The following is a 1,153,433-nucleotide window of genomic DNA, read 5'->3' on the forward strand; positions in this document are numbered from 1 at the left end:
ATATTAAAGACTTGAATGTAAGACATGAAACCATAAAAAGCATAGAAGAAAACATAGGTGGTAAGCTCCTTGACATCAATCTTGGCAATGACTTTTTGGATTTGACACCAAAAGCAAAGACAACAGAAGCAAAAATAAACAAATGGGACTGCATCAAACTAAAAACAAAACTTCTGTGGAGCCAAGGAAACCATAAACAAAATGGAAAGACAACCTATTAAGTGGGATAAAATATTTGTAAATCATATCTCTGGTAATGGGTTAATATTCAAAGTGTATAAAGAACACATACAACTTAAGAGTAAAGAAACTAACAGTATGATTTAAAAATTGACAAAGGATCTGAAGAGACATTTTTCCAAATAAGACATACAGTTGGACAATAGGTACATGAAAGGTTGCTCAACATCACTAATCATCAGCAAAATGCACATCAAAACCACAATAAGATATCCTCTCATCCCTGTTACAATGACTACTATCAAAAAGACAAGAAATAACAGTGTTGGTGAGGATGTGGAGAAAAGGGAGCCATTGATGGGACAGTAATTTAGTGTAGATACTATGGAAAATGCTGTGGAAGCTCCTTAAAAACATTAAAAACAGAACTACCATGTGATCCAGCAACTCTACTTCTGCGTATTTATCCAAAGAAAACTAAAACAGGAACTCAGAAAGATATATGCACTCTCATGTTCACTGTAGCCTTATTTATAATGGCCAAGACATTGAATCAAACTAAATGCCCATTGATGGGTGAATGGACAAAGAAGATGTAGTATATATAAAATGGACTATCTGCCATTAAAAAGAATGAAATCTTGCCATTTGTGACAATGTGAATGGACCTTGAGGGCATTAGGCTAAGTGAAATAAGAAAAAGACACATACTGTATTATCTCACTTATATGTGGAATCTAAAAAAACAAAACAAAACAAAACAAAACAAAAAAACAAGTCTGAGTTCATGGATATAGAAAACAGATTGGTGTTGCCTGAGGCAGGGGTGGGGTAAAATGGGTGAAGGGCATCAAAGGGAACAGTGTCCAGCTACAAAATGAATAAATCATGAGGATGTTGTGCACAGTGTGATGACTATAGTTAATAACGCTCTATTACATATTTGCAAGTAGCCAGGGGAGCGGATCTTGAAAGTTCTCATCACACACACACAAAATCTTTTTATAATTATGTATGGTGACAGATGTTAACTGAACTTATTGTGGTGACCATTTTGCAATATAAACAAATATCAAACGATCATACATCTGAAACTAATGAAATGTTATATCAATTATATCTCAATTTAAAAAAAGAAATAGAAAATGTGAAATTGAATGAAAGGAAAAATACATATAAATTAATAAAATACAATACTCCATAATGACCAATATGGGAAAATAATTTTAAAAAGAGTGGATATATGTATATGCACAACTGATTCACTTTGATGCACAGCAGAAACTAACACAACATTGTAAATCAACTAGACTCCAATAAAAAATTTTTTAAAAAACCCAAATAACCAACTAGAATCAACAAATCACACAAATTGATTCTTTGAAAAGACTAATAATACTGATCAATTCCTGGTAAAACCAATCAAGGAAAACAAAGAGGGAGAGAGAAGGCAGAAATGACTCATACCAGGAGAGAAGAAGGCATCACTCTATATCCTACAGACATTAACTATACCAAGATATTTTTTAAAGTGTATTTTAGCCCTCAGGGCTTCACTGATGGCTGGTGGGACAAGAAGGGAATGGGTTGAAGATCCCAGGCTCATGAATATCATTAATATATGTTTCCTAAGTGTGGAGTGTGGAGAAAACAGGTCTGTTGGAAGGGATATATCTCCTGGGTGAAAACCACTTAACACAGTTTCCTAAAGCAAAGGAAATACAAAGATAGGGCTGGGGGGGATGCTGGGAAACATGGAGGAAAAGAGCAAGGGGCAACTTTCGTCTCAGTAAGATAATGCAGATGGGCAGGAGGAGAACCTTGTATTTACAGTTTTGCCTGAGAACTTATTTACTCTCATTTTCTTTACCCTTAATCAATTCTCATTCATTCCGTCACTCTGAATTATTCACAGGTGAGAAGACTGTGTTACCTATATTTTAGGGCTGGGGAGAAAAAAAAGACACCAATGTCATGATATAATGAAATAGTAACTGTAAGGTCTAAGGGTGGCTAGGGGGATAGCTCTAAAGCTTGGTCTGGTTTTCCTTGAAATTGTTGAATCTGTGTTCTGAGTGTAAACGTCCATTCAGGAAAGAATGTATTCTTAAGTCTACATCCATTGGTATAAGTACAATTTTTTTTTTTATCACTCTTGACACCATTCCTTAAGTAAGTGCAGGTTAAGGAAAAGAAAAAAGCAAATATTTGTTAAGAACGACATTGAACCTGGAAAAAAATTGTAAAAATAGCAATCAGAAGGTGAATTTGAGGAGGTTTCTCGTTAAGTAAAGCCACTTCAGGGTTTTTAAAATTCATTCTCAGCTAATGGAACTTTCCCTCCTTTTTTTACTGACTCTTCCTTCAGTAACTACCTAGCTGGTAGCAATGTGGGCCCACAAGAACTTCCACTACTGTATTCAAGGATATATGGCATGTTCTTCATAGCTTTTCTCTCTCCTGTCTTTATAGCCCTTTTATCACAGCCACAGACTGATCCATCATGAATGATCAGAATGGATCCTCTGTGTACTAGTCCAGCCAGGTACGTTAAGGGCTACAGTTGTCTTTGCAAAGTTCTAGACAGAGAATGAGGCACCTGTGACCTCTCATTGCTGGGGTTTCAGGCCCTGCATGATGCCCCGTAGCCCGCAAGTCTTAGTGCATCATTTGTTTATATTCTACACCTGGTACAGGCATTGTAAGCCCAAGACATCAAATGCCATCCGGCTACCCACAGCAACATCTTTACTTCTTATCTCTCTCCAGGTTTGTTGAGAGTTTTGGGTAGAGAAAGACAAATAAATTGTAAGAATTTTCATGAGGTAGAGAAATCCCTTCACACATATTCAAAAAACCCAGGTGTAGTCACTGTAAAACTTTTTTTTTAATGTGTGGATGATGAATTATTTTGTACACTACATAACCAGTTAAACTTGGAAGTTTACTTTTAACTCCATGTCACCATTTTTCAGCATAAGTCATTTAAAATGAAAATAATCCAAAATACATTATCAATTCACTGCTTTCAAAATCAGTCTGCATAGAATGTTTCGAGGTTAGCCCTGTGACTCATTACACACAAAGCCATCAAGTCTTATTAAAATATGTGTCTTTGTCCCTGTATCAACTGATCCAAAATGTTATGCTTTTTGAGCTCTTGTTTTAGCTTTTTACAGGTTTCTTACTTTGCTGTTGCTGTTGAACCGTGAGCAGCAGTTAATTTCCTTAAACAGCCTCTCTCTTACCGTCTCTTTTTTTTTCCTTCTAGCCACCATGACCTTTCACATCACAGAATCTGGAGGATTAGGGTCAGAGCAGAATTGAAGCCCACGGTTAATGAACAACGTTCTTGGGCTTTATGGAATATTTTTAACGACTTCTGATTGGCAATTCAGAGGTATGTTTTGCTTTTCTCTCTTTTTCGAGTTCCAGGGATGTACAGTTTTACCATAAAGTGTGATATATGACTAATTTATTTAATGGCTAAATTCTTTTTTTTTTTACACACACATACTGTATTTTATTTTTACAAGAGGTAAATAAACTGACACCAAGCATTGTAAATGGATGACCACAACAAAAGCAACAATGACTGCAATTACCAAACACGAAACACACTCACACTGTGTCATAATATTGACATTCAGTCCAGGAATCCTCCACTGTAACAGCACCTCTACTTTGCAGTGAAAATTGATTGGTATATTTTTTGCCTCGAGTCCTTGTGGGTTTTTTTCTTTTTATTCAAACAGAAAGTCACAAAAATTATAATCATCCTCATCAGTTCACTCAGTCCCATGTAATTAATTTTTTTTCATCTTGATCTTCTGTTAGCACTTTTATGAGCTCATCAGTTTTCCATTAGAGTTCAGAAAATGGTTATTCATTCAGGTCAGCAGTATACTCAGTTACCAGAAACCTGTACTTGTCAGAGTCTTTTCCATGAATTCCTTGAAGACGAAACCCTTTTATAGGGACATATTTGCAAAAGCAACAGAGTACACACAGAACTGTCTGTAATTGACAAAACACTTAAAAATGACCACAGTTAAAGATTTGTTGAAAGTTCATAATAATGCAATTGACAAGGAAATTTAGTTATTTCTGAGATATACATTTTAAAGTAATAACTAGAGTTATGACTTATAACATTATACCAGAACATATAAAATTTTTAGACATTTCATGTAATGTCTGAAGCATTTATATTAACATATTTCCATACAAATAACCCAATGAGAGTTTAGTATTAGTTGTTTTGTTTGTTTGTTTATACTGCAGGTTCTTATTGGTCATCAATTTTATACACATCAGTGTATACATGTCAATCCCAATCGCCCAATTCAGCACACCACCATCCTCACCCCACAGTGATATTCCCCTCTTGGTGACCGTACATCTGTTGTCTACATCTGTGTCTCAACTTCTGACCTGCAAACCATTTGGTATATTCTGTAACATTCTCCTAGGTTCCACATACATGCATTAATATACGATATTTGTTTTTCTCTTTCTGACTTACTTCACTCTGTATGACATTCTCTAGATCTGTCCACGTCTCAATAAATGACCCAATTCCGTTCCTTTTTATGGCTGAGTAATATTCCATTGTATGTATGTCCACATCTTCTTTATCTATTCATATGTCAATGGGCATTTAGGTTGCTTCCATGACCTGGCTATTGTAAACAGTGCTGCAATGAATATTGGGATGCATGTGTCTTTTAGAATTATGGTTTTCTCTGGGTATATGCCCAGTAGTGGGATCACTGGATCATATGGCAAATCTATTTTTAGTTTTTTAAGGAACCTCCATACTGTTCTCCATAGTGGCTGTATCAATTTACATTCCCACCAACAGTGCAAGAGGGTTCCCTTTTCTCCACACCCTCTCCAGCAGTTGTTGTTTGTAGATTTTCTGATGATGCCCATTCTAACTGGTGTGAGGTGATACCTCATTGTAGTTTTGATTTGCATTTCTCTAATAATTAGTGATGTTGAGCAGCTTTTCATTTGCTTCTTGGCCATCTGTATGTCTTCTTTGGAGAAATGTCTATTTAGGTCTTCTGCCCATTTTTGGATTGGGTTCTTTGTTTTTTAAATATTGAGCTGCATGAGCTGTTTATATATTTTGGAGATTAACCCTTTGTCCATTGATTCATTTGCAAATATTTTCTCCCATTCTGAGGGTTGTCCTTTCGCCTTGTTTATAGTTTCCTTTGCTGTGCAAAGGCTTTAAAGTTTCATTAGGTCCCATTTGTTTATTTTTGTTTTTATTTCCATTACTCTAGGAGGTGGATCAAAAAAGATCTTGCTGTGATTTATGTCAGAGTGTTCTTCCTATGTTTTCATCTAAGAGTTTTACAGTATCCGGTCTCACATTTAGGTCTCGAATCCAGTTTGAGTTTCTTTTTGTGGATGGTGTTAGGGAGTGTTCTAATTTCATTCTTTTACATGTAGCTGTCCAGTTTTCCCAACACCACTTACTGAAGAGACTGTCTTTTCTCCATTGTATATCTTTGCCTCCTTTGTCACAGATTGGTTGACGATAGGTGCCTGGGTTAAACTCTGGGCTTTCTATCGTGTTCCATTGATCTATGTTTCTGTTTTTGTGCCAGTACCATATTATCTTGATTACTGTAGCTTTGTAGTATAGTCTGAAGTCAGAGAGTTTGATTCCTCCAGCTCCGTTTTTTTCCCTCAAGCCTCCTTTGGCCATTTGGGGTCTTTTGTGTCTCCATACAAATTTTAAGATGATTTGTTCTAGCTCTGTAAAAAATGCCATTGGTAATTTGATAGGGATTGCATTGAATCTGTAGTTTGCTTTGGGTAGTATAGTCATTTTCACAATATTGATTCTTCCAATCCAAGAACATGGTACATCTGTCCAACTGTTGGTATCATCTTTAACTTCTTTCATCAGTGTCTTATAGTTTTCTGCTTACAGGTCTTTTGTCTCCTTAGGTAGGTTTTTCCTAGGTATTTTATTCTTATTGTTGCAATGGTAAATGGGATTGTTTCCATAATTTCTCTTTCAGATTTTTCATCATTAGTGTATATGAATGCAAGAGATTTCTGCATTAATTTTGTATCCTTCAACTTTACCAAATTCATTGATTAGCTCTAGTGTCTTTCTGGTGGCATTTTTAGGATTCTCTATGTATAGTATCATGTCATCTGCAAACAGTGACAGTTTTACTTCTTCTTTTCCAATTTGTATTCCTTTTATTTCTTTTTCTTCCCTGATTGCCATGGCTAGCACTTCCAAAACTATGTTGAATAATAGTGGTGAGAGTGGACATCCTTGTCTTGTTCCTGATCTTAGAAGAAATTCTTTTAGTTTTTCACCATTGAGAATGATGTTTGCTGTGTGTTTGTCACATATGGCCTTTATTATGTTGAGGTAGGTTCCCTCTTTGCCTACTTTCTGGAGAGTTTTTATCATAAATGGGTATTGAATTTTGTCAAAAGCTTTTTCTGCATCTATTGAGATGATCGTATGGTTTTTCTTCTTCAATTTGTTAGTATGGTGTATCACATTGATTGATTTGCATATACTGAAGAATCCTTGCATTCCTGGGATAAATCCCACTTGATCATGGTGTATGATCCTTTTAATGTGTTGTTGAATTCTGTTGCTAGTATTTTGTTGAGGAATTTTGCATCTATATTCATCAGTGATATTGGTCTGTAATTTTCTTTTTTTGTAGTATCTTTGTCTAGTTTTGGTATCAGGGTGATGGTGACCTCATAGAATGAGTTTGGGAGTGTTCCTTCCTATGCAATTTTTTGGAAGAGTTTGAGAAGGAAGGGTGTTAACTCTTCTCTAAATGTTTGATAGAATTCTCCTGTGAAGCCATCTGGTCTTGGACTTTTGTTTGTTGGAAGATTTTTAATCACAGTTTCAATTTCAGTGCTTGTGATTGGTCTATTCATATTTTGTATTTCTTCCTGATTCAGTCTTGGCAGGTTGTGTATTTCTAAGAATTTGTCCATTTCTTCCAGGTTGTCCATTTTATTGGCATAGAGTTCCTTGTAGTAGGCTCTTATGATGCTTTGTATTTCTGTTGTGCCTGTTGTAACTTCTCCTTTTTCATTTCTAATTTTATTGATTTGAGTCCTCTCCCTCTTTTTCTTGATGAGTGTGGCTAATGGTTTATCAATTTTGTTTATCTTCTCAAAGAACCAGCATTTAGTTTTATTGATCTTTGCTATTGTTTTCTTTGTTTCTATTTCATTTATTTCTGCTCTGATCTTTATGATTTCTTTCCTTCTGCTAACTTTGGGTTTTCTTTCTTCTTCTTTCTCTAGTTCCTTTAGGTGTAACTTTAGATTGTTTACTTGAGATTTTTCTTGTTTCTTGAGGTAGGCTTGTGTAGCTATAAACTTCCCTCTTAGAACTGCTTTTGCTGCATCCCATAGGTTTTGGATCATTGTGTTTTCATTGTCATTTGTCTCGGTATTTTTTGATTTCCTCTGATTTCTTCAGTGATCTGGTTATTTAGTAACATATTGTTTAGCCTGCATGTGTTTGTGTGTTTTACGTTTTTTTCCCTGTAATTCATTTCTAATCTCATAGCATTGTGGTCAGAAAAGATGCTTCATATGTTTTAAATTTTCTTAAATTTGCTGAGGCTTGATTTGTGACACAAGATGTGATCTATCCTGGAGAATGTTCCCTGCGCACTTGAGAAGAAAGTGTAATCTGCTGTTTTTGGATGGAATGTCATATAAATATCAATTAAATCTATCTGGTCTATTGTGTCATTTAAAGTTTCTGTTTACTTATTTATTTTTGTATTGGATGATCTGTCTATTGGTATAAGTGAGGTGTTAAAGTCCCCCTCTATTATTGTGTTACTGTTGATTTCCTCTTTTATAGCTGTTAGCAGTTGCCTTATGTATTCATGTGCTCCTATGTTGGGTGCCTGTATATTTCTAATTGTTATATCTGCTTCTTGGATTGATCCCTTGATCATTACGTAGTGTCCTTCCTTGTCTCTTGTAACATTCTTTATTTTAAAGTCTATTTTATCGGATATGAGCATAGCTAATCTAGATTTCTTTTGATTGCCATTTGCATGGAATATCTTTTTCCATCCCCTCACTATCAGTCTGTATGTGTCCCTAGGTCTGAAGTGGGTCTCTTTAGACAGCATACATATGGGGCTTGTTTTTATATCCATTCAGCAAGCCTGTGTCTTTTGTTTGGAGCATTTAATCCATTCACGTTTAAGGTAATTATCGATATGTTTGTTCCTATGACCATTTTCTTAATTGTTTTGGGTTTGTTTTTGTAGGTCCTTTTCTTCTCTTGTGTTTCCCACTTAGAGAAGTTCCTCTAGCATTTGGTGTAGGGCTGGTTTGGTGGTGCTGAATTCTCTTAGATTTTGCTTGTCTGTAAAGCTTTTGATTTCTCCATTGAATCTGAATGAGATCCTTGCTGGGTAGGGTAATCTCGGTTGTAGGTTATTGCCTTTCCTCACTTTAAGTATATCATGCCACTCCCTTTTGGCTTGTAGAGTTTCTGCTGTGAAATCAGTGGTTAATCTTATGGGAATTCCCTTGTATGTTATTTGTCATTTTCCCTTGCTGCTTTCAATAAGTTTTCTTTGTCTTTAATTTTTACCAATTTGATTATTATGTGTCTTGGCATATTTCTCCTTGGATTTATCCTGTGTGGGACTCGATGTGTTTCCTGCACTTAGGTGGCTATTTCCTTTCCCATGTTAGGGAGGTTTTCAACCATAATCTCTTCAAATATTTTCTCTGGTCTTTTCTCTCTCTCTTCTCCTTCTGGGACCCCTATAATGTGAATGTTGTTGCATTTAATGTTGTCCCAGAGGTCTCTTAGGCTGTCTTCATATCTTTTCATTCTTTTTTCTTTATTTTGTTTTGCAGCAGTGAATTCCACCATTCTGTCTTCCAGGTCACTTGTCCGTTCTTCTGCCTCAGTTATTCTACTATTGATTCCTTCTAGTGTAGTTTTCATTTCCGTTTTTGTATTGTTCATCTCTGCTTGTTTGTTCTTTAATTCTTCTAGGTCTTTGTTAAACATTTCTTGCATCTTCTCGATCTTTGCCTCCATTCTTTTTCCTAGGTCTTGGATCATCTTCACTATCATTATTCTGAATTCTTTTTCTGGAAGGTTGCCTATCTCCTCTTCATTTAGCTATTTTTCTTAGCTGTTGTCTTGTTCCTTCATCTGATATATAGCCCTCTGCCTTTTCATCTTGTCTATCTTTCTGTGAATGTGTTTTTTGTTCTACAGGCTGCAGGATTGCAGTTCTTCTTGCTTCTGCTCTTTGCCCTTGGTGGATGAGGCTGTCTAAGAGGCTTGATGGGAGGGACTGGTGGTGGGTAGAGGTGACTGTTGCTCTGGTGGACAAAGCTCAGTAAAACTTTAACCCACTTGACTGTTGATGGGTGGGGCTGGGTTCCTTCCCTGTTGGTGGTTTGGCCTGAGACAATCCAACACTGGAGCCTACCTGGGCTCTTTGTTGGGGCTAATGACAGACTCTGGGAGGGCTCATTCCAAGGAGTACTTCCCAGAACTTCTGCTGCTAGTGTCCTTGTCCCCACAGTGAAACAGAGCCACTCCTCACCTCTGTTGGAGACCCTCCAACACTAGCAGGTAGGTCTGGTTCAGTCTCCCCTGGGGTCACTGCTCCTTCCCCTGGGTCCCGATGTGCACACTAATTTGTGTGTTCCCTGCAAGAGAGGGTTCTCTGTTTCCCCCAGTCCTGTCAAAGTCCTGTAATCAATTCCCACTAAGCTTCAAAGTCTGATTCTCTAGGAATTCCTCCTCCCGTTGCCAAACCCCGAGGTTGGGAAGCCTGATGTGGGACTCAGAACCTTCACTCCAGTGGGTGGACTTCTGTGGTATAAGTGCTCACCATTCTGTGAGTCACCCACCCACCAGTTATGGGATTTGATGTTACTGTGATTGCGTTCCTCCTACCGTCTCATTGTGGCTTCTCCTTTGTCTTTGGATGTGGGGTATCTTTTTTGGTGAGTTCCAGTGTCTTTCTCTTGGTGATTGTCCAGCAGCTAGTTGTGATTCCCATGCTCTCGCATGAGGGAGTTAGAGCACGTCCTTCTACTCCACCATTTTGGTTCTTCCTCTACTGGATAAATTCTTTAAGTGTAGTAACTGAGACCCTATTTACAGGGAGCCTAAATTCTTTGAGGAAAGTAACATTTCTGGACTGAATAATAAACCCAACCACTAATTAATACTGTTTAAAGCAAAAATAACATTCTTTTATATGGCAAACAAAGGAAACAGCTTGCTATATTATTATTATTTGTTGATTGGAAGAAGACATTTGGCCATATGGGCTAGAACTTTGTTTCAAAGTTTCAATTTAAAGGAATTAATAATTAGCAGCAAAGTAATGTTACCGAGTCCAAGCCCTCTCTGCTTGCCACACGATAGGCCAATAAATCGGGAGACGAGGAGTTGAGGCAAGGAGTACGACTTTATTCAGAAAGCCGGCAGACCGAGAAGATGGCAGACTAAAGTCTCCAAAAACCATCTTATTGGGGTTTGGATGTCAGTTTCTTTTATAGAGCAGAGAGGCAGAGGAGATGAGGAAGTAAAGTAAAAAAGTCATAAGATTTGCCAGTGTCCCCTGGAATGGCCAGCATTGGGGAGAGGATGTGTTAATTTCTTCTTTGTTGCAGCCACCCACAGGTGGGCAGGGTCAGGATGCTTCCCTGAACAAAGACACTTTGTTTTAACATTCAGGCAAAGGGGCAGGGTTCCCCGAGGCAGGCCATTGTGTATAGATAGTATCATTTTAGTGAACAAAAGAATGGGAGGCAAAGGTTAAAGTAAAAGAAACAGATCCAACATGTAGTCCGATTTGGCTCTTCCCTGTTACAGTAACACCTCCCTTTTCAGGATTTTTAGAAGGATTAAATGAGATAATGGATATTTATCAGTTCCTTCTGATGTGCCATTACAGTCTTCTTGACCTCTCTTGGCTCAGGGGTTTTGACTATTTTTATTGCACTCTAGTGCCCCTCTAGAGACCTCCCATGCATGGGCTCTCATTGCCTTAATAGAAGCGAGACCTTAGTATACCTTTCCTCATGCTCCTGTGGACCTATTATTGCTTAACTCAGGACCTCTTTGGTGACGCTGAGGTGGAAATGGCTGTTGGACAGGCAACCCACAGGACCTGCCACAATCTGTTGATTTTTAAAAATAGGAATGATATAAAGGTCATAAGATTTGAGAATAACTAGAACATGTTTGAGAAATCATGCAACTGACAAGGTTTTACAGAATTGAAGATTGAATAAATATTTAGTAAATGAATTAAAGATGGAGAAGTCTCCAAGTTGAATTCTGTTAAATGTAGTTGCAGGGCGTGGAAACTTACATGTGTTGAACATAGACGTGAAGTTGCAAATCCTCCTTATCTCACACTTTCTTCACAACAGTCTTGTGAGGTAAGATTCACCTTGGTTTTGAAGGTGGTAAAATTGAGAACTAGTGTTATAAGTGACTTGACAAGGTATAAGCAGCAAATATGTGATTAAAAGTTAGGTGGGCCTGGTTCCAAGGCTCACTCCTTCAAGCTACATCCCGACAGCATTGTCATTTGTTAGCAATAAAAATTTGAACAATTTTACAACAGTGTGAAGAGGAATTTCTGGCTAATTTTAGGTTGTGCTGGACTCTAGAACTATACAACAATACATTACATATGGAACCGAAATCCATAACTGCCGTACAGCAACTCTACATTTTAAAAATACCACTGATGTTTTTAAACAAAATTCTTACAAAATTAGTCTCAAAGAGAAAAAATATATATAGACACAGGTTAGACTTCTGGATATAAGGGGAAATGTCTTTAACAGTGTCTCATACAGAAGCAGGCATTTCTCTGGACAGATCTAACAACCTGTTTCATAAATGTAAAATTTCCCAGATGGACCTAGGAACTCATGAAATAGTCTCTGACACAAATCAGTACCTGAAACCAACTGTCTAGGAGGGATACAACCATATGAGGGTCCATGTAAGCCTATGTCCCCAGCCAATGACTACTAGAAGGTGGTCTCCCAGGTGAAATAAATACATCATGACCTTTGGGCCTTCAGTCCACTGCTTTATTGAAATGTGAAGTCAATAGAAAAAGGTTCTTGCAGGTTTGACACCTTCTATAATATTTCCTTTAGCACAATATATTTGTTTTTGCCAACAAAGTAATTTGATTGTGCCAGGAAATTGGCTAAAGAAGTTATTTAAATATTTAAAAGGGAAATGTTGATTCCTGTTTTTAAAGCACATAAACAATCAGCAGAACTAGTAAGATAATACCGCTTAGGTAATGCCAAATTAAAAATTAATGGAGATGAATCCTGAAAAAAAGTACAGGATAAAATGAGCAGAGAATTGGGAGTAGACTAAAGTGTTTCCCAGCAAATTTGGACATTATAAAGACCAGCCGGGGTCAGGCCTACCAGGAGTGCTTGTGCTTTATCTCAGAGCAGTGATTCTCTTCAAAGAATTCTACCATGATTTTAGGATAATGGATTCATGGAAAATCTTTATTGGGAGGAGAGATGACATTTCTCATGTGAGGGAAGTAACAGTACCCCATAAGTCACTCTACCTTTGTAATAAATTTGGGTAAATTTTATATTATAAAGATTTAACCCAATACCATTGCATATTTTGTGTTACTGGCTGAAGCTATATGAAACACTAGCTGAGGAAGAATTAAATATTTTAATCTAACTATTTTAAATGAGTTGCTTCATTAAAAAAAATAGGGATAATTGATATAATACTGTGAATTCATCTCCAGATTTTATTCAAAATATGACAACTAATGCCCATTTTCTGGGTCTAGGGTCCTGTCTAGGAGCCACATCACATTCTGTGGTCGGGTTGTTTTAGCCTTCTCTTGCAATCTGAGATAGATCCTCAGTCCCTGGGCATATTTAAGAAAAATTTGATTTGTTTTTTTTAGGAGATACAGGGTTTAAGTACTCAGGTCTGTCACATCAGGAAATCTGGGGTTCTTGTCTCAGCTCTCTCACTGTGTAGGATATCCTAGAAGGCATTTCCTCTATAGGGACCCAAGTTTACATCATTTATTAAATGATGGAGTTGGCAATATGAAAGGTTTTCAAACTTTCTACCACCAAGGAAATTTTTTTATTATTTTTTTCCTACCATGAAAAGATTTAATCTATTATCCAAACTGAAATACTTCAATCACTTTTTATAATGAAAATGTAATAATGCTTATAAAATAGTGACCTGTTCTTTATCAGACATGCAAATAATAAATGAGTATTGGATAGAGTGACCACATGTGCTTAGGGAAAGAGAAAGTGATAACCAAATGCAGCCATTTAATAACTTTCTAAAATACCAACTCAAAGCATGATAAGTAATCCATCTTGATTATCTAGTGCTGGAGAGTTTCGGGGGGAAAAATGGTGAATTATATATTTTTCTGAATTTTGTCTACATGTTTATGTAACCAGCCTATGGTGAGCTACACGCAACTAAAGATGCATTGAAATGATAGGTTTTGGAAATATCACTGCTTTCTACTGCTCTGAGTGGATTTCTACACTTAATGAGCTCTTAAGAACATGGTTTTGAAAATTAGTAATAAAATTCTACTTTTAAAATGTATTTTTAAGATACATTAAAGTACATTTTATCTTAAAAATTACTTTTTTTCTGTATGAGCTCTACTTCCCAGATAACAAAATTTCCATGTTTTTAATAAATTGTATAACCATAATAGAAAAATCGTGATGACTATTACTGATGTATTCAGCCTGAAATACATCCAATCAAATTCAAAATATCTACTAAACTGTCGTCTTTGTTACAGTGTAGAAAGCTTCCGTTAGACTCCATGAATAGCAGGCTTGAAGCACTTAAAATTAATTTAAAATCCAGGTTGAAATATCTTTCCTTCAGTAGATTTTTCAGGGCCTTAGAAGGAAATATATTAAAACTTAAATTAGTAATCTTTAATACACAAGTTCTGGAAATAAGTATAACTTCAATAAAATTTATTTTATGTTAAATGGTTCTTGAGGTTATAATATATCATTATGTAACCTAGAGTTAATTGTGAATTACAGTCTTTATTTATATAATTCATTATATTTATTGGTAACCATTTGAAATCTTACAAATGGACTTTTAAAGGGATTTTGAGTGCTTATATAATCATCCCACCACACCCATGTCTTTCAAGGGAATATCTAAGGTCTGGAGAGATGCAGTGATATGCTGAACATCACAGGGCTTTTCACTGTGGCAAAATCGGCTCCACACCTCAATTATTCTAATGTTCCCATCATACTTGTTCTTCTGTTCCATGCTGCCTTCTTTAAGGGAATGGACTGGTGGGTATTTTTCTTTCTTATTATCTCAATCACAATAGCCAGAATGTGTGAATAAGTTGATCACTTTTAGAGAAAACTGAAAGTTGCCCTAATGGAAATGATGAAAAGTATTCTAGATGACCCAAACTATTCTCTGAAAAAAAAAATACAACAAATAAGTTGATTGCAGAAAAATTAAATGAAAGAAAGAATGATTTTCTTCCTCTTTCTGGGAATATATGGAATAGAGTAATGCAGCCTCCAAGTGGTGATTTAGTCATATTATGGCAAAGGTAAACTCAGGTAATTCTAACAGAAAATTGAGGAGATACCTAAACACTATCGCCTCCCCAGATGGAATCCAGAATAAGGAACAAAAAGTTATTAACGGGCTTCCCTGGTGGCGCAGTGGTTGAGAGTCCGCCTGCCGATGCAGGGGATACGGGTTCGTGCCCCGGTCTGGGAAGATCCCACATGCCGCGGAGCGGCTGGGCCCGTGAGCCATGGCCGCTGAGCCTGTGCGTCCGGAGCCTGTGCTCTGCAACGGGAGTGGCCACAACAGTGAGAGGCCCGCGTACCACAAAAAAAAAAAAAAAAAAAGGTATTAACAAGAGAATGATAACCTCTCATTAAGGCTGGTTTTATATTTTCTGTAAGCTCTTAAATAATCCTGAAACAAATGAAAAAGTTCTGAAGAGAGAAGCATAACACTGTTCCTTATATTATAAATAGAATATTATCTTCTTCTGTGTCCCATGAAAAGAATAGTGTGTAGTTTAATGCCTGCTTTTCCCTAAACCAGTCGTTCCAATGTGTGGTCCCTAGACCTGCAGCATTAGCACCACCTTGGAACTTGCTAGAATTCTGACTCCGCCCAGGCCTACGGAATCAGACATTCAGAGGACAATTCCTGAAATCATATTTCCAACAAACCCTCCAGGTGCCTTGTGCTCAATAAAGTTTGAGAACTACTACCCTAAATCATACAAATGTATCCACTTAAGCTTTTCTGAAAGCTGTGCAAGTGAAAATAATATCATGCAGCTGGATTTCATGCCTTTAGAATCCATGATGCTAATGACTTCCTGTTTTTCTAATTTGCATAGAGCTATTAAGCAGAAAGCCCTGCTAATACCTTCCTCACATGGGAACATTGGCATTTCTGCAGTGATGCCCTGAGAGAGCTTCCAGAGCATAAAGAAAATGGGAGCAGAACACTAGAGGCCTCATGCCATTAGAAACTGTCCCACGTCTAGAATCAAGAGGGTTTTCCAAGGCTTTTCTGTGAATGTCATACTCCCCACTCACAAGTGGTACATGGGGTGGATCATTTTAATCCAACACAGACTAAAGTGACTTGAATTCAAAACTAATTGTAGCCCTATTGGTAACAGGCCTGAGATTTGTGCAACAAGAGGGGTAGCTCATGCACTAATGTTTGTCTTGCTGATATTGTACAGTTTTAGTCATCGATTTCCTATTCAGGATTTGTAGTGATTTTCTCCCTATTCTCCTGTCTGTTCAGAGTTTTGTCCTTTGTAGCTTCTCTCTCCTTCATTCCTGGGAAACATGTTGCTTTTCCTTTGTGTCCCTATGAAGGAGCTGCAGACAATAGAGCAAGTTCAGGTTTATCTTGATGTGACCTTGGGTGGAGACTCACAGGAAGGAGGGAGTTGATCTAGAAAGAAAAATTTCAACAGCCCCAAGGAAAAAATGAGTTATAATTTGCCTCCTGATTTCTAATGAAACATGAAGGTATGAATTCCAGTTCACTTGCATGAAAAAAGTTGAATACTTTGTCTCTTTTGGTATAGATTCTCAAAAATTTAGAAAAAAATGGGAAAAATTATTGACATCATAACCTGGACAGAGCTAAGAGAGAATAAGTAAAAAGACACCTAAATTTTCCTTCGTCTTTCAGATGCTAGTTGTCTGAATACTCCAGGGAAAATTAATGGATTATGAGTCAGGCTAACCAAGTTTATAGAAAAAATTAAAACAAACAAACAAACAAAACCCTGAAAGTAAATATATGTCAGCACTCATTACTCATTGTTACTGGCAGTAAGAAGGGTAAGGGTGGAGAGTGGACTGGAGGAGCTACCAGAGCAAATGTTAAAATAAGAACCACTGGCTACCAGGTGAGAAGGCCATGGAGAAGCAACGGTACTTTGGGGAGGGGGCTACCTTGGGCCACAAGAGTTGAGTCTGCAGGATGAGGAAGGAAACCACTTATCTTTCTCTTCTTCCTGCTTCCTACGTACCTCACATCCTTCTGGAAAGCAGTTCTGTGAATACAGACTTCCATTTCTTTGGATTCAGATCTGTGATCTCCTCAAGGCTCATGTAACCAAATTGCTGGAAGGTATGACTTGCGCCCAAGTAACCTGGGACCTAAGGAAAAGCCACTTCTCTGAATCAAAATAAATCCCCGGGAAGAATCCTAGAAACACAGTGTACCAGTTTAAATTCTCCAGAGAAACAGAACCAAGAGGAGATATAGACAGATGGATAGATAGATAGATAGATGATAGATAGATGATAGATAGATAGATAGAGGTTGATTTTAAGGAATTGGCTCATGTGATTATGGAGGATGGCTAGTCCATAGCTGTGGAGCAGGCTGATAAACTGGAAATTCCAGCAGAAGTTGATGTTAGTCTTAAGTCTGAAATCCATACGACAGGCCAGAATATTAGAAACTCAGGAAAGATATCTGTGTAACAGCCTTGAGTCAGAACCATTCTTTTAGAGGGAACCTCAGGTTTTGCTACAAAGACCTGCAACTGATTGGATGAGGCCCATCACATTGTTGAGGGTAATCTCCTTTACTTAAATCAATTGATTTTAATGTTAATCACATCTACAGAACACCTTCAGAGCAACATCTAGACTGACATTTGACCAAAAAACTAGGCGCCACAGCCTAGCCAAAGCTGACACATAAAATTAACCATTACACATGGTCACGTCTTCTGGTACTTTCCCCATTATTCTGAAGGCCATGTTGCCAGATACCATTGCATAAGTCCCTGGATGTGATTTCAGCAGAGAGGATGTGATAAACACAGAGCAAACGGGTTTGTATCAATAGCTGCAGAGAGGCAGTCCTTGCTCTCCTCCAGCTGAGGAACAAGTATGCAATTAATTCAATACTTTCTTATACTTCAGCAGTTGCTTAGAAATTATGCTATATTTCATACAGTTTTTGCTTTGAGTTTGACACATTTTTGTTTTTAGTGAAGTGACCATTTGCCGACATTTTTTTTCTTTTGACAGGAAACAAAAAACGTTATTTTCAGCTAATTCCTTATATTGTTTAACTTATATGTACTTTTTGTTTGGAATCATACTAACTTTTTTAAAGTTTCTATTGTAAATGGACTAGTTTATTCATATTGGAAACACAGGTTTCTTGGAAACCTTTATGCTTTATGTTTTTCATTCAGTTATAATTGTTTTTTTTTTTTATGCTTGTAATATTTGTCTCCTGTCTCCCAACCTTTCAATGGTACTGTCTGTTCTACTAAGTGCCCTATTCCCCTTCTTCTTCCCTTCAGTCTCCTGACAAGTAAATTATAGACTCTAGATCGATTGCTTTCTAGGTCAACTGCTCTCCTTTCATATTGCAAGTTTCCTGTACTTTTTAATAGGAGAAGCTCTGGATTTCTTATTGGTAAAATGAGGATGATTATATCCACTTAACAGTGGTGTTGTAGGAAGGATAATCCATACATATTGAATAAATGGTATGAGGATAACTTAACCTGAAAATTACACATTTTTAACACGTTTATCTTGATTTGGTTCTTCAAAGAACAAACATAGAATTACTAGGATTCACTTTGGGCCAGTTTTGAATGTTCAAATGAATGCAAATTTTTTTTTATTGATGTATAGTTGATCTTCCCATACTTAGAAAAGCACTAAAATCATTGACTTGAGATATCTGTTCTTTGTGATTAGCAATAATTTTTTAATGTTCGACTACATTTTTTTTCCCAGGGAAAAACTTCTATATATTTTGGCTCCTCCCTTTCCTCTTTTGGAGCAGTTCCTTAGAGCTATCTGAGAGGCTGCCCTTCAGACTGGAGTCTTCAATAAGATACTTGAATAAAACTTAACTTGCAACTTTAAGTTGTGTGTTTTCCTTCATTCAACAAATGCATGGCAGTCTCACTGACCTTTCTTGCCTGTCCTAGTATTTTTCTAATGGCAAACAAAAAAAAATAAACATTTTTGTCCCTTGGCTTATTTATAAAACTATCCTTATGATAATCTCCCAGTATTTTAAGTATCAAATGTCCTCTGTTTCCTTCAAGACTTTCCTTTGAGTCACCCTATGGGATTCTGTTAAAATTAAAAAGTCAGTGTAGATAGTCACAGATTTTACTCTAGAGATATCTGTCTTTGACTTTCTTTGTTGTTATTTTTATATAACACCATGTTCTATAATCCTGGCAAAGTTACAAACTGCTTCAGTCAAGGACAAAGAGTCTGCTTGACCTGAAAAAGAATCAAAACTTTGAGTCTGGCAAATTTGTCATTTCAATTACATCAATAAGTACTCTAGGTAAGAGAAAATCTACTTTTATTTTTTAAAATCTCATTTAAGCAAATCTTTACAGAAAATAACTACAATATATGGCTCTGTTGCCTACACACAGTGTTGCACACTTGGCAGAAACTCATTAACTATTTGATAAATGAATATTTAATAAACATCGGAATGGCAGAGAGCTAAAGTTCTCACGTTACTGAACCAAACTTGGATCTGCTCACCCACCATGCAACAAAGCCAATCTACTAGTACTGGGTTGTACAGTGCCAAGAAAGAGTATGGGCAGCTTGTGGTAAAAAAATTCAAACTCCCTGATGGTTTTCAGGGAAGGATTGTTAAAGCAACATTTGGGGTGAGGGCTGCAGGGTACATGACTTTCTTCTGATTGGTTGGTGGTGAGGTAACAGGGTGATGCTTCAGGAATCTTAATCATCAAACTTCTGGTTCCAACCAGTCTAGGGTCTTTGTGCTTGTGCTCAGCATGTAGTCACCATCCTCCCTCTGGGTGGGGGGGTCTTAGTTCCTGTAGAAGAACTCAAGGGTGTGTGTCACTTTGTTATCTATATCCCTTGAGGAGGAATTAGGACTCTGTTTTATCTCTGAACTATTGTTATTACTTTCCTTGTTTAACTGCTTTCCTTTGTTTCTGCATTCTCTCACCCCTAATTAGTAATTGCTTGTGTCTGCTCTTTGGAGCTCAGGGAATGCCTAGGAGACAAAAAAGAAAAGGGAGTCATGGAGGGATTTTTGTATCCAGGAGGACCCAATGGGTCCTGCTTGGTTTCAATCCCCCATTTTCTTTGATATTCCTCAATCCTGAGGGGAACAGGGGAAGGACAAGAAAGGGAATAAAGTTTGGGATGTGAGGTTAATCATGAACTCAGCATGGGAATTCGGGTTTTGTGGGGACTTGGTTTCAATCATAGGAAGGAGGGGTAAATAGAGACTGTTTTATGGCTGAGGCAGCATCAGAGCTGAGCCCTGTCAGGGAATAGTGTTAGTGTTTTCCTGTGTAGAGCTAGACGTAGGAAATGTTTCAGAAGGAGGAGAGAATGGCATCCATCAAACATTCTTTCATTATTGATTTATTCAGTCAAGCACATTAGTTACTTGGCTACTCTGTCCTAAATGCTGTGCTTGAGTTGGGGAATCAGAGTCTTTGTGAAATGACCCCAGCCCTCATGTTGCAAATTCAATGGATCAGGTGATTTACAATCATTCCACTAATTACCCTGATTGCACCTGGCCCACACCTGTGCTGTGATTTGAATGATGGGAAACACGGCACTTCCCCAGAGCCTAGAGGTAAAAGGGAGCTACTTGAAGCAGCAGGAGGTAGGGAGTGGCCTGGCTTCTGTTCTTAATCCTGGTTCCCCAATAAGTCTGACCCCATTTCCTTTTAAACATTACCAAAAAAAAAAAAAAAGAGAAAAAAGCTCAAAAATTCTCTATACCTCACAGCCTCATTTCTTATTTTTCCCAGTGTCGAGGTGAATTTTACACACACACACCTTGTCATCTCAGTGGGATTTTGCTTTGGAAGTGGAAGGTCCATGTTTTCTAATTATGAACTTGAAGAGAAGAAACATTGATTTTGCCATGTGTGTTTTGAAGTCATCTCTCTCACTCAATCCACTTGTATGCAATAGTTTTACACTAAAGTATCTTGCTTATTCCAGATTATCAAAATATCATCTGCACACATTAATAACTTCACTATATTTCTTCCAAAATGATACTCCATAACTTGTTTTATTTCTAATCATATTGGCTAACATTTCCAGAGTAGCATATTAGTGATGTTGATTTGAGAAATTTAAAATCATAGTAAGATCTCATTCTACTCCTATTTTACTTAAAAACAAAACCCAAAAATGGTTACCAAATTGTTTCAAGTGTACTTTGTAGGTGATCTCTTAGATTTGCTCCCTTTCTCTGATAATATGATGTTATACTATCATGTTCCTGGAATAAACACTAGCTAGGTGTTATTATTGTTCACTGTATGTATAAGTTCATTTGCAAAAATTGTATTTAACATTTTTACCTCTATTAATAAATGAGATTGAGGGCTTCCCTGGTGGCGCAGTGGTTGAGAGTCTGCCTGCCGATGCAGGGACACGGGTTCGTGCCCCAGTCCGGGAAGATCCCACATGCCACAGAGCGGCTAGGCCCGTGAGCCATGGCCGCTAAGCCTGCGCATCTGGAGCCTGTGCTCCGCAACAAGAGAGGCCACAACAGTGAGACTGCAAAAATAAATAAATAAATAAATAAATAAATAAATGAGATTGAAATTGTTTTTCTTATTTTTATGCTATCCTTTCAAACTTTTTATTGCATTTATTGTAGTTAAAAGAGTTAACTAATATTATCTCTTGTGTTATAATGCCAAATATCTCCTTATAGGTGAAAACCTAAGAAGGGTGGATAGAAAATGCACTTTAAGAATCTCTATAAATTTCACTCATGTAGGCAATGCCATGAACAAGCTGATAAAACTGCTCAGTACAAATCACTGCAATCACACACTACCTTTTATTAAAAAGGAAGGATTATTCAGGAAGCAGAACCAAGAACACAAAAGGTGGAGATGAGGATCACAGAGCATTATGCCCAGGCCTTGAAACCTAATCAAGAAACTCCTGATAGTTGCCTGGCTGGATTTCAGAACTGCTGTAGCCTAGTGGTTCCCTTAACCTTCCATTTCCCCTTTGTGAAAGGTCTTATAGAACTGTTACCCTAAATTCTCCCCACGATCCATAGTCTCCCTAGTTCACAGGTCCACAGAAGGGGAGGAGTTTTTCCACAGGAGCTATATTTAACAGATTATATGTTAATGTATGTTAATCAGCAGAGGCCCCAGGATTCTCATCCACACTTTGATTTGATTAAAATGATAAGATTTTGGACTTTAGTTGATGCGTATACCTTCATATGGGAGGGACATGAATCACTGGGGCCAGAGGGCAGATTGCACTCAAGCTGAGGAAAAGATGGTCCTCATGATTCCCAGCCCCTGGTGTTTCAACACTATAAGGCCCTCCCCTTGAGTGTGGATGGAACGTGAATCTGCTTCTAGATAACAGAATATGGCAAAAATGAAGAGAGGGGAGGAACAATTCTAAATGGGAGGAACCCACCTAAGAAGCAACACACCTCTATGTTTATTCCTAAATTTTAATTTTTTAACATATTTATCTTATAATTGGAAGTTTGTACTTTTTTACCACTTTCATTCAATTCCCCTTCATCCCACCCTCACCTCTGGTAACGACAAATTTGATCTCTTTATCTATAAGTTTGCATGTTTTATGAAGTATAGTTGACATACAGCACTATGTTAGTTCATAGTGGGTGCACAGCATAGTGATTTGGTATTTCTATGCATTACAAAATAATCTAGTTACCATTTGTCACCATATAACGATATTACATTATTATTACTATATTCCTCATTCTGTATGTTTCATCCCTGTGACTCATTTATTTTGTAACTGGAAGTGTGTACCTCTTAATTTCCCTCATCTAGTTCTCTTCTCCACCCAACACTCTCCCCTCTGGCAACCACCTGTTTATTCTCTGTATCTGTGAGTCTGTTTCTGTTTTGTTATGTTTGTCCATTCACCTTGTGTTTTAGATTCAACATGTAAGTGAAATCATACATTATTTATCTTTCTTTGTCTGGCTTCTTTCACCTAGCATAATATCCTCTAAGTCCATCCATGTTGTAGCAAATGGCAAGGTTTCATTCTTTTTTATGGCTGAGTAATATTCAATCATATTTATATAATCTCACATCTTCTTTATCCATTCATCTATTGATGGGCACTTAGGTTGCTTTCATATCTTGGCTATTGTGAATGATGCTGCAATGAACATAGGTGTGCATCTATCTTTTTGAATTTGTGTTCTTCTTTTATTTGGAAAAATACCCAGACATTGAATTGCTAGATCTTATGGTAGCTCTGTGTTTAGTTTTTTGATGAAGCTTCATAATGTTTTCCATAGTGGCTGTACCAATTTACTTTCCCACCAACAGTTCATGAGGGTTCCCTTTTCTCCACATCCTTGCCAATACTTGTTATTTGATGTCTTTTTGATGATAGCCATTCAGACACATATGATGTAATAAATTATTGTGGTTTTGATTTGCATTTCCCTCATGATTAGTGTTGTTGACCATCTTTTCATGTGTCTGTTGGCCATTGTATGTCTTCTTTGGAAAAAATGTGTATACAGGTCCTCTGCTCATTTTTTTTTTTAATCAGGTTGTTTGTTTGTTTAAGTTGAGTAGTATGAGTTTTTTTGTATATTTTCGGTATTAATCCCTTATCAGACATAGCATTTGCAAATATCTTCTCCCATTCAGTAGGTGAACTTTTCATTTTGTTGATGGCTTCTTTTGCTGTGAAGATTTTTTAGTTTGATGTGGTCCCATTTATTTTTTTTTTGCTTTTGCTTCCCTGGCCTGAGGAGACATATTCAAAAAAAATATTACTAAGATCAAAGAGCATACTGCTCATATTTTCTTCTAGGAGTTTTATGGTTTCAGATCTTACATTTAAGTCTTTAATTCAGTTTGAGTTTATTTTTGTACATTTTGTGAAAAATTAGCCCAGCTAGATTCTTCTGAGTGTAGCTGTCCAGTTTTCCTAACACCATTTATTGAAGAAGCTGTATTTTCCTCATTATATATTCTTGCCTCCTTTGTCATAGGTTAATTCCTTGTATGAGTGTGGGTTCATTTCAGGCTCTGTATTCTGTTCCATTGACCTATGTATCTGTTTTTGTGGCAGTACCATACCGTTTTGATTACTGTAGCTTTGTAATGTAGTTTGAAATCAGAGAACATGAAACCTTCCGCTTTGCTCTTTTTTTTCAAGACTGCTTTGGCTATTCAGGGTCTTTTTTGTTTTCATACAAATATTAGAATTGTTTGTTCTAGTCCTCTGAAAACTGTCATTGGTGTTTTGATAGGGATTTCATTTAAACTATAGGTTGCCTTGGAGAGTATGGCTATTTTTTTTTAAATTTTTATTTATTTATATATATTTATTTTTGGCTGTGTTGGGTCTTCGTTTCTGTGCAAGGGCTTTCTCTAGTTGTGGTGAGTGGTGGCCATTCTTCATAGTGGTGCGTGGGCCTCTCACTGTTGCGGACTCTCTTGTTGTGGAGCACAAGCTCCAGGTGCGCAGGCTCAGTAGTTGTGGCTCACGGTCCTAGTTGCTCTGTGGCATTTGGAATCGTCCCAGACCAGGGCTCGAACCCATATCTCCTGCATTGGCAGGCAGATTCTCAACCACTGCGCCACCAGGGAAGTCCATGAGAGTATGGTTATTTTAACAATATTAATTTTTCCAATCCACAAACACAGTATATCTTTCCATTTGTTTGTGACATCTTTAATTTCTTTCATCAGTGTCTTACAGTTTTCCGAGTACTGGTTTTTTACCTCCTTAGTTATATTTATTCCTGAGTATTTTATTGCAGTTGTAAATGGGATTGTTTTCTTAATTTAACTTTCTGATAGTTTGCTGTTAGTGTATGAAAATGCAACAGATTTCTGTATATTAATTTTCTATCATGAAACTTTACTGAATTCATTTATTAGTTCTAATAGCTTTTGAGGGTATCTTTAGGATTTTCTATATAGAGTATCATGTTATTTGAAAACAGTGACAATATTACTAATTCTTTTTTAACTTGGATTTGTTTTATTTATTTATTTATTCATTCATTCTTTTTGTCTGATTGCTGTGGCTAGGACTTCCGATATTATGCTTAACAAAATGGGCAAGAGTGGGCATCCTTGCCTTTGTTTCTGATCTTCGAGAAAATGCTTTCAGCTTTTCACCATTGGATATGATGTTGGCTGTATGTTTGTCGTATATGCTCTGTATTATTTTGAGGAATGTTCCCTCTATACCCACTTTGTTGAGAGGTTTTTTTTAATCATAAATTTATGTTGAGTTTTATCAAAGGCTTTTTCTCCTTTTGACAAAAGTTTTTGAAATGATCATATGTTTGAGGTGATCATATTGTTTTTTATTCAGTTTGTTAATGTGGTATATCACATAGATTGATACCAGGACATTGAACCACCTTTACATCCCTGGGTTAAATCTCACTTGATCATTGTGTTCCTTTTAATGTACTGTTGAATTCAGTTTGCTAATGTTTTGTGTAGGATTTTTGCATTTAATATTGACCTGTAATTTTTGGGTTTTGTGATATCTTTTCCTGGTTTTTGTATCAGGGTGATGTTACACCCATGGAATGAGTTTGAAAATGTTCCTTCCTCTGCAATATTTTGGAATAGTTTGAGAAAGATAGGTGATAACTCTTCTGTAAATGTTTGGTAGACATCACCTGTTAAGCTCTCTGCTCCTAGACTTTTATTTGTTGGGAGATTTTTTTTAAACTACTGATTCAGTATCATTACTGATCTGTTTCATTGGTCTCTTCACACTTTATATTTATTCCTGGTTAAGTTTTGAGAGATTATATATTTCTAGTAATTTATCCATTCCTTCTATGTTGTCCATTTTATAATTGTTCATAGTAATATCCTCTGATCCTTTGTATTTCATTGGTGTCAGTTGTAACTTCTCTTTCATTTCTGATTATATTTAATTGGCCCCTCTTTCTTAAGGTCTTAAACTGTCTTAATGTTTTTAATTCTTAAAAATTTTTTTTTTCTTTTCAGTTTGGGTGATTTCCACTACTCTGTCTTCAAGATTGCTCATCCGTTTCTCTGTATCATCTAATCTACTGTTGTTTCCTTCTAGTGTATTTTGTATTTTAGTAATTATATTCTTCAACTCTATTTGGTTCTTCTTTATATTTTCTAACTCTTCATTAAACTTCTCACTGTGTTCATCCATCTTCTCCCAAGTTTGTTGACCATTGTTATGATCTTTACCTTGAACACTTTATGGGTAGAATGCTTATCTCATTCTATCTAATTCTTCTTCTGGGGTTTTATCTTGTTCGTTCACATGTATTATTTATATCAGTTACATTTTTCAATCTTGGAGAAGTGGCCTTGTGTAGAAGATGTCCTATGGGGCCCAGCATCACATTCCCTTTTGATCACCAGAGCTATATGATCTAGAGGTATCCCCTATGTGGGCTGAATGGGTCCTTCTGTTGTGGCAACGCTGACTACTGTGGGTGTGCTGATAGATGGGTTGGTCCCTATCCTGGTTGGCTGTCCAGCCCTGGTTATTATGAATGCTGTCAGCTGCTGATGGGCAAGGATGGGTCAGGACAGCTGGCTATGGAGCCCAGAGGGCCTTGGGCCTGGTCTTGGCCCACTGGGAGGGTGGGGCTAGATCCTGATGCAGCTGACTTCAGGGTTCCATGGTCCAGAGGCTGGTGATAGCCCACTGGTGGGTAAGGCTGAGGCTTTGAAAATCCCAGGCTGGTGCTGACCTGCTGGTAGGTGGGACTGAGTCCCAGGTGGCTGCATGGCCTGGGGATCCCAGGGCTGTTTGCACATTGCTGGTGGGTGATGCTCTTTCCCAGCTGGGTTGGCTGTGAGTTTCAGGGATCCTGGGGCTTGTCACTCTCCACTCCTGGGCAGTGACAGGTCCCTGGCAGCTTGCTCAGGGGTCTGGGGGATCCCAGGGCTGCTGATGACCACCTGGTGAGCAGGGCTAGGTCTTGGTGCTAATAGTCTAGAGGGAGGATCCAAAATGGCACTTGTCAGTACCTTGTATTCGTGGTAGAACAGGCTCCCCAAAATGGTTGACACCAGCATCTAAGTCCCCAGGGGTGTCTCGGTGACCTATTTCTCTCGGAGGCTCTCCAAGATCAGCAAGTGGTTCTGACTCATACTCCTTTCAGATTTCTGCCTCTGTGCTGGGTCTCAGAGTGTATGAGATTTTGTGTGCGCCCTTTAAGGGCAGAGTCTCTGTTTCTTACAGCCCTCTGGCTCTCAGGTACACAAGCCCTGCTGACCTTCAAAGGCAGATGTCCTTGGGGTTCATCCTCTTAATGAAGGACCACTGGTCTGGGAAGCCACATATGTGGCTTAGATCCCTTGCTCCTTGGGGAGAACCTCTTCAATTGTGATTATCCTCCCACTTGTGGGTCACCTGCCTCAGGGGTGTGAATCTTGACTATACTGGCCCTCCTACCCATCTCATTGTGGTTCCTTCTTTATATCTTTAGTTGTAGAAGATCTTTCCTGCTAGTCTTCAGGTCGCTCTTATGGATAGCTGCTTTGTAAATAGTTGGAATTTTGGTGTCTCCATGGGATAAGGTGAGCTCAGGGTCTTCTTACTTGCTATATTGGGAACTCTCCTCATGTGGATATTTTTAATGACATGGTCTAAGTTTCTTTGAATTTTATAGAGATGAATAGATCTGTGGTGAAGCTGAAACACTTGTTTTCTGGAGGCAAATTGCTTGTGTTCAACTCCTGCCTTTGCTACTTACCAGCACTCTAATCCTTAATCAAGAATTTCCTTTTTCTTTACGTCATGTGACGTGTGTGTGTGTGTGTGTATGTAAAGATGAAAACCTTTGCATTTAGTGAATGTACTTTCTTATATACATATACATATACATATATTTACCTTTCTTTGTATTTAGAAACTACATAAGTTGAGGTAAGTTGCTTGTTGTAAACACCATTATCCTTAACCTGAACTGGAAATTTAAAAACCTTATAAAAATGCCAAGGCAACTAGTGTCTCCAAAGCGAATTTCCCTTGCTTGGATTTCAGTAAAACAGCAATATGCCAATTCTAAGCTGAATTTGTGCTTTAAGAAGAAGAAAACAAGAGTGCTAAGTACACCCACTTGACCCAGGAGTTTAATAAAATGTTTTTACTTCCACCTCTGCAAGTCATCAGTTTGATTCAGTCTGAGGTGGCAGTTTCTCAAGACATCTGCTGTCTAATTGTTCTTTTGTGGTCAGTTACTGAGGGAATCCAGGTGTTCTTAGCTGAGTAGAGATCCCTCATTTAAAATGTTCCAAAGTGCTTATATGTTCCTTTTTCACAAAAGTCAGGAACCCTTTCTCCCAGGAATGGCTTGTCAAGTGGTAGACATGCCATCCTAGTGCCTACCCACTTGACCAGGTGGAGCTGTACCTCATGCCTACCCAGCCCTTGTGCTGGCTCTGAGGAGGTGGAAAGCACCATTCACCTAGGTAGCTACCTGCATGGCTGCAGAGTGAGTAGGGGGTCTGGGAAATAATTCTTTGTTTTTATGCATACAGCTCTATCAATCCAAGCACACATGTGTATTTTCCTATGTTCTCTTCTTCCAAGGAAATGCTTTCTCCTTAATGCCAATATCATGCCATGAAGGAGATTTAGGGGGGATTTTCTTCCCAGAAGCTCAGTTGCAGACAGATGTTAAAATGCACTAGTCTAAGCAGTCATTTTTTAAAATGAAAGGCAGGTTTTCTTACCATGATTTGTATGAGTAAAATATAGAAAAGGCAAATCATTTAGCCAGAGTTACTCAGAGTCTAGGAGGCTTGAATACAAAAGAATGAAAATAAATTTGGGGGTTTAGCTTTAGAAATACCAGTTCACATAGGAATACTAATGTGATAAATTCTACAATTGTCAATTTGTGAAAACTATATTCTTATCCCATAATACAGGAGTGGGTAGCTTACTGATCATCTGTAAAACATCACTGGGAAAAGATTATGGTTTTGGATACTTACGATATTTAACCAAATATACTTAACACTAATACTGATTTTATTTTTATTTTTTGGCTACATATATTGTATTGCTCATGATAAAAGTATTTAAGGGGTGGTTCATAGCAATTTGCAGCATTACATGGATATTTTCCCAGATCCAGTTCATTTGAGAGTAATTCTTTGGCAGAAAACTGATCCTTCAGAAGTTCTTTTTGTAAATCAGTATGGCAGCAACCTATGGAAAAAAAAAAACATCTATGAGTCATGACTGTGCTCAGGCAAATCTAGGAAGATGACAGCTAAAATCCAAATCAGGCAATTATGGCTAAATTCTAAATTTGCCTGAGTTTCTCATGGAAAGGACCCAAAGCCCACTGAAGAAAATGATGTAGCTTCTGTGACAGACACGCATGTAATAAAATTCCCAGAAAGGGTAGGAAAGAGGTATTAGATGTTCTGGGGTGGAATTATCAAGGAGGTAGATTCTTTTTTTTTTTTTTTTAAACATCTGTATTGGAGTATAATTGATTTACAATGGTGTATCAGTTTCTGCTTTATAACAGAATCAGATATACATATACATATATCCCTATATCTCCTCCCTCCTGTGTGTCCCTCCCACCCTCCTTATCCTACCCCTCTGGGTGGTCAAAAAGCACCGAGCTGATCTCCCTGTGCTATGCGGCTGCTTCCCACTAGCTATCTATTTTATGTTTGGTAGTGTATATATGTCCATGCTACTCTCTCGCTTTGTCACAGCTTACCCTTCCCCCTCCCCGTGTCCTCAAGTCCATTCTCTACATCTGTGTCTTTATTCCTGTCCTGCCCCTAGGTTCTTCAGAACCATTTTTTTTTTTTTTTAGATTCCATATATATGTGTTAGCATACGGTATTTGGTTTTCTCTTTCTGACTTACTTCACTCTGTATGACAGTCTCTAGGTCCATCCACCTCACTACAAATAACTCAATTTAGTTTCTTTTTATGGCTGAGTAATAGTCCATTGTACATATGTGCCACAACTTCTTTATCCATTCATCTATCAATGGACTTAGGTTGCCTCCATGTCCTGGCTATTGTAAATAGAGCTGCAATGAACATTGTGGTACATGACTCTTCTTGAATTATGGTTTTCTCAGGGTATATGCCCAGTAGTGGGATTGCTCCATCATATGGTAGTTCTAGTTTTAGTTTTTTAAGGAACCTCTGTACCTTTCTCCATAGTGGCTGTATCAATGTACATTCCCACCAACAGTGCAAGAGGGTTCCCCTTTCTTCACACCCTCTCCAGCATTTGTTTGTAGAATTTTTGATGATGGCGATTCTGACCGGTGTGAGGTGATACCTCATTGTAGTTTTGATTTGCGTTTCTCTAATGATTAATGATGTTGAGCATCCTTTCATGTGTTTGTTGGCAATCTGTATATCTTCTTTGGAGAAATGTCTATTTAGTTCTTCTGCCCATTTTTGGACTGTTTTTTTTTTTTTTTTTTTTTTTTTTTTTTTTTTTTTTTTATATTGAGCTGCATCAGCTGCTTGTAAATTTTGGAGATTAATCCTTTGTCAGTTGCTTCATTTGCAAATACTTTCTCCCATTCTGAGGGTTGCCTTTTGGTCTTGTTTATGCTTTCCTTTGCTGTGCAAAAGCTTTTAAGTTTCATGAGGTCCCATTTGTTTATTTTTGTTTTTATTTCCATTTCTCTAGGAGGTGGGTCAAAAAGGATCTTGCTGTGGTTTATGTCATAGAGTGTTCTACCTATGTTTTCCTCTAAGAGTTTTATAGTGTCTGGTCTTACACTTAGGTCTTTAATCCATTTTGTGTTTATTTTTGTGTATGGTATTAGAGTTTTAACCCACTTTCTGATCTTAGCTCTGTTTTCACCACTAACTTCAGAGATAATGGTATCACAAATTGCAGTAGCTGTTAATAGTTTCATGGTGTAAACTGGGTTACTTTTTGGCTTGCCACACTGTTGACTTAAGATCTGATTGTCTTGGGTTTGCTGCATGAGTTAATGAACACTGGGGGTTACCTGACCCTCCTATCACAAAACAAGGGAAGGTTTTAACGCACATTGGTTCAACAAGATTTCAAAACGTATCAGGGAAGAAATGGTGACTATCAGAGTGGTCTAGATTTGGGGGCATGAAGTTCATTCAATTTTAGAGCATCTCTTCAAGAAAAAGAGTAAAATAAGAAAATACAAAATTAGGTAATCAGGTATAGCGCAAGAGTGCTATGAGCCTCAAGAAGGTTTAGCTGTCTCCAATGACCATCATTTTCCAGGAATCAGCTAGATGTGAGACACTTGAAGTGAAGTGGTACAAACCCCAATGTATGTGTTTTTTGGGATGAAAATACAAAACTAGATTTCCTTAGTCTAATACATACACACACTTATTATTCAAAGGGAGTTTTCACAAGTGTTTGTTTATTACTTTATACACCAGTATCCAAACTTTAGTTGCTGAAATGTATTAGGATTTTTAAAACATCGTTTTAAAGCGACTTACTCACTTTGGGGGTCTTCTGGCTTCAACTGACAGGTGCAGAGGCTGTCAGGATTTCAACACATTTAGCTTCTGTAGACCAAGGCTGGGTGAAGGTAGTGAGGGTCCTGGATGCCAGACCTTTGTGTCCCTCCTGGGTAAGCATTTCTTACCCTCTGCGTGATTAGCCAAAGCTTTTAAATAAAATAACTCCCTGGTTTTAATTAAACTAATATTATTTTTTCCTTATGGTATGATTTAAGGTGAAGTCAGGAAAGATTACTAGAAATAACATGGTGTGGAAAACAAAATATTTAGTGACATTAAAGCAGCAGGCACAAGCCACATTCCATGACATTTCAGGCTTATTAGAGTTTGAGGAACCATCTGTAAAGATCTCTCCGTGTCCCTTACTGTTATGCAGTCATACAGCTTGAAGATATTACCCAGAGAGGAAGGATCAGCCTTTTTATTAAAAACTACGTTTTTCTCCATCCACATACGGTTATTGCACTTGCCAAGAGAATATGTTATCATAAAGATAGACCTCAAAGGGTGAACATTTGAATTGCAAATCCTTAAAGCAAAAACAGTGTAGATTCTGTATGAGATGTCAAACATTTTGGTGATAGGCTAATGACTTTCACCAACAAATGATCCCCAAAGGTGTTCAAGAGTAATTGTTGAGAGAAAAATAAAGATGTCCATTTTAAAATCACTTTATGCTTGAAAAAGAGATTCATAGAAAAAAAATTTAAAAATTAAAAAAATTTAAATTCTACTTTAAGACAAGTGTTTGTAAATGCAGTAAAGTGAGTAATTAGTAGCTAATTCATTTTACCTTGGATGATTAACACAGTAGTAAATGTCTGTCAGTTGTTAGTTGTTAGGTTAACTTGGGGTGTATATTGGCCTGAAATTTATATTACTTAAAATCTGACATGTAGACACATTTATATAATTTATAATACCATTATATATTATTTCAATCCCACATTAATTCTTGGTGGTGACCAAAGAGGTGCCTTGATCAGAGATTACTTTTAGAAAACAAGCTACCAAGCTATGAGGAGCATAGTATAGCACAAAAGGCTACAACCTCTAGCTTCTAAATCTTGAGACTCACCACTGAGTTCACAGTGAGACCTCACTTCCTCAGGCTGCTCCGAGCTAGTAAGCATGGTGGGCTCACTGGAACAGGGCCACTGCTGCCTGATGCAGTTCTATCATAGGTAATCTCTTTTTTTCCAATTTTTCTATTGTGGTACGATATATATATATATATATATATATATATATATATATATAGATAGATAGATAGATAGATAGATGATAGATAGATAGATAGATAGATATAGATATAGATATATATTTATGAAATCTCAAATTGCAGGGCCACATGGGTGAAAGTATAGTAGAGCTTCAAGACTGAGTTTACTGGAAGAGGATTCTTTTTTTTTAAAGGGAGGGATAAGTTAAATTATTCTCATTATTAGGAAAAAAAAAGATGCATCCTAGTTCTATGAGGGTGAGGTGGGAATCAAAGCTTTTCCTAGACCTGAGTTAATCATAAATTTTCACCCATGATATTTCATTCTGGGGTGTGGTAGTTATCATCACTGTTACCAATATTCAAAGAATATTCTAATATTCTTCCTTCTAAAAACAGTTTCCCTCCTTTTGGAGATTAGGAACTGCATGTGACTTGCCTTGGTCAGTAAAACCTGAACAGACTTGGCATGTCACAACTCCACATTTATGTGAGAGCCTTCAACTGTCAGGGCTCATTCCACACGGCGGAGGTTTTGTCAGCTTCAGTGTCAGGACAGCACAGTTCAGGGTATTCGCCTAGTGCACAATGGTCTACCCCAAACGAAAAGTAAACTGTCGTTTAGGGCACTTAAATTTGGACTTTGTTGACTACTGCTGTCTCATCAGATTTCTCCTGACTGACATGGGGGTGCAGGATACTGTCGGAACAATCTTACCTGCACTAACATTTGTCTTAAACAATCCTGTCTGCACTGATATTGGCCCAAAATGACTCTTTCTGAACTGGATTCTTTCCTGCAAATTTCCTAAATTTTATATGTTGCTTTTTAATAGCATAGTTTGATAACTGAGAGCATAGCTTTGCTATGTTACTTAGGAAAATAGGCTTTTTAAGAAAATAAGGTAATTCTATTCAAGTACATATGATTTTGCTACTTGTCTTGACTGACTTGTAGAGAGCCAATGTAATCAGATAGACTGCTTATCCTATTTTCATTAAAATTACTTAATTCAGCCAGGTTTTGACATGTGTTTGATAGCACACAGATCAAGTTTGTCATAGACAAGAAATACTCATTTTCTGTTTTAACAATCTAAAAAGGGCAGTGCCCTATGCAATTAATTTATGTGTAGGCATAAGTGTTCCTTAAATAGACAATATTCAGAGATGGACAGAGCCCGTAAAATGTCATATCATCCATAAATTAATATTGTTTTTGTGATTCTTGTCAAGTAAACACTTTGTAATTCACATTCTGAGTGAAATACTTTATCAAACAACAGAGAGGATTAAAGGGAGTGTCTGCAGAGCAAATTATGAATAAGGTTTTAGATATTTGAAGGGAGATCAGGAAAACAATCACTGATGGATCTTAACTATGATCTGGAAACCATGTGATGCAGTGAATACAGGGTAAATTCACAAATCACAGAAGATGTGCACATTGTAGGCAGTTCACAGCAGCTATTATTTGGTCCTGAAGGTTTAGAATTTCTTCCCAGGATTAACCTTCCTCATGTAGTAAATTACCCCAGGTTAACAGAATGGAGAGATCTGATTTCTGAATTGCTCCATTGCAATTCAATGTAACTTCTATATTTAAATCTATTCAATTTGTATCCAAATCACTACATCAGGCTTTGAAAAATGGATCCTACTCATTTCAGAGCTATAACCATTATGTGACATTTACTCACATTACAAAACACATTGTTTAAGGTAAAGAATAGGGAGGGTTCCAAGGTAACAGGATTACTGAACGGTGATTGTTTTTCTTGTTACTTTTCACCTTGTTTGTTTTCTCTAGTTATTGTTTTCACCAAACTATTTTGTGACATACATTTATAGAATAGTGAAGAAAGTAATACTTTTTTTTAACATCTTTATTGGAGTATAATTGCTTTACAATGGTGTGTTAGTTTCTTCTTTATCACAAAGTGAATCAGCTTTACATATACATATGTTCCCATATCTCTTCCCTCTTGCATATCCCTCCCTCCCACCCTCCCTATCCCACCACTCTAGGTGGTCATAAAGCACTGAGCTGATCTCCCTGTGCTATGCAGCTGCTTCCCACTAGCTATCTATTTTACCTTTGATAGTGTATATATGTCCATGCCACTCTCTCACTTTGTCCTGGCTTACCCTTCCCCCTCCCCATATCCTCAAGTCCATTCCCTAGTAGGTCTTCATCTTTATTCCCATCTTGCCCCTAGGTTCTTCTGACCATTTTTTTCTTTCCTTTTCTTTTTTTTTTTAAGATTCCATATATATGTGTTAACATACAGTATTTATCTTTCTCTTTCTGACTTACTTCACTCTGTATGATAGTCTCTAGGTCCATCCACCTTATTACAAATAACTCAGTTTCGTTCCTTTTTATGGCTGAGTAATATTCCATTGTATATATGTGCCACATCTTCTTTATCCATTCATCTGTTGATGGACACTTAGGTTGCTTCCATGTCCTGGTTGTTGTAAATAGAGCTGCAATGAACATTTTGGTACATGACTCTTTTTGAGTTATGGTTTTCTCAGTGTATATGCCCAGTAGTGGGATTGCTGGGTCATATGGTAATTCTATTTTTCGTTTTTTAAGGAAACTCCATACAGTTCTCCATAGTGGCTGTATCAATTTATATTCCCACCAACAGTGCAAGAGGGTTCCCTTTTCTCCACACTCTCTCCAGCATTTATTGTTTTTAGATTTTTTGATGATGGCCATTCTGACTGGTGTGAGATGATATCTCATTGTAGTTTTGATTTTCATTTCTCTAATGATTAATGATGTTGAGCATTCAGAAGGTAATCCTTCTTAAAGTACTGCCAAAGAAAAGAAACCTGGATTATTTTCCACAATTTTCAGTACCATAAGTGATGTATTTGTCATCATAGTACTTGTGTGAGTTGATTTTATTACACTTTTATATTTGTTACTTTTCAGTAGATGGAATCACTGTGGGAAATTTTCCCAGATTTGACACGCCATGAGTTTGCTGAATGTCTTATTACACTTTGCAGTTCTTACAATCTGCCCATTAGATAAATTTTCAAAATCCTCATGGTAAAGAAATGGGTCCAGAAAATATATGTATAGACATTTGTGACACATTGGAGAGTCTTCAAAGAAAAGCACTTCCACTTTCTTAGCTATTTTTTTAAATAAATGTGTGTCTTGATAATTTTTTTTTAGTTAATTAATTAATTAATTAATTTTTTGGCTGTGTTGTGTCTTTGTTGCAGTGTACAGGCTCAGGCTTCTCATGGCGGTGGTTTCTGTTGTTACGGAGCACGGGCTCTAGACATGCAGGATTCAGTAGTTGTGGCACGCAGGCTCAGTAGTTGTGGCCCACGGGCTCTAGAGCACAGGCTCAGTAGTTGTGGCTCTGTGGCATGTGGCATCTTCCTGGACAAGGGCTGGAACCTGTGTTGCCTGCATTGGCAGGAGGATTCTTAACCACTATGCCACCCATGAAATCCACTTTCTTAGCTATTATGTATGTATACTTTACTGGTTTAGGGTATGTTGTTTTAAAGATTTTTATTGAAATAAAGGAAATATTATATAACTAGTACACTTTTCTATAAGGCTTAAAAGTTTCAAGTACATTATGCTTTTAAAACTGGCCAAATCATAGAGTCTAGTTAAATATCTTATTTTCATAGAAAACAGTGTAAATAGATAAACTAAGCTTTATAAATGGAAGCAAATATTGTATTGTACCCTATACTATGAGCTGGTGGAGAAAAACATTTTGCAAGTCTCTTGCAGTAATATGTGAGTGAACTTATCAAAACTGATGACATATGCACTCCACACATGAAGTATATCTCTCTTTCAGGGATATGATTAAATTCCACCTCCTGGGTCACTGGGAAGGTCAGGGCATGTATCTTTCAGTAGCATACAAGTGGACGATCTTTTATTCAGTGGCATACAAGTGGACGATATTTTATTCAGTGGTGTGTAAGTGGACGAGCTTTTATTTCCAATCTCCTTCCTCTTCCAGTTACGATTTGGCACAGGAGTCATAGAATTTGTGTCTCTTTTATTGCATGTTTACTTACTTCTGGGACAAAACAAAGCTGTGCTCTTAAATTATCACATATAAAACCCAACCTTAGCAAAGTTAGGAGTTTAAGTGTAAAGTTATGGAGCTATTAAACTCTGACTTTTCATTTCTAACACAGTTTTTGACCAAATCAGCAGATATATAGGGATATAACTGGAGTGCAATGTAAACTCCAGGGTGGTGATACTCACACATCATTAAGGTTTGAGGATGACCATCAGATATTCCAGTCCCCACAGACAGCTCCAGTAGATGCAAAGAGCAGTGCACATGGCAGTGAAGACATATGTGTAAGAAAGATATATTTTAAAATATATTCAAGAACTTTACTCATTTGAAAAAAGCCCCTAAATTTATTTTCCTACCTGCATATGTATGCCTTTTTATGAAACTTATCATATTTCAGTAAAACATAGATTTTTTTCCTTTCAGAGAAATAGCACATTAAAAATAAACCATCATACCTGAAAAAAAAAAAAAAAACAGTGCAGACCTTGAAATTAGTTTTCCAGTGATAATGTTAATCCTTTTTAATCTGAAGCCCAAATGATTGAAAGGCAAAGAGTAACTCAGAAATGCTTCTTTACAGAGTCAGGCTATTGCTCTTAAATACTTTGAATTAGTTTCAGTAGTATTACTTTAGAATATTTAGACATATCTGAAAAACCAAGGCCCAGTCATTTTTAGAGAGAATTACTTTTTAACTTGTTTTTTTGACAATGATTATGGAGAAACTTAAAATGAATAATTTTTTCACTTCTTTTATATTTGACAAAAGTGCTTTGCTTTTAGATTTTTTGTAATTCAATTGAAACTGGAATTGTCACAAGCTATTTTTGGAACCCACTGTTGAAAAGAATCTCAGTTCTCAATTTTAAAGCATATGGATTTTTGAATTGATTGATTACATCATAATTTATACTGTTATCCATTCTGGCAATTAGTGGGTCACTAAGAAAATGCTATGTCTTTTAGACCCAAGAATGTTTATCATTGACATTATTTTAAATGCATTAAGATCCAGTCGAACAGTTTCAATTTGGTATAGGAAATCACAACATTGGAGATGAGACAAACACAAAAGATCATTTGTCATAAAATATAGCAATATGTGTATTCTAATGCTGAGAAAAGTGAAATCAACTACCCATTTCAAGTTGATATTTATTTGACACTTCAAAATTTATAAAATTAAAAATGTTTCAATAGAAGTTGATATATCCCTTTGGGAGATAAACTACTGGATCCTTCGACCTAGATACTCTTCTGATTTGCAGTCATGTCATTTGTACTTGAGAGTACAGATATTTCGGAAAGGGGAGAAGGGGCAGTGGTGGTTACTATGGGGATAAGATGTCATAGTGTGCCCCGATGGAAAGAAAGATGTCAGGAGGGGTGCTCTTAGGTTTACACCCCATGAGTTCTCTGAAGGATTTCTTTAGTGAGAAAGTCCTCATTTTTTCACGAGACCAACCCTGCTTTTGTCATTCCTTCCTCAGTCACTGCGATGTAACAACACACTAAGGAAGGAGGGAGAACAAGAGAAGAGACTGATCATCTTGTTTGTGTCCCAAACAGGGCTTTATTAGCTGCACTTAATTGTGAAGATCGACCTGTCACAAGGATGACAGTCTCTACATGTTCAGAAATAAAGACGTCTGAAATGGAAAGGAAAGTAACAGAGCAGGAGTGAGGAAATGGTGGGTGCTTTTTATTCAACATGGGATCTGACACAATCAGAGGGTTCCTAGAGGTCATAGCCCAATATTTTGGCCCCGATACATCTACTTCTGACCTCTGTCAAGTGCCTTTCCATTCCTGGGTTTCTTCTCCCTTTCCTCCTCTTGACTGTCCTGATCTCTGTAGAACAGTCAGTGGTGGGTGCTTCCAGAGACCAAGGCAAATTTTAATTTTGAAATAAATATGTTAGTAGTGGTTTCATTTGTTTTTAAATGAGAGAATAATTTTTCAACAGAAATTTTCTACAACATTTCTGGATCCAAAGAAGTTTTGCTCTTAAAATCACCAAAATATAAAACTAGAGTAATACAGAAGTTGCTTTAAATCAACCAAATATGTCTTAATAAGGCAATTTGTTCCATTGTTTGACATTTGTATTTTCTTTCTTTCTTTCTTTCTTTTTATTTTGATTCATAGCTTTTCTATTTCCTTTTACCACTGTGATCCAATGATGAAGTTGCTCAGGCGTTCTGAAAGATTCTGATATCCTGATAAACATCAGACTAACACATTTAATTGTTTGAAAAGGCTCTTCATATTGACTGACCTATATTTTTGTGTAAGGTGATTACTACGTATTAAGGATGACATGTAAAAATATCAATAACCCAACCATGAGGTGCATTTTAATGACTGCAGTTAAGAAGTAAGGGGTTTACAATGTTGCTCCCAGCACGTTGGTAATACACTGTGGGTTCTTGGCTAAGATTGTAAATCTCTTGTTTCTGGTTGTCTACCTGCTGTCACCCACGGAGTTTTGAAAAAATAAAGAGGCTAATCCTCACAAGATGTTGTGATGTTATTTATGTAATGTTGCTACATCATCTCTTCCCCTGACCTGCACTTAAGTGAACATGCTAGGAATCAGAGTTAACAAAACATGTACACCTTGGCACTTAGTCAATGAGGGCATATGAAGTTTCTGGGAAGATGTCAAGAGGACGAATTAGTGAGAAAAGTTTTGGAAAATAGAGAATAAAATGATTGGCTTTAGGGATCCCTATACTTTACATTTCCTCAACTGTGATCATACATTATGGGGCTCCCACTTGTGAAAGCACCTATCCTCTCCCCGAAACTCACAACTGTCACTCTAGCTTGTTGAGGTCAGCACGTTTCAAATGCATTTTGAACGTGCCTGAGTGGTGTGCCCAGCAGTTAGCTCCATCAGAAGTGAGTCTGTACGTGGACTGAAGCTTCAGGGGAAGAGAAGGTCTGAAGCATGATTATGAAACTGTATCAGGACCTTCCTTGTCTCAGGAATGGGTAATTGTGCATACATCATGACGTGTACCACTCAGATCTGGTTTTCAACTCAGCCATCACTGAAGTCATACGTCAGTCCAGTGAAGGATGAGGGAGACTCAAAGAAAGAAGGACAGTCATGTAAAGAACCATCTTTTCTGTGGCTCTACTGCCTGCTGGTCAGCCCCTCCCTCCATGGCCTCAACTTCCACAAGATGGTCTCCATAAGATGGTTCTAGCTTTTGGGTTCTGGATACTCTCCTTCTTCCCATTAGTCTATCAGTTCTGGGAATGATAGCAGCTCTCGAGTGTTTATCAACATCTGGGGTGCCTTTCATTTGGCTTCTCATTCTCCCATCTGATGTATAACAAATCCCTGCATTGAATTTCCTTGTTTGAAATTTCTGGAGTGGTTTCTATTTTCTTGTCTGGACCCTGACAGGCACAGAGAAAGTCTACTGGGACTCACTTAGGTAAATTAAGTGACAAGAGAATTGGGCCAATCACTCTGAATAACGTTGAGGCTAGAAAACCTCAAATTACAAATTGAAAAACTTAGTGACTGAAAACATTGATGTGCTCAAAATTCTTCAATTTGGCTAGGGCTCAGTGGGAACAACTCAACTTTGCTCCACATGGCAGCAGCTGGGTGGCCCAACCAGGGTGAGAAGTTCCATTTCCAAAATGGCCTCACTCTGATGACTCACTCCTGGCTGTTGGCTAGGAGTCCAACTGAGGTTGTGGGTCAGGCCCTTGATTCTGCCCCACATGGTGTCCTCATATGGCTATGTTGGTCTTCTCCTAGTAAGACCATCTTTATTTAGTCAAATTCTTACATAATGGCTAACTTCCCCTAGAGTACAAAAGCAGAAGGTTCCAGGGTCATTTAATGTCTGAGCTCAGAAGTCTCAGAATATGATTTACACCACTGTCTATTGTCTATTATTCAAAGTAATCACAGAGTAAACAGTTTGAGGGGAGGGGAATTTGGCTTCATCTCTACATGAGAGGTGGAAAGATAATATTACAAATGAGCATGTGGGATTGGAGATATTTTTCTGCCATCTTTGTTTTTTAAATTAATTTTTATTGGAGTATAGTTGCTTTACAATGTTTGGTTAGTTCCTGCTGTATGGCAAAATGAATCAGTTATACGTATACATATATCCCCTCTTTTTATCTTTGGAAACATGATCTACTACACCTGGTTATTTGGATTTCATGCATTTATTTGTCCTAGTTTCCTTACTATAGGGCAACACAGCATCAAATTCAGCTCAGCCAGGATACAGAAACTTATTCTCCAACTGTGTCCAGATTCCTTCTAATTCTTTCTTCCTTAATGCATGTGAACATTTTTCTAACATGCCTTTCTTATATCCTTTTCTCTTTCCAGCCACCACTTGTGTTTAGTAATAATTGTCTTTTCTATCCATACATTGAAATGTCTTCTTTTCTAACTTAACATGCATCTATAATATTGTGTCCCCTCTCAGTTGTAGAGACTTCTCTTACCTCATCCTTCTTGATTCTTTCTTCCCATACCTTTTTCCTGAGGTTAACAAAACTTCTCCCTTCCTGATTCGTGCCTCAATTATATCCCTTTTAAAGGAAGATTCTTTCTTTATACTATATAAATACCTTATTGAATCCAAAGTCAAATATTGTGTTGTTTTGGCTGTAGGGGAAGTTATGAGTCAAGGTTTCTGTTATATCATATTATAGCATTATTTAATGAAGCTAAAAGCAGTCGTCAATTAGAATGTTTTGCAAACACCATCAAAATGTCCTCAGGCTGAATCATAATCCTAAGACTGCAACCAGCTTCATCAGTTCATCTTGATAAAGAGAATCATGGTAGCTACTTATATCCAAGCTCCCTCAAATATTTCCCACAAAAAATATGTTCATTATTGTATAACAACCATAATTGGAAAGAAAATATATACACACAGTGATTCCTTACTCTGTGTTAGGAATGGCTTTGTCTGTTGGCACTCAGACAGAGGTCCCAAATTCCTTTGGTTCATAGTACACTGTAGTACCTCAGTTATTTGTTCATGCGACTCCTAGACCAAAATAAACTCCTACAGTTCAATTAATTCTGTAGTTAAATCCAAACAACTTCATTACTTTGCATTGAGAAAAAAAATATATATATATAAAGGCTTCTTCGAAACCTGAGAAGGAATGAACAAATGTTAAGAAAACAAAATGGAAGATAATAAACTAGATCTGTTAAAATTTTGGAGTGGCAGATCAGGCTATGCTTAACAAATTATGGCAAGGAAAGGAGGAAGAAAAGTACCCAGGCAAATCTGTGCTTGGCCCTAAGGAGAGCATATGTCAGGTAAGATGTGGCATACTTGCATCACGTCTCATAGGCACCACATAGAGTTTGTATGTGATGTGGCAGAGACAGATGTATGAGTAAATAACTACAGTATATGTGGTCCATGGCCTCAGAGAGACCTTCACTGGTACCATTATGAGATGCAAAAGATGAAGAGACTAGGAGCCTTGGGAGAGATTTCACAGAGGAGATGAAATTCATTCTGGATCTTTAGGATTTCTTAGGGTGATGTAAGGGAAAATGGTCATCTGGACAATTGCAACAACATGTGCAAAGCAAGGGGTGGCAAGAGCATTGCTTGGTTAAGAAGTGGTGGAAATTGTGGGTGCTGGGAGTGTGGGGTCGATAGACTGGAGAGGTGGGAACAGAGATTGGGGCTTGCACATCTGATGGTCTTGAATGAGAAGTATCCCCCCCGGGCACCCGGGTAAAGAAAAATATGAGAGCAACAGTTTAAGCCAGGGATCAGTCACCAACAGTCCAGTTTGGACTGAGATTGGAGGGAAATGAGGTGATGGACCGAGTTGACATGACATGCCCCCAGGTTCCAATGAGTGCAGCAACACGATGATGAGAGATGTTCCGGGCCTGACTCCTCAGATGCTTCACTCAGAGATAACTGGACACTTTAGGGGCACTTGATACTGACACAAAAATCATGTGGAGACAATCCCCTCAAACCCCTAATGCCTGGAGAGAGATGGGGCAGGGAAAACAGAGGGAAAAACAAACCAAGTAAGAGGCAAAGTATGCTTGTGCTTGTGCTTTCAAGGTACAGAACAACTATAGGTGTGCCTAATCCATGGAATATACTTGCTCATCTCAAAAGTAATTTTTCCCTTTTGAGGAATTATTTTAAACTGCTCAGGTACCTGAACATCATAAATAAATTCCAACCAATGTTCCTTTTCAGGTTGATTGCTCTGAATGAGTTGCATATTTTTGTAGGGAAACAAATCTAATGATTTGTACACTTCCTCCAGCCTGCTGGGCACTGTACTGCTTCTCCTTGAAACTGTAACAATTTTATTTACTTGGGCTGGTGAGTACAGTCCCTCCCAAAGAATGAAGCTATCAGTTCACGATTCTGGGCTGAATGGAGCCTAATTTCTAATGTAAATACGAACTTGGCAGAAAGATGGCAGTTGTTCTCCAGGTGCCACTGCTGGAGTTGGTTCTCAAGCACCTGAAATGGGAATTCCCTGGTGGTGTACTGGTTAGGACTCCATATTCTCATGGTCGAGGGCCCGGGTTCAATACCTGGTTGGGGAATTAAAATCCCACAATCCGTGTGGCATGGTAAAAAATAAAAAACAAACACTGAAAGTCAAGCACCTGAAATTGATGAGTATTCCCTCCTCTGTCTATGGGAAAAAATACTGAGGAAAACTTTCTTAAACACCACTTTGTCCCTAATTCCCTCCTGCCTACAGGAACTTACTAACATGAACCCAGGCACCTGTGATTCTTAGAACTTGGTACCATTGGCTTTTCACCTATGAAGGACTGTGCCAGTGGTTGGGCACCTGTGAAGGCCTCCAGTTGGGCTGCTCCAGTCCAGTGCTAACTGAGACTAGTTGGCTTAATTCTGGAATTCAGTGAATATTCTCCTTTGACTCTCTAACTGACACCCCCAATTTCACATTTATTTGTAATAAAGATCATGCAGTTTGTTTTATTTTTCAATTTGTTGAGGTCCTCAGTGGGGTTATTGAGTGCTATTTTAGGTACCCATTGGATATCCCGACTTAGGGGTTTTGGATAATGTAAGATTGAATCATCTGATCCATCTATCACTGAGCATTTTTAATGTCTCTTTTAGAGCAAGGTTATTTTGGCCTCCAAGTGCTTAGATTTTTTGAGGATCAAGGGTGTGGGAACTATAATTTACATATATCAGAAAAGTCTCTGGGCTGCTTTTAAGGCTAATTCACATTTAGAGTGAACCATAAGGTAGCAATTCTTTCTGGAAGAATCAATTCTGAAAGATACGTGCAACTCTGTCATGATGTCTCTGGATCATTCCTGCTTTCAGGGTTTCTCACAGATGTACCTCCAAGGACCAGCTAAGTGGATTGGTCATCGTTGGGTTCAGGTGTGTGTGAGGTCCCATATGTCATCCCCAACAAGATCCCCCACTGTGTGATTGTAAACAGTGCATTCTGTTCATTCCAGTATTTCAGAATTAATCCCTGCCTCATCGAAATGCAAAACTGGTGATAGCAACACATGTGGGCAGAAGGGAGAAATATTAATGATCCTAAGAAAGGGAGGTCACAGCATAACCTTTTTTAAAAAAAATTTTGGAGTACAGTTGATTTACAATGTTGTGTTAGTTTCAGGTGTACAGCAAAGTGAATCAGTTATATAAATATATATATATATATATATATATATATATATATATATATATATATATATATATATATATATATATATATATATAATCTCCATTCTTTTTCAGGTTATTTTCCCATATACACCATTACAGAGTATTGAGTAGAATTCCCTGTGCTATATACTAGGTCCTTATTAATTATCTATTTTATATTGCGTAGTGTGTATGTTAATCCCAATCTCCTAATTTATCACTTCCTCCCCAACATTTCCCTTTTGGTAACCATAAGTTTAATTTCAAGATCTATGAGTCTGTTTCTGTTTTGTAAATAAGTTCATTTGTATCATTTTTTATTAGATTCCACATATAAGGATATCATATGATATTTGTCTTTGTCTGACTTACTTCACTTAGTATAAGAATCTCTGGGGGGGGGCTTCCCTGGTGGCACAGTGGTTGAGAGTCCGTCTGCCGATGCAGGGGACATGGGTTCCTGCTCCAGTCCGGGAAGATCCCACATGCTGTAGAGCGGCTAGGCCTGTGAGCCATGGCCGTTGAGCCTGTGCATCCGGAGCCTGTGCTCTGCAACAGGAGAGGCCACAACAGTGAGAGGCCCGCGTACCTCAAAAAAAAAAAAAAAAAAAGAATCTCTGGGTCCATTCATGTAGCTGCAAATGGCATTATTTTGTATTTTTTATGGCCAAGTAATATTCCATTGCATATATGTGCCACATCTTTTTTATCCATTCTTCTTCTGATGGACATTTAGGTTGCTTCCATGACCTGGCTATTGTAAATAGTGCTGCCATGAACATTGGGGTGCATGTATCTTTTCGAATTATGGTTTTCTCTGGATATATACCCAGGAGTGGGGTTGCTAGACCATATGGTAGCTCTATTTTTAGTTTTTTAAAGAACCTCCATACTGTTATCCATAGTGGTTGTACCAATTTACATTCCCACCAACAGTGTAGGAGAGTCCCCTTTTCTCCACACCCTCTCCTGCATTTATCGTTTGCAGATTTTTTGGATGATGGCCATTCTGACCAGTGTGACGTGGTACCTCATTGTAGTTTTGATTTGCATTTCTCTAATAATTAGTGATGTTGAGCATCTTTTCATGTGCTTTTTGGTTATCTGTATGTCTTCTTTGGAGAAATGTCTATTGAGATCTTCCACCCATATTTTGGATTGGATTGTTTGTTTTTTTTGTTTGTTTGTTTGTTTTTTTTTTTTTTTTTTTTTTTTTTTTGCGGTACGCGGGCCTCTCACCACTGTGGCCTCTCCCGTTGTGGAGCACAGGCTCCGGACGCGCAGGCTCAGCGGCCATGGCTCACGGGCCCAGCTGCTCCACGGCACGTGGGATCTTCCCAGACCGGGGCACGAACCCTCGTCCCCTGCATCGGCAGGCGGACTCTCAACGACTGCACCACCAGAGATGCCCTGGATTGTTTGTTTTTTGATATTTAGCTGCATGAGCTGTTTGTATATTTTGGAGATTAATCCCTTGTTGGTCACATCATTTGATGAAGAAAAAGTCAGTGTTAGCCATGATGGCATGACGATGATTTATTTGTTGATGCGTTGTTAACACCATTTTAACTCCAAAAATATAGATGAATGAATAACTTCACATAGATGGGGCTTTCAAAGGTGCTCCCAGAATTTGGAAGCTTCTAGGTGAGACGAAGTTCACCTTGGAAACTGAAATAAGTAGAAATCTACACTCAATAAGGGCTGCCAACCGATTGTAGAAAGGATTTGCCCTGAGAATTTGTTTTCATTGTGCTCCCAACCAGGCTAGAGTGTTTGTAATGAGAAAGACAAGATGATTTTTTAAAAAAATCTATAATATTCTTAATGACATGATATATTGCAATAATTATTTTGTTTTCCAAAAGTGAGAATGGGAAAAGTTTGAATAGATTCTAGGGCATAAGAAAGACAGTGTTGAAGAATTTGTCAGTTTACCCAGTCCTCTCTAGTGAAATTGTGCTTTAAATCTAGAGCATTCCTACCCATTTTCTGGACAGATAACCATCTGTAGTGTTTTTACGGATTGAGGGAAATCTCCCTTATAAAACGTTCAGATCCCACCATTGTAACTAGTTCTGCTCACTCGGCAACCTTCTAGGTTGCATTGTGGTCCCTTATGTGAACTTACATAAATGAAGTGGGTGCTCTAAGAAAATTCATGGTACTGGTAATAGCACCACTGTTAACCCCATTACAAGTGACTCAATTGTCACTGTAGTTTCTCTCTACACCTTGAAAATGTATTAGGTTGAGATACTTTCTAGCGGAACTGCAGTTTTCCGGAGACCCCACGAGTCCTTGGCATCGGACAGCTTTGCCTGATTTGGCCGGTGGGCCTCCTTCTTTGGCATCTCTCGACCTGCAGACCTTCCTTTGTGCCTTAACATGGTCTTCTTGGGTTTTCCTATCAACATCATATGCCTTTTTCATGGTAACAGTTTTCAACACTCTTTTGGTGATGGAAGCCTGTCTCAGCAGAACAGTTTGTCTAGAAGCAGCCACCTGGGAAGAAGAAAGCCTTGGGTCTGCTTTGGGAATTAAGGGAAAACCAGCACTCACAGCCCTATTGTTAAGAGTGTTTCTCCTGCCCTGCAGTCCAGGCCCTTTAAGAACACTCTGCACCCACACGGGAGACACGTGACAGGTCAGATTTGATGAAGCAGCCAGTTTTCCTCTTCTGCCTTGTTGGCTATGGTACGTGGTGGCTGGTCCATGTCTGGGGCTCACCTACAGCCAGCTTCCAGTGCACAGAGTCATGGCCTCTGTGATCCTCTAAGGCTGGTCCCGACTCACTGGCCAGGACTTCGTTCCAGCCTTTTTGATCAGAAGTTCTGAGTTCTGCCCCACACTTCTCCACCTCCAGCTCCTTTTGTTCTTAGATTTCCAAGTCACAAAAGTAAATCATTTTGATGCAAATTTACCGACTGCATTTTAGCTTAGCCTGCTTTCAGGTAGCCACTTCATAGGCTGTGAAACTTCACATTCTTTCCATTCCTGTGAGTCCCTCTCCCAGGCAAGTGCTCAGGGTGGGACAAGCTCTTTGAGCCTAGCCACGTGGGTTAGTGGACTGTCTTTCTGCTTTCCCCAGTTCTTCAGGCTACTCCTTGACTCCCTGTCACCTAGTTTTCTCCCTGAGCTCTCTTTAATTTTCATGCTAACTGAACTGTATGCCCCCTTTTTCCCATAAAAAGAAACATGAGTCCAGCCAGAAGGGAAAGTCTTGAAGTATTATTTTTTTCAGAGAATGTTATGATATTAAAGCTGTTTGGACTGTCATAAAGGTGTTCATTGAGTTTTGGACTTTGTGTATGTTCCCTAGATATGAAATTAAAAGTTCAAATATTCTTCCACTTAACATACTTGGGACGTAACGCCTCTCTAAATAGACATGGATGCTTATATTTGTGTCTTTTTACAATTAAAATAAATAATACTTTTTTCTTATTGCAAGGTGAAGGAAACTGTCCAAGTCAGAGCATCAGGAAATAATTTCTATAATGCGTGGATTTTCTAAGACTATAAAGGCAAAATGAAAAACCTTAATAGGACAAAATATCTAACTCTAATAATGTAATACTATAGATTTCAGTGAATATAACTGCTTAAGGGTCAAGTGGGGAAAGCAGGTAGGGCAATATTTTAAAGAGTGACAACCAGAAAAGATTATTTTCTTATTTCATTAAATAATGCGGCAAACACATTACATTATGCCTCAACAGAAACTTGGAAAGTTCTCAACCTGCATTCACTTTCATTTAAATGAAAACTATATGAAACAAAACTGGAAAAGCCAACTTCAAGAACCAGCTACCCTAGAATACTCACCTCTTGACTGGCCCCCCAAACTGTTGGCACAAGTGAAGGAAACTTCCTGGAAAATTCTATTCTCTACTCCTACTATGCATGAATTCTCTTGTCAGTTTTTGGATGTCTGATGAAACACTAATCCTGAGTCTGTAGACCCCCATTAAGTTGAGTGAGTGTATAGTTTTAATGTAGTCTCGGATTGTTTTGCAGGAGAATGGAAATGTGTCTATTGAGGGATATTTTCATGTCTTTGGGGCCTGATAGTTTAAATATTCTTTGGAGTGGAAGGTTTTGTGATTGCTTTTGGACAGCCCTTGGGCAGGAGAGTCCACGATCAATCATGTGCTAAGGAGGTAGGAGTGTAAACCTGGGACAGACAGCAAAGTTTAGTAGATGGATTAGAGAGTGCAGTTTCTGCCAGAAGTTCCTCTGGTGATTTTTCTTTTCAGCCTTCATTCCTTGACAATTAATTAATCAACTAACATGCATTTATTAAGTTCCTGTTATTAAATATCTATTATATTTCTATCTGTGTGTGAGGTTCCATAGAGAACAGAAGATACATTGATGAAAGATATAATGATGATTACAAAATAATCACCGCCTCTTTTTATTAATTACCTCCCATGTGTTATGAAGGGTTCTGGTGCTTCACACATGTCATTTGTGGTTCTCATGGAGACCCTACACAGTGGTAATGCCAGCCCCATTTTAAACATGAAGAAATCAAGTCTCAAAGTAGTTAAACTTACCTGAAGCCTTTAAATAAATAGTGAGTGAATGAGACAATATCACTATGATATTAATTATGATAATGATGTTATAGTCATCCCTCTGCATCCATGGGAGATTGGTTCCAGGACCTCTGTGGATATCAAAATCCGAGGATGCTCAAGTCCCTTCTGTAAAAGTGGTGTAGTATTTGCATATAGCCTACACATATCCTCATGTATACTTTATATTATCTCTAGGTTACTCATAATACCTAACACAATATAAATGCTATGTAAATACAGTTGACCCTTGAACAACATAGATTTGAACTGTGTGGATCCACTTACATGTGAATTTTTTTCACTGAATACATACTACAGTACTATACAATCTGCAGTTAGTTGACTCTGTGGATGTGGAACCCTGGATACAGAGGGCTCACTGTAAAGTTATACTGGGATTTTTGACTGTGAAGCGGTTGGGGTCCCTAAACCCCTTAAATTCCTCATTGTTGAAGGGTCAATTGTAGTTGTAAATACAGTGTAAATGTTATGTAAATAGTTGCCAGTGGGTAGGAAATTCAAGTTTTGCCTTTTGGAAATTTCTGGAATTTAAAAAAATTGTCGATCTGCAATTGGTTGAATCTGAAGATGCAGAACATGTGGATATGGAGGGTTGACTGTAATTATCATCAGGTAGGTAGTAAGGGCCTTTCATATGCAAGACAGACCTTATCCTATTAAGAGCTTAGAAAAATTAAAATGTAAGATTCAATCTTTGTCCTCCAGGGAACCAAACTCATCATCAGTTGGGGTTACAAAATGTGCATATTCTCAGGCCCCATCCTTAATTTAATAATGATACCACCAATCTTTTCCCCAACTCCAGGGGCCCATGAGAATATAAGGAGACAGGGATGACCCTAAAAAAGATAACTACGTGGAGAACCACATGGAGTTGTTAAAAGAGCTTTGCCCAAGCACACAGCCTTCTGCTCCAGACTCTGTTCTTGAATATGGGATCGAATGTGGGTTCTTAGGTAAGGACTTTCATTTCTATGAGCCTCAGTTTCCCTGCCTGTAAATGGGAAACGTGCAGGCCTACCTGCCTCCAAAATTTGAAAGACTCAATGATATAGGATATATTCTAAGTCTGTAGAAGATAGACCTGCTGTGTACACTGTCGACAGAAGTTCTAGGACCATCTGGTGTTCAAATGTGTCATTTAGAGGAAAGCCAACTGGGTTGACCTTCTGGTTTTTGAGCTCTCTCTCTTGCTGGTGCCCAAGGACATCGGGCTGTGAAGGACTAACTCATGCCCATTAAACAAACATCCTCAGTGGACAGTGGAGTGCCTACTCATGCCTGTCAGTATCACATAAGCCCTATGCAGATTGGAAATTGTATTGTCATTGTCTTTCAGCATGTTTTCTCTCTTGTCTGGCTGCATGAAAATCAATATCATACTCAAAAGCTATTCACTGATACAGTATAAGGTCAAAATATTCAAAGTTCATTACACTTTAAGACTTATTTGAGAATAAGTGTGTTAATTGAGTTGAAATTAGAATAAAGAGACTTAATTGTCTTGACTGGTTCAATTTTCCAGGCCAGAATGGAATGGTTTTACCATTGGAACTTAAATTTAGAAATTTTTATCTACATGAGGAATGGTCTTGTTAGTGACATTAGATCCTCAAAAGTCTGATGGCTGTTTTTCTCCTAAACTAAATAAAAATGTCCAATTTTTAGCTCTGGAATTCTGCCTTTTTTCCTATGTTATTATGACAGCTCTACTTTCCTGAGTTATTGATTTAAAAAAAAAAAACACTTTGGACAGCACTCTGTTTTACGACACTTACCAGAAGTGTAAACACTGGCAAGATATTTATCCTCTTAAACTCAATTTCCCCACTTGTAGAAAGGGGGAAATAATGTCCAATTTATATCATTGTTGTGAAAATAAATGAGATAATATATGAAAATCATTAAGTACCACTTTTGGAACATAGACAACGCAATAAGCAGTAGATATTAGCTTTGGATGGGAAAATTAGTTTTCAGTTAATTGCCATCAAACGCACCCTTTGCTGTACATAACAGTTTCTGAATTCTTTCTCTTGCAGAGAATTGAGTCTATCTTAATTCTACCAATTTCAACAGGCCAGCTATATTATGTAGTCACTTTTTTTAAACATCCTAATCTACTTTTAGTGAACCTAAACTATTTAGAAAGTTCCTGAGTTATAAACTATTCCTGGTTTTGAAGATTTTTTTTGAGACTAACTAATGGAATGCTATTCACCCTTAGGAGTTCTTGGTAAATAAATATGCCACACACATAGCTAAAACATGAAAAACGACATGAGATTTTTCATGAGGTTTAAGTCTCCAAACAAAATTTAAACCATCTCTAAACTTGACTTTCAAACATGTTCTTTTCATATTGGAAATAGTTGTCAACCCCTTTAGGGAAAAAATTAAATGAAGTCTTTGAGTTCCATCATCTCTTTCTATAACTACCTTGAGGATGAAAGTGACAAAAACCCTAATCAAAACTTTGTATCTTGGCTATAGCTTGGGGATAGAATTTATGAATACTGACACTAATAGAGCCTTCAGTCAAAGTTCTCTCTCATATGTTTAATCAGGAACAAAGTCCCGCTTGAATAGAATTAGATTCAGAGAGTAACTGGACTTTCAGTGCTATTTGGGAATAAAATCCAAGTTGATGGTACAATGGTACAAATGTGCCATGATTACACAGATGCAAACCATTTTACAAATGACTTTTCAATGACACCTCTTTTGTCTAAAATTTCTATACACTCCAGAGTAATCTGCTTGAGCTATGTGACTCATTTGTTATGTTGAAAAAGTTTTTAAAAGTCTTTGAAGTATTCTGTACCTATTCCAGTGAAGCCAAGGAGTTATCCCCTTTCACTCAGTACCCCTGTTCCACCCAGAAATGGAATCTTCTTGTTGCTGTTGGTAATGACAGTGCCATTCCATGCCGAATGGGGAATATCAATGGGATATCTTTTCGCTATTTGTCATGTGAAGTAAAGAATGTTAACTAAATAATTAACTTGATAAATAAATAAAAGTTGCTTGCTTCAGTCTTTGCCCTCTAGAGGCTCTAACTACCTCTATCAGCACCATCTGGAGTGATGAGAAAATCTTATTCTCCAGTCCCATACTGGTTCTAATAATGGAAATGTGTGCCTGACGGTTTCGGTTGGGTACTTAGAAGAAAGCTACCCAAGCTGACCCTCTCCTTTGTGAGCCCTTGGCTTCTCCCTTTCCAGAGCTCAAGGAGCTCAGACTCTGAGAAACTAACTCAACCTCATTAAATATACACAAGAGCAGGTGGACAATAATCTGAACATTCTTGCTGTAATGGATTTAGCATTTATTTATTTATATTATTTGCTAACACTTTTTTTTTTATATTGTGATAAACTCTTCTGATATCAACTCGCTTAAAAATTGAAAGTACATGCTCAATAAGAAATTCAATATTGAATATCGATATCTCAAGAAAACTGATAATAAACATAATATGCACAAAATATTTTTTCATCCACCATGGGAGCTTGTGATATTCCTGACCATATGAAACCCAGAAGATGCAAATCTGCTGAAGATGCAGCAACATCTACTCTAATGTCCATAAGTGTTTTAAGAAAGTTGTGTCCAAAGAAACATGAGTGTGACAGGTACAGCTGGATTGGTTGGGTTTACACACGGGTCTTCAGATTATAACTTTGTTTTAGGTCACATGAGTTTTTCTTTAAACTAGTTCTTTTGATTTTGATCTCAAATTTCCTTTTACATGAACAAAAAGTAAAACACAGTAGTTGATGTTGGCTCCGATAGTAGAAGAACATTCCAAAGCATTGATGATGTCGGTTTAATATCAGTGTTAGCAGAGGTTTCAGATACTTCTAATAATGAAGAACTTTTTTCATCTAATACATAAATTCAGAGTAAAATTTGTTAGATTGAACACAAAATAACTCCTGACTCTATGAATCAACCCTTCCCAACTGCACCTCCTCAAGTTAACCAGTTAGTGGTTAGATTTGGTACGGGTTTCTTTAAGAATATTAGTTACAGAAATGTAAACACCCTTTCAAATTCCCTGTAGTTTCTTAATGTATCTAGGCAATGTAATAAAAACAGATTTTAATGATATGGTTACACTCTGATATTCTCTATTTAGAGAATGAAATATTAATGGAATCTCATAAAGGTAAATAAAGGAAAACCTCATAAGGAGTTCTTTTTTAGTTACTTACTAAAGTTCTTCCAGATTTGATAAAGATCCTTAGGCTACAAGAACAAACATATGGACATCAAGGGGGGAAAGTGGGGAGGGGGGAGTGGGCGGGGGTATGAAGTGGGAGATTGAGATTGACATGCATACACTAATATGTATAAAATAGAACCTGCTGTATAAAAAATACATAAATAAAATTTAAAAAAAAGAACCTTAGGCTACAGAACAGATAAGAATCACAGAAAACAGGGATTGATACTCTTGTGCAAAGGGAAGATATAATGCAATCATTTCTGATATAACTGAGGTTTATCTATTTTCTTATTTATTTTTAAGCATGATAACATACTAAGCATACACTAAAATGCAAAATTTCCCCTTTCGTTAATGTTCCTAGAATTATTTTCTTCTGAGCAAACCATTATTTTAGGGTTGATGTGTGCTGTCCAGATGCGCGTTTATGCAGTTAACATACATATAAAGCAAGCATGCACATATATAGATATATACTTGGCTTATTCATAACATTAATGGAATCACGGTATACATTTTTTTCTTGCCATGCATTTATTACTGAAAATATCTTGGGATTATTTTTTTATAACAACATATATATTTATTCTTTTTTTCTTTCTAACCACTGCAGGTCATATGTTGATGGGCAGTTAGGTTGTTTCCAATTATTCTGTTTCCAGTGAAGCTTCCACACCCATTCTTACCATGTTATTTTTGCATACAAGTGACCATTTCTGTAGGAGGGATGTGCATTTTAGATTTAACAGATAGAGACAGATAACCTTTTTCAAAAATCTATACCAACTTGGACTTGCACAAGTGAAACACAAACCCACTACGTGCAACACTCCCTTAGCGGCACTTTGGATCTTAGCAATCTCTGCCAATCTAAAGGGAACAGTGTGCTATTTGTTTAATTTGCATTTTCTTAATTTTTTAATATTAACTATTGAATATGTTTTGCATACTTTTCCATTGTTATCCTTTCTTATTTATTTGTAAGAACATATTGTATATGAGCTCATAACTTGTCTTTTGATTCTTTTGTGGTATATTTTGGCATATAGAGAATTTTATGGGATGTCACACTGGTCAATAAATTTTGTTTGGCTTCTAAGTTTTGTGTAGTAAGCAGAACCTTCCTAAACTAAATTAGGCAGTCCATTATTTCCTGCTATGCATTATATATGCATTTACATATACATGTATATATTATATTTTACATATATATGTATATATTATATATATGTATTATTATTTTTTTTTATATTTTCTAGCAATTCTCTTTTTTGTGTTACTATTTAACACTATAATCTTTTTATTAGGCTTTAAATTATTTATTTATTTAATTTTTTGCTGTGTTGGGTCTTCGTTGCTGTGCATGGGCTTTCTCTAGTTGAGGCGAGCATGGACTACTCTTGGTTGCAGTGTGTGGGCTTCTCACTGAGGTGGCTTGTCTTGTTGCGGAGCACGGGCTCTAGGCACGCGGGCTTCAGTAATTGTGGCATGCCGGCTCAGTAGTTCTGGCTCATGGGCTCTAGAGCACAGGCTCAGTAGTTGTGGCATGCAGGCTTAGTTGCCCCACAGCATGTGGGACCTTCCCGGACCAGGGCTCGAACCCATGTCTCCTGCATTGGCAGGCGGATTCTTAACCACTGTGCCACCAGGGAAATCCCTGTATTATTTTATTTACATGTCAATACACTTTGAATTTATTTTTACTGTTAGGTTTTGTGTCTTAAAGAAACAATTCTAACTTTGACTAGAAAATGAACTTCTATATTATCTTCCAATACATTTATTATTTTTATTTATATTTTTAATTCATATAAATTCATTATGGTTGCTGATGTGTACCTTGTTGTTTATCAATTTGGTAGTTTTTAAAAATATCTTTATTGGAGTATAATTACATTACAGTGGTGTGTTAGTTTCTGCTTTATAACAAAGTAAATCAGCTATACATATACATATATCCCCATATCTGCTCCCTCTTGCGTCTCCCTCATACCCTCCCTAACCCATTCCTCTAGGTGGTCACAAAGCACCGAGCTGACCTCCCTGTGCTATGCAACTGCTTCCCACTAGCTATCTATTTTATATTTGGTAGTGTATATATGCCCATGCCACTCTCTCACTTCATACCAGCTTACCCTTCCCTGACCCCGTGTCCTCAACTCCATTCTCTACATTTGCATCTTTATTTCTGTCCTGCCCCTAGGTTCTTCAGAACCTTTTTTTAGATTCCATATATATGTGTTAATATAAGATATTTGGGTTTTTTTTTTTCTGACTTACTTCACTCACTATGATAGACTCTAGGTCCATCCACCTCACTACATATAACTCAATTCTGTTTCTTTATATGGCTGAGCAATGTTCCATTGTATATATGTGTCACATCTTCTTTATGCATTCATCTGTCGATGGACACCTAGATTGCTTCCATGCCCTGGCTATTGTGAATAGAGCTGCAATGAACATCGTGGCACGTGACCTTTTTTGAATTATGGTTTTCTCAGGGTATATGAACAGTAGTGGAATTGCTGGGTTATATGATAGTTCTATTTTTAGTTTTTTTTAAAAAACCTCATAATGTTATCCATAGTGGCTGTATCAATTTACATTCCCACCAACAGTGCAAGAGGGTTCCCTTTTCTCCCCACCCTCTCCAGCATTTATTGTTTCTAGATTTTTTGATGATGGCCATTCTGACCAGTGTGAGATGATACCTCATTGTAGTTTTGATTTGCATTTCTCTAATGATTAGTGATGTTGAGCATCATTTCATGTGTTTGATGGCAATCTGTATATGTTCTTTGGAGAAATGTATATTTAGGTCTTCTGACCATTTTTGGATTGGGTTTGATTTTTGGTATTGAGCTGCATGAGCTGCGTGTAAATTTTGGAGATTAATCCTTTGTCAGTTGCTTCATTTGCAAATACTTTCTCCCATTCTGAAGGTTGTGTTTTCATTTTGTTTATGTTTCCCTGTGCTGTGCAAAAGCTTTTAAGTTTCGTGAGGTCCCATTTGTTTATTTTTGTTTTTATTTCCATTTCTCTAGGAGGTGGGTCAAAAAGGATCTTGCTGTGATTTATGTCATAGAGTGTTCTGCCTATGTTTTCCTCTAAGAGTTTTACAGTGTCTGAACTTACATTTAGGTATTTAATCCATTTTGAGTTTATTTTTGTATATGGTGTTAGGGAGTGCTCTAATTTCATTCTTTTACATGTAGCTGTCCAGTTTTCCCAGCACCACTTATTGAAGAGGCTATCTTTTCTCCATTGTATATTCTTGCCTCCTTTATCAAAAATAAGGTGACCATATGTGTGTGGGTTTATCTCTGGGCTTTCTATCCTGTTCCATTGATCTATATTTCTGTTTTTGTGCCATTACCATACCGTCTTAATTACTGTAGCTTTGTAGTATAGTCTGAAGTCCAGGACCCTGATTCCTCCAGCTCTGTTTTTCTTTCTCAAGATTGCTTTGGCTATTCGGGGTCTTTTGTGTTTCCATACAAATTATGAAGTTTTTTTTCTAGTTCTGTGAAAAATGCCATTGGTAGTTTGATAGGGATTGCATTGAATCTGTAGATTGCTTTTGGTAGTATAGTCATTTTCACAGTGTTGATTCTTCCAATCAAGAACTTCCAATCCAATGGCATAGCTCTCCATCTGTTTGTATCATCTTTAATTTCTTTCATCAGTGTCTTAAAGTTTTCTGCATACAGGTCTTTTGTCTCCTTAAGTAGGTTTATTCCTACGCATTTTATTCTTTTCATTGCAGTGGTAAATGGGAGTGTTTCCTTAATTTCTCTTTCAGATTTTTCATCATTAGTGTTAGGAATGTAAGAGATTTTTGTGCATTAATTTTTTATCCTGCTACTTTACCAAATTCCTTGATTGGTTCTCATAGTTTTCTGGTAGCATTTTTAGGATTCTGTATGTATAGTATCATGTCATCTGCAAACAGTGACAGCTTTATTTCTTCTTTTCCAGTTTGATTTCCTTTCATTTCTTTATCTTCTCTGATTGCTGTGGCTAAAACTTCCAAAACTATGTTGAATAGTAGTGGTGAGAATGGACAACCTTGTCTTGTTCCTGGTCTTAGAGGAAATGGTTTCAGTTTTTCACCATTGAGAACAATGTTGGCTGTGGGTTTCTCATATATGGCCTTTATTATGCTGAGATAAGTTCCCTCTGTACCTATTTTCTGGAGGGTTTTTATCATAAATGGGTGTTAAATTTTGGTGAAAGTTTTTTCTGCATCTATTGAGATGATCATATGGTTTTTCTCCTTCAATTTGTTAATATGGTGTATCACATTGATTGATTTGCATATATTGAAGAATTCTTGCATTCCTTGGATAAACCCCACTTGATCATGGTGTATGATCCTTTTAATGTGTTGTTGGATTCTGTTTGCTAGTATTTTGTTGAGGGTTTTTGCATCTATGTTCATCAGTGATATTGACCTGTAGTTTTCTTTTTTTGTAACATCTGTGTCTGGTTTTGGTATCAGGGTGATGGTGGCCTCGTAGAATGAATTTGGGAGTGTTCCTCCCTCTGCTATATTTTGGAAGAGTTTGAGAAGGATTGGTGTTAGCGCTTCTCTAAATGTTTGATAGAATTCTCCTGTGAAGCCATCTGGTCCTGGGTTTTTGTTTATTGGAAGATTTTTAATCATGGTCTCAATTTCAGTGCTTGTGATTTATCAGTTTATATTTTCTATTTCTTCCTGGTTCCGTCTCAGAAGGTTGTGCTTTTCTAAGAATTTGTCCATTTTTTCCTGGTTGTCCATTTTACTGGCATATAGTTTCTTGTAGTAATCTCTCACAATCCTTTGTATTTCTGCAGTGTCAGTTGTTACTTCTCCTTTTTCATTTCTAATTCTATTGATATGAGTCTTCTCCCTTTTTTTTTTCTTGATGAGTCTGGCTTATGGTTTATCAATTTTGTTTATCTTCTCAAAGAACCACTTTTAGTTTTATTGATCTTTGCTATTGTTTCCTTCATTTATTTTTCATTTATTTCTGATCTGATCTTTATGATTTCCTCCCTTCTGCTAAATTTTGGGGGGGTTTGTTCTTCTTTCTCTAATTTATTTAGGTGTAAGTTTAGGTTGTTTATTTGAGATGTTTCTTATTTCTTGAGGTAGGATTGTATTGCTATAAACTTCCCTCTTAGAACTGCTTTTGTTGCATCCCATAGGTTTTGGGTCATGGTGTTTTCACTGTAATTTTTTTCTAGGTAGTTTTATATTTCTTCTTTGATTTCTTCAGTGATCTCTTGGTTATTAAGTAGTGTATTGTTTAGCCTCCATGTGTTTGTATTTTTTACAGATTTTTTCCTGTAATTGGTATCTGGTCTCATAGCGTTGTGGTTGTAAGAGGCACTTGATATGATTTCAATGTTCTTAAATATACCAAGGCTTGATTTGTGACCCAAGATATGATCTATCCTGGATACTTTTGCTTGAGCACTTGAGAAAAGCGTATTCTGTTGTTTTGGGAAGGAATGTCCTATAAATTTCAGTTAAGTCAATCTTGTTTAATGTATCATTTAAAGCTTGTGTTTCCTTATTTATTTTCATTTTGGATGATCTGTCCATTGGTGAAAGTGGGGTTTTAAAGTCCCATACTCTTATTGTGTTACTGTTGATTTCCCCTTTTATGGCTGATAGCATTTGCCTTATGTATTGAGGTGCTCCTATGTTGGGTACATAAATATTTACAATTGTTATATCTTCTTCTTGGGTCGATCCCTTGATCATTATGTAGTGTCCTTCTTTGTGTCTTGTAATAGTCTTTATTTGAAAGTCTATTTTGTCTGATATGTGAATTTCTACTCCAGCTCTCTTTTGTTTTACATTTGCATGGAATATATTTTTCCATCCCCTCACTTTCAGTCTGTATGTGTCCTTAGGTCTGCAGTTCGTCTCCTGTAGACAGCATATATACAAGTCTTGTTTTGTATCCATTCAGCCAGTCTATGTCTTTTGGTTGGAACACTTAATCCATTTACATTAAAGGTAGTTATCAATACGTATGTTCCTATTACCATTTTCTTAATTGTTTTGGGTTTGTTATTGTAGGTCTTTTCCTTCTCTTGTGTTTCCTGCCTAGAGAAGTTCCTTTAGCATTTGTTGTAAAGCTAGTTTGTTGATGCTGAATTCTCTTAGCTTTTGCTTATCTGTAAAGGTTTTAATTTCTCCATTGAATCTGAATGAGATCCTTGCTGGGTAGAGTATTCTTGGTTTTAGGTTTTTCCCTTTCATCACTTTAAATATGTCCTGCCAGTCCCTTCTGGCTTGCAGAGTTTCTGCTGAAAGACCAGCTGTTAACTTTATGTGTATTCCTTTATGTTATTTGTTGTTTTTCCCTTGCAGCTTTTAATATTTTTCTTTGTATTTAATTTTTCATAGTTTGATTATCATGTGTCTTGGCATGTTTCTCCTTGGACTTATCCTGTATGGGACTCTCCGAGCTTCCTGGACTTGATTAACTATTTCCTTTCCCATATTAGCAAAATTTTCAACTATAGTCTCTTCAAATATTTTCTTAGTCCCTTTCTTTTTCTCTTCCTTTTTTGGGACCCCTATAATTCGAATGCTGCTGCATTTAACGTTGTCCCAGAGGTCTCTAAGTCTGTCCTCAATTCTTTTCATTCTCTTTTCTTTATTCTGCTCTGCTATAGTTATTTCCACTATTTTATCTTTGAGGTCACTTATCTGTTCTTCTGCCTAAGTTATTCTGCTATTGATTTCTTCTAGAAAAATTTTAATTTCATTTATTTTGTTGATCATCATGGTTTGTTTGCTCTTTAGTTCTTCTCAGTCCTTGTTAAACATTTCTTGTATTTTCTCCATTCTATTTCCAGTATTTTGGATCATCTTTACTATTATTGCTCTGAATTCTTTTTCAGGTAGACTCCCTATTTCCTCTTCATTTGTTTGGTCTGGTGGGTTTTTACCTTGCTCCTTCATCTGCTGTGTGTTTCTCTGTCTTCTCATTTTGCTTAACTTACTCTGTTTGTGGTGTCCTTTTTGCAGGCTGCAGATTCATAGTTCCTGTTGTTTTTGGTGTCTGCCCCCAGTGGGTAAATTTGGTTCAGTGGGTTGTGTAGGCTTCCTGATGGAGGGGACTAGTGCCTGTGTTCTGGTGGATAAGGCTGAATCTTGTCTTTCTGGTGGGCAGGACCATGTCCGGTGGTGTGTTTTGGGGTGTCTGTGATCTTATTATGATTTTAGGCCGCCTCTCTGCTAATGGTTGTGTTGTGTTCCTCTCTTTCTAGTTGTTTGACATAGTGTTTCTAGCACCGTATATTGCTGGTTTGAGTGGAGCTGGGTCTTAATGTTGAGATAGAGTTATCTGGGAGAGCTTTTGCCATTTGTTATTATATGGAGCTGGGATGTCTGTGGTGGACCAGTGTCCTGAACCCAGCTCTCCCACCTCAGAGGCACAGGCCTGACACCTGGCCAGAGCATCAACTTGGAAGGTTTTTCATAACAACATTCATGCTTTCATTACTGATTAGAAATGTTATCCTAATTTTGAACTTTTTTTGTGGCTCTAATGCTGAAGTCTCTTCTGTTTCATTGTTTCACTCCTTTTTTCTGAGTTAATGCAATTACAGTTATTGTCATTTTAGAGTGTGTTTTGGTATTTTATAGGATATAGTCTCTCTTTGTTTTCTTTCAAAAAAAACAAAAACAAAAACAAAAACCTTGGCAAGTACCAAGCATTTTTTCCTGCCCACATTTCATCTAAAATATCTCTGTTTTCTTTAATTATGGAGGTTGGTTAATTCTCATGCCTTTTGTCCCTGCACATATAAAGACTGAGAGTTGTTGGGAAAGAAAGGAAATATTTAGTCCATGACCTCAGAATGCTAAATATTCATAAATAGTACACAATAATTTGGATGATGGTTTTGCAAAATTTTCCCAAGAGCAAATCTCTCTCTTATAATAGGTATACTATAACTGAAAATCTAATTCTGAAAAAACATTTGCATTCATGTGAATATAAACTTTAGATGAAGGAGAGGCAGGCTTCTTCAGAATACCTGTTCTAGGTGAATGCTGGGGCTCATAACAAAAAACTGGGTAAGAGTTTTGTACTGTTGATGGTAGGGTGGGAGACAGGAGGCTATAGCTTCCACCATACTTTCAAATAAGCAAGGAGAGGACAGAGATTAAGAAGGGACCACTTAAATCAAGAGGGAGGCAAGGTCAGATATCTGTACTGTACAGTCCCATGTGACTATGAAGACGTCAGTAGCTTTATTCATTTCACTAGTTCCAGAGTCAGAATCTGCAATTATCAGTAGAGAGGACAACCCCACTGGTACTCCTGTTCCCACGTAGATGCAATAGCCACATGATTCTGTTCCAAGTCTCACTGTGTAAAAGGCAGTAAGAGAGGGTAATTGTCCTAAGATGTAATGAAATATTTAACCAAAATAAATATAAAATGTAATAACTGGAACAGATATAGGATAAAGCTAATGTTTATGAGAGGGTACTAATATGCTGTTGATTAACAATTTTATTCTCTCTGATGTCTAAAACAAGCAGAGAACGGAGATAAGATGAGGCTGATTTCAAAAGGGAAAAGTTGGTAACAATTATTTGAATAAATCCTGTTCTGTGTTTGTACCTCACTGAACAAAGTCTCCACAATCCTATTTTCACAAAAGTAAATGGCACCACCATCTACCTGATGTCTAGGGCCAGAACATTCAGACTTGCCCTATACAATTCCTTCATCTCACAAATCCAATACAGAATCTAGTCCTATTGATTTTACTTCCTGTATATTTTGTGGATGTGTTAATTCATTTCAAACCTCCATCAGCTGATTCAAATCACTATCAGCTCTCACCTAGTTTAATGTCATTGTCTCCTAACTGTCTCCCCACCTTCCTCCTTTTTCCTCTGCACATATTCTTTGCAAGCAACCAAAATAGCATCATAAAGGAAAAAAAATCTAACCAATCATCTAACCAATTATTATTTGTCTCACATTCTTGGTGACAGACACCATAGAGTCTGATCCACCCTGTTAACCTGGTATCCATACTTCAGCTTCATTTTTCACTGCTCACATCTGGGCTCATGAATCCCCATTTACCTTTTTATTCTATTCTTTAAAATTCCCAGCACTTGTTCCCATCAAGTAGGAGCTCCTTGACAACTGGCCTCTACCTGTATCATTCCTCTGTTATACTTCACCTGGCTAACACTACTCATCCTTCCTGTCTCAACCAAATGTCAATCCCTTGATTTACCCACAATTTAATTCTCCCATGATCTCATGAAGTCCCATAACACCTCATATTTTCCCTTTGTAAAATCTGTGTGATTATGTGTTTGTCTATCTTCCCTTCTAGAAAGTAAGTTCCAGAGTTAGGACAGGAGAACCAGCCAGACATGATCACATGTAGCTTCCTTCTTGTCTGCTGTTTCCGTCATTTCTGATGTCATTTGTTCTCAAATATTAGTATGTATCCCAAACACCAGGAAAGCTTGTTAAGACACAGGCTTTGAGGACCAAGCCTCCAGAGTTTCCTATTCACTAGGTGTAGGGCAGACACCCCTGAATTAGCATTTCTGACTAGTTCTTAGGTGACATTGGTGCTGCTGCTCCTGGTACCCCATTTGAGAATGATTACAATAAGGTAACTTTGCATCCCCACTGACTGACCGAAGCTTATACAGTCACTAGTCATGAGTTCCCTGTGGACCAAGCACAGAACTACATTCCAGGAAACAGAAACTGTATTCACAGTTTTGTCATTGATTTTCTCTTTGTCCTGTGCAAATCACTAAGTATTTATATACACAACTTCATCTTTGAGCAAAATGCTGACCTGTTTTGGGATATCAAATATTACAATCCATTTTGGACCTTCAAAATTTCATTGAGGTGCTCAGCAATTACTGCCTTATGATGTAATATTGATCACAATCCAACTATCTTACTGACTCAACACATATTAATTATTGATGAAAATTTTCTGCCTGAGATTCTAATTTAGTTAAACACTGTTGTCATCACCCTCACGGTAAAGCTGTATTAATCATCAGGGCTGTTTACTGATAGACAGTTTGAATGTCCCACCCAGTGTTGCTCTGTGAGTGGGTTGCTTTGTAGCTTAAAAACAAGCCAGAGAATGATGTACGTGATGTTTATTAGGAATTGAATCATGCCTCTATAATGTTTCATTAGTTTTGTCCTTTTGAATCAAAGTTCCAGATCTTAGATTGGGACATAGCTAAATGGTCTATGTATTAAAGTGACTATTCCCAAGAAAAAACCTCAGTGAACATAGGTCTATTTTCAGGCAGATATTGCTTCTGCCTGAAAGACTAGTGTCATTTAACACACTGAACTGCATTTTCAGACTACATGATCTGGGCCACCTGATTCTATTTGTGTCCAACATTGGTAACAGAAAAAAGTGTCAGAAAACAATTGTTATAATAAAGAAAGCCCAGTGATTTCTGAGAGCACACTTAGATTTCTATGTAAAGAAATATACTTGTGTCGATGAACTTCTCCCATGCTCCATTCCATACAGAATAAAACTGTCTGTGCCTATGTATGTATAAGGCACATCCACCCAGTGAGACACTACACTCTCTTCATGGAAGTTTTTAAGGTGACTGGCCAGTGGATTTAAGCTAATGAAGAAAGATAAATCATTGGCAGAAGTGATCATTAAGAAAAATTCTCACCCTATTGGACAGATATTTCTTCTCCAAATGGATTCCTGATTTGGGGGTGATGGACCAGGATTCCACGTGGGTCACAATGCAGAAATACCTTATAATGAGCTGTCCCTTCTTATAGACTCCAAACCAGTACCTCATCAGAGGACTCGTGTTTGGTCCACCAGGTCTTGGAGCGAGAGACCTTACCCAACCCTCCTGCAAGCTTCCCACTTCTTAGATCCCTAGGATCAATGGTGTGTTCAACTGATGCTTTGAATCATAACGAATGTTTCTCCCAGGAGCATGGCTTCCTCTGGTGAACTGGGGATCCAGGGTAAACTTGAAGGAAGGTGCCCAAATGAGATTCTCATCATGTCCTTATGAAATCAAGGGTCACCACAGAAGAGTATGAAGTCTACACAAAGCCACTGAAGAGAATGTTCTGACTGTATTTTATACAAATAACAAACTGCCTATATCCATGAAGCACATTAAGATATACACTTTTTCAGGACTCTATATCCTTTTGGACACCAGAGCAGCACCATCCATTAGAGGATTCCCACATCTGTATCCCAGTCTTTCCAGAGTCAAGGTTGGCATCTTGCTTGGCAGATCCCAAGTTATTTAATAGGTGAAATTGTGTGTAGGCATATGTGTGGCTAAATGTATGTGGGTATGTGTAGGCATTTGTGTGAGTGTGTGTGATATAGGGAGGTTGCTTCCTTTCAGGTCATGTCAGGCAAAACAAATATTTAAGGGAAAAGAGAGTTTGAAGGCATATCCTAAATAATTATCTATAAATCCAGAAGAGAGGGACTGCCCTGGTGGTCTAGAGGTTAAGACTCCAGGCTCCCAGTGCAGGGGGCATGAGTTTGATCCCTGGTTGGGGAACTAAGATCCCATGAGCTGCACAGCATGGCCAAGAAAAAAAAAAAATTGAAAGCCAGAAGAGGGAAAGTGAAATGTCTATATTCAGATGTGCAGAAATTTAATTTTTTCTAGATTAAATCCTTGACAGTGTCTTGGCAACAGGAAACTATTTTCCTGTTGGCTTTACTTAATTTTCTCTTTAATGTTTAAATTTACTCAAGTCTCAATTCATATTAGTGTTTCCTTGTCTTAATCAATCTTTCTTCAAACCCTTAAGCCCCAGGATTAACAAAGTTATAACAGATCAACTGTGATAATTAAATAAACACACTAAGCATACATAAACACACCTATCCCCACATACATACAAATACAAAACCACACGTATATATAGTACCAGGTATATAGTAGGCACCTATCTATTGTTGAATGAATGACCAAACAATGTAATTAAAAGATTATAACCCAAATACTGATTTTTGATTGGGGGCACCCCATAGTCTTGCTTCATCAGTAATCACCTATGGACCTTTAAGTGATCCATCCTGCATGTGAGTGTCTTCAGTCCTTGTTCTCTTTGTGGACTTTCACCTCTGTCCCACTGCAGCCTGGCTTCTTATTTCAGTGGTCTCCTGGAGCCACCATATTACCCAGGATCCTTTCCTTGGAGAACCAGGTGCAAAGGGGTAGGATGATTGTCAGATATAAGTCAGATGTCAGGGTAGGTCCAGAGCTTACTGATTTTTGGAGCTCTCTTAAAAAAATACTACACAATGAAGAATTCAAAATTAGAAACAAAAATAAATATTTACATGGAATGATAAAAGAAATAACAAATTACAAATATTAAAATACTAATGAATACCAAAGCCACCGTAAGATCTACAACAATATCAATAACCTAACGTTTTATTTATACTCACCTAGCATACCTTCACAAAATTTTTATTGTGACCTTTGGCTGTATGCTCTTTAATCACCTCTTCACATGACAATTTTGTAACATTTTTTCTAGAGAGTTTGGAAAAATAATTCAGTCTTTTCTCTAGTGTGGATATTCAAATTTGGTTTCATGTTATTGATAGCTTAAAAATTTATTTTATCTTTGCTTCTTATTATTGGTAATGTTAGGTCAATTTTGTGGTTTTGTCAAATTTGGAAAAATCTCTACCAAGCTTTTTTTCATATAGTAGCTGTTAAAGACATATTAACTGTTTGCAAAAAACTATATACTTTTGTGCTATATACAAACACAGAGATTTTGATAAACTCTATTTTATGAAATTCCTATTATAAAGGGAAATATTTATAGTGTATTAACTATTCTATATATTGTGTAATTGGAATTCATTCCTGAGAAGAAAGAACTTCCCCTTTGAATAGACATGAGTAAGACCCACATCATCTGCTTAAAATATTTTACATCTGGTAGTTGCAAGACTGTCCCTCAGCCTGGCTTCTGGCTCTGGATAACTCAAACCTTCTTTCCTTCTCAACACTCACATACATTTGGATCTTGGAGCCATTGGGCAGGTTCTTGTAATCATATGGCCTCTGGCCCTGCATTTTCGTATCATGACTCCGGGTAAACGTATTCCTCGGTGCTCTTTCTACACAGCCATGGGTACCAATAACTGTACACAGACATGACCGAGAATCACACAAGCGTACCTCCACACAACCGGACTAAATGTAACCCCTATTCAACACTCAACTTCCTTGAAGCTGATTCCATAAATGTCTATGACAAATAGGCAGGCGGAGAAGTGTGATAGGAAGACAGTAAAAAGTGTCTGCTCTTTTAATCAATTGTAGTAGTAATATCTTTAGCTATGAATTTTACTTAAACATGTTAGTGCATGAACACATTGCTTGGAAGTAGCAGTGCATGTGAGGGAGCCTTAAGCTAAAGCTTCTTGATAAATCGAACTCTGTCGGGCCTCCTGGAGACTGGAGTGGTGTGCGGAAGTCATTCATCTTTTTCTCTCTGGGGCCACCTGGTCTTTTGCCTCTGCTTATCCATAGCTTTTGCTCCCCATCACTTTTCCTTGATCATCCCTTGGTGACTGTAGCCCTAAGACAACATTATATAACCTTTCAGCTCCACCTGTCACCGACTAACTATGATCTGTGACTCTTGGTCAATCTTGGGAAGGGAATATAATTAAGGTCCAGCTAATAGTCAATGGGCTGGCCTGTGCCTGGGGAGGTTATGGTCATGTCACCTGATGCCCATCCTGCAGGGATTGTGGACAGATCCAAATTCTTACAGCTGCATTTGAAGTTACTAAAATGTATCCAGTGGGCTTTTAAACTCTGTTATTGTTTAGCCACACTTGCCTATATGTCCAGTTCTCCCACTCCCCTTCTCTCACCAGTTTATTTCTAAACTCATTGAAATACCCAAGCCCTTGTCTCTTTACTTTCTCTCTTATTTCCTCCTGTCTCTACTTGTCCCCCAACACATTTCACCCTACTGACTACTACTGTCGCTATATCAACTCTCTGACCTCCATGGGTTTTCAACTCCTCCCCAGCAAGAAACCCCAACTCTCAGATTTTCCCCCTGTAGTCTCAGGTCTGGGAGTATCACTGGAGAGTATCATATACATCTGCAGATTAGGGTCCCTAAAAATTCATGGTCTCCAACCAGTTTCCTCATTGCACTTAGCAATCCCACTGTGTGTCCTGGGGGATCTCCCATTATGATTTGCCATTATGCTGGCAAATAGCTATGATTCCCCATTAAGTTGGTTCCAAAATTGTATCCCTACCCTGTGATTCCTCACTCTTTTTTTTATTGAAGTGTACTTGACTTACAATATTGTATTAGTTTCAGGTGTTTAGCATTGTGATTCAGTATTTTTACAGATTGTACTCAATTAAAAGTCATTACAAGATAATAGATATAATTTCTTGCATTATATAATATATCCCTTTTGCTTATCTGTTTTATAATAGTATTGATAGTTTGTATCTCTTAATCCCATACCCCTAATTTGCTCCCCCACTTCTCTCTCCCCTTTGGTAACCACTAGTTTGTTTTCTGTATCTGAGTCTGTTTCTGTTTTGAATACACATTCATTTTTATTATTTTTTAGATTCCACATATAAGTGATATCATAGAGTACTTGGCTTTGTCTGACTTAGTTCACTAAGCCTAATATTCTCTAGGTCCATTCACATTGCTACGAATGGCAGAATTTCATTCTTTTTATGGCTATAATATTGCATTGTATAAATATACCACACCTTCTTTATCTATTCCTCCCTCTAAACTCTACCGACATCCGGTTCAGAAAGTTTCCTCACCTACAATTTCACAACGAAAATAAAAGAATTAGTAAGAGCTTCCAATTCCTGGCTCTCCCTTCCTCCAGCCCTCTCCCCATCAATTCCACACTTACTGGCACCTGCTCTCTTTATTCCTTTCCTCTTGCTCAGGGGAGCAGTCTCTCCTCCAGCGCAGGGACTGACTTTTCACTCTGCATGCATCTCCAGCCTCTCATCTCTACTTACTGATCTGCTTCAGCCCACCCATAGGTCCTTGTGAGCCCCTATGTCTCAGGGACATTTCCCTTCAGTCCTACTTGTCTCTCCCGCCTGTGGCCCAAAGCATTTGCTTCATTTTTCAGATGCTGTGACCTATACGTGTCTCAGCCTCCGCACCCTCATGCTTAGCAGGATCTCCATGAATCTGTTCCCAGATCACCAGTGACCCCTGGGTTGTCAAACACCCCTGGGTTTCATTCCTTGCTCCACATGAACCCACAGCAGGATTTGACCATAATGACCTGCCCTCCTTCTCAAATACTTTTGTCCTTTGCTACCCCCCTTTCTTGGTCTTCCTTTTTTTCCTGACTTCTCTTCCCAGTCCCCTTTGAGAGCTCCTATTCCTTCACCTTTAATATTGCAGTTCCTGACAGTTTCATCCTAGATTCCTTTGTCTTCTCACTCTCATACTTTTAATAAATCATCTCACAACCCCTCCTTAAAACTACCACCTTCCTGGCTTCAGATTGAAACATCTTCCCCATTATGTCATAGTTTCTACATGGATATCCTACAGGAGGCGGACACTGGACATGTCTGAAACTATGCTCACATCCCCTTTCGTGCATCCTTCACCCCCAACCCCTGTCCTACACCCATATAATGACCCCTTCCATTCTTCATGACCCACACATGGTGACCCCTTATCTGCCCTGCCCATCTAAGTATATGGCGCCATCCAGTCACCAGCTTAGGGACCTGCCCATCATGGCAGGCACCTCCACTTCCTTCACATCCCAAATCAGATCGGTCTCTAATTCCTGATGATTATACTGCCTCTATGTTACCCAAAGCTCCCTCTTCCTCCCTATTATCACCATCACAGCCTTGCTTCTGTCCCTTACCATATCTTGTATTTACAATAGTAGCTCTTTTACTGGTCTCACTGCCTTCTTTTGTGGCCTTGTTATCCATCTCTATTGGCTCTTTGACAGTGTACGTAAAATCCTGCTTTTTAAAAAAAATTATGAATATTAACATAGCAAAACCCTCTTCTCTCTCCATTCTGCTTCCTTAAACCCTCGCTTCCAGTTATAGCAAAGCTGGAAGCTTCTCCAGGAGTCCAGACTTTCTCTTTCTGTGGCCTTGGCACACACTGTGGTTCTGCTTTTCACCTTAATCCCTATGTTCTCCTTTTCTAATGCATCTGATATCACTTCCTAACCCTGCCAGAGCCTGTCTGTGTATTATAGTTGCTAGTTTATGTGGTCAGGCAGGGATGATGCCACCCTGCAGCATATACCCAGTGATATATACACAGTATGTAGCTAAATTCTCAGCACAGACTAGACACTCAATAGATGTTGAATGAATGAATGAATGAATGAATTATTGGAATGTTCACCAATAATATATCATCATATTGACATGGATCCATTGTGTCAACAATCTCCAAATATGTTTGCAAACACAGTTTTACTTGTGGCCATTTGCGCAAGAAAACAACGAAAACAAAAAAATAAAGGCTATATGTGCAATATCAGTAAAAGGGGAGGTTGGCCAGAGAGTACGTAAATAGACTTTTGCTGCTAACAGGCCAAACTGATTGACTACATGAACTCCGAAAGTTTTAGTGTGTGTGTGTGTGTGTGTGTGTGTGTGTGTGTGTTGGTTAATCTGCAAATGATATACATAATACTCCCACAGAAATGGCCATTTTTTTAATCTGATATTTTATTGATGTCCTGGGCCAGAGATTCATACACAATTTGTTTTAAAAATGGCTGCAGGATGAGCTTAATCAAGATTTTCTTTAACTTGATATATTTGGAGACATACACCTTTTGGGAGTTTTGATGTTCTGATCTAGTGAACCAAGAATAGAGCATGTGGGGCATGATGTGGTGAGGTGGTGTGGTGACAGTGAGAGGTCTGTTTCCCTTCCGTCCATATGTAGCAAAAGACTGGAGTCAAAGTCATACTGATGTTTCATAATTTGTTTTCCATTTTAACCCTGGTAAACTCCCCTGTTTCCTTTCACAAAGTATCTCTTATGACGTGACTTCTTCTAGTTGACAGGTTGCTTTTTATTATTCCCAAGTATAATTTATCAGCTTACTTTTCTTCATTCTAGTTTATTTTTATAGCTCTGATAGTCAGATTTTAGAATAACTAGTCTTAAATAGTTACTCCTCCTGAGAAAACAAGTATGAAAGCAGTGTAAAATATTATAAAGATAAACCTTCATGTCCCACCTACACATCATCAGAATTGGCTAATGGTAGTTTCGTTTCTCAGGAGGTATCTCCTAAAGATACATAAGAGCTCATATTTTAATAGTTTTCATGTTTTTCCCCTTTTTACTATCTCTTTATAGAATTTGGAGATATTTATTTCTCATCATGTTCTCTCCAGGGTTATTGCAAATTTTGACACTATCATTAAAGCTACTTTGAACCTTCTATTTTTTTTATGTAATTATTTATTTCATGGACTTTAGCATTCTTAGAACTAAATTTTTTCATTATTTTCTCAATCTTTTATTAATCCATATAAAGAATTTAAAGCTACTGACTCATCATACTGCTTTTTCACTCAGAGTTTTGTTAAGGTTATCCTAACAAATAGCTGACAAAGACATTACATTTCTTAACGATCAAGGTAGGGAACAAAGGACAAGAGTCAGTCTTCATAACAGTAAGAAGAGAAAGTGAAACGTTAAGTATTGGGATGGCACCACAGGAAGTCCAAGTATTTTTATCATGTTTATTTCAATTAATCCAAGTGGAAATATTGTGCAAAGAAGAATTTTTCACACTACCTCATATATCTTGACATGAAATACATGCATTTTATTTTAAAATATGAGAACTTTAATGGCTTTTTCCCACCAAATTCTATATTTGTCTCTCCTTACTCTTAAAGGGTATTGGCTCATTTATTGTTTATTTTAACTCAGGGTGATGCATTCACATACATACATACATACATACCTACGCAGATGTACACATACAGTGAAAACTCCCTTTTTATAGTTCATGGTATTCTATCACATGTTAAGTTTCCTTAACTAATTCTTTGTTGATAAACTCTTAGGGTCTTTCAACTATTTTGCCATTGAAAACAATGCTGCAGGGGTAACACTGCACATATGTCTTTTCTCATGTGTGTAAGAATCTCTGCAAAATGTTCTCAGAACAGAAGTTACGTGATCAAAAACTATATGCATTTGTAATTTTTCTATATATACTTCCAAACACCCTCCATAGAAGTAGAATATAGATAGATAGATGATAGATATATACAGATAGAGAGATAGAGAGAGATATATACATCCTATATCTCTATTTGATCTTCCATGCCAAGAGTTTCCATCATTCCTCCCTTCCAGGGGCCACCTCCGGACTCTATGTTTTTTTTGTTTTGTTTTGTTTGTTTTTTTGTGGTACGTGGGCCTCTCACTGTTGTGGCCTCTCCCACTGTGGAGCGCAGTCTCCGGATGTGCAGGCTCAGCGGCCATGGCTCACGGGCCCAGCTGCTCCGCGGCATGTGGGATCCTCCCGGACCAGGGCACGAACCCGTGTCCCCTGCATTGGCAGGCGGACTCTCAACCACTGCGCCACCAGGGAAGCCCCGGACTCTATGGTCTTAAAAGAAAAGTCAGTGAGAGGAGAAGAGAGTGAGGTCCCATGTGCAAAACAGAGTTACAAAGTTTGATATATTTTTCATTGCATAGCAGTGCTCCTGACTACGTTTAACTTGATGTGTTGAGTTTGGTCTGTATAAGTTGCATGCACTAAAGTAATACTGAGCATTTTTCCATGGGATTTATATTTCAATTAAGCATTTTATTTTAAAGCAGTTTTAGGATTACAGAAAAATTTCAATGTCTCAAAAATTGCACAGATGGTACAGAGAGCTCCCATATGTTCTACATCCAGTTCCCCTATTATTAACATCTTACATTAATATGTACGCTTGTTAAAATTTAAATTTGTTAAAATTCTATGAACCAATACTCTTACATTATTGTTAACTCAAGACTACATTCTAAAGATTTCTTTAATTTTTACCTTTCATCCTTCTTTCTGTTCCAGGGTCTCTATCCAAGATACCATATTCCATATTCCTCTCCACCTTGGTATTTCTTCTTCTTCTTCTTCTTCTTCTTTTTTTTTTTTTTTTTTTTTTTTTTTGCGTTATGCAGGCCTCTCACTGTTGTGGCCTCTCCCGTTGGGGAGCACAGGCTCCGGACATGCAGGCTCAGCTGTCGTGGCTCATGGGCCTAGCCGCTCTGCGGCATATGGGATCTTCCCGGACCAGGGCACGAACCCACATCCCCTGCATCGGCAGGCAGACCCCCAACCACTGCACCACCAGGGAAGCCCCGGTGTTTCTTCTTAAAGTAATATGTCAACCTCTGGGTTCCTAACCCTGAAATCTTATTGTGCACTGAGAACCTACTTCTCAAATGGAAGATCCTATGGTCTGAATGTTTGTGTCAGCCCCAAATTCATATGTTGTAAACTTAATGCTCAAGGTGATAGGATTAGGAGGGTGGGGCTTTCAAGAGGTGATTAGGTCATGAAGGTGGAGCTCTCTTGAGCGGGATCAGTGTCCTTATAAAAGAGGCCCAGAGAGCTAGCTACCCCCTCTATGATGTGAGGACACAATAAGAAATGGGGCTCTCGCCCAACCATGCTGGTACCCTGATCTTAGACCTCCAGCACCCAGAACTGTGAGAAATGCACTTATGTTGTGTATAAGCTACCCAGTCTGTGGTATTTTATTATTAACAACCTAAACAGACTAAGACAGAGGATTATTTTTCCCTCACACCCATTATACCTGAGAGTCAGGATAAGGGATTAGGTCCTCCTTGTATCCCTGTGATGCCTTCAGATCATCACTTCATCTCCAACTCTCAAAACCTTGCTCGCATGAGACTAGCAATATCAAAGTCTATCCTACTTCCTCTTCATTGCTGCCAGGACGTCCTCCTGGTCACTTCTTTCTTTCACTGAAAATTTTAACCTCTGGATCATTGGTTTCTTCCATACTTCTTCATCGACATTATACCTACATTCCTGCCAATTATTAGATATTATTCCTGCCAACACCCACACAGATGTACCATCCATGATCATTGTGGATGTACCATCCACATCTTGACCTTGAAGCTCTATGCATCCTCCCATTCGGTGACCTTCCTTTCCGTGGCCACTTTCTCCCAGGGTCCTACCTCAGAAACATGCCATCTCTCAGATATCAAATTCTGACATTCCACTCTCCAACCACAAGTTTCTATCCACCAAGACACTTGGTCAACACACTTGCAAACATTCTGATTCACAATGTAAGTTTTAGCTCATTGATTTTTTTCATTTCCTCACAATCCCTTTGACCTTCCTTTCCTTTTTGGTACAGTTTAGAGTCATCATTAAAATTCTTCATTTTCAATCAATTTCCTTCCCTCTCTTTTTCTGCTTGTTACTTGGATGGCAACCCTCCAGCCTGAATGCACTTTTCCGACTGCTGTCTCTAGCCTTCACTGAAGCAGCTGGACATTGCTAGGAAAAAATCACACGTCCTGTCAGTTAGGCATTCCTTTGATATCTTTATCTCAAATTTCACATGGGCATGATTATCCTATAAATCTTTTTTCATCTATTCTCCTTGGTTTTCTCTTCTCCCAGATGGCAATCTCATAAATTTCCCTTCCTCATACCCTTAGTGGATAACCTTGTCTCATAATTCATAGAATGAATAGAAGGCACCAGATAGGAAACCTCTTATTGCTTCCTCCCAATCCATAAATCTACTCACATCTGGATTCCTCTTCTCCTTTCCTCCTGTTATAACTGATTCAATGCTTCTTTTTCATCACACCCAGTCCCTCTAAAGGTGCTGTAGGTCCCATCTCTTCTTGACATTACAGGGCTCCCTCTGCTGTCCTCTCATTCCTGTAACATCAATCTCCACATTTTCCTTGATTATGCCTGACAGCTTACAGTGATCAAGATCACCAGCTGTCTTCGTGATGCTGCACAGCGATCAATTTTTGGTTTTAATCTCACTGCAATTGACCTTGCAAACAACATCCTTTTCTCTTGGTCTTTGTGACATCAACTCCCCTTGGTTCTTTTTTTTTTTTTTTTTTTTTTTTGGCTTCTCTACCTACCCTCCAGGCTTCTCTTCATCTACTTTACCTATGATGGTGAATTTGAAGGACCAAGTCCTGGAATGTCTACTCTTCTCCCTTGAAATTCTATTGCTAGAAGAGAGCCTCCATTTATGAGGTTTTAAATCATATCTATATGATTCTGACTGAAGTTTTTCCCAATAAATTTTTTTTTTTTTTTTTTTTTTTTTTTTTTTTTTTTTGCGGTACGCGGGCCTCTCACTGTTGTGGCCTCTCCCGTTGCGGAGCACAGGCTCCGGACGCGCAGGCTCAGCAGCCATGGCTCACGGGCCCAGCCGCTCCGCGGCATGTGGGATCTTCCCGGATTGGGGCACGAACCCGTGTCCCCTGCATCGGCAGGCGGACTCTCAACCACTGCGCCACCAGGGAAGCCCCCAATAAATCTTTTGCATGTCTAATTCCATCTTGAAGACTGCTTCTTGGAGATGTGAAGCTATTTATTTGATATCAACAAAGATAAGCCTACTCAAGTCTCAAGAAAATACCACTGGAATCTTAGCAACAGAATGAATTTTAAGTGGAAGAGTGAGCCTTCCATTTGGTGGGAGTTGAGGGGGGCAGGCAGGCTTCTATCGCTTGACTGAAATGACGGGGGCAATGTTATTCTCATGACATTCACAACTCATGCACACAAGGACCACAACAGACTTGATGGACCACACAGACTTTAGTGATTACACAGTTGTAATCAAGGTAAGAGTGCAATTAGAGGGAAGAAATAATGCTTACATGTTTTAAGGCATTGGTGGGAAGAATATATGTGCCTTTAAAGTGCAAAGCAGCTGGATTCTGTGTGCAAAAGGGAGAACAGGCAGTCAGTGAGGCTCTAGGGTTAAAATGTCGATGCTAAACTTGGATAGCCAGTGGCAGTGGGAAATGGAAAAAAATATTCTTAATGGGAAAGGCATACGTCAACTAAGACCTAGCAATTCAGGCTGCCACCATAGCAAATTCCTAAACTTTCACAAAGGCAGCAAAATCCCTGGATATCAGACTGAGTGGAATAAGAAATGAGAATTTAATTCCTTTTGACTTGTAACAAGTAAGAGATAAATACTTGACACTTAATCTAAAGAAATTAACTTTCAAGGGGATTTAATTCTTGAACTCTAATGTCTTTGTGAGAATTATCATAATGGGAGGGCTTAATATTCACAGTTGGAATTGGAATTGATCTTGAAACTGTCTTTATACATTTTAGTATTGTAGTTTCTTAATGTTGTACTTGGATCTCTTTGCAGAATCACTAATGGACTATTTTGAACATCATGACATTTGGAATGGGAAGTCAAATAAGAAGTGATTTTTGTTTTGGATCAGAATAGCCATGGAAGTTATTCTAATTAGTGTACTTTTTTTTTTTTTAATTATCTTTTACCTTTTAAAAGCTGCTGAGCATGCCACTGTTTGACTACATAGCACGGGCTCTAGGTGCGTGGGCTTCAATAGTTGCAGCACATGGGCTCAGTAGTTGTGGCTCACGGGCTCTAGAGCGCAGGCTCAGTAGTTGTGGTGCATGGGCTTGGTTGCTCCTTGGCATGTGGGATCTTCCGGGACCAGGGCTTGAACCTGTGTCCCCTGCATTGGCAGGCAGATTCTTAACCACTGTGCCACCAGGGAAGCCCCTAATTAGTGTACTCTTCACTCGCATTTCAGGGCCTTCTGGGGGACAAATCTGTGCTGTCCCTCAGTGTTTCCAGCGGAATGCCTAAAGGAGTTACTTTAAGAAGCAGAGTTGATATGAAGGAAATGGGCTTATGAAGGTAGAAGTAGGATTGCCTTGGTGGACTGTTCATCCCCTCACCCAAGATAGAGAACATTTGGTGAGTCACCAAAGGCTTTTATATTAACCTCAATAAGTTGAGAGAAGAGGAGGCTGGAGAAGGTTAAGGGGGGTTATGCATGGGAGGCATGAACATTTATTATCCACCCTTTGTGTTTGCTTTCATGTGAAGGTAGATTTTGGAGTAAGACTCCTGGCTTCTCTCCACCACCTTCATCAGCTGCTCTCCACAGCGAGTAGAAGTAAGCTTTGGGATAAGTGAGTAGAAAACCCAGTCAGACCTGCCTTCCTCCCTCTCTCCGGGAACTGCCCACCTGCAGAGAGCATCTGTTCTCTGCTGCCCCTCACCCAAATCTCCCTCACCCTCACAGCTCTGTCCACACTGGGGCAGCTCTCCCTAAGCCAGATGTCCACTCTCAGCCATCACATTGTGCTACCATATCTGGGGTCATTCTCCAGCCCCCACTCCATGCTTCCCACAGCGAGCTGCCTCCGGGAAGTGTGAGCTCACAATTCTCTTCCTTCATGTGGTAACAGGGCACGCTTCCTGCCCTCTCTGGTGGGAAGGGCTGAAGAATCGGGGGTGTAATCATGAAGTCACAGAACTTTGTTTGCTCAGTAGAGGTTCAAACTGTCTAACTCCTAAGCATGTTGCACATATTATGAAGGACAATTAAACTAAAATGAGCCCCCATGTATCTGGGCTTTGAGAGCTGATAGGCTTACTAAAAGTACTGAGTGAATTATTCAAAGGAGATTTATGGCTTCATGTAGGAGGGAATTGAAACTAATGTCATTATGTAGGAAAACAGGAGAGTTCTGACAAATATGGCCATGCCTCCTTGATACATTTTATCTAACGAACAGTGATCTGCAGGACCTCAGATAGCACCTGACAGGAGAAACGAAAGGGATTTATGGTGGTTGTTCAGAACAAGACTTCACGTTTTAGGTTGTTTTATTTCCTTAACGTACAAGAAAGGATCAAGTCATGTTTTGGGAGAATTACTGTGGAATTTGGTAATAAAAAGGTAAAAAAAATAGCTTCACTGAACTGCTGGAAGCTATTTTGAGATAATTTTTGCTGTAGTAGTATCAGAAGTCACCTACAATTTGACTAAGAAGATGAAGGTTCTGGAGCTCTGTCTGACGGCAAGTCATGGTACAGCCTGAAAGCTAGTCACATCTCTGCACAATTGCTTTGGTTTAAAGGGCTGTAAGGATATAGATTAGTGTGGTTAAATTTGCCTCAGAATGCAGAGACACGATCACTTCAATAAACTGTCACCAACTGCCCCCTTGCACAGGTTCTCTTGGCTGTATTAGCAATAGCAATATAATATTCTTACTCTCTTGGCTTTAAAAATCAACGAGTATGTAGCGACTACTCCACCTGTTGGTATTCATGGTTATAATTCCAGAGTTGCAAGCATGATACACCACCCATAATGTCACCAATTTGTTTTCTAATCTCCAGAAGGATTGAAATTTAAATAATTCCAAAAAAAGCCAGTGTAAAACCTCCCAGCTTCTCTCCTAAACTGACCCTCCAGAACCCCACCGGTGATGGGAATCCTTTCTTTAGCAAGCACTACACAGGACCACTCAGAGGTGTTTGGAAAAGCCTTAAACCTCATGTTAATGGAAGCCACCCTGGATCTCAGAGGCACCATGTCTCCGGGCACAGAGAGATTGACTCCATGTGGTACCCAAGCTTCATGAAGACATCTGTGCTCCAGGGATGGCTCAGGACTCTTAGGAGTTTAATTCCAGTGACATTCCTAGATCACGAGAGATTTTCTTTAAATGAAGACTGCCTCTCCCATCATTCTTCAGATGATGCATCCTTTAACCAATGCTTTAGCATAAACTAAAATAGGTCATCTCTTTCTTCAAGAGCCACACACTTTGTATGAATGAGGATGGATTTGACATCCCGCAGGTTACAGGTTTATGGCTTCTGCTTATGAAAAACATTTCCAAAGAAGGAAGTTGTTAAGCAGAATTGCAGGTTTCTGATGTGCACTATCATAGGAGAAAAAAAAGAAAAAAACTCTGCACAGATTTTATTTCCTTTAATTTAAAAATAACATTTAGTTTGAAATAAGAGAATTTCAGAGGATTTTTATTAGGTTTTGCAAATTAACAAAACAACATAGACCATTTTTAATGTACATCCGATTTAGTGGTGGCCCCTCATGCCAAGGTCTCCCCCCACCATCAGGTGCCATATGCTGTGCTCAGCTTGTGCTCAGGCTAAGGGTCAATCATGTTGTAGGTTCAGTCTCATTCATGTTCATATAGAAATATGCCTAAAGAAACTTGTATACATCTACTAGTTTCAGATCAACTCTAAATTGTGTAAGGACTGACTAGAAATATTACAAAATGGGTAAAAAGAAAACTGCAAGCACTTTCCTCAGCAGGTTTCAGTCTATTTTTATGCTATCTGAGCATGGCCAGTAAGCTCAGGAAGTCAGAGTCCAGAGTAAGAAGCCTCTGAAGTTTGGATCCCACCTGGGTCACAATTTCTCAGAGATGCAAATGCTGTTGCATGTCCCAGAAGGGCCAGGGAGTCCTTCCCAGAAATGCCTCTGCAGAGCTGCTGAGTTGGAGAAAACTAATCCACCACCATCTCCTTAATAAGAAGCCAAGATATAATCTTGTGACTCGATTTGTTAGTAGTATCATATTTTTCTTCTGTTGAAATTTACTTGGCTCTTTCACAATGGAAACATGTCCGTGAGATGCGTGAGCATAAAAACCAATGTTCTCATTCGCTCTAATTCTGGGTTCCAGTAAGATTCTGGGAAAAGGCTGTGTTCCACCTGGGATCTCTCCGGGTTTTCTTCTAAGCTAGATATAGGAATTCTGGCTATTTGGGGAAAAGGCTTTTTTTTTTTTTTTTTATAAGCGGCACACAAAGCATGGCCTTATCCTTGTAGAATGGAACAAATATGAGTATGTCAAAGATGTCATCTTCTCTGTGACCTGAAGGTGCCCTCCTGAAAATAAGGAATGTCACAGGGTGAAAAAGTCCATCTAAGGCCCAGACCTCAGTTCCACAGCCTTGTCATCTCTGAGTATTGCTGGGACATCACTTCCCTCCCTTACTCCCATGGCTGGATTCTGTCCTGTAGGATCTAGTGACCAGGGTGAAAGGGATGCTTCCTCTGCTCCTGAGGGATGGACAGAATCTGAGCACAGACCCTCTCCTGACAGCTCACTCGGTCCATTATTACCCACACACTCATGTTTCTCCTGCATTAGGATCTTAGGTCCTTTGGCCCTTTACCTTAAAATAATAACAATTATTTTGTGTTGACTACACTTCAGATTCTGTCCTAATGCTTTTCCTTATTTTATCTAATGTATATCAAAGCTATATTTTTGTCTTCATTTTACAGAGGAGGAGCTCTAAGTCCAAGATTGTGCAGCCAATAAGTGGCAGATTAGAGGCTTGAACCTCCTCAGGTAGGGGGTATATAGACACAGATGGGTAAAATGTCTCCGTATTTTCCATAACTTGTTATTATGAGTTAACTAAGAATCTATTTGTTTCACAAATAAATACAGCAAACTTAATAGTAGCATTGATTTTTGAAAGTAGTTGTTAGTTTACACCTTTGTTTTGCTGTCAGCATTCATAGGACATGCCCTATGGGTTGAATTATAATTCACAGATTTTTGTGAATGGTGTAGTCACTCAACAAACGTCTTCTCTTTAGGAAGAGAGAAGCAAATCGGTGTCTAATAGTAGCAAGCAGATACTGCTAATAAAAGACCAGATGCCCTGTTGTGAACTCTCAGCGCCGCTCCCTGCGGACGGCGCCCCCTTTCGGCAACATTGGCATCTCACGTTCGCTGAAACCAGCAGAGGCTCCGCTACCGGTGGCGCCCCGGCGGGTGTAGACACAGGCCTCCAGCTCTGAGCGTAAGCCTCAAGTTTCCTTATTGGTTTGAAACACACTGGGCCCTAACTGGGCAGATAAGAGAGCGGATATCTACGAGGCTGTGTTAAGTTTTCCTAAATAGCGTGATGTGCGCACGTTTGGAGAATCCGACGTTACGGATCTCAGCTTCTTCGGCTTCTTTACCTGCGCCAGGTGTGCCCTTTGCGGACGGCCGGTCTCTCTCCGACTCGGCTGGGCTGCAGGCCCCCGCCTTGCCAACGTGGCCCCCGAGCTGGAGGGTGGAAAGTAAATCCGTGAGGCTCTCAGGTGCCAGAGGGACGGTCCTGGGCCAGTTCCTGCATTTCCCACCGAGAAAGCTGTGCCCGAGGGTCCTAGGCGTCTCTTGAACCCGGCGGGGCCAAGCCTCCCCGGGGCACAGGCGTCCGCGGCCAGGTTCCCTCCACAGAGCCCGAGACCCTCTGGACACGATCTGGGAAGTTCAGGAGCTTGGCCAGACCAGCCGATCCTCGGTCCCTCGGGGGCCATGTCTCTGCTGAGTCACTTCAGTCAAAAAGCACCCACGTCACCCAATTTATTTTCAATGTTACAACCTTACCGACTGCCATTTTGGTACAGGATTTTAGCCGAATCACCCTTTACAAGTCATAACTTCGCCAGAAAAAGTTGACTCATTCTTTTTCTATAAAGTTCAGTTGTCAAGTTCCATTGCAGCTTTGAGTTATCAAAGTACACTTTTTTTTTTTTTTTTTTTTTTTTTGGATGGCCTCGAAGTTGTTTTTTTCCTCCTATCTTTTGGAAATCTGCCCTGCATGGAACTGAAAAGTCCCAGGGGAATGACCCTGATCACAGCCAGATCTGCTGTGTGAGATGCTTGAACAGGGCGGGTCCCAATCCCTGGGTTTCTGGGTTGAATGACACACGAGTGGGATGTGCTACTTGACAGCACAGATCACCGGCACTTGTAAATCATCTATTATAAATTACATGTGATGTGACGGTTCCTAGTGGTGTTTGTTACCATAACTGTACAAAGTGGGAAACCCAACAGTACCAACCAACATAGGCTTATTCAAACCTAATATATTGAAAAACTTTGAATTTAGAAATAATGGCATTTATGAAATCATTCCCTAAATGTTTACTGAACACTTGTGATGTGTAGTTACACATCTTCCAGGTAGAAACAAGACCTCCTCTTCTTTCTCTTTTTTCTGTATTTTTCCACATCCACAGCTTCACAGGTTCCAGCAGGTTCCCGACCCCAGCAGGGGCCAGCTCAGTCCTGGGGGTCTGACAGGCAGGTACACCCTCTTCCCCTCCTCACATCATGTGACTGAGGCTGAGCCCAGCTCCTCCCACCAGCTCCGTCTGGTCTCTCAATCACATTTTCATTTCCTCAGGCCAAGAGTTTGCGCGTTACCAGGGTTTACCTTCACCGGGGTCACTTTGGATTCAGCATTTCCTTGCATGCCTATCCACACGTCCAGAGAATTCTTCATGTTCTCTTTTCCTTCTGTCATTTCTGCTCCTTCCACCACCACCTGACACTTACCTGACACGCCTCCTGTTACCTGGATCATTGCAAGTGTTCCTTGACTAACCCCAACTTCATTATTATTCCTCCAGCTTCCCTCCCAGCCTCCTCCTTCCTTTCCCTAATACATGTCTATCCAACCTGCTGCAGCCAGTTCAGAATTCCACTGGGATCACCACATGTCCCCTAGGTTCACAAAACGCTAAGGACTCTTTATTTACTCATGAAAAGCCTAACATTCACCATCAATGAATTAGGACTTTTTATAATATTATTTCCACCTTTCTTTCTAACTCCTGGATTGAAGAGTGGTGTTACGTTTGCCCGTGTTTCTGAACCAATGTGGAGTTTTGATTATACTATGTGAATCTGAATGTCAATCTTTAATGTGTCATAAATCAGAATTGTCCTTTTTCATATATTTTCTATGTGAAATTATCACTGTCTAGAACACATAAAGATAAATAGGGATATTAGAAAGTAGTGATATTTAGGCTGAGAACACAATGATTTCTAGTTTCTGTGGAAATATTGAAATTTAATTTAAAATTTTTGTATTGAATGCTTAAGAATATAAACAATTTACAACTTAAATACATCAATGAGTAACTGGTCCCATATTCTATGCAGAGGCAAGATAAGCTCATCAGTATAAAGGAAACATCTTTGTCTTTCAGGAGTTTTTCATCACCTTAGGAACAAGAGTTCAATAGCCTTAAACAGTAAAGTTACTTTTCTCTTGTTTCTGAGCCTGCGTGGAATTTTTAAAATTATAGTATGTTTATTTGAATATTAATCACAAATTAATTATGAGGGCCATAATAGCCCTCATACTTTTCTTTCTTTTTTTTTTTTTTTTGCAGTACGCGGGCCTCTCACTGTTGTGGCCTCTCCCGTTGCAGAGCACAGGCTCCGGACGCACAGGCTCAGCGGCCATGGCTCACGGGCCCAGCCGCTCCGCAGCATGTGGGATTCTCCCAGACTGGAGCATGAACCCGTGTCCCCTGCATCAGCAAGTGGACTCTCAACCACTGCACCTCCAGGGAAGCCCCCTCATACAATTTTTAATGTTAATGGTAACTGTCTAAACCATTTAGAGATGAGAAACCAGAATTTCACAAGGTAGTGATTCTTTGTTCTCTACTGCTAAGTCTATTTGCTCAGCTATAAGCTGCGGGTTGTAATACTTTCCTCCCAAGGTTGTTGTGATTCATTAAAAACATAACATATACAAAAGCACCCAGTGCTGTGCTGAGTACTGACCAGCCCTTTGTTTCCTCCTTCTACATTTTTTTCTTTCCTTTTTCTTCTTTTTTCTTTCCTTCCTTCCTCTTCTGTAAAATGGTAGATCCTGAAATAGAGCGTAGTGCACACTGCATGATGTTTTCTAAATGCACAGCAGGATGAACATCTAGAGACCACCTGCTCACTTGCCCCCCAGCCTCCTACCAGCCAGTCCACTGGGGACTCAGAGGACCAAACCTGCCACCATTTGAGCCAGCAGGAGCATGTTTTGAGTAGAAGAAGCTGAGAAATGCTTGAGAGGGGAGGCTTGTGTGGGAAGTTGCGTCCTAAGCTCTGAGAGCTCTGACAGGATGCTAGTTCTTTCCACAAAAGTCAAGGGTTTTCCAAGTTCATCATGTGTTAAAAGCAAAAGGTAGTTTGCAAAATAAGCGGTGAACATAATGGAATATGGACATTTACCAGTCATATTTCAACAGAGGTCTTTGCCTAATTGATGAATAAGATGGAAACATGATTTAGGAAGTACAGCCAGTGTTGCACTTCTTCCACTTGGATGTACACTTCTTTGTTAGGCGTTTTTCTAGCTAAGGCACCATTAAAACCAAGGATCAAAATAAGCTGAACCAGAACCAAGACTTTAAAAATAAGGAAGCAATTCAAGCATTTCAATCATACTACTAGTAATAAAAATGTCGGTATACTTGTAATCACTTATACAGTAATCATATAATAATGTTTTTGATGAAAACAATAATTAATTAATATAAATCTAAAGTACTTTTTTTAAAAAAAAAGGCAGGAAGAAAGAGATTGAGAGAGAAAGATAAAGAGAGCTTTAGAAAGAAGAAGGAAGGATTTCCAGTTTCTATGACATAAGATGATCTCCTTCTTCCCTTGTGTACAAGGGTGGCTGCTCCCTTTACCTGGTGATCCCCCTGCCATTACCCGGACAACCTCTCCTCACCCTTAAGGTATATCAGGACAGAACTCAGAGAGCTGTCCCTGCCCATGGCAGACTTAGATGGGGTCGCTCATGTTTCACCACAGCACAATCTATGTATGACTATCATCACACGGTCCCAGTGACATGAAAACCTATTTACCAGTCTGTCCCCAGCAGTTGATGGTGGTCACCTCCACCAAGGAGACCTTGTTTTACTTACCTTTGAAATTGCATAGACTCACTCTATCACAGACCCTCATTCAGTGTTTGATCAGTGAATCAGTGAGGATAAAATATAGAAAAAAGACAGAAATAAGGAAATAAAGAAAAGGCGTGGTAACAAAATGAGCTTCCAGATTAGGAATCATTGAGGGTTGATGCCTCAGAACACACCAGTGGGAATCTTCAAGTCCCTTCTTCTCTGGCAGCAATAATAGCCCCTTCAGTTAGGAAAAAATAACATGGAAAACTCCAGATGGAGCAGAAGAACCCAAGCCATTTTTTGGACCAGGGAGTGGCCAATTTCACAGGCTACTCTGGGTTAGAAAACCCTTGCTGGCTCTTTATATGACAAGAATTTTGTGGTCTAAGTGAAGTCTACCTTCATTTGGTTTTAACCAATTCTCTTACAGGTAGTCGCACATGTTTGGTTTAAATGAAGACATTTATAAAAGTTCTTATTATCTGTGCCCTAAATTGTAGTTAAATAGTCCATTTGGCTATAATAGAATTGGTTGCAGATAACTGGCCTCAAATTGACTGGCCCCTGTAACCAACTGAGCAAGACATTTACGCCCATTGAGGGAGCAATTACTCCTCATCACTCCCTCGTGCTCCATTTCATACTGGTTTCTGGGTGTCTGGTGGCCAGGGAGGAGCTGGGCAGGTAACTTACACTTACAAATCTTCTCTTGGCTTCTGCCTGCTTCCTGCCTATTTTCAACGTCTCAGCTCTTATTTTGTCTCTTCAGTTTGCCACTCTGGACTCCTCGTCTGTCTCCCATCTCCAACTTCCTCAGCCCGGCTCTTCCTTTCCCATGTCCATTCACAGTTAAGATTCATCTGATAATAGCTAATTCTAAGAAAATGGACACACGAGCTCCCTTTTTGGGATGGGAAACCTGAGACATTAAACAAGAGACATTAGATGTGGCTCTCCTAAGATCACATAACTACTTAGTGACAGACCTGGGAACTTTATTTTTGTCTCCTGACCCCTGGGTGTAGTCTGCCTCCAGATCAACCAGGGTCTCTCCACCATGTCCGTGAATGCAAAGCTTCCCAGAATAGAGCCCCCGTTTGAACATAGAATAGTTGATAGAGAATCACCAACTCTTCAAAGTCAAGGAAGCACAATTCACTGCCCTGTATTATCCAGAACCAGTTCTATACATAAAATAATATTCAACTTCTGGTATAATATGAAGAACAACTAACAAAGGATTACATGGGAACATTAAACAGCACCAAATGCCTTCACAACAGTGTCTAACACAGAAAGGATCCCCTTGTCTCTTCTCCAGCTTTTTTTCTGTCTTTAAAGTCTATTGAATTGAATGCTTAGTTTGGTTTGCGTCGTATCCCTTACTATGTTGTTTGGCCAAATTCAGTTACTTCCTTGGCAAGTACTTTATTCATTCAGTAACCAATTTGCTATAAAATTTTGACCAGCACCAGATTTAAGCAGCCAGGTAGTTTGAGTTCTGTGTGTTTGAGAATATGGACCAAGATTGTATTCACTGCAAAGACCAAAGAATCAGGGAATAAAACTTAAAATTTACCTAATACACAAGGCAAGACTTGTGTGTTCGTGCCTTAACATTACATAACATGGCAACAAGGCCTTGGCTGCCTTCATCTGGAACCCTTTTACTCTGCTGTATCCCTTTGTATTCCCTTTGAGGAATAATCATAATTATTCTCTCCTTCCCTTCTTGCCCTCTTTACCTCACTTCTTAATATGCTTTACATTAGAAAAGAATCTAAACTAATGGCTGTCCATGGGAAATATCTCTCCAGATATATGCATTTATTGATAGAGCAGGTCAACTGGAAATTAATATATATTTAAATGGAAATAATAAGAATAGAGATTTTTATTTCTGTATATCACTGGAATTGTATTCCAGCCAAGCTCATTTATTTTGAGATTGCTTCTACAGCACATTAAAAAAAAAGTGAATATTAGATAAAATTGAATCAGCAACTGCTCATATGCTGCTTAATTCTAATCTACTACATACCCATTGCAATTATATAATGGAATTATATGATGTGATTTGGATTGCCTGGATCTATTTTTCTTTGCCCGCAAGAGGCTATCTGACAAATGCTGAGTATAAATTTCCAGAGAGCAAATACACTTCCTTTCTCAGCACAGGACATTTTGTAATTTAAATTCATTATCAAGGAATGTAAGATCACATTAAATATATGTAAAAATAATCTTCCTGTTTAGGAGCAGCTGAATTTTCACTGTTAAATTATGTCCAATCTCTACCATGTAGGCATTTCTTTACCATGGGACATAGATGAACATTAGTATTTCTACCAAAGTGCACTGTTGTATTTATTAGATTGTAATATTAATCCTGTTTTTGTCTAAATAACTTTTAAACCAGTAATTCAGTACCTATGTTTTCCTCTTTACATTTCATGGGACCAACCAGTCAGCCTCTCCCTCTTCTCACCCTGTTGTATGGACATCAACATACCAGAGATGACTTTATACTCTGACTTTAAAATAGTTGATTTTCTAGGTGACCAGAGTTCCATTTATGACCTAGGCCTTAGATTCTATAATTCTACAGTGGAAAGATACCTGTGAAATCCATATACTCCTATATTTATCAGACAAGAAAGCTGAAACTAAAGATACCCAATGAGTTTCTCCCATGCAGAAATACAGTAGCCTTAAATTTTTAGTATGAATTATTTCCCTGAACTTCCTCTTTATGACCATTCTCTCTGTTAAGTAGATAACCAGCTCAGACCTCTTTCCCCTGAGGGCAGCCCACCCTGGGGGAGACTTCTGGAACCTCAGAGAGCTGTGGCCAATGGCCCCAGGATGGTTCTCGGCAGCAGCTGGGCTTGGGGCTGACCTTCTCCATGATGCTTCAGACTCAGCTCATTTCATCGTGTCCCCATTGGGAGCACTCCCCATGCGACACCCACAGCTGACTCATCACCAATCCCAGTGACATTTCCAATAGGAAGCTCAGCATCTTGCTGAGCCCCATACTGACAAGTGCAGAATCACATCCATCTTCTGAAAATCAAGTCTCCTTGAAGGAACTCATTCAAAACTCTCCTAAACTGAACACATGAGCGAGAAAGAGAGAGAGAGGCACAGCAGGCTCTCCTCACCACCTTTCTTCTTTCTGGAAACGTTTACAGAGCAACACAGCGGTGAGGGCAGGGAGCAAGTCACAAACAAGAAAACAAATAGCAAACAGTGTATTTGCAAATGTGGTAAGTTTTCTGAAGGAAATAGACAAAGAGAAAGAGTGACTGAGGAAGTCCTACTTACATGGATCCTGGCTCTCAGGAGTGGGCATTAAAGCTGGTCTGAAGTCAGCAATGTGAAAAGTTGAGGGAAAAGATTTCTAGTTCAAGAACAGAAAATGCAAATGTTGAATATCATGTCTCACTGCAGGCAGTCCTATCCCAAGGGATTAAAACAATGGGGCTTCTCTGGTGGCGCAGTGGTTGAGAGTCCGCCTGCCGATGTAGGGGACGCGGGTTCGTGCCCCGGTCTGGGAAGATCCCACATGCCACGGAGCGGCTGGGCCCGTGAGCCATGGCCGCTGAGCCTGCGCGTCCAGAACGGGAGAGGCCACAACAGTGAGAGGCCCGTGTACCGCAAAAAAAAAACCCAAAAAAACAATGGCAACACGTTTCTAAGAGTCCAACTCACTACAAAACATGACCTTCAAGGGTTTAGAAAGGGCTTCCAAAGCCCTGGATACATTCAATGATAATTCCAGGGTGATTATCAGCACTTGAAATACTTTGATGCCAATAGCAAAAAAACATGGTTTACCTGATGTTTTAATCAGATAGAAAGCTTTGAACCTTTGAAAATACCAGTGCAGTAAAGTAATAATCAGGAAGTGTAAAAAGAGCCGTGGACTTGGAGTCATAAAGTGCGTTGTCTGCTGGGCTCTGGCACTAGGAAACCTGGTGACAATGAGAACACAGAGGAGGGTCCTTGTCCTTCCTAGATCTTGATGGATAAATGGAGGGTTTGCATCTCTGATCACCAAGGTCTACTCCTGAGCTGACTTTGTGCTTCTCAAGCATCCAGAGACTCCGCTATATGAGCTCAGTGACGAGGGCTAACCAACATATAGGCTGGAAGAGCTGGTCCCATGAAGCCAATCCAGACAGGTGTGATATGTTTCCACCCCAGGGAATTAAACTCTGTTCCTCCTTTTCCCTGTGCCTAGAAACCCACAGCCAGGAAACCTGGCTGAGCGTGCACATGTGCCATTAGACTACCTGGCTCCCTGGTCGCCATGAAGTACTTGCCCTGTTGATACCACTTCCGCAACGTGTGGCTCAACTCCAAAATGGTTGGACCTCATGTGAAATCTTATAATACCCTTTGCTCTAAACAAATACATTTTGTGACAACATGAAGCACTGCGCATTTGTGGTCTTCGTGGCTGTTATCGTAAGCCGGACTAGTCTTGATATTCAAGGTGATGGCTTATATCTTTGCAAACTATCCTTGTTATAACCCCTCCTCCACTCCCACAACTACTCAGGGAAACTAGTCTCAGTACCTTATAGCTACTTCTCTACATAAAGACTTTTTTTGATGTCAATAACACCAGCCTTAAAAAACAGCTCATCTCTGAGAAGCCACCATTAGAAATGCTAATATGCCTTTTAGGCCGCCATGCTCAGTATGATTGGGTATACACAACTGACAAAACAGCACTGTAACAACCAAGTGATGAAGGTGTTTCTTCCAATTTAATTTTTATATATTTGATATATCTGATTTGATATGTTCTGGAACTGCTGACTTCTTAGTACAATATCGTTTAAGGAGGCACTTAATATCCATTTGTCCCCAAAGTAGGGAAGGTAAGGTTTTTATTTTTTCCTTTAGACTTAATTTTTTAGAGCAGTTTTAGGTTTGCAGCAAAATCGAAGGGAAAGTACAGGGATTTCGTATACACTCTCTGTCTCCACACATGCATGCCCTCCCTCTTTATCGTGCCCCACCAGAGTGGTACCTTTGTTGTAACTGATGAACCTACAGGGACACATCATGATTACCCGAAGTTCATAGTTTACATTGTGGTTCACTCTTGGTGTTGTACCGTCTCTGGGTTTGGACAAATGCATAGTGTTTTGCATCTATAATTATTGTATCACACGGAGTATTTTCACTGCCCTAAGAATCCTTTGTGCTCTGCCTGTTCAGTCCTCCCCCTTTTCCAAAATTCTGCCAACCACTGATCTTTTTACTCTCTCTATGATTTTTCCTTTTCCAGAATGTCATATGGGTGGAATCATAAAATATTTAGCCTTTTCAGATTGGTTTTTTCACTAAGTAATAAGCATTTAAAATTTCCCCATGTCTTTTCATGACTTAACAGATCATTTCTACTGTCTGGATGTACCAGAGTTTATTTATCCCTTCATCTACTGAAGGACATATTGGTTGCTTCCAAAGGTTAAATTTTAATAACTTTGTTTGTCAGCCAAAATTCTCCACTGTAGAATCATAATTTTCCCTTTGTAGATAATTCATGGGTAGATGATTTGAGGGTATAAAACTGCCCTGTTTTTTATCAGGCTTTCATCTACTTAACAATTTTAGCATCCATTGGTGATTTTCTAACTCTATCATTCTATATTTTATTAATTGTCATCATACTGTAAGAGAGAGCTTTCCATCCTCCTATTTATGTGTTTGTTTTTATCACAGTAGACTTATGTATTTTAATTTTATGCAATGGGTTACACTGTATTCATTGTACATTGATAATCACCCTGGAGTTATCACTGCATGTGCCCAGGGCCTTGGAGGGCCTTTCCAAACTTTCAAAGGTCATGTTTTGGAATGAGTTTGACTCTTAGGAATGTGTTACCATTGTTTTAATCCCTTGGGATAGGATTGGCTGCAATGCAATATGATATTCAATATGCATTGCCTATGACAGTAGATGTCTATTTTGATGCTCACATTTTCAGATTGGACCCAAGAGAGCTCTTCCAGCTGGTTCCTGGCTGCCTTTGATATGTTCCTATGACTCTTTAAAGACATTTATTTTCTGGTACAATAAGATGTTCCAGACTCATCTTGTGCTTTTCCTGGCCCAACTCTGGAATCAGCCATCTTTCCAAGGCGTCCTGGCTCCTTTCAACAGAGATTATTTTTTAGTAACCAATATTTTGATGCTAAGCTGTATGTGTTTTATATTTTTCACTAAGTTCATAGAAAAGAGCAGGAGCTCACTCTAATCACTCTTTGAAAATATATAGGGTGGTTAAGAAGAGTGAAAATTGAAATTTGGCATATCAGGACAGCTGGATTGTGGTAGTGTAGCCATATAATACCTCCTTAAGTATTTCTGTGCAGACTGAATGGGCTTGTCTTTTGTCTTTGAAATTGCTTGGTTTTAATGCCAGTGACTTATGCTGCTTCATCATTTGTTCCAAACTTGGAGGGAGTAGGAGGAGTGAATAAATTGGGCAAAGTAATATCTGTAAACTATAGAAAAATCGTATCACATGATGTCTTCCACAGTCCTTCTTTAAAGTTACACATAATCCATTTCACATAATTACGTTTTATTGTTCTATTGCTATGACTACTTGAAAGAAAATTATTTCTGTAGAAACTGTGCTCTGTATTCTTTACATAACTTTTCTATGAGATTAAAAATGCACTAAGACGTTAGCAGAATTCGCTGTCTGAAAAAGTAAAAGCCTAAATAGAATCACAGGTATTTTCAAGTAAGGCTTTCAGGCTTTACTTTACACTATTTGAAAATGTAGATAACATATTTCATATTTTCTCCTCTTTAGGTGCAATATCATGATCAGTTCTGAGATTAGCTATTAGTGGTCACAGCATCAAATGGAATTTCTAATTAAAATATCTTATATTATAGTAGGCATCTTTCAAATGTTGTCTGGTAGAAATTTCACTCTAACCTCTACTAATAATTTTGGTTGTATCTACCACTTAGTGTCTTGTTTGTACCAAGTTCTTTATATAGTCTATCTCCTTTACTAAATTATGTTTTACCCTCTCCATTTCAGTGTCTGGGAAAGGCAGCTGGAGCTCCAGTATCTCTCAAGGTCTTAGTTTAGAACTGGACCAGACTCTCATGCTGGTCCTTCCTGACCACAGTCCACAGAGGCTTCATTTTATAGTATTGTTCAGTATTCATGCTGGGTAAACATTGCCTCCTTGCATTAAACTAGATAATGTGTTTAAAGCACCTACTCTGTGCCTGTATGTGAATTCCAATTTTGTGTTGCTTCTCTTCCTTCATGTTATAGATGTGTTTCAGAATATGCCATCTACCAGGCTAATTTGCATTTGCCAGTGCTTCCAAAACTCTGGGATTCTCCTCTTTGACACTGTATCAGATAATCAATAATTTTTCAGCCAAAACATATATTTCCCGAGGGAGTTCATTTATTTAAAGGCACATTCTGAAAATTCCTTATTTAGTTCACCACTTGGGAGGGGCCTCTATACATTGAGCTTACTAATGTAGATGCATTTCTCTAATAATTGGCATGGGTAGGTGTTGATTCTTAGATGAAAAGTGCAAATCCGAGTAAAAATCCCATTTGAAATAATGTGAGTGTAACTACATAGAAAAAGTACTATCTCTAGGAGATGGAATTGGGGTAATTCTTACTTTTCTATTTATGACACTCTGAAATGAAGAAAGTATGCCAAATCTACCATATGAGGAACTTAACCATCAGAAGTTCTAAATGTGAAGTACACTGAAGTATAGCCCTGGAAAAGAAGAATCCATGATCAATTTCTATCATAGAGAACAGACGTAAACACACAAATCTAAACAAATGCTGTTAGTAAAAAATAAGGATAAAAACCATCTATAAATTGGATATTAAAACAGCCTTGTACAGATCAATTGTTTTTTTAAGGAACCACTTGTGTAAAAACTACTAACTAGATGAATTATATTAATGAGTTTTTCCAGTTGTGAAATATCTCTGCATCATAAACTTATTATTCTCATTAATTTTATTATCCTCTCAAATTAGATCTGCCAGGATTTTATTTATGAATTGGGAATCTACATTCACAAGTGATATTGATAACCCCTCCATGAATCAGCCACAAAGAGTGAACAAATGATGACTTTTTGTCAAAAAGTCTTGGAACACTCTCCCACGTTCCTCCCTGCCTTGTCCTCCCCTGAGAGGCAGTAGGTATCATTGATCTGGTGTGTGGTGTCCCTGGGAAAGGAAGAAAGAGGTGCAGCCTGCAGAGCAAGGTGACAGTGATGGGTCCTGAATGATGTCCATGCCCTGGCAGAGGAGTGGGCTTCAAGGTGGCCACTTTGTCCACTGGAATCCCCTCCTTTGTCTGTTGTTCTCTGAGGACAGAAAAAAAAAGCGTCCCTTGAAACTTAACTTATACTTCTTCTACTCTGAGGAGGTGGTTTGGGAATAGATGATCTAGAACTTTCTATTTTAGGCTTAAGAGAATTTACTCACTTTTTCTTTAAGTAGGGCCTGGTTTTTGTTTGTTTGTTTGGCTGGTTGGTTGGTTTGTTTTGTTCTGTTTTTGGTTAGCTTAACCCTGATGCTTCAAAATTGCTGAGAAATAGATCTTTATATTTTATGATAACATTATATTCTGAATTCAAAAGCCATACCATCTCAAATTTTCAGGAGATGTTCCAACTTATTGTTTCATTTTCTGAGTCAACAAAATGAAACAGATATTACAATGATCAGCATTATAAACACATCTCATGGGCATCCTCTTGTATCTGAAAATGGCACAATGTTGATTTGTTGTATAACAGTCCCACTTTTGTTTTGGGAAATGTTATGATACTTTACATAGGTCACTCCTAATAAATGAAGACAGGAGTGGCAAGCTTCTCTCTACCTGAACGCACAAATAGAAAGAGAGTTTGATGAACAGCTGGAATGTGGATGACATATGCTGTTTCCTTTGTGTTTTGATGAACAAAAATCATAATTTAAGAAAAGTGTACAAATCCAGAAATTGGCCATTACATTTCCTGTGAACCACGTAAGTGTTTGGTACATTGCTGGATGCAAAGACAATACAACAAAAGTATGAAACACGTGTTTTATCTTCAAGGACCACCATCACACAGAGATTTGTGTATCGTACACCCAGCTCTGTATGAGGTACTGGGTTATTTCTAGGGATGCAAATGTTAAGTAAATGTGGCTGCTTTTCCGGAGAAACATATACACTATATGGATGTTTTGGCAGAGCTAGACTTGATAGTAGATAGAGCCTCTAAAAGGTAATGTCTTGCTTGCCTTCCAGAATGGTGTGTTTCAAAATAATGTTTGAATTGTAAATCTCTTCTGAGGGCCAAAGAGTATTTCATAAAGATGTAGGTTTATAATGATAAGAGCTAGTAGAAGATTGTTATGCAAATTTAAATTTTCAGCTCTTATATTCATGCAAGAACCATTTTTATAGGCTAGCAGATTAAAGATGGAAATCCTAATTCATTGTTTCTGTATATGTTACTTTGAAATCTCCTGTAGTCCCCAAAGCCAGAAATCTTCTGTGTGCTTTACTGCTGCCTGTCTGGTCTGAAGTCTGTATTTCTTGAAATCAGTTCTTCTCTCCCTCGTCCTCCTCCTCCTTCTTCTTCTTCTTCTTCTTCTTCTTCTTCTTCTTCTTCTTAATTATTATTATTATTATTAATTATTATTATTCCTCTTCTCCTTCTTCTTCTTCTTCTTCTTCTTCTTCTTCTTCTTCTTCTTCTTCTTCTTCTTCTTCTTCTTCTTCTTCTTCTTCTTCTTCCTCTTCCTCCTCTTCTTCTCCTTCTTCTTCTTTTTCTTCTTCTTAATTATTATTATTATTATTAATTATTATTATTCCTCTTCTCCTTCTCCTTCTTCTTCTTCTTCTTCTCCTTCTCCTCCTCCTACTTCTTCTTCTTAATTATTATTATTATTATTAATTATTATTATTCCTCTTCTCCTTCTTCTTCTTCTTCTTCTTCTTCTTCTTCTTCTTCTTCTTCTTAACTATTATTATTATTATTAATTATTATTATTCCTCTTCTCCTTCTTCTTCTTCTTCTTCTTCTTCTTCTTCTTCTTCTTCTTCTTCTTGTTCTTCTTCTTCTTCCTCTTCCTCCTCTTCTTCTTCTCCTTCTTCTTCTTTTTCTTCTTCTTAATTATTATTATTATTATTAATTATTATTATTCCTCTTCTCCTTCTCCTTCTTCTTCTTCTTCTCCTTCTCCTCCTCCTACTTCTTCTTCTTCTTCTTCTTCTTCTTCTTCTTCTTCTTCTTCTTCTTCTTTCTTCTTCTTCTTCTTCTTCTTCTTCTTCTTCTTCTTCTTCTTCTTCTTCTTCTTCTTCTTCTTCTTCTTCTTCTGATGAGAATGCTTAAGATCTAGTCTCAGCAACTTTAAAGTACATACATAATATTGATATTGTGTTCTTAACCAAGGCACAATGCTGTACGTTAGACCCACACAACTTATTCTTATAACTTAAAATGTGTAAGCTTTGACCTACATCACTTCATTTTCCCTCCTCCCAGCCCCTAGTATCCACCATTCTATTATTCTTTTCTCTGTTTCTGTAATCAGCTTTTTTAAATATTTCATATATAAATGATACCATATAATATTTTTCTTTCTCTGTCTGGTTTATTTCACTTAGCATAATGCCATCCAGGTTCATCCATGTCATCACAAACAGCAGACTTTCCTCCTTTTTCTGGCTTGAATAATATTCCATCGTGTGTATTGTCTTTATGCTTTCATCCATTGAAGGACATTTAAGTTGTTTCCATGCCTTGGGTACTGTGAATAATGCTGCAGTGAACATGGGAGTATAGATATTTCTTCAAGATACTGATTTTGACTATTTTGGATATGTCCCCAGATGTGGAATTGCTGGATCATATGGTAGTTCTATTTTTAATTATTTGAGAAAACTTCATACTGTTCTCCATAGTGGCTACACCAAATTACATTCCCATCAACAGGTTATAAGGATTCCCTTTTCTCTACACCCTTTCCAAAATATTTTATCTCTTTTCGCTTTGATAATATATTGATGGTGAGTCTTATACAAGACCTTTGTGGAATTACATCTCTTTCTTTCAAATAAATGAGTATTTGATCTTAGAAAATCTTCAGTTGCCACTGGTAAATCTGAGATGTCTGCATTTTCAATTATGTTAAAAGCAAACGTATTGCCTACCCTCTAAGGCTTTTTATTAATTCCAAGTGTCATTATGTTTAATTGGAAAGAGATTTTAAAGATAAATCAAATAGTGTAAGAATTAAGAGATTCTAAAACCTTTAGGGAGTGTTTTAAAAGTATTGCATGGATTCTTTTATTTATTTATTTATTTCCACTGGGGGTTGGGACTGGTAGACCACCAATGAATCTGTCATTCTCTCATATACTCTCATTATTTATTATTATCATCTGCCTGGGAGCTTGTAGATTAATAAAAAAAAAATTCCCTTAAGGTATGTTACAAGTAAAGGGAAATTAACCAGCTTTCCCACCTCATTTTATGCTAATATATTAAATTAAATTTCTGAAGAAATTAGCAAGGACATGAAATCAACTACCATGTCTTCCTTTGAGCAAATTAAAATGTAGTAAGTACAGATATTCTGTAACCATCAGGTATTAAACCCCTTTCCTCTTTTTCTTTTTTCTTCCTTTTAACATAACCAAGGCTGTAAATATACCATATATACATACATATAGGCATACATATATGTGAGTACACATGTATATATATAAAACATATACATACGTGTGTGTGTAAACTGAGAATATCATTCCTTCCTAAATAATCCTATATTTATTTGGTGTGACACAAGATAAAAAGTATAATGAAATCTGGAAGATGATGTACAGTTTCCTAAAGACTAAGAGCGGAAAAGTCATAAGATTTCTATGACCAAAAAATAATATTTTCATGCCTCTAATTAAATGCACACTTTAAAAAGTGAATAACAATTAACAATAAATAAAAAATATCAAATTTGTGGTGCCAGTACTCTTAATAACCAATCAAGTTTTACACAAAATCTTAATGAGTTTATAGACAGCTGATCAATCCAAACTTCTGACATGGGAGTTAGGGCAGGTGTCAAGCTGCACTTGCCAATCAAGGTGATAACCCCACCCCTATGATTCCATTGCAAAGCACCATCTGCCCCAAGCACATGGACTGTCAAATTCTGGCTTGTGCCCTTTGGCATTTGGCGACAGTGTCACTCAGAGCCAGTGACATGCGAGGAGGCATTTAAATTCTCACTTCTTTAAACCCTGACTAGATCACAGTAGCAATTTGTCAACAGACGCCTTTGGAATATGCAGAACTCAACATATTTTGTTTGCCTGGTGCCAACTCTGAACATGACTTTAGTTTTTATGCCAGTAACAGTTTAAAATGTCTTTAAAGAGCACCTGTGATTATGTTCTCTCTCAACCCAGTCACAAAAATATTGTAATTCATGCATTTCCATGTGACACAAAAAGACATAAAGACTTAGTGGTATTAGACATTTATTAAAGTTCTGGGTGGGAAAGGAATGGCATTGGTGCCATCTGACATTCACCTGAAGACACATTATTACATTGTTATAACATAGGGTGTTGCAGGGATTTTTGAAACGTTGTCTTGACCCAGTTTTGAGGCACTGGCAAAAAGCCTATCAGCTCTTCTTCTCAAGCAATTGATAAAGTCCATGCCCTAGCTACTTCCCTTGTGGGACTCTGACACTCCAGGGTACTATGAAGCCACCCGAACTGCCCTGGGACAGGTATCAATCAATTACGGTCAGCTCTGTGTCCCAGGGCCCAAGGATTTATTCAAGTTAGCCAGTTCACAGAGAGCTATAAAGCCTGGCTAAGCCCACCCTGCTTGCCATACCAAGCTGTGGTTCTGGCTTCAGCTTTCTGGTACCCCGTCCCCAAGTGTGGCCCTGGTGCCAGCCTTCTCTCCTTTGGAGCCAGAAGTAATGAGAACTCTACCTTTCATCTGTCTGAGTATCTTTGTGTTGTGTCCTACCATCCAATGTATAATCCTATGAAATATTTTCTAACTACAAAACAATTGTTCTGATTTGAGTGATTGCTATCCCATTTCTCCAAGTTCCTTTGTTAGGCAGAAGTCTTTTTAAAGCACAGAAACTTACACACAAATGTTACTCAATACATATTGGTTGTCTGGTTTAAAAATCACTGGGCAGAATGCATAGCCAGTCAAGTTATCAAGAAAATGCCAGGTGTGTTTCATGTTGATTTTTGTTTATGGAGTTCTCAGACCATGGTGTACAGAACTCAGTCCTCTTCCACTGAGAATAACCTCTAGGTTCTTGGCAAATAGTACATATTAATTCACTACACGGAGTCTTATGCTAAGTGATAGATTCACAAACTTCCCTCACGAACATTTGCTGGGCACAAAGAGATGAAAGACAAAAGTTGTTTAAGACAAAGGGGATGAGCCCCACTAAACTATAATCCATCTCAAACAAATGGAACTCCTTAGGGTAAAAGAGTTAACAGAACAACATCTAACTGTAACCACCACTCCAACACTATGAGTGACCAGCTGCCACTGGGGGTAATTGCTTTACCAGTGAGCAGTAAAGTTATTCTTCCTTTATTTTCTTTCAGTATAAGGTAAAAGTCAACATACAGATTGTGCTAGAAATTTGATTTCATATAAAATTAAAATTCTACTGGCTGAATTTCTTTCCTAGTAGATCAGTTTGTCTTTTAAAATTTGAAATGCAAGGTTTGTAATTAATTACAGAGAACTATGAGAGAACTATTTCCTCAATAAGGACTGTGACAAAAACACTCGTGTATATTTGGAAGCCAGTATGTCACAACCATTTTGTTAGATACAACTGTTCTTTGATTAAGCACTGATCATAACGACTGCACTTGAAAGCACCTTTCTCCTCCAAATCCCTGGGATCCCTTAGAGATAAGGTTTCTAGCAGAGTGGTCGCAGGGCAGAGCTATGCTCCAGGAATCCTGCCTATTCCTCCCCACTGGGAAGTGAGCTCAAGCTCCAGCCTCGTCTTTCAGCTGCTGGGCAAACTGTGACCTTGGAGAAGGTTGCCCTGGAGGCCAGCACTGCTCCTTGGAAGGGCCACTGAATGTCTTCATCAGATGTCTCACACTCAGTAGACAGAGCGTGGCTCCATTTCTTCAGAAATGTGTCTGGTGGGGCTCAGAAGTTAAAGACACCTGTCTCTTAGGTTGCATACCACCTTGTATGGATAACAAAGGCAAGTATATTCCATGACCAAGAGAAGGAAGGTATCTCAGTAAGGGAACCTCCCTTTGTTCTGTGGAACATCTTGGTGTGTTGAAACCAGCATGGTTGTGAAGAAAAGATGAAGCAAGATTAACTGTTCAGCGAATCTTGTTGATAAAAGAGGGATGAGTGAGAGGTTCCCCAACAACATGAAAGGGAAGGAGAATTCCCTCTGGTTGAGGGGAGATTAGATTGTTATGTGGGTAAAGATGAGAGGGAATCAATTCTGCTATGAGGACACTTAGGAAAAGGAAAGGCCTCACATTGAATTTGCAGTTTCTTTGCATCTCTGCTCAGTAAGCATCTGCTCTTTCCTCATTCTATCCTCCGCTATGGCTTCACCTCACTCTATCTTCATCCCCACTACAGAAAATATGAATGGGTGACTGAGGTGGACTGTTTGCCCATTATTTTGCTTGTTTTGTGGGAATTAAACACTCTGATGGCTGAGAAACTAAATAAAAATTATTTTGAAAACCTAACCTTCAAGTGCTAGAGGATGGTTAGAGAAAATGGGAATAAATATTTGATGTTGTGTAGAGCATTGCTCAGGAGGCCGACAGCCCAGTCCCCACTGACCAGTGCTGTCACTTGTGTTTCTTACCATCACACATTGTTTTGTTTTGTTTTTAATTGGAGTATAGCTGCTTTACAATGTTGTGTAACGTTTCTGATGTACAACCAAGTGAATCATCTGTATGTATACATATATCCCCTCCCACTTGGACCTCCCTCCCACTCCCGTCCCCCATCCCACCCATCTAGGTCACCACAGAGCACCAAGGTGAGCTCCCTGTGCTATACAGCAGCTTCCCACTAGCTATCTATTTTACACATGGTAGTGTATATATGTCAATTCTAATCACCCATGGTTGACTGCAAGTTTGCAAAGCCCCAACACTCATTAAAAATATGAAATGCTAGTCCAAGGAAATGCACAGAATGGGCATGGTTCATCCAGGTGCAAAACTAGAGGCTGGGACTCTGTAGCACATTGGGAATCTAGAAAAATTGGCTCTGTTTCCAGACAAACAGAAGTTTTGGTTTAATCTTAGTTGAGATGTGCTTGAGTGTGATTTGAGTGCACATGAAAACAGTTTGATTAAGTAGACATACTTAAATTCTCTAAAACACACACATTTCCGAGATTGGTTCAAGATGGCAGAGTAGAAGGATGTGCTCTCACTCCCTCTTTCAAGAGCACCAGAATCACAACTAACTGCTGAACAATCATCGACAGGAAGACACTGGAACTCACCAAAAAAGATACCCAAATCCAAAGACAAAAGAGAAGCCACAATGAGATGGTAGGAGGGGCACTATCACAATAAAATCTAATCCCATAACTGCTGGGTGGGTGACTTACAAACTGGACAACACTTATACCACAGAAGTCCACTCACTGGAGTGAAGGTTCTGAGCCCCACGTCAGGCTTCCCAACCAGGGGGTCTGGCAACGGGAGAAGGAATTCCTAGATAATCAGACTTTGAAGGCTGGTAAGGTTTGATTGCAGGACTTCAGAAGGACTGCGGGAAACAGAGACTCCACTCTTGGAGGGCACACACAAAGTAGTGTGCACATTGGAAACCAGGGGAAGGAGCAGTGACCACATATGAGATTGAACCAGACCTACCTGCTAGTGTTGGAGGGTCACCTGCAGAGGTGGGGTACAGCTGTGGTTCACCAAGGGATAAGGACCCTAGCAGTGGAAGCTCTGGGAGATACTCCTTGTGTGAGCCCTCCCAGAATCCACCATTAGTCACACCAAAGAGGCCAGGTAGGCTCCAGTGTTGGATCACCTCAGGCCAAACAACCAACAGGGAGGGAACCAAGCCCCATCCATCAGCAGACAAGCGGATTAAAGTTTTACTGAGCTCTGCCCACCACAGAAACATCCAGCTCTACCCACCACCAGTCCTTCCCATCAGGAAACTTGCAGAAGCCTCTTAGATAGCCTCATCCAACAGAGGGCAGACAGCAGAAGCAAGAAGAAGTACAATCCTGCAGCCAATGGAACAAAACCTACATTCACAGAAAGATAGACAAGATGAAGAGACAAAAGGCTATGTACCAGGTGAAGGAACAAGATAAAACCCCAGAAAAACAACTAAATGAAGTGGAGATAGGGAACTTTCCAGAAAAAGAATTCAGAATAATGATAGTGAAGATAATCCCAGACCTCAGAAAATGAATAGAGGCAAAGTCGAGAAGATGCAAGAAATGTTTAACAAAGACCTAGAAGAATTAAAGAACAAACACCTAGAAGAATTACAGAACAAACAGACAGAGATGAAAAATACAATAACTGAAATGAAGAATACACTAGAAGGAATCAATAACAGAATAACTGGGGCAAAAGAACATATAAGTGACCTGGAAAACAGAATGGTAGAATTCACTGCTGCAGAGCAGAATAAAGAAAAGAGAATGAAAAGAAATGAAGACAGCCTAAGAGACCTCTGGGACAACATTAAACACACCAACATTCACATTATAGGGGTCCCAGAAGGAGAAGAGAGAGAGAAAGGCCCTGAGGAAATATTTGAAGAGATTATAGTTGAAAACTTCCCTAACCTGGGAGAGGAAATAGCAACCCAAGTCCAGGAAGTGCAGAGAATCCCAAGCAGGATAAACCCACAGAGAAACATGTGAAGACACATAGTAACAAATTGACCAAAATTAAAGACAAAGAAAACTTATTGAAAGCAGCAAGGGAAAAATGATGAATAACATACAAGGGAACTTCCATAAGGTTAACAGCTGATTTCTCAGCAGAAACTCTACAAGCCAAGAGGGAGTGTCATGATATATTTAAAGTGATGAAACGGAAGAACCTACAACAAAGATTACTCTACCTGGCAAGGATGTCATTCAGATTTGATGGAGAAATCAAAAGCTTTACAGACAAGCAAAAGCTAAGAGAATTCAGCACCACCAAACCAGCCCTACAACAAATGCTAAAGGAACTTCTCTAAGTGGGAAGCACAAGAGAAGAAAAGGACCTACAAAAAAGAAACCCAGAACAATTAAGAAAATGATCATAGGAACATGCATAAGGATAATTACCTTAAATGTGAATGCATTAAATGCTCCAACCAAAAGACACAGGCTTGCTGTATGGATACAAAAACAAGACCCGTTTATATGCTGTCTACAAGAGACCCACTTCAGACCTAGGGACACATATGGATGAAAGTGAGGGGATGGAAAAAGATATTCCATGAAAATGGAAATCAAAAGAAAGCTGTAGTAGCAATACTCATATCAGATAACTTTATCAGATAGACTTTAAAATAAAGAATGTTACAAGAGACAAGGAAGGACACTACATAATGATTAAGGGATCAATCCAAGAAGATATAACATTTATAAATATATATGCACCCAACATAAGAGCACCTCAATACATAAGGCAACTATTAACAGCTATAAAAGATGAAATCAACAGTAACACAATAATAGTGGGGGACTTTAACATCTCACTTACACCAATGGACAGATCATCCAAGATGAAAATAAATAAGGAAACACAAGCTTTAAATGACACAATAGACCACAGAGATTTAACTGACGTTTATAGGACATTCTGTCAAAAAAACAGCAGATTACACTTTCTTCTCAAAGTGGCCTAACTGTATACAAAGCAGGAGCCTCTGGCATCTTTCAGGGAACTAAGAACTGAATTGTGCTTGGACTAGTTTGAACCAGGCCTGCATGACCCCTGAGAACAGTGGGATATATGCTGGGATATGGAGAAGGACCAGTTCTGCCTCTGTCTGCTCCTCTGGGGTCACAGGATTCACATAGTTGGCACTGGAGGATTTCAACTGCTACTGCATCCTCTTTCCTTCTAGAAGTTTCATCCCAGGCTTATAAAGCTTCTGTCATAAGTACTGGTGATTTTCCTCGTGTTTAAATTGGTCTTCCTGAAGGTTTCCTTTAGAGAGCTGAATTTCTGTTCTTCCAACGAATGGAAAGCCACATGTGTACCAGAACATTTTCTATCTTGAGAATCAGTATTTCCCATTTCATTCGCAGCCATACTTCCCGACTCAGGACCTGTTCACAGAGCTGCCCCTTTGCCTTAGTAAAGTCTGTGCTTAGTGAAGACGTAGATTTGTCACCCCTTGGGGGCCTTGGTGGGGCAGGCCACATCAGACATGGCTGGGACATAGCACAAAGACCCGGCTGGTCAGGGCCTGGATGGGCAGCCAGGGAGGTCCTAGGAGCGGGCAGCTTGGAAAGATGGCCCAGGAGCCAGAGAGATGCCCCAGACAAAGGGGAGAATGTGTCCGTCTGACAGCAGGGACAAGGAGAGTGTGGCCGGTGTCCAGGGTCCTTTGGCAGCAGTCCAGCAGAAAGGTGGAGAAACATCTACCAAAATGAACTAAGTCTCCAGGTCATAACTCCGACCTCTAGGAAGAGAACAGCATGGGTCAAGCAGGGCTTCTGCAGAGAGCAACTGAATTTAAGGTAGAAGGCAGAGTGTAAGGGGGGTGGTGATGGGGAGGCTTTGGAAGGGACACGGAGGGCTGTGATATTCTGTGGCATAGCTGGAGAAACAAATTAGACAATGGCCTAGTGACCAGACAAGAGAGACCAGCCCCAGCGGCCAGGGCATATGTGCTAATCAGGACCTACAGCAAGACCGCCGAGGCTGAGCCAGTGAGCAGAGAGCCCTGGGCCCTGATGTCTCCTGGCTTAGGGTACCCTGGTCCACACGCTGGGCTGGCCTCTGTCTCCAGGTGCAAAGAGCTTGGCAGAGCCAAGCAGATCCCTATGCTTCCCCTTCTCAGTCCCAGAGATTCAGCATCCTGGCAGCCCTTCCTTAATTGGTCCAGCACCTCACGATTGTTTTCTGTGTGAAGTTGCTAAATCCGCCCAAATAGTTCCCATTTCAGGCTACTCATTAGAATCCCTTGGAGAACTTTAAAAAAAAAGAAAGAAAATGCTGATTCTCAGACCCCACTCCAGGACAAATAAATCAGAATCTCTGTTGAGATCCACTGAACAAATGCCCTCCTTTGAAATTATTTGAAAATTGTTCTCTATTCACAGAGTTCAGGATCACATTAAAGGAATGGTTACCCTCAACAACTGAAAACACGCACATTTATTAATGCCGAAGCACCTTATAAATCCTGTAGGGACACTGCCTCCTGAGACTAGACTTGTATCTTCTCACTTATTTATCCCCACATGCCCAGAATAGAACAGAGGGGAACAGCTACTTCTGGATGAATGAATAAAGAAACGCACCAAAGGCATATTTTATAAAACACAAGTTTTATGTGTTTGTGTGAGTGTACACCCCTTCCATCCTGGTGGAAAGTGAGTGAAACCTCCTCCCCCCAGACCAGGTGAAGGACAAGTGGAGTGACAGGTGTGGGGACATGCTGACCCATGCCATCTGCAGGTGCACGAGACAAAGGGGGTTCTCAGCCCAGGATGTGCAGCCATTGCAAACAGTAGCTGTTACTCTGAGTGTCGAGATACTGACCAGGGTTCTTGGCCTTCCCCAATCCATAGAAAATGTCTAGAGGCCAGACAAGAAATTCAGGCAAGGCTTTACTGGGGCTCCTACAGCTGCAGGAAGGAGTGAAAACAAGTAACAGTTTCCCTTGCTCGCTTCCTGGGGGGCGGCGGGGGAGTACGAACTTGTTCCTTATATGGGGTGAGGTCAGGGGTGTGTCCAGGGGTTGGGCTGGACGGGTGGCTTAGGTGTTTGCCCACTCCTTTGTTGGTGCTGAGTGCTGGGGGCATGCACAGTGCCCTGCCTTTGCTCCCACCACTCTGCTTTTGCTCCCTGTTCTTCAGAAGTGGTAGTTGTTTTTTTCTGGTCTTTTTGTATCTTTTATCCAGAATTTGCCCCAACTATGCATGCATGCAGTTATTTTTAGTCCCTTATAGTTTCTTCATATTTTGCAGCTCTAGGAGAAGTTTTTCCAGGTGAAAGCTCTGCAGAACTGTAGCAGGGCAGCAAAGGGTCCCAGGTCCCAGCCTATCTCAGAGAGAGCTCCAGTCACCACTCCCATAAATGCAAACCCCTGGTTTAGAGAGGATCAGATGTGAGTGTGGGGAGCTCGGACCTAGGACAGCTGCAGGAGTGGCGGCCAGGCCAGGAGAGCAGCAGAGCAGGGCGCCAGGGCCAGGGAGGCTCCTTCTTGTAAAAAACAGAAACAGAAGAAAAACGCATATTCTCTCAGGACAGTGAGACTAGTGCACTAGTTTCCCAAAAGTGCTGTGACAAATTACTACGGACTTAGTGGCTTAAACAACACAAACATTATCTTACAGTTCAGGAGTTCGGGAACTTCACACAGGTCTCATGGGACTGAAATCAAGATTCTCGGGGCTGTGTTCCACCCTGCTGAGCCAGGTCTGATCCGTTTCATGGTGCCGTTCAGCTTCCAGAGGCTGCCACTCTCCTTGGCTCGTGGCTCCCTCCTCCATCTTCCTCGAAGCCAGCGATGGCTTGTCAAGTCCTTTTCATACCTTCTCACTGTGACCACCTTTTGTGGTCACGGTCTCCCCCACCCTCCTGTCTCCTACTCCCACTGTTATTGACCCTCATGTTGACACTAAGCCCACCCAGATAATCCAGGATAACCTCTCTGTCTTACTTAGATAACTAGCAACCATAATTATATTTGTGACCTTAATCCCCTTTCTGCAGTGTGACATAGTCGCAGGTTCCAGGGATTAGGATTTGGTCATCTTTGGGGGCTGTTGTTCTCCTAACACAGTCAGCAGGTATATAGGGCAGGGCCCCACGACTAGGCGGAGACCCAGAAAAAGAACAGGAGCCCCCTTGCAATACAGAAGGACAAATCTGACTTTATACATATGAGATCCCTTCCTTTTACTTTAACCTTTGTGCTCTGTTGCCTGTGCTTAGTCACGCTGGTTCTGCATCTTTTGTAGAAGAATGTTGCCAGTAGCCTGCAATATACAGAATAGCCTATTCTCAGGGCTCTGACCTCTAACAGTCCATTCTTATAGAGATAAAAAGTTGCAGAACAGAGAATAACATTTGTCTTGTTGGAGGTTTACAGGAGCATCAGGACCTGACCTACGTGGACTGCTGCAGGAACAAACGATTCCAAGGATTCCAAACTTCTTGACACCAAGACGTTTGCAGAAACTAACCACGCCCCTCCCTCACCTGGCCTTTAAAAGTTCTTTGCTGAAGCCCTTTGGAGACTTTGGGGCTTTGGGGGCATGAGTCACTGGTTTCCTTGGGGGGCCCTGCAATAATCCTTTCTCTGACATTTCAGTATTGTTTGGCCTCGCTGTGTGTCCGGCACATGAACTTGCATTTGGTAACACCCTTAAATGGGCAGAAGCTTATGTGATGACACTGAGTACAATTTTCTTTCTCTCCATCAGACCCTATGTTGGGCAGCATCATCAGATTTTTTCCCACCATCCTGGCGATAGAAGCCTTTGTTCTGGAACTGTCTCTCCTACTTTATCAATTACTAACTTCTCTGAGCTCTCAAAGTGCAGTCAAAGACGGAAATGTTTGCAAACATAGAGCTGGGTGAGCACTTATGAATCATGTAGAGAAGAAGGTGGTTCCAAGTTGAGAAGATGGTGGCAAAAACAGCTCAAAATGTCACGTGAATTAGAATTTGTTTCTTGCAATGCAAGTAACATAGACACCACACTGGCATTTTGTTACTCATGAAGCATCCAAATGTAGCAGTTTGGGGGCATCTTCTATGACAAGCAGGACAGCAAAGAACTACTGATACAATGTGACTTTACGTTCTCAAGATGAGAGATGTTACCAGCATTATTTCGCTGATGGAAAATGCACAGATCCTGCTGTTTGCTGACAAAATAAAGGTGTCGCATGAGGAAAGGGTGACCTGCACCGACCTTCAAAGCCCTCCTGCTGTCCTCTGCACCCTGGGCCCCTGGACCTCCTGTGCTGGGTGGAGAATGGTGTGTCCGGAGGCCTCCTAACTAGCGGTATTGATGACTTGGTGAAAGTACAGACAGTGCAGCTCAAAGGACAGCTGGAGGCAGGCAACGCGGGCGCGTGGACGGTTTGGGAAACTTGCTTTCAGGGATAAAGCCGCTTCCCTCCTCACCCACGCCCGCCTTCAGCCCCGGGCCTCTCCTCCTCACCACTTCATCTTTTCTCTCCAAAGAAGTTTAAACACTCAGAGGCGAACAAACAAAAACAGACAAAACACCTCGTTCCCGTCACACCATAAGTGGCTGCAAAATCAGCCCCCTTCCCTGCGCTGGAAGCTCACCCTCCTGCTCCCAGGACATCTCCACGGGTCCTTCACAGCCTGGATGCTCAAGAGCAGGAGCTTGCAGGGACCAGGGTGCACCCTGGAGTCGCCAGGGCCCCCACACACCCTGCTTCACGCAGCCCCGTCTGGGCGCCACCGTGCAGGTCTCGCTCTGGGCAGGTATTTGAATCACTAACGCTCCTGGCGAAGGCATGCGGGGTCTCCAGGGCTTCCAGGGCTCCCAGGGCTCCCACTGTGCTGCACGGAACGCAGACTCTGCAGCCTGACTTGCAAATTCCCACAGGAGGACTGTCCCTGTGGGCGCTCATCTACACGAGAGGGCAAAGTGCTTACACACACCCCATACCACACACCAAACACACACCACACACCACACACGTTCTACGGAAGGATGCAGTGAAAAGAGTGAGAAAAGACCAAGTTGACTTTTTACCATTGAACTACTCCACGGCCCTATAGTAATTTATTTTAGAGAGAGTGTTACTCACCAGTAATTATCACAAATTACACAGAAGAAAAAATAATTAATTTTGATCAAAACCAGACATTTCATCCTTTCTAAACAAAGCATCTATTTTGTAATAACAAAAAATAATGAAATCTATTCAGGTTTTTCCCTCCGCTGACTTAAAAAGACAAATGGCTTTTGTGATGGTAAATCTTCCCCTTTGAGATTGTAATGTGACTCAGGGCATATAAATGCTGCTTGTGCTTTCTCTAAGTTCTGTAAAAACATTACAAGTCACTCTCCTTTCCCCTGGAAATCAGACATCTTCATGCTTTCCCCAGGTAGGGATAAAAGAGAGCAGGCTTTGGGGGAGCAATTTCAGAGACATTTATCCTGACAGGGAGAACTGAAGATTATTGAGCTCTATGTTCAAACGTTCAAAGGTTTTCAAAGGTAGCAGCAACTCTGCAAACACAGGCCACAGACCTGTCACCTGCCATCGTTTAGAAGGTGACCAGGTGAACATTTGAAACAATCATACAGGAAAGGGGAGTTGTCCGTCTTTAAGTTGCAGGTAGGGGGACCCCTTCCAGGGCCCGAGAATGAGCTCTCGTCTAACACTCGGAAATGAACTGTCCGAGGAGACACACGTGCTGACAAAGCAAGAGACTTTACTGGGAAGGGACGGCCGGGTGGAGAGCAGCAGGGTCAGGGAACCCAGGAGAACTGCTGTCCACGTGGCTCGCAGTCTCGGGTTTTATGGTGATGGGGTTAGTTTCCGGGTTGTCTCTGGCCAATCATTCTGACTCAGGGTCCTTCCTGGTGGCATGCACATCGCTCAGCCAAGATGGATTCCAGAGAGAAGGATCCTGGGAGGTTGCTAGGACATATGGACTGGTGTTTCCTCTCTCCTTTTGACCTTTCCCGAATTCTTCTGCTTGATGATAGGTAGCTGGTTAGTTCCGAGTTCCTTACAAGGACCTCCTGTTGTAAGATAACTCATGCAAGTGGTTACTATAGTGCCTGGCCAGGGCGGGCAGTTTCAAGTCAGTGGTTCCCCTAACATTTATACTTCACCCGATATGAGCGTCATTGTCATCTTGGGCCAAAGGACCACACAGAAGGCAGCATTAAAACAATACCATGCACCCCGTGATTCAAAACCAGCTGCTGCGTGGGTGGCGAGGTAGCCATCACAAACAGGACCTGCCTCTTTCAGCTCTGGGGAAAAAAGAAAATTATTCTACAGCTCATTCAAAGCCAGGGACTCTTTCTCCTCCTGGGAGTCTAGAGCAGAAGAGATTTTGAATCATTAGATGTTCTCATTCACAGAAAGGGCATGAGGTGGGTTTGCACTGTCCCCAGGTCTATGGTTGCAGTACATACAGCAGGTGCATTGGGAACGGCAGGTGAAGGTGTGCGAGGCTGAAACGATGTTTCCTGCTGCCGATGTTTGTTAAAATCCTTCTGAATCAGTCCATCTATCAATCAGAAATTGTCACAAACTATTTTTATTTATTTATTTTTTTTGTGTGTGGTACGCGGGCCTCTCACTGTTGTGGCCTCTCCCGTTGCGGAGCACAGGCTCCGGACGCGCAGGCCCAGCAGCCATGGCTCATGGGCCCAGCCGCTCCGCGGCATGTGGGATCTTCCCGGACCAGGGCACGAATCCGTGTCCCCTGCATCGGCAGGCGGACTCTCAACCACTGCGCCACCAGGGAAGCCCAGAAATTGTCACAAACTATATTGACAAAGCTCTCCAACATACGTAAAAACTCTAGCCTACCCCTGAGAATTCTCACAAGTTTGTGTGTGTTTTTGGAGATGGAGACCCTAAATGTTACCAGAAGCCCCAAGAGGACTTGACAGGGGGCATCGTGCTGCATCTGGTTTGGGGAAGGAGGACTCAGGATTTTTTCTTCTTTGTTATCTTTTTGCCCCTAGAAGGCCAGGTTTACTGTTGGGCGGAGGGCCTGCTGAGACCTGGCCAGGCATCAAAAGGAACCAGCAACATGGGCCCCCGTTCCCTGCCACCAGACCACTCAGCTCCTCCCCTCCACTTGTATGTTTCCCCAGCACTACTGCTTCCCACCACATCTCCAGCTTTTGAAAGGAACCTGAAGCACAGATACATTCCAATTGTCCAAGAGCTGCCCCAGTTTCTGGAATTCGTTTCATGGACGGGTTGCCTACAGCTGGATCTGCCAGCCCTCCTACCTGGCCGACACCTCATTCTCTGTTTCAGTTCAGTGTGGAGACAAACAGGTATGTCCAATTTACTTGTGCATATGACAAACAGCAAAATAATTATTTTCAGATACACTCAGTGCCCTTGTGGGTCCCTTGCTGGAGATGGATACCCTCATCAGAGGCTCTGCTTCATGTCCAAGACAGGAGCAGAAACCCAAGCAAGAGACTCACCTGTCTTGTCTCATGCTCTCTGACTCCCTTCTCCTGACTGGGACACCTGCTCCGGGTACCAAAGAAATGTTCTTATCTTATTACTCGGAATAATTACTGGTTCCACTGTCTCTGTATTTGGGACTATCTTTCTTTTGTGACTATTAGCATTCCAGACAATGAGAACAGACCATGACCTCAATTCCTTTATTCGGACTTCCCTTCTCCACTTCTAGAACATTCCATGGGCCTCCATCTTACCAACACTCCTGGCTCTCTTGTGAATTTTATTTTCATTATTTCTCTACCATGTGTATAGAATTAAAAATAAGCTTAATAAAATGAGAAATCTTGTCTCAAAAGAGATATTGTTTCCCTCAGTGGAAGGATACAATAGTGGGGAAATTAGGTCGACACAAATTAATTTCTGCATTGGCTATTTCATAAGATTGTAGAATCCTAGGAAGTAAAGATGGATGTTTTGAATGGAATTAAAGACTGTAATTTATCAGATGGTAGATACCTAACCCAAATGCTCACTTTCAAAGTTAATAACTGAACACTACTTAGAAGACACTTAAACCCATACTGGGGGTGTTTTTCAAGGGCAACTTTGGAAGTTGGAGAATAAAGGGAGGGGTTCACAAGGATGATTGCCCTCCAAGCGGGAAGAGTGGCCTGCTTCCACCCTCACCTCCATCAGCAGAGGGCCCTGGGAGTGAATCCCTGCGCAGCGCTGGAGCTGCATCCCCTACGGGGAAGGGACCACCAGTGAACTGGTGCACAATTCCAGCTGCGTGAGTCTCAGGGGGATGGGCCAGCTGGAAGCCCCCCCTCACTCCCCCACCCCCCTGTGCCAGCAGGAGCCTGTGATCTCAGCCTTGGGATCAGCTGCGTTCTCAGGGAGGACCATGGCAAAGGATGCTTGAGAGTTTCCTGAGGATCAGCCCAGGGTCTCGGAGCAGAAAAAAAAAAGCTGTGAGGTTGTCTTGGCTTCTCAGATGGTTGCTCAGAGGTGTTCAGGCCACAGGAAGCAGGCTCAGGCTCCTCTCCTCTGAACTGACCTTCCCTGGGGGTCATGCACCTGGAGGGATGGTCCGCATCCCAGCCCCACTCCTGCGGAGCCTGTGCCCGCAGCCCAGGGACCCAGACACACAAGCCACAGGCCACATCCACCCATGGCCCTCACCTGATGACACCTGATGAGGCAAGGAAAACGGGTAGGTCAGGGACCAGAGTTCCAGGACACCTGTGCTTCATCTCTGAGGACCAGGACAGGAAGGGCTGCATGCAGGGAACTTCTAACATGGACTGTATATGTAACAATATTTTTCTGCATTTGGACCCCTCCCTTGAAGACCAACCTGACCCTGCCACTTTCAGCCCCAGCTTTTATCGCATCAATCCCTGAACCAGTATGACCTCTGACCCCTCCACCTGTCTCTGTAAGTCCCTGATCAGGATCCGACTCCTGGGCATAGCCACTTAAGTAAGAGTTTGTTCCCACAGGTGGTTTGTCTTTTCAGGGGTGGCCAAGGAGCGCTGAGAAGCTGGAGTGGGTCTGTGGGTTGCACCTTCCCGGCTGGAGGCGGAGCCAAGAAGAAGGAGGAGCTTCGGCTGACGGGCCCCAAGTCCTGGGCTCTCAAGTTATGGCTCAACGTCCCTTAGTGGCGATGACCTTGCGCAACTACAGGGACTGCCTTTTCTAGGTCCAGGGGTCCCTGAGATATTTTGTTCATACAGAGCCTGTGAAGCTCTTACAAAGTCAGTAATTCTCAAAGAGCAGAGTTATTCCTCCCTATTTGGAGAGACAGAGACAGACACAGAGACAGAGAGACAGAGAAAGATAGATAGATAGATAGATAGATAGATGATAGATAGATGATAGATAGATGATAGATAGATAGATAGATGATAGATAGATAGATAGATGATAGATAGATAGATAGATAGTTAGATAGATACATAGATAGATAGATAGATAGATGATAGATAGATAGATAGATGATAGATAGATAGATAGATGATAGATAGATAGATAGATAATAGATAGATAGATGATAGATAGATAGATAGATGATAGATAGATAGATAGATAGATGATAGATAGATAGATAGATGATAGATAGATAGATAGATGATAGATAGATAGATAGATAGATGATAGATAGATAGATAGATGATAGATAGATAGATAGATGATAGATAGATAGATAGATAGATGATAGATAGATAGATGATAGTTAGATAGATAGATAGATAGATGATAGATAGATAGATAGATAGACAGATGATAGATAGATAGATGATAGATAGATAGATAGATACATAGATAGATAGATAGATAGATAGATGATAGATAGATGATAGATAGATAGATGATAGATAGATAGAGCTAGCTAGATAGGTGATAGATAGTGATACTCAGATATATATGCATACATATGAGGCCCTTCCTACCTCTCATGTCACTGATCTAAACTCTGCCCTTTCCTGGCTCTCCAGTATAAAAAGACAAAGTTTTTTATTCCTTAGGGGAAGGTACATTAAGGCAGGTAACTATCAAAGAATCTGCATTTTTTGTGAGTTGCTCACTGTAGCCAAGAACATTTTTGATGCTTATTTTTCTGATGAATAAAAACATTTTCTCTAGAACATTAATTAACACAGAGAACTTTCTAGCCTTTATTATCTTCAGTTATTAGATGGAGACAAGACAGAGGTTTAGTAACTAAGATACCTGATACTCACCTCTCTCCAGGCCTCATTATATGGGCACACAGCTCTCCACAACGATTTAGAGCGTAAGTATACCAACTTTATTTCAAGTGTAAGCTACCCTTAGACTGTATCTAAATCTTTGTCATAAATAAGCCATTAGGTGACCCAAATGTTTTCTGGACTCTATCCTGGTAGAATTAGCCATTTGACGTTATGCTATTTTGTCTCTTATATACTTTTAAATATTCATGGAAAGCATGTTTATGTGTGTGCGTGTGAAAGAGAGAGGTTGAAAGATGAGGAAATTGATGGGGGGGGTGTCGGGATCTTGTCCTGATGGTTCTGGACGCTCTGGATTAGACTGAGGACCATTTTTCTCATGAATTGACTTCTCTTTCATTTCTCTGCTTGGTTTACCTCGTGGTTTACGCAGAAGGGGATGTTTTGCTGTTAGTGGAATGAGGAAGGAAGAGGGAAATGCCTTTTGTATTTATTTTATTTTATTTTATTTTGTCTTGATTTGGGGGACAGGAGTTATAGGAGAGAGAGGAGAAACATAAAGACCATAGAGGCAATGATCTGTTATCCATCAGATGCCTGCATGTCAAAATGCGAGGGAGATTAAAGTGAGTTAGCAGCTAGTGGAAGGAGCTACGCCAGCACATAGAAACAGTGTCTTCTCAGAGATGTTGTAGATTCTGGGCATTAGCCATGGGCACACAGCATGTCAGGTTTTCATGGGGATGCCCCTTGACCCTGCTCCCACACTGGTCCAGCTCTGTCTTCAAGCCAACCCCACCACTCTTCTCCCAAGCAAAGGAGGTGCTGCCCAGGACACACACAGAGGGTCCTCCTACTTAGATCCATGAGAAATTTTCCCTTAGAAGTGAAGTGGACAAAGTTCCCAGTAGCATCCCTCTGGCAAATAAAATTATGAGTTGCACTGGGTTTTTCTTAATACAGTCTGTATCGTATGCCACAATATAGTTTTTTAGAAGCCAATCTGCAAGCAAGTAAAATAATCCCATATAAATATCAATATGTTGCTCCACAATGGTAGAATGGTAGCAAAGATAAATACAAGAGCACTGGAAATCTGTCACAGTCTCTTTATTTCCAAGAGCAAAGTGTGATCATCAAATTCAAAGTTAAAAAACAAGAGTAGGTCAGGCTGGTTTGTTTGTTTTTAGCCCTTCTAATAGGTGCATTGTGGTATCGCATTGTGGTTTTAAGTTGCATTTCCCTTGTGACTAATGATGTTGAGCATCTTTTCTTTGTCATCCTTATATTTCCTTTGGTGAAAGATCTGTTCAAATGTTTTTCCCATTGTCTCATTGGGTTGTTTGCTTTCGTATTGTAGATTTTTGAGAGTTCTTTTATATTCTGGGTATAAGTCCTTTGTCAGATACATGATCTCCAAATATTATTCCTGGTCCATGGCTTGCCTTTTCATTCTCTTTAACACCTTAAATTACTTTAAACTTTTAAAATTGAAGTGTCACACATATACAGAAACTTACGTCACTCATAATTGCACAGCTCAATGAATTACAGTAAGTCCCCTACATATGAACCTTCAAGTTGTGAACTTTCAAAGATGCAAACGCGTGTTCACAAGTCCAATCTCGTAAGTTAGTTCACCTGTCTGGTGTACATTTTCACGTGTGTACATCCTCTACAAGTGGTTGTGCTTTTGTGTACTTTACAGTACTGTATAGAGTAGAGTAGTTCAGTATCTTTATTTCAAGCCCAGGATGTCCTGAAGCAAGCGTAAAAGCAGCGGTGATGAAGTTGGTACTGCTGAAGAACCGAAGAGATTCACGAAGCAGGAAATGGCAAAGGGAGTTTCTTTATTTGAGGAAGCACTGTTAGTTTTTGAGGCACAGGACCCAAACAAGATCGGTACACAAAGGTTGCAGCAGCCGTTCAGAATGCAGTCCAGTGCTACCTTGTCATCTATGATGACAAAAAACGAGCTGCTACCCATACATCACTGGATCATATTTTCAAGAGGGTAGATAGAATTGAATCCAGCAAGGAACCAGAACCTGTGCCATCAACGTCAGGCGTGAGTGACATTGCAGCTTGCCCTCCGTCTCCTATTGCTGACGATCCTTCAGCTCTACCATCTCCCACCTCCTCTCCCTCCTCCAGTCAGTAACTCTTCTTGGCTGTTCACCCAATGCCAGCCCCTGGATGCCAGCTGTTGTACTGTGTTACTGTACTTTTCAAGGTATTGTACTATAAGATTAAAATGCTTTCTTTATTTTTTGTTTGTTTTTTATGTATTATTTGTGTGAAAAGTATTATAAATCTATTACAGTACAATACTATGTAGCAGACTGTGTTAGTTGGGTACCTAGGCTAACTGTGTTAGACTTACAAACAACTTGGACTTATGAACACACTCTCAGAACAGAACTCGTTCCTATGAGAGGACTTACCATACGGCAAAGCGATCTCTCCCACATCCCCAAGTTAAGAGCAGAGCTGTGCTGGCCCCGTGTCCCCTGAACGCTCTTCCTGGTCAGCGTCTTCTCTCTCCCTCCCTAGGCAACCACCATCCTGCCTGCTGAGATCACCCTCTAATGTTGCCTCCTTTTGAGCTTTGACACATGCTTTGTGTTAGTCTTTTGCCTGAGACCTGGCCACTGGTTTGTGTAAAGAAAGGCTGGAAGCCAGTTCCAGATTTGGCTCAGGACAAGTCCCCTTGTGCTCCTCCAGGCATTTTCCTCCCTCTTCCGCACCCAAGTTGCAGAGGACCCAACAGAGGCCCTGGAGGCCTTGGGGGAAGGCCTGGGGCCCTAAGTCCCTGCAGGGAGGATCACCAGCCCCATAACCACATTGGATGGTTTCGTGGTTGAGAAGTGAATTCTATTGTTAAACCCGGGAGCTGGGAGCTGTTCGCACAGCGCTGAGCCTCTCCTGGTAACATTAACATGACGGCTTGCAATCATATTATATTGTCGGGGGGCTTATATTTGTAATTTGTATTACTCTCTCATAATTTTATTAATGAAAGTATTATACATTTTCTGTATTCCTCATCTAACTTTCATCAGTTTTTATTTTCAAATGAGGAGATTCTGAAAACTGGAAATCAATTAAGGCCTGAAAAAATTTAAAAGAGAAAATGTGACTATTCTTGTAGCTCAAAATGAAGCATTATTTCAAGCTGTAGGAGCACCAATGGCTCTCCAGTCACTGGGCAGGTTATCTTTTAGTCCCACCTTCTCTCTCTGGCCGTTGCTTCACCTGGTGGTCTGGCAGCTCCTGGCCCAGTTGCCTCGTGTACCTCTTGCCTCCTGCCCTGGGGTCTCCAGCACTAGATGAACTCGCATGCAAGGTGAGTGGAGATGAGCCACTTAGCTCAGGCCATCAGTCCCAGCAGCCGACCCCAGATACCTGAGTGTGCCCTGGATAAATCAAATAAATCCTGCAAAGAACTTCGGCTAAATCACTCACCCACAGAACCTATAAGTTGAATAAAGAGGTTTTTTAAGCCACTACATTTTGGGTTTGCTTGTTATGCAGGAAAAAATATCTGATACACAAATGCATTCTTTTCAATTCCCATCAATAAAAGGGATCAAAATTCATTCTCATTTAAATTGGGCAACTCCAGCCAAATATAATCACTGACTTCTCCCAGGCTGGGTTAATGCTACCATTTTTTCAACCACCTTCTCAGTAAAAATACAATGACCTTGATTGCTTTGACCTTGTATGGAGAGCCAGGATGTGTCACTAGATTGAGCACATCATGCTGCCCAGACAGGGGGACAGGATGCTCTGTGTGCCCTACTAAGTCACATGCCAAACAGTGGGAGAAAAACACCAGACAGTAACAGGGCTGCATGGTGATATATTCAGGGGCCAATTGTGTGTGACAGCTCGGGAAAACCTCTCTAATCAAAACAGCTAGTTATTGCAACTTGTAACAAGCTAAGACTTGACACTGCAGGTTTACAGAGGCTTTAGAGGCAGCAGATACCACATATTCATCAACTCTTCTTTTATGAACATTGCAGCCAGTTATGGCTTTAAAGACTCGGTGACTAAGTGACTTAATGCTGGTGCACATAGCTCCGAATGGTGTGAGTGTTGACCTGTAGCAAGTCCCCTCGCCACCAAGCATCACCGTCCCTCAGCCCACCTTTGATTTTGACGAAGGCCAGAGCCGGCGGTGTGATGCAATTTCAGGCTCACCTTGTGCCTACAGCCCCTCCCCTCAGCTGTGCACACACTCTCCACCTCCACGCCACGTCCTTCTCTGATGGCATATTGTCTGGTTGGCCCACGTGCAAACGCAGTTCAGAAGTTCCGGGACTGAAATCCCCTGGGAGCAAACTTCAGCTAATGATCCGTGGAGTCAAAAGAAAGTCACTTCAGCCCCTGGCCTTCAGACAGGCACTTATGGGGGCATCTCCACTTCTCAAGAGATTCCAGTAGAAGTGAATTCCTACGGGAAGCAGCTAGGAAAAAGAAGACTACCGTGTTCTCAAAAGGTCCATTTTTCATGCACCTGTGATGCATGATCTTTACAGAAGAAACATAATACACAGGGAAATGGATCACTCCGAATGCTAGACGAATCACACACATTGTGATTTTTCTCGTGTATCGAGTCTTTTTTGAGGACCTGCTGTGCTCAAGGCACCCATCCTGGCACAAGAGATACAACAATAAACAAAACAAACAAAACCCCTGCATCCAGCTAACAAAGGACGATATGCGATGTTTAGAAATTGAGCTTTTGATTCAAGCCCTTCGCTCAGAAAATGTCTTTTCATCAATCTAGGGTACATTAGTTACATTAATTAGGGAAAGGGGTGGCCCATCTCACACTTTGCAGCTCTCAAATTCCAATGCAAAATAACAAGTCAGTTCCAAGGGAACACGTTTCTGTGATGTGTACGGCACACAACTTTCAAAGGTCTTGAAGCACTGAAAGGGCAGTTGAGGGGGGAAATAGCATATTAACTCATTGCTGTGAATTTGTGTTTTGCGTAACTTTGTGCTTTTTTCTTTTGGATTTACCAGAAAGGTGGGTGTGTGTGGGGGGTGGATTTTCCTAAACACCATAAAATGTAATGCCTTTTTCATTTTTAAAATGGCTTTTATTATGAAAAATATAACCATACTCAAGAGCAGAGAGAATGTATTACTAACCCCCATGTATTGAACAACCAGCCTAACAGTGACTATTGTTGTGTTTGCTTCATCTGCTCCCCCCGCTTCACTTCATTTCTAGAAATGAAATCTTTGGATGATACTTACCATAGCATTGTCTTTAGGAATTATTTGCTAAATTGCTCCTACACTTGTTTCTACCTACTGATCCTTTCACAAATAACATATAAGATTTATTTTTTCTGTATATCTTTGCCAAAATTTGTATCATCAGACTTTTAAACTTTGCTAATATGATGGATCTGAGCTAGCTCATCAGTGTGTTGAACTTTTTTTTTTCTGATTTCTAGTGAGGATGAGTATCTTTCCATGTTAATAGAAATTAATGATGGCCTTTTGCAAATTAATTGCTTGTATCGTGGACTTCTTTTCCATTGTTAAAGTTTGTATAAGGACTTGATACTAATCTTATACACTATTGTTTATGTTGTAAGTATCTTCTCTCAGTCTGTGATTTTCTCTTTAATTCTGTCTATTGTATTTTTTCATGGTTACTAGATTTAATTTTAAGAGTCACACTATTAAAATTTACCCTTAGTATGGGTACCTTTTTTGTCACGATTTAAGATAGAATTCTCTTGTGGTTATAAAGATAATCTTCTTAGTTTTCTAGTAAAAAGTTACACTTATTTCACATTTAGGACTTTGATATAGCTAAAGCTAATTTTAAGAATAGTATGAGGTATATAGACCCAATTTAACTTTTCCTGTGTTTGTACTGTGTCCTATGTACATAGTGGATTCACCAAATACCATCTATGAAGTATCAATATTTCTTCATTTATCCACAGATTCAAGATGCAATTTCTCTCATATACCAACTTTTCATCATAGAATATTTCCAAACTTTTCTCCCTCTAATAATATAGCTTCATAATATACTTGATAACTAGAAGCTTTCCTTCATCTCATGAATCTTAGAAAGAGCATGTTAAGGTCTGTAGGAAATTCTTTTAAGATTTCATTGGTTTTCATTTAATTTGCATATTCATTATACTTTATGTAATGAATTTTATACATAATTTTGTGTATTCAATATGTTTCATTCAATTTTATATGGAGACAATTAATAATGTTAAAATACTGAATCTTTCATCCATGGAAATGGTCTATGGCTCTCTTGATTTTCTTCAAGACTTCTAATACTTTATAAAACTTTATAATTTTTATCCATAAAAATCTTATACATGCTTGTATTCCGCTTTTCACTAAAGAATTTGGTAACTATTCTAAATGTTTTACTTTTTAATTTATTTTTAATTTGGTAATTTCTGATGATTAGAAATGCTATTTATTTTTCTATATTAATCATGCAGCTAGAAATTACCACTTAAATCTATTTATCTTAAAAATCTTTTTAATTTTCTATGTAACCAATTATATTTTCTGTAATTAATGAATATATTTATATCAATATATTTTTCTAGTCTTATTAAACAGGCTAAGAACTTCAGGTACATTATTGAATAATAGACATGGTTCTGATGTTAAATTTAATGAGAATAATTTTAATGTTTTAATGCTATGAATATTATTCATTTTAGTTTTTGGTAGTGTTACAACTTAAGAAGTTTTTTTTTTTTTACTATTCTTAGTTTGTTAAGAAATGTAGCAATCTTGAATGGTTGCTGAATCTTATTATTCTACATATTTTCAGATAATCTTGTATGTTTTCTCATTTGTTAATGTGAAAAATAACATAAACTTTTTTAATGTTAAAACATTTTATAATTTCTAAAGAAAACTCTAACTAATTACAATGTTTTATTTTACATGAGTTTCTAGATTTGTTTTTCTAATGTTATTTAGGATTTTTGCTTATGTTTATACATAAAAGTGGCCCATTGTTTTACTTTATTCTTGCTATCAAGATTATAGCAACACCCCATAAGATGAGTTTGGTAACTTTTCCTATTTTTTCACATTGTTTATATAAGAATTATATGTTCTTAAATTGTATAAACATTCCTATGAAATTTTTCTTTTTATCCCCAGTATCAAAGGCATTTATCAAGATGGGTTAAAGAATTGTACAAGATGCAAATTCTTTATCTATTGAGATGCTCATATTTTTCCTTTAATTTGTTATTTACTAATTATATTTTTTGATTCTTGATTGTTAAACCAAACTTGAATTCCTACTATAAACTTAATTTAGTTGTACGTCTTTATACTTTTTCTTTTAACTTGCTGACTTCACTTTGCTAATATTTTCTTTAGGATTTTGTTACTGACATACATAGCAGATGTTGGTCCGTGGTTTTGCTTCCAGCACTGTCTTTTTTGGTTTAGTATCAATATCTTAAAAATCTTTATTTGTATCTTCTTAATGATGTAACAGAAACTTTCAATTGCTTATTTGCAAAATACGACTGATATTGGCCTTGGGACCCTTATTTTGTGGAGCACCTCACAGATTTAGGGAGCACACACTTTGCTGACAATGGTAAAAAGAGCTGTTGTCCCAGTGCGGTATCCAAACCGCTGCAGTGATACAATTTCTTGGGCATGCAGAGGGATGACTGAGCTTTAAGGGAGTCAGTTTCCAGATCCTCCAACTCCATGAGCTCTTTCCTAAGCTTGATGTGCCTGGTGCCCTGTGGTTGGCTGTTTCTTTTTTCTCTCCTCCCCTTTCACAGTGGTGTTTCCCTCACCCTACAGAAGGAAGGCAAACTTCCCACTCATCCCATCTTCCTATGATGCCTGGCTTTGAGGTGTGCAAACCTGAAGGCACCAAACCCAGGTGTGATTTATAATTTCCACGTCTGAGGAAGAGTCCCATGAAAGCGAAAAAGAGAAACTTCAGGAAGAAATACTGAAGTGTCAAACCGTATTTGGCCAGGTACCATAAGGCCCTGTCAGTCTATCTATCTATCTATGATTGATCGATCTATGTGTCTATGCATCTATGTATCTATCTATCTCTCTACCTATTTATCTGTCTATGATCTATCTATGTATCCTCTACATTGAAAATAGAACTCAGAACTGATAAAGCTGTTGTATAGACATCTATTATCATGTTTATTTGAATTAAAACATAAATTCAGACTATTTTCTGGAAGGATATAAGTTTGATTTGGTGAACGTGAGAAAGAAGACTTCATGTCAATCTTTCTGTACAGCGGACATTTTCCTTTAAGGAATGAGGTAAACTTAGAGCTCCAGTTTCACAGTTTGGTGAAAATAGATTTAATCCTCATACGCAGTGCATAATACAATAAAAACATATTCTTTAGAGATATTTGAAAGTATGGTAACAAATCTTAGATGTTTATATAAAAATGTTTGAGTGGTCAGTAGTTTTAAAAAATTTGTTTAGAGGTTATGCAAACAAAAATGTTGAAGTGCTCTGGACTAAAAGATAATACAATTTCTTTACAAATGACAGAGGCCATACAAAAATTATACATTTAATTCTTTTCTGTGTTTTAATGCCAGACATTTGTGCATTTAAATTTGTTCACCTAGGTTTTAGCTTTGTAGAACCCCAAATGATGAAACTTTAGTGCCAACTATGAATCAGAATTTTGCTCAGTCACAGAGGCTAACTGTATTAGCGTTCTCCAGAGAGGAAACAGAACCAATAGGGTGTATGTGTGTGTGTGTGTGTGTGTGTGTGTGTGTGTGTGTGTGTGTGTGTAGAGAGACAGAGATAAACAGAGACAGAGAGAGACAAAGAAAGAGAGATTGAGACTGCTTTACTCAGTCTACCAATTTAAATGTTTATCTCAAACAAAACACACCAAAAACACCCTCACAGAAACATCTACAATGATGTTTGACCAAATATCTGGGCACCTCATGGCCCAGTCAAGTTAACACGTACAACTAACCATCATACTAACTATATTATACATTGACACATTTTTATCACTGGGCATCAGGAAAAGCCCTGGGTAAACATCAGGATACCTGAGGTCTGGTTCCAGCTTCTTCATTTTTGAACTGGTGACTTTATGTAATTACTGAAGGTTTCTGAGCCTGGGTTTCTTCCTCTCTAAAAGGAATAAAATAGATGTCTTTTCTACCCCATGGGGGTGTTATGTAGAGGTTGGGTGTAAATCCAAAATTGCTTTGTAAATTCTATTATGGAAACAGTGAGAGGTTGATCATTCAGGATCTGTGCTAATGAGTTCACTATCTGCATGTTAATACCCTACAGACAAGACAGTTTTGTCGTGTTTTCAGGTCACAAAATATTCCTTGTAAGGAGCTAGTCAACCGATTGTCATTTTTTTACATATAGCTGGTAATTCGTTTGCTTTGAATTTTCTTATTTTCTCTTTCTTTTTCAAGGTGAAGAGTGTTAATTTCCTTGGAACAAATTTTCCACTCAGTGGCTGCAGGACGAGATTCCTAAATATCTCAGTGTGGAGGCAAGAGGTTGTTCTTGGGTGCAGTTCAGGTAACAGATGATTCTGGAGTCTCAAATCTTCACAAAGTTCCATCAACACAGGTGCCCCCTGAATCCAGAATCTATTTTTCACGTAATTTCTCCAATAAGTTAGTTTTGTTTCCTTGGAAGCAGGACAGTGTGCATGAGGGACAAGAGCTGGGCAGTACTGGTGCTGATCCATGTGAAAAGGCAGCAATGGAGAGATACCCTGTGACCACCGGGACAAGCATTACCCTTTGTATGGTACCCATCGGCATTAAAAATAGAGTGGGGAACTTTTTCTATATACCATTTGTTTTCTTGTTTGTGCCTTGTGTTGTTTGTACCTTTAACTCAACAAAATCTTTCTTCGTGAGTTAATTCACTCTGTGTGGCTTTCATGAGCTCTGTGTTAATGTCACAGTCAAAACATCACTCACTGCTTTGAACAGTGAGGGGTAAAGGTGGAAAATAATTAGTATCTATTTTCAGTCTCGAGGTCTATCAGTGTCAATAGGAAAGAGAGAGGAGCAGAAATACAGTAATGAGGAAAGGACTTTGCCCAGCAGGATGCAGACTTAATTAATTTACCCCAACCTTATCTGAAAAGAGTGTAAAAATGGACACAAGAATAAAAGAACATGTTCACACTCCACAGTCATGTGTATATATTTTAATCACTAAGCTTATTTTATCAGTTTTGTCTTAACCCTTTAGAAAACCAAGTTAGTTAATTTTGATGGAGATACTGTATACTCAAAGCCCCACAAAAGGTATGCAATTATTTACTCACATTTAATGGATTCATTCATTCACTAATACTAAATGTTGATGCTAAAACATGGAAATACAATTAGATGGAGGAGAACAACTTGTGAATAAACATCCTTGCAGCAATAACATCAGCTTCCTCCTTACTTTGCCAAGAAGTCCCAGATGTGACTTTCAGACAAGCGTATTTTTTAAGTAGCCATTTGTGTGACTCCTTAAAGTAATAATATATAGTTAGGACCACAGATCAATAGTCAAGATTCAATTCCCTGAGTATATTTCAAATATCCTTGAGCAATCAGGAGAAGTATAAGTGATGCTCTATTGACTCCAAAGAGGAGAAACAAAATAATTTAAACAGTATATGAGTATTGCATAGAGATTCACGGTTGTATTTGCAGATTTTTCTGAGTAATAACCCTGTGAATAAGTCTCAATTCAAGTTACTACCAAAGTGAAGAGGTACAGTCATTGATCATGATATCTTAGTGGCAGAGGCCCTATGAAATAAAAAAACTCTTCAAGATCTCTTTTCATCACAATTCCTGGGCGTGAAAATGTCATCACAGCCCCTCCTTGTGTGTAGACATCTTTATTAAGAACATGCTGGTGAGGGCTTCCCTGGTGGTGCAGTGGTTAAGAATCCACCTGCCAATGCAGGAGACACAGGTTCGAGCCCTGGTCCGGGAAGATACCACATGCAGCCGAGCAACTGAGGCCGTGCGTCACAGCTACTGAGTCTGCGCTCTAGAGCCCACGAGCAACAACTACTGAGCCCACATGCCACAACTACTGAAGCCCAAGAAGCCACCGCAATGAGAAGCCTATGCACCTCGACGAAAGAGTAGCCCCCGCTCGCTGCAACTAGATAAAGCCCGCGCATAGCAACGAAGACCCAACACAGCCAAAAATAAATAAATAAAGTTTAAAAAATAAATAAATAAAAGTTCTTTTATAAAAGAACATGCTGGCACGACATGCACATAAGTGGCTTAGAAATTTGCAGTAGACATGCCCACAGCTTGCTGTGAGCTGTGTGATGGGCAGTTGTGATGGTATAAATTCAGAGAAGCCACATCACGGGAGACTCAGGTATCATACTGACTCCTATTTGGGATGCACTGGGTCATGACCTCCGGGCCACTTTGAATGTGTTTGTGAGGGTGACTCACCCTAGCACAGCCTAGCCTGTGTAGGACCAGCACAGAAGTGAGATGGCCTTTTAGTGTCTGCTGAGCTCACTGGAGCTAACAAACACCATTTACTTGGTGAATTCTTATCTGTTACATTAAACATTGTTGATTCAAACACAAATGTTTGACATTATGGGTGTGTATCCTTGGGTAGTCTGTATACGTTTTAGTCCCTGAAAATACATTTCTGCCTATTCTTAGAATTCAACTGTAGACTGTGTAAAAGCACTGTCTTACCCATGATTCTGACATTCAGCATAGACCTATCATTATGGGGAATAACCTTGTTTAGAAGTTTCTTCTCCCTGCCCCTTACTTTTCAGTCCCAATTCCATTTTCCCAGGAATGCATTTACCTTACCATAGAGCAACACTTGCTGGACCTTGATTATAGTGGGTTTTAATAGATTATCTTTCTGGTACATTCGTGGATAAGATTACAGGATTTCAAATCAAAGAGACCAAGGTTTGAATCTTAACTTTCAGACACTAACTTTTGACCATTGATAAATCACTTGGGTTTTCCAGGTTTTAGTTTCTTCAGCTGCAAAGTGTTGACAAGACTACACACCTATAAGGTTGTTTTGTGGGTCAAAAGGAAAAATAGAATTGAGAATTTCAGCCTGATGACAGAGACATAATTCATGTTCAAACAGTAACTATCATTACTACTAATTATTCCTTTATTTACTAATTACTCCATGAGCTATTCATTAATTAATATTCCTGCCTAATATTAAAAATGTAGTGAAGGAAGAACTTAGGACACTTGGAAATTATTGCTCATTTTGATGACAGCATTGCATTTTACTCTTTCTCGGTATTTACCAATAGAAATTTTTAAAGAAACTCTTGGACATTCTGCTGCATAATGCAGTGATATAGGATGATACATTTTCTCCTGTCAGCAGCCAACACGCAGCAGCTGGGAATGAGTGTCTCAGCAGTTCTGAGGAGGTCTTGCTGTCCACAATGCCACGATGTCACAGCAACCAATTCCAGAAGCCCCTGCTTGTCAGCCTCATTGGAATCAGAAAACACTGGAGCTTCATCTTTGTTTTCCTATAATTCCCCTAAAAAGGATATTTCAGACACATTTTTCCTCTAATCATCTCCCACCCCCAAACATACACAGATACATTCCATGTGTCTCTGTCTATATCACATGAAAAGAATGGGTTTTGTTCTTCACCAATTTCCATCCCCTTGGGGGGTGATATCACCCTCATTGGCACAGTCAGCCTCTCTCCAACACAGAGCATCTTTGTTTGACTGACCTGTGGCTGGAGGGAGAAGTGGACCACAGTGAGTGCAGAGATCTCTATGTAAGGAACACCTGGAGGGTTTAGGGAGAAGTTGGGGGCTCCCAGGCTTGGCAGAAGGGGGAGATGTAGACAACAGGCACCTTGTGTGGCCCATCTATTGTGCCTGGGAAGGATGGTGCCTTGTAACCATGCAACTTTCCAAAACTGTTTAAGGACCAATGTTAAGGTTTTGGAGTAGGATATTGACATTTTCTGAATGGAGGAAGGTCATCTGTGGCAGCTTGCTGTGTCGAATTAAGCTGGGTAGACCTGGAGAGTAAACATTCCTGAAGGGGCTCTGGTAATAACGTATGTGTGAAAGAGCATAATACTAACAAGAGCTGTGACAATGAAATTCAGGAAAAGAGAGAATTATTAAAAATTGCATAAAGTAGACTGGAGATGGGCCAAAAGATGATTCAGTGATTAGAACCTGGATATAGATACCTAAGAAAAATGTATGTCATTTACATACTAAGGAAAATCAGAAAGAATATCTGGTTTAAGAAAGAAAGTGATAAATTTTAGCTATTATCTACTGATAGATTTATTCATTGAACTCAGCCACTCCATATATTTAAAGGTATTTGCAAATGCTTATTTTCTATGAAGGCCATACTTTTCACTCAAAATAAATACATTTAAATTATGTTTTAACCGATGAGAATTAAAAGATTAACACTTGCATTAGCTATTTGTCTAAAATAAGTTATCTTATAAAAATAAGTATTCAATTGTCATTTGAGGGCAGTGGTTAAGAATCCGCCTGCCAATGCAGGGGACACGGGTTCAAACCCTGGCCCGGGAAGATCCCACATGCCACGGAGCAACTAAACCCATGCACCACAACTACTGAGCCTGTGCTCTAGAGCCCACGAGCCACAACTACTGAGCCTATGTGCCACAACTACTGAAGCTTGCGAGCCTAGAACCCATGCTCCTCAACAAGAGAAGACACTGCAATGAGAAGCCCATGCACTGCAGTGAAGAGTAGCCCCCACTCACTGCAACTAGAGAAAGCCCGTGCACAACAACAGAGACCCAATGCAACCAAAAATAACCAGAGAAACAAAACAAAACAAAATTGTCGTTTGAAATGTGATAGTTTAGCATACATTTTCATAACAGAAGGCACCTTCAAATGTTGGTAGAGTTGTATTTGTAGAATTATCCTAATAACTAATGCTAATCAGACTTGTGATTATTACTATGAGATTGGAGCTCTTAGTAAGCAAGATTTCTCTCTAAAAAAGATCATTTGCATATAGTGAGAATGTCTCTGGGCAGAAGCTGTCAGGACTGTTAAGAGTCTGCTCCTGAACACAGGATGTTTTCTTCCACATACTGATAATAATCTCAGGTATCCCAGCAGGACGAAGAAAATTCTATCCACTCACCACTGTGCATTCCATGAAAAGTACATCCTGTGAGAATCAGGTATAGAAGTTAGAAAGGAAAATTCCATATCAAAAGATGAGCATCAGGGACACAGTAGACACATAAGAAGTCCAGTTCTAGAGACAGTCTTCATTAGCACAGAGCTTTGCAATGCGTGCTCTGGACCTATTCTGTTATCATGAAGAGTTCTGAAAAACAGGTAAGTTACAGTGTTGTTGTTGATTTCATTACACTGGGTTTCTTTGAAATAATCATAATTTTTTTTTCACTATGGGTCTCTCCAGTTGTATTTATTCAAGTAAAAATTTGGATTCAATTTAGTGGAGGTATTACTACAGGGAGATAAGCTCCTTAGGGGAAGTTGTAGCAATTCAAAGGCAGCTACTTCCAGAGCCAGAGCTAAAAAACCTGATACATGATGCAGAGATTAAAATAGAAAAATAACATATACATCTTAGTTCAGCAAACACATCTGCTAGGGATTCATTCATTAATTATACAGGCTCAAAACCCATTATGGTGTCACAAATCCACATGAGTTCTTTGAGTTCCCAACTGTTAAACCCACTAAAGGATGTTGGCATGAGTAGTGAGTTTCAGCAGGGCACAAACCAGATGTCTTTGGTTTTGCTCATAGAATGGAATTCCAATATGTTCATCCTGCCAGGGATATTCATCCATCAGGTGCAAAGAACTTAATCAACTCAAGCAAACAAGGAAACTATGGCTCCTTCTGTTACTTAGCCCCCAACTTTCTCTGGGAGTCCAGACTTTCCCAACCTCTGACCTTTGTGAAGGGATTTTTATGTGCAGAATAATTACATATCCAAATATGCCTTAGAGTGAGTTGGAGAAAGTAAAAATAACCTATGATAACAAATCCCTAGGTGAGATCACCATAATTTTATCAGATAGAATTTATATTACTTTCTATTTCTATTGAGATAGAGGCCTCACATAAAATTTACAAATATTCTTACTGTTTCCAAGTGTATGAAGTCAAAGTAAAAAGCAAACACTACTTTCTCTCCCTGAAGCTCCCACATTTAGATACTGACATTTGAAAGTGATGTAGGCATTCAATGATGGAAAAGGCTATGGCTACTAGAAAGAGTACCATGACAGAGCTGTATGTTATAAAATGCTTAGTATTCTGTTCTGGAATTATGATCGCAATTTTCCAGTATAATTCAAATTAAATAGCTAAATTTTATTCAGTTCAACAGTTTCTATTTTGGAGAGGGGCATATATTTTATGTGTAAGTCTAGAGTCCTAACAGAGCTTTGCACATAGCAAAAAAAAGAGTTAAAACTGAATAAAATTTAAAGCCCTATATTAAGTGAAATAATGGTTAAGATGAAAACATAGAACATGATTCTTGCCTTTGTTGGTTTGCAGACTCAGGAGCTTTCCCGGGTAAAATCTGAAACTGCCCCCCCCCCACCACGAAGGGCAAAGAGAGAGCAAAGAAAGAGGCACTTACAATAAGCAAGAGACTACAAAGGAGGCTTGTCTCAGACAACCACAATATGAGTAGATCTCTGCCTCTGCTTCCCACCAGAATCTTAAGAGCTTGTATAGAGGCCTTCAGTGAGTTCAGTCATGTGTATCACCCATATGGTCTCACCAACACATGGCCCTCTCAATGCTACATCCTTGAAAATGGCTCGACTGTAGGAACAGTGGGCAGAAAGCACATCCCAAAGACAGGGGAGAGAGTGAAGGGCTTCTAATTGCTGAGGTCCAGCTTGTGTGTCAACCAGTGGTCACGTCCTCTCAATGACCTTCTCCAACAGTCTTCAAGGAGTTCATAGCCTTAAAGTGGAATGCATCCACCTATGGTCCCTAGAAGGGTCTTACTGATCAGTACATCCTCCTTCAAGTCCTACATCTTCCAGTCACTTAGAGCAGACATTCGTAAGCTTGGACTCATGGGCCAGATCCTGCCCAAGGTCTGTTATTGTTCCACTTATAAGCTAAGAATAGTTTTTACATTTTTAAAGGGCTGTTAAAAAACAAAAGGATATGCAACAGAGATCTATGTGACCCACAAAGCTGAAAATATTTACTCTTTTACCCTTTACAGGAAAAGTTTCCTTACTTTTGACTTAGAGGATGCTTAGAGGATAACTAGACATAGAAATGGTTTATCACACGTTCTGACCTTGCCCCATTCCCACAGATCATGTGCTGTTAACTTTGTCTTTGAGGTAATTATAAAACAAAACCAACAATCCTAACTTTGCCAGTTAAAGCAAAGACTGAATGTTGATGGAACTATTCTTTCAACAAGAATGACATACTCATGTTGTTAGTTAGAGGAACACTAGTAACATACTTGGAATAACTCAATTGGAGTAAACCTCCACTTTTGGTGGACTGACACAATAGAGTGTATTTTCTCCCTTACATAGCTGTCCCATACATCCTTACATGGATGTGTTTCTTGCCAACCATTTGGGGCTCAGAGATCTGGCTCACCATCTTTGAAGTAGCCATCCATTGAGTCTCTGCATCCTCAACTTCCAGCTGAAAAAAAAAGGGAGAGAGGAAGAAAGAGTAGAGAAGCCAAAGTCATTTTTAAACACGCCTGCCCAAAAGTAACACACGTCACTTCCTCCCCCATAATATTGGAAAGAATTAGTCATGTGACCACACTTGCTGTGATAGTAAAGGGAGTCCCTGGTTGGACCACTAGGGGAGCTTCTCACTACAGTGGGATGGGGCATGAACACCTGGTTGGCCATGTAGTTGTCTCCACCATCTGCATAGGTGACAAAGGGCCTGATTTTTTAGTGAAGATATTGGATTGAAAATACTTGTGATGTCACCCTATTCCAGTACCCACTGCAGCTTCCCGTTAAGAGATTAAAAATAATAATAATGAACAGCACACAAAAACAGTGAAAATGAGAGACAAAGAACAACAAAAATGAGAAGCTTACAGAATAAACTTATTAAATGATAGCTGGCTTTAAAACGTGGAAATCAAATCTTAACCCTACAGTGGGAATACAGAGGATTTCTGGAACAAAGCAGGGATAAGTTTCCTCTGGAAAGAGGATACATGCTGTGCATGGGAGTGCTCCTTAGGCTTGGTCAAGCTGGGACTCCCACATATGGTCTGAGTGAGTAGGTAATTAAGTGGCCAAAAGAGGTGTTTTCTTGAGATTTAGGGAGGCAACAGTTAAGCAGCAACCACTGATCTCTGAAGATTGAGATGGTTGAGAGATAGACATCAGGGTTCTCAGAAGGGAAGGTTCTGGCTTGTACTTCACACTCTTCTGTTTCCATCTAGATCTTCCTGACTTTTGATCCCACTGAACACAGTGACCCCAGGCTCATGACCACATGCTTGGCTGTGTGTTGTCAATGTCCTTCAGCCAGAGGCCACCAAGAGCTCATCTGTATTTGAACAGGTTGAATTTGTTACTTGTTGCAATGACGGAGCACATCCACACCAGGGGGAATTGCAGGTGTCCCAGCAGGCGGTATTAGAAAGAACCTATTATAGGATTTGGACTGTGGCTGGTGATTTGCGGGAGATTTTAGGGAAGTGGAGCTTTGCTCTCTGTTGGAAGCAGTCATGAAGTGAGAATAATATTATGATTGGTATGTTAATAAACCCTATCTGTGAGGAGGGCAGACTGAAAGGGAAACTAAAGCTATAATTGATAAAGAACAGTCAGTCACTCACATCAGCTGAGAGAGGGAGATGTTTATAGTCTGTGGCTAGGATGACATTCTGTGTTTCAGCAAGATTACAAAATGGTCTTTTAAAAATTTTCTTGTCTTGATCTATCAGTCACAGAGTGACCTTGTCTCATACTGATGTTCTGTGAAATTGTTTACATCCAACAAGAGAACACCAAAGCCTAGCTCTGGATGTTAGACCAACTTGTGATAACATCAAGACCCAGCTGATAATGCCAGGATACCCCCTGGATATCGGGGGCTGCATAGACCTTTCTGAGGGTGCACAGACCTCTGGCTTGGATTTCTTAGCAGCCTGACTTCAGCAGCTGGATGAGCTTGGCTTCTCTAACTGTTGGAAGGGTGTCTCCTCTTATGCCCTAGCTCCCTTTTGTAGACCTTCATTTATCCGGCTTATCTCATAATTGTGTCAAAGCTGATTTTTATAATAAATACCTTATCCCATAACTCATAGTGTTTCTGCTCCTCTAATTAAACACTGACTGTGATACTGGGAATTAAATAAGGAGGATTAATTGAAAGCTGTTTGAGAGCATATAGATCCCTGGATACCCCTTTCCGAATCCATGCAGTGAGAGGCTACCCTTCTCAATCATGGCAAAATAATGGGAGGTTGTGCTCTTCAAAAGACAAAACAGAGGGACTATGGACTGAGGAATTTCAGGTATATTTGAAGACAGGATATGTCTCCAGAAACAGGGGAATAATTTAAAAACATGTGAGCTGAATTCTGACTTCACCAGACTCCTTTTTCTACTCAGCCCCCAAAGTCTGCAGTCACACAAAATGCACCCTATAGAAGGAGACTGGAGGAATGTGCTCTGTGAAATCTGACCAAATGTATACAAGGGGGCAGGGGAGGAGGTGTCACTGTCTGAAGCATAAAATGATCATAAATGCTGAATACCATTATGTCTGCCTGATGCATTGCCCCCACTATCTTTGATAATTGACTTCCTTTACACCTGGTAGCATTCTTTTCTCTGAAACCTACTCTGTCTAAAATCAATATAGCCATTCTGGGTATCCTTGGATTCAGCTTAGCATGGCATGTATTTTTCCTTTTCCTTTTCATTTATTTGGATCATTTTATTTACATCTGTCACCAGCAGCACATAGTTGGCTCTTACTTTTTTATGTAATCTGGAAATCTTTCACTTTTAATTTGGATGTTTAGATAATTTATATTTAATGAGATTAATGATATAGTTAAGTTTATGTCCATCATCTTGTTATTTGTTTTCTATTTGCCCCATCTATTATTTTTTTATTTTTTCCCCTTCCTTATTATTTTCTTTGTTTTTTTATCTTAATGGGTATTTAGTAGATATCACAGGAACCCTTCAGGTTATATTTTATGTGTAAAAAGCTCACAATAGTATATTTCTATTTCTCTCCTCCCAGCTGTTATCCCTTTGTCATTATATTTTAAAATTTTACCTATATTATAAACTCTATGCTATATTTTGTTACTTGTTGCTTAAACAACTCATTATATTTTAAAGAAATATAAATAACATTTTAAAACACTTTTATACATTTACGCCTGTGGGCACCATTTCCAGTGTTCTCCATTCCTTTTGTAGACCCATTTACCTGATATCATTTTCTTTTTTCCAGAAGCACTTCTTGTGAGATTTCTTACAGTGAACTGAGTCAGGGTCCAGTTGCCCTATCTGTCCCACTTGGAGGAATGAGATGGGACTCTCTCTACCCACTCACCTCCTCAACTGCTCTGTAAGTCGAATAACTAAGCCAGAGAGTCAGGGACCAGTTGTCACATCAGGATTGTTTGTGCCCGCCTTCTTTATCACAAAAGGGAATTGGGGGACTAATTCTCTTTAAGGCTTTGTGTGATTTACATGTTGATAAATTAGAAGAAAATGTTTTCCTAAAATATTTAAACTTTAAAGCATTAATTTCTATATAAATACATGTGGGACTTTAAAATTATTCCTCGTGATTCTATGTAGTGGTTTAAAACACGAGATCAAAAGAAGGCTGCCAGATGTACATATTTCATAAACTTTAACAGTACAGGAAGTTGGACTTTTCCCCCATTTGACTCCATATTTTGAGAAAATCTACCTTGAAAGCCCTTCACAATTCCACCTGTCTTAGATGACTCGTTCCTTCAGTGTCACCTGTTCTTGCCTGGGGCTGTGGGGTGCTTCCTGAACTCATTCAGCTCCTGCTCTTCACTGCACATCTTCCTGTTCTCTTCCTCCATCGCGCTCGCTATCCGATCGCTGCAGGAAATAGTGTATATGCTGCGTCTACTTTGCATTATACTCACTGTAGCTTCTATTTATAAACTGTTTGAGCTACTCAACCCGTGTGTACTAAGTGCAGGTCTTGCAGCTCCCGCTCTAAATGGCTGAGCGTCTTGCTCTGTTGAGGAGCCCATTCAGTGGGGAGGGTCTGCAAGCGGGGGTCTGGCACCTGGTGTTCGTGGGGAAAGTCCAAAGCAGGGGTGCATGGGAAATGGAGCCCCAAGTGGGCAGCCAACCTCAGTAAGACACAGAAAGGAGTATGACCATTCAAACAGAGGGATAAAAGCTGGATGCAAAACCAGGAACCTAGGGGTGAGTGAGGAAGAGCCATGCGATTAAAGATTTGCAGTCAGAAGACTGAGGTTGAGACTTCTGTGGGCCTCACCTGCTGTATAAATACTTAACAAAAACAAGTGAGAGAGAGAGAGAGAGAGAGAGAGAGAGAGAGAGAGAGTGTGTGTGTGTGTGTGTTAACTGCTGTATTAGGTTCTCATGGCTGCCACAATAAATGACCGCAAACTTGGTGACTTCAAACAACAGCAATTTATCCTCTCACAGTTCTGGAGGCAGAAGTCTGCAGTCAGTGTGTCAGCAGGGTTCATTTCTCCTAGAGGCTCTGAGGGAGAATCTGTCCCATGCCTCCTGGTGAAACCAAGCAGGACCCAGTGGGGCTCCTGGGCATGGAAGCCTTTCAAGCAGTTGTTAATCAGGGAAGGGAGGGGATGCAGAGACAAGGGAGGAGCAGCCAAGAAACAAGAGTGCAGCCTTGGGACAGGGTCCTGGTTCCCCCTCAAGGGATACATATAACAATATCTTTGAGCTCTTTACAGAACTAAAAGCTCCAACAAATGGAAGATGTTAGCATTCTTCATCCCAGAGAAGATCACAGTTTGATAACCTTGAGAAGCTCATCAGAAGACCACCTGAGGTCAGATTAAAGGAGTGCAGGCCCTGCACACACCCTGATCCTTACCAGCAACCCGGCCCTTGAACCTGCTATAAAACTCCTCACCAAATCCTCCCGGGTTGGAACACACAGTTTTTCAGGGCATGAGCCTACCATGTCTGCCTTTGCCTGGCAAAGCAATAAAGCTATTCTTTTCTGCTTCACCCAAAACTCTGCCTCTGAAATTCGATTCAGCACCAGTGCACAGAGGCCAAGTTTTCAGCATCATTGGCAATCCTTGGCATTCCCTGTCTTATAGCTGCATCACTCCAATCTCTGCCTCCATCTTTACATGTCCCTCTTCTTGGTAAGTCTGTGTTCTAGCTTCTTATAAGGACACCTATCATGGGATTTAAGAACCACCTTAAACTCAGTATGACCTTACCTTGAGAACCCTAACAAAATTACATCTGAAAACAAACAAACAAACAAAGAAACCTTCCAAATAAATTCACCACCATAAATTCTGGGGGTCAGGGCTTGAACCTATCTTTTTTTGGTGGGGGGCAGCATTCAACCCAATAGAACTACTGTATTCAAGGCACTACTCTAAACACTTTACGTGTATTAACTTCTTTACTTCTTATACAGGACTTTGACATATGTGCCAATATTAGAACTATTTTACAAACAAAGAATCTGAGGTGTGGAAATGTTAAATAATTTTCCAGAAATCCGACATCAGTAAGTGTTAAGCTACACTTAAATCCAGGTGGGCAAAAGCCACAGTTTACATATTTAACCACTATGCTTTAGCAAATACTAGCTATTTCTGAGGCTCTGTTTCTTCATCTATAAAATGGAGACATTATTAGTAACAGGATAATACATGTAAAGACAGAGGCATTTGGAAAGCTGCTACAGTTTAACTTCTGACATTAATAACAGAGTGAAGAGCCTTAGATCAAGAGTCAGCTAGGGCAAGTCCTGAAAAATTCCAAAAATGTCTGACTTTTACTGGCATCACCCAAGTGTGAAATGGGAGAGCTGGCTGTGCTGAAATAGTTAGAAACAGGGGCCAATAATATGGAAGCTTCTGGAACTAAGTGAGGCTATTCCTCACTCTCCTGTCACTAGCATCCAGTAGGATGGCTGCCACGTGGTGTGGTGAGTAACTGTGTGGAGTGAACGAATAACTAAACCACAATATATTTTTTGAAAGCAGGCACTATTAATTGTCTCTTCTGTATATCACTCTAACTAGCCCCTGCATCTTCAAGGTCAGGTGGAATACTAGTCATACAAAGGAATTAATTTACACTAATCCTTGAGTTCTGTTTCACACATACTTTGGGAACCATATATCTTCAGCACCTATATATCATGTACTTCTCTATTATATTCTTCTGCTGCCCATCTTTCTCACTAATTCTGCTCCTTCAAGGTCAAGATCAGCAGTGGTCATAAATAAGAATTTATTTATGCAGGTCCTTGTCTTTTCTGGGGCAGGTGTATGGCAGCCCTGATACCTCCCATCTTTAGATGAAAATTCTCTCATTAGAATGAGAAACATGAGCAGAAACATTGAGAGCAGTCCCTTCTGGTGAGGCCTATGGATGTTGTAGAAAGAATATGGGCATGGGGTTGTCAAAGTGCGGTTTGGCGACACCATTCATTGCATAACCAGTCTGCGCCAGGCATTACTATGGACTGTGGAAACAAGACAGATAACACCAATGGAATAGTAGGTGAGGATAGATAGATAGATAGATGATAGATTTAATTCTCATTCTGCTACTTAATATCTGTGGAATCTTACATAAGTTATAGCAACAATCTAAGCCTCAGTTTAGATAAAATTATAGGGTTTCTGTGAGAACTAAATAAGTAATTGTATATATACATATATAATATATGCATATGTATTCTCAAATATATCTATACCTATTTATAGATATAATATGTGAGTGTATGTATACACAGATATATCTCTATCCCTAGAGAGAAAGAGAGAGAGAGAGAGAAAGGAATGAGCTTGGTACATGATGTAATACATTTGTCTTCCCTTTCTTCTCAGCTTCTGTACTATAACACAGTGATACTACTGTCTATGTACTTTGTCATCTGAGTCCCAGTTTTCTTTATGGATCCTCTCAACCTACAGCACCCATTTTGGGCCAGGATGTGGCCTGCACCTTCTTAAATGTCCCTAAATGACTTCTGACCTTTGTGATAACCTTCACTGCTCCTGAGATTTGCTTCTTGCAGGAAAGACCCTGGTAATGCTGGACTGACCCAGGAGCGATTTTTGTCCCAGATCCTCCAGACCTATATGGACCACTCAGGGAGCTATCTTCAGATGGTAATTTTTCTCAGCTGCAGCTGTGACCCCATTAAAGACATAACTCTAGAGATAAAAAGTCCTGGATCCCGTGATCAGTCCCTACTTCAAACAAAAAGGCTGGGACGTGACAGCTCTCCATGTGGCTTCCACAGCTTAATGACAACATCAGTATCTCCTACCTGAATGAAGGCTGCACTAATTACGGCAATAAGATGCATGGCCATATTTCAGTTAACTGAGTTTATCTACTAGTTTGTGAAGAAACACAATTAATAAAAGAAGTTATGCATGACATATTTTTTTGCAAGTCAGCTTTGAAATGATAACTATTTTGACTGATTTGCTCTGAATAAAATGAGGAAAACAGTTCATGCTGAACTATTCACAGGCAGAGGTGATGAACATATGCTTCTAATTTGAGCTAAGAGAAAAGCAAAAATAAACAAATTTAGCAAATCTTAGTTCTTGACAACCACTCACAGGATATTTCAGCTAAGAAATGAGCATATGGTACAAGGAATAAAGAAATGAGCTGGTTTTGGTGTGGAAATGAAGCTTCTAGGCTCACAGTTTCACGACTGTGGTAATCTCATTCCTTTTGAGTCCTCTTAATTTACTCTGTCTTGCCTGCTGCAAGTTTTCACAAGCTCCCCTTTGTGGCCCAGCTGAATTACTGATCACAGTTTGCTGAGAAAAGACCCCACAACTCATATTGGCTAAAATGACCTTTTAACCCATCAGCGTGGCCATTTAGCCCATCCCAATTAAAGGGCCAAAACAAGCTTCCTTGAAAATCCTAATGCAATCCTAAAGGTTAACTTCCAGGGCATCTCAGTAGGAAAGAAAACCTTTACAGGAAATTGGCATGAAAAGGGAATTAGATGCTTAGTTGTACTTTTCATTCCACCCTCACCTTATCTGTCTCCTGTGACTTATTACATCGCTTTCCCAGTAGCCAATGTAGATCTTGCAACAGTGCAATGAAGTGTGTTCTGAAGCTCCCTGAACAAGTGGACTTCCCTTACCCACCATGTCTAAATTACCTACTGCCAGAAAGTGCTAAAAAGAAAACAAGCCCAAAATGGAGGCACTTCTACAAAACCTCATCAAAACGTAATACCTCACCTAATGGCAGTTTCAGCCTCTCCCAGAAGTGGAATTTTATACCAATCAGTCTGGAATTTCCTGGTCTGCCCTAGTGAGGTAATCTTGCCTGAAACAATCCTCTCTTTTCTTTTGCTAATAACCTTTTTATCCTGCTCCATTTCTGTAAAAGACTTCCACTTTGTACAGCTCCTTGGAGGAGCTGCTTTCTACTCGCTACATGTGATGCTATGCAATTCATTAATTGTTGAATAAAGCCAACTAGATCTTCAAATTTATTGGTTGAATTTTGGGGGGTTTTTTGCAAAAGAAATTTAGTATTCTGAAAATAAGGCTTGGTGTATAACATTTAGCCCTTTGAGTCTTTCTCATTAACCAATGAAACCAATCATTGTGTAACAGAGTCACAAAGATTACCTTTAGACCAACACAGGAGTCTTACCTCATGACCATGGTAAAGCTATTTAAGCTTCCTTGTGCTAGAAATTAAGTTTTTGTTTGCAAGAACTGCTGTGGATTCTAAATGTAAAGCTAACTTACATCTTCCATTTTGTATTTCAATGCATTCTTATTTGCTATGTACATTATTTAGCATGCAAACAGGATCACTAATATTTACCTTTGCATGTCTTTGTTTCAAAGATAGGCAAGATTCTAAAAAATCATCTCTGACTAAAATAAAAATAAATGTGGGAATGTAATGTACAATGTTCATGGTAAAAATAAAATCTATGTGTCAATCCATATGAGAAAAAAAGAAATCAAAATGCTTTCTGCTTGGGCATATGTCATATTTTAATTATTTTGTAAAAATTTTAATGATATATTAGTATTACATTATGAGGTCTATTTGATTATAGGAGTATTGGTCTTTAAGTTGCATTATTAAACTGCATTTATTTCAGAATGTTTTGCTTGTCATTTCTTAGTGAGGTTCTTAATAACCCCTGATAATTGAGAAGCAGAAATGGACTTTTATTTAATGTATCTGAGTTTGTAATTATATAATTGATTGTCATAGTTCATCCAAGGCAGACTGTAAGAGCGTGAGAAAAAAATGATTACATGCCAGTAGTAGAGGTTAATCAATTCACATAATCAAAAACATGTGTCTGGCTGCTCTGGGCGTTTTACTCTGTGCAAGGGTAAAAATGTGGAGGGCATAGTTTGCCCCAGGAGAATCTCTTGGTCAGGTAACAAAGAAGGACTTTAAAAGAAAGTTAATCAGGGATTTAGAAGTGAAATAATAGCTCACCATGTATTAAATATGCCTGGATCAGAGCAACTGACTCTACCCCTAGGGACCAAGAGAGGCAGGGAAAATGGAGACATTTAGAAAGTGTGACTATATTTCATCAGGGAGAAATAGGCTAAAATTTTAAACTTTATCTCGTAGTCTGAGATAGCTCTCATGGGTTTTAATCAAAGAAGCAACCATATAAATACTAATATTTTTACTATCAAATGATTACTATGAGAAATTGTTCTGACTTCATATTAAGGACAAATTTCTGAAATATATTTGCTGTTCTTCTACAGTAGTGTCATACTTCTGCCATTTATGTTCAGATCTTTAATCCATTGGGAGTCATATTTTACTTAATCTGAGCAGTGATATAACTTTATTTTCTCTATAGAATGAGCCAAATTTTCCATTATCTGTTTGTGATATGGGTCCATTTCTCTATTCCTTTATGGAAGGATTTCTCAACCTCAACATGGGTAACATTTTGGTCTGGGTAATTCTTTGTTGTGGGGACTGCCCTGTGTGTTGTAGAATATTTAGCAGCCTCCCTATAGAATCTTTACCCTCTATGTGCCAATAGCACACCTCTCTCCCCAGTTTTGACACTAAAAATGTCTTCAAACTGAAGGACAAAATTGCCTCTGGTTGAGAACAACTGCTCTAACTAAGACTATTGCTCTGGCATCATTGCTATGACTACAAACTATTCCTTTCTACAAGGCTGGATGAGTCTCTTACTGTCTTTTCCAGAATTGTCTTATAAGTTTGGGACGTTTTTATTTTCATATATATTTTAGAAATATTTTGTCCAATACCCCCAAATATCACTGGGTTGTATTTTTTTAACCAATTTGGGAAATATGGACATATTTACAATGTTATGTTTCTCATTTATTCACTCTTTAGTCTAATTTAATTGAATTTTTCAATTTATACATAAGTAATACTTCCAATTAATCCTAGGTAGGTTATAGACTAATGTCAATGCAAATAGTATTACAGTTTCTATTACATTTTTCATGACTTCTTCTGGAGTATTATGAATTTATGTGTTGACCTTTACAGCCACTTTCACTCACTTTTAGACCAAATGCTGCTGCTTCCCTTTGTATATGTTAACAAATCCACATTCCACAAATTAGTTTAAATTTTTTAGGAGATATTTACACTTGAGACTTGCAAAAAATGAACAAAACAAACTCCATTAGTTTGCTCTCAGCTATATAAATGTGTGCTCTGGTTTTCTTTCTGTAATTCACTGTGGACAATTATGGAACTAGGAACTTTGTGGAATTAGGAATTTTAGAGTTTGTTTCCTACATCCTCCTAATTTAAAAGAAACTTGCCTTAAACTTCCTATCTTAAAACATCATTACAAGTCCAGTGTTGGAGAAATCACATGTGAGACTTATTCTAAAGCTACAGCAATTAAGCTAGAGTGCTGTGTAAGAAACACAAGACACCTCAATGAAACACAGTGAAGATGAAATATGGAACCATACAGTCAACTGATTTTTGAAAAATATGCAAAGGCAAATTAACTGAGAAACAATAGTCTTTTCAATAAGTGGTGCTGGGACAATTGGTTGTCTCTATGCAAAAAAAAAAAAAAAAAAAAAAAAGGAAGGAGAAGAAGTAGAAGCAGAGGGGAAGGAGGACGAGGGGGAGGAGAAGGAGATAAAAAAAGAAGAAGAAGAGGGCGAAGAATCTAGACAAGGACCTTACACCTTTCACACAAATTAACTGAAAATGGAACATAGATCTAAATGTAAAATGTAATACTATACGATTTCTACAAGAAAACATAGGAGAAAAATCTACATGACCTTAGATTTTTTTGAGCAGTTCTTAAATACAACACCAAAGCAAAATTCATGAAACAACAACAAAAATAATTTTGGACTTTAATAAAATTTAAAATTTCTGGGCTTCCCTGGTGGCACAGTGGTTAAGAATCCATCTGCAAATACAGGGGACACGGGTTCGAGCCCTGGTCCGGGAAGATCCCACATGCTGCAGAGCAACTAAGCCCCATGTGCCACAACTACTGAGCCTGCGCTCTAGAGCCCACAAGGCACAACTACTGAGCCCATGTGCCACAACTACTGAAGCTCACGTGCCTAGAGCCTGTGCTCTGCAGCAAGGGAAGCCACCATGATTAGAAGCCTGTGCACTGCAACAAAGAGTAGCTCCCACTTGCCGCAACTAGAGAAAGCCCGTGTGCAGCAACGAAGACCCAAAGCAACAAAAAATAAAATAAATACATTTATAAAAAAATTTTTTTCAAACTTCTGCTCTGCAAATATACTGGTTAAAAAAATGAAAAGACAAGCCACAGACTAGGATAAAATATCTGCAAAACATATCTGATAATGACTGATATCCAAAATATTCAAAGAACTCTTAAAACTTAAAAATAGGAAAACAAACAACTTGATCAAAAAATAAGCAAAAGACCTCAACAGACACCTCATCAATGAAGATATATAGATGGCAAATAAGCCTATGAATAGATGCTTAAAATTATTTCTCAACATTAAAATAAAATTTAAAACAATGAGTTATCACTGCTCACCTATTAGAATGGCTAAAATCCACAAAAATGACAATAACAACTACTAACGCAGATATAGCTCGTAGTAATGCAAAATGATACAGTCAGTTTGGGCGAGCTTGGTAGCTTCTGACAAAGTTAAATATGGTCTTACCATAGTCAACCAATCCAGCAATTGGACTGATTTGAAACCTTATGTCCATACAAAATCTCCATGTGAATGTTTATAGCAATGTTATCTGTAATCACCCAAAACTGGAAACAACCAAGATCCTTCCATAGGTAAATGGATAAACAAACAGTAATATATCCACACAATGGAATAATATTCAAGAATAAATAGGAAAGAGCTATGAAATGATGTAAAAACATGGATTTATCATAAATGCATATTGCTAAGTAAAAGAAGACAGCTTGAAAGGTGACCTACTGTATGATTCCATTTATATTACATTCTGGAAAAAGCAAAACTATAAAAATGGCAAGCAGATAAGTGGTTTTCAAAAGCTTGAGATCAAGGAAGATTGAACATGTGAAGCACAGGGCATTTTTTAGGGCAATAACTATTCTGCATGATATTGTAATGGTGGACAATCAACACAATGCCTTTGCCAAAACTTACAGAACTTTACCACACAAAGAATGAAACTTAAGGCATGAAAATATTAAGAAAAATATTAAGAAATCATTTAACAGGTCAGAAAATCCCAGAATGAAATGCAGAATATGGCAAAAGAATCTAGCGACATTACAAATATAGAAGAATCTCCTTGAAGAGAGGGAAAGGGAAGAGGTGTTGACCTATATAACTTTGAAAATGAGTGAATTCTTGAAGATGAAAAGCACAAGGAAATATACATAAGCACCACACTAAATCTGATAAAGTTATTCCTACAGAGGTACAAAATTCTAAAACCACTGTACATGTATATTGTCATTGAAGAATTAAGTAAATACATGGCAGATGGTGGGAGCCTGGTTTCTCATGGTTGAAGTGGAAGATTACAGATAAGGAATTGGGGAGGCTAGACTAATCCATGTGGAAGTTGATTAGAGTTGAACATCAATGTGAACTAATGTTTAACTTAACATAAATACAGATAAATACACAAAGAAACATTCATAGATGTGTGTATATTCATGTGTCTGTATATGTACGTACATTTATTTCCTTGCTCTGTAAGCTGAGGGATTCTAGAAGCAATGACACCTCAAACCAATGAACGCAACTAGTTCCCAGATTTTAGTTTCTAATACCATTCTCCAATAAAAGGAACTAGGTCTCTTTGGAGAAATGGCTGATTTGGAGGCTGGGGCAGGATATATACAAGATGAGCCTCAAGCATCTTGTAGTTCCAGAAAGTATGAAAGTCCTCAATGACCCCACAGTGATGGGGTATGTCAAAAAGACAGGGGCCAACTGAAAGAGGTCCCAATGGCCAAAGATGAACAGATTTGAGCAAAAAAAATAAAGTAGCAGTGGACTTAACCAGAAGTATAACACTAATATCCATGAGTCTATACTCAGATATTAAAATAATCAGAAATAAATGTCTGATTGAATCAGTGAGTAAATGGGGGAGAATAAATAACCTCCCATAAAGAATAATTACAAATAATTTCTATGGATACTTCACCCTTAAAGAGGTGAAGCATAACTTTCCACTTCATAAATGTTGACTGCACACAGTGACTTCCAAAATGTACAAAATGGAAAGAGCAGGAAACAAAGTAGCTATACGGTAGAGAAATCTGCCAAAACTTGCTCAGTCCAGTCAATGATCAAAGTTAACACCAGCAGTGATAACTCGTGTTGATGGTAGGTGCCCTGATGATATAATGAGAAAAGCACTTTGCCACTGTGGTCTTCCTTCAAAACACCCATAGCCCCAGTCTAATGAGAAAAACATCAGAGAAGTCCCTATCAAAGGACTTTCTACCAAGTACTTGTCCAGTCCTCAAAACAGTAAAGGTCATCAAAAACAGGGAAAGTCTGAGAAACCGTCACAGCCGAGAGAAATTTAAGGAGACATGACAAGTAAATGTAATGTGGTGTCCTGGTGGAATCCTGGAACAGAAGAGGACATGAAGTAAAAACTAAGGAAATCTGAATAAAATGTAGACTTTAGTTAATATTTTGTCAGTGTTGGTCCATAATTTTTGACAAATAGTCAATATAAGAAGTTAATAATAGGAACTCTGTGAGAGGAGGGGTATGTGGGTAATATCTTTGCAACTTTTGTTTCAATATAAACTATTCTAAAATAAAAGGTTTTGCAGGTTTCTTTTTGCTTTTTAAAAACATACTCTTATAATAAAGAGTCTGGAAGATATAAAAGAAGAATAAATTTTGAGCAACTCCATTAGGCACCAATCTCAGGTAGCTTTAATTTCGAGTCCCTCTATCTTCTTTCCAAGTCCCTCCAGTGATTCTGTTTCCATTCTCCATACCTAAGTTGGGATCACATCTCAGATGCTATCTTTGGCAGTGAAAGACAGTGGTCTTTGCTTGACCACTATCACACCCAAAACCAGTTCCCTGAAATTGAACTGCTCATTCTTCTTGCTGGTTGAAAGCAACAGTAAAGATAAGATAAGGAGGAGGACTCTCCTCCTTCCAAGAGCCTTTTCTGATTGTTCCAGACCCAACCATGCCCCCCTTTTTGAATGTCTAGATCTTTTTTCTCCAACACAGCATCCACTATTCACATGTGGCTATTGAGCATTTCAAGTGTGACTGGTCTAAACTGAGATGAGCTGTAAGTGTAAAATATACACTGGATTGTGAAGATTTTGTTAGAAAAAAATGTAAAATATATAATAATTTTATAATTTTTAAAATTATTACATGTTGAAGTGATAATATTCTGGATATACAAGAATAAATAAGTCATGTTATTAAAACTAATTCCACCTGTTTTGTTTTACTTATTCTAGGATTTTTTTTTTAATTTATTTTATTTATTTATTGTTTTTGGCTGCATTGGGTCTTCGTTGCTGCACATGGGCTTTTCTCTGTGGAGAGCGGGGGTTACTCTTTGCTGCGGTGCCTGGGCTTCTCATTGCAGTGGCTTCTCTTGTTGAGGAGCACGGGCTCTAGGCACGTGGGCTTCAGTAGTTGTGGCACGTGCACTCAGTAGTTGTGGCTCATGGGCTCAGTTGCTCTGCGGCACGTGGGATCCTCCCAGACCAGGGCTCGAACCCACGTCCCCTGCATCGGCAGGTGGATTCCCAACCACTGCAGCACCAGGGAAGCCCCTATTCTAGGAATTTTTAAATTGTATATGTGGGTTGCATCATATCTCTTTTGTACAGTGTTCTAGAGCATACATTCAACCCAATGCAATACAGCTTATGCAATATTTGTCAGGATTCATTGTGCTTTCTAGTTGTGCCATCTATGTCTTTCCTGATAGAATTGATAGACCATTTCTGGAAGAGGGAAGCCAGGCTCTGAGATGCCTCTTGGGATTATCTGACCCCTCATCACACAGCTGGGGATAGTCCTGACTTTCCAAGGACTTGTAGTTTTCACTGGAGAATCCATGACCAGGAGGATTTTAATACAAAATTTTCTATAACCTGAGAATCTGAAAATCTCTCATCAAAATCTAGAAGATAAAATAACGTCAGAAGGCAAAAAGAAAAAAACAAAAAGCATGCAAACATTTTTAGCTTTTTTTTTTTTTTTTTCAGGTAACAATGTATAGGTTCCAATGTTGGGTCAAACAATTACATATCAAAATAAATATCCAAGAAGTTCTAATAATGCATTCTCATTCGAGAAGTATTTCATCATATTTTAAGGTAGGAATATATTTTTTCTTTTATGACCTGTATTCAGCAAGGACACACTTTTATATTTGGTCATTTATGGATCCCAGGCATAATTTATGAAGGGAAGTGAGAAAAAGAAATAATAAGAAAATATAAACTATTCCCTTGGGACAGAAAAACAGAGCAGAACAAAACAAAACGATACAGCCACAGGATAATATGCCATATGTCTTCCCATAATGTTAAGTCCCTGAACTATTTCTGCTAAATTCACAAAGTTGGTAAATGATGAGTCTTCTCGCTTATTAGTTTAGTTCCCCTTTCCCCACATGGAAATTAAATCTTAAGGATTTCAATGAGGAGCACAATTTAAATTTAAAAAAAGAAACCAGCTTATCTTCCTCAGGAAAGCTGTCACACCATTCACTGCATGAGCAAAAACATTTATTTTTAGTGCAGATTTCAGTTTGGAGGTCATTAAATTTAACTTTTAAGGCTCTGAGGCTTTATTTACTCTTCAGAAACTTGGTCTTTTCAGGATCAGGTTGAGAGAAGAAAATTGAAACTTCTAACTTGTCTCAGAAATCATAGTATTGTAAAAGATAGAGTTTTATGTTTTTGTGTTTTTTATCATATATATTTGACATTCTAAGGGAATAATAGAACGGATCCAATTAACAATTTTTCAAGTACCTACCAGATGCCAGGGATACACTAGTGAAGAAGCCATCCTATCTTCCTGGGAGACAGACAATGGAAACTAATCACCATGATGCTCAGTCATGGTATAATGAGGGCAGCCCAGGTCATTGAGTAATGTAGCTGTCCCATTCAGCCTGTTCTGAGGTCCCAGGAGGGATCCCTTATAAAGGGATATTTAAGGTAGGACCTGAACAATGGGTGAAGGATGAGGGTGGGGAAAAGTGTAGAGGACACGGCAAAGGCCTGTGGGTGAGAGAGCTCAGCACCTTTGGGACAAATGATGGAGGTCACCAAGACTGGACCCTGGAGGAAGAGCAGTGAGAATGAGAGAGGAGGGGCCAAACTTGGAGGACTTGAGAGCCAGTGGTTTGTTATCTACAGGACCAGGGGAGGCCATTAAAGAGTTTAAGTTCCATACTTGTGTTTTTAAATGTCCCTCTGACTGCAGAGACTGGAGGGGTATCATGGGTACAGGAGAGAAGCCAGAGAGCTAGATTCATAGTCAAGGATAAAGATGATTATAGACTCTACCAGGAGTGGAATGGGAAAAAAGAAATAGAGGCAAGAGGTATTTTAGAAGCGGAGCTAAACACATTTGGTGATTGTTTGAATGTTGATGATGAGGGAGAAGGAAAATACCAGCACGCCCCATACAGCTGTGCAGGTTGTGCACTAACCAATCCAAGGGTGTCATTGCCGTTACATCTATGTGAGAATCTCTAGAGGAAGTTGTGCAATATGGCAGAACTCAAGAGCCCAATGATGAAAGACTGTGTCCCAGCCTTGACCCTGGGCAAATGGGAAATTGTGAGTGTAACGTAGGAGGAGAATTAGGACCCATGATGGAGGGGGTGGGAGTTGGTAGTAGTACTGAGGGGAAATGATAAGTCAGTAGAGTGCCAAATAATTTGAATTTGAACGGAGATGTGCAATAGAAAAATGAATGTCTCTGGCCCCCAGGATATTGGTCTGCATAACAATGGATACTTGAGAAACCTTGACAGTCATCTGGTAAAGCTAGAAAGTTGTTTAAGACCAAGAAAGCAAGTAGAGACAGAAGAATAAAGGCCAGTATCAGAACCTTTGGAATGAAAACATCTGATGAGAGGGAGATGCAAAGGAGACTAACGAAGAGACAGGGAAGGTAGGTGTGAGACCAGGAAAGGATGGTGCCACAAGATCCAAGGAAGAGAGTGAGGAAGTGGCCAAGTAGCTGAAGTTGCAAAAGGGGAAATATCTGAAGTTTAATGACATGTGGGTCAGAGGTGGCCTGACTAGGACAGTTCCATTGTGGGGGAGGAGGCAGGAGCCAGACTGCGATGAATTGGGATGGAATAGAAAGTGCAACAATGGAAGCAGAAAGTGTCAACAGTTCATTCCTGCAGTTTAGCTGTGAATATTAGGACCAGCTAGCAGAGGAGAAGTAATGGGAAGTAGTGGAGACGTAAAAGAGAATAGAGTGTTGTTGTGTTGTTGTTTAGAGGAATAGCAATGGGCTCTAGAACACACACCAGGCAATGGGCTCTAGAACACACACCAGGCAATTGGCTTCCTGCAGGGGAAGACACATCTCTTTCATTATAACAAGAGCATATGTTCTTCCACAAATTTCCAGTAGTTTTTCACTTAAGTTAGATCAGAACTCTAAAAGTACTTAAACAAACAAACAAACAAACAGAAAGAACAATCTGATGTTCAGAGAAGTTTTCTGGGAACCACCTTGAAAATTCATATGTTCCCTAACACAGTGACTATTTCATCACTTTTTGGAGAAGTTCTCTTTCCCTTTTCAATTTACCTGTTCAGTGGCTTATAAAATTTTCATGCTAATAGTAGAGGAAATTCAGACATAGCTTCAGAAGAAAAAGATCATCAATTTTCATCCAAATAAACTATGGAAATCTGAGGAAATTCAGATAGTGACATAGATGTAGAAGAAAAAGACCATCAATCCTTACCTAAATAAATTATGGGAATGTGTGAAGCTGAAGTTGGAAGCGATATCTGGATTCTTGAAAGAAGAACTTTCTGCTAAAGCTCTCCTTCCAGGCTGCCTGTAGTCCAGTTGGGAATGTTTATAGGTACAGTACATAGGGAATCCTGACTCATGCTGGTGCTGGATTTGTTCAAATTTTACCTCTGGCATGATTATCATTCTGCCAGCTGTGTCGAGTTCCACCCTACTTCTCTGGAAGGTTACAGGTGTTTTGAGACAATGCCCAACCCTGGGGTGAATTTGAGCAAAGTCTCAGATTTTATTCCTCATGGTTCGTGAACTGGCATCACACTGACTTTTGTCAAAGAGGAGCTCTTCAGATACCATGAAAGGATGGCTAGTGTAGCCTCTGTGCTCAAGAGCTGGCACTTACTCCAGTTAATCTGGGGACAGGGAGATCACCTTTGTTGAAAGTATTCCCCTCTGTGTTGTCCTTTCCTAACTCAATCTATGGTCCCAGAAACTCAATGGCCATTCTCTTATCATATCTTCCATCTCATTCTTCCCTGTCCCCAGCATGGAAGATAGTTTTCCAAACCAGTCTGGTGTTTTCTCCCATTATTTGGGTCTATTTCAGGAGTCTTTACCATGTTCTTCAGAGGGTAAGGTATTGAAAACCAAAATTCCAGAAAATATTATTTTTGCCTTCATTTTCTGTTGTCATGCCCTTCCTGGAAACAGCAAGTTTAGAATGAGGGCAAGGAAGAAATGGAATATTGAGAAAGAATAAAGCATAATAAAGCCAAATGTTTCATCCCAATGAAAAGACCTTAGAATGCTCAGATCAGTAGGGAGGATGTGAGCTTGGAAACCATGCTTCCTCTTTGCCCTAGAGCTTGCATACTCATGAAGATCCTCTACAGTAAGAGTTTCCCTGAAAGGAACGGGTGTGACCTGCAAGCTTCACAGGTTGTGCTGAAATGTGCACACTCTTGGGCTGGGGAAACTGCCAAGAGGACAGTCTTTAAAACCTCTGTCTCCACCTTCCTGAGGGGTGTTGATGCCTGTGGCTTACCAGAGAGCAAAGGATGGTCCTTACAAGACCATGGATCTAACTCTGACACTCGTTTTAAAAGGGACTTTTGGGAGACCTACAGGGTCTGTCATTAGCATTTGAGGTGCAGGGTATTACCAGATAAACACAGAACTTCAAGCCCATGGGAAATGTTGACATTAAATCATTGCACAAATACATAACCAGTTACCACATGATGGTACAATGAGATCTGGGTGGTATCAGCTATTCTGGGGGTTGAGAAAGGGTCCTGGAGAAACTGAAATTTCCTGGTGACAGTGAGGAGTCAGAGAGAGTCAGCTAGGCAAAGAGAAAAGCAGGAAAAAAGCAATCCAAGGCGGTCTTGGAACAGGAAATGTTTCAGCCAGTTTGCCAAAGTCAAATAACATCCATGTGACAGTTAGAAGAGGACATGGGGAAAAGCCAGAAACCTGGACAAAGTTGTTGTGTTAAGGACTTTGGAACTTTATTTTAATGTAAATGGGGAATCAATTTGGAAGTCTCACTCAGGCTGCTGTTTGGAGGAACATTTTTGGGGGCCAGAAGTGGCCTAGAAGAAGTCCATTGCAAGTTATCATACTCACTTTGCCAAATACAGGCGTACCCTTTCAGGAGTGATAGATCACTTCCTTCCTGCACAAACAGACAATTTTAAACAAAACCAAGTGTGACTTGTTACAATTTCAGTGAACTTTTACTATCTGCTGTATTCATTAGGGCATTCTAAACTGTTGTTAAAATAAGAGAACCAAAATGCAAAGGCTAGAACAATGGAGATTTAATTTCTTGCTTTCATAACAGTCTAAGGCTGCTCCAACTGTTCTGCCACTTTAAATGTGTGGTTTCCAAGGGTGTATGGGTTCACCATGCCAGTCAGCTGGAAAGAGAAAGAGAATAGAGAACCTGGCATGGGTGATTTCCTTAAAGATGGTGGACCTATATCATTTCTGTCAACATTCCATTGGGAGGACCCAGTCACAGGACATGTAACGGCAGGGGGTGTACGAAATGCAGTCCACCTCTGTGCTCAAGAGGGTAGAGTGGATTTCAGCATATTAGTATATTAGACAGTATTAGGGAGTTTGCCAGTGATGTTTGAGCTTCAGAAATTACTCTTCAAAGATGAGTCTTCCAATTAGAGTAGGTGGACTCCATCATCATTCTCCCTCCCTGCGCCTCAGAGCCTCAAGGACCAGTTTCTCTCTGGTCTTCAAGGGAATTTCAGCTTTTGATTCCTGAATGATATTTTGGTTCAATAGAAAACAAAATAAGTGTGAAGGTCTTCTAGGGTCACCGGTGGACAGCATGAATATACCCTGTCAGGTAACACTCCTTTATTTTCCACTAAATTCTAGATATCAAAAGTTTTACTTGTTTAGCAAAAAAAGTACATCACAACTGACCACAATGAATTGAAGTTCAGCTCATCTTCTCTCTACTTCCTAGTTTTGCACCATAATCTCCAGACGCCATGAGCTTTGAATGAAATTATCTCATAACACTCTATGTAAAAATTATTCATTAAAAGATGCCTAAGGTTCTGTACCAGCTCCATGTACCCATCAAACAGTGTAATGTTTAGTTTAAAGATTATTTTGTGGGGAAAAACTCTAAAAAGCATTAAAACACTATTAATAACTACTTCTGACTCTTCCTGCTCAGATTTACTGTATCTCACATTACATCCGTCAATACTCTGGGAAATCCTCATAATATTAATATTCTGAGACTGATACAATCTATCCATGACTGCATTCAACATAGAGTTTTGTATCCTAACCTAGAAAAATATTGCTCTCATTTTTATTGGAATGGGGCTTCAGCTAAAGTAAGATGTCATCTTAATTTAAGATTAAGTGAATATAAAAATATACCTCTGCAGTCTCAGGTCTATATATTTAATCTTGTGGAGCCTGGATTTTTAAACCAATTTGAGGTAATAGAAACCTGCAGACAAAGCAATACATCTTGTAGAGCTTCTCCCTTGCTTAATTACATTTAAAAATGACCAATTAGACTCTAACTCTTTCTTTCTGGAGATGTGAGAAAATACTTACTGGTGAAGTTAAGAGTATATTGAGTGTAGCAGATACACACTACAGCGTATAAAATAGATAAACAACAAGGACCTACAGTATAGCACAGGGAACTGTATTCAATATCTTGTAATAACCTGTAATGGAAAAGAATCTGAAAAAGAATAGAGAAACATATGTATAACTGAATCACTTTGCTGTATACCTGAAACATTGTAAATCAACTATACTTCAATTTTTTTAAAAAAGTATATTACATGTAGTTTTGCTAGACAGTTACAGGTAAGCTCTAGTATGCATGGGTGTTTGTTATTGTTGGGCCTGGGAGGATTTTTGTGGAAGGTGATAGACATTTGTAATATTTGAAGTTACTTTACCTTCAAGAAGAAAAGCTCCAAAGCATGGTAATTCCATTGAGACTTTACAAGTACCTATTGATATCAGTGTTATAATAGCAAAATCTTTTTCCTTATGATATTATGTGAAACGGTAGCTATGAGTACATATTACTTAACAGTCAAAAAGTTCTTTTTTTTTTCTTTGAAATGAAAAGTTTAGTGTTTAAGGACATTGTAAACATTGTGTGTTTATATTCTCAATAAATACTTCAGGGAACAATAGTTTCTGGGGAAAGTTAGTTTAGGAAGCTTTACTGACTGTTTTATGAGTACACTGTTTGAAAAACTTTGAAAAACAGTTATTTTAAATAACCAATTATAGTTAGTGTTGAAATATTACAATCAATTTTTGTATTATAATACAAGACTCATTACCCATCTCATCAACTGCCACAGGTTCTAAAGCAAGAGTCCACATAACTAAATGTTACTATAATACAGGCTTGGTTTTTCAAGCCATTTCCTTCCTTTTTGAAGATTTGGCAGTAGTTCTCTCTCTTAAATGGTGCCTTTGTTATTTACAACAAAGCAGAGGCATTAAATCAAGGCATCTGGGGTCTTCTGTGTGGTTCATTTTCCATCAATGTCTGTGTGTTGGCACATCTACTTAACGATCTGTTAGCTGGGCAGCATCCAGCCTGTCTGCATCTTTTGGCCTCTTTGTTGGCTCTCTCACCAGCATATTGGCAATTCTCCCACCCTGAGACCAAGTTGCAAAGCTCTACTTTCCATTAGTGTGGGCTCACTGATTTCTCTTGAGATGCACAATTTATTGGACCCATGTGAGACCCCCACAGGGGTTTCAAGGGGAAAGATAAAGGAAACCCAAAAAAGGACACCCCACGGCCAGAGAAATAAAGTAAGGCATGGCGGAAACTTTGTTTTTTGTTTTGTTTTTGGCTGACCCATTTTTTTAAGTTGAAATGTCAAAAAATAACTCCTCTAGGTGGGAATGTAAATTGGTGCAGCCACTATGGAAAACAGCATGGAGGTTCCTCATAAAATTAAAAATAGAACTACCATATGATACAGAATTCTACTTCTGGGTATATATCTAAAGGAAATGAAAACAGGAGTTCAAAGAGATATCTGCACACCTATGTTCATCTCAGCATTATTCAGAATAACCATACCACACCAAGATGTGGAGACAACTTAAGTGTCCATCTGTGGAGGAACAGATAAAGAAGAAAAGAACATATGCAATACACACACACACACACACGCACACACACGCACAATGGAATATTATTCAGCCATGAGAAAGAAGGAGATCCTGCCATTTGAAACAACATGGATGGACCTAAAAGGCATTATGCTAAGTGAAACCAATCTCATAGAAACAGAATAGAAAAGTGGTCACCAGGGGCTGGGAAGTTGGGGAAATATGGAGAAGTTGGTAAAAGGGTACACATTTTCAGCTATAAGGTGAAAAAGAATAAGATCTGAGGATCTAATGTGTAATATAGTGACTACGGTTAATAACATTGTATTATATAATTGAAAGCTGCTAAGAGAGTAGAACTTAAATGTTCTCAACAACAACAAAAAGAGATAAGTATGTGAGGTAACAGATGTATTAATTAACTATATGTGAGGAATCCTTCACAATCCTTCACAATGTATGCATATATCAAATCATCAAATTTCTTATAGTTTTGTCAGTTATACTTCAAGAAAGCTGAAAAAAGGTAACTATTCTAAGCTGTGAAAAGAGTGTACAGAAAAAAATGAGGGAACAAAAAAGGCAGGAAAATAAATTACGATCTTGGAAACTAAATGATACAGTAGCTGAATGGTCTGTGGGAATCTTGCTCATATTTTTTCACATCATTTCCTCTTTCAGAGGATGTTCCCAAGCTTCTTCTTTATGTTTTCAATTCTTGGCTTTTCTTTGACTTTTTTTCAACATTTCCTGATTATCTCACGCTCAGAGATGGTGATAAGACAGACTCTTAATTCTCCCAGGATGACATTTAAAATGACGTCATGACAAAACCCCCCGGACTGCTCTCCAAATCCCAACCATGATTAATGGCTCTGAATTTTGGAAATTAGGATAAAAATGAAAATGTGAGAAATTGTGTTTGTTCCAGACTGTTGAAATATGAAGAACTTAACTTTGGCCTCCTTTTCACAAGCCTCTTGGGCTTGTTCTTTACCCAAGTTGTGTGTGTATAAGTTTTGAGTAAAACCGTGAGAAAGTTGTATAATCTCTGCTTCTCAGTTTCAGGAAGAAGGGAAAGCTCTCTCTCTGTTAAAAATTGTCAGCATCATTTTTCCTAATAAGGTGATATTGCTCTTCTTACCACAATATTAAATATCATTTTGGATGTCTAAAGTATAGACTTAAAAATAGCCTTGCATTCCAAAAAAATACCTCTAGAGGCAGTTGATTGAATTGTTATCACTTTCTATTACAGGGTCACAACACCATGGCAGTCCTGCAAAATTTAAAGCTATTTTTAAAATAAATCTCAAGTCTGGATGGTAAAATAGATTTAAAATATACATAAAAGAAACAGGAAGCAGAATCATAAAGATTTAGCAGCAGTAATGCACACATGAATTGCAGTCTGATTATCTCTAGATCATCTTTTTCCAATTGCAGCTGGGTGAACTCAGCCCATTTGTTCTGAAGAAATGAAGAAAGAACTATAGGTTTAGTTGGGTCAAAATTAAACAATTATCTGCTACAGGAGGAAAAGTGGAAGTTGTTTTTTTGTTTGTTTCTTTGCTTCTCTGTTTTTCAATACTTACTGATGACAAATTTCTCAGATGAGCCACTGAACTTGGAATCAATTACCCCATTTATAACTAACTGCTTTTAATAGAGCCAAGGCCAATAAAATATTTTTTTCAAGAAGTAACATGAGGTCATTTTTTCTCTAGGATTTGATGACAAATGGACACCAAATTAATTTTGACTCTTTTAAAAAAAGGCTTATTTTCTTTGATATTGATTTATTAGCATGTATGAACAATGATAAAATGCTTATTGCTGCCAGATATTAAATTACCAGCGATTGTATTTAAGTCATGTAAATAATGTTTAAGGTGCTTGCTTATTGAGGAGAAATTGTATTGAGTGTTTTTTCTAGGGCTACTTTAAATAAGGTTACTTTCAAAATTAAATAGGGCACCCCCCAAAATAAACCTATATTGTATAATACAATTAACTGAACTCTTTAACTGAGAACTGTTTATATCTTTAGGAATAATGTAATTATATTTTGCCTATATGCAGACAGTGGTTTTATGGTGCTAATATTATAATTATGATTTATCATTATAATTATGATTTATGGACTTAAGTTTAGCTAAAACTGTTGACTTTCTTTAAAGTCTTAAAGCAAGTCTTATTAACCTGAGTTTTAATTATACTTGTACACGGTAAGCATATTGAGTAATTGATATATAAATTAACAACCTTATCTTTTTCATATGGAATTCTACTTAAAAAAAAAGCCATTACATTTATTATTCTAATAGGGAAACAGATGAAAAAAATCACTGTTAGATTGCTATTTAAATGATTAAATTGTGGAAGCATTTTTCTCACACATTGATTCTAGCTTTCTCTGCTGGCTTTTCTTTACCTCTTTGAGCAATTACCTGTGACTTAATGTACGCTGTTGCACCCATAATGAATTGCAGCATCTCAATATCCTATTGGATAAAATTAATGTTTTCTCAGATGTAAGCATTTGTCAAAATTCAGCAAGCATACCCTTATGATTTATGCATTTCATTGCATACATATTTTACATAAAAATATAAACAAATATTGAAATTTAGCTAATGATATGCATGCAGAAGTATCTAGGAGAATGTGTGCTGCTATCCGCAATTTACTTTGAAATGTATAAAAATGGTTTGATGGAAGGATAGAGGGTGGATACCTGTACAGGTAAGTGATTAATAAGTACAGTAAAATATTAATGGCAGAAATTAGGTGTAGGCTTTAAGGGGGTTCATTGGAACATTATTTCAACTTTGTTGAACACATGACATTTTTCAAAATAAAATGCAAGGGGAAGAAAACCAACCTATCTCTAATGCCTGTGTTGTGTTAAAAATCTTTGTTTTCCCTGATTCATCCTCACATCCAGTGCTTCATCCGTTCTGTCCACTCTTCCTGTATCACACTCACCAAATCTGACCACTTCTGATCTCCCCCTTCCTGACCCTACCTCCAGCTACATCGTGTCTCACTGGATGACCCCCAGCCAGTTTCCCTGCTATGCCCTTGACCTCCTAGATCCTCTCCCTATGGAGCAGCTAGAGTGATCTTTAAAGAACATAAATCAGAATTTCATCTGCAAAATTGCAAACAATCTCAACTTTAAGTCACCTGATGACTTACAGCTGTCACATTCAATTTTTAGAAAAAGCATCTGGGAAGTACGGTCTTTTTAGTCAATGATGATCCAAGTACACACTTCCTGGTTGTGAGTTTTGATTTGCTTTTATGACCGTAATATGCAAACTGAAACAAAAGAGTTTTTTGTTTCAAACATTATAAATGCATTGCAATATGTTTTCTAATTGGTGTATAGGAGATCAATATACATTTGGGGTATTAGTTCTTTGTCAGTATGTAAAGACATATCTTCTCTAGACTGAACTTGCAGTTTTACACACTTAATAGTGTATTTTAATAACACACCTTCTTAATTTGAATGTTATCTATCTTTATATTTTATGGCTACTCATTCTTGTGACCTGTTTAAAGAAATTTTAGCTGCCCCAAATCATGAGGATATTCTCGTATGTTATTGTAAGAGAGCAAAACTTGCCACCCCAAAACGTCTCTTTGGCATGTGGATTATTTTGAGCTGAAAATAATTAAGCACCAAAAGACTCAGGAGATAAAGAATTTGTTTCTGGAATAGATGTATTACCAGAGATATCTGCAAAAAATATGGGCTAAGTGTACTGGGTAAAACTCAGCACGGCTGAGAGATCAGAGTCCACTCAGTGTCCCACTGTCTCTTCCTGGCCCAACAAACATTTGTTTACCAAACATTTGCTCTTCCAACTGCACGTGAATTGTCTTCCTCCCCTTTGAAGTCCCAAACTGCTACCCCCAACATCCTCTTTTGTCTTTAGCTGAAGCTGCTATTTAAGTTGAGGTTTTCAGCCATCTTGACAAGTTACTCAATTTTCCTGGGTCTCACCTATGTATATGTGTTATTAAAGTTTGTTTGATTTTCTCCTGTTAATCTGTCTCATATCAACCTAACTCTTAGACCAGCCAGAAAAACCTAGAAGGGCAGAGGAAAATTTTTTTCCTCCCTGACATTATCTTCTAGAAGATTCATTATTTTACTTTTCACTTTTAGACCTACAATTTACTTGGAATTGATTTTCTCTACATTATAATATAGAGGCCAAGATGGTTTATATTTAACCTACATGGAGAGAAAATTGAAAGAACTCATGTATTAGAAAGGTCATCCTTCACCAATTGCTCTCAAGTGTCATCTTTGTCATAAATTGTGTGTGTGTATGTATATGCGTGTGTATGTGTGTGATGCATGTGTACATATGTGCGATATCTTGGTTTCTGTTTTCTTCTGTTGGTCTATTTGTCCATGCTTGCATTGATGCCATATTGTCTTACTATCTTTTAATGTCTTGATATTTGTTTAAGTATTGCAATTTTATTTTTATTTGTCCAAATACATCTTAGCTCTCCTAGGCCCATTGTATATCCACATAAAATTAAAATCAATTTCTACAAAAAAATGCATATTTTCTTTTGTTTTATTTAATGTTATTTCTAGTTTTTATGTTGTTGTATTAGTTTATTTTCTTCTTTTTTTTTTGTTATAAGTGTGTTTGTAATCATTAATGTTCCACTGAGTTCTGCGTGACAACATTTTATAGGTTTTGAGAAGTAGTGTTCTAATTTTTGATCACTTATAAGTAATTTTATAACTTCTCATTTGAACGTCTCTTGTAAAAAAGAACTATTTAGAAATGTGTGTTTATAAATTTTAGGATATTATTTCCCTACCCTTTTATTTTATTCAAGCTTTATTGCATATGACACAGTGATGGCAGACTATGGAAATTTCTGCTTTTTTGGATTTTAGGAAAGATAAGTGATCATTTTTCAACAATCTGATCTCGGGTGGCCTCTGCCTGTAGTGGCTTGAAGCAGGGTTTCTGTTCCGGGTCGGTGATGGAGGTCAGGTCATGGTGGTGAGAGCACTGAATCCTAGTCACTTGACCAGTGGTCAGTGACAAGGTCCTGGTCCTACGTCTTTGCAGAAAAAGAATTCCCACAAAGACAGAAAGTAGTGAAATAAGTAAAGTATTTATTATGAAAAAGAAGTACAGTACACATGGTTAGACACATGGGTGGACTCAGAGAGAGAGTCATGCCCTCGTGGCAGTTTGAATCACTTTTATGGCGCATTACTTCCAGATTTCCTTTGGCCAATCATTGTGATTTGCCTGGTTCAAAGTCCATATTTCGTATATCTCAGGATCTCCCCATGTGTGCACGAGCATCTCTTAGCCAAGATGGATTCTACCAAAGAGGCCTATGGGTAGACTTGACATCACTTAGCGTTAGTCCCCTTTTGACCTCCAAGGAGACTTTCTGTGCCTGTCAGGGAAGTCTCCTGACTTCAAGAATGAGGAATATGTGGTTTCTTATCTTCTATCTGGGCATGACCCAGCTTTCTCTCTCAATTGTCCTGTTATTCTTGTTTTGGAGTATTGGCCCACAGGGGACTAACTTCAGCTGCTTGCCCCGGGGGCCCATCTATCTCCTGCCTCAAATCCATGTGTATGTGAGTACACTTTCTTCTGAAGTAAATATAAAATGATATATGTGATATTTTCTTGTCCATATAAAAGTGTTTTACAAACCCTCGATATGCTTGCTTAATTTATTCCCTGGGTTTCCAAGATAGATATGTTGTGCTTTTGTCAAATTCGCCTTGTATTTCTCTCAATATTTTAAAAAAATATTTTAAACCTATGTTATTAACTAAATAAAGGTAATGACTGATATAACTTCTTGGAATGTTATTTTAATTAATATAAAATATTATGCTTTTTCTTTTAGGTTGTCATCCTTTGTTTATGTAGCAGAGGTAGAATTTTTTATTCTATTTTCTTCATTAATAATAAAGAAGTAAACATAAGTCAACAATTGCCCACATAAATCAAAAATTTAAAAAATAAAGCTGTGAGATACAATAGAAATAGTCAAACAATATAAGTAGACAAGGTTTTTAAATTTATTTTTTGATATGAAACTATCCTAGCCAATCCTGTGGAGTTGTTTACAATAGCTTTTTGTTTCTTTCCAGAAAGGAATATAGCCTTTTTATTGACTACTTTAAGTAGAACAAACTAAATACATATTTAACAGACAAATTAAAAAAGGAAAATAACTCATAGTTGTCCAAACAAAGTATTTAGGATAATGTTTCTATATTACTTTTCATTGTTTAAATTAAGAGCCAAGAAATATATGGTAATTTTGATCCATTGTTGGATTCAGTTAGATCTACAGTATGTTAGCATTGATAGTAATTTTTTTAAAAAGGTGTAAATAGTCTTGGCAGTTTTCATTGTGTTTAATTGATCCTATTCATATTTCATAAGGTAAAATATATTTTTTCATTGAAAAATATCAGAAATTACCATTTTTGAAAAACATAACAGAAAGGATAAAGAGGCCATCTTTAGTCGCCTAGAAATAGAGTACTTGGTGAAGGAAATATAAACATTCTGAATTTGGTTAAATAAGCACATAACTCAAAGTTTTATGTTCCCTTGGATTTTCAGCAACTTTCTGGGAAGAGAGTATAGGGGGTGAGTAAGTGGTGAAAACTAAATTTAATGCATGTTATCTGGCCACAAATGAATTTTCCCCATTGAGTTAAATGTAGGTAAATATTGAATAATTGTGAAATCAATGAGTTCATAAAGTAAGCATCTGAAAGAATTCCACTATTTGAAAACAGAGTCAAATCTGATGGCTGTCGATGTTTTAGATTTGATGTGGTCACCATAAATATACAAAAGCTAGAATACTATTCTTAAGACCTACTTAACTTCTTTATTATTCTGTGCACACAAGTGCACATGCAGACTTTTTTGCAAGTTTTTTGCAAGTTTTTTTCTTTAGAGTTTTTTGTTTAGGTTTAGGTGTGTGGTTAGTGCTAGCAAGCCTCGTTACTTTCCAGGTCTCTATCCTTATAGTGAGGCAAGAGACAGATGGGTCCCAGGCTGAACAGCTGGAGTTGTTCCCTATGGACAGTTACTCCAAGATGAAAATAGGAGAGGCTGAATCCTGCCCAGATAAAAGATAGAGACCACATATTCATCATTCTCAAAGTCCAGGAGACCTTCCCGACTATGTATGTGCAGAAAAAGGCTCCTTGAATGTCAAAAGGGAGGGGGCACCACCCCATAGTAGGTGATGTCAACCTACCTATACGCCTATTCACTGGAATCCACCTTGGCTAAGAGATGCACATGAACACATGCAAAGCCCTGAAGTACACCAAATACAGACCCAGAACCAGGCAAAGCAAGATGATTGGCCCAAGGAAACCTGGAAGAAATGTCCCATATAAATGATTCAAACTATCACAAGGGTATGACTCTCTCTCTGAGCCCGCCTGTGTATTTATCCACAGGTACCCTTTTTCCTTCTAATAAACACTTTACTTGTTTTGCTACTTTCCATCTTTGTGGGAATTCTTTTCTGAAAAGCTGATGGGCCAGGACCTTGTCACTGGCCACTGGTCTAGTGGCCTGACTTCAATATCAGACCAGGGACCGAAATCCTGCTTCAAGCTGCTGCAAGCTGAGGCTATCCAAGATCAATAGCACTGGACCAAGGCTAACCAAAACATTTCTCCTGGGGCATTCTTAATTTGACCATTTGTTACTTATTCTGTGTTCAGTAGGATTCTGATGTTCAATTGGGTGATACTTCTGTTATCAACTGGTAGTGAGGATAAGGGAAGGGCTGGAAGCTTAAGAGCCCTGTATTTGTCATCTTGTCTAGGTTATACACTCTTCAAGTCAGAGAGCCCATTCTGCTTTGTATCTCTAACACTTTGAACAACAAATGTTTGTGAAACGGTAAAAAAAAGTCAAAATTAATTTTTAATAAGAAGAAATTTCTGGTAATATGGAAGACAAAATCTGCATTTTTCTGCTTAGGCTGCCATAACAAGATACCACAGGCTGGGTAGCTTAACTAGCACACATTTATTTTCTCACATCTCTGGCGGCTGGAAATCCAAAATAAGGGTGTCAACAGGATGGGTTTAAGAAGTCAGTTGGCTTGGTTTGCAGACAACTGACTTCTTGTGTTCTCACGAGCTTTCTCACTGTGCATGCGCGAAGAAAGAGATCACTGGTGACTACTCTTTTAAGAGCACCAGTCCTATCAAATTAGGGCCTCATCCTTATGACCTCATTTTACCTTAATTACCTTTTAAAATAACCACTAAAGAAGCTTGGCATTCCAGGACAATGAATCATGGTCAGATCATAATTCCTCTAAAAAGTTTTCATCAGGGCAACTTGAAAAATTTGATCTCAGTATCTTAGAATTCCATATATCTCAGAGAGTGCACTTCACTCTATCACAGAACCAGAAAGTTGAGTATAAACCATGTTTAATTTTATTATTCAGCTGATAAATATTTTAACTTACTAGAGTTAATCACTATTTAAAGGAAATTTGAAGTAAAACCATTAGATAAGGGGAGAAGTAATGTGCAATAGACATAATAAAGACCTACTTATGGGGCTTCCCTGGTGGCGCAGTGGTTGAGAGTCCGCCTGCCGATGCAGGGAACACGGGTTCATGCCCCGGTCTGCGAAGATCCCACATGCCGCGGAGCGGCTGGGCCCGTGAGCCATGGCCGTTGAGCCTGCACGTCCGGAGCCTGTGCTCCGCAACGGGAGAGGCCACAACAGTGAGAGGCTCACATACCACAAAAAAAAAAAAAAAAAAAAAAAAGACCTACTTATGAAAAATATATATAGTTTGTAAAATTCCGTCATCTTCTTTTTCCTGTGAGAATATATATGTATGGATTTGAAAGAAAAATTCTGTGTCTCAAGGAAAACAGTGTGACACAGGCATTTTTATGGTGTATGAAACATTAATCATTTGACATTTTCCAAATAATTCAGTGCTGAAATATTTACACATGAATATCCAGTCATCTGTTAATTCAACAAGATTTATAGGGCGCTTACTGTGTTCTCAAGGGAGCTGTGCCAAGACTTAGTGGACAGAGGTATATGAGAAGTGGGCCAGTGGGAAACTAGACATGGAATGTCTTCACTTGTGTTTAAGTCTCCTTCATGTCCTTCAAGAGATTTTACACTACCAAATGTAAAACCGATAGCTAGTGGGAAGCAGCAGCATAGCACAGGGAGATCAGCTCGGTGCTTTGTGACCACCTAGAGGGGTGGGATAGGGAGGGTGGGAGGGAGGGAGATGCAAGAGGGAAGGGATATGGGGACATATGTATATGTATAACTGATTCACTTTTTTATAAAGCAGAAACTAACACACCATTATAAAGCAATTATACTCCAATAAAGATGTTAAAAAAGTTTAATTTTATGCCTAGCTATTTTACCTTCTTATGTATTATATTAATTTGTGATACTATAAATGGGTCTGTTCTATTTTCTGTTTGCTTCATAGGTAGTTATTGATTACTGATTATATAGCCTGCTATTTTACTAAATTCTCTTATTATGTGTAGTAACTTCCATTGATTCTTGTGAATTTTTAAAATGTAAAATCAGATTACCTACAAATATATATGGTTTTACCTGTTTTGTTCTAAATCTGTGTAAGTTTATCACCATTTTGTTGAGTGTTTCAATGTAAATATGTATTCAATGTCGTAAATAAACTATACTTCAATAAAATATAAAAATATATAAATAAATGTGTATTAAAATTCAAAAATCATCAAACATACATTTTCTGCAACTATGGAGATGATCATAGGATTGTTTTACTTTAGCTCTATGAATATGATGGACTATATCAATAGATTTCATCATGTTGACCTATTCCTGAAATGTATCCCAGTTAATCATTATATATTATTTTCTTCAATGCACCATTTAATACAACTTTGCAATGTAATTAATGAGGGGGAAGTGTATTCCCCTTTTCTCATGTTTCTACACAGGAGACTGCCTTCCACTCAACTCCCCAGGAATGGCAACATTGGAATGGATGCAGCTAGTCTTCCTTTACACACTGTATTATTTGTGTCCTGGAATAAAAAGGGACTGTTAACAAGACTGTGTTTGTTTACCAGTGGTGAGGATATTGTGTCTCAAAGCAAAAAAGAAGAAAATGTCTCTTGCTGCCTGTTCTAAGGATAAGAAAGTCTGGGGGGATAGAAATGTCATCTATTTCCCTTCCTAGCTGCATTTCCTGGGAGTCAGGACATGTCCATATGAGAACTTAGTAAGGAGACTCCAAAGGGGAGGAAATTTTTGTTATGTTGAGGTTCTCCTTCTCTGTTTTTACTCTTTCCTTTCCACTGAGCCTTAAAAGTAGACTAACCCCAGCTTTGACCCCAGTTTTCTCAAAGAAGGTAAAAGACATCAGGTAGAAAACAGGTATAAATATTGTTGTTAAAGGCATAATTCTTGGACAAAATTAAGGATGAACATGTTCTGTTTTTTTCCTTTTCCTTTGCTATGACACTTCATTAGGGCCTTTGTAATAGATGTTTAAAAACCTGGAGAAAGGGTCATTCTACAATTTTATGACATTGTAACTCTTCTTTGACACTGTGATGAGAAAAATAGAGGAGGTGGACTCCAGGGCCTTTTGAGTAACAGTGACTTTTAAAACCTCATTGGAGCTGCTTGTATATTTTGAAGATTAATCCTTTTTCCCAGTTTCTCCCATTCTGAGGGGTGTCTTTGCATCTTGTTTATGGTTTCCTTTGCTGTGCAAAATCTTTTAAGTTTCATTATGGAGTTCAATAACAAAAAAAGCAAACAACCCAATTAAAAAATGAGTGGAAGACATAAATAGACATTTCACTAAAGAAGACATACAGATGGCCAAGAGGCATATGAAAAGCTGCTCAACGTCACTAATTATTAGAGAAATGCAAATCAAAACTACAATGAGGTATCACCTCACACCAGTCAAAATGGCCACCATCAAAAAATCTACAAACAATAAATGCTGGAGAGGGTGTGGAGAAAAGGGAATCCTCCTGTACTGTTGGTGGGAATGTAAATTGATACAGCCACTATGGAGAACAGTATGGAGGTTCCTTAAAAAACTAAAAATTGAACTACCATATGACCCAGCAATCCCACTTCTGGGCATATACCCTGAGAAAACCATAATTCAAAAGGACACATGTACCCCAGTGTTCATTGCAGCACTATTTACAATAGCCAGGATATGGAAACTACTTAAATGTCCAACGATAGATGAATGGATAAAGAAGACATGGTACAAATATACATTGCAATATTACTCAGCCTTAAAAGGAATGAAATTGGGCCATTTGTAGAGATGTAGATGGACGTAGAGTATGTCATACAGAGTGAAGTAAGCCAGAAAGAGAGAAACAAATATTGTATATTAAAGCATATATGTAGAATCTAGAAAAATGGTACAGATGAACCTATTTGTAGGGCAGGAATAGAAATGTAGACATAGAGAACAGACATGTGGACACAGTGGGGGAAAGGGAGGGTGGGATGAAATAGGAGATTAGGTTTGACATAAATACGCTACCATGTGTAAAACAGATAGCTAGTGGGAACCTGACATATAGCACAGAGAGCTCAGCTCAGTGCTCTGTGACAACCTAGATGGGTGGGATGGGGGGTGGATGGGAAGGGAGGTCCAAGAGGGAGGGGATATAGGTATACATATAGCTGATTCATTTCATTGTACAGCAGAAACTAACACAACATTGTAAAGCAATTTTACTCCAATAAAAAAAATAAATATTAAAAAAAAAAACCACACCTAATTGGAAAATCCTCTGACTAGCTCTGGATGAGTATTCTTATGAAGCATTTTATAGATGGACTTTGAGTGTTAGGTGTAGGGAACTGATGTCTCCATGCAAAGAGGTCATGTGCAGGCTTCCAATAACTGAGCTGTTCTTGGTGCTAAAACCGTGCAACTGAGCCCAACTTAGTATTCTCAGATGCAGATGAAGAAAGCTCTTAATTGTATGAGCTGAGAAGTATGAGGTTGCTGATAAGTAAATATTTAAGGCGATTGTGTTAATTTTGTTGTAACATTTCACATTTTAGATGGAACCATACTCAGATGTGGAGGAATTAGGAAGCAAGGCAGATTTCTTAAGTCTTGTTCTGATGTCCAGTGAAAAAAACAGTGTAGCAGGCTTTGTGTATGCATAGACTTTTTGTCCTATTGTCAAAAACATTCTCTGTTGTTTCTAGCATTCATGCACTTTATTTTCTGATACCATTGGTGCTCACTTGGCTCTTTCAACAGACAATTTAAATATTCTAGCTATGTTAGCTTTTCTTTTTTACGCCATCTTTTGTAACATATGTCTGTCATACTTTAGAAGAGAAAAATGTAGATTCGACTGATCTCTATAGTGAGCATAATTTTTAGAATCCTCTGGTATTTAAAGTAGAATCTTAAATTTATTCACACCTTGAGACTCAATAGTGAAGCATCTCTTGGAGTTTGCCTGTGAAGAATTTTATGCAAATTACAATATTTCAAATTGAATCATCTTTTAATGCAGTAGGGAAGTTCACTGCTTAAAAAAAAAGTCAAAATACTTTAAGAAAGTGAAGAATTGGCTGTCTTTTTACTACCTCTGGTATTTGTTGTCCTGTAAAGACCAAGTTCAGCCTAATTGAATTTTCCTAGAGTTTAATACATCTGACTTACTTTGGGAATGTGAAAACAAAAACTTAAGTTCAGCTTCAGATGTTAGATGAAGCTAATTAATGTGTCCTTGATTACCTTGTGCAAATAAAGGTGGGTCCATTTGTAAACTCATCCTCTGGCCTCTTTGTTACACTTTGTAAAAGAGGAAAGTAGAAGAACGATCTGATCTCTTGATCAAGGCATCTTGACCACCTGCCATTAAGGAGCTATTAATTCTCAACTTCATTACATTCATCTCATTCCACGCCTCAGCTGTCAAAATTCTCATTAGACGAGTTGCTCACTCCACCTGGAGGTTTCTGGTATCTACCCCTCCCTCTCCATTGTCCCTCCCACTAGACTATCCGCACCTTCAGACCATAATCTCTACCAGTAAAGAGTTATTGGCAACCCCTCACAAGGCATCTACATTGATTTACCGAAACATTATACACAACTGCTATTATGTTACGTACATTATGAAACAAGTACAAAGGATGACATTAAAAAGGATGATTTGAAAATAAATGTGCACATACATTGGAAAAATGTACCCCATCTGGATGGATTGGTGCATGCACCCCAATTTGGAGACCATTGCTTAGACTAACTACTGCAATACCTCCCCATGCCTTCCCTCTGCTGCACTTTCTCTCCTGCTTTAACATACACCACAGACTCCACTTAGCTTTTCTGGGGCATTCCTTTGATGATATCACTTTCCCACTCCAAATATTTAATTATTTTCCCACAGATCGGCAGGTTAATTTTAAATTCCTAAACTCAGAATTCAATGACTTCCAAAATGGGACTCACCTTCAACTTCATCCCCTCCTTATCCCCCCCTCACTGGGCAATAGTCAGCACAGACAACCCTGTGCACACCTCCACATGCCCGCATGTCCGAGGCTGGGCAGGGACATCCTTTCTCCATTCCTGGCTTCTATGCGTCTCTACTGAAATCAGCGTGTCATTCTCTAGCCTGGGCCCACAGAAAAAAACAACTTTTCATAATATATGAAACATATGTTTTTTATACCCATTTGCAACTCCCTATTCCTTAAGAGAATTTTGCTTTGTGCTAGCTTTACAGTTTCTTAGACATTGGTATGAACAAGCAGGTTAAAGAAAAACCAACAAGTAAATCAAGTGTAGATATATGCTTTTCTTTCTGTTAATTCATATTCAAACTTGTACTTCCCCTCAGATTTCTAGGATGAAAAAAGTACAGAATCCAAAGAAGTTTTCTAAATTGGGAAATTGGGTCAACAGTAATATGTTTCTCACATACAGGAATCACAAAGAATCTTCCACTTTATTACATTTGCTAGAAGAGAAAATATATCTAGAGGAACATGTAAGAGTCAAAAAATATATACAGCGTATAGTATTTATGGTAGATTATACATATTTTAGTAAACATTTTATATGAATTTTATATTCCCAAAAAGATCTATATTTAGAAAAATACTGTTTGTTGAGACAACTATATATGTGAGCTCTTTTTTCTTTCTCTCTATGTCTTTCTTTAAACTTCTCTGGAGTGATATATAAAGCAGTAAAGTCACAGTTGGACAGTCTATTTTAGTGACAGATTTTTCAAATGCATGACATTTTGTTTGTTGTATAAAAAGGCCTAAGTGAACATGGACGGCATGGCAAGGGCCTGAAGAGAAGACCTCTTGACTTTGTATCAGCATAAGAGTTTGTAGGTTCAACAGTGAAGTCAGCCTTAGATAATGCAATCATAGCAAATAACACTTAGTGTTGAATGAATTTTTCCAAAAAGTACTTTTTTCCACTTTTGCCCAAATAGAGCTGACAATATCTCATGTTTTAAATGTATACAGGTTAGGATAACGTTTCAACATGCATGCTTCCTCATGAATACCCATAATAGACTTATCCATTCTTGCATTTATTTAACAATTGTCATGGGAGAGGAAGGATAAAAATCAGCCCCACCTGCTGGTGGTCAGAATGAGAGCAGACAGCACAGAAAGGTCAGGTGGGTCTGCTGTGGAGTTTGTTGTAACTTCTCCCCTCCAGACTCCCCAGAAAGCCATAGTTGTGCTCCACCTGGCTGAGGGGGCTCTTGGTGGTCCATCTGGAGAAGCATAGAGGCTCATGTCTGAGTCACTGTGGAGCAGCCTAGAGACCACAAAGGTGCAAGAGCAGAACCCCAAACCATGGGGTCATGACTCCCAGGAGATTCCTGGGAGGGAAATTGTGAAGGCTTTAGGCTTCTCCAAGCTGTGGAATTTGAGGTTGGAGGTGTTCCTTTATCTCTTGGAAGGATCACAAAATGTCAGCATCAAAATTAGGGCACCACTTCAGTATGTCCTCTTTAAAAAATGAGTACCACTGACCTTACCTTTCTAGAAATAAGAGAATGCAAAGAAATCCCAAAATAAAGACCATGACAATTCCATTGTCTCCTGCTGCAAAGATGATATTGCTACTGGTAAGCTTTTTTTTTGCGGTACGCGGGCCTCTCACTGTTGTGGCATCTCCTGTTGCGGAGCATAGGCTCTGGATGCGCAGGCTCAGTGGCCATGGCTTACGGGCCCAGCCGCTCCGCGGCATGTGGGATCTTCCCAGACCGGGGCACGAACCCGTGTCTCCTGCATTGGCAGGTGGACTCTCAACCACTGCGCCACCAGGGAAGCCCCTACTGGTAAGCTTTTAAGAGCCATCAGATACAAGTTATGTTTGTTGAAATCAGAGATTCTAGTATTGTCTTTGTACTCAGGCATGGAATGGCTTGAATGGAAATGGATTGAGCTGAGGAGACTCTGGGGTATCTCAAAAATGGCACATTTGTGTGTTATTACATCATGTCATGTGCTGAGATTTTGACATCTGTCACACACCTAGAAAAATTTATTTGAAATCAGCCAAATTTCCTAAAACATACAGAACACAAGGACCCTAAAATGTTGAAGGACAACTAATCAACATGAAAACAAACAATAAGAGGGGGTATTGGGTGTGAATTAAACTATTCTCTCTGCTTTTAAATTTGATTTCTGAGGAGTTGCTGAGACCACCACACTAGGAAATGTCAGTGGTGTGGCCCCAGGGTCATCTGTGACACTCAGCATAGTAAGAGAGTGTGGGGTGGTGGAAATGGGAATGAGAATTTTGCAAAGAATGGGATGCTCCCATATGAAAAGTACATAACATCTGGATAAAAGATTAAAAACAAAACAAGAAGAGCAAGATGTGTGTTTACATGCATGCCTTCTTACTGTGTTACACGTGTCCCAGCCATGATTTAAGAGACCCAAGTCATATATGTTAAACATGAAGTTCACTCTATTGTTATAACAGCACATACTGTCCTCTGACAAGGTCCTAGTTCCATCCCACAGTGGGAAAACAAAATTTTATTGAATAATAAACTAAGACTGATCCACTAACTTTTCCAGGCACTCTGACTTAAACACTCTGTGTGGGGATAAATATTCAGTTACATCTAAAATGTGTTTAACTCAGATCTGGATTGACATTTGCATTCTGAAGTCTCCCAGCCCCTCAGCCGGCTGGTCCATCTGCAGGGAGCATCTGTCTTTGGCCTTGGTGTGGATGAGTCCCACCCAGGGCTGTGCCAGGGCTGAGTTCCATGGCACTCTCCCCCCATGCCAGCCCAGATGACCCCTCAGATGTTCCATCCTGTGCACTCCAGGTGTTCCCAGGGTTACAGCCTGGCCTGGGCACTATATACTAATGCATTTGCTTTATTACACCTAGAGAATTATAAAACAAGAATGCATTACAATTAAGTAGCATAAATTCATGGTAACAGTATTTTTATTAGTACTATGTTGTTAACCAATATTCCCTACTTCAGTAGTTAAAATGAGTTTAAATTTAAATTCTCATTAACGAACTTGGCAGTATAAACACTCATCCATAGAAAAGATGGAAAAGGAAACCATATATATGCATACATGTATATATATATATATATATATATATATATATATATATATATAATATAATATATACAAAGATTTTATATTGCTATAGTTCCTCAAATATAAGCATTTCTATCTTATAATTTCTGCCCATTTCTAAAAGACTCATAAAAGACATGAAAAGAAATATCTTGGGTTTATTTTTGAGATATATACCCTCTCAATTCTTATTTATTTGATATTTTTGTGAAATTAAATGCAGTAGAAAACAACAAAAAAGGTTTAAAATAATAAATATCAATTTAAAAGAAATAAGAGAAGAACAATATAAGACACCTAATACATTGAATTATGTAGTTGAACACTGAATTTTGTGTTTAGTGTCCTGGAAAATATATTAGATCATGTTATTCTCACAGCTGGCAAACGTCCAGCCTTGCACAGTATGGACACAGCCACTGGACCACTGTGGAAGAGAAACAAGCCCCAGCGTCCACTCAGCCCAACTAACTTCACATTCCTGGACAAGTCAGCCCCTTGGGGAGAAACACAGACCCAGGGAACGTGAACAGAATCATAAGACTGGATTTTAATTGAAATATTTATCAGCTAAAAGTTATTTGCCCAACTCCATAATGGATACAGTTATTCCTTGTATAGTTTTTGTAGAATTAAATGACACACAGTAATCAAATATCTCTGTAAGGTAGCAGTATAAATAAAACCTAAGGCCCATGAGTTTACATGGAAAGATGATCTTTTCCTGGAATGGAAATCCTAGAAGAGTCACCATATGGATCACATAATCAATGAACTTTAACAGCCATGTGCTCCCAAGAAGACCATGACCTTCCTCAGGACCTAGCGGATCCAAGGTGATTTGTGTTGTCATATGCCAGTGCTTCTCACACGTTGACTTACACCCCGGATAGATAGGCAGCCATTGTGCACTGGCTTACTGATCGAAGAAGCAAGCGATGGAATGAGGACTTCTATTTACAGAGGACTGCTGTGAGAAAGACACCCTCCTGGGCACCCAGTAGATGTTACCTTATGGAATTTAATCAGGATTACAAACTTGTGAGCAAGACTTTATCCCACTTTACAGCTGAAAGAAAAAAAAAGCAAGAAATTAAATTACTGTTCATGAGCTGATCATCAGCACAAATTCATACTCTTATTTTAGTATCATCCAAATGAAATACAGATGACCCTTGAATAACATGGGTTTGAACAGCACGTTCCACTTATACTCCAGTATGTACATGGACATATGTGCCTCTCTGGTTGTGTGTGTGTATATACATCAGTATATATTCTCCCTTGACTTCACAGCTTGCGTTAGCCACTCTCCCATTTATCTATCTACCAAAATACCTCAAAAGGGTTGTCTATGCTAGGTGTCTCTAATTTTTCCTCTCACAATATCACCCCTCCAAACCATACCAAATTACTGTTTTAAAGTCATTTAGAAGAGTTTCTCTCTGTGTGATTATGCCACTAACTCAATACACAGGTCCCTCATTTCACTTTCATTTTGCTTTCAATTGTGGATTCCTTTCTTTAAATTATGTTTCATAATTGTTTTAATATTCACTTGTTCTCAAATTCAATCTACAAAAGAAGGTGCAGTTTTATCCCTGTCTCTTTTATCCTATATCCTTCCTACTGGTGATCATTCACTTAAATTTTACAATTTATACTCCCTTTATTTTTTCTAACATAAAGAAATATGTTTATCTCTCTATATATGTATATATATAAAATATACATAGATATTTGTGCATGTGGGTGTGTATGTGCTGTGTGTGTACTGTATGTGTATTTGTGTATATATGTATATGTGTGCACGTGTGTATGTCTGTATATACATTTATGTGTCCCTTTTCTTAAGCAAACCGTAGCAGACAATCCATACTTTTATCGTTCAACCTGGAAATCATTCCACAGTATTACATAAATGTTATTCCTTATATATATTTTATGACAGCATGGCACTTTATTTTGTGGCTGAACCATATTTTTATCTAACCAGTTTTCTCTTACTGGAAGTTTGAGTGGGGTTAAAGACTTTGTTATTAGTTTTGTATGTTTTTAATAGAAATCACTACAGTTAAATTTGGAGTGGATTTACTTTGGGGGGAAAAAAAAGTGTGTTCTCTTAATCTGATCTAGTGATAAAGGGAGGAATGAAAACAAGAATTTTTTTTTCCATTGACAATAATGAGAAAAATAATTTTGGATCAGTCCAGTGCCAAATCTGTGGGGCCACTAACTTTGACTTTCACATTAGTCATTTGTGAACTCATTCAGCCCAGCTGACCTGTTTGAATGTAAACGGCAAATGCAATTAAATCCCAGTGTGGAAACCAAGGGCTGTAAAGTCAGGGAATCCTGCGGTTGGCAACTGACTTGGCAATTTTCCAGCAAGTGATTCATGCCCTCTGGGCTTCAGTGTGGAAATCAACTTCACTCATAAAAAGTTAGTAAGGATTCAATGAGATAATGTTTATAAATCATGAGTCATAGTGCTTGGAGTAGAATAGGTGCCCAGTAAGTGCCAAACTATTATTATGATCATCGTCAACATTGACAAAATACTGTTCTCAGGTCACTCCCATGAATCCTTTTTGTAACCTTATATTTTAACCATTGTTTTCAAAGCCTGAATGCATGCTTTAAATTGAACCCTTTGGCCTGATTTCTTTAGCTGACTTCAATTCCTTGGGCAAACTATAGCCATTAGTGTTTTGCACACTTTCATTCATATAACCTTTCAGAAACATCTGAAGAACTTAAAGAATCTCAGGATAATTATCAAAGCAGTGTCAAAAGAGCCAGATTGAAATCTTCACATATGATGATCCTGTCTGTATCTAAGCCTCGGGATTACCCAATGAACGAACAGCATTCATTTTACTTAACGTGTATATTGGGTTTTGAAGAATTTCTTCAAATTAGATATTATAGGAAATCTACATTATTTTGAAAAACATTTATTTATGTAGAACAAGTTCCACAAAATTGATTAGAAATATTTACTTTCATCATTACCTATAGACACATGAGAATTTACTTGAAAAGCTTAGAAAACTATCACACTCTAGTCTTTTGGAAGTTGTGGTTTAAAAAATAACTGGTGAGAATAAGTCTTTTGGAGAAGGTAGGGTAAGAGTTCACACAGTTTTCCCATTATATTTGGGTCAGAATTTTCTAATTTTAAATTAGAAAACTATATGAATCCCTCTCAGTTATTATAATTTAAATTGAATATTACTACACTGTTATACTAAGGAATATCTCATTTTCTGAGATTTTCCTTGGCTCAATCCAATATATTTTAGTTATTTTCACTAAAATAATGACATATGAAATTAAAATAAATCTATTACTGAGCATCATATTTCAATATTAATTTTAGGAAGCAGAGCAGAATGAAAGAGTGGCACATAGATCCTGAAATGATTTCCAGCCCACAGCAGACTTTCATGGATTTAGCTACTTCTTATTTCTCAAGCCAGGTTCCTAAAACTTAATAGTTACTGAATAGTTACTTTTCAAATTATGCTTATAATTAAAACTGTTAAAATTTTTTTCTTAAATAAAGGTTTATAATTAGCAAAACATCTGTGTCATGGTAAACTCATGAATTCAGTAACCTTTATCTTAACACTTCTCTGATGTTCCTAAAATCTGAGAATGATGAATATTTATTATTTCCCCTGACAATACCATTGGAAAATGATAGATAAAATAGGAAAAAAAGGACAAAGGATTCATTAGATAAATGGAAATTGTGGTTCATTAAGTTAATAAAATAAACATGACTGAATCCAAACTTGTCTGTAAATAAACAAGAAAATACTTGTTAGTTGCCAGGATGGTCTACAAATACAATGAATGAATGCCAGTAAAGTGCAAGAGTAAAAAATGAAAATTCTCAAAATATGTTGAGAAAATCAATTTGCTGCCCACATCCTTTGACTTGTGGGTCTTACTTCCCATCCTGATAGATGTCATTAATGTTTATTAAATTAGTCAATATTTCTTTAAAATCACAATTAGTATTTAAATACTTAATAGAGATTTCAGTACTATTCAACTTAAATAAATAGCATTCAGCTCTAACATTAAGATGTTTGGGAAGAGTGATTTCTAACTTTTTTTTATATTTCTTGGTAAAACTCTTAAAAGTTTTATTTTTTCTAGCTTCAGCATAATATTCCATTTTGTCTCCTGATTATAACATGATCACAAACACTCTTTGTTTTTAATTCCCTTGATTTCTTTTGTTTACATTTTGGTTATTTTTTGAGTATTTCATATAATATTTTGTTTAATAGAGCAGCTCTACATCTATATAGTATCTCTAATGAGGGTATGAAGTTCTTAAATTAACATTTGTTTGAATTTAAATATAAGCTTTTCCCCTTATGTAAACTAATTTTATATAAAAGATTACCTTTTCAAGGAAGTTGAAAGAAATTTAAAATTTTATTCAAATTTCCCACTAATGTTCCTTTCGCTGTGTTCAACTTTATATAATAATTTTCTTCATATCCCTTGTTACCCTTTTTAGTGTGTTTCATAAAATTTAAATGTGCTGCCATTAAAACCAGCTACATTAGGGCAATTGCTGCACAGGCAAACTGAAGAATAATAAATAATTGACAGATTGAAATAGGTACTCACCCCGCTGGCAGAGGACATTCTGCACCCAACGGGGGTTGCCGGGTCAGAAAGGGAAAAATGCAGCAGGCGATTTCAAGGTTTAATTGCTGCACTTAAAGCCATTTATCACAGAATAGCTCAGCAACCTGTTCACAATTGAAAGAAAAAAAATATCACCTTCTCCAGCTATCACAAAAATGAAATCCCCGTGGAAAGTGAAGAAAAATATTCATTAGTGTCAGTGACAGAGCCTCAGGAAAATACAGGGTTTCAGAAATGTAGGAAGAAGGAAATATTTCAGAAACATATAGGAAGAAAAGAAGGAGGGAGGGGAGGGAGGGAGGGAAGGAAGGAATACTGGATTTTTATTTATGATTAAGATGGCCTTGTTGGAGCAACAAAACACACAAAAAATCATTTTATATTATATTTTGGGTATAGCTTTTAACATATTGTTAAAATATTAATTTTTAGAAAAGAAAACCATTGGAGAATCTCATGACAACTTTTAAAAGTAACTAGTAATAAAATGACAAATGGCACTTTTGATTCACACTTGAGAATTTAATGTGTGCCTAAACTCCATTTCCACAGGTTTGTCTGACTCATACAAGGAGTTTAGGGCATGAGTGAAATTCAGAGAACTCTGGTAACTCACAGAAGTCACAACATAAGTAAATACCACTTGAAAAAAATTCCAAGTCCAGACTGTCTTATGATACACCATACTATCACTTTTTACATTTATTTTTGTTTTGACATATCTTCAAATTGTTGAGAAGGTCCTAACTGTTCTGAATGCTGTGAAATGAATTTTCTAGTAACATGGTCATGTAGTAAATAGACAACGTCTTCATGTCCAATCTTCACTGCAGTTCATGGAGCCACACACCTCAGAGAATAAGGCAGATTTCATAAATAATGACTACAATGATTGAGTTGAAATATTGTGATATTAATATATTACTAAAAAGTGATAAAGTCCTAGAGCACTGTATTTTAAATTAATTCCTATATATTCACCCTGGAAATTAGCCATGCAAAGTCCTACAATTTTTCTTTAATCTGAGTTTTGTATTATTGAATTTTCACTGCCATGTTGTCTTTATTTTTTTTAAGTTTTTTTTAAAATTAATTTATTTATTTTTGGCTGTGTTGGGTCTTCGTTGCTGGGTGCAGCTTTCTCTAGTTGCAGCAAGCGGGAGCTACTCTTCGTTGTGGTGTGCAGGCTTCTCATTTCAGTGGCTTCTCTTGTTGCAGAGCATGGGCTCTAGGTGCACAGGCTTCAGTAGTTGTGGCACGTGAGCTCACTAGTTGTGGCTCACGGGCATAGTTGCTCCATGGCATGTGGGATCTTCCTGGACCAGGGCTCTAACCCGTGTCCCCTGCATTGGCAGGCGGATTCTTAACCACTGTGCCACCAGGGAAGCCCTGCCACATTGTCTTTAGAAAACAAAGATTAGTTGAAAATGTGAAATTAAACTATATCTCAATTTTATGGTCCATTTCCCAGGTGTAGAACAATTTGCCATGGCGTGAAGACATATTTCAAAACCCTTACAGTCTATGTCTCTACGTTATCAAGATCTTGGGGGACAAAAGTTCTTTAATGAAAAAATGAATGAATATATGTAATAAACATTTATATATCATCATCATAGGATACAAGAGAATGAGGGTATTCTTAAAACCAGTTTATTGAGGTATGTCGTATTAGTTGCTGGTGTACAGCAAAGTGATTCAATTATATATATATATAACTGAATACATGTATTATGTATTCATAACATTGTAAGTTAACTATACTTCAATAAAAAAAGAGCTGACTGTACATCATGCTCTTGCATAAGGTACACTTTGATACTATACTTAGATATTAATAAATAAAATTAATTATCAATTTCTAGGCCTTAAGCAATGTCAGATGTGAATATTCAGTTTAGAAGAATTTGACAAACTCTTATTTTTGCTTTTAAATGTATCTTAACAATACTATGGGATATTACCTTATGAGTTACCATCATATAACTACACACCTTTATCTTTTCCCTATACCATTTTGTACAAATGAAAGGATTTACTAGAAGCTGTATGAATCTAATCAGTCATTTTAAGAAAATGTACGCTAACTACAGGCTTAATTTTCTTTTATCACCAAAACTGCTTTAATGACCAGTTTCATGTTCCAAACTAACAAATAGTATGCTCTTCATATTCCCTCTCAGTTCTACTTGTAGACCAGTCAGTCCTTTCATGAGTTCACCTCTTTCTTGTAGTACTTCAGTAATGAGCTGAAAACAACCACCTCATACAAGTAACATCAGTTTTGAAAGCAAATCATCCAGACCCTAGGATTGCCAGAGAAGATGGAGGATGTCTAGTTAAATTTCACATAAACAACAATTTTTTTTAGTATTAGTGTGTCCCAAATACTGTATGAAACATATGTATACTAAAAAGTTATTCATTGTTTATCTGAAATTCAGATTTAATTGAGTGTCCTGTATTTTATTTGCTAAATCTGGCAACCTTACAAGAGCCTCCAGTTCAGTAGGTAGATGCATACCTTCTCCATCATCACAGGTGATGTCACCAAAACTTATATAAAATTTATAGCTGTGTTTGGTACATGCTGATTTCTGGCAGCAGAGGACAAGGACAAAAGTCCAGGCCAAACAAAACAACACATTTAGACCTTACACTAGGACATAAAGTGAGTCACAATCACCCATATTCACACCTCTAAATATAAAATATATATTCCATTAATTTTGTTGTTTATCATAAATGCCATCAAACTGCATTCATTACTTTATTGTGCAATTTTTTTACATTATATATTTTTAAAGATCTTTCTATGTCAGTATGAAAATATGGATTATCATAATTTATTTAATGTATATTTTTATTTTATCCATTCATAATACATAGTTTACCTATTTTACGTTTATATTTTTAATATATCTTACAATTGTTAAGTTTTTGTTTTATTTTGTTTTTTCATTGGGTTCTGTTGATTTGTCTTCTTTTTTTTTTCTTTTAATTTTTATCGGCATATAGTTGATTTACAATGTTGTGTTATTTTCTGCTGTACAGCAAAGTGAATCAGTTGTACATATACATATATACACTCTTTTTTTTTTAGATTCTTCTCCCATATAGGTCATTACAGAGTATTGAGTAGAGTTTCCTGTGCTATACAGTAGGTCCTTATTAGTTATCTATTTTATATATAGTAGTGTGTATATGTCAGTCCCAGTCTCCCAGTTTATCCCTCCCCGCCCTTACCCCCTGGTAACCATAAGTTTGTTTTCTACATCTGTGACTCTTTTTGTGTTTTGTAAATAAGTTCATTTGTACAGTTTTTTTAGATTCCACATATAAGTGGTATCATATGATATTTGTCTTTCTGTGTCTGACCTACTTCACTCAGTATGATGATCTCTAGGTCCATCCATGCTGCTGCAAATGGCATTATTTTGCTCTTTTTTATGGCTGAGTAATATTCCATTGTATATATGTGCCACATCTCCTTCATCCATTCCTCTGTTGATGGACATTTAGGTGAATCCATGTCCTGGCTATTGTAAATAGTGCTGCAATGAACATTGGGGTGCATGTATCTTTTTGAATTATGGTTTTCTCTGGATATATGCCCAGGAATGGTAACAACTGTTAAGTTTTATAAAAGCAGATTTTACTTAAATCTGTTATAATCACCTAATGATATAAAATTATTTGTGTATTTAAATTATTTTTTAGCCAAAGATAATTTTATCTTTAAAAGCAACAAATTACTAGTGATTTACATTTACTAATAATTTGGTTAGTGAGATCATATATAAACTTATATATTAAATATAGTTATATATATACTATATAATATCCTTACATGTACAATTTCTTAAAATTACAAGCATATATTATAATAAGTATAATATATGTATAAACATTATATGTTACATGTATATATTCTACTTATAATTATGAGTAAAATTTAAATTAGTCAGCAGTATAGCCACTACAAAGGTTTTTTTCTTATTTAGAGAAAATTTACCCAATGAGTCATTTCCTGTGTGCATGGTACTGTTTTGAATAAAGCCATATCAATTCAGTGAATATCAATTCAGTTTCAGTGATTGAGCTAAAAAGGGTCAAAGTAAGTCAGCCTTTCAAAAATAATAATGTGGACCTAATTTCACTCTATTTCTCTTTTTGAGATATTTCTAATATCTGTAATATATCAAGAGCAGAAAATTATTTTCACATTTAGGTCATTCACAAAATTAATTAAATCTGAATTCAGATGCATTTTAGAGAAGTGTCCTAGAGATATTAAAAGTGTTAAGATCCAACATCATTTTTCATAGCTTGCTAGATTAGAGCTGGTGTAACAAATAGAAAGAAAAGTAATACAAGCAGAGCAATATCTGAACTAGTGAATTATAGCTGATGAATGAATACTGGTTGCTCTAGTCAAGGTTTGAAGCAAGTCAGTTTCACTGAGACCTGTCTTATGACTACCTAGCTTTCCTGGTGTCACCTATTAAATTTAAACTTTCCGTTTCTGGATTTATTCTATAATATATTAAGACCACTGCTGAAAAGATCAGAAAAAAATCTGATTACCACAGAGAGGGCTGAGAGAGCAATGTATTTTTGATATAATGTCAGCTTTTACTTTTATTTCTTTTCTATGAAAAACAATGAATCCAAAATCCATTCAAACAAAATTAATAGAATACAGTATTCCAATGTAAAGTCTCTGCAAGAGTCTAAGGAACATTGTTTACCTTTTTATCTGTTCATTTTTCCCTTTTGAATCCTACCTGATGAAGCTTGAGATAGTACAGAAAACATTAAAAAATAAAAAGAAAATAGAACATAAACTTGATCTCTTAGGCCTCTTGAAAATTAATGGGCAAGAATACTTCCTTTGTTCAAAGTGGATGATGGCTTAAATGAAGACATAATTGCTAAGAATATTTTTAGCATTTTGTTTTAATCTTGTGATTATACTGTAGGATTTTTAGGCTCCTTGACCCCAGCGTGGGTATCCAGGTGGGGGACACCTGAGGTCATTTTTGTCCAGGTGTGTCTCCTGTAGTGGGTGAACGCTCTGTGGGTGGAGAAAAGAAGCCAATGATGTTGATGGTCAGGGAGATTTTCAGTTCCTGAATCCTATCATCTTCTCTCCAAGGCAACTGGGAGAAGAACCAGAGAGCTGTGGACCTCTCTCCTCTGGACAGAGGACAGATCTGGTAAAGGGACATGTGTTATAGCATAAAACCATCCACCAAGCTCCAATAGCATCCCCTGGAAACTGGACTGGACCATGTGCCCAGGTGGAAGCAGGTCCAGGGCAGGTTGAGCTGCTTTCTCTGTCTTTCCCCTTTAAACTGGCCTCCATCTATCATCTGCTGCTATAATTCCCATCCCATGAGACTGAATTTCAAGACAGAATCAGACCATGCCCATAGACCCATGACCCAGTACAAAGTTCTGGTCCTGAGACCTGCCCCAGCCTTGGAGGAGGGAGAGAAGGGCAGAGGGAAAGTGGGGAAGAGCCTGCATGCCCTTCACCAGCAGGTCCTTTATCCACCAACCTCCTGTGCATTCAGTTACCATCACCCTAGGATCTGACCACCACACAGGGAACTGAGGCCCAGGATTTCTGAGCTTTGATTCCCCTGAAATTAGCTTTTCTGATTGTATTCACTCAAGACTTTGTGAATGGTAACGTTGCATTTTATCTCTCTATAGGCTCAGGAAGGCCACATTCCTATTGGGAACAATCTTAACAAGCAAATAAACAAATAAGGAATGCAATGAAAAGCAAGAAGGAAAATGGAACTTTAAATGTCACCTTTTTTACATTGTAAAACCAAATTCCAATCCATGTAACAGTTGACAGGTTCATCTCCACTGAGTGGAATTCAATTATTTGATTTACCTTTAGCGTGATCATCTTGACCTAGGGAACGTTTATATATAAGCAACTGAGAGCACCAATCCCTTAATCAAACACAGAATGAGGCCAAATGTGTAAAATCTCCTTTGCACTTTTGACTTTGCTAGAAGAATGATGCTTAAAATGTCCAATTAATTTGGAGTTTTATCCCAAGATAGAGTCCTCCAGGGTAAATAAATAAGCTACGTAAGCAGAATAAAGCCAGAAATGCTTCTCTCTGGTGATGGTCTTTCACGGCTGGGAATAGAGTTTTCTAATCCTAAATTGAGTTAATAGTAGAATGTTTAGCTGGGATACTCAGCTCATCTTGATAATATTAATTCTCTTGAATGCTCTTTGAGGGACAGCGGAGGCAACAGTACATATGCGCCCACCCAGTTAACGCATCACTGGCACATAATTGCCTGTCCCAGCACCTGCATTCCCTTCACTCATCCTATGGCTCTAAATATTTTCTTGGACTAACCTTGTTATGTGTGCTACTGAATCTCACCTTATGCAGAATGCAATGCGTAATAGAGTAGGATGGCATAAAAATGGGCAGCTCATTAAATTGTGAGGAGATTTTTGAATTTATCATCTAGCTTTGGTCAATTCCTTTTTCAAATTTCTGTCCTCTGGTCCCATCAGGGTTGATGAGAAACTCCATTGCCATCACTCCAGGTTCTTCCAGCTGTGCCGTCCTCATCATCCTCATTATAGCCACTCCCCCACATTTGCCCAACCTGGAAAACAGTGGAGACTGTTGGTACCATCATAGGCTACATTTTCTTACAGACGCAGGGTCTGGTCCAATCACTATCAGTCTTTGAGCAAGATAATTAAACCCAGGACTTCCCTGGTGGCGCAGTGGTTGAGAGTCCGCCTGCCGATGCAGGGGACACGGGTTCATGCTCCCGTCCAGGAGGATCCCACATGTCGCAGAGCGGCTGGGCCCGTGAGCCATGACTGCTGAGCCTGCGCGTCCGGAGCCTGTGCTCTGCAACGGAAGAGGTCACAAGAGGGAGAGGCCCGCATACCGCAAAAAAAAAAAAAAAAAAAAAAAAGATAATTAAACCCAGATGCCAAGAACGTTGTTTGACAGTTGCTAAATTAAGTCAAACCTAGCTAAATTTGTATTTTTAATTATTTTTAGTATTGTCATATAGTCTAACTATATATTAGCAGTTTCTAAAAGCCAAATAATTGTAATTGTCCAAAAGTTATTTGATAGTATTTCCTGCTATCCCACAGAGGACTTCACCTAAGTTATCCTGTTCAATGTCCACAACACCCCAGCAATTAGGAATGTTTGCACCACACGCTGGTGGAGGAGATGGCAGTGCATAGCCTGAGGCTAGTGGCTGCCTGGCTGAAGGTTGGTGATATTTCTCACTAGGAGTCACTGAAGCATCTTCAGATCTCTAAAATCTTATTTCCATTTCTGCTTGCTTGTTCCATATGTATTAAAATCAGTTTTTTTCTATTTTCCAAATGTAATAATAAAATAAAATCCTATAAAAACCATACCATATTTTGGAAAATAAGGAAGTCTGATTTTAGTATTATCTTTCATTAGATATCTTGAAAGTAACAGTTAAAAGATCTTTTAAAATGTATACCTCCATATGCTAACACATATATATGGGATCTAAAAAAAAAATGGTTCTGAAGAACATAGGGGCAAGACAGGAATAAAGATGCAGATGTAGAGAATGGACTTGAGGACATGAGGAGGGGAAAGGGTAAGCTGGGTTGAAGTGAGAGAGTGGCGTGGACATATACACACTATCACATGTAAAATAGATAACTCCCTCCCTTCAACCCTCCCACATAGCACAGGGAGATCAGCTCGGTGGTTTGTGACCACCTAGAGGGGTGGGATTAGGAGGGTTGGAGGGAGGGAGATGCAAGAGGGAAGAGATATGGGGATATATGTATAGCTGATTCACTTTGTTATAAAGCAGAAACTAACACATCATTGTAAAGCAATTATACTCCAATAAAGATGTTAAAACAATAAATAGAATAAATAAAACACACAACACTCAAAAAAATGTATACCTCAAATCCTAAAGTCTTTGCAAAGTAAATTTCACTTTTGCATATTTTTCTACATGTGTACAGATGTGCACATACTTTATGTCGTTGTAATAAAGTAAGTCAAAAATGTTACCTTGTTTTCAATAATTATTAAATTATAGACTTTCTTCTCAATTCTTGCATTATCTTCTCAATTATCATGTGTACACTACCTAATGATCCATTAGGTCTTAACCATTTCCCGTCTGTTAGATTAAAATTCTGGTTAGAGACAGAGAAATTTTCCACGTGTCCATATGTGTCCATAACTCTAGTCAGAACTGACACAGCATTTGATTATTTCCATATGCATGTTAGAGCCATCATCCCTGCCACTCTAACATATCAAAATATATCAGCATAGGATTTATCTCTAAAATTCAGCTGGTGGTATTTCTTGTATTACTTGGAGCTAGTGGTCTTTAATTCTACTTGTGAGTGAAAAAATGTTGCCTGCCATATCAGTAAACAAAGGATGTTGCAGCCATCAAGCCATCACATTACAGCTGTCCCCATGGTGAGCCCTGAGAGAACTCAGGGTGGAGACAAAGCCCTCAGCCACTGCAGCCACCCCCAATTGTGCATCTTGAGGGGATTCAGGATGGAGAAAAGCAGGATACTCGTCCTAGATAGTTAAGGTGCATATCAAAGGATTGATTTCCATGACCCCAGAATCTCGAGACTTCCCATACATATTCATTAACTTGAGATATCTGGTTTTCTTTTTTTTTTTAAATAAATTTATTTATTTATTTGTGTCTGCATTGGGTCTTCTTTGCTGCATGCAGGCTTTCTCTAGTTGCAGTAAGCGGGGGCTACTCTTCGTTGTGGTGTACAGGCTTCTTGTTGAGGCGGCTTGTCTTTGTTGTGGAGCACGGTCTCTAGGCGCACAGGCTTCAGTAGTTGTGGCATGTGGGCTCAGTAGTTGTGGCTCGGGGGCTCTAGAGCGCAGGCTCAGTAGTTGTGGTGCACAGGCTTATTTGATCCATGGCATGTGGGATCTTCCCGGGCCAGGGCTTGAACCTGTGTCCCCCGCATTGGCAGGCAGATTCTTAACCACTGCACCACCAGGGAAGTCCAGATACCTGGTTTTCTTTAATTAACAGTCATCTTTTGAAGTGCTGACTACCTGGTCTTTTTTGCAAAATCTCCTGTGTATCCCAACTCCTCTTTGGGGGAGTCCCTCAGATCTTTCTTAGAAGCTGCATCCAGGGCTTAAGTCCTCAGTTTTGTCCACAAAATAAAATGTAATTCTCAACTTTTAGGAGGTGCATTTTTTTTCAGTGGACATACTCCTTTCCCCTACAGTGGCTCTGAGTTTTGTAATGCAGGGCAAGCAGAGCATAGGGAAGATCCACATGATACAAAAAGAATTGCTATTCAGATACCATCTCTGACTCATTAGGAAGCTATGTCTTTCTACAGTTCTGGTCAGTTGGACGGCTCTGTTCCACAGTGCTTGTCTCACATTAATATTCATTCATTATTAATCCAGAATGTTGGCATTCAGTATAGTGAGTGCACTTTATTAATTATAGTCTAATGAAGGAATGGTAGGTATACAGCTGCTTTAATAGTTATTATACATTATAGAGGTAAATCCTGGTGGGGCAATATTTTTAATAACTAGTAATGATAATTGCAAAATTATGCCATTATCCCTTGGAATCGAACACCAGAAATTGCTAGGCTTCCTGCAGCACTGAAAATCTGGCATTCCATTGGTTTGCTCACATGGACTGATTGGACTAGACATTCCTGCAGCTGAACTTAGAGATGTACCTTTATTTGGGGACAAATATTTGGCTTGAGGTGTTTCACTTAGCTTCTTTCTCTGATGATGAACAATTGGTTTTTCATGCACAATCATGTTTTAGAAATACATAGTTTAATTGCATTCATGAATGCAGCTTAATCCAACTTTATCAGACTTTATGGAACAACCTAATACAGTGCTTTTGCTGGTCTTATCACAGACTGGCGATATGGCTTCAAAGTGATTGCCAGACTGAAAGAAACCTTTCACTTTACTTGTTACAGACAAGAATAATAGATACTAAGACCTCAGAATGGAAGTTTACAGCAAAGCAAAAAGAAGAAAGCTGGAAATTCTGTAACCCTGGAATAAAGTGCCACACAAGCATCCAAGCCCAGGACATGCTAACCAACAGACAGAGATCTCCAGTGGTCCTTTCCACAGTTTGCAAATGTGTCCTCTGAAATGAACAAGTTCCAATGCTCCTTGGTTCTCTCCTGTGTGGAAAAGTCTTCACTTACAAAGATTCTTTAACGTTGTTGTCGGGAATCCTCAACTTTGTTCAGTTGCAACCCCATTTCCTGGGTACTTGACACCTCCCTTTGGTCTTATCTGTAACAGACAAGTCCTCTTCTCGCAGTTGTAGTCCTGTTGGATCCTGATGCTGCAAAACTGAGGTCTGAAAATGCACATTCTTTACCCTGGATCTTTTGTCCTTGTAACACTTTTATTCATTTTTATTTATTTATTCTAATGAATAAATGGAGGCAGCATTTTCTTCTCTTTGTTCGTCATTCATATGTGAATTGAATTTTTGTTTGTTTGTTTGTTCTGTAGGTTTTTGTTCTGTAGGTTTTGTTTTGTTTTGCTTTTGTTTTTTTATAATGTGGATTGTTGAGGAGGAAAATTTTTTCCTCTACCTTTCTAGGTTCTTTTGGCTGTCTAGTAATGCAGGGCATCTAGTAATTAAATTGGCTGTCTAGTAATTAAATTGTCATAAGATAAATTAACTAGTAATTAAATTGTCATAAGATAAATTAACAGGAGAAAAACAAATTTAATTATTTATATACTGGAGTCCCATGAAACTATGAGACCCAGAGGCAATCAGGCAACTGAGGTTGATACATCACCTGAGCTAAAGAGAAGGGAGTAGGCATATAATATTGTGTAAGTTTAAGATGTACAGTTGTTGATTTAGTACACTTATATATTTCAATATGATTACCACTGTAGCATTAATTAACACCTCTGTCATGTCACATAATTATTCTATTTTGTGTGTGGTAGGAACATTTAATATCTAGTTTCTTAGCAACTTTGAAGTACTTAATATAGCACTGTTGACTATAATAGCTATTATGTTTTTAGTATCTGGTAGAATTCGTTCAACTTTTTTATTTTTTTGGCCATGCCATGGGGCTTAGTACTCCGACCTGGGATTGAACCAGGGCCCTCAGCAGTGAAATCGCCAAGTTCTAACCACTGGACTGCCAGGGAATTCCCTAGTTCAACTTTACTTGCCTTCTTTTTTGGAAGTGTCCTATATATTCTTCCACACTTGTTGTCCCAAAGAACTTTAGAATAAGCTTATATATGTGAAAAAACCATATTACTTATACATTGACTGGTGTCCACTGAATACTACGAATAGGCTATTTACAAAAATTTGCTTCTTGACAATATTTTTGTCTTTTTCGATCCAGGAGTAGAATAGACATTTCCATTTATGTTCTGTTGTATCTCTCAGTAACACTTTAAAGATTTATTTTTCTATTTTATGTGCATGCTTTGTAAAATTTATATTGAGTTATTTAATTTATTTGTATCATTCTAATAAATGCGATAGTTCATTTAATGCATTTATTAACTGTTGTTTACATTTAGTTAGGCTATTTTTTTTTTTAATAAATTTATTATTATTTTTTTATGTTTGGCTGTGTTGGGTCTTCGTTGCTGTGCACAGGCTTTCTCTAGTTGTGGCGAGTGGAATTACTCTTCACTGTGGTGTGTGGGCTACTCATTGCAGTGGCTTCTCTTGTTGTGGAGAACGGGCTCTAGGCGTGTGGGCTTCAGTTGTTACAGCACGCAGGCTCAGTAGTTGTGGCACACGGGCTCTAGAACGCAGGCTCAGTAGTTGTGGTGCACGGGCTTAGCTTCTCCATGGCATGTGGGATCTCCCCAGACCAGAGAATGAACCCACATCCCCTGCATTGGCAGGCGGATTCTAAACCACTGCATCACCAGGGAAGCCCCAGGCTATTGATTTTTATATTAATTTTGTATTCAGCGACTTACTGAATTCTGTAATTGATTTTAAAATTATCCTTATTTGATTCTCTTCTGTTGACTCTCCACACAGCCCTGCCTCTCCCAGATACTCAAACCTGAAGCTCATCATCTGTTGTGTGTTTCCCAATATGCATGCAACATAAATTTTTTGTTTTCTGTAAACCAACATTTTATAGATATATTGGTTTGTGGTGCTATCACTTATTTTCTGGTATGAAAATTAGAAAATTGAAATTGCAGAGAAACTCATGGACAAACTCTTTATCTTCTCTTGCTCTTTCCCACTTCAAAGGAGATTGTAAGAATTAAACAGATAATTCCCTCAAATTAGTTTTGACTGTAACAGAGAGTGATTCCACATAAGTACTAAGGATTAGGATAATACTTTATCTCATTAATATTCAGAAATGAAAAGAGATTGTAAACTAAGAATGGTAAGTGGGCCTGTGTGTTTCAAGAACTGACAACTTATCTAAGGAATGGAGATGTAGTGCAGTGTAAGCCCTGAAGGTTGGCTTTTCCTTTTGTAATGTAAGTGCCTGAGTTAAGATTTGATTGCAGATACATCTACTTTAAATAGGCATACTACATATAAAGAGGTGGGGGGGATAAATTGAGAGATTGGGATTGACATATACACACTACTGTATATAAAAAAGATAACTAATAAGGGTCCACTGTATAGCACGGGGAACTCTACTCAATACTCTGTAATAACGTATATGGGAATAGAATCTTAAAAAAGAGTGGATATACGTATATGTATAACTGATTCACTTTACTGTACAGCAGAAACTAACACAATATTGTAAATCACCTATACTCCAAACAAACTAATTAAAAAGAAAAAAAAGAGCCATCTCCTTCAAGGAAGGTTATCTTGAATAAACACATTATCACCCCTTGGGCTAGATATAGAGCTAGGCCACTTCCTCCCACTGAGGCTTCTTTGTTTTAGAGATCCTGGTTGATTTAGATAACTGGCCATTTGGGATGCTTGGCTTTTCTTTATTTTTCTCTTCCCAAGCTTTAAATGCCTGCTCCATGTTTTACATTCACTAATAAAGAATGAAGCCATGAAACCATAGGTGTCCAAGCCTTAACCCCAATAAAAAATCAGGACCCCAAGCCCACAAGTTCTTCCTCTCTCTCTACCTGCAACCTCTCTGTGTGACCCAGATGTGCTTTTTAATTCCCAGGTCTTAGAAGTAATAAACCTCTGTTTCCTCTGTTTCTTTCTGCTGAAAAGCATCTTACAATCATAATAAGGACCACAAGGGCTGATCCAACTACAACATTGGTTACTGATAGGCTGAGACCAGCACAAAATGTTTTCCATAAATGATGTAGATTGGTAGAGTAAATGTATGGATATGGCCTAGAGAAAAATTGAAATAATAAGCATTCATATAAATGAAGGCTGTATTTTGAAAAAGAGCACGACCAAAAGATATGTTGAGCATTGTGAGAATGAGCATTTACCAAGAAATCTAAAATTTCAACAGCTTGATACATAGAAATTTATTCGTGGTTTCCAGCATTCAGTAAAGCTTGCAGAATGCACTCTAAGCATTTCAGGTATAAAGTATTAGAGTAAGGATTAAATCCTATGTAATGGTTGAAGTTCTAAAAGTCTCCACAATGTCAAGGAAGCTGCCCCTGGCATCTCAGCTGGAGGCTGAAAAAAAAAAAAAAAGCACAACTTAAATTAGGTTTTATTCCGCAGACTTTCTGAGGACTTAAGCCCAGAGCAGGCTCTCAGATAGCTCTGGGACACTGCCCCCTAGAGGTAAGGGAGGAGCCACGTGTTTTTGAAAAACAGAAAACAAACAAAAAGAGAAAAACAGATAGTTGGAACATTGAAAAATCACTGTTAATTAAAGAAAAACAGAAATCAAGTTAAGCAATTTAGTGCTTTTCTGGATATGGGAAGATGCAAGAGTCTTGACTCACTGAAATCATTCCTCTGATATGCACCTTAACTCTGTAGGGCCAGCATCCTGCTTTACTCCTTCTGAATCTCCTCAGGGTGCACAGCCAGGGCAGCTGCAGTGGCTGCGGGCTTGATGGCTCAACATCCTTTGTTTCCTAATATGGCAGGTGACATTCCTAGTGCACACTCGGAAGTGGGTGTTTGTCAAAATCTTAGTGGGAAGCTGCATCAATATCGAGGATCATTTAGGGATCGCCCTCCGCCAGCCCCAGTCAGTGGCAGTGGAGTGGATGGTTCCCAATCGCCCGCCAGGACTCCTCAAGAAACCTGTGTCAGCCCAGGAATCCAATGGCAACTGAATTTGTCTTTCTAGCAAATTTGAGTCTGGAGCCATACAGGAAATGGACTCTGGGAACTGTATTTCCTGGCCTTGCTGGTGTGGACAAGGAATGTCACCTGGCATTTCAATAAACAAAGGATGTTGCTACCATAAGCCATCAGCTACTGCAGCTGTCCTGATGGTACACCCTGAGGGGAATTCAGGATGGAGAAAAACAGGATACTGGCCCTAGACAGTTAAGATGCATATAAAAGGAATGATTTCAATAAGCCCAGGCTCTTGCATCATCCCATACATAGAAAAGCACTAAAGTCATTAACTTGAGATGTCTGTTTTTTGATTAGCAATAATCTTTTGATGTTAGCTACATATTGTTGGGGTTTTCGGTTTTTTGTTTTTTCCAACAAAAATTCCTGTATACCCCAGCTCCTCCCTTACCTCTTGGGAACAATCCCTCAGAGTTATCTGAGAGGTTTCCTTCACAGGCTATAGTCATCAGGAAGGCCACTAATAAAACATAATTCTCGGGCTCAGCAGGCCACAACTACTGAGCCTGCGCTCTAGAGCCCACGAGCCACAACTACTGAGCCCATGAGCCACAACTACTGAGCCCACGTGCCACAAATACTGAAGCCCACCCACCTAGAGCCCGTGCTCCACAACAGGAGAAGCCACTGCAATGAGAAGCCTGCACACTGCAAAGAAGAGTAGCCCCCACTCGCCACAACTAGAGAAAGCCCGCGTGCATAAGCAAAGACCCAATGCAGCCAAAAATAAATAAATAAATAAATTTATTTAAAAAACACATAATTCTCAACTTTTAGGTTTGCACTTTTTTTTTCAGTTGACACAGGCATCACAGAGGGGTTCTTAGAAAGGTCAGTGGTGATGCGGAGGTGACAATAAACAAGGATGCAAATGCAGAGCACTGTGTGACTGAGGGCTCCTGGTTGGTGTGCCACTCACTACACGTGGAGGCTGGGGACCCACAGTTCTTCTACCTTGTGCCTCTGCTGTTTCTTTGGACCCTGAGTCCTCTGCGTCCCCTCAGCAGATGGTTGAAAGAGAAGAGTGCTGCCTTGGCCTGGGGGTGATCTGCATCACTTCCGTGCACCCCCAACAGGCAGGAACAGGTCCACAACCACACCAGTCACAATCCACACCCTCACCAGCCACAAGGTGGGCTTGGGGGTATAGTCCCCAGTGGGAAGCTACTTCCCAGGTATTATTCCTTATAATGGAAAAGGGGTCAGTGGTATTGGCATATAATGTTTAGAAAATGAATAATTGAAAAATAAAAGTTCAAATCCACTTTGATATTTAATAAAAAACAATCAATCCTGGGATCAATATGCAACATGAACTAATAGATTCTCAACACATTCATATGCTTGCCACTTTAGATTTTTCTTTCATCTTTAAAACATTGTATTCTCTGACTTTGAATATAAGAGTTTTGCACAGGACAAAAAATGTTATCTAAAAAAACTCCAAGTTTCATTTATTTTTTATATTGAACCAGTATATAATCATTTGTCTTTTATTAGCCTGCAAGAAATGGCTTTATTGTTCTGGAATTTGGGGAGAGTCTGTCCTCATAAAAATTGATGAAGAAAGTTTTGAAGTCCTTGATGAGACATTTGTATTTTATGAAGATAGAGTAGACAATTTTACATTTCATCACATCACACAGTGATATGTATTTAAAAATTCAATTTAATAAATTACTAACAAATTAATATTTATTTACATTTTTACAAATATGTGTACCTTCTGTCCCTGTTTTGGCTAAAAAGAGTCTTGGCTTGCACCGTTTGAAACTGTCATCAAGGAGAAAATGAAAACAAGTTTTCTGAACCAACTTCAATTTCACTCAGCTAGCCAGGAGATTTAGAGGAGTTAAGCTAAGAAAGTGACATAACTTTTATCACCAAAAGCAATTGGAGTATTAAATGAATTAATTTTATTTTTTTGAATTAATTTTTATGTCCCTGCCTTTGGGCTAGGTTTTCCAAAGCCAGGTAATTGTATCCCTTGCACTTAACATTGTGGGCTACATTTATTTCAGTGAATGAATTTTAAAAAAGCAGAGTGTATGTATAGTGAGAATTGTTGGCCTATGCACCTGATAAAGGAATCCTAAACATACATTCACGTCATAATAATTCAGGTAATTCTTTTCCCTTTATAGTCCCTGAAATTCACACCACTAACTATCCAGACACCTACAAAATGAGTTCTAATGTAAAAAGTTTGAAAATCACACAGGGGAATTCCCTAGTGGTCCAGTGGTTAGGACTCCAAGCTTTCCCTGCTGAAGACCCAGGTTCAATCCCTGGTTAGGGAACTAAGGTCCCGCAAGCTGGGAGCCATGGCAGAAAGAAAGAAAGAAAGAGAGAGAGAAAGAGAGAAAGAAAGAAAGAAAGAAAGGAAGGAAGGAAGGAAGAAAGCACATGGGTTTTTATAGCAGAAACAAATTGTTGCAGAGATTCATAGACTGCATTTCCCCTAAGTGTCCTTACTAGTTAAAGGTTAATTAGTTTTCTTAGGTATCTCTGTTCTCACTGAACTACTACCCAAAGAAACTTAACCCTGGGTACTTCCTGAATTATCTGTACTCTAGTTACTATCTTCAATGTGTCTGATGTCTGAGATCTTTTTTTTTTTTTTTTTGTGATCCGCGGGCCTCTCACTGTTGTGGCCTCTCCCGTTGCAGAGCACAGGCTCCGGATGCGCAGGCTCAGCGGCCATGGCTCATGGGCCCAGCCGCTCCACGGCATGTGGGATCTTCCCAGACCGGGGCATGAACTCGTGTCACCTGCATCAGCAGGCGGACTCTCAACCACTGTGCCACCAGGGAAGCCCGAGGTCTGAGATCTTTAACCAAAATAGCAGCACTGGTGTGAGGCAGTAGTTATATCCATGACAAAGATATTTTATAGATCATATATTTTCACACAATTTTTCTGTTCTAAAATTAGCGTGGTGCAAAATGGCTCATGATGGAGATAGCATTACCATAAAATTTTACACACAGTGTATTTAAAAGCTCATAAAACTGGATGTTGATAAAAGCAGCACGTTTTCATATAATTAGAGATTTACAGCAGCATTATAATTTAATTTCCACAAAGCAAACTTTCATACATGGGTGTTTCAAGCATGTAATTGTGAAATGCAATTGGAAACGCCAAATGGAAGTCTGCATATAGAATTCCTGAAGAGTCACATCAGGCACAATATGAGCTTACAGGAAATTGGGAAAATTAGGAAGAACTACGGCACTTGGCATTTTGTGTTTCTATAAAGGAAGCCTGGAGTGACAAAAGAAGTAATATTTGGGTTGGCCAAAAGGTTAGTTCAGTTTTTTCCATAAGATGGCTCTAGTAGTGCTTAGTTGTCTTTACCTTCATTCAAAACAATTTTGTTAGATGATATTGTGACAGCTGTCATATCAGCATGCATTAAAAAAAATTTATCAAATTAGTGAATTTTTGTGTAACCAATTTAATATTGAAGATGGAAGAAAAAAACAACATTTTCAGCATATTGTGCTTTATTATTTCAAGAAAGGTAAAAACACAACTGAAACACACAGAAAAAATTTTGTGCAGTGTATGGAGAAGGTGCTGTGACTGATCAAATGTGTCAAATGTGGTTCACGAAGTTTCATGCTGGAGATTTCTCGCTGGACGATACTCCACTTTCAGGTAAACCATTTGAAGTTGATAGCGATCAAATCGAGACATTCATTGAGAACAAAAAACGTTATACCATGTGGGAGATAGCTGACATACTCAAAATATCCAAATCAAGTGTTGAAAATCATTTGCACCAACTTGGTTATGTTCATCGCTTTGATGTTTGGGTTCCACATAAGTTAAGTAAAAAAAAAACTTCTTGACCATATTTCCACATGCAATTCTCTACTGAAACGTAGTGAAAATGTTCTGTTTTTAAAACAACTTGTGATGGGCGATGAAAGGTGGATACTGTACAACAATATGGGATGAAAGAGATTGTGGGGCAAGCAAAATGAACCACCTTCAACCACAGCAAAGGCCAGTCTTCATCCAAAGAAGGTGATGTTGTGTATATGATGGGATTGGAAGGAGCTCTATTATGAAAACCAAACAATTAATCCAACAAGTTAGACCCACCGAAAGCAGAACTTGTTGAAAAGTATCTGGAATTGATCAACAGAAAATGCATAATCTTCCATCAGGATGATGCAAGACCGCATGTTTATTTCATAACCAGGCAAAAACTGTTACAACTTGGCTGAGAAGTTCTGATTCATCTGCCGTATTCACCAGACATTGCATCTTCGGATTTCCATTTATTTTGGTCTTTACAAAATTCTCTTAATGGAAAAAAATTCAATTCCCTGAAAGACTCTAAAAGGCATCTGGAACAGTTCTTTGCTCAAAAAGATACAAAGTTTTGGGAAGATGGGATTATGAAGTTGCCTGAAAAATGACAGAAGGTAGTGGAACAAACCAGTGGATATGTTGTTCAATAAAGTTCTTGGTGAAACTGAAAAATGTGTCTTTTATTTTTACTTAAAAACCAAAGGAAATTTTTGGCCAACCCAAATAGAATGTAAGTGAATTCCTCAAAGTGGGAACAGGAAATGAGGTTGAGATTTCTTTCTGTGCACATACAGACCATGGTAGTAGTGTTGTCCTGTGGTGTGTGCTGCCCTGGCACCGTGAACTAAGAATGTCTCCTGCCATATTGGTAAACAAAAGATGTTGCAGCCATCGAGCCACCACATTACAGCTACCAGGATGGTGAGCCCTGAGCGAACTCAGAATGGAAACAATGAATGTCCCCCATCTAAAGTCAACTGCTGCAGCCACCCTGGGGAGCACAGGATGAGAACACAAAGGATACTGGCCCCAGAGAGCTGAGATGCATATCAAAGGAACAATTTCAGTGAGCCCAGACTTTGCATCTTCCCATACATAGAAAAGTACTAATTTCATTACCTTGAGATGCCTGTTTTTTTCTTTTATTAACTGTAATTTTTTAATGTTCTGACTACCTGGTCTTTTATTGCAAAAACTCCTATGTATACTGGTTCCCCACCTTGCGTCTTCAGAGCAGTCTCTTAGAATTACCCGAGATGCTGTGTCCCAGCCTTAAGTCCTCAGATCTGTCCACTGAATAAAGCATAACTCTCAACTTTTAGGCTGTGCATTTTTTTTCAGTCGACAGCACACGGGGGTGTCCTGCTAGGTAGAGCAGATTTTCCAGTTATTATCAATTGCTACTGACAGTCACAGAGACAAGGTCTCAGGCTATGCTGTATTGTTAATAGCTAAAGTGGGTTGAATTATGTGTCCCCAATCCCTGTTGGATCCCTTCTCCCTAGTACCTCAGAATATTACCTTATCAGGAAATAGGGTCTTTGCAGATATAATTAGTTAAGTTATGATAAGGTCATACTGGTGGGCCCTAATCTAATATGGCTGGTGTCCTTTTAAAATGGGGAAATTTGGAGACAGACACATACAGGAAGAATACCATGTGAACATGAAGGCAGAGATGGGATGATGCTTCTACAAACCAAGGGACACTAAGGATTGCCAGCAAACCCCCAGAAGGCAGGAAAAAGACCTTGAAGAGCTTTCTCTCACAGACCTCAAAAGGAGCCAGCCCTGTCAACATCCTGATCTCATACTTCTGGTCTCCAGAATGCTGAGACAATAATTTCTATTGTTTAAGCTATTCAGTCTGGGATACTTTGTTACAGCAGCCATAGAAAGCTAATACACTAACATTACTGCAACTGGAGACATTCAAATTTAAGTAAACGACTGCACTTTAAAATGAGCATGACTTACTAAGTAAACAAAAATGTACTTGAGTAGAATTGTTGTAATGTACTTGTTGTATGTTTGTAATCTAAAATCAACCTGATAAGTCACCCTGTCCGTGGTCCATGTATTTTAATTTGGCTCTAGGCCTTCATGAATATAGAGTAGGTGAAATTCCATAAATATCTGAGGCATCGCTGCTTTTTCTTGGTTATCTATGGACAAATAACTATGGGGATGCACTATAATAGTTAAACCCTGCCCTTTTAATTCCTAGATAACAAAGCTCTTGGAAGATTAAATTATGTAACATGAAAGGAAACAAAATATCATTGTAAGGAGTATTATATAAGATCTTTGTACCCATTAATTAACACTAAAAAATGTCAGTCACACATGCATTATTCCACTGGAAAATGGAATAAATCTGGAGAAACCATGAAGAAACACTGTATCTAAAATATGTTTAAAAAAATAAAATAAAAATAAATAAAATGCGTGTTTTTCTTGAACCCTTCTGAAAGTTTTCTTTAATCTTTTTGTGGCTTTTTGGCCAAAATTTAGAAGTTTTTGCTTGCATAATTAAAGACAGTAAATTGCCATTGTGACTAAAATCTTCTTAATTATGATTGACACTTCAAGTGAAAATGTAAAAGAAAATACATAGAATCACATAGAAGACAATGATATTGTCCTAAAGATTAAGTGGAGGTTGACATTTATACCCCAAAGTATTGGCCTATCTTTTACCTATATTTGAATATATTTAAAATAGCTGGGAAACTTCTTCATTTGGTTATGATGTTTTGAGGCAGTGTGTGAAGTTTTTATTCCTTAGGATTAAGGACACTATAGTTTAACATGTACAATTTTGTATTTCATATAGTAATTTCACAATATAGTAATGTTGCTAACTTCAAACCAATAAATGTAAATGGATGAAAGACCACAGTCAGAAATATAAATATGGTACAACTCAGTGTTTAAATAATATATCAGAGTCACTACCAATAAAATGTCTCTTCTGCATTAGATCATTAAAAAATAAAAATTTGTATAGAGACAGAAAATAGTTTAGTGGCTGCCTAGGGCTGAGGATGGGAATACGGAATGATTATAACTGGGTAAAAGGTCCCTTTGTAGTGTGATGTTGTAGGCTGAAAATTCACCCCCCAAAGATCTATCCATTTCTTAATCCCCAAAGTGTGACTATTACCTTCTATGGCAAAAGCTGTGATGAAGAATCTTGAAATGCAAATCAACCTACAATGGGATATCATTTCACTTCTGTTAAGATGTCTATTATCAAAAAAAAAAAAAAAAGTAACAACTGTTGGTGAGGATGTAGAGAAAAGGAAACATTTGGGCACTGTTGGTAGGAATGTATTGATAATTTGGTACAGCCATTGTGGAAAACAGTATGGAGGTTCCTCAAAAAGTTAAACCTAGAACTACCACATGATCCAGCAACACCACCCACTTCTGGGTCTACATAGAAAGGAAAGGAAATCAGCACCTTGAAGAGATCTGTGCAGCAGATGCATTGCAGCTTTATTTACAATAGATAAAATATGGAAACAACCCAAGTGTCCATCACCTGATGAGTGGATAAAGAAAATATGAGACACACACACACCCACACACACACACACACACAATGGTATATTATTCATCCTGTAAAAAGAAGGAAATCTTGTCATTTGCAACAACATGGATGAAACTGGAGGACATTATGTTAAGTGAAATAATCCAGAAACAGAAAGAAAAATTCTGCATCATCTCAATTATATGTGGAATTTTAAAAAGTCAACTACATAAAAGCAGAGAGAAGAACAGTGCTAACCAGGGACAGGGAGGTGGGGGAAATGGGGACATTTAGGTAAGATACATAAGTCTTGAGATCTAATGTGCAGCATGGTGACTATAGTTAATAATACTCTACTGTTATGTTCAATATCTTGTAATAACCTATAATGGAAAAGAATCTGAAAAATAATATATATATGTACATATATATGTATAACTGAATCACTTTGCTGCACACCTGAAACTAACAGAACACTGTAAATCAACTATACTTCAGTAAAAAAAATTCTCTGTTACTTACAGAAAATTTGCTAAGAGAGTAGATTTCAGGTAAATCTCTCATCACACACACACACACAAAAGGTAAATGGATGAGCAAGTGGGTATGTTAATTAGCTTGATGACAGTAATCATCTCATTACATATATGAAAAGAGTATTCCAACTAATAAATAAAAAAGAAATGACAGAATTGGAGTGTCACCATTTTGCAAGCAAAATGCATTAATAGATATAGGCATCTATCAGCAACGGCACTAGCATCACAAGAAAAGAGACAACTGCTTCCTGATGAAAGAACACAATTGCACCAACAGTCTTGCCAAAGGAATGGATCCAGAAATGACTCCATCTCTGCATCCAGCTGCCAAAATATATGAAATAAAATAGACAGAAGAGCATGTTGAACGGCACCAGAGCAAGCAGGCAGCATCCCTCAGCCCAGGGAACATGCTGCAGGTCAAAGGAATGGGATCTGCAGCAGGTATCTTGTAAAGAAGAGAGAGAAGAAATGCACAGGAGTCGGCTGCAGAGTCTCCAGTGATAAATGATGAAAAGTAACTCATAAGGAAATCGTTACTACAATAGTCATGATGAGGGTGACTTCTGCGGCATCTGTATTGAGATAGATTTGAGTGGGAAGGAAAGTTGAAGAAATTTTCAGATTTCAAGGTAGGTAGACGTAAATTAAAAGTAATATTCCAACTCATAGCCATACAATAAAAATTAAAAATAAATTTTATTATTTTTATATTACCTGCTAGCTCTTCATAACACGTATATTGTATAAAGTCCAAAGAACTGTTCTAAGATCCATATTTTCATTTTCAACATTAAGATTCCCTAAGTTTTTCCTTTGACTTGGTCACGTCCCCCAAAATGATTGTTTGTCTGAGTGCTTCACAGTGTGAACAGTTTTCAAACACTTGAGAAAAACTACTTGTGTTCCTCCACGTTGCAGAATAATGAAAGAAATATTTTTTAAAAGAGGGGTAGCAATTTGAATTAAGATTTCCAAACTATGATTTTAAACTTCTTTAAAGGCAATGTTAATTGGATACCTGCTAGATGTGGGGTATGTGATATCACATTTGACCTTCACTATAAATGTGAGGATTAAACAGGCTGATTTCACATGCAGGAAAAGAAATGAAATGGGGATCATTTTACACTGATAACTACATGTGATATAACAGTTTAGAGAGGAAAGAGTCTAATTTAAAGATAGTTAGAAGAGAACCTTCTGGATGTCAAAGAGCCCCACTTTGTTCTAAAAGATACCCCAGTGATGTTTCCATCACTTCTGCTAGTCATGACATCTGGGACTGCCCCATTCTCCCTCTTGTTTCCTTTACCTGCCTGGTGTCATTCTGTCATGTGACAGGGCAGCTCTTCTGTAACTGAAGCCTATTAACCATGTTTTCCTTCGAGCTAAGCACACTGAGTTCATGGAGAACTTCTTCATGTGAGAAGTCGTATATTGAAAGTACTAATCACTAAAATTTCCTCCAATTTTAATATTTCTGTGTTTCAAGGAAAATTTTTACATCCTGTGAATTATTTCTAACTTTGTTACAGAGGAAGACCATGGGGGCTTGCTCTGGAAGGATTCTAAGCTCCCCAGAAATATATCATATTCACCTTGGGTTGGAAATAGTTTCAAATTCTCATTAACTAGAGTTTGGTTTTTGAAGGAATTGAATCTCTTACTATATTTAAAATATCTCACCTGAAATGATTCCAGGAAGTCTGTAGAACTGTAACAGTGTTTATCTAATTCTATAGTAATGCTTATTGTTGTCCTTTTCTCCCAGAACTGTTATTGTGAAAGGGATTAGAAAGTTAATAGCATTTATTGTTTCATATTTACCAGGCATTGTATGGAAGCCTTCACATGTGTTATCATATTTAGTTCTCAGACAACCATGAACCTTGGCCTACTTCCGGTTTTTGACAGAAGAATAAGCTGTGGTAGTTCATGCAACATCATTTAACTAACCAGGCAGGGCTGGGATTTGAGCACAGGTCTGAGCATCTCACAACCCATCTACTTAAGAATGTGCAGTTTGTAACATGAGTCTCAGTCTTTCTAAGCTCTATTTAAATTGATTCTGAAGCTGCCTCCATGTTGGGTAATCCTTAGAACTTTCATGGAAGTCATTAAAGCTATCCCCACCATTTCTCACAGGATTCCACAAATCGGGTGTGAAAATACCACATTCTAGGACTTAAATTTTAAATTCACCATTGTAGCTGCCCGTTTGAAGTGAGAAAGCAAAGCACTATTGGAGACTGTGAATGTTTCACCCTGTGTGTTTACTGTATGAGGTCCAGTCTCTCTGTGATTCCCCTCAAAGGAGACGTGTCATAAGCAGGTCCTGGGGCTAAAACAGTTCTAGAAGGAAGAAGGCAACAAAGAGCTTCGTTCTCACCCCCGCCAAGTTCACACATTCCTGATGTCATCATCCAGACAGTGGCTGCCCCCTGTGTTTCCCGGAGGGGCAATATGTGGATTGGGGGACAGCAGGAAGTGACACAGTAAGATGTTCAGCCGGACTTTTGCTTCTACACATTAAATTGAACCAGAAATCACTCTCCTCCGTGTCATCATATTAAGCTGTCTTGGACAGATTCGAGTAAATCATTACTGGAAGAGGCGGTTGTAAAGGGATTGGGAATTTCATGTTTTTCTGGTCTGTAGGCAAAAAAAGGTTTGTTAGTAATTCCATTGGGGGCTCTTCATTTTTCTGTGAATCGTCCAGATGGCAGTTCCATGCAATGATGGGAAATGAAATTACTGACCTTGGGAATTTAGTCTGTGTTGTTATTAAATCACTTTCATTCTATTGCTTTAGGGAGGTTCCAAAGTCTTTTTCCTGTTTTTTTTTTTTTTTTTTTTTTTTGATAGATCCCTTTCCCACAATCATGTCATATTTTTCTTTAAAATTACCGTGTTGCTAGAGCTTGGGAAATACTAAATACAAGTAAAAGCTTCCCTATTTCCCATTGCTAACTTTTCTTTCTGTTTCAATAGCCTGGTTGGTTAAGCAACACAGAGGACTTATGTTCACTTGAGAACGAAGAATAATAGTCACGCCAATCCATTCAGTTTGTTAGTGTCAAGGTTTAGGTGGAAGGGAGAAGTTTATGAAAATGGCCTTAAGATATTTCTCTTCTTCCACAAAGCTTTGCTTGACATCTGTGGACCTTGCTCAGAAACTGTCTGGAGAACAGGTACCACTCCAGAAAACATGTTGCATTGTGTGTGTGAGGGAGGTTTTTCTTTTGCTTAATTTGGAAATGCTGCATGCTGCAGTGGTTCCTACAGAACACTAAAATCACAGGGTTGTGAAGCGTGAGTTCCTCTTTTTAATTTATCATTGATTTGCACTTCAATCATTCTCTGACACTGAACATCTGGTCAGGAGCTTATTGGGCCCAACACGCCCCCCAGAGCCTACCCAGCGGGAGAGCAGCAGGCCAGCCTCCAGACCAGCCAAAATGAAGCTCTGTGCGTTTCCTTTAATTAGGAGGTGCTGTCTGAGCTACCATTAGCCTGACAACTTAGAGAAGGGGAGAAGAAATACAAAGCGATAATGCCACAAAACCTAACTGCTTGCTGAGTCTCCTAAGACTGATAATTTCACAACTTCTATTGAGAACATGAATGGGGAGTTAATTAGTCATTGTTGTGACTGATACTGAAATCCATGGTTTTTAGGCTAATTTACAGAGGGTTGAACAACGAGAGGTTTCACACTGGTGTGAAAAATAATTCACACATGACAAAAAACATTAAAAACATCCAAATAGTGTCTCTAAACTGCCACTCCTGGTCATTAACATCAGGAGAAATAGCAACAAAAAGAAAAATTTCAGGAGTTCAACTCAAGTCTCACTTTCTACCATTAAAAAGAAGGACAACATTCACATCCTGATTGGAATCAGGAACTTTAGAAACTCAACTTAGGTACAGATGACATGACGGTCAACTTGGGCTTAGTCTTATCAGGCTGACAGGGAAGGGGTGTCAGGAGACCAGCCCTACCACCAAGGGAGCGAGGATGGAGAGGCTGTCGGCTCCAGTGAAAGAACTGCTGGTGAGGGAAACACCAACAGCTGTTCCCAAAGAAACCAGCCAGGAACACACCCATCCTTTCAGAGGGGCCTGAAAGGATGCCCTCATTGGGGGCATCCTTAATGCCCTCATGTCTGCCAACTGCAGAAAATAACACAGATTGCAAGGGCACTAATAACCTAGCATAGAGTTCCTGACACACAATGTAGCAGAAACATTACTACACTCTTTGCAGTTGTATCTGTGCAATGACTGGTAAAGAGGCCATTGCATAATAACCAGGCATGGACTCCAGTCTCACCTGATATAAGATGAGCCTGTACCACTGGGATTCACCCAAGGCTCGCAGAAGGTCCAGGATGCAATGTCAGAACTGACCAGGCCACGGTGTTGGCACCCACCTCCGAGCTCCTGATGAGTGTCAGGGGCCTGCTTTCCAAAGAGGGAGACCCCAACCCTTTGTGCTGTGATTGTAAGGACTGTAGAAAGGATGTGAGGAGATGATGTCAGCTTACTTACCGTGAAGCCATAATAAATCAAGACTGCCAAATGAATAAAAAAATTGGCAAAAGAATATTGGCAAAAAAAGAAAAATAGATTGATGGTACAGAATAAAGAGAAATGGACCCAAATAAATATAGCCAACTAATCTTTGATAAAAAGAGCAAAGGTAATTAAATGGAGAAAGGGTAGTATTTTCAACAAATGGTGTTGGAACAACTGGACATTCACATGCAAAAAAGTGAATCTAGATACAGGACTTACACCTTTCACAATAGTTAGCTCAAAATAGATCATAGACCTAAATATAAAAACTATAAGCAAAAAACTATAAAACTTTTAGAAGATAACATAGGAGAAAATCTAAGTGACCTTGGGTGATGAATTTTAGATGCAGCACCAAAAGCATGATCCATGAAAGAAATAATTGATAATTGAGACTTCATTAAAATTAACAACTTTGCTCTGTGAAAGACACTGTTAAGATATGCGAAAGAGAAACCACGGCCTGAGAGAAAATACTTGCAAAGGATATGTCTGGTAAAGGCTGTTATCCAAAGAACTCTTGGAGCTCAATAAGAAAATGAACAATTAGTTAAAAACATGAGCAAAGATCTAGACAGACACCTCACCAAAAAAGATATACAGATGATAAATAAGCACATGAAAAGATGCTCAACATCCTGTGCCATTAGGGAATTGCAAATTAAAACGATTAAAATGGCCAAAGTAGAATGGCCAAAACTCACAACACTGACTCCACTAAATGCTGATGAAGATGTAGACTAGCAGGAACTCTCACTAACTGTTGGTTGGAATATATAACGATACAGGCACTCTAGAAGAGAGTTCGGCGGTCTCCTACAAAGTTAACGTACTCTGACCATAGGATCTAGCAATTGCACTTCTTGGTATTTACCCAGACTGTAAACTCATGTCCACAAAAAGCTGCACACGGATGTTTACAGCAGCTTTATTCATAACCGTTAAAACATGGAAGCAACCAAGATGTCCTTCAACGGTTTGAATAGATAAATAAACTGTGGTATATCCATACAATGAAATATAATTCAGTGATAAAAAGAAATGAATTAAAAATAAATGGAGGGGGCTTCCCTGGAGGCGCAGTGGTTGAGAGTCCGTCTGCCGATGCAGGGGACACGGGTTCATGCCCCGGTCCGGGAAGATCCCACTTGCCGTGGAGCGGCTGGGCCCGTGAGCCATGGCCGCTGAGCCTGTGCTCCGCAACGGGAGAGGCCACAACAGTGAGAGGCCCGCGTACCGCAAAATAAATAAATAAATATATAAAATAAAATAAAAAATAAACGGAGGAAACAAATTCATATTACTAAGTGAAAGAAGCTAGTCGGAAGAAGCTATGGATTGTATGATTCTTACTATATGGCATTCTGGAAAAGTCAAAACCATGGAGACAGTAAAAAGATCAGTGGTTTCCAGGGATTGGAGGGAGAGAAGGAGGAATGAATAGGCAGAACAGACGAGATTGTTAAGTGGTGGAAATATGCTGTACGATACTGTAATGGTGGATACGTAACGTTTGTCAAAACCCACAGAACTGCATAAGACGAAAAGTGGATCCTAATATAATGGTGGACTTAGATGTTATAGTTAATAATTACAGTTAATTATAATGTATCAACAATCATTAATCAACTGCAACAAAAGTACCGCACTCATGCAATATATTAATAACAGGGAAACATGTGAGAGGAGGAGGGGAAGTGTGAAGAAGCATATGAGTCCACTGTACATTCTGCTAAACCTAAGCTTCTGTAAACCTAAAACTCCCCTAAAATATACAGTCTATTAATTTTTTTAAATGTCACAAAGTTTAGTAAGGATGAAATATGAAGAAAAGGTAGTGAAATAAATCCTACTATAACAGTAGTTATAGGAAACAATTTAATTATAATTTATAATCTCACACATTGGATTTATTTTTTAATCCAGGAATATATTTATATCAAGAGGAAGACTTGCCTTGGGCCCTGCATTCAGAGCAAAGGATAGGAAACTGTGGTCCATGGATCCAATATAGCCTACCATCTGTTTTTACATAAACTGCAAACTAAGAATTTTTTTCATGTTTTAACTTGTTTTTAAAAATCTGAAGAAAAATATTTTATTACACATGAAAATTTTAGGCATCCCAAAGCTCATAAATATAGTTTTATTGGAACACAATTAAGTACCCACATAACATCCTCAATTTTGCCTCTTGGCCCACAAAATCTAAAATATTTGCTAGTTGGCCCTTTACAGAAAGAGTTTGCTGTCCTATTTTAAAGAGTCTACTACATTATAAAAACAAAAATGTATAAAGAACATATAGATACCTTTTTCACTAAGTTTCCTAGTTTATGCAAGAATAAAACTCTAAACATCTGTTTTTATAACTAACACCCATCAGGCCCCAGGGAAACACTTCTCCACTTACCTTGTTTATTTCCATGAGACAGAGAGACCTCTGCCTGAATTCCATGGAGTTGTGTGGTTTGTGCACCTGGCAGGGCTAGAAATTGACTCATCTTTGGAGTATGGTGTAAATTCGAACAGTAGCAGCACATAGGTAAAGGAATAGATGAATGAATGAATGTGCTAAATCCTTGCTCTCATGTAGCATAAACACAAGATATACAATAGAGTATCATCCCAAGAAATATGGATTATATACTTACTTTCTTGTTTTTAAGTCCAAATGTGTGGTTCTGGAAGTACTCATCAATTAACAAGGAATTACAATTCACATATGACATGTGAAGAGTATTCAGCGATAATAAAAAATCAAATACTCTTAAATTTGTATAGTCTAAAATATTCTTAGATCTGTATGCTCTATATACTCTTACATATATGTAGTCTAAATAATACGCTTGAAGTATGACCTGATTCTTTTCATGGGTAACCACAAGTAGAAAAACTTTCATCAGGACAACAGGTGGAGATAAATACTAATCCAACCTAAAAATGCACTTACCTTAATAGAAATGTGCCCAGAGATGCATATACAATTATTTCATTGTATCACATCACAGCAAAAATAGGAAACATCTTAAATGGCCTTACATAGAGATGGATTAAGAAAAGTTTTATGCAGGTATACAATGAAACCAAGTACACAGCAGCTGGTAGATCCATCTACCTGTGATAGCATTTAGTGAAGAAGCGTGTTATTCAGAGTATGGGAGAGGCTAAGTATCTGGGATATTGCTTACCGACTGCAGCATTTTCTGGGTTATTTAGAATTTTTCACTAGGAATGCATAATTTTTTAAAGTATATTTCAATTCGGGGGAAAAAGAGGTTTCTGTGAGCTTATATATATATATATATATATATATATATATATATATATATATATATACACACATCAGTAAATAAATCTGAAATATTGGGTTAAAATGAGAAAGCCATACTGTACTAAAAATGGCCCATTTTCTCCCCTGGGCTGTTCTCTAGTCTAATTTTCTGTCTGCAGTTTATTTCAGAATTGCATGGAAGATTTGTGGAATACCATTAGCTATGGTTGAGGAATTATTGTCATGCTAAAGTCTTGTTCTTAGCCACTTCTAACTTCTTGGAAAAAAATAATAATTAGCCCAAAATTTTTCAGGATGTTTTCAAGCCAAAGATAAATTTTATTTGAAAAGCTTAGAGGAAAAAATTCCCCTTAGCTCTGTTAGTTATTTATGCATAACTCAAGGGTTTCTCAAATGCATTGAAAGAAAAAGAATATCATTTACATTTTTTTAATGGATAACCTGAAAGCATTTGCACTAAAAACCCTTTAATCTGTCATGGTTGCAGGTAGGCAAAATAGATTAGTGGTAACTGAAACATTGCTGTCTTTGTGGATTCTCTGTCGGTATGTAACCATGGTCTTCTCTTATGCAAATGCCATTCTCTAGTGCTTGTATGTTTTGTTTTGTTTTTTTTTTGCCGTACGTGGGCCTCTCACTGTTGTGGCCTCTCCCGTTGCAGAGCACAGGCTCTGGACGCGCAGGCTCAGCTGCCATGGCTCACGGGCCCAGCCGCTCCGCGGCATATGGGATCTTCCCGGGCCAGGGCACGAACCCGCGTCCCCTGCATCGGCAGGCGGACTCTCAACCACTGTGCCACCAGGGAAGCCCTCTAGTGCTTGTTTGTTTTTAATTATAGCAGCTGGACAATATGGCCTTGTATCTATTTTTATATTATGTTCTCTCTCTCACGTTTTCCATTTTATTTATTTATTTTATTTATTTATTTTTTGCTAGGTAATGCATATGCGTTCACCTCAATGAAATAAAATTTCAGTGGCACAGTATTTCAATGAAATAAAAGGGCAAATAGTGAAAATTAAGTCTCCACCACTCATTTCCTGGGATAACTTTCCAAGACTCATGATTGGGACAATCTTCTGTGTGTCCTTCCAGACATGTTCTACAAGTTTACAAGCACGTGTGCACATACAGGACGCTTCCTCTTACTCAGGTGAATTTGTGTATATTCTGCATTGTAGTCTTGAGGGCTCAGAGGTTTTTGCCAAGATGTCAGTTAAAAGACAGCAACTCTGCCTGTGTAACCATTCTTGCCAGAGACTGTTTTTTATTCTCTCATCAGTCAGCCTCAGCCAGACACCATCATCACATGTCTCCTCAATGAAAGGGATGCCTCCACTGGAGTTCATCACACCTACCTGTTTACTCAGGAGAGAAAGGGATCTGTGGATGTTGAGACCTGCATGGCCCTTGTCCTAACATTTTTACACTTTGTTAAATCTGGATGAGCTGTCCTCTCTGCTTGTGCCCAGCAGGCATCCTGAGATCTACACATACCCTCATTCTGGGCATCTACCTTCTGGACTCCCAAAGGAGAGCCAGTATGTGTAGCCCCAGCATGCAGAGGACCTGGAAAGCCAGTAGGGGTCATTTAGGGAGACAGCAGAGGCCGAGACCAGCAGAGGCAGGACTGTACCATTCCAATAAAATAAGGATGCACTGGACATCTCCTATGCATTGCTCCCCTTAACAGAGCTCTCAGGCTCTGCAGAGATTCACGAAGGAAGGCATCCCAGAACTGGGCCAGGTCCCCCTTGTCCACCCACCAATGCTGGAGTGGGAGGGAGGAGGGACTGAGCAGACTAGACCCCTCCCCACTTCAGGACCCTGGAACCACCAGCCTCGCCATCCATGGTGGAAATAGAAACTTTGGGCTGGACTAAGATTGGGGTTTTAAACTGGATGGATTTTAAAAGCTAGCAGATACAGTCAAGAGGACATTAAAGAAACTGCTTTACAAAATAGTAAAGGAAGGTTTGATAAAGCAAAATTAGTGGCAGCAACTAAGGAAAACAAAGGCACACTATGGTTGTCCCCTACCAAGTTCAGACTGTTCACGAAATATTTCCATGACCTGTGACTTATGAGTTAGGGACAAGCAGATAGGTAGATAGTTGATTAAATGTTCTTACCAATTGATTTTCTTTATTTCTCAATTTAAGATGCTTTGATCAGAGAGGGTAGACCCAGATGGATTTTAAGATATAATATTTTAGCCTTTGAAAATCTATTGCTCAGAAATACAGGTCTTCTCCACACCTTTTCCTGTTCTATGCCTGCCGCAGAAATGGCACACACATATACAAGAAATGCAGGTGCACACTTCAATAGGAAACACGCACAAGTGTGGACAGGATGAAGGCAGGAGAGAGCCACGCTCAGGTGTCCTTATCAGACAGGTTGCTAGCAGCAATATGGGGCTGGATGAGACCATTTAGGAGGAGATGCAAGAAAAGAGCTGAGCAGGGCAGACAGGGGTGGAGAAGAGGGAACTCCTGGAAGAGTAATCAGGAAGTGGCAGAGAACCACTTAAGACTAAATGGATGGGGAGACAGAGAAGGGGGAGTTTATCAGGAAGGTTTTCAGGTTTTGACTTAAGTGGATGGAGACAGGATGACCCAATCAAAAGAGGGTCAGTCTTGGAGTCTGGGTATGATAACATTTCCAGCGCTCATGGGATATCTGGAAGGACCTATTACCTGGGTGGCTGGGTTGGATGTAGTGGGCAGAGCCCAGTGGTGTGTCTGGGAGCTGGGGGAGGGGACGAGGTTCCTCAGCAAAACTGTTAGGGTTTCAGAGTGGGAAACTGTGAGCACCTGCTAAGGCCCGGGAGGGCTGGGTTTTTCTGTCCATGTTATAGAGCAGCATTGTTTTACAGTCAGAGGTGACAGCCAGAATGTTTTTGAGACATAAGTGAAGGATTTCAGGTAGCCAGACTTCCTTCAGAAGTTTTGGTCAATATCATCCTTGTTTCTAGATTGGGCTGAAAATAAAGGTAGGTTGATACATAAGCTTTAAGAAGACATAATTTTTTAACAGAAGGGGTTTCTGAAGTGCAAGGAAAGTTATGCTATTTTTATATTGATTAATTACAAAATAATATTTAGATAAGTGACTTTTCAAATCATTTTCTTTAAACCTTTGAGCAGGTGCAGAATACAAAATATCACAACTTATCAAAGGCAAAACTGAAAAAAAAAATCCTGAAACCATGCATAAATCCAACAACAACACTATCCCCTTGGCTTTTCCAGTGTGATTATAAGATGGGTCGTCCCACCTAGAGGGATGGGATAGGGAGCGTGGGAGGGAGACGCATCAGGGAGGAGATATGGGAACATATGTATATGTATAACTGATTCACTTTGCTATAAAGCAGAAACTAACACACCATTGTAAAGCAATTATACTCCAATAAAGATGTTAAATCATGTTAAAAAAAAAGGTCCAATGCAGCCAAATAAATAAATAATAAATAAATAAATTTATTTTTTTAAAAAGCCGTATTAAAAGAGTGTTTCCCTGCAAACACGCGTCCTGAACCACAGTTGTCTGGTCACCTGTCCCTCTCCCATCTCACTCACAGGGGAAAGCAGAGAGAAGAGGACAGGGCCGGCGTCACCGCAGCCGAGGCTGTTAGCGAGCTGCTTTCTGGAACCGGAGCGCACGGCCTCATGCTGCTGGCCTGGGCGCGGCTCCTGCGCTCGCTCTACGCGGCCGAGGCCGGGCTGCCAGCCACGATCAAGCCTCCCACGTGACTGCTGAGCTCCTTTCCTGACCTCGCTGCCCTTTGACCCCTGCCTTCCTCACCCCAAGTCAACCTTATCCACCCTTTAAGTGGCTTCAACTCATCTCAGCTTAAGCTATCATCCCCGCTTTGTGTTCTGATGGCCACGGTCTTGGAAGTCAGAGAGTTTTCGTGCCCCTGCAGAGTGATGGTTCTTTCAGGAGACACCCAGCACCCTGGTCCTCTGACCCTGGCGCACCCTCTGGCCCCGTCCGCCGCCCCCAGAAGCCTCCCACCCTTCCTCGGATTCTGCACCCTCTCCTCCACAGAGCCGGCCCCTACCGCGGGTCCCTGCCTGGTCCCGGCCCAGCAGTGAGGCTCCTTCCTGCGCTCCTGAATAGCGTGGCTGCATGATAATGAGCCACGGAGGGAAATATGTTGGGAGAAAAACATAGAAAGAGATGCCTCTGGAGGACTAATTATGAAAAATACAGCGAGTCTCTGACAGCACTGGGCAAAGGTAGAAGAAAATCCCAGGAGCACAGGCACCTAGACTGATGTAAGTCGGATGCAGGACGGCACCACCGTGAAGCCAGAGGAGACAGGTCTGCACGTGACGCTGTCACAGCAGAGCCCCGGCTCCTGGGGGCGGACAGAGCCGGGAGGTGGAGCCCACAGACTGGAGACGAAAGCAGAGGTGGAGACATGCGTTAGGTTCGGGGGCTGTGGAGGCAATGCCGGAGGGGAGCACCCTTCACCCCCGATTTATTTTCTGGGGAGACTCGCAGGCAGGGTCCGTGGAACCTCACCGGGTGCATTTGCAGTGTCTGCGTTCAGTTCTCCGCAGGGTCGCTGGGTTTTTCTCCTTCCCACCGGCCTCAGTGTGATGCGTAAGGTCCTGTCCGGAGGGCGAGACCACCCGGATGGAGGTGCTGACCCACCCACTTGTGTGTCTCCAGGCCTGTCGCAGTGCTGGGGCGGCGTGGTCCTCAGCAGGGGGTGTGAATAAGCAAATACATGAGTGAAGGGTGAGGATCAAATGATGCTCATCATGCCGTCAGAGTGGTCAGAGCCCGCGGTGCTGTTCACAGGGGCGTGGATGTGGATTCTGCGGGGGCCTGTGTTTGAAGCTAAGGATGCTGAAACCACGCCAGGTGCCTGGCTGGTGACCTCAGGAAGGGTAAGAGGTTATAAAAGGACCACGATCTCTGCTTTGGGGTGTGGGAAGCACCATTCTGGGCTATGTCTTAGAACACAGGGAAGGATGTTGCCAATCCTTCTTTATACCCCGCTTGTGTAAATACGTAAAACAGATCCAGGAAGAATCTCCTCTTGAAGCTCTGCTTTATCTTCCGAGGTTAATTCAGCTCTCGGTATATCGACAACAAAGCAGGATCAATTTTATCTTCACCTTTCCCTGTTGGAATCTTTATCTTGTTACCATGACAACTCACTCCACAAATTTGTTGCCAGACATGTGGTAAAAAATAGGAGAGTGCCTTACCTAGAAAAATTGAAAATAAATCCTCAGAAGTACAAAGTAAATATGAATCCAGAAGCCAAGAGAATTAAAATGCCATTGGAAACGTTATTGAGTGGTAAAGTAGATTTTTAAATTTCTACAAGTGTTAAAGCCTTAACAAATTAATATTGAGAATATATTTTCTTGAAAACTGCAAAATCAAATATTAACGTAAAACAATTTTAACCTGCTCAAGAAATACTTTATGGGCTTTGGAGTATATTCATGTTTATTTTACTTGCCAAAAGTTGTATATGACATCATGCTCTTTATAAAACAAGAGAACGATCCAGAACTAAAGTAAAAACAGAATCTTTCTCCTTCACTCTCCCTGCTTCACTCAGTCGGGAATTGCAACCTCTTCCCCAAAAGGACTCACTCTTAACGGTGTCTGTCTTTCCATACTAATCTATAGGATGTACACATAGGGAGATAAATTTCTCCTATATCCTTTCTTACAAATTTCTTTTTTTTACACCTAAATTAACAAAACGACTTTGCCATCTTTTCATAGTAGTGCATTCAAATATACCTATACCTCATTCCCTTTAAATCTGTATGGTGTAACATAATACATATAAATGTACTAGAAATTGTAGGCATCCCCTTACTGGCAAACATTCAGGTTGTTTCCAATTTATCATTAGCACAAACCAGGCTGCAGAAGACATTTTGTCCACGTGCGTTAGGGCACATTGTTCGTTCCTTCAGTGTAAGGGATGCTAAAAGTAGAGGTGCTGGTCACAGGACATGAGCCCTTAATAGCTGACAGGCAGTACCAAGTTGTTCTTTAAATGATCTGTGAAAAGCTATCTATTAAAAAATTAAAGTGCTCCTTTCTGTATGGCTTTATTTTCCTATTATCAGTCTGTTTAATTTTACCAATGTGATAGGCAAATATAACTTTGTATATAAATCATATGTACGTGTATAATTGATTTTATAATTTGCTTCCAATTACTATCAGATAATGTGTTATCAGATAGTTGTATTAGCATTTCAACTTCTTTTGTGAATGTGCAGGCAGGTTCTTTACCACTGTACCACCAGGGAAGTCCCAACATCTTGGATATATTGAACTGAACAAAATGTATTATTAAACTTAATTTTACCTGTTAGTTTTTACTTCTTTAATGTGGCAACTAGAATATTTTAAGTGTGGCTCACATTATACTTCTATGGGACCACACTAACCTAGACCAACATCCTCATTTCACAGAATAGAAAACAAGGAGAGAAACATGTTTTGTCCCACTGTCCCACAGTGAATTCATAGCAGGATCCGGCTGGAATCAGTAATGTCTGGGTGTTGAGTCAACACACATCGGATACACTGTGACCTCACTCTACAGAGACCTTCTTTGAGAATCCAAATGGAGAATTTATTTTTTAACTGAGAAGGAAAACAATCAGCAGAATAAACCAGGTTCACTGTGTTTTATTTATTTATTTGTTTGTTTGTTTGTTTGACTGGATATTCTTGGCTGCTTTTGTTTCCTATAACTCATTTTTTAATTTATAATTTTCTACATACACTGGGAGGCAGTAAGAAATAGTCTTTCTCAATTATGCCACATTTTGAAAACATACTGAACTTTCTATAAATGTCTTCCAAACTTTAGCTTCAATAAAAAGAGCCTCTCTAACCTTTTTATTATCAAAGTTGTAACCCTCTGCAGCACCCAGTTGTGATGAGTCTATAAACAAATAGTACAAAAAGGAGGCCCCTGTTATTGTCTGTTGGGTTCAACAGGCCCTGAACCTTTCAGATAATAAAGAAATGTAAACATCTCTCAAACCCCTGGGCTCACACAAAGACAATCACTCCAAGGAAATATTTCAGGTCTGAATGGCCTTGTTCACAGTCTGGCCATACAGTAATGGTGAACTAAATAGATCATGCAAGTATCACCTCCACGGGATGTGAGAAGTGCCCCAAATTACCCCAGTGATCCAGAAAGACCTGGGCTCTTTAAGTCAGAGTCTTTCTCTACTTCGAAGGAGTCAACTTTGTCAATATTTGGTGGGTCCCTATAGGCAGAGGATGCCTGGAAGGAGGGAAATTGTCTATGGCTGGCTGTCTTGGGTCAGGAATCCTGCGCTAAGTCCACCTGGACAGCCCACTGACCAAATTACAATGGGAGCTTCAGGTCAGTGTCCAAGAGTCTGAAACAAAGGTCCTTCCAGCCACAGGGATAGAAGCCACGGATGAGGGATAAAGTGGAGAAAATCTCCATCAGGAGAAAGTCCCTCATTCTGGGTGATAATCTGAAAGATTTAGGGCAGTCCTGAGTTAGAGATTCCATGATATGTGGAAAGGACTCTCACCATCTGCAGGTGGATCTCATTCACAGAATTCTGGCTGCAGCCCTCCTTACAGTGGGCTTCTGCTGAGCTGGGGGGGTGGTCTATACAAGACTAGGGACTTGACAGGTGGGCTGCAGGTGCTGTGATGGACAGTGTCCAGTGTCCAATGTAAGTCAACACTCAAGAAAGAAGCCATAAAGACACAGAACTCACCACACGTTTTGCCTACAGAAGACCCTGGTGTCACCTGGATTTCCAAGAATACCCATGTGACCGAAGGAAGAGAAGCCAAAGACCTCGAAATATCAATCTTGATGGACTCTTTCACAAACACTAAGTGTTCAGGCTCATTCCTTGCCTGGACTCCTTTTCCAACACCATTAATAAAGTGGTCATTCCATGGCAGTTTTATAAAGCTCCCAATCACACAAGGTAGTCCATTATTTTTATAAAAGCTTTAAATGTTAGAAAGGCCAACAAATTTCTGGCTCCATTCCAGGAGTATAACCCTATGAATCAATAATTTTCTCAAAATCATGTTTAGCTACGCCTTTTTTCCACGATATTGTACAGCATTAAAAATTGTCTGCTTGATATTAGATTCTTTGTCTATCAACCAATCAGCAAATATTTATTCATCACCTACTGTGGGGATTTCAGAGTAAATATATAAGGAGCCTATACACTGTGATTAAATAGGAATTCTGTGTACAGATGAAAATACCTCACTAAAAAAATGAGTTTATACTATTTATTCTCTCTCTTTATATCTCATATGTGGGAGTACCTCTCTGTCTCTGTCTTACATAGTATATCTAGACTTTGTCTCTTTCCCTTTATATATTTACACACACACACACACACACACACACACACACACACTTGAATGAATAGCATTATATATTTTAGGTTATATATTCTAATGAATGATGCTGCAGTGGATGCTCAAACCCTCCCCTCAAACATCTCCATTTCCTTTGAAGAAACAGTCCCTAGACAAGCTCTCCCTACCCACCTCTATATCACAGCTTTGTACCCTGAGCCAGGATGGTAGAACTACTTGTTCTTTACTGCTCATTACTGCTTCCAGACCATGTCCCTCCCTCTTCCTAGCTCCCCCAACTTTAAATCTTATATATAGAATACACTCTCTGAGACCCACCCCGTTACTATCTTCTACCACCCCCTGGACTAACCCTAATTCCATGAAGATTTTATCTCCTGGCTCACCACCACTCACCATTGCTCTTCCCAACACTGCCATCACTCTTCAATACCTATGAAGATGATTTTCCACATAAACTGGTTTTTCAGTTCCTTGATCTCTTCTCCAATAATTTCTGTTCCACGCTCAGTGCTTCATTTGAATGCTCAAACCCTTGATCTTGTTATTCCCAGCTATGACAATACCTTTAAAGTCTCAATTCAAAGAATCCTGATCTCCAGAAACCACCTTCTTAGATTCTAGGTCACTGTCTCTATAACCCCACTCTAAAAATCCTTCGACTTAACAGGACCTAACATTTATTTGCTCTGTATTTTCACTGTCTGACAGCAGTCTTATGCTCCATAGCCTTTGTTAGTCATCCTGAATTCTGCAGCCTGCATACCCTGCCCACCTTTCTCTAATCTTGTTTCCTCAAAAAGAAAACAACCACAACACAAACTGAAAAGCACAAGTCCCTGCCTGATCCAACTCTGTACCAGTGTAGCTGAATTTGGCTGGAGAAAAACACTTTAAATTCATGACGTCTAATATCAGATGGCTGGTAATGCTGCCTGGCAGTCCTAATTTTTCTTCCATTCACTTACTTACACTCTTTTCTCTTTCTCAGACTTCCTCCCCCATCCTACCTCTCAGCTGAAGAACTGTGTTCCATTTCACTAAGAAACCAAATGCAACTCTGCCTGTATGTTCTGACCCCCTCCAGGTACCATAGATGAATTGTCCTAAAGCAGGTCCTTCCACATGGGAGCTGGAAACCATCTTCTCTTTCCTAACCTAGGACGTCACTGCAGCAATTCTTCACCTCTCTCCCACTTCACCAATTTTCCTCTACTGGGTCATCTTTTAAATATATGTAACTGTCTCTTCACTCCACATCCCTCTCCTGGTACCATATCATGCCTCCATGCCTCAAACCAAGCTCCTCCTCTCTGCCTCCAAAGCATCTTTCCCTTAAGTCAAGTTTTTGATGCCACTGTTGCTCCATCATACATGTTCTTTCCAAGGTCTCCAGTGAATTTCCTTTGCTGAGCCCAGTAGTCTAATACCAAGCCTCTCTTTAATTATACTTGATCCAGTTTATGACTCCTTCTTTCTCAAAAACACATCTTCGTGTGTCTTCCAGAATACTCACTCACCTGCATCCTTTCTGTTGTATCTTAATTGGAAAACTCTTCTTGGCTGGTTTCTTCTCATCTCAACCTCTTAACTCTTGGGATCCCCAAAGGCTCAGTCCTCCAGACTCGTATTTTCTTCTGTCTACACTGTCTCACTTGAGGATCTCATTCACACCCATGCGTTTTATCCACTAATGTAAACTAATAAGTTTATATCAAACCTGGATCTCTCCATGGAACACTCACTGTCTTCTGAACATCTTCACCTAGAGGTCTGATAAGCACCTCAAACATTACATGTTCTAAACAGAGCCCCCAACTTCCCACACATAAAAAATGGTTTCTCCAGAATTCTTCCCTATATCAGTAAAAGACGGCTCCATTCTCTCAGTTGTGTAAATCAAAATAATTCTTCATTCTTCTCTTTTGCACCCATGTGCAACCCATCAGCAAATCCTTCTGGCTTTAAACTATGAATTCAACCAAGATCCCCACCACCTCCACCTTCTCCAAGACCCCACCATCTCTCCTCTGGATCATGGCAGTAGCCTCAAAACTGGTCTTCTACTACATTTGCCCCTTAGAGGCTATTCTCAGCCAGCAGCTGGAGTGATCCTCTTATGGAGCAAATCGGATCATGACACCCTTCTTGCTAAAATAAAGGCCCCTAAGGCTCCACATCTCACTCAGATTGAAAACCAAAGTCATCAGAATGACTTTCATGGTTCTGCACAATCTGGCTCCCTGGGACCTCACTGTTCTTATCTACTGTCCTCCTCTCCGAAGTGTGTCCTGCCCTGTACACTCTGGGCTCCTTGCTCTTGTTGAAACTGACAAGCATGCTCCAAAACCAGGGATTTTGCATCCTCTATGTCCACTACCAGGAAATAGTTAGATACTCCTGCTTTTTTCCTGCTCCCTGTCACCCTTAGAGTGCTTGTTTCTTTCCATTACACTTATCACTAATATTAATATTGGTGATGTTATATATCACTAACTAATACCGTATAATATTAAATTTAATAAAATATAATATTGCTTTTAAAAATATATTAGTCCCTACCAACTAGAATCTTTCTCCACTAGAATTTAGTCTCCACTATGGATTTTAGTCTGTTTTCTTTACTGCTAAATCCCCATTGCCAACTACAATGTCTGGCACACAGAAAGCACTTAGTAAATACTGTACTTCTTTAATTAGTTAGTTAATTCATACCACATTGTCATCCACTTTATACTTAATCCCTCTGTGAATAGATGCTCACTACCTCCTTAGACAATCCATTCCACCCTCAGAAAATTACTTTGCAAAATCATTGCATAAAACCCGTCATGTTTACTTCTGACAATTGTGTATATGTCCATCTAGTACAGTCATGTGGAATAAGTCTAATCCCTCTTCCTTCTCATCTTTGGAAACAGCTCTGGATACTTTCTGCATTAAGGTTGCATAAGGAATTCTGAAGAGAAAACACATACAAAGAAGCAGTTTGAACAACATAACACATGGGAGGTAAGGTAGCATGGTTTCTCTTACTCAGCATCTCATCTTCTTGATCCATAGCCATTGTCCGTTGATGATCAGGAGGGCACATTAATGTTCTCAAAATACATAATGAGTTAGTTCATAGTCATTCTCTTGGTTCATTGCAGGATTCTGCTGGATATTGTCTGAAACAATCTTCTTAGTCAATTAAAATGCAATGGAGGTAACTCTGAAGCCAGCCCCTGAAAATGAAGCTTCTATAAAATATGCCAGTAGCAGTGAAATGGGGGGGGGGGTGCGGATAGTAGCAAATAGTGATACAGGATTTTCAAGATTCAGGCCACCAGAAGAATTTACAAAGCCATCTAAAGTCTTAAGAGGCAGCCTGGGGTAGTAATTAAAAACATAGATTCTAGAACTAGTTCTCAATATTTAAATTCTGGCTCTGTCCTGCAATGATCCTCATAGAGTTCAGAATTACTGTGGACCAACGAGTTGTGCCTTCTCCCATTTTACCTCTTTTTGAATGGGAGAGTCTATAGCAGCTATCCTATACTTGTTCTACCTTTGTATGTTAGTTGGGTGGTAGGAGGAGAGGGGAGAAAGTAACTCTCCAGTTAATTTACAGGTCTGTAGATAAAAGGTACTGACTCTCATACAGTACTCCAAGAACCATTCCTGAAGAGCCTCATCCATACTGAAATGGATTCATAGGATCAGATCCTGTGCACCATTATAAGCTCAGGGCAAAGAAGTGAAGAAAATCTAATTTATATATTATACATCTTCTCAGGTACTTATCTGACAGACATTAAACAGCCCTAAATATGGGTTAAAATTTTTAGTCCATTAAAATTTTCTTTTTCTTTTTACCGAGATTTATTTTATTTTTTAATTGAAGTATAGGTGATTTACAATATTATATTAGTTTCAGGTGTACAACATAGTGATTCAATATTTGCATAGATTATACTACATTTAAAGTTATTACAAAATAATGGCTATATTTCCCTGTGCCATACAATATATCCTTGTTGCTTATCTATTTTATACATAATAGTTTGTATTTCTTAAGCCCATACCCCTATCTTGCCCCTCCCTCCTTCTCTCTCCCCACTGGGAAGCACTAGTTTGTTCTCTATATCTGTGAGTCTATTTTCTGTTTTCTTATATATATTCATTTGCTTTATTTTTCAGATTCCATATATAAGTGATAACAAAGAGTATTTGTTTCTCTCTGTCTGACTTATTTTACTCAGCATAATTGTCTCTTAGTAGAGAGAATTATGAGTCCATCAAATGGCAGAATTTCATTTTATTAAATGGCTGAGTAGGATTCCATTGTATATATACACCGCATCTTCTTTATCCATTCATCAGCTGATGGACACTTGGGCTGCTTCCATATCTTGGCTATTGTGAACAATGCTGCCATGAACATTGGGTTGCATGCCTCTTTTAGAATGAGTGTTTTCATTTTATTCAGATATATACCCAGAAGTGGAATTTCAGGATCATATGGTAGATCTATTTTTAGTTTTTTGCAGAACTACCATACTGTTTTCCATAGTGGCTGCACCAATTTACATTCCCACCAACAGTGCACAAGGGTTTTCTTTTCTCCACATTCTCTTGTTATTTGTTGTCTTTTTTAAAAAATATATTTTTTTATTAGTTTCTGCTTTATAACAAAGTGAATCAGTCATACATATACATCTGTCCCCAAATGCCATCCCTCATACATCTCCCTCCCTCCCACCGTCCCCACCCCACCCCTCCAGGTGGTCACAATGCACCGAGCTGATCTCCCTGTGCTCTGCGGCTGCTTCCCACTATCTATCTACCTTACGTTTGGTAGTGTATATATGTCCATGCCTCTCTTTCGCTTTGTCACAGCTTACCCTTCCCCTTCCCCATATCCTCAAGTCCATTCTCAAGTAGGTCTGTGTCTTTATTCCCGTTTTACCCCTAGGTTCTTCATGACATTTTTTTTTAATTCCATATATATGTGTTAGCATACGGTATTTGTCTTTCTCTTTCTGACTTACTTCACTCTGTATGACAGACTCTAGATCTATCCACCTCATTACAAATAGCTCAGTTTCGTTTCTTTTTATGGCTGAGTAATATTCCATTGTATATATGTGCCACATCTTCTTTATCTATTCATCCGATGATGGACACTTAGGTTGTTTCCAGCTCCGGGCTATTGTGAATAGAGCTGCAATGAACATTTTGGTACATGTCTCTTTTTGAATTATGGTTTTCTCAGGGTATATGCCTAGTAGTGGGATTGCTGGGTCATATGGTAGTTCTATTTTTAGTTTTTTAAGGAACCTCCATACTGTTCTCCATAGTGGCTGTACCAATTCACATTCCCACTAGCAGTGCAAGAGTGTTCCCTTTTCTCCACACCCTCTCCAGCATTTATTGTTTCTAGATTTTTTGATGATGGCCATTCTGACTGGTGTGATATGATGTCTCATTGTAGTTTTGATTTGCATTTCTCTAATGATTAATGATGTTGAGCATTCTTTCATGTGTTTGTTGGCAGTCTGTATATCTTCTTTGGAGAAATGCCTATTTAAGTCTTCTGCCCATTTTTGGATTGGCTTGTTTGTTTTTTTGCTATTGAGCTGCATGAGCTGCTTATAAATTTTGGAGATTAATCCTTTGTCAGTTGCTTCATTTGCAAATATTTTCTCCCATTCTGAGGGTTGTCTTTTGGTCTTGTTTATGGTTTCCTTTGCTGTGCAAAAGCTTTGAAGTTTCATTAGGTCCCATTTGTTTATCTTTGTTTTTATTTCCATTTCTCTAGGAGGTGGGTCCAAAGGATCTTGCTGTGATGTATGTCATAGAGTGTTCTGCCTATGTTTTCTTCTAAGAGTTTGATAGTGTCTGGCCTTACATTTAGATCTTTAATCCATTTTGAGCTTATTTTTGTGTATGGTGTTAGGGAATGATCTAATCTCATACTTTTACATGTCCCTGTCCAGTTTTCCCAGCACCAATTACTGAAGAGGCTGTCTTTTCTCTACTGTACATTCCTGCCTGTTTATCAAAGATAAGTTGACCATATGTGCGTGGGTTTATCTCTGGGCTTTCTATCCTGTTCCATTGATCTATCTTTCTGTTTTGTGCCAATACCACACTGTCTTGATTACTGTAGCTTTGTAGTATAGTCTGAAGTCAGGGAGCCTGATTCCTCCAGCTCCGTTTTTCGTTCTCAAGATTGCTTTGGCTATTCGGGGTCTTTTGTTTTCCCAAATAAATTTTGAAAATTTTTGTTCTAGTTCTGTGAAAAATGCCAGTGGTAGTTTGATAGGGATTGCATTGAATCTGTAGATTGCTTTGGGTAGTAGAGTCATTTTCACAATATTGATTCTTCCAATCCAGGAGCATGGTATATCTCTCCATCTATTTGTATCATCTTTAATTTCTTTCATCAGTGTCTTATAATTTTCTGCATACAGGTCTTTTGTCTCCTTAGGTAGATTTATTCCTAGATATTTTATTCTTTTTGTTGCAATGGTAAATGGGAGTGTTTTCTTGATATCATTTTCAGATTTTTCATCATTAGTGTACAGGAATGCCAGAGATTTCTGTGCATTAATTTTGTATCCTGCTACTTTACCAAATTCATTGAATAGCTCTAGTAGTTTTCCGGTAGCATCTTTAGGATTCTCTATGTATAGTATCATGTCATGTGCAAACAGTGACAGCTTTACTTCTTCTTTTCCGATTTGGATTCCTTTTATTTCCTTTTCTTCTCTGATTGCTGTGGCTAAAACTTCCAAAACTAGGTTGAATAAGAGTGGTGAGAGTGGGCAGCCTTGTCTTCTTCCTGATATTAGTGGAAATGGTTTCAGTTTTTCACCATTGAGGACAATGTTGGCTGTGGGTTTGTCATATATGGCCTTTATTATGTTGAGGAAAGTTCCCTCTCTGCCTACTTTCTGCAGGGTTTTTATCATAAATGGTTGTTGAATTTTGTCGAAAGCTTTCTCTGCATCTATTGAGATGATCAAATGGTTTTTCTTCTTCAATTTGTTAATATGGTGTATCACATTGATTGATTTGCGTATATTGAAGAATCCTTGCATTCCTGGAATAAACCCCACTTGATCATGGTGTATGATTCTTTTAATGTGCTGTTGGATTCTGTTTGCTAGTATTTTGTTGAGGATTTTTGCATCTATGTTCATCAGTGATATTGGCCTGTAGTTTTCTTTCTTTGTGACATCCTTGCCTGGTTTTGGTATCAAGGTGATGGTGGCCTCGTAGAATGAGTTTGGGAGTGCTCCTCCCTCTGCTATATTTTGGAAGAGTTTGAGAAGGATAGGTGTTAGCTCTTCTCTAAATGTTTGATAGAATTTGCCTGTGAAGCCATCTGGTCCTGGGCTTTAGTTTGTTGGAAGATTTTTAATCACAGTTTCAATTTCAGTGCTTGTGATTGGTCTATTCATATTTTCTATTTCTTCCTGATTCAGTCTTGGCATGTTGTGAATTTCTAAGAATTTGTCCATTTCTTCTAGGTTGTCCATTTTATTGGCATAGAGTTTCTTGTAGTAATCTCTCATTATCTTTTGTATTTCTGCAGTGTCAGTTGTTACTTCTCCTTTTTCATTTCTAATTCTATTGATTTGAGTCTTCTCCTTTTTTTCTTGATGAGTCTGGCTAATGCTTTGTCAATTTTGTTTATCTTCTCAAAGCATCAGGTTTTAGTTTTATTGATCTTTGCTATCGTTTCCTTCATTTCTTTTTCATTTATTTCTTTTTTTTTTTTTTTTTTTTTTTTTTTTTTTTTTTTTTTTATTTTTTTTATTTTTATTTTTTGCTTTATCACAAATTTAATCAGTTATATGTATACATATGTTCCCATATCCCCTCCCTTTTGCGTCTCCCTCCCACCCTCCCTATCCCACCCCTCCAGGCGGTCACAAAGCACCGAGCTGATCTCCCTGTGCTATGCGGCTGCTTCCCACTAGCTATCTACCTTACGTTTGGTAGTGTATATATGTCCATGCCGCTCTTTCACTTTGTCACAGCTTACCCTTCCCCCTCCCCATATCCTCAAGTCCATTCTCTAGTAGGTCTGTGTCTTTATTCCTGTCTTACCCCTATGTTCTTCATGACCTTTTTTTTTCTTAAATTCCATATATATGTGTCAGCATACAGTATTTGTCTTTCTCTTTCTGACTTACTTCACTCTGTATGACAGACTCTAGGTCCATCCACCTCATTACAAATAGTTCAATTTCATTTCTTTTTATGGCTGAGTAATATTCCATTGTATGTATGTGCCACATCTTCTTTACCCATTCATCCAATGATGGACACTTAGGTTGTTTCCATCTCCGGGCTATTGTAAATAGGGCTGCTATGAACATTTTGGTACATGTCTCTTTTTGAATTATGGTTTTCTCAGGGTATATGCCCAGTAGTGGGATTGCAGGGTCATATGGTAGTTCTATTTGTAGTTTTTTAAGGAACCTCCATACCGTTCTCCATAGTGGCTGTACCAATTCACATTCCCACCAGCAGTGCAAGAGTGTTCCCTTTTTTCCACACCCTCTCCAGCATTTATTGTTTCTAGATTTTTTGATGATGGCCATTCTGACTGGTGTGAGATGATATCTCATTGTAGTTTTGATTTGCATTTCTCTAATTAGTAAAGATGTTGAGCATCCTTTCATGTGTTTGTTGGCAGTCTGTATATCTTCTGTGGAGAAATGTCTATTTAGGTCTTCTGCCCATTTTTGGATTGGGTTGTTTGTTTTTTTGTTATTGAGCTGCATGAGCTGCTTATAAATTTTGGAGATTAATCCTTTGTCAGTTGCTTCATTTGCAAATATTTTCTCCCATTCTGAGGGTTGTCTTTTGGTCTTGTTTATGGTTTCCTTTGCTGTGCAAAAGCTTTTAAGTTTCATTAGGTCCCATGTGTTTATTTTTGTCTTTATTTCCATTTCTCTAGGAGGTGGGTCAAAAAGGATCTTGCTGTGATTTATGTCATAGAGTGTTCTGCCTATGTTGTCCTCTAAGAGTTTGATAGTGTCTGGCCTTACATTTAGGTCTTTAATCCATTTTGAGCTTATTTTTGTGTATGGTGTTAGGGAGTGATCGAATCTCATACTTTTACATGTCCCTGTCCAGTTTTCCCAACACCACTTATTGAAGAGACTGTCCTTTCTCCACTGTACATTCCTGCCTCCTTTATCAAAGATAAGGTGACCATATGTCCGTGGGTTTATCTCTGGGCTTTCTATCCTGTTCCATTGATCTATCTTTCTGTTTCTGTGCCAGTACCATACTGTCTTGATTACTGCAGCTTTGTAGTATAGTCTGAAGTCAGGGAGCCTGATTCCTCCAGCTCCATTTTTCGTTCTCAAGATTGCTTTGGCTATTCGGGGTCTTTTGTGTTTCCATACAAATTGTGAAATTTTTTGTTCTAGTTCTGTGAAAAATGCCAGTGGTATTTTGATAGGGATTGCATTGAATCTGTAGATTGCTTTGGGTAGTAGAGTCATTTTCACAATGTTGATTCTTCCAATCCAAGAACATGGTACATCTCTCCATCTATTTGTATCATCTTTAATTTCTTTCATCAGTGTCTTATAATTTTCTGCATACAGGTCTTTTGTCTCCTTAGGTAGGTTTATTCCTAGATATTTTATTCTTTTTGTTGCAATGGTAAATGGGAGTGTTTCCTTGATTTCACTTTCAGATTTTTCATCATTAGTATATAGGAATGCCAGAGATTTCTGTGCATTAATTTTGTATCCTGCAACTTTACCAAATTCATTGATTAGCTCTAGTAGTTTTCTGGTAGCATCTTTAGGATTCTCTATGTATAGTATCATGTCATCTGCAAACAGTGACAGCTTTACTTCTTCTTTTCCAATTTGGATTCCTTTTATTTGCTTTTCTTCTCTGATTGCTGTGGCTAAAACTTCCAAAACTATGTTGAATAAGAGTGGTGAGAGTGGGCAACCTTGTCTTGTTCCTGATCTTAGTGGGAATGGTTTCAGTTTTTCACCATTGAGGACGATGCTGGCTGTGGGTTTGTCATATATGGCCTTTATTATGTTGAGGAAAGTTCCCTCTATGCCTACTTTCTGCAGGGTTTTTATCATGAATGGGTGTTGAATTTTGTCGAAAGCTTTCTCTGCATCTATTGAGATGATCATATGGTTTTTCTCCTTCAATTTGTTAATATGGTGTATCACGTTGATTGATTTGCGTATATTGAAGAATCCTTGCATTCCTGGGATAAACCCCACTTGATCATGGTGTATGATCCTTTTAATGTGCTGTTGGATTCTGTTTGCTAGTATTTTGTTGAGGATTTTTGCATCTATGTTCATCAGTGATATTGGCCTGTAGTTTTCTTTCTTTGTGACATCCTTGTCTGGTTTTGGTATCAAGGTGATGGTGGCCTCGTAGAATGAGTTTGGGAGTGTTCCTCCCTCTGCTATATTTTGGAAGAGTTTGAGAAGGATAGGCGTTAGCTCTTCTCTAAATGCTTGATAGAATTCGCCTGTGAAGCCATCTGGTCCTGGGCTTTTGTTTGTTGGAAGATTTTTTATCACAGTTTCAATTTCAGTGCTTGTGATTGGTCTGTTCATATGTTCTATTTCTTCCTGATTCAGTCTTGGCAGGTTGTGCATTTCTAAGAATTTGTCCATTTCTTCCAGGTTGTCCATTTTATTGGCATAGAGTTGCTTATAGTAATCTCTCACGATCTTTTGTATTTCTGCAGTGTCAGTTGTTACTTCTCCTTTTTCATTTCTAATTCTATTGATTTGAGTCTTCTCCCTTTTTTTCTTGATGAGTCTGGCTAATGGTTTATCAATTTTGTTTATCTTCTCAAAGAACCAGCTTTTAGTTTTATTGATCTTTGCTATTGTTTCCTTCATTTCTTTTTCATTTATTTCTGATCTGATTTTTATGATTTCTTTCCTTCTGCTAACTTTGGGATGTTTTTGTTCTTCTTTCTCTAATTGCTTTAGGTGCAAGGTTAGGTTGTTTAGTCGAGATATTTCCTGTTTCTTAAGGTGGGATTGTATTGCTATAAACTTCCCTCTTAGAACTGCTTTTGCTGCATCCCATAGGTTTTGGGTCGTCGTGTCTCCATTGTCATTTGTTTCTAGGTATTTTTTTATTTCCTCTTTGATTTCTTCAGTGATCACTTCGTTATTAAGTAATGTATTGTTTAGCCTCCATGTGTTTGTATTTTTTATAGCTCTTTTCCTGTAATTGATATCTAGTCTCATAGCATTGTGGTCGGAAAAGATACTTGATACAATTTCAATTTTCTTAAATTTACCAAGGCTTGATTTGTGACCCAAGATATGATCTATCCTGGAGAATGTTCCATGAGCACTTGAGAAAAATGTGTATTCTGTTGTTTTTGGATGGAATGTCCTATAAATATCAATTAAGTCCATCTTGTTTAATGTATCATTTAAAGCTTGTGTTTCCTTATTTATTTTCATTTTGGATGATCTGTCCATTGGTGAAAGTGGGGTGTTAAAGTCCCCTACTATGATTGTGTTACTGTCGATTTCTCCTTTTATGGCTGTTAGTGTTTGCCTTATGTATTGAGGTGCTCCTATGTTGGGTGCATAAATATTTACAATTGTTATATCTTCTTCTTGGATCGATCCCTTGATCATTATGTAGTGTCCTTCTTTGTCTCTTCTAGTAGTCTTTATTTTAAAGTCTATTTTGTCTGATATGAGAATTGCTACTCCAGCTTTCTTTTGGTTTCCATTTGCATGGAATATCTTTTTCCATCCCCTTACTTTCAGTCTGTATGTGTCTCTAGGTCTGAAGTGGGTCTCTTGTAGACAGCATATATATGGGACTTGTTTTTGTATCCATTCAGCCAATCTGTGTCTTTTGGTGGGAGCGTTTAGTCCATTTACATTTAAGGTAATTATCGATATGTATGTTCCTATTCCCATTTTCTTAATTGTTTTGGGTTCGTTATTGTAGGTCTTTTCCTTCTGTTGTGTTTCTTGCCTAGAGAAGTTCCTTTAGCATTTGTTGTAAAGCTGGTTTGGTGGTGCTGAACTCTCTCAGCTTTTGCTTGTCTGTAAACGTTTTAATTTCTCCATCAAATCTGAATGAGATCCTTGCTGGGTAGAGTAATCTTGGTTGCAGGTTTCTCTCCTTCATCACTTTAATTATGTCCTGCCACTCCCTTCTGGCTTGTAGAGTTTCTGCTGAGAGATCAGCTGTTATCCTGATGGGGATTCCCTTGTGTGTTATTTGTTGTTTTTGCCTTGCTGCTTTTAATATGATTTCTTTGTGTTTAATTTTTGACAGTTTGATTAATATGTGTCTTGGCGTATTTCTCCTTGGATTTATTCTGTATGGGACTCTCTGTGCTTCTTGGACTTGATTAACTATTTCCTTTCCCATATTAGGGAAGTTTTCAACTATAATCTCTTCAAATATTTTCTCAGTCCCTTTCTTTTTCTCTTCTTCTTCTGGAACCCCTATAATTCGAATGTTGGTGCGTTTAATGTTGTCCCAGAGGTCTCTGATATTGTCCTCTGTTCTTTTCATTCTTTTCTCTTTATTTTGCTCTGCATTAGTTATTTCCACTATTTTATCTTCCACCTCACTTATCCGTTCTTCTGCCTCAGTTATTCTGCTATTGATCCCATCTAGAGTATTTTTCATTTCATTTATTGTGTTTTTAATCGATGCTTGATTCATCTTTAGTTCTACTAGGTCCTTGTTAACTGTTTCTTGCATTTTGTCTATTCTATTTCCAAGATTTTGGATCATCTTTACTATCATTATTCTGAATTCTTTTTCAGATAGACTGCCTATTACCTCTTCATTTGTTAGGTCTGGTGGGTTTTTATCTTGCTCCTTCTCCTGCTGTGTGTTTTTCTGTCTTCTCATTTTGCTTATGTTACTGTGTTTGGGGTCTCCTTTTTGCCGGCTGCAGGTTCGTAGTTCCTGTTGTTTTTGGTGTCTGTCCCCAGTGGCTAAGGTTGGTTTAGTGGGTTGTGTAGGTTTCCTGGTCGAGGGGACTAGTGCCTGTGTTCTGGTGGATGAGGCTGGATCTTGTCTTTCTGGTGGGCAGGTCCACGTCTGGTGGTGTGTTTTGGGGTGTCTGCAGACTTTTTATGATTTTAGGCCACCTCTCTGCTAATGGGTGGCGTTGTGTTCCTGTCTTGCTAGTTGTTTGGCATAGGGTGTCCAGCACTGTAGCTTGCTGGTCGTTGAGTGAAGCTGGGTGCTGGTGTTGAGATGGAGATCTCTGGAAGATTTTCGCGTTTGATATTATGTGGAGCTGGGAGGTCTCTTGTGGACCAGTGTCCTGAAGTTGGCTCTCCCACCTCAGAGGCACAGTACTGACTCCTGGCTCCTCAATTTGGGATGATTTGTTGTCTATTCATGTATTCCACAGATGCAGGGTACATCAAGTTGATTGTGGAGCTTTAATCCGCTGCTTCTGAGGCTGCTGGGAGAGGTTTCCCTTTCTCTTCTTTGTTCTCACAGCTCCCGGGTCTCAGCTTTGGATTTGGCCCCGCCTCTGCGTGTAGGTCGCCGGAGGGCGTCTGTTCTTCGCTCAGACAGGAAAGGGTTAAAGGAGCAGCCTCTTCGGGAACTCTGGCTCACTCAGGCCGGGCGGGAGGGAGGGGCACGGAGTGCGGGGCGAGCCTGCAGCGGCAGAGGTCGGCGTGACGTTGCACCAGCCCGAGGCGCGCCGTGCGTTCTCCCAGGGAAGCCGCCCCTGGATCCCGGGACCCCGGCAGTGGCGGGCTGCTCAGGCTCCCGGAAGGGCGGTGTGGACAGTGACCTGCGCTCGCACACGGGCTCCTTGGCGGCGGCAGCAGCAGCCCCAGCGTCCCACGCCCGTCACTGGGCTCCGCGCTTTCAGTCGCGACTCGCGCCCGTCTGTGGAGCCCCTTTAAGCAGCGCTCTTAATCCCCTCTCCTCGCGCAGCAGGAAACCAAGAGGGAAGAACAAGTCTCTTGCCTCTTCGGCAGCTCCAGAGTTCTCCCGGACTCCCTCCCGGCCAGCTGTGGCACACTAGCCCCCTTCAGGCTGAGTTCTCGCCGCCAGCCCCAGTCCTCTCCCTGCGCTCTGACCGAAGCCCGAGCCTCAGCTTCCAGCGCCGCCCGCCCCGGCGGGCGAGCAGACAAGCCTCTCGGGCTGGTGAGTGCCGCTCGGCACCGATCCTCTGTGCGGGAATCTCTCCGCTTTGCCCTACCCAGGTATGTGGGGAGTTTCTTGCCTTTTGGGAGGTCTGGGGTCTTCTGCCAGCGTTCAGTAGGTGTTCTGTAGGAGTTGTTCCACGTGTAGCTGTATTTCTGGTGTATCCGTGAGGAGGAAGGTGATCTCCCCGTCTTACTCTTCCGCCATCTTACCCGGAAGTCCTTCATTTATTTCTGATCTGATCTTTATGGTTTCTTTCCTTCTGCTAACTTTGCGGGTTTTTTGTTCTTCTTTCTCTAATTGCTTTAGGTGCAGGGTCAGGTTGTTTACTCGAGATGTTTCCTGTTTCTTAAGGTGGGATTGTATTGCTATAAACTTCCCCCTTAAAACTGCTTTTGCTGTGTCCCATATGTTTTGGGTCGTCGTGTCTCCATTGTCATTTGTTTCTAGGTATTTTTTTTATTTCCTGTTTGATTTCTTCAGTGATCTCTTTGTTATTGAGTAGTGTATTGTTTACCCTCCATGTGTTTGAATTTTTTACAGATCTTTTCCTGTAATTGATGTCTAGTCTCATAGCATTGTGGTCAGAAAAGATACTTGATACAATTTCAATTTTCTTAAATTTACCAAGGCTTGATTTGTGACCCAAGATATGATCTATCCTGGAGAATGTTCCATGAGCACTTGAGAAAATTGTGTATTCTGTTGTGTTTGGATGGAATGTCCTATAAATATCAATTAAGTCCATCTTGTTTAATGTATCATTTAAAGCTTGTGTTTCCTTATTTATTTTCATTTTGGATGATCTGTCCATTGGTGGAAGTGGGGTGTTAAAGTCCCCTACTATGAGTGTGTTACTGTCGATTTCCCCTTTTATGGCTGTTACTATTTGCCTTATGTATTGAGGTGCTCCTATGTTGGGTGCATAAATATTTACAATTGTTATATCTTCTTCTTGGATCGATCCCTTTATCGTTATGTAGTGTCCTTCTTTGTCTCTTCTAATAGTCTTTATTTTAAAGTCTATTTTGTCTGATATGAGAATTGCTACTCCAGCTTTCTTTTGATTTCCATTTGCATGGAATATCTTTTTCCATCCCCTTACTTTCAATCTGTATGTGTCTCTACGTTTGAAGTGGGTCTCTTGTAGACAGCATATATATGGGTCTTGTTTTTGTATCCATTCAGCCAATCTGTGTCTTTTGGTGGGAGCATTTAGTCCATTTACATTTAAGGTAATTATTGATATGTATGTTCTTATTCCCATTTCCTTAATTGCTTTGGGTTCGTTATTGTAGGTATATTCCTTCTGTTGTGTTTCTTGCCTAGAGAAGTTCCTTTAGCATTTGTTGTAAAGCTGGTTTGGTGGTGCTGAACTCTCTCAGCTTTTGCTTGTCTGTAAACGTTTTAATTTCTCCATCAAATCTGAATGAGATCCTTGCTGGTTAGAGTAATCTTGGTTGCAGGTTTCTCTCCTTCATCACTTTAATTATGTCCTGCCACTCCCTTCTGGCTTGTAGAGTTTCTGCTGAGAGATCAGCTGTTAACCTGATGGGGATTCCCTTGTGTGTTATTTCTTGTTTTTCCCTTGCTGCTTTTAATATGATTTCTTTGTGTTTAATTTTTGACAGTTTGATTAATATGTGTCTTGGCATATTTCTCCTTTGATTTATTCTGTATGGGACTCTCTGTGCCTCCTGGACTTGATGAACTATTTCCTTTCCCATATTAGGGAAGTTTTCAAGTATAATCTCTTCAAATATTTTTTCAGTCCCTTTCGTTTTCTCTTCTTTTTCTGGAACCCCTATAATTCGAATGTTGGTGCGTTTAATGTTGTCCCAGGGGTCTCTGAGACTGTCCTCTGTTCTTTTCATTCTTTTTTGTTTATTTTGCTCCACATCAGTTATTTCTGCTATTTTATCTTCCACCTCACTTATCCGTTCTTCTGCCTCACTTATTCTGCTATTGATCCCATCTAGAGTATTTTTCATTTCATTTATTGTGTTTTTAATCGATGCTTGATTCATCTTTAGTTCTTCTAGGTCCTTGTTAACTGTTTCTTGCATTTTGTCTATTCTATTTCCAAGATTTTGGATCTTGGAAATAGAATCTTGGATCATCTTTACTATCATTATTCTGAATTCTTTTTCAAGTAGACTGCCTATTACCTCTTCATTTGTTAGGTCTGGTAGGTTTTTATCTTGCTCCTTCACCTGCTGTGTGTTTTTCTGTCTTCTCATTTTGCTTATCTTACTGTGTTTGGGGTCTCCTTTTTGCAGGCTGCAGATTCGTAGTTCCCATTGTTTTTGGTGTCTGTCCCCAGTGGCTAAGGTTGTTTCAGTAGGTTGTGTAGGCTTCCTGGTGGGGGGTGGGGACTAATGCCTGTGTTCTGCTCTTTGAGGCTCGATCTTGTCTTTCTTGTGGACAGGTCCACGTCTGTTGGTGTGTTTTGGGTGCCTGTGGCCTTATTATGTTTTTAGGCAGCCTCTCTGCTAATGGGTGGGGTTGTGTTCCTGCCTTGCTAGTTGCTTGGCATAGGGTGACCAGCACTATAGCTTGCTGGTCGTTGACTGAAGCTGGGTGCTGGTGTTGAGATGGAGATCTCTAGGAGATTTTCGCTGCTTGATATTATGTGGAGCTGGGAGGTCTCTTGTGGACCCGTGTTCTGAAGTTGGCTCTCCCACTTCAGAGGCACAGCACTGACTCCTGGCTGCAGCACCAAGCACCTTTCATCTACCCGGCTCAGAATAAAAGGGATAAAAAGTAGAAAGAAAGAATTAGTAGAAGAAAGAAAGAGAGAAAGAAAGGAAGAAGGAAAGAAAGGAAGGAAGGAAGGAAGAAAGAAAGAAAGGAGGGAGGGAGGGAGGAAGGATGGAAAGAAAGAAAGAAAGAAAGGAGGGAGGGAGGGAGGAAGGAAAGAAAAAGGAAGAGTGAATGGAAGAAGGGAGGGAGGGAGGGAGGGAGGAAGGAAAGAAAGACAAACAGGAGGGAGGGAGGGAGGGAGGGAGGAAGGTAAGGTAGGAAAAAAAGAAAGAGCAAGTAAAGTAAAATAGAATAAAATATAGTAGCGTTATTAAAATTAAAAAGTAATTATTGAAAAAAATAACGGACAGATAGAACCCTGGGACATATGGTGGAAGCAAAGTTATACAGAGAAAATCTCACACAGAAGCATACACATACACATTCACAAAAAGAGAGCAGGGGGAAAAATCAAAAATCTTGCTCTCCAAGTCCACCTCCTTAATTTGGGATAATTCGTTGTAAAAAGAGGAAAAGGGGGTAAAGTCTTAAATCTTGTCCTCAAAGTCCACTTCCTCAATTTGGGATGATTTGCTGTCCATTCATGCACTCCACAGACGCAGGGCACATCAAGTGGACCGTGGAGCTTTAATCCGCTGCCTCCGAGGCTGCACAGAGAGATTTCCCTGTCTCTTCTCTGCTCTCACAGCTCCCGGGTCTCAGCCTTGGACCGGGCCCCGCCTCTGCGCGTAGGTCGCCGGAGGGCGTCCGTTCTTCACTCAGACAGGACGGGTTTAAAGGAGCCGCTGATTCGGGGGCTCTGGCTCACTCAGGCCGAGGGGAGGGAGGGGCGCGCAGTGTGGGGCGAGCCTGCGGCGGCAGAGGCCGGCGTGACGTTGCAGCAGCCCGAGGCGCTCCGTGCGCTTTCCCGGGAAAGCCGTCCCTGGGTCCCGGGACCCCGGCAGTGGCGGGGTGCACAGGCTCCCCGGAAGGCGGGGTGGACAGTGACCTGCGCTCGCCCACAGGCCTTGTGGCGGGGGCAGCAACAGCCCCAGCGTCCCCCGCCCGTCTCCGGGGTCCGCGCCTTTAGCCGCGGCTCGCGCCCGTCTCTGGTGCTTCTTTAAGCAGCGCTCTTAATGCCCTCTCCTCGCGCTCCAGGAAAAAAAAGGGAAAAAAGTCTCTTGCCTCTCCGGTAGCTCCAGACCCTTTCCCCGGACTCCCTCCGGGCTAGCACTAACCCCTTCAGGCTCTCTTCCTGCCGCCAGCCCCAGTCCTCTCCCTGCGCTCCGACTGAAAGCCGATACCCGAGCCTCAGCTCCCAGCCCCGCCCGCCCCGGAGGCCAAGCAGACAAGCCTCTCGGGCTGGTGTGTGCCTGAGGGCGCCGATCTTCTGTGCGGGAATCTCTCCGCTTTGCCCTCCGCACCCCTGTTGCCGCGCTCTCCTCCGCTACTCCGAAGCTTTCCTTCTCCGCCACCTGCAGTCTCCGCCCGCGAAGGGGCTTGTAGTGTGTGGAAACCTTCCCTCCTTCACGGCTCCCTCCCACTGGTGCAGGTCCTATCCCTATCCTTTTGTCTCTGTTTATTCTTTTTCCTTTTGCCCTACCCAGGTACGTGGGGAGTTTCTTGCCTTTGGGGGCTCTGAGGTCTTCTGTCAGCGTTCAGTAGGTGTTCTGTAGGAGTTGTTCCACGTGTAGATGAATTTCTGATGTATCTGTGGGGAGGAAGGTGATCTCCGCGTCTTACTCTTCCGCCATCTTCCTGTATGTAGTCTTCTGCACTTACTTTTTAAACTTTTTGCCCTATATCGTATTCCTGACATTCATCTATGTTGCTGCATGCAGCTGTAATTCATTCACTTTCACTATTGCATACATTTATCCAGTCTCTGGCTGATTGATATTTGGATGGTTTCTTGTTTCCCCCAATGTGTAAGGTATTCTTCAAAGACCACAGGTGCAGTTCAGTCAAGCAGAAAGACAACTGATGGCAGAAGGAATCTCTGTCCTTGAAAAAAGCTGTATCTTACTGCGGGGAGGTGGCGTGAACTTCAGGGCACTACGCCATCCAGAACACTGTTGCCCGAACACTATGAGCGCAGAGAGGGACCGGCGAGCTCTCGGGCATCCGCGCAGATCAGCACCTGGGTCGATAAAGGCAACGCGGGACGGCACACAACCGCACACCGGACCCTAAGGTCAAAAAAAAAAAAAAAAGCTATTTGTTGTCTTTTTAATGATAGGCCAACATGAAGTGATATTTCATTGTTGTTTTGATTTGCATTTTTCTAATAGTTAATGATGTTGAGCATCTTTTAATGTGCCTGTTAGCCATCTTATATGTTCTTTGGAAAAATGTCTATTTAGATCTTTTGCCCATTTTTAATTGGGCTGTTTTTTTTATATTGCCTTGTATGAAGTGTTTACATATTTTGGATATTAACTCCTTATCAATCATATCATTTGCAAATATTTTCTCCAATTCAATAGGTTGTCTTTTCATTTTGTTGGTGGTTTCCTTTGCTCTGTTCAGCGTCAGCTTGCCTCCTGCAATACCCTGTTTCCATCCAGGACTGTCTTTTCTGGCACAGACTCACATAGCAGAAAGAACTATATCTTCTTGGATTACCTTGAATGAGAGCCAATGAAATGTAAAACAAAGCACAAATATTTATTTCTTTCGGTTCGAAGGAGATGCCAAAATTTAAGAGTTCATAACAGAAACCAGAGTGCTGATTCCTCAACTACCACTAGTAAAAAAGTGTCCAAAGCAAACAATGGCCTAATATGTAACACTAAATGTCAAGGCCTTCCTTAGCATTCTAGAGGCAAGCTATCCAAACATAATTTGGGAGCCCACAGAGATAAGTCCCTCCCATGAGGCCTGTTGGGAGTTGTTGCTTCTACAAACTAACAAAGGAAAGAAAAATATATGTTTGACTTTGACTCAGGAAACCTGGTATTAAGCTTTAATTATATAAGTGGGTTTCTGCAGAATCAAAGATAACCACTTAAGCTGAAAAATCTAAAATTGCGCATAAGAAATTGTATTTCTTTATTTGTAGTGGCCACAAACTCAGGCATGCAAAAAAAATAATAGTAATAATGTACATCATTACATTTCTTTAATCAAATTTTCTCAGGCCCAGCTCCTTCCTCATGGCAGAAAAGTTAATATAGTCAGCTCCAGATTAAACAAGATTATTCCCTTTCAACTCTCTCTGGGGGTCTCCTTCTCCTCGGGGCAGCACGTACACCCTGGGGTTCCCAAGGAGCCCTGCACGGGAATGGGATGGGAGTTAGGTTTCCATCAGCTCCACTAGGAGCTGCATCATTTCCACTGCATTCTGCTGGTTACACCAGTAGCCCCCCTCAATGTAGGAGGGGGCTTCCCCAGGTCGTGACTATCAGGCAACATGGTTCATTGGGGCCACCCGGGAGACTAGCCATGAGGAGGTTAGTATTCATGTTGTAAAGGGTGGTGGGCCTCCCACAAAAGGACGTCATAATTAATGTTGTACAGAAGCGTGGGGTCTGAGGTCCTTTGAAAAGGAGGGATATTTGTTACTCATGACGAGATAAGCTGGCTGACCCTAATTGTGTGGATGCTACATAGGAAGCCAGTTTAATTTAAAGAGGGAATTCATCTATTTTGTAATGTTTGTTCATATTGGATCAGAAAAGAAGAGAGGAAGGTCAGCAGGGAGCATTTCTGTCTCTCTTAAAGAAAACTTGGTTATAAACTCCTCCCCAGTAAAGGACAAAATATTTCTCTGGCTCTGCGTACTGAAGTCCATACTAGGTAGAAATATCAGGGACAGCTGTGTTATCAGCAGGAAATGATGGGCCAGATCCATGCTCAGAGTCAATGAGACTCTTGAATAGTCCCAGCAATCAAGGAAGCTAATGGCTGATTTATCTGGAAACCAGAAATGTCATTTGCCTCTATCACTGATCAGGAAGGTGTCCTCCTGAGAGGTTCTAAAACGTGCTGCAAGGTACAATTTACCCACAATGAATGGATCTCTTTCTCCTAATTTTCCTCATCCTTTGGTGTTTATTGGACACAAGAATCACTCCAGAAACCTCAAAACTTCCATGGCTTGTGTCAAACCCCATAGGTATCTGAATTCTCACAATTACAAGTGAATGCCAAGGTAAAAAGAATAATTCTTTAAAAATGATCTAAAAGTACCTCCTTGTTTAACGGCTACCACACAAATTGGCTAGTCTCCAGCAGGACAGAATCCACCTTTGCAGGAACTGTGGAAGCCTATGACTAATACAAAGCAACTCGACATGAGAATTTAAGTCAGGAAAGAAAAATGCATATGCGATTGGAATCCCAAGAAGGAGACTCTCTGTGGGCACCAGGAACAATGTCAAACCCTGGAGAAGAGCCAGTGAGGCCCGAGGCCCCAGGAAGAGCTGGGCTTAGATGCTCAGGGCGAACCTCAGCCATGGGAAGGCCCGCCCACCACCGGGCCCCGCTAGTGGGGTTCTGGGGCTGTGGAGAGGAGCTCCTTTGCCACCTGCTGGGCCACTGAGGACCCAGGAAGGTGCAGCGATAAGCACTAAGACAAGAGGGATGCTGCACACATACACAGAAGGTAGAAGCATCTGAGGACGAGCTAGTTTATGGACATGTTCTCAGGGGATGAGACTCAACGTGGATTTGCAAATACGTAAAAGGAAAGTCATCAGATTACTCACGTGCCACATATTTAAGCTTTTTCCTTTTTTGCTAGTTCGAGAAGTCTGAAGTGAGTCAGTTTATAAATTGACTCTGTCTTGGAGCAGTTTAACAAACAGGACTAGATATGCAAGGCAAGCAGCACATCTCCACCTGGAGGACCAGGAGAGCCGCCAAAGGCGGGGCAGGCAACCAGGCTCATTTCTCTTCTCACCAAAGTCCTCTTTGTGTTGGGTGGAGGGGATGCTTTGTGTCACCTCCCAGGGAAGGATGTGCTGGGGTGCTGGCGCCTTCAGGGTCCGGTCACCCTCACTCCTCAACCAGGGACACCAAGCATGCTAGTGAAATGGCACATTCAGGACCAACCTGACCTCTTGGGACACAGAAGCCTCAAGAAACAAAAGTAAATTTGGATCTGAACTGACTCTGTCAACACGCGGACTGTTCCCAGCAGCCGTGCAAGGCTATTAGTGAGCACAGTCAGCACTATTCTTGGTTGGTTTAGAATCAAGGTGCTTTTTCTCCTATTTCACTTTGCTAAGTCTCCCCAAATTCCCAGGATCGAGAGAAGAATGCAGTGTGGGGAGGGGTAGACATAGAACCCTGCGCTGGGCCTTAGCACTTGTTTCTAGAACTTTGTAGTTTCACAGCCTCGCTTGTCAACTCCATCCATTTGGATTTCCTCCTCCTTAAACCAAAACACAGGGTTTGGACCAGCAGACCTTTGACCTTCTGTGGCATTTAGAGGAAGCCATGAATGATCATGAAGCATAATCAGGATATTGTTGATTTCATTCATTCATCATTCATTTATTCCATGTATGTCTTTAAAGCCTGATATATGCCAGAAAGTTATGATAACAGAGATGACACAATGTAGCCCTGGTTCTCAAGCAGCCACCACCATAATGAAGAAACAGAGGCACAATGTCTTTGATTATGTTAACTGATATATTAAAAGTAATTAAAGTTTAATGTTTGCTAGAAGAAAGAATGACCTCTGACCTGACTCTTCACAATTTGACACCATTTGATTCCACGGCTGTCAAAGAGCCCACACCCACAAAGCTCCTGTGATAACGGGAGGAGTGTAACCAGGCATCTCTTAATACAGCTTGTAGGGGTTCAATGAAATAATAGCTCATCAGGTGAGCAGGACAGATTAAAGTCCTAATACCTTCTCTGTCACACTTTTGACAGGTCACTAAACCCTGAGACAATTCTAGGATCCAACTCAGAAATTAAGACGTCTAAAGGATACCCCCAAAGTGAGACTTCAATAAAAGTATGACAAACACTCTACATGACACGTGACATTGCCCCAGCCACGGTCACATGCGATATTGCATTTGATTATCTCAGAATCGTGTGAGGTACACAAATGAGAAGAAGCTAGGTTCTGGCAGTTTAGTTTTCCCAAATTTTCCCAGCTGGTAAATGGTCTCCGTGAATTTCTTTCAGTTGGAAATGCCGTCCTGTTTGTTGAAACAAAGGATGCCAACCCCAATCTGGCCTCCATTCAGTTAATGCTTTTACACGGGGCTCACTACATGGGGTGTGTTATCAGAAATCCCACTCACGGGCACAACAGAACAGCTTCTCGGGATGAACTTTAGTCTGCTCTCCCAAGGCAGCCACTTGAGCATTTATAGCCACTTCTTAATCCTCATGGCTTTTGCCCTGTGTTGCTTTTGCTTGACCTCTAGAGTTCAAGCTGTTCTATGCTGGGTTTTGCTTTTTTGTTTTTTGTGGGGTTTTTTTTGTTTTTTTATTTTTGGGTTTTTTTTGCGGTACACAGGCCTCTCACTGTTATGGCCTCTCCCGTTGCAGAGCACAGGCTCCAGACGCGCAGACTCAGCGGCCATGGCTCACGGGCCCAGCTGCTCTGCGGCATGTGGGATCTTCCCGGACCGGGTCATGAACCAGTGTCCCCTGCATCGGCAGGCCGACTCCCAGCCATTGCACCACCAGGGAAACCCGCTCTTTTTTGTTTTTGTTTTCTTTTCCACTAGTCCTGCTCTGTGAGGTATCAGCTCTCTGCACAGAGTGAGCTCAGGGTGACTGTCATTCGAATCCATGAGCAAAGGTCTAGAGAGAGACCACGCTTCACAGAGAAGCTCAACACACTAAGCTGTTCGCAGGTCATCAGGGCGAGGACTCAGATGTCAAGGGCGATCAGAAGTGCTCCTATAAGGTCAGAGCTGAGAACCACAGACTTCAGCACACTGGGAGGAGAGGGGGTTGGCTGGGCTTGGCTCTGTCACCATCCCACTCCCACGTCAGCACGGGAGGGGAAAGGCAAGGCTGTGGGAAAGGCTGGGGACAGGCCCTCGACCGCCCAGAGCATGTGGGCAGCGCTGGGTCCTGCAGGCGTGCCTCCTAAATCCCAGCCCAGAGACCTTTGACCTCCCTGGGACCCTGTGCCTGGCTTTTCCCTTTGTCAGTTACAATGACCATATTTATCCAAGAATGGTGCCCATGGGGCTTTTCGGAGGATCTTGGGGAAACGGTATTTCTTGCGAGGTCAGGATTCTTGACACTTAAAGCTGAAGACTGACGTGAGACTAAATCACACAAGCCACTTGTTCCCAACAGATACGTACCTCAGTGCTTGTTGTGGGAGCCTTGCAGGTGGAGCTGGTGCACGTTCTCTGCAGCCCTTACTTCTCCTGAGCTGCAGGAGGCTGAATGCAGTCATTCCGGGGATGAGAAGCGAAGCGGGGAGTCTCAGCTTTCCTCCACGTCCAACAGCCTCTGACGGGGCGGGTCCTACACAGGCTGGGGCTGAGACTCGGGGCTGGTGAATCAGCAGACCAGGGCAAGTGTGTGAGTGCACGTGTGTGTGTGTGCGTGAAGGGGAGGAGAGAGAGAGAGGTGGGGTGGGAAATGCCTCTGAGAGTACGTGTGTTTGTAGCATAGGTTTGAAAGTGTGTTTGCTGAGTGGGTGATGAGTGTAAGAGAGTGTGAGTGGGTGTGTATGAGAGTGTGCAAGTGTGTCTGTGAGTGTGAGCACCTTGTGAGTTTGTGTGGACGTGAGTGAACTGTATATGAAAATGAGAGATTGTAGTTGTGATTAGACGGATGGGTGTGAGTGTGTAGGAGAGCGTGAGAGTGTATTTGTGTGTCTGTGAGTGAGTATGTGGATGTGAGAGAGCGTGTGTGTGAAAGGGGGTGTGTGTTTGCATGTTCTATAGGATTGGGGAAATGTGGTGAGAAGGGACATAGACTCAGGCATTTTCCTAGGAAAATACAGACCCTGGCATTTCCCCTAACTCATGCTCGCAGGTCTTGCTGAACCACAGGCCCCGAAAGCCTGTAAAAATGATGTGGCAACCCTACAAAATGAAAAATAGGATCCCTTGTAAATACAGCGTACCAGTGTGCATTCTTGTCCTGGCCCTGCAGCAACTTTACCTTGCAGGCAGCTCTCAATCCACGTGCGAATTTGTGGTGTGGCTGGAAAGAAAGTCCGCTAGAACCACCTGTGCAGATCTGGTGTCCTGCTCTCTTGTTTTTTCAGCCTGTCCTTTGGTCCCTTCGTACTTTCAGAACATATGATGCTGATCACTTCTGGGCAATAACTTTCAAAAAGAAATGATTTGGAAAAGGTCTGTTTGCTCATTTTAGATTCTGCTTCCATACACCTGTTAAAGGAACTTACTTAACAAAATCAGCAGAAATTAGAAGAATTTATGAAATTTCTCTTTCTGTTATGCCCTGAAGGAACCCCCATAATTAGGCACTGGCAGCTCATTTGAAATGTTAACAGGGGAGCGTGGCTGCACTATTTTCCCTTGTAGACAGAGCACCCCTCCCCTGCTGGGGAAGGTCTTTCTCTCACGGGCATTGAAGGGCTGCCATGGAGCAAAGGAAAACCCTCATCACAGCCATCTCTTCTGCCTAATCTCTCTGAGGAAATGAGTGTTGTCAGCTCACATCACCCCAGACAGCTTCTTTCAATCCAGGACTTCTCTAGAAGAAGGAAACACATTCACTTAGGGAGACGACAAAGATGCAGGAACAAGGAAAGAAGACAGACTCTTGGAACGTCCCATGGGTGAGAACCTGTGGCCGGGAGTTAAGACACGTGGCTTTGTCTTCAGTTCTGCATCTTGACATGTGATTCCAGTTTTGAAACCACGCCCCATAGGGTTAACAGAAGCTGGTGAGTAACGGAAATTCTTGAGCTTGTATTACAAGTTGCTAAAAACCCCACCACTTCTAGCCTGCCTTCGCTGGGCAAGCTCGCTTTAATTCTTTTTTTCCAAATTGCATACCCTCCAAGCTTCACAAAACCTAAACAATAAGATGTTTGCCTGAGTTGTTTTCCAGGAACTTGGAGTCAGCTGTGTCTAGTTTGAGCTCAAGTCAGCTAAGACTGCTTGGGACCACAGACCCTAAAACTGGGCCTTTGTGGGTGTCCAGTGAATGGCATTTTGACATCAGAGGGCCAAACATGTCACCCTCAGATCATGCTAAACAACTTCACTGTTTAGCATGCATCCCATGAAGAAGCATGTAACTCAGATACACCTGCACAGAACACCAACTGCCTCACCTTTTCCCAACCTCCAATCACCATTCCCCATGCCTGAGACCATCCTGCTTCTTTAACCCATAAAAATCCCAAGCCCCTCACCTTTGGGGAGGTGGACCAGAGACTTCTTCTCCCATCTCCTTGCTTGGTTGCCTTGTAACTAAACTCTTTGTTGAAAACCTCAGCATCTCAGTGTTTTGGCTTGCTGCATGTTGGGCAAATGAAACTTGTTTGGTTACAGTTCTAGAATATTGACATCTGCATATGAAAATATTTATTATAATTATTTTTGAGAAAACTTGGCTTAACCCCTGAACACTGAGTGTGTAAGCTCACAATAGAAAGCTTGTTTGCCATAGATTTTTTCAGACCTAAACTACGAGCTGTCAGTGGTGAAACTTCAACATGGGTGAGTTCCTGTAACAATGATGTTGAGCTACCTACTGCCCCAGGCAAACAAGGATGGAGGCCATTTTATCCTTTGCCCCTGGCCTTTGTCTTCTGTCCATTCTGCAGCTCCATATAGAGACCACTGGGGCTCTTCTTTTGGGAAATGACCTCCTTGCAGAAGGGGCAGTCAGAGCAAACTCATGGGATCTTGAACTGTGACCTCACTCCATTACATGGTAATAACTGCTTTTTATCTTACGACAAATACAAATAATACCTGTCCTTCACTTATCAGTACTGATATACATGGGATAAGACATCAAAATGATTGACCAAACTGAAATATTTCCCATAATTTGTTTCTTTAAGGATTTTCATTTTTGTGATCTTCCAGTTTAAAGATTAAATCCAGAGCCAAAGAGAAAATTCCTGGTGTTACTGAGAAAGGCATATTACTGTCATTTCTAACATTTTAAGATGCCAAGATATTTTCATTTCCAGAAGAACAGCACCTTTGGCAGGGACTATGCTCTGAGCTTTCATTACTGACTTAAAATAGAGACTCAGAAGATTTGTGAAACCTCTTGATTAAAGAATATGGTGGAAGACTGCAGTACCACATACTCATGACATTCTGGAAAATTATCTGGGTCAACTGTACAAGGCCTATCTTAATCTTTCTACACCAACACCTGTGGACAAGCACTGGTTTTTCTCCAGCCTCTGGAAGGCAAACTAATGTTCTAATCTGTCTGGCATGTGCTACAAATAATTGAGAAAAAAAGAAGGAAGACAAAACCAAGATTCCATATTGAGCACTAAAGTATTTTTAATTATTAGCTGAAGTATATTCAGATGATCAAATTTCTACATTGCTTTATGATTACCATGCTTTGTATCCATTGAGAAATACATCTCCTTCAGTAAAGTTGAGAATAAGTGTCTCAACTTAAGCTGATTTTGATTCATTATTCATTGAAAAGAAGCCAGGTTCATCTTTAATAAAGTTAACACCAATTAATAAATGCTATCTGTAAGAAAAAAGATAAGTGAAACTACCAAAATGGTTCATTCTGGACTCACAGAATATAAACGAAGTGAAGTGCTTTTAGTGAAACATTTGACAAGGTCACAAAGATTTTGTTTTTGTAAAGTATGAAGATTTTTACTACAAGGGAAAGAAAAGAAAAGAAAGAAAAATCAAATTCAGATATATCAACTTGAACATTAAGCAAGGAGACATAAAGATGGAAAGCAAACAACCTGATTACCCATCAGTAAATAATAAATTAGAACTCCATTAAACACAGATGCATTTATTTAACTAGAAATAAAAAGAAAAGCATTTCTAAATGCACTACAACCATTTTAGTTTCTTTTCATATTCACTGCCTCCATATTATGTTGGCTTTCTATATTCTGAAACAAGAAGGAGCATTTGAATCTTGGACCTCGCATCCTTGCCTATACTGAGAAAAACCATTGACCCTTAGGAAAATTTGCTACTCCTAAAAAAAATGCCTTCTTGCTGCTGCAGTTTTTAGCTAAGAAGTTTAGATTGCTTAGTGGCAGGTGAACTGAATCTCATGACATAGATCTTCCAACTGGTCTAGAAGTAATATAGAATAAAATAACTGTAGTTAACAAAGCTACAGTAATCAAGACAGTATGGTATTGGCACAAAAACTGGAATACATATCAATGGAACACGATAGAAAGCCCAGAGATAAACCCACACACATACGGTCACATTTTTGATACACGAGGCAAGAATATACAATGGAGAAAAGGCAGACCTTCAATAAGTGGTGCTGGGAAAACTGGACAGCTACATGTAAAAGAATGAAATTAGAACACTCCTTAACACTATACACAAAAATAAACTCAAAATGGATTAAACACCTAAATGTAAAGCCAGACACTATCAAACTCTTAGAGGAAAACATAGGCAGAACATTCTATGACATAAATCACAGCAAGATCCTTTTAGATCCACCTCCTACAGAAATGGAAATAAATACAAAAATAAACAAATGGGACCTAATGAAACTTCAAAGCTTTTGCACAGCAAAGGAAACCATAAACAAGACGAAAAAACAACCCTCAGAAAGGGAGAAAATATTTGCAAATGAAGCAACTGACAAAGGATTAATCTCCAAAATTTACAAGCAGCTCATGCAGCTCAATATCAAAAAAACAAAAAACCCAATTCAAAAATGGGCAGAAGACCTAAATAGACATTCCTCCAAAGAAGATATACAGATTGCCAACAAACACATGAAAGGATGCTCAACATCACTAAACATTAGAGACATGGAAATCAAAACTACAATGAGGTATCACCTGACACCAGTCAGAATGGCCATCATCAAAAGATCTACAAACAATAAATGCTGGAGAGGGTGTGGAGAAAAGGTAACCCTCTTGCACTGTTGGTGGGAATGTAAATTGATACACCCACTATGCAGAACAGTATGGAGGTTCCTTAGAAAACTAAAAATAGAACTACCATACGACCCAGCACTCCCACTACTGGGCATATAACCTGAGAAAACCATAATTCAAAAAGAGACATGTACCACAATGTTCATTGCAGCTCTATTTACAATAGCCAGGTCATGGAAGCAACCTAAATGCCCATCGACAGATGAATGGATAAAAAAGATGTGGCACATATATACAATGGAATGTTACTCAGCCATAAAAAGAAACAAAATTGAGTTATTTGGGTGAGGTGGATGGACCTAGAGTCTGTCATACAGAATGAAGTAAGCCAGAAAGGAAAATAAATGTCATATGCTAACACGTATATATGGAATCTTAAAAAAAAAAAAAAAAAAAAAAAAAAAGGGTTCTGAAGAACCTAGGGGCAGGACAGAAATAAAGACACAGAAGTAGAGAATGGACTTAAGGACATGGGCAGGGGGAAGGGTAAGCTGGGACAAAGTGAGAGAGTGGCATGGACATATATACACTACCAAATGTAAAATAGACAGCTAGTGGGAAGCAGCTGCATAGCACAGGGAGATCAGCTTGGTGCTCTGTGACCACCTAGAGGGGTGGGATAGGGAGGGTTGGAGGGAGACACAAGAGGGAGGATATATGGAAACATATGTATATGTATAGCTGATTCACTTTTTTATAAAGTAGAAACTAACACACCATTGTAAAGCAATTATACTCCAATAAAGATGTTTTAAAAAATAATTGTAGTTAGTAATTTCAAATAACAGAGGATTTAACCATTGTTTCCCGGTGAAAGTGTCTTCCAGTTTGGAATAAATTCAAACTTTGAGTTAGATTGTTGGGAGTGAGGTAATGTTGAATTTTTTTTTTAATACATTGGGCAGTATACATATCCCACTTTGAATCCATTTACTTAGATTTGCTCTGTTCCTTAACCCATGCATATGCACGTTGTTATATGTGTACTTTTATATACAATATTAAATGAACATTTTATGTATATTTATAGATAGTATATGTACATCTGGTGTATGTGTGCATATGTGTAAATGTTTGGAAAGATGGCCACTAAACGTTTCTATGTATTGAACATTAAAATTTCTGGTGATTTGCTTCTTTCTTCTTTATTCTGATTTCAGATATTTATGTCTTTGTACAATGAACAGGTATTATCTTGTCACTAGGAAAACTTTTAGACATTTTCATTGGGAAAAAAAATGTAACTGCTCAATATGTATGAAATAGATCTGGTTGTTCTCTCCTGCCTACCCTCTCCTATAATATGAGGGACTATACCAGGGCTTTTAAAAAATGGGTGCTTTGTCTCTCATCTCAAGACACCACCTCCATTTTAATTAATAAGGGAAAACTGAAAGTATTGTAATCTGCATTTTATGTATCCTTATAGTGAGTTGCTTTATTTTCCAAGAACGCAAACCATTTGTATTCATATTTGGCTAGAATCAAATATTTATCATGCACTATGAATCATTCTTGAAAACCAGGTTGATTTCTAAGAAACATTCTGATATGGTCCCATACAAGATCCATGGTTCAATAACAGGGCTAGATGCTAATCCTTGATGCTTCATAAATCTTCATTCCAAATCAATGAGAAAACACCCAAAACACCTGCATAGGAAGGTGTCAGACCACAGAGAAATAAAATATAAAAATGAAAACACCTAAAAGCTTAAACAATTTTAGTTTGTTAGGTTATCTGTTGTAGCTAACACCAGAGAGGAGAAAGCTCTCTTTATGTTCCTAGTTTCTAGACAAAGCAGTGAAATTCAGGTCACAACATTCTCTGGTTATAATACCGGTTATGTTGTGTTCATCTTTTCTTTTATTTTCCATAGCAAATTATTTTTTCACAACTGTAATTTTTGTTCAGATAAAATGCTAATTTGTACTTATTTGCTACAGAAAATTTCGAATGTAAAATAAGTTCAGAGTAAAATACATCGAATTCTATTTCTTCTAACAGATTGTTTAGTGAAGGCAAAAAGTTCTGCAAAAAGATAATTACAGAACTAAAGTATACATTAAAAGGAACCCTGAAAAGAAAATGACAGAGAGGTAATATTAAATGTAAGAAAATTTGCCCTGAGCAAATATTGTGCATTGATGTCTTCATTTCATAGCATTTTCAACATCATTTGTAAAAATATTCTACAAATTGTCTTTAATATTTTGAAAGGAATTCGATAGATTCAGGCAAAGTTGAGGAACAATATCCACCAGTGGAAGCTAGGGCGCCTGGATTTGGCACCAGAGTTGGCCTCATGGCCTCGGACCCCGAGTCTCTGGCAGCCTGTGAGTCCTCCTCTGACGTCACCCAAGTGCTTGACATCAATGAGTTGCAGCAATGAGTGACGTCACCCCAGGCAGGGTGAGGGCAGGTCAGTCGCTCTAGCCTCACTCACAGGAATGAGAACACACGAACAAGGATGTGGTCACGGCATAGACAGTTCAGTCTCCCCGCGAAAGGTAGGGGGTGATGGGGAGACAAAGGAGTATGGTGCAACGCCCCGCCCCATTTCCTCACCTGCCCTCTGCATCAGTTGGGGAGTCAGTGAGCAGATGCCTCATTGGAGCATCACCGCCGTACCTGGTAAAGGCTGTTTGGAGGACACAGGCTCCTTCAGAGGAAAGGATGCTCCTTGAACCCGGGAATCAGCCACTCTCCCTCCTCCACCCAGGCCAAGGGCAGGGTCTGCAGGGCAGACGCACTGGGTCGGGCAGGTGTCCCCAGAGAGGACAGGACAGGATGGCGCCGGACAGCTCAGCTCGCTCTTCCCAGGGTTCCAGCTGGACACGGCTCTTCCCTGGGTGCAGCAGGGAGAGCGGGGAGAAGCCAGGAATCACCCTAAGGAGCTCCCTTCCCGGGATGCAGAATCAGGGACGGGACTTGCCCCCAACACACGGGCTTTGGGGTAGGACACCCCTGATCTTGACTCTGGACCAGCCACCCAAGGTAGGCAAGCTTCCTGATTCTCATGAGGTTTCCTTTCCTCATATGTAAATGCAGGCACAGTTAATTATGCAGATTAAGGAATGGGAGATCAACTACGTGAAACACTTAGCAGCTGCTTCATAAATGTAAGTTAATATAAAAATTGTCACTTTGAGCCAAATTTATATTCAGTCAAACATGGTTTTCTTGATATTTATTCATACATTAACATCTGCCTGGTTAGTTACACCACAGTGCCACTCCATCTGTACTTATGCTGATAGAAATCAAAACATCCTAGATAATGACTTATCTTCAATCAAATGTGTGCAAGTGAAACCAGTTTATGGCCAGATTGTTCTGAAAGTCCCTCTGTCAATTCTGCCTTCTTAGGATGGCTCAAATTTATTTACTTTCTTCCACTTTCCCAGATACAGCCTTGGTGAAGGCTCCTCTCACCTGTCCTCCTAAATCTTCTCCTGGTCACAGGTCTGCTTCCTTCAATCTCTACCTCAGCTAATCCAGAGGGAGTCTTCTAAAAATGTAGATCAATTCAAGGACTTCCTTTGGCTCAAGATCAGATCTAGACTCTGTGTCATTCGGCACCTTCATCAGACAGTCATTTCCTAGAACGCTGGGTTCAAATCATCCTTGTCTTCAGGCTGGGTCAGTTTCTCAAGAGCATCCTTCCCTGGGCCTCAGCATTCTCTGATGTATATCTTCTTCTCTCCTGTGCTGGAGACTGTTACTAGTTTTTTCACCTAAATTGGTATCTTCATAACAGATTAGACATAACCTTTTTAGGAAAGCTTTCCTTGACCTCCTGAGCCTGGATTAAACACTTATATTCAAGCCATAATCTCACATTTCACACTATGGATAACTGAATTATTAGCTGCCCCTTTGACCAGACTGGATGCTTCTCAAGAACACAGTGCAAATCATTTCATGAGTGTTCTCACTGCTGGGCACAAGAAGGCACATACTGTGTGTTAAATAACCATTTCTCCAATTCCCTCAGTAATGAATAAAAGAATGAATGAATGAATGAATGAATGAATGGTTGGATGAGATGCAAATATATGACATCACTCCAGTGACTCTCCACCGTTCCCATTCAATATTCCTATTGTCCCAGTCACTGCCTTTTCACCCCACGGATTATCCATCAGTCCTTTACACTCCATGACCCCTGGTGTAATCAGTGCCACACTCACTTTTCTATCTGGAATAACCAGGTTAAGACTCAAAGTCAAGGTCACTGTTGTGACATGATGGTGCAGTCAGAAGATTCTCAGTGTAAAGATTAAAAGTTGTAGAGTCCACTTAGGGAGTACCTTTGAGAAACTTTTCTTCTAGAATTTCTTCCTCTCCAATTTCTTCTTTTTAAGATCCTGTTTTTGTATTTCTTTCTTCTTCACATCATACCCATCCCTCTCTTTTTGGTTTAATGAACATCTGCTGAAATCTTCAGATTAAAGTTATCAGTGACCTACTCATTACTACCCCCTTTGGATTTGTTTTCATCCAGGAGACATTTACTAATTTAGTTATTAGATAAATGATGGAGTTGTGGACCTCTTTGACATTGACAATGATCCCTTATGATCCTCTTCCAATCTTTGATTCAACTAACATAAGTTTTCTCCTGTTTCACCAATCTGTCTCTTATACTTACCCTTTCTCTTCTGTGATCTTACATAGGTTGAAGTTATTGATGGATCCAGCCAGCATCCATGTAGTTCCCAGGTAAAATTATTCATTCTCATGTCTTCCAGTACCAATGATCAATAATCAAACTACCTTTGAATACATGACCTCTTTCCTGAGACGTTTGTATAGAACTGCTTTATCAGAATACCCTAAAAGAAAGTCAACTTTAAAAATTTCAATTAAAAAATTATAAAACTTCATCTCATTATTGGGACCTTAACCTTCTTTCCTTCTCCTATATTCTTTCTATTACACATAGTAGTTTGATTAAATAATTAGTTGTCAGCTTCTCTACAGAAAGTGTCCTGAAATACAGAAGTTGTCATTAATCTGATAAGCACATTGCTTTGTGAAGGTGGGGTTGGAGATGAGTCTGACAATAGAAGCTGGGATGACTTGATCCTTTCACATAATCAAATGAAAAATTTGAATGCTTGGGTTCTATGCAAGAGAAAGAGTGAGGAGGAGACACAGGAGGAGAGAAGAAGAGAGGATATCAGGCAAGAGAGTGAGAAACTGAGGTACAAACAGAGATGGAGGAGCTAGAAACTATGAGGGTCAGAGTAGCTGGAGGAAAAAAGACGTCAGTGTCAGTTCCATCTCATGCATGGGCAAGGTGAGCCCCTCCAGGGACCTCCAGCTCTCAGGTAGAAAATTTCCTACTCTAATTTAATAATTACCTTAGGTGGAGGAAATGAAGAAGAAACTGTTTCTTAGGTCTGGTTTGAAACCAGGGAAATAATGTAAGGATCACATTCCTAAGGGTAGCACACTGATGACAGAGGAAACAGGGAAATGTAGATCATGCTGAAAGATTATAGAAGCCTGGGGATGTTTCAAACCTCCACCATTTTTTTTTTTTTTTTTTTTTTTTTTTTTTTTGCTTTACATGGGCCTCACACTGTTGTGGCCTCTCCCGTTGCGGAGCACAGGCTCTGGACACACAGGCTCAGCAGCCATGGCTCACGGGCCCAGCCGCTCTGCAGCATGTGGGATCCTCCCGGACCGGGGCACGAACCCATGTCCCCTGCATTGGCAGGCAGATTCTCAACCACTGCACCACCAGGGAAGCCCTCCACCATTATTAGAATGAAGGTTTAAGTCAATCTTTTCCACAGCTTAGCCCATTAGAAAATCTCTGCTAACAAGTATTTCCCCACTCAGTTAATACCATTGTCATTATCCACTCACTGAGTAAAGTTAGAGTCCTAACATAGTTTTGGAAGTCCTAGCCATGGCAATCAGAGAAGAAAAAGAAATAAAAGGAATACAAATTGGAAAAGGAGAAGTACAATTGTCACTGTTTGCAGAAGACATGATACTATACATAGAGAATCCTAAAGATGCCACCAGAAAACAATTAGAGTTAATCAATGAATTTGGTAAAGTTGTAGGATACAAAATTAATGCACAGAAATCTCTTGCACTCCTATACACTAATGATGAAAAATCTGAAAGAGAAATTAAGGAAACACTTCCATTTACCATTGTAACAGAAAGAATAAAACACCTAGGAATAAACCTACCTAGAGAGAAAAGACCTGTATGCAGAAAACTATAAGACACTGCTGAAAGAAATTAAGGATGGTACCAACAGATAGAGAGATATACCACGTTCTTGTATTGGAAGAATCAATATTGTGAAAATGACTCTACTACCCAAAGCAATCTACAGATTCAATGCAATCCCTATCAAATTACCAATGGCATTTTTTACAGAACTAGAATAAAAAATCTTAAAATTTGTATGGAGACAAAAAAGACCCAAAATAGCCAAAGCAGTCTTGAGGGAAAAAAATGGAGCTGGAGGAATCATACTCCCTGACTTCAGAATATACTACAAAAGTACAGTAATCAAGACAATATGGTACTGGCATAAAAACAGAAATATAGATCAATGGAACAGGATAGAAAGCCCAGAGATAAACCCACACACCTATAGTCAACTAATCTATGACAAAGGAGGCAAGGATATACAATGGAGAAAAGACAGTCTCTTCAGTAAGTGGTGTTGGGAAAACTGGACAGCTACACGTAAAAGAATGAAATTAGAACACTCCCTAACACCATACACAAAAATAAAGTCAAAATGGGTTAGAGCCCTAAATGTAAGACCGGACACTATAAAACTCTTAGAGGAAAACATAGGAAGAACATTCTATGACATAAATCACAGCAAGATATTTTTTGATCCACCTCCTAGAGTAATGGAAATAAAAACAAAAATAAACAAATGAGGCCTAATGAAACTTCAAAGCCTTTGCAGAGCAAAGGAAACCATAAATGAGTCGAAAAGATAACCCTCAGAATGGGAGAACATATTTGCAAATGAATCATCGGACAAAAGATTAATCTCCAAAATATATAAACAGCTCATGCAGCTCAATATTAAAAAAACAAATAATGCAATCCAAAAATGCACAGAAGACCTAAATAGACATTTCTCCAAAGAAGACATACAGATGACCAAGAAGCACATGAAAAGCTGCTCAACATCACTAATTATTAGAGAAATGCAAATCAAATCTACAATGAGGTACCACCTCACACCAGTTAGAATGGACATCATCAGAAAATCTACAAACAACAAATGCTGGAGAGGGTGTGGAGAAAAGGGAACCCTCTCACACTGTTGGTGGGAATGTAAATTGATACAGCCACTATGGAGAACAGTATGGAGGTTCCTTAAAGAACTAAAAATATAATTACCATATGACCCAGCAGTCCAATTACTGGGCATATACCCAGAGAAAACCATAATTCTAAAAGACACATGCACCTCAATATTCATTGCAGCACTATTTACAATAGCCAGGTCATGGAAGCAACCTAAATGCCCATCAACAGACAAATGGGTAAAGAAGATGTGGTACATATATACAACGGAATATTACTCAGCCATAAAAAGGAACGAAACTGGGTCATTTGTTGAGATGTGGATGCATCTAGAGACTGTCATACAGAGTGAAGTAAGTCAGAAAGAGAAAAACAACTATCATATATTAACGCATATATGTGGAACTTAAAAAATGGTACAGATGAACTGGTTTTGCAGAGGAGAAATTGAGACACAGATGTAGAGAACAAGCATATGAACACCAAGGGGGGAAAGTAGCAGAGGGGTGGGGGTGGGGGTGTGATGAACTGGGAGATTGGGATTAACATGTATACACTGATGTGTATAAAATGGATGACTAATATGAAAAATAAAAAAAATTAAAAATAAATATTAAAAAAAGAAAAAAAATTTGACAAGTGAATGAAGAATGTCCATAAGTTTATGCCCTATTTTCAATAAAACAAATCAAACAACCACCTAAAAGAAGAAAAGAGAAAATCTCTGCTAACAAATGTTTCCCCACTCAAGTAATACCATTGTCATAATCCACTCACTGAATCAAGTTAGAGTCACAGATACTCACCGCTACCTTCTCCTGTCCCCTCACCTTGGGCTGCTCCTGGTCTTTATCCAATTCTCACCCTTCTCCTCCCTGTTCTCTAGCACCCAGTCCAGCTCTGAAAGCTACATCTCCCATTCTCTCATGAAAGCTTTGTTCTGGTGGGATCCTGCCAATGGGAGGCTCCAGCAGGAAATTGGAGGATGATGGGAAGGCAGAAACTAGGGCATTTCTTCCCTCCCTCTATCGTTGGTTGGGTCTTTGACAGTGGCTGAGTCTCCTCTGCAGATCCAGGCAGAATTTTCTGCTTGCCCTGCCACTCTTGTCCCCCTCAACAGTGGGGGCTGGGCAATGCCTCCTTTCTTTGACCCTCCAGCCTGGGTGGGGAGTAGCTACGTGCTGTGACCCATCTCTGATTTATCTCTATGGACTCATATTGAAATTCTCGACTTTCCAACATTTTTGGAAACATCTCCTTGTATTCGATTTCCTTTGTTTGAAATTCTTAGAGGGGTTTCTATTTCCTTTGGGTTCTAAACAAAGCCCCAGTGAGCATCTTCTCTCATCTTCCATATGCCTCTGTCATCTTCTTCTCCTCCTCCTACTTCTTCTCCTCTTCCTCCTTTCCTTTTCCCTTCCCCTACCCCCTCTCTTCTTCCTTCTCCTTCTTCTTATTCTTCCTTTAACTCTCTTTCCTTCTCCCCTGAATATTACCCAGACACTGTATTTAACTCAAAAACATTCCTAGAATTTAATGTTATTAATAAACACATTTGAAGATCAAGACACAAAAAATAATCTAAAGATAGCAGGAATAGAAAAAGTCATGGAATGTAAAAAGTATTCATGAGAACATTAATAAAACCATCAATTTATCGATTCACTCTTTCACTCACCCATTCATTTAACAGCCACTTATTAAAACCTACCCTGGGTCAATAACTCTCCTTCATTTCTCCAGAAGACGGTTGAGTAGATATTGTGGATGGAAAAAACATAGTACTGAAATGACCTGGTTTATGCTTTTGAGAAGCAAACAGTCAATTGCAGAGCCAAAGGGTAAACAAATAATTGCTGTAACTCCTATGCAGGCTTCGTAACCCAGAGCAATGCCAGCCAGAGAGGGGCAGGCAGCTGGTGACACCAACTTAATACCCTCACAAACTCCCATCACTAAGGCATAGTGATTTCAAAAAATATTTATTATCTTCCTGTGTGTATTTTGACTGCAATTCATTTTTATGCATTCTGTGTTTAGCTTTCCAAAACCAGTTTGATAATCAAGCAGCTAATCACCAAGCCCCATGTTCCCACAGCTGTCAAGGACTGTGAATCCATGTGTTTATATTAGTTTGTAATTATCATACAGGAGAGAAATGTGTACAGTGCCACAAGTATCAGAATATCCCTATAGCAAGACCTATTTTAAAATTCATTGCACCATACTTTTTGTTTTTCCCAGCTCACTGAATATATCCCAGAGCAGAAATAAATTTAAATGCAATATTTCTTAGAATTATCTGTACACCACCAAAACACCCTATTTCATTTAACATAAAATTGACTGCAATTTAAGCCATAATGCACATCTTTTATGAAATGCTATGGCACAAGGCAAACCTTAAAGAATCACAGACTGTAAGTGATGTCGTATAAATCACCTCAGCATATAGGCTGACAATGGAGAGCCAGACAAATCCTCATAATCTCTATCTGCAGCTCTGAACATAGAAACCAATATTAGTTTAAAAAAAAAACACAAGACATACATTTTAAATATCAATTTTTATTTCTCTGCTTTCTCTTCTCATATGCATGTAATCTGTTATATAAAGCATTCATAGGACACAACTTAATTATAGGAATAAAAATATTGAGGAAGAAGACACACTCAGATTTATAAAATCAGACTAATGATTAGAGTTTCAATAAGCTCCTCCCAAGAGAGCTTCTGAAACTGCTTGTCAAGCACCTTAACGTTAAACTCCGTGCTCCTAATAAGCTCTAAATGAAGTACGCAATGAGAACCCTCCTGAGGTCTGTGCCTGTGAGACAAAAACTAAAAGACAGAAATTAGAGAGTTCCCAGAGAACAGCTCTGCCATACAGCTGAGAGCCAAGGATAGAATAACACAAGAGAAAGAGGGCAGCGGGAAGACCAGGAGAGGACTGGAACCCCTCACAGAAGATCACTTTACAACTGGACACAGTCTTCCATGGAAGACACTAGAAGCACACTTCTCCTACATCAAAGAGTCAAAGGCTCCACTGAAAGATAAGGGGATCTATTTTGGCTTGCTCCAAAGTACAAGACACATCTCACTTGGATAAAGTAAGAATTAATTTAAATAAATGCACATTTAAAAAAATATTTCAAAGTCATGTGTTTGCATGGGCATTAGAATATATTATTTCTAGGTCCCCTAGGTCTCTAAGATGTTATGATTTGAATAACTATCATTTTGGAGGGAGATAATAAAACAACCAGATATGTGGGGGGAAAAATATAAAACTGATATTCCATAACAAGGGATTGGCAAAACTTTTTAATAAAGGGCCAGTTAGTAAATAGTTTAGGATTTGCAGGCCATACAGTCTCTGTTGCAACTTTTCAACCCTATTGTTATAGCGAGAACGCAGCCATAGACAATACATAAATAAATAAATGTGGGTGAATTCCAATAAATCTTTATTTACAGAAACAGATGGTGGGCCAGATTTGGCCTTTGGGTTATAGTTGGCCTATATTGTTTTACAGTATAAAACTATGTTCTAAACCGTGTGTGTCTCACCCATCAAAATGGCCATCATTAAAAAGTCTACAAATAACAAATGCTGGAGAGGGTGGGGAGAAAAGTGAACCCTCCTACACTGTTGGTGGGAATGTAAGTTGGTGCAGCCACTGTGAAAAACAGTATGGAAGTTCCTCAGAAAACTAAAACTAGAGCTATCATATGATCCAGCAATCCCATTCCTGGGCATATATCCAGACAAAACTATAACTCAAAAAGATACATGTAACCCTATGTTCATACCAAGATTATTCACAATAGCCAAGATGTGGAAACAACCTAAATGTCCATCTACAGATGAATGGATAAAGAAGATGTGGTTCACCTCCTAGAGAAATGGAAATAAAAACAAAAATAAACAAATGGGACCTAATGAAACTTCAAAGCTTTTGCACAACAAAGGAAACCATAAACAAGACGAAAAAACAACCCTCAGAAAGGGGGAAAATATTTGCAAATGAAGCAACTGACAAAGGATTAATCTCCAAAATTTACAAGTAGCTCATGCAGCTCAATATCAAAAAAAAACAAACAACCCAATCCAAAAATGGACAGAAGACCTAAATAGACATTTCTCCAAAGAAGACATACAGATTGCCAACAAACACATGAAAGGATGCTCAACATCACTAATCATTAGAGACATGCAAATCAAAACTACAATGAGGTATCACCTGACACCAGTCAGAATGGCCATCATCAAAAAATCTACAAACAATAAATGCTGGAGAGGGTGTGGAGAAAAGGGAACCCTCTTGCACTGTTGGTTGGAATGTAAATTGACACAGCCACTATGGAAAACAGTATGGCGGTTCCTTAAAGAACTGAAAATAGAACTACCATACGACCCAGCAATCCCACTACTGGGCATATACACTGATAAAAACATAATTCAAAAAGAGGCATGCACCACAATGTTCATTGCAGCTCTGTTTACAATAGTCAGGAAATGGAAGCAACCTAAATGTCCATCGACAGATGAATGGATAAAGAAGATGTGGCACATATATACAATGGAATATTACTCATCCATAAAAAGAAATGAAATTGAGTTATTTGTAGTGAGGTGGATAGACCTAGAGTCTGTCATACAGAGTGAAGTAAGTCAGAAAGAGAAAAACAAATAGTGCATGCTAGCACATATATATGGAATCGAAAAAAAAAAAAAGGTTCTGATGAACTTAGGGGCAGGACAGGAATAAAGATGCAGACATAGAGAATGGACTTGAGGACACAGGGAGTGGAAAGGGTAAACTGGGAGAAAGTGACAGAGTGGCATGGACATATATACACTACCAAATGTAAAACAGATAGCTAGTGGGAAGCAGCTGCATAGCACAGGGAGATCAGCTCAGTGTTTTGTGACCACCTAGAGGGGTGGGATAGGGAGAGTGGGATAAGGAGGGTGGTAGGGAGATGCAAGAGGGAGCGGATATGGGGATATAGATAGATAGATAGATAGATAGATAGATAGATAAATAGACATATAGCTGATTCACTTTGTTATACAGCAGAAACTAACACAACATTGTAAAACAATTATACTCCAATAAAGATGTTAAAAAAAAAAGAAGATGTGGTTCACATATACAATGGAATACTACTCAGCCATTAAAAAAAGAATGAAATAATGCCATTTGCAGCAACATGCGTGGACCTAGAGATGATCATACTAAGTAAGCCAGAAAGAGAAAAACAAATACCTTATGATATCACTTATGTGTGGAATCTAAAATATGACACAAATGAACCTGTCTAAGAAACAAAAACAGAATCATGGGCATAGAGAACACACTGGTGGTTGCCAAGGGGGTGGGTGGCATTTGGGAGAGGGATGGATTGGGAGTTTGTGATTAGCAGATGCAAACTATCATATAGAGGATGGATAAACAACAAGGCTGAATGTATAGCACAGAGAGCTATATTCCATATCCTATGATAAATCATAATAGAAAAGAATATAAAAAATGTATATATGTAGAACAGAATCACTTTGCTGTACAGCAGAAATTAACACAACATTGTAAATCAACTCTACTTCAATAAAAAAATAAAAATAAAAATACACTGTGTGTGCCTATAAGCAGAATCCAAAGCCTACAGCTGTCTGAGGACATGGACCCACCTCCCCATGTGGAGGTGTCCTCAGTGCCAGCTGAGGGTCCACCTCTGATGGGTGACAGTCACCTTCCACTCTGCTTAGCACCATGGAGAATGTGGTCAGAACCACATACCCGGTTCCTGGACCCTCCCTGCAGAGGGACAAGGCCGCCCTGGGCGGTGTTCACAGCAGGCTGACCTGCATGGCCATGGAGAGCATTGAAACGTGAGGAATGGCCAAAGGGGGTCAGCATGCTTAGCCCGAGGACCAGACACCATGGAGACCTTTCACTGAATCCAAGTTTCTGGCAAATTATGGCATAAAATGAGAGCCTCTTTATTATATATATGAAGTGACAAGGTGCAAAACACCATAGCTACATGAAATTTCAGGGTGGCAAGTTTTCTCTCAATATAAGAAAGAACAACATAAAAATTAGAGCTTCCTAATAATGCATTGGCTGCCTTTGGTAATTTCCCTTAAACTCTGGGTGTTGAGTAAAGACAAAATTAGCCTTTGTAAATTAAACTAACTGGACAGATTTGTGCTTTGTTTTCTCCTACTGAGGTTTTGTCTAGACTTTGAAATCAAGACACCATATTTAGACATTTTGGATTTTCTTTCTAAATAAGGTGGATAATTTAAGCTCTGTGGTACTGTGCTAAGTGAGCTGTTGTAATCAAAAACCTTTAAATTAAAGGCATGCTCTTTAATAATTAACCACTAACAATGTTCAATTATTTTGTGCCACATCTGCAGACTCCATCAGAATAAGCACCATGCTCTTCTCCACAGGACACTGTGTTGAACAATTAGTCACTCATCATTAGGGAAGCCTAGTTAAAGGGTAAACATGAGAGAGAAAGAGGAGAGAGGAAAGCTAACAAAAATAAATGTTGTAAACAACTCAAGTGTTCTTTGATTCTCCAAACGATACTTTCACTAGGCATTCATCATTTGAGATATTTTGGTGCCAAAAAGTTAATTCATAAAAGATATTTCTGAATACAGACAACCTACCTTTCTGTTTGGGGATATCTGTACATCCTAGAGCTTAGCCTACTTTTTAAGAAGTTAAAACTACAGGCAAAATAGATATAACCTTGGAAAGCAAAGAAAGGACAGTTTCTATACTAAAAAAACTAAGAAAAAATAATATTATCTGGGAAACTAATGCTAAAATCCCATCTGCTAGAGATGAGCTGGTTCCTTTCAGGCCTAAGTTCTCCAAGTTGTGGATAAATTGTCCCCCTTCTGCATCAGTCTCCTAGGTCTGCTGTAACAAAGTACCACAGACCTGGGGCTTAAACAACAGACATTTACTGTCTCACAGCTCTGCAGGCTGGAAGTCTTGAGATCAAGGTGTCGCCAGAGTTGGTGCCTTCTGAGGGCTGTGAGGAAGGATCTGTTCCAGGACTCTCTCCTTAGTTTATAAAATACTGTCTTCTTCCTGTGTCTCTTCTCGTAGCCTTCCCTCAGCGTCTTTCTCTCTCTGTGTCCAAACTTCCCCTTTTTATGAGAACATCAGTCATATTGGATTGGGGCCCACACTAATGACCTCATTTCAACTTGGTTTCCTCTGTAAAGTCCCCATCTCCAAATAAGGTCCCATTCTGAGGTGCTGGGGGTTAGGATTCCAACATATATCATTTTTGTGGGAACACAATTCAACCCGTAACATCATCCCTGGAGCATGACAGTCTTAATTCATCTCTAAAGATTGTTATTAGCAAGGTAGAGCTTTTACTTTTGCACCGGGCAGCTCATTCCCATGCTTCCCTGGAACAAAATTAGGCTGGACAATGCAAGGCTACTCCCTGAGGCTCCAAGAACGTTTTCATCATATGTGTTCCTTGGCATTTGTGATTAGTCCATCAGAAAAAGAATAGATACATGTTCAGATAGTTTCAAAGACCTCACTAAACCAAAATGTCTTTGACCCTCTGGGAAAGACAGGTGCTCTCAATGCACTAAAGTCACAGAATTAGGGCTCATAGTCCTCAAACTCCAGTGCATTCCTGTCATACCTGCTGACTTCTTTCAGTTGCTATAAGATCCTAACTAAATGCAGACTGTACAGCACCGTGGATTGGGAGCTCACAGTTTCTCAGCTCTAATGGATGGAGAGCTGCCAACAACTGGTTCTGAACAGAATGTGCAACTGAGAATCAATACGGGTCTCCTTAAGCGATCAGACTCGTTAGGAACTGTCTGTGCTCATTACGGTTTATGTCAAACTGAGCAGGAACACAGCCTCACAAATCACTCATGGGCCACAGGGAGCCCTGCTAAGGTGCGGGTCTGCAGACCAGGAGGAGGCTGTAATTCTGTTGTTGACCTTGTTCCCATTGATCAAACACAAGTCTCTTTACACGGGCACTTCCATTTGTCAGGAAAATCATCCTTTCAGAGTACTGGTGAGAGGAATGATGTCATTTTTTGTTGTTGTTGTTGTTTGTTTCTTTTTTTGCTTTTTTGTTTTGATGTCATATTTTCATTATGATATCAGCTCTTCAGAAAAACATTTAAGGAAAATACAGGTATCTTAAAAATCACACCTAAGCTTATTTTCTTTTCTGGTACTAAGGGTTTGAGAATGAGGCACTGTTGTGGGTTGAATTGTGTCCCCTCCCACCCCCCAAAAAAGCTATATTGATATCTTAGCCCCTAGTACTTATAATGTGGCCTTATTTGGCAATAGGGTCTTTGCAGATATAATCAAGTTAAGATGAGGTGATACTGGATTAAGTTGGTCCTAACCCAGTGGCTGGAGTCCTTCTAAGATAAGGAAATTTGGACACAGATATGTACAGAAAGGAGAATGCCACGTGAAGACACAGACACAGAGAGGATATCGTCACATGACAACAGAGACAGAGACTGTAGTGATGAGCCTAAAAGGCAAAGAATCCCAAGGGTTTCCAGCAACCAGCAGAAGCTAGGAAGATACAAGAAAAGATCCTCCCTAGAATTTTCAAAGAGTTGTTGCTTTGCCAAGGTCATTACATATCACACCACCATGCTTATTCCTTTCACAAAATCCTCTTCTTACAGAAGTGTAACACTCCAAACTTAGGAAAAAATCTTGTGCACATATTAATTCATTTTAACCATCAATAGATAGATAGATAGATAGATAAACAATATTATCATCTCAATAGTTTAAGAATAAATATTTGACAACGTTCAACATCTATTCATGGTGAAAAGAAACCTCAGTAAAATAAGAATATAAGTGAACTTCCTCACCCTGCTGAAGTGCTTCTACAACAAATCTATAGTTAACTTTATGCTTTATGGTGAAACACTGCTTTCCTTCTAAAGACACGATCAAAAATAAGGATATCTGCTTTCACCACATTTATTAAATATTATATTGGAAGTCTTAGTCATTTCAATGTCAAGAAAATCAAATAAATGCAATGCATATTGGAAAGTATGGGAAGAAGCCTCTAAGATGACCCTCTGATTCCTAGTATTCATGCCATTGTATATTCCCCACCCCTTGAGTGTGGACTGGACTTACTGGTCTGCTTCTGATAGAATGTGGCAGAAACATAGGATGATATTCTAAACATAAAGTTCTGTGGCCTCTGCTGGGCAACCCTGGCTCTCTCTCTGTTGGATCACCAGCTTCCACATCATGAGGTCAGCCTGGAAGTCTACGGAGAAGTCCATATGGCAGAGAACCAAGGCCTGCCAGCAGCCTTGTAAGATTGGAACCAGATCCTCCCCACCTCAGTGGAGCCTTCATGTGAAACCAGAGCCCCAGCTAACAGCTGAACTGTGCTCATGAGAGACTTTAAACCAGAGGGACCCAGCTAAGCCACATCCAGACCACTGACCCGCAGAAACCATGAGATAGTAAATGTTTGCCTTGTTATGCCAATAAATTTTGAGGCAATCTGTTAGGCAACAATAGATAAATCAAACACATAGGAAGAAATAAAATTATCTTTATTTGCAGAAGACATAATCTCTGTTACAAGAAACTAAGGAATCTATGAAAGGTCTCCTAGTTCTGAAAGGTCACAGGATGCAGCATCAAATCTATTTTATATATAGACAACAACAAAAGAACTGAAGTTAAAAAAGAATAAACATTTTAAATAGCACCAAACAACACAAAATACCTAAGAATAAATTGACCAATGCACAGAATCTATAAGCTGAGAACTACAAAACATTACAAGAGAAGTTAAAGAATATTTAAATAAACTGGGAAATATACCATATTCATGGATCAAAAGAATCAATAGTATTATAATATCAATTATCTCCAAATTATCTATAAAGTCAATAAACTTTCTGTCAAGATCTGAGCAGGCTTTTCTGTAAAAATTGACAAGCTGATTCTAAAATTTACATGAAAATTCAATGACCTAAATTTGGCGGAGTAGTTTTTAAAAAAAGAAGAAGTATATGGAACCTTTATATTTCAATGATAGAATTCCTTTTCATTCAAAATACTATATAGATGTATCTGTTAATCTACTTCACATTATTTCATAGTGAAAATTTTTGGCAAAGAATATGGCAGGAACAATTTATGCTTTGACAATCTACTGCAATTTCATAGTTATAATTATTCCATGTAAATAAGCTATTAAAACGTGTCTATTGGATCATTGGTTACTTTATGATTGCTATAATGCAAGCTATGATTAAAACATTTTTGTAACAGATTTTTAAAAAGGAATAAAATTTCAAAATCAGGAATGTTCCAAATAAGGAACTGTTCTTGCTGCCAGATCTAGCCCTGGGCGTATTTTAGTGGGTCCACCTTTTACAACCGCTTGTGGCCTAAAGATGCTCTTTCCTGGCCCCTCCATATTCTCAGGTGTCTCCTTCCATGGGTTCCAACCCCAGTGCTCCACAGATGGTTGTCTATTCATTATGGTTTTGCTCTTCTCTGTGGCCTTCATCACTTTTATCTAAGCAAGAGAGTATGTTTCCTGTTTTTGCTTATGTGGTGTGAAAACACTATTTGAATAATAACAATGTATTTTAAAACACTTTAAGTATTATGTTATTCTCTTGTAAATGACAATGTTCATAGTCATTAGTCTTCCTTCACATTTTCGGCCATAGGAAATGGAATTCTGCTTCCTGTATTGACCCACTTACCCTCAAAACATATTATAACCTGCCTGCCCACGTTCATTAACTCTGACTTAGCCCATTGTGTGATACCCTTCACTAGCCGCCATCTGGAAGATGAAATTTCCTGTGCCTCAGTGATAGCAGGACTGTATTTTTAAGCTGCTCACTGAACAATCATGCAGCAGCTTACTAGGTCCATTCTGAGTTGTGTTGCTTTTTTCTTTCCCTTCCCCTTCATTTCTGTCTTTTGTGCATGGTCGCCTCTCTCATGTCAAGGGAGGCTGTTCCCATTTAGGTCACAAATCAGCAGCCCCAGGTTCCCACCTCCTCAGGGCATCTGTCTTCTCGGAGCAGATACCTCGGGAGGTGGAGGACCTTCCTGGGTTTTCTGATTCCCGCTCACCTCCCCGCAGGTCACAGGCCCCAAACACTTCATCTCTACTAACCCTGCTTTTCTCATCTTTCCCCAACTGTAGCTAAGTAGAAAGGCTGCTATGGAGACAAAAATAGTGACTAAAATCAGCAATGGAACTTGGCCAAATAAAGTTCTTGATTTCAGTTTACTGAGCCCCATTCTTGCAGGTTTCCCAGCTCTGAGGCCTTGGAGAAGGAGTGAGGGGTGTAAAACACTGCCTGACTTCCTCCCTTCCCCCCACACAGCTGATGCCCAAGGTTCTGGGGGCTGTCACCCCTCACCCTTCTCTGTGAATCCACAACAGGGAGTGGCCGTGGAGGCCGATGGGCTATGAGACTGTTGCTGCCTTCTTAGCAAACTGCAGTACTCAAGGGTCACTCTGTATTCCTCCTTTTTGTTGAGTGATGAAAAACCACGCCGAGTGCTACTGCTGGGTTCTGAGCAGAGAGAAATTTATGCTTTCATTTCTTTCCTCTAGGCAATGGACTTTGTCCTGCCTACCAATCAGTATAGGAGGAGAAGGAGGTAATGAGAACCAGCTAAGGCTTTTACTGACGCCTGTGTTGTTCACCTTCCCATTTGTTGCAGACACTCACTGGAATTAAACCACCGATCATTCCCTGTTTTGTGCTTCCTCAGTTTTCAGCTATTTTATGTTGTCTGTTCTCCATTTGGATGAAATGACAGCGGGTGTTTACCTTGTAGTACATCCAACTTTCTAAGCCGTCTTCATTAACCAAAGATTCTCCCTCAAACACCTGTTTCCCTGCAGTAGAATTATCGTTAGAGTGTGTTAGTCGTATGATGTCTTAGACCTTGGAACCTAGTGCTTCTGGAGAGCAGCCCTGCTTGTCTTTGATGGTTCAGAGGAAAGGAAACCTCTTCCATGCTGGTGCTTTTACGGCACAGTCACTCCAGGGCTGGGTGACCCTCACATGTTTCCATGTTCCCCAAGTGTGCAGTTGACAGTTGACAATGTGCAGTGACCTCATAGAGCCCACCAGTTAAAAAACATCACTTTTAGTTAGTCTCAGCAAGAGAGGAATTTCTCTGTCTTGCGGCAGAGCTTCTCAAACTTGTCCCCTGTGTCTATCCTTAAGGGCAGAGGAGAGAGGAATGGGGCCACTGAGATATGGGGGCAGCACTGTAGCCTCAGAAAAACTGAACTTCATATGTGAACCCTCATATTTCACTTATAAATGACATATCAATTTTTATGTTACTAAGTGCCAAAATACTTTTTATTAAAATAAGATTTTTCAGTAACCAGGGATCTTTCCTTGAATTATCTTCAAGAAAAAATTGATGAAGTATTATCATCTTTATCCTGTGGCTTCCTGTACTTTCTGACAAGGGTGTCTACCTTTTAAAAATTAGGAGATTACGTGACAGGTCAGAGATCCTTCTATCATTCTATTACAGTTTAGTATGAATAAGACATTAGAACTTTTTCTAAGCGAAGGTGATGGTAGAAGGTGATGGTATGATTATGCAGTGGCCCACGAGGGGAGAAGGGAATCCCACTGAGAGGGAACGATGATACACAGCTGGACAGGAGGACCCTTCCGTATCAAACAGCCTCTCACATTTCCACTTCTGGCAAGAGCTGGCCCTGAATTAGAGCAGTCTTCTTTATATTCATTTCAAAAGGTTTCCACTAAAAAGTGCTATTGAAGTCCCATTGAGAGCTTCCCTGGTGGCGCAGTGGTTGAGAGTCCGCCTGCTGATGCAGGGGACACGGGTTCATGCCCCGGTCTGGAAGGATCCCACATGCTGTGGAGCGGCTTGGCTCGTGAGCCACGGCCGCTGAGCCTGCGCGTCCAGAGCCTGTGCTCCACAACGAGAGAGGCCACAGCAGTGAGAGGTCCGCGTACTGCAAAAAAAAAAAAAAAAAAAAAAAAAAAGTCCCATTGACCCGCTGGCCCTTCCCATCACCCTCATGTTGGGCTGCTCTGTGCCCACTGCAAAGCAGACAAACAATCCCACATCCCATCAACGTGGATCCGCCCAGTCCCCCTTCTGGAATTTCATGTCCTTCCAGCAGGCACAGGTTCTATGTCTTCATACCTTCCACCAACTTTATATCTCATTCTTCAACCTAAAATTGCTTCCAGCGAGAATTTCATTTGCAGCCAGAGAGCTTTATTTTAGAGGTATAAAAAATGTGAACATATTGGCTTAAATGCAGAATCAGGAGGAAAATATATACAGTGATACTGTCAGAAGCACTTAAACAGAAAGATGCAGTCTTCCCAACCATAAAATATTACTGATTATAATAATAGACAGACCTGACACAGAAGAATCGTTGGATTTATTCAGCATCTTACTCACTGCACTTGGGGACATTCAAGGCCACTATGAAACCTTTCTTCTGGGATATGAGTCCCAGCATCCCCTCCTCGGCAGAGGGCAGAGAGGACTGTTCTGAATCCATGGGAAGGGTGTTTGGCTCCTGGACCTGCACATCTTAGCTGCATTCGGGCCTCTCTATCCCCTCCACACTGTGTCTACCTGTCTAGAAGCCAAGTAACTGCTCACACCTCAAATCACAGGATGATGATGAGGCTCCAAACCAAACTGAGATATTTTATGTTTAAGTATTTTTTAAACATGCCCATCCGGGTGCTGTGCAGACACTAGTTAATCCTGCCTTGTCTCTCCACCGTTGCATTTCCACTACGAATCAGTTTCCCACTCCTGTTCTATCTCTGAGAATATCTAAATTCTCTAAGGAATTTATCCTGAGTGAGGTGGGGTGTAAGATAACTATATATAGTGAAGATATATATGCATATTTTATATATATGCATATATATGGTATAAAATATGCATATATATCTTCATTTTCATATTAGTAACTGTATTTTCACACTAAATAGACTCATAAGAGAAAAGAGCTGAACCAAACAGGTGATTATTACCTTTGTCACCTGTCACTCTATTGGATTGGGAAAAATCCCTGGAGAAAAGAAACAGGGGTGGCAAGAAATTTTGCTTCATAGCCCGGGAGCTGCAGCCACAGGAAGTCTTTCATTTATTAGGTATTCATTAAACTTGCACTGAAACTTGCTCTTAATGTAAAAATTTAAATAAAAAACTAGATAACACATAAGGCAAGAAAAATGGACAAAATTTAGGTAAGAACAAACCCTAATCTGTTCAGATATAAGGAGATGTGCTCATGAAAAAATATAAAGTTGAAAATGTGTACTTGATGGACAGTGGGTGGCAATGAAATGGGCTTGCTGTTTTGTTTTGGTTTTTTCCTCCGCTTTCCCACAATTTCAGTGTTTGAGGCAGAGGTGTTATGTGACTTTGGTTCCTCATGTACCCTCTGCCAACCAAGGGTAATAATGTTTTTCAAAAGTCTCTCACAGAAGTTGTGAGGATTAATGAAAGTGTGTTATCTGGCTTTGTGCTCCTTGGAAAAAGATGGTATCAAAATACAAGACTAACCCCCTTGTATCCTGAGAGGTAATATATGCTGAAATAAAGTGTTTTTCCCTTGAAAGAACAGAAAGTTTTGCAGCTCATTTGGGCAGAAGGTCCTAACTTTTAATATCCTGTGACTCTGAATAACCTTCATGTTGGAGAAGAAGCATTTCTTCAGATTTTCATACCCAACTTTGTAACTGTTCTCCTCTGGTATCTTGGAAGTAAGCATTATTTAAGTTCATCACCAATGCTAGAAAATCTAGAAATCCTGCTGAGCATTAAATAAATATATTTTCATATCTGAAAATTGATAGTTCTCACGTGATTCTATATTAAGGTTGAAAACCCAATGCCACAGTTAACCTGAGGTCATGCATTCAAGCCCTCTGCATTATACTGTGATGTCCATTATATAATTTCCCTTACATAATATTCCCTGAATCTTTTTGTACAAATGATTTTTTCTCTTGCCTCTTTCATATCTGAATTTTTCCGGTTATGTAATTGGCCATTTTTTATACGTTTTCAACCCAATTATAATACATCTCAGCTGAGAAAGCATTTTACATAATTTGTTCATTTCATGGCTTTTCACTTATACAAAAGAATTTGGCATAAATTGGGATCATAGAATCTTGCCAACAGAATCATACATTAACACACTGAAACCAAACTAAAGTAAATTTTCATAGTTAAAATGTGTTTTTGTTGTTGGTTCATTTACTTAATGCAACTCCATTAAATGGATAATTTTAGATTAGTCCTGCTGCCTTTACTCAAATCAACACCCCCTTCTCCATCTACTCTGAATTCTTATTAGCAAAGTGGTTTGGCCATTACCAAGTACACGGTTGACAATAATCTATCCATTGAAATAGCTCCTATTTTCCCCAAAAGGCACAGGCTCTGATAATAAGTTTAGGAATCACTTGAAACAGTAAAAATAGGGCTCAACATATCATTCATGATTAAAACCTTGAACAGCAACTACCTTAATGAAATGGTTTGTAAATTGAGATGTACGATATTTCAGAATTGTGTGAGGAAAATATAAGGTGCTCTTCTACAGCAACATCAAGAAATGGCTGGTATAACCAGAGTGAAATGTAGAAGTTTGTTTACTTATAGCTGTGTTACCGAGCAAAGGGCTCACTGCCGCACGCACATAGAAGCCAGTACTATGGCACGGGCTTCGAGAAAAGTAAATCCTTTACTGCAAGGTCAACAAGCAAGGAGACAGGATGCAGGGCTCAGATCTGTCTGCCCAATCTGGGGTTGGGTTAAAATTTTGGGAGTTCGGCGAGGACAGGCTGGTGAGCAGAAGCCTTGGCAGGCAGGTTTCCCTCAGAGGGTTTTAAACCTGGACATTTTGGGTAAGGTATACTAAAGGGGCTTCAGCACCAGATCTTCCTGCACTCCCGAAAGGATTCCAGCATTCAAGTTCTGGTCAAAACCAAGTCCTTTGATTCTGTTTAGGAGAAACTTTGGTTCCAAGTGTTATTTGAAGTCAAAATTTTCTCCTCTGAGCAAGCTTCAGCTGCATGATTTACAGTTTTGCTCTGTTGTCTCTGAAAAACAACTCTAACAATCTGATTAGAAACAGGTTAAGGCCAGTTTGGACTGCTTCTGTGGTTACAGATGAAGCATATTCCAAATGGCCACTTTCATTACAAGAGTTCAGGTGAATAATTATTTGAAGGCACTCATGTTTCCCAGTGATTTCAAGAGTGGGTCAGGAGAAGCGGAAACAACATAGTGGAGTCCAAATTCAGGGGTTCCTAATATTGACCGCCTGTTAGAACCATCTGGAGAACTTTGAAAGAAGACAGAAGAGCCTGTGCCACAGATGTTGACACAGTAGCTCTGGGGATGGCTGGTGGTGGGGGGAGCAGAATCTTAATAATCTCCCCAGGTGATTTTAATGTGAGGTTTATATTTGGTTCAAGTCTGACACTAACACTAAGGAGTCACTTTCCCTGGTCTACATATTTTCTTGTTCTAAATCCAAGGGTCAAATGGAACTGATATTTGAGACTTGCATTGTGGCAGGGGTCTTCTGTGACCCTCTTCCACTCTTCTCACTTGGCTGAGTGAATTTCCCTAGACCAGCATTTCTTACACTTCTGTAAGTATAAGAATCACCTGGGGATGTTGTTAAAATGCAGATTCTGTATCAGGAGGTAGGTCTGGGGCGGGATCCACAGTTCAGCAAGCTTCCAGAGCATGCGGAGGCTGTCAAGGCTGATGTTCCAGGGACCACATTTTGACCAGCTAGAATCTATAACTTATTTGCTTATTAAACATTATTCTTCCCGAACACCATCAAAATTTCTCCTAAATACATTTGTATTTGTGGGGAGAGGAGAAGGATTCCAAAAGCTATCAATCCATAACCATCCAAGCTAATTATCATAATGTGAATGTCTTGATTTCTTACTGTTTGTATGAAATGTAAACATAACAACAATGTTAATGAAATTCCGTCAGAGTATAAAATTAACAGGGCCTCTTTCTTGCCTGGGAATTTTGACATTACCCACTCCTTAGATCCAAGTGATGCCCCTGCACTGTGATATCTCTTATGAATCTCAATCCACAGATTCACATGTGCAAGAACAATCCCTTTATTTTCTGTAATTCCACTTAGCGTAGACTCTGAATTACCAATCAACCAGGCAGGTGGAAAACTTAGTGCTAGTTTTTGGGGGCACTTAGTACAGCTCCCAAAGCTCTTGTCCCACAATTCTGGGCCTTTTTCATGCCAAGGCACTGGGTGGGGAGGAGCCAACCAGATGCTTCCTCATTAGTCCACAGAACAGCACACCCATAGCACCAGGAGCTACAGGTGTGGGGCAGAGAGCTAACTGCATCCCCAATATGCTTGGATGGGTGGATGGATAGATGGATGGATGGATGGATAGATGGATGGATGGATGGATGGGTGGATTTACCACACATCAAGGGGGGGGAACATCCACTTCAGTAATTCACTCGACCAATTTTTTATTGTGTACAGGTAGGATAATTCCCTACAAAATAAACAGCTCCATGGTGGCCACTTTTCTTATACACCTCAGAGCACTTGGCAAGTTTTTCTAGGTGAGACGATGGGCACATGCAAAGTGTTTTGATGAAAGAGGTAAAATCTCCCATAAAGTCCCATTGCTTAAAACTCCCCTCAGCAAAATGAAGGTGCCTATTCCACCACCTCTTGCCAATGCTGTTCCCATTTTTTATAAATTTCTCTAATCTGATAAATTTAGAATGTCATCATTTATAATTTCCTTTTTTAAGTATTTCCTATTTGTATAGTTTGCCCTTGTATTCTAACAATGTTTTTGTCTTATCATTTAATTTGGAAGAGTTCTTTCTGCCATGTTGCAGACATTTATCTTGATTTGGGTGGATTTGCCTCATAATCTACCCCCACTTCCAGAAGGGCATATTCAAGTCTGACTCTAGGATGACCTTTTGCATCCCAAGTGCCAAGAATGTTCCAGGAAGGAATTTCTTGCTCCAATTGCAAGGACAGAGCCCAGGGCAGCCAAGGACAACCCTGTCCATCCCCTTCAGGGATCATGGCCCTTCATGTCTGCCCTCAACCCAGTGTGTCCTTGATTACTCCTGAGTGCACAGAGGGTGAGTGATGAATTAGATTCACACACACATGCACACATACACACACACCTGCCCAAACAATCTTCAAAGGCAGTAGAGTCTAAAAAGAAATCATTTTCTACTGGGAAGCTACATGTAAAAGAATGAAATTAGATCATTCTCTAACACCATACCCAAAAGTAAACTCAAAGTGGATTAAAGACCTAAATGTAAGACTGGAAACCATAAAACTCCTAGAAGAAAGCATAGGCAGAACAGTCTTTGACATAAATCACTGGAATATTTTTTGAATCTGTCTCCTAAAGCAAAGAAAACAAAAGCAAAAATAAGCAAATGGGACCTAATTAAATGCAAAAGCTTTTGCACAGCAAAGGAAATGATCAACAAAATGAAAAGACAACCTACTGAATGGTAGAAAATATTTGCAAATGATATGACCAATAAGGAGTTAATATCCAAAATATATAAACAGTTCATACAACTCATCATCAAAAAAAAAAAAAAAAGAAGAAGCCGCTATGGAGAACAGTATGGAGGTTCCTTAAAAAACTAAAAATAGAACTACCATATGACCCAGCAATCCCACTACTGGGCATATACCCTGAGAAAACCATAATTTAAAAAGAGTCATGCACCACAATGTTCATTGCAGCTCTATTTACAATAGCCAGGACAGGGAAGCAACGTAAGTGTCCATCAACAGATGAATGGATAAAGAAGATGTGGCACATATATACAATGGAATATTACTCAGCCATAAAGGAAACAAATTTGAGTTATTTGTAATGAAGTGTATGGACCTAGAGTCTGTCATACAGAGTGAAGTAAATTAGAAAGAGAAAAAAAAAATACCTTACGCTAACACATATATATGTAACCTAAAAAAAAAAAAAAATCGTTCTGAAGAACCTAGGGCCAGGATAGGAATAAAGATGCAGATGTAGAGAACAGACTTGAGGATATGGGGAGTGGGAAGGGTAAGCTGGAACGAAGTGAGAGAGTGGCATGGACATATATACACTACCAAATGTAAAATAGATAGCTAGTGGGAAGCAGCCGCATAGCACAGGGAGATCAGCTCAGTGCTTTGTGACCAGCTACAGGGGTGGGATAGGGAAGGTGGGAGGGAGGGAGATGCAAGAGGTAGGATATATGGAGATATATGTATATTTATAGCTGATTCTCTTTGTTATAAAGCAGAAACTAACACATCATTGTAAAGCAATTATACTCCAATAAAGATGTTAAAAAAAAAAAACAACTAAAAAGTGGGCAGAAGCCCTGCATAGATAGACATTTCTCCAAAGAGGAAATGCAGATGGCCAACAGGCACATGAAAAGATGCTCAATGTTGCTAATCATCAGAGGAATGCAAATTCACATTGAGATATCACTTCACATCTGTCAGAATGGCTATCATCAAAAAGAATACAAATAACAATGTTGGCCAGGATGTGAAGAAAAGGGAACACTCTTACACTCTTTGTGGGAATGTAAACTGTTGCAGTCACTGTGGAAAACAGTATGGAGATTTCTCAAAAATCTAAAAATAGAACTACCATATGATCCAGCAATTTCACTCCTGAGTATATATCTGAAAAAATAAAACACTCATTCAAAAAGATAAATGCACCCCAATGATCATAACAACATTTTTCACAATTAGTGAGATATGGAAGTGACCTAAGTGTCCATCCATAGATGAGTGGATAAAGAAGATGTGGCAATATATATATATATATATATATATATATATATATATATATATATATATATATATATAATGAAATACTGCTCAACCATAAAAAAGAACAAAATTTTGCCATTGGCAACAACATGGGTGGACTTGGAGGGCATTATGCTAAATGAAATAAGTCAGACAGAGAAAGACAAATACTATATGATATCACTTATATGTGGAATCTAAAAATACCACAAACCAGTGAATATAACAAAAAAGAAGCAGACTTACAGGTACAGAGAACAAACGAGTGGTCACCAGTGGGGAGAAGGAAGGGGGGTGCAGCCTAGTGGTAGGGGATTAAGAGGTACAAACTATTAGGTATAAAATAAGCTACAAGAATATATTGTACAACATGGGGAATATAGCCAATACTTTATAATAACTATAAATGGAGTATATCCTTTAAAAATTGTGAATCACCTGTACCTTATATAATATTGTACATCAACTACACTTCAATTTAAACAAATCATTTTCTGACTTCTCCTAATGTCTTCACGGCTATGTTTATAAATAGTGGATCATCTTTTCAAATTATTGAGTAAATTATGTTTTTTCTTTCTCCCATGCCATCACACTGTCCCTTTCAGTCTGGGCAGGAATAAGGAGCAGGTTCAGAGCAGAGCCATTTAGGATCCATGTCCCGCATCCACTACCCGTAGGAAACCTGCATGAAGTTTCCCACATGCAGTGCTAATTGACATCTTCCTAAGGAGCCAGCCTATCCTCAGGCTCGGTCTGGGAGAAGGAAGCTGTGCTTTTTCCTGTAACAGGCAGAAGGGAGCCAGTGCAGGTTTCTCATCAGAGAAGAAGCATTACTGATTGGTATCAAATAGAACAGTCCCACAGCAATGTGCATTACAGGTTGTTGGGAGGGAGGTTGAATTAATTAATTAATTAATTTGTTTGTTTGTTTGTTTGGTTTTGGCTGCATTGGATCTTCATTGTGGCGCACGGGCTTTCTCTAGTTGCGGCAAGCGGGGGCTACTCTTCACTGTGGTGGCCTCTCCTGTTGCGGAGCACGGGCTCTAGCCGTGCAGGCTCAGTAGTTGTGGCTTGCGGGCTCAGGAGTTGTGGCGCATGGGCTTAGTTGTTCCGTGGCATGTGGGATTTTCCCGGACCAGGGCTCAAACCCTTGTCCCCTGCATTGGCAGGTGGATTCCTAACCACTGTGCCACCAGGGAAGTCCAAAGAGGGAAGTTTAGAAGGAAGAGGTTTAGGAGACTTAACAGTGGAGCATAATGAGGATGAGGACTCGGGGGAAGGCTTGTCAGAGTGACAGGTGTCAGTTTGGGGTGAGGGGTTACGAGGCCTCTCCATCTCGCTCTCAGGCACAGGAACCACTCACCTGCATATGGAGATTCACCTCTGCATAGACATGGGCTGCGGACCCCAGCTCACCTGCAGCTTCACCAGCAGACTTGGATCCCACTTCTGTTTTCTGCTCCTGCCACGGACCCCTATTCCAGTGACTTCATCAATTCCTGGAATTTCTAGTGACAGCTGCTCCTCTAATTGAGCTCCCTCTGGATCTATGTGAAACCAGATGTCAACATGCCTGCTCTGGCTGGACCTGGGCACCCACTCACCTGTTAAGGTAATGATGTGGCCGGGTGGTAATTGAGGTCAGCAAGCCTGGCTTCTTCTGTCCTGCCTAGACAGTGGCTCTGCCCTGCATTTTTACAAATGTTTGCTTAGAAAAAGACGACACAACTGTAGCATTTGATGAGTTTGAAAAATCTTGAAATTCTCCAATTTCATTTTTGAACATCTGTTTCAAATGTGGGAGCCAAAGACACACTCAGGTCCTTCTGTGAGAGGAGCCTCCTCTGTGTGATTGATTGTAGTGTTTTTTTTTTTTTTTTTTTTTTGCAAATGTCTAAATAACATTCTAGGAATAAGTCTTTATAGAAGCACAGCTTTCTTGTTAGTCAATTGAGGAAGATAGCGTTTTATTTGGGGCAGAAATGCATATGAGCAAGAGGAACTAATTTGAACTGCCCTTGAAGTCACAGAGCTTGTGGCTTGGTTACCATGGGGATCACCCTTCCTCTTGCCTGGTGCACCTATGACAATGAAAATGAACTGTTGCATTTGTACTTTGATCCCTATGCAGATACCACAGAGAACCTGTGTTCATGAACTTAAACAGAAAATCCATAGTGGCATAAAGTATTCCGATGCCTGGGTTTCACCCCTGGAGATTTCAATTTCCTTGTTTGGCCCTGTACACTGGAATTTTTTTTTTTTTTTTTTTTTTTTTCAGTATGCGGGCCTCTCACTGTTGTGGCCTCTCTCATTGTGGAGATCAGGCTCCGGACGCGCAGGCTCAGCGGCCATGGCTCACGGGCCCAGCTGCTCTGCGGCATGTGGGATCTTCTCGGACCAGGGCAGGAACCCGTGTCCCCTGCATCGGCAGGCAGACTCTCAACCACTGTGCCACCAGGGAAGCCCGACACTGGAATATTTTTAAAAGCTTCTCAGGTTACCACAAAGCCCAGCCAAGATTATGAATCCCTGATTTAATGTGAGATAATTACTGAATGGCAAGCAATTGTTCCAAAAATTTTTCTTTTCCTTTTAAATTAGTCCCAAAACTGATTATAAAAATAAGGCAGGGTAATTTCACTTCTGAGAGGATGGAGTAAACGTACAAGTACGCATAATGACTTCTTCTTCCCAACACATGAAAAGGCTGGACTTCCCTCCTCTTTTAAAAGTAAAGGTAGTGACTTGCTTTGGCCATTGATAAGTAAATGGAAGTGAAATAGATTACTGCAGGTTAGAAGCTTTGAGGACCAATACGTGATTTGCTACGTTTCCTTCTATCTATGTGGTAACTGCAAAACATGCACTGAGGTGAAGCTTTTGTCCGTTTGAACCTTGAATAACTACGAAGGGCAGGGCATCCCTGTCAATCCACATTGGACAAGTGGTGCAAAATAAAACTTAGCAATCTTTAGCTACTGAGATTTGGGGATTACCTGTTACTGAAGCAAAACCTAGTATATTCTGACTTATACTCTATAACCCAACATCCAAAAACTTAAAATATGTTGTACCCCACTGAGAGTGATTTAGGACAACATGTGATGACAATAATTCTGATAGAATCAATGTGTTTTACTTATGAAAAAGATATATGTTCTTTTTTAATGTGTGACAACTATAAAACACCTTTATGATTTTGCTTGGCAATTTCAGGGACATGAACAAAGTGATTTGTAGATTTCAATTTGTTCCCAAGTCTTCTGATTCTGAGGCCGAGAGCTGACAATACCGGGTTCTTTGGGGGGGGGGGATGGCTTTAAATTGACAGCAGACAAAGGTGTAGTGAGAGCTGATTTTACAATTTAGTGATCAGTGAGTTAGACTTCAAGGAGAGAATTTATAGAAATATAATAGAGTCAATTTTCCCCTTTGGGATTAAATTTTATTAGGTTTAACATTATAGATTTGAGAAGTGTTATTATTTAATGTTTATGGCAATGAACTAGGTGAATGGCATTCAACTGAGCTCATATGCATAACCTTACATGAAAAATTAAAGTAGCAAGGTTAAGCATAAGCTGGGATGAAGTGAGAGAGTGGCATGGACATATATACACTACCAAATGTAAAATCAATAGCTAGTCGGAAGCAGTCGCATAGAACAGGGAGATCAGCTCGGTGCTTTGTGACCACCTAGAGAGGTGGGATAGGGAGGGTGGGAGGGAGACGTAAGAGGGAGGAGATATGGGGATATATGTATACGTATAGCTGATTCACTTTGTTACAAAGCAGAAACAAACACACCATTGTAAAGCAAATATACTCCAATAAAGATGTTAAAAATACAAAAAAAAAAAATTAAATAGCAAGGTTGTTTAACACAGCTGTTTGCTAATGAAGATACATTTTTAATAAAGATGATTATCAGGGAGAGCCACTTAAGTTTCTAAAGTCCAGAGGTGTAATATAGCCACCAAAGAAATAGGTAAACAAAGACAGAAAAACAGAGGAATTATTCCCAATCAGTTCCTGAAATGGTACAGATCTAAGCATCAGGAACTGAGAAGAAACTTCCACCCTCTGGGAATGGGAAAAGAAAGTTCTCCTAAAAGTGTCTTCCAGCTGCCGTTATCCTGCACTGAATTGAATTGGCAATCGTCGTGCCCTCTATCTAGACAAACATTTCAAACAAAGCTCTAACTGATACCCCTTCATTTCCTGATACAATGTGTCATATGTCTGTCATCTAGTTCATATATTATAAAATAAGGCTTTGAAATACCAGTCATTCCTCAGCTGAACTTTAGAGTAACAGCAGTGACAACAGCAAACACATCCTGTTTGTGTTCCTTTTCTCGCTCTGAAGATACTAACATATTGTTTCCTGCCAGAGTCAAAGCAGGGCCTATACCTTGTCTGATAGCTGGAATGATAATCTTTTGACAGATTAGCAGAGGGGTGGCTCAGAAGAAAAGGCTGACGCCAGCCACTGCTCACCTTTCCCAATAAGACCCCTTGTCAAACCAGGGAGTATCCATTGGTGGTAGTCACACAGGGGTTCCCTGCTCCCTGACCCCATAAATATGTACAGCATCAGAGGAACAGCGATGCTGCACACTGGTAGGTTGGCTGTGGAGTGTGGAGACTGAGGTGTGGAATAGTGAGAGTTCAGGGTTTGCTATAGACTGAGTGTTTGTGTCTCCAAAATTCATATGTAGAAATGCTACCCCCTAAATTGATACTGTTTGGAGTTGGAGCCTCTGGGAGGTGGTTAGGTCCTGAGGGTGGAGCCCCCACGAATGAGATTAGTGCCTGAGAAAAGAGATCCCAGAGAGGTCCCTTGCCTCTTCTTGCTATGTGCGGAAACAGCAAGAAGTCTGACGCCTATGAACCAGGAAATGGGCTGTCACCAGGCATTGAATCTGCCAGTGCCTTGATCTTGGACTTCCTAGGATCCAGAATTCTGAGAAATGAATGTCTTTTGTTTATAAGTCACCCAGTCTATGGTATTTTTTCTATAGTGGCCCAACAGACTAAGAAAGGTATTTGTGTATTCTGCTTTTTTTTCTTTCTTTTTTTTTTTTTTTTTTGCGGTACGCAGGCCTCTCACTGTTGTGGCCTCTCCCATTGCAGAGCACAGGCTCCGGACGCGCAGGCTCAGTGGCCAAGGCTCACGGGCCCAGCCGCTCCACGGCATGTGGGATCTTCCCGGACCGGGGCACGAACCCGTGTCCCCTGCATCGGCAGGCGGACTCTCAACCACTGCGTCACCAGGGAAGCCCTATTCTGCTATTTTTTGGCTCCTAAGTGCCCCTTCTCCTCTTCCTCCCTGTAACATGTGCTGGTGGTGTCTGAAAGTCACCCCTTTGCACAGCTCAGGAGGAGCACAGACAAGTCAACACCACCCCAGGTTAAACTGATGTAAAGTTCTGTAATAGCCTGAAAGGGAAAAGAAGTTGAAAAAGAATAGATACTTATCTGTGTATAACTGAATCGTCTTGCTCTACACCTGAAAATAACACAACATTGTTAATCAACTATACTCCAATATAAATTTTTTTTAAGTGACCTTGTGTTGCCCTCTGGAGAAAAGAGCACTAATTCCATCTGAGTGTATGGGATGGTTTCATGGAGGATGAGGGCATTAAGTTGGGTCCTGAAAACAGAGTAGGATTTGAGTAAAGGCAGAGAGCAGGCCTCGGGGCTCAGGCAGCAGGCTGGGAAGGAGCAGGGGTTTTTTCCTGTCATTTTTCCTTCAGCCTGAAGAGATTTATTTAATCTTTTTTTGTTCAGTTTGCTGCAATGGATTGACTTTGCTTGTGTTTGCCTAAGAATGTCTTTATTTCATTTTCATGTTAAAAAAAAAAGCTGTGTATAGAACTCTAAGTTGACAATTGTTCTTTTACAGAAATTGGTGGTGAACGTGGTAATGCCTCCCCATTCTTTATTCACGGTGGTGAGAAGCCCTGCAGATCTCCTGTTTATAAACTCTCAGCAGGTCACATCTGCCCAGACAGCAAAGTGCACAGAGAGTAAAACCTGCATCAGTTTATGCTGCATTCCTCCTAAGAAAACTATGTCAGGAGAATAGTTATCAACTCATGGAACATAGGGCTGAAAGGGAATGGAAATCCATGGAAATATTTTTTTCTCTTCACAGTATTTTTCTACCTCTCCTTCAAGTCACTGCTGCTTCTGAAGGAGAGAGTCTTGAGCAGAGCACACATTCTGTGAAACATACTTTTATTTTTATTTATTTATTTTTTTAAACATCTTTTTGGGGTATAATTGCTTTAAAATAGTGTGTTAGTTTCTGGTGTATAACAAAGTGAATTAGCTATACATATACATATACATATATCCCCATATCTCCTCCCTCTTGTGTGTCCCTCCCAACCTCCCTATCCCACTCCTCTAGGTCATACCTTTATTTTTAAGTGAAACATTTTCTAAACATATGTCACAATTTTGTTTGATGTTTGATGGCATTCGAGGGGTCTCATGTGTTCTCTTCAAATAATTGGATTTGTGTTTTTTCTTCAGCAAGTTCTGGGCTTTGCATCTGTTGCTGAGATAGGTCTAAGGTTGTCGGTTTCAAAGGTGAAAAGACTCCCCTTTAAAATTTCCATAAAACTCCTGTGTTGGAACACCAGGTAAAATATAGCATCACTCTATGACATTCTATAAAGAATTGTAATTTTCTAGTAAGGCTTATTGATGTCACTGTCAGCAACATAAAAACCAGGGGGAAAATTGTAAAAGGTCACCCAATTGCTTCTTTATATCTTGTCTCCAAAATGTACAATACCGTTAACATAAGTTAGGATTTAAAATTTAACGAAAAATTCCATTAGTCAGGTGTTGACAGCTTAGGTTTCCTGAGAACAAAGGCTTTAAAGGTTTGAGGTCAGGGCAAAAATAAAAACTTTATAGGAGAGCTCAACTTGAAATATTCAGTTTTTGCAGATGGAGCATGAATTGGTAAAAAGGGCAGATTTATCACATTAAATTAAAGATGGATATAATGCTCTTTCTCATTTCTCATGCCAACTGTTTTATTTTCTTAATTTGCTGCTGACTTTGACCTTCTCAATATCTATTCCCAGAAAGTTGGGGTAACTAGTCTTTCTGAATAAAGAATAGGGAGGCATTACCATGTTCACCACCAATTTCTGTAAAAGAACAATTGTCAACTTAGAATTCTATACACAGCTTTTTTCTTGTTTAACATAAAAATGAAATAAAGACATTCTTAGGCAAACACAAGCAAAGTCAATCCATTGCAGCAAACTGAATGAAAAAAGTTAGATAAATCTCTTCAGGCTGAAGGAAAATGACAGTTCATAGAAACTTGTATCTTCATGAAGGAAGGTAAAGCAGCAGAAATAATAGTCATGTAATTAAACATGACAGACATTTTAAAACTTATTTTAAGGTTTAAAGAATCAATTCTCAAACTTTCTGGTCTGAAGACCCCTTTAAATTTTTTAAAAATTGAGGATACCAAAGAGGTTTTATTTTTGTAGATTATAGCCATTAATATATTTAATATATTAGAAACAAAAACTGAGAAATTATACATTATATTATATTACATATATAATATACTTGAAAATAACAAGAATCTCATACATGTTAACAAAACAAGATCCTTTTAAAGATACATAACTATATTTTAAAACAAAAACATTAAAAAGAAGAATGGAACTGTTTTACATTTTTGCAAATTTCTTTAATGTCTGAATTACGAGAAGACAGCTCGATTCTCATATCCATTTTGTGTTCAGTCTGTTACAGTAACATGTGCTATGTAGCCTCTGAAAATGCAAATATACTCTCATGAGAGAATGAGATTAAAATGATAAATAAGGTTTTAGAATTATTCTGAAAGTAGTTTCAATCTCAAGAACAACCCAAAAGAATTTTAGGGACTTAAAGAGTTCCTGGGTCAAAATTTGAGAAAATTTGATTTTGGAAAAAAATAATAACAATGTACTATAGAGTTGATAATATACGTAAAAGGATAAAATAGCACATAGGATGGAAAAGAGGAGATAGAAGCACACTTTTGCAAGGTATTCAAACTCTACCAAAGCATTGTTATGCAATTTAAAGATAAACAACAAAAAGTCAAAATTATATATGAAAACCCAAGAACAGCCACTGGGGGAAAAAAGGAGAGACAGCAAAAATAACAGAATTAAAGCTAATAAGGCAAAAGTGGAGATAAAGTAGAACATCAAAAGTTACTCACTTGATGTGGCACATATATACAATGGAATATTACTCAGCCATAAAAAGAAATGAAATTGAGCTATTTGTCATGAGGTGGATGGACCTAGAGTCTGTCATACAGAGTGAAGTAAGTCAGAAAGAGAAAAACAAATATCATATGCTAACACATATATATGGGATCTAAAAAAAAAAAAAAAATGGTTCTGATGAACATAGGGGCAGGACAGGAATAAAGACGCAGACGTAGAGAATGGACTTGAGAACATGGGGAAGGGGAAGTGTAAGATGAGACAAAGTGAGAGAGTGGCATGGACATATATACACTACCAAATGTAAAAGAGATAGCTAGTGGAAAGCAGCCGCATAGCACAGGTGCTTTGTGTCCACCTAGAGGGGTGGGATAGGGAGGGTGAGAGGGAGACGCAAGAGGGAGGGGATATGGGGATATATGTATACATATAGCTGATTCTCTTTGTTATAAAGCAGAAACTAACACAACATTGTAAAGCAATTATACTCCAATAAAGATGTTAAAAAAAATGTTAATCACTTTATCCCCCAAAAGACAGAAAAAAGAAGGAAAAAAGAACAATAAACAAGTGGGGTAAATAGTAAATAAATGGCAAGAGGTATGATTAAACCCCAAAATAGCAGAAATTACATTAAATTAAAATTAAACAGTCTATGTTAAAAATTTTTTAATGTATTTAAATAGTGTAATTCAAAACAGATAAGTCAGGATTTTTTTTTAAAGCAGGACAATAACACTATATACATTAAATATAAAAACAGTGAAAGCATGGATAAAAGATATACCATTTTGAATTATAATCATAACTATAGTTATAGCTAATTATAACCAGCTTCAAAAGACACATTAAGATTAGATAAGGTAGTTTTCAAGACAGTGGAAAAACAGGAGCATTAAACAATAGTGAGTGAATAAATCAAGAAGACAAAATTTCTGTATGTGAATATATCTATTATAGAGCTTTCACATCCATGAATGAAAAACTACATAAATACAGGTATTAAAAAAGACAAATTTACAGTCATAGTGGGAGATTTTACCAGTCATATCTCAACTGCCATGATGCATTAGACCATTAAAAAAAAAAAGAAAAGAAAAAAAATCACTAAGTATAGAAAACATTTGAATAATAGAATACCACTATCAAACAACTTGGCCTAATTTACATTTATAAAACACTTCACCCCAAAAGAGCAGAATATACATTCTTTTCAAGTGAACAATTAACATTCATCAAGATAAAAATACATATATGTGACCATAATACACCTTTCAAGAAATTTAAAGGATTGAAATTATGTAGTGTATGATCTCTGACCACAACAGAATTAAATTAGAAATCAATAAAACTATTTGAAAATCCCCCCCAAATATTTGGAAATTAAACAACACAGTTCCAAATAATGCATGGATCAAAGGAGAAACCACAAGAAACATTAAATGATAAAATTTTAAAGTACATATTACATGTATGAGGTGCAGCTAAAACAGCATTTATAAGAAAAGTATAGTTTCACATGCTTATATTATGAAAGATACAAGGTTCAAGTCAATGACCAAAGCTTCTACCTTAAGAATCTAGAAAAATATGCAAAGTAAGTAGGAGGAAGGAAACAATAAATATGAAAGCAGAAACAACCAATAGAGAAAGCAAATAGTAAAGAGAAGTCCAGTCTAGCATACCAGAAGCTTGGAAGTCAGCACTCCACACTAAGAAGTAAAAAGCTCAACAAACTGAAAAATCAACAACTCTCCTTAGATCCATCAGAGAAGTGAGGTCACAGGACAAACCACTGCCCCCAAAACTGGAGACCTACAGGCAGAGTCGCAGATATACACAAGCAGAAACCTGGGACACACATTCAAGAGTTTTACCTGTGGGAGCTCAAGCAGATTTTCACAGTGAAAATGAGAGAAAACTCTCCTGTGCTTCTGGTGGGGGGAGGGGGAAAGGAGCCATTTTGAAATTAGACCAGAGCATTCTGTTCTACTGGACAAGGCCTGCCCACAAGACAAACTATTTTTGCAAAGTGTAAGCTCTTGGAATTTTTACAGAACCTAATCAACCTGGGTTGAGGGAAATGCACAACTCCTACCCGATCTAGCTGTTGTGTACCACCTACAGGCACGAAAGAAAGGAAAAACAAAACTGAGAGGCACTTTAAAGTTCAGAGTGCTAGGCACAGCCTCCGTAAAAAACCGAGGACTAATAATAGGACTGTGGAACGTTTCTCCTTCCCCATAACTTAACGCTTTGCTACTAAAGCCCTGTTTATGCCTAGCACATGCTGCCTGCCCCGACTCAAAACATTACAAAGCATACTAAAAGGCATAAGATACAGTCTGAAGACAGAAAGCAAGTATCCAAACCAGACCATGATAAGGCAAGGATGTTGGGATTATCAGCAAGGAATTTTAAACTATGATTAAAATGCTGAGGGTTTTTATTATATTTCTGTATGTAATCACCTAACAAGTGGAAAATGAAATTAAAGCAGGACCATTTACAATGGCAGGAAAAAAGTCATGGCATACTTAAGAATAAAATTAACAAAAATCATCAAGACCTGTACATAAAAGCTAAAAAATACTGAGAGAGGCTTACAAAGACCAATGAAAATACATAGGTATATTATGTTAATGGGTTGGAAGATTGCATATCGTAAGGTTGTCATTTCTCCTTGAATCAGTCTATACATTCAATGCAATTCCAATCAAAATGACAGCAGGTAGACAATCTAGATCTGAAATTTACATGGAAACACAACTTACAAGGAAACAAACCACCCAAGACACAATTTATATGGAAAAGACTTAGATTTGCCAAAGCAACTTAGAAAAAGAGTAACAAATTGGAAGATTTAAATTACCTGTTTTCAAAACTTATGGTAAAGCTAGAGCCATGACTGTGTAATACTGGCATAAAGATAGCTATATGGATTAATAGAGCAAGTTACAGAGTTCAGAAATACTATAACATACACACCTTCAGGAGGTTTCAACATTGGTAGCAAGGTACTTTATTGGGGAAAGGACAGTCTTCTCAGCAAATGGCCCTGGAACCATAAGTTATCCATATGGAGAAAATAAACTTTGACTCCTGTCTCACAACATTACCAGAAATCAACTCAAAGTGAAACTGTTACATAAATGTAAAATAATCTTCTAATGTTATTAAGCAATTAAGGATTTGGGAAACTCTGTGCTGGAGCTGTTTAGAAAGCCAGAGATGAATTGTTCCAGAGACCATACATTTAACTCAGACTACACTGTCTTCTAATATAGTGTGTTTTATTGTTTTTTCTTTTCTTTAGATTTTTATTGGAGTATAGTTGATTTACAATGCTGTGTTAGCTTCTGCTGTAAAGCACAGAGAATCAGTTACACATATACATATATCCACTTTTTTTTAGATTCTTTTCCCATATAGGTCATTACAGAATATTGAGTAGAGTTCCCTGTGCTCTACAGTAGGTCCTTATTAGTTATCTTTTTTATATGTAGTAGTGTGTATATGTCAATCCGAATCTCCCAGTTTATCCCTCCCTTTCCCTCCAGTCACCATAAGTTTGTTTTCTACATCTGTGACTCTATTTCTGTTTTGTAAATAAGTTCATTTGCACCCTTTTTCAGATTCCACATATAAGTGATATCATATGATATTTGTCTTTCTCTGTCTGACTTACTTCACTCAATATGACAATCTCTAGGTCCATCCATGTTGCTGCAAATGGCATTATTTTGCTCTTTTTTATGGCTGAGTAGTATTCCATTATATATATATATATATATATATATATGTACCACATCTTCTTTATCCACTCCCCTGTTGAGGACATTTAGGTTGATTCCATGTCCTGGTTATTATAAACAGTGCTGCAATGAACACTGGGGTTCATGTGTCTTTTCGAATTATGGTTTTGTCCAGATATATGCCCAAGAGTGGACTTGCTGGATCATATGGCAGCTTTGTTTTTAGTTTTTTAAGGTACCTCCATACTGTTCTCCATAGTGACTGTATCAATTTACATTCCCACCAACAGTGCAAGAGGGTTCCCTTTTCTCCACACCCTCTCCAGCATTTATTTTTATAGATTTTTTGATGATGGCCATTCTGACTGGTGTGAGGTGATACCTCACTGTAGTTTTGATTTGCCTTTCTCTAATAATTAATGATGTTGAGCATCTTTTCATGTGTTTTTTGGCCATCTGTATGTCATAGTGTGTTAATTCTAATAGATCAGAGAAAGTTAAATACATAATGAAGTGACTTGCCTATTAGCAATTGATAAAATTATACATATCGGTCTGCCTTGTACAAAGCAATGTAGTCACAAACAGTCTGCACATCAAACAAGAGAAGAGACTTCATTATAATAAGATGTCATGAAATAGAGAGCAGGGATGGGTTAGATAGAGCTTTATTCAAGCCACAGGACTGTGCAAATCAACCTTTTCACTCATGAGTCCAGAATGCAGGATTTGATTAAAAAATAGATTGATAATTCTAAAACATTACTACTATTTCTCCAGAGCTAGCTTATGCCTAGAATGTGATAAATTATTTATGCATATTTAAATGAATAGATGGTGAGAGTTCTAAGCCAAAAGAGTTGTCCAAAATCAATATTTGAGGTTCTTCACTAGTTGATAGACAGGTTATAAAAATAAATTATCCCTTCTCTATGTTTGAGAAAACTGTGAGTCAGGGGGTTATCAGGAAATTATGGAAAACTTTAACACAAAATAGAACATAAGTGTCCAAGAGGGTTAAAACTCCAAATGCTCCAGACTGCTCAGAGAGACTGAAGTATCAGATGAGGCTTCTTGGAGCAGTAAGTATTTGAGATATATTTAAACATAGATGTGAGGCAGAGTCAAGATGGCAGCGTGGAAAGATGTGAAGTTAGTGTCTCCCCACAACTAGGGTGACAGCGGCTGCTGGTGGGGGACTCTGACGCCCAAGCAGATGGGAGGAACCCCAAAGTGAACTGGTAGGATGTAGGGGGACTGAGGGGGGAGAAGCAGTGGAGGTCAGACAGGATCGGCACCCCTGAGGCAGGGGAGATCAGGAGAGGCAGATGGGAGGGACTCTCCAGGGAGAGCAGGAGAGGAGCAGAGGGCAATCACCTGGCCCACTAGGGTCAGGGAGTCTGCTGAGCTCTCAGGCCGGTATCCCATACCCAAAACCCCATCCAGGCGGAGTGGGTCTTGAGGGCATAGGAGGGAGGCCAGGGAAATCAGGAGAGGCAGGCAGGAGGAGCCATCCAGGATGAGCAGGAGAGGAGCAGAGGGTGATTGCCCCACCCACTAGGGCCCAGGGAGCCTGCTGAGCACCGAGGCCGGTTCCCTGCCCTCCAAAGCACCCTCCAGGCCATGTGTATCCTTGGGGGCATAGGAAGGAGGCTGAGAAGAGAACAGGAGAGGCAGGCGGGAGAGGCCCTCTCAGACCAGAGAGCAGGAGAGGAGAGGAGGGCATTTTCCCTGGCCACTCAAGCCCAGGAAGCCTGCTGGGTTCCAGGCGAGGTCCCCTGCCCTCTGAGACCAGGGATGGGGGTCACTCCAGGGCCCCTTCTGTTCCATGAACATAAGCCCCTTCCCTCACAGCCTCAAGGGCCTTTCCCAGCCCTGTGGGTCCTGAGCATTGGCCACACCCACTGGCCAAAACTCACCCTTGCTTAGGCCATGCCCTCTACAGCCAAGGCCTTGCCCACCCCCATTTTTTGTTTTTGTTTTGCCTCCCCAGATGGCTTGCAGGATCTTTGTTCTCAAGACCAGGGTCCAGCTGAAGCTCCTGCAGTGGGAGCTCCTAGTCTGAACCACTGGACTAACAGAGAACCTCAGGCCACAGGGAATATTCATCAGAGTGAGGTTTCATGGAGCTCTTCATCTCAGCACCAAGACCCAGCTCTACACACTAGCCTACAAATGCCAGTGTAGGAAGCCTCAGGCCAAACAACCAGTAAGACAGGAAAACAATCCCACTCATAAAAAAAAAAAAAAATGAGATAGCAAAAAATATATCACAGATGAAGGAGCAAGGTAAAAACCTATAAGATCAAATAAATGAAGAGCAAATAGGAAATCTGCCTGAAAAGCAAGTCAGAGAAATGATAGTAAAGATGATCCAGAATATCAGAAATAGAACAGAGGCAAAGATTGAGTAAATACAAGAAATGTTTAAGAAGAATCTAGAAGAACTAAAGAACAAACAAACAGAGATGAACAACATAATAACTGAAATGAAAAATACACTAGAAGGAATCAATAATAGAATAACTGGGGCAGAAGAATGAATAAGTGAGATGGAAGACAAAATGGTGGAAATAACTTCCGAGGATCAGAATAAAGAAAAAAAAATGAAAAGAATTGAAGACAATCTCTGAGACATTTGGGACAACACTAAACAAGCCAACATTGGAATTATAGGGGTCCCAGAAGAAGAAGAGAAAAAGAAAGTGTCTGAGAAAATATTTGAAGAGATTATAGATGAAAACTTACCTAACGTGGGAAAGGAAGTAGTCACCCAAGTCCAGGAAGCACAGAGTCCCATACAGGATAAACCCTAAGGAAAACACACCAAGACACATATTAATTAAACTAACAAAAATTAAATTCAAAGAAAAAATATTAAAACAGCAAGGGAAAAACAAAAAATAATATACAAAGCAATCCCCATAAAGTTATCAGCTGATTTTTCAGTGGAAACTGCAGGCCAGAAGGGAGTGGCAGAATATACTTAAAGTGATGAAAGAGAAAAACCTATAAGCAAGATTACTCTACCCAGCAAGGATCTCATTTATATTTGACAGAGAAATCAAAAGCTTTACGCACACAAAAAAAGTAAAGAGAATTCAGAACCACCAAATCAGCCTTACAACAAATGCTAAAGAAACTTCTCTATGCAGGAAACAGAAGAGAAGGGAAAGAGTCACAAAAACAAACTCAAAACAATTAAGAAAATGGTCATAGGAACATACATATCGATAATAACCTTGAATGTAAATGGATTAAATGTCCCAATCAAAAGACCCAGACTGGCTGAATGGATGCGAAAACAAGACCCAGATATAGGCTGTCTACAAGAGATGCATTTCACACCTAGGGACACATACAGACTGAAAGTGAAGGGATAGAAAACGATATTCCATGCAAATGGAAATCAAAAGAAAGCTGGAGTAGCAATTCTCGTATCAGATAAAATAGACTTTAAAATAAAGACTGTTAAAAGAAATAAGGTGGGACACTACATAATGACCAAAGGATTAAACCAAGAAGAAGACATAACAATTATAAATGCTTATGCACCCAACATAGGAGCACCTCAATACATAAGGCAAATGCTAACAACCATGAAAAGAGAAATCGACAGTAACACAATAATAGTAGGGGACTTTAACACCCCACTTACACCAATGGACAGATCATCCAAAATGAATATAAATAAGGAAACACAAGCTTTAAATGACACAATAGACCAGAAAGATCTAATTGATATTTGTAGAACATTCCACCCAAAAGAGGTAGAATACACTTTCTTCTCAAGTGCACAGGGAACATTCTCCAGGATAGATCACACCTAGGGTCACAAATCAAGCCTCGGAAAATTTAAGCAAATTGAAATCGTATCAAGCATCTTTTCTGACCACAATGCTATGAGATTGGAAATCAATCACAGGAAAAAATCTGTAAGAAACACAAACACATGGAGGCTGAACAGTGCACTACTAAATAACCAAGAGATCACTGAAGAAATCAAAGAAGAAATAAAAAGTACCTAGAAACAAATGACAATGAAAACATGAAGACCCAAAACATATGGGACGCAGCAAGAGTAGTTCTAACAAGGAAGTTTATAGCAATACAATCGCACCTCAAGAAACAAGAAAAATCTCAAACAAGCAATCTAACCCCTACATTTAAAACAACTAGAGAAAGAAGAACAAAGAAAACCCAACGTCAGTAGAAGGAAAGAAATCATAAAGATCAGAGCAGAAATAAATAAAATAGAAATAAAGAAAACAATAGCAAAAATCAGTAAAACTAAAAGCTGGTTCTTTGAGAAGATAAAGAAAATTGATAAAACCGTAGCCAGACTCATCAAGAAAAAAAAAATGGAGAGGATGCAAATCAATAAAATTAGAAATGAAAAAGGAGAAATCACAACTGACACTACAGAAATACAAAGGAATATAAGAGACTACTACAAACAACTATTTGCTCATTAAATGGACAACCTGGAAGAAATGAACACATTCTTAAAAAAGCACAACCTCCCAAGACGGAACCAGGAAGAAATAGAAAATGTAAGCAGACCAATCAAAATCACTGAAATTGAGACTGTGATTAAAAATCTTCCAACAAATAAAAGCGAAGGACCAGATGGCTTCACAGGCAAATTCTATCAAACATTTAGAGAAGAGCTAACACCTATCCTTCTCAAACTCGTCCAAAATATAGTAGAGGTAGGAACACTCCCAAACTAATTCTATGAGGGCACCACCACCCTGATACCAAAACCAGACAAAGATGTCACAAAGAAAGAAAACTACAGGCCAATATCACTGATGAACATTGATGCAAAAATCCTCAGCAAAATACTAGCAAATAGAATACAACAGCACATTAAAAGGATCATACACCATGATCAAATGGGGTTTACCCCAGGAATGCAAGGATTCTTCAATATACACAAATCAATCAATGTGATACACCATACTAACAAATTGAAGGAGAAAAACCATATGATAATCTCAATAGATGCAGAAAGAGCTTTTGACAAAATTCAACATTCATTTATGATAAAAAACCCTCCAGAAAGTAGGCATAGAGGGAACTTACCTCAACATACTAAAGGCCATATATGACAAACCCACATCCAATATCATTCTCAATGGTGAAAAACTGAAAGCATTTCCTCTAAGACCAGGAACAAGAAAGGTTGCCCACTCTCACCACTATTATTCAGAATAGTTTTGGAAGTTTTAGCCACAGCCATTAGAGAAGGAAAAAAATATCGGAAAAGAAGAAGTAAAGCTGTCACTGTTTGCAGATGACATGATACTATACATAGAGAGTCCTAAAGATGCTACCAGAAAACTACTAGGGCTAATCAATGACTTTGGTAAAGTAGCAGGTTACAAAATTAATGCAGAGAAATCTCTTGCATTCTTTTACACTAATGATGAAAAATCTGAAAGAGAAATTAAGGAAACACTCCCATATACCATTGCAACAAAAAGAATAAAATACTTAGGAATAAACCTACCTAAGGAGACAAAAGATTGTATGCAGAAAACTATGAGACACTGATGAAAAAAATTAAAGATGATCCTTACAGATAGAGAGATATACTATGTTCTTGGATTGGAAGAATCAACAGTGCAAAAATGACTATATTACTTAAAGCAATCCACAGATTCAATGCAATCCCTATCAAACTAACAATGGCATTCTTCACAGAATTAGAACAAAAAAAAAAAAATTTACAATTCGTATGGAAACACAAAAGACCCCAAACAGCCAAAGCAATCTTGAGAAAGAAAAACAGAGTTGGAGGAATCAGGCTCCTGGACTCCAGACTATACTACAAAGCTACAGTAATCAAGACAGTATGGTACTGGAACAAAAACAGAAATATAGATCAATGGAACAGGATAGAAAGCCCAGGGATAAACCCATGCACATATGGTCACCTAATTTACAATAAAAGAGGCAAGAACATACAATGGAGAAAAGACAGCCTCTTCAATAAGTGGTGCAGAGAAAACTGGACAGATACATGTAAAAGAATGAAATTAGAACACTCCCTAACACCATACACAAAAATAATCTCAAAATGGATTAAACACCTAAAAGTAAGATGAGACACTATCAAACTCTTAGTTGAAAACATAGGCAGAACACTCTATGACATAAATCATAGCAAGATCCTTTTGGACCCACCTCCTACAGTAATGGAAATAAAAACAAAAATAAACAAATTGGACCTAATAAAACTTCAAAGCTTTTGCACAGCAAAGGAAACCATAAACAAGACCAAAAGACAACCCTCAGAATGGGAGAAAATATCTGCAAATGAAACAATAAAGGATTAATCTCCAAAATACACAAGCAGCTCATGCAGCTTGATATCAAAAAAAAATCAAACAAACAATCCAGTTAAAAAATGGACAGAAGACCTAAATAGACATTTCACCAAGGAAGACATACAGATGGTCAAGAGGCACATGAAAAGATGCTCAACATCACTAACTATTAGAGAAATGCAAATCAAAACTACAATGAGGTATCACCTCACATCAGTCAGAATGGCCACTATCAAAAAATCTACAAACAATAAATGCTGGAAAGAGTGTGGTGAAAAGGGAACCCTCCTGCCCTGTTGGTGGGAATGTAAATTGATACAACCACTATGGAAAACAGTATGGAGGTTCCTTAGAAAACTAACACTAGAACTACCATATGACCCAGCAATCCCACTACTGGGCATATACCCTGAGAAAACCCTAATTCTAAAAGAGTCATGTACCAAAATGTTCATTGCAGCTCTATTTACAATAGCCAGGACATGGAACCAACCTAAATGTCCATTGACAGATGAATGGATAAAGAAGATGTGCCACATATATGGAATGGAATGTTATCCATAAAAAGAAACAAAATTGAGTTATTTGTAGTGAGGTGAATGAGCCTAGAGTCTGTCATATAGAGTGAAGTAAGTCAGAAGGAGAAAAACAAATACTGTATGCTAACACATATATATGGAATCTAAAAAAAAAAAAAAGGGTACCTAGTTGAAGGGCAGGAATAAAGAGACAGACATAGAAAATGGACTTGAGGACATAGAGTGGGAGGGTGAAGCTGGGGCAAAGTGAGAGTAGCATCGACAAACATACACTACCGAATGTAAAATAGTTGGCTGGTGAGAAGCAGTAGCATAGGACAGAGAGGTAGCTCGGTGCTTTGCGATGACCTAGAGAGGTGGGATGAGGAGGATGGGAGAGAGGCTCAAGAAGGAGCGGGTACAGGGACGTATGTATGCATATGGCTGATTTGCTTTGTTGTGCAACAGAAACTAACCCAGTATTGTGAAGTAGTTATATGCCTATAAAGACCTATTTTTTAAAAAAAAAAAAAGCTAAATATAAAATTACCATATGATCCAGCAATTCCACTGTTAGGTATATAGCTAAAGGAATGGAAAGCAAGCATTCAAACAGATACTTGCTTGCTGATGTGGATAGCAGCATTATTCATAATAGCCTAAAAGTGGAAACAACCCAAATATTCGTCCATTGACAAATAAAATGTGGTACATACATTGGAATATTATCCAACCACAAAAAGGAATGAAGAACTGATACATGTTACAACATGGATAAACATTATACTAAGTGAAATAAAATGGATACAAACAGACAAATTTTGTATGAATCCATTTCATTAGTTACCTAGAGCAGGCAAATTTATAGAGACAGAAAGTAGATTCGAGCTTACGAGGGACTGAGGAGAGAGGAATGGGGAGTTATTGCCTATGTTGTGACCTTCTATTTGGGATGATGAAAAAGTTTTGGAAATAGATAGTGGTAATGGTTACACAATATTGTGAGTATGACTAATGCCACTGAATTAAACACTTAAAAATGTTTAAAATGGCAAGTGTATGTTATATATATTTTACTACAATTTTTAAAGATTAATAATGTAATATACCAAAAGCCATTAAATTTTACACTTTAAATGGGTAAATTGTATAATATGTGAATTATATCACAATAATAACTGGACTCCACATGCAAAGGAATGAAGGTGGACCCCAATTTCACACCATATACAAAAGTTAACTCAAAATGGTTCAAAGACCTAAATTTCAGGACTAAAAGTATAAAACTCTTAAAAGAAAACATAGGCATAAATCTTCATGATCTTGGATTAGGTAATAATTTCTTAAATATGACACTAAGAGCACAAACAATGAAAGAAAAAATAAACTAGACATCAATGAAATTTTAAACTTTTGTGTTTCAAAGGACACTGTAAAAAAAGCAAAAAGACAACCCTTGGTTAAAAAGTATTGGCAAATTATATATCTGATAAGGTATATATCTTATCTGGTGACAAGGGATATAATATATCTAGAATAGATAAAGATCATTTACAATTTAATAATAAAAAGACGAGCCCAATTTTTTAAGTGGGCAAAGGATTTGAATTGACATTTATCCAAATAAGATACAGAAGTTGCTGATAAGCATATGAAAAGTCATTCAATATTACTACCCTTCAGGGAAATGCAAATCAAAACCACAATGAGATACTTCATACCCACTAGGATAGTTATAATTAAAAAGACAGACAATAAGTGGGAGATACAAACTGTTGGTTATAAGACAGGTTACAAGGATGTATTGTACAACGTGGGGAACATAGCCAATAGTTTGTAATAACTGTAAATGGAGTATAATTGTTAAAATTGTATAAAAATAAAAGATAAAAATAATTTTAAAAGAATTCAAAAAGATTCCTAGAGAGGAATTTGTTAAATTGTTAAAAAAAAAAAAAAAAAACAATAACAAGCATCATATACTGCTGGTGGGAATATAAAATAATTCAGCCACTTTGGAAAATGTTCTAAAATTGATTGTGGTTGATGATGGTTGCATAATTCTACGTATATTTAAAAGTATTAAATTGTACACTTTGAGTGACTTTTATGATATGTAAGTTTTATCTCAATAAAGCTGTTTAAACAAACAAACAAAAAAAACATAGATGTGAAAATTTAATGAATGTCATTCTTCCTGGGAGGAACATGCCCTTTATATGCATTACCGTTATTTTTCAGGGCCTGCCTTTTCCATGGAGTTTGTGCATTTAAAGCTCTGCCTGTTGTGAACTCTTAGTTAATGGATTCTGAATGAGGCTTTAGTACTTAAAGGACTTTCCACACGACAAGATGATGGACAGGCTAATAGCACATGTATTTGAAGTGAGGACTCCAGACAAGTGAACTGCTTTAAACAGTTAGTAACTTAACCTACAGAAAAACAATGACACTGGTCATTGCGATCTTAAGTAGAGTTGTGCGTACTGTATAGCTATAGACATGAGCTTGACCCAAGATTGGGAAAATATGTGATAAATACAATGGTAGTAAATATTAAACATAAGGGGGGGAAAAGAACAAAAAAACTGATGGCCAGTTAAATCAAATTCATAAGAAAACCAGCTGGATATTCTTACAAAGGCTGAAAGAGAAATCCTGAGATCATGAAATGAATTTCAGTAAAAATCAGAAGCTTAATGCATGCTAGACCACCCAAAAACCCCCATAAAAGCAGAAACCCTGAATCTCAGGAGCATTTAGAACCAGCCTTCCTACTACCTCCTGTGAGAGACATGAAGAGAAAAACCTCTCTGGATACCCAATGAAACCAGAATGAAACCAGAAGCCCTAACTAATCCTTGTAAAGTGTTCTTTACAGTACTTTAACTTCCCTTATCTGTTTCTTTAACATTTAACTCGGTTTTGTATCCACATAAAACTGGAATTCTGCATAGGATAGCCGCACACTTCACAAACCAGAGATGTCAAATATATCCCATCTTTAGGTAGTCTGTGTTAGAAAAGACAGTTGTTGATTTCATCATCTTATATCTCCAGTAAAATTATAATCCCAAGAGAAAAAGAAAAATTCTCCTTGATAGCATATCTCTATTTCTTCTTTCTTTCCTCTATACCTATTATTCCCATTTAAACTGGAATACCATTTGCTTCCTAATCCTGAGCTGAGATTTCCATTTTCCAGTTTGATTTTTTTCCTGTTCATTTACTACCTTAGGGGAGCATCCAGGATGGCTGGGAGGAGAAGATGGTTTCTTCTCCTTTTGGTACCCCAGAGTTGAAGTGTCACATTACCCTGGAAATCAGGAAAAAGATTAGTGTGTTATCTTCAGTTGCTCTACAAACAGCCCTTTGGTCGCTCCACCATGTCTAGGACAGAATTATCTCCACCCAGGTGTACCCAGGCTCCTTACCTATGAAGCTTTCACAACCAGTGGGCTCAATACCAGCAGAACACCACAGAAGGAAAAATCTGTTTTATACATTAGAGAAGGTGTATTTGTTTTTTCTTCCCTTGGAGTTCTTTCTCAATTTCATTATTTGGTTAGCCACCGTTTTCTATGGTTACATAAGAATTTACCACAAAAATAACGACTTAAACCACACCTATATATTATCTCATTTCCACAGGTCAGAAGTCCAGTTGGCTCAACATGGTCACCAGAGTCACCAGGCAAAAATCCAGGTGCAAGCCAGTTGGATTCTTATCTGGCTCTCTGGGAGAGAATCCATTTCCATGCTCATAAGGTTGTTTGCCACATTCAGTTCTGTGTGGTTGTAAGACTGAGATCCCCAATTCCTCGCTGCTGTTTTCTGAGGAGTTGTTATTTTTGCTTCTAGGGATCGCCCACTCTCCCTGGACCCATCCATGTTCCAAGCCTGTGACAGCTGTCAAATTCTCCCAGTGCTTGGAATATCTGACTTCCCCTTCTGCCTTTCTCTTTTTAAGACATGTGTCATGACCTTCTAACTCACCCAGCTAGTTCAGGGTAATTTCTCTATATTAAGGTCAACTGATTAGAAATCTCATTTATGCCTTCAAAATCCCTTTGCCAGGTAACATATTTATAAGCACCATATCTCCAGTGATTAGCACCTGGAATCTTGCAAGGGGGGAAGGTTGGATATTCTGCTTGTAAGACGAGGCTATTAGATATATATTGTTTCATTTTTAATTCATTTTGCCATAAGATTTTAAATTTTAAATACTGGGCTTATTTTACATATTAATTTTCAAAGAGAAGAACTTGTTTTGTGTGGATGCCTTTAACTCATTGTTTAAGGAATCTAGAAATTTTGTTTTGTTTTCTTTCTCTTTTTAAATCTAATGATTATTGTATATCTTTTTACTAATAATTTAATAAAATTGAATTAATCATTTAATAAATTAAATTAAATTAAATTTAAATTAATCATTTAATAAAATGATTGCTGTTACAAATTTTCAGAACAATCTTGTTCTCAAATTTTATCACTAACTACAAATGTCCTTTTTATTCCTATCTTAATTTTTTAATTTAATTTAAAAATTTTATAGGTTTGATCATGTTATTCTCCATTTAAAATCTTTCAAAATCTCCTCCTGACAGGAGATAAATCCCAAATGCCATCCAATAAGACACACGATCATTTATTACACAGCCCCATTCTACAGATATCATTTCATTTTTGGTCTGTTGTTGACCTATCCTTGTTATGCAGGTCACAGAATTCTATAAACAAGCTGCAATAACTTTAAAAGTGATTAATTGTAGAGAACGTTATATAACAAAAACAAAACTAAATAGAAATAACAATGTCTGAAAAAATCCCAAATATTTGGAAATTCAACAACACACTTTGAAAGAATCCATGGATCAAAGAGAAATCACAAAATAAATTAGAATCTATTGAATTGAATGAAAATGAAAATATAGCATACCAATATTTGTGGGATATAGCTAAAGCAATGGTTGCAGGAATTTTTATAGCATTAAAAGCTTAAATTAGAAATGGAAAAAGAAGTAAAATTAATTATCTATCATAAGAATCTAGGGAAATAAAGAGCCAATTAACTGCAAAGACTTTAGAAGCTAGGAAAAATAAAAAGAGGCTTTTAAACAAATGAAATATAAAATGGACAAATAAGAGAAAATTAAGGAAGCCAGAGCTGGTTATTTTAAAATGTCAATAAAATTGATATATCTCTATAATGATCAACAAGATAAAAGGAAAATACACTAATTTTCAATATCAAGGATAAGAGATTGACCATCACTACATATTCTACAAATATTAAAAGAATAATAAGGAAATAATGTGAAAATTTTTATGTCAATAAATTTGGCAATCTAGTTAAAATGAACAAATTCCCTGATACAAAGCTGACAGAAGAGAAAATAGAAAATCTGAGTAACTCTTATCTACTAAAGGATGCATGTTCCAGCCTTCCCAGATCCATCGCCACCCTCCACCCCACTCTATGCACTCTAGTTCTGCTGCCTCAACTCACTAATGTCCGTTTGGAACAATGCATAATTGTGTTCCTTAATGAGCTTGAAGAAAAAACTGCCACCTCTTCCTCACCCTCCTGAAAGGCAGTACAAATATTTCAGACTTTTAGGTATAGAAAGAAGACCTTTAGTTATCATATAGGAGTTGGGGGTGGTGATGCTCTATTCTTTCCTTGTAAAGCTCCCACACTGCCAAAAAATAACTAAATAAAGAGTACTTGATATTATTTTTTTAATTAACACACCCTATCATACACAGAGAGAGAGAAATAAATATTTAGGTAGATATATACATTTACCTAACTTCATTTTTATCTACCAGTGTCTATTTTTACTCCTTGACGTATCCTAATTGTATTGGGCATATCCTCCTTAGGAAGCATAGGTGATTTATAAGAAGCTGACGTCCTTCCTTCCTTCCTTCCTTCCTTCCTTCCTTCCTTCCTTCCTCCCCTCCTTCCCTCTTTCCTTCCTTCACCCCTTCCTCCCTTCCTCTACTAATTTAGTATATTCCAGATAGCAGTATGCTTCAAAATATTATTTTAAATATTAACTCAATAACATCCCTAATTGCAAGTGTTACTCCTAGCTGTCTAAGCAGATCAGATTCAGATCATTTCTTTTCTCTTCTTCTATTGAAGTTATTTCTGTTTCCTGTGATTGGTTCCAGAATAGAGATGGCACAGTTCTGGCCAGTGGGGTATAAGGAGAGGTTTGTCACTGACTTCAGAGGAAACTCCCAGGAGAGTGTACAGAACTGTCCTCCCCATTCCCAAGTGTGAATGAGGAATCCTGGAGTCCCAGGTCCTAGGAGCATCCTTGCTCAGGGAACCAGACTTGGGAAGATTTGGGCTGTAGGTCAGAAAGCATGGAAGAGGGACAGAAAACCTGGGTCCCACATGACTCGGTTGAGCAGTGGGTCCCTTCAACACTGAAACGATGGTACCTTGGGTCTCCAATGCATGAGCCCTGGACTCTTTCTTACTGTTCAAGGCAGATATGGGTAGTTTCATGTGATTGAAAACACCCCAAATGATTTGCAGAAGAAAGAATCTGGTTGTTTCTAATTAAGTGGACAATGTACATTGACAAAGAAAACACCCAGTAGACAAAATCTGGGAAGTTTATCTAAATGGAAGACCTTGTCCCAGAGACCAGCTTCCCTTTAATGATAGAAAAATTTGTTATTTCCCTTTTCTGGGCTGTGTTTTCTGTGCTTCCTCTTTCTTAACATTCATGCAGATTAGAAAAATTATTCCATGGGACTCAGTAAATGTGTAAATGAATGGCAACACCCACACAAAGTTAATTATAATTAAATTTATTTTGTTTCCAACTTGGTCTGATTTATTATAAGGAAGTAAGTTTTTAGTTAATCCAGGCACCAATACAATATTCAGAATATTATTTTAAATATTAATTCAGACTCACTCTTAATTGCACGTGTGCCCCTTGAATAATTTAAGTCAATCAAATTCAACCAATTTCCATTGTCGCTGTTTGGATATGGAGTGGAGATATGGCACCATCTGAACCAACGATATATAAGAAGTTTGTGGCTAGCTTTAGAGGAATTTCTTGTTGCTCTCCTGGGGAATGCCCAGGAGCAGCCCTGTCCATCTCAAGTATGAATTAGGAACACTGGACCCTTAGGTCCTGGCCACTCCACCTTCAGAGATCCAGCCCTGGCAGGAGCTGGACTGTGGACCAGGGACTGCAGAGACCCAAAGCCTGGGTCTCCTGTAATTTTACTGAGCAATGGAACCCATCAGTACCAAGGCCAGTGGCTCCTTGGCCCTCCAGGGAGTGTGTCAGGACTTCCCCCATTCCTTACTAAGAAGTGAGAGGAGGGTTTGTCCTTCCAACTGCTGGAAACCCTCACATGTTCACAGACCCTCAAAGCTAAGAGAATCAGGTTGTTTCTAATTACTTGGACATTGATAAAGAGAAGGGCCCAGTGAACTATGCCTGGGAAATTTACTCTGAATAGGAGACCTGGTCCAGAGACAAGGTTGCCTTAATTATAGGCAAATTTGTTATTTCCCCTGTCTGTGTTTTGGCCCTTCCTCAGTTTTAATGCTCAAGCAGGTAAGAAAAATTACTCCATAAGACTCAGTGAATGTGTAACTGAATGGCAACACCCACACAAATTCAACTATAATTAAATTTAGTGTGCTTCCATCCTGATCTGATTCATTATGAGGAAGTAAGTTTCTGGACAGCTTTGAATTGATAGTAGAATAGTGTATCATTCTCCAGTAACTTCCTGAAGTCACTGTTCACAGTCAGCCAGTGGCTGTGATTTAAAGTGTATTCCATTTGGAAGCCAGCCATAGGACCTCCACTACAGAAGTGAGAGGAAATGACATATGTGCATGGCCCTCTTTCAAACTACACAGCAGCAAAAATTCTGGATGAATATACTTGTCATCAGACTTCACGATATGATGATTCTGGTCTGATCATGGCTCCAAGGAACTTATCCTAGTAGTACACATCTTCCCAAAGTCACTGGTGAAATGTCTGCATCTATGGAAGGAGCACCATGTTATAGAAGTGTTTTTATGCACCTGTTGGAAGGAATTGACTCAGGTAAAGCCATTCAATTGTCCTCTCCCTGGGCTTTATATCCTGAGCAAGTGACTTCAACTGGCGGGCCAGTTGACAATCATATTGCTCCAGGAGGCAAGGTTGATGCTGTGCAGACCAAACTCTCCCCATGGCATGACCTCTGGTACCCAATTCACCTTGATGCCTGTCTAGTTCTCAAGCCCTGTCAAGCTTTTTCTCTGAGCTCCTCAGAGGGTTCCCGTAAATTTCATCTTTGATTAACATGACCAGAATTGTTCTCCCCTGCTAGTAAACAGAACTGTGATTTCAACAGACACTCAGGACTCCCACCTTTCCCCTACTCTGAGAGACTCATTTTCGTATTACTGGGATTCCAGTATGTTTCCCCATACTGTAAAGGGAGTGAAGAGAGAGAAAACGAAGTTTTATTGCTGTGTCCAAGGAGAATCACGGCATGGTGAGGCTGATTTTGGTACATCCAACCGAGTAAGGTGATTGCTTTGATCCCCACCACTTCCACTGTGTATCTGCACTTGTGACATCTCACCTGGATATGTCAATAGTGCCCTAGAATGCAGTGAAGAGAATTTAATGCAATGGCTTTGGAGCCACTCAGATCCAAGTTCAAATGTTCAGCTTTGCCTTGATTATTTTATCATTCATGGTAAGTTTCTTAACCTCTTTGACTCTTATTTCTTTAAAATGAATATAATGTTACTACTGAAAGTATGAGAGGTGCTAGAGGTAGTAGCTGGCACACCTGTGTGCACCATAGATGTTAGTTATTATTGTTACTATTATTATTATTAATATCGTCATTGTTCCAATCTCTCCCACTCAAACCTGCCTGCACTTTAATGCCAGAGGGACTGAAATCAGACCACTTTTTCACTGAACAGTACAATGGCAGAAGCTCACATTTTAGAGTTGGATGAGTCTGCTTGAAATTTGGACCTGCCAACTTCCAGCAGTGTGAGAATTCAAGCATAAATGGCATTCAAAAAGTTGGCTACTACCAATTAGCAAGCACTTAATCATATTTGAGTACCTGAGCCTCAGTTTCTTTCTCTGTGAAAGGGAGATAAAGTTACCCCTCCTAAGACTTGTGGGAGTTAAATCAGATGGTATTTTTAACACGCAGAACTGTAGTGGCTGATAGTAAGTATACAATTTCCTTTAGTTTCCTACTGTTTTCTCCACCTTTTCTTCTTCCTTTTTTTCTCCTCACAACACTTAGAAAACAACTGTCTGCTCAGTCTAATACTCAAGCTCCTGCTCACATTGGCTTCTGTTCAGTCTTTAGGTCTCATCCTCAAAGTCTCTCCTAATCAGTCCTCCACCCTCTCCAGTCCCTCCTCGGTAGCACCTCCCAATTGCTGGCGCTACTGTCCCCATCTGTGCCTCTGTCCTCACTACTCTTTCTCCCTGCATCTTGGCTTTTTTGCCTGCATCTTGGCTTCCCCTCTGCTGCAGCCACTTTGGGTTTCCTCACAGCTGAGCATTTGTGTGTCCCGCTATCTCTCCTTGCTGTCCTGGTCCACACCTGCACCCACGGTGTCACTTAAACACAGGTGTCTGTCTTCTCACTAACTAGACACTAGGTTTTCTGAGGACAGCGAGGTATAATTCAACACACTCTCTCTCTCAGTGGCCACAGAAACATAGGGCCTCTCTCTCAACTCCTTGATATTTTCATCCCTCATCTATCCCCCAGTAAAGGATTGGACTAATGAATTCATTTTCTCTCTTTACTTTGACAGTTGAACAGGACAATATTTATTAGACAATACAGAATTGAAGAAGACATACCTTTTGGAATTTAGAAGTGTATATTTATGAACGACAAAATAAAATTCCCCAATCAAAATTATTAATCCTCATCCCTTTTGTTATTTTTGTTAAAACATACATTATTTTGTAAATGAACCAGAGGAGCTGGGTTTCGGGCTTCTTCTTGTGTTTTTATGGATCATTCATCACTTCATTGTGATGAGAGAGAATGTTGGCATCGTGGCTGAGAGTGTGGCCAATCCCAGCCTTGCCACTTGCCAGCCATGTGGTCCTGGAAAAGGAGGACCACCCTCCTGCTGCTGGGCAGGCACCTGATTAGCCCTGTGTGGGATATACGGTGAATGTGGCTCTGAGGGTACTTACCCTCCCAATCACAAAGAAGGCCAAGACTCTTCTTCCTTTTTTAAGTGAGGGAGACTGGGTAAGGGGGTTTCTCTGAAGTCCTGTTAGGGACTCTATAGTTCTTCTCTTAAGCCACTTCCAGCCACTAGATGCATCTGAACCAGCTGGGTGATGCCCAGCACCAAGTTAGTCCATGCTAACTTGACAAGTGGCCCATTGGAGGGGAAGGTTTTGATGAAATGGCCTCTCAGGACAAGTCCTCTTGTAAGGTAGGACAAGGTAGGACATTACCTTACCTTGACAGTTTGGCAGGGTGGAGGAGAACTCCCACCAAAATGAAGACACACTAATAAGTTAGCCCACCATGTTCTGTGGATGCTGACGGAAGACAAAAAATCCCAAGGTCAGAGACAAAGAACTTTACTACTCCCAGTAAAAGCAGCAACAGGGTTATGCTCATAGCCCTGCTGCTTCCTTGAGGCCCAAATCCCACTGAGTGATGCCAAAGTCCAGGGAAAGACTGCATGTACAATGGCGCATAACCAAGAAGAAGAACCCTGAGCTTAGGGAATCTGTCACTTCTAGTGTAAATAGGAAGTAAGCTAGTCCTCTGGCACCACCAAATCAGAGAGAGATCGGGTGCAGCAAGGACCACCAGATGGTATATGCTTTGCTGTGTTATCTCATTTTTCAGAATTGCAAGCTGAATAGACACAGCAATCCTGAGAAGTGGCCAGGTGAAGGAACAGTCAGGGCATCCAGAGGTTGACCCGCTCAGCAAGACGAGTAGGAGTGAAAGAGGCCCATGGTGGGCTCCCTCCGACTCTATCCCCCTGGTAAAATGCTGCCATAACATATCCTTTGCCAAAATGTATTGGCTAGCACAAGTGTGTGTCTTTATTGCAGAGATTCATTTTTATTGTTGGAAAGGAACAAAAGAAACAGTCATTTAATGAATTTAAAACCTTAGGAAATGGGAAGCAAAACAGCCCAATTTGAAGATATTTACTTAAACATTTATCACAGAGCAACTAAATGTATTCCGAATGATTCAAGAGAAGATAATTATGGGAAAATTCATTGTTTAGTTAAAATTATCATTCATATAGCATGCATTTGTTGGCAAGAAGTATGTAAAACCAAGAATACAATGATTTGTAAGAACCAAATCGAAAAGTCCTGGTTTAGCAAAATGCAATCAAAGTCTGGACTGTGGTTAGCTATGATGCTTTAAAAAGGTTTACAAATCAAAATAGACAAGCAACTGTTTCATCCATATATTGTTATTATCAAACATTTATAATTGCATTCTTGATTTAAATGCATTTCAATTCAGACATCAAAGAATACTTCTCACCCCTGAAGAAAAGTAAAAACTACACAATTAGATATAATGGCATAAAAGTTTTAATAGGTTTTTGGAATACTGTGGTGTTGTAGAGGTGGTATTTATAGCTTAATATAAATTCTGAATGCAGTACAGTCAGACGTGTGACACTGAGATTACATACTTAAATGTTAATCTAAGCTGTGTGATAGGTTACAGGAAGAGCAGATAGAAGTATGTCACAGAGAATGTGACATCCCTTCCCTGGCAGGCTTGCAGAAGTCTTGCTGACTCTGTTGGAGAGAAGAGAATAGGAACCTTTGCATTTTAACAAAAAGTAGGAAGTTAACAGGATATGACACGTGGGTATTTAGCACATGGCAGGATTTTCTAAGGATTTTATATGTATGGTAGGTAGAATGATGTCCCCTACAAGATGTCTACATCCCATTTCCTAAAACCTGTCAATAGGTAAACTTACTTGGCAGAAAGGACTTTGCAGATGTGATTAAGATAAGGATCTTGATGTGGAGAGGTTATTCTGGATTATATGCATGGTCCCAGTGTAATCAGAAGGGAGGCAGGAGAGTCGGAATCAGAGAAGGAGATCTGATCACAAAAGCAGAGAATGGAGTGATGCACTTTGAAGATGGAGCAAGGGGCCACAAGCCAAGGAATGCAGACAGCCCCAGTGAAACTGATTTTGGACTTTTGGCCTCCAGAACTGTAAGATAAATTGTGTTGTTTGAAGCCACTAAGCTTGTGGTAATTTGTTACGGCAGCAATAGGAAACTAATACAGCTTGTGTTATCTCGTCATCTTCAGGACACCCACGTGAGGCTCACACCAATCCCTCTACTGTCTTTTCCATCTCATTTGAACCTCATTCTTTACTCCTTTTTTCTCATACCTCCCACATCCAGTTCACCAGCGTCCACTGCACCCACTTCAGGCCAGTGGTCCAAGCTCTACTGTGTTATTGTGTCTAGGATGGAATCAAACAGTGATCACCCCCTGGCTGGCCTCCCTGCTCTCTCTCAGACCCCCTGCAGTCTTTTATCTACAGAATAGAGGGACCACTTTGAAACCCAAGTCAGACCCTCTCACTACTCCAGCCACTGTCCTCCCATTCAAAGAGAAACCAGAGTCCTCCATCCCATCCCATTCCCAACTGATTTGACCTGCCTTTGCCTATCCACCCCTGTCTCCTCTAAGCTCTCCATCCTTTCCTTTGTCCCAGGGCACTGGTCCCATTTGGTTCTAGAACCCACCAGGCAGTTTCCAGCCATAGTGCTTATTTTGGGCTGAATTCTGTGACCCCCTACCCCCTCAGAATTCATATGCTGAAGTCTCAAGCCCCAGTTTCTCAGAATGTGACTGTGTTTGGAGAGAGGTCTTTAAAAAGATAAAAAGTAAAAATGAAGTCCACAGGGTGGGCCCCAATGCAAACTGCTGTACCGACAAGAAGAAGAGATTAGGACACAGACATGCACAGAGGGAAGGCCCTGTGCAGACACAGGGAGAAGATGGTCATCCACAGGCTGAGGAGAGAGGCCTCAGAAGAAATCAGCCCTGCCGACACCTTGATCTTGGACTTCCAGCCTCCAGAGCAGCTCACCCACAGTGGTGCAGTTAGTAAGACGCAGGGCCAGGTCCCACACCTACTCTTTGCAGACTTCAGCTGTCCAGTTCTGACCACACAACAGCAACACTACACAGCCCTCTATCTCAGAGCCACAGCAGGCATGGTTGTTCAGAACACATAAATACACCCCAGCCAGCCCATTTCCTGCTGCTGTGAGCATCAACTGTGTGGCAATTCACCAAAATGTTCATGATATCTCAGAAACAGGATGATTCAGAGCAATTGAAGTGATTTTGAGAGGGCCGAAATAACCTAACTGCTGCATTTTTGTCATTTACTTTAATCGATAAAATTGTTCAAATTAAGGGTCTTTGTATTGAAACCCATGGTGATCTTTGTGTTATTCCATGCACTAGTATCTCAAACCAACAGGACCTACAAACACAGGACTAAACTGGGATGGAACCATAATCACTTCTGAACTTCTAAAATGTATCTATATACACACTCACACACACACACACACACACATATAAATAAATATACATACACACACACATAGTAAAAATTACATAGTACTTAGTAAAAATCACAGTTCCAGCCACATGCTTTTGTTCATGTGCAGTGTCTCTCCCCACAGTGATTCAGGACCCAGGATCTTTCCAGCTTGTAGCAAGCACTTCATTCCTAAATGCATCGTCTGCATCTGCTCCCAGCCAGCAGAAGGGGAAAGGGTGGAGAGGAAGCACGGGCAACCCTCAAAAGCCTTGGTGTTGTTACCTCTTGCACCCAATGTTGAGACGCCATCATCAGAGCAGCAAACATCCAACAGCAAAGGAGGCTGGGAAATGCAGTTCAGCCTGGAGCCTGGCTACTGTCCCATTTTCAAGGAAGGAGAGGATGAATTTCGGTGGACATCTGTCACGTTTTAGTACAGATTAAGGTAGAAGAAAAAGTATTAAAGTAAAGGCCAAATGGGACTGCCAATTAATCCACGCAATCATGGGTGATGATAAACTGGGCAGGTCTCTGGACTCTGAGACACCTGCCCAGATAAGATACCTTGAAGGAGCAAAGGAGAACTGCATTGCCTACAGGTAAGCTCACTCCCAAGAGAAGAACAGGGAAGAGTTTAGCCAGCAGGACGTTCGTTCCCAATTACCATTTCAGTAATGTGGTAAATCCTAGGGCAGAGAGAGGAAAGGGAAAAAGAGGTCAGGGTGCTACAGGAACTGGGCTCTCTCCACGTAGAAGGAAACATCAGGAGTGGAAAAGAACTGTCCCACTCTAACATGATCGTTCAAGGACAAACCCATTGCTCCTCCTTCCAAAAGGAAATTGACACTCCAGGCAGAGTCAGTCTTTCTTCCCTCGGACTTCCCTGTAGTATAGACTCTCTGATGGAACTTGCCCTCTTTTCCTCATACCATAGACATCTGTGTATATATCCAATATCCTTGAATAGACTGTAGGCTCCTGAGGAAAGTGCCCTTATCTCCTAACATTTTGTACTATTCTCACTACCTAACATTTGCCCTCAAATACAGCAAAATTTTAATGATGAATAAATGATTGAAATTTGTAATATATATTAAGCGAAACAGATTGACGAGTATTTATGACAAAAGGGTGGGTTTCCTTTTCTTTGTGACACAGACACTTTATTCTCAGCATATTGAGGCCTGCTAGAGCAGACGTGCTGGTTTAAATCCTACTCACAGAATTATATGAAACCAGTTCAGAATCTAACAAGGCATGCTAATTGCTGGGAGGGAATACACAGTGTTAGCATTTCAGTTTAGCTCCCAGATTTCTAAAACAGTGAACTAATTACTCAGTAGTTAGCAAACCAAATATCATACCATGAATTGGTCACAATTTTTTAAGTAAATTTGAATATTTTATTTGTTTGAATATCTCATTTTATCCAGTGTTTAAACAATGAGTTATTAATATGACTGAAAATGTTCCATTGAAAGACAAACCTTACTAAAGGCTTTTAGAAACAGGACATGTGTTGTTACTAAAAGGATGAGCCTCATGGTTATATATGACCATGCCTTTTCCTTCAGGCTCAATTGTAGGCTACTTAAGGACAGGGGTCATATGTCCTTGGCAGTACCAGCATGTTAAGTGACATTCTAGAACTATTTCTTGAATTGAGACAATTTCCTCAATGAGGTGGTATATAGACTGATAATATAGAAACAAGAATGATCTTCCTAACCTCAGTGTCCTCTGTATTTAAAAACACCACATCAAAAATAATTTAGTTATCACTATAAACTATGTCTTTCTAAATTGCTATGGGGAAAAATATTTGAATAATCAGCTTGCTCTTTGAGTGCAAGCTCAAAATAATGCCAGAAGGCATCAGTGACAAGTTAGTTTGAAGTAATAAACTGTTATTAAAAGGTCAATGCCCAAATTTCAGGAATCTAAACATTTTAAATAAATTTAATTTTAATTATTGGTTACTGATGTTGAATATTGAAAAATTTCTCGAAAATCCTAGAATGTTTCCAAAATGAAATCAACCTTTGAAGATGCCATTTAATCAAATTTACAAATGAGAATGTGATGAAACAAATATTGAATACCCCAATGCTGACCTCTCCACAAAATAATGACATAGAAAGAATTTTCAGGGTTTAAATATGAGCACGATAAGCATGGTCAACTTAAACTCCACAAAGCTAGGTTACTTTTATGTAACATTTCAGGAAGCATCTCTTTAACCTCTGTTATCATGAAAACAGGTCCTAGTAATGCAGGCAATCAGTTCAGAAGGCAATTGTTATACCCATAGAAAGTCCCAAACAAGAAAAATACAAGCAAATTGGGCATATGTTATGAACTGACTTGTGTTCCTACAAAATGTATATGTTGAATTCTAACCCCCAATGTTAGATAGGGCCTTTAAGGAGGTAACTAGGTTAAATGAGGTCACAAGGGCAGGGCTCTAATCCAATGTGGTAGGTGTCCTTATAAGAAAAGGAAGAGACACCAGAGATATCTCTCTTTCCCTCTGTCTCTCTCCCACTACACCCATACACACACACACACACACACACAAAGACTGTGAGGACACAGAGACAAGGTGCCATCTGCAAGCCAAAGAGAGAGGCTTCACCAGAAACCAACCCTACATGTACCTTGACCTTGGACTTCTGGCCTCCAGAATGGCTAGAAAATTAATTTCTGTTGTTTAAACCACCTAATCTGTGGTGTTTTGATATGGCAACCTGAGCAGACTAATGTAACCTGTTTGTTTGCCTTAATTCAAGTTTATTTCACATGTCATCAAAATTAATGATCATCTTTCTGGGGAAAATATGAATTATCAGCACCTAAATGCATAAAAATTAGTAAGTATTGTTGAGGAATCTAGGGGGCCATGTGCATATAAATATTTATGTGATATAAAAAATTCTTGTTAAGTTGTTGATGTAGTTTGTTTCCTTGGAGGGATGTGGGGACACAAAGGGTTACTCTCTGAGGTTTAATATTATGCTGTTTGGTGGGGAAAGCATGGCTTTGGAGTAAGTTACAGATACATGAACTCAAATCCCAGCACTTATATTTATTAGTTGTGTGATCAGAGACAACTTCTGTAATTTCTCTAGCATCAGTTTTTCCCATTTCTGCAAGGAGAGAATTCTACCTCTCTCTTCATTGCTGAAAGAAACGTGATATTGTATTCAAAGTGTCTGGCAGAGAATCATTACTATTCTTTGGTTTCCTTTAGCATTTTATAGGCTTCCAGGACACCAGAATTTGTAGAAGCTGCTTAGGAAGTAAACATTACTGTGGGGACTCTGACTTATCAATGTATCAAGGTGCTCACAGTGTTGCTTTAACGGTAGGGCCACAAGAGGAGTTAAACTGTGATCAGTATTTACTGAACAACAGGTCATTTCTGTGAAGAATATTACTGGACTTGAACACAACAGAACTGGGCTCAAGTCCAGAGTCTGCCACTTTCTAGGTAACAAGTTTTATTATCTCTGACCTCAAGTTCCTCATCTGTAAAATGGGAATAACTATCCTTTTAACATCATAGACGTTTGGGGGATTCTAAGGCAACAAGCAAAAGCATTTTAAAATATGTCTGAAGAGAAATTAGATTCTAACAAAAGAATCATTGGATTCTCATGGATAATTCAGGCTATATTGACTGAGGATTCTGGGTCACGTATTCATTCAACCAATATTTAGAGAAATGGTGCTGGGCCCTATGCTAGGCACAAAGTACACCTTTATGGACCAAAGGGATTTGGTTCCTGCCTTCAAAAAGCTCACCAACAAGCAGGGAGACAGGTATTAACACAAAGAAAACTAATAAATATATTATTTTAAACTGTGGTAAATCCTATAAATAAAAAGAATAAGCAGCTGTGAAAAAGAATATCTCAGGGGTAGGGGGGGACTGATTTAGACTGAGGGTCAAGGGCAGGTGATGAGATGGGCAGGGTGGGTGGAAGGGAGGCAGGTGAGGCTGAGGTGGTCTGGGGAAGGGGAGGGATAAGTTCTCCCAACATCCTCAGCTAAGACAATGGGCCACCGTGGCTGAATGTTAGAGAGCAAGGGGGGGTGGGTGTGTGTCGGGAGTTGGGGTGGAGAGAGGGCATATGAGAGATTGTTTAATTTAACCCACGTGCAATGGGCATCCATGGAGGGCTGTCACAGGGGAACGGCAGGATCCAGTCAAGGACTGCAAAGGTCACTCCAGCTGCTCTGCACAGAGTACACAGGAGGAGAGCAGGTGGGTGAAGGTGGATCAGCAAGGACAGCAACCCTGCCACCAGGTGTGTGGGGGGAGGAGGGCCTCTCACTACTGGGAAGGGAGGGGGAGAAGGGCCTCTCACCATTGGGAGGAGAGGGGAGAGGAAAGCATCTCATTACTGGGAGGGGAGGGGGGAAGAGAGCATCCTGGGTACTGAGATGAGAGGAGGGAAGACTGGACCCAGAGGGAGGGAAGGAGGCAGTTGGAGTTGGGATATATTTTGCAGGTAGAATGGCCAGGTAGTTTTGCTTACCTATTTTATTATAACAGCCAAGCTGCATTGTCACCTACCTGTGTGAAGAAGGAAATGGTATGATGAGAAGTATGAAATAGCGTGAATCCCTTTAAATAAAAACTTTGGCTAAGCTGATATATTTTTTTAACATCTTTATTGGAGTATAACTGCTTTATAATGGTGTGTTAGCTTCTGCTGTATAGCAAAGTGAGTCAGCTATACATATACATATATCCCCATATCCCCTCCCTCTTGCATCTCCCTCCCACCCTCCCTATCCCACCCCTCTAGGTGGTCACAAAGCACTGAGCTGATCTCCCTATGCTATGCAGCTGCTTCCCACTAGCTATCTATTTTACATTTGGTAGTGTGTATATGTCAGTGCTACTCTCTCACTTCGTCCCAGCTTACCCTTCCCCCTCCCCATGTCCTCAAGTCCATTCTCTATGTCTATGCCTTTATTCCTGTTCTGCCCCTAGGTTCGTCAGAACCATATTTTTTTTTTTTTAGATTCCATGTATATGCATTATAAGCTGATAATTTTTGAAAATCATTAGCAAGTCGATTTGAAGTGTTTTGATAATTCTTTACTTTTCTCACAGGAAGAGATTAATGTAATTCTACCAATTTCACAGCAAGAAATGAAGGCAACCCATTGCTTAGGGATAGAAGAGAAAAATGGTTACTATTTTACTCAATAGTAAACAGTTTCCCTAACCACTGTATTTCTCACATATTAATTGAATCTAATAACATTTTGTGATTACACTTCAACCTCAATATCATAAGTTGTTATTTGCCTCTGGAACTTTTCTAAAGTTTCCCTACTTTCTATATGCCTTTCATAGAAATATTTATATTTTCTTCCTTTAAGTTACCTTAATTATTTTAATTATATCTCTACTTCGATTTTATATTCTATTTTCTTTTTCTTTCATTTGCCTTAATGAGAAGTGTGTTATTAGTTTATAAGAAATGGCAGGTTTTCACAACTTTAACTTCAACACAATAAAAATAGCACTTTGACCATTTCTCCAAGGACAGCAGTTATGAAAGAAACTTTACACTGTAGAAACATCAGTAAATCCAGATAGAGTTTTCCAATAAAATGTCAACCAACAGAATTTGGAATTACAATACTCTCAGGTTTCAATCACCAGCATATTTCAACTTGTCGTCTCTTCTTTATTTTTAATATCCCTTAAAGTATCTCTCTTTCAGTTTTTATCTGCTCTCATAATACTCTGTTCTCAAGAGTTGACAGGAAAGGAGGATGCCTTCTCTCTCACAAGGACCATGTAAGCCTTCTGTAATTCCTCACCTTCTTAAGTGATTTTGTCACAGCAAATGTTTCCATAAATTCCTTTCTTTTCAACTTGTGAAGTGATGGATTCATTTTGTAATACATCTTTCATTCACCCATGTGCATATAAAAATAAATTATAGTTTACACCATTACATCCAACCAGTAGTACTGCTATATTTTGCTAATGCTAAAGATCCTATTTATACCAAATCTATTTGAAATAGACTGAGAGTGACAACACTGATAATTTTATGTATTTGCATTATGTCTCTTCTCTGGAACATGAAATGTGGCTAACCTCATAAATAATTAAGAATCAACTCGTTCCAAGGATATGAGTGATTTTCTATCATCCAGTAATCTACTGAATCCTCCCAAGGTACAGATGGAGGTGGTTCAGACTTCCCAAGAGCTTCAGCACTGACTTTGTTGGGACACCACGCCCTCCCTAAGTGCCCTCTCTCGGGAAAGGGAAGACAGACCTGGAATATAGATAATCTTAGTGTCTCTCACATTTTCTGACTGGTCAGCGTCAACTGTAACTTAAGCCACCCAGCTTAGAGTGAATGATGTCAAAATAGTTTATCTTCTCTCTGGACCCCTACAATTCATGTACATTTGAGGAATGGGAGGGGGGGGAAATGGGCATTTTAAGTAGCTTTAGTTCTATAAATAATATAAAATTATTCAAATAATAAATTTAGTTTTGTTTACTCATATAGATATGTCTGTTTTCTATGCTGAGTAACAAAATTATAAGGAGAAAAAGCATAGTTATAAATTCCCTTTTTCTTCAAAGTTTATATAAAGCTCATATCAGTCCCTCATTTTGATTTTGATGAGCACATCAATACCATGGAAAAGGAAGAGTAGTTATTGACTCTATTTCATAGGTGAGGGGCAAAAATGGGGATTCCACCACGGTTCCCAAGCTCACATTTGGCAACTTCTAGCCAGACTTTCTGATTCCCAGTCCTGGTCTCTTCTGCTATAGCATGAGCCTCCTGACTGCTCCTCACTCACTGTGGACCTGCCGTCCTTCCACTCCAGGAGCTAGTGTAAGTTCTGTGGATGAAGGGATAAATGATGCATTAAAGTAGTGTGTGTATTAAATGATCTTGGTACCTCTCTATTATTTGACTTCATATTGACCTGGCTGTATTTTTTAAAAAGCTATCAGTATGTTTTCTTATTTTTGGTAATTGTGCATTTGCTTGCTGCAGACAATTCGCTCATTAAGAACAATTAGAAAGGCTGAGGAAAAACAAAAATAACTATCTGTATGTGTGTGCATGCATATGTGTGCATGTGTGTTCAAATCAAAGACTTCTTTTGAGATTTTTCTGTTTAGTTTTTGTCAATTTTACCATGCTAACCCTTGGTTGTTTCTCTTCATTTAAAGTTTGTGTAGGAGTTATTATATATCTTAATCTATAGCTTGATATCTCATCAGTTTTTTAAAGTTTTAGGTCTTAATTACTGAAATATTGCTTATCCTCATTTCTCCTCTTCTCCTGTGTTGGAGCTCCAATTCAATATATGTTAAATCTTTTCACGACACCCCATATATCCCTTACACTCATTCCTGTATTTTCTAAGAGAAAAAGACTTCTCAACAGAGACAGGTTAGGCCAGGAGATCTGAGAATGCAATATTCCAAGTGTTGAAAGAAAATAAATGTCACTTTAGATATATACCCATTAAAAATATCATTTGTAAATAAAGACAAAATAAAAACATTTTTAGACAAATAAAATCTAGTAGAGTTTGTATTATGATACCCCCTTTAAAAAATGATCCCAGAAGGAAGAATAAAGACAACAGAAGTAATGAAAAACAAGAAAAATGATAAATATGTGGGTAAATCTAAAAGAATATGGACTTTGTATGATAATAATAATTTTCTATTGGCTTTGAAACAGCTAGGGAATGAAAATACAGGGCAACAAAAACGCAAAGTATGAAAGAAGGTTTACCCACAGTGGGGGTAAGAACAGTCTTTTGAATAATTCATGATGGGTGAAATGGACATTCTCATGGAAAAAAATAGGTTGGCTTCAACTTTACACCATAGACAAAAGTCAGTTCCAAGTAGATTCTAGTTATAAGTGATAAAAGAACAATAAAACTTCTACAGAGTAATATGTGAGGATAATTTTTGACCTTGGGAATAGACTAAACATCCCTAAACAGAACACAATAAATGTTAACTCTGAAGGAAGATATTGCTATATTAGATTACGTTAAAATTATGAACTTCTGTTGAATACTAGAAAGTGAAAAGCCACAGCGGAAAACATGCTCTGAATATATATACCCGACGAAAATTTTGTGTCCAGAATTCCTTTAAAGTCTGACAATGCAGTAAGTGAAGAACAGATGCCCCACAGCCAAAGACTTGATTACATGAGTTTATGTAAGTCTCGTTGGTACATGAACCAAATAATCATAAATTAACAATTATAAAAAGTAGGGGCCACATGGAAGTTAGAATACTACTGACTGGAATGTAAGCAGTCATATTTTTATAAAGTTGTTCAGCAATGCAGCTTATTCTTACTATTTTGAGCTGCCTTGCCACTCATTGCTTTTTTTATTATACATTGAATTATGCAGATCCGACATGAATTTTCTTGTCATTTTTATTCCCAGGCAAAAGTAGGGGTATTGAAATGTATTATTATTAGTTTCTCCATGTGTTCAGGTTTTGTGTCTGTTATATATGTGTTTATAAAACCTCTGGGCTATCCATCTAACTTTACCAGGTTCTTAAAGAAACAGTAAATGGGAAAAGCAAAAATCAGTAGAGAGATAAGCCACAACATATTCAGAGGGGAGTTTCCTAATGTTTTCATTCACAATCATTACAAAACTTTGTGAATAAACAAGATGGTATGTTTTTATGGTGAACATAGAAATCTGCAGGAGAAAATTCTCTCTAGAGTAAAACAAACCAGAATGGAAAGGAGACTTCATTATCTCATAATTCATTGACGTCTCTAAGCTCTAACCAAATCATTTTCCCATTCTCTGATAATTCTTTCAAATATTTCCCCTTCTCCTAAAAGTTCCATGTACTTCTCAGTAGAAGCTCTTGTTTCTAAACTCTCTGTGATATTAGCCATTGATCTACCTCAGATTTCTAACATCATTTCTACAAACTCACCTACATTTCCATTCTTTTTTTTTTCTTGCCCCTTGTTAACCAGGAACAAATAACCCTGTCTTGTTACCTTCAACTTCTCCCCCAGTGCCCAGGGGCTCATCCACACCACATCTCACTTCCTAGGCACACTGATCTATCAATTATCTTCTTTCTGCTGTATATTCAACCTCACCTTCTCTGTCTATTCATCAGCATTAAAAATTACTCAAGAATCTTCTCTCCAAAAAATAAAGCCCTTGACACTATATATTCCTCTCATTACCCCATCCCTCTCATTACTCATATAGATCTTTTTCCCCACCATAACCTTCCTTAAAATTCTACTGAAACCAAACAGACTGTGGAAACTTCTCAGGGGCAAACCCCACCCCCATGTCCCCCTTCCCTTGTTTGTAGAAAAGCTTTAGCCTCCTGGGCCTTCTCCGCGTTCCAAAGAGCAAATTTAATCAGAGAAGTGAGAAAATGCAGAAACAAAGAAAAACAAAATAATAATAGTTTAGCCATAAAACAAAGTCAAGGACTCTTAGTTCCTCTTCAAGGGCTATAGATGATATTCCAAGCCATATCCTTGAGCTGTTTTGCAGATACTGAAGTCCCCATCAGGTGGAAGAAGTTAACTGTATATTTACCATTTACATGTAGATTTTTTTCAATATAGTACTACAAATCTGTCATTGGTTGAATGAATGAATGTGGAACCTCAGATATGGAGGGCCAATTGTGGAACTTGAGCATGTTCAGAATTTGCTATCTGAGGTGGGTCCTGGAACCGATCCCTCTAGTTGTTCAAGGATCGAACTGTACAATTGTTTAGCCTTCTTGGTTAAGTTTATCTCTAACTATTGTATTCTTTTTGATGCTGTGATATTGTGATTTATAAAAGGAAATATGTATTTGGTCTTCTTTTTTCTGTGCCATTTCTAGCACAGAGCTTCTAAAACTCTTGAAATTTCCTAAGTGAGGAGAGCAATAAAAGGTGTCTGTTGTTATGCTAATGAGGTAACTTTTGGACCTCACCTAAGGATGGGGGCTAGCTGCCAGGGGAAGCAACCATATGATTAGAGGATTGGAACCCTCAGCCCCACCCCTTGACCTCCAGGGAAGGGAGAGGGGTTGGAGGTTGAATCAGTCACCGATGGCCAATGATCTAATCAATCATAACTAAGTAATGATGGCTCCATAAAAGACCAAAAGGACAGGGTTTGGAGAGCTTCTGGGTTGGTGAGCACATGGAGACTGAGGGAAAGTAGCTCCCACGGTAGAGACAAGGAATCTCTGTGCCCTTTCCCCATACTTTGCCCTATTCATCTCTTCCATCTGGCTGTTTGTGAATTATACCCTTTTACAATAAACCAGTGATCTAGTAACTAAAATGTTTCTCTGAGTTCTGTGAGTCACTCTAGCAAATTAATCAAACCCAAGGAGATGGTCGTGGGAGCCTCCAATCTATAGTTGGTTGGTCAGGAGCACAGGTAACAACCTGGACTAAGCGACTGGTGCCTGAAGTGGGGGAAGGGCAGTCTTGTAGAACTGAGCCCTTAACCTGTGGGGTCTGATGCTATGTCCAAGTAAATAGTGTCGGAATTGAGTTGAATTGCAATACACCCAGCTAGTGTCAAAGAATTGAACACACATTGGAATTGTTGGGTACAGGAAATTTTAGATGTTATTATGAATGAAATTGTTTTCTTAATTTCTTTTACGGATTGTTTATGTTCGTGTATAGAAATGTAACTGATTTTTATGTATTGATTTTGTATCCTGCAACTTTCTTGAATTTGTTTATTAATTCTAACAGTTTTTGTACCGTGTGTGTGTGTGTGTGTGTGTGTGTGTGTGTGTGTGTGTGTGTGAAATCTTTAGGGGACACTTTCTTTTAAACTGTTGGTTAATATAAGGCATGGGAAATTCACACTGTTGAATTTTAACATTGAATCTTTCATTTCAGTAAGCACAAAGATGCACCACCCAGGTTCCTCTTCAAGGAAGGACTTGCGAATAAAGACGCAGACATAGAGGATGGACTTGAGGCTCCGGGAGGGGGAAGGGTAAGCTGGGACGAAGTGAGAGAATGGCATGGACATATATACACTACCAAATGTAAAATAGATAGGTAGTGGGAAGCAGCCGCATAGCACAGAGAGATCAGCTCTTTGCTTTGTGAGCCCCTAGAGAGGTGGGATAGGGAGGGTGGGAGGGAGACACAGAGGGAGGAGATATGGGGATATATGTATATGTATAGCTGATTCACTTTGTTACAAAGCAGAAACTAACACACCATTGTAAAGCAGTTATAGTCCAATAAAGATGTTTAAAAAAATTTTTTTAATTAAAAAAAAAAAAAAGGAAGGACTTGCTACCCAGAGGTGGGTAGTGTGTTGGCACACAGACAACGGTTACAGATCTCAGTCCAGAGGGCCTGCTTCTCCTGCAGGGAGCTGCCTCGTCCACAGCCCTGCCCTTCTCTGGGCTCCCACATCTAGAGGCTGAGCAGGAGGCAGATAAACACCTGACTCATTCAACCAGCAATTCCTCTCCTGAGCTCCTACCAGGGCGGGAGGCTAGTTCAGGTGGCATTACCCTACAACCTCCCCTCTCCCCAGTCCTGCCTCTCCCGTTTTCTTTCACAGGTGGTAACACAAATGAACATCTTGCATCCTAAAATCTTAGCGTCTGCTTCTGGGAAACTCAACCTGGGACATTATTATCGAAGATAATCATTATTTTAAAAGATGCTTCCTGTTGTATTATTTGTAACTTAAAATTTTGCAGATAGTTTGATAAAAGTCCATCTAAACAATGGCAATAATTCAGAAGCCTAGAATCCATTTTTTAGAAACCTTGTGCCAGAAACAATTCCAAAGTAGTAACTGTATTTCTGTTTTAATTCTTTCATCCTTGTTTTCAGGTGAATGAATAAAGGTGACCTTAGGGTCCCATTTACTTTTCCTTCTGAGTTGACATCAGGCAGATGCAATTGTTTAAAATATCAGCTCCTTGTAGCTGTACTGAAAGGCTTAAGCTCTCTGAAGGGTTATTTTGTATCTTGAACTGCTACTTTGAATAAATCTATGATTAAGAGTCAAATCAAAAGTCATCCTTATTGAAAGTTTCCTCTTACGTCTTTTCTGTGGTTTAAATTTTTGTTTGTTTGTTTATTAACACTCTGCCTAGCTTCAGTCCTTCAGCTTTTTATTTCGCAGATCTTTCTTTTCCATGAATAGTGATTGGGCTGTGACACTAAGGAAAAAGGAGAGACACAGAATCCGTCACGTAGATGTTGTGTGTTCTGCCTCAGCAACTCTCATAAAACATGCCTAGAGAAGAGGCAGTGAGTGTGAATGAAAAGAAGAAGCAAAATCTCATTCATGTAGGTTTCACATTGTTTCCAGTCTGATCAAAATTCATCTATTCTGGTAGTGAAACGAATCCATGAGTCTTATGTGATTGTGTCACAGTCAGCCATGATCAGTATATTTTGCTGATGACTTAACAAGATTAAACATATATAAAGCACTATATTCGTGTAGAGCAACTCATTTATTTCTCATGAAATCTGATAGTCTGGTTCCAACTTTAGAGGAAGCCTGGCAGTTATGCAATTATTGCCCCCAATGGCAATTGCCCAAATTTATAAAATTGGCCTCCATTTCATGCTTCAATTATCAATGTTCACTGATCTTTGTCATTTTACAATAACAGAGCAAAATAGAAAGTCACTTGGTCCAGCCATAAGACAATAAAGAAAACCACCAGGGTGCTAGTTCTTTCTAATTTGGGCATTGATACAAAATTTCTAGGGAAACTTTAACACCATCCTTCCTCTGTTTTTACTGAAAAGTGGAATAAAGAGAAAAATGTACTATTTTAACATTTATGAAGTATTTTCCAATGTGAAGTCTTAGTGCACAGTGATTGAATATCAAAAGAAAACAAGAAAAGCACGTGCTTCTGTGTGTGTGTGCACATGCGTGTGTGTGTGCATGTGTGTGTGTGTATGGGTTACTTTCTCTGTTTTGTCTCTCAAAAGTGCCTATGGTCCAACTTTGTTGGTATCTTTCATGATATTTACTAAGGTTCCTGACATTCAATTTTCCCTTGGAATATTTTGAAAATTCAGTATCGGTTAGGGTTTCCTTTAGCTGCAAATAAAAAACTTAAAGAAGTTAATTATCTGAATCTCTTTCCTCTCAGGTACGTGAAGACTAGAGGCATGCAGTCCTGAATGGGAAGAGTGTCTACAAACTGTCCCCAGGGAACCAGGCTTCTACTTTCCTGCTCTGCCATCCTTAGCATGTGACTTTCATCCTCATGCTCACAAGATGGCTGCTGTACCTCTAGGCACCAGATCTTACATTCCAGGCAGCAAAAATGAGAGTGAAAGGGCCAAACAGTATGCCAGTTAAGTCTTTCCCTTTTTCTCAGAGAAAAGTCTCACCCAAGAAGATTCTGATTATATCTTACTAGACAGAACTGTCACATGGTCACTGCTAGCTGGAAGGAAGCCTAGGAAATTGAGATGTTTAGCTGAACTCCAAACAAAATCAGGGTTTCCTTAGAAATGGAAGAGTGGTGATAAATATTGGGTAGACCAATTTCAGAGTCTTCTATAATTCTTTCAATTAGTGGTTAGGACATAGTTACATATTCATTTTTTGGCTTTTTTTTAATTGAAGTATAGTTGATTTACAGTGTTTCAGGTGTACAACAAAGTGATTCAGTTAGATAGGTAGATAGATATTTTTTTCCATTATAGGCTATTACAAGATATTGAATATTGTAGGTCCTTGCTGTTTATCTATTTTAAGAGATTCATTTTTTATTTAATAATTGACACTGGATATGGGTTAAATGTATGTAAAATTGTAATGTTTATGATGTCAAGAGGGTGGAGCAATCTGGAGGGAAGTCCTCAAACACTGTCTGACTAGTGTGTGACAGTGCTCACAGGATTGTCAGATGAGCCCCTGGAGGATGGCTCTAGTACAGCTGCCGGTGCTGTTAGTGTGTGTTCCCTGGGTGTCCTGGTAGAAGAGTGGGTGGGAGAATGGCAGAGGGTGAACCAGGAGAGAAGGGGCTCCAGAGGTGCAATGTGGATGGGGAATGACTTACAGAAACCATGATGAAGGCTCACTCCTGAACAGAGCTTCAGATCCTGCATCCCTATTTCTGTTGATACTGTGTTCATCACAGGAAATCAGAACAGTGTCTAATTTCTCCACAGGATATTGATGACCCCAGGGAGGCTAGTGATGATTATTATAAACACAAAAATACCTCCACCATGTGCTGGTACAAAGATTCTTTATTGATCCTGCATCAGATCCCATCCAGTGTTGGGTTCTTTATGTTTCATTTGAATGAGTATGTAACTATTCAAAAAATGAATATGTAACTATATCCTCTCATTACTGCTTTTCATGGTAGCTAGAAATAGGTCATTTCTCTCCCCCCTGACCAGGACTTCCTCTGCTTAAACTTAGCATCTGTCAAGGCTGAAATTAACAGTAAAATTGCAGGCTGTATTGTTTCCACTTCTAACTAGCTCTGTGTCAGACCACCCATTGTTAAGCACAACAATTTAACTAAATTACTGCTGTAAATTATCCTCATTTTATCCCCATTTAATTGACACTATTGAAACCACATTCAGTGATTTGTTTTGTTTTGTCTTTCTTTCCTGTGTGTTTAGGGACTGAAGAAGTTTGTGTAACAGATTACATGATAACTAAATTGTTTTTTGATCTTGTTCATAGGAGGTTGTGCATTGCAGTTGGTCAGAGGCCTAGGCCTACAGATTCTGGATGTTTCTAAGCTGGAAGGTCGCAGAATAGAAAGGGTCAGACATGGGGTGTCTTCTGCAACGTGCGTATATGTGATTCATCTCCATAGTGTCACCGAGAACATTTATAGCTAAGATAACCATGGGGCCACTAAGAATTGTGATCATGGAGGTTAATTACTGGGTTTTCAGCAGTTATTGCGAAAGCAGATAGGATCCAAGAGATTGATAAAGGGTAGAAAAGTGATGCATTTTCTTCACATAAGAGGAAAAAATCTCTAAAAGGAAAAGCTTCAGAAATCTAGACATGACTAACTCAAATTCAATACCCATTAGAAATACTGGAATGAATCGTGAAAGAATCAATTTGTACACAACTCTACAACTACAAGGGACTAAGCCGAGAAATCCACAGGGCTTTGTGAAGAATATATTCAAGGGCCCAAACCAATTTCCCCCTGAGCATTGTGACAAGCCTAAAAGAACAGGAGAAGCTGTGAAAGCCACTGTCCCCACCTGCATGTGGTCCAATCTCAGACAGTGAGTCAGGGGGCTGGGATCTTAGAAGAGAAAGGCAGATTTACTGTAAAGTTACCCAGCACAGCAAGCCAATAACAGGGCATGTAAACCGGACAAAATTCCCATCAATAATTTACCTAGAAAATCAAGATTAAGCAAAGTGAAATGAATTTAAGATTATAATTCTAGTAAAATCAAGAAAAATAGGAACATAAAATGAGCTAAATTAATATAAGTCTGAGTCATCTGGAGATGTATTCATTGATTTCCTATTTAATTCAACAATCATTTTATTGTTATTCATAATATTTATTGAATAATACTATGGAAACACACAAAGACGATCCACACGAGAAAGACACAAGCTATTTATACAGAGCTTGCCATAGCAAGGGAGTCATTCACCATCATTTGTATTTTAGCAGAGACTCAAAGCCAGGTAGAGGAGTGGGAAAGGTTTACAGGAAAAAAAAAAAATGGGACAAGGCAGGTGTGCCCTGATTGGAGGCTGTTGGCCTGGTGGGCAGGAGGTGGGCTAAGCAGGGCATCCTGTATGATTGGTTAAGGGTGCACATTTTGCTTTCTCTCACTCATCCTAAACTGGCAACAGGACAAAAATTGGGGCAGCTGCTTATTTAGGGCAGATGGTTCCAGGAGTTATCGTTTGGTTTCCGGGATCAGTCACTAGAGATAGTGGTCTGACTTCCTACAAGAAGGCCTCCTGGGCTGGCTGTGACAGATGGTGGGTCAGAGTTCTATCTTTACATGTGGTCTGGCCCTTGCCCAGTTATTAATATATATTGTCTCTCATTACTCCATGGCAGGCACAGGCATGCAACAGCCATTACGTTATTTAATCTATTTTAATCCCAATATGTTGCTGTGAAAATTTCTATTTTACAGAGTAAGAAACCGAGGCTTCACCAGTTCAGATAATGTGTCTGACCACAGGGTAAGTGATGGAGTCAGTGATAAGATTCAGGTCATCTGACTCCAAAGCCTGAGCTCTGAAGATTGGTGGTAATTGTACAATTTGGAATTGAGAAGTAACTGAGACCAGCTTGTCTGTCTGGTTTTTGTTTCCCGTTCTATTGGAGATTTTACTCCAGTCCTCTCTCTCATTGTGTCTTTCTTTTCAGAATATTAAACCAACTTCTACAGCAGAAGGTTAACCAAAAGGTCTACAGCCAAGCAAATAACCTGAATGCATGAGTCTCCTGAATATAAGGCCATGGTAGGGCAGCGCCCATACCTGCCCAGAAAAAGAGGGCCTCATGCCCCCCTGAGGCTTCCTCATTCATTTTATCAACAGTGCACTGAACGAACAATACCTCCCAGGCAGGAGCTCACAACTCTAGTACTAAAATCTGCAGTAAAATCAAGTGGGAAAAGAGCTCAATTAAAAGTTTGGTCAAAAGTATTGTTGCTTAAGAAGAATTTGAAGACCTTTTAATGCCCCTTCTGAATAAATAGATTTTAAACTGATATCCTTTAAAAATTCAAAAATAAAATAATTTGAATGAAATAGCATAATTGAGAAATTATACAGAAGAGAAGTGGAATAAAAATTGGCTGGTATGAATATTCTAATTAGATGCCTCTTTGAATTTTGTTGTTATCATAAGACTCTACGTTTTCAAAGGTTAAAGCGCTTTGTTCTCTTCTGCTGTGGTAGGTCTGCAGCCACCACAGAATGAAAGTTAGGGACGCCAAGGAATTGTGAACATATGCAAACTACTTAAACACTGCATTGCATTTTACAACCTGTTAACAGAAAAAAAAATTTCAAATAATTTTCTTTGTTTAAATTGTAAAATATTCTAGGCTGAGTCAAAGACAACTAAGGATTATATTTACCAGTATTGGAGAATATTAGGGTGTAATGTAAATGGAGATCCACAATTTGGAAATAGAATAGTGGTCCCTAAGCTGCTCACACAGCAACCACCCTTGGGAATCATCAGGGATAAGAGAGTCAGTTTCACTTCTGTTATCTGTGCTTTAGGTTCATGTTTTTTCACATTATGGTAAAGACACAAATGTGCACCTATTGTCCCCAGTAAATGGTTAGCGGAGAAATTTTGAAAAGGTAGGATTGCATTTAACTCAAGCTTTCGGCTTCCTTGGTCCAGGAAATGAGTAAGAGTGTCATTGCTGGGGAAAATTCTTGTCAGCCTGTAGAGAGAAAATCATAGGAAGAGAGACAAGAGGTCTGTACGGATCCCAGGTCCACAGAAGGCTATGACATGGCAAAGGTAAGAAATGAAGCCGTCAGCATCTGCACAGAGGTAGGGTCAACCAACCAGGGCTGTTCCAGAGAAGAGCTACACATTCTGAGTTGAGGGCCCCTGCTGCTTCGGTGGAGGGTTGGAGACAAGAAATAGAAATGAACCTAGGAGTGGATGATCACATGTCACACTGTCCAAGACATTCCCAGCTTATAACCAATCATCCTGGAGTAATTATTATTAGTGCCAAAAGTGTCCTAGTTTAACCTAAAGGTCGTATGGCTAATGACTAGGGTCTCACTCTACCCTTCGTGTCTGACCAGCCTGAATTCATCTGTGGTCCCCAGTGTCCCAAGTCCAGATACCTGATTTCTTCCATTCTCAGCACAGCCTGTGAAGGTCTGACTTTTCAAATGACTCTTGTTCATGAGTGCATCTGACAGATATAAAGGGAACAAAACACCAGGTGCACTCAAGAGACAATTCATCTACCTTTTTTGTTTGGGTATATTTACACCACTTCCATTATCTGATTCATAAACATTACAGATCTGGATGGAACTCCCTGTGAATTTCTGCTCCAGAGACCTGGTAAACCTGGTCCTCCCAGCGGTTTCTTCTTCTTTGTCTTACATTCTGTTTATAACAAAACAAAAGCCCCAAAACTGGAGGCTCAATCTGAAACAGTACTAATATACAAAATAAAGGCACATCTCCGGAAAGGGAGAAAAACTTCCCTCTCTACTCCTTTCAAATTCATTACTTTATTTAGACTCTGAAATAATTAACCTTGATATGCCTTAGCAGTTCCCCTTCTGGTTATGGCCAAAAACCTCACACTGACCAACCCTCTTGAATATTTCTACATAAAATCTGAACAAAATACACAAAACAACACCTTAGAGGAACTGGAGGGTGACCAAAAGGAAGCAAATAGTATAGTGTGAAGTTCAAGTTTCTTTTTTCTTTCCTCTTCTTTTTTTTTAAAGCTTTTTACCTGAGAGCAGGCTTTAGTCACCTGCCTATAAGGTGTCTAAAACTCACATAGAAACCTGCTGTATTACAGGATTGAGTAATCAGAGGACAGAGTTTGGGGAAACTACAGCAGCTAGAAAGTGATGGGGGAAATCCCTGAAAGGAAAGACTCAGATGGGGAGCCGCAGATTTGGGATATCAACTCCACACTGAGCTCTTACTGGTCCCGAACCCCTCCTATGCACACAGATCACAAGCAGCATAGCTAATGTTGCAAGAACTGAACAGAGGTTTTGGCTGCTCCCCACCAGGAGGAAGACAGTGCTTGGAGTTTGAGTCCAATCAAGTTAACTGCCTGTGAAAATAAAAAAAATCAAGACCTGCCAGAGGAACATAACAGAAGAGTTTCTATGCCATATTTATTCACAATGACCAAGACACAATCCAAAATTACCAGACTTACAAAGAAATAGGAGAATGTGACCCCTTTTCAAGGGAGAATGTGACCCCTTTTCAAGGGAAAATGTGACCAATGGAGACTTCATGCCCTGCAGAGTTAGGAAGAAGAAGTGGAAAAAGCAAACACGCTTAGCTAGAACCATGGGATTCCCTGACACAGAGAGGTGAACAGAACCCTCTACTCAGATATCCACATCACACTTCTAATTTTTAAAAGTCCACCATTGAAGGGTACTCAATTCAAGCCCTCATCGATTAATACATTACTCTTTACTATCAGCAGCAGAAGGCAAGGAAAGTGGGACCACACCTGGATGGAAAAAGGGAGAGAAGACTTTCTGTTTCCTTAGTTATGTAAGCTTGCTTTGAACTTGTCTGTGCCTGGTGACATGTGGCATTTAAAAGAGCTGTTGGAAGAGAACTCCTGAGTTATGATGATTGTGCTGCTCATTAACTTCTCTGAGGAAGACTTTGGAGGTGATCTAATTCAACCTCATCATCTAAAAATTAGTCTTAGAAAAGGTCAAGGTTGAACATGGCCATACAGCTAGTTAGTTTCAGTGATAGGGCTAGAAGATCACACTTGGATCCCTAACATTTTGTGCTTCAGCAACCTTCCATTTATTATTTCATTCATTTCATTGCATTTTTTATTGTATGCCTTCAATGTAACAACTATTCTGGGATCTGGGTGTTAAAATGAAAAAGGAAGATGAGGTCCCTGCATTAAATCTACTCTTGACATTCTGCCTCCAAAGCTGCCCTTTCCTGGTTTAGGCTGTTAGACCCTTATCTCTTAAGATTCTTTCAGTACAATTTTCACTTCTCATGAAAGCTTTCTATTTGTTAATTTCCCTTACATGGTATTACCTCCCCCAGATTAATCCATAAGAATCTAAATAAAACTAGACATTTCATTAGGCAAAAGAGCTGCCATTTGGTCCTTTCCTATGACTTAGTGGCCAGGTATTATTCCCTTTCTTTTATGATGCTTCAGCAATTGCTGGTCTATGTACTGTCTGTTTCACTGAAGACAATTTGAATAAATATTATCAGATACAGCAGTTTAAAAGTTCTTTATGTCAAAATCACAAAAATATGCAACATTTCTTACCTACTATCTTCTTGTTGCTTTGGGGGCAGCATAAGAAACTAAGTTGTTGTACAGAATGTAATTTCTTTTCAAACTTCCTTTTAATGTTGAAATCCATTGTGGTTTAATGGAAATTTGCTTTCCAAAATTAAGAACATATGATTGTAAATGCTTTCATGATAATTTCTCTTCTCTGTTGGAAACTGACCATTTACTGTAAAGGACATATGTCATTTTTGCAATTACCACTTCTTTTAGTAACAGCTCTTTTAGGAACTCTCCCTTTATTGGATGCATGTGGACCAAACCAGATCCATCACCCCACTTACCCTGTAATTATACCCTGGAGCAGAGGGACACTCAGGATCAGAGCATCCCAGAGAGGTCTCTGGAGATGCTGAACCTGCTGATTCAGTATCCTCTTTCATCTTATTATTTAAATCATAGCCTTATAAAAACTTCCTGTATCCTTGATTTAACCAGAGTTTATTTCTGTTTCTTAAAACTGAAAAATTCTTAGTCATCCATAAACTCCTGTTTCTTCACTTAAATATTATTACTTAAAGCCAATGTTAATATCACCTATAAATATGTAAATTTGAGTTAAACTGAGTGAATAAATTTGATATAGGTTATTTTCTTACCTTTGCAACTTAGTGAGTGCAAAGGGAGAAAGTCTTCTTTGCAATTCTACTGTATAAAAATGATCACTTCTCTCTTGGCAAAACACAACACAAATGTTGAATATTTTATAAATCCCCTCACTAATTCTCTAGTTAAAATAAAACTTAGGAAGAGTTAAGCAGCAAACTTTAAAACAGTGAAATTGCTGAAAATATCTATGCAGTGACTACAATTACTACTGCTGCTGAAGCTACAGCTAACTAGATAAGACAATTCATTGGTCATCTACTATGTGCTTAGTATTATTGTAAATACTCCCACAGTACAAAATTGTAGGCTTAGATCATAAGCTCGAGGAAATTTCACTGACTAAAGGGGAAAAATAGCATAAAATCAGGGGCATGTTAGTTTGGGTTTTCAAGTTGAAAAGGACATTTTGATAAGTAAAAATTAAATTGTTTTTTCAATGTTGAACACAATAGGATAGATGGAGAAGAAAGTATTGGGTTGGACAAAACTTCGTTGAAGTTTTCTGTTACATCTTACAGAAAAACCCGAACGAACTTTTTGGCCAACCCAATATTTGGAAAAGCAGTGTCTGTGAATGAAGAAATTCATGATGTTTGATGACTCCCACTGCATAGTATCAGGATGTATAATCTGCACAAACATATGCATACAGACTGACTAGTTCCCTGTGGCTTAAATAAGAGACTATTAGTTCCATTAGCATAAAAACATTTAAATAACAAAGGATTAGTTGTGTCATTTCAGATCACACAGCTAGATAAAAATAGAAAAAAAATAAAAAAGATCACCTAGGCTTCCTGGTTGAAAGCTGTACTCTTTTAGGTTATGCCATGCTTCTCAAACTTGAAAACTGTTTGATCCTTCTTTTAAGAAAAAAAAATTTCCCAAACCAACAAAAAGAATCCTTATTAATGTATTCATATTAATTCATGGTACAATATGCAACAACAAAGCTGTACACTGATTTGCCTTCTTGTGCCTCCATTTTCATAGAGAAGATGGCATTGTCTCCTTCTTTCCAAAATGTGAAGCTGGATGGCCACCATTCAAGACTCTACTTTCTTCACTATCCAATTTAGCTGAAGAAGAGTCTTGCTGAAACTCCGTTGCTGACTCTTCAAGTCTTTTCATTTCTGCATGTATTCATACAATAAAAAGATCAAGAAATCTCTTTCCCAACTTAATGAACCATAGAAAAACATGAAAAGATCAAGACATCTCTTTCCCAACTTAATGAACCATAGAAAAACATGAGAAGATCAAGACATCTCTTTCCCAACTTAATGAACCATAGAAAAACATGAGAAGATCAAGACATCTCTTTCCCAACTTAATGAACCATAGAAAAACATTCTCCAAGTTCTCTCCAAAAAGCCAGACATCCCACAGGCTAGTCATCCTTTCTGATAAGATCAAACTTCTGGTCAAAGGCCCTGCCCCTCACTCCACATACATAGAAAGATGGAGATATTGACACATATCCACATATAGAGAGTGTCAAGATTTAAAATACCCAGTAGAAACAGGAATTGAACACAATCCAGTCGTGGCAGATAACACAGCACGCTTCCCTGTATAGAGTGCGGACCTTACTCTGTGTTGTTTTTTTGAGTAGAAGCTGAAAATGGTCTCCTCCATACTTGGGGTTTCTGCTAGAAACAAGCTGCTCATCTATCCTGGGAGAGGCAAAGACCCGTGCATGACAGGAAGTGGGTACCCCCAAGTGTTGGCTCGAAATTAGAGCTGAAAGAGCCTGTCTCTGGGGGGCAGAACAAGAATCTTAACACATGACCCACCCTTGCCTTGTCTTTCATTTTCACTAGACAATTATGCAAGTAAACTTACATTATGCCTGATTTTTTCCTTTAGAACTTCTGTGAATGTGTTTTTACTATTCAATACTATATCAATAAAGTGTAAATAGTTCCCATACTTGGAGTTTTCAACATAATTTTCCATCAACTTTTGCTTTATTTTTTAGGGTTGCAGAAGAGGGAAAAGTGTTTTCTCATATACACATTCCCCCAAGCCTAAGGCTTAATTAGCCTTCACTTTTGTATGTTTTCTGTCAAAGCCCAGCTGTGGTACATTCACTGTAGCAGCCTCCACATCCACGCAAAGTCTTTACTTCAGAAATGAGTAAATATGTGTCCTCCAGACACAATCCTCAGTCATTTCAGTGTTGACCAGATATTAGAAGTTATGTTTAAAAGTTAACTCTAGTCTGTTCCTTCTTAGTTAATTTATTTGGAAGTAATTTATTTGTTCTATATACATTCTACAATTGTATGAATTGTATGAAAACATCTTTATATTAGTGTCCTATTGCTGCCATAACAAATTCTACAGCCTTAGTGGCTTAAAACAGTGTCCACTTATTATCTTAAAGTTCTGGAGATCAGAAGTCCAAAATGGATCTCACTGTACTAAAATCGAGGTGTCAACAGAACTGCCTTCCTTCTAAGAAAGAAACTGTTATGTGCCTTTTCCAGCTTCCTTGGTTCATGGCCCCTTCTTTCACCTTTAAAATCAGCAGAGTAGCATCTTCAAATCTCTCCGACCCTGACATCTTCTGTCTTCCTCTTCCACATTTAAGGACCTTGTGATGGGACCCACCCAAATCATCCAGGATAATCTCCTTATTTTAAGGGCATCTACTTAACCACTTTAATTCTATCTGCAACTTTAATTCCCCTTTGTCATGTAACATACATAGTCCTGGGTTCCAGGGACCACGATGTGGACCCTTTGGGAGAGGAGGACATTGTTTTGCCCAACACAGACTTAGTGGCTGTCCTTTGGTTCATCTTATTTCTGTGCACAAATTAATGGTATTGGAGTCACTGCACAGTTTTGTCTTTATGCCCTTTTGCTGCAACCAAGGTTACCAAATAAATGTTCCTATTTGATGCAGTTATCACAAGTTGCTATGACCATTGTTATTTGTAAACTGCTTTTAATGACTACTTATTTTTATTGTTTTCATTAGACTTAGATTTCTCTCTAATCCCCTAGCTTCACATAACATGTAGATTTGATGTCCTCACTTGTACTACCATATCCATTTTCATAGACAAAAACATGAGACACAGACTCTTTCAGAATTCAGTGCTGTGCTGAAATTATGGTTCTTATAGGTTCTGCTGAAGACAATTTAATTTCACTGTATCTTAATTTACTACAAACAGTGATACAAAATAAGATCTGGTTGAACACCTAGGGTGTCGAATCAGGGAGATGAAGATGGAGTGAGAGTCAAGATGCCCTTGGTGTTAGCCAAGCCTGGACATTTAATTTCCCAAAATGTGTGATGATGAGTTTTCTCTAACACATAATGGTGTCCTTCCTATTGTGAATAATTGTGTTACTTTCGTGTGAGAGGAACATGCTTACTTCCTGAGCAATCCCATCCGTGTTATCTTCTTCATTGTTATCTAGTTCTTACCTCCATGACACCTGAGTTCACAGGTTTTCCAGCCCCTCAATTTTCACATGTGCTGTCTGCTATTCATTCTCTTTTCCTTCAGTTAAACAAAAATCACTAGACTTAGAGTATCATAACGATACCCTACCTTATCTACAAAAGGCTGGACATTGCCCACTACCTGTGCCATGATGGTGAATTCCACCCTGTGTGTCTGCAGTGTGCTGAGTTAGAGTGGTTGTCACAAAACATCAGCCTACATTTTGTGCACATTCAAGTGATGTGGGGATAGGCATTCCTAGGATATGATTTCAACACATGGAATGGTTCATTATTAAAAGTAGAAAGGATGAACATTCTCCTGTTGGTTCATTCATTCATTCACTTTTTTAATATATATTTTGATTTTCATTATATCTTGTGGACCATTTTTAAAGTCTTTATTGAATTTGTTACAATATTGTTTTATTTTTTGGTTTTTTTGGCTGCGAGGCATGTGAGATCTTAGCTCCCCAACCAGGGATCGAACCTGCACCCCCTGCATCGGAAGGCAAATTCTTAACCACTGGACGGCCAGGGAAGTCCTTGTTCATTCATTTACTTGTTTTGAGTCCTAAACACTGGACCGCCAGGAAATTCCCCTACTCGTTTTGAATCCAGTTGTCAGGAAAGACCTGCTGTGCATGCCACAGACCATGTTAGATATAATGGATGTAAGAATGAGTGAGATAAAATCTTTTCTTCCATAAAGAACAGAGTCTAAAAGAGGGAAAATAGATATTTAATAGAGAGAAAAATAGTCTACAGGCTAAAGCTGCCTTGTGTCATTTCATTTTTTCAGTTGGCTCTCCCATTATTCTTAGTTCTGCAGTAATGTTGGTCCTTGGATCTAACACAATGGACATTCCCAATGGAAATGAGATAAAAATCATCATAAGAGCTTAGGAAATGTTAACTTATGGTTGAGGGTAAGGAGGCAAAGATCTAAGGTGTTTTCTTAAAATCCAACTTCAGATAACATCACTGTTATCAACTTTCATAATGTTTAAAAGTCTCTTAAATCAATTAAGGCATGAGGGACTCCCTAATTTTAAGAATTAATTTTGATTTACCACAAAATATTTTAATGAACAGGCTCACACATGACCTTCCGTATAAGAAGAGTCTATATTTAAGCGAAGCCATGACTTTGTAGAACTGGAATGAGCATCCATGTTTGAAATTAGAATGCAGGTAAAACTTTCTTCCCCACTTGAGTCTCAGGACAGCACATGGTGTGAAGTTAGCCCCTTCTAATAAGCTACTTATGCCAGTTTCCTGAAGTCAAAAGACGTGAAGAAATGATCTTTCTTTCCTTCTTCAGGACCCAGTGGGAAGCTGGCTGGCCCTCCTCTGAATTAAGCCATCACTTTTTACCACTCTTCTGGAACTTATCAATGTCTCCCTGGGGTTCTTACATAAACACATAGTAAAGTTTGGGCTTCCGCAGGACAGAGTCTGTGATCATCTCGGATCCCAAACAGCTCCCATGACAGGGATTGACTCTCTGAGGTTGACTCTCCACCATGGCTTCTTGAATGTGAAAGGACTACTTCCAGGATCCTCACGGATGCTTTAATCCCATCCCATCCTCAACAGGGCCACAGTTGTCAGTGAACAGATCCTTTTTATTTAAGAGATAAAATTCTTCCAGAACTTAAAAAAGAAGCTGATATTTTTACTTGTCGCAATGCACAATTGTGCTCCACAGATCTGCTCTCTGCTTTTTTGATAAAATACACTTGGCTCAGTCTACAGGCATCTCTTTACTTCAACACTCCTGGTTCCCTAAAACCCTCCAAACCCACATCAAGTGCAACAGAGCTTCACAGACTTGTGCACAACCCAAAGGACAAGTGCATTGATACATCTCTTTAATCCAGATGGAAGATCAGTCTTTTCTGTAGGCAACTAGGATAAGTATGATGACAGCCCCAAGCATGGGGCGTGGGTGTCTGTGGCTTCACGCAACCCATAGCACTTCATGACCTTTGCCTGGCTGAATCGAGAGGGGGGACCTTAGAGACCTGAGTGATACTGACAGGAGGGAGACAGCCGGCATAGACCCTCCCACACAAGCTGCTACAATGTGTGTTAGGCCAGATGCCCACTCAGGCGACCCCATCCCAGGACACTGAATTTAAGAAGAGTGGGTCCCAGCCCTGACTCTGCCTGAGTGAGACCTGGGACCTGGAAGGTCACTTTGACACTCATGCCTCAGTTTCCTCGGGGGTGGAATGATGGGGCTGTAACCAGATTAGCTCCAAAGGCAATGCAAGCTGTGGTACTTTGTTCTTGAAAAACATTAGGGACCAACACAGGTCAAGATGAGATTCATAACACTGTAAACACAGCTTCCAAGAGTTTCATAATATTGTAAAGGTTGTATCTCAGTCTGGAAAAACAATTAAAATGAGAAGTTTTCAGCTGCAGTCAGAAGTTCGTTATGATTGAAGAGCTCATAGACGATCATAAATGACTGTATGACTGAGGAAGCACAAAGCACAAGCCATCCCAAGATTTCTATTCATCTCCAGAGCACAGAAGCCAAGACCCATAGATTTTATTCCTGACAGTGACAAAGGGGAGGGGTGTTCCCCAGTGCAGTACAATCTGAGATTCCAACTAGCTGTTGGAATTAAGTTGTGAATGCAATTTTTGTCTGTTTTTTATTTTAGGAAGATACATATTTTTTTAGTTCATATCAATTGTATTATCTCAAATCCAGGAGAAAATTATAAGATGACAGAAATCAAAGTGACATTACCGAAACATATTTCAAAGCGGTCACTGTAAAGCACAGTGATTTTGCCAAATATATCATTTTCCTAAAGATTATAAAACTTTTGTAAGTCTTTCATTGGAATTAAGTTTTCTTTAATGGTACAAATTTCTAAACTCTAGAGTATATAAGTGCAGTTAGATACAGCTGTCTTTCAACCATATTCTTCTATGATTTCTTTTTTGAAAGAGTAGAGTATATTAAGGCCCTTTTGTGCTCAAGACACTGATCTATGGGGTACTTTAAGGACGCAGCCACCTTGATCTTTCCTTGGAAAAGTTACAGTCGGTGAGAGATGATACACACATAAATAACCACCAAACCACGCAGTGACAGAGAAGCACTGCTGAAATTTCTCAGTCTACACAGTCTGTTCTTCTTAAACATAAACTCTTGCTGGTTTTCTCAGCAAGTCTGAAGAATAGAAGAAGATGGGTAATATTGCTCCAAATTAACCAACAAAGGCACAAACTCAAGTCACCAAGACCATGGTCAGCAATTGAGAAATGCAGGTTTTTGCTTCCTCCTAATACATCAAGCTGTTCTTACAACCGATGGGAGATACAGGTTATTTCCCAAGGTCAAGATTAGAAACCAAAGAAGCCTCATTGAAAGTTAGGCTTTTGATCTGAGTCAGGAAGAAGAGGTATAAGTTCTCTGAATGGAGATGAAGATGTTTCAGAGAAGGAAAAAGATGGGCAGAAGGATGGACACAATGCAGTGTAAGGGATGCTCAAGTGACCTACGAGCAAAGTGCTCTGACCAAAGGATGAGGTTCCTGCAGAACAACAGGGACTATGAGCACGGAGAGGACGGCAGCAGGTCAGGGTCTGCAGTGTCCAAGGTGGAGCTGGGACTGTGCAGTTCACTCTGCAAAAAGCTGGAAACACTGGAAATACTTAAGTAAAAGACAGTCATAGATGAAGCAGATAGTTTAGAAAGAGTAATCTAGAAGAGTCATACACCTGATCTATAGACGTACACGTAATCTTACAGACTTTTCTTATTTGTGGGGGATGGAGGGAAGTGAGAATTAATGGGAGTCTGAGAATAAGAAACTCAGCTCTCACTTCTAAACACAAAGCGAGGTCTATCCCTACCACACAAAGTCCAGAGGTTGTGCTCATTTCTGAGTCCAAATACTAAAGCCACATCACCAGAAATCCGTGAGAGATTTTGCCCCACATCTCTTGGTTCTGCTTTCCTTTGTGTTGGTTTTTCTCTCAGGCACATTTTCTGCACGTGACAGGCAAGGAGGTGCTGTCACTCTAAGCTTATGTGATATTTACCACCTAGGAGCTCAGAAGGGAAGATATATTCTCTCTCCAGTATCACTTCCCATCCATCTCAGATTGGTCCCTTTAGGGTGCCAGGTCTTACTGAGCCCTGGAGAAGAAGGGTAATTGATTAGTCAGCCTGGGCCATAGATGCACCCCTGTGGTGGAGAGGTGAGGACCCATGATGGACAGCCTGTTGCTAGTGGGTGGGGCTGGGATATGCAGACCTAACAAACCATCCCCTAATGATGGTGATTTAAAACAGTAAAGGTTTATTCATGGCCCAGGCTACACCCGCCATTTATGGAGGGGCTCTGCCCTGGGCCCAGGCCAATGCAGCAGACATCCTCGGGATTGTTACCAGACACTGGGGCAGAGGAAGAGAGAAGCATGGCAAATGACACACTGGGTCTTAAGACTTCCACCGGGAAGTAACTTTGGTTACTTCCTCTCACATTCCATTGGTCAAAGCCAATTATGACATTCATGTTCAAAGAGGCAGAAATTGCCATCTTATTATGTTTCCAGAAGGAGCCAAGAAATGGTCTGTGAAAAGCAACAGTGACCCCACACGGCGCCCCAGAATCACAGGATGCTCAGAGCACACTTCGGAAAGGAAAGAATAGGGCAGTATTAAGTCAAGCGCTGCACCAGGAACATCACTGAATTACAGTTAGAAGAGAAATAATCCTGCCAGAGGGTGAGACAGAGAAAGGCCTGAAGTGGATGAGGAAGTGGAAGGGGCAAAGTGAGAATCACTTCAGAGGAATAATATTAGGACTTAGTGAGAAACGGGGTAGAAAGAGAAAGCACGCTTAACACTGAGGGTCTGGGATTTTGTTGTTATTGTTTGCTTTTTATTTATTCATTTTTGTCCTGGTGCCTGGAGAGACCAAAGTAATATAAATAGAAACAGAAAAATCAAGATAAGGAGAGAGTCAGTAAAGGAAGATTATCAAACTCGAAATGTCCAGAAGGCAGATGGAAACGTGACCCCAGAGTATCCTACGAGGTCACTGTCATAAGACTTTCTACAGTGGAGACTCTTATGAGCTGAATTGTGTCCCCTCAAAATTCATACACTGAGGGACATGCTTGGTGGTCCAGTTGTTAAGACACTGTGCTTCCAATGAAAGGGGCATGAGTTCGATCCCACATGCTTCACGGCGTGGCCAAGAAAATATTTCAAAAATAAAATGAACAGCTTAAAAAAAAATTCATACACTGAAATCCTCACCCCAGGACCTCAGAATGTGACTGTATTTGGAGGTGGAGTCATTAAAGAGGTGATTAAGGTAAAACGAAGTCACCAAGGTGAGCCCTGATTCAATACGACTGGTGTTCTTATAAGAAGAGGAAGTTAGGACACAGACACACACAGAGGGAAGATCACGTGAAGACACCAGAAGACGATCATCTCTGTGCCAAGAAAAGAAGCCCTCAGAAGAAACCAACCCTGTGACACCTTGATCTCAGATGTCCAGCTTCCAGAAGAGTGAGAAAATAAATGTCTGTTCTGTCAACTGCCAGGTCTGTGGTTTCTTGCTATGGCAGCCGGAGTAGACTTATATGGCAACGTCAGAAAGGCTTTCCCAGGGATCACGTTGGACTTTGAAATAAGAAGCTTGTGATTTTACATTTGTACGATTTCAACATTCCCTCAGAAGCTGTGTGAGAGATTCTGAAACTGTGTTCATGTGAAAGCTTTATTCATGCTTCACTGGAACTGATTGTGCTGTCATTATTTGCCCTCAATTACCCCATAAGTGATTCAAATTCTAGATCCTATATTTAGAGGAAAATTGCTGATCAGAAGAGCAGGAAAAGAGTCCGCTGAAATGGGGCAGCTTGGTGACAACCCGCAGGTAATACTGATGACTCATCAGTGTTGTAGATGCTATTTTCCAGATGAGGCTGCAGTCATGTTTCTGGTCTCACATGTATTTTTCTAGGACTTTGCTGCACCCCACACATAGCTGGAGCATAGTTCTTCCCTTGAACTTGGGCTGTTGTAGTAACCATCCCTATGAACAGGGTGTGGTGGAAGTGGTACTTCTGGGCCTGGCTCTCTCTCCATCAGGATGCTCACCCTTAGAACATTGTGAAGAAGCTCAGGTCACATGGAAAGGTCACATGTAGACGTTTAAGGCGACAGCCCAGGTTCCATGTGACAGTCACGCATGTGCGAGAATAAAGCTTCCAGCCCCAACACCCCTGCCTCTCCACCTTGAGCTGAACAGGCTCATGTGGAGAATTTTCCTTAAAAATTCTATGCTTTAAGGCCACCTCTGAGTGAGAGGAAAAGTGCCTTCTCTCTTGGCCTCTGCCCAGCGCCAGCCTGCAGCCTGGAGGTCCGGTAGCTCTGAGACCTCCCAGGGGTCTACAGTGTCCTTGTGAGTCTGGGGAAGCAGGAGGGTCCTCCAGGGGCTTTGCAGGAAGAGCTCGTGGGCCAGTGGTGATTGGCCCACCAGGAGACAGGCTTATTTGTGGGGACACACGGAGCACTCTAAGGACTTCCAGAAATCACTGGGGTGTCCTTGGGGGGAAAGGACTGACGCTCCACCACTAACACAGTGGAGACTTGCACCGGGGAAGGACCCACTATTTGCTCTGGCACAATCATGCCACTGCCCCCACTGGCTCCTATGATCCTTCAGTTGAGAAGTTTACACCGCCCATCTACATGGGCCTCACCTTGTGCAAACTGTATACAGTCATCTTCTTAGAGTCATTCAGAATTCTAGGTGGTTTTCACCAGTGAAACTGGCAAACATTAAAAACATAATCCCCGGGGCTTCCCTGGTGGCACAGTGGTTGAGAGTCCACCTGCCGATGCAGGGACATGGGTTCGTGCCCTGCTCTGGGAAGATCCCACATGCCGCAGAGCGGCTGGGCCCATAAGCCATGGCCGCTGAGCCTGCGCGTCCAGAGCCTGTGTTCCGCAACGGGAGAGGCCACAACAGTGAGAGGCCTGCGTACCGCAAAAAAAAAAAAAAAGTGACTGTTGAAGAACCTAGGGGCAGGACAGGTATAAAGACACAGACGTAGAGAATGGACTTGAGGACACGGGGAGGGGAAAGGGTAAGCTGGGATGAAGTGAGAGAGTGGCATGGACATATATACACTACCAAACGTAAAATAGATAGCTAGTGGGAAGTAGCTGCATAGCAGAGGGAGATCAGCTCGGTGCTTTGTGACCACCTAGGGGGTGGGATAGGGAGGGTGGGAGGCAGACGCAAGAGGGAGGAGATATGGGGATATATGTATATGTATAGCTGATTCACTTTGTTATACAACAGAAACTAACACATCATAGTAAAGCAATTATACTCCAATAAAGATGTTAAAAAGAAAAACAATATGGCAACCTAAAAAAGAAAAAAAAGTGAGTGTTGGAAACCACCCAAATTTCCAAAATGAAGATTGGGTATTCGTGTAAGGGAAATTAATATAGACACTGAAAGTGATTCGAAGAATATCTATGGGCACTTAAATGGGAAAATATGCCTGCTCTAACGTCAAGAAGGAAAGTACGTGTCAGGCAGCACTTTGAACCCATATGGAGAGCCGGAACAGAACAGGACCCTATGGTCCTTCCCCGCATGTCCTCAGCCTGACTTTTGTCTGTATAAAACCTTTAGCCAAAGAACAGGTTTCATCAGAGAAGTGAGAAAATGCAGAAACAAAGGAAAACAGTCAAACAGACCAAATAATAATAATTTAGTCATTAAGCAAAGTCAGGGACCTTTAGTTCCTCCTCCAGGGCTCTGGATAACATTCTGAGCCCCATCCTGGGAGCTGTCTTATAGATACTGAGACCCTCACCAGGTGGAAGAAGTTAACTACATGACGATCAGGCTGTAGCCACGACATAAGCTGCCACACTTCAGAGAACCGGCCTCAAAGACATGGGAATACACTGACCCTGGAACTGAAGATTCACTGTACTTAAAACAATCGAGAGGACACTGATCACATCACCACAGGACCGATTTCGAGATGACCGTCAGAGCCGACTGTGCCGTTTCTGCATGTCGCCCCTCCCCCCACCCGTGAACCCCTGACGCTCCCCTTTCACAGCTCTTGCCCACTGCGTGGCAGTGGGGGGAGGCGGCCTTCGGACGAAAGTCTGCCCCTCCCCCTCTCCCCTCTGCCCTGGTTGCCAGCCTCTGAACTAAAGCACGCTTTCCTTTCCACCAACCTTGCCTCTTGAGTATTGGTGTTAAAGCTGTGAGACCCCATTTTCAGTAACATGGCCTCCTTATCCTAAGAAATCCAATCAGAAGGCTGACCATCATCCCCCTCCAGGGGGCAGCACAGCTTGGCAAGCTTGACTCTCTGTCAGTCTTCACATTCTCCTTTCCCACCTTCTTCCTCACGAACAGTGTGTTTGCATCACAGCGTGTAGCTGTACAAAGCTGCATTTCCCAAACCTCCCTGATGCTAGTCAATTAGATGAAGCAGAAGGCTGTCGCAGATTTTTTTTTTTTTTTTTTTTTTTTTGCCGTACGCGGGCCTCTCACTGTTGTGGCCTCTCCCGTTGCAGAGCACAGGCTCCGGACGTGCAGGCTCAGCGGCCATGGCTCACGGGCCCAGCCGCTCCGCGGCATGTGGGATCTTCCCGGACCGGGGCACGAACCCGTGTCCCCTGCATCGGCAGGCAGACTCTCAACCACTGCGCCACCAGGGAAGCCCTGTTGCAGATTTTTGAGAAAGTCCTGCTTTGGTGAAGGGCCCCCTTTTCTCCTTGATTTCTTTTCATTTCCATCCCTCATTCTTTTCCTTTCTAAAATACCAATATAATACTTGGAGTTGGAGCAGCTGTCTTTTGTCTACAGGAGAGAAAACCTCCAGGGGCAGGAGGCTAAAGGAGCCCTGGTTCTTGAAGGCATCGCTAAGCTACTGCACCAGCCCTGGACTAATTACTTGAGAACTAAAACCCTGCAAGACATTAAGCCACCATTTCTTAGGTTTCTGTTACTGACTCACATTTTGAGCTCATAAAAATTGATAAAATGTTAAATACAGAGTCAGTTTAAAAGGTTTTTAATAAAATGTATGCATTAAAGTGTATTTAAATGGTATAAAATTACAGAAGCAGTAAGAGAATATTTCATATATAGAGAGAATATATATGGAAAGGCCTTCCAAATAGTTTACTGAATTTTTTTTTTTTTTTACCGTACGCGGGCCTCTCACCGCTGTGGCCTCTCCCGTTGCGGAGCACAGGCTCCGGACGCGCAGGCCCAGTGGCCATGGCCCACGGGCCCAGCCGCTCCGCGGCATGTGGGATCTTCCCGGACCGGGGCACGAACTCCTGTTCCCTGCATCGGCAGGCGGACTTACAACCACCGCGCCACCAGGGAAGCCCTGAAAATATTTTTATAATAGCGTTAAAATATATTATTTTCCTAAATATACTTCTCACCAAATTTCACCGATGTGTAAGCACCTCATATTAACAGGGTGTGATGTTTGGAAATAAAAACAGGCTTTTCTGTTAGCACATGAATGGTGATACTTGCCGTTTCCAGGCATTTTAGCTGTCAAGTAGTTGGAAAGCAATGACAACCCTCTCTGTACAGCTTAATTACTTGTCCTGGGAAGATAGAGCTATTTTAGCACAAGGCTTTGGAGCTGCCGAAATGTACAAGCACCACGTCAACAATGCTACAGAATTCCCTATAAAAAGCTAGAAAACACTTTGTCTGGGTTCAAAACAAATACAATGTATCTATGCCTTTAGCACCCTGTCACAAACACTTTTAAGTGTTGGTTTCTTCAGCGTTTATTCTGTCTACGGAGCTGCAAACCACGCAACTAGGACAAAGCCCCACGGGACTGCCTTCAGTCTGAAAGCAGGTCATTTATCTTTTTTTGTGTGTGTGGTACGCGGGCCTCTCACTGTTGTGGCCTCTCCCGTTGCGGAGCACAGGCTCCGGACGCACAGGCTCAGCGGCCATGGCTCACGGGCCCAGCCGCTCCGCGGCATGTGGGATCTTCCCGGACCGGGGCACGAACCAGCGTCCCCTGCATCGGCAGGCAGACTCTCAACCACTGCGCCACCAGGGAAGCCCAGGTCATTTATCTTTGACGTCAGCAGCATCTCCAAACTTCTGGGCTCCTTAAATCCAAAACCGGAAGAGCGTTAAGGAACTGAAAGTACTGCAGCCCTCACAGCGATGTCTCCCAGCCCCGCCACCGTACCTTTTACTTTCCCTCGTCCATCTCCCTTTGTCCCCTTAACAATCAGCAGCCACTTCCCTCTGTCCGGGAAGAAGGAGGAATGGGTAAATATTTATTAGTATCAAGTATGCAAAGTAGATCTGTTAACTCAGATTTCCGGATATTTTGTTGGTAGCTTCTACTCCCAGAATCTGTGTTCTTAAAATACTAAATGACATTCTGTTTATTCAGTCAGCTGCTGGCCATCTTTATTGTACTAATTAACTTTTTTCTTTTTTTTTTTGGCCATGCCACCCAGCAAGTGGTATGTTAGTTCCCTGACTAGGGATCAAACCCTCGCCCCCTGCATTGGAAGCACGGAGTCTTAACTCCTGGACCGCCACGGAAGTCCCTGTACTAACTAACTTTTGATGAGCATTTTGAATATTCTAGGAGAAAGCCTGGGATTTCACATAGTCTGTGTTTTTCCACATAACTGTGACCTAAATATATTCCTTCTGATAAAAACTGTCTATTAAATGTCACTGCAAATTAAAAATGAAAAAGTCTGAGCAGTTGTCATATCAAAAGGCAAAAATGTACAGATGTACAGTTTCTATCCAGGACACTTTTTTGTAAGTAGACAAATCTACCTTGTGTAACCGCCAGTCACATTCCCACCCAGCAAAGCAGGGTAATCCCAGCACACTGCTTAGGGCTTTAGCACCACATACTGAGAAGGTAGGGTGGGGCTTGTGAGCGTCCACTCCCAATCCTCAGATCACAGCCTTTGCACAGTTTAAGGTGGGTTCTCAGGGGCTTTAGTCTCTTTAAGATAAAGGAAGTGAAACAAGAGAGGAGCTGGCCCCTGGGAATATTGGAAGGGGGTTAGCAGCTCAACAAGAAACAGTCACATGTGTGTTCCTTAAACCTGGAGCCCAAGAATGTTTTATAAACATTTATAAGTATGCTTAGGGAATTTTTTTCCACATTTCCCAAAGACCCATAGGAAATTGATTACTCAAGAAAATTTAAATATATAGATTCCAAATAATTTCCCTTAGAAACATTACCTCAACAAAATAGTTCATAATTTTAACACATGAATCCATCAATTTTGCTTTTTTTTTCTTTGAAAAGCAAATATTTTTTTGAATTTTTGAATTTTATTTTATTTTTTTATACAGCAGGTTTTTATTAGTCATCCATTTTATACACATCACTGTATACATGTCAATCCTAATAGCCAATTCATCACACCACCATCCCCACCCCACCCCCCGCTGCTTTTCCCCCGCTGGTTCCCCCATACGATTGTTCTCTACATCTGCTTCTCAATTTCTGCCCTGAAAACCGGTTCGTCTGTGCCAGTTTTCTAGGTTCCACATATATGCGTTAATATACAATATTTGTTTTTCTCTTTCTGACTTACTTCGCTCTATATGACAGTCTCTAGATCCATCCACATCTCAACAAATGACCCAGTTTCGTTCCTTTTTATGGCTGAAAAATATTCCACTGTATATATGCACCACATCTTCTTTATCCATTCATCTGTCGATGGGCATTTAGGTGGCTTCCATGACCTGGCTATTGTAAACAGTGCTGCAATGAACATTGGGGTGCATGTGTCTTTTTGAATTATGGTTTTCTCTGGGTATATGCCCAGTAGTGAGATTGCTGGATCATATGGTAATTCTATTTTTAGTTTTTTAAGAAACCTCCATACTGTTCTCCATAGTGTATCAAATTACGTTCCCACCAACAGTGCAAGAGGGTTCCCTTTTCTTCACACCCTCTCCAGCATTTGTTGTTTGTAGATTTTCTGATGATGCCCATTCTAACTGGTGTAAGGTGATACCTCATTGTAGTTTTGAGTTGCATTTCTCTAATAATTAGTGATGTTGAGCATCCTTTCATGTGTTTGTTGGCCATCTGTATGTCTTCTTTGGAGAAATGTCTATTTAGGTCTTCTGCCCATTTTTGGATTGGGTTGTTTGTTTTTTTAATATTGAGCTGTGTGAGCTCTTTATATATTTTGGAGATTAATCCTTTGTCCATTGCTTTGTTTGAAAATATTTTCTCCCATTCTGAGGATTGTCTTTTCGTCTTATTTATGGTTTCCTTTGCTGTGCAAAAGCTTTGAAGTTTCATTAGGTCCCATTTGTTTATTTTTGTTTTTATTTCCATTACTCTAGGAATGGATCCACTCTAGGAGGTGGATCCAAAAAGGTCTTGCTGTGATTTATGTCAAAGAGTGTTCTTCCTATGTTTTCCTCTAAGAGTTTTACAGTGTCTGGCCTTACATTTAGGTCTCTAATCCATTTTAAGTTTATTTTTCTGTATGGTGTTAGGGAGTGTAAATTTACTGAGGCTTGATTTGTGACCCAAGATGTGATCTATCCTGGAGAATGTTCTGTGGGCACTTGAGAAGAAAGTGTAATCTGTTGTTTTTGGATGGAATGTCCTATAAATATCAATTAAATCTATCTGGTCTACTGTGTCATTTAAAGCCTGTGTTTCCTTATTTATTTTCATTTTGGATGATCTGTCCATTGGTGTAAGTAAGGTATTAAAGTCTCCCACTATTATTGTGTTACTGTCGATTTCCTCTTTTATAGCTGTTAGCAGTTGCCTTATGTATTGAGGTGCTCCTATGTTGGGTGCATATATATTTATAATTGTTATATCTTCTTCTTGGATTGATCCCTTGATCATTATGTAGTGTCCTTCCTTGTCTCTTGTAACATTCTTTATTTTAAGTCTATTTTATCTGATATGAGTATTGCTACTCCAGCTTTCTTTTGATTTCCATTAGCATGGAATATCTTTCCATCCCCTCACTTTCAGTCTGTATGTGTCCCTAGGTCTGAAGTGGGTCTCTTGTAGACAGCATCTATATGAGTCTTGTTTTTGTATCCATTCAGCAAGACTGTGCCTTTTGGTTGGAGCATTTAATCCATTCACATTTAAGGTAATTATAAATATGTATGTTCATATGACCATTTTCTTAATTGTTTTGGGTTTGTTTTTGTAGGTCCTTTTCTTTTCTTGTGTTTCCCACTTAGAGAAGTTCCTTTAGCATTTGTTGTAGAGCTGGTTAGGTGGTGCTGAATTCTCTTAGATTTTGCTTGTCTGTAAAGTTTTTGATTTCTCCATTGAATCTGAATGAGATCCTTGCCGGGTAGAGTAATCTTTGTTGTAGGTTCTTCCCTTTCACTTTAAGTATATGGTGCCACTCCCTTCTGGCTTGTAGAGTTTCTGCTGAGAAATCAGCTGTTAACCGTATGGGAGTTCCCTTGTATATTATTTGTCATTTTTCCCTTGCTGCTTTCAATACTTTTTCTTCATCTTTAATTTTTGCCAGTTTGATTACTATGTGTCTCAGCGTGTTTCTCCTTAGGTTTATCCTGTATGGGACTCTCTGCGCTTCCTGGACTTGGGTGGCTATTTACTTTCCCATAGGGAAGTTTTCAACTATAATCTCTTCAAATATTTTCTCAGGTCCTTTCTCTCTTCTCCTTCTGAGAGCCCTAAATGTGAATGTTGGTGCGTTTAATGTTGTCCCAGAGGTCTCTTAGGCTGTCTTCATTTCTTTTCATTCTTTTTTCTTTATTCTGTTCTGCAGCAGTGAGTTCCATCATTCTGTCTTCCAGTTCACTTATCCGTTCTTCTGCCTCAGTTATTCTGCTATTGATTCCTTCTAGTGTAGTTTCCATTTCAGTTATTGTATTGTTTATCTCTGTTTGTTTGTTCTTTCATTCTTCTAGGTCTTTGTTAAATGTTTCTTGCATCTTCTCGATCTTTGCCTCCATGCTTCCTCCGAGGTCCTGGATCATCTTCACTATGATTATTCTGAATTCTTTTTCTGGAAGGTTGCCTATCTCCACTTCATTTAGTTGTTTTTCTGGGGTTTTATCTTGTTCCTTCATCTGGTACATAGCCCTCTGTCTTTTCATCTTGTCTATCTTTCTGTGAATGTAGTTTTTGTTCCACAGGCTGCAGGATTGTAGTTCTTCTTTCTTCTGCTGTCTGCTTTCTGGTGGATGAGGCTATCTAAGAAGCTTGTGCAAGTTTCCTGATGGGAGGGACTGTTGCTCTATTAATATTCTTGAAAATTCAGTAATATACCTCTAGGCATGATTAATTGTCACAATTAAATGGGTGACCTCACTCATTTCTCAACATTTGGGACTAGTATTAATTAACCCTTTCCTCCCTTCACTTCTGGCATTCTGCATACCCTGCTGCATACATATTCCTCAAACACTTATGAACAAGTGAGAGGCAAGTATTTATGTACATAAACAATCTGAAATTAGTAATCAGACTCAATTGTTTAAATATAAATTATTTCTATGAACTTTCCAATATAGCTAAGTGAAATGTTTTCAGTTTGAAGTCATGTAGACCAAAGAAATCACCAAAATTGTAAGGACATTTCAAGGATTGTGAAAATTCCAAAGTCTATTAGCAACTTGAGTTCAGCTGATGGAAATATCTCTGTATTAAATGCCAGATGATTTTAGTTCTGGTCACTTTGTAACTGAGGGTCTGGGATAGGAAGAAATCAGTGTGATTTTTTTTTCTTTGTAAAATAGGGAAGAGGAAAATATTATCTAATATCATATCTGATCAGGAGGTTATTTTGAAGCTAACAGGAAATGGTGGAGAAGGAATATTACAAAATGTAAAGCATTAAGTGCATGTGAGATATGGCTATTATCATCCCCTTTGCACTTAGTTGTCAAATGTTTGCACTTTATGTCTGACATACAAATGTAGATTCACAGGTATGTTTGGGGATAAGAAAACACAGAGAGAATTTTTAAATTAAAGGTACTGGTGTTACATTTTCATGAATTAGAAAGTATTTATGAAAGTCAAACCTTTCATTGCCTTTACCTGGGCATTTGCCTTTGCCAACTAGCCAATCGGGCTTTCCCCATTTCTTTTGGTTGGTGCTGTCAAGATATCCATGGACTGGTCCAGGGGCAGAAAACTTAGAGTCAATGGGGTTCAACTCCAGAACTCCATGGTGAAATAGGCAAGGCTTTCTCCAGTGGATAAGGAAGAGGAGGGTGTGGCCCTGCAGATGGTATAGCTGCCAGGGACGCTACAAGAAAGATGACAAGAGTGTCATGTAGGCATGTGTGTGTCAGGGCAGCAACACCAGGCTCTGGAAATTTGGAACTGACAAATTTCTGCTCTCACAAGTCTGAGATGGGGGCCCTTGAACTTGCAACAAAAGATCTCTATCTAACATGCATTTTAAGACACCACCAATTTTTTAAATAAATGTATTCTTTTTAGAGGTTGTTATTAGTAAAATGATAGGTTATAATACTTAAGCCACTAAAATTTAATAGGTTACTTCCTAAATTCATTCTAAAAATATGTATGAAAAATTCCCCAAATGCCAAATAGAATGCTGCATTCAAGACCATTTAAAAATGTGGTTGGGAAAATGATGAAGTTCAGAGTCATAAAAATCAGGACCATCTAAATGGCCCTAGAGAGGAAATTTGTAGTGAAATTGCTTTGCCTTGGCTTCCCAGCTACTACTGCCAAGTGTGTGTCAACCAATAAATGGAGAATGTGCCCAGAGAGGTCCTCCCAGATTCCAAGGGCAGTAATGTGGCTCCATTTGTATTCCCTGATGACTTTTAGCTCCCAGCCACAAATCCAAGATATGGAAGAAAGGGCACCAAACCTGTTCCTGCTTTGTGGGCAAGAGAGACAAACAAAAGAAATTCCATAGAATTTTTTCCAGGTCTTACATATGGATGTCTATGTACTTAGGACACAGTTTGCCCAGGAATCCCACCTTTTCACTTGGCAGTCTGTCTACTGCTCCAGTTGGCTACTGGTCCTGGGCCATTAAGAAGGAGGCTATAATGACAGAATGTAAATTTCATACTAGTTATTTTGGATTTGGTAATTGACCATGACTGATGAGATTTGTGTGCATACTGTGGACCAATATGCATTGTGAACCAATGGTTCATAAACATCTAAGCCATGCATTTCACCAGGTTCTGCAGTCATACCTCTAAGACATTTCAAATATCTTATGAAATTTCACTTGAATGGCTGTGGTTTGCTCAGTAAGACTAAAAAATCCAAGTATTATAAATCCCTAAAGTAGTCTATTAAACCTTCCCACAGAGAGTTATTATGTTTTCATATCCTACACAGCTCATTAAAACTTCTATTTTCCTCTTTTTAATGTTTGTTTAGTACCTTTCTGCAGATCATGCATTTATTTTCTGTAATTAGGTTGATTTTTTTTCTCATTTGTTGCTTTTCTTTCAAAATGGAAATGGCATTATTTTTCTTATTATAAAATTAATGGGCAGTCACAGAAATAAGTTACATAGAAAAATGTTAAATATTTAACCTACCTTTCCAAAGCTTTTTCAAGCACATGTACACTCATATACATGTAATTATACAACAGATTATAATATGATATTATTAAATTACCTTACTAGTTTTAGATCCTTGAACTAGTTGACAGCATCTGTTTGCCAAAGCCTCCTGCTTTCCTTAGCTTGTGCTAGATACTCTAGTAAGATTCTCTCAGCTACCTCTTCCTCAGACCTGTTCTACCCATGGTCAAAACGATGGTCTAGCTCTCAGGTAAGCAAGGAATTTCAGGGTGGTTGTTTTGCATCACTTTTCTGGCTCTCAGTGGCCCTCATCCATCAATTCTTGAAGACCTGATTTCTGAGCCCCCTGAGATTTTTCATTCTGCCTTCTTGGAGTCCTGTTGCTCCTGTCTTTTAGGACTTTGATTTCCTGTTCTCTTGGATCCTTGATGGAACCCAGCTTACACACATGGCTCAGATTCACAGCCTAAAATAGGATGTGCCACAGTTTCAACACAGTCTGATTTGGTCACTTGATCCTGGATCTCTGACTTTGCCTTGATTAGGAGCTTCCAGAATCTATTCCAGGAACAGGAACTCTCACCTTTGCATATTGTCTCAAATCTTACAGTGTTTACATTTCTGACAACTAAACCAAGTATTTTAATTGAATAATTAGAAATGAGTTGGAAACAACAACATCTGAAGGAATGTATTTCATTTCCTAAGGCTTTTGTAACAGATTACCACAAATTTAATCATTTAAAACAACAGACATTTATTCTCACCCCAGTTCTGGAGGCCAAAAATCTGAAACCACAGTGTCAGCAGGGCCATGCTCCCTCTGAAAGTTCTAGGACTGAATCCTTCCTTGCCTCTTCCAGGTTTTGGTGGCTCCACGTGTTCTTTGGCAGCATCACTCCAGTCTCCCCCTTCATCTTCACAAGGTCTCCTTCCCTCCGTTTCTCTGTGTCTTCTCTTTTTATACAGACACCAGTGATTAGGTTTAAAGCGCACCCTAATCCAGGATGAACTGACCACTAGATCCTGATCTAATTACATCTGAAAGACTTTATTTATGAATAAGATCAATTCTAAGATTCTGGCTGGACATAATTTGTGGATGACTCCATTCAGCCTACTACAGACAGCAATATATGGTTCCATCCCACAACTTGAATAGAACTCGCAGGACATAAGGGGAAATTAAGGACATGTCTTCAAAGAGATTCAAATGTCATAAATGTTTTTCAAATAAATTCGCCATCCCATTCCAACAAACAGGGATGCAGAATATTATTCTCTAAAATTGTTATATGGATCTTTGAGTTATCATATTGAGTTTCAAGATGCCAGTTAGATATTGAGACTGATCACATGCATTTGTCTCCACTGCCTTCCAAATGCCCTTAAGATGACAGTTAAGCTGTAAAAACAAAAGCCAGAGAGGATATACCTGGAAGGCATCAACAAAAGTTGGAAGGTGGAAGGCAGATGGATTAAATCATAACTGACCTAAAAGACTCAAGATGCTGATAGCCAGGTACCTGCAGTGAAGGATGCAAAGAACAAATGAATTCACACCACAGAGCCCCAGGAAGGTCCAGGAATCAAGAATAGGTGTGAGTGGGGCTGAAACAGAGGGACTGGTTAGAAGTCTGTACAAGAAATAGTTAAACCCCAGATTGCCTTTCTCACAGTACACAGTCAAACAAACACCAAGATCCCAAACCAGCAGAATATTGACATTTCAATTCCCTAAGTAGTTGAACAGGAGAGGTGCTGAATTCCTGACAAGAGGTGGCTGCAGGAATGAGTGTCATTATGAAAACAGGAGAACTGAATGAAAGTCTCCTATATAATGCTGAGTCATCCCTGTCCCTTTCTGGTTTAACTCTGAAAGCACAGGGGAAAGAACTTATGGCCTAAGCAGGAGCTGGGAGAGTTCTCCTTTTGGAGAACACCTGCCCAACTGAAAATCCACCATGTAAATACTAGGTCTGCTGCTGTGTGAACAGCGAAAGAGTTGGGCTCTTGCATGATTATCCTGTGGTGAAGCCCACCACTCAATAAGCCCTGTCCCTACCCAAAGAACTTCCCAGTAGCTATTTATGACTCACTAGTGACTATGAGTAGACAATCAATAAAGACCCAAGATTTGAAGAAAACCTCTACCAGGAAAGGCGGTATGGAAAGCAACAAATAGAAAATAAGAACTACAGAGACAATTCAGGGAGCAAAATGGAATTATGTAAAAAATAAATAACTGCATCTGAGAAATAAAGAAAGCACACCATAAAACAAAAAGAGAAGGAATATTCTGAAAGAAAAATACAAAGAACTTGCAAAAATTAAAAACTGACACTAAGGTATTTGTCCAGGATCTCACGATGGTTGCTCTAGGGATAGAGCTGGATCTACTAATTTCTGGTCCAGAGATCTTTATTCAAAATTGCTTTCCCAACTTTACCTACCATTATTTCCACTTTTTAAATTTTGATGTTTTAATATAACTTTACTAAATGAATGTCAGAATGATTCTAACATTTGGTATGATTTTAGTAAATTTCCACATGTGGGTACCAGTGCTTTCCCCCTGAAGTTGTGACTTAACTTCAGTTCTGTTTTATCTAAGCTGGATGCTGTGAAGTCACCAGAGCCACTGGTGAGTGCAAACCTGGTGTGATATATTTGCCTCTGAACGGTTTACTAATTGGTATTTCTAAATCTTCAAATCACGGCTTAAATATTCAAAAGATTTTTTCCTTAGTGGTATTTAAGAAATGTCATTCTCAGAGAATTCTGCGGACTTACATATTTCATTTCTCATCAATGTATAATTTCTATGAACCCATCAAATCAATTCCTATGAAGCCAAGAGTGATTTTCACAAGGCTTTGACATTAAAAGTACTGTAATTCTTGATAGACTCTGTGACCTTGAAGAGCTTGAAACAATGACATAGAATGTCTCTCTATAAAAAAATAATATGCATTTTTCAGGGCTTCCCTGGTGGTGCAGTTGTTGGGAGTCCGCCTGCCGATGCAGGGGACATGGGTTTGTGCCCCGGTCTGGGAAGATCCCGCATGCCGCAGAGCGGCTAGGCCCGTGGGCTGTGGCTGCTGGGCCTGCGCATCCAGAGCCTGTGCTCCGCGACGGGAGAGGCTGCAGTGGTGAGAGGCCCGCATACCACAAAAAAAATAAAATAATAATAATAATATGCATTTTTTTGTAAATAACTTTCATTCTTATTGGCAAGCATTTAGACATATATATGTTCTGTAAGGCCAAACTCCTCTTATAAAAGTCAGCTATTTTTAACATTATTTGTCACTATAGATTAAAAAATGGCACTTACTGAATAAACAATAATATTGAAAAACACTAGTTTTCTTTTAAAAGAAATCAGTATCCAAATTCTTAGTATGCATGTTGTGTAGAACTACAGAAAAATTTTAAATGATGTTTCAGTGAGAGTTAAGATAAACTATCTGCTTTAAGAAATGGTTCCAATATATGTTTTTCAAATATTCTCTCCTGTTCTGTAGGTTGCCTTTTCATGTTGTTGATCATTTCCTTTGCTGTGCAGAAGATTTTTAGTTTGATGTAGTCCCACTTGTCTATTTTTGCTTCTGCTGCCTGTGCTTTTGGTGTCATATCCATGAAATCATTATTTAGATGAATGTGAAGAACTTTTTCCCCTATGTTTTCTTCTAGGTGTTTTACAGTTTCAGGTTTTATGTTTAAGTTTCTAGTCCATTTTGTATGGTGTAAGGTAGGAGTCCAGATTCATTTTTTGGCATGTGGATATCCAGTTTCTCCAACACCATTTGTTGAAGAGAGTATCCCTTCCCCATTGCGTATTCTTAGCACCCTTGTCAAAGATCAGTTGACCATACATGCATAGGTTTATGACAAGGGACAAACTACTATGACTCCACAGCAAAAAATAATAGTAATAATAACCAAATTAAAAATAAACAAAGGACTCAGACTTTTCTCCAAAGAAAGCACACAAATGGCCAATAGGTATATGAAAAGATGCTCAACCTCATTGTCAGGAAAATGTAAATTAAAACTACAGTGAGATACCACTTCATTCCTATTAGGATGGTTACAAGGTTTAAAAAAAAAAGAGAGAAAAGGGTAACAAGAGTTGTCAAGGATGTGGAGAAAGTGGAATCGTTGTGGGTTCCAATACCCCAACTGTTTGTGAGTATTTAAAATGGTGTAGCAGCTATAGAAAATAGTATGGAGGTTCTTCAAACAATTAAAAATAGAACTACTATATGCTCCAGCAACCCCACTTCTAGGTGTATATATCCAAGAAAATTGAAATAGTGATCTCAATGAGGTATCTGCACTTCTGTGTTCATCACAGTACTATTCACATTAGCCCAGATACAGAGACAGCTAAAGCATCCATAGACAGATGAATGGATAAAGAAACTGTGGTATATTCATACAATGGAATATTATTCAGCCTAAAAAAGAAGCCTCAAGATATAGAAATCCTGCCATTTGTAACAGCATGGGTAAACCTGGAGGACATTACACTAAGTGAAATAAGGCAATCACAGCGGAAAAAATACTGCATGATTCCAGTTCTATGAGGTATCAATAATAGTCAATCTTACAGAGCAGAGAATACAATAGTCATTGCCAGGGGCTGGGTCGGGGGGTGAATGGGAAGATGTTTAATTGTTATAAAGTTTCTGTTTGGCTAAATGAATAAGTTTTAGAGATCTGCTGTACACCACAGTGCCTACAAATAACAGTACAGTACTGTGCACTGCAAAATTTAAGAGACTAAATCGCATGTTACGCATTATTACATAAATAAATAAATAAAAAAAAATTTTTTTTGAAAAAAAAATGAGACACAAGGAAACTCTGGAAGGTGTTGGTTATGTCTATTACCATGGTTATGATGATGGTGTCTCAGGTACTTGTATATGTCAGAACTCATCAAATAGTACATTAAATACACATTAAATACGTACAGGTATTTTTATATAAATTACATGTCCATAAAGCTGTTTATATCTGTCTATCTGTATAAATCCATGGTTCAAGCACCACTGAAGTTATATTTTCTTATTTATGTTTGTTTCTGGTTTTTTGTATTTTTGCTCAGATAAATCCTTCCAGGTCAGGAGGGGAGGACACGGAGTTCTCTGCTCTGCAGTCATTTGAAAACCTAGATTGGAGGGTTTCTGCCCTTGCCCACACTCCAGCTCTGCCCATTTTCAGTTAGAGACACTTTTGCTCCCTGCGGTGGAGGCTTCACTGTGAGATATTTGCCTCTGCCTTGACACCTAATATTAATTCTAGACTAGATATTTTAATCAATTTTTGAGCTATAAATTACATAAAATAAAATTCAACAGCTTTAAGCGTACAATTCAATATGTTTATCTGTATTTATGTAGCTACCATCACAAGATATAGAATATTTACGTCATCCAAAAAATTTTCCTTGAGCTTCTTACAATCAGTATCTTCTTTACCACCCCTTCTACCCTCCAGCAAACACTATTCTGCTTTCTGTCACCATAGTTTTGCCCTTTCTAGAACTTTGTAAAAATGGAATTATACATCATGTAATTGGTGTGTGTGTGGTTTCTTTCATGTCATGTAATGCTGTTGAAATTCACTCATGTTGTTGTGTGTACATGTAGTTTATTTCTTTTTCATACTGAGTAGTGTTCAATTGTATGAATGTACAACAATTTGTAAATCCACCCACTAGTGGACCGACATTTGGGTTATTTCCAGTTTGGGGTGATTATTAACAAATCTGCTATCAACATTCATGTAAAGTCTTTGGTTGGACATATGTTTTCATTTCTCTTTGACTGAGTAGCTAAGAGGGATGACTGGGTTGCATGATGAGTGTATGTTTAGATTTATAAAAAACTGTCCATTTGTTCTTAAAGTGGTTATATACCATTTTGTTTTATCACCAACAATTTTGTGTCATGTGTGAGCACATATGTGTGGACCTATTTCTAGACCTACAACAGTAACTTGAATTTCCTACCTTCATTTCCTATGTGCCATTGTCATCCCTCTTTATTCTACCCATGTTAAAACCCTTCAGTATGTTATGACTTAAACACTCAGTTTCTTTTGATGAGTTTAAAAAATGAGAATATCTTTTATTTTTTACCCACATACTATTTCCAGCATGCCTCCTCATTTTATGTAGATCCGTATTTCCATCTAGTGTTATTTTTTTCTTCCTGAAGACTTCAACATTTCTTTTAATGCAAGTCTACTGGTAATTGATTCTCTCAGCTTTTGTCTGAAAAAAAATCCTTTATATATAGTAGTGTGTGTATGTTAATCCCAAGCTCCTAATTTATCCCTCCTCCCCACCTCCATGTTTCCCCTTTGGTAACCATAAGTTTGTTTTTGAAATCTGTGAGTCTGTTTCTGTTCTGTAAATAAGTTCATTTATATCATTTTTAAAATTAGATTCTGACATATGAGTGATATCATACATACACTACTATATATAAAACAGATAACCAACAAGGACATACTGTGTAGCACAGGGAACTCTACTCAATACAGTATTCTGTAATAACCTATACAGGAAAAGAATCTGAAAAAGAATGAATATATGTATATGTATAACTGAATCACTTTGCTGTGCACCTGAAACTAACACATTCCAAATCAAAAATACTCCAATAAAATTTTTTAATCCTTTATTTTATTTATAAAAGATATCTTTGCTAAAGTTAGAATTCTATCTTGATAGCTTTTTTCCTCCAGTACTTTAAAAATGGTGTTCCATATTTTTCTGCTTTACATAGTTTCTGGAATTCTGCTCCTATCTTACCTTTGTTTCTCTGTATGTAATGTGTCTGTTTCTCTAGCTGCTTTAAGATAGTCTCTTAAAAATTTGATTATGATGTCCCTTGGTGTGATTGTCTTCATTTTTCCTCTGCTTGGGTTCTGCTAACCTTCTTGAATCTGTAGGTTTATCATTTATACTAAATTTGGAAACATTTTGGCCACTTATTTCTTCAAATACTTTTTTCTCCCCTTCCTTTCCTCTCCTCTGAGACTGCAATTATAAACAACCACTTCGTACCAGCCATCAGGGTTCTGTTATTTCTTTTACAGCCTCTTCTCTCTTTGTTTCATTTGGGATAATTTTTATTAGTATTTTTTTTCTTCTGCAGTATGTAATTGGCTTATAAATTTTGAATTTCAGGTATTGCATTTTTCTTTTTTAATTTATTCATTTTATTTATTTATTCTTGGCTGTGTTGGGTCTTCGTTGCGGTGTGCGGGCTTCTCTTGTTGCGGAGCGTGGGCTCTAGGCATGTGGGTTTCAGTAGTTGCAGCACACGGGCTCAGTAGTTGTGGTTCACAGGCTCTAGAGCACAGGCTCCGTAGTTGTGGTACGTACGGGCTTAGTTGCTCCATGGCATGTGAGATCTTCCCGGACCAGGGCTCAAACCTGTGTCTCCTGCATTGGCAGGCAGATTCGCAACCACTGTGCCACCAGGGAAGTCCCCACAGGTATTGCATTTTTCAAATCTGAAAATTCCATGTAGGTCTTTTTAATTTTTTTACATTTCTTTCTTCATTGTATTCATGTTCTCCTTTATGTTCTAGAGCCTATGAAGAATATTTATAATAGGGCTTTAACATTGTTTGGTAATTAATTCCAGCATCTCTCTCATTTCAAATTATTGCTCTTTTTCCTGGTTTGAGGTCATATTTTCCGGCTGATTTGCAGGCTTAGTAGTTTTGAATGAATCTTAGAAATTATGAGTTTTATTTTATTTTGTTATTTTATGATGCTGATTCGGTTTTTTATCTTTTAATATTCCTTTATAGAGTGTTGGACTTCAGTTCTGGCATTCAGTTAAGTTACTTTAGATCAATCTGATTATTTTGAGGCTTTCTTTTAAGCCATGTTTTGGTAGGTCCATGGCAGACTTTATATAGACTAGTTTTTAACAATAATTTCTGTACTAATCTCTTTGATTACATGTAGTATGAATTAAGAACCCCAAACCAATGCATATTACAGGCTGGATTTTCTGTTTTCTCATGGGTTTCTATTTTCTAAACATAGCTTACAACTAGAGCTCCACATGGGCACTGGATCCCTAAAGAGTGAGCAGAGGTTTTTCTCCTTATATTCTGGCCTTTTATAAAAAGTTTATTTCCAGTTCCACCCAGATCAAGAGAATATTGTCCCTGCAGGGACACTGAACACCTAGTATTGAGACAATATCTGTTTCTGATATCCCATGTACAATATACTCAATGCCAAGTCAGACTCTGCATTTAAATCCCCCCTCATTTTAGGCACCTGTGGTGGTTTTTTTTCCCTTGCAATCTCAACTCTGCATTTTAATTTTACATTGACTATATTTATTCAGCATGGGCCAGTTTTTGACATGTGTTTATTGGTGGAAGGTTGAAGAGAAATATATTCCAGGTCAGCACAGTCTCCCCTGGACTAGAATTCTCACGGTGCTGTCTGTCTTAGGGAGATTGTCCCAGAGACTCACGGCTACCATGGGTGCTGGAAGAGCTATTGACAACAGAATTTGGGTCTAAATGAGCTTTCATGTGAATCTATTGAAAAATGTCTTGGTTTTTCCGAGTGTCCAAAATAAATGGAACAACTCTTTACAGCAAAAGTTGGTATCTGCTGTGTTACAGAAAGAGAATACATAGGAAATTCAAAAGTTTCATATACCTAAATGTGAATTAGTAATCTACCTGAGGTCACTCTCCTGAGACTTTGCTAACTCTTCACTTCAACTATGTGAGTCAATGAAACACCAGTAATTTATACATGGAAAGCAAGAAGCTTTCATCAATATAAGCTCAGTACTGTCTGCCTTAATGCTAAGTAGCAAAATCTTCCGTTTTAATACAACTTAGTTGAAGGGGCGTTAGACATTTTTTCACAAACATTTTGGGTGTAAAGTGTTAGGTAGCCAAACTTTTTCTGAATTTGTTTTTATTTTTATTTTCTTAAAGCTATTCTTTGAGTCTTAGTAGAGTGAGCTGCGGGAAAATGGGAGGCTTAGGTCTAGGACACACTGGTCAGAGTACTTTGGGGGTGATACAAAAGCAATGTAGGCAGCTTTCCCACAGCAAATAGTTTCTCTCCTCAAAACCCAACCTATCACAAAGAAGAAAATCCAATGTCATTTAGAAGACACAATAAACTTCTCAAAAGAGACAAAAATCGCAACCTTCTTTCTAATGTATGCATTTGAGACAGACACATTAACTTGGTTTGCTGCTTCAGGCTGTCAAAGTTTTGTAAACATCAGTGTCCAATTCTGGAAGGATGAATGTAGGATTGAGACGGGCTCTGGATTTTTGCCCTTAATCCGTTCCTCTCCTTTGTTTCCCAACATCTAATCTTTATATATATATATATATATATATATATATATATATATATATATATATATATATTAGTGGGATTAAACTTGGGCCAAGTGGGTAAAACTCTGTGTCCTCCTCGGTTGGATAACAACTCATTATTGGCTCCAAATGATGTGGCCTTCCCTCACAAAGGACCACTTCCACAGGCTGCAGCATCTCATGCAGTCCCACAAGAGGACCTGCTGTTACCCAGGACCCATTTTCATTTTATTACACTGCTAAAACTTGTTTCCTGAAAAGCTTCCAGAAAATAACCTGACCACATTGCAAAGCTCACAGTGATGGCCTTTAAGATAAACAGGACGGCTGGCTATTCTCTAAGCACTGAGAGCTCACCCTGGTGAGCGTCCTGGCCTCCAGGCCTGGCAACCTGACATTTGCTGACAGCCAAGGACCGAGGGCCCAACACAAGCCCAGCCCCTGCCCAAGGGGCCTTCCGTGTTCTCAGCACACCTATCTTCCCTCCTTCTTTCTCTCCCTCTAGATCACAAAGTCGTTTTCCCCTAGCTGTGCTGCGTTTGTTGCCTCCGGGTCTATGAAAGGACCATCCCTTTCCGGTGATGTCTTCCGGGCGCCGATTCTTCCCAGGGCAGCCGTGTGGTTGGGGGTTTGGACGGTACCTGCGGCCCTGGCCATGGGTGAGAGCTCGGAGGAAGGAGGTCTCTCTATGCCTCGCCGTACCAGCTCCACTCTTAACTGTTCTAATTGTGCTTCACATAAATTTTATTTTAAAAAGAAAGGAGCTGCACAATTTAAAACAAAACAATAAGGCCACTCATTTTGCGTTGTTTGTGCTTTTGACAAAGGCTCCCAGCGCCGTCCGAGGCGGCCCCTCCTGACCTTTCTAGCTTCTCTCTCCTCTCACCTGGCTCCACAGAAACGCTCGGTCCCCTCCAACTCTGCTTCCTCCCGGCCTCGCAGCAAAGCGCCCCAAGCAGCCCCTCCTGCTTTCACCAACGAATACTCTCTGCTTTGCCTGGACGAACGGCTGCTGATGGTGACACCTGCCGTTCCTCTGCTCGGTCCCCGCCTCCCGGGAAAGCGGCCGCAGGACCCCGTCTCTCAGGAGGCTCCTCCTCCCCGGTACCGGCGACCTCACACCGGAGCCTGACGCCTCTCCTCCTTCCAGGCGCCCGGGGCTGCGAGCAGAGGCCCGGCTGCTCCGCACCTGACAGCGCCTCACCGCTCCTGTGCCCACAGCACCCGCAGAGTGGCCTGCAGGCCGGGAGCCAGCAGTCACCCCAGCCTCACGAATTCCAGTTTTGCATAACTTTAGACCAAGGTTTGCGTTTTCAGGAAGGCGTCTTCCCATGAGATTGCTCCTGTGAAGGAGAAGGTTTGTATTTAAACTCGGCTGCCGCCAAAGGGATGATTTTGCTGAATGACGGTTATCCGAGCAGGTGCCGGTCCCTCCCCAGGGATAAGGCGTTTGGACGCAGTCGGTCGACCTGAGTTGGCACGCGGTCTCCCTCTTGTGAGCACAGGGACCTACGGATGAATGGGAGGAGGAAGAAGGAAAGAGAAAAGCACCGAATCTGGGCCTCTCCCGATGAAGGCAGATCACATCTGCGTGCGGGCAGCTGTGGGACTTCCTGAGATGCCTGACTCTGCCGTCCTGCGGGCCGTCCTCGAGCCAGGCCTTTCCCACGTGGCGCGGGCGTTTCTGAAGGGGTCTCCAGGCCCTCGCACTGCACGCGCGGCGGCCATGCCGTCGTGATCACGCACACAGCGTCCCACACTCCTGCCGCCAGTTGCGCACAGCGACGCGGGGCCGTCCTCCCGCGCATGCGCACGTCTGGTTTAGTCGTGAGCGCGCTCCGGCCTGGGTGCCTTTGGGAGGTGACGCGCGGCAGGTGGGCTGCAGCAGATGTGCTCCCGCAGCTGAGGGACACCCGCGGGCTCCGCGCTTTGGCCTCGCCTGCCCCTCAGGTGCTCCGCAGGTGCTCGGCCAGCGGCCATCTGCACCCCAGGACCTCGGGAGCCCCAGGCCGTGTCCAAGGGCAGGACGCGCACCCGTGGCCACACCGCGGGAAGGGGCCCCGTTCTCCTCCCCTGGGCCCACTGCCCTCCTTGAGATCAGCACCTCCGCTGCTGCCTCTGCTTGCGGTTGCCGCCGCTCGACACCCCCCCGGGGGAAAGCCGGGGGTCTCGCCCAGGGCACTGCTCTCGTTCCCAAGACCCAGGGCTCAGGGGCCGGAGAGCTCTGGGCCCGCACACAGCGGGGGAGACAGTGTTCTCCCCACCGCTCTTCACTGTGATAGCTAAACTGGTTTTAATTTCCCCAAAGAGTCACAGGTCTCTCATGGGAGAGAGTTCATTCCAGAGCCGGCCCCAAAGCGTCACATCAGCTGGGCTCTCGCTTCCAGGGTTGAGCGGGAAACAGACCCATCACTGCGTCAGAGCTCCTTGCCGGAATTCCCATCCTCAGCACCCGAGGGCTGCCCAGATTCCCCCACAGTACCTGCCTTCCTCCTCAAAACCAGAAAAAGCACATAAACATGTAAAATAGATCTATATAAAGGTCATTTATTTACCCAATAGCTGCTAAACTCTCAACTTCCATCATCTCTTTTGTCAAAAAAAAAAAAAAAGACAAAAGAAAAGCCAAACTAAACTAAACTAAACTAAAATCAAATCAAATCAAATCAAATCTACCTGGCCTTAAGCACTCATGTATTTCTGATGATCTCAAGGGCAGAGTCTAAGATAATTAGCAATCTTGACTCATTGATCACAACTATCTTATCCATAATTTCTCAATGAATTAAAGTATTTCACACTGTTCTTTTGAGGAATACCCACTAATTACGACAGTGTTCTCTTAGTTGTAGAGAAAGCCTTCCTTCCTAAGAGCTATATGAATATTATGTGTTTGAACAAGTCCTTCCATCACTGGAGGGCAGGAAATGGCTTTGCTCTGACATCTGTATTTCACAGAACAATGAAGAATCTAAATGGCTTCCTTGATATTGACAACTCTGCCATAGAGAATTGTAACTTGTTTATGATTTTGTAGAGTCCTTAAAGACTCCCAAGGTTATATCATTGCCCAAATTTTATTGACATGTGTTTGTTCCTGCTTTTCTAGTATCCTTCCACTCTTCAAAGCTGCGTATTTTTTTTTCTTTTTAATTGTACAAGCTCCCAGCTGCCACAAGGACATATTGATAAAATATTACTCCTTGAAATATTATTTACATTTATGCTCAATCTAATGATAGTAATAATAACTTACTTTTGTTGAAATTACATTCCTATCTGGCCAGGAATTTTTCTAAGTGCTATAGATATAGATATATAGATATAGATATATAGATATATATACCTCAACTCAATGAATCATTAGCATGTCCCTATAGGTGTTATAATTATCCCCATTTTGCAGAGGGAAAACTAAGGCACGGAGAGGTCAATTAACATCCTAAGGTCCCAGTAAGTGGCAGAGGGAGAGGTTGAGCCCAGGCAGTCCCGCTTGTGCCCACCCACTCAGCTGAACAATCTTCATTCCCACGAGTGGACAATCATAGTTCCCTTTCACAACTTGCCAGATTATTTTGAGGGTATTATTTTTTAAGGGGCCAAAGTACACTTTGGAAGATTTAAAAGCCAATGTACATATGCAGTATAGTACTCTGATATTTTGTACAGTTGAGGGCTTTTACATTTTTTCTTCTCTAATGTTTGTATGGTAAATGATAAGTTAAATAATTTTGAAAAAATACTGAATATAATGCAACAAAAGTTTGGAAAAATTGTTTCAGACTATGTGATCATAATCTCTCAAACTATGAAAATGTGAAATTTCCCCTAGACCTGAATTCACCCCAAACACCAAATAGTGTAGGAAATTACACTGAAGCTCCCAGTTATCCACCCCCGACTCCCCAGGCTTCCTATCTTGCATGGCTCACGCTAACAGGGCGTAACTCTGACCACGGAGGGATAGTTCATTCCTAGGGTCTATTTTTCCTAGCTGCTCTGTGACCCTCTTGAGAGCAGGAAATTGAATCCTTTACTTCTTTGTATCAGTGCTGTGTCTCCAGAAGTAATAAAAGTTTGTGGATTTGAATTGACTCTGTCTCCTCTCCTTGGCACTTCCTAAGCTAGGAGCACAGAGCTTTCTGACGTCTATTAGCATAGTGAGGTTGGCAGATTCAGGCACAAAGTGTATTTTCACTTCAAGCCGAGACTTGCAGGGATGTCTTCATTTCTACTGCTCCAGGCACTTTGCTGGCACAAGTTGGTTTTCAGATTCCCTCAGATTTATTCAGGTCAAAAAGCCACTCAGAAGCAAAGCCAGACATGGACCTCATTAATTGATGGAGGCTGGTCTTGCTCTGAGCATTTGGCTTTTTTTCTAGATTCTTCTTTTCTTAATAGAACCACAGTCCTCTTGCTGTTTCTAACCATGGACACACTTTTCCCAGGTGGTGCCAAATGCTGATCTCACTGAGGCCAGGAGTTTCTCCTGGCAGGTTGAACTGATAGAGCTGCCCCAGCCTGGACCACGGCTTAGAGGGTGCCTTCCCACGTGCATCAATACATGCTTGGTTATTTTGCAATCACCTATGCGTTCCCTTACGATGTACTGGGATCTAGGCATCCCCTCTGTTCTTCCCCGTGGTCCCTTCTCTCTGAAACACAGCTCTGCTCCTAGCAGGCTTGGCCACCCTGAAGCCTGTCCCCTCCCCCAGGTCGTTAGAAAGTGCATTGACACCATCCATCATGACAACCCCAGTGACTTCTCACTCCTCACCTTCGTACTCTAGGAACTGGCTGTTCAATCAGACTCTTCTCCCCCTCACAGGCAGCTGCTCCTGCCTAGATCTCTACGAACTGCATCTTTCTTAGTCTCTTGTGAGCGAGTTAGCAAAAGGCCTTCAGATCTAGGAAATGTTGCACGTCTAAATAAATTATGTCTCCTGAGCATCCTTTACCCACGACTATGTCAACCTCAAAAGTTCTGTGATATATTAATTTTGTAAAAATTGGCATTCTCTACTTTTCCTGTTTTTATTAAATCTCTATTGCCTAAGGATTTACTTTGTTTTCTTTGTTCCTTTTCTCTTGTTTCTCCTGACATTTAGAGGCCAATTCTAACCATATCCACTGGACTCATGCTCACTTCACATTCTTTTTCTCTTTTCTTCTAAGGATTTCATTCCCCATTGAATTTGCATTCTCATACAAAACCAGTCAGTGACATCTTTGGATGCCTTTTGTCAGTGTCTGTAGAGTAATTACCAGGACATCTGTGTTGGTCTTTAGAGTTTATTCATAAAAGAACGTCTGTACTCTAGTTGGACATCTGGTCACCCCAGCATAAGATCTGACATTTCAGACCTCTGCCCTTAAGCCTGATTACATCTGCAGTAATGGGGATCCATCCTGGGGTGAAATTAAAACCCCATTCAATTTCTTATCCAAAGACACGAAGTTCACATTTCACTCTAGAAACGTAAGTACTGGGAGCTATTCAATTAGGAAATATCTATCAAGAAATGTTCAGATTACCTCTCTTATGGCTTATGTGTCATGCAGACGTGTCCAACAAGCAGCGAGTCCCTTGTGGAGCTGCTCTGAGGACAGATGTGGGATGCAGATCAAGGGAGACCATCGGACCATGACAGGGTTAGTGTAATGGATTCTACATTGTGCTATCACAGCTGGAGAAGACCTAGGAAAGGAAAGACATATATGCATACTGGATTGCCCTAGAAAGAGCCAGGGACCATGACTGAAGCTTCGGGAGGAGGAGGCTCAGGTTGATGGTCTAATCAGAGTGGATTTTTATTGTCCCATAAGGGGCGGCTGCCCCCACCCTGAAGGCACACAGGTCTCACAAGTCCTGAATGGCAGAGGCAAATCCTCTATCAGGCATACTTCTCCCCTCCTCCCAGGTCAGATTTCTGGTGCATCAGCATTATGAGGGTCCATAGTGCTGGTCTCAGCTTAGGGATGACCAGGAGAGCAAATCAAGAAAAGACAGAAGGAAGCTGTTCTGCCTGAGAGGTTTCTGGGAGGGGCACCCAGAGAGGACCAGGTCTAACTTAGACTGTATCTCATGACTCCGAAAGATCAGGAGAGCCTTCCAAAGTGGGTGATGCAACCTCATTTTTTATCCCATATCTGATGACCGTAAGATAGCTCTTAGACTGAACTGACCTACTACAAATTCATTTGTTCACTTAAACACAGAATGCAAGTGTCAAGAGGTAGAGCAAAGAGAAGAGAAAAGAGAGAGAAGGCAAGGATGCTGGGGGTGGGGGGGAGTAGCTTGGGAAAGACCATGAACCGTGAGGTTTAAGGAATAGACGGTTCTTAAATGCCGGGTGGGGAGCACTGTAGAGCCAAACGTACTTGGTGTCTAGACGCCCTGGGGTCTGGGAATTCTTTGGATGCCTCTATTTTATCCCCATCAGTTTCCACCTGTTTTTATCTCAGAGTCCCTGACCATCCCTCCCGCTAGCTACCAGGATCAGCACCATCTTGCCTTACTGTCCTTCCCTTCCATCTGGTCAAAGCCCCAGAGATGGATAATTTAACATCAAGCACTCTTAAATTCCATCAAAGACAATCTGCAAGTTAGAAAGAAAAGAAAGAAAGAAAAAAAAAGAAAGAGAAAATCTATTGATATAAACACATTAGAATTACTGTTTATATAAAAAGAAAATGCCAACATCTGTTTTAGCATATCTCTAGAACTGGCAGACTAATTTGCTGAGCAGATTTCTACCAGGGGTTCGTGATATTTCAAATGTTAAATGAAAACAATGAGACTGTGTTTTCCATAGCTTGACTCAATCATTAAAATGGAAAAAGGTAAGATATTTAAATTCTAATGTATGGGCTTGGTTGTTTTGATTTATTGACTCGATAGTGCCAAGTACACAGTATCTTATAATTTCTGAATTGAGATTTTTAATTATATCAACCATTAGGTTTTACAACATTTATGATATAGTCTTAAAGACCAACTACTTCACTTAAAGGCAAAAGTAATGATAATCTCTCACAAATGTCTCATAATGGCAACCTAGACCTGCATACTATTTTACCTTGAGTTAAATATGGAAACGTTTCCCACTTTTTATGTGTTTTGTTGTGTAAAACAGCTCTAAATCTCTCAACTTATTTTTTAGCACTTTGATAGATCAATTTAATACTTTTAACTCTTTAGAAGAAAATTATACAGAAAGCCCGAATCTTTCTTTGGAAACACAGGTACAATCTCCAGTGCTCAGGAGGACATTTCCATGTGTTTTCTTATATCTGGAGAAGATTTTGGACCATCAACATAAATTAGAAAAACAGAACAATTTATTAGTTTCTTGAAAGGAGTCCAGAAGTAGATACTACATTTTTTCAGAACGAAAAACAGAACTAAAAATCTGTGTGTGGTTAATGAGATAAAATAATGATCCGGGGGTTGATTTCAATCCTTCGTGTTTGTTTCCCACTTGTCTCCCTTAGGATCAGGAACAAAAGATGCCCACCTCAGTTGGAATCCTGACATCCACCTTTTCCAGTCCTCTCCCCTATCCAGGTCACCTGTTTCTGAGACCCCACCATCTCCTTAAGCCCAGCACTCTATTTTACGGAAATCTCCTGAAACCCCTAACCCTCTCTAAGCTGCTCCCTCAGCCATCACACTTTTACAGAAACCCCAAGGTTTGCTGGAGGCTGCTTCTACACCTGGCTTCTTCCCCCACTTTGGAGGGAGGAGGGAAAGTTTCTTCCTCCTGGCTGCCAGCGAAGAGAGTCAGCATATTGCATCATCGTCTTTCCCACTTCTCTCTTGAGAATCCCATATCACGTGATGATACCCTCTTTATTCTCCAGCGGTGCCATGGCTTACTCCTCAATTCACTCCTCCTCTCTTGTTTGGGGATGCCACCCTGCTTCAGCTTTCTTGCCTCCACATCATCCCTTGCCAGCACCCGAGTTACTAGGGCCTCCACATTCATGCCTCATTAATGACATGATATCAGCTCCAGTGATAAGTTCTCCCTGATGTCTATTGTCTTCAAATGGCATGGCCACACCGCAGATGATGCCATTACCCAGAATGGCTCCACCTTGAAAGAAACAGATGATAACAACCATGGGAATTCTTTGGATGCCTCTATTTTATCATGATAAAACCCCCTTTTAAAACTCATAAAAATAAATAAAATGCATAAAACCTGCCATGATAACAACCCCCTTTCTTTGTCCTTGCACTATGTACCATAACCCACTCTTAACCTTCTGAAATTGATTCATTACATTCTCTAGGCCTTCATCCTCTCTGGGCTGTACTTCTCCCATTAACCACCTGCCTCTCGCCTCAACTTTTCCACTTCATTCTCATGAAGGCTTTATAATCCACCTCCCTGTAGAATCTCCCTCCCTGCCTTGCACTTTCCCCACTGAGGTACCCATTCCTCGGATGCTGAGTCATGCTGGAGAGAAGTGAAGAGCTGCTGTCAGAGCCATTCCAGACTCAGGTTCTCCCATCATCCGAACCTTCAGCGCAGCTGTGGGGTCCTCTCACTCATCCCTGGTTAGTGCATTTTTAATTCCTCACGATGTTATACTTTTCTCCAAGGATTTATACCTCCACTAACACCTTTTCACTGTAGATGTTCTTCCTGAGCACCTCATTGAAAATAAGACGTCATTAGCTATGAACTGCTTTAGTGTTGATAGGCTTTTCATCAAATTCTGACGTTATTTTCCTTTTTCCTTATCTTTCCTAAGTTAGAGGAAGGACTCTTGTTTCCAGGGCTTACCCCATTGAAATCAGGAAAACTTGTGAATACTATGCAGCATAAATACAAAAACAGCCACACTTAGGCACATCCTAATTAAACAGCTAAAAGGCAAAGACAAAGCATTCCATGTGGTTTCAGAATCATGAAAGTTTCAAGGTGAAAAATAGTGCAAAAAGTTTTGCTCACTTCTTTGCAATTTTGTTTTCTGCAGAATTGTGTGAGGTGAAGTCCTGCATTTTGTTTGTTTTTGGTTTGGTTTGGTTTGGTTTTGGTTGTCCTTAACTCCAAACCTGTTTCTCTAAGTCCTATGAAACTGATAAAAGCTTTGAGCTGCTGCTTTTTGCCCAGCCTCTAGATCCCTTACAGCTTCTGAATCAGTAATTTCCATAAAGAAAAGAAAAAGCACAAAGAATGGACTTTCTTCAGTGTTTCGTTCAGTTATCTAATATGTTTGTTTATAAGTGATCTGGATCCTAGAAAATTTGGTCAAAAACTATTTATGGAAATAAAATTTCTTTCAAATATATGTTGGCTATCAAAACAATTTGATAGAAAGGTTAAACTACATATTCATTGGCTTTCATACACAGAGGAAACCATATTGTGGTTTTGTCACCTTTTCCTGAACTTAAAGTGGTAACATTTTAATGTAAGTTTTCACCTTTACTTTTCAAATCAGTTTTAGTCAATTATTCCTGTTCTATATTGTGTTAGAGCAAATGTAAGGATATATACACCTATATAGGAAAAAGATGCAATAAAAGGAATATCTAGCAATTACCAGATTTAACTAATAAATCAAATTAGGTTTCCAAACTTTTATAAGATTTCTTAGAAATAAACAAATTATATTTCTATGTATATATGTGTGGGTATGTATGTGTGCATAGTGTGGGTGAATATACAGACAGTGGCTAAAAGTCGTGGGCTCCAGTAACCAATAGTTGTGCTTCTATCCCAGTTCAGCATTGCCTGAGTGGTGCCAATGAGCAAGTTTCCATTTTGCTCCTTTTTATAATTTCTGTCTCTTTATTTATATTCTCTATGTGGTGAGACACCCTTCTCATACTTTCCTTTAATTGTTTAGATGGCTTTTTTATTTCTTTTTTTAGTTTTTTAAACATATTTGCAACAGGTGATTTAAAGTCTTTGTCTAGTAAATCCGATGCCTGGGCTTGCTCAAAGACAATTTCTGTCAATTATTTTTTTCGTATATAGAGCATTAAAGGTATGCTTTCATGTTTCCTTGAATGTATCAGAATTGTTTTGTTGAAAACTAGACATTTTTAATTATATAATGCGGCAACTCTGGAAATCAGACACACACTCCCCCAAGGATTATTATAGTCACTGTTTGTTGTTGTGATGCTGGTTTTATTGTTGATGTATGGGGATAATAACAATGCTTACTTCATAAGATTATAAGTATGTGAAAAATATAAAAGCATGCAGAGTATTCCAGGAACATATAAGTATTCACTCAATATAAACTGTTACAATTATGAACAGAATCAAATGTGGAGGGACATATATAACACTGTTAACATTAATTGTCCTTGGGTAGATAGAATTATGGATATATATTTTTAGCTCTATATATTTTGGGTATTCTATGATGATGCATTTGTAACAAAAAAAAAGGTAAATATAAAAATATAACAGAGATAAAATCTGTCACTTTTCAAAAGTTTGTATTTTTCTCTCTAACTTATTAAATAAAATATTTAAAGCCAATGATGACCCCTCTGCCTATATAGTAATATTTTTATGTTTGATTGGGAAGTACAAGGAATAAAAGACATAGATCACCTTCAGTAGTTTAAAATTCTTCAACAAACACATTTCCTTCTCTTGTACTTATTAAATGACATTCAGGTAGAGATCAGGGATGTGTGCCTGGATCCCCATGAGCAGCAGAGAGCTGTACATCATTTTGTGTTGGTTTCCTGGGGAGGGAGCCAGCTTCAAGTTGTGGTTGCATATGCACCTTGGGAGAAGTGACCCACTTCACTGGACCCTAGTCTCACTAGAGACCCCCCCACTCTCTAGTCACAATTTGTGACATTGAGTGGACCATGTAGCCTATGGGTGTCTTGGTTTTAGTCAACATTATTAGGTGCTAAAGCATGAGTGGTATCCTCCATCCTCCAATTTTCTGGTTCTATGGAATTTTCTTCTTTGGATCATGGAAGATTTGCACCATTTGGAGGAGAGAGATTGGGTGGGGAAGGTCCCCAGATTAACTGAGGTTGAAGATTAGTTAACTAATTCAAATATATAAAAGTGAGCTATTTCTTGTACATCTGAGTTTGCGGACTCAGTTGTGAGTGTTGTGGAGTCTTACATTATCATACCTCTCATTGTACATTTAAGTTAATTTCATGAAAAATTATTAAAGATGCATATAATTTTTGAAGATTATTTTCTGTTGCAATTATAATTATTAGTACTAAGACAAAGAATAAACTATGACTGGGAGGATTTATTTCTGGTCCTATCATTGCTTTGACCAAATTGCCACATAGAACAACTTGCTGCTAACCAATCTGATTTAAATTAAAACATATTTAACTAGATGATGTGCCACCTATTTCTTCTTATGCACCCATTTACCAGTTTGTTCCCACCTTCCCCCTGCCATCTTGAGGTATCTACTCTCCACTCATCTCTTTATAAAATCTTGGATGAAGAGTCACCACATCAGGGCTGTCTTTTCCTGCTCCTGCAATGCTTGTATGGCTGAATTATCATAAAAGGAAAGAACACATGTCTGCTTATAAATAACTTTGTGACACGGTCAGAATCATTTGTCCCATCACAAATTACTGATGAATATAATCAAGCCCACACCCACTAAGATTTTTTAAATCATATTACAGCAAAGTTTTCTCTTTGTTCTCTAACAAGACTTATTTTCATAATACCAGCAGCAGTTTTTCAAAATATAAATTAGGATTTATCAATAGCAGCTCTACTGATATTTGGGGTTAGATAATTCTATATTGTGCGCTGGACACTCTCCTGTGAACTGGAAGATGTTTTGCCTAGTAGATCCCAGTAACAACCCACCCTCCAGTTGTGACAACCAAAAATGCCTGGAGACATTGCAAAATGTACCCTGGGAGACAAAATCACCCCTAGCTAAAAACTGTAATAGAGGTGAGCACTTACTGTTCCTGTATATTGTACATAGAACAATTTTACAGAGGATTATCTTTGAATTTTATTTCCTTTGTGATTCTTTCAGTAACTGCAATCTTAAGAGCTTTGAATTCCCAAAATGATGTTTATCGTGTTCTCGTTCTCACTGTGATTTGCAAAGGTGAGGTGAGAACTTCAAATCTTTCCACAATGAAATTTATGCAAAACACATTGAGAGAAAAGCAATTTCAGATTTTATTTTCATATCTACTATGAAAAAATAAATCAAGTATATCCTCCCTAAATGAAACCGGTTCAGATATTATTTTAAGAACAATTTCTGCTTGTATTAAACATTTATGGAGATGCAGTGGGTGCAAGCAATCATTTCTGCTATTCTTCACACACTCTGGGCTCAAGGAAATACTTTAAGTGGAAAATTACACTATATATTTCAAATAGGTCCAGATAGAAATTTTAAGTTACATTTCAAATTTTATTTTATTTAGAACAAATGAAGCAGATTCTAAGTAGAGGATTTAGATACACGAGCATCATGTGAAACCATCCAGGTTCCAGAATATAGACCTCTATAACTGCAAAGGAAGTTTCAGAAAAACAAGAAGCAAGAAAGCAAATTTCTTCATCCCACTCATCTTCTGAACTGAGAAAAAGATGTAAACAATTACTGGAATTCTTCAAAAGTTCAACGTTTCATTACTTGGAGTTTTGGGTGTTTTGTGGGGCCTTTATATTGAGACTTATTTTGTCTTTTTGATCAACTGAAGATTTCCACACAAGGTTTGTTTCAATGGATGTATTTACTACCTTCATTGTGGTGATGATTTCACAGTGTGTACATATGTCCAAACTCATCAAACTGTATACATTAAATATGTACAGTTTTTTGGAATATACATTATACCTCAATTAAAGCTGTTAAAAAACAAAGAGAAAAAACTTTTTTATGCAAGGAAGAAGAAAATACGGTGTGCTGGGCAGAGGGTCAGTATAATAGGACTTAATAAATCAATCATCAGCATGACCAGGTACTAACCCCTTGTAAATTAAAAACCTGGTTGACTTTCCTTACATCACATCTCCTCTGGAAATATTTGTGAAAGTTGTTTGTGACATCACAGAATCATCACAAAGCTTGTTGGTCCCATCCAGGCCTCACCCAAGAGTCCTTAGGATCTGTTCACACAGGAGCGTGTTATGGGGTTTACCCACGAGTTCGTCTGCAGCTTCGCTCTGATGAATGTGCTTCTTAAAGGTTTACAAGGATCTTTAAGTAGCAAACACATCTGGGGAGACAGAGGCCACTGAGTCTACCCAAAGAAAAATGCCGCTAAATTGTTTCCTAAATGGTAGGATTTATTTCAATGCTAACTTACAATGGAATGAGACAAACCATTTACATAAAGCTTAAATACAAAAAGTATAATACAATTTTTACTGTACATAATCAGGATTTTCTTATTTTGTCCCCAAAAGGTTGGCAGATAGAGATGAAGGGGCGGGGGCTCGTATGGAAGGAAGCTTGGGGGACTGTCGGCAATACTCGGGATCATCCTTCATGAATTTATTGTTTATAAAAGATGAAGAGGTTTGGGTTATAGAACCTGGCAATTCTCCAAGAGCAGTGAGTGAGCGGGACACTTTCATTTCTGGGATACCACCTCATTTTACCTTATAAATGTGTTTGTTTTCTTCTGAGTTGAGGCTGGGGGCCGGTGAGAGTTGGTTTCCGCTGACTGTTTGGGAGACACCCGCCCGCCCTTTCCCTGAACTTCTGGCATTGATCCAGGGCAGCAGGCAATGGGCTCCCTGCCTGCACTGCTACAACTGGTGTCTTAAATTGATTTTGAAAACAACGTATCTGTCTGGTGTCATTAGACAACTTTCTTAGATATAGACCTGGACAGCTCTCAAGCGAGCATTTAAGACCAGTAAGTTGATGAGCAGAAAAGATAAAAGTGAAGAACACTGGAAATCTGTATTACACATTTCTAACCACCAAGTTTCCAATGACTGTAATAATTAAGATCGTAAGAACTGAGAAACTGAACGGTGCGTCCAATGACCCAGTGAGGAAATACCGGGCAAAACAGGAGCATTCCAACAGGACAACCAAAATTCCATTTTCTCCTTCAGATGAAGGGAAAGGCGATGCTATTTCATTCTACAAAAGCTCCACTGTAATTAATATAGGCTGCTTTTTTTTAAATGTAATTTTTGAGAATAGGGAGGTCAGTAACTTCCTGCACTTTTCACCAAGGCCTGAAGTTGGCTTTAGAAAATGTCCAATGACAAAGTAAAACAAATCCAAATAGGTTTATTGTGTATCACAAAACAGGCAACAGTATTTAACACAGAATGAGGCATTTAACAATTCATGTCTTCAGAAGTCACATCAAATGGTAAAACATGCAGTTATCGTCACTTACTTTATAAGAATTCTGTATTGGACCAAATTCATGCATTTTCTCTGAGGATGATGTAGAATTTCAGTAGTGAATCTAGATGCTCCAACTGAAGGGTTATACTGCATTTTTCTTCAAAGTGCAGAAGTTCAACTCTAATGTTGGTCAACAATCATTGTATAGGGGAAAAGCAATCAGTTTAGCAAAAAAATCAAAACAAGAACTTTTTTAGTCAAAGCTAAGGATGACACCTTTTGGAAACTTGTGAAGCAATTTGAAATCGACTTCAAAGAAATAAAAAGTCAGGTAATGTTCTAGGTGGTTCTCATTTGTCCAATCATCATATCTGTAGCTGCTTTCACCAGCCTATCTCTGACTTTCCTCTATCTATGGATTTGCCTGAAGAGGAATAGTAATAAAACTTTTAATTTCTATATGCATCACACTGACATCCCTACTACAGAACAGACACTACAGTGGTGTGAGGGGTTTGTTTGTTTGTTTTGGAATATATAGAAGTTAGAGGGATTTCAGATTCTGGAAGACTGAGTCTGGGTTGCCCTAAATTCTGAACATGCCTTTTCTGGCACCACATCCCTCATGGGGATGGGTTGTGTTTGTTGTTTTCTGTTCCTGAGTTCAAAGAGAGTTATAAGAACAAATTTACTTAAAGTATATCCAACCAGTCCTTTGTTTCTAACTGGAACCAGTAATATCCAAGTGAAATGATTAATCAACATCTTAAACAAGGCACTGCCAACTTATTATAAGAAATTAAACTATTTAGGGAATTCCCTGGAGGTCCAGTTGTTAGGAATCTGCCCTTTCACTGCCGAGGGCCTGGGTTCAATCCCTGGTCCGGGAACTAAGATCCTGAAAACCGAGCCAACAAGATGCACAGCTCGGCCAAAAGAAAAATAATATATACTTACATGTTATATATTATTTACACTTAAGAGAGGGAAGCTACCAGGTAGAAGGATAGTTTGGATTTTTCGGAATCCAGATGTCCCTCCGAGCTTGTGAGTCTTTAACATTGAGCCATTAAAATTGTTCATGTAAGTGAGGATCAAATGGCCTCTGATTGTTGATTAAATTAGGAGAAGTGGGGCTTCCCTGGTGGCGCAGTGGTTGAGAGTCTGCTTGGCGATGCAGGGGACACAGGTTCGTGTCCTTGTCCGGGAAGATCCCACATGCCGTGGAGCAGCTGGGCCCGTGAGCCCTGGCCGCTGAGCCTGTGCATCCGGAGCCTGTGCTCCACAACGGGAGAGGCCACAACAGTGAGAGGCCCGTGTACTGCCAAAAAAAAAAAAAAAAAAAAATTAGGAGAAGTGGCATAGAGCAGCGGTCCCCAACCTTTTTGGCACCAGGGACCAGTTTCGTGGAAGACAATTTTTCCACGGACCAGGGGCGGGGTAGGGGGGATGGTTCAGGCGGTAATGTGAGTGATGGGGAGCCATGCGGGGCCATGGGGGGCCATAGAGAGCAATAGGGAACGATGGGGAGCTGCAGATGAAGCTTCACTCGCTCGCCCATGGCTCACCTCCTGCTGTGTGGCCCGGTTCCTAACAGGCCGCAGACTGGTATTAGTCCTCGGCCCGGGGGTTGGGGACCCCTGGCATACAGCCTCTTACCTGACTTACACTTCAGTTTAAGAAATACTATAGACTGATTTTCTACCACCAGGACTGTGCAGTAAATTTGACACTGCTTTCCTCCTTTCTGGTCTGAGAGTGCTCTTGACTGGCTAGCTTCATCTTGTCTGTGCAGTAAAATAGGCTTATCTGAATTAGATCTGATATCAACATTTTTCATGGGTAATAAGCTTGATTTTTTCAATGGCAGAGCTAATATGATCTTTAGAAAAGGCTGTATATGAGGTGATTTTTGCTAGGAACTGTACAATTGGTGTCAGGTTCTGAATTAGGTTTAATGGGGCTCTAAGTCACTTTGTTATGGGAACTATTTTCAAGAAGAGAACAGGTCTCTATTCCAGTTGATTCTGATACCAAATATTTGATAATAAACTATATTAAAGTTGAATCAAACCTTGTTCCATCTGCTAAAAAAATGTATAATTCACCTTTAATGTAAGCCCATTTTAAAAAGAGCATGGAGGGGGCTTCCCTGGTGGCACAGTGGTTGAGAGTCCGCCTGCCGTTGCAGGGGACATGGGTTCGTGCCCTGGTCCGGGAGGATCCCACGTGCCGCGGAGCGGCTGGGCCCGTGAGCCTTGGCCACTGAGCCTGCGTGTCCGGAGCCTGTGCTCCGCAAGGGGAGAGGCCACAACAGTGAGAGGCCCACGTACCGCAAAAAAAAAATAAAAAAATAATAAATAATAAATAAAAAATAAAAAGAGCATGGAGGGAATTCCCTGGTGGTCCAGTGATTAGGACTCTGCACTTTCACTGCCGAGGGTCTGGGTTCAATCAATCCCTGGTCAGGGAACTAGTGAAAAAAATTTAAAATAGCATGGAATACAGTCATTTAAAAAAATCACTGCCGACACTTCAGCATTGCAGAGAGGCAATCAGGCAGGGATAATATATCTCATTCATTGTTTTTCAATATCCAAAAGAGAAAAGAAGCAAAGATTCGAGCAATATATTTTCTTTGGATTTGTAATTTCAAAACAAATAATGAATGCCTTGGTTCTGTCTTTATTGAGTTACAAAACATCCTTAAGTCAATTATCAATCAATTATTATGAGTGATCTCAATAGGGGAGAACAGCAGAAATAAATTCCAAACTAGTGCCCAGGCTGCAAATATTTTATCCTACATGGTAATGCACTGTGCAATATTTGGTATTCCCTTTTGTGCATTTCTCAGGTCAAAGTAAATATTACTGTATGTTCTCTCATTACTGTATGTCATCTCATGTTCACAATCACTGACCAGAGAAGCCAGGGAGTCAGAATGGCTTTCTGGCGTCTGCTATAGGTAATTCACAGGTGGGTAAACAAATATTAATCAATATTAGCTACGCTGTGTCAACAGAATCTCCACATACACCATGGATGAATGGATGCCCTGGACATGATTGATGCAATCACCTTAAAAAGATAAGAATCTGCATATGAGTTGATTTAAGAGCATCATTTGAATACTCTATTTATGTGGAAATTTACTATTGGGGCAGTGGTACTTGAGCAGGAGCCCCCCACGTGCAGAATGGTTATTTCTGAGGCCAACATAGTTGAGTTCATTGTATCTGCTCATGGTAGCTGTTGTCTGCTGTTATGTAGCCATCTTTTGATAGACAAAGGCTGAATTCGGATATAAGCAATGGAGGTACTTCAAATACCGCACACATGAGAAAAAAAAGAAAACAGCGAAGACACCCTAGGCCTAAAGAAAGTTAATGCCCACAGAGCAAAGTCAATGCTGAAAGTGGTTTGACAGTGTTGGGGTAATGGACATGATTGATTCTAAAAGTGAGGGAAATCTCATAAACGGGCACTGGGCTATTTGTAAATTCAGACACTAAGGAGGCTGCACCTCCAATGTGCATTAAGGACATGTTTACACAAAATGACTAGCTGAACGCAGACCTGATATATTTTTTAATAAAATCTCCCTTGATCTGTGGTTACACAAACATCATCCCTTCAGGTAGCCCCTGGGATTCCCCTGCTGAGACTTTGTCCATAACTTGAAAGGCATCTGACTCACGAACTCTACCAAAGTCTCCAGTGGGAACTCTCACCACACAGGCTTTAATTCCCATTAATTTCACCCTTTTGCAAATAAATAAGGAAATAGAGGTGCCTTCGCCTGCACTCTGGGCAGTTGATCACGGAAGATCCAGGGATCAACCCACAGGACTGTGCAAGCGGATCGTGGGTCCCCACCTGGGACCGTCCATGACATCTGTCTGAGAGGGACCAGGGTCCCTTCTTTTCAAGGTCACCTTCTCCCACATTCGCTTCCTTTCTCTTTGCATCACTGGTGAGTCAATGGGGCCAGACCTGTGGCTCACGCCGTTCCCATGGGCTGAACCCTCCTGGGGACAGAGGCTTCTCCACGTCCGCTCGCCCTCTACTCCTCTCAGTTCCTTTACAATCTCTGCCCACCCTTGACGCACACAGGGAACCCTCTTTTTTCCCAGTATTAATGCCGATTCTAGTCAGAATCTATAGGCTTAGTGAAATGTCTCTGAAGGAGCAAGGGAGTTCAGAACCTCCCATAAGCTTCCGGGGCAGCAGCACAGAAACATGCCTAAAGCGAGTCAGACAACTGGGTAAGGAAACACCCAAGTCTGGGCATGCTGGGAGTTCACATAGAAGAGCCTGATCCTGTGCCCCCAGAGCACCTCAGAATTCATGGAGTCCATGTCATTTGGGATGACAAAGCCCTGTGTCATCAAAGCCATCATCTACAGATCTATTTGGGGAAGGCCACCCGCTATGCAGTGAGCAGGGACTCTGTGGCACTGCAGGGTTGATTTTGGATATTAGACAAAGCACCGAACACTGAGAATCACTTCCGAAGAATTTCAGTGCGAGACTTAAGCCAGTTTCCTAATGAAAACAAGCCAAACTTCAACTGTATCCAGAAATAACCCTAGAAATTAAACTGTGATTAATGTTTCCGTCTAGTTCCTTTAGCATGATTAAGTTACTTGGTGCAGCTTAAAGTATTCAGCTCTAATTGTGCTTCTTATGGTGGAAAAAGAAAAAAGAGTGAAAAAGTCACACAGAAATTGAAGATGTGACCAGTGTTGGCAGGAGTCCCAACCATCGCAGCCTAAGGAAGAGCTGCTGTGTGGAGGAGGTCCCAGCAGAAGTGTAGACACCACCATGAAAGCCCACCACATGGGGGCTTCATGGGGGGGGGTGTGGAGGGGAGGCATAGACACGTGAGCAACAGCCGAACAGTGATGGGAAAGCAGAGAGAGTCCACGGGAGGCTCAAATGCTTGGACTACAGCTAACACTATTCTAAACCAATAGTTCTTCTGTTGAGTAATAATTCAAAATGATAACAACCACATACCACCACGCACCCACTGGGACGGCTAAACTCCAAAAACTCGGCAATACCAATTACCAGCGAGAATGCAGAGCAAGAGGAACTCTCACTCATTGCTAGCGGGTGCAGCCATCCAGCCACTTCAGAAGACAGTTTAGCAGATTTTACAAACCTACCGGATCCTGGTTTAATCAGAGAGGACCAACGGGGAAAAAAGCAAACTGGCTGGAAGGAACTTTAATTACAAAGGGAAATGACGTGGGTAGAATGGGGGAGGGAGAGAGCAAATCATTTCCTAAGACGTTATTGTCTCCTGTTTATAGATGGAGAATAGGAGACTCAGAGGGTATGAGCGACTTTCTCAAGGTTACACGGGTCACCTGGGCCCAGGGTTAATGTCCCTTGCCCCCTTATTCCTGGGGGCTAGAAGGAGACTAGCCTACTACACAGAATGTCTGGTTTCAACACTAGTGGCTTCATAGTCCACCGCAGAAGAAAAAATAACAAAATGCGCCACCTCAATTGCCTTGCAGGGTGCAGAGGACCTTCGCTGCACTTGAAAAGGATTCGAAGGCGGAGCTGTAAACAAGGCAAACGTTGTCTCGGGGCGCCATCTAGGGGACAATTCGTGAAGTGACACCCTTTTCCTCAGATGAAGACGGCAGGTCTTCAGTTCTTGCTTTTCCTGTGTTCCTTTGGAATCTGTGTAGCCAAAGCGACGTGCCATGGTTTCACAAGCAAAGTTAACAAGGCAGTTCATCATCAGGGGGGTCCTTTACCTTGCACCCCACCCTGTCACCTGCGTCACCACCACTGAGCTTTGCCGACAGCCCCCAGGGTCCACCTGGCTTCTCTGCTCACCTGGCTGCAGCGGGGGCTGCTTGATCCCTTGCCTTGATGGCGTCCACCGAGTCACACGTGTCCAGCTTGCTGACGTGGTTAGTTTTGTGGCGCTGCAAATGGCAGTTGCGACGGGCTGGCCTGGCAGTTGGGGCGCCGGCGGTTTCTCTGGCAGTAGGCTTGGCCCGAGGATGGGCGGCCATCACGTGGAGCACAGGTTCAAAGCAACGTCCGTTCCTCTTCCTTCTCGTCTTCCTCTTCCCGACGTTTTCCTTTTCCCCTGCGCCCTCCCTTCCTTTCCTGAACAATGCAATCCTCAGTGCAGAGCCAGGTAGGCGCGTGAGATGGCATCAAGGCGCGGTGGGACGCAGCAGGTGGCCGGCATCCCGGCCTGGGCGGGGGGGAGGGAGGATGCCATCCACGGGGGGGACGGCCCCGCTCGGGAGGTGGGCCCTGCTGCGCACACCGTGGGCCCGGGGCGGGGTCGCCGGGCGCAGAGCGAGGCCCCCGGGGAGAGCCTGCAGGTTTGTCCCCTGCGCTCAGGCCCCGGGGTGTTTGCACCCTCATCACCCGGGCTCCGCCCAAGCACTCTCTGAGCCACCTTCGCCTCACCTGCTATCTGCAGCACAGGTGACATATTTCTCATCTGGCCGTAAACCCAGGGCTTCTCCCTCTAAGCTGAGCCTCTTCGATGCTCCTGGAACCCGAGGTCCTGTCTGAGAGGTGGATTCGCTCCCCGAGGTGGACGGACACCCTTTGGTTCTCTGCAGCTGTAACCTGCACGGAGACTCCAAACAGACAGGATCCTCTTCAGCACCGGCTGCTGGATAATCCAGGAGGACGTTACTAGAACGTTCCACCAATATCGCCCACTTCCTGACATCCACCTCAACTTTTCACTTCTCTATTATTTGGTCACTGGCGTAAGAAAGTGAAAGGAATCCATGAATCTTTGGCCTTTCCTGATTTTGTCTGAAGCCTCCAGGGCTGGACAGCTCCTAACCTGGGACGGTTGGATAAAGTATCCAGGGGTCATTCCACCAGCAACCGCTAGAAGCTTCTACTCTAACCCTGAAGTTGCCCTCAAGTTAAGCAAGAGTGATTTCACACCTGTTGTCATTTCTCGGTATTTTAGCCATTTGGACTCCCCAGGGTTAATGCCACATACAGATAAAAGTGCTTCTGCTGCACTGATAACATATTATAACATGTGGAAGATCTATGACTCTCTCCATATGCAGATATTTTGTCATTAGTCAAATGAATCATTCCTGCAGGTGCCTGGGGAAGTCTGGGGCCAGCTGACATCTTTATGATGATTATATAATCTTTGTGCCTCATGTAACTAAAAATAGCTAAGTTGGAACATTTCCATAGGTCTACATTTTTTCTGCATAAGTGAAAAATGTGCCTATTAAGTCTTTCGAACCTGCTTAGTGTGGCTCTTTGCTTTAAATATGCTTTATGCTGTTATTGGTCAGTAAGCTGGCCTGGAAACCCCCCAGTTAGTTAAGTGGTTGATTTTCTGTGCAAAGTCTAACTGATTTCTCAGCTAACAAAAGAAAGAAGTCTATATTGTCTCCCTAAGCATCCTATAGCATTGCTGTTGGATAATTGCTTGTGTTTACCTGCCAGTCCTAAAATGAGATCCATCCAAACTCGTACCTGTCTCCTTGCTGATGTGTTAACATAAGCAGCCTAAAGAGTTAAAACATCATTTCTGAGGATTATAGAGTAATTAAAGTTTCTGTACGTTCAATCCATATCCCCACGAGGCATGCTTCTGGGCTCTATCGCCAGTTGGTAAGTTTGGCTCAGACACGAGGAAGCAGCATTTCAGTACAGGCATGAGCTTTGCCCCATGTTGTCCTGGGTACTCAGTGCCCTTAAAGGACTCCTGTATCCTAACCCAAGAGGGCCAGCTGGGGGAATATCTGCTGGCCTCCTATCCAGGTGTGTTTGTGACGCAGACAAGTACTTTAGAGGCTTATGGATGGCACAGACAGAAAAGTTCAAATTTGTAGTTGATGTGAACCTGAGAATGTGGTTTTTTTTTTTTTATCATCCAGTATTGTAGAACGTTTAAAGGATGCAAGTGAAACCTCATACCTCATTATAATTGAGTCACCCCAAAGGCTGGAGGCTTATATTGATTGCCATGGATCTGCAAAGCAAATGTACATAAATGCTTCAACCCCATTTCACTCTTGGGAAATTTAAATGTAGGTGCTATCTAGGTATCAATTATTTAATACTGGAATATGTATAATTAATGTTCAAGGTGTTGGGCGATCCATGCAGTCTTCAGTCTGTTAATCTCGACCACCGGAAGAAGAAATAGTTTATAAAAAGAGGGGAGGAGAAATGATCAGAGAATATCAGAAAGTAAGTAGACAGTTGAAGAAAAAACTGACCTACCTCTTCTACATACTGGATCTTGCTACAGATACCCCTGGAAGAACAAAGTTTATAGAACAATGATGATTTTAAAGCTTCTCTGTAAACAGACCTATTTTTATTTTTACATGACTGGCGGTTCTAGAAGCTTGTTTTATGATAAAGTTGCAATCTGTAGGTGCTGATGTTTTCTACATAGGGTTTTATATTTATTTGTCTACACAGTTGTTTTTGGAGGAGGGGGAGGAAGTTGCCTAGTGCTGCACCTTGTGCTGAAGCCATGGCACCAGCCTCAGCCAAACCCTCAAATCTTGTACTCAATTTCTGGTAAAATGCGTGCTTCCAGCTATGGAACCCTGGACAGGGCTTGCCTGTGGTCCATAGTGTTCCTGCCTCAGCTCTTCTGTTTCATCAAAGCCAGTGCTGTCCCATTCCCTGGAGAGGGGTATCAACCCATGAGCTTGTCCACATGCTCCTGGAAATCAGCAGACCACCACTAGGCATTAGACAAATACAAATTAAAAGCACAATGAGAAAATGAATCTAGTCACAGACCTTACACCCTTCACAGAAATTAACTCAAAATGGATCATAGACTTAAATGTAAAACATAAAACTATAAAACTCCTAGAAGAAAACATAGGAGAAACTTAGATGACCTTGGGTACGGCAATGACTTTTTAGATGCAACACCAAAGACATGATCCATGAAAGAAATCATTGATATCTGGGACTTCATGGAAATTGAAAACTTCTGCTCTGCAAAAAAACTGTATCAAGTGAATTAAAAGACAAGCCACAGGCTAGAAGAAGATATTTGCAAAAGATACATCTGATAAAGAACTGTTATCCAAAATATACAAAGAACTTTTAAAACTCAACAATAAAAAAAAAAGTTGATTAAAAAATGGTCCAAAGACCTTAACAGATACCCCACCAGAGAAGATGCAGATGGCAAATAAGTATATGAAATTATGCTCCACATCACGTACCATCAGAGAAATGCAAATTAAAACAACAATGAGATACCCCTACACACCCATTAGAGTGGCCAAAATCCAGAACACTGACAACAGCAAATGTTGACAAGGATGTGGAGCAACAGGAAATCTCATTTATGGCTGGTGGGAATGCAGAATGGTACAGCCACTTTGGAAGACTGTCTGGCAGTGTCTTACAAAACTAAACATACTCTGACCATATGATCCAGAAATCCTGCTTGTTGGTATTTACCCAAAGGATTTTAAAACTTATATCCACAAAAAATTTGCACATGGATCTTTATAACAGCTTTCTTCACAATTGCCAAAACGTGGAAGCAACCAAGATGTCTTTCAGTGGGTGAAGAAATAAATAAACTGTGGTACATCTGGACAATGGAATATTATTCAGTGTTAAAAAGAAATGAGGTTGAACCTTCAAGAGGGCAGAAGAGTAAGACATGGAGATCACCTTCCTCCCCACAAATACATCAGAAATACATCTACATGTGGAACAACCCCTACAGAACACCTACTGAACGCTGGCAGAAGACCTCAGACTTCTCAAAAGGCAAGACACTCCCCACGTACCTGGGCAGGGCAAAAGAAAAAAGGAAACACAGAGAAAAAAGAATAAGGATGGGACCTGCACCTCTGGGAGGGAGCTCTGAAGGAGGAAAGGTTTCCACACACTAGGAAGCCCCTTTGCAGGAGGAGACTGCGGGTGGAGGAGGGGGGAAGCTTCAGAGCCACGGAGGAGAGCACAGCCACAGGGGTGCGGAGGGCAAAGCAGAGAGATTCCCACACAGAGGATTGGTGCCGACTGGCAGTCACCAGCCCAAGAGACTTGTCTGCTCACCCACCAGGGCAGGCGGGGGCTGGGAGCTGAGGCTCGGGCTTCAGAAGTCAGACCCCAGGGAGAGGACTGGGGTTGGCAGCGTGAACACAGCTGGAAGGGGAAGACTGCACCACAGCTAGCCAAGAGGGAGTCTGGGAAAAGTCTGGACCTAAGAGGCAAGAGACCACTGTTTTGGGTTGCTCAAGGAGAAGGGATTCAGAGCACTGCCTAAACGAGCTCCAGAGTTAGGCATGAGCTGCGGCTATCAGTGCGGACCCCAGAGACAGGCATGAAATGCTAAGGCTGATGCTGCCACCACCAAGAAACCTATGTACAAGCCCAGGTCACTACCCACACCTCCCCTCCTGGGAGACTGTGCAGCCCGCCACTGCCAGGGTCCCGTGGTCCAGGGACAACTTCCCCAGGAGAACACACGGCGTGCCTCAGGCTGGTGTAATGTCACACTTCCCTCTGCCGCTACAGGCTCTCCCTGCATCCGTACCCCTCCCTCGCCCCAGCCTGAGTGAGCCAGAGCCCCCAAATCAGCTGCTCCTTTAACCCCGTCCTGTCTGGACGAGAACAGATGCCCTCAGGCGACCCACACACAGAGGCGGGTCCAAATCCAAAGCTGAACTCTGGGAGCTGTGCGAACAAAGAAGAGAAAGGGGAATCTCTCCTAGCAGCCTCAGAAGCAGCGTATTAAATCTCCACAGTCAACGTGATGTACCCTGCATCTGTGGAATACCTGAATAGACAACGAACCATCCCAAATTGAGGAGGTGGAATTTGGGAGCAATGATATATATTTCCTTTTTCTCTTTTTGTGAGTGTGTATGTGTATGCTTCTTTGCGTGATTTGCACTGTATAGCTTTGCTTTTACCATTTGTCCTAGGGCTCTGTCTGTCCATTTTTGTTGTTTGCTTTTTTGGGTTTTTGGGGGGTATTTTTGTATAGTTTTTAGCTCTTGTTATCATTGGTAGATTTGTTTTTTGGTTTAGTTGCTCTCTTCTTTCTTTCTTTCTTTTTTTTTTAATTACTTTAACTTTTTTATTTTTAATAATCTTTTTTTTTTTTTTTTTTTTTTTTTTTCAGTATGCGGGTCTCTCACTGTTGTGACCTCTCCCATTGTGGAGCACAGGCTCCGGACGTGCAGGGTCAGCAGCCATGGCTCACGGGCCCAGCTGCTCCATGGCATGTGGGATCCTCCTGGACCGGGGCACGAACTCATGTCCCCTGCATCGGCAGGTGGACTCTCAACCACTGTGCCACCAGGGAAGCCCCCTAATAATTATTTTTTTATTTTAATAACTTTATTTTACCTTATTTTCTTTCTTTCTTTCTTTCTTTCTTTCTTTCTTTCTTCCTTCCTTCCCTCCTTCCTTTCTTTCTTTCTCACTTTTCTTCTGAGCTGTGTAGATGACAAGGTTTTGGTGCTCCAACCGGGTGTCAGGCCTAAGCCTCTGAGGTGGGAGAGCTGAGCTCAGGACATTAGTCCAGCAGAGACCTCCTGGCTCCATGTAATATCAAATGGTGAAAGCTCTCCCAGAGATCTCTATCTCAACCCTAAGATCCAGTTCCATTCAATGACCAGCAAGCTACAATGCGGGGCACCCTATGCCAAACAACTAGCAAGACAGGAACACAACACCTCCCATTAGCAGAGAGGCTGCCTAAAATCATAATAAGGTCACAGACACCCCAAAACACAAACGTACATGGTCCCGCCCACCAGAAAGACAAGATCCAGCCTAACCCACCAGAACACAGGCACCAGTCCCCTCCACCAGGAAACCTACACAACCCACTGAACCAACCTTACCCACTGGGGGTAGACACCAAAAACAAGGGGAACTACGAACCTGCCTCCTGTGAAAAGGAGACCCCAAACACAGTAAGTTAAGCAAAATGAGAAGACAGAGAAACACACAGCAGATGAAGGAGCAAGGTAAAAACCACCAGACCAAACAAATGAAGAGGAAATAGGCAGTCTACCTGAAAAAGAATTCAGAGTAATGATACTAAAGATATCCAGAATCTTGGAAATAAAATGGAGAAAATACAAGAAACATTTAATAAGGACCTAGAAGAATTAAAGAGCAAACAAACAATGATGAACAACACAATAAATGAAGTTTAAAATGCTCTAGAAGGAATCAGTAGCAAAATAACTGAGGCAGAAGAACGGATAAGCGACCTGGAAGATAAAATAGTGGAAATAACTGCTGAAGAGCAAAATAAAGAAAAAAGAATGAAAAGAACAGAGGACAGTCTCAGAGACCTCTGGCACAACATTAAATGCACCAACATTTGATAGAACTCCCAGAAGAAGAAGAGAAAGAGAAAGCAACTGAGAAAATATTTGAAGAGATTATAGTTGAAAACTTCCCTAATATGAGAAAGGAAATAGTTAATCAAGTCCAGGAAGTGCAGAGAGTCTCATATAGGATAAGTCCAAGGAGAAACATGCCAAGACACATATTAATCAAACTATCAAAAATTAAATACAAAGAAAAAATATTAAAAACAGCAAGGGAAAAACAACAATTAACATACAAGGGAATCTGCATAAGGATAACAGCTGATCTTTCAGCAGAAACTCTGCAAGCCAAAAAGGACTGGCAGGACATATTTAAGGTGCTGAAAGGGAAAAACCTACAATCAAGATTACTCTACCCAGGAAGGATCTCATTCAGATTCAATGGAGAAATTAAAACCTTTACAGACAAGCAAAAGCTAAGAGAATTCAACACCACCAAACCAGCTTTACAACAAATGCTAAAGGAACTTCTCTAGGCAGGAAACACAAGACAAGGAAAAGACCTACAATAACAAACCCCAAACAATTAAGGAAATGGTAATAGGAATATACATATCGATAATTACCTTAAATGTTAATAGATTAAATGCTCCCACCAAAAGACATAGACTGGCTGAATGGATACAAAAACAAGGCCCATATATATGCTGTCTACAAGAGACCCACTTCAGACCTAGGGACACATACAGACTGAAAGTGAGGAGATGGAAAAAGATATTCTATGCAAATGGAAATCAAAAGAAAGCTGGTGTAGCAATTCTCATATCAGAAAAAATAGACTTTCAAATAAAGACTATTACAACAGACAAAGAAGGACACTACATAATGATAAAGGGATCAATCCAAGCAGCAGATATAACAACTGTAAATATTTATGCATCCAACATAGGAGCACCTCACTACATAAGGCAAATACTAACAGCCATAAAAGGGAAAATTGACAGTAACACAATAATAGTAGGGGACTTTAACAACCCACTTTCACCAATGGACAGATCATCCAAAGAGAAAATAAGTATAGAAACACAAGCTTTAAATGATACATTAAACAAGATGGACTTAATTGATATTTATAGAACATTCCATCCAAAAACAACAGAATACACTTTCTTCTCAAGTGCTCATGGAACATTATCCAAGATAGATCATATCTTGGGTAACAAATCAAGCCCTGGTAAATTTAAGAAAATTGAAATCATATCAAGTATCCTTTCCAACCAGAGCACTATGAGACTAGATATAAATTAAAGGAAAAAAAATCTGTAAAAATTACGGACACATGGAGGCTAAACAATACACTACTTAATACCCAAGAGGTCACTGAAGAAATCATAGAGGAAATCAAAAAATACCTAGAAACAAATGACAATGAAAACATGATGACCCAAAACCTGTGGGATGCAGCAAAAGCAATTCTAACAGGGAAGTTTATAGCAATACAATCCTACCTCAAGAAACAAGAAAAATCTCAAATAGACAACCTAACCTTACACCTAAAGCAATCAGAGAAAGAAGAAGAAAAAACCCCAAAGTTGACAGAAAGAAAGAAATCATAAAGATCAGATCAGAAATAAATGAAAAAGAAATGAAGGAAACAATAGCAAAGATCAATAAAACTAAAAGCTTGTTCTTTGAGAAGGTAAACAAAATTGATAAACCTTTAGCCAGACCATCAAGAAAAAAGGGAGAAGACTCAAATCAATAGAATTAGAAATGAAAAAGGAGAAGTAACAACTGACACTGCAGAACTACAAAGGATCATGAGAGATTACTATAAGCAACTCTATGCCAATAAAATGGACAACCTGGAAGAAGTGGACAAATACTTAGAAAAGCACAACCTTGCAAGACTGAACCAGGAAGAAATAGAAAATATAAACAGAGAAATCACAAGCATTGATATTGAAACTTTGATTAAAAATCTTCCAACAAAAATAGCCCAGGACCAGACGGCTTCACAGGCAAATTCTACCACACGTTTAGAGAAGAGCTAACACCTATCCTTCTCAAACTCTTCCAAAATATAGCAGAGGTAAGAACACACCCAAACTCATTCTACGAGACCAGCATCACCCTGATACCAAAACCAGACAAAGATGTCAAAAACAAAGAAATCTACAGGCCAATATCACTGATGAACGTTGATGAAAAAATTCTCAACAAAATACTAGCAAACAGAATCCAACAGCACATTAAAAGGATCATACACCATGATCAAATGGGGTTTATCCCAGGAATGCGAGGATTCTTCAATATACACAAATCAATCAATGTGATACACCATATTAACAAATTGAAGGAGAAAAACCAAATGATCATCTCAAGAGAAGCAGAAAAGGCTTTTGACAAAACTCAACACCCATTTATGATAAAAAAAAAAAAACCCTCCAGAAAGTAGGCATAGAGGGAACTTACCTCAACATAGTAAAGTCCATATATGACAAACCCACAGCCAATATAGCTCTTAATGGTGAAAAACTGAAACCATTTCCACTAAGATCAGGAACAAGACAAGGTTTCCCACTGCCACCACTAATATTCAACATAGTTATGGAAGTTTTAGCCACAACAATCAGAGAAGAAAAAGATATACAAGGAACCCAAATCGGAAAAGAAGAAGGAAAGCTGTCACTGTTTGCAGATGACATGATACTATAAATAGAGTATCCCAAAGACTCTACCAGAAAACTACTAGAGCTAATCAATGACTTTGGTAAAGTAGCAGGATACAAAATTAATGCACAGAAATCTCTCGCATTCCTATACACGAATGAGGAAAAATCTGAAAGAGAAATTAAGGAAACACTCCCATTTACAATTGTAAACAAAGAATAAAATACCTAGGAAAAAACCTACCTAAGGAGACAAGAGACCTGTATGCAGGAAACTATAAGACACTGATGAAAGAAATTAAAGATGATCCAAACAGATAGAGAGATATACCATGTTCTTGGATTGGAAGAATCAACATTGTGAAAATGACTATACTACCCAAAGCAATCTACAGATTCAATGTAATTCCTATCAAACTACCAGTGGCATTTTTTACAGAACTAGAACAAAAAATTCCACAATTTGTATGGAAACACAAAAGACCCTGAATTACCAAAGCAATCCTGAGAAAGAAAAACGGAGCTGGAGGAATCAGGCTCCCTGACTTCAGACTATACTACAAAGCTACAGTAATCAAGACAGTATGGTACTGGAACAAAAACAGAAATATAGATCAATGGAACAGGATAGAAAGCCCAGAGATAAACCCATGCACGTACGGTCACCTTATATTTGATAAAGGAGGCAAGAATATACAGTAGAGAAAAGACAGCCTCTTCAATAAGTGGTGATAGGAAAACTGGACAGCTACATGTAAAAGAACGAAATTAGAACACTCCTTAACACCATATACAAAAATAAACTCAAAATGGATTAAAGACCTAAATGTAAGGCCAGACACTATTAAACTCTTAGAGGAAAACATAGGCAGAACACTCTATGACATAAAACACAGCAAGATCCTTTTTGACCCATCTCCTAGAGAAACGGAAATAAAAACAAGAAATAAACAAATGGGACCGAATGAAGCTTAAAAGCTTTTGCACAGCAAAAGAAACCATAAACAGGACAAAAAGACAATCCTCAGAATGGGAGAAAATATTCGCAAATGAAGCAGCTGACAAAGAATTAATCTCCAAAATATACAAGCAGCTCAATATTAAAAAAGCAAACACGCCAATCCAAAAATGGGCAGAAGACCTAAATAGACATTTCTCCAAAGAAGATATATAGACTGCCAACAAACTCATGAAAGGATGCTCAACATCACTAATCATTAGAGAAATGCAAATCAAAACTACAATGAGATATCAACTCACCCTGGTCAGAATGGCCATCATCAAAAAATCTACAAAAAAATAAATGCTGGAGAGGGTGTGGAGAAAAGGGAACTCTCTTGCACTGTAGGTGGGAATGTAAATTGATACAACCACTATGGAGAACAGTATGGAGCTTCCTTAAAAAACTAAAAATAGAACTACCATACAACCCAGCAATCCCACTACTGGGCATAGACCCTGAGAAAACCTTAATTCAAAGAGTCATGTATCACGATGTTCATTGCAGCTCTATTTACAATAGCCAGGACATGGAAGCAACCTAAGTGTCCATAAACAGATGAATGGATAAAGAAGATGTGCCACATATATACAGTGGCATATTACTCAGCCATAAAAAGAAACTTTAACACCCCACTTTCACCAACGGACAGATCATCCAAAATGAAAATAAATAAGGAAACACAAGCTTTAAATGATACATTAAACAAGAGGGACTTAATTGATATTTATAGGACATTCCATCCAAAAACAACAGAATACACATTTTTCTCAAGTGCTCATGGAACATTCTCCAGGATAGATCATATCTTGGGTCACAAATCAAGACTTGGTAAATTTAAGAAAATTGAAATTGTATCAAGTATCTTTTCTGACCACAATGCTATGAGACTAGACATCAATTACAGGAAAAGATCTGTAAAAAATTCAAACACATGGAGGGTAAACAATACACTACTCAATAACGAAGTGATCACTGAAGAAATCAAAGGGGAAATAAAAAAATACCTAGAAACAAATGACAATGGAGACACGACGACCCAAAACCTATGGGACGCAGCAAAAGCAGTTCTAAGGGGGAAGTTTATAGCAATACAATCCCACCTTAAGAAACAGGAAACATCTCGAGTAAACAACCTGACCCTGCACCTAAAGCAATTAGAGAAAGAAGAAGAAAAAACCCGCAAAGTTAGCAGAAGGAAAGAAATCATAAAGATCAGATCAGAAATAAATGAAAAAGAAATGAAGGAAACGATAGCAAAGATCAATAAAACTAAAAGCTGGTTCTTTGAGAAGATAAACAAAATTGATAAACCATTAGCCAGACTCATCAAGAAAAAAAGGGAGAAGACTCAAATCAATAGAATTAGAAATGAAAAAGGAGAAGTAACAACTGACACTGCAGAAATACAAAAGATCATGAGAGATTACTACAAGAAACGAAATTGAGTTATTTGTAGTGAGGTGGATGGACCTAGAGACTGTCATACAGAGTGAAGTAAGTCAGAAAGAGGAAAACAAATACCCTATGCTAACACACGTATATGGAATCTAAAAAAGAAAAAAAAAAAGATTCTGAAGAACATAGGGGCAGGACAGGAATAAAGTCACAGATGTAGATAATGGACTTGAGGACACAGGGAGGGGGAAGTGTAAACTGGGATGAAGTCAGAGAGTGGCATGGACATGTATACACTACCAAACGTAAAACAGATAGCTAGTTGGAAGCAGCCGCATAGCACAGGGAGATCAGCATGGTGCTCTGTGACCACCTAGAGGGGTGGGATAGGGAGGGCGGGAGGGAGAGGCAAGAGGGAGGAGAAATGGGAGTATGTGTTTATGTATAGCTGATTCACTTTGTTCTAAAGCAGAAACTAACACACCATCGTAAAGCAATTATACTCCAATAAAGATGTTAAAAAAAAACAGAGGAATGGATAAAAAGAGGTGGTACATATATACAATGGAATATTACTCAGCCATAAAAGGAATGAAATTGGGTCATTTGTAGAGTCATGGATGGACCTAGAGACTGTCACACAGAGTGAAGTAATTCAGAAAGAGAAAAACAAATATCATATATTAATGTATACATGTGGAATCTGAAAAAATTGGTATAGATGATCTTCTTTACAAAGCAGAAATAGAGATACAGACATAGAGAACAAACATATGGATACCAAGGAGGAGAGGGAGGGGGGAGTGAATTGGGAGATCGGGATTGACATACATACACTATTGATACTTTGTATAAAACAGATAACTAATGAGAACCTACTGTATAGCACAAGGAATTCTACTCAGTGCTCTGTGGTGAGCTAAATGAGAAGGAAATCCAAAAAAGAGGGGATATATGTATACATATAGCTGATTCATTTTGCTGCACAGTATAAACTAACACAGTATTGTAAAGCAACTAAACTCCAATACAAATTTTTAAAATTAAAAAAAATTAAATAATGGTAGAAAAAAGCAGGGTTGTAGCAGTTGATCAATGAGCATTTGTTGGATGAGTGGAGTGAGTAGACAGATGGGTGGATAAGTGGTTGGATAATGGATGGATAGGTGAATGGATGGTGGATGGATAGTGGATGGATGAGTGGATGATGGATGGATGAGTGGATGATGGATGGATGTGTGGATGATGGAGGGATGGATAGGTGGATGGATGATGGATGGACAGAGGAGTGGATGGGTAGATGGGTAATGGATAGATAAGTGGATGATGGAGGGATGGATGGATGAATCAACACGTACATTAAACTGAAAATACAGTTCCCAACTTTGTAGCTGGGTCACTCAGTAATGTTCCTGCTCCTCCAGCTGCTCCAGTCCTCCTCTGCTGTCTCTGCCTGAGTTTCTCCAGCCTCAGGAGACTCTCCGTCTGACCACCCAGCATTCCCAGCCAAGTGATTCTGAGGGGCTGAAAAGGTCACAGAGCCCATTCTTTCCCACAGCCCCAGCATGGAGAGTGGGGGGATTCCTCCCCTGCAGCTGGGAGGGAGCCTGTGAAGTGACATCACTTGATTAGGGTCCATGCTGTAAACTTGTCAGAATCTCACCCTCGCCACCTCAGGCTCCAGACACGATTCCTCGCTGTCATCAGCAGATGCTTGGGTGCTGCCAGGGACAGCACTCATCTCAGAGACACCCTGTTAACATGATCTGCTGGCTGTTTTTACTGTTTTAGCCTTAATATCTGGGTCCCACAGCTGTTCCTTCCCACCCCCTCTTGCTAAACCTGAATAGCTAAGCCTCAAAGGCTGATAAACTCCAGAAAAATTCCTTTCTTCTGAGAACCATCTTTGACAAGCTATTCCAGAAACTAACTAAACATAGGCTGACGCACTTGCTTCATCATAGAAGGAAAACTGAGAGACACGGAGTTCTAATACCTGTCGACTTGGGGACTCGGCTCAGGTCAGCTTCGGCACGTTGGAAGGAGGAATTGAGCCCCACTTAGGCATGTTTGAGTCCCTCTAAGAAAACCAGGGCATTTACTGCTCGATGGGGAACTATTTTGAATTTTGGCTACTATTACTTCATTTATCCAGCAAGAGGAACAGCAGATCTGATATTCTAGGGAGAAGGTGGGCAAGAAGTATCTCCCTTCACTTTTCTCTTGACCTTTAGATTTCACAGTCAACGATCTCGTCTCCCAGAATTGCGACACGTGCTGGGCACTGGGTCTGAAATTATTAAAGTGCATCAGTGCATCCCTAAGTGCATCCCCACATGGCTGCCTGGTTAGCCAGTATGGTCCCAAATCTTACTGGAGCAAATCACACTCATCCTCTGGGTTTTTCTAGTCCAGCTCCAAATGAAACCCTCCCCAGTTTACCCCTCTTGACTAATAATTAAGCAAAAATGCAGGTGAGCGATAACCTGCTACAACCCTAACTTATTCATCCATAATGGCCATTAAATAGTGTTCAAATGGGAAAATAATCTGTGCATGTGGCTAAGTCTCCTCGCTACAGTAGGTCTCGTGACAGTAGTTCACATATCTTCCTGAGAAACTTCTTACAAAGAAAATACAGCTTTCTCACTTCCCCTTGAAAATACTGAAGGAAAAAAATCTTAATAACCTACAGATACGTTCTGAAATAAAGGCAGAATTTAACTGCTCTTAGACACAATGGAGTCATGCTCTTTTGTTAAAGTCATCCATCTGGAAAAACGGAAACATGATTTAGACCTTTTCCAAACCTGTTCCTTTACCCGTTAACCTTTGGACCATGAATTAAAGCTGGTGAGAGGTGCTGAGTTAACTGCTATTGAATCGAGGGCCAGGGAGACAGATGTGTGCTCTGGAACCAGGCAATGGGGTGGGCGCTTGCCAGGGAAATGAGAAACATATCAAAGTGACCTTGCCATACATCAAACACACTTCTGGAATTCAGAGCACGGCCAGCCACAAAGGGGTGTTGAAAGAATAAATGTAGAAGTTCCAGGGGCAGGAGCATAGTAGCAACAGGACTAGTATCAGCAATAAATAGCAGCACACTGTAAATCCTTACTTTGTATCTGGCATAGCTCTAAGGACTTGAAATCTGTTAACTCATCTCATGGACCATCATCAAGACTCCTGTTCACTTAGGTTAAACTTTCTACCCAGTCACCAATATTGATAACAATTTAATAATTTTCGCAGAAGATAGACGGTGTGACACAGGCTTTCACACCAAGTCTGCCAGGCAGAATTCTAGATCACGTGAAGGCAAACAGACCGAGAGATGTATGTGCCATTAAGCTGCACCCCGCTGCCCTTTACCCAGAGCTGCCAGCTCAAAATACCGTCGGCATTCTTTGCAGAGAAAAAGATGTGAGGTATCACTCCGTGCACATCACTGAATTTATGATTAACCACTAAAGAAATACTACGCAATTAAGTCTCATCCTGCACAGAGTAAAAGAGTGTCCTGTTGCCTTTTCAGAAAACCGGTATCAAAAGTGTGGATGGGGCTTCCCTGGTGGTGCAGTGGTTGAGAGTCCACCTGCCAATGCAGGGGTCACGGGTTCGTGCCCCGGTCTGGGAAGATCCCACTTGCCGCCGAGCGGCTGGGCCCGTGAGCCATGGCCGCTGAGCCTGCGTGTCCGGAGCCTGTGCTCTGCAACGGGAGAGGCCACAACAGTGAGAGGCCCACGTACTGCAAAAAAAGAAAAAAAAAAAAAAAGTGAGAATGGAGTTGTGAGGAGAACTTGAAGCCATAAAGACCAGCTAAGTTTCAGGCCATTTTAAGCCATATTTGTCTTACGCTATTAGAGGAAATGAAAGGTGTCTTTTATAATTAATATTGCACTTGTCCTTGGCTTATAGTCTAATACTTATAAAAAAAATCAGCTTTTCTTATATGTATTTGAAAACTAAAGTTAAAAAAAGGTGAATGTGGGCTTCCCTGGTGGCACAGTGGTTGGGAGTCTGCCTGTCGATGCAGGGGACACGGGTTCGTGCTCCGGTCTGGGAGGATCCCACATGCCGCGGAGCGGCTGGGCCCATGAGCCATGGCCACTGAGCCTGCGAGTCTGGAGCCTGTGCTCCACGACGGGAGAGGCCACAACAGTGAGAGGCCCGCATACTGCAAAAAAAAAAAAAAAAAAAAAAAAAAGTGAATATTCAGAAACTAGAATGTAATTAGTACATACAGAAACACTGTCATACATTTTCTCAATTTGATGCAATTAAAAAAACAAAAAGATCCGGGCAGACTGCTTTGCAAGCTTTGGATAAAGGGCTGGGGTGGTGGTCACTGGTCACTGTGGAGCTGAGTGTCCTACCGTTGCCAAAGCCCATCCAAGCTCACACCAGCCACACAGGCCTTCAAGAGGATGCGTGTGTGACTGTGACCGTCCATTTTCCCCTCGACCTTCATGGCTGCCATGTTGCTCCATCAGAGCCTGTGCGACCATTATGGCTGAATTACAAGCCCAAGGGAACAAAACAATCCTGACCAAATTCCACTTCGTATTCTGCTAATATATTACAACAGACGTGAAATTCCACTTCAGCAACCTCACACCCACCAGGGGTCATTCAGAGGCCGTGTAAGATGCTAAACGATGAAGAAAGTGAATTTGTTTTAAATGACAGAAATAATGAAAGCAAAGGAATGATGGTCATGTGCTAGACGTTCTATATTCCAATTTCTTTATCCTAACATAGTAAAACAACTTATCGCATGTTAAGAAAATGGTAAGGGCTTCCCTGGTGGCACAGTGGTTGACAGTCCGCCTGCCAATGCAGGGGACACGGGTTTGTGCCCCGGTCCGGGAGGATCCCACATGCCGTGGAGCGGCTGGGCCCGTGAGCCATGGCCGCTGAGCCTGCGCGTCCGGAGCCTGTGCTCTGCAACGGGAGAGGCCACAATGGTGAGAGGCCCGTGTATTGCAAAAATAAATAAATAAAATAAAAACAAGAAAATGGTAAAAATTTTAAATCTTTTTCTTTTTCTTTCATTAGTTTTTTTTCTTTTTTTTTAATGAAAGACTTCTTCCTTCCCAACAGAAAGCACCTCCCCCACGAAGTTGTGTTCTTTATTATTATGACCCCACAATGCTCCTCTTTTCTGAAGCCAAACTTCAGGTCAGCAGTGGCCTAATTAACATATCAGACACCTGGTAGGTCATGGTTTACCATCACCTCCTCTTTGTGACAATTATTTTCAGTAGTAGTTATGTAGTGAAACACATAATAATAATGGCAAGAAACACAGTAAGAATTTCCTCTTATTGAACTTGATATACGTATAACCATTTTTAATTATAAAAATTAAAATGAAATACAATAAAAAGACAAATAGCAATGAATTGCTTCTTTTAATTGCACTAATGCACTTTTTTAAAAAGGGGGAAATTTATGCCTACATATGAGCCTAATGCCTTAATAAATTACAGTACAGCATCTGCTTCAATCTGTAACTACTGTATATTTGTCAAAATTAATATTCTTTGCATATTCATGTTCAATGGACAAATAGCAAGATTTGTCATGTCCCTTTCCCCATAGTTAATTGAAAAACACTTCTTAAATGTTAAGTTTGGAGTTCCAGCAGAGAGTGCGGTGAGAAGCGGATCGCAGCCTTCTAGCCCAGGGCCCTCCAGGCCCTCCCCCTCCGGCCTCCGGTCGGCAGGTGAACTGACGGGCCCCCGGGACAGGCTCAGGCTGTGTCTTGCCGAGCCCCAGAGCCCTCGCCGCAGCCACCCACTGGCAAGGCCCGAGCCTGGAAGCAGCAATGAACTGCTCCCTCACCCCACCTCTGCGATCTAACAGCGGCGGCCCCTCAGAACCCAGATCCTGCCCACCGCCGGGTCTCTTGACCCCACGCTGCAGGGGTTAGGCAAAGCCTCCAGCAGGCCACCGAGGACGTGGCGCCTTTCGACGTCGGGCGTGGCAGGGCGAGAAGCATGGCGGCCATTGGAGAGCCTCGAGGGCCTGGGAAGGGGGGTCTACGTGGAGGCCAGCTCGGCCACCCTTAGGCCTTGGAGCCCATGGGATCTGGGACCTGAGGGGACCTCTCTGTTCCAGTGGGACGAGACCTCACTTCGTCCAGACAACGACAGACAAAGGCCTGACTGGGCCCGGAAGGTGAGCGGAGCCCCGGTTGATGACGGGTGGAACGTTAACGGGTCATCAGGCGGTTGGTCGTCATTCTACCAAGACCTCGATGTCGGAAGACAGAAATGGTAGAATCACGTACCACGTGCGCCCAATAGGAAGTACCCGCCGCCCTTTGGGAAGATTTACTAGCCATTTATAGAAGGCCTGTGTATATAATATGAGAAAGCTGCTCTCAACTTCCCCCCAACCTTTCGAAAGAAAACTTTTCGCTACATCTAGGCCTTCTAGATGAGAAGAGGTTAACGACGTACGATAGAGTTAGAAAGTCACGTCTTGTAAATGCCATTTGTTTCTTTAAAAAGACCGTAGAAAATAGTCTTCTGGAAATGACTTTTCCAAATGGAGTTGTTTGACCACCTCTAGAGGCGACATCAGGAGCCACAGAGGTGCACGTTTGTTCAGTGGGTTAGAGGACATAGGATGGAAGACGTTGAGGAGGAAGAAAAGAAGGTTCTGTGCCAGCCTGGTCACAGTTAGAAGACACGTGTGTATTAGAACCATTGTTTTGTGTGTGCGTTTTACTCCTTACTACCGTATATGTAGTTGACAATAAGTACTTTTTTGAAATATCTAGTCTTTCTAGATGTTCTAAAGTGCCTGATATATGTTCAAAGTAGAGGTAGTAAAAAGACATTTTGTAAATATCTTTTTGCTAAAATTCGTATGAAATGTTGTTTTGGGGGGGAGGGGTGGCCAAACCACCTTTTTGAACAGTACGCAGTATGCACTGTGTTTGTTTGTGCACTGGTTCAAGGTCGGGGGGAGGAGAAGGAAGTGCAGAGAGCTCTGTGCCAGTGTGTTTATAGTGAGGCAAGATTAACCATTGTCTTTTTTATGTTCCTGCATTTTGTTTCACTTTGCTGTGTATATAGTGTATATAATGGACAAATGAGTCCTAGTTTACAACACCTAGTCTTTCTAGATGTTAAAGAGGTTACCAGTGTATGACAAAAATAGAGTTAGTAAATAATACATTTTGTACATTTTGTGTTAAAATTTCTAGGAAAGATTGTCTTCTGAAAATTTGAGCATTATAGCCCTCTGGGTTGGTGGAGGGGGGAGAGAGAGAAGGGGGTTGGTCTTAGAATGGCAAGAATACTGGTATTTTGAAGACACTTTGAGATTATAACTGCTACATATATGCAGTTCGTTCAATACTGCTCTGTATATAGTGGACAAATTAAGTCCTTATTTGAAACATCTAGTCCATCTAGATGTTTAGAAGTGCCCAACGTATGTTAAATGTAGATGTAGTAAACTATCACTTTGTAAATACTTTTTTGCTAAAATTCACAGGAAGTACTGTCTTTGGGAATGTTATATGTTAAACCACCTCTCTGAGCAGTATACTATTGTCTATACTTGTTCAGTGGTTTGGAGGAGGGAGGGAAAGAATTGCAAAAGGTAATATGCTAGTGTGTTCAAACCTGGCATTTTCAGACAAAACCATTTTTTGTATGCTCATTTTGTTTTGCTGTGTATATAGTGTATATAATGGACAAATTGAGTCTTGATTTTGCAACATCTAGTCTCTAGATGTTAAAGGGGTTGCCAGTGTATGACAAAGTAGTTAGAAAAATTAGCACATTTTGTACACTTTATTGAAATTCATAGGAAAGCTTGACTTCTGTAAATGACTTTTGGATATGAATTTGTTCAACCACCTCTAAGCATTACACATGCATGTACTTGTCCACTGGATTGGCGGTGGAGAGAAGGAAGTGAGGGAGGAAATGGTTCAGGCCAAAATGGTCATATTTAGAAGATACCTCAGATTATAACCATTGTTACATGTGTGCCATTTTATTTAACAGTGCTGTGTACATAGTGGACAAGTAAGTTCTTACATGAAATATCTATTCTTTCTAGATGTTTAGAAGTGTTTGATGTATTTAAAAGTAGAAGCAGTAGAATAATGCTTCTTGTAAATAGCTTTTAAAAACTGATGGGAAATACTGTCTTTGGAAATGGAATTGTTAAACCTCCTCTCTGAAGAGTATACTCTGTGCTTGTTCATTGGGTTTAGGGAGGTGAGAGGGAAGATAGCAGAAGATGTTTTGCTAGCAGGTACTAGAACATTTCAACTTATCTATTGCTCTATGTTACATGCATTTTGTTTAACTTTACTGTATATGTTTTGTATATACTGGACTAATGGGTCCCAATTTTATAATATCTAGTCTGTGGATATTAAAGAGGTTGCCAATGTATGACAAAAGTAGAGTTAGTAAACTAACACATTTTGTACACTTTGTGTTAAAATTAATTGAAAGGCCATCTTCTGAAAAGGACCTTTGGAAGTGAAATTGTAAATCACATCTAAGTGACACCTGTGCCTGTACTTGCTCAATGTTGCATGGATGGCAGAAAGGAGGTACTGGGAGACATGAAGTGTTGTTCTAGATTAGAATGTTCCTATGTAGAAGACACTTTCAGATCTAACCATTGTCACGTGTGTAGTTTATTCAACACTACTTTGTACATAATGGAGAAACTTAAGTCCTTATTTGAAATCTCGTCTTTCTAGATGTTTAGAAGTGCACAAAGTATGTTAAAAGTAGAGGTAGTGAAGTAACATCTTTTGTAGATATATCCTTTTGTTAAAATTCATGTGAAATGCTGTCTTTTGGAAATGGAGTGATCGAAATGATCAAACCACCTCTCTGAGCAGTACACATTATTTTATTTGTGCTGGTTCAGGGAGAAAGAAGAAAGTGTAAAGGGCTTTATAGCAAGACTAACCATTGTCCAGTGTGTCTCTGCATTTTGTTTTACTTGGCTGTGTACATAGTGTACACAAAGGACAGTGGGTCCAAATTTACAACATCTAGTCTTCCCAGGTGTTAAAGCGGTTGCCAGCGTATGACAAAAGTAGCCGATAACTACATTGTGTACACTTTGTGTTAAAATTCATAGGAAAGACTTCTGAAAACAACTGGAGGAAGTGAAATTGTTAAAATCCCCTCTAAGCATTACATTATTCTTGTCCACTGGGTTGATAGAGATGAGAAGGAGAATCGTTCTAGGCCAGAGTGTTCCTGTTTAGGAGACACTTTGTGACTATAGCCTTTGTGTGCAGTTTCTTCAGTGCTACTTCATATATATATAGTGGACAAACTTAAATCCATATTTGAAACATCTAATCTTTCTAGATGTGTAAAAGTGCACAACACATGTTGAAAGTAGAGAGTTAAAAGTAACACCTTTTAAGTATTTTTTTTCTGTTAATTCATAGGAATGGTTGTATTGGGGGAGTGGAAATTGTTAAACTTGAGTCTCGGAGAGTAAGCTGACTATTCACGGGGTGGTGGGGAGGCGGGGAGTGGACAGGGAAGGAAGTGCAGAGAAGGGATCTGTGCCCATGGGTCTTTAGACAAGTTCAGATTGTCTCACCATTGTTCTATTTGTGTGTTTTAGTTAAGATTGCTGTGTAGTAAAGAATAAGTCCTAATGCCCAAAGTATATTAAAAGTAGAGGTAGTAAAATAACCCCTTAATAAATGCCCTTTTGTTGGTTTTTAGGAAGGGCTGTGTCTTCTGGGAGTGTCTATGTTAATCCACCTCTTGGAGCTAGATATAGTCCTGTACTTAGTCGCTGATATGCTGGAGGAGGGGTAAGAGGAAGGGTGAAGGGAAGGGCTCTTGGCTAATATCTCCATGTCTAGAAGACAGTTTTAGGTTATAACCATAGGTCTAAATGTGCATTTTTGTAAAGTACCAATGCTTATCACGGACAAGGTTCATTCATTATTTTGCAACATCTAGGCTTTTTAGGAGTGCTGAGGTGACAGTGTAGGATAAAAAGTAAAGCTAGTGAATTAAGCAATTTGTAAATATCTTTGTTATAATTGGTAAAAAGGTAGCATCTTGGACATGAAATTGTTAAATCATCTGAGAAATGTACACCAGGACTTGTTCATTAGGTTGGCAGCAGAGGCGCAGAAGGAAGTATAAAAGGGAGGGAAGTATGTGGATGTGTTCCTTTTTATATTTGGATGATAACCATTGATGTGTGTGCATCTCTTAGCTGTACTATAGGAATACATTGTTAAGTAATTCAGTGGAAACATACCTCCTTGCTAATACTTTACTAGTTTAGATCAGATAATGAATCCTCTTAAAAGCATTATACTTTGGGTACTCTGTTGCTTTATGTCTCATTTTTAATTGAACGTTAAGGGAATGTAGTATTTTAATCATAACTTTGCCAATATCTTTATCTAGAGGCCTGTTGTCATTTTTGTCTTTTCTGAAGTTTTTGTCGCCAAGAAAGGATTATATGTTTTTTCCTTCCAGATTGAGTTGGTGTAGTGTATTTTTGGTAATCAAAATACTCATAGCTTTGGGACTTTGAAATGGTAAATATTCATGATGTGTGAAAAAGCATGATACATAACTGTATGATCTTAATTACATAAAAATGGATGCTTAGTTGTGTTTAAATACACAAACGAGACCTAGAAGGACACATCAAATGGTAAACTGCTTGTGATGATGGATGACTTTGTTTTTTGCTTCTTGTGTTCTTTGGTTTCCTATTATGCACATGTTAACTTTTAAGAAATAAATGTTATTTTAAAAACCTTAAAAAATGTTAAGTTTGGAAAGTTTTTTCATGTAAAGAAACAGATATATGAATTGTTAGGAAGTCGTAAATGTAAGTTTGTCAGAGATCCATAAAGAAAAAAAATCACATTTCACAATAAATTCCAGAAATTGAAATACTGTTATTGTCTTTGTTCCTTCAGGACTGATTCTAATGGCTTTCAAATGTCTCTGCAGTGGAAGAATTTCCTCTAACATACCCTCACCATAAATTTCTATTAAGTGAAAATGTCCAAAAGAGTCTGAGAAAAGGGCTGGATGTTAAGAAACATTGAGAATATTTAACCCACTGCTTCAGAAGAACTGTCCAGTTCTTGGTGAAATTAATAAAATACTCAAATGTGCCCTGCAGTTCCTTCTGGCAACACAAGGCCAGCCCCTTTTGTCCTTTCTCCTGACGTTCTGCCTTAAATTGGATTTTTTTTCTGTACAAATGTCCATTTACTTAAGTTTTATTGTTGCTTGGTTAATGGTTTTCTCCACAGTTTCTGGTGCTGATCTTCAAGGAACAGTTTTAAAGTGTGGGTTTCACTATATCATTTTTAGGGTTGATTCTGGCTGTTTATAAACATTTTTATATCTGATTTACTTGATTTAAAAGTTTACACCGGGCTTCCCTGGTGGCGCAGTGGTTGAGAGTCCGCCTGCCGATGCAGGGGATGCGGGTTCGTGCCCCGGTCTGGGAAGATCCCACATGCCGCGGAGCGGCTAGGCCCGTGAGCCATGGCCGCTGAGCCTGCATGTCCGGAGCCTGTGCTCCGCAGCGGGAGAGGCCACAACAGTGAGAGGCCCGCGTACCGCAAAAAAAAAAAAAAAAAAAAAAAAAAAAAAAAAAAAAGTTTACACCAGAAAAGAAGATGGCTCAGGGAAAAAAAAAATCACATACAGTAAAGAACAAAATCTGAGAAGCACCTGTCACGTCCACGTTAATTTTCAGATGGCAACGCACTTCACAGGTTGAGGTGGATATCCCAGCGTTGGTCTGTAGTCCACGCAGAGCTTCTTAATGAGCACATCATATGATCATGGCTACACCTATATTTCAAAGCATTTTTCACCTATAAAGTAAGACTGAAGCAAGTAAGTGATTGTTTTCCAATGTTAAAATAAGTCACCATGAAGAAGCTTCAAGCTGTCATACAGAATAACAAAATTCAAGTAACTCAAGTTCTGTCTCTTTGTTTCTATCATCTCCATGCCATCTTTTGAAATTTTGACTCTCCTGTTTGAATGCGGTAACACATGATGGCATGGAGACCGCAGATGGGACAGTTCTGAAGCTCTAACAAGGCTGAGCTCCTACTAATTTACTCTCAAAATAAGTGCATGAGCTCTCAGCCATCACTGGTGGGAATGCAAAACAAGACAGCTGCTTTGGAAGACAGTTTGGCAATTTCTTAGAAATTTTATTTTTTAAAAGGAAAATAAAAGAAAAGCTTAGCATCTGACCCAGAAATCCCACTCCCACATACTTATCCAAGTGAATTGAAAACTTATGTTCGTGCAGAAGATTTCTTTCAATCGGTGAATGAATAAGCTTTTGTATATCCATGCAACGAAATATTACTTAGCAATAAAAAGGAGCTAGATGTCAATTCACACAATCACATGGATGAATCTTAGAGATATTTTGCTAAATGAAGGAAGACCCACCCAAAAAGCAGCCTGTTGTATAATTCTAATCAAGTCACAGTCTGGAAAAGGCAAAATTAGAGAGATAGAAAAGAGATCAGTGGTTGTCAGGGATTCTCTAATAGAAGGAATCAGGGCTCTTTGGGAAAATGTTTGATTGTAACACTGGGGCAGAGAGAATACAAGATGATCCTGGAACATCTCAGAGTGCCAGAAAATAAGGAAATACTTAGAAAATAAAACAAAGTGGCATATTGCAGGAACACAAGAGTCAACCTGAAAGACCTTGTAGTAGTCAAAGATGAAAAATTTGAGAAAAAAAATCCATAACATTATAACCCGTAGTATTTAAATAAATACCCATGAGTCGATCTGATAGAAACAGATGATAAAATAAAATACATAACTTGGAGAAGGGACAAATTTCCTTACAAAGCATAAAAATAATATATATAGATAGATACTCCTCCAGGAGGTCAAGCTTAATTTCCCTCCCTTTTAATATGGACTGGCTTAGTGACTCATTTCCAAATAGACTGAAAAGGAAAAATAGGAACTTCCCAGTGGAGAAAGCTAGCAGGTTCCACCTTAACCAAGTGACAGGGTTAACCTCACCAGTTGTTAATCATGTTATGCCACGTGCTCCCAGAAATAAGGTGACATCTCACCTCTGGTGTATTCTCTAAAAACCACGATCCCAGTGTAACCATGAGTAACTATCAGACAAACCCCAAACAAGGAACCTCCTACAAAATACCTGACAAGTGCTTTTCAAAACTTCAGTGTCATGAAAAACAATGAAAAACTGAAAAACTGTCACAGGCTGGAGGAGACCGAGGAGGTAAGAACATTAAATGTAATGTGGTGTCCTGTGTGGGGCTCTGGAACAGAAAGATGTTAGTGAGAAAAGTGGCAAAATCAGAATAAAGCCTGGAGTTTAATTTTTCTAAGCCGATCAGAATTAATTCTACAATAATATTATTATTGTGTGGTTTAGTAAAGCTATTTAATATTATTTGATAAATCTACTAAATTCCTATGATTAATATTATCTATATCTTATTTTCAAACTAGTTTTTTTCAAATTCTAGAAAGTCATTTAAAGTTTTTAAAAAATAATTTAAGAATCACAGAATATCCAGTGTTCCTAAGAATAAAATGAACAAAAGATGTATAAACGCTGTGTGAAAAAAATTACAAAACTTTACTGAAGGACATTACAAAAGATTTAATCAAATGGAGAGCAGAACCATTTTCATGATAGCAAGCAACAATATGGCAGAGATTTCAGTCCTTCCAACATGTACTAAAGGCAATTCCAATTTAAAAACCTAATCAGGGGCTTCCATGGTGGCACGGTGGTTGAGAGTCTGCCTGCCGATGCAGGTGACACGGGTTCGTGCCCCCGTCCGGGAAGATCCCACATGCCGCGGAGCGGCTGGGCCCGTGAGCCATGGCTGCTAAGCCTGCGCGTCTGGAGCCTGTGCTCCGCAACAGGAGAGGCCACAGCAGTGAGAGGCCCACGTACCCCAAAAAAGAAAAAAAAATCTCATCAGGATGTTTTGATGAACTTGAAAAGCTGATTCAAAAACTTACGAAGAATAACAAAGACCTGAGAATAACCAAGACGCTCATTTAGAAGAAAAATAAGGTTGTGTGAGTTTATGGAGCAGTTAAATCTTCTTAGCCAAACCTCCTCATTTGCAGACTAAGAATAATAACACGTATCTCACAGAATCTCAGTGATGACTCCCTGAGGCCCACAGGGTTGACGCACAGGGGTGGATAAACTCTGTTAACCCTGGCATGAGACACATGGCAAAAGTGGGCAGACCAGGGAACCCTAGGTTCTGAACTGGGTTTCTTCTCAGATCATGCCACCCACTGCTTACAATGGTGGGTTGTGCACACATGTACACTGAACATAATAAATGCTGAAGAGAGACTGATCAGACAATAAAATGCATTCAACATACTTCAGCCAACTCTAGTTTAATATTCTTACCCTAAAAGAATACTTCTAAAAGCAAAAGTTGTCCTAACCTAAAAAAACACAGCTGAACCTCAGGTCATGAAAATTTAATGGATGTCAAAAGTGATATTTGGATCTCCATGAAATGTCAATCAACCCCATTTAAAAAGAAAAATGTTAGCATTAAACAAAGCTTGGATGAAAGCCTGGAAGAATTGATTTAACAACACTGTGAGTAACACTGCTTTTAATAGTGTTTAACTTGAGGACACAGGGAGGGGGAAGGGTAAGCTGGGATGAAGTGAGAGAGTGGCATGGACTTATATACACACTACCAAACGTAAAATAGATAGCTAGTGGGAAGCAGCCGCATAGCACAGGAAGATCAGCTCAGTGCTTTGTGACCACCTAGAGGGGTGGGATAGGGAGGGTGGAAGGGAGGGAGACGCAAGAGGGAAGAGCTGTGAGGACATATGTATATGTATAACTGATTCACTTTGTTATAAAGAAGAAACTAACACATCATTGTAAAACAATTATACTCCAATAAAGATGTTAAAAAAAAAGTTCCTTCCTGAGTGGGAAAACTTATCATATCCATTCAAATATTGCAGAAATATTTAAATTATCTCAGTTTTCAACTTTGATGAAAATAAGCCACCTTGACGTGTATGTCCACACACATCAGGTAAACTGCATCACCTGAGTGACTAAAAGGACTAATCTTGTGGCTCACAGAGCAGGAGGGAAAGCAGAACTGACCAGATCTTGTCACATGGGACATTCCTCATGGCAGTCAGCATGTGATGCAGGGTATTCATTCATCTCACCAAAAATTGTAATTCAGGCAGCTCTGGGTCTGTGTAGAGCTATTTGAAATTCTCCATATTCATGAATGCTTACTTTCATGTTTGAACCTTTAAATATCTATCATTAATACCTCAGAAGCAAAATAAATTGAGAATCTTACAGGACCAGAAATGATCGTGGTTTATACCTCGGCATTTTATAGAAAAAAATGGAAATATATATCACAGAGAAAACAAAAACTGTATCTGAAGTTGTTATCATTAATAGCAGTTCCACTTATAAAGGACTCACTGAATGCCAGGAGCTATTCTAAGTTCTTTATATAAATTAACTCATAATCCTCATTTAACAGACTGAGGCAAAGAGAGGTTAAATAACCTGTTCAAAGACATCAACCATGCATGAGAGCTGAGTTTCAAACATGTGTCTGTTTCAAACATGTATTTATGCTATTAACTACTGTGCTCTCTGTCTCTCCAAGGAGCTGCAGCTCTTAAGTTTCTGATTCCAGACTATGAACTTTCCCCCCATCCCCACCACAATGCCCCTCAAGCACATACTGAAGCTGAATGAAACTTTCCATCACCAAACATGAAAAAAGAAAATAATGGAAATCTCTGTGTAAACCAGAATAAGCTAAGCACTTCAATTAAAAGAAAATAAATAAATGGATAAAAATTTAAGTCCCCAATCATGGCAAAACACAAATCCAGTTGAGATAATTTAAAAATATAATTAGTGCTGTGATTAAAGAACTTAAAGCTTAAATTTATTAATGTGGCTATTCTTTCCAGTATTTTTTTAATCTGACTGATTAAAGATGAAATTGAAGTACAATCCACTCGGTGATAACATTTTAGGAAAACTCAAATAAAGCCAAGTCATGTCCAGTGAAAAAAATCCACGGAGTGAAGAAATAGTCCTGAATAGGCAAGAAAACAACACATCTTAGAAGCCCCAGGTTACTGGAAATCGTCTTATTGCCATGGGGATTTTAAAGCCAAGGTATAATAGTTTAGGTACTTGGGAGCAGTGGGAGATCAGAAGGACGCACTAAAGTTTAATCAGAAAGTCCAGGTTTAAGACTTACTTAAACTTACTTAAGGTAACTGTTTATTTTTCATGTAGCAAGTTTTAAATTTATAGTAACAATCTGGATGTACAGAAATACAATATCCTTAATTTTTCCTAAGTGATCATAGCTTGTTCATAAATCTCTTAATTCAGGCTTGGTAACCAAACTGTTTTCACTCACAATACTTCTAACATCAAACGTGCACGTTTTTTCTTATTATGTTGAGGTACGTTCCTTCTGTACCCAATTTGTTGAGAGTTTTTATCATAAAAAGATGTTGAATTTTGCAAAACTATAAGACATAGATGAAAGAAATTGAGGAAGACACAAATAAATGAAAAGATAGTCCATGTTCATGGATTGGAAAAAAATAACACTATTAAATGTCCTACTATCTATAGTGATCTATAAATTCAGTGAAATTGCTACCAAAATTCCATTGGCACTTTTCACAGAAATTGAAAAAAAATCCTACTATCTATAGTGATCTATAAATTCAGTGAAATTGCTACCAAAATTCCATTGGCACTTTTCACAGAAATTGAAAAAACAATCCTAAAATTTGTATGAAACCACAAGATATCCCAAATAGCCAAAGCAATCTTGAGAAAGAGGAACAAAACTGGAGACATCACACACCCTGATTTCAAGCTATATTACAAAGCTACAGTAATCGAAATAGTATGTTACTGGCATAAAAACAGGCACACAGATCAATGGAACAGAATCTAGATCCCAGAAATAAACCCACACATACCCAGTCAACTAATCTTTGACAAAGTCACAAAGAACACACAATGGCAAAAGGACAGTCTCTTCAATAAATGGTGTTGGGAAAACTGGATATTCACATGCAAAAGAAAGACACTGGTTCCCTATCTTATACCACTCACAAAAATTAACTCAAAATGAATTAAAAACTTAAATGTAAGACCTGAAATCATAAAACTCCTAGAATAAAACATAGGATAAAAGATCCTTGACATTGGTTGGCAATGATTTTTTGTTATGAAACCAAAAGCACAAGCAACATAAGCAAAAATAAATAAATGGTACTACATCAAACTAAAAAGCTTCTGCACAGCAAAGGGAACCATCAACAAAATGAAAAAGCAGCCTATGGAATGGGAGAAAATATTTATAAATAATATATCTGATAAGGGCTTAATATCATATATATATATATATATATATATATATATATATATATATATATATATATATATATATATATAACATACAACTCAGTGGTAAAAAAAAAAATTGCAAAAGACAACAGACATGTTTCCAAAGAAGACACAAATAGTCAACAGGTACATGGAAAGGTGTTCAATATCACTAACCATCGGGAAATGCAAATCAAAACCATGATGAGCTGTCATCTCACACCTGCTAGGATGGCTTTTATCAAAAAGACAAGAGATAATAAGTACTGGTGAGAATGTGGAGAAAAGGGGACACTTGTGCACTTTTGGTGGGAATGTAAATTGGCATGGCCACTACGGAGGTTCCTCAAAAACTTAAAAATAGAACTACCATATGAGTCAGTAATTCCACTTCTTGATATACATCCAAAGGAAATGAAATCAGTATCTCGAAGAGATATCTGCACTCCCATATTTGTTACAGCTTTATTCACAATAGCCAAGGTATGGAAATAACCTCAGTGTCTGTCAACAGATGAATGCATAAAGACGATGTGGTATATATCATTACATTAACTAAATAAGGAGGTCGGTAGGCTGAGGTGGCTTTTTTTTTTTTTCTTAAATACTTAACAATATTTTTGTTTATTTATTTTTGGCTGTGTTGGGTCTTCATTTCTGTGCAAGGGCTTTCTCTAGTTGCGGCAAGTGGGGGCCACTCTTCATTGCAGTGCACAGGCCCCTCACTATCGCAGCCTCTCTTGTTGCGGAGCACAGGCTCCAGACGTGCAGGCTCAGTAGTTGTGGCTCACAGGCTTCGTTGCTCTGCGGCATGTGGGATCTTCCTGCACCAGGGCTCGAACACGTGTCCCCTGCATTGGCAGGCAGATTCGCAACCACTGTGCCACCAGGGAAGCCCTGAAGTGGCTTCAATGTCTTGGCAACCTATGTAAGCCACCAAAACCTAAGCCTGTAGTGCCTCAAGGTTAAGAAATCAAAACCTAATGACAGACAATCACAAACAGCCAAATAGGATTTCCCAAATAACGTATCTGCTTAAGCCATAGCCAAGCAAACAATTCCCTTGCTTTGCTTCCTCATCTTCCTCATTAGTCTTTTCCCTAGTTTCCACAGGTGGAGCACTCCTGAAAACTTCCTGTTTGGTGCTGCCTGGTTTGAACTGATTTTTGCTCAAATAAAATCTTAAAATGTTTAATGTGCCTCAGTTTATCTGTAACAATATACACAATGGAATATTACTCAGCCGAGAAAGCAATCCTGCCATGTGCAACATGAATGAACACAGAGGACATTTATGCTAAGTGAAATAAGCCAGAGAACGGCAAATATTGTACGGTCTCACTTATATGTGGAATCTAAAAAGAACAAAGTCAAAGTCACAGAAATAGTAGAATGCTGGTTACCCCAGGCTGGAGGCTGGGGAAACGGGGAGATGCCAGTCAAAGGGTATAAGCCTTTGGTTATAAGATGAATAAGATCTGGGAATCTAATGTACAGCATGGTCACCATAGTTAATAATACAGTATCGTATACTTGAAATGTGCTAAGAGAGTAGATCTTAAGCATTCTCATCACACACACTCAAATACCATAACTATGTGAGGCAATGAATGTGATAATTAACCTGATGTGGTCATCATTTCACAAAGTATGCATAGATCAAATCATCACATTGTACATTATAATTCTATACAATTGTATTTGTTAATTATACCTCAATAAAGATGGAAAAAATCTTAAACAATTAATGTTTGCTTTGCTGGTTTTCTCTATTATACATTGTTTTTTCTATTTCATTTTCTTTTATCTTTACTACCTTCTTTCATATTCTTGGTAGTTAACGTACTGATCCTTTTCTAACTTCCTAGTATTAAAGCGTAGATCATTGACTTCTGAGCTTTTTAAATTTTATAAGAATTTTGGGCTTCCCTGGTGGTGTAGTGGTTGAGAGTCCACCTGTCAATGCAGGGGACACGGGTTCATGCCCCAGTCTGGAAAGATCCCATGTGCCGCGGAGCAGCTGGGCCCGTGAACCATGACCGCTGGGCCTGTGTGTCCAGAGCCTGTGCTCCGCAGCGGGAAAGGCCACAACAGTGAGAGGCCGCGTACCACAAAAAAAAAAAAAAAAAAAAAAAAAAGAATTTAGATGCACAAACTTCCCCCAGAGCACTGATTTAGCTTCATACTACAAATTTTGGAGTCTTTTTTTGTCTTCATCAAAATATTTTCTAATTTCCTTGTGATTTTTCTTGACTCATAGGTTACTTTGTGTTGCTTATTTTCAAAATATTTGGAGGTTATTCTGGTTTCATTTAGTTATTGACTTTTAGTTTAATTCTCAGAAAACCTATTGTACAGTTTCTATCTCTTTAAAAGTTGGTCTATTCTGGTAAATATACAATGTAAACTAGAAGACAAGTTCTATTCCGAAGTTGTTGGTGTTAGTGTTTTATATATGTCAATTAGATCCTATTGTGTTGTTAAAAATCTTTTAAATGCTTACTCTCGTTTGCTTGTTCTTTCTATGGTATAACTTTCCAAATGTGATTTTGGATTTGGCTTTTCCTCCTTTTAGTTCTGACAATTTTTGCTTTATATATTTTGCAGCTTTTTTATTGAGTGCATGCATATTTAGGATTTTCATGTCTTTCTCATCAATTGACTCTCATCACCATGAAAATATCTCTTGTGATATTTCTTGCTTTAAGCCTCCTTTTTATATGAATTTAACTACACTTGCTTTTCTTTTGTTTGCATGGTATATTCTTTTCTGAACTTTCCAACTTAAAGTCTATCTCTTCTAAATAACATATGGGTTGGTTTGCTTAATAATCTTGCCTCTATTTGGATTGCTAGTTCAATTACAGTTAATATAATTACTGAATACTTTTGGCAGGACGTCCTTGGTTTGTCTACAGTGCTCACCTAGATAAACCTAGGATGCATAGATTTATAGGGCTTGGCGTTCCAGAAAGTGTTGCATTAGCTGTGTAATTTTGGGCATATAAAAGAGATACTCCATGACCTAAATAGTCCCTTTTGTGTACGTGATGCCCTATTTGCAATGTATGCGTTTTATAATAATTTCGGTCTGCAAGGGCCTAATGCAGCAGGAAGATCCTAGGGAGTGGTAGAGGCAGTGCTAGGTTTCTCTCTTCTCCACGTGTCCTACATTTACCTGACTTGACATTAGTAAAGCTGGAGAAGGTTAAGATTTCTGACTCTCGTGAGTCTGATTCGATGACCTGACCCTTTGTATTATGTCAGCTCTCTAAGTGATTTCAGTGGTTCAATCCCTGGCTCTTTCAGTTCAGTCTCAACCACAACAGCCAGAATTAAGTCCTGCAGAATGTAAACTATCATTAGATCATGTAATTCCTCCGATCCAATGGCTTTCTAGTCACTCGGAGTAAAAACCAAAATCTACAATGACCTCAAGGCAACACATCATCGGATTTCCCCATTCCTTTTCTCTCCCTCCAATTTACCATACACCGTCCTACCTCCGGACCTTTGCACGGACTGCCCCTGGCCACAGCAGCTGGCTGCCTGCTCTCTTCCAGATCTTTCCTTTCTCAGTGAGCCCTTCCCTGACTGCTCTGTCTGGTTGCACGGCCCTTCCAACACTGCATACCAAAGCCCCTTTAGCCTGGTTTGCCCTTCACCATGACGCTTATCACCTTCTCAGACATCGTAATTGGTATTTATTCATTCATTTATGGCTCTCCTCAAATAGAATTCTAAGCTCTGAGAACAGAGGCATTTTACCTACTTTGTTCACTACTGTATCAGCAGCACTTCAGTACCTGGCAAAGTAGGCCCTCAAAATTATCTGTGAAGTGGATGAGTGAAATTTCCCTCCGGGTGTTGCTTTGGCTGCAACTGCGTGTCCAGTGAGCACTTTATAAGAAACCAGTCCTAAATCTTCTGTCATCTAGTTTTTATTTCCTATGCCATGAATCATTTGCATGTGTTTAAATATTCTTCAATGTGGCCTTTGTGGGCTGCTTTTTATGGTTTTTAATTCTATTAGGATCAGCAAACCATGCTTATTTCATGCAATCTGTTGAGTTTTCCTTTATGGCCTAGTTCATGGTCAATTTTTAAAATGTTTCAAGTATATCTGAAACCAATATGGATACCTAGTTTGTTGGATGCAGCATGTACATCCTCTAGTTTGCTAACTGCAAAGGCCAAATTCTCCGAGTTTTTTATCTGATAGTTTATGACTAAATAGATTAGTGTCCCAGTGTTATGGTGTCTGGAATTCAGTCTAGAATACTTCAGATACATAGGTGTGTTAGAGAGTAAGGAACCCTCAGGGTGCAGTTAGCATCATAATGAAGAAAACTTTAATGCAGACAGCTACCCCAAGCTCTTCTATTAATAGATTTCATCACTGATCAACATTATGTTACTGAAAATAATGTGTCCAATAGTAGATTCTTAGAAAAACTGAGGTTAGAAAGGGGCTCTTACTGAATACGTAGCACTATTAAGATATGATGAAGTTTGGACAGATTAACTCAGAGGTACTCTTCACCGCAGCATAAACAAGGTCAAAGACTTTTTCTAGCAAGACCCTTGGGGTAGTGCCTGAGGCATAAAATAGCACTGTGTCCAGCCAACGGGTTGGAGGGCAGTTCACAATGCTGCTAGGAGAAACAAAACCCTGATCCTGGAGTACTCACAACCACCTTGAATAAACTGACACAAGATGTGAAACTTTTTATGCAAGATGTAGCTGGCCCAGGTAGAGAGACAGGGCTGGAACTTCGTTACGCTTACAGGAGAGGCTGTAAAATGTTTTATGCCTGACTGCTAGTGAACTATTAAATATCGGCATGTGCTGCAGAATCTGGCCTGGGATCTAGTTTCACCATCACCTGCTGGCACACTGTGAGGGAACAGCTGACCAATACTCACCTAAACTTGGTATCTAACAACCTACAGAAATAACCCGGATGTTGTGCATAACTCAGATGGCTCGGGTCCGGTTCTGGGGCCACTACAGACACTCCTCAGTCTGTCTTTAGGGACCTATCAGTTTTGGGGTCACGCATGGACAGACAACAAAATGAACAAAACTTTTTTATTGGAGTATAGCTGCTTTACAATGTTGTATTAGTTTCTGCTGTACAAGGAAGCGAATCAGCTGTATGTATACATATATCCCCTCCCTCTTGGACCTCCCTCCCATCCCGCCCATCTAGGTCATCACAGAGCACCAAGCTGAGCTCTCTGCTCTACACTGCATGTTCCCACTAGCTATCTGCTTTACACACGGTCGTGTATTTATGTCAAATCTAATCTCCCAATTCATCCCACCCTCCCCTTTCCCTGGTGTCCACACTTCCGTTCTCTACGTCTGCATCACTATTCCTGCCCTGGAAATAGGTTCGTCTGTATTATTTTTCTAGATTCCACATACATGTGTTAATATACAATATTTGTTTTTCTCTTTCTGACTTGCTTCACTTCGTATGACAGACTCTAGGTCCATCCATATCTCTACAAATGACCCAATTTCATTCCTTTTTATAGCTGAGTACTATTCCACTGTATATATGTACCACATCTTCTTTATCCATTCATCTGTTGATGGACATTTCGGTCACTTCCATGACCTGGCTACTGTAAACAGTGCTGCAATGAACACTGGTGGGGGGGATCTTTTGTTGACCCACCTTCTCGAGTAATGAAAATATAAACAAAAATAAACAAATGGGACCTAATCAAACTTAAAAGCTTTTGCATAGCAAAGGAAACCATAAACAAGACGGGGAGACAACCTTCAGAATGGGAGAAAATATTTGCAAATGAAGCAACTGACAAAGAATTAATCTCCAAAATATACAAATAGCTCATGCAGCTCAATATCAAAAAAACAAAACAACCCAATCCAAAAATGGGTGGAAGACCTAAATAGACGTTTCTCCAAAGAAGACATACAGATGGCCGAGAGGCGCATGAAAAGATGCTCAACATCACTAATTATTAGAGAAATGCAAATCAGAACTACAGTGCGGTATCACCTCACACCAGTTAGAATAAGCATCATCAGAAAATCTACAAAAAACAAACGCTGGAGAGGGTGTGGAGAAAAGGGAACACTCTTGCACCATTGGCGGCAATGTAAATTGATACAGCCACCATGGAGAACGGTATGGAGGTTCCTTAAAAAACTAAAAACAGAACTACCATACGACCCAGCAATCCCACTACTGGGCATATACCTTGAGAAAACCATAATTCAAAAAGATGGAGACAAGTTCTTAATTGTCATGTATTCTTGTTAGAGTTATCAATAAGGAATATTGTTCTTTGTCCCTTTTCATGTTTTCACCTTGAGTCTATTTTGGCTGATATATATAACATATGCATACAATTTTGCTTGCTATGTTTTCTTATGCCTTTTGTTTTTTTGGAAATATTTCTATTGTAAAATATTTGAGATTAGAGGTTATAATAAACAGCCACGAAGCCTTAACAAATCTTAAGATTATATAATATTTCCTTCAGATCTTCATTTTTCAAAATGACCAGAAACCTCTGACAGGTGAAGATTTGTTTTTTAAATGCCAATCTCTTTCATAAAAAAACAATATATACCTGAGAGTAGGAGAAAAGTTTTCATACCCCTTTTACATTTTGATTTCCGTTTTGACAAAAAAAAGAGAACGTGTCACCGGGAACTGTCTTAGTCCATTCGAGCTGCTGTAACAAAATACCACTGGGTGGCTAACAGACAATAGAATTTCTCACAGTTCTGGAAGCTGGAAAGACCAGGTGCCAGTGTTGTCGGGTTCTGGTGAAGGCCTCAGGGTTGCAGACAGCCGACTTCCACGATGTCCTCACAGGGGGAAGGAGCGGGGAGCTCTGTGGGACCTCCTGTAACAAGGGCGCTGACCCCATTCCTGAGGGCTCCAGCGTCATGACCTAACCATTCCGCAAAGGCCCCAGCTCCTACCACCATCACGCTGGAGTCAGGATTTGAATATATGAATTTGGAAGACACAAAATAGTCAGACAATAGTAGCAATTTTAAAAATACAAGGATATTAAGTAGGTATTTTAAGCCCAGGTTACAACTTGTGTGATATCATGGAGGTAAAATAAATTACGTGGAAAAACTAAAAAATATGTCGAAAGGAGCAGAAATGAAAAGGTGGGGAATGGGGGTGGGCTGGGGGCTGGACAGAGGAGGAGAAAAGGGTGGTAGCTTTATTTAAATATGCACTTGCTTGCATCTGTAAAGTGAATGCAAATTCCCTAAATTCTGACACTGTGATATTAAACAGAAGTAACTGTGGTAAATAAATCACATGCCAGAGTGGAATTTCAAAATATATTTTGGATTTCTAGCATAAAAAAATCCCTATAAGCATTACCTTAAAGTATTTTTTTATCAGAAATATAGTTTTGGTAATAAACCATTTGATAAAATTATATAAACATGTAATTAGATATGCTATACATATGTAATTTTAATGCACTAATATGAATATTTTTATTGTATATTTTACATAAGAATATAAATTATTTTTAGATTATTTAAAAAAGAAACAGTGACTAGCTCACAAGATTTAACTATCTACCCAGGTGACGCACGTGCCCGTATCCCGTACTGAGAAGCCTTCACAGGTACTGCTAGAGATGCCCTGTGATCTGGTCGCGGTCCCTGGAGAAGCTCTCCAGGAGGGAGAGGCGCCCCGGGAGGTGCTGGCGGAGGAGCGCGGGCTGCCTTTTTCAGCTCAGGGTGGTTTAGGGAGGGTGGGGGGGCAGATATTGGAACCTGAATTGAAAGCTTATTACACTGTTAAATGGTTCACTCCCCATGCCAGCCCCCGACCTCCTCCAAGAAATGTTGAAAAAAATTTTTAATTTTAAAAATCGGAAGTCTCAAGCTTCAGTAAAGTTGTCTTTTAGTACTTTCAGCCAAAAAGCTTAATTCTCTTCCTTTATTTTCCAATTTTATCACCAAATATCCTGAAGATACCGTTTTTCTTCTTTTAAAGTAGCCAATGTTTTCATTGCTTCTAGTTTTTCAACTCCAACCTCTTTGCTTATTATCTCCACAAGGACATCATTTACATCCTTGGCCATATTCTTAGCATCTCTAAAAAAAAGAATAACGGCATTACTGTGTAAGAAACAGGGATTTTTACCAAATCCTCCTTAATTCACGAACCTCACTACCGAGACTCTGTCGCTACACCTTAGTCCTCCCTCCACTTCTCTGGAAAGTGTCCCTCAGGTGTCCAGGCACCTACCACTCCCCCAGGGACAGGCCTTCGCCCAGGACCACTGTCACATGCAATGCTGACCACCCCATTCACAGCTTTGAACCCTTCAAAGGCGTCCGAGCTCTGGGAGCAGCCGAAATCTTTACATGTCTGAGGACCTCACAAGCGGGCCCCTCCTCACCTGTCTTCCCTCTATTCTCAAGGCATTCCTGAGGGCAACAAGCTCCCGGACACGTCTAAGCCTTCACAGGCACGCGTGCACACGCTGAGTTATTAACAGACACGTTCACTGAGAACGCGCCAAGGGCTGGCCCTCTATTAAGTGTGTTTCCACGTCCCAGCGCTTTCGTTTGCAGGTCGGGCAAGGGGCTCCTCCTGTGCGCTCCTGTGGCCCCCGCACAGCACCCGGAATACCGCGAGCATCTGCAGACCTGGCCTTCCCACAGGGAGCAGGTGGCTTGGGACAGGAGTGCATCTCATTTGCCATTTATCTCTCGACATCTGCACAGTGCCAAGTACTTAGTAGGCACTCGAATGTTTATTGAATGCAAGTGTCTGACGGGATTCCAACATCTCAGGAATTGAACGTGCCCTGCCCCCACAGTAAGATTTCCTGAGAAAGTTTTATCGGCTGTCACGCTCTCCCCTCAAGCACTCTGAGATCACTTCTATCCCCACGGCCCTTCCCCATGTCCCGCGGCTGCAGGTGCCCCTCTGTCTGCTTCCCACTTGACTATCAGCAGCAAAGGCTCCCCTTTGAGTCGGCGTCCCCTGGGCTGAGGGACAAGTTCGCTCCCTCCTCCGTCTCCTGGGTCCGGTCCATGTCAGCGCGCCGTTGGGGGGCACCCTGAGCCCTCACCTCTGACCGGCCATGAACGCCATCAGCTTCACTCCACGGATGGGAAAAATGAAGCACCAGGGACGGGTCAGAGTTATTTCTGGGTTAATGTTTTAGGAGTTTTTTAAGATGTTTAAGAACCCCTCCAAGTTCTCAATTACCAGTTACTCATATATTTGTACGTATGTTTGCACAACGGACTTCACCTCCATTACTTAGAGCTGCATCTAAGCCTTCAGCCTGTATCTGACACTGACAGCACTGTCCTCTGCAAACAAAAGATCAAATGCTTCACTAAAAGTAAATGAAAATGTAAACCAACACAGCGTCCAGAAGCTCTGCCCTTTCTGACCTAGAGCAGCGTTTTCTAGCTGAGGAGTCGTTAATGGGTCATGAAATCAACTTCGTAGCCAAAGTCAGCTTTTTGTAAAATGACAGAACAAACGAAATAAAAGCTATCAGAATGTGTCATAAAAAGTAAGTAGAAAAAGGAAGTTTTGTTTTATGAACCTTTTCAATTATATGTATTCTAGGTCACTATGCCAGTATTTATTTTTCTGTATCATAGTTTAAAAAAATTAAACAAACAAAAAAAACTGACCTGATGACTTATGGAATGTTTTCAATGCCAGGGATGTGTTAGGATTAAAAAAAAGAGTAATTTCTTATTTCAGAACTCCTTTTTAACTGGCAAACATGTTTGAGTTCCATTAAAACAAGTAGCTAAGTTCCTAAAATTTTTATTTTCTATGGCAATCTTGGGTTTCTATAATGGATCTTATGTCAAAAAGTAGATGAAACGTAAGAATGACTCCTGGCTTATGTCAACTTTGACGTCATAAATTATGCCCTAAAGAAAAAGGATCCTAGACCCACATTCTCAGAGTCAAAACCAAAACTGTTTTCCTTGGCTAGGTCGACTGCACAAATCACATATTCACTATTTACTGATACAACAAAATCAATCCTGAGACAGAATGTAACGTTCAGAGGCTAAAAACATGTATTTAAAACAGCACAAAGCAATCCCCAATGCATGAGTTAATTTTCTTTTTTTTGGGGGGGGCCACGCTGGCCAACTTCTTGGCCATTAAGTGTATGTTAAAAAGCATTTTAGAGCTTGTATTTCTATTCCTGTACTTAAAAATCAAATCTCTCATCCATACACGTCCAGATCATTAACCAATCGGTCCCTGGTCTCTTTAATAAACATTACTGACTGCCCTGACCTCCCCGGCGCTTGAGCATGACGGCCACTTACCCACACACGTAAACATGACCGTTCTCCTGAAGAAGGACCCTTGCCACCTGCTTGCTGTGACGCTGGATATTGTCTTGCACATACTTTGCTGGGGCTTCTTCCTCTCCCACAGGAGCATCTCTTGAGAAGGAAACTTTCAAGTGAGTGAGAATTCCACACTTAAGGAAATGTCTGAGCTCCTCTCTGAAAAAAAAATATCTAATAGGTCACTGGAAGGTTTGTAATTTAAAGTTGAAAAAGTCTGAAATTAGCATTGTATGGCATGGCTGAGTCTTACAATGCTAGAATTGTGAAGTACCTGAATAAATAATCCCTATCCTTATGTCTGCAGCCAAAAAACAACCACATCGCTCCAAAGTGTCCATCTGGGTGATGTTCTTGGAGTTTCTCTCTAAGTGAAAAAGAAAGATGTTTGATATAAAGAATAGGTAAAAGCAATCATTTTCCTTTTACCTCTACAGCTAGGTCTGTAAAATCCACCTTCCCAGTCACTCAAAGTCCATGTACTGAATTAACATTTCACTACCCGCAGGGTACTTGGGCCACTCCAGCAGACACTACAAAAAGTAAGTTTACCTATGAGCTGCAGACATCTATGAGCTTTATATGACATCTCTGTAGTGAGGATAATTCAAATTATCACATTGTGAAACCCAGACTAATTTCTACATTAAATATTCATAACAATTTTATAAATAAAAATTAACTCTCAATTAACATAATAGAAAAGTGGCACAGGGATTTTTTTTTAAAATAAATTCATTCATTTTCTTTATTTTTGGCTACGTTGAGTCTTCGCTGCGCGCGGGCCCTCTCCAGTTGCAGTGAGTGGGGGCCACTCTTCGCCACAGTGCACGGGCCTCTCATTGCTGCGGCCTCTCCTGTTGCAGAGCATGCATGGGCTCTAGGTGCACGGGCCTCAGCAGTTGTGGTGCATGGGCCTAGTAGTTGTGGCTTGCAGGCTCTAGAGCACAGGCTCAGCAGCCTCAGTGCACGGGTCCAGTTGCTCTAAAGCATGTGGGATCCTCCCAGACCAGGGATCGAACCCGTGTCCCCTGCATTGGCAGGTGGACCCTCAACCACTGCGCCACCAGGTCCTGGCACCGGGTTTTAAAAGGTAGAATGGTCTGCTGTGAAATGTTTCAGAAATGAAGGACACGCCCTACTTTTTTGATTTCTTAAGAAAAAAGAAAAGAAAAGAAAAGAACAAAAAGACTTTGTCCAAAGGATATTATTCCACTATCTGGGGAATATTACCTAAGAATTGTTATTTCACCAACAGGGAGAGAAGCACAATTTTATTTATTTATTTTATAAAAAATAGTTGTGTTCTGATACAAATATACATGTATTAATATCATTCTGTTGAAAATTACTGATGTTAAGGGTTTAACTTTGAAACTGTTGATGTACTTGGATCTTTGTGACTACCAATTTTATCTAGCTAAGGAATAGATGGACAGCTGCACATCACCACAGCATAAAGGTGTGCTTGAAATTTGTCCCCTAATACATGCACTATAAACTATGGTTCAGCAGGGGAAAAAGAAAAAGAATGTACTAGAGTAAAAATGGAAGTTCCAGTACAAAGCACAATTTCTAAAAGATATATTTACTTTTCCCATGGTGACAAATTATGCTATGCTATCACACATCTGATAATAATTTTTTAAAATAAAAATTTTACAACCAAAGTCCAATATCCTAAAAACCACTGAAGAAACAAAAAAGCTCTCTATTACATACTTCCACCCAGGACCACAAGGGACACATTTTCTCACCAGCCAAAGAAAACACATACCTATGTTGCAGGAAGCCAATGAAAGGCGCTATGCCGGTTCCTGGACCCACCATTATGATGGGGACTGAGGGGTCATTTGGTAAATGGAAAAAATTTGTTGCCCGAGGAGATATGGATATCTGGAATATTAAACCAATGCTCATAAGTTCAGAAAAAAAACAGACAAAAGCATATAACCAAGGTGATGCCTGCTAAAGAAAGTGCAACTTCCCCTCAAAGAAGCATCATAAAATTAAATAGCAGCATTAAATCTTACTGAAACCACAAACACATTTGTCAGTGCAGAGAAATAAACAAGTCTGTCTTGTAAATTTTTCTTTTCTATCCAAATCAAAGATATTTTAAAAATGACAGGCATGATATTTCTGAGATAGAACACTGAATAAATAATAATTGAGTTCTTTTTCTAGGCCCAGGAAAAAGATCTGCTTCCTAGTAGGCAACCCATTATAGGTGTCATGGAGAAATTCACAGAAAAATGAAGACATTCTTCTTCACGTTAGGACATAAAGGGGCAATGAAGATTAACATCAAGATGGGGTGAAGGTTTTAAGTGAAAATTGGGCAAGCGAAAAGAGAAATTAAGGGGCTGCCCCAAAGATACTAGAGCACTGCGCTACCTTTGCTACTCTAGGTCCCATGTTACCTGTGTTGCAAAACTAGAATAAGTGATATATAGATAAACAAAATCTTTTTGCTATAATTTCAAAAGGGTTTTCTTCTAAATCATGTGCCAGGGATACTTAAGGGAATCAATTTGTAAATATATTCATCTTTCAGTTTCACTTTGCCATATGCTTTAGTTACACAGAGTGATACTAATAGTTAAGAATGACAGGAATCTTCCCTCCATTCCCTGCTGGTATAATTGTATATATTTTAACCTCTAATTCAAGGAAAATTGTCTGAAGTTCATCAACAGGATGAACACAGTACTTTTTAAATGGAGAACTGGCAGAGCTGTATCAAATGATTGTTCTCATTTTGGAGTGAACCTGTAATTAATATTACATTAGCCTTATTCACTTGATTCATCCACTTAAAAATGTTACTGAAGGTACGCAATATGACAAACACTAGGACAGAGAAATGAGCAAAACCAAATCTGTCTTCATGGGACTTATATTCTAGTGGGTGGAAAAGACAATAAACAAACATATATTTATAGAATGACAGGTAATGATGAGTCCCAGGAAGCAAAATAAAACAGGATAGGATGGGTATGGCAGGAAACTGCTAAAGAGACCACACTTCCTGTGTTCCAGGGACGGCAAAGAGACCAGAATACTAGTCAGCTCCGATGGCTTCCAAGAGCAAACGCTTACTTCTGGCTCTGCTCAATGGCTGCAGCTCTGCACCACGATCTCCTTCACTTGGATCCAAACCCAAGGAGCATCCCTGACCTGAATCATTCCACCTGATGTCAGAGCGAAAGAGCAAGAGAGGCAAGCCACAGCGTCCTATCAGGTCCAGAGCGCCTGCTGAGATGTGGCATAATCCTGTCTGCTCACCTTTCACTGGCCAAGGCTGGTCCCATGGCCAGGCTACACATGAATGGGAGGGCAAGTCTACTCTTCCTCAGGGGGCAGGGGCATCTGTGAACAACAGTACTATCTACCACTCGGGGGAGGGCACACGGTGGATGGATCCTGAATAAAATATGGGACTACATGGCACAGCGAAATTTAAGTAGCTTTAAATTATATCCTTTCTATCTGTACCTCTAGTGCCTCAACACTGGGTAGTCAACAAAAATCTGTTAAAATGTGGAAAGAAGAAGAAAAGGGCAGGAGGGAGGAAAGAAAGAATATGTGAAAGGCACCCATGCTCGGTGTTTGTAATACAGCATCAATATACGTTTTCTTTTTTAGCTTTCTGGAGATCATCTGCTATTTTTATGAGATCACGAAGTGACACAATACTTTCTTGTCCGTACTACAATATTTCTTTACAAAAAAGAAGTTTCTCATGTCCTCAATATTTTGTTGACATGAGGGACACACACGGTAAAGCACCTGTTCCAGGCAGCAGATTGGGAAAATACCAAGTTAAAGGGTAATTTTAAGCCCTACGCTTCCCTTAAGCTCACTCAAGTGTGTATCAGAAGTCTTAATTCCCCCTAAGTGCTGTCAACTTTTTAACTTCATTAACTTACAGCAACCAAACCAGTAATAAGATAACATTACAACTGACATGTTCATTCTTCAATACCACGGAGAAGACTTCATGACAAAGACTGAAATTTCTTTTAAATTTCAACCATCCTTGTGGCTGAGGAGGGAGAACGTAATTGCTCCCTATGCACACAGTCTCGAGTGAGACTTTGCCAAGTGTGGATCAAAATATAAAATAACACCACGGCGCCAACAAAAGGGGAAGAAACAGGGGCAGGGGAAAATCCTACCACCCAAAACTGAAGGACATAATATTAATCTCTGGTTGTCAACTGCCATTTTAAGATGACTTCTTTGGAGCACAGGACACCGACTGAGCATAAACGAGGCTGTTCCTCATTGCCAGCCTTCACTGTGCACTGGATCCCTGCTGTGCCGAGCTACCACGAACATTAACGCAAAGGTCTTCCCCTTGATGAATGTGACAAGCAAGAAGCAAAGAGTGTGTGTATTATATAAAACTCATGCTTTACACATTTAGGAAACACATGGACTACACTGAGTGAAAGTAAGGTTCTCCTGACTTTCCAAAAGAGACATTAAAATTCAAGGGGGGCATAAACTTTCCTTTGAATAATGTGATGGGAATGGACAATGCAGGGGACCCTACATTGTTTTTTCTAATCGGGCAAAGAGCACACCTCTAAGGATGCCCAAACTGCCCACTCCTAGTACCTCGGGCGCCAGGACCTTCTCATCGTCTGCCCGGGAGGCATGTGTGTTCGGCTGAAGAATCGATTCAACCAATGTAGCCAGCCAGCCTGTGCACACGCCCTTCCGCACAGCCACCGCCGTGGTGTCAGACCAAAACTCCACAATGTTAAAAATGAAATGAAGCTTCCCTGGGTGAAACAGACTCGAGCTGCAAAGACACAGAGATAAGTTTGTAAACTCCGCCCCAGGACTAACACATACAGGCCAAGCTAGGCCTTTTTTACTGCATGAGGGTATTTCCTAATGGGCTCTAAACCTACCTTCTTCCTCTTCAGAAAACAGCTCTGTTGCTTACTTCAAAGCCCCCCCGCCCCGACCTAGTTTTGTGATGTCATTCAGGAGAGTTTCTGGTTACCTGTTTGCCGCCAAGACTGAATGAGATTTATACCAGCTTTCCTCCCTCTTCCCTACGTCCACCCAGGGAAGGCGGCCGGGCACACCAGTAAAGGCCACAGGTGGAGGACCTGCAGACTCGTTAAGTGGGGACACGGCTCTGGACCACGGGAGACACTGAAGAGCCACACCCTATGAACTCCGGGAGGACACAGTCCAAGCCTGGTCTTCTTCACTCCTCATCACGTCTGCTACTGTCTTGCACAAATTTGGTAAGTTTTCAGTAAATGGATTTGTAACTACTAAGCATTTGGAAGTCAGAGTTTCATCACATTTTAGGAGAAAGAGGCTAAGTATTACGTTAATAAACATCAGTACCTTGCACATGAATATGGTCTGGGTTGGAGCTTAGGAAGATGTTCTAGAAAAAAATTAAAATAAGCAATTATTAATTCATTCCTACTGAAAATAAATTATATATATATATGTAAATTGTATGTAAAGATCTGAATTTGATTCCTATTTTTCCTATTTTCTTATTTAGAATTTCTAAATAACTTGTTTTAATTTTAAATCATATTTTAGAGAACACATAAATTCACTGTATCTAAGTAAAATATCACTAAATACTTTTTTTCCAATTCTTAAAGACCAGACATATCACATTTCCTCAATCTGAACTCAGTATTTCTACCTAAAAGCTGTCTTGTTTTTTTTTTTAAACATCAAAGGGTAGTAAGAGTAGGGTCCATGAATCGGCCTCAGTCAAGGAACCAATTACACTGTTTTCTGGAGTGTGTCCAGAGTTTCCAGATTTGAAAAAAGATCATGACCCAAAAAAGATTATGGACTATGGAAAATACTTAGGCTTGAAATATTTTTCCATCATAATATTTGTATGATAATAACAAAAAAATAGGAGTGTAATGGTGGACATTTTTCAATCAAGTTATCCAGAAACCTAGTGGTTTTAAGAAACATAGGTACTCTTTTAAAAGGAGATTAAGAAGTCAGTATTTGAATATCTGATTGTCCACTATCAAACCCTGATAATTTTTTGTGTTCCGTATGTTATATTTCTGGTAGTTATTTAGCAAAAATTTAACAAGACCTTTCTAAAATGTCTTACAGTTGTAATATCAGGATAAGGTTTAATAGAGGGCTCACCTTAATACTTTAGTTATATTAAGTTTTCTTACAGAAATTAGAAAATAATTAAAACTTTTATGTCTCAATGCCTTTAATTTTTTTACATAACTATATAATAAATGATACATATAAGCTTAAAAAGGTAACAGAAAATCTATAAAAAGAATTGGAACAATTTTTCCATGATCAACAGCTTTACAAGACTTCTTATAACTTCCCTAATGGGTGTTCTGGATGTTATCCCAACACCTCTATTAGCTCAAAAGACTCAACTAAGGAGGGTAAGAGTGTTCCTTCAAACAGGAAAGCAGGAAGGGCTGCCTCACCACTCTGAGGAGGAGGAAAGAGAATACTAAGAAATAAAAAGGGAAAGAAGGCAGGGCCTGGCTTGTAAGGCAGAGTGTCCTTAACCGTACTCAGCATCAAAAGGGACCTTGGGTAAAAAGTACATGTTTTCCTGTCACCAAACACAAATGCAAATTTTAAACATTTTACTATTTATCACCAAGGAAAACAGAGAGGAGACGACAAAATTACAAGCATAGGAAAGTAACAAAGGTTTTAAAATCCTATAAGATTTTTATAGTCACTGTCCCTAGTAAACGTCTCCAATTCCTGAAGCCAGTTCCCCAGGGAAGATCTTAAACTCTCTTCTGTTGGAGTATGAGGACCAGAAGACACAATCTGGGCAAAAAAACAGCATGTGATCTTTTTACATCTGGATATTTTGTCTCTCCCAAGGCTAATGCCCCGGGGCACCGTGAGTAAGGCCACTTGTTTGTACTGGTGGACTTGCCCAGGTAGGGACATTTCTGTACCCTGCACACAGAGCGCACGCTTCATCAGACTCCATCAATTATCACTATCTTTGAAAAAGATCCTTCTCTTGGAAACCTCATTTTTAGATAAAATTTGGCTAAGAGCTTTCTGAAAAACAGAGTAGAGGCTGAAGGCTGAGCAAAAAAAGAGAATTAAGGCTGGCTGTATTAAGAGAGCAAATGACAGTGACAACGGTAGGAAAGAAAAATTAAAAAATAAAAAGTTAAGCTTGGAAGAGAGATTCTTTGACTTCAAGAAGGCAGTTCAGCTGTCAAGGCAGCGTGAAGAGCAGCTGTAAGACGCTTACTTACTGATCACAGTGATCGAGGGGCACTCCCACAGGCCTGCAGAGAACTCAGAGGTGCTCTTACCACGGAGAGGCTGCCCCTCGGGGCCAGGGTGACTGTGACAGCGACCACTCACCAAGCAGGAGGCCGAGCGGAGGCTGGCAGGACGGAAAGGCCAGCAGGAGGTCTAAAAGGCAGGCACGGGAGTCTCTGACGAAGCGGTTGTAGTCGGCCGCCCCCTGCCTGCTGCACAGCTCCTGCAGCCGTCGCTTCTCCACGCCGTCGTCAGTGTGGTCCACGAGGGCTCGCAAGAACGCCTGTGGCCGAGGAAGCCGACTTAAGTCACCACGCGCTCTGTGGTTACAGCCGTTAGAACGCTGGGTGAGTACCCACCCGGGGATGTGCCCAGTTATCGAAGAAAAAGTGAGTGTGGTCACGAGGAGTGTGGTCAGGACAAGAGCATTTCATTTGTTATGAGTTTTAATGGCAGCCTGTTAGGCAAACCCCACTTGTATGTTCCATTTTTGGTCACCTTCCCTATACCTTAAACCAACCCAATCTCAAATTACATGGCAGGTATATGTGTGTAATCAGAAAGTCTCACAACTTAACGTTTTTATCTCGGGACACAGTACCTTTTCTCGCCTTAGCTGATGATTGCAACCCAGATTTCTACATTTATTTGACCACTGTTATGACAGGCACTGGGCAGGTAAAGCACTGGGCAAAGAGGACACCTCACTTGCCCAAAAGGCTTCACAGGCGAGTGAGAGCAACAGAAGTCAAGAAGCAACCAGTGTGCGACAGGCTGCCTGTCCACCAGGGCACACGGACGTTCAGGGCTTCTGAGGCCAGAGGCTCCCCAGAAGGCAGGCTTGAGCTGAAGGCGGGCTGCACGGAAGAACGGAAGTGACGGGCAGCCAAAGAGATGGCAGAGCCACAGGAGGGCCCGGGAGGCAGGCAAAAGCGCGGCTCCTGGGGAGCACGTGCGCTTCAACACAAATGCAAGGAAACGCGGACGTGGGCAGAGGCTGACAAACAGTGAGGGCCACAGCATCCAGACCCCTGCACAGGGCCTCTGAGTCACCTCAGACCCGTCGTGGAAAGAGGAGGAGAAGAACATAAATAAAGCAACACAAGGAAGTCCCAGATCCCTAGTCTCAGAGACTGAACCAAGTCCCAACTCTTGGGCAAAAGACCAAACTTGCTAATGACAACTTCTGGTTCTAATGCAATTCCAAGCACATCCATCATGGGACACATAAAGCTCTCATTACTCACGGGAAGCAAAGAACTTCGGCAAGTCATCTGCATCAAAGCTACCTGAAACGCGAGTGGGCACCACGACTTTTTATTCCATGGCTCCCACATCCCGGAGGGCTGGATGCCGTTAACAGGGAAAATGAGATCCATGTTCCTGTGAGGGTCACGGGTTTCCACTGGCCCAGCCAAGAATCCCTGCTTAAACTATCCAGATACCAACAAATTACATGGCTTCTTCAAAGTGCCGGACACAGAACAAGCACCTGGGAAACGTCGTGGTGTAAAGCCCCAGGTCTCTGAATGGATCTCTGGTAAGACAGGAGTTTACCAAGAACACTTCACACCACGCTTTCTCAAGTCAATAAAATTCCCTAAATTACAGGCTAAAACAGTAGCAATTGTAAATCCTTTACAATATTTTTCACTTTACATTTACAGAAACTTCATGGTACTAAAATAGGAAATACAGCACTGTGCAGAGAACAAACTGACGAACGTTACTAAAACGTAAGTTAGAAATATTTTTAATACAGTAGTTTTACTCCAAGGAATTTATTTATTTATTTTTTTTGCGGTACGCGGGCCTCTCACTGTTGTGGCCTCTCCCGTTGCGGAGCACAGGCTCCGGACGCGCAGGCTCAACGGCCATGGCTCACGGGCCCAGCAGCTCCGCGGCATGTGGGATCTTCCCGGACCGGGGCACGAACCCGTATCCCCTGCATCGGCAGGCGGACTCGCTACCACTGCGCCACCAGGGAAGCCCGGAATTTATTTTTTAAAAAAGACTTCATGGGGCTTCCCTGGTGGTCCAGTGGGTAAGAGTCTACCCTCCCAATGCAGGGGGCCCAGGGTTCGAACCCTGGTTGGGGAACTAAGAAGTCTGCATGCATGCCGCAACTAAGAATTCACATGCTGCAACTAAGACCTGGCAGAGCCTAAATAAATCTAAAAAAAAAAAGTTTAAAAAAAAACTTTTTTAATAAAAATAAAAATGACTTCAGGTACTTCCCTGGCGGTCCAGTGGTTAAGACTCCATGCCTCCAATGCAGGGGGCATGGGTTCATTCCCTGGTCAGGGAACTAAGATCCCACACGTCGCCCAGTGCAACCAAATAATAAATAAATAAAAATAAATAAAAACATAAAAAAGACTTCAAACAAGTGTGCAAAGATGAATTAGAATGTTCACCTATGTAGGTTTTTTAAATAGTGGAAAACTGGAAATAACCAACTGCCCATAATCAAATCAACAATTGCTTTCTTCTTAAAAAAAACATTTTTTAAAAATTTATTTATTTATTTTTGGCTGCACTGGGTCTTCGTTGCTGTGTGCAGGCTTTCTCTAGTTGCAGCGAGCAGGGGCTACTCTTCGTTGTGGTGCGCGGCCTTGTCATTGCAGTGGCTTCTCTTGTTGCAGAGCATGGGCTATAGGTGCGAGGGCTTCAGCAGTTGTGGCGCATGGGCTCAGTAGTTGTGGCTCTCGGGCTCTAGAGCACAGGCTCAGTAGTTGTGGCGCACGGGCTTTGTTGCTCTGTGGCATGTGGGATTTTCCTGGACCAGGGATCGAACCCGTGTCCCCTGCATTGGCAGGCGGATTATTAACCACTGCGCCACCAGGGAAGTCCTCAAATCAACAACTGTGTTGCACCCATAGCATCTTTTATAAGTATCTTCAGTACCTTTCCATGCTGGCATATCCAAACTCATTTCCTTTTAAGTAAAAAAAGGCATGTTTCAGACCAGCACATATACTACATGACCTCATTTTTCCTTAGCAAAACAAAATCCAAGTGTTAATTGCAGGGGTTTGATTATGAAGCACTTTTGCTTCCTGAGTTACTTACTTCTGTGCCCAGACTTTTTATAAGCATATACTTTTGCAGTAAGGAAAGATATATTTTTAAATATGTACTTCATGAAATTTTCAGAAACGGCAGAGTTAAACTAAAATTGTGAAACTATTTAATTAATCAAGAAGTTCTCATCACAGTGAACTGTAGATTTACTCAAATTGTATCTAGGACTAAGCCTCTCCATAAAGTAGTTCACTTCCCAAAGACTACAAATGCAGTAAACACAATAATAAAATAGAGAATAAACACTGCACTGCGGACAGGGTAGCCGAATAACGGTACTATTTATGCTCATTGGCAATACAAGTTTGGTAAAGCACAGCTTGGAAAGTTTACCCATGAATATCCACTTGAGTAACATGGTTATAACAAAATCAGTAGTTCCCAGCATAACACTGACATCTAGTGGATCTTTCTGTCTCCAAATTCATCTAAACATCAATATAACCTACCAAAACCCTTCAATGTTCCCTGCAGAATTCTGACATAATAAATAAGTACAGGTTTTTACACAAAAGGGGTCTTCACAACATTAAACAGGTGGCAAGCAATGGAAAGGCCCTACACGCCAAGCTTCCTGCCACCAATTAGAGAGAAAGAGTGTCCACGTACAGCTGGAAAACACATGCTACCTAGGGCCACGTTCATCACTAGTTACCGTGTTACATCAAGTTAATGTCTAGAAAAATAAGATTAAGAAAAAGCCCTACTTTAAAAATCTCATTTCAGTAGAAAACAAAAAATTTCAGTATAAGCACAACATAAAAATATTTGTCCATGACAATTACAAAGACACTGCACACCTTGGCAACTATTTTGAACACATGCTGTGAAGACCATATTTTCTAAGCCTTCAAAGGGCAAATACCAGATTTAATAAAACCTACAAAGAGGTGAGCATATTTTTAAATAGTCACCCAAAGAAGAAAGAAAAATACCTTCTTAGGAACCGCTCGTATTTCAAGGCACCAGGTAAGAAGGAACTGGAGAGAACACTTCTCAGGTATATGCTGGGGCAAGGCTGCTCCTTTTCAGGCAGACGGGAAAGAGTCAATGACACAGAAAAGAGAGAAGACAATGTTTTCCACCCCTAAAAACACTAATAGCTGTAATATTTTACATTATAGTGCTATCAAAGTACTTGTGGCAATATGACTTGTGGCAATGTTTATTCAGTCAAAAAATTTCCTCAAAAGGAATACAGAAGAAAAAACCTACTTTACAAAAACAATGGTTCTAAATTCAACAGCATTATTGTACCAGCCATACCTACCAAATCTAGGTACACCGAACAAAAGAAAGGGAAATTATCCAAAACCACTGAACAAAAGAAAGGAACAAAAAGCCAAAAGATGGCAGTGGTCCAATAACACTGCCTATCATCCTCAAAAAGAATTTCAGAACTGACTGAATTCCAGTTCAAGATTCTAAGCAAATAACTAAAAAATAACTTCCTATAATTATGGAGCAAGCAATTATTTTCATATATTAAATAAGCAAAAATAAATATGCTATGAGAAACAAACATTAAAAAAAAATTTTTTTTTTTTTTTTTGGCCACGCCATGTGGCTTGCAGGCTGTTCCCCCAACCAGGGATTAAACTTCAGCCCCGGCAGTGAAAGCCTGGAGTCCTAACAACTAGGCCACCAGGGAACTCCGAACAAAAGACTTTTTTAAAAGATTCATATAATACAGTTTTTTTGCATGACAATATGCTAACCTAGAAACAAAATAATGCTGATTGCAAAAAACAGCCTAACAAATCAGCCCAACTAACCAACCTGCTTCTCCAAAACCAGTTACGTTCATTTTTTTAAGTGTTCCCCAGTTTGCTGCAAGCTTGCTGATTTCCAGACTTTTGAAAAAGCTGATTCTTCAACTTCACTTTGAATGTCTGTAAGCGTCCAATAAGCATAAACTCTATTACCATCTCATTCAGTGTAACTGACTCATTCAGGGTACTTGATGTGAAAGTTAAAAACCTCCAAGACCAGCAAGTGGCTGTGTTCCGCCTGCTGATCCACAGCCGACCCCCGGGCATCTGTGCAGACTCGCCCTGGTCACCTCCAATCCCTTGGCCCAATGACATCCTGGGAAATAAGAGATCAGGGCTGTACCTTTCTTCTTCGTGTCTGCCTTAATGTTCAAGATGACACAATGTTCTCTCCTGTCTGTGAGCTGCAGTCTTTGGAGTAGGTGCTGTACCTCAGAGTCACTGTTGGGACAGATCACGTTAAAGGCATCTCCAGGCTGGTAGGAAAAGTCTGTTTTCTAGAGAAGAAGCAACATGAAATACAAAAAATTCCATGTGAGTTAAAGAGTTTTAGCTGTGGGGTAACAGAGTTTTAAATATATGACCATTTGAATAAATGAATTAGTTTACTGCAATTAGAATTATTTTGTTTCTAACAAATAAGCCCAAGTAACCAAACAAACATGCTTTTCTTAGGTAAAGTTCTTTTTTGAAAGAAACTCTGTAGTCCTCCAATGTTCTGCTTTCTACTGAGTGTTCACAGACTAGAAATCAAGACGCTCTGTCTCTTCTAAAGATTAAGGTGCTCTGGTAAGTAGTGTTCTAATAATCCATGTGAAAATCCTCTCATGGAAACATACACACCCACACATTAGGAGCAAAAGAAACTACTTCAGGCCGTCTGCACTGGTTTTCAATTTCCTTTCTTTACTCCTTCTCTCTGGGGAGGAATAGGGGTCGGGGAGAGCAATTTCTTTTTCCTTAATGACACACGACGTCCAACCACCTGGCTCGGTACTGGTCGTGCACAAGCCCGGGCTCCAGGTGGAGCCACCTCCCACAGCAGGTCTCCTAAGAGCGGTGTGGAGTGTGGAACGCTCTGGAGAGGGGCCTCTGGCCACACACGCTCACACCTCTAGCCTGGGAGGGACACAGGCTGTCCCTACCAGGCGGCCAAACCTCGCCTCTTTATGACCAAAGTACAGAACAAGAGTGAAATGGTTTGGTGTACATATGATATCTAGCCATATGGATTAAAATGTTCAAGAGGAAAATGGAACTACTCAATACTACGTAAGCAAAACCGTCTAGTTCTGACGCCCGTCACATTTCTTTCTATGAGAAACTCAATTAAACCCACATCAACGGCCCTGGTGCACCCTCTTCTGAGAGCCCAGCCCACGGAACCTCGCAGGGCCCTCGTCGACGGCTGAGCTACGTGGCTGTGAGGACGTACAACCACAGTTTCTTAACCTGAGGCCAATGAGGCAGCGGCTGGGGAAGCCTCGTGGATGGGGTTCAGAGAGGGAGCACATAAATGCCCGAAAACTGTGTGCAAAGTGTTTATATATAATCATTCTTCTGGAGAGGGGGTCCGTGATTTCTTCCAGATCCTCAAAGGAACAAGGACCACCACTCTGAGAAGTGAATGTCACACGACTGTCTAGTCTGGCTCTACTTCCAACTAGCCGCTGACCTCAGGAAACAGCTTCCTTTCCAGGGGGCTCTTATACGGAAGTACTGCTCTGATTCCATTATTCTTTCACGGCTTAATGAGTTAGGCAGCAACACTATGCTCTCAAGTAGAATCACCCCCAGTCACTCATTTTAGGCCCTCCCTGAAGTGAAAAGAAAAGGTATGAGGGGGAGAGGAAAAATAATGGGTCAAGAATAAGAAGGCCGCTGTCCAGCCGCAGACCTCCCTCTTCCTGAGTGTGTAGGTGAGGACACAGCACAAGTCCCTGCACCTGCTGACAACATCCCTGGGCTCGGAAACACGTTCTGTAACTTACTGAAATGTCCAATTCTATCAGAAGAGTGGTTTTTATGGCATCATTCATAGTCAGCTGAACTGCCTTTGAAATTGGAACGTGAAAAACTGGATCCACTGAGGTCACAGGTGCTCGGCTTTCCTCCTTGGGAAACAAACGTGATAAAATATTACTAAATGCAGTTTTCAATTACACTTACCACCGCTTCACTTAGTGACAAGGTGAGAGCTACAGGATCTTTTAAAACGCCCTGCTATTTAAGTATTCTTCTCTAAGGTAAATGGCTACAGACATACGCCTCTCAGTCTTTCAGAAGAGAAGCTCATCAACACCTTAAACTTGCCTATTAGACTTCAGAATTTCTGAGATATATGGAAAATATCAGATACTACCATTTTTCATGTAAAGGTCTAACAGTCTTCCTAAAGAACTATACAAAATAACATGCATGCATATTTCAGAAGGAGATTCTAAAGGAAATGACAGATGTTTAAGGTTGGAAGTTATCTGCACAGATGGTCACAGGAACCCTCAGAGTGGTGGGTTGGTGCTGTCTAACAGAGCTTTCTCGATGATGGGAACGTTCCATTTCACTGGCTGATACGGGAGTCACTAGCCACATGTGCCCACTGAGCACTTGGAAACATGCTTGTGTGACTCAGGAACTGAATTCTTAATTTTATTTAACTTTCATTAATTTAAATTTAAGCAGCCACACGTGGGAAAATATTAAGAAACCCAAATCTTTGTACAACCCCCTCCTTTCATAACTTGATGTTCCCAAGTCCTATTAAAAATAGAAACTTACATCTTAAACAGTGCTAGTCAATTAATTTTGGATAAGTGGCTGCATGGGAAAGCTAGAAAGAGGGTCAGGGCTGAGAGCCTGGGAGTCGAAGGAAGCGGGGCACGGCCTCCAGCAAGGCTGCTGGGAGTGCTCACAGGTGGCCCTCGGCCAGCTCGCAGTCACCTTTGAGGGTCACCTGAGCACTCTCAGGTCCCACCTCCTTTCAGAGGCAGCCCATATCCAACGACTAATCAGTGACTCTAAAGGCCCAGCCCCTTTGCACTACTGAGGACAACTCCGAAGGGCCATCCCAGCTTCAGAGCACCCCGTGAGCGCCGCTGGGCCCTTTGCTGAGACCGCACCACAGCTCGGCTTCTCCTGGTGCCCAACCCTGCTTCTGTCCCTCATATCCCAGGGTGACGAGGACACCCTAAAAAACCGTCTCACAGTGATCCCCAGGAACCCAGCCCGGGACAGTCAGCGCCACAGTAAACCAAGCAAGTTGCTAAAATGGGAGTGTGGAGTTGGACTGCTGGCTGGCAGTAAGGACACCACATTGGTGACAGGACAGCACAAGGCAGCAGTGCATCAGCTATGTGGGACGGGTCCCCCGGAAGGGAATGCACTAGCTGCTGTGGGTACAAGGGCTAGGGAACTAGGAGGACGCAGTACTGCTTCAGCCGGTGGAATTAAACCGGAAACAGTGCAGAAAGCCGAGAAAACCAACAGCTAAATTCTAAGTGTGAAAGCCAGAGGGCATTCTCTGTAGTTTACAAAGAAGCGCTCATCTCCTGCAGCCTGAGGGCGGAGAAAGCCAAGGACTGACTCAGGTAGGGAAAGAATGGGAGAGGGACATCTGGGTGAACAGCCTGAACCCCTAGGTCCCTTGAGCCCTTGGAGCCTGCAGAAGTGGCCACTCGTTCCCATTAAGAGCAAGAACTCCCTTCTTGAATTAAGACAATGCGGGGACTCTACCCGGGCACCCCATCTCTCCTTCTGGCTGCTGGACCAGTAACTAGGTAGCAACAAACCTGGCTGCTTGTGTGTTGGGCCACCTCCAAAGAAAATGCAGGACAGCAATATACACCGAGAGAATACGTGCACACAAGATAGAACACTGAGGTCCTGGGTCAGGCAGGGCAGAACATACATTTGGAGAAAGGAGTTTTTCTAGCTGGGACACTCTCCTAGGATACGGGCTTTACACACCTTGGCACGAGCCCCAGAGATGAAGCGAACATGCTGACAGCAGGGCTACGAGAGAAAGAAAAAGCAAGGGCCTGTACTAAGTGGGGCAGAAATGCCAAGACCACGGCCAGCATTTGAAGACAGGATTAAAAGCTCAGAGAAGAGGGCCTTCTAGAGTGGATAAAACCAGGTAAAGCCAAACCCCACCAGATGACGATGTTCCCTGAAGCACCCAGAGAATACAGCGCTGCCAAGGCCAACAGGACTGTGCTGGTGAGGGGGCACCAGCACCACTGACTTCAAGGCTGGCCTCCCCTGCTGACCAGGGCTCACAGACTGGGTGCACAGCAACAGGAAAACCAGGATTCCGCCCCCAACCCACAAAGAACAGAGGGAGGTGGGAGCACTTAGCCAGGAAAGCCAGGGGGCACAATTATCACAGTGAGTAGGAAAGCTGGGGGTTGCCAGGGGGCCTCTCAGAATCAGTGGAAATGACTGAAAACATGGCTCCCGGAGGGCCAGAATGAACGGGCAGCCAACAAGGGCACTGGATCAACCCTTACAAGGCAAAGAAGTCAAGAAGTCACGAGCAGGAAGCTGCTCCCAGTTCAAGACCCCTCATCCAGTTTGTGGACCTGAGCCAGCTGTGAGACCTGGAGCCCTCTGACTGCAGAAGCCGGCAGGCTCCCAGGGGGGACTCTGCACAGCACAGAAACTGCACTCAGTAACGCCTCCCCCAAGGGGTAAACGGGCACTGGGCCAAGGGGAATGTCCCATTGCTTCAGGGACTGCTGGACGAGGGTCCAAGTTGATGCTGTTACCCCAAGTGTCATCACGGCCCAGTAACACAGTGAGGTCTATGAGGCCAGGGAGTAAATGGAGTCCTGGCCCAAGTCCGGCTCAGTGGGTCCACTGGATCACTTGGCAGCGAGCATAACCCCACACTGGATTCCCAGCCCGTGGTCTGGGAGCTGTCATAGTGGGGAAGGCCAAGAGGAGGCCTCTGAATTTGACACCAGCCTCTCTCCTCATCAAGGTATAGAATTAAAAATAATACAGCATCCTAGGAGGAAAGGCAGATAGCAATATAATCCTTAAAAATCTAAAGGATACAGGAGGATCCATAACAGCTCCATGTAATTCACCAGCCTGACCCCTGCAAAAACCAGACGGATCCTGGGGGATGACAATGAATGCCAGAAACTCAAACAAGCAGTAGCTCCAACTGCGGATGGTTGGTTTTCTTTGACAGAGCAGTTAACGTGGCCTCAGGCACGTGGCATGTGGACAAAGGTTTAGCCAAGGTGCTCTTTTCCATGTCCATCCATAAAGAGGACCAGACATGTTCACTTTCACTTGAACATTTACAATTTTGCCCCAAGACCATGACATCGTTCCTGCTTGCTGGTACAAGACAGTGCGAATAAATGTGGAACATCTGGACGCTCAGCAAAACATCACACTAGTCCACAGTATCAACACCATTATGCTCATCAGATGATGCTGGAGTCTTCTGTGCCTCATGTAGATTGAGGGCCTGTGGCGTAAGTACAATTTTCAGGATTCCAATGTTTGGTGCGTCTCAGGACATCCCCTCCCAAGTAAAGGATACACTATCTCATCTTGCACTTTACTTCACCTAGAGAGATGTATTGCACCTGGTAGGCCTCTCTTCGGGCTCTGGGATACTGAGATACTGCTCCAACCCAAACACCAGGTGACACAAAAGTGGCCAGCTTTGAGGGGGGCCCAGAGCAGGAAGGAGCCCTGCAGCAGGACCCCGTGACACGCTCGCTGGAGGCCGTGCCGCTTGTACTACACAGTCCAGGAGATCCCACGGCGTCAGAGGCAGAGGGGATGGGGAGACGACGCTGTGTGGCGCGAGTGGGTCCAGCTGAAGGCTTTCTTATGGCTGCTCTCAAGCTCAGCTTCCCACTCAGCCAATCCTGCTTCCACCCTCCGCCCTCACACCCACCCTGCCCACAAGGGGATTATCCCAAGAGGATGCCCTAAAAAAGGAAACTTGTCCCCCAACCCCTTACCCTCTAGGTATATCCTTTGAACAGCTTTACACAAGTTTCCCTTAAATAGTTGAGATTTTAAAAAATCTTTTAACCACATTACCAACAACTCAAGCCTATGTAATGATACCTACCATAAAGGAAACTCTCGACAGATGCTCAGTGAAGCACCCTGTCAGATCAGTCAGCGCTCACCGCCTCTGCCACATGCACCCGTCCTTGCAGCGAGCACACGGGGGCTGGCTCTCCACAAGTCCATGCACCCTGCTCTCACCAGCCCAGCATGTTTACTAGAGCCACCCATGCCTGTTCCCAGCCCTGACTACAACGTACTTATTGTGATTTACCCCACTTAATAAATAATGAAGTATAAATGCAAAAGCAATAACCCATGGCTGTTCATATAAAACCATACCTGTTTATCTGAATGCATTAGAAAAACACTATAAAAATATGATGCTAAAAACACTAATATCATCTCAGATACATGCAAGCAGTTCTAGTAAACTAGAAAGCTGTACTTATATTGTTTCTAAAATGTCTAAACGGTTCATCATTTAATAAAAAGAAACAAAGAAACAAGAAAACATGATGGCTGCACTACAGGTGTGGTTTATGTGAGAAAGCCCCTGTGGGACTCCAATCAGCCACTCTAAAAAAGAGGGTTTGGCTCTGTGTTACAAGACTGGCTGCACTGGAAATTTACTCTAAGCATGCTGGAAGAAATTTCAGGGTACCATATACTGGCAATCATGGGGTAATATTAGCTATTATTCAACTTGATGCTCAAAAATTTACAGACCACTTTAAAGTCATTTATTTATTGATAGGAAAAATACTCTAGGCAAAGAGAAAAATACTTAATATAGACAAAAATATACGTGTAAGATATTATCAAGAAAAAGAAAAACCCACAAAGTGGAGTAACCCAGAATACCACAAATCCACACTGGATAACGATTTTCCTATCAATGAGTCCTCTGAGTTTAGCTGCTGAGATAATTTCCTGACTGCCCACAACAACTTGCCCTCATCTGGCCGACACATAAAGTGAGAAACCAAGAAGTTAATTCTCCAAAATAATGGAGAAACTGAGCGTTGACCATTTCCTTCTTCAAAGAAAGGGAACGTAACAACACAAGCAGGCATGCAATGTGTGGAGGCAGCGCCTCCCCAGTGACTGTTCAGCTCCGCCACTGCAGTGCAGAAGCAGCCACAGGCACCGCGTGAATGGACAGGCTCGGCTGGGTTCCAATAAAACTTTATTTACAAAAGAGAGGTGGGAGACCACACTCTCCCTGCATGCCTCAGTCTGCTGGCCTCCACCATAATGTCATTTAAAAAACACCACCACCACCACCACCCACGGCGCATAAAGTAAAACTGCTTACCTGGCCAAAGGACTCCTCCAGATGCACCTGTAAATATTCTGGTGGTAAAGCGGGAATATTCAGAGAGGCCTGTGAAAGCGGGGGTATTGAACGGGTGAGCGAGGGCTCAAAGTCTGCAATTGATGTATTCGATTGACCTCTGTTCACTGCATTTTGCTCTAAAACGTCAGCATCCTTTTGTCTGGAATCATCTAATCTCAGAAGTCCAACCTGTGATTCAATGTGTAATAATTCCGGTGTCACGGGGTCTGTCCTCTGGGAGGCATTAGATGCCACTGTGAGAGTTCCACTCATCTCCTCTTTTCCTCTACTCAACAGAAAATGCTTCGCCAGGGCGGCCCAGAGTCCGTTAATCCATGGCTCAACCACAAGTTCTAAACTGGATTGTTGTAATAAAAAAGGAAAAAAGAAACAAATGCCTAAGTTCTCCATTTAAATACATAACAATTGGATAATGGCAGAATCTGTCCATTTGATAGAATGCTGTGCAACTGTCAAAAACACTAAATATGGAGGCTATTCAGAACACAAAAAATACTTATGAATGATTAAGCTAAAAAGCAGAACATTATTGTGCTCATTAGCACTGCACTGTAAACAATTCAGAGAGCAAACATGAAGATAATTTAGTAAAAGGTAATAGGAGTGTGGTTCCTCTTAACTTCCTAAAATAGAGTTGGTAATTTAAGAAGCTGTTATTTTAAACAGGCATGCCAAATTCTGATGAGGCTAACAGTACTTACCCAAAATCCAAGTCTACTCTAATATCATAAATGATAATTACATCAATCAATTGCACCACCTTTTTTTTTTTTTTTTTTTTTGCCTAGCCAATTTACTGATCTTTATTTCCCACAGATTAAAATATCAGCAAGAAACCACTCCAGATTAACGCTCTTTTGACTAATAGTTCAAACCTTCGATCAGTTCTGAGCAATTATTCTGCTAAAATTTCCAGGCAGGCTGACCACAGGGGAAAAAAGCAATCATCCTTTAGGAGAGCTGAATTAATCATAAATACAGGGGACTTCCCTGGTGGCGCAGTGGTTAAGAATCCACCTGCCAATGCAGGGGACATGGGTTCAAGCCCTGGTCCGGGAAGATCCCACATGATGTGAAGCAACTAAGCCCGTGCACCACCACTACTGAGTCTGCACTCTAGAGCCTGCGAGCCACAACTACTGAGCCCGCGTGCCACAACTACTGAGCCCTAGAGCCCGCGAGCCACAACTACTGAGCCCGCGTGCCACAACTACTGAGCCCTAGAGCCCGCGAGCCACAACTACTGAAGCCTGCGCGCCTAGAGCCCCTGCTCCGCAACAAGAGAAGCCACCGCAGTGAGAAGCCCGCGCACCGCAACGAAGAGTAGCCTCCACTCGCCGCAACTAGAGAAAGCCCGTGCACAGCAATGAAGACCCAACGCAGCCAAAAATAAATTAATTAATTAATTTAAAAAAATCGTAAGTACATTTTAAAATACAGTAGTCTACTTACTACTAGCAAAGTATGAGGGAGGGCTCAACAATCACAGTCCCTACACTCCCTGGACAGAAACTGTACACAGAGTGTACAGAATTGCTAAGAGAGACTGCATCAGGACCTTGGGAATAACATCTTTGTCATTTTCAATCACACTCAAACAAGTTATCAATTAAATTCCAATTCATAAAGCTAAATGACAGTTAAGAGGAGAGACATTTTAGATCTCCATGTCATTGCAACTTTGACGATAATTTCATCATATTCATTTGGTGCTCACACAGTACATAGTTCCAAATTTGGTCACACAGTACATCTATCCCTCAGGAGCCTCTGGAAGAGCAAGCATATAAAATCTGCAGTTCAATAATGACAGCTATATTTAAAACCCCATTCTCACAACTCAGAAATAGTAAGATGATAACACCCATAAATCAGAAAGCTCATGCTTGCTGCGTGCTTACTGCAAGGCAGGCACTGTTCTAAAATAACAACTTGTATGAATTCATTTGATGCTCGAAAGAACCTTACACAACATGTACTATAATTATCTATTTTACAAGGGAGAAACCAAGGCACAAAAAGTTTAAGTAATCTGACCAAGGTTCCACAGTCAGTAAGTGGGGAAAATCAAGGATTTGAACCCCGATGTGTGGACTCCAGTCTACATTCTTAACCCCTTCAATGTGGTGGTACTTTAAGCCAAGATGTCTCCTTGAAAATATTTTAATTTTAGAAAAGAGTACTTAGGTTGACAACTTAAGAGATGCAGGCTGCTGAAATATACATTCAAGAATTTTAATGCTCGATCCAATAAATGAACAGGGAAACCGAAAGCCTTTGAAGTAAAATATGAACTGAGCAATAGGACTAATGGATTTATAAGGGTTTAGCAATTAAATAGCTCATACAGGACAATAAACATTTAATGCCAACAAGGTTCGGGGTTGGGGGGAAGCCCAATACAAAGGGACAAAACTAAAAGATAACGTGCAAGAAAATGTAGTAGAGCTTTGTCACCAGAAAGGACATATGCCCTGGGGAGATGGAACAAACCCACAGTATCACAGCTGCAGAAAACGACGGATGTAGTGGACTCAAAGGCTGAGTTATGCGGAAACAGAAGTGTCTCCAACATGCCCGGGCAAGGTGATATACGTAGAAAAGCACCACCTTTGCTGAACTTGTCATGATGCATAAACACAGATCTAGTGGGTGAGATTTACTTAGTACATAAGCCTAGTAGAAAAAAAATCAAATGCGTGTGTGTGCTGTTATCTGGCTAAAGCAGTTCAAAGATAAACGACAGCATAAGTTGTAGCACAGTACCTGTAAGGTTTCTGAATTAAGACATTAAGAACATTTGAAAGGTGGCACATAGAGTGAAATGCTGAATTGTAAAAACAAGAAAAAATTAATGAAATAGAAATTATATTTCCGGTTGGCATGGTGGCAAATGGCCAACAGGAGGGAGAACACCAAGGAGCCAGTGTGCCGGGAAGGCCTCTGACCCGCGTCCTCCAACCGTAACTCGTGGCCTGCTGGGCACCCTCCACGTGGGAGGTCCCGAGTCCAGTCGCTCCTGTGGGCACACGCTACCCAAGTGCCTAAAGAAAATGCTGACTTTTTGCAAACACCTACACATTGTTAAGACTAAGGTAACTGTACTGGGGCACCTTTCCTAGCTTCTTCCATTAACAGATACTGAGATGGATAAGGCACATAAAAAAAATCAGCAAAACAGATAAGTGAAACTCTGGATGGTCTTCTTTGGTGCTAGAATTAAAAACAGCTATCAAAACTAAAATAAGACTTTCAAGATCGAAGTTTAGTGCTAGATCAAAAGTGAACCCCTTTTATAAACACACTAACTTTCATCACGTACAAACAAGGTTTACTGGAAATGACAGAAAATACGTTGATCTTACCCTACACAGTCATCCGCGTGGCCAGTGTCATAGAAACGCTGGGCACCAAGCTCTTGAAACCGTTTATCAATTATCTTCCCCCCATTACAGAAGTACGTGTATTCTGAATCACCCAGACCTAAAGAGCCCAAATAGGTTATTAGTATGAAATAAGGTTTAAATTTAACCACATACAGAAGAGAAACAAAACACTTAAAACAACACCATTCCATGCTGCTGTTGATGGAACAAGAAATTATGTATAGCTTCACATTTTCTTATTTTTTCCTTGAGAAATACTAAGTATACAAACAGAAACAAATAAATACTTTGGACCACTATTAACAGAAATAGATCTCACATTTTTGTTTCCATGAATCTGTGTAAAAATATGGTAATCTGTAAACAAGGATTAAAAACATGTAGTATCTGTACTTGCAGAGTTTTCCAATCTACTGCAGGGTCTGCAAACTATAGCCTGTGAGCCAATTACCACCTACTGTTTTTGTAAGTAAAGTTTTATTGAAACACAGCCAGGTCCACTGGTTCACACCTTGTTATGGCAGATTCAAGCGACAACAACAGAGATAAGTAGATGGTATAGAGACCAGTGGCCTGCAAAGCCTAAAGTATTTACTATCTTGTCCTTTACCGTTTACTGACTCCTAATCTAGAACATGAAGAGGTTACATCTGAAACACAAACAACCATTTATTTGCTCTGTTTCTGTGTTGGATAAATTAAGAATTGCTTTTATGTTTCCTGGTAAGAAAGGGACTAATATTTTCATACTTAGTTGAAAATTTAAAATTAAAAGCTTAAATTTCTTAGTTGTTTAATTGTCTTCCTGGATTTTTCCTACAAGAATGAGGTGAGCAATTGGTGGGCCCATATATGGGCCTAAGACTGACGAAAACAGTTGGATAAGCTTCAGTGTTTCCTTTTAAATAATTTTTTGAGGAATTTTTAAAGCAATATGTACATGTCCACTCTTGAAAATAAAGAAACTGGAAAAAAACAAATTCAAAAGTTGTGAACACTCTAAAATGCTCTCTTGAATACATTACACGACAGATCTTGGCCAGGGTCACAACCTCAAATCTCTAACCAATTATTTATCATAGCACATTCCATTCTTCCTAGATACCTTCCCCAAAACAGTTCTCAAAGGTGAATACAGATCACAAGCCAGGCGAGTGGACCCTGAATTCCCTCTCTGGTGTCCTATCTTGCTGAGCTGGTCCTTCTGATCCTTTAATATTTTAAACCTATATTTCACAGAGCCCTAGGCCAGTGCTTCTTAAGCTGGGATACGTATTGGAGTCACCTGGGAGCTTTAAAAAATACTAATACCAGGACCCTACCTCAGAACAATTAAGTCAGAATCACTGGAGGGGGGCTCAAAATAATGGAATTGGAAGGAAAACTCCCCCAGCGGATCCCAGTGCATGGCCAGGCTTGAGAGCCCCATCCTAGGGGAATGGGTCTTCCCCTAGGGAAACTATCACATCCACCTGAGAGCTTTAAAACAACAACAACAACGCCAAAAAGCACCAGCATGCCAGGTCGCTCCTTCAGGGATTCTGTTCTGGCAGGTTTAGGGTGGGGCCTGGCCACTAACATCATGAAAACATTTCCTGGTTGAATCTGGTGTGTGCCCGGGGTTAAGGTGCTACTCAGGGGCTCTGCAGAGGAGCTGCTGTGGGGTGAAGACTGGGGAAACAGCACCTTATTTACATTCAAATACTATACATACATAAGGTATTTATATAAGAACCCCAAAAGGACAAAACCCAGGCAATTACACACCATGGCTTTGAAAGATACATTTAGATACTAGAGTTACATCCAGCACCAACAGTACAGTAAGTGCACAAAATACAGTCCACACCTAGTAACCCATACCACAGGTGAGCAAAGAAGTCACCCGGCAGCGTCTTGTCCTGTATGGCTTTAGCAAACTTGCGGGCTGTGTCTGGCAGGTCTCCGTTGCCCGTGGTAGAAACCACCACCACAAGAGGCGCTGTTTCCGTTTTCAGATCATACTATAAAATAAGGGTGTCATGTCAGAGATCTATTGCTGTATGTATTTTTGACTTAACGCATCAGCAAAGCAATCAGGTTAATTTTCCGTCTTGTTGTCTGTATCGCATAATGGCAGAGAGGTACACAGAGCATTTAAAAGTTGGCAAGGAAAGTGTTACTCCTCAGAAATCGGGAAACCTGGCTGTCAGGAAGGGCCCGGACTCCCTCAGGGTTCCAGAGAGCCGAGAATGTCGTCAGTGGTAAACTGAGATCATCAGTGTTTCTGAGTCTTACAAACCAGGTTTCCTTATTCTAATTCTCTACTAAAGCGAAGTATTTCCAATAAAGCACTTCCCGGTCTCTATTCGTCTCGACTCCGTGAGCTCAAGAATATCATCTAACACGGCACAAAGGAATACATCACTTTATTTTTCATGCTGATGTACCGGGTAAAGATTTGAGCTAACATTTTACCGGGCTTATAGGACACAACACAGCTCTATGCAGTTTAAAGTCACTTTAGTTTGAAAAAGACTACCATGATCTAGGAAGCAGAGAGCGATCAATTTAAACTTGGATCAGGAACAATTGGAGAAATCACTCAGCTGGGAAGAGCAAACAACATGACTCCGGTGGCAGCAAAAAAATTCACTACTCACCTAACTTTCAAATAGCTGCTGACCCCACGGGGCTCACAGGTGAGGAGGCCAAACCAGGGCTGGTTGTATGATGCTGATGACTGTGTTTGTACTAACAGATTCAGACTGTACTCTACCCTGTGGCGGCAGCAATTTGAATTCACTCTGAAGGTGCTGTAGAATCACGGAGCCTGCGATTGCTGGTGTCCCCCAGGACCCTCCCTGCTGGGTGACTGACTCTATCGGGGCCACCCTAGCCCTGCTGCATCAAGGAACTTGATGGTTTCCCTGCTATGCACTGAGTTCATAATTCACCTCTGCTGCTGACAGGCTAGTCTTTACAACTAGAGATGTGGGAAAGACCAGAGGAGGTTGTGAACTTGAGAGTGCACTGCAGGGGTGGGTTTTCAAGTACCGAGCTGAATTTGAGGGCTCAGTGGCTGGCACATCACTGTGTGGTATTAGGAATCGCCCCTGCTCGTTGCTAGGGCCTGAACTGTATGAAACTATAAGCTGAGGGTCTCAATCAAACAGTAAGTCTGGGCACAGATCTGTTACGATCTCATGTATCCTAAGGTGGGAACTTCTGCAGAGACCGAACGTGATAAAAACAAGCAGTCCCAAGTCTACTGCAGATCCTTACACCTCCACTTTAAATTCTATTTCACCAAAGAATTCAACGGTTCTTCACTTGGAGGAACTCTGGCATGAATTTCAGGGAAGTTACAAACGGGGCAGCGGGATTCATGAGGTGGAAAGCTCCCATGTTCCTGTGAACACGCACACCTCATTTGTGCCCAGGCACCCCGTGAGAAAAACAAGGCGAATACTACTATTTCCATTTACAGTTGAGAGCAGTTACTCGTCTTAGTTTTTAAGACTATGTAGTTTAATTCAAAACACACACATGTAGGAAAACACTGGCAGGAATCTTGCAACACAGTTGATAAAATAAATTTCTAAGTGTTAAAAAAAAAAAAAGGATCATGGTGGCATTCAGCGTCCCACTGTGTTGTTTAACGTCGCTTCCCAACCAGAATACTTCAAAGTATGAAACACCGTAAAAACCATGACTTACCTTATGAGACTCACTAATACAGTGAAGATCTGCAGAAAAACCATACGCAACTGCTTTTTCACTTATTTCTTCGGCTATGGCCTTTGCCTGTCCTTGCTGTGTAGCATAGAGTAACAAAAACCTCCTCATCACTTCAAAGCATCTGCTACAGCTGTAACAGTTACACTGAAAAACAGAAAAGGGAAAAAGGGATTTCCTTTTTAATGAAGTAGTAATCAACCTGCAGGTATGAATTCTCTTAATTTAAAATAACTGCAACTATATCCACAGATAATACGAAATATACTTCTAAGTTTGTTTGTTAGTATTAATTCTAAAGGTTGAAGAGAGAGAATTCATTAAACCAAGGAGGATACAAGGTATGAAGCTCGAATTGCGCGGCTCATAAATCACATTCTGGGGCCAGACTACTGGGGCTTGAATCCAGCCACGATGGGTCACTCCCAAGAGCAGAACTTTAGGCCAGCTTCTCAACTGACCGGTGGCTCAGCTCCCGCATCTTCAGAGCGAGGACGATGACCACAGCCACCCGACGAAAACAACGGTTGATGGAAACAGCACCGCTTATTATCATAGCTAAGGACCCGGAGCACTTCCCAGGAGCCACGCACGGTCCTAGGAGCTTCAAAGCATGAGCCCCTCAGCCCCATAACGACCTCGTAGAGCCGCTATTGCACCCCGCATTTCTCGGGGGCGGCTCGCCGGCACCCGCACAGCAAGGTCGGGCGGAGAAACAGCGGAGCATGAGCCTGCGTCCGGTCGGGTCCGCGCTTCCAACATTCCTGACCCTCCGGTGCCCCGTCCGGACGCCCTCGCCTGACCCTGCGCCCGAATGTGCCCTTTGACCCCGTCTAGAAAAGTGCCGACGGAGGAAGGGCCCACAGGGACCTGCGGGACCGGCTCCGCTGTGCAAACGCCGCGGCGCCACCGGGAACCCGCTCCCAGAGGCAGCGGGGAGGCCTCAAGGCCGAGTCCCTGGCGCAGCCCGCCCTCCGCGCGCGCCGCCCTCAGCCCCGAGGGGCCGGGGTCCTGACCGACCCGCACGCGCCCAGCCCGGCTGGGGGAGGGACGCGGAAGCCGGTGTCCTCGCCGACCCCGAGCCGCCCACCCTCGGGCCCGTGCTGGGCGGGCGCCCAGATCTGGAAGCTGTGGCCCCCGTGCCCTCACCTGCGGGGGTCCGGCGGGGACGCCGGGGAAAGCGCAGGTACCGCGACCCCTGCTCCCGCGCCTGCGCACACAGTCGGCGCCCGAGACCAATAGGAAGCTCGGGAAAGGAGCTGGGCCAATCACGGCGCGCCGGACGTGGGGCGGCTCCCCTCCAGGCGCAGGCGCCGAAGCGCTGGGCCCCGGCGCGGCGCGCGCGTACGGGGGCCCACGAGGCTGCCTTTCCTTCAGGGTTTGCTGGGTGCCCCGGCGCGCCGAGTCCGGTAGGTGTCCACGCCGGGTTTGGGCTCGGTTGTTCCGGCCCGGTGGGCGTGGCCCGCGGTTTCGCTAAGGCGCCCGCGCTCCCTGGCTCGCCCCTCTCTTCGGGCGCCGCTCCCGCCGGTTTGGGGGGCGCCCGGCCCGTGGGGTCCTTTCCCTGCAGGGAGGACGCGGTCCCCGGGGCCCCCCGTCCTCCCCGTCCTGCGCACTCGTGTTCCCAGGTTCCACAGCGGGGGTGTTCAGGTGTGGGCGCGCCACCCACCTTACCCCGTCGTTGACCAGCGTCTTTTTTTATTTTACTGACATTTCTTTCTTCCCATCTAACCAAGCTAGACCTTCTTGTTCCTCGGTCCTGGAACAAGATCCTAACTGAGGGGAAACCCAACACCTCAAGGCCCTTTAAGCGCTTTTTTCACCCTTGCTTTGACCCATCCGAATTAATGGCCACCTTACCCGTTGCCTCTTTTGGGGAAGTTGCACCAAACGCAATTCCTTCCATCAACCAACACATAGGAGGCGTGCTTAGGATCCAGACTACCTGAGTTGAAGCCTAGCTCTGCTCCTTAATAGCTGTGTAAACTGGACCACGTGACATTTTTGTACTTCAGTTTCCTCGTTTTTAAAATGACATCAAAATAGTTAGTTCGTTGTGTTGGGAGAATTAAGTACAGCCTTGCCTGGCAAATGAGATTGATTATTACGAGATCCAGCCGCTGTTCTAAGCTCTAGGGTGCAGAGACGCTGCTCTTCTGGTACTTCTGTTTGCGTGGGAAATGTTTAGTGGGAATCATTCCTTTTGGGGTACTCATCCTTACTTCCATAAGCATTGATGTTGAATAAACTGTGTTCTAGTATATTTGACCGTGTTTTTTTATTCTTTTAACGTAGTTATAAATCAAGAGGAGTTGAGAGTCTGGTGGCATGGCTTTAATTACCTTGCGGAGGAACCTTTGTCATTTATCTGATTTTCGGATACATGGAGCTGTGGCTGGTCTGAAAACTCAACGTGTCATTTGTGTTCACAAGACAGTCAAGGAGCATCTGTGTCCATGGTTCTGGTCACTGCAACTTGAGCCTGTTAGGGTCAGGTTCCATCATGCCCATTCTAAAAAGTACCATTCAGAAAACGGAAATGACCTTCATCCAGTTGGTGAGCCAGTGTTCTCTCAAGTACACGCTTGGGACAGGTCTGAACACAGTGTTAAAAATGTGGATGAACAGATATTTTACAGGAGACTAAACAGCTTCGCTTCATCGGAAGAAGTCTTACATTATATAAGCACTCTGCAGACTTTGCCTGTTACTATGGCAGCAGGAGCCTTACATCGGATTTGTGAAATGGAAAAAAAAGATGATGATCAAAGGTTGCCAAAAGAAATACTGGAGAATAGCGCCTTTCAAGCTTTGTGTAATCAGTTTGCACAGGACCCCTCAAACCTGTCAAACACGGGTTTGGTGACTGCTTTGCAAGCCCTGACCCTGTATGTGGATCCCCAAAGTCGCTTGCTGCTGAGCCTCCTTGCAGAGTGCCAGCATCGTCTCGAAATGGGTAGCCTGGACATTCACAGTCTTTGTATCCTGGGGGAATGTCTGATTAAACTGCAAGGTCCAGGTTGTTCGACACTAGACCTGATTATATATCAACTTCAAGGTGAAAATTTGGAAGAATTTACCCCCGAGGATATTGTGACCCTTTACAGAATACTGCAGGCATGTCCTGAAAAAGTTGACCAACAACAGACGTTTTTAAATAAGATAAATAACTTTTCTCTGTCAGTAGTTTCCAACCTGAGTCCTAAGTTACTGAGCCAAATGCTCACTGCCCTGGTGGTCCTTGATCAAACTCAGGCACTTCCGCTGGTTATAAAATTGGGTAAATATGTTGTGAGGCATATCCCTCGTTTCACTAATGAAGAGCTCAAAGAAGTCTTAGAGGCATTCATCTACTTTGGGCACAATGACAGATTTTTTACAGAAGCCCTAGAGCAACATGTCGCTTCAGTCTGTCTCACTCTGGATCCCGAGGTTGTCAGCAAAGTCATGGAGTATTGCAGTAGAAAGCTGATTTTTTCAAAACCCATCCTCAATGCAGTGGCAGAAACTTTTGTTTGTCAGTCAGAAAAATTTTCACCTAATCAAATTGCTGAGTTAATTGAACCATTTGGAAAACTCAATTATTTGCCACCAAATGCCTCTGCTTTATTTAGGAAGCTAGAAAACATACTGTTAACTCGTTGCAATTATTTTCCACCCAAAACACTATTGAAACTTCTCCATTCATGTTCACTTATTGAATGCCATCCAGTCAACTTTATGGCCAAAATATTCAGCCCGTATTTTCTTCAGCAGCTGCAAGGTGAGTTGGTGATTACTTCTGAGAGTAGAAAACTTAGCGTTTGAACTTGTGATGTTTTCAAGTCACATATATACCTTTTTTATTGAACAGTGCTTTGCCTTTATTTTTTCTTCCATAACGATCTAACGAAGAAATCTGAAGCTGCAGATGCTAATATAAACACAGAATTAAAGAATGCTAGAACATGGCATGGAGAGAGAAAACAGTTTCGGGTAAACAGACTCTGCTGCCCTAGCTGAGAAACTGAGTCTTCTTGCAGGGATCTGGTGATGGCTGTGGCAGTGTCACAGTTACATGTTAGCGTCTTTGATGAGAACAACTGTATCACTCCTTTTTTTTGAGAAGATGTTCGTCTTAATTCAAAGCCACCCAAATATGCCGGAATCTAGATCTCCGTAGGTAAAGGAAATTCCCACAAATTCTACTAACATACATTTGTCACTTTTAATTATATTCTCTAGTTAGGAGCATGTGTTCTTGGAAGCCAAAATGAGATTTCACTGAGATGGGAGGCAAGAAGGTATAATTAATTCTAACAAGTTCTTTTCCTAGTGTCATTTAAAAGTACCTTACTGGAGTGAATTAATTAATGTGCATTCTGGATATTCTTTTCTCTTATTACACACACCAAAGTTCAAGCTTAACTATGACTGGGATGCTTTTTATTTCAGGTGAAGAGTCCTATTTGGACAGACTGAGCCTAGCACAACTGACCCAACTTTTCTTAACCGCGATTCTAGAATGCCCGTTCTATAAGGTAAAAGCATGAGCTGCATTGCTTTATTTCCCTACAGGGATGGTATTCTTTTGCCTCCGTCTTCCTCTCCAACACCTCCGCTGCTCCCGAATCTTTTAAGTTCCTTCTCTTTTGAGCTGTCTCAGTAACCTCATTAGAAAGCAGAATTTTCATTCACTTGGAGTAGTTGCCACCAGATAGCCTTTTCTCTAATAAATTGACCCTATTCCTGTGTTCTTGTCCTTGAAAGAACCACTTCCTACGGTGTAAGATTCTTAGAAGGTTTTATCAAGTATGGCAGGCTTATGAGTCTTAGTGCTCCTAGACTTACTCTAGGGATTTTAAAGGGTTTTAGCATTCCCCATGGCTGTTGGATATAGAAGTGTGAATTTATGCACTGAACAAATCCTGAACCATTCCTGAGTATGTTCTTAAACCAAGCAGAAGTTTCCCTCTTACGTGATAGAATTCAGTTTACATGGAGTTCGAGCTTTGTATAAAGCTTTCTAAGGATCCATTCTCCTAACTTAATCAGGCACGTTGTTTAGGATCAGAAATGGTACCTCCAGACCTGCTCATTCCTGCCTGGTTCTCCGTGCTTGACTGAACCATGTTTATGAGTAGCTCATAAACACCATCTAGTTTCTCTCTTCTCATGGAATGGGACTATTCACACTACAGTTTGCTTTTATTCCCAGTATATCATGGACATTCTTCAGGGGTAATAGGTAAAGATCAAATGTATACTTTTAAAGAATGGTCTGATATTTCACGGTATTTATTCTGCTGTCCCACCATTGATGGATTTTCAGGCTTTTTCCAACGTTTGTCTTGATCAGCCGTGCTGTCATAAACATACTTACATATCCTGTCATACTGGAACCTTTTTGTTGTTTTAATCTAAAGACTAGATTCCTGAATGTGGGATTACTGGATTAATTTTCAATAGAGACTGACAGATTTTTTTTTTCCCGTATAGTTGTAGATGTCATATTTCACCAGCAGTGAATGAAGGTGACCACGTCTCCCCATTTGTGTTGCAGTGTGTTCTTAGTCCCTTTAATTTTGTCATTTGACTCAGTGAAATGTCGTGTCACATGCTTCAGTTGCACTTTAACGAGCGATAATGAAGTTGAGCATATTTTCAAATGTTTACTGGTCATTTACATTTGTTATGAATTGCCTTGTTACACCTTAATTCCTATTTGTATAGAGTTGTTTGTCTTTCTCTTTTGTATTTGTTTTTTGTCCTAGAAAACATTGTAAAACATATTAACTGTTAAGTACGTTGTACATATTTCTTCCTGGTTTGTGGTTTTAAATGTTGTTAGTTTTAATTTAATATTGTTTATGATGCCTTTTTGCTATACAGAAATTTTTAAGTTTTCTGTAGTCAAATTATTCATTTTTTATGGCTGCTGGGTTTCCTATATTGTTTAGGAATATTTTATGACTCCTAAAGTAATATAAATATTTTACTAAATTTTAAAAATATTATTTTCCATACTATATTTGGATCTTTAATTTACTTGAAATAGATTATAGTCTGTAATGTGTGACAGAACTCTTAGTTCTTTTCCAGATGGATAACCAATTGCTAGCACCATTATTACATAGCTGTCCCCTTTTCTTTCTAAATTGAAATGTCAGCTTTATCACAATTTCCACTATTAAAAACTTCAGCTGTGTTTCCTCAAGGCCCTTAAAGCAATTCTGAGAGTTCCAAAGGTGTTTCTTGAGCTTTCTTTCTTTCTTTCTTTCTTTCTTTCTTTCTTTCTTTCGGTGACCATTGGCTACATTTAAAACACATTTAAAAGATATTTTGGACTATTGGGCTTGAACTATAACAAGAATATTTGGCATTGTCATTTTGAGAAAGGTATTTGTCCTAAGTCCTGGAGAAGCATCATGCCTATAAAGTAATATTGGGTCAGACTTTTATACTCAGGCAACCTTCATTTTATTCTCTGATTTTGTATCTTATTTTTCTTTCTCGTGTTTGCACATACATTTTTAGGGTCCAAAACTTCTTCCTAAATATCAAGTGAAATCATTTCTTACTCCGTGCTCTTCCCTGGAGACCCCCATGGATTTTCAGCTTTATAAATCTGTGATGATTGGACTGATTGACCTTTTAGGAGCAAGACTGTACTTTGCTTCAAAAGTGTTAACACCCTATTGTTACACGATAGGTAAGTAGTAGGGAGTTTTGTTGTTGTTAACTAGACCTCAGCGTGCTGTCCTCTGAGGGAACACGTGGGGCTTAGTAGCCACCAAGGGTCTGGAAACAAAATGAAGTTGGCCCTTCCCTGAAGGCAAATTGGAACAGGGGTGGGCGGTAGGGCTGAAGAGTCAGGACTCCATGTTAGCCACATAGTAGCCGAATGCCTTTGGGCATCCTTTCGGGGCATTCATTTGCTTGTTCTCATCTGCAAGATGAGAGTAAGAGGGGTAGTGACCTCAAAGACTTGTTTAAGGACAAAATGAGGTAACTCAGACTAACACCTGGGAGACAGTAAGTGCTCAGTAATTGTTAGCTGCTCTCATCTTCTTGGCCAGTGCTGTCCAATGTAATAGCCACACATACCAGTAGCTACTTAAATTTAAATTAATTCCAGTTTTGAAAATTCACAGTTCAGGTCCCCAGTCGCACTAGCTGCACTTGAAGTGCTCGGTAGCAGGTATAAGCGTTTGCATTATCGCGGACGGTGCCGACTACAAAGTCCTCCTTTCAAATTAATGAGTAAAGGACAGTGAGCTCAGGGAGGACAGTGCTTCCAGGCTTCAGGTGGTCACATCTCACTCCCCCCCTTATGGGCTCCTTTGACAAGGAAGGAAGGGGGAGCCTGCCGGCGCCCAGGGCCCATGTGCTGGGCTGCCGGCTGCTTCACCTTTCCTGGGTACTGGAGCTCCAGGGATGCAAGGTGCCAGCTGCACAGGTGTCTGACTTAAAGGATTTTCTTCACTATTCCCACCAGTTGTTACAAGGAGAGTAAAAGTGTGTGTGATTCACATCGTGCCCCAGATACCTTGAGGGCCCCTTCCTTGTTTTAGTGCAGTGGAGGCCCTCTTAGTTTAAAGCTGACTTGGTTGGGCAAAGCTCTGATTAAATTAAAATTCTCACCATCGTCTGGTGTGGTCATTACTTTGCAGCCTTCTGCCCAGTTGATAAATGCAGTATGGAAGAAATCAAAACAACAAGGAGAAAAGGAAGCTAGTGTTTGTGAGGGTATCACACGAAGAATTTTTCCTTTCTTCTCTTACCAGATGTTGAAATTAAATTAGATGAAGATGGATTTGTATTACCATTTACAGTTGATGAAGATATACATAAAAGGTAAAGAAAACTGTTGTGGTTTATATGTTATAAGACTTGTTGAGGTTAATACACAGGGATTGTTTTCTTAAGAAAGTGAAAAAAGTAGACATGGTTCTGAAAATTAAAACACTATGGCATACCAGTTTTGGAAATTCCATGTAATATCTTGTGAACCTTAATTTAATTAAGTTGAGTGCTTTTCAACAGATTAATGGATAACAGTCATGATTCATTTGAAAATAGTATTGGCACAAAGGAATAGCCAAATCCCAAATAAACTCTGGCAGCTCAAACCATATAAATACTTCGGATTGTTTTAAAAATTAAGTTTCCCTCTCCTCTTTGGTTTTTTAGGGTAGCACTGTGTATTGATGGTCCAAAAAGATTTTGTTTGAATAGCAAACACTTACTGGGAAAGGAAGCTACTAAACAAAGACATCTGTACTTACTTGGCTATCAAGTTGTCCAGGTATGGTTTTGCCTTTTTTTTTTTTTTTTTTTTTTTTTTCCTAAAAGCCATTTCTAGTTCAGATTTGCTTTTTGCAGGATACTAAGTAGTATGCCAGCCCAGTGGACCAAGGCTCTTAAGTCTGGTTTAAATGCCAGCTTTGTTCATTAGGCTTAAGTCTCTTGATTTGTAATTTGAAATCACAATTTTCAAATTTTCTCTTTTCCAAAAGTGAGACATACCTAAATTCTGTATAAGCTGTGCTTTACTTTGCTTTTAGAATTACTAAATTATTGGAATATCATTTTGTTTTAATTTTCCTTTGATTTAATGACTAGAATGGACAAGATGACCCATTAAAAGCAGGATCTTCTTCAGTTTTTAATGTTTAAGACTCTTATTTGTATTTACATCGTAGATCACTTAGCAAGGTCTTAGGTGACGAGTCGCAATGAATGTCCATGGAGCTTTCCATTCTCTAAGCTGTCTACCAATCTGCTCTCTGCTTTCCTGTCTGGTTACTTTTTTCCTTTCCGTCTTGTACATACCCAGATTAATTTTCCTAAAGTGAATTGTGCCAGTGTGTGCCTAGAAACCTTCATTGTTTCCTTACTGCTTATGCAATAAAGACTACATCTACATCTCAACATTCTAGACCCTTCGAGGTCTGCCCGCAGCCAGGCCCTCTGCTCCCAGCTCAGTGGTCTCTTCTGTCTGGCCTTTCTCCCTTTCCGACACGAGTCAGGTGGTCCCCACCTCTCTGAGTGTCTAATTCTGGCTGTTCATCAACTCCCAGCTCAGGTTGACCTTTCACCCTAATCTAAAGTGTCGACTCCCTCTCAGCACTAGAGCACCAATTTTTTTTGCATGTTCTGCTTAGTATTACTGCCTACTTTTTGTATATTTTAAGTTAGCACCTAACTTTTAAGTTCCTTGAGGACAGGGATCATGTCTGATCCTTATTTAGACGTTCCACCTATTGTTGAGCCTCGGCTACCTCGCAACACCGTTACAGGCACCGCTGGGACCTCTGCCTGCTGGGAGCCTCCATGCTGCTGTGGGGAGGGTGTGATAGGCGGACAGGCTAACCAAACCCAAGGTAATTTCAGATTATGAAGGATGAGGATGGATTTATTTTCCTCTCTTTACAGATTCCTTATTACGAGATTGAGATGCTAAAATCAAGACTTGAATTAGTGGAATATTTACAAAGAAAACTATTTTCTCAAAACTCTGGTGGTCACTGGTAACAAGAATGAATACTGACTTCAGAACTCAAATAGTGAAAGAACTTGCAAATTAGCCATTTATTTACGGACTGTGGTGATCTGAAAGGGGTCTCTAGTTTCCTTATACCATGTATACACTTATCAGTAGCAAATTTAAAATTAATTTTAACCTTCATTTAATACTGGTATCAGATACTTTTATACATGAAACAGAATCGATCAAGTACAATAAAGGAATGTAATGAGTAAGTGTCATAATTTTAAGTCTTGTGTTTTGTGACAGTTATCTGCTAACTGAAAATGTATTCTTGAGAGACCTTTGTTTCCTCTTCTAACAAATGTAAGGAAGAAATTTTATCTCCCGGTTTTTTCTTTTGTATTTTGTTAGAGGAAGTAATATATGGTAAGGAAAAGGAGCAGTGAAAAATAGACGAGTACTTTGGATGTAAACATATATATTGTAGACTTATGCAAAAATAACTCTTAATAATATTTTGTATTGGTATAGGAGCTTTATATATATATATATATATATATATATATATATATATATATATACACACACACACACATACACATATATATTATAATTTTTTACATAAAGGAATAGAGATGTAAAAAAAGCAACTTAAGTAGGGTTTTGTGGGGGTGTTTGGAGGGAGAAACTTCTAAATTTTAAATTAAGCATGGATTAAAATTCTTTAGTTCATTGCAGATGCTTCATTGTCCCATTATGGTCAAGTTAAAGTTTTGGGCTAAAAGCGTTCTGCACCCAACTACAGTGTACGTGTTGGCCAAGGGGGTGGGGTGTGGGTGTCCCACACAGCACTCAGCAGTGCTCCAACACCAGCTGGGGGCCCGCAATTCAACTCCATTCTGACACCATCTACCTGGAGGCAGCACCAGCTCCCACAGGTTGAGGGCTCAGTCCCACAGGACTGCCCGCTCCCCACCACCCCCCTTTCAGATGCCAGTCACAGGTCCAGGTTGTCACATGACCTGTGCTTCTGACCAACCGGCTATAGATTGGGGGGTCCAATGACCCCCTCCTTGGGCTCCGTTAATTTGTTAGAGCAGCTCATGGAACTCAGAGAAACATTTTACTTACCAGATTACTAGTTTATTACAAAAGGATGTAACTCAGGAAAGCCAGATGAAAGACACTCTTAGGGGCAGGTATGGGGAAGGGTGTGGAGTTTCCTTGCCCTCTCCAGGCACCATTCTCCCCTAAACTCCACCTGTTCACCAACCTGGAAGCTCTGAATCTGGTCCTTTTGGGTTTTTATGGAGACTTGATTACATAGACTTAAATAGCCACACAAAGAGGTAAGAGCAGTTTGTTATAAATGCTATGAAAAAAACAGTATAGCCTAAAACCTTCCTCCGCCTTTTCCATTTATCTAAATCCTTCTCCATCGGGACCTTTGTTCCCGGTTGCCCTAACTGGAATGAGGTGCTCCTTCTTCTGCACCTTTAGTTACATCCTCTCCTGAGCCTTTGTCTCATTTGGCTCTCCCTTACCCTCTTCATTCATTCATTCATTAAACATTTATTAAAGAGCTGTGATCATGCTGGGCACCCACTGACTGTTAGAGCTGCAGAGGGAAGCAGAAAAGAGCTCCTGCCTGGAGGGGCTATGGGTGATTATAGTGATGAGCCAGCTGGCAGTCCCGATGCGTGAGCAGGACACTGGAAGGCAGAAGATGTCAGGCCTGCCTGGGGTGCGGGAGGAGGCTTCTTGGAGTGATCTGTGAGCTGAATTCAAAGAAAGGGAGGCAGGGCTTCCCTGGTGGCACGGTGGTTGAGAGTCCGCCTGCCGATGCAGGGGACACGGGTTCGTGCCCCGGTCCGGGAAGATCCCATGTGCCGCGGAGCGGCTGGGCCCGTGAGCCATGGCCGCTGAGCCTGCGTGTCCAGAGCCTGTGCTGCACAACGGGAGAGGCCACAACAGTGAGAGGCCTGCGTACCGCAAAAAAAAAAAAAAAAAAAGGGAGGCAGGTCTCTGGTGGGAGAGCATTTCAGGCATCGCCGTGGCCAGAGCACCCAGCACAAAGCAGACGGTCGCCGTGGAGAGTGAGGCCAGAACTGACTGGCACTGTTGGTTTTAAAGCAAATTTTAATCCTGAAAATGTGCATGGATATGCTATGAAAATAGTTTAGGCTAATAAACAGATACGAGACTGCTGATTTCACCAGTTGGAGTAAATTTGGCAAGTTCCATAAGATTATAAAGCCATATGTCCTTATAAACTGAATCCTCAGGCCACTAATATCTTAATGTCTACCTATGTAAGTAAATATGATGTGAATTTTCTCGTTGAAATTACATATACAGTATGATAACTCCTGGTACCATATATTAATAATGTTTTTACATAAGACATACTCTTGCTGTTGTTTTTTAAAAGTAAAAGCAAAGCAAGGGAAAAAAAGCAAAGAAAGAAAAAGAGGTGAAAAAAGTTTAACTTGCGAGCATAACCCCTGAAGCAACAGGGATCATCTTCAGACCAGCCGCGAGAGGGCAGCAAAGGTTAGGACATTTATTGGGCTTCAGCAGTGGAACCGAGATGATCCCTGCTCCCAGGAGGAGAGAGTGTAGCCTGCGCGCCTGTTGGCGGGGGCAAGGGAGGCGGGCGGCAGGCTGGAGCTGTGGAATGGTGCGGTGACAGGTCTGCCTGAACAAAACAGGCAATTTTCCATACCTTGACCTAAAGAAGGAATGCTGTTTGGCTGAACCAAGCCTAGACAGGGAGGGTAGATGGCATCTTGGGATGAAGAGATGCTGGTTGGTTCTTTGACCAGGATTCTACCTGCCGACTCTGTACACCTGGGTGCATTTGGAGACTTGGTAAATATTCATTAGGTAGAAGAAAGAATAGGAAGGAGCAGCACTGAGCCTATTTGATAGAATTCTGGGGGGTAAAAAGTCAGTTCCCTCTAAAAAAGCTGGACCCTTCCCTGAATTTGTACACAAATTCAGGGAGGGGGTCTTGGCTCCATGGTGGTGAATAAGCCTCCAAAAGCTGAGATTTCCCCAAACTGGAAGCATATCCAGACCCACCTGGAGTCTAAATACATAGTGTAGGATTGTTACCAAACCAAACTCGGGTCCGCCCACCCACGTGCAGCAAAGCCAATCTCCTGACACGGGGCTGTGGTGAAGGAAAGTGCAGCATCTATGGCAGGCACCAGGCAAGGAGTCCAGGCAGCTGGTGCTCAGAAAGCCTGAACCCCCCGGTGGGCGTCAGCAAAGCATTTTTAAAGGCCAAGTGAGGGAGGGGGCGTCCCAGGGTGTGTGATCAGCTAGTGCACAATTCTCTGATTGGTTGATGGCGAGGTAACAGGGTGGTGTCGCAGGGGTTAACGTTGTCAGTCCTTAGGCTCTGGGGGCTACGTGCTTATGGTCATCAGGTAGTTAATTTCTTCCATTTAGTGGTGGTTTTAGCATCTGTTAAACAACTCAGGAAATGTGCATCAGGTACCATTGTCTATTATCTGGGTACTTCAGAGAGGAACCACAGCAGAGGACATGGGAGAAGGGACTGTCCCTGAAAGGCCCCTTAGGGTCCTGCTCCATTTCAGGATCATGAAATAAGTCGTTCCTTGTCAGCTGTATGGCCAGTACCTGGAAAACAGTAAGTGCTCCGCGAACCATGAGGGCTCTTGTTGTCATTGGTACAAGAGTTACGTTGCAGTCAAACTTCACTGTTACAGCTCCTGGAGAGGGAGCCCATCAGGGATGCTCTATAAGGAGGAGCACCGTTGCCTTGATGGTTAAGACTCCTGGAGCAGCAGCTTGAACCCGTGGCCACTCCTTTTGCTAATTAGCATCACAGACACCCTGCTGAGAAACCTCATTCTGCAAAACCTTTGCTGTAATAAGAATGGAACACGCCTCTATTGCCTGCAGGATCTGAGCCTCGTGGGTCATTCTGGTGCAGAGAAGCAGCCTTGATTTACAAGACGATGCGGAGCTTCAGATAGAGGGTTTGGGACACAAACCCCCTTACCTTTTTCTTATCTCTGAGCATCCCGGTCGTCTTCTCAGGCCAGGCCTCATGTTAGTTCTCTTATACACAAGCTTGCTCTCTGCATCTTCAGCCCAGCCTTGTTCAATTTCACCCACATCCTCTACTCATCCTGTCATCCCTCTGCCTGGTTCCTCTGGTGTGCCGGCTCCCTTGCCTGTGTAGTCAATAAGCCTTACCTTTTGTTGGTGTTCTTTGGCTTTTGGCTCCATCATAAGAAATTTTGCCTTAATACACTTGAAATCCCATCTCAGAAAAAAACTGAACATCTCTGTCCCCATCTCCTCCCACAGTCTCTGGTATATAGGGCACACTATTTGTGTCTTGAACTGATATTCTGGGTTCTAATGTTTGCAATAAACAATATCTCAGTAATTCTACTGTAAATTTTATTATGGAAAACACTGAACACATAAGTGAGAAAGAATAGTATAATGAATTCACATGAGTCCCTTTATTCAGCATGACAAAATACCCAAATTTTCCAATTCTGTTTCATCCATTTACTCCCATATTCTTTTTTTTTCTTTTCCTTTTTTATTGGAATGTTTCTTTAAAAATCCAAGCTATCATATACTTTTATCCTAAATACTTCAGTATGAATCCATAGCCAATAAACTTTTTTCTTTTTTATTTAACTATTCTGCCATTATTACAATGAACAAAACTAATAATTATTACCTGTGATCATTTAATACCTGGTCTATATTCCAGGTTTTCTATACTGTCTCAGGAATATTTTTTTTTAATTTTTTTTTATTGAAGTATAGTTGATTTACAAGGTTGTGTGAATTTCTGCAGTACAGCCAAGTGACTCAGTTATACATACATACATATATATATATATATATATATATATATATATATATATATATATACATTCTTTTTTATATTCTTTTCCATTATGTTTTATCCCAGGATATTGAAGATAGTTCCCTATGCTATACAGTAGGACCTTGTTGTTTATCCATTCTATATGTAATAGTTTGCATCTACTAACCCCAGACTCCCCCTTGGCAACCACAAGTCTGTTCTCTATGTCTGTGAGTCTGTTCCTGTTTCGTAGATGGATTCATTTGTGCAATATTTTAGATTCCACATATGTGGTATCATATGGTATTTGTCTTTCTCTCAGAAATATTTTTTAACTGTTGATTTGTTTGAAGCAGGATCTGAACAAAGGCCACATACTACTTTTAGATGTTATACCCCTAAGTCTTAAGTCTCATGTCTGTAACTGCCCCCCTCCCTTACCTGGTTTCCATATTATTAATTTATTGGAGAAGTTAGATCAATTGCCTTGTAAAATATCCCACAGTATTGATTTGACATTTTCTAACTGGTTCCTTTGCTATATTTCCTGTTAAACTAAAAGTTACATCCAGAGGCTTGCTTAGATTCAGCTTAATGTTTTCAGCAAGGATGCTTCAGAGGAGATGCTGTGTATTTGTTTTACATCATACCGTAACGTCTTGTTACCCTCTTAGTGATACTCATTAAGGTTGATAGTGGGTTCCTGGATCAGCACCAGCCTGATCCATCCACCATATCGTCCCCATCAACCTGTCACCTAACGGCTTCAGCATCTGTTGATGACTGTTGCCTAGATTCATTATTCCAACAGGTGTTTAAAAAAAAAAAGATTTCCTAATGCTATCATTCCTTTACTTTTATTATTTTTATTATCCTTTTATTTTATTCCTTTACTTGTATTCATCTATAAAGAAGAAATTTCTCCCATCAAGTATTTTTGAACTCTAAAATAAGGTTTATACACAAACTTATGGTTACCCGGGGGAAAAGGCGGGGGAGGGATAAATTGGGAGATTGGGATTGACACACGCGCACTGCTATATATAGAATAGATGACCAATAAGGACCTACTGTAGATCACAGGGAACTCTACTCAATACCCTGTAATGGCCTATATGGGAAAAGAATCTTAAAAAGAGTGGATATAGGTATGTATATAACTGATTCACTTTGCTGTACAGCAGAAACTAACACAACATCTTAACTATACTCCAATAAAAATAAAATAAGGTTTACACAGAAAAAAAAAAAAAACGAGATAAATGTGTCTTTCCTTGTATCAAGGTTTAGAATACAGAGGTGGTCAGTGTTTTATTTGTCTGTTTGTTTAGGATATTTATGAATTCATGACATTTTATATACTTGATGTGCTTCAGTCCATTACAGTCATCTTTTGGATTCATAACTTGTCCTGTTTTAGACCGGTGGGATACCGTTTAGGATGGCCTCTTTGTCCTTTTGACCTTGACACATTCAATTTTGAAAATTTCTTGGCAGAAGAGGATGTCCCAGGCTCACTTACCATCTCCTGTCTCAGCCCTGGGGTCCACCCTCTGTAAGGAGCACTGGTTCTGGCAGGTGGTCTTGCTCACTGCTAGAGCCATCGGTATCGGGGGTTTTTCATTTGGAGCATCTATAAAATCACATTCATTTTGATTTCAAAATCGACAAGGTGAACAAGCCAAAATTAAATTTGCACTTATATGTCTTGATTCATAAGTTTGATGCTTAATATGACTCCAAGGGACTCCATCAAGTGAGTGACCCAGCCTACAGGAAAAACCTGATGACAAACATGCTTTCTAAGTCTACCAGCAGTACTCACGCCTCTTTACCAGGGAGGAGGTGTCGAGTGAGGTAAAGGCGTGTTACCCCATCACAGACCACTGCCCGTGCCCCAGAGCCTGTGGAGATGCTTTGCAGGACGGGCAGTGGCTCCCCTGTCGCAGGAGCCAGGGTCATGCAGTAACTGTCAAACAGCACTGATGGGGGATCCGGAAAAGGTGCAGCAGAAGCACCCTTTCATACCCCTGGAGTTGATAATGACCTTTAGGTTTGCTGGGTACACAGACGGGCAGTTCTCCCAGCCGGTGACAGGTATGTGTGTTTGTCCATCCACCCCTCTTAACTCTGAACCATCATAAAAGCAAAGGAGTACTTAATCCAAGGGATTTTAAGCTGTTTTTTTTTTTTTTTTTTGCAGTACGCGGGCCTCTCACTGTTGTGGCCTCCCCCACTGCGGAGCACAGGCTCTGGATACGCAGGCTCAGCGGCCATGGCCCACGGGCCCAGCCGCTCCGTGGCATGTGGGATCCTCCCGGACCGGGGCACGAACTCGAGTTCCCTGCATCGGCAGGCGGACTCTCAACCACTGCGCCACCAGGGAAGCCCTTTAAGCTGTTTTAAAGCCTGTGAATTAAAGTCCAATTATGTTGGGCCACTTAAATGAGTTTACAGTGACATTTACAAATAACATGATTGTAAGAGCTTTCAAACTTAAAATGGAGATATCAACTTTGTTTTAAAATGTCTGCATTTTCAACAGAAGATTTTTTAGAAAGATGATGGCATTTTCATGTACTCATAGGTGATTTCTCCCCTCTCTCCACCTCAGTTAACAAAGGTTTACAAGGTGGAGAGGAGGCCATCTGGACACTTTGTTCCTTGGCTGCGTCAGTGCGCTGGCTGAGAATCGCTGGCTAAAGCTTTGGGCTTTGTCCAGGCTGTGGCCCCATCTCTGAATGGTCTGAGGGCTCCAAAGGAGAAAACCATTCCCTCAGACCAGCACCCCCCCTGCCGCTTTCCAGATATTCCATACACCTTTCAGGAGGGGCACCCACTGACCTGTCACCTGCATCAAGTCACTTATCCTACTTACATCTCAGTTTTCTCATCAGCATAAAGAACCAGAGGGTTCTTCTGAACTTAACAAGTCTGTGGGCTTATGAGGACTCATGATAAATATAACACACACACCGCCCAAGATGTGCTGAAACCACCGCTAATGTGACATGTGACATGCTAATGTCGCACAACATTAGCTTTCTCCTTCCCTGCCTCAAATTAACAGAAATTCTTCCAACCAGGTCTCCCCCTGCTTACATTCTGCCCAGGTGTCAAGAGAAACGGGACAAGTCCCAGCTGCAGTTTGGACTAGGCACCTCCGATGCTCCCATGAACTGCCTGAGTTTCTGCAGTGGAGGCCGCCCTCCAGTGTGTCATCCAGCGGGGAGCTGCACGCAGCCGAGGCCCCGGTGGACCTGCAGAGCAGGCTGCATGAACAGTCAGCGGTCAGCACGCCCATGTCAGCCTAAGCCAGACCAGTGCAACGTCATCATCCAGCGTCAGCTGCGGGCGCCGGTGTATATCCATGAGGCTGGCATGGGATTAGGGGGGTAGACATCCCAGACTACTGAGGTTGGCCTTTGAAACAAAGCTGATCTGTGCACCCTTCGATAGCTCAGCTGGTAGAACGGAGGACTGTAGACCTGACACATGTGAAACAAAGCTGATCTGGTCTCCTGCAGAGTTAACATGTACTCAGCATGCCTTCTTGTACTATTAACCCACTTATTTTAAGAGCAGGGTTTTCATTCTTTTATCCTTCCCTCCCCCCACACAGAACTTTGCAAGTACAAGTCACAGACACAAAGGACTTAAACACATTAGACTCTTTGACCTTGTATTCCACTCATGTCCCCAGAATACATAATAGGATCATAGAGGAAAAATGTTTTTTTAAAAAGGAACTAAAATCTCTTGATAATTGAAACTGGCAAAGTTGGTCTTACCTATTGTTTCCTCCACCTCTGCTTCCTGCCCTGCAGCCTCTCAGCCTCACATCTGAATCCACCCCCGGGGTGGTGGCCATTCCATGGGGCTGCGCCCACCTCCTGACAGCAGCATGCCGCCTCAAGTTGATGCCGCGTACCTGTCACTGTCAGCGCCAGGGCTTCTCTGGCACCGAGGAGACCCACTGGGGGCCTAGGCAGCACTGGGCAGGTGTCCTACAAAGTCAGGAGTGAACAATCCAGAAGGCAGTCTCACCCCAGGAGGACTGGGAACAAGAAATAAAAAGCGCCGTCATGTTGAACTGCAGGTGGTTCTGAGAGGCTGCTCCAGGCTCCTCAGAAAGTCTTGGGCAAGGTCGAGCTCCAGCTGCCCTCAGGGGTGACCTTGAGAATTCAGCCTTATACAGACCTCCCTGCTGCACTCACTCCTCTGGTCCCTTCCGCCTGCTCCTTGGAATTACCTCCCAAATAAAGCAAGAGCATCCAAGCCCTTGTCTCAGACTTACCTTTAGAAGGTACCCAAGCCATTATGGCAACTGTATTTCTTACTGAGTCACCAACTATCTGTTGAGTACCTACTGTGTGCCAGACTTGAGCCATCAGAGTGTATGTGTGCAACCATGTCCTGTACAGCTGTCAGTCTGGTGCAGAACAAATTGAAATTGAAATCGAAGCTAACAGAAGCACGTCCACACAGCTGTGGAAAAGGATTTTTCAATGAAACGATTTCGGTCTCACTTTTAGCTGAGGTCTCAAGATAATTGGTGTCAACTGCTCCCATTTTGCAAAGTGTGAGATCAGATCACCTGTGCAAGGCTTGTGAAGACTCCTGACCATTAGCTGAGACCTATATCCGGTCTTTAAAAGAGATTGGAGAGGTTGAAAGAGGTAGTAGACTATGAGAGTTTTTTTTTTTTTTTTTTCCTTTGCTGGTGCTTTTATGAGGACCTCTGCCCAGGGGAGGATGAGAGCATGGTTGCCAGAAAGTTTTACATTACACACGCGGCCCTCTCTATCTTCTTACTGGGCAGCACTGTCCCAGACCCTCTTCAAGTTACTTGCGTTTTCACACCTATCACCTGTCTTCTTCGTCACCAGACTGTCAGATCTCGGTGGACAAGGGCTGCTTGTTTCAAGGCTACATCCCCAGCGCCGGCACTCAGTAGGTGCAAGGTCAGCCCAGCGAACAATGGTCTCTGAGTGAACGAACCGACACTGCGTGGAGAAGGGTAAGCAGGGCGGAAAGTGCGGATCCCAGAGGTGCCTCCCACCCGGGAACCCCGCAGCGGCTTTAGCAGGTGAGGCTCCCGCGACGCCCCAAGAAGGAAAGACCCGGGTGTGCACAGAAGTGCCGGGGGGGCGGGGGAGGGTCGGCCCCACCCCCTCCCTGCCCCGCAGTCCAACCTAGCGTTGCGCCCCCTTGGTTTCCAGGCAACGGCCGAACGCGGGCGCCGGGCAGCCTGCGGCGGGCGGACTGGGACCGGGCCCCTCGGCGGGCGGGACCGAGCACGGCGGCCGGATGGAGGACGACGAGGAGGAGATCACCGCCGCCACACTGCGGGGCAAGCCCCGGCCACCGCCCATTTCCGCGCTGTCCGCCTTCAGCTACGTCCCGCCGCGGCGCCAGGACCCCAAGGAGCACAGCTACTACTACCGCCAGGGCAGGGTGAGCGGCCCGGGGCGGGGCGGGCGGGGCCGGAGAGCAGGGACCGGAGCTGTGGGGGCATTGAGGGCAGCGCTACACTGCGGGGGAGGAGGGAGAATAGGGGCGGGGTCACACTGCCTGGGAGGGGACGCGGGGAGGGTGCTGGGGACGGGGTTTCATTGCCAGGAAGGGGTCCTGGGGGCGCGGCCGCACTATCCCGGAGGGGCCTGAGGGAGGGGGAATGGGGCACCGCCGGGGAGGGCGTTAGAGGGAGAATGAATGGCGCGGGGCTACACTGCCCGGGATGATGCTGGGGGCGGGGTTACACTGCCGGCAAGGGCTTCTGGGGGCGGGGCTGCAGGCCGGGACCGCCCCGCGGAGTGTGGAGGGCCGGGGAGGTGGGGCTGCAGATTCGGGTTAGGACTCCGGGGGCGGGGCTGCACAGAAGAGCTGGGACGGGCTTGAGCGGCACCGCCTGTTCGGGGTTCGGGGCGGGGCGCAGGGAGTCAGGGGGCGTCCGGGGCAAAGGGGGGTGGGAGGGTGGGGGAGTGGCCTCCCTCTGGGGTTCCTAGACCCCAGAGTACCGCGACTGCGACCACCGGCGTAAGGTGGACCCCCGCGCCCCCCACGAGAGCATGGGCAGGCGCGGAGCCGAGTGTGGGGATGGGGGGAGGGGAAAAACGCTCACCTGGAAGGGGGCTGCGAGGTCGGGCGTGCGGGCTGGGCGGCCGGGATTGCTCAGCGGGTGTTCGGAGCCTTTTAGGGGTGGGTTAGGGCCGAGTTTTTCCCCGGGAAGTGAGGGAGAGCCCCTGGGCTTCTGCTCCTTCTGCCGGGAGCAGCAAGGTGAGCCTGGTGCCCAGGATCTGGAGGAGGGTCGCAAGAGCGCGGGGCCACCCAGCCGGCAGGGGCACCGCTGCTTCTGGGGTCTGCCTGCCGCAGGCCTGGGCCGGCCCGAAAACAGCCACTACCTGGAGGCTTTCGCCGCAGTGACTGCTCCCGGACCGCCCAGGGCGCGGAAACCCTCCTAGAAGCCCGCCTTCGAACTAGGAAACCTCGAGGCAGGGCTGAACTGCCGCTGGCAGGCAGAGCGCGGCTGGGAGCGTCCCAGGATTGTGGCCGGGCCTCACCAGGCACACACGAGTCGTGGGAAAAGTCTGAGAGTCTGCGAAGGCCACCCTGCAGCCAAAGCAGGAAGAAAAGCGAAAGGAAAAGAAACATTCAGAATTTGCGGGGGTCGTTTATTCCTTTCTTCTCCATGTTTTTCCTAAAAGTCTCCATCCAGTGTCTTGTACTGTACATTGCTGCAGCCTGTCTTGCAGCTGGGGAAGCAGGGACATCATTATGAAAAGACACATTGATTGGAGATGCCCAGCCTGCAGGGATGAGGGGTGGCCTGAAGAGGCATCTATAGATTAACCAAGTGCCTGGGAGGAAGGAGGTCTTTCCCTCCTGATGTGTGAGGTGTTCCCACCAGACACATCCTTTTCTTCTCCCTACCCACAATCTACAGAGCCCAAGTGAATCCCCATTTAGATCAGGTCAGCACACATTTGAGTACTTGCCACATGTGAAAGGATACCATGGAGCTTAGCCGTGCAAACAGAAGCAGTAGTTTCTAGTTTAGACAACTGTAAGGGGTTGAACCGTGTCCCCTATTATTCTTATGTTAGAGTCCTAATCCCCTGCACCTCAGAATGTGACTTTATTTGGTGACAGGGTCTTTACAGAGGTCATCAAAGTGAGGTCATTAGTCGGGGGCCCTCATCCAAAATGACTGCCGTCTAGGAAAAGAGACAGTTTGGCCACAGAGAAAGACCTGCGTAGAGGGGAAATGATGTGAATGGACAGGGAAAAGACAGCTGTCTGTAAGCCAAGGACAGAGGCTGGGAACAGATCCTTCCCTCACGGCCCTCAGAAGGAACCAGCTCTGCTGACACCTTGATCTCCGACTTTGGCCACCAGAACTGTGAGACAGTATATGTCTGTTGCTTAGCCCTTGGTTCTGGGTACTGCGTGTTTTGGCAGCCCCAGCAAACCAACACATAAACCTCAGCCAGGAGGATCTCTTGTATCTGGTAGCGCCTCTCTGCTTGGCTTTGACAATATGGAAGGACAAAAGGACAGGAGGAAGAAAGGGGACGCCTGTAGCTCATCTGTCCTTGCCTCCCTGTTTCCTGACTGGCCCGGGCTTGAATACCTCTGCTGACCATAAGGACAGGAATGGGATTGAGAGCAGTGGTTCCCAACCTCACAGCCACCATGGACCTCATATCTTTTCCTCCCATGAGCAATATATTTTGAAGGAACTTATTGCCAGTGAATTTATGAGTCACGCATAACATTAATGCACAGCATGAGAGAACCAGCCAAAAGTCAAGGAGTCTTGATGTTTTAAGCTGGTCCATGCTGTTTTATTGAAAGTATATAAATATTATCTGGCTTCTTGACATAATGAAAAAATTCACAGTACACCATTTTATGTGTATCTTTGAGGGGTCTTATTGATAACCACTTTGAGGCTATAGGGAAATAAGATAAAGGATTAAGCAGGTGGGGGCCAAGATACATATTTGTCAGAGATAAAAGCCAGGGTGCTGGATCCCGCTAAGGACTCTGGGCAAATGGGTTTGGGCTTGGGGAGACTGAAGCTCTGAATCAGATGGATTTACCCATCCAGCCACTAGAGCTGTGGGCCCCGGAAAAATCAGAGAAGACCCCTCTACCCGCTGTGGGCCAGACACTACCAAGGGAAAAGGGGCACAGTTGAGTTTGGCAGACTCAGTTTATTCTTCCTAAATTCACCAATCTGACACACGGCTCCACCTTTCTGGGGCCAAATCTACCAAGGGGCAGAGAGACGCCCAAGGTATGAGGTGACCAGGGCTCCGTACTTGGAAGCAGATCAGAAGTGGGCAAGAAGTGTGCCCCTCTGGTGCAGGGGCCATGCACAGGAAGCCACCTGGGCCAAATCTGCCCTGCCACCTGTATTAAGAAAGTTTTATTAAAACACAGTCACATGCCCACGTGTATAGTATTGTCAATGGCAACCACACAGAGTTGAATAGTTGCCACAGTGACCATGGCACCTGCAAAGCCTAAAACAGTGACTATCTGCCCCTTTACAGAAAACGCTTGCCAACATCTGCTCTGATGTCTTACTGCCAATGGAAAGATGGGCCTTAGACAAATTAATGCAAAGTAGATTTTAAGGAAAAAAATTCAGTACTGTTGATAGCTGGGGTCACAGGCAAATTCAAATCCTGAGGCCTTTAGCGTCACAGGGGAAAAAATGATGCAGGAGAAAGGTTAACACCTAAATAAAAAAGCCTTCAAAGCATCAAGAACAACAAAAGACATTTCAAAGTCCATTTGCAAGCCAGCTACCAATGGCAATAATGACCTTGTATGTGCTGGTATTCAATCAGCTACAGGATTCCAGAAGCTGATTCTCTGACCTTGAGATCATTTGGACTAAAAAGGATGAACTCTGTATCACAGGTTTGCTGGGGTCTCAGCTGCCCCTAAATTCTCTGTAAATAATTCCAGGCCCCACTCAAAGCTGGGAAGAAACATTGCAAAAGTAGCTCTTAAGCCAGTTGCTGTGTGTCACACTCACCGGTTAGTTCGTTAGTAGCACAGGCCCAGGAGTCCTGCGTTATTAGTCCTCTGTGTTATTAGTTCAAGTCACAGACCAAACACTCCATCTCACCTTGCCCGTCTCAGGATCAGGGATCAAACAGCACCAAATGCATGGAGCTCTTATGAGAATTAATTTAATTAATGGATGGAAAGTGGCACATTGTAAGCCCAACGTAAGAAGAGCTCTTATTATTATTATTTTTTCTTCTTAGTGATGATTAGAGTTTCCTTTCACTGAGGATCTGGTCTGGGGCCTTTTTTCCTCCATCTTGTTCACTGTTGGAAATTAACACAGGTGAGGCAGGTAGTCTGCGTGTCAATCTGGTGGTTCCTGATGTTCTATAAGGCATCTCCCCTGCAGGAGCCCAAAGTCAAAGCTCTTACAGCAGCACACTTATTTAAAGCCCCAGTAATACCCTGGATCTTAAGACAAATTTGTCCTCTAAAGCTGCCAGCGAAAATGCTATCAACTCCTGTCCTGCTTCCCAGGGAGCCTCTAGCAGTGTGGGCTTTTTCTACAAAATAGTGTTCCATAGATTCAGTTCAATGGTGTTTTAAAATTACTTTTTTCTTCTTCTGCCTCGTGCACCATTTCTGCTACTGAAATGGAAAGGCTAAGTCAAAGGAGAATGCCCTTTTATGACAGTTTTGATTATATTTCTCAAAGTCTAAAAGCTACATTAACAAAAAAAATCTTAGGCAGTTTTACAATATGCTTTCCTTCATGCTAATGTGAATTGTGGGTAGCTGTGTCTTGAGTGAAGCTTTGCTCAGAAAATCCAACCTTAGCTTTGGTGGGATTAGCTGACTCTCCATGATGGTGTGTGGTGGAGAGGAAGAGGCAAGGGGCTGACTCTTTACCCTCCTGATACTGAATTTCCTTTTGCCTCGTGCAGCCAAGCGCTTGGTAAACATAATGATGGGTGTTGACAGCACAGAGGTGCAAAGGGGCGTCCCTGAAGGGCCTATGCCCACGTCCAGGATACAGGAAGCGTTCAATACCAGCTCCCCGAGCCCTTCCTGGACCCTCTTCACCTTTAGGCATCAAGTACGTCTGCCATACAGGCTTGGCCACTCCTAGGGGCTGTGGAGGACACGTGAGCTCCAGTTCTGTTGTTGGGCCACCTGTGAAAATTTAGGCAAGTTTCTCTCTCTTATCCATCTTGCACCCGCATGTCCTCCAGTCCCAATGTGTACTAGCCGAATGCAAGCATGCCCGCCCCGCCCCCTGCTCACCAAGACACACTCCCCATCCTGCCTGATCTTCTTTGCATGTATTAGTGTCTACCCTACTAAATACTTTACTTGGTTATCTTGTTGGTTTTTTCTCTCCTATTAAAATATGAGCTCCATGAGGGCAGGGATTTATTTGTGTGACTCCTCTATCCTCAGCAATGGAAAGAGTGCCCACGGTCTCATAGTTGGTGCGTCATCAATAGCTGCTGATGAACCAATGAGGATGAATAACTGGATGCGGATTTTTTAAACAAAGAGACAAGTCACCGATGGATGAGCTTAGCTTCTTAGACTAAACAGAGGGTTTCCTTTTGGATTATCTGCTGTTTGGGTTATCCTTGACCTGCTCTTCTCCTCGGGGGACCAAACTTGGGAGTGGACTCTGGTTGCCTCTCTCTGTCTGGGCTGGCTGCGCTTGTACTGTTCAGTGACCTGCCCCTGGGAACTTAAGGCCTGGAGGGTGGGGCTGAGTGTCTTCCTCCAGGGCAGGTGGAAGGGGGGCAGGTCACCCAAGAGGGAGAAAGGAGTGAGAGGAGAGGTCATGGGTGCCCTTCTAGCGGAAGTGATTCCTCTGGAAGGAAACACCAGGAATAGGGAATTTCCTACCAGCTGGTTCCTCCCAGTCATGACCACCCATGTGAGCACACGGTGCATGCCTTTCCACGTGCGTTTATGAATACAGTCATGTGTGTCGAATTTTTAAATATAAGAACATGTTCACACACGATCACACATCTACGTGTATATATTTGCAGCATGCTCTTTTCATTTAATAGTGTATCTCAGACTTTTTTTCAAAATCATCTCCTTTTAAGAAGTACAACAAGCAAATGATACATGAAAACAGACAGCATTTTCCCCAATATATTTGACCAAGTGACAACATGTAAGACTAGATTCAGGTTTCAGCCCCCCGTGGATGGCCCTTTCTTCCTTGATGTGAATTGCTGGGGGGCAGGGGGCGGAAGAGGGGGTGAATGGGGAGCTGGTATCAATGGAAGAGAGAAGGCAACTGACTTCATTCTTATTAAATTGATAAACTATTCAGATTATTTGGAAAGTTATGAAAATTTCCCAAACTTGTGATCTTAACACACCAGAGAGGAAACACAATCTTTGCCACAAACCAAAGAGAATAGTTGAGTATTGTCCTTTTTAAAAAGTTATCATTACGTCCTTGACAAGCTACATTTCTTCTGAGAGATAGAATTTTGAACAATATTAAAATTAATGAAAACATACTCCTTAAGCTTCATACGCTGCTTGACTCCCAAGGAGAAGCACTGAATTTATCAGAAGTAAAATGAGGCCCTTATGAATCAAAGAAAACCATTTTCAGTCACCTTGGGAATTTTCAGTTTTAAAAGTAGGCCACAAAGCTCTGGGTAGGCAAACAGTACCTGAAAGCCTCCAGGTGAGAGGTAGCAGTACTATGACCCCTGAGGAGAGGAGATGAGAGTGGCTCAGCCATAACCTTATTAATAAAGGTGGGCTAGGATGTGCTATGCAAACAAATGGACCCCAAACCCTGAGAGTCTTAACTAGTGATGTGTCAGAGCCTGATCATACTGACAAAGAGGGGATTTTTAGCACCTCTTCTGAACTCTGCATTCAATTGGAAGCCTGAATTTGGCCATGATGGGAGTATTTACACCACAGAAATGAGCAAACACTACAAATCAGGTCTTTTTTCTCCAGAGAGCAGGTTGTTAACATAAGTGCGCCAGTGGCCTTAAGCATATAAAGATAACGTAATGAAATACAGCCCAATATGTATGTTTCTCCTGGGCAGGTCTTCTTAATGCAGTTACTTGGGAAACTGAGCTTCTCTGTTTTAGTGACTCCATTATTGCCAGGGTCTGGGAATCTTTGGGACTTTGCGTCTTTCCATGGATCCTTTAAATTGCTGGTCAGTGAGCAAGGAGAGAGAGTGTGGAGGCCTGCTGTGAGTTTTTTAGGGACCAGGCCTAGAAGATATCATCCACTGGTTTCACCCACATTCCCTGGCCAGAGCTGGTCACTTGGCCCTGGCCTAATTGTGATGGAAACTTACAATGAAGAGTGCATTTATATTCAAAATGGTCTGAAAGGGAGGAGAAAATAAAGGACTTGAATCTCAGTTTGCTCAAAATCTTCCCCCAACTATTTGTGTGAGAGTTTGTGTAACTACTGGAAGGAAGAGAGCTTCCAGGTTTGGGAGGAGGCACTGGATATAATAAAGCCCACAACCCCAGAAGAGACAGCCCCCAGGCCCCCTGTGGGCTGGAGGTGGTAGGCCAGGAGTTCTTCCTTGTTTATGAACTTGCATTAGTCATGATAAGCTAGGTTATGCTGCAGTAATGAACAACCCCCGAAGTCTCAGTGGCCTGAAACAAAGCTTATTTCTCATGCTAAGCGTCCAACAGGGATCAGAAGGGTGACTCTGCCCAGTACCGTCCCTCAGTGGCCACCGTGGAAGCTGCTAACACCTCAGTCTTAAGCTTCAGGAGTCCCTGGCACTGGCTCTTAAATACTTCTGATTGAAGAGTCACATGTCACCTCTATGCACCATTCGTTGGTTAGAACTGGGCTCATGGCTTCACGAACCTAAAGGAGAGGGAAGATTAATCCTCTGTGTAGGCAGTAGAGGAGCACTGAACATTGGTGATGTCTACCAAGCCAGTAGGTCTACCGATTCAGTTTACCTGAGCGGAGTGTTCCATGGTTGGTTCTCTGGTTCCACTGCAATAACCTTTGTACTATCTCTATCCTTACTTTCCATCATTCAAAAGATGGCTACTTCTCCTTATCGTGTATATTGTTAGAGCTGCTGTAACAAAGTACCACAGACCTGGCTGCTTAAACAACAGAAGTGTATTGTCTCACAGTTTCTGGAGGCTAGACACCTGAAATCAAGGTGCTGGCAGAGTTGGTCCCTTCTGAGGCTGTGAGGGAGAAGCTGTGCCCCACCTCTCTCCTTAGCTTAGCCATCTTCTCCCTGTGTCTCTTCATATCATCTTCACTTTCTGCCTATTTGTGTCTGTGTGCAAATTCTTTTCATAAGGGCACCAGTCTTATTGGATTAGGGACCCACCCTATCCCAGTCTGACCTCAACTAATTACACCTTCAGTAATCTTATTTCCAAATAAGGTCATGTTCTGAGGTACTAGGGGTGAGGAATTCAACATATGGATTTAACACACAGGGAGCTTACTTCCCAGTGGCCTTGGCTACAGTGGTGTGGTCCCTCCTGTCAACTTCGTTTGCATCCACTTGTTATCCCCAGGCCAGACAAAAGCTGATCCTTCCTTCTTTGGTGCTACTGTACTTTGTACATACCTCTGTTCCTCCCTGGGTGTTATGTTGAGATATTTTAATTAGTGGGTTTATTTCCATTCTCAGCCTTTAGGTGGTCTGCTTTAAAGTAGGGTCTCCTTATTTCTGTGCCAGAGTCTAGGAGAGTGCCTGGCACAAAGTAGACCCAACGTGCTTTGGAGGCTGAAAACTGAAGGCCCCCACTTGTCTTATGGCATCAGCCCAGGGCTACAGACTGGAGTGATTTTTCAGTGTTAGGAGTAGGGGTCACCATAGGGAAACTGATGGTGGGTGATCAGACACCACGACCAGAATAAGACCAGAATACATTATAATGATACTCAAAACACAAAGGAGCTAAGGAAATCATGAGAGAAAAATAAAGGGGCTCTGCTTTGCCTTTTAAAAAAATAAAGTCATCTGTGAAATAGAGGAAATCCCTTGAGAGATTTTAATAGCAAAATATCAGGAGCCCAGAAGCTCTGTTTTGTGGCAGCATCTAAATCCAGTTTGGCTTTTCTTAATATCATTTTGCTTTAAATCATAAAGGAATAAAAAAGACTGAAAGAAGAAAGATTAATAATTAAAATCCAGGAAAACCCAGATTTTTGGTTTGATTAGGTATTGGAAATGGACAGTCACATTACTAAGTAAGGCTGCCTGCCTGGTGATGGATTAATTTTTTCTTATTTTTCAATGATAGAAAAAAAACTCGTTTTTACTCTGGAAAGTCCTGAGTAGGCAAAATCCCCACACGGAAGACTTAAAGATTCTGATCACATCCATCAGCAGTGAGAATTCTAATAAAGACTCTTCTAAGATATAGTAGGCTGTTGGTACCTAATCCTGGGGATGGGAGCCCGGCATTGCTGCTCATGGATCTTACTTTTATAGAGTATTTTAGGAGACCCAATTAGAATGAGAAGAAATAGGCATTATTTTGTAAAGCTGCATATTGCAGTGGGTTTCTCCATCACAGGAGACAGAATGAAGCAAGACTTCCTTCCTCGTTCAGGTAACAGCGATGGCATTCTCATTCTGTTCTTGAGTTTGTTCCTCCCTCTTTTTCCCAGGACAAGTCCAAGGACCCCAGGGGCTTACTCAGTTCAGGAGGGGCAGGCGGGAATGGGCCACCTGCACAGGAAGCCAGCACAAGGGGGATCCCTTATTCCCATGCTGTCAGGGCTGCCCCCTTGTGGTGGGGCTGAGCCGCACACCCGGGAGCAGCTAGTCACTGCAGGGAACAGAGACTGGCCGCTGGCCTCCTCCTCTCTGGCCCAAGGTTCTTAGGGTGCAGAAGGGGGCACCTCTGGCTGCAGGTGCAGCTCCCACACAGGTGCTCGGTCCTAGGAAACCAGGTCATTCTGTTGCCCACGGCAACTCTTTCCCGAAACACACCCATTTCACGGGTCAGTCGGGCCAGGAGGGATTCCAGTGACAGTGGAACATCTACATTATGACCAAGAGCCCAGCCTACATTACCGTGTAAATGCAGGAGATGTAAGGGTGATGGGGTTTCAAGTTACTGTTTGTGTCTGCCTCTGCCGGGCCTGGCCAGTAGCTCTGAACCCCAAAGGGAAGGGTCTGCATTGCAATACCCCCTTTACAGAAGGCGAACATGCTCCTTTGGAGAATTTGTGTCCCACCATCCCAGCAGAGTGGGTGGCATCCTTGAGCTTCTGCTGTGTCTCTGCCGGACCCACTGGCCTGGTAGCTTACCCAAAAAAAGGTTTGCTGTGAGGTTTGCTTAATCTCTCTAGGCTAGAAGTGAGCACCCAGCCAACTCCACCAGCTTCTGCTTCTGTGGACATCCTACACACTGATGTTACAGACACTGAGATTTCTTCTTCATTTCCTAAAGATTTTTTAAGTTTGAATTTTATTTGATAAGCAAATGTCTGATTTTTACATGGTCAAAGTGATGGATATTTCCTTTGTGATATTTCCCCATTGCTTTCTTGCCTAGGAGGTCCCTTGTGGGTTTTCCTTTCAGTTACTTTTCTAATCCATCCAGAGTTTACTTTTGTCCATAGAGTGATGTGAAGACCCATCTTTCTTTTTCTTTTTTTTCCCAAACAGCTAGCCAATGTTCACAATACCAAAAGCTGAATAATGTATCACTTCTCCACTGATTTGGGTCTTTTGCTTTTTAATCCCACGAGTACAAGGTTACCTTCAGGAGGTTGTAGGGTGTAGGTGGCCTTCAGAAGGCATGGAAGTCAGGGCCGGCCAAACCAATGCACGCACAGGCCCAGCAGCTGAGTGGGAGAGGGAAGACGAAGCCAAGAAGAAGCTCCTGCATGGTGACCTCATTCAATGACCATCAGGGCACGGATTCAGAAGCCATGACTCCTGTCTCTAGCCACTTGGAGTGACTCGGAACGTAGGCAAACCAGGATTCCAGCATCACTGAATAAGTGCCTTGAACATGGTGCCACTGAAATTCTGAAGAACTTGAAAATAATTTTTCTAAAAGATGGCGTTGTTTTCCTGACTAGATGGTTCATGGCACCAGGACAGCAGCCATGTCTGAGTTATCTCCAAACCTTCCCGAGCAGGGGTGGCACGTCTTGCACAGGATAGATGAACTGTGAAGGAGTTTTCACGGCTGTGCTGAAGCTACATCACACTCCAGCCATATCCACTGCTGTCAGCAGCTCTTGAGTTCCCACACTGAGGATGGGCGGGATGTGTTTTCCAGCAGACTGCACACAACGTGCCTCCTTTGCACCATTACCTTCTACCTCTGTGTCCTTCAGTCGGAGAGGACTCTTCTAGCATTACTATTCAGGATAAAAACAAACAAGCAGGGCTCCCCTGGTGGCGCAGTGGTTGAGAGTCCGCCTGCTGATGCAGGGGACACGGGTTCGTGCCCCGGTCCGGGAGGACCCCACGTGCCACGGAGCGGCTGGGCCTGTGAGCCAAGGCTGCTGAGCCTGCGCGTCCGGAGCCTGTGCTCCGCAGCGGGAGAGGCCACAGCAGTGAAAGGCCTGCGTACTGCAAAAAAAAAAAAAAAGACAAGCAAGCAGAGGTTAGAGACCCCATGATCCCAAATCCCAGCGAGATGGAGCATCTGCTTTTGCTGCTGGAGGATTCAAGGCAGCTGGCACTTGGCTGGAGGAACAGAAATGACAGGCCTGACTTACAAGGTGAAGATTAAAGATCAGCTAACACGTGGGTTTCTTTTCCTTTTACTAGGTACCAAATGAGGCAGTTTTATTTTTGTATAAGAAAAATTGGGGATAAAAAAATGGAGATGTTACAGATGGCAGCTCTGTTAATGGGATCATTTTCTAACACATTAGAGCTGTGTGTGTGAGTATTTTATACATATGTTTGCTATATATGTGTATATTATACATATGTATATATGCACATATACAACACATACCAAATATATGTGTTCATATATATATGAATTACAGTTTTTATAGCTGCCGCATATGATCAAAGAAAATATTTCTCTCTAGAGAGGGAGAACTTCTATTTGGGTATATTGTCCTAGTATTCAGATATTGTTAGTTTTTCAAAGCAGTACAAGCCTATTATAGAAAATTTGAGAAATTCAAGAAAAGTAGAAATGAAGGAGAGGGACTTCCCTGGCGGTCCAGTGGTTAAGACTCCAAGCTTCCACTGCAGGGGGCGTGGGTTCGATCCCTGGTCAGGGAGCTAAGACCCCACGTGCCGTGTGGCACGGCCAAAAAAAAAAAAAAATGGAGGAGAAAACACATATATTGAGTGGATTATCATAATTTTAAGACTTGAGCCCTAGGGTGGAGTCAGCGAGAGCAAGGAGCCTCCTCTGGGAAGGAGGGGTCTGTAACAGTCTAGGAAAAGTGTCCCTGGAAATATCTCCACCTTGTCGGACCTCTCAGGAACTTGGGGCCTGGCGTCCTTGCTCTGGTCACTGCCCGAGGGGTGGTGACCTTCCCCATACACGTTCGGTGCAGTCTGGAATCTCTATACATCTCCACTCTTCATCAGGGAGAGTTTGGGCTCTCAAGCCACACGAAGCTTCCACAGCTCAGCCCTTGAATAAACCATGGCTTTCTTTCTCTTTTTATTCCCAGACCGGAATCATTTCCCTCTATGACTGTGTTTTTAAGAAGAACCCAGGTTATAATCAGAAATTGCACCGAGACGACAGAGAACACGCAAAAAGCCTGGGACTTCACGTTAACGAGGAGGTAATAGTAAGGCAGGGTATCGCTGGGTGTGAACAGATTCACTGTGTGTGTGTTTATTTAGCACTGTGTGCAGTTGGCTGCACGTAACTCACCTTTGTGAGGCTCTCCTCTGTCTCACTGTGACAGGAAGTGAAGACTAAGCTACTGTCACAGCTCACTCCATTCTGCCTTGTTAACCTGCGTGTTAATTTTTGTGACTGCTGTTTAGTCCTCTAGAATGTAACCGTTCCATGACAGCAAAACTCAGGAGTTCTTTTCAATAGATAAATAGGTCTTTGCTTAACCTCCCAGGCCTGGCTATCATAGTTCTAAGAACACTGGCCTTCCAGGGATGAAACCACACATGCAAGATAGAGTATTTCTCCCTAGTTACCAGGCCACTGTATGTACCACATACGACTCCGTTCTTCTTTTATCTCTGCATGGTTTTCTGAGAGGAAGGGCTTTGCTTCTTGTCAGCTGCACAGGGTGGGTGGTGACCAACAGAGGGAACCAAACTCACAGGGTGAGAAGGTCAGGCTCACAGCAGGTACAGGGGGTTGGGTGGTGGGTTGGAGGTGTGGGCATAGAGAGGGGGGTTGATAGGGATGGGGGTGGGGGAAGGAGGTTGTGCATCCCCTTGGCATGGTCGAGCCCACCTGCCGCTGGGTTAGACCCTCTTCCACACTAGGACATTGTCTCTGTAAATCTGATCCGAGGACAGTATGTTTATTAAAATCTGGATTCTGTATTAATATCATAATCTTTATACAATACACAGAAATATGGATGACAAAGCTTCTGGTGGGATTTCTTTTTGGATCAGAGGATTTTTGCCTGCGGCAGTTAATGTTTAAGAATGCCACCGTGTCACTTTCAAAGAAACTTTTAACTGCTGTGAAATTAAGTGATGGAGGTGCTATGAAGTATCACCACTTAAGTCATGGACATTAACTTCGGTTTTCTGTTGTTTTGGTTTGTGTTCATTCATTCCAAGTTGGTAGTGAAGTTAGTGCTTTTCTCTCATAAGCACACTCCTGGCATGACTTAGATCCAGGCAGAGTTTCTGAGCACCTCCCATGTGCCACTGAGTGTAAAGGGAAGAAAACAGAACTGTCTGTCCTCCTAGAGCTGACATTCCCACGAGGAGACAGAAAAATAAAAGCCAAATAAATAATGACTTGGATGCCAGGTAGTGATAAGTGGTATGCAGAGAAATACAGCCTTTTAAGGGGATGGAGAAAATGAAAGGGATGAACGGGGCTGGGGGCATGATGGGGAGCCTGGGGAGATGAGGGTATCTGGGGGATGGAGCATGGGGAGATGGGAGATCTGGGGAGATGAGAGGTCTGGGGAGATGGGAGATCTGGGGAGATGAGAGGTCTGGGGAGATGAGAGGTCTGGGGAGATGGGAGATCTGGGGAGATGAGAGGTCTGGGGAGATGAGAGGTCTGGGGAGATGAGAGGTCTGGGGAGGTGAGAGATCTGGGGAGATGAGAGATCTGGGGAGATGAGAGGTCTGGGGAGATGGGAGATCTGGGGAGATGGGAGATCTGGGGAGATGGGAGATCTGGGGAGATGAGAGATCTGGGGAGATGGGAGATCTGGGGAGATGAGAGGTCTGGGGAGATGGGAGGTCTGGGGAGATGGGAGGTCTGGGGAGATGTGAGATCTGGGGAGATGAGAGATCTGGGGAGATGGGAGATCTGGGGAGGTGAGAGGTCTGGGGAGATGAGAGATCTGGGGAGGTGAGAGGTCTGGGGAGATGAGAGGTCTGGGGAGATGAGAGATCTGGGGAGATGAGAGGTCTGGGGAGATGAGAGGTCTGGGGAGATGGGAGATCTGGGGAGATGGGAGGTCTGGGGAGGTGAGAGGTCTGGGGAGATGAGAGATCTGGGGAGATGGGAGATCTGGGGAGATGAGAGATCTGGGGAGATGAGAGATCTGGGGAGATGAGAGATCTGGGGAGATGGGAGGTCTGGGGAGATGAGAGATCTGGGGAGATGTGAGATCTGGGGAGATGAGAGATCTGGGGAGATGGGAGGTCTGGGGAGATGAGAGATCTGGGGAGATGTGAGGTCTGGGGAGATGAGAGGTCTGGGGAGATGAGAGATCTGGGGAGATGAGAGGTCTGGGGAGATGGGAGGTCTGGGGAGATGAGAGATCTGGGGAGATGTGAGGTCTGGGGAGATGAGAGGTCTGGGGAGATGAGAGGTCTGGGGAGATGAGAGGTCTGGGGAGATGGGAGATCTGGGGAGATGAGAGGTCTGGGGAGATGGGAGATCTGGGGAGATGAGAGATCTGGGGAGATGGGAGGTCTGGGGAGATGGGAGATCTGGGGAGATGGGAGATCTGGGGAGATGAGAGATCTGGGGAGATGGGAGGTCTGGGGAGATGGGAGGTCTGGGGAGGTGAGAGATCTGGGGAGATGGGAGATCTGGGGAGGTGAGAGGTCTGGGGAGATGGGAGATCTGGGGAGATGAGAGATCTGGGGAGATGAGAGATCTGGGGAGATGGGAGATCTGGGGAGGTGAGAGGTCTGGGGAGATGAGAGATCTGGGGAGATGGGAGATCTGGGGAGATGAGAGATCTGGGGAGATGAGAGATCTGGGGAGATGGGAGATCTGGGGAGATGAGAGATCTGGGGAGATGGGAGATCTGGGGAGATGGGAGATCTGGGGAGGTGAGAGGTCTGGGGAGATGGGAGATCTGGGGAGATGGGAGATCTGGGGAGATGGGAGGTCTGGGGAGATGGGAGGTCTGGGGAGATGAGAGATCTGGGGAGATGTGAGGTCTGGGGAGATGAGAGGTCTGGGGAGATGAGAGGTCTGGGGAGATGGGAGATCTGGGGAGGTGAGAGGTCTGGGGAGATGAGAGATCTGGGGAGATGAGAGATCTGGGGAGATGGGAGATCTGGGGAGGTGAGAGGTCTGGGGAGATGGGAGATCTGGGGAGATGGGAGATCTGGGGAGATGGGAGGTCTGGGGAGATGGGAGATCTGGGGAGATGGGAGATCTGGGGAGATGGGAGGTCTGGGGAGATGAGAGATCTGGGGAGATGGGAGATCTGGGGAGGTGAGAGGTCTGGGGAGATGAGAGATCTGGGGAGATGGGAGATCTGGGGAGATGAGAGATCTGGGGAGATGAGAGATCTGGGGAGATGGGAGATCTGGGGAGATGAGAGATCTGGGGAGATGGGAGATCTGGGGAGATGGGAGATCTGGGGAGATGGGAGGTCTGGGGAGATGGGAGGTCTGGGGAGATGAGAGATCTGGGGAGATGTGAGATCTGGGGAGATGAGAGGTCTGGGGAGATGAGAGGTCTGGGGAGATGAGAGGTCTGGGGAGATGGGAGGTCTGGGGAGATGGGAGATCTGGGGAGATGTGAGGTCTGGGGAGATGGGAGATCTGGGGAGATGAGAGATCTGGGGAGATGAGAGATCTGGGGAGATGGGAGATCTGGGGAGGTGAGAGGTCTGGGGAGATGGGAGATCTGGGGAGATGGGAGATCTGGGGAGATGGGAGGTCTGGGGAGATGGGAGGTCTGGGGAGATGAGAGATCTGGGGAGATGTGAGGTCTGGGGAGATGAGAGGTCTGGGGAGATGAGAGGTCTGGGGAGATGGGAGATCTGGGGAGGTGAGAGGTCTGGGGAGATGAGAGATCTGGGGAGATGAGAGATCTGGGGAGATGGGAGATCTGGGGAGGTGAGAGGTCTGGGGAGATGGGAGATCTGGGGAGATGGGAGATCTGGGGAGATGGGAGGTCTGGGGAGATGGGAGATCTGGGGAGATGGGAGGTCTGGGGAGATGGGAGATCTGGGGAGATGTGAGATCTGGGGAGATGGGAGGTCTGGGGAGATGAGAGGTCTGGGGAGATGTGAGGTCTGGGGAGATGGGAGATCTGGGGAGATGGGAGATCTGGGGAGATGAGAGATCTGGGGAGATGGGAGATCTGGGGAGATGGGAGATCTGGGGAGATGGGAGGTCTGGGGAGATGGGAGATCTGGGGAGATGGGAGGTCTGGGGAGGTGAGAGGTCTGGGGAGATGGGAGATCTGGGGAGATGAGAGATCTGGGGAGGTGAGAGGTCTGGGGAGATGAGAGATCTGGGGAGATGGGAGATCTGGGGAGATGAGAGATCTGGGGAGATGAGAGATCTGGGGAGATGGGAGGTCTGGGGAGATGAGAGATCTGGGGAGATGTGAGGTCTGGGGAGATGAGAGGTCTGGGGAGATGAGAGATCTGGGGAGATGAGAGGTCTGGGGAGATGGGAGGTCTGGGGAGATGAGAGATCTGGGGAGATGTGAGGTCTGGGGAGATGAGAGGTCTGGGGAGATGAGAGGTCTGGGGAGATGAGAGGTCTGGGGAGATGAGAGGTCTGGGGAGATGGGAGATCTGGGGAGATGAGAGGTCTGGGGAGATGGGAGATCTGGGGAGATGAGAGATCTGGGGAGATGGGAGGTCTGGGGAGATGGGAGATCTGGGGAGATGGGAGGTCTGGGGAGATGGGAGATCTGGGGAGATGAGAGATCTGGGGAGATGGGAGATCTGGGGAGGTGAGAGATCTGGGGAGATGGGAGATCTGGGGAGGTGAGAGGTCTGGGGAGATGGGAGATCTGGGGAGATGAGAGATCTGGGGAGATGAGAGATCTGGGGAGATGGGAGATCTGGGGAGGTGAGAGGTCTGGGGAGATGAGAGATCTGGGGAGATGGGAGATCTGGGGAGATGAGAGATCTGGGGAGATGAGAGATCTGGGGAGATGGGAGATCTGGGGAGATGAGAGATCTGGGGAGATGGGAGATCTGGGGAGATGGGAGATCTGGGGAGATGGGAGGTCTGGGGAGATGGGAGGTCTGGGGAGATGAGAGATCTGGGGAGATGTGAGATCTGGGGAGATGAGAGGTCTGGGGAGATGAGAGGTCTGGGGAGATGAGAGGTCTGGGGAGATGGGAGGTCTGGGGAGATGGGAGATCTGGGGAGATGTGAGGTCTGGGGAGATGGGAGATCTGGGGAGATGAGAGATCTGGGGAGATGAGAGATCTGGGGAGATGGGAGATCTGGGGAGGTGAGAGGTCTGGGGAGATGGGAGATCTGGGGAGATGGGAGATCTGGGGAGATGGGAGGTCTGGGGAGATGGGAGGTCTGGGGAGATGAGAGATCTGGGGAGATGTGAGGTCTGGGGAGATGAGAGGTCTGGGGAGATGAGAGGTCTGGGGAGATGGGAGATCTGGGGAGGTGAGAGGTCTGGGGAGATGAGAGATCTGGGGAGATGAGAGATCTGGGGAGATGGGAGATCTGGGGAGGTGAGAGGTCTGGGGAGATGGGAGATCTGGGGAGATGGGAGATCTGGGGAGATGGGAGGTCTGGGGAGATGGGAGATCTGGGGAGATGGGAGGTCTGGGGAGATGGGAGGTCTGGGGAGATGAGAGGTCTGGGGAGATGAGAGGTCTGGGGAGATGAGAGGTCTGGGGAGATGGGAGGTCTGGGGAGATGGGAGATCTGGGGAGATGTGAGGTCTGGGGAGATGGGAGATCTGGGGAGATGAGAGATCTGGGGAGATGAGAGATCTGGGGAGATGGGAGATCTGGGGAGGTGAGAGGTCTGGGGAGATGGGAGATCTGGGGAGATGGGAGATCTGGGGAGATGGGAGGTCTGGGGAGATGGGAGGTCTGGGGAGATGAGAGATCTGGGGAGATGTGAGGTCTGGGGAGATGAGAGGTCTGGGGAGATGAGAGGTCTGGGGAGATGGGAGATCTGGGGAGGTGAGAGGTCTGGGGAGATGAGAGATCTGGGGAGATGAGAGATCTGGGGAGATGGGAGATCTGGGGAGGTGAGAGGTCTGGGGAGATGGGAGATCTGGGGAGATGAGAGGTCTGGGGAGATGGGAGGTCTGGGGAGATGGGAGGTCTGGGGAGATGAGAGGTCTGGGGAGATGAGAGGTCTGGGGAGATGAGAGGTCTGGGGAGATGGGAGGTCTGGGGAGATGAGAGATCTGGGGAGATGTGAGGTCTGGGGAGATGAGAGGTCTGGGGAGATGTGAGGTCTGGGGAGATGAGAGGTCTGGGGAGATGAGAGATCTGGGGAGATGAGAGGTCTGGGGAGATGAGAGATCTGGGGAGATGAGAGGTCTGGGGAGATGGGAGGTCTGGGGAGATGAGAGATCTGGGGAGATGTGAGGTCTGGGGAGATGAGAGGTCTGGGGAGATGGGAGGTCTGGGGAGATGGGAGGTCTGGGGAGATGAGAGATCTGGGGAGATGTGAGGTCTGGGGAGGTGAGAGGTCTGGGGAGATGAGAGGTCTGGGGAGATGTGTATCTGGGAGAAGGAAGAAGGCGACAGAAGACAGGCAGGAGGACCTCGGGGAGAAGGGAGGAGAGGTGGAGGAACAGGACCCTGAAGTCAATGGGTACCTGTTGCCCCGTGCGAGACCTTGGTCTTTCCTCTAAAAGACTTGAGGACAGCGGCAGGCCCCGAGCAGAGGGGACTGGGTGTGAATTGGTTAAAGAGGTCCGCCCCCCAGGCGTCAGCGTGGAGGGGACCTAAGAAGCCAGGTGGAGGTGGGGCGCAGGTGCGCGGCACGCGGGCTGGACAGGTAAGAGCGTTCTGCTCCCCGACCCTCACCCCCAACAGGAGCGCGAGAGGCCAGTGTGGGTGCTGACGTCTTCCGTCTACGGGCGGCGCATCCACCAGCCTGTGGAGCCCCCGAACCGGGATCACAGACGCGCCGGCCACGTGAAGGCTGACTTCTACCGGAAGAACGACATCCCCAGCATCAAGGCGCCCGGCTTCGGGCACATTTCTCCGGCCTGACGCCCTCGCATGGCCCGAAGGGCGCGGGCGAGAGGGATGGCACTGGGGGGTGGGGGTGGGGGGACGCGGTGGCCTCAGGGCCCCTGTGTGGACCTCCCGGGCCAGCGGGCGCCCCTGATGTGCCCCCGATGCGCTGGGGCCGCGGGAAGGACCGCGCAGGCCTGCTTCCCGGACGTTTCCTTGGCGACCAGCCTGGCCAAAGGCCTGCGAGTCTGAGGATGGGCACCTACCTGGTATGACGGTTTTCACGCGAACCGATTTCAGATGGAATGATGTTGGAGACTGTTCCATATGAGCATCTGAATAAAATGAAAACCTTGCTCCCCCTTGACAGCGGTTGGGCTGATCTTTGTTTGCTCCTCTCCACGTCTGCGAGTCTTCCTGGCGGATGCACTCGTGGCAATGGTGCGCAGGTACTTTTCTTACCGGTTATGGAAGCCGGTACAATACTTAATGGGGATATAATGAAACTGCCTTTCGGCACAGCTGAACTCTAGCGTCTACAACATTCCTCCCCCCACCCCGCCACAGGCCTGAGCCACAAATAACAGAATTTTGGACAACCGAGGACAAAAGCCCCTAGTAGGATGGGTGGCCTCGGTGGCCAGCAATGCTGCTGTCACCCCTCGGTGGAGAAGCAGCCAGAGGTCACAGGAAGAGATCGGGCTTTGGCGCTCGACAGACTTGGGTAACACTGTGGCTCCTGCATCTTCTGGGTGCGTGGGGTAGGGAAAGTTGACTCACCTACCTGAGCCCACATTTCCTCAGCTTTAACGTGGGAGTTCTAAACCTTGAGTTTGTGTGGCAATCCATAAGCCACTGGAGTGTAGTCTTCACCTGCATGATAGGGGCTGTGACTGTCACTTTGAACAGTTTTCTTTTAGGAAGCAGCTGCTGCCTTTAACCAAAGTTAGGAATGTTTACTTTGGAGGTCATTTGAAACTTATTCAAGCATTAAAATATTGGCTATGTTTTTAATGAATGGATCTCTTGCAAGAAATCATCCCTCACCTATCATGATTAAATTTTCCACAGCTTAGCACTTAATGGGCAGGTGATCTAATTAATTTCAGTGCTGATTCCTCCATTGCTGGCTTTATTGTCTTGATTCTCTAAGGACTTATGACACTGCGTTCCTGGCAATTTCAAGGCTGAATGATTCTTAAATATTTCCTTATACTTTTGAAAATGTATTTTCACTGTCAGTGTCTCTTATGTTTTTTCAAACAAATAGCAGTTTATTTGGAATGCCTTTGGGTGCATTAAGCATGTTTGTAGTAACATGATAGAAAATATATAAAGTTTGGGTGATGGAAATTTTTATAAATTATTCTTTCTTCAGTCTTGATTACCAAGAAAGACAAGCCATCTCTAAGAAATGCCTTTGGGGCTTCCCTGGTGGCCCAGGGGTTAAGAATCTGTCTGCCAGTGCAGGGGATACGGGTTCGAACCCTGGTCTGGGAAGATCCCAAATGCCACGGAGCAACTAAGCCCGTGCACCGCAACTACTGAGCCTGCACTCTAGAGCCGGCAAGCCACAACTACTGAGCCTGTGTGCTACAACTACTGAAGTCCATGTGTCTAGGCCTGTGCTCTGCAACAAGAGAAGCCACCGCAGTGAGAGGTCCCTGCTCACCACAACTAGAGAAAGCCGGTGTGCAGCAATGAAGACCCAACACAGACAAAAATAAATAAATAAATAAATAAGAAATGCCTTCATCTGAAAGTAGTTGCGATAAATTAATGTCAGATTATTTTCAGTTACTTTAAGTCAGATTCTACTCCCTTAACATTCTACTACTTTTAAAAAGCAGGGCTTTAATTGAGCAAGCTTTCAAAAGCACTCATGTTTATTAGGCAGCAAAGGAAAATTATATCTCTTTCAGCATCTTGACTTTTACACCTTAAAGCCAATCATTGAATGCCCATTAGTCATCTTATCAAAGAAAAACATACATTAAAAGAATTTGTTTTGATATATTAAATTTCCATTTGTCAGTGTTTTTTCAAAAGCAGAGCATTGCTGTCTTTAGGAAAGCACACTGAGCTGGGAAAAAGAATAACATGGAAGAGTCATGACAACATAGACTTTTCTAAACAGATGTAGTAAAAATACTGCAGTGTTAAGGGGACTGGACTCACAGTGTTTTTCATGAAAGGGAGGCTTCCTACAAGACTGAGAGGTTAAGGAGGGTTTTGAGGCGAGATTGTTACATGTTATCAATGCTGCAGCCATGATGGACATGGCTGGCGAGTCCTCTCATTTGCATGATTTGCTCACAGCCATGTCCGTAGTTGCCTGAACTTAAGGAGCCTTGACCACAAGTCACACACGTTCAGATTCAGGAAACAGGCAGTTTTCCCTTCTAGTTTCGTCTTAGTCACTGATCAACTGGGAAACTTTGGACAAGCCCCTGAACCTCTCTGCACCTGGTTCCTCTGTTGTAAAGTGCAGGGGGTCTCAGGCTTGATTGGGAATCAGAATCACGTGGAGGACTTGCTCTGCAAAGCACAGGGAGCGTGCTGGGCCCCCCACCGGGATTTCTGAGTTGGCATGTCTGCACTGGGACCTGAAAAATGTGCATTTCTAACAGGTTCCCAGGTGATGCTGATACTGCTGGATGGCAACCTCACTTTGAGAGACCCATGTATGCACAGCCCTTTGCGAGGTGGACTCTAATAATGACTCTGCTTGCTTTAAAAAACCTATTGTTTGATAAGGCTGGAGATACAACTTTGGGGAAAAACAGTTCTCCTTCTGCATCTGGGGCAGGGGCTGAGGGGCACAGTTAAAGGCACTGGGTGAATCACCCATCTGCAGGTGTCTACCTTTAAGGGCAGGTGACAAAAAGAGCCCCAGGATGGACGCTGTAGGCTCCAAGGGAAGAAGAACCCACAGGGGCAGTTCGAAGTCCCTGAAACCTAGGGCATCCTAGTCCGGATTTCGGTTACAGTGAAGAGGAATGCTCTTATACTATTTTTCTTCTCTCAGTCACCTTTTTGGAGAATTAGATGTATAAAGGTCAATGCTGAGTGGCAATTATAGGATCGAAAACTTTCTGACTGGGGCAGACAATTGGACAAGTCATGCTGTATTCCCACTTTGATGATGAAGGCCAGTTATTAATTTCGATAAGCTCTTTTTCCGAGTATAAGCCAAAGTCCTGGCAGGGTGGCCATGTTGATCCTGCAGTGCGCTGGGTCCAATAAGCTGGAGCAAGGCCTGGGTACCTGCCAGCCTCTCTCACGGTCATTAGCTCTTTTAATCAGATCTGATCCCATGAGCTACCAATTAGGAAAAGAGTCCTAAGAGAAACTGAAAAATGTGTTCAAAGTCTCACAGCTAGTAAAAAATAACAGAGTCAGGGATTAAACGGAGGGCTCCTGCTTCAAATTCGAGTTCCCAGCCGCTTCCTAATGCATCACTGGGGTCCTCAACTTCTTACAGATGCCTGCCCTGAGCTATGGTGGGCCCAACCAGGCTGGCATTTGCGGCTTTGCTTTTAAACATTTGATTATGCATGACCTATTTTTCACACTTTGGCAAACTATGATTTCTTTAGGGGAAGAAAGAAACCAAAACTCGAGTTGGATTTGCAAGAACCCAGTTTTCCAGGTCTTCTCTCTTCAAAAATGCATCGAGGTTGGCTTTGGGCCCTCTTTTTTTTTTTTTTTAAGATTTTTTTTTTTTTTTGATGTGGACCAATTTTAAAGTCTTTATTGAATTTGTTACAATATTGCTTCTGTTTTATGTTTTGGTTTTTTGGCCACGAGGTCTTAGTTCTCCGACCAGGGATTGAACCCGCACCCCCTGCATTGGAAGGCGAAGTTCTAACCCCCGGACCACCAGGGAAGTCCCTGTGCCTTCTTAAGTCTCCTCAGACATAACAGGCAGCTCGTGGGGCTTTGGTGGCTTCTCTCGTTAGTTCAGACTATTGTGAAGCTGATGTACCTAGTTCCCAATTATTCGGTTCCTCATAGCTCTACCGGCGTATTACAGTAGATCAGAGTATGTGGACGGAGTGCGTGCCGCTGCTAGTAGAGAATCTTTTTACTAGTAAAATATTTTTCCCTGCAAATGTTCCCTAGAGATGCCAAAATGAAAACAGACCACGTGACACAGTGAAGCATACTGTCTCTCTTTCCAGGGAGTTGTGTAATCAATGATCAACATCACAAACTTTGTCCCGATCTGATTTACCCAAGGAGAGTTCAACCTCTGCTTCTGAAACAACTGCCCATGGGAGAATCAGTGGAAAACCAACTCGGTTCTGGAGCAAACCGCAGGAGAAAGAAGAGGGCAGGGGTGGGGCGGGGAAGATACAGACTATCAACCAAAGTACATAAAACTTTTAATGAATTAACCTTACAAAAGACAATGGCATCAAAACATCAGACGTGTTTGGTACAAAACTAGTCCTAGGTTGTAAGAACTAATTCTGGTGATGGATGGTGACGTGCTGCTGGAACAAGACACGACAGAGCAAGGTGACGGAGCCACAGATCCCAGCTGGGCCCGTGGACAGTCACTGCAATGAGACACGTGGGTGAACACAGTCGGATTCCATGGGGGGGTGACAAAATCAACTTAGTCACACATACTGCGTGTTTTAGTATCAGACTAGCGGATGCGGTTGGCGAGCTACCATATTTTTCCAGAAAAGAACATGCACCGGAAGATAATATACACCCCCTAGTTTTATTGCCTTAAGAATTTTTGTCTGTTTCGCCTCTCTCAGCTCTGTCAGCTTCTCTGAAGGCTTTTCCGCTGTAATGCGCACTCCTTTTCCTTCTGCTCAGGAATAAGCACGGTGCAAGTGGCAGGGCAATCTTGGCACACATCAGACACCAAACGGCAGGCCACCGGGTCACAGGAATGAGTCTACAGAGGCTCCAGAGGACAGAACAGAGCACACACATCACAAACGAGGGACAAAAGTGGCAGTCAGAAAGTGCATTGTTATCTTCCTGAAAATACAGTCTTCTTGCCAAAACCGAGGCGACGCTTCAGGATGCCAGGTTGCTCTGGGAAAGGGACCGTGACATCTCTGTGTTCACAAAGTACGTCTTCAGGTCCCCCTTTCCTTTCACGTTGATTATTCCTCGACATGTGCACGTGTATCCCAGGGTCTGCAGAATGAGGCTCGTCTCCTCAGTAACCTGGAAGCACAGTGACAGATGAAGAAGTGCTTAGTGCCGATGCGGACACAACCCTTTCGAAGGGCATTTGACTACAAGAATTAAGAGCCCCCAAATGTTCATCCTCTTTGACCCATTCATCCTACTCCTGAGAAATCAGATGAGAGAATAATCCATGAGAAGAAGAGCTTTCTAAGGACAATGTTTAATTCAGTGCTGTGAAAGTGAAAAACTGGAAACAAGCTAAGATTCAAGTAATCTCCAGGGTTAAGTAAACTACGATGCTATCGTGCTTGCTTCGGCAGCACATATACTACTAAAATTGGAACGATACAGAGAAGATTAGCATGGCCCCTGTGCAAGGATGACACGCAAATTAGTGAAACGTTCCATATTTTTGAGAGTTAAACTTGGGCCAGACACGCAGTAAGCATTTATTTAAAAATGACTATTGACTACTGTTATTATTTACAGACATCAGTTACAATTTATAGAACTGAAAAATAATGACATGTTTAATTATAATGATTTTAAAATAAAATTCAAATTTATGGTGTCCTGAAGAAAACAAAGAAAAAAAAAAAAACTACGACGCTATCATGATCAATGTCACGGATCAGACGATGAAATCATGTCGAACGATTTCATCCCCCCAAAAAGAATTAAGCCTAGATCCATGCCATGATTTTAACCACATGAATATTATGCTTTCACATGTAAGAGACCTGGAAAAAAGGAAGTAAACCTATGTTGAAGTGGTGGGCTTTTGGATGATGTTTATAAATTATAAATGTCATTTCATAAAATAATAAATATTAATGATAGATTTTAACATAGATAAGAGAAAACACATGAGAAGAAGCACAGTCGACTCTGCAAATGGCCACGTGTTTCAGGTTTAATACACATGAATAAAATGACCTAAAACTGAAAGAACATTAGGAATTCGCACCAGCCTAAGGGCGGACAGGATGCTCTGAGTCAGACCTGGAAAGTTTCCCCACCTCACTGGATTGACTCGGGATGCTGAAAGGAGTGACCCCTCCGGGGCAGTCTGTCAATATGACAGGACTCCTGATTTCCTGCCACTGCACCACGAGGTGAGGACCCCATCTCTGCACTACGTCCTGGTCCTGCTGGGTCAGTGGGCAGGGAAACCTGCTGGGTAGGACGGATCCTCTCTCTGAGGGGAGGGGAGGTGAGTTGTATTGTCTTCAGCTTGAGCATGCGCCGTGCTCTCGAGAGAGAGACCACACCTAGGACCAAGGGCAGGGGTCTGATGCTTGCGTGTCAGAGGAACCTCCTGCAAAAGGCATCCTCTCAAGCAGAGAACGTGTAAGGTGCACAGACTGGGCTACAAATAAGACCTCAGCTTCTGAGGTGAGGGACCACCCATCAGGAATGTGGTCCCCCAGCCAGGCCCCCCAGGAGGTATCTGGGACCTGAGCAGAGAGGGAGGGAGCTATTTTCCCAGAAATGCCTGGTAACACTGCTCTGGAACCATGTGAAACAGCAGGTGAGGAGGAGGGATTTCATCCCATTTCATCAGAGGAAACGGCCATGCCACCTGTAGGACCCGGCCACCTTGGGTATGTAGGTGACACACGTGTGCTGGGCGTGACACACGTGTGCTGGGCATGCCACACCACAATTTTGGTTCTGGCGTGGACACCGTCGGGGGACCGTGTGGTGTTGGGGCAGCAGCAGTGGCAATGAGCCAGCCCCTTGGTGGCTGAGAGAGACCTGGAGGATGAACACTGCCATGGTGCAGAGGTGGCAGCACATCAAAACCACGGGAGGGCTGGGCTTCTAGAACGCAGGACAGCATCCAGGGGGCCCCAGAAGTAAGGCTGAAGTGTGTGTTGTGACGATCTCAAGGGCAGGCTGTGGGAAAGAGCTAGAAAAATCAATCTGTCTTCTGCAGTGTGACCCAGTGGCTGGCCCCTAGCAAAGGGGCCAAAGTGTGGGTCTTTCTGAGCAGAGCAGGAAGGAAAAGGGGGATGCCAAGCCCAGATGCTCATGTCCTGCCCTCCCCTGGCTGGGCCCAAGTCCCAGAGGAGGAGGACAGGTTGTAGCTCGGGAACATTAGGTAAGAACTGAAAAAATATGGACATAGTCAAGAAAATCAGATGACAAATCTATTCTCCTGATTAGAGTTCTTAGGGGCAATCCGAATTAGAGATTGCTACAGACATTTGGCTTCCGGTCTATACGCAGTGAGCAAACACATCGTTTGGAGCCTTGCAGGTTAATTTTGCAGTTGAGGCTGGTGCTGAGCAGCACGCCCTTGGCATTTTTGATCTGTTGGCCATTGGAATCTGTATCACCAGCCACACAATTATCGTGGCATTCAGAGGGAGCCATCAGCCTAATGAACTCCAGCTACGATTCCTCCAAGTCCAGGGCAAGCCTGGCTGGGGGACGAGGGGCTTCCTCTGCTGTTCTTGGGGCACAGGAAGCATGGTGGGAGTGTAATCCTCTTTAATAAAAAGAACTTGTTCTTCAGGCCCAGAGGAAGCTTTAAATATTCTCAGCATCATTTTTAATTTTTCCTGGCATCTCACTACTGTTTTTTTCACACATAAATGGAAATGAGAGGCTAGCGGAGCTGGGGTGAGCTTTGCCCTCCGGAGAAGAAAACCTACCCAGATGCGGACCCTCCAGCCTCTGAGCTGAGTGAACACGCAGGCCTGCGGAAGACATCCCTCACTCTGGATGGGCTGAAACCTGTCTTGTTCCCTCCCCGGGCTCAGAGAAAGCGTACAGAGACGGTCCAGGTGGCTGCACAGCACTAAGTCACACGGACTTTTATGAGGCCCAGTTTCCTCTTAGAGACACACGTGATCATTGTCAACATTGACCTATAGGGGATTTACGGTCTCCGGGAGGGCACGTTTCCCTGACCGGCCTCTCTCAGATTGCTTTGGATACTTATCCTAAGTGCTTGAAAACTGCTTGGAGAGTCGTGAAGCATGCGGAACTACCGTCCATCTTCCGAACGTTCCTGGTGTGTGGTGGAGGCCTAGGTTGGCCCACGAGTGGGCGAATGTGTTCCTGATAGGAGCCTGCCTTTCTCCCCACCAAGCAGAAGCCCTGGGCTGCCCAGGATCGCTGGAGCATCCCTGGGCACGGGGAGCGGCCAGCCATGTACAGACAGAAAGCCGTAGTCAGAGGAGCCCCATTTTTGCTGAGAGCTTGGTCTGGGGCGGATCCCGTGAGAACAGCCAGCTCTCTTTTTCCTTGGCAGTGGCCAATTTGGCCGGGAAGGCCTGGGATACTTCCTCTGCTTCTCCACACTCCTCTTTTCTTCTCTCTCTCTTCTCTTTGTTGGATGGTTGCTAACTTTTCAGCAACTGCTGACTCATATTCTGACTGCAAGGCGAACACGTAGAAGTCACGTGTGTTACCTTCCATCTAAAGGTCAAGCTCTGCCTGATAAAGGCCACAGAGACAGGACCCTGTCAGAGGAATGAGGTAGAGTTGCACTGAAAGCAAGCGAGCTACTCAGGGGGTTCACGAAAAGCCCCTTCTACGTGATGCTGGAGCTGACAGCTTCCTGCAGAGGTTAACAATGGACTCCAGTGTCCATCGTACTTTTGGGAAGCAGGGTTATTTGAGGATTTCCGCCAAGCTGAGGTGCAGAACAGGGGCTCGGAATTCTCTGAAGAGGACAAAGAACTGATAAAGCCTGTTAGTTGTGTCCAGGGATTTTCATACACACTTGCCATTTGGCAGGAATTTATCCTCCAGAAGACAACAAAGCTGGGGTGAAATGTGGAACCATTGCTTTCTGAGGGCGAGGAAAACAGAAAGTTCCACATAGACACACAGGCACGCGCGCGCGCACACATATGCACACACACATCCTTCTTTTTCAGAGAGTGAGTCTCTCGTTCTAGGTGCTGGTGCTGTGACCCAAGCAGGTGTGCGCAGTCACCACTGCTTTTAACTTGTCAGATCTTGGAATTCTCCCCCTTGGGTGGATTCCAGAGCCTTCCAGTCATTTCCAGATATCCAAATCCCATGCTAGTCTGATCTAGTACTGTCATTTCACCTCATTCCATTTCATCTCTTTCTCTCCACAGCTGGCCCCTTCACTCATCCTCCAAGTTCAGCCCCTGGGGAGAGGAAGGCAGTTGGTCACGTCTGGTCTGGGTTATACCAAGGAGAAGGGCACCCCTGCTGCCCCTCCCATCAGGTGGCCGCACTGCCCTGTTGGTCGCTGTGATCACCTATTTTCCCAAATGCAATAACCTTCATATTATTTCACAATTTTTATGGTTCACAGTTAATGCAGAAACGAATTAGTATTTCCCCAATAAAAAGTTTAACTAAATTACAAAGTTTACTTTCTTCCCTCTGTTTTAATATATTATCCTTATTATATACTTATTCATGGTTCCCAAGAGGACAGACATGGTGGATAACGACAGAGCAGACTAAATTACCTGGATTTTGTCCAGGACGCCGGTGCTGTCCATCCTACTGGCCACATTTACGGTGTTGCCCCAGATATCGTACTGTGGCTTCTGAGCTCCAATCACACCAGCTATTACAGGGCCATGGTTAATACCTGTGACACACCAGAACCAGCTGAGCACGATTCGAATCATGAACTTGGGAGTGTAAGCAACTGTCTCAAACAGGAAAGTTTTACAAGACCATTCCTGAACCATCATTACGCAGCAAACATTTGCCCAACTCATGGAACTCTAAAACAAAGAACCATAATTCGTCTAACTACATCATCTCAAAAACAGTAAAATGTTTGTCTTTTTTCCTCTTCTTGATTCACGCTCATATGTCTATTTATCATTATTCCGTAATAGCGTAAAATTGGCATACTTTATAAAACTCAACATTATAACTGTTTCTCTATGATGCCACGTAATCTTAGGCAAGAGATGATTATCTTGTTTTCTGATAGTTTTGTGGTTATTTACTTCTGAAATGCACCTATTTTAATTTTAACCGGCCACAGCGAGTCTGTGAACTCTATTTATTGGCCGTCCTGCTGCTGGTGAACTTCTGGGTTCCATCTAATGTTTTGCTTAAACCACCACCAGCCCCTCGACATGTGTGCTGCATTTTCTACCTGCTGTGTACCATTCTGTGAGCTTGACATGTACGAGCTTCTAATTCTCACAGACTCCTGCCTGGGGTCTTCCCCCACCCCCAGTGTAGCAAGTAGGACGATTCCTTGTCCCAAGAACTCAGTTCAAACACAGGGACCCACAGTTGTTATGGGCGTCGCAGGGAGGTTGGCCACAGAAAGAGAAACAGAGGTATTGACACTGGGTGATTTTTCCTCCCCTATATTTTCTCCTGGATCTAAGACCCCCTCCTCCCCAGGCTTACTGCAGTAATCAAATCCTATGGATTAATGAGGGTGTTTCTGAGAGATTTCGTTCCCCACTACTGAACTGCTTCGTGTACAAGGCCAGTTATAGATCAGAGGCAAAGCCTCCCCTTTGCAATGGAAACGGGGGCAGGCAACACAGCACAAACATTGTTCCACAAAATCCATGAAGGTACGCAAGAGTGAGAAAGAAGTTCTCCTTTGCTTTTGTGGCGTATTCAGTAAAACTCAAATCTCTGTTTCAGACATCCTGAATAATTTATTCCTGCTGCTGGCCGGTGATCTCAGACGCCACTGCCCTCAGCTGTCCTTCTGGCTGCTCTGAGCCCTGCTTGGCCAGTGGCTCTGGGCCAGGGCAGAGAGCCTGGGCCGATACTGCTGGCAGTGGAACGATCTCTGCTGAAGCGCAGGAGCGTGCTTGATTTGTGCTTCCCACTCACTGACTGACTCTACAGCTTGACACGCGGAAAAGGACATTAGGAGCAAGTTTAACTCTTACTACGTATCATGATTTTGTAGGGGCTAATGTTACCCTTCTGAGTTCCTACCGTGAACTGCCACTGGATGGCACTATGTCCAAAGATGGGGCTGGGAAGCTGCCCTTGGGAGACACGGAGGGTTTGGGGAAAGGCAAGCTCGGAGACCAGGGACACACGGAGCAGGGCTTCCGCAGACACCTAAAAGAGCTGGTGTGTGGGGTGAGTGTATAGGTACGAATAGTTATTCAATAATCAGTGTAAAGTAAGCACTCAATAAGTACCTGCTGAAGGAAGTCCATTGACTTGCTCACATTAATTTGGAAAATATTGTTATGGTCCAGACCAAGAACCCTGGGCTTTTGATGTGGCAGATATGACTAGCAAAGAATTGTCCCATTCCCCCTCGCAGTGAAGGGCAATATTGTTTTGGTCCATACATATTTGACAACAGATGGAGTGGGAGGTTGGGGTCAGCAGCTTTTCTATGTAGAATGGATACACCACAAGGTCCTACTGTATAGCACAGAGCACTGTATTCAGTATCCTATGATAAACCTTAATGGAAAAGAATATTAAAAAAAGAATGTATATATGCGTATAACTGCATCACTTTGCTGTACAGCAGAAATTAACACAACATTGTAAATCAACTGTACTTCAATTAAAAAAAAAAAGACTATTTGACAGGGGTCATTCTGCCATGCAATTGATTTCTTTTTTTAAGGAGCATACTATGAAAGCTTGAGGAGCCCATTTTCCAAGCTGTTAAATCAATAAAAAGCTCCAGGTGAGAGGGCCGCCTCCACATTTGATGGCGGCAGCTTCCTGCCCACCTGACCCTTCTCATCTTTGTATGGGTGGAGCCAGATAAAGGTCCCCTGGGTACACAGATGAGAAGGTCTAAATAAAAATGTGTTCAGATGCTCACAATAAGACATACATGCAGTGAAGAGAATCCCATTTGCTCAAGAAATGTATAATATTTCTGGGTTTTACAATTCAGAACATATGAACACCAAAGGAAGAAAATAGCCCCAAATATTGGGATTTTTTTAAAGTTGAAATCTGTATGCGAGAGGTGAAAAGCCACTCAGATGGAATTTGTTAAAAGGACTACTCTTATATGGACTTGCTTTTGAAGCAGCAAAATATGTTGCCAAGAACAGTATAAACTGGTCAAAGAAGCTCTTACAAATCACAAATGGCTGCAAGTGACCATGCAAACGTCGCAAGGCAGTGTGTGCAGACCTGAGGATTTAAAACACACTTCGTTTGGATAGACATTTGTAAAAGGCAAGGGAGCATAAAACATGCTCAAGAATCAACGTAAAGCAAGGGAAGAACTTAATTGAATTGTTTTTTTTTTGGAAGAAAGTTGGCTTTTTCTCTGGGATTGGAACGTTCAATCTGAAAAGCTCCAGCTCTGTTAGAATTTAGGACACAGTTGGGGTTCTTATAGGTTGTGACCCCAGGAGTATGGGACTATTCCAACGATTCCAAGATGCATTTTTAAAAAACAGTCTTACATCTTTGAAGTCTGGATGCATCTTATAGCCCAAAGTGGGTCCTACTATCATAAAATGATGGAAGGTTTGACAGTCAGGCTTGCATCAGCTCCTGGCATGGCTGAAGGCTGAGCCTACCAGGACCTGCAGAAATGACCATGGCTGGAGGGACTGAAACCCAGCTCAGGGTCCACTTCTGAAAACAAGTGTTTGCAGCCTGGGTGCAACCAAAGCAGGTGTTTTATTTATTTATTTATTTTTCTAATTTGCACAAAAGTGCCTCAGGAGCTCATAGCTGCCCTGGGCCCTTCCACCTGCCGTCCAGTCCTGCTGCTCTAACGACGCATTTGTCATTGTACTGTTCCAACATTGCAAGGATCGCGAACTTTCTGTGAATCTGTTCCTGACGCAGGCCTTCTCCACAGCCCACCCCAGATCTGCACGACGTACCTACTCGTAACTTGAAGTCGTTGAAAGAGTGCTTGTTGATGGCGTCCAGTTTCCCCACCAGGGCGAACGCAAACTCCACCATGGTGCCGATGTGCATGTACTGCCTCTCCGGCTCCTGAAAGAAAAGGGACACAGCAGGCGGGGGTGAGGACTCAGCAGGCGGGGAAAGGCTCCTTCCGTCACAGGATGCACACTCTTCCCTCTGGCCTCCTTGGGGGAGGGGGCGTTGTGGCTGAATTGTGTACCCCCAAATTCATATATTGAATGAATATATGTGACTGTATTGGAAGACAGGGTCTTTAAAGAGGGAATTAAGGTTAAATTAGGTCATTAGTATGACCAATCTGGTATGACTGGTGTCCTTATAGCAAGAGGAGATTAGGACCCAGACACACCCAGAGAGACCACGTGAAGACACAATGAGAAGGTGGCATTCTACAGGCCCAGGAGACAAGCCTCAGAAGAAGCCTTCCCTGTCGGCACCTTGATCTCAGACTTCCGGCCTCCAGAACTGTGAGCACATAAATGTCTGTTGTTTTAGCTGCCCAGTGTGTGTTACTTTGTTATGGCAGCCTGAGCAGACTTACACAGGGGCTAACCATCTTCTGCCTTTACTGGTCCCCGGGTGGTTTATCATCCCTTGAGGAATAGAGAGTTATCACCCACATGGAGCTGAAGGAAAAGTGCAAGATTTCCAATGAAGGTAAGTGGAAGTTTCTACTTCTTTTTACTATTAATTTGTATTTATGATTCCTGTTACTAATTCACATTTACCATTAATTTTTAACACCTATTCTGTTTGTATTTACTTTTGAAGTTCATCCTTTGGAAAATTCTATTTTTGGTTATATTTTAAAACTAGATTCTTTATTAGTATTTGTATGGAACCTATAAAAATGTATTCATTTACACGTCCTGAAGGTCCCCCAGTTTTGGGGGGCATAGTTTTATTTTATTATTTATTTATTGGCTTGCTTGCTTATTTATTTATTTTTTTAAATTAATTTTTATTGGAGTGGTTAGGTGCACGGGGTAGTTTAGAACACAGCTTCGGAAGGCTGAACTGAAATGCAGCCCCAGAGCTGCCGTCAGGCTCTTGGTATGGACGTCCTCTCCTTCTTTCTTTGGTCTCCCTGCCTGGTCTGCGAGCTCCACAAGGGCGGAGACTATGTCCTGTTAACCTGTGGACACACACAACAGCAAAGTGCCTGGTGCAGAAGAAGCACTTAGTAAATGTCTATTGAGAGACTACACTTCGGTTGACCGTCGGGTAGCCGGGCGGGGCATGAAGTCTGCGAGGAGCAGAGGGAGAGTCCTCAGCTGTGGTGGGAGGTCAGAGCCGAGGGATGCTCCCCAGGGGAGCACACGCCCAGAGGGATCACTCACGTGTCCACTGCAGTGGGTGAGGACTCCGAGGGAAGAAACGGAAACAAAATATCAGAGGGGTGACCTGGGGGAGGCCCTCAGCTGGGACGGGGCGGGGGTCAGTAACGGACCCTGGAAACAATTGAGAGGACAGAACACGGGGCCATCGCGGGTCTCGCGCTGGGATTTCTGGGACGGGTGTTCAGCCCCCTGGGCCCCACAGGAGTTCAATCAGAGGTGGAGAAAGCTCTTGGGGGCGTTTGAAGAGCAGGCACCCGGTGACCGGTGGGGGGCGTACTCCACGGAGGGTGAAGATGAAAACCAACTCTGAGTGTTTCGGTGGGGATGACTGAGAAGCAAAACGGACAGAACCCGCCCATTCAAGACGCCAGGAAGACGGAGAAACCACGGTAACAGCTCAGGGAAACAGGACCACGGCAAGAGGGCGGTCCAGTGACCCCCCACGGCCTTCTAATAATGCCAGTGAAAGGGGATAGCACTAAAGCAAGTCTCCCAACCTGGGCACTGCTGACATTTGGGTGGGATCATTCTTTGTTGGAGGGTGTCCTGCACACAGCAGGGGTGTTGAGCAGCATCCCTGCCTTTGCCCACTAGATGCCAAGAGCATCTCTCCTTCCCTGACAACCAAAAAGGTCTCGAGACATTGCTAAATGTCCCCTGGGGAACAAAACTGCTCCCGATTGAGATCACTGCACTAAACTTTATACACACACACACACACACACACACACATATATATATACATATACATATATATATACATATATATGTATATATATATGAAGGGGGAAGAGGAATTAAAGTTCTGGCTCAGAGAGAAAGATTTCTTCCTTCCTTTCCTCGAGTGAATTGTATCATTCTAGAAAAAGATGGATGAAACACTACTGTTGCCATAAATCCGCAACTTAAAAGTGTGGGAGCAAAACCAAACAATTTAAAATATTAGAACCACGAAGCAGACTGTCAGCTAACTTTGGTGGAAATGCAGAGTCATTTCTTAAGAACAGTTACATTTTTCCATCAGAGCTTGCTAATATCTCTTGTCTCATGACTTAGGGGGAAGACATGATTTGGAGGTATAGGCAGTCAGCTGGAAAACATCTTGCTCCTTGACGGGAGGCATGAGCTGTTAAATCAACAGGCAGGATCCTGTGCCATAAAAATTACAACTGTCCTGGCAAGGAGAACAGACCGGCCGTGGGAGAAATGGTTTGCTTTTCACGGAACCAAGGTGCAGCAAACGAGCTTCTCTCCCTGATAAATGACTGCCCAATCTGTTTCCAGGCAGCAGGCTTCAGCTGCGGGTTTGATGTGACCTCAGTGATAAATGAAGAGACTGAGCTCTGGGAGTGGGGTTTAAATCCAGCGTCAAGGACTCATTTGGGCTTAGTAAAGCCTAGAGAAAATTATGCTCAGTGTCTAGAAGAGCTCAGTTCACTTCAAGAAGTCCTCATAACTGAACTTTTGATAAATGTTTGATGACAGCCTGAAACAGCTCTTTCTTCCATGACCCAAATAATTTCTCCCATCTCCAAATATTTAACTGACTTCTAGCTACACAGTGAGACCACTCATTCAGTTTCCTGGAACACATTTGGCAAGCTGTTTGTTTTGCAAGTTTCACCTGCAGGGAATGTGGCATAAAGTAAATGCATGTTTATTGAGGTTATTTTATAACCCAAGTGACTGGTATTGACCGAGGTGAAATTAATACAAGCCTCTGCTCCTGGCTTCTCCTCTCTTTCCTCCTCGCCTTCCTCCATCCATCAAACGTCCACTACGTTCCTGCTGTGTTGGTGCTCGTCTGTCTGAAGATTCAGAACTGCTGTCTAAGAAGCACTTAGTTCTGCTGCCTGGGGCTCCTGGGAGAACGGATCAGACCTCACAGTTCTCTGAAGGAGAGTCACCCCAACCAGGTGAGCTGCATGTCCCAGCATGGAGGTCGGCCCTCACCTGGGAGCTCAGGGCATCTGAGTTTCAGGCACCTTTTGGAGAGCAGGACTGGAACTCACAGCTTCCCAGTGTCTATCAAACCTCAGAGGCATGAAATAATATTTATGGAAAATGGCCTGATTCCTGGGTCATCTGTGGATTTCCTCTGTATCCGGTGAACTTGGATTAAACTGGATGCAATGTTCTCCACCTGATCTCACTCTACCAAAGAATGTATTTGATTAAAATATGCATCAAGAGATGTTCTAGCTAACAACCTCCCCCCTCAATGTGTTAAAACGTTTTCCATAAGGAAGTTACCGAGCACACCGTTCACTACAGACCCATCCTAATGGTTATGAGGGCATGTTTGTTAGAGCTTGGGTCAGGGACCCAGTGGAGCATCCAGCTGCAGCCTCATGTGGCTTGGTTTCAAATATATTAATGAATGAGTGATTTGATCTCACCTTATGAACACTAAAGCACTGCAGTTGTGTTGGCTGCTGGAAATTTTGGAACAATTAATAGCAATAGTGTATGTATGTATGTACTTAATCCTCACAATGATTCCCGTGAAAGAATGCCTGTCTTTATCCCCATGATGCAGATGGGAAAGGGAAACCCAGAGAGGTTAATAACTTGTGTAAGTGGAATAACCAGGCTTTGCAGGTGGGCGGTCTGACTCCAGGGTCCTCAATCTTCATTTACTCTAAATGTAAATGGATTAAATACTCCAATCAAAAGACACAGAGTAGCTGATAGATTACAAAAAATCCATTTATATGTTGCCTACAAGAGACTCACTTCATGGAAAACGGTATTCCATGCAAATGGAAACAAAAAGAAAGTTGAGGTATCAATAGTTAACATCAGACAAATAAACTTCACCATCTTGCCTCCTTTCCTGTGTGCATCTTGAATGTGGTCAGAACTTTTGCTATTTGATTTTCATTTTATTGCATCATCCTCATTTTTGTTTCTATCTTATCTTTCACATTCCTTGCATGTTAGTTTATTAATTTAAAAATATTTTTGCACTGCGTCCATTTTTGTAAGCTTCTTAAGGGAGAGATTTAAATAAAATAGGCACATACATGTAGACAAGTAGGTAAGCATTTTTCCTTGATAGTCTTGCTGCTAAAATGGTGACAGCTGTGTCGGATGATGTGTCTAAGAGATATTCAGCTGATGGAAAACTATATCCAAGCATTGCTCATTAACGGCTCTGGAACTGGCCACCACCCATGTGGATGACTGGAATTCTACTTGGGTGCCTTATTGAAAACTCAAACTTGTAAGTCTGAAACTATTATTTTTATTTAATCTCCCATTAACAGCCCTTATTCTTGACTCTTCTACTTTTGCTAATGGTGTCATCAATTTCAGATCCCTAAACTGGAAACCTGAGATTCAGACAGCCCCCTCCATCCTGCTTCCTCAGCTCCCACGTCCATCTCCCATGGACATGCTTCTCCCATTCACCTCTTTCTTTATTTTCTTTGTTTCTTTATTTTCATTGTTTATATGGTGATCACTACTTGTCTGAAAGTAGGAAGTTCACTAAATAATTGCCAGGACTTTTGAGTCAGACAAAGTTGGGTCCAGCTCCAGGTTCCACAATCATCAGCTGCATGGCCTTGGCTGAGTCACTTAACTTCTCTGGGGCTCAGTTTCTTCATCTGTGAATTGAAACAGTAACTACCAGTCTCATAGGGTTGTGGTTAAGATGAAATGAATTCATATGGGCAACACATTCAGCCTGCATCCCTTGAGGCTCAGGATTTATTTAGTTTCCTTCATGATAGGTTAGAGGAGCACATCATTCTGCTTGACATGAAAAGCTTCTAGGAGGAAAATGTCAGCAAGAATTGCTTTATGCCCTAGTTTAGTACTTCCCCCCCTTTGCACACACTGAGCAACCTACATTGATGTATGGCTTCGACAACAACCTAAGTGTTTGAAATGTTAAGTATCTTTGAGATTCTCAGTGTGTATAGCGAAGAGTGATGGCTCTTCCTTCAGTGTTTTTTTCCTATTAGTCGCATTAAAGTAGGAGGGCATTTCTCTCTCCACTTACCCTACATCACGATAGTTTTGGTGTTTGTGCAAAAATACACAGCACTGAGATATTGTTTTCATTTCAGCAGAGACCAAAACTATTTTCTACTTTTGCCAGTAAAGGAAACTATGGTTATGAGTTTCAACATATGCTTTAGTTACTAAGAAACTGGCAGCAGAAGATCTGAGAATGATTCCTTACTTCTTCCCTGATCAACTTGATGGAGTGTCCTAAAGTTTCACCAAAATTCATATGAGGAAGCCTAATCCCCAGTGTGATGGTATTAGGAGGTGGAGCTTTGGGGAAGTAATTAGGTCACATGGGTGGAGCCCTCACGAATGGGATTTGTGCCCTTATAAGAAGAGACAGGAGAGAGCTGCTTCCTCTCTCTCTGCTCTCCATCTGCACCGAATGAGGACACAGAGAGAAGATAGCTGTCTGCAAATCAGAAAGAGGGCCCTCACCAGATGCCAAATCTGCAGACTTGATCTCAGACTCCCCAGCTTCCAGAACTGTGAGAAATAAATGTTGCTTGTGACCCAGTCTATGGTAATTTCTTATAGCAGCCCAGCTGAGACACCTCTAATATCCCCAGGCTTACCTAACATTGGAGTTGCTGTTTGCACACATGACTTTTTCCAGACTATAAACTCTGGAGGGCAATTATAGAGGGGCAGTCATTAACAAGTAATTGGCACTTGCCCCAATGGGTAAAGAAAATCTATGCTGGTTGACCTACTAGCTAAGTAAAATCCTAAACAGTCAAACCAGGCAGCTCCTAACTCAGGCAGAGACAGAACCGTTAGCCTGACTCAGTGAATGTGGATGGGCAATGTTTATTGCTCATTGCTTTGTCAGTCAGCTCGGTTTTGCTAATAAACTGAGTAAGTGTAGGAATCTCATAGATGGGTCACTTGGAGCCTGGGATCTTATTTGGGGGATGGAGGGAGAAGAATGATGGAGAAATCCAAGTGCTAGCCACAGCGGTATGTCTATGGGGCCAACTCAGCAAGAAACAGAGTGAGAGATAGTGCTTACAAACTAGTAACTACCCTCAGCCCATGACCTGCTGTCAAATTTGTTCTGATGGAATAAATAAATAAAATTTAAAAACTCATTTAAAAATAAATAAATTTTTAAAATAAAACTAATTAAAAAGAGAGCAATAATACAAAGCTTAAAAATTTTTAACGAGCACCAGCACTCTCATACCTTGACAGGTGTACAAGCTCCCTGTTACCTCTTGCTTCTCTGCCTCTCCCCTCCCCCCGTTCTTCTGGCACCACAAGTCACTTCTTCCAAAGTGTCACTGGCAACGGGCATCACTCTATTTGAAATTGTGAATAAAAGCTAGAGGTATGGCTCATCACAGCAATAGTGTAATCAAAGTATGGGTTTACATGAAAGTTTTCATCTCTGTACTTTGGTTTTGACATATTTAAGTTCTCAGTAAAATTTGTATTAAAAAGATCAAAACCAATTTACATAATAAGACCAGAGATGACCCTAATCATTGATTCCGGCATGAAGGATGGACTTCCTTAATGATAGGGCAGGCAAAGTCCCTTCAGAGGTCGAGTAGGGGAGGCTCCAGAGTGCAGCAGAGGGAATGAGGCAATAGGGAGGGGTGAGGAGTGTGGCAAACTGGGGAGAACGTGCCAAGATGGGGCAGCTACTTCTCAGCTGGTGATTGTTGTCATCACAAATGAAGATCAGGAGATCTACCAATTTTCAGGAGAAACTGGAGATGATTATTTTTTACTGAGATGTCCTTTTACAAGAAGTCTACATAATTCAAGAAAAACATACCTGTAACCACAAGTGTGCTATCGTGGCTTGAGGTCTAAAGGCCATGGCTGGGAAAGAGCAGGGGGCTGCTATGGTTCTGGGAATTGGTGAAGTCCTGACATTACAATGAAGCACCTCTGGGGTGCGTAAGCTCCCCATTTCTATCAACCCTGATTTCCATCGTGGAACATGTACTTTTCAGGTGCATGCTTCAGGGATTACGAGAGCGGGGTCAGAATGCAAGCCTGTTCTCCATGTAATATTCCATTTTTTGACAAATGCCTGCTTCTTTCAACAACAACACTCAGTTGTTACACATAATACAACCAACCATCTAGTCATGTTGTCTTTAAGCTTAAAATCAGAATGTGTTGTTTCACTTAAGATAACACGAATGAAGCAAAACAAAGGCAGATAGAAAGCCCTGCTCTGACTAGGTGCTGATAGACCCCTGTGCGTTTGTTTTCCCAGTGGGTAAGTAGCCTGTGCCGGTATGTAGAAAATGTGGAGGTAATTACAAATGAAAGCTGACTTTCAAAAGGCTTCTATCCAGACATCTCTGCCTCTTTTTGGATTTAAGAAAAACACATGAATCCTTGAGAAACCCAATCTATTTTGCCAAACTAAACATCTGGCTGTGTTGAGTATGTTTGTTGCCAAACTAAATATTTGGCTAAATAATAAATATAAATTTTTTTGTTTGTAAACAATAAATGGAAAATTTTTTGGTTTTAACTAGAGAGATAAGTAGGTAGGCTACAAAAGGCAAAAGGGACATTCATTTTTCCATAAAGACTATATCCATATTATTATTTCTCAAGCATGCTATATCCCCAATCAAACATAATGAACTTTCCTTTCAGATTTTCACTGAATTTCAAAATATTTCTAGGATGATCTTACCAAGATTCTAATTAAATGGTCTAAATAAAAATAGCTCGTATTGAGTAAAAGCTCCCTGCATGGACCTGGTGCCATATTTCATTTATGTCCCAAAACCCTTTTACCTATTCTGCGGGAGGAAGCAATGGTATCCATACGTGAAACAGCGTACAAACCATAACTGTATTATTACCGCTATTAGAATTTTTATTACCCACTCTGCCTGTGGAGCATTTTGCATATTAATGTCTTCCCCACAGCCTCAGGAAATGAGTGGGATCCCCACTGTATATAAAAGGACACTAATGTGCAGAAAGCTTAGCTACCATGGTAAGGAATGAGCGGTCTCACGTGAAAGCCATGCTCTTTCCACTTTACCATGAAGGTAAATACTCATGTATTAACAGTGGTGGCTGTCAGGAGTCAGGATGCAGCTCAAGGGTAGCTGAGAAGGCAGATTTTGTGGCTGCCAGTGATGAAGGCAGGAGGGATGGGGCACCCGTGGAAGGAGTGCTTGGGTGAATAGTGTGCGTACAAATGTGTGGGTGCAGAAGGCAACATGGTGGGGGGCTGGGGAAGAAGAGGAGGGGGTGAAGCAGCACGAGAGCTGCGGGTGGAGGGAGGTGAGCCCTGCACCCAGAGTGCCCGGGTCTGCAGCCCTGTTCTATAGCCCTGTTCTATGGCTCCTTGTTCTATGACCTTGGGCAAGTTACTGCACTGCTGTGCCTCAGTTTCTCCATCTGTAAAATGGGCTCGGGTTGGGGTGCCTCCTAGGCTTGTTAAAAGTAAAGACTCAGAAGGCATTTATTAAGTTTTCGAAAATGGTAGCAGAAAAAAAAGAGAACGTTTGCACGGGGAGGAGCAGGATTGTAAAATGGCGGGAAGGAAGCGAGAGGCTGGGCTGGGAAGCAGGGTGGCCGCGCGCTGCTCTATCATTCATTGAACAGACATGGGCAATCGCTCTGTTCAGCGCCCCCTGCTGGGACTTTGGGGAACACCACATAAGACACGGCGCCTGCTATAATTTGGATGCTGGGTAAGAAACACACGTCTAAACAAAAGCAGGAAATGATATGCAGTACGTGGGAGGAAAGGAAATAGGATCTAGACACAGGGGGTCAGGTGAGGCCAAAGAGCCTCAGGTCAGCGTGCAGGAGAGGCTCCTATGAAAGTGGGAGCCTTGGCACAGCTGATGGGTGAGATCTGAACACAGGGTGTCTTCCTGTGCATCAAAATTACCTGTGGAAATGGAGATTTCCAGCCCCTCCCTCGGGTGTCTGGAGACCATGTTTAGCACCCACCACAGGGCCTCTGATGCAGCTGGTGGGTGCACCCCTCCTGGAGGGTGTATGAGTAGCACTTGGTGCTTGTCTGCACAGACGCACAGTGCACGTCTGAGGGCTGATTAGGAAGCTGTAGGGAGAGGTAGGGGATGGGTCAGAGCAGGGGCGTGGAGGCAGATGGTGGAAGTCCTGTTCTGGGAGTGGGGAGGGCAAAAAGAAGGTGAGGGCGCTGTGAGCAAGCTGGGTGACTGTGGAAAGCTGGAAACGTGAGCTCCAAGCTTGGCTTAATGGTCAGGAAGGTGGACGATGGTTTTGTCAGCAGTCGGATACACAGGCTGGTGGAGCAAGTCTTAGCTGAGATCCCTGATGGAGGGGAGGGGTTGGGAAAGAACATGGAAATGTCCACAGAGGAAGACCTCAGGCAGGATTCACTAAAGAGAAGAAGCCAGAAGCTGAGGGAGGAGAGGACTTCTGGGCGAAGGTGACGGCTGGCTGTGTCAGAGGCCACAGACAGGACACAGAGAACGAGCGCTGGGGGAGTGCCAATCCGACTTGGAGTTTGGAATTTGGAAGTACTTCCTGATCTTTAGGAGTGGAATTTCTGACATCCGCAATGGTGAGGGTTAGCACAGAAGGAGAAGGTGAAAAATAAAGGCAGTGGATAAGGACAAGCCATCCAAAAACTGTGCCTATGGGAAGTGGGAGGAGAGGCCTGGAGACATTTGTTGAAGATCCAGGAGACCAGGGTCTGGTGGTGACAGAGGCGGGACCAGGGAGCCCGGCTGTAGGGATGATGGAGGGATGATGGAGGGTGATTGTGGGATGGAGGAGGGATCATGGAGGGGTGATGGAGGGATGATGGAAGGATGATGGAAGGATGAAGGAGGGAGGATGGAGGGATGAAGGAAGGATGATGGAGGAATGATAGAGGAGTGATGGAGGGCTGATGGAGGGATGAGAAGGGTTATTGGAGGAATGATGGAGGAGTGATGGAGGGGTGATGGAGGGGTGATGGAGGGATGAAGGAGGGATGAAGAAGGGATGATGGAGGGATGATGGAAGGATGAAGGAGGGATGATGTAGGAATGATGGAGGAATGATGGAGGAGTGATGTTGGGTGACGGAGGGATGAAGGAGGGATGATGGAGGAATGATGGAAGAGTGTTGGAGCAGTGATGGAGGGATGATGGTAGGATGATGGAGGAGTCATGGAGGGATGAAGGAGGGATGGTCGAGGTATGATGGAGGAATGATGATGGAGGGGTAATGGAGGATGGGCCCAGCACAGACGCTGAATGCTGAGTGGGTCTTCACGTGCCTCTGAGCATCCCTGCCAAGGGTTCTGTAAGTGGCTGTCGCTAGCTAAGTTCTGGAGCAGGTGTGATTTTGTCAAGTGCCCTAAATGAGCAACAAGAAGAGGTCAGCTGAGAGGCCTCAGAATTGGGGCTGGGATTAGGGTGAGAAGAGTGAGGCACTCACCTGAGCTGCAAAACTTAAGGGGGCACCGAAAAGCTCAGCAATCATGAGAAATAATATCCTAGTGCGATGTTTAGAAAATCAAAATTAATGCAGAAAAATCCAGCAAGAAGTAAAACACTGAAATTTAAAGAAAGATAGGGGCTGTGGACTGCACAGATCCCCCTCAAATTCATATCTTGAAGCCATACCCACGAGATCTCTCTCTCTCTGCTTTGTGAGGACATAGCAAAAGGGCAGCCAGTAACAAGCCAGGAAGACAGCCCTCGCATGAACCACGTCCTGCAGGATCTTGATCTGGGACTTCCAGCCTCCAGAGCTGTGAGAAAATAATTATCTCTTGTTGAAGCTGCCCAGCCTTCATTATGGCAGCTGAGATCACTAATCAGACAGTTTCTGACAGTGCTGTGCTCGGTGTCTTACAGCCCGAGGCAACAGGAAAAATGTCTGTCCCTGTGTACATAATTTTATGTTATTTTTAATGGTTAATTTTTTTCAGAACATTAAAGATGCTGAAAGGATTAAGTTTTCTTCCATTAAAGCCAGGAAAGTAAAAATCTAATTAGTTCTGTCTTGGGTAAAAATAAGATATTTAGAATTAAAACAATGTTGTACATTTTAATACATTTATTGTCCAATTTTCCAATAGTTTTTCAACACCTGAATGTTCTGGCAATAAAAACCCAACCCCAAAAGATACACAACACCACGTAAACAGGGGTGCCCATTTTTCCTTTTGTGTCAGGCGTCAAGATTGCTTGGAACGGTACTGCTCAAAACTTACGATTCTTCTAAGTTTTCTTTTATTGCTTGTTTGTTTTACTTTTCCTTATTACTAAACTAATTCATACCCATGAAAAAAATAATAATCTGGAAGCAACACCTGAGTAGAAGGACATATATTACCCCACCCACTCAGAAAAATGCTAGGGTTAATCTTGAGTCCGACGTTTCATGTTCTCGTCTCTGCCCACGAATGTTAAGAGAGAAGAGGACCCTCTCCTGATGCTCCGGGGGGTGGGCCTGTCTGAGCAAGCTGCTGCCCCTCTGTCCCTCTCTTGGTTACCTGTGGGAGGTGGTGGGGTTGGGGGGAAGCTAGACACACGGGGGTCGGGGAATGGATGAGCTCTTCCTCTCTTTGGGGGAATCCAACCACCTCCAGCAAGCTGTGCTCTGGTAAGTTTCATCCCTCTGTGCTGCACCCACCACCTCTGCCCTGCGGCAAACAAGCCAGTGCCTGTCAGGGAGCCCACTGTCCCGAGGAGAAAGGGGTCTTGTTATTGACCCACAAGTTAACAAACCATATCTAGGGACTTCCCTGGTGGTCCAGTGGTTAAGACTCTGAGCTCCCTATTCAGGGGGCACGGGTTCGATCCCTGGTCGGGGAACTAAGATCCCACGTGCCATATGGCATGGCCCAAAGAGAAACAAAAACAAAGCATATCTACACACACACACACACACACAGAGAGAGAGAGAGAGAGAAACAAAACACAACCTAACAGAAAACCCCCCTCAAAAACCCTAGTTGATTGAAGATCCTCAATTTTGACCAAATCACCTTTTCAACCAAATTTCTGGGTGGTCAGCATGTTTTTGACCATGTTGTTTTAAATCAAAAGACCAGGAGCCCTCCCATAATGAGTCACCTTTGAATAAACAGCTCTCATCAACTTTCTTGTATATTTATCTGGTATCAAGCAGCCACCAGACTGATTGTGTTTTTTTCTACCTTGTCTGCCAGAGAAAGAAGTTCTGTGAACAGACCCTCAGAAGCCTCCAGAATTCTCATCTTTTCTCATGAGACCTTAATCACTGAGGTCTGGGTTGTGCCTGAAATTCAGTGTATGGGTCACTGCATGACTGTTTTGGTCCTAGGATGACCTGTGGGCAGAGCCAAGGCTCACGTGTGCTGGGTGCGGCTGGCACGTGTGTACCTGGGCGTGCTCCTGGCTGGGCACGGCGCTCAGACCCGTCGCCGCCATGTATGTGCTGCCGATGGTCTTGATCTTTTCAACTCCACTGAACTTGGGCTTGGACAGCAGCTGGGGAGCAATGACAACCACACAGTTACTCAGGCGGGTGCTGACCCAAGGCCAAGCATTTTCTAGAGACATTCTCAAATCCTAGTTCAGTCACAGGAACATGATACTGCTCATTCACCCTTCGACCTTGGGCATCGTGGGGAAAGAACACTTCATGCATCTCACAAAGGGCGTGTCCTTGGAAAGATATGCAGTATAACGATTTACTTCCAGTTAACATGAATTATCTTTCAGAATTTGCTAGTGAAGGAAACAGGATAAATTATGATGCAAGCGATAATGGCCTCAAATAAATTTCCCCACTCTGTGTTTGAAAGGCCTAAACACAAAATCATGATTCAGAGAGTGAGGTCTTCCCTGCATGGTGAGGGTGATTTATGACCAATTGTAGTGCTGAGGATTGACTTTTGCCCTCTGAAAACCTGGAGTGGAGGGAATAAAGATCTAGAATGGCCCCTCTCATCAGCCCTGACCCTAATATCTTTTGTCCCAGTTTCTGGCACCAGTAATCAATTTCCTACTGGAGTCCTCCTCATCTACTACATTAGACCTTGGGGTGGGATGGAGGAAAGGTAAAAATAAGATAAGAAGCTGTAGGAAAGAGAAAGACTGGATGGAGAGAGGAAATGAAGGAAACTCTGGAAGGTTCTGTATCTGCTCAGCAGGACAAAGGTATGAACAGAAGACTGGGAACATCTTCTAGACCCTTCCTTGGTACTCCTGCTTTCAGAGGAGATTCGCTCAAGATCACATGTCAGAGAATCTAAGATAAGTGAGCAAATCCCATGATCACATCTCCATGAGCAATCCAACCTGAAAGAATGGTCACTAGTGCTAGAAAGCATTTATTTTACCGAGGGGCAGCTGGAGGAAATGTGCCAACATTTTTCACTATGAACACTGCACAACAGAGAAAATCTCTACTTGTCATTACTTCACCATGAGTCTTGAGTCAACCTCATGGTGACAGTGGTGGTAGCAGAGAAATGCACAGGTCCCACAAGACATTTAGAAGGTTGGCCTGAAACCAACATATTATATATTTTCATCACTGTATTTCAAAATTTCATCAGTCATGATGAACCTATGTTCACTGATGTCAATTTTCCTATATTTGCAAAATATTGTTAAAAGTGGTGTAACAACAATATCTTTCAAACCAGAGGTCTGTTTGTTCTTACTAGAAAACAAAGTGCATTGTTTCCTTTGTAGGCAGAAAATTGAAAATTGAAAAATGACACCTATTCCAATATCTAAGATGTATAATTTGTCCCTTCTAAAATATATTCTACCACATTCATATTGCTTTCTCAATAATAAAGCATGCCATCCATGTACACTTCAAATTGATATCTGACATAGACCTTGGAGTTTGCACAGACACACATGCAAATAATCTACTATCTTTTTTATGTATAAAGAGATGGGCAAGTATTTTCCTTGGAGTTCAAGCCTTTCAAGAAAATTCATGGGCATGCTGAAGAGATATTTTATTGAACAGATTTTGCTAGTTGTTTATAGAAATCATATTAGCTTTAAAAATGATATGTGTTTGCCTCACCAAAATTAGTCAGTGACCTAAATAGAGCAAAAAAGCTTAATGCCAACCACCAGAAATTTTGTCAAAGGACAAGTTTTAAGATATGCCATGATGTTGGACTAACTTCAAATGTGCCAGTCCAGAGGAACACCAAAGTATGGGACTGGGGCCACCCCTGCCCATCAAGGGTAAGTACGTACGTCATCAAAGTCGGCAATGATCTCGTTCAGCAGCCGAAGGCATTCCAAGCCCTCCTTGTTCACATCCGATTCTGTATAGAATTCTTTGAAATCCGGAATGGAGGCAAACATGACACAGACACAGTCATAGGACTGGTGGTATAAATCCTGCCCAGGAGAAAAGGAAGAGCTGAGCACTAGGAAACCTTTTAAGCAAACATACTCCTAATGGCAGCGTTTCTTTACGTTAAGACTGGTAAAGAAATCGCCCAGTGTCCACTCCACCTGCTCCACCCTGGTCCCAGGCCCATTTTAGGCACTGGCCATTGATCACAGGTGAAGGCTTCTCGTGAGCTGGATGCAGGCTCAGAATCGTCAACACCGCACCCCTACTGTCACTACCAGTTGGTATGAGGTGCCCTTCCAGTTACCCCTCTCTGCTATCTCTGTCTTAGACAATTACAAGAGACCATAGACTTCTCACTTAGGAAAAAACAACAACATTCTTTTAACAACTAAAGGGAAACAAAATGATTTCCCAAGCTACTATATTGTCCTAAAGTGACTCATTATGGTTACATTCTTTGGATTGGAGGCTTCATGAATTTTCCTCTTCAGCATCCCCTGAAAGGAGCTGATGAAACTCAGCATGTTACTTCTTAATTACACCAGAGAGAACTAGTGAAATTCCTCAGACTACTTATTCTATTGTATTAGACACCAGAAACATTTGTTCGGGATTTCCTTTTGTTTTTAAATAGACTAAAGTCTAAACTAAAAGTCTAAACTATAGCTCATTGTTTCACCCATAGACATGAGGAAAACTACAATGTCTTGTAAATACAATTTCAAGGTGTTTCCACACATAATTTTCCCCAGCATATAGTGAAACCTTCAAGTTCAGTGGAGATTTCTTAAAGGAAGTGTTATTATGTGGGCATGGGGGCTGGTCCTGGGTGGGAGGATCTGCTCTCTCACTGGTGTTGTTGCATCAGGGCCCTTGGATGGCTTGTCCCGGGCAGAACGGCCAGGCACCAATGTGGGCACACTGCATCATGGGAAGCACTCCCTCCACCAAAAAATGTGAGGAGAGTTCTGTTACACAAGATGGCGACCTCTGAGTGGAGGAAAGAAAGCTAGCGGCTGATGTTTCCTGTGTGCCTGGCAGAGGGAGAGAATCTACCCTGCATGGATGTTACCAGTGTGCTCTGCTGTCTGGGGCACTCAGATGAATCCCTTAGCAGGGAGTGAGCACTTCAACAGCACCATAACTCCAAGGTTTGGTGGCCTCTCAGAAAAACCATTCTTCCTCCACTGACATCTCATGACACACACATCGGGGCAATGGCAACCCACGGCAGGTCACAAGCACTTCTTGGGAAAGATAGACTTGTGTCATCTTCCTGTTCTCAGGGCCAACCACCTGGTAATGCCTTCTGCTACTGCCTTACAAACTCTATAAAATACATGAACAATAGAATCAAGGTTTTTCTTTTCTATTCTGCTCTCAATATGGTTAACTTGGCTCTTTGTGCAGACCTGTACTTCCTCTCTCTGAAAAGTTGTTTTTGTGAACACTCATATGCTCAGAAGATGACCTGTGGCATGTGTGATTGCCAAGCTTAGGTTCCAGTAATGCTGACCAAGCCAGGGTGTCAGGGTAACAGGGGAGAGAAATGCCCCTAGAAGCCTCTTCTAGTTAAAAAGGGCAGTTTCATAAAAGTAGTATAAACTCCACTGACTTCTCTACTCTTAAGGAAAAGGGGTACATCTAGCAAGGCAAGGATATATTTTTTGTACCCTGCATTTCCCCACTATCTGCTGACATCAGCCAGAGTGACCATCTGGGGAATGATGATGATGACAAGAATACACACAATAATCACCAGCACTGACTGAGTGCCCACTGCATGCCAGGATGCCCACCCCTCTGAACTCTCCACCAGCATTAACTTGTCCCTGACTACAATCCTAGGAAGCTGGTATTTTTATTCTCAATCTACAGATGAGGAAACTGAGGCACAGAACGGTTACATTACTTTCCCAAGGTCACAGTTACCAAGTCTGACGGTCACCCTTATAAATGCTACACTTTATACGTTACCCTGCATTTCCTGGAGGACCACAGAGTGTGCTGCCTGGACTTGGGGCAGCATGGGGTCTCGATTCACTTGTAGGTCATGTCACTTTGCCTTTCTCCCTTCCCCTAGGGTCTTTAAGGGTATCTGGTGATGGGAGATACGGAAGTGCAAGACTGAACTGACTGACAGTTTGGATATGAGGGCTGATTTTAACCACACTGGTTTGGAGTCTAATAAAACATCTTCAGGTTGACACTCTCAAAATTGTCCTTTGAACTCTTGCCCCAGAACACCTAGGTTGTTGGAGCTAGAAGAAGTCTGATGGATCATTTAATTCCATGGTCTTCAAATAGGAATGCCTGGGAGAGTCACCAATGGGGCTTTCAAGAAGGCAACACCTGGGCCGCCCAATGGCCAACTGAACCTTGCCCCTGGGGTGGGCTCCAAGCATGTGCATCTTTTTGTAAAACTCCATGGGTTTTCCTGCTGTGCAACCTTGATTAAGAATCGCAGGACAAATGTGGAATTGTTAAGTCAGGGGGGTTTGGTGACACACCAAGGCTCCCACTGACTTAGGGCCCAGGACTAATCTCTAGAGTCCTGGTCTGGGACTCCACAGGCCTTGAGTGCTACTGGGGCCTTGGACTGCAAACTGCTCACCCACCCTCTTTGATAAATGGGTCACTTGGAGCTTTGAGGAAACACCAAGTGTGAGTGGGGATTTCTGAGCCCCTAGTTCCTGGCTCAGGGCTTCCAAAGGGCTATGCTTGAGAATCAGGGAAACTTGACAAATGGGAAGCTTTACAAGTTCACTAGAGCTAATGAAATGTGCAGGGCTTAGAGCCATACCCTAAACTCAGGAGAGGTTCCCTCAGGTTTTTGGGTTGCGCTTGGGGCCAGAGAGAACCACAAGGTGATTGGCTGATGACCCGAGCTTATCTTATACTTCCAGAGGATCTGGGGTGAGGGTAGGGCAGGTAGGAAGCCTTGGAGGAGATTTTGAAATTCAGGGTCTAGCACGGGTGACCCTTGTCCAGAACATAGCTGCCAACAAGAATCTCGCTGAGCTTTAAAAGTGGAAGCTTAGATGCCATTTCAACATTCACTCACATGTAGCCATTCTGCAAAACAAGCTCAAGTTATGGCAAAATCATCACAAAGCAGCTGCATTTCTTTGTGCACCGTCCTTTTCAGTTTACTGAGCGGGACTTCAGTTCTTTCCCAACTCTGGATGAAAACTTGGGACGACCCCATGACTCTTTTAGTCATTCTCAGGTAACAGGAGTCCTCTCATCAATAATTTAAGTGTCCAATCTAATGAGAAGTCAGAACTCAGACCCCAGTGGAATGTGTGGCTTTTCTTCTTCCCCAGTGTGGGCCTGCTGGGTGGTGGAGGAGTGTCTGCAGGGTGAGAAGGGGGCACGGTTGGCTTCTACTCTCTCTCCTCCTCATGTTTCTGGTCTGACCCTCCCCAGCTGCCTAGCCAGGTTTCCCAAAGCACCCAGGGGTGGAGAACAGGGGAAGAAAGAAGGGTCTGTTGGAGGAGGGACACGTTCCATTAACTACATCACGCTCCCAAGGAACTTAAACCTGGTGGACATTTTCATGGGTTATTTGAAGACTCTCCCTCACTTCCCCCCAACACAGGACTTCCGGCCAAGGTTCTCTTGATGTGGACCACACACTGCCCTCCTACTTGTGACTACTCTCTCTGCCCCGGGCTTTCTGGTTAGTCTTCTAGCTTCTCTGCTGGGGCCCATTCCCCCCTCCAAGCAGCTTTTCAAAACAGGATCTAAAATGACCCCATGCCAACTGTTCTTCTCTGGCTTGGTCCCTGGAAACATTCAGCAGGCTTTGCCCTCCCAAAGCCTCATAGTCCCATTACATCCCCACCTGCAGCCCCCAACTCTCTTGGACCAGACACTCCAATAAGCCCCTGCCCTCTGCATTCAGGAACCTACATGTCGTCTGTGTCCCCCAGATGGAGTTGCTGCCCCAGGACCACGTAGGAGCCCAAGTCGTAGGTACACATCCCAAGCTGAGTGGTTATGGTCTATGTATGAGGCAAGAGGTAAAGGGAGGGTTTCCCATGTCCCTTTAGGAGGGGGCTCGCTTCTCAGTATATTCTGTCCCAAATCCCTCTTCCGACCTCTACTCTCCCAGCCCTCGTGTCCCTGAGACTGAAGGGTCGAGAGTTGTGTAGCTCTTGCATTTGTAAATTCTGCACACTGTTTAGCACCCCCTTTGGAATATGACACCTACTGTCTCTTGGTGTCATGGGCTGACATTCACTTTAGCATGCTGTTACATAGACACACAGGCACACACAGCCCCCCATGAGGGCCTGCCATGTGCCAGGCTTCATAGCAGGTAATGAGGTCACAGAGACGGACAACACAAGCCCTGCTCTAAGGAGCTTAGAGTCTAGCTGGAGAGAGAGGGCAAATACAAGGACAGGAAAACAAAGTGTGATTGGTGCTGCTTGGACCCAGGTGTGGAGACGTCTGCTTGGTGTGCCCTAGGAAGTTGCCAGAACTTGCCACTAGCTTGGGGTTCCAAACTCCGGGACCAGCACTTTCTCCTGCTGACTCAGGCCATAGTGACATCCCCCCTCGGCCCCCAGTTGTCAGCTAACACCTAATTTATTCAGGGGAGTCAGATCATAAGAAAGCACAAAAGCATCTCTGAAAACCTGTGGCTTTCTAGCCTGACTCTGTAAGGAATGTGTTGAGGGAGCTGCCTGGGTGTTGGGAGGTTAGCTGAGAAGGGGGAGCGTCTGTGTGCCTGGCGAATTCCCCTGTACCCGCATTGACATCTGTGCCTTGTTTTTGTTTTGTTTTTTACATCTTTATTGGAGTATAATTGCTTTACAATGGTGTGTTAGTTTCTGCTTTATAACAAAGTGAATCAGGTATACATATACATATGTTCCCATATCTCTTCCCTCTTGCGTCTCCCTCCCTCCCACCCTCCCTATCCCACTCCTCTAGGTGGTCAAAAAGCACCGAGCTGATCTCCCTGTGCTATGCGGCTGCTTCCAACTAGCTATCTATTTTACGTTTGGTAGTGTATATATGTCCATGCCACTCTCTCACTTCGTCCCAGCTTACCCTTCCCCCTCCCCATATCCTCAAGTCCATTCTCTAGTAGGTCTGTGTCTTTATTCCTGTCTTACCCCTATGTTCTTCATGACATTTTTTTCCTTAAATTCCATATATATGTGTTAGCATACAGTATTTGTCTTTCTCTTTCTGACTTACTTCACTCCGTATGACAGACTCTAGGTCCATCCACCTCACTACAAATAACTCAATTTAGTTTCTTTTTCATGGCTGAGTAATATTCCATTGTATACATGTGCCACATCTTCTTTATCCATTCATCTGGTGATGGACACTTAGGTTGTTTCCATCTCCTGGCTATTGTAAATAGAGCTGCAATGAACATTTTGGTACATGATTTTTTTTGAATTATGGTTTTTCAGGGTATATGCCCAGTAGTGGGATTGCTGGGTCATATGGTAGTTTTATATGTGTCTTATTTTGATCAAGCCTCAGCTCTCCCATAGTGAGGCTGCGTGGCTCAGAATCACACATAACCCTGACCACCGGGGACTCGTCAAAGGGTCGAAAAAATGCAGTTTTTTCAACAAGTGACCAAAGCTGGCTGGGACATCTGTTCAAGGGACCTTTCTGACATATTCCTACCAAAACACAGCCATCTGGAGAGCAGGCTTTGTAAACCAGCGGGCTCTGTCTGGGCCACAGAACTCTGTACCAGGGTCTGAGTGGCTTGAGGGCCCGGACCTGGTCAGGACAGTCAGCAGCTGGTGGAGAAGCTTGAGGATGTTTTGAGTAAAACCAGTGCCCTGGAGGAGGAAGAGGAGGAGCTTGCAAAGGTGGACACAGCAGTTCTCTGCCCACAGGCCCAGGACACAGGTTCAGTGAACAATTTTAAATCAAAATAAAGATCTTTTTGGAATTATTGTGATTAAATCGTTCTTTACTCTGTATTTCTGAAGCAAAACGAGTTTCCTCTGTATGTGCATGCGGTGGGTAGGAGAATCAAAAGGCTCTTTGGGAATATGGGTCCTGGCCAAGGTCATAGGTCATGTTTCCAAGGAATGTTCAGAAAACCATGGAACATTAACCGTTACTGTGGGACTGAAAGCCACACTCCTGTCTACTGAATGCTCTAAAATTAACCCTGGTCCAGCCTCTGCCTTCAGAAGCTGTGAGTGCTCAGCCCACACCATGGAGGAGCCAAGGAGGTGATGCCATCAGATGAGGATGCGGCGCAAAGCCATTAGGTGCGTTTTGTTGTCCACGCTGGTCGGGTGCTGAAAAGCTGTGGGGAGGCGCCTCCCTTGACAGATATTGATAAGTTCCAGGAGGCAGTGTTCTCAAGTTTTGCATGCGTTTGGGATATTTGCTTCAAAGATGACTAAAATTGAGTGTTTCCTGCATGCCAGGCACTGCTCTAAAAGTTTCGCATGAATTATTGCTTTTGAAATTAGTTATAGCCTCTGTGAGGATGGAGCCCGAGGTCCCACAACTAAGACGTGTCAGGCCCGGGATACGAGCTTTGCTCTCAATGGCCAAGCAGGACCCAGCAGGTAAGGAACGCTGGCCGGGGCCCAGGAACCTCTCTTGTCCCAGCATTGGCTATGCTCTGTTACTCCCAGTTTGGGTCTGGAATCCTCCAGAAATGATCCTTCTCCAGGATCCGCGTGTTCAACAGTGGCCAGAACTTTCCCTCACAGAAGCATTAGGGAAGGAGACAGGGGGAGGGAGGGAGAGAGAGAGAGAGAGAGAGAGAGAGAGAGAGAGAGAGAGAGAGGGAGAGAGAGGGCGTGCATGCAGGGTGCATCCATACGGCCCTGACAGTGAGGGGGGCCTGCAGCCTGGACCATGTCCACGCTATTAAACAGCACAGGCCCCATCACCGCTTGGCTGCAGGAGGTCAAACACCTCAGGCTGCCTGGCCTGGGATCACAAGCTTAGGATGACACATCCCCAGGTCAGGGAAGTGGGTTCTTTTGCCCAGGGATGAAGTCGATTGAGGACAGGAAGGGCTGACTGTGACCGAAGCTAGGCACCCGGCCTGTCGGGAAGTCAGAGGGATGGGGCAGAGGTCTGCCATGCACTCAGAGGAGTCTCTTGGTGATAACCTGGTTATAAACATTTTGGAAAAAAACCCAAAAAACAAAACCGTCCTTTCTGAGGCTCATGGTGGGAGCCCTCAGAGCCTTTAGGCAGGGGTCTAGGGGCTCTCCTTCTCCTTCAGACCCTTTATGGGGCTTCTCTTCTGCATTAGGGATTCCCTGTGAGGACTGGAGTAACAGACTCTCCTTCACTACCGGTCTGATCTTGAGCAGCGACTGGAGGGCATCTCTGTCCCGCTGAGCAGACGTCAGGCTGCCCTGACCGCAGGCTGTCCGATGGGGCCCAAATTTTTTAATCCCCAACAGTTACAGTGGCTGCTTGACTAGCTCCCTCCCCTCCCCAAATATTTAACCTAACCAGCAAAATCTGGAAAGTCACAGCCCAGGGGAGTTCTGTGTTGTCTGATGAAATACAGAGGTTTTTGCAGCCCACAGTTGTGCAGAATGAAGAGATCATTTCAAGGACGGTCTCATCGGTCTGATGCCCCCGATTTAAGATTCAGTGTGTGTCACTCTACCCTCCTGAGCAATGTGAGGTCAGCAGCTAGAAAGTGCAAATCTAATGATGTCCAGGGTATCGGGGTTCCTAAGCGAAAACCGGAGACCCCTAATATGCAATAAGGGAACTTGGAGCTGTTTGTGGCAGTAAGCGTTTGAAAAGCTTTGGAACTGAGCTCCTGTTCATTTTCTTACGGGAAAATGAGGCTGCCTGGGCCAGGGGTGTGTTTCCTGAATGAAGGACTAAGCTGGGAGCTTGGTGAATGGGTGCTGACTGTCTGCGGCGGAAATCATTTTAGCGCCTAAGTCAGGTTCACGTGCACACACAGGCATGATGCGGCCATGGACGAGGCCCCCAAGGAATTCACCTTCTTGATCTGACAAATGAGGCAACAGAGTCCAGAGCTGATTTCATCGAAACGCGCTGATTCCTACTTTGTCTCAGAAGAGTTCCCAAACTGCCGGCGCAGTGAGGTGGTGCCTGTTCCAGGGTTCAAGCCCACCGCGCGGTGCTGCCCTGATGCTGCAGCCTTCCCCATGGACCCCACGTGGGCGGTGAAGGCTGTAGAAGATGCTGTGTGTGTTCTTAATTATTAAACTCGCAGCACTGATGAGGAAACTTGGAGGGAAATGTCACCCTCATCTTGGGAGCACCCATGACGTGCTAGTCGCAGAAGGGTCATTGGCCTGGCACAGAGTAGGGCCACTCGGTAAGTGGATGAGTCCATTGGTGCTTTGGTGCTGCCTGCCCACCAGGTATGTCCCACCTGCATGGATGTGGGACTCCGGGTCCTGCTCTATCAAATGTCCACCTCAGCTGGAGGGACGGATGCTCAGTGAGACATGTAACAACTCGCTCTCTACCTAAGAATTGTGTAAAGTAAAGCACAATTCCCCTATGACTCATGGGGAGACGGGGCTCAGGCTGGGGAAGTAGCTCACATTCCCATGACAGAAAATGTTGGGACAAAGGTTCGAGCCCATGCTGTCCACCTGTGGGTTTCACTCTCCATCCCCATCTGCTTTTCCTTATGATTTCCAAAGGGGCTACTGTGTTCAGAGGCCTGCTTAGAATAAGTCAAGCAAACAGGAACGAATAGAGAGAACCCACGATGCCCCTGGTCTGGCCTAGGGAGACGTCAGGAGCGGGCAGAAGAGGTCACCAAGTGCTGTAGGGCCGAACCCGGGGCCTTTTAAGGTCTTGAATGAAGCACTGTCCTGTCCTCTGGACAGAGTAGCCCCTTGAAGCCTGGAATGGTCTTTTTCTCCCCCTCTGCAGCCTGCATCTCTCTGCCAGTTTCTAGCACTTTCTTTTCTGGTTCAGAAGTCACTTGCTCACAGTGGTGGACTTTCTGGACTCCTGCATTTACGCAGTTAGCACCTTTGGAGACAATAGGATTATGTCCCCTCCTGGAGATGAGGCAGCCTTGTCCTGTTCATCTCTGTAACCAGGCCCAGCACCAGCCTGACCCAGGACAGGGGGCAACAGATGAATTTATAACCTGAATTGATAGCTAGACGTATAGACACAAACAAGCTCCTAAACAGCTAATGAAAACAGACGGTTCCTTTTTAATAGATGTAATGATTTCACTGTCTGTGACCAAGAGGTAAATAAGTTGCTGAATAACCTACTGAAAGCAGAAAACACCAGAAGAAATAGAGAAGTGAATGGTGGGACCTGCTGGGGCCCCTGGACTGGCTCACCATGCCTAGCATGCTTCCAGAAAGACCAGAGTGAGAAGGTCCAGTCCCTGCCCACCACCTGGCACTTTCTTCTCAATGTCAACTTTAAATATGTTACAGATACATATGGTTCCAAGCCTTCTCACTCTGCTGCTCTGTGCCTCAGCATCATCTAAGTTCAGCTTATCTACTAACGAGTTCATCCGTCTACAGGCTTCCAGACCCCTCATCCACGCCCAATCCTCACTGAACATTTCCTAAGAATGGGGATTGCACCTCATACATCTCTGAAACTCCACAGCACCAAACACAGGTCATTCACTCAGTGGGTGCTCAAATGCATGTTTCTTAAATTAACAGAGTCCCACTGTAGATACATCTGCTGACTCTTGTAATTTCGTTACATTAAAGAAAATTCATGACATTTCATTTCATAAGCCATTTCAGCATTGAAACAACATGCCAGCCTCTCCAACTCTAGTTAAATATCCATTCCTTTAGACGCTCCACGGAATTCCCATTTCTATCCATTCAAATGGATGATCTCAAGTCTTTGATCTGTCCTTGTGTGGCTAGCTCCTAAATTCCATCATAACTTTGAAATTCTAAGACCCTTAAAAGGCTCTCAGGGAAGTCATGAGCCGTGAAACAGTGGAGTGTGGGATGCATGGTGTGATTTTGCTTCTTGATTTGGCCTTGATCGCACGCTGGTAAGGAAGCATCCTCCCACACTAGGCAGAGGGTGATGACCTCTTTCGTGACATATTTGGAACCCCAGTGTCTCATATTGCACGTTCAGAACTTTACATGATTGGGGAAGAAAAACTAGGAAGAAGGAATCAACTTCATGCTAAAATGCTCACAGGTGAGTCTAACTCACTATTCTCAGTTGATCTCTATACGGCCAGTCAACATACTCTTGAAAATGGACACGTTCAGGCCAATGTCGAGTATTTTGAACACTGACATGTTTGAAGTGCCACAGGCCTCTAGGTCACTGCCAGAAGCTTTTGGCCCTCCCCAGTGCACGCCCTTTCCTGGCCAGCAGCCCCACCTCTCCCCATCAGCCCCGCCTCTCCCCATCAGCCCCGCCTCTCTCCACCGGCCCCGCCTCTCCCCATCGGCCCCGCCTCTACACGAGCCCCGCCTCTCCCCATCAGCCCCGCCTCTCTCCACCAGCCCCGCCTCTCCCCATCGGCCCCGCCTCTCCACTAGCCCTGCCTCTCCCCATCAGCCCCGCCTCTCTCCACAAGCCCCGCCTCTCCCCATCAGCCCCGCCTCTCCCCATCGGCCCCGCCTCTCTCCATCAGCCCAGCCTCTCCCCACCAGCCCCGCCTCTCTCCATCAGGCACACCTCTCCCCATCAGCCCAGCCTTTCCCCACCGGCCCCGCCTCTCTCCACCAGCCCCACCTCTCCCCATCAGCCCCGCCTCTCCCCATCACCCCGCCTCTCCCCATCAGCCCAGCCTCTCTGACCTCATTCTTCAGGCTCCTGGCCAGGAAGTGCTCAGCCACGTGTGCAGGGAGCACGTTCTCCAGCAGCACGCGGTTCAAGTTCTCCATGGTTTCTATCTCCTCTCGCTCTTTTTTGAACTTGTTCTTCCATAAGAAGTCTAACCTACAGTAATATTCATTCTGTTACAAGAGGACACAGAGGTAAAGAAACAATAGGCATCTTGTCCTGCCAGAGAGCGGAGGCTTTAAAGAGAAAATAAAAAGAATGAAACAAACCTACAAAAGACCCCCCCAAACAGGATTGTCACCCTCCCTACCAAGCCCTCAGTTGCCCCAAAATGTCTCTCATTTCACCCTCTAACATGGATTTCCAAAATGCAAATTTGGGAAAGAACCAGCCTCAGAAACAGAGAAATAGCTATACTGAAGGCTTGAAAGACAAAAATGACATGAAAGCTTCTTACGTAGTCATGTTAATAAATGGTGGCTTGAATTATTTTTTGAAAAGAGCTGTGATAGAATATAAATAATGAATAAAAGAAAAATGGAAAATATATTAGTAGAGAGAGTGCCCTGTTTCATGATTTGCATTTAAAAAATAATAGTGTTCCCTTGTAGCAGTTTGCCTTTAACAGCTGAAAATCAGTTTTCCTCTACCACAAATTATGTAATTAAGTGTACATTGAAAATTATGTGTTTTGTCATTTGGGATTGCACTGTACTGAGAGAATGACATTATATTTAGACAAAAGTTCATTTTGATATAATGTAATTAAGATGGTGCCTGCTAGTAAAAACATATGTGTTCATGCTTTATAATGTATTAAAATTCAATGTTTTTAAAAGTCAGCTGTTATTAACATTGTAGAAATAGAGAGGCCCGTTTACCGTCACAGGGTCTCTTTGGTTTGTCATCATTTTGTATCTGCTCTGATGTATATAATTTAATATAATGAAATAGACTTGAATGAATCTTCCTGTAACAGAAGGGCCTAATAGAGAGAGTGTATTTCAGCACAGATAGTAATTATTGACAAATAAATGCAAAGAAGAACTAAATGGAGGGAGTTTTATTGGTTTGCTTAGCTCTACCAATGACAGCACAAAGCAAAATAAAACACACATAAATGGCCTCTCACGCACAGATGGCAATTTCAAAAAAAAATTCACAATTTGACACCTGAAAGAACAATGATCATTCACTGAAATTAGGTTTGCTTCAAACTATGTATGATATGTTCAAAAGTTACTCCTCCTCCTCTGGGGAGGCACTTATTTTTAGCTCATATAACAAGACATTTTTTAAAAAGATTCAAAAGAGAGATTTTAAAAGTTTGCTTATATTAAATTTTTACATTACTGACACATTTTCCACATTCCGTATTTATAGAAATCATGCTATGCGTGTACTGGAAAAGACCCCTCCCTTGGGGAACAGTTTATTTATTTAGATATTTTGGGGGAGTTAAACTAGTGGTGTGGCCGGTATTAAACTAAAATAACAGAAGCAGTCTACGGTTGTGGCATCGAGAAGACACAGGTATACACTGAAGATCAGATAAAAATGAAACATGAAGTGAAGCCATGGAGCCAGTTAAGGCAGGCAGCAAGCCCAATTCGTGTAAGTTTGAAAGGTTTTCGTAAAGCTCGTGAAGAGTCGCTCAGGTTTCTGAGGGACTACTACTGCACCACGTGCAAGCATCCTTTAAGTCTCTTACTAAAGGAATCAGAGCACTTTGGGACCAGCTACATTGGACTGCGAGTGACCTGCTGACAAACCTTTCCCCCTCACCTCCCCAACCAGTGCAGTCTGCTGCAGAACCCTTGCCTTGAAGCACAAGGACCTTAAAAACTCATGTGCAGTCCCCCAAAGGAAGACAAATGATTTTATCCCAAACCAGTTGTAATGGACTTAATCATGTCCCCAAAAAGATCGTTCCAAGTCTGAACCCCGGTATCTGTGCCTGTGACTTCTCTGGAAAAAGGGTCTTGGCAGATGTAATGAACTTAAGGATCTCAGGATGAGATCATCCTGGATTTAGGGTGGGCTGTAAATCCAATGACTGATGTCCTTACAGGAGAAAAGAGAGGGAGATTTGACACAGAGACCTGGGGAGGCTGCGTGAGGAGATCCAGCCAGGGGCGGGGAGAGCTGCTTCCTCCGTGACCCTGACTCAGGGTGGGAAAGCGCTCTAAGGACTTTGTGACACTTCAACTAAAACAGCAGCACTGCTCCATGACCTCCAGGCCTCACATCACCTCCCATCTCTCAGATTCCATCTGGGGCTACTCCCCAAATGCTTAGGGGCCCAGATCCCACTCAGACGTGGAATTTGTCTTCATGAGCTCTGGCGTGATGGGGGAGAGAACAGGAAGAGTCTTGAGAGGGCGTCCAGGCTGCGTCTGGGACCCCAGCGACCCTGTCTGCTGTGTTTCACGTCCTACCACAGCCTCGAGGGCGTCCCGTGCTCTGTCTAGTTCTGAAAAGTACCTGAGGAACTGGGCTTACACCTTTCTCCATGGATAGAAGTGGTCTCTGGGCAGGGACGCAGGCAGCATGTGATTCTACTTTCTCTGGGATCCTCAACTCTCGCGCACAAGGACCTCGGCCTCACTCTCAGGCACTAGGTTGCCACTGCCCGGTTCCATACTCTGAATGAGCCCACCTAGGATGCAGACCCTTGATGGCAGGGGGCTGCCCTTTAAACCTGGGTGAAATACAGGGGATCTTTCTTTTTCAAAAGAGGCCCTTGAGTTGGCTTGCATTTCTGTCACAAACTAGATTTCAGTACAGAGAGTGGTACTGTACTGTCGCTCTTGTCTAGGATGTGTTATGTTTTCACTAAGGTTTCTGAGATGCCTAGAACAATATTTAGTATAGTCATTTTCTTAGAAAGCAAGTACATTGTCATCATTTCAAAAATGATGGTCATGGGTCAGGGGAGCCATTAGGACAAATGATAAGAAAAATAAGTTGCAAAAAGCCTGTGCTATTATTTAAAACATATTCTGAAAAGAGGTAACTCTGAGGCCATGGATTCTTATAGCACTTGACAACCTTATTTCAAATATCAGACATTTGTTTATAATACAGTTGTATTTCTGGATGGGTGTGCAGAGGCGCTGTATCACAGACTTCACAGTTCTTGTTATCCCAGAAGACTTGGGACCTCAGTAAATCATTCACTTAATGATTTTGGACTGAAGGTCAGCCTTCTGGCTCACCCTGGTATATCCTTGGTTCTAGTTAAAGAGTAACTGTGAACACAATTAATCCTGCAGAGATTACTATTCTTTAGGCCTCTAGATGTACATGTCATTTATCATTACACTAGTGACAAAAAAGGAAACTGGTATCAGCACTATCATGTTAAATGAATGCCTGGCCATAATACTGCAGGTTTTTGATTATTTATTTAAATCATTTAGGGAGTAACTGATCAGTGGGCAGCCATGGGATTCGACAACACTTGTGTAGTGGTATTGCCTGTATATTATCTCAGTGATCAATAAAAAAAAGTTGGGAGAATTCAATTTGTTTCTAGGTAATTAAAATATATTGCTGTGGGGCTTCCCTGGTGGCGCAGTGGTTGAGAATCCACCTGCCAATGCAGGGGACACGGGTTCGAGCCCTGGTCCAGGATGATCCCACATGCCACGGAGCACCTAAGCCCGTGCGCCACAACTACTGAGCCTGGGCTCTAGATCCCGTGAGCCACAACTACTGAAGCCCACGCGCCTAGGGCCTGTGGTCCGTGACAAGAGAAGCCGCCGCAATGAAAGCCCACACACAGCAACAAAGACCCAACGCAGCCATAAATAAATAAATTAAAAAAATATATATATATTGCTGTGGAGCAATCTGAGTGATCATTCTAGTAGGAGAAACTGCCTAAGAAGGCAGAACATAGCATGTGCCGGGGACAGAGGTGGGGAGGGTGATGGGGGAACTGGGGTCTTCTAAGCTCTGCATCAGGACCACAGCATAGCTCTAGGGAGATTGGGGAGAGCTGCACTCTGAGCTCCAGGGAAGGATGCCCCTCGCACTTCCCCGGGAAGATGGAAGAGGATGGATGGCATTCCCGGGTGCCGGACTGACTGTCACAGATCTGGTCTCTCTGCTCTGACTGTACGATTATTAGCAGCTTCCTCCTGCTGAGAAATGGAAGCCAGACCCAAACTCCCCAGTTGATAGTTTGCCTCTCAGATAACTGTTTAGAGATGGTATATAATTTAATTGGCATTGCCTCTTCCCTGGTTATCTCCAAATAAATCACGTCTTTGTTTCATGCTATCCATCAAAGAACTCAAAACGAACTTTGGTTGAGGCAGAGCTACCTGGTATGGGATGAGTCTTTAGTCTTTGGGTGATTGTCCTTGTTTGCAGTCAGAGAAAGAATACTGCCCTTAAAAGTCCTGCACCTACAGGCTCCACGGGGAGGCCAGAAGTGGGCACAGAGCCGGAGGAGGACGTTTCATTTGCATCACAATGTAAAATTTTTGAACAAGGAACCATATTTCTAGGGATAATTGCAAGTGACAGCAGGGGTATTTAATGCCCACTTCAAAGAAAAAGAAGCCATACCTTTTGAAATGCAGATGAAAACCCCAGGCAAGGGGACTTTTTTTTCCAATTAGTGTCAGCTATTGAGGGAATACATTGTAGGCTTACAGAAACCTACATATTTATTTTGAGACTTAACAGGAAATTCATTGATTCACACTTCTACTGTTCAAAAAATTTGCCTCTTAGGGAAAAAAAAAAAAAGAATGGCCTTTTTCTTGTGTTTATAGCCAAGCATACACACCTTGTGCTACCTACTTTTCTCTTAAGTGATAAGATGATTCTGATGCTTCAACATTTGTTTGCATGAAAGCAATGGCAATGCACGTCAGCAAAGTATTATTAATACAGCACTTTAGAGAAGTTACAGAAGTAACAGACTTCTTACCTGTCTGCCCAGAACAAGCAGTGTGATGAAAAATATAAAGAGAGACACTGAGCCCATGGTCTTTAGGTCTTTCCAAATGCCTGGTCTATTAAAAAACAAACAAACAGATGAAAACAATACAACAAAACAACATACACACAGGACGTAGAATTCGTGCAGGAACAAATTTCAGAATCTCTAGTGCTTGTCTACATTCTACACCAACCAAACACACACACACACACACACACACACACACACTTCAAATATATTTGCAAGCCCAGATTGCATCAAAAGAAAGCAAAATAATCCTTATTTCAAGAGCTCAGTAAAAGAAAAAAATATTCCAAATGAATATAGATTTCTTACTTTATACCAAACTCTAGCAAATATAAAATGAATAGCAGAATATTAATAATATTTTCTTTATATTTCTGGGATCAATGTGGATAATTGGATATATGACGTATTTTTTAGTAATTATTTGCAGAATGAGACAGTATGCTAGAAATTAATAATCATGGGAGATATAAAAATGAAGTAGGGAACTTTATTTCTATAAGCTACTCTGACATATGAATAATATACTTTCATATAACTTTCTGGCAGGAGTTCCTTCTTATTCCTCCTTTCATGGGATTTTGTATCACAAAGGTATAAGACAGATGGAAATCCTTGGCCCACTGCCCCATCAAGCTCTTACTGTGCTGGCTGGGCCCTCCATCCTCACCATGACCTTCTAGGCAATGACCACCCACACATCCTAGTTGGCATGTGTGGTGGTCAATTTTATGTGTCAACTTAAAGATTCTGTTTTCGGTTCTTGTACAGCATACAAGGAGAAATCGACTTGATTCCCCAGGGTAATCCTGCATAGCTGACAAATGATTATTTCACACATATAACTAAATGAGACTTGAGAAGTTGATTATGTATGGTTGCCATGTCACATAAGCAGCATAGCTTGTATTTAATCAAGTATAAATATCAAGTCATCAGTTTCTGCTTGGGACTTGAATATGCTTTGAGATTTTCCTGTTTCTCCATAGAAGGTTCGAGGACTGATGAGATAATAAGAGAAATGGATAAAGAACTAAAGAGCGGGCTTCCCTGGTGGCACAGTGGTTGAGAGTCCGCCTGCTGATTCAGGGGACACGGGTTCGTGCCCTGGTCCGGGAAGATCCCACATGCCGCGGAGCGGCTGGGCCCGTGAGCTATGGCCGCTGAGCCTGCACGTCCGGGGCCTGTGCTCCGCAACGGGAGAGGCCACAACAGTTAGAGGCCCGCGTACCGCAAAAAAAAAAAAAAACTAAAGAGCGCAGGTGGGCTTTGAAGTAAATAACCCCGGTTGGAATCATGACTGCCCTGCTCTGGTGAGCTTGGGACCTGGGATAAACCCCTCCAAACCTCACTCTCCCCTTCACCCAGAGGGGGTACCAGTGCCCATCTCACTGGCTGTCTCAGTCACTAGGTCAAATATTTATGTACCTGGCATAGAGCCTGACATACAGGAAGCACTTCATAAATGGTACCCATATTTTTTAGTATTAACTACACAGTGATAAACAAGAGGATGGAGGGAGGAAGCTAGAGAAAAAGATAAGAAAATGCAGGTTGGTGGATTTCAGTAACAGAAAGACAGATCCATGTGCAAAAGAAAGGCAGATTCCTGCAGAAATGAGGAGACAGAATCTCCAGTCCCAGTGGCTGAAGGGCTTAGGACCTCAGAGAACTCTACGGAAAGGCTAAGCTTGTGCTCAGGGCTCTTTCCTCCTACCAAGCCAACCGTGGCTGGAAAATATCTGAGCTCAACAGCCACAAGGAGGTTACCAGTTTCTCTCTGGGAATGAAGTGAGCTGACAAGTGTCACTTTCCTGTCTCAGTAGTAGTGATTTTAAGAAATGAAGTTCCTTTTTGAGCCCATGGTAGCTGTGTCTAATAGCACAGTTGAAGTTACTGCAGGGAGCAGATGTTTATAAGCAGTGAAAACTCCAGTGACTTTTAGGGATTTTTTTTGGCCACACCATGTGCGGCATGTAGGATCTTAGTTCCCTGACTAGGGATTGAACCCATGCCCCCTGCAGTGGAAGCACGGAGTCTTAACCACTGGACCTCCGGGGAAGTCCCCAGTTACTTTTAAACTCATTTCCCCCCATACTGACTACACTGACAGGATATTGACCAGTTAATAAAACTGGTACAGGGAATCTCTGGCAGTCCAGTGGTTAAGACTCCAAGCCTTCCCTGCCAGGGCCCGGATTTGATCCTTGGTTGGGGAACTAAGGTCTCACAAGCTGCACGGCATGGCTAAAAAAAAAAAAAAAAAAAAAAAGTGGTACAACATAGACAACAACGCATAAGAAGCTGGTGCAGGCTGTTTTTAATTTTCATGTTGCTTCGTGAACATCCTATTACTTTACCATTCCAGGAATCCTAGAAAACTTCTATGACATCCCTCCCTTTTACCCATCACCCTATAAACCTAAACTGAGAGTAAAATGTTAACTCCAAGGTCAGGAGCTTACAGTAGCTTCATCAATGCAACCAATCAGAACTCAGGTCCCACGTGCATCCCCAGGTAAGGGACCAGATGCCCCAAATATACAAAGCCATCTCCCGTCCCTCTCACTGATGGAGAGTGGGAGGTAAGACCCTCTTTATGCAGTTCAGGGGCTGGCTGGGTTTTCAGATAATCACACAGAAAATACATGCAAGAAACATAGAGGGAAAAATCCTTTTCTGGGACTCCTCATGCTAATGCATTTAAACATAGGTTTAGGGGTGGAAATGACCTCTACCTATCTCCCAGTTCTTGAGCCTTAGTGAGGAAGAGTGGTGGGTAGAGGTGGGGACTTGGGGGAAGCAAGACTAGGAACGGCTCTCATTGCTGGACCGGGCAGTGCACTGCAAAGTACAGAACTAAATGGACCTCAGAAATAATGACGCACAACACAGCCTGTAGGATAGACTTAGGTACCACTCCACAGATGCCTTTTTTCCTTCTGATGTTCTCCGTCAACTAGGGAGAACCATAACCTGCTGTCTTTGCTTTCATTTAGATTTCTCAAAAACTTCTTTTATTCATCCAGACCCAAAGGACTGCTGATTCCAATTGGAGTCCATCTCTCCCACGTGAGCCCCTCACAGGCCACGGCTGATGGGCTCCTGAAGCTTGAAGGATGAATTTCTCCATCCACAGATCCATTCCTGGGTTCCTTGCTCTTTGTGTGTATGCAAGAGAGGCTGGGAGGAAAAGGAGTGGGTAGTATGGAGGGGACACGGGGACAGAGAGAATAAAATTCCAAGATGTCTTCTGGCAGAGTCTAGTCAGTTGTGTTGATCATTTCAGTTTCCCAGGACTTTTCTTTCTTTTTCTTTCTTTCTTTTTTTTTTTTTGAAGTGTAGTTGATTTGCAATGCTGTGTTGGTTTCAGGTGCACAGTAAAATGATTCAGTTATACATATATATACATATTCTTTCTCAATCTTTTCCATTATATGTTATACAAGATACTTTGCTATATAGTAGGACCTTGTTTATTTTATATACAGTAGTTTGCATCTGCTAATTCCAAACTCTTAACTCCCAGGACTTCTGAAACAAAGTGCCACAAACTGGGTAGCTTAAAACAACATAAATTCATCATCTCATAGTTCAGGAGGCCAGAAGTCTGAAATCAAGGTGCCGGCAGGGCTGTGCTCCCTCTGAAACCTGCAGAGAAATCCTTCCTTGCCCCGTCCTGGCTTTGGTGGTCGGCTGGCCACTGTATGACTCCAATGTCTGTCTTCATCATCACGTGGTGCCCGCTCACCTCCCCCCACATGTCTCTGTCTCCACATGGCCATCTTCTTACAAGGACACCAGTCATGTTGGATCAGGGCCCACCCCACTCCAGCAGGGCTTGATCTTAACTAATTACACGTGCAATGACCCTATTTCCAAATAAGGTCACATTCTCAGCTACTGGGGCTTAGGACCTCAGCATGTCTTTTTTTAAGTGACACAACTGACACATCAACAATTGTATGGGCCATTTATATAAAAATGACAGCAACTTAGTCTGAGGTCTCTCTCTCTCTCCCTTCCCTTTAAGTTTTAGGGATGAAATCCACTTTGGACTTTCACATGTTAGGGCTGTGCTATCACTCTGTTATGAAGTACAGAAGACAGAACTAATATCACTGAGAAGGTTTCTAACTCTATGATTTTTAACTTGACAGTTTTAGCCAAAATATGACCAGATAGGCTATTTTTCATACTTAAAAATGGGTTCTGCGGGCTTCCCTGGTGGCGCAGTGGTTGAGAGTTCACCTGCCAATGCAGGGGACACGGGTTTGTGCCCCGGTCCGGGAAGATCCCACATGCTGCAGAGCGGCTGGGCCTGTGAGCCATGGCTGCTGAGCCTGCGCATCCAGAGCCTGTGCTCCGCAGCGGGAGAGGCCACAACAGTGAGAGGCCCGCATACTGAAAAAACAAAACAAAAAACAAAACAAAAAATGGGTTCTGGAGACACAGACACCCAAATGTGCCTGTAGCCACACACTAAAAATTTACAGCTGACCCTCACCCTGAGGCTGTTAATGGAGCAATCATTCTGGCCCTCAAGTTTCCAGAGTCCAAGAGAACGAAGAAACCTAACAAATTGGGCAAAGGATATGGAATTGACTGGTGAACCAGTCTCTAACCTAAAGGCTAACAGCTCCGTGACATAAAAATGACATTTTCATTGCTTTCAGGAGAGGATGCAGTCCAGGCATGTATACACAAACATAATTACATTTCAAAACATTCTATTTTCTAGGTGACATAAGCCTCTATTTACTAAGAAGAAAAGTACCTAAAGAAACATAGTTTCTGTTGTGTTGGTAACAATATACGAACTGAGTAAAATCAGATCTTCCCAGGTCATTCACTGGGATCAAAAGTAGTTTGACCTCTGGGACCCTGACCCCCTGAGGCCCACGTTTCATAAAGAAAAGTCCCACAAAGAGACAATGGCTACTGCCCACCCTCTTAATGTGAGACCCTGTTGCTCTGCCGCTGAGGAATCTGTTTACTTCTGGCTGTCCCTCTGAGTAAGTTAGGAAATGCCTGGCTTTGCCGACAAGGAATCTCTGAATCCTCAGCCATCTTCAATGTCAAGCGATGCAAAAAGCTCAAGTTTTGGCCAACTTGATGTGGCTGCTAGATGAATCTGCTGTACCTTGCTCAGCACAGGACCAAGACCTCAACTACAATGTCAGAAGACGAAACAAAAATACCCCAGAAAGGAAATGCTGGGGTTAAAATGCAAAGGGCAAAATAAAGACAGCCAACTGCCCTGTCGGGAAATCTTTCTTTAAGTCTGGCTGGAGAAAGGGCAAGGAATTGCTGAGATGCATGTCTTAGTACCACTTTCCTGATATTCCCTCCTGGCCTTTCAGTTGAGTGGCATACAGCATCCTGCTGACCTCTGCTTCCAAGCTCTCCTCCCCTCCATGTCACCAGTGCAGTGGCTGGGTCCTGGCCAGGTGATGCTGGCTGGTGATGAAGCGTGAGGATAACAGCTCAGCCAAAATTCCTGTATTCCACTGCTCAGACTCAGCAGCCATCAAAAATACCTATTTTCTGATGGCTGATCTGGTGGTTTGCAATGACCACCAGAGCTGTAGTCAGACAGGAGAGTTCTAAAACAGCTCAGTCGTTTAAAAAATACACCATTCCTTTCTGATGATTGGAGATGCATCATTAATAAGTTTTCTTGACCAACTGAGTCGGGGTGGGAATGACCTCTGCAGACAGTTTGTGTTTGTGTCTTTTGACATATTTTTCAGTTATTTTCTTTCCAGTTCTATTTAGACATAATTGACTTATAAACTGTATAAGTTAAAGGTGTACAGTGTGTTGATTTGATACACTTATATATTGGGAAATGATTATCACTATAGCATTAGCTAACATCCTCATCACGTCACATAATTACCATCTCCTTTTTGTGGTGAGAACATTTAAGATCTACTCTTTTAGCAACTTTCAAGTATGTAATACAGTATTGTTAGCTATAATCACTATGTTGTACCTTAGATCCCCAGAACATTTTCATCTTATAACAGGAAGCTTGTGCCTTTTGACCAACATCTCCCCACTTCTCCCACCTTTCCCCAGCCCTGGGTAACCACCGTTCTACTCTCTGTTTCTGTGAGTTCATCTTTTTTAGATTTCACATATAAGTGACATCATACAGTATTTGTCTGTCTCTGGCTGGCTTATTTCACTCAGCATGATGCCCTCAGGGTCCATTCATGTTGTTGCAAGTGGCAGGATTTCCTTTTTTCTCATGGCTGAGAAAATAATATCCCGTTATTCCTTTTTCTCCACATCCTTGCCAAAACTAGTCATCTCTTGTCTTTTTGATGATAGCCATTCTAAGGAGGGTGCAACATTTTATTGTGGTCTTGATACACACTTCCCCAATTGTTAATAATATTGAACATTTTTTCATGCCCTGTTGACCATTTGTATGTCTTCTTTGGAAAATGTCTATTCAGTTCCTCTGCCTACTTTTAAATTGATTTTTTTTATGTTGAGTTGTATGAGTTCTTTATGTATTTTGGATATTAGCCCATTATCAGATATATTATTGGCAAGTAGTTTCTCCCATTCTGTAGGTTGCTTTTTCATTTTGTTGATGGTTTCTCTTGCCATTCAGAAGTTTTTTTAGCTTGACGTAGTTCCACTCACTTATTTTTGCTTTTGTTGTTTGTACTTTTGGTGACATATCCAAAAAAATCATTGCTAAGGTCAATGTCAAGGAGTTTTTTCCCCTATGTTTGTTTTAAGGTTTCAGGTCTTTTATCCATTTCAAATTAATGTTTGTTAGTGGCGTAACATAGGGGTCCAATCTCATTCTTCTGCATGTGGTATTTAATTTTCCCAATACCATTTATTGAAGAGACTATCTTTTACTTACTGAGTATTATTGGCTCCCTTGTCAAATATTAGTTTACCACATATGCAGGGGGTTACCTAGGCTCTGTATCCCATTCCACTGGTCTATGTGTCGATTTTTTTGCCAGTAGCATATGGTTTTAATTACTGTAGCTCTGCAGTGTAGTTTGAAATCAGGAGTGTGATGCCTCCAACTTTATGCTTCTTTCTCAGGATTACTTTGGTTATTCAGGGTCTTTTGTGGTTCTATACAAATTTTAGAATTGTTTGTTCTATTTCTGTGAAAACTGCTAATGGAATTTTGATGGGAATTGCATTGAATCTATAGATGGCTTTAGGTAGTATGAACATTTTAACAATATTCTTCTGATCCATGAACATGGGATTTCTTTCCATTTGCTTGTGTCTTCTTCAGTTACTTTCATCAAAGTCTTATGGTTTTCAGTGTACAGATCTTTCACCTCCTTGGTGTAATTTATTCCTAAATATTTTCTTATTTTTGATGCCACTGTGAATGGGATTGTTTTTTTTTATTTCTTTATCAGATAATTCATTGTTAGTGTATAGAAACACAACTGATTTCTGTATGTTGATTCTGTATGCTGTGACTTAATTGAATTTTTTGATTAGTTCTAGCAATTTTTTTTTTTTTTTGGTGGAGCCTTTAGGGTTCTCTATGTATAAGATTATATCATCTGCAAACAAAGACAAGTTTTCATCTTCCTTCTAATTGTATGCCTTTCATTTCTTTTTCTTGCCTGATTTCTCTGGGTAAGATTTTCAGTACTATGTTGAATAAAAGTGGCAAGAGAGGCACCCTTTTCTTGTCTTGGTTTTAGAGGAAAAGCTTTCAGCCTTTTATCATTGAGCATGATATTAGCTATGCACTTGTTATATGCCAACTTTATCATGCCGAGGTGTGTTCCTTCTATACTCAATTTGTTGAAAGTTTTTATCATGAGAAGATGTATTTCATCAAATGCTTTTCCTGCATTTATTGAGATAAGAGATCATATGATTTTTATCTTTCATTCTATTAATGTGGTGTATCACACTTATTAGTTCACATGTGTTGAACATCCTTGTATCTCAGGGATAGATCTTGTTTGATCATGGTGCATGATCCTTTTAATATGCTGTTCAATTTGGCTTGCTAATATTTTGTTCAGAATTTTTGCATCTATATTTATCAGGAATATTAGTCTCTGTTTTTTTTTGTTGTTGTTGTTTGTTGTTTTTTTCTTTTAGTGTCCCTATCAGGCTTTGATATCAGGGTAATGCTGGCCTCATAAAGTGAGTTTGGAAGTGTTCCCTCCTCTTCAATTTTGGGAAAAGTTTGAGAAATATTGGGATTAATTTTTCTTTAAATGTTTGATAGAATTCACTAGTGAAATCACCTGGTCCTGAGCTTCTCTTTGTTGGATATTTTGATTACTAATTCAATCTCCTTCCTCATTATTGGTCTGTTAGGACTTTCTATTTCTTCATCATTCAGTCTTGGTAGGTTGTATGTTTCCAAGAATTTATCCATTTCTTCTCTATTGTCCAATTTGTTGGTGTATAATTTTCATAGTAGTCTCTTATGATCCTTTGTATTTGGGTAGTATCAACTGTAATGTCTTCTATTTCATTTCTAATTTTATTTATTCCACTCATCTCTCTTTTTTCCCTAGGGCTAGTCTACCTAAAGGTTTGTTTATTTTGTTTATCTTTTCAAAAAGCAGCTCTTAGCTTCACTGATCTTTTCTATTGTCTTCTTAGTTTGTATTTCATTAATTTCTGCTCTGATCTTTGTTATTTCCTTCCTTCTGCTAACTTTGGGCTTAGTTTGTTCTTTTTCTATTTCTTTGAGGTGTAATGTTAGGGTTTTTATTTGAGATCTTTCTTTTTCTTAATATAGGCATTTGTAATTATAAACTTCCCTTTAAAAACTGCTTTTGCAGCATACTATAGGTTCTGGTACCATGTTTTCCCATTTTCATTCATTTCAAGTTATATTTTGTTTTTCCTTTTGTATTCTTCTTTGACCATTGATTTTTTAGGAGAACATGGTTTAATTTCTATATATTTGTGAAATTCCCAGTTTTCCTACTGCTACTGATTTCTAGTTTCATACCATTGTGATTGGAAAAGATATATGGTATAATTTCAACCTTAATTTTGCTAAGACATGTTTTATGACCTAACATATGATCTATTCTGGAATGTTCCATGTGTGCTTGTGAAGAATGTATTCTGTTGCTGTTAGATGGAGTGTTCCATATATGTCTGTTAGGTCCATTTGACCTAAAGTTTAGTTCAAGTCCAATGTTTCTTATTTGACTTTCTGTCTGGATGATCTATTGTTGAATGTGATGTATTGATGTTCTCTACTATTATTCCATTGTCATCTATTTTTCCTATCATATCTACTAGTATTCGCTTAATTTATTTAGGTGATCTGATGTTGGATGCATATATATTTATGATTTTTATATCTTCTAGATGAATTGACCCCTTTGTCAATACATAATGACTTTCATTGTTTTTTGTTATTGTTTTTGGATGAAAGTGTATTTATCGGATGTAAGTATAGCCTACCCCTACTCTCTTTTTGTTTCCACTGGCATGGAATATCTTTTTCCATTCCTTTACTTCAATCCTATGTGTGTCCTTAAAGCTGAGGTGAGTTCCTTGTAGGCAGCATATAGTTGGATCTTGTTTTTTTAATCTGTATAGCCACTCTATGCTTTTTAAATGGACAATTCAATGAATTTACACTTAGAGTAAAATTGATAGGTAAGGGCTTAATAATGAATTGCTTTCTAGCTGTTTTTTTATTTCCTTTGTTCCTTTCTTCCTTGATTTCATGTTCCTTAAAGTTTTGCATTGCTGTCTTCATATGTGAAATAGCACTCACTTCCTGCACCCTTTACTAACTGTCTGCAGGGCATAAATATCTTCCTCCAGCCCTGCTAGTGCTTCTGGGGCTTTCTGGACCTTCTGTGGATACATCTCTCCACCTTTCTTGCTCCCTCTTGTGGCAGAATTCTAAGCTTGTATGCCTCCTCTCCATCCTGCAATGCACCAGACCGACTGCTGACAGTCTTCCTTTTGTTTTCCCAAACAAAACTTGCTAAAGCTCAAGTTTGTGGTCTCTCTCTGGCCCTCAGATTTCAGTCAGCTTTCTGTGCATGCCCACTATCTGTTGGTCCAAGCTCCCTCTCGATGCTGCCATTGGGAGGGAATATGCACAGGGAGCTGGCCACAGGGTAGGGGTGTGCATGAGGCATGTGGAACAATGAGGGTGCCCGTGAGCCAGCTGGGGAGATCTGTGGGTGAAGTGTTCCCAGCGGCTTGTGGGTGGGCTTCCTGACAAAGGCAGTAATGCAGTTAGTAGTATCTGTGTTCTCTTAAAGCCCTCTGAGAGCCCTATCTGCTCCTCTCCCAGCTTGGTAGCATACTGCACAACTGGGAAGCCAGGTGCTTACAGGAGAAGTCATAGAGTGAGAACATCTCTCCTGGACTTAAGCTGTGCCATCTTGGGGGAAGGGTGGTGTGGACAGAGTCAGACTGTGTCTCTTACCCACTTCAGCGTGTCCAAACTCATGTTTTTTCCTCCAATGGTGTGCTAGAATTTCTCCTCTGAAAACCTGGACTTCTGCAAAGTCTCTCTCTTCCATGGGTCACTGGCTAAGACTGTTTTCCAGGGGGCTCCATGGTCAAGAGCTGCTGAAGCTGGATTACATGTCACTGCTGGGTCCACAGCCAGGATCAAGTTCTGTATGCATACTGCCCAACACATGGGTGGACGAGACTCCTGCTGGATCCTATATGGTGCTGGGTCCCACAGCTCCTACAAAGGCACTTTTCTCCAAGGATAGATTACAAATTATTGTTGGGGACAAACAAAAGGGATGTCTTATTCTGCCATGTTGTTGACAATACTCCTCCCCTATCTTTTTGGATCTCTACAGTTCTTCAAGGTCTTTCCAATATCACAGTCAACTCTGGGTCACTTAACCAGCTTCCAGCCAATAGGTTCACTCATTCCCTAGGTAGGCTATATGAACTTAACCTACAAGTCTCCTTCTGGGCTTCTGGTGAGACACAATTTTCTAATAGAGAGATTTTGTAAATTCTTGAGAGCACAGACTATATTTTATTCATCTCTATGTGCTTGGACTCCAGCAATCAGGCCTGGAATATACAGGGTATTCAATAAAACTGTGCTGTGAAGACAAAGGAATGAGTGGACAAATAACTGTTGGTTTGAAATCTAAGGGATTTCATTTATAGACACGTTTCCTCCTCTGGCTGGACACAGATGCACTGAAATCCTCTGCAATCTTCCAAAGAAGGTGACCCAGTGTCATCCAAGGACAGATGGATCAAAGTCTCATGCTTTTTCCGAGTTATTCACAAATGCTGAGGACTGCAAACAAATTCTGGGACTGCAAACGACTAACATAATAAGGGATAAGCTCATACTTAAGAAAGAGCCCTGGAGGCAGTTGCAGGTCAGGAGAAATGATAAAAGTGGGGCTGGAGAGGTAGTGCTGGCCTTTTGCTATGGAGAAAAGATGCACCCTGATTAATGCAGTCATGGTTTCATCCTTTGGAGAAGAGTGATTTTAAATGGGAAGCAGTTGGTGCATCTGATATCATGGGTCTGTGCACTGGGCTTTAGCCTCATACATTGGAGAGCTGATGATAAGAAGTACGTATCCTATCTAGTCTGGGGGCCCAGGCCCTCTGAAGTCTCCTTCTTCCCCTCTTTCTAAAATCAAACAAAACAAAAAAACAGCCTAAAAATTGAGTATCTTCCTACAAGTGGGTCCAAATCACAGGGCATTTTCTTTTTTAGGTTAGATAACAAAGGAGCTCACTAATGGTTGCTTTTTATAGAAGAAAAGAAAGATTGGTAGAATTCGAGCAGCGCTAGGACACCTTTTTTTTGTTGGTCTTGTTAACTTAAGCAATTCAGATTACTGACCTCCTTACTGTACCTCCCAGCTCTGCTACTAGTGGTGTCAGCTACAGAGAAACAAACGTGTGTATTCCATACTTTCTGGAGATGGCACTGGCGGGGGAGGAGGGGAATTAGGAAGGGGAAGAGAAACTGAGATATTAAATTTGAAAGTAATTTAAAATCTTTTCAGTATGAACTTGGATATATTATGGGTTTGAGTACAGATTTGGAATACGGTTTTCATTTAAAAGAGGAGACTTTAAAGAAATGTCAGGTGTTTGGAATACCTCTGGACCTTCTCTCCCAGAGGTGGATGCACACTGCTCCTGCCTTCTTCCTGAGCATGATTAATGCTGCAGTTCTTCCTCCAGGCTTTCAGTGAGCTCATCATCAGTTGATCCCTAGTTGGGACACTGTCAAAATGTTACAATATGCCGAATTCTAGCCATTGGGTTTTCCATGAGACACAGAAAAAACACAGAATGCAGAACCATGTTGAAGATGCTTGACTCATGGCTCCATTGCTATGGAGCATCTCCATGGCTGTCCTTGGTATGGAGCTGTTGCTAAGGTCAGGAAGTTAAAATTATGCAGACATTTCTACCAGCAATAATTCAGAGCTTCTGAATGATGCTGGGTACTCGATATAACTGCTGCTTACTTATATACTTTATATGCTGCCCACAAAGTATTTATTTTATTAGGCTAAGTGCCCACACAGAGCTGGTTAATGTGCTGGACCCCTGGTTAACCCCTCTGTTCAAGCTCTCCATCCTCCACACATCTTCAGAATAGAAAGCATATTTCTAGCTTTCAGGTGAATTAACATAACGGCTGGGTCCGCATGAAATGATAATATTTATCCTTTGATACTCTTCAGTTCTGCAAGGATAAAACACACAGGAAAGATCTGACAACATCTTGCAGACTCTGTAATGAGCCTTTGCCAAGGGAAGGGAACGTGTCCTTGAAACAAAAGCAGCTTCCAACAATATCAGTGGTTTATCACGATCACCGTCACCATCACCTGTAAAACATCCTCAGTGGTGCTGGCTGAGGGCTTTGGGAGATGGTGTCATGGACCGGAATCAGGATTGTTGATTGATTGATTCAGCAAAGCATCTTGTACTCACAGATGATATGGAAGACTGTTGTAAATGCCAAAGGATTAGGACATGGATTTTCCTGGACCTCCTAAATATCAGGAACTTCTGAGCTTTCTTCACCAAGAGGTGATAGATCACAATCACATGATGGCAGGTGAAGTACTGGGACCTTGCTGTCCTCCATTCGTATGGATTTTTAATGGCACACCCTCTCAAGTAGACTTTTTTTTTCTCCTGTAAAGTTGGCTTTCCGCACTCATGAATCTTACAGGTTATCTTTGGTAGCCTTTTCTGAATTATCCATTGATCTGGAGTTTTTCTAGTGCATACTTTTGTTTTCTTTGCTGACCCTGCTGGCAAAAAACTCCCTGTTGGCTTGTCCGTGATCAATGTCAAATTTGGCTTGGAAAAGCCCCCTGAAACATGGTGAACTCACATATAGGACAACAACACAGTCCAAACTGTGTATTCAGAAGATGGCCCAGCAGTGCCCTGTAAAGAGAGATGCTGAAACCGAGCAGGACCCTGTGGGGCTCCTGGGCATGGAAGCTTTTCTTTGTCCTCCATTTCTTGTTTGTAGGGAATAGACTCCAGCCTCTATGAACTTCCCTGGGTTCCAAAGGGCAGATTCGAACGGTTGCTAATCCAGGAAGGGAGGGGATGCAGAGACAAGGGAGGAGACCACCTGAGAGCAGATCAAAGAAGGACTGTAGACCCTGCACACCCCTGATCCTTATTAGTAACCCAGCCCTTGAACTATTGCTATAAGACTCCTCCCCAAATCATCCCCGGTTGGGACTCACAGGAGGCCGGTGTGTCCCCCTCTGCCTGGCAAAGCGATAAAGCTATTCTTTTCTACTTCACTTAAAACTCTGTCCCCGAGATTTGATTTGACACCGGTGCACAGAGGCCGAGTTTTCGGCATCAACAGTGACCAAAAACAGGTCAGAAAAAGGATGGCACCAAGCATGTGACTTTGATGGCACAGACCAACTCGATCAGGAAAGGAGGTGCTGCCTGGCCTTGGGTTAAGCCAGCATTTTCCTTGAAGGGCATCTATGGCTTTGGGAGGGAGGGATGTACATTGTCAAAGCAACATCTCAGACTAGTTTTTTTTTTTTTTTTTTTTTTTTTAAGGATCCTAGTTTCATATCTGAAAGGGTTGTGTCAGCAATAACAAACCAGATAGAGGAGGAAGAAACCTTTATCAGTTCTTTCATGGTGGAATATCTTGAATCTCAGAAAAGGGAAAGGAAACATTGACATCAATGGGTTTTAGCACTGGCACGAGTCACATGGTTAAATCATACACACACCGAGGTTGGGGAAATCAGAGGGGATTCCAAGCTGCCACTCAAAGGTCTCTCATTTGGGGTTCATTTTAAACTGCTATTAGAGAACACTTGTTAATGTTTTATGCTATTATTATGTTTTATGCTATTATTATTATGCTATTATGTCAGTAATATTCATCTTCTGGCAGAGGAATGCTTCCGGGAGTATTGTGGCAGCTCATGCAGAAACCTTAGTCAAACTCCTTTGTAAAAGTCCTATAATTATGTTTAATTTCCTTTCCTTTTTTTCTGCTCATATTCTGGGAACTGTTCTATTAATAATGAAATGGGAAATAGATAGAATGATAAGGAAGGTAACCAAAGGCGTTGCTTATTCTTTCTGTGATTAGTCAAGGAGTCATTAATAATATTTGAAGGACATAATGCTATCTCTTTAAGAACAAAAAACTAGAAGTATGTATAGCAGGTCAATATATGCAAAAGTTTCTTAATTAGGGGAGAGTTAAGACTTCACCCTTAAGATTAAAGTTCACTGAATTTACACTTCAGTACATAAGGAAGTTAATTCATGTTAATATTTCTGCAGAAGTTTGCAGGGCTTAAACATAGTACGGCGGTTGCACCCATCCTAGAGAGGATGCTGGCTTACCACTGGCAGTGAAGGCAGGTGCCTGAGGCTTGTCACGTCAGCCTTACCTAGCTTTAAGGTGATTATAAAGACAAAGCCAAGAGAACACACACAAAAGACCCTGAATGAAACAAAAGGGCTCTGAAAGTAAAACTCCTTTTCTTTAACCAAATAGCTACTTCCCTGCTGCTGGGGTTCAAATAAGAGGTGGCCTGTCTCCCTCAGATCCACAAAGTAATTCCCTCCCCATCAGAAACTTGTTAATCTAATTTCTACTTTTGCTTCGGATGTGTACCGTATGCAAGAGCTTTAGATTTAATAAAGGGAAATTGAGTAGTGTTCTCAGCTGTGTGTCCAAATCGGTGATGCTACATTTACTTAGGGATTCGATACGTTCTCTCTGGATATGGTAGGGAAATGTTAAAGTGTATTTGGTTGGCAATTTTGAGAATTTATTGGAAAATTAACTTCGATTTCATTTTCCTCTTGGCTAAGGAATCATATAATTTCCTTAATACAATTATGTACTTTTGCAACTCCACTATCCTCAGCCTGACTACAGATTGTTAGGGTTTCATGGCGTGGAGGATGACGAAAATTAAATTTGGTGAAGAGAATGCGGTGCGGTTGTGTTTCTAAAAGCATTCTTATTGGGAAGAATCGTTTACACAGTGAGGTGCCCACGTTCCTGACACTGAACTTCTATTGGTCAAGCAGTCATAAGCTGTCAACACAAACCATCTTTCCGGAGCAACAAATCTATGCAAGTATTTAAGGCATTTATTTTATGTTAAAAGAAATATAGAAATATTATGGGGGATTATGCAAAGCACTCATAGAAAAACTTGAAGTCTGGTGTGTCCAGAAATAAACCTAACACTTGATACAAAAATGTGTTTTTGCTGTTAAGATGTGAGATGGAGAATATCATGATGAAAACTTCTTTTTCAAGCAGGGAATAAATATTTATGATTAGCTTATAGAAGTAATTTGATAACAGGAAACATTTCATAAGTCCAAGGGAGTGGACCTGGGAGGATCATTCTTGAAGCATCTAGTCCTAAGGCTGGCAGAGTAAACACAACCAATAGGATTCCCTCCACACCAGGATGTTTTAGGAAATCTCCAATAAGAAATTTTATCTTATCTCCAACAAGTTATAGTTCCATTCACTATAACTTGTGAATGGAACCACTCACTGTCCCTGTACTTTTGTGTATATGGATTCAGTTGTTCTGACCTGGGGGCCGCACTGCCCTGCAGGGCACATTCCTCAATGTCCGGAGGCATTTTCAATTGTCATGACTTGGGGGGTGGTGGATTTTGTGGCATCTAGTGGTAGAGGCCAGGGATGCTGCTCAATAACCTTTAATGCACAGGACAACGCCCTGAAAATCCTTCAGTCCAAAATATCAATAAAGCTGAATGTGAAAGAAAAGATTATTCTTATCAATATAGTACAGAGTATAACACAAATCCTCTCTCTAAACCATTTCATATCTGCTGATCATGTGTGATAATACCTATTCTGTGTAATCTGTAATAAAAAACACACATTCTCTTCCCGAATCATCACTTCAAAGAAACACTCACACAGTGATTCCCAATGACAGTGTTATTGCTAATTTGCATACTTGTGTTACTCCACGCATACTTGTGTTACCAACATCCCATGAAAGAACTAAATAGAAGGAAGAGGAAGCAGGTTACCTCTCAAATAAGACCTGGCTGTAGTCATCCAGGAGGTGGGCGTGAGTGTGGAGAAAGATGATGTTGTAGCCCACCAACGCCACCATCATGATCAGCATCTTTAGCTCATAATTCACGCGCAGGAAAACCGAACAGGATATCAATCCCAGGATGCAGCTGTATATAAAGTACTGGAACGGGGAAATACGTCAGATGAATACTTGGGATCTCTTCTGAGGAATGCCAAAATGAGAATTAAAATTGGGGACCACCATCAAGCTCACTTGGTCAACTCCCAAACTGACTGTGAAAGCAGATGCATTTGTCTGCTCTTTGATCCAGTGATACATGACTAAACACACTGGATTTAGAAAAGAATTACTCTTGACATGGCTTGTTCACCCAGCGTAGCATGCTTAAAAAAATAATCATGCATATGGCCAAATACTCTTCAGAAACAATTTTTAGAAATCTGTATTGAAGCTATGTCATTATTAGTAAATGTCCTTTGCTTCTTGAAAATGAAAACAATATGGCTCCCTACATATTTACAGATTAAAACAAAATGACAGTACACAGAATCTTTTATGGGCTTTCAATGATTTAATTCATTAAGAGGATACAAATCGTTACAGGTAGTTCTATTAAAGGTATAAGAAATCCTAGACATTTTATTTAAAAAGCAGATGTGTGTCAGAGGGATTATCTAGAACAGAAAGGATTTAAAAAAAACTAAAAGCTTTGAACTATATTTAAGATAGATAACCAACAAGGACCTACTGTATAGCACAGGGAACTCTACCCAATATTCTGTGATAACCTATATGAGAAAAGAATCTAAAAAAGAATGAATATATGTATATGTATAACTGAATCACTTTGCTGTACTCCTGAAACTAACACAACACTGTAAATCAGCTATACTCCAATAAACTTAAAAAACCCCCCAACATTCTAAGGGTTCACAGGCTTCACCAGACTACTAACAGGTCTTTATCCCAGATAAAAAATCAATTAAGAAAACTGGAGGACATGAGAGGAATTCAGCGGTGAGTCTTCAACATCAGCAACAAGAATATGATTGAAAATAAACTGTAGCACTGTACAAAGTTAAAAAAAAAAAAAGAAAAAGAAGAAGAAGAAAAACAGCAAGATTTAACACCGGTTGAAAATCAATTGGCCATAAGTGTGAGGGTTTACTTCTGAACTATTAATCCTGTTCCATTGGTCTATATGTTTTTACTTATGCTAGTTCCACATTGTCTTGGGTACTGCCGTTTGATAGTAAATTTTGAAATTGAAAATCAAAACAAAACAAAACAAAAACAACAAAAAACACTAAAAGCTTTGACCTGGGTGAGTCATGACTGCCCTGGAAGTAGACAGGCACCAAAGAAATCAAAGACCCCAGTGTGAGGAAGAAGGCTGGCACGGTCCATCCTTTGTTGTCCATGGGAAGCAGCTGGCAGGCCTGCCCTGTGTTAGCACTTTTCCATTTACCACAATGGACATCATCAAGACAGGATAGCCCTGGATTCAGTTCTGCTCCAATCACTCGTTAGCAGATTTACTTTAGGCCAGTGCCCTAACTTGCATGTGTCACAGTGGCCTCATCTGTAAAATGAGGGTAATAATGTCCTCCTTCTAGGTCACTGAGAAGAGCACGTAAAGCTTGGAGTCCACGGCCCTGCAGGCCAGGAGGTGTCCGCTAAGTGGATACAGTTGTCATTCTCACAGTGTTTGTTTGCTGGATAATGGGGTTTTAATAACAAGGGTTAGCTACTATCTTGGCATGTCTGCAGCAGAAGCAGCAGTCGTTAAAGTTTAATCATTTTAATAAAACATAGATCCCACTGATGTTTGATAAATCCTGCCTTTAAAAAATAGCTCAGTGGGGCTTCCCTGGTGGAGCAGCAGTTGAGAGTCCGCCTGCCGAAGCAGGGGACGCGGGTTCGTGCCCCGGTCCAGGAAGATCCCACATGCCGCGGAGCGGCTGGGCCCGTGAGCCATGGCCACTGAGCCTGCACATCCGGAGCCTGTGCTCCACAACGGGAGAGGCCACAACAGTGAGAGGCCCGTGTACCACAAAAAAAAAAAAAAAAAAAAAAAAGCTCAGTGTGTAAGCTATTCCATTTTAGTTACATTATATGGGATAAGTCATGTATAAACTGCTTATTTTTGTCATTCTAGCTCTTCCTTTTATTTCCCCAGCTAAGGTCATCTACAGTCAGCCATGGGGAGGGCTACTAATATTAGTGCATCAGTCCTCTTCTTGGGGGAGAAAGGAGAGTCGGAAGATGAGCCGCGGTGGTCCTAGCAGGCACCTCCTTCCCTGTGAGAGGCACCCACGCAGGGATCAATGCAGATCCTCACCAGTGAGGACTGCGACCTGGCATCTCAGCTTCAGAAGGAAGACCAGCAATTAACTCCCTTGGGTCCGACAAGCATTGGGTCAGTCCTCGGGAAGTAAAGCATCCCTAGGCAAGGAGCATGATGGGTGGTGGCGGCTTAGGGAATGCTGAGAGTTTGTAAGTGCAACTTCTTTGGCCACAATTCCCTGAGGTCAGTTCTCTACTATTCTGACCACTGATAACCCCACGACAGAGAATAGGAAGAGGAAAAGAGGAGAGGAAATGTGTCCTGATGGGACCATCTGGCTGGCGGAGAGGAAGAACAGAATCAAGAGGTCTGGGAGAGAGTGGATGGGCACCACCGACTCAGTCTCCCTAAAGTGGAGGGTGAGGGAGAGATAACCTGTGCTTTGAAACCAGCCCTCACGTATAGGGGACTTTGCATTATTACCTTAATGACTTAAATTAATTACTTAAATACTTAATGATTAAGTATTGCCCTCAGAGGGCAGGTGTGAGGCTCAGTGATTCAGTGGGCATCGGTGCTGAGACAGCTTCTGAAAGCAGCCCAGGGAGCCCCGCAAACTGTCTGGGGGTCTCTGCATTCCTGTGGGCATGTGCACAGCAACCTGACAGGGCAGGCTTCTTTCTGGTGAATCGAATAAAACACGGGCTTGCACTTTGTATGTCTTCTTTCTTTAGTTCATTATGGGGCTCATCCACTATTAGATTTTTCACAAGTATCCATCCCCACCAAGAGTCTGAGAATCCCTGGTTTTTAACCTGGTCTTTAGTCAGCAGTCACTGTCTTACACAACTGCTCTGTAAAAGCCACGAAATCACCTTGGGAACGCGCAGCAGGCAAGGTTCCCGCTCAGCGTCTCACCTTTCTACTCACAAAGCAGCTCACTGGTACAAATAAAGGCATGCCTGTCCCCTGCACAGGTGACCCAAGGTAAGGAGGATGATAAAGCCCACCTTGACGAATTCTTGTGAAGATTAAAGAAGATAATAAAAGTAAAGTGCACAGAACAGTGCCTGGCCCATGGGAAGCCATATAAATTCTGCTATTATTGTTATAAACTGGAGGTCTTTGTAAGACTTTTTATTTTATTTTTCTTCTTTTTTTAAAAAAATTTTATTTTATATTGGAGTATAGTTGATTAACAATGTTGTGTTAGTTTCAGGTGTGCAGCAAAGTGACTCAGTTATACATATACATACATCTAGTCTTTTTCAAATTCTTTTCCCATTTAGGTTATTACAGAGTATTGAGCAGAGTTCCCTGTGCTCTACAGTAGGTCCTTGTTGGTGATCTATTTTAAATACAGCAGGGTGTACACGTCAGTCCCAAATTCCCAATCTATCCCTCCACCCCACCCTAAAACATGATTTTAAAAAGGATTCTGCTGCTAAAATTCTGCTGAAAATCATCATTGGAATGCACATTATCAACAGTTCAGCCTAAGTGAATGAGTAGCAGAATAAGGAGCCCTATACATGAGTGTGTGTGTGTGTGTGTATGTGTGTGTGTCAATGTGTGCATGTGCATTTCGGGGGATTGGAGGCAGTAGGATTCTAAAAGTTTTCTGAAACACCCCTAGTTTGAAATATGTGCCAATACCTATAAAATATGTCTATGATTTCACATTTTAAAATTCATTCTTAGGCTTTTAAAGGGTTAGGGTTACACATTTCAGGGTTAGGGTTACTAAAATACATATGTTATGTAAGTAGCCTTTTAGTCCATTTTCTATTAAATAAGCCTTTCTAGAAGGCTTGGAGGCCATGTGCAAGGTGATGTGGGAATTCATTAAAGGTAGGTTGGGACCCTGAAGGTAGCGACAGAGGGAATGTGTGAATACGGCAGAATAACAGGAGAAGGCCAGGCTGGGAGCTCTGAAGAGCAGCTGCCTCTACTACATAAGGTAGCCCTACAGGGAGACCACTGGATGTCAAGAGCTCTGGCTGTAGGCTCCTGGGCTGAGTTCTATTAGGACACTATTACTAAGAACCTTATTTTTATATAGTTTTAATAGTTAATATAATTATTAGTTAATTTTTTTTTTTTTTTTTTTTTTTTTTTTTTGCGGTACATGGGCCTCTCACTGTTGTGGCCTCTCCCGTTGCGGAGCACAGGCTCCGGACGCACAGGCTCAGTAGCCATGGCTCACGGGCCCAGCCGCTCTGCGGCATGTGGGATCTTCCCGGACCGGGGCGTGAACTTGTGTCCCCTGCATCAGCAGGCGGAGTCTCAACCACTGTGCCACCAGGGAAGCCCTATTAGTTAATATTTTTATTAAGTATTATTTGTTAATATTATTTAAATATCATATATTACTATTACTTAATATTAGGTAACTAAGTTAAAATTGGTTCATATAGTTAATAATACTTTTCATATATTAATCGATGAAATGAACTTGCAGTTTGACACCAAGGGAGAAGCCACTGTCATCTTTGGCAATTTACTTAAGTACCTTTTGTTTTCAGTTTCCTCACCTGGAAAACAGTTATTCCAATATCTAACTCACAGGGTAGTTTTGTGGATGAAATGATATAAATGCCTGATATAGTGTGAACTGCCTACATGGAAAAGATTCTTTCTGGTTGATTCTGTTGGACATTTTTAAATGACTTTTTCTCCTGCTACAGAAATAATACATCTGATGTTAAAAATTAGGAAATATACAAAGGACACATATAAAAAGTAAGCATCTCTTAAAATTCCCAACATCCAACTTGACCCATGATTAATTAATTGTTTTGTATATCTTTCCAGCTTTTATTTTTGGTGTGTGTGCTACTTGTTATTGGTATTATTATTTTAGAAAATTGGGAATGGATTGCTTGGAATGTTTTTAAATGATACTTCGAACTTAATAGCTTATAAGTATATATTTCTATGTCATTAAATAGTTTTCTACAACATCTTTTGTAGTGGCTGGATATAATCTTATTGTATGTTCATAAAAAAATTTGTTTAAACAGTTAAATTTATTCTAACTTTTAGGTTGTTTGCTTTCTTTTCCTTTCTTTGTTGTTATTGTTACATAAACCTTTCGACAAACACCCTGGTAGCTAAATCTTTGCACCTTTAAAATTACTTTCTAAAGTTAGTATTGCAGGGTGAAAACTATGGCTGTTTCTATGCTTCTTCTTTTTTTTTTTTTTTAAGATGTTGGGGGTAGGAGTTAATTAATTAATTTTTGCTGTGTTGCGTCTTCGTTTCTGTGCGAGGGCTTTCTCTAGTTGTGGCAAGCGGGGGCCACTGTTCATTGCCGTGTGCGGGCCTCTCACTATCGCGGCCTCTCTTGTTGCGGTGCACAGGCTCCAGACCTGCAGGCTCAGTAGTTGTGGCTCACGGACCTAGTTGCTCCACAGCATGTGGGATCCTCCCAGACCAGGGCTCGAACCCATGTCCCCTGCATTAGCAGGCAGATTCCCAACCACTGCGACACCAAGGAAGCTCTCTATGCTTTTTTTTTTTTTTTTTTTTTACTTTCTGCTTTATAACAAAGTGAATCAGTCATACATATACATCTGTACCCACATCCCTTCCCTCATGCATCTGCCTCCCTCCCACCCTCCCCATCCCACTCCTCCAGGCAGTCACAAAGCACGGAGCTGATCTCCCTGTGCTCTGTGGCTGCTTCCCACTATCTATCTACCTTACATTTGGTAGTGTATATATGTCCATGCCGCTCTTTCGCTTTGTCACAGCTTCCCTTCCCCCTCCCCATATGCTCAAGTCCATTCTCAAGTAGGTCTGTGTCTTTATTTCTGTCTTACCCCTATGTTCTTCATGACATTTTTTTTTAATTTTTTCTTAAATTCCATATATATGTGTCAGCATACAGTATTTGTCTTTCTCTTTCTGACTTACTTCACTCTGTATGACAGACTCTAGGTCCATCCACCTCATTACAAATAGCTCAATTTCATTTCTTTTTATGGCTGAGTAATATTCCATTGTATATATGTGCCACATCTTCTTTACCCGTTCATCTGATGATGGACACTTAGGTTGTTTCCATCTCCGGGCTATTGTAAATAGGGCTGCTATGAACATTTTGGTACATGTCTCTTTTTGAATGATGGTTTTCTCAGGGTATATGCCTAGTAGTGGGATTGCTGGGTCATATGGTAGTTCTATTTGTAGTTTTTTAAGGAACCTCCATACCGTTCTCCATAGTGGCTGTACCAATTCACATTCCCACCAGCAGTGCAAGAGGGTTCCCTTTTCTCCACACCCTCTCCAGCATTTATTGTTTCTAGATTTTTTGATGATGGCCATTCTGACTGGTGTGAGATGATATCTCATTGTAGTTTTGATTTGCATTTCTCTAATGAGTAAAGATGTTGAGCATCCTTTCATGTGTTTGTTGGCAGTCTGTATATCTTCTGTGGAGAAATGTCTATTTAGGTTCTGCCCATTTTTGGATTGGGTTGTTTGTTTTTTTGTTATTGAGCTGCATGAGCTGCTTATAAATTTTGGAGATTAATCCTTTGTCAGTTGCTTCATTTGCAAATATTTTCTCCCATTCTGAGGGTTGTCTTTTGGTCTTGTTTATGGTTTCCTTTGCTGTGCAAAAGCTTTGAAGTTTCATTAGGTCCCATGTGTTTATTTTTGTCTTTATTTCCATTTCTCTAGGAGGTGGGTCAAAAAGGATCTTGCTGTGATTTATGTCATAGAGTGTTCTGCCTATGTTTTCCTCTAAGAGTTTGAGAGTGTCTGGCCTTACATTTAGGTCTTTAATCCATTTTGAGCTTATTTTTGTGTATGGTGTTAGGGAGTGATCTAATCTCATACTTTTACATGTCCCTGTCCAGTTTTCCTAGCATCACTTATTGAAGAGACTGTCCTTTCTCCACTGTACATTCCTGCCTCCTTTATCAAAGATAAGGTGACCATATGTCCGTGGGTTTATCTCTGGGCTTTCTATCCTGTTCCATTGATCGACCTTTCTGTTTTTGTACCAGTACCATACTGTCTTAATTACTGTAGCTTTGTAGTATAGTCTGAAGTCAGGGAGCCTGATTCCTCCAGCTCCACTTTTCGTTCTCAAGATTGCTTTGGCTATTCGGGGTCTTTTGTGTTTCCATACAAATTGTGAAATCTTTTGTTCTAGTTCTGTGAAAAATGCCAGTGGTAGTTTGATAGGGATTGCACTGAATCTGTAGATTTCTTTGGGTAGTAGAGTCATTTTCACAATGTTGATTCTTCCAATCCAAGAACATGGTACATCGTTCCATCTATTTGTATCATCTTTAATTTCTTTCATCAGTGTCTTATAATTTTCTGCATACAGGTCTTTTGTCTCCTTAGGTAGGTTTATTCCTAGATATTTTATTCTTTTTGTTGCAATGGTAAATGGGAGTGTTTCCTTGATTTCACTTTCAGATTTTTCATCATTAGTATATAGGAATGCCACAGATTTCGGTGCATTAATTTTGTATCCTGCAACTTTACCAAATTCATTGATTAGCTCTAGTAGTTTTCTGGTAGCATCTTTAGGATTCTCTATGTATAGTATCATGTCATCTGCAAACAGTGACAGCTTTACTTCTTCTTTTCCGATTTGGATTCCTTTTATTTCCTTTTCTTCTCTGATTGCTGTGGCTAAAACTTCCAAAAGTATGTTGAATAAGAGTGGTGAGAGTGGGCAACCTTGTCTTGTTCCTGATCTCAGTGGAAATGGTTTCAGTTTTTCACCATTGAGGACGATGCTGGCTGTGGGTTTCTCATATATGGCCTTTATTATGTTGAGGAAAGTTCCCTCTATGCCTACTTTCTGCAGGGTTTTTATCATAAATGGGTGTTGAATTTTGTCGAAAGCTTTCTCTGCATCTATTGAGATGATCATATGGTTTTTCTCCTTCAACTTGTTAATATGGTGTATCATGCTGATTGATTTGCGTATATTGAAGAATCCTTGCATTCCTGGAATAAACCCCACTTGATCATGGTGTATGATCCTTTTAATGTGCTGTTGGATTCTGTTTGCTAGTATTTTGTGGAGGATTTTTGCATCTATGTTCATCAGTGATATTGGCCTGTAGTTTTCTTTCTGTGTGACATCCTTGTCTGGTTTTGGTATCAGGGTGATGGTGGCCTCGTAGAATGAGTTTGGGAGTGTTCCTCCCTCTGCTATATTTTGGAAGAGTTTGAGAAGGATAGGTGTTAGCTCTTCTCTAAATGCTTGATAGAATTCACCTGTGAAGCCATCTGGTCCTGGGCTTTTGTTTGTTGGAAGAATTTTTATCACAGTTTCAATTTCAGTGCTTGTGATTGGTCTGTTCATATTTTCTATTTCTTACTGATTCAGTCTTGGCAGGTTGTGCATTTCTAAGAATTTGTCCATTTCTTCCAGGTTGTCCATTTTATTGGCATAGAGTTGCCTGTAATAATCTCTCATGATCTTCTGTATTTCTGCAGTGTCAGTTGTTACTTCTCCTTTTTCATTTCTAATTCTATTGATTTGAGTCTTCTCCCTTTTTTTCTTGATGAGTCTGGCTAATGGTGTATCAATTTTGTTTATCTTCTCAAAGAACCAGCTTTTAGTTTTATTGATCTTTGCTATCGTTTCCTTCATTTCTTTTTCATTTATTTCTGATCTGATTTTTATGATTTCTTTCCTTCTGCTAACTTTGGGATGTTTTTGTTCTTCTTTCTCTAATTGCTTTAGGTGCAAGGTTAGGTTGCTTATTCGAGATGTTTCCTGTTTCTTAAGGTGGGATTGTATTGCTATAAACTTCCCCCTTAGAACTGCTTTTGCTGCATCCCATAGGTTTTGGGTCGTCGTGTCTCCATTGTCATTTGTTTCTAGGTATTTTTAAATTTCCTCTTTGATTTCTTCAGTGATCACTTCGTTATTAAGTAGTGTATTGTTTAGCCTCCATGTGTTTGTATTTTTTACAGCTCTTTTCCTGTAATTGATATCTAGTCTCATAGCATTGTGGTCAGAAAAGATACTTGATACAATTTCAATTTTCTTAAATTTACCAAGGCTTGATTTGTGACCCAAGATATGATCTATCCTGGAGAATGTTCCATGAGCACTTGAGAAAAATGTGTGTTCTGTTGTTTTTGGATGGAATGTCCTATAAATATCAATTAAGTCCATCTTGTTTAATGTATCATTTAAAGCTTGTGTTTCCTTATTTATTTTCATTTTGGATGATCTGTCCATTGGTGAAAGTGGGGTGTTAAAGTCCCCTACTATGATTGTGTTACTGTCGATTTCTCCTTTTATGGTTGTTAGTATTTGCCTTATGTATTGAGGTGCTCCTACGTTTGGTGCATAAATATTTACAATTGTTATATCTTCTTCTTGGATCGATCCCTTGATCATTATGTAGTGTCCTTCTTTGTCTCTTCTAGTAGTCTTTATTTTAAAGTCTATTTTGTCTGATATGAGAATTGCTACTCCAGCTTTCTTTTGGTTTCCATTTGCATGGAATATCTTTTTCCATCCCCTTACTTTCAGTCTGTATGTGTCTCTAGGTCTGAAGTGGGTCTCTTGTAGACAGCATATATATGGGTCTTGTTTTTGTATCCATTCAGCCACTCTGTGTCTTTTGGTGGGAGCATTTAGTCCATTTACATTTAAGGTAATTATCGATATGTATGTTCCTATTCCCATTTTCTTAATTGTTTTGGGTTCGTTATTGTAGGTCTTTTCCTTCTGTTGTGTTTCTTGCCTAGAGATGTTCCTTTAGCATTTGTTGTAAAGCTGGTTTGGTGGTCCTGAACTCTCTCAGCTTTTGCTTGTCTGTAAACGTTTTAATTTCTCCATCAAATCTGAATGAGATCCTTGCTGGGTAGAGTAATCTTGGTTGCAGGTTTCTCTCCTTCATCACTTTAATTATGTCCTGCCACTCCCTTCTGGCTTGTAGAGTTTCTACTGAGAGATCAGCTGTTATCCTGATGGGGATTCCCTTGTGTGTTACTTGTTGTTTTTGCCTTGCTGCTTTTAATAGGATTTCTTTGTGTTTAATTTTTGACAGTTTGATTAATATGTGTCTTGGCGTATTTCTCCTTGGATTTATTCTGTATGGGACTCTCTGTGCCTCCTGGACTTGATTAACTATTTCCTTTCCCATATTAGGGAAGTTTTCAACTATAATCTCTTCAAATATTTTCTCAGTCCCTTTTTCTCTTCTTCTTCTGGAACCCCTATAATTCGAATGTTGGTGCGTTTAATGTTGTCCCAGAGGTCTCTGAGACTGTCCTCTGTTCTTTTCATTCTTTTTTCTTTATTCTGCTCTGCATCAGTTATTTCCACTATTTTATCTTCCACCTCACTTATCCGTTCTTCTGCCTCAGTTATTCTGCTATTGATCCCATCTAGAGTATTTTTTATTTCATTTATTGTGTTTTTAATCGATGCTTGATTCATCTTTAGTTCTTCTAGGTCCTTGTTAACTGTTTCTTGCATTTTGTCTATTCTATTTCCAAGATTTTGGATCTGTGATATAGAATCTTGGATCATCTTTACCATCATTATTCTGAATTCTTTTTCAGGTAGACTGCCTATTACCTCTTCATTTGTTAGGTCTGGTGGGTTTTTATCTTGCTCCTTCTCCTGCTGTGTGTTTTTCTGTCGTCTCATTTTGCTTATGTTACTGTGTTTGGGGTCTCCTTTTTGCAGGCTGCAGGTTCGTAGTTCCCGTTGTTTTTGCTCTCTGTCCCCAGTGGCTAAGGTTGGTTTAGTGGGTTGTGTAGGCTTCCTGGTGGTGGGGACTAGTGCCTGTGTTCTAGTGGATGAGGCTGGATCTTGTCTTTCTGGTGGGCAGGTCCACATCTGGTGGTGTGTTTTGGGGTGTCTGCAGACTTTTTATGATTTTAGGCCACCTCTCTGCTAATGGGTGGCGTTGTGTTCCTGTCTTGCTAGTTGTTTGGCATAGGGTGTCCAGCACTGTAGCTTGCTGGTCGTTGAGTGAAGCTGGGTGCTGGTGTTGAGATGGAGATCTCTGGAAGATTTTCGCCGTTCGATATTATGTGGAGCTGGGAGGTCTCTTGTGGACCAGTGTCCTGAAGTTGGCTCTCCCACCTCAGAGGCACAGCACTGACTCCTGGCTCCTCAATTTGGGATGATTTGTTGTCTATTCATGTATTCCACAGATGCAGAGTACATCAAGTTGATTGTGGAGCTTTAATCTGCTGCTTCTGAGGCTGCTGGGAGAGGTTTCCCTTTCTCTTCTTTGTTCTCACAGCTCCTGGGTCTCAGCCCTGGACCTGGCCCCGCCTCTGCGTGTAGGTCGCCGGAGGGCGTCCGTTCCTCGCTCAGACAGGACAGGGTTAAAGGAGCAGCCTCCTCGGGGACTCCGGCTCACCCAGGCCGGGCGGGAGGGAGGGGCACGGAGTGCGGGGCGAGCCTGCAGCGGCAGAGGTCGGCGTGACGTTGCACTAGCCCGAGGCGCGCCGTGCGTTCTCCTAGGGAAGCCGCCCCTGGATCCCGGGACTCCGGCAGTGACGGGCTGAACAGGCTCCCGGAAGGGCGGTGTGAACAGTGACCTGCGCTCGCACACAGGCTTCCTGGCGGCGGCAGCAGCAGCCCCAGCGTCCCACGCCCGTCTCTGGGGCTCCGCGCCTCCAGCCGCGCCTCGCGCCCGTCTGTGGAGCCCCTTTAAACAGTGCTCTTAATCCCCTCTCCTCGCGCACCAGGAAACCAAGAGGGAAGAAAAAGTCCCTTGCCTCCTCGGCAGCTCCAGAGCCCTTCTGGACTCCCTCCCGGCTAGCTGTGGCACACTAGCCCCCCCCAGGCTGAGTTCTCTCCGCCAGCCCCAGTCCTCTCCCTGCGCTCCGACCGAAGCCCGAGCCTCAGCTTCCAGCGCCGCCCGCCCCGGCGGGCGAGCAGACAAGCCTCTCGGGCTGGTGAGTGCCGCTCGGCACCGCTCCTCTGTGCGGGAATCTCTCCGCTTTGCCCTACCCAGGTATGTGGGGAGTTTCTTGCCTTTTGGGAGGTCTGGGGTCTTCTGCCAGCGTTCAGTATGTGTTCTGTAGGAGTTGTTCCACGTGTAGCTGTATTTCTGGTGTATCCATGGGGAGGAAGGTGATCTCCGCATCTTACTCTTCCGCCATCTTGCCCGGAAGTCTCTCTATGCTTTTTGATGACTATTATGTATGGCCATTAAAGTTAGTATTGCAGGCTGCAAACTATGTCTGTTTCTATTCTTTTTGATGACTATTATAAATGGCCATTAAAGTCAGTATTGCAGGGTGCAAACTGTTTCTATGCTTCTTGACGACTGTTATAAGTGGCCATTAAAGTCAGTATTGCAGGGTGCAAACTATGTCTGTTTCTATGCTTTTTGATGACTATTATAAATAGCTATTAAAGTCAGTATTGCAGGGTGTAAACTATGTCTGTTTCTATGCTTCTTGATGACTGTTATAAATGGCCATTAAAGTCAGTATTGCAGGGTGCAACCTATGTCTGCTTCTATGCTTTTTGATGACTGTTATAAATGGCCATTAGGAAGAGCTGTATCACTTTTTACCTCCTGCATCAGCGCCTGTGGATGCTCCTTCACATCCACTGTCAACCTCAGGCATCATATACAATGAGGTTTGAGAGTAATAATGCAGACATCATGCACATCCACAAACGGCTTTCCCAATGTTCCTTCCAATCTATTAAGAGGGAAGCCAGGATGTCTCCAGGCTCCTCTGGGACCCCTAAACTCATGAGTTAATAATGTCATTTCTGTACAGACAGTACATGAGCATGAGCGGCTTCCTTGGCAAAGCCCATCATAATCCTCTTTCTGAGGACTTATTATTGGAACAATAGTAGCCTATTGACTAAGTCTGACCTAGATTTTGAAAAGTCTACTCTGTGCTTTTTCAGAATCGTTGAAGGTTGAGGAAATGTTCTTTTTTGCCAGTTTTGGGTTTCTAATGATTTTCTTCTTCTGAAAATAAGATACCATGCATAGACGTACTTAAATGAAATTTGGGATGATGACCTTATTCCTGTTAGGGGGGCCAAGGACGGTGAGTTGTTCAACCCAAAAATATTGGACGGAGAGATTTTCTTAAAAAGATGATCTGCCAGCTATACTTTCCTTTCCTATGAAGATGCATATTTACTGTAAGTTGTTAAAGTGCCTTATGAATGCAGCATGGGGATGGTTTGGAGGCTCGTCCTCCCTCCAGGGGCCGATGGACCATGTGTGTGCTAATACCATCCATCCAAGGAGGAAAAGCCAGACCTAACAGGTAGTTTGAATCATTCTCTAAAGAATGGGGTTCCAAACTGCCCACAGTGAGGTCACAGCCAGTAAACCCTCATCATGAATCCCATCCCTCACTTTTCACATAACTGAAATAGAAAAGATGGTGTCCAGTCCTCCCTGGGGTTCACAATAATGCCTAACATGAAGGCCAGGACCCTGTGGATATGGGACAAAGCTTATGCCATCCTCTGTTCCTGAGTCTGTGGGGACATTGCTATGGACTCCGGTTAGCTGTCATGGCTTAAAGGAACACCAGATGCCCCTGCTCTCTGTACACAGAGCTGTGAGTATCCCAGGAAATTGAAATGATGACATGGGAAAAAGGATCAAAGCCTAATATCAAAGGGAGAAAGAAAGGAAGTTTCCTTTATCACCAGAGCTAATGGAGTTTTAAAAAAATTGGTAGAAAAATTTTAAAATATACATATTAAATGACCAATTTCAGTGCCTGGAATATGTGAGACAAATGAAATGGGAAAAATCTATGTTACTTTTAGATGATTATTCAGAAAATGGAAAGGAGAGTATCAAAATTATTGTTTTTTTGCACAAACAATTCATGGAAGAAAGAAGTTATTAAGCAGTAAATAATTGATTTAACTCCTTTCACTTAAATGACTGATGTGTTAGTAAGTTTTGAAATTTCAATCTAGGCCCTTAGTAAGGGCTAGTTAGTAAGGAGTATTTGAAGATACAATTACTGGACAGCATTTGCAGCCAAAGGAGAGGGAGAAATTTGAGCTGCGGTCCCTGTCATCACAGAGTCAGGAAGCTAACGCTAATTCACCAGAACAATTAGCAAAATCTGTAAGCAACAATTCCGTGACATACAATCGAATGCTACATGCTGGGATACATTCTATAAAATGTAGCATTAAGATAAATTGGTGCAGCCGCTATGGAAAATAGTATGGAGGCTCCTCAGAAAACTAAAAATAGAGTTACTATATGATCCTGCAATCCCACTCCTGGACATACACCCAGAGAAAGCTATAATTCAAAAAGATACATGTACCCCTATCACAGCACTATTCTCAATATCCAAGACATGGAAGCAACCTAAATGTCCATTGACAGATGAATAGATAAAGAAGATGTGGTACATATACACAATGGAATATTACTCAGCCATAAAGAAGAATGAAATAATGCCATTTGCAGCAACATGGATGCAACTAGAGATTATCATACTAAGTGAAGTAAGTCAGACAGAGAAAGACAAATATCATATGATATCACTTATATGTGGAATCTAAAATATGACACAAATGAAATTATCTATGAAAAAGAAACATACTTACAGACATAGAGAACAGACTTGTGGTTGCCAAGGTGGGAGGAGGGATGGAGTGGGAGTTTGGGGTCAGCAGATGCAAACTAGTATATACACAAGGGTTAAACAACAAGGTCCTATGGCATAGCGTAGGGAACTATATTCAATATCCTGTGATAAACCATGATGGAAAAGAATACGAAAAAGAATATATTATATATATATATATATATATATATATATATATATATATATATATATATATATATGTATAACTGAATCACTTTGCTATAAAGCAGAAATTAACACAACATTGTAAATCAGCTATACGTCAATAAAAAATAAATTAAAATGTCGCATTGAGAGAATTAAGGCACGAGTCATCCGTGAGAGCCTCAAAATTCCATTGGAAGTTTCCACATGTGGTCTAATCGGTGCCCGTTGGCTGGGACTTTCTGCTGAAGGCTGGCAATTTTTACCCAGTCAGGACATACTCAGATATGGAATCCGAAGAAGAAAAGTCAAGTCTACAACAGATGAGGTGCAGGCCACGGCATTCAATACATAACAGCATACAGGAAAACAACAAAAGCAATAATAACGAGGGAGATGTCCTTACCGGCAGGAAAAACAAATTTTGCGCACGCAGCATTGCTACCTGACTATATAAGGCAGGAAGACTTGTGTTCGACGCATTGGCAGTTGGAAGAATTGTCTCCTCTGACTCGCTCAGGAAAAACTGCAAAGAAAGCGTTTTTACAATGAATTAGTGCAAAGGAGAGTAAAGAGTGAGCGGGTGGGTGCTAAGTTTATTAATGACGTGTTTTGTCACCTCCGTGAGCAGGACTGTGTGGGCAACTCAGCATCTTTACTTCCAGTGTGAATCCCTTCATCTTCTCTTTGAGGCTTTCAGAATTTCTATTGAATAAGTAAATAACTCTTGCTGTGCTCTGCACTTCATAGTGAACTCCAGAACTCCCGAGGTGATGTTAAAGACAACAGAAGCACCTTGTTAAATATAAATTTTAAAATGAACCAAGGACAGGGCAGAGGGTTTGGTTAGAATTACGACCTGACATCACAACCCTCACACTTTCAATTCTGCAGCAGGAGATCGGAGTCTTCACAATGTGTTTTTGCAGGATCTTCACCATCATGGCTCAAACGTTAAATGAGTCAATGCAGTTATATGAGTTTTTTTTTTATATTAAGAAAATAATTTTATGGGAAAAATGCAGTAACTGGCATCAACAGTTGTCTCTATTATTTGTGAGTGCTTGGTATCTCAGTCATGAGGGATTGAATTTGGAAAGGAAGGATGCTCTTAGGACTATTGGAAAGGGGGTCCTGATTTAAAAAGAAAAGAAGTAATCCTGAGAAAATAAAAATGATTAGCTCTTATGTAATGGTCACCGATACCAGCACCCAGAAGGAAAGTGTCAGCCAGTTCCAAGGTAGGAAAAACTCAATCTCTTTCTGTTTCTCTCTCCCCCCTACTCTCTCTCTCACTCTCCTTCTCTGTCTCTGTCTCTGTTTCTCTCTCTTTCTGTCTCTTTCCTAGACGAGCTGCAGCACAAACTGTTTAGGTAACCAAGGATCAGTTACTTTCCATACCACGGCTGCAGGTCAGAGAAGTGCTCAGTGAAGGTAACCTAGAGAATCACTCAGGCCAGGTTCCCTTAAGAAAGAGATTCATCCCATCCATGAAACTAGGCTAGGTCTTCGGCACAGGGCTAACCATCCATATTCCAGGTCTAAAAAGTAAAACTTCCCTGTAGAGTTTCAATGGTTGCTTTTGTTTCCTTCCTTCCTTTGGTTTGTTTCCTTTGATGGCAGAGTTCTTGTCAAATACCTACAGTAATTTACTTAGGTAAATAAGAAGGCATTTAAATAAATATATAGATATATTTAAATATACTAAATAGTATATTCTTGAGAACATTTCCTCTGAGATTCCAAGAATGATACTAGGTACAGTGTTTTTGCCCATTATATCATTTGATAAAATGCTGATTGAAAAGTCAAATAAATGTAGTAGATTTCTTTATTTACTACTAAAGAATTTATCAAAAATGTCACAACCCCTGGCTGAAATATAAATGTGCTAATTATTTGGAAACAAATATATCAGGAAAAGAAATGAAGTAACTGCTTGGCAAACATAAGGTTCCAAAATGTTAAAAATTTAGATTTGACAGACCCAACATACAATTGATTTAAATATCAAAGAATCAAGATACGACAAATAGGAGACTGTTTAGCTTGATAGGTTACTAGTCTCAGGCACCTGAGATCTTAAAATAATTTTAAAAAACCTTCTTGATTATATCAGCATATAAAGAAGAAACTAAATTCTTGCTGTACAAAGAGTAGAAATATATCCTGTGAAAGTTTTATCTTGCAAGGCCACGCTGCAATAATAAGATGGTTTGAACTTGAAAAACAGTGGAGAACTTTAAGCAATACATCAGGAATGCTTCATTAACCCCCTTCTGCTACTTTTTTCTAGTGTTTAATTAACGACCTCTAAAATCAAGAACCTCTTCATTCTGTCTATGTGGCATCACACTGCAGTTTGGAATCAATTATCCTCTTCTGTCCCCTTAGTCACTTTAAAATAACAAACTCCTAATTACAGCCAGTCCAAGCTCAAGGGTTATCAATCCACATCCCTGTCCCTTCCATATTAAAGTGCCACCATCTTCTGCACAGAATGAATTTCTAGTAACATAATTATTTGGGGGAATGCCTCTCTATCTATTTTAATATTCTACAAACTTTGTCATAATTGGGAAAACGATACCCTCATCCTGGACAAGATATCCTAACTAAGTGCCTATTTTTAGCCCTAGTTCCAAATTTTACATTTCCCAGGCAATGTGAAACATCTCAGAATTAAGTTTTTCAAATAATATTAAATTGTGAACATGTGATTTAATACCATGTTAATAGACTGATAAGATCATTGCTTGTCATTTGGTTGGAAATAGAAGTAATTAACTAATTAGAATTAGATTACCAATTAACTACTAGTTAACCACGGCTAACTCCTTGTCTATGTGGCTCACAAAGCTGGGCTATTTATAATATTCTCAGGGAAGTTTCTCGGAAAAGTTGCAAAATGGTGTGAGGCATCACATGACAACATTGTCAAAATGTCAGAAAAAAAAAGGCAGAGGATTTGAGTTTCTCAGACATGGTTCTAAACAGTCAGTTGGAAACTAAAATGGAACAAAACACGCAGGCTTTTTGCAATTTGCTACCCGAAACCCTCTATTTGAAAAAAAAGTCTGGATAACTGGTTGTTTTTTTCCACTTTTTATTGGGGGGTTTAGTGAACACCGGGTATTTTAAATATCCTGGTAAAATCTCACAATTCATTTTAAATAAACCTGACCTGGACATTTCATCATTTATATTAGTGTGTAACAAGAGTTAAAGGAACACCATCCCTGTTGACCCCAGCTCTTGTAAGGGCTGTGAAAATTCAGCCTGGGGATAAACATTAGGGACTAAAAATCCATGTGGAGGCTCAGTGTGGAAGGGTCCATCCACACAGTCAGTGGCAGAGGGAGCTCGCGGGTGGCCTCAGCCCTCACATCATCCCTAAGGCTTCTCTCCTCTCTGGGGTAAAGAGAGTGATGGTGGTGATGATAGAAAAGTAGTTAATAAGGGCTGTTTGCCACTGGCTGGAAAAATCCAGGGCAAACTGAGACGTCCCCCTGCTGTGGAGGGACTGGGCATCAAAGCGAAAATGAGAACCTTAAAAACATTATTGGAAGTGAAATAAACCAGACACAAAAAGACAAATATCATGTAATCTCATATATGCGAGGTATTCTAGAAAGGTAAGTTTATCGTAACAGAAGGCAGAGTAGAGGTTACCAGAGGCCAGGGAAGTGGGGAGTTATTGTTCGTGGGTACAGACTCTGAGATAATGAACAAGTTCTGGAAATAGATAGTGGTGATGGTTTGCATAATACTGCAAAGGTACTGAATGCCCCTGAATTGTACACTTAAAAATGGTTAAAACGATAAACTTTATGTTATATATATTTTCCCCAAAGGAAAAATAACAAACATTGAAAACAGAAAAAGAAAAAAAAAAAAAAGGAAGAAAACATTTTTTCCTTGTCCCTAAAAGAATGCTTCAAAATCACAGGGGCTACAGAAGAGGATGTGAATGTGCTGTGACTTTAAAAAGATGAAGTTTCCTGACAGAGAATCATCCTCCCAGTGACTTAAGCAAAGCTTGCTCATGAAGGCAGCCCCTCGCCTAACTCCCACACAAAAGAGCTGCTCTTCCCTGGAATGTGAGTCCAGCACTTGGATTAGCCTCATGGGTTAATCACTGCTAAGAAAGAGCAAAACTACAACGTGGGGATAGGGCTCAGTCAGTCTAGGAACTGTATTCTTAGAAGAAGTACCAAGGTAAGTTTAAAAGCTATACAGCTACTACATTAAATAGAAACCTCTCCTGGATGGAGGTTTGAAGTGGGGCTAGGAGAAAAGGCACAGAAACACCACTAGGAGCATTTGACCGTGTGCAGGTAAAGACTACCCCCCTCCCCAGCAGGAGGGGCCATCTTCCCAGAATGTGAGAGAGGGACCTGGAGCCCACTTCCCTGGCGTGGCACCCCAAAGACGGTCAATTCTACCAGCCCAGGTCTCAGTGCTGCTCTGGCACCCCCTGGTGATGTGTGTGACCCAAGGGACGTCACAGCACCATGCAGTGTGGCTGGGGATGCAGGACCTTGTGTCTACCTTATTCAGTCAGAATGCAAGAGGTCGGGGATCCGAATAGCTGGAGAGCGTTTCTCTGTAAATCATCAGATGCGTTCAAAGATGGCACCCTGATGGACCAGTCCTTCCCCTTCTGTGATGAATAAGAAATGACAAGAAAGCTCAAGATCTAGGGAAAGTGATTTCTTTTGTCTACCTAATGTTGCATTTCATACTGTTTTGTGATGTTTCTTTGAAATAAATACAAGGAGAACATCTGTATGGGAGGGAACCCCTAATTTCACCAGGTATCAAGAAAAATAATGGAAAGAAACAAATTAATTTAGCTTGTTCCTTGTCCCACAGCCTCTGATACCAAGGGGCAGCTCAGTGCATGGAGCCTTATTTCATTCTTTCTCAAAACTCATCCATCATACTTTTAATGTGTGTCCCATAGACTTCTCGACCTCACTTGGCAATGCACTTCCTTCTTTCTGAGGAAGGAAAATGACACTGGAAGATGTGTTTCTGGTACAGAAGATATATTTCTTCTCTCCAAAGGGATTGCAGTTACTGTAAAAATACCTACTCCTAAATGCTGAGCTCATGCAACATTTATAGACAGTGATTGAACTGCCCATCAATCACTAATTATCCTAGGAGAAACACAACCAGCTTCGAATAAGATTTGTTTCGCACTTCGAGTCTATCTTTTAAAAACTAGGTAATAAATCCTGGTTTTATAAGGTCAAATTGGATTTCATGAAATATGTTTTCTTTCTTAAAGGGTTGCCTGCTTACACATTCATTCATTCATTCTCTCATTTAGTAATTACGGACCAGCCCCTCCTTACACAGAGGGTGCTTTCCTAGGACACGTGAAAAAATAAATAAGTAAAACACCCCTCGCTCTTAGGTGTGTGGATGTTGTGTTACATGTGTCACCATTCAGGACGTGTGCACAGGTGAGTGCACAGGTAAATGAGTGCACAGGTGAGTGCACAGGTAAATGGGTGCACAGGTGAGTGCACAGGTAAATAAGTACACAGGTGAGTGCACAGGTAAGTGAGCACACAGGTGAGTGCACAGGTAAGTGAGCACACAGGTGAGTGAACACACTCTTGAGGGATGAGGAGACTTGATTATAAGGGCACAGGGGGCCAACACTCATCAGGGCAACGGAACACACTCGGTGTCTGTTAGAACCGCTCAGAACTCTAGCTAGTGTTGTCCTTCAAGTGTGTTCTGTTTCTTGCAGCCTCACCCTCTCCTCCTTCATGGTGGAGCTCACTTCTGTCCCAGCTGTCTCCTGCAGCTTGATTTACCAATCTCTTCTTGGAGCTTGCTGGCACTTTCTCCCGGACAGCTGGATCTCGGAGCAACAGGACTAACACACACATGCCTGTTACAAAGTCCAGCATGAGGAAACCATTTCAGGAAATGCTCCTGTTTCTCCAGTCTCTCACCACTGCCCTTTGTGTCTCTGTCCATCTTCCTCTGTGGCGATAGATTCATATGCTCATGCAATAGACACAATATTGCCTGTGCAGGAAACCTAGGGGTCCTAACGGCTAGTGATATACTTGCTGAAAGGCTCTTCCAGGAAAGGCCCTCTAGTCTAGTCTTCAGTCCCTCATGTCACATTCCTCACCCTGAGGGCTCCCCTGCTCTGGTGACAGCTCTGGGGCCACAGTCACAATATCCTTGGGTCGTCACGCAGAGAGTCCTTGGCCCACTGTCTGGGGCCCTGGTGAGCACGTGCCTCAGGCTGACTGCTACCAACCTCCCCTGGAGCCCTTGCAATCTGAAGTCCCTCCTGAGCAGGGTATTCTTGAGGGAACTACCTGTCCAGACAGGGCACCATGTCCCAGCTCTTCCCCAGTCAGTCCTGACGAAGCCCTTGTTGGAAATAAATGATGTCACGGTCTAGGTATGCCTGAGACCTAGAAGAGGAGGCCTCCATCCCTGGAGGGAAGGTCTTATCATCCCTGGAGCATAAAGACAGACTCAGATGCTGTGAATGTCCAGGAGGAGGGTGATGAGCCTGGGGAGAAGTCCGGGAGGAGGACCAGGATGGTGGAGTTGTCATGGTGAACTTGACACAGCAAGAGAGCTCCACATAGGAACACAGGCTGGTCCTGGGGAAGCCTGCCGGCTGCATGGGCTTGACAGCCGCGCCCTCTCCCCCCAACAGACACCATTAGTTCTAACTGCACAGGGGCAAGTGGGAGCAGCCCCTTCCTGAGCTGACCTCTGAGGCTGAGCAGGTGGGTAGAGGAAGGCGAAGTCATGGTGACACCTCTCACTGGTCTGTGCCTGGGAGGACCTACAGTAGGGCCCGACCTCATGTCCTTTCTCAGGGGAGTTCCTACAGCGAGCTGGGGCATGTAGTTAAGTGAGGTGGGAGAAGCCAGCTCACTTGTCCTCCAGTTAAGCACACGGGAGGACACCCAGGAATCCATACCCAACCTCCTGATGGGCAGGAAGTGGGAGGAAGGAGGGCAAGCTAAGGCTTCTCTGCTACCTTCTTTCCAGGTGCCCTTAAGATGGACTTCGAGGCAAAGTGAAGTGGAGGAAGGGGCCCTCCCACCTCTGCAGCTGGCACCCCAGCCCATCTGCCTTCCAGCTGGTATCACCCTCACCTGAATCTCCAGGTGTGTCTGGAGAAACTATATGACCCATAGTACAACACTGAGGACAAATCCCAAGCAAATATTCAAGGTCCTTACCTACTCTTTCAGCCTTATTTTTTTTTTTTTTTTTTTTTTTGCTGCTACTTGGTACACATTTCTCTCTCTTCTTTGTCCTAGATGCCAAATGCCCCCCCTCCTTCTCATCTTTCATCCACCATCTGGTGGAAGTCCATCTGCCCATCCTTTAGAATCCTGTCCCGCAGCCTGGGTCCCCTGTCCTTGACCCCTACACACTTCCATGGTTGGCTCTCAGATGCTTTTATAAGTTTACCCAGCTGTCGGTCTCCTAAACTCCACCGGGAACCCCTGGGAGGCAAACTGTCTTTGGGTTCTGAGGATCTAGTGATGTACCAGGTGCATATTTATGCTCAATAAATAGATATATTTTTTGCTGAATGAATGCTCATAGTCTCACCTATGAAAACTATGTCTTTATTATGTAACACACACGCCTCTTCTCCACAACCTGGTTTTGTGTTTCCGGAAGGCAAGGAGTATACTCACGACACTGCAGTTACAACACTAGTAAAGCACCCAACATATGAAGGAAATTAACACCTATGGTTGATGGTGATGATGTCAGAATAATCATAAAGTTGTGTCTCAATGTGCACTGATTACCTAAGTGTCTATTTTTAAGGCCATACCAATAGTAATATTGATACAGTAAGAGTGACCACTGGTTCAATATTTACCAAACACCTCATGTTGTCTTAACTGTGCTCGGAGCATCGGTCCATACCTTAAAAATCCACCTTGGCAGAGAAGTGTGAGTTCTCACTGAGAACTAAAAGAAGTTCTCAGTTTCCTCATGAGAAGTGAAGTGGAGGCTGTGGAAGTTTGTAATGAAAATTCTCCAAAATCGAACAGCTGGTAAGGTGGGAGCTGATGTTTGAAATCAGGCCCTTTAAACCCCAGAGCAGGACACCTTTCCCACTGCACTCTCCTTAATTTGCTGGTCCTGTTACCCCTGGCTGATCACCCTGCTGACATTTGGTGGCATTTCTTTAGCCGGAGCCAAGACAAGCTATGAGGTAGGAAACTGGTGGAAGGAGCCTCCCTCCCTCGCAGTGGTTTCCCCAGTCTGCATCCTTTTCCCTTAGCGAAGTCGCTGCTGCAGCGGTTAAGGGCTGAATTGAACAGGCAGCAATTGGTGTCACTGAAGGAGCTGTGGGAAAGGTTTCCAAATCCCATGAGACAGGCACTGCCCGGCGGGGCCCTGACTTACCATGTTGAACACGGCCATGGTTAATATGATGGCCGTGGTGATGACCGTCAGGGAGATCCGAGGCCAGGGGCGGTTGGCGATGATGCCCGACGACTTTAAAAGCCACAGGAGAGAAGCAGACGCTTTTTTGCTGCATTGCTGGGAGGACAAAGAAAAAGAAATGTGTTGTTATTTTACGTATTTTCTCAAGTTTCTCAAGGATGTTTAAAACCACAGGATGCATCGATACTCTTCACAGATTGAAGAAGTAGACTATGTTGGCATCATTGTTACAAATTAGCAACAAATTAATTACGTTTCTATGACAAATTAGGATGTGCTGATATGTCCTTTAAAAGAGTCCTGAAATTATGTTTAAAAATTCTTCTGGTAAAGGAAAAATACGCCAGGTAATTAAACCACTCTGGGTGATGTGTTGGGTCTCAGATCACAGCTGTGAGGAGGCAGGTTTCATAAATTCAGGTGATTTACGTAGAAAGCGATCAACACGCAGCTAATCCTAAGAATACAACCAGACCATACAACAGTTTGGTGCCTGTACCTGTGAAGACAACACCCAGCGTTCTCAGCTGAGGCTTGTGGTGATGGCTTGACCTCATCCTGTCCTGTGAGGGCTTCTTCCACGTGGAGAAGCTCTACTTTTTATTATAAACATTTTTATTTTTGATTGTGTTAAAAAATGTACAATGGACCCTCTAAACTATTTTGAAGTGCACAGTTCAGTAGTGTTACTGCCTCCACACTGCTGTGTCACAGATCTCTAGAGCTGTTATCTTGCACAACCGAGACTCCACACGCACGAAACAACTCCCCTTCCCCCCAGCAACGCTATGCTACTTTCTGTCTCTAAGCTCCTGTCCAGTCTAAGTACTCATGTAAGTGGAATCATGCAGTATTTGTCTTTCTGTGCCTGGTTTACTTCCATTGGCATAATGTCCTCTGGGTTCATCCACGCTGTAGCCTGTGACAGGACTTCTTTCTTTTTATAAGGCTGAATAACCTTCTATGTAGAGGCCACATTTTGTTTTTCCATTCATCTCTTGTTGGACACTGGCATTGGCTACAGTGAATAATGCTGCACTGATCGGCATTATAGTTTCTAAGAAGCTCTTTTCATGTGGAAGGAACTGAGGTCTTTATAGAATGACAGCCAGCTTTCCCTCACCATCTTCTGTGGGCCAGACTCCGCTCTGTGGGAACTCAGTGATGGGCTAAGCTCACTGAGGCCTCGAGGCTTCCTGGGGAAGCAGAATCGTGATGTTCACCTTTGTCCTGGTGGTGAGAGAGCAGAGTAGGGAGAATCCTAACCTGTGGGTAACACAAACCTGGCCAGTGCCAGGTATCCCGGTACCCACTGGAGTGGGTATTTACATATGTTATCTGATCTGACAGGCATTCTTAAGAGTTCCCTAGGGATCTAAATTTTAACTTCACGCAAAAGGGACTGTGGATCCGAGGCCACGTGTCCTGGAACCATTAAAAAAAAGGTATTATTTCGAAAAAAATTAGAAGGAGGAATAAATATACACCTATACACTTTTGACTTGCACTAGTAAGTTAATATAATGATAAAACTGTTGCGACAGCAATAAAATTCAAATAGAGAATATTCCTTAATAGCACTAATAAACAGTGCTTTTATTTCTCAACCTATTTCACATTTTCTTTCTGCTTTATTCTTTATAGTATTGTTGACATAAGCACTGCAATTTGTTAACTGTTGATACAACAATTAAATGAGACTGTGTGATACTGGATGAGAGGTAGTGAGAAAGGTAACCGGCCGTGTGGCTCCGCATCAAGTCCCTATAGCTGTTAAACTTTCTGCAAGTTAATTACCCTCCCTGGCCTCAGTTTCTTCATCTCTAAAATGAGAATAATAGTGCCTGCCTCGAGGTTTAAATGAGCTATGTAAGGTGCCCAGAACAGGACATATGTGTTAACTCTTCTTATATTTGTGAAGAAAACATAATATTTCTCAGAAACATTTTAGTGACTAAAAATTTATTTGCTCTACATCTAGATGAACAAAAAAACATTTTTTTCCCTTCCATTCCACTATAGTCTTTTTTTTTCCCCTTCAGCTCCTGATATAAAAAGATGCAGAACATTTGTCTACAGCACACATCCCTCACTGATGTAGAATTCCAGGACAGCGTTTAGGGCTCAGCCCTTGGGCAGATTCTCCTGGGTCTTTCTCTGGTTTCTGCTACATCCTGTCTGGGAGAATGGGGCAGTGCTGCCCTGGATTCCGGGGACTGCCAGGAGCTGAATCACTGGCTGGCAACCAGGCTCTGCAGAGCATCTTCCCACCAGCAACTCAGGGGGAGCCAGATTTATGCCATAAGCTTCTTCCCCAAAGCAGGATGCGGACGGGGGTTGGTGGTGGCATTAAGTCTGTTTTCCAATGAGATGCCCTGTAATGCTGTGAACATGCAGTATCTTTCAGGGTCACACGGCTAGAGGACACCCACCTGAAAGTGTACCACTATTGTTCAACGCATGCTACTTGGAATAATATTAATACCACAGACCACAGTCAGATCTGCATTCTGGAAGAGAAGCTATAAGACTAAAGAGCAGAGATTCAAATAGAATATCATAGTCATCCAGCTCTTATTCCAGTAGGAGATGATGACATTTGGCTGGATTCTGGCAAATTAAGGCAATATTTATGTATTTGCATCCTAAGTGACTAGGATTAGTGTTTTTATTGAAAAGAAAATTATTAAAATGGATGCTTTTGTGTCTGTACACAGACATTGTCAATAGATATGATAAACATTTTGAGAGCAGAAAACACAAAACTACTATTTTAGGAGAATATTTAAATCTAAATATTACATTACAGATTCCATGTCACAGTCAATTAAGTAAAATATTGTCTGGTTATTACACAGACATACTATTGAAATTATGAAATTTAAAAAAATTACTGTTTGAATTTTTAGAATAATTCATGGTGATAATATTGCCAAATATGCCATCTAATAGGAATATGTTATATTCTGCTCACAAACTAGTCATTTGCTGAAGCAGATTTGGGCAGACACACGTGAGCTTTTTCTGCTCCCGTGACACGCTGGGCAAAATTACAGACTGGTGGCCCTAGAAACTACTGCCTCTGTGTGCCTACTGTATATGTGGCAGAATGTCCTGGAAATCTGTCATGTTCCTACTCAGCCCTGCGAAGAGAACTCTTCTTGGAACTGCTCACTAAAGACGCATGGGGTTGGCGTGCGTTGGGCTCAGGACACCAGATTCAGGATGCAGTAGGTTCAATTCCTTCTCCGTTTAGTCTTCCTATGTGACTCCAAGTACCCCCCGCAAAATTGTTTTTAAACCTATCAAGCCAAATACTCATTGTTCTCCAGCTCATGGAGACAGGCAGCCTCCCCTGTCTTTGCATCCTGTCACCAAGTAGAGGCAAAGTAAATACAACTGTTCTGAAATATGAAAACTGGTAACACTGCTGGTTGCAAGGATGAGGAAATAGATGATGATGGAGATGGGGACCCTGAACTACAAAGACAGTGCAGGAAGAAAAGGAGGAAGATACAGACCTTAGGGGGAAAAGAAGAAACCAATGATGGGAGGAAAGGAGAAAAAAGACTAAGAACTTAAGATAGAAGGAATCCGATTAAGGAAAAATGGGAACATTGATTCCATTTGTAGCTCTGAATAAAAATTACAACTTGGATCTTAACATGATAATTTAGTTCAGTTTATTCTGTTTTGGGTTAAGTATTCAAATAGAGTCCCTGATGGAAAAATAAAGTTTATCAAAATTTACACCATCCTAATGAGACATTATAAATGATAACATCTCAAAGAATATTGTGGTGTTTATTCAGAAGATGCCATGCATACGAAAATGAGAGCATGCCTGCTCTGTACTCAGGGTAGTCATTCTATCTGATCTTTGCTTTAATCACTGGCATCGTCTCAGCCAAATCTGTTTCCTCCCTGCCATGATCATCAGTGAGGCTCACTGTGTTCTATGATTGTCTCTTCTTACTTACAGTGAGCTCACTGTAAGTAAGAAATGTTAGAAATCCTTCTAGAAATGCTCTTGGCTAGTAATGCCACATGCATCCACTGATAAATATGGAATTGGTACTAACTGTAGTGGGAGATGTAAAAGGAGAAAGAATATAAACTTATATGAAAACCCTATGGTGGGGACTTCCCAGATTGCACAGTGGCTAACAATCCACCTGCTAATGCAGGGGACATGGGTTCCATCCCTGGTCCGGGAAGATCTCACATGCTGTGGAGCACCTAAGCCCATGAGTCACAACTACTGAGCCTGTGCTCTAGAGCCCACAAGCCACAACTACTGAGCCCATATGCCACAACTACTGAAGCCTGAGAATCTAGAGCCTGTGCTCCACAACAAAGAGAAGCCACTGCAATGAGAAGCTCACACACTGCAATGAAGACTCAACGCAGCCAGAAAAAAAAAAAAAAAAAAAAAAAAAACCTATGGTGGAGTTAGTGCTTGGGACAGTGAGCAGTGTGAGTTGCTAGAAAGGGTGTGGATGAATGTTAATGTTCTTCATCCAGAAGATGCAGAGATTCTCCATGTAAAAATAAAATGCTCTTAATCTGTGTTTTGGATTTAAAAAAAAGAAAAAACTATCTCCACTAAAAATATTTTCCATTTCTTCCTTCCTCCCTTCCTTTTCTTCTTTTTGAAACTTTTGCACTGGAAACGACTGGTAGTCTCTCTTTCTAAAATTCCTCATAATTTAATATTATAATTATTAAAGCAGATTGTGTTTGCAGTCTCATTAGTGTTCCTTTTTAAAATAAACCGATGTACCTGAAAAGAAGTAGATCCTTATATAGGTGAAGTTTAATACAATGAGAAACATTTCAGAAAGTTATAACTATATCACAGTGGCTGAGTAACAAATTTTTATTATTAGAACTCATCCTAAAATCTTGCCTGAAAGCTATGGTGAAGTTTATCATATAAACATACACTTTTGCGTAGTTGTCTAAAGGAACACTTTGCCTTTCCTACTTTGTCATTTTAATTGGGCAGGGACTATCTTTTTGAATGGCAGCAACAAGTTTCAGCAATAATTGCTTAATACATTTAATGTCACAGAGACTGATGTGTCTACTTTAATTATTTAATTGTCCTTGGATTTCCCACAGACTTTTATTTCAACCAATCATATTTTACCAAATCAACCTGTACATCTTGGTACATCTTGGTCGAGCCATATTCCTCTGTCATTCATCCACTGTGTGGTCCTCATAGCACCGCCCACATTGTGTCATCTTTGCCGACACGCTTGTCTCTGGTCATGTGGAGACCTGGTGAGGAACACTGGCCTCCTCACGCCCATCTGTGCTTTCTTTTCTTTTTATTTTTTTGGCCATGCTGTGCAGTTTGCGGGACCTTAGTTCCCTGACCAGGGATCAAACCTGGGCCCATGGCAGTGAAAGTGCCGAGTCCTTACCACTGGACCTCCAGGGAACTCCCATAACCCATCTTTGTATTCCCAGAGGCAGCATGGTGTTTGGCAAACAGTCAGAACATAATAGATGCTCGCTCAGTAAGCTCCCTGTCTTAACGATGGACCCAAAGAGAAATTCCTATGGGCTGGGAACAAAGAAGAAGATCACTGCTAGCAGGACTGAGGCTGTGGGATTGGCCTAGGAGTGTCCTGAAACTGGACATTACCTAGGGCTGAGCTTTTAATGCCCACAGAGAAAAGATGTTGCCTTGGGTCTGCAAAAGGTGGGCAGCTGGGACCAAGACCCCTGAATAAAACCAGAAGCCTCAGAAGGCTATTGTCTCCATGTGGAGAAGTCTAGAAGAACTCCATACACTAGATCAAGGAAGTACCAATAAACTTGCAAAGATAATTCAAACTCTACATATTGGTGTTGGTTTTGAAATCACATTATCTGCTTCATAATGAGAATTCCAAGGTGAGTGGTTATCAATCAGACCAAAAACCAGAGAAAGACTTTGGGGCTCCAGCTGCAGCAAGAACAACACTGCTTATGAAAAATACTTCACATCACAGGGTGCAGGGCACATCCCAGTTGGGAAGGGGGCAGTCCCTACTGAATGATCTCATAATAAACAAAAATTATAAACTACATAAGAAGACCTTACAAGGAAGAATAAACAGAAATAACAGATAGTAGAATTAGTATCATGATATCTGCAATTATTATATCAATCTGAAATAGTCTGTAAAATAAGATTAAATTAATAAAAGATGGATTAGAGTTCATAATGAATAATCAGTTAAGAGAAAGCAACAGGCATATTTTAAAAATGAGCTCCATAGACTCTCTAGAGACAAACATGTAGATATTGAGATTAAACACTCAATAGTTAGGCTGAAGAGGGTAAGATAGCTCTAAGGAAACAACCTGTAAAACAGCACAGAAATATAAAGCGATAAAAAGTATGATGTTGAGGCACAGAAGGTACAATAAAAAGGTTCAACATACTTGGAATGAAAGTTTGAGAAAAATAGAACAGAAAGACAGGGAAAGAGGCAAAATACAAGGACATATGGGATGACAACTTTGTGGACCTGGAGCACAATATGAACTCTGTGGCTGAGACAATGCACTCAGTCACAACCAGGAAAAATGAACGTAAACCTATTCCTTAACACAGGGAGTCAGTTGACCAAGACAGACAAAGAACGAATCCTACAAAAACAATCAGAGAAAAGACATCTACCAAGGAAGAACAATTAGAGTAGATTTCTCCTCAGTACATTAAAATCCAGGAAAATATGGACTCATGTCTTCAAAATGTTAGAAAAATTATTGACTAAATTATTAGTCAGTGAGGAAAAAAGACTATTTTTAATATAAAAGCTGATTGGGTATATTATGCACAGGCTCTCATGGAAGGGATTACAAAAGGAATAATCCTATGGAAATATGGACACTGCATCTGGAGGAAGGAATGGCATTCAGAAGAATGGTGAACAAAGATTGTTAAACAAGAATAGTGATAAAAATGAACAATAAAAATAGTTTAAATTTTAAAAATCTAAACAGCACTGCATGGAAGATGGAAAAGGATGATCAGATTTAGAGATTTAGAGATTTAGAGCATGCTCCTTGTACTCTTCACAAGAAGATGGAGATAATAATGGACCCTGTTAATCACGTGCATGTTACATATTTTACATTAATTGCTAAAAGAAAAGACTTGGATAAAGCAACTGCCAAGTCACTAGAGGGAATAAAGGAGAATAAACTCCATTCATCCAAGAGAAGGCAGGAGAGGAGGAAAAATAAGCAGAAGCAAAGAACATACATGATGTATAAAAAAAGCAAAATAAGACTAGCAGTAATTATAATACACATAAATGTATTACACTTGTCAGGTAAAAGAAAGAGACTCTTGGATCAGAGAACGTAACATACACTTAGATGTTGTTTACAAGAGACACACCTATATAGCAAGGAAAAGCTGAATAAGAAGATGGGAAAAGGGACACTGGGAAAATACTAACCATGAGAAAGCTGATTATGTTGACATTAGAGAAAATAGACTTCAAGGAAAAAACACTCCTGTGGGTAGAAAGCTTTTTTATCAGCTGGTGTGTGACCTACTTTCCTTCCCCAGGACAATCTCTATGTTTGTGCTTTCATCTCTGCCTGGAACAACGTTGGTGGGCTGATGTCATATTATCTCTGCTATACAAAGCACAAGAAAACCACATTGAGAGAAAAAAATTCTCCTGACATTTTCTAACATTTTCATTTGCTGAATCTGGCATACTCCTTCTAAAATACATTTCATCAAGGAGGTTTTTTTTTTTTTTTCTTTTTGGTGTGTGTGTTATTTATAGTTATATCTCTTGTATTTCTTCCAGAGATGTAAGTCTACTTCAGGTAGTTTAGAAAGTTAAATTTGGCAGTAAATACGCACTTATTATTATTACTACTGTGATGATGACAGCTATTATTATTTTTCATTGCTGAGTGCCATGAAAATACAATCTCTTATTCTACATCTTAGTTTCTACTTAGGTAAAATGGATTCTTTGGATTATCAAATAAAATAATATACATTGAATGCACTTTAAAGGGCTCTCACATATGTAAAAACATTTTTGCAAATTATTATTATTAAGGATGCTTTCCTACTAGAATATTTTGGAGTTTAAATCAACTTATAAATTAACATTTTTCCTCCATTTTACTGAATGACTCTTAAGATGGAGTTATACCTTGCCCAGAATCCAGCTTTATGGAAACTGGGTCAACAGCTGCATATATTGGAAAACTAGACTATGAATTATGTTCTATGTGAGGTTATCTTGACTGACTTATGTGATTCTGACCAACTGATGCTGAGCAGTCACCAGAGACAACCTCAGTGCCATGATGGCCCATGATCATGAATGTGGTCATTCCTGCTTCGTTCTGAGCACCTGTCTGCCAGTGACTCTCCACACATGGCCTAGCACCCCCTGGAACCTGCCTCCAAATAATTATAAGGGTTCTAAGGCTTGTTTCCAATGGCTCCAAAACCTACTTGCTCTACACTACAGGGCAAATTATGTAGCCTCTGTGAGCTTGTTTGTTTCATTAATTTGAGAATAAGCATTCCCTCCAAGGACTCTTGTGTGGTTAAATGAGCCAGCCTATATAACATGCTTAGCAGAGTAATTTTAATATAATATAACATTTATTATTTCTAAACTGCAATGAGGTCAGATACAGAACTATTCACGGGATCTTGCCTGTCATAAGCAGTTTACGTTGGTTCTGAAGGTTCTCATCCAAGGACAGGAAACCTTTGCAGATCTTATAGTGATCACATCCCTGATCCTGATCCAAAGTCTCTGTCTCCAACCTCAAGAGATCTGCTTACAACTCCTGCATTATTTTTCATGGAGGAAAACTTTTCTTTTAAGTATGTAGAAATGGGAACTCATTGAAGTGAATGGCATCTTGAGTCCTGGGTTCCTCATCCACAAAATGCGGGGCTGACCAAGGTTATCTCTTGGGTCCCTTTCAGCTCTCAAGTTTACAATTGTGAAATGCTAACCAGTGTCTGTTGTAGAAAACTAAGCACCTCATAAGTGGAACGATGCACAGGCAGGGAAGGATGTCTGACAACTGAGAACACGGGATGATAGTCCAGGATGCAGGCAAGCCAGGAGCTTGCCAGAACTGGGATCAGGGATGCGGTGACTGTGAGCTGAGTTCAGAGCTGCGAGCTTGGGGGAAGTCAAGTCTGGGCAAGGGTGGGTGTGGGATGTTCTCCGAGCAGTGGTGCCAGGATGTTGCCTTTAATGTAACTGACATTAAATATTTATCTTGTGTTTCAGGTGCCTGAAATACTCAATGAAAAAAACAGGGCTGAGGTGAACTCACCGATGATTTTTTCACCTAAAAGAACACAAATCAGAATAGAAAATAGGAAGCCCAAACAGCAGGCACTAGGGAAGCCAGTGGTGGAAAAGGAGGACTCTTCAGAATTAGTTTATGAAGGTTAGGAGATTATTTCCAAAGGAGAAGTCAGCCTGAAGCACGTCAGAGTCAAGGAATCATGGTGCGTGAGAAGCAATTTCAGTGCAGCGAGATGAGGGCCATGGACCACCATTCAGTCCTTTGTATATTCATTTACACACAGAGCCCATCCCCACGCCAGAGCATCTGGAGAAAGAAGGATGAACACAGGCTCTCAGGGCACATAACTCTGCCTGAGGATGAATGGGGGAGGGTTGGTGAGACAAGGGAGGTGTTACATGGAGCCCGATGAGTGGAGAAAGGAAAAAGAACCTCATGGAAATCAAAGAAGTCCAGTAGCGCTTACTTAGCATATGCTCATTACAAACTCATTTATGAGGTTAGCATTCTGCTGGATTCCCTGGGAGATAGAAAGCAAGTGTAGGAAACAACCCTGGCCTTAAGGAACCTACTACACACAAGGAGAAACAGCAGTCACACTAACCAAAAAATAAAAAAATTGGGGGTCAGAGAGATGTTATACAATCGAGTGTTAAATTACATGGTGCAGATCCTGAGTCCCATGGTGCTCAAAGAAGGACCCATCACAAGGGCTGTTGATGCTCCTGAGAAAGTTTCTAGGAAGGCGAGTAGGTACAGAGCCCACCCCCATGGGCAAGAACTAAGAAGTGGGAAGGGAGGCCAGCATTGCTGGGAAAGCCTCGGGGAAGGTGTGGGCTAGGGTGACCGGAGGGAGAGGAGAGGCCGGGCTTCCCACAGCAATCATGATTATAACAAACAGATTCCCTGGCAGTTGTCTCTGAATGTGTCACTGAACACATATCTTTTTAATCAATGGGAAAAAAATTGCATTTCCTTATCACTCTTATTTTCTGCCCACTTTGATGTTTCTCTACCTTTTTGTCACACCCAGCTGAACAACGACCTATCGATTGTACTTACTGTGTTGCACTTTTTGTGCAACAGAGGATAATAAAGGTAAAGGTCTTGGAGGAAAAATATCTGTCAGGCCTACCTTTTCTCAACCTCCTTCATAGATGTATTTTAATTTCTTTCTTCATACGGAGACTTTAATACCGATATTAGCATTGATACTGCCTTTGGCATTTAAGTTTTCAAAAGGTGAACATCAGTTAATAGAAGATGAGTCTGGGATATTCAGCATTCTTTCATAAACTTAGTATTTAATCCATAAATAAGTGCAAATCACAATAAAACCTCATACGTCTTCTCTATGACCACTGTGGAATATTTGTGATAGACATAGGCTTTTTTTCTTCTTCAATTTAAATTTGTTGTTTGTAGAGTGACACAAGTATTACATTAAATGTCACATGTAAGAACTGTAATTTTTTTAAAGAGACAGAAGCAAGCATTTATCATTTTGGTCTTTGTTCAAAACACTATGAGAACTCATATTAAGTTTTAAAAAGTTAATGCCGTTGTTTGTTGCCTAAAAAAGGGTTTGTCGAAAGTGTTCTAAGAATAGGCACTCTAAAATATGCAGTAATGGAAAATAATGGTAGCCGCTATTTGTTGAAAATCTGTTGGTATCCTGCTAGGTCCTTAACATTTAATATCTCCAATCATCCCGAGAAGCTATGAGGATGGTTGATGTCCAATTTCCATGTGAGGAAACTGTGGCTTGGCAAAGACTTCACCAAAGTCTCAAAGGTGATATATGTAGTTTTTGACCGAATTTGGAGGGTAGACTAGAAAGCACACTTAAAACCTTCTGCATGACTATGGTTGATGTTGAAAGATAAAAAAAAAATCCTTACAGAATGTTTTAAAGAGTGAAAAGAACCTCTTATTGGAATGAGAAGAATTCCTCTTTGAATTTTACCAGGATTACATCTGGACCAAGCATCACAGCTGGCCTCTGGGGGCAGACTCATTCACAGATCCTATTGATTCAAGTTTAGAAAGACCAGATGTCTTCAAGTTTGGTCTTCGTGACCACTTTGGCAAAGTACAGGCTTCCTGTGAGGAGGAGGTTAAACACTAGTTCATTTGCAGCCTTGAACTTTTCTCTTTGAGACAACACAGAGTTAAGAACTTCCTAGCATCTGGTGTGTGGGTGTCAGAGTCTTGCAAAGCCCTCGGGGAGTGGGAGGAACCAGGAGCCAGGAATGTTGGATCTTGAACACCCTGAGGCCCCACTGGCAGGTACAGGAGGGACCAAAAGCCACAAAAGGTTCAACAGTGAGGTCAGATTATACCAAGGCTGAGAGGGGAGACTTTATATAAGAGCAAAGCATTCCCACCAAGGCAGCAAAGTTGCTCAGGAGATTCTTTCTCCCTCCTCTGGCTCTCTGTTTCTTTCCTATAGCAACTTAGATAGTGGAAAGAAATGTCAGTTTGAAACCCTAAATATACACTCTATTCCCACCACCCCCAAGACTGGATTCCTTGGAATAGAAAAAGAGAAGGATGGCTACTTAGACGCAGTGGTAGAATCTGCTTTAATTAGAACAGGGTTTGTATTTCCAATGGGACCACAAATGACCGTTCCTCTTCTGAAAACCTGAGAAATGGCTGCAGAAGTCTTTTGGGAGCCAGGAAGAGAAAGGGTGGAGTCTGCGTGCTTTTCCACCCAAGGAAAATCTGAACATAGAAAGTCAGGCTCCCTTGTATGTTAAGAATTCCTTGTATCTTAGAACTTGACAAGGATTCCCGTGGTCAACAGTTACTCAATCTTCACTACAACCTACAAGGTCTTCAGGGGATTTTTAAGAGACTCAAGATGCCATGTGTGCATTCAAGGAAATCAGAAACAACAGTTTCACTTTTGGAAGAGTTTCCAATCCAACTGGAAACAAATAAACTATGATATAGCAAACAAAGCCCACAAATGTTGGCAAAGGTACAAGGCAGAGGAGGCAGTGTCTACTGTCCAGAGGTAGGGACATGTTTTGGAACCTTAACCCTTTTTGGCCAAGTGATTTCACATATCCAACTAGAATGCACCCAATGCTTGGAATCTGGTTCATAGTGGCCTCTCCTGTTTCAACTCACCTCGGATGAACAAAATGAAACCTTGACTGTCTTTTGGCACTCCTATCTCATTGTTGGTTTTCTCAGTATGCTCTCATGGAGCTAGGGCCACCCAGCAACACTTGCTTTAGACTCAAGAATACAGTGAGATTTAATTCTTATATCCTGAACTAGCATTTAAACCATAAGTGCTGACAATGATTACTTTTAAATTAAAACACCAATAAGAGATATTTTTACATTTGTTATTTTCATATTTTCCAAAACTTTATACCTTAAAAGTTGACATTAAAGACACATTTGGTTTACATTTTAATTCTCCTGGTCATTAAAAGCCTCCTATTATTTGCTCCTATAAATACTCTGAAAACTTAAAGGAGATAAAAAATGTTGACAGAAACAAATAAACATAAATACAATTTTACAGCATGATACCCAACATTTCAAGTAACCTTCAGATTAGTGTCTTGGTTGTGCATGGGCTGCCTCAGTTTATACTCTGGGCTGTTGACATGAAGAGTTCATATTTCTCTACTTGGATGTGTATCTCCTGAAACAGTAAATCAACAAGCTCCCTGTCTTGAGGAAGAAATCAGTTTTCATTCAATAAGCACACTTTTCAAAGAAATTCCATATTTGAAGTACCTACCAAAAGCTGTCCAGCAAAGCAGACGAAAAGGATAAAGGCAAGCGAGAGAAATGCAGCTCCAAAGGAAATCCCGAGAATGGACGTTCTACCAGGAAACAAAAAGGAACAGGTTAGTGTGGGGATAGCTTCGATTTTTCTGGAAAGCCATCATGAATACTTTTGGATTAATTAGGGTTTCATTAAATGAGGACTTCAAACCTCACTAATTTCTTGAGAAATGAAAATGGAGCTAAAAACAAACCAAAGATACGTCCATAGAAAAATATCTATGGCTGTGTCTGATCAACTTGCTATGACCCATTAAAACTGCCCAACAATCATCAGTTCTTCATTAAAGAAAAACCATCTTTATATGACTTGCCTCTGCAAAGAGCACTCTCATGCCCACACCTGATCACGTCCATCTCGGTGCCCTTTTCCCTTCTGTTGATGTCCTGGCAGCTGCTACCTCCAGGGCAGCCTCATCTGGTTTGCTTGGAAACATGGAGTCCTCACCCTCCCCAGGACAACCAGATACAATTTCCTTCAAGACTGATGCAGCTAAATGTTTACTGAGGTTCCCCAAAGATTTCACAGGCCGTGGCCTTTACAATCTTGCATGAGCCAATGAACACACAAGCTTCCTGTGATCATGTGAAAAGGGTGCCCACTGAGTTACAGGTTCTGCCACCGACAGGTTACAGGTAGATAAATGTGGTCATAAGAATTGTATGCATTACTGAGAGGTCCTTTAAATAATTAAAAAATTCAAGGCCTCTTAAAACGTCATGTAATCCAAAGGAAGCAGTGTTGGGCATATTAAAAAAGGTGAGCCATAATGAATAATTGGATGAAATTCAGATGCAGCATCCAAAGGGAGGTCAGTGATACCTGAAACCACAGTGGAAGCTCTTGCTAATGAGGTCGGCTAGAGATACCAAAGAGACAGAAGAACTGGCACTGAGAAGGGTACGGGAACCCTGAAAGTCAATCCACTGAAAGGAAGACTCAGATGCAAACCAGCAACAAGCTGAAATGCCCAGTGAGTGCACAGCTGTGAGCCCCTCGGGGAGGGAAAAGAGGCAAGTAATCAGTGAACTGAGTAATCCCCTCATGCCATCAGGATGGGAAGGGTCTACTCAGCTCACACTCAGATACCTACTCTATCTTGAGAGATGATTACACATCAAGCAAGGTCTACAAAACCTGGACTTCAAACCACTACGCGCTTGAACCTGACCTAATGATATATTTATGGGGTACTGAGTTAGCTCCTAGACGTGGTGCACCATGCTTTCAAATACCTGGCCTGATAATGACATTTGTTCACATCTTATGAGAAACAATAAGTGTCTGCTAGGAAGGTGTATATATATCAGATACACCTGTTTGTTGACTAGTCTCATGGCCAGGCCCATGCTGGGCTGGAATGGTGCAAATACGAGTACAATGTCATCCCTGTTTTGAGTGGTTCACAGCCTAGGAAAGGGAAGCACCGTATGCCCCCTTATTTTCCTATCCCAAACACCCCTTTTTTTCAGACATCACTCCTTAGTCCTTGGTCAGAAACCAAAATCTCAGCATCTCCCCATCACAGACTCTCAGAGCTTCCTATTAGCCAGGCAGTGTGGAGGGAGGGGAGTGTATGGAGGGCTCTCGTTACTCCTGTGACCCAGGAGAGACATAGGAACTCATCTGCTAAACTTCCACTTGCCGTCTTTCTCATGCATCTTTATAAGAGAGCTCTGATGGGTTTTCTTTGACTCTGTGCTCTCTTGGTTCCTTATTGGTGTCAAGGTGATATCAGCTGCATAAGGTTGACTTCAGAAACATTATAGCTTTCTCTTAGGTCTGAAACTGTTTTTTTTTTTTTGGACACACCTTGTGGCTTGCAGGATCTTAGTTCAAACCTGTGGCCCCTGCAGTGAAAGTGTGGAGTCCTAACCACTGGACCGCCAGGGAATTCAGGTCTGAAACTGCTTAAATACAACTGATCTCTTCTTGAAGGTTTGGTAAGCCTCAGCTATAAAACCATCTGGTGATAGTGAGGGTGATGGTGATGGGGTGATGACATGATAACATGATGACAGAATGTTGACTATGTATGTGTCAAGCACTGTTTTAAAGGCTTTATATGTATGTGTAATCCTGGACAGCAGTTATTGTTATTACCTCATTTTACCAAAGAGAAACTGACACCCAGAGAAGTTGAGAAACTTGCCTAAAGTTACACCCCTACCAAGTGGTACGGTCAGGGTGCACACAGTTGATTAGTTTTCTAATCCACACAGTTGTATTCCTGACCCCAACTCTGTTTTTAGGAGTAGACATGTCACATTTCTGTCATGTTTACTGGTTCAAGTTTCCTGGAAAATTATCCATTTCATTAGATTTTTGAATATGAAATAATCTCCTTAATATTCTCTTATAATTTTAGAAGTAGCAATATTTGAAGCGACTTCTTGTCCTTAATGTTATTTTTCTTATTCTCTCTAGATCAAACTTTTGAAGTTTTGCATGTTTGTTGAACTTCTCAAAGAATGAACTTTTGGTTTATAATTAAGGTCTATGCTTTCTGATCATTTTCTATGTTATTGGTTTCTGATTTAATTTAAAAAAACCCCTTCCTCCTTCTTTATTTAAACTTTCATTGTTCTTTTTCTTGATTGTCATTTACTGCCAATATTTTGTATTTTCTAATAAATGCATTTAAGGACATAAATATTCCTGTAATTACTGGTTTAGCCAAATCCCACTGTTCTTGATTTATAGCTACTCATTGTCATTATTTTCTAAAAAGCCTATAATTTCAATTTCCATTTCCTTTTAATACAAGAGTAATTCCACAAGGAGATTATTTTTGGTCTGTCCTTGTTATTTCTAATCTCATTAGGTTTGATCAGAGATTGTGGTCTCTGTTATTTCTACTTTGACAATTTCTTTTTCTTCTGTGATGTGATAAATACGTTCTATTTCTATTATGTCTTATGAATATCTAAAAATGATATATATATATTTATATTCTCTTTTTGCTGGAAACAAAGCATGTTCTTTCAATATATCTATTGTCAGAGTCTGATGAGTTAGTTAGATCCCCAGTGGGCTGACTTATTGTCTCAATTTGGTGTGTCAATTTTAGAATGTATTAATACTTCCAACTAAGATTGTGGGTTTGTAAATACATCTGAACATTTTAATAGTGTCTGTTTATTTCAGAGAGATGCTGGAGTGCATAAAGATTTATGATTCTTAACTTTTCTTGGTGATTGTACTGTAATATGTCTCTTTTTTTCATTGCTAAATGCTTTTCACTTGAACTCTATATTGTCAGAAATTTATATTATTGCAGCTTTCCTATTTCTGTAAGCTGTTTCCTGAAATAACTCTTTTCCATCCTTTATTTCCAACATTTCTCTATCTTTTAATTTTAGCTACATCTTTTAAAGATGGCACAGAAGTGGCCTTTGCTTTGTAGCCTCAATCTTTGAGTGTCTTTCCAAGAATAGGACACTTTCATCCATTCACAATTATGAAATTAGTTAGTATTTGACCAGTTCTTTCTATCTTATTTTCTTAAAATGTTTTGTAAAATTCATACAGAAATCACTTGAGTAAAAAAAAAATTTAATACAGTTAGTAGATAAATACCCATTTAAATTTTGATTACATACACGTCAGTTTTGATAAGTTGTATATTCAATGAATTTTCCCATTTTATCTAAATTGTAGATAGTTTTGGCCTTGAGTAGTTCATAACATTCCATATTTATCCTGTTAAAACCTGTAGGATCTGTAGTAAATCCCACTTTATTCCTTATATTATTAGTTTGGGTGGTTTGTGATTACTGCTCTTTTTTTCTTGATCAGTCCTGCTAGTGGTTAGGCATTTAAAAAAAATTTAAAGAACCAACTTTTAGCCAAAAGTTGGTTGTTTTTTTCTGTTGGTTGTTTTCTGTTTTACTGATTTCTTCTTTAGTATAAATTCCCTTCTATTCACAGGATTTGCTCATCTTTTTCTGGCTTCCTATGTTGGAAATGTAAACAACTGATTTTAACTTTCTTTTTTTTTTCAAATATAAGTATTTTAAAGCTCTCTAAATCCTCTCTAAATTAGTGTTATAGATACATTCTACACATTTTACTTTGATATACCAAACATTTTCTACTTTGTCTTGATTTTTTTATTTGACTCATAGGTTATTCAGAAGTATACAGTTTAACATTGAAATAGTTGGGATTATTTTTAGATATTCTATTGTTTTCAGTTACTAAGTTGGCGTTGGTGTAGTTAGGTATGTCTGTAAGTTTTTCATCTTTTCATATTTATTTCAATCTTTTCAAATTTGTTGGGATGATTTTATTTTATATCTTGGTCAATGTTCCATGTACAGTTTAAAATAACACGTATTTTACTGTTAGACTTAGTGTTCTATGAATGCCAATTCATAGGTTGACAATCTTGCTCAGCTTTTCAATATCCTTATATATAGTAAGATATAAAAGGGATACTAAATATCTAAATCTGATTATTGATTTGTCTAATTATCTCTCTTTTTTTCAGGTTTTTTTCCTTTCAAGTATTTTATAGCTGTGTTTTAAGTATATGCCATTTAATGAGTTTATGTTTTCTGACAAACTGAACGTTTCATCAATTTTCAATGTTGCTCTTTATCTCTGTTAACACTTCTTGCCTTCATGTCTACTTTGTCTGATATCAACATATGTACAGTAACTTTCTTATGCTTACTGTTTATATGATCTCTATTTTCCATCCTTTTAACTCTAACCTAACTTCCTTCTGTATTTAAAGAGCATCTCTTGTAGACAGTATGTGGCTTTGTCATGCTTTTATTTGGAGTGTTTAGTCCTTATACATTTAATAATAAACCTACCATATTACCATCTCTTGTCTATTGTCCTACTGCTTGGTTTGTATGGTGTGGTCCATTATATTTGTCAATATTCTTTATTTTAAATCTGCCATTTTATTATTTGTTTTCTATTTGTCTCATGTCTTTTTGGTTCTGTTTCTCCCTTATTGCCATTTTTCATTAATCTAATATTTTCATAGGACTTTTAATTTCTTCTATTGATTTTTTTAGCTATACCTTTTTGTACTTTTTAGTGATTGCTCAAGAAATAAAATATACATGATTAATTTATCAGAAGTTACTTAGCATTAATATTGCATCACTTTGAAAATACATAAGGTCCTGACAACAATATAATCCCACTCTTCTCTGCATCTTAATTCTTAGTGTAGTTCTTATTTTTACATTAAATCATCAGCAGTCTTTTAGAAAAAATAATACAATATAAGGGTAGAGTCTTTTATACTCTTACATATTAAGCATGTTCTGCTCTTCATTCCCTCCTGTAGATTCAAGTTTGCCTCTGGTATCATCTCAGTTCAGCTTGAAGAACTTCCATTAGCACTTCTTATACTATAGGTTTGCTGGTGATGAATTCCTCTAGCTTTCTTTCATTTGCAAAATGTCTTTCATCTCATTTTTTAAAAAAGGAATATTTTTACTGAATATTTAATTCAGGATTGACTATGCTTATATCAGTGGTTCTGATAGGAAGTCAGCCAATATTTCCATCACTGATGCCTTGTATGAAATGTCTTTTTTCCTCTGGCTTCATTTACAGTTTTTTTTTTTTTTCCTTCTTTTTTTCTTTGGCTTCAACAGTTTGAGTACAATACACCACATGTAGTGTTATTTATATTTATTCCCCTTGCTGTTCACAGAGGTTCTTGCCTTTGGAGGCTAATGTATTTCAACAAATTTGGGAAAATTCATCACTAAGTGTGCTAGTAATTTCCTGTTTGTTTTCAAACACTTTTCCATTCCATCTCCTACAAACTCCATTTTCCAGACTCTTTGCCAACTGGTTCTAACAAGGTTTGGTCAATGGGAAGTAACGGGGAATGACTGGAAGGGGGAAGGAGGAAGCATGGGTATCTCTCCTCACTCTCTATGTAGCAGTCATTCTCTGAACGGGCTGCAACTCCTGCTGTCTCTGAGGTTCCAGATCCCTGTCGGGGAAAAATCCTGCCTGGTCATAGTTCTAGCCTCTGCAGGCAAGTCCAGGATCCTGCATTTATGGTGATACCACGTCTCTCCTGTGTCCCTTCAAACGTAGGGTGGTAGCATATTCCTCCCTTGCTCACCTCTTGGTTGCCTTCCTGTTTGGTTTCTCAGCTTTCCCCTCATTCTGTAAGCACTTCACTTTATTAAATTCCCATGGTGAAATACCTGAGGCCATTTCTGTTCTCTTTAGAGGACTCTGATCCATTAACTCAAGTTTTTTTCTAGGTACTATGATAGCATTAGTGGTTAGATGGAAACTTAGGAATAATTAAAATCAGTTACTTCAACTTTCTTCCTTTTCCCTTTGAAAAAGAGCCAACCATTCAGTTTTAATTAGAAGTATGGAGACAATATCTACATATTCCATAGGATATGCCATAGCTGAATTTCCTTATGAATGGATGTGATAATGGATTATACTGGCCTTTAATTACTCAAATCTCAACAGATTTAGTGACAATTATCATGGTTTAATCTATGTTCAAATCACATGACTTATTTTGTGAATCAGAATTTAAATAAAAGATTCATGTACTATAGTGAGTTTCATAAGCTCTTGTTTTCTAAAGTGCATTTCAATGTTTGTTGTTAGGAATAATTATTCCACCATGAAAATGCTGGATAGAAATCCTGGACATTCTGGAATTGGGTCAAACAGCTATATTAGAGCCCAAGAAAACAATAAGGGTGTTAAAATTTGACTCCCACATTTTATAATAATCCACTGGATACAGTGAACAGTATCTGGTGATATATTTTCCTTAATGTATCTGATGACCCCTACTTTGCTTCTTCTCAAATGTCAGAATCCATTAAAGGGGGACGAGAGGTAGATAAGGGAAAACAGTGGTCCTGATATGATGAACTATCTGTGTTTTGGTGGAATGGATGACAAATGCTCATTAAAGCAGGAATGAGTATTCTTAAAAGTATGTTATGACACAAACTATCAAACGTGACTCAATAAGAAATAGAAAATCTGAATAGGCCTATAAAAGTAAAGAAACTGAATTAGTAATTAAAACACAAAACAAAAATAAAAACTACTCACAAAGAAAAGCTCATGCACAGATGGCTTCATTGGTGAGTTCAACAAAACACTTAAGGAAGGATTAATACCACTTTTTCACAAACTCTTCCAGAAAATAAAGGGGACAGAACAGTTACTAAGTGGTTCTATGAGGCCAGTGTCACTTTGATACTAATGCCAGATGAGGACAGCACAAGAAAACAAAACTAGAGACCAATATCTCTTATGAATATAGATACAAAAATCCTTGTCAAAATATTAGCAAACTGAATCTAGTCACATATAAAAAGGATTATATACCATGACCAGGTGGGATTTATCTGAGAAAGGCAAGGTTGGTTTAATATCTAAAAATCAATTAATGTGATACACCGTATTAATAGAATAAAGGAAAGATAACCTACATGATCATCTCAATAGCTCAGTATAACAAAGTCCAACACCCTTTTATTATAAAAACACTCAACAGACTATAATCAAAGGGATTTCCTTTATCCTGATAAAAGGCATCTTTGAAAAACACACAGGTAACATCATACTTAACAATGAAAGACTGGATGCTTTCCTCCCAAGATCGTATGTGTGCCACAGCTACTTCTATGGAATGTTATACTGGAGGTTCTAGGCAGGGAAATTAGGCAGGAAAATGAAATAAAAGGCATTAGATTTGAGAGGAAGAAGTACAACTATCTCTCTGTGTAGTTGATATGATCTTGTATGCAGAACATGATGTCACAACCTGAGATCCAGACCCAGAGTGGCTCACATTCTGGGTGACCTACTCCACCAGGGTGGGCTGTCCACTGTTCCAGTCCAGACATTGACATTCTTGTCTGGCTGAATGTAACTTTCATCCCAGAGAACAAGAACTACCCTAAGGCAAATTCATGGTTGGTCAAAAGCTCTTAAATATAACCATTTATCTTGCTTGTTCTATCAAAAGCGTGTTCAGGCTCATTAAGCATGGATACAGTGAACAATATCTGGTTGTTTGTGTAATGCAATCAATTTTAATTAACATTCTGGTTGCAAAGCTTTTTTTTTTTTTTTTTTTTAACAAACAAGCATAATTGATTTATATACTCACTGCAAAGCAAACTTGACTCTTCCCTGTCAGGAGGCAAGAAAAATTACACTTCTTAGTGATAATTTTTGACTTGGACACTTTAATACAGTGTATTGTCACAGTATATGGAAAAGGCTGATTTGAGACAAGGTCTTTGCTCCTTTTGTTTTTTTGCCAGTTAGTTTATTGCTTACAGGTGGTCCTGATGGAGATGCGGATGCACTTTTGCTGACAGGAAAAATGCAGCAGAGAGATACATCCTTCCCCCAAAGTGTAAGAGTTATATTAATTATAAACCATTTCTATGGGTAAATAATGGTGTCTTTCTCTGGAATTCTGTTTAATGTGGTGACTTTCGTATCCCTTCTCCCTCTGTGCCCTCAGCTTTCTCCCCCTGAGAATGATGCGGATTCTCTCATCAAAGCTCTGTTCACCTCTGTTACATGGTATTTAGCAAGGATAATAAGAACCAAAGGGGAAAAAAAAACTTTTCTTTAACTATACGTTAGCATGAAATAATAAAAATCTCCCCCTCTTTAAGTGATAGGTGATAGAACCTCAAAATGAAAGGTTCTTTGTTAAAAGAAAGAATCAAAGAATGAAAAGGAGAAAAGGCATTTAAATATTCATCATCATTACAAATTATTGCAGCCTTTCTCGGATAATAGGACTTAGCAGCTTTGAGATGTTCCGCCCACTTGAAAGTCCTGTGAGGCTGGAAAGGGAAAAGGAGTTACATTTGGCAGAGTTAAGAGCTTCCACTTCATGCCAACAATAAGGGCTGAAGACCTGAATTTTCCAAAGGTCAGCGGTGTTCTCTTTCTACATTCACTCTTTAGGTGAGCTCATCACCTCCCAGGGATATAAATACTACCTACACGCTGATTCTTCCAAATTACGACTCCAGCCATGACTCCTTCCATGAACCGCTGGCTCACATACACCCTCCCCTCCCTACCGTGAAACGCCACCACCTGGACACTTAATATGCACACACATGTCTTTGATGTTCAGAGCTGAGCCTTTCATTCCATGCTCCTCTCTGACTTGTTCCTTCCCCTGTAGTCTCCCTCTCTGTAAATGGCTGCGCAATTTTTCCATTTGCTCAGGCCAAAAATGAAAAACAAACAAACAAAATCTCCACAGAACTTAGCTTTCTCTTATTCTTCATCTCCAATCTAATAGCAAGACTTTCTTCATCGCTCTTCATAACACATCTCAGAATTTGATCACTTTTTCCACCTCCACTGCTACTCAAGTGCAAACCATCATCTTCCTTGGTCTTCCTATTCCCACCCTCTCCCTCTTCTGGAACAGCAAGAACAATACCCCAAGCACAGCAACAGCATGTCCTCAGCTGAGAACCTTCCAGGGCTTCTCATCACACTCAGCATTCAATCCAAAGTTCTCCAGTAGCCTGTGAAGGTCACCATGACCTGTCCGTCTCACTGCTCCTGTGATCCCATCTCCATACTCTCTCAGGGCTTACTCTGCTCCTGTCATCCTGTCTCCTTGCTGGTCCTTGAACACACCTGTGACTTCCATCATCTAGAATGTTCTTCTGCCAGATATCCATGTAATTCTCATTTCAATTCATTCAGACTTCTCTTCAATATCAGTCAATCAGTGATGTCTTCCCTGACAGCCCTCATCTGAATTACCACCTTCCCTCCTCTATAGTAGCCTACTCTTTTAATTTTTCTTAAAGCTTATTACAACTGAATTAATATGTATTTGTTTATTACATTAGTGTTGTGCCTCCTAATAGAATGTAAGCTGTATGAGAGAAAGGACTTTTGGGGGTTACTTACTGCTGCTTTCCCAGCATCTCGAACTATGCTTGGTATATGGTAGCTTGATAAACAGCTGTAGAGTGATTCCACAAATGATGGACAGAATGTATGTATGAATTTCTCTTATGGATTTCTATTTTTATTACAAGTGTTCAGAATATTGTCCAGATACAAAGTAAAAGTATAATGGCCTGTTTCATTGAGTAAAAACACATTAAGCTCCCTTTTTATTGTTATTGTCCTTCAAATCTTACTGTATCAGTGACATATAGGTAACCACAACTAAAATTACCTTTCATTCCTGGAGAGATTACTGGTTTTCATGAAATCCATTTTTTCCTGATAATAGAATTTTCAGATGGGCACCCTGTTACACAGACTAAAGGCTACACATTCCAGCCTCCCTCGCAGCTAGGTTTGCACATGTGACTAAGATCTCAGTCTTGAGTTATAGACTAAAGTGTCCTGAGGTAGTTTCTTGGAGGCGTCCGCAGAGACTCAGTTATAAATGCTTTTGCCTTCTGCTTCTGGGTCTGTTCCTCCATCTTGTTGCTCAGAATGTGGATGCTGCCATCTTAGAAATGAAGAGGAGGGCCAAACTCTAGGGAAAGCAGAGCTGTGTTCTGGAGGGACCCAGGACTCCCAAGGAATCTGAGGGACCTCGGGCTTTTGATTATGGAGGAACAAAACTTCTAACTTATATTCAAGTTACTAACTGTGAGGCATTTCCTTACTTTCAGGTGACCTGAATCCAGAGTTGAATATTGTTCATCTCAGTAAAAGGTACCTGGTTCATTTATCTTGGACAGTGAGAATTATCTTCCTTCATATTTTGCTTCCCTTCACTTCCCTTCTCTTCTCTTCCTTCTTTATTTTTTGCTTTGCCCAAAGATTCACATCCACTGCATCAAGGTATGCAGGGAGCAAATTATCTTCATGGTATCCAATATGGGGGCCAACCAATTTGGTTGCCCACCAAAGCAAACTGCCTTCACAAAAAGTTGTTCTCCATCATTTCTGTTTAGAAAACCAAGCCTTCTTTCCATGGACATGAACGATTCTACCATTAAACTTTCACCTATTTTTTTCCCTTTTTGAAGATAACAAAATAAAAGCAACTCTTTTGAAATTATTATTAAATCATTAATGAGCACTGATTATTAACATGAGTAATAGAATGTATATTAAAGAATCTCAGTGGAAATAATAGTTCTAAGATATTTAATATTGTGATTTGCTATTAATTTTCCTTAAGGAAAATGTTATTATTCTTAATTTTGCTTGGGTAATGAAACATATGATATCTCACTGAACTTTATTAGAAAAAAATCATTCTTATTTTAATAACTGCCATGAATGGTTTAACATAATCTATTTAGTTTGGCAGACAATATGAATGAAACTACTAAAAAATGTAAAAATTCATGCTCGCTCATTTCTGGTCTTTGAAGGTAGCTCACATTTCTGATAAAGTTATAGTACAAAGCTGACAGAAGTGAGAGAACAACTCCAAAAAGAGGGTCCAACTAATAATTTAATTACATCTGCTCAAATCCTGAGACTAGAACCAGATTTGAAAATTATGGGCCCAAAAGGGATGATGTAAGGCCCCCTTTCAGGGAAACACTTCCCCTTTCTGGTCCTTTCAAAGTTCTAAGTTCCTACTTAGTTATTCATTCACTCACTATTTATTCATTTACTCACTCATTTAATCATTTCTCTCTTTCCCCGCCCCCTCAAAACATGAAGCAGTTTACCAAAAGAACAAACAAAGTAAAACTGTAATTCAGCATATTTAAAAACAAGCTAGGGCATATTAGAAAAAGTGAGAAGCACCATTATCTCAATAAACATGCTTCATAAAATATAACAATTATTATTTTTAAATGGATGCCCTCAGAGCAAGGAAGAGAACACACTAGACACACAGAGGGTATTCAAAGTAGAATGCCAAGAGGCACTGATGCTAAATGGCCCAGGAGGGACCAGGGGCTGATACATGCCATGGAGTGAATGTGAGATTTAATGTCAGTACAAGGTTGGTGATGCTCACAGGACTTTTTCAATGGAAAACTAGAACTGAGCTCTTGAATAAAGTCAGAAGGCATAAAGGCCTGTCCTATCAGGAAACATAAAAACTATGCCCAGGGCTTCCCTGGTGGCGCAGTGGTTGAGAGTCCGCCTGCCGATGCAGGGGACACGGGTTCGTGCCCCGGTCCCGGAGGATCCCACATGCCGCGGAGCGGCTGGGCCCGCGAGCCATGGCCGCGGAGCCTGTGTGTCCGGAGCCTGTGCTCTGCAACGGGAGAGGCCACAGCAGTGAGAGGCCCGCGTACAGCAAAAAAAAAAAAAAAAAAAAAAAAAAAAAAAAAAAAAAAAACTATGCCCAACAGCCTGGTAATTTTCAGGGATGCCAAGTACCTATGTAGGGTCATAAGTGGAAAAGGAATAATCTTTGACAACTGAGATCCCCAATCCTGATCCACGTTAAGGGGCTAATCAAACTCACATGGCCTAAGTATTTTTAAAAAATACTGTGGATTGAACTGGTGAACCCCAGAGGTCCTGGCAGGGATACAGTGAAAACTATATCATAGTGATGTCTTCAGAACTCAGAACACATGAGATCACCATGGACATAAACCCTGGCTTTGATGAACTCACAGTTGAAATTACAGATAACACAAGGAGACACATGACCACAGAAGAAACAATAGTGAGAGTAAATAACAGAATTCATGCACTTATGAACCATAAATAACAGAAGGAAACAAATGATATTTTCATACAACATGTTTAAAATCTGAAAATAAATGGAAAAAAATAAAAAGCATAGGCAAAATAGAGAATTATAAGAAAAGCTCAGATAAAAAGTAGACTTCTTAGATATGAAAAAGTGATCTTTGAAATTATAAACTCATTGTGGATGAGGAATTCACCAGAACGCAGCACAAAGAATTAAAGAGGTGGAAACTCTGAGGAAAAATTACAGGACCTGGAGCACAGAATGAACAGCACAATGTACAATTGATAAGAGTTCTAGGAGGAAAGGACAGAGAAAAAGAGAGAAGCAATATGTGAGGTGAAACAGGCAGTCAATTGCTAAGAACTAAGCAAAGACAAGAATCCTCAGACTGAACAAAAATCACAACTAGTCACGTAGGGAAATAAGAACAAGTGCATATCTAGAAACAATATAGTAAAAATCCTGCCCCCTGCAAAAAAAAAAAAAAAAAAAAAAAAGCTGAAAAGCATACAATTAGGAAAGACCAATTACTTACAAAGGAATATAATGGGATTGAAAGAAGACATTTCCTTAGCAACAACAGAAGGTGAAATTCATTGTAATAATATCATCAAAATACTAAGGGAAAATAAGAATTTTACACCCAAACTATTATTCAAGGGTAAACTGAAATAAAGCAGCTAAAGATATTTTAATACAAACAAAAAAAGGAGCTATTGCGACTCACAGATACTAACTAAAAGAACTAATAAATGATACACATCAGCAAGAAGGAGAATAAACTTGTAGGAAGAAATAATTTTTACAAAGCACTGATGAGCAAATAAAATGATAAAGAATGTGAGTAAGTCTAAATAAATATTGACTGTAATTACCATCTGGAACTAAAATCCTAAGAAATAATTACATAGAAGAGACATAATGATTAACTTTATAATTTATTAAATTAAGAATATGTGTTAAAATTTCAATGGTAATCATTGAAAGAAAATATATAGGTTCCCCCTTCTCTCCCCCCTGCTCTCTCTATATAGTAAAGGAAGAATAAGAATAAAGAAAACTTGATCAATCCGTTAGAGGTTAAGAAGATGGGAGATTTGGGGCATGGGGAAAACCAAAGAAAAGCAAAGTAAATGAAATATAAAATAAGAGAGTAGAAGTGGGTCCACACGCATCAATAAAAGAATCAAAATACAAATGGAATAAAGTCACATTAATATATAAAAAGATATCAGATTGAATAAACAAAAAAACCCCATAATAATAGATACTGTTTACAGGAGGCATACCAACCAATAATGTCCCCAAGAGCACAGAAACTTATATATAGTCAGTATAACACAGGCTCAACATTTTTGAAATCTGGATTGTGTGCAAATGCATATTTATTATATTATGCTCTGTACTTTTCTGTATCTTTGAAATATTTCAGAGTAAGAATTTTTAAAAAGAAAAATTAAGACATTAACATGAAAGAAAAATGGAGGAAAAAGACTATACTATACTGTACTATACTATACTGTGAGGCCGGTATAGAGAGTGCAGGTCTAAAGTCTCCATGAAAGGCGTCTGCAGACCTTACTCTGCGCCTTCTAACTGCCAACACAGAGAGGGAAATGTGACCCGTACCTATTTCACAACCCTCATGCTCAAAATCCAACTTGTTGCTCAAGAGAAACACAATAATTGGTAATGATGCCTGAGGGAATGAGCTTCGATGGGTTCTCATAAAACAACACAACAGAAAAGAGACAAAAAAATAAAAACGAAGACAGAAAAGACACCAATTTGATTTCTTTTTAAAGTATAACTCCATGGAATGTCTTTCCTGGTCCCCAGAAGTCCTTTTGTCCTCTTTGGCATCGTCTTTTATAATGCTCTGGTCACTTTCTCCCCTCCCAAACAGTAGGTGATAAACCCTGTCTTAATTGTGATGTAGAAAATATGAAAATACTCATCCAATAGGAAGATGTAGAAAAATAAATGAATGTCTCTACTTTAGAGTATACATAAGGGCTCATTCCCTTTGGTAACACTTGTTTCAATGACATCACTTTTTACATGCCCTTCGGCTTTACTATTCCATAAGCCTTGTCTGTACAGGAACAGCTGTTTCCCTCCTGCACCATGTGGCAGAGGCCTGGAACTTAGAAGAAGCTTAATTGTTAACATTTTTTTTTTCATTGGAAAACTGACAGGTTGACCTTGGCAAATTTCACTGAAGACTGTGTAAGTCTAGAGGAAGAACTCATCTGGCAAATGTATTTCAATGCTCATTTATGGGGGGAAAAGGGAGGAAGGGGGTGGCCAGTGGGAAGGTCTTCTTGAAAGGGGGCAGATAGCTTTGGGATTGTCCATGTACGAATAAGATGATCACTTGTTATTAAACTTTAAATGCCTTGGTATTGGCTAGTTGTCCAGAAGAACATCCTTTGGGGTATGGAGGGAAAGGCAGACCATTTCTTTCTAGTTTGCTCAGCATCTTCATGAGACAAATTGTAACCCAGCCTCAGCAATTCAGGTTGCCCACAAATGCTGGCTGCACCGCTGAAGTTAAATGCAATCATACAACTAACTCCAACTAGATTGAAAATGGTCGCTGTGGCCTTCACAAAAGAGGTAATGATGAGTGGCAAGAAATTTTTTCTTCAATTTCTTTCTTATCCCCAATTATTAAAAGAAGGACAAGTATTTTCTTTTAGATTGTATGATGAGAAAAAAACAGTTTATTTAAAAAAAGTTGACTTACATTCCACTCCTTAATAAGGTATAAGAGAACGTCTACCTAGGAATCATGGAGTGATTGGGTTTTCACCAGTAGGAGGAAAAATGTGAAAGTGTGAAATCTGGTTACCCAGTTCTCTGTACCCAGGTCTCCTCTGGGAGGGGCAAGCTGGACAGTGACTCATAACACTCAGAGATGGCAGAGAGGGTGGGCTTCAGGGAGAAATGAAATCAGAATGGAGGGGTGGGCAAAGTAAGCCCAGAGCAGGTTTTGTCCTTTCAATACATAATAATGTTGTTTGTTTATTTGAAACAGCATCTGGTGATTTTGCTCTTTCTGGGTCAACTTATTGGGTTATATTTCCTAGACATGAGCATCAGAATAATATGGAAATCAAAGTAAAATGGTTAAATTTATTTTTTTTAAAATCCCTAGAAGGTCAATCAACATGTCCACTTTGAAAATTCAAAATTACTAAAACTGAGTAAGACATGGGGGCCACTTAGCTTCACAGAGCCTGAAATCACCTCCCCTGCCCGCTGTCCTCTCCACCCTGCCTGCCGCCCGCCCATGTTACATAAGCACTCCGTTGGAAACTGTGCATCCCCTCGTAACCCTTAGTATAACTGAGTCCAGCAGAAATACACAGCCAGTGAGAATCACAAAGTAGAACCGTAGGTACTTACTTGGGCAAGACCAGGATCTGCACGATGAAGATGCAGAAGAATATGAGGCAGGCGCAGGTCACGTAATACTTGAAGGCTGGCAGTGCTGTGGCTCGGTACTGAGGGGAGAAAAGAAACCAGGAATGACAAGCTGTCTGAGAGAAGGGCTGAAACAGTCATCCAGCAGGTACATCTAACTGCACCTGGTTCATACATCACACTCGTCACCTGCGGACTGTGGAAAAAAACAACCTAAGGACAATGGCTGTTCACCTCTGGCAACGAAAGCTTCCTCCCTCCAAATGAGCTGTGAAAGGGTGACTTCAAAGACCATGACTTTTGTGAGTCGACCTGTTCAGAAACCCACGTAGAGGCAATCGCATCCCTCCAGCAAGGAGACAGAGCACCTGGCCAGAAAGACGAGGGAGTGAACTGAATGGACCAATGAAGTGTGCAGGTGTCCTGCTTCCCTTGTGGGCCTGAGGTCCGAGATTGCTTGTGGAAAGCAGCTGACTTTTCACATAGCCATGTTTTGCTTTTGAAGAGTACTGAGGAAATGCAATGGTCTCATTTTATTTATTTGTTTTAGCATTTTATTTTATCATTGAGAGGTGGTGAGTGAAATTATAAGACAGAAGACCAGCAGGCTCTGTTGGAGCATCTGTTTGCCTGTCTGCGCCTGGCTGTTGGACTCTTTCTACTTGCCCAGCATAATCAGCAGTTTCATATGGCTTTCCATAACATCCAGGATCATAAACTGACCAGTGTAGCTGCCCGCCTGGGGCTGTCCTTCTTGGCTTACGCACGAAAAGCCAGCCAACGCTGCACTCATGATGATAACGGTCTGCCACATGTCCCCTTTACTCTGGTGATGGTGTGCCGGGCACTCTCAAGGCTTTCTGTGGACTAACTCATTTAATCCTCACAACAACTGCATGAGGCAGGAGCTATGGCTGTCTCTAGTTTTGTATGAAAAAACTTTGGACCAGAACAACTGATTAACATTCTTAGAAACACACAGCACATGGTGCAACCAAAATCTTCACCCCACTGGACTGGCTCCTGAACCCAGGCTTCCAACCACGAGGCACTATTGCCTCTCGGACAAGGGTTCTATGATAAAATTAAAGGAAATAAAGTTTTTGTGGCAATGCTATTGAAGCCTCCTGACAGTGCTGGCAGGTTGCATTAGTGTATCTGCACAAACTGTGTCCCAAGTTATGGGAAGTTAGGTATGTATTTCTCAGGTTTAACCTCTGGGATTTTGGTGCAGATGATGGACCTCTGGGTGGTCTGGTTTCTCTTCCTCTATGTCTTGCTGCCTTTTACCCCTCCTGCTGGCCTGAAGAGCAGGTTGGGAATAGGAGGACAAAAAGTGAACTTAAATCTCAATGCTGTCTAAAGTCTGCCTCAAAGTCGGCCTCTGTAGATATGTACACATGGGGAATGTCAGCAAAAGCTACATGTTTTAATAATGATCATTTTCTGTTTACTAGAATATTTCTTTGGTGACTTTTGTGACTTCATAGCCAGGATAATTTACAATGCTGATGAAGAAGCTCTGCTAGCGTAATTGCTGAAATGTGATTATATTTTATGCACTCAGTTATGTCCTTATTTTCTGTGCTTTGTGCAGAGACATGACTTGGAATTTCCTTGTGGTATTAATCAAGGAAAAGGACTTCAATCAGGCAGGAAATAATTTAACATTTAAACAGTAAGTAGTCATTAGTGTCTAAATTGTTCAATAATAATAATAATAATAATAATAATAATGATAATAATAATAAATTGTATCAAACATCAATTTGGTAAACTCTCTGCAGCAAAAGTCCCTGACTTAGAAGCAGAAAGTTGACCTTCTTGATCACCAACTAGTACAAAAGAAAGCTTTGGTGTAATTGTAAAATCCAACCTTGATGAGTTTTGGAAAGAATTTTGATATTTTCTATGTCCATTCAATATCCATAAAACAATGAACTGAATTTTCTCAACAGAGTTTTAATACCTGTGCTGTGACTGTTGCCATTAACATAGTAGCTTCTGTTCAAACTAAGACTATAATTATATGGTTAGATGGTGCAAATTACCTCTAACCTGCTCTTTTTCTAGATCAACACACACAAAAAAGGCAAATGAATAAGGCCAACCTAGAACAGTTGCCCTTTCTGCAATAATTACTTAATTCACCTTAGCAAATCCTGGTTAAGCTTGACATGTACAAATTAAATGTCTGGTTATTTATTCGTGCCTGAAATAGCTCTACTTTAGGAGTTAAAATGTGAAAGTATTTAGATGCAACAAAACTTAAAAGTTTCTAATTCTCCCAAACAGGGGTTGAATGTAAATCTCATATTTTTATCAAAAAGTTAAAATAATTTTTGTAAAGACACTGTAACTTTGTCAGAAAGGATTTTGCTTTCTTTTAAAAACTTTTCTAAGAAAATTTCTCACTGAGAAAGCAAGATATTAACTTCTTTCCTTTCCCTTAGCTCCACATCACACAGATACCATTTACTAACAGGAGTGTTGAAAGAGGTGACTAGCCAAAGACAGAAACCTGGTAACCAGAAATGTGGTAAAACAATATATGCCTGGAAGAACCACAGGAAAAGCTAGAAAGAAATTGGATATGGTTAGAGGCAGTTTAAATGTTGCATGTAAAATGCTATGAATACAATTTCATGATGGAATTTTTAAAAAACTAATATTTTGGAAAAATGATTGATTTTGAAGAAAAAAATAGCTTACTTCTTTTTCTAGTATTTTATTGTAGAAAAGCAATGAGATTCTCTGAATGTCTTCAGACTTGAGCCATTGCCTGGAAATAAAAAGGACAGACACATTATAAAACCAAACCTCCAACCAAACATCTGGAAATATTTTTTAAAAATGACTTGCATTCTTCTTTCTTCATAATGCCAAATATGGAATCTAGGTTTGTTAACAGGATATGCAAATATAATTTGCTTATTCACACACTGCTCATCTTGAAAATTCTACATTACAAACCAACTGTCAAACCAAATTGAAACTCAAGTTATCCAACTTAAATAATTAGGGAGATAAGTCATCAAAAGGACTCAAGTACGTCAATAAATTTATTCCCTGATGTCTTACTGAAACCACATGTTACTTTCATCTCCTAAAGGATCTGGTTCAGAGAGAAGCACCATTTTTCTTAGCTTATAGCAAGCAACACATCACAGAGCATCAGAAATATTTAGAGTGGCTTCCAGATGTAGGCAAGAAGATTTTACTCCTTTCACACTTACTAAAAATACTTTCATTGTCACGTTTTTCATTTCTATAAAGTAAAAAAAAAGTCATGCTTGAATACAGATTTCAAAAAATGGGTACAAATACTAATATAAGAAGCAATCAGGTCAGACCACTAACATAGTACGTTGATGCCAACATAAACACACACATACATAATACATATATATCTCTCAGATGTTGAAAAATAAAAGGCATATGGAAGTAACATTCTTACACATTGATTGACTTTCAGAAATCTGTTTTGGGAAATCAGTTGAGTTAGAGAAAGACCTTAAAGACAAAACCCTTCTTCACTAGAACATTGTGTATAATCGCAGGTTAAACAGCCACCCTGGGTGTATGTCCCAGCAAGCTGGGCATATGATGCCGGGTACAGTCACACATTTTGCAGTAAAATAAACACACAGTTTATGAAATAAAGCTAAGCAAACAGAGAGATATCACATTCTTATAGTCATGAGTACAGAAATGTAAGAAAAAATTGAAATCTATGCATCAAGAAAAATACCTAGAAATAAATACAAACAAAATAAATTACCATCTAGGTTAAGTCACTACACTGAGGAATTTTTATTTCTACTTTCTGATTTTTTAAAAATAAAGACTTTTATAATTAAAATATATAATTACCTGAATTGCATATGTATATGCATGTAGTATTTATGCATGAATACCTGCATATTTATGTATAAATTTCCAAGTGTATATAACTATATATCTATATCTATATTTATATCTATACTTATATATCTATATATAGGCAGAGAGTGTATATATATATATATATATATATATATATATATACTTCTAGAGATAAAATATTATACCTGTGAAAACAGCAATCAATTCCCAAGAATTCCTAAATATAGCACTTTTCCAACCTATTGGTCATATCTCTATGGATTTTGACTATCTGCAACATATTTGGGAGATAAAGACAAATGGGGAAGGCCTTTGACGATCCAGGAATAAAGGCCAAGTGAACTGTCACACGTTATCCCATAATCAACAGGGACAGTCACCTCCTGATTTCAGACTCAGGTCAAATGTACACTGAGGTTTCACATTAGGGTTGACCCAGTTAACTCAGGAGACTGGCACATTTGAGGAGGAACATCTCCAGGGCTACCTGGACAGCCGTGTGCCTGGAACATCTGGACAGTTCTGAAGACACTCACAGCACATGTACCACGATGAACTTGAGTTTCCCAGGAGACTAAACCACAGACAGTGCAATTTCAACTGTGGTCCAGAAGTCAGTCATGTATTCTAGAATGATTGCCATTAAAAGTGAGAACTTTAAAAATACTTTTGGATTCAAAGTTATAAGCTTTAGGTATCAGGAAAATAATTTTTTTTTGATATTGTGACTGCCCCAGCTGCAGAGATAGGTTATTGTTCTGTTTTATGGCACTAGTTGGAGGAATCAAAGGTTGGTTAATATTAGAAAGAGCAGAAAATAAAATTTAAGATAAATTTTAACTATACTCATTTTTTTTTTTTTTTTTAGTTTTTTTTTTTTTTTATTAGTTTCTGCTTTATAACAAAGTGAATCAGTCATACATATACATCTGTTCCCACATCCCCTCCCTCATGCATCTCCCTCCCTCCCACCTTCCCCATCCCACCCCTCCAGGCGGTCACAAAGCACCGAGCTGATCTCCCTGTGCTCTGCGGCTGCTTCCCGCTATCTATCTACCTTACGTTTGGTAGTGTATATATGTCCATGCCTCTCTTTCCCTTTGTCACAGCTTACCCTTCCCCTTCCCCATATCCTCAAGTCCATTCTCAAGTAGGTCTGTGTCTTTATTCCCGTTTTACCCCTAGGTTCTTCATGACATTTTTTTTTTTTAAATTCCATATATATGTGTTAGCATACGGTATTTGTCTTTCTCTTTCTGACTTACTTCACTCTGTATGACAGACTCTAGGTCTATCCACCTCATTACAAATAGCTCAGTTTCGTTTCTTTTTATGGCTGAGTAATATTCCATTGTATATATGTGCCACATCTTCTTTATCCATTCATCCGATGATGGACACTTAGGTTGTTTCCAGCTCCGGGCTATTGTGAATAGAGCTGCAATGAACATTTTGGTACATGTCTCTTTTTGAATTATGGTTTTCTCAGGGTATATGCCTAGTAGTGGGATTGCTGGGTCATATGGTAGTTCTATTTTTAGTTTTTTAAGGAACCTCCATACTGTTCTCCATAGTGGCTGTACCAATTCACATTCCCACCAGCAGTGCAAGAGTGTTCCCTTTTCTCCACACCCTCTCCAGCATTTATTGTTTCTAGATTTCTTGATGATGGCCATTCTGACTGGTGTGAGATGATATCTCATTGTAGTTTTGATTTGCATTTCTCTAATGATTAATGATGTTGAGCATTCTTTCATGTGTTTGTTGGCAGTCTGTATATCTTCTTTGGAGAAATGCCTATTTAAGTCTTCTGCCCATTTTTGGATTGGGTTGTTTGTTTTTTTGCTATTGAGCTGCATGAGCTGTTTATAAATTTTGGAGATTAATCCTTTGTCAGTTGCTTCATTTGCAAATATTTTCTCCCATTCTGAGGGTTGTCTTTTGGTCTTGTTTATGGTTTCCTTTGCTGTGCAAAAGCTTTGAAGTTTCATTAGGTCCCATTTGTTTATCTTTGTTTTTATTTCCATTTCTCTAGGAGGTGGGTCCAAAAGGATCTTGCTGTGATTTATGTCATAGAGTGTTCTACCTATGTTTTCCTCTAAGAGTTTGATAGTTTCTGGCCTTACATTTAGGTCTTTAATCCATTTTGAGCTTATTTTTGTGTATGGTGTTAGGGAATGATCTAATCTCATACTTTTACATGTCCCTGTCCAGTTTTCCCAGCACCACTTATTGAAGAGGCTGTCCTTTCTCCACTGTACATTCCTGCCTCCTTTATCAAAGATAAGTTGGCCATATGTGCGTGGGTTTATCTCTGGGCTTTCTATCCTGATCCACTGATCTATCTTTCTGTTTTTATGCCAGTACCACACTGTCTTAATTACTGTAGCTTTGTAGTATAGTCTGAAGTCAGGCAGCCTGATTCCTCCAGCTCCGTTTTTCGTTCTCAAGATTGCTTTGGCTATTCGGGGTCTTTTGTTTTTCCAAACAAATTTTGAAATTTTTTGTTCTACTTCTGTGAAAAATGCCAGTGGTAGTTTGATAGGGATTGCATTGAATCTGTAGATTGCTTTGGGTAGTAGAGTCATTTTCACAATATTGATTCTTCCAATCCAGGAGCATGGTATATCTCTCCATCTATTTATATCATCTTTAATTTCTTTCATCAGTGTCTTATAATTTTCTGCATACAGGTCTTTTGTCTCCTTAGGTAGGTTTATTCCTAGATATTTTATTCTTTTTGTTGCAATGGTAAATGGGAGTGTTTTCTTGATTTCATTTTCAGATTTTTCATCATTAGTGTACAGGAATGCCAGAGATTTCTGTGCATTAATTTTGTATCCTGCTACTTTACCAAATTCATTGATTAGCTCTAGTAGTTTTTCGGTAACATCTTTAGGATTCTCTATGTATAGTATCATGTCATCTGCAAACAGTGACAGCTTTACTTCTTCTTTTCCAATTTGGATTCCTTTTATTTCCTTTTCTTCTCTGATTGCTGTGGCTAAAACTTCCAAAACTATGTTGAATAAGAGTGGTGAGAGTGGGCAGCCTTGTCTTGTTCCTGATCTTAGTGGAAATGGTTTCAGTTTTTCACCATTGAGGACAATGTTGGCTGTGGGTTTGTCATATATGGCCTTTATTATGTTGAGGAAAGTTCCCTCTATGCCTACTTTCTGCAGGGTTTTTATCATAAATGGGTGTTGAATTTTGTCGAAAGCTTTCTCTGCATCTATTGAGATGATCATATGGTTTTTCTCCTTCAACTTGTTAATATGGTGTATCACATTGATTGATTTGCGTATATTGAAGAATCCTTGCATTCCTGGAATAAACCCCACTTGATCATGGTGTATGATCCTTTTAATGTGCTGTTGGATTCTGTTTGCTAGTATTTTGTTGAGGATTTTTGCATCTATGTTCATCAGTGATATTGGCCTGTAGTTTTCTTTCTTTGTGACATCCTTGCCTGGTTTTGGTATCAAGGTGATGGTGGCCTCGTAGAATGAGTTTGGGAGTGTTCCTTCCTCTGATATTGTTTGGAAGAGTTTGAGAAGGATGGGTGTTAGCTCTTCTCTAAATGTTTGATAGAATTCGCCTGTGAAGCCATCTGGTCCTGGGCTTTTGTTTGATGGAAGATTTTTAATCACAGTTTCAATTTCAGTGCTTGTGATTGGTCTATTCATATTTTCTATTTCTTCCTGAGTCAGTCTTGGTAGGTTGTGCATTTCTAAGAATTTGTCCATTTCTTCCAGGTTGTCCATTTTATTGGCATAGAGTTGCTTATAGTAATCTCTCATGATCTTTTGTATTTCTGCAGTGTCAGTTGTTACTTCTCCTTTTTCATTTCTAATTCTACTGATTTGAGTCTTCTCCCTTCTTTTCTTGATGAGTCTGGCTAATGGTTTGTCAATTTTGTTTATCTTCTCAAAGAACCAGCTTTTAGTTTGGTTGATCTTTGCTATCGTTTCCTTCATTTCTTTTTCATTTATTTCTGATCTGATCTTTATGATTTCTTTCCTTCTGCTAACTTTGGGGGTTTTTTGTTCTTCTTTCTCTAATTGCTTTAGGTGCAGGGTCAGGTTGTTTACTCGAAATGTTTCCTGTTTCTTAAGGTGGGATTGTATTGCTATAAACTTCCCCCTTAGAACTGCTTTTGCTGCGTCCCATAGGTTTTGGGTCGTCGTGTCTCCATTGTCATTTGTTTCTAAGTATTTCTTAATTTCCTCTTTGATTTCTTCAGTGATCACTTCATTATTGAGTAGTGTATTGTTTAGCCTCCATGTGTTTGTATTTTTTACAGATCTTTTCCTGTAATTGATGTCTAGTCTCATAGCATTGTGGTCGGAAAAGATACTTGATACAATTTCAATTTTCTTAAATTTACCAAGGCTTGATTTGTGACCCAAGATATGATCTATCCTGGAGAATGTTCCATGAGCACTTGAGAAAAATGTGTATTCTGTTGTTTTTGGGTGGAATGTCCTATAAATATCAATTAAGTCCATCTTGTTTAATGTATCATTTAAAGCTTGTGTTTCCTTATTTATTTTCATTTTGGATGATCTGTCCATTGGTGAAAGTGGGGTGTTAAAGTCCCCTACTATGATTGTGTTACTGTCGATTTCCCCTTTTATGGCTGTTAGTATTTGCCTTATGTATTGAGGTGCTCCTATGTTGGGTGCATAAATATTTACAATTGTTATATCTTCTTCTTGGATCGATCCCTTTATCGTTATGTAGTGTCCTTCTTTGTCTCTTCTAATAGTCTTTATTTTAAAGTCTATTTTGTCTGATATAAGAATTGCTACTCCAGCTTTCTTTTGATTTCCATTTGCATGGAATATCTTTTTCCATCCCCTTACTTTCAATCTGTATGTGTCTCTAGGTCTGAAGTGGGTCTCTTGTAGACAGCATATATATGGGTCTTGTTTTTGTATCCATTCAGCCACTCTGTGTCTTTTGGTGGGAGCATTTAGTCCATTTACATTTAAGGTAATTATTGATATGTATGTTCCTATTCCCATTTCCTTAATGGCTTTGGGTTCGTTATTGTAGGTATAGTCCTTCTGTTGTGTTTCTTGCCTAGAGAAGTTCCTTTAGCATTTGTTGTAAAGCTGGTTTGGTGGTGCTGAACTCTCTCAGCTTTTGCTTGTCTGTAAACGTTTTAATTTCTCCATCAAATCTGAATGAGATCCTTGCTGGGTAGAGTAATCTTGGTTGCAGGTTTCTCTCCTTCATCACTTTAATTATGTCCTGCCACTCCCTTCTGGCTTGTAGAGTTTCTGCTGAGAGATCAGCTGTTAACCTGATGGGGATTCCCTTGTGTGTTATTTGTTGTTTTTCCCTTGCTGCTTTTAATATGATTTCTTTGTGTTTAATTTTTGACAGTTTGATTAATATGTGTCTTGGCGTATTTCTTCTTGGATTTATTCTGTATGGGACTCTCTGTGCCTCCTGGACTTGATTAACTATTTCCTTTCCCATATTAGGGAAGTTTTCAACTATAATCTCTTCAAATATTTTCTCAGTCCCTTTCTTTTTCTCTTCTTCTTCTGGAACCCCTATAATTCGAATGTTGGTGCGTTTAATGTTGTCCCAGAGGTCTCTGAGACTGTCCTCTGTTCTTTTCATTCTGTTTTCTTTATTTTTCTCTGCATCAGTTATTTCCACTATTTTATCTTCCACCTCACTTATCCGTTCTTCTGCCTCAGTTATTCTGCTATTGATCCCATCTAGAGTATTTTTCATTTCATTTATTGTGTTTTTAATTGATGCTTGATTCATCTTTAGTTCTTCTAGGTCCTTGTTAACTGTTTCTTGCATATTGTCTATTCTATTTCCAAGATTTTGGATCTGGGAAATAGAATCTTGGATCAGCTTTACTATCATTATTCTGAATTCTTTTTCAGGTAGACTGCCTATTACCTCTTCATTTGTTAGGTCTGGTAGGTTTTTATCTTGCTCCTTCACCTGCTGTGTGTTTTTCTGCTTTCTCATTTTGCTTATGTTACTGTGTTTGGGGTCTCCTTTTTGCAGGCTGCAGATTCGTAGTTCCCGTTGTTTTTGGTGTCTGTCCCCCGTGGCTAAGGTTGTTTCAGTAGGTTGTGTAGGCTTCCTGGTGGGGGGGACTAATGCCTGTGTTCTGGTGGTTGAAGCTCGATCTTGTCTTTCTGGTGGACAGGTCCACGTCTGGTGGTGTGTTTTGGGGTGCCTGTGGCCTTATTATGTTTTTAGGTATCCTCTCTGCTAATGGGTGGGGTTGTGTTCCTGCCTTGCTAGTTGCTTGGCATAAGGTGACCAGCACTGTAGCTTGCTGGTCGTTGACTGAAGCTGGGTGCTGGTGTTGAGATGGAGATCCCTGGGAGATTTTCGCTGCTTGATATTATGTGGAGCTGGGAGGTCTCTTGTGGACCCGTGTCCTGAAGTTGGCTCTCCCACTTCAGAGGCACAGCACTGACTCCTGGCTGCAGCACCAAGAGCCTTTCATCCACCCGGCTCAGAATAACAGTGAGAAAAAGTAGAAAGAAATAATTAGTAGAAGAAAGAAAGAGAGATTGAAAGAAAGGAAGAAGGGAAGGAAGGAAGGAAGGAAGAAAGAAAGAAAGGAGGGCGGGAGGAAGGATGGAAAGAAAGGAAAGAAAGGAGGGAGGGAGGGAGGAATGAAAGCAAAAGGAAGAGTGAATGGAAGAAGAGAGGGAGGGAGGGAGGAAGGAAAGAAAGAAAGAAAGACAGGAGGGAGGGAGGGAGGAAGGAAGGAAAGAAAAAGAAAGTGGAAAGAAGAAGGGTGGGAGGGATGGAGGAAAGAAAAAGAAAGAAGGAAAGGAGGAGCGGAGGGAGGGAGGGAGGAAGGGAAGGGAGGAAAAAAAGAAAGAGCAGGTAAAGTAAAATAGAATAAAGTATGAAATATAGTAGCGTTATTAAAATTAAAAAGTAATTATTGAAAAAAAACACGGACCGAAAGAACCCTGGGACATATGGTGGAAGCAAAGCTATACAGAGAGAATCTTACACAGAAGATTACACATACACATTCACAAAAAGAGAGCAGGGGGAAAAATCAAAAATCTTGCTCTCCAAGTCCACCTCCTCGATTTGGGATAATTCGTTGTAAAAAGAGGAAAAGGGCGAAAAGTCTGAAATCTTGCTAAGTCCACCTCCTTAATTTGGGATAATTCGTTGTAAAAAGGGGGGAAAGTCTTAAATCTTGTCCTCAAAGTCCACTTCCTCAATTTGGGATGATTCGCTGTCCATTCATACACTCCACAGACGCAGGGCACATCAAATGGACCGTGGAGCTTTAATCCGCTGCCTCGGAGGCTGCACAGAGAGATTTCCCTGTCTCTGCTCTCACAGCTCCCGGGTCTCAGCCTTGGACCTGGCCCCGCCTCTGCGCGTAGGTCGCCGGAGGGCGTCCGTTCTTCGCTCAGACAGGACGGGTTTAAAGGAGCCGCTGATTCGGGGGCTCTGGCTCACTCAGGCAGAGGGGAGGGAGGGGAATGCCCTCTCCTCGCGCACCAGGCAACAAAAGGGAAAAAAGTCTCTTGCCTCTCCGGCAGCTCCAGACCCTTTCCCCGGACTCCCTCCGGGCTAGCACTAACCCCTTCAGGCTCTCTTCCTGCCGCCAGCCCCAGTCCTCTCCCTGCGCTCCGACTGAAAGCCGATACCCGAGCCTCAGCTCCCAGCCCCGCCCGCCCTGGCGGCCAAGCAGACAAGTCTCTCGGGCTGGTGTGTGCCTGAGGGCACCGATCCTCTGTGCCAAAATCTCTCTGCTTTGCCCTCCACACCCCTGTTGCTGTGCTCTCCTCCGCTACTCCGAAGCTTTCCCCCTCCGCCACCTGCAGTCTCCGCCCTCGAAGGGGCTTGTAGTGTGTAGAAACCTTCCCTCCTTCACGGCTCCCTCCCACTGGTGCAGGTCCCGTCCATATCCTATTGTCTCTGTTTATTCTTTTTTTCTTTTGACCTACCCAGGTATGTGGGGAGTTTCTTGCCTTTTGGGGGGTCTGAGGTCTTCTGTCAGCGTTCAGTAGGTGTTCTGTTGGAGTTGTTCCACGTGTAGATGAATTTCTGATGTATCTGTGGGGAGGAAGGTGATCTCCGCGTCTTACTCTTCCGCCATCTTCCTCCGGCTCTCTAACTATACTCATTTTTTATTCATTATATTCATTATGGATATCTTATGAATAATGTATACCAGTAACTTATTTAAAAGTTTTTTTTCTTTATTGCAGATGAAATTTCTATTTAAAAAATGCTCCTGGATAATATAAGCTTGGAAATAAAATACGAGCAAAATTTATAAAGTGGAGATAAAACCAGTTCCTCATTGGTTAGTGGGGCCCCCATCTTTCTAGGTTTTAGTTACCTGTCTGTCCTGCAGGTGGACAGGAAGCACTCAAGACAAACTCTGCCTTTTGTTGTGTCCCCAACACCTAACACAGGTTCATAAGACTTGATCTCTGGATGGATGCTTGGGGAAATGATTGAATTCCAGTTGTCGGTTCAAGGTATTTGCTCATAAGAATCTTGGCTGCAAGCAGAGTTGCTGTACAACTAATTAGCCATAAGGCCGTTTTGCCATAATAGGTAAAATAACTGTTGATTCACAGTTTTGGATTCGTTACACTAGAAAATGATAATATATCAATCTTTGCACATCCTTCAGTGAGCAGTTATCTCTCCCACCCACCAAAACCAACAGTTTACCAAGCTATGACAAATATATAAAAGGCAGCTAGTAATTGACAATAGTTTCGAGAGCATTAATCATTTGCTCTTTGGCTGATCTAGATACAACAGCTTGTTCTCTCCTGCCGTCTCTACCAAATTTATCATGCAATAGTAGAAGCTGGAGGCAAAAGAAGAATCCAGGTCCTATCCCCCCAAAAAGAAATGGTTGTATAATTCTTGATGAGTATACATTTCTTTTTTAAAAGTTTTAAATTTATTTTATTTTATTTTTCTTAACATCTTTATTGGAGTATAATTGCTTTACAATGGTGTGTTAGTTTCTGCTTTATAACAAATTGAACCAGCTATACATATACATATACCCCATATCTCCTCCCTCTTGTGTCTCCCTCCCACCCTCCCTATCCCACCCCTCTAGGTGGTCACAAAGCACTGAGCTGATCTCCCAGTGCTATGCAGCTACTTCCCACTAGCTATCTGTTCTAGATTTGGTAGTGTACATATAAGTCCACGCCACTCTCTCACTTTGTCCCAGCTTAACCTTCCCCCTCCCTGTGTCCTCAAGTCCATTCTCTACGTCTGCATCTTTATTCCTGTCCTGCCACTAGGTTCTTCAGAACCTTTTTTTTTTTTCTTTTAGATTCCATATATATGTGTTAGCGTATGGTATTTGTTTTTCTCTTTCTGACTTACTTCACTTTGTATGACAGACTCTAGGTCCATCCACCTCACTACAAATAACTCAATTTCGTTTATTTTGATGGCTGAGTAATATTCCATTGTATATATGTGCCACATCTTCTTTACCCATTTATCTGTCGATGGACATGGTGATTTTTTTTGCCATTTGATGGTGAAGATCATGAAATAGACAGAATTGTGTATTTGGCACAGAATTTGGCTTAGATGATTTGGTGAAATATAAGGACTGGGCATTTGATGGGACATTTCAGTATAGTCTGGATATGTATCACCAGTGATATACGTTACACATATTGATAAGAAATAGCAGAGTCCCTCCTCTGTTCATTTTACTCTCAGGGGAATCTGCAGAGGCTTACAGCAGACTTTTTTTATATTGTAAAGAATGTATGTCTGACATTAGATACTGAACGTTTAGTGATCAACCTTGAGAAAGAAAGTATCATTGCTTTCTCTAAGATACACCCAAATACAACTATAACCATGTATCTACACACATTTTAAGTGCATCTAAGTATTTTTTGCATTTTTATTTTTTGTAATCGAATCTTTCAAAATTTTGTTGTTAATGTTTCATGATGTCCATTTCAATGTTTCTCTCTTATTTTCTTTATTTTATCTTTTATGGTAAAACTGTCTTATCCAATTAGTCCTGAGGTGAATCCCCTTGCAGAAAAGATATTTTTGGTGAGACTACCGGACCCACACCTACCCTGTGCCTTCCTTTTCCCACAGCAGGTCAGGTTTGGCCAAAGGCTTCTTCCTTGAAGCCATAAGTGATGGGCCCAATTCTTCCTCTTTTGTCCTCAGAGTTAAGGAGAGCACATCCTCCCCACAGGTCTCACGTCTCTGTGGGTTCTCTGAGGTGGCCTCAGTTCCCATTACTGATTCATAGGAAACTCAGAGATTTATAAATGTCATATGGATATTTGGAGTCAGAAAGATTTGTGTGGGAAAATAAGGTCAAATATTTTGGGGAATTGGAACTACAAACAGAGAAGAGAATGGAGAATGTGTGTAATATTCCCGGTCTCCTGACGCTGTTCCTGACCCAAGTGGTCTCTGGCACAAAGAAAGTCAACCCTGCCCCTGCACTTCACACACAAAAAAAAGATTATTAATTTATACTAAGTTGCTTTTGTGCTAGGCTGAGGCCAATAAAGGAAATTCTAACCAAGATCTTGACTTGAGCTGAGAGAAAAAGTACATCCACATTCTCATGCAGAATTATTCTGGAATGTTATTGAGAAGGGGATGCTAAAATAGAGAGAAGACCACTTTCCTTTCATTATGGACTGACTGTTCGTATCTCCCACTTCATATGTTGAAGGCCTAACCTGCAGTGTGCGTATCTGGAGATGGGGCCTCCAAGGAAGTAATTGGAGTTGAATGAAGTCCTAAGGGTGGGGACCTGACTCAAGAGAATGAGTGTACTTATGAGAAGTGGCACCAGAGAGCTCTCTCTTTCTCCTTTTCTGCGTAGCCCAGAGGAAAGGCCACGGGAGCACACAGCAAGGGGACTGTCTTTTGCAAGTGAAGGAGAGAGTTCTCACCAGAAACCAACCATGCTGGCACCCTGACTCAGACTTCTAGCCTTCAGAGTTGTGAGAAAATAAATTTTTGTTGTTTAAGCCACTCAGCCCATGGAATTTTGTATGGCAGTCCCAGCTGACTAACATACCACCTATCTATGCAGCCTTGAATCCAAAGGTCCAAGTGGCCTCAGTTGTGCACTAAGGCCATGGGTGACCTGTGGCATTTGGGAAAGGTGGTCCATGGACCTGCAGCTGAAATAAATGATGCTGGATAGGTAGTCTCTCAGTGTGGAAGCCTGATCCTTCCCCAGCCCTGGGGTCGGTCGGTCATCCACCCATACATGCACTCCACTCCACTCAGACATAATTAAACCTGGGTCCCATGTCCTTCATTAACTCACCAGCTCCCTTCCTGCACCCCAGAAGCCCCTGTTTCTCCCCTTTTGAACTTTTCACATTACCTCTTTCTTATTGTTTTTCTTTTTTTTTTAAACCAATCTGGAAGAACCTGACATGGCAATCTCATTCTGAATATTAACTGTACAGCGCACCCCTCTATTGAGATGAATCTTACAGGAGCACCCAGTTCCTCAAGAGAAAAATACTGCCGTGGAGGGGATGGTCTGGTCCGTCCACCCACAGGGCATCCCCTTCCCCGCTCTGCACCTCCAGAGAGGAGAAGCTTCTGGTAATCCTCCTCGGGGCAGACCTCTGGTACACACTTTCTTCCCTCTCACCTCACGGCCAACTAAAAATTGCCACTTGCCATCTGCCTCTACAAGGATTTTGTCACTGGCCATTGCTGTCACTGACCTTCAACACACTTTCAAAGGGGTTCAGGGTGGAGATCATGAATGAGGCATCTGTGCTCTGGGAAAACTGGCAGAAAAGGCCTTCAGATAGTTAAGATATTTTCAGGAGATTTTATGAGCCCAATTTCTTGCCTCTTCTCACATCTAGAAAAGCACTAAAATTATTAATGGACACATCTGCTCCTCGAGAAGGGGCTATCTTCTGCTTAAACATGTGCTGGGTTGCACGTGCCCCCTTCACCAAGATCACGTATGTACTGACCTCCTCCCCACCTTTTTGGACAGTTCCTCAGAGCTACCTGAGAGGCTGTCTCCTGGCCTACAGTCCTCATTTTGCCCCCAGTAAAACTTAATTCACAACTCTCAGGTTGTGCATTGTTTTTCAGCTGACATCACCCACCCAGACTAAGTCAAAACCTCTGTTCTGAGCTCCGTCCTCACGGGGGCCTGGCCACCTCTGGTTTGGCTCTGCAGCATTCACTTTAGGGTTTTCCTGTCTTAAGGAATCCTCTGCCCACCAGCAGGATGGTGGTGATCACACAGTCATTGATTAGAACCATTCAAAGTGCTCACGCCCCACCCCCTCAGGCGGACTCCAAGTTGCTTCTCAGGGCATCCAACTTCCCACTCAAGCCTCTTTACCCTGAGAGACTCCTGCAGGGGCGTCGTGTGTCCTGATTGTGCTAAAGACTGGGAAGCACACCTCTGACCCTGGCGTGTCCTGTTATCACACCATGAAGGCTTCCCTTTCTCCCTCTTAGTTTCCTTCAAGGTTTGGCCCAGGTGTCACCTCCTCCAGAAAACTTGAGACTTTTCATCTGTGCTGTCCTGCTCCTCTTTACCTGTCACAACTGTAGGGCATCTGTGCAGTGATCTTTCTTCCCCTCACTCAGGGCTTTGAGGGGTAACACTAGGCTGGGGTCTTGCTATGCATGTCTGATGCTGAGCAAATGACGACATTGCTCACCCTTTAACAAATGCTTGCTAAATGAGTGAATGAATGAATACATGAAAATCTGCATACAGACACTGTTTTATGTCAATAGCAGAAAACGACTGAATGGTACATCAAGCCTGGAGTCCCTACTGAATCCTCAGTGGGAAAATCAAATAAGATCAGAAGAACATCTTATCGAAGAACAAGAGAGGTTAATGAGTAGGGCATAACAGAATGGGAGTGAAGCTAATTAAAAAAATAGGTGCATGATACCTTCCATTTAAAAAATTCCCCTTTTGATTTTTGAGTACAGCATGACATTTTCCTCCACTTGATTTCTGAATGTGTTGGGAAAATTACAGCATAAGCAGTTACACCAACGTTAACCATGACTTTAGCATAAAACTATGCTAAAACACAAAGGTGGTAACCAAACATGTATTTGAGTACAAAATGACACCATACTGACAGACGATTCACAAACAACCTTGACAAAAATAAAGCAAAGCCAGTGATTGTACTTTCTAATGATTCCTTTAGTAAGAACATTCTAAAAAGTGGGCATAAAAGTAGTTTAACAAGGTAGGCGTCCTGCATGAAGACATGCTGAGGCTGATTTTATACATTCATTTTTTATTATTACTATTATCATTGTAATTGGCTAAACTTTGTCAAGGAACAATATTTCTTCTCTCTTCTGCTGTATTTTATTCCAGTGGGTTACAAGTAGTAACTGCTATTTCCTCTGGTCGAATGAATCTACACTGTGTGAAATCAGACTTCCCTGGGTTTTAGGTGCCAGTACATTACAGGGAATCATTGTTTCTCAGTTGTGGGGTGTTGAGGTTTCAATCAGCGCAGAGTTGAGACTGATTTTTACTTTGATCCTGGTATCAGGCAAAGCAGAACACCTATCTCGGCACTGCTGGTGTGCCCTGAGTGCTCCATGGCAGGTGGAAGGCTTTATCTATTTGGAGTATACAGCAGGGATTAAGCAGGTGTGCATTCAATGTGCTGGCATATCTGAATTACAGCTCTAGCCAGCCCTAGAGACATTATTGTATATGTATGGAACTCCACACACACACACACCACCTACATACATACATACACTCATGCGATTCCTCCATAAGTACTGTAAATATTCTGAAATGCACACTTGCAAGGCACAGTCTAGAAGAGGTATGCATTTTGCAAAGCTGTGTAACTTAATTTTGGAGGCACAGTCCAGGTGAAAATCAGTTACACTTTCCATGAGTCAACTTTCATGATAAAAATTCAATAGGTTTCCATAAAGATGAAAACTTTCACATAAAACCTTTTCATTTGGATCTACTAAGGTTTTCACCGCAGTTTAATTTAATAAACACTTATGGAGCATCTAATGAGTACCAGGAACCACACTGAGTTGTTTACCTCCTGCCCTTCATGAGGTGAGCCATGGCACACACACCTAAGGAGAATTCCAAGGCCGGTGAATGTAATCATTCTGTGCAAGCCATGAAAGCCACCACCTTCTTTAAATCTTGTCTCCTGCCTTTTTGGACCATTTAAAACTACAGTAGCAATTATCGGCTTTATAGACTGAATATTTTGGCCTCCAAAGAATTGGTCTTCCTCCTGCTGCCTCCATGAATTCAGATTCTAATGCTCAAGACCCTCTTCCAGGATTTAGAACACAAGTACCTCCACATCCTCTGATTTTTCAGGGTGGGGAGATGAATGCATTTTGAATAGTGTCACACATTACAACTTAATGATTTTCCCATGTGGAATTTACTGATCTTTAAAAAATATGCTACTGAACACACTATGCTCTAATTTTCTCTCTATAATTATGTATCATGTTGTTTATCAGTAATTTACTTGGGGAGGATTAGGCGGAGTTAAAAAAATTTTTAAAGATGAAATACTACTAACAAAAGCTATTATTAAGGACGCTTGAGGTGAAATGAATGAACTGTCTCAGAAAACTTGGCTTTGTCATGATAAGTATGACAGAGTTTTGGGGGAAATTCTTTTGGAAAGTATGTCATTATTTTCAAATAATAGGATTGAAATAAGAGAGGAATGATAATTTAAAAGTACTCACTTTTGTGCATTGATTCCATCAATTGCTTGAATCATCCTTTCATTTAATTCCTCTTCAAATCTTTTCTTTTGTGACTTGGTTCTATATGAGGGAGGAAATATTTTGGGTAAGAATATTATTACTAAACTAAACAGTAAGCCTGTGTGTCTGTGATGCCAAAACCTCTGTCTGATTCTGTTAACTGAATTTTTTTTAAAAAGGAAACAGTCTATGTGCAGCCTTTTCTCTATTAACATATAGCCACTTTGTGGATTGAATGAATTGGCTAGAGTTTTTGGTGCAGTAAAATGTTGCCTTACTACTCAGAGTGAAAGTAAAAAGCAACACTGAAAGATATGTCCTTGGTGTCTGAGATAAAAGAACTTTCTGTCCCAAGAGATGCACTAGCCCTTGAATTGTTGCCTTTATAAACTTTATTTTATGACAGAACATACTGGCTTTGGAAATTCCCTTGTAAAAATTTGGTGTGGTTGACAAAATAATCATTCCTGTTTTGTGTTTTCCTTGGTCAATTTTCAAGAATTTTCAGAACTAAAATCTTACTTGAGACACGTCAAAGCTTCATTGCATGTATTTAAATGTTCCTCAGTTTTGGTAAGCGCTATTCACAGAAAACCCCACTTATATGTGCAGACCGCTCACTTGATCTTGGAAGTAAATAATCTTCAATAATAATATAAAATGTTTTGCAAATAAATTGTGCCAAGATAAGAATGAGTTCTCCAAGGTTAATTTGACAATTAGCATGAGAATGATGTAAAGGAGAAAATCAAAATAATACTTGTTTTTAAAAGTTAAACATCTACTGCAAAGAGTCTAAGCACATCTGGCCCTTCCCAAACTGGCCTGAAAGAGCCTGCACCTGAGTCTGGGTGTCCGAGTCACCTAGGCCCATGGGAGTGAGCACGAGGCTTCTTTGTCTTGTGGTTGGTTAAATTACTCACTGAATAGACCTCCTACTCTGGAATAAAAATAATACTTTTCTGAGTTTAGAACTGCCTCTCTATATAGATAAGAATAGTATTAAGTGTGCAATGTCATATTTATCTGTAATTAAATCTCATGGAATTATCATTAATGAGATGGATGTAATTAAATCTCATGGAATTATCATTAATGAGATGGATGGGTAATCTACCTACATTATATCATTGTTTGTGGGTTCACACTTTCAGGTCCTGCTTTCTTTAAACAGGCTAAGGGCAGTTTTGGTTCAAAAACAGAACGATATTAAGTGATCCACCTGTAGACACCAAGCCAATGGAATTGAGAGGTTTTAACATGCCAAATTCCAAGCTAAATTGGAAGGCAAATTAATTTTGATCCTTCTTTTAAAAAAAAGTATGGCATCTTAGCAATCATCTAAGATGGTTCATTCTCATTTACGGCTAAGGTGCTACCTTCATTTTAGACTCTTCTTTTTCTTTTTATCAGCCCTATGCCAAGTGTTGAGATTCCTGACTTCAGTTTGGTGGTTTTCTCTTTCAAAAAATGCCTCCAAGTGTGAGAAGGAACAGTGTAGGTGCCTTGAGCTCACAAGAAAATTCAACCCTTCAATCATATGTCCAGGGTGCTAACAATGGCATTGTCGTTGTGAGTCTGTTTTAGGATTAGCTTAGATAATGCCTGTGTGGTGCTCAACGCAGTAAATGTGGCACATGAAGTAACCAATAAATGCATATTATTATGCACCCTTTGTATTCAGTAATTTTCTGGCTAACAGCTCTTAACATGTAGACAGTTTCCTTGTCTCCATAGTTTTGTGACCTCTGCTACAGAAGTGATAGGATAAACTTGGGGCTGATCATCTCCCCACGAGAAGTTCTTAATTCACCAAGCAGGGCATTGTTCCTCAGACTTTCAATGTTTCAGCATTTTTGACATTCCTGTCCTTGTTCTTGCCCTACCATTGGTTTCCCCAGTACTCAGTGTCCCCAAACCCTCTTTCCAATTCCTCTCCATTCTTTCTCCTGAGCTCCTTCCCGGACCTGTTCCACCCCCAGGCCTGGGCTGCTATATCTAAAGAGGTGTGAAAGAGGTCCTGCTTTATCTCAGATGATGCTTCACTGTCCTGTAATGCTCACTCAGTGCCAGGCTGTGGGCTCAGAGAGGTTTTAGGACCTTGGCCGTGTTATATAGGCAGGACGTACAAAGGAAGTCCCAGGTGAGGCTGATTTGAAAGCCAAGCTCTCTCTGTGAGGCTTGGGGCCACCAAAGATCAACCACCACGGAGGAAAGTAGAGTAGATGTGGAGGAAGCTCTTAGGAGGGCAGACAGGACAGGAGAGCAGGTACAAAGACAGGTTTTGGTGTCACAGACCCTGGGCATGACCATGGCCTTGCCTCCACAGTCACGTGACTCTGGTCATCTCTTAACCCAGCACCTTGGTTTCTTCCCTCTTAAAATGATAATGACAATTTCATCTACCTTGGAGTAACCCTGTAGGGATGAAGTTAGACTTCCCATATGCTTGGTACAGCTAAAAATGACAGATTCTGATCACTGTCTTTCAGACAGTGCTCATCCCCAAATACATTGCCCACGTCATACTGGCACTGCACAAGGTATTTCCCACTAGACAGATGAGAGGACATAGAACATATGAGGTGAAAGGATGTCCATGAAATTCTGTAGACAGTTGTTTGCAGATGCGTTAGTCTCTTATTGGCCTGAAGAGTCAAGCCTTCTCAAGATATGTGACAGGCCCAAAATATTTCTTAAATTACCTTAAGCTCTCTTTAATTTGGTATTTGCCACTTAAAAAATAACATTTCAAAAGCCCAAGAACCCAATTTTCCTTATAACATAGGGCTCTAAGTGTTATACGTCAATGTTAAAATTTCAAATTTTACACAAAATACAAATTAGAGCTCATTACAACAAAAATAAAGTAACATAGAGGGGTCAGAAACAGTGTGCCCTAAAGATCTGGCAGGGAATGATCTAACTACTTTCAGGCAATGCGTTTTCTACAGGGATAAACTCATGTCTCTGTGGGGAAAGAAAAGCTGACTCAAGTTTTGGGTCTTTCATTAATTACCCTAACATCTTCAATAAGAAGTACTTAGCTCCCAAACCAATGCAAAAGTAAGACTCTGAGCCCCAAAGCTAGAGGAACACAGACAAGGAAAAGGATTTGTGTCTGTCTGTGATCTTGTGAAGATGACAACAGGGACCTGCAGGCCTTTGTGGAAGCAATTTTTCTTTTCTTTTTTTTTTTTTTTTTTTTTTTTTTTTGCGATATGTGGGCCTCTCACTGTTGTGGCCTCTCACGTTGCAGAGCACAGGCTCCGGACGCGCAGGCCCAGTGGCCATGGCTCATGGGCCCAGCAGCTCCGTGGCATGTGGGATCTTCCTGGACCAGGGCACGAACCCATGTCCCCTGCATCAGCAGGCGGACTCTCAACCACTGTGCCACCAGGGAAGCCCCAATTTTTTCTTTTTTTGAGCAGTGTGGGCTGCATTTCTTTTCACTATAGAAAGGCTGGACCTACCTTGCTTTTCTTTCTGGGATTCAACCCCACAAACATCATTTTAAGTAAGTTACTCATTTTAAGAAAGTTCAATTTTTTACTACAGACTAATATGAAGAATAATCATTTTAAGAAAACAATTTAAAGTTCTAAAGTGTTTACTAGGCAGTGTTTTCCTTTTCCCTCTTTTAACTCTAATAAAATGGCACCAATAATCCTAGTTTTAGAAGCTGAAAGCAATTTAGTAGGGGTTTTCACAAGTAGCTGCTCTTTTTTCGGAAGAAGTAGACTTCAAAATTCTATAATTGATGATAATTACTTTTAGGAATAAATAAAAAGCAATTAAGCCTTTAAAAATTAGAAAGCGGAATGTATACACATATACTATACCTTAAGGTGCGACTTTGAAAATTATGCTGACCCATTGGTACATCCTATTAAAAAAAAGAGTATTAGTTGCCAAAAACATACTTTAAGAATCTTTCAGTGATAACAATGTATATTTCTTCTTCTATCATGGAAAATATCATTTAGGTAAAAATAACCACCCATGAGGAGAAAAAGAGCTTAATTATAAATGTGAAACATGATTAAAAATTCAGTTTATATTTAGAATGTTTTTGTAATCTATAAACTCTGGTGTCAGGATTGTGGTCTGAATTTTTAAAATTTCCATCCTGATATTTGCAGATATGATTTCAAACAATGCCTGCAGAGGACTGTTATTAAAGTTACTGTGGACAAATGATGTGAAAATGTAGTTTGGCATCAGACTGAAATTTATAAAATGCTTTAAAACACAAACATGATCATAAAATCTATAGTCAATCCTTATCACTGACTGGGCTGTTAAGAAATGGGACTATTGGTTAAGTGTGTGAAAGTGAGAATCATTGATCAAAAAGAAGAAATGTACATATGAGTGCTGGTAGTTCCTGAAAAAGTTCAATGACAGAGAGAGACATTGGTCAGAGTTAATCAGTGGGGGTCTCCACTGCCAAATGTTCAATAATAGACTTAAAAAACCACAAGATTCACTTTCATACATTTAAATAAAATAAAATAATTAAAATAAAACTTGTAACAAAGTGGCTCCAAATAAACTGTTCTTTGTTGCTTTGATCTCCAAGGTTAGATCAGGAAATGTATTTAGCATAGGGAAAGGTGAGCCTTAAAAAAATAACTGAACTCCAAGTTTTATTATATAAAGTAAAATAATGCATTATTTACCAGCTCTATCAATGTTAAATCAAGAGTCAATGAAGTTCTGCATAGGGGATTAGATAAAAGAAATAACTTTTGGCAATGACAATTTTTCAACCCCGGGATGTATTAATAAGAATGGCAATGGGATCTTTCTGGAACTGAGTAAGGGACACAGTCCTATGGGTTTCATGTGCTAATAACCAAAGCCTCAGATGTTCTCTGTCTCTACTCAGGCAGTCCCTAGGCTCCATGTCTGTGACTGGAGGCCAGCTGGTCAAGAAAACTGAGTTTGTTCCACAGGCCCTCTGATTTTTATACACAATTTCCTGAAGTTCAATCTCTAGCCAGTTACAACTCTCCTGAAAGAGGCATCTTCACTAACACATAATAGCAGATTAAAGTCAGCCTGAAATCTCTCCTTCAGTGTTTTGCTGAGATAGTAAGGCAGACAGTTGATCTTAAGTCCTGAGACAATAAAGACTGATAAGAAATTAGCAACCACAGCAACATCAATCACACACCCAGAAAAGCAAGGCCTTATTTTCACAGGTACACATATGAAACAGCACAGAAAATCATGTTTTAATATTTAGATCTGATTCTTATTTCTTGAAAACCAACCAACCAACCGACCGACCGACCGATCAACTCTTGGTTTATAACAAATGTTGATGAGAGATATTAGCCATTAGTACTAATAATAAATGCAGTGTTGAGATGAAATTATCCAACTTTTTTCATAAGAGTGATAGAAGCATCGACTTTCCCTGACTACTAGAGCCTAGGGTCTTAGGATACCTTTCCTCTAACAGGGTCTAGTTGTTGGAAGGTTCCAGTTGCCCCAGTCCTGCCTCCTTAGATCTTTTCTCTTCTTATGATCTCATCCAGCTCCATGGCTTCAAATATCATCTAAAACCTGATGCTTCTCACATCCACATCTCCATCTGGGGCCTCTTCCCTGAGTTCCAGACTCACACACCCAACTGCCAACTTCCTAGCTGCACTTAGGTGTCTAAAAGGCATACTGATTTGAAGATGTCTACTAGCAAAACCTGGATGTTTCCCTCTGAAATCCCCTGACTTTCCCCGAGTATTTGTCATCTCAGTTCATGGCATCATCATTCTTCTAGGGGTGCAGCCAAAAAAGTGTGGATTCATCCTTGATCCTCCTTTTAACACATATCCACTCCATCACCAAGTCTTATACGTTCCACTTTCAAATTATAACCTGAGTTTGCTTCTCACTGTTTCCCCTACTAAAATCTTAGCATAAGAGGGCACCATCCCCCTCCCTTGGGACACTGCATTCTTGCTCCATTACCCAGAGCGTTAATTATACTATGTCCTCCCCTTGCATAAGACCCTCTAACGACTTCCCATCACAATCAGAATAAATTATACATGATTACTTAGAGCCTCTCACCCTGATGACCTCCCTTTGCTTTACTGCTGATGATGCTACAGCCACACCAGTCTCCTCTCTGCCCTCAAAGATGCCGATTCATTTCCATCCCAGGGCCACATAATTTGATTTGCCACTGACTTCTCCCCTTCTCCGAGATGTCCCCAGCCGCCCCATCCAGAGTGGCCACACCATTCACTCCCAAAGACGATAATCCATTTTCTCTTCATCACGACCCTGAGCAGGCACATGGATTGATCTTTTTTGTTCATTTGAGGCCGACTTAGGGTCTCTCTCTTTCCAATAGAATGCAAACTCCTCTAGGACTTGCGCTGGTGGTCTCCCTTGTTGACTGCCTGATGGATCATGATCTTCTGTCAGATCATTTATTTTTCGGTTGAAAGAGAACAAAGGAAGTTGAGAGGAGATATAACTGAGACAACACAAGAATACTGAGCCCCTGCCTTTTGGGCTTGGGTGTGTGATTGTGAAATGTCCACTTTTACCTGACAGCCTGGTATGTTTCTTTTTCTCATCAGCTAATAAGAATTATGTAACATCCCATTTTCTTTCTTTACCTCAAATACATCCCTAATACAATTAGTGCTATTCTGCATGAAATTTTACTCAGAGACTCTTAAAATCTAACTATACCATTGGGATTATTCTAAGTGCTCAAATTGGTTTACTTTTCTCTCCTCTCATGAGTTTTTCTATTATCTATCTGCACTTCAGCTATCTTATTGAGAATGTCCCTGCTGCAAGGAGCATTGGGACTTTATTCTCTGTTGGAAGTAAAGATGATGTAAATAAGGATATCCAACAATAGAGTGTACATTGTTTCTGACACAGCCTGAACCTCTGGGTGATGAAGAGACAGTTTTATTGATGCCACTCAAATTCCAAGGACATCATGCCTTCATTTGTTCTCTTATTAAGATGCTCGGGCTTTCTATTGTACTTCATGATAGCAGAAGCAAAACACAAACCTGGATTTAAAAAGAGTTCCGCTGTATTCAGTTGCTACTGTCAGTCGTAAATTACAGTCTTGGGTAATAAAGTTATAATGCAAAATCACTCTAGGTTAAAACCCTTAGCAATGCGGGGTTGGTGCTCACGATAACCTGATATCTGTAAGGAATATCTGAGAATGCCAATCTGAGAAGTCGGAGATGGTAAGCTTGCCTCATTACAGACAAAAGTTACTTTGGCAGGAGATGCCTTTGGAGGAACTAGCTTTTGCCCAGTGCTAGGGCACGGGGAGGGCATACCGTGGTGCTGATCTTGCCGTTCTCCGTGGTCATGCTGTCTCTGTGATGCAGGTGTGCAAAGGGCTTGGCCGCCCCCCAGGACTCCAGGTACCGGGTCATGCGGACGGAAGCCCTCATCTTGGCTCCATCGAGGGTGGATCGAGGCCTGAAGAGGTGCTGGGGGCTCCGTCGTTCTCCCTTGGGGTGAGAAATAAAGCATGACACCTGGCGGGGCACAGGTGCACAGCCTCCCGCCTTCCTGCTCTGCCCACCAAGAAGCTTCCCTTGAGTAAGCAGATTCCTCTAACATCATGCCCTTCACTTTCCTGGTTCCTGCTCTCATTCATCTTCAGTGACTGGTATTCAGTGCCATGAGCTGTTGGAGCCAAATGACTTTTTTTTCAGACAACAAAACTTACCTGTAATTGAAACTTAGGGAAAAATAATAGCTATTTTAAGGGATGTTTTTATAAAGTTGATTCTTAGACAGAATATGCTGATCTGTTTCAATGTGTTCTTGATGGTTGTGTTTTTTTCCTAAAGCGATTGGGGATTTTCTGATGCTAAATGGCCCCGAATATCGGTGTTTTGGTGTTCTTTGCCTGAACACGATGTTCTTTCTTTTCTTTTCTTTTTTTTTTTTTTTTCTTTTTTAATTGGGGGTATAGTTACTTTACAATGTGGTGTTAGTTTCTGCTGTACAACGAAATGAACCATCTATAAGTATACATCTATCCCCTCCCTCTCGAGGCTCCCTCCCACCCCACCCCCCATCCTGCCCATCTAGGTCACCACAGAGCACAGAGATGACCTCAGTGTTCTTTTTACACATTTTTTTAACCTCTTCCCTGTGCCGTCCCTGTCCCATCACTGCACAGTTAGTCCCGCTTGTCATACATCTGTCTCCAGATCAACCCTCTAGTCAGCTGGAAGTTTGTCTCTGAAGGTGAAACTGGGGTTTTAGGGTTATTGTAAGTAAACGTTAATAAACTTGATCCCCTTGATTTTATGATATTGGTTATGACAATTCAGAGGTGTGTCTTGCTGCTCTCTGTGCTATTTACCAGCCTGCAATTTGGAGGGAGTTTACAGAAACCCTCAGAGCTTCAGTTTCTTAATCTGTAAATAGCAGTAGTACCCATTTGGCAGGAACTTGGGAAGGGTTAAAAGAGATGAGAACTCTAAGCCCCTGCTCTGGCCTGACACGTGGTGTGAAGAGAGTTAGAGCCAGCAACTGTCTGCATGCGATGAATGGTGTTTACTACTGTATCAAAGTTACTGTCTGCACATAATGTACTCACACAAGTGTATACATGACATTTACTTGCCAATCTTCCAGAAGCTTCTTCTTTCCCTTTTTCTTATATCTTCATCCTACTTTCTCTCATTAGATTTTTATCATCCAAAGCCCTGAGCAAAATCCTTATCTTTATTTAATTTTCTAACTGCCAGGCGGGGTCCATCATGGACTAACACACACATTGATCAACATTGACTAACCTATACAACCTTGTGATGCAGACAATACCCTTGTCATATAAACAAGCGATTCATTTCAACTGTTTCTTTAATAAATATTTGAATCCATTGTTATAAAACACATACGCATTTAAAGTAGTTTTAGAGTCAAAGACTAGCGAAGAATTACACTAGTTCTTGACTAAAAACACTTTCCATATCAGTACTTTGCCCTTTTCACTTTTAATCATAGAAGTCATAGGCTAATTATAAACTCTTTACAATACTGACCTTGGGGTTGATTACAAAGTAGGTCTTCACCAAGTGCTGCTTTAAATATGGGTCTCTGATGTCACCATCTCCTTCCTCCACTTTATAAGCCCCATTCAAGTGTTCCAGTGTGACGGAAGAAATGTGAACACGTCTGAAATTCCATTTTAAAACCACAATCAGGATATATAAGGAGGAACGTGCAAGAAGACTTTCTATTTATTTGGGATTTCAGAGAGAATCTCTTCTGCCCCAAGTGAAGGAAAGGTTATATGTTCTTAGTAAAATTGACTGTAATTAAGGTTCATAGTCTGTTAACCACTGCTTTGGAAAGATGCTCCCAGATGTCATGAGCTACTAATATTTGGAGCTTCTCTGCACTCACAGAAACCTGCATGGTGAATTATAGCAATTAAAACTCAATCATATCGAATTTTGGGGTATGAAGATTTTTTTTTTGAAATGCATGCCAAAGTCATTTTAGGAAGTGTGCTTATCTGTATAAAAGTATGGGCTTTCTTTCTCAATGCTTGTTCTCATGCTTCTCCAAATTACAGCACTTGCATTGAGATTATCGTGTCATCTATCCAGATGGTACCGTTTGCTTATTTCAAAAGTACTAATTTCAGAAGTTACCAATAATAGAGAAACGCCATATATCTCCACTGACTTATAAACCATCTTTAACTTAGGTCTCTATTCATAAATATGCAAATAAGTAGAAGTCTGTAATTTAGGATCTGACATCCACAGTCTTTGTCCACGGGTCCCAGGGGTGGTTGAATTGGGGCTTGAGAGTTCATGTCCATCTGGTTAATGGAAAAGGCCACTGGGTGTGAGTAACGTGATACTAACCAAGGCAACAGAAATCACTGAGCAGTCAGTTATTAGCCTGTCGACCTATTATTCCTAGCCCTATAACCTGCTGGACGAGAGAAAGCCAATGTGCCGCCTTACCCGGGGACCCCTCCAGCTTCCATGTGGTTGGCCAGGGTAACGTCATGGGACCATACGTCGTACTGCCACTTCTGCAGCCCGATCACGCCACAGAGGACGTTCCCAGAATGCACTCCCACGCGCATGTTGATGTCCACTCCAGTGGCGTCCCTCACTTTCCTAAAGGGAAGGAAAGTCACATCACCTTCCAGGACCAGCCTGTTCTTCCTTTAATTCCTGGCCAATTTTCTGGGCATTTTATCATTCAGAATGTCTCAGATTGTTGGAAATACTGTCATGAATTCTTCCTGTGGCAGAAGATTGCTGCTCCGAGGCAAGAGAAAGGGATTTTTCTTCGGTTACTACCAGACTAAACCACCAGTGCCAAGCCAATGCTCTGGCCAGTAAAGCATCAGGATGGCAGGGGTTGTGATGCAGCATTTTGGTTGTAGTTTCTACTTTTTCAGCCAATATGTATCAATCACGTAACATGTGCTGATACCTCCTCAGAATTTTCCTACTAGACTCGTGTGACATTGCCTTGTACCATCAGAAACAATCTTAGATGCCATTTGCAATTCTAGTGCTTAGCATAATGTATGTCCCCAAGGAATATTTTCTGCTGATGAGACAATACGGCTTATTTGTGAGCTTAATAATGACTTTAGCCTGAATAGGAATTTTAAAAAAATAACCATGAGATGAAAGCTTTTCAATTGTGCACATTCTTTAACAGAAGAGAGAAAAGAATACTCTTTAAGAAGCTTTAATAATGCATAAGGTATCATTAAAAAGAAACTCATTTAAAAAATCATTTAAAAAATACTTTAGGACTCTGTTGCCAACTCATTGAAAGAGACAAATGAAGAACTTCCTTTAAGGGAAAATAGCAATGTTTGGTGATGCTTATTTGTTTCTGCCAGTTAGATACATTTATCAATTAAAATTTTATTGTAAAAGAAGAATGCAGGAAGATATCCCTAGTTAATGGAAAGAATCACCCCAAGAGGAAATGTGGAGGGAAGCAATGACACTGATTTCAACACAGCAAGTCGGAAGGGTTACCAGGAGTGGGATGCAGTAAAATAAACCTGAACCATCTCAAAATGACACAAGCATGCTTAAATTATGGAGTGACATCATCTGAGCATACTACTGATAAAAAGAAATGGGTCCATGATGTAAAAATAAATGACGTCCTGAAAAAAGGATATAGAAGCCTGTCTCTTTCCCCTCCCTTCCTCTCTACCTTCCTTACCTGCTCTCATTTTTTTTTTTTTAATAAAAAAGACAACCTATTTGGGGTACTTTGCAAGTCACCCAAACCCTTCATTCCTGCTCCCACGAGGAGCATCTACATGACTTGGGAGGCTTGTCCTACCACTCTGTCCCCATCAGCACTGAGTGTGGACAGCTGCCCGGGCCCTGCCTGGTCCTCGTCTCTGGGCCTTTGCTCACTATGGTTCCTCTCTTCTTCCCACTCCCCTGAGTGTCCCCTTCCTGACAGGGCCCGGGGGTCACAAGGCCAGTCTGTGATAGAAGTGACTGGTTAATGATTCGACTCTTTAACAATCTCCACATGCTTCATGTCTTTTTTAGAGAAATGAGTTGTTCAAGGGTTCAGATGGCCTGACTGACCAAACGTTTTAATACATGTAGATGAAATCTGTGATCTATAGAAAAATGCTGAAATAATCCCTTAGAGCTTGCAATAATAATAGACAATCTTTCTAATTTAAGAGGAGCCTTAATCACTTACACAACCAGGGTCTTGAATATCACTGCCTTGATTAAGAACAGTTTACATTTTCATGACAGGAAAAAAGAAAGTCTCTTTAAGTGTTGGGAATATTCCAAAACTGCAGCTGAAGTGCTTCTGCAGTGGTGACTTAGCTAATGGGGAACAAGGCTCGGGATAAATGTGGAGGTCCAAACTTGTAAGGAAAAACACAGGCAAACGTTCCTGGACCCATGTTACTGGTTCCCACCAAAACTGGAGATATTCTGGCAAAATTCCAAGTGCCAAGTATGTGCTTTCTCCTCAGCACCTTAAAAAACTAAAATTCCTGCTCATCTTTTGGCTTAAGAAATGGGAATGGAAATGCTTGTCTTTGTATGTGAGAGAGAACAAAGAATTTCTGAAATGTGCTGAGGTGTTTGCTCTTTTCCTGGCTTATATTGGGGGTGTAGCAAGACAACTTATTATTATTTTTTTTATTGAAGTATGGTTGATTTACAATGTTCTGTTAATTTCTGCTGTATAGAAAAATGATTCATATATATATATATATATATATATATATATATTCTTTTTATATACTTTTCTTTATGGTTTATCACAGGATATTGAATGTAGTTCCTTGTGCTATACAGTAGAACCTTGTTTATCCATCCTGTATATAATGGTTTGCATCTGCTAATCCCAAACTCCCAATCCATCCCTCCCCCACTCTCACTCCCCTTGGCAACCACAAGTCTGTCCTCTATGTCTGTGAGTCTGTTTCTGTTTCATAGATAGGTTCATTTGTGTCATATTTTAGATTCCACATGTAAGTGATATCATGTGATATTTGTATTTCTCTTTCTGGCTTACTTCACTTTGTATGGTGATCTCTAAGTCCATCTATGTTGCTGCAAATGGCATTATTTCATTCATTTTTATCACTAATATTCCATTGTATGTATGTACCACATCTTCTTTATCCATTCATCTGTCAATGAACATTTAGGTTGTTTCCATATCTTGGCTATTGTGAATAGTGCTGCTACGAACACACGGGTGTATGTATCTTTTTGAATTGTAGTTTTGTCTGGATATATGCCCAGGAGTGGGATTGCTGGATCTTCTGGCAATTCTATTTTTAGTTTTTTGAGGAACTTCCATACTGTTTCACACAGTGGTTGCACCATTTTACATTCCCACCAACAATGTAGGAGGGTTCCCTTTTCTCCACACCCTCTCCATCATTTGTTATTTGTAGACTTTTTAATGATGGCCATTCTGACCAGTGTGAGGTGATACATCATGTTAGTTTTGATTTGCATTTCTCTAATAATTAGCGATGTTGAGCATCTTTTCATGTGCCTGTTGGCCATCTGTATGTCTTCTTTGGAGAAATGTCTGTTTAGGTCTTCTGCCCATTTTTCGATTGGGCTAAAACAACCTATTACTGATCACTTTGTCAACTGTACATGAGCCGAACTGTTGATACATAGCAGGGGAAGAATTCAGAAGCTCTTGGTCAAGGAGTAGCAGATCATGGGGACACATGGCCATTAGGATATGAAACTTAAGTTTAAGTATAAGGAAGTGCTCTGGAAGTTCACTCAAATCTGTTGACATTACTGAGATGCTGGACATATAAGATATCACTGAGGCATCTATGATGAATGGATAAAATGCAATACATACATAAAATGGAATGTTATTCCATCATTAAAAGGAATGAAGTACTGATACATACCACAATATTAATAAACCTTGAAAACATTATATAAAGTGAAATAAGTCACACGCAAAAGAACAAGTATTGTACAATTCCAGTTGCATGAAATATCTAGAACAGGCAAATTTATAGAGGCAGAAAGTAGAACAGAGGTTACCAGGGGCTGGGAGGAAGGGAATGGGGAGTTATTGCTTAGTGGGTACAGAGTTTCTGTTTGGGACAATGAAAAGGTTCTGGAAGTAGATAGTGGTGATGGTTGTATGACATTTTGAATGTATTTAATGCTGCTGAATTGTACATGTAAAAATGGTTCAAAGGGCAATATTTATGTATGTATATTTAACCCCAATAAACAAATGTAACAACAAAAGAAGGTATTACTGATGACCTGACAACATGCCAGTGGACAGAATGTAGGGAATCTTTTTTCTTTTTTTGTAAATTTTTTTTTGGGGGGAATCTTTTTTCTAAGGGCTCTTCAACATATTGGAATTACATAAACTTAACAGAACTGGAAAACAGTTGATTCCAAAGCAGAAATTAAGCTTTAGTAAAAGGGTGGATTGTTGAATCCAATGTGCTATTGATTCACATAATATCATCCTTCACAAAACCCATTTATAGAATCCATTTCCCCTCATGTTTGAAACCAACACTGAGGTGGCCTCCAGGGGTGGGTTATACATTTGAGAAAATCTGTTAGATCTACATTGATTAAATTCACTTCCCTCTAGACCCATAGTGGCGTGAATAGTTAATGACTCTTGAAATAAGGCTGAAAAACTTTTTTTTTTTAATGTCTCCGAGAAGACAAATGATTTACTTATGGGGAGAAGAAGGGGGACAGTTATTTCCTACACAATGTATTTCAGGTGGGAAGCTGAGGCGACACTGCCCACCCCTCCCATCTTGAATCTTCCTTCGATTCCTCTCGATTCCTTTGCCTCTCAATCCCTGACCACCCCACAGTGGACCCTGACAAGGCTGAACTAGTGGATCTGGACACTTAGGTCTGCGGACTCTGCTGCAGCTAGGGCTTCACTGTTCCTCCCTGGCCAGCACTGGAAACCCACCGACGAACCTCTCAGTCCATTTCGGCGCACAACGAACACCACGGTGGGCTAAACACAGTCATAACTTGACTTGCTGCTTTCTCACTTAAGGTCCTATTTACTCTGACCCCGAGGCAAGGAATTAGACCATCAAGCACATGGTTCCTATCCTGTTTAGACGAAAAATATGTGGAGGATAGGGGAAAATCACTTGACCAAAACTAGGCAATTCCTCACCCCCCAAAAAAAAAAACCCAAACTGAAATCCTTCAATCACACAATCAGAAAACAAGAGCTTTTATCATTTATAAGAATACCCTGGCTTCTATGAAGGTACTTATAAAGAAGTATGCGTTATGGTACGGGCAGTGAAAATTCACTTTTTACCTCATATTTTAACCCTGTACTTGTCAACTGTAATGATAACATTATTCTATGTAAGCAAATCTTCTCTAGAATTACCATGAAAGAACCTATAGATACAAGGCAGAAAATTATTATGGATATAAACTGAAACTACATTCACAGAGCTGAGCATGACTTAGATGGAGTAATTCTGGGCTGGATTTTTATATTCATGGCAGTCTGGTGGTAAAAACGACTTTCTCTCTTACAATTTACATGTACTTGTCAGAAATCAAGAGATGCTAAGAGTACAGACATTTTCCTGAAGATTGGAGGAGACCTTTACATTTTTTTTTAAAAAAAGCACTTTTGAAACAAACACAAATGTCCCTTCCCATAGATTCTAACTCAGTGTTGCTGTAATCTAAGACTAATAATAGCAATACAAAACACAGAAGTCTTACTTTGGACTTGGTTCTCACACACCAATAAATGAGTCTCTGCCCATTTATATTTAAATGTACAATCATGTATTTAGTTTCAGTAGACAGAAAAATAGGAATAGTTGTAAGAACTACAACTAAAACTTATCAAACAGTTAAAAAAGCTCTTACTAAGCATTACACTTACTTTATGGCTTCACACATATCCAGTCCCATTTTCACACAATTCTTGGCATGGTTAGGGAGAGAGATAGGGAGTCCGGAAACACAGTAGTAGCAGTCTCCTAGAATTTTTATTCTCATGCATTCATTCTCCTGAAAGAAGAAATCACAGAAGTTCAGCTGCATTAAGCACATATATAATGATTTTGATTTACCAAATATCACCAAGTGCTAGTTCTACTGGCATTGCCACAATGAATAGGTTTTGTGGGGAGAAAGAAATGAGAAGTTCTTGAGTTTGAGTTTTCCTTAATTACCTATCAAGATTGAGCCACCCTCACCTGCATGCCCCTTTACCAAAGCAGGAAGAATCAGGGTAAGGGGTAGAAGGGGAAAGCTGAGAGAAAGTTCTGGAATGATTTACACTTAACACAGCTGAGGAGGGTAAAGATAAGACCATTCTCTTTAGTCTGAACAAATCCAAACATTGACAGTGAAATGAAACATTCTATGCAAAACAGAATCTTTCAGGATAGAAAATGGTAAGCAGAACTCAACTGGAAGTAGAATTTTTGTCATTTCCTACTGTGCTCACGATTTTTCTCATTTCTTTTAAAGCTGAAGCAGATTCTTACCTGCAGACATGTAGCTTCCGATAAACATCTCTACAACATAATAAGCCACCATTCAACGTTGCCAAGTAATTTAAAACTTAATTCTGATCTGAGGTTAAACCGTTTTAATATAAAGTTAGACAAACTCATTATTTTTCTTGGCTGGGTTGTATTTATATCATAATATTGAGATTAACTTCATTCATATGCATTAATCCTACATCCATTTCTAACCTTTTCAACTAGTTTATAGACTCTTCACTCAAATTTATAATAAATACATAAATAAACAAAGATGTACCAAACACAGATTTTTATTTTTTTGGCCATGCTGCATGGCATGTGGGATCCTAGCTCTCCCGTCAGAGATCAAACCTGTGCATTGGGAGCCTGGAGTCTTAACCACTGGACCACCAGGGAAATCCCAGATTTTTTTTTCTTCTTAACACTCGCACAGGCTTATGTATAAAATGAACAAATTTGAAATAATAAAATGAACATAAGATCTTTTTGTTCTTAAGTATGTGTTAAGTTTACTGAAGATTTTGCAGATTTCTTTCCCTGTCTCATAGAGAGCTGTGTACTTTCATGCTTATCTATAACATTATAGATGATGTGTTAGTAATTCCTGATAACAATGTTTTAAATAATAAAAAGGCAAAACATTGCTTATTAATAAGGTTTTTCTCCTATACTTCCTAAATATGTATCCTGAGTCTAGAAAACAGTAAGATTAAGAATAGTGAATTCTTGGCACTCTTATCAATGATCAGCTGACTGTATATGCATGGGTTTATTTCTAGTCTCTCTATTCTGTTCCATTGGTCTGTATGTCTATCTTTAATACCAGTATCAGACTGTTTTGATTGCGGTAGTTTTGCAATATATTTTGATATCAGGAAGCATGATGCTTCCAGCTTTGTTTTTCTTGCTCAAAATTGCTTTGGATATTTGGTGTCTCTTGTGGTTTTATATGAATTTTAGGATTTTTTTTTCTATTTCTGTAAAAACTACCATTGGGATTTTGATAGAGATTGCATTGAATCTGTAGATGGTTTTGGGTACTATTTTAACAATATTAATTCTTTCAACCCATGAACATGGAATGTCTTTCTACTTATTTGTTTCTCTTTATATTTCTTTTATCAATATTTTATAGTTTTTGGTGTATAAGTCATTCACTTAGTTAAGTCTATTTCCTAAGTATTTTATTATTTTTGATGATAATATAAATGTGTTTTCTTGATTTCCTTTTGAGATACTTCATTGTATAGAAATACAACTGATTATTGTACATTGACTTTTTATCCTGCAACTTTACTGAGTTTATTTATTAGTTCTAACAGATTTTTGTGGACTCTTTAGGGTTTTCTACATATAAGGTCATATCATCTGCAAACAGAGATAATTTTACTTCTCTTGAGTTGGATGTCTTTTATTTCTTTTTCTTGCCTAACTGCTGCGTCAGGAACTTCCAGCACTATGTTGAACAGAACTGGTGAGAGTAGGTATCCTTGTCTTATGCCCAATCTTAGAAGAAAAGCTTTCAGTTTGTCACTGTTAAGTATGATATTCACTGTGGGTTTTTCATATATGGCTTTATTGTGTTGAGGTAAGTTCCTTCTTATTAGTTGAGAGTTTTTAATCATAAAAGCGTGTTGAATTTTGTCCAATGCTTTTTCTGCATCAATTGATTGAGATGATCATATGATTTTTACCCTTCATTCTGTTAATGTGGTATATCCCATCAATTGATCTACAATGCTATCCAACTTGCATCCCGAGGATAACTCCCAGTTTGTCATGGTATATGATCTTTTTAAAGTGCTGTTGAATTTGACTTGTTAAGTGAAATAAACCAGACACAGAATGACAAATACTACATGATACCACTTATATGAGGAATCTAAATTGGTCAAACACAGAAGCAGAGTATAGAATGGTGGTTTCCAGGCCTGGAAGAGGGGAAAATGGGGAGGTGTTGGTCAAAGAGCACAAAGTTTCAGTTGTGCATGATGAATAAGTCCTAGAGATCTACTCTACAGCATAGTGTCTATAGTTAATAGTATTATATTGTATACCTAAACATTGGCTAAGAAGGTAGATCTTATGTTAAGTGTTTTAATCACAAAATAATAATGATGATGATAATGATAAATTAAAAGGGTGAGAGGAAACTTTTGTAGGTGATAGATGTTTATGGCATAGATTGTAGTGATGGTTTCAAGGGTGTATCCCTAAGCTCAGTAAGTTGTATGCATGTGAAATATGTATAGCTTTCTGTATGCCAATTATGCCTCATTAAAGTGGATAAAAACTAAGAGTGAATAAGCAGTGACGTTGAGTTCCTTAACTTAATGTGCTTTATGTAGTATTCCCTCAATGGACTGAACTATCAGTTTGCTTATAATGCTCACCAACTCCATGTTTTGAACTATGAGCCATGAACTGATATCCAAAGCATGCTGCCCTTGTGACCAGCAATGGATGGACCAAGCTATCCTAGGCCAGTCTCTGATATTATCTGGACATTCCTTTGTTACAATGATCAGAGAGGAGCAGGAAGTCACACTGAGTACCTCCCTTATGAGTTATAAATTGTGTCCGCCTCAGATTCACATGTTGAAATCCTAACCCCTGGTACCTGTGAATGTGACATTATTTGGCCATAGGGTCATTGTAGATGTAATTAGTTAAGATGAGGCCATACAGGAGTAGGGTGGGCCCCTAATCAGTTTGACTGGTGCCCATATGGAGAGAAGTAATTTGGACACAGAGCCTTGCGTGTGGGGAAAATGCCATGTAATCACTGGAGCTTTGTTGTTATCAGCCAAGATTAGGATATTTCTTCCTACTGTGACCAGGTAGTGCAACAAAAATGACCTTTTACTGACTCAAACTTTCAAGACGTTTTCTAAAGATGAGGCCCCCTCTACCCCAAACTCAACCTCTTCCTTTGGTTTGGTAAAGGAAGGAAACAGAGCTATAATCTTAGTGATTTTTTAGAATTCCCAATGAGATCTGTCATGGTCAGTTGGGCAACATAAGACACCTCATTGAAAGCTTGACCCAAGAGTGACTCTGTGAACATCTGCAAGCCAGATTTATGCCTAGGAGGCCTGGCTGGAATTTTCTTTATTGTTTAAAAGTGAGCAAAATCTCACCTATTGTTTTCAAAATCTCACCATGAACTAAACTTAGAGCCAACACTTCCTTATGTAAATAATGCATTTTAATAAGCATAATAATGTAGTTTTTGGGGGGAACAATTCAGAGACAAAATTAAGCTGACCAGAAACATTTTATGAGATAGAAGTAGAGGGCTAGCAGGAAAGAAAAAAAATTATCAATATTCCCACCAGAAACCTTAATAGTTCCAATAAATAAGTCTAGAATAAAGTCTAGTATGGTTTTAGATCAGTTGTCATCATTTCTTCTCTGTGAAACTTCCCACAAATGAGCATATGAATGACAAATACTGAACTTACATCTCTGCAAGTGGCAAAAGGGTCAGTGGATAAAAAGGGGACAACAGTCAATAAAGCGCTTAGGAAGAAGGGATGCATCCTATTTTAGGGATTTTCCCAGGATGCCACTTAACACTGTGAATATGTAATAGTTACAACGGGAGAGGAAATCATGTTTCCAACTCCTTGACATCGAAATGCCTAAAAAGAGAATCTTAGAGCAGCACAGTAGAGAGAGATGTGCAAATCAAATCTCATCATCTTGAATGCATTCATTGTATGTGTGCTGAGCTATATTTAAGCAGAAGTTTTAAAATTAGATGAAAACATATGCTAATTATATGCTATGACATCTCTCATTCCCAGTGTAGCTTTGAGATTTATCAGGGCTCGATGGCAAATAAATCCAACAAATCTACAAACAACATTCCTAAAGGATGCTTTTATGAAGAGGTAAAAAATTGATAAGGACCAGAGAAAAAGTAAGCCCAAATTTTATATATCCTCAAAATAGAAGGCAATCACTAATACTCACCTTTGCAATTTGATCAAATTTTCCAAAGAGTTCATTCAGCATGTGGACCAGTTCTCCTGGGGAGCAGTCACTGGCCAGACGGGTGAACCCAACAATGTCCGCATAGAGGATACTGTGGGAACAAACCAGTGGGTGCCATATTTGCAAGTTGATATTCGTTAAGAAAGTAATGGTAGTTTTTCCCATTAAAAGAGTATAAGTTTTTACATTTTATATTTTTACAAAAGGTCATTTCCCTGGGTATGGAATATGTAAACATTTTGCTAAACTTTCCCATTAAATTTTTTTTGATGTTAATTTTTTATAATTAAATCGTTGAAGAAAAATTCATGTGATGCACTTTCTCTATTCTAGTCTGTTTTTACTGCTCACCTTTCTTCTCTCAGGGCCAGCCCCTCCCCGCCTCTCTCATTTATATGGTCTTCAACCTGACAGTACATTACAGTGTCATAATTCTGATATCAAAGGAGTATGCTTCTATTTGAATCATTACATGATTTTATAGTGTAAGGATTCCTATGTAGAAGAAGCAAAATAATAAAAGTCAAATCCTGTTTTTATTGATTCAAAGAAAAAATTCTGGCTTCCTTACTACCTGCCAGGGGAGCAGATACAGAACATCTTTCTAAAGCTCAGAGTTTGGTTTGGGGGATGCATGAAACAAATAAGGACACCAACCAACGTCCAATTACGGTGATAATAAGTGCTATAAAAGAAAACAGAAGAGTGCTGTAAGACAGAACAGTGGAGGTGGTGAAGAGCCAGGGAAAGTCACTTAGGAAATGACAGCACAGCTTCCCTTTATGGGATGTACAGGCTGGGAGGGCAAATGTGAGATTCCTTAGAGTTGTGTATGTGTTTAGCTAACCTTGATGGGTCAGGATAGAGAAACTACAGTACCACTGTGTACATTACAACTTTACCTACACAATAACGTGTTTATGTTTTGTGTAAAGGACTAATAATGAAGCCTAAAATTCTGGGTTCTGGTAGTGAATATGGTATGGTTTAAGATGGGTCATGAAACAAAAATAACTGCCAATTCACAAAATTTTATGAAACATAAAATTACCATATATAGGATCCAGCAATTCCAGTCTTAGGTATATACCCAAAAGAGCTGAAAGCAGGAACTCAAACAGATATTCATATACCCATATTCACAGAAATATTATTCATAAAATGAAGCAAATGTCTATTGACATTTAAAGAAATGGATGGATGAAACTGTGGTGTATAATACAGTGGAATATTATTCAGTCTTTAAAAGAAATGAAATTCTGACACACACCACAACTTGGATGAACCTTGAAGACATGAAATTGAGTGAAATAAGCCAGACTCAAAAGGACAAATATTATATGATTTCACTTATATGAAGTACTTAGACTAACCATAGAGACAGAGAGTAGCATGGTGGCTGCCAGAGTCTGGGGATGGGGCATTGTTGTTCAGTGGGTATGGAGCTTCAGTTTGGGATGAAAAAATGTTCTGGACATGGATGTTTGTGATGGTTGCAGAACAACATGGATGTATTTAATGACACTGCACTGTACAATTTAAAATGGATAAAATTGTAAATGCTATGTATATTTTTCCTCAATTAAAAAAAAAAGTGTGGCAGCTGTCAGCCTGGTCCCAGGCAGAACATGGCTTGACCTCTGCTGCTGGCAACACTCTGCTCCTCAGGCAAAGTACAAGGCTGTGGCTTCACCTTGGAGGAAAGACTTGCTCCTCTGATGATGGACAGAAGCAGGGGGAGACCTCTGGTCCAGGGAAATCAGGACTGCTGGGGCTTTTGTGCTCTCCATTCAGATGGTGCCATAAAATCATCCCTACTTCTCCTGTGCTCTCCTGCAGAGGCAGGGACCCACAGATGCTGAGCCATGGTCCAACAGGAGGCATTACTGTCACTCAGAGGAAGATGCCTGATCCAGGCAGCATGGGAGGGAGAACGTGAGAATGAGTAGTTGACTCTACTTTTTCTTGACAACCTCCACAGTGTTTCCTGTGTCAAGACATGTAGTGGGTGAAGGAGCCCAAGATGGGCTGAATGTACAGGTCTGAAGCTGGCCCTGTGGTTACTGGGCAGGAAGATGCAGACTGTATATGAGTAACTGGGACACAATGTACAAAGAGTTATGGAAGAAGAGACGCAGAGCACTGCAGGGGTCCCACAGGAAGGAAACCCGACCTAGACTCGGATCACATCACCACTTGAGAAAGACCACTATGGCGGCAGCAACCTGGAGCTGGGCAGATCAGTTAGAATCTATCTGGTACATCCTGGGGAGCCCTGTGGAAGGTCTATAAGTGGGGGAAATGGGGAGAACTGGACAGAGAGGAGAGATTTGTAGGAAGAAGAATGAATCAGGCTTTGTTAGGGATTAGATGTTGTGGGAAGTGTCTAGGAAAAGGAAGTGCTGAGATAAAGACTGGTTTATGGCTGAGTACTGGGGCTGTACCTAGTGTACAAATCAAATCAAGCTTGCAGGAGAAGTTGACTAGCTCCACTTTGGTTGGGTTGAGTCTGAGGGTGGTGTCAGTGGGAGACCCAAGAAGAAAACCATTAGGTAGATGCTTATGGAAAACTATGGTTGAGTTCTGTGTCTTAGCATCATATAGATGGTCATTAAGTCCTGGGTGTGAGCTGGAGAGAACAGAGGAGTTAGGAGAGCCCTGGAAATGCTTTCATTTACAGAACAGCCTAGATTTAGGGATGAGAAAACAATAAAGAAGACTGCAGGGAGAAAACAAAGGGGAAACGATGGCATGGAAACCCAAGGATGTAGAATTACTTAAGTGCAAAGACAAGGCGAATGGGATCAAGCATAACCATGTGGTCAATGAGATAGGATGCAGAGGAAGTCATATTCAGATTTGTGAACAAGACATCTGGTGGTGAATGTAGGAAGAATGAATTCTGTGACATTGGGGAGGTTAAAGCCAGAGGGTGGTGATTTGAGGAGGGAGAGAAAATAAGGAAGTCTAGTTAGAGAGTGGAAAATTGTTCTGGAATATGGGCTATGAAATTCATGGAGGTAATTTCAGAGTTGGAGGGTGGCACTCGATTCAGGGATTTATGTTTGTTTTCAAAGACATGATGGGTTTGTGAATGTTTCAGCACTAGAGGGAGGGATTCAGAGGAAGACAATGATTCAGATGGCAACTGGTAGTTGCTACCTTCAAATCTATAAATTCTTTTTCTTCTCCACTTCCTCCTCATTCTACTTATTCCTATTATTATTATTGTTATTATATCAGTTAGTAAAGAGCTAATCAATGTTATTAACGGAGAATAAATATTTCATTGAATGAATCATCAGAGCAAAACTAAAAGTTACCCACAGATCTTTTTGGTCTATAAACCTAATAATTCTCATTAAAAAACACCCTCAGGTGTTGACTGAACTACCTGCATTAACTAGGTATTTTATCTGCTTCTTTGTTTATTATACCTGTCCTGTTTCAGGAGGAAAAGGCCATATGTTTTCATATTTCCTTTAAAATTAATTGGTACTCCATGCCATTGAAGCTTTTGCATTTTTAAGTTTTAAGAATTTAAGTTACTTTAGGATCCCAAATATGTTTTATGAATTTAAATTTAATTTAACACTGCAAACATATTCTACACAATCTCTGAAGACAGTTGAAGCTGCTTCACCAATCCTTTGCCTTAGATAAGTGTGTTAATCAGCTTCCAAGATGGCCCCAGTGATCCTCACCTCCCAGTACTCACACTCTTGTACTGTCCCTTCCCATAATGGGTAGGGCTGAATTGTGTAACCAATAGGATACTGCAGAAATGACCAGAAGTGACCTTCCAAGGTTAGATCATAAAAGATATTGCAGCTTCCACCTGGAACCCTCCCTCTGGGGAAGCAAGCAGCCATGTTGTGATGATACTCAAGCAACCTGTGAAGAGGCCCAATGATGAGGAACTGAGGCCTCCAGCCAACAGGAAGTTAACCTGTCCACCAGGTGGGAAGTCACATTGGGAACAGATTGCCCAGCAGCCTGAAGCCTCATGGGAAAGTCTATGCCAAAACCACCTGGGTAAGCTGCTCCCAAACTCAAACCCACAAATGTTGTGAGATGTTTGTTGTTCTTTTTTTAATTAGGTTATTTGTATTTTTATTGTTGAGCTGTAAAAGTTCTTTATATATTCTGGATTCAAGTCCCTTATCAGATATATTATTGCAAATATTTTCTCCCATTCTATGTTTTTTTTTATCATTCTTCTCTTTTGAAGTATAGCTGATTTACAATGTTGTGTTAGTTTCTTCTATACAGCAAAATGATTCAGTTATACATATATATATTTTTTTTTCATATTTCTTTCCATATGGTTTGTCATAGGATATTGAATATAGTTCCCTGTGCTATACAGTAGGACCTTGTTGTTTATCCATTCTATGTATAATAGCTTGCCTCTACTAATCCCAAACTCTCAGTCCTTCCCTCTTCCAAGCCCCTTCCCCTTAGCAATCACAAGTCTGTTCTCTATGTCTGTGAGTCTGTTTTTGTTTCATAGATATGTTGATTTGTATTGTATTTTAGATTCTACATGGAAGTGACATCATATGAGGGTTGTCTTTCTCTGACTTACTTCACTTAATGATAATCTCTAGGTCCATCCATGTTGCTGCAAATGGCATTATTACATTTTTTATGGCTAAGTAATATTCCATTGTATATATGTACCACATCTTCTTTATCCATTCATCTGTCAATGGACATTTGGATTGCTTCCATGCCTTGGCTGTTGTAAATGGTGCTGCAGTGAACATTGGGGTGCATGTATCTTTTTTTTTTTTTTTTAAAGAGAGTGTTTATTTATTTATTTTTTATTTTTTATTTTTTGTGGTATGTGGGCCTCTCACTCTCTCACTGTTGTGTCCTCTCTCTTTGCAGAGCACAGGCTCCGGACGCACAGGCTCAGTGACCATGGCTCATGGGCCCAGCCGCTCTGCAGCATGTGGGATATTCCCAGACTGGGGCACAAACCTGTGTCCCCTGCATCGGCAGGCGGACTCTCAACCACTACGCCACCAGGGAAGCCCTGCATGTATCTTTCTGAATTGTGTTTTTTTCCAGATATATGCCCAGGAGTTGGATTGCTGTATTATATGGTAGCTTTATTTTTAGTTTTTTGAGGAACCTCCATACTGTTTTCCATAGTGGCTGCAACAATTTACATTCCTACCAACAAAGTAAGAGGGCTCCCTTTTCTCCACATCCTCTCCAGCATTTGTTATTTATAGACTTTTTGATGATGACCATTCTGATTGGTGTGCTTATTGTTCTTTAAAGCCACTAAGTTTTGGGGTAATTTGTTACACAGAAACTGATAACTAATACAGATATTATGCAGACCATTATCAACTGCTTGAGATTGGTTGTGTCTTCAGTCATTTTTACAGGTCTATTGTTCCTGGATTATATCACAGCTACTTAAATATAGTCTGTGATCCTATTTAGATACAGACACATTTATCCTTACACATTTTGAATACCAATAAGTGACATAAAAATATTTCTGGAGATGGAAGGGGCATTGCTGATTTTCATATAGTTAAGGCTGGAAAGAGCAATTTCTACTATAGTATATCTTGTCAGACACCATAAATGTTTTTTCTTTAATTATGTAGGTAAAATGCTTAAAAACCTAAATGCAGTCTAGTGTTTTAAATAATTTTATTCCTTTTCTTTTGGCTGCACTGGGTCTTTGTTGCTGTGTGAAGGCTTTCTCTAGTTGTAGTGAGTGGGGGCTACTCTTTGCTGTGGTGTGCGGGCTTCTCATTGTGGTGGCTTCTCTTGTTGCAAAGCATGGGCTCTAGGCACGCGGGCTTTGGTAATTGCAGCACATGGGCTCAGTAGTTGCTGCATGGGGGCCCTAGAGTGCATGGGCTTCAGTAGTTGCGGCACGTGGGCTCAGTAATTGTGGCATGCGGGCTCTAGGATGCATGGGCTTCATTAGTTGTTGTGCATGGGCTCAGTAGTTGTGGCTCATGTGCTCTAGAGCACAGGCTCTGTAGTTGTGGTGCATGGGCTTAGTTGCTCCCCAGCAAGTGGGATCTTCCTGGACCAGGGCTCGAACCTGTGTCCCTGTATTTGCAGGAGGATTCTTAACCACTGTGCCACCAAGGAAGTCCAGTTTTACTCCTTAACATGTATGAATGTTCTCTGTCTCTGTGTATGTATATATATACATATACATATATATGTATATATATATATATATGTATATATATATATACACACACACACAAACACATAAATATATGCACATATACATACATACGTATATATATGTATATATACACACATAGTTCTTTCCTATTATTCCAAGAAAAAAAAAAGGTGGAGACTATAAAAAAATTTACTCTTGATTCCTCATTTATTCAATGTTTTTTCCTTAGTTCCTACTTGATATCCAACTTTTTTTCTCTGTTGTCTCCCTTTCAATGTGCATTTCTCATTGTATATTAGCTCTTTGTGTGCTTGGGCCATACCTTTTTCTAAAATCATGTGTTAAAATGTGATTTGTCTTAGCAATGCACAAATTAAGCTACAGTTAATATTGTTTCTTAATAAATTTCAAAAATCCTTGACCTGAAGTAACCAGATAGAAGGCTGCATCACGCAATGGAAAAGGTCTGGACTTGAAGGCAAACAGCCTTATTACAATTCTAGACGATTCTAAACACACTTTAGTTTGTGTTTGTGGTTGTTGTTATTAAATTTTGAATGGGGTGGGGGAGGGTGAGTAACCCTGACAACTAAAGGAATAACATAATGAGTGAGGCATGCACAGGTTACTTATTGAGATAAGCCAGCCAGAATAGCAAGCACCACTGCAATGTAATCGAATGGATGAAAGGACAATCCCCAGAGAAGTGGTATCAGGAATGGGTGGGCATGGACAACAGTGAGGACCAGGGCACCCATATGTGGAGAGGTCCCACACCACTGTAGCCAGAGATGGAGGGGAGCACAGGAGGGAGCACCCTCTCCAGACTGAAGTGAGGACCTGCACAGCTCCTCTCTAGAGCTCAGGGGAGAAGAGGTCCTATACCATCCTCCTTCCTGACCACAACCCCATGTTAGTTTTCCAGTTACTGGGAATCCAGGAATGGCTCGCTGGGAAGCGTGGATGGCCATACCACTCTTGGAGAAGCAGTACCTTTCATTATAACTTAATTAAGGTGAATGTTGGTCCCCTATGATGCTGGGTACCAGCCATAACCCAGAAACCCATCATTCCTGATTGACAGCAGAACATCCAGCTTCCCTGGAAAGTGCTGGCTTCCCAAGGCCCTGCCCTTGCCAAGTCCACCTTGAGGAACCAGTCCTTGTGCCTAGAGCCCATGACTCTTTAATCTTACTGATACTGAGTCCTGGGTTTCAGGGGCAAAGTGAGATCTGACCAAGGAGCTCCCAGAATAAGGGCCCCATTGTCCACTTCTCTCCCCTTTGTAATTGATGGTCACAAAATGCTGTAAGTAGAGGAACCCATTTTCTTATCTTAATGTGAAGGCCCGAGAGGCAGCACGTGGGTAGGTGGAGTGATAATTACTCTACACTCACAGATAAACAGTTCCAAGGGACACATGAAACTGTCAGATTATGGGCTCCCAGTTCAATAGGTCCCCCACCTGGCAGACAGGCTCCCCAGACTTTCTGCGGAAGGGGAACAGAGCAGCAGCGTACCTGACGTTAGTGTGCCGCTTGACGTACAGGTTGTGAAAGTTGTTGGTGTTTTCCATTTGGCCGGCTTTGGGGCCTTGCAGCCTCTGGATGATCTCAGCTTTCATCTCCATGGCTATGTGTGCTGGCAGCAGGGACAGCAGAAGCCGCTCCTGAAACCAGGTGTAGAAGGAAGACCAAGAGATGTCACACAACCAAGGTCACAGCCAAGTATCATCTGAAATCAATACTGATTTGTAGTGGGGCTAATTTGAGAACTCTTTACAAGTTAAAATACAGATTCTATAAATACATATTGAAAAAAATATAAAATTTTCTAAGGTCAGAGTGTGTTGTTATATTATTTATTATTTATTGACCTCTAAGCATGTCTTTTTCAGTATGGAGAATAAACGAAGGCATAGTTATTTCCCTGAGGATATTATTTATCTATTTTGATTTTAGAGTAGTGAAGCAGAAATAATATTAAAATGCCAGAAACCAGTGGTCAGTCTAAGATAGAAAACACTCATTTTCACCTGCTTGTTCATTTGAGAGATAAAGTACAAGCTTTATTGCACTTTTGAAAGTCAGCCAATATTCCACATTTCCTAAGTAACAGTCACATATTTTCAAATATTTCATTTCCTCTGTGGTGACCATCCGATCTTCTTTAATGCTTCTAAACTATTATAAAGACAGAGTCAGAAATATTAGTTTCTGAAAAAGACATCACCTATGAGAAACTATAGGTGGGACACAAATAAATGATAATATATGAGGTTTTCTTGTATTTTTAGTCTTTAAATTCAGTATAACTGGTACACAATAGCATGCAATATTACACATACTTTAATCTGTATTTATTAGAGTGGCAACTTTTCCATTCTCTTCAAGAAAACTATGTAATTTTTTTTGAGAAAAAGTATCATAGACGGCAATCTTTGCAAATTGATATTCATCCTTGAGTGTTTTAAACATTAATCTATTACAGAAAACACCATATTCTTCAGGCATTGTAGATTTAGCTAGTGGTATTCAGTGTGTATAAACAAACATTTGTTGAATGCCAAGTTTTCTTCTTCTTCCACATTGTCTCTTTTTTTCTTTAAAAAAATTCTTTTTGGTGGACAAAGTGGTGAGAGAGTAGAAGCAGGGGTGGGGAAGCTGGGCTTTGCTCACAGATTCACTGGTCCTGGTGTCTGTCCCCTGGGCCCACCCACAGTGCATATCGCTTTGGGGCTGTTGGGAACTTTCACCAAGGGAGCAGAGGGTAGGTCAGGAGTGCAACTTAATGAAGATGAAATGACCCTCACCACAGCCCATCCCCAGCCTGACCCAGGAAAAGACAGGTGCAAAGTCAACAGGAGACTCAGCGTGTGCTGGTATAAGGTCTCAGTGCATGGTAGGGAGCGTTTCTCTATGAACAGGCATAACTGAGTGTTGATTGTTTGTTCATTCCTTCCATCCTTCATTAACCCAATCAGAAAACATCCATCACTGCCCATTAAATGCCAGAGCCCTTGATAAGCACTAATGGTAAATGCAAAGATGAAGGGGATGGTGTCCCTAATGTCACGTTGTTCATGATCCAGGAAGAGGCACACCCACAGTACATAGCTGTTAGATGAGGCTAGAAAGACAGGCTGGTGTTTGGAAGAAGCCACGTGCCTGGGATCTGGGAAAACAGGGGGAGCTAATAGACGAGGAGCACCTGCTATGCACCACATGCTCCCAGGAGCCATCTTCATGTGAACCAATTGAATCAAAACAACAGCATCATCTGACTGGTTACCAACCTCCTTGCAACAGAGGCAAAACGAAGCAGTTAGGTAAAGGGCAGGGAGCTGACACTTGTCATAACACTTGTCACACACCAAAGGGAATTTTATTTGTACTTAAGAAAGTAAGAGAACACTTTTTATTTAATAATCATCTTTTCACTTTTTTGTTAAATTCCCCTTGATGTTTCCATCTAAATTAAGAAATGAAATGCAGAAATCAAAAAATTTTAATAAGGTAAATGTCCATATATACATCTGGGGAAGTATAAATTAACATTAACTGTACAAAATAATGAGGTTAATGTCTGGTGTGGTCTAAAATATAACAGAATGAAATACACAATGACAATAACACAAAAGATGAAATGGGAGTCAATGGAATAAAAATGTTCTGAGGTCTTAGAATTGTGTGAGAAGTGCCAAAAGAAAGCAATTTATATTAGACTGTAGTAAGTCAAGAATGGATGCAATTTCCACATCAGCAACAAAAAGCTTGAAAAAATGTATGACTAACAGGCTAACAGAGAAAATGGGAAAGAAATCCTTGATTAATCCAAAATAAGTCAATAAGGAAAAGTCAAAGAAAACTAAAAACAGGTAGGGCAAATAGAAAATAAATCATAAAATGACAGTTATTAGCCTGTTGTGCCAGAAATTATATTAAATGTAAATGGACTAAATATTCCAATTAATTGACTAATACTGTCAGATTGGACTGAAAAAAGACAAAATGTAACTCTAAACCACTAACAATAAATACATCTTAAATTAAGAATACAGAACTATCAGAAATAAAAAAAGATACACCAAAGAGAGATGAATTATAAAAACCTTAATAAAAAAATAGCAGTATACCTATACCAATATCAGAAAAATACTGTAGATATTCCAGTCTTAGGGGAAAAGATTGACAAGTCCACAAACTTTTTAGAACTTTTTTTTTGTGGGGGATATACCACTAGATTTTATTGTGGACATTGGCAATATAACCCCTTATGTGGTTCCTTCCACTCAAGGAGACTGGTGGTATGAAGGGCAGTGAAGTGGGGAGCTTGTCTATTGCTTTATTTCTCAATTACTGCAGGAGTTCCTGGAAAGTAGCATTTTCTCTGTAGTTAGTTTTTCAAGGAATGAACAATCTGCTGTGCATTTTATCTGGGGCGCAATAAAGAAAAATCTAATTTCAAAGTCTCTGTTCTTTGTTGGTACTACATAAGTGGAGACCAGGGTAGGCAGTGCTTATGATTTTTTTTGTGTGTGTGTGTGGTATGCGGGCCTCTCACTGTTGTGGCCTCTCCCATTATGGAGCACAGGCTCCGGACGCGCAGCCTCGGCAGCCATGGCTCATTGGCCCAGCGTCTCCATGGCATGTGGGATCTTCCCGGACCAGGACACGAACCCGTGTTCCCTGCATTGGCAGGTGGACTCTCAGCCACTGTGCCACCAGGAAAGCCCTGATTTAAAATCAGATTAATGACCTTCTTTTTTTTTAACATCTTTATTGGAGTATAATTTCTTTAAAATGGTGTGTTGGTTTCTGCTTTATAACAAAGTGAATCAGGTATACATATACATATGTCCTTATATGTCTTTCCTCTTGCGTCTGCCTCCCTACCACCCTCCCTATCTCACCCTTCGACGTGGTCACAAAGCACCGAGCTGATCTCCCTGTGCTATGCGGCTGCTTCCCACTAGCTATCTATTTTACGTTTGGTAGTGTATATATGCCCATGCCAATCTCTTACTTTGTCCCAGCTTACCCTTCCCACTCCCTGTATCCTCAAGTCCATTCTCTAGTAGGTCTGTGTCTTTATTCCCATCTTGCTCCTAGGTTCTTCATGACCACTTTTTTTTATATTTCTTATATGTGTGTTAGCATATGGTATTTGTTTTTCTCTTTCTGACTTCACTCTGCATGACAGACTCTACGTCCATCCACCTCACTACAAATAACTAAATTTCGTTTCTTTTTATGGCTGAGTAATATTCCATTGTATATATGTGCCACAACTTCTTTACCCATTCATCTGTCGATGGACACTTAGGTTGCTTCCATGTCTTGGCTATTGTAAATAGTGCTGCAATGAACATTGTGGTACATGACTCTTTTTGAACTACGGTTTTCTCAGGGTATATGTCCAGTAGTGGGATTGCTGGGTCATACAATAGTTCTATTTTAGTTTTATAAGGAACCTCCATACCGTACTCCACAGTGGCTGTATCATTGTACATTCCCACCAACAGTGCAAGAGGGTTCCCTTTTCTCCAAACCCTCTCCAGCATTTATCGTTTGTAGATTTTTTGATGATGGCCATTCTGACTGGTCTGAGGTGATATCTCATTTTAGTTTTGATTTGCATTTCTCTAATAATTAATGATGTTGATGATTCTTTCATGTGTTCGTTGGCAATCTGTATATCTTCTTTGGAGAAATGTCTATTTAGGTCTTCTGCCCATTTTTGGATTGGGTTGTTTGTTTATTTGATATTGAGCTGCACGAGCTGCTTGCAAATTTTGGAGATTAGTCTTTGTCCGTTGCTTCATTTGCAAATATTTTCTCCCATTCTGAGGGTTGTCTTCTCATCTTTTTTATGGTTTCCTTTGCTGTGTAAAAGCTTTTAAGTTTCATTACGTCCCATTTGTTTATTTTTGTTTTTATTTCCATTTCTCTAGGAGGTGGGTCAAAAAGGATCTTGCTGTGATTTATGTCATAGAGTCTTCTGCCTATGTTTTTCCTCTAAGAGTTTGATAGTGTCTGGCATTACATTTAGGTCTTTAATCCATTTTGAGTTTATTTTTGTGTATGGTGTTAGGGAGTGTTCTAATTTCATTCTTTTACATGTAGCTGCCCAGTTTTCCCAGCACCACTTACTGATGAGGCTGTTTTTTCTCCACTGTATATTCTTGCCTCCTTCATCAAACATAAGGTGACCATATGTGCATGGGTTTATCTCTGGTCTTTCTGTCCTGTTCCATTGATCTATATTTCTGCTTTTGTGCCAGTACCATAGTGTCTTGATTACTGTAGCTTTGTAGTATAGTCTGACGTCAGGGAGCCTGATTCCTCCAGCTCCGTTTTTCATTCTCAAGATTGCTTTGGCTATTCGGGGTCTTTTGTGTTTCCATACAAATTGTGAAATTTTTTGTTCTAGTTCTGTGAAAAATGCCAGTGGTAGTTTGATAGGGATTGCATTGAATCTGTAGATTGCTTTGGGTAGTAGAGTCATTTTCACAATATTGATTCTTCCAATCCAGGAGCATGGTATATCTCTCCATCTATTTGTATCATCTTTAATTTCTTTCATCAGTGTCTTGTAATTTTCGACATACAGGTCTTTTTTCTCCTTAGGTAGGTTTATTCCTAGATATGTTATTCTTTTTGTTGCAGTGGAAAATGGGAGTGTTTTCTTTATTTCACTTTCAGAGTTTTCATCATCAGTGTATAGGAAAGTAAAGATTTCTGTGCATTAATTTTGTATCTTGCTACTTTACCAAATTCATTGATTATATCTAGTAATTTTCAAGTAGCATCTTTAGGATTCTCCATGTATAATATCATGTCATCTGTAAAAAGTGACAGCTTTAATTCTTCTTTTCCAATTTGCATTCCTTTTATTTCTTTTTCTTCTCTAATTGCTGTGGCTACAACGTCCAAATCTATGTTGAATAATAGTGGTGAGAGTGGGCAACGTTTTCTTGTTCCTGATCTTAGTGGAAGTGCTTGCAGTTTTTCACCACTGAGGATGATGTTGGCTGTGGGTTTGTCATATGTGGCCTTTATTATGCTGAGGAAAGTTCCCTCTATGCCTACTTTCTGCAGGGTTTTTTATCATAAATGAGTGTTGAATTTTGTCGAAAGCTTTCTCTGCATCTATTGAGATGATCATATGTTTTTTCTCCTTCAATTTGTTCATATGGTGTATCACATTGATTGATTTGCATATATTGAAGAATCCTTGCATTCCTGGGATAAACCCCACTTGATCATGGTATATGATCCTTTTAATGTGCTGTTGGATTCTGTTTGCCAGTATTTTGTTGCGGATTTTTGCATCTATGTTCATCAGTGATATTGGCCTGTAGTTTTCTTTCTTTGTGACATCTTTGTCTGGTTTTGGTATCAGGGTGATGGTGGCCTCGTAGAATGGGTTTGGGAGTGTTCCTCCCTCTGCTATATTTTAGAAGAGTTTGAGAAAGATAGGTGTTAGCTCTTCTCTAAATGTTTGATAGAATTCGCCTGTGAAGCCATATGGTCCTGGGCTTTTGTTTGTTGGAAGATTTTTAATCACAGTTTCAATTTCAGTGCTTGTGATTGGTTTGTTCATATTTTCTATATCTTCCTGGTTCAGCCCCAGAAGGTTGTGCATTTCTAAGAATTTGTCCATTTCTTCCAGGTTGACCATTTTATTGGCATATAGTTGCTTGTAGTAATCTCTCATGATCCTTTGTATTTCTGCAGTGTCAGTTGTTACTTCTCCTTTTTCATTTCTAATTCTATTGATTTGAGTCTTCTCCCTTTTTTTCTTGATGAGACTGGCTAATGGTTTATCAATTTTGTTTATCTCCTCGAAGAACCAGCTTTTAGTTTTATTAATCTTTTTTTATTGTTTCCTTCATTTCTTTTTCATTTATTTCTGATCTGATCTTTATGATTTCTTTCTTTCTGTCAACTTTGGGGTTTTTTGTTCTTCTTTCTCTGATTGCTTTAGGTGTAAGGTTAGGTTGTCTATTTGAGATTTTTCTTGTTTCTTGAGGTAGGGTTGTATTGCTATAAACTTCCCTGTTAGAAATGCTTTTGCTGCATCCCACAGGTTTTGGGTCATCGTGTTTTCATTGTCATTTGTTTCTCGGTTTTTTTTTATTTCCTCTTTGATTTCCTCCGTGAACTCTCGGTTATTAAGTAGTGTATTGTTTAGCCTCCATGTGTTTGTATTTTTTACAGATGTCTTCCTATAATTGATACCTAGTATCATAGCATTGTGGTCGGAAAATATATTTGATATGATCTCAATTTTCTTAAATTTACCAAGGCTTGGTTTGTGACCCAAGATATGATCTACCCTGGAAAATATTCCATGAGCACTTGAGAAGAATGTGTATTATGTTGTTTTTGGATGGAATGTCCTATAAATATCAATTAAGTCCATCTTGTTTAATGAATCATTTAAAGCTTGTGTTTCCTTACTTATTTTCATTTTGGATTATCTGTCCATTGGTGAAACTGGGGTGTTAAAGTCCCCTACTTTGATTGTGTTACTGTCGATTTCCCCTTTTATGGCTGTTAGTATTTGCCTTATCTATTGAGTTGCTCCTATGCTGGGTGCATAAATATTTACAATTGTTATATTTTCTTCTAGGATTGATCCCTTGATCATTATGTAGTGTTCTTCTTTGTCTCTTGAATAGTCTTTGTTTTAAAGTCTATTTTGTCTGATATGAGAATTGCTACTCCAGCTTTCTTTTGATTTCCATTTGCATGGAATATCTTTTTCCCTACCCTCAATTTCAGTCTGTATGTGTCCCTAGGTCAGAAGTGGGTCTCTTGTAGACAGCATATATACAGGTCTTGTTTTTGTATCCATTCAGCCAGTCTATGTCTTTTGGTGGGAGCATTTAATCCATTTACATTTAAGGTAATTATCGATATGTATGTTCCTCTTACCATTTTCTTAATTGTTTTGGGTTTGTTATTGTAGGTCTTTTCCTTCTCTTGTGTTTCCTGCCTAGAGAAGTTCCTTTAGCATTTGTTGTAAAGCTGGTTTCGTGGTGCTGAATTCTTTTAGCTTTTGCTTGTCTGTAAAGGTTTTAACTTCTCCATCACATCTGAATAAGATCCTTGCTGGGTAGAGTAATCTTGGGTGTAGGTTTTTCTCCTTCATCACTTTAAATATGTCCTGCCACTCCCTTCTGGCTTGCAGAATTTCTGCTGAATGATAGCTGTTAAACTTATGGGGATTCCCTTGTGTGCTATTTGTTGTTTTTCCCTTGCTGCTTTTAATGTTTTTTCTTTGCATTTAATTTTTGAAAGTTTGATTAATATGTGTCTTGGTGCATTTCTCCTTGGATTTATCCTGTATGGGACTCTCTGTGCTTCCTGGACTTGATTAACTATTTCCTTTCCCATATTAGGGAAGTTTTCAACTATAATGTCTTCAAATATTTTCTCAGTCCCTTTCTTTTTCTGTTCTTTACCTGGGACCCCTCTAATTCTAATGTTGGTGTGTATAATGTTGTCCCTGAGGTCTCTGAGACTCTCCTTAATTATTTTCATTCTTTTTTCTTTATTCGGCTCTGCAGTAGTTATTTCCACTATTTTATCTTTCAGGTCACTTATCCGTCCTTCTCCCTCAGTCTTTCTTCTATTGATCCCTTCTAGAGAGTTTTGAATTTCATATGCTGTGTTGTTCCTCACTGTTTGTTTGCTCTTTAGTTCTTCTAGTTCCTTGTTAAATATTTGTTGCATTTTCTCCATCCTATTTCCAAGATTTTGGATCATCTTTACTATCATTGCTCTGAATTCTTTTTCTGGTAGACTGCCTACTTGTTCTTCATTTGTTAGCTCTGGTGGGTTTTTGCCTTGCTTCTTCATCTGCTGTGTGTTTCTCTGTCTTCTCATTTTGCTTATCTTACTGTGTTTGGGGTCTCCTTTTCGCAGGCTGCAGGTTCGTAGTTCCCGTTGTTTTTGCTGTCTGTCCCCAGTGGCTAAGGTTGGTTCAGTGTGTTGTGTAGGCTTCTGGGTGGAGGGGACTAGTGCCTGTGTTCTGGTGGATGAGGCTGGATCTTGTCTTTTTGGTGGGTAAGTCCACATGTGGTTGTGTGTTTTGGCATGTTTGTGGCCTTATTATGGGTTAAGGCAGTCTGTGTCCTAATGGATGGTATTGTGTTTCTGTCTTGCTAGTTGTTTGGCGTGTCCTGCACTTAGCTTGCTGGTCATTCGGTGGATCTGGGTCTTGGCATTGAGATGGGGATCTCTGGGAGATTTTCACTGTTTGATGTTACATGGAGCTAGGAGGCCTCTTGTGGACCATTGTCCTGAACTTGGCTCTCCCACCTCAGAGGCACAGCCCTGATGCCTGGCTGGAGCACCAAGAGCCTGTCATCCACACAGCTCAGAATAAAAGGGAGAAAAGAATGAAAGAAAGAAAGAAAGAAAGAAAGAAAGAAGATAAAATAAAATATAATAAAGTAAAATAAAATAAAGTTATTAAAATAAAAAGTAATTATTAAGAAATGTTTTTAAGTAACAAAAAAAAATTTTTGAAAAGGAAAGAAAGAAAGAGGAAAGCTGTGAAACCAAAAAACAAATCCACCAATGATAACAAGTGCTAAAATCTGTACTAAAAAGTAAAACAAAAAAACAGACAGACAGAACCCTAGGACAAATGACAAATGCAATGCCATACAGACAAAATCACACACAGAAGCATCCACATACACACTCACAAAAAGAGAAAAATGAAAAATAGGTATATATCGTTGCTCCCAAATTCCATCTCCTCAATTTGGGATGATTCATTGTCTATTCAGGTATTCCACAGAGGCAGGGTACATCAAGTTGATTGTGGAGATTTAATCCGCTGCTCCTGAGGCTGCTGGGAGAGATTTCCCTTTCTCTTCTTTGTTCGCACAGCTCCCGGGTCTCAGCTTTGGATTTGGCCCCGCCTCTGCGTGTAGGTTGCTGGTGGGTGTCTGTTCTTCTCTCAGACAGGACGGGGTTAAAGGAGCAGCTGATTCGGGGACTCTGGCTCACTCAGGCTGGGGGGAGGGAGGGGTACGGATGTGGGGTGAGCCTGCAGCGGCAGAGGCCAGCGTGATGTTACACCAGCCTGAGGTGCACCGTGAGTTCTCCCGGGGAAGTTGTCCCTGGATCCCGGGACCCTGGCAGTGGCGGGCCGCACAGGCTCCCTGGAAGGGAGGTGTGGAGAGTGACCTGTGCTCGAACACAGGCTTCTTGGTGGCGGCAGCAGCAGCCCCATCGTCCCACACACGTCTCTGGGGTCTGCGCTGTTAGCCGTGGCTCACGCCCGTCTCTGGAGCTCCTTTAAGCGGTGCTCTTAATCCTCTCTCCTCGCGCACCAGGAAACAAAGAGGGAAGAAAAAGTCTCCTGCCTATTCACCAGGTCCAGACTTTTTCCCAGACTCCCTCCTGGCCAGCCGTGGCACACTAACCCCCTGCAGGCTGTGCTCACGCCGCCAACTCCAGTCCTCTCCCTGTGATCTGACCGAAGCCCGAGCCTCGGTTCCCAGCCCTATCTGCCCTTGCAGGTGAGCAGACAAGCCTCTCAGGCTGGTGAGTGCCAGTTGGCACTGATCCTCTGTGCTGGAATCTCTCTGCTTTGCCCTCCACACCCCTGTGGCTGTGCTCTCCTCTGCGGCTCCAAAGCTTTCCCCCTCTGCCACCCGCAGTCTCTGCCTGCGAAGGGCCTTCCTAGTGTGTGGACACCTTTCCTCCTTCATGGCTCCCTCCCACTGGTGCAGGTCCCGTCCCTATTCTTTTGTCTCTGCTTTTTCTTTTTTCTTTTTCCCTACCCAGGTACGTGGGGAGTTTCTTGCCTTTTCGGGGGTCTGAGGTCTTCTGCCAGCATTCAGTAGGTGTTCTGTAGGTGTTGTTCTACGTGTAGATGTATTTCTGATGTATTTGTGGGGAGGAACGTGATCTCCACTTCTTACTCTTCTGCCGTCTTGAAGCTCAACCCTAATTACCTTCTTGGTCATAAATACCAGGCCTGGGCAAAATCTGGATCAGTGATGTTCATACAAAGGGAAATTTTACTACTCTTCAAAATAACGCAGTGATTACTTTGGGGTTTTTCTCTCTGGCAGACAATGATACTGTGGGTATGGGAGAGGAGTGAAAGACTCATTCATGGGGAGGGGAGACCCCAGCTTCACATCAGCAGGTTTCATCCAAGGAAAAAGAGAACATTTAAAGTGTCTCCTGGTTGGAAAAGAGTTGGTAAACATTAGCAACCACTTGAAATTGAATTTTGATTTGATTCGTATTCTGAGCTCGAATTCCCTTCTGTTATTCTCCAAATTTCATTAATGATCTAACAATATAGCAGCATCATATTAGCTCAAAGGTGACAAAGCAAGTTCAAATTTTGGACTAGAGCAAAATGTGTTAGACATCTCTGCATGCAGACAGGGCCAAGATAAGCAAAAGTAGAAGGATGGAAAATAACTGAGGTCAAAAATAGAGTAAGAAATCAAGTAATGTTTTGGTTTGTCAACAGAACAGATGACCCCAGAAAAATGGAGCCACTTGGAACTCAGATTACCAAGAAATTACTAATGACGTGAAAAATAGATGTCCATATTTTAAAACTTAGAAGAAAAGCTGTGTCCTTGTTACACACAAATTGAGAGTTCAATACATTTGATTGTTGATCTAGTGTCTATACAATTCTGCTCCCTCTCTGATCTCAGAACCCACATGGAAAGACAGTGGGATTTATTTTTTAAAATAAATGGCACTTTTCTACCTTTTGTAATCTTAATACAAAGAGCTGTTACAACATCTACTCATCTTTTGCTACCCACCTGTCAAATACATCTATTTGCCACTTATTGTCGTTTTTCTGTGTTTTGGCTTCCATGACCAACCAGATGGTTAGACATTTGGGAAGTCTGAAGGTAATAAAACATGTGATACATCCAAGGAAGTACTTAGACAACAAGACAACAGACTTTGTCCCTTAAAGTTTGGAACTGAGTTATGCTAATGTTGCATTCACTTAATTCCATTCTGGTAGCTATTGAACACACTGTATGTATTGAGTAATCCTGTATGGAATGATCTCTGCTTCTCTTTCTGTTTATTGATCAGTGTATTGCATCACTGGATGTGAGGTCAAAATATTATAAAGGGCTCATAATGTTCAAAATCTATTTAAACAAATAGAGGAAACCTATTGAGGAAAGTATGAAACTGCTGTCAACAAAATCAGAAGACCTGTCTGGTCACCCTCTCAGACATGATCAAAGCAGTCGCAGATGGGAGCAAAAGTAGGCATGTCACTGAGAGTGCCATCAAATCTCTGTCATAAAGCAAGTAGACACTGAATACAAATTTGTTAACTTCGAAAACAGTGACAAGAAGTGTTGGCATGTAGGAATAACAGATTATGAATCTGGTCTAGGCTATCTGTTTAGAAATTTCAATGGAATCTGTGTCTACAGAGATGTCTGATGAATAGCTTAAGTAGATTAAAACCAATTTTTTGTACCTTTTGATGGGTGATGGAAGAGTCAAGGGCTAAGAAAAAACAAAACACACAAGGTCACAGTGCGTAGTTAACATTGTTCTACGTTATTACCATATGATGATAACCTGAGGGTCCACGTGTATTTGGTACAGTCAGTCGACTCTCCCAATGTTTATATTCATTTCTAGTTATGCTTTCTGGAGCTGCTGTTGTTGGTGTCCTAACCATATTCCCTCTGCCTTCCTTGGAGGTCACCTGCAGCCTGTTCCTTTCTAAATCTACAGTTTCCTGTGCCTCAACCAATGAGAAAGTAATTGGTGGATATTAAAAAAAATCATTTATAAAATGATGGATAAATACCCCAGTTTCTGCACCCACACCCCTCAGTGGGCAGGTCTGAGAATCTTCCACACTTCCCTTGGAGGGCCTCCAGATGGACTGAGCCCCTGTTGCCAGTTGCCCCTTTCAGGAGCTGGAGTGGGACCCTGCCTTGTCCACTCACTCTGCCACCTGGAACCACTTCCCAACTAAATGTCCACACCCACATCCTTGTCTTAGGGCTGCTTGGGGCAAACCTAACTGAGACATTTCTAAACATCTTCTCTCTTCTGCCTACATTCTATAATAAGAATACACTAAACCCCAAAGCACACAGAGCCAGCCTTTCCTGAAAGACAGATTTTATGAACAAAAAAGATGAATCAAATATAGTAATTCTCTTTCATGCCCATAACTTCATTTAATGATCAAATGTAAACCATGATCTTCATTTTAGCACCACATGTAGACAGATGACTGGCTTTTTATAGGTAGTTTGAAAAGTACAGGAAATCAACTCCATATGTTGTGTAAACCAAATTTTTTCCTTTTCTGTGTGTGTTAAGAATTTGTGTGAAGGTAGAATGGAATAAAGATTTTGGTAACAGCCAACCAGCCAAAGGAAAAGACCCATGGCTTCTCCACTATCATGTGATTCTGGTACCACTGGTGGATGGCAAGACCTGTGATCAGAGTCCACGGACAGGATCCACGCTCTGGGGTCTGCACATCTCTTCTTGGTGATCACAGCATTGGGTATTGGGGTAAGCCTTAAATAAAAGCCTGTACTCAAGTGTGGTAAATCAAGTCACTTTTAAATATCTTTCTTCCATTATAAAATGCTTTGCTCTGAAAGAAAAGCCCAATATTATGGCACACATGATAAATTTCAACTCAGTTCATAATCTGACAAGGTTAATATTTCCATTAATATTTCAGCTTTTTGCTAATATAGCTGTGTGCCCTGCCAAATTATCTGAAAGCAACACACAAACTTCAGTGTTTAATATACTGGATATGACTTAGCTACATTACCTCGAAATGCATTGGAGAAATTTCTTAAGGGGACTTTTGGAAAATCAAGTTGTCACAAAACTGATTGATACACACCACTGTTATTTCTTTCTCTTGCTAGAAAAGATTGTCTACCTACAGAGAATCTGGATAATTCCAGCCTATTCAAAGGTTATCCAGTGAACAGCTTGACCTTGGCTTGAGAGTTCCATTTTAACACATCCCTTTTTTTCTGAGAACTTGTTCTTTTAAATTGCGCCTCTGAGAAAAGCTACAGAGTTTGTAAATTTCAACGTACTACTGTTCAAAATTCAGGACACTCTGCACTCCAAAGCATTTCTAATATAATGAAACAAAGCAGATATTTAACTTTATATTTATGCTACTTTTGACATTATTTTGGTTGATGATAGGAAAATCCAACTTAAGCAAAGATAACTTGTACTTAAATTTTGAGCTACGATATAGAGATGTACATTATATAATGTTCCTGCATTAAACCATGCATGTAATAAATATTTAAACCTGCTGTATTTTTCAAAAGGGAGGATGAAAGGGCCATGCTTTTTTATAAGAAATAATTTTTTTTCTCTTTCAAAATTCTTATTTCTATTTAGTTCTTATTTTAAGTGCAATTCAATTACATCAGGATGCCAAACCAATTCAATAAATAGAAGGGATATTGTTATATATTTTTCTTCTCCCAATAGAAAGTAGCTACCAGAAGAAACAGACACCAGATCCCTAAGCAGCCACTGTGTTACGTGCGGTGCTGAGGAGACAGATGATGTTATTCAATATTTTCCTGCAGTATAAAAGGACCAGATATCCACTCAGAGTCAAATGCTGAAAACTCTGTACTTGGAAAATACCTGCCAGGGATGTGCATATATGTCAGTATCTTCCCTCAGCTGTATCTTGTCTTGTAGCCAGCTTCATGCTTGCAGGTCTCTGAGAAGAAGCATCCTCCACTGGCACCAACCTCTATCACTTGCAAATCTCTGAAGTTAAGGTCTAGTAACAATTGCTGTTGCCACTGTTTCTTGTTATAAAATTTAGTTTGTTTCTCTTAGGTCCATACTTAGAAATCTTGCTTTACATCAATCAAATCAGAACACATTTAATACTCTTACTGTTTGAGAGGCCTTGCTTTATCTTTCTTTGACTTTTACAAAAAAGCCAGTAGTCATATTTATGTATGATTGATAGAAAGCAGAAGTACTTTAGAGTAGAAACGGCACCTAGGTAAGAGTATATGTGAGTCCTGCCCTTTCTCTGTCACTACGTAGAAGACCTCAATTAAATCACTCCAGCCTTTGAGACCTAGTTTCATTGTCTAAGAAATATGTCTGTTGGACTCAGTGAGTTGAAGATCTCCATGCCCCTGTAAGTTCCTAGAATTTTATGGAACTACAAGAGGTTCTTTCTGGAATTTACCTCTCATTGTTTCAAAGTCGAACAATTAGTGACACAGAGGAAAGGATCCAAGTGCCCACAACCCAAGACCATGGCCAAGACTATAAGAAGGACTGTGGGAAAGGAGAGACCACTTGAGATCTTGACCAAGAAGACAAGGAGGAAGTTGGGTCTGTGCTGGTTCTTGAAGAGTGACTTCAATGAATTGGAGGAGGATGAAGAAGGGTCAAGAGTGCAGGTGTGGGATAGCCTCATCCACCAGAGGGCAGAAAGCAGAAGCAAGAAGAACTACAATCCTGCAGCCTGTGGAAGGAAAACCACATTCACAGAAAGACAGACAAGATGAAAATGCAGAGGACTATGTACTACATGAAGGAATAAGATAAAACACCAAAAAAACAACTAAAATGAAGTGAAGTTAGGCAACCTTCCAGAAAAAGAATTCAGAATAATGATAGTGAAGATGATCCAGGACCTTGGAAAAAGAATGGAGGCAAAAATCGAGAAGATGCAAAAAATGTTTAACAAAGACCTAGAAGAATTAAAGAACAAACAACTAGAAGAATTAAAGTACAAATAAACAGAGATGAACAATACAATAACTGAAATTAAAAATACACTAGAAGGAATGAATACCAGAATAACTGAGGCAGAAGAACGGATAAGTGACCTGGAAGACAGAATGGTGGAATTCACTGTGGCAAAGCAGAATAAAGAAAAAAGAATGAAAAGAAATGAAGACAGCCTAAGAGACCTCTGGGACAACGGTAAATGCACCCACACTCTCCTTATAGGGTTTCCAGAAGGAAGAGAGAGAGAAAGGGCCAAAAAAAATATTGAAGATATTATAGTCAAAAACTTCCCTAACATGGGAAAGGAAATAGCCACCCAAGTCCAGGAAGCACAGAGAGTCCCAGGCAGGATAATCCCAAGAAGGAACACACCAAGACACATAGTAATCAGACTGACAAAAATTAAAGACAAATGAAAATTACTAAAAGCAACAAGGGAAAAATGACAAATAACATACAAGGGAACTCCTATAAGGTTAACAGCTGATTTCTCAGCAGAAACTCTACAAGCCAAAAGAGAGCAAAATATTTAAAGTGATGAAAGGGAAGAACCTACCACCAAGATTACTCATTCAGATTTGACAGAGAAATCAAAGCTTTACAGACAAGCAAAAACTAAGAGAATTCAGCACCACCAAATCAGCTCTACAACAAATGCTAAAGGAACTTCTCTAAGTGGGAAACACGAGAAGAAAAAGACCTACAGAAAACAAATGCAAAACAATTAAGAAATGGTAATAGGAATGTACATATCGATAATTACCTTAAATGTAAATGGATTAAATGCTCCAACCAAAAGACACAGACGGCTCACTGAATGGATACAAAAAGAAGACCCATATATATGCTGTCTACAAGAGACCCACTTCAGATCTAGGGACACATACAGACTGAAAGTGAGGGGATGGAAAACGATATTCCATGCAAATGGAAATCAAAAGAAAACTGGAGTAGCAATACTAATATCAGATAATATAGACCTTAAAATAAAGTATGTTACAAGAGGCAAGGAAGGACACTACACAATGATCAAGGGATCAATCCAAGAAGAAGATATAACAATTATAAATATATATGCATCCAACATAGGAGCACCTCAATGCATAAGACAAATTCTAACAGCTATAAAAGAGGAAATCGACAGTAACATAATAATAGTGGGGGACTTTAATGTCTCACTTACTCCAATGGACAGATCATCCAGACAGAAAATTAATAAGGAAACACAAGCTTTAAATGACACAATAGACCAGATAGATTTAACTGATATTTATAGGACATTCCATGCAAAAACAGCAGATTACACTTTCTTCTCAAGTACCCATGGAACATTCTCCAGGATAGATCACATCTTGGGTCACAAATCAATCCTCAGTAAATTTAAGAAAGTTGATATCATATCAAGATCTTTTCTGACCACAATGCTATAAGATTAGAAATAAATTACAGGGAAAAAATGTAAAAAACACAAACACATGGAGGATAAACAAAACCTTACTAAATAACCAAGAGATCACTGAAGAAATCAAAGAGGAAATAAAAAACAATACCTAGAGACAAATGATAATGAAAACACGATGATCCAAAACCTATGGGATGCAGCAAAAGCAGTTCTACGAAGAAAGTTTATAGCAATACAATTGCACCTCAAGAAACAAGAAAAATCTCAAATAAACAATCTAACCTTACACCCAGAGGAACTAGAGAAAGAAGAACAAACAAAACCCAAATTTAGTAGAAGGAAAGAAATCATAAAGATCAGAGCAGAAATAAATGAAATAGAAACAAAGAAAACAATAGAAAAGATCAATAAAACTAAAAGTTGGTTCTTTGAGAAGATAAATAAAATTGATAAACCTTTAGCCAGACTCATCAAGAAAAAGACAGAGAGGACTCAAATAATAAAATTAGGGAAAAAAACCCCAAAACAACAGCTCAGGTGTGCCATGTTAATGACCACTGTTTGTGGAGGGGAAGTCAGGTTGTTTATTTCACATTCTAGGAAAACTGAAATGCTTTGTGCAAATTAAAATCAATATGCACATCAACAGATCACTGTTCCCTTTTACAAAACAGTAAGTCCTTTGGTTGCATTCATGTATTGTTATCTCATCTTATAAACCTGGGTCACATTCAATTTTATTTAAATTTAAACATTTTTGACCAAAAAAAGGGAAAAATAGGTATAGGTGTGGCTCAGAGAGGGTATAGGGAGGTGGTATTCACTAGGGGGTCAAGACCAGAGGAAACTTGTGTCTTCCAACTTTATAGCCCCTGACTGCTTGTCTCGCTTGCTCTGATTTGCAAGGTCAATGAGAGGATTGAGATGGCTGAGACACTTTTAGAGAGCACATCTTTAATAGAAGGTGGGAAAAAAGAAACAGTCCTTTACATGTGATTACTCTCCAGTTCGGAGAAGTTAGAGAACAAAAACCTAATCAAGTCAAATTACAAATTATGTCTCTAGTCACAGGTGACAGAAAATTGATACTTCTAAACTTGAACTGTTTACCATCAATCCAACTCTTTCTTTAAAATAGAGCCTCTAGTGGAAAAAACATCACTCATAAGGTAAAAACCATTCAATCCTTGGGTGGGAGACTATGGATGTCCTAGGATAAGAGGCACAGCTCTGTTCCCTGGACCGGGCAGCAGGGCACATGGCTGTACAGGTGCCCAGAGCAAGATGGTGGAAGAGTCCATGGGCATCACCCACATCTCCCTGGCCACTGCTCCCACGTGTTCTGAGACAACACAACTCAACACCAGTTCTGTTATATCACCCAAAGGGGATCTCACCATGCAAACAGACCTTCTCACTCACTGCTATAAAGTATAAAAGTAAAATACTCCAGAGTAACACTGATTCTGGTCCGATTTGCCTCTCAAAGGTCATAAGGAACACCCTCCAGCCTGAAATAGGTAAAGCCAGTTGAAGAAGATGGCAGAGAGAATGTGTGAAAACTGACCACACTACTGGATTTCAGAGAAAAGAAAAAACTCATGACGTACAGGTGTCCAGGTAATTTCTTCTGAGAAGAAGGTGGAGATGCTGACAGTACCATCGACAGAAGGAAATGATAAGGTATAGACGTAATATGTGGGATCGATTGTACTAAATATTGCAAGGAGTAAAATGGAATATTTTAACATTCAAACGCAATCCCTCAATGAAATTGTATGCCATAGACGAGAGGATAACAATGTAGTTATATACACACAACACTGTAACTGAATAGTTGTTCTGAAATATGTGTTGGCCCTTCCTTTCCTTGCCCCACTGATCATAAGCTTGGTCTCGTGGTTTGGTCTGACCAACGAAATGTGAGGGGCATGATGTGTGCTTCTTCTGAGCAGAAGCTTTAAGAGCAGCGTGAAGCTCACCAAGCTTTCGTTTCCCTATGCTTTGGGGACCAGTAATGTCCCAGGTAGAAGCTACTCTGAGCCTGAGTCCAGTGTAGGATGCAGCGTGGCAGCTCATCTATACTGGACAAATACAAGGTCTCCCTTCCATTATCGTTGGCAACTCCTTCAGTTTGGGGGCACTTTTTGCCACTGCACACCTTAGCTATTCGGACAGATGCAACACTGTGAAGGCTGTGTGCACCACCCCATGTGCTCAATCCTTGTGTGCATGTGATCTTCACAGCTGTTCTGACTTGGTGAAATTTCACTTACTCACTCAGGCACTTGGGGTTGCTTTGAGGGGTGTAGGAATTATATAGGGCAGGAATTTCCCTACCCAGGATCAAACGTTTCTCTTCAGCTATAAAAAACAGGGATCACTTCTCCAAAAGATTTGTTCTAAGGAAAGGCTGAAGTCTTGAGAATTTACCCATTCTGCTTGGCTGTAGCTGTTATCCTATATACAAATTCCTGTTGTCTCTGTTCTCCAATGAAAGTGTTTGTTCTCATTGGTTGCCAAGCAACGGGCTTTCATCAGCCAGCCAAGTGCTCTCATACTTAAGAATGTTGGCAGTGCCGTGTCACACAGTGATGTTTGTACCATCAACCATGAAAAGTACTGAGAAAGAGCCCGGGAGTGTGTCTGCACGGGCAGATCCTTATGGTGGTGAGACTGCGGGTTCACTCTGTTTAATCCCTCAGCAGCTTGGGATTCTAGTCTGGACTGGGCTGCTCAGTCTAAGGCTGGATGTTTGGGTGTTTCATGTTATGAAACCATGATGAGTATAAGAGATGTGGGGAGGGGTGAGAGTGGGTGCCAGAGGCTATGCAGCTTTGGAGGGGAGACCAGTCCCTTCAATGCTGCTACTAAGTTTGGCCTCAAAAAAGGTCTATACATTCATGTTTGGAACATTCAGAATTGTTGCTCAAAGAACAGACCTCTATCTTACATGGAAATGAACTTTCTCCTATTCTTCCCAGGAAATTATAGAACTACTCTACTTGAATGCTGTTGCTGTGCTCTGTTTTAAAAAATTATTTTATTGAAGTATAGTTGATTTTATAATGTTGTGTTAGTTTCTTGGTGTACAGAAAAGTGACTCAGTTATATCAATACATGTATGTACATGCTTTTTCATATTCTTTTCCATTATGCTTTCTCACTGGATATTGAAAATAGTTCCCCGTGCTCTACAATAGGACCTTATTGTTTATGCATTCTATATATTGAATATAATAGTTTGCATCTGCTGACCCCAAACTCCCAATCCTTCCCTCCTTCACCCCTCCCCCTTGGCAACCACAAGTCTGTTCTCTATGTCTGTGAGTCTATTTCTGTTTCATACATAAGTTCATTTGTGTCATATTTTAGATTCCATATATATGATATTTGTCTTCTCTGTCTGACTCACTTCACTTAGCATGATAATCTCTAGGTCCATCCATGCTGCTGCAAATGACATTATTTCATTCTTTTTATGGCTGAGTAATATTCTACTGTGTATATGTACAACTTTATCTTTATCCATTCATCTGTCGACGGACATTTAGGTTGTTTCCATGCAGTTGCTATGCTCTTAATTCAATATTTTTTTTCCATTCAACAGATATTAGTTGACTACTTTCCATGTACCAATTCCAGTTCTAAGTGATTTGTAATCATTGTCTTGCTTAATTCTTCCCCAACCCAATGAAGTAGGTATTTTTACTTTCCTCATTGTTACGAAGAGGAAACTGAAGGAAAAGAGGTTTGGAGACTTGCTAAGTATCCCACATCAAGCAGGTGGTGGAGTCAGTATTTGAGCCCATGGAGGCAGTCAGTGGGTAGAGCTCTTCTTACCATCCAGACAAAGAGGCAACATACAAAGAGGTACAAGAAGAAATGACAGCTCCAGCCAGTGATGGGGATAGATATTGTCCCACATGTTAGTGTCTCTGGGTGTGGTTGATTCCCCTCCCCACTCCTTTTTTTTGGGTGGGGAGAATGATCCTTTTTCCTAATTGTGCTGAAATTGGAGACCTGAACCCCAATGCAAACTTGGTCTGGGGGTAATTCTCAGTCTCCTGTGGTGTTAACAGCCCTCAACCTCTTCCCACCCCTCAATCCAGACCCCTTCCAGAGGTGTGCCCCCGGCCACACTGGGGCTCAGAGCAAATACCAGCAAATATCAGAAGGCTTCCTTTGAGCAGGGAGGGAACCGAGGAGATTTCTGGAAGAAACTGCTTGCCATTTCTCTCATGAACACAGGACCGAATCCTGAAGTGGGCATTTGCTTTTTCTCTGCTGTGAATGCAAAGCTGAGGAGCTGGCTTGGAGGGGTGATCCAAGGACTCTCCAGCACGGAGGTAGATGTTCACATTTCTGCTTATTTGTCCTGAAAACTGAAGCCTCCAGAGGAAAGCCTCTAAAGTCAAAACCTTGCAGATAATACCCTTTAAACATGGTGCCTACCCTTAAACACTAATTGTCCCCTTGGGCACTGATACTGTTGATACCAATGAATGAGAAAAAAGAGAGAGCGGAATTGCACTAATTCTCATTCTGCTCATTAAGCAATGTCCTAAGGTTCCTCAGGTACAAATGAAAGATGCAGTCAGCAAATTGGACTGCAAAATCACCATGGCCAAAAGTAGAAGGGCAGTCCTGTTGCTAGAACTGTACTAAAGTAACTCAGATGAAAGGACTGTGGTTTGAATGCAGGAATGAAGGTGCTCTTTGGCTGCAGTTTGCTGGACTGTTAACTTGTTATGCACCCGATCTCTGAACAAATACTGTTGGCACATGATTTTTAAGCTTTATCTTTGTCTTTAAAAAATATGTTCTCTGTAATCAGACTGCAGATTTTCTGTCAAGGATTCTCCCACCTAGATTTCACTAAGAGTTCTGTCTTTGGAGAGAACGACATCAAATATTAGCTAAAAACAGTGACTCTGGTTCAGGATCTCAGATGCAACTGCTAGGGCTCAGGGCAGCCCCCTACCACACTCCCAACCACAGTGACATCCTGGTTATTCTGAATTACAGTTACTTGAGAAACAGCCAGTGCAAAAGGAATACTCTGACCTGCCCTCTCTGCCCCCCTGAAAGCAACAAATAAATCTCCCCAGTGAAAGGTACACTCCCAGTGCCAGGAGGTAGACACACCCTTATGGTCAGAGAGAGGGAATTCAGGGCCAAGAAGCTCCTATAAACAAACCTCGTTACTCCTTTAATTTACTACCCAAGCCCAAACTCAGTTTTGATTCTTCACTAATTAAGCACCCAAGCTTAAATTTCTTTGTCTTGTCAGTTTCTCACAAATGTATTGTTTCTTTGTCTAAAAATATAAAAACTTCCTGCTTTGGCCCCTTCTAATGTTCTATTTCTATGAGATCTCCAAAGGTATGAACTAAATTTGTATTTTTTCTCCTGTTCATCTGTCTTGTGTCAATTTCATTATTGGACCAGCCAAAAGAACCTAAGAAGGGTAGGGGGGAAATTTCCTCCTCCCCAACACACAGCTACCTGACAAAGAAAAATAAATTGTGGCTTGAAGCTTCTATAATTTAAGAAAAACATCTCATAAGAGAGTTTATTGTTAGTTACATATGATGATAACTCAAGTCTAAATCATGCAGGTAATGTAGCAGGAAACCTTGATTTGGTGTGTTTGCTAACTCATTTATTTTTTCTAAACATATACATTCTTAAGAATTCATCAAAATTTTAAGCCGGGAGAAAGCAAACTGGCAGCCCGTGGGCTGAGCCTTGCCAGGCAGATGAGCTCTGACTAGCTTGCAGGGAGCACACATGCATGTTTGTGTGTGTGCAGGTGGAAAGAATTTGAACGCTATTAAGTAGGACATGTAATTTCATTGTACACATTCACCTTGTCGGCCAGTCCTCTGAATCTGACTTCTTGCCTTCAGCACTACGGGCATTTGGGACTCGATAGTTCTTTGTTTTGGGAGACTGTCCTGTGTATTGCAGGATGCTTAGCAGCTTCTATCCTACAGACCTAAACCTAAACTTGACTTCAAGAGTTCCTACCCACTGGATACCAGTAGAAATCCCATCCCCAGTCGTGATATCTGGAATCACCTCCAAGCATTGCCAAATGCCCCCTGGTGGGGTGGTGGCAGTCAAAGTCTCCCCTGGTTGAGAACCATTGCTCTACACATGAGGCTCCTCCTTTGGACCTCTAGCCCGACTACTTGTCCCCCTGTTGCTCCTTCCCTTTCCCTACTTCATTCCTTTCCTCCCTGGACTCCGAGGTCCATCACTCCAATCGCTTTCTTGCCTCCATCCTTCCAGAATGGAAGAGGACACCTCCCTAGGGCATCCCTTGGAAGATATCATGGCTTCTGCACACACGCCATTGGCCAGAGGTAATCATAATGTTATAATCACGTCTAACGGATGATGGGACATGTCTTTGTTCAGGATGACATGTGCCCAGGTAAAAAGATCCTCTTAGAATAGAAGGAGAGAATGGATATTGAGAGAAAAAAAACAGTGGTCTCTGTCACATGCAGGGAACTCCAATGCTGCACTTCCAAGATGGAAACTATCACTTTCCTTTCCAGAGCTGTTCCTCCCCTTGTAACTTAAGTTAAAGGTTGACCATCTTCCCAGTTGCCCAAGCAGAAACCCCTCTCATCCTCGATTACTCTTCCCTCTTACCACCCCGCATCCAGTGAAGCAGCGATTCCTGTCCTTCACACTGTGGAACTTGCCCCTTCCCCTTGACCTACTTGAACTCCCCAGTTCGCCGTCACCCCTGCCACCCATCTGGTGAGTGGATCATCTCCTAACTGGGCTTCCCACCTCCTGTCTTCCCCTCCCCCTTTCTCTCCTGCAGCAGAGGTCTTTCTTAAATGTGAAGCAGGCAAATCAGGTCAGTCCCAGCTCCGAATGTCTACGGACAAATCCTAAGCCATCCAGGATGTCACCTCTGGTGTAGTGTATCTTGTATCTTGTGTTCACCAGAGGTGAACCCCACCTCCTTCATTTCTTCCTCCTCAGCCTCGAGCCTGTGGTCCAGCTCTTCTGAGTCACGTGCAGCCCCAGCCTGGCTCTGCACTCACCTCTTCCCTGGACGGCATGCTCCCCTGGGACTTGGACCCCAGGTTCCATCACTCCGTTCCCACCCATACCACCGGCATTCACTAAGGTCAGCCCGGCTAACTCTTCAGTCAAGCTTCTAATCCCACACCCGCCACCTCTTCCATCACCTCCTCTCTGAGAGCTGTCTGGTTAGGTGTTGTGTGTTGTTTTGGCATCCAATGTTTACCCTCAAACTCTAATCATCTGTTTACTTTCCTGCCCGATGCTGTAGATGGCACTGTGCCCAAACTGTGCCTTCTTCAATATTGTGTCCCTGGCGTGGAACACAGAGCTGGGAACACAGTAAACACTCCATAAACATTTGTCAGATGGACACAGGAAGGAAGGCATGGATGTGTGACTAAGGCCTCACTACACTTTGTATAAGTGGGCAGCTCATTAAATAGTCTGTTTTTTCAATGATGGAAGTCAGGAGAACATTCTGGCCTCAGCTCTCATTAAGTGGATGGTGGGTAACAAAGTTGGATGATGTGTAACTTCTTTGGCTACCAGTGCCCTCCTAGTAGCCTGAGAGTTGTTTGAGTATGTTTCTGCTGTCTCTTCCACTTTGAGCTTTCTCCCACTCTGTAAGGTGTCAGGGGGAAATGGGAAGACATACTTGAGTGCAGCAGCAAAAAAGAAATATATTTTGAAAATTTGGGGGTAATTTTGAAAAACCTGTGATGTTCTCCATTAGAAGAAACGATGGGAGCATGTACATAACAAATATATGTCTATATATTATATAAGTATGTAATACATGTGCATATATATCCATATCTATATACCTCTAGATTTATAGATGTATTTTAATCTTGTCACCATACATATTAGTTGGCATGTGTGCATTTACATTCTTTCATGTATTTTTCTTAAAGTTGTTCTAATATTTCATCTTTCTAGAGCTGATGAAGCGGGCACTCTCCTTTTTGTTATTCTGCAGGTACAAATTCAAGTGCTCATGTAAATTACATCGGGAAGGCTTGTCCTGTCTCTGACTCAGTGATGAAAGACGCACAGCCCAGAGCACAGTGTGGAGGAGGTGAAGAGGAGCAAATAACTGATGAACTGCAGTCCTGCCACAGTGCAAAGGGGGCAAGTTTTCTGCCAGGAAACCGAAACCGAGATCAGCATGGGAATGAAAGCTATGGCTCATGAGAAGATATTATGTTAAACTTAATATATATATATATATATATATATATATATATATATATATATATATATATATACACTTATCGATTAATAACTACATCAGCATATATAAACTTGGAATTCTCAACTTTGTCATGCCAATAAAAATATTTGTCAAACAGTAAACATATTTTTAGGAGCACTAAGTTGAAAGTGTGAAAGGCTGGTGTCTGATACAATATCGAAGCCTATGCAATGATTTCTAAGGAAAATAGTATCTTATTCTAAGCAGCTCCTGGGTCCCTGCTGACCCGAGCTCAGGCCTGCTTTGGATTAGGGATGTATTTCAGTTATCTGCTGCTGCAAAACAAACTGCCCCAAGACGAGTGGCTTAGAACAATGATGTTTCTTTTTTTTCCCCCTCCTGATTCTGTGGATCAACTGGGTGCTTCCTTTGCTGGTTTTGCTGCGGGCCAGTCACATGACTGCTTTCAACTGGGGAGGGCTGGCCTGGCTGGAAGGCCCAACACAGGCCTTTTGTTGGTTTGGCAGTTGCTGCTGGCTGGCAGCTGGGCCTTGGTTCTTCTCCCTGTGGCCACCCATCCTCCATCAGGCTGGACTGGTTTCCTGGTGGTGATTCCAGAAAGCAAGAAGGGATCTCGGGGCCTCGTAAGGCCTTGGCACAGACTTCCTACGGCATTAGTTTCCCGTATTCTATTAGGCAAACAGAGAATCACGCACACCCAGATTCAAAGGATGGGGAAAAATGGCGGTGTTTCCATCAGATACAGACTGGATGACAGACGTTTCCAGCATTCCTGGTTCCAAAGGCATGGTGGATCCAAGGGTTAAATAATTTCTACAGGCCCTGGAGGCCCAGGGCCTCTCCATGCGGGACCCCAGGAGCCCAGTTCAAGTCACGTCTCACCTTGACTTTCTGTGAATCTACCTTGTCTCCAGCTCTGCACACAACTTCTCTCTCTTCTCATTCTCATCCAAACACTTGCTCCAGGCTGGGCTGACACTACATAGGATGAGATGCAGGAGGACTGGCTCTTGGTGAGGAACTGAGGAGAATGCTACTTTATTCTCTCTATGATGTTCACATTTTGGCTTCTACCTCAACTTAAAACTTGGCAAATAATTCTTAGAAATGCCTTAAAGCAAACAAGATAGACAATGGAAATTTAGCAGCTGTCTACAAATGCTATGAGTCACTTTCAATTTTTTTAAGATTGTTTTAGACATAAATTCATATGAATTAGCTCAGTAAAAATGGGTTCTTTAAAAAACTAATGTTGACTTTTTTGTCAAGAAAATAAATGTAATAAAAATTAGATAGGATTGAAGAGATTTCTTAAAATAAACCATCTTGAAAGGGAAGGGGAAAATTAATGAAATGGGATTAAGATATGTTTCATAATTCACTCTTAAGTGATCCATTGAAATATCTGGGAATGTTCTGTTATTTGTTGGTGGTTTGACTAAACTGCTTTTCTGGTAGCTGATAAAAGCATACCATACCATACTACCCAAAGCAAGATGCTCTTGCATATGGAATAGGCAACTTAATAGAGCAGAAGCACCCAAAACATTTAATTCAATTGATGGACCTCAAACTTCTTACTCAACTTGCATTCAAAATCATGAAACTCACATAAAATGAGATGTCTGACTCACAGTCATCCTTTAGTCAATACTGCAAAGCTACAGAATAAAAAATCACATTTTAAAGTACCATACATTTCAAAAGTGAAATAGAATTATCTATTAACTTCCAAAATAATTATTTCAAAAACAATCACGACTGTAGATACTTATATTTACAAATCTTCTACCGTAGCTGAATGCTTTTGTCAGTACAAGGATGCACTTGCTGACTGTAATCTGCTTACAATAGCAATACATTATCAACAAAAATATCAGTGACATCACTGGTCTAGTGAACTCACCAATCCCTTCTGCCACAGTGAAAAAAAAAACTTCTGGTCTAAACGTTTCCACAGCGGTCACCATCTGACCCAGTCTCACCTATGCAACTTTCCACCATTTCATTCATAACATTCCAGAGCTGCATCTGCTAATTTCTCCTTGAACGCTCTCTCCTGTTGTATTTTGCGTTTTGTTTCATTCTTCCTTTTCCTCTAAGATTTGCTCTTGCCCCTCATCTTAAAGGGGATGAGAAGAGCCCTCTGCAATGAGATTGCTGTGGGGTTAAAAGGATTAATGCTCAGAAAGGGCTTAGAACATGCCTGGCACACAGGAAGTCCTGTACGTTAGCCTGGATGATCAGAAATCTCCTTAGACTAGTTCAAGCCCACGTTCATGGTGCTTTTCTCTGAATGCCCACTTGTCATTTAATTATTCTCTAACTCTTTCACTTACATTGGTTCCCCAGGTGCAGTCAAAATTACTTTGGGGGGAGGGAGAAGCGTGCAGAGATAATGCACTTTATTTACACATCCTTTGCAATTCTAGATGTTTTTTACACTTATTAAGTGATCAGTAATTATGGTTGTGTTTGTTGATGACTATAAGTATATAAATAAAATTGACAACCAAATGTAGGTGTCATACTAAAACTATAGGGCAGAGTTTCCTGCTCACGATACCGAAGAGAACAGGCCAACACTTATAAAAAGCAACAAGGAGGGCTTCCCTGGTGGCGCGGTGGTTGGGAGTCCACCTGCTGATGCAGGGGGCGTGGGTTCGGGCCCTGGTCCGGGAGGATCCCACGTGCTGTGGAGCAGCTGGGCCCGTGAGCCATGACTGCTGAGCCTGTGCGTCCGGAGCCTGTGCTCCGCAACGGGAGAGGCCACACGGTGAGAGGCTCGCGTACCGCAAAAAAAAAAAAAAAAAAAAAAGCAACAAGGAAAATTCACCAACTGCAGCAACAAAACACAAAAGAGCATGACCCAGTAACATAGACTCCAGGACCCAAGGGCCAAGAAGAGAAAGAGAAGATTCCAGCACTGAGCACTAGATGGGCTATGGCTATATGTGGCGCTTAGCACGGCCCACCCTCTCAAGCTGTCTCCCTGAGTAAACAAAGGCCAGATAATTCTTACTAATCCCTACAAACCCAGAGAGAGGCAAACCAAAAGGCATTCTCCATTTCTGACTCAGGGAGAATGGAGATCACTGCATGATGGAAACACTCTGGAACACTAGCTACTTTAAAAGTGCTCCTGCTGGATCCCAAATAAATTAGAAAAAAAACCATCACTACTACAACTGACAAGGGGGGGAGGAAGAGAAGAGTGGTACGGGTCTCAGTCTACACCAGTGGTTGCAACTGGGGACAATTCTGTACCTCCCTAGGGAGCATCAGGCAGTTCCTGGAGACGTTGGTTGTCACACCTGGAGGATGCTACTGGCACAGAGTGGCTAGAGGGAAGGGATGTTGCTCAACATCCTACAGTGCACAGGGCAGCCTCACAACAGAGCAGGATCCAGCTCCATGTGTCAACAGTGCTGAGGTTGAGAATATCTGCTCTAGGCATCCGTTTCATCGCCTGTCGGGTTCATTGAATGTGCTTAAAATTTGGCTTTGCTTAAGAATGTGATGAAATAATTGGGTCAGTAAAATCATGTCATAATTCTTGTCCTCTGGGAAGCAGTGGAACTCACGGACCTTGGAGAATCACCCCATGTTATTGTTACAAATATATGTGGGCTATTTTATGCTGCGCCAGCCTGCTTCCATGTTGAGGGTGTCAAGGTGGCTACATGCCACTGTATTAGTTTTCTAGGGCTGTCATAAAACGGTGTCACAGTCTGGGTTCTTAAACCACAGAGATGTACTTCCTTACAGTTCTGGGGGCTGGAAGTCCAGGATCAAAGTGTCAGCACTTTTGCTGGTTTCTCCCAAGGCCTTTCTCCTTGGCTTGCAGATGGCTGCCTTCCACTTGTTTGTTCACACGGTCTTTTCTCTGTGTGTGTCTGTGTCCCGATCTCCTCTTCTTATAAAGACACCAGTCAGATTGGATTAGGATTACTCTAATGACCTCATTTTAATGTAATTCCCTCTTTAAAGACCCTGTAACTACATACAGTCACATTCTGAGCTCCCGGGATTTAGGGCTTCAAAGTATGAATATTGAGGGGGACGCAGTTCAGCCCCTAACAGAGTCCTTCATCAGCAGGACAGAGAAGGAGGTTGTCAGGACACAGGATTCCCAAGTGGCTGCTGGGATCCATGGGCGGACAGACACTCCCTGCTCGGCCTTGCTACCCGCTGCCTTTTCATCTCCAGTGCTTCACCTGCTACTTGTGTAAATATTCTCAAGTGTCCTTAAACATTCTCCAATCTCTTCTCTAACTGTCCTGGCCCTCACACTGCCGCCTTCTCTTGACCCCTGTCACCCAGCTGCACCTACACTCCTAAGCAGCAGGAGGGGCCGCTGGGTGGCTCCCAAGGCTCGCCATTTGGCAAGGAGCCATTTCCTCTCTGGAGGGGTGGGATACTAGAGTCTCATAGCCTCTCGGGAGAGAAGCGGAATTCTAACACTGGGAGGAAACGGCACCTGGCACAGAGATTCCACCCATACAGGCTAGAGCAGGGATTGGCGAACTTTCTGTAAAGGGCCAGGAAATGAATAGTTCAGGCTTTATGTGCCAAGTCACTTCTGTCACAACTGCTCAGCTCTGCCATTGTAGCAGGAAAGCAGCCACAGACAGGGAGAAAATGAATGAATGTGCGGTGAGCCAATACTTTATTTATAGAAATGGAAACCCTAATTGCATGTCATTTTCATGTGCCATGGAGCATTATTGTTCCTCTGATTTTTTTTCTGATTTTTAAAAAAATCATCTAACAATGTAAAATACTTTCTTAGCTCATGAGGCCATTACAGAAGCAGGTGGTGGCCAGATCTGACCCTTGAGCTGTGGCTTGATGTCTCCTGAGGTAGAGAAAGTTCTCTTGAAAATCACACTTAATGACAGGGCAGACACATCAGGACTGTCACCGACAAGTGAAGGAGTGAGAATAAAGGGTATATCCTTCAACCAAAGGGCATTATCACTATTATTTCCATAATCTCTCTCTCTCATTTGTTGCTCAACTTAATGGTAAAATCCATAAAATAGATCTTCTTGGAAACTTAATGCCCAAGTTCTTACTGAGCTCTCAGCTGAGAAGGAAAGGGCAGGGATTCCAAGCACGTGCTTGGGTGTTTTCAGGTCTGGAAGCAAATCCCAAGTCCCCCATGTCCTCGTGTTCTGATGGCATTGACTTATGCAGGGATCTGGATTTAAATCCACATCCTGGATTTAAGTGGCTGGTTGCCCTACAGGTGGCCATCTCACCACGTCATTGGGATGATGGTGGGGCAGCAAGTCGTTCGTTGCATAAAACCAGACGATGGAAGTTCATGTCTGAGCTGACCGTTCCTTTGCGTGAGACTTCAGGCCACCCTCTTACCTCCCTGGGCCTCGTTTTCCTCACCCTAAAATGGAGAGTCTGGACGAAACAATTCCCAAATCCTTCTCGCTATAGAAGTTGGTGAAGCAATAGTTCTATAACGCTTATTTTTAGATAAAGCAAAAAAAAAAAAAAGTCAACTTCAGTTTAGCTGCAAACAAAAGTATCTCATTTCCCCACTCAATAGCTAATCCTCCAGCAGTCAGAATTCAGAACACATGTTGCTTGATTTACAGTGGCAACCAGTAATTTGTGTGAGAAAGACTTAATTCAGAAGAATGCAAATGTCATTTTTTCTCATAACCAAGTGAGAGTTACAATTAGTTTGATTCATATGCTGTCATGGATGTCTCCACCACATGCACAGTGAACAATACAAAGTTTTTCAGGCAGCTCTTTGATAGAGAGAACTATTTCTCAGTTGTGTAATTAATACTAAACATAAATCCTCCTCCATTTTCCTCTTGAACATCCCATGCCCACCAAAGCATCATCTCCTATGAGTGGAACACTAAGGAGAAAAACCACAGGATAGGCTCACTTTTAGTGAGTTTTGCTCCAAGCATTCAACCTTTGGGAAATTGCCAGAATAAGTACATAGCAGTGAAACTTGCAAAATAACTACCACCAACAAAAAATGTCTCAACTTTTCTCCCATTTTCACCTGTATCTTAACATGTAGCAAATTTTCAATTAATTTCATTCTATCAAAAACCAGATGAATCGAAGTGTTTTCCCATGTTTGATTTAGAAATCAAGGAGATATAAGACTGGGTTTAAAATAAGGAATGGGTATGACGTTGATAATTGAAGAATCGAAGTGTTAATGATCACTTCATTTCTAGTTGCAAAATTCCTCACTCCCATGTCTTCTATCTGTCTGACTTGAAAGTTAAATAAAATCACACAGGGACTGATTTCATCAGGAAGAAATAAAGAACTACCCACCAATTAAATCTTAGAGAAGTTATTATAGGGGATATAGGATAGTGGATATGGGATAAATGTTATGTTTTTTAGAATATGTTCGTGTGTATACACATTTCACATACCATTGAGAAATATACTCTTTTATATTGAAGCATAGTTGATTTACAAAATTGTGTCAATCTCGCTGTACAGCAAAGTGACTCAGTTATACATATATATACATTCTTTTTTTTAAAAATAGATCCTTATTGGAGTATAATTGCTTCACAATACTGTGTTAGTTTCTGTTGTACAACAAAGCGAATCAGCCATATATGTACATATATCTCCATATTCCCTCCTTCTTGAGCATCCCTCCCACCCCCTAGGTCATCACAAAGCACAGAGCTGATCTCCCTGTGTAATGCAGCTGCTTCCCACTAGCTATCTATTTTACATTTGGTAGTGTATATATGTCGATGCTACTCTCACTTTGCCCCAGCTTCTCCCTCCTTCCCTGTGGCCTCAAGTCCATTCTCTATGTCTACGTCTTTATTCCTGCCCTGCCACTAAGTTCATCAGTACCATTTTATTTATTTATTTATTTTTAGATTCCATATATGTGTGTTAGTATACAGTATTTGTTTTTCTCTTTCTGACTTACTTCACTCTGTATGACAGAATCTAGGTCCATCCACCTCACTGCAAATGACTCAATTTCATTTCTTTTTATGGCTGAGTAATATTCCATTGTATATATGTGCCACATCTTCTTTATCCATTCATCTGTTGATGGACATTTAGGTTGGTTCCATGTCCTGGCTATTGTAAATAGTGCTGTATACATTCCTTTTTTATAGTCTTTTCCATTATGGTTTATCACAGGATATTGAATATAGTCCCCTGTGCTATACGGTAGGACCTTGTTGTTTATCTATTCTAAATGTAATAGTTTGCATCTACCAACCCCAAGCTCCAAGTCCATCCTTCTCCCTCCCCACCTCCCCTGGAAACTGCAAGTCTGTTCTCTATGTGTATGAGTCTGTTTCTGTTTTGTAGATAGATTTATTTGTGCCATATTAATGCAACAGAATAGAGAGCCCAGAAATAAGCCCACACACCTATGGTCACTTAATCTTCGACAAAGGAGGCAAGAATATAAAATTGAGAAAAGACAGTCTCTTCAGCAAGTGGTGCTGGGAAAGTTGGAGAGTAAATCAATGAAGTTAGAACACACCCTCACACCATGCACAAAAATAAACTCAAAATGGCTTAAAGACTTAAACATAAGACCTGACACCATAAAACTCCTAGAAGAGAAATATACTCTTGGTATATAAAACAGGTTTGCATTTTCTGTTTAGGAGTTAAATAACTCCTAAGGTCTTCAATAAAGCCTTTCAGTCTGTGCATATTTTGTCACAGAAATGAATATAAAAATTATTCTTTTAAAATATTATCAAATGTTTTGCATATAATATGCACTCAGTAAATGCTGAATGACGACTATTTTGAGACACCATCTGAGTTCCATTGGGTTACAGCAGCCTCTTAAATTGGAGAAATATAGAACAAATTAGTTAGGAAGAAGCAGCGTGCACAGGGAGGGTGGGATAGAGGACCACATCCTTCACAACCGGCAGACCTTCCATCACTCAGATGCTCACAACCCTGGGATCGAGGCCAACAGCTCTCCCAGTGCTGTGGGACCTTTCTTTACTACACGTCTCATAGTTTACACCGTCTATCTTTAGGTTACCTGTGCAGTGTTTTTCACATACTAGACTCTGAATTAAAATAAATACATTAAAAACAAACATTCAGTTAATGAAAAACACAATACATGATTAATAACAACTCATCTGTCTTGGGTGGTTGCTATGTGCCAGGCACTATACACGAACCATTAACTCTGACAGGAAGCCCGTGCATTATGAATGTTATTAAGGAAAATGACCCACGCTCACACTGCCTGGAGGTGGCAGTGCTTTCATCCTGCTCGGGGTTCACTCATCTACACCGTTTCCTCCTTTGGCTCTTTCTGTGTTTATTCCCTCTAATTGTGTTGCATTGCCTCCTTTTAAGAAATACCAGTAGTTTGGGTGACTCTCACAAAAAATCATGAGTCACACTAATTTCTACCATCAGACCCACGAAATCTACTTACTCTACCTCTTAAACCAGGCTGCGGTTAGATCCAGATACAGTTCAACATATGTTTTAGGAAATGAGTGGTGCCGTGATAGATACTCCCAAATTAGTAAAGACTGAGCAAGCCATGAATAAACATCACATCTCTCATCACAGTTCACATCTTTGTGTCAGAATCTCAGAGCACTTGGCTTCTTCCAGTGCCAAGCTGATCTCAGATGCCTAAGAAATAAAATGACAAGAAAGGCTCTGATTGATGAAATTCCCATTGATAACACAATGTCATATTCTTTTCTTTCTACAATTAAAAAATACCTTTGTTTTCTAGATCATCATTTTCCAATGTGTGCTTATTGTTTTTGATTTATCCATGGTGTTCTCTTGATTTCTAGTGATTTCTCACCTATTCACGTGTCTTAGTCAAGTTTGTCCAGAAAAAACAGAACCCAGAGAATGTGTGTATATCTATCTACCTATCATCTATCTATCTGGCATCTCTCTATCTATCTATCATCTATGTATGTATGTATGTATGTATCTATCATCTTTAATTTAAAGAATTGGATCACGTGATTCTGGGGGCTGATAAGTCTGAACTGTGCAGGGCAGGTGAGCAGGCTGGAATTGATGTTCTTCTGATTTGAGTCCAAAAACAATCTGCTGACAAAAGTCCCTCTTTCTCAGGGAACCTCAGTTTTTTCCTTAAGACCTTCAACTGATGCATGAAACTCACCCACTTTATGGAGGGTCATCTGCTTTACTCAGAGCCTACTGATTTAGATGTTGATCTCATCTAAAAAATATCTTCATGGCAATATCTAGACAGGTGGTTGACCAAACATCTGAGTACCATGGCCTAGTCAAGTTTACACAGAAAGTTAACTATCACACCGTGGTTTTCCATAGCTTCAGTAATGAAATACATATGTGATAGGAAAAGTATTTAATCTCAGCCTCATGAGATTTTCACTAGAGCTGTTTGTGTAGAAATCTAGGAGGATTATATGTTAATTTTTCCTCTCTTTTTCTCCAAAGGAGTAGCAGAGTCACTGAGAAATGGCACAAGTGGGCAGAAGCGAAGAGGTAAGCATCAATCTTGAGAGCTCAAACCCATTACCAGCACGTCATCCTGCATCCCTGGTACCATCTGTAGTTGACTCACCTCATATCTACCTGTTCAACACTTTAGAACATCTTATTTTCAGTAGAGGGCAGGAGGTTAAGTAAGCAATCGTTTCACTTTTAATGTCCTTTACATTCATGAAATGCTTTAGTTTTAATTAGTTTGGTTAGTTAAAGGCAATAAAATTTTAGTTAACTTTAGTGAAAGTAATAATACACAAAATTATTCTATATCTAAGATGGTGATTTTATTGCTCTACACACATCAGTACAGAATGTATTCCTTCCAATCAAGGGAATGGCTTCTCCCCTCCTGAACAAGAGTTTGGCATGTTATTTTATTATTTTAGAAGAAAATAGTATTATGTTGACAGTATTAAGAAAAATGAGTGAAAGCCATAGTGAATATTGAGAAATAGTTACTCAGAAAAAGAAGTATCTTTTGGAATTTGGAAGCAGATGAACAGTTATCAAAAATACTGGTTCTCCTGCCTCAATATCTCCTTAGGACTGATACTTCCCAGTGACAGTGGATCACACAGTCCTTGCCAAAACATCTTCTAGATATAGGAACCTGAAGGTGGGACACCAAATGGAGAGGAACAATGTTCTTCCTTTCCAGCCATGTCAATCATCCCTGACAATATACCGTATTTTGTTTACATTTACACTTTTCCTCAGTAGGGAAATACAAAAGCCTAGGAGTCAGAGAAGTAAACTCCTCCCCTTTTGACAATTTACGAGACAGTTTAGTTGCCCATGTGCGTTGAAGAGTTCTTTTATTTATCCTAGCCTTAGTCTTTACCTCCTTCTTCCATACGTCTCTTGATAGACACCCGATTATCCCATCAAATGCCAGGACTGTGCTAGAACACCCATGACACAAACCCTGACCTCAGGAGTTCTTAGTCTGCATAGAGGACCTCGGGTATGAAACAGATCCCAGCAATGGACTCTGTTGGCTGTTTTACTAGAGCTACATTTCGAGGTATGGATGAGATAGGATGGAAGACCAGTCCAGGGAAAGGAATCAGCGAGCAGGACCCACAGTGGGAGTGGATGGAGCAGGAAGCCAGAAGGGCACAGCTGAGCCCAAGCTCTCAGGTCCGTGGTGTGGGGCAAACGGCAGGGCATTTAGACCTAGACCACCAGGGCAAAGGTCCCCATTCAGACATTATCTACTGCTGTGTGATTCTGGACTTCGGAGATTGGAATCTTAGCTTTGTTGTCGACAGTATAAGAAAGTTCCACCTACCCTGCATGTTTTCATCGAAGTTCCTAATAATAACATGAAACATTTCTGGCGTGATGTGGGCACCTAGTAAATGCTAGTTTCCTACCTCCCAGGAAGCCGAAAGACATCTTTAATGTGTGGGCGGAACGTGGGCACACGGGGAGGTGGTTCCTCTCCTTCCTGGAACTTGGAAAGAGTCATACAAAATTTTCCTCTAAGAATTATACCAAGGGCATCCCTGGTGGCGCAGTGCTTAAGAATCTGCCTGCCAGTGCAGGGGACACGGGTTTGAGCCCTGGTCCAGGAAGATACCACAGCTGCGGAGCAATTAAGCCCATGTGCCACAATTACTGAGCCTGTGCTTTAGAGCCCACGAGCCACTACTGAGCCCACGAGCCACAACTACTGAGGCCCGTGCGCCTAGAGCCCATGCTCCGCAACAAGAGAAGCCACTGCAATGAGAAACCCACACACTGCAATGAAGAGTAGCTCCCGCTCTCCTCAACTAGAGAAAGCCCACACGCAGCAACGAAGACCCAATGCAGCCATAAATAAATAAATAAATAAATAAATTAATTAAAAGAAAAAAAAAGAATTACACCAAAAACCAAACATAAATAAACCCAGAACAGACATCTTAAAGAGTAATACGCTGCAGAATGGCATGTCAGAACCCAACAGAGAGCAATACAAATGGGCAGTGATGACACACAAGAAAAAGGATGTAAGAGAGGCAAAGGATGATGTGGTCCAGGGAGAGGCTGGACAGGCTCAGGACCACATTGTCCAGGGTGTGACCTTTGTGGGCCTCTATGGGGAGATGGAGGTACTTTGGGGATACCGGTGGCCCGGCCATTACAACGGTCCCTCTAGGCCCACTCATTCTGATTCCTGCTCCTGGGACATAATTACAAATATAACTGAACCTCCAATACACATGGCATAGACTGACCTGCAAACATGAGCATCTTGTTTAGGCAGCAGTGGGACTTCTCAGTGTAAATACATGAATGGTCTGTCTTCCCCTTGTGATGCTGGTGTATGTGACTGCTCCCAGAGTGCAACACATGCTTGGGATGCCGACAAATTGGGCTGCTGAGCTTCCAAAGTGAAACACCAGCCCCTAGGTGGATACCCAGGACAGGTAGGGGACACCTGTGATCACACAGTACCTTTCAATGCAACAAAAGAAGAGAGCAGGACAGATGGTCAAGTGGTAGCCTGAGCACCAGCTTCTCATTTCAATTGCCTAAAAAGAGAGCCTTTTTTATCATCCCTCTTTAAACTGGAAATCTTTTTGGAGAGTAGAAACAGTTCTTCACAATTGAAGTCCAATTTTTAAAATGAGTTTTCCATTCAGCAGTGGGAGAAAAACAAAACCTCACATGTTTTTCAGATTGAACAATTTGTGGTTCTGTCCCTTAGGCCATTTTGCCCCATCTTTTGCCATTAAATGTTCTTTATTAGATGCTTTATGAAGAGATTCTTTTGAAATATTCATATAACCTCAGTTTTGATGTTTTCCATAAACAGAAACTGTCAGTGTTACCTTGAAAAACCATTTCTACTTGACAAGGCTTTGGGGCACTAAACCTGGATGCTTCCAGCTTGCACTCAATGGAAAGGACGGGCTGTTTTAGGCATTGGAGATCCACACAGATGCCTCTCCAAAGAGTCATTCTTTGGAAACCACCTTCCAGCCCAAGTTGCTGAGTTCCTTCAGATCCCCTGCAATTCCTAGTTCAAGAAAGAATTCCTGGATAGTGCAGACCACCTACCTCCTTCCCAGAGAGTTCTGGGACATGCAAAACTCCATGGAGGGTGTTCCTGGGTCCCTAGAGCCAGAATTTTCACCCAGAGCATTTGGCCTACCCCAAATGTGTTCCTCTGCCAACCTCAGGTAGTGGAGGGCTTCCAATGGTCTTCCAGATGAAGCAGTGTTCAAGGATCAGGATCCCTAAAGGGGCCAGACCTCAATGAGCCCCGCCCCAGGCCTTTCTTAAGGATCCCGCAGAAACACCCTTAATTTGTTCCCCTGACATGGGATTCCATTGGCCCACCAATGAAGAAGCCATGATGTCTTCAGGGTCTCCCAGTTAAAAGCTACAGTTCTGAGCCCTGGGGTTCCGGGTACCAGGCCGGAGGCTCCAAAGCGAGGTGTTACAAGGGCAGGATATCAAATACAGGGAGAGCATCCAAGGACACGAGTTAACTCTCACATCAGAGTGAATGGTGGCAGTGCCGGGGGCCTCCGAGGAAAGCATTTTTCATAGGCCCGGTTATGTTTTCCACCATGTGAAATGCCCAGGCAATGAGCTGATGCTGGTCTAGGATTTACTGTCTTGTTTTGTGTGTGTCTAAATATGTATCAATCTAGAAGTTATGTACATACTCGGTCCACTGGAGCCATTTAATACATGCCTATTAGTAGTAGGATTAATAATTCTGCCAGTGATGTAAAAAAAAGAGATTATACCTTCCCTCTGTTTTTAATAGGCTTGTAGGACATATATTAAGTTAACCTTAAAAATCCATTCCAATATACATGTGGTGCAAATACTGCTTGATTCCACTTATACGAGGTACCCAGAAGAATCGAATTCATAGCATCACAGAGTACATTGGTCGATGCCAGGGGCTGGGGCATGGGGGATGGAGGAGGGAGGAATGGGGAGTTAGTGGTTAATGGGGACAGAGTTTCAGTTTAGGAAGGTGAAAGATTGGGGAGATGGATGACGGTGAGAGTTGCACAACAGTGTGAATGTACTTAGTGCCACTGAACCGTACAGTTAAATATGGTTACAATAGTATGTTTTATATTATGTGACTTTTACCACAATAAAAAACATTTTAAAAAAAACAAGAAATGCTGGAGAGGGTGTGGAGAAAAGGGAACACTCTTGCACTGCTGGTGGGAATGTGAATTGGTACAGCCACTATGGAGAACAGTATGGAGGTTCCTTAAAAAACTAAAAATAGAACTACCATATGACCCAGCAATCCCACTCCTGGGCATACACCCTGAGAAAACCATAATTCAAAAAGAGTCATGTACCACAATGTTCATTGCAGGGCTATTTACAATAGCCAGGAGATGGAAACAACCTAAGTGTCCATCATCAGATGAATGGATAAAGAAGACGTGGTACATATATACAATGGAATATTACTCAGCCATAAAAAGAAATGAAACTGAGTTATTTGTAGTGAGGTGGATGGATCTGGAGTCTGTCATACAGAGTGAAGTAAGTCAGAAAGAGAAAGACAAATACCATATGCTAACACATATATATGGAATATAAGAAAAAAAAATGGTCATGAAGAACCTACGGGTAAGACGGGAATAAAGACACAGACCTACCAGAGAATGGACTTGAGGACATGGGGAGGGGGAAGGGTAAACTGTGACAAAGTGAGAGAGTCGCATGGACATATATACGCTACCAAACGTAAAGCAGATAGCTAGTGGGAAGCAGCCGCATAGCACAGGGAGATCAGCTCGGTGCTTTGTGACCACCTAGTGGGATAGGGAGGGTGGGAGGGAGAGGTAAGAGGGAGGAGATATGGGGATATATGTTTATGTACAGCTGATTCACTTTGTTATAAAGCAGAAACTAACACACCATTGTAAAGCATTTATACTCCAATAAAGATGTAAAAAAAAGAAGAAACAAGAGATTAACCAATGGACATATTCATAGACTCTAACTCTTCTGGACCACTGGTTAGGGCTCTAACACCTACCTAACCCAGTTTAATATATTAATACACTAGAGAACATTTGCTTATCTTTTTCTCATTCAAACTGAATGTGGGGATGTGATAAGATGCTGCCCTGAAGTCCACTGCTGACCTAAAGAAGCAAGAGAGATTAAAGACCTCACACTGTTCTTCAAACAGATGCAGGTTTGGGCAAACTCTGTTCACTCTCCCGATTACCTGGCTCTTTCTGACTTTCTGCGCATGTTTCTGAGTATGGCAAGAGTACTCAGAACTTTTCTGAGCTCTCGTTGTCTTCTAAGAAACCCTTAAATAAAACTCTTCTCTCCCTGGAGGCTCTTTACTCAGAGCTGACACCCAGGGAACAACGTCCATTAGGGTATCCATGAATGATGCCATCCAGGCAAGTGGGGGCCGTGGAAGAAGTTCCAACCCGAGTGGCTTTGGGAGAGAAGGGATAGCTTTCTGGGCAAAGCTCTTCTAGATCAAACACAAAATGTGCTCCAGACCATGTGAAATGCTAGTGAAACAACCCTGGTCCCAGCACTGTAAATTAAAAATAGAACAGAAAGCACTATAGCTGCGGTGTGGTGCTGCCAGCCGGTCTCTGGGCACCAAGAAGCAGGAGGGCGTCTGTCGACTGGGATGGCTGGGGAGGGGAAACCGGGCTGCTTCTTCTGGCAGCAGCTCAGCCCTGGGGAGGGCGGCAGCTGTTTCTGCACTTGCAGCAGCTGGAGGAAGGAGTCTCAGCTGTGTTTCTGCCTCTGCCCTTGGAATGGGAGAAACATATTTGCCTTTTGCTTCCAGAATACTAATTGATGCCAAATTTTGAACATTTGCTTGATTGCAAAATGATTATATGCCAACCTAAGGAGTTCTATTATTCTTTTGACCCCATCATTGCCTCCCTAAAATCTGCAATCTTTGTTTTTTTCTTTTTGGTGTATGTGTGTGCTGGACCAGCAACTTTTATACTACCACTTGAGTGGCAGTTATCATAAAAGTGACGAGGCTACGTGTATTCGACTGAATAATGGTCTCCCTAAGACATCCACATCCTAATCCCAGAAGCTGCGGACAGTTTACCTTACAAGGCAAAAGAGACTTTGCAGATGTGACTCAGATAAAGATTTGGGATGAGAAGATTATCCCTGATTATCCAGTCGGGCTCGGTATAGTCACAAGGACTCTTATAAGAGGGGGACAGATGGTCATAGACAGAGAAAAGGTGACGTATGAACAGAAGCAGAGGGAGAGACCAGAAGATGGCACATGGTTCCCTGTGGTTTTGAAGACGGAGGAGGGGCCGTGAGCCAAGGTTGGGGGCAGCCTGTAGAAGCTAGTTTTGAAGTGTGTCCCCTACATATGAACGAGCTCTGTTCTGAGAGTGTGTTCGTAAGTCCAATTTGTTCATAAGTCCAATGTGTTCATAAGTCCAACAAAGTTAGTCTAGGTACCCACCTAACACCATCCGCTGCTTTTACGCTTGCTTCTGGACATCTTGGGCTTGAAATAAAGATACTGTACCACTGTACTCTATACAGTACTGTACAGTGAAGTATACAAAAGCACAAAAATTTGTAGAGGCTGCATGCACCTGACAATGTACGTCAGGCACGTGAACTAACTTACGTGATTGGACATGCAAATGCACATTCGCAGCTGTGAAAGTTAGCAACTTGAAGGTTCGGAGGTAGGGGACTTACTCTACTTACTTCTCTGTTCCTTCTCACCCTAAACAAGGTTGACTATGTGACCTCAGCCAATCAGATGTTTTCTAGGTTTTCTCTTTCTTATTCTTTATTCTTTTTTTTTTTTTTTTTTTTTGCGGTACGCGGGCCTCTCACTGTTGCAGCCTCTCCTGTTGCAGAACACAGGCACCGGATGCGCAGGCTCAGCGGCCATGGCTCACGGGTGCAGCCCCTCCACGGCATGCGGGATCCTCCTGGACCGGGCATGGACCCGTGTCCCCTGCATCGGCAGGTGGACTCTCAATCACTGCGCCTTCAGGGAAGCCCCTTCTTTATTCTTTATCCTGCAAAAGCCTCCTGCCTTCTGCCGCATTTTGCAGTCCTCCGAATGGAGACTGCTTCAGGAAGCATTAAATGAAGTTTGTTTGTATCACCTGAATTGTCTTCTTTTATCGTTTTTTAACGCTAGGAAAGACAAGGAAACAAATTCTCCCTTAGAGTTTCCAGAAGGAACAAGCCCTGCCAGCCCATCTTAGACTTCTGACCCTCAAAAGGGGAAGCGAATACAGTTGTGTTATTTTGAGCCATGATTTGTAGTGATTTGTCACAGCAGAAATAGGAAAAAGTACTACCTACGTATAAGGACGAGGCTACCAGACCAGTGGACCAGGGTGTCCTGGAAAGGAAACCGGTGGGTGGGTGCAGATGTGAACTGTGCACTGTGGTGGGTTTGGGTGGCAGGGCTGGACGGCAGAGTTGGGTCACAGCTTACAGTGCAGCTGTGAGCACGTGGATGGGTTTGTCCAGCCTGCAGTGCTTTGTCATGGGGCTGCAGCACTGAGACATGACTTGTGTTACAAACATGGACTTGAGGCCCAGGGAAAGTTTCCGAGGGATGTTCTGCGCTTGACATCTTCTAGTCTTGTTGCCTTCGCTAACACTTATTTAATATGATCAACTAATAAAATTGACCAAAATAGATAAAAGAGGGACGTACTATGTTCCCCATGATGAGGGCACTCTGGTGATTTATGGGTTGGCGTGGAAAGAAGGCTTTCTCTAGAACAGGGATTCATGGAGTGTGTGAAGCAAACACTGGAACTTCTACTTATGCATATCTTTTAAAATTAAAAGTGAGAGACATCCTGGTACTTAATACCTTGATTGACAGTGGCACCCTCTCTAGGTGATGGCCAGACACACAGGTGTCACCTACAACAGAGGGGGCACGAGCAGGAAGACAGTACTTCCCGGGCAGAGTGCTGGAGCTGGCGCCTCTCCGATGTGTTAGCTCATAGTGTGTGGTGACACACCTTCTCTAGAATGTTCTGCGTGGTTAATTCTATAGACAGTAAAATCTGTATAAAACCTCCTAATATGATGGACTTTCATACCACACAGTACTTTCCTGGTTACCTTGTGCATAGACATTAAACTGAAATAAGTATTTTGTGGTGTTTTTAATTTATTTATTTTTTGATGTATAGTTGATTTACAATGTTGTGTTAATTTCTCTTATTTTTTTAGTGTGGGTTTTTTTTTTTTTTTTTGGCCAAAATTACAGCAGTCCAAATTTGTTGATCTCTCCTGTCATGACAAAACTTCTAATATACTATCTCGGAAGTAGTTTTAGACACACACACACATACATACGCGTACAATTAACCTGTTCTTTCAAAGTAAGATCGTCATTTTAGCCATGAGGGACAAATTGCTCTTTCAATAAGAACACATGCTATGGAGAAATCACGTGAAAGGCAGGCACTTAGAAATACTACTTCTTTATGTGATTTTCTTGCCAAAAACAGTATAAAAACTCTCATAATTGTACATTTGTATTCCTTACAAATAGAATTTTAAAATTCAGTTAAAAATCTCCCAAATGAAGATTCAGGACATCTTGAGCAAATTCAGTACATTTGCTAAAAAATAAAAATGCAATACCTTCCGGTTGATTTGCAAGGACTGACTGACATCAGGAAACAATGGAGCATTTAGAGCTGAATTTCATCAAAAAATCTCTGCCTAAGTGCGGACATGATTGGAAAATGAGTATCATGATTTAAAGACCCAGTGTCCAAGCTTTTCCTCGGTTGGATCATTTGATCATTAAACAAAGTGTCAGAAATAACTGAACTTAAGTACAGAAAAGCATTCTACTGCAAAGTGTTAACCAAATAATTCTTGATCAGTGAAGCATATTCCATCATAATGCTCTTACTAAAAGTATTCAATATTAAAATAATACTAAATAAAAGCATCTAGTGTATTTTCAAACTATAAAAAATTACTAAAAGATTATTTTCATTCTTGTCTACTCTTAATGCTAACCTGTTTTAAAATGTACTTAAAATATGAACATATATATCTTATGAATAAACAAATATGCATACCAAGGTGCATAGTTAATATTTTTTAACCCTGTCTGCACCATAAAAACCAGTTTCATGCCCTCTGCCTTAGAGCTATGCCTCCCTGCCCAAATCACCTTTCACTGGCTCCAAAGTAGTGGAAAGAAATAAACATGTGGGCAAAGTCATCCATGTAGGGCAAACGTATTGAGGATCCATGGGGCTTGGTGTTGGGGAGACTGCCTCGAAGAGCATGTGGAAGGATGTAGCCCACCTTGCCTCACTGCTGCTCTCTCCTGTTTCCGTGCCGTGATGGTTAGCTTTATGTGTCATTATGGTGACCAGCTGTTTGGCCAAACAAGTCTATGTGTTGCTAGAAAGGTTTTTTTTTTTTAGACGTTATTAACATTCATAGTCCTCTGATTTTAAGTAGATGAGTTTCCAGCCATCAGCTTCAAGACCGAAACATCACCTCTTAACTGAACCTCCAGACTGCGGGCCTGCCCTACAAATCGTGAATTTTCAAGCCGCCACCAATGTATGAGATAATTCCTTACAACAGATTTCTCTGTGTGTATCCGCACATCTCCTATGGGAACCCTGACTGGTCCACAAGGAAGGGAGCCAAGTTAGAGTCCACCAGCTTGTCCCGGCCGTGCCTCTCGCTCCTCCTCGGAGGACAAGGATTGAGGGCAGCTCCTGCCCTCTTTTCCTTTCTGGCAGCACCCTGGTTTTCTTATCTGCTCCTTGCTGCCTTCCATTTTCCAGGTTAAGTGTCCAGTGGGGGCTCCTGCAGCTGTTTAACTCCACTAGGGACTGGGGCTAAGTGACCTACTTATGCTACTTGAGGCCAGATCCAAGCCAAGCTCTCCAAGACAGCTTCATCAGTAATAGATGAAGGTCTCCATCTGTCTGACTTCTGTTTATCCTTCAGTTCACTCTGCTCTCACACTGGGCAATGAGGGGAAAGTGTATTGGGCGCCTCATAGCCCACAGAGCACATGGGCCACGGCGCACAGCTTACAAGCCAACGGTTGATGTTGGGTGTTACAGGTCAGCGTGGGGATACATGGGCAAGGCTGTGAGTGCAGAGTGTAAGCAGCTAGCTCTGCAGAGCTGCTGATGGCTGTCGTTCTTTGGGTTGCCTCCCTGGGCTCAGCTGAGGCATCAGCCAGGCTGATGGGAAGTCAGGGAGAGTAGAGGGAAGGAGGAAGAGATGACAGGCAGAAGGGGAGAGAGGGCTTTGCATGTCTGGGGGGCTGCAGGTCGGTGGGCAGTAGTGGCATCCTAACGGCTGAGGTCGACCTTCTGAAGAGGGCCTGATTCTACCCCCATTCTCCCTGTAACCTGCTCCTGTGTTGCCATAGCTGCTTGAGTCGCAGTTGAAAAGTCTAGATTTAGGAGCACAAAGCAAAGAATTATAGTGAAGAGACATGAAAGTTAAATGTCCACAATTATATGCCTAGTTCCATATTGAATCACTGCGTTTACTTAGGCCTGGCTTATCCTCCCGTCATAGGCAATTAATTTCACACACCAGTTTGGAAAGCTGGTAGTTTGTAAATGAAGGCTCTCCATGGGTACCTGAACAGTTGTGTGTAGCTGGGCCACAAGTCTAAATATAAAGGAGAACTTCTGAAGTGCTCTTAGGAAGTTTCACTTCTGTGCAAATTGATTAGACAAATGAAACTGTTTCCTGTAAGTTGCACCACTCTGGTAGAGATGGCTCATAGCAGAGGCATTATTTATCTTTAGTAACTGGATGTCCCAGTCCCACAAGTGTCCTGTTACAAGCCATGGATATTTGAGGACTAACTGGCAAGTGTAACTCTTAGAAACCACAGAGCTGTGGATTTCAACACCAAATGCTAGAGGTTTTCAGCACGTTTGCAGAGAAACAACAAAGATTTTGGTATCAGTTTTACCAGACTGCTTTCATTATCTTTCCAAAGTTGGTGGCAAGCAATGCCATAGCCTACACAGTACAGTAACCTGGGTATTATGAAGTTCTTGAATAGAACACAAACACACACACACACACTCCTGCACACAAAGGAGACACGTTGGTTTATGCCAAGCCTCATCTTAAAGTACACCATGTTGGAAAGAGCTAAATACTTACACATTGTTTAAGTGGTATTGCATTGAATAGAGGGAACAGCTGCAGAATAAGAAAAACTGTACCTATACTGAAAAACAAACCCTTGCAAAGTTAAAGCCGATGATACTTCTTGTTTCTTTCATCTCAGAATCTGAGTGATGAGCCTGTTGAAATATCTGGTTTTCAAAAGATTCTTGGCATGAAATACATCTTAGTGCTTTAAATGCAAGCACTGAGAAAACTCAGTATGGTGGCTAATTTTATGGGTGCTCAGATATGTGGTCAAACGTGATTCTAGGTATTTCTGTGAGAGTGTTTTGGGATCAGATTTATATTCAAATTGGTGGACTTTGAGTTAAGCAGAGTACCTTTCATAGCATGGTGGGTCTCATCCAATCAGTTGAAGGCCTGAATAGAACAAAAGACTGTCCTCCCAAAGCAAGAAGGAATTCTGCCACAGATGGCCCTTGGACTTGAGCTGCACTAGTTGTTCTCTGATCTCGAGCTGCCACCCACCCTGAAGATTTTGGACTTGCCAGCCTCCATAACTCTGTAAGCCAATCTCTTAAAACAAATCTCTTTCTATGTAAACACACATCATTTTGGTTCTGTTTCTCTGGAGAAGCTTGACTAATAGATTCAGGATTAATAAAAACTAATGATTCTGTTTCCTTAGCTTCATGTTCTCAACGGAAGTGCTGCAGTGAATACAAATTTCCTCGCTAATGAGAAGGGAAAACAGAAACTTGCTGCAAAAATACAGTGAACATATCAAAGAACAGCATAGCCCAAGAGTGAAAGAAATCTCAAGAAGAGGGGTTATGGTAATCCATCAGTTCACAAGAAAACTCTGGGGACAGTGAGAGGGCCCATATGGAATGGGAACTTGTGTCCAGGAGAGGCAGTGGTACCCTCTGCCCAGTTTCCGGGTTGCCAAGCAATCCCCAGTTCAGTGCATTTGACCAGAAATCCCCATATTCAGAAAAGTCTGAAGAAGGTAGGGTTGTCACTGCACCTATAGGTCAGAGCCCTGAGGCCAGGGACACTCATGTCCATCATGTGGTTCCTTCTATCGGCCTGGACAGCTGGGCAGCTGCATCACACCATGTCACGATGTCACAGCTGTCCCCTTGCAGGGTCTTATGACTCTGCAGGAAAATTATTTGCTGGGAATTCCGGCATCTGATTTTCAGCAGAGAGAAAAGCAAAGGTCTGGATTGTGTCCATCTGATGGGATACTGTGTCCCCTGCCAGAGGCTTTGATGTGAGGGGTCATTTCAGAGGCATGGGGTGGGCATTGGTTGGTCCTCGATTCAAAAACATAGGTCATTAACCCTCTACACTAGTTAAACCCTTAGGAGGAAAGAATAAAAGAGAATAGTTCTGGTGAGCACTTTGCTTATGGGTTAAACATCAAAAAGGCACCCTTTTGTGTACGTGTGTGTGAGGGGTGGAGGCAGAGCACAGACAGAGACGGAAGGCATAGACGGCCTGGGGATGCAGAACCACGGGCAGCATCCTGTGACATACGGAACCCTGCTCGATCCTCCTGGTTCCCTGTGCCAGAGGCAGACCGCCCCACAGCACGCAACTCTCGTCCCGTCTTCCCAGAAGACCTCACCCTCACCTACACATCTACAGCAAAGTACCCACGATGAGGGGGGCAGATACTCACTTAGTCTCACTGATTTTTCAACGACCCACTACTCACGCCCATCCAGTCCCACTGTGAGCCAGCACTTTCCATGCCACTTCGCTGGGCAGTGTATGTTAGTATCACCTGTTCGGAATATGATGGCTCCATCATAGAAGACTGCACGCCCAGGGGTTCCTCCTCCCCACTATATCTGAACCCGGTGAGCTCTGTTGTTCCTCCTTCCCAAGGATTCCTGGCTCACGTCTACCTGAGTGGGCTGAGCTGAATCCCATGTCTCGCCATCTTGCTTTTGTCCTGAAGTGAGAGAACACTGCTATCTGGAGGTCAGCATCCAGTCCTCCCAGCGCTGTGAGGTGGGAAAGGATGTTTGGCCACAGGGCTACCTTGACAGTGAGGGTCCCAGGTTCACTTTGACATGAGATACTAAAAATATTGGTAAGCACATATAGTGCTTCTGCTCAATATTATCTAGTGAATGAATCTATATTCTCCAATTAGTTCCCTCAGCGTGCTGATTACTCTGAATCCGTTGGTTAATCTTGTTTTAAAGAATCCTGAAAAATTTTAAAGTGTAGCATCAGTATATAATCAATGCAAACCATTTAAGGAAGTGTTTCAGAAAACAGTAGCTTACGTCTGTGGAGAGCATTCTACGGGTCAGAGCTGTGCTAAGCGCCTTCCATCCTTCTTTTATAAGATGCAGCTCCTGGGCAACCAGGAAGCATCTGAACCCAGCATATGCAGCTCTGGGGGCATCTCCCACGTGGCGATCAGACACAAGTGGGAGGGGGCTTTGCTTGTTTTTCCCACAATTCCTAAGCCATCATAAACAAGGTTATAAAAATTATGTAGTGACTTCAGAGAACTAAAGTTTGGGTTTTCTCACAGTTCCAGTAATGAGTCCTGAAAACATTCAGGAATAACAATAAAAGCAACAAAGAAACACAACCCAATAAAAAGCCAGAAAGTAGAATTCCTCCCTGATGCCATCAATTTGCAGCTACCATGGGATCACTTGGCTCCAGCCTTGAGGCAGAGGAAAGAGGCACCCTGAATCCTCCTGACACAACAGCCAAGAGGCCTTCTGTGGGATGTGTCAATCCCAAGCCCAGACACGTGTCTCTAGATACCTTAGTATCTAAAACCTAACAAGGATCTAGAAGTGATTCTAAAACTTGATGGAAACATTTATGTTCTGGCCACTAATATCTCCGAAGCACATATTTCAGAAAGGTACTATGGCTAGGAAGCAATGCTCATGTACATATTTCTTTTCCTAAATGAATGTTTCCTTGTCTCAAGGTTCGGCCTCACTTTTTAGTATTTTAGGACGTCATAGGTTATTTATCCAGACTACTGATGTCAATATGTGGGTGATCACGTTTTCCAGACTCCCACAAAGAGTAGACTTTGCACCTTTCTTTAATGTTTCTCCTCTTCTCTCTGCTGGACCTGCAGCCAGGAGGCTTTCTCCCCTGTTGCCCTGTTAGAACCTGCTGGAACTGCTCTCCTTGAGGACACAGCTGATTGTTTGCCTTCCTTCTGAAACGCTTTATTTACTTGGCTTTCTGAGCACCACCCTGGCCCAGCTCCCCACCTGCTACAGGATTCACCTCTTCTTACTGCCTTTTGCTGACATCTCCTTTTCTCCTGGGTCTTTGGATGTCAGGGCCCCTTGGTGTATGAGTCCAGTCTCAGAGCCTTGAATCAATCTGCTGGCTATCCTCAGGGTGCATCCACAGCCCAGCCCATGGCCCTGGACTCCAGACTTACAGCTCTAATTGTCTTCTCAACACTTCTCCTTGGATTTCTAAACTGAACTCCTAATTTGCCCCACAAACTGCCTCATGTCCCAGGAGCCAAGATTTACTCATCCCGAGTGATGGTAAAAGTGTATAATTTTTGAAACCTCATGTTTCTCGTGAGAGGGAAAAGCAAGTGGTAATTTTTCACCCTCATTAAACACATGAAAATAAATGGTCTCAATTGCAGAAGATTATCTAAGGTAATTTTAGCTTGAATCAATAAGTAAATATTCCTTATGGCATCTTCAGTGTTCTCAATAATAAGTAATTACAGACGATCTAAAGAATAATAAGCTACCTACTATCTCTTTAGCTATATGTGCCAGGAAAAGAGTAAACTCCTTACATCTTGTATTCATTTAATCCTCACTAAATGCTGCAACATGGGATAGGGATGATTACCATCCCCATTATTACATCTTGGAAGTTTGAACATCTCAAGAGAGGGTTTTGCATGACATTTCACGAGTGAGCCAAACCCAAACCCAGGCTGGCTGAATCCACTGTCCACACTCCAGGGGAGGGTTATGGGAGTTGTTCTGGGAAAAGGAAAGGAACAGAGGAAATATTCTGAAATCCAAATTTCTTAGTAATTGTACTTAGTGCTAAAAAAAAAAAAACAACTGTTAACAGACCTACTAGTACATTGCATTTAAATCCAAGCCCTCCCCTGTCTACACCTGCAATCCCAGTAGAGTCAAGCGAATTGAAACATTATCAGTTCCAACATAGTGTAACATGGATAAAACCCAGAATTGTGGAAGTTACATTTTCTGTTTATTCCAAAATCTCATTCCCTTTTCCCCGCTTTTGTTTTTTTTTTAACACTATATTTTCCCTCTGGATAATATTTCATTGGTTTTTCCACAAACTTCACTGCAGAACTTATGTAATGATGAAAGTTAGCATGTCATGGTTAGGGCAAGTCCCAGGGGAAGAGAAGATCTTTTCCTAGAAATGAAGTGAAGCAGTAATTCCAAGATATTCATAAATAACCCAAGCCTTGCCCTCTTGATTTAATATGTGCATGTTTAACAAAATAAAATGAATGTCAAAAGAGCCACTTTCACATCAGACACTGAGACCCAGACACACAACCTCTTTGAGGTCCTCACAGGGACAATGGGCTCCATCTGATAAAAGGAATTATAAAGGATGGATGAAATTTGCAGAGTGGTATACAAATGTTTCCTCTTATCATTAGCACTGGTAACAATTACACAGAAAATGTAATGACAATTTTTTTATAGCATATCCAAAATGTATCCTACCTTCAGGGGTAGATAAAAGAAATATTTGTTTTTGTTGTTGTTATGTTTACAATATTTCCACACTAAAAAAGATCAAGGGCAAAAATTTTTTATGGTTAAAACTTGAAAGCTGAGTTTTCCTTCAGCAAGAGAAATAGCAATTTTATGGACTTCCCTGGTGGTGCAGTGGTTGAGAATCCTCCTGCCAATATAGGGGACACGGGTTCGAGGCCTGGTCTGGGAAGATCCCACATGCTGCAGAGCAACTGGGCCCGTGAGCCACAACTACTGAGCCTGCGCGTCTGGAGCCTGTGCTCCACAACAAGAGAGACCGCGATAGTGAGAGGCCCACGCACTGCGATGAAGAGTGGCCCCCACTCGCAGCAACTAGAGAAGGCCCTCGCACAGAAAAACGAAGACCCAACACAGCCAAAATAAATAAATAAATAAATTTATTTTTAAAAAAAGAAAAAAAGAGAAATAGCAATTTTAATCAGTCTTTCCCATCAGTCTCTCCCTTTCTCTCCTGTAATGTAAATGGCTCAATATTTTTATACATGTTACTGCTTAATGGAAAAGGTAATGGAAGTGCCCATAGCTATAATCAGAGAATGATTTAAAACTCTTACCTTTTATAGTTCTATTGATCCGTTTTTATGTCTGTGATAAATGTTTATAAATCTGCTTAGGGCTGGAAACCTCAGCAGGGTGAAATAAATTTGAAGAGGTGGAGGTGGGAGGATATTGTTATTAATAGACATGAAATTTATTTACTAGAAGAGGCAATCATTAAGCAAATTGCACTTTTTACATCAGCCCCTCTGTAGTCTTGCCCAACAAATGGTTTTAAAGAAGAATCCTTTGATGCTGGGTTTCAAATCAGGACCCCCGGACCCTAGGCTCAAGACAGCTGCTGTTTACCCTGGCAGTTACATGACCCAGAAAGAAGAGGAAGCTGCTAAACTGTTGGACGAGCCCCATGCACCATCTGCAGACCTTTACAGGCTTCCTCTCTGCCAAACCTCCAAGGAATGGAACACTAACCACTGAGCAAGGTCTCATCAGCAATTTGTCCCATCAGCATCTTTATATGCTGACAGTACTCCCTGGGCAACTGTCCTACAAACAGAGAGGAATAATTTCTGTTCCCGGGGAGGATTTCCCAGAACCAAGATGCCTCACTCAATTCCTTTTTATTAAAATGTGGGAAAACATCTCTTCCTTCTGCCTTATTTTCTTTTTTATTGCTCCTTATTCCATAAGGCTCTAAAGCACTGAATTTTTTTGAGAGAGAACTTCTGCACAGTCTCTAAGCATCATTTCATTTAGAGCAACAGCAGCAATACCGGAATGTGTACAAGGTGCGAGAGGGTAGGGAGGAAGGCCAGGACATGCCCGCACTCAGTGGCCTCACAATTGAGGAAAATCTTCAGGATTTGTGTTTCTGGAGGTGCACTTGTGCTCCTCTCATCTATTTTTTCACTTACATAGTTAATGTTGTGAAACATTTTTTTCCAGCATTACTACTATCCCTGATCTTGAGGTGCTCTGTGTAACTTCATTCTTTCTTACTTGATGCCTCATTTGTAATGTACCTGTGATTTGTCTTAATCGGGGATGGTAAGACATGGATACACAGGAATGACGGTAATGGAAGAAGTTTCTAGACTTACAGATCCCTTGGAACAGGAGGCATGGCGTGCCATGAAGGGCCATGGGGCCAACTGGAGGAGAGGGAGTGAGGGAGAAAACGTGGGTGAGTTTTTCTGTGGTTTCCATGGGAAAAGGGAGGCAAGGGAGGGCAAGCAGACTGGCTAGTTTGCATAATCACAGTAGGCTCTGGGGCCGTGGCTTGTTGTCTGGTACCTGGCCTTGAAGTGATTGGGCAGGCGGACCATGGTCTGGAGTGTGAGAGCCTGACAGAGAAGGTGGTTGGGGTATTGGCCCTGGATTGGTTGGTTTACATATGAAAGGTGTCCAAGCAGACAAGTCCTTTTCTCCCTCCATGGATTATCTCGAGGGGGCAGTCTCCAGGAAGAGCCAGGCCAGACATCAAAACATGAGATAATACAGAAAATAAAAAGGCATGTGTCATACAGGGCTCTCTGTGTGGTGGCCAGTATTCTAGAGGCCATGTATTTATCATTTCTGAGTGTGCTCACTCAGGGACAGAGAAGTGAAGGGTGGTAAGGAGGAGTGTGTGTGTGCCTGTGCACACGCAGACCAGGGAAGGTTGCATCTCATCCACGGGGTAGTGAAAACACTGCTTGCAAACAATTCCAGTGAAATAGCAGGGGCTCAGTCACAGAAACAACACTCTCAGAAAGCAGAAACTGCTATTGTTTAGGTAGAGACAAAAGAAGAAAAATGACAATTATACAGTACCCAAGTACTGCAGAGAGTCCTGCAATGGAAGAGTGGTTTCTGAGGGCAGTGGTTTGATAATGATGATGATGATGATGATGATGATGATGATGTTGATGATGATGGTGATGATGATTATTGATGATGTTAATATTTATTGACATCTTTCAATAAATAATAAGGCATAAATCTCCATAAATAGGAGTTCCTACATGAGGTCAGAAAGGTTTCACTTCTCTGATACCATGTGCTGTCAACTTCCCTGTCACAGATGGGAAAATCACTGCCAATGAGATGAAATAAGCAGATAGGAGATTCCTTGGGGATGAATTTGGAAATTTGGGATGTTACCACTTTTTGGCTATTATGAATAATATGTAGTGATCCAATAAACACTCACGTACAAGTTTTTGTGTGGACATATGTTTTCATTTCTCTTGAGTATGTACCTAGGAGTATAATTGCTGGTTAATATGGTAACTCTATGTTTAACTTTTTGAGGAACTGCCAGGATGTTTTCCAAAGCAGTGACATCATTTTACAATTCGATCACCAGTGTACAGGGATTCCAACTTATCCAAATTCTCCCCCAAACTTGTTACTTTCTGTCTTTTTTATTGTAGTCATTTTAGTGAGTGTAAAGTGATATCTCAGTGGTTTTGATTTGCATTTTCCAGATTGCTAATGATGAGAATCTTTTTATGTGCATATTGGCCATTTGTGTATCTTCTTTGGAGAAATGCATATTGAGATCCTTCAGCTCTTTTCAGTTGGAGTATTTTGGAATTTTTTTGTCACTGGGTTGTAAGAGTTCTATATATATATTCTTAATACAAGTCCCTTCTCAGATACAGGATTTGCAAATATTTTCTCCCATTCTGTGAGCTGTCTTTTCATTTTCTGGATGGTGTCCCTTGAAGTGCAAGTTTTAAATTTTGGTGAAGTCCAATTTACTGATTTTTTTCTATTGTACTTTTAATATCACATCTAAGAAACTTTGCTTAATCTTACATCATGAAGATTTATGGCTATATTTTCTTCTAAGCGTTTTATAGTTTCAATTCTTACATTTAAGTCTTTGAACTATTTTGAGTTAACTTTTTGTAGATGGTGTGAGGAAGGGGTCTGACTGCATTCTTTTGCATGTGAGTGTCCAATTATCACAGCATCATTTGTTGAAAACATTATTCCTTCTTTATTGAATTATCTTGTCACCCTAGTCAAAAATAATTGATTACAAATGTGATGCTTTATTTGTGGACTTTCCATTCTATTACACTGGTCTGTATTTATGCCAATATCATACTTTGTTGATTACTATAGATTTGTAGGAGTTTCAAAATCATCAAGAATGAGTCCTTCATATTTGTTTTTCTTTTTCAGTATTATTTTGGTTTTTCTGGGTCACTTGCATTTCCACATGAAACTTAAGATCACATTCTCAATTTCTATTTATTCTTCTCCATTTGTGTGCTATTACTGTTGCATACAACAATAATTATTGCACACAATCATTGCTTTTATAGTGTGGCATAGTATACATATTACATCTATATAGTCACAACCTCAAAAAACACCTTGTTATCATTATTATTGTACACAATTTTATGTTTTTTAAAGGAGAGAAGAAAGAAAAACAAGTATATATTCATAGAGTTTGTTATATTTATCTTTTTAACATGAATTTTTTGGTTGAAGGGTAATTTTTTCCCTTTTAGTGCTTTGAATATGCCATCCCACTGCCTCTGGCCACGATGGTTTCTCATAAGTTAGCTGTTATCCTCGTTAAAGTTCCCTTGTAAGTGATGAGACATTTTTCTCTTGCGGCTTTCAAGATTTTCTCCCTGTGGTTGGCTTTTAGCATTTTCAGTATGATGCATCTGGGTGTGGATCTCTTTGTATTTATCATACTTTTAGATTCTTGGCTATATCAGTTTTGGGGAAATGCTCACAATTATTTCTTTGAATACTTTTTTCTGCCTTCTCTCTGCCCTCTCCTTCTGGACCCCCACTATGTTCATGTTGGTGCACTTAATGGTTTCCTGCATTTTTCTGAAACTGTGTTCATCTCTCTCCATTCTTTTTCTCTCTGTTGTTCAGTCTGCATAATATTTATTGATCTATCTTCAAGTTTACCAATTCTTCCTCTTGCCAGTTCAAATCTACTATTGTTGACCCCTTTTAGTGAATTTTTCATTTCAGTTATTGTACTTTTAATTCTATAATTACCACTTGGCTCTTTTAGAATTTCTATCACTCTATTAATATTCTCTATTTGATGAGACATTGTCATCACACCTTCCTTTACTTCTTTTAGCATATTTTTTTAGAAAAATTTGAGCATATTTATTGTGGCTGCTTTGAATTTTTGTCTTCTATGTTCCAGGGACATAGTGATAAACCAAATTTTCAAAGTTCATTCTATAATGATGTTTACTTTTTAACTGAGTAATAAAATCAGGTGTCATCAATCTATGGCCCACTGGCTAAATCTTGTTTCCCACCCATTTCTCGGTGGCTTATAAGCTAAGAATGGCTTTTACATTTTAAAATGTAAAGTGTGTGTGTGTATATGTAACAATATGCCTTTGATGAGACCAGTGGTTTGATTTTATCTCTTGGCCCACAAAACTTAAAATGTTTATTATCTGGTCCTTTACAGAAAAAGTTTACTAACTTCTGATACAGACAAGAGATAAAAAAAAGTGAAAAATAAAAGAATAAAAAAGGAAAAAAGGGAAATTATGTAATGCATTGGTAAGTGCTACTAAACAATACTATTGGGTCAGCAAAGGATCATGGTGGTACTATTATCAGCATAGTCTCAGGGTCACCACTAGGGGTTGGCACTGGAGCAGAGACTTAATGGTATGAAGGCAGAGAGCAAAGGGAACAGCGAGTGTCAAGAGTCCTTTTGCAAAATGCACCCAGCCAAAGAGAAAAAAAACACAGTCCGAAAGCAGATTCCAAAATCCACAGATGCTCAAGTCCCGTAGTTGGCCCTCTATATCCATGGTTCCACATCAATGGGTTCAACCAACCACAGACTGTGTAGTACTTTAGTGTTTATTGAAAAAATCTATGTATAAGTGGACCTACACAGTTCAAACCCAAGTTGTTTAATGGTCAACTGTAGTTTCCTTCCTCTTTCCCTCACTCTCTGCCTACAAATGCATATAATGGTATGCAGATTAGGGAAGGTTACATTTAGATATTCCAGACTCTCAGAACCTGTTACATTTATGGTGCTTGATGAAGAACACTGAGATTTCAGCTGTGTTTCTTATAAACTGACTATGCATCGGGAGAGAAATAGCGTCCAGAGAACTCAAGTTTCTGTGCTGAATCCTATATGAAATCAGAATGTAAACAAAAATAATTTTGATATCAATTCTCCATTCCAAATCAACACAATATTTGTAGTTCAATAACATTTTACTCAGTTGTTATTCTAAGTGAGGAACAGAACAGGAAAATAATATTACTTCTGCTTCCAAAATTATCATATTGTTTGAGAAAAGAACAAGGCAATTCCTTCAGTGAGTGTATCTCTAAATTTAAGAAGACCACACTTGTGTGACTCTGAGAATGTAAAGATGATAGGCATTTTCTTAGCCAGAGGAGTGATTTATTAAATGGTTTTATGTCCAGTAGCATTAGTAGCTTAACTTCTGAGCCATTATTGTTTGTGTAACCCATAGCTAAGAGCAAAAGAATTTATCCAATTCTATTGTTTATCAGAACTTGACAGCATATTTATTCTGCAATGGTGGAAATGGCTTGCTTCACGAATCTAAAATAATACCTTCTTGCTCATCAAAATTCTATTAAATAACATAAAATGATTTTAATTCATTTTATCTATATTTAAAAAATCTACGTTTTATGACTCAAGATTAGTTTATTTTATATATTTCAGTTCTCACAATAAGCCTGTTTTTCTGTCCCTAGGCATTTTACTTGACAAAGATTTTCTTAAATTATTAAGAAACTCTGCCTTTTTCTATTGTCAGGAAATGTGCTTTGGTGAGGGTGTCCATTATCTGAAATGACTAGAATGAAGAATACTGACATTCTTGGGTCACCAGTTGATGATATTTGTGGTAGAATATACTTCTAGTCTAAATAGTATTTTTTTTCCATTATGTCATTGTAGTACTCACCCTTGTAAATACAAAGATAACTGTGAACCTAAGAAACTATTTTAAGTGGATGCTTTGCTCTGAAGAGCTTCTTGTAAGGAGCATACGCGAATTTCTAAAATTCCCAAAAGGAATTAGCTAATAAAATAGGAGTAATGTGCCATGAGAAATGAATGCCATGCCCACAAGATAGAAATGAATGTCCACAGATAGGAAGGAGTTAAAAGCTTAGTGGCAACAACTAAAAATCATAGCCAGAACTTGAGATGCAGTGAAAATGAAAGAAAGGAAACCAGTCATAGAATTTTCTTTGAAGGTTTCTGGGTTATTTAAAATAAGATAGGTAAAATGTAAAATCACGGGCCACTAGGCAGGTAGGAAGTCTACTGAGGCTCAGAACCCTCATTTTACACACGAGGAAAATGAAGCCCAGTGAGCACTGAAATCACTCAGAGGTGTGCCTTTCCCCTGGGCCCCTCCAAGGGGAAGCAAGAGTAAGGCAGAGGGTCTGATTATTTGTCCCTTTGCTTTGCACTTTAAGTTTGAAATATTTCGATGCAGAGAGAAAAAGAGAACAACATCAGGAAACATCAAAAGTCAAGGACAATGCTACTCTCTCACTTCATCCCAGCTTCCTCTTCCCGCCACTGTGTCCTCAAGTCCATTCTAAATGTAAGATAGATAGCTAGTGGGATGCTGCTGCATAGCACAGGGAGATCAGCTCGGTACTTTGTGACCACCTAGAGGGGTGGGATAGGGAGGGTGGGAGGGAGACACAAGAGGGAGGGGATATGGGGATACATGTATATGTATAGCTGATTCACTTTGTTATACAGAAGAAACTAACACACCATTGCAAAGCAATTACATTCCAATAAAAATGTGAATAAAAGTCAAGGACACTTTGAACTGCAGCAATTAGAAGTGATGATTCTTTGTAGAACTTTATGTACTTCTAAAATGTTGCCAAATGCTGGTGGAGAGAGAATAGAAGGCACAATTAAGAGGCCAAAGGTCCAGCAACATACTAGCTGGTTTACAGCTTTCATTCTTGGTCCCTTTGTATCTTCTTATGGTTGTTACTCTCTTAATTTTTAAGAAGTGTCAAAAGCATTGCAGGTTTCCAAAAGTTTAGATTGAGGCTACTTTTCTGCAGAATATTCAGGGATACTTCTCAGTGTTCATGCAGTAGGTGAATCCCTGTGAAAAACCATCAATTCACAGCTCACAGAGACCAGAAGCCTGCGAGCTTTAAGATCCACACAACCTCCACCTAGTGACTAAGGGCCCAGGTGCACTGTATGCTGGCTGCCACTCAGTGATACTCCAGAACCCTGACATACATGCTTCATACCTAGAACAGCCCCATCGGGTGGGGCAGATTACTACCACTATTCACATTCGACAGACCAGGAAATCCAGGCGCAGGGAGGTTAAAAATCAACAACCAAGTCAAGCAAAAAACACATGTCCAGGGTCGGTCACACAGTCAGACAGGGCTCCACATTAGAAGTTGAAAGGCACACGTACACTCCAAGGAGGGACAGAAGGGTCTGCTCAGTGAGGGGGTTCTGGTTAGAATGGAGGTCCTCAACCTTTCCTGAGAGCACCGAGCTTTCTTGCAGTAGCTTTTTACAGGAGGCAAGCTTCAGGCTGAACGCGTCAGGAGGATGACGCTGGGACATGTGGAAGTAAAGAAAAATGCTCCCAAGAGCAAATTACTCCCAAATGAAGCCTATTCCTGAGTCTTGTCTTCAGGAATTTGGGTGAAATCACCCATCTGCACAAACTTTTGCTAAAACCTCAGTAATTCCCTGCCATATGTATGTATGGCAAAAACACCACAGCATAAGTCGACTCTACGTAATGTGATATTTATGATATTTATAAAGAATTCGGTTCCCTTAGATGAAAGATGTTATGTAAATGCAGGTACCAATAACGCTGAAATGAATAACATGCTTCAGGGGATTCTGACTTTCACAGCTTAAATGTAATAAGCTCTTTTTACCTGGTCCTTAAACTGAGATTTTATGGCACGTGGATGGAAGAAAGATATTAAATCCTCAGTGTATGAAACTGCATCATTCAGGATGGCTTTTCCTTACATAAGCAATGTCTTTTTCCTTTGCAATGAAATTTGAATTACCACTTAAAGAGTTTTTCAAATTTAACACAGGACCTGCTTTGATGAATATAAAAATCTAATTCTCCCCTTTAATGCTGTTTGAAATTAAAAATATTCACTATGGGGCTTCCCTGGTGGTGCAGTGGTTGAGAGTCCGCCTGCCGATGTAGGGGACACGGGTTCGTGCCCCGGTCTGGGAAGATCCCACATGCCGCGGAGCGGCTGGGCCCATGAGACATGGCCGTTGAGCCTGTGCATCTGGAGCCTGTGCTCTGCAATGGGAGAGGCCACAACAGTGAGAGGCCTACGTACCGCAAAAAAAAAAAAAAAAACAAAACACTATGACTGAAAGCAATGGGGTAAACCACTTCTTATTTTTAAATGTTATGCTCTAGAAGAAATCAATTTTTCTAGACAAGATAAGACAGCCTCAACCCAATAACTCCCAAGCTGAAATCATCTGATTTCTAAAGTGTTAGAATTTTGTTCCTCTTGCTGTTCAAATTAATAGTGTTATTTTTACACTAGGCAGCTATAATTATTTAGTTTTACTACTTAGTATGAATTCTCAAGTTTTACCAGTTTCTTGGCTCACTAAGTTTCTCTTATCCCCTCTTTTGTTTGAACTTATTTTTATTTGTTTCACTGGAGGAAAACCTCAAATTTCCATGTCATTATACCTGTAGGGGGTTGCGTTTTCTGAGCCTACGTGTGCCTGAAAATCAAACTGCCCATTTATGAATGGTAGTTTGACTTGGTGAACAAATTGAAGTGCAAAATACTTTTCTTAAGTATTTTTAAGATTTTGCTCTACTACTGGCATTGATTATGAGGAATGCAAATCTGACTCTTGTCCCACAGCAATTATCCTTGTTTCCTTCTTTCCAGAAGCTTTTAGAATTTCTCTCCTTCTTCTTAGTACTGACATGTTAACAGCATAGACATGAGTCTAACATGGATATCTGGACTGCCTGTCATTGAATAAACAAAGAATCAGGCTCATAACTCAAGTATCTTATAGTTTCATTTTTTCAGTATAAAGAAATATCTTTAAATGATGGCTTAAAAGAAGACGAGGATAAAGATATTACTAGAAAGAAAATAGTGTATGTGATTGGGAATTTGTTCACTGGTGACCTTTTGATACATGAGTCATCTTCCCTCCCAAAGCTCTTGTACAAACTGGACCCTCTCTCACTGGTGACAAGGTGGGGACATCCTTTAATCTCCCCAGTTTTCAACACTTCCTTCTTCATAGTCTGTCAGCTGAAAAAATATCTCCTGGCTTCTATGGGTTGCACTGGCTCTTTTTCCCCACAGGACTTTGAAGGTGCATATGCTGGTTGTGTTTTTATTATCACTCTTCAAAACTCCCCAGTGAAGCCAGTACCCTATCACATGAGCCTCAGTTGTCTTTCAGTCCTGATATAAAGTGTCAGCTACCTCCTGTGGACTCTCTTTAGGCCATCTGGAATTCAGAATGCATATAAACATACTCTAAATATATACATTCAATACATGTATTTATAAATATGTATAAATAAATATATAAACTTAGGGATCACATATGAATATATTTATATATATAGTAAATATATATATTATATATGTGTACTTGTGCACATGGGGGGAGCATGTGTGTGCATACACGCATATGTATTGGGAACATGCCCCTGGCTCAGTGATAATAAAAATATATAAGACACCCACAGTTCTACTGAGGTAGGTAATGTCATTACTCCGTTGCTTTGGTCTGAATGTCTGTGTCCCCCTGGTATTCATATGTTGAAATCCTAGCCTCCAGTGTGATGGTTCATTGGGGGTGATCAGGTCATGAAAGCAGAGCCCTCACAGTTGGGATGAGTGTCCTTATAGGAGAGACTCCAGGAAGCTCCCTTCCTCCATGTGAGGAAACAAGGAGAAGTCTGCTGTCTGCAACTTCTTCAAGAGGTTCTTCACCACAACCCCATCATGCTGGCTCCCTGACCTTGGACTTCCAGCCTCCAGAACGACGAGCAATAAATTTCTGCTGTTTACAAGCCACTCAGTTCATGGTATTTTGTTACAGCAACCTGACTAGACTAACGAACTCACCCATTTTACAGATGAGGAAACCAAACACCAGAAAGGTTACACAACTTTCCCTGAGTCATGCAGGTATCAAGGGGTGTCAAAGGATTCAAAATCAACAATGAGGAAACAGAACCACGCTTACAAAAATTACACAATACTGCCTCTCAGCAAACAGTTCAAAGAACAGCTGTTAAGGACACTGCATTATTAACCAGATCAGTGTGTTTACATGCTCAGCTTTGCCCTGATACTAACCGTGCCTTTCAAGGATTAATATGACATGAATCTGATGAGGGCAGGGTGCAGGAAAAACCTAAAGAGGTGGCAGTGGGGATGTCAAATATAAATGACACAGCAGAGCAATTGTTTTTTTGGGATATTCAAAGGAGAAAGCACAGACAAAGTGTATGGTCTGGGTTAAAATGGGGTTTGGACATTCTGAGTATGTGGTATTAATGAAAAATGCATCTAGAACCCAGGAAAAGATGGAGGCAGAATAAGTGCATTGAAGCCATCAATCCAGGCAGAATGACTGAAAATGTGTGATGAGCTGAAAACTGACCAAGACAAATATGGAGAAAAGATGGCTCTGTGCGGAGTCCTTACGAAAATGTGTGTGTGCTTGGTGGGAAAGAGTGTCTACCAAAAATATGGAGAGAGAGAAAAAAGTTAGGGATCCCAAGTGGTACCAGGTAATGGGAACCAAGAGAGAAGGTTTTTGTTTTTCCCTCCAAGAATATTTTTTTCCAAAAAAATATTGGCAACAAAAGTCAACACTACAGAAACTTAGGATGCAAATATCTTTACATTTAGCAAGTGTTTTCAGCTGAACAGTGAGTTTTGATAGCAGTTGGGTAGTGAACTTAGGAAGTGGGTAAAAAGGAAAGAGAAACAAAGAGTGGTCCCTACTTTCTCAAGAAGTTTAGTGGTGAGTGAAATGGAACAAGAATGAAGACACTCGTGAGATATCTAAGCAAATATAACTTTTTCTTAGTTTATGTATTAATTTCAAAATAAGAGAAACTGGAACGTTTATTAGCAAAGAAGAACATAGATATGTGTTATTGGGACAACTTAGATAAAAAGTAAGTACAATGTTAAAATGTTGGTGTATATTCTAAAATGTTCACAAAATACATTAGAAATAAAGCAGACACCTTACAAATAGTAATAAAAAGGAAAGGACATACAAAATAGGATGACGTTACTATAAAAAAAGATTAGGAAACAGCATTCAGTATCAGGAGACAGAATGAGAGAAGCTAGATATGGTGTAACCATTATGATGACAAATGCAAATGGTTTATATTTATCTCTCTAAAGTCAAAGGTAAGTTTAGATTTAAAAGCAAAATCAAAATGCCATGGCTTAAAAAAGAAATGTTTAAGGAAGTAGAAAAAATAACAATACTTTTTAAAAGTTTGTGTATTTAATTGTGAAAGACAAAATGATGGACATTTCCTGTAAGCACAGGCATCAAGAAAACTGCCCCATAGAACAATGTCATTCAGTATAGTATTGGAAGCTCTTGATACCAGAAAATGTAAAAAAATTAAACATATAAAAACATAAAGTGTAGTTTGAAAGTGATTATCATATCAGGAAGAAAGCACTCTTAGAGTAAATAGAGAATTTCCTGAGGGTCTGGTTACAAGATAAACACACATCCCAACAATATACTGTTACAATATAGAGCATACTGTTCATAGACAGACAAAAGTCATGGTGAAAAGAAAATAACCTTTTCACAGGAACCTATAAAAATTTCAGAATGAACTTATTAAGACTGTGTGGGATCTTTGCAGAGAAAACATTAAAAGCTTTGCTGATTGAGTTAATGATACAGTTTCTAAATAGAGAAATCCAACATTTCTGAATGAGAAAGCTATAGGAATATATTTAAGAACCTGAAAAAAATGATACCCCCCAGTCTATGCAGAAAAATAAAAGACGAAAAATAAATCAAAGAAAATTCTAATTAAAATATATATAAAAGGGAAGGGTGGTGGTAATCTTGTGAGATGTAGGAAATACCGCAAATACAACAATTACAACGTGAAATTACTAAGACATGGGCACAGAAACAAACTTCTGAATAAAATAGACTTGGCCTAAAAACTTAAAAAGTTGATATATGATAAAATAAACTTCATCATATAATAGAACACAGAAGGATAACTCAGCAGAAGGAGAAAAATACAGATTCACATCTTACATTGTGATTGTTATTCTTTAAGTTTGGGGTGTTGGGTAATCTCCGTGCTTTTGATCTGCATGTTTTTTACAACTCCAAGTTGATTACAAAGCACTGTACACAGAGCTTCACAGAGTCTGAGAATCCTGGGGCAGATGGAATGGGCAGTTCAGGTCCCTCACGATGCACAAACACTTTAAGCACATCCCTGACAGGTGATGAACCCGCCTCCTGAGCACCTGTGAAGGGGCATGTAGGTTCCCTGCTTCCCAGGAGCTGGAGCACTGCCCAGGGAGAGGGGGTGTGATGGGAGCATCAGACCTGGGTCCTCTCTGGAGGGCATAGGTGACACTGGGGACATAAATGGTAGCACTTGATTTTCAAATTTCTCATCTCTCTACTCAAGGGGTGTCTGGTGAAGAAAGGCTGAACAGGGAGAAAGTACAGAACTTTCTCTGAAGCATCAGAAAAGTAACTTTTCCAAACCCACTCCCAGCTGGAGGATGGTATTAGCCATTATTACTTCTTTAGATATAGAAGACAATTCAGCCCATCACTCTCTATTTCACCAGTAAAGATAGTAAGACATGAAATGATTAAACTCATCATTCTCTAGAGAGAATACCCGCAAAATATCTTAAAATTGGTATTTCTCTTTTTTGGCATGATAATATTCTTGATTTGTCCTCTCTAGCCTTCAATCTCATATTGTTCATTCCCCAATGAAATAAAGTCAAACCACGATGTCATCAAAGGCAAAAGACAGTTGCTATAAATGCTAATCTACATGGCAAACTATGGGAACATTTTTCTGGAAAGCATATAAAAAGCAAACTTTATTTAAAAGCAAGTTTCATTTTTTTTCCATTATTCCTCAGCAACTCTGAGAGATCTTTCAATTCTCTCCGGTATAGAAGTTGTTACATTTTATATTCATGTATATCAGCTGATGAAGTATCAATACATTACTCTTTAATGGAAGGATTCTCCTCTGTTTTTCAGTAAGCATTCAAAATCTCACTCAGAGCTTTTCAGGAATCTCACTCATTTGAAAGGGTTACACCTTCAGAGCCCAAGTTTTGAGCTCCATCTCTCTGCCCCTTTTAAAGAGTAGACTCTGTCCTTGACATTTGTCTCTCTGTGCTGACCCATCCTTTGGAACACCCAATCCTAAGTATGCCCCCTAAACATTTTTTTCTCAGCTTGATAATAACATTCCCCAGGAAAGAGCTGAAATAGTAATTAAGCTCTGTATTCATCTACATCAAAATCTAACGCTGTTTTTTTTTTCACAACTTTATTGGAGTATAATTGCTTCACAATGGTGTGTTAGTTTCTGCTTTATAACAAAGTGAATCAGTTATACATATACATCTGTTCCCATTTCCCTTCCCTCTTGCGTCTCCCTCCCTCCCATCCTCCCTATCCCACCCCTCTAGGTGGTCACAAAGCACCGAGCTGATCTCCCTGTGCTATGCTTCCCACGAGTGTAAGCTATTCTCACAATTGTATCCATGAGCCCAGTATTTCAATACAGGCTAGTTTAAATGCACGTTCTCCAGCAGATCTGGAGCAACTTAACAGGCTGGGTGATTTCATGCTTGTATTTTACCTTTGACATAAAAATTGCATCATTCATAACACACACACACACAATTCTGTGTGTGTGCTCCCTACTGTAAGGATATTGCTCACTTTCATGACAATGAGGCTAAAAGAACACACATTCATAGAAATATTTTAGCTAAAATTACACTAGAAACTTCTGGGGAGAGGCATATGGGCCTGAGAGAACAGGAGATTGCAAAGTTTTGCTGTTTTTCTTTATTCTTTTTGAGGATTTAACATGACCAAATATTACTTATGAAAGTCATGAATAACCACGTAACTGAGCCTCCTAATGGAAAGATGTATCTGATAGCACCTGGGTTCGTTCAGAGCTGCCGTGTAAGAACAGTTCAGAGATGACATTTAACCTGCAGAGAATTCAGAAGAGACAAAAGGAGAGATTTATGAATGGTGGATCAAAATGGCATATGAGCTCTGAGGAGTCCAGGGGTTGCTATAAATCATTCGGAGTCCAAAGTATCAGAAGATCCTGTTTTGGGACCATTGATAACAAAAAAGTTAGGCTAATTACTTCCACATAGCTATATAATTAATAATGGCATTATAGGGCTTCCCTGGTGGCGCAGTGGTTGAGAGTCCGCCTGCCGATTCAGGGGACACGGGTTTGTGCCCCGGTCTGGGGAGATCCCACATGCCACAGAGCGGCTGGGCTCGTGAGCCATGGCCGCTGAGCCTGAGTGTCCGGAGCCTGTGCTCTGCAACAGGAGAGGCCACAACAGTGAGAGGCCCGCGTACCTCAAAAACTAATTAATTAATTAATTAATTAATTGCATTATAAAGGTTGAATGCATTATAAAGGTTGAATGTAGAAAGAGAAGGGTGGGGGGAGAAAGACAGCACAGGATACATGGATGTATCTTGACACATCTGGAGTGTCATAGTACGTGTCCTTGCCTACTCCATGCAGGCAACTGTACCAGGATATAAGAATACAAAGAAAAATAATGAAATAATAGACAGCCCCACCACCAAAGGATTCACAGTCAGGTTTCAGGATGGCAGGAGCGGGCCCCAGGTAGGCCTCTGGAAATGAACCCCAGAGTCACTTCGTCTGGTGGTAAACTCTCGGGCAGCTGTCAAGATGGCAGCCACATTTTGACACCTAGTGACCTGTGGATGGGAAAGGCCATTAGTAGGAGCCTGGGCAAGGATACCTTCACTTGTGGCACCTTTTGCATTATGTGAGTGGGTTTTGTGTTTTGTTTTAATGCACTTTTCTTCCTCCAACCTTTGGATCTTGTCCCTGAGTGACAAAGGTTTCTCACGACAAAGCTTGTCCAAGGAATGGCCATTTCTTTCAGGGCTGAGATGGTTGCATGGCCTGCGGGCCTTAGATTCCATCAGATTGGTCTGAGTCAATGATAAAATATTCCTGTTCTTATTCTACACTACTCCTCTAGAAAATGAAGTCATCTGGCACACAACGCACCAGAAAGGAGCCTAAAACAGGACTGGAAACAACAACAAAGAAAATTCCATTCTGAGGCCAAACATTATTCCCTGGACTCTTGTCACTTGGAATCTGGCTAATCAAGATGTGCAGGGGTCCGTGGACAATAGTAAGAAAATCTCAATGTATCTGCTGCTGCCTTTTCATGCTGAATCTTAAGGAGGTGGCTGAAGCTGCCATCTACTGCTCTTTGTTTGTGCTTTTCAATTCAAATAATTCTGCGGCTTGCTGATGGATTTTTATCTTCAGGTGAAATACCCAGCCTTGCTTTTCCATAATGAGAATTATGCTTTTAGTAAAACTGTGTAACCTTGAAACTTTTACACTCTGGGTAGTGATCCTCCCAGGAATACGTTTATCATGGCACATTCATTGATATGTAATCTTTTTTTTTTTTTTTTTGGCGAAGAGGATGAAGTATTTTTCCTTTAACATTTAGGCTTATGGTTTCAATTTAATGGGTTTCTAAAACATAGTTAACCCAAGTTGAGGCTTGAGTTTTTGTCTTAATTTGTTCTCTTTACTTTACCCATAGGCCTCCCAACTTTTTTGTTCCCTTTCATGGTTTCCATGTTGTTACTATTTGCCTATTTACAAAAAACTTTTTCATTGTTTCTATTTGGGTTCAAAACTTTCTAGTAGCTGTTACCAGAACATGAGCCAGCATACACACGAGCCAGCTGTGATTATTTAGTAACTGTAATCCAGGAACTGAGTTGCCTTTCTAGAAAAATCAATCAGTCCCTCTGCCCATCCCTTCCTGAGAATGATTCAATGATTCAGAATAAAAGAAAGACACGTTGGGAAAACTATGTAATATAATACAGTAGAAACTATTAATAGCTTAAAATGTACTGCCAGAGATGCCACAGTAAGTATGTAAGACAACGTTGGTTTCCATCTTGTGTAAAGAAAGTCTTGACCAAACAAACTGCTCCACATTTTTAGCTTCCCTTTCCTGCTACACATGTCAAAGGAGCCGTCAAAACTCGTAGCATGCCCTTCCTCACCTCCCGTTCAATTTAACCCCTCTGCCTGGCGACCGCCATGCTGCCAAGACCAATGGTCACTTCTTCACACTCTGCCCTCTGCGACTCACCATTTGACTAAGTTGACTGCTATCCCCCTAAACTTCCTTTTTTGGCTTCTACTGAACCACACTTTCTGGCTTTTCTCTGATGTAATGGGTGATCTTTCTCAGTGAATGGCTAACTCCTTACCCTCTATCTCTTTTCAAATATTGGTACGCTTTGGGGGTTTGGCCTGGGTCATTCTTGTCTTTTCTAAACCTAATCTCTCCTTAGGGGTTCTCATTTCATCCTTTGAATACCAACTATATGCTGATGTCTTCCAAATTTACATTTTCAGCTCCTGATTTCATTTACAACTGCCAGCTAGGCATCTCCTCTGGGACATAAAATAGGTATCTCAAACTCAACTGTTCAAAACACAACTCGTGATTTCTACTCCACCCCCTGATAAGTATTGTTCCCAAAGACTTTGATATCTAAGAAGTGGCACACCAACCATGACCCAGTTGCTGGAATTCCAACTTAGGGTTCTCTCTTGATTATTTTCTTTTCTTCTCACCCAACATTTAATCCTACAGTAATCCCTACTGGTTTCATTTCAAAATAGGTCCTGAATCTGTCCACTCTGATGCAAGCTGCTCTTAGCTCAGGTCTGGACTACTGCCATAGCTTGTAATGGGTCACCCTGCTAACCCTCCTTCCTCCTCTAATCCATCAAAAATATATGCACCCTTATGTTCACAGCAGCACTATTCACAATGGCTAAGACATGGAAGCAACCTAAACGCCCATGGACAGATGAATAGATAAAGAAGATGTGGTACATGTATACAGTGGAATACTACTCAGCCATAAAAAAGAATGAAATAATGCCATTTGCAGCAACACAGATGGACCTAGCGATTATCAAACTAAGTGACATAAGTCAGACAGAGAAAGACAAATATATGCCATCACTTATATGTGGAATCTAAAAAATGATCCAAATGAACTTATTTAAAAAACAGAAACAGACTCACAGATAGAAAACAGATTTGTGGTTGCCAAGGGGGAGGGGGTGGGGGGGAGGGATGGACTGGGAGTCTGGGATTAGCAGATGCAAACTATTACATATAGAATGGATAAACAAGGTCCTACTGTATAGCACAGGGAACTATGTTCAATATCCTGTGATAAACCATCATGGGAAAGAATATAGAAAAAGAATGTATATATATATGTATAACTGAATCACTTTGCTGTACAGCAGAAATTAACACAATGTTGTAAATCAACTATATTTCAAAAAAAAAATAAAAAGAATGTTAGCCAGTTCACATCACTGCCTTATTTAAAACCCTTCAGTGACTTCCCACTCCATGTATAATAAACTCACAAGTCCGTAACACACCTTGTGGGGCACAGTGTGTGGTCTGGTATCTGATTGCTGTCTCCTTCTCTCTTCTCTTCTCATTTCCAATGATCCCACTGACCTTTATGGTCCTCAAACAGGCCAATCAGTATCCTAAGTCTAGACCTTTGTAGGCCCACTCCTTCTGCTGAGAACATTTCTCATCACATCATCATAGGGCTGCATATTCCTGTGACTCATGTTGCAACACAACTGTCACATCCCCAGAGAAGCCCCCATGACTGGCCTCTCCAATGCACCACTCTACCTACCCCACTAAGCTTAGTCACATTATCTTTTTGTATCTTCTCATGAAAATTCTGCCTTCCGACAGTTATGGTCTGTCTCCTGCCATTCAAAGGTAAGCCCAAAGACAACAGGGGCCTTTAGTCTGCTACTAAGATACTACTCTATTCCCTGGGTTAATCCCCTGGCACATAACAGATAATCGAAGAAAAAACTCTGAAATAGAAGTTTAAATACATAAGAGGGACTTCCATAACCTTCATAATCCTGTATTTAATGGAAGAATATATGTAAAATCCCTATTTTAATTTAGTAGTTTAGACACAGGTTTATATGCATGCCATTACCTTTAATATTCCCCAGATTTCATTCCTGAGTGTATCATATAGCCCTACATTCTTTCACATTTATGGAAAACATAGGTTTGGGGGAAGAATTTTCACATCCAATAACATACATATATTAAATGGTCAATAATAGACCAAAGGCTTCTTCTTGAGAAGCACAAGAACAAAATTTCCTAAAACTCTGAGGGTACTCAGACAACTTAAAAAGGGAAAACTCCAAAGAATAACACCTTCTGAAAACATACATGCATTAACAATATTCTAAAGCTCCTAACTGGTAGTTTTCAATGTGTTATAAACATTGGGGAGTGCCTTGATTCAGCAAGCATAGCCCTAATGCGATGGGAGGTGTTTTTATCTGTGACTATGCTTATGGTGATAGACTCTTAAACACAAATTCAATAACTTTAACATTTTGAAATCAGCCCCATGCTGGTGAGCCCAAAATGCCTTTTTTCCCCATTAACAGGTATACTGGACTATCTTTGACTCCGTTTTCAGGAAGAAAACTATGATTGCAATCACAGAATATCTGACATTTGACTTTGATTTTGGAGTAGGATACACATTTTCTCCTGTGTGTGACAAATACCAGAAGAATGGTTACTGCAGCCAGAAGGACTGATTCTGGAGCTCTTTTTTATTGGGTTTGTTTTACTCATATCAAATGATGTTGAACTTACTTGAGTCTTTCCATTACATTATCCTTTTCCTATTATACAATCTTACAAGCATCAAACTACTGTGTCACAGGCTATAAAAAATAAGTGGTCTCCAAGAAAAACTCAAAACTTTCAGAAGCCAAAAATATCAAAACCAGATGCTCTCCTGAGGGTGCACCTTCTGGTTTTTTGTTTGTTTGTTTGTTTTTGTTGTTTTTTTTCTGTGTGTGTGTGTGTGTGTGTGTGTGTGTGTGTGCTTCTCTAGTATTAAAAACAAACATTAGCTTGTGATAATCTGGAGCAATATAAATGTTCCCCAGGTGTTTCTCCAATAAGACAGGTGAGTGGCTTCCTCACAATGGACATTAGATTGGGGTTTTGCTCAAGGATCTTACAGGGAGGAAACTTCTGGAGGTTTTATTTTACCATTTAGCTTTTCTACTGTCATGATATAAATAGGCATTTGCATACATTGCTTGATTAATTATTGTAACCATACTTTATTTTTTTCCTTTAGAACAGGATGTCTAACTTTTTAAAGAATGAACACTGATGCTATTTTGAGCTCCTATTACTAATCTCCTGAAATGATGCTCTTCATTAGGCATCAAGATTTGACATTGTTTCCAATGGTCTTCCTCCTATTTCCCCTTGACCTTTGATCTACAGCTGTTGATTCCTCCTTAAAGGAACCAGAGTACACGTTCACAGCATGGCCTTCCTTGTAGTCTTTGAAAATATGTAGTGTTCCCATCCATTCTAACTAAAGAACTCATCAGAAAATATTGCAGCCTTGATGATTTGAGGGTTACTTTTTTTTTTTTCTGGAATTGATTTTCATTTCCAATTTATAAGCTCCTATAAGCATCATGGCATAACCTGTAACATCCCAAAATATCTTGCCCTGGTATTTCTCAATGAAACATGATATCTGATTTTTGAGAGAATTTAAGCAATCAATAGGATACAATGCCATGTAAACTGTTAAAGCAATTCTTTAACTTCATTCTGATGCATTCGAATGGCAAACACTGGGAAGAGAACTCTTATGAAATCTCAACTCTTCATTTTTTCAACTTCCAAGCAAAACATAAGTGTCATCTTCTATATCATTCGATCTTTCACTAGTGAGTGGTGAGAAAAAGTGGTGACTCACATAAACTATGTCCTTTCCATCGAGGGACTGATACCAAGAGAAAAATTTGTAATTCATCACTTAATGAAATGGAAACAAGTGGCCACTAAGAATGATACAAGTTATGACTCCATCAAGGAAGAGATACCAAAGAAAAAAAATGACACAAGTGATTATTAAATAAAACAGAAAAAAAAGTGGATGGGGTGGGAAAAAAGTTTAACTCATAATCTTTGAGGATGCAATTTGGGGTTAGCCTATCTGAACCAAACTGTATGTACCATGTGATGTTTTGTGTTTCTCATCTTCTGCTGTCTCCGCTGGGTGCACGATCCTACCCAAAGATCATGGAATAACATTTATACTGAAACTTGCTGCTTTCATTCTTCAGGAACTGCAGTGAGAAAGTCTTGCTCGCTTGAACTCTTCTTGGGCTCTCGATGTCCAATTAGGTTTTTATCAAGAGGCATTACTTGATTTGCATTTCTCTAATGATTAATGATATTGAGCATTCTTTCATGTGTTTGTTGGAAATCTGTATATCTTCTTTGGAGAAATGTCTATTTAGGTCTTCTGCCCACTTTTCGATTGGGTTATCTGTTTTTTTTTAATATTGAGCTGCATGAGCTCCTTGTATGTTTTGGAGATTAATTCTTTGTCAGTTGCTTCATTTGCAAATATTTTCTCCCATTCTGAGGGTTGTCTTTTGGTCTTCTTTATGGTTTCCTTTGATGTGCAAAAGCTTTGAAGTTTCATTAGGTCCCATTTGTTTATCTTTGTTTTTATTTCCATTTCTCTAGGAGGTGGGTCCAAAAGGATCTTGCTGTGATTTATCATAGAGTGTTCTGCCTATGTTTTCCTCTAAGAGTTTGATGGTGTCTGGCCTTACATTTAGGTGTTTAATCCATTCTGAGTTTATTTTTGTGTATGGTGTTAGGGAGTGTTCTAATTTCATTCTTTTACATGTACCTGTCCAGTTTTCCCAGCACCACTTATTGAAGAGGCTGTCTTATCTCCACTGTATATTCTTGCCTCCTTTATCAAAGATAAGGTGAACATATGTGCGTGGGTTAATCTCTGGGCTTTCTATCCTGTTCCATTGATCTATATTTCTGTTTTTGGGCCAGTACCATACTGTCTTGATTCGGTTTCCTTTTATTTCTTTTTCTTCTCTGATTGCTGTGGCCAAAACTTGCAAAACTATGTTGAATAATAGTGGTGAGAGTGGGCAACCTTGTCTTGTTCTTGATATTAGTGGAAATGGTTTCAGTTTGTCAGCATTGAGGATGATGTTGGCTGTGGGTTTGTCATATATGGCCTTTTTTATGTTGAGGAAAGTTCCCTGTATGCCTACTTTCTGGAGGTTTTTTTATCATAAATGAGCGTTGATCATTAGAGAAATGCAAATCAAAACTACAATGAGATATCGTCTCACACTGGTCAGAATGGCCATCATCAAAAAATCTACAAACAATAAATTCTGGAGAGGTTGTGGAGAAAAGGGGACCCTCTTGCCTGTTGGTGGGAATGTAAATTGATACAGCCACTATGGAGAACAGTATGGAGTTTCCTTAAAAAACTAAAACTAGAACTACCATACGACCGAGCAATCCCACTGCTGGGCATGTACCCTGAGAAAACCATAATTCAAAAAGAGTCATGTATCAAAATGTTCGTTGAAGCTCTATTTACAATAGCCAGGACATGGAAGCAACCTAAGTGTCCATTGACAGATGAATGGATAAAGAAGAAGTGGCACATATATACAATGGAATATTACTCAGCCATAAAAAGGAACAAAACTGAGTTATTTGTAGTGAGGTGGATGGACCTAGAGACTGTCATGCAGAGTGAAGTAAGTCAGAAAGAGAAAAACAAATACTATATGCTAACACATATATATGGAATCTAAAAAAAAAATTGGTTAGAAGAACCTAGGGGCAAGACAGGAATAAAGATGCAGACGTAGAGAATGGAATTGAGGATACGGGGAAGGGGAAGGGTAAGCTGGGACAAAGTGAGAGAGTGGCATGGACATATATACACTACCAAATGTAAAATAAATAGCTAGTGGGAAGCAGCCGCATAGCACAGGGAGATCAACTCAGGGCTTTGTGACCACCTAGAGGGGTGAGATAGGGAGGGTGGGAGGGAGGGAGATGCAAGAAGGAAGAGATATGGGGACATATGTACATGTATAACTGATTCACTTTGTTATAAAGCAGAAACTAACACACCATTGTAAAGCAATTATACTCCAATAAAGATGTTAAAAAAAAAAAGAGGCATTGCTGTGAGATGCTTCACCCTGGACTCCATGTACCAACTCAGATGCAGACAGACAACTGGGGGAAATGCAGTGTCGTGCCCTGTGTGCAGCAATGTCCATTCTGCTCGTGAAAAGTAGACCTCTGAACGTGGTGAGATGGAACTGCTAAGAGTGTTAGCAAGACTCCCTATCTGTTCTAGCAGACAAAGCAGAACATTTCTCTGTTCAATCTCTTTGCTTCAAGGAAGAAGGGAACTTATTATGGAGGGCATTCAGGAGATGGCATAGCTGGCATCAATCACTACCTGCCCCCCTCGCTCTGCCTCAGCACAGTCAACGGCTTGGCCAGGGTGGCAGCTGATTTCTGTCGCTTAAGTTAGTGCGTTAAGTCATGAGAGTTCAATGCAAGACCAGCTACTGATTACTTTCTTAACAGGATACCATTCTGGACGCTGAAAAGACTGTTTCTTAAATGTGGCAAAAGATCAAGTAGAAGAACTTCCATCAGAGGTAAAGAAGTTAGGAAATTTGACCAAGGTCACACTGAAAGATGACGTACGTAACTAGGATTCAGCTCAGGTGGCCTCCAGAGTCCACTACAGAATGGAAATCAAGCCACAGACAGATTTAACACTGCAGCTTCTTGAGGAAATGATCTTTTATGTAACTTCCTAACATTCTCATGGACAATATGTTCTTAAAAGGGCAACACATTACCTAAGGATAAGCCAGGTAAATGTTTGCTATTGTCTTATGCTTTCTTATGTATCTAGTAATAGTAGTAACACAGTTAACTAAAAAAAAAAGTCCTTTATGGATGGGAAAAATCTCTATCCTCGGAGATCACTCCAAACAACCTAGGCAGAACAAACATGAGAGGCAGAAATAACAATACTTACTAGCTGAGTGATCTTGGACAAGTAACTTGACAATTACTTTGTTTGTTTTAAGTTAGAAAAATGACTTAAGTCATAGAGTTGATAAATAAGTTAAGAAGACAGGGTAGTAGGCTGAATAATGAACCTGCAAAGATGACCCTGTTCTAATCCCTGGAACCTGTATGTTACCTTACATGGCAAACCCAGAACTCTGCAGACGTAATTAAATTAAGGACCTCAAGACGGGCAAATTTTCCTGGATTATCCTTATGGGAGGCAGGAGGGTTAGTGAGAGAGAAGCAAGAAGATGCAAGGGCAGAATCAGAGATTAGACAGGAGGGTTGGAGAGACAGACAGAGAGATCAGAAAATTCTATGCTGCTGAATTTGAGGATGAGAGAAGGGGCTAGGACCCAAGGAATGCAGGCAGGCTCTAGAAGCTTGAAAAGGGAACTAAACAGATTCTCCCCTCAAAGCCCCCAGAAGGAGCCCACCCTGCCAATACCCTGGCCAAACTCACAAGACTGATTTTGGACTTCTGGTCTCCAGAACTGTACAATAGTGAATCTGTTCTGTTTTAAGCCACTGCATTTGTGGTCATCTGCTACAACAGCAACAGGAAACTGATACAACAGTATATGTAAAAGAACTGAATAGACAACCTGGCACGTTATGAGGACTCAAAGAAATATCAGTTCCTTCTTTCTCCTTTTCCCTCATGAAAAGGGGCCAAATTTTAGCATCCCAAATCTACAGCAACTCCATCTACACTTTACCTCGCATCATAAATGATTTATGCAATACATTCGGTAGTGCCCTAATATTACCTGCTATCATATTAGGATAAAGATGGGTACATTTATTATCTACCCAACCATGGACACAAAAGGACCACTTACTTGCTCCATTGAAATCTGAAGAGAAGAAACCCTTTTGCCCGAGAGACCAGAAGACTACTTGTTCACTAACGGCCCCCATGGTGGGCTACAGATCCAGGAATAACATGGGGTCCACACCTCACTTGACTAGTATTCTCCCTCCACTGAAACACATATTGTGTCATATTCAACCCACAGGATGGCTCCAGAGGAAGGTAGGCCATATAAAGATTCTTTGAATTACATTACTTTCAAACAAAGACAACATATAAATTGAAGAGTGTTTATTTTCTTTCTATAAAAAAAAGCAAATTCAGTTTGAAGTCCTACAGAGGCAATATTTATTTCAACTGCCCAGGCAGTTAAGAGAGAGGGTTCCTGTTTTGCTCTGAATCCAGCTCTCATCAATTCTTGAGAGTCTATTACACACTCCAGGGAGAAACACCTGCTTGATAAAGAGGCTCTATGGTACTGACATGGTGCACAAGAAATGGCTTTTACTGCACGATGTGAAACTTAAGACAAAATTCAAAAGTCACCACTTTCAGGCCCCAAAGGTGGCCTCAAGGCTAATGCGATGCATTAGTTTTCCCAGTTAGTAAAAAACTAAATATGGTTTTTAGTGTTTATCCATGAGGGCACTTTTAGGGCAAGAATACAACTCTGAGAAAATCTCTGCTAACATTTTTCATTCCCTTCTCTCTCCAAATCTTATAGCACAAATACTACTTTATTGAAACATGATTTTTAATCTCAAGAAATTCATCTCATTTGCATCTAGGAAAAATAGCACAAAATTTGAAGAAAAGAAAGTACAGAGTTGAGCAATTTTGAAAAGATTTCAGAATCCCTAGCCACTTCCCAGTAATATCAACAATTTGTAGACCCCAGGGCGGTTGCAGAAGGGACAGCTTCCTGGGCTCACAGGACATTTGCCTTCCTCCCCAAGGATTAAGAATGACAGGGGGCTGAAGCAGTGAAAGAGGCCCAGTAACTATGAAAGACGGCAGCCCTCAGCCTCTGGGAGTGTCAACTCACTCTGCGGCAACTGCAGATATAACACTAAAACGGATGGTATAGATTTTAACCAAATGGTGGCCGAAACAAATCATCGTGTAGCTGCTCAGCACACACCCCTACCCTGAATGAAGCCCTTTGAAGGACACTATTGTTTGTCTAGTGTCCTAGATAAAGCAAAAATGGTTTGTGGTATATTCAATATCTTGTAATAACCTACAATGGAAAAGAATCTGAAAAAGTATTATATATATATATATATATATATATATATATATATATATATGAATCACTTTGCTGTACATCTGAAACACCTATATCTATATCTATATAGGTATATATAGATATGGATATATAGAGAACATGCATAGAATATATATAACATACATATAACATATATAGGTGTCTATGTATCTATATATATAGCTATAAATATCTGAACCACTTTTCTGTACATCAGAAACTAACACAACATTGTAAATCAACTATACTTCAATAATTTTTGTTAAAACTGGTTTTTGGTAATGGGTGGAGAGGAAGTGGCACGTGGAATCCTTGCACCTTAATTTGGTTTGTGGCCACACCAGGCCTTATGGTCTCTGAGACTGCTCCTCTGTATGAAGGATACCTAGATTGCCACTGGCCAATTTTTATTTGTTTCCTTAAATCTGTACGATCACAACTTACTGATTTTATTAACTATGGAAATTTTTCATTCCCATTCAATTACATGCTGGTCTGAAAATATGTATATATATAAACATTTATTTTATTCTAGAAACATATTTTCCAAAATCCTAACAAGAAAACTACTACATTCCGGGCCCAAGATCCTGAGAGCTGACTACCAAGTTTGGTAGCAAAATACATGTGTGGTGTCCAATTATATTTTATTAAATATCTTTAGTATAAGTTCTTTATTTTCAAAGTGTCCCTCTTCTCTTTCCTTATTTTAAAAAGGATCATTGGATACTTTTCATAAACTTGTAAGTAGACGCCCTTATAATACCTCCCACGATGGTCCCATAAAGTCTGTAGCTCGAGGTATGCCTCACTGGTCTAGTTCTGGAGCCACGTAAGGTCAAAGCATGGCCCTTCTTGACCACTTGGATGACACCTGGTCCTGGTTGTTCAAGGTCTCTTCAGGGAAGGAAGCAGTGCAGACCAGATCAGCAGTCTGACTTACCACTCTGTCAAGTCCATACTATAAACATTAGATTATATAAACCCTCGACTTGGAATTTCAGTTCTTTCTATAACCTTGGTGCAAGTGATGGAAAAGAAAGTTAAATATGACTGACAGGACCAACCTGATCCAGTCACTGCTGTTTGAAAAAGGATAGCATCTCTCCCAAAACATTTGAACCCTGTAGAGGGAACAATCGTGAACACTAAGTGCTGGGTGTTGAATCTATGAAATTTTCTAGAACCAAGATTTGAACTGCTACTGAACATGGATAAATGTCCAGTATATGAGGATATACCAGTTAACAGACCCATGTCAACAACTGTCTATTTCTCTTAATGTAGAATACAGAGTTTGATACACATAGGGACCAAAGAATTAAACATTAATATCTGAATACTTTTGCTACACATGTTGTAACACAAAATTCTTTTTTAAAATCAAACTGGGAGATTTGCTCATACCAGTGGGAAAGCAATATTGACAGCCACATTCCAGTACCTAGAATCATGCCTGCCGCAAACTAGACGCTCAGTCAATATTTGTTGAATGACAAACAGACCTCCCTGTTTTCAAAAAGGAATCCAATTACTATTCATCAGTCCATACACAAATAAAAGTCTAGTGTCAATATTTAAAGAATTTTTTTTTGCTCACCACTATAATACATTTTGATGAAATTATATAAAATGGACTAACTCGATACAACTTAACAAATAATAATAACACATCTTTTATGTGCCAAATACTGATGAATGTGCTCACAGAGGGGTTCACAGAGAGTCATGCCAACCATCACCTTTATAGATGGAAACTGGGTTCCTGCGGAAATACACAAACCCAAGTAAACAAAAAACAAAAAAAAAACCCTATTCATATGGATATTCCACCATGACCTGAAGTTAAGCATGTCAAGTTCAGGACCCATTCCTGGTTTCCCCTCCAAAGCATATCTGCTTCACCTGCTCGCCACCATCCTGGATGAGACCACATGGATCCTAGATGGCTTTGCTTCCCACATCTCCTACTATCTGCATTTCCTATTTTTTCAGTGCTTTGTCAGAGCCTATGTATTTCCCTGATGTATGTTTCCATGCATCATCCACATCAGTCACTGTAGGACAGCCCTTGACACTATAACAACTAGTTCCCCACCAGACCTTCCCTCCCAACTCCAATCACCTCCCTCAAGGATGAGCTCAGTCACCCCATCCCACTTCATTTCATCCCATCCCACTACAGGTGGAAAGCAGGCCCTATAGGAAGTGCTATTGACAACACAGGCAGATTTCAGGTGGGGCACACTCTTGCCACAGAGAAATATGCTTGAACCCCAAATGAGTGTCTTAATAAAGTGTCACTGTAATAATAATCATTATCATTATTATCTGAATGGTGGTTGATGTGGCTGTCAGCACGTGGGTGATCCTGGGGGTTGCTGGGTCTCAATCTGAAGATGTCATCTCTGCTTGTTGGTTCATGATTCAATCTACCCAGCACACCGCCTGAGGCTGGGCGGGCAGGGCCATCAGATGGCTACTCTGGTTTCCTTCTGATGCCCGTGAGTGGATGAACTGCACACTCGACATGAGCAGTGACAACATCATTTCAACAATGTCTCAAATAACGTGGACATAAGATTGAACATGCATTTTACCTGCTGACGCTTTTCAAATTCCAACTTGATCCGGGACTTGATGCAGTTGCAAGTGTCCTGATACGTCTGCTGCAGCGCGAGTTCCATGAGGTGCTTATGGTACGCCCCGGCCAGGTTCCCACAGATGAAGATGATCACATTGGCCAGGATCTGAGGACACAAAGAGCCACTCAACAGAGAGCCCGTTTATCATTCGAGAACGGAACAACCACACAGTGCACATGAGCAGCAGTCTTCAAAGACATGACTCTGCCTGAGGTTAATTTTATTTCTGTGCCCGAACTAACATTTTTATTTACTTAACAGAAAAGGATGCCATCCCCTTCTTGGATCCGTGCCCTCTGACAGGTCACTTTGTTGTCCCTCCCTTGTCTCTGGGCTCAGCCATGTGATTCGTTACAGCTAATGCAATGTGGGTGGGAGTAATAGAGTGCCAGATCCAGCCCAGGTTTAGAAGGCCTGGTGTGTTTTGGGTGACAATCTTGTGTCTCATCAGGAAAAGACTAGCCCACTGGTCCTGGGAAAATGAGAAACTCATGGAACAGAGACACTCAGCCAACCCATAATCCACTATCAAGGCCACTGAGATTTCATGGTTGTCATACAGCATTACTGTGATACTAGATGATACAGGTTGCCCTCACATCAAACCTGTATTCACTGAGCCTTGAGAAGTTATATTCCCCATTACTTACTGTTTATATAGGAATATAGGAATCTTTCAAACCATATAACTTGTTGCTCTATTCATGATAAAAACCATTCATGTTCACAAAAATTTGTGATGGAAGGGAAGAGAAAAATATATAAAGAAAAACTACAAAGAACCTATAACTGCCTTGCCCACGAAGAACTCGTTGCCATATTTTCTTTTGTCAAGACCGTTACCTTGTTCCAAAGGAACCAAGTTCATTCTGAATGCAGTGTTTTGCTTTGCTTTTTTAATTTAACATTTAATCTGATTTTTTTCAGATCATGAAAATTCTGTAGAAACAGGATTTTGAATGCTTATATAATATTCAGTTCTATGACTATATCATAACTTAGTTATGTCTATACTATCTTTATTAAAATTCTTTATTTATTAATAAAGAATACTTTATTACTTTATTAATATTCTTTATTAATATTCTTTGCCTTTGCTTTATGCTACAGTGGTCAACCTTGTGTCTAAAGCTTTGGCCTCATATTTAATCATTTCTCAGGCTCAATTAGTAAAATACACTGAGTTGAAAGCCCTGAATATTTTAAAGTTCTTGATACATATGGCAAAATTGCTCTGAAAAAAATGTTCCATTGATATTCTCACCACCAGTGTATGACCATGGTCTTTTCAAGGCCCACTATTAACACAGAGCAAGTTGTAATAATAAATAAAACTGACGATCATGTGTTCAGGGCTAGACCTGTGCAGGTCTGGCAGGGCATGCATGGTCACACCTGCAGAAAATGTCCCTCCACCCTCACCTTCCTCCACATGACCTTTCCTCTCACCAAACGGGCACTCATCCCTTCAACAACAAAGGCAGAGCATCTGTGTCCAAAAGCCCTGTGCTCCTTGCTAAGGGTCTCCCACTGACACAGGTCAGGTTAGCACATCAGTCAACTGACGCGGGGAGCATGCATGCCAGGACTCAAACACTCTTGGGGGAATTTTTATTCCTAAGCCTTCAAGGTTCCCATGACAGGACTTCGCAGAGAATCATGCCGTCCTCCCTCTGCATGGTGTAGTACCCCCGATGATTAAAATATTAGCTCTGTGCATTGCTGAGTGCGTGCGTGTGTGTGTGTGTGTGTGTGTGTGACATGCATCTGTGTGTGATTTGCATATGATACATGCAAATCATATGCAAATGATATATGTGTACATAATATGCATGTAAGATTTCTGTGATGTGTATGGTGTGTGTGATTTGTATATGTGATATATCCATGTGACATGTCTCTCTCTGAGTGATTCATGCATGATGTATGTATGTGGTACACATGTATACCTGGTATGTGTTATGTGAATGATATGTGTAATGGATGTGTGCATGTCATATGTAATTTATATATGGGATAAACGTGTGGTTTTGGGTAGTGTGTGTGGTGTGTGTATGTCATGTGCACACGTGACACATGCATGTGCTCTGTGTGTGCCTCAGCACAGAACAGGGGAGCAGTGTGCTCGTCTTCGGTGTTGCTCCCAAGCATGTCTAGCTGCACAGGCTCCGCTCCTTCCCACTGCCGTCCTTTCCCACATCACCCCCGTAGACGTCAGTCCTTCGAGGATGTGGAAAAGCTCGTGAACTTCCTGGCTTCCTGCCTGAGTACAGGTCATTTCAGAGCTGGGCCCAGGGGTGCACTGTTAATTTAGTCCTGTCAACTTTGCTTCTGCAAAATGACCATCTGCTTCACTGAAGATTCTTCAGACCTTGACATTGCTGGGTTTGCTTTGAAGAACAGTGACCCAAAGGATGCAGGAACCAGAAGGGCCAACACAAACCAGACTGCCTGGAATTAGAAAGCACCAACTCTTTCCTTATTAGGTGCAGCTGAAATAATAGTAAAAATAACTGTGATTATCTAAGAGAGCTTCTTCTTTTTCTCCTTAAAAATGCCTTCAAACAAAGATGCAAACATTTTAGGAACTCACTTCCTCCAAAATAATAACGAAATGTAAGCAAGGGAACTGAATGAAGCCATCCCCTGTCCCCTGGCCTCCCTCATCAGGGAGTACAAAAGGGGCATCTCGATTATAACACTGTCTGCCTGACCCAGTGCCCTGGCAACTTTGCAATGTCATGGGATGGAAGGAAAAGCCTTCTTTCGCTTACTCATTCATCCATTCATCCATTTGGTCAATGGATGCTGCATTGCTTCAAACAACATGTAATTCAAACCCTCCTTGACTATAGATAATTAGAAAGAATGTATTTATGGATTTTTATTTGGATATGTAAAGGAAATGCTTAAGAAACAAACAGCTAAGAGTTTTAATGCCAAGTAGTTATGGCCTTTCTCTTCTAGTGGAAAATTTAATCAAATTACAAGCATTTTTCTGATCCCTGCTTTCATCCTAAAATACCATATTCTAAGGTTAATAGAATTAGTCCTGGTATTTTAATAACTACACTCATTTACATATGTGATTGATGTCCTTAAGCATTTTTCCATCCAAAGGTTGCATTCATATAATGACTCTATAAAACCTAGGGCAGAAGGAAGTGATGCGGTTAAGGTTTTCTTTTCAAAAATAATATCACAGCATTTTACTTCCTAGAAGACTGTTTAACAAAACACACAATAAAAAATCCTATTTTCACAATGTTGGATTTATTTTATAACATCATACTGTCTTGATGTTTTCTTTTATCTCGTTGCTTCATTTAGCTACTCTCACATCTGTCAGAAAATAGGAGGAGAAACTTAGCTTCCCAAGAGATGTCTTGGAAGAAAATAAATTGTTTAAGGTAATAATAGCAGCCAAGGTTCACCATGAGGTTTCAAATTAGGCCTTGAGATCAAGCTTGACCCACGATCCAGAATCTGTGCAAACCGGACTCTGCCCAGTTGTCACAGAAGCCTGGTTGTCTCCACCACTTTCCACTTCCCCATCTTCACTTGATATGAGGGTGGGAACATTGGTCAACACTTGTCAGTAATTCTCAGGAGATGCATAAATAATCAGTCCTGTGCTGGTGGGAAGGCCGGTACCCACCAGCAAACTCTGACTCTGCTTCTTTCACAGCCATTACCTTGCCTTTCCAAACACACCTTGTTTCATCCTTGCAAGAGTCCAGAAAGTAAAACAGCCAGGAAGATGGACAATTTTGTTATTTCATTTTATAGGCAAAGAAACAGAAGTCTACAAAATTAAGAGACTGGAGGGCAGGGCTTCACCAGGCTCTCAGGATTACCCCATACCGACCCACATGGCCCTGATTCACATGGGCCAGGGCAGGTTGGTCTAGCACAATCCAACCCTCTACTTGGGTGTGGGGAAAGTATTTCTGAAGAATTTCTAAAGAGACATGTGTAAGTTTTGAAGCAGCTAACAGCATTTGTATTTGATGCTATAAAGCACCTTCATCATTTAAAGTTATTTTAAGTGGCTGCAGTTTGGAGATCACACGTCCATGGAGCATTTAACTATGATGCTGGTACATCAACGTACATTCAGAGGAAAGTAACAGGAAGTGAGGCTGTTTCTAAGTGGATCATGTGACCAAGGGCAAATGACCCAAGCAGGGTTATTTCACCCGGGAAAAGGACATTTAAGGATGTGAGCTCACTGTCTTCAAACATTTGAGAAATTATCACGAGGATTAGGTCACCACTCAGGTCATCTGTGACTCTTTTAAAGAGTTTTAAAATTGTTCAACACTCCCACTCTTAATCTTAAGTTAGGGGTTGCTGACTACAATGTCCACAGAGGTCAGCAGGCAGCACACATGCAAGCTGAGGGTCGGGTGAGGTTCCTGGTACCAGATGAAACCCCATCACTCAATACCATGGTTTCCCTATGAGCTCACTGCACAGGGCTGGAGGAGAAAGGATAGTACAGTCTTTAAAACAGGTCCTCAGCTTAAAACAAAGCAGATCATAAATATGCAAAAACACCAATCATAAGTCAAAGGAAAATAAAAGGGATTATAAGAACTTGATGAACTGAGCTGCAAATGAATATTCAGCAAGCTCACTGCATCTCATAAGCATCAAATTTGGCTTAAATAAAACAATGTTCTTGCTTGGGAGAGAAAATGATCAGGTAGAATTTTCCTTAACTGAGCTCTCAAACATGGCTACAGAGAATCCCAATTCCATCTCCTCAGCATTTCCTGCAACCCCCAAAGAATTAAATTTGCTATATGCCCTGGCCTCAGGATTTCTGTTTTTTATCAGCCTTTTAGTATAGACCAGAAACACTGTGCTTTGGCTATAACATCAAATGATCCTCAGGTCACTTGCTGGAATCTTCTTCTAATTTAAAATCCCTCCAGATGAGGAGTGGAGTCAGAAAATATTATGGGCTGAATGTCATGTCCTTCCCAGATGCATATACTGAAGCCTTAACTCCCAATATGATGGTATTAGGGGTGGGACCCTTGGGAGGTAATTAGGTTTATATGAGGTCATGAAGGTCCGGTCCCCGTGATGAAGTTAGCATCCTTATAAGGAAAGGAAGAGATTCTCTCTGTCTCTCTGTATCTGTCTGTCTGTCTCTCTTCCTCTCTCTGCCATGTGAGAAGGGGTGTCTGCCAGGAAGAGGGCCCTCACCAGAACAGAATCATCAGCACCTTGATCTTAGCCTTCCCAGCCTCCAGGGATGCGAGAAATAAGTATCTCCTGTTTGCACCACCCAGCCTGCATTGTTTTTTTATGGCAGCGTGAGCTAAGACAGAAAGTTATGAAGAAAATTGAAAAACCAACCACCTCAACAATGGGTGTTATTAGTGTTTTGGTTGGTTAGACTGGAATTGAAAATTAGGAGTCAAATGCAAATTGATTTCCTATGGAAATGACCACTAGAAATAGTACTGTTGGTTGTGATGGTTATTTTCATTATTCTCTTATATATTAGAGCTGTTATTATTAGGTCTTTTTGAATAGCATACATTATGCTATTTTTCCAGCTATATTTGGGCTAAAGGGCTAAAGAATCTTACACTTAGGCTTCAAGTTTGGTATCACAGCTAGATAAAATTTCAGGGAGGAGTTTGAGAGTCATTTGCTTCTCTCAGGAGTGTTCCACCAGCTCATTACAGGCCAGTGGGAAGAGATGGGCCTAGAAGAGACTCAAGATCTTGATAGAAAGTTCTTCTCACAAACTAAGTCATTGAGAACACACCTTCCCTAGAAGGGAAAGCTGGCTTCACCCTGCAGAAACCCAGACTTGTACTTCTCAGCTCAGGGATTGCAAATTTGAAACTGATGGGGAGAAAGCTAGCTTGATTAATAGTTTAGAATAACAAAAAGGAGACAAAACATGGAGTTTCCAATATTCAGAACTCAGTGGAAGAAGAAGGCACAAGCCTCCCTCCACCAAGATCCGTAGGTCACTCTGCTTTCCACAGAGGAGTGCACGTCACACGTTTGTTCTCTCATCCAGGTTCTCTCTGATTTCAAGCACATGAAAGAATCTTAGCTTTCAGGGTTTAGTTTCTCTCCACCACGGGAGAGAGAAGAGCAAACAAATATGCTGTACGGAAAGGAGAGAGCTGCTAACTCCAGAACTCATAGCCCACTTCTCCTGTAGCCAAAATGGGACCAGTCATTTCCTTTTTTGTCGTTAACTTACTCTGCGGGCCATTTCTGTAAAACAACACCTGCAGACATTCTTCTCCCCACTCTCTTTGTTTCACAGAGCTCCAAGCCCAATTGGGAGTTTACCTGTGATTACAAAGGACTTTTATTAGAGTTAGTGTCCGTCTGGTCCAAACTGTCTCCTGCCCTCCTGCTGGCACAGTGACGTCTGAATGATTACATCTGACATTCTGTCAACCAATCGATGATTAACTGAACTTTACATCTTTCTAGTACCCAACAGAAGCCACTGTCTCCTTGGTCTTTGTGAGTCCACATAGTTGAATGAAAGTTAATTATTCCAAAGAGGTTACACTCTTTCAGAAACCCAGGGGATGAAGTGGTCCTGTATTGTCCAATGGGCTTAATAAATGCTGGTGTCTGGGTCTTCCTGAACCTTCTCTCCCATATACAATGACATATGCTCAATAGGAGAACACTTGTAAGTGCTGTCTCAGTGCGTTTCAAAAACTTTAGAAACATATAATTATATACTAATTAAAACTCAAATTTTATTCACCTTGAATCAGCTCACCTAAGGATCTGCACTAAGCAATACAAAATTTGCCTAATTCTGGTGATTTTGGTGGACGTACAAGTGAACAAAAATATATTTGAGCACACTTTAGACTTTAATTTAGACAGATAATCTCTCTAATCTGGATCAATGAAATTTAGCTTCGTTTAAACACTATACATAATTATCTTCACTTATCACCGCTTTATAGGTGACATATTTGATCCACATTTAAAAAGTTAAGAGGCAACAGGTGTTCAGATTCAGTCAACAAACATGACAAAGGCTATCAGACACTCCAACCTGTGCAGCTTAGTTTAAGATGAAATGATACACCACGTCATGTGAGATAAATATGTCTCTTCAACCAGCAGTGCACAAGAAGGGACACACATCTTTTATGGGTACTCGGGGTACATTTACATGGCTACTCCATTGGTGACTTGCATTATGACCTACTTGTGACCCCATTTATAACCTACACAATAGTAGATAAATTAGAATTAAGCAAACCAAGCACGATATACCCTGCCAATTATGACTGAAGAAGAGGACACCTTATGAAGTTGAATGGAACTAAATGTAGGTATCAAATGTAATGTGATAACAGAGGGACAAGTTTGCTGAGGGCAATAACACCACAGGGGTAGCACAGCCAATCCTGGGTATGAACTTAAACATGACATTACTAAGTGCATTCACATGGAAGTGATAGATTGCAAAGTCCTGTGCAGTCACAGACTCTAAATACAGGAGAAAAAACAATGAATACTGTGATTCTCAAGGTCTACCCTGGAATTGCCCTTTTTAATCAGACCAAAAGATATTCCATAAAGTCATGCTGTGATTAAAAAAGATAAATAACTGCTTGGCTGCATAACTGAAACCTTCTGCAAATTGGAAAACAAAGAAATTTCCTATTACAAACTAAACTAGATGTTTCATTAATGATACTAATTGGGGAGGTGATGGCTGGCAGCAGCTTTCCTTTTAACAGGATAAAATGCTGACATGCACTTAAAAGTAGTGTCTCCCTGGAGGGTGCTCCTGGGTTTCCTCACCACCTTCTTTCCTCTCCTACTGAGGGTTTTCCTGAGGAGTGGGTCTTGGAGGAAGCAAAGACGATTTATACCGTTGACACCAGACTGACTTCTGAGCAATTTCAACCAGAGAATATATTGGTCTGGCCAAAAAGTTCGTTGGGTTTTTGTACGCTGCTACAGAAAAACCCGAATGAACTTTCGGGCCAACGCAGTACATTAGTTCCACTCAAATCACCAAGAGGCATCTGGTGCTCTCTCATAGGGCCACTACCAAGCAGCTCTTCCCAGTCAGCACCATTCCAGGACCCTAATCAAAGGGATGGGTTTTGTTAAACCCGTGTGTGCACTAATCTCCTTGGACTGCAGGAACAAAATACCACAGACTCAGTGGTTTAAACAATAGAAATTTTTGTTTGTTTCTTTGTTTACAGTTGTGGAAGCTGGACGTCCAAGATCAAGGTGTCAGCAGGGTTATTTTCTCCTACGACTTCTCACCTGACTTGTAGACGACCACTTTTCAGCTGTTTCCTCACATGGCCTTTTCTGTATGCAAGCCTGTGTGTCCCTGGGGTCTCTCTGTGCATCCTAATCTCTTTTTCTTATAAGGACACCACCCTAATGGCCTCATCTTAGCTCAGTCACCTCTCCAAATGCCCTGTCTCTAAATACAGTCACATTCTGTGGTACACAAGGTTGGGCTTCAACATATGCATTTTGGGGGGCACAACTCAGCCCGTAATAACATGCCATTGACGTGTTTTTCTGGCACTTTGTAGACAGCATTTCATTTATTTTTTTCTTCCAGTATTATTGACACATAACTGACATACAGCACTGTGTAAATTTAAGGTGTGGAGTATAATGATTTGATTTACACATATTAGGAAGTGATTATCACAATAAGTTTATTGACCATCCATCATCTCATATAGGTAAAAAATTAAAGAAACAGAATTTTTTTTCTTGTAATGAGAACTCTTAAGATTTACTCTCTTAACTTTCATATATAACACAGAGCAGTGTTAATTATATTTATCATGTTATACACTGCATCCCCAATACTTATTTACTTTATAACTGGAAGTTTGTACCTTTTGACTGCCCCTCACTCAATTCCCCCACCTCCAACATACTACTGAGGGTTTTTTCTATTTTTTTAATTGAAGTATTCTTGAGTTACGATGTTGTACTAATTTCTGCTGTACAAAGGACTCAGTTATACACATATATACATCCTTTTTTTATATTCTTTTCCATTATGGTTTATCCCAGGAGATTGGATATACTTCCCTGTGTCTTTAAAACTATTGAGTTTTAAAGACAGATTATTTATAAATTACCAGAAAATTCACTTAAAGGTTAACCCTGCATTCCTTAGACATTTGGGGCTGATAACTTTTGCAGAAATGCCACATACTGCTGATGGCTTAATACGAACTAAGACATTCATTAAATCACTTCATTTGTTCAAAAACATTTATTGAGCATTTATTTATAAGCAACTAAATGTTATATTCTCCCCACCCAAGAAATCAACCTCACTGACAAAAATGTAATAAAACAAACCAATAATAAATGTCAACAAAGCAAGCAAACAAAGGTAGGTGATGCAAAGCAGGCTTTTATGAGCTGCACAGGTGAGATTTCAGAGTGATGACCGTGATCATCCTACCATTAGGGTTCCCCATTAGCTAGCCATCTGTATGAGACTTATGGATGCCTGTGCTTGAAGGAAAACTGCTGATAAACTGAGCATCCATCGCGAACATCCTCCAACATTATTATAAACTTTTACTTACAAAAAGTAAAACCACTAATGCAGAGGTTCCCAAATTTTCTTGTTTCACAATATCTGTAGTGTGTTATTAATGTTTTCATAGCATTCCTAGGCCAAAGGAGATATCTAACAGTCTTGTTTATTAAATAGTAAGGTCTGAACTGCTTAAGTATTATGCCCTAACAGCTTAGGAGTTGTTGGAAGAGAAATCCAATATATATATTGAAATAAAATATTATAATTTTATTTCATTCTTAAGTAGCCACTTACTATGTGACTTACTATGGGCCCCTCAGTAGTCAGTGTGTCTGTTGAGCATTGCATCTGCACAAACACTAGACTCAGATTCAACACCGCCACTCAGAAGACAGAATTTCCTATTCTGCCTTGATTTCCCCAGGCCACTGTTCTTTTTCCCGGTCACATATGACAAAAACCCAGCTTGACAACAAAAGGAATGCAATGCCACCTAATGTTGAAACCATCAACTACCTTGAGTTGATTTCCACAGTCACAGGTGTCCAGTGTTGCTAGGTTCCCCTTGAAATTTTAAAATATCCTGGGATGCCCTGGGGGTGCCTTAGCACATGGTTTGGAAAGCATATCACTAATGACATACAATTTCAACATCAATAACAAAAATATATTAACTAATTAGGCAGAATAAAAAGGGTTATTAAAATCATGATGGGTCTTCTACCTATTTTCTCCTTAATCAAGTCTGAGAAGACACACTTGATTCGACCAAAACTATATGAGACTTCATATGTGGAATCTAATTTTTTTTTTAAATGATACTAATGAACGTATTTACAAAAACAGATATCGAAAACAAACCTATGGTTACCAAAGGGGAAACATGGGGGGAAGGGATAAATCAGGAGCTTGGGATTAATATACACACACTATTATATATGAGACAGATAATCAGCAAAGACCTACTGTATAGCACAGGAAACTCCACTTGATAATCTGTGATAACCTATATGAGAAAAGAATCTGAAAAATAATTAATACATGTATATGCATAACTGAGTCACTTTGCTGTACACCTGAAACTAACTAACACAGCATTGTAAATCATCTACACTCCAATAAAATTGAGTATATATATATATATATATATGACTTGCTGGCAGTTTACACAGAGGTGTCTGTTTATCCCAAGTAAACCCGAGCTGAAAGTATTATTGTGCAGATTGTTGGAAGCTGCAGCCCGGAGTAGCAATGGGTTTAAGCTTCTGGGTTCAGGTCTTCTCTGTGTCATTAGTGATAGCAACTACTTCCTCCCCAAGCCAACTAGTCTTCCTTGGGGACAAGAAGCCGCAATTAAATATACCCCGTGAGTTCAGTTTCAGTCAAGGGCTCACCCAAAAAAGATGGCGTATGCAAAAGAGGCAAAGTCTCATGAAATGACAATTTACAACGGTTTCCAGATGGTGGGCTTCACATACACTGTCTCAGCCTATCAAGAAAATGAGTTAAAGCCCCAACCCTCATTTGGGACCATAATGATCATATTTTTAAAATCTCCAGTGTTTTCCAAGTCTAAATACATTTCTGTGATGAACTAACGTGCTTCCTGATGGTGTGAAGAAGCATTTCAAGCCAGGAATGAAACAGAAATCTATCCAAGGCTACTAGAATTCCAAAGAATGAGTATAAAAAGTTAAAAATACTCATTTCTATTTTCCAGTGGACATATTATGTAATAAACCTGCCCACTAAAATTCCAGAGTAAAATTATTAGATGAGCAGTCCAGGGGTACTAATTTTTTAAGGACAATAAGAAAGAGTAGAATTCTTAGTTCACAGCTAATGAAGTTCCCTTTATTTTGCATCATATGTAAATCAGTCATTAACCAATTAGGGTAATATTTACTATCTCACAATTTAACTATTTGAGAAACAGTTTGATGCCTTTTTAGAATGATTTTGCAAGGATATTTGTAATGTGAAATTAAATAGAAACAACAAAGAAGTTTATTGCCATAGGTTTAAAAGACAAAGAGGAATTATCTCTACACTGAGAAATTATCTCTGTAGTGGAAAGAAGAGGCAGGAGATGCAGAGCTTCCCGTGATCAGGTAGTCCTGAAGGTTGTTCTCCCCCATCAGAGAAACTGAAATGTTGTGCTTGCTACAGGAAATGGTTTTCACACCTTAAGGATTTCTATAGGCAATCACGCACTGAAAGACTCTGATGAGAAAAAACCGTGCCTGGCATAAAAACCACATGGGAGTAGAATTGGAATGGAGGAAGCGGTTTGATTTTAGAATATGCATTTAGAAATTTCTTTGTTGGGATGAAATTTGACAACCAAATTCCACCACTTGCAAGAAAAATACTTTTTAACCTTGATGCAGAAGAAAACCACACAGCCTGGACCATCACCTTGATTATCAATTGTCTCCAGGTAACAGGGATTTCAGGCTCCAGTTCATTCCCGACTACTTCTGTCATCAATCTCTCCCTCTTTGAACCATACCCAGCAGCAAGCAAGTCTGCTCCCAACCGAGCAGTGCCTTCCCTAAACACAACACAACCCCGCCTTCTTCTTTATTTCTCAGTTCCCTTTACAGCTGAACCTCAAAGGCTTGTCTACTGAAGCCCTTCCTACTTCTTTGGCCTCTGATTCTCCATATCCCATTTCAAACTATGTAGCAACCCCAAGAAGCCTCAAAAACTACTCTTGTCAAGCTCACTGGTTACCTACAACTTCGTCAATCCCATCCACTCCTTTCCATGCTCCCCTTACCGTGACTCCCGAGCAGCGTCCTCAGCAGAGCCGGTCCCTTTGTCCTGCCAAGAATCCTGGTCTCTCTCAGCTTCCTTGGCCCCATGCTCTCTGGGGTCTGGCCATTCCGCTGACTCCACATGCTCTGACTCAAATACTGCCCTCTCTAGGGCTCGGTCTAGGTCCCTTTCTCTTTAAATTCCCCCATTTTCCCCTTGCAGGGACATCCATATACCTGGCGCCTTCTTCAACACCATCTAAATAGCACCAACTCCCAAAGGTGGATCTCCAGCCCAGACCTTCCTTCTGAAGTCTAGACCCAGAAGAGTTGGCCTGCCCATTTTAATGTCTACACTGAACTCTTCACACATCCTGCCCCAGTCTGCATCTTTGGTTTCTATTCATGCCCTAACCCTCAGTTCCACTCGAGGTACCGTGCCCTCCTTAGGGGTCTTCCAGTTTGTCCATCTCTCCAGTCTCAAGGCCTTTGCACACACAGTTCTCTCTTCCCGAGAAACTCCTTCCTTCCCCTCTTCCTGTGTGGGGCCTGTTCACACCTGGCTTCCATGACAGGCCTGCCCTGAGCGTGCTCCATGAGGGCCACCTGGTAATCCACCAGCTGCACCCTGTTATTTCTTCCAATATCACTTTGCTTCCCAAAAGGTGATAGCTTGTATTTACCCGTTAGCTTAATGCCTGTCTCTCCTGTTTTGCTCTATGGTCCATGAGGGCAGGGATTCCACCTGTTTTATTCCCTTATGGATACATTGGGTAATTTGTATAGGGTCTGTCATAATGTGTTCTTGGTAAATAGTCTCTGTTTCTTTTTTTGTTTTTGTTTGTTTGTTTTGTTTTGTTTTTTGTCTCCATTGGGTCTTCATTGCTGTGCACGGGCTTTCTCTAGCTGTGGCAAGTGGGAGCTACTCTTCGTTGTGGTGCATGGGCTTCTCATAACAGTGGCTTCTCTTGTTGCAGAACAGGGGCTCTAGGCACATGGGCTTCAGTAGTTGTAGCACGTGGGCTCAGTAGTTGTGGCTCACGGGCTCTAGAGTGCAGGCTCAGTAGTTGTGGTGCACAGGCTTAATTGTTCTGTGACATGTGGGATCTTCCTGGATCAGGGATTGAACCCGTGTCCTCTGCATTGGAAGGTAGATTCTTAACCACTGCACCACCAGGGAAGTCCCTGGTAAATATTCTTTGAATGAATGAATATAATCCCTCATATCCACATGACTCACTACACCAGAATTGGAGAGATCCTAATTCATATACTGAATAAAAATATATTTTTTTTCATTCAACAAATATTATTGAGGGCCCACTATGTGACAGAAGCTGTTCATGGTACAGGGACTATAATTTTAAGTAAACAAAAAAGACAAAAATCCTTGTCTTGGTGGAACTTAAATTTAAATATGATTTTTGGCTTTGGATCAATCCACTCCATTTTTCTGCCTTTCGTATTTGGGGAGAAAGCTTTGTAATTGCTTTGTCAGATGTCATCCTTAAGAGCAGGGTTATGCTTTGACATATACCTGATGTCCCTTCAGTAAATCCATGCAAATAACACCTGGGAGAGACATGAAGAATTTGGACCCAAAATTGTCCCATCAGATTTAACCTGAAAAGGATGCAGATACATGTTTCATCACCTGAAAGACAATGCAATTCTGGCCAGATTTGATTCTGATCTGTTGGGTGAACAAAAACATCTGAAGAAAGATATATGCAAAAAAGGAGGGAGGTGAGTGGGTGGTAAAGATTTTAATTTTGGAAGCAGAGAAAGAGGCTAGTCTCTGAGGAAAACAACGCTGTCTGGAAGAGAAGTCGTCTTGTCAGTGGATTCCAGTACCTGGCTCACCTGGCTGGTGTATCCCTCTAAGTGGAGGCTCATAGTTTAGGCTTTAGGAAATGGATTTCTTAGGCCATACATTCTCAGCAGGGGCCCCAAGAGGGCAAACACTGGTTCTCGGGGAAAGCCAAAAAATTCGTCTTCTAATGCATGATACACAGATATGCATACATCACATAAATAGATACGCAATATACCTGTGGTACTAAAATTTCATGAGGGGTTGGTTAGAAAAAAAAAAACATTTAAAAAGGCTTCTTAAGAGAGTAGTAATGGAGAAAGGTCGAGAAACATTGCCTTAAACATACAAATCCCCACTCCACCTGTGTTATAACCAGGCTCATGGGTGACCTTTGGACAAGGTGGCTTCTTGCTATAGAGAAAGAAGATAAAAGATGATTTTATATAAACAGCTAACTGGTCTACCCGATAGGCATATTCCACATGATAAATTAATACATTGGCATCCTGGGTTTAAATATCATTATTTGCCACTTTTGTTAGAGCAAGTCAGCCTGCCACATTTGGTAGAGTTTGGATTACTAACAAGGTAACACTTCAGAGCTCTCCAGACCACGGGCCACTCCCTGTAGAGGAGCCAATGCCCCCAGGCAGCCAGATGCTACCTGTGTAGACAGGCTTCCCCAGGAGACATATCTGTCTGATTACATCATTCTTTGAAGCAAGACCAGCTCATTTATGACCCCATCAGCCACAGATTAAAATCCACCCTGCTTAACCTTTGTATCTTTCCCATTTGGTAATGTACATAAACCACACCCAATTCTGTACCAGTCTTTTGTCATCTCTTACAACTATAGTGAATCTAATTAAAACATCACCATAACATACAAATGCAAATTTCATGCACAAACTGTGCTCTATTTAGAGAACCAGAAACTTATATTTTAAAGCGTGCTTTCGATTCTAAGTACGATACAAATATGTCTTCTGATTTTGTTGTTAGTAATCAGAAAAGCAAGATAAACTTCGGTAAGGTCCTTACCTCACCAGAGCTCACTGCACCAAACTTCTGAAACAGGCTGTGCATTAGAATCACCTGGCACTTTAAAAAGATGCCTAAGTGACCAGAGCCCACTCCTGGAGACTCAGTAGGTTATTATTTTTTTAACATAAGTCTCCCCAAGTGCATATGTTGTACACCACCACTGGAGAAACTAATATCAATAAAAAAGTAGATAGCTAAACCCGAATATTGCCAGAACAAAGAAACAATTCAAGTGGAGAGAAGAGCTGAGAATTTAATAATGGATTGAATGATGGCTAATGCTAATGAGGATGAGCTTCTCCAGAGGAAGCAGGGCTTTGCTATTCAAACTAAAGATGGGAAGTGTGGTGTAATTATTTAAACCAAATCGAAGACACCCTTCCACTCATTCAGGAGGGCTCCTGTACTGATTAGAGGAGGAAGGTGAACACTGCAGTAAGAGGACTAGAAAATTAACTTGGATAAAGCTGAGGTTGAGTGGTGGGGTATGGGGTGCGGGGAAGAGGAAGCAGCTGAATAAGAGATGGGCCCAGGCTAACCTCAGACACTCAAATCTGAACAGACAGTGGGATTTCAAAGGACCTGCAGTAACAGCGGAACGAGGACCAGGGGTAGGGATGGAAGACAATATGTACACAACATGACATCAAAGAAATATTTTAGGGAGGTTAGGCTTCCCAGTAACTTCTGGAGAAATTTTTTTTTTTTTTTTTTTTTTTTTTTTGCGGTACGCGGGCCTCTCACTGTTGTGGCCTCTCCCGTTGCGGAGCACAGGCTCCGGATGCACAGGCTCAGCGGCCATGGCTCACGGGCCCAGCCGCTCCGTGGCATGTGGGATCTTCCCAGACCGGGGCACGAACCCGTGTCCCCTGCATCGGCAGGCGGACTCTCAACCACTGCGCCACCAGGGAAGCCCTGGAGAAATATTTTTAAATGCACCCTTTCCAGACTATAGAGTTGCTACTATCGTGGGCATATACGTTTTGTTCTGAAAGCAAATAGCAAACACTCAGTAGTTTCTAAGAGAAATGGAAAACAGAAATCATCTAGTTAGAACTAGTTAATAAATTAGCATTCAAAAGTTATATGTCATTCTCTTGTACCTTTCTTAGAGCAAGTCAGCATCCTAGGTCCAATAGTGTTCGGATTAGCAAATCTGATAAAGTTGGCTTAACAAGGTGATCAAACTTCAGAGCTATAAAAATGCTCCCAGGTGGAGTCTTTGCTAATAAAAAATGTTGTATTAAGTGATCACTGATCAAATTTAGATTTAAATGTAAAATTGTCTCCTTCATAAATAATGATAATAAATCTTACTAAATTTTGCATTAATGGATGATAAATTAACACAGATACATATTACCTGCATAAGCCTTTTTTTTCTCCAGGTTTCTCCTTCATTTAACCCCACATCATGGCTAGATGCAGGCCCCCAGGAGAACATTGTAGCCTAAGAGGATATGATTCTGAGTGAATTTTTCCACAATAAAAGCAGAGGCTGCATCAGAACCTATGAAGTTCTCTTTTACACACTTTATTAACACCAGTAATAAAACATCCACAGGTTCACTCATAAACGTGGCATATTCTCCACCCAACCAGCAGTCTCGCCCAGGTTTCAAAGCAGCCCCACAATGACTGCGTTGGAGCTTTCTGTCAGCGGAGGTGACCACAACTCCACGTTCAAAAGAGCATTCACCTGTATACTTAAAGAGAAAAAAAATCCTGCAGCCTGGTAATTTATGTACTTTGGAGTTAATTATTGCCTACTGACTTAACAGCTGTTCTCATCAATCCTGGCCTCAGACAAGATTACAGTATTAGATGTTGTGTGATGATGCATCGGAACCCAGACAGGCTGGGTTATGCAAGCACTTTGAGGGAGCAGCAAACTCTACTGATCAGCTAGTCAAGACCTTTCCCACCACCTTTTCTCCAGGTACCTCCCAATACAGAAGCTAGAAATCTACACAATTATTTTCCCCAGTTCTTGTGTAACTGGAAGTGGCCGAGGAACCAGATGTGAGTGAAGTAACCTTCAGAAGAGAAAGGGCCTCTGTGTCAGCTTTCAATTTCTTAACAAAAAGGAGCAGATGCATTCATGGGAAACTTCCACTTTCCTATCCCATCTACTTGCTTTGAAAGTAGATGGAATGGCTGGATCTGCAGCAGCCTCCATATGACTGTGAGAGAAAAGTCAATGCACTCCTGAAAACATCAGTCCTGATTTCCTTAATCTGCTGAACTAAGGTCTGTAGCCCACTACCTTTGGATGTGTTATTTTTTTGAGGCAAATAAATTCCCATTTATTTAAGCCTCTATAGTCTGATTTTCTCTTTCTTGCAGCCAAATGTAAGGCTGACTCATTTGGTTGGGACAGCCAACTGGGTCAGCAAACACAGCCTTTCCTGTGTTGTAGCATAAGCTTCTGTCACATGTAGTTTTCCGAGTATGTTTGGTGTAAAGCAAATGAGTAAGTTGAGACCATACATAAAAGCCACGTATGGAATGTACTGTAAACAGGATGACAAACCAGTAAGAGAAGGAATTCAGATGGATCTGAGAAAATTAACCTCTTCATGGTGACATATGGGATGACCTAAAGGAGACCTCTTGAAGATAATTATTAAAAGGTAGGGATGAGTTTGCTCCACTTTGAAGGTCTGCAAGTTGAGAGGAGGCAAAGCTGGCCAAACTGGGAAGACATCCTGGTGTGTACCAGCTGGAGGGACTAAGAAAGAGCAGTGGAAACAGAAGACAAATCCTTTCCCTTGAGGAATAGAGTTATAATGGCAGAATAAACTCACAAAAAGAAAACATCAAAGCAGATTTTTTAAGGTACCATTTTTTGATTACAGTGGGTTGAATGGAACCCCCTACTTAAAAAAAAAAAAAGACATGTTCACATAGAACCTGTGAATATGACTACCTGCAAAAAATGAAATCTTTGCAGATGTAACTAAGTTTAGGATCAGAGATAAGTTCATCCTGGATTCGACTGAACCATAAATCCATTGACATGTATCCTACAAGAACAGAAGAAACAGGGAAGATGAGTGAAGACGGCTGTGTGAAGACAGGGGCAGGGATTGGAGGGATGCAGCCATGGTCAAGGAACACATGGGCCACCAGAAGCTGAAGGAGGAAAGGAAGGATCCCCCCCAGAGCTTCCGGAGAGAGTGTGGCTCTTTTGACAACTTGAGTTTGGACTTCTGTTCTCCCAGACTTTGAGAGAATAAATCGAATTTGTTTTAAGTCACTGAGTTTGTAGTAATTTGTTACAGCAGCCCTAGGAAACTCATACTCTGAGGCACACTATATACTTTACTGTTGAGGAAAGATGAGGGAAATGCACTTAAGGCAAAAAAAAAAAAAAAAAAAAAAAAACCTAAAGGAGGAAGAGAAAGAGAGCAGGATTCTTGGAACAGGGTAAGGGAGGAATGATGAAAACTGAGGTTTCTCTTTAGGTCCTGGTGCTGATTGTCCACTTGTTAGATGAATCCTTCTCCCTCAGCAGAAAGCTGTGTTATTTTTATTCTCAAACCCAAAGCTGAGCCTATCTTATGGGACTTTGTTTCGAACATTATGGGACAGAAGTTAAGGGTTTGGGACCGGTGAGCCTTCAGAGTCTGTGCTCATGTCACCTTCCTACAAAAAGCTGAGAGCCCAGACGTTTTGACTGTCCCTCTAACTGAGTTTTGCTCAGCACAGAGGCCTAAGATATAGGTAAGGGTGATGGATTTGGCCTTTGTGAATTTCCTCCACAATTCTTTTTCCATTTCTTTATTCACCATTGTACTAGTTTAAAATTAAACTATTAATAACTTAATATTATACTGGTCTTAAAAAACACTGTCCAAAGGAAAATAGGCAGGACAGGCTCTCTAGGACCAGAGGATCAGGAGAGGAGCAGAGGGCGTCTGCCCACCCACTGGAGCCTGGGAAGGCTGCTGAGCTCCCAGGCCAGGTCCCCTGCCCTCAAAGAGCAGAGGCACGCCTGGGCCCCTTCTATTCCGTTGAGCCTAAGTCCCAGCCCACAGCACTCCCACAGGGCGTTTTCCAGCCTTATGAGGCCTAAGCATAGGCCTCATTCACTGCCTAAACCCCACCCCTGCCTAAGCCCCACCCTCCAGAGCCAGGGCCTTTTCTACCTTTTCTTTCTTTCTTCTCCTCTTTATTACTATCATGGTACTGTTTTACCTTCCAGTTGTTGTTTCATCTATATTTTTATGTTTATATTCTTTCTAACATGGCTTTTAGTTTCCAAGTCTAATTTTATTTTTTACTCTTTGTTATTGCTCTCCTTTTTTTCTTTTTCTTTTCTTTTTCTTTTTTTTTTTTTTTACCATCCCATGCTGCTTGCAGGATTTTGATTCACAAGCCGGGGGTTGGGCTGAAGCTCCTGCAGTGGGAGCTCCAGGTCCGAACCACTGGACTCACAGAGAACCTCAGACCCCAGGGAATATTCATCAGAGTGAGGTCTCCTGGAGGTCCTCATTTCAGCACTAAGACCAAGCTCTACCTAACAGCCTAGAAACTCCAGTGTTGGAAGCCTCAGGCAAAACAACCAGTGAGACAGGAACACAATCCCACCCATCAAAAATTTTAAAAAATGAGACAGCAAAAACATGTCAGAGTTGAAGGAGCAACGTAAAAACCTACAAGATGAAATAAATGAAGAGGAAATAGGCAACCTACCTGAAAAAGAATTCAGAGTAATGATAGTAAAGATGATCCAGAATCTTGAAATAGAATGGAGGCACGGATGGAGAAAATACAAGAATTGTTTAACAAAGATCTAGAAGAACTAAAGAACAAACAAACAGAGATGAACAACACAATAACTGAAGTAAAAAATACACTAGAAGAAATCAATAATGGAATAACTGAGACAGAAGAACGAATAAGTGAGCTGGAAGACAAAATGGTGGAAATAACTGCCGAGGAGCAGAATAAAGAAAAAAGAAAGAAAAGAATTGAAGACAATCTCAGAGACCTCTGGGACAACACTAAATGCACCACCATTTGAATTATAGGGGTCCCAGAAGAAGAAGAGAAAAAGAAAGGTTCTGAGAAAATCTTTGAAGAGATTATAGTGGAAAACTTCCCTAACATGGGAAAGGAAATAGTCACTCAAGTCCAGGAAGCATAGAGAGTCCCATACAGGATAAACCCTAGGAGAAACACATCAAGACACATATTAAGCAAACTAACAAAAATTAAATTAAAAGAAAAAAATATTAAAGCAGCAAGAGAAAAGCAAAAAATAACATACAAAGGAATCCCCATAGGTTATCAGCTTATTTTGCAGCAGAAACTCTGCAGGCCAGAAGGGATTGTCAGGATATACTTAAAGTGATGAAAGAGAAAAACCTTTAACCAAGATTACTCTACCCAGCAAGGATCTCATTCAGATTCGATGGAGTAATCAAAAGCTTTTCAGAAAAGCAAAAGCTATGAGAATTCAGCACCACCAAACCAGCTTTACAATAAATGCTAAAGAAACTTCTCTAGGTGGGAAATGCAAGAGAAGAAAAAGACCCACAAAAGCAAACCCAAAACAATTAAGAAAATGGTAATAGGAACATACATATTGATAATAACCTTGAATGTAAATGGACTAAATGCCCCAACCGAAAAACACAGACTGGCTGAATGGATAAAATAACAAGATCCATATATATGCTGTCAACAAGAGACCCACTTCAGACCTAGGGACACATACAGACGGAAAGTGAGGGGATGGAAAAAGATATTCCATGCAAATGGAAATCAAAAGAACGCTGGAGTAGCAATACTTGTATCGGATAAAATAGACTTTAAAATAAAGACTGTTACAAGATATAAGGAAGGACACTATACAATGATCAAGGGAGCAATCTAAGAAGAAGACATAACAATTATAAATGTTTATGCACCCAACATAGGAGCACCTCAATACATAAGGCAAATGCTAAGAACCATGAAAGAGGAAATAGATAGTAACACAATAACAGGAGGCACTTTAACACCAAACTTACACCAATGGACAGATCATCCAAACAGAAAATAAATAATGAAACAGAAGCTTTAAATGACACAATAGACCAGATAGATTTAATTGATATTTGTAGAAGATTCTACGCAAAAGTGGGAGAATACATTTTCTTCTCAAGTGCACAGAGAACATTCTCCAGGATAGATTACATCTTGGGTCACAAATCAAGCACCGAAAAATTAAGAAAACTGAATTCATATCAAGCATCATTTTTGACCACAATGCTAGGAGACTAGAAATCAATTACAGGAAAAAAAGTGTAAAAAACATAAATCCATGGAGGCTAAACAGTGTGCTACTAAATAACCAAGAGATAACTGAAGAAATCAAAGAAGAAATTTTAAAAATACATAGAAACAAATGACAACGAAAACACAGTGACTCAAAACCTATGGGACACAACAAAAGCAGCTCTAAGAATGAAGTTTATAGCATTTATAGCAATCTCACCTCAAGGAACAAGAAAAATCTCAAATAAACAATCTAACCCTACACCTAAAGCAACTAGAGAAAGAAGAACAAAGAAAACCTAAAATCAGTAGAAGGAAAGAGATCATAAAGATCAGAGCAGAAATAAATGAAATAGAAATGAAGAAAACAATAGCAAAGATCAATAAAACTAAAAGTTCGTTCTTTGAGAAGATAAACAAAATTGATAAACGCTTAGCCAGACTCATCAAGAAAAAAAGGGAGAGGACGCAAATCAATAAAATTGAAACAGGATAAATCACAACTGACACTGCAGAAATAAAAAGGATTATAAGAGACTACTAAAAACAAGTATATGCCAATAAAATGGACAACCATGAAGAAAGGGACAAATTCTTAGAAAGGTACAATTTTCATGACTGAACCCGTAAGAATTAGAAAATATAAACAGACCTAGCAGAAGCAATGAAATTGAAACTGTAATTAAAAATTTTCCAACAAATAAAGTCCAGGGCCAGATCACTTCACAGGCGAATTCTATCAAACATTTAGAGAAGAGCTAACACCAATCCTTCTCAAACTCTTCCAAAAAACTGCAGAGGGAGGAACACTCCTAAATTCATTCTATGAAGCCACCACCACCATGATACCAAAACAGAAAAAGATATGACAAAAAAGAAAATTATATACCAACATCACTGATGCACATAGATGCAAAAATCCTGAACAAAATACTAGCAAACAGAATCCAACAACATATTAAAAGGACCATACACCATGATCAAGTGGGGTTTATCCCAGGAATGCAGGGATTCTTCAATATACACAAATCAATCAATGTGATACACCATATTAACAAATTAAGGAATAAAAACTATATGATCATCTCAATAGATGCAGAAAAGCTTTTGACAAAATTCAATTCATCCCATTTATGATAAAAAGTCCTCAGAAAGTGGGCATAGAGGGAACCTACCTAAACATAATAAAGGTCATATATGACAAACCCACAGCAAACATCATACTCAATGGTGAAACAATGAAAGCATTTCCTCTAAGATCAGGAAAAAGATAAGGATGTCCACTCTTGCCATTTTTATTCAACATAGTTTTGGAAGTCCTAGCCACAGCAATCAGAGAAGAAAAAGAAATAAAAGGAATCCAAATTGGAAAAGAAGAAGTAAAACTGTCACTGTTTGCAGATGACATGATACTACACATAGAAAATCCTAAAGATGTCCCCAGAAAACTACTAGAACTAATCAATGAATTTGGTAAGGTTGCACTATACAAAATTAATGCACAGAAATCTCTTGCATTCCTGCACACTAATGATGGAAAATCTGAAAGAGAAATTAAGGAAACAATCCCATTTACCATCCCAGCAAAAAGAATAAAATACTTAGGAATAAACCTACCTAAGGAGGTGAAAGACTTATACTCAGAAAACTATAAAACACTGATGAAAGAAATCAAAGATGACATAAACAGATGGAGAAATATACCATGTTCTTGGATTGGAAGAATCAGTATTGTGAAAATGACTATACTACCCAAAGAAATCTACAGATTCAATGTAACCCCTATCAAAATACCAATGGCATTCTTCATAGAATTAGAACAAAAAATTTTACAATTCGTATGGAAACACAAAAGACCCTGAATAGTCAAAGCAATCGAGAAAGAAAAATCGAGAAAGAATTACAACAAAAAATTTTACAATTTGTATGGAAACACAAAAGACCCTGAATAGTCAAAGCAATCGAGAAAGAAAAACAGAGCTGGAGGAATCAGGCTCCCTGACTTCAAACTATACTACAAACCTACAGTAATCAAGACAGTATGGTACTGGCACAAAAACAGAAATATAGATCATTGGTACAGGATAGAAAGTCCAGAGATAAACCCACGCACATATGGTCAACTAATTTATGACAAAGGAGGCAAAAACATACAATGGAGAAGACAGCCTCTTCAATAAGTTTTGCTGGGAAAACTGGGCAGCTGCATGTAAAAGAATGAAATCAGAACACTCCCTAACACCATACATAAAAATAAACTCCAAATGGATTAAAGACATAAATGTAAGACTGGACACTATAAAACTTTTAGAGGAAAACATAGGAAAAACACTCTTTGACATAAACCACAGAAAGACCTTTTTTGACCCACCTCCTAGAGTAATGAAATGAAAACAAAAATATACAAATGGGACCTAATAAAACTTAAAAAGCTTTTGCACAGCAAAGGAAACATAAACAAGACGAAAAGACAACCCTCAGAATGGGAGAAAATATTTGCAAATGAAACAACGGACAAAGGATTAATCTTTAAAATATACAAACAGCTCATGGAGCTCAAGACCAAAAAAACAAACAAGCCAATTAAAAAATGGGTGGAAGATGTAAATAGACATTCCACCAAAGAAGACATACAGATGGCCAAGAGGCACATGAAAAGCTGCTCAACATCACTAGTTATTAGAGAAATGCAAATCAAAACTACATTAAGGTATCACCTCACACCAGTCAGAATGGCCATTGTCAAAAAATCTAGAAACAATAAATGCTGGAGAGGGTGTGGTGAATAGGGAACCCTCCTGCACTGTTGGTGGGAATGTAAATTGATACAACCACTATAGAAAACAGTATGGAGGTTCCTTAAAAAACTAAAAATAGAACTACCATATGACACAGGAATCCCACTACTGGGCATATACCCAGAGAAAACCATAATTCAACAAGAGACATGTACCACAATGTTTATTGCAGCACTATTTACAATAGCTAAGACATGGAAGCAACCTAAGTGTCCATCAACTGATGAATGGATAAAGAAGATGTGGCACATATATACAATGGAATATTACTCAGATATATAAAGAAATGAAACTGAGTTATTTGTAGTGACGTGTTTGGACCTAGAGTCTGTTATACAGAGTGAAGTAAGTCAGAAAGAGTAAAACAAGCACCATATGCTAACGCATATATATGGAATTAAAAAAAAAAAAACGGTACTGATGAACCTAGTGACAGGGCAGGAATAAAGATGCAGACATAGAGAATGGACTTGAGGACACCGGGAGGGGAGGGGGAAGCTGGGATGAAGTGAGAGAGTGGCATGGACATATATACACTACCAAATGTAAAATAGATAGCTAGTGGGAAGCAGCCGCATAGCACAGGGAGACCAGCTTGGCACTTTGCGACCGCCTAAAGGGGTGGGACAGGGAGGGTGGTAGGGAGGCTCAAGAGGAAGGGAATATGGGGATATATGTATACGTACAGGTGGTTCAATTTGTTGTACAACAGAAACTAACAGCACTGTGAAGCAATTATACTCCAATAAAGATGTATATATAAAAAAAGACACTATAGCAGAATTAAAAGAAAAAAAAACAAAAAGAAAAATAAACTGGATCAGGAGCTGAGAGGACAGTGAAGGGGTTTCTGATCTTAGGTTCTGAGCAAAGGCTTTGACCACGTGGCTCTGTCCTTCACCTTGGGAAAGGTGGGGTCGTGCCGGCTGTCCTGGATCTCAATTCCCTCATTACTCACTAAAGCCTTTGGAACCTGCCTAGAGGCTTCCATGGCACCAACTTTATTTGTGACTCTGATATTTCAGTACTCATGGACAGGACTTATCCGACAATACTTGGACATTTGATGTTGGGCCAGTGGCCTTCACTCCAATCACCATGCCCATGACCTTGAACTTTCTGATCACATGAACCATTCCATCCCAGAAATATCAAACTCACTGCCCATCCCTTCTTCCCTGCCAGCTTCCTACAGCCTCACCTTGACCATCACTTGGCCCTCACTCCTGGCCCTGCCTTTTCTGCTCATCTCTTGGTTTACTTGCTGGCATTGCTTCCTTCTCTGGAGAGCTGGGAATTTACCACAGATGATCTGAGCTTTCCCCTTGCCGGCCTCCTTGTAACCACATCTGCTGTGCCTAGCCAGTCATGAAGCACAGATTGACACTGTCTGTCTTTCCCACCCTGATGCCAAAGCACACAATTCCAGAGAATTCCCCATAGATGTAAGATTGAGACAGCTATACACTTGTGGTCTCCAATCTTGGGGCACTACCAAAAGGTCACCTCAATACAACTTAGCTATCGCTTCCATCTTTCTCCAGGACCATTTCCAAACTTTGACACTCTCTTTATCTCCTTCCCACTGAGCCCTTGCCTTCATGCTCCAAAAGCCAGTCTGCTCTCTATTTCAAAAGAAAACGGAGGTCCTCCTTCACTCCCACATCGTATGACCCCAGTTTACACCCACACCCATGTTTACATGGGTTTCTCCGGTCAGAGATGTCCCTTCAGTTCAAGGACAACCTCTCCACCTTGACCCCAAACTCTCCTCTGGGGCCTCACTGCAGCTACCAGACCTTCCATCCCCTCCCACTGACTCTGTCACTAAAGGGAACGCTTGTATTTCTCTAGGTCCTGCCCATCCTTTCTCTTTTTAGCTCTACCAAGCTTCTTGGAAGATAAGTGAGTCCCAAACTTGGGTAGGCGTCGAAGATTCCTCGAGAAGCTTTTATGGATCCCTTGGGCGCATCCCACACAGACCAGCGAATCAGCATCTTTAGGAGAATGCCGCAAGAACCTATTTGCAAACGTCTTTCTATTCTCTCCTTTTCTGATGTTCCTCTCTGGCCTCTGCTCCCCCAATTCTCTATACCTTGGTGCTCTCCCTCTCCACGGTCTCAGTTCACTCTCACAAGATTCAAACTAAGTGACCACGTCGGCTCCCAGGGTTGACACAATCCCCTGCAGTGCGGCATCTCTCTGATCGACCTGGGTCTCCAGCCTGACTCCCCTTGCAGGATTCAGCCCGTCACAGCCAGCTGCCTGGCACACACCTCCACCTGATGGACCCTCAAGCACAGTCCAAGATCTGGCCAAAAGGAATTCCCCATATTCCATCCCTAAAGTCATCCACCCTCCACCTTCTCTATCCATTTGGTGTCACTGCCCACAACCTGATCATCCAGACCAGCAACAGGACACCATTCCTTACTGTGTACTTTCCCCACACATCTGATGTTCATTAATCTCTGACGACTTTACTTGTTAAATATCTCTTGAATCTGTGCCTTCCCCATTTCCATTCTCCCTTGTGTTCTGTTCCTCTATCAAGTCTGGACTCTTGCCACAAACTTCAGTTGGCCTCTCTGCCTTTGGGCTGTCCCTATTCAAATGTAGCTGGCAGAAACCACTTAAAGGTGATATAGATGAAGTCTAGTTGCCTGCTCCAGCCATCACAGGTGGGTGATGCTGGGGCAATGGGCACCTCCCAGGTCTCAGCAGTTCACACCCTAAATGTCCATTTCTGCCTCAAGCTTGAAGGCCACCAGGGGTCAGCAGACGGATGAGGACCCAGGCTAACACGGGCTTCACCTCACCGTGGGCGTCCACAGTTACCGTGGCAGAGAGAAGACAATGGCACAGAGGCTCCTCTGGGAGATGCCATACATCTCTGCTACGCACTTCAGCAAGTCCCCTGAGCTCAAGGAGAAGGAAAGTGCAAGTTTATCATGTGCCTCTGGGAGTGCACAACTCAAATCCCCACCACCAGCACTGGGCAGGCCTCTGCCCAAACCTCTCCACGACCTAGAGCTTTGTCTGCAAACTTCACTATGCATAAAGAAGATCAAGTATGCACATTTAAAATACGAAATTCCAGGACCCACCTCCAGAAAATTCTGATGAGTTTGGAATGTGGCCCAGGAATCTACATTTTAACAGACTTCCAAGGTGATTATCTTGCTGTGGTCCATGTGCAATACTTTAAACACTGTCTTACAAGATCAAGTGTGAGCTTCTTAAAATAGCATAAGATGTCCTTGATGCTGGGAACTCAGGCTGTCTCTGGAAGCCCACTGATGCTCCTGCCCCACCCTGGAGCCACCTTGCTTCTCGAGGTGAGGCCACCTCACCCCAAGATTCTGGCCACTAGTCTTTGCTCGCTGTCTCTGCTCCATGCTCACCCTCTCCTTCCTAGTGTTTGGCCTGGTCAACTCCTCAGTGACCCCAGGACCCAGCCCTGGTGGCACTGGAAGAGGAAGCCTTTTCAGCTCCCATCTCAGCCCTGGCCGGGTCAGGCAGCCTCTCCTGTACTTGACCACCCCGTGTGTGTTGCTTATCTTGTGCTGAAGCAACTTGGGCAGGATTACCTACTTCTGAGGATATTCTTTCATTAGACTTTGCAACTAAGAGCAATGACTATTCCACCACCCAGTAGAATGCAAGGCAGACAGGGTGTTCCACTCATGATGGCTGGATGTGTCAATGAGAATAAAGAACAAATGGATGGATGGATGGACGGTCTATTCCAGCGCCATGTTTCTATTGCATATCTCATTCCTGTTCCATTGCTCCCAAGGGAAAACAAGTATTGACTTCGGAAGGTCGAGGGCAGGAGGCAGAAGGGCCAGGACTGGGAACCCTGGTGGTTCGTGCACTGCTCACCATGGCTTTGAAACCTCTGGATTGCTAAGGGGGCCCCAGTGCGCAGCCCGAGGGCATGGGCTTCACAAAGGGGGCTCTGTGCAGGAGCCACGGAAGCTGCCCAAATGTTTGCTTTGAATCCGGCCCAAGCCACAGCCCTAGCCTCCCCCCAGCCCCTGCCTCCTTCTCCTTGCCTTCAGGCAGACACCAGAAATAGCAACTGACGGAGGAAGGGAGGAACCAGAGAAAGCCTAATATTGTTTCCTTGCCCTTCAGACAGTTAAATAAAAGATCAAGATAAATAGAGATTCTGGATTGCGCTCCCCGTACAGCTCTGGCCTGAGACAAGTCTTCTGGGCTTGGCTCTTGGAGGAGCTCAAAAACTAGCTCCCAGAGCAGCTTCCTCCATTCACTTGTTTTTCCTTGAATTCACTTTCCTTGCTTATGTGAAATTTGTGTAACTTGGTGTATTATTTCTATGTAGCCCATCTTAATGCGTCTTTGAAACACAATGAGGACTGTTTAAAAAAAAAAAAAAAGCATGACTCCAATTCACTGACTCGGTAGAGGCCATAACATCAGGGATACATTGTCTCTGACACTGAATTCTGTGAGTACTAGTTAATGATAATAATAATAATAACAATAACAACTGTGGCTGCAACACGAGCTGACGTATACCCAGCACCTACTGTGGGCTGGGCACTGTTTCAAGCAGAACCTAGTTATGAATTCATTTAATGGCTTTAACTCCCCATTTAATAGATGGAGATGCAGGGATAAGAGAGAGGAGGAGACTTACCCCTGATCCCCTGAAAACCCAGTGGCCTGAGCACAGAGCCTGCCAGCCCAGCCAGTGCACTCATTTGCCTCAGATGCACAAGTCACAGAATTTATTTTTTTTAATTTATTTATATTTTTAGTTGAAGTATAGTTGATTTGCAATCAACTATACTTGTGTTCGTTTCTGGTGTACAGCAAAGTGACTAAGTTTTTTTTTATATATATATACACACACACAGTTTTTTTCATACACACACACACATACACACACACATATATATATATATACACACATACATATATATACATATATATACTTTTTCATATTCTTTTCCATTGTGGTTTATTACAGGATAATGAAAGTAGTTCCCTGTGCTCTACAGTAGGACCTGTTGTTTATCCATTCTATATATAATAGTTTACATCTGCTAATCCCAAACTCCCAGTCCATCCCTCCCACACCCCTCCCCCTTGGCAACCACAAGTCTGTTCTCTATTTCTGTGAGTCTGTTTCTGTTTCATACATAAATTCATGTGTGTCATATTTTAGATTTCACATTTAAGTGATATCATATGGTATTTGTTTTTCTCTTTCTGACTTACTTTGCTTAGTATGAGCATCTCTAGGTGCATCCATGTTGCTACAAATGGCATTATTTCATTCTTTCTGATGGCTGAGCAATATTCCATTGTGTATATGTACCACATCTTCTTTACCCATTCATCTGTCAATGGACATTTAGGTTGTTTCCATGTCTTGGCTCTTGTGAATAGTGCTGCTATGAACACTGGGGTGCATGTATCTTTTTGAATTATAGCTTTGTCCAGATATATGCCCAGGAGTGGGATTGCTGGATCATATGGCAACTCTATTTTTAGTTTTGTGAGGAACTTCCATATTGTTCTCCATAGCAGCTGCACCAATTTAACAGAATTCATTTTTATGATAACATTTTAGATTTGTTGTTGTTGCTCACATGCTCTCAAGTAGCCAGAAGACAGTTCCTTTGGTCAGTTTCAGTCAACCAATCATCAGGTAAGTGGATCACTTACCAATCATGCTGTTAGTGAGGGAACGAGGGGCTATTTATTAGCATGAACTTGGAGCTCCGTGTTGACTTGGGTTCCTATGCCCCACACATGGGCTAAATCAAATGGTAGGGCATTTGATTATCATGGAAATGTATCCACTGGCAAGGCTGCTGTTGTGTGCCTCAGGTTATTGGAGAAAGAGACATTTAAAAACTTACAGTCCACTTCCTGCAAAAGGAACTATGAGATACAGGTTACCAAACATGAAAGCATGCGAGGGATGTAAAATATACAAACGTATGTAATATAAATATATTTTACATATAAATACATTGAGAAGCAAGTAAAGGAATATATGGCTGCAGAATAACACCTACTGAGAATTTTCTGGATACATACATATCTCCAGATATATATCATATATATAATTTTTTTCGCCCTGTGGAGAAAGCAAAGGGGGTCTACTAAGTCTGACAGTGCTGGTAGACATAGGGGTCACCCTTTCACTCCCCCACTCCCTTAGCCTGAAGAGGAGGGGATCCCCCCCACCGCCAAGCAGGGCTGGGACCCTCGCAGGGGCATCTTCCTGGGAAGGCTTCTGGAGAGAGTGTGGCCCCCAGACTCTGAGAACACTACGAAAGGACTATTTCTAAAACATCACCATATAAAATTTCTGGTATGTCTACATAATTTGCTAGTATTTAAAAATTAAGTCACTCGCCAGACTCACAGACATAGAAAATAAACTTGTGGTTACCAAAGACAAGAGAGAAGGGGTAAGGGACAAATTAGGGGTATAGGATTAACAGATATAAACTATTATATATAAAATAGATAAGCAACCAGGATTGACTGTATAGCACAGGGAATTATGCCCTTTATCTTGTCATAGCCTATAATGAATATAATCTGCAAAAATACTCAATCATGATGCCGGACACCTGAAACTAACACAATACTGTAAATCAACTATACTTCAATTAAAACACATTTTTAAATAAAAAGCAAAACAAAACCCACCTAACTGTTTGGATATGCATAGTCTTCACAGATACTGCTCATGGCAAATGTCCTTCATTAGCAATTTAAAAGAAAGAATACTTCTGAAACAGAAATGAAGTCATTTGTAACTTAGAGACACCCAGAGCTCAGGAGAGGCCACTTACACTTTTTTTTTAAATTTTTTTTATTAGTTTCTGCTTTATAACAAAGTGAATCAGTCATACATATACATCTGTTCCCACATCCCTTCCCTCATGCATCTCCCTCCCTCCCACCCTCCCCATCCCACCCCTCCAGGCGGTCACAAAGCACCGAGCTGATCTCCCCGAGCTCTGCGGCTGCTTCCCACTATCTATCTACCTCACGTTTGGTAGTGTATACATGTCCATGCCTCTCTTTCGCTTTGTCACAGCTTACCCTTCCCCCTCCCCATATCCTCAAGTCCATTCTCAAGTAGGTCTGTGTCTTTTGTTTGTGAACATTAGACAGGTACCTTCGCCTCCAACAGGAGGATATGTGGGAGGACAGTAACAGACTGCTCTTTCCTTGGGGTTCACGCTGTTATTTACAAAGCCAGGAACTGAAAACATTTCATGCATGTTTGGAAAAAGCCAATTTAAATGCTCCTAAATATTTCTGAGGTTTAGGAGATTGACGTAAAGAACTTAAATAAAGAGTTATGGGAAATGGTTCTCTAAAATAATAAACTACAATTATTAAAATAATAAATGCTTGAAAATTAGCAATGACAATGGTCAATAAGGAATGTGCTGCTCACTAAAAAAGTCAAGGTAATATTCTCCATTCTTTAAGAATAGCACTGTGGTTTTTCAATTGACTCCTAATTTCTTTTTGAGAGCTTGCACTAGGGTATGAGCAGGGGTTCGGGTGCTTGCTGCAATGTGCTCATTATAAGGAGACGATTATAATTAGATAATGAACAAAACCACTATCCCTTGTAAACCACTTTGCCTTGAAGGACAAAGAAAATAGATTAAAAGGGAGGGGAAAAAAGGCAAACCAATTTAGAATGATCTACCAAAGTCTCCAATAATTGGTTAAGAGAAGCAGTCAGGGCACCAACAGATAGCGTTTAGCAGGCTCTGGATTCTGTCCATAGAAAGTGGCCTTGAGGCGCCCTCTTCCTTAGACTGTCTTCCTTCCTGCTGTGAAACCAGGCTTGTGACGTTGACCACAGAGAGTCAAGGGGCTTCTCTTTTTATAAGAGTTTTGGATTGTTTTCTTTAATAACTTTAAGTAGTTTCTTTGAAGTGAAGGTTTCACAAATATAGAAAATCCATCATCTTGGTGCAGTTTTGTTCACCGGGTCACTTATTCATTAAACATTTTACTGAAAACAAGACAGACAAATGCCCTCCTGCACACTTACATTCTGCCTGGGGACAAGGACAGCAACTGTGTAAACTCATTAATTGTCAATAGTTAATTACAAGCTGCAGAGTACAAAGAAGGGAAGTGCTGTGACAGGACCACACAAGAGCTCCTGGCTGCTTACAGAGAAAGGTAAGGGACATTGGAGGAAAATAATGATTATCATTCTAAAAACTAGAAAGGGTCTGGGGGTCCTCCCCCAGGAGGCTTCTCCCTCACGAGGCTTCACCCAAGACTTCTCCCCCAGGAGGCTCCTCCCCCAGGAGGCTCCTCCCCCAGGAGGCTCCTCCCCAGGAAGCTCCACCCTCATGAAGCTCCTCCCCAGGAGGCTCCACCCTCATGAGGCTCCTCCCCCCACAAGGCTCACTCTCATGTTATTTGAGTTTTTACTTTTGCTTTACTTCAAAAGGTGGGCCAGGCATTCCTCTGGCCCAACATTCTCCAGTCCTTGGAGTCCAACATGCTGCCACCGATCGTCTCATTCTCCACATCTGACTGATGGGTTATCTGGACTGGTCAACCACCGGCAAGTATCCCACACTGGCCACCTCATACCACTTCCATGGCTAGTGCCCAGGTCCCACGCCTCCGCCCCTCTCACCTCTGCACAGGCCTCTATCTCACGACTCTACCCTCCTCTCCATCTGTCGCCTCTCAGCACAGCAGCCACTAACTCTGAATGAAAGTTAGATCAGTCATTCATTTACTCATGTTGCTCTTGTGTCTTCTCAAATCACCTGAGAGCAAAGTCAGTGCCCTTGACATTGTCTCCCGAGCCTATGTGGTCCACCCATACCGCCTGTCCAATCCCACTGCTTTCGTGCTTTGCTCCACATGCTGGCTTCCCTGAATCTAGAACTCTCTTAACCCACACGTCCACATCCTTTGATCTCTCTCAAATGACATTTCATCAGTGAAGCCTTCTCTGACCAGCTTATTCCAAGTAACAATACCTCCCCCCCCAGCACTGGAAAGCTTTTTTCTGCTTTATTTTTATCCATTCAATTATCACACTCTGCCGTATTATATGTATATATTTTTACAGGTTTGCTTATTGTCTCATCTTCCCCTAACTAGAATGCAAATGTCATGTAGTCAGGGTTTTTATTATTTGTGTTCACTGCTTTCCCCAGCTTCTAGGAAAGGTGCCTGTGACTAATTAATCCATGTTGAATGGATGTCTTGAATAGATGTGCATCTGTTTGGGTCGGTTTGCCATAAGTAGAACAATTCCACTCTCCTCTTTTGAAGTGAGTTTTAACAGCTTTTTTTTTTTTTTTCACTTTACTCATCCCATCTCTTCTTTCTTTCTCATCCACTCCTTCCTCCTTGGCAAGACAGAGTCCTGGGGAGGAAGAGAGGAGTGACTATACTCATCAGGGTTAGTGGAGAAAGACACAACGCCACACTCTGCCTTCTCCATGTGCAGGTGACCCTGGCCCAGGTCAACCAAACACCTTATTTTATTAAACCCCCTGCAAGACAATTTCACTTTCTTGAGAAGCAGCCCCAATTCATTGGATAGTTTCACATGTTATGATAAAATAATTTTCATTGAGCTCATGAGACAAGGAACTTCTTTGGGCTGAATACTTAACTGTTCAATATTGGAAAATTTTACACATGAAAAGTAACTTTTGGTAAGATTCCAAAAGTGCTTGGAAAAGACGGTTGATGGGAAAGCATTATCTGTGGAATATTTGTCACAGTATATCACTGGAGAAAATAACTCTTATACTGGAATTTTTATATCCAAAACATCAACTTATGGATGGACCTAATACCTCTCAATGAGTGCTTTTGGACCTTCAAGCACATATTTCACAGATGCACCTCGTGGTTTTTAATGCAAATTTTGCACCTTCTTCAGAGCAATAAAAATCAGGAAGTCCTCCTCTGATAGCAGGCAGGCTTCTGGACACCAGGAAGTTTTAACCATTCTGTCCTAGAGCATCTCTCTGCCTTGAGGTTCCCAGTACCACCTCTTGGTCTTGGTGCTCCGGGATTATTAGGTTCATGGTCCATGCAATTCAATCCCAGCCCTACACCCCTTAGCATGTGGTCAGATGATTCCCACACTTTATGGAAAGAAAGGCTTTACTTTAACAGTAGGTAGACATTGCTGATAAGACCGACCCTCTTTTGTGTATGAATAACAACTCTTTGATTTTATTAATAACAGTCAGGGTCAAGATGAATGCTGCCCTCGAATGTAATAAATGAGCAAGAATGCTTATCCCCAAGGGGAGCTGCTGCGGGTCCCCAAACCTACCCCACACGAATCCTAATCAGCCTGCACTTTATCTTACAGATAGAAAAAAGGCTTAGTGCTAGTAATATCTAACTATGAAACATAAGTAAGATAAAACCTCAAGCTATGTATTCTATCTCACATAACATGATAAATCAAAACTTACCAAGAGGACTTCTCTCTTCCATTAAGTTCGGCGTTCTAAAGGAAATAAGTTATACTTTGCTACTATTTTATTGAGTGGAGGTGTGTTTAGTGTTCTACATAATTACAACAGGATATTCTTGCAACTGCCTGTTCCCAGATGAAGCCCAGAATTTTTGCTCAAATTTATTTCATTCCAAGACTTCCCTCGTTCAGGATGTTCCTTTATTTTTTTTTATTTTTTGAACTTTTTATTTGGAAATAATTTTATTACAGAAATGCTCTATGAATAGTACAAGGAACACACATATACTCTTTACCCAGATTCTCTCTGTTTCCCTCCTTCTCTCCCTTTTCATATATGTATACATATATGTATATAAGGAGATACATATATATGCATATACATATTTTTCTGAATTTTTAAGAATAAGTTGTATATGCCTGAAGATAAGAATATTCTCTTACATAGCCACAGTACAGACTACAGTTTTTAACATTGACTTTCTCCTTAAGTTAAAAACGAATACATTTAAATCTGTATTTCTAGGTCTCACTTTTATTTTATTTTATTTTTTAACATCTTTATTAGACTATAATTGCTTTACAATGGTTTGTTAGTTTCTGCTTCATAACAAAGTGAATCAGTTATACATATACATATGTCCCCATTTCTCTTCCCTCTTGCATCTTGGTCCCTCCCACGTTCCCTATCCCACCCCTCTAGGTGGTCACAAAGCATGAAGCTGATCTCCCTGTGCTATGTGGCTGCTTCCCACTAGCTATCTATTTTACGTTTGGTAGTGTATATAGGTCCATGCCACTCTCTCACTTCATCCCAGTTTACCCTTCCCCTTCCACGTATCCTCAAGCCCCTTGTCTAGTAGGTCTGAATCTTTATTCCCGTCTTGCCACTAGGTTCTTCTGACCAATATTTTTTCTTTTGTTTAGATTCCATATATATATGTGTTAGTGTACAGTATTTGTTTTTCTAACTTGTTTCACTCTGTATGACAGTCTCTAAGTCCATCCACCTCACTACATATAACTCCATTTCATTCCTTTTAATGGCTGAGTAGTATTCCATTGTACATATATGCCACATCTTCTTTATCCATTCATCTGTTGATGGACACTTAGGTTGCTTCCATGTCCTGGCTATTGTAAATAGAGCTGCAATTAACAGTTTGGTACACGACACTTTCAATTATGGTTTTCTCAGGGTATATGCCCAGTAGTGGGATTGCTGCATTGTATGATAGTTCTATTTTCAGTGTCTTAAGGAACCTCCATACTGTTCTCCATAGTGTCTGTATCAATTTACATTCCCACTAACAGTGCGAGAGGGTTCCCTTTTCTCCACACCCTCTCCAGCATTTATTGTTTGTAGATTTTTTGATGATGGCCACTCTGACCGGTGTGAGATGATACCTCACTGTAGTTTTGATTTGCATTTCTATAATGATTAATGATGTTGAGCATTCTTTCATGCATTTGTTGGCAATCTGTATATCTTCTTTGGAGAAATGTTTATTTAGGTCTTCTGCCCATTTATGGATTGGCTTGTTTGTTTTTTTGTTATTGAGCTGCATGAGCTGCTTGTAAATTTTGGAGATTAATCCTTTGTCAGTTGCTTCATTTGCAAATATTTTCTCCCATTCTGAGGGTTGTCTTTTCGTCTTGTTTATGGTTTCCTTTGCTGTGCAAAAGCTTTTAAGTTTCATTAGATCCCATTTATTTACTTTTGTTTTTATTTCCATATCTCTAGGAGGTGGATCAAAAAGAGTCTTGCTGTAATTTATGTCATAGAGTGTTCTGCTAGGTATTCCTCTAAGAGTTTGATGGTGTCTGGCCTTACATTTAGGTATTTAATCCATTTTTAGTACATTTTTGTGTATGGTGTTATGGAGTGTTCTAATTTCATTCTTTTAAATGTAGCTGTCCAGTTTTCCCAGCACCATTTATTGAAGAGGCTGTCTTTTCTCCACTGTATATTCTTGCCTCCTTTATCAGACATAGGGTGACCATATGCCCGTGGGTATATCTCTGGGCTTTCTATCCTGTTCCATTGATCTACATTTCTGTTTTTGTGCCAGTACCATACTGCCTTGATTACTATAGCTTTGTAGTATAGTCTGAAGTCAGGAAGCCTGATTCCTCAAGCTCCATTTTTCTTTCTCAAGATTGCTTTGGCTATTCAGGGTCTTTTTTGTTTCCATACAAATTGTGAAATTTTTTGTTCTAGTTCTGTGAAAAATGCCATTGGTAGTTTGATAGGGGTTGCATTGAATCTGTTGATTGCTTTGGGTAGTACAGTCATTTTCACAATGTTGATTCTACTAATCCAAGAACATGGTATATCTCTCCGTCTATTTGTATCATCTTTAATTTCTTTCATCAGTGTCTTATAATTTTCCAAATACAGGTCTTTTGTCTCCTTAGGTAGGTTTACTCCTAGATATTTTACTATTTTTGTTGCAGTGGTAAATGGGAGTGTTTTATTAATTTCACTTTCAGATTTTTCATCATTAGTGTGTAGGAATGCAAGAGATTTCTGTGCATTAATTTTGTATCCTGCTAGTTTACCAAACTCATTGATTAGCTCTAGTAGTTTTCTGGTAGCATCTTTAGGATTCTCTATGTATAGTATCATGTCATCTGCAAACAGTGACAGCTTTACTTCTTCTTTTCCGATTTGGATTCCTTTTATTTCCTTTTCTTCTCTGATTTCTGTGGCTACAGCTTCCAAAACTATGTTGAATAATAGTGGTGAGAGTGGGCAACCTTGTCTTGTTCCTGATATTAATAGAAATGGTTTCAGTTTTTCAGCATTGAGGATGATGTTGGCTGTGGGTTTGTCATATATGGCCTTTATTATGTTGAGGAAAGTTCCCTCTATGCCTACTTTCTGGAACGTTTTTATCATAAATGGGTTTTGAGTTTTGTTGAAAGCTTTCTTTGCATGTATTGAGATGGTCATATTGTTTTTCTCCTTCAATTTGTTAATATGGTGTATCACGTTGATTGATTTGTGTATATTGAAGATTCCTTGCAATCCTGGGATAAACCTGTTGATCATAGTGTATGATCTTTTTTTTTTTTTTTTTTTTTTTTTTTTTTGCGGTATGCAGGCCTCCCACCATTGTGGCCTCTCCCATTGCGGAGCACAGGCTCCGGACGCGCAGGCTTAGCAGCCATGGCTCACGGGCCCAGCCACTCCGTGGCATGTGGGATCTTCCCGGACCGGGACACAAACCCGTGTCCCCTGCATCGGCAGGCAGACTCTCAACCACTGTACCACCAGGGAAGCCCATGTATGATCCTTTTAATGCGCTGTTGGATTCTGTTTGCTAGTGTTTTGTTGAGAATTTTTGCATCTATGTTCCCCATTGATATTGGCCTGTAGTTTTCTTTCCTTGTGACATCTTTGTCTGGTTTTGGTATCAGATTGATGGTGTCCTCGTAGAATGAGCTTGGGAGTGTTCCTCCCTCTGCTATATTTTGGAAGAGTTTAAGAATGATAGGTGTTAGCTCTTCTCTAAATGTTTGATAGAATTTGCATGTGAAGCCATCTGGTCCTGGGCTTTTGTTTGTTGGAAGATTTTTAATCACAGCTTCAATTTCAGTGCTTGTGATTGGTCTGTTCATATTTTCTATCTTCCTGGTTCACTCTCGTAAAGTTGTGCATTTCTAAGAATTTGTCCATTTCTTCCAGGTTGTCCATTTTATTGGCATAGAGTTGCTTGTAGTAATCTCTCATGATCCTTTGCATTTCTGCAGTGTCAGTTGTTACTTCTCCTTTTTCATTTCTAATTCTATTGATTTGAGTCTTCTCCCTTTTTCTCTTGATAAATCTGGCTAATGGTTTATCGATTTTGTTTATCTTCTCAAAGAACCAGCTTTTAGTTTTATTGATCTTTGCTATCGTTTCTTTCATTTCTTTTTCATTTATTTCTGATCCGATCTTTATGATTTCTTTCCTTCTGCTAATTTTGTTTTTTTTGTTCTTTCTTTTTTTGTTCTTTCTCTAATTGCTTTAGGTGTAAGGTTAGGTTGTTTATTTGAGCTGTTTCTTGCTTCTTAAGGTAGGCTTGTATAGCTATAAAATTCCCTCTTACAACTGCTTTTGCTGCATCCCATAGGTTTTGGGTTGTTGTGTTTGCATTATCATTTGTTTCTAGGTATTTTTTGATTTCCTCTTTGATTTCTTCAGTGATCTCTTGGTTATTACGTGCTGTGTTGTTTAGCCTCCATGTGTTTGTATTTCTTACAGATTTTTCCTGTGATTGATAACTAGTCTCATAGCATTGTGGTTGGAAAAGATACTTGATACGATTTCAATTTTCTTAAATTTACCAAGGCTTGATTTGTGACCCAAGATATGATCTCTCCTGGAGAATGTTCCATGAGCACTTGACAAGAATGTGTATTCTGTTTTTTATGGATGGAATGCCATATAAATATCAATTAAGTCCATCTTGTTTAATGTATCATTTAAAGCTTGTGTTTCCTTATTTATTTTCATTTTGGATGATTGGTGAAAGTGGGATGTTAAAATCCCCTACTATGATTGTGTTACTGTCAATTTCCCCTTTTATGACTGTTAGTATTTGACTTATGTATTGAGGTGCTCCTATGTTGGGTGCATAAATATTTACAATTGTTATATTTTCTTCTTGGATTGATCCCTTGATCATTATGTAGTGTCCTTCTTTGTATTCTGTAATAGTCTTTGTTTTAAAGTCTATTTTGTCTGATATGAGAATTGTTCCTCCAGCCTTCTTTTGAATTCCATTTGAATGGAATATCTTTTTCCATCCCCTCACTTTCAGTCTGCATGTGTCCCTAGGTCTGAAGTGAGTCTCTTGTAGACCGCATATATATGGGTCTTATTTTTGTATCCATTCAGCCAGTCTATGTCTTTTGGTGGGAGCATTTAATTCAGTTACATTTAAGGTATTATTGATATGTATGTTCCTATTACCTTTTTCTCAATTGTTTTGGGTTTATTATTGTAGGTCTTTTCCTTCTCTTGTGTTTCTTGCCTAGAGGAGTTCCGTTAGCATTTGTTGTAAAGCTGGTTTGTTGGTGCTGAATTCTCTTAGCTTTTGTTAGTCTGTAAAGCTTTTAATTTCTCCATCAAATCTGAATGAGATCCTTGCTGGGTAGAGTAATCTTGGTTGTAGGTTTTTCTCCTTCATTGCTTTAAATATGTGCTGCCACTCCCTTCTGGCTTGCAGAGTTTATGCTGAAAGATCAGTTGTTAACCTTATGGGGATTCCCTTGTGTGTTATTTGTTGTTTTTCCCTTGCTGCTTTTAATATTTGTTCTTTGTATTTAATTTTTGCTAGTTTGATTACTATGTGTCTTGGCATGTTTCTGCTTGGATTTATCCTGTATGGGACTCTCTGTGCTTTCTGGACTTGATTAACTATTTCCTTTCCCATATTAGCAAAGTTTTCAACTATAATCTCTTCAAATATTTTCTCAGTCCCTTTCATAGTCTCTTCTTCTTCTGGGACCCCTATAATTCGAATGTTGGTGCATTTAACATTGTCCCAGAGGTCTCTGAGACTTTCCTCAATTCTTTTCATTCTTTTTTTCTTTATTCTGCTCTGCAGTACTTATTTCCACTATTTTATCTTCCAGGTCACTTATCTGTTCTCCTGCCTCAGTTATTCTGCTATTGATTCCTTCTAGATAATTTTTATTTCATTTATTGTGTTGTTCCTCATGGTTTGTTTGCTCTTTAGTTCTTCTAGGTCCTTCTTAAATATTTCTTGTATTTTCTGCATCCTATTTCCAAGATTTTGGATCATCTTTACTATCATTATTCTGAATTCTTTTTCAGATAGACTGCCTGTTTCTTCTTCATTTGTTAGGTCTGGTGGGTTTTTGCTTTGCTCCTTCATCTGCTGTGTGTTTCTCTGTCTTCTCATTTTGCTTAACGTACTGTGTTTGGGGTCTCCTTTTCGCAAGCTGCAGGTTCGTAGTTCCTGTTGTTTTTTTTTTTGTCTGACCCCAGTGGCTAAGGTTGGTTCAGGGGGTTGTGTAGGCTTCTGGGTGGAGGGGACTAGTGCCTGTGTTCTGGTGGATGAGGCTGGATCTTGTCTTTCTGATGGGCAGGTCCACATCTGGTGGTGTGTTTTGGGGTGTCTGTGGCCTTATTATGATTTTAGGCAGCCTCTGTGCTAATGGATGGGGTTGTGTTCCTGTCTTGCTAGTTGTTTGGCATAGAGTGTCCTGCACTGTAGCTTGCTGGTCCTTGAGTGGAACTGGGTTTTTGCATTGAGATGGAGAACTCTGGGAGATTTTCACTGTTTGATATTACATGGAGCTGGGAGGTCTCTTTTGGACCAGTGTCCTCAACTTGGCTCTCCCACCTCAATGGCACAGCCCTGATGCCTGGCTGGAGCACCAAGAGCCTGTCCTCCACATGGCTGTTTTGGGCAGTCTGAAGTCTTCTGCCAGCATTCAGTAGGTGTTGTGTAGGAGTTTTTCCACATGTATATGTATTTCTGCTGTATTTGTGGGGAGGAAGGTGATCTCCACGTCTTACTCTTCCACCATCTTGGAGCTCCTCTCAGTTCCTTTATTTTGTGTTTTGTGTGTGTGTGTGTGTGTGTATCACTATTCCGTTTACTGATCTGTTGGTTTCTGTGCAATTCCAACTCTGAATTTACAGAAAGTTATACAAACAGGTAAGCAAATCCTCCTTTACTCTTTTACTTATTTTATAAATTTTATACAGGTTCTTAAGATTTTAAAATTTTCTTTAAATTTAACATATAAATTATTTTTTCCAGTTCCAGAACAAGATGAATATGGCGCTGGAATTTCATGTTCAGTGTGGGAAGGATGGATGCAGCTGGATCTCAGAGTGTTCCCATTGGGAGCACAGGATCCTCTGCCATTCCTTCAGGTTTCATTTTCTGTCTTGCAATAAAATTGTACCTTATTTTCATACAGGTGCTGAAACATTCTATTTGACCCTACTCTTCAATGACTTTACCAATTATCAGAAACAAATAGTTTTTACTTTAGAATATTATTTTTAATTGATTCAAGGATATCAACTTCCATTTCGAAGAAAACATTTCCAGAGTCTTTTCTCATAATATTTAAAAATGATTTCCAGATGGATTATATTTGAATTAAAAAACAAAAAATATATTAATAAATATTTAGGATGCCCTAATATTGGGAATGGGGACAAACCTAGTGGCAATAAAGGAAAGGGGTCATCTTTGAGGATTTAACTAAAATATTAAATTGAAGTATAGCTGATTTACAATATTATATTAGTTTAGGTGTACAAAGGATGATTCAGTATTTTTATAGATTTTACTCCATTTAAAGTTATAAAATATTGGCTATATTCCCTGTGTTGTACAATATGTCCTTGTTTTTGTTTATTTTATACACAATAATTGTTTGTATCTCTTAACCCCTTGCTCCTATCTCGCCCTGACCCCCTTCCCTCAACCCAGTGGTAACCACTAGTTTGTTCTCTGTATCTGTGAGTCTGTTTCTATTTTTTTATATTCATTTGTTTGTTTTACTTTTTAGATTCTACATATAAGTGATAATATACAGTGTCTGTCTTTCTCTGTCTTACTTATTTCACTAAGCAAAATATCCTCCAGGGAGGACCTAAAAATTTAAATTGCATAGTAAAAGCCACTATAAACAAAGACAAATGATAGGCTTGGGTGGATATACTTGCAACACATATTAAAAATCAAATGGATTAATATTACTGTTATAAATATAACTTTTACAAATTGAAAAGAAAAAAGACAAATAACCCTGTAGAGAAAAAGATTTTAAAAACTACTTCAAAGATGAAGAAATTCAAATGGTGGGGAAGCACAAGCATCTTCAAAAGCTGAAAAGATGATCATTCCAAAATTTATCTCCTACATTTATTTTGAAAACAGTAATGAAACTACATTAAAACTGAATTCCCTTTAAAAAAGGACCACAGATTCAAACTGTAACTACTTTTTTCTTCAGTTTGAATATTATTTGTGCTACCAATGTTAAAATAGAAAAAAGCTGAAATACAGTTTATAGTAATAAATAAGCCTGTTAATAGTACTGAATATATAAATACATATATAATACATAAATTGTTGCTATAAATTAATAACCAACCTTTTAAATGCCCAGAAGCAAAAACACACTGAACTATTTTTCATATGTGTTAAACATAACCACCTTTATACTGCAGGTTTCTGAGGGCCAATTTCATCCACACCATAATGTTCATTACTTTTGGTATCATCACTGAACTATATCATGGCCCTGTCAAATGTTTTGTCCAATATTTCACCTTTTCTGATGATGAAAGGCAGGCAACACTTTCTTAAACTATTAAACTACCTTCAGAGAGAAATATCTTGCTTCCTTTCTGTGGTCCCAAATGGACAATTTATTTTTTCCCAAATGCAACCAAACACAAAACCCCCAAATTTTAAAATATGCCTTTGAATAAATGGAACATAAGGGATTCTAGAATGACTATGCAACTGTTTTTAAAAATAGAGTTTTTAAAAGATAGCCAAAGTTTAAATACAATCTAATTTTGCTGCAGAATGTCTTCAGTTTACACTGTTCTCTGGTACATCTGTCAAGAACAGCTTCTGGCATTTTCTGAGTCAAGGAAAGTAAATGGCAGAACTAAAAGATTTCCAGTATCAGTTAATAATCTCTACTATTCTAGCACCTTTTGCAAGGGCCCCCTATTTAGTTTTCTTCTACCTCTTTTTACATCATTACGCTTTTTTCCTTTGCACTTAGTTGAAGTATAATGACTCCCAAAATGACTCATTTCCTTTCATCTCATGTCCAGCAGCTCTTGTCAGCTTTGATTTTGGTTTTACTAGAGTCTAAATATTCACTTGGACATGGGATTTTAGCATCCCAAGCAGCCAGGCCCATCAATGTCACCCACAAAGTCTATGAGCCAACTGTGTCTGACACCCGTACATGCAGGTAGGAGGGAAGAGTTCTATGAACAAGGGGCCATTGGAATCAGTAGTGAAAGGACCCATTTAACTTTGCTTGGTTCCTGCTTTACTTCCTTTGATGGTTTTAACATATTAGGGGGAAGAAAGACTTCCAAGGTGCTTCCTGTAGGTGCAAGGAATAAGTGCCTGTAGCATCAGGTGGTGCTGTATCATATCACAATCCCCCTGGAGAAACGAGATGGAAACCTTTCTCAGGTGCTCCAGCTTCCAGCGGACAAATGAGAAGAAACACCAAAGAAAATAGTGCAGAATTTAGGGCCCAGAGGGAGTCCCTTTTAGACTTAGAAAGGACTCCCTCACTACAAAATTAGATATTCACTATGTTTTCCTTAATTATTTATTTGTTTACACTATCTCTTCACTTGGACTTTATTTTGGTTGTTGCTGGATGGTAAAGGTTTAACAAGCTTTTTTCCCCTCAGTTATGTAGCCAGTTTCTCACACTATTTGCTGAATAACCTTTGTCTTCCTCACTGGGTAGTGATGCCTCCTTTATAACATCTTAATTCCTATGTGCCTCAGTATCTGTTTCTTTGTTCTTTATTCCAGGGTTTGGAAACTACGGCCCCCAGGCCAAATCAGGTCTGCAGTTTGGAGAGCTACCTCTTTAGCTAAGGATGACTTGTGGAGTTTTAAACGATTGTGTGTGTGTGTTGTGTGTGTGTGTGTGTAGGGGAAGGGGGAAATCCAGTATTTCATGACACATGAAAATTATATAAGTTTCAAATTTCAGTGTACCCAAAGTTTTATTGGAGCACAGCATGCTCATTTGTTTATATTTTATCTATGGTCACTTTTGTGCTACAACAGAGATGGATAGTTTTGGCTGAAAAAGACAAAAATAAGATTGCCTGGTCCTTTACAAAAAACATTTGCCAACCATGATAACATTTCATTGATCTGTGTACTGACTCTAAACCCATAAATGACAAGACAAATTTCATTAGAAATTAGTTCTTGTTTATTTTTCCAAATTCAATACATAAATATCTAATCAAATTACTATTATGGACTGAGTGTTTGTGTCCCCGGCCCCCTTAATTTCTATGGTAATGCCCTACCCTCAATGGGATGGCACTGGAAGATGAAACCTTTGGCAGGTAATTAGGATTGGATGAGGTCAAGCAGGCTGAGTCCTGGTTTGATGGGATTAGTGCCCTTGTAAGAAGAGAGGCCAGAGCTCTTGATCTTACTTTCTACCAGCCTGCAAGAAAAGGCCTTGTGATGACATAGTAAGAAACACCATCTTTGGACCATGCTGGCACCTCGATCTCAAACTTCTAGACTCCAGAACAGAGAGAAAATAAATTTCTGCTATTTAAACCACACAGTTAATGGCATTTTAAGTTGCTGAGCAGACTAACATAATTATAAAAAATTTTCATTGAGATGTTAATTGCATGTTAACATTATAAATGAATTTTGCAAGGAATGACCTTGTTATAATATTTACTATTTTCACCAAATATCATGCCATGTCCCCACTCCTCATGTATTTGGAATTTTTTTCTCTCTCAGAAAAGCATTTTAGTTGTCTTCTACATGTCTCTTATTTTTATTATTAATTTATTCTGGAAAATTGTACATTTTTTTCATATTTCTAATAGAGTCCTTTCTTCTATTACAATTTTCCGAGTGTTATTGAAACAAGGAAAACCCTCTGTGTTTCTTGCCTTGCATCTAATCACTTTTCGTGATTCTCTTGGGTTTTTCTGTAACAATATATTATCTGCAATAATAATAATAAAAAATATCCAATTTTTCTCTAATTTTTATAGCTTTTTTTCTTTCCTTGACTAATTGCATTGACTAGTATTGCCACGGTAATTTAATAAAACTGCTGTGCTGTCATGGCCACTTTAGTGGGGGGACGGAAGGAGTAAGAGTAGTTCTAGATTCCTGGCAGCTCGACCCCTAACTGATCCTCCCTCTAAGTGTGTTTATATCCTTCTCTACATTCTTGTACTTATATTCCTTTTTATTTACTTTTTCTTCTCTATATCTCTCCCTTACTTGTCTATAACATATAATGGAATCATATTTTTAAATTATTGTCATTCTAAACATTGATTCTATTTCTATTTTTAATTTAAAAGAAGAGACCTAATCCATGAAGTCATCTAGGCTGGTTTTTTGTCAGCTACCATATTGCACTGGGCCCCAGGTGAGACTCAGGGAATTCTAAGCTGAATTCCACCCATTCCCTGGAAGGTACAGGGAACCCACTTTTGGTGGAACTCTGGTGAAGGAGACTGGGCTCCAGAGAGGGAGACTTCTCTTTTTCCTGTGCTTTGACTTTTATTTTTTTACTGTGTACCTCACAGTTATAATAAATGTCAATGCTTTTGACTTAAAGGAAAGTTAAGGATCAAATTGAGACTAAAATTCTTAAATTAAAAAAGAAAACATCATACATCATTTAAGTACCTCCCAACAAGGAAGATAGGAAGCCAAATGAAGAGATCAGATTCACGATACTGCCCAGTGCTCAAAGATGAGTTACAAGCAAATTACTAGACAATCACGGGGAAGCAGGCACCCCAAGCTGGGGCAGGAAGGAGGGTGAGCAGGGTCTTCCTGGATCAGGTGAGTTGAGTCCCAAGGGATGAGATGGTTAGTCATGTGAATGATGTCATATTGTGACTGAAAGCAAAGGCTCTAGGCCTTGGCAGGCAAGGGTTTGGATCCTGACTCCACCTGCCATTGATAATATAATTCTGGGTAGTTCCTTCACATCTGGGCCTCCAACTCTTCCCCTGTAAACCTGGGGATTAAGTGATCTCTGTCTATCTCTGTTTCTATTTCTATTTAACTACATATCTATCTATCTATCTATCTATCTATCTATCTATCTATCTATCTCTGTAGATAGATAGAGGTAGATATGGATATGGATATGGACACAGACATAGATAGATTCTCCATATCCATCCACATTATAAGCTCAATTCATCTTGTCTTCACCTGCTCATTGTCATCATTTCAAGATTACTCTTCATTCTCATGTGTGGTGTGATAACAGACCACCTACCCCTACCGTAGTGTCAGCAGACTTACAAGGCTACCTGGCTGCAGGCCTCTCTCCAACAGTCTGTAGATTATCACGGACATGTCTGGGCAAACCAGAGACAGCCAGTTAGCTATCTGAACACGTCCCCTGGGAAGCACAACAATCAAGGTCCTGGTCAGCTGCTTATTAGATTAGCTTGTCTCCTATGCCGAAATGAAGCCTGGTAGCAGACATAATGAAATTTAATTAACTGTACATTTCCTTTCTGCCACATTTGTCAGAATTCATGAGTTGACTCAGAATCACCTGGTACAGATGTTTGCCTGCGTGGAGGAGACTCTGGGAAGAAAGATGGGGAGGGTGAGTAGGGATGAGTGTTACAGAAGCTGATAAAACGGGTAGGCCTGTAAACTCCTTGGAGACCTTAAACTGGTTGTTTTTTAAAAGTACATTTCCAGTTTGAATTTCCACATCAATTATTAAGTGGAATTATTTTCTCAAACTCTAAGCTGCCTCCATCAACTGGTCATGGATTAGTCCAAATTTACAATGCTGTTTTGCCACAAAAAAGAAAATAAGGTAAATAAAATCAGTGCATTATTTTCCTCCCAAATATAGTCATAATCCTATCAGAGTTGAGACAGGGAAAAAAATAAACTAAGGTGGTAGAATTTGGGGGCAAGCTCAATCTTGCCTAATACAGAATCAAGTCCAGTATTTTTCTTTGATAATGAGGTCTGCATTGCCTCACTTAACATATGAGGACTGGCTTTATATTTATTTCTCTGTCCTATAGCTACTAGAATAGAAGGTGGGTGTTTAGAAAACAATAAGATGGATAGTATATTTTCACTCCACGAGAACCAGAGTTGGAAGACCTCATGATAGTAAGCAGTAAGTTGGTGCCAGACACCTATGACAAACTTGCCAGTAATTGGTGTTGTCATTCTTTTACATTAAGTCATTTTGGCTTGTGGCTAGTGCTATTTTCATTGTGATTTTAATTTGCATTTCCCTATTCACTAATAAATCTGAAGCCCTGTTTGAGGCCTTGTTCCTGTGCTTATGTGGCTTTTTATATGTCATCCTTTGTGCAATGTCTGTTCAGATTTTTGTCTGATTTTTAATTAGGTTGTTTGTCTTCATATTATTGAATTGCAGAAGTTCTTTATATATTCTGGATAAAAAGTTTTTTGTCAGACCTATATTTTTCATTATGTTTTCTTATCTTTGGCTTACCTAGTCATATTCTAAATGGTGTTTTTGATGAGAAAATTTTATTCTTTAAAGGTTATTATTTTCTGTTTCCTGCGTAAGAAACTCAGTGTCGATTTTACCCCCAACAAAGATGTTCTTTAATGTTTTCATTTAGAAGCTTTATAGTTTTAATTTTTACATTTAGCTACAATTAGATGATTCATCTGATTTAATTTCTTTTTATGGTGAGAGGTAGAGATAGAGGGTTTTTTGTTTCTGTTTTTTGCATGTATATCCAGTTAATTCAGCACCATTTTGAAAAGACTTTCTTTTACCCATAAGATGACTTTTGCATCTCTGCCCAAAATCCGATGATTGTATAAGCTGGTCTGTTTATGAACTCCTTATGCTGACCTATCAGTTGACCTTCATGGTGGCATCACCATGGCTAAAGTCAACCAAGGTAAGTACTTTAACTCTGCTCCACTTTTACAAGATTACTTTGACTCTCCTAAGTCCCAAATTTCAACATAAATTTTATAATCAGTTGATAGATTTCTATAAAAACCTTGTTGGACTTACAATTGGGAGTGATTGACTATATACGATGATCTTCAGATAATTTACATTTTAATAATTTTGAGGCTTCCAAACCACAAACACAGCATATTGCTCCCCTTACTTTGGTCTTTTAAAACTGTCTTTCAGAAAAAGACAAATACCATATGATATCACTTATATGTGGAATCTAAAATATGACACTAATGAACTTATCTATGAAACAGAAACAGAGTCAGAGACATAGAGAACAGACTTGTGGTTGCCAAGGGGTGGGAGAGGGAGGGATTAGGAGTTTGGTGTTAGCAGATGCAAACTATTATATATAGAATGGATAAACAACAAGGTCCTACTGTATAGCACAGGGAACTATAGTCATAATATCCTGTAATGAACCATAACAGAAAAGAATGTGAAAAAGAATAGGTATAACTGGATCACGCCACTGTACACCAGAAGCTAACACAACATTGTAAATCAACTATACTTCAATTTAAAGAAAAGAAATAAAAATAAATAAAAATGTCTTTCAGCAACTGTGTAATTTTACATGTAGAGATCTCACTTGCCTTTTTTAAAAATTTCTTATTAAATAGTTTTTAACATAACTGTAAAGGGAATTATATTTTTATGTTTCTTTTTCAATTTTTCCTGCCAGTATATAAAAATACAATTGATTTTTGTATAATGGCTTTGTACAGTATCTCTCAACTTTGCTATATTCACATATTAGTTCTACGGTTGTTGAATAGATTCCTTAGGATTTTCTGTTCAATTAATTTGTCCTGTGAAAAGAGACTGCTTTACTTGTTACCTTCCACGTTTCCTCTTCTTTTTCTTGCCTTGTTTCACTTGTATGACCTTCAGTAAAACATTGAATACAAGTGCCTTGTTCCAGATCTTAAAAGAAAAGTGTTTAATATTTGACTATTAAGATGTTAGCTGTATGTGTTTTTCACATATGCCCTTTATCAGTTTGAAAGTGTTCCCTTCTTTTCTAAATTGCTGAGAGTTTATATCATAGAAGATACTGAATTTTGCCAAATGCCATTTCCATTTATTGCAATCTTCATATAGTTGTTCTCTTTTATTCTGTAAATGTGGTGGAATAAGTTGATTAAATTTTCACATTAAACCTACTCCACATTCTTGGAACAAACCTAACATGGTCAAGGTATCTTTTGTATATACTGAGAGATTTGATCTGCTGAGATTTTAGTAAGGATTTTGCATATAAATTCATTAAGAATATGGGTCAGCTATTTTCCTTATTTTGAATATTTTTATTAGATTTTGGTATCTGGATTATGCTGGCCTCATAAAATGAGTTGAGGGGTGTTCCTTATGTTTCTATTCCTTGTAATGGTTTGTGTAAGATTGATGCTATTTCCCTCTTACTTATCACCAAATCATTCTAAGAGGGTTTCTTGCTCTTTTAAATTCTATCAGTTCTAATTTCAACCATCTGTATCATGTACATATTCATGACTGTCATGTTTTCCTAGTAAAGGCAGTAAATCACCTTATTGTGAATTGTCTGGTAATTCTCTGGGTATTTCATGTGATGCTAATATGACTACTCCAATCTTACAGTGCTTGCTTTTATGGTGTATCTGTCAAATCCTTTAGCCTGTATGTCTTTCTATTTAAAGTGCCTCTCTTATAAACAGCGTATAACTGGGTTTTGCTTTTTACCTGTTCTGATTATATCATCCTCTTACAAGTGTACTTAGTCCATTCATTTTAACATAATTATTAAGAGAGTTGCGTATAGGTCTACTATTTTACTTGTGGTTTTGTTTGTCCTATATGTTTCATGTTCTTTTCCTCCTCTCCTCTTTCCTTTTGGTCAATTGATTTTTTTTAGATTCCACTTCAATTAGTCTATTGGCTTCTGAGCTCTATCTCTTTGTGTTGCTATTTGGGAGACTGCTGTAGTGAGGACAAGATACAGCCCTGACTTTTCCACCTAATGTAACATGAGAACCCAGTGCCCCTGCTGTGGGCCGCAGGTGCAGGCTCTGTTCAGCTCCTGTATCCTCAGCTGCATCCTAGGGTTCTGTCCTGTTCATGGTTATTTCGAGAGTCAGCCTGAGGTTTGTATGGAGTTTATATTCGGGACCAGGGTCTCTCCCTCTGTGGCTCAGTCCTTCCTAGCTTTTCCCCTCCTCCTGTTCTAGTGACTGTCCTGTCAATGAATTCCTTTACTCCTGGTACAGTCCAGGGAAACTGCAGCATTCTTCCTGCATTTTACCTATTCCTCCTGCATTTTACCCATTCGTCCTGGGGCTGCCTGGAGTCTTCTCTAACCCCCCAAATCCATAAAAACAGAAAATCCCTCCAGGGACTGTTCCTTTACTCCCAAGTGTTGAATCCTATCTGATCCTGCTTCTTTTCAGTCACTCCCCAGTACCTGCAGGAAGTTTTGTTTTATATTTTATCTAGAGTTTGGTTTAATAGGCACTACTCTACTATCAGTGGAAGTGAAAATCTATTACCCTATTGTAAAGATGGGAAAAACTGAGGCACAGAGTTTAAGTAACTTTCCTAAGGCTTACTTTCAGCAGGATATTATTATAGCAAAAGACAATGAATTCCTCAGTTGGCAGGAAATACGTCTGGGCTGCTATGAAGAGCCCTTAGTTGCAACTGTCTGCCTTTATTCCCACCACCACAACCAGCCCACTAGGAAAGATCATACGTGGGCTCAGATTGTCTTTGTACCTCCCCACCTCCCACCATAAGTTCCCAAGGAGGTCCACCCTGTTGGCAACACCCTGAGAGGAGCACAAGGCGTGGGGAAGGGTGGGGAGGGCTGGCACATTGACTATTCAAATATAAAACCTGCAAGTGAAGCACTGTCCCCTGGCATTGCGACAGCTCACACTGTAGAGTCAGGTAAAAGGCAAGCTCTGAAAATAATATGACCACAATTCTAAAACATTTAGTTACTACAAAGACATCAGATAAACACACAACAAGATTTATTGCAAAAATACCCAAAACAACAACAACAAAACAAAACAAAACAAAAAAACTTGCTGAAGCGAATGATTTCCCTTTTAAAAATATGTGGGCAGCAAGTAGGAACATGAGAAAGATATTTCAGCATATGGGAAGGGGAGTAGAAAGAGCTAAGTGTTGATGCTGGGGAAACCTCGGTGCTGTGTTTACATAACTTTCTAAATAAAAAAGCACTGGGAGCTCCTTCAAGACTTCTCTTTCAATTTGACCACTGGCACCATCTCAGTGCACAAGTTAATGCTTCAGAAGGACGCCTCTCCAGAAAATTCTCAAAGTGCTCTCAGGTAATTAAGTGCCAAGAAGCAAAATACCAATGATCCACAGTTGATGAATTCTCACTTCACAGATCTTTGATCAATGCATATTATGTTGATACAAACTTTCCAGGAGATAACACAGCCAGGGGCCTGCAGCTCGTTCCAGTGTTTTTTGTTTGTCTGTTTGTTTGTTTGTTTTTGAGAAAGCTGGAGTGAGCACTGCTAAGAGCATGATGTCTTTTCTGAGAACTAGGACACTTTCAAGTGTGTTCTGCTGGCTGCTCTGCCCCAGGCAAAACAGCTACTTCTCTCCTACCCTTTTCCTCTATGCATGGGCCCCAGAATTTCAATTTCCTCTCACACTTGTCAGCAATCAACACTAAAGTGCTTTAACCCAAACAGCTTTTCTTTTCTCTGGTCCACTGGAGTCCGGTAGCAAATTGTCAGAAGCTTCTCCTTTTCTCCTGTTCCAGAGGCAAACTAAGTCCCTTAAATTTTCTAACTTTGGTTTTCATTTATTATTATCACTTTAATATTATCTTATACTGGTAGTTATAAGTATAAATCAAGGGACAAACAGCACGCCTAGAGGGTATTCACAATACAAGGAGATGGTCTTCTGAGAAGTTTCTCCAGGTATCTTCTGTGACAGGACTGAGGCCAGAATTAATACTTTTCACGGCTGTTGACTCCATCCCCACTGTGCCAGATTCATAAATTCATCAGCATCTTACTTTTTTCCTGGAATGCAAATAACAGACACCTTTTTTCTTTTAGAAAAAGCCTCTATGCCAGCTACCTGGATGTCAAAATCACATATATGTGTGTTAACTGCCAATTTGACGGAAGGTAAAATTTTTCTGAAATATTCGAAATATAGGATGAATCTATTTTAATGTCTTCTACAGAACACAAAGCAGTTTCACACACATGCTTTAAAGACTATCTTGCTTTCTTCAGTCATATATCTGATATTCGATTAAAATTGAAATGCTTATTTACTTTAATGTAATATAATCATTCTCATCCCACAGGTCTCTCCTAAAACTTGACCTATTCCGACTAGCTTTCCTTGGCCACCCCGACATACTTCAACGGTCTCATTTCTCTGCCTAGCAGAGACCAACTAATGCTTGGAATGTGAGATACTCTAAAAAATTGAGAGATTAACGGCATCTCTATCATTAACTCAAGGAAAAAAGAATAAATTTCAATATAAATTAACTAGAAAGGAATTGAGCATCCTGAAATATTGAAACTTCTTAATGAAGATACACACTGAAAGGTGACGTGATGTTAAAAATTTGTATCTTCAGTAAAGATAAATCTATGCAGGTAAACCACACTCACACAGAACTTTTCCCCCAAATAGTGTGACAACTTTAAATAGGTTTGCTGGCTCTACTTGTTAGACAAAATATGTTTAATATTTGGGAATGTGCTTAGAATAAATCCCCTAGTTAAGAGAGCCCTTAACAATGAGGTCTATGGGGGGGGGCATGGTGAATAAAATGGTTCAATTTCTATCTTCATTTACAAGCTGTGTGACAACTAGCAAATTACTTAAATTACCTGAGTCTCACTTTCATATCCTGTATAGTAGGAATACTGCCATTTTGTGCATTTAAAACACAATTATGTGTTACGTACTATGGCTTTGTACAGTGTCTACACACAGCAACCATTATAAAATGGTAGCTATGATTTTTATTTACCCAAGAAACCTCGGAATTCTTGGATGGTATTACAAGCTCTTATGCCAGCTATCATGAGAGGATTCCTGATGTTTTGTAACCCTGTTTCACCCAAACCCTCTAGCACATCACTGTCCTGTGGATTCCAAATGCAAACCTGGAGATGCAGATGCAAGAAGGAGGTGCGGGGAGCCTCCACCAGCTGTAATTAACAAGTGGCCTCTGCCCACCGACCCACAGGGAGTGTCTCTGGAGTGACATGAGCACAGTTTCCAGCCGCCTTACCCCTCCCCCAGGGAGGCACACTCTGAGCTACAGATTTAGCACAGAACCACCTGTGGCAGCCCTGTGGCAGCTCTGTTACTGCCACCCCCCGCCTGGGAGGGCCTGTGTGCAGCGAATGAGCCAGAAAAGAAGCATTTTGGGCTCCACTTCAATGGGGGCTGGAGGAGGGAAGCAGAGGGTGCTCAGACTCGCAGACTTCCGGTGGATAAATCTCAACCCAGAACACCATACCCAGAGGATCCATTCTAGCATATTCCACATGACATAATACTTCCTTGTTGCTTTAGTAAATAGAAAAAGAATAGACCCACTTGCCAAAAACAGACAGACACACACACACACTCTCAGGAACAGGTCATTATTTCTTAATTCTTGAAAAACAACGTCATGTTAAAGGTAATTCATTTAAAAAATATCAATTGTGTTTTTCAATAGATCTGATTATTTATAATACATTAGACGTTTTTTAAGCCTTGATTTGAAAATAGAACATTTTGGTAAAGATAGTCCATGATACATATTTGATTGTAAAAGTACAATTGAAATTTAATTTCTTTAACTGACCTATAATTGGCTATGTAGACTTAGTCCCATTCTAAAAGAGTCAATATAAAACGAATGGCTTTATCAAAGGTGTGCACAGGAACAAAATATCTATTATTCTGACTCTGGAAGTCCTAAGGTTTAGGAATATTTAAGATAAGAGCTAAGCTTCAGTTAAATCAACAAAATAAGAGCAGGAACTACAAAAAGTGACTGTAAAGACACTTTGCATTTCAGAATTTCTACATTACCTTTATGAAATCAGAGCAACCGTGGCACAATTGTTTCTGGAACATATTTTTATATTAAATAAACCATAATGAGCTTTTAAAAATAGCACTATATATCTTATATGCTTATTTTAAAGCATAGAAAACAGATAATCCAAAAGAAAATATTAAAAGTTACTTATGATCCAAATACCTGTAATTCAACATAATCCATTTCAGTATTTTCATGAATATCCTTCCAATAGTTGGTATTCATATCCAGCTATTTTTCTTTCAAAAAAAAGAATGGTAATAGTCCCATGAGTCAGAATCTTGCTTTTTCACATAATAATATAAATAAATATTCCCCCTATTATTAATCTGCAAAGCCTTTATATTATATGCAAATGTAACAAACTTTATTTAACCCAACCCCTACAGTCAGATATTTCATTCTTTCCACTTTTTGCCATTATAAAATATACTGTGATAAACATTCTTGGAAGCTAAATTTTTACACAAATTCATTGGTATTTCCTTCGGATACAGGATGACAAGCGTCACTGGTGGGTCAAAGGGCATTCTACTGTGAAGGTCATTGCTATATGGTAACAGATTGCCCTACAAATATGGGATCCAATTTAAAGGTCACGGGTCCATTTGCATACATTCTCACCAACCCTGGGTTTTACATATATCTGAAAGCCTTGCCACTTTGCAAATGCTTTAATTTAAACATTGTGAATATTATATTCACACCTGTTGGGGTGTGTGTGTGTGTGTGTGTGTGTGTGTGTGTGTGTGAGAGAGAGAGAGAGAGAGAGAGAGAGAGAGAGAATTTCTCCATATCCATAGCTTGTGTGTCTTCTCACCCCCGGCCTATAACTTTTTTTTTTTAAATTCATTTGAAAACATTCCTTTATCCATTAAGGAAATCAACTCTGTACTGCAGATGCTGCAAATGTTTTCCCAGCTTTTTATATAATTATATTATTGTTTAGAATAATTTCCATGCAAAGAAATTAAAAACTCATGTAGTTAAATAAGAAAGTCTTTTCCCACGTGTTACTCTTTTTAGAACCGTACATCCATTTCCCCAGCAACATGGAAAAGGGGTGATTATTTGTCACTATTCTAAGAACGACTCTCATGACACCACCACCCCCAGTTACCCTCTCCAGAAAATACATTCAGTAATTTCTTGTACCTTACGTGAACATGAGTTTTCATGTTTTTATATGCCTTTATTACAATGTCACATCACTAGCTTAATAAGGTGGATTTTAAAGAAACCAAGCCTCAAATTTCTTCAACTAATGACCAAATAATATCAAATCTAAATACATTACTCGGCTCAGGCTTCCATAATAACGACTACATACCAGGTGATTTGCACAACAGAAATTTGTTTTCTCACAACTCTTGAGGCTGGAAGTCTGAGATCAAGGTGTGGGCAGGTTTGGTTTCTTTTGAGGCCTCTCTCCTTAGCTTGTACATGGACTTCTTCTTCTGTCTTCATGCTGTTTTTTCCCCTCTGTGTGTCTCTGCCCTAATAGCCTCTTATAAGGACACCAGTTATATTAGATTAGAGCCCACCTTAATGACCTCACTTAACCTTAAATACTCCTTTAAATACCCTATCTCCAGATAGAGTCACCTTCTGAGGCACTGGGGGTTAAGACTTCAAAATATGAATTTGGTGGCAGGGAGCAACACAATTCAGCCCATAACACTAATTAATACAATTCTTAATACAATAGAATACGTTAAATAAAATTAAAAAAAACCCCTGCAGCCTGTAACTAACCTGGTCAATTGTTAAAACAAACAAACAACATTCTCCTTAGGAATTAAACAAGACCCCAAATCCTGTAACATAATACTCAAAATGTCCAAGAATCAATGCCAAATTCCTAAGGTCTAAGAAAATCTCAACTCACAAGTAAAAGGAAAATCAACAGATACTAATCCTGATATATTACAGATGTTAAAATTATCAAAGACTTTAAAAGAGCTATTATAACCAACCTCCAAGAAGTAAGGGCAAACACTTTGGAAATCAATACAATAATGGACAGTCTTAGGAAAGAAATAGATGACACATGGCAGAATGAAATGGAGGTTTTATAACTGAATAATACAATAACTTTTTAATTTGAAGTTTAAACTACTACTAATATCTCATTTGAGAATTACATTTATGATTTCAGGTTAATGGTATTTTTCTAATTGCTAATATACTTGTATTTTTTTAACTGTCAAAAATGCTCCAAATCTTGCTTTGTTTTTCATCTAATAATCTCAATTTGCTTCTTTTCTTGTTTAAAAGAGAGCCATCCTAAATTTTTCTCTGAAAGGGGTATCTCCTTTGAATCTTCTCCCAGGGCTCACCTCTGACACTGATGTCATGGATACTGGCACTGAGCCACAATTTCCAGGAGACGTTCCAGGACAACTTTTGTGGATGGACTTTTTTTTTTTTTTACATCTTTATTGGAGTATAATTGCTTTACAATGTTGTGTTAGTTTCTGCTGTATAGCAAAGTGAATCAGCTATATGTGTACATATATCCCCATATCCCCTCCCTGTGGACAGACTTTTAAAGGGAAAGACTGGCAGTGATAAAAACCTAAAAATGTTGTAATGTTCACATTTACTAATTATGAAAAATACTTCATATCTTGTGCTGTTGAGTTAGCTGGGAACCAATGGTTCATAAGTCAAATGGCCATTTCACACAGCTCCTGCAGCACCAGTGTTTCACAGAAAATTTAGAAATCAATAAAAAATGGGGTCTTGCTGTCTTTTGTTTAAAAAGCCAACAATAAGAAAGAGTCATCCTTTTAAATGTAGTGAAGAAAATGCTGAGCAATATTACTTTCCATAGATGGAACCTAAGCTTTAGATTCCATAAAAGAAAATGATTCACATAGTACATATGTTCCAAAGTACAAGTTATTGCTTCTGAGTTTTGCAATTAGTGACATATCAGCTAAGAATATTTCTGGTAGAATCAACAATCAATGAATGAACAAAAAGAGTGTTTCTGGGACCCTGTAAGACTGAAGGCTCAAGGCCTAATAATGAAAGAACATTTACAACAGTCAAGGACACATGTCTGCTGCCCTGTGTCACCATTTTTTTTTAACACAAAATAAATAACACCACACTCTTATTACCATGAAACTAAGTTGAAATAATATAATATTTGAATTATTACCAATATATTGAGATTCAAAAGAAAGTTTCAAAAAGCCATAGTCTAGGAGAAAGGGTGAAATTCTGTAGCATGGGGGCTTAAAATATTTATTTATTCCTGTGTGGTTTTATTTTCTACTGCTAAATATAAGCTTTTGGTTTTCTTTTTGTTCTTTTTTTAATGCCTTGGGTCCTCCTTATCTTACATATCTATTAATTATCTATTGTCTTTTTCTTCTGCATTTCTTTTTCATCTCATCCTCATTTTTGGCACCCATTTAATGGCTTCTACTCATGTTTCAAAGCACTGATTCCCCCAGTTATGACATACTGAATTAGGAGGGAATATCCAATCTATGTTTTCTAGTCTTACAGAAGTCTCAATTGCGATGGCTACATCAAATGTTACAGCAAAGACATGTTGTGTTAAACTATATTTATAACAACAATATTACAGAACACTGAAATATTTTAGCTGGTCCATTTAAGTTTCTTATGATGATATGTAACCCACAGTTCAGTGGTTCTAGTCAAAAAGTCAAGGAACAAACCAGTTTTGATCCATGTTTCTCTGTGCTTTCATTTTGTCTCCAAAAGTGTATGACTGCCAGACATTGTGGTCACAGATTCTCGATGAATCACGAATTCACTCTGGTTTGGAATTTGACCTTTAAGGAAAAGCTTAAATGAAATATTTAAGCAGAAGACAGATGGTTATATCTACAGGAATGAAAAGGTTGTGTGACCTTAAGCAAGTCACTTAATTAGTTTCCTCTTTTATAAAATCGATGAGATTGCTTCATAAGATATCCAGGGCTCCTTACATTTCCAAGATTATTAATGGTACTATTAATCTTCGCTTACTGAAAATTTTTCATCTTCAAACCAGAATGAACGCTCCTGAACTTCTGTGAATGGAAGACTAAAACAGAAAGGCTAAATTAGATTGAGATTTAATTCTCAATAGCCTTGTTTTGGTCATTAGCATCAGTCTTCTTTGTTTCTCCAAAGGCAGACAACCAATCTTTCTTTTCTTCTTAAACCCGAACAGCTCACCATTTCAACTATGAGCTTGTTACCTGGGGAACCAAAGCCAACTTAGAGAGAGTGGTTCAGTAATGACTGGGCCAGAAGTCACATAGAATAATGGGATATGAGAACCAAGCTTCAAATATTTTTTATGCCATGTAACTTGGTGATGAAGAAAAGCAGGAATATTGGGGAGTCAGCTAAGCAAAGTCAACTGGTAACTGAAGAAACTTCACTACACACCTGGGTGGGAGCTGTGAAGTGTTTGGATGGTACACATTTATGTATGTTTTCCAGGACTCTTGGGTCATGTCCTTGCATTGTTTCAATTAATTGTGTCTTTAGTGCCTATCTTTTGAAGGCCAAATTATTTGTCATAGACTATGTATGTTTTTAATGATATGGCCTGAGACTTTTTTAAGCATCATCTATCTGTAAAATCTCACCCACACCCCCAAGGAAGGTCAAACCACTTATAGCAGGTGTAGGTTCAAGGAATATATCTTTACTCTTAGATCTCAGTGCTTGTATGTGTAGTAACCTCGGCCTTCCAGACTCAGTTCTGTGGTGCTCTCTTCTCTGGAGTTTTCCCCACCCACCCTAGGCTTTGAGGAGCTCTCTCTCTGGTGCTACCTGGCACTCACCACTTTGAACTGGGATTGCCTGTTCCCATGTCCACGCCTCCACTAGACCATATGGCCCCAGTGTAATGCACTTTGGTCTATAACTGTTAAGGAGGGACAGCCTCTTAATGAAAAATAACTTATGTTTTAGTAGCACATTACAGTCAAAGCTCTATCATAATCATCTGTTTATTTGACAATCAGCCAATGAATAGACATTACAGGTTTTATTACCCCAATTTAACTTGAAAGATTGAGAACTCTACAGATGTTAACTTAGTGTCACTCTTGGTCTATTAAATCATGGCTGAAGAAATAAGAAAAATATATTCCTCACACATAAAAGGAAGCTACACAGCTACAAAAAATACGACATTTGCTAGAACAGTTGTCAGTTGAATAGAATTAAGTAAAACTTCACCTAGCTCATGAACTGGGCCGTGAAGAGAGCTGGTGAATAGTTTCTGAAGTAATTAGAAAACTCTAAAGTCCCGTATTTCATCTCCAAGGAGGAAGACATTTCAGCTCTGGCAGCAGCATCAAACACAGGACTTTCTGGTGAGGAATTCTCACCCTTGGCAGGAGAAAAAAGCAAGGTCATGCATCACCACCACAGACCTTGGAATCTGTTTTCATTCCCAATGAGAAATTCACCATAAAGCCATAGTACACTTCTGGAAGTGAGACCAGGCACTCAGGTGACATAATTTCCATAACCTAGGAAAAACGACTTAAAAAAGCAAAGGGCTGGGCTTCCCTGGTGGTGCAGTGGTTGAGAGTCTGCCTGCCGATGCAGGGGACACGGGTTTGTGCCCCGGTCCGGGAAGATCCCACATGCCATGGAGCGACTGGGCCTGTGAGCCATGGCCGCTGAGCCTACACATCCGGAGCCTGTGCTCCGCAACGGGAGAGGCCACAGCAGTGAGAGGCTCGCTTACTGCAAAAAAAAAAAAAAAAAAAAAAAAAAAAAAAAAAAAAAACCAAAGGGCTGTCAACATGCTAATTACAGTAACAGCCCTAAGGATAACACCACTTACAGTAATTTAACTTTCTTTTAAATTATCTTACTAGAGACTTAATAAAGAGATATGACTGTGATTAAACTGAGAGGCTGAAGAGTCAAAGTTCAGAGCCTGAGTTATAGAAAACAGCTATATTTTATAAAGTAAGATTGCCGTGATGATGTGGAGATGAATCAGTTACGAAATCAACGGTGCTGGGAGAACACGTATTAATAAAAGGAAAACTTTACTTGGATTTTGAGCTCTCTTCACAGACTACATTAAGTGCCAAATGGACAAGAAGTGAAATATTTGTAAAAATCAGACCACAAAATATTAAAAACAAAATCTAGAATGTTGTTCTCTTAAAGGAACAGAATTAATTAAAATGGAAAATGTGGGAAAAGGGAGGGAAGGCAGTTCTGCCTGTGACAGAGATTTACACATCGAGGTTTTTTGAAAGGTGGGTCCAGGTCAGATTTTTATTTTTGTTTCCGTGGTTTGATATAGTGAATTATATAGATAGGTATTCACCAAAGAAGGAAATGTGGATTCAGTGAATACAGAGATGAAATAATTATATAAATATTAGGTACTTCAGTACAATGAAACCCAACAAAACTAAGATTAAAGGAAGAATTAGGAAACAGCAGAGATAAATATGACAGGTGAGATTGAATATCTAAACTGCATAAAGAACTGGACTTATTAACAAAACCACGTCCCTAAAAGGCAAGAAGTTCCAGGTTTACACAACATGAACTATAAAGAAGTAAATGATCCTTGAAAAAAACCTCAGTTTCATTAGTAATTAAAGTAAAAAGGACACAAATTCCTAAGATATAAGTTATTACTTATCATCTTAGGAAAAAAATTAAAGAAATGCCAAAATCGATTGCAAGCAAATTTGTTGTACTTGAAACAGAAGAAACTAGGAAGAGTTTTGTGAGACAATCCTATTTGTTCTAAGGCAATAATTCAGAGGAACACAAATAACAAAACTAACTGCTAAAAGACTAACCATCCAAAGACGGTACCATAGCAAAACTTTTAAGAATCAAAAGCTGCAGCAATAAAAAAGATGAGTGTAAACCCTTTACACATGAGCAAAATTTTATCTAAATTATCATCTAAAAAGTAGAGAAAAAATTATCTGTATACCATGATTAGCCCTAAAAAAGCACTATGGCAACAGATGGATCTAGACTGAAAAGAATCTCCCAAATTTAAATACTGGCTATGTGATAGAGTTGTTCTTGTAATCTATTTAAAATTACTTTAAAATAAATTTTACCAAAAATTAGTAAGACTGATCAACATATTATCAAAATCATAAACTCTAATGAAAAATTATTGTAGACTTAGCCACTTTATTATTTCCAAGACCAAAAATATTATATACTTGGAAACTTCCAAATAGTGTTACTTTGTAACTTCACTGGCAAAATCCTAGAATACTAGACAAGGTCATGCAGTGACCAATTCCCTCGTTCTGCCATTGAGGAATCTGAGGTCCACAGTGTGACACTCTAGCCCCCGAGGAGGGAGAACGGTCCCTCCATCCAGCACCTTCTCAGGCCTCACGGAGGCTCCGGGGTGCTACAGATTGGTTTGCAAAGTGGAGTTCATGTCTGCAGAATCATAGTGTAAGAAGAAAATAGATTTGGAGGTGTTCTGTGTCTCCTAAGAACAGTATCCTCTCCTCTTATAGCCTCTTATGATGCTGGGGACTTGCATTATAGATGACTATTTACAGCTGCCCTCAGGATGCTCTGACCCACCTTAGCTGACATTCTCGCTGGACCCAAATTCTCCTTCCCTCATGTACGCTTGTACCAGTGCTTCCTTTACTCCAGGAGGAAAATCCTCTTTGCAGAATACTTTTTGCTCATTATTAGAAACATAAGAACATTCTAGATTTATTTTTTATCTAGAAGAAAAGCTAAGTTGGGTTTCTCAAAGCTTTTTTTTTTTTTTTCTGAGAACTGGGGGTGTTACTAAGTGTTAAATGGAAACATGTTTCCATGATTAAGTACATCCAGGAAAGCTAGACAGACCGGCTCAGAGAGCTGTTAATCTTCAATTGGTAATGGGATTTCACAGGAGAGCAGACAGTACAGGGCCATCCATTTGGACACAAGACCCTTCTTCTATGGGGAGCATCATGGAGACTTGGGTGTGTGAAGACATTTGGGAGATGCTAGCCTATTTATTATGTATCCAGGTGGCCCCTGTAAATCAAATTTACTTTGTAGTTCGATCAACTGTATGAGTATGACATATTTTTTGGAAGAGAAGATGGTTTTTTTTTCAAAACTTGTGAAGCAAACTGATGTTGGAGAAAATAAGTGGCTTAAAATAGATCTTACACAGGCATTATTCATCTTCCTATTGATGTGAATTAAAGTGGGTGCCATAAAGAATTGATCATAATGAAGGCAGTCCATAAGTTATTTCAGCACATAAAAAAGATAAGCCTGATGAAAACTCCTCAATTCTGCATTTATTTCTCTAGCTTTGAAAAGAAACGGAAAGCACTTTTGATGAATGTCTTAATGAGTTGCCCAGCATTTCATTTATGTGTGCTTTGAAAGACTCTTGAATAATACCAAGTGAATTCACAATTAACTTGTGAATGTCAATAGACCAGCCCTAAAGGAATGAGGCAAGAGGAAAGGCATAACTTTTCCTCTTACTCCAGCAAGTGAGCCAAGGAGTCAGCACACCTTCTGGCGTGTGGGTTGATACAGCCATGTGTGTGTGTGTGTGTGTTTGCACATGTGCGTGTGTGCTATTCTGGTCTCTGAGGGTTTGGCCTTATTAAGAGCAAGTTCACCTCCACCTGCTTCAGCACTTCCCTTTGGAAGAAGATCAATGAAGTGAAAATTTTCACACATAAATGTTCCCACTAGAAAATTCACCCTGTAGAAAACAGAGAGACCTTTATTCAATATTGTACTCTCTTGAAGTCTCCATCATTTGTATCAGTTAATGCTTATTGAATGTCTCTTGGTAATAGTCCTGCATTTTGGGCTTTAGGTTTTGTTTTTGTGCATCTTCAAGAACAGAATGAAACCTTCCATTTTCTTTGGGGTGATTTTCACTGTGGTTTATTTGAGCTTTGTTGGGTGGCAGCAATGTGTGGAGTCTAACTAAATGACTTATAACGTGCCTTCCCGCCAAGCCCAGGGCTCTTAGCAGGCACCAAGACTCGGTGACCATTTCAGGTGCAGGAAAGCAGGCCATCACTGCAGAGAAACAGTGACCGAGATCAGAGGGCAGTTCCCCTGATGCCACCATGAAGACCACAGGTTCTGAACACCCCACACGGGGTGGACTCCCAGCTCTACCACCAGCCAGCTGGGTGGCCTGGGGCAAATTAGTCACCTTCTTTGTGCCTCCAGGGCTGCTATGAGAAGCATATGGGTTAATGTACAGCATGCTGGCAACTCTGTGGGTGTGCTATCTGACTCCACTTAAATTACAATGAATTCCTTGACTTTCTCTATAGGTATGTTACTCATATTACAACACCTCTCTTGTTATAATAAGAAGTGAATCTTAAATCTTTTATCCTCTGAACTTAGTCTGTAAATGTGTCCTTATGCCGAATTGCTAGGATAGTTCTTGACTCAGCAATGGCACCAGATCAACAGATAACCTTACTAAACTGTGGAAAAATGTATTGAGTAATTAAAGCTACCATGTTCAGGGAGAGAAAGAATATCTTAACTATGCTCACAAAAACTGTCTTCTATAGAATTAACCTTTTTAAAATAATTTATTTAAATAAATTCATTTAAAAATCAAATAGGAATATGGCCGTAAGCATCACATGTAATCAAGATACGTCTGAATGTGCAATTAAAAAAAAAAAAAAACCCTTCTTTCTCTATGGGCTGTGCTTGGGATGGTACTTGGGATAAAAGCAGGAGGAGTCCTTGCTTAACTCAATTGTAACACCCAGCCTATCAACCAACCAACATTCATTGACCATAAACAACAGGGAGGGTGCTGTGGAGATACAAAGTTGAAAACACTAGGGTCCTCGCTCCCCAAAACCTTAGAACATGGAAATGGTCATGTGCAACGAATTTTAAGATATAATGTAAAACTGAAAACCAAGCACTACCCAAGACAGCACTGGGTTGTAAAGCTGTAAAGCTCCTGGCTCTCATTTACAGCATCCTTGCCTTGTGCTTTTCATGCTGACCTGAGATGCATCCTCACCAGACACAAGTAGTGTGGTCTTCTTATCAACTCTGGAAGATCCTATTTTTGTCTAGGTTATATAAAATTATATGAGTCATTCTATTTTATATGTATGGCTTTTCAAAGCCTCCATATATTAAGCCAGCTATGAATATACCATCAAGAGGACTGCAACCATCAAGAGGGCAGTTTGCAGATTTTGATTTTAAGAATCAAACAGGAGATTTCAAAAAAGTGGGTTGTAACTTTGGAGTAGGTGTACATGGGAAAATGTCCCAAGCCTAAAGGGCACACAGGCAGCCTTTCCTCTGGGCTCAGGGATGCTCGGGGTAAAAGCCGGGCTCTCTTCCATGGGGTGTACTCATCCTATGTCTCACCTGCATGTTTTATTTTTTATTTACCTTTTATGAAGTCTATGTCACTGGACCCTGGAAAACTATGGAGAGTGGAGGATTTCCGTCAGTCATAAATGCAGATGACATTTATGGAAGGACATTCATACATATTTAGCTAGATTATATTGGTTCCTGTTTAAGTGGTGTGATTTGCTAATTCCTTTTAACTTTACTTTTTAAAAAGCAAATGTCACAGATTGCAAATTTTGTGAATAGATTCCAAATGTGGTGAGATCAAAGATTAAATCTGCCTCCCAAAATGTCAGGAAAGAGAACAAGACCGATACGATGCATTTAAAACAGTCTGCAGGACAGCAAAATATGCTGATTAAATCTGAGACCCAGAATTTAAAATGATAAAATAAAAATACAAGTAAATGCCGCCATGCAGGAGGATGCTTCAACATTTTTCTCAGCTGGACTGAAAATCTTATATTGGTCTATAAGGGCAGTTTTGGAAAACACAAAAAAGACCTAATGACTTATGAGTGGATTCCTAGGATGAGTACAGAAAATAGTTCATAAATACACTGAAAATGTAAGAAAAGGGAACTGTTTTATAAAAAATTTAAAGCCTTGAGGTTCTTAGATTTTTAACTAACAGGCTTTTCTTTTTGAAACATGTTTTCATCAGTGTCATCAGATTGTTTATCTACTATTTAAAGCCCCCTCCTTCTCTCCTTCCTTTTGTGTGTGTGTGGGTGTGGGTGTGTGTGTGTGTGTGTTCTGGACAGGGATGATCCAAAGGAATTACTTTTATAAACTATTTAAGTAAAATATAAAAGACTGACATATTTCCTGTTCAGGATCAAGCACAGTGAATTACCTCAGCAAATGAAACTCTGCAAGGACCACACTGAAGGTAAGCCAGACAAGCCTTTCCACTAAAATCCGATGACACAAGAATGTCTATTCCCCACCCCCCACTTTACTGAATGACTTTCCAGGATCGAATGAAAACAAATAAGAGATATAAATATTGAAATTATTATAAATTATACTATAATTATAAATTATTATTCGCAGACATAATCATTCATATGGCAAAGAAAATAGAACAAAAAATAGGATTATTAAGAGTGTTCAATTAGCTGGCCTGTTCGAAGCTACAAATATTCAAATTGATAGTTTTTCCTATGTATCAAATAGTTATGATATCATTTAAAAAAATAAAAACACATTCACAGAGTTAAAGAAGATATAAAATACTCTAAATTAGTAAAAAATATACAAGGGCTATATAATCAAAGGGATAGGATTTTGCTGATATTCAGGGAAAATACCACACAAATACATTGCTAAATGTGCAATACAGTATTCTTGGGTGTGAAGGCTTGGTATTATAGAGAACCAAAACTAGTACCTTGGAGAAACTGAATAATTCAGGGGGTTAGGGGAAGCTAGCAAGACACAAAGGTGGCTGTTATGGGATCATGGCAACAATATGTAGTTTCTCCCAAGAAAGGAGCAAGCGCCCCACTCCAGGGGCACCAGGTGCTCTGCTGGCTGCCAAATGTACAGAGCACATGTACTTTCTGACCTATGGATATTCCCCATTATGTTACAATAACCGTGTTTAAAGACTATGTAAATCTAGGCATTAAATTGTCTGTACATTCTAATAGGTCTGCGAAGAGAGATTATCGGCCTTCACATTTAAAAAATTCACATTTTATCTTATATTTTAATTTGCTTGTTACAAGTCATTGAGAAGGCAAAAAACATGTTTTTATTAAACAGTGGCTAGCTGCAGAAGGAGGCCAAGTACGTGTTTTTAGGCCATGCTTAATCATAATCTTGACCTTTCCCCAAGCACTGTTAAAAATCAATGGGAACAAAAAAAAATCAATAATGGCACAAAATGCTCCTATATTTTTGAAAACAAAGAATGAAACAAATGATAAAAGTTAAATATTAGAAAATTGTTAGTGGAATTCAGGCAGACTTTTTCCCATCATTGTTCTCCATAAGAATCATGCTTGAATACCTTCAATTCAGGCTCATTCAGAGGTTTCAAGGCCACAAATTTCAAAAGATAATGCTCAAGATGACATCTGGATGTCCCACCAGTGCAAAGAGGATGAACACCACAAAAAGAAACTCAGGCAGTGACTTTGGGGTGGAAGAGACATGAAGATTTTTGTTTGTTTGTTTTTTTGGTACGCGGGCCTCTCACTGTTGTGGTCTTTCTCGTTGTGGAGCACAGGCTCCGGATGCGCAGGCTCAGCGGCCATGGCTCACAGGCTCAGCCGCTTTGCGGCATGTGGGATCTTCCCGGACTGGGGCATGAACCCGTGTCCCCTGCATTGGCAGGTGGACTCTCAACCACTGCACCACCAGGGAAGCCCGAAGATTTTTTAAAGTGGCATTTTTCCGCTTACACTAGAACATTTTTGTTTCTCATTTGTAACTGCTTTCGAAAAATGAAAACATTTAAAAGGCAGGAAAGTACAGAAAAAAATAATACAACAAACACTGGTAAAGCTACCATCTACATTTATAAAATCGATGTAAAGAATTACTGAGAAACACCCTTTCCTTTTTCTTTTCACAGGGAGCACTGGCATCCTGTCTTTTCCTAGACTTTTATCATATCTGAATAGTACCAGAAACAAAACACAGTGTTGTTCTGTATGTTTTAATCATACCAAACGGCATTCTATATATATTCCCAGTATTCAGCAATTTGCTATTTTTCACTCATTTTGATGTTCTGGAAGACCATCTCTCCTAGAACATATAACCGCAGTTTGTTTTATTAACATTTGATTAATATTCTTGTCTCTATACCATAAACTAACTTTTTCATTTTCCTACTGATGTACACATCATTTGCTTTCCATTGTGTATTATGATAGATGACACTGAAATGGATATTTTGGAAACTGTCTTCTTGGGGATACTCACTGAAGTCTCTCGAAGAATATCAAACAAGTAGCATTTCTGTTCAAAGGTATGCCTAATTTTATTCTTCTAAAGTAATTATTATTATTATTATTATTATTATTTATTTATTTATTTTTTGTGGTACGTGGGCCTCTCAGTGTTGTGGCCTCTCCCATTGTGGAGCACGGGCACTGGATGTGCAGGCTCAGTGGCCATGGCTCATGGGCCCAGCTGCTCCGTGGCATGTGGGATCCTCCCAGACCGGGGCACGAACCCATGTCCCCTGCATCAGCAGGCAGACTCTCAACCACTGCGCCACCAGGGAAGCCCTAAAGTAATTATTTTAATTTTCACTATCAACAGCCATGTACCAGCTCTCAATCCTTCATATGCAATCCTACCAAGGGATTTTCAGGCTCTTCAAATGTTACCAGTCTGATGGTTGTGTAACTGAAACTCCCTGTTAGTAATTTGCTTTCCTCTGACTATGAGGGAGGTTGAGTATCAATTCCTCTGTTTTTTTGTAATTTAGATACTGTCACTGAAAAATGTATTTCATATACTTTCTATATATATGCATTTTTGGCTTCACGATTTATAGGAGAGAAAACTTTTATCAGAGGTATTGGTGGCAAACATCTTCTCCCAGTCCTGTTTCTTCACTTTTTTTAGTGGTGTCGTTGCACAAATGAAATTTAAATTTTTAATGTTCTAAAATTACCAATCTTCCCTTTTTAGTTAGTGCTTTTTGGGTCTAAAGTTCTCAAAAAAGGATGAGCCATAAAGGAAAGGCTTTAAAACTGAAGCACAGAATGTTAAAACCTTCTATACCATAAAAGTTATCACAGGCTAAAATTAAGTCTATGATACCCTGGAACAAATGGTAATGACCATAATAATGGCTCAAATAATGTTCACCCATTAAAGACTATTTTGATGCAAATGTATTCACATATTTATTATTTATTCAATCATTATTGGTTTGTTTGTTGTGGATATTTATTTAAATATAATTTTATATGTGCATGGACAAAAGGAATTACAAATTTAAATATATAGGAAGTTAATTTAAAAAATGTTCTTTTTCAATAATTTATTCAATCATTATCATATTATTATTCAATCATTCATTCATTCATTTTTATTTTTGTTAATTGTTCGTTTTCTAGAACATAAGTTCCACAATGTTAGGAATTTTTAAATATTCTATTTATTTCTATAGAACAGTTTTAGGAGCATAATAGCTTGTCTATGAATTGAATATTTGCCTTCACATTTTAAAATTTCACATTTTATCTTATATTTTAATATGCCTGTTACAAGTCATTGAGAAGGCAAGAAAAACAATCTACTAAACAGTGTTTAGCTGAATGATGAATGAATTACTTTACTTTAAGGAGATACGGGAGATGTGTGCAAAATTTATAGATAAAGTTGCTCACTACAGCATTATGTATACCACTGGAACATTGAAAGTTATCTAAATGAACAGCTTTAGGAAGTTGGTTAAGTAAATGATGTTCTTTATCTGAGATGTCCAGGATGGTAGCCACTATCCACAAATGACAGGTAAGCACATGAAATGTGGCAGGGAGGGAACTAAAATTTTATCATATTTAACTTAAATTTAATTTTGGATAGCCACATGTGGTTTGTGGCTACAATATTGGACAGTGCAGATCTAAACCATGAGACTAACAGAATCCAAAGTGCTGGCTGCATTCACTTGAAATTTGTTGCCAATTTTATTATCTGAAAAATGTGTGTGTGTGTGTGTGTGTGTGTGTGTGTGTGTGTGTAAAAGTATGGAGATCTTTTATTATTCTGAATTGAATTAGTATTTAAAACCAAGTCCCACTATAAAAAGATAGACGAAAATTGTACAACCACACACGCGTGCACACATACTCATATATATATGTATATGATGCAAATGCTGGCCAAAATGATAGGAATGCAATATTCCTGAAATAAATTACACATGCTTGAAAAGTATGTGTAATACTCTTATTTTAAGAACATTTTAAAAATTAACTTCCTATATATTTAAATTTGTAATTCTTTTTGTCCATGAGCATATAAAATTATATTTAAATAAATATCCACAGCAAACAAACCAAGTACCCAATAAAGTGTATGTTTCCTATTTGAATTTAAGCAACTGAAACTACATAACTGACCAACTATTAACAATTTTAAATCAAAAAGGTCTGAACAATTTGCCAAAAATGCACTGCTACCCCAAAACTCAAACAAACTGAATATCAAGTGCTTCTTAAATTTTCATAACTTTTAATAGAATTGGTACTTGAAGGCAACCATTCAAATATGTAGCAGGACAAACAATAAATGCTGGAGAGGATGTGGAGAAAAGGGAACCCTCTTGCACTGTTGGTGGGAATGTAAACTGATATAGCCACTATGGAGAATAGTATGGAGGTTCCTTAAAAAACTAAAAATAGAGCTACCATATGACACAGCAATCCCACTACTGGGTATATACCCTGAGAAAACCATAATTCAAAAAGAGTCATGTACCACAGTGTTCATTGCAGCACTATTTACAATAGCCAGAACATGGAAGCAACCTAAGTGTCCATTGACAGATGAATGGACAAAGAAGATGTGACACATATATAGAATGGAATATTACTCAGCCATAAAAGGAAATGAAATTGAGATATTTGTAGTGAGGTGGATGGACCTAGAGACTGTTGTACAGAGTGAAGTAAGTCAGAAAGAGAAAAACAAATACCGTATGGTAACACATATATATGGAATCTAAAAAAAAAAAAAAAAAAGTGGTTCTGTTGAACCTAGGGGCAGGACAGGAATAAAGACTCAGACGTAGAGAATGCACTTGAGGACACGGGGAGGGGGAAGGGTAAGCTGGGATGAAGTGAGAGAGTGGCATGGACATATATACACTACCAAATGAAAAATAGATAGCTAGTGGGAAGCAGCCGCATAGCACAGGGAGATCAGCTTGGTGCTTTGTGACCACCTAGAAGGGTGGGATAGGGAGGGTGGGAGGGAGATGCAAGAGGGAGGGGATATGGGGATACATGTATATGTATACCTGATTCACTTTGTTATACAGCAGAAACTAACACAGCATTATAAAGCAATTATACTCCAATAAAGATGTCAAAAAAAATATGTAGCAGGCATTCAACAAATATTTGTCGATTGATGAATGGCTGTTAGTGAGGGCAACTCCCTCGCCTGGTCCCTCATCTGTACAACAAATGTTCAAGGAAGAACACCCCCAGGCTACAGGAGGCCTCAACAGGGCCATCACATAACAATGATCTGGACACGTGAATTCAAAGATGTATTTGTAAAACAGTCAAGTACAGAAAGTCACACAGGTGAATACAATGCACACCCACGTGCCTACCAAGAAGCCTGCCTTGCCATCTGAGGCTGAATTGATTATAAAAACACCAATTTTTTCCATCAGCAAATCTTGGAGGAGGATGTAACTGGGATGACACATGGGAAGCAGAGGGAGGACCAGGCTGGGAAGAAACAACAGGATGGTTTTCAGCCATAGTCCCCGTCTCTTCACATTTTGGGGACAGTCACTGACCCCTTTGAATATCTAGTGAAAACTGCTGAAACATCTCAGTATATACAAAAATATTTCATAGAATTCAAGATGATTCCTGAAAACCCAGGAAATCTGTCATAAACCCCTGCTCTGGGCTCGAATGTCCAGCCAGAGTCTGATACCTGATGAAAGTTGTGAATGACAAAACAAAGGTGGGTTTGACCCAGGACCCTCTTTGCTGGGACTTGTAGAAACTCTGTAATTAAAGAAGTTGGTCTGGCTACCCAGTGACATACTTTTAGGCCTTAAGGAATCCCATTGGAAGTCTCTGTGGGCTTACTAAGAGCTTTATACATATATTGTCTCAAAAGAACCACACGATGGAAATGCACATGTGTTCATCAAACCCCACCCAGATCCTTATTTACAGCAAGTAAACATTTGGTGACTGTAATTATAATCAAATGTGTACTTCCTGTCCCCAAATAACCACTTCTTTATTAAGAATAGCATATTGTCTTCATCACAGTCAAAATACAAAAATATGTTCAGTCTCCACAGTGCCATGAGAACTCTCAAGTTCTCTCACGCAGGACAAAAGTGCTCAGATGAATTAACGCTTTTGCTGAAAAATCAAGGCAAATCCCTTTATTTATTTGTTTATTTTTAATTTAAAAGGAGATAAATGTAACTTTAAGCATATTCGAAATGTGACTAATCATTTTCTTTTCTATAGATAGCCTCGGCATAGCTAGCTTCAGCACTGAAGAAACTAATGAATTCACATTTATTTGTTTCTTTATTTAAACCTGACTTTTTAATGTAATGCTCTTTTTACAGACTCAGGGTGTTACCGAGTCCAAGCTGGTTCTGCTCGCTGCACGACAGGCCAATGAAGCTGAGACGAGGAGTTGAGGCAAGGGGTACGACTATTCGGAAAGCTGGCAGACCGAGAAGATGGCAGACGAGTGTCTCGGAAAAACCATCTCATTGGGGTTTGGATGCCAGTTTCATTTATAGCACAGAGGGGGGGAGGAGATGAGGAAGTAAAGTAAAAAGGCAGTAAGTTTTGCAAATGTCCCCTGGAATGGCCAGCCTCGGAGGGGATATGTTACTTTCTTCTTTCTTGCAGCCGTCCACGGGTGGACAGGGTCCGGATGCTTCCCTGGTCAAAGGCACTTTGGTTTAACATTCAGGCAGAGAGTCAGGGTTCCCCGAGGCAGGCCATTCTGTATAGACACTATCCTTTCAGTGGACAAAAGCAGCGGAAGCAAAGGCTAAAGTAAACGAAACAGCTCCAACATGTACTCAGATTTGGCTCTTCCCTGTTACAAGGATGCTTGAATGGCTTTTTGTTGTTGTTGTTTGTTTTTGTTTTTGCGGTACGCGGGCCTCTCACTGTTGTGGCCTCTGCCGTTGCGGAGCACAGGCTCCGGACGCGCAGGCTCAACGGTCATGGCTCACGGGCCCAGCCACTCTGCGGCATGTGGGATCTTCCCGGATCGGGGTACGAACCTGTGTCCCCTGCATCAGCAGGCAGACTCTCAACCACTGCGCCACCAGGGAAGCCCGAATGGCTTGTTTTTACTTGCTGAATTCTAAGCCCTCCATGTTTCTTAAATAGTTCATGCCATAGTGGAATTTTCACGGTAACAGTAGCGATGACTCATCATTTGTCATGCTTACTATTTCCCCACATTTTCTCTTATATTTTGAGAAAGCAAAGGGGGTGGGTCACACTCGTGCCCCTGTGTCTGTGCACCGAGGGTGAATATTATGGTAACAGTGCTCTGAAGTCCAAGGGCACCCGTTAGTCCTCCTAACAGAAGCATTCTTGTGCAGTAGAGGGTCCTGCCTGACAGGCCCTGATCTACGCACAGTCTGTGGCCCCTGTGCACCCTCTGGTGCTGGGGTCTTGCACACCATACTCCCCTCCGCTATGTGAAGGGATGAACTGCTTGTCCTTACAATGCTTCTTGAAATGATGCCTCCAGGCCCAACTGACTTAAATTGTACTTTAAGAACAGATGGAGATAAGATGTGCTCCTGTTTTACAGTTGGACCACTTTTTCCTTCCTTTTCTTTTTCTTTTCTGAAAAGTGTAACAGTAAGATATAGAGCTTTCTCAACACAAGATGCCTAAGCCCAAGGAACATGCCATTAAAAGAAATGATGAGAGAACCCTATTGCATTTCAGCGATGATCTATGATCTCTGAAACTCATTAAGGGATAATGTCCTATGTCTTGACTGTTCTAGTATCTACATAGGATCGTAGATTTGTCCAAACTCATGAAAATGTATACTTAAAATGTTGAGTCTTATTGTATGTAAGTTTTACCTCAATAAAGTTCACCTGAAGTCTTTACGGGAGCACAGGTTATGGGGGATGATTTGGAATTGGGCCTCCAGTTCCAAAGGCCCATTTGGAATGTTCTTCCTTGGCCTTCTAACTGGGTCCCAAGAAACAACCACCCCCAGGAGTGACCAATTAAAGACCTTGACAACTGACCAGCACAGCACTGGACCTTTCCTTCAGGAGTAAGATGAAAGGTGGGCCATAAAATTTCATCACATCAAAAAAGAATAACAATAAAGAATGTATTTTAATTTAAGCATTTAAAAATACTATATGGTTCTAAACCTTTAGTATGAGTAGACTACTAAAAGGAAAAAAATATATAACTTTCTTTAAAAATTTTTTTTAACTTCTGAGATCTCCTGAAAATTAATAAGAAGGACAATCTATTCTGGCACATTTATGGTTGAAAATGATAAAGGCTGAAATATTATAAAAAGAAGAACTTATATAAGAGCACATCTTTCTACCATCTGTTTTGAGTGACCAGACCAAAAAGGGTGGGAAGGAGAGACCACAGAACGTTTATAAAATGTGTGATGTTCAAGAAATATTTCTTAGGAGAATAAATTATATTATACTCTGAGGCTTCCAAGCATGTGAGGCACAGCAGGTCCGACTTCTGCTAACATTCTTAAAAATTATATTTGGGTGATTTTATTCTCTTAGAAAGAAAAAAGCAAGGTTTTGCAATAAAGGTTCACACTCATTAGTCTTGGCACCCAAAGCTTTGGAAGAGAGTCTGTCAACCATCAAAATACTGCTTTTCACTGATGAAAGATTTGGAATACAGACTCTCATTTCCAGAGGGCTACTTAAAAACAATGCAGTTAAAATGTGGATCAAGAAGAAAAGATTGCTTTTTCCTTTTCTTAGCAAGTCAGTTTATCTGAAGAGATTTATACCAGTACTATAGCTGGTTTCATGAGAAAGGGCCTCTTCTAAGTTTATCAGGAGTCTGTATTCATGGGAGAAATTATGACAAATGTATTGTTCCTTCCAATCATTAATTCTGTTCAACTCTACCTCCACATATTACAAGATTCTTATTAAGCAATGGATAGTAACATTTTAAGTAAATGGTACAACTTTGTACTGATTTCATTATTTCTGCTAACATACTGTTCAGGTAATAAAATTAAGTATATACAGAAACATATATAACAAAGCTCTCAAAGACATAAGCTAGAAAAATAACAAAAGGTAACAGGCATAATTCTAGACAAAGTGTAGTCATGGAGTATCTTTCAAAGGGATCTGAGACCTCTGTAGGACTCTCCAACTCTTTTTCAACTAGTTACTTAATAATTACATACTGGACACTCAAAGGTAGATACACAGTAGTATGCAATGGAAAACATAGTCACCAACTCTTAAATAAGCTCCCTCCAAAAATAGGATTTTCCAGAGTTGACCAGCAGACTGACACTACTCGTGTCCAGGTATCAGTGTTGGCGACTGATCGATCACTGAACCTTTGGGGGTTTACTAGTGTTTGGCACACAGTGGGTTTTCTTAAATATTTTGAATAGTAAAAGAATATATGAATAATGATGAATAAGTATCCATGTTGTCTTTTAAAAAAAATTTATTTTATATTGGAGTATAGTTGATTTATGATGTTGTGTTAGTTTCAGGTGTACAGCAAAGTGATTCAATTATACATAAACATATAATCTATTCTAGTATCCATGTATCCCTAAAAGAAAACCACAGACATTATTATTTCTAAACACATGTTTTGTGGGTCTCTAGATGGAAGTCTGGACTTACTGAGAGACAGTATGAAGCAAAGTAAGAACTCAAACGTGGACACGTCCTGTCAGTGGAAACTCGGTCAAGTCATTTAACTCTGAGTCTCAAATTGCCATTTTTTAAATCGGGATAATAATATTATTTTTATGACTTTCAGGAGGGTTAAAATAACTGTGAATGTAAATTACTAAGTCCCTGAATCGTAGCCATCATGAACTCAGACTAATTTTCCTTCATTTCCTCCTTTCTCAAACAATATTTTTAGAGCCACTGATAGAGTGAAATGTCATACAATGAGGACTTATCCTTGAAGACAAACTTTGTAGAAGGTTTTGAATATGATAGTACGTATAGGTTAAGAAATGAATAAAGAAACACCTAATTCTGTCTGTGAGAGGTCAGGAAATATTTCTTAAAGTAGGTGTCTCTAGACCTGATTTTAAGAAGATGAATAGGAATTCTGTGGTCAGAGAGAAAAGATGGGGCAGAGAAAAGAGAGGATGTCATGGAGAATCAACAGTAAAGTTCCAGGGACCTCAGGGAGCAGCAGATCTGGGGAATTTTTCCCATTGCGGAGCACAGGCTCAGGACGCCCAGGCTCAGCGGCCATGGCTCACGGGCCCAGCTGCTCCACGGCATGTGGGATCTTCCCAGACCGGGGCAAGAACCTGTGTCCCCTGCATCGGCAGGCGGACTCTCAACCACTGCGCCACCAGGGAAGCCCAAGATCTGGGGAATTTTTAAGAGGATTTGTATGGCTGAGATGTTGGGTGTGAATGGAATTCTGGGTGAAGATGGTGGGCCTGTGATGGTACCCAGGAGCCTGTGCTGTCTCAGGTAGGTGATAAGGGGCCACGAAGGTGTTATGTAGAGGAGTGGATTGAGCCTGGGTGCAGGGAGACAAGACACAGGGATGCCAGGTATGGGGTGAGAGCATTCCTCCAGGATAGTAGAGGATCAGGAAGCAGAGTTCACGGCTAAGAGTGAAATAGACATATCATAGGTCTTATCAACTGGCTTAGTCATCAATGAGTTGTCAGAGGATGTCTGAAGAAATAATGTTAATTCCAAGTAGTTCATATAAATGCAATTTTCAATTCAGTGTCACAAACGTGGATTGGATCACTGCCATCGAGATCCTCTGCAGAACAAGGGTCAAAGTCTAATTTCTCCCAGCCATGCTCATACTGGCAACACATTTCTTATTGAATGATACGCCTGGGGACAGAGATTTTTGGATCCAGTACACTGTTAATGGTTAACTTTCTCTATGGTAAGTGTATGTTATAATAAAATTGGGATATACTGCTTCTGAGCTTTGAAAAATCATTTCTTGGTCAACTTCACAGAAACTGAGAAGGTTTGGGTTACAGTGTTAATTGTCAGAAAGTTCTTAAATGTCATTTAAGGAAAAGGTGATCCACTTAGGTCAATAGAGAGAATTTTAGAATTAGAATTTACCGCTGTGGGTAGGGCTTAATCTACGTCCTCACTTTCGGAATGCTGGAATGTCAACGCAGGACTTCAAGTGTTCTATTTGCAAAGAATTTCTAGAGTCCCAGGAAAACAAAGTAGAGAAGAACAGCAGCCAATGGTCTGGCCACTCAATGAGGGGATTCTGACTCCCCAAGAGGGAAGCCATGAATTAAAGGAGAATGTAGAGGTGCTCCAGGTAGATTTTGTGAAGCAGGAACTGACTGAAAGTTTGGGTCTGTCCAGGACGCTGTAGATATTAGCTGGAGAGAGATGTGTATGTGCACCCTACATGCTCCCCACACAGCTCACATGCTCCCCAGTCTCCTGTGCAGGGACTACAGCTAATGCACAATGAGAAATTTGAAAGTAAGACAGCCAGGTGACTTTGTAGGGCCCTAAAATGAATGTTGGTCACTTAAAAATCAGACCATCACAATTTGGCCAAAAGAGTCAAAATCACACGGAAAGAGCCATTTAAATTTCAGAAGTGATGGAGGAAACATCCAGCAGCAAATGAGCATTTGCTTATGAAATGCTTTGTCTTTAGAAAGCAAATTGCAGAAACCTATGGGTATGAGAGACCCCGGTTTGGTAAACTCTAGTGTTGTTTCTAGACAGTCTCTGCACCATCCTGAGGGAAAACTCCATTTCATTCAGTTCCATTATTTTCAAACTTCGTCATGTGACTTGTGATGCCCTTCCTGTTAAGGGAACTGTATTTCTCTTTTCAACTAACATGAGGTTTGAACAAAGACTTATCAGGGAAAGCGACATGAACCACTTCTGAGCAGAAGCTTTAAGCGCCAAAACATGACTCTGCCCTCTCATATCCTGTTGTTGTGAGCCCAGTAATGTTCTAGATGGGAACAGTCCCTCTACCTGGGATCTGGGGGAAAACGGATGTAGTGAGGACTACAGTAATTATCTGTGATGAGAACATAATGTGATCAAGAAACAGAACTCTGTGGGAAGTCACTGAGACCCAGGATCATTTGTTATGGCAGCATAACATCACCTACCCTGACTACTCTGCCTCGTTCATAGCGTCCACGGTCCTTGGTAGTGATTATAAAATAATTCCAGCAGGACAGAGCCCATAGTTGTTATGTAACACTACTGACTTTATAAATGCCTTTCTAACTTTCTTTTTCAGTATTGTTGTCCCCGCCTACAGAACACCACCTGTAATTATGTGCTGCTGACTGCAGATGCAGCAGAAACTGCTCAACCATAGGCTCTGACTTCAAATGAATGCACTCAGCCTGCTCCCTCTCCTCCTAGGTCAAGCGACGAAGGCGGACAAGTAAATATTATGGCTGCATGTTTATCTTTAATTTTAAAAAGTTCATTTGTATGCAGATTACAGATGGCTTTGGGGTTCTAGGCAAGTTGCCAGAAAGATTCTTTAGGTCCTAAAGTCTGGGCATACAGTCTTGACTTGCCTGCAGTTGCAGCATATTTCAACGATTAAAGTGCTTGAGCCTGAAGACAGATTTCAGATCCACTGTTATTAAGAAGAGGTATTCAAGCTCCTGGCAAAAGCAGAGGCTCTAATAGCTTGCTCTAAAGGGATAGAATAATTGGGAGCCACTGTGCAGGACTGAAATAGAAACAGTTTAAGCAAAGAGACATAGAGCACAAGTGGCATATAGGTTCCTGACGTCAAAACTCTACAAGCTGTTCATTCTTTTTTTTTTTTTTTTTTTTTGCGGTACGTGGGCCTCTCACTGCTGTGGCCTCTCCCGTTTCGGAGCACAGGCTCCGGACGCGCAGGCTCAGCGGTCATGGCTCACGTGCCCAGCTGCTCCGCGGCATGTGGGATCTTCCTGGATCGGGGCACAAACCCGTGTCCCCTGCATCGGCAGGCGGACTCTCAACCACTGCACCACCAGGGAAGCCCCAGCTGTTCATTCCTACGCACAATTTTTTCTCTCTGCAGGATTTTATTTTCTCACCCATTTTTAATTATTGACTTTTATATTTTGAGATATATATGTGTATATATATTATATAAATATATTTTATGAAGTAGATTCATTATGATTACTTTAAGTAGGTAATGCTATTTTTTTCTCTTTTTATACTGAAGAGAAAAATCAATTTTTTTATAAAGAAATCATGGATTTAGACACACTTGAGTTGCTAATATTTGAATTTTCTGGGCAAAATTATCTAATTTAGAAATATTATTTGGTTTAATGTGTTTAATTTGGCCTTATGAAAAAATAAAAGCAGTTTCACAAATGCTATTTCTTGCTGCCAGGTTCAGCCTTGAGATGGGCATGTGTCAGTCTAACCAGTGATGGTTTCATTTCAGCTGTGCATGGATCCCAGAAGGAGGATCCAAGACTTTAAGAAACTTCCTTCTATGAAAGGGGCCTTCCTACACTACTGGTGGGAATGTAAACTGGTGCAGACACTATGGAGAACAGTATGGAGGGTCCTTAAAAATCTGAAAATAGAACTACCAAATGACCCAGCAATCCCACTCCTGGGCACATATACAGAGAAAACCATAATTTGAAAAGACATATGCACCCCTATGTTCATAGCAGCACTATTTGCAATAGCCAGGACATGGAAGCAACCTAAATGTCCATCAACAGAGGAATGGATAAGGAAGATGTGGTACATATATACAACTGAATATTACTGCACCATAATAAGGAACGAAATAGTGCCATTTGCAGAGACGTGGATGGACCTAGAGATCGTCATACAGAGTAAAGTACGTCAGAAAGAGAAAAACAAATGTCATATAATATCGCTTATATGTGGAATCTAGAAAAATGATACAGAAGAACTTGTTGGCAAAACAAAAATAGAGTCACAGATGTAGAAAACAAACTTATGGACACCAAGGTGGGAAGAGGGTGGGATGAATTGGGAGGTTGGGATTGACATATATACACTACTATGTATAAAATAGATAACTAATGAGAACCTACTGTATAGCACAGGGAACTCTACTCAATGCTCTGTGGTGACCTAACTGGGAAGGAAATGCAAAAAAAGAGTGGATATATGTATGTATATAACTGATTCACTTTGCTGTACAGCAGAAACTAACATAGCAATGTAAAGCAACTATACTCCAATAAAAATTGAAGAAAAAAAGAAACTTCCTTCCATTGAATTTAGGAAGATGGAACAGCTGGTGGGGAGCAGGAGATTGTGTGACATTGCCCTTGAGCTTCACCAGTGAAACAGTGAGCCCCGAGAAAAGCCTTTCGCAGAAGAACAGCTGCCATGGTGCCCAGCAGGAGGTTGGAAGTGGTGAGGGAAGGGGCCGAGCCTCTGTACTTGAAAAAACTAAAGCAAGTGAAAGTAGAAAGCAGGTCAGCACCACTTGAAAGCCCTGCTCAGTGCAAACTGCCGTGTGTCAGCTCTCAGTGCGGGCAGCCTAAGATCCACTTGCTCAGGAGGAAGGACGCCAGGTGTGCCATTGCTAATGAGGAACAAGAAGGCTGGCGAGCTCAGAAGCTGTCTAGTTTTGGAGGCTTATTAGAAATGCCAAAAGCGCCCCATTGTACTTATGCTGTAGAACCAGGGCACCTGCTGGCTCTGGCTCCCCAGGTACGTCCACCTGCCCATGTGTGCCCTCACCCAGGAGAGACATCACGCAAGACCCGAACCAGGATCTGCTCCAGTAAACCTTCCAGGACCTCCCTGGCTGAGTTAGGGGCTCCCCGCTCATGCCACCCAGCCCCCATACTCGACTCCAGCAGCACAGAAATCTCACTACCCTAACTCTCTGAGTATCTGTCTTGTCCACTAGATTACGAGTTCAGGGAGGGCACAGAACAGTTCCTAACCCGAGTCTCTACCAAAGGGCCACTGGATGAGAGAATGAATAAGATGAGGATGCCAGGGGCCCCAGCTCTAGGTCCTGAATTTGCCCCCTTCCAGCGGTGACACAGACAGCCCTCCCCTTGAGGAGACATCCTACACAGGAGCAGGTTCTTGCCAGGTAGCAACAATGTGGGGTGTTGACTCTTTGGGGGTGTGCAGAAATAGCACATTCTCAAAACAGACCCCAGCCCCACAAGCTCATGGAACTTGAGGTTGAGTAGTAATAGACACTGAACAAATACATAGGGAAACAGGCACTAGAAAGGATGCAAAGTCCTTTATGGCGAAAGCGTAAAGGTTTAGGAGAAGGAATGGAGCCCTACTTGGGTCTGGAAGAGTCAGTTTCTCTAAGGAGGTGACAACTGAAGCTGAGACCTGAGGAAGGAGAAGGGACGGAGGGAAGGAAGCAAGGGCAGAACTTTCTGGAGTAACCTGGAGGTGGAGCCTGATTGCAGGGGGCTGAGGGAAGGGCCGCACTGGCTGCGGGCACAGGCGCCTGGATTGGAATCCCAGCTCCGTCACCTACATGCTGCGTAGCCGTGGGCAAGTCCCTTATTCTCCCCAAGCCTCTGTTTTCACATCCAGAAAAGGGTGGGAGGAATTTTATTACCTGGGTTAAGTAAGAGGAAACATGTTAAATACTTGGGATTAAATAAAATGAAATATGTTAGACATGGTTAGCGCAAATAAATTCTGTTGGCAATCATTCTATGATGGTCATTGTATTCCTTATGCATCATCATTCAGTCAGTGCCTGCTCTGGGCAGGGCACTGTGAGAAAATGTTACATGAACTGGATTTCTGTCTTGTATGGGGGAGACCACGAGGATCAGTACAGGAAAATGTAAGCTCCATTAGTGTATGTCCAAGGCATTTCACATGTACTGATGCGAGGGGCTTTATGGTGCATTGTTGTACAGATGAAAGGGAATGGTGAGAGCAGGGAGGAAGCTTATCCTTGATGAATAGCTTCCAAAGACAGAAGAAATGAATTGTTGCCAATGGTTCTGGAAATGATCATTTGGAGGTAGAAATTTCCTCCCGCTTCTGCAATGATCCATCTGCAAAGACCGAGCTCTCAGACCTCACTCGAAACAGCTGTGGTGGCTCCGATAACACATCCAATTGCCAAGCCTTCAGGGACTGTGGCTGAGCTGTAGGTCAGGTGGGGATTACCAGGGAATTGCAATTGCAGAGAAGAACAAACGTGCAAAAGGGTTGCTTATCAGCAGGAGTGGGACCCATTGATGGCTCCCTAAAGGATTATGATGCTCTGTCACCTTCAAAATCACCTTCTAACAGACAGGCCAAGTTCTCCAAGTACAAAAACTTTGGCACATTTAAAATAAATACAGTGGAAATGCATCACTTTTCTAAGCTCGGACTTCTGTGACCGTTAGGGTTAGGTAGGGTGGATCTGGACAGGTGTCTATTCCTTACCCTAGAAACTTCTGCGAGCCTCCGGGATGCAACAGGCATTTATTTTTCTGCTTCACAGGCACACTCATCCTCCCACAGATGGTTCTTTCTTTGACAGGGAGGAGAAACTTCCCCCTGATTTGTAAGTAGCCAGCACCGCAATTCACCAGGAGGGAGCCAGCTCTCTAATAAGCTACTTTTCTTTTCCATGTAAAGATGAGAAAGGCAGAAAGGCATCTGTTCGTGGACACTGAACTTGATAGCTAAATCAGGATGGCTCACAGAAACACTGTATAATGGGATAAGGAAGGATACCTAAGGGTGAGGTGTGCCTCTGCGGTCACCAGCTGCCTAGACAGCCCCCAATATTCTGCTCCTGCTGCTGTTCACACCTGTGTTACCCCCTCCCCTTGGGTGTGGGCTGGACCCAGTGACCTGCTCCAATAACCAGACCGTGCAAAGGTGATGGGTCAGATGTCACTTCCAAGATGAGGTGACAAAGACTGTGACTCTGTCTTGCTCTTAACTTCTCTCTTGCTGATGCGCTGTTGCCCTATCCCTTGCTTGCTCTGAAGAAGCTAGTGGTCATGTTGTGAGCTGCCTTATGGAGAGGGCCCAGGAGCAAGAAGCTAAGGCCACCAGCCAATAGCTCATGAGAAACTGAGGCCATCAGACCAACAGTCCATGAGAAACTGAATCCTGCCAACAACTAAGTCAATGAGCTCGGGTCCATCCCCAGCAGATCTTAGGATGTCTCTGTCCCAGCCAACAGCCTTGAGACAGACCCCAGAGTCAGACTGTCCAGCAAGGCTGTGCCTGGATCACTGACCCACAGAAACTGTGAGACAGATAATAAATGTTGTTTTGAGCCACTAAACCCGGGGTGGGGGGGATTTGTTATGCAGCTAGAGATGACTACTACACACACACAGAGTATAGTTACCCAGAAATGAAGGAACTGAGAGGCCAAGTTAGAGGAGCAGGGGTAAGGCAACCCAAAGAATAGAGACAGAGGAAGCCCACAGTCCTCTAACCCAGACCCCAGGCTGGAGGGAAAGGGATGGAAATGATGTTAGCAGAACCTAGAAGTTATTGGACAGAACCAAACTGGTCCAGTCCATCAGGAGCTGGCACCACAGAGGAGAAGCAACTCTGAGGAAAGAAAGGAAGAAGTGTTGTTGGTTTTCCCTTCCTGTGTCCCCCAGACTCCTGCTGGTGCTGGTGCAGAGCCTGAAGCACCCTCTGCCGGGTCAGCCCCTGTGATGCAGAGCAGAGAGGAGAAGTACAAGGGGTAGGCTGGGCCAAACAGGACCAGGCCCTGCACCAGGAGTACCCCCGTCAAACATCCTGGATTACTCGTGCTCTCTCCTTGGGAATCCGTCTCAGGTCGGACTCCCAGCTTTAACCTGCTTTTCATTTGTGATTCAATATGGGGGGAGTTGCCTGGAAATGCTTCCCATCGCTCTTCCTTGTTTTACTCACCCTCCTTGCTGATGAGAGCGATGTGATGGGTGAGACTGGAGAAGGGAGCGGCTTGTGTGGTGAGCTGAACAATGCCTTCCCCCAAGACGTCTACGTCCCAATCCTCAGAACCCATGGATGCAACCTTACGGGGAAAGAGGGACTTTGCAGAGGAGATTCAAGTAAGGGTCTTGAGAGGAGGAGAGTATCCTGGATGGTCCAAGCAAACAGGGATTTTTATAAGAGTAAGGGTAGAAAGATCAGAGAAGAAACAGGAGATGTGGTGACGGAAGCAAGGAGTCGAAATGATGCAGGAATGTGGGGAGCTTCCAGGAGCTGGAAAAGGCAAGGGGACGGTTCTCCTCTAGAGCCTTGAGAAGGAGCCGACCTGCTGAACCTTGACTTCATCCCCAGTGGAATGGACTGCATCCTTTTAAGACCTCCGGCGCTGGGGGAGAATAAAATTATGTGTTTTAAGCCACCAAATTTGTGGTCATGTTTTACAGCAGCTCTAGGAAACAAATACTGTCTGCTCACCTCAGCAATCTTCCCTGGCTCTGTGGGATCTTCCTATGAAAGGGAGCACAGGTTCTGGTGGGTGGGCTCTTCCTCCAGGGGAAGTGGTCAAAGCCAGGTGGGGAGTGGAAAAGGATGAGGTGAAGTGCTAGCAAGCTCATTTGCTCTGTGGTCCTAATGGAGCTATTTTTACCCCTGTCTCTCTGCATCCTGAGTGTATCTCTCGGCTGGTTTTGAAAGAAGGGGAATCTAATATGATATGTGTTCCTGAACCCCAATCAGCTTCATGTGCGTGAGGGGAATCGGTAACTGTCTTGGTATAAACTCTGTGTGTGTGTGTGTGTGTGTGTGTGTGTGTCTTCTAATGGTTCTGCTTTCATGGAGAACACTGTCTGAAACACAGACACTAATCAAAAGAAAGCTGCCATAGTCATAGCAACTTCAATAAAACAGACTTCAGGACAAGGAAGATTATCAAAGACAAAGAGGAACCATACATAATGGAAAAGAGTGAATTCTCCAAGAATAAATAATAATCCTAAATGCATATCCAACAACAACAGAGAGTCAAAACATATGAGGCAAAAACTGATAGAACTGAAAGAAGAGACAACTCCACTATATACATATACATATATATATATACGTATATATATGCATATATACATATATATATATATATATATATATATACATATATATATATATATACACACACAGAGAGACAGAGAACATTCATACATGTTAAGGAGTAAAACCATACTTCCTTGGTGGCGCAGTTGATATAGTTGATGACTTCATATCCCTCTCTCAGTAATTGATACACCAAGCCAGCAAAAAAATCAGTAACAGTAAAAAGGACCTGAACCACAGGATCAATCGATTTGACCTTGTTGACATTTATAGAACACACCATCGTACAACAGCAGGAAACAAGTTCTTCTCAGAAACACATGGAAAATTCACCACAATAGACCACATCCCAGGTGATAAAACCAACCTGAACAAAATAAAAACAAAAATTCCACCTGTCAAAATTTGTGAGATGCAGCAAGAGCAGTGCTTAGAGGGAAATTTATAGTATTAAATTCGAATGTTAGAAAAGATTTATTATATATGACATAAGCTTTCATCTGGGAAATTAGAGAAAGATGAGAAAATTAGACACAAAACAAGTAGAAGGAAGGAGATAAAATTAGAGCAGAAATTAATGGAATTAAAATCAGGTAATGATAGAGAAAATCCATAAAAATTAAATATGGTTGTTTGAAAAGACCAATAAAATTGATAGACTTCTATCTGGTTAACCAACAATTTAGAATACCTGGAGGGATTTATAATGTATTTGTTTTATATGGTGCAGTATCTTTTCATTTACAAGAATTATGCTGTTTCTACTTCCCAGTTGGATTATTGAATTAGAGTCTAAACCAGTGCGGTGATAACAAACAAATTGATAAAGGCCAGGTGGTCACTAAGCCTACAGTTTTGGCAATTGCCACTGGGTGAAAAGCTCTGGAGAATTCCATGGAGGGACCAAGGAAGTGGTCCTTAAGATTAGGAGCCTGTGTGGCATCACTTTGCTGCCTGCACATCTGTTCTCTGATCTATCGGGCCATACTTGTTTCACATACAGGTTTCTGATTTTCCAAGGGTCGTTCAGGGTAAACTGATTGTAGTTCTTCTTGAGTTTTTTGTTTGTTTGTTTCTTTTTCATTAAAAAACAAATACAGAAAGCAAGAAGAAAGAGAGCTCCAAGTAACTTGTGTCTGCATCTGGAAAAAGAATGTGTATTGAAGTCTTTCCAGTCGGAACCCCACAGTCAATACTTCTTCTAACTGAATTTTCGCCTCACTGCCTCATAACAAACACCTGAGCCCCAATTCACAACCACAACATCACCAGAAACCTTTTAGTTCTCAGTAGGCCAGCTCTTTTCCCTTTCATTATTTTACAGAACAGTTTTTACACAGATGCTCTGCATTTTGTTTCCACAATCATGAAAGAATAGAGCTGGAAGAGCCATCCGGATCATTTTCTCCAAGCCCCTCATTTCACAGATTAGGGCCCTTGGGTGGGTCCAAGGGCTTGAGTCACAAGACTACTTCCTTAGTGGTGGAGTTGGGCCTGGAGCCCACGTTCCCATGTTCCTGGGTCAGCGTTCTCTCCTCCGTCCCTGTCTGTGTCTTCTCACTGTCACTGTCACAGAAGGTGATTATGTACACATATGCCTGCTTCCCAGATATAATCGACCATCAACAGTGGGGATGGTTCAGTCTTAGGCTTTGAAAAGACCCATTCTTTTGGTGATGCTTTCACTGTCTTTCATTTAAATGATCATGGACCCTGTGTCAAAATTTTATTTCCTCCTCAGTCTGCCATGAAAGTCAAGAAAATCGCCTACAATTCTCCTTTCATTATGTGACCTCTGGGAAAGCTGAGTCTTCTATTTCATGGTTCATAACAGCGGGGGTGGGAGAACATGTTCAGAGAATTCCACAGTGGTTAGAGGCCTGGGCCTGAATCCCATCCACACTTGCCATTTGCAAGCTGGGCAACTCTGAGTCCCCTGCTGCCACTCCCATTCTCAGGTTCCTCTCAGTAGTAGGGAGAGGTTGACTGAGTCAAGATGCTTGGGAAAGTAGATGCTAGTTAACTCAAGTCAATGAAATAGTAAATGTTCATCCATTAGTGATTATCAACCCATTTTCTGGAAATGTATTTCTCAGTAAAAGACATGAAGACAGAGCTATTTCTGTTGATATTATTATTTTCTTTTGTTTGATGTGGACACACATCACATGCTCTTGCTTGGGAGAAGTTATTGTTCTGTTTCAACTTAAACAAATCACATACAACTTGCAGATAGCTAAGATCCTTAACATTCTTTGTCATGAGAAATTCCATTACTTTATGCTTCTTCCCTTTTTTGTTTATGCAGATCACCTTTTGACCCTCATCCATTCATAAATCTAATCTTAAGTGATCTGTCACATGTTCTAATTAGACAAAATTGCTTTTGGCTCTTTATTCTACTTGCATTCTATCCAGTATTTCCTTCAGACTCATGTCATCAACATTGCTCTAGGGCTGCTCTCGGCATCACCTCTATCACCAAACCAAGCCTTTGATTTAAAATGCGGGACAGGCAGAGGCAGGGATGACCCTGCAGAGTACACCTGAATACTTCCTTTCACACTGCTGGGCACACTGGGTCTGCCTGCTCTGTCAGAGACGAACCCTCTGGGTGGCACTGCGTTCCCAGACCCTGTTTCTCTGTCTCATCCTAAAGACCTCAGGCATGATCTCATTAAGTGTCTTGCTAAAATACAGACTTCTTCTGTCTCCAATATCCCCCAATCTAACAGCCCACTGCATCTACGAAGAGCCTGTGTTCCCATCAGACCTTTAATAAATGGGAAGGAGTTTTGTATTTTCCCGCATATATTTTCATTTTACAAGCCTTGCATTTCACACCATCTGCTGATGTGGGCACTTCTCATGCTGCCAGTCAGCTTAAATTTTATTTTTAGATGCCAGCTTTGGGCAGACCAGGAAAATTCTGCAGGCTAAATTTTCAGACGTTCTAAACAAAATGTCTCAACAATCTTTTAAGACCCCGTGAGAATGGATGGGGTCAGAAGCCGAAATCACTGAGAATCACTTGTGGTTCTTTCAAGAAAAGAGAAATGCAAACAGCTGCAAGTGGAAAGGGATTAAATAACTGATGCTTATGTAACAATCCTGCACACTAGTCAGGAGACTTGACTATAAACAGGCAATCATATGTGAAACACAGCACTAGGGGAAATTCTCAGCCCAGAGAGTGAAACCTGACAGCTAAATAAGCAGATTGCTGGGAAGACCCCAAAGGACGGAATGAAAATCCTTAAGCGTCTTTTCTCCTAAGAAGGTTCTTATCTTCCCTTGAGCCTTCCCTCAATTTGAGTTAATAAAGAGAGAGAGAGAGAGAGAGAGAGAGAGAGAGAGAAGCAGAGGTAGAAATGTGCAGAAATATTAAGAATCAACATTCCTTCAGCAGTATGTGCAGTCTTGTTTCACCAGCAGCTGTCTTTGTAAAACAGAGACCCAGCCAGGATACGAGATGTAAGAAGTGCTCACCGGTATACCCTGGGACATTTTTATTCTACTCTTTTGGAAGACTCTTTGGGGGAAATTTTTAGCAGGACCCTGCAAGCTGAAAAATGAATGGCATGTATGCCTGAATTTCCCAGTCAGTGACACATTGTTGAAAAATATTAACTGTGTTATATGGACTCTGAAGCATCTGCTCAAAATCCAGCAGAGGATGTTGAGACACATCCAGGGCACCACAGAAATAAGTGATGGGAAAAGGAGAAAAATCCTGAGTCTTACATCAGTAGTGGAGTTGTTGAGACCAATGAAATAAAAATTAACCTCATGTTCACTAGAGATGTGACACAAGTGAGGCCTCTTACAAGATTCACAGAATAGCAAGATGGAGGTCTATTTCTGAGAAAGGGTGGCTTTGGAAGTTGCATATTACAAATTTCTGAAAAATAACAAACTATGTTTAAGTGAATGGAGCAGCATTTTGTGGGGCGATAAATTATTATAGTTAGAGTGAAAATAAGATTTCTAGTTATTATTCTACAATGAGTCAATATGCCGAGTCTGATTTTGTAAATAAAGTTGTATTGGCTCACTGCCACGTCTATTTGCTTGCATGTTATTCATAGGTGTTTGCAGGCTACAGCGAGCAAAGTTGAGCAGTTGCCACTGAGACCAGATGGCCGGAAAATTCGAAAATATTTACTCTGTGGTCCTTCCCATAGAAAGACTGCGAACCCCTGTTCTAGAACATACACAGGCCTTTCTTTGTTGCTCATGGTCGTACTCGTAAATCCAACTGACCATCTCACAGTTGAGTGACAGGAGACACTTGGTATCACCTTAAATCACCTTCTAAGTTCTAAATGCAGAATCCAGGACTGCAGATGTCTTGACTATGGTAAATTGTTGGTGAAGAATTCTATTACAGAGGACACAATCACCACCCTTTTTTTTTTCTTTTGTGCGGTACATGGGCCTCTCACTGTTGTGGCCTCTCCCGTTGCGAAGCACAGGCTCCGGACGCTCAGGCTCAGCGGCCATGGCTCACGGGCCCAGCTGCTCTGCGGCATGTGGGATCTTCCCAGACCGGGGCACGAACCCGTGTCCCCTGCATCGGCAGGCAGACTCTCAACCACTGCGCCACCAGGGAAGCCCGACCACCCTTTTTAAACTGCTATTAACCTGCATTTCTGTTTCTCAATGTTACTTACAGGTCTCCTAGTAGATATTAAGGTGCCTGAGGTTTTGTTGTTTTATATCATGCTCATCTTGGAAGCACTTAGAAAAGGACTGGAATGCAGCAGTTACACAAAATACATCTCCTGGATAGATAGATGAACTTGCAATTGGCATTAATAAGTTCTCTAAATTTACAAGAAACAGATTTACTAAAATTATAATCTGATTAGTAAAAATACTACAATTTAATTAATTTGTAATACTACATTTATTTATTTATTTATTTATTTATTTATTTATTTATTTATTTATTTTGCAGTACACGGGCCTCTTACTGTTGTGGCCTCTCCCGTTGCGGGGCACAGGCTCCGGATGCGCAGGCTCAGCGGCCATGGCTCACGGGCCCAGCCGCTCCATGGCATGTGGGATCTTCCCGGACCGGGGCACGAACCCGTGTCCCCTGCATCAGCAGGCGGACTCTCTACCACTGCGCCACCAGGGAAGCCCTGTAATACTACAATTGTAACACTACAATTTAATTAAAGTTATTGTTATTAAAGAAATTAGTTTTGAAAGCTACCTCTTAAATCACTTATCCTACTGCATAATGGTTTTCTACAGTTTTGGACATTTCACTGTTGATCTAATTGGTAGAGGGTTATATGGGTTCCCCTTAAGGTTTATATGATTCTTCCATTAACTGTTCTAAAATATCATCATGTAATATCTTTCTGGACGTTGAATGTTTTCACCCATTTAAATACTTCAGGAAGAAGTTCTCTGCTAACTTTAAAGGTTGATTATGTGTGTGTTACTGAAAAATAACAAAAAAGTAAGCCAGAGAGAGAGAGAGAGAGAGAAAACGCAGAAAGCCATAATCATAGCCATAATGGCTGCCATTTATTGAACACTTAACATAGGCCAAGCACTCACCAGGAATTATTGACACATGGTTTCTAATCCTCGGTCCAGTTCTGTCCTTGGCCCTCTTTACAGGTAAGTAAACAGATGCTCAGAGAAGCTAAGTTACTTGCTAAAATTTGTACAACCAATTTATGTACAACTGGGATTTGAGCTCAACTCTTTCTGGCTCCAAATTTAAAGCTCTTTCCGTTATGCATCATGCTGTCTTTGAAAAGGGGAAACATATCTTTTCGTTCTGGGGGACTCAGCAAAAGAATTTAACTGCTTTTGCTAGTGCAGCATACAAGTAAGCTTTCTTAGTAAGCTTGAGGTTCTTAAGATCAGATATGGTAAACAGAAGCATTCTATATATCCGGGAAACATCTGCATGCCTGGAGAGATCAACGAAAAAGTCCCTTCTACAAGGAGCATCCAGGTAGTACAGGAGTCAGAAAAGAGATCCAGTGAACTTGAGATGAGAGGTGCATGATGGCTGGGCTCCAAGACCCCAAACTTGGGCTCCTGGGACAAGTTCATGGGCCACGGAGGACTTTCTGTGGGGGACACCTGGCTCATTCTCAAGCACTGGACAGGTGATAACAGGAGGATACTCTAGACAGAGGATAAAACAGATGTAACAGCAATGACATGAGAGGAGGCAAAGCACAATCAGGTACCTGCAAGTGGCTCAGCCTCTGCAGAGCTGAGGCTGGTGGGAAAGGGTGGGGCGAGGCTGTGGGTGTTACAGGGCCTAGCGCACTATCCCAAGAGATCTGGGTTATTTGTTCTGCAGGGAATGAAAACCACTGAAGGATTATGAAGGCAGACTTGAGTTTTAGAATGATGCCTTGGAGAGCTGTGGGTCAGGCCTGGAGCCAAGCCAGCATCTCCTGCAGCACCCCCAGGAGTAAGTGATGCATCCAGGGCAGGGGCAGTAGGATGAAAAGCTTAGGAAAGTGACTCTTGACTACTACTGAAGACAAACATTTACTGAGACCTGGAGCCAGAGATCATCAAAATGACTCTTACATTATATGCAACTCAAAAGGCCCGGAAGAAACGGAAATACGTTTCTACTTTGTGGATGTTATAAATATTAGATTTTAAAACATGTTAAATAAGAAATGAGAATCTTAAACTGATCCAAAAGATAAGATCAAAACAGTTCTTAAGATTTTCCATAAGAATGCAACACCAGGGTAAAATTTCTACACACCTTCCTCGTCTTTTTATCCAAATCCAAAAAATTATTTAAATTCCTTATGAGATAGAGTTAAGGAAAGGAAAGGAAAGAACTGTGTAGTTTGTACACTGACTTTTAAATTTTGTTTAGAAATGACAGTTTTTACTCTGAAAACTAGGTCGTGAAGACTTATTTATAAGAAAAAACAGACCAAAACTCCTCAAAAGTCCAAAAAGCTGTTAGATGAGTAGTAAAGGTAAACCACAGTAGAGGGAAATATCCAGAATGGGTTTTGATACACAGAAGATCATGCAACAAAAAGAACTAAAAATGTGGGGAAATTGATTTGCCATGAAATATTGATGTTTACAGTCAGAAGATCCCAATTCCTAGAGTCATCTGAGAAGGTCCTCTAAGAGAGGTAATTAAAATGATAATCAAGTGAACCAACTACTAATGAACCAACTCTTCAGGATTTGCCAGGAGACAATAGGAATGACAGTGCATCCCACCTGCACAGGTGAGGTTCTTCAATTCACCACCTCCTAATCTCTGCTGGGATCCACCCACCTCTGTCTCAACAACTGTCACCTCCAATCTCACAACCACCAAATGTGTCCACAGTGACTGGTCCACCCGAGAACCACTGTGTCTGGGACACAAGACTTCCAACCCATAATAAGAGTTTGCTAAGAATCCAGATACTCTTTGGCAGGGAAAGACTAGAAGACCTTCCAAATGAAAGCCTAGCTCTGCCTACAGAACTTCCTTGGTGCTCAGTCAAGAGAAGCAGTCTTCGACCTGTTAAGAAACCTTAGGGACTTCCCTCGTAGTTCAGTGGGTAAGACTCCATGCTCTCAATGCAGGGGGCCCGGGTTCGATCCCAGGTCGGGGAATTAGATCCCCACAGGCATGGCACAACCAAAGAGTCTGCACGCTACAACAAAGATCCCGAGTGTTGCAATGAAGACACGATGGAGCCAAAATAAATAATAAATAATTAAATATTTTTTTAAAAGACCACTTCAAAAGAAACCTTAAACAGGAGGTCTAGATCACAGTATAACCTGTAGCTTAAAGCACTAAGTACTTCCTTGACCAAACTTCCAGAGGTATGTGTAAGGCAGTTTACTTCAGATTAACGCCCTCAGTGTCTACAGGATTTTTGAAAATGTCTTTATTTCTCCATTAATAGGAACCCAAATCAGTGACCTTCTCTGCCTCATTAAGTAGCTAAAATATGATGATCTCTATGGGTTCAGTGACCAAGCACACAGGGGTTGCTGGACTCAAGCATCCAGCCTACTGTTCCTATGGATCATGTTAATATCCCTGGAGTCAGTTCAGTTTCATCTCATTTTTCTGTCAGTGATGAGTAATCCCAATCTTGAACTTCCCTTTGTATACCCAGTTTCCTAATTCTTCAATCATCTTTGTATCTTTCCTCTGAATCCTCTATAATACGGTAAGCTTGATTTAAAACTTATTTAAAATTCATGTGAGGATCTGACTTATCTTGAAGAAAACAAAAGGATAAAATAAAAGTTTGAGGACGTTGGAGCTGTTTTCACTCTTCCTGATTCTCTTTAAAGGGCACCACTACTTGACCCAGCATTCATGCTCAGAGACAGTGTAAAGAGAAAGGACTGCTCACTGTCCCCCTCGCTGGGTGCTGTCCAAGGCACACAGATGCTTACAATGCTGCTACACCCGGTCATGCGTGTGTGTGCCTATTCATTCCATCCCTCATGTGTCTATTCATGCAGGCATCCATTTAACATTATGTACCCCCGGTGCTGGGACAAATAAAAATATTTAAAAGCTCTGGTTCCTGCCACAGGTCTCAAAAGCTCATCTCAAGGCCCAGGGAACGTGTGACAGAAGGACATACAGACAAATGAGCATCATGAAATATGATGTGAGGATTCCTGTAGAAAGTCATAATAATAACACAGAGCAGGAGAGGATGGGACAATGGGGAAGGTTCCCACCACCTCAGCCTTCATCTCCAGATCAGTGATTCCCCACTGGTCTGTGAGAAGCTGAGGACATGGGTCCCTTCACCACCTCAACTCTACTTCTGGTCTACTCGGGTCTCTCTCCCAGCAGAACAGGTCAAAGGTTGAAAGGAGAGCAGGAATGTCCAGGATTAGAACAGAAGGCTCGGTAGCATCATGAGTGTTTTAAACAACACTGAGACTCAGACCTGCTAAACTTTTAGTAAACCAGACAAACCAATTATTGGAACCATGTCCCCCTACCCCATGTGAATTCACAGGTCAAGGCTCTAACTCCCAGTCTGACTGCACTGAGAGTGACAAGGGAATTCAGATTAAATGGAGACCTAAGAGTGGAGCCCTGATCTGGTCTGATTTTAGTGTCCTTATAAGAAAAGACAACAGAGCTTGTTCCCTCCCTGTTCCTCTCCCTTTCTCTCTCCGTCTGCCTCTCCCTCTTTCTCTTTCCCTCTTCCTCTCTCCCTGCTATGTGAGAGCACAGTGAGAAGGTAGCTATCTGCCAGTCAGGAAGAGAGCCATCACTAGAATCGATTCTGGTACCCTAATCTCAGACTGCCAACATCCAGAACTGTGAGAAAATAAACTTCTGTTGTTTAAGCCACCCAGTCTATGCCATTTCGTTATGGCATAGAAGGTGAATTTTTAAGAAACTAAAGAAAAGGTTAAAAACTAAATATTTCCTATTTGACCCACAAAGGTTACAATTCTTCTTCTTATCCTAAAAATTATCCAGAACACCAAAGAGCACAGGAAATGCATACATAATTTATATTTTTGACAAAATTAGATCAGTAGAAACTCCAGACTCCAAAGTGGGTGTGAGGGCTACTAAATGTAAGCAGGACCCAGAGGTGGGAAGCCAAGAAGACACTCTAAGAGAACCCCCATAAAGGAGTCTGTAGATTCAGAAAGGAAGCAGAGATGTACCTCAAGGTGAGGGTCCTGTAAAAGCCAGGTCCCTGTTTTGCAATTGCAGGAATATTGTGGGGAGCCCTCTTGGATTCAGGATGTTCAGGAGGCTAGGCTCCAGAAGGAATGGCATCACTAGGAGTATGGCCGGAAGCAGTCCCACTCTGAGGCAGGAAATTCTGTCAGTTAGTGTCTCCAGTGGCTATAAGAACACAATGACTTGAATGTCAATTAACACAGTGATTCACCCCCACGAGTGCTCAGAGAGTTCTAGTGCTAATGATGAGAACGACTGTCAGTAGCAGTAGTAGTATGTAGTTCATATTAAAAGGGCACTCTGAAAAATAGTAGAGTAAATGCAAAGTATTAATAAAACATCAAATTTCAGTAAAGTTGCTGGACTTCAAAAATAAAGAAGTCCATTGGGCAACCAGGCAGAAAGATCAATTTTGTTGTAAGGGAAAAAAGAAATTCAGGCTGGCCTTAGATTACTAAAAAATGGCCTTAATAAATTCTAAAAAGTAGAAATAATGTAGTTCTCTAATCTTAATGCAAAAAAGGCTAAAATTAATAACAAAAACAGAAGAGAAAAATCCACAATCATCGAAACAACAGCAAAAGTTTTTCTTGTGTAACAAAAGAAATTCAAACCAAATCAGCAAAATATCTAGAAAATAATGATGATGAGCACATATAAAGCATAGAGCTAAAGCTGGCTCCAGAGGAAAATGTATAGCCTTCAGTACTTACATAAATATGAGAGAAAAATAAATTGATTAAGCATCTAACACAAGAAGTTCAAAACCAAAACAAAGCCAAAGAAAATTAATGTAAGGAATTAACAAAGAAAAAAACTGAAATTAAAAAAAAACAGAAATTCAATAAAAATAATAAATATATTCAAAACTCATTCCTTGGAAAAATAAATTTAAAAAATTACTAGATGACTCAGGAGTTAATAGAGAAAGGACAACCAGGGAAAAGTAAACATCAGAACAGAAGTAATTGAAACCATGAAAAGAGATCACTCTACTCTATAAAATACAATTGCAACCTTCGATGAAAGAGACTGTATTTATAAGAGTATATCTTTGAGAAAAACACCCCAGAAAAGAAAGTAAATCTAAACAGAAGAATCTGCACAGAAAAAAAGGGGATGATCTTTAATCTAAATAAACATTTGAGATGGAAGATGGTCACCCATGAGTGAAGCACTCAGAATCATCCCTGGCCCATGGCCAGTGCTGCCTGTGTTTGCTCTTATTATTGTCAAAACAGATCCAAACCCCCTCATAATTTATTAGTCAAAAGAATCAAGCAGAAAATTAGATAAAAACACAACATGACCTACTGAGCTAATTCAAGAATCGTTCAATATTATAAAAGGGAATAAATCATACAGTCTTGCCCATGGGTGATTCTTTTTAGAAACTCTTTTGATAAAGTTCAAGATCAATCTTTAAAGAAAAGAAAAAGAAAAAGAAAAAAGAAAATGTCTGTAAGTAGGAATAGATGGTTACTTCCTTCAAATTATAACATTTATTTAACTTAACCCCAAAGCCAGCATGTTGTTTAAAGGACAAACGTCAACCCTACTAAATAAAAAAACAGACAAGTGTGTCTACTATCACCATGTTACTGTCAACTTTTTTCTAGAGGTACTAGGCAAAGCAATTGGAAAGAAAAGGTGGCTATAAAAATAAGAAAGTAAAGATTTACTTGAAAATGATATGATTATATACCTCGAAATCCTAAAAGGGTCAAATGCAAAACTACTACAATGAGAAAATTTAGAGTGGTTGGAAGAAGTATATTCACTGAAAACCTTTTGAAACCTTTACCTCAACTTTTTTTTTTAAAGTGACCCCATCACCTATTTTTAAAAATGGAGTAAAAAGCCAATGGCAGATGTTTAGTTCCCCTGTCTGCAACCGTTCCTCAGGAATCCTTGATGATTGCCTTATGGATGAGAGTTTTGTTTAAGCAAGAGTGGAATTCCCATATGTTTCCTCACTCTAAATTCTTCTAGTTTTGCTTTATTTTCCTATGTGTTACCATAAATATCTTCCAAGGAGGTATCTTCATATGTTGCACACCATAGAGCTTAGTAATACCTGAGTAGTCAAGTGAAGGGGAGCCCCACAGACTCTCTGGTCTTGGAGAATACATGGAGGGTCTGTAGCAAGCCATGCAGGAGAGGAGTTGAACTGCTGTCCATCTGTGGAGGTTGGTATTGGTAGCGGGTTGAATACAAGCCCCCAAGTTAGGTCCACTAGGAACCTCAGAATACTACCTTTATTTTTTGGCATAAGGGTCTTTGCAGATGTAATTAAATTAAGGATGTTGCTTTGAGATCATCAGAGTGTGCCCTAAAGACAATGGCCAGTGTCCCTATAAGAAGGCGACAAGATGCACAGACACGAATAGAAGGCCTCGTAAAGATGGAGGAAGAGATGGGAGTTTTGAAGCCCCAAAAGCCAAGGTACACCGAGGATTTCTGGCAACCACCGGAAGCTAGGAAAGAGGTATGAAAACATTCTCCCTCAGAGCCTCCAGGGGACCCAACTCTGCCACAGCTTGGTTTTGATTTTTGTGAAATGATGAACTCCAGAATTTAGCAATTGCCGTTGTTTGAAGCACCCAAGTTTGTGGTGATTTTCTCAGCAGCATTAGGAAACCAATACAGTATCTCAGCTGAGGGGGCAGAAGGAGTGATGCAAAGAGACGGAGATGTATACATGCAGGTGGCCAGGACCACAAAGCTGAGGTGCAGGATGGTCTGACCCAATGTATCACGGTACCATTGGCTGGTCCAAATGAGCAATGCCCAAGGTTGGCTGGGGAACAGGAGTGGGCTTCTCCAGGGAACAAACACTCCAGGGAAAGAGCTCAAGATGTCCAACTGGCAAGTGATCCTAGAAACACCTCCTTTTCACCCCTGACAAGGGGTGAGCCGTCTCTTGGGTCTCCAAAAGCTAGTGTCTTACTAACCTACAGAAGCACAGGTCCCCAGGTATTGGCTGAACTTCTGAACTTCACTCATCAGTGTAGTGTGGGCTTCTAGCATCTCACCAGGATGAATCTCACTGCCTTGAGTCTGCAGAGGACATTCCACAGGATGGTCAACCAGTCCAGACCTGGGCTCTGAGGGTCTTACATATGTATGATGCAACTTTTGGCCCTACTCAGTTCCATAGGTCATTTGGACTTTGATTATTAACATATATCCTCAAAGCATTTTCATGTTCCATTTACCTCAGCTTCTATAAAAGTCATTTAGACTTAGCAAAATATATTACCGCTTCTGCTTCTGTCTACTGTTTACTGAGGACTAAGGATGAGGCCAGCCTGACAACAGGTTCTTCCTATACACCAGGTCATCTAATCAGCATCAAGGCCAGCAACGTTCTAGGGAGGTTGGTGTTACTGCTGCCATTTTAGAGATGAGAAAACTGAGTAAACTAAAGACTTAGGCCAAGTTTATGTGATGCTGCAGTTTGGTTCTCCAGGAAGCACATGTGAAACAGAGCTGGGTGTTTAGTAGGGAGTGCCCTTCGGATCAATGCCCAAGCAGAGGGAAGGACTCGGGACTTGGCAGAGGGAGAAGTTGGGCTGGGATGCAGGCCTGACAACTTCAGACAGACTTACAGAAGCTGTGGTGCTGAAATAGCCAATCAGAATTGTCTTGCATTGGGTCCCCCACCTCGATCAGTCATGGATGTGGGCCTCCCTTGGAAAGGCATGGCCTTGGGCTGGCAGCTCTGTGCAGCTGAGGCAGCCTGGAAGGGACTAAGGATGGAAAACTAGCTGTTACCAACACCCCGAACAGCTGGACAATCAGTCTTTCTTTGAGGGGGCTCCAGGTGGTCCACCTTCATGTCCACGATGCACAGCTATACAGTGGGAGAAACAATCCAAGCCCAGATTCCATCTGAGACCAAAGTGCTTGTTGTGTCCACCATCTCATACTCTCTGACATGTCAAGACACTCATGAGCTGCTAAGGACAGCAAACATGATGAACCCAGAGTCTGGCCGGCAGGAACTCACATCTCCCGGGGAAGGCAAATTTGATGTACATCATTCTCAAAGAGGGCACACTGTGATCATTGCTGCAAAAATGGATAGAAAGTACGTCCCCTCTCTTAGCCTGTCCAGGCCATTGCATTCCACAAACAAAATGAGGATGTTGTAGTTCTATCACTATGTAGTTATTGTTATCAACACTTGATGTTTACTAACTGATGCATTAACTGTGCACCTGGCCCAGTTAAGTCCTTTTCATTTATCATCTCATCTAATCATCTCTACTGTCCTAGGAAGGAGGCATTATTATTATTATTTCCACTTTACAGGTAACTAGGAGCATCCCCAGCCCTGTTTGTCCTTAGAATGTCTCCCAGTGACTGTACATCCTCTCTCCATTGCACCAATGGAGTTTCATTGGGTTTCTCTCTACTCTTTAAAGAGACACCTTAGAACCAGAGCAAAGTTCTCGCTAAAGTCAAGCTGCAGATATATTACTCTCTCAAGTTCACACAACTTAGCAGATTCATCATTTGACCTGCAAGTACCTAGAAGGAGTCTGTCTCATGTGACTCCGCATAGGGGTTGCTGACTTTCTCATTGTCCACTAAGGGTTTTAAAAGGAATCTTTACTAGCACAACATTGTAAAGCAATTATACTGCAATAAAGATGTTAAAAAAAATACAGTGGCCTGTTTGCTTCAAAACATAATTAAAAAATAAAAAGCATCATGGATGGTTTAATAAATGACTAGAAATCAGTATCTTTCACAAACTATCCTCATAAACATTTGGAAAGGACAGAGCCTCAGATCTTTGTATATACTGTAACAAAAATGCATGGAATGGTGAAAGTACTAGGAAAACCACCTGTCAAGATGTCAGCCAGTGGAACATGCCATTCAGCTGACATTTAATCAATCTGTAATGACGTAAGTCATCTGACATGAATCCATTGCTTTGAATGAACAGAAAGTACAGAATTCAGATGACAGGTTCAAGAAGAGGACAGAGGCAGCTGTTGGGTGATCGATGGTATTTTTCATTTTTAGAGAAATCCTTCTTTTCATGCTCCTTTGATCAAGTCTCCAAGACAAAACTCATAGTCTGATAGGGCTTCCCTTTACCTCTGTTCCTTCTATCTCCTACCCAAAACAGGTTCACAAATGTTGGAAAATAAACCTAGGTCTCATTCCATCATCAGAGTCAAATAGTTAACTACCAACATGAAGCTTCTCTGTCTCAGACACTTTTTTTTTATTGAAGTATAGTTGATTTACAAGTTTGGGTTAGTTTCAGGTATACAGCAAGTTGATTCAGTTTTATGTATATGAATATACATATACATATATCTATTCTTTTTCAGATTATTTTTCATTATAGGATTATTGCAAGATATTGAATATGGTTCCCTATGCTATACAGTAGGTATATTATCAGTTATCAGTTATCTATTTTACATGTAGGAGTGTGTTTCTGTTAATCCTAAACTCCTAATGTATCCCTCCCTCTCCTCCTTTCCCCTTTGATAGCCATAAGTTTATTTTCCATGTCTGTGGGTCTATTTTTGTTTTGTAAATAAGTTCACTTGTATTGTTTTTTCAGATTCCACATACATGGAGACATTGTATGATATTTGTCTTTCTCTGACTTCATTCAGTATGATAATCTCTGGGTCCTTCCATGTTGCTGCAAATGGTATTATTTCATTCTTTTTTATGGCTGAGTAATATGCCATTATATATGCACAACATCTGCTTTATCCTTTCATCTGTCGATGAACATTTAGGTTGCTTCCATGTCCTGGCTATTGTAAGTAGTGCTGCTATGAACATTGGGGTGCATGTATCCTTTTGAATTATAGTTTTCTCTGGATATATGCCCAGGAGTGGGACTGCAGGATCATATGGTAGTTCTATTTTTAGTTTTTTAAGGAACCTCCATACTGTTCTCCATAGTGACTGCACCAATTTACATTCCCACTAAGAGTGTAGGAGGGTTCCCTCAAACATTCTTAAAATTGCCAGAGCATTTTTAAATGATTTGGCATCCTGCAGCGAAGTGCTAATTTTCGTTTTGTTGTTCACTTGCCCTACCAAACTCTCTCTGATGCGATGATGGTGTGAAGTTCCTGTCATTTAGAGGAGAATGAGGTTTATCTGTCCCGCTGGGGGAAGGGTAAGGAAGGCAAAAGGAGAACTGTGAAGTGCATTTCGATTTGCTTTAGGACACAGTCACATTAGGTACTTCCTGTTTTTAACCTCTTCTCTATGCTTACCCCACTCCTTCCAAATTATAATGTCTTTAGAACAGATAAATGACACCTTGTTCAAATAGGATACAGATCATAATCAATAGCTGGATGCTACACAGAGTGAACAGTGAGACAGTCTCTTTTCCCCTCTTTGGAAAATATTAATATCCTGAGCTTCTCTAAAGACAAAATCGCAGGAACAGAGATCCAAATTCCTAACAATTCGTCTCTTCCACAGCCAGAAACTGGGCAGCTGGTAACGTGCTGTTTCTCCTTTGAGCTTCTCAGATTAGATCCTAAATGCAATTTAATTCCAGACTCCAATATACAGTTCCTGAATTATACTGAAAAAGAATCGGTTATGTAACATATCTGCGTTACTACGATTGCACACTTGCTATAGATGACACGCTATATTTTCTATTTTAGGTCCAAATGAAAATTGTTCAAATTGAATCACAACTTAAATATATTAAAGTATCCACTGCATAAAGGAATCCTATAAAATTTCCCTGAAATATGAGTAATCCTGTTAGAAAATCAATATGCACTGCTTGGCTTATCTTCTTTAATAAATATGGATTCTCATATAACCTGCTTGTGAAAGAAATCTATATTCAAATTCCTCCCTCTCTCACGGGAAAATAAAACATACAGAAAATGAAAATTCAGACCTTGCTAGGAATACCAAGGAAATAAACACATTAAAAAAGTAAGTAAATTTCAAATAAATGCAAATGTAATATGTGAATAGGAATATTTGGAAATTCCTTGAGGATGGTTCAGTACCCTGCTGACAGTGTAGCTGACCTACAAAGTTTAGCAAATGAAGAACAGACAAGGTGCATATTTAAAATGGAGTAAGTGCTACACAAACACAGGCTGCAGGATGGACTGGGCTCCTGACTGATGGACCAGCTGCCCCAGTCTGGGAGGTAAGACACCTACCCAGATCCCTGACCTTGTCTAATGGCTGCATACTGCCACCCTTCCTCCCAGGGCCCAAGCAGGAGGCAGGCACCAAGGCATGAGGTGGGAAGTTTCATCATGCTTTCCTAGCCTCAGTCTCCCTCTGCCGTGATATAATCATAGGCAAAAAGACTCCTTGCTGTTTTTGTAGAACTTTCCGTCAAATGCATGCTATCCTACTGATACAGGCAAAATTCTTATTTTCTTGTTAACCATAAATTGTTAAGGGCTTTGCTACCTCTGCTAAATTTATGATAGGCAAACAAAGTATCCTTCTTACATAGACAGTGCAAAATTGCTCTCCTTTAAGTTTCCTAATAACAAAATAATTTATTCCCTTGGTTATTAAGGATTCCAGATTCCCTTAATCATCTCAGATTCCAGAAAAGCTTTTCTTTGAAATCCAGTTAGGAAACAAAGACAGAAAAGGGTTAGAAGAAAAGGTGCCAAGACCGGTACAAAGGGAATCACACAAAGTAACTGAGAAGAATCTCTTCCTCTTCCACAAATAAAGTCCGTTCAAAATGTGTTCGCTGTCTTCCTCTTCCAGGCCCATCCTTTACCCCTTCTCTTCTTGTCCTTTTCCTTCCCTCCTGAATAACTGAGTGCCCAGCCCTCAGGTGATGCAGAGAAGAAGCGTCTGAACCAACAGGGGACGGGGGAAGCGAAACTCACCCAAGATGACAAAGCTGGGCTGGGTGTGTGGAGTTCCTACACTGGGCAAAGTCAAGTACAGAGCCTGAGCTGGGGGAGGGGACACCCTCACATGGACTGGGTGTCAGAGCCCCAGCTGGGGTGGGGGACACCCTCTTGTGGACTGGGTGTCAGAGCCCCAGCTGGGGGAGGGGACACCCTCTCGTGGACTGGGTGCCAGAAACCCAGCTGGGGGAGGGGACACCCTCTCGTGGACTGGATGTCAGAGACCCAGCTGGGGGAATGGGTCATGGCGGGGAGGGAAGGAAACTGTCTCAAGTGAGAGGGCAGGGGGACGGGCTGACAGTTGCAACAGGAGACTGGTTACATGCAGGGTTTCATCAAATAAATAAATATATTTAGGACCATGAGAGCTAAATATTTTTCACTGTTGGTCAAGGGAGCCACAATGGAAAGAGAGAAAACTGGCATGAAGCTTATGCTGGAATGGAAATGGAAATATCGGTGTGAAGTCATGCTGTTTAAGATGTAGGCAGATATAAAAATAAATGGAGGACTGACACCCCAATGGCAACAGAAAGGCCTGAAGCCCAGATCTTGCCACTAAATGTCATTCTTCACCAAAAAGAACTAGGGTTCTTTGGAGAGATGGCTGATTTTAGGGTTAGGTCAGCGAGGGCACAAGAGGAACCCAAAATAGCTTGTGCCAGAAATTGAGGAAATGCTCAAAGAATCACAGGGACAAGTCAAAGGTAAGCTTGGAGAGGCACCCACTGGACAAATCTGAGACCCTATGGGCATCAAAATAAATAGTGACAGCAGTGGTTTATAATCTACTGAACATCAGACCATGTAGATACAAACAAGCAAATAAATATATTAAAAGTTTGATGAGAAACAGAATATTTGCATAGTTTCAAAGCACCTCTCCACAAAATATGTACTAATGACAAAGAGGAAAAGAGTAATTTCAAAGTGGAAAAGGCTGGTGGACAGCACCCTGATAGTAATGACCACTGACAATAATGGGACAAAGTAGACGTACACGCCCCTGATAGAACGTGATGAGGACACACCATCCCTTCTGAGATTCCTGCCAAAATGCATAACTTCAATCTATTCATGAGGAAACACTGGACCCCCCACGTTAAAGGACATCTTAGAAAATAACTGGCCTGCAACCTTCAAAAGCGTTAATAAAAGCCAGAGGAACTGTTCCATCCAGAAGGAGACCAACGACACTTAAGAACACAGTGCAATGCATGGGCCCTTGTTCTATAATGGACATTACTGGGAAAGCTGGAGGAACCGGAACGTCAGGAGTTAAACAATGCACATTTCCAGTTTTGATAGCTGCATTATGGTTATGCAGGAGCATGGTATTGTAGGAATTCCACACCAAAGCAGCTGGAGGCAATGGAGCATCACATCTGGGGGCAACCTATCTTTGAAAGGCTTAGGGGAAAATATTATCCATACTGGACTTGCAATGTACTGGTAAGTCTATAAAAAATATATTAGGAATTATACTTTGTGTTTAAATGTGCTAGGAGACATCATCCACAATTTTCAGGTATTAAATAAATTTCCTCAAGTAGATGATAGGTCATAGACTGAGAATGAATTCTACCTCAAGACAAATACTGGTGAAATTAATTTCCTGAGCACAAGATGGAATGGGAATAGGGTTTCCTATTAAGTCAATATTTTGGTAAACAGATAAGTTACTACATGTTATCAATGGATTGACAATGTTCAGAAAATAAAAGGAAACAAAAATGATTAGTATGGACCCATGTTAAATAAAATGCACTCTTGCTTTGGGGGTTTAGAAGGCGGGGTGATACTGATTATTGATGGGCAGCTCATTCTTTATATCAGAGCAATATTCTTTATTTCAAATAGTTTTGCTTTAAACAATTACTCCAGAGCAATATAACTACCTAATCTGTAGCATTCTGTCTTTTATACACTTTTCATAAAAAGAATCCCATAAAACGTTTCCCTCACATCACAAGCCAGTATTGTTTTGAGTTTATATTTCCAGCACTGGCCAAAGGTACTTAAAGCTCTTCTAGTTCATTACTTTGATGTTTACCTATGAACCTTCCATTTTAAAGCTGTTGGCAGATTTTGCCTTTCCCAGTTCTTGAAATCCCTGTGAAATTACTTCTGAAGGGATGGAAACTTGACCTTATATTCTTCTGTTCCTTTCAACGTTATTCTTATGGAATAAAGAATGTTTATTCTTTTGCTATTCTAGAATTATCCTATCGTTACCCTATCTCTGCCTGTCCACTGATAAGAAGTATTTTTCTTCGTTGGTTTTGGAAATTGAGCAAATAAAAATTTAAGATTACATTCCTTCCACTTTTTTTTTTAACCAATACAAGAAAATAACAGTGCTAAAAAAAAAAACCTCAGTATAGTACTTGATATCTAAAATATGCCCTGTTCTTTGTAAATCACTTATTTTTTTCCTTTTTTTTAACCCCATTTGATCTTTACAGGCAGGTATCATAATCCTCATTTCCCAGATGCTTTTTCTATTGCATCTGCACCAGCAGACACTTTCTTTATTCATGAAGGGGCAGAAAAGATAGGTACAAAATGTTCAAGGTATGTGCTCCATGGTAACCCACGACCAGCAAGATGCCATGGGCAGTGAAATATGTATGAGTGCCCTGTTGCCTGTGTGACCAGGACTTTCCTGTAGTGATTTCCATAGTGTACATTGGCAGAGCAAGTTATTATTGTTACATAATATTCTTACATAAATTATTATGTATTCATTCCTATGAAAAACATACCCTTCACCCTGACCTGAATGTGACTACCTAAGGTTGAGCTTAATGGCCCCACTAAAGGGAGGGTGGAAGAATGGAACTTATGGGAGAAAGGAGAAATGTCCCATGAATATCCTCATGGGAAGCTGTGAAATGTAGAAAAAGCAAGTAACAGCTGGGGCAGAACTCGTGTAAAAAGGAACACTTCTTCCACCTCATTCCAGGCACAGCTGGATTGTTTCATCTTTTAATAAAACACCCACCTTCTCTCTTGCATTTGATTAGTTACTGACCAGCCACCGTGTGTGTCTCTGGCGATGCAGGTTACTGATGTGACTACTCTGCTCCGTCACAGGAAAGACATGGTTCCCTCCACTTCCTGGAGGGGATGCTTCTTAGTAATGTCCAAACAAGTCAGCGGGAAACGGGCACCACTGTGCCAGATCAGGAGCTTTACCCTCACTCAGTGCCCACAGAGGACATTTCACAAGTGCTCAGGCTATGCTTAATGAATGTTTGTTATGAGCACTCAGAGACGAGTATTGAGAAAAGGGGTCCCTAGAACGCTTTCCAACTCAGAGCAATTATTACAGACCCAAGGGTAAGGCCTCCATTTCCATCTCAAGGTTCCAAATAAAACATTCTTTCAAGTGAAGTACAGACTGGTTTCTGAGACCCGCAGGGCTCAAGTGACCCACGTCTAAAATCCTTTTCAATGACAGTGGTATTCATAACTACTCCTCTCAGCCCTGCTGCATTCTGCACACTGGCTGCATTTGTTACATTTGATTCCAACCCAGGAAAATAAAGCATACTTTTTACAGGTGAAAAAGAGACTGTTAAGAATAAGTGCAGACCACTGCCCCTCACGTCTACGGATGTAGTAACAGGAAATTAAATAGCTTTTTAAATGCTTTTAACTAATTAAATAGGAAGGCTTCATTGGAATGCCACTTAGCAGTAAAGCTAAATTTGCTGTTGAAGCATTTTAAAGAACTATTTTTTATGTCCTTGGACTTGCCAGAGGATTAAGAAATAGAGAGCTCTTCTGTCCTCTGTAAAGACGGGGTTTTGGAAATCTCTCAGGGAGAGATGGGGGAGAATTATGAATTTAATTATATAAGTTGTTTCACTCTAACTCTTAAAAATAAGAGTACTAAATTACAATGTATAATAACAGCTTTTAACCATCAATCAGCAAAATGGAACTGCCATTTCCAATTCTCACTGTTGCTAATGGCTAAGTGACTGCTGATTCCACTGCAGAGAGTGGAGTGGCTGGCTACCCATTAGCGACACTCAGGGTCAACATCAGAGAGCAGACCTGGAGAACCTGCCAGGTACCAGCCAACAGTCACACCTTGAGCAGGTGTGGTCACCCTGCAGAGGTGGAGGTGCACCTACCTGCCAGACCAGGTGCTCCTTGGCCCCCGGCATTGCAGACAGGCAGACGCTCAGCACGACGGTGTGGGAGGAGGAGGTGAGGACACTGGCAATGATGGCGTCTCTCATGTTGAAGGGCAGCATGGTGTACACCACGAAGATGATGAAGAGGAAGAATGACACCTACAGGTGGGGAAGAAGCACAGGGAGAGTCACAGGGAATGCCTGCTCCCAAATGCTCCCCCTCTCCTTCCCATTAAAGGCCGCACAGATCCCCAGGAACCGCAGCCATTCAAGAAATAATATTACGACAAAAAGAGGGCACATTCAAACAAATCCACTGCGTTACAAAAAAGGACTAACTATTGTGATGGAGGGGAAAAAAAGGTTCTTTTTCAAAATTTGGGGATTTTCAGTTTTGGTATCCAAGCCATTGCAGACATTAGGTGAATCTGAGCACTTCATGGGTATGGATGCAAAGCCGGTCCTAAACTCTCAGAGTTTTGTATCTGTGCTTTAGAACGCACATCTGGATTCTTTAAGTTTTCTGTCAAACTGTTTTGGGAAACTCAGGGAGAATGGATGGCTGCCACCTGCGGGGAGTTGGTAGAAGCAGATGCAACGAGCAGGGGCATGGAATTAACAAAATAAAGCAGCTTAGAGTTGATTCCCCTGCAGTGAAAACAGTTTGACAGTTTCCCAAAGGTTATACATACAATTACTATGTGATCCTAAATATATACTCTAGAGAATTGAAAACAAGTACTCAAACAAATACATGTACGCACATGTTCATGACAGCATTATTCACAATATTCAAAAGGTGGAAACAACACAGATGTCCATCCATGGATGAATGGATAAACGGCATGTGGTCCATCCATACAATGGAATACTATTCAACCCTGAAAAGGAAGGGAATACTGATCCAGGCTACCATGTGGGTGAACCTCAAAAACATTATGCTAAGTGAACACAGCTAGGGCAAAAGACCCCATATTGTATGATCCCATTAATATGAAATATCCAGAATAAGTAAATTTACAGAGACAGAAAGCAGATTGGTGGTTTTTAGGACCTGGGGCAAGGAGGAATGGGAAGTAACTGCTCAATAGGGAAAGAGTTTCCTTTGGGGTGATGAGAATGTTCCAGAACTAGATAAAGCTGGATATGGCACACACTGTGAATATACTAAAAACCACTGAATTCTTCCCTCTAAAGTGGCTAATCTATGCTATGTGAATGTCACCTCAATAAAAGAAATCAATTTGAAACAGGTTAGAGAAAAGTTCAGAATGGAACAGAAAGTGGTTCAGTAGGTAATAAAACAGGCCATTGTCATTATAAAAGCAGAACATCAAAAGGGATAATAAGGTGATAAATCAAATGGAGAAAAGACCAGACCAAGGACAGAAAAATAGGGAACGTGGGGATTTGGTAGCTTCATTCACCACACAGCTCTTCACTAAAAAAATAAGTGAGGCTAAGGAAAGAGCTTGCCCCACGTTTACAGAGTGACCCATGTTACTTTAAGGAATCCTAAAGCCCAGAATAGCAGGAAGGACACAAGAGACAGGGCACCAGCTGTTCTGCTCGTGTCCGGGTGTAAATTCATGGGAAGGATGCGGACAAAAGGCTCTGCTCTGGATTTAAAGAGAGGGAAGCTTGGGTGGGTGCCAGGCTCATTTCCCCTCCTGCATAGTCACAGGAATCTGTACCGCATATTACCATCAAAAAATAACGGTGCAGATTCTCTTAAGCAGGTTTTCTCAGCCTCAGCACTATTGACCTCTGAGGCTGGATAATTCTTTGTGGTGGATGCTGTCTGTGCACTGCAGGATGGGTGGCAGCATCCCTGGCCTCCACCCACTGGATGCCAACAGCATCCCCCCTTCAAAGCTGTGACAATTGAAAATGTCTCCAGCCATTGTCAAATGTCTTCCAGGGAGTAATACCACCTCTGGTGGAGAACCACTAAGCTATAGAAAAAGTCTCTTTTAAGAATGAGAAAAACAATTGTTACATAGTCACAGCTCACTGAGAAAATTAAATTTACTTTGGAATCCCTGATATCCAGCAAATTTACAGGAAACACTTTCAATTATTATTTCTACATGTAGAATTCATGCCAAACCCTTATATCCTGCAAAGGTATTAAACGAATATTTTCAGGTATCAGAACTGACAATCAATTACAAAAGAAAACCTCTTTGCCAACTACATGTTTTTCTTCTAATGCAAAATCCTTTAGTATTTCTTTGAAATTAACAAAACTTTTGAACAGCTTTAAAACGCTAACACGATTTCAATTAATACACGCTCTGCAAACATTCTGAGCTTTGAAATGGAAGCATGTGGAAAGCTTATCTGCAGTAACCAAATGGAGAATAGAGGCGGCAGGTTTTCCGAATACGGTGGCTCCCGTTATTCACTTTTGGATGACAAAAGGAAATTGTTAAAGGTCAGATAAGCAAGTCATATTCAATCAAGTTTTGGATTTTAGTGGTAGCATCACAGAAGCAACATTTCAGGAGCTCAGCGAGTGGTGCCTGGGCTGCATTCCGCAGGCTGGATGGAAAGAGAATCTAGTGCAGTTTCAAGGCCCAGGGGGGGACAGTCTGCACTTTTTATTACTCCCAGAGGGCTCTATTTTTTTTAGCCTGCTTTCCAAAGCAACTTCAAATAGGGCCATATGTAAAACCAAAATGGATTTGCCATATCTAAAAGAATGTGTGAGTAAAAAGGTCCAAAACATTAAACACAGGCACTTGGGTTCCATGTTAACATGGGGACATTTCCGCCACTGGATTCCCCTTGGATATGTCTCTGTCCAGAGCCTGAAGAGACAGGAGGATTGATTTGGTTCTGGACGCTGCACGGAAACCCAGATGAGCATGGGATCAGAAGTGGCGTCCCTCATCCCAATAGGACGGTTTCAAATGTTTCTCTTAATTCTGGCCCAGCATCGGCCTTTTTCAAGACATGCATATCTTCTCTTTGAAGGTCTACTTGACCTTCAAGCTCCACAAGTTTCAAACCGACTAAGAGATTCTCCTTTATATTCTTAAACTTATTCCTCTCACCCGATAACTCAATTCCGCTCATGATGCCTCACTCTCTCCAAACAACCCAGGCGTAAACATTTGAGAATCACTTCTTCTGACAAGTCTTCACATACACACTCAAAAAAAAAAAAAAGAAGAAGAAGACTTCTGCCTTCAGAACTCCAGGCTCCGGCATCTGAATGCTCCTTTCTGCTTTCACAGCCACTAGGTGGGCTCAGTACCTTTCCATTTGGTAAGAAATATGCTTCCACCCTTTCTCTCCCTCCTCCCCCATAACAAGGACATTGGAGTGAGCATCCTTCCTCACTTTGGCCCATTCCACCCCATCCTCCATGCTCCTGGCAATCATCAGGACACTTTACTAAACATTTCTAGCTTTTCTCCTTCTGGGTGCATGGTACAAATGCATTGAGCATTTCTTTTAAGTTAGGTGAGACCGGTGACTTGCTCTGACAAATGGAGCATAAGCAGAAGTGATCTGTGTCCTTTCCGGGTGGAAACTTTAAAAGCTAGTGCACAACTTGCCAAGTCCCCTCCCTCCCTGGCAATCATGGAATCGCTGATGGAGCTTCTCCCAGCCTTGGTTTCAAGGGAGGGGCAGAGCTCCTTGGCTGACCCACATGGACCTGTGAGCATATGAATGAGTCTTAACCCTTTGTGATGGTAAAATCTGGGTCCGTAAGCACAGCCTGGATGGTCCTGGCTGATACCAAGCTCATACAAACACACACACACATGCACACACCTGGGAGGTTTAATTGATGGGTTAAAGAGGATGCTTTTATATGCATTCCTCTGCAATGTGCTTTTATCACTGAACTATATATACAACACAGACATCTTTCCAAGTCTATAGATGTGAAGGTATTATTTACTTTTTACCAGTTGCAAAATATCCCTTAGAAATGGGTGCATCACACGACTCCAGAATTTCCTCACTGACGATCACTGTGGCATGATAGGAACCCCTTATCCAACTGATACAATAATACTCTCACTGATCTCCTTTTCTCCAGCAGTCTCCTTTCTTTAATCCAGCCAACATGCAACTGCTGGATTTGTGATCTTGAGTGCAAAGATCTAGTTAGTTATTCCTTAGATGAATACTTCCTCTGGCTTAGCCCTGTGCTCTGAACACTTCTCTCCAAGGCTTCTTGTGATCACAGAGTAAAGCAGAAACTACATGGCCTGGAGGTCCAGACTGTCCCCAAACTGACTTTTCCATCCTCACCCCCACTCTGCTCTGGAAGCAGCCTGTATTCCAGCCAACCCTGGTCATCCCCATGTTGTAGGCATGGGGTGCTCACCTCTAGGTCTGCCATTGCTCGTTCTCAGAATGTCCTCCCTTCTCTTCTTGGCCTGTTGAAATCTTACCTCTTTCTAGACCCAGTTCAAATACACATTCTTATCATTTCTCCAGCACTCTCCAGCTGCTCCCCATCTCACTCAGAGTCAACTCTCAAGACCGGGCAACATCCCACCAGTCCTAGGACGTGGTCTCCTGTGGCCACACTGCCCTCCACTCTGCCAGCTCCCTCCTTCCCTTGCCGTGATCAAGTATCTTTGGCCTCCTGGCTGTTTCTGGGGCCTGCCAGGGGTGCTCCTGCCCAGGTGCTCATCCCTGTGGCGCCCCTACCAGGCTCCCTCTTTCCACTCAGGTCTCTGATCAAGTATTACTTTACCTACCAGACTTAATGGACTGCCCTGCACAAAACAGCAAACCTCCCTTCCACACCCGAGTCCTCGTCACCTGCTTTACCTTATTCATAGCATTTATTTATTGTTCTGGGTTTGTTAATCTTCTCCCTCTGTACAGTGGAGCTGAAATGACATTGTAAGGGCAGGAACTTGTTTCACTCATAGCCAAGACCCCAACGCCAAGGCCCACAATGGTTAACACATGGTAGGTGCTCCACAAATATTTGCTGTCTGCACGAAAAACTCTATTATACATCCCAATATGACCTAAACTACATCCATGTTATTAGCATCTTCTCACTAAATGCATCCTAAAAATATCTCACCATCTTCCTTGATCCAATCGGCCTCACCATTAACTACAGCCATATTAAATTCTGAATGATTATTTCTCTACTGATCAAAAAAACTTAAATGAACAGACATCTGTCTGATGTATATGACAGGCAACAACAGACACTGCATCGAATAGGAAATGGCCCCTGTTCTCAGGGCATCTCCTAGTTTACCCTCCAGGAGTCCTTGAGCCCTAGGAAAAAATACGTATATTATTGTTTTAGCATACAATTAGAAATGCGAGGTTTTAGTATAAACTGCCCAAGGAAAGGATAGAATTTTTGAATATATTGATCTAATTGAGCATTTTGGAAAGTAAGTTCTAAATTCAAAATAAAAATTTCCTCTTTGGGGCTTCCCTGGTGGCGCAGTGGTTGACAGTCCGCCTGCCGATGCAGGGGACATGGGTTCGTGCCCCGGTCCGGGAAGATCCCACGTGCCGTGGAGCGGCTGGGCCCGTGAGCCATGGCCGCTGAGCCTGCGCGTCCAGAGCCTGTGCTCTGCAACAAGAGAGGTCTCAACAGTGAGAGGCCTGCATACCGAAAAAAAAAAAAAATTTCCTCCTTGAATGTTATTTCCACCCCAAAGGATTGCTGATTTTGAGAACATTTATATGATTTACTAATCAGGGGCATCTTTATAACTTTCTGGAAACATAACTAAAGCTAGTAAGCCAGAAATGTGCTTTAACTTTTAAAAAAACAAAACACGCAAGCTATATTTACCTTTTCATGTAGATTAGTATTTTATTACCTTGTTTCTTGATCATACTTTACATAAAGATTACTTTGAGTCACTCTTACATTTTTTTAGTGCAAATATCACAATTGTGTAAGACAGCACTTTTTTAATTGGGGAATCCTGTCATACCAATTTTTAGTGCTAAAGCATCCACGTGTGTTAAGGCTTATTTGAGTGTCTCTTTATGATCACCCTGCTTTTCAAATTTAACTTTCTCCCCTTTCCCCTCTTTCTCCCCTTTCCCCTCTTTCTCCAGGTCTTCCCAGTGGAAAGGGCGTTTCTAGATCTATCTATACATATGTGTACACATACATACATATATGTACATGCATACGTACACATATGTAATTGTTGTGTGTGTACCTGTGCAGACTGGTGAATCGACATATCGCACCTCACTGAATTCTCTCAGACTCCAGGTCTCGTGTCTGATGTTCAGTTAAGAAGCCACCTCTCCTCAGCCGAGAGACAGAGGCTTACCCACAAGGCCAACCAAGGGAAAGGAGACAGACAGACACACACACACACACACACATACATATATATGTATATATATAATGGAATATTATTCAGCTATGAGAAAGAAGAATATCTTGCCCTTTTTAACAACATGGATGGACCTTGAAGGCATTATGCTAAGAGAGATAAATAACAGTGAGAAAGACACTGATGATTCGTTTATATATATGGTATCACTTATATGTGAAATCTAAAAAATTCAACTTGTAGATACAGAGTACAATGGAGGTTACCAGGGGCTGGGGGTGTAGAAATGGGGAGATGTTTGTCAAAGGGCACATGCTTGCAGTTATAGGGTGAGTAAGTCCTGGGAATCTAAAGCACAGCATTGCATTTACAGTCAACAACATTATTATATACATCAAAGTTGCTAAGAAACTAGATCTTAAAGTTCTCACCACAAAAAAGGAATGACAATTATGGGACATGATGGAGATATTAGCTAACACTCTGGTGGTCATCAAAGTGATCTTTTAAAATGTTAAAACTGACCATGTCACTCCTCCTCTGTTTATATCCCACCACTGGCTTTCTACACACTAAGAAAAAGTTCAAAGTCCTCGGCATGCCAATATGTGTTCCTCATGATCTGGTCTGTCTGATGTCTCTAATCTCATGTCTCACCAACTCTCATCACCCCACGTTCATACTCCCTCCATACTGGCCTTATTCATGTTCCTCCAACAACCTCAGGGCCTTTGCACTTTCTGTTCTTCTGCCTCAAATATTCTTCCTTGGATCTTCCCTTGACTGGCTTCTGTCATCCAGGACAGAAGCTCAAATATCACCTCCCAGAGAGAATCCCACTAACTCTCTATCTAAAATATCACCCCCATTTATCCTCTAGCTAATCACCCTGCTGAATGTCTTCCTATCATTATTGGAATCTGAATGCTTATTTTTATATTTTTCTCATTTTTATTTTCTGTCTTTAGCCATACAAATGTAGGCTCCATGGGGACAAGGACCCTGTACGGACCTGAGAATAGTACCTGACACATAAAGATCTCAACACATACGTGCTGAAGGAAAGAAGGGATGAAACATTTCAGGTGTAACTGTACATGCAAGTTCCGAGCAGGGAAGCAGAGGGAGCTGATTGATTAGAGGCTTGTGCTCCATGGTGTGTAGCTCAGGAGTGCGAGCCTGGCTCTGCAGACCTGCATTCATTCCCACGAGTCCAGGCAGCATGATGGATGACACTTATTTTTATCCCAGCTCAGCTTAACCTCTCATCAGTAACAAGGATATAACTAAGAGCAGTAGAGCGTCACAGCTACACGTTCTTCACTGAAAGACCCTAGTAACGAAAACTAAGCCAGGTCCTAGTGTCCACAGTGTGTTCTGTGCCTCTGCTAACCTGTGAGGGTCTGATGACTTCTGCCTGGGTGTATGTGCAGTCTTCCCACCTCTCCCCAGTTCATGGCTGGTCTTGGCTGAAGGTCCTTCAGGGTATGGGAGGTACAAGCTTCCTCAGCACGTCCATTATGCTCCGTACCAGTAACAACCCTGAATTGTCTATTGCTCTGTGGAGCTCAGATCCTTGTTACACCAACTGTGGGCCTTGCACCCGATCTCAGCCTCACCTGGGAGCTTGTCAGATATGTGTGCTCTTGGGCTCCACCCAAAGTTTACTGAATCCGACTTTGTATTCTTACCCTGTTACCAGGTGGTTGCCCGGGACCCACACGGATCTGATGGGCTCTGGGTGGGTTCAGTGGTCAGTGTTAGTCTCGCTTGTGTGGCAAAGACTGCAGAGAGTTTCCAATATGCCAACCAGATGGATGCACAGGACAAGGGAGATGTGTTCACCTCTGCCACACTGCTCTAATCAAAGTCTGGCCCAAAGCAGACACTGAGTTAATCAACGAATCAGTGAACTATGAGTAATTATTCATCTTTGACTTTGTTATTAGATCTTTTTTTCCTCTCTTTTTAAAAACATTTTGGAGTATAGTTGATTTAAAATATTGTGTTAGTTTCAGGTGTACAACAAAGTGAATCAGTTATACATATATCCACTCTTTTTTAGAGTCTTTTACCATATAGCCCATTACAGAGTATTGAGTAGATTTTCCTGTGCTATGCAGCATGTCCTTATTAGTCACCTATTCTATATATAATAGAGTGTATATGTCAATCCCAATTGCCATTTATCCCTCCCCCCCCAGCCATTAACCATAAGATTGTTTTCTACTTCTGTAACTCTATTTCTGTTTTGTGAATAAGTTCATTTGTACCATTTTTTAAGATTCCACATAAGCAATATGACATGACACTGCACATAGAGTATTCTAAAGATGCTACCAGAAAACTACTAGAGCTTATCAGTTAATTTGGTAAAGTTGCAGGATATGAAATTAATACACAGAAATATCTTGCATTCCTATACACTTACAATGAAAGATCAGAAAGAGAAGTTAAGGAAACAATCTCATTTATGATCGCATCAAAAAGAATAAAATACCTAGGAATAAACCTACCTAAGGAGGCAAAAGACTTGTACTTAGAAAACTATAAGATACTGATGAAAGAAATCGTTATTAGATCTTATTTCTTGAAGTCTCCAGGCCAATTTGATTTTAAAATAGAGACCAATCTAAATAATTATTTCTTTCCAGCTTCATTTCTACTAAATAAGCAAAAGGGACCAGACCAACAGTTACTAATGACATGTGATGTCTGGGTCATTCGACACACCTTCCTCCATGTTGTCACTGCTCCAACCTGTTGTTTCCATTTTCCTGATGGGAGAACTCGTTTCAGAGGACGGAAATGAATTGTCCATTTGAGTCATCAAATAGTATCTCTCATTCAACTCTGAATAGTTAAGTAGAACTCCATCTTTCTTACTATGAAAGATATACTTAGAAATTCTTGGAAATTAACTCTATATTATACAAAAACATCTTTAATGACCGTAATTCAGGATAAAATGCAGGGACACCTTGAAGACTCAGTGATAGAAAAGATTCTATTTTTCTTCTGCAGATATTTTTGGACAAGAATATTTTCTGAATATTGACTCTTTTTACAGAATATGAAAACACATTTAAATGTTATATTATTAAGGGAAAGAATACATATTATGTTCTTTGATGGAAAGCCTGGGCTCCAAAAGAGTAATGATGAAATCATGAATCACTGGGTAGTTTTCATTCTTCTCCTGAAAATGTTTTTCAGAGTTAAGGGAGATTGATGTTGGAATCAGAGGTAAAACAATAACTTTCACTGTGCCTTTTTTTAATTTAAAATAGGTGGGAGGTATATCATAAATTTTAAAAAGCTTGAAAAAAAGAGAATAGTAGGAGGTAAAAAAAAATTAAAAAACTAATATCTTAGCACAAAGGCAGCATGCTGTCTTTGCCAGTGAATTTGGACAGTTCTGTCTGTCCAAACCCTCAGCCCCTACTTTGAGACGGTGATGACTAATTCAGTTTCCTGATTTCTTTTCCACGGTCCCTTCTCTTCCTCCTGTTTCCTTGTTTGGGCCTGGGTATCCAACTACTTATATGTTTCATATTCCTTTCTTCATCTTTCATGCATTCATTTATTCACCAGTATTTAACTCTACAATATATGGAGCATTTTGTTACCTATCATGGATAATACAGGGTCCCTGTTCGTAAGACACTTGAAATTCCTTGGAGTGAAGGCCAATTTCCAAACTTGTCCATTTGTTTCCTGTACCTTCTTTCCCCCCTCATACTCACATAAAGATGGCAGGGTCTGTCTTCAAGTCTGACTTTCTTAGAGTTAAAAATATGTAAACTTTCCACCAGTAATTAGCAAACTACTTTGTCTGAATATGAACTACTATCCTCATTGTTAAAGCATGTAACCTGTGTTCTTTGGGTCTGGAAAAGTAATATAGTGTTCCCACATTATCCTCCTGTTTCCCAGAGTATCTCTCCAGTTTTTTAAAGATTTTTTTTGGATGGTGGTCACTTGGTCAAGATAAAAAAGAGAACACAAGGCATTCTTGAACTTTGCTCAGTTAGGCACAGTTTCCTAATGTAGAAGATGTGGTCATAGTTCTTTCTACTCACCTTGCCCTTGCCATGGAGATCAGGAGATGCAGTATTCATCTCTATGGCATCGACTTTGGACTTGGTCATGAAACTTACTTTCAGTAATGGGATATGGGCTGAATAGACAGCAACCAGTTCAGAACTGAGGCTTTCAGGGGTTTCAATTCATGTTTCTGCCTGCCCTCTTGGATGTCTGGTCTTCCACAATGAGAAGGACATGGCCCAGAAAGACACATCTCTTTAAACTGGGTCTGGATTAAAAACAGTAGAGTAGATCTGGACCCAAAACAAAGTCTGGAATATACCTTACCTGCTTAGCCTGAGTAGGGCCAACAGAGATCAGACAAATCTAGCTAACCTGCAGACTAGTGAGTATGAAAGAGAAAATACATTATTACTGCTACAAGACACTTGGATTTAGGGGTTGCTTATTATTCAGAATTATCAGAGAAGAAACCTGACTAAAACAGCAGTTGGTATCAGAAGTGATGTTCTACTTTAATGAAAACTTAAAATGTAGGTCATTGCCTTTAGGACTTCCAAAAAATTTTTATGTTAACCCATTGGCAAAATAATTGGTAAGCATGGCTTCTAAGACAGCCATTTACCAAAATGTCCAGGCTTCATACGGTCTTGGAATTGAATGAAAAATTCTTTAGAAACAACAGAAAAAAAGAACTGAGAAAAGGTAGAAAGTTCCCAGAAATAGCTGTTAGTATGTAGAAAGAACATCATCCAACCTAAAATTGATATTTTGACAATCTCAAAATACATTACAAACAGGATTTATTGACAAGTATTTTCTTATTTTACAACTGGGAAGATCAAGGTGCTGAAGGGTTAAGTATTTTGTCCAGAGTCATAAGGCAGCATAAAAACAAGCCATGATCTTCTGATGAAGCTAAAACATTATTTCACCATAATTTCTGAAGGTTAACAGGACAACATAAGGTGAGCATTGTCCAGGGTATTCATGTTATTCAAAATAAAAAGAACCTTGAGAATCCATCTGCTCTACCAAAACAGCTTGCTCCAACACCAGGAAGTCCTTCTCCTTAAAAATTATTTTCCTCATCAAATGCAAAGAAAGAAAATAGCAAGTTCATTTGGAAGCAATCAGGTAAAATGATGTCTATTAGAAATTGTCCACATAATATTTTTTCTAGTACATGGTTAGGAAAAAATAATGTGCTCTTGTTCACGTTTTCCTTTTTTGTGCAAAAGCTTTTAAGTTTCATTAGGTCCCATTTGTTTGTTTTCCTTTTTATTTCCATTTCTCTAGGAGGTGGGTCAAAAAGGATCTTGCTGTGATTTATGTCATAGAGTGTTCTGCCTATGTTTTCCTCTAAGAGTTTGATAGTGTCTGGCCTTACATTTAGGTCTTTAATCCATTTTGAGTTTATTTTTGTGTATGGTGTTAGGGAGTGTTGTAATTTCATTCTTTTACATGTAGCTGTCTAGTTTTCCCAGCACCACTTATTGAAGAGGCAATCTTTTCTTGTATATTCTTGCCTACAAGACGAAAAGAAAACCCTCAGAACAGGAGAAAATATTTGCAAATGAAGCAACCGACAAAGGATTAATCTCCAAAATTTACAAGCAGCTCATGCAGCTCAATATCAAAAAACAAACAACCCAATCAAAAAATGGGCAGAAGACCTAAATAGACATTTCTCCAAAGAAGATATAAAGATTGCCAACAAACACATGAAAGGACGCTCAACATCACTAATCATTAGAGAAATGCAAGTCAAAACTACAATGAGGTATCACCTCACACTAGTCAGAATGGTCATCATCAAAAAATCTACAAACAACAAATGCTGGAGAAGGTGTGGAGAAAAGGGAACCCTCTTGCACTGTTGGTGGGAATGTACAATGATACAGCCACTATGGAGAACAGTATGGAGGTTCCTTAAAAAACTAAGATAGAACTACTATATGACCCAGCAATCCCACTACTGGGCATATGCCCTGAGAAAACCATAATTCAAAGAGTCATGTACCACAATGTTCATTGCAGCTCTATTTACAATAGCCAGGACATGGAAGCAACCTAAGTGTCCATCGACAGATGAATGGATAAAGAAGAAGTGTCACATGTATACAATGGAATATTAAAAAGAAACAAAATTGAGTTATTTGTAGTGAGGTGGATGGACCTAGTGTCTGTCATACAGAGTGAAGTATGTCAGAAAGAGAAAAACAAATACCGTATGCTAACACATACATAGGGAATCTAAAAAAAAAAAAAAAAAGAAAAAGAAAAGAAAGAAAATGGTTCTGAAGAACCTAGGGACAGGACAGGAATAAAGATGCAGACATAGAGAATGGACTTGAGGACACAGGGAATGCGAAGGGTAAGCTGGGACGAAGTGAGAGAGTGGCATGGACATATATACCACCAAATGTAAAATAGATAGCTAGTGGGAAGCAGCTGCATAGCACAGGGAGATTAGCTTGGTGCTTTGTGACCACCTAGAGGGGTGGGATAGGGAGGGTGGGAGGGAGGGAGACGCAAGAGGGAGGAGATATGGGGATCTATTTTTATGTATAGCTGATCCACTTTCTTATACAGCAGAAATTAACATACCATTGTAAAGCAATTATACTCTAATAAAGATGTTAAAAAAATAATAATGTGCTCTTTGATGATTTTTTAAATCATTCTTTTTCAGAAGGTAGTAAATAGATTTCTACTTTCTGAGCTTATATTTTTACAAAAGTGACTGAATATTATCCTCTCTCCATGGCCCCCTTTTTGTGTGTAACAGAATGGACCAGGAGCCCACCCTTCAAGTGAAGAATTTCCCATCCTTCTAGTCTGGCAAGTGGATATTAGACAGTCAAGAACAACATATCTCAAATCCACCTTTCCTGCTGCAGTTATATCAACTTTACTTTCATTAACATCCAGATTTAACTTATACAGTATGCTGCCATTAAATCAGCATTGATTATAAGGTCATGTGTTCAAAGACAGTCACAGCCTTGAGTAGCTAATGTTATAAAATAGACAGTAGTGCACTTCTACTCTAAGTAATCTCAGGGATTACTTATAGTAAGACTATCCGGACAATTCCATTAACAGAATTAATCAATCAAATATCATGATATACTGGCTCCTTTTAAACGAGTTGTTTGGGTAAAAATAACCACAGTCTTAATTTGTTTATCTTTCTCTTTCTAGTCAAATGTCATCTGTTTCATTCTACCTTTACCTCCAGCTTTTAAGGAACTGGGATAAGAGCCTGACTGTTTGTATTCCCAGTTTATGATAACCTAAATTTTGCACGTATGTATATTTTGAAGCTTTAAATCATCGGCTTATCTATAGAAACACCAAAAACTGATCTGCCATCCTTTATGTGTATGAACTGGCCACATTTTCAGGGTACATAATCTTTTTAAAAATTGTTTTCTTTTTTTACGTTCCTCCAGTTGTTTAGACAAGCACTTTACTAAGGAGGTGGCACCATGCTAGGCTGATTCTATGGCTAAAGGGTTGTGCCATAAGCAACTACTACCTCAATTCTACTCAGTAAAGGAAAATAGTGTTGCATGAAACAGTTTGGAAAAGCAGTATCACTACTTTCATAACAGGTAGCTTTCATAGAAGAAATGGTGTCCTGGAAAATCACTTTGAATAATATAATTTTAGAAGAACAACAGCAAAAAAAAAAAAAAAAAAAAGTAAGGTCCTCATAAAAAAAATGTTATGTAAAAGGGCTTTTATTTATATTCACTGTTTTGGTCTTTATGAATATTCATGCCCATATTCTTTTGAAACATTATATTTATTTAATTTGAAAGGACAGTGCTTCAGATAAGAAAAACTCATGCGGGGAAAATGAGTGAATTATTCATCTAAAAACAAATACTCCATTTTCTACATGTGTGTTCAACATCTACATAAATCAGCATCCGGGTGAAGCAGTGTGTTTGTACAATGGGGGTCTTACCACAAAAAGACCCACCAAGTTCTAAATGCCTTTGTTTGCTTCTTCTCTCATTCTGAAAGAGGAAAATATTAAAAGGGAGAATGCATATGCCTGAGCTGTAAAGATGAATTATTTCTGTGTCCGTGTTGGCTCTGTGAGGCTTTCCATTCTTGAATTACACAACTTCCTGAAACAGCTCTCAACTCCAACCGTCTCACGGCGGCTGCCCATTATTAATTCCTTATGCTCCCTCCTATATGTCAGTGAAAATCGGACGGTCTTCAGAGCAGGTCTGTTCTACAGCAATAATTTCATTCTGGAACACCAGAGCTGCTTTATTTGGCTTTTTTATTTACCTATTTTTTTCACAGAAGGGTCCAAACCGTCACCACCTGTCCTGTCCGCAGTCCTCTCAAGTTTACTTGGGGCATCATGGTTTGCACAGGATCTGGTCTTTCTAAGTATTATTTTAAAGTCTCAGGATTATTAAGTTTTGGGCTTATGTCACACTTTTATGACATGCTTCATGGTATTTAAAGAAATGTGATTCCATCACCAGTATCATGAAAACCAGCAGTAAACTGTACGCTGTAACAGGCTTTGCCTTACTTTTTAAAAAAAATTTTGGCTGCACCTCGTGGGATGTAGGATCTTAGTTCCTCAACCAGGGATCGAACCTGCACCTCCTGCAGTGGCAGTGAGGAATCTTAACCACTGGACCGCCGGGGAAGCCCCTTGGCCTCACTTTAAAGTCACTGCAAAAACAAAAAAAGCACCACACATATTTCTGGCTGAACAATATTTATTTTTTTGAAGTGATAATTCCCCTATTACTACCTAAACATTAGTTACTGTATGTAAATCCCCATTTACATAGGCACTATGTTCCTGAGAGCAATGCTAACTAATCAGAAATGGAAAAGTTTTACACTCTGGATATTTTCATAATTCTATTACTTTGAAAATGCTTATGTTAAAATAGACTCAATAGGTTTTATTTAAAAGAACATTCCATTCTAGATTCTGTAAAATTTGATATTTGGATCTGTGTTTGGGTCTATTTCAGTTTTTTTTTTTTCCTGGTTCATAGCTGACTTGGGCTCTGTCCTTTAATAAGTGTGTTCCTTGATCTAAGAGGGAGAACACCAGCTAGATGGACTCAAAGGGCACTGAATCATAATGGTGTAGGCTGATACTGTTTCCAGAAGCCTACTAGGTGATTCTCTCAATCCCAGAAGTCAAGGAAACTGAGACAGAGCTTCACATGAAAGCACATCTATATCAAGGGCACAGCCAAGACTTTTGCTAAACTTGCTTCTTGTTGATTTTTTTTTTTTTCATGGCTTGTAAACACCCACGAAGGGCAAACCTGGGGAAAGCAAATATGAGGTCATTCTGCTCTTAATAAACTCGTGTCTTCATCATGCTGTTCTCTCTTCTTGAAATACCATCCCTGTCTTTAAAAAACAAAAGGGGGTTAAATCTTGTTCTTAAGGATCCGTCTTTATTCCACTGCTAGGCTGATGCATCCCATCAGGGTGCCCATGTGCACACTGGCCCTCTCTTCAATTCCAAGAGCCTTCCCTGGGTATGGGTACTCATCATGGGACGGTGCTGCCCTCCTCCTGATGTTCATAGCAATCATGCAGCCAACACACCCTTGTGACAAGCCTAGGAGAAAGGGTTCTCTGATGGGATAAGGCAACTGACTCAGAGACAGGAAGTACCGTGCACAGGGCCACTGTAACAGCAGGGGGCAGCACTTGGGTTGAAACCCTGGGGGTCTAGTGCCAGTGTCTACACCCCAATACCCCCCTCGCTTGCCTCTGAGCTCAGCCCCAAACCAGCATGCGGCTACTGACTGATGTGACTTGAGGACTAAGCCCATCTTAGAGTACTAGAGGTATAAGAAAACATATGATTGGTTTCTTACCGTCTCCCTACTTACCAACTTTTTTGTGTGCACTTTAGTTACTAAGTATTTTATTATATTACATAATTAATGGCACACTTCTCAGACACTTTTAATATCTCGGGAGGAGATTTTTAAGAGCAAGGAAAGGCACCTAGGACAATGTCATGAATCCAGGGGAAATCAAGAAACAACTACTCTGGGCAAAGATGGGGTCCAATGAGGTCAGATGTCATTTCCTTAATTCCTTCATTAAGCACCTACTGTGTACCCAGTTCCACACTCCACACAGATACATCAGGGGGCAAACGACACTTAATTTGGCTCTTATGGAACTGGTGCTCCTCAGGGACCAGAGAAACAGGCAGCTCTGACATGGGGGACAGGCACTTGTAGACTCAGGGAGTGCCACAAAAAACCCAGACAGGGGACAGCTTTATCTCACAGAATAACATTCCAGGGTGAGGGGACCATGTGGGCAAAGCATGGAGGTGATGCATTCTAGTCATAGGAAATGACTTTGCTCTACTGGCTTCCAAGCACTGCACTGGATCATTTTAATTGTGCCAAGTGTAAAATACATTATTGGTATCAGTGAAAGCCCGTTTAGACCAGGGTCATTTATTCTTGTACTAAAAGTCTTCTGCGAAGCTGCCAGGCACGTGAATGAGTGGGTCATACAGGAAGCGTGGCTGCTCCGTAGACCATGAGCATTCCGCTCAGCGGTCCCGAACAAGTCTGCATCTGAATCATCTTCAGACGCAGTTTCCTCTGTCCCTAGCCATCCTACCTCTTTCTCCTGGACCCATCGGCCAAGGAGGCCACACTCCCAGGCTGGAATCAGAAGGCGAGCAATGCTAGGAAAGCAGGCAGCCCCCAGCCTGCCCCACTGGCTGGGAAACTGTGGGAACAGAGGTGACTTCTAGGTGGGAAAGGCAGCCTGAAACAGTAGGTCCATCCTCCACTCTGTCCTGGGGGAGGCTTGACCATTCCTAGCGGATGAGAATGTCCAAAGCAGGGGCTTCTGCCTGGCCTCACACTTGGGGCGCTGGCAGGAGACTGGCTCTAATGCTGCCCTGTGAGGGGGGCAGGCGTTCGACTCCGAGGTGCTATGGGTGACCTTGAACATGGATGAGAATTTCTTTTTCTTTTTTTCCCATAATTTTAAAATTTTATTTTATTTATTTATTTTTGGCTGCATTGGGTCTTCATTGCTGCATGCAGGCTTTCTCTAGTTGCGGCGAATGGGGGCTACTCTTCATTGCTGTGCGTGGGCTTCTCATTGCAGTGGCTTCTCTTGTTGTGGAGCACAGGCTCTAGGTGCCCGGGCTTCAGTAGTTGTGGCACACAGACTCAGCAGTTGTGGCTCGCAAGCTCTAGAGTGCAGGCTCAGTAGTTGGTGGCACACGGGCTTAGCTGCTCCGTGGCATGTGGGATCTTCCCAGACCAGGGCTCGAACCCGTGTCCCCTGCATTGGCAGGTGTATTCTTAACCACTGTGCCACCAGGGAAGTCCCTGGATGACAGTTTCTGACAGTTTTTTTTTTCTAATTATTGTTGCTGGCTTTCCAGAAATGTGGATTTAAACTCTGTTCTTCAATGCCACGTAGGCATCAGAACCAGGAACCGGGCGGGCAGGGGGCTAGGGGGAGCTCTTTGTTCATCCTCCAGCCTGGTCCCGTCTCCAGGGTACAGTCAGTGTGGCTGGCCCCGCCTTCCTCCCCTGGGTGCACCCCCCACATTGAAGCAATACCCCATCTCTTGAGGGTGCCCCTAAGGTAGGAGAAAAATAGGCCCCAGGCTGAGCAGCTACAGGTGGTCTCCTGCTGTTGCTTTGAGGTGGGATACTGGTGGGAGCATAGGGCGCTGACTGGGTGCATTCTTGTGGATTTCCTGGCCCGACACATGCACAGAGAAGACCTCAGTCTAAGGGAAGGACAAAAGGAGGGAGAAGATGCCAGCTAGAATCCATCTTGGTTGAGAGATGAGTACCCATACCAGGACCAAATATGGAGTTGACTGGCCAGAAAAAAAAACAAAATACTGCTCTTATATAAGCAACTTAAGCCGCCCCCATTGTGTGCGACTCACTCCGAGCTCACCTGTGTGCTCTCACACGTCTTTTGTTTTTCTCACATGCACTTTGCTTCTAATAAACACTTTTATCTTTTTCACGATCTTGGTCTCATTGCTGGGTTCTTTCTTCAAAGAAGACAAGAAACAAGGTCCTTCTTTTCACCACCGGAATCAGCCACAGCATAGGAGGCGACTCTGTGTGTCTAAATGACTTCATATCACGTGGCATTAGGCAAGTGTCTCAGTGCTGTGACTGGCTGGCCGTGTGTCTCTCCCCTGCTCCATGAATATTCCCACCAGGAGACCCAACCTGAGAGCTGGGACTACAATTCCAGAGGCCACGGGGCCCGCAGGCTCTGTACTGCCAGGACAAGCAAGGTTGACAGTGGGCTCAAAGCAGAGTGGGTCCAGTCTCTCCAACAATCTACCTCTGCCTTCCCCTGCACCATCTGGTTTTCCTTTGGAAGAGAATTTCAAGCCGTTTTGTTATTGGAAAGAAGAAAAACATTCTCTTTGGGTTCGAGGAGTATAAACATCTGCACTTATATCATGATGGTTTCTCTAAGTCTCTCACCAGCTACAGCATTTCCTAAAAATTATTTCTCAATTTTATTGTACCCCAAAACTACCGAATTTCTTCTCAAGCCAGATTATATTATTTAAAAGCATATAACTTGAGTTTACATTTTAAAAGATCCATGATTCTGTTCAAAAACCATCAATATCAGGCTTCCCTGGTGGCGCAGTGGTTGAGAGTCTGCCTACCGATGCAGGGGACGCGGGTTCATGCCCCGGTCTGGGAAGATCCCACATGCTGCGGATCGGCTGGGCCCATGAGCCATGGCCGCTGAGCCTGCGCGTCCGGAGCCTGTGATCTGAAACGGGAGAGGCCCCAACAGTGAGAGGCCCAAGTACCGCAAAAAAAAAAAAAAAAAAAAAAAAAAAAAAAATCAATATCTTCATGAAATAATTTCTGTTGAATAGTAACATCAGTTTAGGTCTAGGGCTGTTGATTTTTTGAAATTCTTCGGCACATTTAAGTGTTTCTGGTGAGTTTGTTTCCTATAAGGATAGACAGGACCTGTAAGGAGCCAGCCAAGTTTCACATTAGTTTGTACATTCCTCCTTCTTCATATGCAAATGGATACTAGAACCAGCACTAAATGAAACATCATGTCAAGATCCCAAGCAGGATGTCCAAGGAGGGAAGAAAATGGAAACACGTATTTTAAAAAAGATTTTATTTAAAATGTAACTATTACTCATGAATCAAAAATAAAAAAGATGTTGAAAGTTTTCTGTAAGAACATACATAAACATAAAATTTCTTAAACCTGGCACCATCATTTCAACTGTTAAATCTCTTGACTTAGACTATACACTTCAGAAAAACACCTCTACTAATTAATTAAGCACACGTCGATAATTTTCAAACAATACTTTTCCACCTCAGACCTAGAATCAAGAATTTCTCCAAGGATCCTGATCTCTTTAAGAGGAAGACTATTTAGAAACCAGGCAGTAGCGGTGACCACTTTTTTCTGGTCACTTTCTGTGGGCACAGCTAAGAAATACATACATAAATATGTGTCATGAGTACATAGTGCTTCTAATTTAAACCTAACACATACTACATTATTCTTCTTCATCTTGTTCAAATCATATGTATATTTCTCTTCCCCAGTGATAACCCTGGTTCCTGACATCATCAATAAGTTTATTCTATCTTTCAATACCCACTCTTAATGATATTTTTAGAATTACTATATCAATACAATGGCTAAAAAAAAAAAAAGCCAAGTAAAGTCCAAAATGTGTTTCAGATCCTTCTGTTCTTATAAATTTTCCACAAAGATTATACAGCCAGGCTACTGCATTCAAAAGCTATCTGTATCGATTTATCTTTCTGTGTAGTTATCAGTATGATAGGTTAATCTGAGGGTTTGATTTTTTTTTCTGCCTTTCCAATTTATTTATTTGTTTAGTTAGTTATCTATTTACCTATTTATTTCTATCTTTTTTCTTCCAGTTTTATTGAGACATAATTGACATGAAGCACTGTATAAGTTTAAGGTGTACAGCATAATGATATGACTTACATACATCATGAAATGATTAACACAATAAGTTTAATGAACATCCCTCATCGCATATAGATACAAAATTAAAGAAAGAAAGAGTATGCTTTTCTTGTGATGAGAACTCTTAGAATTTACTCAACTTTCACATGTAACATAAAGCAGTGTTAATTATATTTATCATGTTGTACATTACACCCCCAATAATTATTTATCTTATAACTGGAAGTTGGTATCTTTTGACTGCCTTCATTCTGACCACAATGCTATGAGATTAGAAATCAATTACAGGAATAAAACTGTAAAAAACACAAACACATGGAGGCTAAACAATATGTTACTAGACAACCAATGGATCACTGAAGAAATCAAAGAGGAAATCATAAAATACCTGGAGACAAATGACAATGAAAACACAATAATGCAAAACCTATGGGATGCAGCAAAAGCAGTTCTAAGAGGGAAGTTTATAGCAATACAATCCTACCTCAGGAAACAAGAAAAATCTCAAATAAACAACCTAACCTTACATCTAAATCAACTAGAGAAACATGAACAAACAAAACCCAAAGTTGGTAGAAGGAAAGCAATCATAAAGATCAAAGCAGAAACAAATGAAATAGAGACAAAGAAAACGATAGCAAAGATCAAAGAATCTAAACACTGGTTCTTTGAGAAGGTAAACAAAATTGATAAACCTTTAGCCAGACACACCAAAAAAAAAAAAAAAAAAAAAAAAAGAAAGGGAGAAGATTCAGTTCAGTAAAATTAGAAATGAAAAAGGAGAAGTTACAACTTTCACCGCAGAAATACAAAGGAACGTTAAGAGACTACTACAAGAAACTCTATGCCAATAAAGTGGACAACCTAGAAGAAATGGACAAATTCTTAGAAGGTACAACCTTCCAAGACTGAACCAGGAAGAAACAGAAAACATGAACAGACTAATCACAAGTAATGAAATTGAAACCATGATTTAAAAACTCCCAGTGAACTGAGGTCCAGGACCTGATGGCTTCACAGGTGAATTCTATCAAACTGCCTTCATTCAGCACCCCACCCCAACTGCTTCACTTCTGGTAACCACAAATTTGATCTCTTTTTCTTTTTTTTTTTTTTTTTTTTTTTTTTTCTTTTTGAGGTACGCGGGCCTCTCACTGTTGTGGCCTCTCCCGTTGCGGAGCACAGGCTCCGGATGCGCAGGCTCAGCGGCCATGGCTCACGGACCCAGCCGCTCCGTGGCATGTGGGATCCTCCCGGACCGGGGCACGAACCCGTGTCCCCTGCATCGGCAGGCGGACTCTCAACCACTGCGCCACCAGGGAAGCCCCTGATCTCTTTTTCTATGAGTGAGTTTGTTTATTTGCTTTTGAAGTATAACTGACCTACCACACTATGACAGTTCCTGTTACACAGCATTGTGATTGGATACTTTAATACATTTCAAAATGATCACCAGGATAAATCTAGTTACAATATGTCACTATACAAAGACATGACTGAGTTATTGACTATATTCTCCTCACTGTATCTTTCATACCCATGACTCATTTATTTTGAAACTGTTAAATTTGTATCTTTTAATCTCCCTCACCTATTTCACTTATCCCCTCCACACTCCTCCTCTCTGGTCACCAACTGTTTGTTCTTTGTATCTATGACTCTTTATGTTTTGTTATGTTTGTTCATTTGTTTTGTTTTTTTAGATTCCATATATAAGTGAAATAATACAGTACTTGTCTTTCTCTGTCTGACTTATTTCACTTAGCATTAATACCCTCTAGATCTATCCATGTTGTTACAAATGTCAAGATTTCATTTTTTTTATGGCTGAGTAGCATTCATATATATATGTATATACACATATATACACACATCTTCTTTGTCCGTTCATCTATCAATAGACACTTAAGTTGCTTTCATGTTTTGGCTATTGCATATAATGCTGCAATGAACACAGGGGTGCATATATCTTTTTGAATTAGTGTTTTTGTTTTCTTCAGAAAAATACCCAGAAGTGGAATTGCTGGATCATATGGTAGTTCTATTTTTAAATTTTTGAGGAACCTCCCTACTATTTGCCATAGTGGCTGCACGAATTTACATTCCCAGCAGCAGTGCACGCAGGTTCCCCTTTCTTCACATCCTTGCCAACACTTGATATTTGGTGTCTTTTTGATACTTGTCGTTCTCACAGGTGTGAGGTGTTATCTCATTGCAATTTTCATTTGCATTTCCCTGATGGTTAGTGATGTTGAGCATCTTTTCATATGTCTTTTGGTCATCTCTATGTCTTTTATGGAAAAGTGTCTTTTCAGGTCCTCTGCCCATTTTTTTTAAGCAGGTTGTTTGTTTGATTTGATGTTGAGTTGTATGAATTATTTGTATGTTTTGGGTATTAATCCAATATCAGACATATCATTTGCAGATATCTTCTCCCATTCTGTAGGTGGATTTTTTGTTAATAGTTTCCTTTGCTATGCAAATCTTTTTGGTTCAATGTAGTTCTATTTGTTTACTTTTGCTTTTGTTTCCTTTGACTTAGGAGACAGATCCAAAATAATACTACTAAGACTGATGTCAAAGAGCTTACAGCCTATGTTTTCTTCTAGAAATTTTATGGTTTCAGGTCTTAAATTCAAGTCTTTAATCCATTTTGATTTTGTATTTGCTTACGGTGTGAGAGAGTAGTCTAGTTTCATTCTGTTGCATGTAGCTGTCCAGTTTTCCCAACACCATTTTTAAAGAGGTTCTCTTTTCTCCATTGTATATTCTTGACTCCTTCATCATAGATTAATTGCCCATATAAGTGTGGGTTCATTTCTTGGCTCTCTATTCTGTTCCACTGATCTATGTGTCTATTTTTGTGCCAGTACCATACTGTTTTGATGACTGTCTCTTTGTAGTATAGTTTGAAATCAGGGCACACAATACTTCCAGCTTTGTTCTTTCTCAAGATTGTTTTTGCTATTCAGGGTCTTCTGTGTTTCCATACAAATTTTAGAATTTTTTGTTCTAGTTCCATGAAAAATGCATTGATATTTTCATAGAGATTGCACTGAATCTGTAGATTGCCTTGGGTAGTATGGTCGTTTTAACAGTACTAATTCTTCCACCTCATGAACACAATATATCTTTCTGTTTTTGTTGTCTTCAATTTCTTTCATCAGTGTCTTATAGTTCTCCAAATGCAGGCCTTATATCCCCTTAGACTTATTCCTAGGTATTTTATTCTTTATGATGCAACTGTAAATGGGACTGTTTTGTTAATTTCTCTTTCTGATAGTTCCAATTAGTCTTATTTTTGAATATGTACCTTTAGGAACAACAATCAAACAACAGATAAAGAAATATCCAGGGAATTTCTATTGCTGACCCACTTCAGATGAAGATAAGTTTTCTATTCTTGGCACTCACATTTAATTTAGAACCCTAAGAGCTACTTCACTGGTTATTGGTTTAGATCTTATTCTAAGTCTTTATCTGTCTATGTCTCCTTGCATTTCCTCTAGCTTCTGACTCATGAAGGTGGTTATACTATTACTCTGCCTGGCCCAATATCATTATATCTCCTCTTTTTTCCCTGTTTGCATTTAACTGGTATAACTTTGCGTCCTCCCCTTGTTAAAATTATTAATCAACTATTTTCTTAGGACAGTTTTATATTTACTGAAAAACTGCAAAGATAATATAGCATCTCCATATACTTTGCATGCAACTTCTCTTTATTAACATATTACATTATTATTAACATCTTACATTAGTATGCCATCATTTACTCAGACTTCCTTAGTTTTCACCTAATGTCCTTATTCTGTTTGTTCTGAGATACCATCCAGAATACCTCATTACATTCTCATGCCCCCATACAGTGACAATTTCTCTGAGTTTTTCTTGCTTTTGATGACCTTGACAATTTTGAGGAGTACTAATATGATATTTTATAGACTGTCCCTTGACTGAATTTCTGATGTTTTTCTCATGATTTTCCTGGAAATAAGTGTTTGGGGGAGAAAGACTACAGAGATCAAGTGACTTTCTCATCACACCATATCACGGGCAGGTACTATCCACACGACTTATAACTGTTGATGTTCATCTTGATCACGTGGCTAAGGTCATGTTCATCAGGCTTCTCCACTCTAAAGTTACCACCCCCTGACCCATCCATAATGCCCTCTGTCAAGAATTTACTATGTGCCACCCACACTTGCAGGGTGAGGAGCTACACTCTCTTTATTTGAAGGCAGAACATCTATATAAATCATGTAGAATTCTCCCGCTTGGGAGATCTGATTATTCTACCCATTTATTTATGCATTGAATCATTTATTTATACTGGTATGGATTTATGAATATTCATTTTAGACTGTGGATTATAATCCAATACTACCTTATTTACTTTGGTGTTCAAATTTTTCCAGCTTTGATGTTCCTTGAGAAATGGCTGATTCTAGCACTGGGGCAGGAAACATACACAATCAGCTTTGAGCCTCTTGTAGTGCAAATAAATGCATACGAACAAAAAAATGCCACAGTGATGGGGTACATAAAGGGACACAGCAATGAGATATCATCTCACACCAGTCAGAATGGCCATCATCAAGAAATCTAGAAACAATAAATGCTGGAGAGGGTGTGGAGAAAAGGGAACTCTCTTGCACTGCTGGTGGGAATGTGAATTGGTATAGCCACTATGGAGAACAGTATGGAGGTTCCTTAAAAAACTAAAAATAGAACTACCATATGACCCAGCAATCCCACTACTAGGCATATACCCTGAGAAAACCATAATTCAAAAAGAGACATGTACCAAAATGTTCATTGCAGCTCTATTCACAATAGCCTGGAGCTGGAAACAACCTAAGTGTCCATCATCGGATGAATGGATAAAGAAGATGTGGCACATATATACAATGGAATATTACTCAGCCATAAAAAGAAACGAAACTGAGCTATTTGCAATGAGGTGGATAGACCTAGAGTCTGTCATACAGAGTGAAGTAAGTCAGAAAGAGAAAGACAAATACCGTATGCTAACACATATATATGGAATTAAAAAAAAATGTCATGAAGAACCTAGGGGTAAAACGGGAATAAAGACACAGACCTACTTGAGAATGGACTTGAGGATATGGGGAGGGGGAAGGGTAAGCTGTGACAAAGCGGAAGAGAGGCATGGACATGTATACACTACCAAACGTAAGGTAGATAGATAGTGGGAAGCAGCCGCAGAGCACGGGGAGATCAGCTCGGTGCTTTGTGACCGCCTGGAGGGGTGGGATGGGGAGGGTGGTAGGGAGGGAGATGCATGAGGGAAGGGATGTGGGAACAGATGTATATGTATGACTGATTCACTTTGTTATAAAGCAGAAACTAATAAAAAAAAATAAAATAAAGGGACACAGCACAGGAGACAGTGAAAGGGCTCCCACATTTTTAGCCTTTCTGAATTGCTGGAAGTAAGTCTCTTGTAAAAAGCACAGAGTCAGATTTTACTTTGTGAGCCAATATGAGTATTTTTTTTCTTCTTTTAAGTAGGTTAAGTCCATTTGTATTCATTGATATGACTGCAACATTATAACTTCGTCAAACAGTTTATATTAATTTTACTGTGTATATTATGTTATGTTTACTATGGTTCTTTATATATACATTTTCCTTTGTTTATTTCATTCTGTATCTTTTTTTTTTTTTTTTTTTTTTTTTTTTTTTTGTGGTACGTGGGCCTCTCACTCTTGTGGCCTCTCCTGCTGTGGAGCACAGGCTCCGGACACGCAGGCTCAGTGGCCATGGCTCACGGGCCCAGCCACTCTGCAGCATGTGGGATCTTCCCAGACTGGGTCACGAACCCGTGTCCCCTGCATTGGCAGGTGGACTCTCAACCACTGCACCACCAGGGAAGCCCCATTATGTATCTTTGTATTAATATTTAGAAAGGTTTGCATTTTTGCTTTAGTGGTAACTACTACACAATACATGTTAGTACCCTTAGTCCTTCTTTTCCCTACCAGATGTGTGCTATTTGCTTTGTCAGCTTTAAATTCTATCCTTTGACTCTCATTTACTACCTAAGCAACAATCAAGGAGCTCATTTTATTTTTCCTCTGTTCTCTTTGCCCCCCATTCTGAACCTTTCATTTAAGTGTGACATCCACACAAAAGTGCAAAATTTTTAACTGCACAGCACAATGGATTTCACAAAGCAAACAATGTTGTATAATCAGAACCCAGAACAAGAAAACAGAATTCCGCACTTTCACTGTCAAGGGCCCGGGTTCGATCCCTGGTCAGGGAACTAATATCCCACAAGCTGCATAGCGCAGCCAGAAAAAGAAAAAAAGAATATTTCAAGGATTCCAGAAACCTGTCCTTAGGGTGGCCCCCACCCACCAGCAACAGCACCAGAAAAGTAACCACTATCCTGACTTCAAATACAGGAGATTAATTTTGTCTTTTTTTTTATATGAATGGAATCCTACCCCATATATCCTGTTATGTTTGGATTTTTCTCATCAACATTATATTTGTGGGATTCATCCATGTCACTGAGTATAATCATGGTGGTTCCTTCTTCCTCCTTGTTGTCTACCATCCCATTGTGTGAATATAACACCATTTGTTTAATTGTTTTTCTGCTAATGGACATGTGGGTAGTTTCTAGATTTATGATATTACTACCAAGTGTTGCTATGACTGTTCTTATACATATCTTTTGATGAATACGTTTATACACTTAGGTTGAAGATAAACTGAATGCAGTTGCTCCGTAGTAGGCTATACATGTGTTGAACTGTAGTAGACACTAATTTAAAGTTTTCTAAGTAGTTGAATTAATTTACACCACCAAAAGCAGCATATAAGAATTTCACCTGCTCAATTTCTGTCAATACTCCTCCCATTTTAAAATTGTGTCACTTTTGTCTTTTCAGAACATATAATATTTACATATACTGCTATCTCCTATTTGTCCCCACTTTCCTTTTACTCTTAGATCTACATAGTATCCATAAAGTTTAGAAACACTTAATGGTCATCTTTATTATTATTGTTTTATAGAATGCAGATGTCCTAGAAAACACTGTGAATGTTCACCTATGTTTCCAGGCTTCCTAAATACGTTGTAAAGTTCAGTATATTCAATGGACATCATCAGTCCTATTGTCTAAGTGTTCCAGTCATCTTTTCTTGGATACATCTTGGCCTTTTTTATGGCATCACTCAAAGTATGGTCTACAAACTGGCAATAGAATTTAAGAAACTTATGCTGGAATTAAATGAATTATTTCACCAAGGACTTTGTTCAGTTCAGCAGACTTTTTTTTTTTTTGCATGTTTAATTCACAAAAGCAAGTGACACATTGAGTAACTTTCTGGAACAAGCTCCTTTTCTCTTCCTCATGAAACAACAGTTTGAGGGGAATTGCTCTCCTAGATTGCTCAGGAAGGATTCATAAGTACATTATTACTTGGGTTTTTGATTCTTGACAGGCAATTTGGCTGGTTATAAAATTACCAGTTCACACACAATATATCCTTGAGTTTCTTAAATTATTGTTTCATTGCTGTCTTGCTTGCTCTGTCAACATAGAGAATGCTGATGTACCTCTGATTTTCTTTTCTCTAAGCATCTTTTTCTATGGACACCCTGCAGATGTGTTCTTCTTTGTAAAATCTAGCAGACTTCTCAGAAACATGGCAGCATTGACCATTTTAGGTCAGTTTTCTTAGGTACATAGTGGACTCTCTAATGTATAAGTTCAGGTCTTCATTAATTTTCCCCCAAATTCTTCTATTTTAATTTTTAAACATTAGGTCTGTTTCATTACATTGCTTTTGTCTCCAGCGACTGCAGTTAAATGAATGTTAAAACTTTTTTTTTTTTTTTTTGCCTATCTTTTACACCTATCCCTTTCCCACTAACCTTTTTACTTTTTTATTTCATCTTGGTTCTCTTGGCTAACGTCACTCCTCAAAATCCTTTATTATACTTTCATTAAATCTATTCTGTCCTATGTGTCTTTTTCTTTATTTTATTTTTTTCCCTGAGATTGGCCAATTCTTCTTCTGTATCTCCCGTTTTTTATCCATTTTTGCTCTGAATTTTTGAATTTCTAATGTGCAGTTTTAAAACTTATTTGAAAATGCTTTAAGAATATAAATTAGCTTGGAGTGGTGTGTTACGTTTTTCCTTTTTTGGTTTTGTGGTTTGTTTCTTGGGGTTTTCCATTCTCATTTGCTGATTTTTTCTTAGAGAAACTTGGTATAGATGTTGTCTTCCATGTCCTGTTCATTAGAAATGTCTGTTATTTTCCTGAACAAACAATATTATATGTCATATGTATATATATATATATTTTTTTTTAAATTTATATTTATATATACACACACACACACATATACATATATTTGAATGAAGGGTTCCATCTTATTTTGTTATAATGAAATATGTTTTCTTCAATCAATTGCTCCTTGAAAGGGATCAGAATATGTTCTGATTTTTTGTTAATTCAAAAAATATTTTATTTTCTCTTTCTTCTTTGAGATGCAATTGACATATAATATTTTATAAGGTTAAAATGCACAAGGAATTGATTTGATGTACTTATATACTGTAAAATGTTACCACTATAGTTTTAGCTGACACCTCCAACCCTTGTGCACTGTGAATAGAAATGTAAATTGGTTCAGCCACTATGGAAAACAGAATTAAGGTTCATCAAGAAAATTAAGGACAAAGCTACCATGTCATCCAGCAATTCTACTTCTGAGTATATACCCAAAGGAAACGAAATCAGGATTTCAAAGAGATATCTGCATTCCCAAGTTCATTTCAGCATTACTCACAATAGCCACAATATGGAAACAACCTAAGTGTCCGTCAGTAGATGAATGGATAAAGAAGTTGTCATATATATGTGTGTACACACGCACACACACAAACACACACACACACAATGGAAAGACATGCATATATTCAGCCAGGAGAAACAAGAAAATCCTGCAATTTTCGACATAAGGGTATTATGCTAAGTGAAATAAGTCAGACAGAGAAGACAAACACTGTATGATATCACTTATATGTGGAAGTTAAAAAAGCCAAAGCCGAATTCATAGAAACAGAGAGTAGAATGGTGGTTACCAGGGCTGGGGAGGGAAGGGGACAGGGTAAATGGGGAGATGTTGGCCAAAGGGTAAAAACTTCCATTCAGAAGATAAGTTGTAGGGATCTAATGCACAGCATGATGACTATGGCTAATAACACTGTATTGTATACTTGAAAGTTGCTAAGAGAGCAGATCTGGACTTTAATTTCCACTTTCAATTTTCTTTCTTTCCATCACTATGCATCCCAGGAATTCCTTCTCCCCAAAAAAGTAGTTCCTTTCCAAGACTGCCACCCCTGCTCTGGTGCACTTTCAATTTGTTTCTTTACCTTCGGCATTAGTCAGTGTTTTGATCCACCAAGGTTCAGACCAGGTATGAGGGTCCTTTTCTCTCTGGAGATGATTTTATTTTATTTTAATTTTTATTTTTTCTACCCCTGGGCTGCCACCTTCCACTCTTGTTTTCAGTGCAATTTCTTTCTGGCTCTGATCAGGCACAGTCTCCGTATCTGGCTCTGCTGGTAGCTGGTAAATGAAAGTGTATTTCCCATTAGACAAATCACATAAGTATTTGTTAATTTTTGTCTCCAAGTTATGCTTTTGAGATGGGTTATCAATGACCTCATTTGTTCTCCTGATTGTTGTGAATGTTTTAGGAGAAATTTAGATTATGTGGCCATCTAAATAGGAATACTGACACCAGAAATTGTAATTTCCTGCTTTTATCCCCAAATGGTTAGCTAACACTTTTTTTTTGAAGGCTCAATTCCTTTCCCACTGATTTGAAATGACACATATGTACTTGTGACTATTTCTGTTCCATATGTCTATTTTTATTTCAGTAGCCGTCTTTTAATTATTATAACTTTCACATGTTCTAATACCACAAAAATACAAGTAACCATCTCTTGGATCTTCTTTATACAGCTTCCCTGGTTATTTTTGTTTGTGTATTACTCTTCCATATTAAAATTAATGACATGTGATTAATTTCCCCATACTTATATGTGCATTTTGGCTGAGATAAAAGACTGGGTTAAAAACTTTGGTGTTGTTGTTTTAGAACACTGAATCTTCATATGTAAGACTATGCTACCTCTGGATTAATTAATATCTTTTCTTATGGCACTCCTTAAAGTTTTATAGTTTTATTCCAGGACTTTTAACTCTTTGTTTATCTCTCGACATATTATTAATATGTTAAAATGATAACATATTCCTAGATATACTAGTGTTAAGGTAAATCGGGTTATTGTCCCATCATATTTGTTAACTTTTTAAACTCGTATATTAAAAAGCACTTAAGCTTTATACATGAACTTAATAACACAATGACTTATGGAATCTCTCCATTAATGCTAATGGTTTTCAATTGTGTACCTTTGACTTCTCAGGAGGTAATAATAAAAACAAATAACATTTACTGAGTGTACTTACTATCTTCCCACTACCATAAGAGGGACACCTTACATGCATTATCCAATGTATTTAAACAACAAATTTGTGAAGTATGTCATCTTAATAGTCTCAGTGGTGATATTCAATATTAAAGCTTAGAGAGGTTAAATAACCTTTGCCATAGTCATCCAGCTGTTATATATCGAGGTCAATGTATAATAGCCACATTAATGATAAGTTTCCTTATCCTTTCCTATATGTATACTCTAATTTTTTCCCCCTGTTGAACTAAAGATTATTTTCAGTACAGTGTTATCCAACAGAATTGATAGCATACATCCTTCTTTAGTCTTCAATCTAATGGGAATTCCTCTGATGTTATATCTGTAAGAATTTGGAGGCTGAGCTTGAGTTACCTTTATAAAATATCAAGGAAATTTCCTTTTGATTTTTATTTTACTGGGAATTTTCCCCACCTAAGAATTGGAATTGAATTATCTTAACTGTTTTTGAGTATATATCAAAATGACCTTGTAATTTGTCCTTTTGATAGATTAAAATATTAAGCAATATTATTACATTTTCTAAAGTCAAACCTTCCTTGCACTCCCCCCAAAAAACTACATAGTTGCACAAGGTATGTGTGCCCTTGGGCAAACTCCTTCATCTCTATGGACCTGTTATACAATTTTTATAGAGAATGGCAATATTAATAGTGTCAATCTAATGTTGTTATGAAAATTATTAATTCATTTATTCAATAAATTTATTGACTTTCTGTTTCGTGCCATGCACAATTCTGGGTTCTGTTATTATACCTATGAGAAAAACAGAAGATGACTTTTTGAGCTTACATTCTAGTTAATAAGTGAGTAATAAGAACTTATAATAGTTCCTGGAACATAGTATCAACATCATACGTGTAGGTATTAGCCACTATTAATATTATAGTTTCAATACACTATTGGGCTAAATTTGCCAATACTTTTCTTAAGAATTTGCATCTACAGCCATAAAATTTTCCAACAGTGTTATCTTTATCAGGTTAGAATATTAGGATGATGCCAGAGTCATAAAAATGTATTGGAAAACTTTCCTTTTCCTATTTTGCAATAGGTTAAACATTTACAGGATCCATCAGGTCCTAGAATAAACCTTTCTGATACTAGAGCCTTTATAAAAAATAAGTTCTTTCTGAAGTTGCCTTAATTCTCTTTAGGTAATATATATTTTATTTAAAATCCATCTACTTCATTAGATTTTAGTATTTACCAGCATAGACTGGTACATGGTTCTACTCTGAAATTTCCTAATATTTGCATATTGCTAAGCAGTGAAGGAGATATTTAAAAGGACCATAGAGAGGACAAGTAGGGAAAATAAAGAGCCTTTCTATCTCCTCCCCCATCTCCGCCAAGGCGAATTTTGAAACCGAGTAAATATAAATGAATCATCAGAAGTATGCAGATAGCACACACCATTTTAAGCAGACTATCTCAATTTAAGTCAAATTATATGGATGAAACACAAATATGGAAAGAAAACCAATAAAGTAAAAAGGGTGTGACTACATGGCCTCTATAGTCACTCCTCGGTCTCCTCATGTGCTCTGATGATCTGGGGTGGAAATTATATTTGTGTGCTGCCTGCAATGTTGTAATAGCAATCAACTGAACAGATTAACTAACCTATCTATCTATGTATCTATAACCTATCTATCTATAATCTATCATCTATCTATCGCATCTATGCATTGATGTTTCAGTGCATCAATGTGAGAATGCACTGAAAAAATAACTTTTAGGTTAAGTCATCATCTATATATTAGTGAGTTTGTTTCTTCTCTTTTAAGAGCATGATTTTCTGCATTTTTGCACTCAAAATCATAAATTTAATGAAAAATCAGAAACGTCTAGTGAGACAAAACTGGTAGTTCTAATTTTTCATGTAAAACATTTAAACATCTCATCCTTGTTTTAACTTTGGACTCTGCCTTTAAGTAACAAGAATAACAATCCTGTACTGTTTTCACAGGGCACCCAGCCTTTACCACGGGTTACTCTACAGAGAATGGACACATATTTTGGTGGTCATGAGAGAAAATCATTTTGATAAATTCAGTCATCTTTTACATTATAACTTCTTTTGCTGAAATGAATTAAAACTTTCCACTGATTGGCTAAATAATTCATTGAAACAGCCTCCAAATCTATTCCTAAATTGAATAAATGATAACTATTTCATGAAGTATTTTTAGAAAAGGATGCCAAAATCTTCAGATTTAGAACACTCACGTAAAGTTCCAGAGAAACTGAAAGGGTACAGGATGACCTTTTCCAGGTTTACGTAAAATGGAACTAATTGCACTGGAAACAAAATACTATTCAAGAACCTTTTTATTCCCAACAGATGAAGTACAATATCCCTCTCAAGATGAAAATAATTCATAAATATCCATATATTCAATTTAGGTCATTTCACTTAAAAGTAACTATCCTCTTTCAGTATTTAGTTAAATTCCTGGGAACAAGAAAGAATTTCAGGCTGTTGTAGTATTAATTTCCAAAAATAATTAATGCACCCTATCTTAAGAGTTCATGGGAATACACTAGATTCTTCTAAGCAAATGAATTTGAGATTCTTGACACACAGATATATGAGCTTCCTGGCACATAATGAATGAGAGGTACAAGTTCCCACCAAGTCAATGTAACTCCTTTTATTTAGAGCATAATCATTTCACACGATGCAGGCGAGATGCCAGGAGCAAGTGGGACTATCCTATACGTGTATGTGCCTAAATATGGCTCACAGACTACACCAAACTAAAAATGGCCACCAGGAAATAAAACAGGGGTTTGCCTGAGTTTTGCTCTATCTCGGGGGTAGGGAAGGGCTGAGGGATAAACAGTGAGAAGAAGTGACAGCAGAGATGAGAAACAGCTGGACATTTCCCCAAAGGGAGTGCTGGTGGGTGGCAGGTGGGACCGCTGGCCCAGGGGAGAGGATGGCACCGTGGGTTCTTAGCACGGGCTCCTGTGCACAGCAGTACAGCCTTGGGGCCAGTGTTCTCTCAGAACACCCAGGTTTAGAAGGACAGAGTCCACACTTCCACCCATTACCTTTTCTCACCATCTAAAATTTAGCCAAAGAGACCAGGACAACTAATCGAAATGAAGTGTTTCTTTCTTGCTGTTTTTAACACCGTGGAGTCCTGTTACTCACGCCTTGCTAGCTCTCCACGTAATTCACACTTTGCTGGAAACATAGGAGAGGCTCCCAAGTGCTTATTATTACTTTAGAGGCTCAGAGCATCTCTGCGCTCAGGCAATTACTGATCCGATATTAAAACTGTCCGACCCCCTTTGTCCTCCGAGTCATGCCATCTGGGGGGCCTGGAGGGTTCCTTGGACACGGGACCAGCTGTGCTCCGCAGGACGGGGTGATGATGGTGCAGTCTGAGCCCAGGTGAGGGGCTCTGCTCTCTGTTTTGAACAGCCGGGAAAACATGACAAGAAGAGCCAAGCCACAGAGGCGAGTGTGGAGGATGGACAGCGTGGAGGTGAGGCAGAGAGACAAGGACAAGTCAAAGCACGTACAGATTCACAAGGCGCAGGAGGTCTAGACGTGATCGGGGGGGACGGGGAATTGCAGATGGCTCCCAGCAGTGGGGGGACTTGATCACACGTTGACTTTAGAAAAGTCACCCTGCCCTGGAAAAACTGAACTGTGGACGCCTGAGAGGAAGGCAGCTGGGAGTCTGAGAGTACTGATATTTCAAGGTGAGAAATAAATAGGACCCGCACTAAGGCAGTCACAGAACAGGGAGGGACGAAAGTACAGACTTGACGCTTGGCATCCATCTAGGGCAGGCGGGCAGGATCGCAGAAAACACCGTGATTTGTGAGCACAGGGCGGATTCCCATTCCTGGGGGTTTCTGTGCAGCAAACCGAATCCCATGAAGGACTGAGGAAACATCACCCCTCCTGTACCTGCGTCACCCGAACAGACACCCCTGCCCAGGGCTTGCCCTGCCCTGGTGCAGCAGATCAGCTCAATGACTGGTGGTCACTGGGTAGAAGGCCCAGCCCTCCCACCCCAGCTCCGGAGGGCGACTCCCAAGCTTCTGAGCTCCCTGCAGGGCGTGCTGAGTCCATGCTGGGACCGCAGCCCAGTCCCACTTCTCCCTCAGCCCAGCCTGCTCCCGCCCTCCCCCACTGGTGTCGATCTCAGGATCCCACCCACTAAACTTCCCCCATGTTCACCTTGACCCCCAGAGGCCAACCTGCACAGCATCAGTGAAAACGGATGACACTGCTTGTACGAGGACACCTCTGAGCACTAGACAATCACAGTACGGCCTGGAAGCCAGGTGCAGGGGGTGGTAACAGTTCTTGACAGGTAACCAGAAACAAACATTTACTTCTGAAAAATCAGTATCTCTTTTGAGTTATATTAATATGATGTCAAATATATTATAGGTAATATAATTAATACAGCATGAGAAACAAATTGGAAAAATTTATCAAGAGACAAGGTGGCATTCAATAATTAAGCCACAATTCCACTGATACGCACAAAATGCATATTAGAAAAATAGGAATTTTGTGGGAAAAAAACAAAAAGAAACAGAAACAAAAGGAAAGGTTTAGCCATTCAGGAAGGAGTGATTAGATGTACACATCCATTTGATAGGATGGGCTGCATCTAAACAAGTAATAGGAATGGGATACTTCATGTTCTAGAAGGATGCTGAGACACGTCTTACTGGGGTCTGAACAATGCTGGGAGAAACAGATGGTGAAACCATCCCATTCTCTCTGCCTCCTCAGTGCTGGCCTCTAGGACTGTCCTCCACAGCCTTCCGTTTCAAGCAACAAAATGTATGCTAGTGTGGAGAATGAGCTAAGGAGCAATCCACCTGCTTCTCTGACTCTCCCACAAAGCCCACCCCTCAGCAAAAAGGAAACGTGTCGTGACTGTCATCAGGATAAGACCGGGGAACCAGGAGATGGCACTGAACTTCTGTCTCTGGAATTTGCAGAACCTGACATTAGAGGAATTGGTTTGGAGACTGTAACTGACAGAGCCCTTGAAAAAATTCCACACACAGAGATCTGAGAACGTCTCAGAGAACCAGGGGAAAACAGCCTTGTGTGTGATAGAAAAATGGGGTCTCTGTCTGGCAGGCCTCCCTAGAGAAACACACTCAGTACTGAAACTGAGCAGAGGCTTGTCTGCCTTCATAATCAGCCGGGTTGGCAGGGGACATCTCACTCAAACGACCACTAGGAAGTTTTAAACTCCTCTGGCATATCATCCTTTTTTTTTTTTTCTTAAAGATTTCTGCACCTGTGTCCCTACATCTGCATCTACATACCTGAAGAGGTACCGGTCCCTCTCTATTTTTTTAATGTATTGTCAGGTTTTGGTGTCAGTTACGCTAGCCTCAAAAAATGTCTGCTGTTGTTCCATCTTCATCTGTTTTCTGAACAAAGTTTTAAGAAGTTTAACATTATTTCTTCATTAAATGTTTGGTAGAATTCCCACAACACAACATGTTGCTCTGTGTTTTTCTCATCCCCAGGCTTGGAACTGTCCCTCCCTATGTCCCTTATTTATGCCTTTTCACCCTGGTCTAAGATTTCCTACCAGTCCCAAAACCCAGGTCCAGCGTCAGAACTTGAACAGGGCTGCTGAGGAGCAGGCAGCTCCTTGAACTGGGGACTTTCCCACGTTCCACCTTCCCCTCCACAGGACCTGCCGTTCTGTGTGACGTGTCACCTCCCCCGTGACACCTATGCTCCTTCAAGGCAGAGCCCGCTTCCTCCTCAGCGTGTGTGCCCTGCGTCTAGCAGAAACCCTGGCGCACTCAAGAAGCTCCATTAGTCCTTTTTAAAATTTGATAAATGACTGCGGTGTGGAACATTGAAACAGGATGTGCTAAATGGATGGACGAAGAAAACAATGACTTATTCAGTTATGTTTGTGCTTATAAAAAGCACATAATAATTACCCCAAGTGGAAATTAGTAACCATTAAAGACAGATAGAAATTAATAATATGGAAAGTTAGTTTTAGTTAAAAGTATGATGACAACAGCACTGTTAGGGGCTACAGCTACTTTGTTATATAAAGTACTGTTTTTCACATCTATTTTAGATCTAGATATCAATGGCCTATTTTAAACTATGCATACCAAAATTATTGGAAAACATTCTTCTGCATTTAATGCACAAAATGCAAAAGAAACAAAATGATAAAGTAAAAATAATATTGAGTTAACTTGCTGCCTTATGAGAGTCACCAAAAACCAGTTTTATGTGATTATCATTTTTATTAGTTTCTAGGGCCTCTTACAAGCAGAATGGTAAATGAAAGAAAGTAAGTAATGTGATACAAAAATCATTTCAAATTGAATTCTCTTTGTAGCCAAGCACAGATATGTGAGACTATATCTTGACTATTTTACAGTTCTTGTTATTAAAGAGATAGAATTATAATTTGTTGATGAATCAAGTAAAACCTCCAGCGGCCCTTTGTCAATCCACAGTAAGGCATTTCTCTTTATTTAATTGGGCTTCTGCTTAACATTATTAATCTCATTTTGTGATTTTATTACTAGCTTTTCAAATGTAAAGGGCATATTTATTTTTTAAATGCAATAGCATTTCAAGTCCATGTCCTCAATCACACATATCTCATTTAAAAAGTTTCTATTTCTTACTTGCATCATATTTAATGGTCCTGTTATCTCACAGACATCTGACTTGGTGTGATTATGATTTATAGCATTATTAACGTGCCTTCTCAAACTCCTGCTGAGGTGACATATCTGTTCAGGTCAGCTTTTAGAAAGGTTACTTGACGTACCTTAGACCACACAGATTTAAGATACTTAGGCATTTATCAAGCAATTCCATCCTCAAAGTCATGCTTAAATATATATATACATATATATAAATTATTTTACATTGGAATATAGTTGATTTACAATGTTGTGTTAGTTTCAGGTATACAGCAAAGTGATTCAGTTTTACATATATGTGTAACTGTTCTTTTTCAGATTCTTTTCCCATACAGGTTATTATAGAGTACTGAGAAGAGTTCCCTGTGCTATACAGTGGGACCTTTTTATTATCTATTTTATATAGAGTAGTGTGTACATATGTTAATCCCAACCTCCTAATTTATCCCTCTCCCTCCTCCTACCTTTCCCCTTTGGCATCCATAAGTTTGTTTTCTAAGTCCTTGAATCTGTTTCTGTTTAGTTTTAAGCATCACTTTAAAAGGCTGGCTAGAGCCTTTGAATGGTATGTGATAACTCCCTACAAGGTACATTTCTATTTATTCCATTTTTTTTTCAGATCAAGGCAATAAAGTCAGCAGAGAATAATCTTATTGCGTGTGTGTGTGTGTGTATACATGCCCCACTGCTTCTGTAGTCTAATCCTAAATTCCCCTAATCAAGGCCACTTTACCTCTGAGAAAGAGGCAGAGTTCTGCACATGCACTTGTTCCTATTCACCCTGCAAGTGGGGTGTGAATGGAGCAGACTGAAGTCAGCTTGAAGTGAACTGTGGACAGTTTAATATTTCCATTTGAAAAGAATGCCATTTAATAATGGAGAAAAGAACTTCTGAAAGGTCTAAACAATGATATTAACAGAATAAACTCTTATGGAAACTATTTATATTATACGACTCCTACCAGTTGTAAGGAAAAAAGGTGAACATCAATTATATATATTTTAGTCTATGAAAATGTCTACTTACTCTCACAGTAATAATGAACCTCCAATCACATATCAAATTTCCTTCTTTCGGAAGTAATATCCTTTCCCACTCAGAATGATAAATTTTACCCCTCCAGTCCTCAAAGTCTTTATTTCTGCGTTAAGTAAAATGTTAAATTTGCCTCCAGTATTCAATCAAAGACCACAGAAATCAAGACTAAGAGAGGCGCAATCTCACTCTCCAGCCACAGGCGTCTCATCTCCACATCGGTCACCTGCTCATCCTAAGTCATCAGCAACAGAGCATGCCTGTTGACCTGGGTCTCAAAGAATGAACATTCCCCCCACACACACTTGGGCAGAGAGAAAGTGCAAAGGCAAGTCAAGAGGGCACCATATTTAAGATACCCCAAGTTTTCCATCCTGGGAGACTCCTCAGTTATTTAAAACCCAAATGTCCCACTCCAAGTTGAGGTTGTGGAGCCAGGGCATATGCAAAGGTGTGCGTGGCCATATGTGTGCGTGTGTGTATTTGTATCTATATATACTGTAATAGCCATTTTTTAAATTTAATAACCTTTAAAATTTATAAAAGCACCCTTATGAAGGAATAGAGACTGGTGATGTACACTTTGAATGCTCTCAGCTGCCCCTAGAGACAACGTGTCCCTAGGAATTCATCAGGTCTCTCTCAGTCTTGTGTGTTCTTTTTTTTTTTTTTTTTTTTTTTGGCGGTATGCAGGCCTCTCACTGCTGTGGCCTCTCCCGTTGCGGAGCACAGCCTCCGGATGCGCAGGCTCAGCAGCCATGGCTCATGGGCCCAGCCGCTCCACGGCATGTGGGATCTTCCCAGACCAGGGCACGAACCCATGTCCCCTGCATCGGCAGGCAGACTCTCAACCACTGCGCCACCTGGGAAGCCCTTGTGCGTTCTTAATAAATAAAATCTCCTTGGATTTGAATTTAGAACTTTAATTATATAATTCCCTTCATAAATAAAAATTCTGGGGCTTCCCTTGTGGCGCAGTGGTTGAGAGTCTGCCTGCCAATGCAGGGGACATGGGTTCGTGCCCCGGTCCGGGAAGATCCCACATGCCGCGGAGCGGCTGGTCCCGTGAGCCATGGTCGCTGAGCCTGTGCATCCAGAGCCTGTGCTCCACAACGGGAGAGGCCACAACAGTGAGAGGTCTGCGTAGCGCAAAAAAAAAAAAAAAATTCTGTATTTCTTCAGTGTTATTCTTTTATATTCATTGCAATAGATATTCATTAAAGAAAACAAAGAAAATTCAAATGAGAGGGTAAATCAATATCTCTAATACCCAAGATCAATCATTTTATTATCTGGATATTTATCCTTTTATCTTTTTTTCTAAGATAAATTCAAAAACAAAATTAGGAGTGTATGATACACCATACTTTGTAGTGATATATCACAACTAGAATACTAATAAACCTTCATATTATAATTTTTACTAGTGTACCTATAGATAATTTGTAACATAGCATTTCTCTACACCCCTATGAAGATTCAGTAACATCTTTTGCATATCTGAGTAATTATGTTCTTAGGATAGCTTACCAGATGTGGAACTAATAGGTTGAAAGAGAGACACATTTTAAGAATTAAGGAAAAATCTGCCAAAAACCCTTCCATGGCTGTGTAGCAATCTACACTCCAGGGCAGGATATAAACATGCCTGTTTTGTTTTGCATTATTATTCTTTCTAACTGTTTCGAAAATGTCATATCCTTGACACGTTAGTTTGAATTTATTTATTATTGGCGAGACTGAACTTAAATTTTTTTCATTTATATTCATTCTGTAAATTTTGCACTAATGTTTTATCTACTCCTTTTGGGGGGTTTGATCATTTTTTTATTAATCTGAAAAGCTCTCTATATTTTGAGCATTTGAGTATTTTCCCCAACTGACAGTTTATTTTTAGAATTGTTTATTGTGTGTCTGTGCTTTCTTTTTAGACTTAAAATAGTTTTAAATCTGTGTGTAGCCATGTCTGTCCAAGTTCCAGAGGGAGAAATAAATGCATTGTGTGGAACAGGTAAAAGTCAGGCTGAGAACTGACCACTGGATTTAGCAACATGGAAATTACTGGAGACCTTGATGAGGTGACCTTAATAAGAGCAGTTTCCTCCAAATAGGCTTTACTGATCTCTTCCATCTTTATTGATCTCATCCACTCCAGAATTGTGTGGGATCCAGGGACAATTGTGATTAGACTGCACAGACTGAACTCTTTCAAGGAGTTTTGTTATAAATGGAAAGAGAAGAATGGGATGGTAGTTCATGTGAAATGGGTCAAGAGTGTTGTTTTGTAAGATGTAAGAATAGCATGCTATGTACCCCAATGTTCACTGCAGTACTATTTACAATAGCCAAAACATAGAAACAACCTAAATGTCCATCAACAGATGAATGGATAAAGAAGTCATGGTACATATATTCAATGGAATATTACTCAGCCATTAAAAAGAGTGAAATAATGCTATCTGCAGCAACATGGATGGACCTAGAGATTATCATACAAAGCAAAGTAAGTCAGACAGAGAAAGACAAATATCATATAATATCACTTATATGTGGAATCTAAAATACAACACAATGAACATGTCTATGAAACAGAAACAAACTCACAGACACAGAGAAGAGACTGTGGTTGCCAAGGGGGAGGGGAGTGGGGGAGGGAAAGATTGGGAGTTGGGATTAGCAGGCGCAATCTATTATATACAGGATGGAAAAACAACAAGGTCCTACTGTATAGCACAGGGCACTATATTCAATATCCTGTGATAAGCCAAAATGGAAACGAATATGAAAAAGAATATATATATGTATAACTGAGTCATTTGCTGTACAGCAGAAATGAACACAACATTGTAAATCAACCATACTTCAATAATTTTTTTTAAGTCAAAAAAATAAAAAGAATAGCATGCTAGTGTACTGAAGGAGATCTAGTGGAGAGGGAGCATTTTAGGATGAAGAGAGAAAGGAGAAGATCATACCCTTGGGTAACTGGAGATACCTGAAAACTGGCCAAGAGGAAGAGTCAGCCCAAAATAAGGGGATCCACAGGCAGTCCAAGGCCATGACAGGCAGGAAGGCTCAGGCTAGACGTGTAGAGGGGTGACATGGTGGGACGGGGGGTCAGATTGCTCAAAACTTTCCAGTGAAACGGGAGAGGATGCAAGGTTATCATCTGAGAGTGAGGGTGGGTGGGAGAAGAGAGAGGCTTGGAGTAGGCATCTGAGAGCAGTTACTTTCTGGGAAGTTGAAGGGAGGTGGGCCGGGCTGGGGTCTCCCTGAGCAGGATGCTGCAGTGCCTCATTTATTCCAGCTTCGGTCCATTCCCCAAAACAACTTCACCACTTTCTTCATAAATCCTGTGCCCATCTGTTACAGAGTTAACTCGTAAAACCTCTGTGATTTTGCAGATCTCATAAACTGGATTATTTCTCCCCAGGATATTTTCTAAATGGGTGTTATTAGATTAGAAAGAAACCTTGAAAGCTGTTATTTATTTTTTTTTAACTGGTCACTTAGAAGGCTTCTCAAAGCATTAACTGTCATGTTTTCAGTTCAGTAGCATAAGCATGGAATAAAAATTGGGGAAATTGTAATTGGTTTAAAATGATAATTTTTCAAGAGGAAGAGTATTTCATGAACAGATGGGTGAAAGGTGGACATCAGTGCACTACAGGAATATCATTCAACTTGTTAGAACCCGGGTTTCCTCACCTATAAAGGATAAAATATCTTCTATCAACGTTTTGATGTCAACGATATGAGTCTGTGTAAAAATATTTGTAAACTATCCAGTTATATACAAATGGCAAGTGTTATTACAAAAAAGAGAGAGAACACTGCAGATCAGCAAGGCTCCATAGAATAAAAATCAACTGAGGGCTTCCCTGGTGGCACAGTGATTGAGAGTCCACCTGCCGATGCAGGGGACATGGGTTCGTGCCCCGGTCCGGGAAGATCCCACGTGCCACTGAGCGGCTGGGTCCGTGAGCCATGGCCACTGAGCCTGTGCGTCTGGAGCCTGTGCTCCGCAGCGGGAGAGGCCACGACAGTGAGAGGCCTGCGTACGACAAAAAAAAAAGAAAAAAAAAAAAGAAAAAAGTCAACTGAAGTGCACCTTGAATGTGGATCAGGATTTGGAGTGGAAGAGATGAAGCAGGAGGAGGGAGAGAAGGAACCAGGTGAGGGTGGGTCCTGGGCGGATGTGCAGAAGGCAGCAGGTGCACCCAACAGAGACACCTCATGCCGTGTCGCCTCTCTGGGCTACATGTACTCAGGTAAAGGAGCTTTCAAACCAACCCTATTACCTTAAGGAGTGGGAGACCCTATTACATTTTGCATGCTTTCATCATTCTGGTTAATAATAACTTAAAACAAAATGCAACTGGTCTTTCTAAGATGTATTGAAATGTATTGCAGTTTTCAATCACAGAGAAGCTAGACAAACCTGTACATTCTTCAATCAGAGTCCTCCAATACATTAGTCCTTTTTGAAAGTTCAAGTCTTGGACCACTTCTGAATCAGAAGGGGGAAAACACACATAGCGGCAGGCTGAGAGGCATAATCATTCACCTTAAATCATGACTCTTAAAAACATGACTTAAAACTAGTTTCCTGGAGTGAGTGAACACCTGAGAAATAAACAAGCTGAATCTTACTGATCGGGCAGATTCTTAAGTTGTGAGATTGTAGCTAAAATCAGACACCTCTTGTGGTCGAAGTTGGACTTTTCTTATTGCATGAGTAAATGACCTCATGACCCCAGCACATAAACTAAAAAGAATGGGCCAATACAATATATCTGAGACATCAGGCTTTATTGATAAATCTCATCACCCTTTCAAATGTGTCCCTTTTTAAAAAGTGATACTTTTGTTCTGTATGTCCTCATGCTGAATAAAAGCACCAATGCATAAAACACATTCATAAATCAAGTGTATAATATACTAACCTATTTGAGATTCCAAGGATGTCACCTATGATGCCTCATAAATTTAATCATGGTTTCTGCGAAGTTTAACCATCCAAACCCTGAAAATTATGTAATATGCAAAAAAGTGAATTTACAAAATAAAAGATAAATATTGGACTCCATAAGACCTTTTTCATTATAAATTGGGGCAAGTATTTTACTAGTATAAATAACACCCTAAAATATCAAGTTACAATGTAAAACATCTGCACTCTTGGTAGATGGCAAACTGTTACTGAATGCCTCGCATGCAGCTGTGGTCGTATAGCAGGCTCAGTGTTTTCCTACAACTCCTAATACATAATATAATATCTGTCATCCCTTTCATTTAATGTGTCATCAGTGAAAAATAAACATACATTTGCAGTGAAATTTGTTTCAGGCCAGGGACTCTCGCTTTAAAAAAAAAATCAGAGTGTGTGGTGTCTAATCATCCTGTACAAATAGAGGTGCCTTTGTTTGCCTCAAAGATTGGCCTTACATGAAATATTAGACGACAGGATAATTGTACCCTATCAAATGTGCTCCCATTTTCTTCCAAACTGTTCAACAGACATTCATAGAAGAGCAAAGACACACCATTCATTCCACATATATTTGAGCACTTAATATGTTCAAATACATTCTATGACTATTGCAGCGCTATTTACAATAGCCAGGATATGGAAGCCACCTAAATGTCCATTAACAGATGAATGGATAAAGAAGATGTGGCACATATATACAATGGAATATTAGTCAGCCATAAAAAGAAATGAAATTGAGTTATTTGTAGCGAGGTGAATGGACCTAGAGTCTGTCATATAGAGTGAACTAAGTCAGAAAGATAAAAACAAAAATCGTATGTTAATGCATATATATGGAATCTAAAAAAAAAATGGTACTGGTGAACCTAGTGGCAGGGCAGGAATAAAGACGTAGACATAGAGAATGGACTTGAGGACACGGAGTGGGGAGGGGGAAGCTGGGGTGAAGTGAGAGTAGCATCGACATAGATACACTACCAAATGTAAAATAGATAGCTAGTGGGAAGCAGCAGCATAGCACAGGGAGACCAGCTCGGTGCTTTGCAATGACCTAGAGGGGTGGGATAAGGAGGGTGTGAGGGAGGCTCAAGAGGGAGGGGATATGGGGACATGGGTATGCATATGGCTGATTCACTTTGTTGTACAACAGAAACTAACACAGCATTATGAAGCAATTATACTCCAATAAATATGTATTTTAAAAAAGACAGTTAAGAAAACAAAAAGAGAAACAGACTGGGATAAAATACTATATATGTGTGTGTGTGTGTGTATTTGTCATATATTTGATTATGTACTTGTATCAATATATACAGAACTCTCAAAATTTAATAATAAGTAATTTGAAAATGGTCCAGAAAAAAGATTATATAGACACACTCATATATGCATAAACACATGTGCAAATAAGTACATATGTAAGAAACTAATGGAAAGAATAGCAATATTTTTATGTGGATTCATATTTCCATGATCTACTCAGATTGTATATGCTGGTTAATGGCCATGCTAATATTAGTTTATATGTTTGTTGAAAGCCTTCTACTTTGGTAGAAATAGGAATTTTGTTAATCAATTTATTGACAGTAAATTAACCCTGTACCAAGCCCAACTGCTCAGATGGTGAATCCATCATCCAGACAATCTTGCTCACCTGGAAGTGAGAAGTTATAACTGTTTAGAGCAGGGGTCCCCAACCACCAGGCCAGGGACTGGTACCGGTCTGTGGCCTGTTAGGAACTGGGCTGCACAGCAGGAGGTGAGCGGCGGGCGAGCGAGCAAAGCTTCATCTGCATTTGCAGCCGCTCCCCATCGCTCACATCACTGCCTGAGCTCTGCCTCCCGTCAGCATTACGGTGAGTTGTATGATTATTTCATTATATATTACAATGTAATAATAATAGAAACAAAGTGCACAATAAATGTAATGCACTTGAATCATCCCAAAGCCATTCCCTCCACCCTGGTCTGTGGAAAAATCGTCTTCCACGAAACCTGTCCCTGGTGCCAACGAGGTTGGGGACTGCTGGTTTAGAGGTTACTACTTAGTAGGTTGTCACTGCATCAGGAGAAGATGAACAGGTCCTGGGCTTGTGATACTGATAAAGCAAACGCATAAAGTTACAGAAACACCACGCCACCATCACTGACAAGAGCCAACACTTTATATTCATTCATTCATTTGTTCAGTTAGTCACGAAATTCTTTCTCATCGTCTCTAATCTCTCAGGCACCATGTAGAGTAAAAGACTGAAAAAAGCAAACTAAATGTCCTTAAAATTAACAGCTGTGTCTATTTAAAAAAGTAATTGCTCTCGGCTAGAGTGGATGCAAGTAATTGATTTAACTATATAGATATTTTTGGTGCTTTATTTAAATCCCTGGATTTTCAGAGTAGATCAATAACATGGTGAAGATGAAGAGTTTAGTCCCTGAACAGGTCAGTGAATTTCACAAAGAGACAGGTTTGAGGTTTGCAGACTGTGTCCATAGCTCTGATTAGGCTGCAAACCATGGTTTAGGCAAAGGTATTCAATCTAAAATACAGAAATTCATATAAACTGAAGATCAGATAAGAATAGATCTTTAGAAGCTCTCTATAAAGAAAAAAATGCCAATGCCTTTACAAGCAGCCTGCGCTGTCTCTGACACAAGAGTGACGCAAAGGTGACAGATCTGCCATCAGGTACAGAGCTTTCCACCATCCGCATAGGGTAACTGACAGAGAACCACCCAAGAGAGCCTCTAAATCTAGATTACCCTGATTCAATCTCAAAAATTCGGCAAGTAGAATATAAACAAATGCACAATTACATATATTTATATAGTCGTTAAAATTGAAAGTTCCAGAATCACGCAGAAAATACCCTGACACATATGGTGAAGTCATACAAGAAATTAGGCTGGGATTAAAGAGACTAAATCACTTTTCTGTATTAAAAAAAAATTCAACATCCAATGCCTCTTGACTTGACCCGTGTCTTTTCACGGGGTCTTCTGTGGAGGAAACACCAAGTCTTGACGGGGAAAGACCCTATTGCTTTTACTCCCCATTATCCTACTAAAGGGGACAGAGAAGGAGGGGAGGATAAATATAAGAATGGGAGAGGTTATGTTCAATGAGAAACAAGCTTTGGCAGATAAATAAAGTCAGCAGAAGGATTTGCTGAGCTGAAATTTTATGGTTTTCAAGAAGTACTTTTCAATTTCCTGGACTCAGGTGACACTGTAGGTGTTGAAAAAAAGAAAGACGTGATGTTTCTTTTCATGCTACTCTGCAGTTTGTCTCCTCCTCTGCGATATTACCGCTGACTTGGGAAGAGTAAAGACAGCCAACTTCAAAAACGGTTCTCACTGGACACATAGTTTACATATTAGAAGACAAGACATTGACTTTTACATAGGGGATCAACGTGATCCAAGGGAATTTCTAAAATTTTGGAATAAAGAGATTTACTTGAATAAAATTTTGGAATGAGAGCTTTCTAGAGCTGGCTCATTGGATGTCCATCTGGTACATTCCTTATCTGGACTCGACAAGCCAGAGAACCGGCGCTGGGAAAGAGCTTCAGGGGGTCTGGGATCTTCTGCAGGGGTCTGCGTGATCTGTAGGTCACTGAGTAACTCCATCCACCAGCACACTGGTAACTTCAGGCTGAGAAAGTTCCTGCTGGCACCAAAGGAAAGGGGGCCTAGAAGAAGCCAGTCCCTGGCTTTTAGGGAACAAAATAGGATGACATTTTCATCCTGTTCATCCTGGGTACCCGAGGAGCCTCTGATCCTGTTGAGAATCCTGCATCCTGGCACTCTGCTCTCCCCTTGCACTGTCCCCCCGTTTCTCACCCAGTCACTGCCTGCTCCCTTCCCAACGTCTAGACGTGAGGGATCCATATGGCTTGGCTGTGGGCCAGTTCTTCTGGCCAAACATTTGTACATTTTTATCTCCAACCAGATCTCCCCTGTTAAATGTGGAACAAGGTTTACCACATAAACTGAATCTGGAGAAATATTAGCAGAGCTAAAATTTTATGGTTTTCAAGAAGTATTTTCTTTTAATTTCCTGGTCTGACAGTGAGACTATAAGTATCGGAGAAAAGAAAGACATGGTTTTTTTTCTTGCTTTATTGAGATATAACTGACATATAACATTGCATAATTGTAAGGTGTACAATGTATTGATCACTTAAATTTGTAGAATGATGACCATGATAGTGTTAGTTAACACCCCCATCACTCACAAAATTACCATTTCTTTTTTGGGGTAAGAATATTTAAGATCTACTCTTTTAGCAACTTTCCAGGATTGTTAACTATAGTCACCATGTTGTACATTAGATCCCCAGAACTCACTCATCTTATAACTGGGAGTTAATACACTTTGACTAACTTCTCCCCATTTTTCCCTCATCCCCCAACCCCTGGCAACCATCATTCTACCATCTGTTTCTAGGAGTTTGGCTTTTTCAGATTCCACATGTCAGTGATATTACAGTGTTTATATATTTTTTTCCTGACTTATCTCACTCAGCATAATGCCCTCAAGGCCCATTCATGTTGTCATAAATGACGGTATTTCCTTCTTTCTCATAGCTGATAATATTCCATTATATAAACCATATCTTCTTTATCCATTCATCTGTAGTCAGACATTTAGGTTATTTCCACATCTTGGCAATAGTGAATAATGTTACAATGGATATGAGAGTGCAGATATCTCTTTGAGATCCTGAATTCATTTCCTTTGGATAAATACCCAGAAGCAGGATTGCTGGATCATATGGTAGTTCTACTTTTAATATTTTGAGACACCACCATACTGTTTCCCATAGCGGCTATACCAACTTATTGTACATTCCCACCAACAGTGCACCAGGGTTCTCTTCTCTCCACATCCTTCTCAAAAGCCTTTTTATCTCTTGTCTTTTTGATAATAGCCATTCTAACAGGTGTGAGGAGATATCTCACTGTGGCTTTGATTTGCATTTGCCTGATCAGTAATGTTGAACATCTTTTAATGTACCTATTGGCTATTTGTATGTCTTTGGAAAAATGCATATTCAGTTCTTTCCCTTATTTTTTAAATTGAATTTTTCTTTCACTATTGAGTTGTATGAGTTCCTTGTATGTCTTGAGTATTAACCCCTTATCAGATATATGATTTGCAAATCTTTGCATGCTGATCCACAGTCTTTCTATTCCTCTCTGATGTTACTACTTGGTTATAAAAACTAAAGACAGTGAACTTCAAAAACATGTTCTCATTAGACACATTATTTATATATCTGCAGACTTTTTCAATGAGAAGGATGGATATATTAGAAGAAGACGTATGACTTCCTGCTTGACCTCTCCTCTTGGCAGCCCCAAAGGTGCCTCAGACTTAAGATCTCCAAACATCACTCTTGAGTCTGATTCCTCCCTCCAACTTGGTCCTGCCAAAGTACCCTCCCCTTTCAGAAAAGAGTGCTGGCTTCATCCAGTTACAAAAGCCTGAGAGTTATCCTTGACTTTGTCTCCCCCCCTCAAATCTTACCCAACAAGTCCTGCCTGTTCTAGGTTAAAAATGCATCCCATGTCCACCACTTTTTCCCACGGTCACTGCCCAGACACCCAACATCTCTCTTCTCCTCCCAGATGCTGGGAGGAGCCTCTCATTGTACCCATTGCTCATCGCCACGTTTATCCCTTCCATCCACTGCCCGTACCACAGGTGGAGTGACCTCTCCAAAGGGGAATTCAGTTCCTCTTCCTCTCAGTGCTGCAGACTTTGTTTCCTCTTCCATGTCTTGTCTATCCTCCACTCTGCCATGTGCCTGAGAGGCTGACGTCCGAGAACTGGGTTAACAGGCTCCTTTCCATTTGGGCTTCCAGTGAGGTGTACCAGTTGGATGCTCAGGCAAGAGATGGGAGGGCTTCCCCTACTGACTCACCACAAGCCAGCCTCCTTCCAGCAAAAGCCACGGCTCCTGGAACCCATCTTTCCTGAGTGCGGGACCATTGGCCCCTCCTTCCCACTTCAGGCTCAGGTGGTAACAGCTCCGTGCTGTGTCTGGCCTTGGGCCTTCACCATCCCAGCTTGGTTTCTTTTAAACTTGTCTAGACCTTGTGAACACCAGCTTCCTTAATTGCCTCTCAGTCACCCCCTCTGAGCATGCCATCTGTTTTCTGCTAGGACCTTGGCTGATACTTTTCACCACCAGCCACCTCCCAATGCACTTAGAAGAGAAGCCAAGCTTCTTTCCCTGGCAGCCTGCAGGATCTGGCACTGCCCACGCCTCCCGCCTGACTCAGGAGGTCTCCCTCTCTAGGTTCAACGCCCTTCTGTCAGTCTCTGTGGCAGCCCTCACCCCAGGTTCCTTTGACATTATCTCTGCCCAGAAAGTTTTCCCCAAATCCCTGCCCAAAATTGCCACAACAGCTCTTAATAAGTCTGTCTTATTTTCAGCCTTTGGGTCTCAGCTTCCATTTTACCTCTTCAAGGAGGCCACCAACCCCTACCCACCCACCATATCAGACACTTGTCTGTGGCCCCTACTATAGCACCCTGTTAATCTCCTCCACAGCAAGGGCTACCAGTGTTTTCCTTCATTTCATTATTTCTCTATTTTTTATGTGTATGGTCTGCCCTCTTACAAGGTTGTGAGGACAACGGTGGCACAACTGAGTCTATCCTGGTTGTCTGTATTATCTTCACCACATAGCTCTGTGCCTGGCCCAGTGCACACTCCATAAAGCTTTGGTTAATGAATGAATGAATTCACAGACTGTAAACACAAGTAAATAAGAGCTTCTGGCTACTGCCTAGAATGCAGTAACCTGTAAAGGATATTGTTTCCAGCCTATCACTATAAAAAAGCAGGATAACCTAAAACATAACTTTTCTTGAACTCAGATGTCACAGAACAATGAACTAGCCTGAAATCTCAGGAAAGATGGGTGCCCCTGAGGGGTGGCTGGATGTGAGCTCTAACTCCCCTGTGGTAGAACAGATGGAAGACAGGACCCCTACCTGGGCAGGTAAGAAGCTGTCAGCTAAAACTTTGAATGAATTGCTAAGGCTGAGTGTGGGCTAGTGTGAGAAGACAGACACTGTGGGCTGAGATACAAGGAGACTATCTACACCTCCCCAGGCTCTTCTCCACACGCCTCCACCAAGTGCTCTTTTAAAAGATTGGGAGCAAGGTGGAAGACTGGGAGTGGGAGGATCCTTCTTCGATGGTCCATGCTTAGAAGGAGAGAGTGGCCACTACTGCAGAAAGGGCAAAAAGCCCAGCCCAACCTTTTCCCCCCTGAGATCCAAAGTCTCAAGCCTCTGAAAAAAGACAGCATACCTGGCCATCCACAGAGCACAAGTGAAGATCCACTGCACCTGGGAGTAGGGTAAATAATTTTTTTAAAAAGGGTCCTCTATCTCTGGGAAGTGTGGGCAGGAAACCAACTGGGTCCAGATCATAAGAACTCTCCTCATGCTGGGGAGGTGAAGGACCACTGAGAAACCCCATCCCTGACAGCCGTGGATGCAGAGCCTGCCTAATAATGAGGAAGCTCTGGTGCAGCAGAGAACCCCCCTCTTCTGATCCCCATTATCAGGCTTGTAAGAATGAGTAATAAGTAAGACAAGTATACTACTGGGGGAGGGGTGGGAGTGAAAAGAGTGACCCTCTCTGGTGGACAGGGCACAAAAGAAAGACCCAAAGCTGAGGGTGGAGCAAAAACATTGGGAAAAAAAACATCAAAAAATCAGAACACATCCTAAGGACAAGCTAAAGAACTAGAAATTAGTGGTACCATGAAACTAAATACAAGACAAAACCCAAACCTGGCACAGCTTCTGACAAGCCCAACTCAACCCTTCTCACTACTGGTCTTGCTGAAGGAGAGGCATGCCCTTTTCTAAGCATAAATTCTATCTATCTCAGTCTCTACTGTTCTACTCATAAAGTCCAACATTTAATAAAAGATTATAGTTATACAACAAAAATGCAAGGGAAAATGCACCAACAATACACAAAGCAAGCTAGAAATCCAGATACATATATGACCCAGAAAGGGAACTGAAAATATCTGTAATTAATATATTAAAATACTCCAGTGGAGAAGGTAAGCAACATGCATGATCATATATAGAATTTCATAAGGAGGCATAAAATGGAAATGTGATAAATAAAAATATGGAAGCAGAAATGAAGGAAGCGTTTGACAAATTCATCAGCAGACTCAACAAAGCTTAGGCAGGAATCAGTGAAATTGAAGCTGGTTTGACAGAAATTACCAAATGTGAACAAAAAGAGAAGAGGAAAAAAAAGAATAGTGCATCTCAGCATTGTGAAATAATAGCAAACAACCTATAACATATGTATGATCAGAATCCTACAAAGAGAAGAGAGACTGAGACAGAAGAAATCAAAGCTGAGAAATTTTCCACAAATAATGAAATATATCAAACAATAGATCCAAGGACTTCAACATGAATGCAAAAACCAAAATCTAGACACATCATTTTCAAACCGCTGAAATCTAGAAACAGAGATAATCGTGAAGCTCTTCAGGGCAAGTGAAAACACATCACATATGAGGGGCAGAGTGAAGAATTACAGCCAACTCCTCGTTAGAAACTATGCAAGATAGGAAGCAAGAGACGGCATATTCAAACTGTTCAAAGAAAGAAAAAAAAAGAAAGAAAGAAAGAAAAACGGTCAAACCAGGAACTATATCCAGAGAAAATGTCTCTCAAAGTGAAGAAAAAATAAAGACATCTTTTCTTCAGACAAATGAGAACTTAGAGGATTTATTATCAGCAGGGCTATACTATAGAAACTTGGGTCTACACAAACAAATGAAAATCTCCAGCAATGATGAAAATAAAGCTAAATGTAAAACATATTTTTCCTTTGTTAAAAAAATCACTCTAAAATACAGTTTATAATAAAGGAAAAATAGTAGCAATATACTGTGTATTTGTAGCATATGGAAAAATAAGATAAACAAAAACAATAGAGAGGAAAAAATGGGAGGGATTTGGGGGGTATACCGTTACAGTCACCTTCAATACTTGTGAAGTGGTATATTATTTGAAAGTAGACTGCGATTAAGGGTATCCACTAAAAATTTTTAAGAGGTATAGATAATAAGCCAATGTCAGAGATAAAAACAGAAGCATAAAGAATACCATGGCAAAAAGCAGACAGATAAAGATTTTAAATGACAATCCAACCTTATCCATAATTATATCAAAGGTAAACACATAAGCATACCAATTAAAACACAGAGACGGTCATCTTGGATAAAAAGGTAATACCCAACATTGCTTTGTCTACAAGAAACCCAATTTAAATATAAAGATACAGATAGAATAAAAGTGAAAAAAAATTGAAAACGATATACCATATGACTCTAACTAAAATAAACTAGAGTGGCTATATTTTATCAGGCAAAGTATACTTCAGAATAAGGAATATTACCAAGAATAGAGAAGGACATTACATAATGATAATGGACTCAATTTATAAAGAAGGCATAAGTAACTGAAATGTAATAATTTATTTAATCATAAGTTCCCTGAGTGATTATAGAGAAAGATGAATAAGACCAGTTGTCTCGAGGAGTTTTTAATTTAATGGGATATAAAAATAAAACTGTTCTTTTGGAAATTCAACATATTTTTGTTAGAAAGATCCCATAAATGATTTTTTTTTCTTCTCCAGTGGAAACAAAACTCATTTTTCAGGAGATGCTGTCAAATCATAGAATTCTTTCCTGAGGGCACAAATCTGAGGATTCAAGGCTGAAAAAGCCCACATAACCAGTCTTTTGAAGGCAAATTAGCATGTGTTTCACTTACACACAAAATAGCTCACCAGGCCATGGCAACGTGATGACCCTTCTCCATGGCAATCAATAGCGGGTATAACGATCAAGGTTTCCTGGACACTCAACAGTTCTCAGGTTAAATTTGTGATGTAGGGAGAGGGTGATTGCCTGGACATGTAGAAGAAAAGGGGGCTAGGACAAAATATAGGTTGGTTGACATTTCAAGGGTTATTTGGACCCAAGAATTCTGTTTCCCTGAAACTTACAAACCTGTGTGTTGCTGTGTTTTGTTCTTTTTTGAGAGGTAATATAGCTCAGTGGTTAAGAGAACAAGCTTGAAGCCACTATTTGGGTTAGCAACCTGGTTCTACCACTAACTAGCTGCCTTTGATCAACTTTTAATCTCTCTCTGCCTGAGTGTCCTCACATCCAAACCAGTCCCTGCCCTTAATCTCTCTCTGCCTGAGTGTCCTCACATCCAAACCAGTCCCTGCCCCATGGGGTGGTTAAAGGGAGTGAGGGAATAAAGATGCTCGGCTGGGCCTGTTATTATTACTTTCCATTCCTTAAACATGGTGGCCCTGATTCAACTCCAATGCTGTCAACTCTATTATGTACATCTTTCCCAAGGAAACACAATTAAGAGAAACTCCATCAGCCTCTTTAATTGATGTGCTCTAGCAGCCAGTCGGTGACTTTCCTCAACTTTGGTGTTTTCCCTGGGCATCCAGAGGTAGTAGATTACAGTGGTTAGGGGCATAGGCTCTGGCACCTGCCGGACAGGGTTGAAATGCAGGCTCTGCCACGTGCTGGCCCTGTGACCTTGGCAAGTAATTTAATGCTCTGTGCCTCAGATTCACCTGTAAAAAGAGGATGATGACCTAGCCTTTCTTTTAGGTCTGTGGAATCAAGTGAATACTTAATGTACATAAGGGATTCAGGAGGCAGTGGGGCATGTAGAAAATGCTCCATAGATATTAGTTGCTAAGTACAAACAAGTCTAGGACTATATTAAGAAATATTCAAATGACCTCACATTGGCCACTGCCTGAGGTTACATCTGAAGGAAAACTTGGAAGCATAGGTTAATGACTTTACTCAGAAAAAATAAAATCAGGCTAAAGTGAACATTCAAAGTAGTCACAGATATTCACTTGTTGAATATTTCTAATAATTTATTAATAATAAAGAATTTCATCTGAAAAATGTTTTACGTTTATTCATTGTACATAATAGGGGCTTAGGGGTTCTCAGTTTTCAGGGGAGGAAAGGTTATTTTTTAAAAGGCAGGGACTCATATATTTGGAGTGATTCGCAAGCCTAGAAAATAGATTTTTATTTGCTAGGATTTTCTCCAGTGAGGTACAGTAAGGTCTCTCTAGGTATCCAGGACTTTCTTACTTAAAATCAGGCAGTCCTTTCAATAAACATGAGATAAAAACCATGCAGACATAACATCCTCTCTTTAAGGAAACTCCTCGGTTAAGGCCAGAAGTCAGTCAGTCTTATCATACATGTTTCAAGCTAAGAGGAAGAGGATTTTTCCTAAAATAATTTAGAATTGGTGTATTCTACATCTATCTACATATACACAGCTGTAAAATTTCATTCAGCTGTTATCCTAACATTCATGCACTTTGCCCATGTAAGATGCACCTCAATAAAAAGAAAAATATGTTAATAAAAAAAGGATCAGTGTAGCTTCCATACGAAAAACCATAGGTGTTTCATAGACTTTGTCCTCAATATAGTTTTGGTGGTGTCTACAGTGCCTCTACCTTGGGCTGTCTGTGCACTGGTCGTTAGACAAGGAAGCATAGACACTTCGAGAATGACCTCAGGGAGGGCCTCTAGGGCTAGAGAAAGTGAAGCTGATGGCCGGAAGAAGGTGACTGTCTTTGGACAAGAAAGTAGTTGGATTCTAAATATGCTTTCAGGCGGAGCTCACTGGACTTGAAGAAGCATCCATGTGGGGTATGAGAGCAAAGACCTGCCACATAGGACTCCAAGGTGCCTCACCTGAGCAACATTATATGAGATGAAAACTCTAAAAGAAGGTGCCTTTTGGAAGAAAAAGTAGAGATTCAATTTGGGGATATTTCTTGGATGTCCAAAGGGAGATCCAGGATGCTAGATCTAATTGGTGCTGTCAACTCAATATTCCATCCACTTCTTGCACCCAGCACCTCACACTAAGCACTCTCATCATTTGATATGGTCACTGGGACTCAGTCATGGGGGGAAATGTAAAACCAGTGACTTCAATTACAGCATATCAGGTGTGACAGAGAGCACCTCACCCCACCTCCCTACCCCCCACCCCTCTGAAGTGAGCTGACCCGATCTGATCTGTTCCAGTTACTACCACTGCTTAACAAACCAGCCCTGAATTCCAAACAGCAGTGGCTTATTTTAGATCAGGTTTGTGGGTGAGGAATTTGGGCAGGGACCAGCTGGGAGGTTCTTCTGCTCCATGTGGCATTGCTGGAGGTCAGGCAACAACACTCAGATGGAGGTTGGACTGGTCTGGAGGGTCCAAGACAGATTTGCACATATTTGACACCTTACAGGGAGGGCAGGAAGGACGGGCTCAGCTGGGACCCTAGACCAGAGCGCCTACAAGTGGCTCTTCAGCAGTGTGGTCTCGGGGTAGCCAGATAAGTGACATAGCAGCTCACGGCTCCCAGAGAGATAGTTCTGAAGAGCAAAGGAAGCTGCATGTCTTCTGTAACCCAGCCTCAGCCCTCAAACAGCTTATATTATGGGAGGGAAGACAGAACAGGACAACAAAATACATAGGGTGTTTCCAGGACGTAATCAGTAGCAGGTAGGAAAATAAAACAGAATCAGGGGACAGTTTATAGAATAAACTTCCTAAATGACTAAGCATGTCATTTCTCTACCCCAAATCTCCAGTGGCTTTCCTGTGTCTACTAAATGAAACGCAAATTAATTTTGGTGTTACCTAAGACACTTCAAAATATAGCAGCCAAAATGGAGAATGTAGGGCTCCTCCCTCATGTTCACTCCTCCCCCGTGTTCGCTAAGTTTGCCTGTAGGCGTAGCTTTGCCGCTGCTGCTGCTCCTTCCTCCACGATGGGCCCTTCTTTCTTGTAAACCTGTCCTGCCTTTGAAGCACTGTCTCCATGAAACAGTCTTAGTCTCTCAACCTAACACAATTCCTTCCTCCTTTGGATTTTTTTTTGGTGGTGGGGGGGGGGGGGTCGGGTAAAGAATGTCATCTACTGTGTTAAAACAGAACTACATACACACTCAGCTCATCCCTTTCACAGGCCACGTCTCGTTTTGGTGCCTATCCACTCATGCTCCCAGCAGAAGGTCACCCACGTGATGGATGGGGTGCGACAGGACGGCTCCAAGTTGCAATGCCTGAGCCCTGGAACTGGACTCAGTTACAGGTCCGGGTCTATACACAGATCCCACCAACAAGGAGCTTTGTGTCCTTGGGAACGTTACACACCTCTTTGAGCCATACTCCCCTCAACAGTAAAACGGGTGGTGTGGTAATAATCACTTCAAAGGGCAAAGACACACAGAATGGTGCCCACCCCAGCATATGCATCACGGGAGGATCACCCTCTTCACTGTCTTCATTACAATGCTGTGGACACTGAACAAATCCTCACAAGACTGAGGGGCAGTATTGGAAAGGATGTGATGATATAGCATCAAGACGAAAAAGGATTTTCCATACAATGGGGGAAGCCAAAAACTGTCACAGAATAGGTATAAATGTTAGTGCTGTACTTTGTTTCAAAAGTATGTTTATTCAAATAATTTGTGGTTAAAAAAAAACTCTTTTTATTGACTCTTAGGGAAACAGAAGCCAACTCAGAAGAAGATTGAGTTAGATCTCAAATTCATGGACATCCCAGCTGCATCCAATGTCACAAAGCCTTCTGCTCTCTTCCCCTCTGACATATCTCTGGAATCCATCCCATCTTCTCCCAGATTCACTGCACACTGCTGTTCACTATCCCCTCCATCACCTGGACCACCTGTAGCAGCCTCTCAGCTGACACCCACTCTGCAAATGAAATGAGCTACAGGTACAAGAAAATATTTAATGTCTATCTTCTAATCCAACCCTCACACAGGATCACATAGAGAATCCCACTTAATAGAGGACTGCCATTTATACCACGAATGCCCAACTGATGCTGAAAAGAATTAGAATGAAGTGAAGCAAATATTCAAAATATACTGAATATAATTTCACCAATTTAATGATTCAAAAGGCACTTCAGAATGTTTAGGTATTTTCGGTAAGAACTGCCACCATCTACTACCATAGTTTTAAACTCTCGCTAATAAAATATCAAATAATTTGATTTTTTTGTAGCTACGTTTGACAATCTGCATTTTTTCTTAATAATGAGGGAAAATATTTCCTAAGAGAGATAGGAAGTGTCAAATACATTAGTTATTAACTTCAGTAAGTGTGAATAAAACAGCAATATTGGGAAAGCCATTTAATCAAGAAATTAAAATTTGGCAACTGACTTAGTATTATCAATCAGTAGCTGAAAAACGAATTTGGGGGCTGACATGTTTGTTAATTTCATCTGCCAGTATTTTTTAAATATTTTCATTAATTAGTCTGAGAGATTTATGACTCTCTTCTAAGTGTTATTCAACTGCTACTTGAAAATAATAAGGTTAGGCAGACTAAGATGCAGTGTTTTGGTCCTTATGCTGTTGTTAATTAAAACACACTAGGCCTAATCGAATCCTCGGGCACCATTTTATAGACAATCCTGCTGCTCTATCTTTTAGACAACTTGCTCTACTTAAAGGAGAAACAGCTAATGTCAACAAACTGCCATCAAAATATGCGCATGTCATAAACCAACTGACGGGAGGGAAAAGCATCTTTACTGAAACTATCCATCCTTCCTTCTCATTAATAGTTCAAATCATACACAAGAAAGCGACCTGGGAGATTTTGACAACGTTCCAAATATTCAAGAATGATGATCTCTGTGAAACAGATACTAAAGTATGAGACCTTAATAGAAATCATTTCTCTTATTAGCAATCAACTAACGTTTCAAATGTGAATTTAGAAATAACACTAAAACATTCTTTAAATTGCCTGGGCAGGATGACCAGCATTCATTATATAAATAAATTCATTACAAAGATACGCTCAAAGATTTACCTAATAAATCCCCGCTCCAAAACTGGGAGGATATTTTTCTAAAAATGCAAGTTTAATTTTTCCATAAAGAGCCACACACAAAGGAATAGCTCAATTAAATTCCCAGCTCTTTTTCAAAACATGGATTGATTAGCTTGGAAGCTACCTCTAATTCTAAGATGTGCCAAAGGCACAAATGTGGAAACATAATCATAGCGTCAAGGCAGCTGATAAAATAAATAAAAGCTATGGAAGGCAAAATATTATACTGAATTATTATGCTACGAATGTAACCAAAAGGTTGGTATTTGATATGTCACAATGAATTTCCCTAAAAACTTTCAGAATGTCCTCCAAAGACAAACTGGGTGATGTGCATTAAGGCAGAGCTTGCTGATTGCCCCCAGGATCAATCCTTCAATTTCTAGGAAAGGGAAAAGAACCTCAATTCTTTGCTACACCAAAAGAACTACATAGTCCACTTCCCTTCCACGTAAATGTGGTCATTTGGCCAATGAGAGGCAGGCGGAAGTACTGTTAAGGTTTCTCCCAACAAGCATCTTTGACTTATTTGTTTTCCACCCCAGGTTTATTGAGGTATAATGGACATAAAATTGAAAGATATTTAAAGTGTACGTCATGGTGATTTGATATATGTATACATTGTAAAAGGATTCCCCACATGTAATTAACACTTCCATCACCTCACAAATTTATCTTTTTTAGGAGAACAATTAAGGTCTATTTTTTAGCAAATTTCAATTATATAATACAGTGTTATCAGCACGTTTACATTAGATCCCCAGACCTTATTTATTTTATAGCTGAAAGTCTGTACTCTTTTACAAACCTCTCCCTATTTCTTGTATCCCCCTAAGCCCCTGGCAACCACTTTTCTACTGTTTCTATGAGTTTGACTTTTTTTTTAGACTCCGCATATGTTACCAGGCAGTATTTGTCTTTCTCTGTCTGGCTTATCTCACTCAGCATAATACCCTCAAGGTCCATCCATGTTGAAAATGGAAGGATTTCTTTCTTTCTCATGGCTGATAATATTCCGTTGTGTGTGTGTGTGTGTGTGTGTGTGTGCGTGCACGCACATATATAGAAAACTCATATCTTATTTATCCATTCATCTATCAGTAGACATTTAGGTTGCCTTCTATCTTGGCTATTGCAAATAATGCTGCAATGAACATAGGGGTGTATATATCTTTTCAAATTAGTGTTCCTGTTTTCTTCAAGTAAACACTCAGAAGTGGAATTACTGGATTGTCTGGTGGTTCTATTTTTAATTTTTTTTTTTTTTTTGCGGTACACGGGCCTCTCACTGTTGTGGCCTCTCCCGTTGCGGAGCACAGGCTCCGGACGCACAGGTTCAGCGGCCACGGCTCACAGGCCCAGCCACTCTGCGGCATGTGGGATCTTCCCAGACCAGGGCACGAACCCGTGTCCCCTGCATCGACAGGCAGACTCTCAACCACTGCGCCACCAGGGAAGCCCTATTTTTAACTTTTTGAGGAACCTCCATATTGTTTTTCATAGTGTCTGTACTAACTTACATTCCTACCAACAGTGCACAAGGTTTCCCTTTTGTCCACATCCTTGCCAAGACTTGGTATCTCTTGTCTTTCTGATAATAACCATTCTAACAGGTGTGGAGTGATATCTCATTGTGGTTTTGATGCGCATTTCTCTGACAGTTAGTGATGCTGAGCACCATTTCACATACCTTTTGGCCATCTGTATGTCTTCTTTGGTAACACGTCTATTCAGATCATCTGCTCATTTTCTAATGGGACTGTTTTGGGGTTTTTTGCTACTGAGTTGTATGAGTTTTTTTTTAATATATTTTCAATATAAACTCCTTATCTCCCAGTAAGACTCTGCAAAGGAGGGAGAGGACCTTCCTCCCAGCCTGGGATGCATTGTGGTGGCCTGAGGTGGAGCTGTGGCCTGAGAGCATGCTGGGAATAGGGAGAATTTTGCTGCAGTGAGTCAGGTCTCAGCAATGTCATGAAGCATCCTTTCCTACTCTGGATTCTTAACTCTGGGTTTCTCTGCAGTGTAATAGAGACAAACTCCCCTCCTGTATAGCAACTGTGGTTTGAGGTCATTTCTTCTCTTAAATGCAGTGGAACCTAATTTTAAATGATTGAGGCAGTGCATGAAGAAAGAACTGAAAATGCCCATTGCCTTTCTAGACCCCTCCCATCATCATGTCCCACTCCTTCTATCAAGCTGGTGCCTCCTCCCCGCCCTCTTCCAAAGAAAAAGCACTTATTATAATAAGTGCTACGTCATCCCACAGGAAATACATACACGTGTGTATGTGTGCATGTCCCGAGTAAGAGTAAGACATTTAATGTACATAAAGGAAAAAACCATCCCCAAGTGAACCCGAATTTAGATTGCTGTCCTTGACACCTTCATTTTGAAGATGTTCTTGAGAAACAGGTTAATCACTATAACTAATTAAACATCATGTTCCTGGGACATTATTAAGTATAAGCTTGTAAGATTACAACTCAAGAGTTCTAATTTTGAAAATGCTGAATATTTGTGTTTATATTTTAAGCTAAATGGAGAACAAAACATTTATTATTTTATGTTTAATATACTTTGTATTTTAGAGTAAAAGAGCCAAGTAAATGTTTACAGCATTCTTCATACTGTATGTAAAGGGTCCTTGCTTATCAACTGTGTTAATTATAATTTTCAAAGATAGCCCTCTAGATGGAATGGAATTATACCTTCATTTCTGCAAAGAAAAATTACCTCTTAAATTGCTATGGACAGTGCATTCAAGTTTTTTAGTTTGTTAATGTTACATGCTGTTATTGTTATATGTCATGTCTACAGTTTTAGATTTATTTTTCATTTATATTCTCAAAATAACACAATAAGAACTACAGCCCATCCTATTCTGAGGTCAAATCAAGAACATATGCTGATCTCAACTAGGAATTTCCAATTCTATTCTTAGAAAAAAAAATGTAGCCATTTCAAAATTACTGCCAATAAAAAAAGGTCACCTGCTTGCATGTTAATTATATTACAAAAGATAAATCTCAAGGTCTCTCCAAAATATAAGTTAGGGGATTAAAGTGAACAACTGGAATGAGAAATAACATTTTGCTTTACCATATATACATCTACGAAAATAAACATCAGCCTCATACATGCCCACTTTTCCTGTCTTACTTGGAATAGCTTGGACTAGGGCTCAGCAAATGTTCATTGTGCTCCATCACCCCTGGGGGCAGAAAATACTTCCCACCTCATTGTTGTTGGACTTGGCCCTATGACTTGCTTTGGCCAATGAACTGTAAAAGAACATGATGGGAGTAGTGGCATTAAGCGTGCTTGCTCCTTTGGCTTGGTCCTTGTGCTCTGACCATCCATCACAAGAAAACGTCTCCAGCAGCTCCTGATCCATGAAGAATGCAGACATATATGAGGCAGGTCTCAACCCACTTGCAGCCTGGAGTTAGGGACGGCCGAGATAAGTCAACACTAGCCAACCCACAGGGCTCAGTGAGAAGCATTCTGTTTTTTATTAAACCCCAAACTCCCACTCCATCCCTCCCCTCCCCCCAACCTTGACAACCACAAGTCTGTTCTCTATGTCTGTGAGTCTGTTTCTGTTTCATAGATAAGTTCATCTGTGTCATATTTTAGATTCCACATATAAGTGATATCATAATATCTGTTTTTCTCTTTCTGACTTAATCCACTTAGTATGATCATCTCTAGTTCCATCAGAAACATATTCTTTATGATTTAAGCCATTGCGTTTGGGGTGATTTGTTTTTCAGCATCATTGTGGCCATGGCTGACTGACACATGGCTCAAAGCCATTTTGGTCAGCCTCTGGAGTGACTGTCCATGTCCAACAACACCAGCTTCACTGTGGCCCTGCCTTCAGTCAGCAGTTCTGGCATTAAGTCTAATTTCTTCAATCTGAACATTTGCTTTCAGGCTACCTCAAAGTCAATTCCACCAAACTTTCCCAAGTGACCTATACTTTCTTTGCTTTGTGTACCAGCAAGTCTTAGGTAAAAGTTTCTGCCGTATTACCTAGCCTTCTGTGATTGTTTTATGATTGCTTTAAAATGGAATTATTTATACCCTTCAGGGAGTATCAGGAATTTTCCCTGTATTTCTTTAGAGAGCAAGAATTTGAGACAGAAAAGTCTTTTAACACACGCTGGCTGGAAAATAAGACCTTGTGATCCAGAGAGCAAAAGCCCCAAGAAAATTGAATGTCACAGAATATATGTCTTATTTTTTCTAAACATGTGGGAAAAAAACCAAAAGTGTATCTCTAAAAATAGAGATGTGTTAGGTGAATACATCTGATCCAACTCTTCCACATTAGCAAATTATCTGAAAATGCAAGTATTTCTTCCTCTTTATATAATATTACTGTGCAAAACAGTTTATTACCACCATTAATAATTTAAAGTCTAACATGAGCTATTCAAAACCACTATGCTTATTATAAATAAGATTAAGGACCATATTATTTTTTGTTCCAAAGCTCATTAATCAAGAACATACTCTTTTTTTCCTGCTCTTTTTCTACTCCTACTTATCACAAACACTCTAATAACGTAAGCAGCAGCAAAACAGTACCAGAGTACTCTACGGTAATGAAGTCTATCCATACTATAATTACTGTCACACTAGCATCCCTGAGGACACAATCAGCTGTGTGTGAAAACCAGAGCCTTCATGCAGGTCATCACATAGAAGAGCACATTCTAGACACTGCATAGGAAATCCAGGGCTGAAAGTGAGGATGCAACTTTTGGAATAAATTATTTTTACCTGTTTCTACTTAGCTTGTTTTATATGTTTTTATTAGTCAAATGTTCAGGTTCATTTGACTTTTGCAAACATGGTCTCGCTGGTACAGTGATGGCTCAGAGACCATGAACAAATGGTGTTCTCTTTTATCAGTTGTGCTGTACTTCCCAGCTTCAGAGAAAAACTAGGAAGCTTTTCATATGAATGAACTACAGAAAGGAGCGACAGAATTCCTAAGCCAAGAAGTGGCCCTTCTGGATCTTGTGCCCCGGGGTTGGGGGTAGACCATTTGCAGATTGTTATCTTCTCCCTATACCATCTCTCCTTGAGGGCTTGATTTTACATCACCTCCCATGAAGGAGTGGAGTCCTTCCCCCCAGCCCATGAAGCTGGGCTAGCCTTGAGTCTTGAGTTGGTCAAGAGAAAATGTAGAAGGGGAGCTGGGCTGATTCTGAGGTCTTGCTCCTGCCTGTTTTCTAGGAATCCTGTGAAGGCACCTGGAGCAGCCTGTAGAGGAAGGATGAGCATGAAGGGGACAGAAAAGGCCCAACAGCTGAGGGCATCCCAAACCATCCAGCCCCCAGTGGACCTGCAGCTGACCATAGACACACAAGGGTGCCCAGCCAAGACCAGAAGAACTGACCAGTTGAGCCCATAGGGTTGTTTTAAGCCACTCAATTCTGGGTGGTTTGTCTACCAAAGCTTACTGATATGTGAGGTCTTCATCCAAAACATCAAACACAGTCTATTTCTTAACATCCTGAAGCATCAGTGCAGAAGATAAGGAAGGTGAAATTTAAGTGGGAATATTCTTTGAAAAAAAAAAGTCAACATCCATAGCAGCAATGGAATCACCTGGAGAGACTGTTAAAACACAGATTGCTGGGGCCACACTTAGGATTCCTGATTCAGTTGTTCTGGGCTGGGGCCTGAGAATCTGCATTTCCAGCTGTTTCCTAGCTTTCGCTAATATTATTGTCATGGGTACCACACACTGAGATCCTTCCTCAACATGACCAAGTATACTGCAACTAAAAGGTTCCCTTACAGAGTACACATCTTACTAAATTAACAGAATAAAAATATCTCTTTAAAAATCCAATTAAACTAGGGAGTCCAATCAGATTCCAACATAAAGAAAAAGGAATTATACTTACTATTCAGACCTGCTGGACAAAAATCACCTAGGGTCACCACCAATACTTCATGAATTACACCCAATGCAACAATTTATGGCTATACTTAAAACTAAGAGTTTTTCCTTTTATAGTGTAAAGACTATGAGTCACATTTAAAATTACAGCAGGAAGAAAGTGTTTCTATATACTATTAATATTTAAAATCTGAAAATCACAGCAAGCAGAGGGTTTTTTTCTTTGAGTGTGATCACAATAATATTTTAGATATTATTTATGTTTTCGATGCCATGCATGGTTTATGGAGTGTACACACTTTCATTTCGGATGTCTTACTTCATTCAGTAAGTTGAATGTGTTTGCATTCTCTGAAGCTCTGAGCTTTATTGGCAGAAATTCCTGACTTTTTTTTCAGGCACATAAAACTATTTCCATCCAGTCTCCTTTAATCTCTGCAGTTTAAAGATCATTAGTGTATACTGAATTCCTAAAGACATAACAACTCTTCAAGGAAAATACATTTTGTTCAATCAATAACACAATTTATAATTTAGAAAACGGACTGACTTAAAAATAAACATTTTTTGAATTCTGTTTTCATTTCAAACTAATGATTAATACTCCAGTTTAAGGGAAGGTTTTTGTTTTTTGCATTTCTCTTTTTTGCTATTTTTAAAAATGTTTTTCTTTTTATACAGTTTTTAAAGGTTACTTTCCACTTACAGTTATTACAAAATATTGGCTCGATTCTCTATGTTGCACAATACATCCTTGAGTCTGTCTTACACCCAGTAGTTTTTACCTCCCCAACCCCTATGCTGCCCCTCCCCCTCCCTACTGGGAACCTCTAGTTTGTTCCCTATATCTGTGTGTCTGCTTCTCTTATGTTATATTCACTAGTTTGTTGTATTTTTTTAGATTTCACATATAAGCGATATCATATAATATTTATTTCCTCTATCTGACTTATTTCACTTAGCACGATGCCTTCCAAATCCATCCATGTTGCTGTAAATGGCAAAATTTAATTCTTTTTATGGCTGAGTAGTATTCCATTGTATATCTATACTACATCTGCTTTATTTAAGGCAAGTATAAAGTTCATTATTGTACACACTATAAACATATCTAAAGAATAAGTTCAGAGCAAATGCTATGTTTGTATAATGGGATTCCTCTCCCTCTCGGACAGACTATAAAGTAATTGATCTCAAGACCTCATTTGTTCAAGATAGGAACATCAGATAGAATTGTTATATCTTAAATTTTGTTTCTACTACCTAATCACTTATGTAATATATATTATATGTGTGATATTTATATATTATTACATTCTATAATTATATACTAGTATATAATTAATTACAATGTTATTATAAGCATTATAAATAATATTGTTTTAAATATAATATATGTTATATAAAATATATATTATATAAATATGTTTTATAAGTTCTATATATAATATATTGCATATAATATCACAGATAACATATAGTAATTTATAAAACATATGTATTATATAAATTTGTGACCATATTTTTAATTAAATAGGTATTTATATTATTTCAATCCTATGTAATGAGTGCTATCATCACATTTACTGGAGCCTTTTCACTAAAATATCCATAGTTTTAAGAACCTTTTCATCAGCTGCGATACAAACTTTAGTGGGACAACATATAATCATGGTTCTCTCATTTCAGACAGACATTTAGATCTGAATCCATCTCTTACACACTGCAGAGTAAGTTTAGCCTCTCTTCAGGGGCAGAATATCAACCTGACAACAATGTAAACATACCTGTAACAACCAATCATGTTCTGAATTACTCTCAAATGAATATTCATTACATTATCGTTGCACAAGCAGAGCCTAGGAGAGATGGCAAATGTGATGAAATTCCTCATGGTTAAAAAAAAAGAACGAAACCCTCTTTCACAGGTGGGGTATAAAATATTAAAACTTCCTTGCAAAGCTGTTTGGAAGTATTCTCTGGAACCTTACAGATACTCTTTGGGACTAGGAATTTCACTTTTTGTAGTCTATACTAAGAAATGACTATAAAAAGCACAAAAAATGCTCTATGGGTCAGGGGAGCTTGTCACAGCTCGATTACAATGATGAGAACATTTAGAATAAGCTAAATATCTGACAGCAAGAGTTTAGGTAAATTGTGCTGGAAATTAAATGAATGCCTATGAGGAAGTTTAAACACCTGTGGAAAAGGCAAGCTAGTAAATTGACGATAGAATATGTACATCAAGGAGATGTCAATGCAGAGGAAAACAACCCATAAGACCTTCTAATATGGGCAGTGTCAGCTCTGCAATTTGGATTTATCTGTGGATTTCATGTTCTTTGCATATGAATGACCTTTTATTATACATATTTTTTTTATTTTATAACATTTTTGTAACAAAACGTTATTTTACAAGGTAGCATGACCCAGTCCCTCTCCTTTCTAAGTCTTCTGCAGGATTGTGTAAGAACAGAAACATTGCCCAATGTCCGGAAATGGTAAATGAAAACCTTCAGGGACAAGGCAGCAAAGTAGGGCTCAAGGGGAAATTTATACTGCAGTTCTGAAATATCTGAAAATTGTTTTCTTTATCAGCAATTGAGAACTAAATATTCTACATCAAGTTGGATACTTTCAAAGTGGAAAGTCAATTACCTATTCCTCCCAGTTTCTGTAGTCAGTTATTATGTATCTCAACAGGGGAGTAAAGATTTCCCATTTTTATTTGCTTTTTTTTGCTATTTGTGTTTACAACCACAGCCTGAGAGTGGAGCTGGCATCTGCTGATTGTTCTTGTTTTGTTTAGTTTTTTAACATCATACTGATCAAGTCCCACATGTAGAAAGCTAGGACAGAGGGCTCTTTTGGTTACCCAAGTATTAAAACAGGTATCAAATACACTGAAAACACAATTTGAAGTACTCTGTTTGAAAAGAAAGATGGTTTTGTTTTCAGCCTATTTTGAGGGTCAACGTTTTAAAATGAAAGCAGGTTCAGCTGTTTGGGGATAGAAAGTGTGAATTAGTGGATTCATTTCCATGAGTTTCTGACCTTGAGAAGCTGACAATCAATGAATGAATCTGCTCAACACCAAGACCTTTGACTGTCAGAGGCCTGGCATGACACTCAGGCAGAGACATCTGGTAACAGCAGGAGTAGGCCCAGCCCAGGAGCCACTGGGCCGATGGTCTTCTTGCACTAGTAACCCTGATGGAGGAAGAGGGCAGACACCATCACCTAATCCTGGCCTTGTGGGTGGCATTCTTCTGCATCTTTAGTTTATTCTTCTGACAAGGCCTTTGAGGAGGTGGGACAGAGTTTAAATCTTATGGAAAGTAAGACCTGCAGCTGTTGGAAACAATGATCAGAAAGCCCTCATCCCTACCTCAGGGTCACGAGGCCTCAGTGGAAACCACGGTTCCAGATATTCCTAGGCAGGGCTCAGGGTTTACGGGAGACAGGGCGGTGTGAGCAGGCGGTTTCTGGAGGGTGTCTGTGCCCACGGCGGGGCTGAGAGGTCCCCTCTGATCTTCACGTCTGCAGAGTCTCAGTATAGCTCCCCCACCTCCCTTCTGTGGGAAGCCCCAGACCCCCCTGGAAAAGCATCTGAAGCCCCAGGAGGTCCTACTCCTGACACGTCTCCCTCTCCAGGCTCTCCCTGGGAGATGTGTCCACATGTGTGATTACATATGGCAGAGCTGAGACCAAGAACGTAGAATACGTCAATAAATGCAAATGGCCCTAACCTATCTATCAAAAAATATTTTCATGCTACAAAACAATAACTGTTTCTATAAACAAGAAGAGACTCTTAAATTAGCCCAGAAATATTAAAAAATAAAAGGATGAAAGGATATACAGAAAGACAGACAAAGCAGTAAAATGCAATCTGGGGTTACAATTTGGTATCAGACATGGTGGAATTCAGGGCAAAAAAATACTTAAAAGCAGGCACTTTATAATGCTAGAGACTACAAAGAACAATCAAAATCCTTATATATAAGTGATTATATTAAAGATCAATAGAATTCATTTCTAAAGACGTCAAAAAGGCACTTAACAAAATTCAACAACAGTTCTTTATCAAAGCACCCAATAAAATGGAACTCTTAGGTGCTTCCTGAACATTGAATGTGATTATATACATAAGAATCTTAGTCCAAATGCCAGGATCCTACTTAATGAGGAAACCCTGGAGATATTTATACTAAAGTGAGAAAAACGACACATGCCAACTGTCACCACCACTAATAAATATGGTAATGGATGTAGACAATACAATGAGACAAGAGAAAGCAATTAGAGGCATAAGAATCCAGGGGAGAAAGACATAAAACAATTTTTCTATGTAGATAAAACTGCCTATCTGAAAATTCAAAAGTGCATTAAAGACTTTTTTAAAGAAAATAATTTAGTCAAATTTTAAGATATAAATTAAATGGAGAAAAGTCAATAAATCTCATTTATAACACAAATATCTAAAAAAAAGACACAATGGAAAAAATATCCAATTTATAAGGGAAAATAATTAAATGAATGACAAATTTTATATATATATATATATATATATATATATATAGTACCGAGGCATGGAAATGACATAGGTGCCAAACCTATATAAGACACTTTATATACTCCTGGAAGAAAAAAAAAAAAAAAAAACAGAAATGTAGACATCGATGAATGGAAACCATGCCATGTTCTTGAATCACAAAGCCATCAATTATCTCTAGATTTAGCCACAATTTTAATGCAATCCCAATAACCATATCTACATGTTTGGGGTTTTTTTCCCTGGAGCTGGAAAAATGAATTATAAAGTACATAGAATTATAAAAGATCCACCAGATATTAAAACTTACTATAAAACCTCCAAAATTAAAAGAGTGGTCCTGGCACACAAACAGCCTAATAGAAGAGAAGAGAGTGGAAAGCTAGACCCACATGAAGGGAGATTTAGCCTAGGAAAACAGTAGCATCCTTTCAATAAATAGCATTGGGCCAAGTGCATAGTCACTCAGAAAAAGATAAAGCATGTCTCACCTTCATGGAGATAGATGTCCCATTCATTGATCAGTAATCTAAATGTAGAGATTAGCTCAAAAAGGCTTACTCCCTCATAACCTAGGAGTTTTGAGGGGGAACTTCCTAAACATGCCTCAAAATTAGAAGAATAAACTAAAAGATTGACTAATCCAACTACACAAAATTTGAAATAAAACATTTGCATTCAAAACATCACAAGAAAACTCAAGACAAAGGACAAAATGGGGAAAACATTTGCAACTTATATCAAAGGCAAATCAGTAATATCCCCAATAAGCAAAGGACTCCTCAAGATAGAGAACATTCTAATATCAAAATGGGTGAAACTATGAAAAAACAGTTCCTGACAGCTGGTTTGCCAGCACACTGCTGGATATGAATATTTAAGGTATACAATTTAATGAGTTTGGGGAGATGCATACACCCATGAAACCATCCCCACGATCAAGGTAATACACATCTTCCTCACCTCTAAGCGTTTCCTCCTGCACCCCTTCTTTTGTGGTCAGAACACTTAACCCCAGAAACACCCTCTTTACACACTTTGAAGTGCATCGCACAGTGTTGTTATCTGTAGGCACCGTATTGTATAGAGGGTCTCAGGAACTTAACCATCCTGCGTTACTGGGGGGTTGTTCAGCAAAGTTTTAGTCCCTACATTTGTTGCTATCTGTCCACAGCCTCTCCATCTGTGACCTGCAGGGCACGACAACCTCATGGTCATCTGAGACTTCTCTCACTTCTCTGGCCACTCCTGTGATGTGGTCACCTTCTGTGCTGCTCTTTTTATCTCTCACCTGTCCTGTCACACAGCTCTGAGTTCTGCCACAGTCATGCTCTCATCTCTACTTTGTTTTTAACTTTTTCCTTTTATACAATTTTTAAAGGTCCATTTACAGTTACTACAAAATATTGACTATATTCCCTGTATTGTATAATACATCCTTGAGCCTGTCTTACCCCTAATAGTTTATGCCTCCCAACCCCTAGATTTAACTATAATTCTATAGCTATAAAATATAACCCCTATATTGCCCCTCCCCCCTCCCCACTGGTAACCACTAGTTTGTTCTCTACACCTGTGAGTCTGCTTCTTTTTTGTTATATTCACTAGTTTATTGTATGTTTTAGATTCCACATATAAGTGATATCATACAGTATTTGTCTTTCTCTGTATGACTTATTCCACTTAGGATAATGCCCTCCACATCCATCCATGTTGGTACAAATGGCAAACTTTTGTTCTTTTTTATGGTTTAGTAATATTCCATTGTATATAGGTACCATATCTTCTTTATCCATTCATCTGTTGGTGGACACATAGGTTGCTTCCATAACTGGCAACTGTAAATAATGCTGCTGTGAACATTGGGGTGCAAGTATCTTTTTAAATTAGTGTTTTTGGTTTTTTTCAGATATATACCCAGGAGTGGATTTGCTGACATGGTAGTTCTACTTTTAGTTTTTTTAGAAACTAAATTCTCACCTCTACTTTGAAACTAACCTTTCTCTTGGGCTCCAAACTCCCATATGGTGTCAGCATTTCTATTACTTGCCAGTTGAATAAAGGGGCTACATCACATGCAGAGTTATTAAAAGATATCCCAGAGTATGGGAAGGCTTATCACACTAACTAGCATTTACTGAGCACCTATCACTATATGTCAGCCACTGTGCTAAGAATTATCCTTGCTACCCTTTCCCATGGCCCTCTGTGCTGCTGCTAATATGATTGTGATTTTACAGATGGAGAAACCGAGGCCTGGACAAGTTAATTCCCTTGATCAAGAGCTCGTAACTTGTACAAAATGACACTGAAAGTAACTCTATCATGTGACTGGCAGGTTCAGCTCCTGCCCACCACTCCACAGCCCTCACCGCAGTGTGCATTAACACCTGGGTCCATGGAACCCCATCTGTCCTCCGCAGGAGGGAGGCTGGAGGACAAGTCTTGAATCTGGGTTTCCACAGCAACTGCATCCCTTTACTAAGTGCCATGGTGGCTTGAGCGGGTTGATGGAGATTCTGGGGATGTCTGAGCACCCCTAAGCCAGTCCCTCAGGACCTGCCACAGGCTGCTATGGAACATCAGTGTTTCTTAAAAATCCTGTCCTAATACATTGCTCTGATGCTCTTGGCCTGAGTCCTTGCAGCCCTCTGTGGGGTAGAAGTCAGCACCAGTCCCACTGCTGGTACCTACGAAGTGGGGCTGTGCCTGATCCTAATGGCCTTTAGAGTGTCTCTTTCCTGCATAAATGCCACTCAAGGGACAGGAACAGCCCCTCACAAAGGCAGAGAGGCTCTGAAATAACTAACAGCCTGATGCCAAAGGATGTCCCAGGACACTCGCTAAGGAAGTGGCAATGTTTGATCTGGATGCAGAGCCCTCCCCATCACAGGAGCATGCCCACCACACCATCCTTATGCTCCGTCACACGGCTGTCTCTCAAGAGCCCAGGAGAGCTGTGGCCTCGAGCCTCACCCCATCAAGTACCTGCAGTCAAATCAGTTGCCAAACACTCCAGCTGCTGAAGGTGTCACCGCCGACAGCAGGGATCACTCATCAAGGACACTCTGACCAAAGGACTTTCATTCCCAAATGTTAGTCCTGGAACCCCTCAACCCTTCACATGAACCTGTTTTTCTGGTTTTCTAAAGCTATCATCACTTCACAATATTTCAACAATGAGCTGAAACTGAGTGAGGCCAAAATACAACTCACAGAAATATCAAGGCCAAGGCACGTTATTTCAATACATCACATATGAAAATGGAAAAGGTGATGGGAAGGACAGAAATTTGAAACCAGTAGTTCCATTGCCATCTCCATGGGCTATTACACTGACAATGTTGTGATTTGCCCTCCCAAGGCAAGGTGGTCCATTCTCCTTAATCTCCATAGTTATGGCTATACCATCACCATGAACACTGAATTAGTGAGTACTGAACCATTAAATATGGGGTGAGGCTCCTGTGGGCCCCTGGTCACAGCATTTTCCTTAACCAATCAATACATAACCTTGTTTCATTGTGTTTTTGTTAAAGGCACCTTATTTTCTATACATTGTTCATTTGTTAACACTTAACTCACAGCCAGCATCTCTGGCTTATCTAACACATATTTTCTCCAGAAGGCACATCACAACCTTCTTACGTTCAGGAACACCAGACAAAACTTCAGCAAGATGCTTGGAGGCCATTTTAAACAGTGAAATCATCAACACAAAGCACAAAAATACTATATATATATATATATATGTATGTGTGTATATATATATATATATATATATGCCATATATATATATATATATGGCACTAAGTAAATCATGAAAAGGACGCTTGCTTACGGTGTGAGCTGAAACCACAAGGCAGAGTGATGCCTTGTTTCAGCTCAGCTGAGAACATTCACATGGGGCAACTCAGATTGTTTGCTGCTCTGCACATGTCCACAAATGGCCTCAACTATCGACTTTGGGGTTATAAATACATTTTAGCAAGTAGGCAAATTTGCAAAACTGGATGCTGCAAATAATGGGGATAATCTGCATTCCTATTCCACGCTGACTCTGCTTAGAAACCAAGGTAAGAATGTTGAGATTTCCAAGTGCTTCTAAAATTTTAACATTGGCCTTTATCTATAGAAATCCATCATTACTAAGCCACTTCATTACTGCTGGGGGGAAAAAATACCTGCCAACCTGAGGAGAGTATCCATTTCTAACAGTGATAAGTACTGGAGTCTCTGCTGTTGGGTAGAAACATCTCAGGGTTACCAGTGAGGCCAGAGCCACACTTTGGGGCCCACCAGGGGCCCCACTGCTGACCACACAGGCACAACAGCCGATACCCAAAGTGAGACAGAGACCTTAGCTGTTCTCTCAGCTGTCAACACAGCCTCTAGCTACTCCTAGGGCCACTTTTTTCCAATTGGAATTAATTAGAAATCTTTCTGAACTCTTAAGGAGAAATGTATTTATCTAGTTAAGTAACAGCTTATATGCAATAATAGTGTTTCCAGAGCTTAGAAATGGCTGGTCTTATGCCCTGATGAACACAGACTCCAGGTCCTCCTGGAGATTCCCATGATGTCAGACAGCAAAAGGACAGGTTCCCACATTAGGATGTTGGTTAAATGATGAGTGAAGCAGAATCCAGAACAGAAGCCATCAGCCAAAACCAAACCTAGGTTTACCTCCAGTGGAGGAAAATAATGCTCATATTCCAAAAATATTAATCCTCTTCCCTGGGCCACACTTTCTATCTATAGGAGACCTTAAGTCGGTTCACTTGAGAGTATTGGCAGGACGTTGAGACTGATCCTGGAGGAGCTCCATGAAACACAGCCCAAGACTTCTGCCCAACGTCACCTGCCAAAAGCAATGACCTCATTGTGCAACCGTGCTCCTACTCAGACTGTCTCAGCCTGAATAAAATACCCAAGGAAAGCTCATGACCCACTTTGTTCTGATCTGATCTTCAACACACACCCAACTGAATAGGTTTCCCAGGTAACCTAACACCAGAAAGAAGGTATTTTTGGTTAGCAGACAGGAGCACTCTCTAAACAGCAATAAAACTATAAGTTGGCATTCTGGGTGAATGTGGATTAATTCCCCACAATCAGATCATCCTGTGAAGCTATAGGATGCATGCTTTATAGGAGCACCCTATAAAGGATATACAAAAGAGATCCTGGCCCCAAGCGGTCCTTGAACAGGACAGACACCAAAGAAATCTTGGCTGAAACAGATGGCTGCCTATAATTACAGTATGTGGGACACAGTTTTGTAGGACCCCTAACCTCCATCCTGTGAGGTCTAGAGTCTCTGTGCTCTCCACCCTGTGACACTCACAAATACCCAGATGATGGCTTAGATAGAGGCCACACCAGAGGCCAACAGAAAGATGCCCTCCAAACTGTAAAGACCTGTTTCTGCTTTCAGTTTCTAAGACAGCTCTTGGGGTTTGTGCCCACATCCTAAGAGTATGGAGCATCCATATGTCGCCTACTTAGCCTTGGTGTCTTTGCATTTCCAATAAAAAAGAAGTATCTAGATGCTGAGTTTCATCTTCTTCAAAGACGTATGGAGCAAGAAGTTGACTTAGAATGCAAAGCATTAGATGTTGATCGAGTTTTTGTGATCAGCACACTGAGTGTGTCTGCAGTTAAGCCCTAGCACATACCTTAAAAGAAGACATGCAAAAAAAAAAAAAAAAAAAAACAGTCAAAGGTAGAAAAAAAGGTAGTGTTAGGAGCAGCAGCAACCACTAAAGAATATTAAGGCATCTCCCTCCCTTGTTGCATGAAACAAGTCTCTGTACAGAGTTCTAAAGGACTATAGCATTTAGCAAATGAGAAAACTAGTTTTTGAGAGGGGAAAACGTATCCTGCTAAGTGGAACTTTGATAAAGAAAAATCAGAACTTTAAAATATCTCAAATTCAGAGCTTGATAAAATATATTGCATACTATGCTGATAATTTATAGAATGTATTCTTCCCTTTATCGTAAGGCTCTGTCAATCCCCAGCACCATTCCTTAACCTCCTGCCACTACCCATTTAATCCGTATGTGTTACAAGAATTGTCCGTTCCTTTTTCTTTATGGATTGCTAATGCTGCTGGGTCTTTACCTCTTTCATGTTCCCCTCTTCTCTGTTCTGTCCAGTGTTTATGTTTAAAAATAAGCTAGTACCATCTACAAAGTAGTAGGAAACATGAATCCAAAATCCATATGCACTGACCCCCAGAACTTGAGAAAGAAGAGTCCATTGGATGACTTGGGTACATGTTTTTCCTAGCATATTTAATGAAGCTGTCAGGGTTTTGTTTGTTTGTTTTGTTTTGTTTGTTTGTTTGTTTTGCGGTACGCAGGCCTCTCACTGTTGTGGCCTCTCCCATTGCGGAGCACAGGCTCTGGACCCGCAGGCTCAGTGGCCATGGCTCACGGGCCCAGCCGATCCTCAGCATGTGGGATCTTCCTGGAAAGGGGCACGAATGCGTGTCCCCTGCATCGGCAGGTGGACTCTCAACCACTGCCCCACCAGGGAAGCCCCAGGTTTTTGTTTTATATCTCTAGAAATTCTAAAGTTTTCTGATGACTATGAATAAAGTTAAGTGCCATAGTTTAAAAGTATTAGCATTTTGTTGGAAAATTAGTGTTTTTCCTTAAATACATAGTTTCAAATCATAAAAAAAAGAAGACGTGAAGAAGGTAACTGAAGGAAGAGAGTGGCAGGATTTGAATCAATCTAGTACAATTATTTCATATGATTCTTCCATGCTAATGTGTTAATTGTTATCATCATGGGTCAACAGAACAAAAGTGTCAAAAATACAACCGTGTCATACTCAACAGCACACATATGTAAAGTTCAAAGACAAAGATGTCTTAATTTCAATCCTTCATTCTCAAATATTTTGTCAACAGTTTTGGGATTTTTCTTTTTCTTTTTTTTTTTGGAATAGTTGGACACCAAAGGAAACAATTAACATTTAATTGTAATAACAATTACTTTATAGGATTTAAGGATTATGGCCATTAATTAATCCCCCAAGTATTTATTCCATGAAAATGTGATGATATCACCATTTAGCTATTTCTTTTAAGTGGTTATGTTCTTTGAACATTTTGATTGGATTTTCATTAATTGTTAAATACGGATCCCAGTGACCATATCTTACCATCATTCAGTATTACATTCCCTGTCATTGGTACAGTGCTAAACAATATTTTTTTAAGTTTGAAACATAGAACGTGCTTTATTAAAACTAGTAATAACACACATTTAGGTAAAAAAGGAGGGTTTTTATGTTCACCATGGTGAACAACAATCACACCCCAGAGGCTGAGGGACAGGAAGCAGCAGGAGACACAGTCGCCCTCAGCAGTGGCTCACAGGCTGACAACGAACGGAGTCAGGTTCTAAAAGCTGGACTGGGACCCACGATCCAGAATGGCAAATGCATGTCAAAGGCAAAGGCATATTCAGTACAACGGATTTTTTTTTATCTTTTTAATTTTACTCTAAAATGTGAAACACTAAAACCAGAATTCTTAAAAATACAAGTCATATGACAGCCTCCCGTAAACACACCTCATACACTGAACATTATGCCATAGTAGCCTTCAATCCTATTTTTTCATATATATGTATATGTATATTTAACACACACACACACACACACACACACACACACACACACACACACACACACAGAGGAAGTTACAGCTAAAGTCTCCTCTTCACATTATCTTCTCTCCTTCCCCACAAAAAACCAAGAGGGGGAAATCAGTACATTATTCTTCTCATTCATGTTTTTTATTTTCTGAATACTTGCATAGGTAAGTATTCGAAGTATAACTATATATAAAATTAGCATCATTCTGCAACTTTTCTACTGAGCACTATGCTTCCAAGATTTCTCAGTATTGATACATGTAGATCTATGTATTCATTTGAGTCTTATTTAGTATTTTATTGAATAAAGTACTGTAATTGATTTATCCAGTTCCCAACCAATTCATCTACATGCCTCCTTGGTCATACATGTAAGTCTGCTTCTTGAGTATCTACAAAGAAATAAAAATAAATGGGATGGGTCTTTCCTTTTATATTTCTCCATCAATTTTCTTTCATAATTAAAAAAAAGCTTTTTCTCTTCATGCCTTATTTAAGAATCCCTTCCCTACACTGATGTTATAAAGAGATTTCCCGCTACATTTCTGTGAAAACCTTAATGGTTTGCTTTCCTCATTTAGATTTTAATCCAGCTAGAATTCGTATTTTTATATGGAATAAAGTAGAAATTTGATTCTTTCCATAAGAAAAATCTATTTCTTTCTTTTGTTCATTTATTTCATGTATTCCTTTTTTCACTTACTGAATAGTCCATCCCACCCCTGCTAGTTTTAATTCCATCTCTGCCATAAAAGACAGGTCTCTTTCTAAGCTCTCCCTTCCTTTCCCTTGGTGTATTTATCTGTATCTGGGCCAATATGATAAAGTTAATTTTTTATTTCATTATAACAACTCCCTATTTATTTCCCTTCTTTAAGAACTTTGGTTCAACTGTCTACCAAAAAAAAGTTATTTCTTTGCTTCACAATTTTTAGCCTAACGCATCTGTGTTACACATCTTAGAATATTTGGTTCTTTAGTTACATCCCCCAGCAGGAGGTAATACAGTAATACAAGTATTTTTTTTTTCATATTAAGAGCATTAAAGAGAATACAGATTGGTGACTTACACATTTTATGTGTGTACCATGTTAATGAAAAAAATTCTTTTAAAAAACAGGCTGAGCAGAGCCTGTTCACACGACTCAGCAACTGATTTCCCAATCTTTTAAAAAATTGAATAGGTAAGAAATCTTTGCTCAAGGAATCATCTCCTTTTTAGACATGATGAAAATGGAAATCTTGCCATTCTCTTAGAACATCTCGGTATCTTTGTTCTCCTTAAAGACCCCTCTTTTCTTTCAGCCACTATAAAGGCATCAGGGGGACACAGCCAAGAGTGGGTGAGTCAGCTCACCTGAATGGAAAGAAGAAAGACATAGTGGGTTCCAGCCTTCCACCTGCTGCATGATTTTGGAGAGTCACAAAGCCTCTTTTTGTATCTCAGGTTTTTTTTGTGGGGGGGTTCATGTTTAAAATGGGAATCCTACCTCCCATTTGAGGATATTGTATCAATAATTTGGAATGGAGTATGAAAATTCTTTGTGCACGACAAAACTTCATTCACTAATTATACACCTGTACTGAGGTATAATTCAGTTGTAAGAGTCAGTTCTACATCCTAAGTACAAGTGCTTTGCCAGATATATATTTTTTAACTATTGTTCCCAGTCTGTGGCTTGCATTTTCACTCTCATAAAAGTGCCTGCCAGATATATATTTTTAAACTATTGTTCCCAGTCTGTGGCTTGCATTTTCACTTTCATAAAAGTGCCTTTGAGTAGGAAGAGTTTTTACATTTTGATCAAATCCTATGGATCAGGGCTTTTTCTTTAATAGTTGACAATTTGTGGCATATTCTATTTAAGAAACAGCTTTCTAAGCCAAGGGTACCAAGATCTTTTCTCATGGTTCTCATGTTTTCTTCTGGAAGTTTAATAGTTTGAGGACTAACTTTTAAATCTATGATACATTTTGAGTTCATTTTTGTATATATATATATATATATATATATATATATACACACATATATATGAATGGAAGTATATTTTTTGCACAAGACTAATTTTTTCAGCAGCTATTGTTGAAAAGCTTATACTTTCCCCCATTAAATTGGCTTGGAACATAGTCAAAACTAAATTGACCATATATATGTGGGACTATTTCTGGACAATCTACTGTATTCCATTGGCCTAAATGTCTATTTTTACACCAATACTATACTAGGTTGATTATGGAGTTTTATAATAAATCCTGAAATCCAGTAGAGTAAAATCTCTATGTTCTGCTTTTTCAAATTTGTTTTAGCTCTTCTCGGTATTTTGCATGTCCATACATATCTTAGAATCTGCTTGCTACTCTCTATAAACAGCTTGTTGAGAGTGCATTGCCTGTACAGAATGAACTGGGGGAGAACTGACAGCTTAACAACATTGAGTCTTTGGATCCATGAACAGAGTCTATCTCTCCAGTTACTCATTTCATCAATTTCCGTCAAAAATATTTTATAGTTTTCTGTGTAGAAGAATTATACGTTTTTATTCAAATATACTCCTAAGTATTTTACATTTTAATGCTATATTAAGTGATACTTTTTTCATTTTATGGTTGGAAGACTCTAATATATAGGGATACAGTTTATTTTATCTCAGCCTTGTAAACTGCATCCTCACTAAACCCACTTACTAGTCCTAGCAGCATTTTTTAGGTTCCATAGGATTTTTAATACAATGGACAGTGCACACACAGACAGATAAAGCCAACCTAACTTCTTATGTTCTAGTCTCTATGTCTTTTGATTGTTCTCCTTACCTTATCCAGATCACAGGTAACATCATTCAGTCCTTCCCAATTAAGTATGATGCTACACTGGTTTCTTTCTTTTTCATAAATTTATTTATTTATTTTTGGCTGCATTGCTGCACGCGGGCTTTCTCTAGCTGCGGTGAGCAGGGGCTACTCTTCATTGCAGTGCAGGGGCTTCTCATTGTGGTGGCTTCTCTTGTTGTGGAGCATGGGGTCTAGGCACGCGGGCTTCAGTAGTTGTGGCTCGTGGGCTCTAGAGTGCAGGCTCAGTAGTTGTGGCGCACGGGCTTAGTTGCTCCATGGCATTTGGGATCTTCCCGGACTGGGACTTGAACCCGTGACCCCTGCATTGGCAGGCGGATTCTTAACCACTGCGTCACCAGGGAAGTCCCAATGCTATACTTTTTATTCAATTGCCCTTTATTGGTTTGAGGAAGTTCCTTTCTATTCCCAGATTGCTGAGAGATGCTATCATGAGTAGACGTTGAATTTTGTCAAATGTCTCCCCTTTATCTACCAAAACGATGGCAGGCACTGAAATTACTGAAATGATCTGTTAATGTGGTAAATCACACGAATTGATTTTTGAATATTAAACCAACTTTGCATTCTTGATATAAATGCCATTGTTTTGCTGGATTAAATTTACTAAAAATTTTTAAAGAATTTTTGCATCTATGTTCGAGAGAGATTGATCTGTAGTTTTCTTTCCTTGTAACGTCTTTGGCTTTGGTATCAGAGTAATCCTGGCCTCATGACATAAGTTGGGAAATATGTTCCTTCTTCTATTTTGCAGAACTTGAATAGTATTGGGATTATTTCCTCCTTAAATTTTGGTAGAACTCACCAGAGAAGGCGTTTGGGCCTGGAATTTTCTTTGTAGGAAGATATTTAACAACATATTCAGATCATTTCATACATATAGGGCAATTCAAGTTATCTATTTCTTCTTGAATGAGCTTTGCTAGTTTGCTTTCCAAGGAATTTGTCCATTTCATCTAGATTGTGGAATTTATTGGCATAAAGCTGTTCATAATATTTCCTTATCCTTTTAAAGTCTGTAGGATCTATAAGGACAGCCCCTCTCACATTTCTAATACTGGTAATTTTGTCTTCTATCTTTATTTCTGATCAGTCTGGCTAGAGATTTACCAATTTTATGGATCTTCTCAAAGGACCAGTTTTGGGTTCATTGATTATCTTTATTGTTTTTCTATTTACAATTTCATTGTTTTTTGCTCCTTTTTATTTCCTTTCTTCTAATTTGTACTCCTTTTGCTAGTTTCTTAAGTTGGAAGCTTACGTTGTTGATTTGAGCCCTTTCCTCTTTTGTACTATATATATTTGAGGCTACAAATTTCTAAGTGCCATTTTAGGTGCACCCTGCAAACTGTGATCCATCATGTTTTCATTTCATTCAGTTCAACATACTTTCCAATTCCCCTTGTAATTTCTTCTTGGCCTTCAGAGTTATTTAGAAATGGGTTGTTTAGTTTCCAAATATTGATTGATATTCCAAACTTCTTTACATTATTGATTTCAAGTTGAAGTCCATTATGGCCAGAGAGCACACTTTGTATGAAAGTAATCTTTTTAAACTTAGCGAGACTTTTAGGATCAAGAATATGGTCCCTACCCTCCTGCACTGTTGGTGGAAATGTAAATTGATACAGCCACTATGGAAAACAGTATGAAGGTTCCTTAAAAAACTAAAAATAGAACTACCATACGACCCAGCAATCTCCTTGAGAAAACCATAATTCAAAAAGAGTCATGTACCACAATGTTCATTGCAGCTCTATTTACAATAGCCAGGACATGGACCCAACCTAAATGTCCATCAACAGATGAATGGATAAAGAAGATGTGGCACATATATACAATGGAATATTACTCAGCCATAAAAAGGAACGAAAGTGAGTTATTTGTAACGAAGTGGATGGACCTAGAGTCTGTCATGCAGAGTGAAGTAAGTCAGAAAGAGAAAAACAAATACCGTATGCTAACACATATATATGGAATCTAAAAAAAAAAAGAAAAAGAAGGAAAATGGTTCTGAAGAACCTAGGGGCAGGACAGGAATAAAGACGCAGACGTAGAGAATGGACTTGAGGACATGGGGAGGGGGAAGGGGAAGCTGGGGCGAAGTGAGAGAGTAGCACTGATATATACACTACCAAATGTAAAACGGATGGCTAGTGGGAAGCTGCTGCATAGCAAAGGGAGATCATCTCGATGCTTTGTGCCCACGTAGAGGGGTGGGATAGGGTAGGTGGGAGGGGAGAGGGATATATGTATGCATTTGGCTGATTCGCTTTGTTGTACAACAGAAACTATCACAACTTTGTAAGGCAATTATACTCCGAAACATATTAAAAAAAAAAAAAATGAAAGAATATGGTCCCTCTTGGTAAATGTTCCACGTGCGTTTAAAAGAACACATATTCTGCACTGTTGGCTGGAGAGTTCTATAAACATCAATTAGATCAATTTGTTTGGTAATACTTTGTGAATCTCTTATATCCTTACTGATTTTCTTTCTTATTGTCCCACATGTTTTTGAGATAGGGTGTTTCAATCTCTGAGTTAGATATGGGTTTTTGCATCATCTATTTTGCATCTCTCTTATTAGGCATATAAGTATTTGGAACTGTTAGGTCTTCTTGATGAACTGATTCCCTTTGCATTAGGAACTCTTTGTCACTGGTGCTTGCTCTCCAGACCTTGTGCCAGGAATTAATCCATCTGCTCTTTCCCAGAGGTCCTTCCTCGGGCCTGTGGTAGGTTTCTCCCCTGTGTGTGTGAATCTGTGCTCAGGCGGAAACTCAAGGTACTTTCTACAAACCTCCGGAACTCCCTTTCTCTCTCTAGTTCTCTCCTCTCTCTTCCGAGGTTTTCTGTCCCGAGAATTTCAGCACCTTTCCCTTTCCAAACTATAGTTTCTGGGTTTTCAACTCTGTGAAATTGCTGGGCGAGGGTGATGTTAGTGGCTGCTGAGAAAAGGAAATCTGAAGTACCAAATACTGGGGAAGCTAAGTGAGGCGTTGCTTAGCAACTCTTAATAGGAAATAATTTAAACTCGGGATGTATTTCTTTCCCCAGAACTTGCTCCTCCAGCCTGGAGTTTAGAATTCACTCCCCTTCACGTCAGCAGCTCCCCTGCACTCACACACACAGCCCAAACAGGACAATCACAGGTTATATTATTCACCAGTTCCCATAAGTATGTTTCTTTGGATATAACAACAGCATCCAAGATTCAAGGCCAAAGTAGCTGGAATTCTATGACAAACACAGCGTTTTATAAAATCATTTGGCAAATACAAGGGACATGATGCAGGAAGCCCTAAGATAATCACCATGAAAAATGTCTCCATTTAAACAGAGTCAGTAACAGGTGTTTTGGAAGTGTACAGAACATTTTTCCTCCCTTGTAAAGTTCCAGCTCTTTCAGGAAAACACTACAAACTCCAGACTACTGTCATGATTCCTTCTTCTGACCGCACACTGACTTCCCCAGAGGCCCTGATTGCTGCACACACAGGACCGGCTTCCTTATGATGGTGGCCACCCCCTAGGACACGAGTGCCTTACTGGAAGAGCCAGTATCCCAGCAAATGGTCCTCTGAGCCTGACGGGGTTTTCCTACAGGGAAGAAAGGAACTGATTACTAGTACACAGATGCTAAGACAGACCCAGATGAGAAAACCAGCAGAAAGAAATGTAATTACAGTGAATCTGTTAATAAGGGAGTTATGTTCATTTCAGTATGAAAGCAGTCATTGATTTCCAAACAATTATGCTGACTAATATGGACACACAGACATTTGTTCCTTGGGCCGAAATGTCCCGTTTCTCTTACTGACTCGTCTGATGAATGAAAATACCTCCAACTGGGAATATCACTAGCAATTCAGAACAGTGATGTGATCAATTTTTTGGCATCTCTGAAGCAACAGCTCCCACCCCATGAAGTTTTTCCAAATAACATGTAACAGATAGAACAATACAGAATTCTCCAGTGTGCCCCCTTCCTCGTCACATAATAATCTGTCATTTGCTGAGGCACCACAAGAAACACCCCACAATCACCAATGACGAGGCGCAGAGGAAGATGATGTGTGATGATCACGCATGGTGCCAGAATGTCATGTTCAAATTCTGGTTCTCTTCCTAACTGTGTGACTTTGGAAAAGTTGCTTAACCTCTCTGGGTTTCAGTTTTCTCATCTTCAAATTGCACGTAATAATAGTAGCCCGTGAGCTATGGCCGCTGAGCCTGCACGTCCGGAGCCTGTGCTCCACAACGGGAGAGGCCACAACAGTGAGAGGCCCGCGTACCGCAAAAAAAAAAAAAAATGCCTCCGAGGCCACCCAGCCTTTAAAATGTATGTTGATGTGGGCTTGGGGTGGAGGGAGGACCGCAGAAGCTCAGAGGTGAGAACGGCAGCATCCCTTCCATTGCCAGATAACAGTTTAATGAAGATGCCAATCTTAAGTACCAGGGCTTATGCTCCTCTAAAGAAAAGCACGGGAGGAGAGAAAAGAAGAGGAAACATGGAGATTGTTCCAGAAACAGCAGAAGACTTGTCTCTTCAAGCAAGGTCAGGGCTGGGAAGCCCCCGTGAGGGTGGTGATAAATCCCCAGTTCACTGCACAGCCTGTGTGGTTTTCACAACACTCCGGCTGGGAAGGAACAGTAGAGAGAATACAGCAATGCCACCTCCGTGCTCAACAGCCAGAAATATGTGGGGATCTCAAAATAACTTCACTTGGGGCTGTGTCCAGCTGTACTGCACTTCCTTAAAATTCACATTTCATCAGTACATTCCTTGCCATTATTAAAAAAAGGGGGGGGTTGGAAAATCCCTACATCTTTGCTGTTAAATGAAATAATTTTTATATTACTTTTAACTTTTCTCAGATATGTTCTTCTTCATATTAAGTCCAAAATGTCCCCTAAGAAATCAACCTTGGTACACAAAAGCATACAGAGATGTCTTTCTTGGATACTTAGGAACAGGCTGGATTTCTCCTCTCATTCATATACTACTAGATTCTTCCAGGGGTAAATACATTCTTTAATAGCTCTCCAAGTGACTGCTCTTGAAAACTGACTCTGTGCCATTTCAAAACCTCTGAGAGCCCTTGCTTTTCTTTCATTCTCACCCATTTTAAATTAAAAAAAGATGTTTGAACACTGACATCCTATTTTTGTAGGAAAACACACATAGGTACATGGTGAATGTCTGGCATCCTTTCAGGTAATAGGGCAAAGAAACTCTCTTCTTCCTGGAGCAAAATGTTAGCCTTTCACATTGGTAATTTAACAGATCTATACAGCAACTGCGGCCTGGTCTCCCTGCCAAGGCGGAAATGGGGTTGTCAGAAATGGAAGTTTTTATTTAACTCTAGTCAATGGGCTCTTAATACAAGGGAAGCAGAACTCTGGAATCAAATGCAAGTTCAACTCACTCTCTGGTCCTCACTTGGCCAACCCAGTGGCTATAGGCTAACATCAGCCATCGTAGGCGACTGCCTTCCTGCCCTGCCACTTTCTCAATGTCTTCTCATCTCAGAGGGAAGGACCTAAGTCAGGGGTTTTCAGCTGAGATGGAATGGATTTGTCTTGATAGAAAGTCATAAATTAAAACATCACCTAAATGTTTAGGTTGCACTAAGTGAACCAAAGACATTACAAAAATGTATCAGGCAAGAAAAGTGTCATCATGTCACTCAGGTAGAAACCCCAAAGAAGCACCTTCATTATTCAGACTGGCAGAGTAAACCAACCAAATGTGCAAACATTCGTTTATGATGCTCTGCTTGTTTACAAGGCAATGTGATCAATCACCAGGTTATTTTCTCTTTCTGTTCTGTTCCTTTCATCAGGCTATTCATACATAAGAATGTTTCTAATTCCCAGACACTGGTTTGAAAAGGGGTCAAAAATCTCCACAGCATACATTTAATCCCAAGGTGGGTTTGTGGTTTAAGTGAAGGCCGACATCAAGAGCAGCTGTCAGATATCTAAGAGGGGGAAGTAAATATTAGAGTCACAGAGGACCCGAGATGGGACTGGCTTCCTGCAACAGGAGAGCATCCTCCTAGGGGACAGTGTCTTCCCATGAAATAACAGCTGTCATGAGTTGAATGGTGTCCCGCCCCAAAGATGGGTTCAAATCCTAACTCCCAGTACATGTGATGTGACCTTATTTAAAACCAGGGCCTTTGCAACATGGTCAAGTTAAGAAGATATCATTGGGGTTCCCTAAGTCCAGTCTGATGGGTGTCCTTATAAGAAGCAAAGAGACAGGGAGAAAAGTGCCACGTGATGACGGACGTTGCAGAGGTGTGTCTACAATCCATGGAACACAAGGCTACCAGCAGCCACATGAGGCTGGAAGACGCAGGGAAGGATCCTGCCCTGGAGCCTTCAGGGGGATAGTGGCCCTGCCCACATCTTGATTTCAGACGTCAGGCTCCAGAGCTGGGAGATACTATTTGTCAACCTCCGTTAAGCCTCTTTCAACAGGACTTACCTATCAGGAAGGCTCTGTGTTCCAGAGGCCCTCAGACAGGAAGCACTGTCATGTCATGTGGTGGCCCGGGCACGTGCAGAAGAGGGGTCTGTGGGCCCCAGACACAGTGCCGCTGGTGTCTTTAAAAAAATAAAATAAAAATTATCCCATTTCCTTTACCTAACAGAACAGAGGAAACAGACACCTTGAATCCTGCTCTGCTGAGTTCAAAATTGTTCAAGTATTTTCAAACATTCAGAAAAAGAAGAGAAGGTGTGTCAACAGCTCCTCTACCATTTGATCAATGGGGAGCTCTTCACAGCACATGGCGGGCATTTCAGCAAATCAGTCTGAGCCAGAAGCAGGCAGAGAATTTCCCTGCAAAATGCAGACACTGCCACTGTAACAGCTGGAGCCCCAAACTCTACAATTTACCACCCGGCTTCCCTCTGAATGTTTGGAACCATCAACAAAATATCATTTTTAAATACTTTTTGTCCAGGAGGCAGCTGTGGGGAACAAATGTCAGCTGGGTTGGGATGCTGGCAGCACAGGGTAGGAGGGACTCTGAGCTGGGGGCGTCTTGAGCTGAATTAAGATGAGAGCCCTCCACACGCAGTCAGGGCTGTGAGGGCAAAGGCACTGAAGTTTCGTCTTCCGTGTTTTCCTTATTTCCCCAGGGACCCCTTCCAAACCACGCTGGTGACCAATCTCAAAGCTGCCACCCTTTCCCCTGAGGGTACTTTCTCCAGGATACATGTTGTGACATCACTAATCTTTGCCTGATCAAAACGGAACCATCACTCTTAAGTTGTGCCCTGGCAACTCTACAGTTCCACTTACGGAGGCTTTGAGCACTGGGTCTAAATTTAAAAGACACCATTGAGGGGGAACATCTTAAAACACAGAGTTTCTCAGACTCAGCACCCCAGACATCTGGGGATGGGTAATTCTTGGTGATGCTGCAGACCTGTGCCTTGTAGGGTGTTTGTAGCATGTTGAGCAGCATCTATGTGTCTACTCACTAGATGACCCCCAACCAGGCTGTGACAATCAAAGACGTTTCCAGACAGGGACGAATGTCCCCTGAGGGTGAACTCGCTCCCTCTTGAGAACCATCGTATCATGGATCAGAGTGGCCTCTGGAATCAGACCCATGAGTTCAAGTGTCCTGTCCTGCTCACCTGCAGCCCGGCCGTGGTGTGGAAGCTTGGGCCCTTGGGGAGCCTGGGTACAATGGCGCCCACCCCATGGAGCTACGCAAAGACTGGATGGGTTTGTGTAAGGGAAGCACCCAGAACAGGGGTGGCACCGTCCAGATGATGCCCATGCCGGCTGTTTCTATTCTGGGTTCTTCACTGGAGCTGTGGACGGCCGAGATCTACGCTCGACCCACCTGTGCAGGGAAGAACCAGCCTCACCCAGAGTCAGCTCTGCCTTTGCCCTGGGCTCCTGGGAGGGGAGTTCCAGGCCCCGGGAATGCCCCGCCTGGTAGGACTCTGTTTGCCTGGGGGCTTTGGCCAGCAGACCGTCCAAATGCGATTCACGCAGGATGCTCAGGGCCACGCAGTGTCAGCTCTGTCTACAGAGAGGCTGAGACTGACTGTCCGCCATGCAGGCAGCACGTGAGGAGTCCCAGTCAAAACCCCGGACACACAAGGCTCTGCTGAGCCTCGCAGGCAGGCGGTATTCCCCATGCACAGCGCTACATGCTGTCGCCAGAAGGGCAGGGCTGTCATGACTCCCCACAGAGGGAACAATGCAGGTTCTAGAACTGGCAGCTCTCCTGAGCACTTCCCTTTGCCAATGCTAACCTGTATTCTTTCTTTGTAAGACACCATAACCATGAGAGTTACAGGTTTCAGTGAGCTCTGTGAGTCCTGCTAGCACGCGATTAAGTCTCAGGGTGGCCTTGGGACCCCTGAACTTGCCCTTGGCATCAGCGGTGAGGGGTCCTGTGTGGACCATCCCTGTCAGTGCAGCAGGTGGTCTCCTGCATCCCCTCACAGCAATACTGTTCACGGAAACACCTTCTAGTGGGAACCATTCCTTGAGCTCACTTCCTCAAGTACACTGAGCCTATTCTAACACTTCTGGAAGGTCAGCATTCAGTGAGGGGCCTGCATCTGTGGTGCTGATACCAAAAGACGCCAGAGAGGAAACCTGGGGTCAATCTGGCAGAATAACTACATTTCAAGTCCCCTGCTGAAGGGGCTGGCATAGCCGGGAGTGCTGGGCAGGATTTCAAGTTCCAGTGGAGGCACAGGGCCCAAAGCGCCCCTATTATGGTAAAAAGAGGTGTGAGCAGCCCTCCAGCATGAGGTATGCACCCTGGCCAAGCCCCCCGCTTAGAAACAGTGGCCAGAAATAGCCACCACCGCCGAGCCCAGCTGTGGCCTTTTCTGGGCACCAGGCACACACAGCTGTGCTCCCAGGAGCCTGCCAACGCCACCTGCCACATCGACGGGGCTGAGGCTCCATGCAGGAGCTCTCTCTGCCCAGGGCTCCAGCAGCATGAGGGTTAGGGGGGGATCACGGGTCTAGGGATGAAGACTCCCAGTTCAACTTAAAGTCAGAAACAACAATGTCAAAGCTGATGCCAAGGAACTGAGCCAACCAACTCAACACCTGGGGAATCAATCTGGAAAACATGGAAGTAAAATGACTGTGAGATAGGTATGTTTAAGATGCTTAGAGAGATCTTGTACAAACGGGCAGATAGCAGCAATAAAACCAAAGTGTACATTATAAAACCAGCAGACAAGTGAAAACGGAACAAGTGGATACACACGCACACACAAATCCAACAACAACAAATCTGAAAGTGAAAAACTACAGTCATCCACTAAGGAAAGCACTGCACAAGCAGCTCTGGGTGCTCCTACTGGCAGAGAATGCTCAGAGGTGCGAAGACACAACAGCCAATGATGGTCAAATCCACCCCCTGACCCCGGAAGGAGTTTATATTCTTGCTGGGGAGACAGTTGATTAAAAAAGAGAGGGGTATGTCAGGTGCTCTGAGGTGCTGTAGATCATCATGAGCGCTACAGAAAAACAAGAAAGATGGGGGGTGGCCCGGTGGGGTGGCAGCTGGACATCTGGGGAGGCTGCTCTGGGAAGGGGCCCGATGAGGTTAATGAAAGTAACACTAGAGCTTTCACTGAACGTGACAAACTGATTCCGTAATTCACACGGAAAAGTAAGCTCAGAGAAGTCTGAACAAAAGGAAACTGCCATTCCAGATAGTAAGGCTTCTTCTAAAACTATTTTGTTAAAACAAGGTGGCACTGGTGCTAGGAGAGGGCACTGGGTCCACGCCACAGAAAGCAAATGATGCTCTTAACCGGCTTTCTGTTTCTGTCCATGTGCACTGGTGTGAAGGCAGAGGGACCTTGGGCCATGCGTGCCGTCGATGGCAGCTGGGTGAGGGCGTGTGAAGGACAAAGGGGGGAGCAGAGGGGGGGAAGGAGCTGGCCGGAGCGTGGAGGCGGGGGTGGGGGTGGTGACCAGCCCTGCAAGAGGCTTGAATGGGGGCGTGAGGAGGAGACGGCCAGGGGAGCTTCCCTGAGCACTGGAGCCTCTTCGGGGAGCTGCAGGAGAGGAAAGGCACTGTTTCCACCTGTGCTCACCATCACAGCATCCTTTAGAGCCAGAGGGACCAACCTGAGTTCACTTCGTCCAGCCTCTTCCTTTGCAGAAGAAACCGAGGCCCAAAGAGGATGATGGTTTGGCTGAGGTCACGGGACAGAATTCTCTGGAAACCTCATCCTTGGGCTTACCCAGCGCTCTCTCAGCTCAGGCACATCAACCCTTTCGTGCGTTCCCATCTTGAATCTCTCTTCTCCGTTGGCCTCCACAGCAATGCACCCTCCCTGGGCCTCACCTCTTAATGACTTCTCCTCTATCCAACTGTGTTTCCTGTTCCTCTCCTGCCCCAGGCTCTTGAGTCCCCACCAACTCAGGGCAGCCCTCTGGGTGCTCAGTTTCATCTCTCCCTGGAAGGCGACAGGACCTCTTGGCTTCCATCACAAACTTGAAGCTAGTAACTAGCACATCCCAATCTGCAGCCCACACCTGTGCCCTGGACAACCCAGCACTTGACCAAGCAGTCAGCAGGCTACAGCCTTGTGGCAGCAGTACACGGGGAAAAGCCCATTAGACTACATTCTTCTAAAGACCTAACATCCTCCAGACATAGCCATTTTCTAAGTCAAGAGCCTCCCCAGTCTCAACATGAAGAACTATGGGTCTCCCTATTGCTATGATGTTATCACATTGATACAAAGTCAGTATCACAGCCATCTGTCTGTAAGAAGGGAGATCCAGTCACTGAGAAAGAGTTCAAGGACAATGACCAGTCTTTGAGACTTAGAGGCACAAAGTGAGGCTCCAGTCCCAGAGGGATTCCAGAATAATGGGAAACTCAGGGGTTAGAGGAGAATGGAGCTACCAAGACCAAGTGGTGAGAGGTATAAACAAAGACTCAGCCATCAGAAGAAACATGTGACCAGGTGAGCCCAGGCAGCACCCCAATGGCCAGCAGGTCTGAGGAGTTAAAAGTGACTGAGCGACTTCATCATGGGGACATCCCTGAGACAGCTGTTTCAGAAGACCTCCTTCTCAGCTATTGGTCTCCTGTTTACAGTTTAGGGCCAAGTTGATAGAACTTGGTATGTTACAGATCAAAGCACAGAAAAGCAAACACAAAGAGCGTTTCAACACCTTACCTGGTCCCAGGGAGAGACGGTGCCTCCAAAACACATGAACAAGTAGCCCATGGCCACGAGACAAATCCATATCACCAAAGAGAAAAGGCGGAGCAGCTTCTTAAACACTGACTCGATGCAGACGAGGATGAAGATAGCAAAGAAAATCGCCAGGGCAGTTGGAACTGTTATTAAAAATGCCACATGGTCTTCAACTTCCTAAGGAGAGAAAAAAGAATATTGCAAAGGTACAATTTAGAAAACCCGTGGTACCCATGACTTGTTATCAAAATGTTATCAACGTTAATCAGTGTTGAAATATAACAGGTTTTAAAAGTGATTTCAGAAGGAAAACAGTTTGAACTTTTGAAAATTTAAGTTTCTTATTAAATAACCATGTTTTTCTATATAAATAACCCAGTATTGGATATTTAAATAATGCAAAACAGCCGTGCCATCAAATTCAAATTTTCCCTGGTAAATGGAGAAATGGATTTCATTCAAAAGTGAATGCAAGAACACAGAAGGTACAGATAAAATAAGACAACCAACTTCACTGCCTGCACCAGAGGATCAGAAATACCCCAACTGTGGGAAATTAAGTCCTCCAAATGGTTTGAAATGTTTTATTTAAATAAAACCTAAAAACTAGCTCAGGCTCTCAAGGGAGAAGTTTTTCTTTTAATGCACAGCAATTAATGTTTTAATGGGAACATAGGTTAATAGAAAAGGGTCTAGAAGATGAGAGAGTGGGAAATACTTAGAAGAATGTGTCAGTTTTCTAGTTTCCTTCCCCACCTCTCTTGGGCTCCAGTAGCAAAAAGAAAATGGACATTTATTATTGGCCTCTTATTAATTTATTTTTTAAAAATCCACATTTGCACACTAATACTCATTTTCTATTTACCTCTTTCTAGTCAGACACCCCCTAAAAGGCACACTATTACAATTCTATACAATTTCACACAATGTAATAGACATCATACTTCCTTTGATTATCCAAGCCTAGATTTAGGCTTTAGCTTCTCCAAACATTATGCTGGAACCTTGCTCTGAACAGCACACACTACGAAATGGAACACAGCTTAAGATCTTTAATCCTCACCCAATATATTTAGTTGGTGAAATACTCAAAGGAGTTTCAATCAAAAACCCATATGGCTGGGCTTCCCTGGTGGCGCAGTGGTTGAGAGTCTACCTGCCAATGCAGGGGACACGGGTTTGTACCCTGGTCCGGGAAGATCCCACATGCCGCGGAGCGGCTGGGCCCGTGAGCCATGGCCGCTGAGCCTGCGCCTCCGGAGCCTGTGCTCCACAACGGGAGAGGCCACAGCGGTGAGAGGCCCGCGTACCACAAAACAACAACAACAACAACAACAACAAACCCATATGGCTGCAGCCCTAAGAACTTCCACTGAGGTTTTAGCATATCAAAAGTTACAGTACAATCTGGCATGTTTGGGGCGGGTCTTTCAAATACCAGAGCCTGGGGAAGCCTTCATCTTTTCTGGTTGGTACGGGGTTCACTCCGTGCCACGAGCATCTCTAACTTCACCCTGGAGATGCCCCCCGTGCCCCCTTCAGATATCAGGCCATAACCACAGTGAGAGCGGGGAAGCAAAGCAAATCAGCCAAACCACCATACAGGGCCCAGGCTGACACCCAGCAGAAAGAAAAGGGACCCTGCCCACCCTCAATGTCTTCATTTCCCTTTCCTCTCTCCCCCAATTATTTGCATCAAGTGATACCCGGAAAAAAAGGCAATCATAGCAAATACTCATGTCTATATTTTTGTGCTAAGCACTCAGGTACATTAAGCCCTTTAACACAACAGCCCTGTGGGGGTGGTGGGCACTGGTGTCTGCACTGTTCTACAGCTGAGAAAACGCACGGCCCTGAACGGAAAGAAGGTGTCAGGGTTGTGGAGCTGATGGGGAGAGAGCCAGGGCTCCAGCCCAGGGAGCTGGGGACGGTCTGTTCTTGCAGACCCCTGCAGCAGAGCTCTGCACCCTGCTTGTGCAGAGATGATACACTAGACCAGGTGCGGCCCGTCCTCGAGGGGCCAAAAGAATCTGTTTCCACAACAGCCAGAAAACAGAAGGATACAAAGGGATGTTCTTATAATCTCCCGCCATTGCTATATTTGGCCACAATTAAGTGCCTAATTGTACTCTTACCCTCAGACACATGTTCTAATCATTGCAAAAAGGTGACAGGTATCCACCAGTGCTCCCCAGCACGTAGGCACCACGGGTCGAGGTACACAGGGACCCGACAGCCTGTCTTCTGAAGACATCAAATTTGAGACCACGATCGCTACACACATGGAGCCGTGAAAACCGATTTTACTTTAAACCTTCCCAAATGTTAACTGAGCTGCAGACAGCAAGCTAACCAGTAAATAACCAGGACAGCTGTTTTCCTGGTGTGGCTTTTCACTTACTTCATTTACCCAGTAGGGGAGAAACAATCATTGACTTTATTGGCTCGGATTTCTCCAGAAAGACTGAAAATGGTGTGAAAATATGCGTGACTGTCTAGTGAAAATTAGTAGCTAAAGGAACAGAAAGTCTGTGATTGTGAGTCCTTCCAGGAAGAGGGGGACAAAATACATTACCTGTAGGAGCTTTTCCTGTGCTCCTCTTTTTAAAAGATCCAGCTGTAATCAGTCGAAGACCCAATGCCTTATTGAGCTGGGTACATTATGTAATAAGACTTGATACACGGGCTTTGGTTTTAAATATTGGAGTCTCTATGTCACATTTTTTCTTTTTCTTTTTTTTAACTATCAGCATCTTGATCACTGAGAAGTGACTAGTCTGGGCCACAGGTGACCTCTTCACTGGGCACAGAGGACACAGAGCCCACAGAAATGTTTTAATTTCTTTCAAAATCAGAACAATAACAACCAAAAAACCTAAGATTCTAAGCTCAAAGGTTACATACATCTCCATGCTAACCCAGCATAAACTATGATTGTGAATATACTTTTAGGGAAGAGGGGATGGACAAAGACCCTCAGTCCCTCTCTTGTAATCTGATCCGTAGGGCTGGCACCCCTGCTCTCCAGATGTGCGGCATTCCCTGGTCCATCCCACACACCAGAGAAGGACCCCCAGCTTCAAGCAGTGTCCCCAGCCTCGGTTGGGGGGACCAGATTCCCAGATGGCCAACAGCTTAAGACGGTCAGCCACTGCTCATGAGGCCAGTGGCCCTGACCATTGCAAAACCTGAGCCCACTGAAGAATCTGGGCTCTTCCAGAAAGAGAACAGCCACCAATTTATTCGGCATTTGCCTTTTGAAGTCTAACTCCAAACATCTTAATATGGACTTCTCCACTAAATAAGGTTGTCAAGGAAAAAACAACAGAACAGTATTCATTAAGAATGTATAAGCTTATAAACCACATTCTTTCCTAGCCCCGCATCTGAATCATGTGTTTTTCTTAAGGCTAATAAGTAAATGAAACAGCGGAACGCTCTCAGACCTTGAATTACATGGGCCTCCCCCATCCTTTATTCCAGCCCCAGTGGACAGGAAGATGAATGAAGCCACTACAGCTCCCCCGTGGCTGTTTCCTTAGGAGTTAGTTGAGTTTTCAAAATTCAGAGTATAAAACAAATAGAGTAGCTCAAAATAAAGTGAACAAAAACAGTGAAAACATTGTCAATCTAAATTAAATATGGTTATATATCCTCACCCCTCCTCCCTTTGTGGAAAAAAAAAATTACCATGTTATGTAAACTAAATGAAATGTACTAAAATGTCTTTATTAGTACTAAAATGTGTGAAAATGCCTTTAAGACATGTCTTTAAAAAGATTTTTTTTAATTTACCATACAATGCAAACTAAATAAAATGTGCTAAAATGCCTTTAATGCCTGGCATGACCTACTATCATGATAATGGGTTCCTATCTCTCCTGGACCGTTTCATCCTTTCCTGTTCAATGCATTTTGGGGTAATTTGGGATCGCTTCTAATTGCCAAGCCTATTAAACACACATCGTTTTTATTTATTATGTGACAACTGCTTTGTTTCGTGGAGGCTTTTCCACGGAGCAACAGATTATCTGTATGTTCATTTTTTCCACGTGTATTTTTCATTTTTTGTTAAACAGTACTGTTCTTCTTTTAGATGGTAAAGGACAGACTAATGTAAAACACTTTTCTATAAAAAGGATATTTTAGTGAAGTGCTTTGAAGTCCAACAGACTGAAGGTAGAAACCAATTTCCATCACTAACTGTAATTCGGAGTGAGCACTGGGCCTCCCTAAGTCCCTGTTTCTTCACATGAACAGAACTACAGACACTGCATGGCTGGCGGGGTTGAATACATCACTGGTGCACCATAAATGAGATTATTATCATGGTGACCATCACTCCCTCTTGCCTGCAAATCTGAGTACTTTCCACCAATGCTAGTCTGACTATTCCTTATTGAAATGATGCCAATTTTCCATTCTAAATGATTATATATTTGATTACCACAAATTAATCTGAAGGGTTGTCACTGGGCAAAAAGAAATCAGCCTTTAGCTATGATACACATTTGCCTTTAAGTATATGTGTCATATAATATATATGTGTGTGTTGTGTGTGTGTGATACATAATAGAATATATATTTTTTCATTCTTTCCCACATACATAGTCATACTCTATTTTACCATGAGGTGTGAAAGGAATAAATAAAAATTCTAACTAAAATATTCTATAAAACTATGATGAAATAAATCAAAGATGATCTCAATAAATATTCCACATAAATAAACAGGAAGATATTCCATGTACATAAATAGGAAGACAATATTGTCAAGATGTCAGTTCTTTCCAAATTAATCTATAGATTCAATGCAATGACAATCGAAATCACAGCAAGTTAATTTTGTAGATATCAACACACTGATTCTAAGGTTTAAATGAAGAGGCAAAAGCCGTAGAATAGCCAACACGATGTTGAAGGAGAAGAACAAAGTTGGAGGACCAACACTGCCTGATTTCAAGACTTAGTACAAAGCAACCTTAATCAAGACAGAGTGGTAATGCAGAATAGACAAATAGATCAATGGACTGGAAAGATCCACATTAATGTAGTCAACTGATGTTGACAAAGGCGCAAAGACAATTAAATGGAGAAAGGATAGAACAACTAAATAGATACCCACATGAAAATATGAATCTAGATACATACTTTACACCTTTCACAAAAATCAACTCAAAATGGATCATAGATCTAAATGTAAAACGCAAAATAATTGTGAAAAATTTTCAAAGTCTTCCCATGAGCAAACGTGTGTTGTGCAGTAAAAGTGGTGCTCAGAGGGAAATTGTTCATCTTAAAAGTTGAGCTGACTTGTCCTACTATCAATTTGGCTTTTCTGGGAGTCACATTTCTTGGAGCCCCTTTCCCTCCATGGCTCTTGGTTAGAGTTGAACAGAAGAGGAATTTGTGCCAGAATTGGGAGGGGAAAGTGGAGCAAGTCCTCACCAGAATCCCCTTCCTGGAATGCTCCCAGGTGAGAGCTGGCCCTCGCAGGTGCCTGCACAAGATTTGGGAGGTGGAAGCCAAGCAGCCCCAGGAAGGGCGATGTGCAGAGTCAGATGTGGATGAGACACGTGTGAAGAAGCCTGGAGGGGCCCAGCCTGCCCGGCTCTGCCCTGTCCCACGTGCAGCACTCTGACCAAAGCAGCCAGACCAGGCTCCCCACTACCTTCCTTCCTGAAAGGGCTCCCTTCGGCGGGTGCACATCCCCGCACGTCCTGATTGGCCTAGTGACTCTCCGCTGATCTCAACGCTCCCTGTTGCTGCCAAGCTCCATACTAAGAAAGGAGGCTGAAAACTGGTGAATTAAAGATCCCACTTCAGAAATGTGGAAAAGAACGAAACCCAAAGAAAGTAGAAAGAAGATGCGGTGGTCAGGGACTTTCCAAAATATTCCCTATTTCCTTCTTCTGAGTTCCTTCTGGGTGTACTTTCTGAGCTCCTTTTAAGTTCCAAGTAGCCATGCTTTGGCCAAAAAAATGTAGGCAGAAGTGAAGTGTTTCTCTCCTGGGCAGAGGCATGTAAATGCCAGTGAGAGGTCTCACAGCACTTTCTCTCCATGGTACAATGATTACAGAAGCATCTGTCATGAGGAGGACACCTACAGCCCGGCCCAGATGAGCAGAAGCTCCCTCCTGGCCCACACTGGCCTGGATGTGTATGCAAGAAGTAAACCTCTGATATGGGAGGCCAAATATGAGGTTTGTTTATTAACCCGTCACAACCTATAACATCTTTGCTGATATAAAAATTGGCACCTGAAATAGAGTGCTGCCCACAACCTAAAATATACAGCATTGATAGCTGCTAGGTGGCAGGAGCAGCAAGGAAACAATTATCAGAGACTGAAAAGTAGCAACCCAAGCTACGCAGTGATCCAACATTTGGTCAAAATATATTCCTGTCCTGGAAGGCAAAACATGCTCTAATAGAATTGTAAGTCTACAGCAGGGCTCAGCAAGCTTCTTTTGTAAGAGCTAGATCATAAATGTTTTAGGCTTCACTAGCTATAAGGTCTCTGTCACACTAAACACAGCCTGCTGTACCTTAAACACAGTCATAGATCATAGGCAAATGAATGGTCAGGCTATATTCCAATAAAACTTTATTTGAAAAAAATAGGCAGTGGGTCAGATTTGGTCCCAGGCCAGAGTTTGTTTGACCCCTATTCTAGAAAGGGCCATCAAACACAATGTTACAAGTGTGGGTGTGTTGCTGCTGACTGCATTTGTTAAGGTACAAGAAAAATACAAGCTCAGAAAATAACTGATTGGTTGTAAGTAGGGATGAAAGAGAAGCAGAATTCTATGGATTTGTCAGAGGAAAAGGAAAATGCTTCTCAGTCTCAACCAGTAAATGATAGAACTTGGGTCCTAGAGTGATTAAAACCCAGCCATGTGCAGAAAAAAAAATCAAACCTACTATTGAAGACGGAATGGATTAAAGTGCTTCAGACTAAAGTCCAACTAAAAGTATGGTGCCAGCAAATTCTTTCAACTGAACAAAAAGGCGCAGGGAAAAGAGAACCAGAAATTGTGTTTCCCAAACAGGCTCAAAGCACGCACAGACTGATAGAGAGAGGGAGTGAGAGAAAGACTGAGAGATAGATGGAGTGAAAAGGCAGAGAAATATAGCAAATCACAGAAGTATGTCTTGAAAAGAACATGACCTTTGACAACGGGAGATGAGTGAAATTAAACAGAGAAGAATTCAAAGAAGTTTTGAAAGATCTGTGTTTCCAAAACAAATGCCAATGTGAACTTTTGCTGTTCTAGACAAAGGAAATTTGGGGTTCTCTATCTACGGCAAGAAAGAGGTTGAGAAAATTGCTCAGTCCCCAAGAAGGAAATATTCCCCAAAAATCAATCCAGCTGTGGTCAAAACGATGGCCAATAAGGAAGAACCTCCCCAGTGGAGGGTTCAGATGTCACAGGAAATAATAGACAAGGGTCTATTTCCAGGACAAAAGTCTGGATCTAATGAAGAAGCAATCCCCATCCCCAGGGCCAGGGACCCTCAAACTGTCTGCCCAGGGGAATTTATAATTTGTATGACCAGAGATTAATGTGTGTCATTCTTCTCTTGGGATAATGGGAGAGTTTTGTGGCTACCCTTTGTGCACTGGGTGGCTGAGTGGATGGTTGATAACATCTTCTTAGCCCACAGGTCTCCAGATCAAAAGAAGCCACAGGAGGGATAAATCAGGAGCTTGGGATGAATACACATACACCACTATATATAAGATAGATAACCAACAAGGACCTACTGCATAGCACAGGGAACTCTACTCAATATTCTGTAATAACCTATATGAGAAAACAATCTAAAAAAGAATGAATATATATATATATATATAATTGAATTACTTTGTTGTATACCTGAAACTAACACAATATTATAAATCAGCTATACTCCAACAAAATTAAAATTAAAAAAAAAAAGAAGCCACATTCAGGCTTCATGTGAAATGACTGCTCAGCATTCCATTTGAACAAACTAGTGCCCTTCATTTACAGATCCTAGACTCTGAGCTTCTTGCCATTAGTGGATGGAACTTTGGAGTGGTCTCCCTTGAGAAAGGGATGTATGTATTTTCTTAAGGAAGGAGTAAACTAAATGTCTGGTGACCAGGTAGGTGCACTGTGGTAGTAATAGTGCTGTTAAACATTCTAGTTCCCCTCTCTGTTATGGTTTTGTCAGCAAAACTGGCTGCACTAATTCCCTTCCCTATATCCAAGCCCTTCTGTAATTCTCTCCTACACTGACTCTGGCCCTGGCCATGTGACTCTCTTTGGACAATTTGACAACAGTTGCATGAAACAAAGATGTGAAAATACTTAGGTATTGGGGCTTGCCCTCTTCCTCACTGATCTTTAGAACGCTACATGCAAAGTAGCTCAGGCTAGTTTGCTAAACGAGCCCAGTGACTCTCTCACCCTATCCAGCAGCCCTGGCTGACAGCCTGCCAACTGGCCTCATATGTCAATGAGGACGCCTTAGATGATCCAGCTACCAAATGACCCACCAGCTGCCAGCTGACCACACAAACAAGAGATAGACCAGCCGAGATCAATTGAATAGCTAGAACCAAGAGATGACCCACAGAATTGTGAGCTAAATAAAATAGTTATTCCAATCTGTTAATTCTGGAGGCGGTTTGTTACGCAGAATAAGCTAACTGATGCATCCTCCTTGTAGGCATATGGGAATCTGACGTGCTATATAAGGTACTGTGTTAGACTGTATTTTCCACGAATGGGGGCCATAATACATCCCATCCCATATGTGACTGGCACTCCTCTCATCGAGTGAGGTTCTATGTCCTCCTCAATTGAACCTGGGCAGTTCTTTGTGACCATGATGGAAGTGGTGTTATCTGACTTCAGAGACAGGATTATAAGGATGCCATGCACTTCCACTTGAGTCTTAGAGGATGATCATTCTTGGAACCCAGCAACTATACTGTGAAGAAGTCAAGTAACCATGTGGAGAGGCATGTGAAGGTGTTCCAGCCAACAGTCCCAGTTGAGTTTCAGCTACCAGCCAGCAATGACCACTAGACATGTAAGTGAGCAAGCCTCCAAGGACTCCAGTTCTCAGCCTTTAAGCCATCCCAATTGACACATGGAGCAGGTATGAGCTGCCATTGCCAAACCTGTCCAAGTTGCTGATTCAGGAGGTAAATAAATGATGTTGATGTTTTCAACCGCTAAGTTTTCTGGGGGGTTTTATGCAGCAAGAGATAACTAGGATACTTACTTTGGTCAATGAAAAATGAATAAAAGTGATGTGTCAATTCCATGTGGAAGATGTCAATTGCCAGAGAGGGAAGCACTCTTTTCCTCCCTAGTATAGCAATCAAGGAAGGAAGGATACTGTGGGATGCAACTTCCTTCATTCTAAATCTCTGAGTGACTGGTGTGAGAGAATTCCTCTGCTGACTCAAATTTACTGTGCAGCCTGAACAAAATATAAAACTTTACTGTGTTAAGCTATTAAGATTTTGGAGTTGTTTGTTTTCATAGCATATTCTAGTATGTTCTGATTGACACAAGAGGTAATAAAGATAGAAAGCAAAAATGCAAATTTTTGTCTTAATGTATGTTAAGACAAAACATACATCTGATGAGACTAAGTAAAAAAAGAAAGCACCTAAAAATAACACTATAAATAAAACCCAAAGATATAGTATATGTAAAGTGTAAAAATGAGAACAGTATTATCACATAGATGCCATTAAACTTGAGAATTGGGACAAAATGCAAAGATTCCTAGAAAAGTCTTATTGAAACTGACTTGAGAAGTAAAGTTAGAAATACTATAATCCTATTACTATCAAAGATACTGAAGCAGAAATTTTACATTGCTTTCTCTACAAAGAAAGCAACAAACCCATGTGGTTTTCTAAGCAAATTCTATCAACTCTAACATAATGAAAACTTTTAGAAAACTAAAAATGAAGGCATATTCCATGATTTATTTTATAAGACCAGAAAAACTTATAAAAGAAAAATGACAATTTGATAAAGAAAAATTCCAAACTCATTTCACCAAAGAATATGCTTGCAAAAATCTTAAACAAAATGTTAGTACTTCATATGCAACATTTTATAAGAGATATCATAAAAACTGTGCTTGTATCTGGAATATAAAAATTGTTCAATAATAGAAAATTATTATCCATTACTTTGACATTAAAAAACAACAAAATAATCCTATAATTATCTCAATTTGGTAAAACTCAATACCCTGTTATGTTTAAACTTTTTTTATAAATTAGAACAAAAGGGAATCTCAAAGGATATCTATAAAAATCTGTAACCAACATCATCCTAAGTGGATAAACTATGAAGGAATTCTATTTAAAATTAGGAAAATGTGTAAGGATACCCTCAATCACGAGTTCTGTCAATAACACATTAGAGTTTCTAGCCAGTACAGTAATACAAGAAAAAGAAATGAAATGCCTTAGGATTGGACAAAAGGAAATAAAACTCTCATTATTTGCAGATGATATGACTGTCTATGTAGAGAACCTGAAAGAATCTGCATTTCAGTTATCAGTAATAAAAAGGATATGATAAGTTGTATAGCTATAAAATAATATCCAAAATTATATTCTTTTACATCATCAACAAAAGAGTAGAAATTCATACTTTTTAAAACATCATTTACAGTAAGCAATAAAATACAAAATATCTTTTGGTACTCAGGAGAACAGTAAGAACAGCCTATAGAAAATTGTAAAACATTACTGAAGCACATAAATGGATAGATGGCCCATGTTCATGGATAGAAAAATTTAATATCATAAAATATCAATTATCAGCAATGAATCAATAGATTAAATATAACACTAACAAAATCCCACTTGAGTTTTTTCATATTGAGGTTAAAATAAGTTGATTGTAAAATTTATATGGAAGAACAAAATTCAATAATAACCAAGAAACTTTTCAAAGAGTTGAATGTTACTTCCCTTGCCCAATATATATATACGTATTATAAAGCTTAGTAATTATACTCTGTGTGTGTGTATTAAAAAAGAACAAAACTTAACCAATGGAAGAGAAAAGATAGCCCATAACAAGTGACTCATATATGCAATTTTGATTTATAACAGATTTGGGGAAAGAAGTAACTAAAATGAACCAGTAAAAATTGATTCTCCACAAGAAAAAAAATATGTAAATGGACCTCGATCACCACTTTATACCACACATATACCACATGATATATATAGGGTATGTATGATAAAATGAACAAAAAGAAAAGCAAGGGAATGACAAGCAAAAAGTGCAAATGAAGTTTACTTCTGAGGGTAGGTAGGGGAATGGGAGAGGTGCAGTGTAGACTGAAATACATTATTGGGGATATTCTAGTTTGGACTGAGTTCATGGATGTTTAATTTTAGTGTAAATAAACAAGCAAGCCAAATAGATATAAACGAGGATTGAGCTCAAGAATCAAAGATTAATCAAATTAATCAAATGATAAATCCCATTCTGTGCACCTAAAGTCCAATTCCGAAGAATATGGATGTTATATGTTTGAATTAACTGCAAGTCAATAATGGGAAAGGATTAGATGTTAGATCAACCATATATGTGAACTATGTTAACATTTCTTCATTATTTCTTTCATTTTTATTCATCTGATCTCCTTATCCTCCGAATTTTTAACATCACATAGCTTTTATTAGTTCTACTAATGCACCAGTCTAAAACTTCCTTTCCTTCATCATATCCACAGCTCACTAGTAGCTAGAAATCTTAATTATTTTCCCTTTTTTTTATAGAGCTTAAAAAATAATACAGTACATTTAAGACACATGCAATAATTCAGCATTTGGGGTAAGCATGGAATGGAAGCCAGCACCTATGAGCTCTGGCCTGTCCTGGCTGTAATATCCCAGCATCATTACATCTGAGGGATGATAAAGGACACTGGTGGAAATTAGGTAGAAATTCTAATCCCAAAACCCTGCAGTCAGAGCTCCCATCACCATGGTGCTGGTCTGCCATCGTCTCCACCAGGAACCTTCTGTAGGGTGGTTACCCTAGACAGTGGATTTATTCATAAGATTCTCTCAGACAATAATCATCATCTTGAGAAGTCTTCTCAAGAACTTCAACGTTCTAAAAAGAAGCTATTGTACTTCATGTTTGTATGTTTCAAATGCAATAAATTATTCATTCAATAGATTTTAATTGTGCTAATATTGAAATTTTCCATTTCAAGCAAAAAGTGACTTGGTTCGACTCTGAGATACAATTGGTCTTATGCGTTCCTAACGGTGGTGACCCAGGTCTGTATTCTCGTTCTTTCTGTCTTGGCACTGTCATTCTACAGCCCTGGGCAGAGTCAGAAAACTAGTTGGCAGAGCTGCTCATGGGGATTTTTAGGCTGAGTATCTCATAACTCTGCCCATCACTCTCTCTCACCTGAAGGTGGCACCTGGGGATGGAAGCATAAGCCTAAGTGAAAATAGGGAGTAAAAATGATTATTTGTAATGTTGCCAGCAACAGATGAACTAATGAAGTCTTCCTCCAAACCTCTCCTGGTTCCCTTCCTTGTGATGTCTATTGTATCTTTATACAAATAGGGCAATGAAGCAACATTAGCAAAGTCTTAATTTGGCCAAATGGATCAAACACATAAGCTGACTCAACAATCCTTTTCTCTCCTCCCAAACGCACCTGGTGACTGCAAACCAGCATTGCCAGATGTGTATCTATTTCCTAGTTTGACACCAGGGAATTGCCTGGTAAATAGTATCTTATCACTCTTGTTCATTTTATATTATATAACATTATCCAAAGCTAACAAAATTGAAAAAAATATGAAGGCCAATAGCACTGTCCATTTGGCAGAATTTTAGTGCTAGAGAATGGTAACTTGTGTCAAAATATGACTTTAATTAAACTATGCTTCTCCATCTTTTTTTTAAGTAACTCAAAGCTATATTTATACTTATCACATAAATAGAAAAACATCCCCTGTTCTTTCGTACCCAGGTTTAAAAGTTCTAGTACTCATTTAGTTGTCAGCCTGAAATACATCTACAGGGGACCTTGACAAGGAAAACCCTGTGTGCTGCAAATGTAATAATAAAAATGACCTACATTTGTTTTGGGTATGACATGTGCCCAGCTCTGTGCTAAATGTCCACAGGATCCATCTTACTTAGTTCCCAAAAGATCTCCCCGAGCCTAGTTGTGTTATTCATTTTAGTCCACAGCAGATAAACTAATTTGTCAGGAAAACTAAATGGCAACATTGAGACCAGATCCAGGTCTAGTGACAGTTTTATGCTCTTAACAAGAGGCTACACAATGGGAATGACAGCAGCTAAGGAAAAATGCATCTACCCCCTAAACTATCCATGTTAGTTAAGCACATGTGATCTGGTTAGCGCTGTATTAAATATGGGGGTTCTAAGTTTCTTCCCTGAAAGAACTAACAATGAGTTGAGGAGACAAGACGAACTGACAAAACTATTCTGCACGTCAGATGACAGTCATGGAGTGGGTAAATTATTTCATGTAACAAATGAGCTTTGTAGGCATCAGAGGCAGCAACCAATACAGATAGGAATGCACAGCACAGGCTGCCCTGTTTAAGCTCAGGAAGGAGAGCTTGAACTTGGATAAGCAGCGCGGAGAGGTGCAGGCTTTGAGGAGAGGGGAAGCACTGGAGGAAACAGCAAAGCTAGAAGGGATCAGATGCAGACACTCTGATCTCACGGCATCCAGGCTAACAGACCACCCTAGTATGGACAGGTAAATGGCAGCGTGTCGAAGATGAGCTGTTTCTGGAAGGAATGTCACCCAGAGGGATGCCCATCCCAGTGCGGGACCCAGTAGGCACTCCGTGAATATCAGTGAGGGAAGACTGAGTGAAGTCCAGTGGATCGTACTGATGTCGACATCGAGTTATAGAAGGAACTAGGGTACCCGTGGATTTTGCACAAGCTCCTAGCCCTGACTGTCCCATCACTAGCAATTCCTGAACAAACAGATCGAAGTAATTAATAGAACCATAAGACACCTTTACCAAAGTAACAGATCAGCTCTAACAGCATGATTATCTTTTAAATAGAATGTTTAAGTTAAAAAATACCAGTAAGTTTCACACAGAGCTCAACAGGAATGGATTTTACAGGCCACGGTATTCATGCCGGGGACTTGGCCAATGGAAGCAAAGTTACAAATGCACCTGCTGCTTAACGGGAAACCCTGGGAATATTCAGCATAAAGGAAATAAATGAAGTCTATCCCAATGAGTTAATCGTGGGGAAGCATCCCTACAATTCTTTAACATTAAAAGAGAAAAAAATGGAAATGGAACCCCATCCACAGAATGAAGCTTGAGGACTTTCCTATCAGCATGAAATTTCAACAAGAAAACTTCTGCTGTGCTAGGACCAGAGCTGGGGATTCTAGATCTGCAGTGATCACCAGCCTAGTTCACCCAGGCAGAGTCAGACATCCAGCACCACAACTGTACCCTTAAAGACAAGAGCCACCGCCTTTGGGTTTTGGTTTCCTCCTCTGTAGCATAAGCGCCCTTCCAGCTCTAATACTATGTGACTACGTGTTTTTCACAGCAACAATGAAAATGCAACTACAGAAGACCCAGTAATGACAACAGTTCCTGAGGGCATACTCTGCGCCAGGCATTCTTCTAAGTGCTTCACGGGTACTGATTGGGACCATCACCTTAGAAGGCAGGTACCATTTCATTTTACAAACAAGAAAACTGGGGCACAGAGAACTTGAACAATTTGCCCAAGGTCACAGAGACGGAAAGGGACAAAGTCAAAATGCCAACACACATAGATGCTCTTAACCATTACACTCTGCCTTTTTTAAATGGAGAAGGCAAGGTACCATGCATATATTTAATTATGCACTTTAATATCCAAAGGATGCTTCCAAATCCTTTCTTGCTAGGCCTCTAAACTGCAACCATCTTTCCTGCAGAAAACTACAGTTTTTCATTGTTGTTTGTTTATACCACAGTTAAATCTTAATTAAAGTGACTTATTGAATTACTGGTTGCAAATCACAAACACCTGCCAAGTAAGATTCTCCTGCATGTATAGAGAAATTCGCAGAAAGACGGATCTTTAGCTACCTCCACTCCAGTTCCTAAAAGCATGCACTACCCCTCCACCCCCAGAATTAAGAGACTAGAGAAAGTATGCAGAGAATTGCCTGCTCCTTAGAGGAGATGTCAGACATATTTATCTGCCTTCTCCAGCCTTCCACTCCCCAAGAAAAGACTTCTCCCCATTGATCCTTCCACCCACTAGGGGCACTGAAATAATGTCTGGAATAATAAAGCCAATTTGCCTCTACAATGATTGGATTCACTTATTAATTTTGGAAAAATTAGGATTCTTTCTCCATGTATAGAGAAAAGAAACACTCATATATATGTCCCTAGAAAAAACACCTGATGCTGGAAAACTGATTTGTAATGAAGTACTTACGGTCATTGTTTGAAAGATCTAGCACACCGAATCACAGTAAAAGCAAGAAGGTAGATCATATTCTGTCAAAATCATACATATTACATATTTAATATTGATAAAAGTATATACTCATTTGGATATTATTACCAAACTAAAAAAAAACAGGAAAAAAAACAGGAAAAAAAGTATTTTATAGCAATATCTGACTATTTAAAATTTATGGGAATGAAATTTTTCCATTCCAGTTGAAATATTGACCATCCCTAATGAAAAATTTTAACCAAAACAAATCTGGCTGGAGCTAGCTGGTATTTGAGAAACTGAAAAATTTATGTCAGCCTTTCCTAACCACGACGGGCAAATTTTGAGAAAAGTTGGCTGATTTTGGACATAATAAATGAGAGAGGATTTGATTCTAAGAAGAGGTTTTCATGCAGTTAGTAATAAGAACCAGTCCTGGAAAATGAAGCTACCTCATAAGACTTAGAACTTAAAGTTTGGTCTTATTAGTTCCAAGTTTTCTCATGCCAGAGGGTAATTTAATTTTGTTCACCATGCCCAGTACTATCATCAAAAACTTCCATCATAAGCAACAGAAAATATTTTTCATATTATTAAATAAGATATTAAAATTCAAGACATGCTATCATATGTGCTATTTGTTTTGTCTTGATATTTCTTAACAAATATGGAATTAAACCTATTTAATCACTTTTTATGTAGAAAATAGTTAAGCAAGATAGTAAAGTTTCAATTCAGAATTTACTTATTAAAATATAATAAAAATACTTTGCAGATTACCTTATCTTCATGATCAATGATGCAGACGCATAGATTGACCATAGATTGAAATTAAGTGAAAGCAGATTGTGAATAATGCCAATTAGGGAAATACTAGGTCAAGACAAAGCTTACTTTTTTTCTTTTTAAGAGATATTTCAAGTCACTTCACACAAAGGCAATTACACATACCAAAAAATCACTATGTACTTGGATACTATCAGGATCATCTTGTGATCCAAATGTTCTAGAAAACTATGGATATGCATTAAGAAAGTTACCAGACCTTTTCTACTACAAGAACTGATGGAAGTCTAGTGGAAATCAAAATCAGGCAGATTCATGGGAAGAAGAATCTGTCCAAGATTTCAGGCAGCAAAAACAGATCTTCCGAGCTCCCGAACTACATCAGAGCCTAGCGATTCTAGTAAAGCGCTCGAAGGTGGAAACCTGGGCGGGGCCCAGGCAGCTATTTCTGTCTCCTAGTGTAGATCTCTGGGAAGCCAAGCTCTGGTCAGTCTGAGAAATGAATTCACCCCACTCTGTGTGCACGTGACTCCATGTTAACTCCGTCCCATCTTCCAATGCTCTTAACCTAGCCACTTTGACTACATGGATGGAGAACATTTTTCGTAAAGTGGAACTGCTGTTTATGCTATTACTAAAAGCAAAATAGAAATGAGCTGTCCAGATCTCAGAACTGTGCCAGTACTTCCTAAGGTCAAGTACCAGAGGACAGTGCCCAGTCCTCCCATGCATTTCCCAATGCCAGGCCCAGTAGCCCCAGTGCCCACTTGAAGGTAGCCTTTCCACCAGACGACGTCACCCTTCCTGATTCTGGAACATTCCTGCACAGCTCATCACCTAGAAGGATTTACAAAGTAGTCAGAGCATGGTTTAGGTAGAGAGCCAAGGACAGGATCCGTTCCACCATCTCTGGACCTCACCCTGGGCTACAGCCATGTCATGGGAAGTGCCTGCTTTGTACTTAAAGTGATTTAGCTGAATGCCAGGAGAGTGTGGGAATGACTGATTTATCAAGAAAAGTAAAGATGCCTGAATAAGCTTTTAAAAAAGATACCACTTCAGCATCTGCACCACGTGAAATGGAACATAAAGGAACTGGGTAAAGAAACACAATGATCAAAGACAAATTAGAGAAGGGAGCTTTCAGCTGACTGTGCTGAATCCCTGACGACCCATTCAAGAACATCTACGTAGATCAAGGTTTAAGAAGTTAGAGATCTGTATGATAGCAAACAAAGTGGTGTGTGTAGGGGAGCATGAACTTCACATTTGTCTTTAAATGTATTAATGGTGCTATAAATAGGCCATCACCTGCTCCTTCTTTTCCATTTGGAAGAGAACCAGCCAGAACGGGTCTGAATTACAGATTCAACAGAATCACAAGTAGCAATGTTCTAGCTGCTTTTCCAGAGGAAAAGGGATGTGTTTTCTTCCCTGCAAGGATGGAAATGAGAAGGAGATGCTTTTAGAGACCCTGCTTGCCAATGAGACTGAGCAGAAGTCTCTCGTCATGTCCTCTTTGGCCCTAAGAAGTGGTGAGAAGAGACAAAGATGTCATTCCAGGGAGCATTCCAGGCTGGTAACAAGGGTGTGAAGACTGCCGTGAACTCACACCCAGAATACAGAATTAAGGTGCTCTCTGCTCTATGTTGTATAATAAAAGACCCAGTTGTAATCGGTGGCATCGTGATGTTCTATTTACTTTCTAATTTTTATTCTTATCTCATTGAATTCCAGCAGAAGACAACACCTCTTGACTAGTGTGGGGAAAAAGAAAACTTCATTTTTTAAAGAACCCAGATGATAAGTTTTCCCATGCATAATATTTGAGCACCATCTGGCTCAGGATATGAAGAATAAATTGCCAAAAACCAAGGACAGCTATTTTGCACACGTGTTGAAATAAAGCAAACACCCACGCCTTTGCTCCGAGGACATGAATGTAGGTGTATGTCTATATTCTAAGCTAAAAAGACATCATTCGATGCAGACATCCCCAGATCAACCACTGACCAAAAATATCTCACTGATTAATCAATGCCTGGCACTCAATCTGCACACACATATCATAGGCGGTGCAAAAGTTTGAACCGCACCAACAGAAAGATCAGTAACAGGAAGCTTACCGCCATCTACAGATTTCCCCTCACTGCTCACGGGAGTGAGCCATGGATTTCTACTCGAAAAATATAAATTGGCAAAATTGACATCAGCTGTGGAGTTGCATTACGCTCCCAGTGATGAAATCCAGTTTAATAACCTGTGCAAAACAGTAAACACGACTAACTACCTCTCTAGAAATAGGAAAGCAACGGTCCACGGATGCTTGTTACTTACACACTTGGAGGCTGAAGACTCACAACAGGTCAACACCCCATCTCGCCCTGTCTATGGGACTAAACCATACAGATTTAAAGGCAAATACGTAGAATAATATACTTGTTTTCATTTCTCCTCTCCATTCACCACTTTCCCGAGGCAGGCTTTTTAGAGAGTTAAATAACTAAAACGCCAGCTCAGGGGCTGGGCAGCGGCCTCGCGAAGAGGCGCGAGGCTGATTCCGAGGGACACAGACCTAGTGGAGCGGCTGTTGCGGCCAGCGGCGCCGAGTGAAAAGCACGGCGAGTTTGCCAGCGGGTGCGCAGAGGTGGGAAACGCACACCCGGGCCGTCCACCCGCTGCACACCCGGCAACTTTATTTTGGGCAGAACCTTCCTAGGAAACTTTTCTCTCGCCCCCAGTTCTCGCCCAACCCAGGTCGGCCGCGGGCAGGCAGGAGGGGCAGGGCGCCGCGGGCCGAGGGGTAGCCCCGGGCGGGAGGCGGCTCGGCGGGTACCTCCCTCTCCTCTCGGAGCCCCGGGGCGCGCGGGCAGGTCCCACAGGGAGGCCACTCACCAGCCGGAGCGCGAAGAAGACGGCGAGCAGGGCGAGGCAGGCGCCCATGACGATGAGAAGCAGGAAGACGATGAGCGGGTGCTGCTGGCTCATGCGGTAGTACGACTCGTAGAGCCAGTCCCGGGACCGCTGCAGCCCGTCGCCGTCGCCGCCGCCGCCCGCCGCCGCCGCCGCCGCCGCCTCGGCGCGGTCCCGCAGGTAGCGGCGCCGCCGCATCGCCTCCTGCCACATCGGGGAGGTTCACGGGGCGCCCGCCGAGCGCGCCCGGCCGGGGCCGCGCCGCCCGCTCGGCCGCCGCCGCCCGCGTCCCAGCCCCGCGCTGCCTCGGCCGGCCGCGCTGCCGGCGCTCCGAGCTGCGCGCAGGGGCCTCCGGCGCGGGCGGAGCTCGGAGCCCCGGGCTGGGCGCGCTGACGCGCGGGCGGGGGCCGGGCGGCGGCCTCGGGGGCAGCTCCCGGCGACGCCGCTACCGCCACCGCGCGGGAGGGGGCGGGTGCGACAGGGGGCGCTCGACCCGCCTCTGCCCGCACCCTGCGCGCCGCAGCCGGGCCTCCACCCACCGCCGTCCCCCGACGGCCAGGTCGCGCGCCGGGCACGGCGGGGGGCCGGCGCGCCCAACCGCGTGCTGGGCGGGGAGAGGCGGGGCCCGCGGCCCAGCCCCGGGGGTCCCCCTCTTAGACCCTCCCACGATCAGCGCGGGCAAGATCCACCTCCCCTCCGCTGTCTCAGCCTGGGGTCGGGCGGGGGCTGCCACCGTCCCCTGCGCGGTCCCCGAGCGCGGTCTGGGGGGTTCCCGCTTCCGGCCGCCCTCACCTCCGACCTAGCTCAGAAGACTGCGGACGCTCCTAACTCCTCTCCACCCGCTCCAAGTGCGGCGGGGAGGGGCCGTCCCACCCTCCAGTCCCCCCAGGCTCTGAGTGGTGTGCGGGGGGTGGGTTGGACGGGGTGCTCCCTTGCTCCTCCCCACTTTCTCAGAGCGTAGCCGGGAGGAGACCTCCCATCCTTTGGTATCCCCTGCTCGGAGGACCGCGGGGACTTCCTGTTCTTCACCCTCTGTGCGCTCGCAGGAGGGATTCCCCTCCGCTCCGCATCCCTTAATGGGTAGGGGGTTCCCACCCTCCTCTTTTTCAACTCAGCACAGCGGGCTTGGGGGCTCTCACAGTCCTCCCCACTCTCTCAGAGGGCAGGGGGCTTCCCTGCGGGGGGCGGGAAGACGCTGGGACGCGGGGAGACCCCTTGGCCGAGAACAGCTCCAAATGCGCAATGGAGAAGCGAGGCGGACACCCGCCCGTGTGACTGAACGCTGCACCCCGCCACGTCCTCGGGTAGGCCGCCTTACTTGTGCCCTGCAGTTTCAGCTTAAGTCACACTTTGGAGGTACCCGATAGGGCAAGGTTTTCCGTATCGGAGTTTAGAGGGAGCCCTCTGGTCGGTCCACGGCCCCCGCCGAGCCCCTGCTGTCCGGCAGGGATGGCAGCGAGGGCGCGACCGGGGAGAGTGGCTGGGCGCTGGTGCGGGCAGGGTCGGCTCTGGGCTTCGCTTTCTCCACGCCACCTCGGGGGACTGGGCGCGGGGGCCGATGTCTTCAGGGGCAGCGTCCCCTCCCGACACGCCTGGGGGTTGAGCCCGCTGGCCCTCTCCCTGGGCGGTAGGGGAGCTCCTTGGTGTTCCACCCTTTTGGAGGGTCCCTCCTAGTCGAGAGCTGTCTGTACCCAAACCCCGCAAATCCCACCTCCACCCGAAGCCTAAGGAGTCCGAGGCACCGCGATCCACCCCTCTCGGGCACCAGCACACGGCCGGGGCTTGTTCCTATGCACTTGTCTGTTCCAGTACCACACCAGCGCAGGGGGCTCTGAGCCCTGGCACCGCCTAACACTTGGGAAACCTTCCCGAACTGTCCCGCTGCCCGCTCTTGGCCCTCCTGTCCCCCTGCGGGACAGAGGCATGTGAGCTGGGTAGCTGCGTGCCCAGTGACGGCAGGACCCAGGCCACGAGGGGAGAGGGGCCTGGAGCCTTCTAGTGACTTTATTTTTAGCCGCAGTTAATGCCTGCTCTGCTCAGGGGGTGTAGACCAGAAAAGGGCACAGCTCTGCCACCGGCTGCCCGAGACCTTGGCCGGTGGGTAAGGATGGGGGAGTAAAAAGGAAGCGTGTCCCGGACGCTGGATCCTTGGCCAGGGACCCTGCCGGCCAGACTCCACCTGGTCCTGGGCCTTCCCTCCTGCCCTAGACCTGCAGTGGAGAAGAAATGGAAGGAGGCAACGCATGGGATAAGTCCCCTACCCCGAACGTGTCCTGGGGGTCCCACGGCCTCCTGCCCTCGCAGGAGATGGAACTCTTCTTTGTCGAGTTCCTGGTCTGCGCCCTCACCCCGCTTTGCCTGCCCACCCCTGGCGGTAGACGTAACCGCCCCCCACCCCACCCCCGGGGTAATTCAACTCTCAGCTTTACCCGCGGGTCCAGGCTCACCCATCGGGCTCAGTTCTCTCTTTTGGACTGGGGGATTTTAGGGTTTTGGTGGTTCTAAGAACAAGCTGCAAGACAGCGCTGATGAATCGGCTCTATGAATATCCCGAGACCAGCGTCTCCTAAGGAAGCCCGGGTGAGTGGGCAGTTGCGCAGCTGCTGTCGTGAGGATTCTCCCCTTCCTCCCGCTCTGCCCATGGTCTGTCTAGGTTGCGCAGAGCTGCGCATTTCCAGTCTTTTCCTTTTGGAGCAACTTCCCCTCTCCAATTCTTGGTGCCTCTTCACCCTTTGTATTGATAAACGGCTGCCTTTACCCACTCAAAAAGGAAGAAAAAGTAAATAATCTGTAATTCAGGTTTATGGTTAAAAGTATTGAGAGACTCGTAAGAGAACGGTACGTGTTTAAGTATTTTCTCCTTCTCTCCAGTGGGGAAGTAACAACCAGCAACTATACCCTATATATATCCTCCACATGGCAAAGGGGTGTGACTGTAAGATTTCTAGGAGATTTTGTTAAACACAATGGCAGAATATAATTTAAAGAGACTCTGCATGAAGGGACTTTTGTCCTTGACCCTTATGACATTTTTTATCACTCATTCTTTCATTAATTCGTTCAATAAATATTTATTTTGTGCCTATCATATGCCAGATGTTCAAGGGGGAAGAAAAGGACCAAGCCTAGGACGCTTCTAGGAATTTCCAATGTACTTTGAAAAGTAGGGCTACAAAAAGCAAAACATGAGCAAAAATCAACATCCATCCCTAAGTCCCCCATATGAGTTAAATTTCACCATCGTGGACAAAGGTCGTGGAATGAATATAGTATAATAATCAAGATATGTCAGGCTTCCCGAGATTATATTGGGTTTTTCATTTGTTTCAGTTTGGGGGCTTATTTTTATGAGGACCTCTTTATGTTTAATACAAAATATGAACCAATATAATCATTATAGTTATTCTATCAGCATTTTAGAATCAATTGCACCAATATACCTTTTTAAAAGTTCACAACAGTTTCTATTTTGAAGGCAAAAAAACCCACAACAAAATAATAACCCCCAAGCAGCATGAAGTGGAATGAAAAATGCCCTTTAGTACAAAGCCAGGAGCATGAAATCTAGACTCATGCAAGGAAAGGGACCCCAAGGAGTCCATTTCCATGCCTTTGGGTAGCAAGGCTGCTATGCCGAGGGTAAGCCACGAAGAGCAAAGGGGTTTTCCCACAAATATACTCCATATCAATGTCCTTGCGACAAAACGCACAAAGAAACTTACTATGGAAGCTCTAACAGGCCTGAGAGACTTGCGGGGGGGAAAAAAGTAAGAATAAGCATGAGAAAGGAGAATTCATTTTTCCTGCGACGCTAGAGGGCAGCCCTCCATCCTCAGAACCCAGAAGGTAGGGCAGGCCTCCTGGGAGCATGATTGGTGCTGTTGCACAGGGCCCCTTGCTTGGTTTAAGGTCCTGCTGTCGCCATGTTGAAATTCTTGATACCCATTTTTATTTTGCCCTGAGCCCTGCAAATTAGATAGCTGGGCCTGCCAGCTAGAGACACCAAACAGTCCTGGCATCTCTGCCTGCGTGCAGAGCCTAGGGGGTGCAAGCTTGAGTTCAAGCAGACAGACACGTCCACCCAGTGACTGCAGGCCACCTCTCCCCTCCTAATCTGATCATCTTTCACACACACGATCACACACCTGAGTGCTTATACATCTGTTAAGTAACTATGCTGCAGGACAGGTTTTGGAATCAGTGGCTTTTCCTTTAAAAATAACCCATCTTCTAGTTCCTATTCCAAATCCAGTTAGATTAGCTCACTCAATAAGGACACTGTTGGGCTCTTCCCAATGTCACAGTGCTCTGATTGATTAAAGGCAAGGACAGACACAGACACGTGTCACCTCGGAGCATATTGTAGAGCTGAGCGCGGAGCGTTTCCCTGTATATTCGTTTTTCTCTCTGGCAAATACATCACTAAAATTTATACAATAAAGTATGAACAGTATGTCAACAGATTCATTATCACCATGAAATATGTTTTGTGTACCTAGATAACATTTACATTTTGATTGAACCGGAGTCTGTGGATACAGAAACCACACAACCAAAGCCAGCTTCTAGCTCCGGGAAGCCTCATTAACCCTTTGAGTTCACTAAGGAACTCTTCTGCAGTTCAGTTTTTAGAGCATCAGATAAAAAGTTGCTGAATGGACCATTAATATATTCATTTTCTTTCCCCTTCCCTGTGGGATGATCCTGACATGTCTTTTGAAAAACCTTACTCGCTTGGTTTATTTGATAAATTATTTCTCAGGGGACAAAATTGGAATAAATAGTTCAGAGACTCATCTTTAAAATCTGAGTTCGGGTGACTTATTGGGATTTATGGTCCTGAATATGTGAGAAGATGGTACAAGTATTTTGCAACAGACCTTTCACAAAATCCCGCTGCCATTCCAAAGTGTGTTACTAGGACTTGTTTCAAGATCCACCGAGACACTGGAATTCCTTCTGTGAGTGCTGGGAGGAGTGAGAATAGGTTAATGACTAATCGGTCCCAGCACCAGCATGTCTACAACCTTGAGGGAGGTATCGATTTCTCAGCTCCTGCCCAGAGAATGGGATCTAAAAAGTAATGACTCATAGAGTGGAGTTGTGTGCTCAGGGTTTGTTTCCTAGGGAGGTACCGGAAGAGGGGGATTGTTTACCAAGCTTGGATGATTCAGATACCTTGCTTTTATGTTTTTTTATTTTTTACTTTTAAATTTTATATTCTTATTAGTATGCATATATTCAATCAGGCTCTTATTCTCATTTTTATTGTAGTGGGGTTTTTTTTTACATTTTTATTGGAGTATAATTGTTTTACAATGGTGTGTTAGTTTCAGCTGTACAACAAAGTGAATGAGATATATATATGTATATACACATATATATATATTATATATATATATATATATCCCCATATCCCCTCCCTCTTATGTCTCCCTCCCACCCTCCCTGTCCCACCCCTCTAGGTGGTCACAAAGCACCAACCTGATCTCCCTGTGCTATGCGGCTGCTTCCCACTAGTTATTTTACATTTGGTAGTGTATATATGTCCATGCCACTCTCACTTTGTCACAGCTTACCCTTCGACTTTTATTTTTATATCCTTTTAGGTGTTCCTTAAAAGAATCAACAAGAGAATAATTTAATTACAGTCTAACATTGATCAATAATGTACCTTTAGGGACAAGAAATGGTCTCTATGGTAAACAATACTGTGACATAGTTCATGACTATTTTTGCCCAATTCTGAATTCATTCAATTCAGGTAACTTAGTTTAAGATTATAAGCCACTCTCCCATGTTTGAGTCATGGTTTTATATTTGAATTTGAAAATAAACTCACTGCTTGTATTCACACTGCTATAATAGTTAATATTATCATAATAACCTTCTTAAAGTGCTGGATTTTTGCCTCAACTCTGATACCAACTGTAGATCCTCAAAGAAGTCATAAACATCTCCGAGCTTCTGTTTATCTGTAAAGTGAGAAGAATAAACCAAATATTCTAAGGATTTTTCTAACATGTTTATACTACCCTGGGCTGGGTAAAGGGATGGATTTTAATCAACTTTTTTAGATCAGGGGTGGGGGAAATCACATTCAATACAAATAAGGGAACTGTACACAAAAAAAGTTTGTTGGGTTGTATGTAGGCATTTGATAACAAGCACTGTTTCCTTAGGTGTAAATGCAAGAGTGAGAATGTTTCAGTGGTGTGCCATGGCAGTTAGTAGACACGCAAATCTTATTTTTGTCTTAATGTGGCCTTTCTTCCCTCACTAGAAGGTCAATTAATTAAGGGCAGGATATTTTGTTTCTTTTGTTCACTGTTATATCTCTATGATTTTACATTTGCAAAACACATAGTAAGTGCTCAATAAGTTTGTGCTCAGTGAATGAATGACTGAATGAAAGAATGAAGACATAAGGTGATTTTATTCTTTAAAAAAATGGCAAATAATGCTACTAGATTACTTTACTTAGAACTTGATTTGATAGAAATGTTGCCCAGGTCCTGAAGAGGTTATATATATATAAATGTTTGCTATTGGAACTACCCTCATATTTTTTAAAAATCTCACAATGTTTTAAAATCCTAAAATGGCTAGATTTTCATACAATATTGGACTAGTTCTACTCACCCAATAGAGCAAAAGAGCTAACCATAAAATAAATATGTCCAGGAAAAAAAAGTGTGTGGAGAAAGTACCACTGGGGTTGGTTTTCTCAAGAGAAAATGAAATAGGATGCTGTAGCTCCCAGTAACATATCAGAGGCAAAACAATTCCAGGCAAGGAAGGCTCTCAGGGTTTATGAAGTGTACACTTAAAATCTCATCCTTTCTGCAGCTTGACCATGGTTGAGACCTTGACAGCAAGGAAACAGAGGTAGGATAGAGTGAAGTGAGTCACCTGCATGGGTATCATTCTAATGACCAAGCATCAATACCCAAACTAAGGGATGTAAGATGAAGACAACAGCTTGGAATAGGCTTGTCTGGGTTGTTGGATTTTGTTTGTCATTGCGGGCACTTTTGACAAAAGTAATACACTTCTAAATTTAATTCCAAATATTATGATCCTCATGAACTGAGTTCCTTAGTACAAATTCAGGAAACTTTGCTTTTAAATGGAAGATTTCAAAAAGAACCCCAAGTGAAATATTTGAGTAGCATGTTGAGTGTTGCTGTGTGCGATAGATATAAATATCTTCATGCCTAAGTTATGCGGCACTTTCCTTTTAAATAGTCCCCCAATCACAGGTGACAAGTCCAAAACTGAACTCAAAACCATGCCTACCAAGCCTTCCTGTCCCTCCGTGACTGTCTATAACATGACTGAGCCAGGGACAAGGACTTCTCTTCCACTCCTTTTGTGCCATCACCTGCCCACATCCAGATAACCATCGTTCCCCCAACTTTATCACCCGTCTCTTCTCAAGCCTCCCCATTCTCCATAGCCCCACTCTTTTGCCTTAGTCAAGTCTTCAGAATTGCTCACCTGCCTTGCTGCCTGCTCAAAGCCAACCCTCAGTGTTCTACCTGGAACAGAAATCTGGCCCAGCTCTGCCCCACTGCCTACACAAGAAAACTACATCCTGCTGTGAAAGGCCAGGGCTCTTGAAGCAGCCCTGCTCAGTCTGTAATGCCTTCACACCTCCTGATTTAGGCTTTAGATAAAGTGAGCTGCACGAAGCCTAGAGGTCCCCAGCCCCATCCTCTTTTCTGAACTTACCCGCCTGCTTCTTCCTGCCTGGAAGGGCACCGCTCCTCTATGCACTATTTAAACAGGGAGACCATTGGACGGAGGTGGCTCTAATGCCTGAGTTGCCTACCTAAGCAAACCAAAACCTAAGCCAATGCACTGGAAACTGAGGGAGTGAAACTTGAGAACAGCCAATCACACGCAGCCAATCAGACTTTCCCAAATAAGAAACCCGCTGAAGCTCTAGCCAATCAAATCATTGCTTTGCTTCGTTTCTGTGTCCTGTCTGTAAAATCCTCACCCCTAGCTCCTGTTTGGCGCTGCCTGATTAGAATCCGTGTGTGCTCAAAAGAACTCTTCAGAATTTTTAATGGGCCTCGCTGCTGTGTTTAAAATGGATAATCAACAGGGACCTGCTATGTAGCACAGGGAACTCTTCTCAGTGTTATGTGGCAGCCTGAATGGGAGGGGAGTTTGGGGGAGAATGGATACATGTTTATATAGGCTGAGTCGCTTTGCTGTGCACCTGAAACTATCACAACATTGTTAATCAGCTAGACTCCAATATAAAATAAAAAGTTTAAATGTTTAAAAAAAATTTAATGAGCCTCAGCTTACTTTTTTACAGCACATACATACGCACCCATCCACCCACCCTCCAATTCCCTTACCTGGAAAACTGATACTCATCATCTCACCTGGGAATCTCCTCGATGTGCCTGGGCCAACCATTCTCCATGAGATGGCTATAAGGTTACATCAACCCTGATTACTTTCCTAAAATAGAAAGGCATTATTATCAAACAATACTTTTGGTATTAGGAGGTTAAATAAAAGACACTTTGAAGGATTTTTTTTCTTTTTCTTTTTTTTTTTTTTTAGTAATCCATTGTAATGAATGACTAGCATCCAGGCTTATTTTGTAGTTCATTATTATAAAAACATGATAATTTATAACAATATGGACAAGGATTTCTAAACATGGGCTTAAAAAAAAAACAAAAACAGAACTTTAAATACATAGATAAATAGTGACTAAATTTTAACATCAGTTAAATAAAAAAATAAATGATATTTCAAATGAAGAATCAATTGACCTTGTGGTCAGAATCTGCTTTCTCTTGCAAGAGCCCCTGAGATGCACTTTTCTCAGCTCCCACTTCAGCACCAGGTGGTGTCTGGGGCAATGGTGGGGCAAGGTCACTGGGTTCATGGAGCCAACTGCCTTAGACTGAATAACCGCTAAGTGGCCAGATGTGGTGAATGTGTCACTCTGTCTAGGCAGGCTGCATTTACATGGTTACTGGGAAATATTGAAGACTTTTTCACACTCAGTAGGCTCAGGAATAAAAAGGTAATCTTAAACCTAGACCCTCATCATTGCATTACAGTCTAATAACTAATATATGAAAAAGAAATCTGTCTTTCCTGCTGTGGTAGAGTTGCTCTTCACTTCTAAACATATTTTTCCCCAAAGTCAACAAGTGGAGGGCCCCTCTTAAAAAAATGCCGAAAAATCTTAAAGGCGTTAATTAATATTAAATTATCTGGACTAAAATATAGAGAATAGATATTAAGCTTGGAGTTTGCTCAATGTTGATTCAAATTTATATCACATTTCATTAGAGCACAAAGAATCTACTCTTCTTAAGACATACAGTTTGCAATTATGTATCCAGTTACAGTGATACATATGCTTTTCTTATATGGAGACCAAAATATGTAATTATATTTAGTCTTTTTAAATTTGCAAACACTGAATGCAATTAAGTCTGTTCTGGACAGAATTTTACAAGTCTGAGTTATAGATCCTTTTTGCTAACCCTATATTTGTGGTATAGAAAACTATCCACCAGCCTTGTTCCCATTCTTTCAATGGTATATTGTAGGAAAATTTAAGAGCTAACGGAGTCATGAAGCATGGTATTAGGAATCACAAATGTGAGCAAGTAACAAAATCAGATTATTCCAACGATTCCCACATTGTCTACTGGACAATGGATTCTTCCAGAAGGTTTTCCCTTCCTGTGAGTAAAGTATTCTTGACCCAAACAATATTCAGCTCTTTTCTTCTTTGCAGTCTATTCAGCATTTCAGTGAATTACATCTAAACAAAAGTGCAACGTGGAATTTATGTAATGAGTTTTGTATTTAGGATGGTACTTAGAATCCTTTCAGAGCCCCGAGTTTAAGAATGGGCTCTGGGTACTAAAAAGGAAATAAACATAAGCATGATTTGCATGAAGAAACGGTGAACCTCTGTGTGGGTGTATTTCTTATCAAACATTGATACAACCAAAAACAGGAGTGGGTACTGGCTCCACCCAATCTTTTAACCTACTGATTGTTGGAGGAATAAACTGTAGGGATGTTTAACGATTTTTATTAAGCATTTAAAGCATGATTACTTGTGCTTGTTTATCTTCTTTAGATCATTGGCTCAGGATTCATAAATAAATTCTCATCCAATCCCACTTTATAATCTAAGACCTTTAGGGAAAGGACCACATCTGCTTAAGCTGTTCGGACAGCTGGATGATCCATAGGCACATAATCTTGTTTTATTTATTATTATCATTTTTACCCTAATACCTGTGTAATCCTATAATCCCTTGAGTTGCCCTGTTTCTCTTAACCAGTTGGAAGCTTTTCTGTTTCTTAAATGACTGATAATTGATTGGACCCTGCCTCACCTCCCCAGGAAGGATTACTGGATTAGTTGCAGTCCTCGGATTGTTCTACTTTAAGTAATGCTTAATTTAAAAGTTAATTCCAACTATTCTGGAAATAGGTGGGATATAAATTTCAATTTAATATTAGTTAGTAGGAGACAGAAGCTCAAGATAATACAGCTAGGGCTTCCCAGGTGGCGCAGTGGTTGAGAGTCTGCCTGCCGATGCAAGAGGACACGAGTTCATGCCCCGGTCCGGGAAGATCCCACATGCCGCAGAGTGGCTGGGCCCGTGAGCCATGGCGGCTGAGCCTGCACGTCCGGAGCCTGTGCTCCGCAACGGGAGAGGCCACAACAGTGAGAGGCCCGTGTACCGCAAAAAAAAAAAAAAGCTAATACAGCTAACTTTAAATTATTTATGAGCATACAGGAAATCTAGACTTGATTATGGAAAGTCTACATTTAGTTTTTGAACTAAATTTTAGAAAGAACATTGAGAAACTAAGATTATATCAAAGATGGTACCCACTGCAGAACCTGGAAGTCAGAACCCCCATGCCACAGTTTGTGTGTAAAGCCTTCTAGGGAGAGCTTAACCTGGAGAACAGATGTTTCACTAGGGCACAGAATCATCAACAGTTTCTCCTGTGACACTCGGATGTGCAGAGAATCTCGCTTTGTTGTTTTCCTATAAGTGCCTTGAGCTTTTCCACAAGTCTCATCCCTACTGGGCAGAGAGGAGAGAAAGTCATCTAAGTGCAATGCAGTCACTAGTCGGATTTTTTTTTTCTTTTGACATCTTTATTGGAGTTTAATTGCTTTACATTGTTGTGTTAGTTTCTGCTGTATAACAAAGTGAATCAGCTATACGTATACTTATATCTCCATATCCCCTCGCTCTTGCATCTCCCTCCCACCCTCCCTATCCCACCTCTCTAGGTGGTCAAAAAGCACTGAGCTGATCTCCCTGTGCTATGCAGCTGCTTCCCACTAGCTATCTATTTTACATTTGGTAGTGTATATGTCCATGCCACTCTCTCACTTTATCCCAGTTTACACTTCCCCCTCCCCGTGTCCTTAAGTCCATTCTCTACGTCTAGGGGCAGGACAGGAATACAGACACAGATGTAGAGACTAGTCAGATTTTTTAACTGAAGAGCTCCTTTATGTAACCTGAGCTCCGAGTTGGTGGATCCATGTCAAGGCTTATGTTATCCTGATCGCTGTACCAGCAACTTCTGAAGTATACCAACCCTGGGCACTCCACTGGCATTTGCTGATGGAGAGCGTAACTTGTGGTCAGCCTGGTCAGGGTCCTGTAGTACTCCAGACTGACCAGAACTTTCCTCGTCTCTCACTGAGTCTTTGCTATGTCCCCTGACTAGGCAACTGTGCCTGGGACTCTGGTAGACCCATTGACGATGGGTAGCTCTCACCTCAGCTGCCTCTGGGTCCCCTGAAATTCAGAGGCATGCAGGGAATTCTAAGTGACTCCCATGTCACATCACCTGGGGGATGGGGAGGTGTTTACAAGCTGAATCTACTCTCCCCTTTCCTACCGGCCTGGAACTATTGATATTACTCTGATACAGCCAACCCTTGGTGAGCACAAGGTAATGAGCACACACTCTGATGGGTGGTACCCATGCCATACTGATTCTTGAACAGTTGACTATCACACATGTTCTAATCATTTTCAACATCTGCTTCCTGTTGTGGAGGGGTTGTCAGAATACATACCTTCCTCCTTGGTCCTCTCTGGTTTTCTCTCTTTCTTCCTTCTTACTATTCAGTTTGGGTCTTTCTATTTCCTAGATTCATATGCTCCTTTTCTCTGTCCTTGGTATTAAATAGAAATCTCGGGTCTGGACCACCAGGCCTATGTTTTGGTGTGAAAGTGCAGTAGTTAACAATTAGGATTGCTTTTGGATGCAAGAAAGAGGATTCCTGACTATCCATGACTCAAAAATCAAGGTATGTACCTCACCCAACAAGAAGTCGGAGACAGACAGTGGCTCCATGAAGTCCTCAGGCTTCCCAGAGCCACCTATTTCTTTGCTCTACCATCCTCAGCATCCTGACTATTTTTCCCTGCTTTGTTAACTCTTGGGTACAAGTTAGCCACTGCAGCTATAGATGTCATACTGTCACAGGTCAGGGTGCTGAGTAGGAAGGGAATGGGCATAAGTGGATTTTCTCCTGGAACATCTTCTCTTTCATTAAGTTGGGAACTCTATCCCCTGCATATACATTAGAATTCTCCCTACATCCATCAGCCAGAACGGGCTCGTAGGCTTATCTTAAAACCAATCACAGGAAGGGAAGTGAGATCATGGTGATTCACCCAGGAGCCTACCTTCCCAGAGTGTGTGCCAATCAGATGCCCAAACAAAATCAGTGTTGGTTGAGTTATCAAGGAAGAAGAGGAAGTATTGTTGGTGTTGGCATGCTACAGTGCCCATGCCAGGGGCTGTAGTGAAACTCACAATGCTCTTTGCTCTCTTGACAGTGCCTTTTTACAGGCATAGCCTTGCTAAAGAAGTCTGGAAGGTCAACCTTAAGAGTAAAACACAATCGATGTCCCTCTTGTTCTTAGCAGTATATGTCCTCATTCATCCAGGACTGCAATGGCACATGGTTTAGGGGAAAATAAAAACTTCTTGGTTTATTATTTGTAACATTAAAGAGCTATTTTGAAATATTTTCAGGCTTCTGATTTATTCAAATAACAGATATATATTAGGAACTGAACCTGAACTCTGGGCTAATATGTAAAAGCAACTGGTCTGATAAACTTTGATGGGATACAATTTTTAAAAAATAAATTTAGATTAATGTAAGATACATTTTGGCTCAGTATAAAGCAGAACTTTTCTCATATGAAAGTTACTTAAAATATAACATATTATCTGGTGAGTTGGTAATTTTGAAGCACATGATCTGTGATGGACTGTTATGAATTGAGCAAGATGACTTCTAATTCTCTGATTCCAATATATCAATAAACTTAGGCCAAACCCTAATAAGCATGAATACCACAAATAGGCACTAATTAGTATTCATGCTATTCTATGGAAGTGCTATTTGTGTTAAAATTATTATTATAATAGTATAAAATTTAACGCGTTCTTATCATTTAGAATCTAGAACAGTCAACTGTCAACAGATCTAGTTTTGTTACCATTTATTCTTAGAAACTGGTAAAAATCTAAACCTCACCATATATTTTAGCCTACCAGCAAAACTCGACATATTTTCATGGGATCATTCCCTTATACAAACATAATGTATATAACATCATGGAACTGTTTTAAAAGTAAGTACTTTTCAACCTTAATTATTTTTTTCTTTTCTTTTTTTTGGGGGGAGGAGTGTGAAGCATCTCTTTTAACCTTAGAGTTTAGATAATAGAATCAGGACACAAATGGTACTAAGAAAATAAATAAATATTAATGATCTTATATATTTTGTATTATCATAATTTAAAATTTTTCTTTTACACAAAACGACTTGGGGTAAATCATTTGTTTCAATTCTAACCAAATCAATGATATTATGAGATGCTTAATAATAATTTGTTTGTATTTATGAATTAGATTTTCTCTATTGGCAGCCTTCCCAATCCACTCAAGCAAGGATTGCTTTTAGAATACTATAATTTTATTTTCCAAGCGTAAAAATAATTTAAACCAATATCATTACTGACAAAAATTATTATTACTTGGATATCAATTTTAGCATAAGGGATAATTAACACAATCTTTTAGGAAATTATTATGATTATAATTGAATCTATTTAATGATTTTTTAAATGTATTTTTACTTTAAAATTATATTTAAATCTGTTTTTACTATGCACTTAGTATACATTGTACATGAACTTGGGAAATGGTAAATGTTCTTTGACACTGTCTTGAATTATATTTTAAAATAATGATCTAAAATTTCTGATTTATGCAAAAGAAGAAAGTCTATATTGGACAAACTTCTTCAGATAATAATGAACACCTCCGAACATATGCATACACACATGCACACACACACTCACACACACGCTAAACCCAGGGAATCATGAATTATGGCTGACTTCTCATAAGAAACAGTGGAGGTCAGAAGATAATAGGATGATACCTTTAGACAGAAGGAAAACACACACGCATGAACTGAAAATTCTATATAAAGCAAAATACTAATTTGAAATAAAGACTTCTAAGATAGATAAAATCTGAAAAAATTAAATGCCAGCAGGCCTGTAACATGAGAAATGTTAATGGAAGCTTTTCAAGCTGGAGAAAAATTATATCAGATGGAAATGCAGATCTTAATTTATCCAAAAGAAAACTAAATATTTAAAGCAAAAGTGATTATATTACAATGTGTGGTTCATAACATATATTTTATAAAATGTATAACAATAGTAAAAAATAGGTGGGTAAATTAAATTATGACTGTAGCAAAAAATAGCTGGATAGGTTAAAGTACACTTTGCAACCTTTTAAATTTTATGGAAAAATGCTATTAGGTTTAAATAAACAGTGATAAATTAAAAAATGCATATTTTGATTTCTAAAGTAGCCACTAAAAAAAATTACAAGGTATAACTAATAAGCCAATAGGTGTATTGAATGGAAATTCCTATAGCAATAGACTAATTCTAACAGCCAAAGAAGCCTGGAAGAGAGGAATACAGGAATGAAAACCAGATGAGATAAAAAGAAAGTAGAGGGACTTCCTTGGTGGCGCAGTGGTTGGGGGTCCACCTGACAACGCGGGGGACATGGGTTCGAGCCCTGGTCCGGGAGGATCCCACATGCCTTGGAGCGACTGGGCCCGTGCGCCACAGCTAGTGAGCCTGTGCTCTGGAGTCCGCAAGCCACAACTGCTGAAGCCCCGCAGGCCACAATTGCTGAGGCCTGCAAGCCACAGCGACTGAAGCCCGCACGCCTGGAGCCTGTGCACCTAGGGCCCGTGCTCCACAGCAGAGGCCACGGCAGTGAGAGGCCTGTGTGCCGCGGCGAGGAGTGGCCCCCGCTTGCCGCAACTAGAGAAAAACCGCACATAGCAACAGAGACTCAGCACAGCCAAAAAATAATAATAATAATAAATAAATAAATAAATAAAATTTAAAAAAAAAAGAAAGTAGATTACAAAGTGGTAGAATTATAACTAACTATATCAATGATTGTCTTAAATATAAATAGACTAAAAGTGGAGATTGGAAAACCAGATAAAAAAGGTAGAGATTTGAAGGTCAGATAAAAAAACAAGATCCCGATATACACTGAACAAAAAATCACTTTAAATATAGGCACAAATGAAGAAACATATAAGGATAGAAAAAATATATACCATGCAATAATCAGAAAAAGGAAGCTGGTGTTTTTATCTTAATATCAGACAAAGTACAATTCAAGATTAAGAGTAATTACTAGAGGTAGTAAAGGATACTTTTTAATATTAAACAGGAACACATAATAAATGTCACACTAAAATTCATTTAAGATATCACAGCCCTAAATGTAAAACTTAAAACTATAGAACTGGTAGAAGAAAATATTGGAGCATATCTTCGGTGTAGGCAACAATTTTCAGGCCACAAAAGTAGTCAGTGTAAAAGGAAAATATTGATAATTGGATGTTATTTTTTCAAATTCTGTTCCAAAAGTCACTAGTAAAAAAAATAATAAAGCAAACTACAGGATGGGAGAAAATATACAGAATATGCATATTTGAAAAATGTCTTGTATCCAGAATGTATAAAGAATTCTTACAGTTCATTAAAAAGAAGAAAATAAAACAATGAAAAATGGGCAAAAGACTTGAACACATGCTTCACAAATAAGATATATGAATGGCCAATAAGCACATGAAAAGATGTTCATTATCATTAGTCATGAGGTAAACCAAAATTATATCTGCAATAAAATAGCATTTCACATCTCTCCAGTGGCTAAAATCAAAGTGTCTAACACGAAATATTGAGTGGTCATGAAGCAATTGAAACTCTCATATGAGTAAAATGTTATTTTGGAAAAGTTTGGAGTTTCAGATAAATTTAAACTTATACCAACTCTGTGGCCCAGATATCCCACTCTTAGGTGTTTAGCAATGAGAAAAGTAATACCCCCCCAAAGTCTTGTTTTAATAAGCTTCCTTATAACTCGCAAAAGCTGGAAAAGACCCACCTGTCTATCAACTGAAGAAGTAATTAAAAAGTCATGGTATATTTAAAGAATGGAATAGTATTCACCAATTTTTAAAAAAATGAATTATTGATACAAACCACAGCATGAATGAATCTCAAGAACCACAAGCAAAAAGAAACCAGACACAAAAAATAATAGTCCACCCTGCATGAAAATTCAAGTAAACTCTTGATGACACAAATGAAAATAGTGGTTGCTCCAGAAAGGCAAGTGTGAAACTAGAGGTTTAATTACTCTGTGGGTTCATGTACTCATCACCACATATCTTGGGCCTATGTGCTCATGCATCTGATAATGCCAACTGAAATCATACCTGAAAAATATTCGTGACTTTTGTCTTCAAAGAATATGATTTGTTAATTTAACAGAAGTTTGAAATCTGAAGAACCAAGCAATTGATCTTATAACAGATCTAGTATGAGTTCTTTAACATCATACTCAAACTCACCTGAGTATATAATCACTCAGTTCACCTCAAGTTATTTAGAGAACTCCAAGTTCAGTGTATACCCTCCTACCAGAAAAATGATCCTAATTCATCATTCTGAATGGGTGGACTTGGAAAAAATACAAAGAACTTAGGTAGTGTCCAAATAAGACAATAAAAATCACTGCATATTGGAAAATTACAGTCTCTCTCTTTATATGTAAACCACCATTGATTGTGCAATTCCTTGAATTTATCCTTTGTATATCAAATTCAATAACACTTTTCAATGTCCCTGTTATGACAAAATAATACATATTTGAGAAAGTTGTGTGAAGTTAGTTTGCTATAAAGCTATGAAGACATGAAAATGGAATGAATCAAAACTACTCTTGCCTTATTAGCACTTTGTTCTAAATAAAGGGGCCACCCATCAGATATAATTCAAATTGTGGGTCATGATGAACTCTCCCCACTTTAGTGAAGTTGGTACTGCAATGGTAGAGCTCTGCTTTTGCTTAATTATTTGTTGACTAACATCGGCCCTGGAATGATGGAAAAGAAAATGATTCATTACATGCTTATTGAATGTTGCCAATGAGGAACAGGGAGACACCATGTAACTGAGTGAGACACGAAGGTGAACGAAGCAGATATGGCATTCGACTCACCAGTCATTCCAGTCCATAACACCATACACGAAAATAAACTCAAAATGGATTAAAGACCTAAATGTATGGTCAGACACTATAAAACTCTTAGAGGAAAACATAGGCAGAACACTCTATGACATAAATCACAGCAAGATCCTTTTTGACCCACCTCCTAGAGAAATGGAAACAAAAATAAACACATGAGACCTAATGAAACTTAAAAGCTTTTGCACAACAAAGGAAACCATAAACAAGATGAAAAGACAACCCTCAGAATGGGAGGAACTGTTTGCAAATTAAGCAACTGACAAAGGATTAATCTCCAAAATACACAAGCAGCTCATGCAGCTCAATGTCAAAAAAACAAAAAACCCAATCCAAATATGGGCATAAGACCTAAATAGACATGTCTCCAAAGAAGATATACAGATTGCTAAAAAACACATGAAAGGATGCTCAACATCACTAATCATTAAAGAAATGCAAATCAAAACTACAATGAGGTATCACCTCACACCAGTCAGAATGGTCATCATCAAAAAATCTACAAACAATAAATGCTGGAGAGGGTGTGGAGAAAGGGAACACTCTTGCACTGTTGGTGGGAAGGTAAATTGATACAGCCACTATGGAGAACAGTATGGAGGTTCCTTAAAAAACTACAAATAGAACTACCATATGACCCAGCAGTCTCACTACTGGACATATACCCTGAGAAAACCATAATTCAAAAAGAGTCATGTACCACAGTGTTCATTGCAGCTCTATTTACAGTAGCCAGGACAGGGAAGCAACTGAAGTGGCCATCGACAGATGAAAGGATAAAGAAGATGTGGCACATATATACAATGGAATGTTACTTAGCCATAAAAAGAAATGAAATTGAACTATTTGTAGTGAGGTGGATGGACCTAGAGTCTGTCATACAGAGTGAAGTAAGCCAGAAAGAGAAAAACAAATACCATATGCTAACACATACATATGGAATCTAAAAAAAAAAAAAAAAAAAGTTCTGATGAACCTGGTGGCAGGACAGGAATAAAGACGCAGACCTACTAGAGAATGGACTTGAGGACATGGGAGTGGGGGGGAAGGGTAAGCTGGGACAAAGTGAGAGTGGCATGGACATATAGACACTACCAAATGTAAAATAGCTAGTGGGAAGCAGCCACATAGCACAGGGAGATCAGCTCAGTGGTTTGTGACCACCTAGAGGTGGGGGATAGGGAGTGTGGGAGGGAAGTGCAAGAGGGAGGGGATATGGGGATATATGTATATACATATATCTGATTCACTTTGTTATACAGAAGAAGCTAACACAATATTGTAAAGCAATCAGACTCTAATAAAGATGTTTTTAAAAAAATGACCATCAAGGAAAGTTTGCTCACAAACTTTCTGCAAGCTATTTGAATAGCGTCCCTTCCCAACGGGGCTAAACTCTGGTCTTCTTGTCTGACTACGACTGCACCAGCATTTTTGTGTCTGAAGTTTATATAACCATTATTTCCTGAAAAGAACTTCCATAAAACCATTGACAACTGGGGAAAGAGGGAAATTTTGCAAGAATGCAGGGTGATGACTGTACAGTCGACCTCCTGAATCTGTGCACACAGAACCTGTGGATACGGAAAGCTGACTGTATTAGGCCATTTTACATAAAGGATTTGAGCATCCGTGATTTTGGTATCTGTGGGGGATAAGCATAGTCAGAAGATGGCAGAAGATGGGGAGATAGTGAGGAAAAAAGTAGAAGTGTGGCAGAGAAAGTGCTCAAGGGAAATGAAGTTTACAGCTGCATTTATTTTCCCTCCTTCCTCCTTTCCTTGTTTCTCTGCTCCCCAAAAAATTCTTGTCATGTGCCCTACCCCAAAGCCTGGTCAAGAGCCCTCCAGGGACATCTAGAGGGGGAGTCACATGTCAAACTGACTTAGGAATTATTTTTAACGTAATAGTGCTCTCATTAACACCGTCCTTACATTCTGTCACTGCTGGGGCTGATTTTGCTCTTTCAGAAAAGTAGTGCTGTGAAGAAAGAACGGAACATAGAAAGGGAGAGGTAGAGGGAGATGAGATATTCTGAGAGGGCTGAGCAAGACTGAAAGAGAAGGTGACAAAAGTATAGGTGAAGATGTTTTGAGAATGTGTGTTCCTGTGAAGAAGAGGTGGTCCAAGCAGCAGAGCTGAAGTGAACAGCTCAAGGGAAGAAGAATGTATGTGCCGTAACCCAGGAGATCTGAAGGAGGCTGTGGACAGAGCAGGGTGGGCCTGCACAGTGGGTACTGTTACCTTGGAGAGGAAGGATGGAGTCACGGAAGCTCATGGGCTCTGGAGTTAAGCAAACATAGACTCAATAGTGACTGCTTGACTCTTTGTGCAGCCTTGAGCAGTGCCTTAACCTCTGTGGACCTCAGTTGTAAATGGTGTACTTGATTGCACCAACTCTTAGGGTCCCGATGATTAAATAGGTGAATGTGCACCAGGACCATCCAACAGAAGCGGATCATATGGCAACAGTAGGTTGTTTGTTTATTTGACTTCCTCTCCTGGTCCTTTATATCAGAAGAACATAGAGAATGAATGAGGCATGCAGACAACTTTGAAGTCATCATTCTGATGCACCCAGCCTCATGCTCTGCAGAGTGAGGAGGAACCAGGCCAGTCTTTCCTGGTCTTGAATGGTCATTGGCATGAATATTTAGAACCAACTGCCACATGTGACCCTGTCTCTAAAGTTGATGGAACCTGCATTCCAAAGCCAGCAAGATGGAAAGGCATCATCTTGGAACTGAAAAAGTGAATGCCCATGATAAGGACTTGGGTCTTTTAGGCTAGAATCTAAAGATAGAATTTAGCACATAATGTTTGCAAAGTGTATTGATTCCTTTCTAATTTTAAGTGCTCTTAGCCATATAAGGCAACCCAAATCCTCTTAACACATAAAAGTCATTTTAAAAGTATATGGTCCTTTCCTGCTAAAAGGTAATGGTAACATGCTAAAAAACAAAATCATAAGGAAAAATATTCAAGCTATGTCTACAAGGTAGGGAATATATACGTTTTGTGTATTTCCTGATATAGACACAGCATTGGATGTGCCTGCCCAAATACATAAGCCACACAAATCATTGTAGTTCCAAGCTTGAAAAGAACTCATCCTGAACCAAAGTGGATGAAAAATTGGATTTAGAAAGTTTGTACATTCAAAGAAAATCTTAGGAGGATACAGAGAAAACTGTTGAGTAGAGTTAGTTTTGCAGAATTGGTATTGGAAGCTTGGGGCAGTTGAGTACAAGGGGAAATAGATCATGAGGGTGGAGCCCTCATGAATGGAATTAGTGCCCTTATAAAAGAAGCCCCACAGAGATCCCACACCCATTCCACCATGTGAGGATGCAACAAAAAGACAGCTGTTTATGAACTAGAAATTGGGCCCTCATCAGGCACTGAATCTGCAGGCACATTGACCTTGGAAGTCCCAGCATCCAGAACTGTAAAAAATAGGTTTCTGTTGTTTATAAGCCACTGAGCCCGTGCTATTTTATTATAGCAGCCCAAATAGACTAAGACAATACACTTTAGATAGATGATAGATAGATACATAGATACATAGATAGATAGGTAGAATGAGAGAGGGCAAGACACATTTAGAGGTTACTCAATATCTATAAGGATAACATGAGATTAAGTACTCAAAAGGTATACTACTCTTAATGATCATGTTTTTAATAAAAATGTAACATTGGGAAATTAATTTGAATAAATAATCAGAATATTACTCATTATTATTTCAATATTTAAAATAAAAGCACAAGCAAATACATTATCAGTGATAAACTCTGGATAGTGGAATTATAGACTTTTTATTCTCTTATTCTTACATTTTTTGATTTTCCATATTTTCTAAAAAGACTATGTTTTCCTTTTACAATATTTTTTAAAATCCTAAAAATAACGACAACATTCTGAAATTAAGCCAAGGACTAGAAACAGTAACAAGAATTATTCTCGTTACTTCCAAAAAGATAGCCATTCCACTTAAACACATTAAGGTATTGCTTCAAGTGTTCAATGTGAATTAATGAGAAATAGGTCATTTTTTGACATAGCTCACAAAACATCTAATAAGCACTTTTGCAAGATATAGTTCAGTAATTAACTGCAAAATATACATTGCCTTGTAAGCAGAGCTTTGAGATTCTGTTGGGGAAATCTCTAGGTCTGAAAGATAAGGGATTTTACTGCTTAACTCACTAAAATCCAAATGTAATCCATACCCAGCTGTCTAGCAGAAATTAAACTTGTTCTCTATCAGTGAGGAGGGAATAAAAGAAAGAGGAATAATGCTCTTTTAGTTCTCAAAAACTTTTTTTAAATAAAAATTCAGAGAAGCCCTCTGTGATCTGAAACCTATCAAGATGAATGACTGGACTCTCTCCTGGGGCAAACATCTCCACTTGATATAGGAAAAAAGAACCAGTGAGAAATAAGATGCAAATAACTTCTTCATTCTGAGCTCCCCAGGAGCAGGGGCTGAGCCTTTGAAATTTGATTTGATAGTGCACGAGTATGATCTTGCTGCTTTCACAGTTTTCCTCCTTTCTCTGTTCTTTTTAAGCAGGAAGAAATATTTTGCCTGTGATCACTGACAATTTCTTCCCAATAAATTTAGCTGTGGCCCCAGTAAAGACATACTGAGTATATTTGCGCTATATCAGCAACCTGAATCTGATAAATACACTATTCATTTTAGGATTCGGGTAACTAATAAAATGGCTGGATCTCATTCATTCTTTATTGACCCAAGAATCAAGTGTGTTGAGCATTCAATATACTCTGAGTGAGTTAATAGAGGGAGTAATAGGATTATTCTTTCTTAATTCCTCATCCAAAGAGAATATGTGGAGATTTAAGTGATATATTTTGATTGTCAACTCCATGAATGTTCCAGTTTGGATACAGGAAGCAATGTTGACGTCCATGTAAATGTTTCTACATGAACTGAGATAGTAAATAAATTTGATATTTGACTATATATTTTTATAATGCCTTTAGTAATGAAGGGCTATGATTATTTTGATTCTCCATTGTCACTCTTATTTAAGAATTTGTTAAGAAAAGAGAAGGCTCTCATCTTTCAGCCAGTTATAGCACAAGCAGATTTGATGTAGACATATCTCTAAAGCCCCAGAATGTCAGGAGCCAAGAACCACCGCATCCTTCTTCTTTCTGGGGTCATTGCCATCACAAGTCTCTGCTTCTCTCCCTGTGTCTATGTGACCACTTCTCTTTCTGCAGAGAACTTGATCTTCTCTGACCCACTTGCAGTTCGTTCAGACTTAAACACCCAGCCCTGGAATGATATCATATCATGGTTCAGGCCCTGAGTCTCTTAATGTGAGGTCTTGAGAGAAATTCAGCATGACTCAGGTTGAAATGAGACCAACTAGGTAGATGCTGGTGTTGGAGAAGACCTTATGGTGTGGAGAATTGCTGATTTGGGGATGGGGGTGGGGACTGTGGAATGAGTTCATTAAGAAGGCATATGGAAGCAGGGAGGGTATTTCTGGTATCTCTAGAACAGTAATAATTTCCTATGTCTGTAATAATTCAAAAGTCAGTACTGGCCACAATGTTATATTCAGGTAAATAAATTGCATATTAATTAAATTCAAAATGATATCTATCCATAACATTAGGCCAAGTTCCTGTCTGGCTTTACTAGTCATGTCTGCATATTAAGGTATTATGCATGTTTAAGCCAGGTTTTCTAGAAGCAGAGTATGGGAGGAGGATTCTTGGAAGAGTGATTTAATGAAAGAGCTCTTGGGTGAGGGAGTGAGGGTGTGACGGGGTGAGGGACAGCAGTATAAAACAGGGAAAGAAGGGTAAGCAAATAAGTGATCCAGGTTGGAGAGTCAATTCAACTGGATTCATCAGTTTCACCACAGAGTCATTCCCTATTAGGCAAGGAGGCGAGCCTTTGATACACCTTGGCAGTCGCCCTTGTCTGCTGACAACTCCTACCTGCTAGGAGGAGGGGGACATTTGACCTCAGGGCAAGGCAGCTCCTGTCCTACAGAGGCAACACACCAGTGAAGGGGGTAAGTATGTGCTGTTGGCTGCCAAATTCAGCATCTGGGGAGGGGTGCCAACAGCATCCACCCAAACATTCGGGGCTGCAGGAGTTTCCAAACTTGGTTAAGGCAACGCAAAATGAAAGTCAATGTCAAGTTAGATTATTTCAATTTCCTAATCCTCACCTTCCTGTACATCCTGTTCTGGTGATTGGCTTCTGTAGCTCACCCCTGAGGACTGATCTCAGCTTGGTCCCCTCATCCATGCATTTTTGGCCACAGACTCAATTTTTGTACCAATCTAATAATTCAATGAACCAATACGTTCATGGGTGAAGATTAGAGGTACATCCCCAGAGAATATGTTGTTCAAGTTACTGTGAATGGGTAACAAATTACCCCAACATAAGTGGTTTAAAACAATGACCACTTATAATCTCTCGTTGTCTCTGTGGGTCAGGAGTTTAGACAGTGGACAATAAGATGGCTTCTTTCTGGTCCACAATATTACCTTTCATGACCTGAATTTGAAAGATGCACAGTGTTACTTCTGCCACATTTTATTGGTTGTGACTGTTACAAAGAGCCATCTGGGTTCAAAAGAAGGGAGCATTCAGAGTTCCATTCTCAATGGAAGCATGTTGACACTGCATTTTAAGAAAAGCATGAAGGATTGTATATATATTGGTGCAATCACTTCAGGAAAAAACAATCTGCTACTTACGTGTATTGATTCATGCAATTATAAAATTAATGGGTGCTTCTATATAAGAGGCTTGGTGCTAAACATATTTAGACTATGGTTATCTAAAATCAATAACCCAACCCATGCTTAATAATAATGATGGCCATCTATGCTTTTCCTTGTGGTGGTGTTCTCTGATGGAAGGAAGGACAGATGAGGAGAAAGCCAAGGCAAAAGAAAAGGAAAAGCTAAAACTGAAATTCACTGAGCTCCAAGGATGTGTTGTTAACATGTTTATCATGTATTTTTCACAGCCAGCTCTAAAAGTCAGAGTTCCTTTCTCTTCCCACTTGGGTACATCTACCTAGAAATTTCAATAAGTTCATGGCCCTAAATGTGGTCTCAGATGTGTATCTCAAGCCAGGTCACTCTTCCAGGCTCCAGCTCTGTATATCCAGAGATTAATTTTCATTTTCACTTGAGTGTCTTATATGTATCTTAGAGAGTTAACATGTCTACACTACCTAACTCTTCATCTTTCTTCCAAATGTAGCTGCCTTCCAGATTTCTCTTCTCCAGAAATGGTCCTTCTATTTGACTCAGGCCACATCTTGGAGTGTCTGAGATACCACTTCCTTCCATACCTCCCTCAGCCAATCAGCCCATCAAGCCCTTGCCTCCCCACTTCTCAAGTGTTTACCAAACCAGATGACATCTCACCAGTTCATCATGCAGGCCATACCAGAACCAGAACTACAGTGACCTCTGCACTGATGGCAACATATTTCTCTGTGTCCTCCATATCAGCCTCATCCTTACCGTAACCTCAAAACCTCCTGCGATCTAGTGGATGCCAACATCTCCTGCCTCATTCCACACCCACCACCACTCTCTGTGCTCCCCAGTCACACAAGCCTTCTATTTCTTCACTATGCTGAGCGCCTTCCTGCCCCAGAACCTGCGACCCAGCTATGCTCACTACCTAGAAAGTTGGTACCTCCTGCCTAGTAGTCCTCAGTACTGAGGGTGTCTCTCCTGAGCCTACTTCCACCTTCATCCTTATATCTTTCATATCACACTGGAAATCTTACAGTTATTATGCAATAACTCCTCTAATATCTTGCCACAAAACTAGTGATTTTTAAACTGTAGGCATATGACCCTTTAAGGAGGGACTCATTAAGTCAGTTTAGTGAATGGTGATGGACAATTTTAACACAATTATAATACACTGGAAGGGAATAGAAAGCTTAAGAGTGTAGTAAAGTTAGTAAAAACAGGTATTTTTTGGTAGAACTTTAATTCCAGTTCTATATAGGTAAGTGTGTGTGCACGCATAAGCGTGTGCCAAGTTGTGATGTAAAACGTATTTCTGGGTGTACAGTCTACTGCCACCATCTTGAGTTGAGGTGTTGTGGTGTCCCGATTTCTACGAGGAACTCCGGTCTGAAGTGCTGGGTTCGAGGCTTCTGCACACAGCATCCTGTGAGCAAGTGAAACTAGACTAAACACAAAGGGGGAAAAAAAAGACTGTCTCCATGTGGTGTCAGTGGCTCCTGGAAGCCACAGAATTAGCTGGTCCTCAAATAATACGATCTCACAGAAAGAGACAAAAAACATCTCTTCTTCAGCAACCTTATCCATCCCAGAGAAGGATTCAAATCAGCCTTGTTGAGAATTACACAATTAGGGGGACCTTGAAGATGGCAGAGGAGTAAGACGTGGAGATCACCTTACTCCCCACAAATACATCAAAAATACATCTACATGTGGAGCAACTTCTACAGAACACCTACTGAACACTGGCAGAAGACCTCAGACTTCCCAAAAGGCAAGAAACTCCTCACCTACCTGGGTAAGGCAAAAGAAAAAAGAGAAAATAGAGACAAAAGAATAGGGATGGGACCTGCCCCTCTGGGAGAGAGCTGTGAAGGAGGAAAGGTTTCCACACACTAGAAGCCCCTTTGAGGGTGGACTCTGTGGGTGGTGGAGGGGGGAAGCTTCAGAGCCACGGAGGAGAGCGCAGCCACAAGGGTGCGGAGGGCAAAGTGGAGAGATTCCCGCACAGAGGATCGGTGCCAACCAGCACTCACCAGCTTGAGAGGCTTGTCTGCTCACCCACTGGGGTGGGTGGGGGCTGAGAGCTGAGGCTCGGGCTTCGGAGGTCAGATCCCAGGGAGAGGACAGGGGTTGCCTATGTGAACACAACCTGAAGGGGGCTAGTGCACCACAGCTAGGCAGGAGGGAGTCTGGAAAAAAGTCTGGAGATGCCGAAGAAGCAAGAGACCATTGTTTCAGGGTGCACGAGGAGAGGGGATTCCTACCCCACGTGCCCACAGAGGGCAGAGCACCGCCTAAATGAGCTCTGGAGACGAGGGCAAGCCACGGCTTTCAGCTCGGATCCTAGAGATGGGAATGAAATGCTAATGCTGCTGCTGCAACCACCAAGAACCCTGTGTGCAAGCACCAGTCACTATCCATACCCCGCAGGGAGCCTGTGCAATACGACACTGCCAGGGTCCTGTGATCGAGGGACAAGTTCCCCTGGAGAACACACGGTGCACCTCAGGCTGTTGCAACGACGTGCTGGCCTCTGCCACCACAGGCTTGCCCCGCATTCCAATTATAAGTACAGTACCCCTTCCTCCCCCCCAAGCCTGAGTGAGCCAGAGCCCCTTAATCAGCCGCTGCTTTAACACCATCCTGTCTGGGTGGGAACAGGTGCCCTAGGGTGACTTACACACAGAGGTGGGGCCAAATCCAAAGCTGAACCCCAGGAGCTGTGCGAACAAACAAGAGAAAGGGAAGTCTCTCCCAGCAGCCTCAGGAGCAGCAGATTAAATCCCCACAGTCAACTTGATGTACCCTGCATCTGTGGAATACCTGAATAAACAATGAATCATCCCAAAACTGAGGCAGTGGACGATGGGAGCAACCGGAGACTTGGAGTTTGCTGTCTGTGACTGATTTGTTTCTGATTTTTATGTTTATCTTAGTATAGTTTTTAGTTCTTGTTATCATTGGTGGATTTGTATATTGGCTTGGTTGCTCTCTTTATTATTTATTTTTTTAATTTTAAAATTTGAATTATTTCTTTATTAAATTTTTTTCTTTCTTTTTTTTTCTCCATTTTCTTTTGAGCCATGTGGCTGACAGGATCTTGGTGCTCCGGCCAGTTATCAGGCCTGAGCTTCTGCGGTGGGACAGCTGAGTTCAGGACATTAGACCACCAGACAACTCCCAGCCCCATATATACATGAGAGGTCTCCCAGAGATCTCCATCTCAATGCTAAGACCCAGCTCTAGTCAACGACCAGCAAGCACCAGTGTTGGATGCCCTATGCCAATTAACTAGCAAGACAGGAACACACCACCACCCATTAGCAGAGAGGCTGCCTAAAAACATAGTAAGTTCACAGACACCCCAAAACACACCAATGGACTCGGTTCTTCCCAGCAGAAAGACAAGATCCAGCCCCACCTACCAGAACAAAAACACCAGTCCCCTCCACCAGGAAGCCCACACAAGCCACTGAACCAAACTTAGTCACTGTGTGCAGACACCAAAAACAACAGGAAACATGAACCTGAAGCCTGCGAAAAGGAGACCCCAAACACACTAAATTAAGCAAAATGAGAAGTCACAGAAACACAGCAGATGAAGGAGCAAGGTTAACACCCACCAGACCAAACAAATGAAGAGGAAATAGGTAGTTTACCTGAAAAAGAATTCAGAGTAATGATAGTAAAGATGACTCCAAACCTTGGAAATAGAATGGAAAAAATACAAGAAACATTTAACAAGGACCTAGAAGCACTATAGAGCAAATAAACAATGATGAACAACAAAATAAATGAAATTAAAAATTCTCTAGAAGGAATCAACAGCAGAATAACTGAGGCAGAATAACGGAAAAGTGACCAAGAAGATAAAATAGTGGAAATAAATACTGCAGAGCAGAATAAAGAAAAAAGAATGAAAATAACTGAGGAGAGTTTCAGACCTCTGAGACAACATTAAACTCACCAACATTTGAATTATCAGGGTCCCAAAAGAAGAAGAGAAAAGAAGGGGACTAAAAAAATATTTGAAGAGATTATAGTTGAAAATTTCCCTAATATGGGAAAGGATATAGTCAATCAGTCCAAGAAGTGCAGAGAGTCCCATACAGGATAAATCCAAGGAGAAACACCCCAAGACACATGCTAATCAAACTACCAAAAATTAAATACAAATAAACAATATTAAAACCAACAAGGGAAAAACAACAATTAACATACAAGGGAATCCTCATAAGGCTAACAGTGATCTTTCAGGAGAAACTCTGCAAGCCAGAAGAGAGTGGCAGGGCATATATAAAGTGATGAAAGGGAAAAACCTACAACCAGGATTACTCTATCCAGCAAGGACCTCATTCAGATTCAAAGGAGATTTTAAATCCTTTACAGACAAGCAAAAGATAAGAGAATTCAGTACTACCAAACTAGCTCTACAACAAATGCTAAAGTAACTTCTCTAGTCAGGAAACACAAGAAAGGGAAAAGACCTACAATAACAAATGCATAATAATTAAGAAAATGGTAATAGGAACATACATATTGATAATTACCTTAAATGTAAATGGATTAAATGCTACAACTAAAAGACATAGACTGGCTGAATGAATACAAAAGCAAGACCTGCATATATGCTGTCTACAAGAGACCCACTTCAAACCTAAGGACACATACAGACTGAAAGTGGGGGGATGGAAAAAGATATTCCATACAAATGGAAATCAAAAGAAATCTGGAGTAGCAATTCTCATATCAGACAAAATAGACTTTAAATAAAGACTATTACAAGAGACAAAGAAGAACACTATATAATGATCAAGGGAACTGTCCAAGAAGAAGATATAACAATTGTAAATATTTATGCACCCAACATAGGAGCACCTCAATACATAAGGCTAATGCTAACAGCCATAAAAGGGGAAATCAACAGCAACACAATCAGAGTAGGGGACTTTAACTCCCCACTTTCACCAATGGACAGATCATCCAAAATGAAAATAAATAAGTAAACACAAGTTTTAAATGACACATTAAACAAGATGGACTTAATTGATATTTATAGGACATTCCATCCAAAAACAACAGAATACACTTTCTTCTCAAGTGCCCATGGAAAACTCTCCAGGATAGATTATATCTTGGGTCACAAATCAAGCCTTGGTAAATTTAAGAAAATTGAAATCATATGAAGTATCTTTTCCTACTACAAAGCTGTGAGACTAGATATCAACTACAGGAAAAAACCTGTAAAAAATACAAACACATGGATGCTAAACAGTACACTACTTAATAACCAAGAGATCACTGAAGAAATAAAAGAGGAAATCAAAAACTACCTAGAAAAAATGACAATGAAAACATGACAATGGAAAACGTATAGGATGCAGAAAAAGCAGTTCTAAAAGGGAATTTTATAGCAATACAATCCTTCATCAAAAAACAAGAGACATCTCAAATAAACAACCTAGCCTTACACCTAAAGTAATTAGAGAAAGAAGAACAAAAAAAACTACAAAGTTAGCAGAAGGAAAGAAATCATAAAGATCAGATCAGAAATAAAGAAAGGTAAATGAGGGAAACAATAGCAAAGATCAATAAAACTAAAAGCTGGTTCTTTCAGAAGATAAACAAAATTGATAAACCATTAGCCAGACTCATCAAGAAAAAAAGGGAGAAGACTCAAATCAATAGAATTAGAAATGAAAAAGGAGAAGTAACAACTGACACTGAAGAAATACAAAGGATCATGAGAGATTACTACAAGCAAGTATATGCCAATAAAATGGACAATCTGGAAGAAATAGACAAATTCTTAGAAAAGCACAGCATTCCAAGACTGAACCAGGAAGAAAGAGAAAATATAAACAGACCAATCACAAGCACTGCAATGGAGACTGTGATTAAAAATCTTCCAACAAACAAAAGTTCAGGATGAGATGGCTTCACAGGCGAGTTCTATCAAACATTTAAAGAAGAGGTAACACCTATCCTTCTCAAACTCTTCCAAATTATAGCAGAGGGAGGAACACTCTCAAACTTATTCTACGAGGCCACCATCACCCTGATACAAAAACCAGACAAACATGTCACAAAGAAAGAAAGCTACAGGTCAATATCACTGATGAACATAGATGCAAAAATCCTCAACAAAATACTAGCAAACAGAATCCAATGGCACATTAAAAGGATCATACAACATGATCAAGTGGAGTTTATCCCAGAAATGCAAGGATTCTTCAAGGTATGCAAATCAATCAATTTGATAAGCCATATTAACAAATTGAAGGAAAAACAGCATATAATCATCTCAATAGATGCAGAAATAGCTTTTGACATAATTCAACACCCATTTATGATAAAAATCCTTCAAAAAGTAGGCATAGAGGGAATTTCCCTCAACACAATAAAGGCCATATATGACAAACCCACAGCCAAGATCACTCTCAATGATGAAAAACTGAAACCATTTCCCTGAAGATTAAGAAGAAGACAAGGTTGCCCACTCTCACCACTATTATTAAAAATAGTATTGGAAGTTTTAGCCTCAGCAATCAGAGAAGAAAAAGATATAAAGGAATCCAAATTGGACAAGAAGAAGTAAATCTGTCACTGTTTGCAGATAACATGATACTCTACACAAAGAATCCTAAAGATGCTACTGGAAAACTACTGGAGCTAATCAATGAATTTGGTAGAGTAGCAGGATATGAAATTAATGCACAGAAATCTCTTTAATTCCTATACACTAATGATGAAAAATCTGAAAGTGAAATTAAGAAATCACTCCCATTTACCATTGCAACAAAAAGAATAAAATATCTAGGAATAAACCTACCTAAGAAGACAAAAGACCTGTATGCAGAAAATTATAAGACACTGATGAAAGAAATGAAAGATGATATAAATAGATGGAGAGATATACCATGTTATTTTATTGGAAGAATCAACATTATGAAAATGACTATACTACCAAAACCAATCTACAGATTCAATGCAATCCATATCAAACTACCACTGGCATTTTTCACAGAACGAGAACAAAATATTTCACAATTTGTATGGAAACACAAAAAACCCCGAATAGCCTAAGCAATCTTGAGAAAGAAAAACAGAGCTGGAGGAATCAGGCTCCCTGACTTCAGACTATACTGCAAAGCTACAGTAAGCAAGACAGTATGGTACTGGCACAAAAACAGAAATATAGATCAATGGAACAGAATAGAAAGCCCAGAGGTAAACCCATGCACATGTTCTCACCTTATCTTTGGTAAAGGAGGCAAGAATATACAATGTAGAAAAAGCCTCTTCAATAAGTGGTGCTGGGAAAACTGGACAGCTACATGTTAAAGAATGTAATTAGAACACTCCTTAACACCATACACAAAAAAAAACTCAAAGTGGACTAGAGACCTAAATGTAAGGCCAGACACTATAAAACTCTTAGTGGAAAACATAGGCTGAACACTTTATGACATGAATCACAGCAAGATCTTTTTTGACCCACCTCCTAGAGATATGGAAATAAAAACAAAAATAAACAAATGGGACCTAATGAGACTTAAAATCTTTTGCACAGCAAAGGAAACCATAAACAAGATGAAAAGACAACCCTCAGAATGGGAGAAAATATTTGCAACTGAAGCAACTTGACAAAGGATTAATCTCCAAAATATACAAGCAGTTCATGCAGCTCAATATCAAAAAAACAAACAATGAATCCAGAAATGATCAGAAGACCTAAATAGACATTTCTCCAAAGAAGATATACAGATTGCTAAAAAACACCAGAAAGGATGCTCAACATCACTAATCATTAGAGAAATTCAAATCAAAACCACAATGAGGTATCACCTCACACAAGTCAGAATGGCCATCATCAAAAAACCTAGAAACAATAAATGCTGGAGAGGGCGTGGAGAAAAGGGAACCCTCTTGCACTGTTGCTTGGAATGTAAATTAATACAGCCACTATGGAGAACAGTATGGAGATTCCTTAAAAAAGTAAAAATAGAACTACCATAAGACCCAATGATCTAACTGCTGAGCATATTCTCTGAGAAAACCATAATTCAAAAAGAGACATGTACCACAGTGTTCATCGCAGCACTATTTACAATAGCTAGGACATGGTTGCAACCTACTCGGCCATCAAAAGATGAATGGATAAGGAAGGTGTGGCACATACATGCAATGGAATATTACTCAGCCATAAAAAAGAAATGAAATTGAACTTTTTGTGGTGAGGTGGATGGACCTAGAGTCTGTCATACAGAGTGAAGTAAGTTAGAAAAAGAAAAACAAATACCATATGTTAACACATAGTTATGTAATCTAAAAAAATTTTTTTAATTGTTCTGATGAACCTAGGGTCAGGACATGAGTAAAGACACAGAAGTAGAGAATGGAATTGAGGACACGAGAGGGGGAAGGGTAAGCTGGGGTGAAGTGAGAGAGTAGCATAGACATATATACACTACCAAATGTAAGATAGATAGCTACTGGGAAGGAGCTGCATAGCACAGGGAGATCAGATTCGTGCTTTGTGACACATAGAGGAGTGGGATAGGGAGGGTGGGAGGGAGACATAAGAGGGAGGGGATATGGATATATATATATATATATATATATATAATCATATATATTCATAAATATATGATTCATGAATCATGTAATCATATATATATAATATATATATATATATATATGTGTGTGTGTGATTCACTTTGTTATACAGATTAAACTAACACACCATTGTAAAGCAATTATACTCCAATAAAGATGTAAAAAAAAAAAAGAGGTATTTTTGATATTTCATTGGGTGGGCACAATCCTTGACTCTCTCTGCCACATTACCTTCCTTACAGAGTAACTGGGAGGATCAAATGAGTTAATATTTGTAAGTTCTTGGAAGAATGCCTGGTGTCCTTGGAAGCAATGTATGTGTGTTATGCAGCATTGTAATTATCTATAGTCATGTATTTTTATTTGCTACTGTACCTTCAATGTCTATCATAGTGTCTAGCACACCCTAGATCTCAACAATTATCAGTTGAATAAACAGCAAGGACCTTGTGATATAAGCCATCTTACATATACTTCTAAGTGAGGGAACATGGCTTGTGGGGATTTGGCACTTCTTTTTTGGTAAGTGCCAGAGGAATTTTTAGGGGTGCTATTCTACCAGTAAATCTTTCATTCTTACTGCTTCTCCACATTGCTAAAGGCTGTCTGGGCCAATATACATTTATTTATGTGTCTGGCAATCTCTAAACATTACATAAGTAAGTAAGGGTAATGCAAGGCTATGAGTGGGAACATCTTTACTCAAGAATGAAATCCAGTGACACCCAAGCATCCTCTCCATCCTTTTTCAGAGGAATGTTTCTTTTGAGGCCAAATTATTGGCAGCTGGCAACATGCCTGATCTAGGCATGACTAAATTATTGATTTTATTCCAAAATCTCCCTCAACCAAACTAAAGAGGGATCTAAGTGAGGATGGTGTGAGCGATTAGCACTGTTGAAAACCAGAGGCTCTAATTCAGAAGGACACATTACATTTCTACTCTTCCAAAGAAAAGAGGACTATTCTGAGTCCATTATCATGGAAAATAGGTTAATGGTTTATTTCCTGTTTTGAATGCTGCTGATCCAAGGCTGATCATTCATCCTCCTCAGCCAGCTTTTCTGGCAGGCAAGCTCCTAGAGAAGTAGATCCATGGACATGCTACTGGCTTTACTTTCTTTTCACGTAAAGGAATGACTAATGTAAGATGCACAAAGGCAGATTTAAAGTTAGTTAAAGGAAGTTGACTTAGCCGATGAAAGCTGTAACCTAAGGAAGGGGTTGCCTCCCAGAGAGAGGAAAATTCATCACCAAAGGTGTCTACCTGAGGACCAGATCACCATTTCCATCTGAAAGAGCCATGTCAGGGGTTTCCATAGAGCAGAGACTGGGATTCTGAGCTCCCTCCCCTTCTGGGTTCTCAGCTCTGAAGCCATTCATTGTCTTCATCCTAATAGAGGCCATCACCTGGCAGGTGTAGGTCTCCAAGGTGAACCTTCATGAAGTGATCCTCCCTCTTCTCAGTACTGTATCTTTAATTTGACTCATCAGATGTGTCATTGGTTTCTATCGATACCTTGGGTTCATAGTTCTAGACTTTCTTTTTCAAGATTATATGAGAATGTACCAGTCCATCTTAGTCCTGGTGAAGGAAATGGCTATGTATTTTGAAAAATATTAGCTCTTCAAGGCCCATGAAAACATGAGCTTACAATATACTTACATACCAGAGGGATCACTACCATTTTTGTACAGAAATAATTATTATATCTTAGATTTTTCTTTCCAGAATAAAGTTGAAGTGGGATTACACAAAATGTTAAGAGAATTTTTAAGATTTTCTGATGTTTGAAGAATATTACTTTGAACATGTGAGTCTAGAAGAAACATAATTCAATGCAGGATGGTAATTTCAGGCTAAAAGATAGTGTTCTTATTTTATGTGGGAGTGAAGATTACTTCACAGAAACCCACGTGTATGCTAGCTGGTTTACTGTTTTCAAGTTTTCTATGCATTAAAAAATAAAGGTTTCTTTAGAAAGAATTGTAATATAGTTATTTCATTGAATACAGATGCATTTTATAGGCAAATTCCATAATAATCCCTCAATAAATGTTTGTTAAATAAATGAATTCACAACAAGAAAATCTATGTCAATTCTTAGATTTTTGGAGAATGGGAAAGATGGATGGATGATTGGTATGAGTCCACAAATTTTCCTTAAAATACTCAAACTCGGGTTTCCCTGGTGGCACAGTGGTTAAGAATCTGCCTGCCAGTGTAGGGGACACAGGTTCAAGCCCTGGTCTGGGAAGATCCCACATGTTGCGGAACAACTAAGCCCATGCACCACAAATACTGTGCCTGCACTCTAGAGCCTGCGACCCACAACTACTGAAGCCTGCGTGCCTAGAGCCCATGCTCCACAACAAAAGAAGCCACCGCAATGAGAAGCTTGTACACCACAAAGAAAAGTAGCCCCCCTTCACTGCAACTAGAGAAAGCCCGCAGGCAGCAATGATGACCCAACCCAGCCAATAATAAAATAAATAAAATAAAATAAATAAATTTTTAAAAATACTGAAACTATTTTAGAATCTATGAATTAAATTAAATATCACTTAGTCTTTTCTTCCCAAAAAGAATTTTTAGAGAAGAAAATGAAGGGAAGATAAAACTGTTATCTTCTGAGTACAATCACTTTAAAAAGAAGAAACACTCAGACTTGTCTGGTTTTATCTATGTTACTATGTTATATTGAACTGAATTAAAAATTTCTCAATTATGCATACTTTCCACGGAATAAGGCACACATTCTAGAAGACAGATTATGTGAACGTGAACTATATGTTAAATAAATGAATAGAGGATGATTCTGGTAACTAAAGGGGAAGAAAATGTTGCCATCAAACTTGAAGTGGCACTCCTCTTCAAAATAAAAGATATAAAAATTGGTTTCTGGGCCAAATAAATTTAGAATTTTCTAGAAAATTGTCAAAATATGTTTAAAACAACATGAGCATGTTGGTTGATGTGAATTATATCAATTTTACCACATAAGAAATGAAAGCTTAGGAATTTTTTAAATGCATACTTATTTATTTAAACTTAACAGTAATTTCATTGCATATGTATAAAATAACATATTTTCCATAAAGTATATTTTCTCAAACCAAACAAAAATTAATGAAATAAGTGGCTTTGTTTCACATTTTTGTAGATCTGTTCAATGTCTGGTTTAATGAACAAGAGCTGGATTCTCATATCTACTTCTATGTTCGAGCTGTTATGATATGTGACTTTGATTGAAATATATAAAGAAAATCTGGCTTAATACAGATGTATAGCCTGAAAGAGGAGGAAAATTTTAATAGCCTTCTCTGATCATTGTGATAATAGTCTTCTTCGTTACTGCAGTAAAACTCAAAAAGTAGTATTTACTTGATGGTTAATTACAATGTGATCTGAAACTGTAACAATGAACTTTCTGTGCAACTTTCAAATATACAATACAGTATTGTTAACTACAGTCACCGTGCTGTACATTACAATCCCAGAACTTATGCATCTTATAACTGGAAGTGTGTAACTTTTGACCACCTTCACCTGTCCTGTTCCCCTGCCCCCCTGCTCCGGAAACCATTTATTTGTTTGTTTGTTTGTTTGTTTTTAAGAATTAGAATGTGTAGGCCTGAAACAAATAGACTGCCAGGTATTTCTCCAGCAAAGATTGTTTTATTGGGGATCAGCAGAGAATTGCAATTCAGGGTCGATGACCACAGTGAGCCACATGCAAGGACCCTGAGTTCGGTTATTTTAGATTTCAGATATAAATGAGATCATACAGTATTTGTTTTTCTGGAGAAACCATAGGCCTAGAAGGGCCCTGCTAGTGCCTTGCTGTGCTGGCCTGGGGGTGGGGAACAATGTGGTCCCAGTGCATCTGCTCCTCTTACCCTTCCCAAGTGGTCCTCCTCATCTCTGTGGCCCAGGGGTGCTTCAGCCTCACCCGGGGTTCTGGAATTATCTCAATGATGTCTTATCTGTAGATTGATGCCAGTTGGTCTTCTTGTGAGGGGGCTGTGAACATCCTATGTTGCCATCTTGATGACATCACCCTCCAATTTTGGATTAGGAAATGTTTTGACCTTGCAGACCTCCCAGAAGGCTTTTGGGAACACCAGTTTTCCCCATACTACCCCTTGAGAACTGTTGTTTGAACCTACCATTTTGATGTAGCTGCTTGAAAAGTATGTATAAAAAAGAGGAATTTTTAACATACATAGGTCAACAATTCCAGCAGACTTTTTTGAAGATCATAACAAATGCCAAAACTGACACCAGAATTGACATGGAAAGGTAAAGGACTCAAAATCACCAAGGCAGCCTTGAGAAAGAAGAACAGAGTTTGAAAACATGCACTCCTTATTTTAAGACGTACTATAAAGCTACTCTATAATTCAGACAGTGTGATTCAGGCCTAAGGACAGACAGATCTAGGAAACTGAATAGAGACCATAAATAGATCTGCATACATGCAGCAAAATTAATTTGGACAGATGTGCCAGTGCAACACAATGGGGAAAGGAAAGTCTTTTTAACAAATGATACTAGAACAACTGGATATCTGTATGCAAAAAAAAAAAAAAATTGAAACTTGATAAATACGTAACATGAAAATTGACAAACACCGATGATTCCAGACAAAATTTAAAAGTTAAAATTATAAAGTTTCTACAAAAAAATAAAATAAGGGAATGTCTTTGTGGCCTGTGTACTCAAATATTTCTTAGAGAGATTGCAAAAGCACTTAACCTTAACAGGAGAAGAAAAAAAAATGTAAATTAGACTTTATCAGAAAAAAAAAAAATTCTATTCTTCAAAACTTAAAGAAAAAAAATAAAAAGACCAATCATAGTCTAGGAGAAATATTCACAATCTATCTATTTATATATATGAAAAAGACTTGAATCCAAATTTTATAAAGAATTTCTACATATCAAAAACAAAAGACAAGCAATCCAATTAAAAATTGTCAAAAGACTTGGATAGATACTTCATAAAGGAAGATGTAAGAACTGCTCATAAAATACAGGTAAAGGGTCTTTTAATTTGCAGAGAAATGCAAATTAAATCCAGAATGAGATACACCTGTGCATCCAAAGGAGTGGTTTAAATTTAAATGACTTCAATACCAAGTGCTTGAGAGGATGCAGAATGCCTTGGTATCTCATAATGGTAAGATGTAAAATGGTACAACCAGTGTGGAAAACTGGTACTTTCTTATAAAATTAAACTCACACCTACCTATGATCCAGCAATTCTACTATAAGGTATTATTTCCAGCAGAAATGAAAATAAATGCCCACACAAATATTTGTTCAATAATGTTTAGTGCAGCTTTATTCATAATAGCAACAAATTTAAACCATTCAAATGTCCACCAACAGGAAGATGAATAAACAAAGTCTAGTCTCTTCATCCAATATTACTCAGCAGTAGAAAGAAATGACTACTGACACACATATGTGGATGAATATCAAAAGTATTATGTTGAGTGAATAAAGCCAGACATGTGTATGTTCTATATGTTCCCATTTGTATGAAGTTCAGTAACTAATTTGTGGGACTATAACTGTATATGGTTGTTGCTCTGGGTATGGGGAGGGAACCGTACTCTTAAGAGAGATGAAAGGTGAAGGCAAAGCCCTGCATCTTGATTGGATGTTGGTTCCGAGGGTACATACATTTGTAACACTTGCCAGGAAGTGCACTTAAGATGTGCACAGTTGGGCTTCCCTGGTGGTGCAGTGGTTGAGAGTCCGCCTGCCGATGCAGGGGACACGGGTTCGTGCCCTGGTCCGGGAGGATCCCAGATGCCGGGGAGCAGCTGGGCCCATGAGCCATGGCCACTGAGCCTGCGCGTCTGGAGCCTGTGCTCCGCAACGGGAGAGGCCACAGCAGTGAGAGGCCCGCGTACCGCCAAAAAAAAAAAAAAAAAAAAAAAAGTGCACAGTTTACTATATGTCATTATACCTCAATAGAAATGTTAAACATGCATACGCTAATTATCAGCACAACTGTTATGAATATTTTCTTGGTTTATTAAATGAGGTATTCAATCAAAGATGCATGTTGATTGCACTATGAATATGAAACATGCTGATTACCAATTCATATTCATTTGGAAACCTAGAGGCAGAAGCGAACACTACCATGTGTGACAGGAAGATAGACTTGCCCATCCTTCAGTGTTTTCACTTTTCAATCTCTTGTCAATTAACATGGTAATTGCCTTTAATGACTTTGTTCTCCTCAGTGTAATCAGACGGGAAACTTTAGATGGAAACTGCATAAATTATTCTAACTTCTGCCAGGAAAAGAATCCAAGAGTTTAATCAACTTCTGCACATTTTATTCTTCTTGTTAGGAAGTTTTCTTTACATTCATACTTAACTGACAGGCCCTCTACCTGGAAGAGGCAGTCCTGATTAAGTGCTCCCGTCAATAGGACCATGTCCGCAGTGCAGAGGACAGATGACATTCCTGTTCAAAGAGGGTAAACTATGCCAAGGAAGATGGTGCAAACTCATCTGGCTCTCTCCAATGTTTCTATAGATCCTCTCATAAAAATATCAACACCATTGATGGTACTAACTTTATATAATTCTTATCAGTTCATAAAATATTGTGCACTCAAAGTGAACATCTGGGAAGAATATAATAGGAAAGGCATCATTGTCCCCATTCTATAGAGAAAAAAATGGAAGTGTATGGCATTTAAGCTCATTCATAATTACATTTTAATGAATGTGGGTCATTCTTTAGGTCTGTTGTAGACACAACTAAAATTTGTCTTCTTTCCTGAAGCTTTTTCTAAATTGAGCTTTCCTTACTTCTCACAAAACGTTCACAGTCCACATTCTCAGTATTTGAGGCAGTGAGGACTCTCTGAATTGAAATCCTCCTTCTATCACAGGAATCCTGGGCAGGAGGCAGGTGGGAGATCAAGGTGAAAGAGCCCAAGGGAATACAGGACATGATGTGTTGGGTCCTGCTTATAGCCTAGTCCACATGCTGTGCCAGGGTGAGGTAGGTATAAAGCAAACCGAATGTCCTTTCTTCCCATTTCAAGAAAGGCCACCTCTTCCATTGATTTGCAATCCAGGACTTCTTGGGTTAAGTAAACACTGTACAGAAGACATTTTATTTGATTCTGAACTGCATCATTTTAAGTGATGATTGCAAAGAGATCTCCTATGCAGAGTAACTTTAGTATCCAAATATTTTCAGAGGAATGTAGTGCCCATCTACATTACAGGAAAAAAAGCAGTCATTTAGATGGTACAAGATGTGATGCTAAAAACTGTCATCAGTTTAGAATACAAATTTGAGTCATGGAAATGGTAAGGGGTCATGAAATCTTGGGCAGCCCCAGACCCATAGCTCTAAACATCAGCTTCCTCATCTGTAAAATGTGGACAATAATATCCTGTCCTATCTATAATCCAGGGAACCTTCCAGAGATTTGGAAAATAAGCAAAAAACACTTTTTGAAGCTCGAAGAGTTATGTCCACCTAACGTTGTGGTTGCCATGGCTATTTGCCACGGTTTCTGCACCTTCCTTTGAGGTTGGTCATAAGTCTGAACTTCTTTTGGGCTCATCACTTGGCTTTTTTTCATCGTCTTAAAAACCAGAGCCTTCTCATTTTGAATTTGTTTACAGAGCGAAAGAACCTTTGCTCTTTTAGGCAGTTTTATTCTATTTCATCCTTTGGAATGTCCCATTTGTATGTATGAATGGCAGGCATGGTGTGTGCATTTGTATGTGTATAACTGGAAAAGAGAAAACACATATCTTTTCCTTCTCACCAAGGACTTACTCACAAGTGAACCTGAAGAGGAGAGGCCTTAGTCCTGGAAGCTGAGAGTCTAAGGGTCTGTGTGACCGACCCTGGGGCTCCAATGACGTAACCAGGTTCATCTCAGTCTCTCTCTCTACCTTTTTCAGCTCTGTTTTCTTTGGCATTGGCTTCATTCTCAGAAGAACTCAGACTGTTCCCTAACGGTCTCAGGATGGCTGCTCCCATCTCCAGGTTTAGCATCCATCTATCTTAGTTCAGGCTGCTATAACAAAGTACCTCAGACTGGGTGACTTACAAACAACAGAAATTTATTTTTCATAGTTCTGGAGGCTGGAAGTCCAAGATCAAGGTGCCAGCATGATTGGGTGAGAGCCCTCTTCCTGGTCACAAACGTCTCCTTGTGTCCTCACATGGCAGAAGGGGCTAGCTGGCTCTCTGGATCTCTTTTATGACACAGGCCAAATCCCAATCATAGGGCCCCACCCTCATGACCTAATCACCTCCCAAAGGCCCCGCCTCTTAATGCCATTACATTGGAATTAGGGTTTCAAGATTTGAATTTTTGTTTGTAATACACTCAAGGGAAAAGAATCTGAAGAGGAATATATATATATGACTGAATATATAACTGAATCACTGTGCTGGATACCTGAAACTAACACAATATTGTAAATCGACTATACTGCTTAAAGAATTAAACTAAAAAAAGATTTTAATTTTGGGGAGACACAAACATTCAGTCCATTGCATTATTTTATCAGCTATGCAACAACAACAAAAAAGGTCTCCTTCCTGATGGCACAAATAAAAGCATGGCAATTATGTCTTACTGGCTTGGGTCCACCATGCACTGTGATTAGGGCCATGCCACTTGTCTCACATCTGAGTCACATGGACAGTAAGAGGAGCCTGAGTAGGTCTCAAGAAGGCCAGGGTGCTATCACCAGAAGAGTTCTGAGAACATATTTCCCTGAGGTTCACTGCTGTCTTGTTCCACATTGATGACCCGGCTGATGTTGACGACCACTGAGGCCCTGTGTGTACTCTATCAGCAGCACCATGGTGGCTCTCCTGCCCTCATCCCATGATGCTCCATCATTCTCCCCTCCATCTGAAATGAAGCTTGGGACTTGTGATCAAGAGATAATCGCATGTAGGAATTTCTCAAGGAGTTCCTTCCTCTAGTTGTTCAATGGAAAGCACATTTCTTCAATGAACATAGTCAAGCAGCAATTTGGTTTTCACACTTTGCATGTTTTGATCTTGATTGATGTATTAGTTTCCTATGGCTGCTGTAACAAGTGACCACAAACTTAGTAGCTTTAAACAACACAGATGTATTACCCCACAGTTCAGAGGTTAGAAATCTAATGCGGGTCTCACTGGGTTAAAACCAAGGTGTGGGCAGCCTGCATTCCTCCTGGAGTCTCTGGGGGAAAGTCCATTCCCTTGTCTATTCTAGCTTCTAGAAGGCACCTGCGTGCCTTGGTCCATGGCCTTTCCTCTGTCTTGTTTCATCTTGTAATCTATCCCTCTCACTTGGCAATACTTTTTGCTGCCAAAAAGAACTTGGTTATGGATTTTTATGATTTATTAGCCACAGACGTTACCCTGGACTTTGAAATGATAGGCTGAAGTTTTCTCATGTTTATTTCCCAATAACTAATGTGTCACATCTATCAAATGATGTTTCTTTCCATGCTTTTTTTGTTCTTGATTTTAGAAGCTTTTTTAGGGTCTCTTTCAGGAAATTCATTTGGATTGGATGCTTATCCTTGATTTCTTACTTAGTACAATGCCTTTTGAACATTTACAAATAAAATAAGAGTGACATGTCTGTGTTATAAAATAAAACCAAGCAAACTACCTACCTCTATAGAGATGAAAGACACACATGACTGTTTCCTCTTTATTTTATGAGGAAAATCTTCAAGTGCCTTAGAAAATGCTAATGCTGAAGCTTTCATGGATTCCAAGGTTAGAAGAGCTCAGGAAGAGATGAGAAAGACTGTGCCCACTGCACACCTAGATGATAAACTAGGTCATCTTGAATTGCATGGCAATTGCCGTGAGGCAGAAGAGCAGAATTGGCCCAAAAGTGACTTAATTAATCAATGGATAATTTATTTGAACCTCTATCTGGTGAGAAAATATAGTAAAATATAGATAATACATAGAAAATATAGTCGCTATAGTATAGCAAATTAGGTAAGCCTTGCAATCTCCTATCGTGCTTTAAACTATAGTAAACAATATTTAAAACATGATTGGAAATTACAAGACTTTCTATGGTGTTATCTTTCTACTTGTTCATCTTTCAGTGATTTATCTTATTTAAAGTATTTTCCTTAACTGAAGCGTACAGCATCTTTGCCACCAGAAGGAAAAACATTAAAAGAGAAATAAACACATGTAACCGTTGCCACCTCTTTTCTTATAAATTCCTCCCAAACTGCTTAGTTAATGTGATCTACAAGCACAAAAGTGGTGCGTTAAAAATAGCTTCAGCTAAAAGCAGGTATAAGAAGAGTCAGCAAGGATTATGTAGCACTCTACAGACAAATTTTGTGATTTAAGGAGGAAGTGTAAAGATTTGCTTTTTTTTTTCTTTTTTTTTAGGGAAAACACCCAACAGATGCTTTGAGATATTAAAGCCCCTTTTTAGTTGCACAGAGAAAAGAGTTTCTGCAGAGGAGCTGAATTTATAGAGCAGTATTCTAATGTGGGCAAGCTTGTGGTCAGACTCAGGGAGATCTGCATAGGACCAAGGTTTGCACAAGAGACAAAATTCTGCCGCTAAGGGCGGATACATGTTAGGATGCAATAAAATATAGACACATGCTGATTCTGATGAAAATGGTTTAAGAAGCAATAATTGACCTGGGGTGGCTCAAATATTTATTTAATGCAACATTGTAATGGATCAGCAGTTGGAACAGGGGTTCTTAATGTTTCAGATATGATGGTGACTGCCCCACCCTCTACCCACAGCCCTCCCTTCCTGCACGGGTGGCTGGCATCGTGGATAGACCTTGACCTCTTGTGTCATTCAGCAGCTAGTAATTCTGCCACCATTATCCCACTCTTCCCCAGATACCTAAGCCTGAACTTTCAAAGAACTGGTTATTTGTGAGCAGAGAATCTCAGTCCTTAGAACACTTTTGGCTTCAGTATAGATGGCACAGATAACCTCTTACTCTTGAGAATAACTTCTACATCTATAAACTAATGTAGTATTCTACAGTTGCTGTTTCTCCATGGGTGTTGGGAAATCTGCTAAAATTTTGGAGGATTGGGTGTATACTGGCAACATTTTAGTATACTGCTAAGAACCAAGACGGAATGCCTTAATACTTATGTCTGAGTTTAAGAATGTCTATTTTAAAAGTTGCACATATTTGTCATGTTAATTTATTTCCTATTTCCTATAAGGTTGAACTAATTCCAGTCTTCTATTCATGATAAAATTTATATGATAGAAAAAGCCAGCATGATGAAAAATTTCATACATGAAATTAATGATAGCAACATATGCAACAAAACATCACAGAGATTGTTGAGATATCATTCCTAGAGCAATGCAAGGGCTTTTCCATCCTTTCTTATTTAAAAAAATGATGTAATTCATGCACTGGACAGTATCTTACCTGAGCAGTGGAATTGTGAGTAGTTTTCAATAAACCTGTGCTTATGTTCTTTGTCAAGCCATTCAGGTTCGGAACGGGGCAGGGAGATCTCCATTAGATATCTTTAGCAATATCTTTTCACTTCCAAATTATTGACTATTTTCTCTTTCTTTTTTCTTTTTTTTTCTTTCTTTTATCTTTTTAAAGTTTTTTTTTTCAGTAGTAATGGCAAATATGCATACCATTAACTCTAAATTAAGCAACATGGCAATAATTATGTAGTTGACTGCTTTTGCTAGCGAACAAATATACCTCTCAAGAGTTCTGATGATCTTTCTCATACTCTGCCCCAGGGCAATTTAACTTTAAAAATGGGTCTTTGACAGTGATGCTTGACTCATGCCCAAGAGCTTTAGAGTTTAAGTCTGCGGTAACTACTATCTACATCTGAAGATCTGAGTGAGAAGCACACACAGGGTGTGTATTACTTCCTACCTGCATTAAGCAGCTCTCCTGCTAAAAAAGTTTTCCGATATGCTTTTTTGGCTCAAAGCTAAAAACCTCCAGTCCTGACATCCAGGTTATCATTAAACGCATCTGACAACTATCCCATCTCCTCTGTAGATGTCCCTCAACCCACCTCTAATTCTAATCAAACCAGTCTCTCATTCCATTAGGTGCCTTTCACATCTCCAAACCCCAGTGTCAGTTCATCTACCACTTCTGAAATTCACTTTGGATGGCTATCAGCTGCTCTCCCTCTGCCGATTCACATTCTGCAGGTGCTTTCAAAGCCAGGCTGAACACTCTGACCATATAAGCAGACTGCTTAAATTAACCTTGTTTCAGAAGCACCTTTCCCTTACTCTGAATTCTTTCAACATTGATACACACACTGCATAGCTTGTTTCTTCCCTCTGCATTGTTGAGTTGGCTTCTTAATTTGTATCTGGATCTTTTGACATGTGCACTTGTTTCTCCAAGGGAGGTTAATCTCATCCATTTCTTCTGAATCTCTCACAGCACCTTGTATGAATCTTTGGTATACGAGGAGTTCACTGCATGCTCATTGAATTGATTTTCATTATACAATGAAAAAATATTGTCCAGTGAATGATGTTTTATTAACCCTTTAGAGTCTCCCAAACATCACTTTCTACTGAATTTTTATATTAATCCGAAAATAAGCAAAATAATAAAGCTGACATAAAACGTACAGTTTCTAGGAAACTACTTAGTATTAGATACTAGATACATTTCCCTCTCTTACAGTTAGTCAGTAGGGAGAACCAATATCCAGAAGGTAAAGCAAAATCCTTATCTAAATATGATTACTCAGCAGTACTGATGAAGAAAAAAGAATGTGTTGAATAGAAATGTTTAACTATGACTGGGACAAGGAGGACTTTTTATTTTAAGCATCTGTTATCTTAATTATTATTTTGATCCAAACACCTACATATTGGTAGATAGTTCAAATCAAAGGAGATTTTACTGGATAAAAAATTGTAAAAGTTAAAATAACATTTAGTTTTAGGCATTAACACAAAGGAAATACAAACCTCCTGAGAAAGTCTCATAATAATTAAAGATAGTAACTTATGGCCATAGCTCAACTCACTGTGGGCAAAGACCAAAATTTTTATTTCCCATTGATCATGGACTGATGTCTTTGTAAAATACAAAATCATGTTCATGGATGCCACAGTCATGTTAAATTGCTATAAAACTTTACAAATACTTACTTCCACTTTCTGGACTTATCTCATGGGAGGTAACAAATGCTTCATGGATGCCAGCAACTGGTGGACCACCCTTTGAATAGCAGAGGCATGGATTCACTAGAACAAAAGAATCACACCAGAAAGAGACCTGTTATATTTTCTGACAAGTTGAAAAAAGGAATACTTTTGAATATTTGAATACAAATACAAGTATTTGTAGCTGAAAGTGGACTGGTTGGGACACTGTAAAGGACAGTTACTTAGCAACAATCAAGGCAAAATGTTCTAGGCAGCTGATTCAATTCACTCTGATCAATGCTACCCATGCAAAAGGAAACAGGTCAGGAAGTCCAGGAAAGTCAGCCAACTTTTCTGGGGAAAAGTTGTTTTGCCGGAGGACAGATCCATAGAGCAGATGTAACTGACCAGGCAGTGGGAGGTAGGAAGTCAGGTGTACGAGTGCAGAACTCTAAACCTCCCTTGATGGCTAGTGGATGGTATGGGCTCTGACTTTCAACAGCCCTTCCTTTTCTTCTCCACTTCTTAGCACACACCCTGTGGCAGCGACTGAGGGGCAGGAGAGAAGATGATAACGAGCAGACAGAAGGAGCTGAAGTCAGGGCAGATCTCCCAGGGTACCCGTCTTGGAGGGTGGTCAGCGCCCAGGGTCTGATCCTCAGCTTTACTGGTGCAAAAATCTTTTTTTTGTGAGTGTAGCTAGGGTTGGAGGGAAACAACACCTAGACAGCAGTCAGAAGGGACTAATGTGTAGACCAGAAGGCAAGGTGTTTAACTAACATCGGAACAGAAATGGCCAATAAACTGTTACTTTTATGTCGGCAGGGGAATGCATGTTCTCCCTGATGGAGATGCTGTAGGGAAAATTAACAGAAATTGCAAGGTATTTCAAGAGCGTGATATTAGAACATCAGGAAACAGAATGTTATTTGGATGACATTAATGGCCAGTGTAATCAAGGATGTGATGCAATTAAATCTCTCTCTCAATTTTCATATTTAGTGAAAAATTTACTAAGCATTCTACTTTGACTTGAAAGATATTCTGTCATTTAAGGGAATTGTGCAATGAGACAATCTCTGTAAGTACAGATTTCACTAATTAAACTCTCAGAAGATAATATTGTTCTCAAGCTCTTTGCAGGGTTCAAAAGGGTTGGTATTACGCACCAATTTTTTTCCTTAGAGGAATGCATTCATCTCTATGTGTATCTAGTCCCTTATGTCCTATGACATTAATATTATGATTTTCAGCAAAAAATATGCATTTTTTTTCTCACTGCTCTTAGTCAACTTGCTTCCAGGTTGTACAGTTCAAATTGCTTTTGAAAATAGAAAGAGAAATTCCATTCCTGTGACATAAAATATGATTAATAGGTGCTAAGCTTTAGTTTCTTATATATATTATAATGATGTACTTAAGAAAACTCTTATATCCCAATGGTTAACCATTAATATTAGGATGATAAAAAATAAGGAAATAGTAACAGAGTAAATTTATAACACTGAGGTTGTGTACACACAGTGTAAATTACATCTAACTTAGATTTTGTTACACTTAGTATAATGTAGGAAAATTTATTTCTAACTATGGCAAATCATAAACCTTTAATTAATAACTTATAATGTAATAAGTTTTTACTCTAATTAACCTATACTACAGAATTTTATTCTATTATAATATATATATACACACACAATGTATGTCTATATGTATATACCACATGCCTGAATGTGTTTACATGTATGTGTTTATATAGAGAGAGACGTATGCATGTGTGTTTTTATTTTCCAAACTCATACAACAATTAATATATATGAGAAACTAAAAATGCAGAGTATGCTTATTCAAAGGCCCTACACAGACAACAAAACTGAATGGATTTTTTAAATCATAAAATAATTTTTGAAATTCTCCTTTCATAGATCAGTGGAACAGAATACAGAACCCAGAGACAGACACACACAAACATGTTCAACTGACTTTTTTAAAATTTATTTTATTTTTTTATTAGTTTCTGCTTTATAACAAAGTGAATCAGTCATACATATACATCTGTTCCCACATCCCTTCCATCTTGCGTCTCCCTCCCTCCCACCCTCCCTATCGCACCCCTCCAGGCTGTCACAAAGCACCGAGCTGATCTCCCTGTGCTATGCGGCTGCTTCTCACTATCTATCTACCTTACGTTTGGTACTGTATATATGTCCATGCCTCTCTTTCGCTTTGTCACAGCTTACCCTTCACCCTCCCCATATCCTCAAGTCCATTCTCAAGTAGGTCTGTGTCTTTATTCCCGTTTTACCCCTAAGTTCTTCATGACATTTTTTTTTCTTAAATTCCATATATATATATGTGTTAGCATACGGTATTTGTCTTTCTCTTTCTGACTTACTTCACTCTGTATGACAGACTCTAGGTCTATCCACCTCATTGCAAATAGCTCAGTTTCGTTTCTTTTTATGGTTGAGTAATATTCCATTGTATATATATGCCACATCTTCTTTATCCATTCATCCAATGATGGACACTTAGGTTGTTTCCAGGTCTGGGCTATTGTGAATAGAGCTGCAATGAACATTTTGGTACATGTCTCTTTTTGAATTATGGTTTTCTCAGGGTATATGCCTAGTAGTGGGATTGCTGGGTCATATGGTAGTTCTATTTGTAGTTTTTAAAGGAACCTCCATACTGTTCTCCATAGTGGCTGTACCAATTCACATTCCCACCAGCAGTGTAAGAGTGTTCCCTTTTCTCCACACCCTCTCCAGCATTTATTGTTTCTAGATTTCTTGATGATGGCCATTCTGACTGGTGTGAGAAGATATCTCATTGTAGTTTTGATTTGCATTTCTCTAATGATTAATGATGTTGAGCATTCTCTCCTGTGTTTGTTGGCAGTCTGTATATCTTCTTTGGAGAAATGCCTATTTAAGTCTTCTGACCATTTTTGGATTGGGTTGTTTGTTTTTTGCTATTGAGCTGCATGAGCTGCTTATAAATTTTGGGAATTAACCCTTTGGCAGTTGCTTCATTTGCAAATATTTTCTCCCATTCTGAGGGTTGTCTTTTGGTCTTGTTTATGGTTTCCTTTGCTGTGCAAAAGCTTTGAAGTTTCATTAGGTCCCATTTGTTTATCTTTGTTTTTATTTCCATTTCTCTAGGAGGTGGGTCCAAAAGGACATTGCTGTGATTTATGTCATAGAGTGTTCTGCCTATGTTTTCCTCTAAGAGTTTGACAGTTTCTGGCCTTACATTTAGGTCTTTAATCCATTTTGAGCTTATTTTTGTGTATGGTGTTAGGGAGTGATCTAATCTCATCCTTTTACATATCCCTGTCCAGTTTTCCCAGCACCCCTTATTGAAGAGGCTGTCCTTTTTCCACTGTACATTCCTGCCTCCTTTATCAAAGATAAGTTGACCATATGTGCGTGGGTTTATCTCTGGGATTTCTATCCTGTTCCATTGATCTATCTTTCTGTTTTGTGCCAATACCACACTGTCTTGATTACTGTAGCTTTGTAGCATAGTCTGAAGTCAGGGAGCCTGATTCCTCCAGCTCCGTTTTTCGTTCTCAAGATTGCTTTGGCTATTCGGGGTCTTTTGTTTTCGCAAACAAATTTTGAAATTTTTTGTTCTAGTTCTGTGAAAAATGCCAGTGGTAGTTTGATAGGGATTGCATTGAATCTGTAGATTGCTTTGGGTAGTAGAGTCATTTTCACAATATTGATTCTTCCAATCCAGGAGCATGGTCTATCTCTCCATCTATTTGTATCATCTTTAATTTCTTTCATCAGTGTCTTATAATTTTCTGCATACAGGTCTTTTGTCTCCTTAGGTAGGTTTATTCCTAGATATTTTATTCTTTTTGTTGCAATGGTAAATGGGAGTGTTTTCTTGATTTCATTTTCAGATTTTTCATCATTAGTGTACAGGAATGCCAGAGATTTCTGTGCATTAATTTTGTATCCTGCTACTTTACCAAATTCATTGATTAGCTCTAGTAGTTTTCTGGTAGCATCTTTAGGAATCTCTATGTATAGTATCATGTCATCTGCAAACAGTGACAACTTTACTTCTTCTTTTCCAATTTGGATTCCTTTTATTTCCTTTTCTTCTCTGATTTCTGTGGCTAAACCTTCCAAAACTATGTTGAATAAGAGTGGTGAGAGTGGGCAGCCTTGTCTTGTTCCTGATCTTAGTGGAAATGGTTTCAGTTTTTCACCATTGAGGACGATGCTGGCTAGGGGTTTGTCATATATGGCCTTCATTATGTTGAGGAAAGTTCCCTCTATGCCTACTTTCTGCAGAGTTTTTATCATAAATGGGTGTTGAATTTTGTCGAAAGCTTTCTCTGCATCTATTGAGATGATCATATGGTTTTTCTTCTTCAATTTGTTAATATGGTGTATCACATTGATTGATTTCTGTATATTGAGGAATCCTTGCATTCCTGGAATAAACCCCACTTGATCATGGTGTATGATCCTTTTAATGTGCTGTTGGATTCTGTTTGCTAGTATTTTGTTGAGGATTTTTGCATCTATGTTCATCAGTGATATTGGCCTGTAGTTTTCTTTCTTTGTGCCTGGATTTGGTATCAAGGTGATGGTGGACTCGTAGAATGAATTTGGGAGTGCTCCTCCCTCTGCTATATTTTGGAAGAGTTTGAGAAGGATAGGTGTTAGCTCTTCTCTAAATGTTTGATAGAATTCGCCTGTGAAGCCATCTGGTCCTGGGCTTTTGTTTGTTGGAAGATTTTTAATCACAGTTTCAATTTCAGTGCTTGTGATTGGTCTGTTCATATTTTCTATTTCTTCCTGATTCAGTCTTGGCAGGTTGTGCATTTCTAAGAATTTGTCCATTTCTTCAAGTTGTCCATTTTATTGGCATAGAGTTGCTTGTAGTAATCTCTCATGATCTTTTGTATTTCTGCAGTGTCAGTTGTTACTTCTCCTTTTTCATTTCTAATTCTATTGATTTGAGTCTTCTCCCTTTTTTTCATGATGAGCCTGGCTAATGGTTTATCAATTTTGTTTATCTTCTCAAAGAACCAGCTTTTAGTTTTATTGATCTTTGCTGTCGTTTCCTTCATTTCTTTTTCATTTATATCTGGTCTGATCTTTATGATTTCTTTCCTTCTGCTAACTTTGGGTTTTTTTTGTTCTTTCTCTAATTGCTTTAGGTGCAGGGTCAGATTGTGTACTCGAGATGTTTCCTGTTTCTTAAGGTGGGATTGTATTGCTATAAACTTCCCCCTTAGAACTGCTTTTGCTGCATCCCATGGGTTTTGGTTCGTTGTGTCTCCATTGTCATTTGTTTCTAGGTATTTTTTTATTTCTTCTTTGATTTCTTCAGCGATCACTTCGTTATTGAGTAGTGTATTGTTTAGCCTCCATGTGTTTGTATTTTTTACAGATCTTTTCCTGTAATTGATGTCTAGTCTCATAGCATTGTGGTCAGAAAAGATACTTGATACAATTTCAATTTTCTTAAATTTACCAAGGCTTGATTTGTGACCCAAGATATGATCTATCCTGGAGAATGTTCCAAGAGCACTTGAGAAAAATGTGTATTCTGTTGTTTTTGGATGGAATGTCCTATAAATATCAATTAAGTCCATCTTGTTTAATGTATCATTTAAAGCTTGTGTTTCCTTATTTATTTTCATTTTGGATGATCTGTCCATTGGTGAAAGTGGGGTGTTAAAGTCCCCTACTATGAGTGTGTTACTGTCGATTTCCCCTTTTATGGCTGTTAGTATTTGCTTTATGTATTGAGGTGCTCCTATGTTGAGTTCATAAATATTTACAATTGTTACATCTTCTTCTTGGATCTATCCCTTTATCATTATGTAGTGTCCTTCTTTGTCTCTTCTAATAGTCTTTATTTTAAAGTCTATTTTGTCTGATATAAGAATTGCTACACCAGCTTTCTTTTGATTTCCATTTGCATGGAATATCTTTTTCCATCCCCTTACTTTCAATCTGTATGTGCCTCTAAGTCTGAAGTGGGTCTCTTGTAGACAGCATATATATGGGTCTTGTTTTTGTATCCATTCAGCCAATCTGTGTCTTTTGGTGGGAGCATTTAGTCCATTTACATTTAAGGTAATTATCGATATGTATGTTCCTATTCCCATTTCCTTAACTGTTTTGGTTCATTATTGTAGGTCTTTTCCTTCTGTTGTGTTTCTTGTCTAGAGAAGTTCCTTTAGCATTTGTTGTAAAGCTGGTTTGGTGGTGCTGAACTCTCTCAGCTTTTGCTTGTCTGTAAACGTTTTAATTTCTCCATCAAATCTGAATGAGATCCTTGCTGGGTAGAGTAATCTTGGTTGCAGGTTTCTGTCCTTCATCACTTTAATTATGTCCTGCCACTCCCTTCTGGCTTGTAGAGTTTCTGCTGAGAGATCAGCTGTTAACCTGATGGGGATTCCCTTGTGTGTTATTTGTTGTTTTTCCCTTGCTGCTTTTAATAGGATTTCTTTGTGTTTAATTTTTGACAGTTTGATTAATATGTGTCTTGGCGTATTTCTCCTTGGATTTATTCTGTATGGGACTCTCTGTGCCTCCTGGACTTGATTAACTATTTCCTTTCCCATATTAGGGAAGTTTTCAACTATAATCTCTTCAAATATTTTCTCAGTCCCTTCATTTTTCTCTTCTTCTTCTGGAACCCCTATAATTCGAATGTTGGTGCGTTTAATGTTGTCCCAGAAGTCTCTGAGACTGTCCTCTGTTCTTTTCATTCTTTTTTCTTTATTTTGCTCTGCAGCAGTTATTTCCACTATTTTATCTTCCACCTCACTTATCCGTTTTTCTGCCTCAGTTATTCTGCTATTGATCCCATCTAGAGTATTTTTTATTTCATTTATTGTGTTTTTAATCGATGCTTGATTCATCTTTATTTCTTCTAGGTCCTTGTTAACTGTTTCTTGCATATTGTCTATTCTATTTCCAAGATTTTGGATCTTGGAAATAGAATCTTGGATCATCTTTACTATCATTATTCTGAATTCTTTTTCAGGTAGACTGCCTATTACCTCTTCATTTGTTAGGTCTGGTAGGTTTTTATCTTGCTCCTTCTCCTGCTGTGTGTTTTTCTGTCTTCTCATTTTGCTTATGTTACTGTGTTTGGGGTCTCCTTTTTGCAGGCTGCAGATTCGTAGTTCCCGTTGTTTTTGGTGTCTGTCCCCAGTGACTAAGGTTGTTTCAGTAGGTTGTGTAGGTTTCCTGGTGGGGGGGACTAGTGCCTGTGTTCTGGTGGTTGAGGCTCGATCTTGTCTTTCTGGTGGACAGGTCCACGTCTGGTGGTGTGTTTTGGGGTGCCTGTGGCCTTATTATGTTTTTAGGCAGCCTCTCTGCTAATGGGTGGTGTTGTGTTCCTGCCTTGCTAGTTGCTTGGCATAGGGTGACCAGCACTGTAGCTTGCTGGTCGTTGACTGAAGGTGTGTGATGGTGCTGAGATGGAGATCTCTGGGAGTTTTTCGCCACTTGATATTATGTGGAGCTGGGAGGTGTCTTGTGGACCCGTGTCCTGAAGTTGGCTCTCCCACTTCAGAGGCACAGCACTGACTCTTGACTGCAGCACCAAGAGCCTTTAATCTACCCAGCTCAGAATAAAAGGGAGAAAAATAGAAAGAAAAATTAGTAGAAGAAAGAAAGAGAGAGAAAGAAAGGAAGGTAGGAAGGAAGAAAGAAAAAAAGAAAGGAGGGAGGGAGGGAGGAAGGATGCAAAGAATAAGAAAGAAAGAAAGGAGGGAGGGAGGGAGGAAGGATGGAAAGAATAAGAAAGAAAGAAAGGAGGGAGGGAGGGAGGAAGGACGGAAAGAAAGAAAGATAGAAAGAAAGGAGGGAGGGAGGAAGGAAAGAAAAAGAAAGAGTGAAAGGAAGAAGGGAGGGAGCAAGGGAGGAAGGAAAGAAAGAAAGAAAGGAAGAAAGAAAAAAAAGAAAGAAAGAAAGAAGGAAAGAAAGACAGGAGGGAGGGAGGGGGCAAGGAAGGAAAGAAAGAAAGAAAGGAGGGGTGGAGGGAGGGAGGGAGGAAGGGAAGTTAGGAAAAAAAGAAAGAGAGCAGATAAAGTAAAATAGAATGAATTATAAAATATAGTAGCATTATTAAAATTAAAAATTAATTATTGAGGAAAAAATTGGCAGATAGAACCCTGGGACATATGGTTTAAGCAAAGCTATACAGAGAAAATCTCACACAGAAGCATACACATACACATTCACAAAAAGATAACAGGGGGGAAAAAATCGAAACTCTTGCTCTCAAAGTCCACCTTCTCAATTTGGGATAATTCATTGTAAAAAGAGGAAAAGCAGGAAACGTCTGAAATCTTGCTCTCAAAGTCCACCACCTTAATTTGGGATAATTCGTTGTAAAAAGAGGAAAAGGGGGGAAAGTCTTAAATCTTGTCCTCAAAGTCCACTTTCTCAATTTGGGAGGATTCGCTGTCCATTCATGCACTCCACAGACGCAGGGCACATCAAGCGGACCATGGAGCTTTAATCCGCTGCCTCCGAGGCTGCACAGAGAGATTTCCCTGTCTCTTCTCTGCTCTCACAGCTCCCGGGTCTCAGCCTTGGACCTGGCCCTGCCTCTGTGCGTAGGTCACCGGAGGGCGTCCGTTCTTTGCTCAGACAGGACGGGTTTAACGGAGCCGCTGATTCGGGGGCTCTGGCTCACTCAGGCCGAGGGGAGGAAGGGGCACGCAGTGCGGGGCAGGCCTGCGGCGGCAGAGGCCGGCGTGACGTTGCACCAGCCCGAGGCGCTCCGTGCGCTTTCCCGGGGAAGTCGTCCCTGGGTCCCAGGACCCCAGCATTGGCGGGGTGCACAGGCTCCCGGAAGGGGGGGTGCACAGTGACCTGCGCTCGCACACAGGCCTTGTGGTGGCGGCAGCAGCGGCCTCAGCGTCCCGCACCCGTCTCCGGGGTCTGCGCCTTTAGCCGCGGCTCGCGCCCGTCTCTGGAGCTTCTTTAAGCAGCGCTCTTAATGCCCTCTCCTCGCGCACCAGGAAACAAAAGGGAAGAAAAAGTGTCTTGCCTCTTCGGCAGCTCCAGACTTTTTCCCCCGGACTCCCTCCGGGCTAGCCGTGGTGCACTAACCCCTTCAGGCTGTCTTCCCGCCGCCAGCCCCAGTCCTCTCCCTGCGCTCCAACCGAAACCCGAAACCCGAGCCTCAGCTCCCAGCCCCGCCCGCCCCGGCGGCCAAGCAGACAAGCCTCTCGGGCTGGTGTGTGCCTGAGGGCACCTATCCTCTGTGCCGGAATCTCTCCGCTTTACCCTCCGCACCCCTGTTGCTGTGCTCTCCTCCGCTACTCCGAAGCTTTCCCCCTCCGCCACCCACAGTCTCCGCCCACGAAGGGGCTTCTAGTGTGTGGAAACCTTTCCTCCTTCACGGCTCCCTCCCACTGGTGCAGGTCCCGTCCCTATCCTTTTGTCTCTGTTTATTCGTTTTTCTTTTGTCCTACCCAGGTACGTGGGGAGTTTCTTGCCTTTTGGGGGCTCTGAGTTCTTCTGTCAGCGTTCAGTAGGTGTTCTATAGGAGCAGTTCCACGTGTAGATGAATTTCTGATGTATCTGTGGGGAGGAAGGTGATCTCCACGTCTTACTCTTCCGCCATCTTCCTCCGTCTCCTCGGGAACACTTCTGTGATTCTAAGCCCTTTTAAGTCAGGAACTGAGGGAGATTCTGGAACTCTTCTTGCTGTAGTCACCAGCACCAATAGACACTGGCATCTGCAAATCCTCTCCAAAGATGATTCATGGACAGCTTTATCTCTGAAAACCACCACCAGAGGATTGTGAGCATCCTCCTTATACTCACTGGTCCTGTAGAGAATCAGAGATGACTTCTTAATTTAGTGTATGGACTGGCACCTTGAAGTCTCGCCATCCTTCTGACCTGTGCAGGCAGTTCCACGGCACTGGCCTCTCTGGGGGCTGGCAAGGCTCACAGGGTAACTGCATTAGGGCCCCCAGCCCATTCCTTAACATCGGCCCTTAACAGTGTTCAAAGCTCTTCACTTGCCATTCCAGTTCTCAAGGCCAACCCCATTAGCTCATACTAGTATCTCCGCACATCATGGATGAGATCTGAGACTTAGGTCACCTGTGCAAGGCCAGGGCAAGGTGTCGACTTAGCAGAAGTCAATGCTGTTACTGCATTTGTTGCTAAGATCACCCCCGTGGAGTTCCCTTCTCAACTGACTTTTGATAAAGATGCAAAACCAGAGGGCTTTCAAGATGGTGGAGGAGTAAGATGTGAAGATCACCTTCTTCCGAACAAATACATCAAAAATACATCTACATGTGGAACAACCCCTACAGAACGCCTACTGAATGCTGGCAGAAGACTTCAGACTTCCCAAAAGCTGTGTGGCGGACAGGGTCTTGGTGCTCCAGCCGGCTGATAGACCTGAGCCTCTGAGGTGGGAGAGCCAGATCAGGATATTGGACCACCAGAGACCTCCCAGGCCCACAAAGTATCAGTTGATGAAAACTTTCCCAGACATCTCTATCTCAGTGCTAAGACCCAGATCCACTCAACGACCAGCAAGCTCCAGTGCTGGACACCCTATGCCAAACAACTAGCAAGACAGGAACACAACTCCACCCATTAGCAGAGATGCTGCCTAAAATCATAGTTACTTCACAGACATCACAAAAGACATCACCAGATAGGGTCCTGCCCACCAGAAAGACAAGATCCAGCTCCACCCACCAGAACAGAAGCATCAGTCCCCTCCACCAGGAAGCCTACACAACCCACTAAAGAAACCTTACCCACTGGAGGCAGACACCCAAAGCAACGGCAGCCACAAACATGCAGCCTGCAAAAAGGAAACTGCAAACACAGTAAGTTAAGTAAAATGAGAAGACAGAGGAATACGCAGCAGATAAAGGAGGAAAGTAAAAACCCACCAGACCAAACAAATGAAGAGGAAATAGGCAGTCTACCTTAAAAAGAATTCAGAGTAATGATAGTAAAGATGATCCAAAATCTTGGAAATAGAAAGGAGAAAATACAAGAAACAATTAACAAGGACCTAGAGAACTAATGAGCAAACAAAGAATGATGAACAGCACAATAAATGAAATTAAAAATTCTCTAGAAGGAATCAATAGAATAACTGAGGCAGAATGGAAAGTGACCTGGAAGGTAAAATAGTGGAAATAACTACTGCAGAGTGGAATAAAGAAAAAAGAATGAAAAGAATTTAGGACAGTCTCAGAGACTTCTGGGACAACATTAAATGCACCAACATTCGAGTTACAGGGGTCCCAAAAGAAGAAGAGAAAAAGAAAGGGACTGAGAAAATATTTTCAGAGATTATAGTTGAAAAGTTCCCTAACATGGGAAAGGAAATAGTCAGTCAAATCCAACAAGGGCAGAGAGTCCCAAACAGAATAAATCCAAGGAGAAGCAAACCAAGACACATATTAGTAAAACTATCAAAAATTAAATACAAAGAAAATATATTAAAAGCAGCAAGGGAAAAGCAACAAACAACATACAAGGGAATCTGCATAAGGTTAACAGCTGATCTTTCAGCAGAAACTCTGCAAGCCAGAAGGAGTTGAAAGAGATATTTAAAGTGATGAAAAGGAAAAACCTACAATCAAGATTACTCTACCCAGCAAGGATCTCATTCAGATTTGATGGAGAAATTAAAACCCTTATAGATAAGCAAAAGCTAGAAGAATGCAGCACCACCAAACTAGCTTTACAACAAATGCTAAAGGAACTTCTTTAGGCAGGAAACACAAGAGGAGGGAAAGACCTACAATCACAAACCCAAAACAATTAAGAAAATGGGAATAGGAACGTACATATTGGTAATTACCTTAAATGTAAGTGGTTTAAATGCTCCAACCAAAAGACATAGACTGGCTGAATGAATAGATAAAGAAGACCTGTATATATGCTGTCTATAAGAGACCCACTTCGGACCTGGGACACACACAGACTGAAAGTGGGGGGATGGAAAAAGATATTCCATGCAAATGGAAATCAAAAGAATGGTGGAGTAGCAATTCTCATATCAGACAAAATAGACTTTAAAATGAAGACTATTACAATAGACGAAGGACACTACATAATGATCAAGGGATCAATCCAAGAAAAAGATATAACAATTGTAAATATTTATGCACCCAACAAAGGAGCACCTCAATACATAAGGCAAATGCTAAGAGCCATAAAATGGGAAATCGACAGTAACACAGTCATAGTAGGGGACTTTAACTCCCCACTTTCACCAATGGACAGATCACCCAAAATGAAAATAGATAAGGAAACACAAGCTTTAAGTGACACATTAAACAAGATGGACTTCACTGATATTTATAGGACATTCCATCCAAAAACAAGAGAATACACTTTCCTCTCAAGTGCTCATGGAATATTCTCCAGGATAGATCACATCTTGGGTCACAAATGAAGCATTGGTAAATTTAAGAAAATTGAAATTGTATCGAGTATCTTTTCCAAGCACAATGCTATGAGACTAGATATCAATTACAGGAAGAAAATGGTAAAAAATACAAACACATGGAAGCTGAACAGTACACTACTAAATAACCAAGAGGTCACTGAAGAAATCAAAGAGGAAATCAAAAAATACCTAGAAGAAAATGACAATGAAAACACGATGACCCAAAACCTATGGAATGGAGCAAAAGCTGTTCTAAGAGAGATGTTTAGAGCAATACAATCCTACCTTAAGAAACAAGAAGCACCTCAAATAAATAACCTAACCTTACACTTAAAGCTATTAGAGAAAGAAGAACTAAAAACGCCAAAGTTAGAAGGAAATAAACCATAAAAATCAGATCAAAAATAAATGAAAAAGAAATGAAGGACACAATAACAAAGATTAGTAAAATTAAAAGCTGGTTCCTTGAGAAGATAAACAAAATTGATAAACCATTAGCCACACTCATCAGGAAAAAAAGGGAGAAGACTCAAATCAATAGAATTAGAAATGAAAAAGGAAAAGTAACAACTGACACTGAAGAAATACAAAGGATCACGAGAGATTACTACAAGCAACTATACACTAATAAAATGGACAACGTGGAATAAATGGATACATTCTTAGAAAAGCACAACATTCTGAGACAGACCTAGAAAGAAATGGAAAATATAACAGACCAATCACAAGCACTGAAATGGAGACTGTGATTTAAAATCTTCCAACAAACAAAAACCCAGGACCAGATGGCTTCACAGGCAAATTCTATCAAACATTTAGAGAAGAACTAACACCTATCCTTCTCAAACTCTTCCAAAATATAGCAGAGGGAGGAACACTCTCAAACTCATTCTAGGAGGTCACCATCACCCTGATACCAAAACCAGACAAAGAGGTCACAAAAAAAGAAAACTACAGGCCAATATCACTGATGAACAAAGGGGCAAAAATCCTCAACAAAATACTAGCAAACAGAATCCAATGGCACATTAAAAGGATCATACAACATGATCAAGTGGGGTTTATCCCAGAAATGCAAGGATTCTTCAATATATGCAAATCAATCAACATGATAAACCATATTAACAAATTGAAGGAGAAAAAGCATATGGTCATCTCAATAGATGCAGAAAAAGCTTTTGACAAAATTCAACACCCATTTATGATAAAAACCCTCCAGAAAGTAGGCATAGAGGGAACTTCCCTCAACATAATAAAGGCTATATATGAAAAACCCACAGCCAAGATCGCTCTCAATGATGAAAAATTGAAACCATTTCCCTGATATCAGGAAGGAGACAAGGTTGCCCACTCTCATTGCTATTATTAAACATAGTATTGGAAGTTTTAGCCACAGCAATCAGAGAAGAATAAGATATAAAGGAATCCAAATTGTAAAAGAAGAAGTAAAGTTGTCACTGTTTGCAGATGACATGATACTCTACACAGAGAATCCTAAAGATGCTACCAGAAAACTACTGGAGCTAATCAATGAACTTAGTAAGGTAGCAGGATACAAAATTAATGCACAGAAATCTCTTGCATTCATATACACTAATGATGAAAAATCTGAAAGAGAAATTAAGGAAACACTCCCATTTACCATTGTAACACAAAGAATAAAATATCTAGGAATTAACCTGCCTAAGGAGGTGAAAAACCTGTACTCAGAAAACCATAAAACACTGATGAAAGAAATCAAAGATGACATAAACAGATGGAGAAATATACCATGCTCTTGGATTGGAAGAATCAATACTGTGAAAATGACTCTACTACCCAAAGCAATCTACAGATTTAGTGCAATCCTTATCAAATTACTAATGGCATTTTTCACAGAACTATATGAAAAAAAATTCACAATTTTTATGGAAACACAAAAGACCCCAAATAACCTAAGCAATCTTGAGAAAGAAAAAGAATGCTGGTGGAATCATGCTCCCTGATTTCAGACTATACTGCAAAGCTACATTAAGCAAAACAGTATGGTACTGGCACAAAAACAGAAATATAGATCAATGGAACAGAATAGAAAGACCAGAGATAAATCCACACACATGTTCTCACCTTATCTTTGATAAAGGAGGCAAGAATATACAATGGAGAAAAGACAGCCTCTTCAATAAGTGGTGCTGGGTTAACTGGATAGATACATGTAAAAGAATGAAATTAGAGCACTCCCTAACACCATACACAAAAATAAACTCAAAACAGACTACAGACCTAAAATAAGACCAGACACTATAAAACTCTTAGTGGAAAACAGAGGCAGAACTCTTTATGACATAAATCACAGCAATATACTTTTTGACCCACCTCCTAGAGAAATGGAAATAAAACCAAAAATAAACAAATGGGACCTAATGAGCCTTAAAATCTTTTGCAGAGCAAAGGAAACCATCAACAAGATGAAGAGACAACCCTCAGAATGGGAGAAAATATTTGCAAACAAAGCAACTGACCAAGGATTCAGCTCCAAAATATACAAGCAGCTCATGCAGTTCAATATCAAAAAAATAAACAATGTATCCAAAAATGAGCAGAAGACCTAAATAGACATTTCTCCAAAGAAGATATACAGATTGTCAAAAAAAGCCTGAAAGGATGCTCAACATCACCAAGCATTAGAGAAATGCAAATCAAAACCACAATGAGGTATCACCTCACTCCAGTCAGAATGCCCATGATCAAAAAATCTACAAACAATAAATGCTGGAGAGGGTGTGGAGAAAAGGGAACCCTCTTGCACTGTTGGTGGGAATGTAAATTGATACAGCCACTATGGATAACAGTATGGAGGTTCCTTAAAACACTAAAATAGAACTACCATATGACCCAGCAATCCCACTACTGTGCATATTCTCTGAGAAAACCATAATTCAAAAAGAGACATGTACCACAATGTTCATTGCAACACTCTTTACAATAGCCAGGACATGGAAGCAACCTAAGTGGCCATTGAGAGATTAATGGATAAAGATGTGGCACATATATGCAATGGAATATTACTCAGCCATAAAAAGAAATGAAACTGAGTTATTTGTAATGAGGTGGATGGACTTAGAGTCTGTCATACAGAGTGAAGTGAGTCAGAAAGAGAAAAACAAATACCGTATGCTAACACATATATATGGAATTAAAAAAAATGGTTCTGAAGAACCCAAGGGGAGGACAAGAATAAAGATGCAGAGGTAGAGAATGGACTTGAGGACACGGGGAGGGAAGGGTAAGCTGGGAGGAAGTGAGAGAGTGGCATGGACATATATACACTTCTAAATGTAAAATAGATAGCTAGTGTGAAGCAGCCGCATAGCACAGGGAGATCAGCTCAGTGCTTTTTGACCACCTAGAGGCGTGGGATAGATAGGATGGAAGGGAGATGCAAGAGGGCGGGGTTATAGGGATATAAGTATAGTATAGCTGATTCACTTTGTTCTACAGCAGAAACTAACACAACATTGTAGAGCAATTATACTCCAATAAAGATGTTAAAAAATGCAAAACCATTCAATGGAGTGGAGATGAGGGAAAGATTTTTCAGCAAATGTTGCTAGAGAAATTGAACATCCATGGGCCAAAAATGGAAACAACTAACCCTTATGCCTCTTACAAGAATTACCTCAAAATGAAATTTAAATGTGAACCCTAAATCTATAAATCCTTAAGAACATCCTAGGAGAAAAACTTTGGGATATAGGTAAAGAATTTATAGACTTGTTGCCAAAACACAATCCATAAAAAGAAAAATTGTTTAATTAGACTTTATCAAAGTTAAAAACTTGTTCTCTGGGAAGGACCATATGAATATGGTGAAAGATAAGCAAGAGACTCAGAGAAAATACAAACCACATATTCAACAAAGACTCATATCTAGAATGAAGAACTCTCAAACTCAACATTAAGAAAAAAAAATCCAAATAAGAATGGGTAAGACACTCACACGCATGCTGGCAAAGAGGATATACAGATGGCAAATGGACACCTGGAAAGATGCTCACCATCATTAGCCATTGAAGAAATGCAAATTAAAACCACAATGAGTTATCCCTACACACCTATTAGAATGGTTAAAGTAAAAATAGAGACAACATCAAACGTTGGCAAGGATGGGGAGAAACTGGATCACTCACATGTTGCTGGTGGGGATGTAAGTGGTACAGCCATTCTGGAAAACACTTTAGAAGCTTCTTATAAAGCTAAACATACACATACAATACAATCCAGCAATTGTGTATGTGAGCATTTATTCCAAAGCAATAAAAACTTACGTTTATGCCAAAACTATACACAAATGTTCATCATAGCTTCATTCATAATAGCCCCAAGCTGGAAAGAGCCCAGATGTCCTTCCATAGACGAATGTTGAACAAACTTTGGTATAGCCATGCCATGGAATGCCGCTCAGCAACAGAAAGGAATAAACTATTGTTATTCACCCAACAACTTGGATTAATCTTCAAGGACTTATACTGAGTGAAAAAAGCCAATCAAAAAAAGTTACATATTTTATGATTCTGTTTATACCACATTTTTGAAATAACAAATATTTAGAAATGCAGAATATATTAGCAGTTAGAGGGGCTGGGAGGAGAGACGGTTTGGGTGGGGTTGGCAAAAAACTGGGAGTGGTTTCCAAAGAGAAAGAAGAGGGGTACAGAACTATACACATGTGATAAACCTGTGCAGAATTAAACACACACAAGGAGTAAAACTGGGGAAACCGCCCTAAGACTAATTTACTAATGAGTAAAACTGGGGAAATCTCCCTAAGACTGGTGAATTGTATCAGTGTCAGTATTCCGATTGTGATATTGCACTATAGTTTTCTAACATGTTACCATTAGGGGAAACTGGGTAAAGGGTACACAGGAACTCTGTTTTATTACTTACAAGTGCTCTGAATACATAATTATCTTAACAAATATTTCAACTAAGGGGGAAAAAAAGCTTTTTTTTCATTGATTTATTGGAGACGTACCATTGTAGAAGACAAAGGTTGCCTTTGGTCCAGGCTGATTCTAATTCTTTGGTCAGTTTTTCACGGGCTGTGGGTCTTGTGTGGACTGTAACCTGTCCACTTAACAAAGCCCAGCCTTGATGACATCATAGTCTCAAAGCTAACCATTCAAGTGAAGTATACAGATGTTTTTACAATTGTTTTTCTGCTACATTTTCTTAAGATAGATCCTATGAAGAACCTTCTCTCTCTCACCTGAGGCCATGCCCAAAGCTCTGGGTGTCTCACTAAGCCCATGCTTTTGGTTTGATTGCCTCGTGGTGCATTCTAGTGGTGCATTCTCTGAATCAACACGTTTTTTTTTTTAAGTATGTGGACGTTTGAGTGTCTTTTCAAGAGCCCACAATGAGTGCTCAGGTCCATTAATTTCACCCAGAATCAGAGATCAGAGTGTACTTTTGTCCACACCATGAGGCTTGTGGGATCGTAGTATCCTGACCAGGGATGGAACCTAGGCCCCCTGCAGTGGAAGCACAGAGGCCTAACTACTGGACTGCCAGGGAATTCCCACTTTTGTGCTTTTACTACCACAAGAAGGTCATGGATATTATCAAGACCTTCATGATTATAATAATAAAAATTCCTTCACTTTGAGCCTATCAATATAGGCTCCGAAATGTATAGAAAAAAATTTCATGCAGTAATAAATACAACCGCAGATCAAGCCTGCACTATGTAAAGGCCTTAGTTACACATATTTCTTCCGTTCCACAACCCTCAACATTTCTCTCTTTTCTCTTAACTCATGAAGAAAGATGAAGAATAATAGTCCCCTAAGTAATGTTCTAGCCTTCCCCTTTGGAGCAGAGGTCCCTCCAGGGCTTCAAGGTTGTCGATTAATTTAGCAGCAAGGCAGAGCTTTCCTTTGAGAGCTGCTGTTACATAGTGTTGAGCGAACTGTCCTCAATAGGGCAGGCTGAAGATTACACGAAAGGAGGTGCCAACAGCTCCCGATTTATCACAGACTCCAGTGGGGAGAGTTAAGGCAACCCCACCATTCACTGCTCAGACCTTTCTTGCCTCTGATGATCATCTGGAATCTTCTTTCTCCCTCAACTGGGCCCTGCTTTGACTCTTCTCCTGAAGTCCTGATGCCTCTGCTTCGATGCTGAAACTTGGGAAAAGAAAAAAAATTGTAAATATCTTTAGAGCCTTGCAATTACTTAGCGAAGTTCTGCTCTGGCCCTCACTGGCTCTCTAATGAAACTTCCAGAGTGCGTTCACTGGAGCTGGCCTCTGCCGTAGCCAGGGTGAGCCCTCAAAGACTTTTTCATTCTAACATAACCCAAGAATGTTAGGAAACTAGAACAAAAAGGCTGCCTAACCCAGCTTCCTAACTCTGTTGGCCCCAATATCTTATCTTTACAGTTTCCGCAATGATGGGATTGAATCTGTGCACTCTCTAAGAGTTCATTAGACAGAATGTGTGTATATGAAGCTACCAGGAAGATATTTTATAAATGAATGGTGATATTTCCCCTTCCAATGTAATAAGATATTCTGTTTCAATCTAAGGCCCTTATTATGCCAAAAAGGAATAATGAAGCTTTCAAACACGATACAGCTGGGCAGATTTCAGCATCCCACAAAAAGCAGCCCTGCTTGCCCTCCAAGATTTAGAAGGAGACAGCACAGGGGGAAATGAAATCTGACTACTTTGGTGGGGGAGGGAGTGGATCTAAAAACCTCCTGGTCCAAAAAAGAAAACATGTAGTGTTAGCTACTTGTCGTCTAAAATTTTAAAAAGCAAAGCAAAATTTAAATGGGGGGTAAATGGAAGAGTTGAGTTAATCCTCCTACTGCTTTAGAAAAAAGCCAACTCAACTCACATATGGTTTTATCCACTAGTTTCCCATCTCTATAGGCTCCACTGAGAAGACTAACATGCTTACAACGTGTGCAGAGAATTTTGATTGCACAGTAGGAGAAAGATGTTGAAACTTAGCTTTAACATCCATGGAGCTGCCCCAAATACAGTAGAGCTGCTGGGAGGAAGGATCTATTTGGAATCCTGTAGGCGCTGGAGAGACTCAAAGGCTGTTCATCAATGCAATTTAAAGAGAGGTCATACAGGTGACACACAAGACCCACACTGAGCACCTGCTGCCCCTGAAGGCGGGCTCCAGCCACTCAGTGGGATGGGCTGCGTGGGGGCAGAGAGCCCAGGATGGGGCTAAGGACACTCAGAACTGGAACCAGGACTCCTGCTTTGGCGGTGTAATTTGGGCCAAGTTAGTTGACTATTCTGAGCATCTGTACCCTTTCCTCAAAATGGGTATGGAACCTACTACACTAAGTTGATGAGGAATTTAAATAAGAAGGACTGTATAACATGCCCAGCACGTGGTCATGATCAATAAATATTAGCCCCTTCCCCAGACCTGTTTCCTTAGCAACAGCCCCATCATCTAAAACAATGCTTTGTTAACTTATACACCAAATATGCTAGAAACACTTCATATTTTAGAAAGAACTTTGTGTACATTTGATATTCTTTTTGGTAAACTGAGTAAGTACTCTTTAAGAATATGTAAACCTAGATTTCCTGATAGACTCTGCATTAGATAGTTGATTGGAGCGAACACACCAGCCAATCCCCTTTTTAATCTTGGGGTGCCCAGTTCTGGGTTTTTGTCCTTGGAGCCCTCAGTTTAATTACTCAGCTCAGAGCTCAGAGGAGCCATATGGCTCCAGCCCTGGGTGAGCCAGCTTGCTAAGAAAGCAGGAGTGAGGAGGGCTATGTGTCTCCTGTCGTTTCCACTGTTCCATCTGGCAGGAGTTGGGGCCATGAGCAGGGAGGCATGAACAAAGTTGATGATGTAACTAGGCTTCCTGTAGAGACTTACCCAGTTCACACCTGGATTCTCACTATTCAGGAGTGTACATATGGTATTTGTCTTTCTCTTTCTGACTTACTTCACTTAGTATGATAATCTCTAGTTGCATCCTTGTTGCTGCAAATGGCATTACTTCATTCTTTTCTATGGCTGAGTAGTATTCCATTGAGAAAGGGAAAGACAAATACCATATGATATCCCTTATACGTGGGATCTAAAATATGACACAAATGAACCTATCTACAAAGCAGAAACAGACTCACAGACTGGTGGTTGCCAAGGGGGAGGGGGTTGGGGGAGGGTTGGAGTGGGAGGTTGGGGTCAGTGGATGTAAGCTATTATATGTAGAATGGATACACAACAGGGTCCTGCTGTGTAGCACAGAGAACTATATTCAATATCCTATGATAAACCATATTGGAAAAGAGTATAAAAAAGAATGTGTATATATATATAACTGAATCACTTTGCTGTACAAAAGAAATTGACACAACTTTGTAAATCGATTACACTTCAATAAAAAATAAATTTTTTTAAAGAGTATACAGACAAAATGTGTTTATAAGGATAGGCATTTGAAAAACAAAATTAGCAATTTGAAAAATATCTGCATTATAATAATAACGTCAACATTTACGAGACGGGCCCTACTCTCTCTAGGCTCATTATATGTTTTAACTTACACCATCTGCCCAACAACCCAGCGAAGGAGGTACTGTTATTATCCTCATTTTAAGGATTTGGAAACTCGGACCCAAGAGAGAGTCAGTGGATTATTCAAGATCCCAGAGCCAATGGCAAAGATCAGGATCGAAGGCAGAACTGCTCCTGAGTCTGGGCTCTTGAATGTTAATTTGCTTCATTGATTGATAACCCATGGATCATTTGTACAATTTTCTTGCTCAGAGAAAAGCCCTTTCCTAATCCCAAGCTTAAACCCTTAGGTTTGTTTGTTCAGTGTTGGTGAAGGGTATTAAATAACCTCAGCCAAAAGCAGTTATGACTTCATTTGAAATTCAGGTGTAGGAAGCCTTGTTGATTTTATTTTCAAGTGAAATAAGCTTTCAGTTAGTTTTATTGGTGGTGATGATTTTTCAACGATTTGTTCAATGGCAGATAAATCCCAGTGAAGTTAATCATGTTGTGCCACAAAGAAAAGTCTAGTACTTTCATTAATTGTCTCTTAGGTTGTAAAAGCCTAACCACAGAGCATTCCACTGATACCACCCATAGGCAGAGCCAGAGGGGTGGGCTTTGGGCTAAAGCAGAGCCTATGGGAGCCACTTAACTGTAATTTCAGGAGCATAGGGAAGCGACACGAAGACAACTATAGTAAAAATAAAGCGACACAAGTAACATCAATAGTCACTCCTCACATGGTGCTCATTGCATCGAGCCTGTTGTCTGCCCTTAACGTGCAGAAACTCATTCAATGTGGCCCTAGGAAGGAGGTCTGGTTCATACCCCCATCTTATTATTATCTGGTAACCTTATAGAATTCTAAGTTATCCCCGTTTTACCCAAAGCAGAACACTTCGTGGCCATTTGGCTTTGGTGTAGGTCTGAATGTCACCATTGACTAGTAGGATGACCATGGGCAAACCAGCTCAAGCCTCTGATGCTCAGCTTCCCCTCCTGCCCCCACAAAGGGCAGTGCTGACAGTCCCTGGGCTTGTGCATGGGTTACACGAAACAACGCGGGGATTGTGCTCACAGTTCCTGGCACAAGGTGACCAATACATGAGAGGCATTGTTATTTTCTGGAATGTCCTAAAAAATGATCCAGCTAAGATAGTTATTTAAATTTTACCTAAAACCTGATTTTTTTTCTCGAAGCAGCTTTTGATGATAAAACAAGGGACAGGTACTGTATTAATCTCCTAGGTCCTCCCCAACAAGTACCACAAACTGGGTGGCTTGTAACAACAGGAATTTATCCTCTCACAGTTCTGGAGACTGAAAGTCTGAAATCAAGGTGCTGGCAGGGCCATGCTCCCTCTAAAGCAGGAGTCGCCCACCCCTGGGCCTGTTAGGGACCAGGCCTCACAGCAGGAGGTGAGCGGCTGGCTAGTGAGTGAAGCTTCATCTGCCGCTCCCCATCCCTTGCATTACTGCCTGAATCATCCCCTGACCCTGGTCCATGGCACCAAAAAGGTTGGGGACCACTGCCTCCTCCTGTGTGTGTCTGTGGCTCTTCTCTACCACTTAAAATGAATGGATTTGAGCCACTCTAATGACCTCTTCTTAATTTGATTACTCTGCAAAGTCTTTACTTCTAATAGTATGATATTCACAGGAACGGGGATTGGGACTTGAACTTATCTTTTTGAGGGACACAGTTCAACTCCTAGCAGGTTCCCTGAAGATTTGGCTAACAGACCTGTCACTGATGAGGGTGGGGATATACATCTACAAAGGAAACCATTTCCTATTAACTCTGTAGAAAGAAAACACCAGTTTGGGGTGACTGTTTGCCAGTTCTTGCTTAGTTTATTTTTTTTTTTCTGATTCAAATGTGTTCTTTCTCAAGAGCTGCAAAATCACAAAGTAATTTTTGGAAATCTCAAGATTACATTGAGAAAAGAAAACATTGTTCATTTATGAACATTAAAGAACACTCAGCCAATAACAATGGCAAATGTTCTATTGATTCTACCCCAACCAACCTTCACGTTTTGATGTGTTCCTATTTGTTCTTTGCCTACCTACAAGGCAGCACTTCACTGTGGTGTTTAGAACACCTGGATGCAATTAACATGAGTATCTATCTACATCCGCAGAGGAGAGAAAAATTAAGTCATTGAACCATTTTGATCCTTACTGGAATTTGTATAATTAGTCCAAAGCAATTGCTTAAAAAATTCAGTGCTGAAAGCCTTTCCTCCCTTACTTTTTTATGTTGACAGTATTGTGGAACATCATTGTTCACATCTAGGAGGCAAATAGTGGGACCAAGTTCTGTATACTTGACAGATGGCCAGTGCAACCTCTTTGCAGGGCTGCATCTTCCAAGCGATTCTGTTTTGAGGGGGCATCCATCTCCTCCAGCTTTTACTGCAAAACCACAAGAAGGGGTGAGATCAGAGTGATCACTGCTGCTGGCATGGTGGGATTCTCTCCCCCTGGAAACACAGGTGGGTCAAAGATCACCCCAAATATTCAGTTTACTCATAGGAAAACTAAAGTCCAATCAGAGAGCTTGAGTGAAGATAGGTCTGAAGTCAAGTCCTGATAGCTGAAAACCCCAGACCCTTCATCAACCTCACTTTCCCTCAACCCAAGGCAAGCAGTCAATTGCTTTCTGTCTCTACAGATCTGGTGATTATAGATATATCATATACATGGCATAAATGATGAATGAATGATTATTTGAGACCCTTTTTCCACCAGGGCTATTCCCACTATTCATGTTGTTTTCTCATCTCCCAACTAGTGTTTTCCAAGTGGCAGGTGGTGATATAAAACATTGCAGTTTACCTTTACTATTTATATGTTTTGCCTGATGAATTATGTTTCATTGGCTAAGTCTTACTGAGCTTCTTCATAAGCCAGGCTCTCCACTGGTCCCTGAGACACCCTGACGTAGGAGATGGAGATGGGTGTTCCCCAAAATAATCTAAGTTCTAGGAAGGATGCAATGCACATAATGTTCAGTATAGCCCAGTGATTCCCCCAGGCCATCCTGGGTGTGTCAAAATCCTCATAAAGGAATATAGTAAGTCCCCTACATACGAACCTTCAAGTTGCGAACTTTCAACCATGCAAACGTGTGTTTGCATGCCCAATCACGTAAGTTAGTTCACGTGTCTGGCATACATTGTCATGTGCATGCATCCTCTACAAGTGGTTGCACTTTTGTGTACTTTACTGTACAGGACTGTATAGAGTACAGTAGCTCAGTATCTTTATTTCCAGCTGCATCTGCAAGAGGATGACTTCATTGAACTCCTTTTTGTGCAACACGAGGAGCTTACTAATGAAGACCTGAAGGAACTGGAGGCCCAGAGAAAGGACAAAGAGAGACAAGAGGAAGAAGTAACTGAAGAACTGAAGAGATTCACGATGCAGGAAATAGCAAGGGAATCTTCTTTATTTGTGGAGGCACTGTTAGTTTTTGAGGCACAGGACCCGAACGTAGAACAGTACACGAAGGTTGCAGCAGCCATTCAGAATGCAATCCAGCGCTACTGTGTCATCTATGATGAGAAAAAAAGAGCTGCTACCCAGACATCACTGGATCATATTTTCAAGAGGGTAGATAGAATTGAATCCAGCAAGGAACCAGAACCTGTGCCATCAACGTCAGGCGTGAGTGAGATTGCAGCTTGCCCTCCGTCTCCTATTGCTGACGACCCTTCAGCTCTACCATCTCCCACCTCCTCCCCCTTCTCCAGTCAGTAACTCTTCTTGCCTGTTCACTCGATGCCAGTCCCTGGATGCCAGCTGTTGTACTACTGTACTTTTCAAGGTACTGTACTATAATATTAAAAATGTTTTCTTTATTTTTTTGTTTTTTCTGTATTATTTGTGTGAAAAGTATTATAAACCTATTACAGTACAGTACTATATAGCTGATTGTGTTAGTTGAGTTCCTAGGCTAACTTTGTTGGACTTACAAACAAATTGGACTTACGAATGTGCTCTCGGAATGGAACTCGTTCGTATGTAGGGGACTTACTGTATTTAGGAAAGACATTTGACTGGAGATGAATTTGAACATCATTCATTCTAATTAAATGAGTATTTTGTTTTGTTTTTAAACAGAGGACACTGGAAGGAAGTGGTGAAATAGAACATACTTTTATTTTAGTGATTGTTAACTTTCAACTTCAGTAGGAAAAAAGAATGTGTGAATTAAGTTTTCTTAGAACTTAGCCATCATTAATTCATTATGCAAATATTTATTAAGTGCTTACTTGGTGAACTGTGCAGCCCACAGGGCCCTGTACTTTGAAGGGGCCCATGCTTGATTTAATACTCTACTGTCACTGTCTTAAATTCTTAGTAATTTTGAATAAGGGGGCCTTCATTTTCATTCTGCACTGGGCCTTGCAAATGATGAAACAGGTCCTGGACAGGTGTCAGGTACTCTGCTGGCCTTGGGGGGCCCTCAGGGTCAGATATGATTCCATCCTTGAGAGATGGCCTCACTCCTGTTGGCTTACCTTTGCTTTCTGATCTCTGATGAACCTAAATCGAAAGGAAGTTGTTTTTATTTACAAAGATTTATGCTTAATAGATAAATACTTTTTGACTTGAAAACATTCAAAAATGTAATTTTAGTAAAAAAAAAAAAAAGGGAGGTTGAAAAATATATGTTTAGGGGCTTCCCTGGTGGCGCAGTGGTTGAGAGTCCGCCTGCCGATGCAGGGGACGCAGGTTTGTGCCCTGATCCAGGAGGATCCCATGTGCCACGGAGCGGCTGGGCCCGTGAGCCGTGGCCACTGAGCCTGTGCGTCTGAAGCCTGTGCTCCGCAATGGGAGAGGCCAAAACAGTGAGAGGCCCGTGTACTCCAAAAAAAAAAAAAAAAGAAAAAGAAAAATATATGTTTATAATCCCCTTTCTCTAGTTACATACTGTACATTACACAGTTATTATATATTATAATTTTTAGAAACAAGGCCTGAGTTCTAAGGTCATTCTGGTGTTCATTTCCCTGAAAACTTCCTTTTAAGATGTTTCCTTCATCTTTAAAATTAAAAAAAAAAAACACAAGGTCTGTCTAGACATGTATCTTTATTTTTTGGCTGGACTGCTGTGAGCCCCTCTAACTATGCAAACATAGATCTTTCTTCATTCAAGGATCTCTTCTCTATTCACACACACACACGCACACACACACACACTCGCATTTAACAAAATGTTGAGATGTAACTCACATCCCACACAATTCACCCATTTGTAGTGTACAATTCCATGGTTTATTATATTCAGAGAGTTGTGTAACCACCACCACAAGCTAATTTTAACACATTTTATCACCACAAAAGAAACCTTGTACCCATTAGCAATCACACCTATTCTTTCCCTCAGTTGCGTCTCACCCTTTCCCCCAGCCCTAGACAATCACTCATCTACTTTCTGTCTCTGTAGATTTGCATTTCATATAAATGGAATTGTATAATATGTATGGTCTTTTTTTTTACTTCTATGTCTGGTCCTTTTGATTACCATAATGTTTTCAAGGTTCATCTATGTTGTAGCATTTATCAGCACTTCATTCCTTTATATTGCCAAATAATATTTTATTTTACAGATATACTGTTTTGTTTATCCATTCATCAATTGAGGGACATTGGATAGTTTCTGTGTTTTAGCTATTATGAATAATACTGCCATGAACATTTGTGTACAGTTTTCATGTGGACATATGTTTTCATTTCTCCTGGATATATAGGTAGGAGTGAAATCCTGGGTCAGGTATTAACTCTATTTTTAACATTTTGAGAAACTGCCACACTGTTTTCTACAGCAACTGGACCATTTAAAATTTCTACCAGCAATACACGAGGGTTCTGATTTTTCCACATCCTCATCAACACTTGTTATTATCTTTTTTTTTTTTTTTTTTTTTGAGTACAGCTATCCTAATGGGTATGTAGTGGTATCTCATAGTGGTTTTGATTTCCATTTCCCTAATGACTAAACATGTTGAGAATCCTTTCATGTGCTTATTGGTCAGTTGTATATAAAATGTCCCTTCAAGTTCATTGCCTTTTTTAAAAATTGGGCTATTTAACTTTTTTGTGATCCATATTATCTTTTTAAAAGTACTGCCTGTATTTCACTTGTTCTGCTGTTGTCTTTGGGATCACTAGCTATCTGCACCTCAATCTTCTACTTAGGATGGTGATATTACTTGAGATCTTCTTCTGGACACTGCAGTGCACCATTTGCAGGAGGAGGTTTTTCCATGGAGCACTTTTTCATGGGCCTCACTTAATTCTTCAGGCAAGATTTAGTTATTTGCTAACAGACAGGAAACACAGGGCCCTGCTTTTTGTCTACGTGAGAGACATTACAGTTCCCAACTCAGGGCTGTCACCTGCCTCCTGATCTCTGTGGCCAAGGCAGTGTCTCTCCTAGGCTGAGTGTCTGGTCATCTCACCAGTGCCATTCTTGTCACCACACCTGCCCACTGCCCTTGACTCTGGGCTATTCTTCCTCACCCTCTGCCAGGTTATTCACTCTGGTCCCTTGCAAAGAGTGGGTCTTGTGAGGTGGGTGGGTGCAGAGGTGGTGGCAGGAATTGGCTCTAAGCTTTTCTAGACATTCTCTGTGTCATGGGGTCAGGAGCCGGGGCTGCAGTGGCATGAGGCCTTCAAGTTAATGTGATATCCCCAAAGATTTAGCCATTAGACTGTCTATCTGCATTATCAGTATTGTGAGGTTTTTCATCTCATTAGTTTTCTGGTGTCTTTAAAGGCGTTTGGGGAAAAAAAAAAGTTTAGAGAGGATTGCTATGCAGAAACATATCAAACTCCATTTCAAAATATAAAGCATGTCTCGGCATTCTAGTAAGATAAGATATAGGCCCTCTAGTGTTTTGAAAAATGTATAACGTATTTTGTTTCCTATGGCTAAGCCAAGGGGAGGTGCCTTGATCATACAGCTGTCATGTATACAATGGGACAGTCACCCACGTTGAGACAGTTTTGTAATGAGGTCCTTCTTGTCCTTCGAGAGCTAATCATCCTCAGTGGGATAAAAGAAAGACCTGCCACAGCTTTTGGGGGAATAATGTTGTAATGAATTGCTTATCATCGATCAGGTCTGGTAAGTACCGGGTAAGGTTTTATATCCTTGAAACCAGTCCTTCGCTGAACTGGAGCCACACTGATGAAGAAGCCCAGAATTAGAAATGACACTTCTTTAAATGCAAATGGCTCTGTGCTGTCAGCTCCAAGAAGCCACTTTCTCCTGATGGATAATGCTTGGGGTCATTTGCTGCCACAGTAAGTGAGCTGTGGCAGCCTCTCCCCTTCCCTCACCAGCCAGCAAATAGAGGAGGTATTGGGAGAGAGGAGCGTTCCTTTCCTGACGCCATGTGCTGTCTATTCAGCATAATGTGAATATAGCCATAGAGCCAGGCTCCAAGCAACAAATATTCATCAGCAGAGAAGGGAGTTGGAAGATGTGTTATCCATTTTCTACAGAGGCTTTGATTTGCAGATTTCTCCTCTAGGGCAGGGGCTCTGTCACCAGCACCTCTCTCCCCAATCCATGGAAAAGATAAAGATTCTATCTTCTAAGTGTATGTGGCATCAGGGAGTACTAGATTGAACAGGAAGTGTACCGGTGTTGGAGCAGAATCCCAAATGCCTTATTCACCTGCTGAACATTCATTGGCTCTGTGTTGTAGGTTGGTTCTTGGATGTGGACTCTGAGATGGAGATTCGTGCATTGGGACCTTTATTAGGGACTGTTTGGAGGATGGACGCCTACGGGAGGGAGGGGAAGGAGGAACGACTGGACAGAGAGAGAAGCTGACCTGGGACGCAGGCCTGACAAGGTCCTTGGCAGACCTTCTAGGATGCTCTAAAGACAGGGTGGTTCTTCAAGGTGTCCCAAGTTGGGGAGAGGGGACCATGGCTTTATTCCCCCGTGTTGATCACTCATGGGATGTGGCTGCATTTGGAAAGAGGCAAGTTTTTGAACCAGGCAGTCACCCAAAAAGACTGACAATGGAGAGCTGCCTGTTGGGCACTAAGCCCAGGACCTGGGGACTCCTCATTGCCAAAGAGAGTCTGGATGGCACTTGACAGCATCCACTAAACCATGTGGCATTGGGAAGTTCCATGCCCACTAATGGTCTCAGTGTCTTTATAGAATCATACAATTTATGATTATAAAACACCTACCTCATAGAATGGTAAAAGGGGACCTTAAATGACAGAATACCCATGAAATGTTTAGCTCAGTAAGTGCAGAATTCTTCCTCAATATTGACTCTGAAAGATGAAAGAGCAGACATCGTGGTTTAAAGAAGGCTCCAACCAGGCGTAGATCCTACAAACTCTCTCCTTATGAGGGCAGGTTCTTTTTTTTTTTTTTTTTTAACATCTTTATTGGAGTATAATTGCTTTACAATGTTGTGTTAGTTTCTGCTGTATAACAAAGTGAATCAGTTATACGTATACATATATCCCCATATCCCCTCCCTCTTGCCTCTCCCTCCCACCCTCCTTATCCCACCCCTCTAGGTGGTCACAAAGCACCAAGCTGATCTCCCTGTGCTATGTGGCTGCTTCCCACTAGCCATCTATTTTACGTTTGGTAGTGTATATATGTCCATGCCACTCTCTCACTTCGTCCCAGCTTACCCTTCCCCCTCCTCATGTCCTCAAGCCCATTCTCTACATCTGCATCTTTATTCCTGTCCTGGCCTTAGGTTCGTCAGACCCATTTTTTTTTTAGATTACCTATATATGTTTTAGCATATGGTATTTGTTTTTCTCTTTCTGATTCACATCACCCTGTATGACAGACTCTAGGTCCATCCACCTCACTACAAATAATTCAATTTTGTTTCTTTATATGGCTGAGTAATATTCCATTGTATAAATGTGCCACATCTTCTTTATCCATTCATCTGTCAAAGGACACTTAGGTTGCTTCCATGTCCTGGCTATCGTAAACAGTGCTGCAATGAACATTGTGGTACATGACTCTTTTTGAACTACGGTTTTCTCAGGGTATACGCCCAGTAGTGGGATTGCTGGGTCATATGGTAGTTCTATTTTTAGTTTTTTAAGGAACCTCCATACTGTTCTCCATAGTGGCTGTATCAATTTACATTCTCACCAACAGCGCAAGAGGGTTCCCTTTTCTCCACACCTTCTCCAGCATTTATTGTTTGTAGATTTTTTGATGATGGCCATTCTGACTGGTGTGAGGATATACCTCATTGTAGTTTTTTTTGTTGTTGTTGTTGTTTTTTGCGGTATGCGGGCCTCTCACTGTTGTGGCCTGTCCCGTTGCGGAGCACAGGCTCCGGACACTCAAGCTCAGCAGCCATGGCTCACGGGCCTAGCCGCTCCGCCGCATGTGGAATCTTCCCAGAACGGGACAAGAATCCATGTCCCCTGCATCAGCAGGCAGACTCTCAACCACTGTGCCACCAGGGAAGCCCCTCATTGTAGTTTTGATTTGCATTTCTCTGATGATTAGTGATGTTGAGCATCCTTTCATGTGTATGACAATCTGTATATCTTCTTTGGAGAAATGTTGATTTAGGTCTTCTGAGGGCAGATTCTTAAATGTAAACTACTTCTCTGCCCACCACAACCTTGTTATGAATTGAAATTCATTCCCCAGTAATATTTTCTGACCCCTGCTCCCTGGGGGCGGGGGCTGCCTTTTAGGTGAACTACCTTGTATTATAATAGCTTCCTATGGCTGCTGTAACAAATTACCATAAAGTTGGTGACTTAAAGCAACACACATTTATCCTCTTAAAGTTCTGGTGGTCAGAAGTCCAAAATGAGTCTGATGGGGGCTAAAGTGAGCATGTCAGCTGGCTGATTCCTTCTGGAGGCTCTAAGGGAGAATTCATCCCTGGTGTTTTCTAACTAAAAAATGTCATGCTCATTCCTTGGCTTATGGCCCTGCGTCACATGCCTTTCTTCCCCTGCTTCCCACGTCACCACCTCACTTTCTTCTGTTCTGTAGTCAACTCTCCTTATGCCTTCCTTTTACAAAGACACTTGTGATGGCATTTCAGGCTCACCTGGAGAGCCTGGGGTAATCTTCTTTTGTCAACATCCTTAATCACACCTGCAGTGTCCACTTTGCCATGTAAGGTAACATTCATGGGATCCCGAAATTACGAGTTGGATCTCTTTGGGGGCCATCCTGCCACACACCTCTAGCTCTTTCAGTCTTTTAAGACCTATGGTCATCTGCCGGTACCAGCCTGTGAACTCCGGGAAGACAGGGAAGCTCATCTGGATTTTACCATCAGGACAAGCATATGTCACACACAAGGGATGTTCCAAAAACACTTACATCATTGAATCCAAAGTTTATTATCCCTACTCCAAAGCAGTAACTCATCGTGAGGAACTATCAATCTGACAAGGGCCCTGTAGGTGAGAGGCTAAGATAAAAGGTGTTTTCGCTTTTTGCAGATGCAGCAGAGTTGCCCAGGGCCATTGGTGGTCCTTCTGTGCCCTGCCCTGAATTCACGGCCAGGGACAACTCCACCTTCAGTGAGCAGGGGGCTCCTTTGCATGGGGTTGGACCACTGAACTAGTGTCGATTTGTAGGACTTTTTTTCTGCTTACATTATTCCTTATTTCCACCTATAATTTTACATACCAGGGTACTAGTTTCTTGCTTTGTTCAGCTTCAGTACAAAGTAGAACTTAAAAAATATGATTTTAGAATTATTTAGGCTATTTTAATCAGCCCTTCCTTAATTTAAAGCTTCAAGGCTTGAAGCAGTGACTTTCTCTTCTCTGATTTGTAGCCAGTCCCTGTCTCAGTGCTACTTACCCAGTGGACACTTACTAAGCAGTGAGAAAAAGTAAATGAAGAAAAGAATGGATTGTCAAATAAAAATTCTTTTAAAAAAAAAGAAGGAAAATTAAAATGAGTAATTTGGATACTTCTGACAACACAAGTGGTTATAAATATTATCTTAGGGCCTGGGAAGTGGACTCAAAGCACACAGTCAGTTGCTCAGTTGACTGGGATAGCACAGGCTCCAGGAGCACATGTTCTACTGTGACCAAGCAAGTTGTCACATAAGAGGTCATTTGGTGACACCCATCATTTAAAGCAGAGTTTACTCTTCTCAAGGTGTCCTGGCAGGGATGAGTTTTGACTTGGGCCTTGGGTCCAGGCAAGGGTTGGATACTAGGGCATCAGAGCTGAGCGGGGGACAAATAAGCAAAAGCACAGTGTTGGGGGGAGCTGAAGTGAGCAAGGGGCTATAATGAGGAAGGAGCCCTGGGAAGAGGCTGTTCTGTTGGGAACAGACAGCTCAGGTCAGGGGCTCTGGGGAAGAGGGGATTTCAGATCACAGAGACTGGAATTCTGGAACGAGGAGTGTGATTGTCTCTGAGGTTTGTTTGCCCCCAACTCTGTTTCTTTGGAGGACCTCCTGTCTTCCAGCTTCTGGGGGGCCAGTTGAAGAACGGTTTGTCATGCTCTGATCCCGGGGCTGCAGGGAAGCCAGTCTTTGCAACACAGCCCCTTGACAAGGATGAATCAACCAGAGGGGCAAAGAACCCCAGCTGGGCCAGTTAGAATCTTCCATGGGTAACTTTATCAATGTTGGGGGTGAGAAGTGACTTTTTTGGCAATGGGCTTGCTAAGTCAGGAGCTGGAATCTGAATCTGTAGCTGATGCAACTCATATCCAATGATTTTTCTAGAGAGACCCTAAAGCTCCAGGCTGGGGGTAGAGCTGATTTCCTTTTATGTAACAATGAGGGCGAGCGATGTCCCGCCCCATCCTGCTGCTGCTCACCACACTCCGGGGTCGGCACTTAGAACTCCTCCTTTCCCAGTTCCACAAGGATTCACCCCACCAGCGTTCCATTAAGCGCCTCATGTCTACGAAGCACTGGGTCCTGCTAAAGTTCTCATTAAGGAAGGAAACATGCCACTTCCTTGAAGATGTTTGCAGGTAGGTCGAGAAAGGTAAGAAAAAAACTGGCCCAAAGAAACAAGGTGAAACACACAAACTCAGCTTTGCCAAGAAAGATTTTCAATGGCAGATGTGCCAGATAGGATGGCTCATCCAGCAGAATGCATTTGATCCAGCTGGATGCAGAGGGTTATGGCCACTTGGAATATGCTTGTATGCGTCCCCTTCTTCTTCCAGGCATGTAGGGAAATGAACTCAGTATCTGATTAAATATGACATGGGGACTTCCCTGGCGGTCCAGTGGTTAAGACTCCTCACTTCCACTGCAAGGGGCACAGGTTTGATCCCTGGTGGGGGAACTAAGATCCTACATGCTGCACAACACGGCCAAGAAAATTAAAAAAAAAAAAAAATGATGTGACTCACAAAGTAAAATACGGTGAGGAGAGAGAAGGGGCGGGGGTGAAAGAAAGGAACAGACTTGAGATAACACAGAGCTAATAAAATATAAATTGGTTCACAAAACTTTGTTTGGATGTTGTATTTTATAAATTTAGCCTTATTGTGAACACACATCAGAAGTTTGTTTGTTATTTTTCCTCAGTTGAGAGCCATTCACGCCGAGTCCTACACAATCAGTGGTAGCAAGAATTATGCAACTCCACGTTCTAGTTTCTCAGGCCTGTTTCCCACTGGGCTGCCTTACTTTAACCAATCTTTTAGGTTACGCACCTAAGGCGGGGAATATCTTCTGAAATAAGCACCCACAATACTTGTGTCATGGCTCTGTTCTCTCTCCATCTTTGGAGGAAACATTGTGATAAAGCCCCCATGAGGGCTTCCTTAGTGGCACAGTGGTTGAGAGTCCATCTGCCGATGCAGGGGACACGGGTTCATGCCCGGGTCCAGGAAGATCCCACATGCCACGGAGCGGCTGGGCCCGTGAGCCATGACCACTGAGCCTGCGCGTCCGGAGCCTGTGCTCCGCAGTGCGAGAGGCCACAACAGTGAGAGGCCCACGTACGGCAAAAAAAAAAAAAAAAAAAAAAAAAAGACCCCATGAAACCAAGCATAATAACTTTGAAGATGAGCCCACATTACGCTTCCTAACAAGGCCAGCAAGACTCATCAGAACAGTAATCTGAAGATGCTTTTTCTCCACCAGCAGTAACTCATTCCAGGACAGCCTGAGTTCAAGGCGGGGGCCCACAGAGAACACTGCAAAGCTTCTTGGAACACTTCAGCCCAACAAAGACAGAGAGGGCACGCTACACTGTGACTTCTGTGGAAATGAAGAAAAATGACTTCAGATATTTAACAAATTGCCTCTTGTTTCTCCCACTAAAAAAAAGTCAACACTGAGCCTGTATTCTGGCTTTATAGGGGACAAAATGTAATGTTATCAATCCTGAGATTCAAACTAAATGCTAAACTTTCAGGAGCACGGAAGTCTGAAAAATATTTTCTGTATTAAAATAACAAAAAGTTTTGTATGGTAAGACCTAGAATCACAAGAATTAGCCTGGTAAGGATCTTTAAAGTTTTTTGAAAGGCAGTTGAAGAAAGAATAAAGAAAGCATTTAAGAAACGTAAGAGTAGAAGACATTTTCCACTCTGGAAAACTGGAAAAGAGACAAGTCACATGTTTATAGTTTTCACTTTTATGGACAATATGCAAGTAAAATACACATGTAGAAAATTAGAGTGCTTTCTGCTATGAAAATTCAGTGAAGAGTGAATAAGTTAGAGATTTTCCTCTATCAATTCATTTTACAGTGGGTTCTAAATTTCAGCCACGTGGTGATTTAGTGGAATTTTGGCTTCATTTGAATTTGCATGAGCAGGATGGCTTCAGAAGAGACAATTGCCAACCAGTCAGAAGACATGATTATGCCTTTAACACCTTGGATCTCTTTCCCTGAGAGAAGAGGAAAAGTAACTCTCAATACATCTGGGGGTGTTTTCAAAACATGTGGTTCACAGCTATGGTGGACCCTCAGGATGGGTTTTCAACCCATTTCTAGAGTCCAGAGGTTGGACTCTCAACCAAGAACTCTGTTTCCTTGGCTTCTTGGTTCCCAGTTCTGCCACTTGATGCCCTCCTGAATTGGAACTGAGTTACATGAGGGAAGGCAAGGTGCTAAGTCCCCTTTTGTTGGTGTCAGATGGTGACAGAAATGGTACAAATCTGTAGCCTGAAAACATGGCTGCAGCTTCTGAATTCAGTAGGTAGGTTCTGAGGGCTGCCTGATGCTTCAGCAGCAGTGGTGGGACTTCTCTGATTTTGGCAGAAGTGGTGCAGTTCTGAACTCAGCAGCAGTGCAAACAATTCCTTGATTTACTGTGAAAGAGAACAGTTTGTCAACTGGGCATTGCTCCTGGAAAAGTCACTGGAGCCTGCTTCCCCAGCCTTCCTGACATTTTGTGAACATATGCTTCCTTGTATTAAACTCCTTTTTACTGAAACCTACTAGAGTGGATGATGTTGCCAGAAACTAGACTCTAACCAGGGCCTAAGTGAAGAGCTGGCCAGAAATGAACTCCAAAAGACTGAAAGTTACATCCTTCTAGGTATACACACATATTCCTTTGTGCAAAGAAGGCAGATCATGAGAAGCACAGACCTGGTTTAAAGGGACTAGGGCACTTCGATTCATACAACCCTGGTGAGACATAAGTAGTTATTGTCACACCTGAGTGAGGATAGGGATCTCCAGGCTTCTCCATGAATAGCTTGGTTGAGATGAAGCCCCCGACCTTTCTTCAGGTTTGCTGCAGACCCAGCAGGACTCCATACAGGAAATATTCCTGTCAATGTCATGACTTTGGGACTCATGCACATTACAAGAGGCTGGTTTAACAAGGCTGGGGTCTTTGGCTAGAAATTGTATATAGAGTTAGTAGGATATGCTTCATAATTAAAGTCATGGTCAATTTAATTATTCTCACTCCAAGGGCTGCCCAAATCAGGGATCATGAGAGCTCTTTTGATAAAATGCACTCTCTAACTTTTAAAAAGTCAGAGTATTTATGGTAGGGGCCAATTTTCCACACATGAGACTCATTAATGATGGTGATTGCAACTAGACGAAGCAGTATTATAGAAATTATTGTTTAATATATTTTCTTGCATGGAGATCAATTTCAAAGCATGCAGAAATGTTGAGTATCTAGGGCTTGTACCAATTACCTCATGTATTGTGAAATAGGGGGAGTTGCATTGTGGGTGAGGGTGCCAGACTTCTAGCTGTGGTTCTGAATAATCTAATTAGCTATATGGTCTTGGGAGAGCCATTCACCTCTATAAGTCCCAGCCGTTTTATTTGTAAACTTTGTGATGTACTAAAGTGACAAGGCTCCTTTCACCTGTAAAGCTCTAAGATTTGTTACATGTATCCATTTGAAAAGTCTTTGTTTTTTAAATATGCTTCTAAGAGTTTTCTCATTCCTTGGGTGGAAAAAACATAACTCCATCGAGTATGAAAAAGTTAATTTGTAGTGAAAAGAGAATTGGCACTGGAGTAAAACTTGACTGTAAAACTTAGGTCCTGAATGACCTGATTTTGAGACCCTAGGCAGCTTAATGAATTCTTCAAGGCTCTTTTTAAAAGTAATAATTATTTTATCTGTTTCCTGCAGTCATTGTGCTGAGTAAATGTACCATGAATTGACAGTGTTGACATTAATAAAGTTTACTAGTGAGAAAACACATTAAAGAAAGGGGAAATACAAATTACACACTGGGGGAGAAAATGTGCACAGTACAACTGACAAAGCAATCATGCCCAAAATATATAAAGCAGAGAGAGAGAGAGAAAGCAACTGACTGAGGAAGAAAGAGATGGAGAGATATTAAACATGAGTGACCAGGAAAATGCAATTCAAGACCATGATGGGATATCATTTTGCATCCGTTTGGATGCCAATAATTTTAAAAATCTGAAAATACCAAGTGCTGAAGGGAATGTAGAAATATAGGACTTCTTACCCACTGAGAGTGTAAGGTCCACGGGGACCCCTGGCGCATGGATGAGAGAGGCATGTACAGAAATGTTCATGGCTGCCTCATTCACCAAACACTGGAGACATTAACAAAAGAATGGGCAAAAAAACTATCCACAGTGGAACAGCGGTCACAATGAATGAGCTACAATTGCACACAACAATATCAAAGGATGTTAGCTAAGTTAAAAAAGTAAGTACCCAAAATTTACATAAAACATACTTTTCTTATAAGGCAAAAACAGCTAAAATGAAAAAAATATATATATATATATATAAACATTAAGAATACATAAAATTGTAATAAAACTACTAAAAGATAATCAAGGGAAGATCAAACATAGGAATCAGGGTGTGGTTGTTCTTGATGGGGGAACTGGGGGCCTGTGGATGTTAGATAAAGGTTATTGTTAAGATCTGAGGTTTTGGGGGGAGGTGGAATTGTAGATGTTTACAGCATTGTTAAAACAACTAACTAAGTAAATAAAAAATAAATCAAACCACGCATGGGCCAATGATGAGAGTGTGTCATGAGGCGAAAGTTATGATTAATCCAATTCTTGCACCTGGAGTCCAAAAGAAGGAAATTCACATGTAGCCTTTACATCACCCACCCCATGTCAGGTGTTTGATGTTACTATGATTGCCACCCACTGTGAAACTATGACAGCTTCAGACACATCCACAATTCTGCCAAACAGGGGAAGTTCAGTTTTGCCAATGGCTTCGTTTCTCTTTTGCTGAAGTATATTTTCTCTCCATTCATATGACTTCATTTCAGTAAGATCAGTCCTTGAGAACTGCTGCCTAAGTATCCAAGGTCTGAGGCTCTTTATAAGGGTCTACACACTCCAAGGCTTTAGACACAAATACAGACCAGACAGGGGTTCCTGCAGCTAGTTTTGGATGAGGAAGGACCTTCCCTTAAAATCTGACTTGTGAGTGGACAGGAAGTAGATGAGAACGAACTTCTTTCAGAGACTTGGATCACCACTTCCTTACTTTTTCTTAAGAATTGCTTAGAGCAGTTTTAGGTTTACAACAAGGTTGAGAAGGAGATACAGAGATTTTTCCCATACACCCCTTACCCCCCACGTGCCCTCCCTCAGCATCAGCATCACTCACCAGATGGGCACTTTTTTTTTTTTTTACCAAGGATGAACCTATGTTAACACATCATCATGCCCTCAAGTTCACAGTTTACCTAAGGGCACGACCTCATTTTAACCTCTCTTAGAATTAAAAGCCCTCTCCTTCCAATGTGATTTGGAGATTCATGCACTATTTGAGTCAGACCCCATTAGCACTTATCCCAAATCAACAGCTGGTTGGGGGATACCCCATTCGCACTCAGTTGTGCCCCTCCCCTGTGGTCCCCTTACCACTGTTGATCCTTAGGACAATGGATCTCATATAATGCTTTACTTTAACAATTGTTTGAATGTAGACTTTGTGCCTCCAGCTAGACATAGCACAGTAGGACCCAAGAAATGCTCTCCTTCCAGTGTGGCTTATGGTAGACTGAGGGGATCTCACCTCGAGGGTACACATTGTAGGAAGCAGTCTTGAAACTCTTGGTCGGGAGGGCAGCATGAACTGGACGTGAGACAAGTTTATACTCTCCGGCCCCACGTTTCCATTGGGAAGATGATGATACATGGATGAACTTCTCTTAGACCCCATTCCACAGAAGCAGGTTCAGCAGTGTTTGTGGTCCCTAAGCAGGTCTTCCAGGCAGGGAGGTGGCAAGATCCAGGAGTGCTACCAGGAATAGAGCCCTGTGCAACCAGCATGGGTTTCTCTGCACTTCATCACAATGTTTCTTTTTGTTTGTGTTTTTTGTTTGGGTCAGGTTCACTGAGGTATAGTTTGCATCATTATACCCATTGTGAACATACAGTAAAATTCACTCTTTTAAGTGTACAATTCTATACATTTTAAAAATATTTATTTATTTATTTATTTATTTGGCTGTGACATGCTGCAACTAAAAGAAAGATCCCCCATGCCACAACTAAAAGATCCTCATGCTGCAACTTAAAAAAAAAAAAAAAGAAATTCTATACATTTTTGATAAAAGCTTACAATCATGTAACCACCACCATGGTCAAGATATAGAAGAGTTGTATCACCTCCCAAAGGTCTCTTGTGCCCCTCTGTGGTCAGCAACTGATCTATTTTCTCCCTCTATAGATTTGCCTTTTCCAGCACGTTGTACAGGTGGAATCATATAGTACATAGTCTTTTAAATGTGGCTTCTTTCAACTAAGGTAATGAATTTGAGATTCATCCATGTGGTTGCATGTGTTAGTAGGTTATTTCTTTTTATTGCTAAGTTACATTCACTGTATGGAAATACCACAGTTTGCTTATCCATCCACCACCTGATGGGCATTTGGAAGCGGACCTTTGGCCAGTTAGAGGCTAACTACCATCATTCCTTCAGCTGGGGACTTGCATATAATGTCAGGGAATAAGTTCTCACTTTTTGTCTTCTACCTAGACCTTTATCCAATGAACAGTTAAGAGTCAGGGGCATGTGAATTGGAAACATTTATTTCAAGACAGACATAGGCTATGCACATGTTCTCTCTTTTAGTCCTCATTCTTTCCTTATGATGTAGACACTTATCACCCCCATTTCATAGATGAAAACTTGAAGCTGGAAGGTTAAGTGATTGTCCACATTCACCTAAATGTTGAGTAGATTTGGAAGACCATCTTACAGCATATACAACTAATATGTTACCTCAAATGAACCCATGTAGGTATGCTAACTTACCCAAAGAGTATGGATTTCCAGTCATTGTTTTATCTGAGCTTGAAAGAATCCTGGACGTCATCTGGTCTCTGGGTCCTGAAAGTCAAGTGTGGTCTCAGGATCCAACTCTTCTGAGCCTTCAGGACTCCAGACACAGAAGTGACTACACTGTAGTCAAATTCACGTGACACAGAATCACAGCTCTGCCTGATAACATCTTAACACTGGTTGGAATATGCTATTTGGGGGAATATTCAAGTTTGGGGGGATAAAGGCTTTTTTCCTTGAGATGAAGACCATGCAATTATTAATATGAAATTTCTAGGGCCCATTCAAGGCCCCTGGGAGAGGCCTTTGTAAATGACAGCTATGTAACTAAAGTTTCATTAGTTTCACAATAAATTCATCTCTTGTGCTGTTTGTACTTATTTTTCTTTGAACAACACCAGTAAATATTTTGAGAAAACTTCAGTAGATTAATTCAATAGAGTCAACTTTTTCTTATTATGGCTTTGATGTTTTTTTAACACTTTTCTCTGAACAAGAAAATGTGAACAGTATGGAGTGGTCTATCAGACCCAACAGATTGAAGCCAGTTGGAAATTGAATTGATCTGCAGCACGTGGGAAGGCCAAAAATGTTCTAATTTTAGTTGGATCAGAATACAAAACAGATCTAGTAGGTAAAATTTTACCAGGTCACCAACTCAGCTGAGTGAACAATGTAACACTTTTCTATACTTTAATTTTATTATAGCTGACTTTATTTTTATCTCCAGCCTCCTCTACCACCAATGACCACAACTTAATCTTAACTAATTGTGCACAGTTGCCGGCATTGCACAGTTTCCTCCCCAGCCCTCCATAGGATCCTGTCTAAATCCCAGCGTGGTTGGGGGGCTGTTAATAAAGAGCCAAGGTTGGGTGGAGGTGCTGACCCTTGGTCATGAGTCATCAACTCTCAGCACCAGCTTTCCCTGGATGCACTTCAAGGACTGCCCTCCTTCCACCCCAGCATCCCTTGGAAGGATCTGCTTCCTTGCCTGTTCCCTGGTTGTCAGTCCTTGGTCCAGTGGCAAGGTACTGCTGCATGTGCTGCCTTCCCAGATTAATCTCTGCTCCTCTGTTGGCTACATGTTTTACGGGTCCCTGTGGCAACTTTGAGGATTTCAGAGCTGACCAAGGAAAAGACAGGACCGTGAGATGACAGTGAGCACAACAAGTTCTACTGAGTGGCACTTGGACAGGATTGCATGCGAGAAGTCCCTCCAGAAAGAGAACTTTTCAGAGACAGCTGCACGGGAACACCGGCCAGAAAATAAAGAGGACAAGAGGAGTTCTGAGGACAGTGGCACATGGAGGGGTTTTATGTGTCTAGATGATGCTGTTCAGCACCTAGGTGGGAAGTCTCTGGGTCAAATTGCTCGGAAGAGCAGCAGAAGTTTGGGTTTTTATAGCCACACAGTTTTTTGACTTATCTATGGCTGGTAGATGTTGGGTGCAATTTCATCGATATGCAAAGCAAGGAAGCTCTAAAAGTCTAAAATCTACATATTTTGGGTTCTATTGAAAGAAATTCATGTGTAAAGAATTTGAGTTTGGTGCCAGCAGGCTTTGAGCTAATGGTCATAGCCTGCTGTGAAGAAGTAATGCAGAGCCCGTATAGAGGGGTCATATGTGGCCAATGCATATAACAATCCCTACACAGCCCTTGGTCACCCAAGAAATTTTGAGGCTTCCTCAGCACTAGCCCCACATGATTTTTGCTTGAACATTATGTTGAGTATCAAGGGGACTCCAAAAGTCCCTCCCTCCCTCGGGCTCTGGAAGCTGAGACATGAGTCTTCTCCAATCTGTTCCCAAATTGGTCTGGGCAGTCTACAACAAGTATTTTAGAGTGAATCACAGAGTTGGCAAGAAAGTAAGGGTTCCACAGAGAATAAGAAATGAGAAAAAACAGAAAACTTGGGAGACATGGTCCAGGACCACCCTCAGCCAACCTCAGCTCAGTGACAGAGATAATATGATGACTTGTGCTTCGGATATGCAGCCACCATGGTTCCCGCCACAGAGCCAGCTCAGTTTCTCCAATCTCAGAACTGAATGATGTCAGATTAATTTATGTGTAGATACATGATCTACCCTTGTGTAAATATGCATTAACCCTAACTACATTTTTTTCATTGGGTTACCTGCAACAAGTATGGTAAAGAGAATGTTGAAGTTAAATCTGTCCCTGAAATTAAAAGCCTGCAAAGTTCAGCCCTATCAATCTTGACATAAAAGAGGAATACATTTACTCCATAAAGGTTGACTAAATGCCTACAATATTTTATGCTTACTCCATGAAAGAATGATAGATTTCTTCTAAGACATCTTGATGTATTGTAAAAACTTCCAACATAACCCTTTTCTTTTGTTTTTTTTTAACAGTCTTCCTTTGTATAGAAAAGTAACTGCTTCCTGTAGTGGGAGGTTATGTTCCACTCAACCCTGCTAATGCTAGAGCCCTATCATGGACAGATCTCTACTCTTTCCTTAGGATTTATTATTCAATTATTTCTCCTAGTATTCTGATAGAGCTTCAAAGAGGAAAATAGCAGCAGAGAAAACATCCCTAATGTTTTGTCCCTCATTCATCTAGAACACGGATTTGTTTTATGACACAAAATAAGCCATGTACAAGAATACTGGTTTCTGTGCAAGTTTTTAAAATGAAAAAACTATGCCTCAAAAGAAAAGAGTGCCAAAAAACCATGTAAAATATCTGAGGGCAGAATTGAAATCTAAGAGCTCCTCTTTCTTTGCTAAATCCATCTTATTTCTGGAGAAAATCTAGAGCACTGATGTGAAGATGATTTAGATTTGAATTCAGATTTTCAAGACACTTTTTGTTACAGAAAATGTCCTATCATTGTTTGGCAAAATAATCCAAGCTCATTGATGTTACCATCTGGTGCCTAAAGAGTAAGTGTGAAAGCAACTAGATTAAGAAATTAAAGTGTGGGGAATCCGGCGAAATGTAAAATAAATTATCTGTACCAGACCCTTAGAGTAAAACACATGCCTTTTAAATCCAATCACAAATACCAAAGGTGTAGGTGTGATGTCACAGGTACAAGTTTATAAATTCAAAAAGCTTCATCTTGTAAAAATCTTGTTATGGAAGAAGTGAGAATGACTTTGTGCGTGGGCATGTAAGGATTCTGATGGAGTTATCACTTTACATTCAGTGAATAGGCCCAGGGCTTTCAGAAAACTTCCATCACTGGGTGGAAGCTTGTCATGGTTTCCACCTGCCTCATGGCTGACGTCAGTTCACATACAGAAAGGGAACCACGGAGTTGCCATGGGCTACATGGTGGGTAGTGTCTGTTTCAGTGAAAAAGGATATCATATAAGGAACAGCAATGACATCACATATCAGACTTTTATTCACAATGATGATAGCTAACAAGATTTTGAACCTTTTTCTATGCTTGAGTGCTAACCTTTTATGCTGTATCTAACTTAATCTTCATTTAAAACTATTTTTGCCAGCTAGATGTGTCAGAGCCAAATCTTGAGCTCAGATCTGTGATTTGTCAACTCAAGGTTTTAACCACTGCACTGTGCTACCATTTCTTTACTGTTAATCACCACAGTTCTCTTCAAAGTCCTAATTTGGAACCTTACAGACTGTGTGATGTTGCTATTACTTCAAAGGAAAAATTCAGCCTGATTTCTAGGTAATCACACCTCAGCGAGCAATATTGTTTTTAATTACTGTACTTTCAGCTCCTTCTGAATCTGAGATGTCTCTACTTATTCTGATAATAAATAAAGTAAATTCTACTATATTTACTTATTTTTCTAAGATAATCTGTTCTCTATATACTCTTTGCTAAGATCTCTGAAAGCCTTTCTAAGGGGGTAAACTCTATATCGTGGATTTTACATGGCTCATCCCAACAACGTCATTCATTCCACATTTGTGATTGATCTGTTTCATATTTGTAAGAGTTGTGAGAAAGTGTTTGATTTCTCCATCTTCATTACGTTCTGAACCTCGACGGCAATCCATCATTTAGAAAAGGGTGATGGGAGCCACTTGCCTATAATAAATGTGTCTCATTTGTAGGTGCTCCATAAATATCTGTTCTCAGTTTACTTATTTAGAGTCACCCACACACTGGGATACTGTTATTTTCATCAGTCGGTGTTGAATTTTGTGAAACATGATGCACCACATTTAACGTCAAACAATTACTTTTCCAAACTATCAATCTACATGTTCCTGATAACAACAAGAACAATCAACAACTTGAATACACCACTGTATTACCCACTGTTTCACACATTAAAACAAATGCTATTTGCATTAATGGAAAGAAAATTGCTTTTATATAATTAAAAGATTTTCATTTCAATTTGGCAAAAAAATGTTACTAGGAAGAAGAGAAATGAAAAATAGTGTAGAAATACATATTTATCTCTTATGGTTTCAGTGTAATATCTTAAAGCTTCAACTTTGTAAATACAGTTATTTTCCAGATAGATATATTTCAGTGGTTATGTATTAAGATTTCTCAACAACTATTGACATTTTAGACTGGATAATTTTTTGCTGTGGGAGGCTGCCCTGTGCACTGTAGGATGTTTTACAGCATCCTTGCTTCCACCCACTAGGTTCCAGTAGCAAGCTCCAAAAATGTCCTCAGATGTTCCCATTGTCAAATGTTTCTTGGGGGATTGAATCTCCTCCAGTTGACAACCACTAATATATAATACATACATACATACATATTATATATATATATATATATATATATATATATGCTTTATTTGACTTTTGTTATTCTTCAGAGATAAAAGATTGTAACTGGGAAAAAAAAAAGACTTATCTTAATTAACATAAAAAATAACATTCCTAAATAAATGAGTACTTACATGTAAAAGTACATTAATAAAGAACAGACATTCCTTGATTTAGGAATGACACTGAGTTAGCTGTCTGTTGTTTAACAAATTACCCTAAAACTTTTAGCAACTTAAACAACAAACATTATCCCAGTTTCTGTGAATCAGGAATTCAAGCTGGATGGGTAGGTCTGGCCCTTAGGTCTGTCATGAGATTGTAGGTCAAGATATCAGCCAGGGATCCAGTCAGCTCAAGGGTCAACTGGGGCTCAAGGATTCTCTTCCAAAACACTCCCGTGGGTGTGGGTAAACTCCTCCAGGGCTATGGACAAAGCCCTCAGCCCTTCACCATGTTGGCTTCTCCACAAGGCTGCTCCATCAACATAGTAGCTGGCTTCATTCCGCATGGGTGATCTGAGAGCCAAAGGAAGCCACGTGCTACTTGTGATCTGATTTCAGGAGTAATATCCCATCACTCCTGCCATATTCTCTTGATTTGCAGTGGATTAGTATGATGTTCCCTTACTGGATGGGATCATCAGGAGTAGAGACCCTTGGGAGCTATCAGAGAGGTTGCCTACCACAGTCTCCTTCATATAAGCACAGCTTCCTTGTGAAGTGAGGATCAGAGTCCTCTTTTGCTTTCCTGATACAATTCCATAACATGGGACCCTTTTCTCAGTTGAATCAGCACTCCTTCTGAGGGCCAACATCCCATACTCAACTCTTCCAATGAACCCCCTGAATCATCCTGCCACTGGCCTTCTAGTTTCCACTCCAAGCTCCACCTCGTACTGTGCCTTTCTGAGCTCCTTCTTTTGACCTCAAATTTCTCTTGGTAGGGTGGACCTGGTACTACCTACCTCTCAGGATTGCTGTGGAAATAAAATGAAGAAGCACATAGAAAGTTCCCTGGACATGGTAGAATATTTTCAATGAAAGTTTTCATACGCTCATCAACTTCTATAAGAGGGCAGTTGTTAACAGTGCTTCACATGTAGGGCTCTGTATTTGTGTTAAATGATGACTAAGAATAGTTTATTAGTGCCGTCTGGGTTTTAACCAGCAGTGAAATTTGAGTCACTTTAGGAAAATATTTTGAGTTCCAAAATGTCTGACTTGGAATGAACTTTTGAATGATACTTTTTTTTTTAATGGAGTATAGTTGCTTTACAATGTTGTGTTAGTTTCTGCTGTGCCGCAAACTGAATCAGTTATATATATATATATATATATATATATATATATATATATATATATATATATATATATATATACCCCCTCCTCTTTGGACTTCCTTCCCATTTAGGTCATCACAGAGCACTGAGTAGTGTTCCTTGTGCTATACAGTAGGTTCTTAGCTATCTATTTTATACGTAGTAGTGTATATATGTCAAACCCAATCTCCCAATTCATCCCATCTCCCCTTCCCCCATTGGTGTACATACATTGGTTCTCTACGTCTGTGTCCTTATTTCTGCTTGATAGCTTACTTTAATTTGAGCATAGTCTGTGAGAGTGAGATTTTCTTCCTTATACTTACTAATGACTTTAACTAGAATTCCTGGTAGAACCACCCTCTTAGTCAGAGTGCAGAAAAGATTCCTGGAATAAGAAACAAGAATTCTGGAATCAGGCCTCATACCAATTGTTGGGGCCATTCTGGATGGGTGGCTTGATTTTGACTAGCCTCATTTCTCTAAATTTACATTGAATGAGGCATATGGATGAGGTAATTTCCGAGGCCACATCTGATAAAATTCTATATTATTCATCTTGTTTTAAACACTAATGTCATGGGGAAAACCATCCAAGAAAGCAAAAAAAAAAAAAAAAAAAAGATTTTCTAAAACACACCCATAACTTTTTATATCATTTAGAAAGGATTGCTAGTTTATTTGCTGAGGCAGGTATATAAAAATGTGTTGAATGGTATGATTTTTGACACTCCCTGAAAATCCAAATCAAAAGTTGTAGAAAGTCCTTCTTTAGTAGAAATCAGTAACTGTGGAACAATGCTAGTGACCACCTTACTTTGAAAACAGGTAAGTAAAGGAGAAGAAACAAACATTTATTTGCTTTTTCCTAAATGAATTGTACCACTGGCTAACCAAACAGTGAATGAAGAGAAGTTTTTTTTCTCATTCATTTTTTTTTTAGTTATACATATACATATATCTATTCTTTTTCAGATTCTTTCACCATATAGGTTATTACAGAGCATTGAGTAGAGTTCCCTATGCTATATAGTAGGTCCTTGTTGGTTATTTATTTTATATATAGTAGTGTGTACATGTTAATCCCAACTTCCTAATTTATCCCTCCCCCCAGCCATGTTTCCTCTTTGGTAACCATAAGTTTGTTTTATAAGTCTGGGAGCCTGTTTCTGTTTTGTAAATAAGTTGATTTGTATCAGTTTTTTAAGATTCCACATATAAGTAATATCATATGATATTTGTCTTTCTCTGTCTGACTTACTTCACTTAGTATGATAATCTCTAGATCCATCTATGTTGCTGCAAATGGCATTACTTCATTCTTTTTATGGCTAATATTCCATTGTATATATATACCACATTTTCTTTATCCATTCCTCTGTTTATGGACATTTAGGTTGCTTCCAAGTCTTGGTTATTGTAAATAGTGCTGCTATGAACATTGGGGTGCCTGTAAGTTTTTGAAGTATGGTTTTTCTCTAGATATATGCCCAAGAGTGGGATTATCATATGTTAGCTCTATTTTGAAGAGAAGATTTCATTTATAGATGTGTTCCAGCTAATATGTGAAGAAAGTATGATAGAAATTAGAATATGGCCATCGCATGACCCCAATGATTAGTGGATACAGTCATTGAGGATTAACAGAAGCCAACATCATAAGAAGAGAGACAGTCAAACCCTGTCAGTCTTCCCACAGAGAACCACACCACCACCAGGGAAGGAGTCTTGCCGTGAAAACTGAACCTGAAACTGATCGAGCTCATCTAGATCCAATTATCTATATAAAGGAAATAAGTTGTTATGCACGCAACCCATATATAACAACGTGTGGAGGCAAACAGCAAAATCCAATCTGTGGATGACTCTACAGAAAAATTGATCATATTCATTCTGCAAATGTATTCTAATGAAAAAATGATACAGAGAGAAAACTCTACTGATTAAAAGAGACAGAAGAAATTGATCAATCCATCAAAATGTGTGGATTGCATCCCAATTCAAACAAGCTATAAAAAATACAAAGAAGAGCATTTGTGGCTTTAATGAGACAATTAGACTTTTGAATACTGACTGGAGATACTTGATGATGTTAAGAAATTATATATTTTTTAAATGTGGTAATGATATTGTAGTTATGTTAAGGAAAAGCAGCCTGTATATTTTAGATACACTGACATATTTATAGATGAAATGAAACATTTTATTCAAAATAATGTGGAGGGTAATACAGGGGAAAAGTAGATGCAGAAATGGTGTGATGTGTTGGCAGAGGAGTAAAATTGGTGGGGTGAGGGGGGATAAATTAACCTAAAATGACCAGAAGGTGAAATAGTTGATAATAGTTAACAGAAACAGGGAGGTTTATTACACTGTTCTTATGTAAATGTTTGGAATTTTTCACAAAAAATAGTTTAAAAATAAGTAAATACCAGTAATTGAAAAAATTGTTCTATCCTCAAATCTGTTCTGTATTTATAAAAGCAACTGAAAATTGAAGTTTTTTGGCATCTAAGTGTAATCTAAAACTTTATAAAAATTCAACTTTATAACCAATAATAAAATGCTAACTTTCCACCTAGCTTTAAGTGTTGGAAATTGAATATAAAGAGTGCTATTTGGAGCCAGCTCATACAAGCTACGAGAATTATTACATATTTTTAGTTGTTAAACACAGCCATTACTAAAATTAAATTATATAAAGTTACAACTTAATTCTACATATATTAAAATATAATAAATATTCAAAACTCATTAACTCAGTTATTTGACTGTATTTTCCATTTTCTATGCCCCTATGGTTATTTACATCTATTGTATGTGTGGGTGGTGGCAATGCCATATAAGGGTGTGTAGTGTAGTACATTTCATGTTAAGCAACTCTATGTTAAGCAATATCATTTTGGTTGCTTGAAATTGGCCATGTTGGGAATATTTGCACCATGGAAATTGGCCAACACTACAAACCAGGGATTTCTGGTTTCCCCTAAGAGCCAACTGTTAATCATTTACCAGTACATTGCTTAGATAAGGAATCATTCCTCTGGTTCTAATATGAATAAAATATGCTTATAAGACAAACTTATGTAGAGCAATACTGAAGAAGTGGCTATCTCTATCACTAAACCCTCCCATTCTCCTCACACCTGTGCACTTATGTGCCTGTCTCCTCTATTCATCTCTGAACTTCTTGCAGGTAGTGTATCCATTTACTCCCCAGTCTATTCCCAGTAGTAACAAAGTGGTTGGTACATTGGGCTGGCTGAATGATGAATGGACAAATCTCTGTTTAGCATCCAGTAAATGTGCTCACCATTGTACCAGGTACTGTGGAGATGCAGAAGGGGTATAAACACTTTCTTTACCCTCAAAGGGTTTTTAGTCTAATTGGGATAACCCACTGGTAGATTATACAATGCTATCAGTAGTAAACACTAGGTAATAATATATTAGATTGAAACTCTAAATTCTAAATGAGACCAGCAGACGAGAAAATCAGGGAGGGCAGATGTATTCCGTGAAATATTAATTATCCTTGATGGATGCTCACCTATCTCAGTTCCTTGTTTAGGAACTTACTCTATACCAGGTACTACACTAAATAATTTATATGTATTTTATTTAAAAACTTTAATGATACTCTGAGATAGAATTATTATCCCCATTTTATAGATGAGGAAACTGAGCTTGAAAAAGATTAAGTACTTTTCAGTGAGAGGTAAGGCTTAGATTTGATTTTAGATTGTCTGCTTTCAAAGCTCAGGCTCTTAAACGTTTCACGTACTGTGTTAAAGAAGAGGAAGAATAAAATTAGTTCTTGAAAGATTGGTAGAATTTGAAAAAGCAGAGAGAAAGACAGGATGTTTCTATATTAGGGAAAGAGGCATCATCAAGGCAAGTTAGCAGGAAGAAGGAGATATTTATGAGCTAGTGAGGAGACTACCCTGGCTGAGTGTCTGAGCCATCTTTGGGAAAAGTATGAATGTGAGGTTGGTGGGGAGAACTGATTATTTTGAAAGCCAGGCAGAGAAATTTGGCTCTGACATGGGGAGACATTAAGGTCTTTGAGCTAGAGAGTGTTATAAAAATCACAGAATTCAAAGAACATTAGAAAGTATACCAGATGGATTGAGATAGTAAGAATGGACACAGATGTTGTAGCAGTAAAAGTACGACGCAACATCAGACTGAAATAGAATAATAGCCGTTTTCTTTGGAGTTTGGGAATTTGTTCCTAAATTATTGCTCATAATCAATAATGAGGAGAAAATTACATGAAAATTTTCCATAATTGGACAAGTAATGACTTTTTTCCCCTAGTAATCATAGGACAAATCCAATATCCCACCCTAAAGCAGACTGACTCCTGCAGCAGAATCTGGGGCTCAACATAACAAAGGCACTCAGTGCATTCTGAGGGAGAGGGTTTGGGGCGCAAGGAGATTAGCACCTTATGATCCAGAACACCAAAAGCCAGCAACAAACCCATCACAGTCGCTGCCCTGGCACATTTCCAAATGTCCTGCAGGGAGAGGGAACCACCCCAAATGGAGAATCACTCAGATTAGCAGACCAACACTTGAATTCAGTTTGATGTCCTTTTTTCCAGAAGTAGCTCAGCCACTGAGAAGGTTTGATACCAAACAATCTGTATTTTCATATCCAGGGAAGACTTAGAGAGATTTAATTACTCATCACTTTGACTTTCCAAGTCTCTGACCAGATGAATTATTTGAACTCATTTGAAATGTTTCTTAATGGCAAAAAGGAGAATTGTGTACAAGTGCCATACCTACAATCTCAGAAGAGTAGGTAAACATTATGAATAGTCATCCATAATAGAGAAATCACAGTTTAGTCAGATTGTAAGAGATTTGAGGTTAAGATCACTTTAGTATACATTCAGTAGAGCACAGGAAACACAAGGGTGTAAATTCCTTTGAAGGAAAAGAAAGATGAATGCAGGATTGAACAAGACTAGTAGGTTTTTAAATACCTTATTAATTTTTCAATGAGAACCTACTTTTAAGTCTTTAGTCCTTGGAGATGGATTAGATTTCTAAAGTCACATTCAAAATGGGTGTTTTGCAAAAATGAGTGGGTGGAGATGTGTGGGTTTTATTGACCTCCACTAGTCCTAGTTCACTGGCTGTCGTAGTTCTCAGGGAATATTACTGCAGCCCCCATCCACCCCTGTACAGCATCTGAGTTAAATGCTATGACAGTCAAAACACTAGAGAGAAGCCTTCCTCCCTCTACTAAAAGCTCTTCAAATTCTTGGTGAGCTCTCAGTGGAATCACAAGCTGAGACAGCTCTGGACCTGGGACCTGGGACCCTTTGCTGCAGTGCTGCAATTCTTGCACCTGGACAAACGTCTCTCCATCTCTCCGTGAGCAACAAAATACAAAGAAACTATATGGGACTAAAAATAATTGCGTGCATGCACAGTTGGGGCAAATTCTGGACCAAAAGATACAAAAAGACCAAAAAAAACCCTGAACTGCCACTTCTGAAGAGCTGGGAGTAAAAACAGGGTGTTGGGAGCAAAAGCAGGGTACTGCGCATGCCCCCTGCACACAACACCACCAAAGGGGTGGGCAAAACACCTAAGCCACCCCTCCGGCCTGACCCCTGAACACACCCCCACCCTCACCCCATATAAGGAACAAGCTCGCCCCCATCCCCCCAGGGAGCAAGCGAGCAAGGGAACCTGTCACTTGTTCTCACTCCCCCACTGCTGCAGCAGGGACCCCAGTAGAGCCTTGCCTGAATTTCTTGTCTGGCCTCTAGTCAATTTCTGTTGATTAGGGAAGGCCAAGAACCCTGGTCAGTATCAAAGCAACAGGTTGGCAGGGGGACAGGGATCAAAACATGGGAAAGAACTTGTATCAGACCAGAAGGTGTGGGGAGGGAGAGACTGGAAACCCCCAAGAGGAAAGCAAGAGCAGGAGGTCACCATGGGTGAGAGATGCTATTGGAACCCACCTGTGCTGGGACTCAAGGACCAATTCCAGGGAGGTCAGGGGAGGTTCTGTGTAGGGGGTAGACTCTGGTTGTGTCCGCACAGTTCTGACATCACCAAGTAACTCTAATTAGTGCAATATTAGGTTTTGCTTCGTATTTGAATACATACATTTGGAACACCAAATTCTATGAGAATATTTAATAAAAATGGTAAGTTTTACAGTGATGGGGAAATTTCCAGTTGAAACTATCTCCTAACCAGCCTTCCTAGCCCCATTCAACTTTCAACACAGTGCCCTGTGATCCTTGTAAAAGATGAGTCAGACATCACTCCCCCCTCAAATCCTCCAATGGCTTTGCTTTCCTATGCCAGGGAGCAACAGCTACAGTCCTTACAGTGGCCCCTGGGCCTCTCAGGATGGAACGCCCTGTACTTCTCAGATTTCATCCCCTATACCTCCCCTCCCTTGGCACCAGCCTCCTTGGCCTCCTTACTGATCTTCTCACATACCAGGCACACATCCTGTCTAAGCCCTGGGCACAGATTGTCCCTTCGCCCTGAATTCTCTTCCCCAGTTATCCACCTGGCTCCCTCCCTCACCTCCTTCAGGGATTTGCTCAAATGTCACCTTCTCAAAACGCTCTCTCTCCCACTCTCTTTGAAAGGGCAGCTGAAACCATCCTGTGTACTCCTAGGTCTCTTGCTCTGAATTTGCTATTTTTCCCCCAGAGCACTAATCATCTAAACACAATGTTAATTTATTTATCAGGTGCATTATTTACTCTCAGCTTCCACCTGCTAGGACAAAGGGATCTTTTCTGATGTGCAGGATGCTCGATCAGTGCCAGGCACATGTATGGCATTTTCTCAGAGACACAACCTTTTTTGGAGCTGAATGTGAACATCATCAGAAACGTCTCCTTTCAAATTCTGATGACCTCTCTGTCTCATTAGCTGCTGTCTCGCTAGCAACGCATCAATCATTCACCCTCCCTTGCTTACATAATGTATCATGCTGACAAAGCCCATTCTAATTTGCATCATATCTACAGTGTCTAATTTTTTTCGCATCTGAACACTTGAGCGTGCATAGATTTCAGTATTACCATATTTGGCTTCCTTTGCATCCGCCCACCTTGGGCAAGCTTTGGTAACATGTAACTCATGCCATGTGGATTGATTTTTACCCCACAGTGTACAGCATTTGGGTAGGGACTGACTCTTACTTACTTACCTGCATTGCCAGGTCTCAGTACCACAGTCTTAACTGCAGCTAATTGAGCTTTTTTGTTCAGGAACTTCTCCTTAACAACTCCTTAGTGGCTCTTGAGCATGCATAAGAATGACAACATAAAGAATTACATTAGAGCCACTGAATGTATAACATAGAATAGCTAATAGTGATTGAATGACTGTATCCTTAAGGGCATATATAAATATCCAGCCATAACAACAGAGCGGCATTTACCCGATTGTTCTATCAGAATGAAAGCCTAGTGAGGGCAGGACCGAGATGGTCTTGCTCATCACTGTGTCTCTGCGTGGCAGATAGTAGGGGCTGAGTAACTATTGCCAAATGGTTGAATCCCACTTCACTTGCTGGGAAAGCCAGTGCTCTTACTGGTTATGAGGGTGACCTCTGAATACTCATAGGCTCTTGTGTTCAGCTGTGTGTGTAAATTCAGGTGAGTTCTTTGTGCCCCTGGTGCCTCAGTTTCCCCACCTGTGAACTATGGGTGATACTGTTTCCTGTTTCACATATATATTGTGAGGAAGAGATGTGTTATATTGTACGTGGGGCCACTCGGGGCCATGTTTTCTCTTGCTAATCCGGGGTTATGGTTGGGGCCACAGAACCTGTTCAGCATGATTTTCAGAAGGCAACAGCATTCTGGGACCATGAAGCAGCCTTTCAGTTGGTGGAAAATTGCTAATTGGAGGCTTCTCAGATGGTCCACATAGGAGTCCCTGCTAGTGTTTCAGCTTCCACAAAGCTGGCCCTGGTGCCATGAATGGCAGTTAGCCAATTTCTGTCTGACGAGTTGTGACTCATAAATATCACCTATGATGCCACTGTCTATACCTTGGACTGTGATGACCTTGGACTGTGACTGCTACTTCCCACCCGATAACCCTGACCAACCTTTGAGTTTGCTTGACCTTGGTCCTGTGCCTTTGCTGAGATGCTCTGCCAACACTGAGCATTTGTCACCCGTCACAAAGCAGACTTCCCCGAAGTTCTCAGTGTTCCTCTTGTTCCAGGATCCTGGTTAACCATTTCTCCATCTGAGCTTCTCCGCCAACAAGTGTTCCATACTATATTGTGCCAGGATGGCCATACCCATGTGATAAAACTAATATAGTAACTGAAGTCCGTTCTTAGCTGTCAGGTCTAACATGTATGTTCTTTTCAGACTTAGAATAAGTAGTTAATGCCAACTGTGCAAGCTAGTTCTGTTTCAAATTGTCACTTTGTAATTAGCCAATTTTGATCTAGTAGAGAAAAAATTCTGGGTCTGAGTATCTTTAACAAGAACGTCCCTCACTGTTCTGAGCCATTTACAAGAAACGCTGCTGCACTGTCAGATTCTCCCAGGCTATATACATGGGAGCTGCAATTACATGACCTTGGAGACCCCACGTTTGGGAGCTGTAATATAAGTGAAGAGTAGGGCTTACCTTGATCTTACTGTGGCTAGGAAAATACCCTTAATTTCATCAACTTGCCATAATGATCTTGTTATAATCAATACAGTGTTATGATGTGAATCCAAACAAGGCTTGCAGAATGATATTAATCTTGGTAGACGTTTCCCCCACCTGTAGAACTGAACATGTTAGTGCATGAGCCACATGTAAATTGAAGTGACAAATGTCTTCAGAAGCAACCAAAATTGTATTAACGACTCTTAAAACAACTGGTGTTCATTAGCTAAAAATACTTCAGAAAATCATGTCTGGAACTCTAGGAACATTATAAATTGAGTGTTTATAAAAGGATATTTTATTCCTAAGAAAAAAAAGTCTTCCAAAATATCAATAGTACATTCAAAGGCTGCCTGGTGAGTAAAGGTATATTAAGTGTTCATTCTTGCATAAATGATATTAAAAATACTCAATTATAAAATAAAGGTGATTGAGTAACCAAGAGTAACATTAGCAGTTAAGTCCCCTACAACTGATAGCTCAAATTTTCAAAATTTGAAAAATTGTCAAATAAAATGTCACAAATGTACAGTGTTTATTTGAAAATCAACTAAATTATTCAATACTAATTTTATCTGCTTTTAGGTGTCTATAATTTCAAGAAAAATATTTTTGAATAACATATGCTGTTATCTAAAAATAATCATCTGTAGTTTGGAATCAATGCCTCTATTCTCACCATACAGAATCTTCTAAAATCTAATACAACAGCAGCAAATTGGATAAATGTATAGTTGGCTGATGAGGTGTGGAAGTACTTTAATATGAATTCTTAAGTGTTCTAACTTGGATTCATCTTGAAATAGAATATAAATAATCTAAATAAGTTATCTATTTTGTGAGTTTCTTTGTATGTTGGGGAGATAGAGGGGGCTGATGATCAAGGAGTAAATAATTGAAGGATAAAACAAGAATGAAAACCACAAGTCAAAATTTGGAAGGATCACTGTATACAAGCACAGTGACAACTGTGATAGAATTCACATCCACTTCTCATGAGCCTGTCTCTCTCACAAGTACTTCATAGGCATTGACTCTCTTAAGCACAGAAAGAAATGATTTTGTGCAAAGAAAAGTGCCTAGGAATGAGATAGTGCTTTTAAAGACAGAGGTCAAGATCAGGCAAGCCACAGATAGGTCCTTGGGATATGAAAACTGGTATCTCATGTAACAGGAAGCTAACCTCTTGATAATAGAGAATGTATTTCAAATGATGGTGTTATTCTTGCATTACTATTGTCCAGTAATGTGATCAGATCTCTGTACTTAGATTTTTGAGATATGGGAGGGAATCAGGGTTCTGCAGCTTAAGAATGACAAGAAGAACTTCAAAGATTTTGATGGAGAGATCTAAAAATTAGTCATGTATTCAGGGGAAAAATGGGCAGATTTTCTGAAGGAGAAAATAAATAATTTAGCCTTAAGAAAAATAGGCTGAGGAAATAGTAAGGTACACTTCGTACATTATGTCTCTGTCTGTATCTATCAATTATCTATCTATATTAGTCTGTCATACATTATACATATTTATATATTCATTTTATTTATATTATATACAGATCTACATATATCAAGGTTAGAGGGGCAAAAATTCCTAGTTTGAGAATGACCAAATTATATTATACATTAATACATTATATTAATACATTAAAGTGAGAAATGGTAGAATCTCTTCCTTTCCATCTGTCTTTAAAAATAGGACAAATTCCTATTTGTCTGATACAGACTTTTATTTATTGTCCTGTGTACTCTGAGACTACAGAATGGCAAGGATGACCCTTTAACACTCTTTCTCTTTCTCTGAACCTATACTTCTTTGGTTATATATTCCTTTTTTAAAAAACAAGTCAATAAAGTTGTCCATCAATGAAAGCAAGCTTTCCCCTGCCTACTTTGGTTAAATTGGGAAATATAACAGCAAACCCAACATTCCTCTTAGTTCCTTTTTCAAAATTAAAAAAATAAATAAATATCAAGAAGAATGGTCTTTTGACTAGTGCAAAACACCTCAACTAATTGTAGGAGAAAAATAGCTTCTCTGATGTAAGCATTTGGAAACATCCTCAAGGCCTGATGGTTTGGTATGTGACAGAGGATTGCATTTTCCCCATTACTCCCAACATGGAGGCACACAGATTTCACTTTCCCAGGGTCAGAGGGAGAAGGAAAATAAAAATCTCATTAGTGGAGTCAGTTCCCTGTCTTTATCAAGCATGTACAGGTCTATTTCCTGTGCCAGTGCAAGGAGAGTGTTCTTATCAGAACATGAGAGATTAAGGCACAGAGAATGAATGAGATTGTGTATAGGGACATACCTGTTTCTGCCTCTAAAATTTACACTCTTTATACCACTGCTGCCTAAATCTGCCCTGCCAATTAATTACACGTGCGTTCTACAAACATATGGCAGGTTGGTTACTACTTTGTGATTACATCATGCTCTGGGGAAAGCACTGGTGCCCTATGACATCTGTTTTGCCATTTTTCCATAACAAGCAGGACACCTTAGTCTTTGCAGTACATTATTATAACCTGGTACACCCACCAAGTTATTGCCAGGTAACTGTTTATCCACAGCAGATAACCTACCTTCCTATCTTGTCCAGAAAACTCCCTGATTTTACTGGGCACTTTTAGCAGCCTTCTTACAACTAAAATGTGTCGAACCACTTATCTGTATATTGGTTGAAAAAACAATTCTATGGGATGTGAAATTACTAATGATGCACAGATTTCAAGCTTCAATTTTCACCTCTTTGAGAATTCTCTAACCAAGAAAAAAGAATATATATCAACACTTGAGATAAAAGTGAAAATGCACATCACTAGGGGGAAAAAATCTCTCAGGTAACAATGAATTATAGGTATACCATAAACTTACCTACAGGAATATAAAATTAGGAATATAAACAATTCATTTTTTTTTCTGAGAACTTTTTAATTGTCGTATTTTGGTCTTACCAAGATTCTATTTTATGTGGTTTCCCCTTACATTAGATGATGAACTGTTTTTTTTTAGCTCTTCACAAAATCAATAGCAATTAGACACTCTTGTTCAATTAAGAAAAATTCTTATCTATAAAACAGGATTTTTTCCAAAATCATTAATACCAGAGAAAGCAATGAATATAAGTTTTGTTTTCTCTTCATTAAAGGTTGGAGTTTTAATTTTTCTCTTTAGACATTTCCTCTACCCTGTTTATTGCTTTGAAAAATTTGAGAGTCTGGAAGAGCCGACTTTGCCCTGGAGCTGGTGGGAATGCTCATTAGAGTTTGCTAACGTGCTAAAGCCTGTTGTTTGTCCTTCATCTGGATCTCCGAGCAGTGGATGGTGAGAGACAAGATAATGTGACTATTGCGTCTGGTGCCCAACAGAGAAAGCAGTACTGTCCACCTACGTCCTACTTGGTGAAAGGCCAGCCTCAGGATCCAATAACATGTAGAGAATGACTTGGTTTCTTAGATAAGGAAAGTTGACATCAATGAAGGATGAGTTTAAAACATCTGACCAACCTTAGGGGAGAAAGTTGAAGGTTACACTGAGTACTTCTTTCTGTAGAGTGTTGGTGAGATAGTAGATGCAAAGGTGCAGGAAAAATCTCCAGTATCTACAGTTAGTGCAGAGTCAAACCATCCTAGTTCTATTCAAGAGAAAAGCACTGGGGTAGTGCAAAACAGAGGCTACAGAACCAGGAGATAGACTTTGTTTGAAGAAAGTGTTATTAAAATAACTTAAAATCTATCATGTTTCAGTAACTCTTCTCCCATGACTACTAAGACCATTTACATTCATTCTTTATTTATGGGTAATCCTCATGACATTTCTGAAGGGGAGTGTTATTACTCCCACTTGACAGATGAGACATCTGAGATGTAGCATGATTTATACTTGAGGTCACCTCTCAGGACAGGCAGAATCAGGATTTAGACCCAGACCTTTCACACTCTCAGCCTGGGGAACTTTCCTCCATATACCACAGTGTTTCCCTTCGAGTGTGTATTTTCCAGCAATAGATAAAATTAAGGTTTGTAATTTCTAATTTATTTAAATGGAAATTCTAGTATAATCTCCAGAAACCATAAAACCTTATTCCACTTCAGAAATGTAGAACTTTTAATAACTTAGGAGAATTTTAATAATTTAGAGCTTATTGGGCAAGAACCAAGGTGAATGGTTCAATTCATAGTTGGCAAAATTTTTACTAACATGAAGAATCTCATATGTTTACAAATTGGAATTGTACAAGTATCAACAACATATATTCTATAATATAATACTATATATATATATATATATATATATATATATATATATATATATATATCCTTTGGAAATTATAAAATATACTTATATTAGTCATTAATCTTATTAATGACATTTTGGAAGAAGTACTTTTATTTAAGAAGTTCTATCATATCATCATCTCTATGTACTAACATTTGGGAGTCATCTTGTATACACTCCTTCATTCAGACAGTCCATTTCTTCTGTAGTTCTTCTTGCTAAGATTCTAAAAAAAAAAAAAACCTTTTAATTTTTTGCTGCGCCATGCAGCTTACGGGATCTTAGTTCCCTGACCAGGGATTGAACCCGGATCCCCAGCAGTGGAAGTCCAGAGTCCTAAGCGTTGAACCACCAGGGAATTCCCTTGCTAAGATTCTTAATGTTATTTTATTATGATTTTTTTAACATCTTTATTGGAGTATAATTGCTTTACAATGGTATGGTAGTTTCTGCTGTATAACAAAGTAAATCAGCTATATGTGTACATATATTCCCATATCCCCTCTCTCTTGCATCTCCCTCCCACCCTCCGTATCCCACCCCTCTAGGTAGACTAAAAGCACCGAGCTGATCTCCCTGTGCTATGTGGCTGCTTCCCACTAGCTATCTATTTTACATTTGGTAGTGTATATATGTCCATGCCACTCTCTCACTTCGTCCCAGCTTACCCTTCCCCCTCCCTGTGTACTCAAGTCCATTCTCTATTAGGTCTGCATCTTTATTCCTGTCCTGCCCCTAGGTTCTTCACGACCTTTTTTTTTTTTTTTTTTTCCTAGATTCCATATATATGTGTTAGTATACGGTATTTGTTTTTCTCTTTCTGACTCCACTCCGTATGACAGATTCTAGGTCCATCCACCTCACTACAAATAACTCAGTTTCAGTTCTTTTTATGGCTGAGTAATATTCCATTGTATATATATGTGCCACATCTTCGTTATCCATTCATCTGTTGATGGACACTTAGGTTGTTTCCATGTCCTGGCTATTGTAAATAGAGCTGCAATGAACATTGTGGTACATGATTCTTTTTGAATTATGGTTTTCTCAGGGTATATGCCCAGTAGTGGGATTGCTGTGTTGTATGGTAGTGCTATTTTTAGGTTTTTAAGCAATCTCCATACTGTTCTCCATAGAGGTTGTAGCAATTTACATTCCCGCCAACAGTGCAAGAGGGTTCCCTTTTCTCCACACCCTCTCCAGCATTTATTGTTTGTAAATTTTTTGATCATGGCCATTCTGACTGGTGTGAGGTGATACCTCATTGTAGTTTTGATTTGTATTTCTCTAATTATTAATGATGTTGAGCATTCTTTCATGCATTTGTTGGCAATCTGTATATCTTCTTTGGAGAAATGTCTATTTAGGTCTTCTGCCCATTTATGGATTGGCTTGTTTGTTTTTTTGTTATTGAGCTGCATGAGCTGCTTGTAAATTTTGGAGATTAATCCTTTGTCAGTTCCTTCATTTGCAAATATTTTCTCCCATTCTGAGGGTTGTCTTTTCGTCTTGTTTATGGTTTCCTTTGCTGTGCAAAAGCGTTGAAGTTTCATTAGGTCCCATTTGTTTATTTTTGTTTTTATTTCCATTTCTCTAAGAGGTGGGTCAAAAAGGATCTTGCTGTGATGTATGCCATAGAGTGTTCTGCCTATGTTTTCCTCTAAGAGTTTGATAATGTCTGGCCTTACATTTAGGTCTTTAATCCACTCTGAGTTTATTTTTTGTATGGTGTTAGGGAGTGTTCTAATTTCATTCTTTTACATGTAGCTGTCCAGTATTCTCATAATGTTATGTATGCTGCATATCTATACTTCAAAAAAGGAATTTTTTTCTGATTAAGAGTAGCTCATGTTAATTTTAGATATTATGGGGGAAAAAAAACCCCAAAAATACAAAGAAGAATTAATCATACAAAAATAAATAATCACCTATAAATACATCACCAAAAGACCCCTTCTAATATATTTCGTCACCATGATCCCAATACCAAGTCTTTTTTCTGTCCCTAAATATGCCATATTTTTATGACCCTTGAATTAATTAAGATATGATAAGTTGCTATAATAAATAAGCCCCCTAGAGTCTTGAAGAGAAAGAACTTTATTTCAGTCTCACAGACCATCCAAAGGTGGAGCCCCAGGTTTTCAGGGGACTGGCTCCGCAGAGTCTTTCAGGGATCCACGCTGATGAAGACCTTGTCATTCAACATGACTTTTCCAAATTTGCTCAAACTTTGCAGTTATAGCCCTCCATCTGGTAAGAATGGAGGAGGCATGGCCTGAGCTTCATGACTGTCCTAGGAGGGGCATGCGTGCTTTATGCTCACCTGCCCTTGAATCAGCTCAGGGCCATGGTCACTTCTCACTGCAGGGGAAATTTGGGAATGCGGGGCAGCATGGCCAATCTACAACTCTATTTACTATTGAAAAGGGACTGAGGGATTCTGATGGATATTGAGCTGTTTCCACCATTGGAGACTCTGATTATATTTTAACTGGTGTGTAATGCTCCATAAACTACAGAACCAGTTCATTGAATGAAGTGGAATTAGTGCAGTGTAAACAAACAAATAAACAAAAAAACCCATTTTATTTCTCTAGTGTTTTTCTTACCTGTCTCTAGAGCATCTTATTTTCCATTCTCATACTGGAAGGTTCCTTTCAGGTTTACAGAGCTTTCAAGTCTGAGTCACAAATTTCAGGCACTAACAAACGGCCTCTTTGATAATGGTGTTTAAAATACAAAGCCGATCTAATATTAAAACTGTCAAAGTCGTATTAAATTTAAGACTTCTTGACCTTCCTACTTCTTTATCTTTCCCCTTGATCATATGTAACAGAGGTTTTCTATTTTATTAGTCTCAAACAAAAGCTTTCCTTTATTGATGAAATATACTGTTATTTTAATTGGTTTTCATTTTATTAATTTCTGCTTTTGTTTTCAGTAATTCCTTCTGTTAGCTTTCTTAGTGATTATTTTATTGCTCTTTTTCAATTTCTTGGTTTGAAAACATTCCATATATTCTCATACTTAATTTTTTTATAAATGTGTTCACAGCTATGAATCTTCCTTTGAATACACTTTAATATCATCTCATTGTTTCAGCAGGTTACTGTCACTCAGTTCTAAATAGTTTTCAGTTTTCATTATTATTTCTGTGTATGTGTGTGTTTGATGTTTTAAGCAGATTTGTGCTTCTATACACAAAAAAAATGTAGTGAAAAACTGGGCCTTGCATACATTTTGAAGTGTTCTTTAAAGTCTAGAAAATATCTTGAAGATTACTTTGGCAACTGTTTGAAATAATAACAGTCCTGTGACCCATGGAAAGTTAGATACTTTAGTGATATAAATATTATGACCAGATACTGGGGGAGTGAGGAATGGTTATTAATAATGCAAAGGAGTCTTGGTTTATCTGGGTCAGGGCACTTCTTTATTCTGTTTGTTTTTTTGAGATATAATTGACATATAATACTGTATTAGTTCTAGGTGTACAACATAATGATTTACTATATTGTATGTATACATAGTGAAATGATCACCACAGTAAGTTTAGTTAACCTACATCAACTCACATAATTACATTTTTTTTCTTGTGATGAGAACTTTTAAGATCTGCTCTCTTAGCAACTTTCAAACATACAACACAGTGTTATTAACTATAGTCACCACGCTATCCATTATATCCCTATGACATTTATTTTATAACTGGAAATTTGTATCTTTTGACCACCTTTATCCATTTTGCTCATTTTCTTTTTTAAGTCAAAACGTATTTAGAAGTCAATTTTCCCTAGGTAATTTCTGGGAGATTTATATGTGTATACATATATATTTGTTTTTAATTTCTAATTTCATTGTACTTTAGTCAGTTAATATAGCACCTACAATATCATTTCCCTGGAAGTTATTATGGTCAGTAAACATGCCTATATCATATCAGTGACTATAAGCTTTGAATGGTCGGATATCTGAAAAATTCTATATTCTGCCCTGACATTAAATTACATTTTGGACATAGAATTCTAATCCTAGTTATTCCTCTCAGGGATTTCAGAACATTTTTCATTGTCTTCTGATATTTGTTAATTGTAGGAAAATTCTTATCCTATCAGAACTTTAATGCTGATTTGATACCTTTTATATTATTGTATTTTAACATTTTTGTCTTGTAGTTGAAAGGATTTGGATTCTGTACTTTGTTTTCTAAAATTTCATTACATGTGTCTAAGTGTTAATTTCTTTTAAGGTACTTCTCAGTAAACTCTGGGAGTCCTTTGAAAATTCTCTGATCTTCACAGCTGGGAGATCCTTCCCTACTGATTCTCCTGATTCTGCTTCCTTTATATTCCTTCTATCCTATCCTTCTGAAAGTCATAATAGATTGGAATCTCTGTATCTATTAGAATATCTGTGTCTATTCACTACATTTCTTAACTTTTCTTTCTTACTTTAATTTTCTTTATCCTATTGTGTTACTTTCTGAAAGAATTCCTTGTCCTAATCTTCTGGTGTTCTTTAATTGTGTGCATCACTTTACTCAGCTAATCTGTTGAACTTTTTATTTGCGTGAACAAGTTTTTAGTTTTCATGCTCTTTTAATTCTTGCAAGAGCCTCTTATCTTTAAAGATTCAACATACCAGCTTCTGACAAGCTGCAAACTCAGTTAACGGCATTTCATTGGGTAAACATTTTTCCCTTAGTTAGGTTTGTTAGTTCCCCATTTGCCCAGCAATTCAGAATTTCACTCTCACCTCTGTATCTGAAAAGCCCTGTTGTTCCTAGGTGTGGACTCCTTAAGGGACGAGAAGGATCCTGCTGGTTCCTGTCATCCCAGATTTTCTGTAAGGGTACAGAGGGCTCTGATGCAGCCGGCTGTGCCATCTTGGCAGCCTGCCTTTTACCCCGTCATCCTCGGTCCCACTAACCATGCAAGACACTTTCCAGTTTTTGGACCCAAGCTTCAACACTATCCAGATGGTCCCTTTAGCTGTCTGGCCAAGATATGCGTCAGGCTGTTTGAGCAGGGGCAGGGCCACCTGGATCGCCCTGCCCCACCCCCCCCCCAGTGTTCAGTCACCTCCCTGCTTCCATGGGCCCTCACAACCATCTCCTCTTATCAGCGTATATCTGGTGTTTTTTTTCACAGTTTCATGAGTTTGGGGGTGAGGTTTTCTATTTCAAAAAAATTCATATCTGCTTTTATGCCTTTCAAGGATTTATCAGAGCATTTAGAGACAATATATGCTTTCTTGTTTTCCAGCATTGTTTCAGAATTTTTAAAAATTTGCAACCATTTTTAGAACTTTGGAGTCTGAGAATCTCCATCTCGGTGTGGAGAATCCCCTGTCTCTGCATCTTTTAAAGGGAAGGAACTTTAACAAGTAAAAGAGCAAAGTGACAAAGAAGAGAAGTTTGAGGAGTGCATGTTTGACCTTATTTATATTTAGATATTTTGACTCTGGGGACATAAATATTATTTACGTAAAAAGAGAAGTCTAAGATTGGCCAAAGAAGATTAAAGGTTTGATATCTCAAATAATTAGAACATTTAGGACAAGAAGAATATTCAGGGACAGTACAATTTCAGCTGCCAGAGAAGAACCAGTGACATGGTGAGGGAGAAACCAGCTCCATCTTCCCCATCTGAGCTGACAGTCCATCAGCACACATTCACCCAATATTCAAATGTGCATAGCACGCTGACTCAGCTATAACAAATAGGGGGTGAGCTGTGTAATGGCTTAAATGTTTGAGAAGGGTATTTTTTTCCCTCTCTCTTTTCACATATAATAGCCCAAAGCTCTTATTTCTGGGCTACAGAGACCACCTATCTAAACATTGTTAACCAAGAATGTAGGCTGACAAACACTGCAGTTTTCAATTCATGGCCTCTAAGTCTGTCATGGTCATTTCCAGCCAGACCTTCAGAAGGCGGAAAGAGCATGCAGGAGCATGAGTGAGGTGTCCTAATGGTCTGGGATGAATGGGTTACCCAGCACCTCTCATGTTCCATCATCCAGAACTCAATCACATGGTCACATCTAAATGAATACCAGGGATGCTGAGAGATGCTGGTGTCTAGCTGTGTGCTCACATGAAGAGGGGGACTGGATGGTGATGAGCAGCTGGCTTTCTGTACCAGAGTTTACTCTGAAGGCTACCAAACATCAGTCCATACCTTCTTCTTTTGTGAACTCTATTATCTCTCTAGTGGGACACACCCCAAATTTCATGTTGTCACTGAATTCATATCAAACCACGGGAACTCTGGGTAATGCTCATTCCTTTCCACCAGGCTGGGATGTGATTTTGTTTTATATTACACTCTGACCTGGGTGAAGGGAGCATCCCTCCTTGGCAGATGCTAGCTTTCACAGGCTGCCTCCTGTTGGTGCAAATTTGGGGTCCTGAGCAGTATGTCAGTCATTGGCTCTTTCAAGACATGCTAGAGATGTTTTAGCCAACATAATTCTCTAAATAACAATAAAATTTTGAACTTACAGTTCATGTCATATGTCAGTAAACACACTCCCAAAATCCTTCCAAGATGTATTTTTTTTTAAATCTAAATTGTGTTTAATTTCTGTCTCTCTGCCCTCAATGCCTGTTCCTTTGACAACAACTAAGCTTGGGGGAAAGATTACACTCAATTTATTATTTGCAGCTCTGTCTTTCAAAATCTTTTTCAGACTTATTTTCTACTAGTTGGGGTCGAGAAGCAGTTGGCCCTTTAGTCTCTCTAAAGGTTCAAATTTCTAGACTCCAAGACTTTTTGTTTCTTCTTCCAAACCAACCAATTCTTTGCTTATTGTTTCTTTGTTCTTCTTGAAATGACTTGCTAAAACAGCAAGTAGCAAACAACACACACTAACATTCTGGCTTTTTCCAACCTCTTCTCCCAGAGCATTAAGCCCAATGACCACTCTGTCTGCCTATCGAGTTATCATTCTCTACTCTTCTAGAAATCTTTTGCTGTATGGTGGGGCCCTTTAGCACCCCCCACTCCTGCATTTGTTCCCTTGTCACCATCAGCCAAGTCATTAAACCGATGACATACAGTTCAAATTTGCATTGTTTCAGGACCCCACTTCAAGACAGCAACTATTGCTTTGCTGGGGTGCTGCCAGTTGCTCTAACAAATAGCCTCAAACATGTATAATGCTCAATCCCAATAAGTTTATTTGTTGCTCACATGAGGTCTAAAGCAGGTACTGTTGGTCAGCGAGGCTGGCTCTTCCCTGGGGTCATATCGGGATCTTGGTTGGCGGAGCCCTGCTGTATTGCATACGTGGCTTCTACGTGTGGTGTCGTTGTCTCCATCCCAATCAGCTAGAAAGGTAACGAGAATGACCAGCATTATGTGGGAAGCACTAGTGGCCAGGATGGAAGTAGCACACATCACTTCTCTTCCAGCTCGGTTGTCTAGAACCCTGCTGTCAGGCCAAACCCAACTGTGAGGGAGGCTGGGAGATGTAACTCCAGAAAAGAGAACAGCATGGGTTCTTTGAACTATGTAATAAGTTTGTCCTCAAGGATGAGCTGAAGTTTGTTAGACAACAGTGTCATGCAGAATAAAATGATTGGACCTAGGAGGAAATAAAGTTGGCTCTCACCTTTAAGGCTATGCCAATTTTGCCAAAGAAATTCTCTCCTTGAAGCCACTGGGACCTCAGGCAAGTCTAAGATAATGAGGAACTGAACATGGGAGTCTGTATTAGTTTCCTATTGTTGCCATAATAATGTGCCACAAACTGGGTGGCTTAAACATTTTAAAAAATCTATTATAATAACCAACAAAGTCCTACTGTATAGCACAGGGAACTCTACTCAATATTCTGTAAAAACCTAAATGAGAAAATAATTTTAAAAAGAATAGATATATGTATATGTATAACTGAATCACTTTGCTGTGCACTTGAGACTAACACAACATTATAAATCAACTATACTCTAATATACAATTTAAAAAATCTACTCTAAAAAAAAGTATTCTCCCACAGTTCTGGAGGCAAGAAATCCAAAATCGAGGTATAGCAAGGGGGCAGACTTGCTCTGGAGGCGCCAGGGGAGGATCTTTCCTTGCTTGTTCTGGTTCTGGAAGCCCAGGCATTCCTTGGCCTGTGGCAGCATCACACGACCTCTCCTGCCATCTTCACATGGTTGTCATCCCATGTGTCTGTGTCTCCACATGGTGTTCTCCTGTGAGAGAGAGAGAGAGTGTGTGTGTGTGTGTGTGTGTGTTCAAATTTCCCTCTTTCTTATAAAGCCATCCATCATACTGGTTTGGAGTCCACTGTAATGGCCTCATCTTAACTTGATTATATCTACAAAGATCCTATTTCCAAATAAGGTCATCTCCATAGGTACTGGAGATTAGGACTTCAGCATATCCTTGGGAGACATACAGTCTAACCCCTGTCAGAGCACCAACAAAGGGAACTCTGCTTTCACCATGCTACACTGCAGGGAATGTACCTGAAACCTTTCACCTTGCATGGGTACCAACTAGTGACCCAGAATCCATTACCTGAACAGAAACTAAAGCTGCACCAGAGGAGCTCTGCTTCCATTAGTCTGATAGGACCAGCTGTCTTAGTTTTATCTCCAAGTTTGCCATCAGATTGGCCTAGTATTCTTTCAGGGTCTCACTAACTTACTAGTCTGCATTATCAGTAAGTGTGATTTTATGGGGAGAACATACAAAGCACAATATCTTTTCTCCTAGGAACTTGCTTCTTCCTTCATTACTCTTCCTACATCACTAGGAGACAGACAAGATCTTCAGCTTTTGATTCAGCCATGACCTTTCAATTCTCTTCTCTGCTACCCCAGCAACGGCGGCCTTGGTCTCTAAATCTGCCAAGTCAAACATCAGCTGTGGGGACCGAACCACCCCTGGGTTCAGAGTTTATGGGAGGAGGCACCACCGGGAATGTGAGTGGCAGCCATAGGAGAAATTATCACAGCTCCAGATTTTATCTGCAGAGTATTTAGTTTTCCCAGTGGATGTCAGCAGATTTGCCTTCTCATCATGCCTAACTTTTCAGGGAAGAGCCCCTTCTGATCTGACTTCTTTTTCTTCAAGCCATGTGGTCAAGAAGGGAGCAGCCACATGAGCTTTGCAGACCCTGGCATGCGGGCCCCAGCAATGGGCTGGAATGGATTGTCCAGGGAACTGGGTTAGTCTGGCTGCTTTTGTGTTGTGATGGAATGAGTGGAGAGAATTTAATCACACTGTTTTACTTAGTTTTACATTTACTGTATTGATATAACAGATAATATTGGCTTCCTGTTTTGGGTAGTGACAATATTTCATTGGAACATACATTTATTAAAGCAAGAAAGTTGATTTAAAAACAAGACTGTGAAGTAAATAAGAGACATAGCCAGTGTGACCTAACTTTGGACAACACTGTATGAGACAATTATTAATTCAATCTTTTTGTAGGTCTATTCACATTTAAAAATCTTTCTTAAGTCAGTTTCAGTAGTTTGTGTCTTTCTAGTAATTGGTCCATTTCTTCTAGTTAATCTAATTTGCTAGCCTTCAGTTCATCATAGTTTTCCCTTAGAAATCTTTATTTCTGTTAGGTTGGTAATGATTTCTCTTTCATCCCCGATTTTAGTATTTGAATCTTCTCTCTTTTTTTTCCTGGTCAATCTAACTAAAGGCTTGTCAATTTGCTGATGTTTTTCAAGGAACCAGATCTTTCTTTCATTCATTTTGTTTTTATACTCTCTATTTCACTACTTTCCACTGTAGTCTTTTTTTAAATTAATTAATTTATTTATTTTGGCTGTGTTAGGTCTTCGTTGCTGTGCACAGGCTTTCTCTAGTTGTGATGAGCAGGGGCTACTCTTCGTTGCGGTGTGCAGGCTTCTCACTGTGGTGGCTTCTCTTGTTGTGGAGCATGGGCTCTAGGCATGCGAGCTTCTGTGGTTGCAGCACGTGAGCTCAGTAGTTGTGTCTCGTTGGCTCTAGAGCACAGGCTCAGTAGTTGTAGCACACGGGCTTAGTTGCTCCATGGCATGTGGGATCTTCCCAGACCAGGGCTCGAACCCGTGTCCCCTGCATTGGCAGGTGGATTCTTAACCATTGTGCCACCAGGGAAGCCCCTCCACTATAATCTTCAATATTTTCTTCCTCTCCTTGACTCTAGGTACAGTTTCTGCTCTTTTTCTAGTGTTATAGGGTAGAATATTTGTTACTGATTTGAGATTTTTCACTTTTTAAAAAAAATATAGAGGTTTCTAGCAAGAAATTTCTCCCTAAGCACCACTTTCATGGCACTTCATATATTTTGGTATGTTGTGTCTTTATTTAATTTCATTCAGGTTAAAGTATTTTCTAATTTATCTTGTGATTTCTTTTTTGATCCATTGGTTATTTAGTTGTGTGTTGTTTAAATTTTCACATAACTGAATTTTCAATATATTTTTCTGTTACTGATTTGTAATATCATTTAATTGTGGTTGGATATTATAGTCTGCCTGACTTTGATCTTATACATTTATTTAGCTTGTTTTATGGCTTAAAATGGTCTAGCCTGGAGAATTTTCCATACGATCTTGAAAAAAATGTGTATTTTGCAGTGCTTAGGTGGAATGTTCTATGCAAGTGTGTTGGATCTATTTGGTTTACAGGGTTCTTCTATTTCCTTGTGACCTTCTGCTTTTTTCTACCCATCATTAAAAGTGAGATAGTAAAGTTTACAGCTACTACTGTGGGATTTCCTATTTCTCCCTTCAGTTGTGTCAGATTTTGCTTCATGTGTTTTGGCAGTTCATTGTTATGTGCACATATGATTAACAAGGTTATAGCTTCCTGATGAATTTGACTCTTTTATCACTACAAAAAGTCTTTTATCTCTAGCAACATTTTTTGTTTGTTTTAATGTCTATTTTCTCTGACACTTCAGCTTTCTTATGGTTTCTGTTTGCATGGAATATTCTTCTTCTATCCTTTTGCTTTCAGCTTACCTGTATCTTTGAATTAAAGTGTACCTCCTATAGATAGCATATACTTGGACCTCATATTTTAATCCAGTATGAGAGTAAAATCCCTGTTTTTTGATTTGATTTTTTCATTCATTCACATTTAATGTTATTATTGATATAGTTCAAATTATGTTTGCCATTTTACTTTTTGTTTTGTATATGTCAGGTGCTTTTTCTTCTCCTCTATGCCTCATTTACTGCTTTCTTTCAAATTAAGAGGATTATTTTTAAGGCAATAATTTAATTCCTTCAATTTTTTTTTTTTTTTTTTTTAGCGGTACGCGGGCCTTTCACTGTTGTGGCCTCTCCTATTGTGGAGCACAGGCTCCGGACGTGCAGGCTCAGTGGCCATGGCTCATGGGCCCAGCCACTCTGCAGCATGTGGGATCTTCCCGGACCAGGGCACGAACCTGTGTCCCCTGCATCGGCAGGCAGACTCTCAACCACTGCACCACCAGGGAAGCCCCCTTTAATGATTTTTTAATTATATTCTTTGAGTTATCTTAGTGATTGCTCAAGGGTTTACTTATCAGAATGTACTTCAGATTTTTACAAACTTAATTCTATATAGATATTTCTGGAATTAAGTTTGTAAAAATCTGAGGTATATTCTGATAAGTAAACCCTCAAGCAATCACTAAACTAACTCAAACAATATAGTAAAAAAAATCATTAAAGAATTAAATATATATCCAGACACATAGATGTTCTTTCCTCATTTTAAGTGCTATTACTATTGTATATGTATATTACTTTTATAGGTATTATAAACTTGACAGTACATTATTATAATTACTAATATATAATTTTCTGTCTTTTAAAGTAGAGGGAAAAAAGGGAAAGGACATATTTATAGAGCTTCCTTTTAAATAAATGAGCTAAAGAAGGCCTTTATATTTTGGTTTAGGTCTTCATAGCAGACTGGCACATTTAGCCCCAAAGCCCTTTGATGCTAAACTCAAAAAGTCACAGGGACAATACTAAAACATTACTCATTAAATGTTGTTACTAAGATGGTATTTTAATGAATTCCAGGTATATTATTTTCTGATTCTCTTAACCAATATAGAATAAAGACTAACAGTCAAAGGGTACGGATATTTCAGAATTTTCCTAGATAGTCCCTAATTACTTAGTTACACTTTTGTGAAAAGTATTTTTTAAAAAAAGCTACAAAATGCTCGTTCAAAATGAAACACTTTAGCATACTAAGAATGCAGATAAATTCTTGGTAGACATTCCAGGATTTTGCAACATGGAGAGATAATTTTCTCTAGAAACTTTATGGTCAACTGTTACCAGTCAGAAGCATTAGCTTTATAAATTACATAAACACTTCTCATCATTCTGATAAATGCATATTACAAAATAGCTATCTGATGTGCAGAAATGAAGTCTGTTTTATAAGTGTGTATAACTAAGTACCATAACCGGGTGGGACAGCATGTCGGGGATGGTTTGTCTGAAGAATGAAATATAGGAGTTAAGTGAGTAACAAACTAAGTGTATGGGGACCAATAATGTGTGTGAATGTCTGGTGGCAGAAACGAGTGACACTTTTTGTTAGGAGCTGGGTGAGGACCTGTCTGGCAGAAGCCCAGAGGAAAGGTAATAGGATATGATACTGTAGAAGCATGCAGAGAGCAGATCAGCAGGGACTTGCAAGACACATTGAGATTTTTTTTGTTATTGAAGTGTAGTTGATTTACAATTTGTGTTAATTTCTGCTGTACAGCAAAGTGATTCAGTTATACATATATATACATTCTTTTAAATATTCATTTCCATTAAGGTTTACCACAGGATGTTGAATATAGTTCCCTGTGCTCTACAGTAGGACCTTGTTGTTCATCCATTCTATATATAATTGTTTGCATCTGCTGACCCCAAACTCCCAGTCCACCCCTCCTCCACCCCCCTCCCCCTTGGCAACCACAAGTCTGTTCTCTATGTCTGTGTGTCTGTTTGAAATAATGTCATTTGCAGCAACATGGATAGATCTAGAGATTATCATACTAAGTGAAGTAAGTCAGAAAGTGAAAGACAAATTCCATATGATATCACTTGCATGTGGAATCTAAAATATGACACACACTGAGAGTTTTGGTTATTCCGCGGGAGAAACGGGTAGAATATCTGTCTGTTTCAAACAGAGAGATAACATCTTCTTATTTGCATTTGACAATGATTTTTCTGGTTTTTGTGTGGAGAATTAAATTGGAAGGGAAGCAATAATAGTAAGTTATTAACTGCTCTAAAAGACAAGGAAATAATAGTTTAAACCGGGTTTGTGTGATTATAGGATACAAAACCCATGCAGATGGAGAAAATGTTTTGGACGTTGAGAATAAAATGAGAAGTGTGGCATAGAAAAAAAGCCAGGAAAAAAACAGTAAATTTAGTATAAAATTTAAATCTTTAAAAATCTGGGTTAAAACACCTCTACTTCTGGGAACCAGACCATTTTAAGAAAATATGGTGATGGTGATATCTCATGGAGACTGTAAATATTTCACCTTAAGTTTGAAGCCACAGAAATAAAATCTTGGTGAGTCTAAATCAGTGTTAAATTGTAAGAATGTTGGGGCTTCCCTGGTGGCGCAGTGGTTGAGAGTCCGCCTGCCGATGCAGGGGACACGGGTTCGTACCCCGGTCCGGGAAGATCCCACATGCCGCGGAGCGGCTGGGCCCGTGAGCCATGGCCGCTGAGCCTGCGCGTCCGGAGCCTGTGCTCCGCAAGGGGAGAGGCCACAGCAGTGAGAGGCCCGCGTATCGCAAAAAAAAAAAAAAAAAAAAAAATTGTAAGAATGTTAACTTTGGCCTTCTATCACATTTTCCATTCCAGTGTTGTGCTGGGTGGGGCATAGGACCCTCAAGCATCTACTCAGCAAAGAGTCCTTCAAGAAGTGATTCTCTATCAGCTCCAATTTGATAAGTTGCCTCTATGGGCTTATCTTCCTTTGTAGAAATCCACCCCTTTTCACCACCACTATTAACTACCTCCACTCCCACTGGTATGGATCAAGGTTGATTAAATTGGTGGGGAATTTCTGGCAGTTGTAACTGCCTAAAAACAGCCTGTATCATGCTCCATGCCATTGCAAGGACATGAACAACTCTCTCTAGATGTGGACAAGGTTTAATTTCATGACCTATTGACATTCTGGAGAAAATCATTCTTGTTTTTGAAAGCCTCTCTTATGTATTGTTGATGTTTAGCAGCTTCCTTGTCCTCTACTCCCTAAATGTAGTAGCACCCCTTCAGTTCTGACCATCAGAAATGTCTCCAATTATTGCCAAATGGCCCCTGGGAATCAGAATTGTCCCTGGTGATGATCCACTGGTTTAGATTTTTAAATTAGCTTTTTATTCTTTTTTCTTAGCCTTTGTTATTGTTGATAATTTTGACAAAGGAGACTATTAGTTTTATGTTTCATTATTAAAAAATATACTATTAACTTTCTCTAATCAACAATTTTAGTTTGGGCACTTAAATAGAGAAATATCTGATGTCTTCACAGTCAAAATGTAATGTTCCAAAATAAGAAATTGGTTAAACACATGTACTATGTGAATATGAAGAATTTCAAAACAGTCATGACAAATTTAAGAAAAAGACTTGTTGTCATGGGAGAATACTCCTGATAAATTGCAAAGTGAGGAAAGAGCAGCTATAAAGTGATAAGTAGAGTATGACATCGAAAATATATATGTATCTATGTTTATATACTCTGCAGAGATATATACTATAATATCAAGAGATGGTGGCATTACATATGATTTTTGTCATTTATATTTCCTTTGTGCCTTTCTATTGTCCAACTTTCTTATATTAGCAATGCATTACATTGGCAATGAGAAAAAAGCAAACCACAAATGTTGTTCTTTAAAATTGTCCCATTTATAGAACTTCTTGTATTTTGTATTCAATAACTACTTACTTTTGAAATCGTATGACTGAAATCACCATTATAGTCCTACAAATCACATCCAACCTGCACACAATTCAAAGGATTTTCATTGTGATAAAGACATGCAGCAATCTAATCACACTAATAATTCAAAAATAATAATTTGAAGTAAAGAGAACTTTTGAAATCTTAGCTGTCATATCATGGGACTGTCATTTTTGTGTGCGATTAGAGGGAAGAACACAGTTACTAAATCAACTAGGAAAAAACCCTACTATGGTTCCCTGCCTATAAAAGCAACAGATAATTACAGGAAAAAAAACACATTAAAATATAAGGAGAAATGGACAAATTTTAGCAGTACTATTTCCTGAAAGTGAGACTTTGCAATATATGTTATTTTTCTACTTTGATAGTACTGCTTACATGTTCTGTTTACAAAAGAGGTTTGTCTAAGGAAGCTCAGTAACAATGACATAATGGACTATTTGCTTAGTAATGGAAAATACAGAAGCAATAATATCCCCAAAAACAATATAACCAGAGCTTATTTGAAATCTTTTCAGACAATTCTCATTTTATAGCATCTGAGTTGCATTAAAAATATATGCTATTTTTTAATGACTCTATGCTATTACAGTACATCACTAACATGCCAACCTGAGTCACCATGCAATTTATAATTAAAATGTTGTTTCCTTCTCAGGATTTTGAAGTTCATTTTAGAATGATTTGAACAGTGCCAAACTTAATAGTATGTTCAAAGAAGTTTATTCTTGGTTTCCTTCAGTACATTCTAGATTAGATAGAGAGGCACTTGGTATCATTCTGCTTACCTTAGAAAGTTTCTCCAAGTAATGATAAAAATCTCTAAAGGCTGGCATTTGAAAGGGATTATCCAAGGTGGTCTGCTCAGCTGTGATACTAGGGAAGTAAATAAGATAAGAACCTACTTAAATTTTGTAGGAAAAGGATTTGCACTTTGGGTTAGGGAGTGGAACATTGTTGCTGACCATTTTGCCCACCATGACTAAATGAAAACATATATATTACAAATATCATATAAATATATCTTAAAGACATTGATGTAATTGGAATCCCAGAAAAAGAGAATAGGCAGAATGGAGCAGAAGCAATATTTAAAGAGAGAAGGATGGGAATTATGCAAAACCATTGAAAGACATTAATCCACATATTCAGAGACCTCAGAAAAACTCAGAGAAGATGAATACAAAGTAAACCCTACCAAGGCACATCCTAGACACATAGATAAAAAGCAAAACTAAAGAGAAACCCTTAAAAGGAGCCAGAGAAAAAGCCATATCTTTCTCAGAGAAAAAAGAATCAGAATGATAGATGTATTCCCAACAGAAAGCATCTTTAAAGTTTAAGAAAAAGGCATCTACACTTCTGTACTTTGAGAAAATATCCTTAGACATGAGGGCAAAAGAAAGGCATTATCAGATAAATCAAAGCTGAGAGCCATTGTCCCAGCAGGCCAAAACTCTAAGAAATAATAAAGGAGCTCCTACTTACCAGCTGAAGGAGGTACAGGATCTCAGAAAGGAATGAAGAGCACTGGAAAATGTACAGATGTGTCTCCACAAAAGAAAAAGAGATTTATTACAGGTACACCAATAATAATATATATTTGAGGTTTAAAATATACATAGAAATAAAATATATGACACCATTTGCAAATAAGTGCAAAAGAGGTGAATTGACTTACACTGCTGTAAGGTTTTTACATTCTCATTAAGAGGTAAAGTACTAATTTAAGAAAGATAAGATGAGTTAAGGGTGAATACTGTCACCTCTAAATTATCCACAAAAATAACAATACAAAAATTATGACTAAAAAACAAAAGAAGAGATAACATAAATTCGTGCAAGAACAAAGAAGAAATGAGACAATATGAAAACAAATATTGAGCAGAGTTCTCTGTGCTATACAGTAGGTTCTTATTGCTTACCCATTTAAAATATAGCAGTGTGTACATGTCAATCCCAAACTCCTTATCTCTATTGTTAGTCAACTATACTCCAATATAAAATAAAAAGTTAAAAAAAAAATAAGATGACAAATAAAGAGATAGCAGACTGAAACCTAACAGTATTAGGAATCAAGTTTAATGTAACTGGATTGAACAGTCCAATTATAAGACACTTTTTAGACTGGATTAAAGAAAAGTAGATAAAACTATGTGGTGCTCATGGGAGATACGCTCTATGTGTAAGAATAGAGTCAGGCTGAACATTAAAGAAATGAAAATACACACTGTTGGATAGCTACTGAGTCCATATTAATATCAGGTAGACTTTAGGACAAGGAGTATAAAACAAGAACATTCCATAGTGAGAAAACAGTCAGTTTACCTGGAAGACATAGCAATCCTAAATATGCATGTACCTAATGCATGGCTTCAAAGCATATAAGCCAATGGTAGAAGAATGAAAGGACAGGAAAGTAGCAGTCATAGTTGAAGAGTTTAACACACTATCAATACTTTCAGATATATTTATATGTGGATGTGTATAACAGCTAAACAAAAATCAGTAAAGATAGAGGATTTTGAAAAACAACTTTATTGAGGCATAATTGACATACAAATAAACTGCGAGTATTTGAAATGTAACTTTTCAATAAAACCCATGAAACCATCACTGCAATCTGTATAATGAACACATGCATTGCTCCAGGCTTCCTCATGCCCCTTTGTAATTTTCCTCCCCCTTGTCTTCCTCTCTAGCCCCCATCTGCAGGCTACCACAGACCTGCTTTTGTCAGGATACACTGGAGTCTCAGTCTATTTGGGCTGTGATAACAAAAGACCAGAGGCTGGGAAGTTTATACAACAGAAATTTATGCCTCACAGTTCTGGAAGCTGGAGGCCTGAGATCAGTGTACGGGCATCTCTGGGTATGGGCTGTCTCCCTGTGGGCTCTTTCATCAGGACACTAATCTCACTCATGATCCAATCATCTATGAAAGGCCCACCTCCTAGTTCCAACACCTTGGGCATTAAGTTTACCACAGATGAATTTGGGGAGCACACAACATTCAGACCATAGCAACTGGTTTGCATTTTCTAGAATTTTATACAAGTTGAATGATATATGTACCATGCAATTCTTTCACCAACTTTTTTTCACTCAACATAATTATTGTGAGATTCATCCATGTTGTTACATGCATCAGCAGTCGATTTTTAAAATTTGATGAGTAGTATTCCCTTATATGGATGTAGCACAATCTGTGTATCCACTCCCATGTTGGTAAACATTTTGATTGTTTGCAATTCGGTGCTATTACCAACAACACTGCTATAAGCATTCATGTATAAGTCACTTACGGGTATGGGCCTTCCTTGGACAAACACCTAGGAGTCGATTTTCTGAACCATATTATAGGCGTATGTTTGACTTTTTAAGGAACTGACAGAATGCTTACCAAAGTGGTTATACTACCTTACAGCCCAAATAACAACTCATGGGAGTTCAATTTCCTCCACCTCCTAAGTTATACTCAGAATGGTCAGTATGTAGCCATTCTAATAAATTTTAATGGTAAGTCCTGACACTTGGTATTTCTCTAATGACTAATGATGTTGAGCATCTCTTCATGTGCTTATTTTCTATCTGTACGTAATCTTTGGTGAAGTGTTTATTCAATACTTTGGTCCATTTGTGTTATTTGTTTTATTATTGCACTTTGAGAGTTCTTTATACATTCTGGTTATAAATCTTTTTCAGATATTTGATTTACAAATATTTTCTTCCAGTCTGATTCTTGCATTTTATTTCTTTTAAGAACATTTTTCAAAGGCAGAAATTGTCAATTTATCAATGTTTTCCTTTTCAGGATCATGCTTTTGAGTCCAAGAAATCTTTGCTTCACCCAAAGTCACAGAAATTTTCTCCAACCTCTTCTTCTAGAAGTTTTAGAGTTTAAGGTTTTACATTTTAGGGTGGTCTATGATTTATGTTGAGTTAATCTGTGTGTGTGTGGTGAGGGATGGATTGAGGTTAATTGTTTGCATATAGATATCCATTTATCCCACCAACATTTGTTAAAAAGGCTTTTTCTTTCTCTACTCAATAACTGTTGCACAATTTTCAAAGATGAAATGTATATATATCATAAAATATATTTATGTATATAATTTTATGTATTTATTAAGCATATATAGGGATATATTTCTGTACTATTCTGTTTTATTGAATAAAAAACAGAATTTATTTGTTCCTGTTCCTTAATATCTACACAAATACCATGTTATTGGGCTTCCCTGGTGGCGCAGTGGTTGAGAATCTGCCTGCCAATGCAGGGGACATGGGTTCGAGCCCTGGTCTGGGAAGATCCCACATGCCATGGAGCAGCTAGGCCCGTGAGCCACAACTACTGAGCCTGCGCATCTGGAGCTTGTGCTCTGCAACAAGAGAGGCCGTGACAGTGAGAAGCCCGTGACTGCAACTAGAGAAAGCCCACGCACAGAAACGAAGACCCAACACAGCCATAAATAAATAAATTAATAAATTAATAAATAAATAAATAAATAAAAATACCATGTTATTCTGATTACCTTAGCTTTATCATAAAACTTGAAGTTCAAGTCCTCTAACTTTGTTTTCTCTTGCTCACATTTGTTGTGACTATTGCATTTCCATGTGAAAGGTTGACAATTTCTACAATAAGCCTATTGGAATTTTTATAGGGATTGTGATGAATCTATAGTATAATTTGGGAGAATAGACATCATCATATTGAGTCATTATATAAAGGAGCCCAAAATGACCTCTTTTGTTTTGGCTGCTAGCTTGTTTATTTCTTCACTGCAGGCTGAGACCTGTTAGCTCAAAAACCCTCCAGCACCAATCTCAAATTTTTACATGGCCTATTATTCTTAAAATAGCCCAAACAAGCCCCTAGTTTGTTTATTTCTTTACTGCAGGCTGAGACCTGTTAATTCATAAACCCTCCAGCACCAAACTCAAATTTTTACACAACCTATTATTATTAATTTTTTAACATCTTTATTGGAATATAAATGCAACCTATTATTTTAAAATAGCCCCAAAGAGAAAACAAGCCATTTCGAGCCTGGCTGCTCTTCAGATCCAATGAAACCCCACCTCACGTCTGTTGGTCATTAATAAGATAAAGCCTGTAGTTATAAAACTCTAAACCACAGGTACCCTTGTGAGCTCTCTGACACAGAGAATCCCAGCTCTGCTGCTGGGTGACCTCATCTAGACAAGAAAGCCTGATCCCTCCCTTCTCCCGGAGTTCCCTTGCCCTTCCCCTTCCTGGATGGTGATCCTCGATCTTAACCTTGTGAATGGTTTCATGCTGGGAGGGACTTCCCTTCGTGCAACCCTCTCCAAGCTTGCATTGTGAAGCTTGTTTTGTGTCACTGCCTTTCCTGGTCATATCTTTTCTCTTGATCAGCATTTATATAATCATCCACACATGCATTGGGAGTATCTCTCCTCTTATTTAGGATTTCTTTAACTTCTCTCAACAACATTTTCCAGTTTTCACTGCACAAGTCTTAAACAACTTTAGTTACATTTATGCCTACATATTTCATATTTTTGACACTATCAGAAATGGTATTTTAAATTTTAACTTATATATTTTTTATTACTAGCCTATGGAAATACTATTGTTTTCAGGTATTTTTTCATCCTGCTACTTTGCTGAACTCACATAATAGTTCTAGTAACTTTATCTGTAGATCCCATAAGGTTTTCCACATTTTCTAAATGTTAGGTAGATTTCACCAGTAAAGCCATCTGGATTTGAATTTTCTTTTTGGAAATGTTTTTAAGGACAAATTCCATTTCTTCAAAAGATATAGGGTTAGTCAGGTGATCTATTTCTTTTCAAGTAAACTTCTACCCTTTATCTTCCAGGGAACTTTTTTATTTTAACTAAGTTGATGAATTTATAAGCGTAAAGTGGTCATTCTGTCATTTTAACATCTGTAGATGTTCCTGATAGTGTTGTTCCTGAATGTTATTCTTGATTTGTCTGTCTACTGTCTCTGGCTCTGCATCCCCCCACCCCTATCTGTCTGGCTAGAAGCTTAACATCTTTGTTGATCTTATTAAAGAACTGTCTTTTGGAGATCATTGATTTGAGACCTTTTTCTTTTCTAATATAGGCATTCATTGCTCTACATTTTCCTCTTAGTGCTGCTTTAGCAGCATCTCACAAATTTTGGTGTGCTGTGTTTTCCTTCTCATTCAGACTAAAATACTTTCTAATTTCCCTTCTAACTTTTTTGAACTATCTTGAATTATGTTATTTAGATTTCAAATATTTTGGAAATTTTTCATTCTATTTTTCTGTTATTAATTACTAATTTATTTCTTTTGTGGTCAGAGAACTTATTCTGTATGACCTGGATCTCTTAAAATTTATTGAGACTTGGTTTATAGTCAAAAATTTGGTCTATCTTTGGAAATTCTCATGTTCAATTGAGAAGAATGTGTATTCTGCTGATGTTATTGTTTTATAGAAATTAATTAGGTCTAGTTGGTTCATAGTGTTGTTCAAAACTATTATAAGAAGAAAATAAAAATTTATATATTCCTATATCTATTGCTTCCATAATTAAAAAGTGCTTAGAAAGAAAAATTTAGGCACAGATGACTTCACTATGTATTCTAAAAACATTTAAGGAACAAATTACACTAATTTTAAATAAAATTTTCAGATAATAGAAAAATATGAGCCATTTCTTAACTTCTTTCATAATGCATAATACCAAAATCTGACAAGGACATTAACAAGTAAAGAAAATTACAGATCAGTATCATATGAACAGTTGTAAAAATCCTTAATAACATGATGACAAATCAAATCTAGGGATAAATTAAAAGGATAATCCTTCATGGTCAAGTGAGGTTTATTCGATGAACAGAAAGTTGGTTTCACATCTGAAATTCAATCAAAGTAATTCACCCATGTACAGATAAGGGAGAAGATACATTTATTCATATCAATAGATAGAGAAATGGATGTTGATAGAATTTAATATCCAACCATATTAAAATCTCTCAGAAAAAATAGGAATAAGAAGGGAAATTACTCAATCTGATAAAGGGTATGTTCAATAAAACTAGAGCTAACAACACAGTTAATGATGAAATATTCAATAATTATTCATTAAGTTGTGGAAAAGACAAAGGTATTCACTATAAATGAGTTTCTTCACCATTGTATGGGAAGTCCTAGCCGGTATAATGAAACATGAAAAAAAAATTAATAAAATTTATAACCATTAGAAAGAAAGAGGGTTGTTTTAGTTTCATATGACATAGATTTGCACATTAAAATCCAAAATAATCTATAGACAAAACTAGAATGAACAAATAAATTTAGCAAGGCCATGAGATACAAGGTCAATATACAAAAATAATGTATATTATGAGGTTCAGCAACAGACATTTGAAAAAATAATAAAAATTTTAAAATTTCAAACAACATTTTCAATAGTATCCAAAAAATTTATATCTTCAGGAACTAATTTAACAAGAATGTGCCAGATCTCTTTACGGAAAACTACAGAATATCACTGGGGAAAACTAAACGAGACCTAAATAAATGATGGAATGAATCAATAAAGAAGAAGAAAAGGTGTTTTACTTCAATACTCATTAGGGAAATGCAGACTAAGGGCACAAGGAGTCACACCCTGCACCTACCAGAAGGTCATGATTACAAAGACAAGTGTTAGCAAAGATATGGAGCAATGCTCTTCCCAGTGCTATTGGAAGTGAGAAATGCATGAGCTCTTTGGAAGACCATGAGTGGCAGTTTCCATCAAAAATAATATTAAAATTAAGTGACCCAGGAATTCTACTCTTAAATACATATAAGTGGATGTAAATCGATTCTAAAATGTATTTACTGGAATGTTCATCTTTATTCATAACAGTCAAAAAGGAAGAAAACTCTGATACTCACCAACAGGTAAGTGGATAAAAATCAACACACAATGGAAATTATGCAACAATAAAAAATAAACTATTGGTAAATGCAAAAATATGAAAAGCTCTTAAACATATTTGTTGAGTGAAAAAGACCAGATGTATATAATTGCACACTCTATGATTCCATGTATATGAAGTAAAAAAAAAAAATCCAGGCTAAACAAGCAAAAAATCAGAATGAACTGACATTTATAGAGTCAGAATAAGTTACTTTTAGGGGTCTAAAATTGAAAGGTGCACAAGAAGACCTTAGTGTTGCAAATCTATTTCTTTACACTTAAAATTACAGGATTATATATAAGCCATATACCTCTCATGAAAACTTTAAAAATACTTATGAATGGATTTTTTTAAAACCTGGAATTGTGTAAAAACAACAAAAAATTGTTGAGGAAAAACAGATCTTTAAATTAAAATACAGTTTATAACAGTAGCCTGTCTGACATTTTTAACACAATGGAGAGGCCACTGGGGAGTGGTTAGAAGTCGATCTCTCTTCCCTAAAAGTCTCATAAACTCTTCAACCAGTTCAGCCATTAGAAAGAAAACATGGGCACATACATAATTCAAAATTTTCTAGTAACCACATTAGAAAATGTAAAAGAAACACATAAAAATGGTATTAATAATGTATTTTATTTAACCTAATATATCTAAAATATCATTTTAATATGTAATCAAAAAAATTAAAGATACTGTCTTTTATTCACACCAAGACTTTGAAATCTGGTGTGAATTTTACATACCATACGTCTCAGTTTGGACCACCCACATTTCAAGTGCTCAGTAGACTCATGTGGCTGGTGGTGACTGTAGTCTCAGACAGGAGGGGGAAGGAAATTTCCATCTTAGTTTTGTGCTTTTTCTTTTTATTTGAGGGCTATGGGGGTGTGGGAGGTGAGAGGGTGTGAGAAGCACGGAATCCAAATGCCTGTCTTTATATTTGTATATGTTAGTCAATAGTTTCCTCTTATCAATTTCAGCTAGCCTTCCATGAGCTTCGAACCTGCATATATTTTTCAATTTTATCCATACTATGAGAGGCTTAAAAACAATCCAGATAAGTGATGCCTCTTGTATTTCTTTTATATGTCAGTTGGATAACTCTTGAATAAAAAGATGAGATTTCTTTGCCGTGAGCAAATTTTTCAGTGCCATACTGACTTTTGGTAATCACTTATGTATTTAATAAAACCTTCTAGAATCTATTGTGGGGAGAATTTTAAGTTTCTGGTTTCTAGTTGGCAGGAATCTTCTTTTTCTTCCATTAAAAAAATGGGAGTATATTTACTCATCTTAAACACTCCAGGACCCTTTACATTTCCTGTGATTTCTGAAGGATTGGAGTTTCTGAGTCCATACCTGCATCTTGCTCTCATGTAATGAAGTGAGGGACCTTCACCCAACATCCTCCTTCAGCAGGACATATCACCTCTTACCTGCATTTCGTCTGTTCTGTTGTGCTCCTTGATGGAAAAGATGGAGCAGTAGAATCAGCTGCTAAGGAGTTATACTTCCTTTTCTCTCATCTGTTCAAATTAAATCATCTACCATAAACTCTGTTTTCATCTTCATTTTCCTCTTATTTTACCTCAAAAATAGAAAAGAGGCTTATTATTTCAACATAAAGCTTATTATTTCAACATATCATGTTGAGAATTAACCCTACTGGAAGATGGATTATGATCATTTATCCATGTTCTTGGATCTATACAGCTTCTTTAATCTTTGCTATTTAGTCTATGAAAATTGGAGCTGAGTAGACATGTAGTGAAGTCATGCATGCTTCACAGAGGTAGTGAAACGAAAATTAAGTACCGACCAGTCTGTACTCAATAACATGGCAGATTCCAATGCACATTTTTTTGATCAAATAGCTGGTTCTTTAGAGGCAGAATATCACTGGCTTCATAGTTCTGTCTTTAATTTTACTATTATTGTTTAAAATTCTAGGTACACTGTGATATAGTTCTAACCTATGCTAGAAGTCTGTCCTCTGTCTTGGAAAAAAATTAATAGTGCCTGTTTGGTGAGAGGAACCCCAGACAGGCAAGGGCAGGTCTGTTGGTGCAGGTGCAGAATGAAATCAAATTCTAAGCAGCAAAGCCATCTCAGGAGACTTTATTTTAAAATCTGAAGTCAGAAAAAAATTACAAGAACACAATCCTTTTCTGTATTTAATAACCACAGAAATCCTGTTCTGCATATAACTACTTCATGAGGTTATTTGTCAAAGTCCATTTTGGATATCTGGATTTGAGAAAGTTTTAATGTAGCTCTCATAGAATTACAGTATTTCATCTCTTAAAGCTTTTTATTGGAATTGGTCGCCATGGATAACAATATTCAAATTGATATCTTTAACTCTGAAAGTGGATCAAGCATCCACTTTTTTTCTGTTAGGCCTCAGGGTCTTAGACCATCATGTTTTCTTGTCTCATCCTTTGAAATAACTAATCCAATGACTCTGGTCGATTCCATAGTTTAAAACCATGTGCACACAAAGTTTATTCTGTCCATTGAGGCCTCACTCAGAGGGCTGGGGCCGAGGGACAGAGAGGAGAGAGGGAGGGCGGGAGCTGTAACCCCACAAAACTGCACAGAGCTCACTCAGCACAGTCAGAGGGCAGCTTCGCGGGCTTCATCAGGAGTCTGCTGTCTGTGTGGTGAGTCTCTAGTCAGGGACAAACTGTGGTGCAGAAATAATTTTGGGTCTGCCAAGCTGTAGAAAGGGAAGTAAGAAAAATATAAGCACCCATATAAATATTTTCTCACGGTGGTGGCTTCACCACATTAAAAGCAATCTTGGTGGATTTTTTTTTATTTCTTTCTGGTACAAATAAATTTTCATGGATTTGAAAATTCGCTGAGACATAAGTCCCTCTTTTCTTGTGCAGACTGAAGAATAACCTGCCCAGCTTTGGGGAGAGATGGCTTCTGGGTAGCTAAGAAGCCAAATAGGAGACTAAAAAATGTCAAATATCATAGGACTAAAGAATCAGATCAAACACAATACCAGTCTAATTAGCCAGGTTTTTCTCTTAGCCTGTGGCCTTTTGTCATTTCCTTTTATTCCTTCATGTGAACCATTCTTTCTTTCCCATTTGAGGGATTTCACAAGACAACATTACTTTGGGAGATGTCATTTTTTCTTTTCTTTTTACATGGCATGCTCACATTTATTTTCAAATAATAACATACCCTTAATAGCCAATAAATTCATGTGTCTTGTTTTTGAAGTATAGTTGATTTACAATGTTATATTACCTTCAGGTGTATAACATAGTGATTCAATATTTTTATAGATTATGCTCCATTGAAATTTATTACAAAATATTGACTATATTCCCTGTGTTGTACAATATATCCTTGTATCTTATTTATTTTATATCTAGTAGTTTGTACCTCTTAATCCCCTGCCCCTATCTTGCCCCTCCCCCCTTCCCTCTCCCCACTGGTAACCACTAGTTTGTTCTCTGTATCTATGAGTCTGTTTCTGTTTCATTATATTCATTCATTTGTTGTATATTTAGATTCCACACATAAGTGAAAACACACATTACTTTTCCGTCTCTGTCAGACATACTTCACTAAGCACAACACCTTCCAGGTTCATCCATGTTGCTGTAAATGACAAAATTGGGGAAACCACTGAAGCACTGAACAAGCGATAACACTGGTCTCTGCTCACTTTTATTAAAATTAAAAATACAAAATCTTGTAACATATGTGGAACCATCATTTATAATACCATACACTCATTTTTATACTTGATAAATAAAAATTTAGAAAAATTCCCAAGATTTATATTAAGAAAAATACAGAATATAAAAACTCCTTTAATTTTGGATCTTAATAATGAAATTGGCTGCTGATTCTCCTCATTCGTGTCTCCTCTGACTATTCTGTGAGTGAATTCCCCAACAGTTGTAGTGTAAGATGGTTTCATTTCATTTAATTAACAGAGCTGGGTCTTCAGGGAATCTTCCCATGAAATCTGAGCAGTTCTGTAAATGGAGAAATAGTTTCTAGAGAGGAGGCCTACACAGCCACCCACTGACATGTTCATAGAAATAATTCCATGTTGAAAAGAGAGCCCCAGGGTAATGTCAGTGCAGTTTTAATCATAGCTACTAATTATGAACAATAAGTCACTTCAACAATTTTTTGTGTCTTAGATATAATAAAGGGAATAATTAACAGCCAGCTATAATTCTCAAGCTGGTAGAGTTACACAACCAAGGAGTCTGAATTGTGTACCTCAATAAAGTAAAATACTTTGTAGAATGTCCCTAGAATGTCCCTCTACTTGGCTTCTTATTAAAGATCATTTACCAAAGAGCATGTCCTTTTAAAAGCACTCAGGCTATGACCCACCAACTGCTGGGAGGTTATCAAGACTCATGGACCACGTGCTAAGGAAACTCACTCTTAGGAACAGACAGTAACTGTTTAGGATTGTAACCTGGGTTACTACAAACCACCCTGGGAACCCGACCCCACCCTCCATGCTTATGTATGTTTGATGCAAATGCTACCAAATACTTGTACTGGCTGTACTCCTATCAATGATTTTAATTTTCTTCTTACCTTCATTGTTTTCCAGATTCTGTGCAATGGGTTAGTATTACTTTTATAACCAGAAAGCAATGTTCCCTAGGAAGAATACTGAGAGGCACTCAACCTTTCCTGTATCCTTCAAGCTGCAATTCCTGACAATTTTCCCTCCTCTGGGATTTTCAGACCTGCCCATTCTCCAGTCCCCATGCTCTAGGGGGTCAGCCTCACGCCTGTCTCCCTGCCTCTGGACTTGACCTCCTTCACCCTCGCCTTCAGCACTGGCAGAGAAGCTTACTGAAAATGCAGTATCTTGGCCTCTCACCTTCTGAGATGGCCCACACTCTGTCTGTGGAGCGTGTTTCTCTCTAAATAAATCCTCTTCTTACCTAGAAAAAAAATGCAGTATCTTACTGTTGCTGTAAATCCTATAAAACCCTTCCTCCGGTGACTTCATTTTGCTTACAAAATAAAGAGAACCGAGCTCCTAACCCATCAGCTTACTGATCAGGCCCGTTTCCTTCCCAGCAGCACTTCCTCTCCCCAAGAAGAACGTTAAAAGCCAGCAGCATCAAACAGCTTATGGTTCCCCACAAATCCCAGGTTTGTGTCAGCTCAGTGCATCTACTTATATCCCATTTTCCTGAACCCCTTCACTTGCCTGGTTAACTTACTCATCCTTTAAGACTCTCAGCTCAGAAGATACATCCTCCAGCAATCTTTCTTCTACTCTCCCAGCATCCGCCTCTGCTGGCTACAATGCTCCTTCTCGGCATTCCCCTGAATTATTTATACTTGTCACTGCTATTTTATTTCACTGTAATGATAATTTGATGTGACTGTCAGCCCTACCAGATACATGGGTTCCTTTAGGGCAGGAAATGTGCCTATTGTTTGCTTACTTTCACCTGGAGTCTTGATACACGTATGATTAAAAGTCACTAAATATTTGGTGAATGAACAAAATTGGATTATCAATGAACCTGCCAGCAGCATTACAGAATTCTTTCTTGCAACACTTTCTGGTGGTAAAAGTTAGTTAAAGGAACTTCAAGTATTTTTACGATCGTTGACCAAGAAGCAAAGCAGAGCTATTGAAAATTGCTCCACAATATCTACTGTAATAGCTTATAAAACCACAGTGTAATCAATAATTTGCATGTGGTACATGCCATAAAATAACATTGCAATATGATAACTCCGTGTGAGACTAAGAACTAGTATCGCAGTGAAACATAACAGTGTAATACCCCGGTACCTTGAATACTGCAGTGTAATAGCAGAGGGTAAAATCTGCAAGATCAAAGTACGGTTGCATTGGTCATGATAGGACAGCCAACACTGCAGTAATGAAATCAGAGCTCTCCTGAAAGTAGTACAGTTTTGCTCCTGCTGTGGTTTGGCACAGGTCGGGCAGCCTCATCTAGTAGCAACTCAGCCATCCAGCTAGTTCTGCAACTTTGTCATCGTGGATTTCTTGACTTCCAGTTATGCAAATGGTGAAAGAGAAAGAGGATTGCTGAGGCATGGGTCTATGGTCACACCTAAAATATGGTCTATGGCTTCTAAATTAGTCCCACCCAGATTCTGTTGCCAGAAAACAATCACACGTAGCTCCAGTGGAGCAGCCAGGGAAGTCAGAATGTGCTCCACTCGTCAGCCCGGGAGGAGGGAACGGGAGTGGAGACAGGATTTCACCAGACTCTGCTGTGTCGGACCAGAGCACCTATGCATGCAGGAGGGTGCTACAGAGGAAGACCGTAGAGGAATTCCACAAGGCACGCCCCAGGGCCCATGCTGATGCAGGATCCATTCCCAGCATATCACTTTGGGGAGGCCATTATTCCTCCTGGAAACTCAGTATCAAGGGTACCGAATAAGCAGCCCAGTTCCATTCTTACCCCAGGACACAACGGCCTCTACGCAAAGCCCCTGCAGTAACTCTACAAACTAATAACCCTAAGTTGCATTAGATAGTTTTTATTCCCAATATTTCAAATAACATCCTTCTCCTCCACTCTGCCGTAATTAAGTTTATTAGGAATTGATTTTTTTCTGCTTCTGCAGGGGTAAAGACATGACAAAAGTCAGTATTTGTGTCTTGACCCAGTAGAAATATCTGTCATGAATAATTGTAGCTTTTGAAAACAATTGAAATGGAGCCTCAGATTGAATTTGAATGCTCTTAAGTTTGATGATATAAAACGTTACATGTTGGTGTAAATATAACAGACACATAGGCTCATGATGCATTAAAAACTTGACCTCACAGCAGAAAACAGCACAGTGGCCCAGACAGCTGAGAAGCTGGTAGCTGAGAGAGGACCACAGTGGAGAGCAGAACATCTCCTGCTCACCCTGCATTTCCACTTGGACACATCTCCAAGGGGCGTGCCCCTACCGTGGCACTTAACTGTTGGATGGTTGTTCACATCTGTTGCTTCTGGCAGACTGGACACCTGTGTAGGGCAGAGAGCAGCCCAGAGGTTGGGAGATGATCAATAAATGCTTGTTGATGGGGAGAACTGGCTGCAGTAACCGTGACTCGGGTTAGTTCTAGAGTCAGACAGCAGCTGCTGCTGTTTGTGCCTGCCAGGCATCCAGCTTTGAGCTCATTCCATGAGGCCAGGATGGAGCCAAGCTTACTCCCAGATCTGGAAGGAGGAGGACCTGGGACTTGGGTCAGCCAACCCAAGCAGCAGATTCCCTCAGCTAGTTGTACCAAATGAGGAGGCTCTGAGTAGAGGAAAAGAGACTCCTTCTAGACTCGTGTGGAACTTTCAGGAAAACAGACTCTCTTTTTCCTCTGGGATTGCAAGCAGATAGAATGACATAAAGGTATAAACCTGTAGCTTCTAGGCGCCCACGTGGGGGGCCTGATGACCTAGACTTAAGGCATCAAGGAGTGAGACAAGGCGCCGATGTTGGTGTGTAAGGTCCCACCCCATGCAGACTGGCTCCCCACCTTCCAGCTACTCAACTTCTTGTTTTGTTTTGTTTTGGTTTTTGCTGTGATCAAAGTCAATTGGGTTGCTACCACTTGTAACCAAAAGAACAAATACACACTGATTGGCTTAATTTATATAATCTTGCTTGATGAGGACAAGAAACAAACAAAATCATATATGTTTAATCTTAAATATGTTAGAAAACATTTTCTACTTGAAATACAGAACTTATAACAAAATTCCATTCTAAGATGACTGAACCACACTGATTTTTATACAAAACAATAGACTTCCTTTTGTGTCATAATATTGTATGTGTTTTATTATTTTATCAGATGTATTTAAAATGATAACTAAAAATCTTGTTTCATTAAAATACATTGAATTCCAACACTGACCAAGTTTTCATGTTTCTTCAGCTATTTGAGAGGTGAATAACTCTGTTCATTTAAAACTGAGCCTCTGTAACCTATATTCCTTTCTTGAGTATATTTCTAAATGTATTATAAATGATACTCATGTAACCAAATGCCAAGTAGGAATTGTCTAAATAACATTTTAATGAATACTGAATATTTTGTAACCCTGCCTAACATCTCCGTCTATGTGTTGATGGGGGTCAAGATCCTCCTCTGAGTACAATGACCCCTAGGAAATCCATGAGTGGATTCCCAATGGGTTTGTGAGCCCAGGTGTGTGTGTGTGTGTGTGTGTGCGTGTACATGCACATGTACATCTCAATGGAGGCCATTCGTAGAGTTTCATGACACTCCTGAAGGGGATCAAAATAAAGAAGAAAAACCCCAGAAATGGACGAGACAGTCTCCAGTCTCTCACTTTATTCTTTGTTTTTACCTGACCTGTGGGCAGGCATTTCTAAGCAATCTGCCAAAGAATCTTGGCATAATATACTATTATGAAATCAGTATTTCAATAAAGTGAAATACCCGATAAATTGAGATTGTGACTTCATAGCCCGAGGTCCCGCTTCAGTCAGTGATGACAGCATGTGTGATGGAAACGGGAGAGGAAGGCTGTGCATGAGCCATCCTCAGAAAATAGGAAACAGTTGTGATGGCAATATGCAGGACGCCTGTCCTCATGTCTCTCACTTACAGTGAGATGTTCCTCATTTGTATTTGCTACTAGTCTTGCTTGTGCTTCTGTTTGCAGAATGGCCACTATCTTTGAGATGCTCCGTAGAGCATCTGTGGTAGGACACTTCTGCATCCTCCAAATGCACTGAAGGATGTTCAGCAGGGCCAGGCCTCCCTCCTGATGCCTTAGGGAGCCTCGCTGGCCTTTATTGTCTGCAGCCCTTGGTACCCAAGAATCTTCAATTCTCTCGCCTGGTTCTCAGCGGGGGTCCTTGCTTCTAATCTGCCCTGTTCTTAAATATCTTCCATTAAACCCTGGAGATGTATCTCATCTCTCATTTCCTTTTCTTCCTGAGGGACCCAACAACACCTGCCTCTATGTACCAAGCTTTCACTCATTCCTTAGCAAATACCTTCGATACCTCAGAGATTTCCAATCACCCGTCTCTGATGAAGATCAGTTTCTGAGCTCCTGACTCTTATGTGTGTCGAGTTAACCTCTCCACTTCCGTGTCCCACGTCCATCACCAAGTCATCATTTCCTAAGACAAACTCAGGTGTCTGTTGCTCCTTGGCTGTGATCTTAGGCAAACTGCTTGTCTTCCTCATAATGCCTCAGTTTCTCTTTTGTAAAGTGGAGGTGACAGTGAGGCTGGAGAAAGATGGCACATGTCCAGTGCATAGAACAGCCCTGACAGCAGGTCTTAACTGATACGCTGGCCATTTCCTGTGTTGTCCTGTCTCAAATGGCGCCTTTTCCAGAGTTCTCCACCTCAGCAAATGGCACCCCCAGCTGCTAGTACCCACACCCCAAAACCACCCCTAGCCTCGCATGTGGATTACTGAGATCTGCAATTGTCTCCAAAATATGTCATCAGTACTCCATGACGCCTCCTCTCCACTGCTCTCTCCCATCTTGCCCGGTTTGCTACGAGCGTCCTGGGTGCCCCCTTCCATTCCTGTCCACCTCCAGCCCATTGCACAGAACCCAGACATAGACTCATACAAATATGCCCGCTTGACTTCTAACAAAGGTGTGAAGCAATACAATGGAGGAAAGATAGCCTTTTCAGTAAACGGTGCTGGATGAGAGCACATCCACGAGTGCCGAGGACAAACCCAGGTGCCCATGACAGCAGGGCTCCACCCACTGGCTGGACCCTCATTCTGGAGTTTTGCCATTTCACTCCTGATCATCCCCACACACCAGCGGGGAGTAAGACAGACAGACAAACACTCTCCCTCTTTCTCATGGAAACCTGTCTGCAATTTCTTCTCCTGAGGGTCCTCAGTCTCTGCTGACTCTGAGGCAGGTGTGGCCTTATCCATAGCCAAGTGTTCTAGCCTTTGTCTTAGACACCTTCTACTCCTTTCACCTGGGGCTCACCTAGAGTTGTCAGCAATCTTCCTCCTGCCCCCAGGTGCCCCCTGCATCTGACATGGGTGCTAACCTCACATGAAAACAGAGACCCCATCCCTCCGCCCTGGGTTCTTTCCTATCCCTAGTGTTTGCTTCACCACCTCACTTCCTCACAGCAGTTCTTCTCATTTCTCACGGTCACCTGCACCGGCCCCGCCCCGCTCCTCCTCAACCTTCAGCATCCCACCTTTGCCCTCGCAGCCCCACTGGAGAGCCTCGGCAGTGCCACCTCTTCCTCATAAATTCTGTCCCCATTCACTGAATCCAACCAGGTATTTGATCTTGCTTCTCTTTCTTTTCTCTATTCAGACACCCAGTTATCCTAGCACCATGTGTTCAAAAGATATTGCTTTTCTCAATCAGTTGCTTTGACACCTTTATGAGAAATCAATTAATCATATAATTGAAAGTCAAACCCTGGACTTTTTATTCATTTCATTGATCCTTCTTTTTATTTTTTTATGCTGACACCACACTCTCTTGGTTACTACAGCATTTTAGTAACGTTTAAAGTCAGCGATTATAAATCTTCCACCTTTGTTCTCCTGTGAGAGTATTTTAGCTGTTCTCAGTTGTGTTTCCATAACATTAGAGTCAGCTTGTCACTTTCCAATGAAAATCATCTGGCGATTACGATTATGATTGCCTTGAATCTATAATTATTTAGGGGAGAATTGGCATTTCTGCAATACTGAGTTTTCTGATCCGCTAACAAGGCGTATCTATTTATTTGCATCTTTGTTCTTCAAAATTAGGGATGGCAGCTGTCACCCATCATTACCAGACTCTGGGCTTTCTCGCCATTCTGTTTGGTGACTTTCTTCTTCCATAATCGTTGTGTAACCAAATATCTATATTATGACATATTTGAAAGAACTATTTCCTAGCTGGATTCTGAATGGCCCACCCTGGAACTTTCTCTTTCCATCTCTTCCTACAAATATGTAGCCAGATACTTCCAAATATGAGTGTCCAAGGTATCTCTCTGCTTAAACACCTGGCAGGCAATGGTGAATCAATACTTAGTGGCTGACTTTGCCCTAATTCGAGCCTCCTTTTAGAATGAAAATGTTAGGAGAAAATGGAGAAATCATGTAAACATACATGATGTTAAAAACAAGCACAAACAAGAAAGTCTGTGAGCAACCCTAACAGGAAACCATGAAATGGCCTTGTAAAAAGAATGTTAGAAGTGGGATTGACATGTATATACTGCTATATTTAAAATGGATAACCAACAAGGACCTACTGTATAGCACAGGGAACTCTGCTTAATATTCTGTAACAACCTAATTGGGAAAATAATTTGAAAAAGAATAGATACATGTATATGTGTAAATGAATCACTTTGCTGTACACCTGAAACTAACACAACATTATTAGTCAACTATACTCCAATGTAAAATTAAAAGTTAAAAAAAAGAAAAAGAAAGAAAAAGTGGGCCGTAGCTGTTACTTTATCAGCACAATTACAAAGCTTCCTGCTGTCTGGAAGTTAGTGAAACCTCATTACAGAAACTCTGTCTTCCCAGTACGTGCACTCCAGTTTGATTTCCGTGCTCACAAGCAGTTTTTTAAAGGAAATTTCCATTTTCATGTTTTTCTTTGGGGAAACTATCTTGATATTGAAAATATAGGACTGTTAAGAGTTTGACAAGATAGTTGTACCAGAGTCATTCTGCCTCTGGAAGCAGCAAAGTCTTCTGTGTCCAACACAAATCAAAAATGATTAAGGAGAGTACGGCTGTCATCGCTCATGTTTGACAGCCAGTGAATAAAGCTTGTGCCGCTGTGAGTTTTAAGAATGTAGGGGAGTTGTAAAACCCTAATTAAAATAAAAGCTGCTATTATGGAACACTCAGATATCTAATTTTTAAGTTTCCTTTTTTCCTGTTTATAAAAGGGAATCCTACTTCATTTGAAGAGGTTAGAATGATACAGAAAATTTAAGGGTAAAATTAAAAGTCCATGTTATCTCATTACCCAGAAGAAATTATTACTAACATTTTGGTATGTTTCTAACCAATAATTTCTAAAAACTCTTTAAAAAAGTGGATTCATCTCACATTTTGAAGTTTCTTTTTACCATTTAAAGCTACAGTAGTTCCACTGCCTAGATTCTAAGTGTTTACAAGTGTTATTTGAATTTCTATGTGCTTTACTTTATGCTACGTTCTATGGTGGACCCTGAATAGGTTATTTGTAATATTGAACTGTATATGTTACATTGCTAAGACCACCTGTACCAAGATATTGAGATATCTTCTCAACTGAAATTTTACATATTATATCTTCAGGAGTTATAATTGCTGGTTCAAAGAAAAACATTTTAGAGTTTCTTGTCGCACATTTCCAAGTAAATTTACAAAAAGTAAGTACCAATTCCCACTGCCAAAATGTGTGCATCTCACTATAACCCCCCTGATACTGAGTGTTATCAGTATATTAATCTATGTTAGATGCTATCTAATTTTTATTTTATTATCTTGTTAAAAACAGAGTTGACAAATAAAATTGTAAGATATTTAAAGTGTCCATCATCATAGTACATTATATATATATATATATATATATATATATATATATATATGGAGAATCCCTCTCATCTAGTTAATTAGCACATTCATCACCTCACACACTTAATTTTTGTATGTGTGTGTAAGAGGACATTGAAGTTTTACTCTCTTAGCAAATTTCAATTATACAACACAGTAACACACTGTTATCAACTGTAATCACCATGTTTTACATTAGAGCCTTAGACTTTATTCATCTGAGAGTTTGTACCCTTTTACCAACCTCTCCCTATTTCCCTCAGCCCCTGACAACCAATTTTCTACTCTTTGTTTCTATGAGCTTGATTTTTAAAAGAATTTTAGATTCCACATATAAGTGATAACATGCAGTGTTTTTCTTTCCATGCCTAGCTTATTACACTTAGCCTAAGGCCCTCAAGGTCCATCCAAGTTGTCACAAATGGCAGAATTTCCTTCTTTCTCATGACTGATTGATAGTATTCCATTACATCATAGGTAGATTACATCTTTATCCATCCATCCTTTGACAGACACTTAGGGTATTTCCATGTACCCATGTAGGGTATTATCCTTTGGATAAATACCCAGAATTGGGATTGCTGGGTCATGTGGTAGACCATACAATTACCTTGAATTGTTTGTCTCTGTTGAGGAGTGTGGAGACACATTTTAAACTCTCCTTAGTAATTACAGTTTCATTGTTCTGCTCCTTTTAGAGTCCTTCCTTTCCCCACCCTCAAAACGGTCCTGAATAAATTTTTAAATATTTCGCATGTTGATTCTTTATCATATCGTTGCAGATATTTTCACAATGTTTCGATATAATTTAGGTTATTTTTTATTTTTTTAAATTAATTTATTATTTTTATTTTTGGCTGTGTTGGGTCTTCATTGCTGCACATGGGCTTTCTCTAGTTGTGGCGAGTGGGGACTACTCTTCATTGTCACGCTGGGGCTTCTCTTTGCAGTCGCTTCTTTTGTTGTGGAACATGGGCTGTAGGTGTGCGGGCTTCAGTAGTTGTGTCTCGTGGGCTAGAGAGCCTAGGCTCAGTAGTGGTGGTGCACGGGCTTAGTTGCTCCATGGCATTGCTCCATGGCATGTGGGATCTTCCCGGACCAGAGATTGAACCTGTGTCCCCTGCATTGGCAGGTGGATTCTCAACCACTGTGCCACCAGGGAAGCCCTAGGTTATTTTTTTTTAATTGATGTTCTAAATTTTTATGAAGGCAAAATAAGTTTCCTTTGTAACTCAGAGATTTTAAAAACAAAAATGATATAATGTTCTAAAGTACATATTTCTCATGAAAAAACCTTATATCAATGTTATTATTTCTCACAATATGACCGTATGGGATTCTGGGTATTCTCTCAAAAATATCTCTTCTCTTAACCATAGAGTTTTGACATAGAAATGAAGCAATATACTTATAAAATATCTAAGTTATTTTCTTTTATTTTGTTTTCCTTATTTTCCAGCAGACCTCCATGGCCCTAAATTCCCTGTGGTCTGGCACATGAACTATTATGTAATGTTACCCAGACTGAGGTTTAAAACTGTAAAACTGCATGAATATTAAGACTATAGGTATACTTTTAAGGTAAAATTTGTAAAATATACATGTGTTCTTACAAATGCTTTTCTAAAATACAAAAAATAAATTCTTTTATTTAAGAAGCAGGACATGTCATCTGACTTGACTCTATTCCAGTCAACTATATTCCAAAGGAATCAAAGTTCCCAGCAGTTTTTTGTTTTGTTTTGTTTTTAATTAGGGCCTTCTTTTAAGATACTGAGAGAAGTTACAGATCCCATTCCAGAATGATTCAGTTACACTGAATTTTCTACATAATATTACAGATTTTACAGAGATCTACCTAAGAATCTCTATTATTCTTTCATTTCATCACAGAATTAAATTATACTTTAAAATATTTGATAAAATTTTTCCAGTCATATGTGATCTGCTGAATGAGGACATTTATTTCTGTTTCCTCCTCAAACTCTCCTTTCATCAATAAAAAATATATATTATACATAATATATAATAAAAGAATATATTAAATAAATATAATAAAAAGATAAAGTTGTCTATAATGATATATAGTAAAATAATATATACACACATATGCACACAGTCATATCAACACATAAGGTCAAGTACAACAGGGGAGGAGATAACAAAGGGTGAATGGACAACCTGATGTTGAAAGATGGAAATCCTTGACTTAGCAGAGCAGAGCAAGCTCACCCTCAGTGCCTGGAGGAAGAAGACAGGGTGGAGCAAACAGACTAAACAACAGAGCCCAGAAGGACCATTTGCTCCAGGCAAAATTCAGTAGAGCCACAGTATGAGATGGTGGGGTTAAAAAAGTAAGAGGAAGTTGGTTTAAAATCAGTATAAAGGGTTTAAGAGCCTTATGATCACCTCTTTTTTGTTTTTTTATTTTTTTTACAGATGAGGTAAACTGAGGCACAGAGGTGTTAAGAAAACTGCCCATATCATATGACTAGTGAGTGGTTCGAGAGACCATGCTCATAAACACTTCATCTCTCAAACAGGGGATGCTGAGAGCCTCAGGTGGGAGAGGTGCCTGAATTGAGAATCAGACTTCAACAGCAACACTGGAAATTAGATTTCAGTGAAGAAACGCCTTCAGAATTTCCAGGCATGCTTGGTTATTATTTCATGGTTGTCAATGGAGTTGTTATAGCTCAGCTGCTGAACCAAACATCCCAAACTCACAGTCTGCTTTTCTCACGTCGATGTCTAATAGTCCTGGACAGGTATGGAACCTGAGGCGACCATCAGAAAACCCAAATTCCTCTTCTTCTACTGTCTGTCTCCCTCAGCATGTGGCTCCCACCAGAGGGTCCAAGATAGATGCTCTAACACACACAGTCACATCTTCACTCTAGATGGGGGATGGGGACAGCAGGCAGCAGGGCACGTTCCTCCCTCTCGCATGCTACAGGGAGCTCTTGCGGCCACATTAACATGCCAGGGAAACCGGGAAAGCAGTCTTTATTTTGAGCCTGCTGGATGCCCGCTACAGTTATTAAAGAGAGAAAGCATAAATGGATGTTGCCGGAAAAGTAGCTTTTGGCCATTTGTGGTCTCCAAATCGTTAGCATGCTTGAGCACTCTCTTAGTGAATTAGCGAATGATGTGCTCCGCCGAAGAGAGAGTGAAAAAGAAACAGTAAGATGTGGCATCTAGGAAATAGGTGATCCAACATGGGAAAGAGGTAGAGAGAATTCCCAGGAGACTGGAGAGGGCAGGCAGGTGCAGAAGTTGTGCAGCAATTGTAGGCTTCAACAGTGCCAGTGAGAGCAATAAAGACACCTGAGTCTCCAAGAAGAAAAATGGCTCTGAACCATTTCCTGATGTGCTTGACTGAATGGAGAGCCAATGCTGTCAGAGAATTTGGAAATACATATTTAATTATGCAGGAAAATACGTAAATGAATCAAGACGAGTAATTATAAACTCTGGGGTGGGGGAAGGACAGATTTGGTGTCCCTTTTATGGCGTGTGATTACACTGTGAATTATAAGATTATATAACAAGCAGCTGATAGTGGTATTGTGGGTTGAATTTTGTGCCCCCCCTCCAGATTGATATGTCGAAGGCCTAACCCCTAGTATGTAACTGTTTTGTGGAGATAGGGTCTTTGCAGAGGTAATCAAGAGAAGATGAGGTCATTAAGATGGGGTCTGATACAATATAACAGGCGTCCTTATAAAAAAGGGATTTGGACACAGACACACACACTCAGGGAGAATGCCACAGGAAGATGGAGAGGCAGAGATGGGGTGATGCTTCCAAAGCACAGGAGCGCAAAGGATGGCCAGCAAATACCAGACACTAGGGGAGAGGCGTGCAACAGACTCTCCCTCACATCCTCAGAAGGAACCCACTCTGCCAGCAGCTTGATCTCAGACTTCCAGCCTCCAAAACTGGGAGACTATACATTTCTGTGTTTAAGCCTTCCAGTTTGTGGCACTTGGTTGCACAGCCCTGGAGGACTAACAAGATAGGTTGAAGCAGAACTGTGGTACCAGTTTGATGGGAGGAAGGGGAGAGTGTGAAGGGTAAACTCATTTTCCATAGAAAACCTAAGACGGAAAAATCAAGGTTCTTCAATAAGTATGAGATCTAGAAACAGTGACGTCAATGGCAGGAGACACAGCTGAAATGTGAGCTGTTGGCCTTTGACGAGTGTAGAGAAACAGGAGGAGGGAGGACTCCAGGTGCCGTCCCTGACCTCCTAAAATACGCATAGGAAAAGCGCACGCATAAGGCAGTACGTCAATAATAACACAGAACAAGGAGCATCTCTAAGATGTTTCAGGTACACGGGGTGACGCTAGGGCCACACCGCTAGCAACATGCTGTTCAGCGGGCTTTCTCTCTCTGCATCCCAGCCCCTCCTCTGCCTCTGTCGTCATCCCAGTCACTCCTCCAGGGGCACTTCTGACACCTGAGAATTTCCTGGACCCATGAGTCACAAGCCACAGCTTCAGAAACTTGGACCCCTCCTGCTTCCGTCTGGATGTGTGTAAATTTTGGCAGCGCTAATCTGAAGTGTTATGTTTAACTGGCATCAAGCGGAGTCTTCAGAACCCAGGAACCAGCAACTCTGTGCTGCCTCGAATTCCTTCAAATGTTCAAAGTCCCCTTCACGTAAGACAGGTAAAAGCCTCGTCCTCAGTCACGATTCTGAAATGTTCACTTCTTACATCACGTCAACTCAGGAACAGCTCTACTGTTCAGACACAAAACATTGACTTTTGTGATGTAAAAATGGTACAGGTAAATCCGTTAACAGCCATTCCCGCCGGGCCCCCTAAACATGCCCACCAGAGGAGACGTATTCTGTTGTTATTCTCTTTAGGCTCTCCACTCGGGTTCTTGGAATCTAAGAATCTTCCCTAGAAACTTGCTGACACAGGAAGGTTTTGGATGTGCTGTTTGCTTTGTTTTCCCCTCCTGGATCATAGCCAACCTCACTGAGGCTCCACCCACCGAGACCCCGCCTTCCTGAGCATCTCATCTCCCGTGCCACCCCTCCTCCTCCTCTTCTTCGATGCAAGCTGCTCTGGGTTCTCCTGATGCCCAAGGCCTGCTAGGACGTGTCTCCTGTCTGGGGAGGCCCACAACTCACCCCAGGGATGGCCTCTCACTCACTATGAAATCCAGCTGTTAGTCTCAGGCTCCCTGGACCTGGCTTTCCGGAGGGCTGCGGAGTGCCTGACAGGCAGCACATGGGTCCCAGTGGGTCAGCACCTGCTGAGACCTGCCCGACGCCCTGTCTCCTCAGCTGACACCACCCAGATACAGCATCTGATTCTCCCTCCGATGTACAAGGATGGCTCATGAATGAAGGGCAACGGTGTGGGTCTGTGAGTGAGGGATTTTGACAAGTTTGAGACATCTGGGGCAGCTTGAGCCTCTGTAGCTTTCGTATTCTTTCTGGGCACAGGGATGACACCATATGGATGAAGTCGTGGTGTGGCTACTGCAGCTCCCCTCTGCAGTGACAGCAGCCCTCTCCCGTGGGTGCCAACACCACTGAGAAGTGTGACAGTGTCCTGGTGAGTTTGTGGAGCATCCCTTCTCAATCTGGTCCTATTCAGATGCGGGGAGATTGCTACTACCATGGTAGCAATGCCTTATCCCCATCCACTTAATCTCTAAGTGGGAAAAATAGACAGAAAAATCTAGCTGTGGAAGAAAGTAAACAATTTTCTCCCGTGCATTTAAGGAACACAAGCTGAAAATGGCGATGCCTTAAAAATAAGCTGGCACTTGTGAAAAAAGGTAAGAAAACAAGATTTAAGTTCGCAAGCTAATTAATACAACTCTGTATCATGTAGTACTTCCTAAGGTTTTACTGTGAGTTATGGAGAAAGCAAGATTGGAACACCCATCTCCTAACTGTCTAGTCTGCGTTTTAAAGGGCTTTTTGCAGTAATTCCTACACACACTCCAAGTCCAGCCAACCTCAGACAGATGGGGTACAACCATGCCAGGACATGGTTGGGGCGAGGAGAGAAGAGGAAAGTTACATCTTGTACACACTCTATGCAATCTTTGCTTCCTAATCTCTTCCCCCAACCGAAGTAGGACTTGGAAGTCCCCACATGTATATAAAGATATGGATCCAAGGCAACTCTGTCAGGGGCAGGAGTTTCTTGGGGGCTACTCTCTTTCCTCCTTAAGAGGCTGGGAAGACAACAGAGGCAGAGGAGGTAGCTGAGGACACAGCAGGAGAAAACCCGCTGAACAGCATCTTGAATGGAGTGGTTCAAGCATCACCCCATCTGGGCTGATGTATGTTAAAGATGTTCTTTTCCTTTTAGTTTTATCAGAATAATGCACGTGTTTCTGTTTTTTAACAAAGCTAAGTTTTCAAGAAAGAACTGTGGATACTCAGGTACAGAGGGCAGTGCCCGAGAGGCAGAGGGGCACTCCCAAGCTGGCTCAGCCGTGTTTCCTGGGTTTGTGCCTGGCTAAGAAAGGAGCAAGCGTCCATGCACAAAACAGCGACTGTCAGAGGGCTGCAAACGCGGATGAAGAGGGACTGGGACATTCTGTCCAGCAGGATAGGGGAGCTCAGGAAAATATCTTCCAGGAGAAATTAAAACTCCAGACCTGAATTTTGCCTGAGTCAGGAGTCCAAATTATTCTACGCATGAGGTGTAGGAAAATCTAATTAGAGGGATTAATATAAAAATTGGTCCTAGGCCAGTGATATTGCTGAGCCATCTGGAAGAATTAAGTAGAAAGCCAAAATTAAATGGAGCGGTACTTCACCCGTTGAGGGTTTGTGGATTGACATACAAAATAAGAACCATTTCAAAGTTTAAAAACACATGGAGAAGACCTCTCTGAAAATCCTAAGGAAAACACAGCAACTAGTGTACAGGCTAGCATCAGAGGAACCTGAAACTGTAAAATACCAAACTGAAAAATTTTACAGTGAATAGAATTCAAATCATTAAGAAGATGAAGGTAAGTTGTATAAACCTTTTTTTAAAAACCTAATTAAAAAAAGAAGAAAGGTATTGTGTTAAAAAAGTTTAGTCATAGGGAGAAAAAAATAAAATCAGATCTCTGCCCACAAAATAACAACAGAAATATTCTAGAGGCATAAAAGATCTAATAGTGCATATGAAACTTAAAAATTGAGAGTTCTGGGTCTACGTGGGGATGTAAACAGGTGGAAAAAGTGTGGCTTACACTAGTATGACAATGAAGTTGTACCCATCAGAGAGCTGCAGTCACAGAGTAGCCAAATAACTCCAAATCTGGGGAGAGGCCAGTGCCTAGAGGAAGATGAGACTGCAGTACTTATTGACCTGGGTCACATGCAGCTGGACCCCCTGGTAAGTAAAATTCTGCTGCAACAGTCACTGAATTGGTGAAGACCAAGTGCAGGCTGGAAGGAGGGTGTGCAGCCCCTGGGAGAAGCAGATAACAGGGATGGGGAGGGGTTGCACATTCTTGAAGGCCTTTTATCATGCATCCCATCAGATGCTAAAGGGGAGACAGGAATCCCAAGAAACTTACTGTGGGAGGGGCACAAAAGTCCACCTGGATCCTGCTTCCCCATCTTCCCCATGGAATAAAAGTCTAATCTCTGGGGGTAATTTAGGCAAAAAAAAAAAAAAAAACCTGTCTTGCAGCTGCAGGAAGGGAACAGAAGAAAGGCCTTTAATCCTAAGGTCGGGGGGTAGGGGCAGGAATACCAAAGGGGTCCAGAACTACAGCTGGAAGATGGACAGGAGCACTCATGTAGTCCCTTCCCCTGAGGCCCAGGACACAAGCCCATCTAAGACTGAAGGTTAATCTGAACATCAGAGAAGTCCAGCCACCCCAAACCAGGTAACAAGCATCGATTAAAAGTAATTGCAGGATACTTCTGGGAAATAAACCAGAGACAGACTCTCTCTGGAGATCAGGGGAAGGGAAGTCTTAAAGCTGAGGTGGGGCAGTTTTAAGGTTTCTCATTTTTAGAGGAGAAACATCTAGAAAGCCAGCATCCATAAAACAACAAGGTGTTGCTAGAAGAATTTGAAGCATATAGTGATTGAAGATAATCATAACAACAGCCCCACTCCTAAGTAGATAGAGGGTCAGCAAACCATGGCCCACAACCAGATCTGGCCCACTGCCTGCTTAGTGTACACAGTTTTATTGGGACACATCCACACCCACCTGTGTACATATTGTCAGAGGTTATTTTGTAGAGATCTTATGACTCACGAGTCCTAAAGTACTAGTTATGTGACCATTTCCAAAAGCTTCTGCTGATCTTTTGACTAAGTTAAGACAAAACTCCCCAGGAAGGGATGAGTATAAGAAAAGATGTGCCTATTTCTAAACATAAAACTATTTATTCAGTTTCTACAGCACTATGGGCATCTTTCAACAAAAAAACTTCAAAGCATAAAAAAAGCAACAAACTCCCAAGAAACAGAACAATACATAAGACCAAACTGAGATACGAAGCAGATGTTGTAACTATCTGACTAGGAATTTAAAATAACTATTACTAATACGTTTATGTTGAAGAGTCTAGTAGAAAAGGCATATAACATGAAAGATCAGATGAAAAATTAGCAGAGAGATGGAAACTGTAAGAAAAAAATCAAGTAAAAATGTTAGAAATGAAAAAACACAGTAACAGAGATGCAGAATGGTTTCCATGGGCTCATGATACAGCTCAAGAAAGAGTCAGTGTACTTGAAAACATGTCAATGAAAGTTACCCAACTGAAAGACATAGAGGAAAAGACTGAAAAATAAAAAGAACATCCAACGCTATGAAAAAAATATCAAATGTTTGGATATGTGCATAATAGGAATCCTAAAAGGAGAAGAGAAAAGAGTGCATAAGAAATATGACAGTTTTCCAAAATGATTTATGGACACCAAACTACAGATCCATAAAGCTCAGAAATGTGAAGCAATATATAGTAAAAACAAACAAAATAACCCACCAAACATCAAGATATATATTTTTCTAACTGTTGAAAACAAAAGACAAAGAGAAAAACATGAGGTTAGCCAGAAAAAAAAAATACATTAAATAAAGAGAGACAAAGATAAGAATTTCAGCAGAATTCTTATTGGAAACCATGCAAGCAAGAACATAATGCATTGACAATTTTAAAGTCCTGAAAGAAAGTAAAATCTGTCAATCCAGCGTTTAATAGTCTGTGAAAATACCCTTTAAAAATATGATGAAGTCATATGAAGATGATGAAGTCTTTCTCAGATGAACAAAAACTGAGGAAATTCATTGCCGGCAGATTTACTCTACAAGAAATGTTAAAGTATGCTCTTCAAGGAGAAGGAATATAATATCAGACAGAAACATGAATCTATGAAATAAAAAAAAAAGAAGTGTGGAAAATGTAAAAAATGAAGGTAATATAAACTTCATTTTCCTTTTCTTTTTAATTGCTCTAAAGGATAACTGTTCAAAACAAAAACTGTAACATTGTATGGTGTGTTTATAGTATATGTAAAAGTAAACTGGCAACAATATCACAAATAAGAGGGAAGAATTTATATATAAATATATTTATATATATTATACTTATAAGAATATATAGTTGTAAGATCCTTACACCACATATGAAGAAGTATAATTTTAAGTATAATATTAGCTGAATACAGATTCTGATTAAGATCTACATTTTTAAACCCTAGGGCAACCATCAGAAAAAAATTTTTTTAAAGAAGTATAAATTATAACTCAACAATAGAAATAAAAATGGAATTACAAAAATTGCTCAAATAACCCAAGAAAAGACAAGAAAAGATGAAAAAATGAATCAAGAAAAGATTAAATGAGTAGAAAACTGCTAATAATGTGGCATGTTTTAATCTATATCAATAATTACATTTAATGTAAATGGTCTGAACACACAAAGTGAAAATACGATTAGATGGGGTAAAAACAAGACCCACCTCTATGCTGTATATAGGAAACTCACTGTGTGGGCCTCCCTGGTGGCGCAGTGGTTGAGAGTCCACCTGCCGATGCAGGGGACACGGGTTCGTGCCCCGGTCCGGGAGGATCCCACATGCCGCGGAGCGGCTGGGCCCGTGAGCCATGGCCGCTGAGCCTGCACGTCCGGAGCCTGTGCTCCGCAGCGGGAGAGGCCACAACAGTGAGAGGCCCGCGTACCGCAAAAAAAAAAAAAAAAAAGAAACTCACTGTGAATATAAAGACACAGATAAGTGAAAACTAATAGGATGGGAAATGATATACCATGCAAACACTAAACAAAAGAAAGTTATAGTACTTATATTTATTTCATATAGTACGTTCGAAGTGGATGTCAAAACAAGGAAAATTATCAGAGTTAAAGAAGGACATTACATAATGATAAAAAGATCAATTCTCTAAGAAGACATAATAATAAACATGTGTGCACCTAACAAAGGACTTCAAAATACATGAAGTAAAACCGATAGAACTAAACAGAGAAGTAAACAAATCTATAATTAGAGTTGGAGTTTTCAACCCTCCTCTCTTTCTGTACTTAAAAGAACAAATAGGCAGAAAGTCAGTAAAGATATAGGAAACTCGAATGAACAACTTCATTAAGTTGATACTTTATTGGACAACAGCAGAATAAACCTTTTTGTAAGTATACATGGAACATTCATTGAATAGCTCACACTCTGGGCCATAAACAAGCTTTAACAAATTTAAAAGAATAAAGAGTCTGTCATACAGAGTGAAGTAAGTCAGAAAGAGAAAGACAAATACCATATGCTAACACATATATATGGAATTTAAGAAAAAAAAATGTCATGAAGAACCTAGGGGTAAAACAGGAATAAAGACACAGACCTACTTGAGAATGGACTTGAGGATATGGGGAGGGGGAAGGGTAAACTGTGACAAAGCGAGAGAGAGGCATGGACATATATACACTACCTAACGTAAGGTAGATAGCTAGTGGGAAGTAGCAGCATAGCACAAGGAGATCAGATCGATGCTTTGTGACCGCCTGGAGGGGTGGGATAGGGTGGGTGGGAGGGAGGGAGATGCAAGAGGGAAGGGATATGGGAACAGATGTATATGTATAACTGATTCACTTTGTTATAAAGCAGAAACTAACACACCATTGTGAAGCAATTATACTCCAATAAAGTTGTAAAAAAAAAAAGCATAGTTGTGTTTTCTCAAGTCTTGACTTAAAATTAGCAACCAATAACAGAAAGATATCTAGAAAATCTGCAAGTATTTGGAAATTAAACAATACACTTTGTAATAACCCATAGGTCAAAGAGGAAGTGCACAGCAAAATTAAAAATAGTTTAAGCTGAATGAAAATTATGAAAATACTACATTTCAAAATTTGTAGGATAGGACTTCCCTGGTGGCGCAGTGGTTAAGAATCTGCCTGCCGATTCAGGGGACACAGGTTCGATCCCTGGTCCTGGAAGAACCCACATGCTGCAGAGCAACTAAGCCTGTGTGCCACAACTACTGAGCCTGGCTGCCACAACTACTGAAGCCCATGCACCTAGAGCCTGTGTTCTGCAACAAGAGAAACCCCCACTCGCTGCAACTAGAGAAAGCTGGTGCGTAGCAATGAAGGCCCAACATGGCCAAAAATAAATAAATAAATTAATTAATTAATTAAAATTAAAATTTTTAAAAATTGTAAGATGCAGTTAAAAGCAGTGCTTAGAGTGAAATTTATAGCAAAAACTACTCATATTAGAAAAGAAGGAAGCTCTCAAACTTGTAATCTAAGCTTCCACCTTAAGAAACTAGGGGGGAAAAAGAGAAAATGAGATACTTCACTCCAGTTGATAATTTGGTTTCTCACAGGGCTTACTGGTTAGCAATTCTGAAACAAACAAACAAACAAAAATCAAATTAAGGGAAATCTCTAAAAACAAAACTGACAAGTGCTCTTCAAGCTCATCAAAGACAAGGAAAGCCTGAGAACCTGTCAAAAATTGAAGGAGACTAAGGAGATATGACAATTAATTGTAATGTGTTTCTTTGCACTGCATTCTGAAATAGCAAAGAGATATAAATTTTAAAACAAAATTTAAACATTTGAAATGCAAATGAAGTCCTTAGTGTTATCCCTGTTGCTAAATGTTGCTGTAGTTTATTCATTTTTCTCTTCTAGTTGGTATTCTATTATATGCATAATTTATCAGGTGACACAGAGAAAAAAGTTTAAAAAGTATTGAATAGCTTAATGATTTTATATATATATATGTATACATACATATAAAAATAAATGTGTATATGTAATCACACATACATATCATAGATAAAATTACATTTATATACACTAAATTATAAAAACTTGCATGGAAATGAAATATCTCAACCTCAGGAGATTAATTATGTGTGTGAGGGAATGAGAAGAATTTTAATGAATCTTTAACATTTTATTCCTTTTAAGAAAACTCATAGGGACCCTACACTAATTTTTCAAATTAGCGGAAAAAGACCTTGTTTTCATCTTTTCTTTACATCATTAGAACTTGAAAGGTTTACCACTGTACTATCATCATGTTCTGTTGCGGAGATTTTATTTGAAGATAGAATATTTAGGTCCCTTAAATACAGAGGGATTCCTTTCCAAAGAGCTTTATATAAGCTCTTGTTTCCGAACAAAAACAAACAAATTAAAAACAGTAAACTAATAGATTTTACAGACATGCCCAAAGAGCTGGTTAGCTAAAAAATAAATAAATAAAAGAAGAATATCACAATGCCCTAGCTCATCTAATCAGAATATGGAGCATGTCCACAGATAAGCTTAGGAATGAAACTGGACTCATCATCTTTGATGCAGAGGAGATATTAAATGTTTAAACAAATCATGTGGTCACTGCCAGAATCTCTTCCATCTCTTGCCATTGCCTGTGGCTACCCACCCCTCCAGAGCTGGCTGCTGATTGAGCTAAACCAATGGGTATAGCCCCAGCTCATGCAACTAAAATAAGTAGAAGGAAGTTCAGAATATTTTTGGGTGAATTAGAAGAAGAGGAAAACATGAGGCTTGAAACTAATACCGTAACACAGGTTTGTGAATTGGGATGGGTCCACTTCCTGGTACCCCGTGATGACTTGCTGTTATCAAGATTACTATAAAGACAACCCATATATCTACACTGAGTCTCTAAGTGCCTTTAGGGACTGAACTGTGTGCTCTCCCACCCAGATTCATATGCTGACATCCTAACCTCCAAGGTGACTGTATTGCCTCCAAGGCTTCCAACAGCAAAGCCAGAGGAAAGTCACCCCCAGAAAGCCGACAGGGGAGATGGCAGACTGTGAGTGCTCAGCGTCCTGCAGACGAGGGAGGTGGATGAGGGAAGTGTGGACTCGCACGGGGCTCTCAGAGGCTCCATCCAGCAAGGCCTCTGGCCAGGGCTGTGTTTAAGGCTGGGTTAGGCAGAGATGGGAGCCTCAGAGAGGAGATGAAAGGTCTGTCTGGCAAGCCCCAGGGGAAGGGCAAAGGCACTGGGGCAGATGCAGCTGCAGACAATGGCCAGATCAGGCAGGGCCCCTGCAACGCCCACAGCAAACAAGGCCACCCACACAGGTCAGAGGCCTTGGCCTCTTCAGGGCCCCCCTCAGCCAAGTGCAAAGGCATCTCCCAGGCCAGAAATCAGAGCCAAAGCACCAGCCCTGTCCCACAGCAGCTTGCAGATGTGGGTCTGGGTCAGCATGGGGACCAGGCAATCCTCAGCTCAGTGGCGATTCTGAGAGTTGGGGTGGCAAGGAGCCCCATTCACCTGGCAGCAGCAACCCCTGCTGGTATCTCCCGGGCCCCCGGGGGCTCCAGCGAGGACCCTCGGTGACCCAGCAGATCTCTGTGTGGCAGACAGTGCAGTGGATCCAGTCACAGCCATCCTTCTTCTGCACCACGATCTGGCACTGTGGGCAGTGCATGGCCTCGCCCTGCTGCAGCATGGTCCTCAGCATCTCCGTCGTCTGCCGGGCAGCCACGTCATTCTGATGTTTGCTCTTGCGTGGCACGGTGTGATTTGTCTCCAGACACTTTACAAGAGGCCCTGCTGTATATTCCCTGACATGAGAGATCATACTTGCCTTCTTCCAGTGACCCTTTTCTGGTTCCTCTGGTCTCCTGCAAATGGCCCTCTTGGTGGAATCCTGGAAAGACACCTAAATCAATCCATTTCCCACTGGGGCTGCTTGATCCAAGGGAAACTCAATCATGCCTGTGTCCTGAAAGAGCGGAAGTGCAGCTTACTCCACTGCTATAGCCTCCCTGCCCTGCCATCTCTGTCCAATCATGTGCCTGCCCCTGGGAAAAAGTGGCAAGTCTAACTGCAGATGTGAGGGAATGAGTCATCAGCCTCCCCTTCCTCGACTCCCCCCGAATATTTAAGACAAGTCTGCTGATAAGGTTTTCACTAAGCTTGAACAGGTCTTGCCATGGAATACGAACCAAAGCCCAAGCCCTCTCCACTGATCCAATGAGTCTTGACTCAGTAGTGCTCACTGTCTGCTTGCCATCACATCACCTCCTCACAAGGGCTGAGACGGTGGTCCTGGGTGGCAGGGATTGCTCTACATCTTACTAATAAGGTTTCACAGAACTGTCTAGTTCCTTTCCACTGGGGCCACATATATTATGCCTTACATTTCTCATCAAAAAGAGATCAATGAACCTAGGTTGAAAAATTTAGTTTGGAGAAAAAAATACTGAAATCAATTTTGAAATATTTTTTTCTACATGCAGGATATCCAAAGTGACTATCCTGTTGGCAAGTGAAAAAGGGAACAGGCTGGAAACATATACTCATGGAATTCTTAAGATCAATACAATTGTTTAGGGAAAGAGTGAAAAGAAAGAGAATAAAGATCCAAAGAGTTTGTTAAATGATCACCATGTAGGGGTGATGCTAAAGGTGCTGGTGGAGGGGCTTAAAGTAAGCTGTCAGAAAGGTGTTGTGTTGTAGAGAAGAAGGAAAAAAGGTGAGGCGCCTTGGACAAAATAACACCTTTTGAATTAGAAAGAAAGCCTGACAAAGGCTAGATGATGAAATGATGATAATGATGGTGATGATGGTGATGGTGGTGATGAGGATGGTAGTGATGATGGTGATGATGGTGATGATGGTGACGATGAGAATGTTGATAATATTTAGAGAGCAGGTACTCTGAGTTAGGATATGAACTTCACATTTATGACTCCCTGATCCTCACAACTGGTTACTCTATGAGTTAAGTACTTTTTCCCCACATTATACAGATGAGAAAAGTGAGATGATCTTCACATAGGGATTTTATAGGAAGTGCTTTATGGAGGACTTTTGTCTTCACTGATCTTGGTACTCTTCAGCAGTAACTCATGAGATGCTCTGAGCGTGTCTATAAATAACCTCCTGAGGCATTCAAGTCTTTCAAGCCATGATCTAAAGTGAAGGGGAAAGTAATCTGTTTTCCCCAAAAGTGCTAAAGAACACGGGCCTGATGATTTGAGGCTTCTAGATGCGATTCATTTTTGAAGCTGAGAATACCTCCAACACAAGTTAGAAGTAGCTTTTGTTTCTAGAAAGGTAATTACATTTATCTTGCAAACTCACACCTTCCTTACCTCTCCAGCTATCAAAGAAATAAGAGTAACAGCCAGTGTTTGTTGTGTTCACCCAGGAGTATGGGTAATTTCAATTCACACAGCTGGTCTATGGTGGGGCAAGATTTGAACACGGAGACTCTGGCAGCAGAACTTATAAATTTAGCTTCATACCATGGCTATATCTCATGAAAGCCCATTTCTGTATCCCATCAGAAATCATCAAAGTGACCGAGAGGCTTAAGAAAGGCCATTGGATGCCAGTTACTGTCTTAAATAGTCTCTTATTATTCAAGTTTACACAGATTGTTCTCCCAGCAGAAATACTCACATTCAAAAACTTGTGGAAATGGGCTTCCCTGGTGGCGCAGTGGTTGACAGTCAGCCTGCCGATGCAGGGGACGCGGGTTCGTGCCCCGGTCCAGGAAGATCCTACATGCCGTGGAGCGGCTGGGCCCGTGAGCCATGGCCACTGAGCCTGCGCGTCTGGAACCTGTGCTCTTCAACGGGAGAGGCCACGGCAGTGAGAGGCCCATGTACCACAAAAAAAAAAAAAACAAAAAACCCCCAAAAACAAACAAACAAAAACTTGTGGAAATGAATGAGGTTTCTAACATTTGGGGCTGGAGGAATGTTTGGCAAGTGTATTGAGGTGTCACCACAGAAAAACAAATGAAATCATAAATCAGAAAAGATTATGTGAAGAAAAGACCTAAATACAAGATATTTGATAGCAGAAGTTAAAACTATCTTAGAATTATGAGAGTGGCAATTCTTTTTTAAAAACAGCTTTACCAAGTTATAATTTATATATAAAAAACCTGCCCACATTTAATATATACATTGTGATGAGTTTGGATATATGCTTATGCCTGTGATATCATTGCCACAATCAAGATAATAAACAGGCATCACCTCCAAGAGTTTCCTTGTGTGCCTTTGTGGGTTTGTGTGTGGTGTTTGTGTGTGTGTGTATGTGTGTTTGTGTGTGTGTAATAACACACAGTTAACATGAGATCTACACTCTTAACAAATTTTTAAGTGCATAACAGATGTTTTGTTAACTGTAGATCTCTAGAACTTAATGAACGTGAAGTATGATGACAGGAGAGAGGTCCTGTTTATATTCAATCTCACTAGCCTGATGTTAGCACTGTATGGATGCTCACACAAGTTTGGAGGTCATCTGTCCCTGAGAACAAGTCATTAGGTAACTTTTCCAATTGTCCTACCAAAGGAAAAATATTAACTTTGTGATGTTGTTAGCTACTACGTTTGTGGTGATTTTTTAAGCAGCAATAGAAAGCTAATACATGGTAAACTGAAAAATGGTTTCTTCACTGCATCTCATTTTGGTTTCTACTCTGAAATAACTCTTTGGGGTTTGGGTCTTGGTACATCTGGAGGGTTTAACCCTGGAGGGAACTTATGAAACATCGGTGTTGCCATACATCAGCCTGCAAACATGGCGAGGGTCCTGCCCTCCTCAGTCACATGCCCAGAGGCCCCTCCCACATTCCTACTCTCCCTTCTGCACACATTTGCTTCCAATGGGTCCCTCAGCCTGCAGATCTTCCCCAAATAGGGACTCAGGGGACAGTCTCCCCATTCTGGTTGGCTAATGGGTGGAGTTGGACAATTAGGTCTTTGAAGCCAATTAAAGTCTAAATCTCAGGAGTGAACCATCCACTCCATTTGAGGGCAGACATGGTGTCCTATTGCCTTATGCCTTGTGACTAATGGTGCCTAGACCAGACCCAATAAATGCCTTTGAATGAATAAATTAAACGACCTACAGACGGGCTAAGCTTCTGGGGAGACTCAGCTTGCCTGCTGCTTTCATAATCTAACATTTGTTTCTACCCTTCCAAGAACAATATGTTCTCCTCTATGCCTTTCTCCTCCTGAGGTCCTAGATCAAATGATATGTGAAGGCTTTCTTGACACTTCCTCTCTCTGCTGACTTTATAAAAGTTCTTGCTTATCTTATTAAATTCAGTATATGGTGTTTTAATGACTAGTTTATAAACAGTGATTATGAATCTTGGAGGAATTATTCGAGATCTTTATCATCTTTGTTTTTCCAATAAATATCAGAATTCCAATCCTACAGTAGTAATTAAGAAATAATTTAATATGGTACCAAATCCCTCTTTTTACAGTACTGTGTTGATTTCTAGCTACACAAGAATGATCATTAAATAATACAAATCATTTTTAGAAATTTCTTCTATCCAAGTGTATCTTTAAAATTGGAGCTGCTAACTGACATTTAAGAAAGCAAAAAACTTGATCAAAATGCCTAGGGGGGGCTTCCCTGGTGGCGCAGTGTTTGAAAGTCAGCCTGCCGATGCGGGGGACATGGGTTCGTGCCCCAGTCCGGGCAGATCCCACGTGCCACGGAGCGACTGGGCCGGTGGGCCATGGCCGCTAAGCCTGCGCGTCCGGAGCCTGTGCTCCGCTACGGGAGAGGCCACAACAGTGAGAGGCCCGCGTACTGCCAAAAAAAAAAAAAAAAAAAAAAAAAATTGCCTAGGGGGAAAAAAGCCTTCTGAGATAATGACACAAATTAGGAGGAGTCTCTAAAAACCCAACCTACAGATCTGGTATTGGTATGGAGGGAGGAGGTTAAATACTAATGTGGTTTCTGCAACTAATTAGCTGTGTAACGTTGTGAAAGTCACCACTTAACCCTCCAGGACATCAGTTTTCTCAACAGTAAACTGAGAGGATTGAAGTCAATACCTCTAAGATTATTTTATTCTTAAGGTTATCATACTAAGTGAAGTAAGTCAAACAGAGGAAGACAAATATCATATGAGATTGCTTATATATAGAACAAAAAAAAATGATGCAAATGAACTTATTTACAAAACAGAAACAGAAAATGAATTTATGTTTTTATGAATTTCTGCAGACAGAAAATGAATTTATGGTTACTGGGGGGAATGAGGGGAGGGGATAGCCTGGGAGTTTGGGATTAACATGTACACATTGCCATATTTAAAATAAACTGCCTTTCCATGAAAAAAATTCTATGATTCTGATATTAAATATATTTTATTAAGAATTTTAAAATTTTTATAAAGATACTGATGAATGCAAATCTTTCTTAGTTATTGAAACAGTGGCTTAGTGACTGAATTTTTTTCAAAGTCTAATTTTTGAGGAGTACCATCTTATATAGTAGAACAGGAATGACAAATGTTGATTCTTTGTTCCTAGCACACAGTTTGAACACAAGGTATCTTTTGAAAGTGATGGTAGCCTATCACAGATCACAGGATTGGAATTGTCTCAAAACCTCCCTGCAGATTTGTAACTTGATAATGACATCCACACTCAGTAGAAACCAGTCCAGCAAGCCAGATGGACTCCACAGAGGTGAGAGAAAACATTCTGTACCATTAGAAACACCACAGTAGGTCATTATACCTTAATAATGATGAAAATGTCAAATTGTGTATTTCTTAAGTTAATCAGAAAAAATCAATATGCATTTTAGTAGGCATTCATAAAATATACATACTTTGGGAATGTTTGGGAGATTTTAAGGAAGATTAAAGTCATATCTTTCCAGAAAAAATCCGTAGAAATGTACAGTGTTATAGTGGTTTGAATAGTGTTGCCCCAAAATTCATGTCCATCTGAAACCTCAGAATGTGACCTTAGTTGGAAATGGGGTCTTTGCAGATGTAATTAATGAAGTTCAGATAAAGTTGTACTGCATTAGGTTGGGCCCCCAAACTAATTACTCCTGTTCCTTTAAGAAGAGGAGACAGGGCTTTCCTGGAGGCGCAGTGGTTGAGAGTCCGCGAGCCCGTGGGCCCGTGAGCCATGGGCCCGTAAGCCATGGCCTCTGAGCCTGCACGTCCGGAGCCTGTGCTCCGCAACGGGAGAGGCCACAACAGTGAGAGGCCCGTGTACCGCAAAAAAAAAAAAAAAAAAAGTGGAGACACGCAAGGAAGCTGGCCAAGTGAAGACAGAGGCAGAGATTGATGTAACACAACTACAAGCCAAGGAATGCCGGCAACACCAGAAGCTGGAAGAGGCAAGGAGGGATTCTTCTGTGGAGTCTTCAGAGACAGCATGACTCTGCCGACACCTTGATTTTGCACGTTTAGCCTCCAGAACTGTGGGAAAATACATTTCTGTTGTTTCAATCCAGCAGGTTTGTAGCAATTTGTTCTGGCAGCCATAGGGACTAATACAGGTGTTAAGTTGGATTACGGAATAAAAAATTAGGAAGGGAGAGTGCATATACTGAAGTCTTGTCGTGACTGTGCACCTTATCCAACTCATTTTATCCAATTTAATTCTTACAATTACCCTATGAGGTAACTATTATTATCTCCATTTTACAAAATGAATAACAGTTTTGGAGAAGTTGAGAGGCATGTTCATAGTCATACAGATGGTTAAGTGGTGGATAAGGTTGGACATCAGGCCAATAAAAAACAAAAAAAACACCTCATGCTTTTCCTATGGCTGCCATTAAGGGGTACAGAGGCCTCCACCAATTATCTAAAGATATGACCAGCGAAGGAGGCACTCAGCTTCAGTTGTCAAGAGAGAAAAAGAGGAAGGCATGGGCAGTCACCGAAGGGAGAGGTGGTAGACAGGAGTGGTATTCCAGGCAGGAGATGGGGCCTCACCCAAGCAGCCCTGGAGGCCTCACCCAAGCAGCCCTGGCGGCCTCACTGGGGTCTGAAGCTTGTTGTCTCAGATAAGCTGGAGCTGCAGGGACAAGCTGAAGGCAGCAAGAGTCCCATTGTTCTCTATGAGGAAGTTTCCAAGCATTATCTCTGTGGGGAATGGTCCAACTGTGTGAAGTGGGCACATGTAGAAAATGAAACTGTAGGGTGACATGTTAACAGAGGCTGAGGAGTTCTGTGTGTTCTAAAATGTGCCTTTTCTTTTGAAATTTATTTATTTTAATTTATTTATTTTTGGCTGCTTTGGGTCTTCGTTGCTGAGCACCGGCTTTCTCTAGCTGCGGCGAGCAGGGGCTTCTCTTGTTGCGGAGCATGGGCTCTAGGTGCACAGGGCTTCAGTAGTTGTGGCTCGCAGGCTCAGTAGTTGTGGCACATGGGCTTAGTTGCTCCATGGCCTGTGGGATCTTCTCGGACCAGGGCTCGAACCCATGTCCCCTGCATTGGCAGGTGGATTCTTAACCACTATGCCACCAGGGAAGTCCTAGAATTTGCCTATTTTGATCTGCAATATGCTTTCTTTTTTTTTAACTTTTTATTTTATATTGGAGTATAGTTAATTAAGAATATTGTGTTAGTTTCAGATGTACAACAAAGTGATTCAGTTATACAGATATATGTATCTATTCTTTTTCAAATTCTTTTCCAATTTAGGTTGTTACATAATATTGAGCAGAGTTCCCCACAATATACTTTCACTATATCCCTCCTCTGGTGGCCTGGCACTGCAGGGACCACAAAGATGAATACCATTTTCCTTTAACCTTTGTAGTGTAATATGGTGAAGTCACACATAGTTTCAGACAACTTATTTATTATCACCCTCCTCATCAGGCAGAAGAATTGTAGATGTGTCGACTCACCCTCTGATTTCAAATGGGCCAGCTCTGTGACTCGATTTTGAGTTTTCTAGGTTTACTGGAAATTGATGTCCGTGAATAAAAGTTCATTATGTGCGTGGTCCCTGAGTTGCTCTTATTGATGCCCGGCTCACTTTATAAAGTAGCCCCTCAAAAGTTTGCCAGTGAGTTGCATATCTATGTACTGAACAATTTTCCCACTTAATGATTTAATGAAATCAGAATCCTAAAATATTACGGTTAAGTAAGATTACCTTTCAAAATTGTGAATCTTGGACCTATTGAAAAAGAAGGAGGCATTTTATTATCTTGATTATGTTTACTACATGGTAGCAAATATTCTAAGGTAAGCAGATCCTCCAGCTCCTCAGGTATCTGGCAACACTTAGGTTGTCTTTTTCCTAGGTCGTTTGTGTCTGTGTTTCATTTCTTGTGACTTCTGAACACCCTGGATCAAGTCTCTGAATCTCTGAAGCTCCTAGCACTGAGCAGTATTAATTAACCCTTTCCACTCAACCTTATTGAAACATGACCTGACTCTGGACAAGGACAGTGGAAAACTAAAGGAAACACAGATGGACATATACCCTGGTGACCAAAGGCTACCTTATCTTAACCATCACTTCTATTAAAACTGTGAGTTTTATTCTGTTCTAGATTATGTCCCTGTAAAATTAAGTAGACCATAAGGGCTGATTCAATGAAAACCATGTATGGGTCCTTGAAAGAAAAAAAAAAACTTGCCTTGTATATTTAAGAGGAAAGTGCTAGAAAACATCCTAGAAAATGGCGATTATCGCCCCAGCTTTGTCTGCTGGTGGAGCAATTCTCAGATTTCCGCCACTTCATTCAACACATGTTAAATGTGCTCTCCCTCAACCCAATTGGCTGATAATAGCCTTAATTATATTATTCTTGGGCTCCCAAAGTGGAGGAAAGAGAGGAAACACCGTTTGGTTCCAGCTTACTGGTCAAAGCCAATTTTAAGAGATTTATTTTGTCTAAGAAATGGCAGTTCCATGTGGCGAGTGAAGATCAAATAACTCTGTGTTTGTCAGGAAAAGGACACTTAGTCCCAGAAATCCCATCTGGACCAGGAAGCCAACCAGGCGCCTCGGAGATATGCCAGCCACCATCAGACCTGGGCGCAGTCCACAAAGCAGGGAGTGAGTGCCAACAAGGGGCACCTGGACACGGGCTCCTTAATCAGTAACTAAACTGTAAAAATAGGGCTGGGCCAGGAACCTCGCTGTGGCTGGTTTGTTTTTCATTCTCCTTTTCCTCCCTCCTGTCATTCAGGCATTTGCTCCTATAAATCTCTCTGTTTTCCCCGAACAAGCATGCTTCCTCTGTTCTCTGATGAGCAGAGCTAGGAGGGGTGGGATTCTGAATGTTTGTCCTGAGGGACCCCTCCTCTCAGGGTTGAAGATCTGTGGTGTGGTAAGATTACACATGGACTGGGGAGGGGGATGCACGTAACGGCCCTCACCCCAGAGGTGCTGCTAGGAGGACCAGTAAGCCTGACTGCCTGTCCTGGGCTGGCCCCCCCTCCCTGCATGTGTGGGATGAGCGAACACAGGGACACAGCATGAGTGAGCCAGCCAGGCCTGGATACCTGGAGGTGAGCTGGGTCTGCACACAGTCTGGAGAGCATGGCCAGGGAAGGCATATGAGTTGCTGCGGGTGTTTAAGCAAATTTTCATGTTTATTTGGTGCCAGAGAGACCTGAGCTGAAATACCTGCCATTCCGTAGCTACTGAGGGAACTTAATCATTGAAGCTTCAGTTTCCTCATCTGTATCAAGAAAGTGAATGACTCAGCTCAAGGCTGCTGTGAGGATCAGATATGAAAACACGCTTGCTTGGTGCAGAGTCTGCTGAACAAAGAAATGCATTTTTCCTTGAGTTGTGTGTTAGGCTTCCCTGTAGAATTGTTTCTGAAGGTAAAGGCGAACTACTGAAGAGAAAAAAAAGAGATTGAAATTCTCAGCTCTCATCCATAAAATGTATCTCAGAGTGAGGATTTCTGGTTCCATGGTAGACTGGTGAGAAAAGAACATTGAAAGACAGAGACTCTCTCCCACTCCCCAGGACTCTTTAAATGACATGACATCTTTATATATTTCTGTAAATGGGGACTTAATGAAATAATCACTAAAAAATCAAATAAATATAACCACACCCTGCCAAGAGTCACAAACATCTTTCTCATCGTCTTGTATGTGTGTCCAAAGCTCAAGCTTTGAGCTCCCTCAGGACAAAGATGTGGAAGCACTGGGCCTCCAGGGAACAGGATAGCTATTATAGTTATTGAATCCTAAGTGCTTTGGTTTAATTACAGCCAACGAACCAGAAGTGGATATTTGGACATGACTTTCTCCTGAGCATAACTGCCTAATAATATTCTGCAAAAAAAAAAGAAGGTGTCATCTGCATAGAACACAAATTACGATGACTGGTGACAACATGCAATCTAAGGTTAGCAAAAAACCAAAAACTATCTATGGCAAAAATATACTACAAAAATCTGACTATTTATAACCCTGGCTTTTAGAGAATAAAAAATAAGCAGCTAAATCTTTTTGGACTCACCTATCTCACTATCTTCTTCTCCATTAAATTCTAAATTGGAGTTTAATAGGCCCTAAGAGGAGGGTTTAAGTGTGGCCTCCAGGATTCACAGAATTTAAAGTGCCCTTATTCCCGGCTTTGATCTAGCACACAGTAGACGGGGGGGGGGTACCCAGAACACCCCAAGTTCTTGGTAACCTTCTTTACCTACAGCATGCCATGTCCCAACTATTGAAAAGATGTCACTGCTCCCAGGGTGTCGCCATCTAAGAGATGACTGGGTGAAACCATCTAAGAGATGACTCCATCAGAGGACTGATTACCTGTCTTTGACTATCGCCATCCACTGGGAGCAGCCCACTCAGCTGTACATCTCTCCTCATGTTCCTCAGTTGAGGCTTTGTTCATCCATCAGCACCCTCCTGGCTGTTATCTTCGTGTGACTTTGGACATCCCTCCATCTCCCGTTCTTCCTCGTTCACTACCCCACCCCCAGTCCTACCGTGTGCCTTCATGGGTGTCAACTGCAGAGCCTCCTACATTTTTAAAGGCTTCTCACAAGTTCAACTTCATGATTAACTGAAACCCATCTTTGCTTCAAGGACTCTAGTTCCCCTGCAAGTCTCTCAATCAGTGCCCTCATTTCTGGTCCTCCAACCCCAGGTACATCTGAATGGCGGCAAGTGGGCATGCTCTTTGTTGCTCATTGCATCTGGCCAGCCACGTCTTCTTGTCTTCCTCTTTCAAAAACCTTGTTTCCATATAAATACATACCATCAGGCTATTTCATTGGCTACCCCTCCTTGGAGGCTCTTCCTCCTTGTTGCAGTTGTACTAAAGCTGCCCAGTCTTTCCCTGTCATTTGCAGGAGATTTCAGCACCTGACTCACTGGTTCATTCTCTCCATCACCATTCCTGTCTTCATTCTTCATAGATTTAGCATCCATCAAGATAATCCATTCCCAGCCTTGGCCTTTCAGTTCCTTGGCCTCTCCTAACAGGCCTCCTGAGCCTCTTCCCCTATGGCTATAGTCATTTCCTATACTTTTCCAATTGCCAGTGATTAGATCACTGTAAAGCCTTCAGTTCTCAGACAGTGACCTCCAACCTCACAGCCCACTTTCTCTTGGGCTAGGGTCTCCAGATTAAATATAGGCTGCCCAGTTAAATTTGAATTTCAGATAAACAATTTCATATATTTTAAACATGATTGTGTACATACAACATTTCCAGAGACACTTTGGCTCAAATACTTTTTTTTTTTTTTCTGAAATTCAAATTAACTGGGCATCCTAGATTAGTATTTTCCAAATCTGGCAATATTACCTTGAACCCAAATTCTAACAGGCTCTGACTGCACTGGGATCTTTAAGCCTTTGGTCTGACCTTTTTATGGGACCAGCATTTCTATGTCTTCTTCCCAGGACTTTGATTCCTCCGTCTCTCCCTGCCATCACTTCCATATTTGCCTGGAAGAACCCGAACACCAGTTAAATCCAATTCACTGTCTACTTTGTGCCTGCATCTGAAGAGCTTAATGTGCACTGAAAAAAAATGAGTCATTATGCTGATTGGCCTTTCTTTGTAATTTATGACCATAAATCTTAAGTAGAGCATTAGCACTGTCCAACAATCCTACTATATTTCTTTTGCAAACTGTTTTCACACTCACAGAGAAAATGGTTCAGACCTTCTGATTTTTTCTTAAACCTCTTAACACCAACTTACTTGCTTACTCTCAGCTGATAGTCATGTTTCTTATTTTACTTAGAAAACATTAAAAAAAGATAGCAACTGCATTTCCCATTACTAAATGAGCCAATCTCCCTGCACTGAGGCCCTGTGCTCCCTCCTACTTCTATTTAAGGTCATCCTTCCACTTGTACACTGGATCCCCCCCTTTTTTTTTTGTCTACTTCAATTCACTGCTTTTGCAATTACCTACTTCTTCATCCTTAAATGTTTCTATCTTTAACAGATCACTGTGATCAACGAAAAAATGTTATGTTAGGCCATATCTTTAAAAAAATTTTAAAAAACATTATCCCATATCCTTTCTCCTTTGCTATAATGGAGTGTAGCTCTGTTTCTCTACTCACCCTGTGTAGCCAAACAACTCAACAGAGTTGCTGAACCAATGCCTCTCAAATTTGCATAGGGATGCGCTTGTCAAAATACAGTTCTGATTTAGTCAGTCTTGGGTAGAGCCTGAGATTCTGAATATTTAACAAGCTCACAGGTGATGCCAATGCCTCAAGACCAGAGACCATTCTTTGAGGAGCAAGGATCTGTAGACACCTACTATTCTCTTTTTGAACCCCTCCAACCAGGCTTCTGTGTCCACCATTGCACTCTCAGGGTAGCTGTGGACTGTGATTGGCCAAGTTTAATGTCACTCCTCACTCCTTCTTGATGGATCCCCTGCAGCATTTGACTCTCTTGAAAGGCTCCCTTCCCTCCTGCTCTAGAATAGCTCCCCATTCCCCACCCAGCCTGGTTTTCTCCTTCTCACTGATTGTTCCTTTTTCCTTCTTTATTGGCTCCTCCCAGCCTTTCCAAAGTCTACACAATGGAAGCTCCTGGTGGGAGACATTCCCTCTTCTCCCTCGACACTTCCCACCTTTCTGTGTGATCATATCCAGCTCTGTGGCTTCAAATCTTTCCAAAGGCTGATAACTCACACATGTGTGTCTCCATCTCTAAGATCTCCCCTGAGACGCAAATGTAGATGTGCATGTTTCCTTGATTTTTCTACCTGGATATCTAAGGAGTCTCAAACATATTATGTGCAAAACAGAATTTTTAAATTCTACCCCACCACACACTTCCCCCATTTGAAGAAATGATACCATAATTTACCCAGTTTCCCAGACCAGGAATCCAGAATTTATCTTTGTCTCCCCTTTTTCCCTCACCTTCAACATCCAGTCCATCAACAAATTCTATCCGTTCAACTCTCAACATACATCCCAATGTCTGAGCTGCTACAACCGTTATCCAAGCCCTCAACTTCCTCACCCTGGAATTACTGCACTAACTTCCTACCAAGATTTTTCTGCTTCCACTCTGCTAAGACGTGTATACACCATATAAAATGACCTTCAAAGAGATATTAGACATATAAGGGATGAAATGACTTAAATTTCCCTTAATGAATTTTTTGAATGATATTGGTAAATATTCAGTATGCCCACCATCAAGCTATTTATGTGTTCATTGTATCTACTTGTTTCAGATGTTTGAATCATTATACATGATAATCCAAAATGAGTTATCGGAGACACCATTATAAGAAGAAAACTTATGATTTTTTTCAAATATTCAAAATATTGTGCCTTCATTTCTAAAATGTTTTCAAAAACAAGGCAATTATTTTTATTTCTTAGTGTTTTCTGAGAATAGGGTCTCATAAACTGTTACACAGAGGAGCTTATGAAGGCAGGATATGACTTGGGAACCTAACATTCTCAGTATGTCTCAGTCCACATTACAAATACTACTATGAAATCATAAAGTCAGGGAAAACCAAATTTTGTCCTGTGACCCTTAAGGCTGACTGGCCCATTATATATCCCTGCCTTTATATGCTCTTAAGTTGTGAAGAATAAGAGTCAGATTCAAGGTACCTTATTAATTTTAAGGTTACATTTTTGTAAACTTAAATTCACTCATAGCTAAGTTTTTCTTGTTCTTTTTGTTTCTTTCTCTTAAGAGAAGATACATTTCCCGTAACACACTGAAGGCTTTAATGCAGGGGTCAGCAAACTGTAGCCCAAGGGCCAAGACTGGCCCGCTGCTTGTTTTTGCACAGGATACAAACCAAGACTGGCTTTTATATTTTTAAAAGGTTCCATTTTAAGTGGTAATGTGAGTATCTACATAACGTCCTTGATTTTGTCTCTTGGTCCACAAAGCCTAAAATTTTATTCTCTGGTCCTTTAAGAAAAAGTTTGCTGAATCATGTATTTAAAGCTCCCCTGAGATTATTTCTGTAGTTCCAATTTCAAGAATCCAAAGAGGAGCAGAAAATCTAGTAAGCTTTATGCAAATTTCAGACCTCCCTTCCTCAAAATGATTGTTTTTGTTTATTGGTTTAGTTTTGGATTTTCTTCTCTGATTAATTTCTAGGGAGAAATTAAAATCGGTTGCTTATCTCTCCAATGCTTTGTCTACAGATGCCAGTCTGGCTCCAGCCACAGCTGCCCATCTCCTCCTCAGCATTCCAAGTGTCCACTCCTTGTGATGTCCCAAGAAGGGAAGGCATTGACAGGTGTGTGTCAAGTGAAGGGACAGTTACTGGATTATGGCACCCAGAGATGCATTATGGCATGACAGTTGAAGAGGTTCAAGAAGCAATAGTCCTGGTCCCCCGTAGTAGAGGTAATTAGGAAAGAGTTTTTGTTCTCCATTTATGTATCTTTCTTGGGAACATCAGAAGATATGTACAGTGCTAAGATGAAGGAGGGAAGCTTCAGAGATGGGGTCATGTGTTCTCAGCCAAAAACTATCAAAGACACAACTCACAAACCTCACTGCCTGCATGTGAGTCAGTCGAACAGGTCTAAATCTAAGCTGCTCTGCCTAGTCCGTCTTCTCTCTGGGGTTGGTGGTTAGCACTTCTTGCCTTCTAGGGCTGGCTGATGCTATTGCCCCATTACACTGATTTTTTCATTACCAAAGATGCTGGGTGATAATTTTCACCCCTTGTTCTCAAATGCTCTGTTGATGCCTACAGTCTATGTATTTTGTAGGTACCAAAGATACACCCTTGGGGTGATGGTCATTTGCTGTTCACTTCAGCTTTCTAAACATTAGATGATACCAAGAGCTCTGAAGGCAAACATGTTTGGTGGTTTCAAAAGGCAGCTGACACAGCCCATTAGAAAACCTAGTTGCTATGGTGATGGACAATGGCTGAAATTCAGAGAGAATCACAAAATATTATAATGAGAGAAACATTATTTTATTCCCTGTAAGTTATATGTTTTTTCTCAGTGTACACCATTTTGAAATAAGTATGCTATTTTCCTAGTCCTATGGGTCAAGAATCATAACATCAACAAGGACTTCTAATGTAGACAAATCAATCAAAAAAGAGATTCTTATATGGATAACAGTAATAGTCTCACACCTGTTTAGCTTAACTTATTAATGATGCAACATTGAGTAAAGACCCACTGTCAGCAACTCAAAACTTTTGAAAAAAAAAAAGAATTTCATTTAAGAATATAAATGATGTTTCTTTATTCTTTAAAATTTCCAAACTTCCAAGAAAAAAAAACTATGCTTTTAAATTTTGTTTGTATTTAAATGAAAAGCCAGTTTTCCAAAGTCGAAAAGTTTATCAAAATCTACCAAAGTCATGAAGTCAGTGGCATAAATGGATTTCTTATGAAAAATGGTGAAGATACTACTGTTGGATCTAGAATGATATGAGACAAAACAGTGGACAAAAACTAGGAGTAGAAGGAATCTTGAGAATCTGGATGCACTGGCTTAAACAGATATCATGGAGAGGAGTATGGACTACCCAGGCAATGGAAGTGAGGATAATCAACCAAGTTTCATGAGTTTTTCAACTCCATTCCCCATAGGCCATCTAATTATACTTAAAAGTACATTAAAAGAGCAATATGTGTAATTAAATCCAGCATGCTTTCGGATTTTAAATCATTTAATGCAAGTTGACTCAAGTTCATGTGTTCATGTGTGTGTGTGTAGCAACAGAAGGTGTAAAGAACACATCTCATGTGTGGCTGTTACATCATCCCACTTCCATGATGGGGGCTGCTCTGGGGGATAGAGTGTTGCAGAGGTGGAGGAGGTTAAAAGAAGAAAACCAAAATAGCAAACCTATGTTCTAGAGAAAGGAAGCCCAGGTTCAGTCTTGAACCCAGAATTATAAAACTAAGCACAACCTTTTCACTTTCTCTTAATAACGGTAATAGTTGACAAAAATCTGAACATATAGGGAGTTTTACAGAACACCATGGGCGATTGTAGTGCCTCAAAGGAAACAATATTGAACTCCAACTATCATCCAGAAAATATAGATGGGTGTGATATTTTAAGTAATATCATAGGAAGATCAGGATGAAGCTTTATACGAAGGTTTTAGAGCTTGATACATTTGGCAGTGGATAAAAAGAAGCCAGTTTGAAATTTCTTAAATGATTATGTGACACCGAATCTCTCTTCTGAATCTCAAGAGAGCAAATTTTCTTCTTGTGTTGATGCCAGAGGTTTTAATGCACCCGAGTATTAAACAAAGATCATCTTGTTTTGCAAAGTTTATTACAAACAATTGCCCGGCTATTAAAATTTGCTTGATGTTTCCAAGTATTCTTAGTCCCATCATGGAAACATGGGTATATGGAAACTAGATATATCACATCTCATGCTTCAAAGTGTGCAAAGCAGCTGTCAGAGTTGAGTGGGTGTGAGATGACTTTGCTCAATCAGCCCAGATTCAAAGCCCATCAATTCAGTGTTTTGATCATAGTAAGAATACAACCACTTGTATTCTATATAAGGCTACGCAGCCAACTTAATAATATTTGTCAAACATAGTGGAATGTAGAAACCTGCCAACATTTTAGCCTAAGCAAGCAGGAAATGGCAAATATGATTTTCTGTGTAACAAGAAAATGTGGGTTGGATTGCAGTCTCAGACATGAAGGATTTTGATTCTTCAAAGCCTCGGGCTGACCTGCCAGGCGTCTGATCATCTTACATCAGACTTTAAAATGGGTGAGAGAACAGACACTCAGCTAATCATGAAACACTAAAATAAGTTTGTTTTTCTTTCATGAAAACTGAAAACAGCAAAGTGTCAAAACTTTGTATACAGAGAGTTTTCCAGGGTTTGGGATGGAACACATGTATTCTGTATGAGGTGGATCAATTCATCTGTGGAGATGGGATGGGACCTGAGAAAAACTCTGGGGCCACTTTCATTAAACTCTCTGTCCTTTAACTCAGAGCTGGGATGAAGTATTTATCTCTGAGCTGTGAGATTTCCCAAGGAGCCTCCCTTTACCCTTAGCTTGTTCCCTTTGACCAGGGAAGTAAGGAATGTTGCTCTGGGGAGGAAAGCAACTCTCAGACAGCTTCACCCGTTCCTGGTTGGGTGACCTTGGACAAGTCATTTCTCAGCCTCCACTTCTTCATCTTAAAATGAGAATAATGACAGTGCTTGACACATAGGATTTTCATGAGGATTAAAGAAAACCATGCTTGGAAAGAACCCAGACCAAGTACATATTCTATAAGTGGTTGCCTTATCTTCATTATTTATTATTATTGTTATCAATATTGTCATTGCAGTTGTCTCTTCTCCCTTTTAGCTCAATTCAATTCAGCAAACATTTATTGAAAGCCAGTTTTCTATCATTTAGCAGGGTAGCTAAGTTTCATTAGCATATGTGACACCTGTCCACTTAATTCCTTCCTTGAGTTCTAATCAGTAGTCAATAGGGTCCTAAAAACCCTTAGGATAAGGAGGATTCAAGTTTATCACCACATTCTCTTAACATTTATTTCAGCTCTGTCTTTACCAACACTCCCCTCGGGAGATTTTGAATCCAAAGTGCAATGGCCAGTGCTTAAAAATTATGAATTGCTTGAGACTGGGAACAGTTGAACATTAAAAGAGTTCTCTCTCTCAGTAATTACCCATTAAAATTCAATAACATTAAAGGCATGCTATAAAAAAAGGAGGTGGGAGGCTTCCCTGGTGGCACAGTGGTTGAGAGTCCGCCTGCCGATGCAGGGGACATGGGTTCGAGCTCCGGTCCGGGAGGATCCCACATGCCGCGGAGCAGCTGGGCCCATGAGCCATGGCCGCTGAGCCTGCGCGTCCAGAGCCTGTGCTCCACAATGGGAGAGGCCACAACAGTGAGAGGCCCGCGCACCGCAAAAAAAAAAAAAAAAAAAAAAAAAAATAGGAGGTGGGGAAGAAAGGTCTTAAAAGCCCAGGTGTATTTTTGAATTGATAACAGCTATGAGATATTAACTTATGTTTATTTCTGTGCATGTGTCATTGCCCTAATATATTTGAAAGGAAATGGTTCAGGACTGCTCATATCACCTTGCTCAGGCTCTGTCTGAAATATGTCTCTACTGATCCAAACTGCAAGAGTCCCTAGTATGGAATTTGTCTCTCTTTCATGTTTCATGTGAGTCCCTCTTTTTCATGTTTCATGTGGGTCCCTCAAAGAGTTCATGTAACCTCCAAAGGAGATCATAGCACAAGTGTTGGGGAAAATCAGAGGTGTTTATCTCACTGGTCAGTTCAATCCTTTTGTCTTGCTGATGAAAAAGCTGTGTGGAAAACATCAGACAAATACAAAATACCTGACCAGTACTGTTAACTTCATCAAATCATGGAAAATCTGAGAAATCGCCATGACCAAGAGGAGCCTGAGGATCCATGATAACTAAGTGTACTGTACTGTACTGGATGCGAGCCCAGTACAGCAAAAGAACATGAGATAAAAACTAAGAAGATCTGAATAATGTGTTGACTTGTTAACAATAATGTATCAATATGGGCTTCCCTGGTGGCGCAGTGGTTGAGAGTCCGCCTACCAATGCAGGGGAAACGGGTTCGTGCCCCGGTCCGGGAGGATCCCACATGCCGTGGAGCGTCTGGGCCCGTGAGCCATGGCCACTGAGCCTGCACGTCCGGAGCCTGTGCTCCGCAACGGGAGAGGCCACAACAGTGAGAGGCCTGCATACCGCAAAAATAATAATAATAATAATAATAATAATAATAATAATGTATCAATATTGGTTCTTTCATTGTGACACATGTATCTCACTAATGTAAGAAGTTAACACTAGAAGAAACTAAGCATAATGTATATGAAAATTCTCTGTACTAGCTTTATAATTTTCCTAGAAATATTTATAAAATTCTTCTGAAATAAAACGTTTATTCTTTTCAAAAAGCTACATGATTAAATTCAAACAAGTCATTAGCTAGTGGAATTAAAGAAAAACAGATTCGTGAACACTTTCAACCTGAAGCATACACTCATGTTTTCATGCCAGGGGTCCCCATGGGTGATAATGACACACTTGTGGTCTGGGGTGCTGGAAACAGTGTGGGTCTGTTTTCACAGCTGAGACTATCCTTTGTCTCTATCTCATTGTGTTTGGTTTGGTTGTCCCACTGTGATAATCATACCTACTTCATAGGTTGTCTGTGAGGATTTCATTTAACGCCGTGAACCTCCACACGGCATTTGACACACAGTAGATTCTCAGTATAAATTTCCTTCTTATTCTGCTTAACCTTCATCCCAGGACAGGATTAGTCATGGTCTACTTCTCCTTTAGATCATAAGTATGTGACCAACCATTACAATTTTGGCCATGCCAAGCATGATTGCCTCATAAGAGATAAATTTTCTAATGTTCAGTTATCATAGACTTATAATCATCTGTGAATTGTCTGCACACAAAGCCAGAAGCTCTAAAAACAAAATAAAATAAAGATGTAAATGAACCTGGTTGAATTGTTGCTTTGATTCCATGTTTGGAAGAAAACTAAGTCAGGTAGAACTTGAAGATATGTTTAAAAAAATAAACTACTCTATAGAAGTGAGTTAATCCACCTGAATTTACCACATTTTCCTAAGCAGGAGAAATGCAGTTTGAAAAATACGTAGAGAATGGAGAGAAACAAGACTATTTTGAAAGTCCATGGCTCTTTGTTAAGGGGCCTGGGTGATTCAAATGGAGGTTTACATACTCATTCAAGCAACTGACTTTTTTTTTTTTTTCTTTTTTGTGGTACGCGGGCGTCTCACTGTTGTGGCCTCTCCCATTGCGGAACACAGGTTCCAGACACGCAGGCTCAGTGGCCATGGCTCACGGGCCCAACCGCTCCGTGGCATGTGGGATCTTCCCGGACCGGGGCACGAACCCACGTCCCCTGCATCGGCAGGCGGACTCTCAACCACTGCGCCACCAGGGAAGCCCCAAGCAACTGACTTTTAAGAACCCACTAGATGTGAATGTCCATACTTGGTACTGGAGATAGAGGCAGAGGATAGTCTCCACTATTAGATTGTTCATAATCTAGTCAAATAGATTCCACAGGGTAAGACTTGACGCTTAGCCAAGGTCAGGGGTCAAGAGATTGTTCCAGAGCATGCAGTTCTGCTAAGTTTTAAAGGCCGGCCGTCTGGAGGAAAATGAGACTATGGAGGTGAATACAAGGCTAAGCTCAAAACCTATGCCCCAATCTGCCATAAACTGCAGACTCTGCAAAGACAGAAGTGTAGGATTCAAAGGAAAGCTGGTAGATGAAGCCAAAGAGCCAGGCAGTGCTCAGATCCTCTGCTCAGACTTGCTCAGCTCAGGAGTTAAGAGGTTAGCTGTCTAGGCTTCCACTGCAGTCAGAGCTCTGTGATTGCAGGGCAGAGGGTAAGCTGAAGTGGGATGAGATTGGAAGCAGAGTTTGAAGACTCTGGATAACATTCATGCAAGAAGTGATGAAAATTAAATAAGGTAGTGGGCAAAAGAATGAAAGGCAAGCCTTTGAGTTGACATTGATGAGCTGGTGACCAAATGAATATAGAACATAAAGTTCTGGGTAACACCCAAGTTTCTGGCTCAGGCCACTAAGACTATTATAATGTCTTCATCAACATGAGAAACAGAGGAGGGGGAACAAGTGCAGAGGGGGTCTGAATATGTTATCTTCAAATAGGAAAATGCTAAGCTTGAAAAACCTGTCCAAGATACAGTTGAACATAAGACCAAGAAGAAGTCATTAATTTGTTCCTTTTCTTTTTTAAATTTTATTTTATTGAAGTATAATTGATTTACAAATGTATTAATTTTTGCTATACAGCAAAGTGATTCAGTTATTTATGTATATAAATAAATATATTTAATAATATATAAATATATATTTAATAATAAATATATTTATTATATATATATATATATAAATATATACATACATTCTTTTTTATATTCTTTTCCATTATGGTTTATCACAGGATAGTGACTACAGTTCCCTGTGCTATACAGTCGGACCTTGTTGTTTATCTATTCTATGTATAATAGCTTTCATCAGCTAATCCCGAACTCCCAATTCATCTCACCCCCACCTCTCTCCCCCTTAGCAACCACAAGTCTGTTCTCTATGACTGTGAGTGTTTCTGTTTCATAGATAAGTTCCTTTGTGTCATATTTTAGATTACACATATAAGTGATATATGGTATTTGTCAGAAAGCAGTAATTCTTAATAAGAAAGAGATAGTGATGGCAAGAAACCCTTTTGGGATTGGGGGAAAAGTTAGCGTGAAAGGTGCTGATAGTAAAAAGCTTACTTATTATGGATATTTTTCTTTAATAAAAAATAAATAAAATGGGGCTTCCCTGGTGGCGCAGTGGTTGAGAGTCTGCCTGCCAATGCAGGAGACACGGGTTCGTGCCCTGGTCTGGGAAGATCCCACATGTTGCGGAGTGGCTGGGCCCATGAGCCATGGATGCTGAGCCTGTATGTCTGAAGCCTGTGCTCTGCAACGGGAGAGGCCACAACAGTGAGAGGGCCACATACCACAAGAAAATAATAATAAAATAAATAACTAAATAAATAAAATGAATTTTGATAAACTATTGGCTTTAAGAATTAACACAATGTACATCAAGAAAATATTATTTAAGAAAAGGTTGAGAAACAAAAGAATATAGGATCACTAGCGTAGAGGTGCATTTGAAGTCATATGTAGGAATTAGTTTGCTCACAGAAAGTACATTATGTTAGTGGGAAAGCAATTACTCTGTGTTTCGCCTGTTGTTTTGCCACACCTCTGAAAATGTATAGGTTGTTTTTTTTGTTTGCTTTTTGAGAATTTCCTTCAAACCAAGGAGTAAAGCTTTGATGCAGAAACCGGACTGAGAAAGTGCTGAGATGTTAAGATTCTTCTTCATCTTCAATAATCCCCTCCCTACAAGCTCCATGTACTAAGCATTGATGACAGCAAGAAACATGGTGTGCAGATGTTTCTTCTGAAACTACCATGCAACACAGTTGAGGAATTGGGTTTCTTAAAATACATCAACGTTGGATATAGAAACAAGATGGCAGAGTAGAAGGACGTGCTCTCACTCCCTCTTGCAAGAACACCAGTATCACAGCTAGCTGCTGGACAACCATTGACAGGAGGACACTGGAACTCACCAAAAAAGATACCCCACATCCAAAGACAAAGGAGAAGTCACAATGAGACGGTAGGAGGGGCACAATCACAGTAAAATCTAATCCAATAACCGCTGGGTGCGTGACTCACAGACTGGACAACACTTATACCACAGAAGTCCACCCACTGGAGTGAAGTTTCTGAGCCCCATGTCAGGCTTCCCAACCTGGGGGTCTGGCAACGGGAGGAGGAATTCCTAGAGAATCAGACTTTGAAGGTAGTGGGATTTGATTGCAGGACTTCGACAGGACTGGGGTAAACAGAGACTCCTCTCTTGGAGGTGACACACAAAGTAGTGTGGGCATTGGGTCCCAGGAGAAGGAGCAGTGACCCCAGGGGAGACTGAACCAGACCTACCTGCTAGTGTTGGAGGTTCTCCTACAGAGGCGGGGGGTGGCTGTGGCTCACTGTGGGGACAAGGACACTGGCAGCAGAAGTTCTGGGAAGTACTCCTCGGTGTGAGCCCTCCCAGAGTCTGCCATTAACCCCACCAAAGAGCCCAGGTGGGCTCCAGTGTTGGGTTGCCTCGGGCCAAACAACCAACAGGGAGGTAACCCAGCTCCACCCATCAGCAGTCAAGCGGATTAAAGTTTTATTGAGCTCCACCCACCAGAGCAACAGTCAGCTCTACCCACCGCCAGTCCCTCCCATCAGGAAACTTGCACAAGCCTCTTAGATAGCTTCATCCACCAGAGGGCAGACAGCAGAAGCAAGAAGAACTACAATCCTGCAGCCTGTGGAACAAAAACCACATTCACAGAAAGACAGACAAGATGAAAAGGCAGAGGGCTATGTACCAGATGAAGGAACAAGATAAAACCCCAGAAAAACAACTAAATGAAGTGGAGATAGGCAAACTTCCAGAAAAATAATTCAGAATAAGGATAGTGAAGCTGATCCAGGGCCTCAGAAAAACAATGGAGGCAAAGATCGAGAAGATGTAATAAATGTTTAACAAAGACCTAGAAGAATTAAAGAACAAACAAACAGAGATGGACAATACAATAACTGAAATGAAAACTACACTAGAAGGAATCAATAGCAGAATAACTGAGGCAGAAGAACGGATAAGTGATCTGGAGGACAGGATGGTGGAATTCACTGCTGCGGAACAGAATAAAGAAGAAAGAATGAAAAGAAATGAAGACAGCATAAGAAACCTCTGGGACAATATTAAATTCAACAACATTTGCATTGTAGGGGTCCCAGAAGGAGAAGAGAGAGAGAAAGGACCAGAGAAAATATTTGAAGAGATTATAGTCGAAAACTTCCCTAACATGGGAAAGGAAGTAGCTACCCAAGTCCAGGAAGTGCAGAGAGTCCCATACAGGATAAACCCAAGGAGAAACATGCTAAGACACATAGTAATCAATGTGGCAAAAATTAAAGACAAAGAAAAATTATTGAAAGCAGCAAGGGAAAAATGACAAATAACATACAAGGGAACTCCCATAAGGTTAACAGCTGATTTCTCAGCAGAAACTCTACAAGCCAGAAGGGAGTGGCATGATATACTTAAACTGATGAAAGGTAAGAACCTACAGCCAAGATTCCTCTACCCAGCAAAGATCTCATTCAGATTTGATGGATAAATCAAAAGCTTTACAGACAAGCAAAATCTAAGGGAATTCAGCACCACCAAACCAGCTCTACAACAAATGCTAAAGGAACTTCTCTAAGTGGGAAACACAAGAGAAGAAAAGGACCTACAAAAACAAACCCAAAACAATTAAGAAAATGGCCATAGGAACATGCATAAGGATAATTACCTTAAACATGAATGGATTAAATGCTCCAGCCAAAAGACACAGGCTTGCTGAATGGATACAAAAACAAGACCCATATATATGCTGTCTACAAGAGACCCACTTCAGACCTAGGGACACATAACACACTGAAAGTGAGGGGATGGAAAAAGATATCCCATGCAAATGGAAATCAAAAGAAAGCTGGAGTAGCAATACTCATATCAGATAAAATAGACTTTAAAATAAAGAAGGTTACAAGAGACAAGGAAGGAAACTACATAATGATCAAGGGATCAATCCAAGAAGAAGATATAACAATTATAGATATATATGCACCCAACATAGGAGCACCTCAATACATAAGGCAACTGCTAACAGCTATAAAAGAGGAAATCAACAGTAACACAATAATAGTGGGGGACTTTAACACCTCACTTACAGCAATGGACAGATCATCCAAGCAGAAAATTAACAAGGAAATACAGGCTTCAAATGATACAGTAGACCAGAGAGATTTAATTGATATTTATAGGACATTCCATCCCCAAGCAGCACATTACACTTTTTTCTCAAGTGTCCATGGAACATTCTCCAGGATAGATCACATCTTGGGTCACAAATCAAGCCTCAATAAATTTAAGAAAATTGAAATCATATCAAGCATCATTTCTGATCACAACACTATGAGATTAGAAATGAATAACAGGGAAAAAAACCGTAAAAATCAGAAACACATGTAGGCTAAACATTACGTTAGTAAATAACCAAGCAATCACTGAAGAAATCAAAGAGGAAATCAAAAAATACCTAGAGACAAATGACAATGAAAACACGACAATCCAAAACCTATGGGATGCAGTAAAAGCAGTTCTAAGAGGGAAGTTTATAGCTATACAAACCTACCTCAAGAAACAAGAAAAATCTCAAATAAACCATCTAATCTTACACCTAAAGGAGCTAGAGAAACAAGAGCAAACAAAACTCAAAGTTAGCAGAAGAAATCATAAAGATCAGAGCAGAAATAAATGAAATAGAAACCAAGAAAACAATAGCAAAGATCAGTAAAACTAAAAGCTGGTTCTTTGAGAAGCTAAACAAAATTGATAAACCATTAGCCAGACTCATGAAGAAAAAGAGGGAAAGGACCCAAATCAGTAAAGTTAAAAATGAAAAAGGAGAATTTACAACAGACACCACAGAAATACAAAGCATCCAAAGAGACTACTACCAGCAACTCTATACCAATAAAATTGACAACCTGGAAGAAATGGACAAATTCTTAGAAAGTTATAACCTTCCAAGACTGAACCAGGAAGAAATAGAAAATATGAACAGACCAATCACAAGTAATGAAATTGAAACTGTGATTAAAAATCTTCCAACAAACAAAAAGTCCAGGACCAGATGGCTTCACAGGTGAATGCTATCAAACGTTTAGAGAAGAGCTAACACCCATCCTTCTCAAACTCTTTCAAAAAATTGCAGAGGAAGGAACGCTCCCAAACTCATTCTATGAGGCCACCATCACCCTGATACCAAAACCAGACAAAGAAACTACAAAAAAAGAAAATTACAGACCAATATCACTGATGAATATAGATGTAAGAATCCTCAACAAAATACTAGCAAACAGAATCCAACAACACATTCAAAGGATCATACACCATGATCAAGTGGGATTTATCCCAGGGATGCAAGGATTCTTCAATATATGCAAATCAATCAACGTGATACACCATCTTAACAAATTGAAGAATAAAACCATATGATCATCTCAATAGATGCAGAAAAAGCTTTTGACAAAATTCAACACCCATTTATGATAAAAACTCTCCAGAAAATGGGCATAGAGGGAACTTACCTCAACATAATAAAGGCCATATACAACAAACCCACAGCCAACATCATTCTCAATGGTGAAAAACTGAAAGCATTTCCTCTAAGATCAGGAACAATACAAGGATGTCCACTCTCACCACTATTATTCAACATAGTTTTGGAAGTCCTAGCCATGGCAATCAGTGAAGAAAAAGAAATAATAGGAATCCAAATTGTAAAAGAAGAAGTAAAACTGTCACTGTTTGCAGATGACATGATACTATACATAGAGAATCCTAAAGATGTCACCAGAAAACTACTAGAGCTAATCAATGAATTTGGTAAAAAAGAAGGAAAGCGGTGGGGGATGGTTGTGGTGGTGTGATGAATTGGGCGATTGGGATTGACATGTATACACTGATGTGTATAAAATTGATGACTAATAGGAACCTGCTGTGTAAAAAAAATATAAAAATAAAAACATCAGCGTTGATTGCAAGCCAGAGCAACACATCATACCATTCATTTTCAGGAAACACATATCTAAGACTATATAAATAAATGTGATGGGTTAAGCCAATGGTTAGATAACTTTATAAATGTATTCCAGAAAGATATTTATTTCTCTATCACTAATACTATGTATGACAGTGCATTTGTATCCATTAGGATTAGTTCTGACTGTGAGTGACAGAAAACCGAAAATAGCAGTGGCTTATTCAAGACTGAGTTTTATTTACTTCTTGTGTAAAAGACGTCTGGTACCAGTGCTGTGGTTGTCAGGGTTCCCAACTGTATCCATGGAATTGCTCCTCCATCCTCAACAGAAGCCTCCTACATCATGGCCTCTGGCATCCCAGCCATCGCACAGACAACCCAGTCAGCAGGAAGGAGGCAAGGGAACCCACCTTAACTTGGACAAGAGATTCCCCTTATGCATCAGAACCCAGCCACAGGGCCATGCCTAGTTGACAGGGAGAGGGAGAAATTCAATCTTTCTTCTAAATAGCCATTCACCCAGATAAAAATTAAGGGTCTTGTTACAGGGAGGAATGGGGGAAGTGAGTACTAGGGCCTATAATAAGTCTCCACCACACCATCTCCCTTAAGGCTAGGATGGTCATAGCGGAGAATATGTTGATTTTTAAATATATATAGATTCTCCATCCAAATATTACCTATTCAATCCTTATGATGTATCAGGCACTTTTACAGGAAATAAGGAAATAGCAGTGAACAAAGCAGAAAAATATCCCTGTCCTCATAGAGCTTAAATTCTAATGAGAGATAGCTATGCCTTTACCCTGTATCAGAAAACTGTGTTTTTACAAAGGGTGCACCAGCTATGTTCTTCTGTAATTGAACTAAGGAATGGGTGCATAGTGCCTTGGCTTAACAATCCCAGGACCAATCAGGATATCTTGCCCTCTGACACATGCAGCTTCAAGGGCAGAAGAATAACATCATTCAAAAAAAATTAAAGATGATACTCTCTAATCCCAGCATCGAATGCCCTCACATTCTATAGCTGTTAAACTTTTAGCAAGAAAACAAAGAGATGACGAGGTCAAGAATCTCCCTTGTGTCCTCCTCTACCATAATCTGAGATTTTGTATGTACCGTTGTGATGTTCCTTGGTGTTTCATGCCATGAAACTATTCAGAGTGGGGATAGCAACTTTGGGTTCTCCATGTAACTTGGGGTCACCATTTGGTGCCACTAATCTGCTCAGGATGACTAGGGTAGGATATGATGTTGTTACCCACCAGGGTTCTTAGCCTCCTTAATCAATAGAAATTGATCAGAGGGCACACAAGAAATTCAGGCAAGGGTTTATTGGGGCCCCTGCAGCAGCAGCCGGGAGGGAGAAAAAGTAACAGTTTCCCTTGCTGACTTGCTCGCTGGGGCGGGGGAAGGGAGGGAGAGCCGAGCTGGTTCCTTACATGGGGTAGAGGTGTGTCCAGGGGTCAGGCTGGAGGGGTGGCTTGCCCACCCTCTTGGTGGTGTTGAGGGCAGCGGGCATGCACAGTACCTGCTTTTGCTCCCTGCTCTTCAGAAGTGGCAGTTGGTCTTTCTGGTCTTTTTTGTATCTTTTGTCCATAATTTGCCCCAGTTGTGCATGCACGCAGTTATTTTTAGTCCCTTATAGTTTCTTTGTATTTTGTTGCTTGAGGAGAGGTGTGTCCAGGTGCAAGCACTGCAGCAAAGGGTCCAAGGTCCCAGGCTGTCTTGATGCTGTACTGCTCTGGAAAGAAAAGGGAGCGATCAAGCTTCAGATACAATATCAGGAACCTATCTCTTCCTCTTGTGTTTAATCACTAATTACAAGTTCATGAACTATCCATTCTTCAGTCTAAGAATTCATGGGAGGTAATGTGGTATAATGGAATCTTTGCTTACTACTTTGGCTATACATTTGTGAGCCCGAATATGTACATTGTTTGAACAACTATTTCCTCATCCATAATAAAACAAGAAAAATAATATTACCTAGTTCCAAATGCTGTTTTAAAAGTGAATAAAGTTATATATGTACACACACTTTCTAATCTATAAAACGTTAATAAAGAGGTCATAAGTATATTAATATTATTATTGAAATGGTGAATTCTTTGGGCAAGATTATTAAGCAGACCAAGCTATTTTATAATAAGTATGCACTTTGATTTATGTTATCTTTGAATAAAGATAGGCATTCAAAATTTCCTGATTTGTAGTAGGTGTTTAGATAAGCTTAGTTGACCTTTTCCCAAATCTTGACAGTTAGTGGGTGAAGCAGGATATGCCCTGTGAGAAGAGCACACGGTGTACTTTGCTGCCTTGATTAGACAAACAGGAAACCCAACACCAAATAGAATGCTACGGAGGCAATTAAACTTGGTAGAAGGTGTCAGTCGAATATTCGACCAAGCAGACATAACAATCTCTGTAACAAGTGGCGCTTTGATTTGCCTGGATCATTTTTATTTTTACCAGTGAAAGAGCTTAATTTGTTTCAGTGGATACATTTCATGTTTCTCCAGAACAAAGTTTCTTTTTGAATTGGATTTTCCAAATCATCTGGGTGGGCAGCCCTTTCACATTTTGGATTGCTCTGGTAGTAGTCACGGCTAAGCTAGGAAAGATTTTGTTTTAGAGACACTTGTGTCATGTTTTTATGGATGTGGTTGACCTTTGCCACCAAATGCAGGGTGGGATGAGGAAAGGGGATGAAAGATTGGTGTGCGGGCAGCAGAGAGAAAATCCAGAGGAGAATTACCAAGAGAAAGTAGTCTCTAACAGTACAAAATTGTTCCTGCCTAGAGAGACAATGGTTCTCACCCGCTTGCTGGCCTTTGTTGGTTGCTTCTTTGATGTTTCCTTTCAAAAGGGTGACATCATATCCTCATAAGACAAGGATGAAAGTTCTGCCTAGCTAATCACATTACACCAATTTCTTTCCTAAAAAATGAAACATTGAGTTGAGTGAGATGACTTTACAAAATGTCTCATTGGTTATGGTGTCACCAGGAGATTGGAGACCTTAGGCATAACCCTTGGAAGATGGAAGAGTTGTACACCAAGAGAGAAAGGATTTAGAAACACCAGCTCTAAAAAGCTACTGGGCAGGCCTGCATGATTTACTGAATGTCCTTGATTTAAGAATCTAGAATGCCAGGAAAAGTGTCCCAGGAAGAAAATTAGACCATGAGAGAGAGGAGATGGACACTGGGACATCCTGCAGATGCTGGCAATCGTTTGAGAACTTTGGAAGTGTGTTCCCTCCAAACCCAGGGTTGGGCTTCCTCTAAAGTTCTTGTTCTGTCTCTACTGGCACTCTGGCCACTCTGGAGAACCCCCTAGTGGCTTTGCGATCGATGTGCCACATGGTGCTAGGTGGCCCTCCCAGGGAAAGTCTGCTGCACCAGCCCCTCAGGCTTCCCCTAACTGGAGTTCCACCTCTCAGGGCTCCGGAGCTGCCCTGGCTGGACATGGAAGGTGAGTCCACACTGGTGGGTTTGGCCCTAGAGCAAACTCAAGGGCACTAAGTCTTCCCCCACTGCATTATCAGATTTCTGCATTTGGTGGAGACGATTCTGCCTTTTGTAGATTACCACGTTCTGAAGTCTATAGTGTTCATTGAGCAGGATACATTGTTATCAAGGAGGGAAATGCTGCCCAGAAATAATTTAAAAGGAATTATCCTTATTATTGGATGTGCCAAAAAAAGGCAGTGGGAGGTGGGTGGATAGGAGATTAGAGAGACTTGGAACGTTAATTTAAGCCCACTAGGCTTAATACTTTTCAAAGGTCTTTAGTGCTGATTACCAAGGGAAACACAAAACTGACCTGGGCTTTCCTTTTCAGATGTGGTCCTTAGTATTCCAAGTCTCTGATACAGCTCGTAAGACTCTTGCAACCTGTCACAGAAGCACTTCTACTGTCATCATCCAGTGTATTTGCCATGTTTTGTTTTTCCCACCAAATATTGTCAGTGATACTGTGACCCCAGATTCATCATTCCTGGGCTCAGGAAGAGATACTGACAGAGTTCTCCCCTCCCAAGAGTTGTCCTGGTTTGTCATCTCACACCATGAACTAAGTCGTTTTCTCTGAATTTGTGATGAGGTTAAATGAATTAATAAGACAAACAGAATATGCATTCAAGTAGCTTTTAAGATGCACTCAATGCAATTTTTATTCAATTAAAATGTAATAGCCCTTAAAATTCAATATTATGAGTAGACTTAAATCAACATAGTCCCAGTAAATACTACTATGAATATTTTGAACCAAGTTTCTGTACTTTGGTGATTACTATTTCAAGAAAAGTGGCATGTTTAAATATGGAGAGTAAGGTGTAGGGTGGGCTGGTATAAAATAGCCCGGGAGTTCTGGCCCATGCAGACCTTGAGTTTTTAAGATTTTTCATATGACTGTTTATTGTTTCACCAAGTGAAATATGCCCAGAAGGGCATTTAGTGATGTTGACTCTAGTTATTAAGGTGTCAAAGACTATGGAGACCCAGTGACTTAAGAGAGAAGGCAGACCCCTGAGGAACCTTGACTCAGATGTTTCAGAGGAAAGGCATATTTTTCCTTGGCTTTTCCCAAGCTTGCTGTCTTAGTGAACTGTGACCAGTATTGGCCCAAAGTATTGATTTTCCCATCTCCTGTTTTTATCAGCCGTCCTTTGGAAAATAGTTGCTTCAGGCACCTGCTACAGAAACAGCCATGTGACTCAATCAGTGGGTTTTTTTCTCTCCCATTCATCTTAACAAGAGGACTTGTAGCCTACTTCTATCTTTTCAGAGCCTAACATTTTACTCACATCTGAGCGAACTTTAGGTTAGTATTATATGCAAACCATATGGATTACATTTTTTGCTGTTAATTTCAGAATCTTAAGACTGATTCTTACAGTTTTCTCTCTTTGTTCCTCCCTATAGCAGTTACTAATAGCCAGCAGGAGAAACTCAGACAAACAAAAATAGATTACCAAATATCTTGCTTCTTGAGGGAGAAAACAACCTTCCTAGGAGAACATCCTTCCCCTTCATATGTAGGTAGTGACAGTGACCAATTGTGCGGTGGCACATAATCACCCTGTATTCTGTTTTTTATTGATCTGACTCTCCATATCTATAGAGCAGAATAAGGAAATAAAAGAAAACAATAGTCACTTCACTTCCCGTTTGCTTTAGATCCACATAGTCGTGCTTCAATAACAAGAAAATGGGTAAGAAGATAAATATTTTTCATCTGCTAACAGGATAATATAATTAACTAAGTTATATAATGCCATAAGAAAGATAAAAATTTAGACTGAATGTCAGGAAATGCTTCCTGATAATTAGAAATATTTGACTAATAGAAGGGCTCTCAGGAGAATGGATAGAAAGTTCTACCACTTGGAATATTTCAAATTAGATAAAAGCCAGAAAAAATGAAGCTGGGCTTTTTTTTTATATCTGTGTATCTCTAGGTTTCCCTTATCCAGACCACCCATTATATAAATGATAATATTCTTTTTTTTATATATCAGAAAATTAATTTATTGCTGCCAGAGAACAAATGCACACGTTTCCACTTTAAACGAATTATTAACTCTATTAAAACTTTTTTTTTCCAAGAAAGTCAAACTGAATTCCAGGAAAGCTTTATGTTATCCATAGTTGAGAGAGAAATATTCCTTTGTTATTCTGCACCTTTTCTACATGACATAAGAGTTTGGCTTTAAATACAGACTGAGTTTTGATAAAGACATTGAAAATACTATTTCTTCATGTTGAGTAAATATATATTATTCATATATAAAATAGTCTATTTATTTATTTTTATTCTTTTTTTAAAACATCTTTATTGGAGTATAATTGCTTTACAATGCTGTGTTACTTTCTGCTGTATAACAAAGTGAATCAGCTATACATATACATATATCCCCATATCCCCTCCCTCTTGCGTCTCCCTCCCACCCTCCCTATCCCACCCCTCTAGGTGATGACAAAGCACAGAGCTGATCTCCCTGTGCTATGCAGCTGCTTCCCACTAGCTATCTATTTTACATTTGGTAGGATATATATGTCAGTGCCACTCTCTTCCTTCATCCCAGCTTACCCTCCCCACCCCCCGTGTCCTCAAGTCCATTCTCTACGTCTGGGCCACACACCTATGGTCAACTAATCTACAACAAAGGAGGCAAGAATGTACAATGGAGAAAAGACAGTCTCTGTAACAAGTGGTGCTGGGAAAGCTGGGCAGCTACATGTAAATCAATGAAATTAGAACATTCCTTCACACGATATAAAACAATAAACTCAAGATGGTCTAAAGACCTAAATATAAGACATGACACCATAAAACTCCTAGAGGAGAACATGGACAAAACATTCTTGAACATAAATCATAGGAATATTTTCTTCAATCAGTCTCCCAATGCAAAAGAAATAAAAGCAAAAATAAACAAACAGGGCCTAATCAAACTTAAAAGATTTTGTACAGCAAAGGAAATGACTGGCAAAATGAAAAGGCAACTCAGGGAATGGAAGTGTCTGGAGAAAGACAAATACTATGTGATTTTACTTATATGTGAAGTCTAAAAAATAATACAGATGAACCTATATACAAAACAGAAATAGACTCACAGACACAGAAAACTAACTTATAGCTACCAAAAGTGGGGACGGACAAATTAGGAGTATGGGATTAACAGATACAAACTGCTCTACATAAAATAGATAAGCAGCAAGAATTTACTGTATGGCACAGTGTCTTATATTCAATATCTTGTAATAGCGTATAATCAAATATAATTTAAAAAAAAAAGAATCACTATGCTGCACACTTGAAACTAACACAATGTTGTAAATCAACTATACTTCAATTAAAAAAGATTAAACTTCCTTAAGATATCACTGTCTATATTTTGAAAACTTTTTTCTTTACTTCTCATCTTCATTAAAATTTGCCATGATTATTATTTTACTATTTAACATAAATAAGAAAGAATGTAAAAAAAGTGAGGTGCTCTCACTGAAGTATGCGTGTATGTTAGTGATGGTGGTGGTTGGGAACAGAGGGGCAGTGACCCACCCACCTATTTTGATTCATCTTCATAGATTTGGGGACTGTTAAAAAAAAAAATCTTAAAATTCAGTTCCTGAGCAAATGGCCCAAGGACGAACATACCGTTGGTGGGCATCTTAGAAGGAGATGGTGCATCTTAATATGACAGCTTGTCTTTAAGATGATCTAACCACTTATTTGCATCAATTACTGGGTCACCAAACATTGTCTGCTTGATTCTTTTATAGACATAGATGCTTGGGAGAGAACACACTGATCCCTTGTGGAGAATAATTTGGTCAATACTTCTTATGGTAGGTTAGCAGATAGGCATTTTATTTATCAGGTAGGCTCTTTGTATACTGAAATACAGATGTTTTTGTGCTTGAGTCAACCTTGTGTGAATTTGATTCAAGTTGTTGAATTTGTGGAGCTGAAGTCCAACCCCTACCCAAAGGGTCACAAACTTACATTCTTACAGGGCAGTTAAGTGAATGAACAAGGGGCAGGGTGGGAACCACAGGAAAAAAAAAAATTGTTTGGCTTGAACCAGTGGTGACCATGTGGGAATGTGAGACCACCAGTGGTCAGATCCAGATTTTCAAGAGGAGATAAATATCCAGAGTTTTGTGGGAATACTACCGATATTTAAATATTTAAATATGTACAAATGTTCTAAAACAACAGCTGGAATAAACAAAACATGCTTGGAAGCAGGATCTGGCCTGTGTTGACTGGGAGATGACTTCTGCCCCAGGCCTTGTTCTAGAAAGAGGCAGTCCTGTTCAGCATTCTGGAAGTTTTCTTTGCTTACCACCAATGTGTGTCTAATCTGAGAATGAGCAATGAGTCTCATGATTTCAAGGGAAATTGTACAATTCAGTTCGTTTCACAACTTTTATCTTAGACAAGTTAACAGAAGGTATTGAAATTAATAGTTATAGTAACAATGACAAATAATACTTTCTGTGTACACATACAGTGTTACAATTATATATTCACACACGTATACCTGTACAGTCTATTTAGCCCAAGGAATAAAAGTCATTCATCTTGCTTTGCCATTTCTGATTAGAAATCCTAATATAAAAAGATCTGCAGTGGACAGGGACAAAGACTCTCCCCAGTACATACCTTTAGACCTAAGATTTCTTGACCTCCCTCAGGGTCATCTTTATCACAACACGTAGAAAGGTAGATGAATCCGTCCTTCAATAAATTGAATGGATATTTTCAAAAGAAAAGTCTATGGCAATGCCTTTATTTGCCCTCAATAACTCATTGTTTCTTGTAACCTTCAGAGTTGTCCATTGATCTTATCGATTAACTTCTCCATGGGTGTGTATTCTGGCTGATCTGGAAAAAGTTACGCCTTTATCCATTGCCTAGATCAATGATTGCTGTATCTGTGTTTTCTGCCTCATCTGATGTCCAAACGTTGTTTCTTTTTACTTTATATACAATAACAAATATAAAGAAAAATCAATAAAATTAGTATTTTACTTAGTAAAAATAAAAAAATGGAGCAGGTAGGGAGGATTCCACTTAACTCTTTTTTTTGTTGTTTTTTGGGTTTTTTTTTTTTTTCTGTACACGGGCCTTTCGCTGTTGTGGCCTCTCCCGTTGTGGAGCACAGGCTCCAGATGCGCAGGCTCAGCAGCCATGGCTCACAGGCCCAGCCACTCCGTGGCATGCGGGATCTTCCCGAACTGGGGCACGAACACGTGTCCCCTGCATTGGCAGGCAGACTCTCAACCATTGTGCCACCAGGGAAGCACCCCACTTAACTCTTAATTCAATGATGAATCTTAAAGGTGTTGCCCCATTGCATCTTGCCAATGATGAAAGTCAGTTCACTTGGTGGTGTTTATTAAGTTGTGCCCATAAGCTAGGAAAAACAGGTCAAACTCAAGTGCTTTACCTTCACTCCTCTGGTCCTACAGTGAGGAGTGGAGGAGGGAGAGGATGCAAAGGTGGGCTCATGACCTCTCTCATCTTGATTTCTTTCTCTGCTGCATTGAGATGCAAATGAACCCTGACATTTTGCTTACATTTCTTTCTCTTTTTCCTCCCTATCCATGTCTCTTTTTGTTCTTAAGCAGCTAATATGTTCAGGCTCTGCTGACACTTGCTGCCATAAATTGAACGATGTAGAATAGAACTCACACTGAGGTGTTGGTAATCTAGCGGACTAATCAACCCAGAATTCGTATTTTAAAAGCATGGAATGGGGAATGATATAATTTAGTGGAATTAGTGCCTGATGGTCATGTTTCTGATTCTTAGATGAGGAAATAAGAGAGACAGGGAAAGAGAGAAAAATGCATTTGGGAATAGCTTTTATTATCATGTGGATATCACATGCTGTACAGATCTGCAGAAGTTACTTATACTACACAATTGAAACTCTATACTCTTTGACTATCTACTATATAGCATAGTGCCTATAGATCTCAGTACTGTATTGGATACTTAAAATTTGCTGAGAAGATTGATCTTATGTTTCTTACAACACATACACACGATATTATAATAAAAGGGGTGGAAAGAAACTTTGGGACGTGATGGATGTCTTTTTGGCCTTCATAGCGGTGATGGTTTCATGGGTTTATATCTATCACCAAACTCATCGAGTTGTATACATTAAATATGTACAGCTTTTTACATGTCATTTATACCTCAACAAAGTGGTTTTATAAAAATCACACCACTGCTTTCTGCATAATGCACTGCAAAAGCACAAACAATAAGAAAACTCTTGACCAAACTTAATCAAGCCAGTGAAGTAGCATCTTTCCAAAATGGAAATTGTTTGTGCCAGCAAACAAGCAAGAAGGCCTTAAAGACCCCACGTTAACAATTGTTATCAAAGGAATCTTAGACCCTGTGGAAGCCTCCTGGGACCAGAACTTCTAAAATGACAAATATGTCTGGAAGGCTGTGGTCCAAGGGCATTTCTGCTGGCTATAAGTGGGGTATGGAACCAGAGAGAGCACACAGCTCTCCTGAAAATTGAAGGTGTATATACTTGAGTTGAAACCGAATTCTATCTCGGCAAGAGATGTCCTTATGTGTACAAAGCAAAGGACAACACAGCAACTCCTGGTGGAAAATCTAACAAAACCAGAGTAAATTGGGGAAAGAACTCATGCCCATGGAAACAGTGGCATGGTTCATGCCAAAGTCTGAAGCAACCTTCCTGCTAAGGCCATTGAACACAGAATCCATGTGATGCTGTACCCTTCAAGGATTTAAAGTTATTGAAAAGTAAATAAAAAAGAGTGTGGATTTGTTCAAAAAAAACCAAAAAAACAATTGTTATCCAGTATTGACATCAATCTGAGGTTGCTCATCCCAGGGAGATCTTGGACTTGAGTTATGTTGTTCACTGCTGCACTGCAAGACCCAGCACAGTGCACTCAAGATATATTCACCAAATGAATGAATTCAAGAGTGACTATAGCCCATGGAAGGTGAGAATTACAACAGGGTCCCACAGAAAGCCACAAGACTAACCATTCAGGTGAGGAGTGAAAATGCAGGGGAACATTTGGCTCAGTCACATAGTAGCTGTGTGACTTTGGGCGGGAGAATCAGTCTCTCTGAATCTGTGTGCTCATCTCTACAATACGAATGGCTCTTACGTCAAGGGAGGCTGTGAATATTAACTGACAGAAAGTGAGAGATGACACATGACCAAACTCAGGACTCAATTGTTATTTCCCTTTCCTCTCATTTCCTTTTATTTTCCTTGAAACATTTCCTTCTCTTTCTCCCAATACATGGGTCATGAAACATTTTCATTGATACTGAAAATATCAAACCTTGTGCTCTCTGGCCTGCAGGACCACTAGTTCTTCATGTGACCTTGGAAAAGTTACTTAGTTTCTCTAGGCTGTTTCTTCATCTTTCAGACTGGAGAGATGATTCCTCCTTATTAGAGGGTTGTTTTGGGGATGAAACAAGTTAATGTAAGTGCTTAGAAGAGTTTCAGGCAAACCTCAGCTGTTGTTGTTAAGGTCAAATATACTTGTAAAGAAGGGGAATAATTTTGGTAAAAGTAATTTTGGGAAGTGATTGATTGCTGATAAATAAGGACTAGGAAGCACCATATTTTATATAAATGCTTTGCTATTTCTCAGGTCTAGGAGAAACCCAAAAAAGGTCTTTGCAAGCATTCACCATCATAGACTCTTCTTGGAAAAAAACAGTATCTGTCTACTTATTTAAATTTAACTGATACATTCAATTTCTAATCAATAACAAGCATCTTTATTTTGATGTAATTTACAGTGTTATTTATTATCTGTGTGAGCTTGGAAACATTATTTTACCTCTCTGAACCTTTTCATAAAATTGAGCTATGGATGTGTAACATCACAGACTGCTAGTGTTATGGAAGTGGCATAGTCCATAGAAACCACTTATCAACTTCTTTTATTTTTTTTTAAATCTTTACTGGAGTATAATTGCTTTACAATGGTGTGTTAGTTTCTGCTGTATAACAAAGTAAATCAGCTATACATACACATATACCCCCATATCTCCTCCATCTTGTGTCTCCCTCTCACCCTCCCTATCCCACCCCTCTAGGTGGTCACAAAGCACCGAGCTGATCTTCCTGTGCTATGTGGCTTCTTCCCACTAGCTATCTATTTTACATTTGGTAGTGTATATATGTCCATGCCACTCTCTCACTTCGTCCCAGCTTACCCTTCCTCCTCCCTGTGTCCTCAAGTCCATTCTTTACGTCTGCGTCTTTATTCCCGTCCTGCCCCTAGGTTCTTCAGAACTATTTTTTTTTTTTTAGATTCCATATATATGTGTTAGCATATGGTATTTGTTTTTCTCTTTACTTCACTCTGTATGGCAGTCTCCAGGTCCATCCACCTCACTATAAATAACTCAATTTCGTTTCTTCTTATGACTGAGTAATATTCCATTGTATATATGTGCCACATCTTCCTTATCAATTCATCTGTTGATGGACACTTAGGTTGCTTCCATGTCCTGGCTATTGTAAATAGAGCTGCAATGAACACTGTGGTACATGACTCTTTTTGAATTATGGTTTTCTCAGGGTGTATTCCCAGTAGTGAGATTGCTGGGTCATATGGTAGTTCTATTTTTAATTTTTTAAGGAAACTCCACACTGTTCTCCTTAGTGGCTGTATCAATTTACATTCCCACCAACAGTGCAAGAGGGTTCCCTTTTCTTCACACCCTCTGCAGCATTTATTTTTTGTAGATTTTTTGATGATGGCCATTCTGACTGGTGTCAGGTGATACCTCATTGTAGTTTTGATTTGCATTTCTCTAATGATTAGTGATGTTGAGCATCCTTTCATGTGTTTGTTGGCAATCTGTATATCTTCTTTGGAGAAATGTCTGCTTAGACTTTCTGCCCATTTGTGGATTGGGTTGTTTGTTTTTTTGATATTGAGCTGCATGAGCTACTTGTAAATTTTGGAGATTAATCCTTTGTCAATTGCTTCATTTGCAAATATTTTCTCCCATTCTGAAGATTGCCTTTTAGTCTTGTTCATGGTTTACTTTGCTGTGCAAAAGCTTTTAAGTCTCATTAAGTCCCATTTGTTTATTTTTGTTTTTATTTCCATTTCTCTAGGAGGTGGGTCAAAAAGGATCTTGCTGTGATTTATGTCATAGAGTGTTCTGCCTATGTTTTCTTCTAAGAGTTTTATAGTGTCTGACCTTGCATTTAGGTCTTTAATCCATTTTGAGTTTATTTTTGTATGATGTTAGGGAGTGTTCTAATTTCATTCTTGTACGTGTAGCTGTCTAGTTTTCTGAGCACCACTTATTGAAGAGGCTGTCTTTTCTCCATTGTATATTCTTGCCTCCTTTGTCATAGATTAGTTGACCATAGCTGCGTGGGTTTATCTCAGGGCCTTCTATCCTGTTCCATTGATCTAGATTTCTGTTTTTGTGCCAGTACCATACTATCTTGATTATTATAACTTTGTAGTATTGTCTGAAGTCTGGGAGCCTGATCCCTCCAGCTCCGATTTTCTTTCTCAAGATTGCTTTGGGTATTCCGTGTCTTTCGTGTTTCCATTCAAATTGTGCAATTTTTTGTTCTAGTTCTGTGAAAAATGCCATTGGTAGTTTGATAGGGATTGCATTGAATCTGTAGATTCCTTTGAGTAGTATAGTCATTTTCACAATGTTGATTCTTCCAATTCAAGAACATGGTATATCTCTCCATCTGTGAAACCACCTATCAACTTCTGGTGGCATGAATGTTGACTTCCTTACTGTGTCATCCTGATATGAACTCTCAGTTTAGAGAAATCATTTGTAAAACTGTCCCACCACATTAGTGAGATAGTGAGGTGTCATAGGAGCCCCTCACTTAAAAGCACATTTATTAGGACCTGTTGCCAACCTCTTTCTTTTTTATTTCCCTTTGAGAATTATGGTTGCTACATTTGTCAGGGTCCAACCAGGAATAGGGGAACCACTCTAAATATGTACAACAGAAGGAATTTATTCAGGGGATTGGTAATTTGGTAACTAGAAGTTGAGAAACCAGCAGGAGACTGTGGGGAAACTTGGCAATAGCAGGTAGCGGGAAGATCAGAGGCAGAGGTGACCTGATATGAGGCCAGGGACGTCTGTTGAGAGCTGGCTGAGACAGTGAGGGAAAAATACCCCAGCTGTTTTCTTCCCACCCTCTCATCTCCTGCTATTGACTGAAAGAGGTCAGGAACCAGCTGAGCTAGGACAGGCAGCCCAGGGATGGAAACCTGGAATACAGAGAGAGCAGGGAAGAGCATGAATGGAGCTGCCGAGGGGAAAATGGTGCAGGGGAGGGAGGATTCCCTGCTTACAACATTCAAATCCAGCTCACAATGCTGTCCATCACAAAAGACACAACTGGAAACAAAAAATTCAGCAGACAGAGATGCACAGGATAGATTTAATGTTGGGTAAAATAATGATATTACATATGGCAGCAAAAGAATATTGGGATTTTGTTTCTGATCTCTCAACTCAAATGTGTATTTTCCAAAACTTGTACATTAAGAGTAATTTTAAAGAACTACAAAAACATTATTTTCTGACTCCTAAAATAGCATCAACAAAACAGCCTTTATTTCATAAGGGCAGTTAGCTTGAAGAGAAAAGTATATAAAAATGAGTTCTAGTGGTTTATGTGTTTCTCCAGTATTTTCCAGAGTACTTTCAAGTAGTTTCAGTTATTCCATAAAAAGCATAGGTACGTCTAGATTTGTGTAAAGTCAGCTCTTTCCAAAAGCTAGTTCCCCTCTAGCTTGTAAATTCTTGTAATCCATTGTCCCTTTGCAGCTAACCATGCCTTTATCAATTTAGTATTTACTGTCTTTAGCTTTGTGTGATGTACAAATACGAAGATAGTTGCTTCCTTATACAGCTGATGTTTTATTTGGGAAGGACCGTAGGCAAAGAGAACATAAATTACAACATAAAATATAGCAAGAGAGAAAGTATATGTTACAGGATAGGGCTGCACTCTGCAATCTGGAACTTGAGTTGGGTTTTGTTTCTTGCTTTTGTTTTAACATTTTTGAGCCGACAGTACTGGCATGCAGCTGTCTTCAGTGGAGGTGATAATGCTTCATACCACATTTATCATTCAAGAGTTTGGTTTGATACATTCAGCACTGGATTAAAATCACTCAACAGATTTTTCACTGCCTTTCTAAAATTCCAAATTAAAGACTTCTTTCCAGCAATCACCACCCAACTCCCAGAGCACCTGCCCAGTAGCTCTCCACACGGGTGCCAGAGTCACTGACCCCAGTGGTAACAGCATCCTTGCAGAACCTACCTTGACAAGGGCTGGGTTTTCCCTCGGGATAGAAAAAGGCAGGGTCTCAAAGTCAAGGGCTGTTAAAACGCTGGTGTCTACAAACTCTTCATCTGCCAACTTCTTGCTCCCCTGTTTTTCATTCCTAAAGAGTTACACCAAGTATGGACTGTACACTTTCATTTGCATTCAGTCCCCAGCTTCTTTCAATGAGATTCTTACCTCACAGTTGCACCAAGGAGGTGAGAATACCTGAGAACTAGAGCTGGTGTCCTAATCTCATTTTCCTCTTCCATCTTCCCTAGTGCTGAGCATGATGGCACATGAGGATGAGGGAATAAGTGAATGAGAGAATGAATAAGAGAGGACAGTAAAACAACTGGAAAGAACTTGTGTTTTGGAATAATGGAAATCTGGGTTCCAACCCACCAGCTTCTCATTGTGTGATTTAGGACAAGTCACACAACCTCTCTGAGCCTTTCTAGATGATTTGTTGTGATAATTAGTGATAAAGAATATAAAGCATCTCCTGGAGACAATGACTCCACTATGACTTCTGAAAAGATGGAAGGTTTTAATCCATAAAAATAGGAATTTTATGTGTTTATTTTGTATGGGACAAAAGAAAACCAAGAAAATTTGGAGTTTTCCAAGTGTATTATGAAATAATAACTGGCTCTTGATACATGATCAACTGAAAATATGCAAGTGTGGTCACAGGAATTTCCTGGCAATTTCTTTCTTAGGCCTGGATGGAACACAAAGCTATGAAGCAGGATTGCTACCACTCCTCTTGGCATGAAATGGGAACATTTCTCTTGGAGTCAGAACGGGACAGCTCCATTCTGAGAAACTGGGTCATTAGCACCAGGTGGCCCTGACAAATCTAAGTCACTGCTTTATGGAACTCCTTAGACTGCAATCGTGGAAGGAGATACATTTTTCCTGACTGTGTCTCCAAATTGGCTGGGTCAGCCCTCTTGCACTCTCATGAACATAAGTCGGGTTCCTTCCAAAAATTTCTGATGCACCTCAGGTGTTAGACCAGTCTTGTTAGACATTACAAAGTTGGCAAAATCTGAGTTTCTCATTCACCAGTTTAGCATGAGGGTGGGGTGAAGTGGGGCATTCTCTAGACCAGGATAAAGGAAGGTGTTCATTCTTTCTAGAATTTTCCTTGCTCCATCTCCTTCCCCACTGGTTCCCACCTTTGGGGTCTGGAATAAGGGGAGAAAGGACTGGAGAAAATAATTATTTTGATTCAGCTGGGGCTATTTACAAAAAAAGAAAATGTTCTCTTGGCTCCAAAATGGACTCTTTCTCTCTGGGAGCTTGTGTGGTTCTGTGGAGACATACCTGGGGAATCGCAGCCCTGTATAGGCATCTGACTCAGGTGATGTCTCCTCCATAGCACCTGCCTGCTGAAGGTACCATGACCCAGGACCTAGGGTGGGGTCCTTTTACTGTCCCCCATCTGCCTACCTCCCCAGGGCATAGACAAAGGTGGATCCTGTTGTAGCCCTCCCCCCTGGTCCCTCCATCATGGCTGTGCCAGCCAGCTTCCCATCTTCAGACTCATCCAGGTGAGGGTCAGGCACTACTCTTTGCCCCCAAACATGGGGAGTGGACACAAGTTCGGCTCTTCACTTGTTTCCTCACTCTACATTTGAATAGGGTGGCTTCTGAGAATCCGTGGATCAGCCAGCATCCAGCCAGCTTGAGATACCTTCCTCCCTTTCTGTAAGCACCCCTCCCATTTCTCTCTTGGCTGGAGGGGCTGCACTGGCAGATGAGGAAAAGGATGCTGCTTCTCTACAACTTCAGAAGAATTCCTTCCTCTTAGGCTTGGTCTTCTCTTAGATGGCTATTGAGGATTGAGGTCATGTGAACAGGCTGGCCATCTCTCTGGACCATTCTTTTGAGGAAGTGCCCATGCCTGTCTTTAGAACATGGGGTAGCATCACTCACTATTTTCAGCTACAAAACTTCGACCACAATTCAGGACAGCAAGAAAACTCCCATTCTACATTCAATTACAAGTGTAAAATTTTTCCATCATGGATGCTAGACAGCACAGAACTTCTGCAGCTCTGTGTTGGGCCCTGGAAGCATCTACTGCTGAAGGTGGAACCTTATTCTCTTTGCCTTGTTTCTCCTGAAACCCAGTTTCTTCATTTGGTTGTTTTAATCTGCTGTATCATGATCTTATGTTGAAACAAGGTAGGATTTAAATAAATACATACATAAGACCACTAAATGTCAGTTGCTGACTTTAGAAAGTATAAATAAAGAATGCAGATATTACCATCTCCACTTCATAGGTAGAGAACTAGAGATAAAATTAGTTTAGGTGAGTTGCTCAAGGTCACCGAGCTAGTGACTGGCTTTCTGAAACACAGACATTTTCTGGCTGTAGGGTATGTTCCCTGAACACCATATTACAAATCCAATGTAAAGGAATAATAAACGTGACACATCCTTGATACTGTACCTGACTCCACTTGGGCAGGCATTACTGTGGAATTTGTCATTAAGGCTTATTTGGGTAACTTAGATACCCTTAAAAGCGTGGATTTAGCTTTCCTGTTGGAAACTCTTTCAAAGATGTACCTGAATCAATGAACAGTCTCTCTGGAGACCCATGGCCCCTTTTGTCCCTCCTAAGAGAAGAGAGGAGCTTTGGTCAGAGCTTATCAAATGAAATGCTCCGAGTCTCAGAACACACGTGAACTCACTCCTGGGAACACTGTCGGGATGCCGTGAGGCAAACGTGAGCAAAGTTATTTTTATTGTCGCGGGCTCTGAGATGAAGAGATAACTTTCAGCAATATTCTCTTCATGAAAAACCTGCCTGTTTTTACATATATTTGGCAGAAGCTGAAAACTGCGGTAAAATAGAATATGCTTGGTATCTCCTAATTATTTAAGCAAGAAGGTAAGAATAGGTTTTACCTGATTCTCTGAAAAAGAACAAAGCTCTACTTGATTAAAAAAAAAAAAAAGAAAGAGAGAGAGTTAAAAATCAGCACCAACCGTCAACAATGTGACCTCAGTTGCCTAAAATAAATGTAAAAAATAAATATAGGTGAGTTTTCAGACTGTCTGGGAAGGTGGGAAGAACAGGTTTGTGGGAATCAGGAAATTCAGGTTTTAATAAAGCTTCTCCCATGAACAGATGATACTTTTAACTAAATTACTTTGAGACTGAAATTCTCATCTGTAAAGTGGGGGAGAAGAAGCAGGTCAAATGTGCTTAACTTTCTTTAAAATGCTTTTATTAGAAAAAATTCCAGAAAAGTTACCACAGTAGTAAGTACTATGAGCTATCGAGTCCCATTCACCTAGATTCACTGACTGTGTCTGCTTGTTTCTCTTTTATGTAATAACAAAGAAGATGACTCTTTTAATGGTGCATAATTATTAACATTTGACAAACCCTTTGAGAGTCAGTTGGAGACACTGAGCCCTTTCAGGCCTAAGTAAATACTTCTGTTGACAACCTCTTCCAAAACCAAAATGTAGTTATCAAAGTCAGAAAATTTACACTGATACCATGGTGCTGTATAATTCACAATCGATATTTAAATGTCCCAACCATGTAGATTGCAGCAATGTTTCTTTTGGTTTAACTCATCATGCCTCCTTGGTCTCCTTTGGTCTGGGACATTTTCTCCTACTTCTCTATCTTTTGTGACCCTGACATTTTGGACTTGTAGAGCTGTTTGGGGTTAGTGTGATGTTTCCTCACGTTCAGATCTAAGTTGTCCATTTTGGGCCAGGAGACCTTGACCGTGCAGTTGTGTCTCTCTTGGTGCCTCTCTCTGGAGGCTGAAGCCAACGTGTCTTGTTGGTGGTGACATGCACTTCGATGACTTGGTTGAAGAGTGTCCCCTGGGTTCCTCCACTGCAACGACCACTTTTTCTTTTGTGTGTGTAACATGTAATCTCTGTGGAGATACTTCAAGGCTGAGCATACATCCTCTTTCCTCACCAAACTGTCACCAATGACTTCAGCTCCCTTTGAAACTCTTGCCTGAAGCAATCAGCACCATGATGGCTGCAAAATGCTGATTTTCTATCCCTCCTTCTACATTTACATGTTGACTTTTGGCTATAGGTAGAAGTTCATCCTGCCCCACTTAGCTGTTTACTGTCTGTTTATTTTGTGTCACTTTGGACTTGTGGTTGAAACACTTCTGACACAGACTCTGAAATAATGACATCCATGGTCCATCTTCCTAGGAAAAAATGTACATAAAAACCCCACCAAAGTACATATATTTTCCAGATGTTGATGGATCCTTGAAGTCTGTTCATGGCCCAAACCTAAGGTACTTATGGAACTTTGTATAATAACACTTCTGGCTCTAAAATGCAGTGATACTTCTGCACCTGTTGATATTATTTGAGAGGAAGCAGATGGTAGGTCTATTAAAATGAGTGTGGCAGGTGCTTCATATCTCCTCAATTAGCAAATAGCTTCTTGGAAAGTAGGTTATTTTGGTTTCTTTTAGAAAAATCACTCTACCAATGCTTTCAAGCACACCCTTAAAAACCATATAGTTTCCCTTTAACATTCAGAAAGTGAGATAAACTCTCCCCTGGCTCCTCTTCCTTCAATCTTTGGGTCCTTGGTGCTTGGAGGGTGGTGTCAGCTCTGTTGATTCCATGAGGTTCGTCGTGTAGTCCAGTGTAACTTCAAGTCACATCTCATCTCAGCCTATTTACTGGAGAGAAAGGCAGGAAGGAATCCCCACGAGTAACCCCCAGAAACCATCAGAACTTTATCCTAAAGGAAGGGAAATGTTGTCAATGCCGGAACTGGTTGCTTTGTGTTTCAGGCTCTGAGACAGATAGACCACAGTTCCAGACCCAGATCTGCCACACAGGCCTGAACCTGCTATTAATCAATCTTAAATCTCACATGCACAGTAGAGATCGTAATTGGATCACTGCCCTGGGCGGTGGCACGTAGCGAGCTCTTGATGGATGACATCCCTGGAACCTCAGTTGCACCGTACCTGGAGCCTCTTGCTTTGGCTGTAACTGTACATACTGTCTCAGCCACTCAGCCAGACCTTGGTCATTCAGGAAGGTAGGCTTGGGTTTTGTTCCTGGTCTGTACCCTCTGTCACCGCCCAGGTCATCTTGGGTTCCCATTGAATAAGTCAAGGTCAGGGCCTTAGCCCTTGGAATTCAGTGCCTCTCAGCTTTGCAAAGTGATAAATAGTAACCTGAAGAAAGAATCTAAATCCATGCTAAACGGGCTGGGGGCGCACGTTAGAATCCTCTACCCTGCTTTTCTTGTCCAATCCAGAGAAGCAGAGCTGGCTGTTCTGGACCAAGGGTCAGAGAGAGCAGCCTCGGGGCCATGGAAGGGGGAAGATGGGCATGGAGGGGGTGCTGGCAGTGACTCGGAGCCTCATCCAACCTGCTATGAGCTCACTTCATTCATTCTTTTACTTATTCCTTCCTTCCTTTCTTCCATCAATAAACATTCACTCAGTGACACAATTAAGATGTAAAGTACCAGCCTAGCTTCTTATACCAAGAAAAAAAGCAACTGCTTTATTGCTATGACCCTAAATATCTTACCGATTTCTCTGAAGAAAGCTACTTGAAGCTTTACAAATGTCAATATGTAATAGGGATATTGTTTCTAGAAATGCTTATCTACTGTTCAGATCTTTTATTTCTACTCTACTCATCCTCATATTTTCCAGCAAAGATGATTTTGGATGATCATCTTATTATCTTTATTATCATATGCTTATTATTTTAAGATAAGGAGGAGATATTTCTGCCATCCATACTTCCTCTCATTGGCAGAAATTCTCTGCTTCAATTTAGAGAATGGACCTGAGGACACAGGGAGGGGGAAGGGGAAGCTGGGACAAAGTGAGAGAGTGACACTGACATATATACACTACCAAATGTAAAACAGTTAGCTAGTGGGAAGCAGCTGCATAGCGCAGGGAGATCAGCTTGGTGCTTTGTGTCCACCTAGAGGGGTGGGATAGGGAGGGTGGGAGGGAGGCACAAGAGGGAGGGGATATGGGGATATAGGTATACGTATAGCTGATTCACTTTATTATACAGCAGAAACTAACACACCATTGTAAAGCAATTATACTCCAATTAAAAAAAAAGAAAGAAAGAAATTCCCCGCTTCCCTCGTAAAGTAAAATGGGGGGGGAATGGAAAGACTCCAGAGAGAGGTAACTAGATGAGGACTGGATTGATAGGAGAGTGAGAGCCAATGTGCCTTTAGAAGTAAATGATTTATTCAAGAATCTATCCTTAGGTAACAAATAGTACATGGGGTGTGTAATCTACCTGGTCTAAGTGTGAATTCGAGACTGCTGCCACAGGCCTTATCAGTTTGGAAAGTGGGAGGAACAACTTAAAATTTGCTTTCCCCTCAGCAAGTTAAGTTTAATTTGTTTCCAGGTCCTTCAATCCTTGAAATGTTAAAAAATAAATGTCATTATGTCAGAAGAAATTCAGAATTAGAGTTCATGAGATTCTCCAAGAATTGATGCGTTTGCAGCAGGTGGAAAGAAAGGAGCTTTTGTTTTTGAAGAAGTGGAGGGGGCAGGAGTGAGGGCTGGAGGTAGGCAGTGGGGAACGGGGTAGGAGTGGGGTGATGAAAGAACTCTGGACCGGGCTTCCCTGGTGGCGCAGTGGTTGGGAGTCCGCCTGCCGATGCAGGGGACACGGGTTCGTGCCCCGGTCTGGGAAGATCCCACATGCCGCGGAGCGGCTGGGCCCGTGGGCCATGGCTGCTGGGCCTGTGCGTCCGGAGCCTGTGCTTTGCGGCGAGAGAGGCCACAGCAGTGAGAGGCCCGCGTACCACAAAAAAAATAAATAAATCAATTTAAAAACTCTGGACCTGGGGTCAGCATCCGGCTTTGTAACTTGCTGACAGTCCGTCCTTCACCAGGGATAAAAGGTCTTTTACTACTTATGCGAGTTGTAAAAATCAAATCAAGTGATGCAGAGGGGTTATATAAACTGTAATGTGATGGACAAATACAACCTATTTTCGGAAGGGTTTCTAAACTGTGGAGGAGCCCCATGTGATTACCATATGGCATGAAGGCCCTCTGCTTTATGTAAGCCTAAGGTAAAAGCTCACAAAAGGCATTCTCTGCAGATACTTACATGTGAATCCGTTTCTGCTTCTGGAAAACTTGACATATTAAAATGTTTTCTTGAGACTGTTGAATAAAACTAGCATTTAACCACTAGTTTACCAATCAGTAAACACCGATTTGATTCCTACTATGTGTCCAAGTAACAGGCCAGGTCTCATGGGTTCAGAAACGAAAGGCACAGTGTTGAACTGAAGACTTTCAGCATCTGGCGGAAAGGGCAGACCAGAGGTAAGAGTTATAATGTGGCTTGAGCAATAAGAGTGCAGGCTGGGGGCGGGAGCAGGATTCAGGAAGATTTCCTGCAGAAGAGAAGCTGGAACTAGGACAGTGTTTGCCGGAAGAGGGAGAGAGAGAGAGAGAGAGAGAGAGAGAGAGTGTGTGTGTGTGTGTGTGTGTGTGTGTGTGTGTGTGTGTGTGTGTGGTAGGGAACACTAGGAACGGGGAGAGGGGAGAGGAGAAGGGGTTAGGGTGGGGATCTGGGGTCTGCGGTTGGGCTCTAGTTCCAGGTGGAAAAGCACGTGTACACTGACTGAAATGGCCTAAATATTCCCTCAGCTTGACTGAATTTTGACCCAGCACAGGTTTCTTCCTGACTCCAGACCCCTGGCTTCGCTTTACTTAGAGCATTTCCTTTATAAGACTCACCACTGTAAATTCTTTTTCTGCCCCATTGACACTTAGACCTTCTCTCAGCCTCTTGCTAGTTTTACAGCCCAGAAACTGTCTTCCTCAAGGACCTGGGAGCCACCTTTGAAATGTGACCATGGTGGAGTAGGGATACTGTCCCTGTCTCCCAACCTCTGCGGGAGGATGAGATCCTAACTTAAATGTGCAGACCTTAGTGAACTCAGAGCTTAAGCACATTGACTGTCCTCCCCATAATGTCCTGAATTACTTTTCCACCAGCTCACCCAGGGCTTAAAAACTCTCCCATCTTTTGTTTCAGTGGAATTAAGATCAATCTCTCTCCCTTATATCAATAGACTCTCTCCCCTGTTGCAATAGTCTTGAATAAAGTCTTCCCTTGTAATCCAGTGCAATTTTTCTCTTACAAGATAGACATAGAGGAATGAGAACAGAGTGTTAGAACAAAGGTGGATGAGACTCTGCTCTGTGACTACTGGAGCTGCTTGGATTCTGAACTGCATTCTAGCTTTGTGTCCTAGGGTCCACGCTTCCTGAGCTGTTGGGGACACCAGACTGTTCAGCTGTATCTGCCTTGCTGAGAGGCAGCCTCATTTGAATGAATAATTCAAAATCCCCACTAAACAACTATCTTGAAATAAACAACCACAACCTACCAGTGCATGATTCAGAGAGCTAAGGAAGAAAGCTTTTCCAATGAAGCCAGCTGGCATTGGCTTTGAGGGAAAATTCCTTCCTTCCTTCCTTTTATTTATTTATTTATTTTTGTATGTGTGTGGTATTTTTATTATACATTTTACTGATATGAAGGTTGTATAGCACATATTTACAAATCATAATAAAATATACAAAACCCTTTATTGTCAACTTCATATAGTTAATTGATGCTCTCAGAATGCTTTTTAAACATTGATGGACTGGATCTTTAGTGCTTTACAACCTGGCTGAGGTGCCTCAGTGGAGTGGAGAGAGCAGCAATAAGACCTAGGGAGTAGAAGAGAGAGCTTGTGTGTCACAAGGAAAGACTGATGTGTTGGTCCCATCAATCAGGTCTGCATTCCCTATGGTGTCCCTCAGTGAAGCAGCTGAAATTCCATTCCCATGTTTCTTCTTAGGAAGAGTTAACTTAGTTGACCTGCTGATGGTGGTCAGACCAGCCTGGACTTTCCAATCACGTTAGAGTCCAAGTCACCAGTGCTGTGTAATGGAATTTCACCTGATTAGACATAAGAGGGATGCCAACTAGCATTGATGTTCCTGGGTGACACTGGTGGTTGACTGTGGGGTTAGAATTGAGTTGTTTTGACAAGCTTCCTTTGGCAACTGTCTAGCCTTATGACCTTGACAGCCAATGGCCTTCTTTGATTATATCTGCTCATTGGTATGCACCAGTGGTTTTAAATTCAAGTAATCTTCATCAGTGTGTTAGTACTTGAAAGTTCAATCCATATATTCAGAATCTTATCATAAAATAAGACCCAGTTGGGATTGCAGGCAGCTTTTTCTTTCTTGTTGCTGGTTACATTTTTGCTCTTCCTGATGAGAAATTGAAGAAATAAAATCTCCCAATAATTTCTACTCAAAACTTATTTACTCAGCTGTAGCTTCTAATGCTGTGGATCATTTGAATCTTTTTCTTTTTCTTTCCTTTCTGGCTACTTCCAAAATGATATTCTATGGTCACAAGCTATAAATCAAGTGTTCTCCCCAGTCATTACTTGAAAGTGTATGGGCACTTGGGAGGGAGAAAATGTTTCCTACTGCTGGAAAGACATCTTTCAGCCCTCAGCAGAGCAGTAATGTGCCAACAGAGTCCTTAATAGCTTCATTGGACCCCAAATCTGCCAAAGAAACCAATGAGCCTATGTCAAAAATATCTGTATTTAAATATGCATCAATCCATCCCCAAATTGTCCCTTTTGAATATCAATTTTCCTCCATGAAGAAAAACTTGGTGCCTGTGAACCAGTCTTACAGGTTTTATGAGTTTAATACCAACCTCTGTTGAACTGTTGTATAATCAAAGATGAACGATATAGTTTGTAAGTATGTAAGTAGATTTTGACATGAGGCCTAACTTGATTTCTCAACACTCAAGCAATATGGGTAGAAATCAGCTGTTTTTAAAAATGCCTATCTCTTTTCCAAAATTCACCCTTAATTTGTTTCATTTAATGGATTTGAACACATTGAAGGCGAGTCCACTTTGGTGAAGTACATTATCATGTCCATAAGAGTTTTTCTTAAAAATTAAATCTTGGAGAAGAAAGTAATCATAAACCAGTTGGTCAAGGGCTTCACATAGACTCATTAAATAAAAATATCAAATTCAGCATCATCTACTATTCAATGAGTGAGTAGAAAATATGCTTGAGGAATCAAATAGTCACATCCCTTGCCTGCAAACAGGTGCATGTTTCAAATTTCCAGGAGTGAAGGGATTTGGTTGGTTTGTCCTCCACCTCCACCCCCTGCTCCACTGCATGATGATCTTCAGGAAAGATCTTGGTCAGTCTCATCGTCAGAAAGTTCTTCCTTATGTCTCATCCCTACTCATTCTATTTTAAGTTAAATATTGTTTGGGTTTATTTTAGCTGGTAAATAAATAAAACACCTGTCTTAGTCTTCTCAGGGTGCCATAACAAATGCAATGGACCGAGGGGCTTAAATAACAGATATTAATATTCTCACAGCTCTGGAGGCTGGGAGTCAGCATGGTCAGCTTCTGGTGAGACCTCGCTTCCTGGCTTGCAGATGGCAGCCTTCTCACTGTGTTCATGAGGATGGATGGAGAGAGGGAAATCAGACTCTCTGGTATCTCTTCTTATAGTGTCCTCTTATAAGGGCACTAATCCCAGTAGGCCAGAGGCCTGTTCTCATGGCCTCATCTAAACATAATTACCTCTCAGAGGCCCCATGTCTACTTTGGGGGTTGGGCTGTAACGTATGCATTTGGAAGGACACAGACATTCATTCCTTAACAATGTCCTATCTCATACTTCTATTTCTTTGGATTTTATAATTCTGGAATTCTAAATATTTCAGAAGATTTACTTTATATTATTTTAAGAAATCATAAATACCTCTGTCTTAGCCCTGTGTAGTTCCTCCTCATTTTTTTAAACATGTGATGCAACAAAACTATCTATAATACACATATATATTGAGTTGGTCAAAAGTTTCATTCATTTTTTTTTTCTATAAGATGGCTCTAGTAGCATTTAGCTGTCCTTAACTTCATTCAAAGCAATTTTTTTAGATAGTATATGACAGCTATCATATTAGCATGTATTTAAAAAAATCAAAATTGGTGAATTTTTGTGTAGCCATTTTAATATTGAAGATGGAAGGAAAAAGGCAACATTTTTGGCATATTGTGCTTTATTATTTCAAGAAGGGTAAAATGCAACTGAAATGCCAAAAAAAAAATTTGTGCAGTGTATGCAGAAGATGTTGTGACTTATTGAATGTGTCAAAAGTGGTTTGGGAAGTTTTGTACCATAGATTTCTCAGTGGACAATGCGGCATGGTTGGGTAGATCAGTTGAAGTTGATAGCGATCAAACTGAGATATTAATTGAGAACAATCAACATTATACCACATGAGAGAGAGCCAACATACTCAAAATATCCAAATCAAGCATTGCAAATCATTTGTACTGCTTGGTTATGTTCATCGCTTTGATGTTTGGGTTCCACATAAGTTAAGCAGAAATAGCTTCTTGAACATATTTCCACATGTGATTCTTTTCTTAAACGTTATGAAAACGTTCCATTTTTAAAACAAATTGTGACAGGTGATGAAAAGTGGATACTGTACAATAATGTGGAATGAAAGAGATCACGGGGCAAGCAAAATGAACAACCACCACCAACACCACCAAAGGCAGGTCTTCATCCAAAGAAGGTGATGTTGTGTATATGCTGGCATTGGAAGGGAGCCCTACATTATGAGCTTCTTCCAGTAAGCAAGCCAAACAATTAATTCCAACAAGTACTGATCCCAATTAGACCAACTAAAAGCAACACTCAATGAAAAGTGTCCAGAATGAATCAACAGAAAATGCATAATCTTCCATTAGGATAACACAAGACTGCATGTTTCTTTGATGACTCGGGAAAAACTGTTACAGCTTGGCTGGGAAGTTCTTATTCATCTGCTGTATTCACCAGACATTGCACCTTCAGATTTCCACTTATTTAGGTCTTTATACAATTATTTTAATGGAAAAAAATTTCAATTCCCTGGAAGACTGTAAAAGGCACATGGAATAGTTCTTTGCTCAAAAAGATAAAATGTTTTGGGAAGATGGAATTATGAAGTTGCCTGAAAAATGTCAGAAGGTAGAAGGTAGTGGAACAAAAGGATGAATATGTTGTTCAACAAAATTCTTGGTGACAATGAAATATGTGTCTTTTATTTTTACTTTAAAACCAAAGACACTTTTTGCCCAACCCAATACAAATATACATGTGTGTATGTATGTGAGGTGTCTAATTAGTATATGAGAAAAATTATAAACTAGGATTCCTACTTCAACACTAACATCAAATAAACTCCAGGGACTTCCCTGGTAGTCCAGTGGTTAAGACTCTTCACTTCCACTTCAGGGGGCTCGGGTTCCATCCCTGGTCAGGGAATTAAGATCCTGCATGCTGCAGGGTGCAGACAAAAAACAAACAAAACAAAACAAAGAACAAACTCCAGGTGAAAGTAAGAATTAAGTTTTTAAAATTGTTGTTAAATACTGAAAGAGAATACAGACATTTTACTAATTATCTCAGAATACGAGAGACATTTTAAGCACAATCCAAAACACAAATCACACAAATAAATGTTAGATTTGACTACATAAAAAATTAAAATTTACTGCATGGCAAAATAAATACCAGAAATAAAGTGAAAACAACACAAGAAACTAGGAAAATATTTATAACGCATATCACAGATAAAGAGCAAATATTTAAAAACTATAAATAACTCTCACAAATCACCAAAACAAAGGGAAAAAAACAATGTAAAAGTGGGCAATAAATGTGAAGAAATAATTTAAAATATATAAAAAGAAACTCTATTTTCCTTATTTAAAAAGTGCAATAAAAGCTAGCTGGCATCATTTTCAATATTAGATCATGAAAAAAATTTTGTTTGTTAAGTGTCTGCAAAAGTGTGGAGAAATTGTTTCTTCTATGTTACTGGTTGAAACATTCTTTAGCATCACTTCTTTGAAGAGTAACATGCAGTATTACCAAAATTTAAAAAGCTCGTGCCCTTTGGTTTGGGGATTCTCTGACAGGAGGTTTCCTTCAGACATCCACATATGCGGAAGGATGAATGCCCAAGACGTTGTGTGCACTGGGGCATTGTTCAGAGTGGTGAAACCCTGGAATCAATACTAGGTCAACAGATTATGTTTATTCAATGAAATACCAGGTAACTTTATAATAATGAGGGAGGCTCACTTTTTTATTATTTTTCCTGTATGTTGATAGGTTTTGCTTTAATTACTCACCACGTGCATGCATTACCTTTAAAATAATCACCACAATAACAGCCCTGATGATATTTGGGGAGGAAAACTCCATGTAACAAGGTGACCAGTAGAAAGTATCTTAACCATTGTTTCCAGTTAAGCACTTCTCAGAACTGTGAATGTCACTAACCTTAATTAGCACTTGCCTGTTTTTTTTTTTATTTTTTGTTTACTTTTATTTTTTGTCTGCATTGGGTCTTCGTTGCTGTGTGCAGGCTTTCTCTAGTTGTGGCGAGCAGGGGCCACCCCTCGTTGCTGTGCACGGGCCTCCCATTGCAGTGGCTTCTCTCTGTTTTGGAGCACGGACTCTAGGCATGTGGGCTTCAGTACCTGTGGCACTCGAGCTCCGTAGTTGTGGCTCACGGGCTCTAGAGCACAGGCTTGGTAGTAGTGGCGCACGGGCTTTGTTGCTCCGCGGTATGTGGGATCCTCCTGGACCAGGGATCAAACCCGTGTCCCCTGTGTTGGCAGGTGGATTCTTAACCACTGCACCACCAGGGAAGTCCCAGCACTTGCCTGTTTTCCACAATCCACCCAATGATACCGTATTGTTGAATGGATTATAAATGTGTTCATTATTTGTTAAGGGTCTATTATGTACCCTTTATTCCATGTTTTCCACAAAAATTTACATTTGCTGAATACCCACTATGTATGTGCCAGAACTTTGCTAACATTAAAACAACAACAAAAAAGTGGGGACCTCATAAAAGTCCAGTTGGCAGCACTTCCTCAATCTGAACACAAAATTCTCTGATAATTAAGCAGTAAATAGAGCTCCCTTGGAAAAATACTTTTGCACACCTCCATTTCCAAAGTTTGAAATAATAATTTTAATAACTAAAATAATAATAATTCTAATAATTTAATAATAATATTTTTAGAATTAAAAGAATAATTTTAGAATGCAATAATTTTATATAATAATAATAATGGTCATAATTCAAAAGAGTTTACAGTTGTGAAACAACAAAATAGGGTACTGAATTTTGCTTTGGGAGGTCAGTATTTGCTCGAATTCTTTTTCTAAGGTTTATACAGCCTTTTTTGTTTTACTTCTTTTCTACTATTTTTCTGGAAAGTGCAGCTGAGCACAACTAGGTCAAGATGGTTAAAAAAGAAAATCATTTTTAGCCACTTATCTCAGCTAGGAAGTCTGTTCAAAGTGAATTCACTGCTGTCAAATATGTCGTGTAATACCAGGGTTTAAAAGTACATGGTATTTTGAATTTGATTTCTTGGAACAAAATCCAGGTGGGGGAGAAGTCCCCACTGCCTTCTGTTGTAAATTTTTCTGTTTTGACTCAGCTGCTTTCAAATACTGTCACTTTATTAATGTAGCATGTCTATGTGCAAGTTATATTAATGTGAATCCTTGTTTATTTAGAGTAACTTTCGCTCAGAATCATTCATCAAAAAGTAATTCATTCAAATGATTAATCAACATCTCTTATAAACTACTTTATCATACCATTATTTTCATAAAAAGAGTTAAATTTGAGAGAAATGTATTTGGGAAAAAAATGACAAAATTCTCAACCTGGAAGACTCCAGACCATGTAGTTCTTTGTGTTTCTGCTCTTGGAGTTGTGAATATCTAGATATATTTTTCAATAAAAGATATAATTATTAAACATCACAAAATCATTATGTATTTGAGCTGACTGGAAGCAATTCTTTGTTCATTTTCTATCTTGCACTCTGGAATATTAACCTTCAGAATATTTCCCAGCAGACCAAAGTCATTACTTTTATAGAAAAGGACAATTCAGCTAAGCCATGCAGCACTGTTCTATATTTATCACCCTGTAGATGCAGGCTATGGGTGGAACTGGGAGGTTTAGAGGTGAATCTGACACTGTCAAGTCTGGTTAAGGGGAGATAGGTCTCCAGCACCCTGAAACTGCCAAGGAGTCCCCCCCCCCAGGCCTGTGGCCTGCCCCATGCTGAATGGTCTAAAACATTGACCAGGTAAGGCAAGGACAGCATCAGCAGGGGAGAAGAGCATGCAAAGCTTCCCAGAAGACAAAAAGACCCCAATGCTTTCAGGAAACGCCAGGCTCCCTGAAAAGCAGTGTAAGTGGGCCAGTAGCTCAAAGTGGAGGTGTGGACGAGAGATCAAGATAAAGGTGCATTGAGACCTTTGGACTCTGGGATAGGCTGGTGTTGTCAACCACAGATTTTAAAAATATGCTTGAAGGCACTAAAAGGCTCCAAACAATAGTGAGCATGTCGATGACAATTACAACGAATCCCTCCTAAGGTACAAAATAGCCTCCTCCTCATCAATCATATTTATACTTATTCTGATTCATACTGAGATTTTTCCTCAGTATTGTGATCAGTAAATAGACCCAGTGATGCCCCTGAAGATATTTTTTTATGTCCCTAGGATCGTTCCCGCGTTCTGGGAAGTCCATGACCTTCCCTCTCTGCAGCCTATGATGGATCAAGTTCAAGACTGCCCTTGAAACATCTATTTTCAGATGTGCTCATCAGCCCAAACACCAGCCCTCCCCTACCTTTGAACTTTGTCTTGCTCTAGTGGGTGTGCTTGGGTGTGTTTCCAAGGTTGTACCTGCCTGCTGATTCCCGCTGGGTGCACACTTCTACCCTAGGGTTCCAGCTCCAGGCCAAAACTGTTTCACACCTGGCAACCACACCTGGCACAGACCACTGGACAGAATCTAGAGAAGTAATGTGTTGGGGAAGCCACACCTGACTTTGCCTCTTTGCCTCTATAGCACTACTGTAAGTTTATACAAGACCCTTTTACTTTAATGAAGAATAAGGGTTATTGAAGGGGAATTATAACATGGGAGAAAAATTTATAAACTATAGACTCCAAATGAGTTTTCCCTTAATTCAGTGAAAAAGCCAAAATAGAAGTTAGATTGTATCCCAGGGACCCTTGTCCTTTGTTACTGTGTCTGTCTCCAAGAAAGGACATTTCCCACCAGACCTGCAGAGAGATGCATAACCTTGCCCATCAGGTGGTCCAAGGACAAAGAAAGCTCTAGCAGAAATTTTCCCATGCAGTGGGGTTGAATTGTGTATCCCCAGAATGTATGTCCAAGACCTAAAACAGAGACAGGGATTGCAGTGATGCTACCATATGCCAGAAATGCCAAGAGTCACCAAATGTTGCAAGAGGAAAGGAAGAATATTTCCCTTAGAGACTTCAGAGGGAGCACAGTCTTGATGACATGTTGATTTCAGACTTCTGGACTCCAAAACTCTAAGAGAATAAATTTCTGTTGTTTTAAGCCATCGATTTTGTGGTAATTTGTTGTGGCACACTCAGGAAACTAAAATAACCCAAATCTGGGTTATTCAGTCTAGGTCAGGCTAACACTGATGGGAGGAGACAGATGGGCTTGACATTAAGGGTGACAGCAGGGAATGGACCACAGAACGAAAAGTCTAGTCTCGGGCCAAGTGCTCCAGCATCAAGCATGGACCACCACTCTTTGTAGACATTGAACTGGATCAAATAGATGGAATCACATTTCAGTCAAAGACCTCCCACACATCCCATAACAGTCTCTATATATAGGTGTAGATTCCGTAATGAGACCGAGTCCCTGCCATTTGCTAGCAAGGTGTGTCTTTGAGTGAATCATTTTCAGTGTTCATCCTCTTTAGCTATAAAATGGGAATACCAACTCAGATGCCAGTGTCAGATGGTTTTTTGGAAGATGTAATACTTATAAGGATCTAAGCTACTTAGAACAATTCTTAGAACAAAGTAAGTGCTACATCAGTGCTTGCTGTTATTTTTATTCATACCTTTATTATTAACCTCATCTTTATCTTTACGGTGCAGGCAGGCACTAGAGCAAACCCAGATGACGGTATGGGTACAGGGATATTAGGGACAGACTCCACTTTTCACCTTATTATGTTAAGCAGTTTCCATTCTGGGCAGGAGTATGTGAAGATCACGCTGCTTAGGGAAACGTCTTTATTCCCTAATATGGGACTAGATGTACCATCTTCAGATTTATTAGAATTATTCTTAATTACTTGCTATTTTATGCTGTTTTGCACACATGTTTAATTTCATGTTATATTTGTTTCACATATACAGAAAGATTATTTTGCTTATTTATTTTTGCTTATTGACATAATAGTAAACATGTTAAACACATATGTTATCTCTAATAATTTTACTATAGGTCTTATTATATTTTCTATAGGTATACATTTATATCATCTGCCAATATTTACTTTCTTTCCAAATATCCTACATCTTTTATTTTCTTTTCTTACTACAGAGGCTAGAACCTCTAGGGCAATGTTTACTAGAAGAGGTAAGAGTGAGCATCTTTGCTTATTTCCAATCTCAGAAAGAAACGTCTCAACATTTTGTCATTTAAATAATATTTGTCATTTAAGCAAACTGATGTTTACTACAGTTTTAAAAAAATACCTTTATAAGATTAAGGGAATTCCTTTCTAGTACTAGTATGTGAAACTTTTTTCAAATGAAAAAATCTTTTGAGAATGACTATGTAGGAGGTGACAGTTGTGGCTGGAGGTATTATAGGGCTGTATGGTTGAGGCCACTCTAAATTCTGTAGATTAAATAGAATTTTAATAAGTCCAAAAGTCATTGAGAGGTAGACTGTCATTCATCAAATGCATTGAATGGTGGAATATATCCATTTTCAAATTATTTTTGTTCTAACCTGTCTTTAACTATTTAAGTCAAAAGTGTGGGTAAGAGGATTATTGTGCACATTAGAATTAGACTGAGACTATTGATTCAATATTTCTAGTGAATGAATTATCAGTATGACCAACTGCAAATTTCTTTTAGAATTGCTGCAAATTGGCACATCAGTGCCTTTGAATAGATCATGCATGACGTAGTTATGTTACAGATATAGTTACAGTGAATCCCTGTAGGATGTGTAACGTTATGGCTATTATATAACTTCAATAAAGCACATGGCCCTGAGTCACTGAAAACACTTGAAAAAAAAACGCATTTTTTTAAATGAAAAAAATCATTAAAAAATGCTGACCTTTCTATAACACATTTCCTGTATCTATTGAGATGATCATACTATTTTCTTCCTTGATTCTACTCATGGTAAATTACCAAATTGATTTTGAATGATAAAGAACTTTGCAGTTCTATAATAAATCCAATTTGATCTTGATGTATTGTCACATATATCAAAACATATATTTATACAAATATATAAATATATGTGTGATGATACATCATAACCAGTATTCATACATATGAATATGTAATATACATTATTATATCTGTCATATATGTTATATATTCATATATATTCAGTATTCATATATATATTTAGGATTTCTAAAATCATGTTTTAAAAACATGATTGTTTTTAAATGTATGTATACATACAAAACAAAGACTTTGAAAACTGTATATAAATGTTATAGATAAATACTTCCTCTTTCAATTTTTGGAAAGAAATTGTATAAAATTGATATTCTTTCTTTCTTCAATATTGGATAGAATTTACTGGTAATACCATTTATTTTTTTCTCTTGTTTTGCTATGATTTATCAGTTTCATTAGTCTTTTTAAAGAAACAACTTTTGTTCTTGTTGACCATATCTACTGTATGTTTTCTATCTTATAGATCTCTGCTCCTCTCTCTACTATTTCTTTACTTCTAGCATCTTTTGGTTAATTTTGCAGATCTTTTTTGCAACACTTTAGGATGAGTGTTTAGATCATTGAGGTTCAGTCTTTCTTCTCCTTTAAGTACAGTAAGAATCCACTCAATGACATTTTGGAAAGCACTGTTCTGGCTATAATCAAAAAATATATAATTAACATATAGACACTCTAAGATCACTTCCAAAACATTAAGTAAACATTCAAAAACACATTTAGTTACAAATTGCCATTGCAGTTACAGAGTTGTTGCAATGATTAATACAAAAATAAAATAATTGAAAAAGAAGGGATTTTATAGAAAGTCAGATGTGCATAGTGAAGTACAAAAAGAAACTCGTATAGCGTTAGTCCCCTATGTGTTACAGCGGATAGGAAAATGAGACTTCAACAAATCAAACAACCAAGCCATGGGATTTAAAGACAAAGGAAATCTACACTTCTCAGGACATGTGGTGCTGGTTTCAACCTTCAAGTACACTTTCATAAGACCTCCTAATGAAAATCAAGTCATCTTGCTGATGGGCTTACAAGTCTTTATCTCCTAAATGAGCAGTACCTGCCTGGTTACTTCATTTTCTAGAACCTCATATAAAGCAAAGAAAAGAATACGGTGATGTCTTTCGCAATTAAGGATGAACCAGTTTGCACTGACTTGATTTTATCTGAAAACAAATGAACAGAAAAAAGAGCCTATCAAGTTGACTTTGTTTACAGAAAAGATCAAGTTCATTTTTTGAACGTGTATTAAATGGAAACTTCAAAAACACTTCAGACTTCACAAATCAAGTACCAATATCTGGAAAAGGCAAGAAATCTATATCAAATTATCAAAGCTTTTTGCCAGACAAAATGTAACTGTTGCAAATATGTGGCAAGTTGTTTCTGTCCATTATTGAGTGAGTTCTTTGCAACAGGAGATATTTCCAGCTGTAAAGCACCAAACGTGGAAACTGCTGTAACAACGTTGAGAACATTTGTGATGAATTTTTAAGCAAAATCCTGATACAATGGTCAGAGGAAATTAGGAATTCAAAACGTTAACCTTGAGAAATATAAAAACAACAAAAGAAGGAAATAGCATTCCTTAGACTGACTGCAATCCAGTTCTTCTAGCACAGGGTTTAGAAAACAATGGTTTTAAAATGTGATGTAAATTTCTTTAAGCTGGGGATATACACAGATTAAGAAGGACTATGGAAGGATGCTCCTGTGTGCTACTGTTCTATTGTTACAGGAGTTTAGAAGTCACTTTGTCATTATGCACCCTATTGGTTCAGATCATAGAACGTGTTAAATCTCTTTACATCTGTATCTGCTTTGCCCACTCACATGTCCTAGATATACCAGTTAATGGAGGAACCATAAATTTTGGAAATACTCCTATCTTTAAGGAACGCACATCATTCTCATCATACAAGTTATGATACCAAAAAATAAATAAAAACAAAACCTATGTGTGAAGATCTCCTGAAAGGGAAAATTATGACAGAGGAGTGATGACAGTTTTGATGACAACAGGGATGAGGTTGAGAAAAAAGACAATGGGAGAAAAATGAGCTCATCATTCTCATGATGAAGAGAATGAAGAGAAGTATGAGAATAATGATGATGACAAAGATGGAGGCTACTGGAGGACAGTGATGCAGCGAGTGAAAGAGAATTCAACAGATACTAATTCAGATCCCTAAGATAAAAGTGGGGAATGAAGGCTGAAAAACAGCCCAATTGAACCCTGGCTCTCCTAACTCAGAATTCCTTAGTTCTCCTGAAGAATGCTGTCCCTGTAGAGATTTGTCAATGGTCGATACACATTTCCAAAGTAATAGAGTGGTACCCATATCACATCTGAGACATAACTGTGTAAATAAAGGTTTCATTCACCTATTAATAAGCTTGACACAGTAAATAGAAAACATATATATGAATATGTGAAAGTGATTAATCCTCCAAATACTAAGATTTCGAATTTAAACAAAGAAGTATATGCATGCCTTATACATTAGTTTTACTTTTAATAAAAGATCCCAAGTTGGTAAAAGTATGATAAAATGGGCAATATCATACCATGATTGTGGGACTGTAAATTAATACAACTGTTTTGGAAAACAATTTAGCATCATTTAACAAGTTTCTTCATATTTTTATTCCTCTTCCTTCATTAGCCTAGTTTTCTATATTTATATTGAGGACATTATCTGTTGGATCTGTGCATAAATACACAGATGTTCACTGAATTATTTAAGATATTAACAAAAGGTTAGAAACAACCTAAATATCCATAATAGTTGACTTGTTAATACAATTATATAGGTAATTTATCAGTTTTTGTTGAACAACAAACCATTCCAAAATTAGTGGCTTAGAATAAAAATCATTTATTTTGCAAGTTTACAATTTGGGCTGGACTTAGCTTGGCAGCTCTTCTGGTTTGCTCTGCAAATGGCTCTCTTAGCTGTTTTTGATGTCGTATATGGTGCCTCAGCTGGGAAGAGTGGGGTGGTTAGGGATTTCTCTTCACATGGTCTTCATCCAGCAGGTTAGCTTGGGCATCAAAAAGCATGAGTGGAAATGTGCAAAAGCTCTTGAGGTCCAGAGTCAAAACTAAAAAAATGTTATTTCAATCACATTTATTGGCAAAAGCAAGTCACAAGGCAGTCCAGATTCAAAGGTGGAGTAATAGATTCTACCTCTTGCTGAGAGGTGCCCATTTTTGCCTTGTACCACAGAGAGATTCTCCTGCCTGTCTTCTGGGTCCCAATTACTAAAATGCTCTGCAGCCATGAAAATAGTGTAACTGCAGTTACTATAGTGTAACTAGCGTTATTACAGTAATGCTATGAAAAAACTATGGCAATGCTAGATGAAGGAAGCAAATGCAAATTTGAATATACAACTTGTTGGAAAGTGTATTAAAAATAAGCTTGTTATCAGTACAGGAAAATAATACAGCTGAAAGTCAGAAATGATTGTATTTTGATGGCAGAACTATGGAAGATTTTTCTATTCTTTTTCACATTTTTATGTTTTGAAAGTCCTAATATAATGTGGACATTTGTGCATGTACACACCCACAAATAGAAAAAAAAACCTGAGAGAAAAAGAAAACATATTTCAGTTTGCACTATCTCTAAATGAATATATACATATATAGTGGCAGAGTTTGGGGTGGGTGAGAAAATTTTTAAACCGCATTATGGCTACCTCACTATTTACAAAGTAGTCACTTATTCCTAACTGGGTAGGGAAAGATACTAAATCTACATGACTGGTTTCATATAATGTGTCACAAAACCTTTTAAAAAGTTACAAGCATCATTAAAGGAGCACATATAATTAAAACATAAAAAGGAAAACAGAGAACAGGGCATTTAATGCACATTGGATTGATGCTTTTCCAATGGATTTGATGTTCTAAATGCTGAGTGCCTGAATTCTTCCTCAGGGAACACAGAGGAACAGATAAGGGCCCAGGCTATGCAGTAACACTGCAATGGGCCAATATAAGAGCAGAGAGCATGGTTTAATGTCTGGGGAGGTTAAAGACCACAAAGGATACTGTGGAGGGTGTTCAAGTTATGAAAACCCAAATCGCAGGCAGAGTCTAGTGGTTAAAAAAATGCATTTCTTGCAGAAGAGGAGGGTTGCAGTCAGTCTTGAAGCTTAGGATGAAATATTCAGAACAAAATGTATTACAGACAGAAAAAAAAAAGCCAGAAGCCCACCAAGAATTAGTTACTAATTAATTGATAATTGTGGCAGGCAAATAAGTGTGAAAACTTAAGTTGGATGAAGTGTGACACAGGAGCAGCTAAAGCTGGGTTCCACAGGCACTTGAGTCACAAAGCACTCACTTCCCAGTGCAGTGAGAATTTCTTCTCATTTCTTTCTTAATTCTTGGATAGATTTTTATTTTAATTCAATTCTATTTTATTTTTAATTTTAATTAAAACATCATTAGCTACTAGCATTTACATGACTAACACTATCAGACTTTATAGGAGAACATTTATCACTTCATCCCATGACTATGGTTCCATGCTCCATGCTTCATATGCTATTCTAGGTCATCTCAGGAAGAGCTGGTATGTGTCTGGGGTGATGGGAGAGCAAGATGAAGCTCAGTGTGGTTCAGTCAGTGAGGAAAAGAACCCCAAGGGAGGAGGCTACGATCATGAAGCAAGTGGACATATCTTGAGGGATTCGTTAGTCCAAGGAAGAGACTTTAGATTTTATTTCCAATTGTGATGGAAACGCATGGGAAGTTTGATTTTTCTATGGAGTAACATTATCTGACTTAAAAGGATCATTCTGTGTTTTGCAGGGGCAAGAGTAGAAGCAAAGAGGTGGGTTCAGGTGTCAGAAATAAAGGTTGAAAGACATGGTCTTATTTTGAATATGTCATGAAGATACAGCCAACAAACTTGGCCGATGGACCAAATGCAGTGTGTGAAGATAATCAACCAAATGTTAGATGAAGCTGACATTTATTGAGTTGAACAATAACAGCTTCTCAAGAGGAAATTAAAAGATTTTTATAAAGTCTAAGTTTGAAATACCTATTAGACACCCAAGATCACAAGTTGCCTGTTAGATTTATAAGCCCAAAATTCAGACAACAAGGTGGAGGCTGGAGATAAAATTTTAGGAACCATCTACATATAAATGGGTTTGAATGAGATCACCCAAACAATAAGAATCTAGAACATAAATCATGAAAACATGGAGCTAAACCTTATTCATAGATAGAAAACGTTCACATATTGATAGAAACTATTAGAAACTATCATTGTAAACATGTAACTTCTCTCCAAATCTATCTATAAATTTGATGTCACCTTAATCAAAATCCCAAAGGAAATTTCCACAGAATCTGAGCCTCTAATTTTGAAAGGTGTATGTAATTATGTTAAGATGTCTTTGCATTTGAGTAACAGACAACCCAAAGTTGTTTAGCCAGAAGGACTATTCCTTCAATCACCTGTGAAGTCCAAAGGTAAAACTGCTTTCGATTAGTTTATTTCAGTAGATCAGGGGTTTTGGTGCTTTAGGTTTCTGGGCTGTACTTCCCTCTACTGGTTGTCTTATCTTCATCCTGGTTCCCTTGGGTGCAAAACTCATGTTGCTGTACCAGATGCGTAGCAGAATGCAAACGTGGTCCAGTGGAGGAAGGACATGTCTCATGGGAGTGGCTTTCTTTCTCCTAAAGACAAATGAGCCAATGAAAAAGAACAGAGCCCAAACAGCCATGCATATGTATATATATGTATAAAATAGATGTATATAATATATGTATACTATATATGTATATATAATATGTATATATGTGTCTATATAATATATGTGTGTAATACATATATTACTTACATATATGCATATATATGTATATATATAAATGATTTACTATGTGATGAAGGCTGTACTTGAAACCAATAGACAACAAACAATTCAATAAATGGTACCATATGATCAGCTACACATACGGGAAAAAATAAAATTAGGGCCCAACTTCATAAAACACAGAAATAAACTCCAACTACAAATAAAGAGTTTAAGATAAATATGTGTGTTAATTTAAAAAGAAAGGAGAGAGTATTTTTACAATCTTTTGGTGAGGGAGAGCATTTCTAAGCAGGTCACAAAGTCCAGTAACCATAAAAGAAAAGGCTGACAGATTGTACAAGATGAAAATGCAAACCATTTCTGTGACAAAAGATTACATTCCAAACCTAAAAGATAGCCTGGGAAGAAATATTTGCATACTAATAGCAGATAAGTAATTAGGCATTTAATATCCAAAATATAAACAGAGTGACTGCATGCTTCTAAGTTCAAGGCGTTCAAGCTGAGAGAATTTTCTGCTTCTAGCCCTCAGCTGATGGAAGCCCCCATGCCCAGGAGGCCCACAGACAATGACTGACAGATAGAGGGGAGAAAGAACAACCCCTTTGCCTACAAGAGGCTCACTCTGTGCTATCCTGCAGAACCCCACCCCACCCTGACCGGATCAGCCCAAGGCCAAACCTCAGGATGATTTATCCTGATCAGCTCATCCTCTCCTTGTTTTGCTTCCCTCCCTCACTCCCTGGATAAGTCCATGCCCCCATCCTGTGGACAGGCAGAATCCACTGCTGGGAATCTCCCTGCCCCTTTGCCCCATCCTCCCTCCTTCAGATAAAAGTCGCTCCAAAAGGAAGTTCCCCTGACCCTCTAGACAAGCACAGTCCCCTCTGTTACATGCCCATAGATCCCAAACCTCTGTTACAACTCTCCCATATGGCCAACTCACAGATTTGTCTTGTCTGCTGGACAGTTGAGACTTTACCTCTGTTATCTTAATTCACATCTGAAGGGGGAAAAAGGAAAGCTACCAATGAAAGATCCCTTAGTTATGTTTTTTCTCCATAAAGCCTCACCTGATATGATATGAGAATAAGAGAAATGCTCAGAAAGTTGAGAGAAAATGACAAAAAAAAAAAGACTGAAAAGGATGGCCACCCAAATAAGTAAAGAAAAACCATTGTTCATTTCTGAGAATGGACCAATTTGAAATCCAAGCTTAGAATGAAGAAACTGTTAGACTGATAATTTTTTTTAAAAAAAGGCAAATGGAGAAATGAAAGAAAGTATGACAGTGTGAAGAAGGGGGAATAAACCGTTTTCAAAACCCTGAAGTCACTTGACAATTTGGAGTAAAGATGCAGGAGCAAAGAAGAAATATAGGCAGACCAGGTCCAGCAGCAAAGAGTCAAACGTCCCCCACCATGGGAAGTCGCTCTCTTACTCTTGTGGAATTTCCTTGGGAACTTGACAGGTCCTCTAGATCTTAGTGACAGAAGGATGCAATTGGAAGGATCCAGGAAGAACCCAAACTTAGAACGGTTGTGGCTAACACTACAGTCTCTTGGACCCAATTATCTCTTGTATGACAATGTCTTGACATATGAAGGCTGAGTTGTCATGTGTTTATTAACTTTTTTACTGTGGTTTGGGGATTCATTCTCTCCACATTGTCAATTAACCTTACTTGTGTCACAGAGTTACAAGCATGCTGCCATTGATTTGAATCATTTATTAAATTATCACAAACAGGAAAGAGATTTTTTAAACATATTGTTGGACTCAAAGGACATTCTCTTGAACTTAATGTCTCTCAAAATACTTGATAGATTCCTCACAAAGTGAATCCTCAACCCTCCAAAACACAAGGAAACTAGCAGATGAAAAATCATAGACAGGAGGGAAATTAGCTATTATAAAAAATTATTTTTAAACCATAATGCAGTGGAATTGTAAAATACTCTTCAGATTACCAGAGACAAAAAGAGACACCTTATATGTGTGTGTATATACATATACATATATATACATACATACATATATTATATTGCTAACTATTGTGAATTGCATGGAGAGTCCAAACAAAACCAGAATAATGATTAAGACGCATTTTGAAGACAAATGCTTCTATTTAGTTCCCAATTTATATTCCTAAGACAATTTTTATAGACTTTATTTTTTTAGAGCAGTTTTAGATTGACAGCAAAATTGAGCAGAAGGTACAGGGGTTTCCCACACACACCCCTTGCCCCCAAACATGTGCAGACTCCACCATTATCTAGAACCCCACTGGAGTGGTCTATTGGTTACAACTGATGAAGTTACATTGATATAATTACCCAATGTCCGTAGTTTGCATTAGGATTCAGTCTTGGTGTTGTACACTCTATGAGTTTGGACAAAGGTTTAATGACATGAATCCACCATCATAGTATCATACAGAGTATTTTCACTGCCCTAAAAATGGTCTGTGTTCCCTATTCATCCCCCTCATTCCCCTAACCTCTGACAACCACTGATATTTTTCCTGTCTCCATAGTTGCTCTGTTTCCAGAATATCATATATTGGATCATACTTATGCAGCCTATTCAGATTGGCTTCTTTCACTTAGTAATATGCAATTAAGGTTCCCCCATGTCTTTTCATGGTTTGGTAGTTCATTTCTTTTTCGCACTGAAAAACATTCCATTGTCTAGATTTACAAAGCTTATTTATTTATCCATTTACCTACTGAAAGACACCTTCGTTGTTTCTATGTCTTAGCAATTATGCATAAAGCTGCTATAAACATCCACGTGCAGGTTTTTAGGTGGACGTTAAGTTTTCTACTATTTTGGTTAAGACCATTTTCTTAATAATGAGAATAATAAGAACTAACCTTCTTTACTGGGTTGTTGAGAGCATTGCATGGATTTACACACTTCTGTGTGCTCAACTCAGAGCCTGGCCTATAATAGGTAGTGAGGAAATGTTAGTTTAATGTGAATATTCTTTATTCCTTTCCTGGCTAAGAGATGTCCCAGAGGTGTCTACTTCTCTTAGGGTCAGTATTTCCTTGGACCAGATTTCCTTTGGTCTAGAGATTATCAACAATGGACCTCAGAGATACATAGTGCTGGAAACACATTGTGT

The 1,153,433-nt window shown here is 40.3% G+C and overlaps 4 protein-coding genes and 1 pseudogene across 5 annotated transcripts; 3 read left to right on the forward strand and 2 right to left on the reverse strand.

Annotated features, from left to right (window-relative positions):
- Window positions 1-407,698: 407,698 nt before the first annotated feature.
- On the reverse strand, window positions 407,699-436,852 carry MTRR (5-methyltetrahydrofolate-homocysteine methyltransferase reductase; the record flags this gene model as incomplete). Its single annotated transcript, XM_079702218.1, has 14 exons — window positions 407,699-407,846; window positions 410,073-410,255; window positions 410,371-410,463; window positions 411,874-411,992; window positions 414,723-414,909; window positions 415,473-415,515; window positions 417,486-417,666; window positions 421,403-421,491; window positions 422,583-422,736; window positions 424,231-424,353; window positions 429,597-429,975; window positions 433,004-433,121; window positions 434,874-435,027; window positions 436,724-436,852. 14 exons carry the CDS (start codon window positions 436,850-436,852, stop codon window positions 407,705-407,707), a joined length of 2,094 nt encoding a protein of 697 aa, XP_079558344.1. The 3' UTR covers window positions 407,699-407,704.
- Window positions 436,853-439,066: 2,214 nt separating this feature from the next.
- On the forward strand, window positions 439,067-446,485 carry FASTKD3 (FAST kinase domains 3; the record flags this gene model as incomplete). The annotated part of the gene is made up of 6 exons (XM_079702817.1): window positions 439,067-440,501; window positions 441,173-441,258; window positions 443,255-443,429; window positions 444,505-444,574; window positions 444,911-445,025; window positions 446,156-446,485. 6 exons carry the CDS (start codon window positions 439,067-439,069, stop codon window positions 446,252-446,254), a joined length of 1,980 nt encoding a protein of 659 aa, XP_079558943.1. The 3' UTR covers window positions 446,255-446,485.
- Window positions 446,486-456,038: 9,553 nt separating this feature from the next.
- On the forward strand, window positions 456,039-475,653 carry CFAP90 (cilia and flagella associated protein 90; the record flags this gene model as incomplete). Its single annotated transcript, XM_079703671.1, has 4 exons — window positions 456,039-456,094; window positions 456,297-456,531; window positions 468,751-468,867; window positions 475,474-475,653. Exons 2-4 carry the CDS (start codon window positions 456,385-456,387, stop codon window positions 475,651-475,653), a joined length of 444 nt encoding a protein of 147 aa, XP_079559797.1. The 5' UTR covers window positions 456,039-456,094; window positions 456,297-456,384.
- Window positions 475,654-480,054: 4,401 nt separating this feature from the next.
- On the reverse strand, window positions 480,055-930,761 carry ADCY2 (adenylate cyclase 2; the record flags this gene model as incomplete). The annotated part of the gene is made up of 25 exons (XM_079704024.1): window positions 480,055-480,813; window positions 485,241-485,365; window positions 488,586-488,700; window positions 501,329-501,436; window positions 503,177-503,323; window positions 514,061-514,219; window positions 518,992-519,076; window positions 535,588-535,757; window positions 551,054-551,173; window positions 559,078-559,215; window positions 572,201-572,285; window positions 588,321-588,418; window positions 591,051-591,120; window positions 606,993-607,073; window positions 610,856-610,899; window positions 614,345-614,521; window positions 616,073-616,205; window positions 617,009-617,167; window positions 622,461-622,588; window positions 627,052-627,163; window positions 634,765-634,913; window positions 713,769-713,918; window positions 820,448-820,609; window positions 911,326-911,523; window positions 930,531-930,761. 25 exons carry the CDS (start codon window positions 930,759-930,761, stop codon window positions 480,661-480,663), a joined length of 3,297 nt encoding a protein of 1,098 aa, XP_079560150.1. The 3' UTR covers window positions 480,055-480,660.
- Window positions 930,762-1,121,058: 190,297 nt separating this feature from the next.
- LOC307051943 (large ribosomal subunit protein eL33-like) lies at window positions 1,121,059-1,121,402 on the forward strand (annotated as a pseudogene). Its single transcript has one exon. The product of its transcript is annotated as a large ribosomal subunit protein eL33-like (transcript).
- The last annotated feature ends 32,031 nt before the right edge of the window (window positions 1,121,403-1,153,433 follow it).

Source organism: Hyperoodon ampullatus (assembly GCF_949752795.1).
Source record: "Hyperoodon ampullatus genome assembly, chromosome: 4".
NCBI lineage: Eukaryota > Metazoa > Chordata > Mammalia > Artiodactyla > Ziphiidae > Hyperoodon > Hyperoodon ampullatus.